We start from the raw sequence: 1114624 nt of genomic DNA on the forward strand, positions 1-1114624 counted from the left end.
TTTTGAACTGTGATGTTGGACAAAACTATTGAGAGTCCCTTGGACTGCAAAGAGATCCAACCAGTCCATCCTAAAGGAAATCAGTTCTGCATATTCATTGGAAGGACTGATGCTAAAGCTAAAACTCCAACACTTTGGCGACCTGATGGGAATAACTGACTCATTTGAAAAGACCCTGATCCTGGAAAAGATTGAAGGTGGGAGGAGAAGGGGATGACAGGGGTTGAGATGGTTGGATTCCATCACTGACTCAATGGACATGAGTTTGAGTAGGCTCCGGGAGTTGGTGATGGACAGGGAAGCCTGTTGTGCTGCAGTCCATGGGGTCGCAAAGAGTCGGACATGACTGAGCGACTGAACTAAACTGAACTGTACTGATATGCAGAGTACATTATGCTAAATGCCTGGCTGGATGAAGCACAAGCTGGAATCAAGGTTGCTGAGAAAAATATCAGCCACCTCAGATATGCAGATGATACCTCTCTAATGGCAGAAAGTGAAGAGGAACTAAAGAGCCTCTTGTTGAGAGTCAAAGAAGAAAGTGAAAAAGCGGGTTTGAAACTCAACTTTAAAAAAACTAAATTCATGGCATCTGGTCTTCTCACTTCATGGAAAATAAAAGGGGAAAAGGGGAAGCAGTGACAGATTTTATTTTCTTGGGCTCCAAAATCACTGTAGATGGTGATTGCAGCTATGAAATTAAAAGAAACTTGCTCCTTGGAAGGAAAACTATGAAAAACCTAGACAGCATATTAAAAAGCAGAGACATCACTTTGCCAACAAAGGTCCATACAGTCAAAGCTATGGTTTTTCCAGTAGTCACATAGATGAGAGAGTTGGACCATAAAGAAGGCTGAGCCATGAGGAATTGATGCTTTCGAATTGTGCTGGAAAAAGACTCTTGAGAGTCACTTGGATGGCAAGGAGATCAAGCCAGTCAATCCTAAAGGAAGTCAACCCTAAATATTTATTGGAAGGATTGTTGTTGAGGCTGAAGCTCCAATACTTTAACCACCTGGTGCAAACAGTCAACTCACTGGAAAAGACCCTGTGCTGGAAAAGATTAAAGGCAAAAGGAGAAGGGGGTGGCATAGGATGAGACAGTTAGATAGCATCACCAACTCGATGGACGTGAATTTGAGTGAACTCTGGGAGATAGTGTAGGACAGAGGAGCTTGGTGTGCTGCAGTCTGTGGGGTCACAAAGAGTTGGACATGACTTAGTGACTGAAAAACAACATTTCATTTTGGGAAGGTACTGATGTAAGTTGTATTTATTGCATTTTAAATGTCAAATTCTAGTTGTTCATTGCTTACATATATGAAAGCTGTTTTAGGTTTGTTAGCCTTGTATTCTTGAGGCTTTTCTATAATTACTTGTTAGCTCTAGTTCTCGTTGAGTCTTTGGGATTTTCTACATAGGCAATCATATCATCTATAAACAATGGAAATTTTATTTCTTCTTTCTCAATCTGTATACATTTTCACTTCCTTTTATTGCTTTAGTTCATATTTATTGCTTGTAATTTCTAGCTAATGATACTGAATAGCAGTAGTGATAGGCAGAAGGTGAAGAGGAGCTAAGAAGCCTCTGGATCAAAGTGAAAGGGGAGAGTGAAAAAGTTGGCTTAAAGCTCAACATTCAGAAAACGAAGATCATGGCATCTGGTCCCATCACTTCATGGGAGATAGATGGGGAAACAGTGTTAAACTTTATCTTGGGGGGCTCCAAAATCACTGCAGATGGTGACTGCAGCCATGAAATTAAAAGACACTTACTCCTTGGAAGGAAAGTTATGACCAACCTAGATAGCATATTCAAAAGCAGAGACATTACTTTGCCAACAAAGGTCCGTCTAGTCAAGGGTATGGTTTTTCCAGTGGTCATGTTTGGATGTGAGAGTTGGACTGTGAAGAAAGCTGAGCACTGAAGAATTGATGCTTTTGAACTGTGGTGTTGGAGAAGACTCTTGAGTGTCCCTTGGACTGCAAGGAGATCCAACCAGTCCATTCTGAAGGTGATCAGCCCTGGGATTTCTTTGGAGGGAATGATGCTAAAGCTGAAACTCCAGTACTTTGGCCACCTCATGCGACGAGTTGACTCATTGGAAAAGACTGATGCTGGGAGGGATCAGGGGCAGGAGGAGAAGGGGACGACAGAGGATGAGATGGCTGGATGGCATCACTGACTCGATGGACGTGAGTCTGGGTGAACTCTGGGAACTGGTGATGGACAGGGAGGCCTGGCGTGCTGCGATTCATGGGGTCGCAAAGAGTCGGACACGACTGAGCGACTGAACTGAACTGAACTGAAGGTTTATGTTGTTACTCTAGTTTTCTAGAGTGAAAACTTAGATGATTGATTTTTAGATTTTTATCATTGGATAATGTGCATACAATGCTTTAAATATCTAAGCATGAATTTTGCTGTATTCCACAAATTATGGTGCTATATTTTCAGTTTTTTTCATTCATATTAAACTTTTTCTTTTTTATATAAACAACCCAATGACTTACCAATTCACCATGTTTTCACCTGATCAAATTGTCACAGTTAATAAATCTAACAATGTCACTCAAAAGAAGGGAAAGATACAATAACTAAAGAAAAGTTGTCACAGTGTTCCTGTCCAATTAAGTAGAAAGAAATGAAGTGTCTCATCTAAATAAAATCAACTCAGTATCAATTCAGTTCAGTTGCTCATTCCTATCTGACTCTTTGCCACCCCCATGGACTGCAGCACACCAGGCCTCCCTGTCCATCACCAGCTCTTGGAGCTTACTCAAATTTATGTCCATCGAGTTGGTGATGCCATCCAACCATCTGTGGTCCCTTCTCCTCCTGTCCTCAATCTTTCCCAGCATCAGGGTCTTTCCCAAAGAATCAGTTTTTTGCATCAGGTGGCCAAAGTTTTGGAGTTTCAGCATCAGTCCTTCCAGTGAATATTCAGGACTCAATGGGAAATTACTCTCATCTTCATGTATACCTGTGGTGGATTCATGTTGATGTATGGCAAAACCAATACAATATTGTAAAGTAATTAACCTCCAATTAAAATAAATAAATTTATATTAAAAAAATCAGTTTCTGAACACCATTAAATTTAATGAAAATCATCCCTAAAATCCTTGAATTTTAAGGTCATAAAAGCAATAATTCGTGAATGTTAGACAAATGCAACATGAACTAGATTTTTCATAATTAACAGGGATTTGCATGAGGAGCAGTTTTTCTTTTGAGATTTCTTTTCTGATCCATATGTTATTTAAAATTGTATTGCTTCGTATCCAAATACTTCGGAATTTTCCAGCTATCTTTCTGGTATATATTTTGCTTTGGGAGCATACTATGTATGATTTGTGTTATTTTAAATTTGTTGAGATAGGTTTTATGGACCAGAATGTTGTCTATCTTGATGAGTATTCACGTGAGTTTGAGGAGAATATGTGTTCTGGTGTTGTTTGATGAAATATTCTATAAATATTAATTAAAGATAGTTGATTGATAGTTCTATTCAGTTCAGCTATTTTTAACTGATTTTTCTCCCTGCAAGATCTGTCAATTGCTGTTAGAGGTAGGTTGAAGTCTCCAACTATAATAGTGTCTTTGTCTATTTCTTTTTGCACTCACATCAGTTTCTGCCTTATGTATTTTGATACTCTGCTGTTAGGGCATGCACATTAAATATTGTTGTGTCTTCGTTGAGAATTAACCTCTTTATCATTAAGTAATGTCACCTTCTTCATCCCTGATAGTTTTCCTTGTTCTCAAGTCTTCTTGCCTGAAATTAATGTAGCTTTTTTGACTTTCGCTTTTGATTAACATGGCATATCTTTCTCTATCACTTTACATTTTCCCCTTGGCTTCTTTCAAGATTTTCACTTTGCCTTTGTTTTTTTTTTTTCTTTTTCAGTTTGAATATGATATGCCTCTGTGTGTGTGTGTGTGTGTGTGTGTGTGTGTGTGTGTGTGTGTGTGTGTGTGTTATATTTGGTGTTTATCCTATATGGTATTCTCTGAGCTTCCTGGATCTGTGGTTTGATGCCTGTCATTAATCTTGGAAAATTCTCAGTTATTGCTTCAAACATTTCTTCTGTTCCTTTCTGTCTTTCTTCTCCTTAGATTTACATCACCTATATATTTCACCTATTGTTATTGTCCCACAGTTCTTGGTATTCTGTTAAATCTATTTCATTCTTTTTCATCTTTACATTTCAGTCTTGGGAGTTTATATTAGCCTCTCTTAAAGTTTACCAATTCTTTTCTCAGATATGTCTTATCTATTGCTGAGACAATTAAAAGCATTTAAAAATTTCTTGTAATAGAAACACTGTAATGTGTTTTTTATTTTTGGCATTACTTTTTGATTCTTAGAATTTCTGTTTACCTTCTAATATTAACCATCTGTTCTTACATAATATACACTTTTCCCATAAGAGTCTTTAGCACGTTAATCTTAGTTATTTAAAATTCCTGGTCTGATGATTCAAAAATCTCCGTCATACCTGATTCTAATTTTGATGCTTGCTTTATTCTCTTTGGACTGTTTGTTTCCCCTTGTCTTTTATTTTTATTTCATGCTTTCTGAGAGAACAAGTTATTTATTTATTTTAAAATAATTTTAAAATTTGTTTATTTTTGGCTGTGCTGGGTCTTTGTTGCTGTGCAGACTTTTCTCTAGGCACAAAGAGTGGGGGCTCCTCTCTAGTCGCAGGGCGCAGGCTTCTCATTGCAGTGGTTTCCCCTGTTGTGGAGCGTGGGCTTAGGGCAAGCAGGCATGCAGTCACACATGGTGTATGTGACTCAGTACTTGTGGCTCCCCAGCTCTGCAGCGCAGGCTCAGTAGGTGTGGCACGTGGGCTTAGCTGCTCTGTGACATATTGTATCTCCCTGGATCAGGGATCAAATCCATGTCTCCGGCATTGGCAGGTGGATTCTTCACCACCGAGCCACCACAGAAACCCCCTTTTGTTGCCTTTTACCATGACTTAATTTTTTGCTGAAAGCCGGTCATACCCATACAGGTGGGTAACAGGCACGGAGGTAAATAAACTTCTAGTGTGGGAGTTCATTTTATCAAGTTGTACTGTGTTTAATATTTGCTGTAATTGTGGGAGTTACGCCTTCAGTGTCTCTAGTCCTTGCTTTTGTCTCCACCATTGTCTTTGTGTTTTAAATGGGGTTTGAAGCTTGCAGTGTTTCTTCTGTAATCCTCTATTGTTATACAGGAACTCTATCGTGGTGATGATGTGCAGGGGAAAGAGAAGCATAATCCTATGATTAGGTCACAGTGCCTTAGGGGCCTGTGTCCCAGGGCTGTGACCTTCACAAGTGCCTCTCCATACCCTCTCCACTCTTACGCAAGACAAAGAGTGTATGTACAGTGGCTGAAGCTGGGTGTTTTCCTTCCTCCAGGTAACCATGGTTGTTTGTTGTTCAGTCACTCAGTCGTGTCTGACTCTTTTCAATGCCATGGACTGCAGCACACCAGGCTTCCCCATCCTTCACTATCTCCCAGAGTTTGCTCAGACTCATGTCCATGGAGTCGACAATGCCATCCAACCATCTTATCCTTTTCAACGCCTTCTCCTCCTGCCCTCAATTTTTCCCAGGAACAAGGTCTTTTCCAGTGAGTTGGCTCTTGATTTTAGATGGTTACAAGGCAGCTGAGGCTCTATTAAGGTAGTTTCCCTTGAGGGCAGGTGAAAAAAAAAATTCTAGGCATATTTCAAAATAATTACTTCCCCTCCCACCTGCTAGAAGCAGAGGGAATTTTTTCTATGATCTTCAGAATGAAAACCTGGTGGGGCTCCTGGATTGAAAACACAAATGTGTGGGAGCTCCATAAGACTGGGCTCCCAGGAGTTTTAACTCTCAAACTAGGCCCCACTAAGCTTTACTTTGCCAACAAAGGTCGGTTTAGTCAAGGCCATGGTTTTTCCAGTAGTCATGTATGGATGTGAGAGTTGGACTATAAAGAAAGCTGAGCAATGAAGAATTGATGCTTTTGAACTGTGGTGTTGGAGAAGACTCTTGAGAGTCCCTTGGACTGCAAGGAGATCCAACCAGTCCATTCTGAAGGAGATTAGCCCTGGGATTTCTTTGGAAGGAATGATGCTAAAGCTGAAACTCCAGTACTTTGGCCACCTCATGTGAAGAGTTGATTGATTGGAAAAGACCCTGATGCTGGGAGGGATTGGAGGCAGGAAGAGAAGGGGACGACAGAGGATGAGATGGCTGGATGGCATCACTGACTCGATGGACGTGAGTCTGAGTGAACTCCGGGAGTTGGTGATGGACAGGGAGGACTGGTGTGCTACAATTCATGGGGCCGCAAACAGTCGGACACAACTGAGTGACTGAACTGAACTGAACTGAAGCTTCAAGCAGTGTATCCATCACAGAATTGTTTTTCCCCTACTTTTCCTTGGCTCCCACAGTTCCCACTTCCAGTAAGCTGTGATTCTTTTATTCCCTTGTCTCTCCAGATTTGAAGGGGGATCATTTTGCTTGTGATCATAATTTTTTGATCTAAGAAGAGTTGTTGACTTCAGTTTTGTTAGCTTTTTTCTTGTTGTGAGATGAGTGCAACCTCCAAGCTCTTAGTGTGTTGGAGTGGAAAACAGAAGTCTCTGAGTTGGTTTTTAACGTTATGCTTAAATGACTAAAAAGTATATAGTATACAATGTTTAAATGTATATAGTCCATGAAAATCGAAAGAAAAAAATTTAAATAGATAAAAATAGTTCTGGTTCATTCATTTAGTCAAGAAGTATTTACTGAGTGTCTTCTAGGTTCCAGACAATTCTAGGTACTGGTGTGAGTGCTCAGCTGCCCGTGGGATTTTTCAGGCAAGAATATCGGAGTGGGTTGCCATTTCTTCCTCCAGGGGATCTTTCTGATCCAGGGATCAAACCCATGTCTCCTGCGTTGTAGGCAGCGTCTTTACTGCTGAGCCACCAGGGAAGCCCAGGTACTGGTGAGACAATGATAAATTAAAAATCACTTTTATCCTCAAGGAACTAACATTTAAATGGGAGAGGTGCATGATGAACCAAAGTATATTTATTTAAATTATGATTCCAGGTGTTGCTAAGTGCCCTAAAGCAGGATAAGAGGAAACAGAGAGAGAGAGAGGGTGGGTGGGTGCTAAGTCACTTCAGTTGTGTCTGACTCTGTGCAACCCTATGGACCATAGCCTGCCAGGTTCCTCTGTCCATGGGATTCTCCAGACAAGGATACTGGAGTGTGTTGCCATGCCCTCCTCCAGGGGATCTTCTAGATCCAGGATTGAACACGCATCTCTTATGTCTCCTACATTTGCAGGCAGGTGGGCTTTCCTTGTGGCTGAGCTGGTAAAGAATCTTCCTGCAATGCTGGAGACCTGAGTTTGATCCCTGGGTTGCGAAGAGCCCCTGGAGAAGGGAAAGGCTACCCACTCCAGTATTCTGGCCTGGAGAACTCCATGGACTGTATAGTCCATGGGGTTGCAAAGAGTCAGACATGACTGAGCGACTTTCACTTTCACTTTCCTTTACCGCTAGGGCCACCTGGGGAGCCTGTCAGGGCTGGCGGTCAGGAGTCGGTGATGAGGAGCAAAGATGATAGTATCTTGATTTCTTCCTCTTGCGTTGTTTCAAAGACAGTCATAAACTGGTGTAGTGATTGAGTCCGGCAGTTTGGTGGCTCTGTGGCCTGCTTTCTGATATGTAACTACAAGGGGAACGGTGTTGTAAGCATAATCGCCAGAGAGGGGATAGCCTAGAGTCAAAGGAAAAATGTGTATTATAGCTCCCGCAGAGTTAGGAGACAGAAGAGCAAACTTAGTCACAGACAAGCGGAGTTAAGAGAAGTTAATCTGCCTCACTGTCGGTAGATTCAGTTTGGGGGCTTCCCAGGTGGCGCTAGTGGTAAAGATCCTGTCTGCCAATGCAAGAGACGTAGGAGATGTGAGTTTGATCCCTGGGTCGGGAAGATCCCCTGGAGGAGGAAATGGCAACCCACTCCAGTATTCTTGCCTGGAGAGTCCCATGGACAGAGGAGCCTGGAGGGCTACAGTCCATAGTGTAGCAAAGAGTGGGACGCGACTGAAGGGACTTAGCACTCAAAGTGAAAAAGACTCGGGAACTTCAGACCTGCTCTCTATTCTCTTCATCCTCCTCATTCTTAGGAAAGGAAAAGAGAAACCCTCATTCCTTTTTTTTCTTTTTTTTTCTCTTCACTGCAATCTTTGGAAACCTGGGCCAATTGGAAAAATACAAAAGAAGAAAAAAAATTTAACTCAGGGAACTCAAACTGGGGCTTTGTAACAACCTAGAGGGTGGAATGGCACCCCGCTCCAGTACTCTTGCCTGAAAAATTCCATGGATGGAGGAGCCTGGTGGGCTGCAGTCCATGGAGTTGCTAAGTTGGGCACTACTGAGCGACTTCACTTTCACTTTTCACTTTCATGCGTTGGAGAAGGAAATGGCAACCCACTCCAGTATTCTTGCCTGGAGAATCCCAGGGACGGGGGAGCCTGGTGGGCTGCTGTCTATGGGGTCGCACAGAGTTGGACACAACTGAAGTGACTTAGCAGAGGGTTGAAAAAGGTGGGAGGTGGGAGGGAGGTTCAAGAGGGAGGGGACACACGTACACCTGTGGCTGATTCATACTGATGTATAGCAGAAACCAAACCAAAATTGTAAAGCAACCATCTTTCAATTAAAAATAAATAAATTTAAAAACAAGAAGAAAAATTTTAAATACTTCTAATCTCTTCCTCCGGAAGGTCTATCTTGGTTTTTTTATATGTGTTTTAATATTTTATTTGCTACTTTATTATATATTAAAAATATTTTCTCCAAAATAAATTCTATTGTAAAACAGAATTTTAATAAATACATAATTTTGGTTATGGAATGCATCGGAATTACTTCTCCCATTCTTTATTGTTAGACTTTTAAATTATTTTCCATTTTTCACTGTTTTAGAAACACCTACTGTATATGTTTATTCTGTTAGCCAAGCACACACTTTCTTATTTCTTTACCATACTTTCCTAGATTCAGGTAAAGGGTTTGCATGTTCTAAAGGATTTTAATATGCGCTTATGAATCATTCTCCAAATTACCCTCCCTCCAGCAGTTTATGAATACCCTTTCCACAGCACTCTTATTAAACATTATCTATCTACTTACCATGGAGCATTCTCTTTGCATTTAATCTTTGCCAGGTTTCCAGGCAAACAGTGGTATCTCATTGTTTTAATTGGCTATTCTTTGATGATAAGTGAGGCTGAACATTTCCTTGGCTGCATTGAGTGACTCTTCCCAAGTCATTACTGTGGCCACAGTTCACCTGTGCTGGCATGAAGGCTATACTAGTCAGGGTGTGGGGCATTTATATTGCAAGTGACAAACAACCCATCTCGCATAATTGAAAAGTCCAGGGGAAGAAAAGTCATATTCAGGTGTAATTGGATTCAAGGCCCAAAGGATGTTTTCTGGGCTTCGTGTCTCACTGTCATCCTTAATTCCGCTTCGTCCTGGGTTGTGTGTTTGATCTCAAGCTCCTATTGATACCTTCGTAGTGGCAGCCACTCCAGAGCTCACTCCTCTCAGCGTCAGATGCAGCTGACAAATACACCCTGCCCTGCCCAGAAATCACACCAGAAGCCCATTGGTTCTGTGATCTGAGCCAGGCCTCAGGAGTGTAGGGCTCTTGTTGGCCTGGCTTTGAGTCACACAGTCTGTCCCTGGGACTAGGGCTAGGGTCAGCCTCTTTTGAAATGAACTGAGGAGAAGGAAAGCAGGGAGCTTCAGCTGAACATTGAGATAACATTATCACACTGGTGCAAAAATGGGAAATTTCCACTGCTGCTGCTAAATCACTTCCAGTTGTGTCCGACTGTGTGCGACCCCATAGATGGCAGCCCACCAGGCTCCCCCATCCCTGGGATTCTCCAGGCAAGAACACTGGAGTGGGTTGCCATTTCCTTCTCCAATGCATGAAAGTGAAAAGTGAAAGGGAAGTCGCTCAGTCATGTCCGACTCTTAGCAACTCCATGGACTGCAGCCTACCAGGCGGCTCCATCCATGGGATTTTCCAGGCAAAAGTACTGGAGTAGGGTGCCATTGCCTTCTCTGAAACTTCCACCACTAAAGAAATAAATAAATAACTCTTCTTTCTCTCACCTTCTCTGGTTCACTGAATTCATCAAGGACTCTTTTTCTAATACCCATGGTCCTTGGCTGGGCAGAGCAGAGAGTGGCTAGCCAGCCTCATTTCCATGTAACACCATGTGGTACATATTTATTGATTATATACATTAGACAAAGAAAGAGCAATGGTGCTCGAGAGGAAAGGGAAGCCATCAAGAGGTTTTAGATGTGGTCTCACCCTTGAGTGAGTTTTCACTGAAAGAGACAGAAACAAACAACCATAATTGAAAGTAAAACTGAAGCCAGGGCTAAATGCAGGTGAAATGACCTGAGGAGAGCAGGTAAACTGGGGTGGAGGAGTGCACGCTAGGGAGGCTCTGCAGACCCGGCACTTGAGCTGAGCCCTCGAGACTGGGCTGATTTTCCACAGGTAGAGAGAATGATGGGGACGCCCCAGAGCCCGCAGCATACACTATATGATTTCCACCCCTTTCTTGCAGAGCTCTGTGCAAATGACGACTTGTAAATTACAGGGAATTAATTGCATCATTTATATTCCCTACAGATCCAAGGCAGATCTGGTCTCAGCCTCTTTAAAGCAAACAGGAGCGGCCATATCTCTCCCTTACGGCAGATGCTGCTTCCTTCAATTATTTAAGCTCATTTGGGCCCAATGATGAGGTCCAGCTGCCCAGACAGGTACTCAGACCCATGCCTCAGGTCACCAGGGGCAATGGGAAGGCAGGTCAGGCAGCACCAGGCTGGCCCCAGCTGTGTTCAGTCTGATTCTTATTGGGAAAGACTTGTTAGTAAACAACCTTCCTAAAAGTTAACATTTTTAATTTTATTGGCAGGAGAAGGCCCCGTGGAAGAAAAATGAACCTTGAGAAATTATTCACTGACACAAGGTGCAGTCATGCTCACAGCCAAGCTAAGTTGCTTGAGCAAGGGCTGCTCTATCCGTTCCCTCTCCCAAATTCCCATCAATAACCCGCTAACAATAACAAATTGCTACATGACACCCTCACTGTGCTGTTGGGACTAAGCACCTGATGAGGTGTTTGCAATAAATTCTGCTCTTCTCCTTTCCTTTACTGTTCATAATTCAGAGTCCACAAATATTTATGGAGTGTCCACCTTGTGCCAGGTATACAATGAACGAGACTGGGAGGGGCCCTCTCTATGTGACACTCATATTCTGTGGAGGGACACAGACACAAACAAAGGAAAACAAATTTACCATTTCAGACAATGGGAAGTGCTGTGAAGGAAACAAAGTGGGCTCGTGGGATAGAAGGTGATGGGGGCAGGAGATTATATTCTATTGAGCAGTCAAGCATGGCCTCTCTGGGGAGGTGACTTTTGAGTCATAACTTGAATGATGAACAGGAAACAGCTATATGAAAAAATCAGGGAAAGAACATTCCAGAAAGAAGTGACAAGCCAAGATTGTGGAGGATGAAAGGAGGCTTGTGGGGTTAGGTTGTCATGAGCTGGGGGAAGGATGGAAGCACCTAAAAACATGTGTCTCCCTCTCTGCTCTGTCCTTCTCTCTACGCCCCTCCTTCTCCCTGATCCCCACCCCGTCAGCTCAGTTTCTGTCAGCTCCTCGGTCTATACCTTCCAAACTCACAGACTTCTGGGAGTCCAGGATATTGTGTTTTTTTTGAAAGTTTGGCTCTTGGCAAAGAGCCAGTTCTATTTCCATCTTGTGTGGAAAATATAGAATTACCGTGAATTATATTGAAAAATTAGATTCATTCACTGCTGTGATAATTTATCTCCCAATCTGTCTCAGAGAGTTAGCAGCTGGTGAGAAAATAAAATGTAATTTAGGCAAAAAAAAAAAAAAAATCACTTTTAATCTATGTCTGGCAGGGAGAGAGCCTATTAAGTGAGTTTACTCTTTGCCAATCAGGTGGTTTTCTTTAGCGCACCCCCAAATGAAATGTTGTGATGGAGATTAATGGGCAGCTTGCACTCCTTGGATGGGCCCTGCTAAACTGTGGGTGAGAAGTCAGACCCCACTTAAAATTCAAAGCTTCCTAACCCCGGGCTCCTCCCAGGGCACCTCTCCCTCAGAGGCCCTTGGACATATTCCTGCTAAAAGAAGGATAGGCTTTACAGCCCTGGGGTTTTCCATGACAGTTTCTGCCTTGAGAAAGGAGGAGAAACAGCCCCCAATTTTAAGCCTTATCGATTTAAGGTGTTTGAAATATTCCTCCCCGACTGGTTATGATGGCCATTTTTCTTCTCCAGAGAGCCTGATTATGTGCCCTGGAATTGTCCTGACATCATTGCATGAGTCAGAACTGAGCTAATCGCACTCTGCCCAGAGTCAAGTCCAGAGCTCCCTGCCTCTGTGAGTCAGCCCCTCACATCAGCAGACCCGGGCGAGGCTTTAGGCTACACCTGTTTCAATGCTGACCAATGCCCTCCCTCCGGCCTTCCGCAGTGTCCTAGCAGGCTTCTCCCCCTTCTTGCAAAGGGACCTGGCCTCCCTGAGCAGAGGAGGACAGAGTTAGTGCAGCCTGTCTGCTTCCTGGGGGATGAACTCTGGGATGGCAAGTCTAGAGGTATGGGGTCACAGACACTTGCTGCTTTCCATTCTCCCTAGCTTGGAATCCTGCACCTTTGGGGAAACTGAGGCACAGGGGAGTGAGAATGTTCTGGATTGCAATCAGGAAACTAGGGATGAAGTGGGAGTTCTGTCAGTTGCTTATCATATGAGCCTGGGAGCAAATGTCTTCCTTTTCTCGGCTGGAGCTGCCTCATCTATAAAGTGAGGAGTCTAGGTAAGATGGTTATGTTTCCTCCAGCTCAGAGTTTATTAATCTACGAACTTGGGATTCAGCTTTCATCCACGCACGCCCAGCTCTGCTCTGTGCATGCTGGCCAGAGCAGAGACCTTGCATCTGTACTCAGGCCTCCCTGGAGTCCTTGTTCAGAAAATGGTGTGTCAGGTTTCTCCAGGTAGGAAGGGTACTGAGTAGGGGGGTGCATCAACTTCTCACTGATGGCTCACACAACAGGCACATCCAAAGGGATGCCCTGCCGTGCAAGGAGAGTTGATTTCCTCAAAGTGACCCGGAGACTCTCTGCAGCAGCTGATGGAACCCTCCTTGCTGGGAACAGTGGTAGGGAGCCCGGGTGTGAAGGCCCCTCCAAGAAGTCACCTGGTCCACTAGATGCCGGTCCAGGCAGAACTGTGCCTTATCCAGTTCCCCAAAGATCTCACTGACTTCTTGAACATGACCTCTGAGGTCAGGCAAAGAGGGAGAGGATTTGATTTAGATTCAGTTTGAACTTGCAGGAAAGCCAGAGCTCTCGTTGGAGATTCCACCTACCCCCACCTCCCTCCTTCCACCCCTGGTCAGGTTAAAATCGCCAGTGGAATATAAATATAGGAAGAGCATGCACTGGCCCTGTAAAGCAGGCAGCAAGATGGGGATGTAAGGGGATATTTGAGAGAGAGAAGGCAGACTGGCCCAGATGGAAGAAGAGCTGCCTCTTCCTGCAAAGCAATGGCTTACAATCCATTTATGCATTTAAAAAGTGACAAGCATCACTCTAGGTATTGGGAACATGGAGGAGAGAACCTGAAAGGCACACTCCTTGTTCTCACAGGAGGCTGAAACCTAATAAACATAGATAGAAACCAGGTATTTCAGAATAAGAACCGCTGTGAGATGCCATGGAGGGTGTCCATGTGTGGGTGGGGGCAGCAAGTTATCTCCACAGGGGTCAGGAAAGCCTTTCAGGGGAGGCAAGCTCAGAGCTAAGACCTGAATGATAAGAAGGAGCCAGCTGTGGGAGGGCTCACAAGGAGATTCCCACCAGGTTCTGGAATGGAAGCAGCCTGGCATGCTGGAAGAACAGGAATGAGGGCAGAGTGGCTGGGGTGTGCACAGAGAGTGCTGGAATAGTGTGAAAGGAGGCCAGGAAGGCAAAAAGGGCAAATCATGAAGGCCCTGCAGGCTATGGGAAGGAGTCTGGATTTTACGTGATGAGTGGTGGGGACATATTGAAGGGTTCATGCAAAATAACATGGACTGGTTTATGTTATCATTGTTCAGTCACTAAGTCATGTCCGATTCTTTGTGATCCCATAGACTGAAGCATGCTGGTCTTCCCTGTCCTTCACTATCTCCCAGAGTTTGCTCAAACTTCATGTCCATTGAATCAGTGATGCTATCTAAACATCCCATCCTCTGTCACCCTCTTCTCCTCCTGCTCTCAGTCTTTCCCAGCATCACAGTTTTTTTTTCCAATTAGATGGCCCTTCACCAATTTGGCTCTTTTATCAGGTGACCAAAGTATTGGCGATTCAGCAACAGTCCTTCCAATAAATATTTAGGGTTGATTTCCTTTAGGATTGGCTGGTTTTGATCTCTCAGTCCAAGGGACTCTCAAGAGTCTTATCCAGCACCATAGTTCAAAAGCATCAGTTCTTCAGTGCTCAGCCTTCTTTATGGACCAAGCTGGTTTACACTTTTTATGAAATACCCAGTCTCTGAAGAATGGACTTCAAGGCCCTCCTAAGCTAAGAAAGAGATCCTAGCAGAGCTCCATTCTTATCAGCTCCTTCCCCTCATCTCAAACGGAAGGCCTGGTGGTGAGCATAGACTATGGGCATTTCAGGGGCATGTATGAATTCAACCAGGGCTTGGAGAAGCATGCCAGGGACACGTGTTTCATCAGTGACATCAGATTGGGCCAGGGAAACTAGAGCCAGTGTCCCACTGCTTCAGGGCCCCCCACCAGAAACAGCCGGGTTACCTCTTTGTGTTTAGGCCCAACGTCCTGAAGCTCCTGACTCCCTCTCTCCATCCTCCCCTCAAAGTGCTTGATCTCTGATCATAAGGCATATTTATAATAAACCTGATCATGCTTCTCCCTTTTGTTGAACCTGACAGATAAGAATAGAGGCCCATCCTGACCATCTCAGCCAGAACTAATTTCAGCTTTCAATACTGAGTGAACCAACCTTGGCCCTGGGAGGATGAAGGGACAGAAAATCACAAGACACTGGAAAAAAAGTTAAAGTTCAAAAGAAGAGGTCCATCTTCGACATTGGAGAATATGTCTTCCTAAATAGGAAAATTATGGGAAGGAGCAGGAGATAATTTTAGACAACTTTTAATATTCCTCTCGATGAGATTCAAAATGTCATTGCATCTATGAATCTAAATCAGAAAGGCAGCCCTGAAAATATGAAGGGAGGACAAATTAGGACAAACTAGACTGGAAGAGTACAAGGGTGAGGACGAGAAGACTTGGCTAAATATTGGCTCCACACTTGCTGGTACTGCGGTCCTGGGCAAATTCTAGAGCTCATCAATTTCTTATAAAAGGGGAATTTAAAAGAGTGCTTCATCCAAGAAGGTTGCACGGCTTAAACAAGATACCAGTGTATGATCAATACTTAGCACGATGCCAGGCACTCAAGAAGTACCCAACATACATTGTTCTTCTTGAGAAAGTGCGTGAAAATGGAATGTGACTGCCTAATTTAAAGATTGCGATGAAAGCAACGAACAGCAGGTCAGATTCTTCAGGAAATGCGAGAGACAGTGGAAATCAAGTTGGGGAAAGTCTCCTTGATTTCAAAAGAGAAGAAATAAGAAGTGAAAATAACAAGGCTTTAAAAAATAGAGAGGCGTATATTACCGGGGCAATACATTCAAGGCAGGAAGTGAAGTAGGTGAAATTAGAGCAAATGTGATTGGATTAATTATTTTTTAAAACATAGGAAGTCATTTTCTAGTTTTTCTGCAAATCAGAAGGACGGACTGAGCTACGGAAAAGGAAAACAGACCACCAACAATTAGAAACAGCTTCATGAGAATTTCGAATCACAGGGATAAGGAAAATGATTTGACAGATGCAAGAGAAAACAAAAGTGCATTCCAAAGGAAGAACATCAGGTTAACTTTGGATCTTTCCATGAAACCAACACCAGATGAGAAGGAGCAGTAGGACAGGGAAAGCATGATGGCAAATTCTGATTATCATTCTCGACTATTTATCATTGCTTTCAGGGCAGCAGAAAGGTTTTCCTTTACACAAAAGGGCTCAGAAGTACACTTCCCATGGGGCCATGAGGGTGATGGAAAAAAATCCCTTGAAGATACGGCCTACTGCTTAAGAAATGAGTGAAGTTCAGATTTAGAGAACTGAAGATGAAGATGAGATGAGATGAAGATGAAAACTTTAAGATGAAGCTAAAGCCAAATGATTATTTTTAATGAAGTTTTACAATGTGCAAAAATAAAAAAACACCTTGAAGTAAGTTAATACAAACCCAGATCCAATACCCTGCATTTCTTTTAAAAAATATTTTTATTGAAGTATGAGTGACATGTAATATTAAATTAGTTTCAAGTGTACAAAATAATGGTTTGATATTTGTATACATTAGGAAATAATCACAATGAGTCTAGTTAACATCTGTCACCAGACATAATCACAAAATTTTTTTTCTTGTGATGAGAATTTTTAAGACCTGTTTTCTTGGCAGCTTTCAAATATACAGTACAGTATTATTAATTTGAGTCCTTAAGTTGTACGTAACCTTCCCATGACTAATTTATTTTATAACTGAAACTCTGTACCTTTTGATCCCCTTCACCTGCTTCTCCTACTCCCAATCAACCCCACCTCCACAACTACCAATCATTTCTCCATATCTATGAGCTTGTGTGTGTATTTTTTTCCCTTAGATTCCACATATAAGTGAGGTCCTGAGTCTTTCTCTGTCTGACTTCTCTCACATAGTATAATGCCTTTGAGGTCTATTCATGTTGTCACAAATGACAATATTTCATTCTTATTTATGGCTAAATTTAATATATATACATATATATATATTACACACATTTTCTTTATCCATTCATCTGCTAATGGACATTTAGGTTGCTTCCAAGTCTTGGCTATTGTAAATAATGCTGCATGGGGGTGCATATATCTTTCCAAGTTAACATTTTTATTTTCTTTGGATAAATACTCAGAAGCAGGATTGCTGGATCATATGGCCGTTCCGATTTTAGATTTTTAAAAACCTTATTCGTTAAACTTTATTTATTCTTTTCTCTTTAATTATTTCTTATCTATTTCTGGCTGCATTGGGTCTTCATCGCTCCCCCCAGGCTTGCTCTAGTTGCAGCAAGCGGTGGTTAATCTCTGGTTGCAGTGTATAGGTTCCTTGTTGTGGTGGCCTCCTTGGTTGCAGAGCAAGGACTCTAGGCATGTGGGTCTCAGTAGTTGTGGCTTGTGGGCTCTGGAACTTGGGCTCAGTAATTGTGGTGCATGGACTTTGTTGCTCTGTGGCAAATGCAATTGTCCCTAAGCAAGCTTCGAACCCATGTCCTCTCTGAATTGACAGGTGGATTCTTAGCCACTGGACCACCAGGGAAGTCTCTAATTTTAATTTTTTGAGGAACTTCCATACTGTTTTCATAGTGGTTCCACCAATTTACATCCCCACCAACAGAGCATAGATGTTCCCCTTTCTTCACATCCTGGCCAACACTTGTTATTTTTTGTCTTATTGATAATAGTCATTCTAATATGCTCTATTTTTTCTAGAACTGGACATGGAACAACAGACTGGTTCCAAATAGGAAAAGGAGTACGTCAAGGCTGTATATTGTCACCCTGCTTGTTTAACTTCTATGTAGAGTACATCATGAGAAACGCTGGGCTAGAAGAAGCACAAGCTGGAATCAAGATAGCTGGGAGGAATATCAATAACCTCAGATATGCAGATGACACCACCCTTATGGCAGAAAGTGAAGAGGAGCTAAAAAGCCTCTTGATGAAAGTAAAAGAGGAGAGTGAAAAAGTTGACTTAAAGCTCAACATTCAGAAAACGAAGATCATGGCATCTGGTCCCATCACTTCATGGGAGATAGATGGGGAAACAGTGGAAACAGTGTCAGACTTTAATTTGGGGGGCTCCAAAATCACTGCAGATAGTGACTGCAGCCATGAAATTAAAAGATGCTTACTCCTTGGAAAGAAAGTTATGACCAACCTAGATAACATATTGAAAAGCAGAGACATTACTTTGCCAACAAAGGTCCATCTAGTCAAGGCTATGGTTTTTCCAGTGGTCATGTATGGATGAGAGAGTTGGACTGTGAAGAAAGCTGAGTGCCAAAGAATTGATGCTTTTGAACTGTGGTGTTGGAGAAGACTCTTGAGAGTCCCTTGGACTGCAAGGAGATCCAACCAGTCCATCCTAATGGAGATCAGCCCTGGGTGTTCTTTGGAAGGAATGATGCTAAAGCTGAAACTCTCAGTACTTTGGCCACCTCATGCGAAGAGTTGACTCATTGGAAAAGACTCTGATGCTGGGAGGGTTCGGGGGCAGGAGGAGAAGGGGACGACAGAGGATGAGATGGCTGGATGGCATCACTGACTCGATGGACATGAGTCTGAGTGAACTCCGGGAGATGGTGATGGACAGGGAGGCCTGGCGTACTGCAATTCATGGGGTCACAAAGAGTCAGACACGACTAAGCGAATGAACTGAACTGAACTGATTTTTCCTTTAATTGAGAAATGGGGATGATGGTAGTGAATTTAAAATGTATTAGATTTCTCCTCTTTCACAAAGAAGTATTGATAATAGTTTCTTTTTCTGACTTGAAGGAGAGTCATTTTTTACATTTAAAAACAATATTTTAGAAAAAATAACAGGATATTAAAGTTCAATTTCATCAGACAAGAAGAATAGACAAAATTCATTTCTAGGCAGCAACAACAACAAAAGAAGAACAAAGAAGATAACAAGTAAGCATAAAAACAAAAACTTAACAGAAATAAAGCTGCCTAGTGTTCATTGTTAAAACAGATGTGAATGAGCTAAGCTTCCTTGTTAACATTAAAAGACTCTAATTAAATTATGACTTGAAATCCATCAAGTTTATATCACAGGAAAGTTAAAACTCTACTCTACAACATGAAAGAAAGTGAATTACATGGTCAAAATACACCATGTTCCTTGATAAGAAGTTTCAACATTTCTAATTGACTCTTAAATACAATACAATTCTAATAAATATTCAAATAAATTTTTTAAAAGTTAGCAAGATGATTTTTAAGTTATTCTGAGAGAATAAACATAGAATCAAAACAAAAATTGAAGCAGTGGAATAAAAAAGGCTCTTAATTTTAGACATTAAAATATATTTTAAAGGTACATTAATAGAAGGAGTCTGGTATGGATATAAAATACCACTGCAAATCCTAGATATCACCAGAAACAGTTCAGTTCAGTTCAGTTCAGTCACTCAGTCGTGTCCGACTCTTTGCGACCCCATGAATCACAGCACGCCAGGCCTCCCTGTCCATCACCATCTCCCGGAGTTCACTCAGACTCACGTCCATAAAGTCGGTGATGCCATCCAGCCATCTCATCCTCTGTCGTCCCCTTCTCCTCCTGCCCCCAATCCCTTCCAGCATCAGAGTCTTTTCCAATGAGTCAACTCTTCGCATGAGGTGGCCAAAGTACTGGAGTTTCAGCTTTAGCATCATTCTTTTCAAAGAACACCCAGGGCTGATCTCCATTAGGATGGACTGGCTGGATCTCCTTGCAGTCCAAGAGACTCTCAAGAGTCTTCTCCAACACCACAGTTCAAAAGCATCAATTCTTCAGCACTCAGCCTTCTTCACAGTCCAACTCTCTCATCCATACGTGACTATTGGAAAAACCATAGCCTTGACTAGATGGACCTTAGTCGGCAAAGTAATGTCTCTACTTTTGAATACGCTACCTAAGTTGGTCATAACTTTTCTTCCAAGGAGTAAGCATCTTTTAATTTCATGGCTACAGTCACCATCTGCAGTGATTTTGGAGCCCCCCAAAATAAAGTATGACACTGTTTCCACTGTTTCCCCGTCTATTTGCCATGAAGTGATGGGACCAGATGCCATGATTTTCGTTTTCTGAATGTTGAGCTTTAAGTCAACTTTTTCACTCTCCTCTTTTACTTTCATCAAGAGGCTTTTTAGCTCCTCTTCACTTTCTGCCATAAGGGTGGTGTCATCTGCATATCTGAGGTTATTGATATTTCTCCCAGCAATTTTGATTCCAGCTTGTGTTTCTTCCAGCCCAGCGTTTCTCATGATGTACTCTGCATATAAGTTAAATAAGAAGGTTGACAATATACAGCCTTGATGTACTCCTTTTCCTATTTGGAACCAGTCTGTTGTTCCATGTCCAATTCTAACTGCTGCTTCCTGACCTGCATACAGATTTCTCAAGAGGCAGGTTAGGTGGTCTGGTATTCCCATCTCTTTCAGAATTTTCCACAGTTTCTTGTGATCCACACAGTCAAAGGCTTTGGCATAGTCAATAAAGCAGAAATAGATGTTTTTCTGGAACTCTCTTGCTTTTTCCATGATCCAGCGGATGTTGGCAATCACCAGAATAGACCCACATAAATAAGGCAACATTTCATGCTACTGGGTAAAAAATAGATTGCTCAATATTTGTGGTGAGTTAACTTGCTAATTATTGGAAATTAATAAAATTATATCACTATATCATAGCATATACCTAAATGAAGACCAACTTAATTAAAATGTTAAACATAAAAGATAAAATAATAAAACAACTGAAATAAAATAAAGATAAAATAAGGCCAAGTATTTGCTTGATTTCTGGGCAGAGAGGGATTTCTAGATCAAAATGCAAAAGGATAGAAAAACACAACAGCATAAAATGTAGGGCTTGACTACATAAATGTTAAAATAATAATAACTCCTTTTTTTTCAGAAAGTCCATAAATCAAATTTAAAGGAGGATGAGCAAAACTAGAAACTGATGTCTCTCTGTCTCTGTCTCTGTCTCTGTCTCTCTCTCTCTCACACACACAAGGTTAATGTCCTGATTATATAGAGATTAATATCGATTAGGAAAAAAAAAAAAAAGACCTAACTGGGAAAACTGGGCAAAATGCACAAATTGATGAATTACAACGAAGAAACCCAAGTAACCAATCAACATATAAAAAATGTTCAATACATAAGTTTAAAAAAAGATATTAAAATTCAATAAACATGACTGTCAAATTGAAATAAATTAACATATGCACAATCACTGGGTGCTGGAAAGGGCACAGGAAGCAAACACTGTTACACACCTATGGGTGGAGATGTTGCCAATATACATAAAAATCCTGAAAAGTGTTCATAATCGTTATAGTGTACAAATCCCATTCCCAGGAATTTATGCTAAGGAAACATGTACTAAGCGCATGCAGGAAGTGCATCATCCTTACCTGTAAGGATGAATTTTATAGCATTTTAAAAGTAGGTCAAAACCGATGATAATAAATCTAAGTTTGTGCATTATTTCATCTTATCTTCAGACAGCCATGTGAGGTCTATCCTGTTATTATCTCTGCTTTAATGGATAAAGAAATAGAAGATCAAAACAACTCAAATGCCCAGCAAAAAAGGATGTGGCTACACATGTCGTAGAACAGAAGTAGTATGAATGTAGCAGAGCCATGGAAAAGTACGTCTCTCAGAGAATATTGTTGACTTGAAAAAAATTCACCATCTAAAAGTTGAAAGTTCCTAAAAGCGGGAATTTTTAGGGCTTCAAGCATCTCAAGTGACCCAGAGAGAACTGTTCCAAGAAAGTAAGGGGAGGAGCCAGGTTACATGTAAGTGTTGCAACAAAGACAAGTAGTATAAATGTCAAAAGCTTTTTTTGCAAATTAAAGAAAACCAGATACCCCAAGTTAAGGAATTTAATGCTTTTCTAAATATGAGAAGATGCAACAGTCTGGGCTCACTGAAATCATTCCTTTGATAGGCACCTTGGCTGTATGGGGCCGGTTTCCTGTGTTTTCACTTCCTGAGTTTCCTTTCCTCAGGACTCACCATAAGGAGTGGCTGCGGTCTGATGGCTGCTAGACGGCAGGTATTCTTCTCTTTCCTGAGTTCCCTTAGGGCTCACCAGCTCACATTGGAGGGCAGTAATCACTGATGACTGTGACATCCTTGTTTACTGATATGGCAGGAAATATTTGCTCACAGTAATTTATAAGCATGAGCGTGAGCAGGGTACCAAATATGTGGCCACACGACTTCATGAAAAAACATATAGAACATATGTTTCTCCTAGGAAAACAAGGATAGATGATGAAAGAAAGAAGCAGAGTAGGGGGATGGGGAGGGTGGAAGTGTGGAAGAGAGAAAGAAGTCTGTAAACAGTGGTTTTGCTATCTAGGTTAGAGAATGATAATTTTCTTCTTCTTATCCTTTGCCTTCAAATTTTCTTCAATAAACACACAATTTAAGAATAAAATAGAATGTTATTTAAGGGAGGGGGACAATAATCAATGTCATTTCAAAGGTCTTCTTTTGAATAGGGAAGAAGGATTTTTTTTCAGATTTACAGCTGAGCCCTAATAGTCTATCCAAGTTGCTGGGGTCACTAAAGTTCACAAAGCTACCTGACCCTGGAAGAATAGGACTGATTTATTTACCTTGGAATAATTCCACTTTTTGGTCCAGGGAGATTCTGGCTTAAAAGACACTACTTAGATCACTAAGTCCTCCCTCTGGCTAAGGGTTTTGTTCTGAGGGTGAAGTTTCTGTTCATCTTCCAGCTAAATATATATGTACTGATGTTCATGCTTGCATACTGATATGTCTGCAAGCTTTCAGCTACATACTGGCCCGGATGAAGTGACAAATTATCCTGCATTGTCATCTGAATTTCTGCAAACTAAGCTTTTCACTGACTGGAAAAAAAAATCCTCAGAGTTCCTGATCAAGTCACTGCAGCAAGATGATGTGGGCTACAGAGCAAGGGCTGAAGTGTAGAAGGACTGTTAGGGTGTCTGTCAAGTCTGGCTGGTTTTAGGACTGCAGCCACCACGATGACCACAGATAGATGGGTCACAGCTTTGCCCAAGGCCAAGGCTTACGGGCAGGAGGGTTCCTTCCAGAAGGGCAGAGCTTCAGGAAACATAGGATGTGGGTTTTCGGGTTAGGAAAATAAGAGACAGCCTCAGATGACAAAATATAGAAAATCCTAAAGTATCCACCCAAAAAACTATTAGAACTAGTAAATGAATTCAGTAAAGTTGCAGGATACAAGATTAACATACAGAAATCTGTGGCTTTTCTACATACTAATAATGAACTATCAGAAAGAACAAGCAAAAAAAAAAAAAAAAAAGAACAAAAACTGATCCCATTTAAAATTACATCAAAAGGAATAAAATTAACCAAGGAGATGAAAGACCTATACTCTGAAAACTATGAAGCACTTATGAAGGAAATCAAACATGATACAAATAAGTGGACTGTGCTCTTAGACTGGAAGAACTAAGTGACTCTATCACTTACTAGCTGTGTGACCCCAGGCAATTATTTAACCTCTCTGTGCCTCAGTCCATTCAGCTATGAAAGAGGTGATAATAAAAGTACTGACTTCATATGATTGGAATGGCAATCTTAAAAGTTAATATACATAAACTGCTTAGAAGAGGATCAAGCACATAGGAAGCCTTATAGATATATTAGCTGTTATTACTATTACTGCTGCTTATTGTTCTTATTGCCATCATCTTTGATGGGTTGCCCAGTGTGGACTCTGTGAGACTGCAGGTAAATGAGTAGTCAGACTGGAGATCACAAAGAGAAACTGGAGCCAGATCGGGAATGGCAGGCCCAGCTAAGATTTCAACCCTTCTCTCCTTGGGTGAATTTTCACAAGCAGAAGACCTGCAGCTCAGTTAAGGGATGGCTTACACATGCCTGTGCCCTGGACCTGTGGAATGGAAGCTCTCTCAGAGCCTCAGCCTCAGGTTTAGCCCCTGCTTTGGCCATCTCTAGCAGGCTCGGCCTGCCCTCCAGAGATGAGGAATCAGCCTCACATGCCCTCATCTTGGTCACTAAGGCTGAAGGAAAAGGCACAGATGGCTTCAGGACTGGAATGGGAGTGGCCACTCAGCAGGACGAATTCCAGACTGTGGACCTGAATCCTAAGGCGGCATTGAGAAGTAGTTGCCTGGATGCCAGGGCCCCAGCCAGGTGGAACTCAACATGGGCTCAGTTGGTGCGGAAATGTTGCCGGCCAAAATCGTGGCTTTTTCTGCCCACTGAAGCTGAATGAAAAACATGGAGACAGAGTTTGGAGGTAATAGAAAGGTGACTTTAATTCTCAGCAGGTGGAAAGGGGAACACAGTAGTCTCCTGCCTCAAGAACTGTGCCCCCTACTCCATAAAGAGTCTAGGGGCTGATATAAGATGAGGGCTCACAACCAGGAGTCAGGGATGAGGGACAAATGTGTTCGGATCTTGATTTGTTCCTCTTGCATTGTTTCAAAGACAGTCATAGGCTGGCATCAGGAACCCAGCAAGTCCCTGAGTCTGGAAGTTTGGTGTCTCTGTGGCCTCTTTCTGACATGTAACTACAAGGGGAAGGGTGCTGTAAGGGTAAAACACCAGACACAGGATGGATTTAGTATAGAGGAAGAGGAAGACAGGTGCAAAGTGTAGCTCCTGCAGAGTTAGGGGGCAGAAAAGCAAACTTAGTTTCAGACATGCAAAGTTAGGAGCAGTTAAAGTTAAAAAGAAAAAAAGAAAACTAGAAATAGTCAGGCCTGCTCACTGTTCTCTTTATCTTCTTTGTTCTCAGGAAAGGGAAAGAAAAAAACTCATTTCTCTTCTTTTCCTTTTCACCGAAACAGAAGTGGAGTACTTAGCTGCTGCTGAACGAGCAGGACCCCAGCAGAAGCAGAAAACAACTGCTTTCTCACACTTGTCCTTTCCCACCTCTGGGGTGATCGCCTAGTCTGGACTGGCCACTCTTTTATAATAGAGTTCTCTTTGGCAATTAAACTCCCAAGTTCTGTACAATCATTAAAATGCAAAGCTTCTTCCCTTTCCCCAGGCTGGGCTTCAGCACAGGAGGGGCAAAAGCAAGAGCTTGTCTTTTCTTCTCTTTTCCTCTCTCTGCACATTTCTTCCACCTCATCCACCCCACCAAGTTGTCTTTGGGTCCTCTGGGGATAAAGCAGGAAGGGAGAGAGAAGGTTGGGGCAGGCAAGGTCTTGCTGGACTTACTGTGATTGTTTTGAGGTTGATTGATGACATTCAGTATAACACAGAAACCCTTCTTGGGGATATTCCTTTCGAAGATGGCTCCAGATCAGTTCTTTCCCTGGGTCCTCTTGGCTCATGGGAACCCTGGCCATCCCTTCACTCTGCCTGGTTGGTAGGTATGTAGTGAGGCTCAGTGCAGCCTGGCCTTTCCCTTTCTCCTTCACCTCATCAGCCAAGCCTTGATCTCTTGCTTTACGTTTCTCAGATGAGTGTCAGACAGCAGATCATTGTCTTCCTCTATTTCCAAGGGGCACATACTAAGCTTTCTAAGCGATCCCCTCAAAGCCCCTTACTCTACTTGGCTTAAGGTAAGGGGGATGTTCTCCTCCCCTTGGGCTGTGATGGACACACAGTGACTGCCCTCTCCAATAAACTGCTCCAGCTCTCACCCTACAACACTTCAAATTGAATTCTTTATATCTTTGACCTGGATGATAAACTAACATTCTCAAAACTGGTTTCGGCCATGCCTTCCTGTTTATACGTCCCGTATGGGTGCTCAAGCATCTGCCTCCTTTCCAAACCGAGAGCTCCTGAGGACAGGGATTGTGTCTTTTAACAACTGTGAACAACTCAGCTCCTCAAGCTGCATTTACCATTTAATTGGTCTTGTAGGCAGAATAACTAAAAAGGAGAGTGAAAAAGCTGGCTTGAAACTCCACATTAAAAAACTAAGATCATGGCCTCTGGTCCCATCACTTCATGGCAAATAGAAGGGGAAAAAGTGAAAGTAGTGACAGATTTTATTTTCTTGGGCTCCAAAATCACTGCAGATGGTGACTGCAGCCATGAAATTAAAAGATGCTTGCTCCTTGGAAGGAAAGCTATGACAAACCTAGACAGTGTATTAAAAAGCAGAGACATCACTCGGCAGACAAAGGTCTGTGTAGTCAAAGCTATAGTTTTTCCAGTAGTCTTGTACGGATGTAAGATGGATCATAATAGAAGACCTGGGAGCCAAAGAATTTATGCTTTCAACTTGTGATGCTAGAGAAGACTCTTGAGAGTCCCTTGGACTGCAAGGAGATCAAATCAGTCAACCCTGAAGGAAATCAACCCTGAATATGCCACTGGAAGGACTGATACGGAAGCTCCAATACTTCGGCCACCTGATGTGAAGAGCCAACTCGTTGGAAAAGACCCTGATTTGGGGAAAGACTGAGGGCAGGAGAAGAGGGCAACAGAGGATGAGATGGTTGGATGGCATCACCGACACAATGGACATGAATTTGAGCAAACTCTGTGAAATAGTGAAGGACAGATGAGCCTGGTGTGCTGCAGCCCATGAGGTGGCAAAGAGCTGAACATGACTTCGTGAATGAACAACAAGGCAGAATAATGTCCCCTCCCCCACCCCCCACCAGATATGCACGTCCTAATACTTGGAAACCATGAATATGTTAGGTTTCAAGGCAAGGAGCAATGAAAGTTGCAGGTACAATTAAGGTTGCTAATTTCTTATCAGCTCACTTTGAGAAGGGGAGATTGTCTGGATTTTGTAATCCACATGTAATTACAAGAGTCCTTAAAAGTGGAAGAGGAGACCAGAATCAGAAAGAGATTTGAAGATGCAGCTGACTTTAAAGATGGAAAGAGACCACAGATCAAGGAATAAGGGTGGTCTCTAGAAGCTGGAAAAGGCAAGACAATTCTCCTCTAGAACTTCCAGAAAGAAACACAGCCCTGCTGACACCTTGATTTTAGCCCAGTGGGTCCCACTTAGGACTTCTCTTCTGAACTTCTGTAAAATAATAAATTTCCATTGTTTTAAGCCACAAGGTTTGTGGTGGTTGTCATAGCACCAGCAAGAGATTAAGACAAACAACACTCGCATACTGGTTGAATCATGAGATTATACTGAACCGGAAGGTTGCTTTACAAGTGTGGAAGGAAAGACAAGAGTCCAGAGGGCTATTGCTCGCAGGCTGTGGAGAGTCTGTTGAACTGTCCTGAACCCTGCCTCTGCCCACCTCTGTAGTGATGAGTACTCAGGCCTGCCCCTTTTCGTGGCGCCCCAGGGACAGTGCCAGGTTAACAAAGCTAATTCCTTGTTTGCAAACATCTCCTTTCACATCTGCACGCAGACTATTCTCTTCTGAAATTTTGTTGTTGTTTCTCAGAATTATAAATTAATCAATGCACTTACTCGATATTTTTCTTGCAATCCGGATGAGTGTTAGAACATGAAAATAGAACTCCCTCCCCAAATAGAACTCCCTCCCCCACCAACTCCCAACCCCTCACTTCTGATCTTCTCCTGTTATATCTGTGGATCTTTTCAGAATGTGCATAATAGTCCATGCAAACATTCAAAAAGAACAAAATATATTCATGTGTATCAGTAGGAGAAGAGGACCAAGATATATATTTGTACAGAAACAAAGTAAGCTATATCACAATATCTATAGTACAATTAATTTTGCGTTAAAATATTTGTGTACGTACACAAATATGTAACTGTATAGCAGCTTATGTGTAGAAATTCTGAAAAAATCTACAGAAATAACAATAGTTCATCTCTGAAGATCAGAAATGAGGGGTTGAAAGTTGGTGGGGGAGGGAGTGTAGTCCATAGGGCTTCCAGATGGCCCTAGTGGTAAAATATCCACCAGAGGTGTGGGTTCAATCCCTGGGTTGGGAAGATCTCTTGGAGTAGAAAATGGCAACCTGCTTCAGTATTCTTGCCTGGAAGATTCCATGGACAGAGGAGCCTGGCGGGCTACAGTCTATGGAGTTGCAAAGAGTTGGACACGACTGAATGTGCACACACACACACACACACACACACACACACACAGTAGTCCATAATTTTACCAGCAGTTCAGTTCAGTCGCTCAGTCATGTCCGACTGTTTGCGACCCCATGGACTGAATTTCTATAATAATACACCATAATGTTTACCACAATTTCTATAACCTCTTCCATCATGGCAGTTAGATATCTGAGTGTATAACAGATTCTTTAATAGTTAATCATTTCTCCCAAGGCCACACACTGACAGGCATTTCATTATTTTCATAGGCCTGTGAAACTCATTTTTGGAATGTCTACCTGACATCATCATTAAACATATGTAAGTACACCCACATTCCATATCATAAATATTTTTATTGTAAAAAAAATTATTGTAATAATTTTGCTTTATAAATTATTTGGCTCTGACTAATTTAATTTGTGATTGACTGTAATTTCTCAGCAGTCATCATGCAAAGTCAGGAATTCTCACAAAGTGGGACAATTTAACAGGCAAAAAGTATGTAAATGTAATGACTTATTAGAAAAGCATTTTATTTTACATTGAAGTATAGCAGATCAATCTGGCGATAGTTTCAAGTGCACAGCAGAGTGACTCAGCAATACATATACATGTATCCATCCTCTCCCAAACTCTTCTTCCACCTGGGCCGCCATATAACATTGAGCAGAGTTCCCTGTACTATAGAGTAGGTTCTTGTTGGTTACCCATTTTAAACATAGTAGAGTGTACATGTTGATCCCAAACTCCTTAACTATCTCTTCTCCAGCAATGAAAATTTGTTCTCTGAGTTTATGTGCCTGTTACTTTTATGTAAATAAGTACATTTGTATCATTTATTTTTAGATTCCACATATTAAGGTTGTCATATGATATTTTCATTTCTCTGTCTGACTTACTTCATTCAGCATGTCAATCTCTAGGTCCATCCATGTTGCTTCAAATGGCATTATTTCATTTTTTTGATGGCTGCGTGATATTCCATTGTATATTCCATTGTATATATGTACCAGTTCAGTTCAGTTCAGTCGTTCAGTTGTGTCTGACTCTTTGTGACCCCATGAATCGCAGCACGCCAGGCCTTCCTGTCCATCACCAACTCCTGGAGATCACCCAAACCCATGTCCATTGTGTCAGTGATGCCATCCAGCCATCTCATCCTCGGTCATCCCCTTTTCCTCCTGCCTTCAATCTTTCCCAGCATCAGGGTCTTTTCCAATGAGTCAGCTCTTCGCATGAGGTGACCAAAGTATTGGAATTTCAGCTTCAGCATCAGTCCTTCCGATTAACACCCAGGACTGATCTCCTTTAGGATGGACTGATTGGATCTCCTTGTAGTCCAAGGGACTCTCAAGCGTCTTCTCCAAAACCACAGTTCAAAAGCATCAGTTCTTCAGCACTCAGCTCTCTTTATAGTCCCTCTCTCACATCCATACATGACCACTGGAAAAACCGTAGCCTTGACTAGACGGACCTTTGTTGGCTAAGTGATGTCTCTACTTTTTAATATGCTGTCTAGGTTGGTCATAACTTTCCTTCCAAGGAGTAAGAGTCTTTCAATTTCATGGCTGCAATCACCATCTGCAGTGATTTTGGAGCCCAGAAAAATAAAGTCAGCCACTGTTTCCACTGTTTACCCATCTATTTCCCATGAAGTGGCGGGACCAGGCACCATGATCTTCATTTTCTGAAAGTTGAGCTTTAAGCCAACTTTTTCACTCTCCTCTTTCACTTTTATCAAGAGGCCCTTTAGTTCTTCTTCACTTTCTGCCATAAGGGTGCTGTCATCTGCATATCTGAGGTTATTGATATCTCTCCTGGCAATCTTGATTCCAGCTTGTGCTTCCTCCAGCCCAGCATTTCTTATGATGTACTCTGCATATAAGTTAAATAAGCAGGGTGACAATATACAGCCTTGATGTACTCCTTTTCTTATTTGGAACCAGTCCATTGTTCCATGTCCAATTTTAACTGTTGTTGCCTGACCTGCATACAGGTTTCTAGAGAGGCAGGTCAGGTGGTCTGGTATTCCCATCTCTTTCAGAATTTTCCACAGTTTATTGTGATCCACACAATCAAAGGCTTTGACATAGTCAATAAAGTAGAAATAGATGTTTTTCTGGAACTCTCTTGCTTTTTCCATCATCCAGTGGATGTTGGCAATTTGAGCTCTGGTTCCTCTGCCTTTTCTAAAACCAGCTTGAACATCTGGAAGTTCACAGTTCACGTATTGCTGAAGACTGGCTTGGAGAATTTTGAGCATTACTTTACTAGGGTGTGAGATGGGTGCAATTGTGCAGTAGTTTGAGCATTCTTTGGCATTGCCTTTCTTTGGGATTGGAATGAAAACTGATGTTATCCAGTCCTGTAGCCACTGTTGAATTTTTAATCTTCTTTATTGATTCTTCTGTTGAGGGACATTAATTTACTTCCACGTCTTGGCTACTGTAAATGGTGCTGAAATGGAGACTGGGGTGCATGTATCCTTTCAGACCATGTTTTTCTCTGGGTGAATGTCCAGGAATGAGATTGTGGGGTCATATGGTAGTTCTATATTAGTTTTTAAAGGAACTTCATATCTGTTCTCCATAGTAGCAATATCAATTTAGTAATGACATTTTTATGAAAATGAAATTTGACAATTAATGAATGTGAACTAATTCTGCACCTCACAAATATTTAAGCAAGCACCTATTAATTTTTATTTTGTTTCTTTATTTTTGCATATTGAGGCCCATGATTGTCTTTTTTGGATCACATAAATTTTGTAGGGCTTTGAGGAGTTTGCAGTTCCTACTAGAGACGATGACTCGAGCGTGTAAGGGGTATAATAGCCAGTACCCAGTACTCCCTGCTGGATGCCTAGACTCACTCTCGAGGTGATTGGTGGGAGAGTTGGAGTCTGCCTGGCCACCAGGTTTAACACAGTCCCCAAGATGGGTATTTCCCAAGGTAGTCTGATTCAGGATACTGGGGCATGGAGTTTGAATGGGTCATAAAGAGGGACCCAGGATCACAGCTAAGAAGACAAGAGTCATAGTCCAGGGCTGGCCTTTTATAAAGGCAACAAAACTGGTCAAAAATTGTTGTTTAGTCACAAACTCATGTCTGACTCTTTTGTAACCTCATAAACTGTAGCCTGCCGGTGACCCTATGGACTGTAGCCCACCAGGCTCCTCTGCCCATGGGATTATTCAAGCAAAAACACTGGAGTGGTTTGCAATTTCCTTCTTCAGGTAATCTTCCCGAGCCAGAGATTGAACCTACATCTCCTGCATTGTAGGCAATTCTTCACCACTAAGCCACCAAGGAAGCAATCTTTGATCAGGAACTCAGTTCAATTCAGTTCAGTTGCTCAGTCGTGTCTGACTCTTTGTGACCCCACAGACTGCAGCATACCAGGCTTCCCTGTCATTCACCATCTCCTGGAGCTTTCTCAAACTCATCTCCATTGAATTGGTGATGCCATCCAACCATCTTGTCCTCTGTTTTCCCCTTCTCTTGCCTTAATCTTTCCCAGCATCAGGATCTTTTCCAATGAGTTGACTCTTTGCATCAGGTGGCCAAAGTATCAGAGCTTCAGCTTCAGCATCAATTCTTCCAGTGAATATTCAGGGCTGATTTCCTTTAGGATTGACTAGTTTGATCTCCTTGCAGTCCAAGGGACTCTCAAGAGTCTTTCCCAGTACCACAGTTAAAAAGCATCAGTTCTTCAGAGGTTTATGGTCCGAGTCTCACATCCATATGTGATTACTGGAAAAGCCATAGCTTTGACTAGATGGACCTTTGTTGACAGCAAAATGTCTCTGATTCTTAATATGCTGTCTAGGTTGGTCATAGCTTTTCTTCCAAGCAGCAAGTGTCTTTCAATTTCATGGCTGCAGTCACCTCTGCAGTGATTTTGGAGCTCAAGAAAATAAAATCTCCCACTGTTTCCATTGTTTCCGTATCTATTTGCCATGAAGTGATGGGACCAGATGCCATGATCTTAGTTTTCTGAATGTTGAGTTTAAAGCCAAATTTAAGTCCCTTGGACTGCAAGATCAAACCAGTGAATCCTAAAGGAAATCAGTCCTGAATATTCACTGGAGGACTGATGCTGAAGCTGAAACTCCAATACGTTGGCTACCAGGTATGAAGAACTGACTCATTGGAAAAGACCCTGATGCTGGGGAAGATTGAAGGTGGGAGAAGGGGATGACAGAAGATGAGATGGTTGGATGGCATCACCGACTCAATGGACATGAGTATGAGCAAGCTCCGTGAGTTGGTGAGGGACAAGAAAGCCTGGAGTGCTACAGTCCCTGGGGTGGCAGAGTCGGATAAAACTGAGCAATGGAACTGAACTGAAGCCAGTTTTTTCGCTCTTCCTCTTTCACCTTCATCAAGAGGCTCTTTAGTTCCTCTTTGCTTTCTGCCATAAGGGTGATGTCATCTGCATATCTGAGGTCATTGATACTTCTCGCTGCAATCTTGATTTCAGCGTTTGCTTCATCCAGCCCGGCATTTTGAATGATGTGCTCTGCATATAAGTTAAATAAGCAGGGTGACAATATACAGCCTTGATGTACTCCATTCCCAATTTGGAACCAGTCTGTCGTTTCATGTCTGGTTCTAATTGTTGCTTGTTAACCTATGTACAGATTTCTCAGGAGACAGATAAGGTAGTCTGGTATCCCCATCTCTTGAAGAATTTTCCACTGTTTGTTGTGATCCACTCAGTCAAAGACTTTGGCATAGTCAATCAAGCAGAAGTAGATGTTTTTTTGGTTCTCTTGCTTTTTCAATAATCCAGCAGATGTTGGCAATTTGATCTCTGGTTCCTCTGCCTTCTCTAAATCCACCTTGAACATCTAGAAATGGTCAGTTCATGTACTATTGAAGCCTGGCTTGGAGAAATTTGAGCATTACTTTTCTAGTGTATGAGATGAGGGCAATTGTGCAGTAGTTTGAACATTCTTTGGCATTGCCTTTCTTTGAGATTGGAATGAAAACTGACATTTTCCAGTCCTGTGGCCACTACTGAGTTTTCCAAATTTGCTGGCATATTGAGTGCAGCACTTTCACAGCATCATCTTTTAGGATTTGAAATAGCTCAGCTGGAGTTCCATCACCTCCACTAGATTTGTTTGTAGTGATGCTTTCTAAGGCCCACTTGACTTTGATTCCAGGATGTCTAGCTCTAGGAGAATGATCATACCATCATGGTTATCCAGGTCATTAAGTTTTTTTTTTTTTTTTTTTTTTTGTATAGTATATTTCTGCGTATTCTTTCCACCTCTTCTTAATATTGTCTGCTTCTGTTAGGTCCATACCATTTCTGTTCTTTATTGTGCCCATCTTTCCGTGAAATATTCCTTTGTTATCTCTAATTTTCTTGAAGACATCTCTAGTCTTTCCTATTCTATTGTTTTCCTCTATTTCTTTGCATTGATCACTTAGGAAGGCTTTCTTATCTCTTCTTGTTATTCTTTGGAACTCTGCATTCAGATGGATATAGCTTTTCTTTTCTCCTTTGCCTTTTGCTTTTCTTCTTTTCTGAGCTATTTGTAACGCCTCCTCAGACAACCATTTTGCCTTTTTGCATTCCTTTTTCTTAGGGATGGATTAGATCACTGCCTCCTGTACAGTGTCATGAACCTCCATTCATAGTTATTCAGGCTCTATCAGATCTAATTCCTTGAATCTATTTGTTACTTCCACTGTATAATCATAAAGGATTTGATTTAGGTCATACTTGAATTGTCTAGTGGTTTTCCCTCCTCTTAAATTTGACTCTGAATTTTGCAATATGAAGTTCATGACTTGAGCCACAGTCAGCTCCTGGTCTTGTTTTTGCTGCCTGTATAGAGCATCTCCATCTTCAGCTGCAAAGAATATAATTAATCTGATTTTTGTATTGACCATCTGGTGATGTCTATGTGTAAAGTCGTCTCTTGTGTTGTTGGAAGAGGGTGTTTACTATGAACAGTGCATTCTCTAAGCAAAACTCTGTTAGCCTTTGCCCTGCTGCATTTTGTATTCCAAGGCCAAACTTGCCTGTTACTCCAGGTATCTCTTGACTTCCTACGTTTTCATTCCAGTCACCTATGATGAAAAGGACGTTTTTTTAAAATGTTAGTTGTAGCAGGTCTTGTAGGTTATTATAAAACTGTTCAACTTCAACTTCTTTGGCAATAGTGGTTGGGGCATAGACTTGGATTGCTGTGATATTGAGTGATTTGCCTTGGAAATGAACAGAGGTCATTCTGTTATTTTTGAGACTGCACCTAAGTACTGCATTTTGGACTCTTTTATTGACTATGATGGCTACTCCATTTTTTCTAAGGGATTCTTGCCCACAGTAGTAGATATAATGGTCATCTGAATTAAATTCGCCCATTCCCATCCATTTTAGTTCACTGCTTCCTAAAATGTTGATGTTCACTCTTGCCATCTCCCATTTGACCACTTTCAGTTTGCTTTGATACATGAACCTAACATTCCAATTTCCTATGCGATATTGTTCTTTACAGAAGCACTGGACTTTCCTTCCATCACCAGTCACATCCATGACTGCACATCGTTTTTGCTTTGGCTCAGCCTCTTCATTCTTTTTGGAACTACTTCTCCACTCTTCTCCAGTCGCACCTTGGGCACCTACCAACCTGGGGAGTTCATCTTTCAGTGTCCTATCTTAGTGCCTTTTCAAACTGTTCATGGGGTTTCCAAGGCAAGAATACTGAAGTGCTTTGCCATTCTCTCCTCCAGTGAACCATGTTTCGTCAGAACTCTCCACCATGACCCATCCATCTTGGGTGGCCCTACATGGCATGGCTCATAGTTTCATTTGAATTAGACAAGGCTGTGGTCCATGTGATCAGTTTGACTAGTTTTCTGCAATTGTGGTTTTCATTCTGTCTGCCCTCTGATTAATAAGGATAAGAGGCTTGTGGAAGCTTCCTGATGGGAGGGACTGTCTGTGGGGGAATCTGGGTCTTGCTCTGACAGGCAGGGACATGCTCAGTAAATCTTTAATCCAATTTTCTGTTGATGGGTGGGGCTATGTTTCCTCCCTGGTAGGGGTAATGGTGGTAATGACGGCCTCCTTCAAAAGGACTTATGCCAGCATGCCACGGTTCCCAGGACTATTGTATTTAATACCCTTAACCCTGTGGCAGGGCACTGTTGACCCAAGCCTCCGCCAGAGACTCCTGGACACCCACAGGCAAGTCTGGCTCAGTCTTTTGTGGGGTCATGCCGCTTTCTCCTGGTTTCTGGTGGGCACAGGGTTTTGCTTGTGCCCTCCAAGAGTCTGTTTCCCCAGTCCTGTGGACGCTCTGTAATCGAATCCCACTGGTCTTCAAAGTCAAATTCCCTGGAGGTTCTCAGTCCCTTTGCCAGATTCTGAGGTTGGGGAATCTGTTATGGGCCCTAGAACTTTTGCAACAGTGTGAGAGCTTCTTTTGTAGAATTAATTGTTCTTCAGTTTGTGGGTCATCTGCTCAGTGGCTTTATGGTGGGGCAGATGGCGACCTCTTCCAAGAGGACTTATGCCACACACCTTGGCTCCCAGGTCCACTGCAGCCAGAGCCTCTGTCCCTGTGGTGGGCCACTGCTGACTTGTGCCTCTGCAGAAGACACGCAAACACTCAAAGGCAGGTCTGGCTCAGTTTCTTGTGGGGTCCCTGGGTCCTGGTGCATACGAGGTTTTGTTTGAGCCCTTCAAACATCTCTGGCTGGTATGGGGTTTGATTCTAAATGTGACTTTGCCCCTCTCACTGTCTTATTGGGGCTTCTCCTTTGTTCGTGGATGTGGGGTATCTTTTTTTGGTGGGATCCAACATTCTCCTCTCGATGGTTGTTCAGTGGTTAGTTGCAATTTTGGAGTTCTTTCAGGAGAATATGAGCACACGTCCTTCTACTCCACCATCTTAAGGAAAACATATCAAGAATTGGGTGTCCCCAATCTCCTCATTCACATATTCCAACACTGTCTCTCAGAGGTTTGATTTTATTGTGGGGAGAGTTCTCTTATATCTCTTCCAAAGAATGGGCAAACCTTCAGTCTGGGAGTCACTGCCTCTATGCTCCACCTACTGTAAAGCCAGAACAGGCAATGGCTGCTTAAACAGAGCTGATGAATGGGCAAATGAGGGGTCTCCATCAGGAGGTAAATTTTCCCATCTGCATTGCTGCATGTGAAAATATGATACTGATCAGAGCAGTAAGTGCTCAGGAGGGAAGGACAACATGATGACAGAGACAGTTTGGCATCTCATTTGATTCCCTCACAAAAAAATTAACATTTTTGAAAAGATTGACTTTCTCCATGGAAATTCCTCTCCAATGTAAGCACTTGCTCGATGATGGGCTATTACAAATGCTTATGATCATGAGGATGAGATTTCTATAGCATCAGATGCTGTTATTACTTTGAATGAAATCACCGTGAAGACAATTTCAGGTCCTACAAGCAGCTCTTATCTTTAAGAAATCCCTGTGGATCAGAATACAATTTCCATAGCTTGGTTACCCAGGCAGCCAGGAAGCAGGGGCAAAGCCATTTGACACGGAGGGAGACCAAGGGCATGGGATGCCATGTGACCAAGAAAAGCATCAATAGGGCAAGGCAAAGGCTTGTAGCCTTTGTCTCTTGGGCTATCTCGCCAGGAATAGGGAAGAGCTCACAGTTTCAGGCCCATGCAGTTTTTCCAAAGTTTGGACTTCATAGACTTTATGGGACTCCCTGGTGGTCTCCTGCCATGGTCCATGTGTGCCCCAGATATTCTTTTTTGGCAGCAATCAAAGTTCATCATCTTCCTCCTATCCATGTAGGTCACTGTGGAAATGACTTCTGTCACCAACAACAGCAAACATGTTCATACTGGGAAGGATGCTGAGGACACCAACATTGCAACAGTTACCAGGATGGCTGCCAATTCAAGATCATAGTGGATGCTGCCCAGCATCAGTGGTATCTACACTGGTGTTTTCTCCTTATGGAAGAGGATGACTGTGGACTCCAATACCAATTACATATATTTTTTCTAAGTAAAAAAACTCCTTTAGCTAGACATATTTTCACTTAGCAGGAAAACTGTATCTCCCAACTCCTTGCAGCTACATGTAACTGTGAAAGTAAGTTCTGGCCAATAAAGTTTAACCTGAAATACTCTGGGAGACTTCAGAGACTTCCTTTATAATGACAAAGGTATGAAGGTACTTCCCTTCCCCTTCCTTCTTATTTGGCCCAGAATGTAGCTGATGTAATGGTTGGAGCTCTAGCAGCCTAGATCATGAGAAGGCCTTAGAATAGAAGCCACAGGTTGAGGATGATGGAGACTTGCTCCCTAAGGGGCCCATGGAGCCACGGTATCAGCTTGTTTATACCACTTCTACTTTGAGTCTTTGTTTTTGCGTTTTTAATAGAAGCCAAGCTAATTTCCTTCATATTTATTAAATAAGTTCTTAGAAAATGCAAATAGCTATTGTCTGCTATAATGTGAAACATCATCTTCATGTTTTTAAAGAAAGATATGATTGACATGTAACACTGCGCTAGTTTCGGATGTACAGCATAATGATTTGACGTACGTATATATTGTGAAACAGTAAGTTTTGGTTAAAATTCATCACCACATCTAGTTACAATTTCTCGTGATGGGAACTTTTAAGATCTATTCTCTTAGCAAGTATACAACAGCAGCGTTGTATTAGAGTCGCCAGGCTGTACATTACATCTCCAGGACTTATTTATCTTATAACTGAAAATTTATGCCTTTCGAGCCCATTTCCCCCATTCTCAACCCCTGCCTCTGGCAAGCACAAATCTGCTCTCTCTATCTATGAGTTTGGCTTTGGTTTTTATTTTTTATGTTCTAAACATAAATGAGAGCATACAGTATTTGTTTTTCTTGTCTGACTTATGGCACTGGGTCTTTACGTTATAAGCAGTCAAACCTATGGTGACGCGTACCAGTTGCTCTGGGAACCCTGGTTCCAAAGCTTCTGGAAACTACACAGCAACAGGCCTCTGAGGTTTTCTCCCTGTCCATGGAGATCCCTTTGTCCTGTGCTCAGACGGAAGCTCATGCAAGCTGAGTGATGTCGCCTAACGGATGAAGCACTCTGCTCGGCTCTCCCTTTCCTGTTCTTTCCCCCTGAACTCTCCCCACATCGTGCACCTTGACCCAGTCTTTCCTGTGGGGACTCACTTCCCTATCAGCTCCTCTGCCTCCCATCAGAAGAGGCCCCCAGTGAACCAGCCCCAAGCTCAATACTAGGATGAATACCATTCGTGATCGAGTCATGATTTCTAACCTCCTCTTTTCCCTGTAAAATGCATATGATCTATACCCCATTTCTGGTCTTCCTTTGAGATGGCCCCTTAAAAAGACTGAGACGTAGATAGACTTCTTGTAGTTAGGTGAGTCTCCTCCAGCTGGACTCTCATGGGGCACTGAGGAGCAGGACCATGTGTGGTAATTTTCTCTGTGCTCACCAGACAAACTTGTCCATGGGTCACACTTGTGCTCCTCGGTGGTAACTATGAAAGTGAAGTGTTAGCCACTCAGTCATGTCTGACTTTTTGTGAGCCTCTGGACTGTAGCCCGCCAAGCTCCTCTGTCTGTGGAATTCTCCAGGCAAGAATAATGGAGTGAGTAACCATTCCCTTCTTTAGGGCATCTTCCTGATCGAGGGATCAAACCCAGGTGTCCTGCATTGCAGGCAGATTCTTTTGTGTCTGAGAGGAAAGTTACCAGGGAAGCCCCAGGAACTATGAGGACTTAGAGACTTAAATATTTGTTCCACAGGTAATTTCTCCCTGCTACCTTCACTGAAATGAAAGGAGTATAGTCCCCTACCCTGTTGATGTTAAAGTTGGTCATGTGACTTGCTTTGACCAACGGAATGTGGGCAAAAGTGACACTGTGTGCGGTTTGTGTCTTAGGATGAGAGGTCTTAACAGGTATCCCACACTCTGCTCACCTCTGTGGGAATATCCAACTTATACCAAGAACACTCTGGGTACAATGAGACACATGGAGGAGGGCTTCTCCAGTCAACAAGCAGAGCCTCTCCTGGCTAACCTATAGAACTGTGGGCTTGAAAATAAGGAAGTCCCATTTTAAGCTACTAGATTTGGGGGCTGATTTTAATGTATTTCAATTAAAACCAATACCCCCAAAACACCACTTGTGCCTTACAGCATCTCTTAAGTCCTTGGTGGAAAAATCAAATCTACTGGACATGAACTCAGGCCTATGAATAGGGACAGTGGGGACCCAGCCTCTCCTCTGGGAGGCTCTGACTCTTGAAGCCTCTTTTTCCTGAAAGATAAAAGGAGTGGGCTCGGCACCTGCCTGGATGTGCCTCCTTCATCTGACCTGTGGGCCAGCTCCTTCCAAGACCTGCAGCTTCTGTGTTCTCTCACCAGCAAAAATTCTTTTCAAACTACTCTCTAAAAGGGAGCCAGAGCTGTCATTCTAGCTGTTCTTCAGAACATCTTAACTGACCATGTCAGCCTCATGCATACAAGCCTTCAGTGCTCTCTGTAAGTATTTAGCGCAAGTTCCCCTCTCTTAGCTGAATCCACAAGGCCTTTCTTGATCTGGCTTCTGCTGCGCCTGCCAGCTTCCGCTCCCCACGCCTCTGCCCCTGACTCTAGAGAGCACCTGGAGTTCCCTAAGTCATCCTGCTGCCACTCACTAATGCTCCTGCTATATATCCCTTGTGTGCTCTTCCCTGCTCCCTGGGATGTGATGGTCAAGGTGACAGTGATATGATTGACAAGAAGAATTTAACAGTTGCAGAAAGAGGAAATTAATTTCTTTAACATAAAGTAAAGGATACAACTAACCACACAGAGAGGAGATACGGCAGCAGGCCCAGTCCAAAGGGGCATTATTTAGAATCTAGTTTAACCCTGGTGGCTCAGATGGTAAAGAGTCTACCTGCACTTTGGGAGACCTGGGTTCGATCCCTGGGTCGGGAAGATCCCCTGGAGAAGGAAATGGCAATCCATTCCAGCACTCTTGCCTGGAAAATCCCATGGATGTAAGAGCCTGGTAGGCTACAGTCCATGGGGTCGCAAAGAGTCAGACACGACTGAGCGACTTCACTTTCACTTTTCACTTTAACTGCAGTCGCAGAGAGACCCAAATTCCTGATGCATCCTTTAAAACCCAACTCAAGCCTCACCTCCTCCAGCCTTCCTTGGTCTTCTTTGCCACCTGCTGTTCAAAACCTGGGCCCTCAAGGGACTTACTGCACTCTGGCATCACTGGACTGTCCAGGTCTAAGAACCCAGTTTGGGAGGCAGGGGGAGGCCAGGTAGCCTGTCATGTAATTTTCCTTCCCCAGATAGCACCTGGTACATTGCAGGTGCCCAATGCCTGTTTAATGGGCACCAGGCATTTGGGGTTGGGAATGGGAAAGGCAGCAACACACCTGGTTGATATGTGCTCCTTGGGTGACAGGGGTTTGCCAAGGACTTGAAAGTGTGTCCTCGAAGCTTCCTTCCTGCCTCTGAGCTCGATTTGTAATGCAGCCAACACAATTCTCTATGGCACAGAGCTGGCCACATCACTCCCCTTTTAAAAACCTTCCAAGAGCCCCCATTGCACTGAGGTTGAAGTCTAAATCCTTCCAAGTGGCCTCCAAAGGAGGATTGCCATATTTAACAACTAAAAATACAGAACTCCCAGTAAAATGTGAATTTCCGATAAACAACAAATACTTTCCTAGTGTAAGTGTGTCCTGGGAAATATTTGAGACATACTAAAATCAAACTACCGCACAATGGCACTCATCTCACACGCTAGTAAAGTAATGCTCAAAATTCTCCAAGCCAGTCTTCAGCAATACGTGAACTGTGAACTTCCAGATGTTCAAGCTGGTTTTAGAAAAGGCACAGGAACCAGAGATCAAATTGCCAACATCTGCTGGATCATGGAAAAAGCAAGAGAGTTCCAGAAAAACATCTATTTCTGCTTTATTGACTATGCCAAAGCCTTTGACTGTGTGGATCACAGTAAACTGTGGAAAATTCTGAGAGATGGGGATACCAGACTACCTGACCTGCCTCTTGAGAAACCTGTATTCAGGTCAGGAAGCAACAGTTAGAAGTGGACATGGAACAACAGACTGGTTCCAAATAGGAAAAGGAGTACATCAAGGCTGTATATTGTCACCCTGCTTATTTAACTTATATGCAGAGTACATCATGAGAAACGCCAGGCTGGAAGAAGCACAGGCTGGAATCAAGATTGCTGGGAGAAATATCAATAACCTCAGATATGCAGATGACACCACCCTTATGGCAGAAAGTGAAGAGGAACTAAAAAGCCTCTTGATGAAAGTGAAAGTGGAGAGAGAAAAAGTTGACTTAAAGCTAAACATTCAGAAAACGAAGATCATGGCATCTGGTCCCATCACTTCATGGGAAATAGATGGGGAAACAGTGGAAACAGTGGCAGACTTTATTTTTGGGGGCTCCAAAATCACTGCAGATGGTGACTGTAGCCATAAAATTAAAAGATGCTTTCTCCTTGGAAGGAAAGTTATGACCAACCTAGATAGCATATTGAAAAGCAGAGACATTACTTTGCCAACAAAGGTCCGTCTAGTCAAGGCTATGGTTTTTCCAGTAGTCATGTATGGATGTGAAAGTTGGACTGTGAAGAAAGCTGAGCACTGAAGAATTGATGCTTTTGAACTGTGGTGTTGGAGAAGACTCTTGAGAGTCCCTTGGACTGCAAGGAGATGCAACCAGTCCATTCTGAAGGAGATCAGCCCTGGGATTTCTTTGGAAGGAAGGATGCTAAAGCTGAAACTCCAGTACTTTGGCCACTTCATGCGAAGAGTTGACTCATTGGATAAGACTCTGATGCTGGGAGGGACTGGGGGCAGGAGAAGAAGGGGACAGCAGAGGATGCGATGGCTGGATGGCATCACAGACTCGATGGATGTGAGTCTGAGTGAACTCCAGGAGTTGGTGATGGACAGGGAGGCCTGGCATGCTGCGATTCATGGGGTCGCAGAGTCGGACACGACTAAGCAACTGAACTGAAACTGAACTGAAAATCAAAATTTATTTATCTGAAATTCAAACTGGGTGTCCTGAATTGTTTCTGGCTGCTCTGTTTACAAAGGCTTCTACCCCAGCCTCACCTTCCTCTGCAGCCTCCACTCTCACTAAGCCTCTGCCCCAGGTCTAATGAACCCCTTCCGTCCCTCCCTTTCTTCTTCAGTACTTGCTCCTGCAAAGAGTAAATGAATTAACACACAAAAGGTGCTTCGAAAACAGTCTCTGCCCTAAGGGACTGACACGGTCCTTGGCAGGAGATGTTGGAGTTTCAGTGTTATTCCCCGTCCACTGGGGCACAATGGCCCCACAGCCCCCTCACCACCCCAGTTTGCCAGGCTAATTCTCACCCATCCTAGAGCAAACTGGTGATCTTAGACCTTCAGTCTCCTTCTTCGACAAGTCTTTTCCAATAATCTCTCAGATGAGATGCTTGGGGTATGTGTCCCCACGCACCCTGCACTTATTGTATTATATCTCCTATTACCCTTTGTCACGATCTCTTAGGATCGTGATCTCAGTTTCCCTACCAGGCTGTAACGTCTAGAGGGAAAGTGGTCACATCTGTCTTGTTCACTTCTTTTCCCTCCAGGGCCAGCACAGTGCCTGGAATTGGAGGTGGTTTTCAGTGTTTCCTGAATGAATAAACAGCACTCTGAGGCCCCTATATTACTCAGAAGCTAGTTTCCTCGATACTTCTACCTGTTTGTGGTCAAGATCAAGAGAGGTCTTAATGCTGCCCAGTTGGGGTTCCCATTCCACTGGGGGCCCTCACTCCGAGTCCCAGCAGAGAGGATGCAGAAGAGCAGAGTCCCCATTTCAGTTCTTCATTGCTGTCTGCAAACCATGTTTACAAATTATTTCTCTGCCCTAAATCCAGTGTCCTCATCTGAGTTGTGGGGCCAGTAAAATCTGCCTGGACAAGACTGGGGGCAGAATTAACTCCGGCGATGTCACAAGGTGCTCCAGAGTAGAGAAGCACTCAGCAAATGCTAGTTTTCTTCTCTTCCCTCTTAAAAGGTTCCCAAGGATTCTTTCTTTTAGACAGAATAAAAAGTTTGATAGCACGGGACAGATACCTGGTCAGTTGGCATAAAGCAATGTACTTTGGTTTCAGATCAGAACCAGGAAACCCCACACTTTAAAGATAAGAAGGAGGAAATATGTGGAAGTGAGAGAGAGGCCACGTCCATGGACTTGAGAGAGAGAAAAAAGGGGCTGGAAGCAGTGGATCAATCATCAAGGTGAAAACTTAAAAGACGATTGATTTTCCTCCTTGATGTCCACGTTTGAAGGGCCTTGTTGGATTCCTCCTGGGAAATCAACTTTGAGGCTCATTTCTGCTGCAGAAAAGTCATTTCCCCTGCGCTCCTGTTTCCAGTGGTTCCCCGGGCTCCTGGCAGGGAGCAAACCAATGTCCTTGGAGATGAGCAGCCTGACCTTGGGGTCGGTCCTTGCTCTTTCCCCAGAGCCGAGATGGTGTCCGAAGAGCGGAGCCTGGAGTGGCTGTACCTGGGCTCAACCTGCTGCACTGCCTATGTGGCCTTCGGTGAGCTTCGTTCACCTGTGTGACTATCGTCAGCCACTGTCCAGGAGGTACCAATGTGGGTTCTTGAAGGTCAGGGGTAAGTGGACAGGATGGGTGAGCCTGATGATGTGTCCGTGGGACCTGGAGTCAGAGTGCGAGAGCCAGCGTTTCCCAGGGCAGAGTTCAAGGAGTAAGCAGGGAAAGAGGGGTGGAGGCAGGTACAGAGTGAGAAAGGCAGGGGACCAGGTGAAGAGTTCTATGCTTGCTGGAGCCGGGGAGGACACGTGGAAGAGGGTCTGGCATGCCCAAGATCCAAGTTTATCTGTACCTGGCTGAAGCGGGAAAATCTGGTTTAAAAGCCCAGGGTCAAGGTTGACTGCTGTGACTCTAATCCTGCAAAGATGGCATAAGGATTACATGGGGTAATGGATGAAAAGCCCTGTCACAGAGGGCTTGATAAATGGGCTGAGTCAGAAGAATATGAATCAGGCAAAGGACAGAAGAATCAAATTGCAATGACTCTCTTTTGCCTCAGTGATCTGAGCCCTTGACTGGACTCCTGGCCATTTCAGGTCTCCCACAACGTGTGGCCAAAATTGATCTTCCCTAGGCAGCAACCCAACCAAAAGCCTTCTCCATCAGCAGCCCCTTCAGCAGATGCTCTTCCTCTGGTTTCCTAAGGCAGATAAGACCCGCAGACCAAATCTGGCCCATTGTCTATTTTTGTCAATAAAGTTTTATTGAGGCAGAGCCATGCTCATCCACTTTCATGTGGTCTGTAGCTGCTTTCACGACACAACTGCAGAGCTGAGTCATGGCAACAAAGACTGTATGACCCACAAGGCCAAAAATATTTTCTATCTGGCCTTCCACAAGAAAATGTTTGCCAGTCCCTGGATTAGGTGCATAAATGTTTATGGGTGAAGCCAGACTTGAGTCTTTCTTTACAACTCAAGTAACACCATCTTTTCCCAGAAGCTTGCAGGAAACTGCAGCCTAGACTTTGTTGTTCAAATGAGAGGAATAAGGAAAGAAGGAGAATTTCAGGGCTGGAAAGAGGGACATGTAGAAGAGATAGAAGGATAGATGCTGGTCTGACAGAGACTTTCTAGCCTGCTCCCCAAGTGAGGAGCATCTGGGAAAAGAGGCAAATAGCACATATAAGTTAAGAGCAGACTGACTCAAGTTTAATTCAGTTCTGTTTCCTCTTTGCTTTGTGACCCTGGGCAAGTTACTTAACCTCTCTGAGCCTCCATTTTACTTCTCATAGAATAAAAGAGTAAAGGGCAAGATTAATAATTCCCACAGGGAAAAAAAATCTAGAGAGGTCACACTTGTAAAGTATTGGTCATGCAGTCGGGTATATGGGGAGGATTTATAAAATGTCATTATTCTCATTATTATAAATAAGACTTAGGATAGAGAGAGGGACCTATGTCCCCTTTGTTCCCAAGCTCCCAGAAAGAAATAGCTTTTAAGTATCTGGAACATAATGAAAATTGTCCTGAGTATAGTAAACCTGCTGCAGAAGTTGCAAAGCAGAGATTATCATTCCATAGATTCTGCAATAGTTTAATTATTAATGACTGTCCATCCTATGCCAAAATAAAAGTTGCTGTCCATTTTATTGGTGTTACTTCCTCCCCCCATTAAAAAATTGACATATGATATTACTCAGCCAAGTTCTCTCATCTTTCTGATGAGCACCAACCTAGCTCCTTCAGCATCTCCTCCAGCTCCAGGTGGAAGGCAAGGCTTGGTCCTGAACACCCCATCTGTACCAGAGTCTGGTTGCTGCTGAAAGCTCTTCCCAGGCCTCTTTCCTCTCTCCCCTGACCCCCACAGGCCTTGTTCTCTGGGTGCAGGCTGGCTCCAGGGCCTCTGAATATGAGTGGAGGATGCTGGGCCTCTGGAAAGATCAGTCTGGGGTCAGTCTCTCTCTTTTACTCCCCAGTGGTATGTTGGCTAACCAGCTCTCTGAGGAAAAGAACTCTGAGTAGTAATATTTGCTGATTTTGGTTGTATAAATACTTCCACCTTGGCCATTTCAAGCTGCCAATGGCTTGCAAAATTCCTGAGCCAGTATGAGCTGGCTCCAGCACACCAGTGCCTCCTCCATGCTGTGCCTACCCTACCCATCCTGGTTTCCAGATATCCTGTTGGAGGGCACCCCTTAGCTCAACCTCTGCCAGACTCCCACCTAGCCCTGGGGTCCCCAGTGAGTTCTCCCAGGCTCTGCCCCTTCTAGCACCTCTGCCCCTGAATCTACAGGTTCATACCCTTCCTTACGCCAGAGCTAGCATTCTCTCTGTGACCCACTGGGTGTGGCACCAGCTCATAAGCCAGTCTCTTCCTTAAAGGCTCAGCTGCCCCTCCCCATCTTCAAATTGTGACCTTCATTCGAGCTTTACCATTTATTCTTAGACTTGGCTGCAGCCTCCTCAGTGGTTTCCTAGGCTTCAGACCTTCTCTCTCCACTCCATTCTCCATACAGCCATCTGAACAATTTTTCTAAAACGTAAATAAAATTGTATTACTCCGATCCCATCACTTCATGGCAAATAGATGGGGAAACAGTTGAAACAGTGGCTGACTTTATTTTTCTGGCCTCCAAAATCACTGCAGATGGTAATTGCAGCCATGAAATTAAAAGATGCTTACTCCTTGGAAGGAAAGTTATGACCAACCTAGACAGCATATTAAAAAGCAGAGACATTGCTTTGTCAACAAAGGTCTGTCTAGTCAAGGCTATGGTTTTTCCAGTGGTCGTGTATGGATGTGAGAGTTGGACTATAAAGGAAGCTGAGTGCAGAAGAATTGATGCTTTTGAACTGTGGTGTTGGAGAAGACTCTTGAGAGTCCCTTGGACTTCAAGGAGAGCTGACCAGTCCATCCTAAAGGAGATCAGTCCTGGGTTTTCATTGGAAGGACTGATGTTGAAGCTGAAACTCCAATACTTGGGCCACCTCATGTGAAGAACTGACTCATTTGAAAAGACCCTGATGCTGGGAAAGATTGAGGGCAGGAGGAGAAGGGGACAACAGAAGATGAGATGGTTGGATGGCATCACCAACTCAATGGACATGGGTTTGGGTGGACTCTGGGAGTTGGTGATGGACAAGGAGGCCTGGCGTGCTACAGTTCACGGGGTTGCAAAGAGTCGGACATGACTGAGCGACTGAACTGAACTGAACTGAACTCTTCTGCTTAAAAAGAACAAGAGCAAAACAAAACAATTTCCCTATTACCTACAGGGTAAAGCAAGGAATGCCTTTTGTTGTGAATGTGGGTTTTTTGCTTTGTTTTGCTTGGGGGTCATTTTCGGATCTCAGGTACAAAGGGTCAGGCTATCACACTCCTTGTTCTGAAAGATGGTCGTGTCATGATCTGTACAAGACCCCCTTGGATTTCATTTATGTGTGTGCAGTCTCCTTTCTCACTATTCCTCTTATTATGACAACTGCACAAGTGTACTTCGTTAAAATGTATATTCTTTCATTTGTATGTATCCTTGGGAAGTAAGGACTGTTTTAATCGCCATTAAACAGATCGAAGCTCAGGACCTGCCCTGTTTCTTCTCTCCTTACTCGGCATTGTATTAACTCTTGCCCACTCTGTTGGGCCTGCGTCTGGTTCCATTGCTTCCATTGCTTTGCAGAACAGCTGGATTACCTCCAGCTCCCTCTCCACACGTCATACCACCATGAGTACTTCTGGCATATCCTTGTGGACTGGTGTGAGAATTTTTCTGCAGAATTGTGGAGTCGTGGGGCATCTGCCCCCTCAGTTGATGAAGTCCTGCCATGTTGCTCTCCAGTGTGGCTGCACTGTCCATATTCCAGCTTCCCATTCAACCCCACCCCACCTATCCAACCTACCTCCTGCCTTGCCCCCCATCCTAAGTTTCTGCCACCTGATACACTCTTACTAATTCACTGAAGGTGAATGTTTGGACACAAGCTCCCTAATTTTACAGATTGGGACACTCGGATCCAGAGAGGAGACATTAATGACTCGTGTTCACATACCATAGAATGGCTTAACTAGGAGAGCCCGAGTCTCTTGATTCAAGACAATTTCACTTAACTCCAAGGTCAAAATTTTCACCCATTTTGTAGAGGGGGAAAAGGGAATCCCAGAATTATGAAGTCACAAACTTCAGGTTACATGGAAAGTTAGAAGAAGAGGAAAAAATCATGGTTCTTTTGTTTGTGAAATCCCATCTACCTACAAAATAAGCAAGCACTGGACACTCGTGTCAAAGTAGCCCAGGGGGCTGTGCTGGACTTCCTCCCAGTCATGCAAAGCAGCAATAGCCAGGGATCAGATGACCCTCCCCACTGTGCTCACTTGTCATCTGGCACCAGCCTCTGAGGCCTGGATGATCGAATGGGTCTTTTATCAGCCTCCTCTTCCTGAGGCTTCCACCAGGGACAGTGCAATTAGAGTGAAGTTTGTTTCCATGTAATTGTCAATTATTCCAATGGATCAAAGTTGGTTTGGGAAACCCGAGGCTAAATTTAAAAGTCAGTTTAAGCTTATGAGATAGTTTGGGGACAATAATAATGTAAACAAGCAGGCTCTTTAATACATTTTAAATGAATTCATTTCATTGTTCACGGTTTTTTTTCTTCTTCTTCTTTTTATCTCTGGTCCCCCCTCCACCTTCATGGCTTCATTCCTAAACTGAGCAAAGGTTTAGAAGGGAAAGGATGAAGCTGGGAACAAAGTGATGCTATGTCTGGGGTCCCCAGGGTTCTCTTTCACTTAGACCAGTCCACAGGTTGTCTCTAGAGAGTGGTTCCCACATTGAGCTAGGAAGGGGCCCTCCCATCTTGCAGGGTCACTAGATGCCCATGGTCTGCAAGTCCAGACTGTATCACTCCCCAGATTCTGCAGCAAAACCCAGGAAAATGGTCTCCTTTAGTGCCTATTCTTCATGCAAGCACAGCTCCATCCCGCCTCCACACCTCTGCCTCCCCTTGACTCCCCAAATCCACCCACAAGTTGCAGGCAGTTTAACAGGCAGATCTAATCTCACCAAAATTTTAAAGCCATCCAGTCAACACACCCTAACTCTGCTTTTCTTTGCCAGTCCTTCTCCTCCTCCCAAGCTGCATCACAGCAGAGACCTGTTAGAGGGATCCAAGGCTCTCCCACATTTGGCTCTGGCACCTTCTACTGGAACTCATAATGGAGAAATGCAAAGTCTTCAGGGTTTCTGATATATTGCATAGTATGGCTAAGAGCATGGGCTCTGGAGGTTGGAAACCTGGATTTTATGCTGTGTGAACCCGAGCAAGTTACTTAACCTCTCTGTGCCTAGGTTCCTAACATAGCAAAACAGAAGTACTAATAAGTATCTACCTATTATAGGACCTACTCCATAGGCTTGTTGGTGAGTTAAAATGTGTCAATAACCTTGCTAATATGCTAAGAACAATGCCTGGCTTACAGTAAGTACAGTGTAAGTGTTTGCTATCATGAGACTGATGGATGATGGCGATGATGGTGATGTGGGCAGCTTCAGGGAGGGAAGTGAGATGGGGATTGGTTGAACTGATTACTTCTGGATCATCTTCCCTTCACTGTCCTTGGAGCTGTGATTCTATGTCTATGCAAAGGAGGCTCCAGGAAACTAGCATTAAGCTGACTGGAATGAAATCATTCCCTGGATTGAGATCAGTGATAGGAAGAAATTCTGGACATCCAGGAGGGTGGGGCTCACCAGTAGATGGTTACTGATACAGGCTGCTGCTGAGATGGCTCACATTTATCTTTTTAGGAAAGAGAATGAGCATCCTGTCACACGAGGCATTTGTAGTTTCTAGTTACTCAAAGCATGGTCCCGGGAGGAACAGCATGAGCTTCAGCCCTGATGTTTATCAGATATGCAGAATCCCAGGTCTGTCCCAAATGTACTATATCAGAATCTGTATTTTAATAAGACCCCCCAGGTGATTTCTGTGTACATTACAGTTTGAGAAGCACTCTTGTTATCTAAAGCTTCCCTGGCAGCTCAGCTGGTAAAGAATCCGTTTGCAATGCAGGAGATCTGGGTTCGAACCCTGGGTTGGGAAGATCCCCTGAAGAAGGGAAACGGCAACCCACTCCAGTATTCTTGACTGGAGAATCCCATGGACAGAGGAAATTGGGAGGCTACAGTCCATGGGGTAACAAAGAGTTGGACACAACTGAGAGATTTTCACTTCACCTCACTTGTTATCTAAATGCTGGTTGGGGAGGGGGGGGGCGGTTCCACAACCTTCCCCTGAGGCCTCACTGGACTGTATGTGCCATGCAGGCAGGGACTGTGCCGGGTTTATTCTCTACTGTATCCTTGGCTCTTGGCATCCTGCCTCCCACATAGTGAGCACTCGTAAATAATCAGCAGAGAGATGCATGAATGAGTAACTGAGTGTGTGAATGAGTGAATGGATGACTACTGATCTCCGAACTCTGTCTTGTTTGGGGACCTCAGTGAATAGGGCTAGGATATCCCAGCAGGAGACAAACAGGTGATCCAGACAGGCGCCTCTGCAGCACCTAAGTCACTGCCCAGATCAAGTGAGCTTGGCTTGAGGGACTTGAGACTTGCCGTTTTGTGCAACTGGGCAGAGCTGGGGCCTACAGGGCCTGGCCTCACGTCTACCACTCTGCTCTCAGAGTGCTCTCAGTGGGTCCCTGCCCTCACTCTCGAGTGTCCTGACAGAGGCAGAAACCAGGTCAGTCTGACACGACCTGTTCTAAATGTGCCTATGCAGCCAGAGAGTGCACCTGAGTCCACATCTGGGCATTCAGCGACCAGCCCCTTCAGACCCTGCGTGCTTTCCTGGGTGCAGACAATGGCTTCAGAGACTTATTCTCTCCAAGGCTTTGAAAATATAAATGACTCTTGCCTGTTTCAGACTTGCAGTCCCAACCAGACTTGCACAGTCCCTCAAGGGTCAACAAATTGTGGTTGGGCAATTGCCTTTGCAAGTGTTTTTAAATACCCTAGCACGTCATTCGTCTGGGCCAAGAGGCAAGAGACAAGCATAGTAACTCAGTGTTTGATTGTAGTGACCTCTTCCTCTTCTTTTGGAAGTCTTTTATCCCTACTAATATTTGCTCTAACCTTTACAAGTCTAAAGACTATGCTAAAGATCTGTCCAAAGGACTGGGGGCCGTGTGTGATAGCCCTAAGGCCTTTGAAGATCTGTGGGCAGCTCACAGAGAACCCCGCTGTGGAGGGCCTTCTTTATCTCATTTCCAGCCAGCCCCTTCTTCTGCCATCACTTAACTATAGGAGAATCTTTAAGAACAGAGGCAGACGGGAATGCATTCAGTGTTTGATGTGGAACAGACCAGGCCTTGGATCCCAGCTAGAGAGGGGGATGGGAGAGCTCTGGGAACAACGGGATTGCAGCTCACTGGGCACGAGGGCATCGAGGTGCCCACACACCTGTGAAGTGTGAGTCTCATCCCCTCCTCTTACCTGTCCCCCACCGTGCCGTGTTCCTCTCCCCTGCACTGCCTCGAAGCAAAACATCCCTATTCCCTATTTGCCTGATGAGCTGGTTAAGTGTGGCAGGCGTCGTGGTTGCCCACTCCCAACCTCCATTCCCTCCCCAGACTTTCCCCTTCCCAGAGGAGCCCTATTTTGTTGACTATTAACTTTTCTCCTCTTGCCCTGAGCCTTGGGAGGAGTGGATACAGCCTTTAGGTGCCTCCTGAGTCTAAACCATTCTTGGTTATTCCTATTTGCACCACGGTAAACTGAACCTCAAGCCTGCAGGGGAGTTTCTGAGAGGGATTAACTTGCTCCTGAAAACAGACCCTTGGTAAAGAAGGTATTGTCTTTTTCTCATTGTGTTGATGTGGTGCTGGAAATGGTCACAGCTATGGGAAGAACCAGACTTAAGACAAAGCTAAGATGTTTTAGGTGTCAGGGAAAATATAAAAGGAGGCTGAATCCTTGATGACATCTATGGACCACTGAGTTAATCAACCCGGGAGCTGCCTTACCTCTGGACTGGTTGTAACATGAGCTAATAAATCTTCCCGTTGTCTGGAGATGTTGAGTTGCATTTGCTGCAGCCAAAAAGGAAAAAGCAAAATGCATGAATAGATGTAGACATCTCAGGAGGGGCTGTGGTGCTCCTGTCTCCTTTATGGTGATTGATCTAAAGAGAAATCCGGGCCTCAGTGTCAAGTGCTATGCCTCCTGTAAACACACACACACACCCATGAGCTTCATGCCACTCACACAGACACCTGTCAACATCAGCCAAGAAATGAAGGTAATTATGTGAATATTCCTACAAGAAGAACCTAGTTATGCTTAAAGTCCAAGAACAAGGGCCCAGTTTTGCTCAGATCAGGGAAATGAAGCACCACCAGGTGGGACTGGGTGAGAACAAGCCAATTAAATTGTGGCATTTGTTAGTATCTTGTCCTTGAGCTTAGGGACTAATTGGCGCAAGTTTTCTACAAGAGGGCTTTGGCAACCATAATTCTGCTGCTAAAACTGAAACTCGTAATTTTGATGCTAAATGGTCCTTCTGTTCAGAGCTCATTTTGTAATTCAAGAGATACAAAATATCTGACATATAAAGTTCTTATGAGGAAGATGGTGCCAAGCCTGCTGAATTGAGCCCTGCCCATGCCAGCCTGCTGGGGTCTCAGGAGTCACCTTTGCATCTATCCATCGTTTTCAGGAAAGCAGAAGCTAGAGTCTTGCATCTTTCTCCAGAGAGAGAGATTTGCACACAAGAAATTAGTTGTCCCAGAGTGGGGTAAGGTGGGGGCAGGGAGGGGGGCTCTCAGGGGCCCCTGAAAGGGAATGAATGAAAGAGACAGGGTCAAGCAGAGAGAGACTGAGCTGAGATGTAGTACTTTTGACAGCTCTTAGCAGATCCCACAGGGAGCTCTGGAACTGGGGTGGCCCTTCAGAGTTGCCCTGAATTAAAATAAGGGGACTGGGCCTTTGAACTTACTCATAGACTAGGGATGTGGACTGTCCCTTGGGAAGGCATACAACTTGGCAGGGCAGCAGCCTCTGAAGGAAGGAGGGCAACTCCCAGGGAGGTAACCTGGGGCTGTCAGCAGCAACATTCTGGACCACCTGGGGAGTAAATGCCTTAGTCCTGCAGGAGAGCTCTGTGTGGCACACCACAGCGTTCACTGCACATCTGATGTGGATACTGGAAGGTGCTGAGCAGAAATGCTGTCTTACTCCTATTCCCAGCAGCTCCCAGATTGCACATTGTTGGCACGTTGTAAATATTGCTGGCTAAATGATGATGGACATGCAGGACCAACTGGGGGCAACAGTGAAAACATCATGCTTTATCCTTTTTTAAACTACTTCCCCATTCAGAGAGATCACTGTTACCTCCAAAGCTGTCAGACCTGGTTTAAATGGCACAGATGGCTTCAAATCAGGGAAGCCACCGTGCTGGCTGGGATTGTTTGTCAACTTTTGGGGGCTGGGGGCAGGAGGCAGTTAAAGCATTACTGCATAGCATACAACAAAATAAAATTCAGGTGGTTCAAGCATTAGATATAAAGGAATTAAAATCATAAAAACATTAGAGGAGCATTCTAGAAGAATGCTTATATAAACTTGGGGTTGGTTAGGCCTTAGATAGGTATTACTAAGTGTCACTAAGCATTCAAGTATTTCTAAGCAAAAACAGTAAAGAAAAAGATTGATGCATTTGATTACTTAAAAAGAAAATTTTCACTGCACCTAAAAAACCACCATAAGCAAAACTGAAAGGCAAGGGACACACTGGGGGAAATAGAATAAACATATATTATAAACAAAAGGTTAATGTATATGAAGAGCTTTCAGAAGTCAAAAGAAAAGGATAACCACCCCCCTAAAAATGGGCAATTGACATAAGTAGGCAATTCACTAAAGAAAAATTACAAGTAGACAATAAACATATGAGAAAACGTTCAGCCTCACTGGAAACAAAAGATATGCAAATTAAATCAACAATGAGTGTGGGGAATTGGGCATTTTTAAACCCTGCTAGAGGGCGTGCAAATTGGTGCAACCTTTTTAGAGGGCAATTTGGCAATATTTATCAAAAGTCTTAAAAACATTGCATGCAGATCTTTGACTCAGCAGTTTTATTTCTAGGAATTTAAATGATCGAAGCAAATATATGTGCAACTATTTATATGTGGACCAGTATATTCCATAAAGAATTATTTATGTTGGTGAAACCTGGAAATAATCTGCATATCCATAAGCAGTTGGTTAAATTATGGAATATCCATACTGTGGGAGGCTATGGAACCATTAAAATGAAGTTACAGATTATTTGCTGACATGTTTGTAATATATTAGTAAGTGGAAAAAACAGGCTATAGAATAATATAGATAACACCATAACTGTGTGTGTGTTTGTGTGTGCGTGTACCTAGAAACATTCATTTTCTAAATATTTACTTTTCACTTGGCAGTAGATTACCAGTCTTATTTCCCTTGTGTTTCTCTGTGAGCTGTCCAAATTTTCTCTATTAGTAAAGAACTACTTTTGCATTTAGGAAATAAAATGTCAAGAACAAAATAACTGAATTTGGTTAAATTAGTAAAAATAATGTAATTGATAGTTTTATGAGTATCAGCAATGGACCCCTGATGCCAAGGTGGATTAGACCTGGACCTGTCTCACTTTTGAAGCTGAGGATTGACAGCCAGAGGGAAGCTCACCTGAATTCCACGAAAGATGCCCAGTGTGAAGTTATTGATGGTATAAGACCATAGGTGGCTTGATTGCAAGGATGATTCCTGAGCATCTCTGTGACCAGAACAGGCGATGAGCTGAGAGAAGGCATGAATGACTGGCACAATTAGTAAGCCTGCCTTCTACTCCTCCTCTCTCGTGAAGACGTTTACTGCATAAGAAAGCTTGTTCCTTGCTCCTGTGGGAAACAGTGTTCTTTTCACCAAGATATCCTGATTTTGAGCAGAGGTTGAGACCAGATGGAGGCCACTTTCCACTCCAGTTCTGTTCCCCATGTCTGTCCCCCCCCTCCCCACTCTTGTCTAATTCTGCATCTTTCACTGTAGAGACAGTTGGCTGTTCTACACAAAGAGGTTTTGTATTAACCTTGGACCCCAGGTACAGATGCATGAAACTCCTGAGGGCCCCCAGTACACATTGGATGACTCAGCTTTACTACTGGAATAGATGGTGAAACCGTAGCTAAGCTTGGGTGCGTGGGCAGGTGGATGGATGAACAAATGGATGGTTGGATATCAGGTCACACTTAGCTAAAGGCAGGGAGTAGGAAAGGTAGAAACTGGAAAGTAGGGTAAGGCTGGAAGTGACTGGGAATACTGACAAATGCAAACTGAGCTGCCCTCCATTCATTCTTACCTTCCCTGAGGTCCACTGTTAGCCCTCCCTCTTTCTTCAGGAATGAGTGACCCTCCACCCCGACCACAGTGCCTGGAGCTCTCATTGCCGTCTTTTGTACCCACAGAGAAGCTGCCATTGTGTGTCCTGTATATGTGCTTATCTGCCTCCCCTTCTAGACAAGGAATCCTCTGAGGACAGTGATTTTTGATTCAGTCAGTTATCTTTCGGGGGCAGGTTAGAGAAAGCCCAATCCAAACTGGATTGAGCACAAGAGAATTTATTTCTTTTATAACTGTTATGAACAAGAGGATAGGACTGGTTTCAGGTGTAGTTTGGTTCAGGGGTTCAGGCAATTTCACCAAGGAAGACCTGGTTTCTCTCTCCATTTCTGTGCTTCTTTCTCTCAGGTTGGCTCTGTTCTCAGACAGATATTTCCCTTGTGCAGCAAAAGAGCTGCACCAGCTCCAGCAATCACATCCTCTCTGCTCTAAGCTCAGACAAGGAAACATTCTAGAATCAGCTCTCCCTCCCCTCACCGCCTGAGCCTTATTTCATCCTCAGCTTCTGATAGGACCTTGTGCTTATTCCTGAGCCAATCACTGTGGCCAGATGAAGGCAGAGCTTTCTGACTGGCTTACGTTTAGACTGGGAAAGAGGTCTTTGCCCAGAGAGAGGCTGGGTATCTTAGAAGAAGGGTGAGGATGCTGATTTGCACAAGGGACAGATGCCCATGGCAGACCATGTCTTCTTCACCACCTGGCACATAGTTGTCATCAGTACTTGCTACTTCCAGGACTCCACCCCGACAGAGCACACAGTGTGAGCTTGTCATGGAAGCCCTCCAAGACTTCAGCAGCCCAGCAGGGGCTCTGTGTCCCTGAGTTTCATCTACCAGCCCCTCCCCCAGATTTCCTGTGCCTCCTTCATGTGTTCCTGGCAGCTGTCAGCAGGTCAGCCCACTCCTCCTCATTCCAGAGCTCTGGGCCACATATCTGAAATTGATGCAAACCTAGAAAACTGCGATTTGGGTTTTCTCCTCTTCTTCCCAGCATGGATTTTGCTCAGCCAGCCAGAACTGGTGGTCACTGACACTACTGCCCAGATCTGTGCAGTAATAACGATCCCACTAACAACAATAACAGTCGCTATGAAACCAACTTCCACTTTAAAGGTCTACAATGCACCAAACCCTTTAACTGAATCACCACATGTCTGCACAGTAGCTTTGCGGTATAGTGTAATTGAGCCCACTACAGTCTTTGCCCGCCTCTATATCCAAATGGGATCACTTTACTAACAACCACTCAGATTCCACAGACTTGTTGCCCGCAAATTCTGGGGCATAATCTTCCACCCCCTACAAATGTATCTGTGGGTTCCCATCTAATATGGGCTCACAGGCTCTGCCAAGATTTCCATGGTCTCTACTCTGTTGCACCCAGGTCCTTGCCACTGAGCCATGAGGCGCTGTGTTTCCTGCCACTGCGTGGTGGCACATTTGGGGACGACGCCTCGCTCCTCCTCTCTGCTCTGCCATGTACTGTTAGTGGGGCCCTAGAGCAGGTCTGTTTGTGCCTGATATGCAATACAGCAGGCTTCCCAGGTGGCGCTAGTGGTAAAGAACCCGCCTGCCAATGCAGGAGACAGAAGAGAAGTTGGTTTGACCCCAGGGTCAGGAAGATCCCCTGGGGGTGGGCATGGCAACCCACTGCAGTATTCTTGCCTGGAGAATCCCATGGACAGAGGAGCCTGGCAGGCTACAATTCATAGGGCTGCAGAGAGTCAGACACAACTGAAGCGACTTGGCATGTGTGCGTAGATACAATACAGAGACTGAATTGTATACCCCATCACACACACCTTAACCACTGCATGCTGGTTTGAAACCAGTGGGAACTAGGCTGGGAAAAAGGCACAAGCGACAGAAACCACGCTGAGCTCAAGAAGCACACCTCCCTGCCCTCTCTCTTTTTCTCTTTCTCCTTCTTCCCTCTACTCCATAAACTCAACCCAAAGACTGTTTCACAGGGACAAGTCCTGTATGTCTGATTCTCCTTTCTCTGGACTTTCTCCTAACTGGCTGAGAGTGGGCCTGCAATAAATACCTGTTAAATGATTGGTTAGTTAAACGGATAAAATACTGAATCAGTTCTTATGCCAAACAGTTTCTGGCGAGCCCCCTCCGCATGTATCTGGATTTCATAGACTCAAGTCTGCATCCCTATTAGTTAGACTGGTATGATTCTCCTTCATTTTACAGATTTAAGAAAATGAGGCCCAGAGAAGTTAAGTCACTTGTTCAAAGTCACACAGCTAACAAGGGGCGGAGCTGGGATTTAAATCCAGAACTAACTGATGCTCAAATCCTTTCCTTTTCCCACTCCACTATCTCCACAGAAAGACACTGGGCCTGTGGTTAACGAGGTGGCGGATTCTGCCTTGTGCTGGAACTACCTCCGTGGTGCCTGCTGCGGGGTAGGGCCTCCCAGACGATGCTGACACTGCCTGCTTCTCTATTGTACCCTTAGATATAACCAATCCAGGCTAACGGTCCCCAAGGATGGTCACCCACAGTGTCTGGCTTGCCTGCCTGTTCTGGAGAGGGCAGCTCTATCATCTGAGCCTGATTTTTCCTGCTCACCTACCACTCACACAGCTACATCTGAGAGGTCACTGCTGTTCTGCAAGTCCTCCTGACCTCACCAACTGCCACATCCTTTCCCAGCTCTCTCTGATTTGGGGGCACAGCAGTCTTGAACAACGTCTCCAGGGCTTCTGGAGAAGATGGGTCAGCCTTTTGGATTCAGTTCCACCGGTGGAGCAGGACCTTTTGGGATCAGTTTCCTGGCCCACCAGCAAGAGAGTCATGCCCGCCACATGAGCTGAGACGGGTCCTGTAAGTCTCACAGCACAGTCTCCCTATTCTGGATATGTGCCCTGCCCTACTGACAGCTTCTGACCCAGCCCCTGGTTTTCCCCTTCAGTTCTAAACTCCTGAATTATAGCAGCTTGTTTTGACTGGGGCCTTGCCTCCCATCTGCTAAGATTCCTCCATGCCTCTCTCCAGACTGGCCTTGATACTTCTGCCTGCAGGCTCCTACAGTATATTCTCAGCCTGAGATAATCAGGGCCACCTATGGTTGCCTTTTTCCTGCTTCTGAGAGCAACACTTTAGGTATCGATCTTGGCCAAGATCAGACAAAGTTCACTGGTTGAACTTTGGAATTTAGACTGCTGGACCCTCTCTCAAGCCTGAGTAGCCTTGGCCCTAAATCACTGCCTGGCAGAGGCCCCATCTGGACGTCTACGTGGACAGAGCTGAAAGCTGTGCAATTGATTTCCAGTGGGATAGTTTGGAGGTATCCTGTTACAATGGCATAAGTGGGGCCTCCGTAAATTTACAGACCCAGTTCTGAAGACTGGAGCCAGAAAATGCACAGTAGCAATGCCAGGATAGCATCTGGACTCCACCCTGCAAGAATCACTAAACAAGGATTGGAGATTACTTTCACAAGATTGTATGTATATGTGTGTGCCTGGGTGCATTTTAATAGAGGCATTTCTATGACTTTTATTAATTATAGCAAACATTTACTCAAACTTATTATGTACCAGACACTGTTCTAATCACTGATGCATTTGCATATATTAACTGTTTTAATCCTTATCACTATAGGTGATAATCCTACCAGACAGGCACTATTGTTAATTTCATTTTATTCATGAAGAAACTAAAGCATTGAGAGATTGAGTAGTATAACTCAAGATCTCACAGCCAGCAAGACGTGGAACTGGTGTTTAAAGCCAGATCTTTGTGAATCTCAAAACTTCACATTTGATTATTAAAGTCTCAAAGATACTTATGACCCAACAAAGACTATAAAATTTCACCAAAGAAGAAGCCCCCCCCCCAAAAAAAAAGGAAAATAGCTTTATTGGATCAAAGTACAGGTAAAGGAGCACTAGAAAAAATGGCATCTACTGGGGCTCAACAGCACTTGCTCTCAGGACTCGGCATATGTTTTTCGTTTCCTCGTCATGAGAAACGTGTGGAGCAGCCTCAAAATCTCCGTTTTACAGCTGAGTAAAGTGTGGCTCAGTGAGGCTCCATCATTTGTCTGTAGACACTGACATACTAGCACATAGGGGCTTGAGATGCAAACCCAGGCCTGTTTGAATCTCCAACTGGTCTTGTGTGAGGGATGACTTCCTATCACATTGGTACCATGGTCAGCGGCAGTGGTGTGGGAAGGAACGCTGCGCTTCTCTTCCATCTCATCCTACCTGTTTCCTCTCCTCTGCCACCTCATCCACCACACCTGTCCCTCTTCACTTGCTGAGGATTAAGTTAGGAAAACAACAGCGAGACGAGCGGTGCTTTGCCACTCCATCCCTGGAGACGCCAACGTACACGGGTCTGACGCTGTTGATGATGTTCTATCGATTTCCCCTCTAATTGCTGCAGCTAGATCTATATTCATTTTCTGTCTCAAACTTCCCTTTTGTTGGTTCAATCAGCTAAGTGAAGGGCCCATTTCTCACTGCTCCTGTCCTGAAAAGCCAAAGAATTTTCAGAGGAAGATCTCTCTTCATAAGTCAATGAGGTCAGCAGATCAGAGACAAAGAGGGTCAGAATTGGATGACCTCTTTTGAAGACCTGGCAAAGAACACGACTGGAAACAGAAGGCCTAGGAGACAGATCCACCTGGCAAGAAGTAGAAATGTTCCACCTTGAGTTCACAAATCAGGTATCTGTCATTCATTCACCTTTATTGAAGATCCCATTGTGGAATCTAGGAATATTCAGGACATGGGCCCTGGTTTGGTGGAGTTAAATGTGAGTTCAATCGATATTAACCAAATAGCCTCCTAGAGAAAAAATTTTTACTGTGAAAAATGTCAACTGTAAGGACCAAGAAATGAATCTCAGGGCAGAAATCAGAATTGGATCAAGCAAGACTCAGCTTTCCTTTGTTAACTCAGCAAGCTTTTCTCATCCACCCAACTCAAGATGTACAATGAAGAGAGCAAAGCACTGAGGGGACCTCCAATCAGGACAAGAGGTGGGGCCTTTCTCTCAGAAGTTCACTACAAATGGAAAAGCCAGTTACTATAGCAATTGCATCTGCTTGCATAGGACCTTACATGGGGGAATGGGATGTATGAAAAATCAACTCTCATCCTTGGTGATCTGCCTATGATTTTGGCTTTTGAGTAAACCTGGCACTCACCCTTGGTGTTCACTCTCAAATATCCTTTCCTTCTTCAAGAGGCATTTGAGGCTGCTTAGTCTCCATTCTTGGAATCTGACTACACCCTATCTTTCCATCTCAGCCCAGTTACTGATTTTCACCAGACAATTCTTCCCCCAACCCTCTAGTCATCATCCCAGGTGAGTTCTATAAGGCATTCTGAGGCACCAGTCAGGATAGATTAGATTATGCTGCAATAACAAATAACCCCCTAATATCAGTGACTTTAGGATTTCCCTGGTAGCTCATCTGATGAAGAATCCACCTGCAATGCAGGAGACCCTGGTTCGATTCCTGGGTCAGGAAGATCCCCTGAAGAATGGGGCTAACCACTCCAGTATTCGTGAGCTTCCCTAGTGGCTCGGATGGTAAAGAATCCACCTGCAAAGCAGGTGAACTGGGTTTGATCCCTGGTTTGCAAAGATCCCTCAGAGGAGGGCATAGAAACCCACTCTAGTGGTCTTGTCTGGAGAATCCCCTTGGACAGAGGTGCCTGGTGGCCTACGGTCTATGGGGTCACAGAAGTGTTGGACATGACTCAGCAGCTAAGTGCACACACACACACACACACACACACACACACACCCCTCAGTTCAGTTCAGTTGCTCAGTCGTGTCTGACTCTTTGTGACCCCAGGGACTGCAGTGCACCAGGCTTCCCTGTCCATCACCAACACCCAGAGTTTAGTCAAACTCATGTCCATCATGTCAGTAATGCCATCCAACCATCTCATCCTCTATCATCCCCTTCTCCTCCTGCCTTCAGTCTTTCCCAGAATCAGAGTCTTCTCCAATGAGTCGGTTCTTCACATCAGGTAGCCAAAGTATTGGGGTTTCAGCTTCAGCTTCAGTCCTTCCAATGAATATCCAAGACTGATTTCTCTTAGGATTGACTAGTTGGATCTCCTTGCAGTCCAAGGGACTCTCAAGAGTCTTCTCCAACACCACAGTTCAAAAGCATCAATTCTTCAGTGCTCAGCTTTCTCTATAGTCCAACTCTCACATCTGTACATGACTACTGGAAAAAACATAGCTTTGACTAGATGGACCTTTGTTGGCAAAGTAATGTCTCTGCTTTTGAATATGCTGTCTAGGTTGGGCACAGCTTTTCTTCCAAGGATCAACTGTCTTTTAATTTCATGGCTGTAGTCACCATCTGCAGTGATTTTGGATCTCCCCCAAATAAAGTCCGTCAGTGTTACCATTGTTTCCCCATCTATTTGCAATGAAGTGGTGGGACTGGATGCCATGATCTTAGTTTTCTGAATGTTGAGTTTTAAGCCAACTTTTTCACTTTCCTTTCACTTTTATCAAGAGACTCTTTAGTTCCTCTTCACTTTCTGCATAAGGATGGTATCAGCTGTATGCCTGAGATTATTGTTATTTCTCCTGGCAATCTTGATTTCAGCTTGTGCTTCATCCAGCCCAGCATTTCTATGATATACTCTGCATATAAGTTAAATAAGCAGGGTGACAAGATATAGCCTTGACGTATTCCTTTCTTGATTTGGAACCAGTCAGTTGTTCCATGTCCAGTTCTAACTGTTGATTCTTGACCTGAACACAGATTTCTCAACACAGATTTCTCAGGAGGTAGGTCAGGTGGTCTGGTATTCCCATCTCTTTCAGAATTTTCCAGTTTCTCGTGATCCACAGTCAAAGGCTTTGGTGCAATCAATCAAGCAGAAATAGATGTTTTTCTGGAACTCTCTCACTTTTTTGATGATCCAGCAGATGTTGGCAATTTGATCTCTGGTTCCTCTGCCCTTTCTAAAACCAGCTTGAACATCTGGAAGTTCATGGTTCATGTACTGTTGAAGCCTGGCTTGGAGAATTTTGAGCATTACTTTGCTAGCGTGTGAGATGAGTGAAATTGTGCAGTACTTTGAACATTCTTTGGCATTGCCTTTCCTTGGGATTGGAATGAAAACTGACCTTTTCCAGTCCTGTGGCCACTGCTGAGTTTTCCAAACTTGCTGACATACTGAGTGTAGCACTTTCACAGCATCCTCTTTTAGGATTTGAAATAGCTCAACTGGAATTCCATCACCTCCACTAGCTTTGTTCATAGTGATGTTTCCTAAGGCCCACTTGACTTTGCATTCCAGGATGTCTGGCTGTAGGTGAGTGATCACACCATTGTGGTTACCTGGGTCATGAAGATCTTTTTTGTATAGTTCTTCTATGTATTCTTGCCACCTCTTCATGTCAGACTCTTCTGCAGCCCCATAGACTGTAGCCCACCAGGCTCCTCTCTCCATGGGATTTTCCCAGGCAAGAATACTGGAGCATATTGCCATTTCTTTCTCCAGGGGATCTTCCTAACCCAGGGATTGAACCTGTATCTCCTGCATTGGCAGGTGGATTCTTTACCAGTGAGTCACTTAATACAAGAAAGATTTGTTTCTTATTTGTGCAAAGTCTGAAGCAGGTTCAGTGGCTCTTCTAGGCAGTTCCCTTCTAAGCAGTGATTTAGGGATTTGGTGAGCTTCCATCTTGTGACCCTAGTCTCTTAACACTTGTTTGCTGTGGTAGGGGAGAGCGGTGGAGAGCCATTTAGGACCTTTCTAATGTATTGATCCCCCAAATGCTATACATTATTTCTGCTCACAGTCTTGGCCAGAATTCACATTGTACCACCTAAATTGGGCTTCTCTGGTAGCTCAGATAGCAAAGAATCTGCCTCTAGTAAGGGAGATCTTGATGAAAGTGAAAGAGGAGAATGAAAAAATTGGCTTAAAGCTCAACATTCAGAAAACAAAGATCATGGCATCCAGTCCCATCACTTCATGGGAGATAGATGGGGAAACAGTGGAAACAGTGTCAGACTTTAATTTTGGGGGCTCTAAAATCACTGCAGATGTTGATTGCAGCCATGAAATTAAAAGATGCTTACTCCTTGGAAGACAAGTTATGACCAGCCTAGATAGCATATTCAAAAGCAGAGACATTACTTTGCCGACTAAGATCTGTCTAGTCAAGGCTAAGGTTTTTCCAGTGGTCATGTATGGATGTGAGAGTTGGACTGTGAAGAAGGCTGAGCGCCGAAGAATTGATGCTTTTAAACTGTGGTGTTGGAGAAGACTCTTGAGAGTCCCTTGGACTGCAAGGAGATCCAACCAGTCCATTCTGAAGGAGATCAGCCCTGGGATTTCTTTGGAGGAAATGATGCTGAAGCTGAAACTCCAATACTTTGGCCACCTCATGCGAAGAGTTGACTCATTGGAAAAGACCCTGATGCTGGGAGGGATTGGAGGCAGGAGGATAAGGGGACGACAGAGGATGAGATGGCTGGATGGCATCACTGACTTGATGGACGTGAGTCTGAGTGAACTCCAGGAGTTGGTGATGGACAGGGAGGCCTGGCGTGCTGCGATTCATGGGGTCGCAAAGAGTCGGACATGACTGAGCGACTGAACTGAACTAAACTGAAGGGAGATCCAGGTTTGATCTCTGGATTGAGACGATCCCCTGGAGAAGGAAATGAAAACCCACTCAAGTAATGTTGCCTAGAATCCCATGGAAAGAGGAGCTTGGGGGGCTATGGTCCACAGGGTTGCTAAGAGTTGGACACAACTGAGTGGCTAACATTTTCACTTCACTTTTCACCACCCAGCTTAAAAAATACCCAGCAAGAAAAAAAGAACCAGATATTTATAAGTTCTAGTAATGTCTGTCACAATGCTTTAGCCTCTGAACAGGGGAGTTATTTATAAACATTCTTACCTGGGGCCCCAAAGTTTCAACTCGTCATAGCCCATCTTCTTATAGCTCATCTTTATTCCTTTAATGCAAACTTAATTCACAATCTACCCCTCTGTCTTCACTAGACATATTTCTCAGCCAGTAACTTGAAAACTATGATTCAGGCCCATGAAAGTGAAAGTTGCTCAGTCAAGTCTGACTCTTTGCAACCCATGGACTGTAGCCTGCCAGGCTCCTCTATTCAAGGAATTCTCCAGGCAAGAATACTGGAGTGGGTAACCATTCCCTTCTCCAGGAGATCTTCCCAACCCAGGGATTAAGCCCAGGTCTCCCGCATTACAGGCAGATTCTTTACCTTCTGAGCCATGGGAAGCCCAAGAATACTGGAGTGAGTAGCCTATCCTTTCCTTCTCCAGAGGATCTTCCAAGTCCATGACTATTTCCAAAAGGAAAACTCACATCTTTTCCTGAATATTAGACTACCTCCATGGAAACATCCATGTCCTCCATGCATGTCTACTCTTGTTGGGGCACCAATATTGAGACATACATTAAGGTAGAATGGTTCAACCGCAATGGAAAGAGCTTAGTTTATAAAGCGAGGCACATAAAAATTCAACAGTTGACTCTGCCATTTTTTTTTTATTCTGGCGACCTTAATTAAATGACATAACCTCTAATTTGCACATCTGTGAAATGGGAATTGTAATAGTAACAACTCAGAGTAGTTATGGTGCCAAATGCACTAATGTAGTAAAGGCTCAATCAACAGTAACACTGTTAGTACTACTACTGGTTTCTAGAAGTCAATATCTTGATTGATTTGATAATCAAGAGTTTGATAGTGTGTTTCAGACTCAGTGCTAGAGATGCTAGGAGAGGAAGGAGGGGAAGCAGAAGCATTTTGAGACCTTGATTTTCTCCAGGCTCCAAATAAGTTGCTGGGCAATTAAGCTGCCAAGAAAATCAGAATAGTGAGAATATTTGAGGCATGCACCTCAAGAGTAATGGGGCCTGGAGGTAAGGGTGGATAAACCTCTGAATATGAGGAAGGGGTTAGGGGTATGCAGATGTAACCTACTTATTCTGCAACCTTGAACTTGGGCTGACTTCTACATTGCTTGAATTAAATACCACCGTGCTTTTAAAATGCAAAACACAGTCCTAGGTCTATAGTTAATGCTCAATAAATAATAATAATTATGATGGTGATGATTACGATGATTATTCTACCCCAATAAGTTGGCACATTGATGTGGGGGACCATAACAAGCAATTATCTCAAAAGAGACTTATTCTATGAATTGTTTAACTTCACCTGCAGCTTATTAGGGACCCTATTCAGAAGCAAAATCTCCTTTAAATAAATAATTCAAAACTAAAAAAACATTTTTCCAGATCTTAAGGAGCTTATAGTCTAGAAAGGGAATTGGATACGGTGCAAGTGTGTGGTAAAGTGTGTGGAGCAACTTATCCTATACTGTGCACACCACTTAGCATTATCTCCAGACTTCACAGTAGCCAAACAAGGTAGATCTTAGTCTCCCCATCTTACAGATGAAGAGTGTTGGGCCTCCATTTCTTTAGCCTTAAAATGGGTGCAATAAGAAACTTCACTGACTTGCTATGAAGACTAAACCCAGCTACTAAGCAAGGCATGGGATAATTCCAGGCACATCGATGTTATGGAAGATGATAGAGAAGTCTCCAGAAAACAACCCAAATGTGTCTATTTATTTGCTGCCAGTACTAGGAAGGTATGTGGGAGGGGTGGGTGGTGACCCAGTAGTTTGACAGTTGGAATATGGGATAGAAGAGGTGTGACCAGTGAATTCGTGGGCATTGGAGGAGTATGGGTAAGTAAGTGAGGGAGAGGGTGAGTGACAGGGTGGGAAGGAGGTGATATGAAACACGCCAGCTTATCCCCAGGGAGACGAATCTCAGATTCTGTAAGGCTGTGAGTTGAAGCTGCTGCAGGGCTAGGGCCTAACAGGATATGGGACAGCTTTCCCTGTACCATACTGCCACCACTTCCAACCATGATCAGGATAATACAAAGTTTACGTCCACTTCCTAGCCTGAGATATAAGGACAGTCTGCAACCTAGTCTTCTGATGTTTCCTCGAAGTCGTCTTTGTAACCAGCCAGATCCATAAGTCACTGTGGCAGAGATAAGCCTTAGGTGGGACAACTCCAAGTCTCCTCACAGCCTACTGCTTCCTCCCCTTGTATCGTTTAGTCCTGTAAGACTAGGATCCTGTCTATTATTCCCATGAGCAGCACTCTGGAACAGAACACACTGAGTGTGATCCAGTACGAACAGCTTCTCTGCACAGATTCTGCACAGGCACACATCTCCTTCCTCTCTGCTCCTGAATATTTGACTCAAGCTGACATGGGCCCACAGAAAGGCCTTTGTAAGGATAACAGGAACGCATATCTCTCAGGGTTAGCTGGAGACAACCACCTGCAGGATGAACTTTTAGGAAGCCCCTTCAGTCCAAAATACTTCCTTTTGTCTATTAAAGGTCTACAAATTCCACCATCAAAGATATTTTAATTTGAATTAAGAATCCTTTAAAGTGCAAATGTTTCTAATAAATAAGGATAATACATTATCAGAGCTGAGGCAAACTTTAAAGGGGGAAGTTTCTGGGTGAGGTTGCCTGTGGCAAAGCCAATAGTCAGAACACAGAGGGGTGGAGAGAGCAAAGTTTGAATTCTTCAGTCCAGGACCACGGAGAGCTCCATCCCACTTTGTAGTACTTTCAGGGAGCATTCCAGATCAGCTCCGTTTCCTGCAGGACCATTGCCTTCAGGCCATCAGCCTCTCTGGAGAAGAGTTCCCTAACAGAGAAATTACACATCAAGGTCTTCATTCCTGATCAAATGCAAAGGTGTTTCTTCTCCATAGAGTTAATGGTTGGCTTGGAGTTCGTGCTCAAGAGATCAGATTGGTCCATGAGGACATAGAGCCCTTCCCTGGACTTATCTTGATGATGATGATGTTGATGGTAGTGATGGAGATGGTAATAATTATGATAGCTAACATTTATTGCATATTTACAATGTACCAGGTACAGTTTTATGGATTAATTCACCAAATGCCCAGAATAAATGTAAGAGGTGGGGACTGTTATTATCCTTATCTTACAGATGAGGAAGCTGAAACCTCAGAGGTTCAGGGCTTTGCTGTGCCACATAACACAGCTCCAAGGATGCCTGTCATTCTCACTTGGTCTATGCACATGGTGCCCCCTGGAGGTATACAGGGCACAAACTGTACAGTCACCCTGTGCTGTGCTTAATCGCTCACTTCCGTCTGATTTCATGTGTGACCACATGGACTATAGCCCACCAGGCTCCTCTGCCCGTGGGAATTCCCCAGGCAAGAATACTGAAGTGGGTTGCCATGCCCTCCTCCAAGGGATCTTCCCAACCCAGGGATCAAGACCAGGTCCCCCACATTGCAGGCAGATTCTTTACTGCCTGAACCACCAGCGAAGCCCGTATAGTCAGCCTGCAGAGACGTTAAGTAACTTACCCAAGGTTGCAACCCTTATAACCAAGGAAATGTAGTTCTAGAGCCCCTGTTCTTTACCCCTGTACTTGGTGGGACTCTCTTTATCAGAGATTTCTCCTCAGTCAGTGTGTGGTGGTACGATGGATCAAGTGGTATTTTAAAATTTAATTTTAATCTTTATTTGTTACTAAAAGATGAGATATACTCTAGTAGCAAATTCAAACACTGCCAAAGTTTTCTCCTAACCTCCCCCATCTTTATATTCATCCTTGTGGGTGTCTCTGCCCCACATGCTTCCATGAGTGCCCTACTGACAAGAAATAGGAGGGGAGGTGACAATACTAGGCTGACTTGTTTATTATTTGGGGGGGTTGCTGTTGTTATAGGAAGAGAAGACAATAAAGCTTGAATTTCATTACAGTTTTTTGGCATTCAGAATTGTTATCCTCCCCCTGGATCTCTCCTGTCTGGAAGAATGAGATGGGGACTCCATTGTATACACAACTTCACAGTATATTTAAAAGAGTTTTAAGCATGGGGCTTTCAGAGCCATTAAATATCACTATGACCTGGTAAACCCCTGCCAGGAGGACAAAGCAATCATCAGCATATTGTATCAAGAACATAATGTTTTTTAGTCTCATTTTATGGGCTTTGAAGATTGTGTGGCCCTTCTGAGAACTTCCATAACCATAATCACAACTGTAGCAGCAACTGCAAGGACATCTCTATCTAAGGCTCATTCAGCCTACAACAATCTTCCTAATCTTATAAAAATATGTGTTTTTTTTCTTTATTAAGATTAGATGATATTCTATGTGTCCACAAGCAACTTTTCTGCTGGACATAGTTACATATCATGTGCAAATCTCCCCATGTCACTACAAAAAATTCTACCGCTTCCTTCTAGGAGGGGTGTAGTGGCCCACTGTGCAGTTGCTCTATAATTTTCTGTCAGATTCCTGTTGATGGATATTTAGATTACTTCCAGTTTCTATTGTTTTTTTTTTTATTGTTGCAAGCAATGCCATTACAAGTGTTCTTGCATATATCTTTTCACTTCACACTAATATTTTTGTATAAAGAGAAATTGCTGTGTCAAAGGATATGCAATTGGTCGATTTAAATGATATTGCCAGATGGCATGAGAAACAAAGGAGATGTATTTTAATATGAGGGTGGAGGCATAATGACTTGAGAAGTGGTCATGAAGAGCAAGGAGAATGCTGACCTTTTGTACCTTGGCAGAATGAGCAGCCTGGGCTTGAGAAACTCTCAGGGACAGCAGTGTCCTCTGGGGAGTGGTGGTGGGGGTGGAAGAATCTCATTCTCACTTAAGGCAGGAGTGAAAGGAGTGTTCTGAGAATAGTCTGAGCGTATAGGCAAATCTGTTTGGGAATCTGGTTGGGAAGGACTGGAAAATATGAGGCTGGATCAGGATTGAGGGAGCAGAGAGCAGCCTGGGAAACAGAGGGCAGCAGAAAACAGAGACAGGAGGTGAGACAGAGTCTTTCATCTGAAAGGTGAACAGTCATACATGACAAGGCTGCAAAGATGGGGAATTGCCTGGCTACACAGTTCAAGTGGATCTCAGGCAATAGTCATTGAATGGTACCCAAGGTTTAATGATATTTTCAAAAGTTGGTTGCAGAACAGGCTTTGTCTGAGGTCTGATTCCTTAGAAACAGAGTCTGAGGAATTGGATCCACGTGGATTGTTGAGGGAGGGCTCTTGAGGAAAACCTGTAAAGGAAGGAGGGAAGCAGAATAAGAAAGGGGAGAGTCAAGCAAGGCTGTGGCCTCAGGTAGAGCCTAGTGTTGTCTCACCCAAGGGATGCTCCAGGGTGTAAGTCATGCTGTAGAGTGGCCCCTTAGTGAGACAAAGGGACAGGTGATCGTTCCTTCATATCAGCCAGGCATTGGATGCTCTTGGGGCAGGGAATGCAACTTCCTTGGCTTCTCAGGCTTGGGGCGGTGTTCCTAGTAGCCAGCTCTCCACAGAAGGTCACGGCCATAAGTCATTAATTAGCCACAAGGCTTGGAGCAGCTCAGGGAGAAGTAAAGGGATCCGGGAGATCTGAACTGGCTACAAGTCAGGAAGGAGCTCTCCATGGTCCTGGTCTTTCGTAGTCAAAACTGACTTTTCTCTCAAGAGATGCTTGGAGTAACCTAACGAGGATGCCTCTAGAGGCATGCAAGTTAGACAGACAGGAGGCAATGGGGATGGGGGCGGGGTGGGTTGGGGGAGAAGAATTCTCTCATTCCCATAAACATTGCTCTACAGCAGAACCTCAAGAATGATGATAGGTAGAAAGACTCAGATTTCTTCAGGTGAACAGCTTGCCAAGGCCTGGCTTGGGCGAATATTAGAGAAACATTTGTTTTGTGGAGGAGTGGAGTGTCTGTTCTAAGCACCAAAAGGCTTCTGCTGATATAGAGAATCTAGACGGACCATCACTGGGACAGGTCACTGCTTCAGGGCTGTTGAGGAAGAGCCAGGAGCCCTACAGAGCTTGGAGAGTGTGCAGTGAGCTGCACACAATACCGGGTTAGGCATCCCCTTTCCTGCCCTACCCATGTTTTACCTCACACCTACTGTTGGCCTGTTCCATTGAGGTTAAATCCGTAGGCCCTGGACTTTGGCAGTCTGGGCATGCATTCAGACTCTGCCCCTTTCTCATTGATCAACCTTAGGTGAATGACTTACCTCTCTAAGCCTCATTACTCTCATCTGAAACGTGGATACAACAGTAATCATATCATTGAGTAGTTGTGCAAAGATGACAAGTAGGAAGCATCACTTGCTCCTTGGAACAAAAGCTATGACCAACCTAGACAGCATATTAAAAAACAGAGACATTACTTTGCTGACAAAGGTCTGTCTAGTCAAAGCTATGGTTTTTTTAGTAGTCATGTATGGATGTGAGATTTGGACCACATCCATAAAGAAAGTCGAGCTCTGAAGAATTGATGCTTTTGAACTGTGGTGTTGGAGGAGACTCTTGAGAGTCCCTTGGATTGCAAGGAGATCAAGCCAGTCAATCCTAAAGGAAATCAGTCCTGAATATTCTGATGCTGATGCTGAGGACTGATGCTGAAATGGAAGCTTCAATACTTTGGCCACATGACGCGAATAACTGACTCACTGGAAAAGACCCTGATGCTGGGCAAGTCTGAAGACAGAAGGATAAGGGGACGACAGAGGATGAGATGGTTGGATGGGATCACTGACTCGATGAACATGGGTTTGAGCAAGCTCCAGGTGTTGGTGATGGACAGGGAAGCTGGCGTGCTGCAGTCCATGGGGTCGCAGAGTCGGACATGACTGAGTGACTGAACTGAACTGATGAAGCATCAAGCATATAGTGGATGCTCGATAAATGCCAGTGGCATTTACAGTTGTATTTTTATATCAGTATTACTATCATGCCTAGAAGTGTCTGTGCTGGTTCTCTCTTTGCCTATGGGCTTAAAAACAAACACCCCATAAAAAGGTTTCTCTCACTATTCCTCTGGGAACCTTCCCAAACTCTGCTTCCTGATTCTGCTGGTCCAACTTGCCTGTTCCTTATGTATGATTGATCACAAGAGATTTGCATTTTTATGATCCACCCGGAGTTGGAAGGAGACAAGACCAGATGGGACCAGGACTGAGCAGGTGGCTGTACTCTGGGGCTGGCCTCCCAGAGAGGTTGCCATCCATCCTGTATGTAGTGTTCATAGGGGCATGGAGAGGTCAGACTGGCCTCCCACAGGCTTCTGTATTGCTTCGGAATATACTCAGCTTCAATTAACAGGAAAATTGGCTAAAAGTGGTTTAAACAAAGATGGAATTGTTTTTCTCATACCACAAGGAGCCTAGAGGCAAGAGGCTTCTGGAAATGGCTCAGCAACTGAATGATGCCAGAGTTGGCATCTCTGAGATGCACTTGGCCTTTGACATGCTCTTGGACTTTATCTTTGCATTTTGCTTCTTGGTCACAAGATGGTTGCTAACAGCTCTGGACATGGCACACATGCTCAAGGCAGGAAAAAGTAGGAATAGGGAAAATGGAGAGCCTGCTCCAACCCTGCCTTTCTCCCCTTTTAATCAAGGTAGTAGAGCCTTCCCAGAACCATTCAGAAGACTTCCATGTAGGTCCAATTGGCCGATGTATATGAAAAATGCACTCAGAGTGCCTGATGAACTATGGAATAGGGTTCATGACATTGTACAGGAGACAGGGATCAAGACCATCCCCATGGAAAAGAAATGCAAAAAAGCAAAATGGCTGTCTGGGGAAGCCTTACAAATAGCTGTGAAAAGAAGAGAAGTGAAAAGCAAAGGAGAAAAGGAAAGATATAAGCATCTGAATGCAGATTCCAGAGAATAGCAAGAAGAGATAAGAAAGCCTTCTTCAGCAATCAATGCAAAGAAATAGAGGAAAACAACAGAATGGGAAAGACTAGAGATCTCTTATGAAAATTAGAGATACCAAGGGGACATTTCATGCAAAGATGGGCTCGATAAAGGACAGAAATGGTATGGACCTAACAGAAGTAGAAGATATTAAGAAGAGGTGGCAAGAATACTCAGAAGAACTGTACAAAAAAGATCTTCACGACCCAGATAATCACGATGGTGTGATCACTCATCTAGAGCCAGACATCCTGGAATGTGAAGTCAAGTGGGCCTTTGAAAGCATCACTACGAACAAAGCTAGTGGAGGTGATGGAATTCCAGTTGAGCTATTTCAAATCCTGAAAGATGATGCTGTGAAAGTGCTGCACTCAATATGCCAGCAAATTTGGAAAACTCAGCAGTGGCCACAGGAATGGAAAAGGTCAGTTTTCATCCCAATCCCAAAGAAAGGCAATGCCAAAGAAGGCTCAAACTACCGCACAATTGCACTCATCTCACACGCTAGCAAAGTAATGCTCAAAATTCTCCAAGCCAGGCTTCAGCAATAGGTCAACTGTGAACTTCCAGATGTTCAAGCTGGTTTTAGAAAAGGCAGAGGAATCAGAGATGAAATTGCCAGCATCCACAGGATCATGGAAAAAGCAAGAGAGTTCCAGAAAAACATCTATTTCTGCTTTATTGACTATGCCAAAGCCTTTGACTGTGCAGATCACAATAAACTGTGGACAATTCTGAAAGAGATGGAAATACCAGACCATCTGACCTGCCTCTTGAGAAATCTGTATGCAGGTCAGGAAGCAACAGTTAGAACTGGACATGGAACAACAGACTGGTTCCAAATAGGAAAAGGAGTATGTCAAGGCTGTATATTGTCACCCTGCTTATTTAACTTCTATGCAGAGTACCTCATGAGAAACACTGGGCTGGAAGAAGCACAAGCTGGAATCAAGATTGCCGGGAGAAATATCAATGACCTCAGATATGCAGATGACACTACCCTTATGGCAGAAAGTGAAGAGGAACTAAAAAGCCTCTTGATGAAAGTGAAAGAGAAGAGTGAAAAAGTTGGCTTAAAGCTCAACATTCAGAAAATGAAGATCATGGCATCTGGTCCCATCACTTCATGGGAAATAGAAGGGGAAACAGTGGAAACAGTGTCAGACTTTATTTTGGGGGGCTCCAAAATCACTGCAGATGGTGACTGCTGCCATGAAATTAAAAGACGCTTACTTCTTGGAAAAAAAGTTATGACCAGCCTAGATAGCATATTCAAAAACAGAAACATTACTTTGCTGACTAAGGTCCGTCTAGCCAAGGCTATGGTTTTTCCTGTGGTCATGTATGGATGTGAGAGTTGGACTGTGAAGAAGGCTGAGTGCCAAAGAATTGATGCTTTTGAACTGTGGTGTTGGAGAAGACTCTTGAGAGTCCCTTGGACTGCAAGGAGATCCAACCAGTCCATTCTGAAGGAGATCAGCCCTGGGATTTCTTTGGAAGGAATGACGCTAAAGCTGAAACTCCAATACTTTGGCCACCTCATGGGAAGAGTTGACTCATTGGAAAAGACTCTGATGCTGGGAGGGATTGGGGGCAGGAGGAGAAGGGGATGACCGAGGATGAGATGGCTGGATGGCATCACTGACTCGATGGACACGAGTCTGAGTGAACTCTGGGAGTTGGTGATGGACAGGGAGGCCTGGAGTGCTGCTATTCATGGGGTCGCAAAGAGTCGGACACGACTGAGTGACTGAACTGAGCTGAACTAGCACACACCACCCACCTATGGTCATCAAATGTACCCACCCCCACACTAAGCAATTCTCCAACACCAGCCTTGTGTCTAATAATTTAACTCAGTTCTGCCTCACTCCACATGAAGATAGCACCAGATCCCACAGGTTCAGTGCCCAGTCCCACAAGGCTGTCCTCCTCCACGTCAGATGCTGATCACAAGCCCTAGGTTGTCATCTGTACTTCTAACCAACTATAAATCAGGCTTCCCTGATTTAGGGGTGCCTTAGGTTTGATAAGTCACTAAAATGATTCACAGAACTCAGGGAAATGCTTATTCCTATTTACTGATTTATCTAATAAAGAATATGATAAAGGATACAGATGAACAGATATGCTGGGTGAAATCTGGAAGTATCCTGAATGCAGGAGCTTTTGTCTACTTGGATTTGAGGCACCTCACTCTTCCAGCACATGAATGTGTTCTCCAAACCCCATACTTTTTAGGAAGACTCCGTCTCATAGACATGATCAATCATTTGCTTAATCTCCAGGTGCTCTGCCCATGCTAGAAGGTGAGAGTCTTTCTGGTGACCAGCCCTCATCCTGAAGCTATCCAGGGGTCCACCAAGATTCACCTCATGAAAACAAAAGACACTTTTATCACCCAGGAAATTCCAAGGAATTTAGAAACTCTATCACAGGAAATGGGGGCATATATATATATATATATATATATATATATATATATGTAATTTCATAGCCCCCAAATGTCAGAAGTTTAGCTCTATTGTCAGAAAATCAAGGGCTATTGTTGTTAAGTTCAGGTTAAAGATTAATCACGGCTCATCTCCAAAGGCTGGGCACATTGTTGAAATGAACAAAATCAGGGATCAGTGGGCAAGGAGGAAGGAGGGAATGGATGTTGAGTAGGCAATAAACAGTCTGCCCACCTTCAAATCCAAGAAAGTTAACCATCGGGAGTGTGGATACACTCTTCTCTGGATGTATGGATGGCCAATGAGGGGCTGTACCCCAAACCCAGCATGCAAGACACATGCCATCACAGCTCTGCCTCACCTCCCTGGACTCTTAGTTCATTTTGTGCACCCAGCTTCCAGCTTTCACTCCTTCCACGGATCCTGTGTCCCTTTGTTGGAGGGTGGCCATGGGCTACAGGAGCTCACTTTGCCTGTGCTCACAGAGAGCCAGGGGCCTCCTTTGCCTCTGATAGGAACAACTCTGAAGTGTGACTTGGATGGTCTTCAAAGCTCCCTAATGGAATTAAGGCCAAGTTACCCTATGTGGGATTTAGCTTGAGAGCACACCTTGCCTGGCTTCTTCCATCATTTGTCCCACTCCCCTACTCCCCCACTGAAAACCGCTCAAAATGAATCACTTTCGTAGTAATATTTGGTATCTTCTTCTGGAGGATGCAACCTCCCATCCTGTAGTGTGATTCAAGTAGTCTGTTCAGAGGAGCATATAAGAAAAGGTGAAGCCTGGGTGGCACAAATGTCTGAGCAGTACCTTGAGGCCCCACCAAGTAGGCTGGGATTTAGGACAAGGCTCTGGCACAGAGGTAGCTGTGGAGGAAAGAAGTAAATGGAGGCAAAAGCTCGAGGAGAGGAATAGGGACAGTACTGGAGGCACCAATGTTCTCTTGGGCCACTGTGGGAGTGGGATGGTTCCCATGGGGTCTGCAGCTCTCCAGAAAGAAAACCAATTCCAGGCCATACCTCCTGTTGGCTGAGGTGCCCAGAGCCTCTGCAGCCTGGGTCAGGGCATGCAGGGCTGTGCAGTGCTAAGTCTGTGATAGCAGATACCTGCCCCAGAGCTCTTGCCGAGCAGTGTGCACAGGCAGACTGGCATGTGTACACGCCACTTCGGCTTCCCTCACTTCAGAGGGCATCCCAGCCAGGAGGATTTCAGTGGTCTCTTGGGCAAGTGTTTCTCACAATGCAATCCTGAGCCCCTCTTCAGCCAGAGTCCCTGGGCTCTCAGCACCGAGTTTCCATATGAGATCATGTTTGGACAGCATGTCCTGCTCATTAAGAATAAAGGTTGAAAATCTCCAGACAAGGCCATTTTCTCTAATAGTCTCAAATTACCCCTGCACCTGTGTTCCCAACATTTGCCAATCTGATAAATGAAAGTCAAGGTAATAATACTTCAAGACATGGCTCAAAGAGTCGTAAGTTCAGAGAGGAGACTGTTATGCAGAAGTGAGTAATCTTAGGTAACTGGGGTGGGATAGCTGAGCAGTGAAGAGTGTGGGCTCTGGTTCAAGTCCCCAGTTCACTACTCACTACTTGTTCTACTAAGGGACAAGGAAACAGCCTCTCTGAATCTCTGTTTCCTCATCTATGAAGTGGGAATCAACAAAACTCACAAAAATAACGCCCATACCTAATAAATGTTTAATGAAATCTGTAAAGATTTGATGATGTACAGATGATGAGATTTGTACAGAGATGATGTCTGTAAAGCACTGGGCAGAGCGCCTTATACATAGTAAGCACAGGTGAGATACAACATATTTACCAGCTGATAAGTCCTGGGTGTTCATCGGATGGACTGATGTTGAAGCTGAAACTCTAATACTTTGGCCACCTGATGTGAAGAGCTGACTCATATGAAAAGGCCCTGATGTTGGAAAAGATTGAGGGCAGGAGGAGAAGGGGACAACAGAGGATGAGATGGCTGGATGGCATCCCCGACTCAATGGACATGAGTGTGGGTAAACTCAGGGAGTTGGTGATGGACAGGGAGACCTGGCGTGCTGTGGTTCATGGGGTCGCAAAGAGTCAGACACGACTGAGCGACTGAACTGAACTGAAGACACTCATGCCCTGGAGGAGGGCATGGTAACCCACTCCAGTATGCTTGTCTGGAGAGTCCCATGGACAGAGGGGCCTGGTGGGCTATGGTCCACAGGGTTGCAAAGAGCTGGACACAACTGAAGCGACTTAGCTAGCACACATGCACACATGGTGTTCCTGCCGACCAGTCAGCATGTTGCATTGGCCAATCACAGCAGATGCACTGACCCATCAGAACAGAGCCCCGTCTAACAAGAATGGAAGACTGCCCAAACAGACCTACAAAGCAACACCCTTGGGTTCTCCCGATAACTCTCACAGTGGTTTAATAAGCAGTGACTGGCTAGCATGAACTCCTAAACAAGTTTGCTTTGCCCCTTTCTCTGAAAACTCTAAAATGTTCCAGTTAATTTCTTTACCATAGTCAGTAAGAACAGACACCTGCTTTGCTGAGTGAGGGTAATTTTCTGCCTCCCTCTTTCCCTAATATAGGCTCCCAATAAAGACGGAGACGAGGGATCTGAACATGGAGTCCCATCTCAGGCCTGCCCTTGGCTGAACCAGGGCAGAGAGAGGAAGATGGGCCACAGCCACATTTCCCCTCGGACTCTTCTCAGTTTCTCTGCTGGATCACTGACATCTGGACTCAACATCTCACCAAGAACAGTGTGTTCTATCTTGTGCCCTTGTTCATGATTCAAAGTTCAGGGAGACAAGAGTCTGAAGAAGTAAGTTTTATTCACAGGTTTACTTTTGACTGCACCAAAGCCCTGAGGGGAAAGATCCACTAAGAAGGAGATAATACTAACAGAAAAAAAAATTGAGAATGTGTTAGAAAAGGGTGATGAATGCTAGGCAAGGAAGAGAGGGGGGTGGGGAGGTGTCATATACAGAGGAGATATATGACTCACTCTTTCAGGTTCACCCTCTAAGTCATGACAAAACCTCAATTTGCCAGCTCACCAGAAGCCTTATTACATACACTGTGCACTGTTCAACTTCATTCATCCCAGCAGAGGTGATCAGAGGAAGGCGGGGGAGGTGTCTACCGCTAAGATTTCCTAGAGGTGTCCAGTTCAGTTCAGTTCAGTTCAGTCACTCAGTCGTGTCCGACTCTTTGTGACCCCATGAATTGCAGCACACCAGGCCTCCCTGTCCATCACCAACTCCCGGAGTCCACCCAAACTCATGTCCATCGAGTCGGTGACGCCATCCAGCCATCTCATCCTCGGTCATCCCCTTCTCCTCCCGCCTCCAATCCCTCCCAGCATTGGAGTCTTTTCCAATGAGTCAACTCTTCGCATGAGGTGGCCAAAGTATTGGAGTTTCAGCTATAGCATCACTCCTGCCAATGAACACCCAGGACTGACCTCCTTTAGGATGGGCTGGTCGGCTCTCCTTGAAGTCCAAGGGACTCTCAAGAGTCTTCTCCAACACCACAGTTCAAAAGCATCAATTCTTCGGAACTCAGCTTTTTTCACAGTCCAACTCTCACATCCATACACGACCACTGGAAAAACCACAGCCTTGACTAGACGGACCTTTGTTGACAAAGTAATGTCTCTGCTTTTCAATATGCTGTCTAGGATGGTCATAACTTTCCTTCCAAGGAGCAAGCGTCTTTTAATTTCATGCCTGCAATCACCATCTGCAGTGATTCTGGAGCCCAGAAAAATAAAGGCAGCCACTGTTCCACTGTTTCCCCATCTATTTCCCATGAAGTGTTGGGACTAGATGCCATGTTCTTCATTTTCTGAATGTTGAGCTTTAAGCCAGGTTTTTCACTCTCCTCTTTCACTTTCCTCAGGAGGCTTTTTAGTTCCTCTTCACTTTCTGCCATAAGGGTAGTGTCATCTACATATCTGAGGTTATCGATATTTCTCCCAGCAATCTTGATTCCAGCTTGTGTTTCTTCCAGCCCAGCATTTCTCATGATGTACTCTACATATAAGTTAAATAAGCAAAGTGACAATATACAGCCTTGATGTACCCCTTTTCCTATTTGGAACCAGTCTGCTGTTCCATGTCCAGTTCTAACTGTTGCTTCCTGACCTGCATATAGGTTTCTCAAGAGGCAGGTCAGGTGATCTGGTATTCCCATCTCTTTCAGAATTGTCCACAGTTTATTGTGATCCACACAGTCAAAGGCTTTGGCATAATCAATAAAACAGAAATAGATGTTTTTCTGGAACTCTCTTGCTTTTTAGATGGTCCAGCAGATGTTGGCAATTTGATCTCTGGTTCCTCTGCCTTTTCTAAAACCAGCTTGAACATCTGGAAGTTCACAGTTCACGTATTGCTGAAGCCTGGCTTGGAGAATTTTGAGCATTACTTTACTAGTGTGTGAGATGAGTGCAATTGTGCAGTAGTTTGAGCCTTCTTTGGGATTGGGATGAAAACTGACCTTTTCCATTCCTGTGGCCACTGCTGAGTTTTCCAAATTTGCTGGCATATTGAGTGCAGCACTTTCACAGCATCCTCTTTTAGGATTTGAAATAGCTCCACTGGAATTCCATCACCTCCACTAGCTTTGTTAGTGGTGATGCTTTCAAAGGCCCACTTGACTTCACATTCCAGGATGTCTGACTGTAGGTGAATGATCATACCATCATGATTATCTGGGTCATGAAGCTCTTTTTTGTACAGTTCTTCCATGTATTCATGCCATCTCTTCTTAATATCTTCTGCTTCTGTTCGGTACAAACCATTTCTGTCATTTATCAAGCCCATCTTTGCGTGAAATGTTCCCTTGGTATCTCTAATTTTCTTGAAGAGTCCTCTATTCTTTCCCATTCTGTCATTTTCCTCTATTTCTTTGCATTGATCACTGAGGAAGGCTTTCTCATCTCTCCTTGCTATTCTTTGGAACTCTGCATTCAAATGCTTATATCTTTCCTTTTCTCCTTTGCTTTTCGCTTCTCTTCTTTTCACAGCTATTTGTAAGGCCTCCCCAGACAGCCATTTTGCTTTTTTGCATTTCTTTTCCATGGGGATGGTCTTGATCCCTGTCTCCTGTACAATGTCATGAGCCTCTGTCCATAGTTCATCACGCACTCTGTCTATCAGATCTAGTCCCTTGAATCTATTTCTCACTTCCACTGTATAATCATAAGGGATTTGATTTAGGTCGTACCAGAATGGTCTAGTGGTTTTTCCCTACTTTCTTCAATTTAAGTCTGAATTTGGCAATAAGGAGTTCATGATTTCAGCCACAGTCAGCTCCCAGTCTTGTTTTTGCTGACTGTAGAGAGCTTCTCCATCTTTGGCTGCAAAGAGGCGTCCAGATGCTGCTAATTTCAACTGTGGCTTTTTTCCCCGATCCCTTTCCTTCCCATTTGCAACCCATTTACCCCTAATAGGTTTCTAATAAATGCCCTTTTAAGTTAGCCCACAAACCTTAGTTGAAAGGATTTTAAATAGCAGGTTCCTTTTGTGCATACAAATTGTGATATGATCAATGGATATTCTGTGTACATTTCATGCCACAGAGATGGCACAAAGAAATAACAACAAAGTCACTGTTTTGCCACAATCACACCATATACCCTTTTACCTCCATGCTTGAATGAGTTTGCAGACACTGCCCTCTTGAAGCAAATGTTCTCTCTCCTTGATATAGCCATCTCCAGGGGTGGACATTAAGCCCATATGATGACCCCTTCTTGGGAAGTGCCTTGGATTCAATGTTTGGTTCTGAACTATGAGAACTCAGGTTTCAGGTTCAGATAAATAAACCAAGAATCAAGCTGTGACTCAAGATGGGCCAATCAGATTCTTCTAAGAATCGGGAATTTTGGACTAAGACGCCAAGAGGCTAGGAGCTGATGGAGGAGAGTTATGTTTGGATACACTCTTCTAGAAAGGTAGATCATAGATTCTTGCTGCCATGGTCTCCCAAACTTCTGGGTTCTTGACATTCTTGAAATTTACTTGCTCCTCTCTCCCTTGGATTCTTTGAAAAAAAATCAGGACTCGTTCAATAACCCACTTTTATTTTAACTAACTAGTTCATTTTTGTTACTTGCAACCAAAATAACCTCATTCAACACTTTCCTGATTTTCTGTCCTTCTCTTCAAGTCGGCTGTGTCCCTTTTTCCATGAAGATGTATCTGACTCGCTCTCCTCTGGCAGGAAAAAAATGTGTCCCCTTTCTCTTGAGTGTTCTCATCATACTTAAAGGTCACTCTCACTGCAGCATTTTGTATACTATTATGTAATCTGTTGTGTATTTAGACTATGGATTCCTCAAGGAAAGTAGCAGCCTTATTTATATTCATGTTCTTAATGCTGATCTTAGTACTTGCCAACATAATACATGTTAATCAAATTCTTCCTGAGCTATATTACAGAGAGTCTCCATGAAGGGTTAAACCTTACTGGTTTGAGTGTGTGTGTGTGTGTGTGTGTAGGAGAATGCTGTAGACGTTGTCAGTAGCAAATGAGCTCTCTTCGGCTTGGAGCCTCACCACAATGAACTCCACAAGCTGTCAGAATCCCTTTGTCCTGTTGGAACGTCTGTTTGTTGCCTGTTGCTTAGAATGAAAGGCCATTAGATAGGGGGCTAGAGATTCCCTTGGTTGTACAGAGACTTCTTGTTTCCAGAGAGCCTGACCTAGCAGAATTTCTGGCAATCCTATTGAACCCTGTCTGTCTGAAGCTAGCCCTCAAGGAGCAGGGAAGGGTGCCTGGGGAAGAGGGCCAATGGGCAGCATCAGAGAGCCTGGCCACACTCTTCTCATTCACAAAGGTTTGAATCTGACAGGCTTCAGAGACAATACTGGCTCTGACTCTGAGTGGATATTTCAACACAGTTGCAGCACAGATGAACATGAAATTCCTGGCAAAGTCAGGATTTCTAGAATGGCCAATCCAGTGAATGTAACTCTGACCCAAGCTGCACAAAGCAAATGCAATTATGGAAAAGCAGGGCAGGAGTAGACAGATGAACCTTATGCTGATCAAAGTTCAAGCACTCAGGACACATGCTACCTGAAAAGTAAGGTCACAAAGCTAGAGCTTAGATTTCAATTGAGCAGCAGCATCTGTAAGAAACATGCAATCTGCCTCAGGGAGCTGTAGTTATGCCATTTGGGCACTGGATTAGAAAGGTAGAAACTGCCTGGGAGGAATAGTTCTCTGAACCAAGGATCCAGACAAAGAATGGCTGTTAATTATGATAAAATATTGGGTTTCCAAGGAGGTGCCAGTGGTAAAGAGTTTGCCTGCCAATGCAGGAGACTCAAGAGACGTTTGATCCCTAGGTTGGGAAGATCCTCTGGAGTAGGAAATGGCATCCCACTCTAGTAGTCTTGCCTAGAAAGGTCCATGGGCAGAGGAGCCTTGTGGGCTTACAGTTCATGAGGCCACAAAGGGTCAGACATGACTGAGCACACACACACACACACACACACACACACACACACTGATGATATAATAACTATAATGACAGCTAACATGCCAGACACCTCCCTAAGTGCTCTAGCTGTGCCATCTCATTCACTTCTCATAATATACTTATGAGATCAATGCCACTATTATCCTAGTTTACAAAAATGAAAACAGTCCTGGATATCATATAACCTATCTAAGCTCACTCAGCTAACTGAGTGCTAGACTCCAGGGTCGACTGATACGGGAGCCCTCACAGAGAAGCTCTTCAGCCACCCTGAACCCTTCCCCATCTCCAGGCCTTTGCATATGTTGTTGCTTCTGCCTAGTTCAGTTCAGTTCAGTTGCTCAGTCGTGTCCGACTCTTTGTGACCCTATGAACCGCAGCACACCAGGCCTCCCTGTCCATCACCAACTCCCGGAGTTCACTCAGACTCACCTCCATCGAGTCGGTGATGCCATCCAGCCATCTCATCCTCTGTTGTTCCCTTTTCCTCCTGCTCCCAATCCCTCCCAGCATCAGGGTCTTTTCCACCAAGTCAGCTCTTCACATGAGGTAGCCAAAGTATTGGAGTTTCAGCTTCAACATCACTCCTACCAATGAACACCCAGGACTGACCTCCTTTAGGATGGACTGGTCAACTCTCCTTGAAGCCCGAGGGACTCTCAAGAGTCTTCTCCAACACCACAGTTCAAACGCATCAATTCTTCTGTGCTCAGCTTTTTTCTCAGTCCAACTCTCACATCCATACATGACCACTGGAAAAACCATAGCCTTGACTAGATGGACCTTTGTTGGCAAAGTAATGTCTCTGCTTTTCAATATGCTGTCTAGGTTGGTCATAACTTTCCTTCGAAGGAGTAAGCGCCTTTTAATTTCATGGCTGCAATCACCACCTGCAGTGATTTTGGAGCCCAGAAAAATAAAGGCAGCCACTGTTTCCACTGTTTTCCCATCTATTTGCCATGAAGTGATGAGACCAGATGCCATGATCTTAGTTTTCTGAATGTTGAGCTTTAAGCCAACTTTTCCACTCTCCTCTTTCACTTTCATCAAGAGGCTCTTTAGTTTTCCTTCACTTTCTGCCATAAAGGTGGTGTCATCTGCGTATCTGAGGTTATCGATATTTCTCCCGGCAATCTTGATTCCAGCTTGTGCTTCCTCCAGCCCAGCAGTGGCCACAGGACTGGAAAAGGTCAGTTTTCATTCCAATCCCAAAGAAAGGCAATGCCAAAGAAGGCTCAAACTACGGCACAATTGCACTCATCTCACACACTAGTAGTGTAATGCTTAAAATTCTCCAAGCCAGATTTCAGCGATACGTAAACTGTGAATTTCCAGATGTTCAGGCTGATTTTAAAAAAGGCAGAGGAACCAGAGATCAAATTGCCAACACCTGCTGAATCATGGAAAAAGCAAGAGAGTTCCAGAAAAACATCTATTTCTGCTTTATTGACTATGCCAAAGCCTTTGACTGTGTGGATCACAGTAAACTGTGGAAAATTCTGAAAGAGATGGGAATACCAGACCACCTGACCTGCCTCTTCAGAAACCTGTATGCAGATCAGGAAGCAACAGTTAAAACTGGACATGGAACAACAGACTGGTTCCAAATAGGAAAAGGAGTACGTCGAGGCTGTATATTGTCACCCTGCTTATTTAACTTATATGCAGAGTACATCATGAGAAACGCTGGGCTGGAGGAAGCTTCTGCGTAGGACACTGTCAGTAACAAAACAGTAGTGTCACAAGATGGAGAAGGTAGTGGCACCCCACTCCAGTACTCTTGCCTGGAAAATCCCATGGATGGAGGAGCCTGGAAGGCTGCAGTCTATGGGGTCGCTGAGAGTCGGACATGACTGAGCAACTTCATTCACTTTTCACTTTCATGCATTGGAGAAGGAAATGGCACCCCACTCCAGTACTCTTGCCTGGAAAATCCCATGGATGGAGGAGCCTAGAAGGCTGCAGTCCATGGGATCGCACAGAGTCGGACATGACTGAAGCGACTTAGCAGCAGCAGCAGCAGCAGCAGTGTCACAAGATGGACGTTTCTTCCATGCACCAGATCTCAGATATCAGCTTGGGTTGTGAACTAGGCCAGCCAGAAGAAACTTAAAAACTGAAAAACAGCCAAGTAGTGGTCAAATAAATAATAAACTCTTTACCCTCATGGAAGGTATAGGATTAGAAGAAAAGGGAATGGGGGAAGAGGACATTTGGGAGAGAGAAAAGGGAAGCATAGTGATTTAAACTAGCCAAGGTTATCCAAGAAACAGAATTTGTCAGTATGTGGCCTGGGGCAGGTGAAAGTTGACCTTCAATTTTCCTTTTGTGGCAGTGACTAAACTGCTACTCATCAAAACCGTTTCCTTGCTCTCTAGGCCACATGGATAGAGAGTCTCTCCCAGCTTCCCTTGGAGCTAGATGTGATCTAAGTTGTGGACAATGGAATGAGCATGAGTATGTTCACATGTCTAAGCCTGACTCATACACTCCTCCCATTCTTGATGTTCTCTTTCCCTGCCTGGCAGCAGAGGGTCTAACAGAGGACCCCTAGACCCTAAAAGGTGGTACAACCACAAGATGTACAGATCTGGGTCACAGAATTCCTTCATGGAAGGCCACTGTCTAAACACTTGATTGGACTTTTCATGGGTGAAAAATAAGCTTTATTTTTTTTTAAGCCGCTGAAATTTGGGGGTGATACTTACTGACACATCTCTGCTGGGACAAGAACATAGGTAAGCAGGCTCACCATTATTGCAAAGGGCAATCAGTTAGTTAAAGTGCTAGTTGCAGAGTCAGATGGTAAACCCCATGACAGAACATCTCTCAGCCTTTCATAAATCCTACATTTTACAGCAGTCATTTTTTCAATAATCCTTTACTATATGCCCAATTCATGTTATAATCCTAGGGTTCAGAGAAGGACAACACAAAGAGGAATAATCTCTCTCTGCCCACAAGGAGTTTCTAAGGGACACGTAACATGCCCACAGACTGACATTCCATGGTGGTCTGGAGACCTGTAGCAAATGCTTGGTACATACACCATTCATGGATCCTCTCCAATCTCAGCCATGATGGCCCAGGAGTTATGTAAATCAGGACAGGAATGTTGGAATCGTAGAACCTTGGAAGACTTGGTTGTCTCCATACCCTGGGCCAAACTGTACCCTGTGAAAGAGGTTGTCATAAATAAGGTACAAGCTAGAAAATTGTACCCACCTCCCAGCTCCTTCCCATGGACCCTATCACGCCTCCAGCCTAACACTAACTTCTGGACACCCATGACAAGGGGTTGGAGGGTAGGTTCATTTATCCATCCATTAAGCAAAAATTCACTGAGAATGACTAAGTGTGCTGGGTTCTGGGGCTATCTCAATGAACCAAACAGATTAGAAGCCTTGCTGTTGAAGAAGTAATGTGGAGAGTGGTGATGAGAACAGGGGCGGAGAGGTCAGAGAAGTTCTCTCTGGGGAGATGACATTTGCACAGACTTGAGTGAAGCCAATCATGGACATCCAGAGAAAGAAAGCTCTTTCTCTGGTTCCTCTGGTTCCAGGAGAGAGAGAAGAACAAGTAAGTGCGAAAGTTCTGAGCGTCCTTGTGGACTCTTGCTTGCTGGGTGCACTCGAGGAACAACAAAGAGGGCAGAATGGAGAGAATAGTCAGTGATTCTGGGTGTCTTTCACAGATGGGTTTATTTGTGTCATATTTTAGGTTCTACACATAAGTGATATCATACGATGCTTATGTTTCCGGCTTCCTGCACTTAGTATGACAATCTCTAGGTGCATTCATGTTACTGGAATCTATAATACAACGCAAATGGATCTGTCTATGAAACAGAAACAGAATCGTGGACATAGAACAGAATGCGGTTGCCAAGGAGAAAGAGGTTGGGGGATGGATGGAGTGTGAGGTTGGGATTAGCGGATGAAAACTGGTATATATAGAATGGACAAACAACAAGGTCCGACTGCAAAGCACAGGCAACTATATTCAATATCCTATGATGAGCCATAATGGAAAAGAATATTTTAAAAATGTATCTATCTATATATGTGTAACTGGATCACATTGCTGTGCAGCAAAATTTAGCACAACATTGTAAATCAACTTTAAGAGAAAAAGAATAGTCAATGCTGACAAAAGTCACAGGAGCTGAAGTCTGAAAGACAGTGGAAACATTTGGTCCTTACAGGCCATTGCAAGGCCTTTGGCCTTTTCTCCAGGTGAAATAGAAGTTAAGGGAGAGTTTGTAGCTGAGAAGTAATGTGGTCTGATGTACATTTTTAAAGGATCAAAAATCTACTGAGCTGCTATGTTGAGAATACGTGTAGGAGTGTGATGATAGAAACTGGAGGACTGATGAAAAGGCTACTATGACAAAATAAATAAATAAAACCCATAAACTCAATGGCTTATAAACAACAAACATTTATTTATTATCTAGAGGCTGGGAAGCCCAAGGTCAAGGCACTGAGAGATTCAGTGACTGGTGAGGGCCCACTTACTTGTTTATAGACAACTATCTTCTCACTGTGTCCTAACAAGATGGAAGAAGCCTCTTATGAGGGCACTAATCCCATTCATGAAGACTCCACCCTTATGACCTAATCACCTCCCAGAGGCCCCTTGTCCTACTACCATCACTTTGGGCGTTTGGTTTTGTTAACACAAGTTTGCAAGTTCATATGGCCAATGCACAGCAGGGCCAAACAAACTGAAGCCTTGTAGTTTGGAGCAGAGAAAGGTTCATTGCAAGACCATGCAAGGAGACAGGTGGTTCCAGCCCTACTAAAAAGCCTCTGAAACTCCCTAAAGGGTTTCAGTAAAGCTCTTTTAAAAGCCAAGTGAAGAGGGGGCAGGTCCCAGGGTCTGTGGTCAGCTTGCACACAATTGTCTGATTGGCTAATGGTGAGGGAGCAGGGTGGTGTCACAGGGATGAACATTATCTGTCCTTAGGCTCCAGGAGGCCTGGGGCTATGTGCTCATGGTCATCAAGTAGTTAACATCTTGCATTTGTTGGCGCGGGGAGGTTTCCTAACATCTGCAAAGCAACTCAGGAAATGTGCGTCAAATACTACTGTCTAGATACTTTCCAGCTGCTCAAGTGGTAAAGATTCTGCGGGCAATTCAGGAGACTCAGGAGAAGTGGGTTCAGTACCTGGATTGGGAAGATCCCCTGGAGGAGGAAATGGTAACCCACCCCAGTATTCTCTCCTGGAAAATCCCACGGACAGAGGAGCCTGACAGGTTATAGTCCATGGGGTCACCAAGTGTCGGACACGATTGAGCATGCACGGAAGGCACCTCAAAGAGGAGCCAAAGCAGAGGATATGGGGAAAGGCCTTCTCCGCTGACTCCACCAAGGGCCCCACGCGGTCTTCCTGCTGTTACAGTTTCACGCATTGCAGGAACATATATCCAGTCTATAGAAAAGGCTATTGAAAGAGTCCAGGTAAGAGATGATAAAGTCTTTTGCCAGGGTAAAAGCATCACTGGTGGTAGAAGTTTTGAAAGAATGGACTGACAAACTGAATACGGAAGGTAGAGAGAGAGAAGTGGGGATAGTTTTAAGATTTGGGGCTTGTACAACTGGAAGAATATAGTTGCCATTTTCTTAGACAGGAAAGACCTCAAGAGAAGCTGGTATGGGGTTAGCTATCAAGAGTTCAGGTTTTGGTTACTTTAGGTTGGAGATGTCTATTAGATATTCAAGCGGAGATGGTCAATTCAAAGTCACAGGACAAGATAAGACAGCCTAGTTCAGAGAAGAGAGAAAGTCTGAGATTGAGTTAAACTATATTTCCACATTGAAAGGCAAGAGAGCTGAGAACGAGCCAGCAAAGAAGAATGAGAAGACTTCCTGCCCAAGAGGGCAAGAGAAGAATCAGAACCGGAGAGCAGAAAGTATTTCAGGAAGGAGGGAACGATCAGCTGAGCCAATGACTGCTGAGAAGCCAAGAAGGGTGAGGTCTGACACCCCACCTAGGATCAGGCAGCATGAAGCCGCTGGTGCCCACGACAAGAGCTGTTTGGTGGAGCCATAGGAACACCGAACTCAAGTGGGTTCAAGGAGAACAGAAGGAAAGGCCATGGGTACAGCCAGAACCGGCAATGCTTCTGAAAAGCTACGCTGACCTAGGAGGGTGGAGGAATGGGGCAGTATCCAGGCCCATGCACTTGTAATCAAGAGGGTTTTTTTTTTTTAAGTCAATATTTGGATGCTTATGAGAACGATCCAAAAGAAAAAGGAAATTGATATGAGGAAAACAGAGGAGATATTTTCACATTGACAGACTTTCTTCAGAGGCAAGAAGGGGATGAGACTCAGTACATGGGTGGTGGGAGGGTGGCCAGAAACAGAAGCATGTGCAGGTCAGCAGGAGGACAGGTAGCTCTCATGGGCAGACACAGGTATCAATCTAGCTGTCAGCTGAGGTGCTGGAAACCTGTGAGTTATTCTCCGAGTGTTTCCATTTTCTGAAGGAACTAGGAAGCGAGATTACTAGGAAGCGAAGCCAAGGTTGCAGAGGAGGGAGGCAGCGTGAAACAGAAACAGTTTTCTAGAAGTGGGGGAAGGGACTGAGCCCGGAGCATGCAGGATAATTACCAGGTTGCACAAAAGGCTTGTCTGGGGTTGGGGGGCAGACCCTGAGAGAGGGAGCAGTCAGGATGGTGTGGGGCTTTTCTCCAGACTCATCCAGCTATAAGGGTAGAGCCATGAAACTGGGCAGAAGATTGGGTTTCACCTGAGCTGGTTAGGGTGGACGCTTGTCACAGGGCTGCCACCTTGTCTGAGAAAGAGCTCACTGATGCCACTTTTGCCTTGCGTTGTTTGAAAGGTCTCCAGAATGCCTCTGTGCTCTTGGAATTTTATGAACTTTAATTGTAGCAGTAGAGCTTGTTAATGTTTGCCTCTCTGCCAGATGGCATCCTAAGCACTCAACACGGATGATCTTATTAAACTTTGCAACAACCTTATGAAGCAGGTGCTCTTATTATTCCCATTTTGCTGATGAAAATACTGAGACACACAGAGAGATTTAAAACCCTTGTCCAAGGTGAGGTAGGTAATAAATGGCAGGGTGGGAAGTGGCATCTTGGCAGTTACTATGAACCCCAGAGTTTCTACCACTCCTCTATGCCACCCCAAAACGTAAACACCACAGGGCTTTGTTGTAGATCCTGGTGTCTCACGCTACATCGCAGATTTCCTACGTCTGGGTACCAGATGGGGAAACATACTCCAATATATTGCCTAATTTATAAAGGGCTCTAACTTAGCTCAAGTTCTGGAGGCATGCTTGTTTCACATAGGCGTTCTAACCCAATTACGGGAGTTGGAAATGGAAAGAATGATGGCTGGTAATTCACAGCCAGCCTGCCTTAATTGTCAGCAAATGGGGGTGGGAGAAAGTTTGCCTCAGTTCCTAAACTTCCTCATAATTAACAATATTGTGACTCAGCAGCACATCCACACACGCCCACAAAAGTCTGCATTTTGGCACTCCAAGGGTGGATGCCACATCCACCAGGCTTCCTGGTGACTAACCAGGGAAATGACATCTTGATCTACCCAGAGATTTTCAGAAAGTGCCTTAGCTAAGTGTTCTAAATGTCAGTATATTCTTGCCCTAAACCCTGTTCTCTTTGATCATCTTAATCCCCTCATTCCCATGCCCCTCGAGCCCCCAATCATTTTGCCATTTCAGCAGCTGTTTCAGCCTTTCTCGGCTGCCAGAACCAAGCCACAGCTGCTCCATCAAGGTAATCCACCGTTTACCGGTGCGTGTGCGTTCCCCACGTGACAAATAGCTTTATGGTAAAAAGCATCCGGTTTTCTTTTGTAGCAGTGGTCGGAATTGTTAGTTTTGCTTTCAGCAAACTCTTAAGAGGACAAACTGACCTACAAGGCTCTTCCAGGAGAAGTGAGGTCTGTTGGTAAAAGAAAGACCTAAGGGGGGTGCTTCGGGGCCCAGGAGAGTGCACAGAACCGTGGCGCAGAGTCAGCAGGGGATTTAGGTGAGACTGGGAGAGAGTGGACCATTGTCAGGGAGGACCATTCATTTCCCTGAGGGCCTGAGGGCTCTCCTGATGAAATGGTGGCTAATGGACGTCTTGATTTGTAAATAGCTCAGCCCTTCTCCGTACAGTGGCAAGTGCTGTCTCCCCCTTCCTTTCAGACCTGTAGGGTGGGTAGTGCTGCTCTTAATCGGCCATGAAGCCAGGGCAGGGAGCTGGTAGCTTCCACCCGTATGTTCTAAGCCCTCCATCTCCCATCCACCACCATGGCCTGGGCTGCAAACTTGGGCACCTGAGTGCAGCCCTCCTCCTTCCAGTCCCAGGCTGCTTGGGTTGGGAAGGGGCAGCCCCTGAGGAAAGCCACAGCATCTCTCCCCCAACACTGACTTCACAGGCACTGTGAAGCTGCAAGGAGCAAAAAGAAGAATTTGCATCTGTAGGTGCCCTCAGAAAAAGCCCCACAGGGAGGGTCAGGCGTGAACTGCTGTGGCCCTTGAGGAGCTCCTGGTGAACACACCTTAGAGCCTCATAGAGCCCCCAGCTTCATCCTTCCAGGCCCCCAGCACAGGGCCTGACACCAACAGTCTCAGAAACCCTCAGTGTCAAGTTCAAAGCCTGGCACGTGGCTGTGGTTCTATAGTCTGCCCTCATGGTGACCCAGAGCGGCTCTCCTGCTGCAGGTTTTTTTTTTTTTTTACAAGTTTAGTGAAGTAACACATTTCATTACAGAGCGATTAGAAAAACTAGGGTTAAAAGGGAAAAAACATCCTATATTCCCACTCCCATCAGAGAGACACATTAACATTTTTACCTTTTCACCAAGATTTCCATGTGTTTATCTTCACACAAATATATTTTACAAAGATGGGTTTGTGCTACGTGTAGTATTTTGTGACCTTCTTTTCCACTTGACGATACTTCGTGTTCAGCTTTCAATGTCAGCACACCCAGCTCTACACCATTTTTAATGACTACATCGCAATCCTTTGGGTCAATATTCTAAAATTCATTTAACCAAGCCCCTGTTGTTGGCTGTTTATGCTGCTTTCAAATCTATTCCTGTTATAAACAAAGCTACAGTGAATATTTTTGTGCACACCATCCACACCCTTGAGGAATTCACAGTACAAGAAACTGGGACAGAGATACCATCACTTTCATGTATGGCAGGGGGAAAAATGATGCCAGTTGTTTTTAATGAAAATACTGATAATAAGAGCCACTTACATTAAGCATATGCTTTATGCCCGGCACTGTGCTAAGGGCTTTACACACTAGTTCTGTGAGATATCCTCACACCAGTATTCTTGCCGGGGAAGCCCCATGGACAGAGGAGCCTGGCGGGCTACAGTCTGTAGGGTTCAGAGAGGCTGACATGACTTAGTGACTAATAACAATTATTTTGCTGAGAAGGGAATGGAAGCTCAAAAAGAGCACATGTGATTTGCTCAAGGTCACACTGTAGGTATGTGGCAGACAGAATTCAAACAGCCACCTTAAGACTCCCCCAAACAAGGTCTAGGCTAAACATTAGATTTTCTCTTGAAAGTTACACCAGCTTCATGTTCCAGGATTACAACCTCAGACCTTATCAGGTTCAACTTGAAATAATGGAACAGTAGTAATAGACCGCTGATGGCAGATTCTACTTTCCTCCCTAATATGCACACTGTGTGATGGGGATTCGAAACTGTTCCCTTTGAGAGTAGAATGGGTTTCCCTGACCCTGGAATCAGCACTGGCCATCGTAGTTTGCTTTAACCATTACGATGGGGCAGAAGGCATGTTGCACCGGTTCCACCCTTAGGTCTTGAGAGGTCCCTCATCTGGGAACCTTGCTTATGTGAACAAGCTCAGGTTAGCCCCCTGGAGGAGGCAAGATATTGGATAGTGGCCCCATCCCCAGCCCACAGAACCTAACTGCCTGGCAAGTGACCAAAAATACAGGAGCCCATCATAAGCACCCACCCAGTTGTGAGCTCACGACGCCTAGCATTTTCAGCCCACGGGTTGCGGGCTGGTTGTTACACAGCAAAGACTAATGGGTGCCTGAATGGGTTCTGTGAAGGCGAAGCAGTCTGGGATGGGGGTGGGGGCGCTCCAGTGGGCGCTATGAGCCACGTGGCTGGGAAGACTTCACAGAAGAGGTGACAGCTCCTGTGTCGTGGGGTGTGCAATAAAGAGCAAGAGACTCCTGAAGCAGAGCATGAAGGTGGGCCTGCGTGTGCAATTAGACACACCTCCCCGCCGGGGCTGCAGGATGCCGGAGCCATCTCTCTGGAGTCTGAATTAAGTAGAAGCCACCCTCTGGCCGAAAAGCCAGTGAGCCGTCATTTATACACTGATGAGAAAAAGAAAGCACCCGGCAGGTTCCCTGACTGCCTCTGGTGGGTCTACCTGAGGGCTGGAGCGGGAAGACATTGGATGTTGGTCTCTCAAATGGTAGAGCAGGAATCCCCGTCTGGGGCTGTGGGAAAATGTTGCTGTTTCTCCAGCTTCTCCTCTCCCTGACTGGGATGGCTCTGAAGCATCCTGTGCCCTGGGAAGTCTAGAAGGAACAATCTTGCAGGGAGTGCAAACTGCTTTCCAGCAACTCTCACACATGGGACCCAGCAGGGCTAAATAATTCGCCAAGATGGACAAGCCAAGTCATTCATTCACTCACTCACTCCACAAATATCCCCCATGGTTCTAAGATGCCCTGGAGAAGTTCAGAGCCTGGTGTGAAGGGCAGACACAAGCAGAAGCCTGGGGTCCGCAAAACCCTACCTTTTCTAACCACCTCTTTCTTCTTTGCTTTCCCTTGTTGCTCAATAAAAACATCTCTTTGTTTCCCTTTTATTAAGGTACTGGTGATAATAGAATAAGATAGTACAAGATAATTAATATATTTTAAAATAGAGACAAGGGGGTGCTTGAGGTTGAATCACTTCCTCGTATTTCTTCTCCCAAAGCTTACTTAAGATTTAATCAGGGTTGTGTTACTCCAGCCTCCCTTCAACCAAGACTTCTCATGACAAGTGATTATGCCCAGTCATGTCTGACTCTTTGCGGCCCCATGGACTATAGTTCGCTAGGCTCCTCTGTCCATGGAACTTTCCAGGCAAGAATACTGGAGTGGGTCCTCCAGGGGATCTTCCCGACTCAGGGGTCAAAACTGTGTCTCTTGGATCTTCTCGCATGAAGTGCAAAGTGCTTTCCAGTGACCCTCCCACAGGGATCAGCAGGGCTGCCCTTAGCAGGGTCCTGATAAGAGCATTGAGCCAAATAACCTGCGAAGGTGGGCAACCCTTAGCAGGTGGATTCTTTACCACTAGCACCACCTAGGACTTAAGTTTCCCTGGTTGCTCAGATGGAAAAGAATCTGCCTCCAATGTGGGAGACTCAGGTTCAATCCCTGGGTCAAGAAGATCCCCTAGAGGAGGAAGTGGGAACCCACTCTGATATACTTGCCTGGAGAATTCCATGGACAGAGAAGCCTGGTGAGCTAGAGTCCATGGGGTTGCAAAGAGACAGATTCAGCTGATCATTTAACTCTCATTAGTTTTAAATGCATCTCTCTCTTTTTATTTTTATTTCTTTGGCTGCATCAAGTGGCATATTAGCTCTTAGTTCCCTGGCCAGGGATCGAACACACACACCCTGCAGTGGAAGCATGGAGTCCTAACCACTGGACCACCACGGAATTCTCTTAAACACCTCTCTTGCAAATACTGTTTCCTGTTTTAACTAAACCTAGTGAGAAAGCAAGAGGTCCTAAAGGTGGACCCTGCCTGTCCTGGGTTGGTAATGGAAGCAGCAAACTCTTTTCCAGGATTGAAAAGAGCCTGGGGGACTGGGATAGTGGGAAGAGAAAGACAGATGAAAAGATGAAGTGAGGATGTTTCTGGATGCTGACACCCACGCATTTCTGGGGTTTGGTGTTACCTAGGAAGAGCAGATAGACACAATCATTGTTGCCGAGGCTGCTGTGTTCTTGTAGGAAGCCAAGGTGTTAGGCTGAAGTCCTGAGGTCATTGTTACTTGTATTATGCCAGCATAATAACAGTTTTTCACACCTAAAAGTACTTTTTAACACTTGTTTGTTAATGCCTTATTGTACTGGCCTTGTGGAAGGTGTGGAGGAGCTGATGAGGATCCTATCTCCAGGAACACAAGGGCTGTTGGGACAGATAGAGCTGCAGAGAAATTGTTGCATTCCAAGGCAACGACACTGTGGGAACAGGCCCAGGATGTGCAGAGAGCAGAGGTGAGGGCCCTGGGTGGGAGGCTTCATATACGGGTTAGATGAGTAGGAGTTTTCTGGGGATGATGAGGCATTTCAGGAGGAATAAGGAATGAGTACACCACAATGTTGCAGGATGAGAAAGCAGAGAATACTCCAGCGTCCCTGAGTATAGGACGAACAGGGTTCAGTGAGAAGCAAGCTGAAGCGAAGCAGTTGGGAGCCAGACCATGCAGGGATTTATGGGCCTGCTGGGGGAGCCTGGACTCCATCCAGTGGAAAAGGGGGAGTCCTTGAAAGGCTCTGGCCAAGTGTGATGTGATCAGAACTGTCTTTTGGAAAGGGTTCTTTGGTAGCTATGGGGGGCTGGTTTACAGATGGGGAAGACCAGAGCAGTTACACCACCTAAGAGATGCTGCAGGGACCTTGGCAAGATAATGGCAGGTATGACGGGAGAGCATTAGTGCAGTGGTTACGTGCAAAGGCTCCGGAGTCAACCTCCAGGATTCAAAGCCTGCCTAGGTTCCTTACCAGCTGTGTGATCCTGGACAAGTTACTTAACATCTCTGCACCTGACTTTCCTCATCCGTAAACTAAGGATAATAAAAGCAATTACCTCATTGTAGTTGTTCTATGAATGAATTGAGTTCATCCATGTAAAGCACTTGAACCACCGCTGGTACATTGCAAATGCTCTGTAATTACTGATTATTCTCATTTAATCCATTAGACCTGTGACGATTGCGAGTGGACAGTGAGCTAGAAGTTGAGTCTCAACTCGCTTCTACAGAGCTGGCTAGCAAGCTGCCATTCCCAGGGGCAAGAAATTTGAGAATCCTCCAAAAAGTCTACTCCCCTCTAGGAAAATGGAAGTGGTACCCAGTGCACAGAATTAAGCTTCTCTCTGAGGACTCCTGCAGATTCTGTCTTAGTTTCCTGTAAGCAGACTAGCTTCCTGCCCGAGACTAACAGCAATAATGGGCATCAGCAGAGACTGTCATACTCGCTTCTTTTTTGCAAGCCTCACAATAAGCTTGCAGTACTGGCAAGACAGGCATGCTATTGTCTCCATTTTTACAGATGAAGAAACGGAAGTTCGGCGTCATTGCCAAGGAGAGATGGATAAAAGAGGAAAGACTCTCAAAGACAGTAGCTCTTCCCGTGACCCCAAGGTGCTCCCATCCATTTTCTTTCTCATGCCCTTCCCAAAGTCCATGTCCAAATGCAGATCTTCCTGTCCCCCAGGGGAGGGGGGCTCTCTGAGTACCTCAGAAAGGGTGGAGCAGGAGACTGCTCCCAGATTAGCTTGAGTTTCTGTAGAAAGAATTCAGCCCCTCGAAGCCCTTGCCACAAGCCTGCAGTTTTCTGGCAACAGTGAGAGAAGGGAGTGAGAGGTGTCATACTTGGCTGAGCTTTAGAGAGTGGCCCAGAAGAGTGGAGAGGGGGGGTGAGAAATATTATTCTTCCCTAAGCTCTGTGTTCCAGGTGCCAGACGTTCATCATCTCATTGACTGCTCACATCCGCCATGAGGTCATCAATATCATTTTCATCCCCTGTCTGAGGAGACTGAGAGCCAGAGAAGTTGGGTACCCAAATTCTCAATCATTTGGTTAAGACAATCCTGTGTTCAGGCGACGAAGTAAGGAGGTGGGACCCTGTGCGAAGGCCCTTCCTCACTCTAGGTGTTTTTTTTTAACCACTTGGGGAAGGTGCTATACTTTTAATCACTGCTTCTGTGAGGACAACTGGGTGAATTAAGTACTGTTAGAGAGGCTCCATGGAGTAGCAAGAGTCGGGAGGGGGGCTTGTGTTTTTCACCAGGCACAATGGGTATCTGTCTCTAGCCTGGAGGAATATTTAAATGAAGCATATCAAATGCCAAGAAATGTGACAAGTATATACATTATTTCATTTAACACTTCAAGCACCCTTTATGAATCAGATTCTATCATCATCCCACTTTCTTTTTATTCTTTAATTGAAGTATAAGTTAATTTACAATGTTGTGTTAGTTTCAAGCGTACAGCAAAGGGATTCAGATATATGATTTATCAGATTCTTTTCCAATATAGGTGATTAGAAAATACTGAATATGGTTCCCTGTGCTATACAGTAGGCCCTTGTTGTTTACTAATCTTATGTCTGCTGCTGCTGCTAAGTCGCTTCCGTCGTGTCCGACTCTGTGCGACCCCATAGACGGCTGCCCACCAGGCTCCCCCGTCCCTGGGATTCTCCAGGTAAGAACACTGGAGTGGGTTGCCATTGCCTTCTCCAATGCATGAAAGTGAGAAGTGAAAGTGAAGTCGCTCAGTCGTGTCCGACTCTTAGCGACCTCACAGACTGCAGCCCACCAGGCTCCTCCGCGGTGGGATTTTCCAGGCGAGAGCACTGGAGTGGGGTGCCATCGCCTTCTCGATCTTGTGTATAGCAGTGTGCATATGTTCATCCCTGACTCCTCATTTATCTCTTCATCCCCGCTCCCTCCGCTCTCACTTTTGGTAACCCGAAGTGTGTTTCTATGTCTGTGAGTCTACTTCTGTTTTGTAAATAAGTTCATTCGTATCACTTTTTAAAAGGTTACACAAATAAGTGATATCATGTGACGTTTGTCTTTCTCTGTCTGACTTACTGCACTTAGTTTGATTATCTGTAGGCCCATTCATGTTGCTGCAGATGTCATTATTTCATCCCGTTTTATGGCTGAGTAATATATATACATCTTCTTTATCCATTCATCTGTCAATGGGCATTTAGGTGGCTTCCATGTCTTGACTATGAAACAGTGCTGTTATGAACATTGGGGTACATGTATCTTTTTAATTAGAGTTCTCTCTGGATATATGCCCAGAAGTGGGATTGCTAGATCATATGGTAACGCTATTTATAGTTTTTTTTAAGGACCTCCATACTGTTCTCCATAGGGGTTGCAATTTACATTCCCATCAACAGTGTAAAAGAGTTCCCTTTCTCCAAATCCTGCTTAGCATTTGTTGTTTTTAGACTTTTTAATGATGGCCATTCTGATTGGTGAGAAGTGATACTTCTCACTCATATAGTTTTGATCTGCCTTTCTCTAATAATTAACAGTACCGCCATCCCACTTTCTGGCTGAGAAACCTGTCTCAGAGAGATGGGGAAAGTGTTCGTTCTAGGGTCATACAGCAATTAATGGCAGAACCCAGTCCATTTTCTTAGCTGTTCTTAGCAGTTCATGCTGCCTTCTGAAAGGAGAAGAGAACAGCTTTGCTAGTTACAGGAGAGGTTAGGTATAGTACATAGACCATCCACGGCATGTGGGTCCACTTTGGGGGCCAGAGGGCAATCCCCAAAGTTAATATTCAATATGAGCCCAGAACAGGAGCTCTTAGCCTTGGAATCCATCCCTGAATGGGCCCACAAGTTAGGAAACTTGGTAAGCATCCTTATAACCAGGTTGCACAGATATTGCTTAATAGATGGACAATGATACCACACAGGTTAACCGCACAGGCCAAGTGGTGTGATAGACCCAAGATTCTATCCCTTGTCAGTTCTTTGACCTTGATTTCAGACTGCTCAACTGTAGATCAGGGCCATACCAATATCTGTTGTTTTGATTACTGTTGGTTTGTAACCAACTATCCCAAGTGTATCAGTTTAAAACAATCACTTTTGAATTTGTGGGAAAGCAAGATTGAGCAGATCTGTCTGGAGGCTCTCCTTTGATCACAGCCAGATGTCATCTGGGGCCACTGAATTCTCAACAGAGCTGGACATCCATGATGCTTGCCCTGTGGCTGGTAGTCAGTGCTGGCTGTTGGCTACAGACACAGAGGGACTGCTCCTTGGAGTGCTTACAATGGCTTCTCCAGCTGGGCAGTCTCGTGGCTGGACTTCTTCATTGCAATTCAGAGCTTCAAATCAGAGTGTCAGCTAAAAAGAAAAAGCTACACCCCTTTCTAGGGTAGAGGCTCAGAAATCATTGTCACTTCCACTGCATTCTATTGATTACAAATGAGTCACAGCACCGCCAGGTTCAAGGGCAGAGAACTAAACTCTGCCTCCAAGTAGGGGAGTGGGAACAGTCTAGAATATACTCTAGGAACCAGGCAGGAAGAGGTGAGAACATGCCCAGGACTGAATAAGGTTGAGGTAGGGCAGAGCAGCACATTCTGCGCTATCAGTGCATGAGAAGAGTAGAAGTCTTAGGAGAGAAAAGGAGCCCACCAGGCCTGGCAGGGGAACCACATGCAGTTCACGGTTGTGGAGGATGGTCCATGAAGGCTGGATCCTGCGAACCTGTGTCTGGGAGGCCCAGAGGAGAAGGAAGTTGACCTGCAAAGCTGTTCACTTAGGGCACAAGAGATGGACTGGAGGTGTTTCCCTCTTGGTTTCCTACAGTGTTTCTTAACCCAGGAATTCCCAACAGGAGATGAAGGTGGACGTATCTGAATTTCCTAAGATCTGAGAAAACGCTTCATTATTTTACTAAACTATTGTTCTTACAATAAAATCCAGCTTCACGACATAGCCTACTGGATGTGTACAATTCGACCTCTGCCGTCTCTGCACCCTTCCTGAGCTTCTCTCCTCTACTCGCTAGACTTCAGTTCCACTGAACTACGTTCAGGTGCTTGAGCACCACAGCTTGTCTTGCCTCAGGACCTTTGCACCCGCTGCTTCCTCTGCTTAGAAAGGTCCTCTCCCCCTCCCTTTACATTGCTGGACCTTTTCATTATCTAGCTCTCAGCTGCAGCATCGCCTCTTCAAAGAGGGCTTTCCCAATCACCCGATCCGAACTGAGTGCCCCTTCTTATTTTCTCCTGCTGTTTTACTTCGTATTACTTGTTGCAATTTTGCATATTCATTTATTTGTTGGAACATTTTCTTGCTTATTGTCTACTTTCCTACTATACCATGAGAAATTTAAGGGCAGGTGCCATGACTTATTTTTACTCTATATACCCATCACCTAGACAAGTGCCTGGTACTCAAGTGGCTATTTGGTAAACATTGAGTGTGCTCCGTCACTGAGTCCTGTCTGAGCCTTTGGGGCCCTATGGACTACAGCCTGCCAGTCTCATCTGTCCATGGAATTTTCCAGGCAAGAATACTGGAGTGGGTTGCAATTTCTTACTCCAAGGGATCTTCCCAACCCAAGATTTGAACCCTTATCTCCTGCATCTCCTGAATTGGTAGGTGGGTTCTTTACAACTGAGCCACCTGGAAGCCCCTCAAGATGTTAGCTGTGGGGAAGCCTGTAACCTCAGTGTCATTGAGCTAAAGGACATGAACTTTATCCACCCTAAGGCCATAAAGCTAGAATAAATTATAACTTACTGGAATGTTGAGAGAGGTGGTAGCCATGATCCCTCAGAACCTATGGGATGGGGCTGAAAGGGTTTTATTCCTGAGGGTCAAGACCTCTTGAAAGTGGCTGCATAGGAAGTGATCTTCCTTCCCTAGTGTGTTTGAGAAGGTTTTCTGGTTTTTGAGGAAGTGCACACGTGTGTGTATGTGCGCACACACACGCATATGTGTGTGTATGTATGTGTGTGTACTGCCAATAACCTCTTTTATTCTTGCCTCAACCATTTCCACCACCCCGAATTGAGTGCTTTCTGGTGTCACAAAATGAAAACTGTATCACCCAGTGTGCTGTTGCTACCAGAAACAAAGTCTGATTTATGGTCTGACACTTGAGATGGGCTCTGCTGGGGGCCTGCCATCATCTGCTCACTCAGTTTAGGCTGCTCTCCTTGGTCCTGAAACGAACTGTCTTTGTAATGTGTCCTTGCAGAAAGCTGCATCTCAGAAGCCCCCAAAGAACACAAATTCACATGTACATGCACAGACGCTGCCCTAGAGACACATATACATCATAAACTCATCCACACATACTCTCATGAATAGAGAGGTGGCAAAATATGTATGCATTAAACTCCTGCAATATTTATGCCAAGAACTAGGATGGTTTAGGTCCTTTTTTGGAAAGAAAAGGCAATCATATCTCCTGGGGTAGGCTGTTTGAAAATCCACAATTATTTTCTTTCTTGTGTCCTTGCCTATTGAAATGTGAGTTTGCACTTTTCCCATCTAGAAGTAGAGCCTCTTTCCTCATCCCAGGAATCTGGGCTGGTCTTATGAATTGCTTTAGCCCACAGAATGGGATGAAAATGAAAAAGTACCAGTTCCAAGCCTACATCTCAGGAAGACTTGAACAATCCCATTCTTTCTCTTAAAAACTTGCCCAAAGCAAAATAAAGTAAAATTAAAAATTAAAAAAAAAAACTTGCCCAGCATCAGGAAAGCTCAGGTTTTCTTGATGAAGAATAAAAGACCATAGAGGGCAGAGATGAGCCATGCTAGCTGAGCCCCTTCTAGACAAGTCAGTTCCCACCAGACAGCAGATACATCAGGGAATCCTGCAGCAAGTGGCCTGACCCAGCCCAGGTCAGAAGAGTTGTCTAGCCAATTAATGGGCTTGTGAATAATAACAAATGATTGCTGTTTAAAGTCACTAAGTTTAAGGTACCTTTTTTTACCTTAAAATAGCTAACAGATGTACTTTCTTATGAAGGACTAAATTTGAACTTCTACTGAAAGCAATATGTCCTTAGAAGTCAGATGTCCATGCAGGACCGTGAAGAAACTCTCAGTTCAGTTCAGTTGCTCAGTCATATCCGACTCTTTGTGACCCCATGGACTGCAGCACTCCAGGCTTCTCTGTCCATCACCAACTCCCGAAGCTTGCTCAAACTCATGTCCATCAAGTCAGTGGTGCCATCCAACCATCTCATCCTCTGTCGTCCCCCTTCTCCTCCTGCCTTCAATTCTACTGCTAATTATAAAGCACACAGAGGGATACAACCAAAAGTGAAAGTCACTCAGTCACGTCCGACACTTTGTGACCCCATGGACTATACAGTCCGTGCAATTCTTCATGCCAGAATACTGGAGTAGGTAGCCTTTCCCTTCTTCAGGGGATCTTCCCAGCCTAGGGATCAAACCCAGATCTCTTATATTGCAGGTGGATTCTTTACCAGCTTAGCCACAGGGAAGCCCAAGAATACTGGAGTGGGTAGCCTGTCTCTTCTCTAGTGGATCTTCCTGACCCCAGAATTGAATCAGGGTCTCCTGCATTGCAGGTGGATTCTTTACCAACTGAGCTATGAGGGAAGCCCATGACCGAAAGAGCACTGCTTTGGGAGCAAATCTTCCTCCTGACTCTGTCACCAACTGACTGTGTGGCTGTGGGCAAGTCACTTGACATCTCTGGACCTTAGTTCCTTAATCTGTATATTGAGAAAGCAAGCTTAGCTAATTTTAGGCCCTTCAGGCTCTGACATGTACTATACTCTCATGATTTTCAGCCTCCGCTACTTTCATCTATAAAGCAAGAAATTTGTCACGGTTCTTTCTGTCTCACAGGATAATCCAAAAGGATGAAGCGCTAGTTCCTCAGTGGCACCTCTGCTTCCAGATACTTTTAAGAACCTGAGAGCCTACGCAGCAGGAACAGACACCATGAGATGCTGGCTTTGTGATAATTCATTGAGTTTTATCAGCATATGTGAACATACAGATTTTCAGCTAATATTAGAAGTTGAGATGGAACTGATGAAAGTGACTCCCAGGCAATCCCCATCACATCTCTTAAACAAAGTCCAAGCATGCTATTGGAACATGCACCCTGGTCCTCTCTTCTTTTCTCTTGGGTTCTTCTGGAAAAAGTTGCTTGGAGTTGTTTGCCTCCTCTGACCACACAGAAATCAGTATAAGTGTTGAATGGAGTGAAACTATTCCTGTGCATAGTTCTGAAAGAATTTTAATAATCTGAATGAAATTTGTTCCAGAAAAGGAATGTAGGCTCTACCAGGTTAGAAACCAAAATCTGGAGTATGGCTTAAGATAGTGTCGGTAACCCAGGAGACAGCATTGTGGGTGGACTGTGGAATTAATACCAGGCATTTCCACGAAAGGACACCAAAATTGAGCCCATCAAAGGACTATAAATTTAAAGTCAATGGGAAAATCAGAGTCAAGGACCATGCACCCATGGTCAGCACCAATGCTAGCACATGACAGAATAGAGCCAGCAGGAACCATTTTTCTGAAGATGTTTAAAAACAGTGTGAATGGTGTGTTCAGGATTTTGAGGGTTGCAAATCACAGAAAATCCCCTTCTAGCATGAGTTAATCTGAAAGGGAATTTAGTGGATCACGAAACTGGAAATTCATGGAGTAGGATTAAGGCATGGCTTTATGCAGCGGCAATGTCACCAGGACCCAGTTTGCTCTGAGTCTCAGTTCAGCCTTGCGCTCCTTGATGTTGTCATTGACAGATTTCTCCTTCCAGGCATGAGAAGCTACAATTGCATCAGATCTTTCATCTGCTGCAATGTAAACCTGGAAGGAAGAGAGAGCTCCTCTTTCAACAGTGTATACGAACTCCAGGGTCTGATTCCTTTTGGTCCAATTAGGCCATTTGATCATACTTGATCAGTCCCAGTACCTAAAATTATACAATACACTGATTGGTTTAAACTGATTAGAGCTTACCCTGAGAGCTGGTAAACTCAGCTCCTCCCAAACTCTTAGAACTTAGTGGAGAAAAAGTAACTCCCTGAAGGAAACCCAAGATTCTTTTTGTTTAATCAGAAGATGAGTCAATAGATACTGCCCGCTAAATTGCTTCAGTCATGTCCAGCTCTTTGCGACTGTAGCACACCAGGATCCTCTGTCCACGGGAATCTCCAGGCAAGAATACTGGCGTACCATTTCCTCCTCCGGGGGCTCGTCCTGACCCAAGGATCAAACCCACACCCCTTATGTCTTCTGCATGGGCAGGTGGGTTCTTTACCACTAGTGCCACATGGGAAGCCCCTGTAGATATTAAGAGGCGGAGCCCAGAGGTGTTCACTACAGGCAGCTGTGGGTAGAAACATGGAACAAGAATCAGAATCCTTCCAGCCTACAAGTTGAAGATTTTCTGAAAACAAAGAGTAAAAGTTGTTGCAAGCAGACAAGGGTCTAGATGATTAATTTTGTGAAATTGGCCAAATTACGAGTAGAGAGGAAGAAAACAGGCTTTTTGGAGAACTCCCTGTGGATTGCAAGGGCCCTGGAGTATAGGAGTTCAGGTCTTCTGAACGTGGGATTCAGGAAAGGGATCTTCTTGACAGCTGGATACTTCTGGCTGATACATCTGAAACTGTGAAACCAGCCAAATGGAACTAAGGTTTCTAGGGACTATAGGTGGAAAAGGACACAGCAACCCATTCCAGTATTCTTGCCTGGACAATCCTGTGGGCAGAGGAGCCTGGTGAGCTGCCATCTGTGGGATCTCACAGAGTCAGACACGACTGAAGCAACTTACCATGCATGCATTGGAGAAGGAAATGGCAACCTACTCCAATATTCTTGCCTGGAGAATCCCAGGGGTGGAGGAGCCTGGTGGGCTGCCATCTATGGGGCTGCACAGAGTCGGACACGACTGAAGCGACTTAGCAGCAGCAGCAGCAGCAGCAGCAGCAGGGACTATAGAACTCAGAAAGATGAGTTGCTCTGAAGGGAAACAGGTTGGGTTTTTTTTTTTTTAATCTAGATATATTTTAAGGCATATCAAACAGAGCTCTGGTTCTTTTGTGCATTGTATATACCTCAGATGCAGACTGCAGATGCAAAGGAGGTCACTCTTAATGCTTGAATTACCATAACGCCAAGCTCCCACCTGCTGGATTACAACATTTATAAAACATGACCATAGTCTTCTTTACAACTCTGTCACACTCTGTCTCCTGGGCCCAAAGCAGTTCTGCTTGTTCCTTGAGTCCATGATATCTCTCAACAAAACAACTCAATCAGCTTTTGGCTTTAGCCCTTTAACCAGTGAGGCTTAAACTTAGCATCTGGAGCTAGGGAAGAGAAGATATCATGGCATCTCTTCTCTCAGTTTGTTTTTCATCTCTATTCTGCACCTGGAGTCCAATGCACTGCCATTCTCCCCATAGCTTCTCCATAGATACACATAAATAAAAGTGGGGGTAATTCATTCACCCAACTAATATTCATTGAATATATAATAAACTAAGTGCTCAAGTCTACAGTTTGTTGGAGATAACAGAGAATAAAAAAAATCAACACGAAAGTGTGCGTGTTCAACTAGTGATAAATGCTATTAAAAACTATCTGTAATATATGTGTATATGTATAACTGAGTCACACACATGCAGAAAGAATTCTACTCTTTGAAATTTGGTAATGTTTATCTTTTTGCCAGTTTTTCTAAATGTCTTATGGATGTCTAATAACAATGTATGAGATACAAACTTTTAAATATTCTTATGTATGGAGAAGGCAATGGCATCCCACTCCAGTACTCTTGCTTGAAAAATCCCATGGACAGAGGAGCCTGGTGGGCTGCAGTCCATGGGGTCGCCAAGAGTCGGACACGACGGAGTGACTTCACTTTCACTTTTCACTTTCATGCGTTGGAGAAGGAAATGGCAATCCACTCCGGTGTTCTTGTCTGGAGAATCCCAGGGACGGGGGAGCCTGCTGGGCTGCTGTCTATGGGGTCGTACAGAGTCAGACATGACTGAAGTGACTTAGCAGTAGCAGCAGCAGGATATGATTAATGTAAATTAATTATAAATCTATTATATTAAATTATGAGTGACATCATTCAAGATGCTCCTATTATTTTTTCTACACTTGATAAAATATTCTCAGAGAAATGCTAATATGTCTCACTAAGATTATACATTTTTCCCCTTATATTCCTTCTGATTTTTGCTTTATGTATCTTTGTAAGTTAAGGTATCTAATGGTTTATGATGTCTATCTTCTTTGTGGATCTTACCTTTCATCATTAAAAATATTCATCTTTGTTTCATTTAAGATAAATAAATTAATTTAAACAACTGTCAGGATGAAAATTAATTGATGTTATTTATCCCTGGTGGCTCAGACGGTAAAATGTCTGCCTGCAGTGCAGGAGACCCAGGTTCGATCCCTGGGTTGGGAAGATCCCTGGAGAAGGAAATGGCAACCCACTCCAGTATCCTTGCCTGGAGAATCCCATGGATGGAGGCGCCTGGTAGGCTACAGTCCATGGGGGTCGCAAAGAGTGGGACACGACTGAGCTACTTCACTTTCACGTTCATCACAGCAACAGGCTAAAGAATAATAATCATATGATCATATCAATAGATGCAGAAAAGGACTTCCCTTGTGGTCCAGTGGCTAAGCATCCACCTGCCAGTGTAGGGGACACAGTTCAATCCCTGCTCTGGGATGACTCCAGTGCCTCAGGACAACAAAGCCCACGCGCTGCAACTACTGAGCCCACGGACCCCAGGGCCCACGCTCCGCAACAAGGAAAGCCGCTGCAGTGAGAAGCCTGCAAAACCCATCTGGGGAAAGTCTGTGTGCTGCAACGAAGACCCAGCCCAGCCCAAAATGAACAAGCTATTTAAAAAGATTAAAAGTTTTGAAAAAGTAGATGCAGTTAAAACATTTGACAAAATCCCAAATCCATTCACAACACATACTCTTAAAAAGCTATAAACACAGGGAAACTCCCTCCACTGGATAAAGAAGGTTTACAAAACCTATAGTTAACATCATACTTACTGGTGAGAAACTGGATCCTCTTCTGCTAACATCAGGAACAAAGAAAGAATTCCCCCTCTTGCTCCTCATTTTCAACATCATACTGGAAGTCCTATCTAAGAATGTATACACACTGGGAAGGAAGGTTTAAAAACCGTGTTTGTTCACAGATGATATGATTTTTTTATGTAGATAAAATCAGATGTTCAAGCTGGTTTTAGAAAAGGCAAAGGAACCAGAGATCAAATTACCAACATCCGCTGGATCATCAAAAAAGCAATAGAGTTCCAGAAAAACATCTATTTCTGCTCTATTGACTATGCCAAAGACTTTGACTGTGTGGATCACAACAAACTGTGGAAAATTCTGAAAGAGATGGGAATACCAGACCACCTGGCCTGCCTCTTGAGAAACCTGTATGAAGATCAAGAAGCAACAGTTAGAACTGGACATGGAACAACAGACTGGTTCCAAATAGGAAAAGGAGCACGTCAAGGCTGTATATTGTCACCCTGCTTATTTAACTTCTATGCAGAGTACATCATGAGAAACGCTGGGCTGGAGGAAGCACAAGCTGGAATCAAGATTGCTGGGAGAAATATCAATAACCTCAGATATGCAGATGACACCACCCTTATGGCAGAAAGTCAAGAGGAACTCAAAAGCCTCTTGATGAAGGTGAAAGAGGAGAGTGAAAAAGCTGACTTAAAGCTCAACATTCAGAAAACTAAGATCATGGCATCCAGTTCCATCACTTCATGGAAAATAGATGGGGAAACAGTGTCAGACTTCATTTTTTGGGCTCCAAAATCACTGCAGATGGTGATTGCAGCCATGAAATTAAAAGACACTTACTCCTTGGAAGGAAAATCATGACCAATCTAGACAGCATATTAAAAAGCAGAGACATTACTTTGCCAACAAAGGTCCATCTAGTCAAGGCTGTGGTTTTTCCAGTGATCATGTATGGATGTGAGAGTTGGACTGTGAAGAAAGCTGAGTGCTGAAGACTTGATGCTTTTGAACTGTGGTGTTGGAGAAGACTCCTGAGAGTCCCTTGGACTGCAAGGAGATCCAACCAGTCCATCCTAAAGGAGATCATAGGTGTTCATTGGAAGGACTGATGTTGAAGCTGAAACTCTAATACTTTGGCCACCTGATGTGAAGAGTTGACTCATTGGAAAAGACCCTGATGCTGGGAGGGATTGGAGGCAGGAGGAGAAGGGGACGACAGAGGATGAGATGGCTGGATGGCATCACCGACTTGATGGACATGGGTTTGGCTAAACTCCAGGAGTTGGGGATGGATAGGGAGGCCTGGCGTGCTGTGATTCATGGGGTCGCAAAGAGTCAGAGACGACTGAACAAGTGAACTGACTGACTGACTGACTGAAAATCAGAGAACTAACAACAAAAATGCCTGTAACCTATCAGTAATTATAGCAAAGTTTCAGGTTACAAGGTTAACATACAAAAGTTAATTGCTTTTATAAAGACAAGCAATGAAAATTGTAATATGAAATTTAAAACTGGTATCATTTACATTATCACCAGTGAAAATGTTAGTGGCTGTCATGTCCGTATCTTTGCAAGCCCATGGACTGTAGCCTGTCAGACTCCTCTGTTCATGGAATTCTCCAGACAGGAATACTGGAGTTGGTAACCGTTCCCTTCTCCGGGGATCTACCTGACCCAGGGATCAAACTAGTGTCTCCTGCACTGCAGGCAGATTCTTTACCATCTGAGCCGGCTGGGAAGGCCCCCAAAGTGAAATACTTTAATGTAAATCTAACAAAATATGTATCAGATCTACAAGAGGAAAATGATAAAACTATAGTAAAGAAATAAAAGGAGATCTAAGTAAGTGGAGAGATATTCACATACAGGAAAAGGAAAACTCAATATTGTCAAAATGTCAGTTCTTCTCAACTTGATGTATAGATTCAGTGCCATGCCAATCAAAATCACATCAAATTATTTTATGTATGTAGAGAAAGGGATTCTAAATCTGCTGTGGAGAGGCAAAAGACCTAGAATAGATAAGACAAAAAAAGCGTAGGAGAAAATCTTAGGAATAGGGGGCAGGCAAAGAAGTCTGAACACTTGACACCAAAAGCATGATTTCTAAAAGGAAAAACCTGATGAATTGAATCTCATCAAAATTTAAACCTTTTGTTCTGTGAGAGGTCAGATGAAAAATATGAAAATACAAGACTGAAAAAAAATATTTGCAAAACACACACCAAGCAAAAGACTAGTATTTGGAGGAATTAAGTAGAGCAATTCCATAAGGTTGTTTTGAACTTCTGGGCTCACCCTCAAGCTGCACATGTACGATTTCAATCTTAATCAACATATCAAAGAAGTTGAGAATTAAACTAACAGATAGCTCAACATCCAAAACCAAGCCTATTCTCTAGGTAGCATGCATGTGGGAAAGGTTAAAATTGCACCAAGAATCTTTTGAAAGTTGAACCCTCATTGCAACCACAATCCACAGAAGGGCTGACCTTGAATCCTGTTGCTAACCTGGTTGGTTGCCTGTTAAAACAACAATATCAACATCTGCATAGGATTTAAACAAGACTCAAAGTCTCATAACATAATATTCAAAATGTCCAGAATACAATTCAGAAATCATTCACCATACAATGAAGCAGGAAAAGCTCAACTTCTATCCCTCAGTCAACAGATGCCAAAATCAAGATGGCACAGATGTTCAGATTATGACAAGACTAAAAGTAGCTCTTATTAAAATGCCCCAACAAGCAGTGTAAACACTCCTGAAACAAATGGCAAAATGAAAATTCTCAGCAAAAAAAAACTGAGCTGAAAAACACAGTAACCGAAACAAAAAGCTTCAATGGAAGGGCTCAACAGCAAAATGGAGACAACAGAGGGAAAAAGAAATTTGAGGATAGATCAATAAAGAAATGATTTAATCCAAACAACAGAAGGAAAGGAGTTTAAAAATAACGGATAGTGCCTTGGAAACCTGTAGGACAATAACAAAATGTCTAACATCTGATACATGCAACAACATCCTCATCAGAACAGTAAAAATTCAAAAGATTGACAACAGAGTATCACCAAGGATGAGGAGAAACCAGAACTCTCTTATGTTACTCATAGGGGTACCCCATAGCACATCTACTTTGGGATACATTCTGGTGGTTTTTATAAAGTTAAGCCTACAGCTACCCTGTGACTCACTAATTACAGTACTAAGTGTTTACCCAAGAGAAATAAAAGCAAATGTCCAATCACAAAAATTGTTCATGGCAGTTTTAGTCCTAAAGCCAAAACCAAAAGCAACTAAATGTATATCAGTATGAGAATCAGTTCAGTTCAGTTCAGTTGCTCAGTTGTGTCTGACTCTTCGCGACCCCATGAATTGCAGCATGCCAGGCCTCCCTGTCCATCACCATCTCCCGGAGTTCACTCAGACTCACGTCCATCGAGTCAGTGATGCCATCCAGCCATCTCATCCTCGGTCGTTCCCTTCTCCTCCTGCCCCCAATCCCTCCCAGCATCAGAGTCTTTTCCAATGAGTCAACTCTTCGCATGAGGTGGCCAAAGTACTGGAGCTTCAGCTTCAGCATCATTCCTTCCAAAGAAATGCCAGGGTTGATCTCCTTCAGAATGGACTGGTTGGATCTCCTTGCAGTCCAAGGGACTCTCAAGAGTCTTTTCCAACACCATAGTTCAAACGCATCAATTCTTTGGCGCTCAGCCTTCTTCACAGTCCAACTCTCACATCCATACATGACTGCTGGAAAAACCATAGCCTTGACTAGGCAGACCTTAGTCAGCAAAGTAATGTCTCTGCTTTTGAATATGCTATCTAGGTTGGTCATAACTTTTCTTCCAAGGAGTAAGTGTCTTTTAATTTCATGGCTGCAGTCACCATCTGCAGTGATTTTGGAGCCCCCCAAAATAAAGTCTGACACTGTTTCTACCGTTTCCCCATCTATTTCCCGTGAAGTGATGGGACCAGATGCCATGATCTTTGTTTTCTGAATGTTGAGCTTTAAGCCAACTTTTTCACTCTCCTCTTTCACTCTCATCAAGAGTCTTTTTAGCTCCTCTTCACTTTCTGCCATAAGGGTGGTGTCATCTGCATATCTGAGGTTATTGATGTTTCTCCTGGCTATCTTGATTCCAGCTTGTGTTTCTTCCAGTCCAGCGTTTCTCATGATGTACTCTGCATAGAAGTTAAACAAGCAGGGTGACAATATACAGCCTTGACGTACTCCTTTTCCTATTTGGAACCAGTCTGTTGTTCCATGTCCAGTTCTAACTGTTGCTTCCTGACCTGCATACAGATTTCTCAAGAGGCAGGTTAGGTGGTCTGGTATTTCCATCTCTTTCAGAATTTTCCACAGTTGATTGTGATCCACACAGTCAAAGGCTTTGGCATAGTCAATAAAGCAGAAATAGATGTTTTTCTGGAACTCTATTGCTTTTTCTGTGATCCAGCAGATGTTGGCAAGTTGATCTCTGGTTTCTCCACCTTTTCTAAAACCAGCCTGAACATCAGGGAGTTCACGGTTCACGTATTGCTGAAGTCTGGCTTGGAGAATTTTGAACATTACTTTACTAGCATGTGAGATGAGTGCAATTGTGCAGTAGTTTGAGCATTCTTTGGCATTGCCTTTCTTTGGAATTGGAATGAAAACTGACTTTTTCCAGTCCTGTGGCCACTGCTGAGTTTTCCAAACTTGCTGGCATATTGAGTGCAGCACTTTCACAGCATCATCTTTCAGGATTTGAAACAGCTCAACTGGAATTCCATCACCTCCACTAGTATGAGAATGGGCTTCTAAAATTATGATATATTCAGACAATGGAATATTGATCAGCAATTTAAAAAAAAGGTGTGTCATTGATTCATACCACACGGTTAAATATCACAGGTATTATATTGAGCAAAAGAAGCCAGACACAAAAATTTTCATATTATATTGTTACACATAACCAATGGTGAAAAAAGTTTGCCTTTGGGTTGTGGATGTGAATTGACTTGGAGAAGACGTGAAAGAATTTTTTGATGGAGATGCGGATAGCAAAGATGCATCAAAGATGTACCTGTTTGTCAAAACTACACAGTTTACTATAGGACCCCTTGCAATTCCACTTCTGGGCATACATCCAGAGAAAAACATGATCGGAAAGGATACAGGCATCCTGATGTTCACTGCAGTACTGTTTACATAGCCAAGACATGCAAGCAACCTAGATGTCCATCGACAGAGGAATGGACAAAGATATGGTTCATATATACCATAGAATGTTCCTAAACCTTTCAAAAGGAATGAAATAATGCCATTTGCAGGAACATGGACAGACCTAGAGATTGCCATACAGAGTGAAGTAAGTCAGAGAAGGAGAAATATTACAGGACATCCCTTTTACGTGGAATCTAAAAAAGAAATGATACAAATGAGCTTATTTACCAAACAGAAACAGGCTCACACACTTAGAGAATGAACTTTTGGTTGCCATGGGAAGGATGGGGGAAGAGATTGTCCAGGGATAGTACAGGGATGGACATGTACACACTGATGTAGTTAAAACGGATAACCAACAAGGACCTAGTGCACAGCACATGGAACTCTGCTCAGTGTTATGTGGCAGCCTGGATGCGAGGGGAATGTAGGGGAGAATGGATACTTGTATATGCTTTGGCTGAGTCCCTTTGCTGTTTATATCACAACATTGTTAATCAGCTCGACTCCAATGCAAAATGAAAAGTTAAAAAAACTATACAGCTTACATTTATTTTAACATATATATGAATGTTATTTTTAAAATAAACTATTTTTAAAAATATAAATAAAATATAAAATAAGAAGGAACCAGCCATGTGTAGAGAGGGAGAGAAAGTCAAAGACAAACATTACAGCATCCATAAATCTTGATTCGAACAAAATACTTGTTCTGTTTGAGAGGATAAAAGGTCGACAGGACCAGAAAAGCTGATAAGCATGGAATGAGAAAGCGATTGAGCTAGATGTGGTCCAGATCATGCAGGCCCAGCTAAGCCAGAATGAGCGTACATTTTATTTAAAGTGTCAGTTCAGTTCAGTCACTCAGTTGTGTCCGAAACTTTACGACCCCAAGAACCGCAGCACTCCAGGCCTCCCTGTCCATCACCAACTCCCAGAGTCCACCCAAACCCATGTCCATCGAGTCAGTGATGCCATCCAACCATCTCATTCTCTGTTGTCCCCTTCTCCTCCTGCCCTCAATCTTTCCCAGCATCAGGGTCTTTTCAAATGAGTCAGCTCTTCGCATCAGGTGGCCCAAGTATTGGAGTTTCAGCTTCAACATCAGTCCTTCCAATGAACACCCAGGACTGACCTCCTTCAGGATGGACTGGTTGGATCTCCTTGCAGTCCAAGGGACTCTCAAGAGTTTTCTCCAGCTCCGCAGTTCAAAAGCATCAATTCTTCAGCACTCAGCTTTCTTTATAGTCCAACTTTCACATCTGTACATGACCACTGGAAAAACCATAGCCTTGACTAGACTGACTTTTGTTGGCAAAGTGATGTCTCTGCTTTTTAATATGCTGTCTAGGTTGGTCATGATTTTCCTTCCAAGGAGTAAGCGTCTTTTAATTTCATGGCTGCAATCACCATTTACAGTGAGTTTGAAGCCCCAAAAAATAAAATCTGACGCAGTTTCCACTGTTTCCCCATCTATTTGCCATTAAGTGATGAGACCAGATGCCGTGATCTTAGTTTTTTGAATGTTGAGCTTTAAGCCAACTTTTTCACTCTCCTCTTTCACTTTCATCAAGAGGCTTTTTAGTTCCTCTTCACTTTCTGCCATAAATGTGGTGTCATCTGCATATCTGAAGTTATTGATATTTCTCCCAGCAATCTTGATTCCAGCTTGTGCTTCTTCCAGCCCAGTGTTTCTCATGATGTACTCTGCATAGATGTTAAATAAGCAGGGTGACGATACATACTTGGAGCATACAGGGAGCCTTGACATACTCCTTTTCCTATTTGGAACCAGTCTATTGTTCCATGTCCAGTTCTAACTGTTGCTTCCTGACCTGCATACAGGTTTCTCAAGAGGCAGGTCAGGTGGTCTGGTATTCCCATCTCTTTCAGAATTTTCCACAGTTTATTGTGATCCACACAGTCAAAGGCTTTGGCATAGTCAATAAAGCATAAATAGATGTTTTTCTGGAACTCTGTTGCCTTTTCGATGATCCAGCATATGTTTGCAATTTGATCTCTGGTTCCTCTTGCCTTTTCTAAAACCAGCTTGAACATCTGGAAGTTTGCAGTTCACATATTGCTGAAGCCTGGCTTGGAGAATTTTAAGCATTACTTTACTAACATTTGAGATGAGTGCAATTGTGTGGTAGTTTGAGCCTTCTTTGGGATTGCCTTTCTTTGGGATTGGAATGAAAACTGACCTTTTCCAGTCCTGTGACCACTGCTGAGTTGTCCAAATTTGCTGGCATATTAAAAGTGTAATGGAAAGCTATTGGGGTTTTAAGCAGGGAAACATTTTGATCCAGTTTTTACTCTTGCCATCATGTGGGGAATAAATTGGAGCAGCCAAGAGCCAAACCAGGGAAACTAGAAGAGGCCAGTGCAGTCGTCTTGGCAAGAGATGAAAGGGGGACTTGGAGTTAGCAAAAGTAGAGAGAGGAAAGTATCTTGTTTCAAGCTATAGGAGATGGAAATAATTGAACTTGAGATGGGTTGAATATGGAGGAAGGGATTAAGGGGTGGGGAGAAACAAGTATGGCATCCAGGTTTCTGACTTGAGAAATTGAGTAGAAGGTGGTGCCATTCACAAAGGCGGGAAAGATTAGGAGAAGTTCCTGTGTGGGGAGAGAGAGGAGCCTGAGGACATCTGGACACGTTAAATCTGAGAATCAAATGGAGAGGTCAATGACATGCTGTGTAATAATCAGAAGAGAGTTTCATCTGGGGATATGGATTCAGGCGTCATCAACCTGTGATGCCACTCAAGGTTCTGGAAGTGGATGAGGGCAAAGAGAGAGCAAAAGTCCCCAGGAGTCCTGGAGGAACATAGAGAAGCCCACAGAGGAGTCCAGCGCAGAGCTACTGGACACAGGAGAGGGCACTGTGGGGAGCCAAGTAGCCAGAGGACCGGCAGCAACAGGAGACAGGGGTGCCAGGAGTGCTTGGAGGAGAGGCCTACCTGTGTCCAAAGAGTTGCGTCAACTCTGTTGAAAGAAGCTGAGAGATCATGTAAGAGTAAAGTGAGGCAGTAAAGGGCTTCCCTGATAGCTCAGCTGGTAAAGAATCCGTCCCCATCGCAGGAGACTCTGGTTCAACTCCTGGCTCAGGAAGATCCGTTGGAGAAGGGATAGGCTACCCACTCCAGTATTCTTGGGCTCCCCTTGTGGCTCAGCTGGTAAAGAATCCACCTGCAATGCAGGAGACCTGGGTTGGAAAGTGCCCCTGGAGAAGGGAAAGGCTACGCACTTCAGTATTCTGGCCTAGAGAATTCCATGGATGGTATAGTCCATAGGGTCACAAAGAGTCGGACATGACTGAGCGACTTTCACTTTCACTTTTGACAAATCATTTACAGATTGAGTGTGCATGCTTGCTAAGTCATTTCAGTTATGTCTGACTCTTTGTGACCCCATGGACTGTAGCCTGCCAGGCTTTTCTACCCATGGGGTTCTCCAGGCAAAAATACTGGAGTGGCTTCCCATGGCTTCCTCCAGAGGGTCTTCCTGATCCAGAGATCCAGCCTGTGTCTCTTACATCTGCTTTGGCAGGTGGACTCTTTACCACTAGTGCCACCTGGAAGCTTGAGCTGTGGAAGCTAAGTCCAGACTACACTGAGTAAAATCAAACCTGGAAGCTGAGCAAGGATGGTGTAGATTTGGCCCTCCCATTCTAGAATATTTGCTCTGAAGGGACTCAAGAGAATTGGTCTGTAGAAGAAGGTTTTTGAGAGGGAAAGCATGATGAAAGAGGGATTGCTGGCCAGTGATGAGGGTCCTCCTACGGACAGGCTAATTTCCATGTGCATTCAGTATGAGATTTCTTAGCGTAGGTCTTGGTGAAGAAAGGAGTTAAATTAAAAAATGACACAAAGAGAAGCTGATCTGCTTGGATATGTGGTGTATTTAACCTGCTTGGATGCAAGCATGGAGGAGAAAAATGACTGAGTCTATCCACAGCTGGAGTTTTTCAGAAGAACTGATAAATGAAGAGATCAGCAAGGGGGTTGAGGCTCTTTACAAGGCAGTGGTTATAGCTATGTACCCCAGAATCTCAGTGATAAAAGAAGGGAATTGATGACAAAGGGGAGCTGATGAGGGTGGGAAAGTATATGTGCTGGGGGAGATGAGAATCAATTTTGTATTATATTTCAAAATACAATGTGGGTGTACTTGAAAAAGTGAATGTATGGATAAGTTGTAGTCAGAGGGCGAGGTGCTGGAGTTACAATTTTGGAGCTAGCAGTACCATTTAGGGTGATATTTTAGAGTCCAGAGGAAAGCCTTGGGCATCATTTTTGAGTGGAAGAAAAGTGTCCTTGGAGATGTGGAGGTACAAAAACCTAAAAGATGGTGGTATTACAGCAAAGGAAAAAAAAGATAAACACATTCAGTCATTTTGACAATGTTTGAAATTAAAGTCCTTGGTTTTTAGTTCTGTAAGTCTATTATATTGCTTTAAGTAGAATGGTTTTAAATGTGTGTAATGAACAAGATCAAATGACTTCCATTTGTTTTTGGGCTGCTAATGAGAATAAATTGTATCTAAGATACGGAAAAAAGGAGGGATGTATTAGTTTTCTTGGGCTGCCATAACAAAGTACCATAGATTGGGTTACTTGGCAGAAATTTATTTTCTCAGCATTCTGGAGGCCAGAAGTCCAAAACTTTAATGGCTTGGTTTCATTTTGTCTAAGCTCTCTCTTTTTGGTGTTTAGATGGCTGTCCTCTCACTGTGTGCTCAGGGAATGGTCCCTCACTCTTCTGTGCACCCTAATCTCTTCTTTTTATCCTTGGATACCAGTCATATTGGATTAGGGCCCACCCACATGTACTCATTTTACCTTAATTACCTCATTAAAGGCACTAACTTGACAAAGATTCTCTCTTTGCCCAAACTCTAGTCAGGATCCTCTGAACTCTCTTCTTAAATAGGTCCTGACTTTTGGCTTTTCATGCATTACTCAGTTTTAGTAAGAATCCTGCTAAGTCATTTTAACCAAAATCTCCTCAATATCTAATCAGATTCCTCATCCTTCCGCATGCCCCAGCTGATGTCTGATCACCTTGACCTGCCTTAAGCAAGAATCTCATTACGTCCCTGATGCTTCACCTTAGTAATATTCTATCCATCAACCTCCTGCCTGGCTCCTTGGCTACAAAAACCCCCACTTTTCCTTGTCATATCTGGAGTGGAGTCCAGTCTCTCCTCTATCACAAAACTCCAGCTGGGGAGCCCCTGTACCTATTACAATAGTCTGCTGAACAGTCTGCCTTCGTGTTCTTCAACAAGTGTCATGAATAAGTTCTAAACAGTCTTGAAGTACAGCCATGTTCTTTTTGTTTGCTGGTTTTGTTTTTGATCTGCTTACAGTCATATTCTGAGGTCCTAGAGGTTAGCACTTCAACAAGTGAGCTGGAGGGGCACAGCTCATCCGGTGGCAATGGGGAATTGTTTGTGGACTTGAGGGTACTCAGCAACTCGGACCTAAAGGAAGCCAGAGACCAGGGCCTTAAGCAGTCAGTGAATGGAGGCCTGACCAGGCTGGAGGCGACAGCAGTGGAGGGGCATATGTGAGGGGAGCTGCGTCTCAGAAGGACAGCGGCTTCTGAAAAGAGTGAGATTATCGGGAAGCGGCCATGAGGAGTAAGGAGAACAATCGGGCCTCCATCCCTGGTCCGGAGGCATTTGAAAATACAAACCTGAAGATGCAATTTCCTCCTGAGAGGCCGTCTGAGTCGTGATAGTGTCAGGGGCCAGCCATGTTTCCACAAAGGCAGGAGGTAGATGGGATATTGGGAGAAGAAGCTGAGGATTCTGGGGAGTTTGCCCACCAGAGCAGGAGTCTACACGAGCAGTGTCTGGGCCCCATCCCTATGGCATCTCTGCATGTGTGTATGCCCGCGTGCAAGTTCCATCTCTATCAAAGCCACTATTCAGGCTTCCCCATCACCAAAGCAATATTTCTCATTGTCTACTATCCTTGTGAGACCTTTCCACAACTTTAAATTGGTGGTTGGAAGAACCACAGTTACTCAGTGGGAAGACTGGGCCACTTATGAAATGGCAGGTGACTTTTCGATTGAAATTTCAAATCCATGTGTCAATTTGTTCCTGGTGAGAAATACCCCCAAGAGCACACATAACCCACTTTCTCTCCATTATTCCAAAGACAGCCTGAAGCTGAAGAATCATATCCTGGGATTTGGCGTCTCTGTTGGTCTTTCTCATCAAAAAGATCCAATTAAAGTGCCAAAGGCTGAAATGCCTTTTTATTTCATTCACGTGAGGTCAGGTGATTGCTCCCTTCAGATTTGTACTTTAATGTTCAAAATAAAAAGTCAGCTTGTACCGTGGCTTAAACTAATTCCACAAGATACATTTGGCCAAATAAGCACGTGCAGATGCAGACATTTGAGTTTTGAGCTGGAACATCTAAAGGACAGGCTGTGCCTGCACATTTAGTACATTTTCCTCCGTGGAATGAGCCAGGCACTTTAGTAAGATGATGCACTGCTGAAGACTGTCGAAAAACAAGAATGAACCTGAACCAGGGCAGGCTCCCTCAGCTTAAATAGACAGGAATCCCAGAACGAGGACCTAAAGGAGGTGGGTTGAATTAGAATGATCTTAATCACCAGGAGGAAAGAAATCAAGACTTAAAGAAAGAAAGAAATAGAATATAGGAGAATATCTGGGCAGCTCATTTTAAATAATGATAAAATCGTTATGGAGATAATTCTATTTTCATTTATTTAACTATAATTTTCAAAAACCTATTTTGTCTCATGTCTAACACTAGTTCCTGGGAACTTAAGAAAGGCAGGACTCCTCTCCCTAAGGATCTCCCAGTTAAGGGGGAAGACAGACAGTCAAAGATGGCATCAATGCCCATTAGAATACGGTCTAGACTAGATTCTGATTCCCAACCTGCAGAATTAGGAGCCTGGGGCAGAGGGCATTCAGAAAGACAAAGTTTTATTGCACTAGGCATTTTCTACAAAAAGTCGTTTCACATATGTATGTGCTATTTTAAAGGAGAGTGGATAAAATTGTGACCAACAGAAAGAAAGCTCATTTAAAAGATTTTCTGAACTCATGTAGCTTCCTGTCATTATGTATTTTCCCAATCAACAGATATTAAAAGTGTAGCTGCATTTGGGAATCCAGGAAGTATTTTGAAGTTCAAAAAGAACTTAAAATAAGGAAGAGCTGGTGACCACAGGTGTAGTCACCAGCATCGCATCATTGTTTCCCAGTGCGATCCCAGCTCACTGCAAGTGGACTCTGGTCCAGAGCTAACCCTTCACCTGGATTCTAGATTCCACACCCCCTTCCTTCTTGGGGACCTCACCCCACCACTTACCTCTCCTCTTTGATATTTTTACTCTTTCCCTGTCTACCAGATCTTTCCCTTTAGTCCATATAATGCTCAGGTCTCTTTCATCTTGACAGGAATATTCTCCATCATGTCATCTCCACAGACATTTATTTGGCTTCTGTATAACCTTGCCTGGCATGTCAGGAAAAGACCCACTGAGAATGTGGAAGCTGACCTCAGAACAATGAGTGGGCTCTGAGCAGCAGATGCAGGAACAAGGCATAGGATGGGGTTCCCAGACTCATTTTTCCTCCTAAACTATCTCTCAAAGACATTTGCTTTTCTCCATCTTCAACACCAGCTGCTCCAAGCTGCCATCAACTCCTGCCCGGATATTGTAATGTCCTCATAACTGGTCTAACTGTGCTCATTCTTGCCTCCTATCTATCTGGTCTCCCCACTGCAGACTGAATAGCTTTTTCAGACTGTGACTCCTCCAGCTTCTTGCTACCACCACCTCCACAGCTCCAGGGTTCCAGCCTCTAACTCTCCTGCCTCATGGAGCATCCCTCATTTTCTGATACCTTCCTCTCTCACCTACATTGGCCTCACAGTACCCTGTATTACTCGCTCATCGTGAGAAATTTTCACATGATTCCGTGGCCTAAATTCACTGGTAAGGAATTTGATTTCATTTTAAGAGCAATGGGAAATCACTGAAGGATTTTTAGGCGTGAAAGTGACCGCATATGATCTGAAACATTCCTAAAACGGCACCCTGGCTACTAGAGAATAGTAAATAGATGAGGGCAATGGGTGAAGCCGAGACCATTGTGGGAAGGAGGTTTCTGAGATTCAGGTAAGAAACAATGGTGACTTGGACCCAGGTTATGGCACTATAGATGGAAAGAAATAGACACGTAGAGATACAGTGGGGGCTGGAACCAATAGGATTTGGTTATGGATTCAGTGACAGAGAGTGAGAGAAATGAAGGAATTGAGAATGACTCCTAAGATTCTGACTTGAGCAATTTGAGTGGGTGCTGCTTTCATTTACTGAAAGCCTGTGGAAGGCTCAGGTATGGAGGCATATTGTCCTATCTTTACTGACCACCTGCCCTTCCAGCTATTTATGGGATGTGAGTTGCTAAAGTAATTGGGGTGTGGAGTGCTTGATCAGCAGCAAACTGAAAGATGCCAAAGTATAGAGAAGATTGGGGGGCATGGCCTATAGAAAGCATTGTAAAAATCACCCCTTGGAGATGAATCTGAAGTGTTAAGCCTTGCTGGACCATAACATGAGCATTTACCCTCTCTGTAGACCAGCCCCTCTTCCTTTCCTTCCTTCCCTACCCAGCATAGATGCTATTTCTTATCATACTCTTGCCAATACCCTTGCCCCAGTGTTCCCCCAGTGGAACTTCTGGCAAAGCATCAACTTTGGATGAATCCAATTATCACTCATCTCTGGTTGCTAAGCACTGCTGGAAATCCATACCGATCGGTGTTACTATAAATCATTGATGCCGCTCTGAATTTATGGTCTTCGACTTCACATGGACCCTCAACGCTGCCTGGCAATCCTTCTCTGTTTCCCTTGCCAGCTCTCCTTCTCCACAGTGGCCATTGCAGATTTTAACCCTCTCTTAGACGCCACATTCCCTTCTCTCTGAGCAGCTTAATTCACGACTGCCTCCCAGAGAACATACAAGCTGTCAAAAAGGAGAACTACCTCGGCCTTCTAGCAACCTCACTTAAGTTTAAAACTATTCTCTCTTACCTCTCTCTGGTTACAAATCTCTTCTTCTGTGTAAAAGTAATGCTTCCACTTGGATCTCATTCCCTTTTATTTTCAGAAATCTTTCTTTATCCCCTCTATTCCCCATATTATTTGCCCATTCTTTTACCAGCTCCTTCCCAACTGCACTGAAATTTGTCAGGTCACCCTCCCCCCATCTTTAAAAATTCTTTAAAGAACCTTGTCTTCTTCCCCTAACTAGTGACTGCCAGATCTCTCTGCCTTTTTTTTTTTAAGTTTTTTTTTTTAATGTGGACCATTTTTAAACTCTTTATTGAATTTGTTACAATATTTCTTCTGTTTTATGTTTTGGTTTTTGGGCCACGAGGCATGTGAGATCTTAAGTCCCCAACCAAACCCACACCTGCTGCATTGGAAGGCAGCATCTTAGCTACTGGACCACCAGGAAAGTCCCCTTCTCCTTTTTTCTTATTAAAACTTTCTGAAAATACTGTCAGCACTGTATGTGTCACCAGTTCTCACCGAGCACTCTCTCATAAACTGCCATAGTCTTGCTTTCATGGTGAGCCTGCCCTCATCATTGTTCCCTGCTTGAAATGACCTCCATTCAAAATCCTGGTTGTCATCTTTCAATCACTATGCACCTTGGATCCTTGGCAACCTGACGCTGTCAGCCACTCCTTCCTCCTGGAAACCCTCTCCTCCGCTCGGCACACTCTCCTGGTCTTCATATGAATACTTAGGATATCACTTAGTCTTCCTCTTCTTGACCTTGGATGACAGAGTTCTGTGCTGGGCTTTCTTCTCTTTTCCCTGTGTACTTGAATCTTGGATGCATTCTGTGCATCCAAGGGTATTTGCAAGATGATCCCAATTTTCTACCCCTCCCTGTATCTATGTTGTTTTTGATGTAACTTTGCCACTCCTCCTTTCAAGAGGTAGAATTTGTTTTTTTTAACCTCTTGAATCTGGACTGGCCTTGACTTACTTTGGCCCATACAAGATGGCAAAGCAAAACTGTACCAGATTCTAGCCTGGGATAGCCACCTGGATGATGAGAGTCTATGGCTTAGTCACCTTGGCCAATTACCAATCAAGTAGCTGGTAAGTGAGGCTGTCTGAGACCAGCCTCAGCCAACCCACCAGCTGACCGTGGACACGTGGACAAGCCCATCTGAGGTCAGTCAGGTCTGGCCAAGATGATATAACTTACAAACTCATGGAAGTCACTACACTCAGGGATAATTTGCAATATGCAAAAGTTAACTGATAGAGTTCCACTTCCTCCTCATGTCGCAATGGTCATCTCTGTGTTGGTCATTTGTAGATGCTATCGCTAGCATAGATACACCATCTGAAGGCCAGACTCACAACTATACTTGCCTAGAATCCCATGGACAGGGGAGTCTGGTGGGCTAGAGTGCAGGGGGTCACAAGGAGTCAGACACGACTGAGCAGGCACACTATGCGACTAGACCACAGCATTTATCCTGCTTCTTGTGTGGTCCAGGTGCCACACACATCTCTCTCTTTATTCTCTCAACCACCCTATTTGGTGGATTTTTCCATTACCCCATCTTACAAGTGAGAAAACCTAGACAAGGGAAGTTAGTGATGTGCCCATGGTCACAGAGCAGGGATTGGTAGATGAAGGATTTGCATCCACAACTCCGGTGCCTTTCCTCCCTGCTTGCTGTTCCAAGTACGTCTACACTCTCACGTCTTTAACTTCACTGATGTTGACTCTTCTTCCTTACACATTCCCTCCCTGGGCTCTTCTTGGCTGACTCCTACGTATCCTTTAGAAGCCTGATTGGATAGTACCTCCTTAGGAAGTTTCTCTGACTTTCCCTCCTTCCCGCAGAATGGACTAGATGGCCCTCCTCTCTGCCGCCGCAGTATCCCCTGCAAACTCTACCTACTCCACCGCACTGTATTGAAACTGTGTCCCTCCACAGACTGTAAACTCCTGCAGACAGGAACTCTGGCCCCAGGAATGGGGCCATTGGGTGCAAGGTTCAGCTCACCCAGCCAGGCACCAAAGCCGATATACACCAAAAGATATCACCATGGCACTACACAATGTGAGGCAAGTAGAACCGGAATGCCTAAAACTGATTGAAATGCCAGCTATTCATCCAGAGATGGAAATTTCAGTCCATTTGGCAATTTCCAAGGCAATGGGTCCTAAAAATGAAACTTTCACAGTCAGGGAATTTGCAAAGTCACTCACCCCAACCTCTAATATGTGGGCTTGAAGAGAAACTGCAAGAGATTACAGGGTTCATGCTCTTTCTTCTTTATTTCATTGCTGGACACTTTTTCAGGAAAACAGACTCTAAAAGGTGCTGGAAATGAGAGATTTAAGGAATGGAATCCATCTCTCTGGCCATATCTCAGGCAATGCAAAATTCAAATGGCCCCAGAAGGGCACTTCACTTTTGACAGTGAAAGCAAACCCTCTCTGGATGGGCAGGGCTTCCCCAGAGCCCCATTTCAGAGGCTGCCATCATCCTGCTGGGGAAGGGGAGGCATCATACGGTGCAGGGCCATCAACTCCACTTCAGCCAACTTTGATGTGATGAGACAGTGGTGAAAAATGCTGCCTTCAGGAAAGGAGAGTCTTTCGAGAACAAAATCCTGGGTTCTATTATGTGTCCCAAGCAATTTAAAAAAACCATTTGGAAGTGTGCAGGGTGCGAACGGTGGTAAGGTGCTATACCAGGTCTAGAACAGTTTGCAAACTTAGAAACACTTAGGAATCTTCTGCCACCTACCTTTTGACTGCCTCCTCCTAAAAATCTTTGATTCTAAACTTAAGTGCAGAGCTTCCCCTGGTGGCTCGGTGGTAAAGAATCTGCCTACCAGTGCAGGAGACATAGGTTTGATCCCTGGTCGGGGAAGAGTCCACGTGCTGCAGAGCAACCTGAGCCTGTGCTCTTGAGCCTGGGGGACATCCCTGGTGGCCCAGATGATAAAGAATCCATCTGCAATACAGGAGACCCAGATTTGATCCCTGGGTTGGGAAGATCCCCTGGAGAAGAGAATGACTACCCACTCCAGTATTCTTGCCTGGAGAATTCTATGGACAGAGGAACCTGGGGGACTACAATCCATGGGGTCCCAAATAGTCGGACACAACTGAGCGACTAACACTTTCCCTTTCTAGAGCCCAGGAGCCACAACTTTTGAAGCCCACACAGCCTAGAAACTGTGCCCTGCAACAAGAGAAGGCCCGACAATGAGAGGCCCACACACCACAGCTCCAGAGTAGCCCCCACTCCCCACAAGAGATAAGTGCACACAGCAACAAAGACCCGGCACGGCCAAGATAAATACAAAAGCGAAATTATTCAAAAATGAACTGGAATGAAGTGCACATCAGTAAGGGACTGTGGAGCCAGTGTAATCATGTGGGCTGTGGGTTAGTTTGTCCTTGAGTTAGCGGTGTGGGCATTTTAATAATGGCTTGGTATTATTTTGGAATGTAGATACCGTTGTACGTAGGCACACACTTTCTCACCGCAACCCCATGGTTTCCTCTCCTCTTGGATACTCAGAGAGACTACATTTTACAGTCTCCCTCTGAGTTAGGAGTGGTGTCCTTTGTTGGCTCATAGAAAGAGCAAGAGAGTTTCAGAAAAACTGCTTCATTGACTATGCTAAAGCCTTTGTGTGGATTACAACAAACTGTGGAAAATTCTTCAAGAGATGGGAATTCCAGACCACCTGACCTGCCTCCTGAGAAACCTGTTTTCAAGTCAAGAAGCAACAGTTAGAGCTGGACATGGAACAACGGACTGGTTCCAAATCGGGAAAGGAGTACGTCAAGGCTGTATATTGCCTCCTTGCTTATTTAACTTCTATGCAGAGTACACCATGAGAAACGCTGGGCTGGAAGAAGCACAAGCTGGAATCAAGATTGCCGGGAGAAATATCAATAACCTCAGATATGCAGATGACACCACCCTTGTGGCAGAAAGGGAAGAGGAACTAAAAAGCCTCTTGATGAAAGTGAAAGAGGAGAGTGAAAAAGCTGACTTATAAGCTCAACATTCAAAAAACTAAGATCATGGCATCCAGTTCCATCACTTCATGGCAAATAGATGGGAAAACAATGGAAGCAGTGACAGACTTGATTTTTTGGGGCTCCAAAATCACTGCAGATGGTGACTGCAGCCATGAAATGAAAAGATACTTGCTCCTTGGAAGAAAACTATGATCAACCTAGACAGTATATTAAAAAGTAGAGACATTACTTTACCAACAAAGGTCTGTCTAGTCAAAGCTATGGTTTTTCCAGTAGTCATGTATGGATGTGAGAATTGGACTGTGAAGAAAGCTGAGTGCCAAAGAATTGATGCTTTTGAACTGCAGTATTGGAGAAGACTCTTGAGAGTCCCTTGGACTACAAGGAGATCCAACCAGTCAATCCTAAAGGAAATCAGTCCTGAATATTCATTGGAAGGACTAATGCTGAAACTGAAACTCTAATACTTTGGGCACCTGATGCGAAGAACTGACTCATTGGAAAAGACCCAATGCTGGGAAAGATTGTAGGCAGGAGGAGAAGGGGACGACAGAGGATGAGATGGTTGGATGGCATCCATGACTCTATGGACATGAGTTTGAGCAAGCTCTGGGAGTTGGTGATGGACAGGGAAGTCTGGCGTGCTAAAATCCATGGGGTCACAAGGAGTCAGACGTGACTGAGCGACTGAATTGAACTGAACTGATGAGACCACATCGGAGATGGCAATGGCACCCCACTCCAATACTCTTGCTTGGAAAATCCCATGGACGGAGGAGCCTGGTGGGCTGCAGTCCATAGGGTCGCTGAGGGTCGGACATGACTGAGTGACTTCACTTTCACGCATTGGAAAAGGAAATGGCAACCCACTCCAGTGTTCTTGCCTGGAGAATCCCAGGGACGGGGGACCCTGGTGGGCTGCCGTCTCTGGGGTCGCACAGAGTCGGACACGACTGAAGTGACTTAGCAGCAGCAGCATCAGATGAGACCACATACTAGCCCTTGAAATAGGAGAGGAGATGATGTGCACTACTTCCAGGCCTGGCTCTTTAAAATTCTTGTCCATCAGTTTTGCAAAATGAAGCATCCCTAGAGATGGGTGGTGGTGATGGGCACACAAAAATGTGAGTGTATGAATGCCACTGAATTGTATACTTTAAATGATTAAAGTAGTAGACTTCCTAAATTTAATTTTTATTGGACTATAGTTGACTTACAATGTTGTATTAGTTTCAGGTGTACAGCAAAGTGATCCAAGTGTACACGTACAAACATACATATGTATTCTTTTTCAGATTCTTTTCCTATATAAATTATTGCAGAATACCAAACACTCTACCCATACTTCCTGCCTATTCCTGGGAGTAGAGGCAGAGACGCCCAATTTCAAGTTTTTCAGAGCTGAAGAGATGAGTGATGACATTTTGAAGAGGCCTGAGTTCACCTGGCATGATTCACAGCAGCATCATGACCACAGCTGACCAGATCCAAGGCCAAATGGTGAATTGGTTCCTCCTAGCTGCCAGATGCTCCCTTTTCCTTCCCCCAGTGACTAAAAACCACGACAGTAGAACCTTCCCCACAGCAGCGGCTTTTCCACCACGTTCTCCGAAGGGTCTGACTAGATCCTGATACTTGAGCAAGGTGGAGAAGACCACCCAGGTCTATCTTTCACAAACCCTGTACTGAGGAGGGGCTGGCCAGGCAGCTGTCAGATGCAAAGATCCTCGCTACGTGTATAGCCCTACTTAATTGCTCATCTGGCTGAGGCCCATTCCTCTCCAGATGTTGCATCAGAGCACGGCCGGAATTGCTGCTTTCAGCCTCCTCTCATCACTCTAATTAAGCCAACGTAATAAGGCAACATGTGAGACATGATGATCAAGTTTTAATTAGACTTTGATAAACCCAATGTGAATTTGATCTCATCAGGTGCAACATTTCTGACAGCAGTGAGACCCGCGAATCATGAGGTGGCTTGGGTATAAATAGCAGTGATAGTCTCTGTCTCATCTGCATGGAGGAAGGTCGGGGCTTGGGTGTATATGTGACCCTCAGAACCCCTTTACTCTTGAGGAAGACTTTACGGTTTGCGAAGTCCTTTCAGCCCCCTGTTACAAGACTGTGAGCTGAGACTCATTTGGCAACAAGACACTTGGGCCCAGATGGGGAGAAGGAGGCAGAAGCTCACGTTCAGTCAATTTCTAAGACATGCCAGAGACAGCGCTAGGAGCAGCATATACGGAATAGAAGTCAATGTCGCACCCAAAGCCGCAGGACTTCAGAAGTGTCAGAGCAGAACTCCCACCCAGGTCTGTTCATTTCCTTTATAGAACTCTCTTCACCACTTTATGCAAATAAGCTTCCAAAGCCATCCTGAAAGGCAAGTGAGTGAGAACTGTAAGTGTCCTCAGAGATAGATCCAAACCCCTTCATGGTACAGGTATGGAAACTGGGGCTCAGGAAGCAAAAGGTGTGCCCCTTTGTTAGACAATAATTCGGTGGCAGAACCAGACGAGAACTTAAATCTGACATGGCCCCTCTGTCTAATTCACTAAATTCAGTTTGATTCAACAAATATTTGTTGAGCATATATTATGCTGTGCCAAGCACTGTTTTAGGGGTGTATCAATGAATTCAAAGAGATGAATAGCCATGCTCTAGTGGATTTCCATTCTAAGAAGTGGGGGAAAGATAGTGAATAATGGATAAGCAAAGTATACAGTATGTTAATGTGAATAAGTGCTATGGATAAAAACAAACAAAACGATAATGTAGGCTTAGGGGGCTGGAGAACTGCATGGATGGCTGAGCTGAAGTTTAAAACAGAATGGTTAAAGGAGGTCTCACTGAGACTGAGAAAGCTTCCTAAAGGCAAAGGTTTCCACTTCTTCATTCATTGAGAAATTACTGACCACTTACAGTGTCCACTCTTTTGATAGAAGTGGGAAGCCAGCCATCTCTCTCAAGGATCCCAAGAGCACCACCGTGGTCTGAGCGATTTTCCCCTAACAAATGGCATTCCCCAAGCTCATAAGCAGTTAAGTGGCTGCAATGCTACTGACCACTTCCACATGGCACTTCCATCTAGACGCAGCATGAAAAGTGTGATACTCAGACAGTGGTTGAGCATTGAATTGATAAGGTGTCCCCTGGTCGTGCTGGGGTATAGGCCGTTTATCTGCAGGAGTCTTTCTCCCCTCCCAGTAACTCACCACACGCAGCACCCCTACAAGTCTCTCACTCTGGAAAATACCCCACCTAACTTTTACCCACCTTCATCATTTCCCTGGACTAGAGCTAAGCCTATGACCAAAGCCCTGTGTGAAACTCCCAGGCGTCAGTTAGTCACCCGTGTAAGCCAAATGAAACCGTGGACTCCTGTGTCTGTCCCAGTCTTCTAATTAGAGTCTACTGACCCCAGACCATTCATTTTCTCCCTCCCTCTAATTTGTTGAAGTAGCAATCTAGAATGAGAGGTCTCTGCTGAGGGCCTTCATATTGCATTATATGGGAGCAGTGATACTGTGTGTTTGGATAGAATTTTTCAGTTGACAAGGGCACTCACATCCATCATGTCGTTTGAGTTCCATAAAAGTGCTGGATCATTATCCACACACATACCCCCGCCTTTCTTCAGGTTAGGAAGACTGTGCTCTTAGGAGTGAAATATCTGTCCAACGTCGCACAGCATTTGAAACACAACCAAATGCCCTGGGCTCTTTCTAAAACTCCAGGCTGGCTGGCCCTATGGGTAACATCTAGTGGCAGGCCAGAGAGATGAAGTAAGGTGACCCTTTCTGATTCACCCTCAAGTGAATCAGAAAGATAATAGAGATATAAGCCAGAGATCCAGGAGCAGTATAGTATTTCCCAAACTTCAGCACCTGCAAAGATCACCTGAGGAGCTTGTAAAAAGGCAGATTCTGGTCTGTAGGTCTGGGGCAGAGCCTGAAATTCTGCACTTCTGTAAAACTCCTAGGTGATGCCAATACACCTGGTCCTTGGGGTGCACTCTGAATAGCAAGAGGACAGTGCAAATCGACACACCAAGCTGACTGAATGGAAGGCTCCCAGGTCACAGTTCGGCCCTTTAGCAGCTGTGTGACTTCATGCCAATCCACACAGAGCTCAAATTCAGGGTGGTGGTTACTTTTTTCTTTTCAAACTTAACAACAGAGAAATGCCATTGTGGACGCTCACATTTATGCCTAACACGGGGGTGGGTATCACCTGAAATCTGGTCTGAGCTGCACTCACTATGCAAGTGCCCCCTGCCCAAGGCTACATCCAGCTAGAGGAAGGGACATCATTTCTCTCATTTATACCAGGGCATCACATGGGCCCACAGAGGTCTTGAACTTCCCACCATCCTGGACAGCTGCTCTTGGGCTAATCCATCTGCCTTTACAGGACTCCGAAGAATTGATGCTTTTGAACTGTAGTGTTGGAGAAGACTCTTGAGGGTCCCCTGGACTGCAAGGAGATCCAACCAGTCCATCCTAAAGGAAATCAGTCCTGAATATTCATTGGAAGGACTGATGCTGAAGCTGAAACTCCAATACTTTGGCCACCTGATGCAAAGAGCTGACTCATTGGAAAAGACCCTGATGCTGGGAAAGATTGAAGGTGGGAGGAGAAGGGGATGACAGAGGATGAGATAGTTGGATGGCATCACCGACTTGATGGACATGAGTTTGAGTAAGCTCTGGATGTTGGTGATGGACAGGGAAGCCTGGCGTGCTGCAGTCCACAGGGGTCACAAAGAGTTGGACACAACTGAGCGGCTGAACTGAACTGAACTGAATGCATGCAATGGGGAAATTCAGGCAGGAGGTGAAGTTTGAGCTGAGACCTGAAGGAGGTGCAGGAGTGAGCCTTGTGGTTAATGGAGAAGTGCAATGTGGGTATAGGAGTGGCCTCTGTAGCAGGTTTTGGAGCAGTGGTATGCTTGGTGTGGTCAAGGAAGACTCAAGAAGACCTGTGCCGCCAGAGTGGAGTGCGCCGAGGAGAGTATCTAGGTCACGCGGAGGCCTCTGGGTTTTATTCCAAAGGTGATGGGATAACGCTGGCACGCTCTGTGCCGTAGCCACTGCTGCTGCTGCTGCAGCTGCGCCTCTGCGTAGTCTCCGTTTAAGTGTTTTAAGGGAGTTGGGGCAGGAATAATTCATTCAACAAACTCAACATACGTATCTTGAGTGCCTACCATGTGCCAGGCACTATTCTATGCTTCAGTCTAGGTTCTGGGAATATTGTTGTTGTTCAGTCACCAAGTCATGTCCAATTCTTTGCAACCCCATGGACTACAGCACACCAAGCTCCTTTGTCCTCCACTATCTCCCGGAGTTTGCTCAAATCCATGTCCACTGAGTCGGCGATGCTATCTAACCATCTCATCTTCTGCCACCCTCTTCTCCTTTTGCCTTCAGTATTTCCCAGCATCAGAGAAAGGAGATCAAAATGGTCAATCCTAAAGGAAATCAACCCTGAATATTTATTGGAAGGACTGGTGTTGAAGCTGAAGCTCCAATATTTGGCCACCTTATACAAAGAGCTGACTCACTGGAAAAAAAAAAAAAAGAAAAACCTGATGCTGGGAATATTAGCAGTGAGCGGAAAAGGCCAACTCCCCAGCCTTGTGAGGCTTGCATTTCTGTCAACTGGAAGATGAATCTCAGCTGTCTCACTGAGATCCGCTGAGGATGAGACAGTGATGGTACTCCTACCTCTCTTTGGATGTGCAAGTTGGGCTGGAGGTTGAATAAGCCAGAAATGTCTGAGGGACCCACTGTTACCTGCACACAGATGCTATGTGTTGGTGCTGCTGCTGCTGCTGCTAAGTCGCTTCCGTCATGTCTGACTCTGTGAGATCCCATAGATGGCAGCCCACCAGGCTCCCCCGTCCCTGGGATTCTCCAGGCAAGATAACTCTTGTGGAAACTGAGAGCAAGAGGTTGATGCCATGTTGGGGTCAATGTGAAGCAGAGAGAAAGCAGAGCCACAGGTAGGAAAAGCCCACGGGGCTGAGTTTCCTGAGGGAGCAGGAACTGACCTTGAGAGTAAACATAACCCTTGAGAATGCACATAAATTCTGGGGAAGAAAGGAAATGAGATGAGAGGCTTGACCTTGCTCATATTTTATAGGCATGGACATAAGCATTCTGTCCAAATTGTACTTGCCCTTCAAAATCCGGCTTAAACAGCAGCTCTTTTATAGGACCATCCCTAATACCTTCATCGCTTCTGCCTTTTAACAGATGTCTTGCCTCTCACCTAGCTGGGTACTTCTGGAACCTGTCACAGAACCTGGCTCTTAGCAGGCCCTCAATAAATACTTGCTGGGTGAGTAAATAGATGGGAGGATGGGTGCCGGGATGGATGGATATACAGATGGATGATATGATACCCTAGCTTGTTGGAAGGTATTTCATGTGGTAGTAAGGGATCCCGAAGGAAAGATCTGAGATTGATTAATTAACCTCTTTTTTCCTTCTATACTGCCTAGACTGTGTGGCCTTGTACATAACAAGAGACCAACAAATATGTTCAGAATGAAAGAAGATAAGCTTTGGCCAGAAATACGAGTCCAAGGGTTCAGTTTTTCCCATGAAACTTTAATGCTGAAAAGGATTTCTGCATGTGAAATTCACCTTTCTCTGCTCACCTTTACATAATTTAAGCAGCACGTGGCTCCTTGGGGACTTCTTTGGACATTAAGTTCTCTCTCAACAGTCCAAGGACTGAACAGCTGCACTTAAGCAATTACCATCGATTCGTCATTATGAGGGGAGGATGGGAGGAAGGGCGTGGAGCCGAGAGACAGAGGTGCAGAAGAGCCCAGGGACAGAGCAACCCAAGCACCACGGAGTACAGGGGCTGCCTCTGTGGAGGCAGGCTGCTTGGAGACGTCAGTGTCCCTGGAAGAACAGGAATGCCACGCAAGGCCATTAACACATCCCACAGGCACAGAAGGCTTTAAACGGCTTCCTGGCACGTTTGTTTCTCTCCCCCTGAACAGGATCTGGCTCACGCTCCTCAACGTCAGCTTGACAAGCACATCTCAACACGGCAGGTCAGAATAAGGAAGAGGTCAGAGAGGTAGTCTTTGCTTTACAGTGAAAACCCAGGAGACGGGAAGAAAAGCCTTGAGGGGCTCTTTGAAGATGGGAGTCTCCTGGGAGCTGTCAGAGAAGTGGGAAATGGCTCAGGCAGGGTTCTGCTGGCTCCCCCACCCTCAGCTCCAGAAACATCTGTGCTGATGACTTGATAAGGAGCGATGTCTTGATAAGAAGAAATGTCTTGTTGAGAGATGTCTTGATAAGGCTAAGTCCAGGGTGGAGATAACCAGGACTGCATAGGAGCAGCTGGCAGGGACCCCTGGGAGGAAAGATAATAAATGACTCCTGCAGGGACTCAGAATTCAGAAAGGGGAAGCTCTGAGAAAAAGAAGAGGAGTAGTTTTCCTCCCCCTGACTCCTCATTTAAAAGGAAAATTCCCTCCAATGGAGGTGGGTGGGTTAAGAAACTCCACGGCCCCTCCTGCTTCACTGTGAATTAGTCGTGTTCAACTCTCGAACCCGACATTCAAAAAATGAAGATCATGGTATCCTGTCCCATCACTTCATGGCAAATAGATGGGGAAACAATGGAAACAGTGACAGACTTGATTTTCTTGGGCTCCAAAATCACTGCAGATGGTGACTGCCATGAAATTAAAAAGACACATGCTTCTTGGAAGAAAAGCTATGACCAACCTAGACAGCTTATTAAAAAGCAGAGACATTACTTTGCTAACAAAGGTCCGCCTAGTCAAAGCTATGGTTTTTCCAGTAGTCATGTATGGATGTGAGAGTTGGACTCTAAAGAAAGTGCCAAAGAATTGATGCTTTTGAACCGTGGGGTTAGAGAAGACTTTTGAGAGTCACTTGGATTGCAAGGGGATCTAACCAGTCAATCCTAAAGGAAATCAATCCTGAATATTCACTGGAAGGACTGATGCTAAAGCTGAAACTCTAATACTTTGGCCACCTGATGTGAAGAACTGACTCATTAGAAAAGACCCTGATGCTGGGAAAGACTGAAGGCAGGAGGAGAAGGGGATGACAGAGGATGAGATGGTTGGATGGCATCACTGGCTCGATGGACATGAGTTTGAGCAAGCTCCAGGAGTTAGTGATGGACAGGGAGGCCTGGTGTGCTGCAGTCCATGGGGTTGCAAAGAGCTGGACATGACTGAGCGACTGAACTGAACTGAACTGAACCCTCTTGAGGACAGAGATACTTGAAAATGGAGAAGTGAGGAGCAAACTAGCATCATCATCCAGCCCACTCTGAGGCAGGCAGCTTCTCGGACCCTGTCTTGTCAAACCACGAAAACAATTCTCTAAGACAAGTTCTCGGATTCCCATCTGTGGTGGGTTAAATTGCGGTCCCCCACCAGGTATGTCTTAGGAACTGTCACTGTGATCTTATTTGGGGGAAAAGGGGGTTTTTGCAGGTTTAATTGAGTTAAGGGTCTTGAGATGAGGTCTTCTTGAATTATCAGACGGGCCCTAAATTGAATGCCAAGTGTCCTTATAAGAGACAGGAGAGAAGCTGACTCAGTGGAGAAGGCCATGTGGTGATGAAGGCAGAGACTGGAGTGATGTTGCCACAGTCAAGAAATTCTGGAAGCCACTAGAAACTGAAAGAGGGGATGGAGGATCCACCCCTAGAAACTCCAGAGGAGGAATAGCCCTGCTGACACCTAGATTTCACTCTCTGGCCTCGTCAAACTATGAGAGAATAAGTTACTGCTGTTTTAAACCACTAACTTTGCAGTAACTTTTTAATTGGAGTTTATTCACAGTGTTGTGTTATTTTCACATCAAAGTGAATCAGTTGTGTGTGTGCATATATCCACTCTTTGTCACCATAGAGCATTTGAGCAGAGTTCCCTGTGTGACACAGTAGGTTCTCATTAGTTACCCTGTATTATACATAGCAGTGTATACATGTCAATTCTAATCTCCCAGCTCATCCCACCTCCCCTTCTGCCCTTGGTACCCATAAGTTTGTTCTCTACGTCTGTGTCTCTGTTTCTCCTTTGCAGACAGGTTCATCTATACCATTTTTCTACATTTCACATATATGCATTAATATACAATATTTGCTTTTCTCTCTATTACACTATTTTATACGTGAGAAAAAGGCTCAGAGAGGGTGAACAACTTCTCTAAGGACATCTGGCTCGGATGAGACAGATCTGGGTTATAGATCCTGAGAAGCAAAAGGTTAGGATTTTCCAAAGAGCACCTGCCAAGACGCATCCAGAAAGGCCCACCAAATAGAATCCCATAGTCAAAAGGCTGGGGCCCTGCTTTGAAGGTCCTCTCTGCCAGCATATGTGGTGAAGCTCAGTGAAACCCACTTAACCTTCACTTCCTCAGCAAGACCTGTGCTCACTCTCAGCCCAGCTGTTCCTTCTCATTGTACCTTCCCTACTTCCCTCCTTCACACTTAAAATCTCAAGCCCCAGTAACTGTGTGTTTGGAGTTTTTTTTTTTTAACTTTTATTTTATATTGGAGTATAGTTGACATACAATATTGTATTAGTTGCTCACTACTTTTTCACATAGGTTATTACAGAATATTGAGTAGAGTTCCCTGCGCTATCCAGTAGGTTTTTGTTGATTATCTATTTTCAATATAGTAATGTGTATGTTGTTAATCCCAAACTCCTGATTTATCCCTCCTCCCCGCCCCGCACCTTTCCTTTTCTCAAACCCCAAAACATAAATTTGTTTTCTGTGTCTGTGACTCTGTTTTGTAAACAAGTTCCTCTTGTATCATTTTTCTGGATTCCATATATGAGTGATGTCATATGTTTGTCTTTCACTGACTTGCTTCACTTACCATGATAATCTCTAGGTCCACCCTTGTTCCTGCAAATGGCATTTCATTCTTTTTCATGGCTGAGTAATATTCCTTTGCATATATGTACACCACATCTTCTGTAACCATCCAAAGGACATTTACATTGCTTCCATGTCTTGACTGTTATAAACTGCTGCAATGAATATTTGAGTTTGTTTTTTTGTTTAATGTCTTTTCCTTCAACTAGACCATAGCTCCATGACAGGTAGGATGTGTCTGATTTCTTCCCCGTGGCATTCCGAGCTCTGGGCCCAGCACTTGGTACATGGCAAGTATCCTTTAATATCTGCTAAATGGATGATTAAGAAAAAACAGTTTAACTTTATTCAATCCAAGCTTTTCCAAATTTATTTAGCGGATTTTTAAATATGTTTTAAAATTTTTATTGCAGTATATTTGGATTACAGTGCTGTGTTAGCTTCAGTTCAGTTCAGTTCAGCTCAGTCGCTCAGTCGTGTCTGATTCTTTGCAACCACATGAATCGCAGCACGCCAGGCCTCCCTGTCCATCACCAACTCGCGGAGTTCACTCAAACTCATGTCCATTGAGTCGATGATGCCATCCAGCCATCTCATCCTCTGTCGTCCCCTTCTCCTCCTGCCCCAAATCCCTCCCAGCATCAGAGTCTTTTCCAATGAGTCAACTCTTCACATCAGGTGGCCAAAGTACTGGAGTTTCAGCTTTAGCATCAGTCCTTCCAGTGAACACCCAGGACTGATCTCCTCTAGAATGGGCTGGTTGGATCTCCTTGCAGTCCAAGGGACTCTCAAGAGTCTTCTCCAACACCACAGTTCAAAAGCATTAATTCTTCGGTGCTCAGCCTTCTTCACAGTCCAACTCTCACATCCATACATGACCACTGGAAAAACCATAGCCTTGACTAGACGGACTTTTGTTGGCAAAGTAATGTCTCTGCCTTTGAATATGCTATCTAGGTTGGTCATAACTTTCCTTCCAAAAAGTAAGCATCTTTTAATTTCATGGCTGCAGTCACCATCTGCAGTGATTTTGGAGCTCAATAAAATAAAGTATGACACCATTTCCACTGTTTCTCCATCTATTTCCCATGAAGTGATGGGACCAGATGCCATGATCTTCATTTTCTGAATGTTGAGCTTTAAGCCAACTTTTTCACTCTCCTCTTTCACTTTCATCAAGAGGCTTTTTAGTTCCTCTTCCCTTTCTGCCATAAGAGTAGTGTCATCTGCATATCTGAGGTTATTGATATTTCTCCCGGCAATCTTGATTCCAGCTTGTGTTTCTTCCAGCCCAGTGTTTCTCATGATGTACTCTGCATATAAGTTAAATAAGCAGGGTAACAATATACAGCCTTGACATACTCCTTTTCCTATTTGGAACCAGTCTGTTGTTCCATGTCCAGTTCTAACTGTTGCTTCCTGACCTGCATATAGGTTTCTCAAGAGGCAGGTTAGGTGGTCTGGTATTCCCATCTCTTTCAGAATTGTCCACAGTTTATTGTGATCCACACAGTCAAAGGCTTTGGCATAGTCAATAAAGCAGAAATAGATGTTTTTCTGGAACTCTCTTGCTTTTTCCATGATCCAGTGGATGTTGGCAATTTGATCTCTGGTTCCTCTGCCTTTTCTAAAACCAGCTTGAACATCTGGAAGTTCACAGTTCACGTGTTGCTGAAGCCTGGCTTGGAGAATTTTGAGCATTACTTTACTAGCATGTGAGATGAGTGCAATTGTGTGATAGTTTGATCCTTCTTTGGCATTGCCTTTCTTTGGGATTGGAATGAAAACTGACCTTTTCCAGTCCTGTGGCCACTGCTGGGTTTCCAAATTTGCTGGTATATTGAGTGCAGCACTTTCACAGCATCATCTTTCAGGATTTGAAATAGTTCTACTGGAATTCCATCACCTCCACTAGCTTTGTTTGTAGTGTTGCTTCCTAAGGCCCACTTGACTTCACATTCCAGGATGTCTGGCTCTAGGTGAGTGATCACACCATTGTGATTATCTTGGTCATGAAGATCTTTTTTGTACTGTTATTCTGTGTATTCTTGTCATCTCATCTTAATATCTTCTGCTTCTGTTAGGTCCAGACCATTTCTGTCGTTTATCGAGCCCATCTTTGCATGAAATGTTCCCTTGGTATCTCTAATTTTCTTGAAGAGATCTCTAGTCTTTCCCATTCTGTTCTTTTCCTCTATTTCTTTGCATTGATCACTGAGGAAGGCTTTCTTATCTCTCCTTGCTATTCTTTGGAACTCTGCATTCAAATGGGTATATCTTTCCTTTACTCCTTTGCTTTTCACTTCTCTTCTTTTCTCAGCTATTTGTAAGGCTTCCCCAGACAGCCATTTTGCTTTTTTGCATTACTTTTTCTTGGAGATGGTCTTGATCCCTGTCTCCTGTACAATGTCACGAACCTCTGTCCATAGTTCATCAGGCATTCTATCTATCAGATCTAGTCCCTTAAATCTATTTCTCACTTCCTGTCTATAATCATAAGGGATTTGATTTAGGTCATACCTGAATGGTATAGTGGTTTTCCCTACTTTCTTCAATTTCAGTCTGAATTTGGCAATAAGGAGTTCATGATCTGAGCCACAGTCAGCTCCTGGTCTTATTTTTGCTGACTGTATAGAGCTTCTCCATCTTTGGCTGCAAAGAATATAATCAGTCTGATTTCAGTGTTGACCATCTGGTGATGTCTATGTGTAGAGTCTTCTCTTGTGTTGTTGGAAGAGGGTGTTTGCCATGACCAGTGCGTTCTCTTGGCAAAACTCTATTAGCCTTTGCCCTGCTTCAGTCCGTATTCCAAGGCCAAATTTGCCGGTTACCCCAGATGTTTCTTGACTTCCTACTTTTGCATTCCAGTCTCCTATAATGAAAAGGACATCTCTTTTGGGTGTTAGTTCTAAAAGATCTTGGAGGTCTTCATAGAACCATTCAACTTCAGCTTCTTCAGCATTAGTTGTAGGGGCATAGACTTGGATTACTGTGATATTGAATGGTTTGCCTTGGAAATGAACACAGATCATTCTGTGGTTTTTGAGACTGCATCCAAGTACTACATTTTGGACTCTTTGTTAACCATGATGTGTTAGCTTCAGATGTACAGCAAGTGAGTCACTTATACATAAATCCACTGTTTTTTAAAGATTCTTTTCCTGTAGAGGCCATTACAGAGTATTGATAGAGTTCCCTGTGCTATAGAGCAGATTCTTATTAGTAATCTATTTCATATATAGTAGTATGTGTATGTTAATGCCCATCTCCTAATTTTATCCTTCCCCCTCCCTTATCCCTGGTCAACCTTGTTTAATTGGTAAACCTTCCCCTATAGCATCTGAGAACATTAGATCTGGGGAAAGTTGGGGGTCTCTGCCAACAAACTGGACTGATGACACTGGGTTCCCTGAGGCTGGCTTGAGTCAGACCTTCCCCCTCTTCCTTGGCCCAAAGAGTTTTCTCTCTCTTAGGGAGAGGGAGATAGTCATGAGGCAAAGTAAACCCAGTGAATATGTCTGTGAGACCTGGAGAGAGAGGAGGAACAGAGGAACTGATTTAAAGTTAACCTGGAGAAATAAATGTGTGATACTGGCGAGAATGATTCTGAAATTTTAAAAACAGAACCAAAGAAAATGACAAACCTTATAAGATATTTAAAATAATAAAAAAGTTAATATTTAAAAGTGTTTGAGAGTGAGATACACCAGTCAAATAAAGGAAGATAAAATCCAGATAAAAATCCAAAATCACACAGGAATTTTGTACATAATGAATATGGCATTTCAAATCAGTTAGGCAAAAAAGGATTATTCAACAAGGGGTGTTGAAAATACTAGCTTGCCATCTGGAAAAAAAAGTAAAATTGGATCTTGTCTTCACTTTTCACATCCAAACAAATTCCAGATGGAACAAGGATTTCTACAGAAAAAATAAACTCATAAAAAATACTAGAAAGGAATGCGGAAGACATTTTATGACTATGGAGTGGAGACAGCCTTTCTCAGCAAGACACCAGCTCTGAAGAGAAAAAGTAAAGAATGGGTTCATTTGAATAGAAAAATCAAATTTTCAGAACTTCAAAAAATATTGTAAATAACCTCAAAAGTCTTCAAACAGACTGGGAAAAAATATCTGTAACTTATATGACAAAGGCCTGGCTGACTTAATATATCAAAAGTTCCTGTAGATCAATAAGAAAACAACAACCCAATGGGGGAGGCGGGAAAAACGTGTGCAAGACGCAAACCCAAACCCAAAGCAGACAACACAGAAAAAGAGACCCACAGGCCACTGATAATCTTCTTTAAAGGTGTCTATGGCATCTTTCATGATGAAAGAAATGCACATTTTAAACTGTTTTTCACTTTTCAATGGGCAAAATTCAGAAATTTGATGAGACCGCGGTAGCAGGGGGTGGGGAAAGAGACACTCTCATTCTTGTTGGGAGAAACTAAATTGGTTCAGGCTTCTGCTGGGGAATTTGGTGACATCTATCAAAATGAAAATCATGGATCAGAGGTTCAGTCAATGCAGATTGCTAGTTCAGCAATGGTTAAGCTAATCCCTGGCCAGTCCCTCAGGTCCCCAAGCCCACCTCTCCTCAGCCACCTGCCAAGACCTCACATCCCCCTGAATGACCATGAGCACTGGGAGACCTCCTTCCACCCTAGACCTGGAGCTCTGCACTTCCTGCCTTTACTGTCCGTGGTTTACCAGATGGACGAGGATGAAGTAGCTTTAGAGAACTCTGCCAAAGGGTTTCTTCTCAAATCCCATTATGGGAGGGAACATGCTTAGAAGCCAAGAGCACTGAGGGAGCTACAATGTGGCCATCCTCCTTCAGAAAGCAGCCCCTGGCAAATGAGAGTGGGATGGAATGCAAGGAAGTGTGCATTTCACTTGAACAAGACTGTGACTCTGCTTTTAAAAGGAATTGCACGGGCAGACTGTTAACCCAAATGATCCTGAGGATTCACAAATTCTGAGGTCCATTACTTGATGGGTCCTCGTTATCCATCTGGGAACAGGGCGAACATGGAACTAATCTCTCCACCGTGTGTAAGCTGTACCAAACATCCACCATATTTTCTTTGAATATTTCCACTAGTCTTTACATAGGGAATCTTATAGCATTCCCCAAAGAAATATGCATTTTAAGCCAGCATCCTATCCTAGGAATTTATCTTTTAGATATGCTCACATATGTGCTAAAGACATGCATGAGGATAAGACTGATGGTACTAGCAAAAGACAGAAATATTTTAAATATCCGAAGATAAAGAACTAGGTGGATTATAGGTCATCATGCCATGGACAATCAGGCAGTAATGAAAACGACTGAGGCAGCTGATACAGATGCCTCCAAAATATATCAGTTTTTTAGAGCAAGGTACTGAATGTTCCAACATTGATGCAAAAAATCTATATATGCATGGAATATATCTAGAAGAAAAATTGCCAGGACCAAAAGTACACAGTAAAAAGGATCATTCTGATCCCCTGCAGGCCAACCCTACCTAGAGAATGGAAGGTCTAGTTGTCATCCAAAATCTGCTTGACCAACCAGGTCTGCAGCAAGGATGGATGCAAGGAGCTGCATGGGGCAGGTGCAGTGATCCTAACTCACAGCCTTGAGGCAGAAACCCATTCCCAGGATACGTGTCTCCACTGCCGATTGCCCTGATATATGGAGTGCAGTCTGCGTGGAATACCCAGCACAGCTCTTGGAGTCCTAAGTAACACCTCCTGCATGAAAGCTTCCCCCTTGGAATATTTGCAGCTGCATTGGAATGCCAGACACTGCTTCCGGGAGTGCTGGACTCTGCGCTCAAGTGAGCTAGGTACCAACTTCCAGATTCATCAGCCCCAGCAGACGTCTGCCGTGCCCAGTGCTGCGTCCAGGGGTCCTGAGTTCTCTGCCTGGACTGCTGATGGCCCTCTGTCTGGATCACAGAGCACTGCTTGCCTGAAGTTCAGGATGCTTCAGCAAGTCCTAAGCACTTGCTGCTGAGAAGCTGAGCAGGGGTCCCGAGGGCTGAGTACTACATGCATGGGCCTCAGGGTCAAGTGTGCTGAAGGTTTTGAGCACTGTCTCTTAGAGATGTGATCACTGTGTCTGGAAACTGGGAGGGATGCCCACCACCACCCCTACCACCTCATCACGAGCCACTACTGCTTCAGACCAGATTATGTTTCTTCCTGCCATCTGACTTCCTGTTAAGCATCTTCCCCAGGGTACCTCTACCCTGCAACTGCAGTAACATATTTATTGAACACCTACTATGTGCAGGGCACGGTGGTAACTTGGTACTGACTGTGTGCTAAGTACGGTGGAAACCTTACAGGATTAGCAGCAATGGCAAAGGACAGGATCTGCTTTCTTGACCAGATCTCACCTAAATGTGTGCAAGGTGGTCTGGCAGCTTTCTGAGCTGCTCAGAGTGAGTTTAACAACCAGGATATAGATCTTGGTTGGCCAAGCTCCCAGAAAGCTGAGGTTAGAAAGATGGATTGACTTCATTTCAGGAGAAGCCAGCAGATCTGAGATTGGTTGTGAATGCTGATAGATTGGAGCCGAAGACATGGGAAGTTGGTTCCAGTGTGGGTCAAAGAAACCCGTGAGTGTCCTACAGGCCACAGAGTAGGGAGTCTAGGCTTAGTCATAATATCCAAGACCTTGTCTTTCCCCCCACCTTGGCCCCTGCACTGCCCACCACTTCCTCCAACAATTTAGGTCACAGCTGTAATTAAACTGTTCCAAATCATCACGGCAGATTTTGCCAGGTGCACCCTAGGAGATGGCATCAGCAGCTGATTTGCCCCGGGGTTGCCAACCTAGGCACATGGTCAATGCTTAGTACACAGTAAATTTAGTAGTCATTCTCTGCCAGGGATCATTTTTTCACCCACTCCTTCCCCATGCTAATCTGTATACCAATGCTGACCCAGGCTTTCTGGAGAAAGATGGCTCCAGGTAGACTCAGGCCTGAATGGGATACATCACAAATTATAATGCCAAGTGGAAAGTTCTGTAGCCACAGCTGTTGTGTGTGGTACTCCCACCCCATGGAGTTCAGGGGTAACTCAGTGGGTGAGTACCAAAGCCAGAGCACCTGGCTGGAAATCTCACTCACAAATAAGTTGCTTTAATTCTCCATGACTTAGTTTTTTTCCACTGGCAAAAGAGGATAAAACTCGTATTATTTCATAGGGTTGTTGGGAAGATTAAATGAATTAATCTATCTAAGAGCACTTAAAATGGTGCCTGGCACACTCTAAGTGCTCAATAAATATTAGCCAACATCACTACTAACAACGATCTACTGAATATCAAACACTGTCCTTCGCATGTGGTACTTGATTCTCATCCAGTGCTCAGAGGCATGGCCACCCTCCTCTGTAGATACGAAAACTGAGGAAAAAGAAGCAAAGCAACCTGGCCAGGATCTGATGTCTCTAAAGTGGTGGGGCTGAAACCCAGGCAGCGGGGTCAGAGCCATTTCTGGCTCTAAACCCCACACTCCACTGCCAGCAAAGCAGTCTCCTCAGGAGGGTTTGCTAGAAGCAACACTGCAAACCAAGTTCCTTTAGAGACAGGCAACACTGCGGAGCTCCACTTCAAATATGCTTGGAGCCATTCTTGGCGGCACAGAAGGGGGTCCCTGTAAGATCAGTCCTTCGTACAGGTAAACTGGCTCCAGCGAATGCAGGGAAATCAGGATTCACGTGCTAGCCCATAGCCAGTGCTGAGTTAAACCCTTCTTCCTCATTTATGTGCCAAATGGCCCTATGAGTGAAAATTTACCCCATTTTATAGATGAGGTGCAGGCACATCAAACAATTTGCCCAAGATCACAAAGCTAGGAAGGACCAGGTGACAGAATCAGGATAAGCCCCAGAAAGTCTGGTTCCAGAGGCTATGTCTTTTTTAAAAGTCTTCATTGAATTTGGTAAAACATTGCTTCTGTTTTATGTTTCAGTTTTTTGATTGCAAGACATGTGGGATCTTTGCTCCCTGACCAGGGATCAAACCCACAGCCCCTGCACTGGAAGATGAAGTCTTAACCACTGGACCACCAGGGATGTCCCCTGAGACTGTGTCGTAAACACTACTCTCAACTGTATCTGAAGTTGGCAGCCATGAATACATCCACAAACAACTCAAGATTAACCCCCAAGACCTTCCTCACTTCAGTAAAGCGAGAAGGTGCCCCGACTCTGGGAGATCCAGGAAAATTCGGCAGTCCAGTAGGAACGTATATTTGGAACCGATCAGAAAGTGCAAGACTCCGGTCACTCCTGTGTGTTGCAGGAAGGAGGCTGCAGAGCTCGGAAAGAGGAACACAGGGCTGGGAGCCAGGGGAACTGGCCCTGGTTCCAGACACATGAGCCACAGGACATCATTTCCCTTCTGGTGACATCAGTCTTCTTGTCTGTATATTAAGGTGATTAGTGGATATGAGCTCAAAAGCTCTCCTTTGTTCTGACACTCTTTGTTGTATCAAGAGAATTATGTTCCATCTCGGAACAGAGACTTGTCATGGATTGATCTGTATGAGGCTGACACCTCCCAGAGGGTGGGAACTACCCCTCTGCTTGTTTGGGAGGGGACTGGTTGGGTACAGCAAACATCAGTAACATCCATTGGCAGAGGCTGAGAAGGTGACGCCTGCACTTCTGATGTGATGGTCCCTTAAAGGGCCCCAAAGGTAGAATGAATCCTGGGCAGCCTCTCAGGCCAAAGCATGAGCCGAGAGGAAAAGTTGAAGGACAGAACCCAGCTCTGTAGAGGAAAAGCAATGGAGAGAGTTAACTTGGGAAAGAGGGAGCTCCCTGTAACTGGAAGCGTCTTTGCAGAAATGTACGTTGAACTAGAGGTGCCTTGGAAAGGAAGCTCCTTCTTTCTCCAAGGGGTTCAGGATGTACCACATCTTAGTCCATTCATTCACTGACCATTTATTTTATGAGTACCTGCTGTGAGTCAGACACTGAACTAGGAACAACTGAGGCAAAGATGAATAAGACACTGTCCTCCCCTTGACAGGTGCATTGTGACATCAGGGGTACTCAGAAGAACTCTTATTCGCCGAGTTTTAACTTCTTAGGGAGTCAGGTACCACTCAAACAAACCTTTGGTTATGCACACTGGCACAATATTTTATATCCAAATCTGAAGTCCACAGGGGAGTGAGAGATGGTGTCCAAGGGTCCATGCTTCCAACCTCTTAGCTCCCAGGCCCACTCAGCTGAGCAGGGATTGGCCAGCTGCTGGCCAGGCTGGGAAGATGGCAGACACATTCGGGGGCAAGAATACAGAGGTAGCAGGTATGCAGAGCAACTGTGGACTGAACTGGTGACCAGGGAAGCCTGCCAGGGCAATAGAATCCAAGAGCTAGGAGGGCCTGAGCAGCCCTGCTCCAGCAGATCAGGGTCCAAGAGGAATGAATGCTCCTGGCAGGATGAGCAGGAAAAGATGTTTCTGAAGTACAGGGTAAGGACTAAGGGAGAGGGAGAAGCAGAGTCGAGGCTTTCTTGGGATTCCAGAAGTAAAACCAGGCTCATTATGGCAGAGGGGAAAGATGAGGACGCAAGCAGAGAGCAGAGCACCCTCAGTCACCCACCAGTGCTTTGAAGGATTAGATGAAGGGGGTAGAAAAATCTATAGGCTCTGGTCAGAGAAGAGCCAGGCAGCAACTCCAGTCTCCCACAGGGATTTCTCTGTCTTTGCTCTGCCAAGAGCAGTCAAAACTATTTCTAACTCACTGCTGTTTTCAGGACAAAATCTCCTGCTGTTGGGGAACCATGGGAGGTCAGGGCTGGCCACGGCTCCAGAGGGGTGCAACTTGAATGGGCGATGCTGCCTGGAGCCCTCAGAAATGCCACCAGCATCCAAGCTCCAGGGTCAGTCCAGACCATGGCGGGGAAAAGAGGGCTGGGACCCCGCAGAACAAAGGGGCTGAGACCCTCCCTGAGGAGACCGTGGAGGCGGCAGAAAACTAGATGAGAAGTTGAGATTAGAGGGTCTGCCTCCAATGTGAAGCTGACCACTGATTCATCTTCCATAAAGAAGGGGTTCAAAGCACTTCTCCCTGGGTGACGTTGTTCCAGCACCGGTCTTTCATCATGAAAGCCAGGGGTGGCTGTTCTCACTGGCAGAAAGGCCCATAGGATGGAGACAAGCTGTCTCCATCCACCTCTCCATCAGCTTCAAAAAGACAGAGCCCAGAGTGTCCCTCCTGCTAAATGCCAGATGCTTCTGACCACTTTGCACACACCTCTCCCATGATCCTTGGCTATCATCATCTTTTTGAGCCAGGGGAAGGGTTTCAGTCATCATCTGAGACCACAAGTGAATCGCGGTAGAGCTGGGATTCAGGCCCAGTCAGTCTTGGAGCTGCACCTCTGGGCACCCCTGCCCCCTATTACTAGTCCTGGCCTGGCCCTTCCATCGATGCCCTAGGGGCATGTTGTTTCACAGTCTTTCATACTCTGGCATTTGGATAAATACAGCAACCACACTCTTTATGAGGATTTGGACTCCACCTCTGGATGGTCAGGTCTCTGGCTTTCTCCCTCAAATGGCAGCGGTAGCTCCAGGCAGCTGGCACCCCCGCATTTCCACTCCTGCTCTGGCTTCTTCCCCCTGGCAACTGGCACCTCCATGCTGTGGACCCTTAATGCAAATGCTCCTCTTTCAATTTTTTCCAAACTTCACAGCAGCGCTACTGCTCTGCCTAATCCTCACTTGAGTATCAGCCCACCCCCAGCCCTGCCTGCTGAGACACAACAGGCAGGCTGGCTGGCCCTGATCCCATTTCACTGTGTGTCCCCTTCATTGTGATCCCTCCATAAATATCTTCTGATGATGTCAGAGGCATAAGCCAGAGCTTCACCCACATTTAGTTCAGCTTTCTCTGCCATAGAAAATCATCTTTCTCCAAAACTCTTATCTGGCAGCTGAGATTCTGTATCTCTGAATGGTCTAGACCAAGATGTCCAGAAATCTGTCACTGAGTTAACTGAGGCCTTCTCTGCTGCATCTCAGCTCAGGATAGATCTGGACACTCAGCAGATTGGCCATTGTGGTCAACAGGAGAAGCTGGACCAGCTGCTCCATCTGGTGCATCTCTGAACAAGCCCAGGCATTCAGCCCGTACGCTGATACCATCATGAGTGGTGACTTCATTGCTTATCTTCTCTGTCCAACTAGACTGTAGTGTCTTAAGGTTGGTCTCAGACTATGTCTTCAAAATAACAAATTGAATCAATGATTGGAGGAATAGGAGAGGAAAATTCTGTCTTACTGGACATCAACTTTGAGAAAGGCACTAAAGGACTTCCATGGACTGAATAGGGTCCCCTTTCAAATTCACATGTTGAAGCCCTAAACCCCAATATGATGGTATTTGTGGATGAAACCTTGGAGAGGTAATTAGGGTTAGATGAGGTCATGAGGCCCCACCGCCATTAATATAATGGCATTAGTGCCCTTATATTAATACAAAGAAGCACCAGGGAGCGCTCTCTCTCTTTCTCTCTCTCTCCCTGTGTATACACACAAAGAAAAACATCTTGTGAGCACACAACAAGCTGGTAGCTGCTTACCACTCAAGATGAGAAACTTACCTTGCTGGCACTTTGACCTTGGACTTACCAAAATTCCAATACCATGAGCAATAAATGTCTGTTTTGCACTCACCCAGTCTGGGGTACCTTGTTATGGCAGACTGAGCAGACTACAACAGGGGCATTCTGCTTTCTGACTCTCTAATAACCCTGTGAGATAGGAAGGTAGGTACACCAAGCCATTTCCCACTTTATCCTTAGCTTATAGAACCCATATTTGGCCTCTGTATTTGGCAAGTCTAATGTGCTCAGGGAAGTGGTTTCCTTCTCCATTCCAGCATCTCAGCTTTCACCAGTCAGAGTCTAAGACTGAACAACTGGGCAAGACCTCACTCAACCCCAGTGACAGAGCCTGAGCTCTATAGATAAACTCCCTAGGTTTAAATCTCACCTCTGACAATTATCTGCTGAATAGCTTTGGGCAAGATTTTTAAACCTCTCTGTATCTTAGAAATAGTACCTATTTCTTGGGATTATTTTCCTAAGTAAGCTAACCCATGGGGTCGCAAAGAGGGACATGACTGAGCGACTAATGCTTTTACTTTCGAGTTAACCCATGCAAGTATTTAGAAGGTGCCCGAGCGCTCCATCAATGTAACTATTGTTATGATGCTTATTATTGTTGTGGTTGCCATGAGCTACAACAGGGAAGTCTCCTGGGAGTTTCTATGCAAGACTATGCTCCTTGATGAAAAGGGAGGTGACAGGGAAAGCAGCTGCCTTTTTTCTGCTTTGAATTTGATTGTGATAAGATTTGATACCTGGACCTGCCATGTTGGGATTTTTTTTTTTTTTTAGATTTTTAAAATATGGACTTAAAAAAAATCTTTATTTTTAAAGTCTATATTGTTGCTCAGTCACTAAGCCATGTCTGACTCTTTGCCATACCATGGACAGCAGCACGCCAGGCTTCCCTGTTTTTCACTGTCTCCTGGAGTTTGCTCAAACTCATGTCCGTTGAGTCGGTGATGCCATCCAATTATCTCATCCTCTGTCACCCCTTCTCCTGCCCTCAATCTTTCCCAGCATCAGGTTTTTTTTTTTTTTTTCAAAGAGTCAGCTCTTCGCAATAGGTGCCCAGAGTATTGGTACTTCAGTTTCAGCATCAATCCTTCCAATGAATATTCAGAGTTGGTTTCTTTTAGGATTGACTGATTTGATTTAAAGTCTCTATTTGTTACGGTAGTGCTTCTGTTGTTTATGTTCTGGATTTTTTGGCCTCTAGGCAAGCGGGATCTTAGCCCCTCAACCAGGAATTGAACCTGAGTCCCCTGCATTGGAAGGCAAAGCCTTAACTACTGGACCACCTGGGAAGTTCCGTTGGAATTTTGAAACAGTGACCTAAGGACAAAAACACAAATGTGCTGGTACAGCTGCGGGATAGAAACTTAGAACAGCCTAGTTCCAAACTTCTCTTTACGTGATTTAGTAAAGTACTGGTCACTTGGTCGTGTCCGACTATTTGCGACCCCGTGGACTGTAGCCCACCAGGCTCCTCCATCCATGGGATTCTCTAGGCAAGAATACTGGAGTGGGTTTCCATCTCCTTCTCCATCCAATCTTTCCGACCCAGGGATTGAAGCCAGGCCTCCCGCATTGCAGGCAGACTCTTTACCATCTGAGCCACTAGGATCAGGAAACTAGGCATTTGAGATAAGGACTAGCCATTCTATGCTATAATTAACTCATTGTGCCAGCAAGAAAACTGAGGCCAGGGGAGGGGTGTGTGTGTGTGTATGCTCAGCCGCTTTAGCTGTGAACGACTCTTTTGAGACCCCATGGACTGGGGCCTGCCAGGCTCTTCTGTGCATTGCATTCTCCAGGCAAGAATACTGGAGCGGGTTGCCATGGGAATTTCCCGACTCAGGGATCAAACCCCAGTCTCTTGAGCTTCCTGCATTAGCAGGAGGATTCTTTACCACTAGTGCCGCCTGGGAAGCCCCAGAGGGGGAGTGAGGAGTGGTTAAATCATCTGCTCGGTATCACATTTTGCTAGAGGGCAGATCTAGGATTCAAACCCAAAGCCCAGGCTCTTCCCTGGGAACCAAGAGGCCCGGAGTCTAGGGGAGAAGAGTTCAAGCCTTGGAGAGGAGGTGAGGGAGAGTGCTCCGCCTGACTCCATGCTTCCTCTGGAAGAGGTGTGTTAGAGCAGGTGCCTGCCTGCCTCCAGCGCCTTGGCTGTCAATAAAACCCCCAGCCTGGCTGTGGCAAGCTGCAGATTCATGCAAATTCAGGGCCTATATTTAGCAGTAATTTAGCTGTCATCAGTCAGAGGGAGAAGAAAAAGCCCTCCCCGATGTAATGGTTATTCATATCGACTACCTACTCCTCCGGTGCCTTATAAATCCAAAGGAATCTGACTCAAAGCAGTGGTGGTACACAGGGGGCTGGTTGGCTTGGATAATTCGACCCCAGACCCCTCCCCTGGGCAGAGATGATGGGGCAGTAGCTTGCGCACAAAAGGGAGGAAGGTTCATTTTTTCATGGAGGGCGATGATAAGGGAGAGAGATGGAAAAAGATGAGTCAGTTGGAGAAATCTAATAAAAAAACCGAAACAAGAAGGATGCCAATGAGTCAGAGGATGCCGGAGCTGGGAGGGCCCTGGGAAATCAAGCAGTCCAACCCTGAGGAAACTGAGGCCAGGGAGAGAGTAATCATTTTAACAGCTCTTATAATTACCGTTAATTGAAAGCTTGTGCTCCATGCCAGACGCTGCTCTGAGCACTCCACAGTGGGTAGGCATTTGTTTCTCCCCTTATCCCACGCGATCAGAGTTATTGGCCCCACCATGCAGACCAGGGACCAGAGAAACAGAGAGATTCAGTCACTACCCCAGGCCCCAAAATGACAGAGCCGGAGTTTGAGCCTATGTCTGATGCCACAGTCACTGCTTGTAATCGTATTGTGGGATTTGTTGTTAGTTTCATGGTTGATAAATGTCAGAGCTGGACCAGACCTCGGCTTGATCAACTACCCATTTTTTCTCTCCTGTATCTTCCAAGTAGAAAAGAGCAATGACAAGAGGATGGAAGAATGAAAAAGGGAGCATGAGAGATGAAAGGCGGAGTGGGTTTGTGCTTGAGGTGGTTAGAATTTGGGAGGGAAAATGTACTACTGTTTTCTCCCTCTAGTGATAGATGCTTTGGACTTATCTGAGGGTATTATGAGGTCTCTGGAAGACAGTCAGGAGAGACTGCTTTGGGAAGGGTTGTGGGAGGGATGTCTGGGGAGGCAAGATGATAGGGGCTTGGGGCATCCTGAGGGCACCCAGAGGAGGAGGGATGGGACGCAGAAAGAGGAGATAATGGGGTAACTTTGCCTGCCCACACAGAAGCTCCGGACTCTTGCCTAAGCTACTACACCAGGAACCACATGACAGGAGGAAACTTCAAGAAAAGAAGCAACCTTAGAAAGGAGTGAAATTCAGCCTGCACACTTGATTTAATAGTGGCATGGCCAGAAAGGAGCCGGGTTCTTTCTCCCAGTCCACAGAAACTGACCACATTTCAAATGGAACTCACAGTGGACATCCCTACAGGTGCTGGAATCCCTCTCAAGCAGCCACTCCAGGACAAAGAACCGGGACTCTGGGACCAAGTCCGTATTAGCTGTGACCTTGAGCAAATCAGTTCATCTCCCTGAGCTTCACTTTCTTCATTTATACAGTGGGAACCATAAGAGTCGCTACCTCCTTGGGGCTGATGTGAGCATGAAACGAGTGAACCTATGGAAGGTGCTCAGCATAGCCCCTGGCACAGAGACAGTGTGTGTAAGGGTAGCTATTACTATTGCTTTCGCTATTGTTCATTTGGAGATGCTTCTGTCTGCCAAAGCAGCAGGCTTGTAGGACTGAGCGTCTTCCCTCTGTAAACTGAGGATGATTTAAGTTATCCCTTAGCTATGCCACAGAATGTACACACTCATCACTCAAATAAAATGCAGAAATGTCATATATCCATCCCTATCTTTTCTCCACTATTTCCCCACATTTTAGCCCCTACCCCCAAGACATGCTCTCACACCACTTTCTCACAACTATCTGGAGAGTGATAGAGAAATAAATCCCCTGCTCTAATCCTCAAATTGCCCAGGTATCTTAAGGCCAGCTAATCTGGGAATATTCTGGCCTCAGAGTGACTCTGCCCAGGTTCCTCTTCTGCCTGCAGTACCCCCCCACACACCCCCCCCCCCCAGATCAGGGGCTACAACTACATCCTGTTTTCCCCCCTCTGCCTCGTGCCACTCTGGTCCCCTGGGTCAGAGACCATCCTATCCCTCCTTTCCATCCTGGAAGCTTCATACAGCAAGTGTGGCTTCACAGTCAGCATTTTATATCCCAGGCAGCCAGGAAGAGGAATTGCTACAAATAACTGTGCTAATGGAGGTAATGGAAGGAGGGAGACTGATGTCTCTAGTTCACAAGAGGGCTGGTGGTTCAGGCTGGCTGAGCCAAGTGGGCTGAGCTCTTCAGCCAGCTGCTAGTTTCTAAAAGAAAAAAGCAGTGGACCAGGCTGCCTGTCGTGACAGCATCTCAGGAAAGAGTCCCACAGTCCTCGGGTCTGGGGTAGATGCAGAGGACATTCTGTCCGTTTTTCCTGCTTCCAAAAGGCCTGCCCCCATTTTCCCTTTCAAAGCCCTTCACAGGAGAGAAATGCACAGAGAGCAAATGGTATCATCCATCAATGCCTGTCAGTGAGTGGACCCTGGACCAGCAACATCAGCATTCCTCGGGAACTTGTTAGAAATCAAACTCCCAGGCTCCACCTCATATCTACTAAACACTGAATCAGAAATTCTGGAGGTGGGTCCCTGCAATCTGGGTTATAATAAGCCCTCTGGGGAATTCTGCAGCATGTTCAAGTTCGAGAACCACTGGTCCAGTCAACAATTCTCAAACTTCACTGAATATTAGAATCACCTGGGGAGCTTTTAAAAATCCCAATGGCCAGGCCACATTCCAGCCCAATTAAATCAGAATGTCTCCAGGGGAGGAACAGGCATTAGGTTTTTAAGTTCATCCAGGTGATTCTGATAGAAGTTGAGGTTTCTGAACCACTGATCTAAATATTTAATAAACAAATCCACAAACATCCTCTTTCCAGCATGAATGTGCTTAGCAAAAGCCACGAAGATATTTTGTCTCTGTGCAGCAGAAGGGAAATCAGGCTCATTGTATCTATTAATATTAGATGCCAACATGTTACTGTGTCTGTTTTACCAAGGATTCAATGAGGGCATATCTTTGTTAAGCAGCTTGTTCAAAGTCAGAAGCAAATTTTTCACCCACCGCAAGGCAGACTCTAAGAGCAGGTCATAACCTGGGGCCTCAGGCCAGACCCTGTGTCTGGGCTAGATGACGGCAACGCATGCCCTGTAAAATGTGCACGTCAGGGATCTTCCTGGTGGTCCAGCTGTTAAGAACCCATTTTGAAATGAGGGGGCATGTGTTCAATCACTAGTCAGGGAACTAAGATCCCATATGCTGCAGAGCAACTAAGCCTGCATGTCACAGCTAGAGAGCCCGTGTCCCACAGCTAGAGAGCCCACACAACGCAATGAAGAGCCTACGGGCCACGACCAATATCCAGTGCAGAAAATAAGGATATGCTTCCTTTTTAAGTGTACACATCACTCTTGTTTCCACAAAAGAAGTTCTTTAAACTCAGGTCTTGTGAATGACATCAACGGCTGGCAGAGCTCAAGTACATTTGACCAATAAGAATACAGCAAGGGCGAGCTCACCCTCAGTGAGATACACAAAGCCGCCTGCACACACTAGCATCACAGGACAGGAATTAAACTAGAGCTGTAGAGAGGGCGGCACGCTATACAGAACAGAAAGAGTTCATTAGCTCTGGCTATTACCAAAGGCTATAAATTAGACAATTTTACACACGAACAGGAGATATTATGTTAAGGGTAAAAAATCTAAGTCAGATTATGCAATGATACCGAAGCAGTGGTTTAGTTCCCACTGATTTCACATACCTTCTGGTGTTGGCTCCCCGTATGGTTAAGTTTTAGAGCCAGAATTTGACTTCTCCTCTGCCTGACCCCAAAGCTTAGTCATTTAATACTACTTTTGATGATTCATTCTTAGGTAACTATTCAGTAGGAGCAAAGAACTTCTGCATAAGGATATTCATCAAAATACTACCTGTTATTGCAAAGAAAGTTGACAAGCACAGCAACAGTTACGAAAGTGCTCCCTTTGCTCCTAGGACACGGTGCTGAGAACTTTACATGTATGTTTCCATTTTAATTATATGCTGTGGAAATTAGCATAATAACATATAATCCCACAGTCATTTGTTGGGGAAATTATCAAATGCGTCTAGTTTCCTCCCTTTCAAACAAGGTAAGATTATCATTCTGATCCTTTTTGTTGGTAGGTTCAGTTCAGTTCAGTCGCTCAGTACTGTCTGATTCTTGGTGACCCCATGAATCGCAGCACGTCAGGCCTCCCTGTCCATCACCAACTCCCGGAGTTCACTCAGACTCACATCCATCGAGTCAGTGATGCCATCCAGCCATCTCATCCTCGGTCGTCCCCTTCTCTTCCTGCCCTCAATCCCTCCCAGCATCAGAGTCTTTTCCAGTGTTGGTAGGTGGTGCCGTATAATTCTGTGGAGAGAGTTATAAACAACAGACACGTGGTTACCCCGCCATTCTGAGTCCTGCAGTAACTGCAATGAGCAGAACCACACCACCACCAACCCCTCCCATCACCAATTAACCTGAAGAAGAAATACACTTTTTTTAAAAGATTTTTTATGTGGACCACTTTTAAAGTCTTTATTTGAACGTTGCTTCTGTTTTACGTTTTGCCACGAGGCATGTAAGGTCTTAGCTCACCGACCAGGGATGGAACATGCACCTCCTGCATTGGAAGCACAGAGTCTTAACCACTAGACCATCAGGCAAGCCCCAAACCTTTGTTTTTTAAACCACTGAGACCTGGGGTTGTTTGTTAACACAACATTCAGCTTATGCTGACTGATACTAATACACACACATCATCTCATTTTAACCCTGACAATGTCCTTCGAAGATTAATGTTGATTTCACATTACAGATGTAAAAATTGAGGCTCAGGGAGGTTAAATTGCTTATTTTCCCAAGATCCCAGAGCACGGTTTTGAATGAAGCAGGCTAACCCAAAGACCATTACTCATTACACTAAGGAAATGGTATATCTACTCCAAAGGACTATTATGAAGTCAAGAGCAACAATTTCACAGATAATGTGAAAACAGGGGGTGAGAATATAGATGATGAAATAATGAAGGAAAGAAGCAGATCACCAAACAGTGGGACCACTGTATGTGCAATTATTTCTACACACATCTGAGATGAACCAAACCAGGAAAGAAATGTGCAGAAGTGGAAATGGTCGTTGTGTTAGAACAGTGGGATTAGGCGTGGCTTGTCAAAACTTTCCCCTGTGTTATTTCATCACTTTTTCATTAATAAAGCAAATCAATCTTCTTTCTCAAATGCCTACATCTGCACCATGTCAAACATGCGGGTAGAAGGTAAAAACGTGCCATCCATCAGCGATATGCATCTCTTGCCCAATATCAGACATCTGGAAAGTCTGAATGAGCCAAATGACTGAATTTTACATGCTTCACTGAAGACTTTGAGGAACGGGGAGTTCAGATTTCTCTGAATAGCTTGTGAGCTTTGTGGAGAAGCTGACTTGGGTAGAAAGTCTATGGGAAAGAATGAGAGAAATGCCCTACTGAGGAAAGGTATGAGAGGGAGTGAAAACAGGCTCCCAAGCAAGTCAGATGAAAGGTGTTGCCCTGGTCCATCACCTCTGCATCTGCCTCAGGTCCCTGTGAGAACCATCACTCCTGGGGAGCAGAGAGTTTACTGGTGATGGATGTTGGGCTTATGGGGCAGGTATACTGTCTAGCCAGGTCCTATGGACCCCTACCTCTGAACATGGGAAGCTCTGAGGACTGTTCCAATCCACCTGAAAGAAACAATACCTATGTCAATATTCCTCAAAATACAGAGCAGATGCAGTCTCCAAACAGGCAGTCCCATTAGCCCATGACTCTGGATTCTTTCTACAAAAATTGTCATGCTGGTATTATGCAACCGTGCTTACCCAACCCCCACAGATGCCAGCATAGGCAAGCACCTAAGCCAAGGGGTAGATGAGCTAGCCTCTGACTTGGTCTAGCCAGAAAGCTCTACTCAAAGGAAAATGTCATCTTGCAAGTCAAACTCAACTCTGTAGTGGGGGGAGTAAAACAAGGCAGAGATTAGACAGTGGGTAGCAACGGTGGAAGCAGGAGGACACGCAGGGAGAGCTGAGATGAGAGTGTGTCCTGTCACCATTATGGTGAAGCACTGGACACACTCTTTTTCTGAGGACACATGGGTAAGACTAAAATGATTCGTGGTTAAGCAGGACTGAGGGCTTCCCAGGTGGTGCTAGTGGTAAAGAACCCACCTGCCAACACAGGAGATGTAAGAGACAGGGGTTTGATCCCTGGGTTGGGAAGATCCCCTAGAGGAGGTCAGAGCAACCCACTCCAGTATTTTTGTCTGGAAAATCCTATGGACAAAGGATCCTGGTGGACTGCAGTCCATAAGGTCACAATGAGTTGGACATGACTGAAGTGACTTAGCATACAGCACGCACATAAGCAGTGTTGGATCCTAGAGGATCTTCCAACCCCCAAGTTATTGTCCAGTCTAGAAGCTGTGAGGCCATATGGCTGGTCCTAGGGTACCTTGTCTGGAGGTGTTTCCTAGGATCGTTCCTATAACCTAGGGTCTGCTGGAAGGACAAGAAGCTTTGCCCAGGGAGCTGCTCTAGGACAGGGATGCCAAAGCTGCAGAGGAGGGCAAGTCGCTTAGTCGTGTCTGCCTCATTGCAACCCCATGGACTATATAGTCCTTGGAATACTCCAGGCCAGAACACTGGAGTGGGTAGCCTTTTTCTTCTCCAGGGGATCTTCCCAACCCAGGGACTGAACCCAGGTCTCCCACGTTGCAGGCGGATTCTTTACCAGCTGAGCCACAAGGGAAGCCCAGGAATACTGAAGTGGGTAACCTATCCCTTCTCCAGCGGATCTTCCCAACCCAGGAATCGAACCAGGGTCTCCTGCGTTGCAGGCGGATTCTTTACCAACTGAGCCACCAGGGAAGCCTGCAGAGGAGGGAAGTGAGTGCCAAGTTCTACAGATACGCTTCCCGGTCTAATCAGCTGGGCCAGGAGCCGACAAATATTCTTTATGAAGGGCCACATAGCAAATATTTGCAGCTGTGAGGGCCAGTCTGTCACAATGATTCAGCTTAAAATCAGTCATATGCAATGTGTGAACGCATGGATATGACCGTGAGCTGACAAAACGCCACTCGTAACAATAGGCACAGGCTGGATGGGGCCCATGGGCTATAGTCTGCTGACCTCTGGGTTGGGACATCAGGTCCCTTAACCAGATGGTGACTTGCCCATAGGCAGCTCAAGGATAGTGTGCCCGCAGCTCACTGAATGCCTTTCCTGCATGCAAGCAGCTGAAGACGGTGGTGGAGGGGTCAGCTGGGGAGAGTCGGGGCATTAGGCTCTAGCTAATGTCGCTTTCTTCATCTGCTTTGCAGTCTCTAAGTCTTTTGCAGCTCTGGGGATCCCAGGGACAGCCTGGTAATGAGGGGATTCAGGGATGACAAGGGGCCTGGGTCCAGAGCCTTGCCTCTCATAACAGCTCCTCTGCCTTTGGGGGAAAAAACCAGCTTCCAAAGGTGAGGGGAGATGGTGACAATTCAAGAAAAAAAAAAACAAAAACACCACTATCTGTGAGAATAAGAAACCTACTTCTGACTCTACCCATCCTGAAATAAATCCTTTTCCCCAAGGAAAGGTAGATTTCTAACAATGCCCAACCACTTTGATACTGAGCATCTCTCCCAGACACACCACAGGGTCTGGTCAAAGCCTTTGGCCTCAGCTTTGGACACATAGCTGATTGTCTGCAAGTGGGTGTTCAGTCAGCATCTCTTGATTTCCACTCCCCATGGGTCCTCGCTCTGTTCTTCCCCCAGTTTTCCACGGCATTAAAACATCACCTTCAATTACTCAATGGCTCAGACCTAAATCTGAGGAAACCTTGTCCTCCCTTACCTCGTATATCCAATCCAGGGGCAAGACTGATCAGTTCCACCTCCAAAGTGTATCTCAGGTCTTTTCTCCTGCCTCCCTCCCCAATCCCACTTCCAGAGCTCAAGTCTGACCATTGTCCCTTGCAATAGCTTCCAAAGTATTCTCTTCAGTTCTCCTCCCCCTTACAGCCCACTCTCCATTCATCAGCTAGAGTGATATTTTTTTAAAAGAGGAAGATGGGCTCATGATTTATCCCTCAGCCCTCTGCTCAAATCTTCCCTTAACTTCCTGTAGCTCTTCGCATAAAGCCCAGAGTGCTGATGCAACACACAGGCCTGGAATAACCTGACTCCAGCTCACTTCTCCAGCCCAAGCCTGCAACACTCTCCTTGCTCACAAGGCTCCTTTCCATGCTTTGCCCCTTTCTTTTCTTTGAATACAGTGGGCCTCCCCAACTCCTAGAGGCTACACTTGCTGTTCCCTCCACCTGGAATGTTCTTGCCTGGATTCTTTGTTCTTTGCATGACTGATTTATTCTTACCCCTCAGGTCTCAGTTCAAGTGCATCTGCTCACAGAGGCCACCATATCTACAAGCCAGCCCCAGTTACAGCCTACCGCCCTGTTTCCTTCTGGGCCCTTATATTAGTCTGAAATCATCTTTTTGGATGTTTGTTTACTTGCTCGTTGTTGCCTTTCTCACTAGGATCTAATTTCTAGGGAAACAGGAATTTTGTTGGTGTGTTCTGCCGTTGCTTTGTACCTGGCACAGAGTCTGTGTTCAATAGTTACTGATTGATTGAATAAGTAACAACATATGAGGGGAGAAGCCAGTGGCCCTCCTCTTCATTGCCTTCTCCCCACTCACTCAAGACTCTGGGTCTTAATTAATTGGCTCACATTTCCAGCTCACAGGATAATAGAAAGTATTCTTTCGTGTGTCTGTGTGTATGTGGTGAAGTGAAAGTTGCTCAGTCATGTCTGACTCTTTGCAACTGCAAGGACTATACAGTCCATGGAATTTTCCAGGCCAGAATACTGGAATGGGTAGCCTTTCCCTTCTCCAGGGGATCTTCCCAAGCCAGGGATCAAACCCAGGTCTCCCGCACTGCAGGCAGATTCTTTACCAGCTGAGCCAGAAGGGAAGCCCTATGAGCCACAAGGGAAGTGTATGTCGTAAGAACAGATAGGAGGAGGTCTACCTGCTTAACGCACCTTTATTGTACAGGATAGTATTGTTAACTGTAAGTTAACAATATTGTACAGCAGCTGTCTAGAACCTACTCATCTTGTATAACCAAGACTCGATACCCTTTGAACAGCAATTCCCCTTCCCTCTCAGCCCTTGCAGCCACCATTCCACTTGTTGCATCTTGAGTTTGACTGTTGTCGATATCTCACATAAGTAGAATCACACAGTCTTTATTCCTCTGTGACTGTTGTATTTACTTAGCATAATGTTCTCAAAGTTCACCCATACTGTCCCATTTATGAAGGGACTTTTTGGAGTGTGCTGGGACCCATGTAGACTTTACTTCACAGCCAAGAGCAGCAGGAGTTAGAAAAGTAAGGATTCCAGCAATCCCACTCCTGGGAAAATTCCTAGAGAAAATTCTAATTTGAAAAGATACATCCATCTCAGTATTTATAGAAACATTCCTTACAATAGCCAAGCATGGAAGCAACCTAAGTGTCCATCGACAGATGAATGGATAAAGACGATGTGGTTATATAGACAGTGGAATATTACTCAGCCATGAAAAGGATGAAATAATGCCATTTGCAGCTTCATGGATGGACCTAGAGATTATCATTCTAAGTGAAGTAAGTCAGAGAAAGACAAATATAGTATTACTTATATGTGGAATCTTTAAAAAAAAGATACAAATGAACTTATTTAGAAAAATAGAAACACTCACGGACATAGAAAACAAACTTATGGTTACCAAAGGGAAAAGTTCGAGAGGGATAAATCAGGAGTTTGGGATTAACATATGCACACAACTGTATATAAAACAGGCAAACAACAGGGGTTACTGTACAGCATAGGGGACTGTATTCAATATCTTGTAATTAACTATAATGGAAAAGAAAACAAAAAGTGAGGATGTGTGAGAGGCACAAGAGTTCAGAGCAGCAGCTGTCCCCACACCCTTATATATCCTTTACTCCAGGGAAATTCCTTGACCTTGAGTCTTGCTGATCTTGATCTGAGATGGGATCAGTAACTGCCACCTTGCAGAGGTATTGTCGGGATCAAATGAGAGAACATTCTTGAAGCTGACTTGGTACAGAGAAACTCTACCGTCTTAGAGCAGGGACAGAGTTTGCAGATGCTGTCTTGGTGGGCATGTTGACCGATGTCACTTCAAAGGACAAAGACTGTCTAGAAGGGTGCAAGCTCCGTGGAGCAGAAACTTGGTCTTATCCTTGCTGTCTGCCCAGTGCCTAGAACGGTGACTGGCCCAGCGTAGGCACTCAAAACCCACGTGAAGTAGCCAGTGAAACCCAAGTGTTGTTACTTGTGATTAGCCAAAAATGAGAGAGATAAAACAAAGCAGTCTGGGTTAATACTGCTGAAATCCTTTGCCCTCAGTTATAACAAAAGAAAAAAAGGAAAAGGGGTAACTGAGTATAGTCAGGACTGTAATGAAATAGCTTGAACTTGTTTGGAGCTAATACAGGATTTAGCACTTAGGAACCTTGTTCTTCCGGACTGTTATTTCGCCCCTCTCTCATCTCTCTCCCGTTTGGACTCAATATATTTCCCAGCAGCAAGCCTTCCATATTACTTTTCTACCATGCTTCACTTCCCTCAGACAGACTCTGGGATTAACTTAGGCAATCCATTCTGTTCAGATGAGGGAACTCTTCATTTGGGCTGATGAATGTGGAAACACAAGTAAATTATTCACTCGGAATCAGTCACTCCTTGTCACCGTGGTGAGAATGCAACACCCTCTCCCCCTCCCGCCCCGGTGCCTGGCGCCTAGTAGTGGGGCCACCCCAAAACTGTTCAGTCCTGAGAACTGCCACTCTGCTTCTCAGCCAGTTCCCAAAGTGAAGTGATTCATGTTTCATGGGAGCCATCTCCAGGTCTGGACATAGCCCCAGGTACAAACCAGGGACCACACTGACTTGGGAGGCGAGTCTGCATTTTCTCAGTGAGGTTCACATATGAAGTCACAAACTTCTGCCCATGATGTTTCTTCTGCAAGAAAAACTTCCCCAACCCTTCTTTCCGCCCCCCCCAACCCCGCCTTTGACTTATCTGTTCCTCAAGATTTTGCATGGTTACCTGATTTCACAGGATCAGGGATCCTTCCCCTGACTCTCATGCTGGCCCCTTCTACAGCCCTTAACTCACTACCTTCCACTCTACACTGAGCTCCCCCATCGCGGGGACTTGTCTTATTCCTCTTTGATCTCCTGGGTCTAAAACAAGACTGATCACACAAGCATCAGTGAATTGTGTGGGGGGGAGGGGGCCACGGGGTTGAAAAAAGGAAGCAACCTTCTGGTGATCACACATCTGAGAAGTGATAGAGCCAGGTATATGAGTTAACTTGGAAGTATAACAAACTCCCTATCTCCAGGATAAAACAACATCCATTTACTTTACAATCACGTTGCATGTCAGCAGCTGCAAGACAGCTGTGTGTCTGCTCTGTGGATCCACTTATTCTGGGACCCAAGTGAAAGAAGCCTCCTCTATGTGGGCCACACTCATTCTCAGTGCAGAAGTGATGAGCAAGAGGTTAACATGAACCACACACTTAGAGCTTTTGCTCAGGCATATTATATGTCAAGTTTGCTTACATTACATTGGCCAAAACAATGGCAAAGCCCGGAGTAGGTGGATGGGGGAGATATCCAGCTCTTCTTCAGGGAATCTTTAAGTGGAATGAAATGGTCTACCACACCAGGACTATATGACTCCTAAGTGACCTGTCTTTGCTTTGCACCTGCCTTCTAGCTTAGAAGACCCCTCCCTAGGCTTAACCCTTAGAAAATAAGGAAAAGTGAGGGATCCAGATATAGAGAGGGAAAAGTATAAAAGAATCCTCATGACATCTTTCTGAAAAACCTATTTTTGTTCTCCATCTTGATGAAAAATTGGCAATATTTACACCATCATGGCCCAAGTAGAATCAAAACTTCATAACTGAGTTCACTTTTGCAATCCTCTCATGTTTCATGGAATCATACATTATCTTACTCCTCTGAGAATCATGTCCTTAAAACACAGTGCTTCTAGAAATAATGGGAAACACAAGCAACATAAGCTCATCTATTCCCAAGTCTACATTTATGAGCCTCAAATCTAAAGCAATATCAGAAAAAGCTGTACTGAGTGAGCACCTACAATTCAAGCCAAGATTATGAAACTATTTCCCAACTGAGAGAAGACACGTCTCAGGAATATGGGCCTGATTTTCCCTCTTCTCTCAATGTCCTGCTTGTTCATATCCCCTGTGGTATCTGGGTGCCTTTCTGATTTCCCAAGGAGCTGGGGAAAAGAAGAAAGTGACAGAAGGACTAATGCTTGTTTGCAAACTAGAGTCTGATTAGTGATCAGTTCAGTTCAGTCACTCAGTCGTGTCTGACTCTTTGTGACCCTATGGACTGCAGCACACCATTCTTTGCCCATCACCAACTCTCAGAGCTTATTCAAACTCATGTCCATAAAGTCGGTGATGTCATTCAACCATCTCATCCTCAGTAATCCCCTTCTTCTCCTGTCTTCAGTCTTGCCCAGCATCAGGGTCTTTTCTAGAACTAACACCCCCAAAAGTTGTCCTTTTCATTATAGGGGACTGGAATGCAAAGGTAGGAAGTCGAGAAACACCTGGAGCAACAAGCAAATTTGGCCTTGGAGTACAGAATGAAGCAGGGCAAAGGCTAACAGAGTTTTGCCAAGAAAATGCACTGGTCATAGCAAACACCCTCTTCCAACAACACAAGAGAAGACTCTACACATGGACATCACCAGATGGTCAATACCAAAATCAGATTGATTATATTCTTTGCAGCCAGAGATGAAGAAGCTCTATACAGTCAGCAAAAACAAGACTGGGAGCTGACTGTGGCTCAGATCATGAACTCCTTATTGCCAAATTCAGACTGAAACTGAAGAAAGTAGGGAAAACCACTAGACCATTCAGGTAAGACCAAAATCAAATCACTTACGATTATGCAGTAGAAGTGACAAATAGATTCAAGGGACTAAATCTGATAGACAGAGTGCTGGATGAACTATGGATGGAGGTTCGTGACATTGTATAGGAGGCAGGGATCAAGACCATCCCCAAGAAAAAGAATTGCAAACAAGCAAAATGGCTGTCTGGGGAGGCCTTACAAATAGTTGAGAAAAGAAGAGAAGTGAAAAGCAAAGGAGAAAAGGAAAGATATACCCATTTGAATGCAGAGTTCCAAAGAATAGCAAGGAGAGATAAGAAAGCCTTCCTCAGTGATCAATGAAAAGAAATAGAGGAAAACAATAGAATGGGAAAGACTACAGATCTTTTCAAGAAAATTAGAGATACCAAGGGAACATTTCATGCAAAGATGGGCTCAATAAAGGACAGAAATGGTACGGACCTAACAGAAGGAGAAAATATTAAGAAGAGGTGGCAAGAAGAACTATACAAAAAATGATCTTCATGACCCAGATAATCACGATGATATGATCACTCACCTAGAGCCAGACATCCTAGATGCGAAGCCAAGTGGGCTTTAGGAAGCATCCCTATGAACAAAGGTAGGTGATGCAATTCCAGTTGAGTTATTTCAAATCCTAAAAGATGATGCTGTGAAAATGCTGCACTCAATATGCCAGCAAATTTGGAAAACTCAGCAGTAGCCACAAGACTGGAAAAGGTCAGTTTTCATTGCAATTCCAAAGAAAGGCAATGTCAAAGAATGTTCAAACTACCGCACAATTGCACTCATCTCACATGCTAGTAAAGTAATGCTCAAAATTCTCCAAGCCAGGCTTTAGCAATACTTGAACCATGAACTTCCAGATGTTCAAGCTGGTTTTAGAAAAGACAGGAACCAGAGATCAAACTGCCAACATATGCTGTATCATCGAAAAAGCAAGAGAGTTCTAGAAAAACATCTACTTCTGCTTTACTGACTATGCCAAAGCCTTTGACTGTGTGGATCATAACAAACTGTAGAAAATTCTGAAAGAGATGGGAATACCAGACCACCTGACCTGCCTCTTGAGAAACCTGTATGCAGGTCAGGAAGCAACAGTTAGAACTGGACATGGAACAATAGACTGGTTCCAAATAAGGAAAGGAGTCCATCAAGTCTGTATATTGTCACTCTGCTTATTTAACTTATATGCAGAGTACATCATGAGAAACACTGGGCTGGATGAAGCACAAGCTGGAATCAAGATTGCCAGGAGAAATATCAACAACTTCAGATATGCAGATGATACCACCCTTATTGCAGAAAGTGAAGAAGAACTAAAGAGACTCTTGATGAAAGTGAAAGAGAAGAGTGAAAACGTTGGCTTAAAGCTCAACATTCAGAAAACTAAAATCATGGCAGCTGGTCCCATCACTTCTTGGGAAATAGATGGGCAAATAGTGAAAACAGTGACAGACTTTATTTTGGGGGCTCCAAAATCACTGCAGATGGTGATTGCAGCCATGAAATTAAAAGATGCTTACTTCGTGGAATAAAAGCTATGACCAACCTAGACAGCATATTAAAAGCAGAGACATTACTTTGCCAACAAAGGTCCATCTAGTCAAGGCTATGGCTTTTCCAGTAGTCATGTATAGATGTGAGTGTCGGACTACAAAGAAAGCTGAGCACCAAAGAATTGATGGTTTTTAACTGTAGTGTTGGAGAAGACTCTTGAGAGTCACTTGGACTGCAAGAAGATCCAAACAGTCCATCCTAAAGGAAATCAGTCCTGAATATTCTTTGTAAGGACTGATGTTGAAGCAGGAACTCCAATACTTTGGCCATCTGATGTGAAGAACTGACTCATTTGAAAAGACCCTGATGCTGGGAAAGATTGAAGGCGGGATGAGAAGGGGATGACAGAGGATGAGATGGTTGGATGACATCACCAACTCGAATGAGTTTGAGTAAATTCTTGGAGTTGGTGATGGACAGGGAGGCCTGGCGTGCTGCAGTCCATGGGGTTGCAAATAGTCAGACACAACAGAGCGACTGAACTGAACTGAACTGAACTGAATGGACCTAACATTCCAGGTTCCTATGCAATATTGCTCTTTACAGCATCGGACTTTGCTTCCATTACCAGTCATATCCACAACTGGGTGTTGTTTTTTCTTTGGCTCCATCTCTTCATTCTTTCTGGAGTTGTTTCTCCACTGATCTCCAGTAGCATATTGGGCACCTACCGACCTGGGGAATTCATCTTTCAGTGACCTATCTTTTTGGCCTTTTCATACTGTTCAAGGCAAGAATACTGAAGTGGTTTGCCATTCCCCTCTGCAGTGGACCATGTTTTGTCAGAACTCTCCACCATGACCCGTCTGTCTTACGTGGCCCTACATCACATGGCTCATTGTTTCAGTGAGTTAGACAAGGCTGTCATCCATGTGATCAGATTCGTTAGTTTTCTGTGATTGTGGTTTTCATTCTGTCTGCCCTCTGATGGAGAAGGATAAGAGGCTTATGGAAGCTTCTTGATAGGAGATACTGACTGAGGAGGAAACTGGGTCTTGTTCTGATGGTCAAGACTGTGCTCAGTAAATCTTTAACCCAATTTTCTGTTGATGGGCAAGGCTGTGTTCACTTCCTGTTGTTTGACCTGAGGCCAAACTATGGTGGAGGTAATGAAGATAATGTCGACCTTCTTCAAAAGGCCCATGCATGCCCCAAGCCTGCAGTAGGCCATGGCCAACCCATGCCTCTGCCAGAGACTCCTGACCACTCCCTGGCAAGTCTGGGTCAATCTCTTGTGGGGTCACTGCTCTTTTCTCCTGGGTCTTGGTGCACACAAGGTTTTATTTGTGCCCTCCAGAGGCCTGTTTTCCCAGTCCCATGTAAGTTCTGGTGGCTCTATGGTGGGGTTAATGGCAACCTTCTCCAAGAGAGCTTATGCCATACCCCTAGTATGATAGGCAACAATAAAAAAACTGGCGATGTAACTCAAATTTCCAGATGCCTGGAGCCTAGAAAGATTGGAAGATGAAGCAAGGTTAGCCTGCTTTTTCACTTGGCAATGGTTCGAGAGCACTGAGTAATTGTGCAGCTGAGCGATGGCTGCCCTTGTTAACTGGGACATAAGCTGTGTTCTCCAGATGGACAGAGCAACCCCCCAGCATCTGAGTGTGTACCTGCTACACATTCCAGCCTGCTTCACTCATATGCATATGGCATCCATGGGTTCCTGTAGTTTTCAACTCGCCAGGCTCCTCTGTCCATGGGACTCTCCATGCAAGAATACTGGAGTAATTAGCCTCCAATTAAAATAAATTAATTAAAAAAAAAAGAATACTGGAGTGAGTTGCCATGCCCTCTTCTGGGGAATCTTCCCAACCCAGGGTTCAAACAGGCATCTCTTATGTCTCCTGCATTGGCAATTGGGTTCTTTACCACTAGAGCCACCTGGGAAGCTCCTGTTTATTATTAATAAGTGTCTACTGTGAATGAACTTCCCTGGTGGCTCAGACGGTAAAGCGTCTGCCTACAATGCGGGAGACCCGGGTTCAATCCTTGGATTGGGACAATCTCCTGGAGAAGGAAATGGCAACCCACTCCAGTGTTCTTGCCTGGAAAATCCCATGGACTGAGGAGCCTGTTTACAGTCTACAGACTACAGTCTGTGGGGTCGCAAAGAGTCAGACACAGCTGAGCGACTTCACTTTCACTCTCACTTACTGTGAATGAAGGACTGTTATAAAAACTGTTCTCCTTGTTCGTTGACTTTCCTCATGAACAATGCAAAAGAGTGACCCTTCTTTTCCAAATTTCCAGTTCAGTGCTGAGAGGGTCACATAAAGATTTTGGGACCAGAGTGACTGGTATCCCTAAAGTCCAGTGAACAGTTTTGTTCAGGCCATTGATATAATTGACCTGGACTCAAATTCTAGCTAAAAGTCATACAATTCTCTGCGCCTGTTTCCTCACTTATAAAATGGGTATATTAATTTGATCTTGATAGGTTGCTATGAGGATGGAATAGATTAGATCATGTATGTAAAAAAGCAGGCCAGACATTATAAAATATTCAGTAAGTTTTAACTTCCTTTCAAAGTCCTATCTACTTTACGGTCTCACAGAACATGAATACTGGGTGCATGTAATAATTATACAGAGAGACGATTAGCTAACTGATATGAGTGGCAGTAGTCTCTCAAAGAGATAATGGACAACTAGTTAGGTCCCTCTGTTTTAGGGAAGGGATGTACTATTGCCATGGCCACCAAGCCCTGTGATGTGGCTTCCTGTGGACAGTCTAGTCCTGCTTGGGCTGTGAATGTTTTCTTAGTTATTGTTTGTGTTTTTACTTCTCACCATTGTACTTTGTTTTATGCAGTTGGCTGGGCAGATGCTGTCCCATTTTACAGATACAGAAAGGTAAGGCTCAGGTGTGTTCTAGTTCTAGGACTCTCGGTTCAAAAAGCCAAAAACCACGAGTGGACTGGAAAGTCCTGGCCCCAGAGTTCAGCTCATCCTTGCAGGGACAGAAACTGGCCAGTTGGAGACCAAGCTGCTCTTTCTCTCGACAGTCTCATAGGCCCTCTCGTGTCTTTCTCTCTCTGAGCATTCAGCTTGCAGTCAGCCCAGAATGACCACCACCTTCACCCTACCCCTTGTCCTTTGAACTTCCCAGCTCCCATAGGCCAAGGTTGAGCCTCTCTCCTGGAGTGTGAGGTTCTTTCCTGCCTATGAGGATAAAATGCCAGGGAGAAGACCCTACAGTATATACTGCACCTGTTCTATGGGTTTTCTGCCTCGGGCCTTTTTTCATAGCAGAATTGAAGAGTGGCAATATGCAAAGGAATAGTAATTTAGAATTTCCCGGAATTATAAAGAAACATATTAACATGTGGGTAAACCCAAGTAAATATTGGCTGTACAAATCGTTATAATAAAGTCTAATTTGGGGTGTTAGAAAACACTGAACAACAGTAGCTTTTAGTTAGGAGATTAATTATAGTTAAAACGAAATGTTGTTAAAATCTTTGAATCATTTTGGTGGAAAGCATATATTTAATTTAGTCCATTAAAGATGCACAATATAATTTCTAACATAACACTAAAAGTAAAAAAATAATATGTGTAAACTCCATATTTCATTGTTCAGTCACTAAGTCGTGTCTGACTCTTTGTGATTCCATGGACTACAGCATGCCAGGCTTCCCCATCCTTCACTATTCGAATAACTTTCAATCCAAAAGAAGGCAAAAGAGCAAAACTGAGTGGGAGAAGACAAAAGGACAAGACCAATGTGAAGTACAAAATGGCAAAATGAGTCCAACTCTACCTGTAATCCAAACATAAAATGACTGAATCTTCCAGTTAAAATTAAAAAGTTACCAGAATTTTTAAAATGTTACCAGAGTAATAAAAGCTTACCAGAAAAAATAATGTCTTATATACTGTAATTAAGACAAAAAGTATATAGAGGTAAACAAAGATCAAAGTGTAAAGATGGGAAAAGGTACACCATTTAAATACTAAATAAAAGAATCCTCATGCTCTATTAGTATTATCTAATTAAATAGACTTTAAAGTAAAAAGTATTACTAGAGATCATAGGAGTCGCTGCTGCTGCTGCTGCTGCTGCTGCTGCTAAGTCACTTCAGTCGTGTCCGACTCTGTGCGACCCCAGAGACGGCAGCCCACCAGGCTCCCCTGTCCCTGGGATTCTCCAGGCAAGAACACTGGAGTGGGTTGCCATTTCCTTCTCCAGTGCATGAAAGTGAAAAGTGAAAGTGAAGTCGCTCAGTCGTGTCCGACTCTTGGCGACCCCATGGACTGCAGCCTGCCAGGCTCCTCTGTCTGTGGGATTTTCCAGGCAAGAGTACTGGAGTGGGGTGCCATTGCCTTCTCTGATAGGAGTCACTACATATTGGTAAAAATTCAATTCACTAGGGAGATTTAACTATTTTAAACTTGCATGTAATATAATGATATTACTTCAAAATAAATGAAACAAGAACCAGTGGAACCACAAGGAGAGCTGATAAATGTCTTCATAATGGAATATTTTAAAATATTCATGTATTGTAGTAACAAATGTTCAAAGCAAGAAAAAATTCAGTAAGGAAATAGAAGATGTAAATGTGAAATCTAAAAGTTTGGTATAATTGAAATCTCTATCAACTGTTGGAGAATAATAATCTTCCCTTATAAACAAAGAACACTAAAAAAAAAACTGAATGAATTTCAAACAATTTGTATTGCATAGACTATGTTTAGTGACCAAAATGCAATTAAGTTAGATAACAATAACAAATGCATAACTAGAAAAATCCATTTGAATACCAAAAATCACATGTCTAAATAACCCATATATCAAAAGTAGAACATAATGGGAATTAGAAAATACTCAGAACTGAATAATATTGAAAATATAACATATAAAAACTTGTGGAATGCAGCAAAAATGGTACTTATAGGAAAATCTATAGTAAAATGCTTATATTCATAAAGGTTGAAAATTATGAACTATGCTTTCTCCAACTTTGTTAATTAGAATAAACTGAAAGACAGTTAAAAGGAGGAGATAATGAGAAGAACAAAGTTACTTAAAATTAGAAATATGTGCACTAGAGATAATCAGGAGAGTCCAAAGAAAATGCTTAAAAAAGACTAAAATAACTAAAATGATCTGCTAGGGTTCTTCAGCTCACCTCAGTGGCTCCGTTGTGTCCGACTCTTTGTAACCCCACGAATCACAGCACACCAAGCCTCCCTGTCCATCACCAACTCCCAGAGTTCACTCAAACTCATGTCCATCAAGTTGGTGATGCCATCCAGCCATCTCATCCTCTGCAGAGGAATATTCAGTTCAGTTCAGTTCAGTTCAGACCAGTCGCTCAGTCATGTCTCCCATGAACCACAGCGTACCAGGCCTCCCTGTCCATCACCAACTCCTGGACTTTACCCAAACTCATGTCCATTGCGTCGGTGATGGCATCCAGCCATCTCATCCTCTGCAGAGGAATATTCAGTTCAGTTCAGTTGCTCAGTCGTATCCAACTCTATGTGACCCCATGAATCGCAGCACGCCAAGCCTCCCTGTCCATCACCAAATCCTGGAGTTTATCCAAACTCATGTCCATCTACTCAGTGATGCCATCCAACAATCTCACAGTCTGTTGTCCCCTTCTCTTCCTGCCCCCAATTCCTCCCAGCATCAGGGTCTTTTCCAATGAGTCAACTCTTCACATGAGGTGGCCAAAGTATTGGAGTTTCAGCTTTAGCATCATTCCTTCCAAAGAAATCCCAGGGCTGATCTCCTTTAGAATGGACTGGTTGGATCTCGTTGCAGTCCAACAAAAGCATCAGTTCTTCGGCGCTCAGCTTTCATCACAGTCCAACTCTCACGAACACTGGAAAAACCATAGCCGTGACTAGATGGACTTTTGTTGGCAAAGTAAATCTCTGTTTTTCAATATGCTGTCTAGGTTGGTCATAACTTTCCTTCCAAGGAGTAAGTGTCTTTTAATTTCATGGCTGCAGTCACCACCTGCAATGATTTTGGAGCCCCCAAAATAAAGTCTGACACTGTTTCCACTGTTTCCCCATCTATTTCCCATGAAGTGATGGGACCAGATGCCATGATCTTCGTTTTCTGAATGTTGAGCTTTAAGCCAACTTTTTCACTCTCCACTTTCACTTTCATCAGGAGGCTCTTTAGTTCCTCTTCACTTTCTGCCATCAAGGTGGTGTCATCTGCATATCTCAGGTTATTGATATTTCTCCTGGAAATCTCAATTCCAGCTTGTGCTTCATCCAGCCCAGTATTTCTCATAATGTACTCTGCATAGAAGTTAAATAAGCAGGGTGACAATATACAGCCTTGATGTACTCCTTTTCCTATTTGGAACCAGTCTGTTGTTCCATGTCCAGTTCTAACTGTTGCTTCCTGAGCTGCATATAGGTTTCTCAAGAGGCAGGTCAGGTGGTCTGGTATTCCCATCTCTTTCAGAATTTTCCACAGTTTATTGTGATCCACACAGTCAAAGGCTTTGGTATAGTCAATAAAGCAGAAATAGATGTTTTTTTGGAACTCTCTTGCTTTTTCGATGATCCAGTGGATGTTGGCAATTTGATCTCTGGTTCCTCTGCCTTTCCTAAAACCAGCTTGAATATTTGGAAGTTCACAGTTCACGTACTGCTAAAGCCTGACTTGCAGAATTTTGAGCATTACTTTACTAGCGTGTGAGATGAATGCAATTGTGCAGTAGTTTGAGCCTTCTTTGGGATTGCCTTTCTTTGGGATTGGAATGAAAACTGACCTTTTCCAGTCCTGTGGCCACTGCTGAGTTGTCCAAATTTGCTGGCATATTGAGTGCAGCACTTTCACAGAATCATCTTTTAGGAGTTATTTCAACTGGGGTTATTTCAATCATTTTAGTTGAAATAGCTCAACTGGAATTTCATCACCTCCACTAGCTTTGTTCATAGTGATGCTTCCTAAGGCCCAGTTGACTTCACATTCCAGGGTGTCTGGGTCTAGGTGAGTGATCACACCATCATGATCATCTTGGTCGTAATGATCTTTTTTGCACAGTTCTGTGTATTCTTGCCACCTCTTCTTAATATCTTAGGCTTCTATTAGGTCCATATCATTTCTGTCCTTTATTGAACACATCTTTGCATGAAATGTTCCCTTGGTATCTCTAATTTTCTTGAAGAAATCTGTAGTATTTTCCATTCTATTGTTTTCCTCTATTTGTTTGCACTGATCACTGAGGAAGGCTTTCGTATCTCTCCTTGCTATTCTTTGGAACTCTGCATTCAAATGGGTATATCTTTCCTTTTCTCCTTTGCTTTTCACTTCTCTTCTTTTCTCAGCTATTTGTAAGGCCTCCTCAGACAGCCATTTTGTTTGTTTGCATTTCTTTTCCTTGGGGATGGTCTTGATGCCTGCCTCCTATACAATGTCATGAATCTCCATCCATAGTTCATCAGGGATTCTGTCAGATCTAGTCCCTTAAATATATTTCTCACTCCCACTATATAGTTGTAAGGGACTTGATTTAGGTCATACCTGCATGGTCTAGTGGTTTTCCCTACTTTCTTCAATTTCAGTCTGGATTTGGCAATAAGAAGTTCATGATCTGAGCTAGTCAGCTCCCGGTCTTGTTTTTGCTGACTGTATAGAGCTTCTGCATCTTTGGCTGCAAAGAATATAATCAATCTGATTTTGGTGTTGGCCATCTGGTGATGTCCATGTGTAGAGTCTTCTCTTGTGTTGTTGGAAGAGGGTGTTTGCTATGACCAGTGTGTTCTCTCAGCAAAACTCTATTAGCCTTTGCCCTGCTTTGTTCTGTTCTCCAAGGCCAAATTGGCCTGTTATTCCAGGTGTTTCTTGACTTCGTACTTTTGCGTTCCAGTCCACTATAATGAAAGGACATCTTTTTTTTTGGATGTTAGTTCTAAAGGGTCTTCATAGAACCATTCAACTTCAGTTTCTTCAGCATTACTGGTCGGGGCATAGACTTGGATTACTGTGATATTGAATGGTTTGCCTTGGAAACGAACAGAGATCATTCTGCTGTTTTTGAGTTGATATACAGGTACTGCATTTTGGACTCTTTTGTTGACCATGATGGCTACTCCATTTCTTCTAAGGGATTCTTGCCCACAGTAGTAAATACAATGGTCATCTGAGTTAAATTCACTCATTCCAGTCCATTTTAGGTCGCTGATTCCTAGAATGTTGACGTTCACTCTTGCTGTCTCCTGTTTGACCACTTCCAGTTTGCCTTGATTCGTGGACCTGACATTCCAGGTTCCTATGCAATATTGCTCTTTACAGTATCAGATCTTGCTTCTATCACCAGTCACATCCACAGCTGGGTGTTGTTTTTGCTTTGGCTCTGTCTCTTCATTCTTTCTGGAGTTATTTCTCCACTGATCTCCAGTAGCATATTGGGCACCAACCAACCTGGGGAGTTCACCTTTCAGTGTCCTATCTTTTTGCCTTTTCATACTGTTCATGGGGTTCTCAAGGTAAGAATACTGAAGTGGTTTGCCATTCTCTTCTCCAGTGGACCACATTGTGTCAGAACTTTTCACCATGACCCGTCCATCTTGGGTGCCCCTACATGGCATGGCTTAATTTCACTGAGCTAGACAAGGCTGTGGTCCATGTGATTAGATTGGTTAGTTTTCTACGATTGTTGTTTCAGTCTGTCTGCCCTCTGATGCCCTCTCTCCGCACTTACCATCTTACTGGGGCTTCTCTTACCCTGGATGTGGGGTATCTCCTCTCGGCCACTCGCCACTCCATGGCACAGCCGCCACTCAAATTCTACAAGCCAGGCTTCACCAATACATGAACCATGTACTTCCAGATGTTCAAGCTGGCTTTAGAAAAGGCAGAGGAACCAGAGATCAAACTGCCAACATCCGCTGGATCGTCAAAAAAAAACAAGAGAGTTCCAGAAAAACATCTACTTCTGCTCTATTGACTATGTCAAATCCTTTGACTGTGTGGATCACAATCAACTGTGGAAAATTCTGAAAGAGATGGGAATATGAGACCACCTGACTTGCCTCTTGAGAAATTTGTATGCAGGTCAGGAAGCAACAGTTAGAACTGGACATGGGACCACAGACTGGTTCAAAATAGGGAAAAGAGTATGTCAAAGATGTATATTGTCATTCTGCTTATCTAATTTATATGCAGAGTACATTATGTGAAACGCTGGGCTGGATGAAGCACAAGCTGGAATCAAGATTGCTGGGAGAAATATCAATAACGTCAGATATGCAGATGACACCACCCTTATGGCAGAAAGTGAAGAAGTAAAGAGCCTCTTGATGAAAGTGAAAGAAGAGAGTGAAAAAGTTGGCTTAAAACTCTACATTCAGAAAACTAAGATCATGGCATCTGGTCCCATCACTTCGTGGCAAATAGTTGAGGTAACAGTGTCAGACTTTATTTTTGGGGGGCTTCAAAATCACTGCAGATGGTGACTGCAGCCATGAAATTAAAAGACACTTACTCCTTGGAAGGAAAGCTATGACCAACCTAGACAGCATATTAAAAAGCAGAGACACTACTCTGTCAACAAAGGTCCATCTAGTCAAAACTATGGTTTTTCCAGTAGTCATGTATGGATGTGATGCTTGGACTATAAAGAAAGCTGAGCGCCGAAGAACTGATGCTTTTGAACTGTGATGTTGGAAAAGACTCTTGAGAGTCCTTTGAACTGCAAAGAGATCCAACAAGTCCATCCTAAAGGAAATAAGTCCTGAGTGTTCATTGGAAGGACTGATGTTGAAGCTGAAACTCCAATACTTTGGCCACCTGATGCGAAGAGCTGGCTCATTTGAAAAGACCCCGATGCTGGGAAAGATTGAAGGCAGGAGGAGAAGGGGACAACAGAGGATGAGGTGATTGGATGACATCACCGACTCAATGGACATGAGTTTGGGTAAACTCCGGGAGTTGGTGATGGACAGGGAAGCCTGGCATGCTGCAGTCCATGGGGTCGCAAAGAGTCGGACACGACTGAGTCACTGAACTGAACTGAGCACATGCAAAATTCATTCACCCCATCTCCAAAAGTTTTATCCCACTCCACAATCTAAATCTAAACTCTCATCTGAATATCATCTAAATCAGTGTGGGTGAAACTTAAGATTTAATTCATCCTGGTACACAGTTCCTCTCCAGCTGTGGACCTACCTGTTACTGCTGCCGTTTGGTCCTTCAGTCGTGTCCAAGCATCTGGTTCCAAACTATAATGGGGGCACAAACGTCAGCTAGATATTTTCATTCCAAAATGGTAAAATTGAAAGGAAAAACATAGGGTCATGGGTCCCAGTCAAGTCTGAACACCAGTAGGGAAAATTCCTTTAAATTTCATGACTTGAGACTAGTCAACAGTCCTGTTTGGCCTGGTGCTTTGCCCTTCAGACACAGCCTCAGTCCTGGGTGGCAGCTCTGTTCAGCCTTGAGCCTTAGATGAGAACAGTGGCAACCTCACCAGTCTCAGCATGTGTGGCTCTTCCCTTGAAATAAATCTTGCATTTCATCCCATCACTTGTCCCTTTCAGACCAGGCTGGCAGTGTTTCCCTTGATGTAAAATTCTCAGAACTTGTGTTGGTCTCACATGAAATCCATGAATGATCAAATCATTAGACTAATGGACTTCACATTTCCATCCTGAATAACTGCATTCCTGGATTCTGATGAGATGAAAGATTGGATCCATGAGTCACATGTCTAGTCTCTTTTGCCAATGGTTGTCTAGCCACACCCTTATCTTCATTTCCAGAGCATGCTATCTGGATAGGCTAAGATTCTTCCCAACTGTCAAGTGCTGGTTTATTGTTGCCTGTAAGTTATTTATTCAATGTATTTCTCTCCTCGAATAGCAAGGAGACATCCTGCTGCACCTTCTGCACTTGGCTTAGAAATCACCTCAGCTAACTATCCAGGTTTATTACCTAGAAGTGCTTTGTTCCATCCAACAAGGCATAGTTTAGCCAAATCCTTTACCTTTCCTCTAATTTTCAATAATATGACCCTCATTTCTGTTTGAGATTTCACCCAAAGCATCCTAAATGTTCATATTTCTAGCAAAATTCTATTTATGATGCTATATGTACTCTTTAAGACAATAGATTGTTTCTCTTCAGCTTTCCTCTTTTCTTTCTGAGCTCTCAGGAAAATCTATCTATCTATCTCTACAGTCTCCTTAAGTCAATCAGCCCACGAGGTCTTGGGCTATGTACTACTTGAATCAGATGTAATAAGTTGAAGAAGTAAATTGCAAATGCCAGGGCATCCACTAAAAAATAAATAAAAAACATAGACGTATAATTAATAAGTCAAAGTGGAACAGTTTTCTAAAAACTCAGTATAAAAGAACGTAGGAAAAGGCAAGAAAGAAATAAACAGATGGGACAAATAAAAAACAAATTGCAAGATGGTAAATTGAAACCCCACTATACCAATAATTAAATTAAGTGTGAATAGTCTATTCACTCCAATTATAAGACAGGAAGTGTCAGACTGGATTTAGAAAGCAAATTCTAGAGTGACATCAGCAAGATGGAGGAGTAGGAGGTCCCAGCCCTTGTCTTTCCACAGAAATGCCAATTTAATTAGCCATCCACAGGTGAAAATACCTTTATGAGAGCTCTGGAATCCAGATGAGAGATTATAGCACCCCTGTGAAACACAGAATGAGAAAAGATGATTGAAAGGGGTAAAAACAATTTCAGTTCACCCACATCACCTCTCCCCCAACATCATACAGAGAAGCACCAAGAAAGATCCCCTTGACTCAAGAGTCCTCCCATGGGGAAAATAGATAGCAAGTCACATGTGGAGCCCTGTGCCCGTCCTACCTACCTATAGACCCCATTTATGGGCCCACCTTCCCTATGGGCTCTGTCACCTGGCCCACCCAGAATCTCTGGCTATTCTGACTGCTGAACAGCTTTCCCTGCTGACACCATTGTGTAAAGACTGAAGGAGACTGCTGCCTCTTCAAATGTGCAAAATCCAACTGAAGACACAGGAATCATGAAAATCATGGAACCATGACACCACCAAAGGGGAAAAGTAAAGCATCAGTAATTGACCCTAAAGAAATGGATATCTATCACTGACCGATAATGAATTCAAAGTAATTATCTTGAAGCTCAATGAACTACAGGAAACACCGACAACTAAGTAAAACTAGGAGAGCAATACATGCACAAAATGAGAAGTTCAAAAAGGAGATCGAAATCACTAAAGAAATGAAACAGAAATTTTGATTTCTGAATAATATAATGACTAAACTGAAGTTCAGTCAAGAGTTTCAACAATATACTTAAACAAGTAGAAGGAAGAATCAGTGAACTTCAAGACAAGTCATTTGAAATTATCCAGTGAGAAGAAAAGCCTATAAGGACACCATCAAGAAAACCATTATATGCATTGTGGAAGTCCCAGAAGGAAAAGAGAAAAAGAGAGGGTCAGTGGCAGATTCATGTCAATGTATGACAAAACCAATACAATATTGTAAAGTAAAAAAAGAAAAAGAAAAAAAAAAGATGAAACTTTCAAAAAAAAAAAAAAGAAAGAAAGAAAGAAAGCTTATTTAGAGAAACAGTGGCTAAAAGCTCCCCCAAATCTGGGGAGGGAAATGGACATCCAGACCCATGAAACCTAACGACTCCAAATAGGTTGAACCTAAAGAAGTCTACACCAAGATGTATTATAATTGAAATGTCAACAGTCAAAATTAAAGGGAGAACTTTGAATGCAGCAAGAGAAAAGCAACTTATCATGTACAGAGGGCTCCCCTCCATAAGACAATTGGCATATTTCTCAGAAGAAACCTTCCAGATCAGAAAAAAATAGGATGATGTATTGTGTTAAAAGAAAAATTTGCAAAATCAGAAGGCTCAAATCAGCAAAACTGTCTTTTTTTTTTTTCTCACAGGGTGGAAAAGGTATTGTGTTAATACACATTCTTCTCAAGAGCATATGGAATATTCTACAGGATCGATTACATGCTATGTCACAAAAGAAGGCTTAACAAATTTAGGAAGATTGAGAGCATTCTAAACATCTTTCATAACCACGATGGTATAAAACTAGAAATCAGTAACAAAAAAAAAAAAAGAAAAGAAAAAACTCACAGATACATGAAAAGTAAACAACAAACTATTGAGCAACCATTGTGCTAATGAGAAGTCAGAAAGAAAATTAGAAAAATATGTTGAGACAAAAAAAAATGAAAACACAACATACCAAAACTTGTAGGTTACAAAAAAGGAATGCTAAGAATATTTATAGTAATAAAAACCTATATTCACAAAGAAGAAAGATCTCAAATAAGCAGTCTAACTTTATACTGCAAGGAACTATAAAAATAAAAACAAAGTAAGTCCAAAATAACACAAGAAGGAAATAATTAAGATTAGTGCAGAAATAAATGAAATATTAAATAGAAAAACAATAGAAAAATTGACAAAACTGAGAGCTGTGTTTTGAAAAGATAAAATCAACAAACCTAAGAAAGAAAGAGCACTCAAATAGATGAAATCAGAAATGAAAGCAAAACTTAAACTGACACTACAGAAATACAAAGGTTTAAGGAGGTAAAAACCTGTACTTCAAAATCAAACCTCATAGAATCAGAGATTGGATTTGTGGTACTGAAGGCAGGGGATGGGACAAGGGAGAATTAGATTAAGGCAGTTTAAAGGTACAAACTTCCAGCTATAAGATAATAAGTACTAGATATGTAATGTCAATATGATAAATATAATTAACACTGCTGTATGCTATATATGAAAATTGTAAAGAGAGTATATCCTAAGAGTTCTCATCATAAGGAAAATTTTTCTTTTATTTCTTTAATTTTGTATCTATATGAGATGATGGTTGCTCACTAAACTTATTGTGATAATCATTACATGATGTATAAAAGTCACATGACTACGCTATACACCTTAAATGTATACAGTGCTGTATGTGAATTATGTCTCAATAAAACTGGAAGAAACTAAAACTAATGAAAGAGACTAAAACAGACCCAAATAAATGGAAAGAAGTTCTACCGTGTTCATGAATGAATATTGTTAAAGTATTTGTACTGTCTGAAGTGATCAACATATTCATTGAAATCTCTATCAAAATCTCATTGGCATTTTTTACAGGAATAGAAAAAACAATCCTAAAACTCATATAGAACCACAAAAGACCCTGAATAGCCAAAGCAATTTTGAGGGAGAACAGAGTTGGGACCACTGCATTTCCTGATGTCAAAATATTACAAACTTACAGTAATCAAAACACTATGGTACTGGCGGTAAAACAGACGTGGAGATGAACAAACACAGCAGCAAGCCCAGAAACAAACCCATGCATGTACAACTGATCTTTGACAAGGGTATCACGAATACGCAATGGGGAAAGAATAGTCTTTACAATAAATAGTGTTGGGAAAACTGGATGTCCACAAGCAAAAGAATGAAATGTGATCCTTATCTTACACCAAACACAAAAATTAATTCAAAATGGATTAAATACTTAATTGTAAACCTGAAACCATAAGATTTATAAAGAAAACAGGAAAAAGCTTCTTGATATTGGTCTTGTCAATGATTTCTTGGTAATTATGCTAACAGTATATGCAACAAAAGCAAAAATAGATAAATGGGACTATATCAAATTAAAATGCTTCTGTACAGCAATGGAAACAATCAAAAAAAAAATGAAAAGGCAAGCTGTGAAATGGGAGAAAATATTTGCAAACTATATATCTGATAAAGAGTTAAATTTCAAAATATATAAGGAATGTATACAACTAAATAGAAAAACTAAATAGAACTGGACATGGAACAACAGACTGGTTCCAAATAGGAAAAGGAGTATGTCAAGGCTGTATACTGTCACCCTGCTTATTTAACTTCTATGCAGAGTACATCATGAGAAATACTGGGCTGAAAGAAGCACAAGCTGGAATCAAGATTGCTGGGAGAAATATCAATAACCTCAGATATGAAGATGACACCACCCTTATGGCAGAAAGTGAAGAGGAGCTAAAAAGCCTCTTGATGAAAGTGAAAGAGGAGAGTGAAAAAGTTGGCTTAAAGCTCAACATTCAGAAAACGAAGATCATGGCATCTGGTCCCATCACTTCATGGGAAATAGATGGGAAACAGTGGAAACAGTGTCAGACTTTATTTTTGGGGGGCTCCAAAATCACTGCAGATGGTGACTGCTGCCATGAAATTAAAAGATGCTTACTCCTTGGAAGAAAAGTTATGACCAACCTAGATAGTATATTCAAAAGCAGAGACATTACTTTGACGACTAAGGTCCGTCTAGTCAAGGCTATGGTTTTTCCAGTGGTCATGTATGGATGTGAGAGTTGGACTGTGAAGAAAGCTGAGCACTGAAGAATTGATGCTTTTGAACTCTGGTGTTGGAGAAGACTCTTGAGGGTCCCTTGGACTGCAAGGAGATCCAACCAGTGCATTCTGAAGGAGATCAACCCTGGGATTTCTTTGGAAGGAATGATGCTAAAGCTGAAGCTCCAGTACTTTGGCCACCTCACGTGAAGAGTTGACTCATTGGAAAAGACTCTGATGCTGGGAGGGATTGGGGGCAGGAGGAGAAGGGGACGGCCGAGGATGAGATGGCTGGATGGCATCACGGACTCGATGGACATGAGTCTGAGTGAACTCTGGGAGTTGGTGATGGACAGGGAGGCCTGGCGTGCTGCGATTCATGGGGTTGCAAAGAGTTGGACACTACTGAGCGACTGAACTGAACTGAAATAGAAAAAAAAAACAAATAACCTAATTTTAAAATCAGCAAAGGAACTAAAGAGATGTTTCTTGAAAGGAGACAGATACATGTGAAAATGTGCTAAAAATCACTAATCATCAAGGAAATACAAATGAAAACTACACTGAGATATCATCTTATACCATGTATGGTTAGGATGGCTATTATATTTTTAAAAGATAAGTATTAAATGCAGTTGAATTGTAAAGTAAAATTAAAAAGAGAGAGAGAGAAAATGGTAAAAAAGACAAAAAAACAAAACCAGATTTAAAATACCTGTATATTAAAACAGTTGGACATAAATAAAAAACAATAATAATAAAAATAAATGCAGTTGATAATATACAAATTGGTGCAACCACCATGGCAAACAGTATGGACACTTTTCAAAAAAGTAAAAATAGAAATACCATATGATCTAGCAAGCCCACATATGGGTATTTTTCCAAAAGGATATATATAAAATGGAATATTACTTAGTCATTAAATAGAGGAAATAATGTCATTTACAGCAACATGGATGGACATGGAGATTACCAGACTAAGTGAAGTAGGTCAGGTAAAGACAAATATCATATAATATTGCTTATATGTACAGTCTTAAAAAAATACAGATGAACTTATTTACAAAACCCACTGTCTTAGTGAATGAACTTATGGTTACCATGAAGAAAAGGTGGAGGAGAGGGAAAGATTGAGATTCGTGGACTGACATGTACACACTGCTATATTTAAAGTTGACAACCAGCAAAGACCTGCTGTATATCACAGGGAACTCTGCTCAATATACTGTAGTGACCTAAATGGGAAAACAGTTTGAAAAAGAATAGATTCATAGCTATGTATAACTGAATCACTTTGCTACACGCCTGAAAGTACCACAGCATTGTAAATCACTACCAGTTCAGTTCAGTCGCTCAGTAGTGTCTGACTCTTTGTGACCCCATGAATCGCAGCACACCAGCCCTCCTTGTCCATCACCAACTCCTGGAGTTCACCCAAACTCATGTCCATCGAGTCAGTGATGCCATCCAGCCATCTCATCCTCGGTCGTCCCCTTCTCCTGCCCCCAATCCCTCCCAGCATCAGAGTCTTTTCCAATGAGTCAGCACTATGCATGAGGTGGCCAAAGTATTGGAGCTTCAGCTTTAGCATCATTCCTTCCAAAGAAATCCCAGGGTTGATCTCCTTTAGAATGGACTGGTTGGATCTCCTTGCAGTCCAGGGGACTCTCAGGAGTCTTCTCCAACACCAGAGTTCAAAAGCATCAATTCTTCAGTGCTCAGCTTTCTTCACAGTCCAACTCTCACAGCCATACGTGACCACTGGAAAAACCATAGCCTTGACTAGACAGACCTTTGTTGGCAAAGTAATGTCTCTGCTTTTGAACATGCTGTAACTTTTCTTCCAAGGAGTAAGCGTCTTTTAATTTCATGGCTGCAATCACCATCTGCAGTGGTTTTGGAGCCCAAAAAATAAAGTCTGCCACTGTTTCCACTGTTTCCCCATTTATTTGCCATGAAGTGATGGGACCAGATGCCATGATCTTAGTTTTCTGAATGTTGAGCTTTAAGCCAGCTTTTTCACTCTCCTCTTTCATTTCACTATACTCCAATATAACATTAAAAAATAAAATAAAAATTAAAAAGTTTTTAATAAACCAAAAAAAAAAAAAAAAGAAATTGGAATCAAGGTCTGAAAGAGCTATCTCTTCACTCCCATGTTCATTGCAGCATTATTCACAATAGTCAAGATGTAAAAGCAATCTAAATGTTTGTTGACAGACGAATGGAAAGAATAATGATGTATACCTATAATGGAATATCACTCAGCCTTTAGAAAAGAAGAAAATCATGCCATTTGCAACATGGATGAAGGACATTATGCCAAGTGAAATAAGTCAGATATAGAAGTATAAATACTACATGATGCCACTTGTATGAGAACTCTAAAATAGTCAAACTCAGAAGCAGAACATAGAATGGTGGATGTCAGGGCTGCAAAGAAGGGAAACGGGGCAGGGGTATACTAGTCAGAGGGTGTGGTTTCAGTTATGCAAGAAAAATAAGTCCTAGAAATCTACCATACAGCATAGAGCCTAGAGTTAACAATAATGTATAAACACTCAGAATTTTGAGTGTAAGCTAAATGTTCTTATCACTAAAAGAAAATAAGAGCAATAACAATGAGAAAACTTCTGGAGGTGATGGATATGTTTACAGCATAGATTGTAAGGATTGTTTTATAAATATACTTACTTCCAAACTCATCAAGTTACATTTATTAAACATGTACGGCATTTTGAATATCAATTGTCCTTTGACAAAGTGGTGTTTAGAAGTGGAAAATTATTAAAAATAAAGAGCACAGTCATATGCTGTCTATAAGAAAAATTATTTATTTATTTTTGAAAGGTAGTACCATTTTAGCGTTGTAGGAAGTTTTAGATTATTTCTTAAAAACAAAAGCAAAGAAATTCAAAATTCCCAAAGTATCAAGGCAGGAGATAAGAATGCTATCATCCAAAAATGCTGGATGAGCTTTCAGCCAGAGGAAGGAAGATGTCAAGTCAGTAGCCCACACAATAGATACGGAGGAACCGCAGGGTTGAGATTGGTGTAGAAACTGGGAGTTAAGCTCTCCGCCTGCCTAAGGCAACAGATCCTTCAGCCTTGAGAGGCCATTCGAGAGTAAATAGGTCCAAAAGAGAAGGGGCCTGGGGAGGGAAGATGTTGACTAATGGAACGTCAAGTTGCCTCTGGCCTTCAGTGTGGCGAGTGGTGGACCCGCCTCCCTCTGTGCGCTTCAGAAACCCTGCTGTCAGCAGAGCTGGAGACCATGCACGTATGCCACTCACACAACTTAAATATAAACATAGGTTAAAAATAAAATGACAGAAAAAGGTACACCATGTAAATACTATCAGACCAAGTAGGCATGGCACAAAAAATATCACCAAAAATAAAAAGGATCATTTCATAAAGGTAAAGGGAGCATTAAATAAGGAGCCATAGCATCTCCAGTGTGCCTGCGCACAATACCCGTTTCAGAATAGGCGAGAAAAGAGCTGAGAGGACAGAGAAGAGAGGCAGACAGATGCACGATACAAATCGGCAATGGAGCGGGCACCAGTTACTTTCTTAGTAACTGACAGAACAAATAGAAAAGCAGAAAGGATATGGAATACTTGACGAATGCTATCACAAAGCTGGAACTAACGTTTATTAAAGAGAGAACTCTCTTTCCAACAACAGCGGACCACACGTTCTTTGAAGTATACATGGATCTTTCACCAAGTCTAAGCCATGTGTTAGACCATAAAGTAAATTTTAACATATTTAAAATAATTGAAATCATATAAAGGCTATCCTCTGAATATAAGGGAATTAAACATGTTAGTAAAATATACCTGGAAAATTAATAGATATTTGAAAATTGAAGCAACATTTCTAAATAATCCATATCAAAGAGGAGATCATAAGAGGAATCAGAAAATATTTTGAGTTGGATGAAAACAAAAACAAAACATATCAAAATCTGTGAAATGAAACTAAAAGAGCTCTTCAAGAAAAAATGTATAATTTATATGCTTACATTAGAAAAGAAGAAAATTCTAAAATCAGTTACCTAAGCTTTCATTTTAAGAAGATACAAAAAGAATAATATATTAAGAACAAAGCAAGTAGAAGGAAAGAAACAATTAAGATGAGAACAGAAAATGGTAAAATAGGAAACAGATGGAAAATTGATAAAATAGTACAATGAATGGCAAACCACTTCAGTATTCTTGCCTTGAAAACCCCATGAACAGTATGGAAAGGCAAAATATATATATAATTGTTGATAAAACCATAGTGAGATTGATCAAGAAATACAGAAGATTCTCAAAATCAGGAATAAAAGAGGGACCCTCACTATATATCATGTAGGGAATATTGTTAACAACTTTACACTAACAAACCCTTTATGAACTTAAACACAAAATCCCTAACAAACATTAGCAAATTTAATCCTGCAGTATATAAAAAGATTATTGCAGTTGTGTTAGTCAGTCAGTCATGCCTGATCCTTTGTGACCCCATGGACTGTAGCCCACTAGGCTCCTCTGTCCAAGGAATTCTCCAGGCAAGAATATTCGAGTGGGTAGCCATTCCCTTCTCCAGCAAAAAAAAAAAAAATAATACATCTTGACTAATTGGGGTTCATTCCAGGAAGGCATTACTGGTTAACATTAAAAAATCAATCAATGTAATTGAGAATATTAACAGAATAAAAGAAAAACTTTATTATCACCTCAACAGAAAAAAAGCGTTTGAAATCTTCAAGACCCATTCAATCTCTCAGCAAACTAGGACTAAAAAGGAATTTTCTCAACCTGAAAAGGGACATCTGCAAAAAACTCTACAGGACAAAAACTCCCTACATCAAACTTAGTAGTGAAAGACTAAATGCTTTAGCTTCTAAATTGGGAAAAACACAAAGATGTCTACTATCACCATTTCTATTCAACATTGTACTGGCAGTCCTAGGCAGTACAAAATGACAGGAAGATTTTAAAAGGCTCTAGGTAGAAAATTCTAAGCAATGTACCCAAAAAAGTCACCAGTACTATTAAGCAAGTTTAGCAAGGTCAACATGCAAATTATATTGTACTTCTTTCCAGTAGTCATGTATGGATGTGAGAATTGGACTGTGAAGAAGGCTGAGTGCTGAAGAATTGATGCTTTTGAACTGTGGTGTTGGAGAAGACTCTTGAGAGTCCCTTGGACTGCAAGGAGATCCAACCAGTCCATTCTGAAGGAGATCAGGCCTGGGTGTTCTTTGGAAGGACTGATGCTAAAGCTGAAACTCCAGTACTTTGGCCACCTCATGCGAAGAGTTGACTCCTTGGAAAAGACTCTGATGCTGGGAGGGATTGAGGGCAGGAGGAGAAGGGGACGACAGAGGATGAGATGGCTGGATGGCATCACAGACTCGATGGACGTGAGTCTGAGTGAACTCCGGGAGTTGGTGATGGACAGGGAGGCCTGGCGTGCTGCGATACATGAGGTTGAAAAGAGTCGGACATGACTGAGCGACTGAACTGAACTGAACTGATACTCAATTCAGTTCAGTCACTCAGTTGTGTCCCACTCTGGGACCCCATGGACTGCAGCACACCAGGCTTCCCTGTCCATCACCAACTCCTAGAGCTTGCTCAAACTCATGTCTATCAGGTCGGTGATGCCATCCAATCATCTAATCTTCTGTTGTCCCCTTCTCCTCTGGCTTTCAATCTTTCCCAGCATCGGGGTCTTTTCCAGTGAGTCAGTTCTTCGCATCAGGAGGCCAAAGTATTGGAGCTTCAGCTTCAGCATCTGTCCTTCCAATGAATATTCAAGATCAATTTCCTTTAGAACTGACTGATTTGATCTCCTTGCAGTCCAAGGGACTCTCAAGAGTCTTCTCCAACACCACAGTTCAAAACCATCAATTCTTCAGCCCTTAACTTTCTTTACAGTCCAACTCTCACATCCATACATGACTACTGGAAAAAACCATAGCTTTGACTAGACAGACCCTTGTCGGCAAAGTAATGTCTCTGCTTTTTAATATGCTGTCTGGGTTGGTCATAGCTTTTCTTCCAAGGAGCAAGAGTCTTTTAATTTCATGGCTGCAGTCACCATCTGCAGTGATTCTGGAGCCCCCCAAAATCAAGTCTGTCACTGTTTCCATTGTTTCTCCATCTATTTGCTGTGAAGTGATGGGACCGGATGCCACGATCTTAGTTTTTGAATGTTGAGTTTTAATCCAAACTTTTCACTCTCCTCTTTCACTTTCACTGCAAGCATTCAACTGGAATTTGGAATAGGTAAATCACGCCATTTACAGTCATATCACAAAACATGAAGTACTTAGGGATAAATTTAATAAAACGTATTCAGACCTATACACTGAAAACTTCAAAACCAAGACAGAAAGTGGAGAAGACTAAATAATGAAAATATATCATGTTCACAAAATCAGTTTTTAAAATTGTTATGACATTTGTCAGTTTTCCCCAAACTGGTCTCTAGTTTCAGTGCAATCCCAATAAAAAACTCTAGTATGCTTTTATACAGAAAGTGAAAAGGGGATTCTAAAATGTATATGAAAATGCAAAGGAATTGGAATATCAAAGACTATATTTTTAAGACATACTATCTGATTTCAAGATTTTCTATAAAGTTGAATATAAAGGTACAGTAAGCAAGACAGAGAGATGTATTGATCAGTGGAATAGGATGGCAATAAACCTACATATATGGTCAACTAACGGTGCTATATTAATTTTTCATTGCTGCTACAACAATAGCACCACTAACTTAGTGACTCAAAACAATGTAAATTTATTATTTTACCATTGTATAAATTAGCAGTCCAGCACAGGTCTCACTGGGCAAAAGTCACAGTGTCAGCAAGGCTATGTTCCTTCTAGAGGGTCTAGAGGAGAATGTTTCCTTGCCTTTTCCAGCTACTAAAGGCTGTCCTCAATCCTTCGCTTGTGGTGTCTTCCTCCGTCTTCAAACTCAGCAGTGGTTGTTCAAGTACTTCTCACATTGCGTGACTAACTTTTATTCTGCTTCCTTCTTCCGTTTTTAAGGACCTCTGTGATTACACTGAGTCAACCCAAGCAATCTGGGATAATCTTCCTATATTGTTGTTCAGTAGCTAAGTCGTGTCTGACTCTTCATGACCCTGTGGACTGCAACACACCAGGCCTCCCTGTCCTTCACTATCTCCTAGAGTTTGCCCAAGCTTATGTCCATTGAGTCAGTGATGCTATCCAACCATTTCATCCTCTGCTGCCCTCTGCCTCCCTATTTTAAGGTCACTCTATTAGCAAATATAATGGCATCTATAACCTTAATTTCTCTTTGCTTTGTCACCTAACATATTCATGTGTTAGGATAAGATATGAACTTCTTTTATGGGGAGGGGCATTATTATTTCATAGATGCTAAGGTAATTATATGGTGCAAAGATAGTCTTTTCAACATATGATGCTGGTACAATTAGATATCCATAAAGAAAAAAGAACCTTGACCATTACCTTATTTCACCCACAAATATTATCTTGAAAAAGATCATATGTCTAAAAATTAAAATCATAACTATAAAAAATTTAGAGGAAAGTCTTTATGATCTAAAGGGTGGCAAAGATTTCCTAGGACACAAAAGATTCAAAATATTAAAAAAACAAGTGGGTCTGTATCAATATTAAAAATCTCTGATCTTCCAAAGATGCTATTGAAAAATTAAAATCAAGTATCAGACTAGAAGAAAATATTCACATTTTTGTATCTGACAGAAGGTTTGTGTACAGAGTATATAAATAATTCTTACAACTCAATAACATAAAGACAAAAAATTCAGTTTAAAAAATAGGCAAATGGTTTGAATAGACACTTCTCCAAATAAGATATATGAATGAGAAATAGATGCATAAAAATATGTTGATCATTAGTCATTAGGAAAATAAAATGCATATCATAACCTCTAGACATCAATTTTAGAATGGCTAAAACTAACAAGACTGATAATGCTAAGTGTTGACAAGGAAAACCAGCAACGGAACCCTTGTAGATTCCTGGTAGGAATGTAAAATGGTACAACCATTGTGGAAAACAGTTTGGAAGATTCTTACAATGTTAAACCTACCTACATTTTTCATAAACTTAGCAATTCCACTTCCATGTATTTATCTAAGAGACATGAACACATTTGTCTGCACAAACGCTGATACTTAAAAGTTCATAGTGGCTTTATTCATGTGCATGTGTGTGCCTGCTAAGTCACTTCAGTCGTGTGTAACTCTTTGTGACCCTACAGACCATAGGCTGCCAGGCTCCTCTGTCCATGGGACTGGAGTGGATTGCCATTTCCTCCTCCAGGGGATCTTCCTGACCCGGGGATCAAACCTGCATCTCTTATGCCTCCTGCATTGGCGAGTTCTTTACTATTAGCACCACCTGGGAAGGCCCCCAATAGCCCTAGTTAGGAACATCCCAAAGACCCAACTTCAGGAAGATTGTAATATATTCATACATCAGTATGAATGAATAACTATTAAAGGCATCAACATAAATGAATAACATCGACTGGGGGGAAAAAGGGGACAGGGACTTCCCTAGTGGTCCAGTGGCTAAGACTCCACACTCCCAATGCAGGGGACCCGGGTTCAATCCCTGGTCAGGGAACTAAATCCCACATGCCTCAACTAAAGATCCCACATGCCTCAACTAAGATTAAAGATTTCATGTGCCACAAGTAAGACTTGCTGCAGTCAAATAAAAAAGAAAATTTAAGGCACAGATTAAAGTCCACGTATAAAGTGCACAAACTCTATATCATCTACATGCTTATTAAAGTAGGAGAACTATAAGGAAGAGCAAGAGAATGGTAAACACAAAATGCAATAGGCTGGTTACCTCTGGGAGGGTTAGGGAGGAACATGGGTTTACTGTGAGGCACGAAGCAACAGTCAGTGATGCTGGCAATATTTTATCTCTTATGCTGAATGGTGGTAGCATAGATTTTTCTTCCTCCTCTTTAGACACATTATGACCATTCTTTAGGGTTTCCCTGATAGCTCAGTTGGTAAAGAATCTACTTCTATGAATGAGACCCCAGTTTGATTCTTGGGTCTGGAAGATCCGCTGGAGAAGGGATAGGCTACCCACTCCAGTAATTGTGGGCTTCCCTTGTGGCTCAGCTGGTAAAGAATCTGCCTGAACTACTCTTTTGTACAAATATATTTATGAATATAAAAATTTTAAATCACATAGCCTTTCCTTGGCAGAACTGGGACTTGAACCTAAACCTCTGACTCTACGGACACTGAGCAGAGTAGATTTTATCATCCTGCTTCTAAGTTGAAGTTGAATTTTGGGGGAGGCAAGCAGTGCAGTAATGGCTGGGGAAACTGATTCCCCCTTGTTATGCCCAACATCCATGGATATTGTTAATATCATCTGCCTCTTCTCTCCATCAAATATCTCCTGTGACATTAGAAAATAGATCAGATCCTACACAGGTTAAATCCCTGATGCGTGGGGATTTTTCTCCTTCCTAGTGAAAGTATTGGATAGTGAAGCTGCTGGGTACCAGCACTTCAAAATGTTCATTTTATCCTAAGGCAGCTGGGATCTCAGGTGCAAGCTCTCCAAGAGTTGAGGAGCTGACCACTGGGATCCCTCCCTTCAGTAGCCACAGTCAGAAAATCACCTCTGATAAAAGAGAGGGCTCATGATTGTCTCTGGAAAAGACTGTTTCCTTGGGCCACCTACCCTCCTAGTTGGCATGAGAGACCCATTATCTGTTACTCCTCTAGGACCGTATCAGAATGCATACCCTTTACCTTGGACAGCCTGTTTGGCTCTCTTCCATTAGCACATCTGCTTGATGAAATCAAATCTCTTTAGAGACTCTTCCTCCCTCCACTCATTATTAGCCCAACATTTATTAAGCACCTACCAATTGTAGGAGCTGCGGCAGTGGATAAGGTGCAAGGACGAAGAGACAGACAAGGGATTTTCTCATGAAAAGCTTATAAGGAGAGAAAAAAAATTATCAACATGTGATTCCAACACACTAAGCTTCATGCTAATTGAGTTTCATACAGAGGAAAAAGTAGCAAACTCCTGGGCTCACTGGAGAACATGACATTTTAGGTGGACATGACATTTAAATCCCATTTAAAGGGGTTGGGATTTGCCAGCGAGAAAGGGTAGGCACAGAGGCCCTTTGAGAGTGTGGAAGGTTGTGGGGTGTGCTGAAGAAACGAGATTCCCACAGTTGGAGCTTGACTGTACATGGGAAGGTAGTGTACATAGCGGACTTTAAGGAGAGCAGGAGGGAAAAAGAGTTTAGAGTTTAAGTTTCCTGTGAGCTGCCAGAGAATTTTAGGGGGTCATAAATTTATGTGGAAGGAATGATTAAATTCTTATGCACACCAGACATTGCGTGTTGAATATACGGAGTAAATACGTATCCTATCGATACTACTTTTAAATGTAAATGAATATCGCCATAATATTTAAAATTCGTATGCACTTAATAGTCATAGTATGTTTGGGCATTAGGCATCTTCCCATTTGACAGTGACTAGAAGTACAACCTCTGTCATGGGTTGGGGTGCTGGGAGGTGTCTAGAGACATTTTCAGTGTGAAAGATCCTCCTCACTGAAATCTGTATCCTCTGAGGCAACGAGGAGAAATGAGACAGTTTTAAGTCGGCTAGGGACAGAGTCAAGTCTCTGTTTTGGAAAGGTCACGTTGACCACCAAGGAGGCAGGATGGATTACAGAGCGGAAGCCCCACTGGAAACAGGGCCATCCATTTGAGGACTCTCTCAGTGATGCAGTGAGAGACACAGGTGGCCTGAGCCAGGCGGACGGTGTTGAAGATGGCAGAGAGAGGCATATGCAACAGGGTTTAAAATGTCAGATGAGTTGGAGGAGGGGTGAACAGGTGGAGAGCACCACTGAGGATTTGTAGGATAATAAAAACACTCTGCATGACACCATAGTGATGGATGTATGTTATTCAATACCCGTCCAAACCTGTTAATGTACACCCAGAAAACTGGACCCTAATGTAAACTATGAACTTCTGGTGATTATAATTTGTCGATACAGGTTCATCAATTGTAACAAATGTACCACTCTAGTGGGAGACAATAATGACGAGTGGGCAGAGGAGAGATGGGAAATCTTTGTATTTTCCCCTCAATTTTGCTGTGAACTGAAAACTGCTCTTGAAAATTATCTTCAAAATTTGCAAATGTTTAAAAGTCAGAATTGATGGAGGGACTTTTCTAGTGGGTCCAGTGATCAAGACTTCGCCTTCCAATGAAGGGGATACAGGCTGGATCCCTGGTTGGGAAGGTAAAATCCCACATGACTCGTGGCCAAAGAGCCAAAATATTAAGAAATAGAGGCAATATTGTAATGAATTCAATACAGATTTTTTTTTAATCCATATCAAAAAAAAGCTACATTAAAAAAGAGAGTCGAGGGAACTTGGTGACTGGATGGATGTCAGAGGTGAAGGAGGAGCCCTGGATGGCTCCAGGTTTGAAGCTCTCATAGCTGCTGAGGCCGTATCTCCAGGCTACCTGCGATGTCTCTGGTGATCTTATGATTAACCTCATTGTTGAGACAGCCTGGGCTCTGCATTTGCAAATCACTGAACTCTGCTTTGAAAAAAAAAAAAAAAAAAAAAGCATGAAAACTTGACCAAACGTCGGAGGCAAAAGGAGCGAAGTGGAAAAAAAAAAGTGTAGCTACTAATGAATTCCTCAGGGAGAGAAGAGACTGAATGACACGTTACTAAATACAGGTGTGGTCATTATCTGGGTCATTGACCCAACCAAAAGAAAACATTCCGGGCCTAGAGAACAAGACTTGTCTGTTAACCACTTCTGTTTGCTCGTGGGAGTGAAAGGCTTGTTTGCAGGGCTGCAGGGGAACAAGAAGGGAAGTATTGACTCTGAGACTTAGATTAAACCACATTCATGAGTTTTCCCAGCTGGCAGGGAGAGGATTCAAATACTAGCATCTAACACGCATGAAACACTTCAGTTCAGTTCAGTTCAGTCACTCAGTCATGTCTGACACTTTGTGACCCCATGAATCGCAGCACGCCAAGCCTCCCTGTCCATCACCAACTCCCAGAGTCCACTCAAACTCACGTCCATCGAGTCAGTGATGCCATCCAGCCATCTCATCCTCTGTCGTCCCCTTCTCCTCCTGCCTCCAGTCCCTCCCAGCATCAGAGTCTTTTCAAATAAGTCAACTTTTCACAAAGTACTGGAGTTTCAGCTTCAGCATCAGTCCTTCCAAAGAACACCCAGGGCTGATCTCCTTTAGAATGGACTGGTTGGGTCTCCTTGCAGTCCTGTCAAAAACTGTTCTCTATTCACAACACATATGAATTCTTTGTGTAAATAACCCCTTAGCTCCTTGAGGTAGGTAATATTTTATCTCCATTATACAGATGAGAAAACTGAGGCCCACAGAAGTTAGATAACCTATCCAAGAGAGCACACATGGTCAGTGGGGGAAGCTATGAATTAGACCCTGCAACTTGACACCAAAACTTGCTCTGTTGGCCACTACTCAAGACTCCAGGTCTATCCAACTCCAGACACTGATTGAGATATTGTGCTTAACTACTCATACTGTCCCGACATGGGAGGGCGCACAGGTGTCAGGAAGATAGTGATGCTAGTCCAAGCTCCAGGCAGTCAGAGGCCAGGAGGGGTGGGATGGCACAGGGGAGGTGCTTTTGCTCGGTGAGGTAGGCCTGGTGGACCCCTGGACTCAGGGGGCCTGGGGTCGGGAGGGTACAGAAGCAGGAGCGATGGGCCCAGCCTGGTCTGGACAAAGGCAGGTGAGGGATGGAGAGGTTGCAAATTTCCACAGGGGCTGGAGCAAAGGCGCCGTTTTGGGAGGGTTTCAGAGGCTGGAGATGCCTAAGCTTGTTGAGATTCCATGAGGACACTTCACAAGAATCAGGCTTTCTGGGTCTTGTGAAATTGATTTTATTTTTATGTCTGAAGTTTGTGCCAGGATGTTATTTCTCAGTTGAATTCCTTTGACTACTTCTGTCTCCAAATTACACTCTCATCTTCCTCCGGTAGCTGTGGATTCATTCCCATGTGCAGACAGGGACGGCAAGCCGACAAGCCTTGCTTCCTGCAGGCCCAACGTGCTGTCCGCCTGTTGGCCGTGACCCAGAAAAGGAGTGCTCCTGAGTCTAGTAACCTGTGTTTAAGTCAGACCTCCTCTCTTAACCGTCAGTCACTGGGTTTGCTTCCTCTTACTTTCTTTTTTTAACTTCCTATTTGCCTCATTAACTCTTCACTCCATGCTCCCACTTTTTCACTGTAGAAACTCAGTGGCTACAAAGGTTTAAAAGTACCCAGAGCACACGACTTTGCTTTCCGCCTTTGGCCTCATCTAACGGGCTCCATCTAAACGTCAGTGCCCTTGGGCGAGGCTACGTCCTACTTAAGACTCCACTTTCCCTGGAGGCTCTTTCTTAAAGAAGCAGCCTCAGGAACAAGCAGAGGGCAAAAGAGGCAGAGACGAACATTACTGAGCCCCAGTTCTGTACCTGCTGCAAATACTGGGCATTCTCCTATTTAATATTCACAGTTACTAGGTGCTGGATTCCATGCTAAATGCTATACAAAAACCACAGCAGTTTTTAAACCAACAAATCTAGGTCTGCCGCCCTCTTGCAGAAAAACAATTGAGGGTTTCCCATTGCTCTTAGTGTGTGTGTGTGTTCAGTCATGTCTGACTCTTTGAGACCCCCACGAACTGTATGTAGCCTGCAAGATTCCTTAGTCCATGGAATTTTCCAGGCAAGAATACTGGAGCAGGTTGCTGTTTCTTTCTCCAGGGGATTTTCCCAACCTAGGGATGGAATCCATGTCCCGTCTGTTTCCTGCACTGGCAGGTGGATTCTTTACCACTGTGCCACCTGGGAAAGTCTCCATTGCTCTTAGGATAGAGTTCAAAATGGGGTTCTTCCCCAAGTTTACAAGGCATCTGCAATCTGGTCCTGAGAACATCTGTAGCCTCATCACATTGTTCCCTCCTGCCTTGTCTGCTGTCTTAATTCTGCTACTCATCCTTCAGTTCTCAGTTCAAAAGGCACAGTATGCGGGAAAGAGGGCGAGTGCAGTGGTTTAGGTCATGGTCCCTGTGCCAAACTGTCTGGGTTCAAATCCCAGCTCTGGGCCTGATTGGCCTGGTTTGATCAGGTGTCCATCAATAAGCCAGTCCCTGGCGCAGGTGATGGAACACCCAGCGCTGCCCCCTGGGACCCAGGAGTAAGATCAGCTTTACAGAGAGCATGGTGGTCTGAGAGTAGGGGAGAGAGGATTCACCAAAGTAAATCAGGAAATGTTGCCCCAAGTCAGAAAAGCAGATGCAAGAATAACAAACATCCATTTCACTGTCATGCGCTGTTTTCCAGACTTTGATCACTGTGCTCCTGCGTGACACTTGCCATTTCCATGCATCACGTGCACTATGACTTAACTTGCATTATCACCACTCCCTTTTTGTACTCACACCCTTATTTTTGAATAAATGTATTTATATCACTGCCGCAAATGGAAAATCAATATTACTTGCCATAAATAGGAGGTAATCTCAAACTGTTTTGACAGTGAAAAACAAAACAATGTTATTAAATTCCAGAAAGAGACTGCGGCCTGCTAAAATGCTTTGAGATTGCGGTCTTGTTCTCTTTGTTAAAAAGAGAGATTATCAAGTGTTAGAGAGGTGTAAAGACAGACTAACACCAAACTGAGCCTTTCTCCCTGATGTAATCAAAAAGCCTAAGAAAGAATTGAAAAGGAAATTACTTTCTCACCCTCTGATTCAATGTGATGGCTTGCCATATCCATAGAGCATTGAAAAGTCATTCTCCATGCCAGTTGCAACCTTCTGGTAAACCCCTACAACTCCTGGCCTGACACTTTGAGGACTACTGTTTTGGAGCATTTGAACCTGGTCAAAATTGTCGAGTGGATGGCCAAAGAGAGAGACTGAGGACTAGCTGGCTAGTGAGGGAGATGGGAGGAAAAGCAGGCAGCGCATTTTATCAACAGAAAATTACCTCTTTGTCTGATGAAATATAAAAGGAATTAGCTCGTGTCATTTTGTTTCTCTCCTTGCTTCCTGCAGCGCTGCCCTTCCTGTGTCGGACACTGTCCTTCTGGGCTGGTGCTTACACCATCCTTTCAGTGAATGATCCCTCTTTCTGCCAGCCTCCATCCTTGACACCTCTTTTCCACTCATCCCCTTCACCATGTCAGTTTCCCCAGCATATTCAGTGATTTCCATCTCTTGAAGGTTTTCTCAAATCTGTCCATTTCTGTTCCTCCCACTCCAATCACCATAGTTCACACCATCATTATCTCCATGCTGGATTGCTATAGCTGCCTCTTGGCTATCATTCTGTTTCTCCTTTTGCCCTAATTCCCCAACCCACTTTCTTTAAAAAAAAAAAAAATTATTTGTTTATTTGGTTGCGCCAGATCTTAGTTGCAGTCCATGTGATTTTTTTTTTTTTTTAAGGTGCAGCATGTGGAATTTTTAGTTGCAGCATGTGAGATCTCATTCTCTGACCAGGGATCAAACCCGGGCCCCTGCATTGGGAGTGCAAAGTCTTAGCCCTGGACCAGCAGGGAAGTGTTCCCCAATACACTTTCTATGTATTATCTAGAGGGATCTTTTTAGAAAGTGAATTGGAACACTCCCCTGTGTTAAGACTTGAATGCCTTATTGAGGTTTGACCAAAAGATATTGCAAAGCTTACCTGACTGTCATCTGGACCTGAGTCCACCTCACTGCTCATCTCATTCTCCTTACCTCCTCCATCCCTGATTTGGAGATTTCTTCTTTTTCTTAGGGTCCTAAAGAAGTGGCTCCCTGTCCCTTGAGGCCTCGTCCCCATTCTCTGCCCTGATCTCTCCTCTGGCTGGTTCTTTCAAATCCTTCAGGAATGCCTTCTCTGGCCCCCAGCACAAACTGTATCCCCTCATCATAGAATTCCATTCTTTGCCCCTATAGCACTTTTCACCTTTTTAACCATGAATACATATTTGCACGTGTGTTTGCTTAATGTCATTTTCCTCCATCAGACTAAAAGCTCCCAAGAGGAGGGAGCAGGTCTGTCCTTCTTATTCACTGATACATCCCCCACAATTAGCCCAGAGCCTGGCACTCATTCATGTTTGTTAAAAAGCATAAATAAATACTTCTCATAAAGCAAATAAAGCAAATAATGTCCTTAATGTGTAAAATTGGCTAAGAGGGAAATGCATTGCATTAGAAGAAGAGATTCTGTAGGTTATGCATTAAGTGTACTGAATACATTCGGTAAGAGGTTTGGTAGTGGAGAAGGTATAATTATGTGGCTAAAATGTTTAGGATTGATTGTGTTTTGTGTTTAGCTGGTGGAAAATTTTAAAATCTGTTAAGACAGGGAATTCAAGAAAACATGAAGAGTTCGCCAAGGCCATGGACAAAGCAAGCAGGATAATTCAGAGGATGCTGTGTTTGCCTCCTTGAGGCCACGGGAGTGAAGTGAGCCATGGACATGGCTGGATTCCAAATAAGCAGAAAGGAGGACCTTAAAGCAAAGTTCTGTAGTGTGGCCTCTTGCCCTGCTCCTTTTGCTATTTACATCAGAATGTGAAAAATCCTTCAAATGGTTCAACAAGAAGTCAAGTTTTTAGCTCCACTCCAAAGAGGAATTTGCATGGAAATAAGAGGGGTTGAGAGTGAGAATAAAACATAACATAATATGGGGATGACTGAGGTTCTTGGTGTTGTTGCTTAGTTGCTAGTCCTGTCTGACTCTTGGTGACGCCATAGACTGCAGCACACTAGGCTTCCTTTCCCAGAGTTTGCTCAGACTCGTGTCCCTTGAGTCGGTGAGGCCATCCAACCATCTCTTCCTGTTGCCTGCTTCTCCTATCGTCAATCTTTCCCAGCATCAGAATATTTTCCAATGCTCTTCACATCAGATGACACTGAGGCATGATGAATAAAAGAATATATTGAGCATGTATGCTTGAGATTGTCTTGAGGACGTCAGTTCGGCTCAGTTGCTCAGTCGTGTCCGGCTTTTTGTGACCCCATGGACTGCACATGCCAAGCTTCCCTATCCTTCACCAACTCCTGGAGTTTACTCAAACTCATGTCCATACAGTCAGTGATGCCATCCAACCATCTCATCCTCTGTCGTCCCCTTCTCCTCCTGCCTTCAATCTTTCCCAGCATCGGGTTCTCTTCAAATGAGTTAATTCTTTGCATCAGGTGGCCAAAGTATTGGAGCTTTAGCTTCAGCATCAGTCCGTCCAGCGAATATTCAGGACTGATTTCCTTTAGGATGAACTGGTTGGATCTCCTTGCAGTCCAAGAGACTCTCAAGAGTCTTCTCCAACACCACACTTCAAAAGCATCAATTCTTCGGCACTCAGCTTTCTTTATAGTCCAACTCTCACATCCATACATGACTACTGGAAAAACCATAGCTTTGACTAGATGGACCTTTGTTGGCACAGTAATGTCTCTGCTTTTTAACATACTGTCTAGGTTGGTCATAACTTTTCTTCCAAGGATCAAGAGTCTTCTAATTTCATGGCTGCAGTCACCATCTGCAGTGATTTTGGAGCCCCCAAAATAAAGTCTCTCACTGTTTCCATATCTGTTTGCCATGAAGTGATGGGACCAGATGCCATGATCTTAGTTTTCTGAATGTTGAGTTTTAAGCCAGGTTTTTCACTCTCCTTTTTCACCTTTGTCAAGAGGTTCTTTAGTTCTTCTTTGCTTTCTGCTATAAGGGTGGTGTCATCTGCATATCTGACTTTATTGATATTTCTCCCAACAATCTTGATTCCAGCTTGTGCTTCATCCAGTCCAGCATTTCACATGATGTACTCTGCATATAAGGTAAATAAGCAGGGTGACGATATACAACCTTGATGTACTCCTTTCCCAATTTGGAACCAGACTGTTGTCCCATGTCCAGTTCTAACTCTTGCTTCTTGACCTGCACACAGATTTCTCAGGAGGTAGGTGAGATGGTCTGGTATTCCCATCTCTTGAAGAATTTTCCACTGTTTGTTGTGATCCACACAGTCAAAGGCTTTGGCATAGTCAATAAAGCAGAAGAGGATGTTTTTCTGGAACTCTCTTGGCTTTTTAATGATCCAGTGGATTTTGGCAGTTTGATCTCTGGGTCCTCTGCCTTTTCTAAATCCAGCTCACGGTTCATGTACTATTGAAGCCTGGCTTGAAGAATTTTGAGCATTACCTTGCTAGATTGTGAGATGAGTGAAATTGTGCAGTAGTTTGAACATTCTTTGGCATTGCCTTTTTTTGGGATTGGAATGAAATTGACCTTTTCCAGTCCTGTGGCCACTGCTGAGTTTTCCAAATTTGCTGACATATTGAGTGCAGCACTTTCACAGCATCCTCTTTTAGGATTTTAAATAGCTCCACTGGAATTCCATCACCTCCACTAGCTTTGTTCATAGTGACACTTCCTAAGGCCCACTTGATTTCACATTCCAGGATATCTGGCTCTAGGGTCTGGCTGTCTAGCCAGGATGGCCTTCCTGGCCTGTCTAGGTGGGATGTCTGGCTCTTGAGGAGGTATTTTCTTGCATATTTCCCCTGCAAGCATGAGGCAGCCAGTGTTTGTCTATTAAGAATTTGTGAAGTCACATTTTCTCCTCTGTCCCACTCATCATTACTGCTACCTAGAAGAGAATCCCTCAGGAAGCAGGGCAAGGAAATGTCAATAGTCTCCACCAGATTTTAAGTCAGGTATCTTTTTCCCATTGATCTGATCAATCCTAAAGGAAATCAATGCTGAATATTCATTGGAAGGACTGGTGCTGAAACTGAAGCTCCAACACTTTGGCCACCTGATTCCAAGAGCCAACTGATTGGAAAAGACCCTGATGCTGGGAAAAATTGAAGGCCAAAGGAGAAGAGGGCAACAGAGGATGAGATGGTTAGATAGCATCCCCAACTCAGTGGGCATGAGCAACCTCTGGGAGACAGTGGAGGCTTGGCATGCTGCGGTCTATGGGGTCACAAAGGTCAGACACAACCTAACAACTGAACAACAACAAAATCATTTTCCCTATTATGCTAATAAGAGCAACAGGGCCGGCAGACATGAAATGAAGACAAGATGATTTCCTACGGGATCCCTATATTCACACTACGTGTGCACAGTCAGTGTAGGGATCCCCAGAACTCAGATGTAAGGTAACTCTTTATGAGTGTATCTGTTTAAAGTGTTAACTAGAGAGTAAGCTTGGCTGTCAGCAAAAGGTGCTAACTAGGTAAAGCAGAGGTGTGCCAGCACCAATACATACCAGCCTTCGAGAGTCAATTTTTAAATTTTCTGGAAATTTGTAAACCAGTTGATAAGCATTGACATTGTTTAAAATCCAATCTCTAAACTAAAATTAAATACATTTTTTATGAAAAGCAAAGATAAAAATACTCAGAACTCATACTTCCCCATTATTTTGCATTTTACTATCATCTATTCTCCTGGAGGTTACTTATTTCTATTATACCTGTATGGTGGAAATACCATATAAAGATGTGTGACAACCATCTCTTCCTAACTCAGTTTTCAGGGACATCACACTGGTGGTTTGACATTTGCCAAGGTGGGAGTATTTACACCAAGGGAATCAGAAAGTGCTACATGTCAGGACTCGATGTATTGTTAAATGTTAACAATGCAGATTAAATTTAAAAGCCTGTCCTATCTGTAAATGTTGCATTGCTAGTGGCACAAAAATTGAGAAAATATTCTTCTATTACTTGAAAACAATTATCTGGTTCAACAAAGCAGATACATCATTGACAAACGAATGGCATTCCAGCATGCCTTTCTGGTTTCACTTTCATCTCACTTGTTAATATAAAAGAAAATAGCAGTCAACATTCATGTCAGAACTACACCATTCACCAATGCTTTAGGCTGGCTGTATATACAAGTGTTCAGCAAAAACCAGTGAAAGCATCCTATGAGGATCAGTTGGCTATATGGGAGTCATGATAATTAATGTTGTATGTTAAACTGTCTGCAAATCACGTGAAACATCCTTTATATCAGTAGAATATTAAAAATATATACATACATATGCATTGGATATGCATATTTTTTTGAGAGCTGGTTGTTAAACATTGAGCAGCCCACCACTTAATACCTTCTAGGCCAAAGCAAGGGACTGAGAAAAGAGCAAAAGAGGGCACTGGGTTCTAATCAGTGACTTTGATCGTATTGGGAGGAAGGCCAATGGAAGGCAGCTGAACTTCACAAAGTCCTGAGAGGATCCAGAAAAGGGGAATTTCACTGTTTATCCAATCTTGCGCAAGTGAGAGGACACGGGCATTAGAAAGCAAGCATTAGAGAACTGTTTTCTGAGTGAAGAGCAAAGGGCTCATCAGATCTCACCGTTGTCTAATCATGGTTTCTCGACCTCAGCACTGTTTTGAACCAGATGGTCTTAGTTGGGGGAGGGGGGCCTTTTTGTGCATGGCGAGATGTTTAGCAGCATCCCTGACCTCTCCCCACTAGATGCCAGTAGCACCTCCCTAGTTGTGGCAAAGAAAAATGTCTGGAGACATTGCCCCTGGTAGGTAAATTTGCTCCTGGATGAAAGCCACTGGCTGAGATGAAATATCACTTCAATTTCATTCAACTCAATGAAGGGTTATTATCACCCACTATGTGCAAGGCACAGTTCTAGGCCCTGGGTTGCCTGAGTGAATAAAACCTCTGTGAGAGTTGCCAGTCGTCATGCCTCTGATGCTCCACTGAGATTATTTCTCCACCAGACCGTGAGCACCTTGACAGCACCATTGTGTGTTATTTGTCTCTGGGTCTCCAGTCTTTCTCAGCACAAGACCTGACATTGAGCTCCTCAGTAAATGTGGACCCGGAGCCACGTGAACACCTGGGCTGTCTTCCTCTACAGCCCACTCCTGTTCCACCACTGCGCTTTGACTGTGCTGAGCTATTTCCTGTCCCCAGGGGTCCCATGCTCTCCTTCTCCTTGGGATCTTCCTTACCTTTGTTCCCTAGGGGGGCTGATGTTCTATCAGGGCATCACAAGTTACCATACACGTGGCAACTTAAGATGACATCCGTTTATCATCTCCTGATTTCCGTAGGTCAGAAGTCCAGGCACACGCTCGCTGCTCAAGTTCTCATGGATCTGAAATCCAGTGTCAGTGGGCTGCATTCTCAACAGCGGTCTGGGGTCTTCTTCCAAGCTCATTCAGATGGTTATCAGAGCTCACTTCCTTGCTGACTATGCACCCAGGGTGTCACGCTCAGGTCCAAGAGGCCACTCTCCTGTCCTTGTCACAAGGGCAGCTCCATCTTCAAAGTCAGCAATGGAGAACTTCTCACACAGCAATCCCCCTCCTGCTTCAAATCTCTCGAACTTTGATCTTTTTCTCCGGGAAGGAACTTGTTCCTTTGAAGGGCTCTTGTGATGAGGTCAAGCTCCACGAGGATAATCTCATGTTCTCAGTCAACTGTGCCAGGTGACATAACCTAATCACGGAAGCAATATCCCATCCTCTCCACAGGTTCCTCCCACTTCACGATACAGGGGATTATACAAGGATGGGGCTCTTTGGAGATCATTTTAAATTCTGCCCACCATAGTCAGACTTCCCCCACTCCCCTTCCACTTCACCACACAAGCCCTCTTACCTTTTAGATCGATTACGTTAGACGTCACTATCTAATAACAATAGTAGTTTCTTTTACGGATCATTTCTAAAGTCTGTGCACTACCCTTTTATGAGGCTTCCCAGCTGGCACAGTGGTACTCCAGTATTCTTGCCTGGAAAATCCTATGGACAGCAGAGACTGGTAGGCTCCATGGGGTAGCAAAGAGCAGCACACACCTGAGCACTGAGCACCATCCTGTACATATAGTTCCGTACTGACTTTTCACAGCAGCCATATGAAGGATATATTGCTTTTATTCTCTGCACTTAGAGTTCCCTCTGCCTGACACGCGGTCAGATAAACTTCATTCTTTACTTCTTCCTGGCCTCCATTCAAGCATCACCTCCTCAGAGATGCCTTCCCTGATGACTCTACCTAAAAATAGTTCATGGTAGGGTACCAACTAATAAATAGAGAAGTAATGATGGACTTAGAAAATCACCATTTGGCAACCATCATATTAGTAATTGATGAAGGCAAGAATCATCAGTAGAGCTAAAATCAGTGAGTAAAATTCTGATGAAGAACAGTATAGCTAATACAAGCTCAAAGTATCCCCCCACAAAATACTTATTAATGACAGAGGAAAAACTGGAGCCCTTGTGAAGGAGAAAGCTTGTAAACACCATTTTAACTAATGATCAGAGTTAGTATCACCAGTAAAGGGATAAAGCTACTTCATGTGCCTCCTAGGATGATGCGCTAAGAAGGCCATGTTATTTCTATGATTTTCCTGTCTTACATGAAAGGCCCAAATTTCAGGATCACTAGCCTGGACTCCTCAAAAATGTCAAGACAAAGAAAAAGCTGAGCAGCTATTCCTGATTAAGGGAGATTAAAGAGAAATGACAACCAAATGGAATATGTCATCTTGGATCAGATTCTGGACCAGAAAAAAGAGCTTTTTTAAAATATATAGTATAAGGGACATGATTGGTACAACTGCTAAAAATGTAATAAGGTCTGCAGAATAGATAATAGCATTAAGTTAATTTCCTGATTTTGGTAGTTGTGAATGTGTGAAGAAAATGTGCTTGCTCTTACAAAATATACATTGAAGTATTTAGGGGAAAGGGGGCTTCGTATCCACAATTTATTGTCAAATGGTTCTGAAAATAAATAATAAAATAAAATTGTAAAGTGTTCACAGTTAGTAACACTGGAGGAGAAGTATACTGAAGTTCCTTGTCAACTATTCTTGCAACTTCTGCATATTTGAAATAATTTTAAAATAAAATTTGCCAAAAGCAAAGAAAACAGAAGAAGAATAGATTACTTACCCACTTTCCATCCCTTCCTCTGTTTTACTTTTCTGCACGACCCCTTAGTAAGGTCCATTCCTTCCTTCACTGGACTGCAAACTCCATCAGAGCAGGGACTTGGTTCCATTCACTACCAATCCTCGTATCTTTCAACAGGACTTGGCACATGGTAGGTATTCTATAAACACGTGTTGAATAAAGTACGTCCATTTTGGAGAACAGTCTTAGGAAAAGACTGTAAGTTTTGAATCCAGGCTTTAAATTCAGGCCAAATGATTCTCGAACTGCTTCTAATGCTCTGCTTTCTGGCTTCATTGTTTCAGGAACCCCCTGGCCTTTGTGTACTCCCCTCCTCTTGAGTGGGGGCTCAACCTTGTAATACACTTCTAATGAATAGAATATGGCAAAAATATGGGATGCCACTTCCATGATTGGGCTTCCCTGGTAGCTCAGCTGGTAAAGAATCCCTCTGCAATGCAGGAGATCCTGGTTCAATTCCTGGGTCAGGAAGATCTGCTGGAGAAGGGATAGGCTATCCTCTCCAGTATTCTTGGGTTTCCCTGGTGGCTCAGACAGTAAAGAATCTGTCTGCGATGTGGGAGACGTGGGCTGAATCCTTGGATTGGGAAGATCCCCTGAAGAACAAAATAGCTACCCACTCTAGCCTGGAGAATTCCATGGACAGAGGAGCCTGACAGGCTATAGCCCATGGGGTCGCAGAGAGCTGGACATGACTGAGTGACTTTCACTCACTACTTCCATGATTAGGTTACTTACAGGATGACTGCCACTTCCATCTTGCTGGTGGACCCTTGCTGGCACTCTTTCTTGCCTTCTTGCTTGCTTCCTGCCTTTGTGAAATGCTGTATGCAAAGGTCCACGTGGAAAGAAACCAAGGGAGGCCCCTGCAAGGAACTGAACGTTGCCAACAAACACATGCCTACTCACCTTGGGAATGGATCCTTCCCAGTTAAGCCTTCTGATGAGACTGCAGCCATGGCAGACACTTGGGTTGCAGCCTGTAGAAGATGCTGAAGCGAGGACTCAGCTAAGCCATGCCCAAGTTCCTGACCCACAGAAACTGTGAGATCATAAGTGTTTTTGCTTGTTTGTTTTTTAATTCGTATTGGAATATAGTTGATTTACAATATTGTATTAACTTCTGGTGTACAACAAAGTGAAACCGTTCTACCTGTAGATAGCCGCTCATTTTTAGATTCTTTTCCTATATAAGTTACTACAGAATATTGGGGAGAGTTCCCTGTGCTATACAGTAGTCCTTATTAGTTATCTATTTTATATACAGTAGTGTGTACAGTACTCTTGCCTGGAAAATCCCATGGACAGAGGAGCCTGGTGGGCTGCAGTCCACAGGGTCACTAGGAGTCGGACACGACTGAGTGACTTCACTTTCACTTTTCACTTTCATGCATTGGAGAAGGAAATGGCAACCCACTCCAGTGTTCTTGCCTGGAGAATCCCAGGGACAGGGGAGCCTGGTGGGCTGCCGTCTATGGGGTGGCACAGAATCGGACACGACTGAAGCGACTTAACAGCAGCAGCAGCAGCAGCAGTGTGTTTATGAGGAGGGCATGGCAACCCACTCCAGCAATCCTGGCCTTCCCTGGTGGCTCAAATGGTAAAGAATCTGCCTGCGATGTGCGAGACTTGGTTGAATCCCTGGGTTGGGAAGATCCCCTGAAGAAGAAAATAGCTACCCACTCCAGTATTCTAGCCTGGAGAATCCCCATGGACAGAGGAGCCTGGTGGGCTACAGTCCATGGTGTTGCAAAGAGTCGGACACGACTGAGAAACTAAGCCCAGCACAACGCAGCATGTACATGTCAGTCCCAACTTCCTAATTTATCCCTCTCATCTCTCACCCACTGAGAGCCATAAGCTTGTTTTCTACATCTGTACTTCCGTTTTATAGGTTAGTTCATTTGTGCTTTTTTTTTTTAAGATTCCACAAATAAGCAATATCATATGATATTTGTCTTTCTCTGTCTGACTTACTTCGCTCAGTATGACAATCTCTAGGTTGTTTTAAGTCACGTGTTGGAATGATTTGTTACAGGAACATTACCATAGGAAGGGAATACTATAACCCTCTGTATTAGTTAGTTTATATATGTATGTATTTATATAATATATACTATAATTTATATAATATATTTATATAATATAATGTATATAATTAGTTTACCATTTTATCTAGGCTTCATAGCATGGTGGAGCTCAGTGTGTGATTGTCAAAAATTTACCTCATTAGAAATAAATTGTAGTTGAGTTTATACATCAACCTAGGACTTTGGTCATATCTAAGAGCCCTGATAATGTTCTTGAATTTTCAAGTTCAGAAACAAGAGTCTGAACTGTGGGCTGTTCATTCACCATATCTCTGCCCCCCATGAGGTCCCATCTGGGTGGCCAGCTGGTCCCCTAGACGGCAATTTCATCTCAACTCCTTTAACATCGTAATTCTTGAAACTAGTGTTCGTAACACTAAACCACATGAGAGGACAAAGTGACCTGCCCATCCACCTGTTCTAATTAATACACTTTTAAGCTTCTCAGGAAAAACCATTTCTCCTCCTTCCTTTACACCAAACAAAGATTTAGCTATAAAATTTCAGCTTAGAGTAATCACATCCTGAATCAATGGCTTATTTTTTGAGTAAAAAAAAAAAGATCCCTCTAACATGTTCATTTTAATTTCAAAAATGCTATTTTAAATGGTAGGGAGCCTTTTAATTCTCCACTCTGGGTTATAAAAAAGTAATAGATAGGCAGAAATGTGTTATTAAAGCTATTTTTCTTGGCGTTCTGGTAATTTAATAAACTGCTGAAGCTAAGCCTTGAGACTTTATGAAGCAGAAAGAAGACGACTTGGCTGTTGATTAATAGTTTCTGATCGTCCCCCAACCACCCCCCGTGCTTCCTGGGGGTGATTCCTGAAGGACAATGGGGAAGTTCCGAAGAATGAAGATTTGGAGAAACATTGTAAAAATGTCTTGTCCTGGGAAGCTTAATTTCCATGACGACCCACACACTCACTCTTCTTGAGGTTCTGGAAAATTGATTGACGTGAGTTTCAGAAAATAACTCTTGATGTGGTCACTTCCATATTTGACTTTAGAGCACCTCACCAACCTTGAAAAGCTTCTACACCAAGGTCATTGTGGAATGTCTTATTCTGCTAGGGCTTCCATAACAACAACAACAAAAAACAAACACATAAACTATGTGACTTAAACAGCAGGAATTTATTTCTCTTAGTTCTAGAGTCAAGAACATCCAAGGTCAAGGTGCCAGCCAGATAGGTTTCATTTTGAGGCCTTTTCTCCCATCTTGTAGGGGTGTGAGAGGTGGATCCTAAAGAAGGCCGAGCACTAAAGAACTGATGCTTTCAAACTGTGATGCTGGAGAAAATTTTGAGAGTCCTTTGGACAGCAAGGAGATCAAACCAGTCAACCTTAAAGGAAAGCAACCCGGAATACTCAACGGAAGGACTGATACTGAAGCTGAAGCTCCAGTATTTGGGGCAATTGATACGAAGAACTGACTCAGTGGAAAAGACCCTGATACTGGGAAAGACTGAGGGCAGGAGGAGAAAGGGAAGACAGAGGATGAGATGGTTGGATGGCATCACCAATGCAAGGTACATGAACTTGGACAAACTTCGGGAGATGGTGAGGGACAGGGAGGCCTGGCGTGCTGCAGTCCATGGAGTTGCAAAGAGCTGGACATGACTAGGTGGCTGAACAACAGCAGGTGACTTAAACAACGGAAATGTGTTTCTTTTAGTTCTAGAGTCAAGAATGTCCAAGGTCAAGGTGCCAGCCAGATAGGTTTCATTCTGAGGCCTCTTCTCCTGGCTTGTAGGGGGCCACCATCTGGCCATATGCTCACATGACCTCACCTTTGGGTGCTTGTGGAGGAGAAGAGCAAGCTCTCTGATGTCGCTTCTTTTAAGGGCATTGATCCCATCATGAGGGCCCCATTCTCTTGATCTCACCTAACCCTAATTACCTCCCAAAGGCTTCATCTCCGGATACCTTCATATTGAGGACTAGGGATTCAACACACGGATGTGGTGGTTACATGGACATTCAGGCCATAGGAGGGCTTGAAAAAGTGTTAGTGGCTCAGTCATGTCAGACTGTTTGCCATCCCATGGACTGTAGCCTGCCAGGCTCCTCTGTCCCTGGAATTCTCCAAGAAAGAATCACTGGAGTGTAGCCATGTACCAGTTATTAGGACTTCATCGCCTAATAATCCTAAACCTTGCAAACCACATTTCCACTTTGTCTGCTGGATCTGTTAGGCTCTGTGAAGCAGGGGCCCTCGAGAGAGACCCCAGGCTAGAAGAGAAAGAAGGGACTTGTTCATTCCTGTTTGGCTCCTATTCTGATCAGCATCACTCTAACAATGACAACTTTGCTCAGTAGTAGCATTTGCAGTCAGCTTACTATTTTTCCAATACTTGCGGAACCAGTCTCACTGAGTCATCTTAGAACATTAACACCAGTAATCTGATGCCTCCTCCTTAAAGATATGGGTTCCTATTCCCAGGGAGCCTTTTCTGAGTCCAGAGACACTAGCACCACCCAGACATTTTCTGCTCCCCAGATTCACATGTCTGAGCTTCAGCTCCTCACGTCTTCTCCTCTGCTGCTGCTGCTGCTAAGTCGCTTCAGTTGTGTCCGACCCTGTGTGACCCCATAGATGGCAGCCCACCAACCTCTGCCATCCTTGGGATTCTCCAGGCAAGAACACTGGAGTGGGTGGCCATTTCCTTCTCCAATGCATGAAAGTGAAAAGTGAAAGTGAAGTAGCTCAGTCGAGTCTGACTCTTAGTGACCCCATGGACTGCAGCCCACCAGGCTCCTCCGTCCATGGGATTTTCCAGGCAAGAGTACTGGAGTGGGGTGCCATCGCCTTCTCCGCTCCTCCTCTAGGCCTCTACATATGAAGACGTCTGCCTTCTCTTTGGATGGCAGCTGTTTTGCAGTTGCTACTTCTGTGTCACCCTTGGAATTTTTTTTTCTTTTCAGGTTTTCAATGTAGAGTTAAACATTATTAATTTATATTAATATTTTTTCTGTTAAAATAACTAACATGGTTCTGTCTTCCAGTGACTGAGAATGGGGACTTGACAGAAAGATGCAATCCCCCAAAATATAGATAGGCCACTCTCACTTTCTCTAGGCCTGTTTCTCTCCCCGTAAAGAGAAGCAAAGGGTAAATGTTTCATGGGTGAGACTGATCCCACTAAGCTAATATTTCCCTTTTCTTTCAGTGGCAGCTGGGAAGTATGATTGTGACAAGCAAAACCTTCCTTGTTCAAAAGTTTTTCTTTATAGTTAGCTCTGTGAGGGCAGAGAATAAGATTATCCAATTATGTAGCTCAGGACTTAACCCAATGTCTGGTGCAAGGGGCGGGGGGCATTCAATAAATGTCTACTAAGTGATGAATAAATTGAAAGATGGATGGATAAATGGATTGGTAGATGGAAAGATGATGTTATCTTGAGAATATCTAGTAGTAGAAAGAAGTCTTTTTGAAGGAATGGAGTTATTTCATTTTTGAGCATGTCACATAGGATTAGCTTTGGTTATGTGTGAAAGAAGTGCTTCCCAGGTGGCTCAGTGGGTAAAGAATCTGCCTGCAATGCAGAAGACGCAGGTTCAATCTCTGGATCAGGAAGATCCCCTGGAGGAGGGCATGGGAACCCACTCCAGTATTCTTGCCTGGAGAATCCATGGACAGAGGAGCCTGGTGGGCTAGAGTCCACAGGGTTGCAAAGAGTTGGACACAAGTGAAGAGACAGAGCACGTATGCACGCATGTGACAGAAACTCAAAATAGCAGTGCCTTTTCAAAAGTGTTTGTTTTCTTTTCACGTAAGCAAAGTCCAGGGACAGGCACTTGCGTGCTGGCCTGGCACCACCACAGTCTTTGGAGACTCACTCTTCTCTCTTGTTGCTCCATCAACTTCATAATATATCTCCGATTTCCAGAAATCATGCATAACAGTTCGGCCTACATTTCATCTCATCCACCAGAACTAAGTCATATTTTCTGGGTGGTCATGTGCCAATCTGAAAAGGGGAGTTCTATTACAAAGGAGAGAAGAGGGAAATATATATTTGATGCCAATTGGAAATTCCTGTCTTAGGGAGGGATGGATAACACAGACCTGAGGATGCCCTCCCGAAGGAAGGAGACAAGAGAACTTGAAGTCCAGGAGGAGCTGCTCCGGATGAACTCCCTTCCCTTTCTGTAGAGCTGCTTACCCCGAGTCTTCAGGCCCTGCCTCCCCCTTCTCCCTAAGTGGTTTCATCCTGGAAAATGACCTAGAGGTCTTAGCTGCCTGAAAACTTAACAGTAATTAACCATGTGATATCTGTGCCAACAAAGTTCATTCACTCTGGGCCATGTTACTAGAAATAGGGAAGTGATAGGAAAAGCAGGTAGGAATATTGATTTTGAGTCACTTACCATGTGACCTTAAACAAGATCCTTAATCACACTGAACCTTAATTTCTACAGTTGTAACAGCTCTATTTACCACAGGTTACTGTGAGTGTACATTTGATAATAAATGTGATGTATCCAGCATTGCGCCTGTTCTGGAACATAAGCATAAGCGCTAAATGATTAGCTGTTGTTGTTGTTCAGTTCCTAAGTCATGTATAACTCTTTGCAACCCCATAGACTGCAGCACATCAGGCTTCCCTGTCCTTCACTATCTCCCAGAGTTTGCTCAAGCTCATGTCCATTGAGTCGGTGATGCCATCCAACCGTTTCATCCTCTGTCTTCCCCGTCTCCTCTTGCCCTCAATCTTCCCCAATATCAGGGTCTTTTCCAATGAGTCAGCTCTTCTAATCAGGTGGCCAAAGTATTGGAGCATCAGCTTCAGCATCAGTCCTTCCAGTGAATATTCAGGGTTTATTTCCTTTAGGATGGACTGGTTTGATTTCCTTGCTGTCCAAGGGACTCTCAAGAGTCGTCTCCACCACCACAGTTCGAAAGCATTAGTTCTTTGGTGCTCAGCCTTCTTTATGGCCAACTCGCGCATCCGTACACGACTACTGGAAAAACCATAGCTTTGACTGTGTGGATTTTTGTCTGCAGAGTGATGTCTCTGCTTTTGAATACGCTGTCTAGGTTTGTCATAGCTTTACTTCCAAGGAGCAAGTGCCTTTTGTTTTTATTTTATTAAATATTTCAGGAACCCACAATTTTGCTACTCCTCACTTAAACCACACATGGACTATCATTAATTTTAAATTTTGCAAATAAAGAATGTTCTGAGGAAAGAGTCTAAGGGGGTTGTGACTTGGAAATGTATCAGATGAGCATTAGTTGAGAGTCCAGGGATGTAAAATGTCACATGTCACTTATCTGATGTTCTGAACTGAGGTGGCTATCTTGCTCTCCTATATCCTGTTAATAAACCTTTCATTGTAACTATGAGTTAATGTCTAAGTGCAAAATGCATGGGAGAGGTGCTATGTCTGTCTTCCTCACTGATGATCATCTTAACCTTAAGATACATCTTAAGATGTATCCTTAAGAATAAGGTTCAGTGATTGTATGCTGAATAGAGGGGAGAGTTGCTTGGAAGGAACGTGGAGGACATGGGGATCTTCAATCCCTTCCCAGACTTCAGGATCCCAACTCTGGAGTCCCAGCTCCCATCAGTCTGCATCCGTTTCTGGATTTCTCTGAGAGGTGAGCAGAGTCAGGGAGTACAACGTGTTGGAAAGACTTTGGGCTTTGGCTCCAGCCCTCCCTTAAGTTTCCTCCTAAAGAATTTCTTAGGGAAAAAAAAAATCCATAGAGGCTTCTGAGAATCTGATTCCTAGACATGCCAGGATGGGGACTGGAGCCGTGGGCTCTAGTGTCACAATGCAGCTCAACACAACTTCACAAATGTGTTTGATAACCATTGTGTGCCAGGCACCACACCAGATGTTGTTCTGCATGCATTTTTTTTCTTTTTTAAAAACGAATACTTATTTTTATTAAAGTTAAACACACACATTTTTTTTTGAGAAAATTACTCAACCATTTATTTTATTTATTTATTTATTTTTTTACATGCGTTCCCAAACATGAACCCCCCTCCCACCTCCCTCCCCATAACATCTCTCTGGGTCATCACTGTGCACCAGCCCCAGGCATGCTGTATCCTGCATCGGACAGTGTGGAGATTCCTTAAAAAATTGCAAATAGAACTACCTTATGACCCAGCAATCCCACTGCTGGGCATACACACTGAGGAAACCAGAATTGAAAGAGACACATGTACCCCAATGTTCATCGCAGCACTGTTTATAATAGCCAGGACATGGAAACAACCTAGATGTCCATCAGCAGATGAATGGATAAGAAAGCTGTGGTACATATACACAATGGAGTATTACTCAGCCGTTAAAAAGAATTCATTTGAATCAGTTCTGATGAGATGGATGAAACTGGAGCCGATTATACAGAGTGAAGTAAGCCAGAAAGAAAAACACCAATACAGTATACTAACACATATATATGGAATTTAGAAAGATGGCAACAATGACCCTGTATGCAAGACAGCAAAAAAGACACAGATGGGTATAATGGACTTTTGGACTCAGAGGGAGAGGGAGAGGGTGGGATGATTTGGTAGAATGGCATTGTAACAGGTATACTATCATGTAAGAAACACACACATTTTAAAAGCCAAACAATGCTATTCACAACAGCCGAAACATGGAAGCAACCTAAATGCGCAGCGGCAGATGAGTGGGCAAAGATGGGGCACATGCGCACAGAGGCGTATCCATCACAAGAAAGATCGAAATAATGCCGTTTGCATCTACCTGGATGCAGCTAGAGATTATCACACTAAGTGAAGCAAGTCAGAAAGAGAAAGACAAATACTAGATGATATCATTTACGTGTGGAGCCTGAAGTATGGCACAAATGAACTTATCTAGGAAGCAGAAACAGGCTCACAGACAGAAATCAGACTTGTGGTTGCCGGGAGAGGGGGTAGGTGGGGGAAGAGAGTATTGCAAGCTTGGGATTAGCAGACGAAAGCTATTATGCATAGGATGGATAAACAACAAGGCCCTACTGAATAACACAGAAAACTATATTCAATATCCTCTGATAAACCATAATGGGAAAGAACATTAAAAACAATGTCTAAATGTGTATAACTGAGTCACTTTGCTGTACTACAGAGATGGGCACAACATTGCAAACCAACTATGTGTTAGTTGCTCAATCGTGTCCATCTCTTTGTGACCCCATAGATTATAGCCTACTACGCTCCTCTGTCCATAGAATTCTGCAGGCAAGAATACTGGGGTAGGTAGCCATCCTCTTCTCCAGGGGATCCTCCTGACCCAGGGATCAAAATGGGGTCTTCCACATTGCAGGCAGATTCTTTACTGTCTGAGCCACCAGGGAATCGCCCCAACTATACTTCAACACAAAAAAATAAATAAATAAAAAGCCAAATAATGTTCAAAGAATCATAAACAAGGCCGTGATCCCCACACCACCATCCCTTACAAACCCATCCATAGGTAACTGCTGCTCATAGGTAACTCAATGCTCCTGGAGCTTTCTTTATTCTGGAGTTTACTTCCAGATTTCCAGAGAATTATGGAAATTTCACTATCTCTCAAATCATCCATTTTGGATATTACCTACTGATTTCATATGATGACAAAAAGATTTCAGCTCTTTTCACACTCCTTTCTTCACCTCCATCCTCCTGCTATAGTTATCACACTAATTTTGGTTAAATCCATATATGGGTTTTTTTTTATTATGATGATCACGTAAATATTGTTCACTGCTGAGTTAATAACAATTGTTTCATTTCTTATTTGAATTTATAGCTAAATCTTCCCTCCCCTACAAACCGCTATAAAACAATTCTCAATACAATTTTCCACACAGTCGACTCTGTCAGAGTGATCAGTCATTTTCTTCTTCTCCAGCCCCTCACAGCACCCACCCCTACCACCACCACCCACACACCTCTTATCTGAGGCCTCCAATTTCCTGCCCTAATCCGGGCTGGCAATGGTGTGGCTTTCCAGGTTTTGCTTCATGGTTCTTGAGCGAAGATCTTCTTTCATCATCCAAGGAATTTCCTCAGCCTCCCTCCCACTGAGGGTACCTGTTTTCTCTATTCCACGTCTTCTGCCCTGGTTTACCCACTTGTCTTATGGGGCACATGGCTTCCTGACAAAGGTTCAAGGAGGGAAATTTTTGAGGCTCTGCATATCTGAAGACACCGTCATTCTACCTCCACGGATGAGAGTCTAGTTTTCCATTAGAAGTCGTTTCCACGTGAGAGTGGACGTGTGGACACGGGGGAAGAAGCAGAGGGTGGGGTGCACTGAGAGAGCAGCGTTGGCGTGTATACACCGTATGTGCACAACGGCGAATGGGAAGCTGCTGTGTAACACAGGGCACTCAGCCTGGCGCTCTGTGATGACCCAGAGGGCTGGGACTTGGTGGGGTGAGTAGGAGGGAGGCCTAAGGGGAGGGGATATATGTATACATATAGCCGATTCACTTGTTGTACAGCAGAAACTGATACATTGTGAAGCAATTCTACTCCAATATTTTTTAAAGTGTAAAATTCAGTGACAAAAAAAAAGAAAAAGAAAATCAAAGTGGTGACAGCTTTGTTCCAGGCTCTTCTAGGTTCCAATGTTACTGCTGAGAAATATGAGGCCATTCTCATTTATGAAGATTTGTATGTGAGTAGGATTTTCTGAAAACCTTAGGATTTTGTCTTTATCCTTGATATGCTGAAATTTCACAATGATGTGGCTTGATGTAGATCTTTTTCATTCATTTTGCTGAGCACAAGTCTGGGCCATTCAATCTGGGGAATTTCTTTTGTATTCCTATTGGTACTTTCCTCCCCTCTCTTTACATTGGTCTGCCAAGAACTCCTGTTAACCAGGTACTTGGTCTCCTGGACTGGGCTTCTCATTTTCTTACCTTTTATCTCCTATAATCCGTCACTGCATGTTTTAAAAATTCTCCTTTCTGGAAGATCTCTTTGATGCTAGCTTCCAACCCTTTCTACTGAAAAAATTAAATCAGCTATCACTGTTTTAATTTCAGAAGCGCTTTCTCGTTCCGATTTTTAAAAATAATCATACGGCATGTTGTCTTATTTTTAAAATATACTGTCTTCTCTTCTCTCCCTGAGAGTGCTATGCTTTTTCCTCTTAGTTCTTCTTACATTTTTTGGTGAGGGGTGGCTCGTGGGGTCTCAGTCCCCTGACCAGGGACCGAACCTGGACCATGGCAGTGACATCCCAGAATTCTAACCACTAGGCAACCAGGGAACTCCCTTACCTTTGTCTTTCTTGGTGGAGATTATTCGTTCCTATTAAGCATGAAGACCTTAAAAGTTGATTGGAAGCTCTTTGTGAAAGAGCATAATCACGGGGTAATTTTCATTGGTACCTCCAAGTGCCTATGGGGCATTTCAGTTTCTTCAGAGAACTCTCCAAATCCCTGCCTCTTGGGTAAAGTCCAGCTGCTGGCTTTGACTGTGGCTGTGTATTTCACCTAATGCCCATTTTCTATCTGCACCCTCATCTCCACAATCCTTATGCAGGCTCCGTATGTTTCTCCAGAAAAAGTGCATCCTGTCGCCTATGAAACTGTCTGTGGCCCCTGGCTTTTTGGGGCCAGGATAGGAGATACCTCTTATTATATATCAGCCCCTTGCTTTCATCTCTATTCAGGCTCAGCAGGGGGAAATGGTTTGCTTCTTGTTGATTGGCAGGCATTTCAACTTGATCTTTCTCTCCTCTGCTAAGGCATTCACCATTACTCTATCCTACTTCTGCCTTAGAACATAGCAGATAAAATCACTGGCTTCTCATGGTTTCATTGAGAATGGGGTTGGTATAAATGTTCTTAGTCTCCTTGTTATTACTGTTATTTAGTCGCTGAGTGGTGCCTGGAAAAGAAATTGACTTCCAGGGACCCAGGAAGAAAGGTCAGCTGTGTCACACAGTGAAGGCAAGAGAAATGCTCTTGCGAATCCTGGACTTAAGCCCATCCTGAGAGACTGGGGACTTGCATATCCCTAGCCTCTCACTGCAATCGGGACTGGGCTCCTAACGTCCCCCAGACCTGGCCCTCACTGACCTCAGCCAAGGTGAGGCCAAGCTCTCGGGTGAGTATTAGGACTGGTAATAGGGCAATTTAGAACTGACAGTGTTGGTCCATCTGCATGTACATGGATCAATTTTTGAACCCAAGAGGTGAAGGTCCTTAGATTAACCTTCTGTTTAATTTCATCTTATGATGGTTTGCCAAGAAATAGTTCATTTCATAGACCATCCCTGATCAGTGATGGCTGCCTGGACCACCACAGGGAGAACGGTCCTGTGGCTTTGTCCAGGCTCAGAGGAACAGCCTAATGGTACCTGCCAAGGGTATCGAATAGGAGAGTTAAAATACATGCGTGTCACTGACTCAGGACCCCTCCTCTTCTCAGATTTGTGCCTTCCATCCATGTGGTCCATATGCTTTCAGCATCCCTATCCAAGTTGCTGACAACAGCTGACTGAGAATGATCCAGGGACATTGCCATGAGGGGCAGTTCTGAGACTGACCTCTAGTTCAGCATTGATCTACAATCATCAGATATCATCTTGTCTATCACGATATTCAGGATTACTTTTAGAACTGATTTTCAGGACATATTTTTCCATCTCATGTCCAAGAGAGCCTTTTCTGTAAGTGGTCAACTGGACAGGGCACAGCAGGATTCCCTTCTTCTTCATCCATTCCTGAGATGCTTAAATTGGGCTCTTGAGAAGTGAGTGGATCACACACAAAAGAATAGGTAAGCCCTCAGGTGTACGATCCCTGGGGTCCCTCATATACCAAGAAGCACTTGGAGGATTGTAGCCCATGTCCTCAGTAAACTTTGAGTCTCCCGGGGTGGGAGGCAGGGGAAGGAGCAGTGATGATTACACAGAGCATTACAGAAAATAAATAGGCACACTCTATGTCAAGCAGCTCATACTTTTATCGGAAAATACAAACTTTCTAAAATTAAGTGTCTTACTTCTATTTTACCAATAACAACAAAAACAAAAATCACTCATGTTAGCTAAATACAGATGCATAAGTGGATGAGCAAGTGCATATGAATCCAAGGAGGGAGTGTGTGGTCTGCACTTTGCCTGAGGGCGGACTGTGTGCGTGTATGAGTGTTGGTCCATAGATGCGTCTGGCCTTGCTGTTTTCTGTCTGTGACCTGGTCGGAACCTTGGCTTTCCAAACTTCATACCAAGCTGCTGCAGAATCCAGAATTCCAGAGCCCTTAGCCCTGCTCCAGGGGCTAAGTTGGGAGGAGGGATCTAAGAAGGAGATCTAAAAATTTATGCCATTCCCACTGGAGGAAAAGTAGGGGCTGTTCATCAGGGGCCCACCGGACGTTGAGCCGAACCTGGAGGAGAAAGAAAAGGACGTCGTGATGGGACTTCCCTGGTGGTCCAGTGGTTAAGACACCACCCTCCCAGTGAAGGGGCCCGGGTTCAACCCCCGGCCAAGGAACCAGATCACACGGGGCACAACTAAGTTCGCATGCCGCAACTAAAGAGCCTACGTGTGGTAATGAAGATTCGGCCTGCGTGTCGCAACTAAGACCCAGTGCAGCCAAATACATTTTTTAAAAATTAAAAGAGAAAAACGGCATTGTGACGGAATTCCTGATGTTGGTAGTGATATTAGGGAAAGTAATATGTTAATGTGGGGGCTGTCAAAGACTGGGAAGATCATGAGAGGCTTAGAAACTGAAAGCTTTAGCAGTACTACAGAAAGCTTTGGCTCTGAGAAAACAAAATATTGAAATGATATTATTGGAAGACAACAAAGAGTTTCTTCTGCCACTCCCTTAGGTCAGGAAGGCCCTGGCAGCCCGTAGGGACTCCGTCCAGCCTATGCTTTCTCCATATCCGGGACCACAGCCTAGGAAGCCTCTCTGGATCGGAGCACCTTACCTGTGTGCCTAAGAGCCCCTATACTTGCCTTAGAGGATCTTGTGTGCCCCTCAAGAAATTTCACATCAGAGAACTCAGACCCACGTCCCAGGGTGAGATTTCAGAATCCGCCCACCCCAGGGCTCCCGATCCCCTTCTCAGCACCACGTTCAATCAGGCCCTGCATTTCAACCCCAATCTGGCAAGGAAGCCCGGAGGCACCCCTGACTGCCCGCAGCTTTGCTAGACCCCCAGGGAAGGAAGAGCTGAGAAGACCTGAGCCTCAACCTCCAAGAACAGAAATACACACTTTTCTGCCTTTTCTCCCTGGCTAGTCACACTTCGAAAGAGAGTTCGAAAGCCATCTTCTGTGTGAAGACTTCGTTGACCTCTCCAGATGGAATCATTTACTCACACTTCTGGTATTCTATTGCAATTTCTTTGCCCATCTGCTAGGATACTTTGAATGAATGGAACAGAGCTCAAGACAAATCACAGCAGAGCAAATGGCTAGATTTAGTCTAATCCAGGGATTCTCGGTCGCTTTTCAGCTGGGCAGACGCATATTACAGAAGATGCTCACGTTCGTGGCGCCCTCCCATGAATTGATGAAACAGGAAAGGAGCAGGGGGCAGAGGAGGGGAGAAGCAATGGGACGAACCAGCGCATTAATTTGTAATGCCTCAGCTGGTGTTGGTATCTGTCGCTCACAGCGAGCAGCCGTGGACAACTGAGGATTTGGGTGGTCCGCATCTCTTCTCACTAAAATAAATTTTCTGAGAACAGGGACACTGTCTGGACTGTTTATCATTCTACACTCAGCACCCAGTCCAGGACCTGGCATGAGGTAGGGTGCTGGATAAGCAATTAATGTCAGTGGTAACCTTGTTTCTTTTTCTCTTTTTCAAAAATCATACTGGAAAAGAAATTATTGGAAGCGATGCTACTATAAGGATACTCTGAATTCCACTCTGGTTTGTAAAATAAAGGCCATAACACATACTTCAGTACTTAATAATTACCAGCAATAAATTAGTTATAACACACCTCATATCTGTTGTCACACCCCATGCATCTGAGCCCTTCCGGCTGAAACGTTCTGACGGGGTCAGCTGCCAAGGGCATGCTCTGGACAGGACATACCCTAGAGAGCCAGGAAGAGGGCTAATCCATGTGGACTATAGTTATCCCGGAGTGCTTCCTGGAGGAAGAGGAGGAGCTTGAACTGCTTCTCGAGCACCGAGCACCGTTGAAAGGTCTTGGTTTGCCTGGGACAGTTTTTCCACTGGCATTCCCAGTGCAATTATTATTTGCCTTCTTTTGACTCTTAAGCTTATTACTGCTTGAAAGATACATTGTATGGTGATCCCGGACTTAGCAGAGGTCAGAGAGGGCTCCCCTCCTCCTTCCCTGAGAACACCGAGGCCACCTGCTCCTTCCTCTCCCACCACATATAGTTTGGTCTCTTGGTTCTTGTCTTTGCTCCTGAACCAGAGGAAACACTGACTCTCCTTGTCTCCCAAACTAAACTCTCTCCACCTAGGCCCTTGTACCCCTCCCTGCCCAGGACAGAGTCTTCCAGACCTTATTCCATCCAGCATGACAAGTAACCGCCAACACCACCCCTGAGCCCAGGGCTCCCTACCCCCACACTGTGGTGCCCAGGTTTTCTTGCCATACTGCCATCCCTCCATCTCTTCCTCTGGCTCCCTCCGCTCCACACTCTCCCGTTCTCCTCCCATCTCTTAGATCCTTTGCTTACGCCTCTCCATCCCCACAACCCCTCTACATGTTGGGAGGCCCAGGGCTCGATCCTTGGGCCTCTCTTCTTCTCTCTGTACATGTGCTCCCAGGCAATCTTGTCCCACCTTATGCTTCTAAACATCGTCTGTATGCTAATGATCCCCAAATTTATATTATCAGCCACCACTTCTCCCCTGAGCTTCGGACGCAGACACCCACCTGCCCATCGACAGCTCCACTCCTGTATCTAACGGGCATCTCAAATTTCACATAAGCAGAGCTTCCCTGGTGGTTCCGGGGAGCCACTGGCTGTGAGCTACTGAAGCCCGTGCACCTAGGGCCTGTGCTGTGCAACGAGAGAAGCTCCCCCAGTGAGAAACCTTGTGTCACAGCTAGACAGGAGCCCTGCTCGCCACAGCCAGAGAAGAAGCCCACGCAGCAGTGAAAACCCAGCACAGCCAAAAATACATACATACATCCATAAAATTATTGTTAAAAATTCCGCATATGCAAAAACCAAATTCCTGATCATCCGGACTTTGGTACTGCCCCTTATCCAGACACTCAAGTCAAAACCCTACAAATCAATGCTACTTGCTCACTATCATGTGTAAAAGAAATAGTGAGAAGTTGCTAAATAACAAAGGGAGCCCAGCCTGGAGCTCTGTGATGACCTAGAGGGGTGAGACGAGGGGAGGAGAGGGAGGAGAGGGAAGAGAGGGAGGGAAGGGATGTAGATACATATATGTATGTAGACATATGTGTATATATATATATTTGACTGATTCATGTTGTTGTACAGCAGAAACCAACACAAAATTGCAAAGCAATTTTCCACCAATTAAAAATAAATAAAATAGCTCAGTTAAACAAACAAAACTAGGAATCACACTTGACTCCTCTCTTTTCCTTATTCCATATCCAACCGTCAAGTCCCATCAATTCTACAAAGAAGATAAACATTTCAGATTTTTCTCGCCTCCTTTGCAGGGTTACTGCCTCGTCTATGCCTCCAGCACCTCTTGCTTGGGCAAATATAAAGGCGCCCAGCCTGGTCCCCTCCATCAGCTCTTACTCCACAGCCCTCTCTTTGTACACTGGCCCACGTCATCTTCTTACACAGAGAACTAGAACATTCGCGGCCGCCCACGTCTCTCTCCTGCCTGGCCCCACAGACCCTCTCTAGCCTGGGCCTGCCACTACCCTGATTTCCAGTCCGCCCCCTCCCCCACCAATAGTGCTCCGGCTGCTTTTCCCACCTCATGGCCACTGCGCTTTCTGTCCTTTCTGCCTAGAGTGCTCATCAACTGCACATACACACGGCTCCTTCTCTCGCTGCATTCAGATCTCCCCGCTTTCCCTGCACCTGACATGCATGATGCTTGTTTATTTCTGCAGTGTCTATCGATCCTCCTGGAATGACAGAAGGAAACACGCTTGTCTTGCTCACTCCCCTGACCCATGCCTAGAGCCAGTCAGGCACATGCAGGAGGCCACAGATAGTTTTTTGAATAAATGAACCATCCCTTTGAGGGATGCAGGCCTGCACTCCTCGCTTCACCTTTCTGACCCCACTTTCTTTCCAGCCAGCCTCTCAGGCCACCCCTCCAGCCTGCTGACCACTGCGCCTCCGTTTTCTCTCCTTTGCCCACAGTGTCCCCAGCTGGCCCCCAGCTCCCGCCCGCTTCTAAGGCCGCTCCTTCCTCAGTCTCCTCCCCTTCCTGTCTCTCTGAAGACAGCTCAAGACCAGGGCTCCACCCACCCTCTTTCTGCTCCCCACCAGTGCCTCCCAAGAGCTGGCCAGCGAGAATGGGAGCACACCGCCCCTCCACGTGGCCGGTTCTGGGCGAGTCTCTCTTCCCCCGAGCCCAGAGTTACAGCGTGGAAGGGGCATCTGCTGGCCAGCAGGTGGGCTGTCCGCCCTCTGCACTCTCATCTGCTCTCACCTCTCTTACAGACCCTGCAGTCACCTCTCTTCCCCCATCTCTCTCCCCTCTGGCCCATCAGTTCATTCCAGCATTCACAGCTCTGCATCGGACCCCCAGGCCCACCAGTCAGAGCTTTTAATAATCCAAGTCTGGCCTTCCCTTTCCTATTTTCCATCTCATTCAAGGGGTAAATCTCATACCTCAGCCAGGTGCCTTTATTCCCCAGGTCTCAAGTCTGCCATGCAACCTCCCACCCAAGGGCCTGATTCCCCAGGTTGCTGCCCCCTCCCCATCCTGTCCGTCTAGTCAAGGCTATGGTTTTTCCAGTGGTCATGTATGGATGTGAGAGTTGGACTGTGAAGAAAGCTGAGTGCCAAAGAATTGATGCTTTTGAACTGTGGTGTTGGAGAAGACTCTTGAGAGTCCCTTGGACTGCAAGGAGATCCAACCAGTCCATTCTGAAGGAGATCAACCCTGCAATTTCTTTGGAGGGAATGATGCTGAGGCTGAAACTCCAGTGCTTTGGCCACCTCATGCGAAGAGTTGACTCAGTGGAAAAGACCCTGATGCTGGAAGGGATTGGGGACAGGAGAAGGGGATGACAGAGGAGGAGATGACTGGATGGCATCACCGACCTGATGGGCATGAGTCTGAGTGAACTCCGGGAGATGGTGATGGACAGGGAGGCCTGGGGTGCTGCGATTCATGGGGTCGCAAAGATTCGGACACAACTGAGCGACCGAACTGACCCCATCCTGTAGCCCTCACTGCCCACCCAGCAGGGACCTTCCCTCTGTCCCTGGACCACTTTGATGGCACTTTGTCACAGCGCTAACATCACTGTGCCCCCTCCTCGTCCACTCTCATCTATGAAGGGACGAGCCGTGTCCTACTCATTGGCGGGGCCCCACAGGCTAAGTTCATCGTCACTACGAGCGTCAACCGACACAGCGCTTCCCCGGGTGTGTTGGTGGAACACACTGTGCTATGAGGAAAGGGGAGGAGAAAAAGGGTGGGGAGGAAGGAAGGGACGGAAGAAGGGAGGGAGGAAGGAAGGAAGGGACGGAGGAAGGGAGGGAGGCCGGAGGGGAGGCGAGGGCGGGAGGGGAAGAACAAGGAGAAAGAAGAAAGAAGAGGCCACGGCCATGGGCTTTATGTTCAGTTGGCACTACTGACCATCACCTTGTTGAATGTTCTCCATGCACCCTGGTAAGTTAAGTGATCTGTGAATTCCAACAGTTGAGAAACCTTTTTATCTTTGTTTCTACCTTTCTCATCCCAAACAGATCTGACTATGGACACCTCTTTCCAGGATTCACCCTCTACAACAAGAGTTCAGGGGGAACACCGACTGAAAGCCATCAGAGTCCAGGAAACACCCGTTGACACGACAGGGAGGGGCCGTGAGGGGGAGGAAGGGAATCCTTGTTAGGCTGGGGAGTCTGGCCCTGACTCTGTAAAGGGAGGCTCTCACAGTGGGGCACACATTCCCTGGGCACTGGGACACACGTTCCCCGGGGGGTGCCCAGGACTGGAGTCTCAGGACTGACCCGGCCCCTGCTGCCTCATGGAAGTGAAGGTTTGGTGAGCGGAAATGAGCAGCTGTGTTGTGTTAAAACAACAAACACAAATTTCTCACTGACTGGCGTGTAAAGTTTGTATGGAATTGTCAGCAAAAAAGGTTGAGTTTGCGTTGGCTCTTGGCTGCTAAGCCCCTCTCCTCTGCTGTTTGGGGTAGTTTTGGGGGGAAGTGTGAGCAGTCCGATAAGCTGTGGGAGAAGCTTCAGCAGGGCCACTTGTGAACTTACGGGGCTGTTGGAGAGATGAGCCTGGCAAGGAGCTCGGGATGCGGTAAGTGGGAGAAAGAGCTGCAAGGAGATTACCTGGCTGCAGGCTGCTGGACACCAGGCAAATGGGGAAAGGCATATGCGTCCAGTTCCAGCGCCTGCTGCCTGCTGCCTGCTGCAGGCAGTGTGTCCCTCTGCTGCTGACACACAGCTTCCTTTCTGCACCAGACTGAGGACTCCGGCCCCGAACTGGGCCCTGAAGGGGGCCCACCAGGCTCACCTCCACACCTGCTCCATCCAGCACACACACAGCCTCTGAACATAGGCCCGGGGTCTCCCCTCCTCCCCGCCAGGGAACATACGTAACAAGGAAGCACCAGTGGGGCCCATAGCACCCACCTCCCCTCTCCAGCAGCTTTCGGGAAGGCAGGTGGGCTTCCGGCATGGGCCGAAGACTCACCCGTATGCCGGGGGGAAGAGGTACTGCGGCCCGTCTCCTGCCATGGGGGAAGGGTCTCGGGGATTGCTGGCCAGCTTCTGAGGTGTCCTCTGAGGGTACGGATAGTTGGGCTGGACGAAGGGGATGTAGCTCATCAGGGGGGTGTAGGAAGAGCGGAAAATCTGTTGTCCCATCTGCTGGGGGTTGTATGGCGTCACCTGCAGGGCAGAGAGGAGAGAGGCGCAGAGTCCAGCAGAGCCTGCTGCCTCTAAACACCACAGTCCCCCAGCCCTGACCCAAACCCTAGGTCCTACCCTTCAGCCCCTGTGGCCCCTCACAGAAGGCAATGTGTTAGACTGGGGAAAGCACAGGGCTCAGCTTATTTATGGGAGACCAGCAAGGTATTTAATTTATCTGAGCCTCAGTTTCCTGATCCATAAAATGGGCAAACACTATGTCCAGTAGTATGGGGACTGAGCCAGTTGGTATAAGTAGAGAGACTGGCACATAACAAATGAATATTATTTCCATTATTGTTTCTCTTCCCTGTCCCCTAACTTTCCCTCAGTCAATAACATCTCATAAGCCCCTTGTTCATTGTCATTTACAATCTCAGTCAAGGCTGTGGAGATATGCACATCCCTGGCTTCTAGCTCAGGATCTCAACAGAACCCCAAGTCTGAGACAGCCCTGCCCAGTGGAAATTCTCGTGATGGATGATGGAAATCATCTGGGTCTCCACTGGATACCACCCACTATGGTACCCACCAGACATAAATGTGGCTACTGAGCACTTGAAATGTGCTAGAGGGACTGAATTTTAAATTTTACTTAATTTTAGTTGGCTTCAATGTAAATAACCACACATGGCTGCTGGTTACATTACTGGACAGTGTGAGTGCAAGAGAAAGGCCAAAAAGGGAAAATGGGATTCAGCTCAAACCCTAGAGAAAAGTAGGAATCCACTGGGTTTCTGAGACCACCTGGATCAGACTCACCAAGAAGCAGGGCTCCCACTCTCTTCTTGGCAAGGCAGGGGCCCCATCTGTCTTATTTACTGATTTATCCTCAGCCCTAAGACTGTGCCTGTCACATAGCAGCTGCTCAAAAAACATGTGTCAAGCGAATAAGTAAAAAAAAAGTAAAGAAAGAAAGAGGCGGTGGATGGAGGAAAGAAAAGACCAATGTCCACCTGAATACCTAAAATGATAGGGAGCTCTTTACACTGTGAGCACTGTATTTTACCACTGACAGCTCCAAACGTCTTATGTGGAGCTGATATCCATCTTCCTGTGTGTTTTGGTCAAACCTAGGGAAATTCTTGGATTTCCACTTTCACAGCAAGAGTGGGGTCCAAGCTGCTCAGCTGTTCAGCATACTGACTGCCCGCTCTCACCCTACACACCCTTATCTAATTTAAAAAGATGATAAAGCCTAGGGGTCATTAAGTGATAATAATGGTGTGCCAGGCCCTCCATGTGGATTCTCTCATTTAAACTCCGAACAGCCCCCGTGAGGTAGGACCATTAGGATTCCCATTTTAGGTACGAGGAAACCGAAGCTCAGGGAAGTTAAGGACCTTGCCTAGCAAGTGTTTCAAGTGTCCGAGTTTTGTCAGAGTCCCCGCGTCCCTTGACTCCACCACTGTGCTCGTTCCTTCTGGGAGTCTGGGTCCATCCCTCCTGGCCTTCCCCATCCTTCCCCCAGTGGACAGACAGGATCCGGTGATGCTGGATGTGGCTGCCAAACCCCCAAGAGGATGAGCTGAAGGTCATAAAGTGCCAAGAGCTCACAGAGAGAATCCAGGAAGGGACCTCCCAGGACAGACACCCAAGAGTCAGCATGGCAGGAAAGAAAACAAACAAACTGGTTTTTCCAGTGTAGGGGGTGGGAGTCCCAGAGCTGGACTTGAGAGGAAACGGATGTGAAAAACAAGACATAGGTCTTAGAGCTGATACAAGCTTCACTCAAAACTGTGCCCTAGCTACATATCACTGAGAAAAACCATAAACCAGAGCTGTATAGAAGGCTCTGGAACCATCTCCAAGACATCTTTTGTCATCTCTTTGCTGACAAAAGCAATGATAGAGCAGTGTGCCCAGAATGCCACATTTGTACAAAAATGCCTGTATAGACAGATATCACTGGGAGGACACCTAAGAAACCAGCCACAGTGATCGCCTCTAAGGTGTTTAAAATCTGATACCAGGTTTTTAATGTTACTGGTTCGAATATATGCACATACATAACTTCGTCTAAAAGCATTTGCTGAGGAGCTAGGTGGACAGAATCACTGCTCGTGGGGTGGAAGGGACAAGACTGGGATTCTGTGAGCCTGACTGCCTCCCCTCGTGACTTCATCTCAGGATGCAAAGCTGCTACTGCTGAAAGAGCAGCCCTGGCCCACGTGATAAAGTGACCCATACTTATAGTCCCTTCTCTATCTTCTAGAACATTCTAACATCCTTCAGGGCAGAGGTGCAGCTTGAAGAGAAAGGGTAGAGAGGGAGAGGCCGAGGAGTCCGTGGCTTTGAGGGGGGGCTCTGTTCACCTGGGTGTGTGCGCTGCAGGGGGCAGTGTGCAAGGCCAGACTGGGAATGTAGGCTGTTCTCAGCTCTTCTCCTCACAGCCCACCCCTCATGCAAGACACTCAGACCCTCTGGAAGTGCTGTTTCATGTTGCCTATGTGTGCTCAGGCCCACACACATCCAGTCCAGTGGCACGTATGGAAACACATCTTTATTTGTGTCTGAGTGTGTGTTTGTATTTTCATCTCTGATGCTTGATTTTTTTTAAAGATCTTTTCGATGTGGGCCATTTTTAAAGTCTTTATTTTGTTACAATATTGTGTCTGTTTGTGTTTTGTTTCTCTTTGGCCACAAGGCATGTGAAATCTTAGCTCCCAGATGGGGAATCAAACCCACATCCCCTGCATTGGAAGGTGAAGAATTAACCACGGGACTGCCAGGGAAGTCCCTCTGCTGCTTTACTTTGATATTATATTTTTATGAATCTGTGTACAAGAGGCAGTAAGCCATAGTTACTGGGAACATGGGCCCTGAAGCCAGCCGGCTCAAGGTCAAACCCCAACCTGCCACTGTGTTACTGTCAAGCAGATGTCGACCCCCAACCTACCCATGGGAGTAGGGGGTGCAGATTTAGCTAACAAAAATAGGTAACACCCACATAAATTTGAATTTAAGATAACAGTAAAAATTTTTTTAGTTTAAGTATGGTCCATGCAGTATTTGGGACATAGCTCTACTAAAATTTTATTCACCATTTACCTAGATTTAAGTTTAACTAAACCACTAGACCATTCAGATATGACCTAAATCAAATCCCTTAGGATTATACAGTGGAAGTGAAAAATAGATTTAAGGGACTAGATTTGATAGAATGCCTGATGAACTATGAACAGAGGTTCGTGACATTGTACAGGAGACAGGGATCAAGAACAGCCCCAAGAAAAAGAAATGCAGAAAAGGTAAAAGGCTGTCTGAGGAGGCCTTACAGATAGCTATGAAAAAGAAGAGAAGTGAAACGCAAAGGAGAAAAGGAAAGATATAAGCATCTGAATGCAGAGTTCCAAAGAATAGCAAGAAGAGATAAGAAAGCCTTCCTCAGCAATCAATGCAAAGAAATAGAGGAAAACAACAGAATGGGAAAGACTAGAGGTCTCTTCAAGAAAATTAGAGATACCAAGGGAATATTTCATGCAAAGATGGGCTCGATAAAGGACAGAAATGGTATGGACCTAACAGAAGCAGAAGATATTAAGAAGAGGTGGCAAGAATACATGGAAGAACTATACAAAAAAAGATCTTCATGACCCAGATAATTATGATGGTGTGATCACTCACCTAGAGCCAGACATCCTGGAATGTGAAATCAAGTGGGCCTTAGAAAGCATCACTATGAACAAAGCTAGTGGAGGTGATGGAATTCCAGTGGAGGTATTTCAAATCCTGAAAGATGATGCTGTGAAAGTGCTGCACTCAATATGCCAGCCAATTTGGAAAACTCAGCAGTGGCCATAGGGCTGGAAGAGGTCAGTTTTCATTCCAATCCCAAAGAAAAGCAATTTCAAAGAATGCTCAAACTACCACACAACTGCACTCATCTCACACACTAGTAAAGTAATGCTCAAAATTTTCCAAGCCAGGCTTCAGCAACACATGAACCGTGAACTTCCAGATGTTCAAGCTGGTTTTAGAAAAGGTGGAGGAACCAGAGATCAAATTGCCAACATCCGCTGGATCATGGAAAAAGGAAGAGAGTTCCAGAAAAACATCTATTTCTGCTTTATTGACTATGCCAAAGCCTTTGACTGTGTGGATCACACTAAACTGTGGAAAATTCTTCAAGAGATGGGAATATTAGACCACCTGACCTGCCTCTTGAGAAACCTATATGCAGGTTAGGAAGTAACACTTAGAACTGGACATAGAACAACAGACTGGTTCCAAATAGGAAAAAGAGTACGTCAAGGCTGTATATTGTCACCCTGCTTATTTAACTTCTATGCAGAGTACATCATGAGAAATGCTGGGCTGGAAGAAGCACAAGCTGGAATCAAGATTGCTGGGAGAAATATCAATAACGTCAGATATGCAGATGATACTACGCTTATGGCAGAAAATGAAGAGAAACTAAAAAGCCTCTTGATGAAAGTGAAAGTGGAGAGTGAAAAAGTTGGCTTAAAACTCAACATTCAGAAAACTAAGATCATGGCATCTGGTCCCATCACTTCATGGGAAATAAATGGGGAAACAGTGAAAACAATGTCAGACTTTATTTTTGGGGGGCTCCAAACTCACTCGATGACCTGCTACCTGGAGCAGGTAGATGGTGATTGCAGCCATGAAATTAAAAGATGCTTACTCCTTGGAAGGAAAGTTATGACCAACCTAGATAGCATATTCAAAAGCAGAGACATTACTTTGTGCCAACAAATGTCCGTCTAGTCAAGGCTATGGTTTTTCCAGTAGTCATGTATGGATGTGAGAGTTGGACTGTGAAGAAAGTTGAGCGCTGAAGAATTGATGCTTTTGAACTGTGTTGTTGGAGAAGACTCTTGAGAGTCCCTTGGACTGCAAGGAGATCCAACCAGTCCATCCTAAAGGAGATCAGCCCTGGGTGTTCTTTGGAGGGAATGATGCTGAAGCTGAAACTCCAGTACTTTGGCCACCTCATGCGAAGAGTTGATTCACTGGAAAGACCCTGATGCTGGGAGGGATTGCGGGCAGGAGGGGAAGGGGACACCAAAGGATGAGATGGCTGGATGGCATCACCGACTCGATGGATGTGAGTTTGAGTGAACTCCAGGAGTTGGTGATGGACAGGGAGGCCTGGTGTGCTGCAATTCATGGGGTCTCAGAGAGTCAGACATGACTGAGTGACTGAACTGGACTGAGGTGTCTTGTATTTTAGCTGAGGAGACCATGGGAGGGCTGTGACTCCCAGCCCAAGCGATGCAGGGCCAGGCCGTGTGATCAGCTCGGGCCGGGGGAAGGTGGGCGAACACAACCCCGTCCCAGCTCTGAGCCCTCCCACACTCCCCCCATCCAGCATGGCAGGCACAAAAGCGATCTTCCGCCTGGGCCCAGAAGGGGGACACTTTAAAAAGGCTTGAACCCAACCCCAGTGCAGCTCAGTCAACCTGTAGACCTTTGGGTAAAAATTAAACATCGTATTGCTTAAAGCCTCTGAGACATTGAGGCTGTTTGTTGCCACAGCGAAAGCTAACTCAGGCAGATTATTTCATCTCTCTGTGTCTCCGTTTCCTCATCTTGACTCTACCTCGTAGTGTGGTTCTGAGGAGTAAACGAATGCAGGTAAGGCCCTTAGAGAAGGGCCTGGCGCACAGTAACGGCTCTGTAAGCACCAGCCAGCATTGTCTCCTGGGGACACTGCTTTGTGGCCGCATGCATTTTGGTGCTTGTGTCTGTACCTTGGGGTCAAATGTGGGCCAGAAAGCATGGCTGGTGACCAGCTGGACAAAGACAAGGGGGCAGACATCCTTCTGACCTGAAGGCCTCCATGGGCTGGGACAGAGGTGAGGGGGTCATCGACTCACCTGTCTGGAGTAACACCCCACCTGGGGGCCCAGGGTCTGCTGGTAGGGCATTCTGGCTGCCCGCTGAGGATACAGGCCCTGGGGAGAGAAAGGAGGGACTCGGTGCCATGGGGTGATAGGCTTCCTGCCAGAGAATGGCAGCCACTCAACTCAGCTTCCAGCTCCCTTGCCTGGATCTCCAGACACAGCAGAGTCCAGCCCACCACCCGTGACCCCCAGTTGCTTAGTCCAGCTGGAATCAGGTTGAATGGGCATGCCTCACACCACATACAAAGCCCCTGGTTAGCAGGATTCACAGCCTTTTGATTGAATATGTAAGACATGAGCTTTAGGGACCTGCTGTCTTTTGAAATCCAGATCTGCTCCTTAGGCTGTGTGACCTTGAGCAAATCATTTCACCTCTCTGAGCCTCTGTTCCCTTGTGTCTGAAATTATGTGTGTTTAAGCCTGCAAAGCCTGTGAAGGTAGCCAGATTATCTCTGTTGGTGTCTATGCCCTTTTCTAAGTGCCCTTCGCCAAAGCCCATTCCTGGCCCAAGGCAGGAGGTGCTGAGGCTGTCTGTGTCGTGTGTGCTAGGTTCCCTCATGTTTATTTAAACACACTGGCCTGTGTGCTTCCATCTGTGTCTGCGGCCATGTGTTTCTGTGTACAAACATGCGACTGTGAACCCAGGTGTGTTAGTCTGGGTCTCTGTTGCTGGGTGTCTGTCTGCCCACAAGTATACCTGTGTCTGTACCTGATGATAAAGACTGTCGTGAAGATACATGAGCTAATCTGTCTAAAGGGCCCAGAATAGTACCCAGCATGTAGTAAGGATTCTGCCAGTGCTAGGTACTTTTACCATCTCTCACTGTCTGCCTCCTATCCCCACTGCTCCTACCACTTGAAGAAGCTGCCTGGCAGCTCAGCCCAACGGTAAGTAGAAATTTTATTCACAACTCTGTCCAGAGTGGCCTTTGGTGTCCCTGTGCATACACACACACACACACACACACACACACACACACACACACACACAGCAGAACTGCTGCTGTGGGTGGGGTCGGCTCATGACTCGTCCAGGCCCAGGCTGCCCCTACCTGCCAATTCAGAGTTAATCCATAAGATGCGGCTCAAAACCCAAGGCACCCCTCAGACCAGAATATGTCTTTCCAGAAGATTCCACACCAGAGATGCTGCCTCCATCATGCACTCAGCTGAGCCAGTCATCAAAGCGCTGATGGCTGAGCTGCCCTTGATGACTTCCTCAGGGCCCCTGGACTGCTCGTAAAAGGCTCCAAATCCCTGATGTGGGGTTCTGGGGAAGGCCTCCCAGCTCTCCTAGGCGCAAATCCTCTCGGGGCCTTCCTTGTTCTCGGCTCCCATGCACCTGCACTTGACCGTGGCCGGGCCTCCCGCACATCCACCAACCCCTCCATCGCTTGAATCCAGTGCACGAGCTTGCCTTTTCTTCAAGCTCTAAGGCCCAGGGCAGCCCCACTTACCCCCACAACCAGCCTGTGAGCCCGGGCATGGTCTGAACTGGGGCAGGGAAGTCAGCTAATGGGGCTGCCCTGCCCGTGCCCAGGCCTCAGTGGGCTCCAAGGCCACGTTCTAGGTGCCCCTCTTCTGTTTCACCACCTCCCCATCAGCGCTCAGCCCTGCTTTCCACAGCCAACTCCCCTGGGCCACCGTCCTCCCCACGCCTGCCTGGGCGAGGCGACCCTTAGGATATGTGAGCCACTCCTCCCTGCTCCATCATGGGGTGGGTTTTCAGGAGACAATGCCGTATTCATCAGTACGAGCCGCCCTCAGCGACTTGAAGGGGATTTCTAGTTGTTCAAATTGCAATTCTATGAAATCACAAGCAAAGGGAAATACACATCCATTCCTCTTTGCCTGAGGCTGTGACCTCTTTGCATGTGTCCGCCCTCCTTAATTGGGAGCAGAATTCCTTTGTGCCAAGCAGCTGGGATTCTCTTTGGAGCTCCTGGGTGCTGGGGAGTTAGTCTTCCACGGCTCTTCGTCCGTCCACTGCAAAGCTCTGAGTAAACTGGATTTGGGACGTCATCTTTATTCCTAATGTCAAGCAGGAAAGAGAGACTGGGATGGACTGTTCCCTGTTTCTCCTGTGTGCCTTCTCAAGGTCTGCAGACCTCCCTGACCCCGTGTCCCAGGAAGACCAGGGCTGAACAACAATAAGAGCCAACATCTGTATCATACTTGAGATTTTACAAAGCCCTTTCCCATTCATGGACTCAATTAACCTTACAGTTGACTCAAGTATTTGCTGCCGCTGTAATTATTATGAGGCCATTTCATAGGTGAGGAGACCAGGGCTCAGAACATTTGGCTAACTTGCTCAAGGCCACACAGCTCAAAAGTAACACAATTCCCTTAAATCCAATTCTGATGATTCTAAAACCTGCCTTCTTTTTGTCATATCAGACCCCTTGATCAGCTGTCTTGAAGCTGGTTGGTATCATGAAATCATGAGAAGCTGGGAAAAGGTAAGTCACGCTGTCTGTTGTTACCCCTTGGGAGGGTCGGCGTGTACAAGTGACTTCGGCTGGGCTCAGTCAGTGTCTAAACTGCTGCACAGAAGCAAGGGGCCTACCAGCCAGGGCCTTTCTGCCCAGAGGCCCAGGAAGCTCAGAGTCAGCCCTGTGATGCAGACACCAGCATCTCTGAAGACAAAGGAGCTTCTTGCTAGAAGAATACTTCCGAATCTCACCCATGCCAAAAGTCAAGTCAGAAGAAGTTAACATAGCAGAGAGACTGTCGCCTCTTTACAAAACAAACCACTGCAAATTAGCTTTACATGGTGAGCCCGCTGAGTGAGTGCATTTGAGAGTGAATCAATTTACACTAAATAAAATTATGCAGTTTTTTCTCTCTCAGAGGTGAGGGGCACACCGTGCTGGCCTTGGATTTGTCCCTGACTCATACTGGACTCCGAGCTTCCTAGTCACCTTGGAATCCCCAGCCTGCAGTCAGTGTGAAGCAAGGAGTTTTGTTTTTTTTCTTAAATTGTTTAAATGAGAAAATAAATACATACAAATGAGTACATCGGGGATAAATGACTCAATAACAAATGTGCAAGGGTGGAGGAACTTCAGTGAAGGAGCTGGTGAACCAATGAGGATGTGAACAGGGTATTTCTCCAGGAGAGCATATGGTAGATTCAGGATGGATGCACCTGGGGTTTTCCCATGGATCACGCTTCCTTACACCGTCTCACCTTAAAGGTGGGGCTTGAGAAAGAGGGTGGCCCCTGGCTCTCTTTAGCAAACCCAAAGAAGACTTGAAACCAAAACTCTGGAGAGAAAGGACCATGCTAAACCCCTTTACTTCAGTTCCTGTTTTAAGAATCAGGGGCTAAGTCCAGTGGGCCAGCTCAGAGGGGCTTCACATGGAGTAGAGAAGACCCACCTCTCATGCAGGATGCTAAGCCTGCTGCTGTCGAGGAGGAGGAAATACCACTGGGAGCCCAGGGGCAGTGGAAGGGGGAGGGGCACAGGGGCAGGATGAGAAGATCTTCAGGTTGGATCTCCTCTCTTTGCCCTCCCTGGGCTCGGCCAGGCTGGGCTGGGGCAGCAGGCTCCCAGGGGCCTGCCCCTTCTGTACACCTGCACGCCATTCTGGCAAGCAGCCAGGGAGGGGAGAGAAGACCAAGAAATCTTAGGTGCTGAGCACCTGTCCTGGAGCAACGGAACACTACCTGGAGGGACTATTTAAGCTCTTGGTTCGGACTATGGTTTAAATCAGAATGGACATTTATTTGATTTTTTTTCATCTCTCTACCCAGTGGGTGGCAGCTCTTACAGGAGATTAAGTTACATACACGAACGAAAGGAACTACATTTTCCCGGAGTAAATAAGTTGTGTGAGTAAAACTGCCAGCCTTGCAAGCGTTTCCCCCACCCCTTTGTGTCTGACGTCTCTTAGCTCTGAGTCCAAGACCAAGACTGTGTGCCAAGCCACCTCAGCCGGTAGAAGCTAAGATTGCTAGGTTGTAGTTGAAATAAAACGGCCACATAATTTGTCATCTGCAGCGGGACACTTGAGAGTGAAAGGGGGTACAATGAATAATTATGCTGGGACAAAAGACCAAAACAGGGACTGTCCCAAGTAATCCAGGGCACGTGTCATCCGACTACAAAGCAAGCCCCAGGAGGTGGTGGGAAACGAGGACTGTGCCATCGGTCAGGTTTCCTTGGGAGCCCAAGTACTTCACAGCCCAGGATTAGCCAAGCGGCTCTGAAAGACACAGCACAGAGTGAACCGGAATCGAGACAAAGGAAAATGAGAAACAGGCACACGTGCGTGTGTGTGTGTGTGTGTGTGTGTGTGTGTGTGTGTGTGTGATGCATGTGCACGCGTACCTGGCAGTCGGTCTGATGGGGCCCCTATGAAGAAAGTAACTAATGAGTCCACGGCTCTTTGTGAATGAGGCTCCTTGTGAGCCACAGCGCCTCCCTGGACGGCCACCACCGGATAACTGGGCCCGGACCTGCTCACTCACCTGGTACTGGGGGAAGGTGGAGGGGTTTGTGAACACGGGCGGAGGTGCGTAGTTCAGGTTGAGCCAGAGGGGCTGGTTCAGCGTTGCTGAGGTCAAAGCAGTGGCAAAGCGTGGGGTGAACACGTTCCCTGTGTACTTGAGGTTGTTCTTGTCGGCCCCGGTCACAGGTGGGTTAACTGTAAGTCACAGGAGAGGTAGGGCGTTTCATGATTGAGGAAGGGAGAGGCCAGCCTGCCCTGGCTCCATGACTGCCCCCAGGGTTAGTGTTCTCACAGGTCAGGTATTTTAAAGGCTCCCAGAGCGTTCTTCAAAGCTCAAGGAAAACACTGTTAGTTCACACCTTGCCAATGTGGAAGGGGTGAGAGGCCCAGCATGGTCTGCCATGGAGCATCTCCTTCATGACTCACAAGTAAGGAGGCAGTTTAGCAAGAGATACAATCAACCAGCTTGTCTCACCTACGTGCAAAACTATATTCGTTCAAGTGCTTCGGAAAAATCCAGTTTGATACAAACAATTGCTACGCTGTGGGAAGCCATTCTTATCAAATTATTAAAGCACCCCACTGGGGACATGTACTTGGCAACAGCGAGGACCTTGTGTAGGTGTTGCATCTATGCCAGAGTCATTTTTTAAAAATATTTAAAAATATTATATAATCCCCTTTGGTAAGACCCCAAATTAGTCTGAATGAATGATATTTGATGGAGTTGTTTCAGGATATGAATCCTGGATTCTTTCCTTCTATAATATGTCCTGTGGGCTTAAGAGTTAGAGATGGGGTATCAGTGTCCCCTTTTTAGCACCTTTTGTTGGGGGGAGAATGTTTTACTAAAACAGTTTTAGATGTACAAGGGAGAGAAAGCTGAGACATGAATAATCGAAATGTAGAAATAATCTTAAAGCATGGGATTTTCTTTGGCTCAGGCAACTTGAGGGGACATAAGACATGCTGAGTCAGGGCTATATTCAAATTAACCACCAATAAGGCCCATGTGACCCCTGAAAGTCAGCTAGATTTCTTGAGCTCTTCCCTGTAGGGATGACACAGGAAGAAAGCCATTTCCCCATTCTACAGGACTAGGGAAAGACAGTGACCTGCCCATGGATGACAGCCGTTTGAGGACAGAGCTACTCCAGGGGCCTATGAGGGTTTCTGAAATCCCTTCCTGCATAGACTCTCTTCCTGCATAGAGAGATCTGGGCAGGGTCAGCTTACGTTTCAGCTCCAGCCTGTCCACCTCCACTTTGCCACGAAGTTTCAGCTGCCCGCTTGGGTTCTTGGTGGCCCCAAGGAACTCATAGAGCAGGTTCTTCTCGGCCTGCCAGGCAGGCTTCTTGGCCGGCAAAGCCATGGACATGGAACCCGTGGGGTCACTGCCACCCTCCTCACCACAGGTGTCCTTCTGGCTCGGGGACCACTGGCTGAGAAAGAGGCTCTCTCGGCCCCTGGTCAGCTCCTTGGCACCTGGGTTCCGTTCTAGAGCAGAAGAGAAGCTGAGTCAGTGACTCTGGAAGACCACGTGCTGGATGGGGGGAGCATGGTCTTGTGGACAAAGTCATGGATCCTCCGCAGCACACCTGAGACTCCCACCACTCTGGGCTCTCTCTCAACCAAGTTCAGTCCAAGTCCAGTCCCTGAAGCCTTCCCTGACCAGCGCCCATGACGGTCTCACACCCTTGCATGCATGAATGCATTCATCCATTCTTGTCTTCTTCCATCTGTCCACCCATCCATCTATCCTTTTATCCACCCATCCATCTTTCCTTCCTTCCATCCACTCATCCATCCTCCCTTCCCTGATCCCATTCTCTCCTCCTTAAAAAACTTCCTCCCTTTTAGTTCCCTCTCTTTTCTTACCTTCTTTTCTTTCTTTTCTTCCTTCCTCTTTTCCTCCCTGCCACTTCTTCCTTTCTCCCTCTTTTTTCCTCCCTTCCTTCCCGCTAACCATTTGTAGGTTGGATCACAAAGGTTCCAGATAGTTCCTGTCTTCAGGGAGCACACTTTGCTTAGTGGCGGTGGGCGGGGGCGGGGGGGGGGGGGATGGGGGGTTGGTTGGCGCACACACATTCCCACACAACACGCAGCTGGTCCCTCGTCACAGACTCTCCTCTTGCTAAGTCGTCCTGGCGATTCAGCACACTCATCAGCGCCAGGCTCTGACCTGAGTCCTGGGGACACTTGGATGAGTCAGAGCCAGACTTGGCCCGGCAGGAGCTCACAACACGGAGGAAGAGAGAGACAGACCCAGAAATAGCTCCGGGACAAGGCAGATGGGGACCGTGAGGTGACGGAGGGACACAGCGGGGGAAGAGGGCGGCTGAGACAGCTTCTGTCTGAGGACCGGAGGGATTCCAGGAGGAGGAGGCCTGCAGCGGGGCCCTACACCCAGAGCCATGGGTGACCGCAGGCAAAGGCACAGAGGCATGAGTGAGCCACTGGCTGCTGTCGGTGCCAGGCTCAGCTCTCTCTCTCCAAACAGACCAAGTCTCCCTTGTGCAAGGACACTGCCTGGACCACCAAGGATCCCCCTACAACAGTGGTTTTTCACCCAATTTTCCTTTTGAGCAATGGAACTCTTTCTTCCAACGAAACTGTTTCTTCCAACAAAGTATGGCAGGGGGATGCACCATACTGCAAGTGTAAATACATAGTTCGTGCATGCTCAGTTATGTCCGACTCTTTGTGACCCTATGGACTATAGCCTGCCAGGCTCCTCTGTCCATAGGATTTTCCCAGCAAGAATACTGGAGTGGGTTACCATGCCCTCCTTCAGGGGATCTTCCCGATCCAGGGACTGAACCCAAATCATCTGGGTCTCCTGTATTGCAGGCCAATTCTTTACCACTGAGCCACCAGAGAAGCATATAATATATATACATATATACATATATTTAAGGCACTGCTTGGCTGAAGCAGAGAAGAGGGCCTTGCTCTCAGCACCTTCACGTTTCTCCCAGCTTGGAGGTCCTGGTCTCCATGGAGCTTGGCTGTGAAATGGCACTGGACACACGGCGGGGACAGTGGATCATGCTGGTAGCAATAGGATCAGAGGGCTTGGGCCCAGAATCACCTGTTGGGAGTGGACACGATCCCACCAACTCTTAGTCCCACTAGCCCATGGCCTTGGGGCTGAGTCTGGACAGGATGGGGCCTGCCCAGTTACTGCCATCCCAGCAAAGGAGAAAGCTGCTCTAGCCTGAGCCAGAAGAAAATGACAGTTTTTAGCAAAACATGTCCCTGGTAATTTCCTAGAGCTTGTCTGGTTGCAGAGTGTGGCCCCCAGCCAGTGCTGAGATAACAGTACCCACTAATTATAGCCCTCTCCCCAGAGGCCCACACACCTGCCATCACACCCCACCCCAGCCACCTGAAACACACTTGCCACTCACTCATCTCCAGAGCTCCCTCTTCCAAAGGCTGTATACACAGACACACACACACACACACACACATCCCTTCCTGCCATTCCCTTAGCGTGCTCACACACATACACAGCTACACACACAGAAGGGTTACACTCAGATGTGCCCAGACTGCATTTCCATCTGCAAAGTTCCTCTCAGCACACCTTCGCTCACACACCTGTACACACACATGCAAATGGTGGGAAGGTGTGTGGGACAGAACTGTCTCCAAACCAGCAGCCCTGTCTGACAGAGGAGAGAAGGAGATGGGAGGCACGTCTCCTCCCCCGGGTATGCCCCATCATCTCACATACACAGCTTATCGTCCCCAGAGTCCCTGGACCCCTGGAGGCCTGCCCAGGACCCAGAGTCCAGCGTGCCATCCACAGTTTGGAGTCCTTGGCTTCTTAAAATGCTCCTACAGAATGTTCTCTGGGGTGACTGTGTCCCTGTTTTCTTAGGAAGATGGATCTGGGCCCTCCCAATACAGGCATCTCTCCTTTACCCATCTCTCACAACCGGGGGGGGAGTTTTTCTTCCAGCTTCCTCCCAATGATTGCTGATGGCAAGCAAGTGTCACTGCCACCAGTCTTCCTTTTTGGAACCATCCAGTCTGAGTAGCTGGATCAGAACAGACACAAAATGCAGAATCCTGGAATTTGGGGAGGCAATCCGGGGAGGGTGCGGACTCCTCGATTTAGGAGTGGGAATGCACTTTGCCAAAGCCCTGGAGTCCCTGGGAACAAACCCCAGGGCCAGCAGTCTGCCTGCACCCGGAGAGTTTACACATTCACCCCCTATCCCCGGGAGAGGGGACCAGGCATCATGGTCAGGACAGGAGCCTCCATCAGAAGCCAGTTAAATGCCCTCCTATTTAGCTCACAGTCCCCTGGCTGCACTTTCACCCTGGATCCAGCAAGGGTAAATGCTTCGTTCAATGTCCTCGGGGTGTCTTTGGATTTAAAAACCCAGTCAGTTACAAAACAGGCCTCTCCCTCTTCCCAAAGTGTATTGGATTCAGGGCCACCATGTCTGGTTACATGAGACGTGCCCTGTATATGAGCATCCGGCAGAGGAGGGCTGTGGGGGCTGAAAACAGCCTGCACCCTGGGACCATGCTCATCAGCAAGGCTACCTCGCCCTACTTTGCACAGCGATGCTTCGTGTGCCTGATGCAGCCCACGTGCTAAGTTTCTCCTCCTAGCAAGCGTGCTTCCTAGCCCTGCTCCCAGCCCCACTCACCCATCAGTTGGTACCCCTCCATGATGGGGTCAGCCTCGGGCTTGGAGCAGATCTTGGCGAACACTGGAAGCTGCTTCTTCTGAGCAGGGAGCTCGGGGAGTTTGCTGGGAGTCACAGGCGGAGGCGGGGGAGGCAGCAGAAGGAACGGGCCCAGCCCCGCGGGCTCTCTGGGTCCAGGGCCACTGAACGTGCTGCTCTGCAGGAAGTCCTTGATGACCCTGGTCTCCTCCAGCACCATCTTGCTGTCGGGGGCCTTGGACGTTTCTGTGGACTTCAGTGGGAATTGAGCCAGGAGCTTGCTGATCTCCGAGCTGGAGGCCCCCAGGCTGCGGCTCCTGTCCTCTGTCCCCTTGGCACTCTTGACCTTGGCAGCACACAGGATGCCCGTGACCGTAGACGTGGCAGAATCACAGTCTGGCCGGCTGCCAACGACTGACATGGCCACCTTCGGCTCCAGGAGCTTGTCACCAGCCATGACGGAGGCTCCTGGGTGCTCACTGCTGCTGGCCACCAGTGAAGGCATGAGAAGGCAGGGGGCTGGCTGTCTGGGCCCCTCAGCATTGCTTCTGGGTGCCTCCAGCTCCCCCGAGCTCTTGGTGACCAGGATGAGGTGCTCTTTGGTGAGGCTCAAGAACTCCTGCTCCACCAACAAGGAGATCTCGTCTTTGCCACTGGTGAGCTCCAGAGCCCTGCAAACAAGTTAGAAAGAGAGATGGCTTCAGGGCCGCTCCCTGAGAGTGGCTCTGCAGTGGGGCACAGACTCCAGGAAAAGGGGCTAGAGAAAACATGTTTGCCAAGGTGAGAAGCCTATTGCTCTCCACGAGAGAAACTGGGCCATATGTGGACCCACAGGGTTTTTATACCATACCAACAGGCAATGGGCTGGATGAAGCACAAAGTGGAATCAAGATTGCTAGGAGAAATATCAAGAACCTCAGATATGCAGATGACACCACCCTTATGGCAGAAAGTGAAGAGGAACTAAAAAGCCTCTTGATGAAAGTGAAAGAGGAGAGTGAAAAGTTGGCTTAAAGCTCAACATTCAGAAAACGAAGATCATGGCATCTGGTCCCATCACTTCATGGGAAATAGATGGGGAAAGAGTGGAAACAGTATCAGACTTTATTTTTTTGGGCTCCAAAATCACTGCAGATGGTGACTGCAGCCATGAAATTAAAAGACGCTTACTCCTTGGAAGAAAAGTTATGACCAGCTTAGACAGTATATTAAAAAGCAGAGACATTACTTTGTCAACCAAGTTACGTCTAAGTCAAGGCTATGGTTTTTCCAGTGGTCATGTATGGATGTGAGAGTTGGACTGTGAAGAAAGCTGAGCACCAAAGAATTGATGCTTTTGAACTGTGTTGTTGGAGAAGACTCTTGAGAGTCCCTTGGACTGCAAGGAGATCCAACCAGTCCATTCTAAAGGAGATCAGCCCTGGGATTTCTTTGGAAGGAATGATGCTAAAGCTGAAACTCCAGTACTTTGGCCACCTCATGCGAAGAGTTGACTCACTGGAAAAGACCCTGATGCTGGGAGGGATTGGGGGCAGGTAGAAAAGGGGACGACCGAGGATGAGATGGCTGGATGGCATCACCGACTCGATGGATGTGAGTTTGAGTGAACTCCAGGAGTTGGTGATGGACAGGGAGGCCTGGCGTGCTGCAATTAATGGGGTCGCAAAGAGTTGGATACGACTAAGCGACTGAACTAAACTGAACTGAACTATAGTCCTAAGAGCTTGGTTCTGGGAATCGGGACCCCTGGGTCCTCTCCCAGTGCTCCATCTTGCTGAGTGGGCTGCGTCTTGATTTCTGTCCATCGCTCCCTGTTTGGTGGTGCTCAGGACCCAAAGCACTAAAAGACCAGCAGCAAAGGGGACAGGACTGAGTCAACAGCTCTGGACGTGGCATCCAGGGTCCCGGGGCCCCAGGCACTGCAGGATGGTCTGAGTCAGAGCAGGTACAGCAAGGTGGCAGCTGGAGCTCACAGTCTGGCTCAGTCACTTCCCAGCTATGTGATCCTGGGTCCCTTGCTCAGCATCATGGTACCGCTATCTTCCTTCCTGGTGAAGCAGAGTATCACAGAGACACTTCAGACCGTGTCTCGCACAGTAAAGGCAATTAAAGGGACAGCCAGTCTATATACACCCCTGTCAGCCGGGCTGGGCCTCTGGATCCTGAAATCTGCACAGTGGCTCCATAGATACTGTGTCCACCTTGGCTGGCATGGCCTTCTGACCAGATCACAGATTGGGCTGCCTGGGAGCACCAGCAATTGCTTGATCCCTGCACTGATTCACAGTAATCTTCCTGTATCTAAACACTGGCCTCTACCTGCACCTGAGACCTGGGACCTCCAACTGCACCCTTGGTGGCCAGTACCATTCTAATGTGGCCTAATGGTCCCATGGACTCTAAGCTCCTAGATGCTGGCTGTCTCCAGGCGTGGGAGAGGGTAGCAATCCTGCCGGACTGGTTTGGGCCCACACTGCCCCACCAGCATCCTTGGTAAGGGGGGCCCTTCCTCGCTGGTACTCCCAGGAGGACTGTGGCAGCCCACCCTGCTCCCCCTCCTGGGTGGGTTCCCAGGAAGGGTGGATAAGTTGGCCTACACAGAGCATTCTAGAGACTGCTCAGAGTTCTACCACTGGTGAAAATGGTGAAAAAAGAGGCAGAGGGGAAAATTAAAGCATCCTGTGAATAGATCTTTGGGCAGGCTCAGAGTATATTCCTGCCCTGACAGCCCATTCTGTGGATGCAGTGAGCCCTCAAAACAATGACTAGCAAATGCTCCCAGCAAGGATGTTCCTTTAATGCTCTGTATATGAACACATGTACACAGACACACACACAGACACACACACACACGTACAAAATGACTCACAGTCATCACACATAAAACCAGGGGATGGTCTCTGTATCTGACAACCAGTCAGAAAGAGCACAGGCTACAGCCCCAGGCGCTCCTACTGTGCCGGCATTAATCCCATAGCTGATGGTTACTGGTGAGTCCCAAGGGGTCCTGGTAAAGGTCACGGCTGGCCAGGACACTTGGGAGGCCTAGGGAAGAGTTTAAAACGTGGGAGGTTGTCACTATTCTAATGTCAGTGACAGCCACCACCTCCTAAACACCAGCCCTGCATGTGGTCTCCCCAGGCCTGGAGGCTGGGAGCTGTGCCAGGAAAAAGCAGGCTCCAGTCAACAGACTGAGATCAGAATCGGGCACTACTGCTCACTTCCTGCCACATCCCGGAACCCTGGGGACTCCCCTGTGACAAAGTACGACACCTATGGCACTACAAGCACCCAGCCCCTGGGTGGGATGAGCACTTGATGCAGTGACCCCTGTGCAGGCTTGGAACAGACACACACCCAGGAGCACTGGGCACGCGGCGGCTGGCAGCAGGAGCGGGCTGGTGCTGGATGCTGGCCATTGGCGCCATGGAAGGGGCAAGGCCATTCACTCGGTTCTTCCCCTCCTCCCAGCTCTCTCTCCTTACTCCCATCTTTCCTCCTCCCCACATCTAGACTCAGTCTATCAACTGGACGCCTCTGCTGCTGTGTCCCTGGGAACATGCTTGCAACGCAGGAGACCCGCGCTCAATCCCTGGGTCAGGAAGATCCCCTAGAGAAAGGAATGGCTACCTACTCCAGTATTCTTGCCTGGAGAATATTCCATGGACAGAGGAGCCTCATGGGCTACAGTCTATGGAGTCACAAAGAGTCCAACACAGCTGAGCGACTAACACTTTCATTTCACTTCACTTTCCTGCTGTGTCCCTGGGAACACTTGGAATAAAGAGGCTACCAATCCATGGTCCCAAGATATTGATTCCCCATATTCTTCATTATCACCCTCAAAGGGAACAGGGGAATCTCTAGTCACAGAAACCAGACATTAGAAGGACCAGTTTTTGCCTCTCTGTTCAAGCTGGCTTTAGAAAAGGCAGACGAACCAGAGATCAAATTGCCAACATCTGCTGGATCCCGGAAAAAGGAAGAGAGTTCCAGAAAAACATCTATTTCTGCTTTATTGACTATGCCAAAGCCTTTGACTGTGTGGATAGCAATAAACTGTGGAAAATTCTGAAAGAGATGGGAATACCAGACCACCTAACCTGCCTCTTGAGAAATCTGTATGCAGGTCAGGAAGCAACAGTTAGAACTGGACATGGAACAACAGACTGGTTCCAAATAGGAAAAGGAGTACATCAAGGCTGTATATTGTCACCCTGCTTATTTAACTTATATGCAGAGTACATCATGAGAAACGCTGGGCTGGAAGAAACACAAGCTGGAATCAAGATTGCTGGGAGAAATATCAAGAACCTCAGATATGCAGATGACACCACCCTTATGGCAGAAAGTGAAGAGGAGCTAAAAAGCCTCTTGATGAAAGTGAAAGAGGAGAGTGAAAAAGTTGACTTAAAGCTCAACATTCAGAAAACGAAGATCATGGCATCTGGTCCCATCACTTCATGGGAAATAGATGGGGAAACAGTGGAAACAGTGTCAGACTTATCCAAAATCACTGCAGATGGAGATTGCAGCCATGAAATTAAAAGACACTTACTCCTTGGAAGGAAAGTTATGACCAACCTAGATAGTATATTCAAAAGCAGAGAGATTACTTTGCCGACTAAGGTCCCTCTAGTCAAGGCTATGGTTTTTCCTGTGGTCATGTATGGATGTGAGAGTTGGACTGTGAAGAAGGCTGAGCACCGAAGAATGGATGCTTTTGAACTGTGGTGTTGGAGAAGACTCTTGAGAGTCCCTTGGACTGCAAGGAGATCCAACCAGTCCATTCTGAAGGAGATCAGCCCTGGGGTTTCTTTGGAAGGAATGATGCTAAAGCTGAAACTCTAGTACTTTGGCCACCTCATGAGAAGAGTTGACCCATTGGAAAAGACTCTAATGCTGGGAGGCACTGGGGGCAGGAGGAGAAGGGGACGACAGAGGATGAGATGGCTGGATGGCATCACGGACTCGATGGACGTGAGTCTGAGTGAACTCTGGGAGATGGTGATGAACAGGGAGGCCTGGCGTGCCAGGGGTCGCAAAGAGTCGGACACGACTGAGCGACTGACCTGAATTGAACTGTCCCCCTCCAAAACTTGCAAAGCAAGCTGTATACAGATAGATCTTCTGAATTAGAAAGACATCACAATTATGTTAATTTTTAAAAGTCAGAATAATGGTATTGTGGTTATACTTAAACAATAAAAGCGTTATCTCTTAGAGATACATGCTAAAGTCTTTACAGATAACATTACATCTGGGGTTAGCTTTAAACTTAATCTAGCAGGGGGAGGGAAAAGATAGGGGTTGGGGAGTAGATAAAGCAAGACTGGCCTTATGTTGACCGGGTCTAAGGCTTAGTGAGAGGTACATGGGTCCACCAAGTACTATTAGCTCTATTTTTGTCTGTTTGGCTTCTCATTTTTTTTTTCTGAAAAAAAAAAGTTCTACAATAGACAGACACACAAGTCTCGCCACGGTATCCTTCAAAGCACCAGCTCCAAGGAGAAGTCAAAGCAGCTTTTAAAAGACCCACGAGGCCTGAGGTCTCTGTACCAAATCCACCCTGCAGGTGGTCCCTCCTCAGCACCTGAGAGGACACTCCTACCCCTCCCACACCCCAGAGCCAGGTTGATGGAGAGGACCCAGAAGGAGCTGAGTGTAAACTCCTTCTCATATTCCTTGGCCATTCTTTTCTGGAACATCATGGGGATCAATGGGCCTCCTATGAAGCTTGCATTCCCAGAACAGTCTGTGCCAAGAACAGAGGGGCTCACCTGGGCTGCAGGTCCCTCTGAAAGACTGGCCCAGGGCACCCAACCCTCCCTGGGACAGTCTCTACAAACTCCTATTTCCTTTGCATCTGCCGTGAATCTGGAAGGCCAGTCTGGAAGCCAGGCATCCACATATATGCTTCTGTTTAATCTTCTCCATGCCTCTGGGCAATTGACAAAATCATTCTCTCTTTACAGATGAGAAAAGTGAACTGCTAAGAGGCTAAGGACTCTGTCACCAAGGAAGTGAAGAGGCTGTTGTGGGGATGCTCCTGGGTCCAGCTGACTTTCTGACCTCTTCCTGCCCCACCCCAGCTTCCTTTTCAGGGAAAGTTCTCCAGCGAGGTCTCCCTGCTCCAAGGCTGGGCTTCGTTCCCCAGTCTGAATGTAATCAAGGATATTGCCGGGATCATCCCATCACTCCAACCTGTGGAGGATCATCATGGTGAGTCCTGAGCCTGTCATCCGTGGCCTTAGCTGTCCCTGACAGCTCTGTGTCAGCTCTATGTCTGATGAGTCTGCCTTCTGGGTCCCCCGCCAATTTATGGATAGAAGGTGAGAGAGTCCAGAGTCCAGAGCCTTAGGGACATTGCTGGAAACTCTCCCCACCCCCCCACCCCAAGCCTGACAGTAATCCTGGATCAACACTTTGGGGGAATAAATCAATCCAGTCACTATCATTCCATCTCCATTTCTCCTAGACAGCCTCTATCAAACACCTGCTGCAATCAAGATTCAGCACACAGGTACAAGTCCCTAAGCAAGGGTCTCCCCTTCCTGCCCTTTCCACCCCCAAGAAAACATGATTCATTTGTTCCTTAGAAAACTGCATGCTGGCCGAGGAAAGACATCCTCAGAACTTAGATCAAACCATTCCCCCACTTAAATCCTTATGTGGGTTCTTACTGGACACAATAAAAATCCAGACCCCTTTCTGACCCCCAGGGCACCCCACTAAGTGGCCCAGTTATGCCTTCCTGCTTTGAGATTCCTCTTCTTCCAGCCCCTGTGGTCTCAGGAATATTCCTCTGCATATCGAGTTCACTCTAACCCGGGGTCTTTGCACCTCCTGGATGCTAGTCCGTCCCTGGACTAACTCTTACGAAGCACTCTCTGCTCCGTCAACCTGTTTATTTCCTTCCTAGTGTTCGTCACCCTCGCAAAGTATATTTTTTTAATGTCTTTATTTCCGACAATAACACATCTTCCCTGAGGGCAGGAATTGTATCTTGTCCACCACGGAAGCCTCAAGACCTTGAGCTGTGCTGGGCACCACCTCCAAGCTAAATAGGTATTAACTGAATAAATAAATGAACTTGCTCATGAATTTGTCTTTATCCTCGTCCATTTCTTGGAACTCTGGAAATCAAAAGCTGTGTTGCCAAAGACCACCCAGCTCCTTTTACTGGTTGCAGACTCCCTGGTTTTGATTCCATTTTTCTGGCCTTCCGTCTCATGTCCTTACTGCGGGCCTGGCACCCCTGTGAGCTGAAGGGATGACGATGACCAGCCTGTTTGACCTCATCCTAAGAACTCCCAACCCCGGTAAGGCAGTCCCACCACAGACCCCACAAAGATCCTGCCCACCTCTTAGAGCCCACGGTGGGGCTCCCAGAAAGAATTTTCCCTCTCCCACGACGGTGCTAGGTGCCACACCAAGCCTGCCTGCCTGCATCTATCTTTCTTCCTCTCTCCTTAAGAAGTTTTGCCGAGGCTGGCATCTCTCAGGTGCTATTTGCTTTCTCCTTTGAGTGGGTAAAAACCATAAAATCTGCCACAGACTCTATCACAGTGAATCATTCAGGGCGGTTAACCCAGCTCCCGGGCGCTGACAGAGGAAGCCAGTCAGAATTGGTGCCTGGCCTCAACGATGGCCACCACCTCCGCTCCGCCCGCCTCCAGAAATGATAGGTGTCTGATGGTGACTCTGTATGCGGGCGCGGCACGACATTTCAGCATTTGCAGTGTACAGAGTCGTATAAAAATAAAGGCTATTGACTGGCTGGCACCCCTTCCCAGAATAATGACTAAGCAAGCATGCTGTTAGCTCCCCGACAGCAGTTCTGTGTACATGATAACACAGAGCAAAGATGAAAACTGCTATTCATCTGAGCCAAACAACAGAAAAATGCAAGCAGAAAATTGTTAGTGCTGGAAGAGGACACCAAAACAAATATTTTCTTCCCACCATGGCATTTCAGATCGATGACAAAACATGGTACCCAGGCCTGGTGCCCGGGGAACATGGCTGACTGAAGATGGAAGCGAGCGAAGGGCTCAGGCTCCATCCAGAGACTGGCCAGCCTCGTGGTGGCAGGTGAGGCCGACTCCTCTGTGTGTCTGCGTGGGCAGAGCAGCAGAGTGGCTAAGAGCTCGCTGCCTGCAAGGAGGCAGGAGCTGAGTTCAAATTTCACGGCTGCATGGAGGCCAGACCTCCATCAAGCTGTCGAATATGTCTAAGCCTCTGGTTCCAGTTCACAAAATCAGAAGAGTGAGTATTTATGGAGGATGAACTAACCAGCAAGGCACAGCGCTAAACACATTCCATGAAAAACTCTTATCTGAATCCTCACAACAACTGCAATGGGGTAGTGTGAAGACCGGCTATAGCTTTGACCCTATGGTAGCGCCTGCTTGGTTGGTTCAACAAAGAAGCAGAGATGTGGCAAGCGCTTGGGCATTAGGGCTTAACCTCTGGTTTCTCGGGGGTTTTGGCGACCTCCCCATGAACAAGCCCAGGAGGATAACACATCCCGTGGAGGAAAACCCCAAGATCCTCAGCTGACTAGCCAGGCCTGGATGACCACAGACATGTGGGTAAGGATGAGCCACGTCCTGCCACGCATGCCCAGCTCCACCCAGAAGAACCAACTGGCAGAACCCAGCCTACTAGATTGCTCAGCTGGGGACAGCTGAGTAGGAAGCTGTGGTTTAGAGCCACTAAAATTTGAGGTAGTTTGTTACACAGTCAGCCCTCCATAGTCACAGGTTCCACATCTGTGGCTTCAACCAACTATGGATGAAAAATACTTGAAAAAAAATTTCAGAAAATTCCAGAAAGCAAAACTTGAATTTGCTGCACACTAGCAACTACTTACATAGCTTTTATGTTGTACTTTACAATTACTTACATAGCATTTACATTGTACTATGTATTGTAAGTAATCAAGAGATGATCTCAAGTACACAGGAAGGTGCATGTAGATTATGTGCAAATACAAGGCCATTTTATACGAGGGGGAGGGAGAACGACTGTTTATCAAAAGCCCACGGAGATACAATTATCCCAGTTTCTAAATGAAGAGGTCAAGGGCCCCACTCCCCGTCTGGCCCCCACCCTCACTTGACCAAGGCTCTTGGACACTCTGGGTCTTCTCGTCTGCCTGGGGAGCAAGGACCCATCTTCTTTTCCCCTGGAGCCTACATCACAGCATCAAAGGCAGCCTCTGTCCAGTGTGGACAAAGGCTCTGTCAAAAGCGACCTGTGTCCTCATCTCTCCTCTCCCCAGACCTAGGATTCACCAATCTGCCCTGAGTCCCCCCTCCCACACACACACCGCACCATGCACACACACACACACCAACCTATGCGTGTCTACACAGCATTACATATGTGCACACGCACGTTTCCCAAACCATACGTGCAAACACACATGCCACCACCCCCTCCACACACATCTATGCACACACCCACACACCACAGTCATACTCACATACATACTAACCCATACGTACACACACACAAAGCATAACCATGTACACGCACCCACCCAGGCACACAGATATGCTACAACCACACCCAGCTGTGTGCACACAGACAACCATGCACACCACAGCCGTGCACACACACACATGCTACAACCATGCACACACACACACCACAGACGGACACATACCTACACAGGTAAACATAGCACAGACATGTACACATACTTCACAACTGTGCACACACACCCATGTACACACATAGACACACCCACGTACACGTGCACACAACACGGCCATAGCTCATAGAAACCCAGGAGGAAGAAAGGGGGAAGGAGGGCGGGCTCCCCCCTTACAAGCCGAGAGGACTGGGCCGATATTTCCAGTTTGCGGGGTGAAGAGGGGAGTGGAGAGAAGCTACAGACTCCATTGCCACCCCAGGGCCCATGCTCCTGCATCCCAAAGGTACCTGGAAACCCAGAGCTGCATCTCCGGGGCCCTCCCTAGTGAGGGGGCAGAGTGGGCCGCAGGCTTGCAGAAACTCTGACTCCCGCCCCTCCTCCACTCTCCGGGCTGCCCGAGGATTAAGTGAGATGATGAATGTGAAAGCACTGGGTAAACTGTGACGGGCGCTATGCAAATGTTAGCGGCTCAGACCTCTAGACCCACAGTGCGGGGAGCGGCCTGCTGACCCTTCACAGCCCAGGGTCCAGGCTGGCTGTGGGTAGGAGGTCACAGAAATCTTGGTCATCTGTCCTGAGGGGATGGTGACACCACCTGGGGTTAAGGGAGGTGGCACTGTGGAATCCCTCAGCTGCCCGAGCCTGGACTCCATGTTTATCTCATTTCTCAACAAAGGTCTTCACACAGGGTGGAGTGCCTTTTCTACAGTATCCCTGGCATCTGCTTAGAAGGCAAAAAGAGTCAATCTCCTTCCTTCAAGCTTTTCTTTGGAATACCTCTTTCTCAAAGCTGTGTCCCTTTGAAGCCTGAGGTTCCCTCATTTTTGACCCTCAAAGTATCAGAGAACTTTCTACAGCTATGCACAGGAGTCCCCTGGGGTGCTTGTTTCAAATGCAGATTCCTGGGCACCCTTGTGGAAATGGCAGTTCAGTTGGTCCAGAATGGGACCCAGGCATCTGCCTTCTGAGCCAGGATGCCCTCCCTCCACCCTCTGCCTCCAGGCCTCGGTTTGGATGCAGATGGATCATAGGAAAAACAAGAGAATTCCAGAAAAACATCTAGTTCTGCTTCATTGACTATGCTAAAGCCTTTGACTGTGTGGATCACAACAAACTAGAAATTTCTTCAAGAGATGGGAATACCAGACAGCCTTACCTGCCTCCTGTGAAACCTGTATGCAAGTCAAGAAGCAACAGCTAGAACCAGACATGGAACGACAGACTGGTTCAAATTAGGAAAGGAGTACCTCAAGGCTGTATACTGCCACTCTGCTTATTTAACTTACATGCAGAGTACATCATGAGAAATGCCAAACTGGATCAAGCACAAGCTGGAATCAAGATTCCTGGAAGAAATATCAATAACCTCAGATGTGCAGATGACACCAGCCTTATGGCAGAAAGTGAAGAGGAACTAAAGAGCCACTGGATAAACGTGAGAGGAGAGTGAAAAAGCTGGCTTAAAACTCAACATTAAAAAAACTAAGATCATGGCATCCAGTCCCATCAGTTCAGTTCAGTTCATTTCAGTTCAGTTCAGTTGCTCTGTCGTGTCCAACTCTTTGTGGCCCCATGAACCGCAGCACGCCAGGCCTCCCTGTCCATCACCAACTCCCGGAGCTTGCTCAAACTCATGTCCACTGAGTTGGTGATGCCATCCAACCATCTCATCCTGTGTTGTCCCCTTCTCCTCCTGCCCTCAATCTTTCCCAGCATCAGGGTCTTTTCCAAGGAGTCAGCTCTTCGCATCAACTGGCCAAAGTATTGGAGTTTCAGCTTCAACATCAGCCCTTCCAATGAACACCCGGGACTGATCTCCTTTAGGATGAATTGGTTGGATCTCCTTGCAGTCCAAGGGACTCTCAAGAGTCTTCTCCAACACCACAGGTCAAAAGCATCAATTCTTTGGCACTCAGCTTTCTTTATAGTCCAACTCTCACATCCATACATGACCACTGGAAAAACCATAGCTTTGACTAAATGGACCTTTGTTGACAAAGTAATGTGTCTGCTTTTGAATATGCTATCTAGATTGGTCATAACTTTCCTTCCAAGGAGTAAGCGTCTTTTAATTTCATGGCTGCAATCTCCATTTGCAGTGATTTTGGAGCCCAGAAAAATAAAGTCAGCCACTGTTTCCCTATCTATTTCCCATAAAGTGATGGGACCGGATGCCATGATCTTCGTTTTCTGAATGTTGAGCTTTAAGCCAACTTTTTCACTCTCCTCTTTCACTTTCATCAAGAGTCCCATCACTGTATGGCAAATAGATGGAGAAAAATGGAAACAGTGACAGACTTTATTTTCTTGGGCTCCAAAATCACTGCAAATGGTGACTGCAGCCGCAGAATTGAAAGATGCTTGCTCCTTGGAAGAAAAGCTATGACCAACCTAGACAGCATATTAAATAGCAGAGACATTACTTTGCCAACAAAGGTCCATCTAATCAAAGTTATGGTTTTCCAGGAGTTATGTATGAATGGGAGAGTTGGACTATAAAGAAAGCTGAGAGCCGAAGAGTTGATGTTTTTGAACTGTGGTGTTGGAGAAGACTCTTGCAAGTCCCTTGGACTGCAAGGAGATCCAACCAGTCCATCCTAAAGGAGATCAGTCCTGAATATTCATTGGAAGGACCCATGCTGAAGCTGAAACGCCAATACTTTGGCCACCTGATGGGAAGAACTGACTCCTTGGAAAACACCCTGATGCTGGGAAAGATTGAGGGCAGGAGGAGAAGGGGATGACAGAGGATGAGATGGTTGGATGGCATCACTGACTCAATGGACATGAGTTTGAGCAAGCTCTGGGAGTTGGTGATGGACAGGGAGGCCTGGCGTGCTGCAGTCCATGGGGCTGCAAAGAGTCGGACTTGACTGAGCAACTGAACAACAATGCAATAGGATGCACAGATAAGGATTTCCCTCCAGACACTGCAGCTCCCCCATCTGCATCCTCCCCCTCTCCCTCAGGGCAGGTGTGACAGTCTTAGAAAGCAGATTGGCTGGTATAAGTGAGACCTCCCACTCTGCCCTCAACCTGACCCGCCATGCCCTGGAGGTGAAAGAAGGAAGTAGAGAGGAAGAGATTAGCGGGCAGAAGTTGGGCCTTGGACTGGAAGGGTGAGGGTGTGTGGCGGGGTGGGGAATGACCGATTCAGTGAGCTGGGGAATGAGACAAGAAATACTGGGGAATAAATACAGCAATAAAGGAGCTTCGGCTGAGAGCTACAGAGTGATTCTTATTGTTCAAATTATCTTTAAAACTTTTCATTTGAATCTGTTTAATAAGAGGAGGCTTACCCTAAGGAAGAGGTATTTTTTTAATGTGACTTGGGAGCTGAATTGGAAAGAACGTTGCAACAAAGATATTAAAAAGGGGATTAAACCAAACCACTGGTGGCCCATCTCTGCAGGCTCCCAGAACCTGCGACACAGCTCCTGAAACCATAAAATTAAATTAAAAAGGGGGACACGGGACGTGGGATGTTAATCATGATTCGTCTTGGCCTTCATCGTTCATGGCTCCCGGTACTAAGCAGACATGCAAGGGCTATTCTGAAGGGCCCCTGGTGCCAGGAATCAGCTCTGGCCTTGAAGCTTCACCAGGTTCCTATCCCTGTTCTGGTCCCTGCGGGCTGGATGACTCTGGGCAAGTTGCCTAACTTCTCTGAGCCCTGGCTTCCTCACCTGTAAAACGGGAATAATATTAACCATCGACGGAGAAGGGTTGCTAAGACAATGAGATAAACAGAAAATGGAAACAACAGAGCTTGGCACATATCAGTTGCTCACGAAAACGTCAGTTCCCTTCTTAGGCTTAAGGCAGAAGGAAGAAAAGAGCTCGCAATGTCTTGGCTTCCTGACATCCTGTCCCCACATCACTCAAAGTTTCCTCTGATGACTGTGACCTCTCACTTGGACCCTGGCCACCTCTGGGCTTCATTCTCCTTGCAGTGGCATTTTTATGGCTCATCCGTCATTCACTTACTCATTCATTCATACACACTGCATTGCCACCGAGTGCCAGGAACTCGGCTGGGCGCTGGGGAGACAATGATGAGTAAGACACAGCCCTTGCCCTTAAGGAGCCATGGTCAAGTGGGGGATGGGAGACTGTTGCCACCGGCAGAGTACAGTACTTGCCAGAGGACCACCTCATCAGAAACCCTGCTCCAGAATGAGGCTGAAGCATCTCACTGTGGCCTTGTGTCCTCCCCTCTGGCCAACAGTCAGCCGAAGAGCTGGTTCTAAACTGACTCTTCCGTCCCATCACCCTCATCTAAAGACCTCTGCCATTTGGTCCTCTGAGCTAAGGAAGCACTTGTCCGTCCTGCTTTCTCCTGTGAGATGATATGAGTTACAGAAACCAGCTGTTATATTCCCATTTATGGCTCCACCTGCCTAGAGTCTCAGACCAACATGCTGGCCTCCACTGAGCACTTTCCCTGGGCTTAGGTTTTCAGGTATATAAGTCTCCTCCTCCCACACTATTGTTGATTACTTAACCCCTGTCACTTTATCCTTGATACTCATGATAACAGAGTGACAACGAAGATGGTGAATTTGGAATCACTATTTTCTGCCAGGTGCTGTGCAAACTTTGCATACATTCTTTCATTAACCTCCACAACAGTCCTTTAGGTGGTCACTATGACTTTTTCCACCTTTCAGATGAGGAAAATGGGGCATAGAAATCGTGAGCAACTTGGCAACAGCTGGGACGTATACTGGGATTCTAAATCCACCTGTCTCCTTATTTTATTGTTATCTGAGCCACCTTTAAACTCTTAGGAAAGAGAGGGGATATAATTGCTTATTTAAATTTTTTTAAAAAGGAACATAGAAGAGGGAGAAAGGAAAAATGTTAAATGGGGTCAGCAGTGAGAATTTTAGAGGATGATATGCTAATTCCAGGTCTTTAAGGATGGGTAAGATTTCAGTAGACACAGGGAAGAAAGGCATTCCTGGTAGAGGAATAATTTGAGTGATGGCAGGGGAGTTGTATGCCTGCTCATGGCACATCCTGGTTTACAGGGAGTTTGGAGAAGAGCACTCAGGGCTACACCTAGAGAAGTAGGCAGGGCCAACTAGAGAGACACTTCAAGACCAGGTCAGGCAGTTCAGAAGATGAGGAGGAATACATGGGGATGCCTGAGTAGTGCTGTTGATGTGTTTCAGGAAGATGAAGTTGGCAAAGGGTGAAGGACATCCAAGAGGGAAAGGAACCAGGAGCAGTAAGACAAGATGGTCTGAAAATGGGGGAAGAGAAGCCTGCAGGGAGGCAAGGAATCAAAAACCATCACGAAGGCGACCAACAGGTGCGTAAGGAGGTTGGAGGAGGGAAGGGCTGAGGCCCTTGAACCTCTGTCGGCAGCACCGGATGTGCACTAATTCACCTGACAACCAGGCTGGAGGATGCATCGGTGTCAGTGGGATGGGGATCACAGCAGTGGCTGAGACAAAGCCCTGGGAAGCTTAAGGGAGGGGACACTCAACTATCCATGAGAAAAGGATTCCAACTTTGGGAGTGGGTTTTCTCTCACCTTCCAAAATGTCAAGGGATGTGAGGATGTGTTTCATTCAGGCCAAATGGTGTATGGCAGCTTCCTCAGATTTTCAAAGAGGACTTTGACCTCTTCAAGGGAAGAGGATGGTACCCAGGAGCAGAACTGGCTCTAGGGCAACAGTCTGAGTTCTCACGTGCAAGTCTTGTCCTCATCACTCCCATCACTAGTTTTCAAGCTTTTTTTTTAAAAGAAAATTAATAAATAAAAGTCGGGATATATTCCAAACAACTGTTACAGAAGAGTAAGATTCATCCCATTTTTTCCTGAGCTGGGTCTTGAGAAGAAAGTGTCCAGAAAGAGTCCTGTAAGTGCAGGGAAAGATGGGGAGTTCCCTCGGGGTGATGGGAAATTGTGTGGGAATGGGAGTGGAAAGGTGGCTGTCTTACTGTTTAAATAACAGTAGCAACAAGCCACGGGGCCTCCCGATGGTTCAGCGGTAAAGAATCTGTCTGCAATGCAGGAGACACAGGAAACGTGCGTTCGATCTCTGAGTTGAGAAGATTCCCCAGGAGGAGGAAATGGCAAGCCTCTCCAGTATTCTTGCTGGGAAAATCCCACGAACAGAGGAGCCTGGCAGGCTACAGTCCATAGGGAGGCAAAGAGTAGGACATGACTGAGCTGCTGAGCATGCATGCAGCGACAAAGGACTGGTTTATTGAGAGAGCAGCTCAAAGGAGGCAGTGCCTTGGGTTCCAAGTCCCAGCGGCTCTCCCACATGGAGGTCTGGCCGATGGGTGCAAACAGTGAAGATTTACTAAAGCAAGTACAAAACAGCCCTATTTCTTCTTGCAACAGATACCTCTGAAGTCTGCCAACCAGGAAATCATGTTTTTTAGATGCTTAAATGGATTTCCTTTCTTTCTGTAGACTTATCCTCCTATTTGGGTCTGGCTCAGGATCACCTTCCAGCTCATCTCCCCCAGCCTCCTCCAGGAAGCCTTCCCTGAACCCCAAGCCCAGGTCACCCATGGAATTGGCACTTCACCAGGACCTTTATCCTATTATGTTGTGATCTGCCTTTCTCAAGACACTGAAGATCCCTGTGGGAGTTCGTAGATTCTCCCCATCTTTTTCGCCATTGTATTCCTTTCCCACTTTTGTCAGGCAAGCAGTAAATGAAGTGAAAGTCACTCAGTCGTGTCCGACTCTTTGCGACCCCAGGGACTATATAGTCCATGGAATTCTCCAGGCCAGAATACTGGAGTATTCCAGCAGCCTTTCCTTTCTCCAGGGGATCTTCCCAACCCAGGAATCAAACCCAGGTCTCCTGCATTGCAGGTGGATTCTTTACCAGTTGAGCCACCAGGAAAGCAGTAGACACACAACAAGTATCTGTTGAATGTCCTTGCTGCCACGGGGACCTGTATCCATCCCACCCCCTGGACTGGCAGCTCTCAGAGAGATAGCCTTCTGTCCTAGTCATCTGTGTATCCCAGGGACCCAGCACAGGACCTGGCACCCAGAAGGCGACTACGAGTGTTTGTTGACTGACTCCATAAATGAAGGCATGAGCAAACGCCATTTCACAGGCCAGCCAATGGAGTCAACAGCAAACCCCAGACCCCCATCCCGAGACTGTGCAGTGTTAGTAACAGGGAAACTGAATGAATACGGAATCCTAGAATATGAGTCAGTAAGTGACTTGCCACAATTCTTTCGGCCCAAATTTAAAACTAATTAAAAGATGACTGAATGAGATTCTGGAGTTAAACTGACATTAGATAGAGCTACAGATTTCTCCCTCACAGCTCATTTCTCTCCATTTCTTCCTCAATAAATTGTCCAACCAGTGCTCAAGCCAAAAACCTCAATTCAGCCTTGATGTCTCTGTCTATGTGCAGGCTCCTTTGGCTCCCCTTTAAATATGTGCCAAATCCCCCTCTGTCCACAGAAACTGCCCTCACTCTGGACCAGTCGCCATCACCACTGTGCTCCCTGGGCTACTGAACGTCTTTCTAGAGGCCTCCCTGCTTGCTCTCTCACCTGCCCCATTTCCACACAGCAGCTAGTGGCATCCTTAAAAACCAGTCCATGCAATCATGTTACACCCACTTCCTAAAATCCTCCAAAGGTGTCCCATAACTCATATCATGAAGAATCAAATCTGAAGTCCCCACTAGGTCCTCCAGGCCCCTGAGACCTTGCCTGCCTGTCTCTGATATCACCTCGTGCCACATTGTGTCACTTACCACACGCCAGCCTTGTTGTCCCTCTCCAAGCGCACTCACACCTCCGAGTCTGTGGTTTCTCTCCTTTCTATCTGGACATCCTTCCTTAGATTTTCACCTGGCTGGCTCCTTCTTGGCATCCAGCTCTTGGCTCAAAGGACTACCTCTGCTCAGAGAGTTCTTCCCTGACCACTCCATCTAAAGAAAGTCCCCTTAGTACTTTAGTCAGTTTTGTTTCCATAAGCTCATTCCTCCCTAGCTGAAATTATTCGTTTAACTTTAATGTGCTTACAGTTGGTTTCTCCCAACTAGAACACCAGTCCTTTTTCCATCCTAAAGTTATATTCTTGTATTTACTTGCTTTGTGTTTCTCTCCCCTACTTGAATGCAAGCTCTAGGAAAGGAGGGCCTTGTCTGGTTTACAGTTCTATTTCACTAGCTCTCAGCACAGTGCCAGGCACACAGTAGATGGCTTAATGAGTATGTGTTGAATGAATAATTGGATGAGTGAACTCGAAGTGTGTTCATAGGCTGAAGTCAGCTTGGAGAGAAAAGTGAATGTGGTGTTAATTGCCGTGAACAGGAATATAGGATATAGAAGAGAACCCAGTCTGCTCAGACTGGATCATACCTGGATTGTCGTACTTGGTTCTGGTTGCTGCGCTGCCCTAAGAACCAGCAGCGTGGGCAGGAAACTGACCAAACATGACAGGAAGCTCAGGAAAACAAAGACACTCAGCTTACAAAGACAAGAAATCCTAGGGAAGATGTTGTTACCATCTTTCAAGAACTAAAAGGGCTACTGAGAGGACGGGGGGATAGGTTCGGTTTGGAGCCCTAAGGGCAGAATCTAGGTCAATGGGTTTGATAGAGACAGATTTCAGCACTAAAAGAAAATGATTTTTTGATAGTCAGGGTTCATATCGAGGGAAGGAGCTACCTTAGGAAGTAGTGAGCTTCTCATCTAAGAGAGTGGATAACCATCTAGCAAGGATGTCAAGGAAAGGATTCAAGCAACAGAAAACGGCCTCCAAGTTCTCTTTCAAACTTGAGATGTCTGGGTTTCCATGATAAATGGGGACCAAAAAAAAAAAATTCTGGCTAATAAGAGTTCTAGAACTTACTTGTCTAGCTGCCTTGATAGCAATTAACATTACCAAAACCCAAACTGGGTTTACAAATGAAACACTAGACAGATTAGCTGAGAGGGTGAGAAGTTATCTTGTGGGCCTGAAGCCATCTGACAAATATGCTGGACAGCTCCCTGGCTATGAACTCTGTTAGCTATGATTGCTCACCCAGAACATGAGACTGCCAAGTATTTTGACTTTCCAAAAAGATGTCTCAGTTCCTGGAGCCAACACCAGTGCATAGTGGGTAAGATGGTCCTAGGTTTGTTTTCTGAAACTCCACCACTTCCTAACTGTAGGACCTCAGGCCTACAGAAGAAGAAATGAAGCCCTCCAAACCAGTTATTTCATCTGTAAAAAGGATTTGATTGAAAAATAGGGGAGGAAGAATTGAAACAAGAATGGACCAAAGTTAATAATTAATGAAGCTGATTGACAGACATTCACTATACCATTCTCTTTTACATGTTTGAACATTTGCATAACAAAAAGTTCAAAAGAAGGGGAGTTTAAAAATAGTCCCCAGTTCATGTAATAATTGTAGGGCTTAAAGAAATCACCATCATCATTATAAGGAATTTTTACAAATCCTAGTTATTACTGGGAATGTTTAAATATCCCATTTAATCATCCCAACAACCCCATGAAATGCATAGTAATCATCTCCATTTGGCAGATGAGGAAACTGAAGCTCACATAAATTAAACAAATCCCGCAGCTGGCACAGGGCTGAAATGAGATCTGAAACCAGAGCTATCGGACTCCACCATCGCAGCTGCCTTTATTTCAAGAATAGCTCATTGTGTTCTACTTGGTTGATATCTGCACAATTATGATATCGTTTATTCATCTAAGGCAATGGTTTCCCAGCTCTTTTCTTATGGCAGAATCTTTTATTTCAGCGCAGCCTTTACTTTACTTTTTTTTTTAATGATTTTTTTTTTAAATTGGAGGCTAACTACTTTACAATATTATAGTGGTTTTGGCGTACACTGACATGAATCAGCCATGGGTGTACATGTGTTCCCCATCCTGCAGCCCCATCCCATCCCTCTGGGTCATCCCAGTGCAGCCCTGAGCACCCTGTCTCATACATCGAACCTGGACTGGCAACTTTACTTCTGAACTCCAGTGAGCAAAAGCCATAAAAGCTGAACAGTTCTGGCTGAGGTGGGGATTGGGACCCAGAAATCAGGCCACTCAACTTGAAGGTGGCCTCCGAAGTACTCAAGCATTTATCAGCATCATGTGAAAACCCCAGATGGAAGGCAACAAAAACAACCCACACCTCCAAGCCCTGAGAACTGCATTTAGGGACAGCCTCACTGGGATAATGCAGCTGATTGTTTCCTGTCCCCGTCACATTTGGTCCTCATTGTCAACTCGATGTGGACAGGGCAGGGCATATCACCCTCCATTTGCGGATGAGAAAATCAAGGCCAAACGGACCGGCCAAAGGTTTGCCAGGTTCACTTTCCAGCCAAGCGCAGACTGGAAGTAGAGTCTGTTTCCACTAACTCCGTGAGTCCTGGCAGAGAGGGTGCCAGCTACTGGAAACTGCCACTGACCCTTGGTTCACAAAGGGGACAATCAGCTCTTTGAGAGCTGAGCAGAGCCCCACAGGCCCCCTGCCCAGTCCTTGTCCCAGAGCAGATGGCAATGGGTCTCAGTGCCACCCGGAGGGCCAGATAGCAGGAATCTGGCTGTAGACAGGCCATTCCCATCCCAGCCATGTCCTGTTGAGCAGGGGCAGAGAGGCAGCAGTAGCCAAAGTGCCTTCTTCCCTTATGTGTAGTAACTGAATGAGCCCCAAAAGGACCAGACTTCAGGGAGTGTGAACTGGGAAGCAGTTACACTTTGCCTTTCCTAGCTCTTGCGTAGAAATCCCTGAAACCAGAAACAGTTGATAATTGCCTGAAGGGTTCCCCCACTTCAGAGCATCTCTGAGCTGAGCTGGAGCATGTGTTGAAACAGGCAACACTTAATTATCACCTAGTCTTTAATGACCACTTAATTATTAACACTTAATCCATCTGTAAAATGGGGACACGAATACCTGCCTCATTGGGACTCTGGGAGGATTAAGTAATGTTTGCAGCCCACTTTGAAGATGCAAAGCAGTGAACACGTGCTCAAAGGTGACATTAATAACTCGGTGGATTTATTCGCTTTTCCTAACAAGGTCCTTTCTTCCTCTCTGCTCCTCCCTCTCCTTTCTAATATATCCATCCCCAACAATATCTGCCCAACTTTGCCCTGGTGGAGAAACATTTAGCTCTGTGTTTCCCAGATACAGGATTTCCCATCCAGGAAACGGGCTATTTACAGCCATCTTCCCGCACTTTAATTTTCTATTATGTCCTCTGAATATGTCAATGCCTTCCCAGTAAATATTTTGATGTGCGCTCCTGCAGCGGCTTCTGTGGAGGCTGAATGGGACAGCTGCTCCCTGTATTAGGGAATTCCAGATGTGGTTTAAAACCACCAAATTCATCTGTGCCAATGCCTAGCTTTACAGGGCAGGAGGGGAGAAGCATATTCTAGTTGCCTCTGGGGAAAGCCACAGACATCTAACCTTCTCCCTGGCTAGGGTGGGTTTTCAAGGTCTTCGGATCTACCTTGGTATTGTCTATGCCTCTGCACAAGAAATGTCCTCGAAGTGGGCTGGTACAGCAGCAGAAATATAGTTCTGTTCTGGCCCCTCACCCAGGTAACTTCAGGACCCCAATCATTTTGTTCCTGTAAAGACTGTCAAAGGGTCGTGGTGGGTGGGGGAAAACACACAGCCTTTAGGGTTTAGCCAGGCAGAGCAACAGGTCAAAACACTCCCCCCGGACCCCAAAAGTCAGACCTCATTTCCTCCCTCCTCCCTTGCGTGAAGTAAGGGCACACTCACTCTTCTTGGAAGCTGAGCCCGTCTCTCGGAGTGCCAGCCACGGGGGCAGAGAGCTGCTCCTTGGAGGTCCTGGGCTGCAGGGCCTCTGGCAGGCCCTGAACTCTCTTCCAGATTTCATGGCAAGTCTTGTCTAAGCTGTCCTGGGGTGTGTCCTGGTGGATCCAGATGTATCTGGGGAACGGGCCTAGGGCGGAGGGGCGCTTGGCCACCAGGGCCGAGGACGAAGCCAGCCCATTGCCACTGGCCATCCTCTTCCTCTCTTTCCAGAAGCCCCTTTGTCCACCCAGGGCTCGAAGACAGGGTGACCATCCACCACACCTCATTCACCAGGAAGGGCAGTGAGGATGGGGAGGAAGGAGGTCAGTTCTGTCTGACCGCTGGTCCAGAAAGGTGACTGCGTTCAGAGGCCCTTGGTTTGTGTTTGAAAGGTGAATGGACAGCTTTCTTGCGGGCAGGGGGAGCTTATTTTGATCTGTTTTTAGTTGCTCTTTCCTGACTTTTGCCCCCCTCCCCCTCTCCCGTAGAAGAAAATATTTAAAAGTCAACAAAAACCAGTAGCTTAGTAACCGTGGAATCCCCCTGAGCTCAGGAACCAGGCGCCTGGGCGGGCAGAATGACATCTGGGAACAGCTGGAGGGGGAGGGCTGGCTCTCCCCACAGTCCCTGGCCCTCACCCGTTGCCACGAGGCCCTAGGCTCAGTCCATCAGTGCCCGCTAAGCCTGGGGGTGCGGGGGTGAGGGCCTGGCATCGTGCGAGGCCCCGGGGGCTGGGAGCCCGCCATCGGCTGAGCGCCGCTTTGCTCGCCCCACCGGCCCCTCTGGTGCCCTGCCGCTCAGCTGCCCGCCCGCAGGAACAGTCCCCGAGTGCCCAGCGCCCGCCCGCTGTCCCCAGCAGACACCAGCTACGACCCCCCTCCCCGCCTCGCCGGGCTTTGGGATTGTCGGGGAAGGGTCCCTAAGCCTTAAACGGGCGCTTTCTCCGCGGGGCAGCTGGGCCAAGTTGCCTGCTTGTGGCTCCCTGCCTGCGGACGCTTCCCGTCCAGCGCTGGAATTCCTTGGTGGGTTTCAAACGCAACGGCTAGGTGCGCGGGACGCCCAGGGTTCGGTCGGTGCCCCAGGCCCTCCGGGGGTGGGGGCGGGGCCCGGAGGACCCCAGGGCGCTTGCCCCGGTTAGAAGTCCAGGACATCGCGCCCCCCCGCCTGGCCCGCCGCTCCTCCGCACCCACCTGGGCGCTGCCCCTGAGTCGCTGATTTCACCCCTCGTTGCCATTGATCGGGGGCTTACCATGTGCCTGACGCTGGGCTTTTTCTGTGTCCTGTTCACTCCAAACAACCTCATGAAGTTAGTACCATTATGTCCTCTCCTTCTATATTTGAGGAAACCGAGTCTCTAAGGAGTGTATCCAAGGCCCACCCAGAAGCGAGGAACTGGGGTTCAAACCCAGGCACCCCAGGCTACTGAGAAAGACTAGTTCCCCTAGCGGTGGGCTCAGTGGTCCTCGGGGTGGGCGGAGGTGCAGAGAGGAGCTAAGCCCTTTGCGGCTCGGTGGGCTCCTCCCCTCCCTGGAGGAGTTCCCTTAAGCAACCTACAGGGCTCTCTGGCCCCAGGAGTCTATAATTGTCCCTCCGGGTGTTTCCCCAGTAAAGGATGATCAAGAGCCCTCAAAAGAAGAAAGAGGCATGGGCTTGAATTGAGATGGCAGCCAAAAGCATATAGGGTTGAGTCCTGACACTGCTCCTTCCTAGCTGTGTGACCCTAACAACTTCCTCCAGGTCTTCCCTCCTTCATTCATTCCCCAGATATTCCTGGAGCCCTCCCCTCTGCTGGTGAGTTGCTGGACACTGGGGAAGGATGAAGATGCGAGTTCCTTGCTTTCACGAAGCCTGTATTCTAGTGGAGGGGAGAGATCACCAACTAGCAGAGCAAGTAAATAAGTAATAATTGTGGATGAAATAGGGGCTCCGATGGAAACTAGCCAACCAAGTGAGGCGCTGGGGAGAAGAGGGGTGGCAGCCTCAGGTGCCAGTCCAGGCAGGCCTCTTTGAATAGGTAAGGTAACATTGGAGATGAAACAGAAGGATGGAGAAAGGGTCCTTTTTTTTTGTAAAATGGTGTTAAAAAATAATTAGGGAGATCACATTTCTGCTACACTGTAGGTACTTCATAAATATGTGTTGGATGAAGTTATGGGATACTATATGAAGTGCCTGGCATACAGTAGGTGCCCAATACACAGTCTTGCTGTTTACAGAGGGCCTGAGTTCCTGGAAATGTTGACTCTAAATTTTGAAATCCAAGCTTGATTCCCCTTTGATTTTCATTATAAAATTGAAGATGTGTTCCTTTGGGGGAAATTCCGAGGACCTAGACTGAATAAAATTATAGTTAAGAATGTAGAAAACCTTTTAGGACAGTGTATTTAAAGGAAAAGTGATCATTTCTGATGAAATATTAATAGTTCTGAAAATGTCATTCAGTGTTTGTGCTGCTTGGCATTTGGTTGGCTAACACCTATGCTTAGAGCAGAACACTGTCAACTCTGCACTGCCCAGGCTGCAGGATTCTGGAAAGTTAGCCAGTTTACTCATTCCCTCTATTCTCTCTCCTTTTCAGCAGGAGACCAGGCAGCAGGGGCCAAGGATTGCAAAAAAAAAAAAAAAGCCAAAAAAAAGAGAAACAATACAACAGTGATAGGGAACAAAGACAGGGGCTTGTTTCTTGAAACACACAGCTGAGGTGCCTAGTTCAGTTCAGTTCAGTCACTCAGTCATGTCCGACTCTTTGTGACCCCATGAATCACAGCACGCCAGGCCTCCCTGTCCATCACCAACTCCCGGAGTTCACTCAGACTCACGTCCATCGAGTCAGTGATGCCATCCAGCCATCTCATCCTCTGTCGTCCCCTTCTCCTCCTGCCCCCAATCCCTCCCAGCATCAGAGTCTTTTCAAATGAGTCAACTCGTAGCATGAGGTGGACAAAGTACTAGAGTTTCAGCTTTAGCATCATTCCTTCCAAAGAACACCCAGGGCTGATCTCCTTCAGAATGGACTGGTTGGATCTCCTTGCAGTCCAAGGGTCTCTCAAGAGTCTTCTCCAACACCACAGTTCAAAAGCATCCATTCTTCGGCGCTCAGCTTTCTTCACAGTCCAACTCTCACATCCATACATGGCCACTGGAAAAACCATAGCCTTGACTAGACGGACCTTTGTTGGCAGAGGAGTCTGCAAAAAACTTAAGTAGCAAACAGGATGGCAGTTTCTCAAAAAACTAAAAACGGAACTACCATATGACTGAACAATTCCATTCCTGGGTATACATCCAAAAAATACCCAAAACACTAATTCAGAAGGATACACGTACCCTCAGTGTTCATAGCAGCATTATTTATAACTGCCAAGGTATGAAGTCACCTAAGTGTCCATCAATGGATGGATGGATAAAGAAGATTTGAGACACACACACAGCATACACATATCTACAATGGAATACTCAGCCATAAAAAAAAGAACGAAATTTTGCCACTTGCAGCAGGCATTATGCGAAGTGAAATAAGTCAGCAAGAGAAAGAAAAAGACTGCATGATAGCTCTTACATTTGGAATCTGAAAAATACAAATACAACAAACTAGTGAATATAAGAAAAAAGAAGCAGACTCACAGATACAGAGAACTAGTTGTCACTGGTGAGGAGAGGCAAGCCGGGAGGGGCCATAAAGGAGCAGGTGATTAAGAGAAGCAAACTGGTAGGTATAAAATAAGCTACCAGGATGTATTATACAAATAGGGAACTGAGCAAACATTTTATAGTAACTATAAATGGAGTATTTAAAGAGATGGGAATATCAGACCATCTTACCTGTCTCCTGAGAAACCTGTATGTGGCTCAAGAAGCAATAGTCAGAACCCTGTACAGAATAGGATTGAGAAAGGAGTACGACAAGGCTGTTTGTTATGGCCCTCTTTATTTAACTTATATGCTGAGCACATCATGAGACATAAGAAATGCCAGGCTGGATGAGTTACAAGCTGGAATCAAGATTGGTGGGAGAAACCTCAACAACCTCAGATATGTGGATGATACCACTCTAATGCAGAAAGTGAAGAGGAACTAAAGAATCTCTTGATGAAGGTGAAGGAGGAGAGTGAAAAAGCCAGCTTAAAACTAAATATTAAAAAAACTAAGAGCATGGCATCCGGCCCCATCACTTCAAGGCAAACCTAAGGGGAAAATGTGGAAGCAGTGACAGATTTCCTCTTCTTGGGCTCTAAAGTCACTGTAGATGGTGACTGCAGCCATGAGATAAGAACAACTGCTTCTTGGCAGGAAAGCTATGACAAACCTAGAAAGTGTGTTGAGACGCAAAGACATCACTTTGCCAACGTAGGTCCGTATAGTCAATGTTATGGTTTTCCCAGTGGTCACGTAAGGTTGTGAGAGCTGGACCGTAAAGAAGGCAGAGTGCCAAAGAATTGATGCCCTTGAACTGCGGTGCTGGAGAAGACTCTTGAGAGTCCCCTGGACAGCAAGGAGATCAAACCAGTCAATCTTAAAGGAAATCAACCCTGAATACTCACTGGAAGAATTGATGTTGAAGCTGAAGCTCCAATATTTTGGTCACCTGATGCAGAGAGCTGACTCACTGGGAAAGACCCTGATGCTGGGAAAGATTGAGGGCAGAAGGAGAAGAGGGCATCAGAGGATAAGATGGTTGGGTGGCATCACTGATGCAATGGACATGTACTTGGGCAAACTTTGGGAGATGGTGAGGGACAGGGAGGCCTGGCATGCTGCTGCCCATGGGGTTGTGAAGAGTCAGGCTAAGTGACTTAACAACAATAAATAACAACAACAACAACAATGAATAGAGCAGAGGCTTTAAAAATTATGAATCACTATATGGTACCCATGTAACTTTTACAATATTGTACATCAGTTGTACTTCAATTAAAAAAAACTTCAGTGGAATACTTAGAGCCAGTGAAAAGAAAGCTATGTCCAGTCTGCTAGTCACTAGCCACTTGTGGCTATTTCAATTTTGTTGCTGTTGCTCAGTCACTAAGTCATGTCTGGCTCTTTGTGACCCCACAGGCTGCAGTGCACTAGGCTTCCCTGTCCTCCACTTTCTTTTTTTAGAGTTTGCTCAAACTCATGTCCATTGAGTCAGTGATGCCATCCAACCATCTCATCCTCTGTCGTCCCCTTCTCCTCCTGCCCTCAATCTTTCCCAACATCAGGGTCTTTTCCAGTGAGTCAGTTCTTTGCATCAGGTGGCTAAAGTATTGGAGTTTCAGCTTCAGCATCAGTCCTTCCAATGAACACCCGGGACTGATCTCCTTTAGGATGGACTGGTTGGATCTCCTTGCAGTCCAAGGGACTCTCAAGAGTCTTCTCCAACACCACAGTTCAAAGCCTCCATTCTCCTGTGCTCAGCTTCCTTTGTAGTCTACTTGGATTCACATTACGAGTTCACGCTTTCTGGAAATGTATCTGATGGTAGGGACTCTGTGCCTTGGTGTATTCACTTGCTAGGGCTGCCACAACAAAGTATCACGCACGGCGTGGCTTAGAAAACAGAAATGAATTTCCCCATAGTTCTGGAGGCTAGAAGTCCAGGATCAAGGTGTGGACAGAGTTGGTCCCTCCCGATGCTCTCTCGTCACCTCACATACAGTTGTCCTCTTCCCATGTTTTCATGTGGTCTTCCTTCTATGTCTATGTCCTAATCTCCTCCTCTTATAGGAACACCAGCCACGTGGGGTTAGAACTCACCCTAAAGACTTGATTTTACCTTATCCACTCTTCAAACTTCCTATCTCCAAATAATGCCCCACATTCTGAGGGTCTAGGGATTAAGACTTCAACGCTTGAATTTGGAGGGACACCATTCAGCTCATAACACTTGATCTCTTCATCTGTAAAATAGGATGACAATAAAGAACACCTATTTTGTAGAACCACTGTACACGTTCTATTACTAAGTAATTCCTTAACACACACGGAAGTCCCTAAAACAATGCCTGGCACATAAGAGACACATAGCAGCGCTGCCTATCACTTTCCTTGTAGATTACATTGAAGTGCATGACACTGGAGTTTCTCAGTAACAGCTTCTGTGCTACGTGTAAAGAGGGAGAGCTTTAGAAGTGCTGGGGAGATTGCTTTGTGATGGAGGAATGGACTCGAATCATCAACTAAGCTTTTCTTGATTGTGCAAGGTACAAGGCTGGGCTAGGAGATGAATACAACCTCTAAGTCTACACATTGTCACAGGCTGATGAAGGGAGCAAAGCCTTCCTGAAGTGCCTGCTACACAGCAGGTGTGGGGGAAACTTGATAAATATCTATGTGCCCAGCACGTGAAATGGTGTCCAAGACCACTGACTGCTTCACTTCAAGCTCTAAAATAGGCAGGCACTAGGCTTCACTGGGCTTACCAGGTGGCACTAGTGGTATAGGAGATGTAAGAGATGTGAGTTCAACCCCTGGGTTGGAAAGATCCCTTGGAGGAGGGCATGGCAACCCACTCATGTATTTTTGCCTGGAGAATGCCATGGACAGAGGAGACCGGCAGACTGCAGTCCATAGAGCTGCTGATTTGGACACGACTGAAGTGACTTAGCATGCACATACACAGGCTTCACTATTGTATCTTCAGTACCTTGAACAGTGGGTTTAATTTGTGAGTAAAAGGGTACCCATTACTACCCCTATTAGCCCAAGCAGGTTGTTTCACCTCTTGATGCCTCAGTTTGCTCATCTGTGAAATAGGGATAATAAGATACTGACCTCCTAGAGTTGCTTTGTGGCAACTGAGATATTACAAGAGCTGTGCTTATAATGGTGAGTCTGGCACATGCTATGTACCCGAGGAATGTTAGCTATCATAATTTACAATTCTGGGATGTTGGTTTTTCTATTTGAAACCAGGAAATCCTCAGGAGGAGGCAATTCTCCTTACCTATTTTCAAGCCAAATCCTGCCCTCGCCTGCTTCCATCACAGACACAAACATGGCCAGGATGGAGAACTTGGAAAGGTGGGCCCAGCCTATGTTCTCTCTCGATTCATAGCTTCCTCATGGAGGCCCTATTCCTCTGCTAGCATATTTTCAACACACCCACCTCTCACCATAAATAGAACGTTTTGGCTGTATAAGAAAATTGGAAGATTTTTTTTTTTTTTTTGTCATTTTGCTTTTGCAAATTTTTGGCCATGAGTAATTTATTTAATTTACGGTTGGCTATGATTTCTCACCAATCTTGGTGCCTACTTGGGAGATCTTGTGCAGTGAGAAAACTCCAACCTACAGACTGTTATCAGATGTAATGAAATTTTTATGACTACTAAATTCAACAGTTAATGAAGTTGACATAATGGTGCATTTTACATTTAATTTAATATTTACTGATTTCAGTGTTGTGGTTTTCTTCTTTGTATCATGGAGCTAATAACACTTCCAGGCCTAAAACTTTTTGCAGGACCCTGAAAACTGCAGAGGCGTGATGCCTACAGCAGATTATGCCTAAAGGGTCAAACTGCCCAGAGGGGGACCCCAAGCTTAGAGAGACTGCAGGCAGGCTTCTTAAGCGACAAACCTTCAGAACAGGATTGAGTGGAGGGTGCAGCTGTTTGTTGGGTGAATGGCCCTCCCCTGGATGTTTTTTCCCAACTGAACCTGACTTCAGAGGATCCAACCCTGGGAAACTCCCTGGTGGACCAGTGCTTTGGATCCTGGGCTTTCACTATCAGAGCTCAGGTTCAATCTATGGTCGGGAAACTAATATCCCCACAAGTTGCATGGCCAAAAAAGAAAAACAAACAAAACACAGAGTAGCTAGCCCTTTCCACGACTTTGTAAAGGACACTGGAGGGTTCTAGAAGCAAAGCTGTGACTCAGGGGCTCCTCTCTCCTGGCAGTACCATCAGCAACCCCTGCCTACCACTTCCCCGGGTGTTTCATTCCTTATTATTGCCTCCAACTCTTGCCCATTTGTGAGGAGATTGGTAACAGCTTGGACGGTGGCAGCAGACACAATTTGAATTTGAATTCTTGCTCTGCTACTTACTGAAGGGTGGCTTTGCACACGCTCAGCTTTTCTGGCATTTCATCATCCACAAATGGATGGAAACACTTTGAAGGGGGAGAAATTCAAAGAGGGACATCCATGAATGTTCTCAGCACAGTGCCTGGCACATGGTTGCAACCTCCATAAAATATACTTTGCTAAGTTGTGTTTGACTCTTTGTGACCCCATCGGTTGCAGCATGCCAGACTCCTCTGTCTTCCACTATCTCCCAGAGTTTGCTCAAATCATGTCCATTGAATCTGATGCTATCTAACCATCTCATCCTCTGTCATCCCCTTCTCCTACTGCCTTCAATCTTTCCCAGCATCAGGGTCTTTTCCAGTGAGTTGGCTCTTCACGTCAGGTGGCCAAAGGATTGGGGTTTCAGCTTCAGCAACAGTCCTTCCAATGAATAGGACTGATTGCTTGATTTCCTTTAGGACTGACTGCTTTGATCTCCTTGCAGTCCAAAGGACTCTCAAGAGTCTTTTCAGCACCACAATTCAAAGCATCAATTCTTCAACGCTCAACCTTCTTTTTGGACCAACTCACCTCATTAAGAGTTTTTTTTTTATTTCCTCTTCATTTTCTGCCATTGGAGTGATATCATCTATTATTGTTGTTATTAGCTATTAATGTAAAAATGGCAGCCAATGAGATCTCCATTTAAAGTGAGGGGAGGAAGGCCATAGTTGGTGGAGCAAAAGAATATATCTTGTCAGCAGCGGCCCATAAAATGATAACAGACAGGATCAGCATACAATTGGCCTCTCACTTCTGCTTTGGCCTTCCTGCTAGACTCCTGTCCTGACAGGATCCCTAAGAATCCCTGGCGAGGCTCTGTATGGGCTCCTTCTCAACGAGAAGCTTGGGGTTCTGCCCTGCCACCCCTAACTTCCAGGCCTGGACACTGACCGGTATGCATTCATTTAAGAGTCATACTAGTTTACTGCTGAGATGATTTGAGGCAGTGTTCAGATTAAAAAGTAAAAATCACAGCATCAAAGAATAAAACGAGGACTGACTCCATCGAAAGAAAGCAGAAAAGAGTTGCCGCTTTCAGGTCCCTGAACTGGCCAGAATGCATGGAGCTAACAAGGTAATAAAACTGGTGTCCCCATTTGTCAGCTAAAGCAAAAATGGAAACACGTCGGAAGGCAGAGTTTTTATTTTCTGACAGCAGAAAATACACATCTTCATCTGCAGAGACAAAGTGTTTCCTGGAAATAACCCCAAGCATGAATTTATCATGAGTCCTTGTATAAAGGACACTGAGTGACATAGTGGGCGATATATTCAATTCTGTTTTCATAAAGACAGAAATGCCATTAAGTTGGTCAGTTTCTCACATCAGGGTTCTCTGAAGACAGAGAGCATAACATTAAATCATAAGTCAGAGAAGGCATTGCTTTAAGGAATTCACATAATGGAGTCTAGAGAGATACCTTTGGGTCCATTCCATAAACATTACTGAGCACCTACTCATCCATCCATCCATCCATCCATCCATCCAAGATCTACTGAATGCCCACCATGTACCAAGCACTCTGAAGGGCATTGGTAAAGACTGCTTGTAAGAGCTGACGCCTGGAGTGAGTTTTGAAGGACAAATAGGAGAATGCCAGACATAGAAGGCAGAGGGAGCAGGGTGCATAAAGGCCTAGAGGGAAGGGAGAGAGAAAGTGTCGCTCATTGCAGGACTGCAAGGGCCTCAGAATGGCTGGAGCGAGTGCGGTGGGCGCAAAGCAGGGTGACAGGAGGCACAGGATGAGGGCAGGCAGGGGCAGGTAGGGAAGGTCTGGCAGAGAGCTTGGGTTTCCCTCTGCAGGCCCTGGAGAAACATCCAGGGAAGGCAGGAAAGTTGTGAAATCAGGTTAGTGTTTTTAAAAGATAACCAATGGAAAAGAGGAAGGTATGTTGAGTGGGACAAGAGAGGAGGTGGAGGCACCTGTTAGGAGGCTGCTCTAAGAAAATCTGGAAGAGAGAAGGTGGGGGCCTGGCTAGGACCTGGGAGACTTTAAGGAGGCAGAATTTAGAGGGCTTGGGAGCTGTCTGGACATGGGGCCTGAGTGAGAGGGGAGTCCAGCGTGATCCCCCCGGGTGTCTGGCTCAGGAACTGGGTGGATGTCGAAGCCGGGAGCGAGCAGAGGGGCAGAGTGTGGGGTGGGGTTAGAAGTGGGTGAGTTCAGTTGTGAGCAGGCTGAGGCAGAGCCTCCTGCAGAGAAGACCAGACACTCCACGGGCACTAAGACTCAGGAGACCTCCAGGAGAAGATTTCTGCCAAAGGGAACTCCTCGTCCACTGCTGCTGCTGCTGCTAAGTCGCTTCAGTTGTGCCCGACTCTGTGCGACCCCATAGACGGCAGCCCACCAGGCTCCCCTGTCCCCGGGATCCTCCAGGCAAGAACACTGGAATGGGTTGCCATTTCCTTCTCCAATGCATGAAAGTGAAAAGTGAAAGTGAAGTCGTTCAGTCGTGCCCGACTCTTAGCGACCCCATGGACTGCAGCCCACCAGGCTCCTCCGCCCATGGGATTTTCCAGGCAAGAGTACTAGAGTGGGGTGCCATTGCCTTCACTAGGGTGTGGCAAATGAGAAAGTCATCAAGCCATCAAGTACAGAGAGACTGGGGGGTTGCAGGACAGAGGTCTCCTCCCACCCTCTCCCCAACACCCTGGATGGCTGTGAGCATGCAGATTCTTCACATGACACATCTTCCTCCCCACAACTGCCCACACTGCTTTCTTTCTGGAAGGTGCCACTTCTCACCCTCTCCCCAGGCTGAGCTAGAAGCCCTTCTCTTTTCTGTAACATCCTGCAGTTCTCCCAGAGTCATTATGCTTTCTGTTTAACTCTTTTCTTAATAAACTATCCATCCCTTGAGGGCAAGGACCACTGGTGATGTCTTATCCTCCTTTATTTTTGTTTACTCCACACCTAGCACTGGGGCCCGGCATGCAGATTAACGTCTGTGGCTGGCACAAATGAAGGGAAGAGTGAGGAGTAAGCAAATGATTGCAGATGAAACTACAGCAAAAACATGGTGGAGTGTATGAGGTTGTTGCTAGCTGCTGTAATACACTGCAAGATTTCGTTGGCTTTTTGCTGTTCAAGGTCAGTTCCCACCTAACAGTCCAATTCAGATGTCCCGAAATGGTGGATGACTTTCCTCTACATGGTTTGGGGATCCAGATTTCTCCCATCTCATGGTTCTGCCATCCCCTAGATACCTCCAGATGCCCCGTGTCCAGCCAGCAAATGGAATAAGGGTTGGAGGATTTTATGGGATAAGCCTTGACGTCACACACACACACACACACACACACACACACACACACACACACACAACTTCTGCTTAAATTCCTTGGACTGGAACCTTGTCTTATGACTGCACTCAGCTGCAAAGGGGACTAGAAAATGTAGTCCTGGCTGGGCAGCCACTTTTCAGTGATAATTCAGCACTACTGACATTTTTGGCCAGATGATCCTTTGGGGTGGAGGGAAGCATTCCTGGGTGGTGGATATTTAGCATCATCTCTACCCCCTAGAGGCCATCATGTCTACCCTGTAGCATCCTCCAGTGGTAACAACCAAAAATGTCTGCAGATGCTGTCCAGTGACCCCTGAGGGCCAAATCACCCTGGTGAGTGGAGAACCAGGGTGATTGCTCTATATCATGGAACGGGAGGCATTCCGTTTGGATGTTCTGCTAGCTGGCCATGCAGCAAGGGTCTTCTAAGTAAGCAGAGGGTGTGCGTGTGTTGGTGGGGGTGGGTGCTAGTTAGGAGAAGCTACCTGAAGGAGGTGACACTTGAGCTGAGTGACTGGGAATCGTCTACTCTGCACAGTGAGACAAGGAACGGTATTGCAGTCAGGAAGCAGCTTGAGTGAAAGTCTGGGGGCTATGCTAAGGTAGCTGATGGGAGGGACTTCAAGGAGAGATGAGAGCCTAGCATAGCTCCTCTCCTGTGGATTATGGCCTCTGACAAGCAGAGGGAACTTGGACTTCTTTTGCCACTAACTCTAGTTCTGTCCCTTTCTTTGTTTCACTGTGGATTTTCTGCGAGAAATGCCAAGATTCGGTGGCCCCAGCATTTGCTAGAACTGGAGGGATGGCCCAGACTATGAGCCCTTTTCACATTTCCTTCCTAGTTGCAAGGGGTCCACAGCCTCCCCCAAGTTTGTTCTGGGCTCTTTCTTCCTGAACCCTGTCGCCTCTCCTTGGGAAGCTGTCATCTCTACGGTGACAGCTTTACTCTTGGGAAATACTAGCTTCTGTGTGAGTGTGCTACTCACTGAAAAATTCCCACCCTCCACTCAGACCTCAAACATTTCCTCTGAGCTGGTCTTGGCTCTGCAGCCCATCTCTGCCATCCTGCCTCCCCCTCAGCCTCCGTTTCTGCCTTCATTACTACGACATCCATTTGCCTGCTCGTTTTCTGTCTTTTGGCTTTAGAAGGGTCTTTTATCCTCTTCCTGGGTCAGAATGAAACTTGCAAGGCATCAAGGGTGCAGCCCCTATACTTGAGTCAGGCTGAGCTCTCCAGAGCACCGGGCCTTGTTTTCTTTCTGAAACAAACTCTGATCTTATCCAGGAACGAGACTTATCTTGACGAGTCAGCACACACGTTGGGCTTTTTTTGTGCTCCCTGATGCTGTGGAGAGACCCTGACCCATCGCTGCCTCTGGCTCCTGGAGAGACTGGAAGGGGTGGGCAGGGAGCCAGCCCTAGGGGCTGGGCTGAGTCACATTCTCTTAGGCTAGAAGGAGTTAGCTCTTGGACCCCACCTCTTATCATCTCTTGGACCCCTGCCTCTCCCTTGGACTGCAAATGTTCCCAGGGTCCCCATCTTTGGTCTTCAGAGGCATCCACCTTTGCAGACTCCTTCGTGATAAAGCAGTCCATGCAACCTAATGGACCTCTCTTTAAATATATTTTCTGACGACTGTTTTGCATTCCTTTTCTCTCTTTCCTCCACCTGAAGAGTCCTCCCCTCCTGTGATGTGCTGAACTGTGTCCCTTCCTACGTCGAAACTGTAACCCCCAGGACCTCAGAATGTGACTCTATTTGGAGACAGGGCTTTAAAGAGGTAATTAAGTTAAAACTAAATCTATAAGGTGGGGCCTAACACAGTATGACTGCTGTCCTTGTAAGAAGAAGAAATTTGGACACAAACATGTACAGAGGGCTTCCCAGGTGGCTTCCTTGAGGCTTCCCAGGTGGTGCTAGTGGTAAAGAATCTGCCTGCCAATGCAGGAGACATAAGAAATGTGGGTTCGATCCCTAGGTCAGGAAGATCCCCTGGAAGAGGGCATGGCAACCCACTTCAGTATTCTTGCCTGGAAACTCCCATGGAGGAGCCTTGCGGGCACCAGTTCACGGAGTCACACAGAGTCAGACATGACTGAAGCAACTTAGCACGCACACATGTACAGTGGGAAGACAATATAAAGATGTAGGGGAAAGACAGCCGTCTACGAGTTGAGGAGAGAGGACTCAGAAGCCAACCTTGTCAACACCTTGATCTCTGACTTCTAGCCTCCAGAACTTTGAGACAATACATTTCTGTTGTTTCGGCCACATTGTACGCAGTCCTTTATGATGGCAGCAGCCCTAGCAAACGAATTCACCTTGTGCTTCCCCTGCCTAAGACAGAACTCCAGTCTCCTCACCATCCCCTACGACAGGCTGCAGGGTCTGGTTCTGGCTTCATCCTCCCCTCACCTCTGTGAATAACAGGTGTCCCTGCTCTTCACCTTGACCCAGACCCAGCCTTCTTCCCTGGTTCCCTTCCCTGTTCAGGGCCTTGCCCTTCCATTTCCCAACTCTTTGCATGGCTATTTTGCCTAATTTCCAAACCCACCTTGAAGGTCATCACCTCAGAGAGGCCTTCCCAGACCATCTATCTATTAAGGTATACCCTGCGTATTCTTTTTCACAGCAACTATGACCTTTTAAAAAATAGCATCTTTAATTAGTAACTTTGCATATAATTGTTTATTTATCACCTGTCTTCATCAAGCCTGGGACAGTTCACTCCTGTGTATACAGCACACAGTCTGGCATGGAATGACACTCAATTAATATCTGTTGAGGAAATCAGTCTTTACCTTGTTCAAGTCTCTATCCAGGCTTCGGGGTTCAGCCCAAATCCCACTTCCCTCCTTAAATTAGCCTTATGATCCCTTAAGTCCAAGAAAAGCTTATTGTCTTGATGTGCCTTTGTTACTATCTGTAACCTGGAACGTGACTTTTCCATCCTGGCAATCAACACGGCCCCCACTGTATGGGCTGGTGGGGGGTTTCCATCTCTGCCCCACATCTTCCCAGGCAGGACCACACACTGTGCATCTCTGCATTGCCCACAGTACAGGCTGGCACAGGGCCCAGAGCTCAGGAGGCCTCAGGAAATGTGTGTGGACGCAGATAGATCAGAGAGAGGGAGGAATGGCAGAGGAAGTCGGGAGCGGGGCGGGTGTCAGGGATTAAAAGGGTGCTCCTGCCCCCAGCGAGGAGGATGGCAAATGTCCCGTTGCCAAGGAGGCTTCTGGGGTAAACATCAGCTGTGGGTTGCAGCAGAGTTCTGGGGCTGAAAAGGGGGTGGGGGAAGCCTACTGGCCTGGAGCCCCAGAATTGTAGAACAGCCCAGACTCTTTCCTGACCAGCTGCGGGATGCCGGGTGGATTCTGCCAGCCCCTATTTTTTTTTTGGAAGTGGACTCCTCCCGCAGGGGAGGAGAAGGCCCAAGTTTAGGAACCAGGGCTCCCCTCCTTCCCCACCGCACCCCAGGGAAGAGCCCACCAGCAGAACCCCCACTTAGGGCCCAGCCAGTTCCTCCCTTCTCTCCAGCACTGGCGCAGGCTGGAAGGCCAAAGCTTGGCCGGTTGAGTTGAGCCCTCTCTTTGGGGGGCTGGGCCTGGACAATGGGAAGCGACAAGCCCCCCCGCCCCGCCGCTCCCAGGACATAAAGCAGGCCTTTCACTGTGGAGTTCGGTCGGTTCTTGGCACCCAGCGAGGCGGCGTCGGGAGGGGCGAGAAAGCCAGCGCGTTTAGGGGGTGGGGAAGGGGCCCGGCGATTCTGAGGACGCTCACCGGACCTGGGCCCTTGGGGCTGGCTCCCCAGCTGCGGGATGAGCTCATACTGGAAGCCGGAACGACGCAGGGTGGAGGAGGGAGCCGAGCATCGAGGGAGCTGGGAGGTCGTGGCTCTGGGGAGCAAGTTTTGCGTGGGGGACAAGGGCCAGCACCCACTCCTCCGGCCCTGCCGGCCGCTTTCCCTACTCGGCTCGTCAGCCCCGAAGCCCTTTCCACGTTCTTTCCCGGGGAATTCCCACCGACCGCGGGCCACGGACGCCCGGGCTCGCAGATGCTAGAGCTCAGGCTAGCCACCCCTTAGAGCTAGCGCAGCCTCTCCCGGGGGCCTCGGGCAAAGCAGGTGGGTGCCCAGCAGCTAGTGCCTTTTCACCTGGCCCGCCGGCGGGGGCCTCGTCCCCAGGCTCGGCCCTCCCTGGTCCCCCGCCCCCACCCCCCCACTCCCAAGCCACCAGCGTCTGTTCCCTTTCGCTGAGAGTTTGGCGTAGACAGCAAAGGAGCCATCGTGACTGACGGAGCAGCCTCGGAGAGACGAGAAGGAGACGGCGACGGAGTGGGGGTGGGGGATGGGGGATGGGGTGGGGACCGGCGCTGAGCCCTTGGGGCCTGGAGGCCGCGGCGGCGGAGAGGACGTGGGGAGGGGCTCACGCCATTGGGAGAAACTCGTCTGATCTGGGGCCAAGGCTGGGAGGGGGAGGGTAAGAACGAGAAGAAGCCGGGTCCTGTTATTTAATTCGAGGATAAATTGTACAAGTAACTCTTGCACCGTCTTTCTACCAAGCTCACCTGCAAACCCCCACCCCCACCCCACCCCCACCCCAGCAGACAAACTCAGTCTTCCCTCCAGCCCGAGATTTTTGCCTTAGGGTAAGGGAAGGACCGTAGGGAGCCGAACCCGCGGGTTCGCCCACCCCCGCCCCCGCCCTATCCTCCCCCCAATTCTTAATCCTGGGTCTATGTACACACACCCTGCTCCTGGGATGGGGTAGCAGGCTGCTGCCAATGGGGCTGCTAAGCATCGCCCCCCGCCCCAGATTTCAAGTTCAAAGCCGCCACCCAAGATCAGCTCGTGAGAGCTGTGACTTGGGGAACTGCATCCTTCTTTGGTTACCTTTTCCCAGACAGTATTCTAATTTCCAAACGTGAAAGAGGCGTGTGTGTGTGTGTGTGTGTGTGTGTGTGTGCGCGCGCGCGCGCTCGCGCCACTGTGTGAGTGCCTGTGTGTCAGTATCACCGTGTGTGTGCGCGCGCGTGTGTATGGCGGGGGTGTGTATTAATGGGTGATCTTATAAATGGAGACGAAAGAACTGAACTTAAAAGAAACTGGTCAATTGTAAAACAAACAGGAATAAACAACCCTTTAGATGTAATTTGTGGTTTGTCTGGAGGTGGAGGTGGCGCTGAAGAGGAACACCCACCCCCCAATATTTTCTTATTTGCTGCGCCTCCACCCCCAGCATTTGGAGCGGCGGAGAAGCGGCTCCGGAGTGATTAATCCGGGGATAATTCACCCCCACCCCCCGCCCCCCGGCGCGAACCCCGCGAAGCGGGATTGGAGCGAGTCATTTCCGAGAGCGCAGCGCGCCTCTCCCCGGCCGGGCGGACACTTGGTTCATTCCAGCCGCAGAAGCTCAGGGCTCCCTCGTACCGGGATTTTTTCCGAGCAGAAAAAAAAAGCTCCAGAGCTCTCCTGACCTCCTTTCTCCTCGGCGGCGAGCGGAGCCTCTCCCTCGGCGCTGCCGGCCGCGCCATGCCGCGCTCGCGGGGACGAGAGCTGGGGCGCTGCGGCTGCCCCGCGGGGAGGGCTCGCGCCGAAGCCGAGATTTCGGCGCTCGTGCCGGGCGCCGGGAGCCGCTGGGGCCGCCAGCCGCCGCCGCCGCCGCTGCTGACGCCGCCGCCTCTGCTGCTGCTGCTGGGCTGGGGGCTGCTCAGCGCCTCGGCCGCCGCGGGTAAGTCCGGCCACCCGAGCACCCCACCCGAGCCCTGAGCCCACCCATCCCCGACCCGGTCCCTGTCCCTTCCTCCGCCCTCTCCTTAACCTCCCGCCCCCCTCAACGCCCAACCTCCTGCTCAGCCTCACCTCGGTCGCCCCCCGTTCACCCCCATCCTCAGCGGTCCTCCGCGCTACCCTCACCCTCCCTGCTATCCCCAAGCCCAGCCGCAACTTGACCGGATCCGGCCGGTGTGGGGGGCCTTGGGAGACAGACATCCCCGCCCGGCGTTGCGGGGCACCCGGACCGTGGCTTCAGTTTCTTCAGCCTCCCGGCCCCCAAGGCGCCAGGCTTTTCCCCGATAAACTTTCCTGGAGCCCTCCCCGCCTCCGAATCCTGGTTGGCACACCCGTCCTGGGGGGCTGGAGAGGAACGGCGCGCCCCCTCCCCATTCGCGCGTCTGCAGGGTCTGCCCTTCCCTGCCCCCGCCCATCTTCTCGCCACGGAAGCCCGCGCCCCCGCCGAAGCCGCCCGGAGACTGCGGCCGCCTCCCCCCTTCCCCAAGTGTCCCCCTTCCTCGGCGCTCTGCGCTGGGAGCGGGGGGTCAGGTGGGCGGGGGTCCCGAGCTCGCCGAGCCGGAGGACTCCGGTGGGGGCTAGAGGATGCTGAGAGACGGGCCAGCGGGGGCGGGGGCTGTGCCCGGGGGCGGGGGAGGGAGTGTCGCCGCCAGGCTCCGCGCCGCCACCTTCCCCGCGGTTCCCACTCCGCGCCAAAGTGCCCTTTCCCGCGCCCTGCTGCAGCCCAGTGCCGGGGCTGCGGCAGCGGCGGCGCGGGCGGCGGGACCTGCTCCTGGCGACCGAGTCGGGGAGGGGGACCGACCTGGCGGGCGCGGCGAGTCCCGGAACTTCGCCAATATCTCTGGCTGAGGGTTGAGGACCGGGAAGGCAAGCGGACCTTCGAGAGAACCCAGTCCCCAGTGAGGATCACTAGCCTCAACTAATGCCATCCCACTTTTCCCCCCTGCTCCCCTCTGAGCCTCAGCTCTAGCCACAGCCTAGAAAGTTCTGCGTCCCCGGGTGGGGACGGGTCCAACCGGCGATGCCTGGGGCCGCATTTTCATTTAGCCAGGAGGCTGACACCCACGGTGTGTGTGTGTGGCGTGGGGGGGGGGGGGGACCCGTAACACCTGCTGCCCAGGCTTTGACTGAGGGCCTCTACGGCCTGGAGCCGTGTTGGTTTTCTATTTATTTATTTTTTAAACCACCGATTGAACCTTTGAAAGCTTGGCTTCGGCCATCCGAACCTCCAGATTCTTCTCCCTTTTTGGAAAGTGCGACCCTTCCCCGGGGAGCTCTCTGGTCCACGCTGGGCTCCAGCATCTGGTGAGCCGGTCTCCGCAGACCGTGTCGCCAGCTCCTTAGCACGGAATGATAGGGTTGCTGGTGAGGAAGGGCGCCCGGAGCCAGCCCTAGCTCTCCCATCCCTACTTGACCGGACTTTGTCAGTTTCTCCGAAGAGCCATAGCCGCCGACACCCAGAGAGGGGCGCCCGCGGCGCGCGCGCCTAGGAGCTCAGCCCTCGTGCACATCCACACCCACTGGGTGGCTGCGCGGTTCACAACGACGCCGCTGGTCACCCAGACTTGCCACATGAGCGGTGGGGCTATGGCTGGGCTGCTACCTGGCTGTCAGGCCTCTCAGAAGTGTGACCAGGTGCAGCCCCGGCTCTGGCTTGGCAGACCTGAGATGACCCTTCATACGATCCAGCTGTTTTTCCAGCTAGATTTGTCCCTGCCCTTTGGGCATGCCATGCCCCCAGGGAAAGAAAAAGGCCAACTCACCGGAGCTTGCACTCTTGGGCTGTGCTGGAGAACTGTTGGCATGCAGCTCTTGGGTCGCCAGAGAAGTTGGGGGTGGGGGTGTTGAGTGGCTTGGGGGAGGGGATGCTTGCTCTCTGGCCTGCCTTCTCTGGCTTCCCCTGCTTCCAAATGCATTTCTTTTTAAACGCTTCCCGCATTTAGATGTGCTGCTAGCCTTGCGAGCAGCAGAGATTTGGAAACGGACTCGGTGACAGATGATGGCAGGATTTGGCACATTAGAGGGAAGCACATTTATTTTGTGTTCTCTTCACACTGTTGACTTTAAAAGACGCTCAGGACTGGGCTCTCTCCCTTCCTTGGCCCAGTGATGACTGAATAAAATGAGTATGGGATTTGAAAGGGGGAACCTCCTTATCTGCCTTTAACTGCCCTGACCCTTTCAGCCGTGCCCCCAAACTTAGCCCACCCCCAGACTCCCTAGAGACCCTCCAACCCTTGTCCTCTCTCTCCCTATAATAGATCAGTCGCTCTCCTGCCTTTTGTTTCCCCTGAACAATTTAACTGAAAACAGGCCAACCTGGCTTCTTGGTCCTGTTGACCTTTCAGCTCCCGTCCCATCTTTCTGATTTATAAGGCAACTCTCTTAGAATCGGTCTTGAGCTCACTTTCTGTGCCACTGTTCACTCCCTGCTGTCTGGCTTCTGTCCCCAGGACTGGATTTCTCCAGGAAAGATCACCGCCGACCACCCTAATTGCCAAACCCATCAACTTTTCCTTTCTCTTCCTTTACCTCTCTGTGACTGTGAACTCTGGATTACTCCTTTGAAAATTTCCCTTCCTTGGGCTTCTGGGACACCGTGCTTGGCTGGTTTTCCTCCTACCTCTTGGCTGTTCCTTCCCAGTTTCTAATAGTAGCACTTATGCCCCTCCTGAAAATCTGGCTTCCTGCGGTGTTCCATTTCTTATGCTTTTCCTCATTTCCTCTCACTCCTCCCTGGGTGAGCTCATCCAGGCCCATTTCTTCCTCTGCCACACTCTGAAGCTTCCAGACAGATTTGCCCTGCCAAGATGCTTCTCCCGATATATGTCTGTTGGCTTCCGAGCCCACGGAAGCTCTGGATCTAGACAGCCTGCATATCCGGCTGACTCTTGGACATCTTCACCTGGATGTTTCTCTTCCAAAGGAAACTCATTAGCTCTGCACCCAAACTCCAGTATCCCCCATGGAGGCTGCTGGTACCTGTAGCCTCCCAGTTACCCAGCCAGGAACCTTAGGATCATCCTCAAATCCATCCTTATCCATCACTTTCTGTCAGTTTCATTTCTCTCAATTGTTCTCAAACCCAGCTACTTTTCTCTGGATTAAGCAGCTCTGAGCACTGAAAAGGCTGTTATGCTTCCCATTTCCTTAATAAGTAATTTAAAATAAAGGCAATGTTAAACCGTAAATATGAGACATGCCTACAAAGTTCTGATTTTTCCCGTGCTAACCACTTCATTGCTTTGAAAGAAATCAAACATCGTTATTAAAAAAAAAAGAAGAATTTTCCCTGCTTTGCCTCTTAAAAACTGGAGCGCTGGCCATCCCCATGGAATCATATTCAAAGTAGTTATTCATCTGCCTCTTGTGGGGAACTGTGAGCTCCCTGAGGGCAGGGCCAGTGCTTTATTTCTCCTGGCATCCCCAGCACCCAGCTCAGGACCTGGCATAGAACTGATGCTTGATAGATGGTTGTTAAATTTGCTGATGATTTTTTAAAATATTTCTTTTGTGGACAGTTTTCTAGGGTCTGATAAGGCTAAATCAAGAGTTTTAGGGATCAGAGAAGCCAGCTGGTTTGCAGAGGTGATGAGATGACAAAGACCTGTTCTGCAGTTGCTTTCCCTCCAGAACCAATGTCAGAGATTGATAAGATGGCTCGTTAGGTTCTAGAAGCAACACAAGGACATGCCCTGAGCATGCACCCTGCCCACCCCACCCAGGAAAGGCAGTGATGTATAGGTTTGAAATTTCATTTGTGATTAAGCTGTGGGTTTATGGTTTTAAAAAATAAGCTGACCATAGCAGAGAGAGTTGACCGTATCTTGGGCTGGTGACAGTGTTGTTTTGTTCAAGGTGAGCATTGTTTAAGGAGATGTGGAATGGCATTAGAGAACTGGATTGCCAGAGCTTGGATACTGCAAGGTTTGGGTGTGTCTAGAAGAGTCCAGCAGGTGGCTTCAGAGACATCATCTCGCCTCAGGCATCTCACCTGCCTCTGTTTTATCATCGTTGTCATACCATCAGGATTAAGGGACGCTGAGGGCTCAGCAGAGCCACCTGTTCCTTGCTAGAGAAGTAGCTGATCTTCAGACCTCCCCAAGGTTCAGGCTGCCCACCTGCAAAAGGGCCAAGTTATCACTGCATTGTGGAAGGGATTAGGAAAACCAGAGATGAAACAGACTCAGCATATACATATCCATTGTGCCCATGGCGTGGAAGATGGGCCTGGAACAAGAACACCGAGGACAAAAGACTCTGCTAGGAAGTCTGTATTCTCCTCCGCTCACCCTGCTCAGAAAACTTTCTGGGTACCCAGGGGAGTGACGCCAACAGCCAGGGTCCGCTGAGTCCTGATGGCAACCCAAGCACTTGCGTGTATTAACTCGACCCTCACAGCAACCCAGTGAGGCTGGCAATATCATTCTCCCTCTATTATCCATGAAGAAATAGGTTCAGAGAGGACACATAACTTACACACATAACCAGTCAACCAGGGATTGAACACAGGTCTGCCTGATCCAGAATCCTTCACTGGCAACCACGCTGTTATCTGGGGTCTAAAGAGAAATGCTACAACCCGGGAAGCCTTCCACACAGGTGGCCTGTCTCTGTCCTGCCTTTCCGTCTGGGCTTGTGCATCAGTGATGCTCTGCTGCTTTGGCACTTGAGGCCCGGATCCCAAACTTCCAGCCTCTCAAGCAGCTGTGGTCCGTCCATCTCTCACAGCTCCTTGGGGATGACTGCAGAGTCATCCTTGATTTGCTTCTAGTCCCAGAGTTCAGTTCCTTTCAATTGAACTCTGCTGTGAGCTCTCACAGCTCCCCAGGTTGTAAAACCCTTTGTATCGTAAAACTCATCAGGACATATTGGAATTTCCTGTTTAATGAGACAAGGTCCGCCTTTATTCCCTAAGGCTCTGTGAACACACAGCACAGAGCAGACACTCAGTCAACACTTGTTGAAAGGATCAGAGGCAGGCTCTCTAGAGCCCAAGTTTCTCTCGTTCTCTCTGACTGCACTCTTGGACTTTTCCAAGGCAAGGGGCTTGGAGGAGTGGGAAGCATTGAAGGTGTATCCCTGTGTGGGAGACAGCGCTAGGTCCTTCTGCATATTACTAATAATAACTCTCTTTTACTGAGTGCTGGCTAAGTGCTGTACAGACATTACTATTCAATTCTCACAACAATTTAGGTGCTATAACATCATGTTTGAAGAGGCTGAGACTCAGAAATTAAGCAATTTGGCCAAGGTTATAGAGCAGATAGGAGAGGAAGCAAGACTGAACCTCAGAGCCACCTTGACTCTAGGACTCACCCTTTTAATTCATGGAAAGATCTGTCATAGTGCGGGACCTGTGGTTAGCACTCAGTGTTTTATATGTTAGATGCTGCCACTACTGCTGCTGCTGCTACTACTGTCTTTTGGCTTTCTGCACCAGCCTCTTAGAATTGTGAGAAACAGGTCTGATTCTGTACCACTCTAAGATGCCATTAGATGCATCAGCAAGAGTCTTTCTTCTTGTTCCTCCCACTGAAGCACGCTCATTAGAACCTGGCCTTCTCGTCCGTCCATCAGCCCAGGTCATCATATCTCTTCCTGTGCCGCATTGTGCTTAGTCGCTCAGTGGTGTCTGACTCTTTGCCACCCCTAGAGGGCTGAATGGAGAAGGCAGTGGCACCCCACTCCAGTACTTTTGCCTGGAAAATCCCATGGACTGAGAAGCCTGGTAGGCTGCAGTCCATGGGGTTGTAAAAGTCGGACACGACTGAGCGACTTCACTTTCACTTTTCACTTTCATGTGTTGGAGAAGGAAATGGCAACCCACTCCAGTGTTCTTGCCTGGAGAATCCCAGGGACAGGGGAGCCTGGTGGGCTGCCGTCTATGGGGTCGCACAGAGTCGAACACCAGGGAAGCGACTTAGCAGCAGCAGCAGAGGGCTGAAAAGGGAAGGCTCTCTAGCGCCTCCTAGAGGTTGGAGAGCATCACTGACATTGCCTTCCTTTGGTTTCCCTCTTCGTGGTGTGCATGCTGTCTCGCTTCAGTCCTATCCGACTCTTTGTGACCCTATGGACTATAGCCCATCAGGCTCCTGTGTCCATGGGGATTCTCCAGGCAACGGTACTGAAGTGGGTCGCCAGGCTCTCCTCCAGGGCATCTTCCCACCCAGGAATGAACCCATGTCTCTTAATATCTCCAGCATTGGCAGGTGGTTTCTTTACAACTGTGGAAAATTCTGAAAGAGATGGGAATACCAGACCACCTGACCTGCCTCTTGAGAAATCTGTATGCAGGTCAGGAAGCAACAGTTAGAACTGGACATGGAACAACAGACTGGTTCCAAATAGGAAAAGGAGCACGTCAAGGCTGTATATTGTCACCCTGCTTATTTAACTTATATGCAGAGTACATCATGAGAAACGTTGGACTGGAAGAAGCACAGGCTGGAATCAAGATTGCCGGGAGAAATATCAATAACCTCAGATATGCAGATGACACCACCCTTATGGCAGAAAGTGAAGAGGAACTAAAAAGCCTCTTGATGAAAGTGAAAGAGGAGAGTGAGAAAGTTGGCTTAAATCTCAACATTCAGAAAACGAAGATCATGGCATCTGGTCCCATCACTTCATGGGAAATAGATGGGGAAACAGTAGAAACAGTGTCAGACTTTATTTTCTTGGGCTCCAAAATCACTGCAGATGGTGACTGCAGCCATGAAATTAAAAGACGCTTACTCCTTGGAAGAAAAGTTATGACCAACCTAGATAGTATATTCAAAAGCAGAGACATTACTTTGCCGACTAAGGTCCGCCTGGTCAAGGCTACGGTTTTTGCAGTGGTCATGTATGGATGTGAGAGTTGGACTGTGAAGAAAGCTGAGCGCTGAAGAATTGATGCTTTTGAACTGTGGTGTTGGAGAAGACTCTTGAGGGTCCCTTGGCCTGCAAGGAGATCCAACCAGTCCATTCTGAAGGAGATCAGCCCTGGGATTTCTTTGGAAGGAATGATGCTAAAGCTGAAGCTCCAGTACTTTGGCCACCTCATGCGAAGAGTTGACTCATTGGAAAAGATTCTGATGCTGGGAGAGATTGGGGGCAGGAGGAGAAGGGGACGACCGAGGATGAGATGGCTGGATGGCATCACGGACTCAATGGACGTGAGTCTGAGTGAACTCTGGGAGATGGTGATCGACAGGGAGGCCTGGCGTGCTGTGATTCATGGGGTTGCAAAGAGTCGGACACGACTGAGCGACTGAACTGAACTGAACTGAGTGCCCCCTGGGATATGGCTTCCCAATCTCTCTGCTCTACCTGCTACAGATTTTCCGTGACAACAGGGGAACATCTGGGTGAACCTGCAAATGCAGGGTTATCTCAGAGTTTTCCGCCTTACAGAGACACTGTCTCAAGATTCAGTGACTTTAAACAGAATTTGGCTTCCCCTTGGGCCCACAGAAAGCAAACGGTAGGCTCTACAGTGTGGGGAATTCTCAACTAGAAAACGATGGTGTGTTTCTTAAGGCTCTTCCCTAGTTCTTGTAAGTTAAAGGAAACATGAAGCTCATACTTATTTCCTTTCTGGGCTCGGGAGCTCAACTCCCCTTTCATACCCCATCTTTAAAGATGAGATAGTGTTTTTTTTTTGCCTGTACAAATTCAAGACATAATAAGAATTACATATTCTTTTTAGAGCATGCTTTTGATTCCCTATCGATAGAGTAGGCATTTTGGAAATTTGAAAAAAATAAGGATAAGATTCTATATATTTTTCCCCTCCTCTATCCCAATATACACTTAACTTTTAGATCTCCGGGGTCCTTTGGCTTTTCTCATGTAGTTTCATGTGACATGAAGAATGGTCATACCCTGTGTGCATTAAGAAATGAGAACTTTGGCCAAGCGGGAGATGGGAGGGGAGTAGATGGAATGGAATATCATGGAGGTGGGACTGAAGAAACAGGAGGATTTGAGATGGAGTGAGGTGAAGTAGGAAGGAGTGAGTTGTGGTAGGATCAAGAGTAAACTGGGATGTGTTGGGATGGAATAGAGCGAAAGAATTGGGATGGACTGGGATGGGTGGTGGAGTGAAAGGGAATAAGACTGAGTAAAATATGATGGTTTGAAGTGGGATTGAGTGGGTGAGATACAGAGTGTTCAGGAAATTGACTGGGGTAGGATAGAGTGAAGTGGGAAAGACTGACTCAGAGGGGACTAGGATGGGATGGGATAAGATGGGATGGTGGGGTTGGGTTGGGGTGTAGTGGGACAGTCAGAATGTGGTAGGGTGGCGTGACTGTGTTGTGGTGGGATGGAGTGGGATGGGGGAGTTAGGATGTGTTGGAGTGGCTTGGGTTGGGTGAATTGGAAGGAAGGACTGCGAAATGTGACGGGAGTATATAGCCAGTTGGGTGGGTGTTGTGAGGAAATGGGAAATTAAGGAGGGGACCAGAAACAACCTAACCTGCCTCCTGTTATTGTAGCATCTTCATCTTCCTTCCCAGAACCCCTCAGTGCCTCATGTGCCTGAACCCTGAAATTCGAGCAGATAGAAAGTCCCCATTAGCCCTTGGTTCCACCAAGGTGTAGATCCTAAAAGGGTGCTGACCCCACTGTCTACTGTTAGGGGGTCAATCTTAAGGGAGAAAGTGGGGGTCCTGCGTAGCCACCACCATGAACTCTATCAGAGAAATGTGCTAGCACATGGCAGGAGCCCAGTGCAGCTCATGTCAAACCCAGCATCAGAGAAAGGTACTGTGCTCACCACAGAGCTGGCGGGGTGGCTATACCCACAGAAAGCAAAATTCTGGGTGCCGTAGGGGGTCACCTCTCTGATGTCCTCTTTCGGGAGGCCCCCTCTCCGGAAACTGCCTTTCACTTTCTCCCTATTTGTTTCTTCTTCTTTTTTTTTTTAATAGTTTTTTATTTTTTTAATTTTAAAATCTTTAATTCTTACATGTTTCTTATTGTTGGAAAATTTTTAAACTGAATTGATCTCTTAGGGGATGTCAGTTTTATCCTTGAAAATCATCATTATAAGGAACTCTTATGATGCTAAAAATAATGTATGTATAGTTAAATTACTGACAGCACCAGAAACTTATTTGAGAATCTTCTGTGTGGTCTGGAGCAGAAAATAAGGGTTCATATTACGGCACAAATAGCCTTGCTCCCTGCCCATGTCTCATTTATACTCGATTAAGTGCAATTATAATCTAGAAACCTCAAAAAATTATGTGTCCATCTTCTTGGCTTACAAATAGGAAATAGAATAAGGTCCATTATTAAGTAGCTACATCTATTTATTGATTGAAAGAAAGCAAGTGTGACAGTTGTAACTTGAAAGAGAGAAAGCAGAGACTTTGAAAGTTAGACCATTTAAGATACAAGTGAATTATCAGAGGATGTGCAGGCATTTTGTGTGGAGTGATTGATGGTCCTTTCTGAGATGAGCTAGTGTGGTAGAGTCAACTCAGGGCCCAGGAGGTTTGTATGTGAGTTGCTGCCTGACTCTCCATTCCAGCTGGAGTCTTACCACCTCCTGGCCCTCAGTGTTCCTCCACTGCCGTGTCGGGGGTGGGAGCCCAGGGTGGAGAGAGGCTCAGAGACTGGCTGAGGGTGGTGATGGTGTGTGGGCTCTGGCACGTTGTGGCCTGCATGCTCAGTCGTGTCCGACTCCTTGTGACCCCATGGGCTGTAGCCCGCCAGGCTCTTCTGTCCAGGAAATTCTCCAGGCAAGGATACTGGAGTGGGTTGCCATTTCCTACTCCAGGGGATCTTCCTGACCCAGAGATTGAACCTGCGTCCTCTGCATCTCCTGCATTGGCAGGCGGATTTACTTATTTATTTTTTTAACCATTGAGCCACCTGGGAATCATTACTCAGCAACAAAAAGGAGGTGAAAGTTTAATGATTTATTTTCAATCCCTGACCAACAAGGACCTACTGTCTAGCCCAGGGAACTATGCTCAGTATTCTATAATAACCTAAATGGGAAAAGAACTTGGAAAAGATGGAAAAGAATAGATGCGTGTCTGTGGATAACTGAGTCCTTTTGCTGTACACCTGTAACTAACACAACCTTGTTGATCAACTCTACTCCAAAATTTAAAAAGAAAATAGAATGTTCCCAGCATGAAAACTGCCACCTCAAGGGTGGCCTCCCTCCTCCCGGGGACCTGTGTGGCCCTGTCCTCCTGGCCTGGTCGTTTGTGAAGTGCTGACCTATGGGAGGTTCACAGCTGGAAGGAAGATGTTCTGGTATATGAGTATTTTATACGCTTCTTGAAATTTGGCCTAAGAGTCAGGAAACTAGTTTTTCAGCTTTGGGTATTCCTCTACATATCACTTCTCCTTCTTAGGCCTGATTTCCTTGTCTGTAAAAGGGAGATATTAATACCCACCATGTCTATGTAATGCTGGACTTGGAAGTTGTTTAATCAACAAAACAAGAAAGGTCCAGAGGTTTTTGAACAGGTCACTAGTGTACCCCTCGCCCAGTGGGAGACCCTGCTGAGGGGCCAGGTTGGCTCGGCATCCCAGGGATGTGCGTCTCCCTGTCTCTGCAGGTGGCCTGCCTGGCTGTGCGGCAGCGGGTGGGGGCAGGGGGTGAAGAAGGGCAGATTCGCTCAGCTTCCCGGCCCTGATCCTGAGAAACTGGAAGAGAAGACGCAGGACTTCCCGTCCACTGCTCCTCAGACAATCTACTGCGGTCTCCTCCCGACCTACCCACCCGCCTTGGGGCAGCTTTCCTGAGCTCAGTCTGGGAGAGGTGACTGCTCGGGCTTCATTTTCACTAACACATCCATCCAAGGGACAAGATTTACCCTGAGGCCTTCTAATTCTAGCAAGAAAAATTCCCTGTGTTTGACAACCACTGGGGCTCACGTCTCCTATGACACTTTGTTCCTAGAAACGTGGAAAAAGGAAGAGTGCTTGCAAGGATAGTTTTCCTGCTCATGTGGAAGGAACAGCTGGGGGGTTTTCTGCTTCCTGCTTTTTTCCTGTTTTTTGAGCATAACATGGAATTGACCTACCCTCAGATCATGACACTTTATGATCATCGGTCTGTGAGAGGCTCCTGACTGGTTTTATTTTTAAACAATTTTTCCTTCCTTTATCCCTGATCCCAAGGCTATTGTTGCCTTCCTCCGTCAGTACCAACTCTTAATACATTTTGTGAAAGTGAAAGTCGCTCAGTCATGTCTGACTCTTTGCGACCCCATGGACTTCTCCAGGAATTCTCCAGGCCACAATAGTGGAGTGGGTAGCCTTTCCCTTCTCCAGGGGATCTTCCCAACCCAGGGATTGAACGCAGATCTCCCGCATTGCAGGCGGATTCTTTACCAGCTGAGCCGCAAGAAAAGCCCAATATGTTTTATATATATCTTGAAATATGCATGGATCCTTATAAAATATGTAGGATTGTTTTGTGTGCCTATGTAAATTTATACAAATATAGTGAACTGTAAATTTCATCCGGTTTCTTGATTTATTTACTTAGTACTATAATTTTACAGATCTAGCCCTGCTCCTTGTATGTGTCTAGTCCTGACTGCGTTATGAATTGTGCATCCATCACGTTTCCTGTATCAGCTCCCCTGGGAACAGACCCTTGGCTTGCCTGTAGCTGCTCCTGGCTACACTTGCAGTTCTGAAGAGCATCCTCGTACATGCTCTCCTGGAACCCTGCATGAGAATAACTCTGGGCAATACAAAGGGGAGAATTGGGATCCCTGAGTTAGCACGTTAATTTTCTATGTTCTATCATAATGTTTTACAGAATGGCTGAGCTAGGGCTCACTTCCACCAAGAGTGCACAAGAGTTTCTATCTTCCCATATCATCACCAATACTTAATACTGTCCACCTTTCTAATTTTTGCCATTCTGATGAGTTTAAAGTGCCATCTCACTGTTTGATTTTGCATTTCCCTTATGACAAATGTGAATATCTCTTATGTGCTTGTTGTTTGAGCTTCTCTTTTTGTGAATTGCCTAGTCATATCCTTTGCCTATTCTTTTAATTAGACTTCCTGTCTTAATTTAAAGAAAAACCTGGGTTTGATTTGTAGAAGTTTCTTTTATATTCCAGATATTGCCCTTTGTCAGTTGTATAGATTCCAAATAACTTCTCCCAATCTTCCATCTGTCTGTTTTGTTTATGATGTTTTTCTTTGGACAGAGATGCTTTGTTTTGAGGTAGTCAGATCCATCAGTGTTTTGTGGAAGGCAGAAGTTGGGACATATGGGGGCCCTGATGAGCCAAGTGTCTGGGTGGGCTTGCAGGCCCACCTGATCCATCCTCCTAGCGGGCTGGTGCTCTGTATGGAGGGCTTGAGGAATCCTTGAGTCTTCCTGTACACACTGGGCTCTCAAATCCTATAAGAGGTCTTTCTCTTGGCTCAAGGCCCTGTGTTTTGGAAGGTGCCAGTTAAAGTACACTTTAATTACTTGATGTGTACCACACTTAGACACTGTGAAGCTTCACTCAGTCCTTCAGGGGGTGTTTTTGAAGCATGTGTGCCGGGCCTCAGCTTTTGAATGCGCTGGGGGCTATGGACAAGTTTCAAAGATAAGGGAACATAAGAGAGATAACTACCCAATGTTCATAGCAGCAATGCTCATGATATCCAAAAGGTAGAGTACCCGTATCTATTAATGGATGAAAGGGTAAACAAAATGTGGCATCTACATACAGTGGAATATTATTCAGCCTTAAGAGAAGAGACTCTATATTCTACAACTTGGATGAGCCTTGAAGATATTATGTTAAGTGAAATTGTGCTTAGTCCCTCAATTGTATCCGACTCTTTGCAACTGCATGGACTGTAGCCCGCCAGGCTCCTCTGTCCATAGAGATGCTCCAGGCAAGAATACTGGAGTGGGTTGCCATGCACTCCTCCAAGGAATCTTCCCGACCCAGGGATGGAACCCAGGTCTCCCGCATTGCAGGTGGATTCTCTACCAGCTGAGCCACCAAGGAATTATCCAGCCACAAAAGAATAAAACCTGTATGAGTCCAGTTAATATGACGTATCCAGAGAAGTCACATCCATAGAGACAGAAGGTAGAATGGTGGTCACTGGAACTAAGGGTTGAGGGATTGAGGGGGATGGGGGCGGTTATTGTTTAATGAACAGAGCTTCAGTTTTGCAAGATGAGAAGAATTCTGGAGATGGATGGTGGTGATGGTCACACACAATGGGAATGCCCTTGACACTCCTGAACTGTACACTTAAAAATGGCTAATATGGTCACTTTTATATTATATGTATTTTGCCCCACACACAAAAGAGAAACAACCACCCAGACTCAAGGGGTAAGGGAAGCTCCTAGAATAAGCGATGTTTAGGCTGAGACTTGCAGGACAGAGAGCAGAGAGCAAACGAAGAGAAGGGGAAAGGATTCCAGCATGGAAACGCACCAGCACGAGCTCTTGGTTGGGTGGCAGTGAGGCATGTTCACGGTCTGGAAGAAGCTCAGTGTGACATGGAGGTCGGCTAACCGAATGAGGAGTCTGGAGCAGGAGCGTGGCACTGTCAGCTAGGTGGGCTGACGCAGGTGATGACAAGGGCGGCTATGGTACCAGGGCACTGCTGGGGAAGGCAGGTCTTGGTGCCCCACAGGGAGAGGTCAGCAAGGAGGAGATGAGGGCATCCTCTGCCTTCCTCATTTTTTCTACCCTGTTCCCCACCTTCCCAGAGAGGGTAAAACATTTGCTAGAACTGTCCAAAGTCCACGAAGCCCGTGTAATAAATTGTGGATTGTGAATCACAGTTCTGTTGATCCTGCCCCAGTGAGAACATCCCACAGCTTTCTTCAAGAAAGAAAATAAGAATAGTTCGTCCACCTGCTTGGGGATGGCATCGCAGGCCATTTCAACGTTCCCATGTCCTGGAGACACCTGCTGCATTCCGCCTTGTCCAAGTCGTGTGTGCCCCGTGCATTTTCGCCATCCTGCCTCCTCTGTTCCCTCCTGACTCCTCTTCCAAACTCCAGTTTTCTCCTGCCCATTTCCTTTCCTGCTCCCTCTTTTTTTCCCAGCCCTGTTACTTTCCTGACACCAAGACTCCTCTCTCTCATTGTAGAGTCATCCTCCTCCACACTCCCAGCCTCACAATCAGTTTGAGCCTCCTCCTGACCTTTGACCTTGTTGCCTCTACCCCCTCAAAGGGTAGACCTTTGACCTCTACCCTCTCCCCACCCAGGACCTGCCATCTCCATGGCCTTTCCTTTAGCCAGACTTTGGCCCAGCATCTCTGTCAACAAGGAGGATTTTCAAGGCCTTTAGCCGCTCCCATCTGCTTAGGACCTGCAGACTGGGTCACTGGAACATTCACTGGGCCCTTAGTGTAGTGGCCCTGGCCCAGGGGTCAGGGATACAAATAGCATTTACAACCAAGTGCCTTTCCCAAGGACAAGGACATGTTCCCAAAGGCCTAGGGAACTCAAAGAGAATATAGGAGGGGCACAGGCGGCAGGACAGGCTTCACCCAGGAGAATAAGCAGGCTCTCCAACAGTAAGCAGACGTCCCACTTTCACTTTCTTTCCATATGAGGGTAGGGGGTCCTAGGCAGAGGGAGTAGCCTGCACTAAGGCTTGAGGCAGAAAGCTGTGACTGGGAGATGTCGAGTTTGCATCATCATCCTGTCCATCAGCACCACCTTCCTGGAAGCTGGAAGTGGTCCTTTAAGGAGCACTCGGGAGATGCTGAGCGCAGCACACTCCCCTCCCTAAACCTCCTGGCCCTTCAAAGAAAGCACTCATTTTGCAGTTGAGAAAACAGATTTAAAGAGATCAAGTTACTTGCCCAAGATCATATAGCTAGGAAGGAAGAAAGCCTGCACATGAAGTCTGTCTGCTGCTGCTGCTGCTGCTAAGTCGCTTCAGTCGTGTCCGATTCTGTGCGACCCCAGAGACGGCAGCCCACCAGGCTCCCCCGTCCCTGGGATTCTCCAGGCAAGAACACTGGAGTGGGTTGCCATTTCCTTCTCCAATGCATGAAAGTGAAAAGTGAAAGTGAAGTCACTCAGTTGTGTCTGACTCCTAGCAACCCCTACGAACCTCTAAAACATGTAGCTCCCCAGCCTGAAGGTGGAACCCAGAGAAGATGGGCCTTCAACCATCCACTCCTCTGCAATGATCCTGACCTTGCCCTCTCCCAAGAATCAACAGAGGAAGGGCTTCCTGCTCCCCATCCCGACTCCTTTCCTCTCAGCTGAGTCCTGATGGAGCAGGGACCCCAGATGTGACCAGATTAGTGCTGCTGTGCTTCAGCAGACCCCCTGGGGGACTGGGAAAGCGTCCTAGCCCCACAGGCCTGCATTCCACTTCTGAACTGCTTAGTGCACATGACAGAAGGCCCGCTGGTCAGGATGGGCCTGGCAGCTCTGAGCTCCTGAGTCACCGTGTCCTTCTGCCAGTCCCTGACCTGTTAGGTGAGAAAGCAGGACACTCAGGGGAGTCTTATCCTTGGCTTCCTTCTGTACTAACTCCTATTATTCCTGATTTGAAGAGCGGACACAAAACACCTAAATGCCCTTGTCCTGGGGCCTGTTGGTGGAAGGCAGCTTCAATTTAGGGCAGAGGCAGGGCAGGTAGGCTAAGGCAGGCAGCCAGGTGCGGTCAGGATCAGGGTCAGAGCACACTGGAGAGGAAGCTCCCAAGGGTGGGGCCAAGGTGTCCAGGTTTGTTTCTGGCTGGAGGAGACCCAGCTGCCAAGGGGAGGGGCCTTAACCCAGTGGAGGGGCATTTAGGAAGTCTGTGGGTCCCTGTGAGCTGTCAGGGACTCTGCAGGGAAACCAAGGCAGAGCGCCAGTTATGCAAACGGGGATGCGAAGACAGGAAGTTCTCAGGTGGGGAAGCATCATTCATTTAGCCAGGCGTTTCTTGAGTTTCAGGAAGTGGGGTAGGGACTATTAAATGAGTGCCCTGGGAGAAAAAGACTTCATAATCAGATAAGTTTGGGAAATGTGAGGTCCCTGATTTCCAATGTGTGCTCCAAGGCTCTGCCAGGAAGCTTCCTAGAATTGCAGCTTCACTGTCCTGCCTGCAAAGGTCTGTGATGGCCCAGCTCTCAGCATGCAGCTTTCCTGCCTTGTGTCCACATAAAGCTGTGCCCCACTGACAAGGGTTGGGTTCCTTTATTCACCGCTGGTGTAGATTCCTTCCTGTTTGCTGTTGCTGCTCCAGACACAGCGCATTTCCCAGGTAAAGCACTGCCGAGAGGCTGGGCAGGGAGGTGGTGGGAATTTTTGATGCAGAGCAATGGAAGAGCTGCTCTGGGTCAGCTTGTGTTTCAGGAAGATCCTGGTGTTGCTGGAATCTTTGAGTTGGAAGGCATTGTTTAAAAATTCAGTATTTTGAGAACTGTTAGCCATTAACACCTTAGTAAAAAAAGAAAGAAAAAAAAGAACTGATCAGTCTGGAGAGATTAGGGTCATACGGGGTAGTAAAGGGTAAATTTGTGTGTATCTGGACCCACCCAATGTCCCCAGGCCTCAGATTTTGAACCTAGAAGTTTTTTTTTTGTTTTTTTTTTTAACTGAATTAGCTTGTTCTTGACTCACATTTCCTTTTTTTTTTAAGGCTGTAGCTAGTAGGTTTTATTTTTGGCTGCGCTGGGTCTGTTGCTGCGCATGGGCGTTCTCTGGTTGCGGTTAGCAGGGGCTGCTGTCTAGTGGTGGCTAGACATTGTGGTGGCTCCTCTTGTTGCAGAGCACGGGCTGTAGGGCACGCAGGTTCAGGGCTTGTGGCATACGGGGTATGCAGCTGCCCTGTGGCGTGTGGAATCCTCCCGTCCCCAAACCCATGTCCCGTGCACCGGCAGACAGTCTTAACCATCAGAGAAGTCCGGAACCTAGAAGGTAATCTGACCCAGCCTCGTTCCTCTCTTTGCTCTTGATCTGGTTCTTGTTGGCCTCTCCCACTCAGCTTAGTCCTGGCATATCCTGCCTCCGGCTCCATGTCACTCTGAACCACAGGCTCTATCTCGGGACTGTTCTCATCTCTGGGGCAGCTTCACCCACTTGTCCTCCCAAACACCCTTGTTTCCTACCTCACAGAACGTGGACACGAAAGGAAACAGCTGTGTGAACCTTGCTGCCAAATTCGGGGTGGAAAGCCCTGAGGGTGCCGTGCCCTGGTGCCTGGGAACGTTCCTGCTGTGATGGGCCAATTGGAGACTCCGCTCCCCATTTCTCCAACCCCTCCCTCTTCTGTTTCCTTTCTATCAGCCCAGAAACACACTTTGTTTTCATCTTAAAAACACAGCAAACAACACCCCTTCTTAACTCTGCACCCGCTTCTGGCTGTCACCCTGTCTCTCTCCTTCCCTGCTCTTGCTTCCTGGGAGAGTGTCTGCCAACGTATTTCTCAGCCCCTGTCATCTGCCTTCCACCCTCCCCACTCCGGGCAAATGCTCCAGCCTCGGGTGCCACATGACTTCCTATTTTCCAAAGCCAAGCCTCTCTTTTGGCTTCTAGACCTTTCTCAGACTGGCCACCGCCTGCCTCTCACCCTTCCATCTGCCTTCTCCCTTCCTCAGCATCTGACGCTGCTTATCACTCCCTCCCGCGTAAAATTTGCTCTTGTATTGGAGCGACTGAAGTGAACTGAACTGAACTGGTGCTCCCAGGCCTTAGCTAAGCTCTCTTTATTCTACATTCATTTCTCCCTGTGGCTTTATGCTACTCTCCAAATGCTGGTAATCCCCTCATTCCATGTTTAGAGGAAGACCTTGCTTTTGAACTCCAAGGCCACACTCTGGTCCGTGGCCTCACAATCAGCAGGATATCTACAGAATTCTTCCTTTCTGTTGTTACCCATGTCACACCCCTTACCCCCCAGCAGTCTCACCATCCCATAATTTTTTGTGTCCCATCTCCATGCATCTTCCTGGGCCAGAAATCTAGGAACCATCCTTGAATTCCACCCCCACCCACACCCTTTCAGTCATCAGATCTAGTGGATTCTGCCTCCCAAATAACTCTCCAGCCTTCCCACATTCTCACTAGTATGGCTGAAGTTTAGGCTTTATTTACGCTTTGCTCCTGGACACTTGGGACCTAGCATTCTGGCCTCGGCAGTGGCAACTGTGTGGCCTCTCACAGCCATTCTCATCTTCCTGCAACTGATGTTACAAGGTTTGGTCAGAGAAATACAGGAGAGTGGCTTTCCCTCAGGATGGAAGGGGAAGGCAAGACAAAGGTCAGTGAGAAGTTGGCATTCCCTTGAAGCAGTGGCAGAGACTCTGAGGCTCTTGGAGAAGAGGGAGGCTGGGGAGGAGTTGAAGCTGACGTGCCATGGATACCTGATCCTGTCACCCACTCCTTCTGGGGCTCGGATTCATGGGCTGGAAGAAAGAGAATGCCAGCTGAGAGGACGGGAAAGTTGCAATTCATTTAGGACAGACCGGGCCTATGCCTGACACCCCCCAGGGCACAGGCTTTGGGTCTGTTGTGTTGAAGAGCGTGGCTCCAGCCTGAGCCCAGTGGTGCTGTCCACGTGCCGCTGTGGGGGTGAGTCTTGGGAGCTGAGCACTTGGGACCATCTGCAGAATCGGGCCTGGGTCTACAGAGTGCACTCTGTGCCCCCTTTCCCAGCCGGCTCTCAGCGTGAGAACAGCAGACATGCTCTACCCACGATTTTAGGAGGGGTGGGGGGCACCTGGTGGACACACTTTGCTTTCAGTCCAGTGCCCCTGCCCACGGGTAAATCACGGTCCAACAAGGGATGAGGAAGGAGCCGGCAGGTGGCAGAAGGAGGCAGGGAGGTCTCCCCTTCTCTGCGGGCTGAAGCTGAGTGGTGGAAGGCAGGGGAGGCTCCTAAATGTCTCCCTCCCCCAGCACAGCCCAACCATGTTATGACTGGGGACACTCCCATTCTCTGAGATCCTCCCAAGAAACTTGTATTTCAAGGTACAGTTTCCGCCTGTCTGCATTTGTCGAAAGGAGCACGGATTCGTTTTCCCATTTTTATTCCTGAAAGACATATGTAACTGGTGGCTGTTTTAGGTCTGTTTCCTTGTTCAGTCGCCAAGTCATGTCTGACTCTTTTTGACCCTCAGGCTTCCCTGTCCCTCACAATCTCTGAGAGTTTGCCCAAGTTCATGTCCAGTGGATGGGTGATGCCATCCAACCATCTCATCTCAGGTCTATTGGCCTTGATCAACTCTCTCCCCACATCTCACCTGCCTGGGAACAGTTATGGGGAGACTGTGCCAAGTGGTGGGAGAAAATTCACTCAAGATCCCAGTTCCCTTCAGATCTGCCCATGGACAAAGGCAGGCAAAGTCGCTGCCCGTCTCTTGAGAGCCTCTCTTCCTTTCTGTGTCCCCAGGGCCCCATCCCCTTCCCACCTCCTCTGGCCTCAATCTTCCTTGTTTCTTATTCTCCGAGTGCAGGCCGTTCGTTAAATATTCACTTTCCTGATGTGGGCTGTTCTGATCTTCCCCCCTGGGAAAAGGCATCCTTTTGGGAACTCACTGTTATTCCTTTATCCAAGGTTGAGGTGCTTCCATTCATTCCCAAATGCACCTCATTGCATTTTCCCTTTCAAAGCAGCAGACAGCCCTGCCAAGGAGCTAATGTTTCTCATGCAGCAAGCAGAGGGGCTGGGAAAACCAACATCCCTTAATTGCCAAGCCTGTGGGGCCCCATGAGGGCCTCAGCTCCATCTCACCAATCAGGATGGACAAAGGGCGCTGTGACCTCACTGAGTGGGAGTAGTTCCAGCCTCGGGCAGACACTTGGCATTTATTTGCCTGTGCATTTTGACTGTGGATGAGTGCAGTTTCCGTTAGGCCCTTTGAAGTATTGAAAATAGCTCACAAACTCTCATTAGTGCCTTTGAAGACTCGCAGGGGTCTGAGAACCCGGGGCAGGGCCCTGATCTTGTCCAATTCCCCCTCTGCATGCTCCTTGCCACACCTTTCTTTCCTTCTCAAGTTTGGAACCAATCGAGTGAAAAACACAAGAGGAGTCAAACAGAGAGAGCAAAATGTCAGCACATTACTGATGGAGCTGGTTGGAGGATGTGACTTCAGATAGCTGACCAGATTGGCTTTTTAAAATGTCATTCTTGAGTGGGAGAAACTTACCTACCCATTCAGGAGCACAAGGGAACAACCTGGAGCCTCCCTCATTGGGCCAGGCCTGTTGGACTAAATTTAGGGAGCTGCAGGGTGGGTAAGCCTGAGCTGCACTTGCCAAGTTCTCCCTTCAAACTCACTGTTTAGACCAGTCATTCCCCTCCTGCACGGGGAGAGGGTGAGGGGTCAGGGAGACCAGAGGAATGCACCTGCGTCTGCAGGTCTTTGTCCTCTGGGGCCTGGAGTGTGAATGCTCTCCCTTCTATGGAGATGGGGGTGGGGCCGGCCCATGTTCTCCCACCTGGCCGAGGTGGATCTGGGTCAAAGTGGGTCAGCATCACCTGCAGTTGAGGGGAGCAGGCATGACCTGCACCCTCTCTCAACCAGGGAGGGATGGTCAGAGCCCCACCCACCTCGGGTGCAGCTGTAGATGCCAGCCAACCCTGGAAATCTTTCAAAGCCCTTCTCCAGACCCAGAGGAGATGTTGACTAAGACATTGATCGTCTGGCCTGCTTATCTCTGTGACATATTAAATAAGAAATAAATGGTTCATTTTTCTTTTCCCTTCATTGTTCCCTGGAAGAGTAGATGGAGAATGGGCTTCATCCAAGAGAATTGTTAGAAAATAGGGCTGCTGTTTAAAATGCCGGTGCTCTGGAGTCAGACTTGATTCTCCTTGGTTAACTCCTTGATAGAAACTGATGTCAGATTAGGGCCGGGCACCATACATTTGCTTTGCAGATGAAGGACCACAATTGACTGGAATAGCAAGGTAGGGCAAGAAGAGCAGGTGGGGGATGATGGGACCGTTTCCTAGCCTAACAGTAGCAATGCCGAGACTTTTTCCTTTTTGCATGTCCCCTCCTTCCACCTTCCTTCCCTGCCTTCTTTCTTTTTTCCCTTTCCTTCCAGGTATCCAGCCATCTGTGCATCTGTTCGGCCGTGTTGTGCTGAACTCCTGCCCTGTGCTGAATGGACTCTGTGTAGGAGTCTGGTACCTAGACGTGATGGCATGATATTTTCTCCCCAGTCCCACCCACTAAGCTTTCATTCTCTGTAATGTATCACCACTGGGGTGGATACATGACTAAACATAACTTAAATGCAGCGTGACGCGCACCACGATAGAGCTTAGCATGGGACGGGGATGGGAGTTACGGGAGCACAGAGGAAGGGCAGAAATTCAGCCAGGGCCACCAGGAATGACTTCCTGGATAGATTTTAAAGGTAGAACCAATAGTGCCCGGTGGAGATCAGGGAAGACAGAGAAGTGTAACCCGTGGCTTCTTGAGCTGGTAGCTCTGCTGGTGATGGCCGGGAGGACACTTCTTGGGGTGAACGTGCGTAGCCTGGGTAGGACCCTCGTGTGATTCTGACTCTGTGTTGGGCACATCACTGTACCCAGTCACTGGGCCACAAGACCCCACTGAGCTAAGTCATATAGTTATTCCCATTTTGTAGAAATAGAGACTGAGGTTTGGAGGAATGAAATTGCTTGCCCAAAAATCACATAGCAGGTAGACTATGGGGCTGGGACTGTTGCTACCACATGTTACCACCCACACAGAGTCTCTTGACACTGTTTCTACAGCTGTTTCCACCATGGCACACAACTTAGGATCCCTGGAGAGAGTCCAGATGTGCACTAATCACAAACTGTTTTTATAATAATAATGATGATGATATTATCTTTATGCCTTCAGTTTCTACTTTGAGCCACTGTGCCAGAGCTTCCCAGGTGGCGCTAGTGGTAAAGCACCTGCCTGCCAATGCAGGAGACATAAGACTTGGGTTCGATCCCTGGGTTGGGAAAATCCCCTGGAGAAGGAAATGGCAACTCACTCCAGTATTCTTGCCTGGAGAATTCCATGGACAGAGAAGCCTGGCGGGCTACAGTCCATGGGATTACCAAGGGTCGGACACAACTGAAGCGACTGAGCACGCAGTGTGCCAACCACTTTATATTCACCATTGAATAGAAGTCTAACAACTGGCTTGTAAGATAGATGGCATTATTACCCCCATTTTGCAGGTGGGCAAACTGAAGTTCAGAACTAGATGAAAATGTGAAACTACAGGACCCCCGAGCTCATGGTGCTAAGCAGCTCATTATTCACTTCCTCTTCTATGATTTCACACAAGAATGGAGGGAAGGGGCTGTTCTTATCTTGTTCACCCCCGGCACATGTTTCTGCTACTTTCTAAGCCTCAGTTTTCTCATCTGTCACTCCTGCCTGCCTTGAACAGAGATGGTGGCAGGTTCACCAGGGCCTTGTAAAGGCCAATATCACTGAACTCGTAAGACACTTGTAGCTGAAATGTAGGGCTCTCATCTCAGGGAGGCCTGGCGTGCTGCAGTCCATGGGGTCGCAAAGAGTCAGACACGACTGAGTGAACTGAGCATCTCCCCAGGGCTGGGTGTCTGTCTGGGCAGAGACTGAGGGATTGGAGATGAGCCACTGTGGGCCTCGGCTCCAGGGATGAGTTGTCTGATTGATCTGTCTGATCTGATCATTCAGATGCATCGTTTCTTGGATGTGGACACCCGATGGGGGAGGATTAGAGCATCTTTGGAGGCAGACGGGGGAGGTGGGACAGGATGACCCCTGGCTCTTCCCTAAAGGCCAGGGCAGCACCAGAAGGGGCAGAGAGGCTTCTTGGGGATGCTTCAGGGCTCACGCCAGTGGACCTGGCTCCGCTCAGTGTCACTGAGGTGACAGATGCTGTTCCTGCCTTGAGGAGCTCACATCGCCATGGGGAGGTGTGAATGGAACACATGCTTCCCTTTCTCCTTTCCTTCCCTCACCACTCTCAACCTTCAAAATACATTCCAGATCCACCCCCTTTTACCACCTCCATCACCGCCTGGAGTTCGAGCCGGCATCTCCTTTGCCCAGGCTCCTGCAGACACCCCTCTGCGGGTTCCCTCCTCCCACTCTTGCCAGCCCAGCAGCTGGAGGGAGCCCTATGAGCAGCCATCAGATCATTCATTCCTCTGCACGGAACCCTCCAGTGGTGCCCATCACACTCACAAATAAGTCAAAGTTCTTTCCACGTTCTTGCTCCTGGCTTCCTCGCTGACCTCATCTCCCCTGAGAACTGCCTGGCTTGCTTTATTCCGGCCAGCAGCTCCCCTGCTGTTTGTTAGACAAACAGGCTGTGGGTCAGTGGTCTTGGGCTCAACATTCCCAGAATAGCCACAGGGCTCAGTTCATCACCTTCATCAGCTCCTGCTCAGATGTCGCCTCCTTGGAAAGGCCTCCCCGGATCCTTTACCCACAGTTACACCCTCCTTTGCTCATGCTGGCTTAGGATTCTGCATAGTCCTTTCAATTGCCTGATGTATTGTGTATGCATTTCCCCCATTCACTGTATGCCTCCTCAAGTAAGTTCCAGGAGATCAAGGAACTTGTTGGTTTTGCCCAACTCTAGAGGAGTGTTTTGGGCTTCCCTGGTGGCTCAGTGGTAAAGAATCCACCTGCCAGTGCAGGAGATACGTGTTCAGTCCCTGAGTCTGGAAGATCCCCTGGAGAAGGAAATGGCAATCCACTCCAGTATTCCTGCCTGGGAAATCCCATGGACAGAGGAACCTGGTGGGCTACAGTCCATGGGGTCTGAAAAGAGCTGGGGATGACTTGGCGACTAAACAACAAAGAATAGTGTCTGAACATTGTCAGGACTCAGTGACTCTTTGGGCATGGAGTGAACGGATATATAGAGAGAACCAAGGCTGATGGAAACCCAAAAGATGGAGCCAACAGCTCCATGTGTGGGTGGGTGAGTAGGGGGTCACTGGGTCGGGGGTAAGGGTCATTGGGTAAGGTGACATGGGAAGTGGGACACACAGGAGGAGCAGGCAGTTTTCAGGGGAAGAAAGCGGGAATGTAGTCCCAGGAAGAGCACCTAGACCGCCAGGGTCCCACTTTTGACGGCAGCGGAGGAGAAATTCTGTGCGGAGGGAGAGTGCCCTGTGCTGTGACTGGGGCCACTCATCCAGCTGGGAGCTGGGAGCTGGGAGCTGGGAGCTGGGAGAGAAGCAGGTGGTGGCGGAGGGGGAGAGCGGGCCACTCCCTGTGAAGTGATGATGAGCCTGGACTCTGGAGCCAGCCCAGCTGGGTTCACATCCCAGCCCTGATAGCAGACCTTGTAAGTCACCGTTTGGGGTGCTGTAAAACCATCACACGGGACCTCAGAGCACCGTGCGGGGGTGTTTCCAGAACACAAGTTGGTGCTCCAGAGAGACTCGGGCTTCAGTCCTGGTCCTCCCAGGCCCCAGCCTGCATAAGACACTGGATAATCTCTTTTGGCCTCAGTTCCCATCCCTAAAACGAGAACAATAATCCCTAATTCACAATATCTTTGTAACTATGCGGTGAGATGATGTATGTGAAGCACTTACCTAGGTCTGGCTTGGTACTCGGTCATGGTTGTCAAGGCAACGAGCCTGCTGAATCCAGTGGCATCAGGAGTGTTGGGAGGGAACTTGCTCTTTAAGCTCTTGGCGGGCCGCAGGGGTTCTCCAAACATCTGCTGGCCTGCCAGGACCCATGCCTCTGCTCAGAGACTCTTCCTCCAGCCGGCTTCTTCCTTTAGGTCCTTAGAGGGCCATGCCCCCTCCTGCCTCTGGGCCTTTGCACATATCGACTCCCCTGTCTGGACTATTCCTGCCTCTTTCACCTCATTAACTGAGACTCATCCTGGCTCAAGGTTCACTTCCTCCTTCTGGACCCTCCGTCTAGATCATTTTCAAAGAAGTGTGTTCCGTGACCTTGAATAGTTTATCTCATGAGTGTGTGCTTAGCTGCTCAGGCCTGTCTTACTCTCTGTGACCCCATGGACGGTAGCCCACCAGGCTCTTCTGTCCATGGGATTTTCCAGGCAGTAAATACTGGAGTGGGCTGCCATTTCCTCCAGGGGATCTTCCTGACCCAGGGATTGAACCCACATCTCCTGCATTGGGATCTCCTGCATTGGCAGGCAGAGCCACTGGGAAGTGGCAGGCTCAGCCACTTTACCGCTGAGCCACCTGGGAAACCTTCGCTTATCTCAGGGAATGACTGTGCATCAATCATAGTCATTAACGTATTATTATAGCTCTCCTTATAGACTGTAAGCTTCAGCAGGGTAGGGACTGTGTCTGCTTTGTCTCTGGACTGTAGACAGTCCCTGGTGAATAGCAAGGTCTCCGTTCATAGGAAGAATGACTCAGTGAAGTAGAGGAGACACACACCACTGTAGTGACCTTGTCTCAGTCTTACCCTGTCTCTCCCCAAACAAGACTGGGAAGACTGAGAGAGGCGCTTTAACTGTGACCCTCACAGCCTTAGGAGGGATGCCGGTTCTTTTAAAATTTACAACAGCAACAGCAACAATAAATAACACATACTCGGTGCTCTAGTTGCTATGCTAAGTACTATGTAGACATTACTTCATTTAATTGAAACGTCATTATTATTGAGTGAGAAAAGCAAGAAGCCGAGAAATGTGTATAATCCAATCCAATTTAAAAAAGATAAACAATGTCAACCCCCCACTCTATATGTAAATGTGTATGTATGGGAGTGTGTAATTTTATGTTTACATATGGTTTATGAGCAAGAATAAAGATATGGAAAGATATAAACTAGATTGTTAATATGGGTTACCTAGGGGTGTGTGTTGGCTAGTGGGAAGTTTGGGTGGGTGCGGTGGTGAAGTGGGGGGAATAAAGGCAAGTGAAAAGGGGGAAAGTAGAAAGTAAAATTGCACTTTAAAACTCGGCATGCATAATAAGACTGTACTTTACGTATTCATGCGAGATGGTATATGAATGTGTATGTAAAAAGAAATTTAAAAGTTGTTCCAGAAAAAAGTACTAGATGCTGGCAAGGGTGCAGTGTGATGGGCACTTTTGTAAACTGCCGGTGGGAGTGTAAATTGTTACAAACTCTCTGGAAAGCAACTCGGCAATACATTATCAACAGCCTTAAAAATATTCATGTGTTTGGACTCGAGTACTCACTTCAAAGAATTTACCCTGAAGAAACAACCAGTTGCAGTCAACCATTTATGTATAAGATGCATAGCATTCTTGATAACAGAGGGAAAAACGGGAATAAACTAAATAGCCAACAATAAGAGAAAGGTGAAACAAAACATTATATCAGAAACTCAATTGCAGTCTCACGACAGTTCTGTAGACAGGATGACTCTTAGCATCTCCATTTTACAGACGGAGGAAACAGAACCTTAAAACGGGAAGCAGGGACTTCCCTGGTGGTCCGGTGGCTAAGGCTCCGCACAGTCAGTGCAGGGGCCTGAGTTCAGTCCATGGTCAGGAAACTGTTACTAGATCCCACGTGCCACAACTAAAAGTCTGCATGCCACAACTAAAGATCCCGCATGCTGCAACTAAGACTGAAGATCCCATGTACTGCAACTAAGACCCAAATAAAGAAATAAAATAAACAGATATTTTTTAAAAAAGAAGAGGAAGCAAGTTGGCCATAGTCACCTGACAAGTAAGTGGTGCAGCAGGTTTCCAACCCCTATGCACTCGCGAAAACGTGAGAGTTCCTGCCTTATGGGTATACTTGCCAATAGGGTGCATATCTGCTGTTCAAGTTCTCCTTCTGGAGAAAGTTGTACAGCACATGCTCCAAACCCTTGATACTTTGAGTTGGGACCTGTTGGACCATAGCGAGTGGAGGAGCCCCTGAAGGATCATCACAATGATTTCACTTTCTTTTTAACAAAATAGTATACAGAAGCCTTAAGCCAGCACCAGATGGCACAGAGTTAGCACTCACAATAAACTATAGATTGTAAGTCACATCATCATTTTTCCTTGGTTAGAGAAGCAGTTAGAAAACTAGGTCTTTTTCTTCTTTGTGATTCCAATATCTTCTCTCTGGGTTAGCTGGGAAATTGCCCTCTTAGTGGCAGCATATGGGAGCATTAAGAGCCAAAGCTTTGGAGACAGATCTGAGTGTGAATTCTGGTATTGCCTCTCAGCAGCTGTGTGATTTCAGACAAATTATTACCCTCTCTCTGAGCCTCGGTTTCTCCTCTGAGCCTCTTTGCCTGAGTCGCAGATTTGCAATGACGGTGAAACTAGATGTCAGGTAATAAGTGCTTAACATAGTTCTTGTGTTGCAGAAGGTATTTATTAAGTGTTAGGGTGCTTGCCTTTCCAGTTGGAAGGTATATTCTTTAGTTGAAACCTTGCTGAGTGGCACTATTTTGTGAGCGGTTTTAGGCCAGGTTGGACCAGGCCGTACCAAGCTGTAAACAGGGCTGGGGTGCAGACATCATGGCTGGGACTTCACCCCGGGTTAGAATTTAAAGTGCCATGTGGGGTGGCCGGGAAAGCAGTGTGGGCCTAGGTTGGGCACGGAAGATTGCAGGCAGGTTTTGAGGCTGATGTTTTGCTTTTGTTGGTACCTAGAGGCCATAGCTGATAAAAGACCAGTAAGAGAGTCTGGGCATGAAAGATAAAAAGGAGAGATGTGAGGTTTGGATAAAGACTTGCTGTTAAGAGTGCTCAGATACATCCCAGGTGAAAGGAGCTTAGCAGGCCTTGAGGAAAGTAGCACAGTTTCAGTCACTTTTTTTCTTGTAAAGTCATTTGACCTTGGTTGCCCTAGTGTCTTTACTTCCAGAGGTATAACCAGGTCCAGGCTGTGGAGTGGGATGAGGAGATGCAATTGATGAATGGATGAGAGGATGGATGAATAGGATAGTAGTGACGGTTGGTGGATGGGTGGGTGAGATGGAAAGCTAGATGGGCTGGGTAGGCATTTGGGATGGATGAACAGAGGGGTGGGCTACTATATGGAGGTGGTGGTGAATGCACAGATGGCTAGAATAGAAAGACAGGGATTGGTTGCCAGACGGTAAAGTGGAAGGAGAGATGGGGCAGATAGGGTTGGTGAATGGATTAGATGAATAAATGGAAAGATGGTTGAATAAATGAAAGATGGTTGAATAAATGGAAGGACTGACTTGGTAGATTATACAGATGAAGTGTGATGGTTGAATGAAAAGACAGGGATTGGGTGATGAGGAGACTAGTGGAGTGGGTAGAGTTAAGAGTGTTTGGATTGGAGAAGGAAATGGCAGCCCACTCCAGTATTCCTGCCTGGAGAATCCCATGGGCAGAGGAGCCTGGTTAGCTACAGTCCATGGGGTCGCAAGAGTTGGACACTACTTAGTGACTAAACCAAGAGTGTTTAGATAGATGAATGGATACAAGAATGCACCCAGGGATGTGTGGATAGAAGGATGATTAGATAATGGATGGATCAGGGCTTTGGTAATTTATTGTTCAAGCAAACCCATGTGGAGACTGTGTGGTCAGAAGTGGAGACACAGGCTGAATGGGGAGAATCAAATATCTTGGCTTCTTAGAGGGAATGCCTGGGGATAGGAACCTGGTCTCCTCTGCATCATTCTCCTTGTCAATTCCCATGATGTCCTTTGTGAAAACTCTATATCAGGTCTAGACACCGATACAGACTCCTTCACATGCCTCTGTGTCTCTTCTAATGCGCACACGGAGTCTTTACTGCCTCTGACATGCAAATACGAGATATGTCCACACTGGCGTTGACACTCCTTTGTAATTTGTAATGGAGATGGTCTGTCTGTTCTCTGCTGGAAACGGAATGAGATTCAGTGACTAACGGTCCACAGCACACCCGGCTGGGGTGGACCAGCAGAAAGGAAAATCAAGTGGCCCAGGGACCCTTGCCTTGTTCAATGAATGTGGGATTTTTACTCTTTATTAAATGAGTAAAATATTTTGAGGGGCACCAGTTCAGTGCAACAGAGTTTTTATTGTTCTTTATCAAAGCAACCTGGAGGGCTGAAGAAAAAACCCAGAAGATGCCTCCTGGGATCTCAGGTGGGGGACTGAATAGTCCCCAGGATACAGTTACTTAGATGATCTGCATTTCCTCTTCTCTCAACCAGGCTGCTTACTTGCTCTGTTTGCTGTAATTTAATTAGTTATAACTACTCTCCATTACTATGAAAGTGGTATATCCTCAGGGCAGAAATTCAAACAACATAGAAGGGCATCTGGCGAAAAAGGTCTTCTGCTCACTGCAGGTCCCCAGTCCCGCTTATTCTAGAGATTTTCAAATTCATAAGTAGAAATACGATGTGAATTCTTTACATCTCACACAAATGGGATTATTCCATTCCAGTGTATCAAGTATGCTATCCTACACTATGCTTTTCCTCTTGACAGTATGTCTTTATACAGCTTTCTAGGTTGGCATGTATTGATTCATCTCATTCTTATTATGATTGCGTAGATTTTCACAAATTACCAGAAATGATTCCATCAGTCCCATATTATTTAGGCGTTTTCTAGCTTTTGGCTCCCCCAAATAACACCACGGTAAAGTAGTTGTGTGTGTGTGTGTGTGTGTGTGTGTGTGCAGGTGCAGGAGAGAAAGTGATTTCAAAATGGATGAACGAGTCTATATAGAATGGATTTGGTGCCTCAACAGATATATACATTTATGCTCATAAAAGTGCCAGATGACGTTAAATGCTACCAATAGAACTGGAGAGTTTTTGGTTTCTCTACATATTAGAGTGCACCAGAATCACCAAGAGGGCTTGCAAAAGTACGGATTTCTGGGCCCAAAAGTTTTCTGATTCAGTAGATCTGAAATGGAGTATGTCTGGTATAAGATAGAGAATTTGCATTTCTACCAAGTTCACAGGTGAGGCTGGTATGCTGGTCCAACAACTACTGCTCTATACCTTTTCAACAACTTTTTAAAAATTGCCATTCTGATGTATATCAGGTATCTCATTAACGCATTACTTTAATCATAAATAAAACTGATCATTTTTCAGGTTTCCTAGTTACTTTATCTCTTCTCATTCAGATTGTCTGTTCATGAACTTTCCTCATCTTGCTTGTTTTTTAAGGCATTGTTTGTATTTTTCTTTTTGATTTATAAGAACTTTTTGCATATAAAGGACATTGGCTCTTTATTTGTGGTCGTATGCCAAACCTTTTTCTCCGTTCGGAGTTTGTCTTTAGGCTCTGTGATTCCTTCCTTCATCCGTCCCTTCTTCCCCATCCCTTCCTTCCTTCCTTTCTTTGCTTGTACATCCAGAGGTTCTATGTTTTAATGCAGTCAGATTTGTCCATTTGTTTTGCCTTCTAATTTTGTGTTATACTTAGAGAAAGATCTTTATCACTTGAAATTATATAGATGTTAACAATGAATCTGTGTTAATGCTTGTTCTTTTTTTACTTCTAATCTAATATAGGGCAGCAAGTGTTACTATGGCAGTGTCGTAATCACTTAATTGAAAATGAAAATGTGAAGTCTTCACATTTCTGAATTAACCTGAAGGGATCTTTTCAGCCTCTATATCCCTCGGGTCTGTAAGAGGGAAAAGAAACTCTCATTTGATGATTTCCTCCTCTTCAGGCTATTGCTGTGATGAGTTGAGATTTAAAAAAAAAAAAAAGAGTTTGAAGTTGGAGGGCAAAGTGTGTAGGCTGTTTTCAGAAAAACAGATGCTTGCAAAGTGAGAGGGCACAGGCAGAACTGTAGAGGCCACAGGCATGAGGCACCAGAGCCAGCAAATCTCCCTCCCGAACTGAGAGTCTGACGCCAGAGCCACCCAGGCTTCCCTGCACACTCGTGCCCCTGGACATGCCTTGTTCCACTGATCTGCTTCCCATTGGAAAAGAGGACTGGGAATGAGGAATACTGAAGCAGCCTTTTTATACAACCTGTAATAAAGTATGCATCGATAAACGTGGGCTGACTGAATTAATGGAGCCATTATGATTTTGAAAGGCTTGCCTTTTCTATTATTCCACTTCATGCACAGTGTTTTGGAGGTCCTGGATGCTGAGACAGCATCCTTAAACCAGCCATTGTACCAGCTTCAGAGGAACTGCCAGTTTAGTAGCTCGATATGGTCACGAGTGGTACATGTATAAGGGAGAGAGGAGCTAAAGGAAGATGCTAGGTTGTACAAGAGCAAGGACCACGTCATATCTATCATTCTGTTCTGGCACCTAGCACACAGAACCTGACATGTAGGGGCTCAACCAATGTCTGATGATTGAATGAGTGAATTTGAGGGAGAAGAGGAGGGAGCAAGTACTGGGGCTCAGGGAGGTAAAAGAGGAAGAGATATTTGAGTCTTAACAGAAAGAAGTATTACAGAAAAAAGTGGGCAATAAGCAAGGTGAGTCTCTGTGGGTGTCACCCACTGCTCATTGGGGCTCAGGATGAATTCCGTAATGTCACTTGGCAGGGGTAAAGGTGTAGACTGTATTGGGGAAAGAGAACAAAGTCAGGGTCAGCAAGAGGGGCCGTGTCTAATGTTGGTGCTGTGTCTGACATCAGTGGGGGTCTGTATTCCAGAAGTGGGGCACCCCTGTCTGTTGCTCTTCTTTCTTACAGGCCAAGCACATGAGCTGCCTTTTCAGTGAAGGGACAAGCTGCTTGGGAGTGGGCTGTCTATAAGATTTGTCTGGGAAGGTCAACTGTCCCATACCTGGGGAATTTGCAGCCCATGGGAAGTTGGAGTGTCCCTTGTCCCTTGGGAAGCCGAGCTTGAGTGCTTCTGGTTCCTGCTAGCTCATGGTCCCAGAGGACCTTGAATGAGCACCCAGAGCTATTGTCAGAAAATCCTGATGCATGCATGTGTGCTGAGTCTCTTCAGTCATGTCCTACTTTTTGTGGACAGGCTCCTCTGTCCACGGGATTCTCCAGGCAAGAATACTGAAGTGGGTTGCAGTGCCCTCCTCCAGGGGATCTTCCTGACCCAGGGATTGAACCCACGTCTCTTACGTCTCCTGCATTGGCAGGCGGGTTCTGTACCACTAGCTGCACCTGGGAAGCCACGAAAATCCTGATGCTTGTGTCATATTGGGGAAGGGTACTGTAGACTGAGAGCTGAGCTTGTGCGAAGACTGAGAGGTGCACCCTGGCCCATCTAAAACTCAGAAGGATGTTTTAGGCCTGGAAGGGAATGAGCAGCTTGGTGACGGTGGGCTCCCTGGGCACACCTTTCCCCACTCTGGGCTCACTCCCAAGGAGGCCTGGGCTGGGCAGCTATGAGTAGGAGCAGGGTGAGTCTGCCATTCCAACCTGCTCTTCACTTTCTGCCATTCCTGGAGGTGGGCAGCTGGGTGCTGGGGTGGAGTCGAGGGAGAAGGTTCAGGATGCTGAGGCTCTGCCTAATCTGTACCTAGTTTCGAAGAAGACAGGATAGAGACAACCCCAGGCCAGGCTGGCCTGTGTATATACCTTGCAAGATATATGCACCCATTCGTTTATTTGAAAGTTGAAGACATGCTCTCCACCACTTCCCTGCCCACCCTGTCCCCACCACTGCCCCACTGGAGCAGGCAGAGCTGTGACTCCAGGTCAAGTACAGCTGTGGGCTTCCTCCCCCGGTGGCTCAGTGGTAAAGAAAATGCCTGCAGTGCAGGAGACACAGGAGACAGGGGTTCGATCCCTGGGTCGGGAAGATCCCCTGGAAGAAGGCAAGGCAACCCACTCCAGTATTCTTGCCTGGAGAACCCATGGATAGAGGAGCCGGAAGGGCCACAGTACATGGGTCACAAAGAGTCAGACACGACTGAAGTAGCTGAACACACGTGCAAGTACCACTTGGCTCTCATCTGGTACTGCCACTAGCCGGCTGTGCCACCTGGGGCAAGTTACTGACTTTCTGCATCTCAGTTTCCTCATCTATAAAGTGGGTTATAACAGCCCCTCTGTCACAAGATGGTCGGGAAGGTGAAATGAGAACATGTACTTGGAAAGACTTAGCACATCCAAGTGCTTAAAATGTTTGCTAACATGAAGCATCCATTGGTGAAGTCAGAGGTAGGGAGATGCTGGGGAAGGGGTGCAAAACTCTGGGCAGAAAAGGACAGGTGCCATCTCACAGGTATACATTGATGGAACACCTACTATGTGCTGTATCTAGTGGGTAGGTACATAAAGGAGAATCAAACCACACCGGTTCTTGAGTCTTAGGTAGGATGCTTTGTCCTTTAAACCAGGAGTCTAGTGCTGTGGATTCACAGAGGTGCGGCCCAGGGAGGGTCTCCTGGGGCGCTGGCCTTTGAAAACATTACTCACAGAGAGTTGAAACGTGGCCTCTGTAGTCTGGAGTCACAGAGAAGGCTTCTTGAGAGAGGATCCCATGGATGGGTGGGGGTAGGAGGTAGTTAGACGGCAGAGAGGGCTTTAGGGTAGAGGTGGAGCAGGGTGAGTCCTTAAAACCCTCTTTGTCTCTCCTTGGTGCAAACAGCTCCCTGGTTGCTCTGCGGACTTCTCTGATCAGATGAGGTCACCCCTCCCCCCACGCACACACAGTTCAAATCATCCCGATTTAATCTGGTAGACAAGATCTACCCGATCTCATCTCCCACCACTCTGGCTGGCTTCTCTCCACCAGGAATGCTGGCCTTCTTGCTGTTACCTTGAAAAACAACAAGCTTGTTCCTGTCTCCAGGCATTTCTGCCTGTTCTTCTCCCTGCCTGGAATGCACTCCCCCTCGATGTGCCATGGCTGACTCTTACTCCCCGATTCGGTCTCTGCTCCGGTGTGATGCCCTTGGAGGTGGAGCACCCCAGATGAAGCTCTGCCCCACCACCTTCTTCCTCACTCTGATCACGCTCCCTCCATCATTTGCTTATCGTTTACTTGTCTCCATCTGTCCCAGCACTAGAAAACGAGCTGTGTGAGGATGTCATAGGCAATTTGCACCGCCAGTGCCTACAGCAGACTTGCCACACAGTGCTTAGTAAATACTTAGCCACTGCATGAATGAAAGGCACAAGGGTGAGTGGAAGGGAAAGAGTGAGTGGTAATCAATGCTTATTGAGTCCCTTGTGCCTGGTGTTGTACATCCATAATCTCATTTAACCTTCCCAGCAGGCCTGTGAGGGAGCTATTATTATCCTTCCTTACAGATGAGGGAGCTGAGGCTCAGAGAGGGTGAGCAAAGTGCCCAGGGTCCCACAGCCAGCAAGTGGCAGAGTGAGGTAGTGAATTCAGGTCTTTTTGACTTCCTAGGCTGAGCTTGTCCTCACCCCTGCGCTGCGGGATGCTTGGTGTGTGTATGCTGGGAGCAGGGAGTAGGTCTGAGTGGCCCTGGAAAGTGTGTGTCTGTAGTGGTCGGCGTGGGGCAGTGCAAATTAGATCGTAGCTCTCACTGTTGCTCTGTGACTAAGTTGCATCCGACTCTTTGGGACCTCTCGAACTATAACACTCCAGGCTTCCCTGTCCTTCTCTGTCTCCTGGAGTCCACCCAAACTCATGTCCTTTGAGTTGGTGTTGCCATCCAACATCTCCTCCTCTGTCACCCCTCTTCTCCTCCTGCCCTCAGTCTTTCCCGGCATCAGGGTCTTTGCCAATGAGTCCGCTCTTTGTAGGTCTCATGGGCTCCTCTAAGTTCCCCCATACTTACATGCATCCTTCTGTGGATTCTCAGCTCTGTGTGTAAGCAGAGTTTCACCAGACACACACAATAGTCTGCCACTTACAAACATCATACCAGGTGGAAGAGACACTCAGAACCTTGCACTGATTCTTTCAGGAGACCGCGAGGGCCTTGGTGGAGGGAGGGAGCCCACTGAGCCCTCCATCGGGATGGTGGAGGGACAGCCTGGGAGTGTGGGGCACGCACCCTGGTACCAAAGAGCTCTGCATGTGGTAGAGCCATGTGAGCAAGTGTGTGTATGGGTGAGGGAATGTGTGTGTGTATGTCGTGGACATGGACATTTGTGTCTGGAGATGCCAGTTGTGCCAGTGAATTCTGTGTGCAGAGGGTCTCGCACAGCTTGGGTCCCAGCTCCCAGCTCTCAGTTCTAGCAGTGGATCAAGCGTTGACCTTGAAGTTGCCCTCCCAGACACACCTGAGGGCTTTTGTCCCACCTCCAGCTAGCTATTCAGTGACCCAGGATGGGAGTCTGTGTGCGGCAACCATGCCTGGCAATGGCTGGGGCCCAACCAGGCCAGCTGCTGCGCAGAGCCCACTGGGCTGCCTGGGTACTTCGGAACAGTGGGGGCCTGGTGCACCGAGCTCAGCAGAACCGGGTCTATGCACCTCTGCTTGAGCTTCAGCCCTCCTGGAACATACGACCTCTCTTTCAGTGGTGGGGGTGGTTGTTCAGTTGCTAAGTTGTATCTGATTCTTTGTGACCCCATGGACTGCAGGATGCCAGGCTTCCATGTCCTTCACTATCTCCCAGAATTTGCTCAAACTCATGTCCATTGAGTCGGTGATGCTATCCAACCATCTCATCCTCTGTCACCACCTTCTCCTCCTGCCTTCAATCTTTCCCAGAGTCAGGGCCTTTTCTGGTGAGTCGGCTCTTCACATCAGGTGGCCAGAGAATTGGAGCTTCAGTTCAGCATCAGTCCTTCCAATGAATATTCAGGACTGACTTCCTTTAGGACTGACTGATGTGATCTCCTTGCAATCCAAGGGACTCTTAAGAGTCTTCTCCAACACTTCAGTTAAAAGCATCAATTCTATGCCACTCAGCCTTCTTTATGGTCCAATTCTCACATCTATACGTGACTACTGGAAACACCAGAGCTTTGGCTTTTCGGCGGAGCCCCTGCCTAACCTGCTGGCTTGGAGCCCACACTGTGGGTGCTTTCTGGGGGAGGAGGGGGCAGGGGATACCCTCAGACCCCTGCAAAGCAGCCCTGCCTGTGGGTCCAGGCTTCAGAGGACATGATGCCCTAGTTTCCATGAGTTTCAAAAGCTTTGCAGGCCTCAGATTCTTCACTCTCAGAAGCTTCCAGAGCTTCTGGCAGGAGTCTGCTGCCTGGACTTTATTTCTGCCTCTGAGTTATCAGTGCTGAATCTCGAGCAGAGAAGCCCTTGAGCCGGTCTAGACTGAGCTCCAAGTCCAAAGAGAACTCGGGAGAAAGGTTGTCCATGCCCTGGTGTGGAGCAAACGTGGAGCCAGGCAGCAGCTGAGGAGGTGGTGGGACATGCTGTTTCTCCAGAGACACAAACCAAGAACGCAGCCAAGGGCAAGCTGAGGTCATGGCTGGCGAGTGCAGGCAGAGGAGAGCCTGGGAACCAGAAGGTGGAGGAGGCTGATGATGGAGCAGTAGCAATGCCCAGCCGGGCAACTCCTCTTTAGAAACTGGAGACTTCCTGTTCCAGCAGCCCCTTCCTTCTGGGTCCACACCTTGAATGAGTGTCCCCCGGGACCCTCCACCTTTAGTCCTCTGTTGCCCCAGCTCCCCACAGTCGGCCCAGGGCGAGCTGCCCCTTCCTTTCTTGGGCTGTAAATCCTGCGGCCACTGCATCCTAAGACCTGCCCAGCTTTGCTATCCTTTCGACTGCCAGGTCAGCCCCTGACTTCATCCTGAGAGTGGCCATTCCAAGACACAAATTCCCAGGTGTGTCACATGGATGACCCGACCGGAACCCCGCTGAGAACATCCAGATGCCAAGAATGGGCTTCTCCCAAGTCCTGCATCCCTTCCTGCCTGTCACCTGCCTCGGCGGCCACTCCTCCCCTCCCCCTGCTCCCTGGGGGAGCAGACGGGGGTCACTCCAGGGGTCCCCAGTTCCCAGGCCTCTGATCCTGCCCTGCCTCTCTCCCTGTCACCCATGGAGTCGGTTCTTGTCTCCCCTCCATTGCTCCCATGTTATTTTTCTTCTCCACTGACTTTACTCTTTAAACTGTGTTCCGAATAAAAAAGGCGCTCTCTGTGGGCCAGGAACTCCTCTGGCTCCTGCCCTCTCCTTCTTCCATTTAAGTCTGAGCTGCTCCCAATAGCCACACTCAGTCTCCACTTCTTCCCAGTTAACTCGCGCGGGGCCTGAGTGATCAGTGGCACTGACAGCCTTCGTCACGAGGCTGGGGACGCGCGGCTCTTCTAGGCTCCCAGGCCACGTCCCTCTTTTTATTGGTGCCTCTCCTGCCCTTGAGCTGGTCTCGGTCCGCGTGTCTGCCTCTGTCCCTGCCGCCCCTTTTTCTCTCTTTCCCTCTCCTCTTCTGTCTCCCTCTTTCTTGAGCTCTCTCACCGGGACTGCCTCTGTGTGTGTGTGTGTGTGTTTCTATCTGCCCGTCTCTCTTCTGCCCGTTTTCCCTTTGAGTCTCTGGTTTTCTCTTTGTCTTTCTGTCTTTCTACCTTCCCTTGGGGTATCGGGCCATACATGGTGTAATGCTGAGGGGCCCAGTGGGTCCCGAGATGCCCCCTTGAGAGCCTCTCCTGGGGTCTGGACGGGAGCAACGTAGGTCTGGCTGTTCCGGGACCTGGCACGGTGTCCCCCGCTCCCGCCGGAGGCAGTGCCCTCCAGGCATCAGTGGGGCCGGGAGAAAGTCCATGTCCATGTGGCTCTGTGGAGGTGTGCAAACGGCAGGGGCCTGGAGCGCCTCCACTTAGTGTAATTACATTCTCCCTGCTGACAGTTCCCACCATGGTCTCAATTGCATGTGACATTCTTATTAAACAACTTCACCCGTAACTAGTAATAATAACACAGTCCTTACTTCCTGACCTAAATTGCTCGATGCTATTTTGGTGAGCAGTAGCGGTGCTGCAGGGCTTCTGCAGCACGGCCTGCCAGATCGCCACCATCACATATACACACACACACACACACACACACGCGTGCATGGCTGGGGGCTGATGGGAAGGATGTGTGCACCGCCTGTGCACAGCCTATATGCATGAGCCTGGGAGCGGCCGGGAGGGCTGCCCCCACTCGTCAAAGCAGGGCACCCTGGATGCCCGATGGCCCAGCATCCCCGGCAGGAGTGACTCTACCTAGCCTCGTCACAGAGCGGAGATTCAGCTTCCAAAGGACTGCCTGGTTCTCTGTCCATTTCTCTACCTTGTTCCAGCTTCTGTGCCTTCACTGCTTCCTTCCCCTGCCTCCGGAGTCTCCTTCTCTCCTTTTCCCTCCAGGTGGAATTGGTGGAACTGTATTCATCTCTTAAGGCTCAGTGTTGATGTTACCTCTTCCAAGACGCCATCTCTGATTCCAGCATAGCGCCATTCATCACCCGCTGAGTTGTTCTGCTTCGTTCTGGTCTGGCACTATGTTCTAATTTTGTTAGCTGGAGATGGGATTGTCTTTTGAGCAGCTGTTGTTTAGTTGCTAAGCGGTGTCTGACTCGTTTGTGATCCTGTGCACTGTACCCACCAGGCTTCTCTGTTCATGGGAGCTCCCAGGCAAGAATAGTGGAGTAGGTTGCCGTTTCCTTCCCCAGGGGATCTTCCCGACCCAGGGATCGAACCCGCATCTCCTGTATTGGCAGGTGGATTCTTTACCACTGAGCCACCAGGGAAGCCCATTTATCTAAAGGCAGGGACTCACTCATAGCCATTTCTGATGATGGACCCATCCGCTCCCATAACAAGGCCCCCCGAGTGTTTACTGAATGGAAGTAGACTTAGGTTTATGGGGAGGGGGCTGGGGCTGGGGACTGAGAGCTGGGGGTGGTAGGCTTTTCCACAAAGATGGAACACTTGCTGGGCTCCTAGTCTTTGTTTTTATTTTCCATCTTGACAAAAAAATGTGAGGTGTTCACTCTCGCAGAACAAATAGAACTGTGACTTCGGTTTCACAATTTACGGGGCTGATTTTGTCTGCTTTTGACAGTTCTGTCGTGTTCCTGACAGTTACGATTTGGTTTCTCTCTGGGACCTCAGGATGATAAGTTGGGATGCCAAGCCTGCATTGATCCATGGGGGGAACATACAGCCCCGTTGGATTTCTCCCTCTGGTGTGCTTATGAATTTGGAGTCCTGAGCAAGCCAGGGGAGGAAGGATGGGGAGGCCACGTGGCCACGTGAGCATGTGTGGATGACTGTGCTGGGAGAGGGGTGTCACCTGGATCGTCTGACCCGGGTGGCATCAGAGGACAGAAGCAGTGCCCACCGAGACGTCCCCACACTTCCTCCCTACAGCTGCCTAGTCTTCTAGAGGACTCCCCTGCCCTTCTGTGTCCTCTCCACCCTCCCCAGTCCACCCATGAGTCTGCAGCACGTCTTCCAAGCTTGATGTGAGCTTTCGAACCGAGGGATCATGGCTGATTTCTCTCTGGATCCTTAACATGCAACCTGTGACCTCAAGAAGCGTCAGTGCGTGTGTGCTGAGCGCGTGATGATCGGGTGAATGAATGAACGGTTCTGTCTTCTGTAGCCTGTTGTTTTCTCCCCTGACCTCAGCATGGACTGTTGAGTCTATCTTCGATTTGAATCCTAGGTCCCCCACTCACTAGCTGAGTGATTTTCGAAGGTTCTTTTGAAAAACTAGTTTCCATCTATAATATCAGGAACAGAATCCAAGCCTGCCTGCATTGTTGTTGAGGTGAAATGCACGAGGGGTCATGTAGTATGGAGTGGTTAAACGCATGGACTCTGGACTCAAACTGCCTGGGTTCACATTCTTACTCGACTGCTTCCTAGCTGTGTGACTTTGGGCCACTTTGTCTCTGTATATCAGTCTACGTACATGGAGTGAGAGTGGTGCCTACTTCTCAGGGCTGTTGGGAGGATATGAGACAAAGTATTTAAAGCAGGAACCGGCGTATAGCGGGTGCCCAGGTCATGTGTGACAGAGCGTCTTGGCTGAATCATAGCTGAGATTCAGACATAAAAGTATTTAGGAGCCAGGCTACACTTTCTAATAGGGTGTTCTGTCCCCTGCTCAGATGTCTCCTTACATCTCATGAAGTTTTGGGGGTTAGTCGCCACATCCTGGTTTGCACGGGGTTTAGTAATTTCATGAGGAAGAAATTGAATCCTGAGCACAGATGGGGTTTATATATATGTAGACCCCAGTCCAGTGGGTGGGGGGACCTTCATGAGTATTAAAGTGCTGGGTGAGATAAAGTGGCACCAGAGAGAAAATTTACCTTGAAAGAGTAAGGGGCCAGACAGGGCTCCGTAGCTTGAGAGTTAAGAGAAAGCAGGGGTTTTGAATCAGGGACTATCAAATACATATCCAGACTTTGTCAATGTCTCCTGGGAGGCAAAATCTCCCACAGCTGAGAACCATTGTTCTACTAGACCTGGAGAGGATGACAGCTCTCTCCCAGTTGGAAAGAGAAGTGAGAAGGGAAGTCAGGAGGTGGGGAAACACAGGAAGGTTCCTTCCAGCTGTCTAGGAGTGTTCACGCTCTCGCACATGCCAGAGCAGGGTGGGCCAGTGTCAACACGAGGCTCTCAGCAGACTCTCGGCAGCAGTAGTGAAGTTTCAGTGGCCCGGAGGCAGTCAAGGGAGGGCACAGCAGCTGCGTGAGAGCCACTGGCTCTGCTTCCACGTGAGTTAGCACCCTTGGAGAGTCCTTGGAGCCCTGATTCTCAGCCTGGGCTGAACCGCTGCTGGGGTCCCACTTCCAGAGTTCTGATTTACATGGTCTGGGTTGGGGGTGGGGGTGGGTCTGGGCATTGACTGGAAGTCCACAAAGCTTCTCTAGTACCATGAAGTTGAGAACCAGCCACCGTAATCTAGGCTTTGCATCAATATCACCTGGCAGCTTGTTAGAAATGCAGATTCTCAGGCCACACACAGCCCTTGTGGTTGCCCAAGTGGTTTGCACATAGTTGAAAGTCTGAGAAGGAGTGATGTAGGATATGAAAAGTGGGAGAAATGACAACTTTTCAGTCTGGCCGGTAGAGTCTGTTGATTCAGCACCCTTTAGGAAAAGCAGTTACATCAAACTGGCAAGAGCTAGTGAACATAGTCTCCGTTCTCTCATAAACCGGAAGGGACCAGGGCAGAGGCCCTCTAGTGGATGGGTCTTCCCGATCCCTCATGCACTGCCCGCTGCTCTGGTTGTCCCCACAAGCCTAACCAAAAACCTTCTGGTCATCCTAGGCTGTTCTTGTCTTCCTTCTTCTCCTCTTCTCTCTTTACCAAGAAGACTGGCAGATGCAGGGTAGATGCCCCAGGCTCCAGATGCCCCATCTCTGTGGCCCGCATCTCCATAGTCATTCATCCATTCATCCACCAAGTATCCGTTGTGCACCAGTGGACCACACGCTCTTCTAGACTCTGAAGATCCAGTGATAAACAAGAAAGAAAAAAAAAATTCCTGCCCACAGGTACCTTGCATGCCTGGTTATTTGCAGGCAATAAACAGATAAGTTAAGTAAATGTATACCATCGTGTTGGGTAGGGATAAGCTCTCTGAAGAAAAATAAAGTATTAAATTGAATCAGTGGATCACTTTGAGTAGTGTGGCCATTTTAATAATATTGAGTCTTCTAATTCATGAAAATAGGATGTCTTTCTGTTCATTGTGTTTAATTTCTTTCGGCAATGTTTTCTAGTTTTCAGTGTGTAAGTTTTTTTTTTTTCCTCTTTGGAGTATATTCCTAAGTATTTTATTCTTTTTGGTCCTATTGTAAATGAGATTGTTTTCTTAATTTCTTCTTTTTGGATTGTAATTGTTAATGTATAGAAACAATTTTTGTATGTTGATTCTGTATCCTGCAACCCTGCTGAGTTTATTTGCTGTAACAGGTGTGTGTGTGTGTGTGTGTGTGTGTGTGTGTGTCTCTGTGTGTGTGTGTGTGGGTGTGTCTGTGTCTGTGTGTGTCTGTGTCTGTGTGTCTGTGTGTGTATCTGTGTGTGTGTGTCTGTGTGTGTGTGTCTGTGTGTGTCTGTGTGTGTATGTGTTTGTAGTCTCTGGGCTTTGGTACGTAAAAGGCTATGTCACCTGTGAACAGAGACAATTTTGCTTCTTCCCTTTCAGTTTGGATGTCTTTTATTTACTTCCTTGTCTAATTTCGCTGGCTAGGAATTTCAGTACCATGTTGAACAGAAGTGGTGAGAGAGGGCATTCTTGCCTTGTTCCTGATCTTGGAGGGACAGCTCTCATTTTTTCCTCCATTGAATATAATCTTACTGTCAAGTTTTGCACATGCTTTTTATTATGTTGATGTAATTTCCTTATATTCCTAGGTATCTGTGTGTTTTTCTTATGAAATTTTGAATTTTGGCAATGATTTTTCTGCAGTAACTTAGATTATCAGTTTTTTTTAAACCTTTGTTCTGTTGATGTGGAGTATTACGTGGTCATTTTTTGTATGTTTGTACAGTGATCATTTTTTGTATGAGCCATCTTTGTGCTCTAGGAATAAATCCCACTTGGTCATGGAATACGATCATTTTAATGTCTTGCTCACTCAGCTTGCTAGTATTTTTTTTGAGCACTTTTTGCATCAATACTTAGCAAGAAGATTGGTCTTGTTGTCCTGTAGTATGTTTATCTGATTTTGACATCAAATCAAAATCATAGTGGGTCCTCATAAAATGAGTTTGTAGGAGTTCCTTCTTCAGTTTTTTGTAAGAATTGGAGTAGGATTAATGTTACTTCTTATTTAAATGTTTGGTAGAATTCTCCAGGGAAGCTGCTGGGTTGTGGGTTTCTCTTTGATGAGACATCTGCTGATTACTGATTCAACCTCCTTACTAGTTATAGGTCTGTTTAGACTTTTTAATTTATGATTCAATCTTGGTAGCTGTATGTTTCTAGAAATTATTCCTCTTTCCTAAGCTATCCAATTTGCTGACATAATTATTAATAGAAGTCTCTTTAATCCTTTTTATTTCAGTTGTGATGTCTCCTCTTTCATTTTGGATTTTTATATGAGTCTTCTCCCTATTTTCTTAGTCTGGCTAAGGTTCTGACAACTTTGCTGACCTTTTCAATAGGCCAGTTCTTAGTTTTGTCAATTTCTTCTACTGTTTTTCTATTCTCTATTTTTTTTTAAATTACCATTTAATCTTCATTATTTCCTCCTTCTGCTAACCTTGGGTTTAACATGTTATTCTTTTTCCATTGCCTTCTGGTATAAAGTTATGCTGTTGATTTGAAATCTTCTTTTTCACTGTAGGCATTTACTCCTGAAAACTTCCCTCTTAGCACTGCTTTTGCCGCCTCCCACAGTTTTGGTGTGTTGTGTTTTCATTCTCATTTATTTCAGGATGCTTTATAATTTCCCTTGTGACGCTTGTTTGACCTGTTGGTTGTTCAGTAGTGTATTATTTAATTTCCACACATTTGTTAATTTTTCAGTTTCCATTTGCCATTGATTTCTAATTTCATTTCACTGTGGTCAGAAAAGATACTCAGTATGATTTCAGTTTTCCTTAATTGGTTAAGACTTGCTTTGTGCCCAACATGTGATCTATCCTGGAAAGTGATCTGTGTGTGCTTGTGAAGAATATTTATCCTGCTTTTGTTGGGTAGGGTGTTCTATATATGTTTCCCAGGCTTAATTCACCTATAGTGTTGTAATTAAGTATTTTCTTTATTGGACATTGTTCTGGTTGGTCTATCCATTGTTGAAAGTGAGTATTGAAATCTCCTACATTACTGTGTTATTGTCTGTTTCTCTCTTCAGTTCTTTCAGTGTTTGCTTCATATATTTGAGTGCTCTGCTGGTAGGTACAGAGTATGTATATATTTAATTATTCTATCTTCCTGGTGAATTGACCCTTTTGTTATTACATAATGTCATTTTTGTGTATGTGTGTCTTGTGATAGTCTTTGACTTGAGGTTTATTCTGTCTGTGTAAATACGGTCATCCTTGATCTTCTTGGTTACCATTTGCATAGAATATATTTTTCCATACTTTTAGCATATGTATGTCCTTATATCTGAAGTGAGTCTCCTAGACAGCATATAGTTGGATATTGTTGTTTTTCCTATTCAGCCACTTTCGGTCTTTCAGCTAGGAAATGTAATCCATTTACATCTGAAGTAATTGCTGGTAAGAGAATGGCTCGCTGTCACCGTTTTTTACATTGCTTCCTATGTGTGCTGCCAGTTACTTTGCCCTTTTCTCACCGTCGTCGTTGTTTTTCATTGATTTGTTTGCAGTGACATATTTTCATTCCTTCCTCATTTCATTTTGTTAATCTTCTGTAGTTACAGTAGGGATAACAAAATATAGTTAACACAATCTATTTTAAATTGATAAACCTCAATCACACACAAAACTCTGCTCCCTTACATCTCTCCTCCCAACTTCGTCATCAGTGTCTCAAATTATATTTATTTATATTTTGCATCCATTAACTCATTTTTATAGTCCTAGTTATTTTTATGTTTATCTTTTAAATTCTATATGAGAATTAAAACTGATTTTTTAAACTGCCATTATGGTAATGCAAGATTCTTTATTTTCTTTAAATTACAGTATTCTTTATTTTGTATATATTTATCTTTACTAGGGAGCTTTATGGAGAAGGCAATGGCAACCTACTCCAGTACTCTTGCCTGGAAAATCCCATGGATGGAGGAGCCTGGTGGGCTGCAGTCCATGGGGTCGCTAAGAGTCAGACACGACTGAGCGACTTCACTTTCACCTTTCACTTTCATGCATTGGAGAAGGAAATGGCAACCACTCCAGTGTTCTTGCCTGGAGAATCCCAGGGACGGTGGAGCCTGGTGGGCTGCTGTCTATGGGGTCGCACAGAATCGGACACGACTGAAGTGACTTAGCAGCAGCAGCAGCAGCAGCAGCAGCAGCAACAGCAGCAGTAGCAGGGAGGTTTCTAATTTTGTACTTCTGTGTAGCATTGCTTTGTACTGTCCTTTTGCGTGTGTGTGTGTGTGTGTGTGGAGTGCCTTTTCGTTCCAATTTTAAGGGCTCCCTTTAGCAATTCTTATAAAGCTGTGATGATGATCTCTTTCAGCCTTTGTTTTCTCTGGGAAGATTCTTATTTCTCTTTCATTTTTGAAGGACAGTTCTGCCAGAAATGTCTTGGTTGGCAAGTTTTTTTCTTTTAGCACTTTTAATTATATCTTTCCATTCCCTTCTGGCCTGCAACATTTCGGCTGAGAAATCTGCTGATAATCTAATGAACTCCATTGTGCATAACAAGTTGATTTTTGTGTTATTGCTTTCAAGATTGTTTCCTTCTTTGACTTTTGACAGTTTGATCATCATCTTAGTGTGGGCTTTTTGGGGCTCATTCTAGCTGGAATCTTTTGAGCTTCTTGAATTTGGATGTCCATCTCCTTCCTCAGATTTGGGAACTTTTGGTCATTATTTCTTAAGATAAGCTGTCTGCCCCCTTTCTCTTTTCTCCTTCTGGGACTCCTATGATGTATATATTGGTCCAGTTGATAATGTCCCCTAAGTCCCCTAGGTTTTCTTCATTTTATTCTTTTTTCTTTTTTGTTCCTCTGACTTGATCATTTCAAATGACTTATCTTTAAGTTCACTGGTTATTTCTTCTGCTTGATCAAGTCTGATGCTGGACTCCTCTAGTGAATTTTTTTAATTGATTTATTGTATCCTTTAGCTTTTTACAACAAAAATTTTATTTAATACTTTCTGTCTCTTTGCCAGTGTTATGATGTTATTCATTCATTGTTTTCCTGAGTTCATTTAGTTGTCTGTGTTCTCTTGTAGTGCACTGAATTTCTTTACCATGATTAGTTCGAATTCTCTGTTAGTAGAAAATGGATCTCCATTTCTTTAAGTTCAGTTTTTGGAGATTTATTTTGACCCTTGATTGAACCGTATTTCCCTATTTCTCCATGTACCTGTTAATTTTTTGCTATGATTTGTTCATTTGAAAAAATAGCTACTCCTTCTCATCTTTATGGGCTGGTTTCATATAGGGGAAGACCATCAGTTAGTCTGGCTATAGCCTCTGGAGGCAACTCAAACCTTTTCCAAGGACATGTCTCCTCTGGGTTTGTGCATATCCTTTCTTAGAGAAGTTTGCCGTTTCCTTTTCCAAGAGCTTATAGTTTCTTGCGCCCTCTGGTGTCTGTCTGTGTCACTGCAGGTTCCCTGGTACTTCAGCGAGCACTGAGCTCTCTTTTGCTCTCAGGCGTCTAAAGTGTACTGACTCCCTGCTTGCGCTTCAGATTCAACAAGATAGAAACCAGTTTCTTGGGCAGGTCTCTGCAAGTCTGGAACCCTGGACTTATGCTCCCTTCTCTTTCCTCCCAAGAGAGAAGCTGCTAGTTGGGCTATTCTTCTTAGTCTTGCTGAGGTTTGCTGGGTTGGAGCTATTGTGGTTGGTGTGAAATGGCTTTCCTCACCTGTGGTGACTGTTCTTGAGTTTGAACTTGCCCGGGTTACTGTGACTTCTTAGTAGGTTCCTGGAGTTCTCATAAAGACTTTTGGGGCTATATATTGTTAACTTGGCATCTCTGTGGGGAAATGAAGTCCAGAGCTTCTTATTTTGCCATCTGGCTAATGTCATTCCTCAAGCCTTTTCTTAAGGGCACCTCGTCCAGGCAACCTTCCCCACTGTCCCTCAGCAGAGGCTACTGGACTATAAAGCTTTTGGCGACACCAGAGACTTTCCCTGCAAAGGGGAAAAGTCTTTGCTGAGCCGCAGTAAACAGTCTCCCATCCAACAGTTGACCACGAGGCATGTGATGTTGAATATGTGTATTTCTGCTTTGTCTGATCAAGTGCGCTCTGCTTAGTCTTCATGCTGCAGGTGAACGTGTGCTCTTAGCCATTTCAGGCACAGATGTGTTTTGAGAGGATGCTGTATTTGTGGGGTCTGTCTGGAGTCAGAGGTCCTGGGCATCAGCTCTGCCTCCCCTGGTACATGTGACACTTCTGGATTCTCTCTAGTCACGCATGATCAGACCCACACTTCCCTCTTGGGAGGCACAAGGAGATGCATACCTCTAGATCCCAAGAATCCACATGGGAAGTGTCACCAAGAGGGCATAGCAAACAAGGACAAAGCAGGTTCCCAACCTATGCGAAGAGACTGGAGCGAAGCGGTGGCCCTGCCAGAGCAGAGCTTAGCTCACAGCAGTGAGGATGAAGCTGACTCCTACCCCGCCCTCCACATCCCTCTTTCTCCTTTCTGTAAATTCTCTGTCTTTCCCTGTTAAACGTCTGCTTGTCAGCTGCTGCTCAGCCAAGAGTGTTGTCAAGGAAGGATCAGACTGCCTTGTAGAAGGCCCTAGTAAATATCCACTGAATTGGGCTTGAATTCCATTCTTTCCATAGCCTCCAGCCAGAGTGTTTCCTCCCACATATCCCCAGCACTGGGGCCAAGTAGATTTGCGAGACCCCTACTAGACTTTCCATTTATTCAACATATACTTTGATTTTCTCAAGGCCATTAAGTAGATGGCCCTGGGAATTCCTAACACTATTTTAGTGTGCCTATAGGAGAAGGGAGCCACACTGGCAGCATTTCTGGAGGCCCTACTGTGTTTCCAGGATTCTCGTCCATAAAACTCTGCAGAGAAGTCCTCTGGGAAGCCTTTGAGAGACCTTGGGTGCTGAGTGTTTGTGGGTGGGGCGCTCTCTGGAGCACGGATGCTCCTGGGACAGCAGGCAGGTGTATAGGCCAGGGCTGTGGGTGACCAGGTTGGAGGAGGCCCAGAGTGAGTGAAGACCTCTAAGGTCAGCACTGGGCATCTGGGAGAACAGCTATAGGGATGTCTTCCAAGCAGAAGTCTGAGATCACCAAGCCCAGCCTCATCATGCGGTTCATCGTTGCTTGCATATGTATGGGTGAGGAGCAACAATGTAGCTGTGACTTCCTTTTATAGAGAGGCTAAGAGGAAGTACATTTCTCTGTTACTCCCTAACACAGTTTTCAGATTATCTGTCTCCCACTAAGATATATTTACCCCTCAGTTTATTCAAGTTCAGAGAGACAAAAAGAGAGAGAGGATATAAAAGAATTAAAATGAAGTCTCTTCTAGGACAGGTGTATCATCTCTGTTTTCTCTGGTTATGGAGATGGGGGACAGGGCTGTAGTGGAGTCATGTCCAGCCAAGACGGAAAGTTCCTTAACTCTGGTTAGCTCTTTTAGACCGCCTTGCTACATCTGGCATATGGCCTGTCCACATCTTTCCTTCTTTCTCCTTCTATCCCTGTCTCTCTTCCTCATTCTCTCTCTTCTCTCTTTATTTCCCTCCCTCCCACTTTTTCATCCCAGTACAGTGGCATATACTTTCAGATATTAACCCTCAGGAGTCAGACAAGCCTGTGTTTGACAGTCAATCTCCTTTGCCATCTATTACTGTATATGTGAACTTTGGTGAGTTACCTGGTCTAAACCTCATTTGTTAAACAGGATTAAAAACATAATACCTACCTCTCTGGTCTATGTTGAGGTTTGTAAGAAGTAATGTGAGTAAGGAGCTCAGTATTGTGTGGGCTACACAGTCAGTGCTTGATCAGTGATGACTGAAATTCCTTCAGCCTTGTGGTTACTAACATTTACTTCCTTGGCAGCTCTGGGCTGGGTCTTCAAGGATGTACTGGTGAAAAAGGTAGACTATGTTCTCAGCCCTCAAGCAGCTCAGTCAGGTGGGGAGGTGGCCTGGAAGCAGCGGGCAGTGGCCCCTGGGGGAGTCCTTGGGGGCAACGGCGTTCCCTCCCCAGTTCTGATTCCACCTTGGGCTGGATCTTCAGGCTCCTTCATCCCAGACTGCTTTAAGACAGAGCCACACCAGCTGGTCTGACTTCCTGAGCCTTTAGGCGAATGGGGTTTGTATGAGCTGTGCATTTGTGAGTGTCCTGGAAGGTCCTCGATTCATTCACTAAACATTTATTGCCCTACTTTGTGCCAGGCATTGTTCCAGGTACTTAGGACCATCAGTGAATAAAACAGCGACTTTGCTCTTGTGATGTGATGAATGTTCTAGCAGGAAGAAGTAGACAATAAACACAGCATATAAGTAAACTCGTAGGATGCTGTGGAGTGAAGCACGCTACTGGAGGAAGGCAGTACGAACAGATGAGGGAGCTTGGAGGTGCCGGCGGTGGAGGTGGGGAAGTGGGATGTGATCTTCTAAAGAGTAGTCAGGGTAGACTCGTTGAGAAGGGAATGTCGAGCAAAGACTTAAAGGAAGAGAAGAGGTTTGCCTTATGTGGGGTAAAGAACTCTGCAAGAAGGAACAGTAAATGCCAAGGTCATGACGCGAGGGCATGCCCGCTTGTGGGAGGAACAGGAGGGAGGCAGACATGGCTGGGGAGGGATGAACCAGACAGGGAAGCTCTATGAGAACAGACACGTTGTCTACCCTGTGTCTGGCAGGTGGTACAAGTACAGTGAGTATTGGTTGAATGAATTTTTACTGGCACCTAGGCTGATCTGAGCTGGGCCAGGCCACAACTAACCCATCACTCATTTTTTTTTTTTTTTTTAACAAAGAGAGCTGACTTAAACTCTCTGATAGGAATAATTTTCAGATCACCAACAGAGCTCATATAAAATTCAAATGTGCAGTTGGGGGCATCAAAGCACAATGGCCTTTCCTTAGTGTGTATAAAGAACAGCACATCTGCTGAAGAGTGGGGAGAACAGAATGAAATTACAGATCACCTTTGAGTGCCTAATTTAAAGAAAATTCTGGAATGAACTTTCCCTGTCGCTGCTGTGAAAATCTCCGTGAAGGAGCGTTTTGGATCCCTGACAGATGTCTGGCCTGAAGCTGCTGGAGGAATGAGGGGGGTGGGCCATCTACGGAGGAGGAAGAAGAGCCTGCACTCAACTGCCGGTGACCACACGGCACATCTTCCCATACGCTGGCTTTTGTCTGGGCTGAGTTTCTTTCTTGCCCTGTAGCTCAAGCCTTCCCGCCCTTCATCTCCAGAGAGCTACTTATCCTACTCCTTATTGGTTGCTGAGGATTCAGTGTTAGGAACATCTCAGAAATACACTCCTAAGGGACCACCCCACCTCACCCCAGGCAACCTGTAGCAGACCATCTCTAGTGTGGCATCTAGCTCTGTCTGGCTTAAGGCTGGAGGATGTTGTGTCAGGCACTTGGGACTTGAGTGGCGCTCCAGGGCTCTCTGCCCTCACCTCTGTGCCATCAGCCCCTTACCCCAGCTCTTCCTCTCTCCCTCTGGTTCTCCACTTTGCCAACTCCCTTCTTCCCTTCTCACCTTGAGCCGAAATCCCACGAGAGGTTGGACAGGCACCTCAGTGGTCGAGTCAGGAGAAACAACAGTTGACAGTTTCTGAGAGCAGTAATGGTTCAGGACCATGGATAGGGCTCTTTTGCGCCACTAGGCACCAATCATTCACTTGGGTCAGCTGACTCAGGATAATCTACATGAAAGTGACCTTGAGGCCCCTTTTATAAGGAGGGGTGGGGGACCTTAGTGACTAAGGGGCTTGACCATATTCTTTGCTATGAAGTGACAGAGCAAAACCAAGAACCTCGGCTTTCAGATTCTTTCCATTGCACCATGTTAGGTTCCCCCGCCAACACCACTTTTAATTAATTTTCAAATATGTGTTACTTGAGACCAAAGGATTTGAAGTTGCCTCTCCCTTGGAGATGAGGCCAGTTCTACCATGAGTATGAGTAGTAGAAAAAGAATAGCAGCCGTGAGCTTTTGATGGATAAAGAAACGAGTGAAAAGCAAAACAAAACAAAGAAGCACAAATGACAACTGGACATGTTAATCTGTTTACTCAATGAATATTAACTGAGTGTCTGTGAAATGCCAAATGCCGTGCTGGGGATTTAATAGTAAATCAGATGTGGTCCTTGCCATCATGAGGCACTCAGGCTGGTGGGAGAGACAGAGATGTAACCTTGGTTTTACAGTTTCTCAAAACAAGCTTAGTTTTGACCATCACTCCCATTTTTCAAGCTATTATTTTTTCCTACTGGGAAGCCCAGTGTATGAAGAATTCCGCATGTGACCTCCCTTCTGATGCTACACTGAGACTCAGCATAGTGGTGCCTCCAAAAGGCAGGCAATAGGGCAAAAACCTAGGAGTTTGAGCTGAGATGATTGACACTTAGGAAAGGAGCACCCCAAGGCAACGTTCTCTGTCTATCAGAGTGCTCTAGAAAGAGATATGGCTTATTACATTGGCCAAAATAGATATCCAGTCACCCCCTGACCCCCAATCCATCGACCCATCCATGGAGTAGTGGTTAAGAAGATAGGGTTTGTCACCAAATGGCCTGGAGCTGAATCTTGTTTCTACCATTTATCAGCTGTCTGACCTTGGGCAGCTTATAATACTTAACCTTCCTGAGCCTCAGTTTCCTTGCCTGTGAAAAAGGAATTATAATAGTACTTATCTAATACAGTTGTAAGGATAGAATGAGTTATTAGATGCAGGTGCATAAAACAGCCCTTTGCATGGAAAAATGTGTAGTGATATTATAAGCTCCATGAGGGCCAGGATAGTGTCTGGGACACAGTGAGTGCTCAATACCATCTGTTTGTTTGTTTCATTTTGGCTTTTCTTTATTTTTAATTTCTTTCTTTATTTTTGGCTGTGCTGGGTCTTTGTCGCTGCCTGTGAGCTTCCTGTGGTTGCAGCGAGAGGGGCCTGCTCTTCATTGCAGTGCGCAGGCTGTTCACTGCAGTGGCCTTTCTTGTTGCAGGGCCCTGGTTCCAGGTGTTTGGACTTCAGTAGTTGCGTCTCTTGGGGTCTAGAGCGTGAGCTTAATAGCTGTGGCGTATGGGCTTAGTTGCTCTGCAGTGTGGGGGATCTTCCTGAACCAGGGGTGTGAATGTCCCCTGCATTAGTAGGTGGATTCTCCACCACTGGCCCACCAGGGAAGTCCCTCAGTCCTGTTTTCTAAGTAAGTAAATGAATGAATTTGCTAAGACCTGTACTTCTGTGTGTTAGCCCCTGTGCTCAGGCACCGTCTCTTGATCCAAAGCCACAGCTCAAGGGTGTTCTCAGCTGAGAGAACTCAGTGGTAGCTCCCTGTGTTTGCTCTGAGACACCCAGAAGGAGTAGTACTAGCCCAGAATAGGTGTCTGTCCCCAGCTCCACCGGGTCGTTTCTCTTGGTGATGATCTGGGAACGTAGCACATGCTGAGAATGAAAAGCTCTGCGTCAGCAGTGCAGAGGTACGTCTGCCGGTCCAGGATTCTCTGTCAACATACTAAACAACCCCTGGCTGGTATTGCCTGAAAATGATGACAAACGAGCTACATCTGTATCGCCAGGCAGGGAAAATCATATTTGGTCCACTGTGGTGGCTTCTGTGTTCAGCATGTCCTGGAGAATCAGAGAGCCTGGAGTTAGAATTAGGAAGCTGAGCGGCATGGGATTATTCCCACAGAGCGGTTGGATGTGGTCCAGAGCCAGGCTTGCTGCCTGACCCCGTCTGCTGTGCCTTGCTCCGGGCCTTCGCTGCATGCCTCCCCAGCTTGAGAGGAAGAAGGAGACCCTGCTTTGTTTCCATGTCCCTGCGGCACAGCAACCGCACTAAGCTCTTTTCAATAAATCCCAGGCTTTGCCGCGAGAGCTGGGGGCAGAGTGGAAACAGGACCGGTGCTTTGGAAGTGTGTCCCCAGATGCTGTGTGAATCTTTGTGGCCTGACAGAGGGAGGGGCCTGAACTTTGCTTTCACACAGATCTGGGTGTGAACCCCGGCCCTTCCACGGCTACCTGTTTGACTGTGAGCATGTTCTTAAGCCTTGAGGAAATTCGGTTCTTCTCCTATAAAGTGGTGAGGGTCGGGGCACGACAGCCATCTTCAGAGTCGTTGCTGATGTTAGGGAGATCATCTTAGGGGAAGCACGCGGATAATGTTAGTGCCCTTCTTTGCACACATGCGTGCTCAGTCACTCAGTTGTGTCCAACTCTTTGCTTAGACCTGTGCAAAAGCACCCCACAAAAGTGTTTCAGGGTGTGTTTATGTGTGCGCTCTGCTATTCCCCTGGGATTCAACAGTCAAGTGAAGACATGGTTAGTAAAATGGATCTGTCTTTCTATACTCCCCTGTGAACTCCTTGAGGGCATGGATCATATTATACACGATCTATCCCTCCCATTTCCCCACCGCCACCCCTGGAGACTCCCATGCACTCACCCCCACACACATGTACAGCCTGGCCTCCCCAGACTTGCTGAATGAAAGCTTGAATTTGGTGTGGACCTCTGGGGTTCTGGATAGAATCCAGGGCATTTCTAACTTGGATGGAGAAAGTTGTATCTTTATTTTCATTAGTTTCCCACTGAAACCCAGCATTTCTATTGATCATGAATGTAGGCAACAAAGGACAGCAGTATTAGCAGTACCTGTGAATTTGTCACTGATAAGATCACAAGTATTTTCATAAGAACATTACAGCAGTTGCAGCTATCTAGAAAGAACATTTATGCTTTGAACTGCAGTGTTTCTCAGGCCCACTGCTGGATCTTGTTAATAATACGCTAATGAAGGGACACTTATCATGACAAATTTTTGAAATATTTTGAAAACTGTATTTCAATATAATTTCTTTCATAATTCTATGGATTTTGTTGTATGCATTTATAAAGATCATTTGAGACAGCTTCACCAGGCTGCCAGAGGGGGACACGGTGTGGGAAAGGTGAAGAAACTCTCGTCTATGAAGTCCATGGACGGGCTTCTTTGGCCTGAAAATCCCTTAAAAGAAAGAAGAAAAGTGGGAGGCTAGGTTCTTATATATATGTGACTTTCCTTCCTAGCGGACTTTTGGCAATGGCTGGAGACAGTTTGGGGCTTCCCTGGCGGCTCAAGCGGTAAAGAATCAGCATGCAGTGCAAGAGACCTGGGTTTGATCCCTGGGTCAGGAAGATCCCCTGGAGAAGGAAATGGCAACCCACTCCAGTATTCTTGCCTGGAGAATTCCCTGGACAGAGGAGCCTGGTGGGCTATGCAGTCCATGGGGTCACCCAGTTTTGGTTGTCACAACTGGGAGATGCGGCTTTGCATCCAGAGGGTAGAGGCCTAGGATGCTCCTAAACATCCTGCATCCATAGCAAAGCCCTCCCAACAAAGAACTGTCCTTCCCCAAATGTCAACAGTACTGAGGTTGAGAAACCTTGGACTGGATGAGCACACATTAATGGAGATAGCTCAGGTTGTTAAGACTTCTAGGGAAAGAAATCAATGCACAACTTCATTAGAAAGATCTGGGATAATTCTCTGTTCCAACATCGAATGTGCATCCGCGGTATATACCAGGCGTCGGGCACTAAGATTACAGGGAGGAGTACGACCCTGGAAAAGCTCCAGATCTGCTGTTCAGTAGGACGTGTGACCCAGGAGAGTTGAGTGCGAGGTGCAGCTATTAAGCAGATCTCTACGGGGCACCTGTTGTTCAGGCACCGTGCTGGGTGCTACGGATCTGTGTGAATGTGACCGATCACAGCCTCTTCTCTATGGAATCCACACGTCTCAGGGAACACAGGCACAAAACGGTGCCGTGACGTGTGCTGGGAGTGATGACAGGGATGCAGGGGACAGGCAGCGGGACGTGTGCTGGGGCGTGTGTTGGGTGTGGGGATCACACTTTAGTGCAGTGGTAAGTAAGGTCTCCTGGGGGTGCTGAAGTTTCATCTGAGGCCTGAAAGAGGAATAGGAGTTGGCCAGACCAGAGAAAGTGGGAAGGATGCTTCAATCAGAGAGAGCAGCAAGTTTGAAGACAGAGGGAAAAAGAATGCAGAGCATCAGAGGAACCAAGCAGAGAGAGCTTGGCATGCCGCTTAAGGGGAAGAATGGCAAGAGGAGAAGCTGGGGGCGAGCAGCGCTGGCTCAGGGAGCATCTTGTGCGCCATATTCAGGATTGGGGGCTTTTCCCAGAGGAGCCATTGGAGGATTTTAAGCAAAAGTGGCATACCAAGTTTTTGTTGTTGTTTCGTTTTGTTTTTTTGAAAGGGATAGTTTGGGAGGGAAGAGGCATGGAATTTGGTGGATGGCTGTTGCTGTGTGTGTGTGTGTATGAGTGTGTGTGTGTGTGTGTGAGAGAGGAACCTTACTAACTGCCCAGGAATCCAGGGGAGGCTCTTCAGAGGAGGTGCTGTATGAGCTGAATTTGGAACAGTGAGTAAGGTTTGCTAGGTTGAGGAGGTAGGGGAAAGGCATTCCAGGCAATGGGCCAAGCATCACACAGGCCTCAGAGATCCTGGGGTGTTTGTAGATGATGAGCTATTTAGTGTGACAAGCATAAAATGTGCAGGGAAGAGGGACTAAGGTGAGGCCCAGTGCCAGCATCTCTATGACCCTGGCCTCTTGTTTGCAACTAAAGGATGATTGAAGAGGCCAGAGATACTGTTTGGCCCCTGCTCCTCCCATCTGTCCAGACAAGGTGGTCCTGCAGAAGGCAGGCACAGAGATGGTCCAGGGTCCCATCGTAGATGTGAGGTGTACAGTGCACTCCCCATGTGCAGGTGAGACGTCTTCAGTGGACATGATTTAGCGGCATCGGCAATGCTCCTCTGTTTTTCCTCTGTGGGCAGTCTCATTAATTGCATGGCTTCCACAAATCCATATCTCCAGCCCAGATTGCACTCCTAGATTCCAGTGTACTGCCCTAATTGCCTTCTGGCCATCTCTGGATGTCCCACTGGCTCCTGCAACTAAATTTGTCCAAAACTGACCTTATCAGCCAATAAATATTTGCAGAATTCAATTGAATTTCCCTGCCAAACTTCTCAAAAGAGTTATCTCCTCTAAATTATCATTATTTGTAGACAACATGATTGTGTACCTAAAACACCCAAGGGAATCAACTGAGAAATCTTTAGAATTAATAAGAGTTCAAAAACCCAGTTGTATACCAGATGAATATGTAAAAATCAATAGGTTTTCTGTTTATCAGTAATAACCAGCTAGAAAAAAATAACAGGGAAAAATGTCATTTACTAAAGCAAGAAAAAGTGCATAGAATGTCTAGGAATAACCTTATGATGTGACTAAGACCTATACAGAGAAAACTAGAAACCTTTACTGAAAGATTAGCTGATATTTTTTGATCACTTATAGTGTGTCAGGTATTGTACTGAGTATTTACCAAGTTAGCAGATATTATCGCATTAATCTATGCAGCCATCCTAGAAGCGGGTATTTATTTTAAAGATGTCAAAATGAGGGTTTAAAGAGTCTACGTAAACTGCCACTTAAGTATTAAGTGACAGTTAAGTATTAATACAAAGTATTAAGTGACAGAACTGAAATTTGAACCCCAGGCTTTTTGTTTCCAAAACCTAAGCTTTTAACCTTTTCACGAAGCCACCTTCAGAATACACCATGCATCACAAATGGTAGGTTGGTAGGTGTTGTCTGGGTGTTACAAAAGATTAATCCGTTTTACTCATCCATTAATTCAGAAAAAAACATGAAGGACTACTAGGGACAAGTATTGAGCCAAGTCCTAGAGATAAAAGTGTGAATGAGACCTTGAGGAGTCTATGGCTGGAGAAGCCACATTTACATACCATTATATCACCATTAGAGAAGGCAGTGATATTCACTAATTCAGGGATCCCCAGCACCCAGGTCACAGACTGGTACAGGGCTGTGGCCTCTTAGGAACTGGGCTGCACAGCAGGAGGTGAGCAACAGGCGAGGGAAGGACACTTTCTCTGTATTTACAGCAGCTCCCTTCTCTCGCATCACCACCTGAGCTCCACCTCTTGTCAGGTCAGTGGCGGCATAATAAATGAAGTGCACCTGAGATGGCTCGAAATCATCCCCCACCCTGGTCTGTGGAAAAATTATCTTCTGTGAAACCAGCCCCTGGTGCCAAAAAGGTCGGACGCTGTTGTTCTAATTCATTCACTAAGGATAAGCAACCAAAGGAAGAATGCTTGCCATTATCTTGAGAGGTCCAAGAGGGCCTCCTGGAGGAGGTAATGAGTCTTAAAGTGCTTGGAGTCAGCTGGATGGGGGAACTAGACAGAGAGCATTCCAAGCACAGAGAGCTGGGTGGACAATTAATTTGCACGAATTGGTAATTCCACACCAGCTCTTCTTTGAGCATCAGCTGTGTGCCAGGTACAGGTCTGGGAGCCCGAGAGAGACAGTAGGAACAAAGTCGCTCCACTCCCTAATAAAGGTGGTGTTTTGTTGGGGTGAGAGGTTACTGAAAATAAACAGGAAATTAGATGCCAGACGATGCTCAGTGCTATGGGAAAAAATAAAGCAGGAACCCGGAGCACTCATTTGAGAGGAGGAGGGGTGGGTTCTGGGAGGTAACACTTGACTCAGGAAGTGAGCAAGTAGGTCACACAGCTCTTGGGGAAAAGCTTCCTGGGTCAAAGGTCGAGCAGATGCAGGGTCCCAGGGTGGCATGACATGGGCTTAGGCAGCATGGCTGATCACCAGCATAAAGGGGTGAGACACAGGAGGGAAGGTCAAGGGGTAATGAGGTGGCCCTTCAGGTAGGGCTTTTGAGTTGTGGCAAGGAATTTGGCTTTTATGCTGTGTAGAATGAGAAGCCAGAGAGAAATCTTTCTAAACGTCAATAAAGAGAAACACATTACCAAGGAAAAGACAGATAAATGTGACTGCTCATAGAAACCAAACATTTTATTCTATGTGAAAAATCTAAACAAAGCAGAAAAGCATGCCACAGGTGCTTTAATTCCTCAAGGGAGGAACTAAATTTACTGGGGAAAGTTGAAAAGATGTTGAATCTGAATGATAAGGAGATAGATGCTAAGTAGGACGAGAGAGCATCTATCAAGTAGGCAAAAACTTTTCGATAATACACAGTGTTGGTAAACATACATTAAGATAGGCATGCCTAGACATGGCTGTTAAAAGCATCATTGGTAGGGGCTTTCTTGGCAGCCCAGCGGGTGTCTCTGTGCCTCCAGTGCAGGGGACGAAGGTTGGCTCCTTGGCCTGGGAACTAATCCCACATGCTGTCTGTGTGTGTGTTTGAGTGGTCAGTCGTGTTTGACTCTTTGCGGCCCCATGGACTGTAGCCTGCCATGCTCCTCTATCCGTGAAATTTCCCAGGCAAGAATATGGGAGTGGGTTGCCATTTCCTTCTCCAGGGTATCTTTCAGACCCAGGGATTGAAGCTGCATCTCTTGGGTCTCCTGCGTTGACAGGCAGATTCTTTACCACTAGCACCACCTAGGAAGCCCCCACATGCTGTCTAGTGTGGCCAAAAATAAATAAAATAAAAATGAAAGGGTTAAATTTAACAGAGCTTGTTATTTGTGATAATATGAATAAATACTTTAATTAAAAAAACAAAACATAATTGGTGGACGCTTTCTCGAAAGTATTTGTGTGATCCAGAGCTAAAGCAGCAGAAATATTCCTACCCTTTGACCCGGGAATCTGCACTTTTGGCAGTCTCTGCATCTATCTAGGGAAGTTGTCCAAAAACAAATGCATGTTCTCCAGGATTGTTCTTGAAGCCCAAGCAGGTCTTGGCTATGTCTGGTAGCTTCATTGACTAGAAGGAGGTAGGGGTGGGAGAAGGCAACCCACGCTTCCTGAGAAAGAGAAGCATGGTTCCCTTGGATGAAAGTCGATAGCAGTGGTCCTGTCTCTAGAGCAGGTCCCTGGAAGTGAAGAACAGGTAGTCCTTTCCTTGGGTGAAATTCAGCACCTTCTAGACGTGAAGGAACATTGGGCCCTTTTGCCATGCCCTCCCACTCTACTAGCCTATCAATCTGGAGTGGCCACTGTGGGTTATAACTTTGTCAACTCACTAACCAACATTTAACTCCAGGGAAACTTCCAAATGAGTCCGGCTTCCAGCCCTGTCTAACGAGCTCCAACAGCACCTGCCACAGAAGTCAGCCAGTCTCCTATGGATGGTGACCACCGCCCCCCCGCCCCCGAAACCTAAGCTGAACGCAGTCACCGCCTAAGTGAGCATTCGTTCTGGGACTCTGGCCATGGAAAAGCATTTTCCACTGCACTGACCAGCATGCTGTCACCAGATTTCACTAAGAGGCCAGGTCTTATTTATAACGGAAAAAAATTATCCAGAAACAATTTCAGTGTTTGAGAATAGGAGAATGGTTGAGTAAATTCTAGTATAACCATATACTGGAATGTGGCACATCCATTTAAAATGCTGTTGGTGAACAGATTCAATATCTTGGGGGAAAAGCTCATGTTATAATGCTTACTGAATTGTTGCAAAAGAAAACCAAGAAATGACCTGAACGCCCATCAGCAGGGGAGTGGTTGAATACATTGAGATACATCCAGGCCGTGGAATATTACACATTTATATAAAAAATCAGTTAGATATGAATCTACTGACCTGGAAGGTGTCCCCAATGTATTGTTAAATGAGAAAGCAGGTTGTGGAGAATTGAACACAACTACGATTTCATTTTTAAAACAAAATAATAAAAATTCTCTCGGAATGTGTCCATTTGTTTGCATGAGGGATGAGAAGGTTTTACAGGAGAGAGTTACCTGCCTGTTAACTTTGGTAGCTTTGGGGTGGGTAGAAAGGAGAGAGACTGGGGGCCTTTTTGTCTTCATACATCTTGTTGCATTTATGCATAGCCATGCATATTAGAAGTGACACTGCCTATTGTAACTAAAGACTGAAGAATAATTTACTGAAAAAAAGAGCCCACAAAATTAAAAATACAGTACTATCTCAATGATGTGAAATATGTATGGAAAAATCTAGCAAAAAAAGAAAATATTAACAACAGTTGCCTCTGAGAGGAAGGTGAAATGGTGATGTTTCCTCGTTTTAAATTCCTGTCTATATTTCCCAAGTTTTCTATAATGAGCAAAAGGTATGGAGCTTCCCTGGTGGCTCAGACAGTAAAGAACTGCCTGCAGTGCAGGAGACCTGGGTTCGATCCCTGGGTGGGGAAGATGTTCTGGAGAAACACTCCAATGTTCTTGCCTGGAGAATTCTATGGACAGAGGGGTCTGGTGGGCTATGGTCTCTGGGGTTGCAAAGAGTCAGAGATGACTGAGCAACTGACAGCTACACACATTATTTTACATTATTGTTTAAAACGTAATGGCCTCTACCTTTTCACCAGCCTGTCTTGCCTTTACTTATGACAGTCTGGCCTCTGTCCCTGTGCCACCTGCCACCTGTCTTTGCTGAAGTTCATGTATCCATTCAGCAAATTCTTATTGAATTCTAGGCACTGTGGGTGCAGCAGAAACCAGGACAGAGCGCCCACTCTCAGCATCCTTACTTCCGGAGGGACCATTTAGACATCAAACCGAGTGAGCTCCTCCCAGACCCTCACCTCAGTTTCTCTGTGATGCTCAGTGCGCTGAGTCACCTCCTATTTAGGCCTGCCCTCTGGTTCTCCTCCACTGTTCTGCCTTCCTCCCCGCCTCCTACTCTATCACCTCTCACGTCCCCATGCATGGAAAGTGTTCCCACGGGCTCTGTTCTGAACCTCCTCCCCCAACCCCCAATTTCTTTCTCTGCAACAGGACGTACTGTTCATACGCAAATTCTGAACTAGAAACTGTAGACCCACACAGGTCTGAGTGGGATGCTGGCGATAGTTGTGAAGGATGGTTTCAGTGGATGTCTGGGACATGAGTGAGGGTGGTCCTCAACGTGTAACCCCTGTGGGGTCTATACTCGAGGATCGTTCTGTGCACCTTTGTGTCACAGTACTGCCACGTGAAAGCATTTGCTTATGTTTGGTCTGTGATCCAGGTCCCAAGACCCATCACAGGGTCTAACCTAGAGGAATGAATGAATAAGTGATGTGGTGCAATGACATGAAGGTTTTAGAGGGGTGAGCTGAGTAGATCTGGTGCTTGTGGGGTGAAATTCAGGAAGGTGAATCAAGGGAAAGCTGTGGAGCTAGGAGCTTTATTTCATTATTATTGGAGCTGAATACTTTTCTGGTTTCTGGGCCGCTTATGTCTTCCTTGCGAACTGACTTATTCAAGACCCTATCCAGCTTTTCAACTATGGTGCTTGCTGTTTTCCTGCTGGTTAGTAATAATTCTTTCTGTATTACATATATTACTTTTCTATCTTTTTCTGTGGCTTTTGCTTTTGTTTCTATTTTTGACCTACACATGCTTTTTGTATAAACTGTCAATCTTGTAGTATCTTCCACAGCTTTACATTCCAAAAAATCAGGCAGATAATTATTTGTGCATGTTTTCTTCTAATTATTTTTTGACTTTTTTTTTTTTAAACTTAGTTTGCTATATGGTGTGAATTGAGATAAAACTTAATTCTTTTCTCAGTTAATTAGTTGACCTTGTAAAATGATTTTCTTTTCTCATTGATTTTTAATGCTGTCTTATACATGTTTTAATTTTTATGTCTGTTTAAGGCTGTTCCTATAATGCTGTTTCATGTTCTCCCTGTCCACTCTTGGGCCACCTTCACCCTGTTTTCATAAGCACCATTTGGTGATTCTGTTTAGTATCTTGTAGGATGAGAATACTACTTTTTAATACCTTTTCAAAAAGTATCCATTGTCTGTGACTGTCAATTTCTTCCAGTTAAACTTAGGTATCCGTTTTACTAAATTTAAAGCAGGTCATTGGGCTTTTGATCAGAATTGCATTAAGCTTATAAATTAACTTTTCAATAACTTTTCAAAAGGTTAATATTCCAAATTAACCTTTCGGAAGTTAGTCTTCCACTCAAGATTACATATGTCTCTCCGATTATTCAAATTTTTTTATCCTTCTCTAAAAGTTATTTTTGTGCAGTGACTGCCTATTTAAGTTTATTTCCATTCATTATATGCGTTTTGTAGTGATCATAAATAAGACCTTGTTTCTTTATTCTTTTATCTGTCACTGACATACGGAAATGTCATTGATTTCGTTTACTTGTGTTCGGCTACCTTATTGAAATATTTTATTAGTTCTGATAGCTTTCTAACTGAGTCTCCTGGGTTTTTCTGGGTATATTAGCACCTCACCTGCAAGCCATAGTTTTGCTTGCTCTTTTTTCATTTCTTTTTCTTGCCTCATATGGATTAGTTCTTCTAACAAGAAATGAAATCTCAGAGGTGATAGTAGCATTTGTATCTCATTCCTGATCTTAATCAGATGTTTCAATGTAAGTAGGAGGTAGGTTATTATTTTTAAATGGATGCTCTGTCATGCTAAGGAAGCAGTCTTTCTCCTACTTCCAAATGCTTACTTGAATCAGGGTTACATGTCTAATTTTATTAAATGTTCATTTAGCATTTATTCAGAAGACTTTAGCTTTTTTCCCCTTTTAAAATGGGATACTTTGTGTTATCCCTCTTTTGTATTAAAAGAGATTTTTCAATATTAAAGTCATTTTAGAGATTAACTGCCCTTTGTTAGTTAATCCCTGAAGTGGGCTTTAAAAAAATTAGTGTTGAGTCAATTTATCAGCATTAAATTGGGTTGGCCAAAAAGTTTGTTTGTGTTTTTCATATTATAGAAAAACCCGAATGAACTTTCTCATCAACTCGGTATTTGAGACAGTGGACCTGAAGTGGACTGCTGACATTTAAATCCCATCTCTGGGTAATGGCGTGACTTGGGCTCCCTTCCTTCGTTTCTCTTTGCTTTAGTTCTTCATCTGTAAAATAGAGATGGTAAGCACAGTACCTACCTTCTAGGGCTGTTGTGAGGGTCAAACAAGTTAACATATGCAAAGTTCTTAGAGGAGTGTCTAACCAAACACTCACTAAATACAAGCACCATATTAAACTATTGAGAACTTACCGTGTGTCTGGTACTGAGCTTGGGGTATGGATTCAAATATGGGAAAACTCAAGTATGGTCTGTCTTATGAAACTTTCAGCCTGGCAAGAAGACAGATACTTAAGACTGTGTCACCTGGAAGCATGGACATTTGCTTCTATGATAAGTGCTGCCAAGGAGAGGTGATGGTTTCAGGAAAGCATATAATAAGGGTTTGAACTAGTCAAGGAAAGACCCTTGACTGGGAGCTGAAACAAAATATGCCAGGAAGGAGGGGAAGAGTATTCTAGGAAGAGAGAACAGCATATGCAAAGGTCCTGTGGCTGAGCAGCAAGAGTGTGGTCAGCACAAAGGACTGAGAAGGGTGGGGTGTTTGTTTTCCGCCAGATGTATTGAGAATATAATTGACACATGTCACCGTGCAAATGTAAGGCATATAGCATGATGATTCGATTGAGGTATGTTGTGAAATGATTACCACATAAGTTCAGCTACTGTCCGTTTTCTCATACAGAAACAATAAGAAGAGAAGGAGAAAAGAAGAAAGGGAAAATAAAAAGCTGTTCTCTTTGTGATGAGAACCCTTAGGATCTACTCTCTTAACAACTTACCTGTATATCATACAGCAGAGTTAGCAATAGTCACCCTGTTGTACATTACATCCCCTGTAGTTATTTATTTTATAAGCAGAAGTTTGTACCTTTTGACGACCTTCCTACAATTCCCCTTTCCCACCCCCTGCCTCTGATAACCACAAGTCTAATATGTTTTTCTATGAATTTGGTTTTGGGGTGGTTTGTTTGTTTAGATTCCACATATAAGTAATAGCATACAGTATTTTTTTTTTCTCTCTGACTTGTTTCATTTAGCATAATGCCTTCAAGGTCCATTCATGTTGTTGCAAATGTTAGCATTTCCTTATTTTAATGGCTGAGTAATATTCCTCTTGAAAGTGAAAGAGGAGAGTGAAAAAGTTGGCTTAAAGCTCAACATTCAGAAAACTAAGATCATGGCATCTGGTCCCATCACTTCATGGCAAATAGATGGGGAAACAGTGGAAACAGTGTCAGACTTTATTTGGGGGGGGGGGGCTCCAAAATCACTGCATATGGTGATTGAAGCCATGAAATTCAAAGATGTTTACTCTTTGGAAGGAAAGTTATGACCAACCTAGATAGCATATTGAAAAGCAGAAACATTACTTTGCCAACAAAGGTCTGTCTAGTTAAGGCGATGGTTTTTCCAGTGGTCATGTATGGATATGAGAGTTGGACTGTGAAGAAAGCTGAGCACCGAAGAATTGATGCTTTTGAACTGTGGTGTTGGAGAAGATTCTTGAGAGTCCCTTGGACTCCAAGAAGATCCAACCAGTCCATCCTAAAGAAGATCAGTCCTGGATGTTCACTGGAAGGACTGATGCTGAAGCTGAAACTCCAGTACTTTGGCCACCTCATGTGAAGAGTTGACTCATTGGAAAAGCCCTGATGCTGGGAGGGATTGGGGGCAGGAGGAGAAGGGGACTACCGAGAATGAGATGGCTGGATGGCATCACCAACTTGATGCACATGAGTTTGGGTGAACTCCGGGAGTCGGTCATGGACAGGGAGGCCTGGCGTGCTGCAGTTCATGGGGTCGCAAAGAGTCGGACACGACTGAGTGACTGAACTGAACTGAACTGAATATTCCTCTGCAGAGGATGAGATGGTTGGATGGCATCACCGACTCTATGCACATGAGTTTGGGTGGACTCTGGGAGTTGGTAATGGACAGGGAGGCCTGGCATGCTGCAGTTCGTGGGGGACAACAACTGAGCGACTGGACTGAACTGAACTGAACTGAATATTCCTCTGTGTATATCTCGCAAGTAATTTATCCATTCATCCATCGATGGACATTTAGATTGTTTCCATGTCTTTTTTATTGTAAGTAATGCTTCTACGAACATGGAGGGGCAGATGTCTTCTCGAGTTAGTGCTTTTGTTACATTTGGGTGTATTCCTGGAAGTGGAATTGCTGCATCGTGTGGTAGTTCTAATCTTAATTTTTTGAGGGTCCTTCGTACTGTTTTCTGTAGTGGCTGTACCAATTTACATACCCACCAACAGTGCACACACGTTTCCTTGTCTCTATGTCCTTGCCAGTATGTCATCTCTTATCTTTTTGAGGATGGTCATTCTAACAGGTATGAAGTGATACCTCCTTGTGGTTTCAATTTGCATTTCCTTAATGACTGACTGGTGATGTTGAACATCTTTTCAAGTACCTATTGGCCTTCTCTTTGCATATCTTCTTTGGAGAAATATCTATTCAAGCTCGTTAGAGGTATGGGGTTTGGCTGGAAAGCTAGTGGACACAAAGCTAAGAGGTCATTAAGGGTCAAACCATACAGAGACCCTCATAGGTCTACAAGTAATTTTTCCTTACTGAAGACCAGTGATGAGCTATGGGAGATTTGATGTTGGTGAGGGGAAGGGGAGGTGACCTGATTTTATTTCTCTTTTGAAAAGACATCCCCGGCTGCAGTGTAAATGTGGTACATGTGGTTGACCAGTTGCTGCTGCTGCTGCTGCTGCTGCTGCTGCTAAGTCACTTCAGTCATGTCCGACTCTATGCAACCCCATAGATGGCAGACCACCAGGCTCTCCTGTCCCTGGGATTCTCCAGGCAAGAACACTGGAGTGGGTTGCCATTTCCTTTTCCAATGCATGAAAGTGAAAAGTGAAAGTGAAGTCTCTCAGTCGTTTCCGACTCTTAGCAACCCCATGGACTGCAGCCAGCAGGCTCCCCTGCCCATGGGATTTTCCAGGCAAGAGTACTGGAGTGGGTTGCCATTGCTTTCTCTGGTTGACCAGTTAGGAGGTGGTTATTATGGTGGTCTAGGGGAGAGATGCTGTGGGGTCAAGGGAAGTGGAGATAGAGACAGGGTGATAAGTTGTCCATGGGGCTGTAAAGAAGAGGAAAGCATCAGGAAAGGGTGGGTGGAGGACATTGGGAGCCTGCATCTTTCAAAGGAGAGGTCAGGTCTGGAGCTCAGAGGGAGGTCTGACATGGAGTGTTTGAGTCATCAGTGCACAAATGAGAAAATCCTCTAGAATAGACAGAAAGGAGGAGAGACCCCAACACGGACCCTGGAAAGGAGCCGGAGAAAGCTCAGTGGGAGGAAAGATGGAAAGTGAGTGATGTGGGCGGAAGCTGGAGACCATGCTGTTCAAAGCATCATTGCATCCCCAGGGCTCCAGGTAGGTGAGTTCCCCACCCAGGTGCTGTTCCTCCAAATCCACATGAGCCAGGCCCCAGGCTGTGCTCATGCTCAGTGTAGTCTGAGATGCTTTGCTCTGAGAGGGGCATTTCCAGATGGGAGGGGTGAGCAACCGCGTTAGAGGCCGCTGAGAGAGAGGTCTGTTGAAATGAGGACTAAACAGTATCCACTGGACCCATCGGTGACCTTAGTGGATCTGCTCGGGTGGATCAATAGGATCAGAAGATAGGAAGGAAATGGAGACGGAAAGAATAGACAGATGGTGTTTTCTGAAAATTAGGCTGTGAAGGAGAAGAGAGAGACAAGGCTGGAGGGAAAAGAGGAGTGGAATGCGGAGTTGCTTTCTGAGTCATAGATTCTTGAGCACATTTAAAACAGGGAAGTTCCGATGGAGAGGAAACAGCTGAACACGTGTAATATAGTTGAGAGAGAAACATGCATAAGATTCGTGAAGATTAGGGAGGAATAGGAGGCAATGGGCACAGGGGAGAAATGTCTTTAGATGGAAGGAGGGCTGGTTTATCTGCAGGAGGCAGAAAGACCAAGTGGGGTGGGCTGGACGGGTGGGTGGAATTGGGAAGACAACGGGGTCCCCGCTCATGGCTTTTATTTTATGTGGAGATGGGAAGAGAGGGTGGGAGCGGAGCGCAGGGACTGGAGGGTCAAGGGGCCATGGAAAATGGAGAGCAATTGAAAACAGCATTCTGGCATTTAGTGTTGTGAAGAGGAAGTTCTGCTGGTCTGCTGGCTTTTAGTTCAGGCTCTCTGAGGCTTGTTTCCTACCTCACAGAATCGTTCTGGGGCTTGAGTCCAACAATGCTCATTTTATCAGCTGGACAGGGCACAGCACAAGCTAGCTTGCACTCAGGGTCAGTCACCGCACTCCCCTCCCTCTGCGGCGAGAGGGAGCATCTGGAAAAGGGGCTTCACAATCATTTAACACATTGCGCCCATCCCTCTGGCAGAGTCTCAGAGTACTGTTGGCCATACTGAATGGCTCCCTTTCTCTCTCCCAGGTCAGAACTGCACCTTCCAACTGCAGGGTCCCAATGGCACCGTTGAGAGCCCGGGATTCCCATATGGCTACCCCAATTACGCCAACTGCACGTGGACCATCACCGCAGAGGACCAGCACCGGATCCAGCTTGTGTTCCAGTCCTTTGCCCTGGAGGAGGACTTTGACGTCCTGTCGGTGTTTGATGGGCCACCCCAGCCAGAGAACCTGCGAACCAGGTACCACCCCCTCCTGCCCGTGGCCAACAGCTGGGCCTGAGCCAAGCTGACTGGGAGGAAGAATAAGGCAGGGTGAACGGTAGTCAACAAAGACCTCTGTTTTTATGAGGCCTGCCCTCAATTGCTCTTTCTTTGTAAAGCTCTTTATGAAGCTCTTTCTCCCGCTTAGAGGTTCCCAATAGGCGGGATGGATGAGTAGGGCATTTGGGAAGACTAGATAGAAAACATAGCGAGCAAGTCAAGTCTTTCTGTTGAAACTGACTTTGCATGCATACGCAAGACATACATCCATTGGGGCCAGCAGATATGAGTTGAGGGCCAGTAGCGACTGTGTCTTGCATCCTGTGTTTGAAAACCATCAATACTTTGTTGGAAACGGCCTTGCATTTGCATAGCTTTGCCTCTGAGTATAGAATTGAGAACTTAAGAAGTTCCCAGTTTTTCAGACCCCATCACAGATGATGGAAGAGAAAACCTTGGAGAGGATGAGACTGCTTTCTGGTACTGCTGACCTGGTTCCCGAGGGGAGAGTTCACATCAAGGAGGAAGACAGGGAGGGAGGGTACCACCTCTGCAGAAAGAGCAGACTTTGGTGGGACAAGGTCAAGGCCCCAGAGTTACAGCTTTCCAGGTTTTGTTGACCTGATGGCCTGCTGTGCTCCCTCGCAAGACTCCTCCTGGTTCTTCCCAAAGGACCTTGGGCTCCCAGGGAGAAAGAGAATCAATGGCATGTCAGCTAAGCCCTGGGGAGGTCAGAATGCTAATTGGAAGTGCACTGATGAGAGGTTCCCTGCCAAGTCCTTAACCTCAGGCATTGTTTAAGATGCTCTTGGAGAGGAGTCACAGACAGCACCCCCAGGAGAGTGCCGGCCCTCTTGCTCACTGCCGGCCCTCTCAGGGCAGTGCAGAGGCGAGGCCACCACGCCTGCCACAGGGGTGGGCCTCTGGGGCTCCCCTGACTCAGTGTCCTTCCTGACGAGACCAGGCTTGTCCATCCGCCCTTGACATTCCACAGGGATTAGCACACAGTAGGTGTTCACTGAACTTGGGTGAAGAGACTGGACTCCTCTCCGCCCATTCATTCCACAGATGTTTCATGAGCATCGACTATGTTCCAGACACTGGCCCGAGTGCTGGGGACACAGCCGTGGGCAAAACAAAGCCACTGTCTTTGTGGAGGTTACATGCTGGTTACAGGGGTGGGGGGCAAAGGGTAGGTAGGCCTGGACTTGAATATGTGAGTTTAGAGTTCAAGGACATCGGGGGGGGGGGGGGGGGGTGGCTAGAGATATAGAATTAGGAGACTGGGACTGGGCAGAGCCGAAAACCAGAAGCCTGGACTATCGGATGTTGAGCTCAGGTGATCCCATTGGTGGGACACCCACATAGACTCTCGGGGAAGGTTTGAAAGATGGTCAGATTGGGAACTTTCCTGGCGGTTCAGTGGCTAAGACTCTGCCCTCCCAATGCAGGAGATCTGGGTTTGATCCCTGGTTGGGGACCAAGATCCCACATGCTACAACGGGAGATCCTGCCTGCTGCAATTAAGACCCAGTGCAGCCAAACAAATAAATAAAAACAAATAATTATTAAAAAAAAAAAGAAGAAGAATAAAATCAGATCAGGCCAGTGGAGTGGCTGGTTGGGGTGCAGATGGCTGGAGGCAGATTCTGCATCCTGAAGTTCTCCCATCTTTCTTTACTCTTAAAGCAGGATGCACACGTGGGTGATCAAAGCTCTGTTTTCTGACATTTGGGTTCTCTGGCTCTGCGAGCGAAGTGTAGAAGACCCCCAGAGGTGGGGATGACTCTGGCAGGGAAGGGTGGGGGTTTCCAGGACCTAGGGAGGCAGTCCTGGCAAGGAGGGAGGGCGCTCCCTGGATGTGTTCACTCTGACCAAGCAGCGTGATTGAGGAGGAGGCTCCTGGGGTTGGTACCTTCACGAGGTCCTCCCTGCCCTGGCTCCTCATCCCTGTGGTCCTTCTGTGCTCGCTTTGGTTCATTTTCACTGCCTGTAGTTTTCGTAGACAGCTTCTCTACCTCCGCATTCTATGGGATCACACCCCCTTTCTTGCTTCTGGTTTGTGCAGTTGCATTTTCTTCTTTTTTTACTCAGTCCTGCCAGAATTTTGCCCATTTCATTGGTCTTTTTAAAGTTCCAACTCTAGGGCTGTCAATTTTATTCCTTTCCTGTTGCCTAACTTATTGATTTCTGCTTCTATCTTTCCTCATCTTTCTCTCCCACTTACCTTAGGCTGGTGTTGCTCTTTTGCTTTTTTCATGCATTGAATTAGTTCCATTACTTCTTGTCTGATATGAAAAACGTTAAGAGACATTTTTCCCTAAGCACAGCTTTGACCATATCCCATAAATTTTGATGGATAGTTGTTATTTTAGAAATAGTCTCTAATTGCAGTTTTGTTTCTTCCTTGACTCTCAAGTTCTTTTTTTCCATCAAAATTTCCAAGTAATATTTTTATACTTAAGTTATTATCAAATTGTACTGCTTTATGTTCAGATTATGATTTCTATTTTAGAGAATTTTTGACTTTTTTCTCTCAGTATAAGATCATTTTTGGTAAACATTCTGAGTATTTGAAAGAAACATATATTCTATGGTGGAAGGCTGAAGAAATTCATGTTATTAATATTGCTTAATTTTTCTGATTTCTTATTTGTTGCCTAAGTGCAAGTGATTGTCTTCACATTTTCACTATTTTTTAAAATCAATTTCTCCTTTTATTTCTAAGTTTTTACTTTATATATTTTGATGTATACTCTTTAGCATGTCAGTATTTTTAAGTAGCAGATATTCAGTCAATTATAATTCTCCCAATATAAAAGTTATATTTATGCCCCCCTTTTTGCCTTAAATTCTACTGTGATACAAGTATTGTTACTTGTTTTATTTTAGGTTTGCGTTTATCAACCATCTGCCAATTCCTCTATTTTAATATTTCTATATCATTGTTTCATGTATCTCTTAGATTTTTATTTTTAAAATCTTTCATAAGAATTTTTAATCTGTAACAGAAAAGTTTCATTCACTCACACTCTTTGTTGGTAACTGTTCATTTGTTCTTGTATAATAGCTACTACTTTCTGTTTTTAAGCTTCCTTTCTATTTTTTCCATTTCTCCATCCTTAAGCACAAGTTTTCCTTGCCTCGTCTCTGATTTTTATTCCACTGACGGTTAAAGGTGCTTCTTGAGAACACCTTTTAAGCTGTATTTCCCTGTCACCGTCTTGTCTAGTGGGCTCGTGAGCCTTTTCTTAGTCAGGTCTCATCAGCACTACATCTTGTAGAAATTCCTTAGAGCCTGTAGCATGTAGGTGTCTGTCTCTTTTTCCTCGTTTCCACGTGGATGTATATAGTCTTTCTTTTCCTATACCTTGGACTATCTCCTTGATAATTTAGGAGGTCAGATTGAAGAAGAGTTTAACATATTGTCTTGGCTCTCCATCTTGAGCTGGAAATCTCTAAGATTTTTATTCTTTTTGATTTGCTGTTGTGAATAGAATTATTTTATTTTTGGATGATTCATTGTTAATATATAGAAGTACAATTGATGTTTGTATATTGATCTTGTATCCCATGACCTTGCTGATAGTTCTTTTTTTTTTTTTTTTAATAATTGTGGATAAAAACAGCTTTAGTTCTTCCTTTTCAATCTGGATGCTATTTATTTATTTATGCTTAATTGCATTGGATAGAATGTTGAACATATCCAGTATTCAATACAATATTGCATAGATGTGGTGAGGGTGGACATCCCTACTTTGTTCTTGGTATTAAAATAGTCTACCTTTCACGTTGTAAGTGTGATATTGGCTGTAGATATTTGGTAGATGCCCTTCAAATGAAGGTCTTTACGTGGAGGATTTTGGCATGGTCTGGCTTCAGTGTGGAAAATGCATTGGTTTGGGGGCCAGACTGGTGACATCCAGGTCGGGCAAGAGACAATGGTGACCTGAGCTAGAATAATGAATAGAAAAGAAGGCACGGGTTTGTATGATGCTACGGGAAAGTGTGGTCCTCCGCGTTAAGGGTGGGTTTGTAGGGATTGTATGGTGGGAGTATGAAAAAGGAAGGGGTAGAGGATATGTGTGCAGTGTCTGGTTCGGACGCAGAAAGCAAGCCAGATCAGCCTAACGCGAAATCCAGGCTCCAGGAAAATGTGTTCTGTGGCGTCCTGGGAGAGGTGAGGGTTTTGTGCGCGTTGTCTGTCTTCATTCGTCCAGCAGAGCAGTTAGACCACCTCTCTCACTGCATTTTCCTGGGAGACAGAGCCCAGATTTATGCCAGCTGGCCTCTGCATTTATTTGTGCCATGCCTTGTGCCAGGTCTGGCTTCTCTGAGCCTCACCCACACAATGGTGGTGACACTGACCCGCCTCCCAGGGCGCTGTGCCTGAGTCGCCTGTGGTAGGGCCCTTAGTGCCCACACGCATTATTCGCATCCTTCTCTTAGGAACTCAGACTGCACTAGAGCACTTTGGTGCCTGTGGCCCACCATTAGACTGTTTACACTGGGGGGCTGCAGACGTGGAGGATGGGCACTGAAGGAGAGACTGGGCTCAAGGGAAGTCACTCGTTGTGGGCGGCATTGCTGATCCCACGGTGGCCCGGCAGTGGGCCTGGGGGACTGGCAAGAAGCCTGCCGCACGGTTCTCTCTGCACTGCTTGGGGTTTTCTGTCTCAGATTTGACAGGCACAAGTTTCATAATTCTGCCCTTTGTGCATTTTAATGCATTTCTCTTTTCTTCCCTTACTTTCTCTCAATCCTTTTCACTCTGTTTATGGATGCATTCCAGCAAAAGACTGGAGTCACCCTCCCACCCCAATTCTGAATCTCTTTATACACATCTTTCTCGAGCTGCTAGCTCATGGTTTGTGTCGTGAGCAGCAAACTTCCTTCCTGCTTAGAGTCAAGTTCTTGGAGGCTGGGAATCAAGCCTCCCACCACGTTTGGCTGTGGCCGAGCCACGCACGTGCAAGAAGTGAATTCCAGCTCCTTGCTAGCTGCTTGGCATAGACAGGTCACTTTGACTGTTATCCTCAGTATTCTTATCCATGAAGTGAGTGTATCATTTTCTACTTTGTAGGTTGGTTGATAAGGATTTCATTAAATAATGTGTGTGAACTGTTTCAAATTGTGACGAGATATAAACAAAAGAAATACTTGTATGTTGGTAGAAAAAAATTAGAAAATACAACTAAGCAAACACACGCACACATGAACCCAATAAATGTACAAGACACGAGGTAGAATAGTGATTCTCACCTGAAGGCGATTTGGACCCCAAGGGAGCATTTGGCAATGTCTGGACACATCTTGGGTTGTCACAGCTGGAGAGGGGCCATCTAGTGGGTCAAGGCCAGGGATGCTGTTAAGTGCTACCATGCACAAGACAGCCACAAATGCCAGTGGTGTTGAGGCTGAGAAATCCCAAGGTAGGCGTTTAAGGAGGAGTTTAGACTTTTAGCATCAGATGTACGTGGGTGCGAATCCTCTTTCTGTGCCAGTGATGTTGGGCAAGTAAGTCAACCCATCTGAGCCTCAGTTTCCTCCTCTGCAAAATGGGGACCTCTAAAGTGATGCTCTGTACTGACAGCTGCACCTAGCATCGCTAATGAAGAGGTGCCGGTAGGCACACTGCACACAGCTTGTTCTATATGCAGATGTCTTTCTTCTCCCAACCACTCCCCTTCTCCACCAGGAGTTCACAGCCATCTTCTTGAAAGCATCTCACATTTCATCTAGAGCTATTCACAAGCAGCATCCCAGGGTGCCAGAAGGCAGCGTCTGGCTGCTTGAAATTAAATTGACAATAGAAGCTGATCAGATTCTTCTCATAATGGATCAGGGTGGGAAATGGGAGTAGGAACTGGTCCTGAAGTCTGAGGAGCCTGTAGGAGTTTAGAAATTAGCCAGGAAAGAACCAAAAGCCGCCTAGACGATGCAGTGTCAGCCCTGCCTTGGATGAATTACTGAAACTGTCCCCACGTCTCTGCTTTTGCACGATTAGATGGCCTTTCTGTGCTGGCAGACATCCTGTTGCATTGCATTTTAATGTGGGATGAAGTTTTCTAATGGAACATGAGCAAACATAATCTATGGAGCTGCTGCTAATAAACTACATCACTGTGAATTGGAGGGTTTATAGGGCACTGGTGATGAGTGCACCAGTTAAGCACAGCTAAGCATCCCTTAATTTAGACATTTAGGCTCAGGTTATGGGAAACACTGCAACTGGTTCCCTCCGTTGCTGGCAATACACATTCTGTCATCCGCCTAAGGTGCAATGCAGTTTTAGTCATTTGGGGCTTGTTGCAGATTTCAGTCAACTGGCATTAGACACCTGTTTGGAAGTTGTAAAAAATCCAGAAATTTGCCAGATTTACTGTCTCCTTATGACTGTGTATTGCAGCAGAGGCCCCCTAAAGGACCTGCCTACTGGATTCTTAAAAGTGTGCCTACACACCAGTACAGTTGTCCTTGGAGGATTGTATCCCTAGAATGCCTTGAGAATGTGTTCTTGTGGTCAGGAGGTGGCTGGGAGGACCCATGGGGATGAGGGAGCATTCCTGTTTAAGATTAAAGCAGAGGAAGGATACTGGAAAAGAGAAAGAGGAAGCGATGACACCACGCACCTCTTGTGGGCCAGCTACCATGCTAGACACGTTCATTCACTTGTCATTTCTTCAACATTTATTGAATGCCTACCAGGAATACCAGGTGTCAGAGATACAACAGTTAACAAGACAGCTTCTGCTTTCAAGCAACTTACAGTCTCTGAGGAAACAGATAAATAAGCAGGCGAAGGTAGTCCGGGAGGCCATGGCTGGGGAACCTGATGTATGTAGTCATGGGGAGATACTTGTACAGATACTGATCTGTGGGCCTGGGATGCCGGCCCTGCTTCTACCCCTTTGCTGAGTCAACGCTCACTCATTTTTCCTATCTCAACTCATTTCTCACTTTCTCACCTGGCAAATCCTCTGTGACACCCCTCCTTCTCAATCCAGTCCAAGCCTCCTGTGATATCCCTCAGATTGCTGTGTGTCTGTCCTTCACGGCTTCACATGTGCGTGCTCTGTGATTCTTAGATTTCTGCCCATTTCCCTCGCAAGATTGCAGGCTCCTTGACTAGAGCTGCTGCTGCTGAGTCGCTTCAGTCGTGTCCGACTCTGTGCGACCCCATAGACGGCAGCCCACCAGGCTCCCCCGTCCCTGGGATTCTCCAGGCAAGAACACTGGAGTGGGTTGCCCTTTCCTTCTCCAATGCAGGAAAGTGAAAGGTGAAAGTGAAGTCGCTCAGTCGTGTCCGACTCTTAGCGACCCCATGGACTGCAGCCTACCAGGCTCCTCCGCCCATGGGATTTTCCAGGCAAGAGTACTGGAGTGGGGTGCCATTGCCTTCTCCACTTGAATAGAGAGACTTGTCTTATTCTCCCCTGCATCTCCAGGGCCTGACCCATAGGAGGCGCTCAACAAATATTTATGGGGTGAATGAGTGAATGGCCTTTGGAGAAAGGTATCCCCTAATAGGGCATCGAAGAAGGAATGGGGAGACTGTTTGAAGTCAAGAGAATAATATGTGCTCAAGTCAAGGCGAAATCAAGAGAAAGGCAAGGTGCAGAGAATTCACTAGGGGTGGAGTGTTGTGGGAGGTTGGGGTGTGGCCAGGCCGGATCACCAGGGGCCCTGTGTGCATGCTGGGGAGCTCACAGGATGGAGCTCAACAATACCCCCAGGAGAGGAGGAGTATTCATTCTCTTTGCCGAGGTGAAGTAAGTGTATGTGGCTAAGGTCTCCTAGATACTGAGTGGCTAGTGGAGGAAGGGGCCGCAAGTCTCCTGGTAGAAGCCAGGCTTCCTTTTCCATGTCCAAATGCCTTCCGACTGCTTGGGACTCATTTGCATTCACTCCACTTCCCTTTAAAAAATTCATTCTGTTTTCCTTTTTTAAGCAGTTTCTTTAAAATAGTAAAAGTAACAGGAACTCAGTACTTGAAAAAAAAAAAAAAAGTCGAGCTGTACAGCAGTGTATAGAATGAAAAAACACAAGTGCCTCCTTTCCCAGGCCCTGTCCCAACCCTGCTCCCTGGAGGTCACTGCTGTTAGCAGTTTGGTGTGTGTCCAATTTCTTTTTAAATAAAGATTCATTAAACTGCCCATGAGGCTTATTGGGACATCCATCAGCCCCTTAAAAATTGTTCTGATGAATTAAGTGTAAACTAATTAGAAACATGGATTCAATTACCCTCGAAACACACAAGGGTTTAATAATTAATAGGAAGAGGGCTTGAGGCCAAAGGCATTATGGATTTTATCAAACCCCTAACATCTGAAAAGTAAATATGTCTGATTCATCCTAAATGCGGGCAGATTTGCCATCCAGAGGCAAACCTGTTGGTAGGAGCTTCACATTTAATCGAAGAAGTTATCTCTGATTAACATGGAGTCAGCTGAAGTGTGCAGAGGCCAAGGCCTCCAAATGCTACTGGACGGGGCTGCCTGGAACAGGGCAGCCGCCTGTCTTTCTGGGTCACCTCAGTCGGTTTGATACATGGCCTTTCCCCAGGCCAGCTTTGGGGGAGGACCTGCTAAGGCCCCCAGTGATACCACTGACTCCTCTTATGGGCCCAGACAGCTGGGGAACAATTCTGGCCCAAGAAACACCGTAGAACATTGGAGAAAGCATTCTGTTTATCTCCCTGGACGATGAGCTCTGATGACTTAGAGGGACACAGAGGAGGATCAGAGTGGTTGGAACATTTACTTGTTGTGTGCCAAGTGCTTGAAGTCCCACAGCTCATCCAGTCTTCACAATTTTCCCACAGGTAAGAATTATTACTTCTGTTTTTATCCATTTTTCCATTTTTTCTTATCCATTTTTTTTTTCCATTTTAAGGAAGCCGAGTCTCAAAGAGGCTATGTGCCTTGGGGAGGATGTATTCAAAAGCTCATATTATCTATAGAGATACTATGCATAAAATAGATAACTAACGAGAACCTACTGTATAGCTCAGGGGACTCACTGCTCTGTGGTGACCTAGATGGGAAGGGTATCCAAAGGAGAGGGGACTTGTGTATACGTATAGCTGGTTCACTTTGCTGTATAGTAGAAACTAACACAACCTTGTAAAGCAATTACACTTCAGTTAAAAAAAAAATCTTTTTAAAGCGCATATTCACACAGGCCTGTACAACCTCACCGAGGCTGAAGGGGGCTGCAGAAAGGAGCGAGCAGGGTCTGCAACTGTGGTGGCCCGTGGGCAGCCGTGTGCTCCGTCACCTAATGCCAGAGGGTGGGTTTGGGCAGACGTGGTGGGGGAGGGGTTGGCAGCGGGAGATATACAAAGCCAGGTGGGCAGCAGTGTCGGGGTCCTGAGCAATCTCTCCCTACACAGTAGGGCCCTGTGGTTCAAGGTCAAAGTGAATTTTTGTGGCAAAGCCTTGCCTTGCTCATTCGCCAAGTCTGCTGTTTAATAGCAGCCAGAATATGAGGCCCCATGCAGCCCGAGTTTTGGACCAAAAGACTGTGTTGCCTGCCTCCCTCGCCATGATCAGTCCTGCCCACAGCGTCACCAAGCGTTGTCGAAGATGTGAGTTTACCCAGAATGGAGTCAGTTTCTCTTTGACCCTCCTTTGCCTGTTTCTTGCAAGTGGTGGCCAATAGGGGTATTGCTGAGATAGGAGTGTATCCTCTTCTGTATCCTCAGCTCATTCCCTGAAACTTTGGGACAGCAGAAATCAAGGAACAAGGCTCCCTGGTAACCCTGGGATGTTGTCTTCAGGGGGAGGCAGGTCTGGTAATTTTTGCATTTACTCCATTGGTCAGCAGAAATGGTACCCAAGTAAGCATCTCCCAAGCACTGAGCGCCTCATTCACGTAAAGTAAACATAAAAGAAAACCAATTCTTGGTCTCTTAAGTGAACAGAGAGCCACTGTTAGTGAGAACTGGGGCAAGGAGACAGGGGGTCTGGCCTGGCACAGCCACTGGTGTGCTTGTGAACTTCATCAAGTCCCGTCCTTTCTCAGGACCAGCTGCACTTTCCTGACTTATAAATTGAAGACTTAAGTCCAAGAGAACTCTGAAGCTTCTCCCAGTGCTGAAATTGTATGATTGAGTGATACTAGAGATGTATGTGGAAGGGCTACAAAATACTCCTGATCTTCTTGGATTATTTCTGCCATATTCAGGTACTGCTCTTGGCTTTTTCAACAATTTCACCATTTGTCTTTGGCATAAGGGTTTATTTTCCAGTGGCCTGTTAAGCAGGGTGGCAGAGAAGGCTAACTGTCTGCTATCATTCTTGCTTCTCTTCCACAGGGCAGTGCTGTCTGTGGGAAACAGCTGCCAGACTGTGTCAATATTTCTCAGCCTCTTTGCATCAAGGTGGAGCTGTGCACCTTAGTGGCCAGTAGAAAGTGGATGAAGTAATGGTACCCCCTCACCCCTGGCATGGCCCAGAGAAGCTCCCTTGTAATCTGCTCTGTCTCTTTCCCTGGAAACAGATGTAGGAAGCCTGGATACCTGGTGGGTCCTATGAAGTAGGACCCACCCCCTCCCTTGACTGCTGATTGACTGGATTTTACAAAAGTGAGACATAAACTTGTGTACACACTTGGACCTCCCAGAGTCCAGGGTTTATCTGTCACTGTAGCCAGTGCTTCCTTAGCCATTGCAAATTCTGTCTTGGCATTCTGGAATTTATTTTAGAACCTAGAGGTAGGTGAGGATTCTAGATAGCAGTGTCCACTAGCTTTCCAGAATTGACACTTGCTTTCAGGGAAATGAAGCTCCTGGTGGCCTGGCCTTTGTGCCTAAAAGTTAGGTCACTGAGGGATAAAATACAGTATTTTTTAAGCAACTTTATTTGTGCTCTTGATTTTTGGTGGACTCTTCTTGGCACCAAATGTGGTTCTGGTTGTCGTCCTCTCTCTCCTATTGCCTGTAGCCCCAGCTGAGCATGCACGTGTGGGATGGTGGTTAGGAAAGGGGCTTTGGAGCCGTCCTGCCTGGGTTCGAGTCCCAGTTCTGCCTCTTAATGGTGGTGAGATGCTGAGGAAGTCACTTCTGTCTGAGTCTTAGTTTTTATATCAACAAAGTTGGGATTAGAATAGTACCTACCCTTAGGGAAGTTGTGAAGATTCAACCACCCTATAGGCAAAAAGTGTGCAGAAGATGCTGGACACATAGTAAGCACTGGGTAAATGTTAGTCCTCTCCAAAGCCCATCCCTTCCAGCTCCCTCCACTGCCACCACAGTGATCCAGGCTACCATCATCTTTTGCCTTGATTGTCACAACAGCCTGCTTCCCAGTCTCCCTCCTCCTTGAAGTTGTTGTTCAGTTTCTCAGTCATGTCTAACTCTTTACAACTCCATGGACTGCAGTACACCAGGCTTCCCTGTCCTTCACCATCTCCTGGAGTTTGCTCAAACTCATGTCCATTGAGTCAGTGATGTCATCCAACCATCTCATTTTCTGTCGCCTCCTTCTCCTCCCACCTTCAGTGTTGCCCAGCATCAGGGTCTTTTCCAATAAGTTAGTTCTTTGCATCAGGTGGCCAAAGTATTGGAGCTTCAGCTCTGGCATCAGGCCTTCCAATGACTATTCACGGTTGATTTCCTTTAGGACTGACTAGTTTGATTTCCTTGCTGTCCAAGGGACTCTCAAGAGTCTTCTCCAACACCATAGTTCAGAAGCATCAGTTCTTAGGTGCTCAGCTTTCTTTATGGTCCAAGTCTCACATCCACACATGACTGCTGGAAAAAACATAGCTTTGACAAGACGGACCTCTGTTGATAAAGTAATGTCTCTGCTTTTAAAAATACTATCCAGGTTGGTCATAGCTTTTCTTCCAAGGAGCAAGTGTCTTTTAATTTCATGGCTGCAGTCACCATCTGCAGGGATTTTGGAGCCCAAGAAAGTAAAGGCTGTCACTGTTTCCTTTGTTTCCTCATCTATTTGCCATGAAGTGATGGGACCGGATGCCATGATCTTAGTTTTTTGAATAGAGTTTTAGGCCAGCTTTTTCACTCTCCTCTTTCACATTCATCAAGAGGCTCTTTAGTTCCTCTTTGCTTTCTGCTGCAAGGGTGGTATCATCTGCATATCTCAGGTTATTGATATTTCTCCCTGCAGTCTTGATTCCAGCTTGCTTCATCCAGTCCAGCATTTCACATTTTGCACTCTGTATATAAGTTAGACAAGTAGGGTGGCAGTATACAGCCTTGACATACCCCTTTCCCAATTTGGAACCAGTCCGTTGTTCCATGTCTGGTTCTAACTGTTGCTTCTTGACCTGCATACAGGTTTCTCAGGAGTCTCTGTCTAAATAATAAGGGAATCTGAGTGAAGGGTGTGTTCGTCACTCAGTCGTGTCCAACTCTGTACGACCCCATGGACTGTTGCCCACCAGGCTCCTCTGTCCATGGGATTCTCCAACAAGAATACTGGAGTGGGTTGCCGTTCCCTTCTCCAGGGGATCTTCCCTACCCGGGGATCACTTCCCTGGGTACTCAGATGGTAATCTGCCTGCAATGCAAGAGACTCGGGTTCGATCCCTGGGTCAGGAAGAGCCCCTGGAGAAGGGAACGGCAACCCACTCCAGTATTCTTGCTTGGAGAATCCCATGGACAGAGAGGCCTGCTGTGCTACAGTCTATGGGGTCACAAAGAGTCAGACACAACTGAGCAATTAATGCTTTAGCTTTACTAGTGTTTAAGCTAACATTTTTGTTCTGTTCTAGGATGGCATCCAGGGAAACCACATCATGTTTAGTCTTTGCATCTCCTTAGGCTTTCTTGGCCATGACAGGTTTGCCCCCTTTCCTTGTTTTTGATGATCGACAGCTTTGAGGAATACTGATCAGGTGCTGTGTAGAACGTCCTTCGGTTGGGATTTGATGTTCTCATGATTAGACTGGAGGAATGTGTTGTTGGCAGGAGGGCTCCCTTTTCTTCACATCATCTCAAGAATACATACCGTCAACATGGCTCACCTACGTTGATGTTGGCCTTGACCACCTGGCTGAGTTCAGGTTGTCAGTCTTCTCCACTGTGGAGTGCTGTCCTCTTTGGAAGGAAGTCCCTGTGTGCAGCTCACGCTGACAGAGTTGAGAGCCAGCTTCATCTTGAGGGCAGAGTAGCTGCATACATTATTTGGAATTCTTCTGCAGGAGAAATCTATTTTCCTACACTTCTTAATTTATTTATATCAGGTGGATGCATGGATATTTACTTTTTACATTGGGTTATGATCCAATACTAGTTTATTTTGTTTGCTCAAACTGGAAAGTTTTTGGCCACGGGGCCACTCTTTCAGTTGATGCCTCTTGTTTTCTTTGGCATTTCCCCATCATTGTGAGCATTTCCCATTGATGTTGTTGTTGCTGTTATTGTTTCACTGAAGCTCTTTGAAGAAATGAGCTTTGCATCCTTGGTGTTAGAAACCAAGATCTGGTGCTAGATGTGCTCATTACTATTGAGGTATCATTGCTTCTAGGCCCTCTCAGCTGACAGAGCAAGGAAATATGTGTATGCATCCTAAGTCATGTTATGCACATATCTATAAATATTTTTCTATATATCATCGCTAAATAGAGTTCATACTGAAGTCTCCAACTCTAGTCTAGTACCACATGGATCATTCTAGTCTCCTCCATTTACTTATCTGGAACCTTCCACTCCAGCAGTGAGACACTTGGTTCCCACCACCCACCATCCATTGACCGAATAGTTAAATTCTAGCATGTAGAGTGATATCAGAGTTGTTAACTTGTATTCCATGGGAAGCAATGTTTCAGCTAGAGTACAGTAGTCACATGCAGCTGCTTTTGCCTTTAGCCTTAGGGATTCCACTCATCTGGAAAGTTACTTAGATGAGCGCATGAAGGAAATGCACATCAGAGAAAGCACGTGAAGTGCAAGTGGTGAGATTTTAACAGGGTGGCCAAGGGAGCTGCCGCACTGAGAAGGTGACTTTTGGTGAAAACCTGAGATGAGCTTGGTGTCCCCACCTATCGTTAGGTGGCTCCATGGTACCTGCTGTGTTGCACTGTGTTTCTTAACATGTGTCTCCTTTCTGAGGGCCTAGCAGATTCTATTATGGAAATTCGAGGTAGAGGAAACATATTCATTGGTAGCTTCAAGTGACGTGATAGACACATAGGCACATGTTTATGGCACCTGTTCCCCAGAGCTGCACTGACCCAGGCTCCCAGGATAACACAATGAAGGCAGTGAAGTCAATTGTAGACTGTTTCTGGCTGGTGAAGTCATAGGCCCTCATGTTGTCCTTGAGCATCTTGGAGACTGGCAGGGCAGTGTCTTAAATCCTGCCCATCAGTTTATATCAGCATTCTCCTCTGCACCTTGGGAGGTCTTCCCTGTCCCCTCCTGATTTAGTCTTCCCTATCACCATGGCAACTTTCATCCCTTAACAAGCAGTGGCAGTCTTATTAAACAGTCTAATCAAGGAAGAAAGTGTATACCTTTGACTCCACCTTTCCAATTTGATTATTTTGTCTCAAAGCGCTCTTGATGAGTGGTCTGGGGGCTTTGTGATCCCCTGGTCAGTTGATAGAGGCACATTCAACTTCCCTCTTTTCCAAAGCCCTGAAGCAACACATCACAGCTAAGTGTATCTTAGGCTTACATAACCCCTACCCAGCAAAGGGGAAAGGTGACAGATCCTGGCTCCAGGAGTCTAGCTCTATTTCAGTCATAACAAGAATTCATCACTGTCCACAGATAATTGCAGAAAGCAAGAAGGCTGTCAAGGCCCTTGGTAGGTGGAGGAATAAATGCCAGAGGAGTTATTGCAAACTAAGGCAAGGTTTGGAATCATCCACTTTGAGTGATGAGTATTGCTCCTCCTAGTTCTGGTTGTTTAAGCTTCCCAGATGCATTGTGTTAATCTGCTTCTCTCAACAATCCCCAAAGTGTCTTTTTTTTGGCCTCATTTTACAGAGGAGAAAGCTGAGGTTCCAGGTGGCAAATAAGTACTGTGTTAACAAGAGGTGGCCCCAGAGGTAGCCAAGTTCCCAGCTTTTTATCCCTGCTCTTTTTCAGCGTCCTTCAGCTGCCTAGGTGACTAGTGCAGTGGGGGGTGGGAGAAAGGCAGCCTGAACACAGAGTCATCCGTCCTCAAGGGCCTCGATGGATGAGAGAGAAATGACCAGAGATGTGATTGATTCCTCTCCCATAGCTCCCACCCCCCACTGATATTAGAATTTACCTGAACTTGGGCCAAAAAAACAGGAGGGTGGAATGACTGTCTTTTCTCTGCTGTGGTCTTCCTCCAACATAAACTAGGTGAAGACCTCGACATGGTGAATTATTTGTAGAACCTCAAAGGAGCGGGTTCCTTCTATTTTGGAGTATGCAGAAGTGTAAAGATTTTCTTTAATTAGATAGTGCCGGATAGATTTAATTAAAGCTTCAAACCTGCAATTTTCTTTGTTTGATTGATCAGTTGGTGCTGATTGCCTCGAGTAATTATGAAGGGGGAAGTAGAAGTTTCAGTCTGGTGGCGATAAGCAGCAGACTCAGTCGACCCCTGGATACTCGGTTGTCAAAGTGGATTGTGAAAAGGTTTAAATTGCACAAATGTTTGCTAGCTGGTTGGCTGAAAAATAAGGTCCGTAAATTACACTTTCGTCTAAATCGTGCTCCTGGCTGATGTGGTTCTGTAGAAAAGTTCCCTTTCCCCTCCTTTCTAAAAATGTAATCACATCCCCCAGATCAGACGATATTCTGTTTTGTGAAATAATTGAAGCACACAATTGGGAGTGGCTTATAATGGCCTTATGAGATTGCAGGAACCCATGGAGGGTCAGGAGAGAACGACAGCCTCTCGGTATGAAGTTAGGGAACTCAGAAGGAGTTTTGAAGTCAGACAGTCCCTGGGTTTGAATCTAGCCTGTGATTGTGGCTAAGCACCATTTTTTCCCCTCATCTGTAAAACAGGACAGTTGTTGATGACAGATGAGCTGATGAATGCGTATCTAGTGCCCGGCTGCAGTGGGTTTGCACCAAATGTCAGTTCTTCTCTCTTCCTGTGCTCTGTCACCTCTTTGAGGTACCACCACGGAAGCTCCGCAAACTCGAGACCAGAACCATCTTGCTCCCCACTGCAAAATAGCCCCTGGTGCACTGCATGTATATGGGTGGTCTCAACAAATGCTTATTCAGTGGACAAATGAATGAATGAATACCCTATGCATTTAGGTCCCCCCTCCCCTGCCTCCTCCCCCCCCCCCCCCCCCCCCCCCCCGCCAAGTGGGTGACACTGGGACAGAATAGCAGAGAGGCTCCATTCTTGAAACTTTGAAGGGACTTGGTCACCCATTGGACACAGTATAAAGCGTGAGGTTGGGGCTGCCATTGGAATCATCGGTGGGAGAAACTGTCCTCCTTTCTTCTTTTATTTTTAATTTATTTTTTATTGGCGGATAATTGCTTTACAGAATTTTGCTGTTTTCTGTCAAACCTCAACATGAGTCAGCCATAGGTACACATATATCCCCTCCTTTCTGACACTTCCTCCCACCTCCCTCCCCATCCTACCCCTCTACGTTGATACAGCACCCCTGTTTGAGTGATTCCTCCTTCCTTTTGAACTAGCCAAGCCAGTTGGGAGACTGAGTTTGCTTCTCCATTACAGCCTGGAAGGGGATGCTAAGGATTATCTGTGGTCATCTGTTACAGCATTTAAAAATATTGGCGTTAAAAAAGCAAGGCAGGCTATAGCATTGCCTGTACATTATAAATACCACTGTTTAAGAAGATATACACAGGTAAAAGCAATTGGAGGAAAACAAACCAGCATGCTAATAATATAGGTATTAGTATGACTTGCTTATCGATTGTTTTTAATCTTTAAATTTTTTAGTAATATAGTGATGTCATTTTTATAATAAGAATGCATTTTCATTTAATACAAAGTTCAGCATAGAAGAAAAGGAAACACTTAATTCTATTACTATGCACGTGTACCCACAGAGGGATATTGACAAACCAAAGTGGGTTCAAAGGGGAATGACCAGGATGAAGAGGGATGTTGTTCATGCTGCAGGATGGAAGTTGAAGGACTCAGTTGGAGGAAGGAGACCCTTAGGGGAAATGATGGCCGTTGTCAAAGGCCTGGGGAAAGGACTCAAAAGCTGACATTAGATGATGGCACTCAGGTTGTGACAAGGAAGGGACTCCCAGCCCCAAGAGGCACTGAACCTCTGGCTTCTGGAAGAATCCATGCAGAACTTGGTGCTTCTAGTGCTGCCCCTCTCAGAGCCACAGTTGCCGCCGCTCCGGTACTGAAGGGGCTCTTGCTCTGCATGTAGGTCTGTGATGCTCCACGTGGCGATGTGCCTTCCCCAGCCCTGGCCCTTGGATGGCGGGGAGTGGTTATTGCATCTGATGTTCTAGAAAAGAGCCGCAGGGGAGATATACATGCAACTTAAAAAGCATCTTTTGAATAGCCAGTCCTTTGATTTATTTGTATTCACTTTAGTTTGAAATTTTAAACCACATGAAAAAGGAAGTGATCATTTTATGTGGATTACCAGGGGCCCCAGGGTGTCAGAAGATTGACATACTGTGGCATAGATGGGTGCTTCACAAACTTTAATGTGCATGCAAGTCACCTGGGTTTTTGAGAAAAGTGCCAGTTCGGATTCTGCAGGTCTGGGGGCAGGGCAGGGCAAGACTCTGCCTCTCCCAGTGAAGATCCAGGTGATAAACCAGTGCTGCTGGCTCGTGGTCTGTTCAGGAGGGTCTCTGAACCCTTTCCAGCAGCTCCAGGGGCCCTGGCTTCCTAGAACAGCAGCATGTTGGTTGCTTATGTACGAGTCCTTGGTCCATCCTTTATAGAGTCTGTTAAATGGAGAGGAACCAAATAAGAATGAAGACCCAGGCGCGAATGAATCTGGGCAGGACATAAGAAATGTGTTCTAGTAGCAATAGAACTAGGCATTCATTGCTTAGATTTACATCTTCGGCACATGTTTATGTCTGTGCCCATGGTTGCTGATCATTTGCAAATAATGCTCTGTTGTCTTAATCCTGCTTTTATGGCTAATGATGTGTGTTTCATTCTGATCCAGTGTAGAATTTGAGTAAACATATATTTCTCAATATCTTCCCCTCTAATCGCTACCCGGGGCTGTGAGTCATTGGAAGAAATTGTGTGTGAGGGAACGAGATGCTTTCTGGAGACCATCCCCTCATGCCAGCCTCCATTGGCTGCCCACCAGGACCCCGTGGGGGCGAGCCTGCTCGTCGTCCAGAGTGCCTTTGCTGCTGGCAGACACAGTCAGTGTGGCTTCCTCCATGAATCCAGCCGGGCTCGATAGGCCTGCCAATAGCATCGATCTCTGGTCCCTCAGAGCAGAGTCATTGCACTCTATTTCCAGGAATTTGTGATGTTTCTAATTTGGTTATTTAGTATCATTGTCTGCTGTCCTCATGCCTGCTCAGCTGCAGACAGTGCTGGTGCCCACACCCCAACCCATCCTGCCCAGTCTGACTGTGGAGAGGCCTCCGTCCTTCCTGGCGGGTGCCTTAATGCTGAGTATCCTGGACACTCTGGTACCTGCTGGGCTGTGGTGCCTCAAGTCCCCTGGCTGGTCCCCTACATGCTGGGCCTCAATCTGCCCTGAGCCCTGGCTCCATAAGCCAGGGGCTCGACTCCACTTGACAGTTGCTAACCCACTTCTCCCAGAGGCTGGACTCTGGTCCTGACTTCTGATTCCATGTAAGACAGGATCCCCAGGGCCCTGCCTTCACCCAGGCCTCCAGCCACCCTTCCTGCCCCCTCCCCCCAGTCTGGTTGCTGATCCTCAAGCTTTGATTCCATCCCCCCACCTCCATCTTCTGCCCCTTCCCAATGCCAATTTAGGGGGTATTTTTTTATGCCAACAAGCAGGGAATGCAGAGAGAGAAGCAATTCCAAGGTAAAGAGTGGGGTGAAGGAGGAAACAGGTGAGGAAGAGGGTAAGAAATCAAAAGAAGACATAGCAAAAATCAACAGAGCCAAAAGCTGGCTTTTTGAGAAGATAAATAAAGTTGACAAACCATTAGCCAGACTCATCAAGAAACAAAAGGAGAAGAATCAAATCAACAAAATTAGAAATGAAAGTAGAGAGATCACAACAGACAACACAGAAATACAAAGGATCATAAGAGACTACTGCCAGCAACTATATGCCAATGAAATGGACAACTTGGAAGAAATGGACAAATTCTTAGAAAAGTACAGCTTTCCAAAACTGAACCAGGAAGAAATAGAAAATCTTAACAGGCTCATCACAAGCAAGGAAATTGAAACTGTAATCAGAAATCTTCCAGCAAACAAAAGCTCAAGACCAGACGGCTTCACAGCTGAATTCTACAAGAAATTTATAGAAGAGCTAACACCTATCCTACTCAAACTCTTCCAGAAAATTGCAGAGGAAGGTAAACTTCCAAACTCAGTCTATGAGGCCACCATCACCCTAATACCAAAACCAGACAAAGATGCCACAAAAAGAGAAAACCACAGGCCAATATTACTGATGAACATAGATGCAAAAATCCTCAACAAAATTCTAGCAGACAGAATCCAACAACATATTGAAAAGATCATACATCATGACCAAGTGGGCTTTATCCAAGGGATGCAAGAATTCTTCAATATCTACAAATCAATCAACATAATATACCACATTAACAAATTGAAAGATAAAAACCATATGATTATCTCAATAGATGCAGAGAAAGCCTTTGACAAAATTCAACATCCATTTATGATAAAAACCCTCCAGAAAGCAGGAATAGAAGGAACATACCACAACATAATAAAAGATATATATGACAAACCCACAGCAAACATTATCCTCAATGGTGAAAAAATGAAAGCATTTCCCCTGAAGTCAGGAACAAGACAAGGGTGTCCAATCTCATCACTACTATTTACATAGTTTTGGAAGTTCTGGCCACAGCAATCAGCAGAAAAAGAAATAAAAGGAATCCAGATTGGAAAAGAAGAAGTAAAACTCTCACTGTTTGCAGATGACATGATCCTCTACATAGAAAACCCTAAACACTACACCAGAAAATTACTAGAGCTAATCAATGAATATAGTAAAGTTGCAGGATATAAAATTAACACACAGAAATACTTTGCATTCCTATACACCACAGTGAGAAAACAGAAAGAGAAATTAAGGAAACATGCCCATTCACCATTGCAACAAAAAGAATAAAATACTTAGGAATAAATCCACCTAAAGAACAAAAGACCTATATGTAGAAAACTATAAAACACTGATGAAAGAAATCAAAGAGGACACAAATAGATGGAGAAATATACCATGTTCATGGATTGGAAAAATCAATATAGTGAAACTGACTATACTACCCAAAGCAATCTATAGATTCAATGCAATCCCTATCAAGCTACCAACGGTATTTTTCACAGAACTAGAACAAATACTTTCACAATTTGTATGGACATACAAAAAACCTCAAATAGCCAAAGCCATCTTGAGAAAGAAGAATGGAACTGGAGGAATCAACCTGCCTGACTTCAGTCTCTACTACAAAGCCACAGTCATCAAGACAGTATGGTACTGGCACAAAGACAGAAATATAGATCAATGGAACAAAATAGAAAGCCCAGAGATAAATCCACGCACCTATGGACACCTTATCTTTGACAAAGAAGGCAAGAATATACAATGGAGAAAAGACAATCTCTTTAACAAGTGGTGCTGGGAAAACTGGTCAACCACTTGTAAAAGAATGAAACTAGAACACTTTCTAACAGAATACACAAAAATAAACTCAAAATGGATTAAAGATCTAAACATAAGACCAGAAACTATAAAACTCCTAGAGGAGAACACAGGCAAATCACTCTCTGACATAAATCACAGCAGGATCCTCTATGACCCGCCTCCCAGAGTATTGGAAAGAAAAGCAAAAATAAACAAATGGGACCTAATTAAAATTAAAAGCTTTTGCACAACAAAGGAAAATATAAGCAAGGTGAAAAGACAGCCTTCAGAATGGGAGAAAATAATAGCAAATGAAGCAACTGACAAAGAATTGATCTCAAAAATATATAAGCAACTCCTGCAGCTCAATTCCAGAAAAATAAACGACCCAATCAAAAAATGGGCCAAAGAACTAAATAGACATTTCTCCAAAGAAGACATACAGATGGCTAACAAACACATGAAAAGATGCTCAACATCACTCATTATCTGAGAAATGCAAATCAAAACCGCAATGAAGTACCATTTCACGCCAGTCAGAATGGCTGCGATCCAAAAGTCTACAAGCAATAAATGCTGGAGAGGGTGCGGAGAAAAGGGAACCCTCTTACACTGTTGGTAGGAATGCAAACTAGTACAGCCACTATGGAGAACAGTGTGGAGATTCCTTAAAAAACTGGAACTAGAACTGCTATATGACCCACCAATCACACCGCTGGGCATACACACCAAGGAAACCAGAATTGAAAGAGACACGTGTACCCCAATGTTCATCGCAGCACTATTTATGATAGCCAGGACATGGAAGCAACTTAGATGTCCATCAACAGACGAATGGATAGGAAAGCTGTGGTACATATACACAATGGAGTATTACTCAGCCATTAAAAAGAATGCATTTGAATCAGCTCTAATGAGGTGGATGAAACTGGAGCCTATTATACAGAGTGAAGTAAGTCAGAAAGAAAAGCACCAATACAGTATATTAATGCATATATATGGAATTTAGAAAGATCCTAACGATAGCTCTATATGTGAAACAGCAAAAGAGACACAGATATATAGAAAGTCTTTTGGACTCTGTGGGAGAGGGCGAGGGAGGGATGATTTGGGAGAATGGCACTGAAACATGTATATTATCATATGTGAAATGAATCGCCAGTCCAGGTTTGATACATGATACAGGATGCTCAGGGCTGGTGCACTGGGATGACCCAGAGGGATGGGATGGGGAGGGAGGTGGGAGGGGGGTTCAGGATGGGAAACACATGTACACCCGTGGTGGATTCATGTCAATGTATGGCAAAACCACTAAAATATTGTAAAGTAATTTGCCTCCAATTAAAATAAATAAATTTATATTTAAAAAAAGCAGGCATTGGGACAGTGCTTTCTGATAGTAAAAAATAGCAATAAAATTATATAATTTTGTATCAACTGCACACACATATCACAGACATAATGTACCTGGCATTCTTCCAAGCTTGACATGCAGCATGTCATTTGGTGCTCTCAACAGTCCCTCCAGGGAGGAATTATTATTACTATCCTGTATTATGGATGGAGACTGGAATGAGCAGTATTGGAACAGGTCGTGTAGCTCGTAAGTGGCAGAGCCAGGATTTGGATCCAGGTGATCAACTTCAGAGCTCAGAGTCTTCACTGGTATGCAATCACTTCAGTCCTGTTCAGTTGCTCACTCATGTCTGACTCTTTGCGACCGCATCTACTGCAGCACACCAGGCTTCCCTGTCCTTTACCAACTCCCTGAGTTTACTCAAACTCATGTTCATTGAGTTGGTGATGCCATCCAACCATCTCATCCTCTGTCGTCCCCTTCTCCTCCTGCCTTCAATCTTGCCCAGCATCAGGGGCTTTTCAAATGAGTCAGCTCTTCACATTAGGTGGCCAAAGTATTGGAGTTTCAGCTTCAGCATCAATCCTTCCAATGAATATTCAGGAATGGTTTCCTTTAGGATGGACTGGCTGGATGTCCTTGCATCCAAGGGACTCTCGAGTCTTCTCCAACACCACAGTTCAGAAGCATCAATTCTTTGGCTCTTAGCTTTCCTTATAGTGCAACTCTCACATCCACATATGACTACTGGAAAAACCATAGCTTTGAGAAGATGGACCTTTGTTGGCAAAATAATGTTTCTGCTTTTGAATATGCTGTCTAGTTTGGTCATATCTTTTTCTTCCAAGGAGCAAGCATCTTTTAATTTCATGGCTACAGTCACCATCTACAGTCATTTTGGAGCCCCCCAAAATAAAGTCAGCCACTGTTTCCACTGATTCCCCATCTATTTGCCATGAAGTGATGGGACTGGATGCCATGATCTTAGTTCTCTGAATGTTGAGATTTAAGCCAACTTTTTCCACTCTCCTCTTTCACTTTTATCAAGAGGCTTTTTAGCTCCTCTTCACTTTCTGCCATAAGGGTGGTATCATCTGCATATCTGAGGTTATTGATATTTCTCCCGGCAATCTTGATTCCAGCTTGTGCTTCAACCAGCCCAGCGTTTCTCATGATGTACTCTGCATATAAGTTAAATAAGCAGGGTGACAATATACAGCCTTGACATACTCCTTTCCCTATTTGGAACCAGTCTGTTGTTTCATGTCCAGTTCTAACTGTTGCTTCCTGACCTGCATACAGATTTCTCAAAAGGCAGGTCAGGTGGTCTGGTATTCCCATCTCTTTAAGAATTTCCCACAGTTTGTTGTGATCCACACAGTCAAAGGCTTTGGCATAATCAATAAAACAGAAGTAGATGTTTTTCTGGAACTCTCTTGCTTTTTTGATGATCCAGTTGCTGCTGCTGCTGCTAAGTCGCTTCAGTTGTGTCTGACTCTTAGCGACCCCCTGGACTGCAGCCCACCAGGCTGCTCTGTCCATGGGATTTTCCAGGCAAGAGTACCGGAGTGGGGTGTCACTGCCTTCTCCACGATGATGCAGTAGATGTTGGCAATTTGATCTCTGGTTCCTCTGCCTTTTCTAAATCCAGCTTGAACATCTAGAAGTTCATGGTTCACATACTGTTGAAGCTTGACTTGGAGAATTTTGAGCATTACTTTACTAGCATGTGAGATGAGTGCAATTGTTTGGTAGTTTGAGCATTCTTTGGCATTGCCTTTCTTTGGAATGAAAATTGACCTTTTCCAGCCCTGTGGCTACTGCCTAGTTTTCCAAATTTGCTGGCATATTGAGTGCAGCACTTTCACAGCATCATCTTTTTGGATTTGAAATAGCTCAACTAGAATTCCATCACCTCCACTAGCTTTGTTGGTAGTGATGCTTCCTAAGGCCCACTTGACTTCACATTCCAGGATGTTTGGCTCAAGGTGAGTGATCATACCACTGTCATTATCTGGGTTGTGAAGATCTTTTTTGTATAGTTCTTCTATGTATTCTTGCCACCTCTTCTTAATATCTTCTGCTTCTGTTAGTTCCATACCATTTCTGTCCTTTATTGTGCCCACCTTTGCGTGAAATGTTCTCTTGGTATCTCTAATTTTCTTGAAGAGATTTCTAGTCTTTCTGTTTCTATTGTTTACCTCTATTTCTTTTCATTGATCACTGAGGAAGGCTTTCTTATCTCTCCTTGCTATTCCTTGGAACTCTACATTCAAATAGGTATATCTTTCCTTTTCTCCTTTGCCTTTTGCTTCTCTTCTTTTCACAGCTATTTCTAAGCCTTCCTCAGACAACCAATTTGTCTTTTTGCATTTCTTTTTCTTGGGGATGGTTTTGATCACTGCCTCCTGCACAGTGTCATGAACCTCAGTCCATAGTTCTTCAGGCACTCTGTCTATCAGATCTAAATCCCTTGAATCTATTTGTCACTCCACTGTATAATCGTAAGGGATTTGATTTAGGTCATACCTGAATGGTTTAGTGGTTTTCTCTACTTTCTTCAATTTCAGTCTGAATTTGGCAATAAGGAGTCCGTGATCTGAGCCACAGTCAGCTCCTGGTCTTGTTTTTGCTGACTGTATAGAGCTTCTCCATCTTTGGCTGCAAAGAATATAATCAGTCTGATTTTGGTGTTGACCATCTGGTGATGTCCATGTGTAGAGTCTTCTCTTGTGTTGTTGGAAGAGGGTGTTTGCTATGACCAGTGCATTTTCTTGGCAAAACTCTGTTAGCCTTTGCCCTGCTTCATTCTGAACTCCAAGGCCAAATTTGCCTGTTGCTCCAGGTGTTTCTTGACTTCCTACCTTTGCATTCCAGTCCCCTATAATGAAAAGGACATCTTTTGGGGGTGTTAATTCTAGAAGGTCTTATAGGTCTTCATAGAACCATTCAGCTTCAGCTTCTTCAGCGTTAGTTGTTGGGGCATAGACTTGGATTACTGAGATATTGAATGGTTTGCCTTGGAAACAAATAGAGATCATTCTGTCATTTTTGAGATTGCTTCCAAGTACTGCATTTCAGACTCTGTTGTTGACTATGATGGCTACTCCATTTCTTCTAAGGGATCCTTGCCCACAGTAGTAGATATAATGGTCATCTGAGTTAAATTTAACCTTTCCAGTCCATTTTAGTTTGCTGATTCCTAGAATGTTGACATTCACTCTTGCCATCTCCTGTTTGACCACTTCCAATTTGCCTTGATTCATGGACCTAATATTCCAGGTTCTTATGCAATATTGCTCTTTATAGCATTGGACCTTGCTTCCATCACCAGTCATATCCACAACTGGGCGTTGTTTTTGCTTTGGTTCCATCTCTCATGTAGCAGTGCCTGCATAGGACCTTTTGAAGGAGGTTGCCATTATCTTCATTATCTCCTCCCCAGGTAAATAACAGGAGGGCACACAGCCCCACCCATCAACAGAAAATTGGATTAAAGACTTACTGAGCATGGTGCCGCCCATCAGGACAAGACCCAATTTTCCCCTCAGTCAGTCTGTCCCATCAGGAAGCTTCCACAAGCCTCTTATCCTTCTCTGTCAGAGGACAGACAGACTGTAAACCACAATCACAGAAGACTAATCAATCTGATCCCATGGACCACAGCCTTGTCTAACTCAGTGACCCTCTGAGGCATGCCCTGTGGGGCCACCCAAGATGGACGGGTCATGGTGGAGAGTTCTGACAGAATGTCCACTGGAGAAGGGAATGACAAACCACTTCAATATTCTTACCTTGAGAACCCCATGAACAGTATGAAAAGGCACAAAGATTGGACACTGAAAGATGAACTTCCCAGGTCGGTAGGTGCCCAATATGTGACTGGAGATCAGTGGAGAAATAACTCCAGAGAGAATGAAGCGATGGAGCCAAAGCTGCTATGCCATGCTGTGCAATACTGTCCCAACTTCCTCGTTCGGCAGGATGGGGATCATGGACCCCTCTGAACTCTCGATGGTAGTTATGAACTCTACTCTCCTGCTAGATGTGCCCACACGATCATTTAACCATGTGCATTTAATTTCATGTATGGACACAAACCCCTTGGGCCCCATCTTTGAGCCCTGGGTTCACAACTCTTGCTATAAGAAGCTGTGCACATGAATGGGAGTAGTAACAGAAATGGATACTTTGTGAGCATTTACTATGTTTTGGACACAGTGCTAAGGATTTCTGGGAATGCTCTCCTTTACTCTCCATAGTAATTCCAGAAGGAACTATCACCCCTATTGTGCAGGAAAGAAACTGAGATTTAGAGAGATCAAGTCACCACCCTAAGCTCTAGCAGCTGGTAAGCCCCAGAGATGGACTTAAACCCAGGTCTGTTGACTGGGGCCCATGTGCCCTGCAGGCACCTTGTAGGGCACTGGGCCATGCCCTTGTACCCCAGCTGACCTAGACCTGCAGGAGAGACATGGAGGTTCGGAGGGATGATCTCTAACAGATGATCCTTGAATATTTTGACCCCAGCCCAGGCCTGATGGGCCCTGTGGGTTCTGCACATATCCTGCAGAATTCGCTGCATCCTTGAGAGCAGGAATATGGCAGGAGGAAAAGACAGCAAGGATTGGGAGACCCCAAGACAGAACTGGGCATGGGAGAGAGGAGGAAGGTTTGTTCTAGGAAATCAAGAGGGCACTGTCAGAAGACAGAACATCAGGAAGGAGGGGGGCCGTGGGCAAGGGAAGGGTTTTGTGTGCTCACAGGGCAGGGCTGGGGCATTGGTTTCTGCTTCCAGCTTTCTTCTCCAGTGACTGAGTTTTGGAGTCAGAGAAGGGTCTTAAAAGCCAGCAGAAGCGAGGGTGGGGCTGGGGACCATGAGGGAGGACAGGCCAGTGGGGCGAGGTTCAAAGGCAGAAGTTTGGAGGTTGCCCTTGGCTGCCGCCCTGACCTCGGGACAGGTCCTGATTCTCTGTTCTCGTGCTCATGGTCATGCTCCCACCACCCCCTCCCTCTACTTTCTTGTCCATCTTCCCAGTGTTCTGCATCCCCTGTCTTCCACGTGGCTAGCTCAGGCCAGCTCAGATGTGGATCCTGAAACACGGCCCCAGCAGGACTTCCTGGTGTGGCCATTTTAAAGCATCCGCAGTAAAGTGACATTGACAGAAAGTACAGGCCACTCTTTTGTAACCAGGCATGTGTGCCATAGACACCCTTGGTAGATGCCAATGACAGTCATTACTTGGTAATAAAAATAAAAAAAGTTTTAGGGTGTATTTTTAGGCTGAGTCTAAATGTCAATGCCTGAAAATGCCACTGCAGAGTCTCGGAGGGCCTGGTGGATGTTTTCTGGGTCAGGTCCTGAGCCGTGGCCAGCTCCTAGGTCCTGGTGAGGTCAGAGGGCGTGCTAGAAGGTGCTCTGGTTGATTTCAGATTCATCAAGGTCAGGAGTTGAAGGTCCTAAGAGGTGCGTATTTCCTGGTGGACTCCCCACTGGAATTGCATGTGTGCATGCTCAACCACCAGTCATGTCTGACTCACTGCGACCCTATGGACTGTAGCTTACCAGGCCCCTCTGTCCATGGAATTTCCCAGGCAAGAATACTGGAGTGGGTTGCCATTTTCTCCTCCAGGGCATCTCCCCGACCCAGGGATTGAACTTGTGTCTCTTGCATCTCCTGCATTGGCAGGCGGGTTCTTTATCCCTAGCGCCACCTGGGAAGCCCCTCCACTGGAGGGGAGGCCAGCAGATTTTCCAGAAATGGGTCTTGTCTCATCCTGGCCCCTGATCCCTGCTGTAGAGATCCCACAGCCAGACATGGAGAGGCTGGGAGAAGTCCCCTCACCCAACCGAGCCAACCATCTCCTACTGGCAAAATAAGGATAATACTTGGGCTGTGCATATGGGCATCAATCATAGTAACAGGCTGCAAGGCCGCAAAGAGGCCTGTGGGAAGCAGAGCCAGAGTGTCTGTCACTGTGTGTGTGTGGTGGGGATGCTCTGGGGTCGTGGTGAGCGGTGGCGCCTCGTGATCAGTTTCACTCACCGGAGTTACACCAGTGGCTACTCTTGACTGAGCACGTGCTGGGTGCCAGGCACGGCTGTAAACACTCCGCTTGTATTAACTCTGTGTCTTACAACATATCTGTGAAGTAGGCATCCCCACTTTACAGATGAGGGAGCTGGGCCCAAGGACATTAAGTGACTTGGAAGGCGTGGTGCTGGACACTGAGTTCGGGCATCCCCTGAGCCCCATGCTTTCCAGTGAGTTGGTGCAGAAGCCATGACTAGAGGCCATTGGTAACCAGGCGAGGCCAGGGCCTTGTCTTCCGCTGTGAGAGCCTTGATGGGTATCTGAAAAACCCAAGGATGGGCAGAGATAGAGGCCTTGCTGCCAGGATGAGAAGGTGCACGTTGAAAGGACCTGTCTGGAGCCTTTCTCCATGGGGTCACCACTGTCATTTGGGACTGGGTAATTCTTCATTGTGTGTGGGGGGGGGAGTGCTGTCCTCCACATGTTAGGATATTTAGCCATCCCAATCCTGCCAGTAGCACCCTTTTCCCCATTAGATAAGACAATATATAGGGGCTTCCTTGGTAGCTCAGCTAGTAAGTAGGAGTAGGAGACCCTATTTCGATTCCTGGATTGGGAAGATCATCTGGAGAAGGGATAGGCTACCCACTCCAGTATTCATGGGCTTCCCTGGTGGCTCAGATGGTAAAGAATCTGCCTGCAATGTGGGAGACCTGGGTTTGATCCCTGGGTTGGGAAGATCCCCTGCAGGAGGGCATGGCAACCCACTCCAATGTTCTTGCCTGGAGAATCACTATGGACAGAGGAACCTGGTGGGCTACAGTCCATGGGGTCACAAAGAGTCAGACACGACTGAGTGACTAAGCCAGAGGAGCAAAGGAAGCCCTGTCAGTAGCACCCTTTTCCCCATTCAGTTCAGTTCAGTCGCTCAGTCGTGTCCAACTTTTTGCGACCCCATGAGCCATAGCATGCCACGCCTCCCTGTCCATCACCAACTGCCAGAGTCCACCAAACCCATGTCCACTGAGTTGGTAATGCCATCCAACCATCTCATCCTCTGTCGTCCCCTTCTTCTTCTGCCTTCAATCATTCCCAGAATCAGGGTCTTTTCAAATGAGTCAGCCTTCGCACCAGGTGGTCAAAGTATTGGAGTTTCAGCTTCAACATCAGTCCTTCCAATGAACACCCAGGACTGATCTCCTTTAGGATGGACTGGTTGGATCTCCTTGCAGTCCAAGGGACTCTCAAGAGTCTTCTCCAACACCACAGTTCAAAAGCATCAATTCTTTGGCATTCAGCTTTCTTTATAGTCCAACTCTCACATCCATACATGACTACTGGAAAAACCATACCCTTGACTAGACGGACCTTTGTTGACAAAGTAGTCTCTGCTTTTTAATATGCTGTCTAGGTTGGTCATAACTTTCCTTCCAAGGAGTAAGCATCTTTTAATTTCATGGGTGCAGTCACCATCTGCAGTGATTTTGGAGCCCCCCAAAATAAAGTCAGCCACTATTTCCACTGTTTCCCCATCTATTTCCCACGAAGTGATGGGACCAGATGCCGTGATCTTTGTTTTCTGAATGTTGAGCTTTAAGCCAACCTTTTCACTCTCTTTCACTTTCATCAAGAGGTTTTTTAGTTCCTCTTCACTTTCTGCCATAAGGGTGGTATCATCTGCATATCTCAGGTTATTGATATTTCTCTTGGCAATCTTGATTCCAGCTTGTGCTTCTTCCAGCCCAGTGTTTCTCATAATGCACTCTGCATGTAAGTTAAATAAGCAGGGTGACAATATAGAGCCTTGACGTACTCCTTTTCCTATTTGGAACCAGTCTGTTGTTCCATGTCCAGTTCTACTGTTGCTTCCTGCATATAGGTTTCTCAAGAGGCAGGTCAGGTGGTCTGTTATTCCCATCTCCTTCAGAATTTTCCACAGTTTATTATTTTCCCCATTAGACAAGACTACATATATATATATATATATATATATATTTATATATATATATATATATCTCCAAAATATATCCAACTTGACATTGCCAAATTCCTTTGAGGAGGGCAAAATTAGCCCTGACTGAGGCCCACCAGTCTAGGGGTCAGAGAGAATAAGTCCTCTTTCTGTCTCAAGGTCTCTTCTATACCTGTGGGTTATGGTCTCTCAAGAAGGAAATGGCACCCTACTCCAGCATCTTGCCTGGAAAATCCCATGGACGGAGGAGCCTGGTGGGCTGCAGTCCATGGGGTTGCAGAGAGTCAGACACGACTGAGTGACTTCACTTTCACTGTCTATGGCCTTTCATGCAACTGACTGCCTGCAACTGTGGCCAGAAGCCGGCTTCTCTGGTACGTGGGATGCAGGTGGGGAGTGCCTCTGTGGATCTCAGCTTTGAGGCAGAAGTGCATTAAGGGCATGAAGGTGAAGCCTGGCTGCGATGGGCACTAGGCAGTGACTGCCTCCCTCTATTAGCCAGATGCATGGCGCTTCTGTTACTCCATTTCTGTAAAGAATCGATTGAAACGATAAAAAATATGGCATCTGGTGAGCCTAAAATTAGACTCTTACAAAATACAAAGTGGAAGAGAGAGGAAAAAAAATAAAAACAGGGAGCCCCCTGACTTGCACAAACCCTACTTTTGTTGCCTGGGAGCTAAGCAGCGTGGCATCCCATGAGAAGGAATTCCGAGCCGCCCAGGGGCTGGCTCTGTACACCGGGAGCAGGGGGCAGGCTCCGCCCTTCAGAGTTCCCTCCAGGCCTCCCCGCCTCCCCTTCTCCAGGGCCTTTCCACCCTCTGCCTCCTCATCCTTCTCCTTCTCTTCCTTTGATACATACGCTTTCATTATATAAATATATTCTAATTATAGAAAACTTGGGAAATACAGATTATTATAAAGGAGAACTTTTAAAAAGTCAGCTGTAATGTTGCCACCCCCAAAAGAACCACTAATACCACCCCCATATGCTTTGGCATTGAGTTTACCTAAATTAGATCATCCTGTATATCCTATTTTATAACAGCTTGCTTTTTTCCCCATTTAATTTGTCCTAGACCAATGGGAAGAATCCAGCCTTTCTGGGGTCCCCCTGCTGTTCATCCCATCAACCAGGAACTCCCTGGCGCTCAGTGTTGTGGGGGCAGACATAAGTGAGGACCGGAGCCCCCCAGCCCCACCCTAACTCCCCAGAGCCCTCCCAGGCTGGGGAGGGATACAGGACCACTGATGGCCTGAATGTTGCCACAGGTGGCATCTTATCTTTGAAGACTTCCTGGAGGGACCCAAGCTTGAATGACTGATGGATTGATTCTTTGAAGAATCACTCAGATTTGGCTGGAAGGATGGGACAGGGGAGGGCCTGCCAAGGAGCAGGCGTGGTGTGAGCAATGACTGGGCTGGGGGCAGCCCAGGTAGGTTTGCAGGGATCTTGAGAAGTAAGTAAGATACAGAGCTTCCATAAAACAAGCCCCCTGTCCTGCTGACCACAATGAAGATGAACAGTTCCTGGATAATTCCCACCATCTGCTTTCTGCATCCTTGGAGCTGCAGCCACAGCCTGAGCATCTCCATTTCAGTCTTGCACTGGCTACCTGTGTCCTCCCTGTGGTCTAGACTGCCTGGGTTACCTCATCCTGCATCCAGGATCACGTATCTTAGCTGGCCTGTCAAAACCTCGTCTGGCCTCCTGACACCTTCTACCCTTCTCATCTTGGTGCACAGCCAGTGCCCACTTCATGGTGGGTGATCTGGGTGGTCACATGGACTCCTGAGCTTGGAAAGAACCCACACTTGGTTGATGTTGTCACTGTCTTGAAATTCCTAAGAATTTTTGAATCAGGGCCTGCATTTTCATTTTGCTTGGGGCCCCATGCATTATGTGGCTGGTCCTTCACTCAGCAGAAGGCCTCACTTCTTATTTTATGAAGGTTGTCTTAGAGGCCCCATTGCCTCGGAGACCCAGCAGGTTCCCATCTGTCCCTCTTCCTCTGAGGCCACCCTTCTCCCAAGTGGTCAGGCCCACTTGGACTGCTTCCACTGACTGTCTTTTTCTGTGCTCTCATTCACCCTCTTCTTGCTCCTTTATTTTCTACACAGAGGCTAGGTTGTTGCCATTCTTCAAAGGCAAATTAAAAAATCCATTTCTTGCATAGCTACCGCCCTTTCCTTCCCCGATGCCCTCTTTCTCTTCTTCCTCCACTTCTAAACAGTCCCCTAGGAAATCTCTGTTCTCTTTGTCCTTGTCAGTGTCATCTCCTGAAGTCTTATTTCTGAGCCCCGCACCCTCCCCCCATCTGCACATCCTCTTTGCAGACATTCAAGCCCCTGACGCAGGGGTCTTTTCTTAGCCCACGCTCCCTGCCCTCCGAGGCATCACGTCTGTTGAGCCTTCCTGCTGGTCCTCATCCTCAGCTCCTGGCACCCCTCTCCGCCCTTCCTCGCTCCATCCCTTCCATCTCACAGATGTGGCGAAACCCAAGATGTCTATTCCAGCTATGCCTGTGGCTTCACCCAGGGGTGAAGATGAAAAGATGCTTGATGGTCCAGCATGGTGGGGGGCTGGAAGGCTGGATGTGTGAACTGACGCAGAAGAGGTGGGACCAGCCGGGTGAGAGTCCCAAGAGTGGTGGTTCATGAGGAGTTGCACCGCAGGACTGTGGGGTAGGGGGATTGGGAAAGCAAAAGCCACCCCATCCCCGCCAAAGACCAGGGGTGAGCTGCCGTAACCATGGTAGTGGCTTCCACTGCCTGTCTTCTCTCATCCATTCATCCACTCCCCAGTCATGGAGCACCTATCAGGGCCAGGCACCAGGGGCGCCATGTAATGTGTTAATTACACTGGCCATGTGGTCACCCTGCAGGGGCGAGCAAGGCACTGGGAAAACAGTGGGGGCACAAAGCACACAGATTCCCATCTTGCCCGGATTTAGCCTGTGGCTGGAGAGATTATTAAGCAAACGAAGAGACAAATAACAAAGCGATCACAGCTTTCAGTAAGCTTTCTGATGGACAGAAGTAGGGTGCTAGCAGAGAGTACGGGGCAGGGGAGGGGCAATGTGGTTGTGATTTTCCCAGAAGGGATCTGAAGGGTAGGGTGGGCAGAGCAGAGGGGAGAGGGTCCCAGGCAGAGACACATGTGGCAAAAGGCCCAGAAGGAAGGCCCCTCTTGCCCCAGCCTTTGGGGCATAGCCATCGTGGTTGCTGAAATCACCTTGGCTCCTAGTGATATTGATAGCTTCATCCTTTGACATGTGTAGCAGCGACCTGACCGGGTGTCCACACTGTTTCTGAGCACTTAAGCCACGCAGTACTCTGGTGGTCACTCATTTCTTTGTGTCATGCCTGACCTCCATGGGAGGAGCCAGGAGCCCAGTCTCGGGATGTGCAGGGACCTCAAATATGGGACCAGGTGGAACCTGGGGTGGAGAGTTGGGTATCATTGCCTGGGATGTTCACTGACCAATGTCCAAGAGGCAGACGGTTCTAAAGCTGGTTCAGTCTGGGGTCCCCCCACCCTAAGATTCAAAACAAGTTGGGATCTAAGGGCATAGCATCCTGTTGGTAAGATGTTTCCCATCTGGCAAAGGGTGGAATAAGAATCCCGTTCAGGGCTGGGGTGTGGGGAGCAGAGTCCCATCTTTCAGGGGAAGAGGGCTGATCAGAGCTTAGTGAGGCCGGATGAGCAGGACTGAAAGTCAGGTTTGTGCCTAGGGAACCAGGGCAGGGTGGTCCATGGGCGTGTGAGGCAGGCCCCCAGACAGCAAACCTAGGCAGCAGTTACGGCTCTAAACCCGGCCTCTCCCTGTCCCATCGGCCTTGGTGAGTACAGCGTCCCTCTGCTCCTCTGGGCCCTTCGCATATTTCCATCTTGATCCACAGCCTTGCAGACTGTGGCCTGACAGCTAATTCTTTCTCTTTCCTGAGAGTACATCTTGGTTTATTTTTCTCCATAAATTGTGTTCTATGGCTGTAGGAATGTAGAGGATTTGTTTTTATATCATTATCATCGTCATATCGACCACTTACTCGCTGCCAGCATCGTGCTAAGCACCTTCCCTATATTAACTCACTGAGTCATCACAAAGCTCTTCCGAGGAGAGCTCCATCATTCTTTCTGTTCTGCGGGTGAGGAAATGAGGATCAGAGAGGGGAAGCGACCTGCGTCGGGTCACACAGGGAGTAAATGACAGAGCCGGGGTCTGATTCAAGTGTGCAAGTGCTGGGCTTGGACCAGCTCCTGCGGGATGGAGGGTCCTGGGAAGGGGGCCTTTCTGCCCTCAGCACAAAGGCCATCCATCCTTTGCAAAGGGGCCTCTCGGAATTCTCACCTCCTACTTTTTTGCTGTGCCCACCTCTGCCCCTGATCAAGTGGCTCTGCCTGGCTTCCCCCCACCCCCGCACCCCCACACTGGGTCCTCCTCTGCTTTCAGGCCAGGAGAAGCCGGGCCTGCCAGACAGTCGAGATTAAAGGAGGAAGTCCGAAGCTGCTCCAGCCAGTCACTGCCAGTCTAGAGCACTGCTCCCCTCCTCTCCCCAGCCCCCAGCTTGTCTGCCAGTGCTCAGATGTGTGATGCTATAAAAAGCCAAGTAGTAATATGCAAATCACCCTGATTATTTATGGCCAGGTTAGTAAATAAGCCAGAGAGACAAGGTGGGTTGTTGTTTTTACGATCTCTGCAGTCCTCGTAGGAAAATCTATGGTAAGCAGAGTGCGGGTGATCAGAGCCAGAGCCCATGGTTTAATAAACACAGCCTAATTAGCAGGCACCAGGGACAAACAAGAGAAGGGGCTGTGGAAGGGAGTCACAGGAAGCCAGCAGCCAGACAGGAGGTGGTGGAGGGGGCGGAGGGCAGGAGTGGGCAGCTGGATCCTGTCTCAGCCCACCTCTCTCAGGCCCAGCCTCTGAGCCACCTGCTGGGAGGGTGGGGACCTGGCCACAAATCTCCATAATGGGCTGTATCTGTTGCTGTGGGTCCTGCCAGAGTGCCAGGAGCTGCTGCTACTAAAGCTGCAGGAAAAAAAAAAAGTCAGAATGAAGCTGGCGAGGGAAGCTCAGGGATGCGGGGTTCAGGAGAGGGAGAAGCGATGTTTTCTGCTAGTCGTCAGCCTGGTGCTGAGGATGGCCTGGCTTGCTGGGCGGTTAACCTGGTCCTTTCCAGTGCTGTTGCGTATCTGCAGTGGCAGCCCTTGGGAAGGTGTAAGCAGTATGGAATCAAGGGGAGAGATGGGCAGGGGGCCAGCGGCACCCCACAGACCAGAGCAGAGCAGGAAGGCAGGCAGCCAGGGGCACAATCGGAAGTCCTGTTGGGCATTTGACCCCCACCCTCCACACAGAGCCAGCGCTTAAGTGTCCGGTGGTAGTGGAGGAGATACAGCAGGCCCAGTGGATCCTGACCACAGCTCACTGATTAGAGCCCGGGTCCCTAGGAGCAACCAGCAACCAGCAAAGGAAGGGGGTTGGTCAATCCCCGGCTTCCTCTCCCGGCAAGTGTGACTACTTGACATTGCCTGTTCCATACCTGCAGCGGGATCCCCCAGTGGGATTCACGGTGGCACCTTGTGTGACTAGGACCCCTTTGGGGGTGCATTTCCTTTCCAACTCATGTCCCTTCTCCTTCACTGTGCTTCCTGGGATCAACTCACTTGCACTTGAACCCTTAAGGCAGGTCTTGCTTTTGTGGAAATCCAACTTGGGTGATTATAGCTACCAGGTGCTAAAAACTTTGATAGAAATGATTATAGTAATAGCTATCGAGCACTTTTGAACTCTGGTGTTGGAGAAGACTCTTGAGAGTCCCTTGGACTGCAAGGAGATCCAACCAGTCCATCCTAAAGGAAATCAGTCCTGAATATTCATTGGAAGGACTGATGCTGAAGCTGAAACTCCAATACGAAGAACTGACTCATTTGAAAAGACCCTGATGCTGGGAAGGATTGAAGGCAGGAGGAGAAGGGGACAAGAGGATGAGAAGGTTGGATGGCATCACCGACTCAATGGACGTGAGTTTGAGTGAACTCCGGGAGTTGGTGATGGACAGGGAGGCCTGGCGTGCAGGGGTCCATGGGGTCGCAAAGAGTCGGACATGACTGAGCGACTGAACTGAACTGATTGAACACTTACAATGTGCCAAGCACCATTCTAAACATTTTACCTGTATTAACTCATTGAGTCATCTCAGCAGTCTATGAGTGTGATTTCATTGAGTCATCTCAACACTCTATAGGGGTGATACCATTATTAATCCTTATTTGACGAAGGGGAAAAAGAGACATAGAGATGTTAAGGAACCCAACGATGGTCACACAGCTAGGAAGTAGCAGAGCCAAGAGCATTGCTTACTTTAGAGACTAGTGTCTTAATCACGCATGTGTGCCAAGTCACTTCAGTTGTGTCCGACTCTTTAAGACCCTAGGGACTACAGCCTGCTAGCCTCCTCTGTCCATGGGCTTGTCCAGGCAAGAATACTGGAGTGGGTCGCCATGCCCTCCTCCAGGGGATCCTGACCCAGGGATCGAACCCTCATCTCCTGCAGCTCCTGCATTGCAGGTGGATTCTTTACCACTGAACCGCTGGGGAAGCCCCAGTTTAATCATCACACTAAATTGCAGGCCTTTCGGATATTCCCCGAGTACCTCTTTATTTCAGGCCTTGTGTTTGTATGTTGGGATCTAGAGGTGAATTAGGCAAGGGCTCTAACCTTGGGGAGGTCAAAATAGAAACATACGAGAAATAGACAAGTCAATGCAGTTTTGAGAGGTGTGTCCAGAGCAGGGAGAGTTTAGAGGCAGAGCACCTAGAGGAATCAGGAAGGCGCGACTAAGGAGGTGCCACTTGAGTCTGATCTTAAAGGAGAAGTTGGAACTGGAAGATGGCAGGGGGTGAATGTGTGGGAAGAGACCGGGCAGAGGAAACAGTGGGTTTAAAGGGGCCAGTGTCCACCATGGTTGTATTCTGTATGGCTGGAGTGCAGGAGTGAGTTGGTTTGTTTGCTTGTTTGTTTATTGTGATTATTGTTCAAGGTGGGTACTGGTGACTGATGGGAGAAGAGGCAGAAATTAGATTATGGAGGGTCCTTTTGCTATGCCAAGGGGAGAGAAAGCTCCCCGGGGCTCTGACTGTGTTTGTCATGCTTCATTTCTTTTGTGGGTGTTGAACACAAGGCTGCTCATTATATTATATTCTTCTCTGGCCTTTCTTATATTACTGAAAGATTCCTACTTTAAAAAAGTGATTTAGAAGGGAGGTGATATATGTATAATTATGGCTGATTTGCATTGTTGTATGGCAGAAACCTGGAGAAGGCGATGGCACCCCACTCCAGCACTCTTGCCTGGAAAATCCCACGGATGGAGGAGCCTGGTGGGCTGCAGTCCATGGGGTCGTGAAGAGTCAGACACGACTGAAGCAACTTAGCAGCACCAGCAGCAGCATGGCAGAAACCAATACAACAATGTAAAAAATAAATTTAAAAAAATAAAAGAACTAAAAAGAATTTTTACTCTAACATGTTACTCTTCTTATCACTTTATAATTTGATACTTCATTGTTCTTTATATGTAAAATGGAGGTACTAATATTCCCTCTTGGAAATATTCTTGTAATACAATTTTTAAAAATAAAGGGGTACATGAAGACAGTTTAGAAACAAAATGTTTCTACTATAAATTGGAAGATTAGAAGGTTTTCATTGTAGAACTTGAAGCAATCACCCAGGAACTGGATTAGCAATTTATAAAGCTTCATTTTTAACAGACATTGTTAGTAAATTTCCCCTTTTAACTGGGGGTCTTGAGGTTGGAATTTAGTTTTCCTGCTTAGAGAGCTACAGTTCAGACACAGGTCTTAGTTCTCACACGTTACGCATACGACTGCAGCAAAGAGACGTGTCACACAGCATCAAAGTGTGGAACCAGATTTGAGCACTGAAAGTCACACCCAGTTTGGGAGAAAAATTTCTGAAAAATCCCTTATTTGGAGCAACACAGGAGCTAATTCCCATGAAGACTCGGGAATCTGCATCTAAATAACTATTTTGGATGTTCAGTGGTCTAGGGCATAAAAAAATATTTTGCATACAGTTCTAAAATCTCAGATTCCATTAGATACAACTCTAATGGTAGAAAATGAAGCGGAACTAAAACACCTCTCAATGAGGGTGAAAGAGGAGCGCGAAAAAGCTGGCTTAAAACTCAACATTCAGAAAACTAAGATCATGGCATCTAGTCCCATCACTTCAGGAAAAATAGATTGGGACAAGTGGAAACAGTGGCAGACTTATTTTCCTGGGCTCCAAAATCACTGCAGACGGTGACTGCAGCCATGAAATTAAAAGATGCTTGTTCCTTGGAAGAAAAGCTGTGACAAACCTAGACAGCATATTAAAAAGCAGAGACATCAGTTTACCAACAAAGGTCTGACTAGTCTTTGGACTATGGTTTTTTCCAGTAGTCATGTACGGATGTGAGAGTCAGACCATAAAGAAGTCTGAGTGCCAAGGAATTGATGCTTTTGAATTGTGGTGCTGGAAAAGACTCTGAGAGTCCCTTGGAAAACAAGGAGACCAAACCAGTCAATCCTAAAGGAAATCAAGCCTGAATATCATTGTAAGACTTGATGCTAAAGCTGAAGCTCCAATACTTTGGCCACCTGATGCAAAGAGCTAACTCATTGGAAAAGACCCTGATGCTGGGAAAGATTGTGGCTGGCAAGGTACATTATATTTGATGCTGTGACTTTAAAACAACCTGAAACTTCCATCTTTCAGTAGGATCACTGTTGGGAGAGAATTCTCTAAGAGTCTTTTGGATTTCTTCACATCTTGTAAGCAAGGCATGGATGATCATTTAAAGGATAATCTTTTAAAAGATTTTGTATAGCAGAAAATGTTGGAAGTTAGAGATAATGTCTCTCTCTTACATATATCTTATATTAACTTAAAATATCCCTTTTGTTATTTATTAATTTTCAGGATTATATATGTTCAGTCAAGCTTGTTAATTCCATTGTCCTTATAGATTTTTTTTTTTTGTCTGCTTGACCTATCAACTACTGAGAGAGGTATATTAGAACTATCCATTCTGATGGAAAAAAAAATAAATAAAAAGGATTTAAAAACATGAAAGCAATTAGGAAATAAACAACCCACCTGGATAGACCAGAATCTTTACTCTCGTCCCACAGACACTCTAGCCCTGCAAAAGTATCCCAAAGTCTCATAAGCTTTCCTGGCACCAGGACACACAATCAGAGTCAACCTTGAACTCTAGGAATGTTTGGCAACTACTTTTACAGTTTGGGTCTGGACCCAAGGACAAAAATTTACCCCTCTTCAAGTCCTCTAAATTAAGCCTGAAGGGACCTTTTGGATTTGGGTCTCCATCATACCAGTCATAAATTGACCAGGGTACCATCTATGTTCCCATCCAGGACATTAAAAACGATGGTACTAAGGACTTCCCTGGTGGCCCAGTGGTTAAGATTCCGCCTTGCGATGCAGGTTACTCAGGTTCAACCCCCGTGTTGGGGAACTAAAACCCTACATGCTGCAGGGCAGCTAAGGCCTGTGCCACAGCTACTGAGCCCATGGGCTCTGGAGTCCAGATGCCACAACTAGAGAGGCCGGGCACTGCAAGGAGAGGCCCCGCGTGACACGGCGAAGACTGTGCCACGACTAAGGCCCAACACAGTCAAATAATAGGTAGCTTTTGAAAATGATGGTGCTAAATGCAGTGTAGTATCATCAACTGGGTCTTGGAACAGAAGAAGTGGAAACACTGGCAAAATTTGGAGTGAAATGCCATTGTTCAGCTCTTCATTTTGGCCAGTTCCGTGGATATGGACAACGTCAGCGCTAGAAGATACCAGATGAAAGGTGTGCAAGAACCCTCTGTACTATCTCTGCAACTTTTCTATAAACCTCAAATTATTCCAAAACAATGTCTTTATTTAAAAGTCATGATGGACGTTACAGGACCGAGGCTTGGGCTCTAAGGTAAAGCCCTATTCCCAATTGACATCTGTGCACGGTCGTTGAGCCGGTATTGTGGTTCTGTCTAGCCCACCTTTCCTCTTCTCGTGCGTTTATACCTCATTGAAACCTGGGTATTCCATACCTGTCACATTTTCCTGATTTTCCCAACTGGTAACTCTTTTGAGACGGGAATGACGGTAATGAGGGTGTTCTTGGAGAGAGAAAACCACTGGATCAAAAAGTTCATCAGAGGTTGCCTTGAAGTGGCATGCTTTCTTGCCACATTTTTAGAAGTTAATCTATGAAAGATTTGTTTTTCATTGACCTTTTCAGAAATCTCTAGAGCAGAGCAGACCTGTTTTCCCCAAGGAAGAAAGACAGGAAGAGGATTTCAAGGATGGCAGAGCCCAGCAATGAAAGGGACCCATTGTGAGCCTCCGTGTACCTTCCTTGGTGATTTCTTGTTTCTGCTTTGCTCGGAGGGACCCAGGAAGTTAGAGTAATGAGGAGTTAGTCACCCATGGAGGTGTCGCATTCTGACCTAGAGATAGTGGGGGCCTTTCCATCTTTCCTAGGCGGGCGACATGGCGACTCGTCTTCCCTTACATTGTTCTAATTGTCCCTGCTGATTAATGAGGTCACTTAAGGTATCAATTATTATCCTGCCAAGAGAATGACTATTAGACTGAAACAAAGGCCCATGAACTTGCTTATTCTATTAAAAAATAAAGCAATGAGAGATGATTAATGGTGTGTGTCCTGAGAGGAGCCACAGGAAGGGATGGGCAGGAGAGGAAGGTAGAAATGAGCATCTTCTGATTAGGGGGTAAAAAAAAAAAAAGGTTCGTGTTTAAAAATAGCTTTCTTCCTTTCAGTCCCTCTTCTTGAGACAGCCGTCTAGGCTCAGTGCCTCCACTTCCTTGCTAGTGATGGCTTCCCCACTGTAACCCAGTTCCAGTCTGACCGCTCCACCATACTGCTCTGGGAAAAGCCGCCACGGCACTATTTGCCATATCCCTGGACCCTCTGACCCTCCCTCACCAGACCCATCAAAAGTGTTTGCTGCTCCTTGTCCTGAGACACTTGCTTTTTCTAGCTTCTCTGACACCAGCAACTCCTCACCTGTTTGTTCCATTTCGTGTTTACTGAGCATCTGCTGTGTGCCAGGCACCGTGATGGGCCCTGAACACATGAAGTTAACCCAGATGGACAAAGTCCTACTCTAACTTACATTCAAGCAGAGGAAGATAGGCAATCAGCAAATAAATGCATATCAAGAAGCTGTTGAGGCGTATGAGAAAATACGTTGAGTGACGGATGAAGGGTGATGACAAGGTGGGGTCAAATGGGAGGTGAGGCCAACGGGAGCCTCTCTGGACATGGTACCTCCATCACTTTCACACATCAGTCCCTTACATCCTGCCGCTGTCTCCAGGTTCCCACCTCTTCCCGTGCATCATCTCACTCTCCATAGACTTGGGCAGGGTCTTGGGGACTAAGGGATTTCTCTGGATCAGTCTCCACTTTGCCAAGTGTGGCACCAAAGATGACCAAAAAGATGGCATCCAGGGGGGTAAAACCTAGTTCCAAATTCAAGCTGCCGGTTGACCTAGTCTAATGCTCTAGATAAGGAGACAGAATTCAGGGTTAAGGAGGCAGTTCTGAGTCCAGGGCTGGAGCGTCATATGAATGGCACCCCTAGGAGCCGTGCCCCAGGGTGGCCCTGGAGAGCAGATAGAGTTAGAGAATCGTACAGACACTGGCAGAGCCCCAAACCCCCTGCAAAAAATCCCGGGTGACCAAGCTCACTGCCCCTGCGGCTCCTTCCTCTCGGGTCTCCCCAGGTGAGGACGCAGGGAGGGACGTTTTACTACCAACCACGATCTCGCTCTGGCGTGGATGTGATAATTCAGGTTGATCCGCCACCATGCACTGCCCCATCACCGGTCACCTGTGGCCTGGTCCTCAGTGCTGTGCTTCACGTTGGACAGCTGTGGGCTCTGCTTGCCTTGTTTCCGCAGTCCAGCCTGGCCTGGGGACCCAGCCTGAGCAGAGGCCGTGTTACTCCTTTGCTCTGAAGGGAGTCTGTGCACTGCCTGTCAAAGGCCATGGTTCTGGAGGCTTCTGTGCACCTGGTTACCTGGACCATGGGAAAACAGCAGATGTGGCCCTGTGGCCTGGGCCTGGCCCTGCCTTCCACTGTGTCCAAGGGGCCTCAGTGCCCAGGTCAGTCGCAGGGATGGAGAGGGTCTGAGCTCCTCGGCTTCTTACCTGTCACCTGCTGGAGGCGGGTGTGCAGCAGCTGGTGATGATCACAGTGGTCCTTCCTGGAACAGTGCAGCACCCTGGAAGTTCTGTCTCTAATATGGAGTCCCGACCCTGCAGACCAGATGCCAGGCGCAGAGCCGGCTCTGGGGGCCAACAGGAAGAGCATGTTGGTGCAGGAGCAGGTCACGCAGGCCACCCCGTTCTCAGTGCAGTCTCCCCGCCCTCTTGCAGATACTTTCAGCATCTCAACGCACCCAGAGCTCACAAAGACCTTGCCTGCTTTCTTCCCAAGGTAGCCTCAGCATCCACCAGAGGCTAGGCAGGCACAAGCCCCCAGGATGGAGAATCTCCAGGGAGAGACACTTGGGCTGGTCACTTGTATTTGAATAGCCATTGTTTTTGTCTCCTTGGTGTGCAAGGAGCAGGAAATGCATAGCGCTTCTGGATAATGCCTGTTCTCAGACGGCGCTATCTCAGGCCCTAGGTAGATCCTAGTTGCTCCATGGAGCCCCTTGAGGGCGTTCAGACTTGGAGGGCAGCCTTGATGGAAGTCCCTGGCCCGATTTGGGGGAGGTAGCTACAGAGGCAGCAGTCTTCTGGAACACGATGGCCCCTCTTGCTCAAAGCCCCCTTCCCCATGTCCATCCCACCACGCCCTCCTGACCCGCCTCCTGAAGTTGGATGTTTCAACCTCTGCCATGGAGGATCAGGCTGGGCCAGGGTTTTCTAGCATCCCATAGAAGCAAATAAAATCTGTGCCTGAGCAGCCTCCAGAAAAACCCCCTCTCTCGGGGAGACTGGTAATTAAGCAGTCATGGCAAAGAAGTGAAGGAGGAGCAGCTGGTTGTCTCTGTTTGTTCTGGCACTGGTTGGAGAACAGTTTCATAAATTACGCATGAAGTTGGGTGTTATCTTTTCCTCCGCTCATGCCATCCTCTTTGCTTCCACTGACCTTCCTGTCCTCTCACTACCATTCATATCCTTTGCATGACTGGCTAATAATTTATCTTTTCCATCGGCTCAGGCTGGTGGTGTCAAAATCCCCTGGCGCGTCTCTATCGCTGCGCTTACTATGTTGCATTACCATTGTGTCTTCGGCAATAATAAACTTAGTTATTAACTCCTGTTGAGTACATGGCGCTGTTCTCTAATGCTGGGTATAGTCCAGGGAATCCGATGAATACAAATCCCTGCCATCATGGAATTCACATGCTGTTGTGGAGAGATGGATTTAATAAACAAGGATTCATCAAATATGTGTCAGATGGTGATTTGTGTTACGGAGAGAAAATGCAGGACAGAGATCAGAAACCAGGAAGTGGTGGTGGGGAGGGTTGCAATTTTAAATGGCATTTGCATTGCAAACCTCAGTGTAAAAGTGAACAGAAAGCTGAAAAAGATGAGGGAACCAGCCTTGCACATGTTGGGGGAAGAGATGGGATAGCTGGAGAAAGTTACAGGAGCAACATGTGCAAAGGCCCTGAGGCAGAAACTTTGCCAAGTGTGTTGGAGAAACAGTAAGGACCCATTAGGCCGGAGTGACGGAGCAGAGGGAGACGAGTTGGAGATAAAGCGAGAAGTAATGGGGTGGGAGTGGGTAGTGGTAGCAGAGGACTGCCCAGGGCTTTTAGGTTGTTGTGAAACTAGGACACTTCTAGAATTCTAAGCAGAGAAGGGACATGGTTGGATTTAATCGTGCTGGCTGCTCTGTTGAGAATGACCTGTAGGAGGACAAGGGGGAAATGAGGAGACCAGTTAGGAGGTTCTTGCAATAATGGGGCAAGAGGCATATGTGTCTATCCATACACATGGACTGTAATGAAGGTGATGAGAGTGGCTGAGTTTCCAGATAAAGTAATGTGAATGCTTGAGGGCCAAGTCCAGTCTTATAAATATCTATCCTCAGAACCAAGCATAGTACATGATATGTAACAGGGCACACACTGGATGTTTGTTAAATGAATGATTGAGGAGAAATACTTTTTCAGTGTTAATGGTGGGAATAAGTCAAATTCTGGTCTCTCTTTTGAACTTATAGAATCATAATCTCAAGTAATATCCACCTAGATTTCCTAAGCTAATGTGGTAAAGAAGGCCATTCATGGGTGTGCTAGACTGAGAAGTGTGGGGCACCGACTTTGCTTTTTTCTTCCTACAGGACTTCTCAGAGCCTTCAATACCGTAATGCTCAGAATCCCAACACTTCTTAGTTTGAGGAGCCATTAAATGCTTCAGTAAGTTTTCCATTGTGCGCCATGGCTAGAAGAAATACCTAATGGCTCCATCTGTTAAGAAGCAAGGTCTGACTAGCTGAATAAGTACTTACACCCTAACAACTCTGTAGCTCTTTGAAAAACAATCAATATAAATTGAAAGAAATTATACTTTTATTTCATCCTTTAAAAACTGCAAGTAATTAATGGAATGTGCACTTGTTGGGCTCTACAGAACTTCTCAGTTGGACACTCTTAGGACTTCTCTGGTGGTCCAGTGGTTAAGACTCTGTGCTCCACTGCAGGGGACCCAGGTTCAATCCCCGGTCAGGGAACTAGATCCCACGTGCTACAACTAAGACCTGGTGCAGCCAAATAAATTAAGAAAAAAAAAGGTTGGATACTAGCTCACCTTATTCCATACTGCTTGTCACATGGCACCTACTTTCTATCACAGCAACCATCAAACACCCATCTGCAAAGAAATGATATCATTTCATGGAATGTCGCTTCATGTTGAAACTGTAACTACTTTCAGCTAATCCTTTGTGTTTCCAACAGATAACTGACTATCGCAGTGTCCCTGGGAAATTTTAAATATCCCTCCTCAGTGTGCTCTTGCCTGGAGAATCCCATGGACGGAGGGCCTGGTGGGCCGCAGTCCATGGGGTCGCTAAGAGTCGGACACGACTGAGCGACTTCACTTTCACTTTTCACTTCCATGCATTGGAGAAGGAAATGGCAACCCACTCCAGTGTTCTTGCCTGGAGAATCCCAGGATGGGGGAGCCTGTTGGGCTGCCATCTATGGGGTCGCACAGAGTCAGACATGACTGAAGCGACTTAGCAGTAGCAGCAGTGCTTGTAAATTCCCTGCAGCACCCCAGGGTACCTTGGCACTCTATGGTGCTGCTTTGAGTGTAGCATTTCCCAAAATTATTTGCACATGTCTCAGGAAAACCTCGGAGAAGGCGATGGCACCCCACTCCAGTACTCTTGCCTGGAGAATCCCATGGATGGAGAAGCCTGGTGGGCTGCAATCCATGGGGTCGCGAAGAGTCAGAAATGACTGAGCGACTTCACTTTCACTTTTCACTTTCATGCATTGGAGAAGGAAATGGCAACCCACTCCAGTACTCTTGCCTGGAGAATCCCAGGGATGGGGGAGCCTGGTGGGCTGCTGTCTGTGGGGTCACACAGAGTTGGACATGACTGAAGTGACTTAGCCGCAGGCAAAGCTATTAATATAACACCAGATAGTATTCCATGGATTGCTCTGGGGAACTGTTGGGAGAGAGCTGGAAGAGAATACCCGGAATTCCCTGCTGCAGAACCAGAAGCTACAATCCTATGGGAAATGCTCCTGGGTGTTGACCGAGTATTTGTATTGAGAGGATTTGCATTTCCAATATAGCGTGCTGCTAGCCTAATTTTAGACCTCAGCAGGAGGTCCTATTAAGACTCCGGACCTTGCTTCTACAGCTTGCATGCCTTCTAGAAAGTATATATGAAGATGTAGAAGCCTAGCATTGTTCCCACCCAGCCATGTACTTAAGACAGATATTCTGGCCTCCAAAAATAAATGGACTTGGGCAGCTGAAAACAGGTTTGTACAGCCCGTGGATGTTCTCTGGAGAGATGGAAACACTTAAGAGAAGAGCCTTTGGACTTAAGCTAGGCTTTTTCAACAGCTATCTGACTACTGCTGGGTCACTCCCAGAAATGGAAGTTTATTACAAAGATCCCCAGATCTTGGCAGCACAAGAACCATCTCTACAGAACTTTGGTTACCGTGGGTGTCAGGACTTCTGAGACCGGGGGGGTCAGTGCTCTTACATCCAGTGTAGCAGCAACATGATCTCTATGACCTGCTGCTCTGGGCATTTCATATCCCAGAAGGCTTCCTGGAATCCCAACCTACAGGATACTCTGAGAAAAAAATGTGTGTTCGTATATACATATATACATATACCGGAGAAGGCAATGGCACCCCACTCCAATACTCTTGCCTGGAAAATCCCATGGACGGAGGAGCCTGGTGGGCTGCAGTCCATGGGGTTGCTAAGAGTCGGGCACGACTGAGCGGCTTCACTTTCACTTTTCACTTTCATGCATTGGAGAAGGAGATGGCAACCCACTCCAGTATCCTTGCCTGGAGAATCCTAGGGACAGAGGAGCCTAGTGGGCTGCCGTCTATGGGGTCGCACAGAGTCGGACACGACTGAAGTGACTTAGCAGCAGCATATACACATGGTGGTAAAGAACCTGCTAGCCAGTGCAGGAGACATAAGAGGCACAGCTTTGATCCCTGGGTTGGGAAGATTCCCTGGAGGAGGGCACAGCAGCCCACTTCAGTATTCTTGCCTGGAGAATCCCATGGACAGAGGAGCTTGGAGGGCTACAGACCATAGGGTCCCCAAAGAGTTGGAAATGACTGAAGCGACTTAGCACACACATATAACATATACTTAAAAGCAGAGAAGGCCCAATTTTCCCAAGTTTCCTAGTTTTAGGAGCTCTTGATGAAATGCAAATAGAAGGTATCAGTGAGAACATGTTTCAGTAGGGGTGTCTGTGTGTGTCTGTGTATTAAGTGTGATTATGACTAATGTCCATCAATTACCTGAAAATTACTGGATGATGCCTGTAATGATAGTTCTGTTTTTAGCTTAATGGTTTATGTTATCTAACTAGTGGCTGCTGTCTGTAGGGCTGCTGGCAAATCAAAACACTGTTTGCCAAGCCTGTCAGTGTGACAAATGTTGCTTACATTTACTCTTTTATTCCCAAGGTCAATTGCCATGTCTCTTTTTTAATATCATTGTTTGACGTGCTAAGTGCCTTAAATGAGAGCCACTTAATAAAGGCCCAATTTGCTCCTTTACTGTCTATTCCCCAATAATTCTGTATTAGTTGGGCTCTTTAAGACTGCAAGGAAGAGACGTGCATGGATCACCCGCACAATTACTGAGCCCGTGTGGAACAACGAGAGAGTCCACGCGTGGCATCAGAAAGATCCCACGGGAAGGAAATGCGATCCTGCATGCTGCAACTAAGACCCGAGGCAGCTAAATTAATTGTAAAAAGAATTCAAATTAATTCTTTTTTCTTTTTTTAATATAAATTTATTTATTTTAATTGGAGATTAATTACAATATTGTATTAAAAAAAGAATGAAAGGGTTTATGATTGAATGTATTGGGCAACTGTTATATAATCTGTTCCTGCCTTGGAAGTTTGCTATTAGCTTATTAAAAGCCCCCATAAACCTTTTTTTTTTTTCCTATTTTCTGAAAAATTCTTGCTTCACTTTGTTTAACCCTGCATTTCCCATTTCTATTTAACCGCTGAGCACCTGGAATATCCTTTGGAAAATAATCTAGTATCTGTACTTTGCAGGAGAATTGAGCTGCGTTCGTTCAGCACTCCCTGTGTTGCGCGGCCCCAAGACTACTCCTTTTAGCTTAGGTCCAGTGCTTGACTAGGATGGCTCAGAGGACTCAGCATATAGTCACACTCCTGACTATGATTTATTGCAGTGAAAGGATACAGCGCAAAACAGCAAAGGAAAACTGTTCATGGGATGAAGGTTGGGGGCAGAAAACAGGCACAATCTTCCAAGAGTCCTCTCCCAGTGGGAACACACAGACTGAAGCTCAGCTGGAGACTCGGTGCCCAGAGGTTTTTATTGGGGGCAGATTGCATGGGCACCCTCTGCCTGGCATGTGTCGAAGTTCCAGATTCGGAGGGAAAACAGGTGTTCGGGAGAAACCACTGTGTTTGTACAGATAGTTTAGGACACTCTTAACAGTTCTGGGAAAGACGGGGACCCTCCTGAAGTCCGTCTTCCCAGACCCCAGCCAAGGGCCAGCCTTGTAGATTGGCCTTTCACAGGATAATAGTCAAGCCTTTTCTGTCTACTCTCTGATGGTTGTTCATTCATTTACATATTTGTCTTAATCGCCTCAGGTTGCTAGAACAAAAACACCTTAGACTGGGTGGCCTATGAACAACAGAGATTCATTTCCCATGCTTGGGTGCTGCCAGCACAACGAAGATCTGGTGTTGCAGATCCTCCAATGAGGAACCCTCTGCTGGGTTGCACCACCTTCTCATCGTATCCTCACGTGGTAGATGGAGAGCAGAGAGAGGAGGCAAGTTTTCTTGTGACTCCCGTAAGAACACTAATTCCATTCAAGAGGAGTCCACCCTCCCAACCTCCTTGATTCCTTAATTAGGAATCAAAGGCCCCACAAACTAATACCATCGTGTTCCCTGCAGGTATTTAGGTTTCAACATATGAATTTGGGAGGGGCATAGTTCAGCTCATTTGTGCTAGCAATGCGGAGAAATTAGGAAGGGATTTCCTATCAAGAAGGAAAGACAGATACATCTCAAGCAATTCAATAAGGAAATCAATTCATTATGATTGGAATGCATATTATAAAGAAGTACTCTGTTCTTGGAGAACATTTATCAGAGGTTCCAAAACTCTTTCCTAGAGAAACTAGCATTCAAACAGAGACCCCCAGAAGTTAGTGGGAGGTGGATAGGTCAGGTGGTGGCTGCCTGAGTGGCTCAGGGGGACAGCAGTGCTCACAGCCCTAGGGGCAGTACATGCAAAGGCCCTGGGGCACATTCAAGGGAAGTGTAAAGGCCAGTGTCGATGCAGACCAAGTACTACAGAGGCAAAGCCTTGAGCTCCATCACCCAAGGGATGGTCTGTCTCTGTCACTCCCAGTCATCATGCCCTGGGAGGTGACCAGATCTCTGGTTTCACTTGAGGTTTAGAGGTCCAGCCACAGCAATATGCATCAGGGGCAACTCCTTGTATTGTCCCCTATCCTTAGAAGGCCACCGTGTGCTTGGAAAACATTTGCACAAATCCTACTCTCCCATCTCTCCCATCCTCCTGTTTCTCTTGTCATTCAGTTGCTAAGTCATTTCCCAATTCTTTGTGACTCCATGGACTGCAGCACACCAGGCTTCCCTGTCCTTCACTATCTCCCAGAGTTTGCTCAGACTCATGTCCATTGAGCTGATGATGCCATCCTACCATCTCATCCTCTGTTGCCCCCTTCTCTTCTTGTCTTCAGTGTTTCCCAGCATCAGGGTCTTTTTCAGTGAGTCGGGTCTTTTGCAGTGAGTCAGCTCTTTGCATCAGGTGGCCAAAATATTAGAGCTTCAGCTTTAGCAACAGACCTTCTAATGAGTATTCAGGGTTGATTTCCTTTAGGAGTGACCTGTTTCTCTAGACATTGGGGATCAGGATTTACACATATGCCAGTAATGGAGTAACTTCTCTGTAATAATGGATTCCAAGGCTTTAGCCTGGAGTTTGTAAAGATAAGAATTCCATTCTGATCTTCCCCATGGGTCCTCTGACCAGTGGAAGCAAAGCCATGTCCTGGTGAGCTTGGCCTACGGCTCTGGCCTGCCTCTGACGTTCAGTGTCTGAGACCCATTGGCACTCAGTAAGTAACTGAGAAATTAAAAATTGGATTGACCTTGAGAGGCAGCCCATTCCTTCCGCAAGCATGTGTGATTGCCCACGTTCTTCTGTTTGTGGACCCAAGTCGCCCCCACCCCCGAGCCTCTGTCCTGGTCATTCTGGTTCTGGCTCATCATTTCATGAGGACGTGATGTGTCAGGCATGGCCTTTCCAGGATTTGAAGACTGTTCTCATTCTGACCAGTTCTCTTTCACTTTTCATGCCCACTTCCTTCAACTGTTGCTCACCTGACAGGGTTCCCTTCATGGTCTTATTCCAACCTTTGCATTTCAGAGCCCAGAGGCTCTAGCCTAAGTAGTGGGTAGTCAGTTAACTAAGAGCCTTCTCAAACACAGGTACCACCTTCTGGAGTTAGAAGACTATTTTATTTATTTTTACAGAAAGGAATATGCAAATGCTTCCCTTGGGTGAAAGAAGTATCATATCATTGCGTTAAAAAAAAAAAAATCGACCTAGAGTCCCCACTCAGGAAGGTGAAAAGTTCTGTTTAAGCCCATGTTGGGGTTATCACAAAGTCATGCACAGATCCTAATGTTCCACAAGGGCCCCCCAGTCTTCAGGCCATACTGGCCACTGCTGATCTGCTCAAAGCTTCAGAGCTTCTTGCAGGTGGACAGCACCCTTCAGCTGAATCCATGCTGACCTGCGTAGGGGAGTACCAGCCCTTTGGTGGGCAGTCCAGCCTTGCTTGGTACCCCACGGAGCCATTCCCTTCTCAGGGTCTACCCCTTCCTCAGCCTCCGCAGAGTGCAGAGGGTGTGGGTCCAAGCGGGGCACAGTCTCACCTCGCTTCCTCTCCACCCTCCCCGTACCTTCCTTTGTCCCCTCTTACTGACAGCCCCTGTAAAAGCCTCTCTGCTTCCTGAAGATATTCAGAACCGGCTGGTTTTCCCTTGTGTCTCACTCCAGTTTGTGGGTATGTAGGGAGGTCACCAAAGTCAGTAAGTGTTTCTTAACTAAGTCCTATTCTCTCCCCGTCCTGTTGCCCATCCTGACAGCGGCAGGATGAACTGTGACACCGTGCGGCTGCCCCTGGAAGTGACAGATAACCCTCCATTCACTCACTCAAAAATAAATATGCAGGGGCTTGGACACGGATGGGCAAAGCAAACATAGCCACTGTCTTCTTGGAGATCTGAACAGAATAATCAAACATAAAAAATAAGAGACGTCTCCCTTGATAAACATCTGCTTAGAAACTGCTTTTTAATAACAGCACTGTGCTGGGTGCGGTGCGTGTGTTCACTTGCGTCTGACTCTTTGCGACCCCATGGACTGTAGCCCACCAGGCCCCTCTCTCCATGGAATTTTCCAGGCAGGAATACCGGATGGGTTGCCGTTTCCTAATCCAGGGTATCTTCCTGACCCACAGATCAAACCCACGTCTCTTGCATCTCCTGCAACGGCAGGTGGATTCTTTACTAACTACACCACCTGGGAAACCTTGGAACTGTGATGAATGCTAGCAAAGAAAATAAAAAAGGTAACAGTCAGGATGGACCATGTATGGCCATGTGTATTAATCACACAAATAATACAAATACTTTTTATATTTTTGATGCTTTGACCATTTGGGGCTTTGCTGACCCAAGAGAGGTGGCCCCTCCTCAGTTCAGTTCAGTTGCACAGTCGTGTCCAACTCGTTGCGACCCCATGAATCGCAGCACGCCAGGCCCCCCTGTCCATCACCAACTCCCGGAGTTCACTCAGACTCACGTCCATCGAGTCAGTGATGCCATCCAGCCATCTCATCCTCTGTCGTCCCCTTCTCCTCCTGCCCCCAATCCCTCCCAGCATCAGAGTCTTTTCCAATGAGTCAACTCTTCGCATGAGGTGGCCAAAGTACTGGAGCTTCAGCTTTAGCATCATTCCTTCCAAAGAACACCCAGGACTGATCTCCTTCAGAATGGACTGGTTGGATCTCCTTGCAGTCCAAGGGACTCTCAAGAGTCTTCTCCAACACCACAGTTCAAAAGCATCAATTCTTCGGCGCTCAGCCTTCTTCACAGTCCAACTCTCACATCCATACATGACTACTGGAAAAACCATAGCCTTGACTAGACGGACCTTAGTCGGCAAAGTAATGTCTCTGCTTTTGAATATACTATCTAGGTTGGTCATAACTTTTCTTCCAAGGAGTAAGCATCTTTTAATTTCATGACTGCAGTCACCATCTGCAGTGATTTTGGAGCCAAAAAAATAAAGTCTGACACTGTTTCCACTGTTTCCCCGTCTATTTGCCATGAAGTGATGGGACCAGATGCCATGATCTTCGTTTTCTGAATGTTGAGCTTTAAGCCAACTTTTTCTCTCTCCTCTTTCACTTTCATCAAGAGGCTTTTTAGTTCCTCTTCACTTTCTGCCATAAGGGTGGTGTCATCTGCATATCTGAGGTTATTGATATTTCTCTCGGCAATCTTGATTCCAGCTTGTGTTTCTTCCAGCCCAGCGTTTCTCATGATGTACTCTGCATAGAAGTTAAATAAGCAGGGTGACAATATAGAGCCTTGAGGTACTCCTTTTCCTATTTGGAACCAGTCTGATGTAGAGAACTATTCTTCTGGGAGTGAGCCTTTTATATGCAAATCAACCAATCCATAGCTCACCCAGGTGCTCTACGAGGCTCTCACCCTTTCAGTAGCCGTCCCCTGTGCTAATCACCCCAGAGTCAGGCAACTAAGGGTGGCCACCCACCTGCTCGCCAACCCTCCTCACCCATTCCTTCCCGCATGAAAACCTCAGTCAGCCCTTGCTCACGATTGGCTCCTGTCCCTTCTACATCCCCACCTACCCTGGCACTTCCTGGCTTGGCCCTGTGTTGCAAAAGGCATGCTTCCTCCCCCAACTTTGGGAACTGTAACAAACTAATTTTCCAGTGACAATTGCCTCCTCATGTGTTGCCTGCACCTTATCTGAAGAGTAATAAAACTCTACATTTTGAAACATTGAGGGTAACAAACAACCCTGAAATCTCAAAGGCTTAACTCACTAAAAGTTTCTTTCTTGCGCTTCTATTGAGTTGGCCAAAAAGTTCATTCCTTCCACAAGCTCTTATGGCAAAATTGGAACGAACTTTTTGGCCAACCCAATGCACACAAACAATATTGGCAGGGGCTCCCTGCTTGGGGAGTCACTCAGAGACCCTGGCTGACTGGGACCCAAGTTCACTGCAGCAGGGGAAAAAGGAAGGGGAACTTGGCCAAAGGAACCCAGGTTCCTCGAGACTCCTTCCATGAAACAGCACACTCCGCTGCTACCCACGCATCTTTGGCGACGCCAGTGCCGGGGCCAATCATGAGCTCAGCAGCGGTGGGGAGGGCCATTGCACTAGTGTCTGGAAGGAAAGCTGGAGATATATATGAAGACCAGCAGTGACCTGCATGGGGACCTTCAAGAATGCAAAATAGATAGACTAGTCTGGGAGATAAAGATTGTACCTTTCTGAAAATAATGTTGACATTTGAGATGAGACTCAAATAATGAGAAGGGGTTAATTAGACAAATAGGTGGAGAGGATGTGAGAAAGTGTTCTAAAAAGGAAATAATGTGTGAAAAGGCCTAAAGATGATGGGTTGGCCAATATGATGGGATGGAAGCCGGCAGTGTATCAGGCAGAGAAGTGTGGAAAAGGAGCTTACCACTGGCACGGGAGTGCGGACTCATGGGATCATACATGGGCTTTTCAAGTCGGCTTTATTGCTGTTTTCAAGTTCTCAGCAGGAAATGTACCCCTTATTGCCTGCCCTCTGTGTACGGCTGCCCCTTCCCTTGACCAAAGTAGACTGGAGCCAGGCAGGATATAGGGCAGAGTGGGCAGGGGCTGAGTGGGACAGGCCTTGTGGACCTCCTTATGGAAGTCTTAGTTGTAAGGACAGTTGGAAGCCACTGATGGATTCTGAATTGTGACAGTGAGAAATTTGCGGTCATGGCATCACCAGTCTCCAAGACTCTGGGTTCCTCTGAGCAGGGAGAAAAAAGCCCAGAGAAGGTTCATGAAGAAGTGGGAAAGACAAGAAGCCTTGGTAAAGTGAAAGAAGAGTATTAGTTAACGTCTATGGCCATGCCACCTGTTTGCAAAAGCTGTTCTCTGCACATTCGATAGTCAACAAGATGATAGTGGTAGCCTGTTGCTGGAGAAGGCAATGGCACCCCACTCCAGTACTCTTGCCTGGAGAATTCCAGGGACGGGGAGGCTGGTGGGCTGCCATCTATGGGGTCGCACAGAGTCGGACACAATTGAAGTGAGTTAGCAGCAGCAGCAGCAGCAGGAGCCTGTTGCCCTTCTTGCCATCGTTGTACCCCGTTTCTCTAATAAGTCTGGATTGCACTATTGAACAATACCTCACTCTTTTCAATATAGTATTTAGACTTGTCAGATAAAGATGAGCAAGTCTGAAAGCTTTAAATGCTTATTCCGACATGCAATGTGATAACTTCTCCTGACTTACAGGGCCGTCAGCTCGTCTGAAATTGATTCAATGGTAAGAAGCAGGTGAGGGAGAAGCAGGCAGTGGGGCAGAAGCATGATGATTCAGGTCTCCAGGTGGGGAGACTAGAGTTCCCACCCCCTCCAGCTTTAGTGCCACTGAGGAACTCTCCATCTTAGAATTTATCTCCCAAGCCTGGGAAAGAGCAGAACAGTGGTAAATATCTGATTAGAGAAAATGCCTAGAAAGCTGCAATTCCATATATTGTAAGTGATAAAACTGTAATTGTTTGTTGACAGTGTACATTAGCTCTCCACAGCTTGTGTCAATATAATACTAAGAAACTAGGGTCTAGGAATCTTTAACGGCAGCTCAAAAACATGGAACGAGCTATGGGAATAAAATCAACATGTTCTGCTCGGTGGGGAGGATGCCGTTTCCAGAGACGACTTCAGGGGAGAAGCCGTGGTGAGGTGTGAGACTTCTCCGTGAAGCTGAGTGTCGTCGAGGGTCTGGGAAGAGCGCCTGAGGCATAATTCTGGTGCACGTGATGGGAGGCAAGTTGCAGGTGCTCTGAACTGGGCCCACTTGGAGGCAGAGATAAAGAGGGCCAGCTGAGATGAGGCCTGAGGGTCAGATCCAGACAGAGGTCTGACCTCTAGCGGGATGTTCTGCTGTTTTGATAGAAGGGTCCTTTGGGAGCAGCAGTCTGACAACATCATATACGAACACCTGGGGGTGGAGAAGGTGCGTGGGCAAGTCCGTGGGAAGTCAGTGAACAAGAGAGTGGCGGCCTGGGGGCCGGGGGCTGTGCTTCTGGTGGTCAGCCCATTTCCAGCGAGGACCCAGCCAGGGGTGCAGGTGTGTGTGTTTGCTGGTGGTCGGGGGCAGGCAGGGACAATGTAGGGGTTGGAATGAACAGGAGGTAGCTGAAGGGAGGATCCCACCGAGGACCAAGTAGCAGGCCAAGGTTCAAACTAAATAGACTGGCCAATAAAAATATAATGTGAGCTACATATCCAATTTTTAAAAACTTTTAATTTTGAGGTAATTATAGATTCACAGGAAGTTGCAAAGGTGATACAGAGATGTTCCATGGACCCTTCACTCAGGTTCTCCCAACAGGTACATCTAAAGTGTGGGTGGTACAGTCTCAGAACTGGGAAACAGATGTTGGTGCAATGTGTGTGCGCACTTGTGTGTCATTTTATCCTGCTTGTCACCACCAGTGCAATCAAGATGCAGGATTGTTGCCACAAAGGTCTCCCTCATTCTGTTCCTTTATAGCCACCCCGCTCCCCATCCCCAACCCCTGGCAACCACTCATCCATTTTCCATATCTTTAATGTTGTCATTTCCAAAATGTTATGTTGATATAAATGGAATCATCTGCTACATCATCTTTTGAGATAAGCGTTTCTTTTTTCACTAAGCATAATGCCCCAGAGATCCATCCCAGACATATGTATCAATAGTCCATTTGTTTTTATCAGTGAGTAGTATACCATGGTTTCATAGCATCACTGATTCAGTGGACGTGAACTTGGGCAAACTCCAGGAGATAGTGAGGGACAGGGAAGCCTGGCGTGCTGCAGTCCCTGGGGTCACATGGACATGACTGAGCGAGGATGTACTACAGTTGGCTTAATTATTCACCTATTATAGGACATTTTGGGGCTTCCCTGGTGGCTCAGATGGTAAAGTCTACCTGCAGTACAGGAGACCTGGGTTCAATCCCTGGGTTGGGAAGATTCCCTGGAGAAGGAAATGGCAACCCACTCCAGTATTCTTGCCTGGAAAATCCCATGGATGGAAGAGCCTGGCAGACTACAGTCCCTGGGGTTGCAGAGTTGGACACACCTGAATGACTTCACTTTCACTTTATGGGACATATTTGGTTGTTTTCTGTTGAGGGCTATTACAAAAACAAACAAGCAAAGCTGCTCTGAAGAATCATTTGCAGGTTTTCATGTGGATACCAGTTTTCATTTCTCTGGGATAAATGCCCATGGTTGTGATTGCTGAGTTGTATGACTAGTAATATGTGTAGTATTTTTAAAACAGAAATTGTCTGTTTTCCAGAATATTAGCACTGTTTTACATTCTGCCAGCAACGTATGAAAGATCCAGCTGCTCTGCCTCGTTGTTAACCTTTGGTGTTGTTGCTGTCCTTATTTTTACCTGTTCTAATGGTGTATAGTAATATCTCATCGTGGGCTTAATTTCCCTTTCCCTAATGGCTAATGATGTTGAACATTTTTCATGTGCTTATTTCCCATCCATGTATCCTCTCTTAGTGAAATGTCTTTTCATGTCTTTTGCCAAGTTTCCAATTGGATTGTTAGATCCTTGCCTGGTTCTCAGTCTTAGGAGAAAAACGTTCAGTCTTTCACCATTAAGTGTGATGTTAGCTATAGGGTTTTTGGAGATGCTCTTTATCAAGTCAGAAAGTTTCCTTCCATCCTTAGTTTTATGAAAGTTTCTTTTTTAAAAAATTTTATATTGGAGTGACTATGCCAAAGCCTTTGACTGTGTGGATCACCACAAACTGTGGAAAATTCTGAAATAGAAGGGAATACCAGACCACCTGACCTAACTCTTGAGAAACCTGTATGCAGGTCAGGAAGCAACAGGTAGAACTGGACATGGAACAACAGACTGGTTCCAAATAGGAAAAGGAGTACATCAAGGCTGTATACTGTCACCCTGCTTATTTAACTTATATGCAGAGTACATCATGAGAAATGCTGGGCTGGAAGAAGCACAAGCTGGAATCAAGATTGCCAGGAGAAGTATCAATAATCTCAGATATGCAGATGACACCACCCTTACGGCAGAAAGTAAAGAACTAAAGAGCCTCTTGATGAAAGTGAAAGAGGAAAGTAAAAAAGTTGGCTTAAAGCTCAACATTCAGAAATCGAAGATCATGGCATCTGGTCCCATCACTTCATGGCAAATAGATAGGTAAACAGTGACAGACTTTATATTTTGGGGGGCTCCAAAATGACTGCAGATGGTGACTGCAGCCATGAAATTAAAAGACACTTGGTCCTTGGAAGATAAGTTATGACCAACCTAGACAGCATATTTAAAAGCAGAGACATTACTTTGCCAACAAAGGTCTAGTCAAGACTGTGATTTTTCTAGTAGTCATTTATGGATGTGGGAGTTGGACTGTACAGAAAGCTGAGTGTCAAAGAATTGATGGTTTTAAACTGTGGTGTTGGAGAAGACTCTTGAGAGTCACTTGGACTGCAAGGAGATCCAACCAGTCCATCCTAAAGGAAATCAGTCCTGGATATTCATTGGAAGGACTGACGTTGAAGCTGAAACTCCAATACTTACCACCTGATGCAAAGAACTGACTCATTAGAAAAGACCCTGATGCTGGGAATGATTAAAGGTGGGAGGAGAAGGGGACAACAGAGGATGAGATGGTTGGATGGCATCACCAACTCAATGGACCAGTTTGAGTAAACTCCGGGAGTTGGTGATGGACAGGGAGGCCTGGCGTGCTGCGATTCATGGGGTCGCAAGGGGTTGGGCGTGACTGAGCGACTGAACTGAACTGGATAATTGATTCGCAGTGTTGTGTTAGTTTCAGGTGTACAGGGAGTGAGTTAGTTATACATGCTTACGTATCTGGGGGCTTCCCTTACGGCTCAGTGGTAAAGAGTCTGTAATGCAGGAGACCTGGGTTCAGTCATTGGGTTGAGAAGATTCTCTGGAGAAGGAAGTGGCAACTCACTCCAGTATTCTTGTCTATGAAATCCCATGGACAGAGGTGCCTAGTAGACTGCAGTCCATGTGATCTCAAAAGTCCGACACCACTTAGGGACTAAACCACCACCACCGTTCATGTGTCTATTCTTTTTCATATTCTTTTCCCATACAGGTTAGTACAGAGCATGGAGTGGGGTTCTGTGTGCTATACACTAGGTCCTTGATTATCTATTTTACATATAGTAGTGTGTATGTGTTAACCTCAACCTCTGAATTTATACCTTCTCCCCTTGGCAACCACATGACTGCACTCTGTGAGTCTATAAAAAAAAATTTTTTTTAAACTATGGATGAGTTTTGAATTTTGCCAAGTGCTGTCTCTTCATTGTTGATATGATCATGTGATTTTTCTACTTTTGGCCTGTTAATATAGTGAATTGTTTTGGTTTTCAGAAATTGAACCAGCCTTGTGTCCTCGGAATTAAACCCCACTTGGTTACGGTGTATAATTATTTCCTGTGTTGCTGAATTCTCTTTGCTAATATTTTGTTAAGTCATTTTGTGTTTATATTCTGTGGGGTATTAGTCCTGAGCCTTTTTCATTTGTACTACCTTTGGTTTTGGTATCGGGGGATAATATTTGCCTCATAAGATGAGTTTGGAAGTGCTCCTCCTTTCTCTTTTCTGGAAGACATTGTATAAAATTGGTGTAAGTTCTTTCTGCATTTGGTAGAATTCTCTGTTGGAACCTTCTGGGTCTGGGTATTTCCTTTGGGGGAATTTTTAAATGACTAATTCAATTTCCTTCATAGCCATAGGGCTATTGAAATGATTTATTTCATGTTGAAAAGTTGTGGTAGTTTGTGCTTTTCAAGGAACTGGTCCATTTCATCCAATTTGTCAATTGTATGTGTGTAATTTGTGGTGTTTTCTTATTATCATTTTGATAACTATAGGCTCTGTTTTCCTCAACGTTTGCTAACGTGATAGATGAAAAATGAGGCTTTGGGACTGAGTTTCCTATTTTTTATATTATTTAGGTGGAGCATCTTTCTGTTTCTGTGTATATCCTTTGCTCTTTCCTCGCTTTCCTGTTTCTTTTTCATATTGATTTGTTAGTATTCTTTATAGATTATGAATACTAAATGAATTCCTGTCATATATATTATATGTAGTCTTTCAAATTTGCACTTATGTTTTTTTTTACAGATTTTTTTTTTTTTTGCTTCACATGCATGCTTTGAATTTTCATGTAATTAAATCAATCAGTATTTTCCTTTAAAACATATGAGGTTTCATGCTATATCCAGCAGTATTCAATCAATTTCAAGAGATAGAACCCAAATCAAACTAACTTGAACAAAAAAAAAAGAAAAAAGAAAGGAAAAGAAAAAAAGGGGAAAGAAAAGGAAGAAATAAAGAATGCTGGCTCATGTAGAAGTGGGTCACTCTGCATGGCTGCGGGAAGTGTCTCCACGAGGCATCATAGGACTCTGTCCCTCTCCTCACTGTTCAGCTTCGTCTCCATCTGTATGAGACATCATTTTCTCTACAGCAGATAGTGTCTGTGTAATGACACACAGTACTGATGACAGTCTTGAGCTAACAATCTAATGATTTAGAACGCCCAGATAAAAGACACTTGAAGGCTGTATATCACATGCCATGGAAGGACTCAGAATGACTCTGCTTGGATTAGTGTCCTCCTCCTTCTTCCCTATGCCTTGAACCACTCCATAAAGATGAAGGATTTGCCGTGATTGGTCATTTGCCCAGTTCTGTGGCTAGTGAGTGGGTAGGGTACCTGTCGGAACCCAGTGCAGTGACAGCTCTCTCAAAGAATGACGGGCGGGTGGAAGCCAAAGCAGCTCTCTGACCATACTCAGAAAGACCTTCCTCAGTAAGTAGATTAAACAGTTTGTTTTCTTCTAATGTGTATGGCTTCATTATTTGACATATGAATTTTTTGCCCTTGTGAGAAAATGGGGGAGATAGAGACAGAAAGACAGGGGCAGGGATAGGGAGAGAATATGGGATGATGGAGAGACTCTTTGCTGGGTGTTTGTATACCTGCAAAGAAGATGACCTTGAAACGTATTTGGCCTCCCATTTTAGTTTGGTGACTTTGCCTTCTCTTTTCCTTCAATTGATTGTGTTAACCAGAATCCTATAAGATTAGGATGGTGGGAAAGACAAGGGCTTCACCCTGCACAGGGCTTTTCACGGTGGGTGTTACAAACATCTGACTTTATTTGGTTGAACCCAATACCCATGCCCTTCAGGGGACATCTGGGTGTCCAGATAGTATAGCGATGGGAGGGATGGAGGTGAACCAGGGGGCACCACAAGCATCCCTTACTGCTTGAAAATGGAGGTAAAGCTGTACCTTGAATTCCTCCATGAGTGTGTGCAGATGAGCCTCAGACAGGGACCAAAAGACAGAGGTGGACAGGAGCCTGGCCACCCCACTGCCACCTTTGTGCACAATCTCATCGCCTGTGGGGGCCAACCTGTGTGGGTGTCTGGAAGCAGACTTCTTTCCTAAAATGTGTCCCCAAGTGTTCAGTGAAGGCTCCATTGTTTTATCTTTTTAACGTTAGAAGACTGTTTCAAAGATGACTCTCTTGTGCTGAAAGCATGTTATTTCAGATTCAACAATTCCTTTTGTTTCACCCCCGTTTCTTTTTCTTCACTTAACTAGTGGGGGGGAAAATTACGCATTTTAATTTTAAAAGCATGTACAATATGATCCCATTTGTATGAAATTATTTCATTGAATATGATCTGAACTAAGGATCCTTCCATCTCTTTGTGTGTCAACTGTCAAGAATGATTATTTCTAGATTGCATTGGGCTTTTATTTTTTGCTTTCATCTTTTAAAAATAATAAGCACTTATCATTTCTATAAAAGCAGTAGACCTATTCCTTTTAAAGGATAAAGTCTATGGTAAGAAGGATCCACATTCTGCTACTTAGAGTTGGATATATTTTCCTCTGTATGTGAATAAATAAGTACTGTCTGTTGGCGATCATTCATTGTAAATTTGTGGCAGAGTCTACCCAGAGCCTCAGAGGACCCCAGCCAGAAAGGGAAGAGTCAGCGTCCCTGAAGCAAACTTGGGTCTGGTGCCCACATGTAGTAATGCCACTGACACCAGGCTGTGGTTTATTGTAAGACACCAAGCAAGGAGCCCAGGCTGCTAGTGCTTAAAAAGCCCCAAACCCCCAAAGGCTTTCAGCAAAAGGCTTTTAAAGACAGGGTGATGGAGATGGGTTGTGAGTAAGTGATCAGTGAACATTCTTCTGATTGGTTGGTGGTGAGGTCACGGGGAGTCAGCATCATCAAGCTTCTGTTTGCAATCAGTCTGGGGATCTATGTGCTGGGTAGGCTGCATACAGTTAACTTCTTCCACCTGGCGGGTGTTTCAGTATCTGCAAAAGAGCTCAAAGTACATGGCTCAGAATATTATTTTGGAGAAGGAAATGGCAACCCACTCCAGTATTCTTTCCTGGAGAATCCCAGGGACAGAGGGGCCTGGTGGGCTGCCGTCTCTGGGGTCGCACAGAGTCAGACACGACTGACGCGACTTAGCAGCAGCAGCAGAATATTATTTATAGCCCTTGAGGAGGAACTGAAGGTCCTTGACTTTGTCTAATGGCTAAACTTTTGTTATTTTGTCTTGCTTGACTGTTTTCCTTTCTTTCTGCATTTTCTCGCTTCTCTAACTGAATTTACCCTTTGGAACTTTGGGAAAGCCTAGGAGGCTGCAGTTTATCTACAGATAAGATGCAGGTGGAGGGCATGTGTGGAGGGAGTCTGTTCTAGGAAGGCCACATAGGATCCTGTTTGGGTACATCAGGAGAAGAAACTGGAGGAGGAGAAAGAGAGGAGGCACAAATGAGGCAGACCTGCAGATTAGGGGTGGCCCATGGCTTGGGAGAGTAGGCCTCTATATTTCTGTGACTGGTCTCCAGCACTCTTGCTGGGAATTACTTTATCTTGGAACACCTTGCGTGTGCCTGGTGTTCAGCTTTCATATCCTTCCCTGTGCCTAGATCGGCATCATGCATCCAGCATGTACTCAATAAATGCGTCAGGGATGTGCGGTTCCCGGGGGTTCATCCTCCCTCCAGCTCACCTCTTTGTCTTTCAGGCTCACAGGCTTTCAGCTGCCAGCCACCATCGTCAGTGCGGCCACCACGCTCTCTCTGCGCCTCATCAGTGACTATGCGGTCAGCGCACAGGGATTCCGTGCCAGCTATGAGGGTAGGTGTCTCCGCCTGGCCTACGGGAGCCTGGGGAGTGAGGTTCGAATAGCCACAGGCAGGGTTGCATGGTTCTCACCTGCCGAGAAGGGCTTCTTCAGATTCAAAGCTTGTGCCTGTCCTAAGGAGGCTGCTTACTAACCAGTAACTCAGTTACTTAAATTGCTCCTGCCGTGTTTCTAGGAAGCTGAGACTTGAAATCAGACCTGAGCTGCAATAGTTTATCTTGAGGGTCTGGTAACATCTGCTCTCTCCCCTTAACTGGGTTTTGTTGTGTTTCTATTTTTTTTAATTCTGTTTTCTCCTGGGCTTCACTGTATTACCAAATACCTCAACTTGGTTTTAGAAATAAGGGAGATATAAACCCTAAGTAGAAGACATGAAAGAAGTAGCTTGAATTTTTTTTTTTTTTTTTTTTGGCTCACTAGCTTTATATCATTCAGGGGAGAACAATCAATTTTTCTTTAATAGCAGAGATTAGGGTTTCTTGGTTTGAGTTATGCAAATAATTTCCATTTCTCTCAGCCTGTTTAACTATGGTGTTAGCATTCAAATTAACACTAATATCCTCAGATTATACACTATTATTATTATTAACTTTATTATATTAGTTCAGAAGGTGGTACATCGAGATCGCTGTCATTTCCCTGTGAAATTTACATCTCATTAATAGGTAATTATGCTGCTCTTGGCTAAGACCCACACTGCTATTTTGTGTTGGGATCATTAATAGGCATATTTTAAGACTGTTAATGATAATTAATAACAGTCATGACATAACACCCTAGTAAAGCATGCCAGTTATGCGAAGGCTTTCTTCCTCTTGCCTCTAAGAACTTAATAAGTGATGCTTTCTTGAATGGAATTATAGGAATATAGAAATAGATATCACCTTTGTCTTGGGTAGGAATACACATCAGAAAGAGGGCAAATCCTACCTCCCTTGGCAAAATTCATGCCTGATGGTATTGGGTGGAGGGGACATGGTTTGGTGCTTTAACTTAAGTGATTTAGAGCTGCTGAGAAGGAACCTGAGGAGGGATATCAGTTATTTTTAACTAATGATACTAAAAAGGCTCCAGAGAAAGTTTCACATGCCTTTAACTGAGGGCTTCTGACATAACTCCAGATTGCTTTAACTGAGAGCTCCTGAAAAGACCTACCTGTCTTTAAAGTGAAGTGTCCTGGGATATCCCAATTTCTTTGAAACAAACACTCAGTTCCTCCCCAAAGCAAGACTGTGATCTTTGTCATCCTGGTTGTGTCCTCAGCTGGATCCTTTGGCTGTTAACCCAAACTAAGTCTCTGTGAGTCTCAGTTATAACCTCTTGATGAAGAGGGACGTCTTCAGAAGCTTCGTCCACAGTCTTTCAGCTATGGGGAGGCTGGCGGAGCCTGGGGATGGTGCAGGGAATGAGTCATGGACACTAGAGCTGGTTGCTGCAGGGATCCCAGGAGGGGCTGACGCACGGGGTGACCTGTGCGAGGCGTCCTCCTTCAGCAGTGTTTGTGGATCCATGAGGACTTCATGAGGTTTTAGGGAAAAAGGGCCCTATTGATCCCTGACCATACTACCTGCTCTGGGAAACAATGCCAAGTGCTTCTCCACCAGCCAGAGCCCTTTAAAAATCAGAGGTTCTCGCCAGGAATTCATGGGAAGGTCTACAGGGGCATCAAAGGTGTGAAAACTCCTTATAATTAGAAGCCACATTCTGAAAATATAAGGGTATGTGCATTTTTTTTTCTCTTAAAAGTGTCCAGAAGAGGGATCAGTAAACTATGGCCCACCTGGCTAAATCCAGCTTCTGGCTTGTCTTTGTAAACAAAGTTTTATTAGAACTCAGCCAAGCCCTTTTGCTGTTGTTGTGTATGACTGTCTGTATGTACTACAACTCCAAACTTGAGTTATTGCCACAAAGACCACATGGCTTGTGAAATTGAAAATATTTACTATCTGGCCCTTTACAGAAAATGTTTGATGACCCCTAGTGTATGGGGTCACACAGAGTCGGACACGACTGAAGTGACTTAGCAGCAGCAGCAGCAGCAGTCTAGAACTGTGCTATCCTGTACAGTAGCCTTTAACCACATGCCACTTTCATATTTACATTGACAAAATTAAATAAAATTTAAAATTCCTTTTACCAGTTGCACCAGCGTCCTCTCAAGTGTTGGGTAGCCATGTGTGGCTTGTGGCTCCCATATTGGGCAATACAAGAACATTTGTATCACTGCAGAGAATGCTTCTAGATTCCTAGACAGGGCGAGCCGGACTTCCATCAGATTCACAAAGTGTCTGTGATTCAATGAGATTACACTTTAAGATAAAGTGGAGGCCAGCAGGTCCCTCCTCCCACCTGCCTGGCCTGGTGGGTAGCAGCCCAGACACATAAAGGATAAATGGTACAGAAGGAAGGGCCTGCCCTATCTCAGCTGCATAATGGTACTGTGTTCTGCTGTGCTAGGTCACTTCAGCCGTGTCCAGCTCTTTGCGGTCCCATGAACTGTATGTACCCTGCCAGGCTCCTCTATCCATGGGGATTCTCCAGGCAAGGATGCTGGAGTGGGTTGCCATGCCCTCCTCCAGGGGATCTTCTGAACCCCAGGATTGAACCCTTATCTCCTGTGGCGCCTGCATTGCAGACAGATTCTTAACCACTGAGCCAGCAGGGAAGCCCTTGCATAATGATACCAGATCGCTAAGTCACCGGCATTGAGAAGACAAAGCTTCCAGGTGAGGCCCGGGCAGACCCTGGACGATGCAAACAGGTTGCTGTGGTTGAGCGACTCTGCAGTCACCTGGGCAGGGTTTCCGCCATCTCCACGGTCTGTGTGGCTCTGTCTTTGTGCCCGGCAGAGTGACTCGCATGCAGGCGTCTGTGCTAACAGGAGAGGCAAGAGCAGGGAAGCCGAGGCTGTGGCTTGATCTCACTGATCTGGCTCGGGACTGGACCACGGGGCAATTTGTGCATCTGAGAAGGTGTGAATTGCGCTGACTTTTGAGATATCCAAAGTGGAGGGGTCAGGAGGGCAGGTGGCAGAGACCAGCAGTGACAGCCACAGCTGCGGATGAACCACGTGATATGTTACATCCACAGTGGTCAGAGGTCCACTCTATCACTGGACTTCTCAGCAAGACATAAGACAACCCCCTTTTTAGAGATTTGCTGATTAATACTAGCTACTTGGCTCTGGAAGTGAGTAACTGGGTGATGCTGGGCAGATTTTTAAACTCTCTGAGCCTCGTTGGAGGGAGGGGGTGATCCAGTGATCCAAAAGACATTGAAGATTTAGCTCTCTGGGGAAGAAGTGAGCCCTCCCCACCACACAGAGCCCACCTTAGTCATTTGTGCTAGACAACATGCAGACAGACAGACTGGCTCTAGAGACCCCCTCGCCTCCCCAACATCAGCCCAGGCTGCCCCAGCCCTGGCAGCCTCCTCACTTGCATTCTTTTGGACATCGCTGGCCCTTTCTAAATGCCATCAGGGCCCCACTCTCGGTAGCTACCCTGGCTGACATCCCTGAAAGTCTGCTATCAGAAGCAGTCTCATCCTCCTCCACCCTCCTTGGGAGAGTGAAAAGTACAGATAAGGAACTGAACTGTTGCTATGGATTTGGGAGAAAGGTGAAGTCAGGTGAAGGGTGTCAGCTCAGAGCTGCTGCCTCTTCAAAGAAAAGATCAAAAAGGCCAATCGTCAAAGCCCGAGATGACAGGAGATGCTTGATTCGTAATCCCCGGGGGCAAGAGTGTGGGCTGTGGCCGCGGACAGGAGGGGAGGGGATCAACTTGTGTTAAGCGCTGACTGTATGCCAGGCACCTTACATACATTATCTCATTTAATCCCCGAGACAGCCCCGTGGACAGACCTATCTCCATCTTACAGATGTTGGAGCTGGGACTCGGGAGTTTTGTGTTCTGCTTAAGGCTACTTGATGACCAGGAGTTTTAAAGTAACTTCTCTGGCTCTAAAGACTATGCTCATCTCCTACACTGTACTCCCCACAAAACTCCTGAAGGAAAGCAGAGATGGGTGACTCTCTCTCACGGGCAGGTGGATTGGAACTAAGTCAGAAGCAGGGTGGACACAGGAAGCCTGCCTTGGATTCAGCTTCCTGCTGTCTGGCTTGGATCATCTCAGAGAGGCAATAAGAGATATGTCCAGACTCAGCTAAAGTTTCAGATAAAATACAGGATGCTCAATTAATCTGTATTTTATATTATTCAAATTTTTAAAATTTTGAAAAACATTTTTTAGCATAAGTATATCCCAAGTATTTCATGGGACAGTCTTTTTTTAAATTGGAGGATAATTGCTTTACAATATTGTGTTAATTTCTGCCATACACCAACGTGAATCAGCCATACGTATACATATTAATATGTCCCCTCCCTCTTGAACATCCCTGCCACCTCCCATCCCATTCCACCCCTCTAAGCTGTCAGAGAGCACCAGGTCATGGAACACAGTTATATTTTAAAAAGCTGCCTATTCTTTTTCTAAAATTCAAATTTAATAGAGTGTCCTGTATTTAAAAAAAATTTTTTTTTGGCTGCATGGGGCCTTAGTTGTGGGCTGTGGTATCTTGTTGTGGCACTCGGGCTCAGTAACCCTGAGACATGTGGGATTCTAGTTTCCTGACTGGGGATTGACCCCATGTCCCTTGCACTGCAAAAGTGAAGTCATTCAGTCATGTCCGACTCTTTGTGACCCCATGGACTGTAGCCTACCAGGCGCCTCCCTCCATGGGATTACTCCAGGCGAGAGTACTGGAGTGGGTTGCCATTTCCTTCTGCAGGGGAAGATCCCAACGAAGGGATCGAACCCGGGTCTCCCGCATTGCGGGCAGACGCTCTAACCTCTGCGCCACAAGGGAACCCGGGTCTCCTGCATTGCGGGCAGACACGCTAACCTCTGCGCCACAAGGGAACCCCGATCTCCCGCATTGCAGGCAGACGCTCTAACCCCTGGGCCGCCAGGGAAGTCCCAGTGTCCGGTATTTTTATCTGCTGTCTGGCAGCCTCATTCCCAGAGCTGACCCCCAGGAGTTCTAACCCCACTCATCTCCTCCCCCCACTCCTCTTCCTGCCCAGACCTGCCCACGTCCCCGTCTGCCCAGCACGGCCGCCCCCTTGCTGCAGAGGATGTAGCTTCCCTTCCTGCCTTCTTGTGAGTGAGCATTTGACAGCTCTCTGCACCTCCACGCGTGTGTGCACAGATGCGGATCCGTGTGCACTCGGGGTTACACTGTGTGTGTAGTTCTGTAGTCTGGTTAATGAGGCTGACCCTTTTCTGCGTTAATAAAATAGCCCTGCTTTGTTCTTTCTAATGAATATCAGTGAAGGAGCCATTGTGGTTTGCCTATACCCCAGATATTTAACCAGTCATCTTCTGGGGACATTTAAGTGAAGAACATCCTTGTACATACAACTTAAACCCTCATCTAATTACCTTAGGATAAATTCTTCAAAGTGCAATTGCCGGGTCAAAGAGTGTGTCGATCTTCCGTTTTAATACCTAATCCCATGGTATCTGTAGGAAGATCTTACCAGGATGTAAGAGGGCCCATCCCTGCGCTTTACCTACGTTGCACGTTGGGGAGTTTTAAGTTAGCTCCATTGATTAAAATAGGTGTGATGAGGTCACATTTGTGGTTATAATCTGCGTTTCTCTGATGATAGGGAAGGTTGAGCACCTGTCATCGCTTTCCGGCCTTTGTAGATCATTTTGTGAATTGCCTGTCCCTGTCTCTGCCTACTTTTCTTTTCGGGTGTTAGTATTTTTTTCTTATCCTTTTTGTAAGTGGTTTTGCATATTAAGGCTATGAGTTTTATGAGTTTCCTTTTGATGTGCAGCAGTTTTAATTTTTATGTCACCAGTTTTTAAATGTTTAATTTTTCTTTGATAGTCTACCTTTGGTGTTCTGCTTAGAAAGGCCCTTTCCATGCCAGCAGCAGCTGAATCGTCATTTAGACATTCCTCCAATTCTTTCAGCAGTTTATTTTTCCATTTTACTTCTAAGTCCCTCTGGAATTCAGCTGTGTTTGTCTTGGCTTCAGGGAGTCTGTCTCTGATTCTCCAATGTTCTCTGTGTCCTTCTGTCTGCCTTTCAATGTGTGGAAGCCTCTTGCTTCCCTGGTGTGCCTCCCTCCTGCCCAGCCCCCGGGGTGTCTCTCCCTGACACTTATAGTCTTACTGCCCTTTAGACGTTGCTTCTCCCAGCTGAGCCCGTGGGATTCACACCTTTCCCACATATGACTCTCAGAGATGTAGGGGATTGCTTCTGTCTCTCACAGGCTGATCAACAGACAGACAAGAGTTATAAGCAGATCAAAATGTCAATTAGAGTCTCTGCAGGTTTTGATGCTTAATCCTGATGGCGCCTTTGGCATTTTAGCAGCATCATTCATAAGCAGTCACTCTGACACTTTGGTGCAAGACGGCCCATCTCTGACCACTGGTTCCCAGTCTGTTAGATCAATTTAATCATCTGCATCTGAAAAGAGGTATTTCTGTTTTGTTAAATCTATCATCTTGGGTTCTCCCTCTCAAAAATACAAGAGGCTTCCTTAAAAATCAAAATCACTTATTATCCTCACATGGAATCTAGGGGGAAGAGGAACACTTATTTTTGCAAATTCCCTGGTTGCCGTAAGGGAGAGGCTGAATAATACAGTGATTAAGACTTCAGGTTCTGAGTTCCAGCGTTATCTGGAATCAAACCCCATCTCGGCCACTCACTCGTTGTGTGACCTTGGGCAAGTTATTTCATTTCTTTGAGCTCATTGCCTCTGTAAAATCAGCATAAAGATATTACTTCATAAAGTTGTGAAGATTAAAAAGAAAATACACAAATCACATAATGTGCTCAGCACAGGGACTGGCAGATTGTCAGTGTCTGATAAATATCAGCTACTGAGTGAAGCCACCCTCCCCCTAACCTCACTGGACTGAGATTGTTTTGGGAGATGCTCACTCTATAGGTCACAGTCCCAGCCCCACCCCAGTGCCCTGACCCTGTGTTTGCATAAAATCCTCAACCCAGTTGTTCATGGTGTGCCTGGGCTGAGGAACAGACCTTGGCTTCTGTGGGGAGGAGCAGAGGCGCCTCCATATCCGTGAGCTCCAGCGCTGCTGGAGAAACCGCCCACCTCACAGGGGTGAGGTTGCGGGCCCTGTCCCCTGGAGGACTGGAGCTCACAGGGCCAATGCCAGCAACCTAGTCTTTCCATGGCCTCTTCTCTTGGTGTCAGAGATGTTGGCTTTAGGGCTCATGATGCTAATGACTCATCCACCAGACCTGAGACTTTGGGGAGCATGGACCTGAAAGTTGTGACTGTCTCCAGACACACACACACACAAAAAAAAAAAACCACTTTCCCATATATTTTTCATATAATTCAGATGCCCTGAAGCCCGTCTGTGAACCATTGGTTCACCTGAAAAATAGCCCAGAGAGGCTGGCATAACACATGAAGTGGATGGTAGAGATTCTTTCATTCTGCTGATGCATACTGAGCTGATGCATATCGAGCTGACGCATATTGAGTGCTGCTGTGTGCGATGCCCAGTGTTTCAGCTAAGCACCATCCTCACTGTCACGATTCACCCCTGCCACCCCTACCCACCCGCACAAAAGGAAGCGAACAGGGAGGAGCTCAATTTAGTGCCGCTTCTTGGTGAGTTTTGCTCCCAGGGCAAGCCTGTTATGTCACCTCTGCCTGCCTTGCAGGCAGATTCTTTGCCATATGAGTCACCAAGGAAGGCCCATAAGGACCACAGCATCATGGAACAGGGTCAAACAGACACATCCGCAAGGGACAGACGGATAGAAATGGAGCTCCCTGTTGTGGCTCTACCAGGAGAGGCAGGTTGGGACAGAGTGTGCTTTCCTGGCTTTTGGAGGGGGAGTGGAGTGGAGGTGATCATGTCACTTTGCACACCAGGAAATTGAGGTCCAGAAAAAAGGACCCTTCCTGGTTTTATACACTCCTGTAATTAGACCTGCTGATTCCCCTCTCCTGGCCTTTCCAACAATTTCCTCATTTTGAAAGAGTTCCCCAATTTGGGGGCATTCTGCAGGCATCTCAAAATTGGGCTAATGGAAGCTATTTGACCATATACATACATACACTGAATATGCAATTTGTACCATTTGGGCCATCGGTTGAGGGGAGGTGGTGAATATCCATTTCCTCTGCCCGGGAGGGGATGGTGTGTGTGCTTCCTGAGTGAATTTGCTCCATTTCCAAGGGCTCTGCCTTGGAAGTTGGAGAACATTCCTTTTAATCAATACAGTGGAGTAGCAAATTAATACACAGAGATGTGACATTTGAGACAAATTGGGCAGCACTTCTCCGTAAGTGGGGAGTCAGGATGAATTTCATATCACGTCCTCAATAATCCCACAAACAGTTCATCATGCACGGTGATATTTTACCCCTTTGGGGAAGGATATTAACATGGCTTGAAGATGACATCATACCAGATTCTAGTGCCCTGACCCTTCTTATGTCAAGGTGTCAGAAGACAGGTTGATGAAGGAGAAGATGGTTTTCAGGTGGCCGGATGACTCGCGGGTAACAGGTGCACCCACTTTACTTCTCTGGCCCTGTCCACTCATTCATTCTTTCAACAAATATTTACTGTACACTTGCTCTATGCCAGGTTTTAAGGTAGACTTTGAGGAATATGGGTGAATAATAAGTGGCTCTCATCTTCAAGGAGCTCTGAGACCTACAGTGAGTAAGAGCAGAGGAAGGGAATCCAGGAAGAGGTAGCTTCAACCCTGGCCAGCTCTGACACCTGTGCATCTCCCAACCTCCCTGAGCTGGTTTCTGGCAAAAGAAAAATTGCAGCATCCACTTCAGTGATTTGTAATGAGGGCCAAAGGAGCTGTAAGTCAACAGGAGAAGAACAAATATTGTATATTAATGTATAAATGTGGAATCTAGAAAAATGGTAGAGATGAACTTGTTTGCAAGGCAGAAATAGAGACAGATGCAGAGATCAAGCATATGGACACTGAGGGAAGAAAGAAAGGGTGGAATGAGTTGGGAGGCTGGGATCGATGTGTGTGTGTGTGTGGATATATACATGTATGTGTATGTTATGTGTATAGACACTAATATGCATGTGTCTGTGCTCCGTCACGCAGCAATGTTTGACTCTTTGTGACCCATGGACTGTACTCCAGTAGGCTCCTCTGTCTAGGAAATTTTCCCGGGGAGGAATACTGGAGTGGGTTGCCACTGTCTTCCCCAGAGGATCTTCCGGACCCAGGGATTGAACCTGCATCTCCTGCATTGGCAGGTGGATTCTCTACCACTGAGTCACCTGAGAAGCTCATACACTAATATATGTGTATAAATAACTAATGAGAACCTGATGTATAGTACAGGGAACTCTACTTAACGCTCTGTAGTGACCTAAATGGTAAGGAAATACAAAAAAGCGGGGCTGTATATACACACATAGCTGATTCACTTTGCTGTGCAACAGAAACTAACACATTATAAAGCAACCATACCCCGGGAAAAGGAAAGCTTAATGGCTGGAAAGTGTCCAGTACCGTCTCCAGTCAAGAAACATGCATTCCTTGACAAAGTGGAGAACACTGCTCTCACGCCTGGTTGGCTGTTTGGGTCTCAAGTCTGCGTCCTGCTGTGTCCCTGTTGTGTGACCTTGGACGAGGTCTAAGCCCCTCAGCTCTCTCCTATGGGACATGGGATCATTCTCTCTTCCTTTCAAGGAGGGAGTGAACATTTGTGGTAAGGTACAGAAAGTACCTGGCATGACATTTGGCACACAGTAGGTGCTGCATCAAAGGACTCTCTTATAATAGGGCCTGATGTGTTTTGTAGGGATGAAAAAAAAATTATTTCCTGTGACAAAATCTTTTGTCAAGCTTTGTGGATCTCCAAGAGCAAGGAATGTCTCCTATTTTTTTTTACTTCTTCTGTCACTGCAAAGCCTTAGTCTGGGGCTTGGCACACAGTAGGGATGCTGCAATACTAGCCACTGCTTGCCTGTCCTAACCTGAGTTTCTGAGAGTCCGTGTCAGGCTTTTGTGCAAACTAGCACAACTGGCCACCCGGAGGGGTCATCTGAGTGTACAGCTTAGTGGGTGGACTAGAGGCTGAGTTTCAGTTCCCATCACCCCTCTGCCTGGGCACCCTTTGGCAGTACTCAACCTGAGTAGTTGCACATGGCGCCCTTACTCCAAGGCTCTCCTCTTAGGAGTCTACAGTTACCTGCTGTCCAACAGCAGATTCAAAGAGTCATTAGAGGCAGGGTTCAAGGATCTCAGGGAGCTTTCACTTAAAATGCTCTAATTACTTCCCAGATGAAGTGCAAAGTCCTTACCTGGCCCTTAAAACCTGGCATCAGCTGCACCTCCATCCCCTTCCTCCTCCAGCCACACTAGCTTTGTTGGTCTTCGGATACACCATGCTCCGTCTCCCCACCCATCCTCCAGACATGCTGAGTCCCTCTACTGAGCCTTCCCCACCCACCCAGCCACTCTTCTCTGCCTCTTTGTTGCCTTCTAGTCTGTTTAAACCAAATCCAGAGACTGCCCCTGGTGCACAATACTCCCTTACTTTCCTTCTTAGCTCCCATGCATCTCCTCCAATCACCAGTGTCCTTGTGTATTTCCTGTCCCGTGTATGCCTTCTCCCCTCTGGTGTACGTTCCTTGACAGTAGAGAGAACTGAGACAAAAGCTCAGGGTCTAGAGGAAATATCCACTCTCGGCTCAGCCAGTTAGGAGCTAGTGTGGGGCTTTGAGCAGGTCACTTAACCTCCTCTGACCTCCACTGTCATAGGGATAATAATAATAGTAATCCCTACTCTGTTGGATCATTGCCGGGAACAAATGAGACAACACATGTCAAGGGTTCCTAACGGTGCCTGGTGTGGGATAAACACTGAGAAGGCAGACGTGTGACCACTGTTCACAGCTGCACCTAGCCCAGGATCTGACGTCTGGTAGATGCTCAGTAAATAATGATGGAATAAATGAGTGGATAGGGGTCATTTCACCCAATGTAACAGAAGATTTGCTTAAGGTACCCTGGACTGTCAGGAAGATCCCCTGAGGTAGGAAATGGCAACCCACTCCAGTATTCTTGCTTGGAAAATTCCATGGACAGAGGAGCCTGGCAGGCTACAGTCCACGGGGTCGGAAAGAGGTGAGCATGACTGAACATGCACACCGTCCATCCATCCACCTGGGACTGTGTCCCATTGAATTCAAGATGTCTTCAGTAAACGATTCAGTGTTGTTGTATGTACCACTCAGAAAGAAAAAAAAATGCTCCCGACTGAAGTATGACATGCCATTGATTTTAAGATACATCCTAATTTAAAAGATATTAAAACATGGAAAATTGTGCTCCCTGGAATTGATGAAGGATGATAATGGCTTAATTGCTTTTGACCACCCTTCACCCCATTTAGGGTGGACTCATCACTCTGACCTCTGCTCTGACCCACAGTTCTCCAACCATCAGGCTCCTCCTTTTCAGCATTCAGGTGATGGCTCTCACTGGACATGTGATCACCTCTTAATTCATTCTCTCAGCTCCAAGTCTCATTACTTCTCAATTTTCTGCATTGAACTCTATTTAACACCTATTAGCACAGGTCTTGAGCTGATAAATGACCTTCTTGGGGGAGGCAGTGGGATGCCCCAGTCTTGATCCTGTTTTTTGTATCTGTGCTGAAGACAGGGGAACCCACATAACCCAAACATGGGTGCCTCAGGACCACCGCCAGCCCCCTGCCAGCCCCTCCCATAGTGGCTCCCAAGGCACCAGGAATACCACTGGATGGGGACCAGAACCTGACTGCTCCCTCTTAGATGGGAGATGAGAGTGTCAGCCTTCAGCTGCTCCTCTGGCCGTGACTGTAGCTGGATATACTCACCTGTCTCCTTCCTGTGGACTTGGGTCAGGTGGCCCTATCAGAGCTTCTTCCACTGACCTCTGTCCTGGAGGCCAGGGGACACATGTCCTTCTACTGTCTCTTGCTTGTGGAAACCTGTCTCCCACTCGTGAGTCAGTCATCAGCAGGGAGAGAACACTTCCAAATAGAAGTATCAGGACTGAATATTCCCATCCCATGGCTTTCTATTAATTGATAATTTGGGTGTGATTAGCCACTGATTTGACTTATTCTTTCCAGCCTTACCCTTCATTAGTGTGGATAATTGAGGTTTAGACCCATTGCTATTTCATTGAGCAGCAAGAAAGAAAAGCACTTAGGGCTCTGATCTGGAGATTTGGTGGTGGACAGATGACCTCTCTCCTTCCCCTTTCCGCTCTGTGGAATGATGAGTGTTGTTTCCTTGTACATGCTCTGGATTTCTGAGCCCAGACTCAACCGTGGAGATGAAGAAAACAAAGGGACCAGCTCTTGAGCGCCCTCGACATGACAGGTCCAAATAGGCAGTGGGAGCTTCAGAGACATTGCTACACCACTGGCAAGCAAGACCTTAGGGATTCCCACTGTATACAGAGCGAAGAAGGTCCAGAGAGGTTAGTTACCTTGCCTGAGGTTATACACCACCTGAAGGTCATGCTGTATTGAAGGCGGGAGGAGAAGGGGGCAACAGAGGATGAGATGGTTGGATGGCATCAGCGACACAATGGACATGAGTTTGAGTAGGCTCTGGGAGTTGGTCCTGGACAGGGAAGCCTGGCGTGCTGCAGTTCATGGGGTCGCAAAGAGTCGGACGCAACTGAGCGACTGAACTGAACTGGACTGAAAGGTCACGCACAGTTTGAAAATCGGTTTGTTTCCAAAGCCCACCTCTTTCTACTTGATGCTGCCTCCCCAGATAAGCCCCATATACAGCAGGGGTCCCCAGCCCCCTGTTAGGAACCAGGCTGCACAGCAGGAGGTGAGCAGCTTCATCTCTATTTTCATTCTCTCTTCATCTCGCTGATCCCCATCACCTGCGTTACCATCTGAGCTCTGCCTCCTGCCGAATTGGCAGCAGAATTAGATTCTCACAGGAGCTTGAGCCCTAACCCCAAAGTCAAGGTGGAATATCTTGAGACCCTGGTGGCTCAGATGGTAAAGAATCCGCCTGCAATGCAGGAGACCTGGGTTCAATCCCAGGTAGGGAAGATCCCCTGGAGAATAGAATGGCTATCCACTCCTGTATTCTTGCCTGGAGAATCCCCATGGATAGAGGAGCCTGACAGGCTACAGTCCATGGTGTCACAGAGTCGGACACAACTGAGCCGCTAAGCACAGCACACATGTAATTGCTTGAGTCATCTCAAAGCCATCCCCTCCTCCCTGGTCCATGAAACAGTCCCTGGAGCCAAACAGGTTGGGGACCGCTGCCAGACAGTTCTCTGAGTCTATCCCACCCATGTCTCTGGACCCCAGAGAAAGGAGGGGCCATAGAGAGGCGGGGGGCAGGGGCAGCTAGCCCCTGATGCTGAAGCACCTCCGGGGCCAACTCTCCTCTGCCGGGCCTTGCTGAGGACCCTGCTGCTACCAAGGGACCCTGTCCTGTGGGGGATGGCTTCACTTCCATGCTCTTCGCCTCCCTTCCAGCTCTTTACGTCCCGCCCCTCCCACAAGACCTGCATCCAGCCCCAGCTTGGGAGTGATGCAGATCAGACTTGATCATGTGATAAATTACCAGGAGCTGGCCTTGTGATGTGAAGGGGTGCAGAGGGATGGCAAGCCAAGCACTCTCCAGCCTCAGGGCCTCCGTACACTCTGTTTCCTTTGCCTGTACTGCCCCAGTCCAGTGACCTCATGGCTCTGCCTGTCCTCGTGTTCAATTCTCTGGTCAAACATCCCATATCAAAGAGGCCTTTCCTGATGACACTGTATAACACAGCTGCCCCCACTCCACCACTCCTTGTCACCCGCGCCTCGACATATAATACGGTTATCTGCCCTATGTGCTTACTGTCTGTCTCTGCTACCAGAATGTGAGTTCCCTGGGGCCAGGGTCTGTGTCTCTTCTGCATTGCCATTGCTGGTCTTTGATGAACCTCAGTGCCTAGAGCAGGTTCTGATGCATATTAGGTGCTTAATAAATATTTGGCGAATGAATGAAATCGAAGGCCAGAAGAAAGAAAGAATGTGAGTATTTGATTTCCTGCAAGAAATCCTAATGGGTGGAAAGGTATTAATAAAGGACAAGAAGCTAGGGCAGCAGCTGGATGTGGGTCAGGGTTCAGTTCATGCAGGAGCTGGGAGGTGCCGGCAGGAGTTTGGGCTTAATTCACAGAGACAGCCAGCCCTTCACCAAAGTGTTTTCTATTTCTGGCTGTTCTGGGTCTTCAATGTTGCATGAAGGCTTTCAGGGGCTGCTCTTTGTTGCGGGACATGGGCTTCTCACTGCGGGGGCCTCTCTTGTGGAACATGGGCTCTAGAGGGTGTGGGCTCAGTAGTTGTCCTGAGGCATGTGGAATCTTCCTGGACTAGGGATCAAACCCATGTCCCCTGAGTTGGCAGGCAAATTCTTAACCACTGGACCACCAGGGAAGTCCCCACCAAAGAGTTTTAGGCAGGGAGGTGATGTCGTGAGATACCTGCTTTAGAGATGGTGAGGAGGGTGAGGGGATGACTGGAGGCGAGGAAGCCGGTCACAGGCGGGGGCCTTTGTCCTGCACAGAACATGCCTGGACCTTTGTCAGCCCTGGAGAGGCTACCAGGACAGAGAGGGAGCCAGCAGGGCTCACATCACACTGCCCACATTCCCTGTGGGTGGGCATCTAAGCTGGCTGGAGCAGAAGGAATGACCCACAGATGGAGCAGTTTGTCTTCCCCAGTAGCTTACACAAAAATGTTTATATTCTTGTCTGTTCTGCAGACATTCTTGATGTGCCTGTAGCTCATTGAACAAGCTCACCTTAAGAGTCCCAGTGAAGAGATGAATGTTCAAGGGTGGGGGTTTCTAGTGATGAGTGATGTGGATGAAGCCCTTAAGATCATACTTGGAAATTTGGCAGATGATTCCAAGCAAGTGCACTGGACAATGAGGACTGTAAGGATGACAATGAAAGCTAACATTGCTTCAGCTCCTACCAGGTGCCAGATACTCTCATAAGTGCCTTACATTTTAGCATTTAATCCTTACAACAATCCTATGAGGTATGCACCATTATTATCCCCATTTTGCTGAGGCACAGAAAATTTAAGTAACTTGCTTGAGGTCACACAGCTACTTAAGAGGTAGAACGTGGGCTTGACCCCAGGCATTTGGCCATCAGCCTGCAAAAAAGAATAAGATAGTTTCACACAGTTGAGATTATTGAATCAAAGTAAAATATTCCACTACTGTAGAGAGCAGTGCCAAGATTTGTACTTTAGTGTGTGTGTGTGTTTATTCACGTCCAACTTTTTGCAACCCCAAGGGCTGTAGCCCGCCAGGCTCCTCCGTCCATGGGAGTTTCCAGGCAAGAACACTGGAGTGGGTTGCCACTTCCTTCTCCAGGGGATCTTCCCGACCCAGGGATCGAACCCAGATCTCCTGCAGCTCCTACATTTGCAGATGGGTTCTTTACCACTAAGCCACCTGGAAAGCCCTTGTACTTTAGAGAACCTAACAAAAAGAAAATGACGCGCTAATTTGACTATATTCAAATGTTAAAAGTTCTGTACAATAAAAAGTGTATCTATATGAATAGGGACTTCCCTAGTGGTCCAAGTGGTTAAGAATCTACCTGCCAATGAAGGAGACCCAGGTTCGATGCCTGATCTCGAAAGATGCCGTGTGCTGCCAGGCAACTAAGCCTGTGTGCCGCCAAGACTGGGCCCAAGCTCTGCAACATGAGCAGTCGCCATGGTGAGAAACCCAGACCCACAACTAGACTGAAGCCCACACTCCAAAGCAGAGAAAGCCTGCATGTGGCAACGAAGACCCAGTGCAGCCAAAAAAAAAAAAAAATCTAACAATGGAAAGAGACACAGTTGACTGTTGAATATTATGCCAGCTAGGGCAAGAAAGGGTTAATCTTGATATTATGTAACCAGCCTGTCCAGAGTGGTAAGAAAGATATGTGGAGTTCATCTCAGAGGAAATCAAGCCAGCAACTCAATACACAGAAAGCGATTTTGTCTCTCTAGTAATGAAAGTCATGTCAAACTTGTTAAAACAATGAAGCAACACCTAGAAGAAAGTGAAAGTGAAAGTCTCTCAGTCGTGTCCCACTCTTTGCAACCCCATGGACTATACAGTCCATGAAATTCTCCAGGCCAGAATACTGGAATGGGTAGCCTTTCCCTTCTCCAAGGGATCTTCCTAACCCAGGGATCAAACCCAGGTCTCCCACATTGCAGGCAGAGTCTTTACCAGCTGAGCCGCAAGGGAAACCTGTATCCCTAGTCAATTAGCTCAAAAAGCCTTGCAAGGACATGATACAGTGCTGGGGTGTTTGCAGAGAAGCGGGCATGCTCACACGTTGCTGGTGGCAATGGAAACGAGTCCTCTGGGGATCCAACTTGACAACATGTGTCAACAGTCATAAAGTACTCATGTCGTTTGACCCAGTAATTCTCCTCCTGGGATTATATCCTACAGAAATAATTCAGCAGCAGAAGAAAGTTATATGCATGAAAGTGTTGATTTCAGCATTATTTATAATGATGAAAAATTGGAAACTGTAAAAACGTCCAACAATAGGGGAACGACCCGGAAAATGATGGTATATCTACCTAATGGATTTATGCAGCCATTTACAATTACAATAGCATTATTTAGTAATCTAGAAAGATGTTTATGATATTATTTTTCCGTGGAAAAAGCAGAACGCAAAAATGTTTCCCCACATTTATTACAACTGTGGAAAGTAGGTCTTGTGTGGACAGAAACTAGATGGAAGTTAAAAAGGAAAGAATTGATATGGGAGGGCAGTGAGATTGTGGGTGAGTTTTTTTAAAAGTCACCTCTTTGTGGCTGCTCTAGTGTGATTGTGTGATAAAGAACAAATGGGAGAAAACCCAAAATCAAAGAGTAAACCAAAATTCACAGCAGTGAAGTCCTGGTTTATGTGAAAACGACATACAGGTTTTAGCTGGCTGTGAATGAGGTGAGCCAAATATCACATGGCTGGATGGAGAGAGATACAGACTCCCCGCATAATAAAGCGGTGATCAGGATGAGGATGGGACGGTAAGTCCCATAATACCCAGCACACAGTAGGTGTTTCGGAGGAATGAATGAGAGGAGTAGTGATGATCCCACAAAGAATGATTAAAGAGAAGGCCTGGTTGTGACTTGGGAACTAGCCACAGGAAAAGCATTTTTTTTTTTTTTTCTGGATTGCTCCAAAGAGCCAAGCAATGCCCAATGCATAGATGTTAGAGGTAAGTGAATTTCAGCCAAGAATCAAGAAGAAATTTTACATTGCCTTAATTATCATAATCTTGATTAGGCTGCGTTGTGAGAGAATGAGTTCCTCATCTCTGGAGGTAATCAAACAAGGGTTTGATTTATCAAGATCTGCCAGAGGTGCTATTAGCATACTTCTCAACGTAGAGTTTGCATTGGATTTCATCTTAATATCCCATCAGTGGTAAGATACACTATTATTTTATGTACCACTGAGAAAGAAAACATACCCTTACGCCTATGCATTCACACACACAAGGGGGGCAGAGTGAGTCAAATGCAAATGGATGTTTTTAAAAAACAGGAAACTTCAGAGGCAGGTCCTGCTGGTGACCTACACACTAGCTAGCTTCAGCACCTAGTCCCAGATGCACGCACACATGTTCGTTTCCTAATGGAGATTTTTTGGTGTGAGCAGCTTGGCTGAATTGCCTAGTGTGTTTCCCTGAATGCATTCTAAAACTCTTGACAAATCTAAGAGTCGCTAATTCAGTGGCTCTGTGGTTCTGTAACTCACTACTTTAAATCAGCAATTCACCATCTATTAATTCAATTGACTTTGATTGCAAAGCAATTTCTAATTTCTGGTATTGGCCTGGCCCCTGCCAATCAAGTCCCATTGACTCTGAGGTGGCAGTGATACAGGCACGTGCCCGGCACCCCCATCCCACAGCCCTCTCCTGACCCACATTCCAGCACCCGTGGAAGTGTGGCAGCCTTGTGTGATCTCAGAGGCTGCGAAGGGCTTGGGAAGGCAAGGCAGGGCGGCCTTGCCTGGAGCATCAGCTTTGTGCAGGCGCAGGCAAGCCTAGACCCCATGCCTTTCACTTTGCCAGTTTCCCACCCTCTTCTGGAGACAGAGGAAAGCAGAAAACTGCCAGGACAGGAGAATGAGCTTGCATTTTGCAACCAAAGAGTTCTTGGGTCAACCTGCCATGCACCACGTGTCATCTAGGGAATGCTTGATAATATCTCAGAGCCTCAGTTTTCTCATCTGTAGAATGGAGTTAACATATGAGCGCAGTGAGAGAACGCCTGTGCTCATCCGTAGCTAAGCTCAAATGCGGTAACTCTTCACTAACTCTTACTTCTCCCCACCTCCCTGTCCATCAACAACTCCCTGAGTTTACCCAAACTCATGTCCATTGAGTCAGTGATGCCATCCAACCACCTTATCCTCTGTCATTCCCTTCTCCTACTGCCTTCAATCTTTCCCAGCATCAGGGTCTTTTCAAATGAGTCAGTTCTTCACATCAGGTGGCCAAAGTATTGGAGTTTCAGCTTCAACATCAGTCCTTCCAATGAATATTCAGAACTGATTTCCTTTGGGATGGACTGGTTTGATCTCCTTGTAGTCCAAGGAAGTCTCATGAGTCCTCTCCAACACCACAGTTCAAAAGCATCAGTTCTTCTGTGCTCAGCTTTCTTTATAGTCCAACTCTCACATCCATACATGACTACAGGAAAAACCATAGCCTTGACTAGATGGACCTTTGTTGGCAAAGTAATGTCTCTGCTTATTAATATGCTGTCTAGGTTGGTCATAACTTTTCTTCCAAGGAGTAAGGATCTTTTAATTTCATGGCTGCAGTCACCATCTGCAGTCATTTTGGAGCCCCTCAAAATGTAAAGTCTATCACTGTTTCCCCATCTATCTGCCATGAAGTGATGGGACCAGATGCCATGATCTTCGTTTTCTGAATGTTGAGCTTTAAGCCAACTTTTTCACTCTCCTCTTTCACTTTCATCAAGAGGCTCTTTAGTTCTTCACTTTCTGCCATAAGGGTGGTGTCATCTGCATATCTGAGGTTATTGATATTTCTCCCGGCAATCTTGATTCCAGCTCTTGCTTCATCCAGCTCTTGCTTCATCCAGCCCAGCATTACTCATGATGTACTCTGCATATAAGTTAAATAAGCAGGGTGACAATATACAGCCTTGAAGTACTCTTTTTCCTATTTGGAACCAGTCCATTGTTCCATGTCCAGTTCTAACTGTTGCTTCCTGACCTGCATATAGGTTCTCAAGAGGCAGGTCAGTTAGTGAAGTCAGGGAGAAGAAGGGGCCAGATCAGGCATGGGTTCTGCATGATGGGAAAGACTCAGCTTTTACTCTGAGTGTGATGGGGCTCCCTGGCAGGTTCTGAGCTGAGGATGGCCTGATCTGACCTACAAATGAGGGCAAGGGTGTGGGCAAGGAGACTGGTAGGAGTTGGCTGCAGTGATGCAGATGACAGATGAGGGGCCCTAGACAACTGTAGTAGCAGTGAAGGGCGTGACAAGGGGGCCAGTTCCAGGTAGATTTTGCAGGTGGAGCCCGCAGAGTTGGTTGGTGGATTGGATGTGGGTGTTAGGGAGAAATCAAGGTAGCTCTGGGGTTTTGGCCAGATCAGCTGGCAAGTGTGGAGCTGCCCTTAACTGCCCTTAACCCTAACCCTAACCCCTAACCCTAACCCTTTTTTTCCCTGAGGCAGGGAACCCGTGGGTGGACAGGCTTGGGGTGCAGAGATGGGGAGCTCTGTTGGAACTATTAGGTAGGAGATGCTTGTGTGGCATCAGGAAGACCTGGTGTTTAGGCAGGTGAATGGAGAGAGCCTGTCTGTGGGTATAAGTTGGAGCTTCTACCCACATAAAGCTATGAGGTAGATGAGATGACTTTGAGAAGGGATAGAGAGAGAAAAGAGAGACTTGTTTTTCTCCCCAAACTGCATTTGTCCAGGATACTTAGAGAGGGCCCATCACCCCTTTTCCCCAGGCGTGCCTGTGGGACCCAGTTATGTCTGTTTCCTGGTTCTCTCAGTGGCTGTTGCTTCAGTTCCTCCCAGAGATCTGGGAGAGGGCAGGGCAGCTTGCAGAGGGCTGTGGACCAAGGGTGGTGTTGGCCTTGGCAGAGGACAGCTGGTCTCCACCCTGAGGGCTTACCAGCTCCCTCCATCTCTTCTGGAGGCGGTACCCAGGATCCAGCAGGTGCTCAGGAAATGCTGGCTGAGCAGAGGGATACAGGATCTTGGGAGAGTGGGAGAGCTGGTGGGTTCTACCTCCAGGTCCAGAGAGGATGCCCGTGGTGCTGAGAAGAAGCCCCTCAGAGCAGCAAGGCAGGTTGTGTGGGTGCTGGGGGGCTGGGGCAGTGCAGACAGAGGATCGCCTGCAGCGCAGGGAGCCAAAGCTCATCTCTGCCTGGCGGGCACCTGCTGCCCGGGGAACTTTGGATTGAAAAATCCATCACGGGTGTGACAGTGAGTAATAATACTTGAAAGGAAATCCGCGACACCGGCTTTCAAAGCCACAGTCCCCGGAATGCCAATCTGAGTCTGGCTTTTAGAGCTGTGCCTTTGGAGATGTCCCCAAATGCTCAGCCGGCTTGCTGGTGTGAGCCTGCTGAGAACAATTAATGAAACTGGGGCTGGGGCTGGGAGTTGGACTTTTTCTCAAGGCTAAACATTGGTTTGCAGAAGTGAGGCCTTGGAGATTCCTCACAGGTCTGGCCCCAGGAAAGTGATGGCTGGTCCTGGTTACAGAGAAATGCACATGAGCTCGGGAGAGGCAGATGCGTCACCCTTATTCCAGAAGCCTGACAGCTGTGATGAAAGAGCCGTTTGGGATTCGGCGATGATTTGCTGGCTTCATTGATGGGACTGTGCATTTTTGACAGAGAATCACTTATTTATTCAACAAATACACACTGAGGACCTACTCTGTGCCAAGCACCATCTGAAATTTTGGTCTTAAAGCAAATTTTGGTCTTTGAGCAAAAGAAGTGCCCTTATGGAGCTTACATTATAGAATATGGAACAAATAATGGGCAAAATAAATGAGTAAAATATATAGAATTATATAGATGTTGATGAGTGCAAAGCAAACTAAAAAGGGAAAGAGGGCAAGACAGGTTCAGGGTGGGAAGGTTCTAGTCTTAGACTGGATAGCCCAGGAAGCCTCTGGAGAAGGTGATCACTGCGGGAAAATCTGAAAGAGGGGAAGGAGGAAGCAAGGCGGATGTCTGGGCAGAGTGTTCCAGGCAGCAGGAATATCAAGTGCAAAGGCCCTGGGGTGGGCCTGAGATGTTCAGGGAACAGCAGGGAGTCAGGGGTGGCTGGAAGGGGTGAGCGGACATGAGATGAATAGGAGGCAGAATCAGAGAGGCCATGGATGACACAGACCCTGATAGAGTGTTTTACAACTAGAAGAAAACTTATGAGCCATTCCACCTAAATTCCCAGTTTTTCAGATGAGGAAACTGACCCCAACCAGGCAAAGTGGTTTGTCCATAGTTTCACTTTAAGGAGCTGATCTGGTTCTCACACTCAGGTTCCCTGACATCCAGATTATTCCTTTTCATTCAACTCACTTCATCATTTAGAAAACATTTATAGACATTTCATTCATGAGCGGAAATGAACAACATGCAGAACTGATGGAGAGACCCGGAAAACAAGGGTAGGGAAAGGACGGACTCTCACGAGAAGGTGCTCATTGACTGTTTATCTGTCCCATCCTGATGAAGGCATTGAAAAACATCACCCCAGAGCAGATGGAAATGGGGACTTCTGATGTCCCATTTCCCAGACTGATTCCTGGACTCTTGACAGTTTTGACTCAAGTTTACCTCCACCCACCTTTATATCTAGAAGTTATTAGATGGAGTTATTAACTAGGGCTCAGCCTCCAGTGGGACAACAAGTAAAGTCTGTAGTAATTTGATCAGGAATCGCCGGCATAGTGCAAGGCAGTAGGAATTCACCAGTAACCCAAAGCAGCCTTTGCCTGAACCTCATATTGCACAGGGATGGACCAGTCATTACACAGTGACCGGGGCTGAGTAGTATCCATTTAAACCACCAGAGCCTGCCACATGGCTCTCATCGACTTGTTTACCCTCTACCTTGGGAAGGCCTGATATTGTCCGTCTTCTTACCCTTTGGGTCTCTGCTTCCTGTAGGAGACCTTCTCTAACATACCCACCTTAAATCTGGCTCACAGTGGGTACACAGTCAGAGTTCTCCAGAGAACCTGAACCAATAGGAGACAGATGTATATTTCTTATGAGAAACTGGCCCATGTGATTTTGGAGACTGAGAACCCCAGAACCTGCCATCTGTAAGCTGGAGACCCAGGAAAGACTGTGGCGTGATGCAATCTGAGTCCGAAGGCCTGAGAAACAGGGGAGCTGATGATGTCAGTGCCAGTCTGAGATGTCATGTTCCAGCTCAAACAGTGAGGCAAGAAAAAGCTTGCCTTCCTTCTTCCTCTATATTTTTGGCGTAGTCAGGCCTCCCACACTGGGGAGGGCAATCAGCTTTACTGAGCCCTCTAACACAAATGCTAATCTCCTCCAGAAGTGCCCTCAGGGACACACCCAGAAATAATGTTTAATCTGGGCACCTCTGTGGCCAAATTGACACATAAAGTTAATCATCATAACGTGGTAGTCAGCATCATGAAAGAGTGTGAGGTCGCCTGGGGGAGGCAGTCACAGTGGGGAGGGCAGGAGGCAAAGCTGGGAGCCTGGGAGGTAGCCTGGGTGTGCAGAGGAGAGGTTTACATGGAAGGACCATCGCTGAGGTCCTGGGAGAGCTGAGAGGCAGGTGCATGAATTCCAGAGGTCAGGGCCTTCCAGGAGAAGGGGGAGCAGTAGTGGTTAGTACAGCCAGGAATCCAGGAAGATGGAGATTACCCAGTGTCTGCTGGACTTGACTCTGGGGACACTCCTCCAGGCTGAGTGGAGTTAGCTGTGCAGGACTCCCTCACCCCCAAAGCAGAGAGCTGAGACGAGAAGAGGCGGTGAGGAAGGAGAGACAAGAGGGTCTTGGCACCTCTTTAGAGACGTTTGAATGATAAGGCGAGATGTCAGGCCAAGCAAGGTTCTGGGTTTGTTTGTCTCTGTTTTTACTATAGGAGAGACATGAGTTGGCTTGAAAACTGAGACTTGCTGGAAAGGAGAGAGAGGGATGACAAAATCCTGGGTGGTTAGTTGAGAAAGATTTTGGTTTTTTGGTACCTAATAAACCTATTGTTCTACTTAGCTCTCCTGTTCAACAGATCTGCCACCAGGCCTGGTGGCAGACCGCCGAAGACTGCCTTCAGATGGATGAAAGTCAGCTGACTAAACCCTAGGTCAATTTCCTAGTCCTGAGGCATGATATTTCTCCGTCTTTCCTCACAGCAACGTCTGCCCATCCTCTGTGTTCCAGATGCTAAGAGGCATCTGCTCAGCTGAGTCTGGGAGCTGGAGGCAGGAAGCCTGGGTTAAAGCCCCAGCCTGGCTCCTTGCTAGAGTGACTCGTCTGAATGAGACAGTTAACCTTGCGGGACCTGCATTTCCTCCTCTATAAAGATGGGGTTAGGGCTAATACCTACCATGACTTTTTTTTTTTTTTTTAATGCCATGACTTTTTCATACAGTATTGGGGAAGGTTAAATGGAGAACCTGTCGGACGATACCTGGTAAAACATCAAGCTGTGGGTTTTATTTCTCTCCTGTGCCCTCTTGAAGTCTGAGCCACTGACTAAGTTAAGTGCAGAGAACTGCCTGCACACTTCAGGGCCCTGATTTGGTTTTGTATGTTTTATAAAGCATGAGCATTTGTTAGTTTAAGCGAGATCTCTAAGCTTTTTCAAAGAGTCAGACAATTTATACTCAAACTACAGCTTGACAGCCAGATTTGGAGATGCTCGTCTTTTCTGCAAGAGCACATGTCTTGCTTCTACAGATTATAGAACGATTATATGTTCATGGGAGAAGATGGGAGAATGCACAAAAAAGCACAAAGAAAATTACAGGCAACTATGTGATCTGACGCTTGGGAGAGGACCGTAATTAATATGTTGGTGTTTATTCTTCCAGGCATTGTGTGTATATGTGAGTACAAAATTAGAATTTATATATATATATATATATATATATATATATATGTATAATTATTTAACTAATCCCCTGTGTTTAAAAGTTAATTTGTTTCCACTTTTCCCCCATGATAGATAATGCCGCAGTGAAAAATGTTTATACATAAATCATTGGGTGCATCTGATTATCTTCTCAGAATAAATCCATAAGGGCATGGCCATCTCAAAGACTTTCGGTAGACGGTTTCAAATTGCTTTCCAGAAAGATTTATATTCTTGCCAGCGGTGTATACCCATTTCCTCACACCCTCCCTGACACTCGAGTATTAACATGTTTAAACAGTGATTTGCCAGTCTGACAGGTAGAAGATGGTTCACCAACAGGAGGTCAGAAGAGGCCAGTCCTGAGGGGTCGCCCGTAATCCAGCGGCTGCAGGAATCACAGAGGAGCCCCTGCTTTTTCAGGAGCTTGTAGTTTTGTGGCCACTGCCTGGACCTCTGGGCCCGCCACTCATTCACTGAGGACCAAGCCAGTGTATCTCTGCATTTGGCCCAGAGTGGGACATTCTAGAGAGGCTGAGGTCAGGCCTGACAGGGTCACAGGGCTCAGGGGTGTCTGAGTCCTGGAGTGGGGAGAGAAAGGCAGAGCGAGAGAGAGCATGCCAGGAGGGAGAGGGGTGATGCCCTGCGTATCTTCTTGAATGTACTTCTGGACTCGCATGCTATGATGGTCGTGCGGCTCCACCCACACTCCAGCAGGCTCTATTGTTCACAGAGCCTGCCCCTTTCCAGACTAGAAGCAGACATTCTGGAGGCCGCGAGCTTGCAGGGCGTTCAGAGTGCCTCTGCTGGAGAGAGTCTGGCCGGCTCGTTCCCTGGAGGATGCTCACCCTCCTCCTCCTGAGTGCTTTCTTGTTATTCCTTGGGGGCTTCCACTCTCCCACAGCTGAGGCAGTGCCCTGCTGCACTTACTAATGGTCATGTATCCACCCTGGATGTGGCTGGAGGCCCAAGGGAGAAGCAGAGGCAGAGAATGGAAACTTCTTGAATTGGTACCCTCGAATGAACTGGGGAGCATTCATTTATCCATCACTCAATCTGAGAGTAGGAGAAAATGAAGATTTTTCTTTGAAGGATTTTCAAAGGCCAGGTCCTTTGGTGCCCCTAGGAGCTCACAACCAAGACAGACAGACAGACAAGTCCATAGCCAGCAATAAGAAACATGGGCATGAATGGTGAGCCCAGAGCCCAAAACCTCCTGAGGTTCTGGAGGCTCAGCTACTCTCCTCTTTTTCACCTGCTATTTGCACTTTAGGAAATAGCATTCCTCTGGAAGCCAGTGTGGGATGGCGAACCAGAGTCAGGTAATGAGGACTGGAGTGGGATGGGTCAGGTATGAGCAATTGGCCTGTTGGCAACCCTTGGTTGAAGCTACTGGAATTTAAGAGATGTCTGGAGGCCACAGAATTCCCCAGGTATGGTGTGGAAGGCTTCCGTCCTAGAAGGCAGGGTATTAGCCTCTGAGTGAGGGACCAAGGGCATCAGGTGCAGGTGACCTGGGACAACTGCCCCTATGTGTCTGATTTGCCTGGGAATCAGGATGGGCTTAGTGATGAACCAAGATGAGTGGGAGCCTAAAAGACAGAGGGCCTCATATGGGCTGATAGAAGAGTCTGGCAGAGAGGGCAGATGGGTCTCACCTTGAATGGCAGTATCAATCAGTTGGTGGTGGCTGCCAGGGACCATGTGTTGGGGCCACATCTGGATTCACTGAGAAGAGTGTGGAGATCAACTAGTGATGTCTGAATGGGGATGGATGGGAGGAATAGTGGCGTGTATGCTATTTTTGTCACCCCTGATCTCAGGCATTCACGGAAGCTATTTCTGGATGGCAAAGAGAACAGTGTCATGATTTTCATTAGTTCCTGGGGAGGAGCTTGCATTGGCTCCACAGACATACCAATCAGAGGTGGCAGAGGAGCAGGAGCCGTCCATGGAAGAAAGACTGTCCGAGTTTAGCAGAGCATCAGGGTCCCGGGCTTGGTGATCAGATTCAGATAAGGTTCCAGTCTTAAAGGAGCTGAAACAACAGGGAAACTGAGGCAGGAGCCCAGTCATATGCGCCAGGCCAATCTGGTGAGGGCAGGGAAGGCTCCAGTCAGTAGGCTTCCCTTGGCTTATGATGGTAGGCCTGTGGACTCTATCTTCTAATGGTCTCCCTGCCCTATTCAGGGCCAAATCAGGACTTGGGTGAGACTGAGCCCACTGGGGCTGCATGGATTTCATCTGATCACAGACATGTCATGGATCAGCCATGTTTGGGGGAATTAGACATGGTTCTGGCAAGTAAGGTTTGAAGAGCATTTAAAAGTCTGCTTTTCAACAGAGCCATTCTGGACACAGTGGAGGAAGAAGAGGGTGGGATGATAGCGAGAGAATAGCCTTGAAACATGTACATTACCATATGTAAAATAGGTACACAGTGGGAGTTCAGTGTATGGCTATGACGCAGGGAACCCAAAGGCTCTCTGACAACCTAGAGGGGTGGGATGGGAGAGAGGTGGGAGGGGGGTTCAAGAGGGAGTGGGCTTGTATACTCAATGCTGATTCATATTGATATGTGGCAAAAACCATCACAATATTGTAACATAATTATCCTCTAATTTAAAAAAAAATAGCAGAATATTTTTTTAAAAAGAAGAAAACAATGTCTCCTTTTCTTCCCCAAGGAAACCCTTTCCTGTATCCCAAGCTCCACCTACATTTCCACCATCAGAGGTGGTCCCATAGAATGTCCACACCAGAAATGAGCACGTGACCTATCTCTGTCCAAGAAGCAGATCTCTCCCTCTCCCTCTGCCCCTTGGCCATTGAGAGAGGTCACCCCTAGCCAGAAAGTGCTTCTGTCTGAGCATGTCTGATCATGTTGTATTTCTCCGGGAAGATTTCTCCATCTCAGATCTGATTAGCTTCCCTGTTGAGAGATCGTTTTCCCTAAATGGGGATTCGGCTCATGGGTTGCCCATGTCAGTGGGAAGAGCCACGGAGGGAAAGTGGAAGGAGATCATGTTCCCTCAGCAGCCTCACCGTGTGCTCTGTTTTCATGGTAATTGGTGAATGACCAATAGCAGCAGGACCTGGGCAGCCCTGCCTCGCCCGGAAAGGATGGAAGCAGATGTGTCTGCTGTAGAAGAGGGAGGGGAGTGAGGATTAATGAATCAGACAGGGAACCCACCTCGGAATGATGCCACGCTCCCAGGTCTAGGAGAGAGTTGGAAATAATGGAATCGAATGGAATTAAGATGGTGCTTGCCTAGGTCACAGGACTACCTGGAGTCTACCTTAGACCACCCCTTCCTCAAAAATCCTCTAGGAAAGCTTTCTCTCTCCTTGATCCTAAGATGTACTTCCTCCCCATCTACATTCCACCCAATAATTTAATCCTTCTGAAATAGAAACAAAACTTGAAACAATCAACACATGCAGTTCATGTTGTATTTTTCTTTTTTTAAAAAAGCTATAATTCAATTGACAGCGCATGTCATTACTGATGGCAGGCTTGAATCAAGGAACTACGGTATATATACAAAGAATGAAGCTGGCAAACGAACCCTTGGTTCCAAAGGCTCTTGTGAACTGACTGGATTCCAGTGAAGCTGTCTTTAGCTTATTTCCATGATTCTTTTGGTGGTCCATGAGAGAAAGCCAAGTTGGAGAAACTTGAACGCAGAAGGAAATCTATTGGGTTGGGTTCCAAAGAAGTCTGAGGATGAATGATTTCAGGAAGAGCTGGATCCAGTTACTGGGACCCTGTTGATCTTTCAGCTCTGCTTTATGTCTTTTGTGTGGCAACAGCATGGCTTCTGGGAGCTTTGGTCTTAAAAGATACTGGAGAAAGACAGAAATCCCATTTCTCCCAACCTCCGTATAGAATCTATACAGAAAAACAGTTGCTGGCCATGCCTGGGTCATTACCACCTTCAAGAGAAATCACAATAGAATGGAGATGAGATGCAATACTGGTGAGCCACATGCGGCCAGAAGTCAGGCAGGGTATTGTGATTTGACTGACAGTCTGCAGAGAGCCACCTGGGATGGAAGCAGATCTCTTCCTCAAAGGGAAGAGACAGATGCTGGACGAGAGAGAGAAAAGGTATAGCTGTCCACTCTTGGGTCAGCCTGAGGGTCTAGAACCAGAATTCTCCCACCCAAGTTTCATCTGAGACTTGACTCTTAGCACCTCTGGTCAAGGAAAGTCCTGTCTGGCATAGCCCATCAGAGTGACAGAGGATGCCGAGAGGAGGAAGCAGAGGGTGGCATTACTTTGGTGCCCTCCCAGGTCACAGCTCCTGCTGGGCATGTCCCCACAGAGGGGACATAAGTGTCTATCAGTTCAGTCGCTCAGTCATGTCTGACTCTTTGTGACCCCATGGACTGTAACACCTCAGGCTTCCCTGTCCATTGCCAGCTCCTGGAGCTTGCTCAAACTCATGTCCATCAAGTCGATGATGCCATCCAACCATCTCATCCTCTGTCGTCCTCTTCTCCTCCTGCCTTCAATCTTTCCCAGCATCAGGGTCTTTTCCAATGAGTCAGTTCTCATCAGGTGGCCCAGATATTGCTGATTCAGCTTCAGCATCAGTCCTTCCAATGAATATTCAGGACTGATTTCCTTTAGGATTGACTGGTTTGATCTCCTTGTAGTCCAAGGGACTCTTAAGAGTCTTCTCCAACACCGCAGTTCAAAAGCATTAATTCTTCAGTGTACAGCTTTCTTTATAGTTCAACTCTCACATCCATACATGACTACTGGAAAAACCATAGCTTTGACTAGATGGACGTTTTTAATGTCTCTGCTGTTTAATATGCTGTCTAGGTTGGTCATCACTTTTCTTCCAAGGAGCACACGTCTTAATTTCATGGCTGCAGTCACCATCTGCAATGATTTTGGAGCCCAAGAAAAGTGTCTATAGGGAGTGTCTATTGAGAAGCCAAGAAGCTGGAGAGGCTTATGGCAGCTGAAGCTGAGTCTATAGGAAGGAAGAGGCAGAGGGGAGACTGCATCTTCCATGAAGATAATGCATGGGGATGCTTAGTCCAGTGCCTGGCACCCAACGCCCAATCAATAAATGGCAGCTATTATTATTACCCATTAGAGACCATCCCTCAGCGCCTGCAGCCTGGGCCTGATGGATGCAGGCTGGGTCTGTGTAATGGGGATTATTTGTTAGTCACCTTATAAAAAGCAATGACAGAAAAGCACAAAACTATGTTACCACAGAGGGATCTTACCTCATGGGAATCAACAGCTGCTGTTTGTTCCACTAGGAAGCAAGAGCACTCTCAGAGGTTAAATCCAAGTCCTCTGTTAAGACCTCCAGGGGAAGGAGGGGATATAATTCCCACAGATCTCATTGCTGCTTTTAGGATAATTCTCCTCCAGCCCCTAGGTACCTGGGAGCATGTGTGTATGCATGTGTGTGTGTGTGTGTGTGTGTGTGTGTATGTGTGTGTATTGGAGGCTGCAGACTGGAGAGAATGGAAGTTGGAGAATCAAGAGGGCATTGGTGTGCAGAGGCAGAAGTGTCCCCTTGGAGACCGCTTAGGACTTGACTCCAACTTTTCTACCTTTACAGACTCAAGGCAAAGACCAGACCTGATGTGCATGGGAATCCATTCCTTTTGATTTAGGAAGGCCAAACCACCCTGCCCACTCCTCTTCCTTTTCCTCCCCTCCCTAGCCACCCCTGCCTTCAGCTACCTCACTTGGCCCCCTTCAGACTGATGACTTGGGACCTATTTGACGAAATCGTGGCCCATTACCCATTGCCATCTAGCGACATACACTGTTTTAGAACTATTTAAAACAATTTTGTAAATCATTATATTTTCAGTTAACAGAGCTGGCAAGAACACATGATGTGGCAGTACCCACATAGCAATTCCAAGTGGCTCCAAAGTCCCCACGCGTCAGATTAGGTCCTTTGCTAATTATTTGCTTAATAACAGCTCTGCCAAACAACAGTTGAAGACCGAAAGACAGCCACTGCTCCCCATAGAACATAGGGACATTTTAAATTTATGTGGAGAATAGAAGGAAGCATAAAATCACCTCTTATTAGCATACAAGGGAGACTGTGGGGCTGCTGTGAATAGAACATTTATTAATATTAAGTGCTTACATTGCCTGATACTTCATGATCATTATCTTACTGGCCTCTCCAAACTACAGACCAGTATTGTCTACGCGCTAGACACTATTAGTGTCCCCATTTTGCTGATGAAGAAACTGAGGCACCAAGAGATGAATAGATTGGCAGAGTGTTGAAACCAGATAGTCTGACTTCAGAGCTGGTGCCCGCCACTGCCCTAAAGTGGGAACAGGTGTGGAGACACCTCATCAGCCTGTAACAAGGAACCATGATTTTATTCCTTTTAAATGATTCATGCCTCTTATGAACAGCCAAGAGATACAGCAGCTTTATTAACACGTATCAACTGTGCATTTTATTTTGTAATTGCACAAAATTCCGACAATCCGAAAGTACAGCATTGTTAACGTTTTGAGGGCATCATCCTAAACATCCAGCCACCTGGGGGTGAAAACCAGCTAATGAGACTGCTGGAAAGAAAGAATTTTACAGAAAAATAAAATTGCTGCCTACTCTCCATTTTATTTTTACTTTTTGAAAAATTTACTGGAATTTAACAGATGAGAAAAAATTAAAACTGAAAGGAATTGTTAAATTTCAGGTAAATAGACATTAGTTTCTAAAATATACTGCTAAAGAGCAGAGACTAAAGGACACACTGAGATGTGCAGTCATTGTTACTGTTATTTTTTATTATTATTCTTTTTTAATTAATTTTTACTGGAGTGTTATTGCTTTACAATGTTGTGTTCATTTCTACCATGCAGCGAAGTGAATTGTTTATATGTATAGACATATCCCCTCTTTTTTGGCTCTCCTTCCCATTTAGGGAAGGAGCAGTGAGTTGAGTTCTCTGAGCTATTCAGTTGTTCTCATTAGTCATCTATGTCAGACCTAGTGTCAGTGGTGTATACATGTCAATCCCAATCTTGTCCCACCTCCCCCTCTTTCCCCAGTTGGTGTCCATACATTTGTCCCCTTGTCTGTGTCTCTATTCCTGTTGTGCAAATAAGGTCATCTTTATCATTTTTCTAGATTCCACTTTTATGTGTTAATATACAATATTAGTTTTTCTCTTTCTGACTTCACTCTGTACGACAGACTCGAGGTCCATCCACATCTCTCATCCACAAATGACCCAATTTCATTCCTTTTTATGCGTCATGTCATTTTATATACGGACCGCATCTTCTTTATCCATTCAGCCGTCGATGGACACTCAGGTCGCTTCCATGTCCTGGCTGTTGTAAGTAGTGCTGCAAGTGAACACTGGGAAGCATATATCTTTTCAGAGTAGAGTTTTCTTCAGACATACGCCCAGGAACAGGTCATATGGCAACACTATTTTTAGTTTTCTTAAGGAAACTCCGTCCTGTTTTCCATAGTGGCTGCGCCAATTTATGTGCCCACCAGCAGTGTGGGAGGGCTCCCTCCTCTCCGCACCCTCTCCAGCGTTTATTGTTTGTCTTATTATTCTTTTGCAATATTTGTTAACCTCCTGCCTTGAAAGATGAGGAGGTTAGTACCTTTGTTCTTGTTCTTGTTCCCTCAGGCTTTTGGGTAAGTTTTCTGTAAAAAATCACTTTACCTAGCAAGGTCTGTGACATTTTTATTCTTTTCTGAACAGTCTCTCTCAGAAGTGCGTCATCTTAAACAAAACCCTCATTAAAAGTCTGTATTTATAAATGGGTTTAACACTCACCACCGACCTTCTGACCTCCTATTATAGATCCCGGAGCTCTGTGCTCTGATTGGTGGCTTGGTTTGCTGAAGTCCCCTAACACATTCCTTTTTCAAGAAGGGCTCCAGGGTGCTGTAGTCTCTGAATTCCTACACACTCAAGAATGTCTGCCTGTTGCCTAAATGCTTAGATGATAACGTCACCGTGTATACAATTCTTAAGCCATCATTCTCCTTCGAATTCAATTATAAATTGCTGTAGGGCTAACCAGACTTCCTTTTCTATTGTTTGGCTTGCTTTTTAGCTTGGATGTCCATTTGATTCAGAGCTTCCCATGTAGCACTAATGGTTAAAAAAAAAAAAAAAAAAAAAAAGCTGCCTGCCAATGCAGGAGGCTTAAGAAATGCGGTTTTGATCCCTGAGTCAGGAAGATCCCCTGGAGGAGGGCATGGCAAGTTACTCCAGTATTCGTGCCTGAAGAATCCCATGGACAGAGGAGCCTGGCAGGCAACAGTCCATGGGGTCACATGGAGTCAGACACAACTGAGCAACTTAGTGCAACATGACACAGTCCTTATGATTCACACTTTTTCCCTTGAAATTGACCATATCAGATGATTGCTATCTATAGGAGTCTTGGACACATCATGTACCCTTTGATCTTCCGATTCAGCTCTTTCGATTTCAGGATGTTTTCACTGATTGTATCTTTGGATATTTCCCCTATGGATATGTTGGATCACTTATTTCATATCTGTGATCTGTATAATCATGTTAACATGGTGGATTTTTTTTCCGTTTACTTATTTAAATACAGCTGATTTCCAAGGTGTTATTTCTGCTGTACAATAAAGTGTTGCAGTTATGTATACACAGATACAGTCTTTTAAATACTCTTTTCCATTATGGCTTATCTCAGGATATTGATTACAGTTCCCTATACTATACAGTAAGAACTTGTTGTTTATCCACTCTGTATGTAATAGCTTGCATCTGCTAACCCCAGTCTCCCAGGACATTCCTACCCCGCCTCCCCTCTTAGCAACCACAAGCGTTTTCTCTATGTCTGTGAGCTTCCTTCATTTCACGACGGTTCATTTGTGTGACATTTTAGATTTCATATATAAGTATGCTGTGCTGTGCTTAGTTGCTCAGTCATGTCCGACTGTTAGTGACCCCATGGGCTTTAGTTCACCAGGCTCCTCTGTCCGTGGGGATTCTCCAGGCAAGAGTACTGGAGGGGGTTGCCATTCCCTCCTCCAGGGAATCTTCCCAACCCAGGGATCAAACCCAGTTCCCCTGCATTGCAGGCAGATCCTTTACCATCTGAGCCACCAGGGAAGCCCAAGAGTACTCGGGTGGGTAGCCTATCCCTCCTCCAGGGGAATCTTCCTGACCCAGGAACTGAACCGGGGTCTGCTGTGTTGTAGGCGGATTCTTTCCCAGCTGAGCTGCCAGGGAAGCCATATAAAAGTGTATCTGGTGGTATTTGTCTTTCTCTTTCAGACTTACTCACTTAGTATGATAACCTCTAGTTCCATTCATGTTTCTGAAAATGGCGTTATTTTGTGGATTTCTTTTTATGGCTGAGTAGTGCTACACTGAACATATATACTACATATTCTTAATCCATTCACTTGTTGACGGGCATTTAGACTGTTTCCACACCTTGGCTATTGTGAGTAGTGCCGCTGTGAACATTGGAGTGCGTACGTCTTTTCAAATTAGCATTTTCTCCAGATTTATGCCCGGGAGTAGGATTACAGGATTATATAGCAACTTTTATTTTTTGAGGAAATCTCCGTATTGTTTTCCATAGTGGCTGTTCCAGTTTATATTCCTACCAACAGTATAGGAGGGGTCTCTTTCCTCCTCCAGCATTTGTGATTTGTAGACTTTTTAATGATGACCATTCTGACTGGTGTAAGGTGGTACCTCATTGTAGTTTTGACTTGCATTTATCTAATAATTAGACATGATGAGCAACTTCTCATGTGCTTATTGGCCATCTGTATGCCTTTTTTGGAGAAACGTCTATTTAGGTCTTCTGCACATTTTTTGATTGAATTGTTTGTTTTTGTTGTTGAGTTGTATGAGCTGTTTGTATATTTTGGAAATAGTCCCTTGTTGACCACATCATTTGCAAATATTTTTCCCCATTCTGTAATTTGTCTTTTGGTTTTGTTTATGGTTTCCTTTGCTGTCATTTATTTATTTACTTTTCTCAGACTTGTCTGCCAAGTTTGTGGTTTGGGTTTCCAGACATGCTTGATTCACTCTTCTTCCTTCCCTCCTTCCCTTCAGGTTCTTTCTCCTTCTCCTCCCCCCCCCCACTTCCTCTTCTGTTGTTTTCATTGCAATCTTTCACTGTCTTTACCCCATTTTGAAAGTGAAGGAGGAGAGTGAGAAAGTTGGCTTAAAGCTCAACATTCAGAAAACTAAAATCATGGCATCTGGTCCCATCACTTCCTGGGAAATAGATGGGGAAACAGTGGAAACAGTGTCAGACTTTATTTTGGGGGGCTCCAAAATCACTGCAGATGGTGACTGCAGCCATGAAATTAAAAGACGCTTACTCCTTGGAAGGACAGTTATGACCAACCTAGACAGCATATTCAAAAGCAGAGACATTACTTTGCCAACAAAGGTCCGTCTCGTCAAGGCTATGGTTTTTCCTGTGGTCCTGTATGGATGTGAGAGTTGGACTGTGAAGAAAGCTGAGCGCCGAAAAACTGATGCTTTTGAACTGTGGTGTTGGAGAAGACTCTTGAGAGTCCCTTGGACTGCAAGGCGATCCAACCCGTCCATCCTAAAGGAGATCAGTCCTGGGTGTTCTTTGGAAGGACTGATGTTGAAACTAAAACTCCAGTACTTTGGCCACTTCATGCGAAGAGTTGACTCACTGGAAAAGCTCTGATTTGGGGATTGGGGGCAGGAGGAGAAGGGGACGACAGAGGATGAGATGGCTGGATGGCATCACGGACTCGATGGACATGGGTTTGGGTGGACTCCGAGAGTTGGTGATGGACAGGGAGGCCTGGCGTGCTGCAATTCATGGGGTCGCAAAGAGTCAGACACGACTGAGCGACTGAGCTGAACTGAGCTGAACTGACCTGACTGACAAGCTCACTTCCCTGTCTTTTGGTCATCTTATAATTTCCCTTTCAGATTCTTAAAACTCTTCTTCGAATCTATTTTTTTTTTAATCTGTAATTTCTCTGAGACTACACAACCCTGGTTTTCTGAGCCCATATTGTTTCTTTTGGCAATTCCTACTGAAGTATATGTTTTCCATAACCTTTCCCTCCATTAATTCTTTCCTTCCTTATTTTGTTCATTTTTTAAAAAATTTCTACTTGTACTCCTCAGGCTGGTCCGCTACTAATTATCTCTGTTTTTTGAATAGGATCAGATATTTGCTGAAGAATAGTGTGCTGAACTCTGGGGCTGGGGAAAAAAGGAGGGATTGTGAACTGCTGCATTGCAGGTCAGGCTTTGTGGCTCAGATATCCTCTCAGTATTTCTGCTGACTTTGAGCCAAAGCTTCTCTGTGTGATGGTCTAGAGATGGATGCCTTGTTCATTTGCTGACTTACTCTGTAGCTTCTCTAAGACAGGGGTGGGGCTCTTGGTTGTTAAGAAAGGCAGCAGGGTCTAGTCCTCAGTTTCCTCACCTCCTTTCCTGCCTCATATGATGATGGGGTCTCTGCAGGACACTCCCTGGCCGGTTCATATTCCAACACCTTGTCATTCTCATCAAAAGTTCACTGAAGCTTTTAGGGGGCTGAGATGTGTGATTTTAGGGAAATCTGCATTTGGCTGAAGGTCTGAGGATGCTGTCAACATTCCCGCCTCATTTAGATCCAAATTCTGCAGTATTTGGCCAATATGCTAATGGCTTGTGCTGAGACCATTTCTTTGCTGAAGATGCAGGTTTTATTCTCCTCTAGTTTTGTTCTTTCTGTTGTCAGTGGATTTCAAGAGAAATAAAAAGTGTAAGTGCCTTTGCTTGACATCTTTAAAAAGAAATCTTCTGTGGTATCATTGAATGGTTGCATAGAATTCCACTCTGCCAATTAGCAACATTTAATTTACTAAAAGTCTTGGTTGGAGACCATTTATAATGCGTTTTCATCTTGTTTCTTTGATATAAACAAAGTCACAATGAATATCCTTGGATAGCTGTCTACTTGCCTCATCCCATTGTAAAGAACTGTGAGGACACCTCAGAGAGGCTAGCAGGTTCACCCAAGATCAAATATCTAGTTCCTAGTGGGACCTGCGAATGTAAGCCCAGCTGAGAGAACCCATTTGAAGCTGTCCACCCACCACAAGTCCGCATCTCTGTTCATCCAGCAAAGACCCTTCCCACTGCCTGCCCTCTCACATTTCACTGTCTCCTCCTCTGGCTCCACATTCTTGTAGACTTAACGCCTGTTCTCAGAGGGATTAACTGTAAGAGGATTTCTGTGCAGCTTTTCTCCTGGATTCACACAAAAGGACTTAGATAAGTCTTGGCTTATGGGGCCTTAATGGGCCTTTAGGGGAGACTGGAGAATCTGGGGCCAACTCTAACCAGAGGGAGGAGTCAGGGAGGCTGGGACTCACCTGGGAAGGGCCTTCCAAAGCCTCTTCTTCAATCTCCTCTTTAAAGACCAGATTCCAGGAGTCTAGGCTAGTTTGTGTGATCCTCGTATTTGGACTTTCTTAAACTGAGGATGGGTTTCCCTGGTGGCTCAGACAGAAAAGAATCTGCCCCCAAGGCTGGAGACCCAGGTTTGATCCCTGGGTCAGGAAGATCCCTTGGAGAAGGAATGGCTACCCACTCCACTATGCTTGCCCAGAGAATTCCGTGGACAGAAGAGCCTGGAGGGCTACAGTCCACAGGGTCACAGAGAGTCAGACATGACTGAACAACTAACACTTTCACTTTCAAACTGAGGATAAACTCTTAGGTGGGCATTCACACACGGATGACAAGTAATTGAGTACCTAACAGGCACCCAGGGTCAGCCTCACAGGCATACCACCTGTCCATTGCAGCAGGCACTGCCCTTAGAAAGGTCCTAGCCTGGTTGAATACTCTGCTATTGCCTGCTTGAAATTATTAATCATGTTTGAACAAGGGACCCTATATTTTCACTTTGCACTGGACACTGATCTGTAGTTGGTCATTCATGTGCCAGATACTATACCAAGCTCTTGCACCTGGGTAGGCTGTTGTAGAAAGCAGCGGGGACCTGAATCTGAGAGCTGCTGGGCCAGGAGTCCTCACATCCTGCAGGCGCAGTCCAGGTGAGCTGGTTTTGAGAGCAGTAGGGAGGCTAACATTCAGAAGACTAAGATCATGGCATCTGGTCCCATCACTTCCTGGGAAATAGATGGGGAAACAGTGTCAGACTTTATTTTTTTGGGCTCCAAAATCACTGCAGATGGTGATTGCAGCCATGAAATTAAAAGACACTCACTCCTTGGAAGGAAAGTTATGACCAACCTAGACAGCATATTCAAAAGCAGAAACATTACTTTGCTAGCAAAGGTCCATTTAGTCAAGGCTATGGTTTTTCCAGTGCTCATGTATGGATGTGAAAGTTGGACTGTGAAGAAAGCTGAGTGCCGAAAAATAGATGCTTTTGAACTGTGGTGTTGAAGAAAACTCTTGAGAGTCCCTTGGACTGCAAGGAGATCCAACCAGTCCATCCTAAAGGAGATCAGTCCTGGGTGTTCTTTGGAAGGACTGATGCTGAAGCTGAAACTCCAATACTTTGGCCACTTCATGCGAAGAGTTGACTCATTGGAAAAGACTCTGATGCTGGGAGGGATTGGGGGCAGGAGGAGTAGGGGACGACAGAGGATGAGATGGCTGGATGGCATCACCGACTTGATGGACGTGAGTTTGGGTGAACTCCAGGAGTTGGTAATGGACAGGGAGGCCTGGCACGCTGCAATTCATGGGGTCGCAAAGAGTTGGACACGACTGAGCGACTGAACTGAACTGAACTGAAGGGAGGCTAATACAGCTATGCGGATGGAGGAACACCTGGGCAAGGGGAGCATCCTCTGGCCCAGTAGCCACCACTGGTCATATTGCAAAGAGCACCACTGGGGTGGGGGGTGTCTCAGGGCTGCACCAGCGGGGCAGACGAGATGCTTATTCTGCCTGCCAGGACTGCAGCCTGCTGAAGGAGGCTACTAGGAGAGAAGTTTTTCATTGGGTTTTCCCTCACTTTTCTCCCATCACCAGTAGCATCACCAAAGCAAAGGAGCCAGTTTTAATAATTGTGCAGATAGATTCCAGCATTCCTACCTAACAGGCTAGAAGACAGCCTCCCTCTCGCTCCCTGTCCAAGTCTCTCCCCTTCTCTCTTTTCTTTCCTCTGTTTTATTAGCTGCACAGAAAAAAAAAAGATCTTTATTACTCAAATGAGCTCTCAGCACGTCTGCTAATACACTCCTAATGGGTTTTAAGACTTAAAAGCAACAGCAAGGATCACCATTTGCCTGCTCAGCAAGAATTTGCCTGGTGGGAGGGTGGGAGGAGGGAAGGGAGGAAGGCAGGGAACAGGAGATACCTCTGTTGGCCAGACCCACCATGCAAATGAGCTGGGATGCAGTCCCAACATATTAAATGGATCAGAGCAGTTTCTCGTTCACATGTGCAAATTAGATTAATCAGACTAGACTCAGAAAGAGGAGAATAAGAATGCCGTTACTAAGGACACAGGGGCACCCGCAGGGAGGCACAGGAGCTGGACTTGGACTGGAAATCATCTTTGGGCAATGGGTCATGACCCAGCCATTCAGCCGGGTCCAAATCCATCAACTGATCCCTGCTTTGCCTTTCCACTGAGCCTGGCCTGTTCAGGCAGTTTCCAAGCCACCAATGAGCAGGAAATCCAACTCTGATTTCTTCACCGTCTCCTTGATACTTAGGGCTGAGTGCTGCACACAGGCCAGGCTTCAGAGAGATGCAGGGTGATCTGGGATGATCCAGAGCACAAGACCCAGAGTCTGATAAGCTGGTGCTCTCCCAGGCCCACTGCATGACCTTGGGAGAGTGACTCGATTGCTCTGAACTTCAGTTTCTGCAGGGGTTAAGGATAACGTCTTCCAAAGGTGGTTCTGTGGATTAAATGAGATAATACATGCAAAGCATAGTGTCAGATGCAGTAAATATTAGCTATGATTTCCTTCCTTCCTTTTTCTTTCCTGATTCATGGAATCGATTTCTAAGTTGATTCATAAAAATGACTGCATGATTTCTCTAATTTGATCATCCAGAGGAGGTGCACAAATCGATCCTGCTCAGAGAGGGTGCCTTTCAGAGACTGCCTGCCTGGAGCCGCCCCGAGGGTGGCACCCCTTTTACGAGCACCCTTTGCAAGCTTCTCTGTCCCCTTTCTCGTGGAGGCGTGTGTGCTTGGCTCAGCCCTCTTGTCCACCCAGCTCTCAGTAACGGCAGGACCCTGAGGCCCCACTGCCAAGACGTTCTGTTTACTCCCCGTGTTTTGTGCCCTGACAGCTGATACGTACAGAACCCTCACGCCTGTTCCAGGATCTGTGGGCAAAGAGATTGTTGTGGAAAAGCTACCAACTAGGAGAGAGGGACTCAAAGCTTGACAGAACGTAGCTTCTCGTTATCGGTAGACATATTTTCGTCCTCTGTGCCTCGTTTCGTTTCAGAGAACAGTATGTGTCTGGTTCGGGGTGGGAGGGGAGGGAGGCCATCTAGCCAGAGGATATGGTCCTTACATGCTGCCCTGACTTCACTGATCCTGAGCATCTGTCTGTGCTGACTGGCCACTTGTAATACATTTCCTGTGAATTTTCTGTGCATTTCCTTTGCCTGCTTTCTTGGGTCATTTGAATTTCTTTTCCCTTTTCAGTCATTTGCAGGAGCCCTTAATAATATTCCTGCATTCATTCTTTTTTGTTATGTACATCGTGCATATTTTTTTCCAGCTGGCTGCTCATCCTGACTTGGTCAGTTGTGTTTTTCACCACACACTTCACTCCAAGGATCTCAGTAAGGCATGCAGTAGCCCCAGGGTGGATCCAGATGCACCTTTGAACAGCTGGGGTCATATGTGGGAATAAGAACTGTCAGGTGTACGTCAACAGGAAAATCTAAATTAACTGCTGTTCCAAATGACCAAATAGGAACTTTGGAATTTTTATTTTTCACTAATTTCTTTTTGGAGTATAGTTGCTTTCCAATGATACATGGAATTTCTAAAGCACTGATTTTCCTGTTTGGAAAAACATCGGTTTCTTTCCCAGGTGTCAGGGGAGTAGAGACATAGTGAGCTCTCTCCATCCTGTTGTGATTGAGAACCAGGTGGAAACAAAATCACTAGAAAATAATCGAGGCAGGGGGTGCTGGCGAGAGAGCTACCACATTTTCCCACTTCCTGAAAGCCAAGCTTCACATCTGGTTTTTGGGGACACGAAGATTCTACATGGGTCTGCGATCTTGATCAAGAGGCTGACTGCAGAAGCAAAATCCCACAGCAGGAGGTGGTCAGTGGTTTCTGGTCCTAGGTTGCTGGGTTAGTAAGGAGTGACATCCAAAAGGACCAGGGATGATGTCCTGGAGCCCAGCCCTGAGGCCCCCAGCTCTGCCTGAATCAGCTACTTGGCAGCCTCTGATGGTGGCCGCATAGCAGTCCTGAAGATGTGAGCTTAAGGAGTGTGACTCCAGCCTTGGTAACGTCAAGGCCACCCCCAGCCCTGCTGAGTGTATACGGCTCGGAGTGCCGGTGCCGGTTCTGTGAATTTTGAAGAAGTCTACCTGAATCCATGATGAGCTTGCCATACCAGAGAATTTTTCGTCTCTTTCTTTTCATCATCAGGAAATACATTTATCAGTTCAGGACTGATGGGAGCTGTGGGAGGCAAATCTTAAGTGCTTGAACCAGCTGTTTGGGGTATCGGGTCCATAAGGTGAGATTCCTGGTGGCATCAGTGTGTGAGACATGAATGTGGTTTGAGGAAGTTACAGGATAAAGGGAGTGTGAACCAGCCACTGACTAAATTCATTTCTTTTACTGACTATGGAATATCTACCAAGTGTTGGCTATTCGGGGCTTCCCTGGTGGCTCAGATGGTAAAGCATCTGCCTGCAATGTGGGAGACCCGGGTTTGACCCCTGGGTCAGGAAGATCCCGTGGAGAAGGGAAATGCCAACCCATCCCAGTACCCTTGCCTGGAAAATTCCACGGATGGAGGAGCCTGGTGGGTTGGTTTCTGGGTTGGGTTCTGGAGATATAGTGAAAGACAAAAAGAGGTGCAGTCCTTCTCTGGGTGGATCTTACAGCAGAAATTACACAAGGAACTCACAAACACATGTCCATGACAACTGTGGAAAGGACACACAGGCAGAGCCCAGGGGCTTAGAGCAGGAGGCCAGTGGAACTGGCCTGATGGGAGGTGGGGATGGCTGAGCCCACAGCTGGAGGGACATGGGGTTCAGCCAGGGCAGGCAGGCATTCCCAGCTCCATGATGACACCCTCCCATCACACATCCCCCCTTCCTCCTCCTCACCTCCTCACTCTCTTAACCCAAAGCAGACCTGCTGTATCTAGTTGGCCACACATCATGCTTATTCTGCCTCCCAACAGTCCCTCCAATCGAACTCCCTTTTCATCTGCTCCCCCCACGGTATAGTCATCTTTATACCTCTCCTCCAGTTTCTTCTAAGGATGCCTTCCTTGACGTACTGCCCTCCAGCATCTCCTTTCATTCATTCACACATCCTAGAAGCAGGGATTTGCCTCCCTTTATTGTCAAAAGCCTTCTTTGCAGAAGACATTTGTTATTCAGTTGCCTGTTGAGAGGTGGTTATGAACCAGACACTGAGGAGACCATGGGACTTACTAGGGAGAAGGGGCTGGGTTTCCTGGCTGTCAGTGGTGGATGGAGGAGGCCACTGAGGACAAAGAGTGATATTAAACACTGCTGAGTGGCTCCGGGAGCATGGAGCTCGGGAGAAGGCAACTTCGGGAAATGTTCAGAGCAGTGTTTCCTTCTTTGGCAGGAATACAAACTAGATCCCGTGCAACTGGGAGTCAAGGGGAGGGAGTCCTCTTTCAGAGGTCTTATCTGAAAGAGGAGCAAGCCAGGTGGCAGCTGGATGAAGCAGAAGCAGTGAGGGAAGGAAGTGGTGGGGGGGGGGGGGCGGGGGGCGGGTGCTAAGGATGCATGATCTGCTAGGGAAGGGCTCAGAAGAAGCAGAAGGGACAGAGGTGGCCAAGATGGGCTGCAGGCCCCAAGGCCAGTGTTTCACCCTCGATAGTGAGGCTTTTTCTGAGACAGAAGACGAGCAGAAGTCAGCCACATACGGGACAGAAGGAGGGAGAGACAACCCTGCCCAATTCTGCAAGCCAAGCTCTTAAATGATCCGTGTAAATATGTGGATATAATATCTCGCTGTATATTTTTCAAACAGCGCAGAAGTCTCCCTCTTTACCAACTCTCCCCCATTTGCCTCTCGATGATTTTCTCAGTTTGATCTGCAATCTTCTACATCTTTTCTAAACACTTATGCCATTGCACATATACCTAGATGAAGATCTATACACCCACATAGGTGCAGATACATAGACACAGATGTAGTTGTACTTTTTGGTGTAAGTGGGGTATTTCAAAATGTACTCTGCTGAAACTTTGCTATTTTTTTCAGAGGTCATATGTCTTTAGACCTCTTTCTATATTCATATTCATTCTTCGTGGTGGCTCTAAGGATTTCTGTGCCATGAGTTATCTATTTTATTGATGGACATTGAGGTTGCTGCAGTGGCGTCTGTGAGAAGCAATGCTGCAGGGTGGGCTGTTGCCCACGTGGATTTGTGTGCATTTGTAAGAATGTCTATTGGATGCACAGCTAGAAGTGGAATTGCCTGGTCAAAGAGTAGGCAGCCTATCACTTTTACATCTCTAATTGTCTTCCCCAGAGCCATTCTAATTTATATTCCCACCAGTGACCTCAGTTGATTTCTCTACCCTTTCCCCACGCTAGATTTTATCAGGCTTTTTCATTTCTGCCCATCTGATTGTCAAATAGTGCTATCTCATTGTACTTTTGATTTGCATTTTCCTGGTTATTAATCAGGTGCCTCTTTTCATATGCTTGTCCTCCATTTGTACTTTTTCCCCAGTAAATTACCTGCTTGTATCTCCTGCCCATTTTTTTTTCATGTTGGGACATTTGCTTTTTTCTTATCTTGTGGAGCTCTTGATATATTCTGGGCAAAACTATTTTGTCCTTTATATACATTGTGACTTGTTTCTGCTACTTTTCTATAACTTGTATTTTAACGTTTTTTAGTCCCATTTTATTTTATTTTTTAGATTTCTACTTTTATTTATTTTTTTGACAGCTATGCAGCTTATGGGGTTTTAGTTCCCCAACAAGGGCTTGAACCTGGGCCCTCAACAGGGAGAGCATGGAGAACTAACCACTGGACCACCAGGGAATTCCCAAAGCCCATTTTAGAGATGAAGAAATTGAGTCAGAGAGAGACATTTTAAGTGACTTACCCAGACCTGTTCAGATTCCCAGCATTTGTTCCACCAGATCCAGAACCCTTCTGCAGATGGCAAGGCTGTGTCCTCCTGGCCCCCGTTTGGGGAGATTTGTAAAGTTGAACACACAGTGCTATCGAGTTGCAGAACTGGGTGAGGCAGGGAGACCCATGCTGGTGGCCCCTGCTCAGGTCCGCTCCACCTCCTCCATCTCCCTTCTAAATTCCAATGGAAGAATTTCAAAGATTTACCAACCCACAGCTCCTGTTGGCTTGGGACCTGCTGGAGCCCAACAGGCTCGAGGTTAGTGTATCAGTGCCACCTGAAATAGGGCCGCCAGAGTTTACAAATAACAATAACAATTCATCTGAAATATGAATTTCAGATACACAGTGTGTTTTTTTAAAATTATATGTCCCATCCCATGTGATATCCTTGTATTTGTAATGCCCCATGCAATATTTACTTATACCATAAGTCCTTTCACTTTTGATCTGAAATTGCACTTACCTGGGACATGTGTTTTCTGTGGCAAACCTCACCTGGAAGAGGTGGGTAATGTCAGGCACCTGAGGAGGCTCAGGATCTCTTCTCTAAGCCCCAGGCTCAAGCAATGAGTGGCATCTTCCCATTGTATTTCATTACAGGATACTGAATATAGTTCCCTGTGCTCCACAGTAGGACCTTGTTGTCTATCCATTCTATATGCAATGGTTTACTAGTGCCAAATGCTAATCCATCCCTCCCCTACCCAACTACCCCTTGGCAAATACCACTCTTTGTTTTCTATGTCTGTGAGTCTGTTTGTTTCATAGGAGAGTTCATCTGTGTTATATATTAGATTCCACATTTAAGTGATATCATATGGTATTTGTCTTTCCCTTTCTGACTTACTTCGCTTAGTATGATAATCACTAGGTCCATCCTTGTAGCTGCAGATGGCATTATTTCATTCTTTTATAGGTGAGTAACAATTCTTTATTAATATTCATCTCCCTTGAACTGCAATGAGATTCAACCAGTCCATCCTAAAGGAAATCAGTCCTGAATATTCACTGGAAGGACTGACACTGAAGCTGAATCTCCAGTACTTTGGCCACCTGATAGGAAGAACTGACTCATTAGAAAAGACCCTGATGCTGGGAAAGATTGAAGGCAGGAGGAGAAGGGAATGATAGAGGATGAGATGGTTGGATGGCATCACCAACTCGATGGACATGAGTTTGAGCAAGCTCTGGGAGTTGGTGTTGGACAGGGAATCCTGGTATGCTTCAGTCCATGGGGTGGCAAAGAATCGGACATGAGTGAGTGACTGAACTGAACTGACTAAATATTCTCCATATCACATCTTCTTTATCCACACATCTGTGGATGGACATTTAGGTTGCATCCATATCTTGGCTATTATAAACAATGCTGCTATGAACATAAGGGTGCATGTATCTTTTCAATGATAGTTTTCTCTGGACATATGCCTGTGACTGGTGTTGCTGGATGATATTGCAACTGTATTTTTAGTTTTTGGGGGGAATCTCAATTTTTTTTTTGCATAGTGGCTGCACCTATTTACCTTCCTACCAACAATGTAGAAGGGTTCCCTTTCTCCACATTCTCTCCAGCATTTGTTATTTGTAAATTTTTTAATGATGGCCATTCTGATCAGTGTGAGGTGGTTTGTAGTTTTGATTTGCATTTCTGTAATAATTAGCTACGTGGAGCCTATTTCATGTGCCTATTGGCCATCTGTATGTTTTCTTTGGAGAAATGTCTGTTTAGGTCTTCTGCCCATTTTTGGATTGCATTTTTTATTACTAAGTTGTGTGAGCTATTTGTATATTTTGGAAATTAATCCCGTGTGGGTAGCATCACTTGCAAATATTTTCTCCCATTCTATAGGTTGTCTTTTCATTTTGGTTATGGTGTCCTTTGCTGTGCAAAAGCTTATAAGTTTGATTAGGTCCCGTTGGTTTATTTTTTTTTTTTTTTTTTTGGTTGTTAATTATTTTTATTATTTTTTTTTTTTTCTTCTTTTTTTTTTTTTTTTAATTTTAAAATCTTTAATTCTTACATGTGTTGTTACTATTGCCTTGGGACCCTGAACTAAGAAAACATTGGTACAATTATGTCAGAGAATATTTTGCAAAAGGTGACACTTTAAATGCCTTCGACTTTTAGATTTAGAAATTTAAGGTACAAGGAAATCAAATGACGTGGCAGAGCTGAGATTTTGATCAGATGTTTCTGAGACAAGAGCCCAGGACTTTTCCCATGTGCACTGACTTGGGGGAGTGCAAGTCCCCTTTTTATGGCCTCTCGCCATGCAGGACAAGAGAAGGTCCAGGAGCCGCAAAGGATGTGAGGAGACAGAGTAGTTATAATGCAGAGGGGACTGATGGAGAGAGAGTAATGTGTGTTTTCTTCAAGACTCTTATCACCTTAAATGGAGTGAATCTGCATTAATTCAAATCAAGGAAGTATTTAATTGACTCTGACTCCATTTCCAGGAGTGAGTTCACAGCCCATGTATGCATCTCTGGGCCTCTGAATTTTATATATTTTCCACTCTTTTAAATATACTTTTTATAAATTTTTTTGAAACCACCTTTGTGCTCAGACGTTCAGTCATGTCTGAATCTTTGTAAGCCCACAGCCTGTAGCCCACCAGGCCCCTCTGTCCATGTGACTTCTCAGGCAAGAATACTGGAGTGGGTTTCTGTTTCCTCCTCCTGGGGATCTTTCCAACCCAGGGATGGAACCTGAATCTCTTATGTCTCCTGCATTGGCAGGTGGATTCCTTATCACTAGCACCATCTGAGAAGCCCCAGATTACCTTTACTGAGGTATAATTAACACACAGTGAAATGCACTGATCTTCAGTGTACAGTGGGACAAGCTTGGACAAGTTTGTTCATCTGCCTCACTGACCGCTACGGTCAGGACACAAATGCCTCCGTCACCAGGAGAAGGTCCTCTGTGTCCCTTCTTCAGTCATTCTCCTCCCTCTCCCAACCCAGTTTTCTGATCTGCTGCCACTTCAGATCAGATTTGTCTTAATGGAGTCTCATGTAATATAATGAGACAGTATAGTCATACAACAGATGTACTCCTGGTTTCTTTCAGTGTAGCGATTTTGAAATTAATCCCTGTTGCTACCTGTACAGTAGTACACTCATTTTTACTGCCAAATAATATTCAGTTGTGTTATCATACTACAATTTGTTTATCCATTCACCTGTTCATGGAAATTTGGTTTATTCCAAGTTTTGAGCCTTCATAAATAACTATGGATGAACATTGTATAGAAGTCTTTGCATGTTTTCATTTCTCTTGGGGAGATACCTAGGAATGAAATTGCCAGGTCACATGGGAGGAGTATGTTTAGCTTTATTCAAAAATTGCTCAGGGTCTTCCCTGGCAGTCTAACGGTTATGACTCTGCACTCCCAATGTAGGGGGTAGAGTTTCTACCCCTGGTTGGGGAACAAAGATACTGCATGCCCAGCAGTGCGACCAAAAAGAAAAAAATTGCTCAATGATTTCCCAAAGCAGTTTTACTATTTTACATTCCCATCAGCCACCTGTGGACACAGCATTGCTAAAACTTGGTATTCTCTGTCTGCGACTTTTAACCATTCTAATAAGTGTGTGTCTCACCGAGGCTTTGATTTGCACTTCCCCAGTGGCCATTGCTGGCAAACATCCTCTCATGTGCTTATTGGCCATTTGAATATTGTCTGTTCAAGTCTTCTGTCTTCTGCTCATGTTTTAATTGACTTGTTGAGTTGTTTGTCTTATGAATGAGTTATAAAACTTTTACACATATTCATAATACATATAAAATATATATATGTGTATATATAAGTATCTAATAAATACACATAATATGTAATAAATATATATATATATATAATTTTTCCAGCACCATTGGTTGAGAAGACTGTTTTAAATCATGTTTTTATTAAGATGCAGCATAATTAATTCCCTATGTGCATTTCCAGTTGCTTCAGTTATGTCCGACTCTGCACAGCCCTATGGACTGTAGCCCCCGAGGCTCCTCTGTCCATGGGATTCTCAAGGCAAGAATACTGGAGTGGGTTGTCATGCTCTCCTCCAGGGAATCTTCCCGATCCAGGGATGGAACCTGTGTCTCCTCCGTTGCAGATAGATTCTTTACCCACTGAGCTACCTGGGAGGCCCAGATTAAATCCTTACTAGCCCTTTAATTTTTCACCTTTTTTTTTTTAATCAACAAACCTCTGTTGAGTTTCTGTTACATATCTTACATTGTTCTAAGTGCTGAACATCAGTGGTGAGCAAGGTGGGAAAAGACCCTGATCTCATGGAAATCTTAGTCTAGAGGAAGGAGTCAGATAATCAACAATTTAACCAACAATAATAATAGTGAGCCAAGTACTAGAAAGAAAAAGCAAACAGGGTCCAGGAACAGAAAGGAGCAGGACATGCTGGAGTGAGGGGGTGGAAGGAGCAGGGCCTGGGCTCTCCGCAGATGGGCACTTAAGAGAAAAGCCTCAGGACTTCCCTGGTGGTCCAGTGGCCAAGATGCATGCTCCCGTTGCAGGGACCTGGGTTTGTTGCCTGGTCGGGAAAAATAGATCCCACATGCCGCCAACTAAGAGTTTGCACGACACAACTAAGACGAAGCACAGCCAAATAAATAAGTATTTAAAAAGAGTGAGAGAGAAAAAAGCCTCATTCCAAACACCACTCCCCCGCTAGTGCCTGCTCAGCCACTTCTCACAAAGCGGCATCTTAAAGCAGTGACTTTGCTGCCCAGTCTGCTGGGAATGACCTTAACAGCTTGCACTCCTTCATGCATTGCTGTAACCAAAGGCCAAGTCTGAAGCACACTAAGCGAGCTGGTCACTGTGCTCGGTGCTGGGGAGACAGAGATGAATGGATAAACGGGAGAAGGCTAGAGAAGGGGCCCAAGTCACGGCTTCAGCAAGAGCCAACTGAACAAGAGTCTTAAACGTGTGGACGCTGGGTCTGTCCCCTGGAGGCAGGGGAGCTCCATGAAATGGCTGAGGCCATGACTGCTCTTGCTGCTGTGTGGCTATCAGATTTGGGGTTTGGGGAGGTGGAGGGAATGGGGAACGAGTAGGGCTGAGCCTGGGAGGTGTTGCCATAGGCCAGGTAGGCTAGGCTGCAGGTATGAACTAAAGCAGGGGAGGTGGGGAGGAGGGGAGAAAGACTCCAGGTTTCTCACATGAATGGAGGGGGCTGATGGTAGCAGAGATTGGTTAGGTAATACAGGAGGAAGATTGGGTTTGGAATGGGTGGCTGGGGTGAGGAGGAACTCATTTAGAGGCGCTCATTTCGGGGCTGCTGTAAGACACATCTGGTAGAAATGTCCAGAGCATTGCTGCACTTGAAGGTCTAACGCTCAAGATGGAGGTCTGGGCTGGAGGTCGTCTTTCGAGCCATCCACATGGAGATCATGGTTGATGCCAGAGGCGGATGAGATCATTCCAGGAGGAATCTATATAGTTACTTACTCTGTGTCAGCCTCAGCATCCAGCACATTACTAAATGTATAGAGGTTAACACATCTGGTTCTGACACTCAACTCCTTTTGTTCATACCTCAGCCTTTCCAAACACCACCAACTCCCTTCCCCTCTCTACACCTCTGCTTCTTGTCTACAAAAGAGTAGTAATAATAAATATACACCGTGGGAGTATTTCAGTTCAGTTCAACCACTCAGTCATGTCTGATTCTTTGCGACCCCATGGACTGCAGCACACCAGGCTTCCCTGAAACTTGCTCAACTCATGTTTATCGAGTCTGTAATGCCATCCAACCATCTCATCCTCTGTTTTCCCCTTGTCCTCCTGCCTTCAATCTTTCCCAGCATCAGGGTCTTTTCAAATGAGTCACTTCTTCACATCAGGGGCCCAAGTATTGGTGTTTCATTTTCAGAGTCAGTGCTTCCACTGAATATTCAGGACTGATCTCCTTCAGGATGGACCGGTTGGATCTCCTTGCAGTCCAAGGGACTCTCAAGAGTCTTCTCCAACACCACAGTTCAAAAGCACCAATTCTTCTGCACTCAGCTTTCTTTGTAGTCCAACTCTCACATCCATACATGACCACTGGAAAAACCATAGCCTTGACTAGATGGACCTTTGTTGGCAAAGTGATATCTCTGCTTTCTAATATGCTGTCTAGCTTGGTCATAGCTTTTCTTCCAAGGAGCAAGTGTCTTTTAATTACCCTGCTACAGTCACCATTTGCAGTTATTTTGAAGCTGAAAAAAATAAAGTCTGACACTGTTTCCACTGTTTCCCCATCTATTTGCCATGAAGTAATGGGACCAGATGCCATGATCTTCGTTTTCTGAATGTTGAGTTTTAAGCCAACTTTTTCACTCTCCTCTTTCACTTTCATCAAGAGGCTCTTTAGTTCTTCTTCACTTTCTGCCATAAGGGTGGTGTCATCTGCATATCTGAGGTTATTGATATTTTTCCCGGCAATCTTGATTCCAGCTTGTGCTTCTTCCAGCCCAGCACTTCTCATGATGTACTCTGCATAGAAGTTAAATAAGCAGGGTGACAATATACAGCCTTTACATACTCCTTTTCCTATTTGGAACCAGTCTGTTGTTCCATGTCCAGTTCTAATTGTTGCTTCCTGACCTGCATACAGGTTTCTCAAAAGGCAGATCAGGTGGTCTGGTGTTCCCATCTCTTTAAGAATTTCCCACAGTTTGTTGTGACCCACACCGTCAAAGGCTTTGGCATAGTCAATAAAGCAGAAGTAGATGTTTTTCTGGAATTCTCTTGCTTTATTGATGATCCAACGGATGTTGGCAATTTGATCTCTGGTTCCTCTGCCTATTCTAAACCCAGCTTGATCATCTGGAAGCTGATCATGGTTCACATATTGCTGAAGCCTGGCTTGGAGAATTTTGAGCATTACTTTGCTAGCGTGTGAGATGAGTGCAATTGTGCAATAGTTTGAACATTCTTTGGCATTGTCTTTCTTTGGGATTGGAATGAAAACTGACCTTTTCCAGTCCTGTGGCCACTGCTGAGTTTTCCAAATTTGCTGGCATATTGAGTGCAGCACTTTCACAGCATCATCTTTCAGGATTTGAAATACCTCCACTGGAATTCCATCACCTCCACTAGCTTTGTTCATAGTGATGCTTTCTAAGGCCCATTTGACTTCACATTCCAGGATGTCTGGCTCTAGGTGAGTGATCACACCATCATGATTATCTGGGTAATGAAGATCTTTTTTGCCACCTCTTCTTAATATCTTCTGCTTCTGTTAGGTCCATACCATTTCTGTCCTTTATCGAGCCCATCTTTGCATGAAATGTTCCCTTGGTATCTCTAATTTCCTTGAAGAGATCTCTGGTCTTTCCCATTCTGTCGTTTTCCTCTATTTCTTTGCATTGATCACTGAGGAAGGCTTTCTTATCTCTCCTTGCTATTCTTTGAAACTCTGCATGAAATGTTCCCTTGGTATCTCTAATGCTAAGTTGCTTCAGTCGAGTCCAACTCTTTGTGACCCCATGGACTACAGCCCGACAGGCTCCTCTGTCCATGGGATACTCCAGGCAAGAATACTGGAGTGGGTTGCCTTTTCCTTCTCCATAATGCCCTTTAATTCTCACAAGACACCTATTAAATAGGACTTATCATTCCCTCGTTACAGATAGGGGGATCCAGGGTCTGACAAGTTCATGCCCAAGGTCATAGAATCAGGAAGTGAAACCAGGATATGAAATCAGGTCTGCATGGCTCTAGAGTCTACCATGCAAATGTAACTCCCATGATGGACCAAGGCCTGGGCGTTCCTTGACTTTTTGAATAACTCAGCCCCTCTGGGCAGAGGGGCGCTTCCTAGTTGGCTCAGTGGTAAAGAATCTGCCTGCCAATGCAGGAGACACCAGTGGTGTGGGTTCAATCCCTGGGTCAGGAGGATCCCCAGAGAAGGGATTGGCTAACCACTCCAGTATTCTTGCCTGTAGAATCCCATGGACAGAGGAACCTGGTGGGCTACAGTCCACAGGGTCACAAAGAGTCGGATACGACGGAACAGGAGTGCGACAATCTGGGCAGAGGATTTCTGACACTTGGCTGAGCCCTCAGCCCCACTGTGCCACCAGCTTCTTCCCACCCCCAGCCTGGAGCCAGCCCACCCAGCAGACCAGTCTGCAGGCCTTCTGCACACATGAGTAGGACTGTCTTTTCTGCCTCCTTCAGTTGCCCTTACTCTTTAGAATCCAGATCCCCCCGCCCTATCTCCAGGAAGCCTGCCCTGGCCACTGCAGTTCCCAGGAGCACCCCTTCTGTAGGCAGCCTTGCTCTGGCAGCCCAGCCCACTCCCCAGGGGCTTGTGTGCACGTGGCCAACCTTTGACACTTCGGGGAATGATGCTCCTCTTGTACCTGGTGCGGTGTCCGAGTCAGGTGCTGCGTGTCCCCACCCTCAGTCTCAGGATGGAGAGACGGAGGAGCCTCTGTGCCAGTGCTGCAGAAAGTCTGTTCTCCATGCCCAGTGGCCAGCCTTCTGCTCCGGGTGCCCATTTGGAGAAGAGAGCTTGTCAGGGGCCCTGACTGAGAGAGTGTGGCAGCCTGGGGCTGCAGCCAGAGAGCAGACTTGGGAGGACTTGGAGCTATTAGCAAATAAAGCACAAATAGAGGCCAGGGGTTCTGACAAGAGCCGGGGTTATGGAGCCGGCTGAGTCACTGCCCAGTGGGGAACAGGAGGACAGCCAGCACTTACAGGCTCTGTCACAGGATGCCTGACCTCTCTGAGCCTCAGTTTCCTCAACTGTAAAATGGGTATGACTCTGGTACAGCCCTCCCAGGGTTGCTGTGAGAACTCTGTGCAGTGCCATGGGAGGTCCTGGTAGGTTTCCCTTCCCTCGCCCCTGCCTCTCCAGGGAAGGGAGACATCCTGCGGAGGGCAAGCCTTCAGCAGTATTTTGAAGACAAGGAAGCTTGTGAGTTGGGAGAGCAGAGTGAAGATAGTATTGCTCACGGTGTGGGCCTTGCAGCCCTGGGCATTAGCAGGGTAAAGGGTGCTGTGATTGGAGGGGTTAATAGCCATCCACACATAAAGAGGGAAGGAACCAGCTACTGCCAGCTTATAAATCCTCACTGATGCCAGCTGTAGACTTGGCCTGGGGCTGGACTTGGGTGGCGCCAGGGTGAATGAGGTGCCACCTCTGCCCTCAAGGAGCTTCCTGGTGATAAGACGAAGTAATGGGGCATCTCCAACCAAGGTGTTAGGTAATGAGCAGGGGTTGGGCCAGGGCCACAGAGCTCAGGAGAAAGCAGACTGGTTCTGTCCGGTGCTCCCATCAATGTGTTGCTTGCTGTGGCCTGGCCACCTGCAGGAGGACTGAGACCCCTGTGCTCTCCTAAGGGTCAGGGGTTCGATGCCGAGAAGAGAGCATGCGTGGGTTTGTGCCAGCAGGACTGAGCTGGGTGGCGACCTGAGAACCTTGACTTCCACCTGGGGAAACATAAGATCCCAAGATCTTTGGGGAGCAGAGTCTTTCACAAACATTATCCCCCCTGCCCTGAATGTACAGAGGATCCCTTAACATATCCCTTTTTTATCCAAAGCCCAGAGAGGTCAAGTAATTTGCCTAGAGCTATGCAGAAAGCAAGTGGCACCTCCAAGCTTCCCACTGGGGCCCTTCCGGCTCCGCCAACCTAATCTTTCCCACATGCCCCCTCTGCCAGCCTCGTGTCTTCCCAACAGATGGGCCACTCCCACGCCGCTGCCAAGCCTGAAGAAGAGGCTGCGTCGTCCTGCCTTCCACCAGAGGATGACGGGCAGCCGCAGGGGCTGGCCCATCCCAGTCCTTCCTGTCCTCCCCAGCTGCCAAACCACTCATTAGTGGGCCTGGCATCACAGACTCCAATGCGTGCTCACGATGGTTCTTGCAGCTTACCTCCAATCACACCTCCCCGAGAAAGCCTGGCCACTGCAGGCTATATTTAGCAGCAGCTACTTGGCAGGGAGGGGTGGGCCGGCTAGAGAGGAGGGAAGGCAAAGTCTGAAGCCTTGAGTCCCCACACTGAGAGGGAGTGCCAGGCCAGCCTCCCCTCCATCACCCGCAGGTGCAGTCTCGATGCTGTGGCTCTGGGACTGCTGCACATACTTGGGTCGAATATGATGGATGATGAGCTCTGTGTAAAACAGCAGTTGAAATCTTCAACAGCAGACTTCTGTCTTCATCCAAACTGCCTTGTTTGCACTGACAGCTTTTGTTATAAGCAAGCTTCACGCATTTGTATGTGTATGGTACTTTCATATTAATGTCATCTGTTTCATATATTGAAATTTCGTGCAAGGTTTTCTTTGAGTGGGGTTTGTTCCCTGAAAAGAAAAAAGCTGGGGAATCAGAAGCTTCAGCCTTGGTACTCAGGGTGTGGTGCATGGACCTCACCTGGGAGCTTGTTAAAATGCAGAATCTCGGGCACCATCCCAGACCAAGCAGATCAGAACCTGTGCTTTAGAAAACCCATAGGCGAGTTCTCTGCTATTAGAAGCACTGCCTTAGCATACCCCACAAACTGGGGGAGCCTGCGAAAGGCAGACTCATGAGACTGCCTTTGTGAAAGGCCTGGCTCCATGAGATTGTAATTCAGAAGTAGGACAAGGCCCAAGCAATCTAGGTGTTTCAGAGCATCCCAGCCATGGTCCAGGCCCTCTGTCTGCTCCCAGAGATAGTACTGTTCACACTCCGCTAAGTGCATCAGGAAGGCAGGCTGGTGGGTGTGCAAGTACAGAGAAACAAGCTTTCCTTTGAAACTCCTTTCTTTCCTCCCTTGAGGTCCTTGACCCCTGGGGAATGGGTGACAGCCTCTTCAAGCTCAGCCTGGGGAAAAACTCACCCGCGACCCGCAGCTTCGCATGTTCTCCCCTTTGGCCTTGACCGTGGAGACGTTCTTCAGCGGCAGAGAAAGAAGGACTGACAGTGGACACTCTGGGGACCAGGCCTGTCGCCAAGAGGAGTAGCTGTGGTCTTGGACCAGATCCACAGGCTCTTCTGAATCACATCCTCCATAACCCACTCACCAAGGTGCTTCACTGCTCTTCCTGTTCTGTTCCCATCTTCCCACAGGGAAAAGTGCTCCTAAGGAGAGAGATGGTGTCCCAGCGGAGGTGGGAGGGAAGGGAGAGACAGGTGATCAGACAAACCGGATTATCCACATCCTGGAGGGTGAAGCCCTGAACGATGGTGAGGGGCAGGGAAGCCTGGTGGGCTACCGTTCATGGGGTCGTGAAGAGCTGGACACAACTTGGCAACTGAACAGCAACAGAAGTGCACAAAAACTCTAATGAATATTTAAAAGCCCTGGATGTTTGTAGAAGACTCCTAATGAGCCCTCACGCCCTCTCTCCTGCTTTAATGCATCTTTCCTCTGGCCCCCAGCCCTACCACTCCCTGCTCTGAGTCCTCTGGGGCTCCCTGGAACTCTCACAATCAATTCAGATGCCTCTGCAGGACTTGCCTAGGACCTGGCTGCTTCCCCAGCCTGAGTCTGCCTGTCCCCCAGGTGTCTTAGGCTCCACTAGAAAACTTTCTGTCTCCCGCTCTGAGTTCACCATGCCCCTCCGTGTGTCTCTGCCTGTGCACTTGCCATTCCGTCTTCCAGTGATATCCTTTCCCCCACCCACCGGCAGGTCTCCTAATACAACTCACCCCAGGACCCACCTCATTGCCCTGTCATTCATTCAGTTATTCAGCAGGAAATCAGTGAGTTCCTACCATGTGCCGTGCACCAAGCTAGAGTCTGGGGTGTAAATGGCAACAACTGAAGCATCCACAAACCAGTAGGCTTTGGGATAACCTCTCCTCACCCACTCCCTGCATGTCACTGATGAGGAAGCAGTGGCAGACTGGTCCGAGGACCTGCTCGGGATAAACAACTACAGGCGGGAAGTCTGGGGTTGGAATGCAGAGTCTGACTTGGAGCCCAGGTATAGGCACCTGCCACTGGGCAGCCCTGTTGCCGGGCCTCTTCTTAATGGCATGAAGCTCCTCATCCCCTGTTCTCCTGCGGCCCCTTCCCCTGCCTCGGTCCTCTTCCCTACTCCCAGCACAGAGGAGCAAACCGCTGGGCATCCAGTAGCCCAGATAGGAAACCTGGAAGCTGTCTCTTGACCTCTGCCCTCCCCATCCCCCGGCCCTGCCCGTCACCTCCTAAAATCTCTCTCCAGTCCCTGCTGCCTCCTTGTCTAAGGTTGCCTCGTCTCTCACCTGGACTATTGCTTCTTTCAGTCTTGAGCCCTACACATCATTCGTTACCGAGAGCAACCAGTTCACAGCCAGTCTCACTCCAGGTCACTGCAGCGGGGCTCCCATCAGCCTCGCGTGCCGCCCTCACTGCCTGTGCTCCCGCCACCTGCCCCTGGGCATCTGCACGCGTCGCCCCGTCTGCCTGGCGGCTCTGCTCATCCCTCACCGCCCCCTCCACCCTAGCTGCGTCTCATCTAATTGCGCCCATTCTTCAGCTCCCAGCTCAAGATTCATCACCCAGAGAACTTCTTCGGATCGCCTGTTCAGCTCCAATACCTCTGCTTCCCACTGGAACCGTCTCACTTTGTGATTATGCACTTATGAGTGTTATTACTTTATTAACACCTGTCTCCTTCATGAGACCTAAAGCTCCTGGAAGACAGCGTCCTTGCTAGTTCTGCTCTTCACTTCGTACCTAGCACCTGCCAGTGCCCAGTGTTTAGCAGACATGCCAGAAATATTCAGAAATATTCCATGAGTGAATGACAGGGTTGCTGTGAGATCAGACTGGAGAAAGCATGTAAAGGCACATGGCACTCTCCCTCGCGTAAAACAGGCGCTCAATTGTTAGCTGATAGTAACTGCTGTTGTTAGAACTCATCTTGAGCAAGCCTTACCTGATGCCCAAAGCCGGGGGTGAGGGGGACGGCGTGTGGCGTGGAAATTGCAGATCCCTGGGGTGTCGGCTGTGAACAGCTGGAGAGGGATTACTAGCCAAGAGTTGTGGGTGGTAGCTGCAAACAGCTGGGAAGGTGACTGTGAACAGCTGGCGTAGTGACTGCAACTGTCTAAGGGTGCTGGCTGTGAACAGCTGGGGTGGTAATTGCACACCCCTGAGGATACGGTCTGCAAATAAGCGGGTAGCGACTGCAAACAGCTGGAGTGTTGAATTGCAAACACCTGGGAGCAAGGGCTGCAAACAAACGGATGGGAGGCTGCAGATAACTGGGGAACGGAACGGCAGGTGGACAGGCGCGCCTGCAAGTGTGTGTCGGGGGTGGGCTGCTCTCCCGCACCAGCCACAGACTCCTTCTGCCAGGAGCCAGCCCACACACACACGCGTGCGCGCACACACGCACATCCTCCTCCCTCCATGCAGAGTGGGTTGAGACCCCACAGGCGTCCCTTTTGAGGACACAGACAAGTCCGGTGCACATCTGATCACCTGAGTGGCTTCTTTCTTCCCACCCTTCTTGTGTCCCAGGCAAGCCGTCCACTCTCAGTCACTCGGCAGGTGCCGGTCCCTACCCTGGAGGTGCCCAGCCCATCCTTCAGATCCGAGTTCCAGCGTCACTTTATCAGAAGGACGAGATTGGGCTCTCCTCCTGTGTCTTCCCCTCTTCTTCCTCCACAGTGAGAATCGTAATTACCCTTCCTTCATCTGCATAGACTTGTGAGCTGCTCTAATTCATGCCCATCTCCCTTGCTGGGCCGTAAGCCTTTCAAGAGAACATGACTGTGTTCACCACCCAGCCCTGGAACCTGGCACACAGTAGGTGCTCTTAACTCTGAGATGGGTACAGGGATGGATGGAGGGACTGAAGTGGTGGCTGAGAAGGAACAGAGAATTCCATGAAGTTGGGGGCAAAAAATATATAGCTACATATGGAGTGCCTGGGGTATACCTGGCCCTGGCAGAAGTTGTCCCCTTCTCGTTGGTGGGGAAGATGCTTGCATCTTTCTTCCAGGAAGCAGAAGCCCTTGATCCCCACCCTGACTCAGCCACTGCTTCACTGAAGACCTGGCCTGGTAGGAAATCTGCTGGGAAAGAACAAAATAGTCCACGACTCTCTGCACTGACCACCCTTCACCCTTCTTCAGACACAACAAGGAAGGAACCCAGGACCCCGTGCCTCAGTTTCCCATCATTAAGAGAGGGATTTGGACTCCTGGGTGATCCCTGAGGATGATGCCAGCTGTGATAGTCTGAATTGGGGACTGATTTCTCTGAGAGCTCCCTGCACGTTCATCCTAGAACCAGCCGGGCCTTCCCCAGAAAGAGTCTGGCCATCAATGCCCATGACCTCAGCCTGGAAAGGGTCTGCCGTGAAAGCTCTCCTGGCTTCAGGCCACAGGTTCTAGGCATTGAGTTGCTTGCAAGAATCCCACAGATCTACGAATCAGGTACAGAGCCCAGATTCAGGCACATAAGACCCTAAATAATTATACTTTGTTGTTGTTCTGTCGCTCAGTCATGTTTGACTCTTTGCGACCCCATGGACTGCAGCTCACCAGGCTTCCCTGTCCTTCACCACCTCCTGGAGTTTACTCAAACTCAAGTCCATCGAGTAGGTGATGCCATCCAATCATCTCATCCTCTGTTGTCCCCTTCTCCTTTTGCCTTCAATCTTTCCCAGCATCAGGGTCTTTTCTAATGAGTTTGCTCTTTGCATCAGGTGGCCAAAGTATTGGAGTTTCAGCTTCACCATCAGTCCTTCCAATGAATATTCAGGACTGATTTCCTTTAAGACTGACTGGTTGGATCTCCATGCTGTCCCAGGGACTCTCAAGAGTCTTCTCCAACACTACAGTTCAAAAGCATCAATTCTTTGGCTCTCAGCCTTATTTATGGTCCAACTTTCACATCCATACGTGACTACTGGAAAAATAATTATAGTACTCAACTGGTAAAACACTAGCCAGATGCTCTCATTGGAAGCTCAGAGAGGCTATGGAACTTGCTCAAGGTCACACAGCTGTAAGTAACAGGGCTGGGCTTTGGACTGAGGCAGGTGAGCTCCAGAGCCCTTCCTCCTGATCCCTGCATCATAGTCTGAGACACCCAGACACACACACTGCCAGATACAAGTGACAAGTGAAGTCGCTCAGTCATGTCCACTGTTTGTGACCCCGTGGACTGTAGCCCACCAGGCTCCTCCGTCCATGGGATTCTCTAGGCAAGACTTCTGGAGTGGGTTGCCATTTCCTTCTCCAGGGAATCTTCCTGACCCAGGGATCGAACCCAGGTCTCCTGACACTTTAACCTCTGAGCCACCAGGGGAAAGCACACACACACACACATGAAACACACCGGGTTTTTCAGGGAAACCAACAGAATGGCTCCCGCCTGCTTTCTGTCTCCTCTCCTGAAGCATACTGGGGCTCTGCTGGCTGGCAGCTCTGCACAAAGCCAGAAAGGGACCCTCGTTACCAGGAGGCTCCTATCTCAGATGGATTGGCTTCCCCAGTGTCTCCGCCAGCCAGGTTGGAAGTGAGGCTCGGAAAGCACCGAGGCTGCAGTTCCCTTGGATACAGGTACCCACGGTGGGGGAGGGGAAGGGGCAGAGCTATTTCTCAGCCAGTCCCTGGCCTGGCTTGACTGCTGCTTTGGGTAATAGCCAAAATGCCTCCTTTATCTCTGTCCCATTAATTCAAAGATGCCTAGGAAACCTGTTAGGAAGAAAACACAATAGGTCTTCTGGCTCTCTGCACCGCCCACCACCTCTTCCTCTACCCTGCATCAGACCCAGCAAGGCAGGAAGCCAGGGGGCTGGGAGATGCATGCTTCTTTCCAGGCAAAGCGTCTGACCTGCAGGGCCTGGCAGGGGGTGCAGGGGGAACCTGAGCAGGACTGAGAAGGGGCAGAGCAAACCAGAGGAAGGGATGGGAGCATGGCAGACAGGTGCACAGAGTGATGGGAATGTGAGGATGAGGGCTAGGTGCTTCTAGAGCAGGGCACATACCTGTCATAAGGGTGCAGCCGGTGAAGACTGAAGGGAGGGTGGGGAGACTGCTGTGGATCCTGCCTCCTCTACTGATTGGCTGTTTGGCTTTGGATGACTTACTTAACTCTGTGCATTCGTTCCCTCTCTTGTGACATAGAGGTGGCCATAGTCCTCACCCCTAAGGGTTGTGGAGAGGATTTAATGCGATCATCTTGCAAAGAGCTTAAATGGCATGTCCTCAGCAAGCAATGGATGTTAGCTCCTATTATGGTAATATGAGTGATGATGGGGATGCAGCTGGGAAAAGAGAGATAGAAGCAGGGATAGATGCAGGATGCAGGGAAAGAGGGATAGAAGGTACTGTGCCCAGGCACGGCTGGCTCTGAGCATCCCTGTATCACTCCAGCCACCCCGAGTTCCTGCACTTTCTTAAATGACCTGCTGCCCTCTAGGCCTTTGCATGTGCTGGTCCCTCCACCTAAGCACTCTTCCCCGGTTCTTCTCCACATTCGTTTCTACAGTGAGTGCTAACGGAGTATATTGGGGCTGCATGGAAGAACCACTCAAGTCAGATCTTGTCCCATCAAACCTGAGTGCTCTCAAAGACCAAATTGGCACATCTCTTAGCATCTTGAAAACACACTGAGATGCTGAGCGTGACGTGGTCAAGAGCAGAGGCTGTGGACTCCAAGTTGTCCTTCCTTTAGAAGCCGAGTGACCTTGGGAAAGTCACGTAACCTTTCTCTTCCTCAAGTTCCTTATCCACAGACCATTAATAAGAAGAGTTGTTGGCAAGATGAACAAACCAGTCTACTAAAATTACTTAGAATGGGGCTGGCCCAGAATGAGCTCTGAGTAAGCTCACAGTTAGTCATCTTGGACACGTTGCACTCAACACCCCCAGCCCACATGGGGAACCGAGCCCATGTAGGGAATCGTGTCTTCCCCATGTGGGCCCCTTTCCCTTTTTTGTTGACTGTTTTAGTAGGTTGTGGAAGCTGCTACGGTTTTCCTAATTCAATGTTGGTATCCTTTTATGTCCAAACCAAAAGCAAACAAGAAAATGTATAAGGTTCAAAAAAGAGATGAAAGCCACGTTGGTTAAAGCAGGCAGGATCTTAAATTTGAGCCCTGGACGCTAGTGTTAAAGCACCTGCCTGCCAATGCAGGAGACACAAGAGATGCAGGTTCGATCCTCAGGATCAGGAAGATCCCCTGGAGCAGGAAATGGCAACCCTTCCAGTATTCTTGCCTGGAGAATCCTATGGACAGAGGAGCTTGGTAGGCGACAGTCCATAGGGTCGCACAGAGTCAAACACAACTGAATCAACTTAGCACAGCACGTGGGACAAAGCTTGCTGGGCCCCATCTGGGTGGCTGGGCTTGCTGCTTCTGATGAGGTCCAGTCCCCAGCCCCCCAGGGCCCAGGACAGCCCCATTCAGGCATCTCAGGCTGGCTAAGAAGGCCCAAGGCTACCAGGCTGTGGACTGGCCAGGCTGTCCTCAGCTGGATGCCTTGTGAACAAATGCTGGTTTCTGTGTGTCTTGGAAGGAGGGGTGAGCCATGCCATCGCTTTCCCTGCCTCCTGCCGCCGCTCCCAACCCCCACGCCATGTGACTTCAGTCTTTATTCCTGGACTTCCTGATTCAGCTGGTTTCTGGCTGAGGCTGTCTCCTCCAAACTTGAGCTTGCTTGTCTGGGTCCCAGTAGCTCTCACCAGCCCCTTCCTCTGGTCTGGATCTTTTCTCCATTCCTTCAGCTGCTATCGTAGCCTCCTCTGGCATAAATCTGGCAACCTCTCCACCCCACATTGCCCCCAAATCTGGCATGAATGCCTCCCCAGCTCAGATCTGGAAGCAGCACCAGCTCCCATGAAGGGCCAGACCTGCCTGAAAGCCACACCCATCAAGGTTAGAACTCAGAATCAAGCCAATGTGGCTGTCAAGGTCCCAGAGACCTAGGGTCTGCGCTCAGTGCTCAGCCCCCACTCCTGACTTGCTCCCTTTGCTCTCTGTGTCCCAGCCGCACTGACCTTCCGTAAGCTTCTTGAAGGCCCCCTTCCCTCCTCAGGGCCTTGGCAGTGCTGCTGCCTCCTCCTGGAATGCTGTGTCTCTGCCACCCCTCCTCTTTCATCTCCTCTTATCCTGCTGCAAGCTCAAAGGTCACACCCTCAGAGACACCCTCAAAACCCCCAAGACTAGATACAGTTTCCCTGATGCCCATTCCCATGGTTCCCAGAACCTGTTCTCCATCAGCTTTACCATTGCTTACAATTATTAACTGGGGCCTCCGTGGCCGCTCAGGTGGTGAAGAATCTGCCTGCAGTGCAGGAGACCCAGGTTTGATCCCTGGGTTGGGAAGACCCCCTGGAGAAGGGAAAGGCTGCCCACTGCAGTATTCTTGCCAGGAGAACTCCCTAGACAGAGGAGCCAGGCAGGCCATTAATCAATTAGCATTTTTATTTGATTGCCATGTCTATCCACTGGACTTCATGGGAATCCCCCTGAGGGAAAGGCCTGATCTGCTTACTCATCCCAGAGCCCAGCCAGTGCTCATCATCAACACACTTTCCTTGCACCCCTGCTAGGAACTACTAGGCGTGGAGCTGGTTGTGGTGGATTCAATGGTGAGTGAGATATGGGATTAATGGCACGTGATTGGGGTGCCGGGGAGCAGAGCAGAGGAAACAGCAGAGAAGGCCATGGGGAGGAGGGAGTATCTGAGCTGAGACTTCCAGGCCCACAATAATAGGTTCTGTTTCTTGAACTCTTCTTCCATAGGGTCAGCAAGTTGGAGGATTGGGCTGGGGAAGGGATTTTTAGGCACAAGAGCCAGCAGAGGGTTAGAACCTTGAGTCTGGGAAGTGTGTGAGTAGGATGCGCCGCTCAGTGGTCCTGTTGCTGCCAGGGGAGCAGGAGGAGGGGCTGAGAGGTGGATGGGGCCCCAGCAGAGTGGATTACGGTGGGTCATGGTGGGGGTTGGGAATGCCATAGGAAGGCAGCAGTGTGCCACGGAAGACTAAGCAGGCAGTCCCGGCGATCACCCTGAAGGGGGTGACCCCGGGGTTGTCTCTGAGCAGCCCGGTCGCGCCTCCTGCTTCCCTAGTCACCACCCCCTGCCCCACACTAGCCCGGCCTGTCTGCTGCTCGGCAATGCCCCACCCAGCCCTCTTAACAGACATGTGGTTCTTTTTCTGAGGGGAGTGGTCATGAGGCCCACCTGTGGGGGCCCTGATTTCTATTTTTTGGAATTTAAACTTTTTATTTTTTTTTCAGGTATAGCCGATTAACATTGTTAAGGTAGTTACGGTTGAACTGCGAAGTGAATATACATGTATCCATTCTGCCCCAAACTGCCCTCCCATCCTGGCTGGCACATAATGTTGAGCAGAGTTCTGTGTGCTATACTATAGGTCCTCGTTCGTTATCCATTTTGAATATAGCAGTGTGTATATGCCCTCCCCAACGTCTCTATTCTTTCCACTCCGGCAACCATAAGTTCCTTTTCTAAGTCTTTGAGTCTCCCTCTGTTTTGTAAGTAAGTTCATCTGTATCATTTCTTTTTAGATTCCACACATGAGGGATGTCATACCATGTCTCTCCTTCTCTGACTCACTTCACCCAGTGTGACACTCTCTAGGTCCATCCATGTTGCAGCAAATGGCAAGATTTCATTCCTTTTAGTGGCTGAGTAATATTCCACCATGCATGTGTCCCACACCTTCTTTACCCATTCTTTTGTCAGCTGATGTTTAGGCTGCTTCCATGTCTTGGCTACTGTAAACAGTGCTGCAGGGAACACTGGGGTGCATGCATGCTTTTGGACCATGCTTTTCTCCGGGTATATGCCCAGGAGTGAAATTGCAGAGTCACATGGTAGCTCTATTTTTAGTCTTTTAAGGAGCCCCCTACTGTTCTCCATAGTGGCTGCACCAATTTACATTCCCACCAACAGTGTAGGAGGGTTCCCTTCTCTCCATACCCTCTCCAGCACTCATGATACTATACATAGAAGATCCTAAAGATGCCACCAGAAAACTACTAGAACTCATCGGTGAACTTGGTAAAGTTGCAGGTCACAAAATTAACATACCAAAATCTGTTGCATTCCTATACCGTAACAACAAACAATCAGAAAGAGAAATTCAAGAAGCAATTCCATTTACCATCACATCAAAAAGAATAAAATGAAGATAGGAATAAACCTACCTCAGGAGACAAATGACCTGTACTATGAAAACTACAAGATACTGATGAAAAAAATAGAAGAAAACATAAACAGATGGAAAGATATACCATGTTCCTGGATTGGGAGAATCAATATTGTCAAAATGACTATACTACTCAAGGCAATCTACAGATTCAATGCAATTCCTATCAAATTACCAATAGCATTTTTTACATAACTAGAACAAAAAAATTTTCAAAATTTGTATGAAGATACAAAAGACCCTGAACAGCCAAAACCACCTTGAAAAAGAAAAGTGAAGCTGAAGGAATCAGACTTGCTGACTTCAGACTATACTACAAAGCTACAATCATTGGAACAGTAAGCTACTGGGGCAAAAATAGAAATATAGATCAATAGAACGGGATAGAAAACCAGAAATAAGCCCATTCACCTATCATCAAATAATCTGTGACAAAGGAGGCAAGACTACACAATGTTGGGAAGATAGTCTCTTCAACAAATGGTGCTGGGAAAACTGGATAGCCACATATTTTTAAAAAATGAAATTAGATCATTCTGATTCCTAATTGCAAAATTCAAACTTAAATTGAAGAAAGTAGGGAAAACCACTAGGCCACTCGGGTATGACCTAAATCAAATCCCTTACAATTATACAGTAGATGTAGCAAATAGATCCAAGGGATTAGATCTTGTAGACAGAGTGCCTGAAGAACTATGGACAGAGGTTCCTGACATTGTACAAGACCCAGTGATCAAAACTATCCCCAAGAAAAAGAAATGCAAAAAGGCATAATGGTTGTCTGAGAAGACCTTACAAATTGCTGAGAAAAGAAGAGAAACAAAAGGCAAAGGAGAAAAGGAAAGATATATCCATCTGAATGCAGAATTTCAGAGAATAGCAAGGAGAGATAAGAAAGCCTTCCTCAGTGAATAATACAAAGAAATAGAGGAAAATAATAGAATGGGAAACACTAGGGATCTCTTCAAGAAAATTAGAGATACTAAGGGAGCATTTCATGCAAAGATGGCCACAATAAAGGACAGAAATGGTATGGAACTAACAGAAGCAGAAGATATTAAGAAGAGGTGGCAAGAATACACAGAAGGACTATACAAAAAAGATCTTAATGACCCAAATCACCACAATGGTATGACTATTTACCTAGGGCCAGATATCCTGGAGTGTGAAGTCAAGTGGGCCTTAGGAAGCATCACTACAAACAAAGCTAGTGGAGGTGATGGAATTCCAGCTGTGCTATTTCAAATCCTAAAAGATGATGCTGTGAAAGTGCTGTACTCAGTGTGCCAGCAAATTTGGAAAACTCAGCAGTGCCCGCAGGACTGGAAAAGGTCAGTTTCATTCCAGTCCCACAATGCCAAAGGATGTTCAAACTACTTCACAATTGCACTCATTCACATAGCAAGGTCATGCGCAAAACCCTCCAAGTTAGGCTTCAGCTGTACGTGAACCAAGAATTTCCAGATGTACAAGCTGGATTTAGAAAAGGCAGAGGAATCAGAGATCAAACACATCCACTGGATCATAGAAAAAGCCAGAGAATTCCAGAAAAACATCTACTTCTGCTTCATTGACTATACTAAAGCCTTTGACTCTGTGGATCACAACAATTTGTGGAAAATTCTTAAAGAGACAGGAATACCAGACCACCTTACCTGCCTCCTGCAAAACCTGTGTGCAGGCCAAGAAGCAACAGTTAGAATTGGACATGGAACAATGGACTGGTTCAAAATTGGGAAAGGAGTATTTCAAGGCTGTATATTGTGACCCTGTTTATTTAACTTATATGCTGAGCACATCATGCAAAATGCCAGGCTGGATAAAGCACAAGCTGGAATCAAGATTTCTGGGAGAATTATCAATAACCTTAAATATGCAGATGACACCACTCTTATGGCAGAAAGCAAAGAGAAACTACAGAGCTTCTTGATGCAGATGAAAGAGGAGACTGAAAAACCTGGCTTAAAGCTCAACATTCAAAAACCGAAGATCCTGGCACTCTGTCCTATCACGTCATGGCAAACTGATGGGGAGACAATGGAAACAATGATAAACTTTATGGGCTCCAAAATCACTGTGGACAGTGACTGCTGCCATGAAATGAAAAGACGTTTGCTCCTTGGAAAAAGAGCTGTGACCAACCTAGATAGTGTATTAAAATGCAGAGACATTACTACAAAGATCCGTCTAAGCTCTGGTTTTTCCAGTAGTCATGTTTGGATAAGAGAGTTGAACCATAAAGAAGCCTGAGCGCTGAAGAATTGATGCTTTTGAACTGTAGTGTTGGAGAAGACTGTTGAGATTTCCTTGGACTGCAAGGAAATCAAACCAGTTAATCCTGAAGGAAATCAACCCTGAATATTCGTTGGAAGGACTGATGCTGAAGCTGAAGCTTCAATACTTTGCCCACTTTATGTGAAGAGCTGACTCATTAGAAAAGACTCTGATGCTGGGAAAGATTGAAGGCAGGAGGAGAAGGGGGCAACAGAGGATGAGATGGTTGAATGGCATCACTGGCTTGATGGACATGAGCCAGGAGTTGCATAAGGAAACCTGGCATGCTGCAGTCCATGGGGTCCCAAAAAGATGAACATGACTGAGTGACTGAACAACAGCAAGATCATTCTTTAACTCCATACACAAAAAAATAAGGTCCAAATGGATTAAAAACTAAATGTGAGGCTGGACATATACAACTCCTAGAGGAAAAACATGGGCAGAACACTCTCTGACATAAATCACAACAACATCTTTTTTGATCCATCTCCCAGAATAATGGAAATAAAAAGCAAAATGAACAAACGTGACCTATTTAAACTCAAAAACTTCTTCATAGCAAAGGAAACAATGAACAAAATTTAAAGACAACCCACAGATTGGAGAAAATGTTTGCAAATGATGTGACTGATAAGGGATTAGTCTCCAAAATTCACAAACAGCTTATGATGCTTAACAACATCAAAATAAACAGCCCACTCCAGAAATGGGCCGGAGACCTGAATAGACATTTCTCCAAAGAGGACATACATATGGCCAACAGGCACATGAAAAGATGTCCAACATCTCTAGTTATTAAAGAAATGCAAATCAAAACTACAATGAGATATCACCTCACACCAGTCAGATGGCCATCATCAAAAAATCCACTAACACCAGATAGATACTTCTAAGGGCAGGTCATTACTGCCTCTTTCCCTCAGCACCCTGGACAGAGCCTGGCCCAGAGGAAGTCAAGTTATTTCCTTCCTTCCTCTTTTCTTTCCTTTTCTCTGACTTCCTAACTTCTTTCCTCCTAACTCACAACCTGACCATCCTTCTTCCCTTTTTACCTCTTTCCTTGATTAATGGCTTGGACTATGAACTTATTTCTCTCCTGTTTCCCCTCCCCGTCTCCTCTCATCCCATCTCCTGCCGCCTTTTTGTTGAAAAAGTTCTGAACCCAGACACACTTGAGGAAGGTAAAGAAGAAGAGTATAAAGAACCAACATCAATTGTATCTGCCAAGAACCACACTAGAAACTTTACATGGATTACTCCATTTAATTGTCAAATCAACTCAAGGAGGCAGATATTCATGTCTCCATCTTATCAGTGAGAGTCAGAGCAGTTCAGAACTGCCCAGTGTCTCTTTATGGCAGAGCCAGAGGCTTCATCCAAAGAAAATGTCTACAGTGGTGGAACTTTGGGCTTCATAACGGGACAGTGGAGAGAACTTTTGGAGCAGGGAGACCTTCCCAGATCACTCACAAGATCACGCCCAAGCTATGATGCCTCTCTTGCTGTTTTGGGTCAGGGAAGGCCTGGTCTGAGCCCGGCATAGACCATCAGCTCCCCTGGGTTAGAGGGTACCCCAGACAGGATGAACATTTGACTTAGGCAGAGCTGTGAAGGTGGTGTTGGAGCCAGAGTAGCAGTGAGGTCAGGGCCAGGACCCCAGAGATGTAGCATGGGCCTAAGGCTACACCTTTATGCCAGGGATGCCCTGACGGCTCCTGAGATCCCCTTGTATCAGGCCCTCCATTTGGATCCATGTCACCCTGTCCTCAGTCATCTCCTACCCTAGCTCCTATTTATGTCTCCACACCTCAGTCACAGCCCTTGATCATGTGCGTGCATCTGTGCTAAGTCACTTCAGTCATGTCCAGTTCTTTGCAACCCTATGGACTGTAGTGTGTCAAGCCTCTCTGTCCATGGGGTTCTTCAGGCAAGAATACTGGAGTGGGTTGCTATGCCCTCCTCCAGGGGATCTTCCCGACCCAGGGATGGAACCCACATCTCTCAAGTCTCCTGCATTGGCAGGTGGATTCTTTACTGCTGGTGCCCCCTGGGAAGCCCCCCTTGATCAGGACGGGTATGCTTTTGTTCTGTGCTTCGCCGTGGCCAGCAGAAACCCTGGGCCATCCGCAGCCTGAGCTTCCTCTGAAAGTTAAATTAGTACCTTCTACTCAGGTGAGCAAGCGACCCTGCTCCCTTAGCTTGGCATCAAAGGGCCCAGAATGATCAACAAGTTGTTTTTGGAAGAGTAGAGAAATGGAACATGTGAGGATATAACTTTTAATTTAAAATACTGTGCCCTCTGCATTTGGATGTTAGGCGGGATCTTGAGTGACATTTGCAGAGCTGCTGGGGTGAGCATGTGAGGTCAAGCGTACTCATTAGCCGTGCTTAGAGGCAGCGGCAAGGCCAATGGAGAGTAAATGGGCTCCACCAGCTGCGTTTCTCCCTATGAGGAGAGAAGCAAAGCTCAGACTCATTTCAGCATCCACTAGGCAGGTCCATGGCTAGGCATGGAGAGAAGGTCCCCGGGGGCCATGTGGAGCATCAGAAGGAGACCCACATGGCTTCACAATGTCCTTGTCCCACTGGGAGAGGAGGCCCCCAGCTGGCTCCTTTAAAGATGGCACCTGTGTGGCATTGTTTCTGCTTAGAGTAAATCAGATTTTGGCTGCCAGGAATTTTATCAGGGAGGAACCTAGATGACCAGACATTGTGGCGAATTCTGTAACCCATGGCCCTTAGATACTTATGCAGCTGTGTGTGTGTGTGTGTGTGTGTGTGTGTATGTGTGTGTGTGTACTCTTGGGAGAGGGAGGATCCATAGATCAGTTGGATTTCTTCAAATTCTCAAAGGGGTTCATTCATTTTTTTTTCATAACTTTTATTTCTCTTTTAATTGAAGCATAATTTTTACAATAGAATGAACAGGTCTTATGTGTTCAATTCAGTGAGTTTTTGACAATTCTATACATCCTTTTTAACTACCACCCCAGACAGTAATTTGGAAGGGGTCATATTAAATCTGTAGATTGATTTGGGTAGTATGGCTATTTTAACAATATTAATTCTTCCAGTCCAGGAGCATGGGCTTTCTATTCCTTGTAATCACCTTCAGTTTCCTTTATCAGCATATAAGTCTTTCATCATCTTGGTTTGGTTTCTTTCTAAGTGTTTTACTTTTTTGATGCAATTTCAGAAGGAACTTTTTCCCCCTCTTTCTGATATTTCATTGTTAGTGCAAAGAAATGCAACAGATTTCTGTATGTTAATCTTACATCCAACTACCTTGATGATTTCTTCATCAGCTCTTGTAGTTTTGGTGTGGGGTTTCCAAGGTTTCTCTCTATACAGTATCATGTCATCTGCATATGGGCTTACCAGGTGGCACTAGTGGTAAAGAACCTGCCCATCAGTGCACGAGACATAAGACATGTGGGTCAGGAAGATCCCTTGGAGGAGAGCATGGCAACCCACTCCAGTATTCTTGCCTGGAGAACCCCATGGATAGAAGAGCCTTGCGGTCTATAGTCCATAGTGTCACAAAGAGTCAGACACGACTAAAGTGACTTAGCATGCATGCATGCAGGAAGCAACAGTTAGAACTGGACATGGAACAATAGACTGGTTCCAAATAGGAAAAAGAGTACGTCAAGGCTGTATATTGTCACCCTGCTTATTTAACTTACATGCAGAGTACATCATGAGAAACACTGGGCTGGAGGAAGCACAGGCTGGAATCAAGATTGCCAGGAGAAATATCAATACCCTCAGACATGCAGATGACACCACCCTTATGGCAGAAAGTGAAGAAGAACTAAACGCCTCTTGATGAAAGTGAAAGAGGAGAGTGAAAAAGTTGGCTTAAAGCTCAACATTCAGAAAACGAAGATCATGGCATCTGGTCCCATTACTTCATGGCAAATAGATGGGGAAACAGTAGAAACAGTGGCTGACTTTATTTTTCTGGGCTCCAATATCACCGCAGATGGTGATTGCAGCCATGAAATGAAAAGACACTTACTCCTTGGAAGGAAAGTTATGACCAACCTAGACAGCATATTCAAAACCAGAGACATTACTTTGCCAACAAAGATCTGTCTAGTCAAGGCTATGGTTTTTCCAGTAGTCATGTATGGATGTGAGAGTTGGACTATAAAGAAAGCTGAGCACTGAAGAATTGATGCTTTTGAACTGTGGTGTTGGAGAAGCCTCTTGAGAGTCCCTTGACCTGCAAGGAGATCCAACCAGTCCATCCTAAGAGAGATCAGTCCTGGGTGTTCATTGGAAGGAATGATGCTGAAGCTGAAACTCCAATACTTTGGCCACCTGATGCGAAGAGCTGATTCATCAGAAAATACCCTGATGCTGGGAAAGATTGAGGGCAGGAGGAGAAGGGGATGACAGAAGATGAGATGGTTGGGTGGCATCACCGACTCGATGGACATGGGTTTGGGTGGCCTCCAGGAGTTGGTGATGGACAGGAAGGCCTGGTGTGCTGCCGTTCATGGGGTCACAAAGAGTTGGACGCGACTGAGCGACTGAACTGAACTGAGCTGATGCACACACATCTGCACATAATGACAGATTAGCCTCCTCCCTTCCAGCTTGGAAAGTATTCACTTCTTTTTCTTATCTAATTGACTTCCAATACTATACTGACAGGAAGTGGTTAGGAGAGGGTATCCTTGTCTTGTTCAAGATTTTATCAGGAAGGCTTTCAGCTTTTCACTGTTGAGTATTATGTTGACATGAGTTTGGCATAAATAGCTTTTATTATGTTGAGATCTGTTCCCTCTATACCCACTTTGGTAAGATTTTTTACTGTGAATGGATGTTGAATTTCATCTAATGCTTTTTCTGCAGCTATTGAGATGATCGTGTGGTTTTGTCTTTTGTTGATATCTTGTGTTTTCTTTTGTTGTCTTTCATTTACTTTGAAAAAATAATTTGAACCTGGCATTGTTGTAGGCATTTAGAATATGGCAGTGAATAGTGTGTTGCTGTTCTAATCCAGGAGTATAAAACATAAATTTATATAAAAGATGAATAAATCTGAGAGTATAGAACAAATACTTGGCAAGCACATCAGTACTGTATTTGACGGGTCTTTGTGTCATGAAGAATAGAGTTAGGTAAGGAAAATGGAGAGGGATTGATAATAGTGCTATTGGGTGTGTGACCCCAAACCATCAGAAGCCCTTGATGGAGACAAAGGCGATTCTAGCCCATGTGAAGTGCGTCCCTGGACCTACTGCCCCTTGCAGAACAGGTGCAGGTGTGAGCCAGTTGTCTTTGTAAGCCATGTCCTCTGGTGATGGGGGTGGACCTCTTAGAGCTTCCTTCCTGCACCTAGACTTGTGCCAGGCTCCTGAAGGGTGGGGTGAAGCTTGCCCAGCGAGAGGCAGGCTGAGTGGAGCTCCGTACAGTGGAAAGCATCCCCAGCTCAGAGCTCCCTGAGCTGAGTCAGTCCAGCCCCCTCCTCCCTGGAGAGGTGAGCTGGGTGGGCACATCAATCAGCTGATGTGGTATCTGGCTCACAATGGCTGCTTTATCCATAGAATGCATCCTCCTCTGGGGCACTCACAGACAGAAAGTGTGCAAACACCCAAGCACGCCAGTGTGCAAGGGGCCGGGAGACTGGTCCTAAGAAGGTCACTCCTTAGAGAAGCTCCTCTGCTCTCTGGGGTTTGGTGGCTTCACTGTGCAAGGTAGAAGTTAGATTCTAAGGTGGGCCTGTGTGCCCTTCTGGCTGTCATGTTCATGCTCATACATTTGCCAGCATTTTCCCGAGAACTCCTTTATGCTGGGCCCTGTGCCAAGACGAACAGCCCTCAGCCCTGACCTTGAGATGCTCACAGTCCGATAGATGAAACATACAAGCAAAGCTGCTCTGCCACTGACCAGCCTTGTGACCTTGGGCAAGTTACTTAAACTGCCTTGGGGCTCAGTTTCATCATCTGTAAAATGGGGAGAGTCAGAGTACCTTCCGAGGCTTTTGCAAGGGTTAGATGAGTTACAATATACAAAGCACTTAAAATAGCAGGCAAAACCACCTTCTCGGGGACGCAGCGTGACCTGGTGATGTCTGTGTCTCTTGCGCCCCGCCTAGTGCTTGGCCCCAGAGAAGTGTTTCCAAAAGAGAGGCAGAATGAACACACGTGGGAGGAATCTCTCCTGCGGGCCGGTTATCAGTTCTGGGAGCCACGTGAGATTTGGATGAGCCCACGTGACCCTCAGACGGCTCCTGTGGGCTGCTGTAAAGCTCTCTCCAGCTCCTGTCCCCGTGAGCCTCCGCACTGTGTATTTGAGCCTTTGATATATGGGGAGATGTTTGCCAAGGGAGAGAAATGTTATTGGACATTTTTTGTGGTTGTAAAGATTACTTCTTGATGAAAACCCACACACAAAGAAAGACTTACAAGCCTCCCTTAAGGTAGGCAAATGAATGATGTGTGTTTACAGTATCCCAGCCTGTGCTCAGGGCTGTCAGCTCTGCAGGGGGTGGGGCAGAGGAAGGGGACCAGAGGCCAGGGGCAGGTAGGGGGCGGTTCCTGCTAAAACTGCAGCAGCCCCTTCTAAGCCATCCCTTCTCTCTTTGCTCCTCTCGGCTGGTCTAGGCTTTTCTCCTATAAAAGACCCAGCCTTTTCCTTGAGGTCTGCCCCCTCCCTGAGCTAGAGAGGAACTTTCTCTGTGTGCCTCTGACTGGAGCATCTGCCCTGGGCTCCGGCATCCTGGGAGCCCAGGTTCTTCCAAAGCAGAAGTCCTGTCTCCCCAGCCAGGTCCCGAGGCCCTGAGGGCAGGGGGCATGGCCGTTCCTCTAGGGCCTCCCTCCAGCTCCCGGGAGCGCAGTTAACTGCATGCGACAGGCGGCTGAGGGCAGAGGGGCCTGTCCTCAGGCAGCCAAGCCTTTCCTCACTTCCTCACTGCCTTTCTCACAGCTGCCTCCCCTACTGACCTGGGAGCCCGGGGCGGGAAGTTGTCTCATTCCACCTGACCCCGCTCAGGGCCTGGGGCAGTTGTTGTTCCGTCTCTAAGCCCGACTCTTTGTGACCCCCTGGACTGCCACACGCCAGGCTTCCCTGTCCTTCACTATCTCCCAGAGCTTGCTCAAACGCATGTCCATCGAGTCGGTGATGCCATCCAACCATCTCATCCTCTGTTGCCCCCTTCTCCCGCCTTCAGTCTCTCCCAGCATCAGGGTCTTTTCCAGTGAGCCGGCTCTTCACATCAGGTGGCCAAAGTATTGGAGCTTCAGCTACGGCATCAGTCCTTCCAGTGAATATTCAGGGTTGATTTCCCTTCGGATTGACTGGTTTGATCTCAGTTGGTGTTGGTGGCGTGCAAGAAGGCCTGAATGAATGTGTGAATAATGAATCTCTTCTTCAGCCTCCTTGCTGACCCCTCGAAGCACTTCAGACCCCATCTCCTTTGCCCGGCAGCCCCCTTGGCCAGCCTCCCAGGGGGAAGGGATGCCCCCCTGCTGGCTGGCTTCTCTGCTCCCTCCTTTGGGTCCATTTCCTGCCTGGCTGGAGAGACCTTCCTGCAGCAGACACGTTGGTGCCATTGGCAGTGACGCCTGGGGCCACGCCGGAGGGCCAGGCAGCAGGCCCAGAGCATCCGGAGGCAGTCAGCGTGGCCAGAGTGGGGCCTGGCACGGCTGGAGTCTGGTTGAGGAGAGTTAGAAGCAGACAAGGCCTGGGTCAGGATGGGTGCCTGGGAGCTAAGATGTGGAATCAGATGCCAAGATTGACTTAGAGCTGTGCAACCTTGGATGGATGGTTTACCCTCTCTGTTCTGTGAGAGGTCTAATGGGGGGCAGTGAATGCTGGGCCACATTCCCCCATGTTTTCTCAAGCTGGGTCACTTCTCACTGCACAGTTTACCATTCGAAAGTCCCCAGGGAGTCCATCTCTGCATCCATGCTCCATCCATCCCCGTTCTTCCCACCCCCCTCCCTGCCTCCACTCCCCCACCACCACCCCATCCCTGACTGGGGAAGCCACAAGCATTGCTAAACCATGAAAGTGACCCTCAGGAACTTTAAAATGTTTTTTACCTCCTAAGCAGCATGTGCTTCTATACAGATCAGCTTCCCTAGGGAGTGTCAGTGATATAAATAGTATAAATATTTGTCTCCTGGGCTGATAGAAGTATCAAGTTCTGATTTATTTGGCAAATTGTGCTGTCTGCCTCCAATCCATCCAAATCCTCTGGAAAAGAGTCCTCGGCATCTCTGTGAACAGTAGACTCTCTTCTTTGGAGAATCTCCAGGAGCAGGTCTTAGCACCAGCCCTTGAGGGCTCCCCAGGGCCCAGAGGAGCTGGGCAGGAAAGTGAGGAGGGTTGGAGTTGAGATCCTGGAGACAGGCTTCCTCGCTCAGCCCCCAGAGTAAAGCCTAGCTATCCTGCTGAGGGCACGTGCACATCCCACTTGGCCTGCCCAATGCTTCTGGAAAAGGCAAAGGAGCAATCAGTCTCCCCGCTTTCACACATTTCACACCAGCATCTCCCGGAGCTGCTGGAAGCTGGTGGCCCTGCTCCCACCCATGCACATGATAGAAAGGACGTCAGAAGTGTGGCATCACTCAAAAGCTGAAACGATCGGGTCAGGAGGAAAGCCCAAGACAGGCACACTGCTTCCAGGGGTCTACAGACCCCCCTGTCCTGGAGCAGCCCCACTGAGGCAGGCTGGCTGGCCACCGCATCCACGGGGCTGGAGGAGCATCGGTTGTGAGTGTCCACGAGGCCGCTGACACCAGCTCACCCACGATCTCAGGGCCTGCGGGGACTCGGGAGGTCATGGCTGATGTGGCCCCAGCAGGGCCTCCAGGGAGGACGAATACTGTGCTCATGCCCTGCATGTTAATGTTGAGTCATGCTGTACAGAAAGGCGTCCTTGGGCCGCACCAGAAGCCTTGAAGGAGATCCTCTCAACGGCCAGTGGTGTCCCCAGTGTGCCCGCAGACACCGGGGGAGGGGCTGCCAGAGTGACAGTGGTGATCCTGACGATGAGAACTGCACTGGTTTCCAGAGTGTCTGTGCTATGCCAGGGCCTGTGCCGAGCTCCTTACATGCATTTTCCAGTGAATCCTCCCAGCAGCCCGATTATTACCATCCCGATTTACTGACGAGGAAACAGGCTTAGAGAAGTAAGCCATGGATGACGCACATGGGAGGCAGCACGGGTTGTGAAAAACATAACACACGTTTTGCAGTTCAACAGATACAGATTAGAATCCAGAGTTTGCCACTCACCAGTTAAGGGATCTGGGAAGTCATTTCCTGGCTCTGGATTTCAGGGAGGCGGGAGAAAGTGGCTGGGCACGAACCAGTCCACCTCCCCGGGGGTTCAGCCCTGCACCCACACGTGTGAGTACCATCCCTGCAGGTTTACAGGAAGCTGCCTCCCTCCTAGGAAGGCCGGGGCTGGCAGGCATGGCTGCTCTATGCAGTGGGCATCTGCTCTCCCCTGCCAGGCAGGGCAAGGAGTGGGAGTGTGTGCCACAGGAGCCTCTATAGAAATACCCTCTCCCAAGTGCCAGGCCTGAGCTCAATGTCAGATGCCATCCGACATCACCTTGTAGTTCTGCAAAGCTGGGCTCTCTTGATGGGAACAGAGGTCGGGTTGGGGGAGATCTGGAATTATGGTCACATCAATGATTGCAGACACAGGGATTCCCCAGGGAGGCTGGCTGCATGGCAGTTTTACATGGGGAGGTGGGAGGGAGGAAGCCTGGGGTGCCATGTCTGCAACAGGGCTTGCCTTTGCCTGCAGAGTCTGGTAGCAAGAGCTGGAATCATGCCACCTCTCATCGCCATCAGAAACATACACACTCATTCATTCACTCCTTGCCTCATTCATTTATCTAAGGAGTCAGCATAGTGGTTACCAGCAAGGGATTCTGAGTCCAACAGACTTGATTTTGAACTTCTGTCTCTTGATGAACTTCTAGCGCGATATTGGGAAAGTCGCTTAAGTTCTCCAAACCTCAGCTTTCTTATTTGTGAAATAGAAATGATAGAGGGTTACCATGAGGATCAGATGACATAGTGTCGTAAATCTTTAGCACAGCACCAAGCACCAGAAGATAATTCCAAAATATCTAGTGATAGATCTAATAGAAATACAATGTAAACCTCAGAAAGGGCCATATAAGTAATTTTAAATTTCTAACAGTAAAAAGAAACAGGTGAATTAAATCTAATCATGTATTTTATTTAAGCTAACACAATCAAACTATTACTCTTTAAGTAATCATTGTAAAAAATATTAATGGTATATTTCCCATGGATGTATTTTCATATTCCTTTCATACCAAGTCTTCAAGATTGGGCATGTATTTTATATTTATAACACATCTCAACTTGGATCAGTCACCTCTAAATGGGAACATTCCCCAAGGTTTGGTCCTTGTTCTGTTCTTTCTTTTCCAGTTCTTTCTCATATGATCTCACTGATCCCCACAGTTTCATTTATCACCTCTAAGTGTAGGATGATGGGAGAGCCTTACGGAGCCTTCTCCAGGGAATAGACAGGATGTGCACAGAACGCTCCAAGAGGGGCATGCAACCAACAAGAGCGAGGGTTAGCAGAGGCCTAAGAATGTAGCCTCCAGAAGGTAAAGTCCCAACAGAAAATGAATGCAATAGTTATCACCACAATAATCAGTGATAAGAAGTAGAGATTATCACAAGTATTATGTTGCCGCAGCAGCCTAAAAGAACACACACTTATTATCTCACAGTTAATAATACTAACACAATTATATGGGTCAGGAGGCTGGGCATGGGTTAACGGAATCCTCTGCTCAGGGTCTTACAGGATGCAGTCAAGTCTTAGCTGGGCTGCATTCTCATCTGGAGGCTTGACTGAGGAAGAATCCCCTTCCAAGGTTGGAATCCCCTCATTCAGGTTGCTGGAAGACTTTGTGTCCTTGTAGCTCTATTACTGAGGAGTCCCAGCTTTCTGTCAGATTGCTGGGTACCGCACTGTGTTCCAGAGGAAGCCCTCGGTCCTAGTTCCTAGAGGTCACTTTAATTCCTTGTCACATGGGCTTCTCCAGCAAGGCATTTTAGTTCATGAAACTGCAAGGGGAGTCTCTATATCCAGTCTTCTAATATGACATAATCATGAGAGTGACATCCTGTCGCCTTTTCCATGTTCTATTGTTAGAAACAAACCATAGGCTTCACCTACACTTCAGGGCATGGTATTACACAAAGGTAGGAACGTCAGAAGGTGGGGAATTTGAGGGGAATTTGGGGTCCATCTGCCACCTGGGATTTGTGAAACACTGTAGAGATGAGTAAGAAGAGTTCAGGTGGTTTAAGGCATTCCTCTTCCCATTTAAGTTTGAAGTCAAAGAAATAAATATTGCAAAGATCACTTGCCAAAACAGGAGTCAGAGAGCCAGCTTTATTAACTTCTTATTTGACAAGCTCCCCAAAGTGGGGGACTTGGGTAGGGCTAGACTGGGGAATAAGACAGAACTGCCCATCTTCCTCTCAAAGAAAAGATTGGCAGTCACAAGGGGCAAGGTTGACCAGATTTATCCACCCAGTCACACATGGAAAGGGTGGATGAGGACAGAATGGTGCTTTCTTCTAGAAGGCAGATTAAATCAGAGCAAAACACGAGAGTCAGCCCTTTTGCTCTTGAAAATATGGCCTGATAAATATTGGGCTGTAAGTAATCAGTTGTGCTCCTCTTTTCTTGAAGAGGAAGAATTGAGAGAGCAGGGAAAGAAGCCAGATATGTCCCCCCCTCTTTAGAAAAGAGGTAAGGACCTGCCCTCAATAAACGTAACAGGAATTGACAGTTCTGCTGAAGCAGGAAGTGCCATGCCCACTGCTACATAATAATGGAAAATAACCTCTCACATGTGCAGTGGAGTTTGTAGTCTCCTGAGCACTCATGGCCGCTGATGCACTGGATCTTGATAACAACAGTCAAGGCAGGAGCTAGCGTGCCCATTTTGGAAATGAGAAAGCTGAAGGGCTGAGCAGTCACGTGACTCTGCTGATTGGTGCATGACTGGCCCCTGAAGCCAGGTTTTCCACTTCTCCGTCTAGTCCCCCACGCTGGCCACAGGATGGAGAGCAGTGCAGAGCAGCTCAGCCTTCCTCTCACTTGTATCTGTGGCTATTCCTTAAGCCCACCTAAGAGAAAGTTGAGCAGGCTGTTAATGTCATAGCTGGAGAGCATCTAGGCGCTGAGCCAGCATGAGTGGACTCAGGATATGTCCCATAACATTTACCTTGCGTGTGACAATTGGTCAGGAGGTGGAACGATAGCAGGTGGGCACCGGTCCCAGGCTTTAGCATCCAGCGAGGCTCCCACGGAGTGGTCTCATGGTTTCTGACTTCCTTGCAGAACACTGTCCAAGGAACACTTGGTGTCCCCTGAGTTTCTGTCATCCTAGAGAATGGAGTCCTTCAAATCAGCCCTCTTCCCTCTGTCTCAAGAGTGTTCTGCTCCAAGGCTCTTTTTCACAGCTCAGAGGTCTGGAAATATAATAGGAACGAAGCAGAGTACGACCTAGGGTTTTCGGAGACACCCACTGAATAAGGCATTTGATCAGGTTACTCTAAGCCAGTTGGCCCCAGTCTCCCTGGGCAGGCCCTTTGGGGTGTTTCTTCCCAACATGGAAGCCTTGACTTCAGGGCTAGCACCTGTGTGTGTGTGTGTGTGTATGTGTGTGTGTGTGTGTGTGTGTGTGTGTGGTGGGAGCAGGGGAGGGGTGGTCATAAGAGGTTCATGCATTTTCCTTGTGATACCTCTGGAATACCTATTGAGTGGCTTTTATGTACCTTTGGCTAGGATCTGACCTGAGAAGTGGTGAGGGGAGGAAGTGGCATCACACAGAAAGAGAAAGAAGTCTGTAGAGATACCTGTGTGATGTAAGGGGAAAAGGGGTGTGCACACTTGAACCTGAGGTCCTCTGTGAGTGCGGATGTGCTCAGTCATTAAGCAAGAATATATATAGCTGGGTATGTTCAAGGGTTTCTCAGGTGGCTCCGTGTAAAGAATCCGCCTGCTAATGCAGGAGATGCAGATTCCATCCCCGGGATGGGAGGATTTACTGGGAAAGGAAATGGCAACCCACTCCAGTATTCTTGCCTGAAAAATCCTGTGGACAGAGGAACCTGATGGGCTACAGTCCGTAGAGTCACAAGGGGCTGGACATGACTGAATGACTGAATGACTACATGCCCACACACCGCCCAGATACGCTCCCACTAGGGTGGGTGATACGCTCCCACTAGGGTGGGCGAGCAACCCTCTGTTGGTAGATCCTTGAAATTCGGGTAGGGTATATTCTGAGAACTTGACATTCCCAAGTCCTCCAATAGCTTGGGACATTTCCTCCGGTAAATTAGTAGAGTTTGTACTTCTGAAAAAAGTATTTTGATGTCCTCTTCATATCTTTAATGATTCCATAACTAAAGACCAGAGCCATTTATAAAATATTAAAATTAATTCTCCACTAAAATAAACTTCCCTTTCCATTGCCTCATATCATTCCTCGAGCATTCATGTGGAGCTTCAGCAAAGCTTCTGAGCAGAAATGGCATCATGATGGATGACAGTGCCACACCCCTATTAACTTCTGCAGCAAAGGAAAAAAACTCTGTAGAACACTGAAGACTCTCCTGTGCTCAGAGGTCAGCCGACTGCTGCAGAACTGCCTCTACCACCCAGCGCTTTTATGGAAATGTTGATGGGGCTCCCACCTGTATTCCAAGAGCATTTTCTTGGAGAATTGTGGGTTCCCTGGGCAAATTCTTAACAACACTCAACTGCCTTTTGAGCTGTCACCAAAGTATTCATTCCTACTCAATGAGCAATTTTTGCCCTGGCTGAAGCGCTTGCTGAAATGATTTCATAAATCATCTTTTCCTTGTTTTCAAACACTCACGAATCAAAGCTACCATCAAATTCAACATCCATTCCTTAATTCACCCACGGCTTCTATTTTCTAGCTAAAACCCATTACTTCCTTAGACTCCTCACTTACTTTTTACTTCCATTACCACCCCGGGCAGTTGGCTCTATTTTGGGAAATGCTTTTTCACAATAAAATAAAGATTTTCATCACTTCAAAGGAATCACTGCATAAACCCAAGAAGAGAACCTCAGAGAGCCAGAGATGTCCAGTGGTCACCTAGATTTGCTCACTAGCTGAGTGTCTCCCTTCCATGCAATTCACATCTAAGCCTCGGCATCATTAGGAATGATGGCCCAAATCAAAGTTCACTTTATGGAGACTGAGTCTTCGAGGATTTGCAGCCATAAGGACAGTCAGCTCCCATGACTGTGGTTGAGATGTGCGGGTGGGACCAAGGTTGGCCTGGAGTTGAGATCTAGAAGGTTTCATGGCTAGTGGACTGGCTGGAGCCTGGGGTCAAGATGAGAGATCCAAGGTGTAACTTCATGAACCAGGGAATCCCTGGGAGTTCAGGATCCCTCACAGGTTTCCTACCCTATAAAATCCAGATCTTGAATAATTTTTTCCTAGGAGTCATCCCTGACCTCTACACAGCAGGAAAGTGGCCTCCCATAAGTTCATTCCACTCCCATCATGCCTCTGCCATTGGGCTTGTAGCTCAGTGCTAGGCTTACCTACTGACTTCTCTCTGCATCTGCCATGAGACTGTGAACTCCTGAAGGTCAAGACTGTCTTCTCGTCCTCCTCAGCCTGACCTTCATCCTGCTGTTCCGTGGCTCGTGGAGAGGACGTGCCATTTTTTAGCCCCCTACATTTAGGACCACCGTCGGGGGTATAAGGCCTCTGCAGTCATGTAGGGCACCAGGGCCCCATGCCTGGTTTCATGCCCTCTTGCAAGTCTTAACCACGTTTTGAAAAAAGGGCTCTGTATTTTGCACTGGGCTTTGCAAATTATACAGCTGTTTCTGCATGCGTAATGCACTGATGACCAGGAAGTGATTTTGGAGGCTTAGTCTAGGCCTAGACATTAGATGAGAATCCCTCAGGTCGAGGGACCACAGTTATCCAGAACTTTCTGGCAGCACCCAGCACTGGCCTGGGCGCAGGGGCATCGGTACCGTGGTCTTTACCCCCTGGCTTTGGCTGGGGCAAGTTGAAAATGAGGAGAGCGTTCCCTGCACCCAAGGAGACTCTATAATGGGAACCCTGGACCTGCTCCTAAGGATTGTTCATGGCACCAAGCAAGGAAGGCATTTCTTTTTGTGTGGGGAGAGGGGGAGGGGGATGAATGTATTTATTGATTGGGTTGCACCATGTCTTGTCGGGGCACGCAGCATCTTCGCTCTCCACTGTGGCATAGGAGATCGTCAGTTGTGGCATGTGGGATCCAGGGATCGAACTTGGGCCCCTGCATTAGGAGCTTGGAGTCTTAGCCACCGGGCCACCAGGGAGGTCCTGGAAGGCATTTGTCCTCTGGCATCATTTCAAAGCCAGACGGTGGAAAGCCAGGGATGACAGGCTCTGATGAGGCCTCAAAAATAAGTTGGGACACCTCACCAAAAGTCGGAGCTCCTTATCAGGCTTTATCCCAAGAGGGCTCATGGGGGAAGTGGAGAGCGGGGCGCCTCAGCTCCAGGGTCAAGGAAAGAGGATAAGTGGGGAGAAGCATTCTGCCTCCATCCTGGGCCACTTTGATTCAAGTTCATGAGATTGACCAAGGAGATGCTCCCTGAATAGGGGTGAGCAAGGGGGCAGAGACAGCAGGTGTCCAGACCAAGCTGCCCTTCCCTTCTGCCTCTTGGAGGTTAAAGAATAATAGTGTCCTGAACTCTTTCCATGTGACATTTGTCACAGTGCTGAATGCTTATGTGGAAAGTACCAGTTCTGATTCGGCCCTCCGCAATCCTTTGAGGGAGGTGTTGGGAGTGTCATTGTTTTCTAAATGAGAAGACGGATCCCAGAGAGATCTGATGACCTGCACACAGTCACTCAGCTAGTTGGGGGCAGCACAAGGATGTAAACCAGACTTATCTGGTGCTGCAATTCAATGGCCCTCCCCCAGGGGCCAGGAAGCCCCTGCTGTGTCTCAGTGGCCTTGGGTCCAGAGGAGGACCTTTCATAGGAGGGGAATGGGTTGTGCATCAGTCTTCCTGGGCAGGACCCAGGGAGGGAGGAGATTTGGTTCCCCAGTCTCAGAAACAGAAAAGCAGAAGTCTTGGTGGGATTGGGAGCAATGAGACCCACAGTTACCTCAGAGGGCCTCGGGAGCCTGGAACGTGAGCACCTGGAGGATTCTAGAAACTTTGCCATTGCCTCACTCCAGTTGCTTAATTGTCCATCCCACAGACATTTCCAGAGAGCCCCACACATGCTGGGCAAGTTTTACTCAGCACCAGAAGTGCAGAGATTAAAAGATAATTGTAAATATTTGGAAGGTGCTGACCACACCCCAGGGCCTATTGTAAATACATTTTATGTACATCCTCACAGTAACTCTCTGAGTAAGTGCTGTTATTCATCATCCTTATTTTATAAATGAACACATTGGGGCACAGAGAGGGTGAGTGTCAGAAGGAGTAAGTGGCAGAGCTGGGATTTGAACTCACAGGGATCTTACCCCAGAGCCTTTTCTCAGTCCCCACATGGCAGCACTTCGATCTCAAAGAGCATTTGATCTGCTTAGAGCCCCAGTTGTACATTAGCAGTACCTAGGGAATTTGGGGGCTTCCCCAGGGCTTCAGTGGGAGAGAATCCACCTGCAATGCAGGAGGTGCAGCAAGAGCCACCATTCAACCCCTGGGTCAGGAAGCTCCCCTGGAGAAGCAAATGGCAACCCACTCCAGTATTCTTGCTTGGGGAATCCCACGGACAGAGGAGCCTGATGGGCTACAGTCCATGGGATCGCAAAGAGTCAGAAACAACTTAGGGACAAAATAGAAGCAGCAGCAGCAGGGAGTTTTAAAAAACCTTATGCACTCTAAGACTCTCCTACACTGTGGATGAGGACACAAAAATGGTTTAATCACTATGGGAAGAAGTTGGGAAATTTCCTTTTTATTTTCTTATTGGAGTACAATTGCTTTACAATGTTGTTACTTCTGCTGTACATATATGCAATGGAATATTACTCAGCCATAAAAAAGAATGAAAGTGCATCATTCATAGTGATGTGGATAGGCCTAGAGTCTGTCATACAGAGTGAAGTCAGAAAGAAAAAAACAAATATCGTTTATTAACATATATATGTAACCTAGAAAAGGGGTACTGAGAAGCTATTTGCAGGGCAATTTCTTAAAAGGTTAAGCATACATCTACCCTTGGACTCAGCCGTTTGACTCCCAGATGATACCCCCTCAAAAAAATAAAGCTTATATTTACACATAGACTTGTAGTCAAATGTTTAGCAGCCTTACTTGTAAGAACTGAAAACTGGAAATAATACAAATGTCCATCAACATGCCTGTTGGATACAATGACTAAACAACCTTGGGTATATCCATCCCATGGGACACTACTCAGCAGTAAGTAGTGAACTACGGAGAGACACAGGCTTCCCTAATGGCTTAAGCGGTCAAGAATCTGCCTGCAGTGTTGAAGATGGAGGAGACGCGGGTTCAACCTGGGTCGGGACGGTCTCCTGGAGTAGGAAATGGCAGCCCGCTCCAGTATTCTTGCTGTGATAATCCCGTGCACAGAGGAGCCTGGTGGGCTACAGTCCATGGGGTCGCAAAGAGTCAGACATGACTGAGCATGCATGCATCCGATAGAAAATCCAAGACAGAGAGACACAGCTTGTATGTATTGCAGATGAATTGTCCTGAGTGAAAGAAGCTGAGAAAAAAGAATGCAGTTTAGAAAGTGAAAAATCTGAGAGAGGGATGATGGTGAGGGTTGCATACAAATGTGAGTGTGCTTGGTGCCACTGAACTGCACCATTAAATACAGTTCAAAGAGTACGTTTTATGTTATGTGACTTTTGTCACAGTTAAAAAAGATTTTTTTTAAAGCAGTGTTTACCGTATGATTCCCTTTATATGGGATCATTAAATTCATTACATTAAATTCTAGAAATTATAAATCAATTTAGAGCGAGGGAAAGCAGATTAATGGTTGCCTGAAGGGAGGGGTGGATAGAGAATGGTGGGGAGTTAGGGAGTTCCAGGGAAACTGTCACAGATTGTTGATATCTTCCTTATCCCAGCTGTGATGATTTAGCAGGTTACAGGTCTTAACCTGTAAGACAGGTTAAGATTGAGCTAAGTGTGTGCTTTAAATATATGCCATTTATCGTGTGTCCATCATACCTCAGCAAAGCTGTAAAAAAGAGCACAAAAACACACATGCTCAGACCTGATCTCAGAGCAAGTCAATCAGGCTCTGGCAGTAGAACCCAGACATGGGTGTTTTTAAAGTTCCCCAAAGACTCCAGTGGGCTGCCAAGCTACAGACACACCCATGCAATGGGTGCGGTCAGGGAAAATGTCTTAGCCAGGTGACAGCTGATCATGAATGAGGCAATGGCCCTTAGAAGCCTGAACAGGAGTTTTCAAGGGTAGGGTGGGTGGAGGAGGCCTAGTCCAGACAGAACGTACAGCCCCAGGGTCAAAGGCACAGAGGATGGAGAGAACAGCCTTTGAGCATGAACACCCATCCAGGTGGCTCATTGCCTACAACTTGGGTGTGTAAGGCAAAGAATGCAGGGAAGGCCTCAGAGGCCGGGCACGGGCCCTGCAGAGGAGTTTGGCCTTTATCTTGAAGGTCTCCTTGATGGACGAGGGGAGAAGTGCATCCCAGACTTTGCTCTCTGTCTCCTGGGAAAGCTCGGGTGCAGCATGGATTATTGGGTGAGGGGTTCAATAAAGGACTTCAAGGAAGAGAGCGATATGGTCAGGGGTGCATTTGAGAGATCACTCTGGGAGCCATGGTGAGGAAGGCTGGAGGGTGGGAGCCCTCACCGTGTGATGGCAGGGTCTGGGCACGTGGTACCTGCCCTTTCTTCCTTCCATCACTTATTCATTCATTCAGCAGACACCGATCACCAACTATGTGCCAGGCACTGTTCTAAGGACAGGAATGAACAAACCGGAAACCTCTGCCCCAAAGGAGCTCACATTCTAGAGAATATAAATGCTGAATTTAAATGACTACAGGATGTATTAGTTGGGAAGAGGTCAGATGAGGGGTGGGGCTTGCGATTTTGAACAGGATGGTCAGGAAAGATCTCACTGAGAAGTTGACCTTTGAAGAAACAGCTGATGGAGATGAGGGAGTGAACCATCTCATCTTTGGGAGGAAGATGGTTCCAGGCTGAGGGAACTGCAAGTGCAAAGGCCCTGAGGCTGGGGAGTGGGGGGAGGGGTAGAGGAGGGAGAGTTTGGGACATTTGCAAGGACTCTGGCATTTACTCTGAGAGGGGAAGCTGTTGGAGTATTCAAGCAGAGGAGTGGCGATAAATGTATTCCTGCAGGGTTGTTTGGAAATCAGCTGAATCCAGCCTCAAGTCCCCTATGAGAACCAAGCTGACCTAACATTCCTTGCTTGCAGGTAGCTGGTTCCCACTGAACAGTTGCATTTACAGAGACCTGCTTTTACCAATTGAAATCTTTATGTCCCCGCCGATTCCCCTGAACGAGAAAACCAGCCCCTCAAATAGCAACGCTGCCCACTTACAGCACCCACTCTTTCCCCGGGACTGCTTCCAGGTGATTCCGTTTACTCTCATTAAAAGTGGATGAAGCCGGCAAAGAGGGGAGGAAAGATGCAAAGAAGATGGGAATGGTGAACATGAGGCTCCTAGGCACTGTGGTCAGAGCTCCTAACAAAGGAGCCTGCACATTCCCTCTCTAGCCCAGCCCGCCTGCATTTGCTGAAAGTTTTCCATCTCAGCCTGAACAGCTACTTACCATTTACCGAGCACTTACTAGGTACCAGGATCGGCGATAAGTGCATTATATGAACTCTCGTTTAATTCTCTCAACACCTCTGAGTCTTAATAACTCCTCTTTCACATATGAGGCACCTGAGGATGAGAGAGGGGCAGTGGATTTCTCAAAGTCACACAGCTCAACTGGAGCCTCAACTCCAGAACCCTGCCTGGGGTTGACATTGCCCCAGGGACGTTGCCACCCTTTCCCAACTGCCACTGAAACATTGGCAGCCACTGTTTTCCAAACAGGAGAGGGCACGCCAGGCCCGGAGACCCCATTCTCAGTGAGCACAGCTGTCCATGGCATAACAGGACATGGGTGGCAAGCTGTGGGGAAGGAGTGAGTTTGGGGTCCAGGCTAAGCTTGAACTGGGGAAAGGGACCACAGTGCTGATCATGATGAATGAAGGTGCCCAACGGCATCACTGCAGAGCCCCAAAGCCTCTGTGTTCCATCTGCAGGGTCTGATACAGGGGGTGAAATCAGGCAGAGGGGTGCCTCAAGCCAGGGAGTTCTGAGTACTGTCCTTTGAAAGTAGGGCTTCAGCTGGCCAGAGAGGGGTTGGCAGACAGTGATGCTCTCTGTCACGTTGGTAGACTGGATTTATTTCAAGGTCCAGTGCTCGCTGAGAATGGGAGAGAAGGACAGGAGATGGAGGTAGAAACCCTGACCCAGGGCTGTCTGGGCTAGCACAGAGATCAGAGAAAGGATGGGCGATACGGCCCCCTCCAGACCCTATTCTCAGTGGGTATGCACCCTGGAGTGCTGCCTCGCAATACCTAACCAATCCCGGTGGATTCTTTACTATCTGAGCCATCAGGAAAGCCCTTTACTAATTTCAGAGTCATCTTCAAATCAGATTTATTCCCAGTGAGAGGGTGATTTCTAAACACCTATGCAGAGATTCTGCAAAACACCAGAAAAGGACTGCAAAACTCTCATCCTCCAGAGAGTGTTAGCTGGGAGAGGAAGTGTCTGATTCTTGAGCTCACAACGGTGGGCAGAGGTGTTTCCATTTCCATGGGAAGTGATTGTGGCCCCCAGTCACCCCCAGCACTGGGGGCAGGTTTATGCTCCAGTCCCCCTTTCCTCTTCCTCTAATTATTTGCTTATACATCCGTCTCCCCCATGAGGCCATGAGCCCCTGGAAGGCAGGGTCTGAGTCTGAACCGTGGTCCTGTCTCCGATGCCTGGCACGGGCCTCTCCGTAGAGTTATGAAATGAATTAATGAATAATTAGGAAGAAGCGGCTGCCGGAGAGTACCAGGGTTCCGAGCCAGTGGCCTGATAATGTCTCTGTGAGTGCAACAGGCTCCCGCGGATTCTGTGTGTTGAATAATTGAGCAAGGGAGGCCAGAGGCAGAGCTGATGTGAGGTTTCTCAGACCTAACAAATAAAAGACAGTTTCAGTACAGAGGGGATGGGGGTGAGGTCAAGACTCTCCCTGCGGGGTTCTTCAGGAGGAAAGGGGAGGGGGAGGGGTTTCAGATGGAGGAAGAGGGCAGGGTAGCCTGGCGCTGGGAGCACCAGGGACCACGGAAGGGGGCAGGGGCAGGGCAGGTGGACCCTGAGGCCCCGAGGGCTGCCGTCTTTCGGCGACCAGTGATTGGAGGGGGGCCGGAAGTCCTATTAGAAGATAAGCCTTCATTCATTCATTCGACGTGCGTGCTCGGCGCTAGGACCCAGCAGTGAGAAGACAGTGGTCTCCCTTATGGAGGTGGATTTCCAGTGTGGATGCAGGTCAACAGATAAATAATCGAATTTCAGATTGGGATAAGCGGCACACAGAAACAGGGTCAGGGAAAGAGCGTGGCGAGTTGAATTATTGTGAACAGGCCAGTCTGAAAGGGCTTCTGCGAGGAGCTGGCCCTTGGGCAGACACCTGAAGGATGCCAACGCGTCTGCTTTTGTGGCTCTGAGTTGTACACATTTGAGGAAATGCCAGAAGACTTGAACGGCCCAGGTCAGGGGCTCGGTGGGAAGAGAGGAGGCAGGGGACCCATTGGATGGCTGTGTCCTGACCCCGCTTTCCCGGGACATGGGACTTGCCGTACTAAACCTGGGCCCAGGCAAACTGGGACCAAACTGGTCACCTCGAGGTGGGCAGAACAGAGAGGAGGACGGGACCGGAATACGTGGGGCCACCTCTGAAGCTGTACTGAGCGGTTTGGCTTTATTCTATATTTGATGGGAACGGAAGAGAGCAACTCCCTTTTGACGTGCCAAGTGTCTCCGAGCGCCTCCTCTGCGGCTGGAGCTGCGCTGGCCGCGAGCAGGAGTGGCAGGCACGCAGTCTGCCTTCGTGGATTTTGAGCTCCTGTGGTCTCTTACGCCGGGAATGAAGCCACTGTCACCGCGCGTTTTCTCTTCGGCATTTCCAGCCAGGCTTGAGGTAAACAAAGGAAAAGGCTCGGCTGTAGCCAGCAGAGCAGGCATCCTCCTTTCCCATCCGGATCACCGGGACACCGTTTCCAGACATTTCGTCAAGACGGGGAAGGAATGCTTGCTATCTGATCTCACGCTGCAGCCCAGATCACCTGAGAAATCGCACCCTGTTTCCCTTTGAACACCTGAGTTGGAAGGTCACAGGGCAGCCAGGAGACAGAGACAGGGGGACACCCAGGGCAGCCTGGTGAGGGCCGTGGTGGCAGTGTGGGCAGGGCGCTGTCACACCAGCAACGGGGAAGGTCTCTGAAGCCTTCACTGTGCGTCCTTCCCACTGCCACGCCACGCACCGCCACACACATGGCTGCTTAGAACGCGGCCAGCGCCTTACAGCTCCCTGGGTCAGAAGGTCGGGCACGGCTCCACTGGGTTCCCTACTCAGGGTCTCACAAAGGTGTCAGCTGAGTCTGGCGTCTTCTCAGAGGCTCGGGGTCCTCTCTCAAGCCCGCGTGACTGAGGGAAGCGTTCACTTCCCTGCAGCCCAGAGCCACAGCTGCTTGCGTCTTCAAGATCAACAGAAGAATCTCTGCGGCCTTCAGTCTCAGACCACCAAACCCTCAGGCTCCCCTGATCTGGTCAGGCCCACCCAGAAGAATTTCTTGTTTGCCTAACTCAAAGACAACTGAGTTGGACTTTAATTACATCTGCCAAATATATATATTCCTCTACTTTTGCCAGATACCTAATCACAGATGTGACCCCCCACCATAGTCAGGGTCCTACCCACACCAAGGGGAGGGCATTATGAGGGTGGGGCTCTTAGAATTCTGCTTCCCACACTAGCCGCCTGAGATTACACACATCAGCTCACTTAATTCTCCAAGCAATCCTACGAGATGGATACTGCTATTGTCCCCAGTTTACAAGTAAACAAACTGAGGCCAAGAGAGGGTAAGAAGTCTGAGGTCCACAACTAGGAGGAGCCGGTGCTTTAGCAAAGCACAGTCTCCCGGAGCCAGGGGCCTGTGGCAGTCAGGGAAGGAGGGGAAGGGAACCCGCCAAACTTCCCGTTGCTGTTTCATAAAGCATTGCCATGGAAACCCTGCATGAAGCATCACTTAAAGAGCTATTTGATTTTTTTTTCAGGGTGGCATCTGCAAGCACATAGGCAGCAGCACCAACACACACACACACACACACACACACACACACACACACCCCGTGGTTGAGTTCATGGGTCAAGCTCCAGGTACATGGGAGGAGTTCCGGAAGGTCAGTTGATAAGGGAAGATGTTCACTGGCACAGTCGGGGCACAGTGCCTCTGCTGCAGGAAACTCAGATCCAGGGGTCTATTTGGGTTCTGTTAGCTTTCACTGACTACGGGCCCAGAGGGAACTGGCTCCCAGTTGCTCCCTTCTCTGCTTCTACCAGACCTCATTCCTGGCTCTATCCAGGCCACGCCCTTCCTGGGCCTTCTCATAGCAGCTGTCTTGCTGCCATAGATCAACCAGAGGGAAAGTGAGGCCAGTGTAGCATTCATAGAATTCAAGCCCAAAGGACTCAGGAAGGTTCTAAACGTGCTGCTCACTAAGCCCCTGGGATGAGTTCAGCTCCCATCGAGATGCAGAAAGCCCTGGAAACTAACTTGTCTCTTCCCAAATCTTGAAACAAGGGCTGTCCCCATAGATCTAGGAGACTGGAGGTCCAGAGTAGTAACTATGTTGACAGTGATATTCATAATGACTGCCATCTAGTGTGACTTCTCACCGGGCCCTATGCAAAGTGGGTCTTTGTATCCATTGTGTCTAATTGTTCATTTGTCAATTCATTCAACAAATACTTATTGTGTGATGACTGTTCCAGGCTCTGGGTCTACATTTGTGAAGTGATTAGACATGGAGCTTATATTCTAGTCTGGGGAGACAGACAGTAAACGAAAGGGGAGAAATGACTCATTGTGGTAAGTGCCTCACAAAGAATTAAAATGGAACAGTTTTGGAAATTCCCTGGTCATCCAGTGGTTAGGACTTGGCACTTCCACTGCGGGGGGCAGGGGTTTGATCCCTGGTTGGGGAACTAAATGTCTGCACGCTGTGCAGTGCAGCCTTAAATGAAATGAGATGAAAGGTTAAAAAATAAGTAAATAAATTAGAACAGTTGGAGGGAGGACCTGGGGGCTTCTTTCATTTGTGTGGTGAGTGGGGGCCTCTCTGAGGAGGTGGAAGTTAAGCAGACGTCAGAATACAAGGCTGTGCCAGGGAAAAGATACAGCTGATGCCAAGGCCCTAGGGCAGGAGGAGCTGGCTTGGTGAGCCTGAGAAACAGAAGGAAAGGCCAGCGTGTCTGGAGGACAGCAAGTAAGGCAGAGAGGGCAGGAGTGGACGTTGACCAAGGAGACTGTAGGTTGGGTGAGGAGCATGGCTTTTACGTACCTCTTCACTAAGGCAGGCACATGCTCTAACTTGTGTTTTAAGAGATCCTTCTGGCTGCTCCATGAAGAATGGCTGGGCAGGGACAAGAGTGGAGTCAGGGGTCAGATTAGCAGACGTCTGTGGGGACCGGGGGAAGGATGCTGGTGGCCTGGGCTGTGGAGGCAGCCCCACAGCTGGAGGGAAGGGCATGCATTCAGGTGTCATTAGCAGGGATGGCTGATAATTGGGATATGGAGGTAGAGAAGAGGATTCTGGAATATTCCTAGGAATTTGGACTGAGCAGCAGGGTAGATTCCATCCTTGTAAGAATTCTAAGGTGGCCTGTTAGCTGCATTTCATAAGTTACAAAAGCAGGCCCACGGTCACCTGACATCAGCCACAATGTGGATGGCCCATGAAGACTTTATGCTAAGTGATAACAAGTAGTCATGTCATAGAAGGAGAGAGTGGCGGTTGCCAGGGGTGGGTAGTGCAGAGGATAAGGCGAGTGTTTAACGGTTATGGAGTCTTCATTTCACACGATGAAGAATGTGGTGGATGGATGCTGCTGAGGATAGTCCAACAACGTGGACATGCTGAACACTGCTGAACTGTGCCTTAGTAGGGGTAAAGACAGTGAATTTTATGCTATGCATGTTTTTTCACAATTTGTAACAAAAAAAAAAAAAAAAAGGAAAGCAGGCCAGGGATCACACTGTTAAAAAGAGGTCAAACCAGGTTTTGAACTGGGCCCAGCAAACTCCACATCTGGTGCATTGAACTGCCTCCAGGAACACAGGGCCCCAGCCCGTGTGCAAGCTCACCCGCCTCCCCAGCACCCAGGTGATAGTGGCCACACCTTGTGTGGGCACCAGGGGAGGACCGGAGCCCTGTGTGGGGATGGCTTGGTGCCTCTTGTGGACATTTGAGTGGAGAGGGCAACAGCAGAAAGCAGACTTCATTTTGTCTAATAGTGCGCTTGTGTTTGCGTGTCTTTTTTTTTTTTCCAACGCAGCCCTTTAGGAATGATGCTACTCCAGGTGGCCGTGAGGGTGATGATGACAGAGACAAAGCGATGAAACGTCAGTTCCCGCACATGAACGCATGTGTGCCATGCCCACCCCATGACCTAATGCGTGCTCTAGCGTTACCCCCATTCCACAGATGGGAAGACTGGGGACAAACGACATTCAGAGACTCACCCAAAGCCGCCTACCAGACGGCAGGAGTGAACTGTAAAGTATGGCCTGTCTGTCTCCAGATGCTGTTCTAGTAATAGCCCAGGTTAAATGAGGAGACTAATTACGAAGGTTATATCCATGCTGCTTCTCAGAGTGCTATTTTTTGGGGCCAACTTGAAGAGACACAGAGTAATTATTTCCTGTAACGAGCATCTTCTGCCCAGACTCCAGGATCCTCCACACTCACCCTCCCACGTGGAAGCCAACAACCGCCTTTGCTTGGCAACAAGTCACAACAGGGATGGGCGCACTCCCGCCCTGCCCTGCTCAGGCAGTACCTCACGGGAGAAACAAGATAAAACAAAATCATGCTGAGCTCCTAATTCACATTCCATCTCCGGCAGCTCCTTGATGATAAATAGTTCTAGAATTGGAAATGAGGCAGGAGGGAGGCGCATGGTGATCTGAGCAGAGCGGCTCAGCAGACCGCTTCCACTTGGGATCACCCTCTCTTCTTCTTGGAGCAGCCAGGGAGTTGGTGTCCCTGGAGGGTGAGCAGGCATCTTTGCCTCCTCCTCTAATAAAATCACTTTTTTAAACTATGTTAACATAGATATAGCAAAGCACTCCATTTTCAAGGGTGCATAGCAGGAGCATCAAGTGTATTCCCATTGTTCTCCAAGCATCACTGCGTTCCATATCCAGAATTTATTCCTCTCCCCAACTGAAACTATATCCATAAAATCCTAATCCCCATTGCTCACTCCTTCAACCTCTGGCAACTCCCCTTCTGCCTTCTTTCTCTGTGAATTTGACTTCTCTAGGGACCTCATGTCAACAGAATGTGCACCATTCATCTTTTTGTTACCAGCTTATTTCACTTAGCATGATGTCCTCAAGGTTCATCCATGTTAGAGCATGTTATAGAGTTCCCTACCTTTTTAAGGCTGAATAGTATTCCATTGTATGGATATACCACCTTTGGTTTATCCATTCATCCACTGAAGAACACTCAAATTATATCCACCTTCTGGCTGCTGGGAGAATCCTTCCGTGAACTTGCCTCCTGCTTCCCCACCCCAGGCTTGATTATAACTGTATATGTTGAGGGTACTGAGGTGACCAGGTTACATCAGTGTCCCTCCCCAGGAACTGCTACCCTGAACAGTGCCCCCACACCCCTCTCAGCTCTCCTCACCAGAGCTCACCCCAGGTGCTACAGGTTTCCATAGTGACCCTGTGTCAGTCATCTGTGAAAGGCAGTCAGCTGGAGTGACTTGAGTCTCGGCTTGTCCCTTACCAGGTTGGTGACCTCAGGCAAGTTCTTCATGTCTGTGATCTCAGTTTCTTCACCTGTAGAGCTGCAAGCATAGTAGTACCTGCCTCACAGCTACGAGAAGGTGGTACTAGCCCCTTATGCTGTGCCAGGCCTCGTGTTAGTGCTTTGCATGGATTATTGCCCCCATAACTACGCTATGCAGCAGTTAGCCCCTTAATTAAAGTTAGTATAACTTTATCTGCAGAGTTGTCTCCTTTCTAGATGAAGAAACTGAGTCTCAGAGAGGTGATGCCCTTGCCACTAAGGGATGATGCTGGGATTTCTGAGCACTGGGCTTGCTGCTGCTGCTGCTGCTGCTAAGTCGCTTCAGTCGTGTCTGACTCTGTGCGACCCCACAGATGGCAGCCCACCAGGCTCCCCTGTCCTTGGGATTTTCCAGGCAAGAACACTGGAGTGGGTTGCCATTTCCTTCTCCGATGCATGAAAGTGAAAAGGGAAAGTGAGTCACTCAGTTATGTCTGACTCTTAGCAACCCTATGGACTGCAGCCTACCAGGCTCCTCCGTCCATGGGATTTTCCAGGCAAGAGCACTGGGCTTGCACTCTTGTCTAATACCTTACCCTGCCCCTTCTACATGGAAGGCCTCTAGCACAGGGTCTAGTCCACAGGAAGTGGCCAGCAAACGAGGTCCAGTCTGACAAATCATGGACACAGCCATGACTGGCTCCTGGTTTGATGGAATCAACTCATCTCCTCTAGGCAGCAGAGTTGGCTTTATCGGGCAAGACTGTTGTTTGGTTTGAACATTTTGAACTTGAACTCAGGCTGACAGGTCTGCCATGCTGAGCAAAAGCCCTGGAGATCTATCCCTGATCTCAGGGACCTGTGAGTCCTGTGATCCTGGGAAGGGGAGGACCCATGTGTTTCATCATTTCTCAAAAGGTTCCTGATTCCAGAGTGGTGGAGATCCCCTTGGGTTCTCAGCCCATGGATCCCAGAGGTGATGTTATGCGGAAAGCTCAGAGAGGGGGAAAGCTCCTGGGTCAGCCAGGCTGCAGTTGTCATGGAAACACGGGCAGTCAGCACAGGTCATGGATACAGGACAGACAGAACTAGTCAGGACTCAGGTCATGTGGGAGAAGCTAGTCCTGACTATAAGGATGACCAGGTCAGGGCTCTGAGGGTGGTAGATGAGACCATGGTACTTAAGAGACACTCAGATTTCCATGGCCAGCAAATAGACAAGCTCATTTCTTACCCCGATTATCAGTCCTGGGTAGGTGTTCAGTTTGGTGGGGTAGCTTCTTTCATGTGGTAATTAAAGGATGAAGCCTCCTTCTGTTTGGAGAAGGCTCCCCAGTGTGGTCTGGTCACCCACATCCAACCGATGTGGAAGAGCCTAGAGGAGGCAGTGGAGGTTTTTATGAGCCAAGCCTGGGAGTGGTATATATCACGTTTGCCCACATTCCACCAGAGAGAACCCCACTGCAAGGAAGTCTGGAAAGTATCATACTTCCAGAGAAGGGACAATGAATTTTTGTGGACAGCTAGCTTTTTTTTTTTTTGGTCACAGGCAGCCAATTTGATAAGCGTTCTCTGATACCTGTTGCCTTAGGAAGTCTTTAAGGAACAGAAGCCCACTGGAGCAAGCTCAGTCAAAAGGGGTGCATGATAAGGGCACAGAAAACCGGCGACGTGGAGGTTGCCAACAATCCACTCATTTATTCATCCATTCATCCGTAGAGTCATTCATTCAAAGCAGGGTTTCTGAGTGTCTGCCCTGTCTTGGTCACTGTGCGGTGCATGCTAGGATACAGAATTGGAAAATGTCAGATAAGGTCCCAGTTCTTACAGAACTTCCGTGAGGAAGTGGGGAGGAAAAATAACAACAGAAACAATTAAGATAAAATGCTTACACTTTGCGGTCAGTGCTCTGAAGGTCACACAGAGGGTGATGAGACAGAGGATAATTGAGTTTAGGGGTCCGGGCAGGTCTCTCCAAGGAGGTGGCATTTGAACTGAGATATGACTGATGAGCATGGATAAGCCATGCAAAGAGCAGAGACCAGAGCACCTATGGGCCAGGGAAAGCTGTGCAAAGGTCCTGGGGCAGGAAAGAGCTCTATGTACTTAAGAATCATCCACTACCGCCTCGATCATGCTTATTCGAACCTCTGGCTCTACGCTCCGCTGCGACTCCTCTGCTGAATGCTTCTGCAACTGGGCCACCAAATTCCAGGGCTCTGTTCATTCTCCTTTTGCCTCGAGCTGTCAGTGGCACTTCATGCTTTGCTAGCCGAGATGATTCTCGAGATCCTCTAGGCACCACGGTCCCCTTGGCCCGCCCATTCCTATTTGTACAAATTTCTTGTCCTCTCTGCCTTTGCTGCCGTGGCTCCACGCCCTTCCCCGCCCAACCCCCGCCCCAACCAGCTTCTTGTGCTGAGTGTCTTCACAGAGGTCAGTGCCAAGCTTGCAGGACTATCTGCCTACACAAAGGAGAAGGGGACATTTGAGAAGAAGACTTCTCAAGACTTTTAAGACTTCTAACTGAGTCTTTAAAGGTGGACTAGGATGTTGCCAGATAGAAAGGATGGGAGACACTGCAGAGGGCGGGGATGGCAAATGCAGAGGCCAGGAGCATGAAGAGCCCCAAAGGCGCAGTCAGGGAAGGAGAGGTGACCATTCCAAAGGGATGGGGTGAGCATGGCTGACGGCGGGGAAGGGATGGAATGCGTGGGAGCAAGGCCTAGACAGATGGCTGAGTCCTGATGAGGGGCTGAATGTTTTGCTGAGAAGTTTGCTCCACCAGCCTCAAGGAGCCACAGAAAGCTTAAGGATGGTGCCTGGGAGCAGGTGATGGTGAAAGCAGTGTAGGGGGCTGGAGAGAGCTTGAGGGCGGCAGGGGACCTGCCGTGGAGGTTGGGTGGGTTGGCAGAGAACGCCTGGAATGAGAACCGTTCTTGGATGTCAGGTATGTCAAGCATAGCACAATGCCTGACTCAGAGCAGACCGTCACATGCCGTTGCCTCACCTCTTTGTAGGGCTGCAGCCTGGGGTGGGCTCTGGTAGTTTCTTAAATAGAAGTCCAGCATCTTCAGAGTGTAAGCATAATGAGGGCAGGAGGGTGCTCATCAGCAGGACCCCTAGCATGCCACCTGCATGTGAAGACGTTGGTGGAATGAATGAATGAAGAGCTCTTACTGTGAGCCAGTGGGCCTCCTGGGAGATGGCAGTGTGGAATCACAGTGGCCCTAGCCTTTAGACAGATTCTTGTCCCTTTGCTCTGCTGGGCAGATAACTAGCCCTGCTTCCAGAACTCTCCTCCAGCCCTCTCTGATTGGCTTAAGGAAAAGGGGGTGGGAAGGTCAGAAATCCTTCCTTCCCAGGGCAAGTAGGAGTGACTGTGGGTCAAGTTCAGACAAAGGATAAAGGGAGAAGGAGTGACTGGAGTCCTCTGGTGTCTAGAAAATTCCTGGAGCCTCTGGGTGAAGCTGTGACCCCGGGCACTAGGAGGCTGGATCCAGAATTAGGAGCTTGTCCACCCTTGGGGAGCAGTCACAGCAGGCTCCCTGGGGACTCTGGCCTTCGTCCTCCCTGGATGGTACACAAGGACCCACCATCTGGCTCCATGGTCGTGCCCTGCGCCCCAGGCCAGGTCTGCAGGACGCGCAGCTCTGCTGATTTCACCTGGGAAGGGTAGGGGCTGGGAAGTCCTCCCCTGAGGCCGTCAGTAGCCCATCTCTGCTGTCAGTGTCTAGTCTTGCCAGCTAGTTGTGCCAAGCACTGGCTTCCTAACTCTGTCTTCCTTGGTCCCCATCCTCAACAGGCTCTTCCATATAGATACATGTAGACATATGCACATATACACGCATGTGCACACATATACATAGGCACGTGTAACACCAACACAATAGCTCGGCTGTAGTCACACATGCCTCGATTGATACACACACACACAACAGGCAGTGTGCTGGAGGAAACCTGAGGAGTTCAGGGTTGCGGGAACGCAAGGTGTGAGGGAAGACAGTGGGACTAAGGATGGAGGCAGGGGCCCGGTCAGCTTGTGGAGGACTTGAGTGACATCCCAGGGATTTGAACCCCACCTGTAAGACACAGGAGTCACCACAGGGCCTTCAGAGAGAAGTGCCATGGTCCCAGGAGAATGGAGTGGACTGGGGCAAGTCTACAGACACAACAGTGAGGAGGGGTCTGTCTCCAAGTCCCTGAGTAGGAGGTGAGATGGGAGGAGGGTGGCCTGGGCATTAGCAGCAGGGCTGGAGAGGGGGTCAGACAGGAGAGATGAAAGGATGCGGACTCAAGAGACCAAGTGGGACTGGATGGACCCCAGGCCAGTGCCGGGCTCCAGGCACCAGGGCACAGGAGGCTGGGGTGAGACCGGGGGTTCAGGTGGGCTGCAGAAGGGTGGAGACGTGAGTCAGCCTTCCACGGGGAGCCCCCAGAGGCACGGAGACTTGGATCCGTGGTGTGGAGGAGAGTCCGGGCTGGGACTCCGACGGAGACAGATTTAGGAATCAGTCACACGAGGGACAAGAGCCCGAAACTCACACGGGGCCTGGTGCTCCTGGACCTGTGCCAGCCTCACTACCTGGAACACCCTCCCTTCCCTGCCAAGACCACCCCGAAGGCCTCTTCCAGGAAATGGCTCTGAGTTACTCCTTCCCATCATCCCTGAGGCTGGGTGCCGTGGGCGGGCAGGGCGGCACAGCGTCCGGACGAGAGGGGCAGGGTCCTGGGCTGGCATCAGTCCACTCCTGGGCCTCTGTGTCATCTGTATCTCTCTCATTGCTTTGGGGTTGAGCAGGACCATTCACGAATTTTCTTTCTCGTCTTTAAAGATTTTTTTTTTTTAATGTGGACCATTTTAAAAGTTTTTATTGAATTTTTTACAATATTGTTTCTGTTTTGAGTTTGGGGTTTTTTTGGCCACGAGGCATGTGGGATCTTAGCTCCCCCACTAGGAATCAAACCCATGCCCCCTGCATCGGAAGGTGAAACCCCAACTAGTGGACCACCAGGGAAGTCCCCTGAAGTCTTCTTATTGGGATTAAAGGAGGCCTTTTGGACCGGAAGCAGCAGGCCCCTGCTTGGCTTCCCGTGTTCCAGCTCCTGGGGCCCTTCTGCTCTCTCCAGCTTTTTCTCTTTCTTATCGCCCTGGCGTCTTCCCCCAGAGAGCTCTAGGTATTTATATGTTGTGTTATTCACTCAGTCGTGTCCGACTCCTTGCGACCCCGTGGACTGCAGCATTCCAGTCACCTCTGTCCATGGGGCTTCACAGGCAAGAATACTGGAGTGGTAGCCATTCCCTTCTCTAGGGGATCTTCCCGACCCAGGAATCAAGCCCGGGTCTTCTGTGTGGCAGGCAGATTCTTTACCGTCTGAACCACTGCAGAAGTCCACATATATATAATGACTTTCCGAAATGTATCCAACATGTGCTATGTGCAGACACTGAGGTAAGCCCTCTGCTGGTTGATCTTACTTCAGCCTCTCAACAGCTCTCTGAACTGGGTGCTGTTATGACCTCCATTCTAATGGTGAGGAAACTGAGGTGCAAGAGGCGAAGTGACTTGCTTGTGAGACAATAGAGCTGGGCTTGAACCCAGGCCATCTGTCTCCAGAGTCCCCTCTGCTAACCAGCGCACCTTGCTATCTCCTGTCACAACCTCTAACCCCCTGCTAGGAGGGGCACAGGCGAGTCCAAACCCACGCCTGCAGGATGCCAGAGCCCTTCTCTGAGCCACGCCGCTCAGTGCCTCCCAGACCCTGACAGGCCGCCTCCCAGACCATGGCCTCAGCTGACAGCTGCCTGAAGCGCCGAAAGGGTGAGATCGCACCCACCCCGCCCCCACGTTCCATGCTGTGCCCAGGATGATGAGACCTTAAACAGGGGCCAGGCCGGCCCCTGCGTGGGAGGGAGGGTGACCCAGGCTTCTGAGAGGAGCTCTGGGTGTAGAAGGGGACATGGGAGAGAGAGGGTCTTTAGCCCAGAAGAGGCTAATCAGAAGGGGATCATTTTTTTGCTATAGAAATGGAGGTTGTTCACTGGTGTGTGTGGGAGAAGGCGTTGTGTCTGTTGTCATACATGTGAACACAAGAGCTCAGACAAGCGCATTCTGGAGGTCTGGTTTTAGACATGCATGTTTGTGTATGAGAATATACTCTTGTGTGTACACGTGTGGACGTGTGTGTGTGGAAAGGCGAGTATGAATGGACGGATTTGTGCCCTTGGGTTGTGAAGTCTGTTTCCATGTGAGAGAGTGTGGTGCCCCCCAAGTAAGGAGCTGCCCCCGGGAAGACCCTGTCCGCCCTCCTGCCTCCTGACCCTGGAGGACCTGGACTGAGGGTCCCTACCTGCACTGGGGCCTCCATGAAGCCTTTGGAGAAGTCGTTGGGCTTCAGAGATGAATAAGAACAAACAGACAAACAAGAAGAGACAAACAGACAAACAAGTCTTCCTTTCCCGCCCTATTCCTGGTTCTCAAGCTGCAAAATGTTCCCTAGGCACCTTACTTGGCCCCATTGATGAACCTGCAGGAAATGGAGCCTCGAAGCCAGTTTCTCAGTCTCAACAGCCCTTCCTCGGCCTCTTCGCTGGAATGCAGTAGCTAAGAAAGAAGGTGCACAAGTCAGTCCACTGGGCGGACACCCCAGCCCCCCCAGTTCTAGTCGTGTGAATGGAGCACCTTACCTCCTCAGAGCCTCATTTTGTCATCTGTAAAATGGGGGTGGTACCCACTTCACAGTGTTGTAATGAGGACTGAATGAGACAGGGTTCAACATAGAGTTAGTCCATACAAGTGGTCAGTAAGTGATGGTGCTGCTGATGAAGAAGATTTACAGTGATCCCACTGGGACTCAGAGGCAGCTTTTACTCAGGGCCCTTTGTAGTCACAGACTCCCCCATCCTTTGCAGAAGGTACAAGAAATGTGTGAGAGTGGCTGGAAGCCTCACATCCCAGCTCCTCCTCAGGCCCCTCTGTCTAGTTCTTCTTAGAGAGTGGGAAGCTGAGGGGTCTGGAGCCTTTGGAATATTGTGCTTCTTCCCATGGGGTGCAAGGTATGCGGGGGCTTCCTGGCCCTGGACAGGGCTCCAGGATTCTACAGGGCTGGAGTTGGCAGGGAGGATATCGCCATGGGCGTCCCAAATGATGCACAGCACTTCCCTGCTGGCTGGTAGGATATAGGGGGCTAAGGCCCAGACTTGGAGGGAGCTGTAGAGTCTGGGGGCAGTTAAGGAGAAAGCAAAGCCACTTATGGAGCCAGGGGCAGCCCCAGCCTGAGACAGGGTAACCTTTCGTATGGGCCACCTCAACCAGGGTTAGAAGTGCCAGCCTCACCACAGGACCCCCAGATGAACTAGGTCACTGCGTTCTCTTCTAGACCCTTTGCTAGGATTGGTTCAGCATTCATGACTTCCCATCTGTAGCTGGGCACGGATGAGGACCAAACTTGGCTAGCCCTGGCCACAAACCTCCGGAAATCTGGTCTCAGCAGGTCAGGGGGCATTCTTCCCCAGCCAAGCAGGCCATGCCCTGCTATAAAAGTTATCAGATGAAAAGAAGAACCTATGCCTTTGCACTTCTGTAACATAGGCTGCGGACGTCCCAGGTGGCTCAGGGGTAAAGAATCCACCTGCCAGTACCGGAGACATGGTTCGATCCCTGGGTCGGGAGGATCCCTTGGAGAAGGAAATGGCAACCCACTCCAGTATGCTTGCTTGGAGAATCCCATGGAGGGAGGAGCCTGACGGGCTACAGTCCATGGCATTGCAAGAGTCTGACACCACTTAGTCACTGAGCACGCACCCACGATCATAAGCTGCTCTCAACTGGAAGCGATGGTGGCTGCTTAGGTAAGAATTGATTCCAATCTCCAAAGCTAGGGACCATCCTAAACCACAGAAAACATAAGTCTGGAGGTGTCAATGGGAGATTGTGTTTGTAAAAACTGTGCGTGGTAACTGGGAAAGGGCTGCGTAAATGTCACATATCATTGCTGTTGTTCTGTGATGATAATGATGAATAAGGAAAACAAAGCAACTCAGGTTTATCTTACCTCAGTTCAGTTCAGTTCAGTTCAGTCGCTCAGTCGTGTCCGACTCTTTGCGACCCCATGAATCGCAGCACGCCAGGCCTCCCTGTCTACCACCAACTCCCGGAGTTCACTCAAACTCACGTCCATCGAGTCGGTGATGCCATCCAGCTATCTCATCCTCTGTCGTCCCCTTCTCCTCCTGCCCCAGATCCCTCCCAGCATCAGAGTCTTTTCCAATGAGTCAACTCTTTGCATGAGGTGGCCAGATTACTGGAGTTTCAGCTTTAGCATCATTCCTTCCAAAGAAATCTCAGGGCTGATCTCCTTCAGAATGGACTGGTTGGATCTCCTTGCAGTCCAAGGGACTCTCAAGAGGCTTCTCCAATACCACAGTTCAAATGCATCATTCTTTGGTGCTCAGCTTTCTTTATAGTCCAACTCTCACATCCATACATGACCACTGGAAAAACCATAGCCTTGACTAGATGGACCTTTGTTGGCAAAGTAATGTCTCTGCTTTTGAATATGCTATCTAGGTTGGTCATAACTTTCCTTCCAAGGAGTAAGTGTCTTTTCATTTCATGGCTGCAGTCAACATCTGCAGTGATTTTGGAGCCCAGAAAAATAAAGTCTGACACTGTTTCCCCATCTATTTCCCATGAAGTGATGGGACCAGATGCCATGATCTTCATTTTCTGAATGTTGAGCTTTAAGCCAACTTTTTCACTCTCCTCTTTCATTTTCATCAAGAGGCTTTTTAGTTCCTCTTCACTTTCTGCCATAAGGGTGGTGTCATCTGCATATCTGGGGTTATTGATATTTCTCCCGGCAATCTTGATTCCAGCTTGTGCTTCTTCCAGCCCAGAGTTTCTCATGATGTACTCTGCATATAAGTTACATAAGCAGGGTGACAATATACAGCCTTTACATACTCCTTTTCCTAAATGGAACCAGTCTGTTGTTCCATATCCAGTTCTGCTGTGGCCTCCTGACCTGAATATAGGTTTCTCAAGAGGCAGGTCAGGTGGTCTGGTATGCCCATCTCTTTCAAAATTTTCCACAGTTTCTTGTGATCCACACAGTCAAAGGCTTTGGCATAGTCAATAAAGCAGAAATAGGTGTTTTTCTGGAACTCTCTTGCTTTTTCCATGATCCAGTGGATGCTGGCAATTTGATCTCTGGTTCCTCTGCCTTTTCTAAAACCAGCTTGAACATCTGGAAGTTCACTGTTCACGTATTGCTGAAGCCTGGCTTGGAGAATTTTGAGCATTACTTTACTAACATGTGAGATGAGTGTAATTGTGTGGTAGTTTGACCATTCTTTGGCATTGCCTTTCTTTGGGACTGGAATGAAAACTGACCTTTTCCAGTCCTGTGGCCACTGCTGAGTTTTCCAAATATGCTGGCATATTGAGTGCAGCACTTTCACAGCATCATCTTTCAGGATTTGAAATAGTTCAACTGGAATTCCATCACCTCCACTAGCTTTGTTCATAGTGATGCTTTCTAAGGCCCACTTGACTTCACATTCCAGGATGTCTGGCTCTAGGAGAGTGATCACACCATCATGATTGTCTTGGTCATGAACATCTTTTTTGTACAGTTCTTCTGTGTATTCTTGCCACCTCTTCTTAACATCTTCTGCTTCTGTTAGGTCCATACCATTTCTGTCCTTTATCGAGCCCATCTTTGCATGAAATGTTCCCTTGGTATCTCTAATTTTCTTGAAGAGATATCTAGTCTTTCCCATTCTGTTGTTTTCCTCTACTTCTTTGCACTGATTGCTGAGGAAGGCTTTCTTATCTCTTCTTTCTGTTCTTTGGAACTCTGCATTCAGATGCTTATATCTTTCCTTTTCTCCTTTGCTTTTTGCTTCTCTTCTTTTCACAGCTATTTGTAAGGCCTCCCCAGACAGCCATTTTGCTTTTTTGCATTTCTTTTCCATGGGAATGGTCTTGATCCCTGTCTCCTGTACAATGTCACGAACCTCCGTTCATGGTTCATCAGGCACTCTATTTATCAGATCTAGTCCCTTAAATCTATTTCTCACTTCCACTGTATAATCATAAGGGATTTGATTTAGGTTATACTTGAATGGTCTAGTGGTTTTCCCTACTTTCTTCACTTTAAGTCTGAATTTGGCAATAAGAAGTTCATGATCTGGGCCACAGTCAGCTTCCAGTCTTGTTTTTGCTGACTGTATAGAGCTTCTCCATCTTTGGCTGCAAAGAATATAATCAATCTGATTTTGGTGTTGACCATCTGGTGATGTCCATGTATAGAGTCTTCTCTTATGTTGTTGGAAGAGGGTGTTTGCTAGTACCTAGAACCTAGCAATTCTCAAAGTGTATTCCACAGAACAATTCAGAAGCTAATAGGTATTTCTGAGAGAAAAAGAAAAGGAAGAGAGGAGAGATTCTGTCATCAAATTTGTGGAGATTCTGGTTAAAGCAAGGTTAAACAGGTTTCTCTCCTGCAGCACCTCTGAGATAAATGCATAAGCATTGGTTTCTTCCAGAGGAGAGAACTTCTGTAGCATTTTTCAAAGTTGAATGCTCTTCTCATGGAATTTATTTCTCAGCCTGTGTTTTATGGAATATACTTTGGGAAACATTTCTAGGCATCATTCTGCAATTAACCAAATTTCACCCCTAATTGCATAGTTGGCTATTATAAGCCTAACACAGTAGTATTTTGCCATGTTTCCCCATAGGGTACCACTGATTCTGCGTGCATTGCTCTGTCTAGACAAGGCGGAGCATCCCGGTGCTGGAGTGTGATGGGGCAGGACGGGCTGAAGAGGGAACAAACAGAGGCTGCATCACAGGGGACCTTGTGCCAGCCTAAAGCTGTTTATCAGAGAGGCTAAGGCATACCATAGCCTCCTGATACAGGAGAGGGACAGTGGGTACAGAATAAGACTCAGAACTTCTGTTAGAGAGTGATTAGGGGAAGGAGCAAAGCCGCACAGCTCACTCCTCCCTTGTAATCCTGCTGTACCTAAACCTCCACAGGCCCCACCTGGGGGGTCTCTGAGCTTGCCCCCTGAAACCCCTCTTCTGGCTCAGTATCAAGTTCCTTAAAGCCAGGCTCTCTCTCCTGTCCTCGTCCCCTTTTCTCCAGAGAAACCCCTAGTACCTTAAGAAGCTGAAGCCACTGATGGAGAGAAGACTCCCCTCTGGGGCAGAGTTGATAAAACTGGCACATTACAACCCAGGATGCCCAGTTGAATTTGAATTTCAAATAGATTTTAGTATAATTATATCCCACATGTTGCATGGGATATACTTATACTTAAAAAACAAAACAGATTTGTGTGTTTCTCTGAAATTCAAATTTAACTTGGAGTCCTGGATTTTAACTGGCAGCTCTACTCTGGGGCCTAGGATGTAACCTTTTTGGTATTGCTTCTAAAGAATCTCAGGTGAAACAGGAGGCCATGGGGCCCCATGGTTATGAAGCGTCATGGAGAATTCCCACTGACAGCCCCTCTGCACCCTCTGCTGGTGGGATGAGGGATGTCTGTGAAGCTCCAGGTAGTGATGGTGGGAGGGTAGGGCCGCTGAGGGGTCTGACTGGGTGCAGGTCAGGCGTGTTCTAGGCCTGGCAAGGAGAAGAAGTGTGCAGGTGTCCAGAGCACTGCCTCCATGCTGGGAACGCAGTGAAACAAACACGGGTCTTGAAGATCAAGGTTGCAGCCTGATTAAGACGCAGGTGCTGAGGTCAAGGACTTCCCAGGTGGTGCTAGTGGTGGAGAACCTGCCTGCCAGTGCCAGTAGACGTAAGAGACACGGGTTTGATCCCTGGGCTGGGAAGGTCCCCCGGAGGAGGGCATGGCAACTCAGGCCAGTATGCTGGCCTGGAGAATCCCGTGGATAGAGGAGCATGACCGGCTACAGTCCATAGGATCACAAAGAGTGAGACACAACTGAAGTGACTTAGTACACACACACACACACTGAGGTCAAAGGGCTCAAGTGTCAACCCCCTGCCCTGATGCCAACCAGCCACGTGACACTGAGTCAGAATAGCCCCTTTGTTCCTCATTCCCCTGTCCCCCCAGAGGGAACAGTCAGAGCCCCTTGCAACAGGTAAGATGAAACAGAAGAGCCAGGTAAAGTACTGAGCAGAGTGCCCAGCTCATATCAGACACCCAAAAGGTGACTGTTATTATTGCAACTAGCTGCATGACCCTTCAGCTCTCTAAACTCAGCTCTTTAGGGTAAAACCAGGTTCATAATACCAACCTAAAGAGTAGCCCTGAGCACTAACATAAATTCTATTTTAATGGGAAAGAGTGGTGACTGAACACACACACACAAGCCTTATCCCGTAGCCAGCACAATGCCCGCTTTGCCCAGTGCCACACTGATGGGAAATGGAAATGGGATTTTGGTCTCAGTCCTCAGGTACGAACTGCCTATTTTGTCTTCTCTCTGCCCTCTTCCTGCCAGTCACCTCTGTCAAGGTCTCTTACCTACAGCCTGCTCTCCTCACAGCCCCTTCCCATCCTGGACTCCCAGCAAAACTGATCTTTCCTTAGTTTTCCTTCTCAGTTGTGGGAGATGAGAGGAGGTTCCTGAGACTGTAACTGAATAGACACGAGTTCCCGGGTACCAGACTGTGGCCCATGGGCTGGGGGCCTGTTGTATAAGTAAAGCTTGGTTGGATCAGGTACTGTCTACAGCTGCTTTTGTAGCTCAGTGAAAAAAGCTGAATCATTGGGTCAGAGACCATTAGGCAAGGCCAAAAGTATTTACTCCCTGGTTCCTTACAGAAAAAGTGTGCCAACCCTTTTCCTTTGCTTTGTTGCTCCTTATATATAATGCACATTTTATATGCTCATAGTATACATTACATATATATATACACATATATTCAACACATTCCATTAGGGTACTCCCTTCCTGCCAGGCATTAAATCAAACACTAGATAAATAAAGAATGCGTCATTCCGGCCCCTCGGGGAAGTCCAGAGATGAAAATAGACACCTAAACAAACAATTACAGGCAGGCTTAGCTCCCGTTTGGAAGCCAGGGTGTTGTAAATTAATGAATGATTGAATTGTAATGTCGTATGACAAGTGCAGGAATTGAAGTGCAAGTAAAACCCCGACTTAATTCTGCAAGTGGGTCCAAAAAATCCAATCATGTAAAATGTGGGCCTGTGAGATTGCAAAATTAACCAAATGACCAGAACAAGCCTATGTAGTTAGTGGGCTGGGAGTTCCAGGATTCTGGGAGCGGGTTGCCAATGACATTAAACCTGAATTTACATTCTATCAGGATGTCTTTTCCTGGAGTTTCCCAGTTTAGACAAGACCCTAAGGGTATCAAGGAGGGCTTCACAGAGGAAGTGGAGGGGGGCAAGATTAGGGGAGCAGAAGATAAGGTAGAAAAGGTCAGCAGGGGTCAGATTATAGAAGGAGGGGGCTGCCTGAGCCTAAGATTTGATTTATTCTGACAGCAATAGGAGGGCTCTCGTGGTTTTCTTTTCTCTTTCCTTTTATTAATTTTGATGGTTTCAAATATTATTTATTCGTACATTTATCATGCAGAAGACTGAGGACCTGCGTTTGCCTGTGTCTCTCAGTGGTAGGGAACCCACCTTGGGCACATGTGCTCCGAAAGGGAGAACAGGGCAGGGCCGTGGTGAACTTGCCCTTCTAGAAAGCTTACTGCAGCATCAGTGCAGACAATGCATTGGAGGGGGCAGGGCTAGCGGCAGGGCCATCAGAGTTGGGTGCAGAAGCCCAGGGGAGAGATGATGAGGATCCTCAAATGAGAAGGAGAGAGAGGGCAAGTGTGACTTATGGAGGACAGCGATGTCCCGGGGAGAAGCCAGGCTTGCTGCTCCCAGAAGTCAAAGCCCAGTAACAAGAAAGGCTCTGGAAATTGAACAGTTCACAGCTCAGAGAGATAACCCAACCGAGCTAATGGAATAACTGACATGAATAAGTTACCGCGAGTGGTTCTCACTTTCAGCTGGGCTCTCCAGTCACCCAGAGGAGCTTGGGCTCTTCCTCTGAAATTCCAATTCGATAGGTGTGGGGACAGGCCTAGGCGTTGGTATTTTTATAAAACTACCCATGCGCTCCTGATGCCAAAGGTTACAAAATTGCAAACATGAGCCAAGAGAAAGGCTCACAGGGGAGAGTTTATGCCAGATGCTGGGCAGGAAGAGACTTGGCAGGACAGGGCCCTGTGGACGTGTGAGTGGCATACCCTGTCTGAGGTCCTGGCACCCCTGCGTTTGTTTGATTGACAGGTAGCAGGAAACGTACAGGACCAGGCTCCCTGGTGGTTCAGACGGTAAAGGATCCGCCTGCAGTGCAGGAGACCCAGTTTCGATCCCTGGACCGGAGGCTCCCGTGGAGAAGGGAACGGCCACCCACTCCACTATTCGTGCTTGGAGAATTCCATGGACAGGGGAGCCTGCATCCTTGGGGTCGCAAAAGAGTCGGACATGAATGAGTGACTAACACTGAACTAGGGTTTGACTTGCCTGGTTTTCACCCCAAGTCATTCCCATGAGGAGAATGTGTGTGAGTCTCCTATGAGGACGTTTCAAGGTACACCAGTTACCATGAGCTCGATGTGGAATGATCAGTGCAAGCACGGCCTAGCACAGGTCAATGTCATGGGCTCAGCAGCCAGGCGTTGCTGTGGACCCCCGGCTCCACCCCCAGCGAGCTACAGGGTCTCGGGAAATGTGCTCCTGCGTCTCTAGGCATCATACTCATCTCAACAAGGCATAATAGCCCTTCCCTCAGTGGTTTATTGGGAGGATTCAATAAGATCATTAAGTCACTCAATAAACTTTCATCAAGGTGTCATTATACATCAGGCGCTGTTCAAGGAACTAGGATACAAAAGGGAATAAAACAGATTCAAAAGATGCCTGTATTCATGGAGCTTATATTGTAGCCGAGTGAGACCAACGATAAACAGTGCATCAACTACCTACTGTATCAGATGTAGATGGGAGGAGAGGAAGTGGAGACAAGTAAGATAATTCTTTGGGATGGAACGATATACGGAGCCCTTGACAATGAGGATGCCACATAGTAAGTGTGCAGTTGTGTTTACTAGGCCAAACAGCTGAAAGCAAGGGGGGTTGCAAATGTTAACTAAGATATAATGTGAGATGAAGAAGTGCCTAGCCTAGCATAGGCACTCAAAAGGTAATGGATCTTATTCTTTCCTGCCCTGTCCATGCCCACTGCCCCTCTCTGTCACACACACACACACACACACACAACACCATCTCCCCTGTCCATGCTGAGGGCTGGGGAAGAAGCAATCCTTCCTGCATCCTTTCTCCCAGCCACCCTGTCAGTTTGTATCAACCGTATGGCCATGAAGATCAAACAAGCTACCTGATGGAAGATAAGGAATCAAACATATGGAGGGTGCTTGTCCAGAGAGCATAAACGACTCTTCATTATAATATGGCAACTAAAGTCTCAAATTAAAAATAAAAGAAGGCATGATGTAGCTTTTGCTGCACTCCAACCACAAAGGAGATTCATTGTCATACAATCACTGAGAATATCATGTTGATTGGCAAGAGGCTGGCTTTGTAGAAGGGACAAAATTCCCCACAGCTAATCTACAATGGAATTGTTCAATGTCAGGCACAGCTTTAATAATACTGTTCTCGGCTGCCTTGGATGTAAATATCCCACTCTTCATTTTGTAAGCAATCAAAGGGAAGTTTTATAGACAGGAGAGCATGAACAGTTATAATATCTGTGCCAAAAAAAACCACACGGGCAAAATCCAAAAATCAAAGAACACTGTGCCTTAGAAAGTCTGGCTTTGTGGCTTATCTCCAATCTCTGTCTGTCCAGCAAGTTGTGCATCAGACACATTACAAAAGACCACACTTTAAATGCTGCCCTTGACATTATTAAAAAGTACAAGATCGGCAAATCAGACTGGAGAAAAAAAGACAGACAATTAAATCTGGACAGTCAGGTAATCACCCTTCATTTTGTCTCAGGGTCTAGAATAATGAAGGGAGGAAGGGAACTCTTGGTCATTAAGCACCTACTGTGTACTGGATGCTGTCTCTGTCAGAAGCAGTATTGTATTCCACAATGAAGGGTGTTGAATGATGGAGCCAGAAAGACCTAGATTCACAACCTAGCTCTGCCCGTTTCTAGCTCTGTGTCCTTCGGGGAAGTTGCTTAAACTCTCTGTGCCTCAGTTTGTTTTTGTTTTATTTTTTCATCTATAAAATAAGGATAATAAATATCGCACATGATTGTTTTGAGGATTAAGTAAAATAAATTTATAGCCTTGGGCCCAAAACATACCAGGGACTCAGTGGTGGGTATTATAAATCTAGCTTTATTTCATCTGTTCATCAGCCCTGTCAGGAGGCCCCAGTTCAATTCCTGGGTCGAGAAGATTCGCTGGAGAAGGGACAGGCTACCCACTTCAGTATTCTTGGGCTTCCCTTGTTGCTCAGCTGGTACAGAATCCACCTGCAATGCAGGAGACCTGGGTTCAATCCCTGGATCGGGAAGAGCCCCTGGAGAAGGGAAAGGCTACCCACTCCAGTATTCTGGCTGGAGAATTCCATGGACTGTGTAGTCCATGGGGTCACAAAGAGTCAGACATAACTGAGCGACTTTCACACTCACTTCAAAGAGATGCTGAAGACCTAACCCCAGGACCTGTGGATATGACCCTCTTTGGAGATAGGGCCTTTGCAGATGATGGAGTTGAGAGAAGGCCATTGGAGTGTGTCCTAATCCAGTATGGTTGGTGTCCTTTTAACAAGGTGAAATTTGGACACAGGGAAACAAAGGGAAAATGCCCAGTGAAGGTGAAGGGTTGGATGGAAGCTTGGACAAGTCAAGGAACAGTAAAGTTTTCTAGATAATGACCAGAAGCTAAGAGGATTCCCTTACAAGTTTCAGAGGGATCATGACCCTGCTGACACCTTGATTTTGGACTTCTAGCCTCTGTAGCTGTGAGACAGTAAGTATCTGTTGTTTTAAACCACCCAGTTTGTGGCACTTTTTTGTAGCATCCCTGGGAAGCTAATACAATCCACCCCTTCACTCTAGAGGAAGAAAAAGAAAGTATCCTCAATTTCAGATGAATAACTGAATGAGGAAGCCCAGAGAGGTATAGTTTATGGCTCAAGATCACTCAGCTAGAGGTGGATGAGCCGCGATTTAAATCCAGGCCTCTCTGGGACCAACATCTGCCCTCTCTCCATGCCCTGTGTGGCCTCTCGGGAGCAAAGCTCAAGTTAAAAAAGGAGGTGGGGTTGGCAATGAGCTCCCCACTCATCACACCCAAGTCCCAGTGGAGGTGCCAGGTCAGAGTGCTCTGATCATGAACAGCTCATTAAGTAGAGAGCGGTGAGCACTTGAGAGTGACTTTTCAAAAAGAATCGAATTTTACTCATAGTGTGTTTCAGTCATTAATTTCAAAGGAAGAAAGCCCAAAGCAGAAGTCGGCTCATTAGAAATTTGACACTAGTAATTTAATTAAATGGGGTTTTTGCGTCTCGTTGCGGAAAATGAACGTTAGTTCTACACCAGTTCTTAGCCCATTTCCCCAGGTTGGCTCCCTCCCCTAATCTTAGCTTGCTTTCTTCTCCAAATGTTTACTTGACCCACCCACTTGCACCCCCAGCACCCACAGACACTCACATCACAGTCTCTCCCTCCGCTGTAGCCAGCAGCTTGGGATTGTGGGAAATGCCAAGGAAGCCGGCAGCAAGGGATTATGGGAAATGTCAAGGAAGCCGGCAGCAAGGGATTATGGGAAATGCCAGGGAAGTCGGCAGCAAGGGATTATGGGAAATGCCAAGGAAGCCGGCAGCAAAGGATTATAGGAAATGCCAAGGAAGCCAGCAGCATGGGATCATGGGAAATGCTAAGGTATCCAGCAGCCCAAAGACTACATTCTTAGCTAGGCTAATAGGGTGATGAGGTCAGTCATTTTGTCTGGGTCATCTCACTTGTCAAAGGTAGAAAATAGGCAGGGAAGAGCTCTTTAGCCCTTAAGATAGTTCTCTCACAAAAACATAAGCCATTTAAGGGCAGAGACCCTGTTGTCCAGTTCACTGGTCTATTACCAGCATAGAGTGCAGCAGGCCCACACATTTTCATTGCATGAAGGAATTAATGCATCAAAGAGGAATTTTTCCAAACAACTAATTAATGGACACTCAAATATATCCCTACAAGTACCAGACACTGTGTTAGGCTCACAGGGACTGCATGGCCCTACCTCACAGTGGAAGGACAACATCTGCCATTTTTGAGCACCTACTCTGTGCTGGGCACCGTGCCAGCCATGCATCGGCTATGGTCAGTAACCTGGTCAACCCCTAGACATTACTGTTCTTTTTCAGTTGAGGAAAGTAAGGCTCAGTGAGGTCACGTGACTCAGGGCCAGGGAATAAGACAGTGACAGCACCTGGCTTCAGACCAGATTAAGCTAGTACCAAAGTCTACCCTTTCCTTCCACAAGGAGGGAGGAGAGGAGAAGGCAGAGGGAAAGCCTCCTTTCTGAGGGCTCTGAGATCAGTGTGGATGGTTGAGATGGTCCTGAAAAATAGCAATATGGGCTGGAAGAGGGTACATCAAGGACCAGGGAAGCTTTCTAGAATCCAGGCTGGTTATCTCCATTTCCTTATTTCTCGTCATTGCCACCCCTCCCCTCTTACTCCAGGTTCCCTGAACTCTTAGGTTGTCTCTGGCCTCAGGGTCTTTCCACATGGTATTTCCTCTGCCTGGAACACTCTTTGACCTAGCTAATTCTTACTAATCTCGCAAGGTTCAGCATAGACATCTCTTCCAGGAAGCTGGTTCTGACTAACCCCTGACTGGGTTTGGTGCCCTGCCTGGTTCCTATCTCGTTATAAGGGACTTAGTATACCTTTAAACATACGCATGTCCCACTGGACTGGGAACTCAGATTCTCTTGTGTGGTACTCTCTGTATCCAGGCTCTAAGCTCTTTATATACCTCCACTTATTTAATTGTCACAACAACTCCAGAGGAAGGTACTGTTGTGAATTGCCGAGGAAACTGAGGCCCAGAGAGGTGAAGAGACTTGCTCAGGGTCCCACAGGTAGTAAGCCACCAGGGTGGGATGTGAACCCAAGCACTGCGGCTGTTAGGCCTCTACTTTCCACTGTCTTACTCTATGGCCTCTCAAGGCTGGTGTCCATAAACCATCGTCACATGAAGTAATGGAGAAGTACTTTTAAGGCAAGTTTTCCCAGGTGGTGCAGTGCTAAAGAATCCTCCTGCCAATGCAGGAGATGCAGGAGACGTGGGGTTGATCCTTGGGTCGGGAACATTCCCTGGAGGAGGAAATGGCAACCCACTCCAGTATTCTTGCCTGGAGAATCCCATGGATGGGGGAGCCTGGAGGGCTACACTCCATGGGGTTGCAGCGTTGGACATGGCTTAGCAACTGAGCAAGCATGCATGCACTTGGATGGCGGTCTGGACGCAGCTGTGACCACTTGTCTTCACCTTGTGGGGAGGTGTGGAATGGTGAGAGGTGGGACCTTCTGGGCACAGGCAGTTCCACCTTGAGGAAGAAAGGCACAGAGTAGGGGGAGCTGAGTCAGGGTGAAGGTGTGACTCAGGCACACAGGTGATGCATGCTCCCTTTCTCCCTCCTGACTGGCAGTCACGATGCTCTAGCACCCTCAGCAAGACTATTTCCTCTGCGTAATGAATGAACGTTGGCAGCTGGCCGTTACTGCTCTGGCTCAGGTGTGGTATTCTCCGGCTCCCCATTTTCCCCTTGAAACGGGTCAGTCTGATCAGAACTCAGGTTCTTGTCTCCCTACCTCACTGCCTCTTTCCAGCACTAATTACCCCTTCAACTCCCCTAAACCCACTAGGCCAAACTCCTCTTCTGGCTGCCAGGGCAGATACGGATGAAGAAAGGACACTGGGTTGAATGAGCGCCTACTCCATGCCACTTTCTGTGTCCCTTCCACGGTGTTTAGTGGGAAGGACTGTGGAATCTGAGATCAGAGCAATCAAACCCAAGAGATTAAAGTGATTTCCCTGGGGCATCTCAAGTGATGGGATATACGTGTTACTGAACCAGGTTCGTTTTGCCCAACGCGCAGCAAGCCACAGGGCTGAGATGCCAAGGTTTGCAGCAAAGAGAGGATTTATTCACAAAGTATCCGAGCGAGGAGATGGGAGAACAAGTCTCGGATCTGCCTTCCCAAAGGGAAGTTTGGTTCACTTCAGTTCAGTCGCTCAGTCGTGTCCGACTCTTTGTGACCCCATGGACTGCAGTACGCCAGGCCTCCCTGTCCATCACCAACTCCCAGAGTTTACTCAAACTCATGTCCATTGAGTCGGTGATGCCATCCAACCGTCTCATCCTCTGTCATCCCCTTCTCCTCCTGCCTTCAATCTTTTCCAGCATCAGGGTCTTTTCAAATGAGTCAGCTCTTCACATCAGGTGGCCAAAGGACTGGAGTTTCAGCTTCAGCATCAGTCCTTCCAATGAATATTCAGGACTGATTTCCTTTGGGATGGACTGGTTGGATCTCCTTGCAGTCCAAGGGACTCTCAAGAGTCTTCTCCAACACCACAGTTCAGAAGCATCAATTCTTCGGCACTCAGCTTTCTTTATAGTCCAACTCACATCCATACATGACCACTGGAAAAACCAAAGCCTTGACTAGACGGACCTTTGTTGGCAAAGTAATGTCTCTGCTTTTTAATATGCTGTCTAGGTTGGTCATAACTTTTCTTCCAAGGAGTAAGCATCTTTTAATTCAAAGACAAGGGCCTCAGGATATTTGTGGGATAGAGACTAGAGAAGCAAGGTGGTCTGAGGCTTGGGGAGCATGGGGAAAGGTGCTTGGGTAAAGGTGCAGTGATCACCCTTCTGCACACATGTAACTAAGCTACAGGCCTCTGCACATTTTGAGGGCACTTAGCACCTTCTGAGGGTGTAGTTTTTTAGCCCTCTGATATCAAATGGTCACAGAGTGTTCACTCACACATGCCCAGTGAGAAAGTGGGTGGTGTTATTTAGTCTTGATTAGCTCAACCAGACACAAATTCCTGGAAAACAGTTCAGGCAGGCGTTTGTGGTTTGGGGTCTGTGCTCCTTGGAGGAGGACATGCAAACCTTTTGTAGCAACAGATAAAATGACCCTGAGTGGCGAAGGCAGGATACAGCTGTGACTGATTGAACTGATCCACAGCTTCAAACATACTTCACACCCAGGGCTGCTCATGAGAAACGGCAGGAAACCTGGATGTCTGGGAATAAATTGCACTTGACCCCTGTGAGTACTCAGGGCCCAGGCAGCCGGGAGGGCACAGTCCTGTCCTAGGGAAGAGAGGAGGCTTGGGGAGGGGGGGTCGCCCAGGGAGGTGGCGCTCGGAGGCAGGGGGTCAGGGCTGGAGCCCCGTTCACGGGCTGCATCTCTCTTTCTGCTCACAGTGCTCCCCAGCCACACATGTGGGAACCCCGGGCGGCTGCCCAACGGCGTCCAGCAGGGCTCTACCTTCAACCTCGGTGACAAGGTCCGCTACAGCTGCAACCCCGGCTTCTTCCTGGAGGGCCACGCTGTGCTCACCTGCCACGCTGGCTCCGAGAACAGTGCCACGTGGGACTTCCCGCTGCCCTCCTGCCGAGGTAGGTGGCCAGGGCGGGTCTCAGGGGTGGATGGCCCCTGGGAGGCCTGGTGGACCTTCCAGTGGGAGCCAGTCTCTGTCTGCTCCAGCGGGGTGTGGGGTCCCCACCATGGGGAGTATGTGTCTTGGAGCCACCCAGGGCCCTCAGGGGCTCCACGTATTCTGGGGGCTTTTAGGCTTCATCAGACCTCCTAGCCCTCAGATGTGTACTCTCTCAGCCTCCTTCCTCCACATCAGCAAATTTATTTTTAGCTGGTCTGCCCTCCGCTCATGCCCTGCTGTCTTAGAAGAGACATCGTTTCTCTTCCTGTTACCGACGTGTCTCCCGTGAATGGCTCTCTCCCAGCTGCTTTCCCTCTGACCTCACCCTGGCAGTTCTTCCCTCTTTTCTTTAAATTCAGCCCCTCTCTCTGTTTTATGGTGTTCCCCTCTCAGCCTTCAAATATGCTCAGAACCTCTTTACCCCAACACTGCCCTGCAGGAAGCCCCACCTCCCTTCAGCGCTACGTCGACCTCAGCCTCCCAGCTGGGATGACCAGCTTGTCCGGGTTACCCCAGCACATTCCCAATTCTTAGCTCCCAGAGTCCTGCATCATGGACACCCCCCTCAGTTCCAGACAAACGGAGACAGTTGATCGCTCTTTTCCCAACCTATTTCTCCCTCTCCCCACAATAATCAAGCTTATTTCTAAGATAATTTCTCATGCCTCTTATCTGATGACAAAAATAGCGCATGATCATTTTAAGTGATCTTAGCAAATACAGAAAAGACCAAAGAAACAAAATTTGCCTGTTTTCACCATGATTTTCAAATATTCCCTTCCCATATTCTTCCTGTTTTTTTTTTTTTTCAAATGGAAGAATAGCTGATTTACAATGTTGTGTTAGGTTTAGGTGTAAAGCAAAGTGATCCAGGCTTCCCTGACAGCTCAGTTGGTAAAGAATCAGCCTGCAGTGCAGGAGACCCCGGTTCGATTCCTGGGTCAGCAAGATCCACTGGAGAAGGGGTAGGCTATCCACTCCAGTATTCTGGCCCGGAGAATTCCATGGACTGTGTGGTCCATGGGGTCACAGTCAGACACGACTGAGCGACTTTCATTTTCAAAGTGATTCAGAGGTACATATATCTATATAGATTCCTTTTCAGATTATTTTCCATTATAGGTTGTTACACGCTGTTGAACATATTAATAGTTCCCTGTGCTATAGAGTAAGACCTGGTTATTTGTCTATTTTATAAGTGATAGTGTATGCCCAGTAATCCTAAACTCTGAATTTATCCTCCCCCACCCCTGGCTTCCCCTTTGGTAACCCTAAACCTGTTTGCTTCACCTGTGAGTCTGTTTTTGTTTTGAAAATAAGTTCATTCATATCACTCTTCTTAGATTCTTCCTATGTGTGTGTGTGTGCATGCTCAGTCATGGCCAACTCTTGGCTGGTCTTCCCGGGGATGGAGTGGGCTGGGGTGATGGTTCTCCCCAGTGCTCACATCACAGCAGTAATTCATGGGTGTGTGGAGCCTTTAGGGGTCACTACTCTCCCTCAGCTCACTCCTGACTCCTGTTCAGCCTCTCAGATGATGATAATTCTTCCCCCCTTCCTTTTCCACTGGCTTTTCCCCCCATCTTCCCCTTAAATGCCAGAGTCTAGCATGGCCTCTTCACTGGGCACTTCTGGCATCTCTTGGAGTTTCTCACCCACTTTGCTCTGTGTGCTTAGTCGCTCAGTCGTGTCTGACTCTTGGTGACCCCATGGACTATAGCCCACCAGGCCCCTCTGTCAGTGGGATTTCCTAGGCAGGAATACTGGAGTGGGCTGCCATTTCCTTCTTCAAGGGATCTTCCCAACCCAGGGATCAAACCTGCATCTCCCGCCTCCTGCATTGCAGGTGGATTCTTTACCCACTGAGCCATTGGGAAAGCCCACTAGGGCTGTTGCTTGAAGTGACACTTTGATCTCCAACCCTCCCTCTGTCCTAAGCGTCTGGCCCACAATTATATCAAACTCTCCTGAAGCCCTCCCTTCAAATGAGGCATGTCCAAACTTAACACTTTCTATTTTCCTGAACCTGCTCTTTTTGTTGCCCTCCCCAACTCGGTGATGAGTGTCACCATTCAAAGTGGCCAAATCAGACGTGTCAGGGCATCTGACACTCCTCACCCTCTTTGCTCCCAGCATCCTTAGTCTCCATGTCCTGACAAATCCTTCTCTGCACTGACCTTCCCCTCCACACCTCTGCCGCTTTTCAGGGGACCCCGCTGCTGATGGTCCAGGCTCTCTCAGCTCTCACCGTCTCACTGCAGAGGATCTCCAGCCCTCCAGCCCTCTCACCGCACACATCCCAATTCATTCTCCACTGCAGGACTGAACTTCCTAAGACACAGATCTGACAGCATCACTTCATGCTTAGATTCCTGCCAGTGGCTCTTTATCACTGACAGGGTCAAGTTCACATTCCTTAGCATGGAGCACAAGACCCTTCTGGAAGGAGTCCCAGACCGATCTTTCTAAGTCATTTCTAGGTAGCTTGCAATTAGCCACATCAGAAATGCTCCCTTCCAGAACACACAGTCTAGGGAAGTCAGCCAAGCACGTGAAATCTTACTTTCAGGAGGGCTTCGAGCCTTAGAGATTCCTGAGGGCCCAAGGGGGCTGAGATAAGGCTCTGTTCAAAACTGGGGTGGGGGCTGAAGCACTGTCCCATTCTCAGAGCCCTCAGAGCCCCCCATTCCCTACACTTGGGGTCCATTATTCTTATTCACTACATGGTGCATGAAGAGCTAAGAAGCATTCCCAATAATGTCCATGATTTTCTGAAAGTGATTTTCCAAACTGCCCTTCCTTAGGAGGCCAAACCAAAAGGAACAGAGAAGGGTGTTCCTCGTGTGCACAGACTTGGGGAGGATTAAAGCCTTTTGGCCTTTCTTCTTTTCTCATAGAACTCTTGGGGGATGGCATCTGTGAGTGAATTAACTTCATCCACTGGGCAGTGGTCCGTAAATACTTGCTGAGTGAATGGATGGCTGGATGGGTCTAATTCACCATCAGAATTATGTAGGCCTACGAGCCCAAAGGAGAAATTACTGGCCTGGGTTAGCCCACCGGCCCAGCAGCGTGGAGTGACACGACCTCTTTGGGTCCAAGGCTTCACAGAGCGTGTTGAAGGGGGGTGTACCTCTGCCTCAAACAGTATATGCCACCCGCCTGGCTGAAAGGAAGACTTGGAGACACAGCCCAGACCAAGAGGGAACAGGGACCAACCGGGGCCTGGGGGCAGAGCAGGTGTGAGTCTGGCCTCTCAGGAGGCCCATCCCGAGGCTATTAGTCCATCAAGGCTTGGCCCAGCTGGCAAAGGGAAGGAGGCAATATTTCCCATCAGTTTGTGTTATTTTGGGGCATCTTTTCAAAGGCAGATGTCCTTGGGAGCCCTAAACTTGTTGAACCTTTCTGATTCACAAGGAAGGCCATGTGGATTTCAGTAATGGGCCTCTGACTTGTGAGGTGCATTGCCCTGGATCAAAAAAGGCTGCATGGGGGAAAGAAAGGGGTTCATATGCTCTGGGGGCTGAGAGGCAGATGGTGGAAAGAAAGCAGCCTGAACAAGAAAGACTTGGTCTCTGAGGTCCAAGTCCGGGCTGCCCCTAAACCCAGGGAGATGGGCATTTGGTCTGCAGCAAGTTGGGTGGCTAGTGCCCAGCTGTATTCCAAATGTTCTGGATCCAGGGAGAGGAACCTGCAAAATATGAGACAGAAGCAGAACGTCAGGCATGGAGAGAGCATGGATTCAAACCTACATTCAACTCTAGCCATGCCAGCTCAGAGCTGTGGCTCACTGGCCTGCCACCAAGCCCGAATCTTAAAGCCAGGACATGAGTACTAGCCTTAAAGGGTGATTGTGTACACATTTATTCACTCAGCATTTAACAACTTTTTTAAAAGATTTTTTTTTTTGGCATGGACCTTTTTTAAGTCTTTATTGAGTTTGCTATAATGTTGCTTCTGTTTTATGTTTTGATTTTTTAGCCATGAGGCATGTGGAACCTTAGCTTCTCAATCAGACATTGAACCCACACTCTCTGTGTTGGAAGACAAAGTCTTAACCACTGGACCTCCAAGGAAGTCCCAGGAGTTAATTTAACAACTTCTGACTGAGTACCTACTCTGCTAGCTAGCCACTGACTCAATCTTTATTTATTAAATTCTTGTAAAGTGCCAGATATTGTGTAGATGCAGAGAACTGCAGTGATGAAGTCAGACCAAGTTCCGTGAGTTCATAGAGTTTACCCTTTAGCATCTGGGAGGCAGAAACAGACGAAAGTCAAAGAAACAATTTTCAGATTACCATTGGAACTATGAGGGAGATGAAATAGCTAGTGACAAGGGAGGGAGCTGTCAGGAGAGGACTCGTCAGGAGGTGACATTTGAACTGCGTCCTGCGTGACAGGGCTTCCCAGATGGTGCTAGTGGTAAAGAACCTGCCTGCCAGTGCAGGAGATATCAAGAGACGCGGGTTCAATCCCTAGGTCGGAAAGATCCCCTGGAGGAGGGTATGCCAACCCACTGAGGTATTCTTGCCTGGAGAATCCATGGACAGAGGAGCCTGGCAGGCTGTAGTCTATATGGTTGCATAGAGTCGGACTTGGCTGAAGTGACTTAGCATGCCTGAATGACAAGAAGGAGCCTATTGTGTGGAGACCTGGGGAAAGGAACCTCAGATGCAAAGACCCTCAGGTGGGAAAGAACTTGGCATGTTAGAAGAAGAGAAAACCAGTCCATGGGGCAATGTAGAGTCAGGGGAGGAGATGAGGGGAGTAGATGGGGCTGTGGACAAGTTTGGGACAAGAAGTTTGGGTTTGATTCAAAGTTCAGGAGGTAGCCAGGGAAGAGCTTTATGCAGAGGAGTGGCACAATTGAACTGACTTTTTAAAAAAAAGTTTGGATGATATAAAGGAGAGGGATTGTAGTTGGCAAGAGGCAAAACTGGGAAGCCAGTTAGGAGGCAGCCGTTGCAGGTGTGCAGGCTGGAGCTGATGCATCTCAGTCAAGGGCGGCCATGGCAGAGATGGCGGGAAGGGGGCAGGTTGGGTTTAGAGCACAGCCAGCAGGCTTGTGATGAAATGAATGCAGGTGTTGGTGGAACAAAGGGTCAAGGTTGACTCCTAGGCTCTTTCTGGAGTGCTGGCAGGGTGGGGGTGCCAGTAACCAAAATGGGGGTGACTGGGGCAGGGAGCAGGAGGTGTGTGCCCTAAGGACAGTCAAGAGAGCTCATTTTGTCTAGGTCAAGTTTGGAAAGCCTATGATATCTACAAGTAGAGGGTAGCAGTTCTATGGCGAGAGGCAGTTCAGAGCTAGAAAGATCAGGAGAGGGGTAAGAGAGCCAGCACGGTGATGGAGATAGCTTAGAGGGCCTGGGCCCCTTGTGCTGAGCCAATTATCTGACGTACAGCAGGCACCCAATGCCATGGCCGGCAGCGTGAACACCGAGTGTTTCTGACCATGGGGCCTTGGCAGGGACTGTGGCTCCCAGGGAGCTTTCCTAACTACAGTGTCCCTCCACTGCCATTGGGACCGCTGGTCCTACTTCTGTCGTCTTTGCCATCCCTGGTGGCTCAGACAGTAAAGAATCTGCCTGCAATGCAGGAGACTTGGGCTCTATCCCTGGGTAGGGAAGATCCCATGGAGAAGGGAATGGCTACCCACTCCAATACTGTTGCCTGGAGAAGTCCATGGACAGAGGAGCCTGGAGGGCTGCAGTCCATGGGGTCGCAAAAAGTCAGACACGACTGAGCGACGGACACGCTCACTTCACTTTATCGCCATCACTACTGTTACTGTAGCGAAACCACTCAGCACGTGGGCTCTGCAGTCTAGTCCCCTGGATTCCAATCCTGTCTAAGTGACTTTGGGCTAGCTACTCAACTTTCTGTGCCCCAGCCTTCTCACCTGTGGATGATAAGAAGAGCCGTACTTAACTCCTAAGGCGAAGGGAGGCTCAAGTTGATAAACACTCCACATGGAGCACAGGGCCTTGTTCACAGTAATGACTCAGTGACAGTTAGCTGTCATGATTCAGATAGCCATGGCTACCACTGGCCAGCATTTATCAAGCACGGACTGGGTGCCAGACCCCGTGTTATCTAATCCTCACGAAAAAAACCTCAGGATATTAAGATATTACAGTGAGGCAATGGAGGTTGGAGAGGTTGCTGGTGGTCACACAGCTAGAAGGTGATTCCACCCAAGTCTGTGTGCCCACCGACCATGATCTTGGCCACCCCTGTCTACTGCAGATGAGGACAGGGGCTTATGACCCATGGCAGGAGACTCATGGGGGCATTGCTCCTTCCAGAGCTGCTGCAGCTTGGTCAGAGCCCAAGACCCTGGTGCCTGCTGAAGTACATCCCCTACACAGGTCAGCCAGGCCAGGGGCTGCCCTGTCTCCGTGGTTTCCCTTTGACCTTCCTCTTGAACTTGTCCCAGAAGCTCCTTAGGAGAAACCTCAGGGAAGCACCTGAGGTGGTTCTGCTGGGCATTGCTGCTTGAGGGTGGGGGCCTGGGTCTGAGGGACCAGGGTTTCCCATGAAGAAACCTGACCCAAGAACTCACCCAGCTCTACCTGAGCATGGGTGGGGGGCCCTCCCTGTGGAGACAGCACACAGCCCCTGCCTCAGGCCCCTCAGGAGGAGAGAAGGAGAGCCGGAGGAGACCTCTCCCACCTGCAAAACCCGCCTCCGGGGTCTGGGGCTTCCAGGATCCTGTGTCAGGACTGGCATCGCAGGGGCCGAGACCCAAGTGGCAGAGAAAGAGGTGGATAATGGCATGGAGTCTGAGCATCCTGGATTCGAATCTTGGACCCAACATTTAGTAGCCATGTGACTGTGGGCCAGTTTTAAAAACTCTCTGAGCCTCAGTTTTCTCCTCTGACTGTGTGGATCACAATAAACTATGGAAAATTCGGAAAGTGATGGGAATACCAGACCACCTGACCTTGCCTCTTGAGAAACCTATATGCAGGTCAGGAAGCAACAGTTAGAACTGGACATGGAACAACAGACTGGTTCCAAATAGGAAAAGGAGTGCATCAAGGCTGTATATTGTCACCCTGCTTATTTAACTCACATGCAGAGTACATCATGAGACACGCTGGGCTGGAAGAAGCACAAGCTGGAATCATGATTGCCGGGAGAAATATCAATAACCCCAGATATGCAGATGACACCACCCTTATGGCAGATAGTGAAGAGGAACTAAAAAGCCTCTTGATGAAAGTGAAAGAGGAGAGTGAAAAAGTTGGCTTAAAGCTCAACATTCAGAAAACGAAGATTATGGCATCTGGTCCCATCACTACATGGCAAATAGATGGGAAAACAGTAGAAACAGTGTCAGACTTTATTTTGGGGGGCTCCAAAATCACTGCAGATGGTGATTGCAGCCATGAAATTAAAAGACGCTTACTCCTGGGAAGGAAAGTTATGACCGACCTAGACAACATATTGAAAAGCAGAGACATTACTTTGCCAACAAATATCTGTCTAGTCAAGGCTATGGTTTTTCCAGTGGTCATGTATGGATGTGAGAGTTGGACTGTGAAGAAAGCTGAGCACCGAAGAATTAATGCTTTTGAACTGTGGTGTTGGAGAAGACTCTTGAGAGTCTCTTGGACTGCAAGGAGATCCAACCAGTCCATTCTAAAGGAGATCAGTCCTGGGATTTCTCTGGAAGGAATGATGCTGAAGCTGAAACTCCAGTAATTTGGACACCTCATGCAAAGAGTTGACTCATTGGAAAAGACTCTGACACTGGGAGGGATTGGAGGCAGGAGGAGAAGGGGATGACAGAGGATGAGATGGCTGGATGGCATGACCGACTAGATGAACGTGAGTTTGAGTGAACTCCGGGAGTTGGTGATGGACAGGGAGGCCTGGCGTGCTGCGATTCATGGGGTCGCAAAGAGTCAGACACAACTGAGCGACTGAATTGAACTGAAAGTGTGGATGACATAACACCTGTCTCTTTGAGCTGTTAAAGAATCAAATGAGAAAATGCAGATGCAGGGGAAGCATCTGCCGTGACATCTGGCCTGTAAAGAAAGTGCAGCAAAGAAGCGGCACCTCACTGAGCGCCGTGTCCCGTCTACGTCATCCTCTCGGAACGGCACCTCGGGGACAGTGTCTATGGAAGGAGTCTGGGGGTGGCAGAAACAGCGATGCTTTTGGGCAATTGGCAGTTTCTTCATTTTAGAAAGAGGTGTCCTTGTGGGATGAATTGAGAGGGAAGCATCGACATAGGTCCACTACCGTATATACAATGGCTGGCTAGAGGGCAGCTGCTGCACAGTACAGGGAGCTCAAGTCGGTGCTCCCCGCTGATCTAGAGGGGGCGGGCCGGGGCGGGCCGGCCAAAAGGGCAGCTGGTTCACACTGTTGTACAGCAGAAACTGACTCAACTTGTAAAGCAGTTATACTCCCGCTGAATAAAAAGAAGGGGTGTCCTTGATAAAGCCAAGGATAAAGGGGCACCTGATGTGAAGAGCTGACCCATTGGAAAAGGCCCTGATGCTGGCAAAGATTGAAGGCAAAAAGGAGAAGTGGGTGACAGAGGATGAGATGGTTGGATGGCATCACTGACTCAACGGACATGAATTTGAGCAAACTCCAGGAGATAGGGGAGGACACGGGAGCCTGGCGTGCTGCAGTCCATGGGGTCACAAAGAGTCAGACATAACTGAGCCACTGGACAACAACAACAAAAAGGGCAGAATTCTGAGCCCCCAGAAGAGGGAACTGGTGAGGGACACTGAGCTTCACAGTAGAAGGAAAGAGGGGGGCGCTGCTGGTGGCTTTTGGGCTCTCATGCCCTGGCTCTCTCAGCCTTGCACTTGAGTTGTCAGATGGCAGCTTCTCTCCAAGAGGGGCCAATTGAGATTTTCCTTTTCTCAGAAGCTGAGTACCCCTGAGCAGGGAAGACATGGACAGAACCCCAGTGCGGAAGACCTCAGAGCTTCTAGGCATGCAAGAGAGTGCACTGGAGTTGGCTTCAGATGGTGGAGGGTGGGGAGGGGCGCGATGCAAGTTCCTCCATCCCTACCTGAAATTTGTGAGTCACCAGAGAGTTAGCAGACGTCAAAGGGGGCTGAGGGAGAGTTCTGTGAAATTATAGTTAATTGAGGAAATTTCGGTAGAATTTAAAGACGATCATAAATAAACTCATAAACTTGGAAAGGCAACTATCAGCATAACACACCTGCACCCTAGAATAGACATGACTTAATGGCGATGGAGAATGCCCATCGCCAGAGAAGGAGGAGGTGTAAATTAATATTTTAGGAGTGTGGTGTCAGCTGAAGGTTATATTTTACGACTTGAGGTTGTAACCATGAAATATGATGCCTTGTTTAAAGTGTGAGAGAATCTCCAAACAACTTTTACAGCATCTTCAATCAAAACTGGGTGATGCAGGAGCAAGAGTGTCAGAGGAGCCTAAGAGGCGGGGAAGACTCCAACAGCAGAGATGCCATCGTCAGAGCAGGCTTGAGCCTCTACCCTCTAGAGGGTCTCAAACTCCCGAGTCCTCAGCTCGGCACAGTCTAGAAGTCGTTGACTAAAACTGGGACATTTGGGAATGAATTTGAGGCAGTAGAAGTATGGTGGATGAACCTAGAGCCTGTTACACAGAGTAGAAAGAGGAAAATATCATATATTCATGCATGTATATGGAATCTAGAAAATTAGTATGGATGAACCTGTTTACAGAGAAGAAATGAAGACGCAGATGTAGACGTATTAATTTGTCTGCCTTAACTCTTCTCCTTTGTTTTTGGATTTTCTCACTTTTCTCATTAAATTTACTCTTTGGAATTGGAGGAAAACCTAGGAGGCTAAGGAAACAAGAGGGAGGGGATCCCAAGGGTGGGGCGGGGGAGGGTAGAGAGGAGGTTCTGTCCCTGAAAAGGGACCCCTGCAGGCTCTGTCCCTGAAAAGGGACCCCTGCAGGCTCTGTCCCTGAAAAGGGACCCCTGCAGGGTCCTGCTCAGTTTCAGGAGGTGTGTTGTAGTGAAGTGAACTGAAGTGAAAGTCGCTCAGTCGTGTCTGACTCTTTGTGACCTCATGGACTGTGTAGTCCATGGACTTCTCCAGGCCAGAATACTGGAGTGGGTAGCCTTTCCCTTCTCCAGGGGATCTTAACCCAGGGATGGAACCCGGGTCTCCCATATTGCAGGCGGATTCCTTACCAGCTTCCCCAGTAGAGGAGACCATAGTCCGGGTGCCAGAGAGACGCAGCTGGAATCCCAGCTTGGTCACCTACTGTATCATCTTCTGAAAGTTACTGAATCTTTCTGAGCTTCAGTTTCCTGTTTCATTTATTTGTTCAACAGGTATTTACTGGGTGCCTCCTATATACTCGGAAGTGTGGTAGATGCTGGGGACAGAACAGACATGGACCCTGCACTCACAGATCTTACTGTCTAGACATTAAATAAATTACTCAGTTGATCAATTAATTATGGTAAAGTATGTGGTACTCTGAAAATATATGATGGGGAGAGAGGGGGTATTCTGTTTCTGGAAACATCCTTGAGGAAATGACTCTTAGATTGGGACCTAAAGACTAAGGAGGGGCCAACCAGGCCCAAGGAGGTAGGGAAGAAGGTTCCAGAAAGAGAAGACAGCATTTTCACAGCTTCTTGGGCAGGGAGATGCTTGGTGCAGAAGGGCTGGGAGGAGGCCAGTGTGGTTATGGGAAGTAGGTGAGGGAGCGGCTGGTATGAGGGGAGGCCCTGTGAGGTGCTTGTCAGCCCCCGGAGATTCTGCTTTCTCCTGAAGGACAGTGGAGTTGTCGAAGGTTCCTGTGGAGGGGCGCGGTGTCACCAGGTCTATTCTTACTGGGATCACTAGAGAGTTGGACTGCGAAGAAAGCTGAGCACCAAAGAATTGAGGCTTGTGAACTATGGTGTTGGAGAAGACTCTTGAGAGTCCCTTGGACAACAAGGAGATCCAACCAGCCCATCCTAAAAGAAGTCAGTCCTGAATATTGGAAGGACTGATGCTGAATCTGAAACTCCAATACTTTGGCCCCCTGATGTGAAGAATTGACTCACTGGAAAAGCCCTGATGCTGGGAAAGATTGAAGGCAGGAGGAGAAGGGGACGACAGAGGATGAGATGGTTGGATGGCATCACAAGTAAACTCCAGGAGTTAGTGATGGACAGGGAGACCTGGTGTGCTGCAGTCCATGGGGTCGCAAAGAGTTGGGCACAACTGAGCTACTGAACTGAACTGGCCTCTGTGTGAGGAATGGGTGGGCAAGGGCAGGAGGGATGCTTGGAGACAGGAGGGAGGCTCGAGACCACACACCCCTGGGGCCAGCTCAAGGTCCCTGCACTCCTGCCCTGCTCCCTCACCTTTCCACCTGCAGGTTTCCCCTCTAACATCCACCCCGTTGCTCCTTCTCTGCCTCCTTTCAGGAGCCCCTGCTTCTGTCTGCTGCCCATTAAATATTGCTTCCCTTCCCAGCCTTCTCCACTCCTATGGAGCCTGGCCCACTCCCAGCCTCTTGGGCTCCAGGCTCTGGGTCCTCTCCACGGTGCCGCCAGCCCGTGTGCATGGCCACTTCTCAGCCTCCTCTGCACTCACCCTCGGCGTGGGGCTGGGGAAGCGCCCTTCCCCCACCGTCCCCATCACTGCCATCATCAGCGCTGTTGGCCCGCTACAGACCTCTGGGTCCGCTTTCCCTCCTCCCCTTTGCGGTCCACTCCGGGGTGGAGGCCACATCCTCTTGTTTCTCCCCCAGACTCGCTCTTGAATCTCTTCTGCTCCTTCTCCTCTTTCACATGGCCCAGAGTTCAGGCTCTGATGATGGGAATGGCCTCTTCACCGTTCTCCTCACTACTTCTCCCCGCCTGCCATCCTTGCCACCCCCCAAACCACAGCATCCATCCATCATGCAGGGACCAGAGTCACTTTCTAAAGCAGACCCAGCTTTCACTCCCTGCTGACAGTCCTGCAAGTCTTCCCAGCACCAGCAGGGCAGAATCTCTCCCTTTAGCAAGCCCTCCGAGGCCTTTCCGAGTGGACCTCCACCTCCCTTTCCACGTCCACCCCACCGTTCATCTCATGCATCCTACACCTTCACCTGGAGGGAAAGTAGCCCACTTTCTAAGCGCACCAAGCCCATTAGGGTCCCCCTCGCCCTCAAATGCCGTTTCCTCTGTGGGGAAGCCCTTTCTTTTCTCTCCCTCCACACTTGCCTATTCCTTTCTCAAGGTCCAGGCTAAGTATCTCTTCTTTGACCGTGACTTTCCTAACCTTCAGTGGAGTCAAGATGAAGCTACTGTGGCTAAGAGTGTAGACACTTCCACCTGGGATAGACAGGGCCAGTGTGGGACTCTTGCAGCCCGCAGGCCCTGCGCTTGCTGGGAGCGACACTGACAAATCTCCCGCTTGCTGGCTGGCTCCTGGGGCTTATCTCCTTGGTACTGGTCACGGTGAAGTTAAGGAGACAAACTGCCTTGGATGTCAGACTTCACAGGCTTCTGCCAGAGAGATTCCCAGGAAATGCTGTGCACCTGGATATGACAAACAGCTCCAGGAAAACTCAATTTAAAACTGAGTAAAGCAAATGTGTCTACCTTTCCTCCCACCCTGCTTTACGGGGGCAGGTCACCTGGGTTGGAGGCAGCAGGAAAAAAAAGGGGAGGAAATGAGGAGAACAGAACTGCAGGCCTTCACATGGCATCCGAGGCCCTTCACCAGGCAGCCCGTCCTTCCCACCCACCCAGCTCTGCCGTCTCTGTGTGGCCCTTTGAGTTCCGACAATCCTGACTATGCCTCTAAATGCCCCACGTGCCCCTGCAGCTGCCTTGCTCCTGCCTTTGCTCTGCCTAGGACACCCTTTGGCCTGATCCTACCAGACAGTCAGCCCTCAATCCCACCAGCTCAGCATTCAAAACGCAGCCAGACATTGACTCCATCTCCCCAGTACCGCCTGGCCCAAGCCAACAACATCTCTTTCCTGAATCACTGTAGTAGCCTCTACAAGCCCCTTGCTTCTGCCCTCTTCCTCTTTGGTCTGTTGTCTACACAGCAGCTCAAGGGATCCTGTTAACACACCAGTCAGATGAGGTCTTCTGCTCAGAACGTGCCGCTGACTTCTCATCTCGTTCCGATAGAACCCCAAGACCTAGCAGTGGCCTCGAAGGTCGTCCATGGAGCCCCATCCCCGCCCTCTCCTTACTCCCAGTGTGCCATCCCCTTGGGTCTCCTGATGCTCTTCAGCAGTGCCAGGCCTCTGCACACCAGGGCCTTGGCATCTGCTGTTCTATCTCGAATGCTATTCCTCTAGATAACCACCGCGCTTCCCCTCTGCCTCCCCCTGGTCTTGGTAAATGTCAGCTTCTCAGCGAGGCCTGCTCTGACCCCGTTTAGTGCGAGGTCCTCCCATCCCCTCCAGCACTGGTCACCACTTCACTTATCATTCTTGGTTGCTTAGTCGCTCGGTCGTGTCCGACCCTTCTGCCATCCCATGGACTGTAGCCCACCAGGCTCCTCTGGGCTTTCCCAGGCAAGAATACTGAAGTGGGTTGCAATTTCCTTCTCCAGGGAAATCTTCTGACCCAGGGAGCAAACCCGTGGTTGAACCCTCATCTCTTGCATTGGCAGGTGGATTCTTTATTGCTGGGAAAGAAGTTTACTTAGGGAAGAAGTTTACTTATTTGAGTATTGTCTGTTTTCTTCCGACTGGAATGTCAGCTTCACAAGAGTAGGAATTTTATTTGCAGATGAATCCTTTGTACCTAGAACAGTGCCTGACACATAAGAGATACTCAGTAAATGTTTGTTGAATGAATGAATGGATATCTCAACACAAATGTTGCCTCTTGCGTGAAGCCTTCTCAAGTCCCCTCAGCTGTCGCTGTGCCTTGACCCCTTGGTTATAACAGTTCTGGGAGCCACTGCGTGTTTGCCTGGCTACCCCCACTCAGAGAAACTCTCCGGGCAGGGATGAGATCATGCTTTTTGTGATATAGTGCTGGGCCTGGCCCAGTGTCTGGCACACAGCAGCTGCTCACCTAGTGAGTGTGGGAGGGAAACTTTCCTGAGTACCTGCTGAGTGAAATGCCTTCATTTCTGTGCTCATACATACCAAGGAGCTGAACACTGAAGAATGGGCTCATTCTGAGGACTTCCCTGGTGGTCCACACTTCCACTGCAGGGGGAACAGGTCTGATCCCTGGTCAGTGGACTAGAACCCCACATGCTGCATGGCACGGCCAAAAAAATAAAAAAAGAAAGAGGAAATGGGCTCATTGTCTTGAATAGACCTTACACCTGTAGAATGACATTAGTAAGGATAGTTCAGGACCTCTGAATAAACCCACTTTTATCCCCATCCCACACTGCTTCTGTGTATCCAGCTGTCAGCTCCATCTCTCCACTGGGATGCCCCCTGCACACACTCTGCCCCGTGGTGTCCCAAACTGCCTGCCTTCCACATCACAAGGTGCCCCCCTCCTCCTGGGTCCCCTGACACAGGAAGTGGCAGCTTTTGTCCCTCCAGATGCTCCTGCCTGAAGCTTGGGGTTCATTCATGCCTCCCGACTGCTAGTCCTGTAGATTCTACTTCTTCACTAGCTGTCAACCAGGTCCAACTCCCACCCTCCTCAGGCCCTTTAGCTCGGATCGCGTCTGGCCTTACCTTGACTGTGGTGACTCTGTGCTACTGAGAGCATCCTGCCCACTGCCCCAGCTCAGACCTCATCTATGCCACAGTGGTCTAAGATGCAGATATAATCCTGTTTCCTCACTGTCTTTGATCCTCAAGATGAAGTGGAAGGAAAGGGAGGATTTGCCTTTAGTTGGGCATCAGGCACATGCCTGTCCCTGGCTAGTGCTCGGTACTGTCATATTCATTATCCCATTCAGTCGTCATAAGAAACCGTTCTGCAGAGAAGCAGAATGAAGCTTAGAGGAATAAATCACCCGAGGTCCCACGCGCTGGCGAATTGTGGAACCCAAATTCAAATCTAGACCTTCCTGACCCGAAAATCCAGTTTCTTTCCAATACAGCCCGCTGCTTCCAATCTCCTGGAGCCCAGCGTCCTCTGTCGTCTGGCTCCTCCATCTCCAGCACCACCGCCCATCATTCCTCTCTGCTCGCTCTGTTCTAGACAGACCATCTCGAACGGCTTATCTTAGGTCTGCCTTGCGGTTTTGTGCTTCCATAGTTATGACCTCTGGTTCTCTTTTCTTTTCGACGCCCTTCCATTTCTTCTCTATGTAGTGAACTCCAGTTCATTCTTCAAAACCCTGCCCTGACAGTACTGCCTCTGTTAAACTTGCCCAAACTGACTCACCCAAGCAAAGTAACGTGTTACTTCATCTCTGTCCTCAAAGTGTGAACTGTACTCCTGCGAGATAAGGGGGTGTTGGTTAAGAGCACTGGCCCTGAAATTAGACTGTTGGGCTTAAAAATCCCAGCTCCTTTAATTACCCATTTCCTTCCCCAGGGGATCTTCCCGACCCAGGGATCAAACCAGGGTCTCCCACATTGTAGGCAGAGACTTTACCGTCTGAGCCACCAGGGAAGTCCACTATAAGCTGTACCTTTGGCAAATAACTGAAACTCTCTGTGCCTCGGTTTCTTTACCTGTAAAATGGGAATGATATTTCACAGAGTCATGAAATCTGTGGAGAGTTAGCATAGCACCTGGCACCGTGTACGTGCTTAATAAATAGTAACTTTGGTTTCTGTCACTCTGCTGCCTCTGATACACATTTGAACCCTGATATTACATTTTTCCTTCCTTTATAGTTTAGTCCACATCTGTGACACAGCTCTTGCTAAGTGGATTACTATCCCTTACTCGCACACAAGGTGCTTCCCTGGTGGCTCAGTGGTGAAGAATCCGCCTGCAATACAGGAGATGCAGGTTTGATCCCTGGGTGGGGAAGATCCCTTGGAGAAGGAAATGGCAACCCACTCCAGTATTGTTGCCTGGGAAATCGCATGGGCAGAGGAACCTAGTGGGCTACAGTTCATGGGGTCAGTAGAGTTGGACACAACTTAGCAACTAAACCACCCTCACTACTTGCATACAAGCTCCAGGAGGGCAGGCTTAGAAAATCTGGATAACTTCCACTAAGCCACTCAGCTGTAAGCTGCAGGGGAGGGGTGCACACTGACGTGTGCAAAAATCGGAAAGCCAGTGTTCTTAACTATTATATATCAGAGCATGGTCTTGGGATCATTGTTTCTGCATATCAAGTCTCAGCTAGGATTTAGGCTGGAGCAGTGATTCCATCCGGATGTGCTGTGGGGATGAGGAAGACATGGTCCCTGCCTTTGGGATTTCCAGCAAGTTCAGAACCTAGAGTGGCAGACAGACATGTGACAGGTCGTTCACACAGTGCCAAGTACGATGTCTGAAGTCACACACTTTGCTGCAGGAGCGCAGAGAAGGGAGCAGTTATTAAAAGCATGGGGGAATGAGGCTTTACTGAGAAGCGGTGCTAGAGTTGGATCTCAAAGCATCGGAAGACTTCCTCTGGACAAGGGGCATTCTAGACAGATGGTGCGGTGTGAGCAAAGCCCAGGAGGTGTAACCACGCCCAGCACTCAAATGGCGCTGACCTGGGCCAAAGGAGGAGGAGGGAAGATTGCAGAGGTCTGGCCAGGCTGTGAATGCCCTTTGAGTTTTGCCCTCAGGGAACTGTGATGAGCTTTCGTTTTGTTCCATTACATCCAAGAACTTCCCTGGTAGCTCAGGCAGTAAAGAGTCTGCCTGAGATGCAGGAGACCCAAGTTCGATCCCTGGGTTGGAAAGATTCCCCTGGAGAAGGAAATGGCAACCCACTCCAGTATTCCTGCCTGGTTAATCCCATGGACTGAGCAGCCTGGCAGTCTACAGCCCATGGGGTCCCAAAGAGTCGGACGTGACTGAGCGACTAACACTTTCACTTCCACATCCGAAGTTTCCTAGGATCTGGTAGGAAACAAGGTCCTGGTCACCACAGTCATGACCACGGGAATAAGTGTGAGAACTGATTTCTTTTTTCTTGGTCATTGTGCAACAGTGTGGTGTAGTAGCTAGAAACATGCTCAACAGGCAGAGCTCACCCAGCTCGTTGACCTAGCTCATTGGCTGTGTGACCTCAGGCAGGTTGCTTTACCTCCCTGTGCCTTAGTTTCTTCATCTGTTCAATGAGAAGAGGAAGAACTAAAATTCTCGGAGCAGGGCCTCGGGCATGATCAGGGCTCTGGAAGTTTGTAGCACATCCTCTCTGCAGGTCACGTCCCAGGGTCCTCTCTGCCTCTCATGCATGAAGTACACGATTAAGTACCAGGACCTGGACTCACATGAGCCTCTTGTCTCTGCCCACAGCGGACGATGCATGCGGCGGGACCCTGCGGGGCCAGAGCGGCATCATCTCCAGCCCACACTTCCCCTCGGAGTACCACAACAACGCCGACTGCACCTGGACCATCCTGGCCGAGCTGGGGGACACCATCGCCCTGGTCTTTATTGACTTCCAGCTGGAGGATGGTTACGACTTCCTGGAAGTCACGGGGACTGAAGGCTCCTCCCTTTGGTAAGCACGCCTTCCCTCCCCTCCCCCTCCCCGTCCCTGCAGCTGTGGCTTCCCGGGATGCGGTCCCCTCGGCGCCTAGACCTGCAGCCAGAGGTCCCTTTGCCACCTGTTCTGCCCCCTGCTGGAGAGTTTCCTTTCCTCATAATGAGAAGTCACTGCGTATTTTCAGAGCTGGGCTCAATTTTCACGGTGATTTTGGTACCTGATTTGAAGCATGGCCTCGCTGAAGAATATCAGGATGGGATTTGGTCAAGGAACTTGCATTAAGACTAACAGTGGTATCAGGACATGGATAGGGTCTCAGTGAAATGATTTGAAATATTCCCATTGCTGGAAGCATCCAACAAAGGACCTAGAACATTGAGTGGCAGTTGCTTTTCCCATGCCCAGGGTTCTGAGACAGGAGAGGCATTATCACGTCTTGGTTCCTGCGGGAAGGGCTAACCTACTTCCTATTGTTTGGCTTCACCACAAAGCAGGGCTTTTGTGAGCTGTGCTCTGCTGCCATGGAGACTCTGGTGTCGGCAGGTTTGGGAGGAGACGGATGATGAAGGCTTACCGGCCTTGGTTGTTTGTGGTCTTCCAGGCTTGGACCCATGGAGTGGGCCCTAGCTGGGGCTGGCTTAGGGAGTGACGTGCTTTCTGTTTGGGTGACAAGCCTCGAGAATGGTGGTGTGACATTCGTAATGTGCTCTTGTGTTCTGGTGGTTCTGTTATCAGGACGAGGGCAGGAGGGGGACCTGGGTCAGAACATCGGGAGCCAATAGAAGGATGCGCTCAGGCTTGCTTCTTTGCAGTCTTGATTGCTGTGTGTTGCCGGGAAAGGTGGGGCTCGCTGCCTGGGACTGAGGAGGAGGAGGTGTCACTGAGGGGCCTGAGTGAAGCAGAAAGTAGCAGCTGCAAGCGTCAGGGATGGATAGTCCCTTGGGAAGACAGACATAGTGGTCAGCGGGCTAGAGACATGGGCAGGGAAGGGGAGGAAGGATGGGAGAGGAGGAAAAAGAGCAGCTGATGTTGAACATTTCTTTTATACCAGGTTTTGTTGTAGAAAGGCCAGTGGAGTAAGACATGGCCCTTTGACAGTGAGGAAAACAGACAAATCCACCACAGGCCCCAAACATGACTATTTGAGAGGGATAAAGTGGGAACAGGCTCCTGCCAAATATGGACTTGGAGCTTCGGGGACCAGGAAACTCAAATTTCACGTAGTGGTAGAAGGCATGCTGAGCCGGGGGTCAGAAGACCTTGGTGTCATAAGCGTGTTGCAAAAACTTGGCCAAGTCAGGTCATTTACTGCCCTGGATGGGGTGTTGAGACAGGCAGACGTGAGCCAATGGCTGATTGCTGTGTGGAGGTTGGTCCAGGGGCAGTGACTGGACATTTGGTGCTTGGTGTTGGGGTGAAAGTCTAGATGGCCGTCCACCAAACCACACTCCCAGTGACCTGCCCAGTCTGAAGACCTTCTGTCTCCCTGCCCTCTTTTTGTAAAATACCTATTTTTCTGATCGTTTATGTCGTACATATGCTTCTTATAGAAAACTTGGACAATATTAAAAGGTATAGGGAAATGAATAACAAGTATTAACGTTGTTTGTGCTTGGTTGCGTTGGGTCTTAGTTGCAGAATTCGAGATCATTCCTTATGGCTCACAGGCTCTCTAGTTGTGGCACTCAGGGTCCAGAGCACTCAGGCTTCAGTAGTTGCAGCTTGTGGGCTTTGATGCCCAGCAACATCTGGGACCTTCGTCCTGCAATCAGGGATCAAACCCACGTCCCTTGCATTGCAAGGCAGATTCATGTTTTAAAAAACCTTTTTATTTTGTATTGGGGTATAGCCAATAAACAGTGTTGTGACAGTTTCAGGTGAACAGCAAAGAGGCTCAGCCATACATATGCATGTATCTATTCTCCCCCAGACTCCCTCCTCTTCTAGGCTGCAAGGCAGATTCTTAACCACTGGACCACCAGCGAAGTCCCACAAGTATTAACTTTTTGATGTATTCCCCTTTGGCCTTTTTGCTTTGCCTAGATCAAGCTAGCTGGCCATTTATATATATGTTTAATATTAAAAAATTAAGATCTGAAACATGTCAGTAACTATATATTTCTAACTGAACATTATATCATGAAAATTTTTCCTGTATCATTACACATGTCTCCTAAATGTAATAGGTGTGAGAATAGAATTTATTTAGTAAATAAACAGTATTTATTGAGCTTTTATGTGGCAGGCTGATTCTAAGCTCTTACAGCTGTAATTTCATTTAGACTTATATGAAGTAGGTAGCATAATCTTCCTCCTTTTACAGATGAGGAAAATGAGGCCCTGTGTGGTTGGGTCACTGGCTTGAAGTCACACAGGTAGTAAGGAGCAGAACTGGGATTCAACCCCAGGTTAGCTGGACTTGAAAGCCCATCTTCTTAGTCACGTCAGCACACTACGTCATGCAATGTTTGTGAAGGACTGTGGCGGCTGTGGTGCATTCCCTTGTGAGACTGCCACAATTCACTCCATCAGGTCTCTTGATGGATTGTATCCAAGTTTCCACTTCTGCAAACAGATACCGAGACGGATAGCCTTGCTGGTTCTCTCTCTTCCAGCCCCAAGGCCTCTGCGATGCACTTGTTTATCCGTAGGCCAAATAGTCTCCCACAGCCTCCACCCTCACCCCGAGGTGTGAATCTACGCGGTTGTCCAAACTTCTGGAGGGAAACAAACGTGAAAGAGTATTCCTTTTCCTATTAAGTCACTCAGTGGGGAAGGAATTAAGCAGAGGAAATCGTTAAGGGAGTCATTCAGAACTCTGCTGTAAGATTAAATTATAATCATTTACAGGGTCTGTGTCACCCTTGCCAAGCAGGATGCATTTGTTGTTCTAATTTATACCTGCATAGCAGTTACGGATGAACAAAGCTGCAGGCTCAGGAAGCCTGTGCAAAGAACCCGCTCCCTCCCCAGCCCCTCTCCTTTATGGATCCCTGGACTCATGTGACAATGGGACGCTCCTGGTTTATGAGTGTATTGCTTTTATCAGCGGATAAAAGCAATAGGACTTTAGGATGTTCTCTTGAGTCATCCCATGGACAGAGGATCCTGGTGGGCTGCAGTCCATGGGGTCTCAAAGAGTCGGACACGACTGAGTGGCTTCACTTTCACTTTTCACTTTCATGTATTGGAGAAGGAAATGGCAACCCACTCCAGTGTTCTCGCCTGGAGAATCCCAGGGACGGGGGAGCCTGGTGGGCTGCCATCTATGGGGTCGCACAGAGTCGGACACGACTGAAGCGACTTAGCAGCAGCAGCAGCTTGAGTTCTTCACCAAGCAGAGAAAGACAACATCTGGAAAGATGAATTTGAACAGCTAGACATCCCTTCATCTATTGAGAAAACAGATACACCTTTTGGGGGGGGGGGCGGGAAAACAATCTCCTTTATCTGGAGAAGGGAATGACAACCACGCCAGTGTTCTTGCCTGGAAAATCCAATGGACAGAGGTGCCTGATGGGCCCCTGTCCATGGGTTCGCAGCATCAAACCCGACTTAGCGACTAAACCACACCTCTTCTATCAGGTGGCAGATGTGTGATGATTCAGAAGAGGATGGTGACATGGACTGTCCCTGACTCAGTTCCCACACTCTCCTCCCCCTCCAAGGAGGATGTAAGCAGGAGAGTTTAAATTAGGGTTTGGACTTCATGGACTTCAAGTTCCAAATGATTGGGCAAACATAGGCTTGATAATTTTTTATTTTGCCAAATAAGGATATTAGAGAACAAAATAAAAAACCCTGCCAACTTTTCAGGACATGATTGCATAAAACAAAGGACAATTCAAAGCCAAAAACGTGGCAGGATATAATCAATGGCACTGACATACTGAAAGACGGGGGTAGGAGGGGTACATAACAATGGTGTCTGCCCGTAACCGTAAAGTCCTCTGATGTATATACATTAATCGGTGGATTACCACGTCATGTTGTGCTTGTCCATCCCTGGCTTCTGAGAATCCGACCATACATGTTTTGAATGGGAAAATGTTGTTACTGTAGTGAGCACTGAACCCTGCAACCCTGCCATGCTGAGGGGGTCCCAAGTGTCTTAGACTTGCTCTCCCTAAAGTTAATTGTCTTTTTGTGCGTGTGATTGACCAGGAGCCAAATTGGGCTTGAATTGACTTGAGAGTTACAATCCACATAGCAGATTTGGTATTACTCCCCTACCACACACACACACACACACACACACACACACACTCTCACACAGCCAAAGGACACACTCTCCTCCAAGTCATTGCCATATACACATCACCAAGTCAACCCCCCTGACACATACATACTTCTAGTTCACTGAACTCAATTTAGGGACCAATTTTTGCTCACTGATCCTTCTCAGGGGTGGATAGTGGTCTTTGTTCTGCTCTGACCCCATCTGTTGGCAGTGATCTTCAGGGAGCCCTATTCCTTCCTCTCTAATTCTATGAAAATACGCTCACCACGGCTCCAGTTCCTCATGAGGCCCCTGGATTTTTCGAAGGGCTGGGACTAAGGGATGCAGAAGAGTCTCTTAAAGCCCGGGCTTCTGGGTCCCTGGAGGGAATTAGGATCATGTTATCATAACGAGGAGAAGTAATTGCCAGGCCATTACAGAAGCGGCCTCTCCATCATGGAGAAAATCAGTGAGTTAAAATCCACCCAGAATCTCTCCCCTTTGCCTCATGCTGAACTCTGTCCCCTGGCATCTCAGCAGGAGCTTCCCCTGGGCTGTATGAGAGGAGAGAAAGCCAGACACCCCTCCGAGAACAGGGGCGAGGTCTGCGTAGTGTCTCCAACCTTAGGTGTTGAGCCTGCCCCTTGGCATCTAACTGAAGAGACGGCAGACTTGGGACTCAGACAGACATGAGCTCAAAACCCAGATCCACCTCTTCATCGCTGTGGAATCCTGGGATATTTACTAACCTTTCTGAACCTCAGTTTCCACATCTGAAGAATGGGGCTCATTATACCAACCTACAAGGCATGTTGGAAGGGATAAACATGTAAACCGCTGCCTGACTTAGTCCTGGGATGGGGACTAGAAGCAAGGTGCTCACTCTCTGAGGGGAAAAGGGTATGATGAGGCCACTCTGAGCTTCACCCGATTCTTGGTGACCCCACCATGGCCACGGCCCACCCTGCAAGCCCAGTGGCATCTCACCAGGCAGAGTGACACTTGCCTGATCCAGCTCTGGGGAATTAGCTGGGCACCAGGTGAGGGGAACTGGCAGAGAGCCCCTGAGTCAGACAGGAGGACACCCTTGCAGAGTCAGCAGGTGGGGGTGATTTGGTTGCAACTGTCTTCTCAGAGCTGCACGTTGTGAGCGCACTGTGAAAAGCAGCAACTTTTCTCTGCCTACACCCAGGCCCTGGGCTGGCCAGTTCAACTCATTCAGCGCTGATGGCCGCTCTGAGCCACCCTGCGGCAGGGGCGGTGCCCCAGCAGCCCTAAGGAGTCTGCAGGGTTGGGAAGAAGGGGCAGCGTGTGGAGAAGACATTCTGTAGAGAGGGGGGAGGCGCAGCCCCTCTCACCGTCTCGGATTGATGAGGATGCAGAATCTGTTGGGCCTTCCTCCCTCCTTGGCTCCTCTCCCGCTGCCTCTTCCACCCCTGTGGCCGTTTCTTCCTGTGACAGGGAGGGCAGGCAAGGCCTGGCCTGCACTCAAGGTGGAAGCCACCCTTTCTCTGGGGTCAGCTGAAGTGCCAGCCACAGGGGTGTGTCACGGGGGTGTGTATGGTAGAGGGAGTTCAAAGCTCCTTTCTGCGTCCGCGATTTCTGTGTAGACTCAAGACCACTCTCCCATCTTCTGTGGCTCCGCCTGTACCGGGAGTCGCAGCCCCTTGGCCTCTCTTCTTTGCTTTCTTCAGTCTACTTGGATTTCATGCTTCATTTCACTGCGGTCATTTGGGATCTGCTGCCCATTCCCTCTGTGCCCTCAAGTCTAGCCCCCCACAGGCCTCTGTGTGACAGCCTTGCCTCCACTGAACATGCAAAATAAGAAACGGAAGGAGAACACGCTGCAGGGTTTTAGAGGAGGATGCTGTCCTGGGGCAGGAGACTGGGGCTGCCAGGCAGGGCCTGCATTCGAGCCGGGCCTTGAAGGTGGGTACCGTTTTGATATGAGAGAGGGAGATGAGAGGCGGGAGGGCGTCATTCTAGGGCTGCTGCCTGGGTCTCCTGGCCAATGTAGGAGCACCCTTCCTGACCCCTGAGACACAGGCCCAGGAATTCTGGTCCCAGGGATTCTCTAAGGAGGATTTTCTCCAGCATGCACCCACCCTGGAGACTCTGCTATCCACCTCTGAGCCTCAGTAGCCTCTTCCACCTGGGAAAAAAGAGGAGAAAGCTGACTCCAACGCCTAGTGTTCCCAGGTCCTGCCCCCAGGGCCGCCCAGTAGACTTCAGCTGTTTTGGGTTTTTTTGGTGGGGGGAGTTGTTTGTTTTTCATTTATTGCTATACTCCAAGGCATGTGGGATCTTAATTCCCCAACCATACATCAGACCCGTGTCCCCTGTAATGGACGTGTGGAGTCTTAACCACTGCACCACCAGGAAAGTCCCTTCACCTGTTTTTGAAAAGAGAATTTCTCTGGAAAGCAGGTTCAACCTACTCTCTGGATTCAACTTTGAGGATTTTTCTTTACTTTGTTTCCCTTCATTGGTTTGCTTTTATTTTTATAGGTGGGGATACAAAAACTCCCATCTACTATACAGACATTCAGTTTGAAATTTTGCTAGTAACAATTTCTCCTTTTGAAACACTGAGTTTTAATTATTAAGCATTTTGCCCATGGAATTTGAGCCAACTAGAACCATTTGATCTCAGCGACTTTTAACTAGATATTTCATTCAAGAGTCATTAGATTCAGATATAATTAGAATGAAAACAGCATGCCAATGGGGATTTGTTAATAACTATTCACTTATTTATTTATTCACATATATTTTGTCAAACTATTGGTTTAGATCATTTTCATTCTTTGTTACTTTTTCCCTATTTTTTTTTTTCCCAGTAATCATTTATTGAGAGCCTTCTATGAACTAGGCTCTGCTAGGTGCTAGGGAGACAGAAACACAGTCCCATCCCCAGGGAGATATTTATTTACTCCACAGATGTTTATGTAATAGGCATGCATTGTACAGGACCCTGGAGCTCACAATCAGGGCAGAGAGGCATATAATTAAGCATATAATTAAGTGCTTTACAATAGCATGTGTTAGGTACTTTTCTTAGAGGTATACAGAAGTTCCCCTGGGGCTAAAAAAGAAATGTAATAGCTATAATTCTTTTTTTTTTTTTCAAGATGTAGAAACTCATCTCCAGCTGATTCAAGCTAGAAAGGGAATATGTTGTCTTCTATAACTGAGAAGTCCAACTGGCTTCAGGCACTGCTGGATCAAGGCGTGTAGATAAGGTCACCTGTATTTGCTTCTCCCCCTCACCCAACTTTGTCTTCCTGGGTCTTGGCTTCACTCTCAGGCCAACTTTCCCCGTGAGGTAGCAGAGCTGACCACCATCAGCTTCCCCCATCCTACTGATTTAGCAGTCCTAGCAGAAAGACAGTGTATCTTTCCTAATGGTTCCCACAAAAGCCCTCAGATGGTCCTTGATTGGACCAGAATTGAATCATGTGCTCTGCCTTCAACATCGATATATAGCTAGATGATATTCTTACTGGCCAGGCCCAGGTCACATAGCTATCTGTTCTACCCAAACCTCTGACTGGGAGTGGAAAAGAAGTGGTTCACCAAAGGAATACCAGGTCACTAGGAAGACAGAAGCCAAAAGCGTCCTCTTAAAAGGACTGAGTCTTCCCTCACAATAGAGGTGCTCCTGGGAGGACCCAGATGAATGAGCCCCAGATGGTGTGACTTTGGAGTTGAACTGAGAGGTGAGCAAACATTTATCACTGACGTGGAGCCAGAAAGAGCCCTGCTGTGTTTGCAGCATTGCAAGTGGGGTGCAGGGTGCAAGAGAGCAAGGGCAGGATGCAAGGTCTGAGACGAGCACCGGAAGAGCAAGGGTCGTGAAGAACCTTGTCCCCACGTTCATATATGGGGAGAGGAGTCCGTAGACTAAAGAAAGCTATTGAAGTATTTTAGGCAGAGAAGGAATATGATCACCCTGAATCTTAATTGGGTTCATAGAAGGTTCAGAAGCCAGCTGTAAAACTCGGTGACCACTCAGCCGAGAGATCATCCAGCCTTGAAGTATGGTAGTTGTAAAGGGATGGAGCAGAGATGGCGACCTCAGAAAACACCTCAGATACAGAATCGGCTGCTTTGGGGGCTTCACTGGAAAGGAGGAATGAAGGCAGGGGAGGAGTCGGGGGTGAATCCTGTCTCTGGCTTGATGGCTGTGGTAGGGTCATTCAGCAGAGGAACACGGGGGAAGGAGCCGGGCCAGGGGGTGCTGGCCTCCCCAGCATGAAATGGGCACAGAGAGGGAAGTTAAGGCCACAGCAAGGAAGAAGATACAGGGACAGGGTTATTGATATACACTGTTTGCGATGAGACTAGTGGAGATGGTCATGGGACAGGAATGACTATGGCTGAAAAGTTTGGTGTTTAAGTATGTATTCTGGCAGGGCCTTGAGAAGTCATCCTCAGGGATCAGCACCAGCAGCAGCATTATCAGCAGTGTCTCCTTTCAGCACCTCGGTCAGCCTTACCACCTCCATCTTCCCTACCAACGTCTTTCTGTCATCATTCATACATTCAAACTACTTAAGCCCTTCCATTGTCTGACACTGAGCCTGGCATTGGGGAATACAGTGGTGGAGAAAACAAATGAAGTCTCTGTTTTTGTGGGACTTCTGGTCTACTCCGGGGAGACTGCTATGAAAAAAAGAATCACAGAATATATGTAAAATACAGCTGTGATGAGTACCACGAAGGAAATGAACAGGATGGGGAATAATAGCTCTGGAGACCTTAAGTAAAAGGGGTTGGGCCGGCCTCTCTGAGGGGACAGGATCTAAGATTAAGGCTTGACTGTTGAGAAGGAGCCACCGTGGGAGGCACTCAGGATCAGCATTTCAGGCAGAGGGAATTACACGTGTAGAGACCCATGTCACAATGCCCTATTTTCCTTTGAACTTCATACAGGCAAGTGGTGTAAGGTCTATGCCTGTTCTCTGGGGTTTCAGTCTGTTTGAATATCAGGAGCAAGGCAGGGTCAGGGTCTTAGGCTGGCAGAGATGTTCATGAAACAGCTGAGATGGTGCATGACTGAGGCCGTTAAGCCCAGTGGCACCCAGAACTGGCAAGGGGATGGGCCTGTTCCAGCCTAGACTCAGAACCTCCTGCCTCCCTGTGGGTCTGTGACAACCTCACTTCCCTCTCCTTTCCTGCCACATCACAATGCTTTAAACCAGCCCGAGAAGCTGTTCTCTTCTGATGGAGCCCATGAAATTACATCTGTTCTTTCCATCAGGAGCCAGGCCATAAATAACCAGCCCTTTAAAATCTCATCTCCCGTATCTCTCGGAGTTGGAAGTGGCATTACGGGCTCTGCAGCTGAGCAGTGGGAAAGGATTAGAGCCCTGGCATGCTGCTGGAAGCCCGGGCCCGGAGATCTGGAGCGCGAGGCTGGGGCTTCTGCACGCGCCACATGACTTTCTTGTTTGCGTCGCTGAGAACTTGTTCTCAGAAAGAGAACACGAGCTGCAGCTGGACGGGGCAGGAAGCAAGCCGGGGTCGTCCGCTCTCGGCATAGCGTCTCCTCTAGAGCTGGTGACTTGGCCAAGTTCTGTGTGTGGGAAGCCGAGGTCGGGCAGCTGGCCTGCGCCCCATGGGTCCGACTGCGTGCAACAGGTTGGTAATAAGCACGGCGTCTGCGTGGCAGCCCGTGCCAGGACCATGAAGGGCACCAGACAGTGAGATGCTCTTGTCGACCTCTCTGGAGGAGCTGCCAGATGCCCAATGGAGCCGCGAAGACAGATGGAAGGTGCTGTTCTGGGCCCCTCCAGAGGCCCCTCGCTCTGGCACCATCCGCCTTCCAGAACAATGTTCGAGGCCCCAGTCCTGGTCTCCTCCTTCCCACCTGGCCACGGATGTTTGTTCTACGTGCTCTTGGCATCGCCTAGCCCATGTTTCACTCTGGTTTTTGCCTGTCCCTTGCTTTCACAACTTCTCCTGGCTCCCTAAGACTGACCTAGTTCTGTCCCTGAGCTTATACTTCTTGTAATCCCAGTTCCTCCGCACCCAGTCGCTGATGTGTGATACCCACAACTCACCAGAGAAGCAAGATGCAAGCAGGAAGCTAGCATTTGATAATCTGATGAAGTGGCAAATGACATTGTTAGACTCAGTGGATTTTGTCATTTGGGAAGGGAGAAGGCAGGCTTGGTTTGGACACAATGGAGAGACTTCGTGGGATATTAGAACTCCAGCGTCTCTGGGAAATCTCATCGAAGTTCTTGGAAGAGCAGTCTGTCCCGGCTGCCTCTCAGGGTTCTGGCCCCAGTAACTTCCACCTACTTCACTGTGGCTTCTACCCCCAGCCTCCCCCTGAAACTATTCCCATTAAGATCATCATCAGAGAACCAGCAGCCCCCAACCCCAAACACTACCACTTCCAATGCCAAAGCCAAAAGGTCATCTTCAGGTGTCGCCCTACTGGATAATTCTGCATTCCTTTACATTGTTGCTTACTGCTCCTTCCAGAACTTTCCTTTTCTTTTTCTTTCTGAGGCTGCTCGCTATGATTTTTCTTAACCTCTCTGACCATTCCTTCTCTGTCTTCTTCAATGATCACAAGATTCTGTTCTCACCTAACGGCGCTGCCCATTCCTCCATGTTCTTCCTGGGTTAGCTTATCTGCTCCCGCGGCTTCAGATAAGCCACCTGTCTGTTTACAGTTCTCAAATGTGGCTCCCTAGCCCGTCCTCCCCACTGGGTATCAGCCTTTGGAGCCAAGTACTTATTGGACAACTCTCCCTTCATGTCTCACCAATGCCTCCGACTCAACGGATCCCAACTTCATTCATAACTGATGATTAAAGTGGGCAGGGTTTGTTTCCTTTCTTGGTTTATGGCACTACCCTCTACCTAGTCAACCACAGCTCTGGGAATCGTCCTGTCTAATCCCTCTCTCTCACCAGTCACATTCAGTTAATTGGTAAGTTCCCCCCAATGAACCCCCCGTGGCATATCTTTACAGTCTTGACTACCACTCCCCCAGTTCAGCCCATCATCTTTTCTTCTTGGTGGGTTATAATAGCCTCCTTGCTGATCACTCAGCTTCTTGGCACTCTCCAATTCATCCTCCCCACTGCTACCAGAATGGTTTAATTAAAATGCAGATCTGACATTGCTAAGCCCCAGGCAAAAGCTTTCAATCATCTTCCATTGTCTACAGAATAAAATTCCACCCCTTGATAGGCCCTTCTTGATCCAGCCCTTACCTGCCACCCCAGCCTCATCCCTTGCCACTTCCTTCTTTGAACTCCATTAACCCTCACACTCAGTAGTATCACACCACAAAGGTTTATTTCCTGCTTATGCTGCACGTCTGTTCTGGGAGTCTCTCTAATCCACACAGTCATACCCAGGAGTATCCAGGATCTAGAATCTTGTAGTTCCACTATCTGGAATATGTGGCTTTGTCCAGTGGCATAGCAGGCAAAGAGAGTGGCGGATCTAACATGGGCTTTTCATGGCCGCAGCCCAGATACGACGCGTATCACTCTCACTGACACTTCATTGGCCATAAATAGTCATGTGGAGTAAGTCAGACAGAGAAGGAGAAACACAGCATGACATCCCTTATATGAGGAATCTAAAAAGAAAAGATACGAACGAACTTATTTATTATACCAAACAGAAACAGACTCACAGACTTGGTTGCCAGAGGGCGAGGAGGGGGGATAGGGATAGCTGAGGAGTTTGGGATGGGCGTGTACACACTGATATATTTTAAATGAGTAACCACCAAGGTCCCACTGTATAGAACAGAAAACTCTGCTCTAGATCTTGTTTGGCAGCCTGCATGGGAGGGGAGTTTGGGGAAGAATGGACACATGTATATCTACGGCTGAGTCCTTTGCTGTCCACCTGAGACTGTCACAACATTTTTAATCAGTTATACTCCGACACAAAATAAAAAGGTAAAAAAAAAGAAATATTCACATGGTTCAACCTAACCATAAGGGAGCCTGGGAATGTGATAGCAGATGAAATGACTGGTGAGCGAGTCTCTCTGCCACCCTTCAAATTTTAGGAGACAAATGCTGCAGCTCTTGTCAAAGAACGGCCTCTCCTTTATGCTGCAGATCTGTTCTTCTCCAAAGATCTCCCCGCTGGAATCGTCTCCTTTTTTTTTTTTTTTTTTTTTTTTGCACTCGTCATTTTTTTTCGTCCCTATCAAACATTGTTTAATGTTTAAGAACATAGAGACGTGTTCTGTACCTACCATCTGAAGTCAAAAACAGCACGCCCCGAACTCCCCCATCCCTCAGCTCCATCCTGCTGCCACACCTGCTGAGACAGATCCCTTTCTCAGTATCTGCCCCAGCTGCCACTGAAGCTGGCCTTGGGAAGTGACCAGTGTCACTGCTCCGTCTTCATGTGACGTGGCTTCTCGGCAACACCCAACACGGGCCATCTGCCCTGAAACTAATTCCTTCTCTTGGCTGCCTTCAACCCCGTAGCCAGCTGCCTATGGCCATCCCTTCTCTGTCACCTCTGCTGTCTTCTCCGTGGTTCAACCTCTGTCCACCCTTTACACGCAGACTGTGCAGGGGGTCCTGGGACCCTCTTCTTCTCCATTCACCCTCTTTCCCAGGTAATCTCGATGAATCACAGGTTGACTTTCAATATGACCTACACACCAATGACTCTCAGTGTAAATGTTCAGCCCTGAAGGACCTTTTTGGGATCCATATGTATGAATAGGAATCTCAAACTCTTAATGGAATCTCAAAATGAACACTTCAAAGCAGACTTTTTTAAATTGTGGTAAAATAACATTAAATTGGCCATTTTAATCATGTTTAAGTGTACAATTCAGTGTCCTGAAGTAGATTCACATTGTTATGCAATCAGCACCACTGTCCACCTACAGAACTTTCTTACCTTCCCAAATCCAAACTCAGAACCCATTAAACATAACTCCCCATCCCCTCCCATTCTCTGGTAACCACCTTCTACTTTCTATCTCTATGGATTCAGCTACTCTAGGCACTTCATACAAGAGGAATCATACAATATTTGTTCTTTTTGTGTTCAGTTCAGGTTGTGTCCGACTCTTTGCAACCCCATGAACCGCAGCACGCCAGGCCTCTCTGTCCATCACCAGCTCCAGGAGTTTACCCAAACTCATGTCCATCGAGTCGGTGATGCCATCCAGCCATCTCATCCTCTGTCATCTCCTTCTCCTCCTGCCCTCAATCTTTCCCAGCATCACAGTCTTTTCAAATGAGTCAGCTCTTCGCATCAGATGGCCAAAGTATTGGAGTTCCAGCCTCAACATCAGTCCTTCCAATGAACACCCAGGACTGATCTCCTTTAGGATGGACTGGTTGGATCTCCTTGCAGTCCAAGGGACTCTCAAGAGTCTTCTCCAACACCACAGTTCAAAAGCATCAAATCTTCGGCGCTCAGCTTTCTTTAGAGTCCAACTCAAACATCCATACATTTTGTGTTAGCATAATGTTTTCAAGGCTCATCCTTATTATAGCATGTATTAGAATTCCATTCCCTTTTAAGGCTGAATAATATTCCATGGTCTGTATGTAGCACATTTTGTTTATTTACTTACTCATCTGTCTATGGACATAGGACATTTCCTCCCCACTCCCAATCTGTCCTCTCCCAGCCTTCTCCACCTCTGTTTAATCTCCAGAGGAAGCTGCTCTTCTTCTTCTGTGCCACCAGCATCTGTCTGCTCAAGGGCTTTGTTTCCCAGCTTCTACCCCTTCTGTAATCCATTCTTCATACAGCAACTGGAGGAGCTGATGTTTACATATCACATTATCTCCCCCCTATTTAAGGCTTGCCACAGCTTTCCATCACACTTAGAACCAAATCCTACAACGTCTACACTGTTGGGCTCCTGCCCACCTCTTTGACTTCCATCCAGTCACCCACGCCCACTCACTCTGCCCCAGATACACTCACCTTCCTCCTGTCCCTTGGATGGGCCAAGCAGATTCCCTTCTAGGGTCTCCGCACTAGCTATTTCCAGGGTTTGAGACCCTCTTTCTTCATAGTTAAAAGAACAAAGAAACACACACACACAAAGACCTCTGCAGTTTTGAAATGCAGAGTTCAATTTAAATTTCCCCTCCTTAAAATAAGACTTTCTCTCCGCATGCAACCTAAAGGAACCCCTCGCTCTATCGTGACATCTTGTTTTATTTTAGGTATTTCTGAAGCCCAGGTGTTTTCTGGCTTCTGTATTTGTTTCTTTTCTATCCTCTCCCTTCCCAACCACTGCATACAGAACCTGGAAAGCTACAAAGGCAGGACTTGGCATTTAGTAGGTGTCCAGGAGTGGTTTGTTGGGAAGAGAAGCCTACTCGTGCCTCACCAGTAACAATGTCCTGTGGCTAATTGCAAAGGTTAACATGGAGCCTCTCCACCAAGTATTTTAAGTAATAACCTTCCTGGGGGACATTTGCAAATTAGCCCTGACTCTTGCTGATTACTCATCCTAAACTCAGTCTGATTAATAATTAATCAGCAAACTGCTTGGCCAGAGCAGGCTGATCAGTGCTAGAAAGGATCTTAAATTATGCAAGTCACTTGGCCAGTCTTAAAAAAATGAAAAAGCTCAGCAGTCGGCAGACTTGGAGAGGTTTGATTGCAACGTGAGGTTAGGTTTCTCAGTTGTTGTTTTTCCTTTTCGTCTTTTTTTTTTTTTTTTTTTTCCCTTTTGACTAAGAAATCAATTAGGCTCAAACTTGCCACCTCAGAGAGACATTATGTAGCACAGAAATAGAAATGCGTTAAATATCACTCTCTTTTTTGTTCCTTCTCCCTTCGAAAGAGTTTTGGTCTGGGAGACAGAGGTTAAAATTAGCCAGTTTGTTAAGCAAATGCCTGTCTGGCGCCTGATGTCAGTTTCTGTAGCCACGTCAGTTTCAGCCTCCCCTTCCTTCCTCTGAGCAGCAGCACACTGGGCCTGGCAGGAAGAAGGCGAGAGGTCTGATGAGTGCTGCTCACTCCACCTGCCCCAGGGTTGGGGCAGAATCAATTTGCCAGCAACCTATCCCACCAGGAGTCCTTCTAGTGCTCTTTGCCTCCTGCCTACCAACCCCAGGGAGACAGGGGAAAAGGCAATCAGGGTGATGAGCCGGCTCCCCACTGTAGGTGTGAGCTCTGCGACCTCCGGGACCCTCTTCTCTGTCCTCAGTCTGCAGCCTCCGTCCTCCAAATCTGGTCCTCCATGTGGCTTCATCTTTCTCCTCCAGATCCCTCTTCTGGTCACTGGTGACATGGCCGAGGGGGAGAGTCAGAGAAAGCAGGGTGATCCGTCGATGTTGATCTCTGGGCCAGAGGGAAGCCAGGGATATAGGATGAAGAGCAGTTAGTGCAACCCCGATGCCCGTTGGAACCAACACCCAGATCCGTTAAGTCAGAATGCCCAGAGGTGGGAGCCAGACGTCTGTAAAGCTCCCAGGGGGTCCCCGTGTGCCCTAAAGTGGAGGACCACAAACTGGTGGAGGGTGGGTGGCTTTGGGGAAAGAGATGATGAAGGCCATCAGACAGTGAAGTGGGAAGCGGGCTTTTCAGAAGTTGACTGTCTTCCCCAGAAACTGAGGAACATCGGTCTTGTGATGGGCATGGTGAGGGGGGAAGAGGTGGCCAGAATGGCAGCTTCCAGGAGCCCCTAAACCCCCTCTCTCACTTCTACCCCCAATTAAAAAAAATACCCTCTAGGGACTTCCCTCGTGGTCCAGTCGCTAAGACTCTGTGCTCCTTGCAAGGAGCCTGGGTTCAATCCTGGTCAGGGAACTAGATCCAACATGCAGCACAGAGTTTGCACTGTTGTAACTAAAGATCCCATGTGCTACAACTAGGACCTGGCGCAGCCTAATAAATATTTTTAACAACTGAAAAGAACACCCTCTAGAATGCAGCCTTTGTTTCCCAAATTGTGATGCACCAACCAATTCCCTGAATCAAAAGACTTGCCTTGAAGGCAGTAGGGAATGCAGATTCAATCCTACCCTAGAGGACTAGCTCCAAAATTTTTGACGATTGGGCCCAAATTCAGTGTTTGTAACTATTCTCTCAGGTGTTCTGAAATAGATGCAAGTTTGAGAGCCACACTGGGCCTGAACAAAATTTCTGCCAGGGCAATAATAGGGAAGGGGTGGATTTTTGCCCATTAAGAAATGCTCAATCTTCTTATGAATGGCTCCATTATTAGATTTCTTGGCACAGAAATTCCCAGATTATATTTGACTTACATGTTTAGTTTTAGTTCAGGCACAAGGCCGGACAAGCACATCTGTTCCCTAAAACAAAGCTCGCTGACTCCTAACGGACTTTATGAATTTATTTAACAAGTGCTTTTTGCCTGCCTGCTCTGTGCCAGGTTCTTATCTTGCTCTGTGATATGCCCTGTAGTTACAATGATGAACTAGAAAGTCTCAACCCTGGGACTTTGAAGGCTAGCCTCTCTCCTTGTCTCCTGGTGGAGGCCCACGCAAAGGCTGTCTCCTTTCTGAAACTGTGAGTTGTGACAGCATCTCTGCCTCCCCTCCTCCAGCTCCCTGCACTGCCCCTCCACCGCCTGGGTCCTGCTGAGCTGGCACTTGCCGTGGTTCTCTAGCATTCTTCTCCCAACATGAACGCTCGAAGAGCCTCCACTGAATCCGGCATCCCCGAATCCTCAGGGCTCAGCCAAAGTCCTGGTAACAGGCAGGCATCAACGTTTGCTGACAGTTTGTTGAATACATGGAGCCTGACACCTTAGAGTCTCAGCACCCTCCTCACCGCCCCATCTCACCACCACCAGAAAGGAAGGCAGGTAGCACTTCATCCCACCTCGCCTGGCCTCAGAGCCCTTTGGCAAGGGGACAGATATCAAGATAAATTAGCAGCCAAATATGTCTTGGTTGCCTCTGTGAGCCAGCTGCTTCCTGGGCTGAATGACATCACCTTTAGTTGTTTTAACTTACCATTATTTATTTATAATTTTTTGGCTGTGCCGGGTCTCCCCTGTTGCGGGAGTGTTTCTCCCGTTGTGCCGAGCGGGGGCTACTCTCTAGCTGTGGTGCGCGATCATCTCGTTGCAGTGGCTTCTCTTGTTTTGGAGAACAGGCTCTAGGGTACCTGGGCTTTCATAGTTGTGGCTCCCAGGCTCTAGAGCACAGGCTCTGGAAGCTGGGGCGCAACAGCTTAGTTGCTTCAGGGCATGTGGGATCTTCCCGGATCAGGGATGGAACCTGTGTCTCCTGCATTGCAGGCAAATTGAATGTCATTGCACTTACTACCTCACTGAATCTTCATCAGCATCTATGAGTGCAGAATCATGTCTTGTAAAAGACACTGAACCTCAGAGGCTCAGCATCCTCCCCGCTGCACCCTTTCCTCTGCATCTGGGTTCTGCCCGATCCATTCCCCCCAGGCCACCACTCCTGGGAGTGTTCCTTGCCTTTGGAGCAGGCTCTGGTGCGCTCTGTCTGGCCTCTTGGAGTCTCTGATTATCTTCTCCTTCCTGCGTGAATACGCCTTCAGGGCTGCATAATCTTTATGTGCTAGGGGGTGTCAGGCACTGTGCCAAGGGTCTCACATGCATTATCTCATTCATTCCCTACAAAACGCTTGTAAAGAATATACCATCATCCCTATTTTTTAGGTGGAAAAACTTAAGACTCCACGAGGTAAAGACACCTGTGAAAAGTCATACAGCTAGCAAGCATCTGAGCCAGGAATTGGACACTGTCCCCGCCAGACTCTGAGTTCTGGTCTACCCCTTCTCTTCTGCTCCTTGAGCTCTGATTCATTTTCTGCCCTGACTGCATTGTTCAAGTGGCTTTTTGGCTCGCTCTTCTTGAGTCTCAGGTCCTCTCTGTCCTCTCTCTGAGGGTCTGTAGAGACTCAGTCCTGTGTCCCAGCCAGCAGAGGACGGCCCCTGCCCACTGTGCACCACTGATCCTCCAGGACTGCATTTCCCACGCCATTCTCATGTCCCAGGACAGTCCCCGTTGCAGCAAGTCCCCGGCTCTTGAACTAAGCATTCAATTTTGCCTAGAATTATACTGGAGTCTGGCATCCTAGAAGAAGTCAGTCCTGAATATTCATTGGAAGGACTGATGCTGAAGCTGAAACTCCAATGTTTTGGCCACCTGATGCAAAGAACTGACTCATTTGAAAAGACCCTGATGCTGGGAAAGGTTGAAGGCAGGAGGAGAAGGGGATGACAGAGGATGAGATGGTTGGATGGCATCACCGACTCAATGGACATGGGTTTGAGTAAACTCTGGGAGTTGGTGATGGACAGGAAGGCCTGGCCTGCTGCAACCCGTGGGGTCGCAAAGAGTTGGACACAACTGAGCGACTGAACTGAACTGAACTGGCTCTATTCCTTTCTTTTTTTTTTTTTTTTTGCTTTAGTTGCTAAGTCGTGTCCAGCTCTTTCAACCCAGTGGACTGTAGCCTGCCAGGCTCCTCTGTCCATGGGATTTTTCCAGGCAAGAATACTGGAGTGGGTTGCCATTTCCTTCTCCAGGGGATTTTCCCCACCCAGGGGCTCTTCCCCACCCAAGGGCTCGAACCAAAGTCTCCTGCACTGCAGGCAGATTCTTTACCAACTGAACTACCAGGGAATTCCAGGGCTCTGTTCCTGCAACAGGCTATTGAGGCTCACAGGCTGCTTCCCGTGTAGAGAGCTGGGGTAATGTGACTTCTGCCCCCACGTTTCTCCCTTCCCTCAGTTTTCCCTCCTGCGGTCTTTTCTGCCAGCTCCGTTATGTTGTGAGACCTCCTTGAAGGAGGTTTGTGCCAGGCGAACCTGGAGAATGTTTGTCCAAAGGGCATCCGGGTTGCTAACTCCCAAGCTGGTGCTGAGTACCCCCAGCCCCGTGCTGGGTCCCCAGTAGGCTTGATTCTCCTACTTGAATGCTGCTGGCTGTTCCCCAAGAAGTCTCAGCTCCAGGTGTCCATGACCCAAGTCAGGAAGGAGGTAGCAAGGGCTCCGAGCCCAGGTCTGCAGACCTTGCTGAGAGAGGGACCATGCAGCAGGGTCTCCCCTTCATCATCCCAGGAAAGATCGCCAGGATTCCCTGCTCACCCCTGAACCTCAAGAAAGGCAGAGTTGAACAAGAGAAAGAGCATGGATTTAGAAGTCCATGTTGGATTCAGATACCAGCTCTGCTGCGAACTTGCTGGGTGACCTCAATTAACTTACTCACCATCTCGGGGCCTTGCAGAGAGTTGCAAGAAACACATGGCAAGGAAGACTTTGAAGGGGACCAGCTTCCCAGTTGTTAGATCCTGCTTGTGTCCTTCCTCTGACCTTGCATGGCTGAGCACCTGGAAGTGCCCCCTCCCTTCTCCCCCCGCCACCCTCCCACTCCCGGAGCCTCCCAGCAGGTGCTCCACACGGACAGCTGCACACCTCCCTTCAGGAGCCTTGGGTCTCAGCCTCCGCAGCTGATCAGTCAGGCGGCAGCTGCAGACTGGCCTCCAGCGGGAGACCACAGTAGGAGGTTGTCATGACCCTCTGGGCCAGGCAGCTCTGAGGTCCCAAGGCCGTTTGGCAGTAACCTCAAGGGCACGCGGAGACAGACAGGGGTGAACAACAGGGCTTTGACCCTTGCTCTGAGCAGGGCGCTCAGCTTTCTGAACTTCAGCGGCCCCAGTTTTATCAGGCGGATGGTGAGTCTCCCCTCACCCTCTCCCTCCCCGACCCCAGCCTTGCGCACAGACTTCCTAACTCTTCACATGTGAACACAGTACCACAGACTCCCTTCGAGCAGGAGCTGCCCGTGGCGGTGATTTTTCTGGCATTGGGAGGGTTTGAAGAAAAGACGAGCATTCTTGGTAGAGCATCAGCTACATGCCAGGCGTCTCCACTCATTGCTTCCTATGCATCTTCAAGTCACTGTGAGAAATGGAGAGTGAGCAAGGTCACCAGGCCAGGGTCACAGAGCTGGCGAGCCGCAGGCTGAGCCAGCGCCCTTTCCTTCAAACCTCTTGGTCTTTGTGCCCCCCACCCCGTGCCCTGGGAATTCCAGCTGGAAGGAGACTGAAGGGGGCCCCCGAAGCTCCAACCCTGGCTCCTACTCCTTCCTCTGGTGTGGCTCTTCTCCTTTGAGCTGTGCTTGGCAGAAGCTTCAGGCTGGCTTTCCAGAAGCTTCAGGCTGGCTTTCCAGCTTGCCCAGACCTCGACTGCCACGTGCAGCCAGCCCAGCAGATGCTCCGGGAGCACAGGACAGACTGCCCCCAGACTTCTCCTGCAAGAGAGTCCTGTCATCACAGACAAACAGCCCGTGTCACTCAGCCACATTCTCCCCGCCGCTGGTCTGTGGCCTGAGCTGTCCAGATAACCCTTTTCATTGGATGCTGGCTTGACGGATGCCACGAAGGCCCCTGGGCAATGACAGCCCAGCCATTGCCCCGGCCAAGAGGAGACGCAGACAGACCTGCTTCCTGACTTCCACGTGCTGCCCGTTCAGCCCTCACAGTTATCCGTATCTGTCAAGCTCTATCAAGTGACGTTTTCCGCATGAAGGCAAATGTCCCTTCAGCTGCGCTCGGAGCTGGAGGCGGCACCCCAGAAGCTGACATGGCCCCCATCCTTCCACCAGTGGGTTCCTTCACGGTTGTCCGTCTTCTCCCAACCCTTGCCCCACGATGGCCTCTTAAGCTCCCCTACATCCCCCTCAATCCCTCTGCTTGTAGTTACCCTCCCCCAACCCCTCCCCCAGCTCCACCTCCCCCGGTGCCTTGGCAAGTAATTGCTTTCACAGGGAAGCTGACAAATCTCTGGCGACTTCCAGTCCGGCTGGGAAAGATTCATTATTCCGTATCTGGAAATAGCCAGGCCCATCAGCTCAGGGCTGAGATAACACCAGTGTAAAAGTTCTCTATTCAGGGGAATTAATTAGGATTCCTTATTAAAGATCCAATTAGGCAAAAGGGCATTTTTATCTGTGATAGTCAGCTGCTCCTATTTTTCTAAAGCCATAACTCCAAGTTTTTTTTAAAGAAAACCAGGGGCTGTGTTTTCCTCTAGAACAATTCACTCAGTGTCAGTTATGTCTTCATCAGGATGTGAAAATAGATTTTCTCGTTCAATTTGCAATGCTTTATCTCTTCAGAGTCTGGTAATGACTCCACTGTATCCCTTTAGTAAGAACTACAGCCCCAGATGGACATTTGGGGAGTGGGACGTTTGGTTAGGAGGCTGCAAGAGAAACAGTGTTTTTCAGCATCCTGATTCATGGGCTGGCAGGAAATGCCAGCTCTGCCATATTCTGTCCCTGTGACCTTGGGCCAGATGCTTAACCTCTCTGATCTTCAATGTCCTCCTCTCTAAATCTACCTCCCAGGGCCAGGGAGAGAATTAGGAGTCAACTGGTGCAATATAATAAAGTGACTAAGCTTTTGACTGCGACGGCCTGACATCAACATAGACCAGCCAGAGTCCTTTGACCAGTTCACCTCTGAGCCCTGGCTTTCTCTTCTGCAAAACAGGAGAGAATTCCCTCCTCCAAGGCACTGGGAAATGAGAGCAGGTGAAAGCACCTTACTCAGGGAGGCCACTTAATATGTGTTTGTCAAACCGGAATCAACCCACTTTGTATTTCTCTCTCGAAGCCCCATGAGGATCCCTGGAGAGAGCTGATCCTGCTTCCAACCCCTCACCCCGAGAAAAGGAAGTTCCATTTTGTCCTGAGTGGGGCATGGATGTTAAGTTCCCTGAGTGCTTCTAAAGTACACCGGGGCTGATACTCTGTGGCTCTCAAAGAAAGCAGTCCAGAGAGGGGAGGGGTCACCTCTCGACCTCAGAGGTCATCCTGCTCCCCACCCCCGCCCAGCTTGGGCCCCCATGCCCAAAGTCCACCCAACCATAGGATGTAGACACGCTCGGTGTAAGCCCCAAGACATTTTATTTGCATTGTTCAGGAGAACAGACGCAGCCTGTGGATCCCAGGGAAGAGCAGGCCAGGAGGAGCACCAGAATCTGAGGCTCCCAGGAGGCTCGGGAGAAGCATGCTCTTGCTCCCCTGCTTCATTCCGTGGGTAACGACCCTGAGCCCCAGCATCACTCAGCAGGCACGTGCCAGAGCCAGGATGCAGGCAGGCTCTCCAGGCCTGAGGCAGCCCTGTTTCACCACCTCGGTATTTCCAGGCCCCCTGCCCCTGGACCAGCGTGTGCCAGCCTTCACGTGAGACAGTCACAGCAGCATCATCCTCTGTAAGACGTGTGTCCACGCAAACGCCGCTTCACACCACGCTCCTCTGCCGACTGCCTGTCCTGACTCCCCCTTTGCTGGGTGGCACTCAGTGCCTCGGGTTACCCCATAGAGGAGGCCCTTTATCTGCTGGGTCCTCGTCTCACCTTTCCTTAATATTCTTTTGATCTCAACACTCCGTTTTATTTTTTTAACTTTTAATTTTGTGTTGGAGTATAGCCGATTAACAATGTTGTGATAGTTTCAGATAGACAGTAAAGGAGACCAGCCATACATATTCATACATGTATCCATTTCTCTCCCAAACCGCTCTCCCATCCAGGCTGCCACATAATATCGAACAGAGTTCCCTGTGCTATCCAGTAGGACCCTGTTGGTTATCCATTTTAAATACAGCAGTGGGTACATGTGATCCCCAACTCTCTAGCTATCCCTTCCTCCCATCCTTCCCCCGCTGGTAACCAGAAGTTCATTCTCTAAGTCTGTCCGTACCCCACTTTAATGTCTCTGCACCCTCTGACCCTACTTCCTTCCCCATGACCCCTCTGACCTTACCTCCCCAATCTAGACCTGCAGCCGCGCTGGCTTCCTTGCTGTTGCCTGGACACCAGGCGTGCCCCTCCCACCTCAGGACCTTTGCTCACACTGTCCTTCCCACCTGAATGCTCTTCCTCCCAGATGTCACCCCACTCCTCCATGCCTCTCAGGTGGCACCTTAAGGTCACATTCTCGGGGAGGACTTCCCGACCCCCTATTTAAAAATACGAGCGCTTCTTTCTACTCTTTAAAACATCTGTATTTTTCTCAGCTGGATTCCCACACCTAAAAGAGGCCTGGAATTTGGGGGTTTCAGTCCTTGGATCCATCTCTGGAAACACACCCAGAGAGGCGGCAGACCTTACCCCAGGTCCCTGAGGGGGTTAGTGTTACAGAAGTGGCTGCGCCGGTCTCTTAAAGCAACTGTGCAGGGAGTTGTGTTCTCAGGGTTATTTGTGTCTGTCTACGTACTTCGCCTGGGTCCTCAGGGTCTAACTGCAGTAGGATATGCCCTTGAACCTCGCTGAGGCCTCCTGGAGGCAGCCCTGGTGAGGACACCCATCCTGGAAACAAGTGGTTCCGCTGCAGAAGTCTGTTTCTAGAAGAGAACACAGTCTGGGCTGAGAACCAAGAAATCCTCGCCCCCTTGGCACTCCCCTCCTCGCTCCCCCAGCCCCCCTGCCGATTCCCCCATCAGATAATTCCTGATAATGAAGTTAGGATGATTCATTGGTTTTCTGATGAGCATGAATTCATCATCAAAATCTACATATTTCAATCCCCTGATATGTACTCTCAGATTCCTAACCTGATTAATATGTAAAGTGCTTTATCCTGTGACTTAACAAGAGAAAATCCAGCTTGGTTTTGAGGGACCTGCGTGGCTCCCAGCCTCGGGGGTTCTGGAGAGTGCAGGAGATGCTGCAAGTCGCTCGTGGCAGATGAGTCAAGGTGCCAGGAGGCACCTCCGCTGAGAGGGTGCTGGTTGCTCAGGGTCAGGCCCCGGGATGCATGGCACTTCAGCCTCCAACCTGCGGCCTCGTCAACCCTAAAGCCCTGGCTGCAAAGCTGTCCATTATTCATGACCCTACGACTCCCAGTGGCTGGGGAGAGTCTGCCTGCATGTCTGGGACCCTGTGGGAGACACAGCAGCCCCCTTCTGAGCCTTTCTGTAGAGCCTGTGTGTCCAGCCACCTCCCAGCCAGGGCCATCGAAGCCTGGTCCTTGCACCAAGTCCCCACGCCTCTGCAGAGGAGAGACTCAGACTCCCCCAGCAGCCTCGAGCCTCCCTTCCACAGCTCCGGCCTCTGGAGCCCACCCTGCTGCAGCTCCTCTCTTGTCATTTCTGAGATGCCTTCCACTTAAGATCCTGCCCCCAGCCTGCTTGGCCCTGCTCACCATGCAATCTGTCCCTCCCCCTTCAGATTCTGCTGGGGGCCCAGACTGTACCAATTTTGCTATGCTTCCTTGGACTCAGTCAGTGCCTCACATCCCCAGGGAGTGCTGGCCTGCCTCTCTCCACCCCCTTCATCCCTAACCCACAAACCCACAGGCGCACCCACACCCCATAGGGTCTCCTGCCAGGTACTGTGGCCTCGGACTTCAGGCCTAGAGGGCTCTAGAGTCAGAGGTGCATTCACACCTTAGCTCCAGGACTTGGGAAAGGGAGTTCACCTCTCTCAGCCTCTGATTCTTTAGTTTTAAAATAGGGCTGTCGGCGATAATCGTTGACACTGCTTAAGGCACTAAGAAGCAGGTCTGGCATGCAGCTAGCACTCAGCTGGGCAGGAGCTGTTACTGCTGTTCATTCTCATAGCCACTGACTGAGGTGGACAGGCATGCCCACTTTCGTGATGGAGAAATGGAAAGCTCAAAGATGCTGTGGTTGGGATGCAGTTGAGGGGAACAAGCCAGCACCTCTTCTCCACAGAAGTACCTTGAGCCTTGGGGAGAAAAGGATTTGAGACCCTGCAGAAAATGGGAGTTCCCAAGAGGAGACATGCCTTGCAGCCGATGGCGACCCGGTCAATGACCAGGACCACCCAGCAAGATGGTGGTCCCTGCAGAGGAGGGCTGCTTCTTGGCACATCTGTGTCTGATGCTGGGATTCTGATGCCCCTGGTATGAGAGTCTTGACCTAATTTGGTTTTTCCCAAAAGCAGACCTGAGACAGATGTTCAAGGGCAGGTGGTTTTCTGAGATGCAGGTAACACCAATTGAGGAGGTGGACATAATACAGGAAGGGACAGTAGCCGGTAAAGGGCATATGATCACATCAGTTGTCACAGTGAGGACCTGGGGCATAACCCCGCAGGAATACTCTAGGAAACCCAGATGTGTAGAACGCAGGTCTTAGAATTATCCCACCCAAAGAAAAGGGAGCCGGGGTATTTATACACCAGTTCCCAAAAGTTACTGAATGAGGGCCGCTCCTGGGGAATGAATAGTGCTTGGTCCTTCCAGCCTACTGTGCACATGGGCAGAGTGACCTTCCATGGGGAAAATGCCCTTGGGCATAGGAGTACTGTTCAGCCGGCTGGCACTCAACTGGCCCACTCTGAAAGACCCGGGATAATTGGCCAGAGGGCAGCACCTGCTATTGGTTTAAAGGTATCCCAGGGTAATGTGGGGGTGAACTGAAAGAGCTGTAACACTTGAGGCTTAGGTAGCTTTGTGGTGGGGCCCAGCTCACTGGGCATGACCTTGGGGAAGGAGCATCTTCCATTAAGCCATGAGAAACCACTGAGACTGGGCAAACACAGAGGAGTCTGCAGAGGAGGCAGGGGCTCTGGTGAGCAGGTCCAGGGGACAGCAGGACCCCATTGTGCAGGTGGTCCCACTTCCATGACATCTGTCAGACAACAGTGATGGAGACCTCTCAGGACAGGAGGAGGGGTAGACCCAATATCAGGGTCCGCCCTTTCTGCAGGCTGCAGCCAGCATGCAAGAAGACCCTTTTGGGGACCAGTACCAACCACCTGAGGGTCCTGGGAAAGGTTAGGCTGCCTGCTAGCTTGGCAGTTAGCCGTTGAGATTTGGAAAACTGGGGCCATGAAACCTGTTTTGTAGTTACAGAATTGTAAGTTCTGTGAATTTAGGTTACATCCACACACAGACATGTTGACACAAACCAATTATTCACTGGGATGCAAGATCTCCTGTCAACATTCAAGTATTTTTGGAAAGTTTTTCTTTTCCTGGTTGTGCATTGAGTGAAGTTGTGCTCATTCCACAAGTTGGAGGCACTGGGGGTGAAGTCACGGAGAGCTCATGCATAGTTGAGCAGGGACACCCACATGGGGGCTTTATTTAGACGTGCCCCAGTGTTCACTGCATCATTTCTGGAACTAGCATGAGGAGTTTCAGAACTCAGCCTAGAGAGCAGGAAAAGGGCTCAGAGTTCAAACACATCCATGACCCATGTGTTTACTCTTCTCTAGTCTGTGGGCGAAAGCTTCTTCCCACTTCACTGCTCCATCCGTCCTCCCCTCCGACCCTCTGGCTGGGAGGCTGGTGGGCAGAGCCAGGACCTGAAATCAGTTAAACAGAGTTCTTCTGGGCAACCTTGGGCAGGACTAATCTCCCAGTGTTCCCTTCTGGAAAGTGGGTGTAAAACAGCCAAAAATGATGCTCAAGAGACAAGTAGAACGTGGTAGATGCTCAGTGAGTGCTACTTTTCACCCACTTCCTTCCTTACAAGTAACTTGAGTTCTCTTTTTGCTTTCCTGTTCTTCCTACCTTGGCCAACCACCTTGTACCAGACAGAGACATGCTCCAGGTGTTTCTATTGATGTGGGGAGTGGCTATCTCGATAGTGTGAGGGTCCATTCATATCATGATACAGACTCACTAACTTATTGCACACTGACTAGGGTACAAGGAACACTCCATTAATTATTTTTAAGGGGATGACATAAGCCCTCTGCCTATCGTGTTTGCTCTGATTCCTGTCTGCATTTGGTCATTCACCAAGTGTTCTCAAGCCCATGCGTGGGGCCCAGGAATTCCAAATTCCCACTTTCTGGTCAGATCTCCTGACCAGCCTCAGTGGATAAAACTGAAAACACACTTGTTTTACTGAACTGGTTTCCAGAAAAAGGAAAATGACTTCAAAAATTACAGAGCATTCATTTTTGTTTGTTTTCACTATAAACATAATACAAAGTCATTAAAGAAAATTTAGAAAAATTTGATAAATTAACTTACATGTAAACATTTTGATGTATTTCCTTCTGTTTTTTCTAGGCTTGGCTTTGTTTTGTTTTTCACTTAAAGAGTCATGTTCTGGGAGTTTACATATCCATCCTTTTTTGTTATTTACCAAAGCAATTCATGCTCATTCTGGAAAATGCAAAACATACCCAAGGGTGCAAAATAAAATATTCACATCTTGTTTGTCAACCCCCTACCTGAAGTCTCCTCTCTTACCCAGAGGCAAACACTGTTAATGAGTTCCGTAGCTTTGTAGACCTGTCTTTATGCATTTACACACACACACACATATGCACACAACACACACACACATGCACACAACACACACACACGCTCTGCACAGGGAGTTAAACACGTCATCCTACAGTTTGTTTCTATCCTCTTAAGGGCACTTATTAGATATTTTTCCATGTCAGTACCTATATCTGCCTCACTATTTTTTAAACAATTGCCTAATAATTATCATTTTTCATCATTTCAAACAGTGCTGTGGTTATCACCTTCATGTATATATCTTGGTTCACATTTTGGAGCATTTATAGCATAACTTCCTTAAAGTAGAATTTCTGGGTCATATTGTATGTCTTTTTAATTTAGATTCTGCCTAAGTATACTCCCCCAAAAGCTGTGCCAATTTGACATTTCCATCAACCATGTATGAGACTGGATATTTCCCTCAGTTCAGTTCAGTTCAGTCTCTCAGTCATGTCTGACTCTTTGCGACCCCATGAATCGCAGCACACCAGGCCTCCCTGTCCATCACCATCTCCCAGAGTTCACTCAGACTCAGGTCCATTGAGTCCGTGATGCCATCCAGCCATCTCATCCTCGGTCGTCCCCTTCTCCTCCTGCCCCCCATCTCTCCCAGCATCAGAGTCTTTTCCAATGAGTCAACTCTTCGCATGAGGTGTCCGAAGTACTGGAGCTTCAGCTTTAGCATCATTCCTTCCAAAGAAATCCCAGGGTTGATCTCCTCCAGAATGGACTGGTTGGATCTCCTTGCAGTCCAAGGGACTCTCAAGAGTCTTCTCCAACACCACAGTTGAAACGCATCAATTCTTCAGCACTCAGCCTTCTTCACAGTCCAACTCTCACATCCATACATGGCCACAGGAGAAACCATAGCCTTGACTAGGCGGACCTTAGTCAGCAAAGTAATGTCTCTGCTCTTGAATATACTATCTAGGTTGGTCATAAGTTTTCTTCCAAGGAGTAACCGTCTTTTAGTTTCATGGCTGCAGTCACCATCTGCAGTGATTTTGGAGCCCCAAAAAATGAAGTCTGACACTGTTTCCACTGTTTCCCCATCTATTTCCCATGAAGTGATGGGACCAGATGCCATGATCTTTGTTTTCTGAATGTTGAGCTTGAAGCCAACTTTTTCACTCTCCTCTTTCACTACAGCTTCTCAAATTAAAACTGTTATTTTTATACATCTTGATGGGTAAAAAATAACACTTCATTCTTCTTTTGATTTCTGTTGCTTTATTTATTAGTAGTTGATAATCTTTTCATTTTTATTTCTTTTCTGAATTATCTATTTTCTTTACCTGTTTTTCTATTGGCTTGTATGTGTTTTTCTGTTGATTCTTAGGAGCTCTTTGTATATTTTGGATATTAATACTATGTCTTAGTCTGTCCAGGCTACTGTTACAAAAATACCACAGGCTGGTGACCTGTAAACAACAGGAATTTATTTCTTACAGTTCTAGAGGCTGAGAAGTCCAAGGTTAAGGTGCCTGCAGACTTTGTGTCTGGTGAAAGCTTGCCTCCTGGTTCATGGCTGGCCATGTCCTTGCTGTGTCCTTACATCATGGAAGAGGCAAGGGAGCTCTCCAAGGCCTCTTTGATAACATTATTGATCCCATTTGTGAAGGATCCACCCTCAGGACCTTATGAACCCTCAAAGACCCATCTCCAAACACCATCTCCCAATATTATTGGAGGTTAGGTTTCAATACATGAATCTGGGGAGACACAAACATATAGTCATACCAGTCTGTTCAACGTGTTATAAAACTTTTCTATCATTGCGTAGCTTGTCTTTCAGCTTTGTTTTGTTTTTCTTCAGAGTAGACATTTTACATTTCTATGATCAAATCAGTCCTTTTTCTTTGCGACTCCTGGGTTTTGTGTCTGGGCTGGGAATACTTCCCCACTTGGAGATTACAAATAGAGCCTTCTGTATTTCTTCTAGAACTCTCAGAGTTTTATATTTTGCAGGTAGCCCCTTAATCTGCCTGAATTATATATTTTGTGCCAGATGTGAGATATAGATATAACTTGAGTTTCAGAAGAATAATGAATTGTTCCCAAGCCTGTCCTTTCTGTTGTTAAACAGCCCTTTTATCATAGACTAAGTTCATATCTATTCATGGTTCTGTGTCTGGATTTTTTCTTCTATTTAATCTATCTATTTTTCTATTTACATGCCCAAATCACGTAGTTTCAATTGCCATAGTTATATAGTAATTTTGGTTTTCTAGTAGGAAAAATCCTTCCTTACTGTTAGTTTAAAAACATTTTATTGGCAATTCGTGTGCATTTACTTTTCCACATAAATTTTAGAATGTTTTCAGTTTTCTCCTAAGAAATTCCATGGTCGTTTTGGTTAGAATTTCACTGAACTTTTAGGTGAATTTGAAAAGAACTGACATTTTTGCAACAGTGAATAATCCTGTACAGGACCATGGTATGACTTTCATTTTTCAGATCTTTGTTTACATTCATTAATAAAATTTTATAGTTTTCATCATTTAGGCCTACTAAATTTCTTGTTAGGTTTATTCCAGGTAGTTTTATAGCTTTTACTGTTATAGTGTCATTTTTCCATTGCATTTTCTAATAGTTTATTGCTTGTAAATAAAAACCCCATTGATTTTTATACATTTCTTTCGTAATCGACCATCTTATTGAACTCTCACATTAGCCCTAATAGTTTTAAAGTTGATTATTTCAGATTTTCTAGGTTAGACAATCATATTAGCTGCAAGTAATGTGATTTTGCTTCTTCCTTTCCAATATGTTTGCTTTTTGTTCCCCGGGCTTCTTATATGCCCGGTGCCTCCAGAACTGTATTAAAGAAAAATGATAGAGTTGGCAGTCCCATGATTTCTGCATTGAGGAGGCTTAAAGGCAAGCATCAGTTCAGTTCAGTTCAGTTCAGTCGCTCAGTCATGTCCGACTCTTTGCGACCCCATGAATCGCAGCACGCCAGGCCTCCCTGTCCATCACCATCTCCCGGAGTTCACTCAGACTCGTGTCCATCGAGTCAGTGATGCCATCCAGCCATCTCATCCTCTGTCGTCCCCTTCTCCTCCTGCCCTCAATCCCTCCTAGCATCAGAGTCTTTTCCAATGAGTCAACTCTTCGCATGAGGTGGCCAAAGTACTGGAGCTTCAGCTTTAGCATCATTCCTTCCAAAGAAATCCCAGGGTTGATCTCCTTTAGAATGGACTGGTTGGATCTCCTTGCAGTCCAAGGGACTCTCAAGAGTCTTCTCCAACACCACAGTTCAAAAGCATCAATTCTTCAGCGCTCAGCCTTCTTCATAGTCCAACTCTCACATCCATACATGACCACAGGAAAAACCATAGCCTTGACTAGACGGACTTTAGTCGGCAAAGTAATGTCTCTGCTTTTGAATATACTATCTAGGTTGGTCATAACTTTTCTTCCAAGGAGTAAGCATCTTTTAATTTCATGGCTGCAGTCACCATCTGCAGTGATTTTGGAGCCCAAAACAATAAAGTCTGACACTGTTTCCACTGTTTCCCCATCTATTTCCCATGAAATGATGGGACCGGATGCCATGATCTTCATTTTCTGAATGTTGAGCTTGAAGCCAACTTTTTCACTCTCCTCTTTTACTTTCATCAAGAGGCTTTCTAGTTCCTCTTCAATTTCTGCCATAAGGGTGGTGTCATCTGCATATCTGAGGTTATTGATATTTCTCTTGGCATTCTTGATTCCAGCTTGTGTTTCTTCCAGTCCAGCGTTTCTCATGATGTACTCTGCATAGCTAGTAAAGTAATGCTCAAAATTCTCCAAGCCAGACTTCAGCAATACGTGAACCATGAACTTCCTGATGTTCAAGCTGGTTTTATAAAAGGCAGAGGAACCAGAGATCAAATTGCCAACATCCACTGGATCATAGAAAAAGCAAGAGAGTTCCAGAAAAACATCTATTTCTGCTTTATTGACTATGCCAAAGCCTTTGACTGTGGATCACAAGAAACTGTGGAAAATTCTGAAAGAGATGGGAATACCAGACCACCTGACCTGCCTCTTGAGAAATCTGTATGCAGGCCAGGAAGCAACAGTTAGAACTGGACGTGGAACAACAGACTGGTTCCAAATAGGAAAAGGAGTACGTCAAGGCTGTATATTTATTTAACCTGCTTATTTAACTTATATGCAGAAAAGGCAAGCATGGTTTTTTCTAAATTCTGAATTACAGATCAACACAAATAGCAAAATTTCTAAAGATGATTATATTTCCACTCTGCATAAGATTCATTGTGCAGAGTGGGACAATCGTGCATTGTCCATATCAAATAATGTTATTAATTTTTAAAATTTAGAGTGATTCAGAAGGGGCCAATGGAGATTGGAGGGGGAGGTGCCGATAACGGAGCCTCACATGGCTCTCTGGCACCATCATTAGATGACAGTGTGTGTAATTTTGCATCCTGGATATCTTCCTATTGTAACATTGGTATTTTCCTTATTAATATAAACCCTAATATAGAAAGTGAAGTGAAGTCACTCGGTTGTGTCTGACTCTTTGCAACCCCATGGACTATAGCCTACCAGGCTCCTCCATCCATGGAATTTTCCAGGCAGGAGTACTGGAGTGGGTTGCCATTTCCTTCTCCAGGGGATCTTCCTGACCCAGGAATCAAACCTGGGCCTCCCACATTGTTTGTAGACGCTTTAACGTCTGAGCCACCAGCAACCATAATATAAGCCCCCCAATATTCCGTTAAATGAATATATCAAATCTTACTTACCCATTCTTCCTTCCATGGATATTTAGATCATCTCCAGTTGTTCATGTTATAAATACTGCTGTGAAGAACATTGTAGGGTGTAAAGCTTTTTTTTCCCCCCTCTGAATTTATGATGATTTCTTTAGGAGCAATTCCCAGAATGAATATTTTTTTTAAAAAACTCTTGATTCTTATTGCCAAATTGCCTTCTAAAAGCATTCGATCATTTTGCACTGCCACCGGCAGTACGTGAATGTCTGAAGAAATGGGACTTTTAAAATTAAAGATTATGAAATGTGTCATGGAGGAAATAGAAGGGGCTGTGGAGTCAGAGAGCTGGGTTTGAATCCTAGTTCCTCCATTGACAAACTGGGTCAGAGTTTTTTTTCATATCCTTGCTACCTTTTTTGTTTTGATTAATGTTTTTTATTGAAGTATAGTTGATGTACAATATTATCAATATTTAAATTACAGGTGTACAATATAAGAAAAGCCCTGTGAGCCTCAGTTTTCCTCCCTGTAAAATAGGCAGCTAATCCTTTCTGCAGCCGCGCCAGAGGCTGCATGAGAAGAAATCAGTGATGGTGCTTGCACAAAGTAGCTATAAACATGAGAGCGTGCTTTTCCTTTTCTTTGGACCATTTTGAGAGGTTTTTCTTTTCCTTACCAGCTTTGGAGACATCCCCTGCCAGACGGGCTACAATTAGAGTGACCTCTGCCCCTTCCCATCTGCCAAGAGGGCAATCTTTTCCTGCTGCAGGCCTCTGGCCCCCACCGGAAATCCCAAGCCTCTTTTGTAAGAGGACTTCCTGTGGACGGCCCACCATGCCCCACTCAGAATGGGCCCCTCGTGATCCTGCAGATGAGAAAGTGCAACAAGGCCAGCATTCCCAGTGGGAACAGTGGCCAGGGGCTTCCAGGGAGGACATTGCTTCTCCTCGAGTTACTAACCGGATCATCTCTTTCATGGGCAATGAACCCGCTCAGCAGCAGGGCAGCTGTCATCCGCTGACATCTCTTGGTGGCCAAGTCCTGCCAGTTCTACCTCCCAAATGTCTTTCCAGTTTGTCCCTTTCAGTGCAATACCAAGATCCCCACCTCGCTCAGGTTCTCTCACACCTGAAACACTGCTCCCACCAGTCGCCAGTATCTCCCCCTCCCCCCATCACCCTTTCTTCTGGCCAGTGTGGTCCTGTCTGGCCACACCATCTCCCTGCTGCAAACCTTCAGGGGTAACTGTTCCCCACAGAGTATAGTTCCAACTCTGAGCATAGCATCCAAGGCCCTTCCAGCTGCCTCGCACTCCTGAGATGTGCATTCCATTCATGCATTTGCTTATTTAAGAGCCATTATTATGTATCAGGGACTAGGCCAGGCATTGGAATTATGATTTGTTTCAAGATATCTAGTCCAGAACAAGAATTGTGTGGGCTAACACTTTTTATACTCTTTCCAGGCACTTGGTGCTGTGCTAAGAAGCACTTGATATGAATCATCTCTCTTAACCCTTTCCATCTGTAAGACAGGTATTATTTTAATTCCCCTCTTACAGACGAGGAAACTGAGGCTCAGAAAGCTAAATAAGCTGCCCTAGGTGACTCCGCTAAGAAGTAATAGAGCCAAGTTCTCCGTCGTCACTGGAGTCTTGCCCTCAAGCACTCATTAATCCCAGTTTCTTTCATATGTATTATGCCTGAGACTTCCTATTAGACTAAACTGGTAGAATCTTCCCTACATTCAACACCCCAGGTCCCCTGTCCTCATGTCATGCCCCACGCCTCAAGTAGTTATGATCTCCCGAATGGAATCTCTGCCTTTCTCTCTGGGCCTTCCGTAGCCAGCCCTTACTGGGTGAATGGCAAGCACTCGATAACTGCACTGAATTAAATTGGATCGAATTGAACCAAATTGAATTCAGAAGCAGATATTCTCCAGCAGTGGCTGGGATTTAAGTTCATTGTTGTCCTAATCATCTTGTGGTAGATAACACTGCCTCCTCTGTAAGCCAGGCTAAGCACTTAGGTGTTCGAGGATAATATATCTTAAGGGGTCTCTGTTCAGGCAGGGTAAGTTTTTCCACACAGACCATGGGAAATGGATCTGAGCTGTGTCCTCTGATGCAGTTTCCTGATAAGGCTCAGGAGTCAGACACCCGGGGCTGAGGGATCATCCGCACCACTTGTACTGATGCACAACCTTGGGCAAGTTCCGTAACCTCTCTGAGCCTTGGTTCCTCGTGTGTCTCTGTCCCTTCAGCATATGGTGAGGATTACCACGAGAAACTGCGCGTCGAGCGTTCACTATATCCGCAGTGCTGCACAGGAAGAGCTCACAGGTTTTGATAATAATTATAATAGCTGTTCTTCTCTCCCCATCTCTCCTGTGTGTGCTGCGCTGAATAGTGAGGTGGACTGAGGGCAGTGACCGCAAAGAAAGGGCAGTGCAGGTAATCAGAAGCCTGGTCTTCAGGGAGGACAGGTGAGCCTAGGAGCTCTGGGAGGAGGCGGGAGTTCCCAGGTTCCTGGAAATGCAGCTGAAGGATGTGGAAAAAAGGGAGAGAGGATGAGCCTAAAGAGGCAGGTGGAAGCCAGATTATTTGTATGGTATTCTGGGGCCGAAAAGGAGATACTGAAAGGTCCATAGCAGGCAAGTGACATGATCAGCATTGCATTTTTGAAAGATCACTCTGGTTGCTGCTGGAGAGCAGGACGCAGGGAAGAAGGATGCAGGCGTGGATGGAGGGAAGGATGCGGGCGTGGATGCAGGCCCAGACTCGAGCTGCCCATTGGAGGTGCCGTAGCCCAGGAGAGAAATAGTGAGGTCTGAATGAACATGGATGGTAACAGCAGAAACTGAGTGGAGGGGTGGATTGTAGAGTCTGCAGGATGGTACACAGCATCACTTGCTTAGTGATCCAGTGAACCTGAGGGACAGAGGAGGAGGAGGAGAGGTGGCCCCCACTCTTGCTTTGCATGGCTGGTGGATGACAGGAGGTGGCAAAGCGAGTGATGGCACGTGTCCTCAGTGGAGCGTCTTACCCGGGGGTCAGACAGACAGCCCTCTGAATGTGCACCCCTGGGCAACTTTGGAGAGTTCCCCTAGGTTCTAATCCTTCCAACTTCTTGGCATATGGATACTGCTCTGAACTAAAAAATACATTTCCAGAGAGCACTCTCACTGAATGTGACTCATAGATTAGGGCTATGACCCAGACATCTACATTTTAAATACCCACCCTTGGCCGTCTCGATGCAACAAGTCAGAGAGTGCCTTTGAGAAATACTGGCTTCGAAAGAGACAATTGTGAGGGGACTCAACACCTATCAACCACCCACCACTTGCCATACTATTGACATTTTATTAAGTCCCCACCAGTCTCCAGTGATCATCATTATTTTTGGTCCAGGAAATAATTTGAGACTGAGATGATGTTCACCATCAGAGATGTTCAGCAATTTGCCCGAAGAACAGCGGCTTACTAGAGTCAGAGGTGGAGCCCCAGGTCTCTCTGACTCCAAAGCCTAAAACACTTATGATTCAGCACCTGACTACGGCGGGGAAAATGGCACCTGGTTTCAGATAATTCAGTGTCCATCATATGGAAGAAAGTTTAGATCATCGACAGAAACTGAAACAGTGGGTAGTTGCAAGAGTCAAACCTTGACTCTCTGTAAGACCTAGTAGTTAGCTGAGAATAGCTTCCTGCAGGAGGACTCTTGGAGTTAAGTGGATACTGGACAAACACTAGCTGGAGCTGTCCTAGTGGGGCTTGATGGAGTCCACTGCCATGCAACTCTGAATCCCTCTCAACTCTGTAATGTCTAACCTACGGTGCTTTGATGAGATGACTCTGAGTTTGGTCCTCATGTTCTGCCTAGAATTACGTTATTGCGTTTGTGGCCATGAAGGGAAAGAGTGGGAGGGAGTCAGGAAAGAAGTCAGCTAGGAGATCAAGATATGTGGATGGAAAGAGCCAGGACCTTGATTCTTTTATCCCTCATCTAGCCACTTAGTTATGTGACAACTGAGAAGATATACTGTGTCCCAGCGAGATGGATGCCTCTGACTTCATTATGGTTGATGGAAGGATATACCTAGCATGGACTTGTTCATTGAACTCAGGGCATGAATGAGGAATCCTCCTGGAATCACACTTCAGGTGACCAGGCAAGTTTTCACACGTGCCACGCTCACTAAATCCAGCCGAGGGCTGAGTCTACAAAGACATAGCAGTCGAGAGAAAGGGAGATGTGTTTCATTTCTCTTTGGTCTGAACACTCTCAAATAGGAAGAGTCATGACCTTGGCAGCTTTATACAGAGTATGAAATGCCAAGTGTTGTCCACTGAACAGCCTGCCTTTTGAAGTTGTCTCATTAGACCATCCATCTTCACCCAACTTAGCTTCAGTGCTCCAGACTCAGTTACCTCTGGCCACCCCATTCCCCATCTCCCACCAAAGTTCTGTCATAGCCCTGGGGATACCAGTGCCCACATTTGACTTCCAGCCCTCCATTCCCCAGCTGTTTAATCTTAGGCAAGTCATGTAACCTCTTTGAGCCTCATGCCCTGTTGGTGGTTTTATAAATTGGCACAACCTTTTGGGAAGATAGTTTGACAGCATATAGTGATTAAAATGTCAAAAGTGTGTGCCACTTTTAGGAATTTATCTTGAGGAAATAGCAAGAGGTCTTTGTTAAATGGGATACACAAGGATGTTCCTTGCAGTTACATTTATTACAGTGGGGGAAAGGAAACTGTATATGTCCAGAATTACTGGTTCCATAAACTGTGTACATGTGGCTGATAAACCATGGAACAATTAACTTCAAAGGATGTTCACGGAAATGGGAAAATGCTTTAATATGATATGAAGTGAAAAAATCAACCTACAAAACTAAATATATATATATGAACTAAAATTTTTACATACATATATACATGCTGTGGCTGCTGCTGCCAAGTCTCTTCAGTCGTGTCCGACTCTGTGTGACCCCATAGACGGCAGCCCACCAGGATCCCCCATCCCTGGGAGTCTCCAGGCAAGAACACTGAAGTGGGTTGCCATTTCCTTCTCCAATGCATGAAAGTGAAAAGTGAAAGTGAAGTTGCTCGGTCGTATCCGACTCTAGCAAACCCATGGACTGCAGCCTACCAGGCTCCTCAACCCATGGGATTTTCCAGGCAAGAGTACTGGAGTGGGGTGCCATTGCCGTCTCCACATATATACATAGTAGTCATTAAAAGAAGACAGGAAAAAATATTAACACTATGAGCTTAGGATGGGATGCTAATATATTTTTTAGGTTCTTTTGTATTCTCTTTAAGATTTATAACAAGCACATATTACTTCCTGGGTGCAGAAAAATCAATAAAAGTTAAAATGCCTTTTGATAGCTCCTACCACCTGCAGGATGAGGAGCAAACTTTTTACCAGAGGATTTTCATAATCTGACCGCATCCTTAATGCAGTAGCTTCATCTTCTGCCACCTCTCCCCACTGTCACCGGCTCCCCACACCATTCCCCTGTGCCTTGCTTGAGCCACTCCAGCTACTTGCCATTCTATAAATACATCGTAACCATGCATCCTGTCACGCCTTTATCCTTCCTGCGTTCTCCATCTGTAATGACCTTCTCCACATCTTTCAAGAATCAATTCAAGTATCTCCACCTCTTCCTTGACAGTTAATTATTTCCTGCTCTCTACTCCTGCAGAAATGTGTGAGTGCATTTTTTAAATACTTATACAGTGTCTGTCACTCCCACTTTCCCTTTATTCAAGATTTTTTGGGAACCCCAAGGAGGGAAGGCCAATTCTTTCTTGAAGAGTGAGGAAGGCATTCAGAGGAGAAGACATTTGATTTAGCTTCTTGAAGAATGAATAGGGGTTTGTCAACTAGACAAAGAACAGTGGACATCTCACGCAGTTCTAGAGCAAGCTCCCTGCTGGCAAGTTCTTATGCCTGTTTCCAGCATAACCCTTATCTCACTGCATAGTGCACTGCCTCGGGGCATGTGTGTCTCCCCAGCCAGACAGTAGGTCCCTGAGCATAGAAACTGTGCCTCGTTTCCCTTGCAATGTCCCGCAGAGTGCCTGACACATACTGGGCATCACAAAAATATTTTTGTCCCAGAGTGAAGGTCTGAAAGTACAAATCCCATAATTACCTTTCTCCTTATCTGAGTGCAAATGAGCAAAGATCATATTCTTGTCTCTTATCACTGGTTTCAAGTGTGGGCCCAGAGATGCTGAAAATACATACTCTATAAATTGTCTGCTGAATTGAACCAAATTGAAGAAGTTGCTCAGTTGGTAGGCATTAAGAGGATCTTCTGCAACATTTGGACTTCATTTGAGTATGAAAACCCCACCAATATGAGCTTTGATTCTCTTTTAGACAACATGCCACAGTTTCAGAATGATGCCTTTGAAATAAATCCTGTTTGAGTAATGTTTCTCTTGGACTCATAAAATCTTTATGGCCATCTTTTCTCATCTGATAGACTGAAAAGGAAGAAGAAGCCAGAACCACTGAGCAAGAAGTGGGGAATGCAGTATTTTCTGATATGTGGGTCACATACTTATTGTAAATACTTTTTAAATGCAATACAATACTGACTGCACATTAGCTAAAAAATCCTGGCTCTGTCCAAAGTGCTGAACCTGTGAGTACTCTCTGATTAAAGAGTAGGTGGTATGGAAATTCTGTGTCCATTCAGACAGAAGGTTTGGATGTATTAAAATATAAATGAACAGCTTTCTGTCCCCCATTGCAAAAATAAAAAAGACAGAAAAAGAAAAAATAAGTTGATAAAGGTGAGTTCTCAACCCAGTTGTGCAAAGGAGCACTGACTTGGGAGCCATGCATGAAGTCAACACACATTTTTTAAGCGCCTACTATATACTAGGCAGGCTTCCCTGGTGCCTCAGTTGGTAAAGAATCTGCCTACAATGCAGGAGACCCAGGTTCGATCCATGGGTGGGGAAGATCCCCAGGAAAAGGAAATGGCAACCCACTCTGGTAGCTTGCCCTGGAAAATCCCATGAACAGAGGAGGCTGGTGGGCTGCTCTTCACAGGGCTGCAGAGAGCCAGACACAACTTAGCAACTAAATCACCACATCACCACTACATACTAGGCGTTGCTGTTTAGTTGCTAAGTCTTTTGTGAGCCCATGAACTGTAGCCCTCCAGGGTCCCCTGTCCACAGGATTTCCCAGACAGGAATACTGAAGTGGGTTGCCATTTCCTTCTCCAGGGAACCTTCCCCACCCAGGATCAAACCCTTGTCTCCTGCACTGCAGGCAGATTCTTTACCACTGAGCCACCTGGGAAGCCCGCCAGGCGTTGTACTAGAACATTAAGTGAGATAAATCATAATCTTTGGTCACCTCAAGATCACAATTGGTGCTTGCTCAGCCACTACCCAACTGTTGACCTTGGGAAATTTACTTAACCTTTTAAGCCTTAGATCTCTCATTTAAAGTTTTGGGAAAATAGGATCTCAAAAGATTACTGCGCAAATTAACTAAGGTAATGCTTGTAAAGCACTTTGCCAAGAATTTAACATACTTTTGCCTGGAAAATCCCATGGACGGAGGAGCCTGGTAGGCTGCAGTCCATGGGGTCACTAGAGTCAGGCACGACTGAACGACTTCACTTTCACTTTTCACTTTCATGCATTGGAGAAGGAAATGGCAACCCTCTCCAGTGTTCTTGCCTGGAGACTCCCAGGGACGGGGGAGCCTGGTGGGCTGCCGTCTATGGGGTCGCACAGTCAGACACGACTGAAGCGACTTAGCAGTAGCAGCTTAGCAGCAAGCTCTCAATGAATGTTACATGTTAGTGTTATGTATACTAAACTCTGCTAAGTTCTTTCTATCCATTATTTCATTTATGCTCTCATTTACTCTGTACCAGTCGTGTGGAACAGGTTTTAACATCCACTTTACACAGGTGAGGAAAATGAGGCTCAGAAGAATGGAATCTGGTAACTTGCCCAAGTTGGTTAGTAGTGTGAACAGAATTCAGGGCCAGCTCTTTTCACTTGAGAGCCAACATTCATAACTGTGATGATGCTGCTTGAAAACAGGTGGATTATCCATCTTAACAACCAAGTGTGAGTGTGCTTAGTCCGTCAGTCGTGTCTGACTCTTTGCGACTCCTTGGACTGGGGCCCGCCAGGCTCCTCTGTCCATGGGATTTTTCAGGCAAGAATAGTGGAGTGGGTTGCCGTTTCCTCCTCCAGAGTTGACAATCAAGGGAAAAAGACAAATTCAGCCCCCAGCTGGGCCTGAAGCTTTAGAAAGGCAAATTCTGAGAGTGGGGTGGCCATGTGGAGCAGGTGCCTGTGTGACTCAGGTCAGGAGCACTTGTGGGTGAGTGGAGAGGGGAAGGATGAATCCCAGCCCTCAGGAGAATGGGGCCAAACCCTAGAAGTGCCAGAACTATGAGGGAGTAGGGGTGGGAAGCAGAGACTAGAGCAGACCAGTCGGGCAGACGGCCCACAAGTTGGTTGTACAAATATGAAGGCTGAAGGGCCCCGAGGGCTGAGTCCCACAGAGCCCGTGACATCTTGGGTTGAGGGTGGTGGGGTGGTATGCGGGAGGGCAGCAGGCTATTTCCAGAATCCACCTGACTTGAGAATGGGAGCTCAGGATGGATTTCTTCTAGAGACTCACTGGCACCGGGACGGGGCAGGTTGAAACTGACTCTGTGGCTGGGCAAATGCTGGTGTCACAGGGGCGCTGTTCCACGTACTCAGAACCGCCAGCTGGGATAAATCTCAGGTTTGCTTGTCCATGTCCTTTGGAGTGGGGGTGAGTGATGGCATGGGGCTTCTGAATTAGTGACCACCCATTGTCTACCTTGGTAATAACTGTGCTTTTTATGTTTGTTTTTTGTTGTTTTTTAGTCCAAGTGCTTATGATTCAGTCCTATAGACTCCACATATATATTCTCTTTGCTTTTCTCCCTCTGGGAAGACTACATAGGGCTGCAAAGCACAACAACATCCCCCTTGGCCCACAAAACTGCCCAATAAACAATGGGAGCTATTTGGACTCTCTTGATTGAAATGGAAAGATGTCTTTGGGGCTTGCTTTTCCCATTTGTGACAATGCTGGACTGTCCTGGGGGCCTCCCTAAGGTGCCCTTCCAGCCCTGACCTTGCGTGAATGTCTTTTAAACACAGAGAGTCTGGCCCGTCATCGGGCGGGAACACGAATCAATGCCCCTCTCCATAGGACTGTGCTCCTGGGGCCTCCGTGTGTACTTCCTTCTGCCCCTGCTGCTGCTGTCAGATCGGTGAGGGGACCAGATGGCTGTGCTGTGTCATGACAACGGCTTCTTTGCAGGGACTTCTCGTATCCTTCTCTGTCAAGCTGCAGAGGTCAGGGTCAGCTGTGCCCCACACCCCAGCACTCCCGGGAGCCCCATGTTGGTTTCTGATAAGGATCAGCAGGAGTCTCTGGGATGGGGCCCAATCTGGCCCCCACCCCTCTGTGTTGTCCCCACTAGGGAAGAAGTGTGGCTGCTCCATCTAATGTACCCACAGGACCTGGCCCCATGTCCCGCTGAAGCTGAAGGGAAGGCATGAGCGTCAGAGAAGCAGGGCAGGAGTCTCGGCTTGTTGCCAGTGCCTCCCCTTCGTGCAGTAACAGCCTCATGGGGGCGGCTCCTGGCTTAGGAATCCAGAGGGCTTATTGAATAAACACATGGGACAGACAGTGCTGGAGAGCAGTCCTCTCGGGTCTCACGGCCTCCTCCCCTTCTCTCTGATTGTGAATCGGCACACAGTCGCTGATGGCCGCTCCACTCCCTGAGTCTGCCTGACCTTCTAGCTTTAGGAACCAACTGACTGGCTCCCAGTTTCTATATCTCTTGTCTTGAATTAGCACTAAAAATTTTTTCAGAAATTCATCTGTGTACACACACATAAATGAATTATATATAATTCAAATCTATGTAACTTCCAGAATTACAGGTAGAAATTCTTTGGAATTAAGTTGTGTTTGTATTCCCAGTCACTCAGTCCTGTCCAGCTCTTTTCAACCCTTTGAACTATAACCCAGCAGACTCCTCTGTCCATGGGATTTTTCAGGCAAGAATACTGAGGTGGGTTGTCATTTCCCCCTCCAGGGGATCTTCCCAACCCAGGGATTAATCCCCCATCTCCTGCATCTCCTGCATGGCAGATGAATTCTTTTCCCCAATGCCACGAAAAGAAAAAGGGAATCTGGTTGGCTCAGCTCCTCAGTCGATGTTAGCTCTTTGTCCAGTCAACTGCTACCAAGGAAAGAAGTGCTCAACTGGAGCAATGTAACTGCAAGAAGGAGACCACCCCTCCCAAGGCGGGCAGGGGAAGGGGCAGGCGGGCAGGGGAGGGGGCGCAGGCTGAGCATGCAGCCCAAGGCCCGTCTTCTCCGTGGGGCTCACCTTTCCATCTTCTCTTCCATCTCCTTCAAGGAGTAATGGAGGAAACTACTTTTTTCACGTCCCTCCTTGAGCAAAGTAAAATGAGACCAACTGAGGGCTTGGCACTCTGTGAAGAGAACTTGAGAGCAATCTCAGGGTGTCTTCACCACTACAGTGTTGTCTGTCTGGCTCTCACAGTCAACAAAAGGAAGCTCTGTAAATACCAGAGATTACTGTGATTATTGTGAATCCTCTAAGCAGCTAAATTTCCCCAATTCACACAGTTGTAATGCCTTGGGATTGAGAGATATAATTAAGAACAGATGAGCCTCAAGAAGGTTGATGACTATGATCTGGGGTTGCATGAAACAGCAAAAGGAATGTTGATGGGAGTTCTAGGACTTCATCTCCCCCAAGTGGTGGCGGAACACTGCCTGGAGGGGGGTCAGTGGCAGGAAGGACCTTGGTTACTGGCATCCCTGGGTCGAGGAGTCCTCGCCTCCAGTCTCCTAGAACCAACACACAACCTCTACACCTACTCAAGCAGTTAGAGCTAACCAGCACTGACTCGGCCTTGGTCCGTGATGCTGTGGCCGCTGAAGAGCTTCCTGCTGCTGTGGTATGGAAGGGCACCGCGTGGTCACTTCTGACCCTTTTCCTCTCAGGCAGCCTCTGCCACTCTTCAGCCTTGGCACAGGAGGGCTTTGGCTGCAGCACTGAGTCGTTCCTCCCACCCCACCTCCAGCCCTTTCCGTTTTTACTCGTTTCTCTGCCTTCAGGACTTACTGAAAGGTTCAGAAATACCAACAAGGCAATACTATGTTTTATTTGATCTATCCGCTGCAGCGACCTGAATCTATATCATCTATCGTGCTGAGAGTGTTTTGACCTTCTAAAAGGAAACAAGTGCTCTCCAAACCAGAGCCAAGCAAGCAGCTTGGACCCTTCCACAAGCAAACGTCTAGGACCCGGGGAGTTCCAGAGCATGCAGTCACCATCGAGATGTGACTAGACGTGCTGAGGTTGAGGTCCCTGCAGCAGGAAAGGGCTATGTGTTTTAGTCGCTTAGTTGTGTCCAACTCTGGGATCCCGTGGACTGTAGCCCCCCAGGTTCCTCTGTCCATGGGATTCTCCAGGCAAGAGCACTAGAGTGGGTTGCCATTCCCTTCTCCAGAGGATCTTCCTGACCCAGGAACTGAACCCAGGTCTCCTGCACTGCAGGCAATTCTTTACCATCTGAGCCACAAGGGAAGCCCTAGGAAATGGGAGGAGCAGTGATCTAGCAGCCACGAGGAGGCAGAAAGGTGAAGGTGCTGGAGCCAGCTTGCCTGAGTTCTGCTCCTAGACGGCTGTGTAACCTTGGAGAAGTTGCTTAACCTCTCTGTGTCTCCGTCGTCTCTCCTGCAGACCAGGGACTCTAATAATAGAATCTGCCTCGAGGGGTTGCTGTATGAGATGAGTCAGTACAGGGGAGATACTCAGAACAGTGGCTGGCACACAGGAAGTGCTCAGAGGGGACTCTCCTGTTCCTGGAAGTTGCGTAGGTGCCTTATATGAGTCTGTTCATTTTTTTCTCGCAATAATTGTGGGAAACAGATTTCTGTATCCCCATTATGCAGAAGAAGAAATTGAATCTATGATGTTCAGTAAATTGCCCAAGGCCGAGTAGCTAGTAAGTGGCCGGGACAGATTTCTCAAGTGTAGAGCTCTCACTCCAAATCCTGTGTTCTCTCTGATTCACCATCATGGCCAGTCCCCTTCGTGGTCAGCCTGGCTTCCGTAATCTTACCCGTTGCACCCTTGTCCTCCGAATCTCTCGGCATCTATTCCAGTTCCGGTGATGGTAGACTCACAGCTCCACTTCTCAGCTCTGGCAGCTCTGAGTTGGCATTTCTCTGTTTCTGAAAGCTGCCACAAGAGCAGCCCCCTGAGAGCTAGAGACCGACTGAGTGGTGGGAGCTGGCCTGGCCCCCCAGCACCTAGACTTTGCCGTCCTCTTATTAGAGCTCCGTGACCGCAATGCAGCAAGACAAAACAAGGCCACTTCATAATCACGTCTGAACTCAGACTCAAATGAGGATATCACCAAAAGACAATGACCCCACCTCCCCCTCCCTTTGCATCTTGGCTAACATGAGTGACAGCTGCTTCTTTTGTAAAAAATATTTTATTTATTTATTTGGCTGCGTCTGGTGTTCTTAGCGTCATGTGGGATCTTTTGTTGCAGTGTGAGGTCTCTCTAGTTGTGGTCCATGGGCTCGGTAGTTCTGGTGTAAGGGCCCAGTTCCCCTGTAGTATGCAGGAATTTAGTTCCCTGACAGGGATGGATACTGCATTTCCTGCCTTACAAGGCCGGTTCTTAGCCACTGGACCACCAGGGAGCTCTCAACAGCTGCTTATTTACCAGTTACAACTTTAGTCTTGCTTCATTCCTCCCACCTTCTAGATGAAATTAAGTACCCATTCATAGACGTATATTCACTTCCTGACAGCAACCAGTCCACTGCTTGCAACCCTCCCCCACATCGCCTAACAGAAAGCCTAACTCCTACAGTGAGTTCTTTACAACCCCAGGCTCCTCTGTCGGTGGGATTCTCCAGGCAAGAATACTGGAGTGGGTTGCCATGCCCTCCTCCAGGGAATCTTCCCGATGCAGGGATCGAACCCGGGTCTCTTGCATTGCAAGCAGATTCTTTACCATCTGAGCCACCAGAAAAGCCCTCCACTTACTGAGATGCCTGACCGTTCCCCGGGCTGTGCATTCTCTCTCATGGCCAGGAGCCAATAATCCCAACTTCGCTCAACTGCGGGTGGACTCCTGGTGCTCTCAGCTGTGCTTTGTGGCCGGGGGCAGTGGAGGGGTGAGGACTCGACGCTGCCTTCTGACAATGCCTGCAGAGCGCTGAGACCACAGTGTGCTGTGCTGCGCTTAGTCGCTCGGGCGTGTCCGACTCTTTGTGACCCCATGGACTGTAGCCCACCAGGCTCCTCTGTCCATGGGGATTCTCCAGGCAAGAATACCGCAGTGGGTTGCCATGCCCTCCTCCATATTAGCATTATATTTATGGCCACAAATATATGTGGCCCCTATAGTATATGCGCTAGACCACAGTCTATATGCTAGTTGTTAGCATTATATTTATGACCATAAATGCCCTCCTTTGGACAGAACTGGTGTGCACCCGTACATCTCATCGACCAGCCCTGTCTTCGCGGAAATCTGCAGACAGCCCCTTAGGTTTGTTCCGGGCACTGCAGCACACCCCCTTTGCAACTTCTCACAGACCCCAATCCTGTGAAAACTTTTATCACCTGTAACATCTGGGTGGAGGACCTCCTCTCAGGGTATTCAGACAGCCTAGGAGGGATGACGAGGGGCCAGGTTGGCAGTGGAGTCACCATCCATCATCAGCAGCCCCTTTCTGCTTCCTGGCCAGGCAGACGCCATGCAAATGGAGGCTCCCTCACCCACTCACCAGAGCTGTGTGGGCCAGAGGAGCCGGGCTGGATCCTTCAGTACAAATGTACTCACAGCTGCATCCGCCAGGGGCAGCCCCAGGGACCACAGAGTTCTTTCATGCCCACTGCCGCTAATTGTGGATAATGCATTAAAAATACAGAGCCACATCTGTTCATTTCAACACGAGTATCGAGGAATTTACGTGGTTCATAATGACAGGGTGTGAGGGGAGGAACATGCTCATTCTGCCTGTGGGCCAGAGGCGCAGCTGTGAGCAGAGAGCTGGAGGTGTGATTTCTGGTGCCCAACAAATTCTCTGGGTGAGAGCCAAGCCCTTCGGAGGAGGTGCCGAGGGAAAGATCCTGGTGTTTCTCTGGAAATGCCAAATTATGTAAGCAGTCAAGCAGAGGGTGTTGTCTCAGGAGGCCTCCTGGCCCAAGTCTGCTGTGTGTCCAGCTCCAAAAAGAGGAGGTGACTGACAGCAGGCCCGGGAAGGAGGAACCTTTCAGGATTCCATTGCTCGTTTTCCAGCACTGAGCACCTCGCCTAGAGCCTCAGTTCCTCATCTGCAAAATGGGGATGTTTAAAGTTTCTGCCTGTTGAGTTTATTATTAAGTAAGAGTGTTACATGGAAGGGTTTTCCAGGTGGCTCAGTGGGTAAAGAATTTGCCTACAGTGCAGGAGACACAGGAGACCTGGGTTCAATCCCAGGGTCAGAAAGATCCCCTGGAGAAGGGAACCCACCCCAGTAGCCTTGCCTGGAGAATCCCATGGACAGAGGAACCTGGCGGGCTACAGTCCATGGGGTCACAATGAGTTGGACACAACTGAAGCGACTGAGCACGCACTCACACATTACATGCAAATGACCTCAAACACTACCAGGCATGGTACATACAGGTACATAAATCACAGTTTTATATTATTATTTTACTGCATGTGACGCACTGTGAGATTTTTAAGGGCACTAGGCTGAATAATGGAGAAGGCAATGGCACCCCACTCCAGTACTCTTGCCTGGAAAATCCCATGGATGGAGGAGCCTGGTGGGCTGCAGTCCATGAGGTCGCTGAGGGTCGGACACGACTGAGCGACTTCACTTTCACTTTTCACTTTCCTGCATTGGAGAAGGAAATGGCAACCCACTCCAGTGTTCTTGCCTGGAGAATCCCAGGGACAGGGGAACCTGGTGGGCTGCCGTCTATGGGGTCGCACAGAGTCGGACATGACTGAAGCGACTCAGTAGCAGGCTGAATAAGGCAAGGCCCCCGCTCTCCTGCACAAGTTGAGACAAACACTAGATGTGATATGAACGAGATGAGGATGTGATATGGGAGCACCGAGTAGGGTGAAAGGGTCCAAGAGGGCTTCCTGGAGGAAGGGACACTTGAGCTGAGTCTTGTCTGACAAGCGGAAATTTACCAAACCTCGAAGGTAGGAAGGAGGAGTTCAGCCTGGAGCAGCATGTGCGAAGGTCCTGAGGAGAGTGTGAGAGTGTTTCTGGAGGAGGTGTTGTAGCGCAGGACCTTGGGGTGGGGGCACTAAGTATCTATTTCCTTTGTAAAGAATTACCCCAAAGCTTACCGCCTGAAGCCGTGTTTCTTATCTCCCCTTGTCTGTGTGGTAGGAGCCTGGGTGTGGTTCAGCCAGACTCTCACAGCAGTGCCATCAAGGAGCCTTCCCAGGTGCTGATCATCTCAAAGCTCTGCTGGGGAAAAGGTTTGCTCCAAGCTTATTATCGGGGTGGTTTGAAGGACTTTGATGTCCTCAGTGCTGTTGACCAGAGAGTGCCTCAGTTCCTTTCCATAGAGCAGCTTTCAACACAGCTTTTGCCTTCATCAGAGGGAGTCCAAGACAGAGAAAGACAGAAATCATGGTCATTTATAACCTAATCTCAGAATCAGCTGCTCAACACTTTTGCTGTATTCTACTTAATGAGAAGCACTGAGCTCCTCCTTTGGACAGAACTGGTGTGTACCTGTACCTCTCATTGACCAGCCCCGTCTTCTCTGAAATCTACATAGACATAAGGGGAGAGGGTTATACAAGGGTGTGAAAGCCAGGAGACAAAAATCGTTTAGTCACTTCTAAAGAACTGGACATGGAACAACAGACTAGTTCCAAATAGGAAAAGGAGTACGTCAAGGCTGTATATTGTCACCCTGCTTATTTAACTTATATGCAGAGTACATGAGAAACGCTGGGCTGGAAGAAGCACAAGCTGGAATCAAGATTGCCAGGAGAAATATCAATAACCTCAGATACGCAGATGATACCACCCTTATGGCAGAAAGTGAAGAGGAATTAGAAAGCCTCTTGATGAAAGTGAAAGAGGAGAGTGAAAAAGTTGGCTTAAAGCTGAACCTTCAGAAAATGAAGATCATGGCATCTGGTCCCATCACTTCATGGGAAATGCATGGGGGAACGGTGGAAACACTGTCAGATTTTATCTTTTTGGGCTCCAAAATCACTGCAGATAGTGATTGCAGCCATGAAATTAAAAGACACTTACTCCTTGGAAGGAAAGTTATGATCAACCTAGATAGCATATTCAAAAGCAGAGACATTACTTTGCCAACAAAGGTCCATCTAGTTAAGTCTATTGATTTTCCAGTAGCCATGTATGGATGTGAGAGTTGGACTGTGAAGAAAGCTGAGCGCCGAAGAATTGATGCTTTTGAACTGTGGTATTGGAGAAGACTCTTGAGAGTCCCTTGGACTGCAAAGAGATCCAACCAGTCCATTCTGAAGGAGATCAGCCCTGGGATTTCTTTGGAAGGAATGATGCTGAAGCTGAAACTCCAGTAATTTGGCCACCTCCTGTGAAGAGTTGACTCATTGGAAAAGACTCTGATGCTGGGAGGGATTGCGGGCAGGAGGAGAAGGGGACGACAGAGGATGAGATGGCTAGATGGCGTCACAGACGCAATGAACATGAATTTGAGTGAACTCCAGGAGTTGGTGATGGACAGGGAGGCCTGGTGTGCTGCAGTTCATGGGGTCACAAAGAGTTGGACACGACTGAGCGACTGAACTGAACTGAAAGCTGCCTACCGCAAGCTGCCCCCATCCTGCAATGATTTCATGGCCTTTCCACATGCAACATACTGTTAATCCTTCTCAAGGCCCCCCAAAAGCCTCATCCCATGAAAGCATTGGCTCAATGTCCAGAATCGCACCATCTAAATCAAGTTCAGGTATGGATGGACGTGGTGTAGTTCCTTAAGTACAGGTCCTAGAATATTGTTACTCTAGAGCTATAGCTTTGCAAAACCAGATGGACAAGTTCTCTGTCCCCACACACGGGACACGCAGTGGTGGAACAAGCACAGGGCCATGGGTTTCGACATTCTTACTCACAAGAGGGGAAAGTGAGGCAGAGAAAAGCCCCTGGCTCATAACAATTCTGAAATCCACCAATGAACATATTGGAAGTTTCTTGATTAGTTTCAAAATCTGAGAGTATTCAGCTCTACCTTTGGTTTCTCCCTCTGAGTCGTCCTTCTGTTTTCTTCATGAAAGGAAATGTATGTTTGAAGCTTACTTTTCTTCAGCTGGCTTCCTGCTGAGAATTTGGGGAGCCCAATGACCTCTTTTTATTTTGCGCCCTCTCTGTCCTTTCTGTTCCAATCTGACAGTGATACTTCTGATAACAGTGTTCTCCAAAATTTCGTGGGTCTTCTGTAAATTTCATTGAGATTCACTCTATTACAACAAAAACCACAACTGCAAATTTCTTTGAACTGAAATCCTCTACCTTGGGTGTCCATTTGATGGCCAAGGGACAACGCTAATACGCTCCCCAGAGGCCCTACTGTTTGATCTTGAGAATCTGTAAAGCCCACCCTGATCTCTTTAAAGGGCCTTGGTGAGGCTGAATAATACTACAATCCTTTGATCTTCTGAGATCTTAGCCACAGGTTGCACAGTCACACCCTTGGCTTTATCTCCAGACCACCTTTTCTTGACAGTGCTCAAAGCCATCTCTTAATTTTAGCATCCTTTGCTGTCTTGGGAGGCTGAGAGCTTTCCAAACTATCAAATCTGGCTCCTTCCCCACCACCTTCCCTCGTTTTATCTCTCTTCTCACATTGCTGTTGTTCAGTTGCTCAGTTGCTCAGTCATGTTTGAGTCCTTGCAGCCCCATGGACCGCAGCACGCCAGGCTTCTCTGTCCTTCACCGTCTCCTGGAGTTAGCTCAAACGCACGTCCGTTGATTTGGTGACTCCATCCAACCATCTCATCTTCTATCACCCCTTCTCCTCTTGCCCTCAATCTTTCCCAGCATCAGGGTCTTTTTCAATGAGTCGGCTCTTCACATCGGGTGGCCGAAGTATTAGATCTTCAGCATCAGTCCTTCCAATGAGTGTTCAGGGTTGATTCCCTTTAGGATTGACTGATTTGATCTCCTTTCTTGTCCAAGCATCTTCTCCAGAACCACAGTTTGAAAATTAGTTCTTTAGTGCTCAGCTTTCTTTATGGTCCAACTCTCACATCCCTACACAACTACTGGAAAAGCCATAACTTTGACTAGACAGACCTTTGTTGGCAAAGTGATGTCTCTGCTTTTTGATATGCTGTCTAGGTTGGTCATAGCTTTTCTTCCAAGGAACAAAGATTTTTTAATTTCATGACTGCGGTAACTATCCACAGTGATTTTGGAGCCCAAGAAAATAAAATCTGCCACTGTTTCCATAAGCAGCAAGAAGAAACCAGCTAGTACCTTCACCCCTTTGCTTAGCTATCTCTTTAGCCAGATCACAAAGTTGATGAGGCCCATGCCCTTCCATATCCCTGCACATGACATTGTTGCCAAGGTTTCCTTCACTGCATAACAAGGGTCCCCTTTCTCCAGCTTCCAGTAAGATGTTCCTCACTTCCTTTGACCCTTTCCCAGCAGCATCCTCAAAGTTCTGGTTTCTCTAATAAGCTCCTCAGAATACTCCCAGCCTCTGCCCACCATCTGGTTCCAAAGCCATCTTACATTCTGAGATATTTTTCATGACACTGCTTCTCTCTTGATACTAAAATCTGTGTTCATTATCTATTTCAGTTTGTAATAATTTACTCCAAACCTTAGTGCCATAAAACAACATGCATTATCTCAGTTTCTATGGGTCAGGACCCTGGTACAGCTTAGCTGGGCCAATCATAAAGTTGCAATAAAGGTATCCATGGCAGCTGGGGAGTGATCCACTTCCAAGCTTACTCAGTTACTGGCAGGATTCAGGTCCTTGTAGGTTGTTTGACTGAGGGCCTCAGTTCCTTGCTGGGCGCTGGCCAGAAGCCTCCCTGAATTCCTTGCCATGTGGACCTCTCTACACGGTGGCTTTCAACATGTCAGTTGCTTCAAGTAAGCGAGAAAGAGAGAGAGAGGAGAGACCAGGAGAGTCTTTTATAGTCTAGTCCCTTCTGAAGAAGTGACATCCTATCACTTTTTCCCTGTTCTGTTCATTAGAAGGGACTCACTCAGTCCAGCCCACACTCAAAGGGAGGAATCACACAAGGGTGTGAATGCGAGGAGGCAGGGCTCACCGGGAACCACTTCAGGAGCTGAATGTGGGCGAAAGTGCACTACCAAGGCGGCAGTGGCTGGATTATGCCACGTCAGCCTCCCTTCGGGACGCCCAGCCGCCGAAACCCCGCCGCCGTCCAGCCACTGTTCAGCCAGTGGGGCAGTGCAGGAACTGGAGAGGGCAGCAGAGGAGCGGGGCTGGTACAAAGCAACCCTTATAAGCAGATGGCCGCCTGAGAGCGCTTACTGCATCGCTGCCGATCCACCCGAGGCCAAGGCCAGTTTGCAGGATCACATGACCCCCTTCTGGCCTTTAGCCAAGCTCTTTCTCTTGCCTGAGCTGCTCTTTTGTGTTTTGTTCTCTCCTTCTTTAAACCATTCATTAGAGACCAGGGCAGGCAACCCCATCCACTGGGCACTTGTCACATACCAGGCTTCATTTACAGTGATGTCCCAGACATTTCATTTATTCTCCAGGTATCGTTTGTGGGTTTGTGACTAGAGGTGCAGGTGTTGTTTGTGGGTTTGTGATTGTTTTGGGGTTGTGACTAGAGGTGCAGGTATGGTCTGTGGGTTTGTGATTGTGGGTTTGTGACTAGAGGTGCAGGTGTTGTTTGTGGGTTTCTGATTGTTTTTGGGTTGTGACTAGAGGTACAGGTGTGGTCTGTGGGTTTGTGATTGTGGGTTTGCGACTAGAGATGCAGGTGTTGTTTGTGGGTTTCTGATTGTTTGTGGGTTTGTGACTAGAGGTGCAGGTGTTGTTTGTGGGTTTGTGACTAGAGATGCAGGACAGGACAGAAGGGTGCCAGTGCTTTGTGACTTCACTCTGTGACCTCACCCTGGCCACAGACTTGATCCTCAGTCCCATAGGCCCAGAAACTGGACCTTTGGGTCCCCTAGCAGCTGATGCTTTAGTGAAGACTGAAGTTAATGCTAAGATCCCAATACTTCTGTGTGGCCCAGGTGCTAATCTATCATTGTTTGCAACTGGGATCAACTTCTCTGTTGTGGTTTGAGGGAAGCCCAATCTATATGTATGTATGTGTGTATGTGTGTGCACGCACGTGTATGCATGCTAAGTCACTTTAGTCATGTCTGACTCTTTGCGACCCTATGGACTGTAGCCTGCCAGGCTCCTGTGCCCATGGAATTCTCTAGAAAAGCATACTGGAATGGATTGCCATGTCCTCCTCCAGGGGATCTTCCCAACCCAGGGATCAAATTCCTGTCTCCTCCAGCTTCTGCATGGCAGGTGGATTCTTTACTGCTGCACCACCAGATAAGCCCATACATTTGTGTACACATCGACACCCATACATATTCTTTTGCCAAGTTCAGAATCAGTTGGCAGATGAAGAAGACAGACTGATGAGGATTAGCCTCTCACCTTTGTTACTGATGAACCCATTGGAGAGGAGACCTGAGTAAACTTTGCAGCCAGGGTTGAAGGGGTGGGACAGGGAGGTGGGGGAGAAGAGAAGAGAGCAAGTCAGCCCTTCCTCTAAGACTCACTTGGCAGATCAGTAATGCCTCCTCATCAGCATAAATGCCAAGGCTGCATGAGAGAAAAGAACTCCATGATCCTGGGACCAGCAGCATCCTATTACCAGGGAACTTACAGAAATGCACATGTTAGGCCCCACTCCCAGAAAAATGGACTCAAACTTTAGGGGTGGGACCCAGCATTCTGTGTCTGAATGAGGTCTGGAGTGATTCTGATGAAGGCTCAAAGCTGAGAACCACTGGTCTAGTCGGAGCTGCACCACCTGAAAATCTGAGCCCTAGGAAGCAGTGTTCCCCTAGAATGTTTTGCCATCCTCGTCTGCCCTTCCTCCCATCTCTGAGAAAATGAATCATAGGAGAGAAGTTTCATAGCTTCCACATTTGGTTTTTAGCTGAGAACTCTCCCAGGAGGAGCAGGTGGAGGCTCCTGAAGGGAACGGCTACCCACTCCAGTGTTCTGGCCTGGAGAATTCCACGGACTGTAGAGTCCATGGGGTTGCAAAGAGCTGGACATGACTGAGTGACTTTCACTTCATGAAAGGGAGGGGTGCCATGCATTTGGCATGTGCTGGCCTTGCCTCCTTCTCTTGCAGACCTTGGAGGGACCAGCATCCCCTCAGTGGGACTTGGTAAGCTCCAGAATGACTTAGCCAGAAGTGGAATGGAAGCAGGAAAGCCTCCTTGACTCCTCTTTGCACTGAGGTTTCACCATAGACTCCTTGCCAAGGCCTGTCCCTCTCCAACCGCATCTGCCCACTCACTCACCCCTCTAGTCATTCTAGCCTAGTCCAATATGCCAAGCCCATTCCTGCCTTAGGATCTTTGCACTTGCTGTCCTTCTACTTGAATAGCTCTTCCCTAAGACCCTGGCAAGCCTGGCTCCTTCTTGTCCTTTATTTTTTAAATTTTTAATTAGAAGATAATTGCTTTGCATTGTTTTATTGGTTCCTGCTGGGCAGCAACACGAATCGGCCGTAAGTGTGTGTGTGTGTGTGTAGATATATATATATCTCCTCTCTCAAACACAGATGTCATCTTCTCTGAACACCCATTTAAAGTGGCCGCAACCCCACTTGTCATGATTTATCTCATTACCCTAGGTTATTTTCTTCAGAGCATTTGACACTCTCAAAAAAAATGGCCTGGTGTGTTTATTTGTTGACTTGTTTACATATTTATGAGAGATCAGGGATGCTGCTGCCTCTAGCACTAAGACAGCTCCTGGTATGTCGCTGGCAGAAGATTTATGTGAATATTTGCTGAATAAATGAACGAAAATGCTCTGGGAGAGAAGGTTCAGAGTGGAGTGATTCAGGCATCTAGACAGCCATGGGCCCAAAGATTTGGTCTCCTTCTTCCTGAGGGCAGAGGGCAGGGGCACACGAGTCCAGCCTTGAGGGTCTGAGGGGAATGCGAGCACCACACCAGGCTTTCCGCCTGCTTTTCCTCTCCCCCATAATCTTAGGCCCAGGCTCCCCCTACTTCTCCCCCTCTACCCTCCCTCGCTACACTGTCATTCCATTCCAGTCATTAGAAGCCAGCAGATTCACACCCTCCTGCCGGCTTTTTCATAAAGGAATGTTAATAGAGTTAGTTTTCAGCAGGAGTACCGCAAGCCGTTGTCAAAACTCTGACTTGGCCACCCTCATTCGCATAATTAATCACACAGGAAAGCAGAACAGGGTGGCATGAGGGCTGGGGCCCAGCTCTGCGGGGGCCTTCTTCCCAGAGAAGACGTGGTGGGCCTCACAGCCACTGCCCACCAAGAGTCCACAAACCAGGCTGGAAACGAGACAGCCTAACTGGAACCATGGCAGAGTGGTACAGGTCAGGGTCTAATTAGCCCTGGGGGGGCCCCTCCTCCCCGTTCAAGAGTTTGGGAACAAAGGAAAAGAAATTAAACAAATAAGGTGGAGGCTGGAAGGAGAAAGAAGGTTAAAGATGGCTCCTTTTAGAATGCAAGGAGGCTGTCATTTAATGAGTACTGTGTTAGTTATCTGCTGCTGTATAGCCAGTTACCGCAAACTTGTTGCCTTAAAACATCCCGCATTCATTATGCCATCATTTCTGTGGGTCAGAATCTCCTAATAGCTTAGCTGGGTCCACTGCTTGACATCTCACAAGGCCAAGCAAGTTCTCGAGGTGTCAGCCAGGGCTGAGTTCTCCTCTGGAGGCTCACCTGGGGAAGGATACACTTACTCTGTTCATGAGGTTGCTGCATTAGTTTCTTGACTCTTGATTTTTTTGCTGGCTGCTGGTCTGTGGCACCTTCGGTTCCTAGAGATTCCCCACAGCCTGTTGCCGCACGGGCTTTCCCAGCTTGGCCACTTACTCCATCAAGCCAGCAAAGAAGATCTTTAGAGCAAATCAACCCGCAGGATAGAATTTTACATACCATGGCATAATCTCAGAAGTCACATCCCATGTCCTCTGCCCTGGCTCTGTTGGTTAAAGGCAAGTCGCAGGTTCTGCCCACATTTCATGGGAAGGGGTCACACCAGGGTATGAACCCCAGGAGAGGGGAATCATGGAATAGCCACCACTCTAGAGGATCTGCCACAGAACCTATTGTGTGCTCAGGACCATGCCAAATGCTTTTACATGCATTACATCATTTAATCGCTAAAACCACCTGCAAGGCAGGCATCATCCCCTTTGCGCAGATGAGAAATCTGAGACAGAAGAGGGAGAACTTACTGGCCCAAGTTCCTGCCAGTGATCAAAACCACTTGTGTCAGGACACTAAAGCTAGAGGCTAGAGAGTCAGCATCTTTACAATGAGGAGCAAGGGCCCAAGGGAAGGAGGGGAAGAGGCGAGCAAGAAGGTTCTTGCTATGAGGCTTAAGACCAGGAGAAACAATGGCTGTGGCTTTCAAGTTGAGAAAGAAGAAAACTGACAGTCTCAACTTTGCCAGTGAAGCAGAAAATGAGGGTGTCTCCTGAGAGACTGGAGGTTGGGCTGGAGGGGGAGCAGAGCCAAGTTGGAACAGCAGCTTAGGGAATGGGAAGGGGGGATGGGAAAATTTGCCAGCCCGAGTACAAGTTTGCTGAGGAGGAGAAAGCTGCTTCCTCTGGGCAGACTTCAGCACTTGCCTTGGTAGTGGTCCTCAGTCCCGCCGCCCTTAGCTCTTCGTGCAGTCTCTTGCAGGCCTGGGGTTTATGCCTGTGTCCAGCCCTCCCGTGAAGGCAGGAACTCAACAGTAGACTGCATTGGGCCACCTGGTCCCCAGCACAGGGTCTGGCCCAGGGGAGCCCTTCATAAATAATTCAGCCTGATTCCAGACCCTGAATTTCTAAGTCACTCCACCATGTTACTTCTTACCCTCTAAAGGGTGAGAAATGACCCAGTTTGAAAAGACTATTCCAAAATATGTATTTTTACTTTTGTTCCATGAGTAAAAGTTTAAACAACAGCAGGTTACAAAGATACAAATCCCTCATGGAATAGGGGTTAGAGGTGGAATTAGGGAAGTCTGTTGCGTGCATGACCTGGCGACAAAAGCAGCAGTTTTGCGGTCTCTCTGCTATCAGAAGTCAAGGACCATTTCTAAACAACCCATATCAACTTAGATTGGCAGGAAACGTTGCCCACAGTGTATTGCCGCCTGGAAAATACAGTTACACACAGTGCAATCCCATTTGTATTCAAGGACCAGTCTTGACTCATTTTAACTGGCAGAAAACCTAACTCATACCATCTTAGATAAAAACTAAAACATGTGGGCTTATCTTCACTCAAAGAGAAGCCAAAGGGACTAACATTTTGGCCTAAGAATGAGGCAAATGACTGCCTACAGCCCCCAGGACAGCATCCTCCCCTAGGACTCCTTATACAAGTCCTGAGATCCACTCTGATTGGACCAACTTGGATCACGTGCCCACCAGTGAGCCAATCACTGTGTCCAGTCCTGATCAGGATGGAGGTGGTGTGCTGTGAGCAGGAGGAGAAGAAAAGGGTTCTGAGTGATCATAAAGGCAACAAGTGTCCACCCTGTGGGTTATGCTTGCGTCCACAGAAGATTCACCTGGTAGATGCCCACGAAAATGTCGAGAAAAGGGTTTTCTTCAGCTCATAGTACTCAGGCAGAGTCAGATAAGCTATTTTTGTAAAATCAACCTCAAGCTTCAACCTAGTGAATAGAATGGGGACCACCCCTGAGGTCTCATCCTGGCCCGCAAATAGTATCTAAGACTTGCTGGAGGACCAGATCTGGAATCCCTGAAGACACTGACTCCCCTAAGGCCCACCTAAACTCCAGTTTCCCACCCTTTGGCCTCATTCTTAGGCCAAAATGTTAGTCCCTTTGGCTTCTCTTTGAGTGAAGATAAGCCCACATGTTTTAGTTTTTATCTAAGATGGCCTGAATTGGAAACCTGGCCTGGACATCAGGCCCTTTGCCCTCCTGGTGAGGAGGGCAGTAGGTCTGGAGATTGGGCACTGCACTCTGTGAGCAAGGTCCTCCACCCCGGAGAACCGCTTGGGACCCAGATGCTCCTACCCCTACGACTCCTAGCTTCTGTACACCTGGAGACCCCCACACCCCACCCCACCTGCACAAGGTAAGCACAGCAAACACTGGCCACACACCTCTTCAGACACTGTAGCTGCTTCTCCCACAGCCAGCCCCTCCCAGGGTCAGTTCCCAAACCCCAATCTCGACTGCACCTTGCCACTCATTCATTTCCCAAAGTGGCAGCCGTGGCCACTCTAACACCGAACACAAGACCAGAGACAGGCATACCACGGAATGGCCCTTTATTTCTAGTTGGATCCGTCGGTTGTGTCTGACTCAGCTTGCTCGAGCCCTCTGCACTGGTTCGTAGCCGACTCTTGCAAGCGCGTCTTCCGGGGCTTGAATTGATTACGGTAGACGCTGAGTTGCTCTCGGTACTTAGCTCTCAGGAGAGCTGCCCTTTGTTCGTAGGGCTGCTTGTCTACATCTGTCTTTGCAGACCACATCTTCCCCGAGGCCTTGGCCACCTGTACCACTGACCAGCTTGGGTTCTCACTCTTGAGCTGGGCGTAATGGTCTTGGCAGAAGAGTAGGAAGGACGATGGAGGCCGTCTGGGTGCGTGGGGGTCCCGCTTTCTCCTTTTCTTCCTCCTGCCTAGGTAATTCATCATCTCTTCTTGGTATCGGGCTTTGTCGAGCTTGGCCAGGGCTTCATATTTGGCCTTTTCATGCTTTGAGATGGATCTCCATTTTTCTGAACACTTTCTAGAAAACTCTTTAAAGCCAAGGTAGGTATTGGGCTGCTGTTCCTTGAACTTGTTTCTGTAATTCAGCAAAAAGTGGATGTAAGAAGAGACATTTGCCTTAGGCTTTAGGTGATCTCTTTTTCCCATGTTCATAAATTCATTTTCTTTTCTGGACGCAGTAATTTGAACAGCAGAGACCTTTGTCCCCCACACTCCAGAAGTACTTAGTAGCTGCTCTGCTGGCGGTGAAATTTTCTGTCTGTCTGAGCTGTGGGCAGGGGTCAGCCTTTTCAGTGGTGGTGGCATTGTTGGGTCAGAGGGGACTGTGACGTCACTCACAGGCCAGCCACTCCAGGCCAGTGCTGGTGGCATTTGCATACAGGTGCTCTTATTGGTTGGCTACTTGGAGGTCACATTTGCTTCCCGTGGAAGATGATGGGTTATCCAGGGAAGGCTCTAGAGCAACCGTGTCCCCTGCAGTCTTTCTCCCTGGCTTCCTGGGGGCAGCGTGCTGGGCTCAGGTGGGGAGCTCTCCATCCTTTGGATGCAGTAACGAACCACAGGGTCTGCCTTCCTCGCCATACAGTTGTCAAGATGCCTCCTCAACCTTTCCAAAGACAGCCTGGAAATAATGAACATGAGGAGATGGATGGCTCCAGAGCTGTCATGATAAAACGTGAAGTTTTTCCGTTTGCCTTGAACAGGGGCAGCTCCTACCATACAAAGAGTTTAGTAGTAACTCTAAAAATAATCAGGTATGACAGCTGTGCCTCAGTTCCTGTCAGGACAAAGTTACCTAAAATAAAACCCAAGCACTTGGCCTCTAAGTCTGAACTCTTCCTTTCTCTGAAATGAATTGGGTGGGGATGGGGTTGGGGATTGGGGAAGAAGGGAGGAGAGCCTTAAGGTTTTACGATTATTACACCAGAGCCCATGAAAATGAGATAGAAAATCCGTGGCCTAACAGGAGGCTCCCTGTTCTCATCCCAGGGGTCCCCGTTTCTTGGGGTTAGAGTGCAAAGCTCTAGCAGCTACACTCAACCTAGTCAGCTTCTGGCGTTTTGGAAAAAAGCTGCAAATATTCCAGTAGTCTTCCAACTGGAGGGAAGAGAAAAGAAGAGTGCCGTTTCTTGACCTTTGGACACTGGGGTACTTCCTTGAATGGTCATGGAGTTGCTATGATTCAGGGGTTGTTGATAGAACCGAGTTTACAGGGCTAGAACACTGAGCCTCATTAACATAAACATTAACATATTTAAGGTGGAACAGCCACTAACAGGCTGGAGTCTGCATCTGAACCGATTAGCCCGGCTCAAGCCTGTGCTGCATCGCACCTGCCCAGATACTGCAGCCTTGGTGGCCGGGGGTCTGGGTGCCTGGCCTCAGCAGCTGAGCCTGACAAACTTGCCTCAGACTGGACCACCACATTTTTTTAAATTATTTTTATTTATTTATTTGACTGTGTCGGTCTTAGTTGCAGCACGTGGGCTCTTTCTAGTTGTGGTGTATGAGCTCAGTTGCCCCACAATATGTGGGATCTTAGTCCCCCGGCCAGGGATTGAACCTGAGTCCCCTGCATTAGAAGGCAGATTCTTAACCACTGGACCATTAGGGAGGTCCCTAGAGCACATTTTGGATGTTTGCCAAGACTTTTCCCAGGACTCCATGACTGACTGCAAGTTCCATCTTATGTAAAATTGACTAGAGTCTTCAAGCCTAATTCCTAGCCCCAAATTGCAACATGGTATAGTTGGGCTACTTCAGCCAGTCCCTTCCCAAGCCTGTGATGTCTCATCTGTGGGATCAGCAATGTGGAGTCAATGTGTTCTACTGGCCAGGCAGCACCATCCCAGTGACTTGCTGTAATTTTGTGGCTGGAGTGGGAGGGCTGTAGGATGCTAGATGCCAGCCCCAGCAATCCAGGCCAGCAGTGGGGGCAGAGAGGTCTGGCCTGTGGGAACAGGTTACTCTGGGGACACTTCTTAGTCTAGGGAGCTTTTTTTCCACTCTGGTTCTTTCTCCCAAGGCTAGAGGTTGGCTCATCTGTTTGCTGGACTTTAGTGGATGGGTTGTGAAGAAGAACTTGTCTAATGTGCATACATGTTCATCAGGTTCAGCTCAGATGCACCAAAGACCCCAGCAGCTTATCTCTGTCTCCGTTCACAACCTTCCACCCGTCACCATCAGGCTAAGATCTAGAAACATCAGCCCCATGATAACCGTCTGCCAGAGCCCAGCAGATCTAGGAAGAGAAGGGAGTGTGGCCTTTGGTGGTGGGGCCACACTCCTGACTTGGCTGGGTGAAGCGGGGAACTCCTTTGTCTGGTGGAGGCGCAGGAAGAGTAAATGCACCTGACTTTCTCAACTGATGCCGTGTGCACGGGTATCTGAGGTTTGTTCCTTTCCATCTTTCCTGCCTGCTGCATGTCCTGGGAAGCTGACCCACATGGACCATATCAGTGGCTCCTGTGCCCTCCGGCTTCCATTTCAGTTTGGCCAATGGGACCCCGACAGGCGATCACGGAGGGAGGGATCTGGCTCCCTCCCTGCAAGGTTGCCTGGAGCTGGCACCTCATCCCTGGGCTGCAAGTCTTGACTCCTCTTAAGCATCCTCTCTAAATGACTCTCTCCTTCCAGCTTCCCTGTCCTGCCCCCTCCAGCTGAGGGGGTAAGAGCTCCACCTTTACTAGCCTCTGAGGCCTCTGCTCTCCCCTGTGGCTTTCCAACACCTTGCCCTTCCCTTGGTAAATAGCCGCTTTGTTAAACACTCCTCAAATTATCCTGATTTGAGTGGCCATCTGTTGCCTGCTGGGCCCCTGACCTGTATGCCATGCTTCTAACCTTCCACATGGACAGCAAACAGCCGTGGAGGTGGAGAAATAAAGCAAGCGTGGGCATCCCTCCAAAGCAGAAGGGTGTGGAGCTCTGGAGGCCTGTGTGCTGGGTGGTACCACAGTGGAGAAGGGCCTGCAGGGGCTGCTGTGCCAGCCAGGAGCAGGCAGGACAAGGCCATGTGGCTTAGGAAGAAGTGTCTAATGTCCTTTGTATTATGAGATGACCTCCAGACAGGGGCGCTGCTCTGGAGGCCACGTGCAGGCTTTATGGGCCACACATTTTCTGTTGCAAGTTAGTTTTCAACTCTGCCATCATAGCTCAAAAGGAGCCAGAGACCACACCCAAATGAATGAGTGGCTGTGCCCAGATAAAACATCACAAACACAGGTGGTGTGGGCTGAGGGTCATAAGCCTGACCACTCCAGTCTAGAGATGTGAGTTCAGTATTTGCAGACTTTTGGATTGCAGTCTACAATAGGAAATGTATTCTATAAGTAAGTAAGCATTAGTTGCTCAGTCGTACGCAACTCTTTGCGACCCCATGAACTGCAGCCCACCAGGCTCCTCTGTCCATGAGATTTTCCAGGCGTGAATACTGGAGTGGGTTGCCATTTCCTTCTCCAGGGGATCTTCCCAACCCAGGGATCGAACCCGGGCCTTCTGCACTACAGGCAGGTTCTTTACTGACTGAGCTACAAGGGAAGCCCGATGTATTCTATACCATGACCCATTCATGCACACGCATACAATGCCGCTAGTGGGTGCTTCTGTTCTAAGCGCATCACCTACATCATCTCATTTCATCCTTGTGACCACCCTGCGTGGGAGGTGGGGGTAGGGGTGCTATGTTTGCCCCCATTATAAAGTCTCTGAGCACATAAAGTTTTCAGGAAAAAAAAAAGTTTTATGAAAATAAACTAGTTACGTGTGTGATGTACTCTTTTCTTTTCCATTCTATACTCTTGTAATCTCCTGTACTTTCTTTTCTTTTCTAAAATGCACCCCTGGGACTTCCCTGGCCGTCAGGTAGCTAAGACATTATGCCTTCCGATGCAGGGCAGACAGGTTTGATCCCTGGTTGGGAAATTCTTGCATGCTACGTGGCCTGGCCAAAAATAAATAAATAAAAATAAAATGCACCCCACAGTCTGATCTTGTGAATGGGTCACAATCCAGGGATAGATTTGAAAAACACTTGTGTAGGCAGGCTGGGGTGGAGCCCCCACCTGAGGCTGTGAGAGCCTCTTCACTCAGCAGTGATAACATGAAGTGGAAAGAGCATGGCCTCTGGAGCCAGACAGACACCGAGCTCCAACACGAGCTTTGCCATGTAGCAGCTGGGGGACTTTTGGCAAGTCTGGCTTGTTAGAGTCTTGGCTGTATGTGGAGTGAAATGATCAAGGTGAGGATTAACTGAGAGGATGGGTGTAGCGTGTCTGACACGGCCCCTCCCCTGCAGTGTGGGCAAGACTTGGGACTCACTTCTAATCAGTAGTGTATGGACAGGGACAGGTGACATCTTTATAGTGGAGGAAGGGGGCAGATGCTCCAGTGACCAAGGATCCACCTGAAGGCTCTTGGTAATAGACCAACTGATTATTACACCCGCCTTCTACAATGTGATAAAAGCATCTCACCCAGTGGTATTCTTCCCCCAAATCCATAATCCTGGTGAATCAGGAGGAAAATATCAAAACCCAAATTAAAGGTCAGTCTGCAAAATACTTGATCAGTACAAAGTGTCAAAGTCTTGAGAAAACAAGGAAAGCTTGAGAAACTGACAGACTAGAGGAGATCCTGAGACAGGATGACTCCGTGCCCAAGAAATACTGGACTGGATCCTGGAGCAAAAGGAGGCCTTGGTGGGAAACCTGGGGGAGATGAGGATGAAGTCTTCCACTGAACCAATAGCGCTGCACGAATGTGGTTTCGCTACATGGCCCATGGTTTCATGTAAGATGCGAGTTTGGGGAGAAGCTGGGGGAGGGGTACACAGGACATTTCTGTACCGTCTTTGCTGTTTGGCTTCATCTCCCCAGCTGATAGGATTGTGTGCCCAGGGTTGAGGCACCCTGTTCTTCTTTTTTCTTTTTTAATTTATTTTTTACTTTATTTTACTTTACAATACTGTATTGGTTTTGCCATACATTGACATGACTCCACCACGGGTGTACATGCGTTCCCAAACATGAACCCCCCTCCCACCTCCCTACCCATAACATCTCTCTGGGTCATCACCGTGCACCAGCTCCAAGCATGCTGTATCCTACGTCGGACATAGACTGGCGATTCGATTCTTACATGATAGTATACATGTTACAATGCCATTCTCCCAAATCATCCCACCCTCTCCCTCTCCCTCTGAGTCCATAAGTCTGTTATACACATCTGTGTCTTTTTTGCTGTCTTGCATACAGGGTCATCATTGCCATCTTTCTAAATTCCATATATATGTGTTAGTATACTGTATTGGTGTTTTTCTTTCTGGCTTACTTCACTCTGTATAATCGGCTCCAGTTTCATCCGTCTCATCAGAACTGATTCAAATGTATTCTTTTTAACAGCTGAGTAATACTCCATTGTGTATATGTACCACAGCTTTCTTATCCATTCATCTGCTGATGGACATCTAGGTTGTTTCCATGTCCTGGCTATTATAAACAGTGCTGAGATGAACATTGGGGTGCATGTGTCTCTTTCAATTCTGGTTTCCTCGGTGGAGGCACCCTGTTCTTAATCCTTCTCTGGGAATCCTAGGAGCACCTTTTACCCTCACTTGCAGCAGTTGTATGCTCCTGGCAGATCTCATCACAGCGTTTCTCAAATTTGGGGGCAAGCATCAGCTTTGGGGAACTTTAAAAATCCCAGGTCACAACAGCAACCCAAAAAAGTATTTGGCAGAGGCACATGGTAACTGCCGTGATGCGCTCTCCTGCCTCCCCTGCCGCGGTTCCTCCTGGGGGGTGAGGATCCATGCTGCTCTTGCCCTCTGAGCAAGGCACCTGTGACACGTGGAAAACTGGCTCCACAAAGAGGTCCATGTCCTAAGCCCCAAAGCCAGTGAATACATTACCTTACATGGCAAAGGGAACTTTGCAGATAGGATTATGTTAAGGGTATGGGGATGGGAAGATTATCCTGGATTATCTGTGCGGGCCCGATGTAATCACATGGGTCCTTGTAAGAGGAAAGCAGGCGCTTCAGAGTTAGAGACCGAGATGCGATGACAGACGTAGAGGGTCAGAGAGACTTGAAGAGGCGGCACCAGTGGCTTTGAAGGTATGGAAAGAGACCGCAGGAGGAGAAACGAAGGTGACTTTCTAGAAGCTGGCAAAGGCAAGCCAACAGATTTCACCTCAAAAGCCTCCGGAGAGAGTGCAGCCCCACAGACACCTTGACCTTGGCATAGCGATGCCCACTTTGACTTCCAGAATCGTCAGAAAATAAATCTGTGTTGCTTCAAGCCACTGAATCTGCAGTGATTTGTGAAAGCTGCACTAGAAAATGAACACGGTTATCTTTCACATCCAGCTAGAGGTCCGTAACTATCCCAGTGCTATTCTAACCCCCGCTTGTGTTAATAAAGATGAGAAATTTATGCCACTGCTGATTGGATTAGTTGAGGGAGCAGGGAGCGTGATCTACTCAATTTTACACACTTCTTCCCTCACTGGCTGACTCATTAAGTCACTAATTCCCTCATTGGCTTTCCAGTTAATTCACGCTTACAGTCTTTCAATTCATTCACTCACCACTTATGTGCACACCCGTGCACGCACACAACACACACACACACACACGCACACACACACACCCTCAATCAGTGGCTGTGAGTTGCTGGAGCAGTGTGACTGCTGCTTTCATGGAGGTTAATGAGCAATGTTTGAGGGACGGATATGTTTCAGAAAGGAAGGTGGTGGTAGAGAGAAGCATCTGCCACTTCCTGGAAGCCAGATGGCGAAGGAGGCAGGGTCATAGGTAGATCTAGGCTCTTTGGTGCTGACCTCATGCCAAGCAATGTTACTCAATCATATGTGACTGTGATAGTTCAATAAAAATGATGATAATGCTTTAGGTAGATCACCTCCAAAAGCCCAGAGAGAAAATTATGCCCATGCATACTTCATAATGTTGGTTTCTTAGGTTGATACATGGATCATAGTTATGTAAGATGCTGATATTAGGGGGAGCTGGGGGAGGGGTGTCCAGGAAATTTCTCTACTGTCTTTGCAACAATTCATATTTCACAGCAGTGAGTGGAAGAGTCAGTTCTCACACTCAGGTTTGTTTGAAGTCTGTGTGTTTAGCCTCTGCTGGTGGTCTAGGAACTTCCTTGAGGCCAGGGAGAAGGTGGAGCTGGGAAGGAATAAGGCCAAGTATTATAGGAGGGGAGCAGGTGAAAAGAGAAGGTGTCAACATCTCAGCACTTACGGAGCTCAGGGAGACTTTTCCCGTCAGGTGGATCCTTATTGCAGACACATCTGGTGAGGTTATCTCCAGGTCATAGGATGCCCTGAGTCCAGCAGGTGGACTGACCTAGATGGCTGAAACCTACCAGCATCTGCAGGTATACATAGAACCTGGGTCCATTTCCCTGGGCCGAGGCTGGCCAAAGCCAAGTACAGGGTCAGCATCCAGCCCAGTGGACTATGTGGACAGGAAATGGGACAGGTGATCAGGTGTAAGAATAGGGTCAGCGTGGTGGGGGCAGGCGTCCCTGCTCACCTTTGGCAGGATGCAGCAAAGGGGGAGACGATGAGATCTAGAACAAGACCAACTTTGGGGAGTTAATCCCCCAGCCAGCTGTGGGTACCTCTCACTGGCCTTGACAGAGGCCCTTCCTGACACCCGGAGTAAGAAGCGTGGCTCCTGTTTCCATCCAAGCCCCTGCCTCTTCCAGCCACAGTGCCTAGCTCCCTTCTTTCAAGCACACTCCTTCTTTGGGAGAGTGGTCCCCAAAATCAATTCTGGGGATTCCAGCAGGAGCCCATGCCCCAGACCCCAGGAGTGGACACATTCCCCAGCTAGACTACTCAGAGGCTCCCAGTGAGCTTGTTCTAACTGGACCCAAGGGAAGAGATCATCTCTCTGGAGGTGAAGTCAGGAGTGTAAATCAGGGAGCTGGTAATTGTGGCCGTAGTGCCAGCCTCCAGTCTGCTGTCTACAAGAGTGGAAGAAGCCAGCAGACAGAGTACAGCAGAGATGGGCCCAGAAAGAGGGGCCCACGGCATGTGAGTCATTGGATCTGCCATCCCTGGAGCCAGCTACGGTGTGACGACAGCCCCCAGTAATTTCTTCTCTGCCCCAGTCTGATTTGGTCTGGACTTCGGCCGCTTGAAACCATGAATATAAGGCATCAGCTTAGGTGTGATGGGGGTGAGTGATATAACCCAGGAACCCTTCCCTCCCCCATTTCCAAGGCTTCCTTCCTGTCTCCTTCCTCTCCCCTGTCTCCTTGTGTCTGCTCTGCTGCCGGGGTCCAACCCCGGTGGATCCAGGGAATTCGAAGGGTGGACAGCGTTGGCGTGAGAAAAACTTATTTATTGATTGATATAAGAAATATAAGATTAGATTAGGAAGAAATAATGTAGTAGGAGAATTAAGTGGAGGAAGAGGGCTGAATAACTTGGATTACGCGGAAGACCAATAAAATTCCAGATAAGGAATTTGCACCATCTACGTTGGGCCACCGGCGCTCGCTTGAATATCTAAGGGTGCCTCACCTTAGGCTTCCTTTCGCACGGGTCTTAACAGCCAGGGCAAGTAAGTAGACTTGGCAAGCCTCTGCGCCCCAGATGGGAATTCAGCCTGAAATTAGAGTGAAGAGGAGAGGAAAGAGAGAGAGACATGGGGGAAACCAGTCCAGCAACTAGCTCCATCCTCTATTGTTCAGAATGCCTTTTATACTTCTGATAAAACATGGGGATCAATGGGTAACACAAAGTTGTGCAGCCTTAGCAGTCCAGTCTCTTATCAAAACCAGGCTTTTCTCTCTGCATACCTAATTGTATACACAAGTCTTAGGTAATTTACATCATCTTCCAGCCAAAAGGGCCAATTAGCATTTTACAACCTTTTTCTGATAAGGGTTTGTTAACTAGAAAACTTATTTGTTTTGATCTTCCCAAAGTCTGGTGCCACTCTCAGAAAGCACTAAATGAAGTTACATTCTTACACAGCAAAGATACAGCAACTTATAACAAATAGAGGGAGTACAGTGATTTACAGCAAAAGAGAAGCAATTAACTCAAAAGTCTAGTGTTGCTAACATCAAAACTACTATGTATCTTTTTCTACATCCTGCTTACATTGAGTAACATCCTTCCAGGTGCCTAAAAGATAAAGAATATGGAGGTCTGGCAGCAATCCTTGAGCCAACAGTGAAAACCCGTCACCAATATGATTTTTAACTCTTTAGAAAAGGCTCTGTATCTTTAAGATGCTTTTAAGCTTTGTGCCTGTTGCGGTTGGGGGCTGTAAGCAATTCACAGGCTGTAAGAAGTCTGGGGAACCTGTTAGGCAAGCTAGAGAGCTATCAGAGGGGGTTTTAACTGAAACATCCCTTTCAAATGCAGAAGACTAAAGCCCTGAGTTGACTTTTTCCAGAGAATATCAGAAGAGTGGAAAAGCAGAGTATAGAGGCCGGCAGATTCTTATTTTGGGGGGTGTGGATGCTCAGGAAAATTCCAGGGAGAAAACCTGAGGTCTGATTAGTCTTGCCATCAGAGCTCTTGCCGCACGACCTTGTCACGGGTGGAATTCCTCACGCTGGCTCCCGGCACTCTACATCATGGCTGGTTTGCTGTTCAGAGAGTATGTGGACAGCATTGGCACCTCTTGGCTCGTCCATCAGAGTGAATGTTTCTTGAGCATCTAGTACACACCGCATCCTGTACTGAGAGCTTGTAAGCCCATTATCTCACGTAGACCACCTAGAGTTCTATGAGCAGGGTGCTGTTATCCATATTAAATACATGGGGAGACTGAGACGCAAAGCAGGTCAGTTACTAGCCCAGAGTTAGACAGCTGGGAAGTGTAGAGCTGAGACTTGAACCCAGGTAAGTGCCTTCCAGGGCCCACATGCTTAACTCTGCCCCAAACTGTGCTGGATTCAGTAAATGTTAGTTCCCTTGCTGCACAGAGCTATGACCTGGCCACGAATGATGGTTGCTGTGTCTTGGAGGCTCAGCAGGAGTTTATGAGCATCACCTTGAATCACCACAGTCGCACTGTAAGATGCACCCTGGGGAAAGAGAGGCTCAGAGAGGGAAAGCAACATCCTCTAGGTCACAGAGCCCATGCATGTGGTGGCAAAATGAGAATCCAGCTCATCTGACTCTAGGATAGCTTCCTTGCTGACCTTAGCATTGCAATCCCCAGGACAGTTTAGCCCACCCATTCTCCAGCCACCTGGAACACTCACTCCCTCAGCTATGGCTTCAGAGCTGCTGAACCATCAGGCGGGGCTGGCTAGCTGCCTCGTGGAGGAGGAGAAGGAGCGTTGAGGATGCTCAGACTCAGAATGGCAGTCGAGTGGCATGCAAAGGCTGGCGTGGGAGTCTCCTCGATCAGCCATCTGCAAACATTGCCTCTGGATGAGAAGCATTATCCAAATGTAATCCCCAGAGGCCTCTAGAAGGCAGGCATTGCCTCCCTCCCTGGAATGAGGGCAGGTCCCGTCTCCCGAGTCCTGTCTGCAGTGACAGGCAGAAGCTGGGCAAGGCTGAGGAGGCAGAGCTGATGGAGGCCAGGCTGGGGCTGCCGGAGGTGGCGGGGGGAGGTGACCGCCAAGTGTCCTGGTGGCACTGGGGGCCACAGAGTGGCCCTACACCATGCTGTCACCAGAGTAAATGCGGGCATCCTTATTCCCCAGGGAGATGAGGCCAGGCTGTGCTGGGGTCTGCTTAATCCCTGCGTTCTCTGGAGTGTCGGGTTCAAGGCACTGACCCCATCTTCTCTCTTCTCAAATCTAAGCAAGGGAGTAAAATAGTTCCCATTTGCAAGACACCTACTGTGTGTCAGTAGTCCTGGACACCTTATATGCAAGAGCACAGGTATCCCATTGCACAGATGGAGAAACTGAGGCTCAGAGAACTGCCAGCACATGCCTACATTTAACAGCTACTTAACCGTTGAGCCCAGATTCAAATACAGGGAGAGACGGAGACTGGAACCAGGAAGGAGAGAGGGTCTAGGTAGCATGAGAGCACGCTTTGGTCACCAAGCTCCTGAAGCCAGTGCCCTGTTCCTGGGCCAAGCCTGGTGGGAGCTGACTTTAGCATCTTCGGGTATGGGAGCCATCAGGTCTCCAGGCTGGATCTCAGATCTATCTGCAGCAACAGAGACTTGAGCTGGGGGCAGGGAGTGGTCACCTTGGGGGCTGGGGCCCAGACTTCTCTTAGATTGTGTCCCAGTCAGACCAGAGCACATGCGGATGGAGGCGTGCAGACGTGCGAGGCTTAGGACATCTTATAAGAGTGATGCAATGAGGTGGGAGAGGCAGCAACAGAGGTCGGAGAGATGATGCTGGAACACGCTTTTCCACAGTCTCTACCAGGAGAGCCAAGCCTGTGGGGCCTTCTGTAACCAACATGCGTGTAGAGTCCCATCAGCTGATCGGTCCAGTGTGGGTCACATGGCCAACCCCAATCCATCCAGCTATGGCCCGGGGCCACGAGGCTGCCCCTTCCAGGAGCTGTGGGTCGAGGGAGGGAGACTGATCGTCAAAGCTTCTACTCAGAAAAGAGTAGAGCTGCCCGATTTAGAACTGGAGACAGAAAAAGAGAGTTGAGCATCCCCTGAGAAGCTGTGGGGGATCCACCACAAACCCTCATGCCCAGATCTTGGTACCCAGCACAAGTTCCCATCTCCATACCCAACCCCATTCTGTTCACGTTAGCCTCAAGGGCACAGCCTCTCCCCAGAGGCAGGAGAACCCTCACCAGGAAGCCATGCGCAATGGTCAGCTGAGCTAGGGGTAGAAGGAACTGACACCCCAAGCCAGTCCCCGGACGTTCTCAGTGTGCTCCTCGCTCATCTCACAGCCCATCGCGATGGCACTCTCATCCCAGCAGCAAACACAGCCAGGGGTCCTGTCCCCCAGCCCTCGGCGGCTCAGCCACACGCCTTCCAGGGAGCGGCTCAGCCACACGCCTTCCAGGGAGCGGAGCGTCTGGAGGAAGTGCATTTCCCTGCTGTAGTTTGTGTGGGTCACTGGAGCTCACAGTCAGCTGAGCAGAGAAGAACCCTGGTAATTTGTCGAGTTTATTGAGTTGCTTCTGGGGAAGAGAGTACATTTGCCCATGTCGATTACCAAACTCCACTGTTGCTGCACTGGGGCCGTGTCCCCACGAGAAAAGCTTCCCCAAAAGGTACCAGCGGCTGCCAGGAGCCTGCGGAGCACAGCGAGGTCTGAGGGACTGAACAAGGAGCAGCACGTCTCCATGGGAGACCAAGATGAAACCTGCCTGCCCCCGAGACACTCCCCAGTGTCTCCAGGCTTCCCTGCCCATCTGCCTTTTCCTCTGCTTTCCCCACCTGTGCCCGCTTCCTCCAGCAGGACCTCATTCATTCTTTCAGTCACTGAGTCAAGCGTTCCTTTTTCCAGTGAGTAGCATTTCCTGAGCCCTTCCCGTGTGTCAGGCGCTCACGAAGTACTGAGAGAAGAACTAAGTGAGAAGGAAATAGCTCCTGTCTTCAGGGAGCTCGCAGCTTTGTGGGGAAGCAGATTCTTGTGTGATGTGTGATGAGACAAGCGCTCTGATGGAGAAAGTGCAAGGATTCTTTGCAAGAGAAAATGAGATACCCAGGAGAAGCCCACCAGGCTTCCTAGAGCCAGTGGCTATAAGATGGCCCTGGGTGGGTCAAAAGGAAGTAGCTAGAAAAACGATGGGGGTGCATCAAAGTAGACAGGGAGAGTTTGGCCAGGAAGTGAGCTCTTGATCTTTAGAAACACGAAGAACAGACCTTGACTGCCCCTGTGTCCAGAATGCTGGAGCTGGGATTTGTGCCTTGCCAGGCAGCAGGCCTGGGAGGCCTCTGAAGTTCTCCGAGTTCTGAGGCTAGCTGTTTCCAGGGAATTCCCTGCTGTCCAGTGTTTAGGGCACCACGCTTCCACTTCAGGAGGCCCAGGATCCATCCCTGGTCAGGGACGATCCCATCTGCCTCTCCATGTGGCCAAAAACAAACACAATAGACTAGCTGACCCCATTCTCTTGATCACAAAGGGGACAGCATTCGAAAAGATGCCCCCGGACTTCCCTGGTGGTCCAGTGGCTAAGATTCCACACCCCCAACGCAGGGGGCCTGGTCAGGGAGCTAGGGCATCTAAGAGTCTGCATGCCACAGCTAAGACCCGGTGCAGCCAAGCACATAAATAAAACAAACGAATATTTTTTAAAAAAGAAAAGATACCACACTGTGGAAAGCAAGAGACTGCCATCTGCATGATCTCTCATTCATTCAGTCATTCACAAAACTTGTGCCATAAGTGCTTGTACCCTCTCCCCGCAAGCAGCTCCCGGGGTTGCTGGCACTCTCAGGCTTGACCGACCTTCCTCCTCGAGGCCCCCACGGCACTCCCAGCACCCGCTGCCTGAGGGCCGACTCCCACCCCCACCTCCAACGCCTGCGCACCCGACGCTCCCACCAGCTGAGCCTGGGATTTTCTGAGAATCGGATAGGTTCGTTGCCAGCTCTCTTGGTGCCAGTCATACTTGTTATTGTAATTATGTGACTTAAATTAAACATCACATAAACTGATGAAATAGGAGTGTGAAAGGAAGTAGAGTTGCGCCTCTAGAAACTAAATTGAATGCTTTGGCATAGTTCCATGAAGGAGATGCTCTGAAAAGAACTGCTTCCTAAATATTAGGTGTGAATGAGGGAGAGAACAGCATGCGGCTGAACCGATTCCATCAGGGTGGGGGCCAGGCCTGTCTTGCCTTGCTGCTGCATTCCCGGGGCTTAGCACAACGCCTGGCACATCGCAGGTGCCCCATAAATATGTGTAGACTGGATGAGCAGTGGCAAAATTGAAACCGGTGAGCGATGCCTTGTGGGTGGAGTTTATATAAGATAGAGGAGAAACCTATGGTCAAACGAAAGACCTTGCTCTGGCGTTACATGGACTGGCCGAAAAAAAAAAAATGTACCTTCAAGTATCTTTATACTGTAATGAAAGGTTTAAGCTATGAAAGTATGCTTTTATTATCCCCCACTTCCCAGGTGGCACTAGTGGTAAAGAACCCAACTGCCATGCCGGAGACACAGGAGACGTGGGTTTGATCCCTGGGTCTGGAAGATCCCCTGGAGGAGGGCGTGGCAACCCACTCCAGTGTTCTTGCCTGGAGAATCCCATGGACAGAGGAGCCTGATGGGCTACAGTCCACGGGGTCGCAAAGAAGTGGACACGACTGAAGCGACTTAGTATGCGCTTAGAAATGATTTGTTATAAACCAAATGCATCATTTGCAAGGCTTCTACAGTCAGTGTCCATAAACTCTGTAAAGGGCAAGATAAATATTTTGGGCACTGCGGGTTCTAGTTGCTGTCCTGCCTTTGTAACATGAAAGCAGATGATATGTAAATGAACGCGCACGCTTGTGACCCAGTGAAACTTCACTGACAAAAGAGACAGCTCAGCGTGGCTTATCCGCCCGGTTCTCGGGGACGGGTTTGCTCCGTGTGCTGAGCACTCTGCCGCGCTGCTAAACACATGGAGCAGACAGTTCTGCTCTGGTGCTTGCGGAGCTCGCCTCTGAGTGAGCGACGTGGTCATCGAGTCAGAAGATGATTACTATTTGCTGTGCTCAGAGCAACAGCGGGGCATGTCCCAGGCGCAGAGGGAAACGCGCAGGGCACTGCTGCTCCCATGGGGGCAGCGAGAAGGGGGTGGAGAGCACAGGAGGGATTTGGTTAGGTTTAGGAGATCAGTGATATTTAGGGGCAGCAGGGAACAGCATTCTAGGCAGAGGGAACAGCGAATGCAAAGACATAGAGACTGGAAAGTGTCTGGAGCTCAAAGCAGGTGTCACAAAAGGGAGAAGGAAGACATAAAAAAGCTTAGGCTTTATCCTGGAGCCAGACAGTAAAGAATCTGCCCACAGTGCAGAAGAGCCGGGTTTGATCCCTAGGTTGGGAAGACTCCCTGGAGAAGGACATGGCAGCCCACTTCAGTATTCTTGCCTGGAGAAATCTATGGGCAGAGGAGCCTGGCAGGTCCACAGGATTGCAAAGAGTCGGACATGACTGAGCGACTGACCCTTGTCCTGGAGCCAGTGGACCGTGGGTTCCCCGTGAGGCAGTGACTTGAGCAGATGCCGTCACAGAGTGTGGAAGATGGATGGGGGCAGAGGACCCATCAGAAGGCTGTCTCTGTAGCGAGGGTGAGGAACGATACGGTCACAACGGGGAAAAGACGTGGCCACAGTTGGCCACGGGAGTGAAGGAGTGGAAGGAGTTGGGATGGTGCCAGGGTGTGGTGGCTGGGAGTGCGGTGCGGACCACCGGGAGAGGAAACCCTGAGGAGCAGGAGTGATGGGGAGGGGAAGCTTTGGGTTGTTCAGAGCACAGTAAACAACCCCCAGACATATAGTTAGGGAGCCAGGAGTTGAGTCTTCATAGGGTAGCTCAGGCGTCTCAGAACTGCCTGGGCAACTGCGGTGGGACAGGCGCTGCTGGGATCCAGAACCTGGGGAAGCCAAGCGGCCTCTGTCCAAAGATAAGTCTAGAGGCTGGGGGACTCCAGCAGCCAAAGGGACTTGTACTCATCCCAGGCATTCACCCAGTTCCTGGAAAATAAGTAACATCGTGGATTTGTCTTGGGAAAAGGTTTTTTTCTCAATACAGCAAGAGTCCTAGGCTTTTGGCTAAAGAAAAACTGCTGTGGAAATCATTTGTGATGAGACTGGATGTCAGGGCTGAGTCAATAAAGGCTTGCTTCAAAGGTGAGAGGGAGCTCGGGCGGGGGAGTGGGAAGCAGCCTCCAAGGAGGGCCTTGGTGCCCTTTGCCACTGCCAGGATGTTCCCACAAGGGTTCCCTGGTTGCATCATGGTGCTTTCGCCGTCCCCCAGGGAGGGGAGCAGACAGCGGGTGGGAAGGGTAGAGGGCTTGGGAGCGCGGTGGCGAGCACATCCCATATGTCACATTCTCCCCGCTCAGCCTGAGCAGTAGAAGGGTGGTTTATGCGTGGCCTGGAAGGATTCTTCAAGCCTGAATCAGATCCAGGCTGTGCACGTAGCTTGGGTAAGAGAGAAAGCCCATAGAAGGTGCGCTGGGGGCACAGAGGCCAGAGACTATTGACCGAGGAAGAGAGGCTGCACAGACAAGGAGACGGTGAAGCCAAACCTTGCAGATAGCCGGCTTGCAGGAACTTCTGTATCTAGGGCACCGTGGTGCAAGTGGTACCTCCGGCAAGCATGGTGCCTTGTACTCAGTATGTGCTTGGTGAGTAAATGAATGAATGGATGTTCCCCTGAAGCTGTCCGTGTTCAGGGATGCTGAGATTTAAACCAAGACCTCCTCATCTTCCTCCCTCTCAGTTTAAAATTAGGCAGCAATTCCTTGCAGATTACTGTTGTCATCTTATGGGGAGTGTCTCTCAGCACCCCACATGCAGACTGTATGAGAAGCTTCTTAAGAAGAAATGCTTTCCACGCAGTTTGCTCTGAGCTCTATTACCAGAAGCACAACCTAGAGCTTTCTGCTGAGGAACTCAAAGCCCCTTTTTCCATAATCAACTACATACATTAGAGGGAGTGATTTTTTTTTTATTCTCTCCAAGCAAGATTCCATTAATGAAGCCCCATTTAATGGAAGTCAATTTACCAAAAAGAAAAAAAAATTGAGCATAATTGCTTAAATACATTTTATGTTGTACTATGGTAGCAATTTACTGGGTGAACTTGGAATTCCCCAAGCCCCCCATGGTGAAGTTAATGTGGACAGAAAGATTTGAAAGGGGGGGATCTCTCTTTGTGTGTTCTCTCCTTTAATTATGATTCTAACAGGGAGCAAAATTAAAGAGGATCCTGGAGGGGAGGAGGGAGGGAAAGTAAAGGAACAGAATGGAATTCAGCTTCAACAGTTCCACTGCCTTCCTTGAGTACAGAGGCTCTATCTGAGATGAGTTTGAATCCCACTTCTGCTACTTACTAGCTGTGTGAACTTGTGCCAGTTTCTTAACAGCTCTGTGCAGCCAGGCGGTGCAGCGGGAAAGGGCACAGACAGCAGCAGGTACAAAGGCTTGCGTAGACGCATGCACACTCAGTTGCGTCCAACTCTTTGCAACTCTTTGCAACTCCTCTGTCCCGAATTTTCCAGGCAAGAATACTGGAGTGGGTTACCATTTCCTTCTCCAGAGGATCTTCCTGACCCAGGGATCAAGCCCACATCTCCTGCTTTGGCGGGTGGATTCTCTACCACTGTGCCGCCTGTACAAAGGCAGAGAGGCACCAAAAAAGCAGTGCACATAAGGTCTGCTGCTTGAGTGCACAGTGATGTGTGTGTGTGTGTCTATGTGTGTGTGTGTGTGTGTCTACATCCGTCTGTGTGACGTACTCAGGGAAGGAAGGCAGGCCAAGAAGACTTCACTGGGAAGGTGACATTTGATACAAGACTTTGAGGAAGTGAGAGGGTGAACCAGATGGCAGTCTGGGAGAAGAGCCAGACAGCAGGCAGAGAAACGATCCCATGCAAAGGCCCCGAGGCAGGAGTGGGTGTGGCCAGTTTTGAGCAGCCTGGAGGCCCTTGTGGCTAGAGCATAAACAATAAGGAAAAGAGGAGACACACTGGCTTTTATGAGGAATAAGGAACAAGGAAAGGAGAGGTGAAGACACGCTGGCTTTTTTAAGACTTGGAGACTCTGGTGAAGCCTTTGGCTGTAAGAATAGAGCCATTGAAGGTTTGATTTTAATTAACTCTGAAAGTGAAAGTGTGAGTCAGTCATGTACAACTCTTTGTGACCCCATGGACTGTAGCCCACAAGGCTCCTCTGTCCATGGAATTCTCCAGGCAAGAATACTGGAGTGGGTAGCCGTTTCTTTCTCCAGGGGATCTTCCTGACCCAGGGAAAGAACCCACGTCTTTTATACCTCCTACATTGGCAGGCAGGTTCTTTACCATCTGAGCTACCAGGGAAGCCCTAATTAACTCTATTAGTGCATAATTTAATGCATGCATAGGGAAGCCTGGCGTGCTGCAATCCATGGGGTTGCAACGTGTTGGACACAAGTTGGCTATCGAAGAACAACAAAAAATGTATAATTTTTATTAAAAACTGTTGTCCAGTCACTCAGTTATGTCTGACTCTTTACAACCCCATGGACTGCAGCACACCAAGCTACCCCGTCCAGCACCATCTCCTGGAGCTTGCTCAGACTCATGTCCATTGAGTCAATGATACCATCCAACCATCTCATCCTCTGTCATTCCCTTCCCCTCCTGCCTTCAATCTTTCCCAGCATCAGGGTCTTTTCTAATGAGTCAGCTCTTCATATCAGGTGGTCAAATACTGGAGTTTCCGCTTCAGCATCAGTCCTTCCAATGAACACCTAGGACTGATCTCCTTTAGGATTGATTGGTTTGATCTTCTTGCAGTCCAAGGGACTCTCAAGAGTCTTCTCCAACACCACAGTTCAAAAACATCAATTCTTTGATGTGCAGCCCTCTTTATGGTCCAAATCTCACATCCATACATGACTCCTGGAAAAACCATAGCTTTGACTCTATGAACCTTTCTTGGTGTGGTAACATCTCTATTTTTCAATATACTGTCTAGATTAGTCATAACTTTTCTTCCAAGGAGCAAGCGTCTTTTAATTTCATGGCTGTAGTCACCATCTGTAGTAATTTTGGAGCCCAAGAAAATAAAGTCTGACATTGTTTCCGTTGTTTCCCCATCTGTTTGCCATGAAGTGATGGGACGGATGCCAAGATCTTCATTTTTTGAATGTTGAGTTTTAAGTTAGCTTTGTCACTCTCCACTTTCACCTTCTTCAAGAGGCTCTTTAGCTCCTCTTTGCTTTCTACTGTGAGGATGGTGTCATCTGCATATCTAAAGTTATTGATATTTCTCCCAGCAATCTTGATTCCAGCTTGTGCTTCATCCTCCAGCCTGGCATTTCTCATGATGTACTCTGCATAGAAGTTAAATGAACAGGGTGACAATATACAGCCTTGACGTACTCCTTTCCCAATTTGGAACCAATCCATTGTTCCATGTCCGGTTCTAACGTCTACTTCTTGACCTGCAGACAGGTTTTGCAGGAAGCAATTTAAAAATGACCCATCTTAAATGTACTGTTCTGGGGGCTTTGACAAATCTGTGCATGCCGTATATCCACCATCTTATAATATAAGGTAAGACCATGTCTTATCATACAAGATAGAACCATATCTTATTATATAAGACAAGACCATCTTATATATAAGACCATTTCCAGCACCCTAGAATGTTCCCTGTATTCCTTCCCAGGCAATCCTCTCCCCCCCAACTCGGGCACCCACTGAGGTGCTTTCTCTCACTGTTGATTCGTCTTTTCCTGAGTTTCATATAAACAGACTCATACCTATATACTCTTCTCTTATTCAGCATAATGTTTTTGAGCATCTTTCATGTTTTTAGGTGTTAGTAGTTCTTTTTTATTAGAGTTTTGAGTAAGGCATGACACCATCGCAATGGCAAAGTTTAATGTGATAATTCCAACATTTAAGTCCCTAATTCTCTGGTAGATACCAAGAAAACTCTCAAGTAAGCATATATGTCCTAGGAGGCAGGAGCAGAACAAAGTAAAGATGCACAGGGCCCCGAGTTGAAGCCTTGAGAATGAACAGCTGTAAGATTCCTGGGAGCAGGTGAAGGTGTGGGAGAAATGGGAGGGAGTGATGTCCCTTCAGGCTCCTCTTGTCTGTACAGTTGGGGGTTAAAGCTGATCCCAGGGCTGGAGAAGAGTTGCTGACTTCCTGTATTCCAGTTACAACCCAGATCATTACTCTCATCCTGCTCTTGGAACCCCGGCACTCTCCCCTCATTCCATTTTGCAATAAACAGCCTTTGGTTCTGAATTATTCAGGTAAATTCTCCCTATTTCTACTTCCTTATGTAAATAGCCTCCAAGCTTTGTCATTGAGATAGAATTGAATTTGGCCTGGGGAAGGAAAAACCCACAATACTGTTTGTGGCTCCTTAGTAAACTTAAATGACTCTGCCTGTAATAAACTATTTTAAATGGGATCTGGTAAAATACAGTAATTGGTTTCTGTTATAGCTCTTACTATAGCAGTGTGGGTGATATTCCTGGAGTTTGGTGTGTGTCAGCATTTTCATTACAGTAAAAACTCAGTTTTTCAGGGTGAGAGGCTCCTTGGTTAGTTCCTTTGTTTAATACGCATTTATGGAGACCCACTGCTGGATCTCTCTCCCTTTCATGCCTCCAGATCATCTCCCCTCCCTTTTCTACCCTGTTCCATGCTTAGGAAGACTTACTTGTCAGACTACACCAGTAATCTTCCTTGCTCTCTGGCTTCCAATTATGCTAGATGAACAGAAGCATCAGCAGTAGATGGGAGGAGGGGAGGCAGGAGAGTGAATTCCGGGTATTTATTCCTTGCTCCATCCTGGGGGGAATCTGTGCAAACGGGCTGTAGTCCCAGCTGGCCAAAGATCTGGGTCCTTTCTAAGCTTCAGGGCTCACCATTTCTTTCCAGGTCTCTGAGGGGTTAGCCATACCCTTGTTACCAGCCTCAGAATACTGCCCCATCCTTGATAGTGAAGAGAACATTCATTCACCCAGAATTATTCTCAGATGACCGAGCCACCTGTTTTCTGCTGGAATCCTGACACCTGCTTGTGTCAGGCATTGTGTTAGGTGCTCAGTACAAAGATGAAGAACAAGGTGATGCAGAATAAAACAGCAGCTGCCACTTACCAAGAGCTTTCTATTTGCTGGAGATGGTGCTAAAGTCTTTTTTGTGTATTATCTCATCCAGTCCTTGCAACCCTTTCAGGGAGGGATTATTAGCCTCATTTTACAGATAAAGTCGCAGAGAATGTAAGTAATTTTCAGAAGATAACACAGCCGATCCCTCCAGAGCCCCAGCTTCCCCCCCGTTCCACCCACCCACCCACCTGTCTGCACTGCCCTCTTGGAGGCATCATCCTAGGGAGACACACACCTGGATGAAGGAATTACAATCTGAATAACTTGCTGTGGCATCATGGAGGAGGGGAAAGGGAATTATGTTTATTGAGTTAATACGTGCCAAACACTGGGCTAGGTCCTGTGCCTGGAAGTCCCCTCACTTATTCCCGTGGACTCTCCAGGCTGGTGTTATCGTTCCATCTTCAGAAAGATGGAGTAACTGGTCACACTGATTGGACGTGGTGAAACCTGGATCTGGACCTAAATCTGTGTGGTATCAGAGCCCAGGAGAGTAGGAAAGACCTTCCTGGCTGGGGACGTGGTATTTGCAGGTGTCCCAGAGTCATCTCGGGTGACACGGCTGGTGCAGGGGAGAGGGTTACTCGTGGGTATATTCCAGGCAGAAAAAGCAAAGGCATGGGAATTCCCTGCTGATCCAGTGATTAAGAATCCACCTTCCAGTGCAGGGGACGTGGGTTCCTCCTTGGTCATGGAACTAAAATCCCACATGCCTCGGGGCAACTCTAAACCCACACGCCTCGGGGCAACTCTAAACCCACACATGCCACAAGGAAAGTTCCCATATGACTCAATGAAGGTCCCACATGCTGCAGCTTAGACTCAACACAGCCAAATAAATAATAATAATGAAAGGGCAAAGACATGGGAAAGGACAAAGCTTGGAATGCTTAGGTGTGATCAGGGTGTTCAGGCAGGGTAGGAGGGATGGTACCGAAGGGGATGCATCAGGAGGTTTGGTCCCTGATTCAGACACAGGGAGGAGGAGCAGGGAGATACTGGTTCTTGGCTGCTGGAGGCTGTGGGGTCCAGGAGAGAAGGCGGTGCTCCCAGGGTGCAGGGCGGGGCGGGGGGAATGAGCAGAGAGAGGAGGGGCACTGGGGGCTTAGCCTGAGTGTGGCGAGGGGAGAGGACCCTCCCGTGGTGAGCCTCTCCTTTTCAAGAAGGAGACAGGATAGGAAGTTTGGAAGGCTAGTTTTGTGTGGACAGTGGGGAACCACAGAAGGTTCTTGAGCTCTGAGCGACTCTAGAAGGAAAGATCTGACTGACGTGAAAGCTGGCCCAGGGTGCAGCTGGGCTGTGACCAGCAGCAGGGGGGCATATGCTGGTGTCGACCCACTGAGCCGGACTGGCTAGAACTCGGAGGGGGCTACGTTAAGGGAGGAGAGGCAGCGTGGAAGCAGGCGGGGTAGTGAGGGGCAGGGGGGAGGCCTCTTGTGGAGGAAGCAGGCGGGGTATTGAGGGGCAGGGGGGAGGCCTCTTGTGGAGGCAGCAGGGATGGGGCAGGAGGCAGAGGAGACCCAGGGCCTAGTGAGTGACCCCGAAATGGGCTCTCACACCTGGGAAGGGCGCGCTGCACACAGTGGCTGCCTGAGCCCTTTTGCCTGACTTCTCGGAGGCCCCGAGAGGCTTGCTTAGGGAGGCTGAACCTCTGCCCCTGAGTGCAGGGGGATGGTGGAGCCAGGGGCTGAACCTCTGCTGGAGAGCTGGGGCTGGTCCTCTGTCTGGGGCTGGAACTTGGTGGGGCATCTGGAGCTCTGCTGGAGGTGGGTGTGTGGGCATCTCCTGGGGGGACAGTGGGCTCTGCTTGGAGGGCTGGGTCTCTCTCCGGGGTGGCCAGACCTCACTGGGAGAAATAGTCCTCTGCTCCTGGCCTGAAGCACGGCCCCCTGCTCTCAGCAGCTCCCTGGTGGCTCAGGTGGTAAAGAATCTGCCTGCAACGCAGCAGACAGGATTTGATCCCTGGCTTGGGAAAATACCCTGGAGAAGGGAATGGTTACCTGCTCCAGTATTCTTGCCTGGGAAATCCCAAGGACAGAGAGGCCTGGTGGGCTACAGTCCATGGGGTCCCAAAGAGTCAGACATGACTAAACAACAAAGCACATGTGCCCAGCCTCTCAGCAGTGGAAAGAAGCCCTGGAGGAGCCAGCTGAAGCCACCCATATCCCAGGCTCCTTGCTGCAGGGTGGCTGGGGCAGCGTGGCCCTCCCTTCTGCCAGGGCAGAGGCCCCAGCACATGTGGGCAGTGGAGAGACTCCCGGGTGCCCAGTCTCAGCCAGCTGTGGTCCCTCACCTCCCCCTCCCCCACTTCCTGTCCCCGCAGGTTCACTGGAGCCAGCCTCCCAGCCCCCGTCATCAGCAGCAAGAACTGGCTACGGCTGCACTTCACATCGGATGGCAACCACCGCCAGCGCGGCTTCAGTGCCCAGTACCAAGGTAGGTAGGGCCGGGCGGCAGGGATGTCCCCAGACTGGGTGTACTTGCCTCTGTGGTCCTGCTCTTACTTGCAGACCCAGAGGTCTGCATTTCAGCATCTCTGCATCTGCTCTGGTGCTCTGTTGCCCAAGGGAGGACACTTCTCGAATTGTGTAGAACTGTGTGTCCTGAGCCGCCCTTCTTCAGACCAGTGGAATCTTGATAGTTTATACCAGGGGCCTCCTGAGAGCCAGGCACTGTGCTTGGCACTTGGTCAGCATCGTCTCACTTAATCTTTGGCATTACCCTGTGAAGCAAATACTGTCACCATCTCCATTTGATGGACAAGGGAGCCGAGGCTCAGAGAAATTAAAACAGTTTCCCAAGGCTATCTGAACTCCTGCTGCTCGAATCCAGAGCCCACCCTCCTACTGGCAGAGTTTAGCCTACCCCAGGGTAAAGTAGGAGAGCTGCCCATATCTTACCTCTCATTCATTTCGTGTAGAACACAAATTTTTGACAAACGACAGGTGAAACTTTAGGGAGCTCTCCTGCTTAGATGCTCAAATCTGGGAAGAGCTTTCTGGGGGCAAGAGATCAGACCCAAAATGGCAGGTGGAAACTGCAGGTAAGCAGATTTCTGCTCCATCTGTGATGAATTTCCTAACTCCAAGAGGAGAGTTGCCCATGAAAAGGAGTGCATTAATCCTAAGGCAGGGAGTCCTCCACACCTGCAGGAGATCGCCAAGTCCGGTGGATGGTAGGTGTAGATGACAACCTTCTTTTTCAACCTTGAGTTTGTCCAAAATACACAGAATTAATCCATGGAGATAAACCGTAAGGACTGGTTTCAAACTTTAACCCATTGCTATCACCAGTTATGGGCTTCCCAGACTCAAGTTCGATCCCTGGGTCAGGAAGATCCCCTGGAGGAGGGCATGGCAACCCACTCCAGTATTCTTGCCTGGATAATCTCATGGACAGAGAAACCTGGAAGGCTACAGTCCATAGGGTCGCAAAGAGTGGGATACAACTGAAACATCTTAGCATGCGTGCACACACTGGTGGCTCAGTGGTAAAGAATCTGCCTGCCAATATAGGAGACGCAGGTTCTATCCCTGGGTAGGGAAGAGCCCCTGAAGGGGGAAATGGCAACCCACTCCAGTATTCTTGCCTGGGAAATCCCATGGACAAAGGACCCTGGTGGGCTACAGTCCAAGGGGTCCCAAGAGAGTCAGACACAACGGAGTGACTAAACAACAAGCTGGTACTGATAGATTCAGTGTGAATTTGTCTTGCCCACCTATTAAGTAGAGGCCCTGTAAGAGGCCCTGAGGAATAAAGAGTGGGCTATATTGGGAGTGAGAGAGTACGTGTTTCAATCAGTGTGCACAGGACACAGGCCTGACGAAGAGGGTGCTGTGATCAAGGCCACACCACCGTTAGGAGGGAGCCCCAACTCCTGGGGAGGAGCCGGGCAGCCTGTCTTTCCCATGCCCCACCTCGGAGGCGCTGAGGCTTCGGCCTGAACACTGAGCACCCTGCCCACCCCGGACGTGGCACTGGCAGGGCACGGGCCCCCAGGGCCAGGCTTTCAGGCTGGGAACTGGGATAAAAGCAGCATTGGGAGCAGAAACATGACCTCTAGAATCTGAATCTTCTATGCACAGCCTCATCCTTAGCCTTGGGTAGCAGGACTCCCTTGCAATTATTTTTAAAAAACAAACAGGAAGCCAACTTTGACAAGCTTCACAACCCCTGGCTCCAAGAACTTTCTTCGAGACATTTTTGTTTGTTTGTTTTCTGCTGCACCTGAGGTTGGGCTTTTGTGGGAGTGAAGCACCGCTTCGGCTCTTCCTGTCATGTTTTCCAAAACAGAGAAGCAGAAATGAACGTCGTTGTCTCATCTGATTAAAGAGGTTCCAGGTGTTTCTTATATAAGTCAAGTTTCTGAGGACCCATGTGCCCTGGTCATAGCTTAGGGTTTGCTGCCAGACAACAGGCAACGAGAACACCGACCAGGCAGTCTCGAGAAGGTCGGGAGCATGCATCCATTGCGCACCTGCCATGCACCAGGCCTGCACCAGGCCCTGCACCAGGCCTGCACCAGGCCCTGCACCAGGCCCTGCACCAGGCCTTGCACCAGGCCCTGCACCAGGCCTGCACCAGGCCCTGCACCAGGCCCTGCACCAGGCCCTGCACCAGGCCCTGCGCCAGGCCTGCACCAGGCCTGCACCAGGCCTGCACCAGGCCCTGCACCAGGCCTGCACCAGGCCCTGCACACACACAGATCACACAGACTATCAGCTGCCGTTGTTCAGTCGCTCAGTCATGTCCGACTCTTTGTGACCCCATGGACTGCAGCACGCCAGGCTTCCCTGCCCTTCACCAACCCCCAGAGCCTACTCAAACTCATGGCCATTGAGTCAATGATGCCATCCAACCATCTCATCCTCTGTCGTCCCCTTCTCCTCCTGCCTCCAGTCTTTCCCAGCATCAGGGTCTTTCCCAATGAGTCAGTTCTTCACATCAGGTGGCCAGAGTATCAGTCCTTCCAATGAATATTCAGGGTTGACTTCCTTTAGGATTGACTGGTTTGATCTCCTTGCTGTTCAAGGGACTCTCAAGAGTCTTCTCCAGCACCACAGTTCAGAAGCATCAGTTCTTGGGAACATGTCCTTCACTGATGGTCCAACTCTCTCATCCGTACATGACTATTGAAAAAACCATAGCTTTGACTATGCAGACCTTTGTCGGCAAAGTGATGTCTCTGCTTTTTCAGCATATCAGTGATGAAGCTCAAATTCATTCACAGGCCTATGTGAGTTTTTCTGCAAAATCACAAGGCCTTCTCCTATGGGGCTATGGTTGCCTCACTTTTCTTATTTGACTGGTAGCTTTTAAACTTTGTTTTGTTAATCTCATCCTACCATAAAAAAAATACATCTTTTCTATTACAACCTGGACACACATATATATCTGTAGACCTAAAAGGAAAATGTCACCAGGTGCTATTTACCCTTAGTAAGTATGATGCACCCTGAAAATTTCTTTTCCAATTTTTAGTATTAGTTGTAACTTTTAAATCGATTTCACAAGTCTGTAGCAAGGAACAACCCACAGTCTGAAAAATGGTGTTAGTTACGAACTTCTCAAAAGTAGGCTCTTTCTTATCCTCTCTCTGTCCTCCCTTATCCTCCCACAGCATAGCCCAGAACAGGATTTGCACGTTGGTGTGCACCAGTGTACCAGTGTTTCAAGAACTTGGCATTTAATAAATATTAGTTTATTCAGTTCTAACAGCAGCTGTGTGAAGCAGGTACTACTATTAGCCTCATCTTACAGATGAGGACTGAGAGCTGCAGAGAAGGTTCGTGGTGGCTCTGGGTCTCAGCCATGGAAAGTTGGCGCCTAGGTTTGAACGCCAGCCAAGCTCATCTGGATCTGGCATGCTAATACACTGCGGTGTGTGCCACTTGTGTTAATACAAGATTCTCCCCTGGGAAATTTCTCTAGTGTTTTCCGGACTGTGCGTACATAGTGCAAGGGTCTACAGCAATCATTTGGAGACTTAATTGACAACGTTGTAAAGCAGGGTTTCTCCGCCTCTGCACTGTTGACGTTGTAGCCTGCATAGTTCCCTCCGGTAGGGGGCTGCCTCAGGCACTGCAGGCAGTTTAGCAGCATCCCTGGCCTCTACCCACAAGATGCTAGATGCCAGCAGCACCCACACATGTGTGTACACACACACACACACACACACACACACACACACACACACAGAGTTAAGACAGCCATAAATTCTCCAGACTTTGCCAAATGTCACCCGAGCACAAAATCACCCCCAGTTGAGAACCACTGCTCTAAAGGAACGAAAACTTTGGAACCGCTAAAGAACATTCTAAGTTTTGCTACTTGTAAATTCAGTCCCAAAGAATAGCAGAGGTAGGTTTCAGTCAGGGGTCTAGGAGGAGATGGGAGCATACTTCCTGCGTGGCTGTAACTGAAGGTTTAGTGAATGGTCCAGCTACAAAGAGGGGGGTGAGATTAAAGGAACCCAGAGCAATGATGAGGTCCCCAGGGAATAAACAGCGGAGCGGCCTTTACCACACTAGGGGAAGGGTCAGGGGAGGGGGAGCAGGAGCTGGAGACATTGAAGAGGGGCTGCCTGGCAGAACTGAGGAGGCTGACCACTGCCAACCTCCAGGGCAGGAGGGGGTGCTGGGGATCTGTAACCAGTGCAGGAGGGCACCCCAGGAGTCACTAACCAGATCCTGCCCTTCTCTCCATCACATTTGCTGTGCTTCCCACCTGCCAACCCAACAGGAAACCAGGAACAAGGGAACAGAGGGCCTGCCCTGGTCTGCTCTGTACCCTAGGCAGCTGGCCAGTTGGACTGGGAGGCTTCCTTGTTCTCTGGCTGTCCACAAAGGTCCAGCTCTGGGGCACAGGACAGGGCGGAGAAGAATGAGTCTAGGGAGTCATCTGCACGGGACCAGCTTCACCCGTGCTCGGCTTTATGGCCTTGGAATCTCAAGGGATGGAGGGCACTTCAGAGCCAGTAATTCCCAACTCCTGTTATCAGTGGAGGTTTTGTCCCAGAGAAACAGACAAGAAAATTAAAATAAATAAATGTTACTGAAGAATTGATGCTTTTGAACTGTGGTGTTGGAGAAGACTCTTGAGAGTCCCTTGGACTGCAAGGAGATCCAACCAGTCCATTCTAGAGGAGATCAGCCCTGGGTGTTCATTGGAAGGACTGATGCTAAAGCTGAAACTCCAATACTTTGGCCACCTCATGCGAAGAGTTGACTCATTGGAAAAGACTCCAATGCTGGGAGGGATTGGGGGCAGGAGGAGAAGGGGACAACAGAGGATGAGATGGCTGGATGGCATCACCGACTCGATGGACATGAGTTTGAGTGAACTCTGGGAGTTGGTGATAGACAAGGAGGCCTGGCGTGCTGCGATTCATGGGGTTGCAAAAGAGTCGGACACAACTGAGCGACTGAACTGAACTGAACCTACAACATAACACATTCCCTTCTTGTCAATCCTATCAGAATTTAGGGCTGTTCATGGCCGCACACAATTCTAACCAAAACCACGTGGTAGCAGAGGATCTGAGTTCTAGGCTGGTGCTGCCTGGAGCTGACTGTCGGAAGGTGGGCAGTCACATTTCATTTTTGAGAAATGTGTCCCTTGTGACATTACCGCATGATAGCACAGAAAGACCCACATGACCAGACCAGTCTCTGCTCTCAAAGAGAGCAGGTTAAAGAGAGGGGCAGACACGAGTCTGTCACTTCTGTGCCGTATGAGAAGAGCTATAATCGAGGCCTGATGAAAGGTTCTGGGAGTGAATAAAGGAGCAATTCATGTTGTTGGAGACACTTAAGGAAAGCCAGACTTCAGTATGAGTCTCAAAAAGAGGCCAGACAGACAATGGGAAAAAGCCTTCCAGGTAGAGCTCAAGCAAGACAACAGGAAGTGCTAAGTCTACGGAACCACAAATACCTCTGTGTGTCTATAGCGCAGGTCCACAAACTACAGCCTGCAGGCCAGGCTCAGCTCTCTGCTTGTTTTCATGTGGTCTTCAAGGTAAAAGTGGGTTTTACGCTTCTTTTTATTTTAATTTTTTTTTAAATCTGGCCATACCACGTGGCACACAGGATCTTAGTTCCCTGACCCGGCGATCAAACCCACACTCCCTGTATTGGAAGCATGGAGCATGTATTGGAAGCATATATTGGAACCACTGGACCACCAGGGGAATTCTCACATTTTTAAATAGTTGAAGAAAAAAATAAATAGTTGAAGAACATTTCATAACACATGAAAATTATATGAAATTCAAATTTTAGTGTCCATAAATGAAAGGTTATTGGAACTCAGCTACGCTCATTAATAGACAAATTTTCTATGACTGCTTGAGTGCTGCTGGAGTTGGATAGTTTGCAACTGAGATGAGGCATTTTACAGGAAACATTTGCTGACCTAGAGTGAAGTCTGCAGTCACGAGTGGTGATGGGCAGCTAGAGTTATGAGGCTGGAAAGTGAGGTAGGCAGTCACATCAGGTCATAAAAAGCTGCCATGAAGCTGGGCTCCATCCCAGAGTGGTGCTTGTGCTCACGCTCAGCGCTCAGTTATGTACAACTCTGTGCGACCCCATGGACTGTAGTCCGCCAGGCTCCTCCATCCATGGGATTCTCCAGGCAAGAATACTGGAATGGGTTGCCGTTTCCTTCTCCAGGGGATCTTCCAAGCCCAGGGATCAAACCCACTTCTCTTGCATCTCCTGCATTGGCAGGCAGATTCTTTACCTCTATGAGGGGAAGCCCCCCATAGTGGTGAGAGGTTAATCAGAAGTTTTAACAAGAGTGGAGACATGATCACATTTTCATTTTTGAAAAATCTTTGCTCTAGAATGAAAATAATGGGAGACAGATACGCATTTTTGGAGGATGAGAAGCTGACAAGGACTTACCTGGTGGTCCAATGGTGAAGACTCTGCACTCCCAACGCAGGGGAAACACGTTCAAACCCTGAAAGGGTAACTAAGATCCTGCATGCCTCATGGCATGGCCGAAAAAAATTTTTTTTAATGATGACAGTGAAGATCCAGAGTTTAGGCAGAAGCAGTAGGAGACGGAGAAGGGGAGATAGACCAGAAGAGCTCCTTCTGTGATCAGCCACCCTGGACTCAGTATGTGTCAGGCTTGGGAGTGAGAGGGGATGGGGGAAAGAAGATGAATGAGTCAGAGATGAATCTTAGGTTTTTAGCTTGAGTAAGTGAGTGAAATAAATGACAGTATTAACCAAGATGGTCCCTGGCAGAGGCAGATGGGGACGGAGCTTGCTTGGGATGCATTGATTCTGAGGTAGTGTGGGATGCCAGGGTTTGGGAGACTATCTGATGAACAGTTGTCTCTTCTGTCAACCTGTAGCTCAGAGAAGAAGGGTCTTGGCTAGAGAAAAAGATGTAAAAACTTTCAGGCAAAGTAGAGGCTGAGGTCACCAATCCCATCTTAAGGCATGAGTCCTCCCATGCATGTAACAGGAGAGAAGTGGGTCAAAAGAATGGGCTTTCCAAGTGGGTTCCTTGGAGACCATGGGGTTCTCCCAGCAGCTGTTTTGCAAATGGCTGAGCAGGTGGAATTTCCACCCCAACTTCACCTAGAGCAGTCCCTCTTTGATCTGTTTGTAGCAGGCATGTACCTAAGCAGGTTAGAATAAGTTCCTCTACCTAAAGTATTTGGCAAGCCCAAGAGTTGAGGTTCTATAAAATTCCTTCCTGTTCTGGAAAAGCACTGAGATTGTGTCTTCAAACCCTCTGTCTCCAGGTGAGGAATATTTCCAGTCCTTCTCATTGTTTCCTTGGGTGTTTTGGTTTTGGTTTTCTTTTTTTAAGCCTACAAGGAATGACAGTGAGAAGAGCCTCTCTTAAATGCCCACAGTGGCCACTGATCACAAGCGGTGAGGGGCTACCCTGGAGGGAAGGCGACCCCTTCACTGTTGCTTTCCTCATCTGAAGAGGGAATAGTCATTTTAACCCCACAAGGTGACTAGAAGTTAAAGGAGCTCCTGGTAAAATGCCTGACACTTGGCAGGCGCTCTTGAAATGGGAACTTGAAGCTTCCTACCCAATTCATCACCTTGACCCCTGTTCTATGGGAAACCCTCAAGCAGTGAGAGCGAGCTGGTGGCTCTGGCTGCTTTCACGTGTCCCCCTTGCTGTTGCTCTGACCCAATATCTCCCTGCAGCCAGATCCTAGCCTGGCCCCACAGTCCCTCCCACTGCTTCTCTCAAGTCCACCCTAGTGACTGCGAGATTGGAAGGTTTTCTGCTCTCTAGAAGTCCCGTGCTGAGTCTCAATTGTCTGCCCAAGAAACATTTCCATTAGAGAACAACTGGCATTTACTGAGATGCTGGAGGCTTTTTATGGTAAACAAGCTGAAGCTTCTGATTTTCACATACACACATTGAGTTTTTGCTTGTGACTGATCCACAGTCCCGGGCCAGTGCCTCCGGCACCCCGTGGTCCATGATCCGACGTATTTGCTCTATTCTTGTTGGTCCTCTGAACTGCTGCCAGACCCTTAGTGGCCTCATTTCCAAGTTTAGGCCTCTGGGGTCCTCAGCATGAATCTCAGGATCCCGGGGGCTGAGTACTCACAAAGCCAAGCTCCTGAGTTCAATCAATAGTGAGCCTAAACTGAAAAGTGAGTGTGAACACACATGCGACACCCCCTCACCTTACCAGGCTTCAAGTGTCACCCCTTCCTTTTTCCAGAAATGAATTCAAAGCAGAAATTCTGTTAACAGTGGGTCATTCATCCGCTCAGTCATCAGACTCTTTGGAAACCTTCTATGTGCCTGGCTCTGTGTCTGCCCCAGGATGCAGACATAGGAGCCCGTGCGCCAAACTGCTAGAACCAGATCTGATGGGGCCATGTAATAAGGGTTTCAGCAGAGGTCCAAGTGAAGCCTGGAGAGGGCACTGCCTTCTCCCTGAGACATAGAGACAGAGAGAAGATAACCTCTGAGCGAGATGGAGCCAGGACGAGAAGAGGAGAAAGGATGTTCCAGGGAGAAACAACAGCATCACAAAGGCAACTGAAAGCAATAACCCGTGGCCATAGTGATTCCCTGAAACATCCGTCTTCTGGTCATCTCCTCCAGCTGACTTCTGGGAAGTTACTCATGAAGATGGCTGCACAGCCCATTATTAATAGCCAAGCATTTATCTATTCTTTTTCAAGTTCTTTTCCCATTTATCTTATTCCAGGGTATTGAGCAGAGTTCCTTGTGCTACAAAATAGGGTTAGGGTTAGACACACGTGTGTGTAACAGTCACTTTGCTGTATACCTGAAACTAACATAACATTGTTAATTATACTCCAATATAAAATTAAAAATTTTTTTAAATAGCAAAGCACTCCCCTAGGAATTAGAACATGTCCCCTCTTACACTGTTATCCATAAACCATGGGCCACCCCTGATGCCGTCCCCCTTCTACTATGCCAGAGGTCTTCTCTACTTTAGGAGTTCCAGCAGCATGGTGAGTTTTGCGTGTTAACCAAGAAACTGAACCAGCAGCTCCCAACAGAGCACTACTTACAGTCTAAGTTGGGTTGATGATTCCTTTCCCACCATATTTTAAAAATCACCCAGCTTTGGAGGGAATCTGCAAAAATTTCTCAACTATCCATTATCCTTCAGCACCTGCATTCTTAGCAGTGGTCATTGCCAGAGTTCTGAGGGATCTTTTAATGATTTTGGTACGCTTTTTGCTCTTCATTTAGCTGGAGCAGTGAATCCAAGCCTGGAATGCACTGAAGCAAAGCACCCAGGTGATGCCTTTGTCAACAGCAGCTCTCGCAGCATTCAGAGCATCTGGGACTATTTTCATCCTCTTCCACGTCACTTGTTCCAGCAATCTTCGGCAGAGTTACTCCATCTGAAGTTTTGCCAGATGCTCACTTAGTTTTTCTTTTTCCTTGTCACTAATAGTAACATTCTAAATGCTCAGTGACTCTTTAAATATGTTTCTCAATTTGAATATTGCTACCCTTTCCTTGCAAGAATGTGGCATCACCTTTGGTCACAATAACCTCTCCACCTTTTCCTAGGTCATGAAGCAAAACATCTTAAAGACTGAGGGTTTGGCTTACTTTCCCAAACCCTGTACCGTCAGTAGCAGCAGCTTTGTTGGGTTCATTCTATGACACCAAACCTTGGAGCTTCGGTTCAGTTCAATTCAGTCACTCAGTCATGTCCAACTCTTTGTGACCCCATGGACTGCAGCACGCCAGGCTACCCTGCTGCAACTGCTGCTGCTAAGTCGCTTTAGTCGTGTCTGATTCTGTGAGACCCCACCAGGCTTCTCTATCCCTGGGATTCTCCAGGCAAGAACACTGGAGTGGGTTACCATTTCCTCTTCCAGTGCATGAAAGTGAAAAGTGAAAGTGAAGCCGCTCAATCGTGTCCAACTCTTAGCGACCCCCCTATCCATCACTAACTTCTGGAGCTTGCTCAAACTCATGTCCATTGAGTCAATGATACCATCCAGCCATCTCATCCTCTGTTTTCCCCCTGCCTTCAATCTTTCCCAGCATCAGGGTCTTTTCAAATGAGTCACTTCTTCGCATCGGGTGGCCAAAGTATTGGAGCTTCTGCTTCAGCATCAGTCCTTCCAATGAATATTTAGGATGAATTCCTTAAGATTGACTGGTTTAATCTCCTTGTTATCCAAAGGACTCACAAGAGTCTTCTTCAACACCACATTTCAAAAGCATCAGTTCTTCAGTGCTCAGCTTTCTTTATGGTCCAACTCTCACATCCATATATGGCTACTGGAAAAACCATAGCTTTGACTAGATGAATCTTTCTTTGTTGGCAAAGTAATGTCTCTGCTTTTTAAATGCTATCTATGTTGGTCGTAGCTTTTCTTCCAAGAAGCAAGTGGCTTTTAATTTCACAGCTGCAGTCACCATCTGCAGTGATTTTGGAGCTCAAGAAAATGAAGTCTGTCACTGTTTCCACTGTTTCCTCATCTGTTTGCCATGAAGTGATGAGACCGGATGCCATGATCTTCATTACTTAAAAATGGAAATCTGGTTCTCCCCTGGTGGTCCAGAGCTAAGACTCTACACTCTCAGTGCAGAGGGCCTGGGTTCGATCCCTGGTCAGGGAACTAGATCCCACATGCACCAAATAAGAGTTCGCTTGCATCTTCACCAAATTTTGTATCTTTGGCATTAATTGTGGTGAGATGAGCCAGTGTGCCAGACCCTGGCTTGGTCTAGCAAAGGACAGTGAGTACTGAAAGCATTTCTGCAGGGTACTGATGGCCAGCCCAGCATGGAGCTTGGGCTGTTATAACCCCAAAGTCAACTTTCATCCTATTTCAAATGAGTGTACGGAGAGCATTTTCAGTAATTACAACCAAAGACTCACTGGGCATTGGCAGTTTCCAAAGTGAACATGATGGACTGGACACTGGAAGCCACCAGTATCCTGGAATCCCCGTTTCTTAGCTTTTGATGTATTAGTCAAGGAAGGAGGTAGGTAATCTTAGTTCTTGCGCCTTCAATTCCTAATTCAGCATTCAGTGTTTTCCTGTCCTCTATTGTAAGCACACCCTTTGAACCTCTGTGGTTACAGCAGAAATTCTGTTGCTGGTCTCTGTCTCCATTCGTAGAAATTGTGGCAAATGGAGCAGTCTCTCCAGGGTTTATCACAGGTTTGGGCTGCTTCTTTAGCTCAACACTTACAGTGTCCACACGCAGCATCACACCTTTCCTGATTTCCACCGGATTAGCACCTTTGCTAATCTCAAAGCCTTCCATGGCAATCAAGCGTGCCAATGCACTCTCATTGGTATTGCCATCCCAGCTTCTTCATTTGTGTGTTGGCAGCATCCCGATCACATCTGATATAATAGTTTTATATCCTTTAAGTCAGTTGACCTGGCAACAGATACCTCATCTTTTGTTACTTCGAGGTGTCCCCAGCCCTGTTCTGTGATCATTCTTCTTCCCACTGTTCCTCATAGTAAGGATTTCCCCATCTGCTAGAAGGTCTACACCTTGAGGCATTAGGCCTTAGGCATCTTCACCAAATTTTGTATCTCTGGCATGAATCTCCGTGAGATGAAGAGCCAGTGTGCCAGACCCTGGCTTGGTCTAGCAAAGGACAGTGAGTACTGAAAGCATTTTTGCAGGGTGCTGGTGGCCAGGCAGCGAGGCAGGCCCTCCGTGAGGAGGGAGAGGTGGAACACAGCACGCACACCCAAGTTTCCAAAGTGGTGATCAAATTTCCATTAAAAAAAAAAAATTATGGCCTGTCAGCAGGCCACATTTTTTTAAATGTTTATTTATTTATTTATTTGGCTCTGCTGGGTCTTCGTTGCAGCACACAGGCGCTTTAAGCTGAAGCATGGGAACTCTTAGTTGTTGCATGTGGGATCTGGTTCCCTGACTAGGAATCAAAGCCAGGTCCCCTGCATTGACAGCGCAAAGTCTTAGCCAGTGGACCACCAGGGGAGTCTCAGATTCCCATCTTTAAGTAACCTTTTTGAAGATGGGCTAGAGACAGTGACTCAGTGAACAAAAACCAAGCAGAAAAGGGTGTGTTTAGGGCAGGAGTGGCGTAGAAGATAGAAGGCTACACATTGGAGAGATTTTCTGAGGTTGAATGGGCTGGATTTAGTGTGGATGAAGGGACGGGCCAGCCAGCAGGACAGCCAGGTGCTGGGGAAAGGCGAGTGGTCAGGTGAGTACAGGGGCTCCCTGTTGTTCAGGGAAGTCTGAATGCGCTGGAATGAGGAGCCGTATATTCCATGTACTTCTGGGTTCCTAGAGCCATGGTGGCAGATTAGGCCACCCTCCCCTGTCTCCTTCCCCAGCAGGTCCTTGTCTCCCCTAGTTCAGCCGATAACTGATGCCGCAGACTAGAGAGGCATTTGTATTGCCAGATTCTTCTAGCTAAATGTGTACCATGTGTCCCGCTAACCTTTACAACAGCGGGAAAAATGTCTAGTAATTAACCAGAATATAAAGGATGAATGGAGCAGCCTGGCAGTCTCCTGCAGTCATTATCATTCAGAGGAGACGAATGTACCTACCAAGATTTCCATCAACCAGTTAAAGCCAGCACTTTTCTCTTGGGAGTCCTGACTCTGTTCACAAACAGTACAAACACAGGTAGAAGTGTGAATTATATTTGTATGTGAATGTTTGCAGCCACGCATACTCAGGAGCACAGAGGTGTTCTCGTGGGTACACTGGTTGTAGACGGATATACATGGATGTGTGGCATGCACGTGTGCACTGGGGCTGTGCGTTCAAGTGTTGCTGGGACCAAGGAGCCGGCCCCAGGCTCACTTTCTCTCCCTTTCACCAATGATGACAGAATCCTCTTGAGACCAGTGCTTCAACGTAATGTCATAGGTGCTACGCTAGTGGGCGCTATAATGAATGAATGTTCGAACAAGACCAAATGCACCCCAGAAATTCTCCAGGTCCTTGCTGTTTTGCCTTTGGGTTCTGATTCGGTCTGTCAGCAGTGGAGACCTAGAGAGAAGGGCGCCCTTGTTCTCTTATCCTTCACACTAGGTCTGCCCTCGTCTGTCCAGCTAGCTCATTCAGTCAGCCACCACACACTTGGTCAGGCTGAGACAGATTAGCTGTCTATAATCCAGGGTGTACCTGCTTCCCTTGGCTTGTCCCAAAACTGTGACCCCACCATATGGAGGCGGTTTCTGGAGGCTAAGATCCCTGGTGACGTGGTCGAGTGGTATCCCCCAGCCAGGTCACTTTCCTGACCCATTCTTCAGTTCTGGCGATGGCTTGGGCCACCTGTAGGCGCCACCTCCCCAGAGGCTGGGCCAGGGCCAGCTGGGCCTGGACATACTTTCTCTGAGAGGTTGTATTGTTGGTGTGAGGAGCCTCTGCCTACAGAGCTGCGGCCCCTGCATTTCCCAAGCTTACGTGGGAGGCCCACCGACTGCGGGAGTGACCCAGACTCTCAGACCTGGCTCAGACGGGCAGAGGGCCCCAAAGTTTGTATAAGGAGCTCCCTCCAGCTTTTCAGATTCCTTCTTCACAGGTTCTTGCCATCGCTTTAACAAACTCCAACCTGTGGCGAGTAGCAAGACACGAGAGGAAGAGTGGAGTTAGTTCCTGGTGCAAGGTGTGATGGCGTCATCCAGTGACTATAAGCACTGATGTGTCAGTTAGACAGTCTTTCTTGGAGAGGACCAGTGGAGAGAATGGACATAGGTTGCTCTCTGGGGCCTGGAGGTGGGGAAGGGGCAGGATCCTCTTTCTCAAAGCAACCTGGGGAAGAGAGGAAGAGGGCTCCCCCGTTGACACCCCTCATGTCCACCGGCATCTCAAGGTCCCCCTTCAGCAGCTACAAGGAAAACTCAAGCAGTGTTTGCCCTGGGAAAGGCATCCCGGGGCTCTGGCTTCCTTCTGCTCCCCCTCCTCCAGTGGACACTAGAACCTGAAACTAGGGGCATGGGAGGACTGGCTTGCCTCCTCCTCCTTCACCAGATGCCCTGAGCCATCTCTGCAGACCTGCCCTCAGACGGGCTGCCCTTTGTCTTAAAGACCCCTCTGCCCACCCCTGCTCAGTACTGGGACCACTTCTTTTCTCCTGTGTGCGTGCATGCTAAGTCACTTCGTGTCCGACTCTTTGTGACCTCATGGACTGTAGCCCACCAGGCTCCTCTGTCCATGGGATTCTCCAGGCAAGAATACTGGAGTGGGTTGCCATGCCCTCCTCCAGGGTATTCCCTACCCAGGGATCAAACCTGCACCTCCTACATCTCCTGTGTTGGCAGGCAGGTTCTTTACCACTAGCGCCACCTGGGGAGCCCCTCCTATTTTCTTAGGGATGCTGAATCAGAGGACATTTTTCCCTTGCTGCACCGTTATTAGCTAGGCTTGAATAATGCATGTTTCCCTACTAATACGCTCTGTTTGATAATGGACCTACGTTAGTGTTCATTGGAAATTTTCCTGCTGGATACACATGGAGAGTAATGCACATTTATAAAAAGAATTTGAATGCATGTTGAGAAGTGGTGACTCCGTGGTAGTAACTGAATTTTATCAGGCATTCAGCTTAGACAGCAGCTAGCTGGGATACCAACCTCTGGGGAGCTTTTTAATATATGCAGAGCAGGGATGAGCAGGGGGGTGGGGGCTGCAGGGAGATGGACCGCTTTGCACACCACACTGCGGGCTTCAGTTCCTGTATTGCCATGTTATCTCAGGTGCAGAGTGAATCCCTGAGTCTCCAAGGGCTGAGCTGGGGAGGGGGCAGATGCTGAAAGAGGTTGACCATGCCCTTGGGATAACTTTGGGAACATGTCACACGAGAAGATGCTGAGGTCCCACCAAGAGCAAAGCTGCCTCCTGGCTATGTGACCCACAGTAAGGCACTTAAACCGCTGTGCACCCCAATTTTATTATTGACCCAGTATATATAATAACTACCGGTTAGGGTTGTTAAACATGTAAGGACCAAATGAAATGATTATTGAGGGCCCAGTATGGACAAGGCACTGTTCTAGGCATTGAGGACAAATGAACAAAACAGACAGAAATCTCTGCCTTCGTGGAGCTTACGTTGCAACGTAGAGTGACAAAAACCACTAAGAAAATGATATGTATGGCCGAAAGTTAGGGATAAAGTCCCTATCTTTAGGGAAGGGGATAGGGAGAGATGGGTTTGGAGGTATAGTTTTAAGTGAGTGGTCAAAGAAGGCCTCGAGGAGAAAGTAGTGTTTGCTTCAGAGGCTTCAAGGAGAAAAGGGAGCAAGTTATGAAGATATCTGGGGAAGAGCCTTCCAGGGAACTGGCAGGCTGGAGCGAGCAGCTGTTGTATTAATGGAACATCAGAGGGGCGCTTGCAGCCGGAGAAGAGTGATGGAGGTGGAAGATGGGGTCAGAGAGGTCTCAGATAGGGCCGATTAGTCCAGGCAGGCCCTTTAAAAGACTTTGGCTTTTACTGTAGAAGAGTTGGGTTGTCCCTGAAGAGTTTTGAGCAGAGATGTAATTTGGTCTGACTTCTGTTTTAACAAGATCCCCCTGGATCTCATGTTGAGACTAGATTAGACGGGGGCAAGCGTGGATGATGGAAGACCATGGCAACGAGAGGAAAAGTCTCAGAGATCTGAACCGGGGAGATAGATATGCAGACTGCATTGGGGATGTATTTGGAAGTTTGCTGATAGATCATGTATGGGTGCAAGAGAAAGAGAGAGGTCAGTGATAGTGATTTAAGTTCTAAGGTCCTCAGTCCAGGGCCTGGTATGTAGGAAGTGACAGTCACAGTTGTTACCACTGCTGGTACCAGTCAGAGCAGAGCTGAGCTGTCTGGTGGGGGTTGTCTGGGATTCAGCAGAAAACCAAGCCATATAATCAGAGACAGGATGAAGCCCTGGGTAACCAGTAGAATGCCTTGGGTCCACAGGGATACTGAGACCCAAAGGAGATTGATGGATTCAGAGGAATGACCTTTGAAATTGTGGAGTTCTGGCTCTGGGGCTATTTGTGTGCTATTTGGCCAAGTCCTGATGAGCTATGGACTGGACTCAGTATTTGATCAAAACCAATTCAATCCATCAGGCCACCACCTGTGCCAGAAACCATCCAGTGACCTCCCAGGCTCAGCTGCTCCTGCCCACAAGGTTGGCTGCTATGGGCTGGGCTTGGCCAGGCAGACTGGCTCTGCTCCTCATGTTCTCATGCGCCTGGGCCAGCCACGCTTCCTCCCAGTGGTGGCTGAGATTCAAGCCGGCATGCCTAATCTGTCAGGCACCCGACAAGTCTTTGCACATGTCAAGGCCTCCATAATGACCAAACCCAAAGTCACGGGATGGTGAAACACACTCCACCTCTTTAGCAGGAAGGACTACCGTCACATTGCAGTGGGTGTGGATACAGCGAGGGTGACAACTTGGGGACCTAATCCAATGTAACACCTGGCCAGGGCTGGTTCAGAAATTGGTCAGACTGGATCAGGTGAACAGAGCTACAGAGGGCAGGCTGCAGGGCTTCCCATGTCGCTCACTACCAGTTTGCAGGTAGATCACCCTGGCTGCCTCCAGGGTGCTATAAAGTGCCAGCCTCTATAGCACCTCTTCCTCCATGTTTGAGACCCTGCTGCACTTGAACCCTACCCTTGGCATATCTCTGCACATAGAGGCTTCTGACTGTGACCCATCATGGAATGTCCCAAGCTAAGAGAGGGACCATTCTAGAGGGACCTATCCCCAGTCCCAGACGAAAACTTAACCTGATTTTTCTTTCGTTCACCTCTTTTCTAGTCAAGAAGCAAATTGAGTTGAAGTCTCGAGGCGTGAAGCTGATGCCCAGCAAAGACAACAGCCAGAAGACATCTGTGTGTAAGTGTCCGCCTTGCTGAGCCTCTTGCTTGAGGTCAGACCCGCCGGCGCTGCGACCGCGGGGAAGCCAGATGCTGCTGCAACCGGTGTCCTTTGAGCCCCGCTGCCCGCGGCCCGGGTCTGCGCATGCGCACACTGACCTCATGGCCAGTGAGCAGCCCCGGGGCCTGCCCTTTGTCTTCTCGAGTTCCTCCTTCACATCCCCTCCCGCCTCTTCTTTCTCCCTCACTTCCCATTCTAACTACAGTCCAGGGAGTCATTACTGCTACATTTCTTTCTTTATTTTTCCTTTTGAATCACTTCCACCTGCTAAAACAATCCTTTTTCTGGCTCCTCGTCTAGGAGTCAGTGAATGCCAGCTGGGATACTGGAGGCTTCAGGGCCCTGATTCCAGCTCCCAAGGCAAGATTGGAAAGGGGAGAGAGGGGAATTCCTAGAACCTTCCACCATGGTCTATGGACCTGGCTGGCAAAGCGTGGACTAGAGGGTGGGGGTTTGGCGTCTTGAGCCGATGGGGCGGTGCTGGGGGGGGCTCTCTGCTTAAACACCGGGTGGATTCTGTCCTTGAGCACATGTTCCTGCCGTTGGTGTTTGAAAGATCAAAAGGGTGATGTCCAATGCTGGGGAATGGTCTGGAATGTCGTCACCCCAGAAGAACCTGATCAGAGCCTGTGCTAAGGGGGCTTTTGATCTAGAGCATAGGAAGGTTTTCTGGAAGATTCTGGGCCACTCCAGGAGGCTGGACTTGAAAGCAGAGCAGATTTTTCCAAGAAACACTCCTTTCTCATTCTGGAAGTAGAGATGAGGAGCCTCCCTTGCGCCTCGGAGCCTGGCCTTCTGGTCTACCTCCTCCCTCCCTTTGCCTATTTGTTTCATGCCTTTCTCTCTCTCCCTCACTTTCCACCTCCACTGTCCTCCTTCCTTCCACCTTCCTCTCCCTTCACCCAGTCTGCTTTCCCCTCTCTTTCTCTCTACTCTGCCTCCTGCTGAACCCCTCCATTTCTCTTTCACCTCCACATGCTCACTTTTCCCATGATGCTAGAAGTACTTGCTGGAGAGAGGCAAAGAGCGGGCGTGGGTGGTTCCAGAGCACCGTGCTTTGGCGGCAGGGAGCAGGGGAAGAGGCAGTTTGGTCCCAATGTCCTGACGACACCGAGCCTGACTGTGACTTTTCTCTAGTCTTTCCAGTCCTCCAATTGGAGATGGGCACCGCTCCTCACCCCTGGATATGAGTATGTCTGGTCAGCCTGCCACAAGGGGACTGGGTGGCAGAGGGCAGCTGGGAGGCCCTGCTTCTGCATTTGACTAGGGGCCTGAGGGGTGGAGCAGAGGGTCAGGTCAAGAGTTGGCAGAGAAGACGCGAGACACAGGCTGGGCCTGCATAAGCTCTTTCTGCAGCCACAGAGGACCAGAGGAACCAAGGCAGGCCTTGAGTCCACAGGCAAACTTTAAGGAAATTGATTTGGGGAGCAAGTTTTTATCCCGATTGTATCCTTGGGTAACTGTGTTACCCCAGGTACTAAACTAGTGCCTTGGTTTCCACATCTGTAAAATGGGGCGGCAAAACTTTACCCTCTTTCCCCCTAAGGATGGTGTTAGATCTGAGATGGGCGTTCCTGACCCAGGACTTTAAGAGGTCTATGAACTCGCAAGGAAATCACATATGATGTTGTGGGTGCATTTGGGGATGGCAGGAAAGGGTCTGTGGTTTTCATTAGTTCTCAGAGGAGCCCAAAACTCCCTCCAAAAGATGAAGAAATCCTATTTTAATAAAATAATGCAAAAGCTCTTTTAAAAAATTACCATTCTCAACAAAGTACTGCTTTCCTTTCTGAGATTCTCACAGAGGGGGATGGGTGTGTGGCTTGAGCTGCCATGATCAGGTCCCCGAGTGTGTGCAGAGCCCTGGCCCTTTGTGTTCTGCCCAGATTCCCTGTGGACGGATGTTCTGAACTTCAGGGGAGGCGTAGGCCACACCTACATCTCCTAGCTCCTACTTACTGCCTTCATCGGAGAGTCTGTGGGCACCCTGAACCCCGGCCGCCGGTTCTCACCACCACGCATCTGCGCCTTCCTTCCCTTTTGGTGGGAGGCATTGTCTTTCTGAGTGTGTTGTGGCTTCTTCCTCGTCATAGAGACTGGGGCACAGACCACCTTCCCATCTTCTCTCTCTGTAGCCAACAACAAATTCATGCTACAAGCACTAGGGGCTGGTTTTCAGCAGGCGGGGGAGGCTGAAACTTAGGAAAGAGGGGGCAAGTTTTTGCCTCTGTAATTTGGACAGTAAACTGGTGGCTGGGATTTGGGTTTGCTTGTTTCTGGGGAGCCTTGAAGGCTCACGTAGGGATGCTGTCACCTGCTCAGTCCTCCCAGAAAGAGAGAGAGCACTGGTTGGGGGGGAGGGTGCAGTGGGAAGGAGGGGCCTGATCACAGCTGGGCTCACAACTTCCCACATGGCACCTGAGCCTTATTTCGGGCTGGCTGATTAAAGGGGTTGCAGTGGGGTTTCCTTCACATGTCAGGGGTTGTGGTGTGGTGGGTGGGTTTCACCGTGACCTCGGCTCTACCATCCAGCCACATCCTCATCTGTCAGCCTCAGCTCTGCTCGCTGAGTGGTGTCAGTACTGAACGAGAGGGCGAGAGGAGGCAAGAACCTGTAGTGCGTTTGGAATGTGCTGGAAGGTAGAGTGTGGTTCCTAGGCAGCAGGGACTTTGGGAGGAGAGTGACTGGTGTGCAGGGTGGAGGAGACAGGGCCTAAAGAATGTGGGCACTTAGCTCAGAAGCCCTCAGGAGGGATGGATCAGTGGTGAGGCCAGCTTGCCAGCAGATGAACCAGCAAGTACCGCTCAGGGCTCCCCTCTCTCTCCTGCCCCCTGGGGATCCAAGATCCTTTCTCTTGCCTTTCTCCTAATTGCAAAACAGGAGACTCCAGGAGGCAGGGGCTTGCTCAGCTTTTGGAGATGACACTTCCATGGTATCAGCCCAGGCTGAAGGGTCCTGGTCCGAGGGGATGGTGATGCAGCTCAGCTGAGGATGTAAAAGCTTTGGAAGTAGAGGTTTGGTGGGGAACGGGATGGGAGCAGGGGACAAGCGTCCAGGGGGAGTGACTGGCTTTAACCTGGCAGTGTGGAACGCTGGATAAAAGGAGGCTGCCCAGGAGGCCTTGTGCTCATCGCCCCACAACCAGGAGGGCATCCGGTCTCTGGCTTGAGCACGCAGTCTGTCCAGTCGCCGAGGTTACCTTGGCCAGCCACGCCCTGGGCTACCTGGAGATTCAAACAGGTTTCTAACTGTAAAAATGAGCTTCAAAACCAGGCCTGAAATGAAACTAAATGAGTCAAAAGTGGAACTCCCCCTGCCCACTTCCATCACTCATGAGCATCCTCACAGGTTCCCAGGCCAGGATGGCCCCTGGCCCCTCTCCCCATGCCCTACTCTGCCGTGAGCCCTGGTAACTCTTTCTTTGCCACAGACGTTCCCATCACTTCACATCTGTCCCCACTATCAGGTTCTTGCTGTCCTTTACCTGAACAAACACAAAACTTCCTAATTCATTTTTCAGTAACTGCCCTCCTCCTGAGCAATCCAGAGCAATCCAGTTCTTACAATGCCCTTCTCCACTCAGGTCTCTTCCTATCTTCTTTAGGATCAGACTCAAGTTCCTTCAAAGTCTGACCTCTGTAACCTCACTTTCACTCTTCCAGGCCATTCACTACCCTCCCTCCTTTTCTGGCACAACTTGCAATTCTGTTTCCATGTCTCCACCTTGCTCCCCAGGCCCATCTGTTTGCCTGAAATGCCATTTCTTTGTTAGCATGTATCTAAATTCTACTATCTCAGAAGATCCATGTTAAATGCCACCTCCTCCAGGCAGCCTTCCATGCTTCTCTCAGGAATATGAGATAGGTCCTCTCTCTGAACTTCCTTGTAGCTGCATCTTTCATTACCTCCCCACTGTGGTTCCGTAGTTTCTTTCCATAGTTCATATCTTCACTGGATTTGGAACTCCTTGAAGACAATGAAGTGATCATATCTGATATCTGACATTGACATCTCCCACCATATCCAAGTAGGGTCTTGTATACAGTAGGAGCTCACTGAATGCGTGTTGTGTACCATGTGTAGGAGTGAGTGGGTGAGTGAGTGATGGAGCACATTGCTCACATGATGGGATATTGAGTGGGTGGGAGGATAATGGACCAACTCAGAGAGCATTGCTCCAGACTCCCCATCAGCCTAGATGTGGTTGTATTGATCGTGGGTTTGGTGAGGGTTTGATTGGAACTCCAGTTCCTGGTCATCGAAGGCCAGGACTCCAGAGGTGCGAGGGAGTTCTCATCTCACAGCATCTCAAGAACAGTGACTGCAGGGGCCCGAGAGTTTCCGCCTTCTCCACTGGAGACAGGAGAAAACTGAGTTTTGTATGCATCCGCCGCCTTTGACCAAGCTTCTCCTTTAGCCTAGAGGATGCACATGTGGCTTTTTAAAAACAGGACTCTGGTGTTGGCAACGTGAAGGCATCGCAGCACCTGCCAGAACCGCTGCAGGTGCCACCTCAGTGCTCTGGGCCGGGAATGCTCTGGTTACCACTTACTCTGTGTTGAGAACTGTCTGGTGGGAAGAGGTTTCTCAGCAGGTTTCTCTCCGGTGTTTTAGCTCAAGTCTCTGCTTCGAACTTCAGACTGCAGCTTTCTCTTACATTCTTTACCGTTTCTGACCACGCATCCACCTTTTATTTAACTTTCTTTGAGTCATTTCTCCATTGGGGGCAAGGTTGGGGGACTCATCTCATCTAGAGTCGCCATCAGCAGATTGGAAGGATGGGGGAGGTCACCGGGGGCTGTGGATTGTCCACCTCTGGTCGCTGGTCTAGGGCAAAGGGATGGGGTGGTTGTTGGGTTGGGGTGCCTCTGAGCCCACATGCTCTTGATGAATTTCACTTGGACTTGGCTCCCAAAGGAATTTGTCAAAAGCAGCTCCCCATCTGTACACTCAGGAAACCCGAGCCCCGTAGATCCCAGCAGCCCCGCAGGCCTGAGCAGAGCCAGGCCTCCTGCTGTCTCTGCGTCCACCTCCCATCCTGAGACACGGCCCCAGCGGGTGCCTTCCCGTAATTACCCATCTCTGTATGTGCTGTTTTTTTGCCTTGTAGTAACTCAGGTTGGTGTGTCCCAAGGGCATAATATGTGTCCAGACCCTGGCATACCTGAAAGGGGCAAAAGACTAGGCTCGGATTTCAGGTAAGATCTGTTTGGAAACGTTCTAATTGTAGAAAGGGGGGAGGGCGGGTGGCCTGGCTCAGGGGTCAGACAGGAGCTGGCCTTCCTGGAGATGGACTAGCGGGGACCATGTGGATATGGGCTCACTTCCTGGAGAAGAGCTTTGACCTTTAACATTCTCTCTTGTCCAATCCTGGGAATAGTGCCGCACCTTCAGGGAGAGGGGAGGGCTGTAGACTGCCAATGTCACCCGGCAGACCTATACCCAGGGTACGAAGGGCCACCATGATCAGTAATGATGAGGCAGCAGGCAGCTCACACCGCCTATCATCTCAGAGAACCTAGGGCACTGAGATGGTACCTTTTGTAAAGTTTCTAACTAACAAGACCTCTTCTCATAATCGTCCAGTTTCGTGAAGATTTCTGGGTGTCATCCACCCACGCCTAGCTGTCCTAATTGATGCTTATCTCAGAGGACTGCTGTTTTGCTCACAAAGTCACCTTTAACTCAATCCTAAAAGCAAATGGCCCCCCCTCCAAAAAAGAGATGAAGAGCAGGTGTTCCTTCCAATGAAGGTTTTAAGTGATAAATGGTGGAGCAGAGATCAAGGGCCAGGAGAGAAATAAAGTTTGGCGTGGTGCTCTTCATGGAACTAGGAAGGATTCAGGGGTGGGCCTGGGAGGCCTAGGGGTGGGGCTCACGGACATGCCTTGTCTCCCAGGTTAGGATCCAGTGTCCAGTTCACCTGCAACGAGGGCTATGACCTGCAAGGGTCCAAGCGGATCACCTGTATGAAAGTCAGTGACATGTTTGCAGCCTGGAGCGACCACAGGCCAGTGTGCCGAGGTAAGCAGGTCCCTGGAAAGGGAGGCTGGCCAACAAACTGGGTGGGGCGTGAGGGATGGAGCCCAGCTCCCGATACCAGGGTCCTGGCTCTCATCTGGACTGGCTTACCTCCCTCTCGCTGCTGTCCAGGCCCTAGGTTTGACACCCATTGGCCAATGAAATCAACACATTTATTTAGCACTTCCTTTGTACCATAGGCCTATAGAGGAGCAGGGTATACAGAGATGGGGGAGAGAGGCATGGTTCCTACCTTGCCTGGACCTGACAGTCTAGTTGGCAGTCATACATGAACAGGCTCCTGGCCCACTGTACCAGGACATTATAGCTACACCTAGATGCAAAGGGAAGTCAGCGTGTATCATGTCACCTGGAATCCCTCCAGTACAGCACATAGCCATCCTGAACCTCTCTTTCAGTGCCTTTGTTTCTTTTCATATACTCAGCAATAAGCAGACCTTTCACCTCTGAAAGAATCCTCTGATCTCTGCAGGAGTAACACGCACCAGGGCCTCACGCTACTCTCTGTGGGATTCTTCTAGCCCCACACCTGAACATCTTGTTCTCAAGGGTCTTGCCGTCCCAGGAATCACAAGCACCAAATCTGGGCTGGCTGAGTCCCCCTCCCCAACATGATCTTAAAATAACAGACCTGGGTGTATTTCTTCTTTGGGGCAGGACAGCAGCTGCTGCTAGGGTAGAGAAGCCCCTGGCCTCTTTCCCTAGGGCTCCACTAGACAGCTTTTCTTTTCCCACACTGCATGTATCTCTCTTCTTCCGTTGTTTGCACACATGACCAGGACTCAGGGGTTCTGGATGCAAGTGTAAGGAATCATTCTAGAGTTTGTGAGCACGGACAACAGTTACTCCTTTGCGTACCCCCTTGGAAGAGAAAGTGTGCTGCCTGCTCAAACTGCGTTCCTAATCCTTCCAGTTTAAGGAGATCCTTTGCCTCTCTCCAGGCACATGCATGAAAATGAAATTCATGCAGGGTAAGATGGGGTCTGGGATGAGAACTTAGATCACTGCCACCCCTGAGCAATGGGCAAGTTGGAGCTGAGACCCACTGTTTTTACTGTGTTGATAACAAGCTCTGGAAGCGGGTCATGGAAATCTCTCAAATAAACCTTAGATGTACTCATGGCCACTCAGCTTTGGGGTGCCTGTGATCCACCGTTAATAGTGTGCCTTGCACCCTGACTGATTGTAGTTATTTCAAAAATTCCACTTAGCTGATTTTTTTCTAAAAACTCAAACAAAAGAAGAGTTCTTGGGTATTGCTGTCAGCTTTGCCACCAGCTGGCCACAGGCAATTCAGCAAAGCCCCTATTTTCCCTGGGCTTATTTTTTTTTTTTACTTATAAATGTAGCTCATGGCTCCTACTGGGGTAACCCATCTTGTACTAAGGTGAAGATCAAATGGAGTTGTGGATATGGAAACACTTTATGAATTGGGAAGTGCTGGACAAGAAAACAAACATCCTTGTGCTCGAGCAATGTCTCTGCAGATCAAGGACATCTGTTCTGTTCACTGCCTAGAATAGGACTGGGCACATAGTAGGTGCTCAGCAGCATGTGTTGAATGGATGACTGAATAAATATGAATAGCACAACACTCCGTTTCCAGGGAACCGAGACACCCGCCGAGTAGACAGGCACAGAATCATCAAGTCTGAGGATCAAGGGACGCTTTGCCAGTCGGTCATTTCCAAATTCCTTTTGAGGAGCCAGAACAGCAATGCCTTCAGGCAGTGGTGGGATCTGATCTCTCCCCAGAACCTTTTCATTGGAGGCAGGATGTTCTCTCAGTAATGCTGGGTGTTTACACCCAGAAGCCCAGGGTGGGGGAGGGCTGGTGTTTCAGAAGAAAGTTCACAGTCGAGTAACAGGCTCATCTTTTTCTCCAGATGTGTTGTGTGCCCCAGTCAAGCCCCTCCAGTGATTTTGACCCACTGGATTCTGCATTCTCTGCCACATTATTGACTAAGCATCAGGCCGAGCTTTTTCACATCCATTCCCATCCCATCCTCTATCCCTGGGAAGTGGGGAAAAATCCCGGAAAACAGAGCCACACAGAACTGAGTGTAAATCCAGTCATCTCCATCGTTTAACTGGGTGTCCTTGGGCCCATCTCTTCACCTCTCTGAATCTCTTTGCTTTGGCTAAAAGGCAGTGACCAATGGAAGCACATACACTACGATATGTAAAATAGATAGCCAGTGGAAATTTGCTGTACGACTTGGGGAACTCAATCCAGGGCTCTGTAACAACCTGAAAGGGTGGGAAAGGGTGGGAGGGAAGTTCAAGAGGAAGGGGACATATGTATACCTATGGCTAATTCATGTTGATGTGTGGCAGAAACCAAACCAATGTTGTAAAGCAATTATCCTTCAATTAAAAATAAAATTTAAAAAATAAATAAAAGGCAGTGATTATAGAGCACTGCTTTACAGCGTTACTGTGGCAGTGAACATGGAAGGCCTAATTTAGAAATGAACCCAGTGGATCTGTGAGTCTGTGCGCATGGCTGTTTAGTTTTTGTTAGGGGATGTAGCTTGCCCACGCCTTGGAGTGCACCCACAGCCTCTCGTGGCTCCAGCTTTCTTATGGGTCCCAGATCTCTCACCGTCCTGTCCAGTCACACACCTTGGGAGGCAACCAGACTTTGAAAGTGAAAGTGAAGGCGAGAGCCACTCAGTCATGTCCAACTCTTTGTGACCCCATGGACTATTCAGTCCATGGAATTCTCCAGACCAGAATACTGGAGTGGGTCACTGTTCCCTTCTCCAGGGGATTTTCCCAACCCAGGGATCTAATCCAGCTCTCCCGCATTGCAGGGGCATTCTTTACCATCTGAGCCACCAGGAAAGCCCACCTTGGCTTTAATCTTAGAGCCCTACTCTGCCACCTGTCAGCCTGCTGACTCTGGGCAGGTTTCTTCATGTTTTGAAGCCACAGGGCCCTCATTTGTGAACTGGGGAAACAAAACCTCCTTTGCCTAGTGCTTGCCAGATTTAAACAAGCCATTTTACAGAAAGTGACCAGCACCAGCTGTAGTGGAGAGGGGCTTCCGAAGCATGTTCACCTTCCTGTCACTCTCTCCTTCTTTCTTTCTTTCCCAAGGTCATTGTGAGGGAGGAAGAAAGCAGCAGAGGTTCCTGAGTTTGGACTTGGATAATCTGTCCTGGTCCTCCCTGAAAACCAAAGGCTGAGATAGATCTTAAATCCAGAAGTCCTTTAATTCTGGCAGTTTTGAACATTTTTCTTTCAAAATCTCTTATATTTTACTACTCAGAATTACTTTCGCTCAGTTGGTGAAGAATCTGCCTGCAATGCAGGAGACCCCAGTTCAATTCCTGGGTCAGGAAGATCCACTGGAAAAGGGATAGGCTACCCACTCCAGTATTCTTGGATTTCCCTTGTAGGATCGCAAAGAGTCAGACACGACTGAGCAACTTTGACTTTCACTATTCTACAAGTGTTTTTTGTTTTTTTTTAATGGAGAGTTTAAGTTAAACCCACTTTAAAAATAGAAAGGGACAAGACTCAGAATTCCATGATAGTTCCACTAATAAGCAGGTTACCAAAAGACCACAGTCTGAAAAGGATTCACCACCACACATAGTGATGTTATTTTTTGTCTAATGCATTTAAAATATGATTTGATTTTAAACATTCATCTTCCACACAATTAATTCTACTAAAACATGGGGCTCGGCAAATGATAGGTTCTCAGCAAATGTTTGCGGACAACCTGAATGAATCAGTGATTGAAATGAATGAACAATGTGGAACTGTGCCCTCATTTTGGAATTTGAAATTAAGAATTCACAGGCCTTATTTTTTTCTTGCCCTCTGACCAGAAGAAATAAGCTTCTCAGTTGATGACTAGAAAATTTTGATCATCCAGAGGAGATTGAGGACAACATGAAATGATGTTATAACATTATACTAATTCAGTTCAGGCCCAGAGACAGGTATTATAATATAGGGCTTGTCAAACTTATTTTACATATGAAACCCAGTATTTTATTTATTTCTTTAACTTTTTACTTTATGTTGGAGTATAGCCAATTAGCAATGTTGTGATAGTTTCAGGTGGACAGTGAAGGGACTCAGCCATACATACACATGTATCCATTTTCCCCCAAACTCCCCTCCCCTCCAGGCTGCCATGTAAGACTGAGCAGAGTTCCCTGTGCTCTACAGTAGGTCCTTGTTGGTTATCCATTGTAAATATAGCAGTATGCACACGTTGAATTAAATGCATGAAAATTACAGGTGATCGTCTTTCTCCTTGGATCAGCTTCCTGGGCTTCCCCTTTAAACGTTAATGTTGTTCAGAATTCTTTCTTCATCCCCCTCCCCTCCTCTCTCTTCCCCCCTTCCCTCTCCCCTCCCGCATGTCACTCCTCCTCTGTCATTATTCTCTGCTGGGTGATATACTGACTGCACCAGAATACATGTCCCATTATTCCCTGCGTCCCTGACCCATACATATATGCTAATGTTTAAAAATTCCATTTATTAAGCTATTTATACTTGTATGAAGCAGTACAATAAGCATTTTTCATAATTTCTTTACAAGGAAAGAGGTAATATCAATATTTTATGTTTAGTTCAAGCTTGGAATGGTCTGCCAGCTTGCCCAAGGACACAAAGCTCATCTTTTGAACTGGAATTCCACTGCTGACCAAAAGCCCATACTTCTACTTGAAAAATTCACCTGAACACCAATTCAGAGTCAACACACTAGATAGAATCGCATAGAACAACTGCCCCTACACACACTTTCTGGTAACCTTTATTTTGATCTCAGAGACTTTCCTATAGCTCAAATGGAGCTGCCTGCCATGCAGGAGACCAGGGTTGGATCCCTGGATCAGGAAGATCTTCTAGATAAGGAAATGGCAATCCTCTCCAGTTTCCTTGCCTGTAGAATCCTATGGACATAGAAGCCTGGCGGGCACAGTCCGTGGGGTCACAAGGAGTCAGACACAGCTGAGCAGCTAAAACACATTTTGGTCTCCTTATGAACTCACAAAAAATTTGCAAAAAACTATGCAAAATATTGTATATTCTTTGCACAGATTTAAACAACCACTTTTAGGGAGTTATTGTATAACGTGAATCAGTCAGAGTACTGGAGAAGAGCCAGAGGCATCATGGGAGCCAATGAAAGTAAGGTTCACACAGACAGAGGAGTCAGTAGGGTCAGACACTTTAGAAAGGTCAAATACAACAAAAACCTGAAGGCAGCCCCCGGGGTCAAGTGGCTCCACTAAGTGGTGGGTGCTTGGAGTTGCCCAGTAAGGAACAGTCAAGGAAGCAGGACAAAGGCAAGGGAGAGGGCAGACTTGGACCAAAGCTTCCGATACGATGGCAACTCATGAATCTGCGTGCGGGGGTACCACCGTTCTCCTGCAGCCCCGCGGCACCCAGGATCAGGGATACAGACGGACAACAGAATTCATCACAGGCAGATAGGAGAGTGTGGTGGGAGCTGCTGGAGAGGGTCTTGCGGCCCAGACTAAGTAGTGAGAGGAAGGGTCAGGAGGGGATGGAGAGGTGGGGAGAACTGAGGGAGCCAGGAGTCTGGAGAGACAAAGGGTTCAGGATACCAGGGGGTGCGTTGAGACCAAAGTTACTCTGCTGGATGAGGAAGCAGCCGGAGGAGGAACCAGGTGATGGGGTTTAAGATCTCACAGGTGGACTCTCCCGGGTCCCAGAACAGCAGGCTCCGGATATGGTAGGAACATGGTTTGTCTTCGGCAGGAGCACCTGATCTCAGGAGGAGGGGCTGACCTCTGAAAAGTGAAGGAACCATTCTTCCGTTGGAACCAAAAGGAAGAAGAAAACATAAGCAGACGGGATTGCAGACTTGAGGGATGAGAGGCAGGGCACACCTGCCAAATGTCCTCTGTTTCACCCACAAAAACTGAAGCAAGGTCATCACTTGAGTGGAAGGGAGGTGAGGGAAGGGCAAGAGGTCAAAGGGACGTGCAAGATGCATGAAAGGGCTTTGAACAGAGTAGGGGAGTGAGCTAAATGGCAGAGTTGCTGGACAATATCCACAACTCTCTGAGGTGAGTGATCATGAATTTATAGTGGCATCCTCCTACTCAGGTGATTTTTCGCCAGCAAAGCTTGACCGCACTGGGGAAGGGCTGGAGGAAGTAGGTGGAGAGCTTCATCCACAATTGATGTCTTCCGGGCAACCATTTAAAGGACTGAGGTGGATTTGCGAGAAAATGATCCTAACAGTGGACCATGAGATCCAAGTTGGGAAGAGAAGACAGGGAGCTGATGGTGGAAAGTTGGTGTCAGTGGAGTGAGATACAGATGAAGGTCAAAGAAAACGTCCTCCAGGGCGTTAGCAGTTGTTTGTGGAAGGGAACACCAGAGGGAGGAGGAAACCCTCCATTGCCAAGCGCTGCAGGGGAAGTGGTGGACCCGCGAGGGGAAGACGGGCTCCAGTCTAGGCAGAGTTAGAGCAGGCGGCCCCTGAAGACGTTACAGCTACTACGCAGAGTTTGTTTGCCCTAGGACTGGTGGTCAGGAGGTGGTTCTAGAGAGAATGCTGTGGAAAGGATGAGGGGGAAGGTCGATAGTAGGGGAAAGTAGTGAAGCCGGCATGGAGCAGGCTGGGAATAAGGTTTGGGGAGAAGATAAAAGACCAGAGGCACTTGCATCTAGAGCGGTTTTCTTTTTGGTACCAAGTTGTTTTGATGCCAGCAATGGCTGTGGGTCTAAATTATTCTTCCTAAAGTCCCCTGGAACACTGCCCCCTGCTCCATGGTATAGTGATGTTCAGAGAAACAATGGAACTGGCTACAGAGCTTGGGCTTGGAAGGTCCCAAAAAACCTCCTGAAAGTTATCCAGCAGGGCATTTATTTGGTGGGAAAAGGCAAATACAGAAACATAAGCTGGTGTCTATTCATTTATTCAGTCACTGTCTGAGCATCTACCATTTCTCCAGCCCGTGTAGGCTGCAGCAATGAACTATCCACCTGTTGGTGGGATCCCAGGGGCTGGCTGCTCAGAGGGAAGTCTGTCTGTCCGCAGACCTCCCGACCTTACCCAGACAGCAGAGCAGAAAAGAAGCTGATTCTTCATCCCAAATCTATTTTTAGGTGCTCCATGCTAACTAGCTGCCAAGTATAATATTTTAATTAAACCCCTCTAAGCCCTTAAAGTGGTAAATGGCTTTTTGACCTCTTCTCCCTAATTACCTTCACCACGTTTCAACAAACTGCAAATACCATCTAATTTTTGGAAACAAGTGCAAGATAAATTAAGTTTGAAGCTGAGGGCTTTTGGCAGCAAAACCTGAATCTCCGGAAGAGGTGTAATGTGGTACCAGTAGAGGCTTGTAAGGGTCCCCTGCAGGGCTAGCATTCTGACACCTCAGGCCCGCTTTGCAATGGTGGGCTAGCATTAGAGTTTTGATTTTGATTATCTTGTTCTAATTTGTTTAGTGATGATGTCAGTCTCAAATGTGGTCATGGGCGGGGGGGGAAATCCTATAAAGAAACCTCACAAAAGGTAGAATAAAAGATCCTCGGTCTTGGGAAATCTTGGAGATTGTGAGATGGAATGAACATGGCATCTGAGTCCACCATCCCAGCTTCCCTTTGTTAAATATTGACAATGTCCCAGGTCCTGGGTGAGCCTTCATATCCAAGATCTCATAGAATTTCACCCTCATCATGCTTCAGTGGGTCAATATCACTAGTCCCATTTTACAGATGAAGAAGTAGAATCAGAGAGGTTTTCTAACTTACCAGGGCTTCTCTGGTGACTCAGACGGTAAAGAATCTGCCTGCAATGCAGGAAACCTGGGTTTGATCCCTGGATCAGGAAGATCCCCTGGAGAAGGGGATGGCTCCCTACTACAGTGCTCTTGCTTGGAGAATTCCATGGGCAGAGGAACCTGGTAGGCTACGGTCCACGGGGTCGCAAAGAGTCAGCCATGACAGAGTGACTAACGCTTAAACTTTCACTTCAGACTTAACCAACAAAACCCGAAATGCCAAGCCCCAGATGCATAGCCTGCTATCTCCTCACCATGCCAATCTGACTTCAGGTGGAGTTGTATCAAGTCCAGCCAGTGAATGTCAGTGTTTCTCAGGACAGAATTACAAAGCAATCAGAGGCACAGGGAGGAGTAGGGGAGAGGATTCCCCTAGAAATTGGTTCAAACTTGGTTCAAACAATATCTGAGCTCAGGATGAAGAGGAATACCCTTCAGGTTCAGGACTGGGATGAATAACCGGAAGGACAGAAGGAACTTCCCCAGTGGAGTGTGTGAGCTCATAGAACAGGAGGGGCAGTTCTGCCCCAGGGTCTCTTGCACGTAACCCCCTAACAACACTCATTCTGCTCAGTTGTAACTGTTTTCACATCTGTTCTCTCCGCTTGCTAGCGGCTCTTTAGAGAAGAGGGATTGTGCCTTAGACATTTTTCTCTTCCCGCACTCAGCCTGGCCTGTAATAGGCATTCAATGTATGTGGGAATGAATGAGTGCAGGAATGAGTGTGTGAAATGAGAAGAGATTAATTATGTCCAGGAACTGGGGAGCTTCCTTCCCAGGCCCTCCTAGGAAGGGTTTCCTGGGAAAGGTTTATCAGGGCCCTGTCCGCACACAGAGAGCAGTTCTAGGATATGCTGTCCCATCAGAGGAAACCAGATTTGATGCCACTTTCATTTTATATACTTAGGCTTGTTGAGTTTGCTCACTATTTCTTTACTGTTAGGCACTTTACCTACAATTAGGATAAATTGCCATGTGGGCAGCAACAGAACAGGCTCATAGAACTTTTTATTAAAATAGCTGAGTGCTAACATTGCAGAATGAAGTGGCTGGAACTAAAGAACGCGTTTTTAAAGAAGGCAAACACCTAGATACAATGTAGTACCTTAACTGGTATCAATCACTACTTAATCTAATTAGTTTAGAAGCTATTTTAAAGAGCTTAATTAAATTAAGCTGTGATTGATAACACTTTATATCTACTTGAGGAGAGCACTTCTTCTAATTCACCTTGAATCTTTATGCTTCCAGTCAAAAGCCTATTTCAGGCACATGCTAAGGGAAGGGTTGGGAAAGTACTTCACTGTCCCTGAAATCATTCCAGGTGCCTGGCACCAGGCTAAGCCAGGGGCCTTGCAGAGTTCTTGGGCACAGACATTCTGATACCTAGTGGGGGTGGCCTTGACAAGGACACCCTGAGATTCTCCTTCAGCAGACCTGAGAGCACATGGGAAAATGCGGAAAGGTCAGCAGAGCAGAAGGAAAAAGCTTAGCAGGTGAAAAGGTGTCTGGGATCTGCTTAGCTTGAGGTCAAGGTGAGGAGTACTAGTCCACATCCTCTTGGTAGAGATGTGGTGCTGGGTCACAGTGGAGCCCGGACAAAGGGACTTGCTGAGCTGGACCATGTAAGTCCATCATTGCCTAGAGAGCAGCAGGCCAGGGCATGTGGGGTCTACCCCTGCCCCCAGTGCTCTAGGAACTGTGACTACTTTTGAGCCCACTAGGAACTATGGAGGAAGGAAATAGGAAGTAGAAGGTTTTATCTGGGATACGATGTACAGACTTGAAGCTCTTCTGGGCCGGGGCTGGGAGGTGGGGATGGGAACTGGTCCTCGTCTAAACTACAATGCTTGTCTTCCGCCTCCTCTCTGCAGCCCGCATGTGTGATGCCCACCTTCGAGGCCCCTCGGGCATCATCACCTCCCCCAATTTCCCCATTCAGTATGACAACAACGCACACTGTGTGTGGATCATCACGGCACTCAACCCCGCCAAGGTAAGGCTCGCAGAGAGGGCGGGTCGTGTTCTGTGGGCAGGACTGGGTTGGAGACCGTTGTTCTACTGGGGATTTCAAACCCAGAACTTGGTCCTCATAGATTTTTTGAAGACAATTATTAAAAAATTGTTTTTATTAAATATCAAGTTGATACAAAAGCATACTTGTAAAATATGATATAAAGAACGTCAATACAAGACACAACTGTGTAGCCATCTCCCAGCTCAAGGGAAAACAGAAAGCCCCACAGATATCCTAGTGATCTGTCCCCCAGTAACCTCATTCCATTCCCTAAGCCTCAGGCCTCCATTTACCTCAACTGTGTACTTTATTATTCCTTTGCTTTTCTTTATAGTTAGCACATAAGTATGTATCCCTCAAAATGCAATGTTTAGCTTCCCAGTACTTGAACTTCATGTAAACGTAATCATGTTGTATTGATATATAGTCTTAATTAGCTTTATTCAAAATTATGTCCTTAAAGCTTTTCTGTGTTGCCATGTATCATTTTGTACTGCTCTATACATTTTTCCCATCTTTCTCATTTAGTACTTTTTCCTGTGAAGTACCCTTTGTTTGCTAATAAATTTGATAAGTATCTTGCCAAGATCCACAAAATAACCTGTTAGAATTTTAAATTATACAAAAAGTACAGATAAATTGAAGAACTGGTACCTTTATGATTCCAAGTCTTCCAGTCTATTAATATGGTATATCTTTACTTAGTTAGGGCTTCTTTAATAGCTTTCAATAAATTTGTAAAATTTTTTCATTATAAATCTTGTACATTTCATAATACATTTATTTCTAGATATTTTTGTTGTTGCTTTTATAAATCATATCTTTTAAAATTTAGTTTTCTACCTGTTTCTTGCATAGTGGTTAGATATGCAATTAATTTTTATATGTTCAGCTATCCCATAGTAATTTATCTGTGAATTTTTAGCATAGTCTACATAAAACAATCATAATCTGCAAAGAATGATGGTTTTGTTTCTTCTTTTTCAATCTTATACCTTTTCATCAACCTTTTTTTTTGCCCCAATGTTCTACCTAGAATCTCCAGTATAATGTCAAATCATTGTGACGATGGTAGGCACTTTTGCCTTTGTTCAATGTCAAACAGGTTGTTTTACTTCTTCACCATTAAGTATGATGTTTGCTAAAGTTTTGTTTTAATTTACAGTTCCTTTCTAACCCTAGTTTACTAAAAGCTTGTATTGTGAATGGATGTTGACTTTTATTGAGCATCTTTCTACATCTATTAATATAGTCATAGGCTTTTTTTCCTTTATTCTCCTGTGTGGTGAATTCCACTTTGATTTTTCTGATGTTAAGCCAACCCTGTATTCCTGGGATAAACCCAATCTGGTCATTTAGTATTATCATTTTTAAAATATACCTATATTTGAATTGCTAGCATTTTACATAGTGATTTTGCTTCTGTTTTGTTATATATTACAGATTTAACAAAATAAAATATATTCTATGTACATTACACACACACACACACACACACACACACACACACACACTTGCCAGATTTCTGTATCAAGATATTGCTAAAGTGAAAGTGAAGTTGCTCAATCATGTCCGACTCTTTGCGATCCCATGGACTGTAGTCTACCAGGCTTCTCTGTCCATGGGATTTTCTAGGCAAGAGTACTGGAGTGGGTTGCCATTTCCTTCTCCAGGGGATCTTCCTGACCCAGGGATCAAACCCAGGTCTCCTGCATTGCAGGCAGATGCTTTACCCTCTGAGCTACCAGGGAAGCCCAAGATATTGCTAGCCTCATAAAATGACTCAGACTTTTTCATCTCTTTCTATCCTACTACTTGTTTTTAGTGTTTTACAGTTTGATCATCGGATGTCTTGTGGATATTTTGGTATTTATCCTACTTGATTTCATTAAACTTCTTGAATCTATGGATGACATCTTTCATCAGTTTGGAAAAATTTTTAGCTATTGCCATTTCAACTGTTGTCTCTCTTTATTCTCTTTTCTGCTTCTGGAAGTCTGACAAGGCATGTTAATGTGGCTCATTCTATCTTCTTTCCTTAACGTCTATCATTTTCTCTCATTCTGCTCAAGAATTCTCGATCAGTTATGTCTAACCTCTGTTGAATTCATTCTCTGAAGATTCATTTTAATTTCAAATCTTAGTATTTTGCATTTACGAAAGCCTGTTTAGTGTTTTTGATTGCTTTTGAGTTTATTTTATAGTCTCTGGCTCCTTACATATATTTAAGTCATTTAAATATATTAAGGGCATTTATTTATATTCTGTGTCTCTTAATCTCAGTATATGAAATCTTTGCAAGGTTCACTCTGTTGCCAGCTGTTTCTCACCTCTTGCCCTCAGAATCATGTTTCTTTCTTTGTTGTATAATTTTTGACTATGTGGATAGAATCATAAACTGTGGGGGAATTCTTTGAGATTTGGGTAGAAACTGGTGTATTTGTTACTGTTCTGTGCTTGGGGCCATTAACAGTCAGAAACCTCTTCAGATTAAATTCTCAGTATGAAGGTTTCAAACCACCCGAGTAATCTGAAGGCTGCAAATCCATATGAAGACAGATTTATCATGAGAGAGTCTCAGAGGAAGTTTTCTATTTGCTTTCATTCAGTGTCAAAATCTGAAATAAACAATCAGCCTTCAGATCTACTCAGAGGTTAGCAGAGCTGTATGAGAAGGAAGTAGGCCTGTTTCTAGCTCAACCTCACACTAAGGGTGCAACTTTAACCAGTTCAACCTTGTTTGGGGATGTCATCGGAAGTTCCCAACCTTGGGGGGCCCTGACCTTTGTCTCCTGCTCCCCCCTCTCCACAAGACCCTGAAAATCAAAGCTCTACTTCACCAGTTTTAAAAAATGTGCTTCATGCTCCAAATCAACTTTTGCATCTCTACATTCACTGGGGTTTAGACTCCGAGAGTTCTTGCCATCCTAGTGTTCTTGGGCTTCCATAACAAAATATAACAGATGGGGTGGCTCTAACAAGAGGCATTCATTCTTTCACAGTTCTAGAGGCTAGAGGTCCATGATCAAGATGCCAGCAAACTTGGTTTCTGATGAGATCTACTCCCAGCTCATAGATGACCCCGCAGATGACCTCCTTCTCAGCATGTCTTCCTGTGTTCTCTGTGTACATGCAGAGAGAAATGTTCTGGTATCTTCTCCTCTGTTTTGAGGACACCAATCCCACTGGATTAGGGCCCCATCCTTTGACTTCATTTAACCTTAGTCACCTTCCTAAAGGTCCCATTTCTAAATATCGTCATATTGAGGGTTTGGGCTTCAACATATGAGTTTTAGGGCAATATAATTCAGTTTATAACACTAATTAACTTGTAAAAAGCTTTCTTTTTCTTTTTAAATTTTACTCAACATTTTAAAGCTGTTTGCTCAAAAGTGCTTAGGACCACAATACTTGGAACACTGGAGACAGATTTCCTCTGCAAGTCATTTTGCAAATGAAGAATCGCATTTTATCAAACCATTTGATGATGAACCTAGTCAGTGGAGAAGGATGCTTCGGCCACATAGGGGTGGAAATGGAGGCTAACCCAGAAGAAGGACCTTGAAGTTGTGAAGTTGCTGACTAGAGGCCTATATCATGGGCATTGTTAAAGAACTACAGATGCTTACCTATGTTTGCTTTCGAATCTGAAGATGGGGTAGAGGGTGAAGCATAGGAAAGTCCTGAACATTTTTTGAGAAACAGTCTGATTTGCCTTCAGAAGACCTAACCTTGGCTGGTATGTGGAGGTCAATGGCCCCATGTTAGTCACCACCCCACAGGCCATGCAGGAGGTCACTCCAGCCTGGGTTTCTGAAGCCAGTCCCCCTGAAAGGCACTGCCTCAGAGTTAGGTTATACAGAAGGACATTGTTCATGGGATCTTCATGCATTCTTAGTGGGCTTCAGATAGTGCTAGGGAAGCCCAGGAAGACTGAAGGGGGTTCCTCACTGGCACAACCCAGGAGGAGAGCCAGGAAGCATACAGTGCAGAAAGGAGAGTATAAGTATAGAAACTCAAAGTCTGAGGCTGAAGGGTAGGAGCTGCCTTCCTGCAAATAGCAGAGAAAATGCATAGTGTATTCCTACTGCTGTTCAGCAGCCAACAGGAGAGATTCAGTGCATTCAAGGACTGCCTGTCTGGTCACCTTGGGGACCTCTCCTTCCGCAAAAATCACAGCCTTTCCACATTCACAGTATGTTTCATGAGCTTAGCATTTATTCATTCATTGATCGTCGGTATGATCTCTGCCCTTGAGGAACGTGCACTCAGGAGAGGAGGATGGGTAGAAACGTGAAGCTAGAGTTCAGACAAGTGCTAATGGAGTTGTGTCCAGAGTGTGACGGGAAGTCTAGAAAAGAGACACTAATGGAAGACCGGGGAACTTGGCACAAAGGCGGTGACGTTTGAACGGGGTCTTGAAGGATGAGGATATCAGAGTAGACACCTGTGCCGAGGCACTGAGGTTTGGGTGCCGAGGCACTGAGGCTTGGGACAGTGTCTTAGAACTGAAAATAACTCAACATGCCTGTATCAAGGTGAGGCTGGAAAGTCCGCAAGATCCAGATCAGGGTGAGCCCACAGGCTTGACAGAGAGGCTTAGGTTTTATTCTGAAACAGAATTCTAAGAGTAGAAGTGTTAGGCTATTTGTGATAACAGTAATAGCTATCTCTTATTCTATGCCTGTTATATGCCAAGAACTGAGCGAGGCCTTCTGTGTAAATGACTTTATTTCATTCTCTTCATAGCACAAATAATTAAGTTTTAAAATACCCATTTGGTGGATGAAAAACCTGAATCATGGGCAAGTCAAAGGTTAGGAAACTTGGTCACAGCACATAATCAGTATTAAGTGGCAGCACTGGGCTTTAAAGCCAGTCTTTCTGGGTCCATTGCCCATGAACTTAAGTAGCTGTGCTGTGCCAATTGGATGGAACATGGTCTCAGAGTTGATGGGAGGGGTTGGGACCCGGAGCAGTGGGATAAGCCTTGGGAAGGATGAGGGGCACTCTTTCTTCTGTACCAGAGCAATAGTAGGAAGAATTTTTGAAAGATTACTGTGGCAGCAGTGGAGATATTAGAGAGGGATATTGAAGGGAGTGAGACCAGTTAGGAGGCTGAAGCATTTGCCCAAGTAAGGAAAACGGAGTCATCAGCCAAGGCTTAGGAAACATGGAGGGGAAGACAGATTTAAGAGAAATCTGGGGAATGAGGGCTTCCCCTGAGGCTCAGCTGGTAAAGAATCCACCTGCAATGAGGGTGACCTGGGTTCAATCCCTGGGTTGGAAAGATTCCCCTGGAGAAGGGAAAGGCTACCCACTCCAGTATTCTGGCCTAGAGAATTCCATGGACTGTACAGTCCATGGGGTCACAAAGAGTCAGACATGACGGAGTGACTTACACACTCATTAGGGAATGAGATGGGACTTGGTGGCTGATTGGATGTGTGAAGGAGAGAGAAGGAGAGGTCTCATACACCATTGTCCCCCAACTGACCACCATAGTGTCTGGCATACAGTAGACACTCAGTAAACATTTGTTCAATGACCAAATACATGACAACTCCATGTTTTCTCACTTGGACTAATGGGAGGCTTTCAAAGGAAATGCAAGAGGAGGAACAAGCTTGGCAGCAGTCAAGAGGGAAACATGTGCATCTGAAGTGCCTGTGTTTCATCCAGTGACTTTGGAATCACTGGTTGTAAAGTGAATTAATCAGGGTTCAGGAGAGAGATGTGGGTATCATTGCATCGACACACAGTAGGGAACAAGCGTAAGGAATGAACACGCTTCTTGGAAAGAGCAAAGAGATTGGAAAGATTCAGAATGGGTCTGGGAACACAATCCTTTCAGATGACTGGGATCTAGTGAAAGGAGCAGAGGAAGAGCCATTGATAGGAGAGTTGAGTTGCAAAAGCAAGAGGTTTCCAATCAGGATGTGTCTGACAGTGGTGATGCTGAAAGACATCTTGTTGGAAAGGGACTGGAAAGAGACTGTTGGCTTTAGCCTTGGAAGAAGATCTTTCAGTGGCGCTTTGTGGGGCAGCATATTAAAAAGTAGAGACATTACTTTGCCAACAAAGGTCCATGTAGTCAAAGCTATGGTTTTTCCAGTGGTCATGTATGGATGTGAGAGTTGGACTGTGAAGAAAGCTGAGCACTGAAGAATTGATGCTTTTGAACTGTGGTGTTGGAGAAGACTCGTGAGAGTCCCTTGGACTGCAAGGAGATCCAACCAGTCCATCCTAAAGGAGATCAGTCCTGGGTGTTCATTGGAAGGACTGATGCTGAAGCTGAGACTCCAATACTTTGGCCGCCTGAGCAAAAGTGGATGGGGAGTGCGTGGATGGGGAGCAGGTTGCTATAGAGGTCAGGCATGTGGACAGCCCTTTGGACAACTTTGTGGTAAAGGGAGGGAAGTAGCAAGGGCACGTGAGGGAGGTTGGGAGCACAGAAAGCTCTGGGCTACTTACGATGTTTATTGTTTAGGAGATTGAAATTTTGAGTGTGGTTGGAGACTGAGGGCAAAGCAAGCGCAGAGGAAGAGAGTGACGATGTGGGATTATAGGATGGGGAGTGAAGGATCTGGAGTGAGTGACAGGCAAATTAGACTGAGAGTGCAGCAGCTCCTTTCACAAGGAGCAGGTGAGGAAAAATACCATTGTGAAAAGGGGCTGAGAGTTTTACCTGTAGAATATGTGTATGTAGGAAAGGGCGTATGTCTCTTCTAAAAAAAATTTTTTATTGTGGCAAAAGTCACACGATATAAAACATACTATTTTAATCACATTTGTTTTATTATTTAATCATATTGTACAGTTCAATGGCAGTAAATACATTCACATGGTTGTGCATCTCTTACCATCATCCATCTCCCAAATTTGTCACTTTCCCAAACTGAAACTCTGGCCCCATTAAACTCTACATGCCAACTCTCGCTCCTCACCCTCCACACCCGACCCCTGACATCTATCTACCCGAGTACTTTCTGATTCTATGAATTTGGCTATTGTAGGCACCCCACATACATGGGATCAAGCAATATTTGTGTGCACCTACTGTATATTGGGATGCATTTTTAAGGTTAACTTAGTGTGACACACGTCCCTTTGGTCTCCTGATAATCAGGGAATGATCACACATCCCTGGCACCTGTGTGTATGAGTGGACATTTCATCTCCTTTGAGCTTGAGAGGGAGCTGGGAACGTTCCAGTGACCGGGGCCTCCAAGGGTAAACAGAAGCTCCAAACAAGGTCCAGCAATGACCTGCCATGGCAATGGCCAAGAACCATGTCATGATGCCAGCCTCGACTGAGCGCAATGGGCTGAGCAGCTCTACCCTGTGGGAGCAAGAACTGACAGTCTCATTGCAGAGGCCGGTGAAGGGTATATCTCTCCTCGGTGACCTAAGAATAAAACAATGAACACCACCCCCGTCATCCTCCCGGAAGTTGGGCAGATTCAGGGGAAAGAGGAGCGGCAGCTCAGAGCAAGTGAGGCTGGCGCACTCTGCTGGGCGCACAGCTCCACCGTCTCGCTTGGACTGGGATGGTCTGGAGAAACGGGAGTCCTGCCTCTGCTGGTTGCGCTAACTTAGTATTTGCAGTCATTCTGCCCACAATAATATTTCCCAAATTTGGTTGATCATCAGAAATACCTGGAGAGAGTTTGAAGACATAAATTCCAAAATCCTTTCCTCAAAGATCTGATTAGTAGAGGTGAGATGAGAACCTGGAACTCGCACTTTTAAAGAGCATCCCTGTGGTTCTGACCAGCTCAGCTTGTATGATAAAAAGCAACCCCTTTCTGTCCCAGCAAAGCACACAGGGCCCTGCTCCCCACCTCTCCCCAGGCAATCCTGGCTTCAGCCACACTGCGCTCCTGGATCATAGACACAGCTGGCCCTTTAAAACCTCTGTCCAGCACATCCTATCCCAGAGTATCTGCGCTTCTCCTCCATGCAAATTCCTATCCGCCCTTGAGACACGGCTCAGATTTCCGCTCTGCAGAGAAGCCTTCCAGACCCCACCAGGTCTTGGTGCTGCCTCCGTCCCTCCAGCGCTTCATCAGCCTCTTCTGTTTGGTGCATGTGACGTTACACTGGGTTTAGAATCTCTTTCTCCCATAGCTCAGGAGAGGCCCCCCAAAGCAGGGGCGGTATCTGTTTCTCTCTCCTGCAGTTAGCACAGCACGCGGTACAGAGGAGGAGATCCGCAGGTGTCTGCATACATTACCAAGTGCTGGAGGAGATCTGTCCCTGGGTCAGGTAGCTCCTCAGGCACGGCCCCACCCACGCTGGGCCCCAGAGCCTCCTCCTGTTAGGACCTTCCAGCTTAGCCTCCAAAAGAACATGGCTGATGAAATTTTCATGGTCGGAACTGAAACCCAGGCCTGAGTCGGTGCCCCCTGCCTACGTACATCTGCCTTCCTTTCACAGCGTCTCGGTATGAAATCAGGCCACGTGAGGCAATTTGCAAACGATCCTCACTGCATTTGACCAGGACATTAACTCACCTGTGCTAGAAAAGAAGTAAAAGGCAGGCAGGAGAGAACGAGCGAGGTGGGAGGAGAGGGAAAGGAAAGCGCATTGCATGAGCTTCAGAGCCGAAGAGAACGGTGTTTCAACTACTTACTCGTGGGGGAGTAGCCGTGTCACTGTTCCGTGTGTAGACCCGGAGAGCGGAGGAAGAGCTCTCCAGGCAGCTGTCACTCTCTTGTGCAAATGTCAGGAGCCCCTGTGCTGGCCCAGGTGTTCACTCACTTATTCGTTCCGCAAACATTTACTCCTGTGTGTTCTGTGCTGGGCCACATGCAAGACGCCAGCTGGTGATCAGAGAGGTTTTCCCTAAGAGCCCCCGCGACTCATTCCTCGTGAGGGGGCGGCTCTAGAGGAACCCATTCAGGTCCCTGCAGGTCCTCACCCACATCCCGTTCCTTTCCACCGTTGTCCTCACTTCCCAGCATATCTTGGCATCCCCCTTCCCCTAGAGCTGGCTGCGGGTCCCCACGCGCCTCCCTCTGTGAAGACAAAGCCCGCTCCCTCCTCTCGATGGGACTTTGTGCCCCTCATGCCTGCCACATCCCCCGCTGCCCTGACTTCAGCACCCACCACCCTGCACTGTGTTCCCCATGTACCCGTGTGTCTCTTCTAGACTGTGAGGTCTTGGGGTGGTATTCATATTTGTCTTGGCTCTGTTGTTTCTTCAAAGCCTAGCACTTGGCAAGGGCATATTAACAGCTGAATAAATCCATCAACCAACGAGTGAATGAACGCATGAAAGGGCTTACGACTCTCAGAGCCACCAAAATTCAATTTGAGGTACTGACCAAAGTCCCACAACCTCTGAATCTTCTCAGTCTTTGCCCTTGAGCTTTCTTACCCAAACTCCTCAAAAGCATTTCTCAAAGATGCTGAAGACCTCTCTGCATGAGAGGTCTCTCTTGAGGGTTCAGGCCAGCCCTTCCACCGACCTCCCCTCCTCCCCCACCAAGAACCAGTTCTCCAGCCCTTCCCTGGGCCCTCAGCAAGACCCCTGCAGAAGTCACCATGCGGTCCAGGCCTGGGGAAGGGGAATTACCTTCCGTTCTTGGAGCTAATAGTCGGGCTGCCCCACGGCATTAGGACCCCAAGGCAGAGGGTTGGGGAAGCCAAGGTCACCCCTCAGGAGCCGGTGCTCTGAGGAGGAATAGGGAAGCAGGCCCGGAGCAGAGGATTGCAGAGGGGCTCTGACAAGGTGGGAAGGGCCAAGAGCGGGTCATGAAAAGTGTGGGGTTTCCATGCAAGAAACTGAGCTTTATCCTGAGGGTCAAGAGCTGATTAATTTTTCTGTGGTAACAAAAGCCTTTCTTCAGAACCCACAATCATTAGGTTGTAATTAGCTGTGAGTAGCAGAAAGCTCAGCAGAAGCTTACACAAAACACAGATTATTTTCCCCATGTCCCAGGGGTCCAGAAGTGAAGACTCCAGGGCTGGTTTAGCAGTTTTCTCAGTGTCTTGAGCACCTCCTAGTTTCCCCTCTGCCTTTCTTTGCTCTTATCCTCATGATCACAAGAAGGCTGCTCCACCTCTGTCCTCACATCTGTATTCCAGGAAAGCAAGGAGAAAGGTGGGAAAATGCTCTGAGAACTCCTCAGCTCATGTCCTATGCCCCGAATCCTGTCACTTCCCTGTCCTTAGCTCTGCACTTAGCCAGGTCCATTGCTACATTTCAACAGCCAGCATTCTATTAAGAATGGTAAGCAGTGGGAGGGACAGTGAGTGAACCATTATCTGTGTCTGTCACAGAATCCCAACCATGAACTAGATCCAAAGGAACTGCTCTGGTTGGAGCAAGATCCAGGCCATTCTGCTCTTTTCCCCCCCTTTGTTTGTGCCCCCTTTAGTATCTTTATGGATCCCTGGGGTTCCTGAGAACCCAGCTGGAAAACCACTGCTCTAGGTCAGAGGTCAGCAAACTTTCTGCAAAGAGTTAAATCATAAATATTTCAGACTTTGAGGACTATGTGAGGTTTTTGTTGCACATCCTTCTTTGTAGTGCTTATTTTTTAACCCTTCAAACATGTAAGAATACATCTTAGCTCAAGGTGCCAAACAAAAACAAGCCTCAGGCCTGATTTGGCCCAAGAGCCATGGTTACCCAACCCTCACCCTAAAAGGGTCATTGGGCACAGAGTCTGGGGTTCAGAGTGAAGGGCGGGCAGCAGACTGGAGGCGGTTATAGAAATGCAGTCACGGGACAAAACAGTCTCAGTCTAGGTCTCTTGGCGCTTCCCAAAACATGCCTAAGAGCGAGCAGATCCTCTGCAGCCACACGGAAACCTCGGGCACAGGCTAAGACTGGGATTCCTGTCTTTAGCTGGTCCTGGATGATGCTCAGGAAGCAAGGAACGTCCTCCGGGCCCAGGGTGGGCACCCTCCATGGTCCCACTCCCATCCGCCACAGGTCTTGGGAAAGACAGCAAGGTCCTGAGGGGTGCAGTCTCCAGGACTCGACTCCCTCCACCACCCTGCAGTGAACATAGCTGGCTGTGTTCCCCGAAGCCCTCCTGCCGCTGCTGGACCCTGGACCGGCCTCCTGGCAGGGCTCTCTGCCCCCAGCCCCTCCCTCCATGCTGAGTGACAGCCTCCCCCCATCTTCACCCTCAAGTCCAGGCTACCTGCTCTGGCCTGCGAGGCAAAAGCCAACTGCAGACTCAGCCAGGCTGCTGTCTCCTCCCCTCACCCCCCTAGCCGCCCTTGCTGGTCCTCGTTCCCCGAGCATCTCCAGGATGGAGCCCACACTCTTCTCTGCCTGCAGGGCCCAGCGTGCCCACCTCCTCTGTGTGGCCGTCTTTCATCCTCTGCCATCCTCCAGCACTCTCCATCTGTACCATGCCCTTGGCATTTAGATTCTGCTCCACATCGTCAGACAAGTGAGGTAACCTACAGGCTGCAGCTAGCTCGGTGCTCGGCACATGGCGGGCGCTCAGTGCTCAGTAATTACATCCTAGCGAAGGGTTCTTCTATTCATTTATCTAATGGGTGCAAATTGGGTGTCTGAGCCGTGCACACACGTGCCTCTTTAATCACGCCTGTTTCATGCGCTGTCACTCTGCTGCCTTAGAAAGACGCTTTGCCAGCTTCACTCATCTGCATGTTAGTTAATGAATCATTACAGGATCGTATCTTTAAACAAAGGCCAGAGAGAAAGGGAAACAAATGAAAGCGCCGGCACATTGCGCACCGGGGGCCCATCCCAAGGCTTCAACGTTGAGTGTTTTGTGCTGACTGCTCGGTGTAATCAGCTTCCACGTTGGGGTCAGATGCTCTAAAATGCAGCTCACGTCAATGGTGCTCTATTCGCTGATGTGAAACATTTTATGGCGCTGGGTTCTGGCCTGCAAGGCGATGTTTTCCCATCCTGGACGTAGTAATCACATACTCCCTTTTTTGGCACTGGCTTGGTGACCTGGGGCTTCCCGGAAGGAGTGATGGTGGCAAGAATGTACAGGCAGGACCCTGACTTCTCCCTGCGGAGGCCAGGCCTCTGGGTCTGCAGAAGGCACAGCTGGCGTTAGAGTATTTTATGAGCAAGTGTTGTCTGAGCTGCTGGGATCCAGAGAAGGAGCTTAGGGAAGGTTGAGAGGATAAGTCACGGCCCCCATCGTATGGGCCTGAGGCCTCCCTGGGAGGCTATGAGACGGTAGAGTGGGGTGGTAAGGGCCTGGCCTCTGCCTGATGAGTCCCAGGTCTACCACTTAGCTGTGTGATCTTAGGTGAGCTACCTAACGTCTTTACGCCTGGCCTTTCCCATTTGTAAAATGGAGGTCTTCACAGTGCCCATGGCTGTCCTGAGTCTTTAGTAGGCTGATGTTTGTAAAATACTCAGAACAGTCGAGCACATTATAGGTGTCAGCTCTTGCGCTAACGAAGTATCTCAAAAGAAGATGATCAAAACCTGTGATTAAGTGTCTCAAAGAATCTCCTAGACCAGGGGTCTGCAAACTACCACCTTTGAGCCAAATCCAGTGTATTGCTTATTTTCGTAAACTAAATTTTGTTGGGACACAGCCATGCTCATCGGCATGCGCATCAGTGTACGTGGACCGTGGCTGTGTATGCTGCCTGAACAGGCGCAGCTATGGCTGTGTCCACGCTACAGCAGCAAAGATGGGTCGCTGCAACAGACTGCATATAAGATGCTCAGGTACAAATACTTATTACCTGGCCCTGGACAGGAACAGTCTGCCGACCTTTGTTCCAGGTGGTGTCTCCTGTGAGAGACCCAAGAGCCTGGAGATCCATCCATGCTGGAGGCTGAGGGAAGGTTTGAAAAGTATTTTCCCATTCAGCGTGGTCTGAGCACCAGGCATGTGCCTGGCACGCTAACAGGTTCTGGCAGATCAAAGGCCATGAGAACTGGCCCCTGCCCTCCAGGAAGTTCATGAAGTAGTTTACCTGGGAGACCAGGTAAACAGCTCAGTCACAGTACAGCAGGTAAGTCCTGACATAAAGAGGAGAGGAAGGGCAATCAGGGAGCCCTTGGACGAGAGCTCAAGGATGTGGAGACATTGCTAGGAGAGCTGGGGGCGAGGGAGGGGACTGTGCAAGCCAGGGTCATGAATGGGCTGGTATGAGAGAATGCTACATAGGCAGTATGATGGGATGGCAGCAGGGAGCAGGAGCCAAGGGTCCTTCCTTATGTACCAGGCTAGGAAATGGCAACATCATTCTGTGGGGCAGGATTAGGGACAGTAAGAGATAGGAAGCTGGTTCCATCCTGAGCAGACGATCCAATGATGATTGGTCATCAGAGAATATGGGAAATGAGCTTGCCTACTTGGAGGGAAAGCTGCAGGGACTAAGGCTTCCCCCTGGGTTTCCCAGGTGGCTCAGTGGTAAAGAATCCGCCTGCCAATGCGGGAGACACGGGTTTGCACCCTGGGTAGGGAAGATCCCATAGAGAAGGAAATGGCAACTCACTCCAGTATTCTTGCCTGGAGAATCCCATGGATAGCGGAGCCTGGTGGGCTACCATCCATGGGATCACAGAAGAGTCAGACACAACTTAGGAACTAAACAACAATAACAAAGGCTACCCCACTCACTGTAGATTGCTCCCTGGAATACATGTCCATATAGCCAACGAGGATTTTTATCAGGAAGGTCTAGTATTTTTGTTAAAACTATCTGAGAGTCCCAAGCAGGATCCCCTCCTCATGATACTTACCACCAGTGATTGGGGTGCTCACTACCTCTGAACACAGTCCTTTTCGTTGTGGGACAGTTCTGACAGTCACAGGGTTGGTTTTCAGTGCCTCTCGTCTCCACCTTCTGCCCTTGGACGGGGCCAGGCGGGCTTGGTGCTGCTGCTCCTGCCTCTGCCCTAGAGTCTCTCTCCTCCAGGTCAGGACCTCTAGTCCCTCCATCCCCTGTTTTGTAACAGCCCCCAACCACTGCAGGCCCACATCCTCCTTCACCCACACTTCTGTACAGCCCAGACATTTTCCACCAGCCCTCAATGCTGTTTCTCCTAAAACAAAAAGCTCACCCCACACCTTCACTTATATCTCTTACTGGAGGACAGAGCCCAAGTCTGTGATATGACAGGCAGCGCTTCCTCATCCGGCTCCTCCTGCGTGTCTCATGTCCCCACCCTCTGCTTCCCTCTCAGCCACACAACTCCAGATCCACCCGGAGTTTCTGGACAAGTCACACACCCCACACCTCTGCGCCTGCTCCTCTCTCTGCTTGGATCACTTTCCCTTCCTTCTCCATTTATTGGACTCCTCCAGTCCACCTCCCAAACTCAGCCTGGGCTTCATGTCCTCCAGGAAGCCTCCTGTGGCCTCTTCCCAGCCAGCATTACCCCTCCTCCCTGTCCTGTCTACAGCTCCTCACCACAGGTCCCAGGCCCGGTGCCGAGGGCCCTGCACAGGCAGTACCGGGCTCACACACAAGCACAGCAGAGGTTTCCTTCCTGGGACCCTGAGAACACCCTGGGGTGAGGCTCTGCTGCGCTGTTTGATTTGGGCAGCAGAAGCCTGCACAGCCATAGGAAAATCTATCCACGGGAATTCTTTACTCCTCGAGTAGCAGAAGAGAAAACAAAGAAGCACTTTCAGCCTCCCTGCAGGGAGACTGAAGATCTTCCTCAGATTGAAACCAGACTGAAACAGACAGAAAGAAGACCAGCTGAGACGCTTAGGCAACACGACTCTGAGCGTCCTGTCTTCGTGAATGGCACCACCACCCACCACCCCAACTGCCCCAGCCAGGAATTTGCGGGTCATCCCAAACCACCCCTCCTTCAGTGCCCACATCCATCAGTCATAAAACCCTAAACACTCCAGGACCTGACTCTCTCTTCCATCCGCATCACCCTGCTGCATCACTCACCTCACTGCCCCTGAAGCCTGGAACCATCCTCACCACCTGGGCTTCACTGCTGCTGTGTCAGTTTCCACACAAGCCGCCAGACCAATGTTCTCCTCCAACACCTGAGTGTCCCCGTCACCCACTGTGGACCACTCTCCTGCCACTGCTCCCTCAAGATGAACGCAGCTCTCTGGGGCAGGGGAGGCTATGAGCACCTGGCCGCAGGCAGCCTTCTCAAGTTCTAGACGTTCCTGAGTCGCCTCCTTGCACTGAAGGCCCAATCACATTGTCCCCCAGAGAGAGGCAGCCGGCCACTATGTTCAGTTTCCAGACCTGCACTGATAGACACTGAGCGCTTGTTCTGGAATGTTCCATCTCAGCCACAGCTCAGGCCTTCTGCACCTGACCCCTGCCTCTCCCAGCATCCCCTTTTGACCTGACAGTCTTCCAGAGCTGTCAGAACTCTCAGGACCTACCCCATCCTCATCACAAACAGCCTCCTCTCCTCTCCTCACCGCAGGCTGGGTGAGCTGCAGGCTTCAAGTAGCATCTGTCACCTGGGGTTGTGATTATCGGTTTGTTTTTCTCTCTCCCTCCTCACCGAAAGCAGGGATCATGTCATGCTGACCACTGAAACCCTGCCTCCTAGGCTGGCACGTGGTGGGTCTTTAGTACATACATGTGGCAGGCAGGACTAAACCAAGTAAGAGAGAAGAATCTTGTTGAAATGTCTTTCCTGGAGCATTCATTTATTCAACAAATAGACAAAGTGCATGGGGAAAAGCGGGCACAGGAGAGGCTGAGAGAAACTTCTGCAGGTCCCCGGGGACCACATAGCTGAGATTCCACATGTGGCCTGAAAATTTGCCACCAATTCCACAGGGGTTTCTGTGCATTAAAGCGTGAAGGCAGAGTCTAATCATCTCGCAGTTGGCCAGATGTGCCTGGGGTTGCCACAACAGCCCCCAGAATTGGCCAGATGTGCTGTGATCCACTTTGGAAAACATCAGGGAACCCCAGAGGCTGTGTGGCCCAGAAGAGAAAAAGTTCCCACTCTAAAAGGTGGCCCGCAAGTGCTCGCTGTGGATGGAGGGTTTCGTGGGGTGGTGTCATGGTGCTCTGAGCGTCAGGACATGGAGCTTCTTGCTGTCTTCAAGGCCGAGGAAGGCTCTCCCGGTGGCCCCTGCCTGCTGCCTAATGCCTGCTCCCTCCGCAGGTGATCAAGCTGGCCTTCGAGGAGTTTGACCTGGAGAGGGGTTACGACACCCTGACGGTCGGGGACGGCGGGCAGGACGGGGACCAGAAAACGGTGCTCTACATGTGAGTGACGCGGAGCATGTGGTGGGCAAGCCAGGAGCACGTGTGCCTTGGCTGAGGGCAGGGGGATGGGCCCGCTGCGTCTTCCTGCCACACTCCCTGCCACCTTGCTATGACCAGGACAGGTGTCCTGCGGCGCTGCTGGCTTCAGCAGCAGTCCACCCATCTCTCTCTACTCCTACCAGGGAAAACAGAGCACTTCCCAGGAGGAAAGATCAGGGAAAGTGTGCACCCTGGCTCCTGGGGAGCCAGGGTGATAGGGATTCGGCGTGTATGCCTGGCTTGCACTTGGCTGTGTGTGTCTATGCAGACCCTGCTTCTGCCACCAGGAGTTTTTCCTCAAGGCCATGTACATCTGTGGTGGCCCGACTGCAGACAGAGGTAGTGGAAGTGTTTTGCTAATTTCCCCGCATGCTCAGAACTGTCTGGGAGATGGATGGTTTCCGGGAATTGGGACCACGTGGACATAGTGACCGCATATTCTGAGCCCAGAAAGGTTAGAATGGCATGGTCTAGTCAAGGCGGGGGATAGTGTCAGGCTGTCCTGGGTTTCATCACACCAGGACTCAGCTGTTGGGGGCCATTTGACTCCTCTGTCCACCATGATTAGCCTGGCTTAAAAGCAGGAGTATGCTCCTATTCAGTGTGTATGACCCAGAGTCAGAGAGATAGACAGACCTGACCTCGTCCACCTCCCCTGCCAAGAAGGAGGGGAGATTTCACATACATTTGGTGCCTACTGTGTGCCCAGACACATCAGTTATCTCATTTAATTCCCACAGGAGCCCTGTGAGGAAGGTGCTCTTATCCCATTTAACAGGTGGAGAAACTGAGGCCCAAAGGGTGCAAAGGTGGTTGGCAGCAGAACTAGCACTTGAGTTCGTGTCTTTCGATTTTGGTCAAGGATAGCATCCCATGCTATTGCCATACACCCTCCTAGCCAACGCCCTCTGGTCATAATGCTGAGCAAAAAATGACCATTCTGTAATATCTGGCTTGTCCAGAAGCTGTTCTGTCCTGAGTGCTTCTCATACCTTCCCCACATCTACCAGGAAAGATCCTATTAGGGCAGTTGAATGAGGTCCCCTGGCATGTTAGGTGACATGTTAGGTGATTTAGAATCTCTTGAGAGAAAGGAATGGGATGCCAGCCTGAAGGGCAACCTCCCCACGGCCTGCTTTCCACTATAGTAATCAGGTTTCTCCAAAGAAACAGCCAACAGGATTCAGGCTTCTCCGAAGAAACAACCAATAGGATGTACATATGAAGAAAAGGATTTATTATATGATAATGGGAACTGACAAGTCCCAAGACCTGCAGGCTGAGTCAGCAAGCTGGAAACCCAGGAGAGCTGATGATGGAGTTCTAGAGCAAAGGCCAGCAGGCTCAAGACCCAGGAAAAGCTGAGGTTCAGTTCAAGTGCAGGGCGGGAACAGTGTCCTAGCTGAAAGGCAGGCAGGCAGGAAGCATTCTCTTTCACTTGGGAGAGAGTCCACCTTTTTGTTCTCTTCAGATCTTCAACTGATTGGATGAGGCCCACCTTCACTGGGGAGGGCAATCTGCTTTACTCAGTTCCACTTTAAATCCTAATCTCATCCAGAAACACCCTCATAGAAATACCCAGAATTGTGTTTGGCCCGATATCTGGGTTCTCTGTGGCCCCATCAGGTTGTCATATAGTTTACCCACCACACTCAACGCCTCCCCTCTTCTCAGTGTGTCCCCACCATTCACCTGCCCTGGTGTGCTGACCTGTGTGATACATCAGCTCAGTGTACCCAAGAGGCCAGGATCCCACTCTGTCTCCTTCATGCCCCAGTGTGCTTTGTCATAGAGAAAACCTTAGAACAGCAGAGCTGAAAAGACTGGGGATCATACAATTCAACCCCTCTTTTATATGGAGTGAAAAAGCGCAGAGAGGCTCAGCCACTTGCCCAGGGTCCCACAGCAAACGAATGGCAGGTCCATGGCTTGCACCCAGGTCTCTGGGCCAGTCTAGCTTGAATGAGATCCCAACAAGTTCTGCAGCAGCCCAGAGACTCTCCCACCACCCTCAGATCTCTTTAGACCAGTGTCAAGTTCAAAACCTCAGGAACGATGTGTGGCGGGGCCATCATAGTGTTGTGAAATCCTCTAATTAAAATAAATTTTAAAAACTTCAGGGAAACAACGCAAAATGATTGCTCGTTGTCATCATAGGGTCACGCAGAAGAAAAGCAGAAGCCTATCTTCTCCCTTACTCACCACTCTCCTGGGGTCATTCCTTACTCACTGAAGAATCTCAGGGTCCCCATCATTGCAGAATGTCAGGGTCCCCAGGCCAGGGATGTCACATGGGCCAGGCTAGTGTATCCCAGGCAGTCTACCCCTGCTTTATCCCCACAGCATTCATGTTGTACCGATCATCTCTCTGCAATCAGCTCAGCGCCCCCTCAAGCTTTGAGACCCTATGGTGGAGCAGAGATTAGAGCTCATTAATCTAACCACCCCTCCCCAGCCTCCCACACCCCATCTGTGCTGGAGATTTGTCTGGTCTCAGCAGAAAAAGGAAGTCAGGTTTCTTCTGAGTACCCCAGCCTATGCGGTGGACTCTGACCCTGCCACTCTCCTGCAGGCTGACCTTGGGAAAGCTACTGCCCATCTTGTACCTCCATCTTCTCATCTGTACAATGGGGGTAACACAACCCCTACCTCGCTGGGCTGTGGGGACACTAAATGAGATAATGGAAGGGAAATGGTCTGGCTTGGGTAGGTACCTGGTGAATGCGAGTTGAATCAGAATCCTCGCCATGTCTAAACTTGTTTTTTCGAAAGGAGTGTTGCCCAAGGTGGGGGCTGCACTTAAAGCCTCGCTTTCTGATGCTGGAGTGGAAAGAGATGCTTCATTGAAAGGAGTGGCTGGGTTCCGACTGGGGAAATGGGTTTCTGTCTGTGTCTTCCCTGTGGTCCCGTTCACATGAAAGATGGGAGGTTGCAGGAATGTACACACCCCCTTGATTGTACCTGGCTCCAGCCATCCCTCCCTATGCAAGTGAGGACGCAGATATCTCCCCTGAGCCCAGGGGTCTGGGGAGGGGAGTCACGGTGCAGAAGCAGCTCGGCCTGTGCAGAGGGGAGCAGTCCTGAGTCTCCCAGCACGTGAGCCAGCAACACTGGGACCCAGGATTCACCCTAGTGACCCTGGCTCCTCGATGTTCCTTTAGATGCCGCCAATCACACAGTCTTTCCGTTGGGGTTCCACGGTGGGCTCACACCTCTAAGTCTCCCTCTCCTGACAGCCTGACAGGTACGTCGGTCCCAGATCTCATCGTCAGCACCAACCATCAAATGTGGCTCCTCTTCCAGACAGATGGCAGTGGCAGCTCCCTGGGCTTCAAGGCTTCTTATGAAGGTAACTGACTGCCGGGGGGGAGCCAATGAGTCAGACACTTGGGGTCTCTTGGAGTCAGCAGACCCTGGGTTCGAATCCTGGCTCTGCCTTGTACTAGGTTCCTCTCCTTAGACATGTTATTCAACTTCTCTGAGCCCCAGCCTCCTCCTTGGTCCAGTGGGCCTTCTTGGCTGTTTTGAGGATTATCTGGGGCCAGTCACTTAAAGTGCTGGCTCACAGCACCAGGCACAACATCAGTTCCGCCCCTGATTCACACCTGGCCTGCGTAGACCTTTGCAAGTCCTCATAAACTTTCTGAGCCTTACTTTACTTTTTGAAATCTTCGGACTGGAGACAGTAGCTTCCCAAGCTACGCTATTTGGCTGTCATGGTGATGAGTGACTGTATGCACAGGGCTAGGGCCAGACACACACCATTGGTGACCTGAGGAGGTGCAGACGAAGGTGACCTTCATCGCTTGGTGGGAATAGGCACTAAGGGAACAGCAATCTGGGCTCCAAGAGATACTGTCGCCATCATTCATCTTTATATACAGTCAAACCTGATGGCAGATGACTGCCAACACAGATCCCCACAGAAAGATCCCCATCACAACACCCCCAAGTCTTTGAGAAGGCCTTGTTAGGTATCAGACCCTAGACTAGCACTCAGGGACCAGATGCAGCAGATCGAGACCTTCACCGTAAAGGACCTGACCTGCATGGTCAGAGGGAAAAACAAATGAGCTCCTTTACAGCGTTGTGTTAGTTTCTGCTATACAATGAAGTGGATCAGCCATACGCATACATATATCCCCTTCCCTCTTGGACCTCCCTCCCACCCCAGCCCCGTCCTACCCCCTAGGTCATCACAGAGCACTGAGCTGAGCTTCCTGTACAAATAAGCTATTATTAAAGCAAGATCATCATGGCCAACAGAGCCAGTGGGAGCACAGAGAAGGGGTGGTCATCCTTTCTGGGGTGTCAGGAAAGGCTTTATCAAGAAAGTGAGTTGTGAGTCTACAATGACGAGGTGGCTACCAGACAGGAGGCGGCTGCTGGGGAGGGGGGCACCCTTCCCCACCTCATTGAGAGACGGTGTCCTTCTCCAGCGGACCCTGTGAATGCTGCGTGTGTGCGTGCATGCTGAGTTGCTTCAGTCGTGTTCAATTCTTGGCCACCCCACGGACCATAGCCCACCAGGCTCCTTTGTCCTTGGGATTCTCCAGGCAAGAATACTGGAGTGGGTTGCCATGCCCTCCTCTAGGGGATCTTCCCAACCCAGGGATCAAACCCACATCCCCTGCATTGCAGGCAGATTCTTTACCTGCTGAGCCACCTGAGAAGCCCACACAGGACCCTGTAGGGGGAGCAACTCCAAAGGGCTCCCACTCCACCCAGGGTACCTCGCACCTCCTGTGGACCAAGGGCTCTTCTTGAGGACTGGACTCTGTGACCACACTTGGGACACAGGGAGCGTATTCATCCCCTAAGGGCTGCCCTAACAAACCACCGCCAGCTGGGTGGTTTCAACAACAAAAATTTATTCCATCACAGTTCTAGAGGCTGGAAGTCTGAACTCAAGGTGTCAGGAGGGCCATGCTCCCCGTGAGATTCTAGGTAGACCCCTTCCTTGCTTCTTCCTGGCTTCTGGTGGTGGCCAGCGATGCTTAGCTTGTAGCTGCCGCATTCTAATCTCTGCCCCTCATGTCACACATCCCCAAGAGTCTCTCTGCTCTTCCCATGGGACATCAGACATACTGGATTGAGGACTCACCATCTTAACCTGATTACTTCTGCAAAGACCGTATTTCCAAGGAAGGTCACATACACAGGGACCAGGGGGTAAGGATTCAACACATCTTTTCTGGAGAACACGATTCAACCCATAACAGGAGGCTAGTCCTTATTTCCTGCAGGAACACTGTCACACCTTGTTGCCCACTGGGGTCAGGATGATAGAGGAACTGTCCTCAGCATAGGAAGCACACCTCTGAGTGAGATAGACCAGCAGACAGAGAACACCTACTGGGTGACCTGTGCTAAGTTCAAATCCTGATTCTGTCCCTTTCTAGCCTCTCCAGGGCTCTGTTTCTTCATCTGTGAAATGGAGATAATAACAGGCCATTGGGGACAGTGTTGCAAATTATAAGGTGGTTAGCGAGTAACTAGTGAGTGAGTACTGGAGAAGGCGACGGCACCCCACTCCAGTACTCTTGCGTGGAAAACCCCATGGACGGAGTAGCCTGGTGGGCTGCAGTCCATGGGGTTGCTGAGTCAGACACGACTGGGCAACCTCATTTTCACTTTTCACTTTCACACATTGGAGAAGGAAATGGCAACCCATTCTAGTGTTCTTGCCTGGAGAATCCCAGGGACGGGGGAGCCTGGTGGGCTGCCGTCTATGGCGTCACACAGAGTTGGACACGACTGAAGCGACTTAGCAGTAGCAGCAGCAGCAGCGAGTGAGTACAGAAGTAGTTAAATGAACGTGCTCTTCTGGCACAGAAAGTTATATATATGCAGGAAAGCGTCCCAGACGAGAAATCAAGAGACCTTGATTCAGGCCCAAGCTCTGCCACTCACTTCTTTGGACATGGGAGTGGATTTAGACTCAAAGTTTCTAGGTTTCCCCATTTTGGAAGTTGCATAGATGTTTAGCAGTTACCAAAAGTGAGGAGGAATGATTCTGCGCCATCCACCTTCCCAGATCTTTCCATCTTACTCCCAAATCTTTCCATATCTTATTCATGGCTTGAATAAGACCAAAGTCACAGGAGCTTGAGATGGGCGATGGTCGCTACCGTCAGCAAACAGCACGCAGAAAGAGCTCGACAGGGTGGAGCAGTTGGCTAAAGTACCAGGATAAGATGAAATGGGGAGAAATATCAAGTCCTGTTTGACTGTTCAAAAATTGGCTACTAGAATTTATCCCAGGGAGTGACTGATTCTTGATTCTATTCTGATCAGGCATCAGAGAAATGGGCAGAGATGTGGAGACCCCAGCTTGAGATGAATAAGGAGAGGACTTCAAGTCAAACCCCGTGAGAGAGGTTAACAGCCCCCTGAATGCTTATTCAGGGAAAAGTGAACTCAGGGGAGAGTTGAGAGCTGTGTCCAAATATCTGAAGGGTTGTTATGTGGGAAAGGGGAATTGGGTTCATTTGGTGTGATTTCCTTTTAAAAGAAAGGGGCCCATCGTTTGTGGAGAGCCTGTGATGTACCAGAAGCTGAACATTCACTGTGTCATTGAATGTTTGTTGCACAAACAGTGTCAGGCAAAGACTTGAGATCCCTTGGGGGCCACTCACATGTGGGGATGGGGATGCCCAGCAGGGAGGCCTCTGACCCCGCCTCCGTCTCCTCCTCTAAGCCCTCTTTTAAGAGGGAATTTGTGGCTAAGCACGAGTTTGAAAAGTACCACTTCATCTCATTCCATAATTGCAACTGTATGATGATGGCTGCTCTTTTATAGAAGAGGAATCGGAGACTCAGAGGGTAAGTGACCTGCCCAGGGTCATACAGAAGTGTGGGACCTGGCAGAGTTGAGATTCGACCCCAGTCTCTCTGGCTTCAAAGCCCATGATTTTCCTCTTATACCAGGAGCCCTCCAAAGTTGCAAAAGTTCAATTCCTTACAAAATCTTTATGGAAACCAAAGTTCTGCCCTAATCAAGTGGGCCACAGATCGTGAGTCTCAGTTCCTTGTTACTAGAGATTGGATGAAGTCATTTGTCCATTTCACTCAGTATTGATGGATACATGACCTGTATGAAGCTGGGTGCTGAGGTTACAATAGGGGCACGTAGACTTAACCTAAAAACATAATGCTATGTGACTGCTGATCACAAACTAAGTGTGGGCCGAAGGACTTCTCCTCAGAACCATGACAAAGTAGGAAGAGAGAAGAGAGTCTGGGCATCTAGAGGCCTCACTACCTCACAGGAGCTACCCAGGTTCTGGGTACAGAGGGAGTAGGTTCTGTGGAGATAGAACGGACTCTGGACTTGGACCCGAGCTGGTGAATCCCAGCACAGCCCCAGATGTGCAACCTTAAAGTTGACCGTATCACACTGTTGTGCAGTGTTATGAAATGAGATTACAAAAGGCTCCTGGCACATTGCCTGGAGCACAGAGGGACCATGCCCCGGAGGCTGAGAAAGGCCCTGATGAGCACTGTCCTCCACTCTGGGGTACACCCGCCTCTGCAGGGACACAAGTCTTCCTGCCTGTCCCCCAGGGGTTCCGTGCTTCCTCAGATAGTCCTGGTCCTGGGTCCCTGCCTCCCGCTCACTCCCTTGGCTGGCTGGGAAAGGAAGTCGTTCATGGTGGCCACGGTGAAGCTTATGGAGGCAGAAGTGCAGAAGTCAGATCCTTGTCTCCAAGGGCCTCAATCAAGGTTTCAGAAAGAGTTGGCACTTTGTCCAGCAGGAAGAAGAGCCCAGGAAGGATTACATGTTGGGATGGGCCTGCTTTTCCCTTCTTGTCCTTCCACCTTTGAGCTTGTGTTTGAGGGTCTCACACCTTCACGATGAGTCAATGCCTTCTTTGTGGAAGAGGTGGGTGGCCATGTTCCCTGGAACCCTGGTATGACTGGTCCCTCCATCTGCTCTGGGCTTCCCTCCCTGCAGCTTCCTGGGTCCTCTCCTTCTCCCTGGCTGCTCCCTCTCAGCTCCTGCATGGTTCCCTCAGGGCAGGCACTTCTCAGGCCCTCAGCTTTCATCCTCTTTGTAGAACCTTCCACCATTGATCACATTTACTTGCATGGCTTCAGCCTAGCCTGAACCCTGGGGACTTTCAGATCTGCTCCCCAGTAGACATCAGTCTACCTGTGACGCATCTTCCACAGCTTCCCCCTCGGACATCTCAAGCCCAACACATCTGGCTTAGGCCTGTTCTGGCTGCCATAACCAAACCCCGCAGACTGGGGAGCCTAAATAACAGCACTCTATTTTGTCACGATTCTGAAGGCTGGAAGTTCAAGGTCAGGGCACCAGCTGATGCAGGCTCTGGTCCAGGCTGGCTGCAGATGGCTGCAGATGTCTTTCTGGCTTGCAGGTGGCTGCTCACTGTGTCCTCAGAAGGCCTATCCTGGATGTGTGCCTATGGAGGGGGAAGAAGAGTGCAAGCTCTCTGCTGTCTCTTCTCATAAGGACACTAATCCTGTCAGATCAGGGCCCCACCCTATGGCCTTGTTTAACCTATACTACGTCCTTAGAGGCCACATCTCCAAATACAGCCTCATTGGGGGTTAGAACTTCAACATATGAATTTGGGGAGACACGAGCTTTCAGTCCATTAACACCATCCAAAGCCAAGCTCTCCATCTCCACCCCACGCCTACACCCCCTTCACCCCATCTCCATACCCAGCGCCATCATCCACGCCATCATGCAGCCTCATTTCCGCTTCCTCCTTCTCCCATCTCTGACTCGGTCCCCAGATTCTGTCAGTTCTTCTGTAGCATCCTGGCTCCTCTGTCACTGATGTGACTGAGGCCTTCGTCACCTCTCCCTCCGCCCCAGCCATCTGCCTCAGGCAGCTCAGTGATCTTCCTAGAATCCAAATCTGGCATGGTTCCTGCTACACACACACAAAAAGAAAAAACCCCTTTTAAAAAAAATTTTTATTTACTTATTTGACTCCATCGGGTCTTAGGTGCTGCACACGGGATCTTTGTTGCATTATGCAGAATTTTTCCTTGCACTTTGAGGATTCTGCAGTTGTGGAACACAGGCTTAGGTGCTCCACGGCATGTACGATCTTAGTTCCCTGACCGAGGGTCAAACCCGTATCCCCTGCATTGCAAGACAGATTCTTAAACACTGGACCGGCTGGGAAGTCCCAAATGACAACTTCTCACTGCTTTCAGGATAAAGAACACTCATTCACATGGCATCCAAGGCCCTCTGTGATGATAATTCCAAGCCAAATGCTGGCTCCTATAAAAGCCCATTCTAGGCAGATGACAGTTTATTCATGTATCCGGTCCTACAGGGCCTAGCCCAGGGCCTGGCACAGTCAGGCACCCTTCCCCTACACCCTCTCAATTCCCTTTGGCCTGCTTTACCACCTCCCAGCACTCAGGTGCTAAGAGCCCGCATTCTCCACTGTCCCCATAGGCTCTGGGGTCAGACAAACCCAGTTTACAATCGAGTTCGGCCACTGGCTGTGTGTGTGACCTTCAGCCAATCCCTCAGCCTCCCTGAGCCTGAGCTTTCTCATCTGTGAAGAAGGACTGATAAGCATTCATCTCACAGGAGTCTTGAGAGAACTCCATACAGTGATGCCCCCAGCATAGGGCCTGTGTGGGGTGTGTGTGTGTGTGTGTGTGTGTGTGTGTGCACGCGTGCGCGTGTGCTTGTGCGCATGCTCAGTAGCCCACTCAGGTCTGATTCTTTGTGATCCCTTTGGACTGTAACCTGCCAGGCTCCTCTGCCCATGGAATTTTCCAGGCGAGAACACTGGAGTGGGTTGCCATTTCTCCAGGGGATCTTCCTGACTCAGGGATCGAACCCTCGTCTTTTGCACCTCCTGCAACGGCAGGCAGATTCTTTACCACTGTGCCACCAGCATAGGGCCTAGCATTTAGGAAACACTCAGCTTAAAAGCCTGCTCCCCTCCCCTGCCTCCCCAGTCCTGAAACTCTCCCTCCAACCTACACTCATGGCCCAAAGCTTCAGCATTACCTCCACCCCCATCTTAGCCTCCTTTTGTCCCAACTCTTAGGAAATTCCATATAGGACAAGACACCTTGGCTCAGGGATGGGAGGTTGGCAGGGATACAAATGTTCCCACAGGTGGCATGGGGCATTTGAGGGCAGAAATCTCCCCTAGGTATACCTGACCCCATCAGCATCAATACCCCTTGTGCCCCAGTTGAGGCAGAGAGAAGCTTCCTTGGGGCAGGCAGGTGGTACCACAGTATCACCATCCCCACCCATTAAAAGTTCAAGCCGCTGGGTGGAAAAAGTTGAGGGATTTATTTCCCAGAAATTCTTCTCATTCTGTTTGTCACAATCCCAGGTCGGGGTGAGGGAGGAGCTTCCAACTCCGTCAATATCCACATCCTTGGATCTTAGAAACTCAGGCCCCCTCCATGAGGGCAGCCAGCTGTAGGAAGCGCATTCACAGTTGCAAATGCTCTGCTTCCCAGCAGAACAAGAAATATTTAAGGAACAGGCAATTAGCACTTACCAGAAACATTATAAAATTACATACAACTTGCTAACAAGTTTTAGCATCAATCTGGGAGTCTCCTTGCCTCCTGACTTGGAGCCTAGAACCTGGTGGCCTCATGGGGAATCTAGGAGAGTGGCCCAGAGGAGGAAGGAGCTGGGACCTTGACCCTAGAGATAAGGAGGATCAGGGCGGTAGCGATCATGTAGGAAGGATGCCAAATAGTCCAGGGGACTCACGTTGGAAACAAGATCACCTGTGCATTCAGCATCATCTAGGCCCCTATTATGTTACAGACACTGTTCAGACTGCAGGGGGATACAAGGGTAAAAAGACAAGCTGTGCCTTCACCCAAGTCACAGTCTGTCTTCACTAGAGTCAGAGGAAATGGGGCGTAGCAAGGAGGGGCCACTAACAATACTCGAAGGCATCAGGGAAGGCTCCCTGGAAGAGATGATGTCTGAAACTAAAACTTGCTTGTAGGATGGAAAGGAGTTGATCTGACATCCCCAAGGGAGAAGAGGCTAACCTAGCAGACACATGCCTAGGGCTGAAGCTAAAACCTCCGCAGAATGAAGTCTGAGAGCAAGCAGGTCGAGGTGGTCAAGTCTAGCCCTCTGCAGGCGGTGCCTTCATCCCCTTCTCCAGAACTGAATGCTGGCGGGGGCATCGGGGAGCCCCTGCAAGAGATGGCGTTGGAGCTGAGCTTGAAAGGAGGCCGAGGGCGACAGCCCAGCATCTTGACTCCGCTCCTTTCTGGACCCTGCCTTTCCTTTTCAGAGTGTCAAGCACGTGGCCGTTTTCAGCCCCAGGTCTGTAACTTTCAGGACCCCTCCCTCTTCTTGCTTTACCCCCACAAGTTCAAAGGCCCAGACTTTCCAGGTTCAACAAGGAATGACATCAGGCATGGTCCCAAGATGCTCACTGAGTTTCCATGGCACCCTTAACACTTCCTCAGGCACCAGGACCCAGAGGTTTGCTAGGGGTGGTAAACAGCAGAGGGTACTGCCCCATTAAAACTTGGCAGGAAGTAATCTGCCAGCAGGGGCCTCCCTGGTGGCTCCCCTGTAAAGAATCCGCCTGCCAATGCAGGAGACGTGGGTTCTATCCCTGGGTCAGGAAGATCCCCTGGAGGAGGAAATGGCCACCCACTCCAGTATTCTTCCCTGGCAAATCCCATAAACAGAGGAGCCTGGTGGGCTACAGTCCATGGGATCACAAAGAGTCAGAAATGACTTAGCAACTAAACTACAACAGTTTGCCAATGAAATATATTCTTTGAATATATGGGGTTTTGCAGATGGCAAGCTCCAGTTTGGGGCTGATGCAAACAGTATGGGGCAACCTGGATATTCTTTATGTTTATCTTCGCCCGTATTCACCATATTCACCCGTTTCCCAGCGTCCTTCAGCCTGTGAACACACCTGTAACAGTGTGATGGAGGAGGGAGCTGGGAAGGACGAATGTCATGCACCCCATCCACCCACACCTCCATCCCATTTGTGACAACTGTGTGCAGAGAACGGTGCCCAGATTCCCAGAGACACACAGACAGGCGCGCTCTGCCTCTTGCCTGACTGTGACCTTCCCATCATCAGGAGAAGTGTGGAGCGGGACGTGGTTCCCAGGAAATCCATGGGATCCAGGCATGACCAGAGGTCGTCTAAAGCACCCAAGGTGTCCTGGTCACCTGTCAGGAGACTATGCTGGTTGAACAACGGGTCTGGAGCCCTCAGGATGCATAAGGCGCTGTGCTTGGTTCTGAAGATACAAAGAACAGAAGGGGTGGGATTTCTGGTTGTAAGGAGCCGATCTGGGCTCTTCATGGTCTCCTCAGTCCATCTCTCCAGGCTCATCTCTCTTCATCCTCACTTCCTGCCACACTGAACTTCTGTTCTTCAAAATAAAGAAATAAATTGTCCAAGGGGGGCTGGGAGTGACAGAGAGACAGCAAGAGGGCAAGCTAAGTCTGCCTGAATGACTCAAGGGCACATCCCCAAGTGGGAACCACTTGAGCTGACACTGAAAGAAGATTCTTTGTCTGACAGACAAGCAGGGGGTGTTCATTAAGGACGAGCAGACAGCAGGTACCAACTTAGGGCCTTGTGTGAGCCGGCTGGAATCTGCCAGCAACAGGCCAGTAATGACCTTGAGGAAACCCCTCCTGGCTACTGGTTACGTGCCACGTGCTAGACATTTTGACAGTTGTCTGATATACCTATACTCATTTAATCCTCAAGACAATGCTGCAAGGTGGCTGTTATTATTACCATTTCCATATTACAGGTGACAAACCTAGGGCTCAGGGAGAATAGGCAAGGTCCCCAAGGCCTACTCCTTAGTGTCAGAGCCAGGATACAGACCCAGGACTTTCTGACTTCAGAGCCCTGCTTGTCATCCTGGTGTTATTTTGCCTCCCTGCAGGTGGCTCCTTTTTATGGTGTTTAAATCTCAAGGTCGAAGATGGACAAAGATGGAGCCAGGGTGGGAGGGGTTAGCAAAGGTCCTGCCATGCCAAGAAGTTAGGGTTTTCATCTGTGGGTTATGGGAAGCCATGGGAGAATCAATGAGCAGGGCACACTAATGATCAGATGTTTGTCACTAGCGATCTTGCACTGCTTTGCAGAGTACGGAGTCCAGGGGAGGGGCAGGGAACAGTTTTTGCTTGATGACATGCCCAGGTGAGAAATTAGGAGAAGTGGGCTGAGGCAACGAGGGATGGGATGGAGAACAGACGGTGCAAAGAGGAACCACCAGGAAGTGGTCAGCAAGGGCTGATTCCCCTGTCTGCCTGGGGAACTTCCATAAAGTCTTTCCGCTTCTCCCAGCCCCAGGCTGAGTCGGAGCTGCCTCACTACACCTGCTTGGGTGGGGTGATAAGGTGCATCCCACGTGTACACTGTGACTATCTCTAGCCCCACCTGACTGTGAGTGGGCAGGGGCAGGGGGCCGTGGGTCGGGCAGTTCTGCATCGTTAGCACTGAGCCTGGCATTTGGCACGGTTCCCGTGCAACACATATCAGCTGTGCTCACACACTGAGCAGCGTGCTCTGTTCTCCAGGCACTGTACTAAGAGATCAACAATGCATAAACCATGCCTGCCTCTGCAGGGCTTACGTTCCAGAGGGTGGGGAGAGGAGCACCGAGGAGGCCACCTGGCGGCCAGCGGGGCACCAAGGGGCTGTGGCGTGAATCTGCCTGTTCCTGATGCCCCACAGACAGTAGGCTCCAGGAAGGCGAAGGGCTTTGCTCTTTTCTTTCCCTGCTACATGTGCAGTGTCTGGAAAAGTAACTACTGAAGAGATACTTACAAATCCGTGCACAAAGGAAAGACCAGAGTGCAAAGACAGCAAAGGAAAAGGGAGGCATCTCGGGAGCCTGGTTAGGGAGAGAGCTCGGAGGAGGTGACGTCTTAGGCTGAAGTCTGTCACGTGAGCCGTGGGCCCTGGGACCTCAGGGAGGAGAGGACGCTGTAGCCCAGGCCGAGGGGGCAGTGAATCAATGAAGGAATGAATGGCGTCCCACCCCATTGGAAAGACCATGAATCCTAGCTCACACTCACCGCCCCTCTCCCTCCGTGTGGCGCTCCCTTCTTGGAGCTTATCAAATAGTGAATTTATAGAGACACAAGACGCAGCTCCTTTTCTACAGATGTTGTCATAAAAGAGGATTCCAATTTGGTATTAGAAATGGGAAAACCTGGGGAGAAGATGGTACGGTTGATCACAGACGATAGGGATAAAACAGCAGAGAAGAGGGAAAGCGGATACGCAGGTGGAGATGGAATTCTGAGGATCTTTGAAGCTCACATCTGGTGTTCGCCCGCTCACTTCTGATCGGCAGAAGGAGGGAGGGAGATGATAAACACTTTCAAAATAGAATTCTGTTAAGCCAGATAATGAATCTGCATGCATGATCTTCTCCAAGTCAGAATTTGACTTAGGGATTCAGTTCTGGGCTCTGACCTCAGATTTGGTCGGCATCAGCCAGGAGGGTCAGGTTCACGTGCCTTTTCCGGCAGAAGGGCAATGGGGACTTGGTTCCCGTGTGTTTCCAGCAGGGGTTGACCCTGGGTTTGGAGGGAAGGTCTAGATCAAGACATGGGGTGTCTGAGGGCCAGCCCCCAGGCCCTCAGTCTTCCAAAAGGCACTCTCGAGCCACCCTCTCTGTTCTTCCTCTCTCCCCACCCAATCCTGATTCTGTAGCCTGCACTTCCCTCTCTTCAATGTCTTGGACCTCTTCACCAAATGCACCCTTAAACCTGGCATCCGCCGAGGTCACTGTTCCCGGGAGCCCTCTCCAGAGCGGGCAGCTCCTGTCCGCAGACCCCTGAGAGGCAGGCTCGTGTGCTTGCTCTCCCGTGCCTTCCACCCACATGCACACCCTTCTGCCTTGAATCGGTGGTCTCCACCTCTGCTGTTCACTCCCTCCTCGTCCAGGTCGCCAGCCTCTTCCTCTCCGTCCTGAGTCTCGCTGTCACTGGCTTTTCTGTTTCTCAGCCCTCTCACCTCCTGTGGGTGAGGACCTTGCTCTCCGCACCTCGCCTTCTGCTCCTCCACCCGCTCCTCCACTCCCTCCTCCCTCTACTCCGTTTGCATCTTCCTCTTGGCTTCTCCATTCCCCATCCCCTCCCCCGCCTACTCTGTTCACGACCTTCCACCATCAGCCTCGGGCCCTAGCATCACCCATCAGCTGTCCTTTGATCAATAGCCTCACCTCCCTGCCCACTGCCCTTCCTTCTCTCCACGTGCACGTGAACCAGAATACGAGGGCTCTGGGACAAGCCACACAGCCCTGCTCACAGGTGTCCCTGAAAACGAGCTGAGCCCCTCCGTGGACCCGGGGTCCATGGCCATGCATCGTCTTCTCCAGGGGACTGTGGCAGACGTTCTGCTCAACACTGCCTCCTGTTCCCCACGAGTGGTCCCCTGCCTTCAGCAAACGTCATGACCCATCCTCCTCCTCCGCTTGTAATGTAGAGCCTGTGTCATCCCAAGAGCTCCTTCAGCCTCCTGCTCTCCTTCCTGAAAGGTCGCTGTGGTCACCTCTGCCCTCCCTGCATCACGAGGGAAGGGGCGCTTCCTGATCTCTAAGGCATGCACTGGTCCCGGGCCTCCTGCCTTCTCCAGAACCTCACGCTGTCACTGTCCATTTCAGCTGACCATTCAGTGTCTCTCATTCAGTCATATTCTCCATCTCTGTCTCTCCCTGTCTCCCCTTCCCCATCATGTAATTACAGTCTAGTTCATTCAACCTTAAAAACCCTGCTCCACTGCCCCCTCAAGTCATTCAACCTTAAAAACCCTGCTCCACTGCCCCCTCAAGTCCACAGTCCTCGTAAGTTGCCACCTGACTTCTCTCTATTTGTTCACTTTGAAGAAGCGCTTTCTTCACGAGTCATCTCCTCTTTGGGGATCATCTTCCCCTTCTCCCACCCTGTGCTGGCCCCGTTGTTACACTCGGCCTCCTGCCAGTAATCAGTGAGCTCCTTCCACTCCCCTGCGGCCACTCCTTTCTAAACTTCCACACAGCCCCCAGAGATCAGGAGCCTCCCTCTAGAAAGGAAGCTCCAGGCAGCAGGACCTGTGTCTGCCATGTGCTCTGCACACCCTGCCCAGCCCCAGTGCCCAGTGCAGAGGATCACCCTAAGTAGATGCTCCAATGCTTGTTGAGTGAGTGAGTGATCTCCCTGCCTCCAGAATCACTACCCCCAGATCATTCTCCAGGCAGCAGTCAGGGTGACCGTTTAAAATCTACATTATGAGATGCCTAGTGAAATGAAACCCTTTCTCGAGTCCCCACCCTCTGCCATTGCCTACACTCTGAAGTCCAGTCTCATCAGTAGGCCGCACAGGCCCTTTTGTGGGTTGACCCAGCCTGCCTCTTCCCGTCTCACGTCTCATCACCTTGTGGAAAGTACTCGTGCTTATTGAAAGGCAATGTGGCGTGGTGGTGAAGAGCCCTGGAACCGTACAAACTGGGTTTGGACCTTAGATCCACCATTTCCAGGCTATATGACCTTGGGTAATTGCATGACCTCTCTGTGCCGCGGTTTCCTCACCTTTAAGATGGGAATGGTAGTACCTAGCTTACAGCAGCGCTGTAAGGATGAAAGGAGTCAACCGTGTGTGAAGTGCTCCGAGCGGCCACCAGCACATCGTCAGAACTGTTGATCCGTTGTGATCACAGGGATGAGTTGCTGTCCCTGCCAGGGTTGCAGTCCTGCCAACAGCCTGACCTCTGTGCCTCTGCTCGGTATCCTGCAGCACAGGAAGGGTCCTTCCTCTCCTCTCCCTCCCACTAATGCCTTTCTCTTTTTCCCAACTTTACTGAGATATAATTAACACACAACATTGTGTCAATTTGAGGTGAACAACGTGTTGATTAAATATGTGCATATATTGTGAAATGATTACCACAGGAAGGTTAGTTAATACACCCATCACGCATCACCTTACAACGTGTGTGTGTGTGTTGAAGACTTTTAAGATCCACTCTCTTAGTAACTTACAAGAATGCAACAACAGTGTCATTAACCAGAATCACCATGCTGTGAGGCACCTCCCCTGACTTGTTCATCTTATATTTGGAATTTTGTGTCTTTGAAACACCTGTACCCATTTCCCCACTTCCACACTTCCACCCCTCCACCCACAACATCATTCTGCTGTTTCTGTGAGTTCTTTTTTTTTTTTTAGATTCCACTTATAAGTGAGATCATCTGGCATTTGTCTTTCTCTGACTTATTCCACTTAGCATAACTCCACAAGGTTCATCCACATCACAAATGGCAGAATTTCCTTCTTTGTGGCTGAAAACATCCCAATGTGCATGTATGCCGAAGTTTCTTTATCCGTTCATCCATCAGTGGTCACGTAGCTTGTTTCTAGGTCTTGGCTGTTGCGAATATTACTACAATGAATCCCACTTGTTCTTTTTACCTGTTGACTCCCGCACAGACTTCAGGCCTCAGCTTAGACGTCACCTCCTCCAAGAAGTCTCCCCTGATGCCTGGGCTGAGACTGGGCTGAGAAGAGAGAGGCGTGGGGGCACCAAAGAACTCAGCAATAAATAATGTTGGATTGGCCAAAAATTCATGTTAGGTTTTTCCATAACCTCTTATGGAGAAGTGTGAATAAAATTTTGGCCAGCTCAATATTTTACTGTTCTAGTCTTTAAAAACCAAGATGAATGCAAAATATCCAAAATTTTAAAAAAAAAATTCAATAACGACTCTGATGCCCAGGACTAGGATGAGGCAAGCAAGGTGAGTGATCAAGTGCTGAGTCAGATCTGGTCTTTTTATTAAGTTCTAGTATCTCTCTTCCTGTTGGGTTTGATTTATAGGCATCAATCTTGATTTTCTAAAAATCAAGACGCTGCACTAAGATCATGTTTGCCTAGATGGCTGAGTGCCTGCTGCTCCCTGAAATTCTGCACCCATCACCCGCACCCCATCTCCAGCCCCACCTTCCCAGCGTGAGCTGTGTGCACCTGTGTCATGAATACTAGCTTCCTGGTCCAGACGGTTTAGTCTTTGGGACCAGAGCCCACGTCCAGGTCCCAAGTGTCTGGCACAGAGACTGGCACATAGTAGGTGCTCACTCTATGCTTCTGATCACACTGACAGCAGCCAGAATGGAATGGTTGTGGACGGGGCCAGGCCTTCAGAGTGGAGAGAGCAGAGTGACTTCCCTCCTCCCCCCAGGATGCTTGTTCTCTCAAGCTGATCACACCCCTAGACTAGCTGGTGTGGTCTGGGGCGCAGGCAGGCAGAGCCACATTCACCTCTTCTGCAGCACACCGGGGCCTCCCCAGGATGCCTCACACCTGGGTCCCCTCCCAGACAGGGAGTTCCAGCTCTGTCTTCACACGTGGGTGACTTCCTCCGGCTCTCAGAGGGCCCGCAGTGAAAGTCTTCACCAAGGCCCCGTGTCCCTGAGACAGCATGCCTGGGGACAGCGCAGGGAGGAGGGGGGCCTCGCCGCTCACTCCTCCAGGCTGGCTTGTCTCGGGGCCCCTGCTTCCATTTCTTCAGGTCTCCTGGGGCTCCACGACCTGGAGCAGAGAGGCCACCTTCCCGGGGGCACCTCCATGGCCGCGCTCCCCCAAGCCTGGCAGGAGAGCTGGCTTCAGGGGAGGGCTGGCTTGTGCTTTCAAGCGTGTGCAGAGGGAGCCATCAGGGGCATGCCTGAGATGAGAGGAGGGCGAGCTGACCCTCACTGGAGTCCTCAGGCCTCATGCCTGGTCACGCAGACCCTCTTTTCCCTGAAACCAAGGACAGCAAGAGCTGTCTGACTTAGACCTATCTCTCACACACACACACGCACACACACACACACGCACACACACACACACGCACACACACACACACAATGACTTTCTCTGTCATACACACTGTCTCTCTTTCTCATATACACACTTTGATTCTAACACACACACGCTGTCTCACACATACACACATACTCTGACTCTCTCTTGCACACACATACACACACACTCACGCAATCCCAGCGAAACAGCGCCTTGTTCTGCCTGCTCTCAGCAGTGGGCTGGAGGCCCTGGCTTGGGGGAGGGGGACCATGACGGTGGCAGTATTCACGGCCACCGTCCAGATAAGGCAGCAGTGCCTGGGGCTTGCCTGATCTGCACGCAGGACCCAACAGCTGTGGTGAGAGAGTTTTTTGCAGAATCACCCCCGTCAGGCCATGCACAGCAACTCTGGGGACTGTGACTCCGACAGCCCATAGCAGTGCCCACAGAAAAGGCAGGGTCGCCTTGGCCTGACAGTCCTGGGAAGGTGTCCAAACACTCCCACTACCCCAGGCCCCTGAATCACAGGACTCCTGCGGTCCTCGCCTCACCATCTGTCACTTCTTTCATGACTCGGGGTCCTTCCTGCGGGGTGCCCTCCTCCCTGGGAACCGAGCTCCTCCTCCCTACCGTCTCCCCTCCTCCGCTCCAGCTCTTCATCTCTCACAGCACCAAGCTCAGAGAAGTGGGGGGCGACTCTGGAGGAAACTCCAGGGCCGTGGCCAGGACAGAGGACTTCGCCGGGGTGTCTCAGTCCTGACTGACTCTCCCGCCAGGCCGTCCACCCATCACGCCCCTGAGCCCAGACCTCCAGAGCTGTCTGGGGGCACGCACTGCCTGTGTGACTCACCACTGTTGGATCCCATGAACTTTAGAAGCACACTTGATGAGTCCTGTGTTTTTCCATTTTACCTGCTCCTGTCTCAAACAGAATTAAAAATATATCTTCGTGAAACTGCTTCCAGGTCAGAAGGCAGTGGATATTGATTCTCACATCATCTCTGGGTGCACAAAGGCAGCCTCCCTCCCATTCCTGTTCTTACCTTCACTGCTCAGGAAGGGACTGAGCCTGAAACCTACCAGGGAACAGGCGTAATCTGAATGCAGAGTCCAGTCAGGAAAGAAGGCTCCAAACCCTGTGAACCCGTGAATCCCTAGGACAGTGTCTCACAGGGAACGTACAACCACCTTCCCAGAATGAAAACAGCCAAGCACCTGGAGGGCTCCTCACGGGTGCGGAGTCCCGGAGCCAGAGGGCCCGTTCCTCCCAGGATGCTGTTTTAAACAGGACCTTGCAGGGCTTCTCATCAGACGCCCACGGGCTCTGCCCGAGCCGTGCCCTCGTGGCGGGGGTGCAGCGTGGCGCCCCGGCCTCGGGCGGTGTGGGGTCACCACGTGTGTCTGTCCTCTCCTCTCCTCTCTTGCAGAGATCGAGCAGGGCAGCTGCGGAGATCCCGGCGTACCTGCCTACGGCCGGCGGGAAGGCTCCCGGTTCCGCCACGGGGACACCCTCCAGTTTGAGTGCCAGCCTGCCTTTGAGCTGGTGGGGCAGAAGGCCATCACGTGCCAAAAGAATAACCAGTGGTCGGCTAAGAAGCCAGGCTGCGTGTGTAAGTGAGCAGGGAGGGGGGTCGCTGCTACTCAGAAGCCGGGGACCCATGTCCTAGCTTATCTGGGGGCCCTGTCCTTGGGAACCTTGTAGGGCTGTAACCACAGTTTCACTCTGGTTGGTTTCTTCTCTTTCTTGAAACGTCTCTGGCTGAGTCCTCGTTTCTGGCAGTGACGTAGATGGTGTGGCACTGAGCGTGACTGCTCTTGACATCTGGGGCTTCTTCGACACCGCCTTCCTCTCCCTGGTGACCCTTGCAAGCACTGTCAAACCCAGACGTTTCCTCCTCACTGTTCTAGTTGTCGGTGACGCCACACCGTCGAGTCAGGGTGGAAGGTGCTGGTAAAGTTCGTAAGACTCTAGACGCTCTGCCAGCCTGGGGGTACTGTGGGATACCATGGCCGTGCCGGGACATGCGGGTTTCATCCAATTGCTTCCTCTTGCATCAGATGTAGGGAGGGGTTGGGATCCAGCTGTCTTTGAATTGTTGATCTTTGGGAGAAGGGGTTGGAGTTGAGTGCTCTGTTCTCTGGGAACAACAAGGATTCTTTTCTTCCCTCCTCTGGGATGGTCTGACTTTGCTTTCCTGCGCAAATAATACTTTAAGTCCTGGCTCCCAGGGAAATCGGCTAGCGTGAGGGGGCAGTGTGTAAAGGAGCAGGCTTGGTCTTTGTTCAGACATCAAAGGTTCTCCCTCTCTGGGCTGTCGTCTCTTTTTCTCCCAACGCTCACCCCCGCCACCCTCCGTCTCTTACAATCTGCTTTCCCCAGGGAAGGGCTGACAGCCTGACTTCTCTTCTCCCTTCTCAGTGGGCTTCTCAGGTGCTGCCTCACAGAGAAGCTTGGCCCCTGGTGGCGGGGAGAGGAGTAACCTGGGAGACTATAAGGAATATCTGTGATGATGGAGAGTTTGGCTCGGGAATGGCTGAGCCGGGTCATACCACAGTGACTACTTCTCAAACAACGAAAAAAATCACTTTGTGTAGTTGGCAAAGCATTTTTTATGACTTGTGAGTTTTATGTAAAGATTCTTGCAGAGGTTTTTAAAGATCAAATTGCTCTTAGATGCACATTAAGCAAATCAAATTATTAAAAAATATATTGTGTGGAATCAGTCATGGATCTCTGGCCTGATGTGGTTAGAATATAGTGGCTGACAACATGCACCCTGGAAGCTGGGGGTGAGGCAGGGGGCAGGGGAGGTTAGCAGGGACCAGGGCTGGGCAGGTTCAGAGATGAGCCTAGGGCTGAATGGGCGGGTCGAATGGAGCCCTGCAGAGCCGGTCAGGGTCAAGTCCTCAGAAGGCAAAAGGTCTGGGCTGCAGGAGTCCCAGGGAGCATGGGGGCTCCATCTCTGAAATCCATCTGGGAGAAACAAAGCAGAGAGAACTGGAAAGGGTCAGACTTTAGGGCAGAGAGCTGGCAGGAGTGAAGTGTGCCTCAGAGCCAACCAGTAACTCAGAACCAGGATAAAGCTCCCTACTCCACAAACTGAGAAATGCAGACCTCCGGGAGAAATGCTGCCTCCAGGAGGCAAGGGGGTCTGTCACTCAAGCCCTCCAGGAATTTATTTGCCCTTTTGGCTCTTAGAAGTAGTTTCAGGAAATCTCTCTGAAAACTTCAGTCAGTGCTGCTCAGCAGGCTCTCTGCTTCCAGGAGGAAAGCTGACAGGATGTTGAGCACTGCTTACAATCAGCTGAGAAGAAGCAGAGGGCAGAGGAGTCCTGGCGGGTACGGGCCAGTGCTCTCTGTGGTTTAAAACAAGGAAGAGGAGCCTGAGGCTTATTGATGAGAACTGTGAAGCAGGCACTCTGGGGAAGCGGGGAGCGGGGAGGATGGCCCTTCTTCTTCCAGATGATTCTGGGAGATTGGGGGTAATATCCCCAAGGTACTGCCACCACTCAGGTTTTTCTGATCGTCTCGATGTAGCAGACACGGCTGGAGTCTCAGGGATGCTGGCTCTGGTGGAGGAGGCCAGAGAGGACGTGCTGGCCCCAGGCTTTTGCACCATGAGCAAGGTCACAAGTGAGTGCCATCTGTCAGCTTCCTCTCTACTGAGACCCCAGCCCCTAATCTGATGCATCCCTGGGTCTCAGGCTTTGCCTTCAGGGAACTCCCGGTCTAACTCATGGTGAAAGACGGTACTAAGACGATCTGGGTGCGCTGAGAGAATTAGGGATTCGGCATCTGGAGACCTGTGTCAGTCTTGGCTCAGTTTCCTGGCTCTGGCCAGGGCAGCTTCTCTCTGAAGTTTGCTTTGCTGATCTATCTTACAGCGTTGTACTCCCCAATTCTAAGCCTTTGTGATCATATTTACAGAAAAAGACAACTATGACACGGACGGTCCTCACATTTTCCATCATGAACACTTGCAAACCACTTTCTAAAGTGGGTCATTTATACAGAGCTCATTTTTCGAGGGATAAAGTTAAAATGTGGCATTCTCTTCCTGACCCCAGATCAAATATATAATATAGTGTGTGATCCTCTAATAGATGTGTGATCCTATAATAGTGTCTGATCCGTAGAAAAAAGGACAATATCTGTAAGCATTGATAACAATATAGAATAGTCCAGTCAGTCTCTGCTTTATCATATGGTCATAAATGTATGCAGAAAAGCACCTCTAGCAAATGTCAGCTTCAGTGCCCCAATTTTCCATGTTAGTCACGGTAAATAGTAACACAATATTTAGCAAACAATGTCGTTCTTTCCTTCTGAGGGTTTTGGAGAGGACTTGAAGTTGGGGGTGTTTTGAAGGCTCAGATTTCTTTGAGCACTTGTCCAGAGAAGTGCACAGCTTTGCATTGTCCTTCTCTTGCAACATTTTCTTCAAAACCGTTCCTGACTCGGGAATGGCCCTGCCGAGACGACACAAGTACACTCTTGCCTTCAAGTCCCAAAACATTCTCTGCAGCGAGCAGGGACTTTGGAATCATGTTGGCTTGCGAGCTGCCTTCGCAGTCGTAGATGGTCAGTAGATGGTCTTTTTTTTTCATCTCGGTTCCTCACCGTGAGAAGCATTCTGGAAGAAAAGATGGAACCGGAGTCTTTTCTCTTCCGCGCTCCTCCTCCTTGGCTGATTCACGTCTCCAGGGATCACTGCTCCAAAGCAGGCGGCAGCAGTAGCGCTTCCCATCCATTCAACAGTATTCTCACTGCATGTCTACACTGTGCCGGGCTCCACCTGCAGGACTCAACCCAGGGTCCTGGTGAGAAAGCGCCCCCCGGGTTTCAAGCACCCTTAACCTTCCCAGACTCTCGGCCTGTTTCACTGGCTTCCTTACAAAAGCACCATGTGGGAGCCTCTCCCATATAACCCTGTCCCCTTCTTTCTCCACAACAAGAGATACAATAGAAGGAAGATACAAATAACTGATGGTGGGTTGCACAACACGTGATGCTTTGTTGACAGGCTAGCAGAACTCTTCACACCTCATAAGGAAGCCAGGAAACCAATTATCAGTCCGTTAGCAGCCACTTGCAGAAGAAGCTTCAAAACAGCCTTCGCCAGGAAAATGCCGAGACCTTGCAGATGCCAGCTTCCCTTGGCCATTTTGTAAGCCACCACGAGAAGGCGTGAATCCTAATTGCTCGGTTCCTAATGTATATGGCATAGGTGTGAAATGAGGATACACAGGGATGCATTCAGTGTGAGTTACAAATCAGCAAGCAGTCCTTGAGAGACCAGGGAAGGGAGACGTGGGTCCTCAGGGGCTCAAGGAAAGTGTCACAGAGGATACGGGGCTGGAGAGTTGGGAAGTAAACGAGGGTGCTCCATACAGGGATGCTGCAGGATATGGCCCTCTCCTAGCACCCTCCCATCCTCTCTCCGCTGAGTTACTCCCCTCAACCACTCCCTCTGCATGCTCTGGACATGGACACACACACACACACACACACACACACACACACACTCAGATTTCTGGTCAGAAGAATGGACTAAGTCCTCAGATCATTGGGATTCTCAGCCTCAGCGCTACTGACATCTGGGGCCAGATAATTCTTTTATGGGGGGTGCTCTTGTGCATTTTAGGATGTTTTAGCTGCACCCCTCCTGTCTTCTACCCACTAGAAGCCAGAAGCACACACACCCCTTCCACTACTAATTGTGACAACCAAATACGTCTGCAGACATTGCCTGTATCCTCTGGGGGGGAAAAGTCACCCAGGATGGAGAACCACCAGTATAGGGTAAGCTAGTCTTGTCAGATTCTAAATATGATGAAATCTGTGTATTTGCATTTTAAATTAGGTCATGATCAGAAACTATTGAATCGTGACAGTGAGGAAGCATGGGGCAAAGGAAGATGCCAGTATTTCTTACATGTTTTGTCATTGGGAAGATAGGACTCTTCCCTACAGCATCATGGAATATTTGCTGTCTTATTTTACAGATGAAAACAAAGCTCAACGAGGCTCAGAGGTTATAGAACCGTTAGATAAAGGGTTGGAACTTGAGCTGTCAACTGACAGCATTGGCGTCTGTTCCAAATGCATACTCTCTCTATTGCCCCAGATTTCCAGAATTCAGGAGGTCAGTAAGGACAGGGAAAGCTTAGGACGACAACATTAGTCCAGCCTGAGAAACAAACAGTGGTCTGAGCCACTCCCGTGAAGTAACAGAAACTGACAAGAGTGAAACAAATTCACGAGGGCTAGATCCGTGACCCGTGTTGGGACTACACCAGTATTTGCACTTGTTCAGTCACCAAGTCGTGTCCGACTCCTCGCGACCCCGTGGGCTGCAGCTCGCCAGGCTTCCCTGTCCCTCACCGTGTCCCAGAGTTTGCCCGAGTTTATGTCCATTGAGTCAATGACCCCATCCAATCATCTCATCCTCTGTTGCCCTCTTCTCCTCCTGCCCTCAATCTTTCCCAGCATCAGGGCCTTTTCCAGTGACTCAGCTGTTCATATCAGGTGGCCAAAGTATTAGAGCTTCAGTATCAATCCTTCCGAAGAGTATCCAGGTTGCAATATACCTTTGTTGAAGTCACTTTTTTCATCTTTACTTTTTTCTCATTCTTTCTACCTACCCATCCACTTATCTACCCATTTTGATGTATTGAGCACCTACTGTGTACCAAATCAGCTGCATGAGTAGGTGTGGCCAATCCTGGTAAAATTCTAAACTGGGGCACCTCTGGGAATCATCCTGCTCAGGCTGAAGGGGAGAGATCTTAGTGCCATGTCCATACAAGGTACTGTAACTCTTTCAAGGAGTATCTTGAGTCCAAGGACCTCTACTCAGCCCAGGCTTTTGGTATACTCTAGTATTTTAAAAGTTTAAATAAATAAGATATTAATTTCACTTCCTTCAACCAAAGGCAATTTGGCCATTCCTTTTTGATTTTTACCCAGGCACACACATATTTCATATGGTTTTAATCAAAGTGAACATACCATCTTGCATTCTGTCTTTTGAAGTTCATGGTTTTAATCAAAGTGAACATACCATCTTGCATTCTGTCTTTTGATGTTCATAGTATATTGCGTATCTTGTCATGTTACGACATGTCTTTCGTACTTTACCAGTCTTAAAATCTATGGAACGTTCTGTCTAGTGAGTGGACCATGACTTAGCCAATTATCCTCTGGGGGAAATGCAATATAGCTCAATTATTTTTTATAAGCTTTTAACATCCTCAAGCGTGCGTGCTCACGTGTGCTCAGGCATGTCTGCCTCTGTGATCCCAGGGACTATAACCCACCAGGCTCCTCTGCCATGGAATTTTCCAGGCAAGAACACAGGAGTGGGTTGGCACTCGTTCTCCAGGGAATCTTCCGGATCCAGAGATAGAACCTGCGTCCTTTGCATCTCCTGCATTAGCAGGCAGATTCTTTCCCAGCTGAGCCACCTGGAACCCCATCCTCAAGCATATGACCTTTTTATATCTTTTCTTGAATTCTGTCCTTGAGTAAATTTCCAGAAATGAGGTTGTTGGGCCAAAGTAGGAACATTTAAAAATACTCATATCATTCCCCCAAAATGTTCTGCCAGGTCATAATGTCAGTAACGAAAGCTTGAAGGTTAAGACTAAGATTCGTATAACACATGTCCTTCCCATCCAGAAACACGGCATAGATTTCTCTGTGTGTTCATCTGCTTCCATTTTTCTAAATATTAACAACTTTATAGTTTTCTTCATATAGGTCACATGTATCTCTTGCAATCTTTACCAGCATCACCAAATCTCAAGTATTTGTGTGGCCTTTTCAACTTGTCAACTTACACCCTTGTCAGCTTCCATGAAGCGCCAAATGTTATGATAAGTGCTGCGAATCTAGAGATGAACTGGGCACAGCCCTTGACCTCAAAGAGCTCGCTTTCACATGAAGACAGACATAATTATGTAAATTAAAGTGGGCTCTTGTGGTTCAAAGTTTACTTTTCCATCTAGAAAGCATTGGTGAGTCAGATGCGTTTAGAAACCGCCCCATGAAGGTTCGTTCTTTTATTTGACACATATTCATTGAGGTCCAGTGATGTGGCAGGCATCACAGGAGGTGTGTGACAGGGGAGCAACAACCCGTCTGTTCCTAGAGCATAGACTTTCATCAGTGGTGTTAGAGCAGTTGGGCCTCAAAGATGGGAGGACGGAGTGGGGGCCCTGCTGGGAAGAAAGCTACTCTAATGGCAGTACTGGGTTCTGAGAGAAGCCAGGGGGTCTGGGGCTCTGCAAAAGGAGGAGGTTCGTTGGATACATAGACACACATATGCACAAGTGTGCACACACACATGCGCAGTCTCTACGTACTCGGTGTGTAGTGGTTCCAAAAGGAGTTGGCTGCTCCCAAAGTGAGCGAAAGAAAGAAGGGAGGTAGGGTCCATGGAGGAGGATCTAGAGAGAGACTGCTGGGTATGCGTGGCTGGAAGCATGTCCCTGTTGGAGCACGAGGTGTCAGGATTTCATTACAGGACTCTGGTCCTGGCCTTTCTCCAGCTGGCCTGGGTGCAGCCCTGCCCCGTAGGGACTTGGAGCATTTGCTGTTTGCAGCCCTTGGGTAGCAACTGTCTGTCCTGACACGTGGCTATGAGAGTGTCGTGTTGGTGTTTTCCTTTTCAATTTGAAGGCTCTTTCCATTTGATATACATATTTTCCCCAATCTCCAGCCTTCTTTCTTCTTTCTTTCTGTTTTGCTAGTTTGCATTGTACAGTTGTTTTACATATTTATGCAGACACATCTCTCGATATTTGTGATTTCTTTTCAAAGCTGACAAAGTTATCATTCTGCCACCGATCTGAAAGAACAGTCTGTTCTATTTTTGGTTATTTGTCAGTAATTTGATTTTTTTAATATAATTTGTTAATCCATCTGGAGTTTATTTAGATGAATGTATGATATCATCCAAACTATTACACAGTTTTCCAACACAATTTATTAAGTAATTCATTTCCCTTTTAATTTGAGGCAAATGAATTGTTCTATCACATTCTGAATCCTCGGATGTAGTTAAGTCTGTTTCTTGACTCACCGCTTTGTTCTGCTGCTCATTTCTATCTTAGCACCGGTATTGAATAATTTTAATTGTTGTTTTATAATATGTTCTAATATCTAGCAGAGCTGGAAACTACTCCTTCCTCCGTTAATTATTTTCTCTTTCAGAATATTCATTGTTATTCTCATCTGTTTGCTGTTCAAGATTAATTTTAGAATCATTTTGTCATAGTAAAAAAAAATCCTATTGGGATTTTGTATGTGTGCTCCTATTAAACTATAAATTAACTTCAGGAAAATAGGCATTTTTATAGTACGCAGGCTTCCCATCCCGAAACACGATGTGTCACTCTTTTGTTCATCTACTTTCATTTTTCCAAATATAACAGCTTTGTGGTTTTCTTCATATAGGTCACATACTTCGCTTGCTAGCTGTATTTTTAAACAGGCAGCTGCTTTTTCACTCCCCTCCCACCTCAACCGCAATGCCCTGTTGACATGTGAGGCATGCCCAGTTTCGCTCTTCGTGGCTGAATCCTCGCATTCCCCGTAAATATTTAACCCCAGGTTTTCCAGGACAAGTGCAGTTTCAAGCATCCTTTCCTTCATCCCAGAAAATATGATCACGATAACTAGAGTCCTTGGAAACTGCCTCTTTCAAATGTTCAGAGATAACTGGAATCAGCTGGGGTTTGAAAGTGTCAGCGTCAGTATGACAGATGATATTCCTGGTAATTGCTTGTGATCGGGGTGGGGTCACGATAAGGGTGGTGTGAGCTCCCTCTGCTGATATGATATAACGTTCTTCTTACTTCTCTGGGCTTCCATAAAGGTCCCCTGAACCCGCATGTGCCCCTGGAAGAGAAACAGAGAACCTGGAGATTGCTTTGGTCCAACTTTGTCAATTTCAGGTCAATTCCTAGAAGTTGAAACCAGATGGTTTCAGGCCCCCTTTCTCTGTTACCCGATCCCCCAGCACATGGACACTGAAGACGTGTGCTAGCTTGTAGTGGAGCTGGGGGTGCCTGCTCTGTAGACGGTCTGCAGTAACTCAAAGGGTTCGTTTTCCAGAGCAGAAAGTCCTGGCAGTGACAGGAGGTGGGAACAGTCTGTATCTGCTCCTGCAATGGGGAATGGGCACTAAAGCCAGGGCTGTGAAGCCTGATGGGGCCACAGGGGCAGCCTGGGGAGAGAAACCTGGAGTTGAGGGAGACTGGGGCTGGGAGGACTGACCGTGGATGAACAGATGGCTCATAAAGAGGCCTGCCAGTATTTCCAATCGGAATATCTAAGGAAGTAGCTTTAACACTTGTCTCACCAGGCTAGAGTGGGTCCTGTATTGCTTGTTAACCATTGTCCTTAAATAGGCAGATACTTGATGGGGGAAGGTGGCCTCTGGTCCTCACCAGGGGAAGAGCGTCTACCCAGGCAGGCCATCCCAGCCCGGGCAAGAGGCTGCCTTTTCATTAAGAGCTTCTCTCACAGCAGGGACTGGAGAGGAAACCACGAATCAGGAAAGCAGCCCAGTCCCTGGGCTGGGGCACACATGGTAGGGCAGGGATGGCAGGTGGGGAGGCTCTGGAAGCTCTGTGCGCCTGTGGGTGTGCCAGGCTCCTCACAAGCCCACCAAATGCTGACTCTGGGGAGCCATACTCATATGTTTGAGGGGATGGGACTTCCTGTGACTGTCAGCCTTGGCTGGGCTTGGCTCAGGATCTGGCTGTAAGAACTGAGCCTGTAGAACCAAGGTATTCAGTGTACTGGAGAGTTGGGGTGGAGGGTCTCATCAGGCAAAGATTGGATGGGCAGGGATGGCTCACAAAGGAGGCACCCAGCACATCCAAGGAAGTAAAATCTACACTTTTCCCACCAGGCTAGTGTGGGTCACAAACATCACTTGTTACCTTTATTTTTAAATTGATACTTTATGGGGGAAGAAGGTATCTCTGGTGGCCCTGCCCAATATAAAACGAATCCCAACCCAGCTAATTATTAGAATCACTCATAGGCTTTTAAAAATAGAGAATCTTGGTCTCATCTCCAGAAATTCTGATTCAGCAGGTCTGGGATGGGAGCCAGGAATTATTGTTCTAAAATTTTCCTAGATGATCTTTATCAGAATAGTAAACCCCGCTAATAAGGAATACCCTCTGTGTGCTGATTGCTTGCAGGAGTGTTTGGGGTCATTCCTGAGGGACTTGGTCCCCTGATAGGATGGCAGCCTCTTGGGGCATGGGTTTAGAATGTATGTAGTCATATGTTGTGGTCATACATTGTTGCTATGAGGCTGGCATAATGTGGGTGGTTATGATGGTGTTGGCCTTCTGGGGTTCAAGGAATGTTGATCTCCATGTTGATATCCTGGTGGGGAATGGGATGCAAAGTTCAGTATTGTGACATCACAACTCAGTGTTTCAATCACCTGCCTTTCATTTCTCTGAATGCAGCAAATGTGGAGGGGAGGTCCTGCTCCACACCTGACTCAGTGCTGCTCGACCCTAGGGCAGGGATGGGAATAATTCTCATGTGATCCTTGTCCTCCAGCACCTCATGATCTAGTGAGTGTGATAAGCACATTCTTTTATGTAAATCAATCTTTGAACCACTGCAATTTAGAGATGTGGCCACAAAGTGCTGCCAGGATGTAAGGAAGAAAAATTCATTCCAACTGGAAGATTCTCAGAAGATTTCTTCTGAGCATCATGGGCAAAATTTCAGCCCAGTCAAACCCAGGAATCTATCCAGAACCAAACTGCAAAAACAGCTTAGAACAAGGCCCAGACCAAAGGCCATATTCCTACACCTGAGAGTCCTGGGCCACGGTATCTGGGCATCACAGTCACCTGGGTGTACTGGGGGCTGGGAAAACTGACTAAACTTTAGGGGTCTTATCCTGCATTGTGACCTCTCCTTGAGGGTTGGGGCTGGGGAAGTGGGTATACCTGCTTTTCTCACTTTGGCTTTCAGTTTGGGGATCAGAGCAAACAGGTTCTTTTCCCTTTATAAAATTTCTGAATTTCTGTGTACACCAAGTGCATTCCCCACGCAGCAGCACAGACTGTGTCTTTTCCACGGTGCTCCGTGATGTCTGCTCAGAGAGCTATGGGAGAGACCCAGAGCCTCTCTAATCAGGGTCTGTTTCCACAGCTGCTGACTCAGGGGCTGGGGCCCGAAGCTCTCCCAATACCCTCCCCTATCTGTGAGCCTCTAGACGGACTTGCCGTCTCGCTTGGAAGCACATCCCCATCAAGCTCTCGGTGTTGCGGGTGTTCTCGGGGGAGACACTGCTCGCCTTTTGTAGGGACTGGACTTCAAGCAGAGCCTTGGGCTACCCTTCTTGGGGGAACAATGACCCTTCCTTCCTTCCTGGCAACAAAGGCAACCTTGGGGGTCTCCGGAGATGGGCTCGGTGACAGGACTACTCCCCTCAGCTACCTCATTAACTCTCATCTTACTCAGGGAAACAGGTCAAGCACGCGCCCCCACCTGCTCCGACCATGGTCTTGAAGGTAGCTCTCTCAGGCTAACTATATACCCGCCTGTATCACTGTGGATTCCCCTGGAAGAAGATCCGAGTGTACTTCCTTATGATCCAGGGACATCCACTAAGTGTGATTTTCTGGTTTGCAATGGCTGCTGGTCTGCAGTTAGGACTGGGCTTAGAGTGGCCAGGACCATGGATAGCTCTAGTCTCCCTGAGGGAAGATGCTCTGGAGAAGCTGGTGGGGCTCTCCAAGAGGGTCCCAGGAGCACCTTCTGAGCTGTTGGGAATGTAGATTATACCCTTTCTTGCATTCTCCTGAACTCATAGGAAGGCTTGGGTTCTGGGGCTAATCATGCCCACAGACTTCTCGCCAGCTCATACCTATGTCTGGCTGATGACATTAATGAAGAATAGGTGAAGAACTACTGAGGATCAAAGTGCAAACCTTTTGGTCTGGAGCCTTCCTGGTTGAGGAGTGGGCTATGCTGGGGAGAGGTGGGGAGACCCTGCTGTCACCCCCGCAGGCTGGTTGAGACTCAGAGGTACGCTGAGCAGAGGCCTTTGTGGAGATGTGGTCTCCAACAGGAGCACTGGGACATGCCCCTTGTTCCCAATTCAGCGAAAATTGATGTGTAGTATAATACCCGGGTGCCCAGGCTCAGGACTGCCCTCCTTGCCTTTCAGAAGCTTCATCGTAATGCATCTTCCCAACCAAGGTGTGATTTCAGAGTGGTTAGTTGAATTTTGCTACATGTGAAAGTAGAAAGTGAGGTACAGAAACTTCCCCCCCTCCACAACACCAGACAAATCCAAATTTGGGGGCCCAGGGGCTTGATCTGTCTACATATACTTTCCTAAGAGTTTATGGTCTTTTTTCTGGGTAAAAGCTGAGCCCGGGGAGTGCAGAGTGAGCTCCTTCCCAGGAGTACAGGGCAGGCGCCGTCCTCACACCTGGGATCACCAGGGACCAGAGCTGTCCTGCCTGCTGGTGATAGGAGATCCTCAGTCATCAGCTCAGGATGAGCCTCCAGCTCAGAGCCTGGCCTTGGCAGGGACCTCTGAGCGGGTCTAAAGGGGGTCTAAGCCCAGAGTAAGCTCTAGGAGTGGTTTGCGTGGGCATTCTCCCATAGGTGTGGCAAAAGTCAATCACGACACAGGATAGTTTCAGGCAGCAGGGAATTCCCACAGGTTGGCCTGGTGCTGATAAGCAGTCACTTTATACCAAGAACCTAGCCAGTCTCTAAGGGGTTACAGTCAAGGTCCAATCGCAGGACACAAGAATTTAGCTATTGTCAGAGCCCTCCCGGTGAGTTTTTGTTTAAGATTTTCTTCCAGAAGGGACTGGATTGTGAATGAGGAACTACTTGCCCAGGATAAAAGATGTTTTTGTGGAAGGAAAGTAAAAGGCCACGTGTGGGGATGACCATCCATCCATATTTGCCTGGGACCATCCCAGTTTACATCTTCCGTCCTAAGGCAATTATTGAGTGGTCCCATCTTTCGTTCTCAAAAGTGTCCCAGTTGGGGCATTATGTTCTGTGATCTCCCCAACAACGACCCGACAGACGCCATGCCAAGAAAGGCATGGAGCCTCAGCTGAGCGCCCTGGATGCCGAAGGTGGTCTCTGAGCCAAAGGTCCAAGAGGTGCAGAGATGGACTCTTTCCTCCTTCTCCCGTCATCTGTGCCCCCTCCCCTCTCTCACCCTTCCCAGGTGCCCTGGCCCTCTTTCAGACCTCTGGGTACTCTAAACTCTTTCCCACCTCAGTGCCTTCAACCTGAGGTTCACCGTGCTGGAATGCTCCTCAGGAAGCTGGATCCTTCTCATCACCACCGTCACCTCCTCAGAGAGGCTTTCTCTGACTACCCCATCCAGAAGAGCCATCCTTCACTTTCCCATTTCTCCATCCCTTGTCCTAAGTTTATGAGTCAACTTTTGCTATGGCATCAACCGTGCAAAAATCTCAACGAATTACAACAACAAATATTTATTTCTCACTTGCATCCCACGCGAATTTATTTCTCACCTGCATCCCATGCGGGCTGTAGGTCAGGTGCAGCTCCGCAGGGCTCAGGGGAACCCTACATAGCCTCTCACTCTGGAGGTGTCTGCTTGAACATCCCTATGTCATGCCCTCTCACCTTCCATGGGGCGAAGTCACCAGGCCAAAGTCGATGGAGTAGGCAAGAGGGCTCTGCCTATAAGGCAGCAAGGAAGGGCAGGGAATATACTCGAGCACAGTAAGCAATGCTTTTTTACTTGTTGATTGCCTGTGCCCTCACAACACTGTAAATTTCCTAAAACAATATATGTCTTATTCACTATTGTATCTACAGTACCAATCAGATAGCGAATACTTGGTAAGTACTGGTTTCCTGTTTTATTGTAGTTATTACTAACCATGTTAGTATCAGTTTTATTATAAAGACAAAGCCAAAACGGTAGGGATAAGAGAGGCTTTGGTTTGGAGGACACCTGGCCAGCCAGAGCCTCCTAACGTGGGGTTTCTACACCTCTCAGGCCAGTGGGGTAATGGTCAAGGTTGGCTTGGGTGCTGCCTCAGTGCTTTCTGGCTGCTATAGTAAAATGCCACAGACTGGGTAGCTTATAAACCACAAAAACGTATTGCTCACAGTTCTGGAAGCTGGAATTCTGAGACCAGGGTGCCCGGGTCCTCCCCCTGGCCCTCCTGCTGGTCTCAGTCTTCTCCTTATATCCTTCCATGATGGACAGGGACCAGGGATCTCTCTGGAGCCTCTTTTATAAAGCATTGACCCCATCCATTCATGAGAGCACCATCCTCACTATTGAAGTAGATCCCAAAGGCCTCGCTGGCTACTACCATCACCCATGGGCATTAGGATTTCAGTGTACGAATCTGGGCAGGGGGGACTCAAACATTCAGACCTCAGTGGGCTCTGAGCAGAATGATCCTGGCATACAGACTCTATGGCTGCAGCTAGCAAGCATAAATGGGGAGAGGGAGCCCACACCACTCTATGGAAAAGATGCTTAACAGAGTTTTCCAGATGGACAGGAGGAGAGAACACTCTAGAAAGAAAAAAATAGCCAGAGCAAGACCTAGCATTAGACTTGCACATTTGCAGGACTGCAGTGGTCCAATATGACTGGAATGTCATGGGCAGTGGGAGATAGGAAAATAAAGATAAAAGAGGTTGGCAAGGGCCTTTGGTCTTTGGGGTCTTTTTGTGCCCTTTAGAGAAGTTCAGGCTTTATCCTTAGTGCAACAGGGAGTCTTTCAAGAGTTCCAAGCAAAGATGAAACATCATGAGAATTTGTGATTTACAAAAATCCATTCTGGAGCCAACATGTAGGATGGATTCAAAAAGAATGAGATTTAAAGACAGAAAACCAGTTGGCTGTTGCAGTAGGAAGACCTTCCCTTAATAGGGTGTGACGAGGATGTGGCGAGTTCAAGAGACAGTGAAGGGAGAGAATCAGCAGAAGCTACTTACAGACTGGATTTGGAAGCAAGGGAAAGGAGTTGATATGTTTCCCTTAGGCAACTGGGCATTGTCATTCATGGTGATAGGGAATGAAGGAGGCTTAGGAAAACAGATAAAGAGATCAGTCCTGCACATGCATCCTAGGTGCTGGTGGGATCTGCAGTGGAGAAGCATGTCAGACAGTTACACACCAAGTCTGAACACGCAGGTGGGTCTGGGCTGCCAGTGTCGTTTAGGAGGCAAGAGCATGAGGAAGGTGCCATGGGGTGAGATGGTGCCAAGGGAAAACCCATAACTGGGCAGGCCTGAGTCACTCCCTGATGCCAGGGAATGTTCCAAATGCAAGATTCTAGGGAAACCAGGCTGGGGAAAGAAGACTAGGAGCTCAGTTTGGGCCATATTTAGTTTAATTTGCTCTGATAAAATCCAGACCCCTCTTCCTGGGTCTAAAAGACCCGTCATCCTCTCCAGCTCGTCTGGTGCTCCTAGCTCCGTGGTTCACCCAGCTCCTGCTCTGTTGGCCTCCCTTCTCTCCCGCACAGTCACCAAGTCTGTGCCCACCTCAGGGCCTTTGGACTTGCAATCGCCTCCACCTGGAGCAATCTTCCCTTAGGCCAGCTGACTCTGTATTGTCAGGCCATATCTCAGAGGATGCTTCCTCAGATGGGCCATCCCTGACCCCGCCTTGAAAGCAAGCTATCCCCCCTCCATCCACTTTTCCCCCCATTCCATCGTGTGTTCTTTCTTACCATTTAGAATGCAAACTTCATGAGGCTGAGGACTTGCCGATCTGTCTGGTTTGTAACCCACCCCCCCACCCCCACCATGTCTAAATTAGTCTTTGTCACACAGCAGATGCCCAGTGAATATGCCAGCTTGGTAAGGACATTCCAAGGTCATTCAAAGGGACTGTCGGAGCTGGAGTGGAAAGCCTGGGGTGGGTGTGATCGGAGACAGAGGGGAAGCATTTCAGGAACAAGAGAGGGCTCAGCTCTGTCAAAGGCCCTACTCACATAGTGCAGGGGGCCAGTGCTCATGCCAGCCTAGGAGGTGGGGATAGGAGAAAACAAAGAAATGCAAAAACTTCACGCAATTCATGGCTTTACATCAAATATGAACCGAAGGGGACATGGTCCATGCTCAGTAAATACGCGGGCAGCGTCATCCCTCTATGTCTGATGCTCCTTTTGGAATGTGTGCATATGAGTTTCTAAGGAGCTGACCAGGTGGCTCTAGGGGTAAAGTATCCACTTGCCAGTGCAGGTTCAGTCTCCGGGTCAGGAGGACCCCCTGGAGGAGGGCGTGGCAACTCACTCCAGTGTTCTTGCCTGGAGAATCCCATGGACAGAGGAGCCTGCTGGGCCACGGTTCATAGGGTCACAAAGAGTGAGACACGACTTAACTCGACACGCATACTCATGCATGCTCGTGTGAGTTTCTAGAAAGCATTCTCAGGATTCTTCTCAAGGAGAAAACCAAGCACTAACTTCATCTTGTTTGCAATAAGGATGAGCCCAGATGGGTAGCCAGTTTCAGCCTCATGTGTGAGACCTTGAAGACCTCACCCAGCTTCCTAGGGCCAAAGGAAGTTAATAACTTTCACCAGCTCCAGTGCCAGAGATGTTAAAATGACTCCGATGAAAACTACCGTACCTTGAGCTTCTGAGCAGAAGGAAGTGAAAGGAATTCACTAGTGGGTTTGTGAAGCCCCTGCCTCCCACTCAGCTCTAGCGTTCATCAGCAGGGATGCCTCAGTTTACTGGTCCAGAGATGCACAGTGAAGCAAGAACAATCTAATTGGGCCTCTACTGCTTGGGTGAGCTCTGCTGGAGAAAGTCGCCCAACCAGGCAAATTGGCACTGCTACACATTCACGGTCACTAGTCTCAATGAAGCCTGCACAGTGCCCAGCATCCATCTATGTTCCTCAAGTCAGTCTGTTCTATTCTTCCCCGTGGAAGCTCTGCCAAGTCTTCTCCACCCTCCTCCATCCTGGGATCAGCCCACCTCCTCACCTTACCCTGGAGAATGATCATCTTGTCTCCTGCCTGGCAGGCAGCATGCTCAAAATCCAAATTTCAAAAGACACCAAGCCTGCAGCTCATCACCATCCCATCCCCATCCTTCCTCTCATCTTCCCACGTCTTATACAGAGATGCTTGGTCCTCTCTACCATCAAAAACCAATGTGCCTGTAGCTTATACTTCCCATTTAGGCTTTAGATCAGGGATCTAGATCAGGGATTTAAGCGCCTTTAAACTAACAGTAAGACACAGTACGGAATACATTCACACGCACACACACACACACACACACACACACAGGACATAATTGAAACAGATTCACAAACAGTATTTACCTTTAACCGTGTAATGCACTCAGGTATTTTCCATTCTCTTCCTTTTGTTTTTTCCTTTTTTCTTTTATTTTAGCACCATGACCCACCATATCGCTTTCACAATGAGTCACTGTTTCAAAAATTTTGCTATTGATTCCCCCTCACCTCCTGCTTTCTCAGGAATCTATGCCTCTTGTAATCCATCCTCTTCTTTAAAAATATATATATATATATATATATATATTTCAGTTATTATTTATTTAACTGACCCAAGTCATAGTTGCAGTGTGTGAACCCTTTGGTTACAGCATGTGGGATCTAGTTCCCCAGCCAGGGATTGAACCTCAGTCCCCTGCGTTGGGAATGGGGAGCCTTAGCCACCCATCCTCTTTATTCCGTGTGGAAGAAGCCTCTCCCCTTCTGCCACATCCTTCCCATCAACATGTGAATTTCTTCAGGTCCCTCTTCTCTTACAGGTAAAGTTCTTTAACACCTCCAGACCCTTTGACGGGATGTCTTCCCTTGCTGTAGCCACTCTTCACTTCCCAGTCCCTTCTTACCGCATACATTCTGACCTCTGTGTCCACCACACCTGGGAACTGCTCTCACCCAGGTCGCTAATGAGCCTCCTGTTGCTAAAACTCAATGGGTTTTACACAGAGGCTCCACTCTATTCAGAACGGCTAGCCTTTCCCTCCTTCTGGAAACCACTCTTGTGTTTTCCCTCCTAGCTTCAACTGCTCTGTCCCCATCTGGCCTGCCCATAACTTTTCTCTGCTTTTGTCTTTATTAAGTTTATTCTCCCTTCTCTGCTTAATCTTGTTTGCTTATTCTCTTTGTCATGTTTTTAGTTTAAATGCTCATGTCACATATTTCTTTTTTATTTAATAATGAATAAGGCTATTAATTTTCCCTTAAATACAGCTTTGGCCTAGTATCGTTATCATTATTATAAGTAATCCGTATGGACAGACTTTGCGATGTTCCATGCTATCTGTTTTTTCTTTGCCAACTTGATAACCTTGTCCCTTAATTTCCTTAGCTTATAATTCTATTCTGAGCATTTATCTTTTCGTTGAATGTGTGAGTAGTTCTTCGTATGTTAGGACATCCCCGGTGACTCAGATAGTAAAGTGTCCGCCTCCAATGCGGGAGACTCAGGTTCGATCGGCGGGTCAAGAGGATCCCCTGGAGAAGGAAATGGCAACCCACTCCAGTGCTCTTGCCTGGAAAATTCCATGAATGGAGGAGCCTGGTAGGCTACAGTCCATGGAGTCACAAGGTGTTGGACACGACTGAGCGACTTCACTCACTCATATGTTAAACATAGTAAATATTTGATTATACTCACTTGCCAATATTTCCTTTTTTTATTTGTTTTATTTTATTAATTTATTTAAATTGGAGGCTAATTACTTTACAGTATTGTAGTGGTTTTTGCCATACATTGACATGAATTCGCCACATGTGTACATGTATTCCCCATCCTGAACCCCCCTCCCACCTCCCTCTCCATCCCATCCCTCAGGGTCATCCCAGTGCTCCGGCCCTGAGCGCTCTTCTCATGCATCAAACCTGGACTGGCAATCTGTTTCACATATGGCGATATACATGTTTCAGTGCTATTCTCTCAAATCATCCCACCCTTGCCTTCTCTCACAGAGTCCAGAAGTCTGTTCTTTACATCTGTGTCTATTTTGCTGTCTTGCATATAGGGTCATCGTCACCATCTTTCTAAATTCCATACATATGCATTAATATACTATATTGGTGTTTTTCTTTCTGGCTTACTTCACTCTGTATAATAGGTTCCAGTTTCATCCACCTCATTAGAACTAATTCAAATATATTCTTTTTAATGGCTGAGTAATATTCCATTGTGTATATGTCCCACAGCTTTCTTATCCATTCGACTGCTGATGGACGTCTAGGTTGCTTCCATGTCCTGGCTATTATAAACAGTGCTGTGATGAACATCGGGGTACACATGTCTCTTTCAATTCTGCTTTCCTCGGTGTGTATGCCCAGTAGTGGGATTGCTGGGTAATATGGCAGCTCGATTTCCAGTTTTTTAAGGAATCTCCACACTGTTCTCCATAGTAGCTGTACTAATTTGCATTCCCACCAACACTGTAAGAGGGTTCCCTTTTCTCCACACCCTCTCCAGCATTTATTGCTTGTAGACTTTTGGATAGCAGCCATTCTGACTGGCGTGAGATGGTACCTAATTGTGGTTTTGATTTCCATTTCTCTGATAATGAGTGACGTTGAGCATATTTTCGTGTGTTTGTTAGCCATCTGTGTGTCTTCTTTGGAGAAATGTCTGTTTAGTTCTTTGGCCCATTTTTTGATTGGGTCGTTTATTTTTCTGGAATTGAGCTGCAGGAGCTACTTGTATGTTTTTGAGGTTAATTCTTTGTCAGTTGCTTCGTTTGCTATAATTTTCTCCCATTCCGAAGGCTGTCTTTTCACCTTGTTTATAGTTTCCTTCATTGTGCAAAAGCTTGTAAGTTTAATTATATCCCATTTGTTTATTTTTGCTTTTATTTCCATTACTCTGGGAGGTGGGTCATAGAGGATCCTGCTGTGATTTATGTCGGAGAGTGTTTTGCCCGTTTTCCTCTAGGAGTTTTATAGTTTCTGGTCTTACATTTAGATCTTTAATCCATTTTGAGTTTATTTTTGTGTATGGTATTAGAAAAAAGTGTTCTAGTTTCATTCTTTTACAAGTGGTTGACCAGTTTTCCCAGCACCACTTGTTAAAGAGATTGTCATTTGGTCCTCACTGTTAAACTTCTGTGAGTCCGTGGACTGGCCCTCCAAACTGGTTTATCCATGGAATTCTCCAGGGAAGAATACTGGAGTGAGGTGCCATCTCCTTCTCTGAGGGGATCTTCCCAACCCAGGGATTGAACTCATGTCTCCTGTGTCTCCTGCCTTGGCAGGCAGATTCTTTACCACTGTATCACCTGGAAAGCCTGGTGATTTTTGAAATCCAAAAAGGTTTCATTTCTGTAAGTTAAAATACTATTTCCTAACTTTAGTATAATGTTAAGCAACTCCTGCCCCATGTCTGAGATTATGCAAATATTCCTTATATTTTCTTCTGGTATTTCTGTTGTATACTGAGTGAAATGTGGGTTTATTTTTTCAACAACTGGTTAGCCATTTGTCCAAGACTCCCTTATTGATCAAGCAACATTTACCCTGCTAATTTAAAAAGTCTCCTTTATCATATACTACATTTTTGGATGTCTGTGTCCATTTCTGAACTTTTTTTCTTTTTTTCTTGGTTCTTACTGATTTCTCTTTTGATAACAATACAGATGTTGTTATTGCAGCTTTATAGTATGTTTCAATATCTGAGTTGACAAACCTCCCTGCCACTGGAAAAAATAGGTAATATGGTTGAAAGCTTGGGCTCTAGAACCAGCTTTCCTGGGTTTACAGCCTAGCTACATCACTTACATGTCTTGTGACAGTGGGCAGGTTACTTGACCACCAGACTTGGCTTCTATGTCTCTAAAATGGGATAATATTAATGGGATAAAAAGTTAATGGGATAAAATGGGATAATAATAATATTCATCTCAGAGGGCCATTGTGAGGCTGGGTGGGTCAAGACATATGACGTCTTGGAATGCCAGCTACCACCTCATATGCTGTTTTTTCCTTGCCTCTCTCGAGGAGTGACTAGATCCTTTTACCTATTTATTCCAACAGGTCGATCACTCCAGAAAAAAAATTAATGTGGATCTTGCCTGGAATTGCTTTAAATTTTGCCTGGAATAATGTCGCATTTGTACAATGATTTGAAGACAATTTTTATCTTAACACGGCTTCCCTGGTGGCTCAGATGGTAGAGTCTGCCTGCAGTGCAGGAGACCTGGATTCGATCCCTGGGTTGGGAAGATCCTCTGGAGAAGGGAATGGCAACCCACTCCAGTATTCTTGCTTGGAGAATCCCATTGGCAGAGGAGCCTGGCAGGCTACAGCCCATGGACTCACAAAGAGTCGGGCACTACTGAGCGACTAACACTTTATCTTAACAATATGAACGCGTCACCCAGAAAAAAAGTTTGTCTCATTTGTTAGTTTTCTTGTCTGCCTATCAATAAAGGCTTGTTGATTATAGCTCATGTTTGTTTAGCGTTTTAGGGCTGAATTTGGTTTGATAGCACTTTACATATAGGATTATGTTTCCACTGTGGATGTATCGATGTGTGAGTAGGTGAGTGTGAACATGTATATCACATACTAGCTTATGGGAATATTTGTATCAAGATTAATTAAATAGCGTGGCTACTACAGCTTGGTTAACATTTAAAAGTTCTGGGCCTAAGACTACCTACTCCCTAAATATTTTTCGGTCTCCTCAATTTAAGATTTCCTTGGAAATTCTGCGTTTTGTGAATATTTCCATTTTATTAGTATGTTGTACATACTATTCTTTTATAATTGGCATATCTCCTTAATTTTATTATGCAGTCTCTATGTATATATATCTTCTCTCTTTATTTCTTGAGGACCCCAGTGAGAAGTTTTTCTTTTACTGGTCTCTTCGGTTAACTTTTCTCTGCTTTTATCTTTATTAAGTTTATTGTCCCTTCTGTCCTTAATCTTGTTTGGTTATTCTCTTTGTCATGTTTTTAGTTTGAGCTCTCGTTTCACTTGTTTCTTTTTTATTTAGTAATGAATAAGGCTATTAATTTTCCCTTAAATGCAGCTTTGGCCTAGTACCATTATCATTATTATAAGTAATCTGTATTGATTGATAGCCTTTGTTTCCTTTTTGAACTCAAGAACTTACTTAGGAAAGGATTTCATACATTTTCAGCTGACTAGGAGTTTTTCTTTAGTCTTTTATTATTGATTTCTAGTTTATTTGCACTGTGAGTAGAAATGGGTCCTGGCAGTTTTTGCTTTGTAGAGGCATTTACAGAGAGTTCTTTGTAGCCCCATATAGAGGCCATTTCTGTAGTATTCCTTGGGCACTTGTGAGGAAGGTTCTGTTCCTTGTTTGTAGGTCACAAAGTTTCATATAACATACCCACTCATAGAATTCTAGAGATCTTTTTTATCTTTATTTACTTTTGCCATCAGGTTAGTATTTTTTATCCAACTCTTATGTTTTCTAAAATGGTTTATTTTGTCTGTTTCAGTGCTTTGGGCCAAATGTATCATAGCTGTCACATCTTCATTTTGGAATGTGCACATCACCCATTTTTTAAATGTTACCTTTGGATTTTGGCTTTTGTCTTGCCTCACTGGGTCTCTAGTAATTGAATTTTCATTTTAAAAGCACTGAAACTAGCAGTGTCGACACAGAAAGAAAAGAGAGTAAAAGAGCATTTTTCAACAAAAATTCTATTTCTTACTCAAGGTCCTATTAAATAATAATCCAATATTAAGCATAGACATGATGCATCTACTTGGTAATGAGTTTCCCACCTTCATTATTTTTCGAAAGTCCAAACCTTTTAAAGGCTTATTCAAGGTCCAGATCCTTGAGCACAACCTGGTAACTGCTTCCAAAGGGAGAAGGCACTTCACGTCCCTCCTTTACCTGGGTGATTGACAGTGATGAGATCCAATCACCCAACACTTTTTTAATCCTCATTTGGGACACTGAGAAGAAAATTCTCCAAGAGAAACCTTCTGATGTAGCCTGTAAACCTAATTTTCCAGAGTGAGGGAGATTAGACGTTTGTTGAATTCTGCGCACTCCTTTTGCCTGCCTTTATTGCAACAAGTCTGAATTATCCCTTGGGATAGAAGGCTGAGCTTTACAGGACCAAGTTTCTGTTCTATTTGTCACCTCTGTTTGTCAGTTTACCGCCTCTGTCTCTCTAGGTGTGAAAGGAAATGTTTGGATAGCTGTTCAGGGGTCTCTTGGCCTGAAAAAAACGGGGGGGATCATTAAGAGCCTGTTATGATATGATAACACCCAAGGGTCTAATACTAGTATTAAAACTAATTTTTTATAGTTTGCATTTTCCTTCACCAGTAGTTCTCAAACCCCGGCTGCACCTTAGGATTACCCAGGGAGCTTTGAGCACCTGTGTTGCACTGGGCGCCCATCACCAAATAAACAGGATCCCTTGGGGCCTGAGCTCTGGTGGACTGAAACACTCTTCTAATCTGAAATCTGAGCTATCTTGGCCCTTTTCCTTATTTTTGACTGTTCTGAGTCTCTTTAAAGTGTATCTTTCCCCAAAATGAGGGTTATATTTTTCTAAGATAGATTAACCTGTATACATTTATTATCATAAATGATGTTTTGCCTCTTCCCCCCCTTTTTAGCATCTTATTTTACATTTCTCCTCTTTATGATTCCTTGTTGTTTCCTTTGAATTCCATTTTTTTGCTAAATTGACTGCTTTGCTTTTTCCCCTTTGGCAATTTTGAAGATAAGCTACTTTATAGTCTATTACTAATTACACTTAACATCTTTAAAGACACGCTCTAACCTATATTTCTCTAATTAACCACAGAAACCATATAACAGAACTTCTTGCAAAATGAGAAAATTAGCATATCTCCTTGCTTCAAACTTTATACTTTACATCAGAATAATCTGCATTACTTTACCCTGGGGTTTGGGCAGGAAAAATATCTTTTATGTTCTTTTCCAACAAATATTTGTTACACTTGCATTCTGTTTTCTATGTTTTTAGTAATTATTTAGATTATTTACTATATGCTTTATTTGCTTATTGCCATTTTTTTTCATTTTTTATTAACCATAACGTTCCCATACTTGAGTTCTGCATTTTGATTCATCTCTTGATTGCATAGAAAACATCTTCAAGTGTTTTTTTTTTTAATAGTATATGGATAATATATTTTTTCGAGGTCTTTGATACTGGAAGCAGTTTCTGTTGTCTTTGCTGTTTAACAATTTGGCTTGGTTATACCCTTTTCTATTCTAAATTATTCAGGAACAGATCTGCACTGCGTCTAACAGAAATGTGTTGAGGATCACGGCATAGTGTTTTTCCCTTGTTTCCAGAGCTGACACAGGTGTCCGCTTTACAGACTTTGGTCAGTTCTTTTGGTTGGGACTTGGAACAGGATCGGGATATGAGGCATATATACTCACGTCACCATCTTTTCAGAGGGTTTAGTTGCTCAGTCATGTCTGACTCTTTTGCGACTCCATGGACTTGTAGCCCACCAGGCTCCTCCATCAATGGAACTTCCCAGGCAAGAATACTGAAGTGGGTTGCCATTTTCTTCTCCAGGGGATTTTCCCAATGCAGGGATCAAACCTGCATCTCCTGCTTAGCAGGTGGATTCTTTACCACTGAGCCACCCTGGAAATCCATTTTTAGATGATATCAACCTTTAAATACTCATTGATTCATTCAGCAAATATTGATTGAGCACAGATAATGTACCAGGCATTGTGGCAGCCCTGGGGATTCAGAGGAATCAAACAGACAAGATTTCTGCACTCATGGAGTACATATGTGTGTGTTGGGGAGAGGGAAGGACAAAACATCAAGAAACTAGTGAACAAGATCATTTTGAAGAGTGATAGGATAAGCTACCATATAGAGCTGCTAAAAGTGGTGCTCCTGGAGATTTACCACTTGGCAACTCTGGATAAAGGGTATAAGGAAAGTATGTGGTGGCGTGATGGAGTGGGGATGGGGACTCAGCAGGCATTAATTAAATTCTCTGCGGCAAATGCATGTGTGCTCATGCTTTCAGTGCCTCTGAAACTGTAGAGCTTTTTTTTGCTTTTGGTCTACCTTGATGTTGTTCTTCTAGTAGGCAAGCCGTGTGGTTTTTACCCTCTCTCTGTCTTCAGGTAGTGGGCTCCGTTGGTTTCATATTCCTCAGTATGTGTATTATGCTCCCAGCTGGACTGCCACAAAGCTATGGGTGGGATAGCTGTGTTGGGGGACGTCTGTGTCCAGCCTAGAGCTTCTAGTTCAGGGCTGATATAATGCTTGGGGTCAACAGATCTTTAGCAGATTCTAAGAATACCCTCAAGGACTCCTCTGTGAGACTTGTGAGCAATACTGTTCTCATACTGGGAGGCGGTGTTGCTGGGGGGCTAAGGGCTTGGCCCCTGGAGTCAGGGGGATTTGAACTAGCAAGGATCTGCATGGATTGGAACTTGCTGCCACCATCTACTCGCTGTGTGAGCCTGGCAAGTTACCTAATCTCTGTGAGCTGCCGTGTCTTTTATCTTTAAGTGAGGTTATGGCCTTCTCTCCCCTTGGCTCAAACTTTCCATACCTATAAATACAGAGATTACAGGGATGAGACTGAATGTGTCCTAGGGACCAGTTTCACTTTGCTAAATTTGATGGGAGGGCTTTGAGTAGCAGGTTGGAAAAGTAACACCCAGTGCAGAAAAGGGAAAGGTAGGTAGCCAGGGAAAGGAAGGAGAAACTCAACAGAAGGAATCGCCAGTTCCTTTGTTTTGTGTTCTTTTTCATTTTGCAAACATGATTTTAATATTATTTTTCACTTTTGCTTCATTATAATTAATAAGTCAAATATCATACTTTAATTTCAATATTATTAATATCCAACATCACTGTAAAAATCATAAAGGCATTTAAATTTTTGTCCATATTAGTTTTTACCTTCTTTACACTTTATATATTTAAAAATGTTTCAATGACCGTATATCATTTTTGTAATCAGAAATATCAAATATTGCTTTCACATTGAAAAATATCACCCCCAAACCTTTCATCCTAATACAGTTTTTATTTGGGGGCTCATGTCCAGTCTTTACCCATATATATGTAAATATTTATTAGCTATAATCCAAAGTGTGCATATAATTTTACAATGTACTGTTTGACTTTAAAATGCTTAACATTGTTCCTTCTACAGGATCATATTTATCACTTTAATGATTGCATTCAAACCGCACCACATTATAGGCTATAATTTACCTCACAGTATTGGGCTGACATGTAGGTTGCTCACATTTTTTCCTCTATGATAAAATTATGTCACTGTAAACATCTTTGTCCATGTGGCTCCTTTTCTTTTGAATTAAGTCCTGGAGATTATGGAGTCAGACTATTTGAATAGTTTTGTGGCTGTTGATAAGAGCTCATTCTCTCCCTTCCAGAAGAACTATATCAACCTTACTGTGCAGCTGGCAAGAAATACTTATGAGTTTCCATGAAGCCTCAGCAATATGAGTTGTTCATTTTTCCCCCTAGGGAAATGGACTGCGTTTTCACATTAATTCTGTTTTCTCTCATATGAATCCTCTGAGCATATTCTTTGCTCATCTTGGTGATGTTCTTGCATAAGTTACAAAAGCTCTAATTCGGTATTGAGAGTTGCTCTTTGGCATATTTGTTGCAACATTTTTTTCATGCTATTATTTTCCTTTTTAATATTGGTTTAGTGTTTATGTTTCCATTTATGACACTTTCTTTTGCCTCAGGCTTACTCTTAGAGTCTGTTAGTTACGGGCATGACAAGGGTTTAAAATCAAGATTTTTTAGAAGAGTCGATCCTTGGAAAGTAGGTGGGGCTTCAGGATAAGGCGCTGTTCCCTCTCTCTGCCAGTTTCCTCCAAAGCTCTGGTCTCTGAAAGATGGCACCTACTGGGCACCTCCTTAGCATAGTTTTGTAGCTTCCCAGTTGCCAGAATCCCCAGGGCACAATCATTTCCCCACCGAGAATGTTTAAAGGACAGAAATGGAGTGGCACTATCTCTACCCTGGCTACCACTCAGGGGATCACCACCAGCTAAGAGGAACCAGGCACTGGGACTCCACTTCAGCTTAAATGGTGGTTTTTCCCCAACACGAGGGACTGAGAGCAGGCAGACACACTCCTGGGATGGGCTCACCGCAAGGGCAGGAAGGCCAGGAGGAGAGCAACTCCGCCGTGACCACAGTGTGCCAGAGGGACCCTTCCCAGCACCGCACGCAGCATGGAACCCAGCACGTCTGCTGCCTAGAGCTCAGAGCCCAGCCAGTCCAGCCCAACCCTCCAGTCACCTTTTCTCTCTATTGCTTTTAGACTAAGGACATCCCCCCTGCCTGCCCTCAGTGGCCCGGGCACAGCGCCAGGGATGCTCACTGACCTCCACGGCTCTTCTCTTGCAGTTTCCTGCTTCTTCAACTTCACCAGCCCCTCTGGGGTCGTCCTGTCGCCCAACTACCCGGAGGACTACGGCAACCACCTCCACTGTGTCTGGCTCATCCTCGCCCGGCCCGAGAGCCGCATCCACTTGGCCTTCAATGACATCGACGTAGAGCCTCAGTTTGACTTCCTGGTCATCAAGGATGGGGCCACAGCTGAGGCCCCTGTCCTGGGCACCTTCTCAGGAAACCAGCTCCCCTCCTCCATTACCAGCAGTGGCCACGTGGCCCGTCTCGAGTTCCAGACTGACCACTCCACAGGGAAGAGAGGCTTCAACATCACCTTCACCAGTGAGTCTGCCCTGTGGCCCCCACTGACCATCCCTCTGAGGATGTCCAGTGCAGGGCATAGGCCAGTGGTGATGTGGGTGGACCAGTTCCAAGGACTGCAAAGCCAGGCATGGGGCTCCAGAATGACAGGAAAAACAGAAAGCACTCTTTTGTGGCTTCACTCACTTTTGAGCCTTTATTTCTAATAGATGTGCCATGTAACGTGAAAGGAGCCTGGGGCTCCATTTCTCCTCCCCACCCTCCCCCTCCTAGAAGGCCCAGCTAGAATCAGGAAGGGCCCCGCCGTCCTCCCCTGGTTACTGACGCCTCTCTGCTGTCCTCCTCCAAGTCCTTGACGCCTTCTCGCTGCCAACTTCACATATTCCCCATGAGGCCACTCACACTTTGCTTTGCCAATTCCTATCCCCACCGTCAAATCAGAAACAAGGGCCTGGAACAGTGTTTCTGTTTGGCTCTGAGACTCATTCGAGCCCACTTTGGGGGCATTTCCTCCCGGACCCAGTCCCAAAGTTGTCACCTCTGGTTTTAACCCTGGGCCCCTTCTCTAGAAGCAGATTGAAGCAGTGATTCTTGTCGTTTCTGTGTCTCAGAGGGTTAGGGGTGAAGGCAGAAGTTTGGACGCTGGAAACAGCAAGCTGCCAGAGGTAGCAAGAGGCAATGAGCAGGGTAGAATCAGCTCCAGACCCGATGAACTTGGCCAATGGAAAATTGTCAGATGGGGGCTGAAGCTGGGTCCCCCTGAGCAATTAACCAGATCCTTTCCCAGAGGTTGCTTATGAAATGCAAGTCCCCAAGTCAAGCCCTGCCCCGGGTGCACAGCACACCCAGAGCTGGTCCCTTTGGCACTTCCTAATAGAACTTATCTCCACCCAGCCCTACTTGGCATAGAGGTCTTGCTTCCTTGTCCCACCTGTCCCCAGAGTCTAGCTGAGCTGAAGACCATAGGTGCCAGGTGGGGGTCTTTGGAGACCCCAGATTCCAAGGGACCACTGAAGCTAGAGTGCGTCTCTGGTGTTTCCCTCAACACCTTCTTCGGGACACTGGACTGGATTAGAGACCATCCATCTTCTCAGGGGCACCTCTCCCAGGGCACTCTTCTTCCCATCACCTGTGAGCAGGAGGAAACACAGCCCAGTCCTATCTTCCCCAGTCTTCACAGTCTAGCGCTGCAGCACTGGCTTCAGACAATCTGTCATCCCCACTTTCCCATGAGATCATGAGCTCTGGAAAGATAGGGATATGTATTACTTATCTGTCTCTCCCTTCTGCCCAGCATGGGGTCTGGTAGGTCATGAGGATCAGTAAATGCTTATTGAGTGGAAAGATTCATGAACGGCTAAATGATCTTTCCTCCCCTTGGTGGGAGTGGGAAGATGAGTAAGAGCTGTCCCAGGGAAGCCTACTTATCCAGGATGGGGAGGACCAAGGACCCTACAGGCTCAAAGCAGTATGGGTACACTGATGGAGGACCTGGGCGGCGGGGGGAGGGGAAGAATCTCATAGTCTCCAAGGAAAACCAAATCCTAGTAGGTCCCCACTTTCCAGGAGAGAAGCAAATCCTGAGTTCTTGGGAGAAAGAGGCAGAAAATAGCAAACCTAACCTGAGGATCAAACTCTTACCCTGCACTCCTCTCTAATATTCCTCCACCATGTAAAAGTGATACATATCCAATATGCAACAGTCAGAAACAGGCCAGTTCAAGGAAGAAGTGCTGACCACCACCTCAGATCCCCCTCACCCAGAGATGAACACTGTTACAAACATCAGATAACTTTTTGTGCATTTACACAGACAGAGCTGGATTGTTGTTTTTCAGCCGCTGAGCCGTGTCTGACTCTTTATGACCCCATGGACTTCCCTCTCTTTCACTGTTTCCCAGAGTTTGCTCAAACTCATGTCCATTGAGTCGGTGATGCCACCCAACCGTCTCACCCTGTTGTCCCCTTCTCCTCCTATCCTCAGGCTTTTGCAGCATGAGGGCATTTTTCCAGTGAGTCAGCTCTTCACATCAGGTGGCCAAAGTATTGGAGTTTCAGCTTCAACATCAGTCCTTTCAATGAATATTAAGGGTTGGTTTTGTTTAGGATGGACTGGTTTGATTTTCTTACTGTCCGAGGGACGAAATCTGGGCCCCATTCCAGCCCTGCTGAGTCAGAATGTCTAAGGAAGGAGGCCCTAGAATCTACATTTTTCACAGGCTTCTGAGATGATTCTGTTGCAGCTAATGCAACCATGGTCGTGAGCAAGTGTTCATGAACTAGTGGTCTCCCCCGCAGCGTGTGCGTCTCCTTGGCCACGTCCCAACAACGATCATCTGGGCAGAGTTGGAATGTGCCCAGTGTCAGGAAGCTCCCCACCCCCAGACAGCACTCTCCACAGCTGGAGAGCTCTCAGGCTTCCCTTCACGCTAACATGAAATCCTTGTCCCTGTAACAAGGCTCAGAGATCCCGCTTCCACCCCCAGAGCTCCTTAGAGTAAACTGACCCTTGTTCCACGTGGAGTGTTTTGAACGCTAATGACAGTAACTGCTGTTTACTGAGTACCTACTCTGTGAGCAATCCTGCAGGCATCACACCCAGCCCCACGGCATCAGCTTCCTAGGTTAAGATCCATCCCCTTTCACCTGCCAGGAAGCTGAGATTGAAATAGGACGCAGGCAAAACTGGGCAGTACTTAAATCTTTGACGTAGAGCATTTGCTCCGAGACATTGGAGATAGCTCCATATCCCTGTGCAGTGTGAACACATGTGTATGTGTGTGACTGATAGGGTTCTGAGTAGACAAATGCCTGGACTATGGGCCCCATGCACCACTTTTCTCCCCAGCCCTTTTTTCTAAATGTCAGGGCAAGCTCATGGTCATAGTTCCTGATAAGCAAAGTTTGGGAGACAAGTCTAGGCTTACTTAAATTGCACTTCAGAGGGAAGGGGAACTGCATCGGGGCTCAGCAGGGATCTCATGGTCATCTCCATGTCAGATGCTCCTGCAGCCCAGCCTCTGTAGGAAGGATTGCCAGGTCTGCCTCCAGCTAGATGATCTGACAGCTTCCGTGGCTGCTCCTGTTTCTGACTGTGCAGGTGTTTCAGTCACTAGGGAATCTCAGAGGGCTCCACACTGAGTTCTTTAAAACGGCCCATGCCCAGGCAGCTGTGGAGCCTGGTCTTCACTGGAGAGGCCCTGTCCTTAAAACAGCCAGGATGCAAATAGGGTGTAGCCTCAGACTTGACTGTGAGAACTGGGCACCCCTGATGGAGGAAGGTGGGGAACAGGAAGAAAGAAGGGAACCCAGATTTAAAGAGGACTCACCACCTGTCACATGCTGCACCCAGCATTTTCCACTTGCGAATGCAAACCAACTTTCACGTTCCTGCTATCTCAGAATGACCCGACCAGTGCAGGATGATCTCTATTTTATAGGTCAGGAAACAGAGGCTCAGAAAGATGATATCAGTTGCCCAGAACCATGTAACTAATAAGAGGCAGAACTTGATTAACCCCACAAGCATTCTCTTTCCTCTCCACCCGCCAACTGTATGATCAACCACGTGGGTGGAGTGAGAGGCAGCCTGAGGCAAGAAAGTGAAGGGAATGGCTTCAGACAGCGTTGACCCCAGGGCACGTGCTTTATGGTACTCGATGTCTATTACTGTCACAGGATTTAGAGTCCAGCTCACCTGCAACGTAAGTGACCCCCTAACTATCTGAAGTTAGGGACACATAGAATGGGTTCAACATTGAGGACACAGATCAACTCCTTTACCATGTTGAGCCTCAGTTTCTTCATCAGTAAAGTGGGGTAATAATACCTATTTCACGGAATCGATATTTGATATTGATGAACTGACAGGACAAACAGCCCGCTGCCTGACCTATAAGTGTGCTTTAGAATGAAGTTGGACTAGGTGCTCAGGAAGGAAGGATATCAAGTTCAACAAGACCTGATTTACGCCCAGTGTGGTCTAGGCAGACAGCTCTCCCCCCAGCATGCCAGTCTCTTGGGGAAGCAGGGCAAGTCTAGGGTTGACCTCCATAATGAAGCTTCTTTTGGTTGGGAGTCCATCTGCACACCAGCTCTGTCTAATCACATCCTTGACCTTCCTCCGCACAGCCTTCCGACACAATGAGTGCCCCGATCCTGGCGTCCCAGTGAATGGCAAGCGGTTCGGTGACAGCCTCCAGCTGGGCAGCTCCATCTCTTTCCTCTGCGACGAAGGCTTCCTCGGGACGCAGGGCTCGGAGACCATCACCTGTGTCCTGAAGGAGGGCAGTGTGGTCTGGAACAGCGCGGTGCTACGGTGCGAAGGTGCGTGCCTGTGGGCGGGAGGGGGGGAGGGGGCGGAGCTGGAGCTGGAGACGCTGAGGTGGGGGGGTCCTCCTCTCCCGGGACTGGGGACCAACCTCTCACCCTCACCCTGGATTGGCCGAGTCTTTCTAGAACAACACTGCACCGAACATTGAGTTATAACCAGAGATTAAACTGGAGAAACGCTGGATCTAGACTGTCAGGCATCAAAAAACACCTCTTCTTTCAACTGGGAATGCTCTCAATACCACAGTGGTTAGGAGCCCTGCTCGCAGCTCCCGCCCAGGGAGCGCCACCAGCCTGAAGCAGCCTGGCAGTGCTGTGAGTCTGCGTGTCTTTCAGAATGCCTGCCACTCTTTCCGTCTCCACACGCTAGTTTCCCTCAATTCCCTAGGACGTCTCCCAGGCTTGGCCTTGGTGCCCCTGTTAAACACCGCCTTGATATCTTTGTAGTCAATCTCCAAGAGGCTAGGGGCAGGCCAGCCAGGAAAAAAAAGAAAAGAAAACACAGCTCGAAGCAGGCACAGGATTGTGGTGGTGTCTCCTCAGTCCTGCCTTGCCACACAGACAGGTTTTGACTCAATTTCCGAGACCAGCCATCTGGTCTACCCAGCTTCAGTCATGGAACACATGAATAAAGCTTCTTGACTTGTGCACCAAGCACAATACCTGGCACAGAACAGGCCCTTGATAAATACTTGTGAACAACGGATGAAAAGTGTGTCTCCCACAGAGTCCTTGAAGGCGGTGATGGTGGCCAAGGAGGAGGCAAGGGCTGTGGCCCCTTCCTTCTGGGAGCCAGAAAGCTTCCTCCTCTCATCTCACATGATGGACAGAGGGTGAGACCTAAGGGACCTCTCCATACCCAGTCCCCAGACCCAACTCTGAGCACCCCAGCCAGCAAGAGGGAAGGTCGGCAGCCCAAAGAATGGGGCGTGCCTTAAAGGGAGCATAGCCCCAGAGCTGACAGGCGGGGGGCAGGGAGATGCCCAAGAGCACAGAGCCTACGGCAGAGGGTCTGGCATCAAGGTGGGGCCTTCAGGTCAGAAGGACCTGCGCTGGAACCATGGCAAGCTGCCTTTTCCCTCTGAATCTCTGTTGTTTATTTTCAGCTGGAAGAAAAAGTGGGGAGATAATAAGATGCGCATGTAAAGTGTAGTTCCCAGCATAGGCTGAGCTCCTAGTGTAAGTGTTGGCCATGCTCCTGCTGGCTGGTAAGCTCCCTGAGGTTAGGGAACCTTCCTCGGCCTTGTATCCCCACAGCTGGCTTATTATGGTCTGACATCCGCTAGGTGCTCAGTCAACACTGGCTGATGAATCACTGACTGAATGAATGACCTTTTAACTAGGCTAGAGCCTCCCTAATGGCCTCCAGAGCCCTGACTCTCATCAGACTGCCTTGTATCTTCTCCCTGAAACTTACCCACTGAGTCACCCCGGGGGGTAAGTGACTTGACTTCTCCGTGCCTCAATTGCTCCATCTGTAAAGTGCAGTTAAGAAGGGGAGCCCCCTCCCAGGGTGGTCATGAGCAGAAAGGCAGTGCTCCGTCAGTGTTGGCAGCGAGCATGATTTTCACCTGATATTAACCATTTCTTCACCAGGCCCAGCAGAATAGCAGTCCACTTTGGGGAGCATGTGGTGGGTTCCTCCTTCCACGTGCCTGTCCTGCTCATGACGCAGACAGGTGCCGTCCTGCCCTCACAGCCCCCCATCCCCGTCCACAACGCCCCCTCTGCCATTTTACCCAGTGAGTGAGCTCTTTTGGAAACAGCGTAAGCTTTGGTGTCAGAGAAGCATGAAACTCCTGTCTTCGCCCCCGCCCAGCTGTGGACCTGATGGGTTGGGTAACTCCCTCCCTGGCAGCAGGGGGATAAACACAAGTGTCTGATGATGGTCTTTGGGAACAAGACAGAGTCCAGGGTCTGGGGGCTTATTGGTCTGGGGTCTTGCCTTCCCTTTAGGCTAGGCCCCTCATTCTCCATTGTGCTCCTCAACCTCCTCTCTTGAATTTTCCTCCGGTCCGTCTCACCCAGGACATCTTCCCTGCTGTCTCCTGTTCACCTGGTCTCTCTTCTCTCCGGGTTCCCTTGTTCCTCTTAAACCAGCAGCAGAGAACTCTATCAGACACTGGGCCTCACCATGGCTACATTTTCTTTACCGGTTCCCTGGGGCTTGGTCCTCTTCCCCCACCAAGACTGTGGGAGTTCTGGGGCAGAAGCCCAGACTGCAGTACCCCTGAGCCTGTGGGGCCTCAGTCCCAGCGGGGCTGACACCCCTGAGAGGCAGCCTTCTCTCCACCGCTCACTCGCCTGAATCAGCTGCTCCTAGACCACAGTTCTGCCGGAGCAGTGAGCTACTCCAGACCCCGGGTGAATGCCCAAGAGAACTCGGCCTTCATTCGTGGACCTTGAAGCGGATTACTGTTTCACAGGCAGAGTCTTAATTTTGAAATTACAGTTGTCTTGTTCATTCTGTCCCTGGGGAGGGAAACGCTTAGGGTTGGGGACAGTGGGCAACCAGAAATAAGGGGCAGTCTGGTGGAAAGAGGCTGACTTGGCACCAGGGAGAGTCTGCTCCGTCTTCCTAGAATTATGGGCATTTGATGCCACCATGGTTTTCGGGGACCTGGGGAGCAGCAGATCAGAGGGCCAGGGTGAGAGCCGGACACCACCTAGGTTGGCCAAGTCTGGACTTGAAACCGTGGAGCACACCGGGTACGAAGCCCCTGGAATCTGGCCCTCCTTGGCACTTTTCCTTCCTGTGCTGAGTCTTGGAAGAACCCTGCTTTGTAACCAGCATCTTTGTCTTTCCGTTTTTTCTAGTTTTGTTTTTGATTAAGTATCCCCACCTTGTGGACAATTAAACGTGGAAGCTAATGGTCTTTTTAAAAGTCTTTTAATATATGCTGAGAGCCTCTTAGCTTTTGAGAGGCTGTAATAGGACAAGGGAGAAAATGGCGTCTTCTCCTAAATTTAGAAAGAAGGATGATAATCTGGCTGATATAAAGCAGAAGTCAGTCGGCAAACTTTTTCTTAAAGGGCCAGCTAGGAAGTGTTTTCAGCTTTGAGGGCCCTAAGGTCTCAGCTCAACTCTGCCATCATTATGGGAAAGCAGCTTTGACAAAACAGAAATGAAGGGGTCGGCTTTGGTCCCTGGGCTGTAATTTGCTGACCCTTGATCTACAGAACAGAGGACATAAGGGATCCGTGTGTTTAAAATCAGAAATTTCCTAGGAAAGACTTCCAAGTAGTGAAGCAGCCACAAAGGAACATCTGGTTCTCACCCGCACACTCATCTCTTCCTCTCTCTTTTAAGCAGGGACCGATTCTTACAGCACTATAATAGGTGTTTAAAGATGTCACCTCATATTGGCCATGTACTAGTCTAGGAAGTAGGTGTTGTAATTGTCCCATTGAAGCACAAAGAAGCTAAGTCACTTGCCCAGGGTCCTTCCAGCTTGTAAGTGAGAGAACCAGAATCCAAATCCAGGTTCTTGGCTACCCCGTTACTGTATCTTTCTTGAGTTATATGACTAGAGAGAATGTGATTTCAAACTTGTTTGTCAAAGACTTAAAAGCATCTACAAACAGGATGAAAAGCAGCTTTTCTACTTTCCATATCCCAGTAGAAAATTAAAACAAAAGGAAACATATTGCCTATCGCAAAGACAAAGAAAGCAAGACACACGGAAGCATCGTAAGCTGAGAGCGTAAAAGATGGCAGCGGCAGGACAAAACCTATCAGTTACGATAATAAAGGCAATTAAACTCCCTATTAGAAGACGAAGACTCTCAAACTGGGTTTTCAAAAATATGCTGTTTAAAAGACATGCACGGGGGAAAAGGAGATAAATTATCTGCAGTAAGTATGTATATTCGTGTTTAAACTCATACTTGATGGTTGTAAAAAATTTAAATGCTACACGAGTGCAATAAAGTTAAAGTGGAAATATTCATTTCCTAGGGGCCCACATCCCCAAGCAAAATGGCCTATTAGTTTTGTGTAGGCACGTCTACGTTTTTTTTTCCTGTCTGTATGTAAAATACATGTGTTCATTTTATACTTTAAAAAAATTTCTTATAAAAAAAAGAAAAATCCATTCTCCCCACTCCCACAAGAGGGAACTAAGTGATGGTGGTAAGTCATCTGGGCCTCTAAGGAAGGAGGGTAGTTATTGAGTTTCTAACAGTGTTTCATTAAATCTTCTCGCTACTCTTGTTGAGAAAGATTATCATTCTCTATGCATGAGGAATCTGCACAGCAGCAAGGTGAGCTGACTTGACTGAGATCACCCAGCTAGTAATAATCGAGCAGTTATTATGCGCTAAATACTAGGCCAGGTGCTGTACAAACACTGTTCTGTTACGTCCTCCTGACAACCATGGGGGAGGCACTGTTAGGATCCTTACTTCACAACTGAGTAAACTGAAGCACAGAGTGGGCGCGGAATTTGCCCAAGGCCACACAGCTCAGTGAACGGGAGGATGAGAATCCCAGTCCAGATATTTTGATACCAGAGCGATGGCTTTGAACCACCAAATGCAGTCTGTTTGACTCCAGAGTTCGCTCTCCTTTTGTTTGACCACAGAATGGTGGAGGATGAGTGGTGAGGGATTCAGGGGCCATGGGGAGGCAAGGTTGGAGGGAATCGAGGAAAAGGCTTCCACGGCTTCTAGAGAGTCACACGGAGAGCCCTGTGAGGGCAGTGCTCAGGGTTGGCATTCTCGAGTCCACCCTCAGTGGTTAGAAACGCAGGCTCTGGAGCCAGACTCAGTTCAGTTCAGTTCAGTTCAGTCGCTCAGTCATGTCTGACTCTTTGCGACCCCATGAATTGCAGCACGCCAGGCCTCCCTGTCCATCACCAACTCCTGGAGTTCACCCAAACTCATGTGCATCGAGTCGGTGATGCCATCCAGCCATCTCATCCTCTGTCATCCCCCTCTTCTCCTGCCCCCAATCCCTCCCAGCATAAGGGTCTTTTCCAATGAGTCAGCTCTTCTCATGAGGTGGCCAAAGTATTGGAGTTTCAGCCTCAGCATCAGTCCTTCCAATGTACACCCAGGACTGGTCTCCTTTAGAATGGACTGGTCGGATCTCCTTGCGAGTCCCTTGGACTCGGAAGGAGACCCAACCAGACTTCCCAAGTTTAAATCCTGGCTCTGCCACTATTCTGCTGTGTGTTTCTAGACTAGTTACCTAAGCCCTCTGTTCCCATTTCCTCAACTTGGAAACGAGGCTGAGACCAGCACCCACCCTAAACTCTGCTGTGAGGGTGAACACCCAGGAAGAGCAGAGCGCACATCGCTTGGCGGCTGGCGCCCTGTGAGGGCTCAGTGAGCCCGAGTTTCTGGGGTCCCTCTGCTCCATCCCCATCCCAGGTGCTCTTCTCCCCGGAGCATCTGAGGTCAGGAGAGGTGGGGCCTCCCTCCCAGGGGACCCCAGCCCCTCATCGGAAGCCCAGCGTGTTAGCCATCTCGTGCTGCCATAGCAACATACCACAAGCCAGGTGATGTAAACAACAGAAATGTGTTTTCTCACGGTTCTGGCTGCTGGAAGTCCAAGGTCAAGGTGCCAGCAGGGCTGGCCGCTCTCTCCTGACTCCTCTCTCCTTAGCTGGCAGATGGCCGCCGTCTTGCTCTGTCCTCACGCGCCCTTTTTCTCTGTGTGCGTGCATTCCTTCCCTTCTTCTTCTAAGGACAGCAGTCCTTTTGGATCAGGGCCCAACCTTGTGAGCTCATTTCACCGTCATTGTGTCCTTCAAGTCCCATCTCCAAAACCAGTCACACGGGAGTTAAGATTTCAACCTATGACTTTGCAGGGTCCTAATGCAGTATTTTATTCCTTCCATCAAGAATGTATTGAGCACCTACTCTGTACTGGGCACTGGGATAAGGCACTGGGTCCCTCTTATTGCTGAATCCTTCTCCCTGTTCAAGGCAGAACCCTTTCCTCGTTTCTTTTTTTTTTTTTTTTTTGTCTTTTCCTTGTGTGCATGTGTGTGTGCCTGTGTGCATATCCTTCTTTTCAGCCTAACATTTTGTTAAAAGGAAGAAGGGCTATCTTCTTTCTTTTTAAGTTTTATTTTATTTGTTTATTTGGCTGCATTGAATCTTAGTTACAGCACGCAGGATCTTGGTTGCATCATACAGGATCTTTTCAATGAGGCACACAGACTCTCTGCTTGTGGTGCTCAGGCTTGGTGGCTGCAGTGCCTGGGTTTCACTGCTATGTAACATGTGGGATCTTAGTTCCCCAGCCAGGGATCAAACCCGTGTCCCCTCATTGCACAGAGGATTCCTTACCATTGGGAAATCAGGGAAGTCATCAGCCTAACATTTTTAATGGAAAATTTCGAACACAGAGAGTAATATAGTGAACCCCATGTGCCCATAACCCAGCTGCAGCAATTATAAACTCATGGCCTATTTCATTTCATTCATACCCCAGAGTTACCAGCATCTCCCACCATTACCCTCCTCTGGGATTATTGTGAAGCAAATTCCAGGCATAATATGTAATCAACAACACTTTAGTGTGTATCTCTAATAGATGAAAAGAACACTAAAACAGAACTTCAGTACTATTATCTTTAACATTATGGAGCTAGTTATTTAATACAATCAAGTTTCCTTGATTCTGTAGCTAAACTTTCTTTCACAGCATTTTAAGTCAGAACCCTGGTGAGGTTTATGAGTTACCATTGGCTGATGCGCCTCGAGTCCTCTGTAGGGGGCAGCCCCACTCCCTTCTGGTATTTTTGTTGAGGAAGGCAGGTTGTTTACCCTGAGGAGTCTCCTGCAGTCTGAATTCTGGTGATTATGTCCCTAGGAGACTGTTTAACATGATCCTCTCTCTCTCTTACATTTCCTTTAGTTGGCAGTAAGATCTAGAAGCCTAATCAGATTCAGGTTCTGGTTTTTGGCCAAAATGTTTTATAAGCAGGGCTCTGCGCCTCCATCAGAGGCATGGAATGTCTAGTTGTTACTCTTTGGGTGATATTATTAATAGGAGACATCAACGATCATAGCCTAGAGATTACAAAATAGTAGCATTTTATCTCTTCTGTTATATGCAGAAACACTTACAGAAAACTTGCCCCCAACAACTATTTGGTTACCCTGAGGTATAGTTGATAAAAAGACAGGAGAAATACTTAATTATTTTCCTTTATTTACCACTTTTAATCTTAATGGGTTGACTCTAGCATCTTCCTAAGTTGAAAAAATGTTAATATCTTTGCAATCCGAAGGATTTAAACGTACTGTGTACATTTAAACCCACTACAGTTGTTACTCTGCTCAACACTCAAATCGTCCCGTTGGCCAGAGGGAGCGTTTTGAAATTGGCCCAAACTCATCTTGTACATTTTCTGTCCCTGACCTACAATCAGCTATTTCTCCAAGGAGTCCTGGTTCCTTTTAGTGAGAAATGATATTTAGAATCTGGGCACTGGCAGTGCTTATTACCATTGAGTAGGTCCTTGTTTCTAAGCCTTTTCAACAAACAGAGCTAAGAAATATTTTTTAAACGCTAAAATGCATCATGGGTTCATTTCATTTCAAATGTAAGTGCGTTTTTCTTTTTCATTGAACTTCCTTGATATCATAGCTGTGTCTACGTTCATTCTTGCTGGTAATCCAAGTTCCCAACACCAATATAGCTTCCCATCCCCTAATATACACCCGAGTCTCAGAATTGTGATACCAATGCCGCAGACAGCTGTATGATTATTGAAAATTGTTTTCGTGCTTTTCCTTCCAATTCTTCTTGTCTCTACATCCTACTAGGGATAGACTATCAAATTACTGTGTTTTAAAAATCTCTTTAGTTTCTGTATGTATAATTATGCTACCAACTGATGCAGTATTCTGTTCATTCACTGTACACTGCTGTTAAGTTTTGAGAAATTGTTTATCAAATTTAAATCGTTTTATTGTGGTATAGTTGCTTGCCAATGTTGCGTTCGGTCCTGCTGTACAAAGAAGTGAATCAGTTGTATGTATACATATCTATATCCCCGCCTTCTTGAGTCCTCCTCCTACCAACCCCCATCCCACCCACCTAGGTCACCGCAGAGCCCCAAGCTGAGCTCTCTGCGCTATACTGCTGGTTCCCACTAGTTTATGCCTGATAGTGCATATATGTCCGTTTCTGGCTCACAAATCACCCCCTCCCCTTCCTACCCCCCGTCCACAATCTGCTCTCTACATCTGCATCTTTATTCTGTCCTGCAAACAAGTTCATCGGTACCATTTGTCCAGATTCCACATATGTCGTCTTTTACTGATGTAAAATATTGACATAGTTCCAAAGCGAAACCTCTGAAAGGAGGCATATTCTAAGAAAGTCCAGCTTCAATCCCTTTCCTTTCTACCCCAACCCCCTCCCTCCATCCATAGGTCGGTCATCTTTTGTCTTTGGGTTTTGCACTTTCATTGACCATTAAGGTGAGTAAATGTGTGTGTGTCTCCTACCCTTGTCTTAGGCCAATGGAATCATACTGCACCCTTGCTTTTACCACTGTATCTTGCTTTTATTCACTTAATAAAATATCCTGGGGACTACTCCATGATGTTACATATAATATTCCTCATTCTTGTCTCATAACTGCATAAATAGTCCATTTTTGTTGATTACTCCAATTCATTCAGTCAGCTCCCTATCACTGAACATTTGGGCTTGTTTCCATTCTTTGGCTGTTATAAATAGTGCTGCCTTACATAGCCTGGTGCATATATATGTCCTTTCATATTTTTGCCAGTGTATCTTTAGGATGGTTGGCTCAGACAGTAAAGAGTCTGCCTGTAATGTAGGAGACCCAGGTTTGATCCCTGAGTCGGGAAGATCCCCTAGAGAAGGAAATGGCAATCCACTCCAGTATTCTTGCCTGGAAAATCCCGTAGATGGAGGAGCCTGGCAGGCTACAGTCTGTGGAGTTGCAAAGATTCAGACTTGACTGAGAAACCAACACACACACACACATCTCTGAGACAGAGTTCTAGAAGTCGAGTTGCTAGGTGAGAGAATAAAAGGCTGAATTCTGCTAGATGCTACCAAATTTCCCTGCCTAGGGATTGTGCTCTTTTGCGTGTCTAGCTGCAGAGTACTAGAATTCCTGCTTTTCCTCAACTTCATGTGTTGTCAGACCTTGCCTTTTCCCTACTTGAGGGATGAGAAATAATTTCTCAGTGTAGTTTTGATTTGTATCTTCTTGGTAAGAGCGAGGTTTAAATCTTCTGAAATGTTAAAGAGACACTGTACTTAGGAATGCTCCCCTCCCTCCCCCTGCCTAGCAACTGCCACCTTGGGATATGAAGATGAACTAGAGAGAATGAAGGACTGAATGAATGGAGAGATTGTTTGCCAAGCACCTAAAGCAGAGAAGAGAGGTCTTAGCCAAAGTCATAAAACAGTATAGCAGAGAAAGAGAACAAAATAGTGACCATCAAAGAAAAGGCTTGAGCTTCCCTCTCTGGCGAGTGGAGGTTGGGCTCTGTTGATGTGTACCACTGAATCAAGAGTGGCCCTGGCAGGCAACAGTGGCTCTGTGATGTCTGGCTTCCCGCAAAGCAAGTGAGGACGTCACAGTCCAGCCACCAAAGAGGCTGGGCCTGTGATGAATGGAAGCCAAGAGGGAGTCCCCGCTCTCTCCTGAGACTCATTACCTGCCTGGGGACCCAGGCATATAGCAGGAGGCAGGCCCCTCCCCTCCTCCAAGGGGTCTCACAAGTCCATTGGGAAAGCAGAGGACAACACTAGTCATTCCAGCGACATGAATGGATGGGTTTTGAAAACGGGTTACCCAGGAAATAATAATACCTACGGGCAATTTGCTCTTTCAGCGTTTGATAGAGGTGCGGTGTAATTTCTTGTTTTCTCCAAGCCTCAACTGCCTGGTAATGGGATAATAATCCCTGCCTATAAAATCAGGATAATAATGGTTTTATCTACCTTTTAGTGTTGCAGTTGTCAGGAGGATAATCCACATTAAGCCCAACACATAGTAAACTCAATTCCAGGGAGCTCATACCAGTTGGCTGTGGCTGTTGTGCTGTTGTGTGCTGCAGGGGAATTTGGAGACAGAAAATTTGAAGTTAACTGGTGGCTCAGTTGGTAAAGAATCTGCCTGCCATGTGGGAGACCTGGGTTCGATTCCTGGGTTGGGAAGATCCCCTGGGGAAGGAAACAGCTACCCGCTTCAGTATTTCGGCCTGGAGAATTCCATGGACAAAGGAGCCTGGCAGACTATAGTCCATGAGGTTGCGAAGAGTCGGACATGACTCCTGAGCAACTTTCACTTTCCTGCTCTAACTCTATTAGCTCTTGACCTACTCTCTTGGCCTCAGTTTTTCCTCTGTAAAATGGGGGTGATTTCATGAATGGTGTGCACATTTAAATAAGATAATACATGTAAAAGCAGTTAGTATCCTAAATCAGCAGTATGAGTTGTCTACTATTAACCTCATAATTCTTCTTCTTCTTTATCTTCTTTGTTAAGTGAACTTTCTAATGTAATTTACTATGAAGAATGCCTGATGGTTATTTTAAATTTCTCCGAAGGGTTCTAGAACTGAGAGAGGAAAGGTGTGGTACATTTGGCTATTAGTTTATGAGTCTGACTACTTGGGGAAATCTGCAAAAACTTGCAAAGATAGGAGTGTTGTGTAGCTCTTTATCCCCTTACCTTTCCAGTCTTGTTCAGCACATTTTGGCAGCTGGTAGCACCATGGTAAGGGGAGCCTAAGGAAGCAGAGTTTCTTTTAAAACGAGGAGGCGGTTTAGGGTAAAGTCTCTGGATTTATGCTGTCTTCCTAGGTCTGAATCCAAGCTCTGCTACTTGCTAATCCTAGTTAGTTAGCAAAGCCTAGTTACTCAATCTCCTTAAGGCTCCGCTTTCTTAGCTGTAAGATAGAGAAAAGTGTTTGTGTTTGTGAAGAGTGGACATAGCCTGAAGCTCAGCGTGTAACACTCAGTCCGTGGCCGCGATGGTGGCAGTGGGAGCAGCTTTGGGGCTGGTCGTGACCAACACCCTCATCATCGGTCCCAGGGAGGGAGGTGTCTTATCAGGGTGGTTGATGTTAGACTGTGCTACCAGATAAACCCAGAATCTCAGTGGCTTAAAGACAGGCTACGCAGGCTACATGTGTAATGGGGTCATGGGGCTCTACTCCTCAAGGTCACTTCCGTCTAGACCTTCACTTTCACAGTCACCAGCTGCACATCCCACGCTGGCTCTTCATGTTCCCACATGGACATGACACACGTCATTTCTGCCCTCGATTGATTGGTCAAGGCGGTCACGTGACCTTGCCTAACCCAAAGGGTGGACCATGAAGTCCAACCATGTGGCCTGAAGGTGGAGCTCTGGACTAGCTCTAATCACCATCTCAGGGCCAAGGGTCTGATTGCGGGAAAAGGCAGGAGTGATGGGAAAGGTGGGAGAGAGTGGGAAGACAGATGGAGAGAGACTGGGGGCTGAGATGACAGGTTTGCAAGCTCAGAGCCAGCTGTGACGTGTGCCTGGACCCTGTGGGCCTGTGGTTTACCTGCATGGTTTACATGCTCCTGGATGGAGCATGCTTCCATCCACTCATTTATTCATTCAAGCAGTGGTTACTCAGTGTTACACCCATCTTCCAAGCAGGAGGCTAGGGGCTGGGGACTCCGAGTTGTTCAAGACAAATAACATGGCCCCCGCCCTTGGGGAACTCACAGTGGAGTGGACTGTGCGAGGCTCTGAGCTGAGCTTGGGGCTCCGACCGCGGTCCAGGGCCAGCGCTGTGTGTGCAGGGCGGGAGCCAGGCTCATGCCTGTCAGAGGCCTGATAATTGAGTGAAGAACAAAGAAAGAACCAGTATGACCCAATATTAGCTGTACTTCAACCCTTCTGGAATGGCAGAGGACTTTGTTTAAAGGATTCTTTTCATTCCTCCCCTCCAGCCCTTCATAAAATTCCAAGTGATGTAACTGGACATTTCCATAAAAGTCCCAAAAGACAGAACTCACAGTTTAGATGGTTTATGTAATTCTCCATTAATAAAAAAAAAAAATACTTGCTGGCAGACACATTTTATAGAGAGACTTTTCTTTATTCACTGTTCCCCCAAGAAAACTGCCTGTCTCCCTTCTTCCCAGCTCCCTGCGGCGGTCATCTGACTTCACCCAGTGGCACCATCCTGTCTCCTGGCTGGCCTGGCTTCTACAAGGATGCCCTGAGCTGTGCCTGGGTGATCGAAGCCCAGCCAGGCTACCCCATCAAAATCACCTTCGACAGGTGCCTGTAACCACAGCCTGGGCGGTGGGGGTGAGGGGTGATAGCTCTGCTGTGGGGTGGCCGGGATGCTGGGATGGGTGGGGGACCAGCACTGATGCTGCAAGGTCAACAAGGTCAGAGGGCACTGGAGCAGATGTTCTGGGCAGGGACAGGCTGCACTGGCTTTGCTCTTGGCCTTGGTTCAGAAGTGGGGTTTGTGCTGTTTACGGGACTGTTAGCATCTGAGGACCATCACCCTGACATTTTCAGTGTGGAAAGGTGATCTTCCTCACCTCAGACCCAAATCCTGCTCATGTGGCCCACTTCTACTCCCAGCCTGGTTGTGTCCCTCTGGTGGGGAAAGCAGCCCCCAAGTATGAATGTAAACTTCTTCTAGACAAAGCTTCCATGGCCCAGAAGAGCAGTTGCAAACTTTACTGTGAAGGGCCACACAGGAAATATTTTAGATTTTATGGGACACTTGCAGATATCTGTTGCATAGTCTTTGCTCTATTTAAAAAAAAAAGCCTTTATAAATGCAAAAACCATTCTTGGCCCTTAGGCCATACAAAAACAGACTCTAGACCAGATTTGGCCCTGGGGCTGTAGCTGGCTGACCCCTGGCCTGGAACATTCTGACTCCCTTGAGCCAAGGCACTGTGCCTCTAGCTCTGAAGATGGGTCACTGCCCAGGCTGCAGAGAAGATTGGGAGAGCTGCGTCCAACCACAGGAGAAGAAGGAGGAAGGTTCAACACAGTAGGGAGGGTTCTCCCGCATCTCCAGTGAAAGTGTTCAGATTATATTAAGAGACCCCAACCTGCCAAAACCCAGTTGTTCTGATGCCCTGGGTCAAGCGGGGCCTCTTGTCATTTGCAAATTAATGAGCCTTGGGTTTCTGAAGAAGTCTTCGTCTCCGTCTTCGGCAGATTTAAAACCGAGGTCAACTACGACACCCTGGAAGTGCGAGATGGAAGGACGTACTCGGCGCCCTTGATTGGGGTTTACCACGGCACCCAGGTCCCCCAGTTCCTCATCAGCACCAGCAACCACCTCTACCTCCTCTTCTCCACCGACAAGAGCCACTCAGACATCGGCTTCCAGCTCCGCTATGAGAGTGAGTCTCAGGGCGGCAGTGATGGGGCCAGCTGGGTGCCGGGGAGGACTCAGGGCTGAGCTCCGGCAGGAGGACCCGCTCTGCCATGTCCCCAGGGCAGTTCTCAGTTAGGCTGCACTCCTCAGGAGGTCCTCCTTGCTCTCAGCATCTCTCAGAGCTCAATGTCAGAAAGAATGAAAGGTCCCCTTCTGTGTGCAGATGACTGGGCGCCAGCCTGCTGGGCACCCCGGGAACAGAGTGCTTGACAGATGGTGATGTTGAAGTGAGATGTCATCTCACTCTCCGTCACCCTCTCCCATCGCCTGCGTTCATCGCTGGTGCCTCAATTGAAAGAGATTTTTTCTTTTTTTCTTTTTTTTTGGTCAAGATAAAGCTGATATATCCGCATTAATATCAGACAAAGTCAATTTTATTTTATTTTTTAAAACTTTTTTCTTTTGCATGGGGATGTAGCCGATTAACAATGTTGCGATAGTCTCAGGTGAACAGCAAAGGGACTCAGCCATACATATACACATATCCATTCTGAAAGAGACTGTTGATTGAGTTCTTTGCAGACCACTGCAGAAAGCTATGGCTGAGAGCACCAGGAGGAGGGTTGTTTTCTTACCCGTGATCCTATCTGTAACCCTTAGCATGGTGTCCGAGCCATGTGTGTCTCTCCGCTGATGTTTACTGAATGGATGATGAGCAAACAAATCATTGCAGCCAACTGGTTGTCCCTGACAGATGGGTCTTCAGATACCCTCACCCAGTACCGACAGCCACATTTGTGGAGGGGGCAGATGACAGCTCCAGCCTTCTCTCAGCTAGGACTCTCTCTCCCTCCCTTGAGTCACTGGGGTCCCCCTGTGGTTGCAGGGAACTGTCTGTTCCAGCCGTGGGCTCTCTTTTCCAGCTATCACACTGCAGTCAGACCACTGTCTGGATCCAGGGATCCCCGTCAACGGGCAACGTCATGGGAATGACTTCTACGTGGGTGCCCTGGTGACCTTCAGCTGCGACTCGGGCTACACACTGAGCGACGGCGAGCCCCTGGAGTGTGAACCCAACTTCCAGTGGAGTCGGGCCCTGCCCAGCTGTGAAGGTGAGCCTCACCAGGAGGGGGCGCTAAAGTAGAGGAGACTTTTCTGCCGTGAAAACCCAGGCACAGACTCCCAAGACCCTCTGTCAGTGAGGAGTGGGAGGTTCGAACAAGAGGGGGGCTAGGATCCTAGGGGGATTCTGGGGGAAGCTCCCGGGGCCACCTCAGTCTTTCAGGGTCCTCTCTCCCTCCTCTCCAGCTCTCTGTGGTGGCTTCATTCAAGGCTCCAGTGGGACCATCTTGTCACCAGGGTTCCCGGACTTCTACCCCAACAACTTGAACTGCACCTGGATTATTGAAACATCACATGGCAAGGGTGAGTGTTTAGGCCCATGGCAGGCACTGGGATGTGACGCGGCCAGGGCCCTACGGTCCCCACATCCGACGGCCTCCACGAGGCTCCCCCTCTGCAGTGACCTCTGGGCTTAGTCTGGATTTTTCTCACCAACCAGAAAACTCTCAGAACGTTCCTATCTCTTCGAATCACAGAACTCATCCTCTAGCAAATATTTTTCAAACCTAAAAATCTCCATTCTGCAAGAGATCTTAGAGAATACCGGCTCTCAAAACCTACTTAATGAGGGAATCTTCTCTATATTACAAGATGGCGGCACACCTTCTGCGCAAACACCCCCGGTGGTAGAGAGGTGGTCAGCCCACTCAGCAGAGGGCTACCTGTTCTCGTTTTCTCATCGACCTGACCCCTCCTGCTAACCTGAGACTGAGTTCTTTATACCGAGTGCTGACGGAACGTAGGCTGCTTCTGCTCCCTGCCCCTCACACCCAATCTTCAGATACTGTCTGGAGCCATCTTCCTCTCACAGAACTCACAGTGTTCCTCAGATGAGTGTCTTTATGTATGCCTTTCACCAGTCAGGCCTCTTGCTCCACCTTCCCTGACATAAATGACCCTTGGGAGCCCAAGTTCAAAGTAAGATGCTGGCTATAAATAAACATCAATTAATATACTCTTTTATTCAGCAAATATTTTTTGTTTTGGTTTTGCTGGGGGGAGGCAGGCTTTAAACAACAGAAATTTATTCTTTGCACAGTTCAGAAGTCCAGAAATCCAAAATCAAGGAGCTGGTTCCTCCTGGAGCCTCTAAGTGAGAAACTGTCCCCTGCTTATCTTCTAGTATCTGGTGACTGCCAGCAGTCCATAGTGTTCCTTGGCTGGGAGACACATTATTCCAGTCTCTATTCAGCAAATATTGATTGAATGCCCCCTGTGTGGTAGATGCTGGGACTGGGCATATACACTAATCAGGCAGATATGACTGCTACCCTCAGAAGCTTCCTCTGAAGTTCATGAGCCAAGGTTCTCTGCAGTTTGGCAACTACTCCAACGTTAGACCCTACCCTAGAGGTTTAGATTTTCGACTTTGGAGGTGGAAACCAGGCAGGACACTTCACTGCTAACTGTGATACGTGCCCTTAAATAAGAACCTCTGATCTAGAAGAATTAAATGTAGAAAAGTCAAGAAAAAACTTAAAAGGAAGAGGAACTGTTCCAGATATTAAAATGTTATTATGGGCTCAAATACTTTTAATGATGCAGTATAAATATAGGAACGGACACACAAATCAGTGGGGGAGAATAAAGATCCAGAAATAGATTCCCCTGTGTTTGTGCATGTGTGTGTGAGAGAGCAAGTGTGTGCATGTGTGAATGTGTGTGTGCGAGAGAGAGACAGTTTTTAGTGTATGATTAATGTGTCATTTCCAATCCATTAAAGAGAGGATGGATTTTTTAATAAATGGTTTTGAAACCGCGGGCTTAACCATTTGGAAACAAGAAAAAACCAAATCATACTTCACACATTTAACCACAAATTCTAGTAACAGAAGGATATGAAAGTCTAACCTCAGGTGGGACGTACTTGAAGAACAGGAGCAAGAGTAGACTCCTTAAAGGCACAGACTGTTATGTTTGATTAAATAACACTTTAAATGGATTTAGGGTTTTTTTAAAAAAAGATAAGTGTATAAATATTTAAAACATTCATATAAAATATTTAAATAGTTAATAAACAAAAATATTTGTAATCTATATAATCATCTAAGGACCACTGCTACTGCTGCTGCTAAGTCGCTGCAGTCATGTCCGACTCTGTGCGACCCCATAGACGGCAGCCCACAGGCTCCCCTGTCCCTGGGATTCTCCAGGCAAGAACACTGGAGTGGGTTGCCATTTCCTTCTCCAATGCATGAGAGTGAAAAGTGAAAGTGAAGTCGCTCAGTTGGGTCCGACTCTTAGCGACCCCATGGACTGCAGCCTACCAGGCTTCTCCGTCCATGGGATTTTCCAGGCAAGAGTACTGGCGTGGGGTGCCATTGCCTGCTCTGCTAGCCTGATATAAAAAGAGCTCTTAAAATTTTTAAGAAAAAAATGCACCTGATCTACAGGTCTGGGTTGTTGTTATTGTTCAGTTGCTCAGTCGTGTCCAACTCTTCGTGACGCCATGGACTGCAGCATGCCAGGCTTCCCTGTCCTTCGCCATCTCCCAGAGTTTACTCAAGCTCATGTCCGTTGAGTTGGTGATGCCATCCAACCATCTCATCCTCTGTCGTCCCTTTCTTCTCCTGCCCTCAATCTTTCCCAACATCAGAGTCTTTTCAAATGAGTCAGCTCTTCGCATCAGGTGGCCAAAGTATTAGAGCTTCAGCTTAAGCATCAGTCCTTCCAATGAATAATCATGGTTGATTTCCTTTAGGATTGATTAGTTTCATCTCTTTGCTGTTCAAGGGACTCTCAAGAGTCTTCTCCAACACCGCAGTTCAAAAGTATCAATTCTTTGGCTCTCAGCCTTCTTTATGGCCCAACTCTCACTTCCATACATGACTACTGGAAAAACCATAAGTTTAACTATATGGACCTTTGTTGGCAAAGTGATGTCTCTGCTTTTTAATATGCTGTCCAGGTTTGTCATAGCCTTTCTTCCAAGGAGCACGCATCTTGTAATTTCATGGCTGCAGTTACCATACACAGCAATTTTGGAGCCCAAGAAAATAAAGTCTGTCACTGTTTCCATTGTTTCCCCATCTATTTGCCATGAAGTGATGGGACTGGATGCCTTCGTTTTTGGAATGTTGAGTTTTAAGCCAGCTTTTTCACTCTCCTCTTTCACCTTCATCAAGAGGCTCTTTAGTCCCTCTTTGCTTTCTGCCATAAGGGTAGTGTCACCTGCCTATCTGAGGTTATTGATATAGCAAAGGTATCAACTAGCACTTCATAACAGAAGAAATACAAATGAAAAGACCTCAACCCCACTAACAATTTTAAAAGTGCATCTTCACCCAGTAACAAAATGCCATGTCTCTTTTCAAGTCAGCAGAGAATATCATAACAGTGTGGGGACCATGTGGAGACAGACATGCTATTCTTTGATGCCGATGTTGTGTGAAACTATTCAAACTTCCCAGAGGATGATTAAGCAGTGAATCAAAAGCCTTAAGAATGTATGTGCTCTGAACCCAGCAGTTCTACTTCTTGGAATTTATCTCAAGAAAATAAATAAACTTTATATCAAGATTTAGCTACAAAGATGTCCCTGCTGCTGCTGCTGCTAAGTCGCTGCAGTCGTGTCTGACTCTGTGCGACCCCATAGACAGCAACCCACCAGGCTCCCGCGTCCCTGGGATTCTCCAGGCAAGAACACTGGAGTGGGTTGCCATTTCCTTCTTCAATGCATGAAAGTGAAAAGTGAAAGTGAAGTCGCTCAGTCCTGTCAGACTCTTCGTGACCCTATGGACCACAGCCTACCAGGCTCCTCCATCCATGGGATTTTCCAGGCAAGATTACTGGAGTGGGTTGCCATTGCCTTCTCCAAGATATCCCCTAAAATACTTTATTCATTTAAAAAAAAGAAAAAGGAAAACTAGTAACTACTCAGATGTTCATCAGTAAGGACACATTAAGTCAGTGTATGGTATAGCCAAATAATGAAAACTTATCATGCAGCTAAAGGAATGGTGTGAAAGAATATTTAAAAATTTTTACAAGTGGCTGTAATACATTATTGACTAAATAAAGAAGTTTGCCAAAATAATATATTTAGTTTTAAAAAATTACCAAAGATATGTACCGAGAAAAAATAGCCTGAAAAGCTATACCCCCAAAGGTTAATACTAGTTGACTCTTATTTTCATCTTTTGACCTTTTACTAATTTTGAACAATAAGTATATATCCCATGTAAACTATACTATTGGTATTTAAAAAGAAAATTTTTTAAAAATAGTCACTAAGTATAAAAGTGGTCCACATCAAAAAAAAAAAAAAATCTTTAAAAAAGGGGGAGGACTTCCTAGGTGGTCTAATGGTTAAGATTTTGCCTTCCAATGCAGGGGGCATGAGTTCAATCCCTGGTAAGGGAGCTAAGATTCCACATGCCTGGTGGCCAAAAAGACCAAAGCATAGAACAGAAGCAACATTATAGCAAATTAAGTGAATGCTAGAAAAATGGTCCAAGTCAAAAAGAAAAATCTTTAAAAGAAAAGTCACATATAATCCCACCGGATCTATTTAACCAATTTGCTGCCTTACCTCAGTTGGTAAAGAATCCACCTGCAATGCAGGAGATCCCAGTTTGATTCCTGGGTCGAGAAGATCCCCCTGGAGAAGGGAAAGGCTACCCACTCCAGTATTCTGGCCTGGAAAATTCCATGGACTGTATAGTGCTTGGGGTCGCAAAGAATCTGACATGACTGAGCAACTTTCACTTTGCTGACAGTAAAGTCTGCCTGCAGTGTGGGAGACTTGGGTTCAATCCCTGGGTCAGGAAGATTCCCTGGAGAAGAAAATGGCAAACCACTCCAGTATTCTTGCCTAGAAAATCCCATGGATGGAGGAGCCTAGCAGGCTACAGTCCATGGGGTCGCAAACAGTCAGACACAACTGAGCAACTTCATTTTTCAGTAGGCCTAATGTAGCCAGGATTAAGATGGCCTGGGGTTTCTTGGCCAAGACAGGACCCCCCAGCAGTCAGGGCGAGATGGGGCTGGCCCGTTCTCTCCAGGGTGTTGTTCCCAAGGAGAAGAGGGATGGTGAAGGCAGTGTCCTTGTTCATCCTGCAGAGCTGTCTCCACCACGCCTGGGTCAGAGCTGACCACTGTCAGAGCCAGAAGCTACTCTGGGGCATCAAGAGAGAGAGAATGGCAGTCCCCCCGTGATCCCTAGAGGAGCGACCCCCTGTAGTCCTGATTCTCTCTGCGTCTGATGTCTCTAGTTATAGGGGTATATGTTCCTCTCTGCCTTTCTTTTTTGAAACAATTATTTTTATTGGAATATAATTGCTTTACACTGTGTGTTAGTTTCTGCTGTACAATGAAGTGAATCAATTATATGTGCACATACATTCCTCCCCTCTTAGATCTCCCTAGCACTCCCCGACCCACCCTCTAGTCCATCACAGAGCGCTGAGCTGAGCTCCCTGCGCTGTGCAGCGGCTTCCCACTAGCTCTCTGTTTTGCACGTGGTGGTGTATATGTGTCGATCCTAAGCTCCCAGTCTGTCCCACCCTCCCCGTCCCTCTCTGTGGCCGCACGCCCATCCTCCACGTCTGCATCTCTAGTCCTGCCCTGGAAATAGGTCCATCAGTACTGGTTTTCTAGATACCACACATATGCATTAATTCACAATAATTGTTTTTCTTTTTCTGACTTACTTCACTCTGTGTGACAGACTCTAGGTCCATCCATGCCTCTGTGTGTGTTTTTGCTTAGAAGTCAACACAGTTCAACAAATTTTTAACGAATGCGCTCACTGTGGGTCCTAGACAGACACAGTGGAGCAAGCCCTGTGGCATTGCCCGCCTTGTGGTTTAGAGGCAGAGATCCAGCCTGAGAGACCTCTCAATAGATCATGCCCAAAGCTGGCACAGAGCAGGCAAAGGTAGGAAAGCGTCAAGGCTCGCCCAGGGGTTAGGCAGGAGTCCTGGAGTGGAGACTTAGGCCTGTCTCCAAGGGTGAACAGGAATTAGCTGGGATCATCAGGAGGTCGCTAGCATATAACCAGGTCACTTCTTCCTTAGAACCATGGAAAGCATCACCAAGCCCTTAGCATTGAGCCCCAAATGGTGAAATAGCTAGTGTGCCCCTTATGGCCCTGGTTGTACCTTTCTCAGCCTCCTTGTAAGCCCTCTAAAAAGTTAAGATCTAGCTACATGGAACTTCCTTCAGTACCTAGGCTTTCATTGCCCTCTAGAGCAGGGGTCCCCAAGCTCCAGGATCTAATGCCTGATGCTCTGAGGTGAAGCTGATAAAATAATAATAGAAATAAAATGTACAATAAATGTAATGCACTGGAAACAGCCTCAAACTATCCCTACACTGGTCTGTGGGAAAATTGTCTACCACAAAACCAGTTCCTGGTGCCAAAAAGGTTGGGGGATGCCATTCTAGAGCTTGGCATAATGGGGCACTTTTCTTCTGTAACACTTCCTCTCCCCGCACCATCTCCAGCATTCCCCTCGTATGGCCAGCTCCTGCATCCTTCTCAGGAGCCTTCCAGACCCCCTGCCCTCAGCCCTGGGTCTGGGGGGGTGCTCCCTCCCACGGGCCACCACGTGATCCTTCCCTTTCCAACGTCAGTCTTCACTCCGCCTGTAGGGAACTCGCATCTCCATCATCCATCTCCCGGACTGACACAGCTCTTCCAGAGACACGTCTGCCTTGTTTTCCCCACTGCTGGCTTGATGCTGGCGCAGAAGAAACTCAAGAAATAGCTCTATGAATTGAAGCAAACTGAACTCAGACCCTTCCCAGAGGGCAGGCACCCCTCAGGCTCTGCTTGTAACAGTATCTCCAGTTAACAGAACTGTGAGGCTGCTGACACTTGATTGCTCCCCACCAGTAAAAGTACAACTGGGGAACTCAAAACTCTGTGAAAGTCAGGATTGTTCAACTTGCCACATGCCCAGCCCAAGGGAAGAGCCAGTTCCGGAGTCCAGATAACATGTCCTCGCTAAGACCCCGGGACTGACAGCTTTTAGCCCACGAGACTATCTGGAAGTCAGATGAACTGAGCACAGAGGATGCCTCCTGTGTGCTGGGCACTGTGCTGCGGGCTTTGCACGTGCTGCCCCGAGGGCTCCTCTCTCCAGGGACTGAATGTCACCTAAAGGTACTGAGCGACTGAACTGAACTGCAGGTACAGAGCGATGTTGGCCCAGACCCTTCTTTTTTCAAATCTTCATTGTTGTTCAGTCACTAAATCATGTCTGGCTCTTCATGACTCCTTGGACTGCAGCATACCAGGCTTTGCTGTCCTTCACCATCTCCCAGAGTTGCTCAAGCCAATGTCCATTGAGTTGGTGATGCCATCCAACCATCTCATCCTCTGTCGCCCCTTCTCCTCCTGCCCTGAATCTTTCCCAGCAACAGGGTCTTTTCCAGTGAGTCGGCTGTTTGCATCAGGTGGCCAAGGTATTGGAGCTTCAGCTTCAGCATCAGTCCTTCCAATGAATATTCAGGGTTGATTTCCTTTAGGATCAAGTGATTTGATGTCCTTGCTCTCCAAGGGACTCTCAAGAGTCTTCTCCAGTGCCACAGTTTGAAAGCATCAATTCTTTGGTATTCAGCTTTCTTTATGGTCCAACTCTCACATCTATACACGATTAGTGGGAAAACCATAGCTTTGTCTGCACCCTTTGTCGGCAAAGTGATGTCTCTGCTTTTTTATTATTATTGATAAATTAATTAGGATGACAAATCTTATAAATGAGGTCTAAAAGTGAAGTCGCTCAGTCGTGTCCGACTCTTTGCGACCCCGTGGACTGTAGCCTACCAGGCTCCTCCGTCCATGGGATTCTCCGAGCAAGAATACTGGAGTGGGTTGCCATTTCCTTCTCCAAAGGAAAAGTACAGAATATACTAAAAAGTACTGAGACTTCCTGTGTATGTATATATACACATATCTTCAAATTGGAAAATTATAATTATCTCACACTTTCAAATTAGACTGCTTTTTAAAACATCAGACTACATTAATCGGCACATATTTTTGCAGCCCAGACCTTTCCACCAGTAGACGAGCTTTGGGTCTGGGGCCGCCTTCCTCCAGACCCGCTCCTCTCCCAGCACTCTGTTCTCTCGGCTCCAGTGAGAGGCCGTCCTTCACACGATTCTGCACGCTTCACTCCAGTGGAGTCCTCGTTTGAGTCTGCGTCTGTCACACCAAATCTGGAGTCAGACTCCAACACTGCCTCTCTATTTCTGTGACAATGTCTTCATTTTCACACAATGGCCGAAGGAGCCCCGAGCGGTCAACACAGCTGGGAAAGCCAGAGGTTTCATCTCCGCTGTTTACTCATCCTTAGGATGCCTGCCAAGTGTTTCCTCCTTTGGGGGTGTTGTATTTGCACGCTCGAAAAACAGAAAGCACAGTGCTTAATTCAGCTCTGTTTCCTCCTGTTACTGTGTCTGACCCGGCCTCCACACAGCCCTCTGTTCCAGCAAGCCTCTTGCCAAGCTCTGCAGAAGGAAAATGGTCTTCTCGTATGCACATGTGTTTACGTGTCAGGAGTATGGGATTCCTGCAGGCACACGTGCCTGTGGGACTCCACGCGTGCTTACACCCCTCATGTCACAGATTGTGACTGCTGTGACACCTTCCCAACCCCGGGGGCACAGTCACCCGCTCTCCCTCTGTGCCCCCCCCTCTGGATCTCACTACTGGTGTGTCTGTCTCCTCCACCAGGCTGGGAGATCTTTCTCAGTACCTAGCACAGATCTGGCACTTACCAGGCACTCGAGATCTCTCTCTTTCTTTAAGATTGATTTATTTATTGGTCGTAATGGGTCTTCATTGCCGCATGCAGACTTTCTCTAGTTGTGGCAAGCGGGGGCTACTCTTCATTACAGTCTGTGGGCTTCTCATTGCAGCGGCTTCTCTTGCTGTGGAGCCCGGCTCTAGGTGAGCACACTTCAGTAGTTGTAGGACGTGGGCTCAGTAGTTGCAGCCCTCGGGATCTGGAGCATTGGTTCAGTAGTTGTGGCACACGGGCTCAGGTGCTGTGCGGCGTGTGGGATCTTCCTGGACCAGGAATCAGATTATCCTCCCTTGCCTTACAAGGCAGATTCTTGACCCCTGGACCACCAGGGAAGCCCAGGCTCTATTTCTCTGAGTAAATAGATACATGGATGCATGTCAGCTGCTGTTCTGTTCCCCCAACCCCCGCCCGTAGAAGCCCCAGTCCTCTGTATCGCCAGTTTCTATCAACGGAGAGGCAAAGTAGCAAAAACAGCTAAAATGCTTTAGCATGAAGACCTTGCATCTAACCACCGTTTATCCTGAACATGTCAGTGATTATCTAGAGACGTAGTCCTCACACTTGTATGTACCTCCACATCTCTCACTCCAGTACTCTTGCCTGGAAAATCCCATGGATGGAGGAGCCTGGTGGGCTGCAGTCCATGGGGTCGCTAAGAGTCGGACCCGACTGAGCGACTTCACTTTCCGTTTTCACTTTCATGCATTGGAGAAGGAAATGGCAACCCACTCCAGTGTTCTTGCCTGGAGAATCCCAGGGACAGGGGAGCCTGGCGGGCTGCCATCTATGGGGTCACACAGAGTCAGACATGACTGAAGCGATTTAGCAGCAGCAGCAGCCACATCTCTTGGAGGATCTTGTTAGCATGCGAATGCTGATTCAGGACGTCTGAGGTGGAGACCGAGATTCTGCATTCCTGACAAGCTCCCAGGCGATGCCCAGGCTGCCGAGGTCCATGGACTTTGAACAGCACGTGGGCTCAGCATTCCTTGCCTCCCCACGTTCCTGCCCTGGCACATCCATGGGGTGTATTCCCGTAGGCACACTCGCTCGTGGGCGGACATGCATTGTACATCTGTCCACCCAAACTCAGCTGCCGTCTGGACAAGTTGAAGCGTTGCTCTAGGTGCTAAGACCTTGCTGCTCTATTACCTTGCTCACCTCCTGGCCCCCCCCACCACCTGCCCCGCCACCCACCCACCTTCGACTCTCTTTTCATCGCAGGAGAAGCTGCATCCTGGGGTGGTTTATTGCACAGCCTCTGCCACCAGATTGCCTCAGTTCAGAACCCAGCTTTCCCACTTACAGGTTGGGTGACCTTGGACAAATGATTTCATTGCTTTGTGCCTCGGTTTCCTCGGGTATAACATGGAGATGAGAAGAATCGTACCCAGGTTGCAGGGTTAGTAGCAGGATGAAATGTTGTTGTATCTTCCCTTCCCATTGATAGGGGCCAACTACAGAGCAACTCAGAACAGTGACACACACATACTGAGGGCTGAAATTTACTCTCATTAGTGGGTGCTCTCAGCCCCTCCCCCTCAGTGGATGGCCCCTCCCCCTTCTCCCTTTCAGATGGCTGCCTGGCCCCTCTCGACCGCTCCTCTTCCTCTCGTCTTCTGTGTGATGCCACCTCCCCCCAGGCTTCCAATCTACCCTTCTCTGATGACTGCCCTGCCCACCTCCCTTCCTCTTAATGTTTGGGGGTTCAGCTAGCACCTGTTTGCCAGTGACCCCCAGATCTACTGCTGTAGTCTGACCTTAACCCTGAACTCCAATCTGTACATCCAGTTCCCTCCTGCTAGCTGGTGCTTCTTGAATGCTGACCGTGCAGAGTGTTCAAAACCAAAGTCATTACCCTGCCACCACTTGCTCCTCTTCCTATGTGTCCAGCCCCAGCTCACGAAAGACATCACTGTCCTTCAGGTCAGGACCCTCCCTGTCACCCCTTGGCTCCTCCTTTGCCTCTGTTGCCTCTGATCCGTGTCCACCTCGCCTCCCGTGTCCCACGTCCCTTCCTGCTCTTGTCCGCTTGGTCGACCCCATCCACCCCCCTCAGTGCATGGCTGACATCTTTCTCTCTGCCTCTCCTCACTCCACTTCCTCCTTCAAGCCACCAACATCTTGCTAATCTGAAATCTGGTACACTCTGGATAGGATAGGCCCTCAACACCTCTCAAAAAATATTCAGTCTGGCCCCAGAGAGCCTATATGTCCAGCTCTTCTTCTGGATATTCCCAGCTGAGTACATCCAACAGCACGGCCCAGCTCACCAAGCTCTGGACTCCACAGCAGCTCTGCCCCTGCCTGGGGCACCCTCTCCCCTCTTAGCCGGTTATTTCCCCTGCCTCCTTTTAAGACCCCAAACAAATACTCTTTAGTGAGGCCATCCTGCCTTTCCTTCTTTCCCTTCTGTCCCCCAATGCAGTCTGACCTATACTGATGACAGCGTTGGTCACTCTGCACAGTGGTTCTATCCCATTGCACCCACCCAGCCCTGAATCCTAGCCCAGGAAACACCCAACAATATACGAAAACCTGTTGACTGAATGAATGCCCTAACCATAAATCTCCCTTTCAAACTGGGACAAGCCTGAAGCAGAGTCCTCCTCCCTGAGTGAGCCTGTAGGCAAGAGGGTGTCCGGCTCACCTGGGCCCTTCGGTCAGTTTGGCCTCTGCGTGTTGCTGCTTAGACTTCTGCACACCGATAGATGTTTACAAACGGGGAATGCTCGGCAGACCCCCGCGTGCAGCTGGGCCCCCTCTCACCGTTGCCCCCTGACCCTCTGGCTCCCGGCAGGTGTGTTCTTCACTTTCCATACCTTCCACCTGGAGAGCGGCCACGACTACCTCCTCATCACGGAGAACGGCAGCTTCACCCAGCCCCTGCGCCAGCTGACGGGCTCACGGCTGCCGGCCCCCATCAGCGCCGGTCTCTATGGCAACTTCACCGCCCAGGTCCGCTTCATTTCCGATTTCTCTATGTCCTACGAAGGCTTCAACATCACCTTCTCAGGTACAGCACTTGAGGGTCCCTCAGGCCAAGAGGGCACTCTGTGCCTCCACCCCACCCCCACTGTCAGCCAACAGGTGGCATGGGTCTGCTCCCCAGCCTCTAGGAGGGGAACCTCAGTGCTGTGGCAGAAGGTAGTCTGTTTAGATACAAGGATGAACATTGCTTATAGTGGGTTGGAAGGAATTAGCAGATCTGTGGGGGGATCTCCTTCTGTGAAGGTGTTCAGGGTTCTCTCTGAATGTGACCGGCCCAACTGATGGAACTAGTGAAGTGAAAGTGAAAGTGAAGTCGCTCAGTCGTGTCCAACTCTTTGCGACCTGTGGACTGTAGCCCACCAAGCTCCTCCGTCCATGGGATTCTCCAGGCAAGAATACTGGAGTGGGCTGCCATTTACCAAAGTCCCTTCCAGCCCTAGCAAGTCCAGATCCTTCTTTAATTCCACTTCCACTACTTCACAACTACAGCAATTTCCAAAAACAAAGAAAAAGAAGGGAGATGGAAATTAACACGTTGGAGTGTTTTGGTCTCATTCGGAGACTGCTTCACCAACGCTAATTTAGTAGTGATGGATAATTTTCACTGTGTTTAGGAATCCTGAAATGAAAGCTTTTCAGTTTGCATTCAGGGAGGAAAGAGGACCCTTTGCTCCTCTGCAGCTCGTTTCACTTGCTCCCAGAGCACCCTCCTTCCCATCCAGGAGCAGAGGTAGCTGGTAGATTTTCCTGGGATGTGCAAGAAATATCTGACCTCTAGGAAATGGGATGTGGCCCAGCTCAGCCCCGCAACGTCCCTCCAGCAGATGCCTTCTGCCATGTGCTGGCTGATGGGACATATCCAGCCAGCCCGCCTTGTGCCTGTGTGCATGCTAAGTCACTTCAGTCGTGTCCAACTCTTTGCAACCCTAAGGACTGCAGTCTGCAAGGCTCCTCTGTCCACAGGATTCTCCAAGCAAGAATGCTGGAGTGGGTTGCCATTTCCTCCTCCAGGGGATCTTCCCCATCCAGGGATAGAACCCACATCTCCTGTGGCCCCTGCATTGGCAGAAGGGTTCGTTACCTCTGAGGCACCCCCATCTGCCTTATCCCATCTGTTTTTCCCAACCACGCGGAGCCCTGGGGTACAGTGTCCCAGAAGGGCATTGCCCATGAGGACAAGGGGAGAAGTACTTCTGTGTCATCGCTAGAGACGTAAAGTCACTAGAGGCCGGTCCCTGGTCCAGCAATGCCACTCCGTCACACTTGCCATCTGCCTCAAGTGTCAGTGCTCCTGAGGCACAGCTTTAACCAAATTCAGCTCTTAGGTTCTTTTTCCAAATGTAAATTGCCCTAGGCTGGGTCTTCCATTCTGACCCCTCTAGAACCAGGCTGAATTGAATTGAATTGGCTCAGTATCCAGGGAGAAAGGGGCAGGAGGGTCTGCAGGCCTGAAGCTGGGCTTCATGTGGAGATGAAGGTTAGAGGAGGGACAGGTCAGCCTCATAAATCCCCCTGGGAAGCCAGCCTCCAGAAACATGGTGCCCTCTCCCACTCCTCCGGGCTGGGAAGCGCTCAGACCGCCCGGAGCACAACCTGCCTGTTCTCACCTGCCTCTGTCCTCTCAAGTTCTCTCTCCTCTCCTTGCCTTTCGTGGATCCCTGCATATCCTGTGCCTCTGTCCTCCTCTCTCGCCCTCTTCTCCCTGGCGTCTTTGTCTGTGTGCCCCTCCTCTGTCTCTGACCCCGGCTCTCTTGCCTCCCTTCCAGAGTATGACCTGGAACCCTGCGAGGAGCCTGAGGTCCCAGCCTACAGCATTCGGAAGGGCTTGCAGTTTGGCGTAGGCGACACCTTGACCTTCTCCTGCTTCCCCGGGTACCGCCTGGAGGGCACGGCCCGCATCACGTGCCTGGGGGGCAGACGGCGCCTGTGGAGTTCGCCTCTGCCAAGGTGTGTTGGTAGGTGGTCACGTGCTTTCATTTTGCTTCACTAAGGGGGTTGGCCGAACTTTAGTCAATTGCTGTGAGGTAGTGGAACACACATGGGCCAAGAGGCCAATGGGACTGGGCTTGAGAAGTATCTTAGCACACGGTGACCTGCAGTGGGACCTCGGGTGGGTGGCCTACCGTCCTTCCGCTCCAGCCTCGTTATCTGTACAGGAGGGCTGGCAGCCAACACCTGCTTCATGGGCTGTTTGGTAGCTTCAGCTGACCTTTGCAAAGTGGGTCCACAGGAGGCACTCGGATGAAATCAACTTCCGTACCGTCAACTCCCACCCTTAACGCACGTCCCCACGGCCTCTGGATGCCTCTTGCAGGGAAATCTGGGTGGGGCGTGGGTGGACCTGTGGGAAGGAGGTATGGCCTTTGCCCATGAAGAGTCCCCATATGGTGGAAGAGAGGGCTGATTTTACTAGTTCAGTGAGTGTGCTAGCTTTTGAGACTTTCCAGAAAGGCTCCATCCATTCAACTGGGGAGGGCAGAGGGCAGAGGGCAGAGGGAAGCAAGAGTTAAGTTCATTTCTAGAGCACCCATTGCAGGTCAGACATGCTTCTAGATGCTGGGAATATAAAACTGAACATCACGGAGGAAGCCTTTCCACCCCTGCTCTCACATTCTGGTGGAGGGAGATGGGCTACCAGCACGTGGATGTGTAGTGGCAGGCAGTGTTGAGGGTTAGAGAGAAAGAGTAAGTCAGCTTAGAAAGTGTGGGAAGTGTTTATAAAAAGTGATCAGGAAAGGCTTCTCTGATGGGTTAACAATATATAGTAGGGATCTGAAGGCATCCAAGGGGATCCCAAGGCATTCATGGGAGGCGAGGGGGCCAAGTGCCAAGGCCCTGAGCCACGAGGTGCTCACTGCTTCAGGAACGGCTTGCAGGCCAGTCTGGAGTGAGCGGTGGGAAAAACAGTACATAATGAGGTGGAAGAGGTAGCTGAGGGAGCTGAGACCAGGAGCCCTATGACCCCAGGCCCTGCCAGCCTCCTTGCCAAGGAGCCGGAGAAGACTCTTCAGAGCCCCAGGCCCAGAGGGTGCAGAGAAGTGGGGTGATACTCCAGGGAGCTGGGGCAGTTGCTGGCTGCCCCACGTGTATAAGGTTCATGCGCTGCTTGCTCGATACTCACACCATGAGGTAGATGGACACAGGCTGGCTCAGTGGAGTACTTACCATGCTCACTGTTAGCCGCTAGGAACGCATGTTCAACATTAAAGAAAACCCAAAATACCAAACAGATCGAGACAGCACTGCACTGACTGAAGCAGTGGTTGGCATCTTGAGGGTCCATGAGGTCAGCCTTGCCTGGGACAATGCCACAGAGCCCTGGGGGCTCTGGAGGGGACCGTCATAAACAGGATGGCAAGATGGGCTGGGCTCGGGCCAGCCGATCACATGGGCCCAAAGTCAGTTCTCTGCTCTGCCATTTACCAGCCACTGGATCTTGGGCAGGCCACCCAATCCCATCGGCCCCAGCTTCTCTGTATTTATAAAGCAGAGATAGCAATACCCAGCTCACAGATTTTACTCCAGATTAGAAGGCGTGGTTTACATCAAGCAGGAGGGTGCCATATGATTATCATCCTTTGGCCAATAACATTTTAATCCTTATTTATCGATGACCAACAACCAACACCCTTGCATGATCTCAGAGGGGAAGCATTAAGACAAATAGATAAAGAATCCCATTTTTGATCAATTAAGTGATCTCAAATTTAATTCTTTCTCCTGTAATCATCCCCCCCCAGAGCAGCAGTCTGCAACCTTTTTGGCACCAGGGACCGGTTTTGCGGAAGACAGTTTCTCCACTGACCGACGTGCAGGAGATGGTTTCGGGATGATTTTAATGCATTACATTCGTTGTTCACTTTATTATTATTACATCAGCTCCACCTCAGCCCATCAGGCCTTAGATCCTGGAGGCTGGGGACCCCTGCCGTAGAGCATCTGGCCACCCTAACCTGTGCATACGTGCAGACACACATGTAGCTCCCACTGTGTAGGTTCAGTTTCAACCTGGCTGCTAGCAGCTCTTTTCTTCTCTGGAAAAATGTCTTCAGCTCAGTGGTTCTGAGGGGAGTTTTTCCTGAATGGGATTATCCAGGACCACAGATGTGCTCACGCCCTTAGCTCTCACCTCATCGATCTCGTTCCATAAACTCATTCTGTAACTTATTATTCCAATTACTGTTTGTTCATGGCACCTCACAATATTTTCATTATTCCATTTGTCTTCTGTTTTGTATGTATTAATACTGCATAGCAATTATAATCACCTCTAATTACCGCCAGGCCCACAACAGAGCCTCAGGCTGGAGGTATCATGGGAATGCCCACTCGGGAGATGCTCCCGGTTGCCATATGCACTGGAGGTGTAAATTGGATGACTTACCAGGAACATGCCCCCCTGAGAAGGAGATAAACAGCTCTGGGCTCTAATTCATGGTGTGGCGGGCAACACAGCAGCCCCTGACCTCAGGGTCCCCTAAACTGGAGGTAGAAGGGACAGCCCTGACCCCAGAGGACCCCATTCTGCAGAATGACCCTGTCCTTGGGAGCCCCGTGTGATGGAGCAGCCCTAACTCTCCACCTCGGGGCGTGCCCCAGACTGAGGGACATGACATGCCCCTGCCCTTAATGAGACCTCTTCTGATGGGATGGCAGAAGTCGAAGATGCCTGAATCAGCCACAGTGCTTGCCAGCACAGATGACTGTGTTTCTCTGGAATGTTTATTTATTTTCATTTATACTTGTGTTTGACTTTTCAATGCATCTGCTCACCTCCCCTAATACTTCAGAAGCCCTCCCAGGAGCCAGCGCCATGTCCCTCTACCTCCTGGACACTCCCTGGTGCCCTGGAAAAAGGCCTTGGCGGAGGGGTCCATCTGAAGCTGTTGGCCCCCTTTCCCTCCTTATCGAGGAGTTGGGCATGTGGGACAGAGGAGAGAGCCATGCTGGGGCAGAAATGGCCTCTAGCTCTTGTGCAGCAAGCCAGGGGCAGGAATGAAGTGGCAAACTATACCAAGGCCCACGTGTAATGAAAACCAACTCTCAGGAACTAGGTGGTGAGCAAGAGGCATCAGGAACAGTGAGGGTGCTGTGAATGTCAGGCAACAAACACCTGCTTCCCAGGAAGCTTCAGGGGCTTCCTGACAGTCCCAGAGCCCGGGCAGTTGGGGCTCCAGATGAAAGTAGATAAGCTATGCAGATTCATTGGGTTAGATGGGAAGAGAAAGGAATAATACTTGTTGAGGGCCTACCAGGTGCTATGTTGTTTGCTAAGTCCTGTCCAACTCTTTGCCACCCCATGGACTGCAGCACACCAGGCTTCCCTGTCCTTCACTGTCTTCTGGAGTTTGCTCAGACACATGTCCATTGAGTTGATGATGCTACCTAATCATTTCATCCTCTTTCACCCCCTTCTCCTGCTGCCCTCAATCTTTCCTAGCATCAGGGTCTTTTCCAAAGACTTAACTCTTCGCCTCAGGTGGCCAAAGTATGGGTGCTTCAGCTTCAGCCTCAGTCCTTCCAATGAATTTTCAGGGTTGATTTCCTTTAGGACTCACTGGTTTGATCTCGCAGTCCAAGGGACTCTCAGACATCTCCAGCAACCCAATTCGAAAGCATCAATTCTTTGGTGTTCAGGCTTCTTTATGGTCCAGCTCTCACATCCGTACATGACTGTTGGAAAAACCATAGCTTCGACTCTGAGGACCTTTGTTGGCAAAGTAACATCTCTGCTTTTCAATACATGGTCTAGGTTTGTCATAGCTTTCCTTCCAAGGAGCGCTTGCATCTTCTAATTTCATGGCTGTAGTTACATTTGCAGCCAGGTGCAAACCACTTCCGATATACTCACCTGCTGCTGCTGCCAAGTCACTTCAGTTGTGTCCCACTCTTTGTGACCCTATGAATCATAGCCCACCAGGGTCCTCTGACCATGAGATTCTCCAGGCAAGAATACTGGAGTGGATTGCCATGCCCTCCTTCAGGGGATCTTCCCAACCCAGGGATCGAACCCTCATCTCTTATGTCTTCTGCACTGACAGGCAGGTTCTTTACCACTAGCACCACCTGGGAAGCCCACATATTCACCCTTTTCATCATAAAATTTCATAGCCGAGTCCTCTCCAGCTTTATGTGGATGCTGTTATTGTCCAGCTGGAGGCAGATGAAGAGACAGTGGTTCAGAGAGTTGATATAACTGGTCTGTCTGTGTCTAAAGTCTGTGCTCATCCCAGTGCACCACATGCCATTCCCTAGACAGAAGGGAATACCGTGTGACCCCAGAGATGATGGAGAGCTGCTTCAGAGGGCTGCCCACATGATGGGACTGAGGAATAATACATGTCTAAACATGCACATCCTTCAGCACACCCTGCCCAAATACCCACCTTCATCGGAGGGCACCCAAAATATATCCACACTTTAGAAATAATATCCACCTGAAGTATCAGTGGTCCCCAGGGTTCCTGTCTACCACCCCCACTTTAGTTTTATGCCCCAGCCTAAGACATTCATTACGCAGGTTTGAATGCTTTGCAAACAGGCTGAGCTGAAAGTCCTGCAAAGTGAGATTTCTCCTCCAAGAGAGATGATGGCTGTCTTTTTCATTGTGAGCTGCTGTAAGAAAATACCAGCATGTGGGTGGCCTCAACGATGCACATTTCTTACTCCCAGATCCGGAAGCTAGCAAATTCCAGATGAGGGTGCCACCAGGTTCAGTGTGAGGTGGAGGCCCTCCGCTTGGCTGCCAGATAGCGGCCTTCTTGCTGTATTGTGGGCTCTGCTCAGTTCCTCTGCTGTTCCTCTTGCCCTGACCCCACCCTGAGGGCTCTCACCTCATCATACCTGGGGATCTGGGCTTCAGCATAGGAATTTGTCAGGGAGACACAAACACACAGTCCACAGGAATGATTAAGGTAAAGTCTTAGGAAACTGAAGCTGGTCCTGAAATGAAAAGAACCCAGGGAGTAGGGCTGGATGAAAAAGTAGGGACTGGTGGGTGGAACATGATCATAAGGAGCAGCCCTGGGGACAAGAGAACACACAAAGGCGCAATTAAGCCCGCAAGAGGCTCCACTCTGAGTTTTCTTGCATCACATGCTTCCTCCACACTGCTGTGGCCCAGGATACTCCAGGCTTAGACAAGCAGAGTTGAACGTGTGGTCAGCAGCCCCTTGGTTGACCTCAGGGCCCTTCTAGCCAATGACTGTGCCTAGAACAGGGACACTGAGGAGTAGTTTGGAGGAAGCAGACTTGCTACCATCAACTTCAGAGATTCAAGCCTTGCTCCAGACTCCCTATATGTCCAGACAAATAATGGGCCTGCCATCTGGATGTGTATTTATATCCTTCCAGAATCTAATTATTTTTAGAGCTGTCCATCCTCTGAGGTCAGCGTCCTCCATGTTTATTCATTCATTTATTTGGCAAATATTTATTTTACAGACAATCTGGGCCAAGCCTTGTAAATTCATGGATTCATTAAGCATGACCCTGACCTTCAAGTAACTCACTGTTTGGGTAGGGGGTACAGGCAAGTAACAAGCTATCAGGGTGCAGTCTGGTAGATGCTCTGCCACAGGGAAGCCTAGGAAGTGGCTTCCTAATTATTGAAGCCCCTAGGGAGCTGATTGCAGAGTCTTTCAGCACACGGCCTGCCCCGAGATACCTCCCCTTTCCTCACTGCTGCCTGTCCTGCCCAGGCGCCAAGTGAACGGGTGGGTGCTGAGGGTGCAGAAATATGACCAAGTCCGGAAGCATCCACAGTGAAGTGGAGGAGAGAGAAATGTTAACAAACAAGTCAAGTACTAAAAATAAAGGTATGGGAACAATGGGGAAAGAATGACTAATTCTGGAGGAAGAGACAGATTTTGAGAGGAAGGTGTGAATTCATTAGCTGTTGCACGAAACAGGGTTTCCATGGGTCTGTGCCAAACCTTTCTCCAGAGCCTCGGAGGCCCTAAATTCTAGGATCAAGAGGGTTGAGTTGTCAGCCCCCTCCTCTTCTTGAATTGAGAGACAATCTAAACTGCTAAGTACCAGAGTCTTTATATTTAAAACAGGAATGATAATCAGTTTGTGATTAATGGCTGAAACGTTTTTGTAAAGCTTGGGAGATGCTAGTGATTATTATTCAAATGCGTCCCCTCTTGGTTGCTATCCTCTGATACGGAAAGGCTGCATCCCTCCTCACTTGGTGGCCCCCAGCTTCCCCTGATGCCCTCCTTGGTCATTTCTGTTGCTATGATACTATATGCGCAGATGGGAGAGTAGCTGCTTCATGACACTTTAAAAGTAAAGGGTGACTGGTGGGTTCGTTTCTGTTCCTGAAGAAGAAAGACAGACAAACTGAAGGAGAGAAGTAAAGGGACCAAGCAGAACTACAGGTAGTCTGGTGTTAATTTAAAAAAAAAAAAAAAACACTTTGATTAGCAGTCCTATAGACAGGCAGACAAATGGGCAGGTGGGCAGGCGCGTCGGCAGGTAGAGAGGCAAGCGACTTGTTGTCTTTTGAGGTTCCCCAGTGCTGTGCGTTGCGTCCCGGATGTAGCTGGCCAGCATTAATCTGTTATTATTGTGATTTCGTTTCCAGCTGAGTGTGGGAATTCGGTCACGGGCACTCAGGGCACTCTGCTGTCCCCCAACTTTCCTGTGAACTACAGTAACAACCACGAATGTATCTACTCCATCCAGACCCAGCCAGGGAAGGGGATTCAGCTCAAAGCCAAGGCATTTGAACTCTCTGAAGGAGATGTCCTCAAGGTAACACTGAGAGATGTCATAGTGTACACACATTACGGGCTGCAAAAGTGTGGTCACCATGCCCAGTTATCTCTGTGCAAAGGACTTAGCTTCTCTTCTTCCCCTTTGAGTCCCAAGATATTGTCCTCACTCATCCGGGAGAAGTGAGAACCTAAGAGAGAAGGGTAGAATGCATGTATTCTAAAGAACGTGGATTTAGAGTTTGCTTAGGAGCCAACTGCTCTCAAATATGTATGTGATGGAGTAGGGGTGGCAGGTCAGTGGATCAGGTTTTCCATTATGAACTCTGACCGTCAACGTGGATAAGAAGAAATCATAAATACGTGTGGATACCGTATGTTTATATGTACATTTCTTGATGTGTGTGCATCTGTGTCTGTGTGTGTATTTGGTCTGAGGGATCTGCATCTATGCATATTTGTGTTTTGTGTGGGCGCATCTGTGTATGTTTTGAGTTTATGTTTCAGTAAATGGTTTGGCTGTTTCAGCAGCTTCAGTGCACCATGGTGGCGGTCTACAGGTGGCAGTGGGGTTAAAGAAGGTGAGTTCAGGATCTCCATAAGAGAAAGAGGTGAAAGGACTTGGACTAAAGAAAGGCTTATAGAGGGGGCCTTGTTAAGACGCTGAACATACATATGACTTGCGTTTCTTTGTGTGCGTGCGGTTAACTGTGTACTTCCAGTAATACATGATGTGTGTATGTGTGTAACCAAAGCCTTGACTCTGGAGAATTTATCAAAGAGCTGCCTTATTTAAAGGGACTATAAGGTTCATTTTCATCCTAGGCTAAGAACTTTTGTTTTTTTGCATATTCTAGAATAGTTTTATTCCCTGTAACTAGAGAAGTCTAGACTTTAACAACAGCCAAAGGTCACAGCTCTAGAAAATCCAGAGAGAAACCATTAAGCAATCCCCACCCCTTAGGACTCTCTCTAGATATAATGAGTATACTGTGCTTTGTATATAGAGATGATACTCTTGACCCTACCATCTGGGGCATGTGTGTGTCTGTGTGTTCGGAAGGTTTTTTTCAATCTTATCTAATTATTCTTAAATCCAAGAGGCCATACTGTGAGATGACCAGCTGGGACCAGATATGCCTGAAATAGAACAGAATATGGTAGTGGCCCAGGAGGGAATGGGGCCCTATCATTGGTCCCTTCAGCTCTGCTCTTCAACCTCTGAGCTCCCCAGACCACAGAAAAGCAGAGTGTCTCTCCCCATAAGTGAGCAATACCCAGGCCCTGTACTTTCCAAGGGCGGTGTCTTCAGGCACCCCCTGACCTCAGTGCCCTCCGTTCATTTCTTCATCACCTACAGCAGAGCCTCAGAGAACACACCCAGGGACAGCAAGGCCAGGGTGACTTCCTCGCTCTAGCACTCCAGATGGAATTGATGAAAGCTGGACAATACAGAGAACATCTTAAAGAAAAGCTGTTGTTCACAGAGCAGGAAAAGAAGGCCTTTTTGAGGCATAATGTAATTTTCAGGTTTTGAAGGGAATGTGAGCAGCAGTTTTGTGCATGTGGCCTGCGGGGATCAGCAGAGGGGTCCCTTCCTTGGTGGCTGGAGGTCATGTGGAGCCTGACCAGGGCCAGAGCATCCTCTCCAGGGGGGTCTGGACTCAGAGGCGCACTTAAGACATGGTCAGCAGGCGTGCGTACCCCACTGCACTGTCTGGATTCTGCCTAAGGGTCAAGTGGTGCAGCTTAGGAGACCACAGGGAGACACTTGAATGCACTCAGGTCGAAAGGGAGGGACCTGGGGCATTATCCCCAGGCCAGAGGTCAGGGAGGGCTCAGGCAGGCGTCAGGACCTCAGATGGTTCTTCGGGGCTATGGAGAGAAGGGCTGATTTTCTGTGCTTCTTGGAGAGATCTTCCCAAGACTTCAGATTTGGTCTCTGCTCCCACCTATCCAGGGACCCTGCCACCAGCCTTCTAATACTGAGTTTGACCTTGTTGCTGAAGAGCCTCTTCCCCCATTTCTAGGCCTCCGTAGGGTCCTCCTCAGGAGACTGGGCTGTGGCGCTGGACTAGTCACATGATCTTGTATCCACCAGAGCTTCCACAGAGAAGGGGGTCTGGCGAAGGGAGAGGGCAGGGCCCCGGGAGGTCATGTGGTTTCCCATTCTAACTCTTCGCCTCAGAACCCTTGCCCTCCCAAAGGAGAGCCTGGGATACGAGTGGTTTGGGAACCAAAGGAAACACACAGTGACAGTCTCCACCTGCAGCCGCCGTCAGCTGCATCGGCAGGGCCGTTTACCCTTGTCACTCTGATCTCCCTTGACCCAAAGGAAGCAGCACCTCAAGTCACCCCCAGAAGCATCCTGCCCTTGCCCTGTGTAATCTGCCAGAACATCGGTATATTTCCAGTCCCGAGGACACACCTGACCCTCCCAAGAAGCCCCAGCATGTACCTGGACTCCTTCCTGCCCAAGGAGACCCATCATCTCCCGAACACATGCGTCTGATCAACCCTCTAAACCTGTCATACACGCTCGTATTTCTAACCTGCGGAATGACTGTTTTCTGGCTCTTGTGACCCTCCCCTCTCCTGGTCTTTTCCTTACCTTTAATAACTGAATGTCTCTTAGGCCTCACCCTGCACATACTCCGGCTTGTCTCCCAGAACTTCCTGATTTATCCTATATAGGTTCCCACCAAAATCTTGACCTCTGATATCTGCAAGACAGGAAGGGCCTCTCAGTGCCATAGTGTGGAAAGACAACTCCTGGTTCAAGATGGCACAGGAAGCCCATGTATATAACTACATGTAGGTTTCCATGAAAATGACTAAAGGGACATGAAACAGGGGAAATTAGGTAAGGGTGCCTTTCACATACAACTTAAAGAAATGTTTGCCAAACGGAATACCCGCCAAAGGGGGTCCAGATTGAGAAAGGGCCTGATCAAATTGTACTTCACATAAGTGAAGTTTTTCCTGTGGATGCAGTGCTAGAAACCTCAAGGACAAAGGCATCGAAGGCCACACAGAGCAGCAGGACCTGGAGCCAAGGATACACCAGGGGACTGTTGGCAGGAGCCAGGTGTCAATCCCACTAGTGCTTCTGGGAACTGCGCTTGGCCAGAGAGACCTCCAGAGCCAAGCTCCCTCACAACACAACATGCTGAAGTTTATTTGGCTGTCCTTGGCAAGCAGGATAAAGCAGAGCACTGCCTTGGCTGGCACCTAACAAGAGTGGGCAGGCTTATTAGAGAAGAGGCTGCCACAGTCACACACACACATGCACGCGCACTCCTTCACACACACGTGCTTTAGCACCAGGAGAGGCTTCTACTCTGTTACCGCCTCTTCTGGCTCAGTCCTTCTTCTCCCCCTTAGAGATGACTGAGTCTTCCCACTGCCCTTTCTTCTTCTCCCCCTGTTGTGATTTGCCAACAGGAAAATGAACCGGATATGTACAAATATTCAGTAGATCAGAAGACGGGACCTGTCTGAGGAGTCAGACTTAATCGCCCCCTCTTTAAGCAACAAAGGAAAAAAAAAAATACTTTAAAAGCTCCTAATTTGTATTCTTAGCAGGATTTGAGAAGATATTATATTTATGACACAAAAAAAAGCAATAATGAAAACAGGGCAATCTGAGATGAAGAAAGATTGAACAGAGATGAAAAACATGATCACCCAATTAAAAATGGAATGGAGGCAATGAACAGAAGATGGCAAACCACAGAAAAATGAAATCACTTTATTATAAGATAAATTTGAGAACTCTCATCTCATAATGAAATGAAAAAGAGAATTCCTTTATATTAATAAAATGTACAATCAATCCACAGTAAAACTTTATGTGCCAAATAACATAGCATGAATAAATTAAATCAAAATTGTTAGAAATGTAAAAAATTTTAATAAAGTCACCATCATTGTAGAAGATTTAATATACATTTGTTACTCTCTGGCATATCATCTAGATTAAAAATAAATAAGGATTTAGGTACTTGAATAATAGAATGAATCCAAAGAAAGTAGAAGAAAGATATGTTTAAAGATAAAAGGAAAAATGACTGAAAAAGAAAACTAAAAAAAAAAAAAACAACAGAATAGAATAGACAGAATTCTAGATAGAGTATGCCGGACTGATCAAGGAACAAAGAAGCCACAAATATATAATTTTAATAATGAAAAAGAAACATAGATAAGATACAGATTATGAAAACAATTAGAAAATGTTTCAGTTCAGTTCAGTTCAGTTCAGTCGCTCAGTCGTGTCCGACTCTTTGCGACCCCATGAATCGCAGCACGCCAGGCCTCCCTGTCCATCACCAACTCCCGGAGTTCACTCAGATTCATATCCATCGAGTCCGTGATGCCATCCAGCCATCTCATCCTCTGCCGTCCCCTTCTCCTCCTGCCCCCAATCCCTCCCAGCATCAGGGTCTTTTCCAATGAGTCAGCTCTTCTCATGAGGTGGCCAAAGTACTGGAGTTTCAGCTTTAGCATCATTCCTTCCAAAGAACACCCGTGGCTGATCTTTAGAATGGACTGGTTGGATCTCCTTGCAGTCCAAGGGACTCTCAAGAGTCTTCTCCAGCACCACAGTTCAAAAGCATCAATTCTTCGGCGCTCAGCTTTCTTGACAGTCCAGCTCTCACATCCATACATGACCACTGGAAAAACCATAGCCTTGACTAGACGGACCTTTGTTGGCAAAGTAATGTCTCTGTTTTTGAATATGCTTAGGAAAAGCATAAGCCAAAAACTAAGAAAACTTAAATGGGATGGAAGATTTTTATAGATAAAAAGTACTGATATCAGGAAAAAATGCAAATTGGAATAAACCAATAGCCATTTAAAGCATGGGAATTCTCCCATATTCTGTCTCAAAGTGTGCAGGCCTAGACTGTCTTACAGATAAACTCAGAACACTCCATGGAACGGTTAGCCCCTACAATAATCAAACTGTCTCAAAAAGAGGAAAATTAGCACTCATATCTCCACCCATTTAAGTGGGACAAGTAAAAATGCTTATATCAAACTGAATAAGGACAGTATAAAGTATTAGGCCAGTTTCACTTATGATCATAGACCAGGAGTCCTAACAGAGTGTCATGTTGGATCTAGCTGCACATTAAAACAAAAATAACCAAATGAGGTGGATTCCAGGAATATAAGAGTGTGTCAATATTAGAAGAGTTCCTAATGTTATTTACTGGGTAACCCATGTGAAATTACCTTTTTTCATAGGTCAAGGGCTGTCAAATATCAGCAATTTTATTCTAGTAACAGATTTGCATGCTAAGTTGCTTCAGTCGTGTCCAGCTCTTTGCAACCCTGTGGACTATACCCCACAAGGCTCCTCTGTCCATGGGATTCTCCAGGCAAGAACACTGGAGTGAGTTGCCAGCCCTCCTCCAGAGAATCTTCCCAGCACCGGAGAGCAAATGTGTGTCTCTTATGCCTCCCACATTGGCAGGCGGGTTCTTTACTGCTAACACCACCTGGGAAGCCCATAAACAGATTAGGAGAGAAAAATATAAGATCCTGCCAACATATCCCAAAACATGTGATGAAAGTCAGTACTTGTTCATGATTTGTAAAAATATCTCATAAAGCTATGGACAGAACTTTCTCAATCAGATAAAAAAAAATTTCTACCAACACCTGTAGCAAACATTATACTTAACGACAAAACTTCCTAAGGATTACCGGTAAAGTCAGGAACAAGACCAGCTGTTCTGCTACCATCAGTAGTATTCAGATCCAAGCCACTACAATTAGACAAAGAAAAGAACAAATGAACCATAACAATTAGAACGGAATATCCTAATTGTCTCTTATTTGGGAAATACAAAACAACCGACCAATAAATTATCAGAACCAATAAGACAATTTAGCAAAGCCACTGATGTTTCTACAACCAATTCAAACACGTAATAACAGAGGAGGAAGAGTTCTCATAATAGAAACAAAAACTGTTCAGACAACTAGGAATAAGCCTAACAAACGCGTATAACATTAACTGAGAAAACTCTAAAACTTTATTCTGAAGGACAAAACTAAAATAAATGCAGCGAGGTTTCATATTCAGGGCTGGCTAAAGTCTATGAACAGGCAATTCACAGAAGAGGAGTGTAGAATTGATAAACATGCAAAAAGATGTTCCACTTTGGTGATAATCAGCGACATAAAAATTAAAACAAGAAACCATTTCGCACTCATCATATTGGAAAATTTTAGAGTTCCTGAAAATAGCAAGTGTTGGCCAAGATATAAAGTAATGAAAGCTGCCCTACGTTGCTGGTAGAGAGATTAAATTGGTGTACTCTTCGGAGAGCAGACTGACAGTATCTAACAAAGTTGAAGATGTACCTTCCCTGTGTGACCTGCTTCTCCATTCTAGTTCTACATGTATGCCATAGAGAAACTTGAATAGGTGTGTAAGCAGATATGCATGCGGCAATGTTTGTAGGAATGTTACATTGTATCTGTGTGCTAAACACGATCCACTTAACATATTTTGAAGGCAGCCATCTTGCTGACCTGTCTTATTAGATGTAGTTGTTTCATGCATATTAAAAATCAAGTTTATTTGTCAATTACACCTCAATAAAGCTGAAAAAAGTGGAAGCATCTAATAGAGAAAAAAGAAGGTTAGATATACTGGCTGTGTACAGATTCTCTCAGATTTGTCAGGGATAAATCCATCACCTATATCTAATGATGAACTGGACCATCAAAGCCATTTTTTTATGGACAAGCAATATTCTGTTAGGAAATAAATGCATACAAAGACCCAAATGCCAGAATCAATAAAAAATATTAAATGCCCAGGAATAAGTACAGACTTTACTGAGAGATATAAAAGACAACTTTATTAAGTGGAATCAGATGTCCTATATATGGATAGGAAGACTTAATACCATGCAGATATATGTTTTCTCTGTTATCAATCCGTATATTTAATGTTAATCAGTGAGAATTATAGAAATTATTTTGGGTCTTTTGAGGGGAGTATGGAGAGTTGTTGTTTTTCTTAATTGGAGAAAATTCTTGAGTTTATCTAAAAGAATAAATACGAGAGAAGAATTTCTTAAGTTAAAAGAAGACAAATGAGAGGGGACTTGCCCTACTAAATATTTAAATATATTACAAAGCTATCATAATTAAAACAGTATAGCTCATGTACATGCGTGTTAAGTCGCTTGAGTCATGTCTGACTGGGCTGTAGCCTGGCAGGCTCCTCTGTCCATGGGATTCTCCAGGCAAGAATACTAGAGTGGCTTGCCAGACCCTCATGCAGGGGATTTTCCTGACCCAGGGATTGAACCTGTATCTCTTATGTCTCCTGAATTAGCAGGTAGGTTCTTTACCACTAGCACCACCTCAGAAGTCCAGCTCACATGCAGGAATAGACAAAGAAATAACTGTGGTAGCATAGAAAGTTGACCCCCAAAATTTGTTGAACTATATATGTGATAAAGGTGGCTTTAAAGTTGATAATGGGCAAAATATTTACAGAGTTAACTAGTTTAAAATGGCTAATCAACAAGGAAGAAAATGTATCTTATCTTTTGTGCATGCTAAGTCGCTTTAGTTGTGTCCAACTCTTTGTGACCCTGTGGACTGTAGCCCACCAGGCTCCTCTGTCCATGGGATTCTCTAGGCAAGAATAATGGAATGGGTTGCCAAGCCATTCTCCAGGGGATCTTCCTGATCCAGAGATCACACCGTGTCTCTTAGGTCTCCTGCATTGGCAGACAGGTTCTTTACTACTGGTGGCCCCTGGGGAGCCCATCTTATCTTTTACCATATGCCAAAATTCCAGGTGGATTTAAAGGCAAAATTACTAAAAGAAGCTATTGTATTATTTATTTGAAATGGCAGCCCACTCTAGTATTATTCCCTGGGGAATCCCATGAACAGAGGAGCCTGGCTGGCTACAGTCCATGGGGTCACAAAGAGTTGGACACAACTGAGTGACATCGGAAGGTCTGATGTTGAAGCTGAAACTCCAGTCCTTTGGCCACCTGATATGAAGAGCTGACTCATTTGAAAAGACCCTGATGCTGGGAAAGATTGAGGGCAGGAGGAGAAGGGGACAACAGAGGATGAGATGGTTGGATGGCATCACTGGCTCGATGGACATGGGTTCGGGTGGACTCCAGGAGTTGGTGATGGACAGGGAGGCCTGGCGTGCTGCAGTTCACGGGATCGCAAAGAGTTGGACACGACTGAGTGACTGAACTGAACTGAACTGAGTGACTAACACTTTGACTTCTTTCATACATTTATTAGGTGCTTCTTATGTACCAGGGAATTTTCCACATATTCTGGACAATGATATGCCAACAATTATATTTTTAAATATAATTCATAATTACATTTTAAAATTTTTAAATAAATATTATCATAATAGTTCTAAAATTTGCACTCTATTTGAATCAGGATCCAAATAAAATCTACCCACTAGATTAGTTGCCTCAAGTATTTTTTGTGTGTTTAGGTTTCTACCTCCATCTCTTCTTTTTTTGTTGTTGTTCAGCCACTAAGTTATGTCCAACTCTTTTGTGCCCCGTGGACTGTAGCCTGCCAGGCTCCTCTGTCCATGGGATTTCCCAGGCAAGAATACTGGAGTGGGCTGCCATTTCCTCCTCCAGGGGATCTTCCTGACCCAGGAAGCTCAAACCCACATCTCCTGCATTGGCAAGCAGATTCTTTACCACTGAGCCACCTGGGAATAATTTACTTGTTATTTATTTGTGACTTGTTTGTTTATTTGTAATTTATTCATTTCATATGTTCCTCTGTCCTCCATATTTCCTGTAACTTGGAAATTCGATACAGTAGCTTGATCTTAGTCAGGTTTAATTTTTCTTTTGACAAAATGACCCCATAGTTATTGGTGTCTTCCATTAAGAAACATATGGTGACTAGCTGTCTCTCTGATTGTGATGCTGGCAAATGTTGATGACTAATTCCTTGATCAGTCAATTAGAAAATATATGTGTTAATGGGTAAAAATATTTTTATAGCAATCTGGATGTAACAGTGAGCAAAAACTCTTTGAATTGGTGTCATCTCTATATCTGTTGGCACTCTGGAATTCTCCCAGTCTATCCATGACATAAAGCAATTGCATACAGGATCTGGAAACAGACTTTTGAGGCTCCCAGGGGCCTGAACAAATCTCTATAATATACAGCACTGTTAGCTTGAAGGATGACTTCTTTTAGAAAGCTTTGCTTCATAAATAGTAGGATGGAAATATTGTTCCAATTTGCTGGCAGCTGGCACCACATCCTGTGCCATGCACAAATATTCATCACCCACCCATAGATCCCATCTTTGATATTTACCAAAGCACCAGGGGGTCCTTCACTCAATCACAACTTCTGTTGTTATTTGCACAATTGTCTGGAAAGGAGCGGCAACCTCAGAACCTGGGGAGCCAGTTCATTATTCTGATGACTGCTGTCTTTGCCAGTGCTCAGAAGTTCAGGGGACAGATGGGAGTCAGGGAAACCAGATGCCTGCATGATTCCATCCCTGGCTAGCCCAGCAGGCCCTGGCTGGAGCCCTCATTTTAGGAGGGAAGGGGCAGAGGCTAAGTTTGGGGAATGGGAAGATATGTGACATCTGACACCCTGGACATCTTAACTCCATCCTGCCAGATCCCAGGGCCCTGGTCCTGCAGAGTGTGAGACCGAGGCCGCTGCCACAGTCGGGTGGGGGTAGTGTGCGTGTGTGCTCAGCTGTGTCTGACTTTGATGCCCCATGGACTGTAGCCCACCAGGCTCTTCGGTCCACGGGATTTTTCAGGTAAGAATAATACTGGAGTGGGTTGTCATTTCCTACTCCAGGAGATCTTCCCAACCCAGGGATCGAACTCCCATCTCTTGCATCTCCTGCTTTGGCAGGCAGATTCTTTACCACTGAGCTACCAGGGTGGGATTAGGGAGAAGGACGGCTATCCCATCTCCTGGGCGTCTCAGATCATGGAAGGACAAGATAGCATATCTTGCGGTGCAGAAATGCCAAATGCTTGCAGCCTCAGTTCAGTTCAGCTCAGTCGCTCAGTCGTGTCCGACTCTTGGCAACCCCATGAATCGCAGCACGCCAGGCCTCCCTCTCCATCATCAACTCCCAGAGTTCACTCAGACTCATGTCCATCAAGTCAGCGATGCCATCCAGCCATCCCATCCTCTGTCGTCCCCTTCTCCTTCCCTCAATCTCTCCCAGCATCAGGGTCTTTTCCAATGAGTCAACTCTTCACATGAGGTGGCCAAAGTACTGGAGTTTCAGCTTTAGCATCAGTCCTTCCAATGAACACCCAGGACTGATCTCCTTTAGGATGGACTGGTTGGATCTCCTTGCAGTCCAAGGGATTCTCAAGAGTCTTTTCCAACACCAAAGTTCAAAAGCATCAATTCTTCAGCACTCAGCTTTCTTGACAGTCCAACTCTCACATCCATACATGACCACTGGAAAAACCATAGCCTTGACTAGACGGACCTTTGTTGGCAAAGTAATGTCTCCGCTTGCAGCCTATGTGTCTGCAGAAACAGTTGGCTTGGGCAGTCAGGCTGCCCCAACCTGGCCTCCCCCAGCTGCTGAAGAGTAAGCTGGTGCCATATGGGGGTTGGGGGAACTAGACCAGAACTCCCCTGGAAAGGTTAGAACAGCAACCAGTTCCTAGAGATCGGATTCACACCAAGATAGGCCGAGCACAAAACTGGTACCAAGTGAAGGTGAGACAGATTGATAACCCACATGGTGGCCAACTCCACTCTGCCATCTTCCTTGCATCCAGGGGCTCAGTGCCCCTCTAACAGTTGTTATCTGTGCTGAACTCTGGGAACGTGGGCTGTGGGTTAGGGAGCTCTTGTTCCAGATAAGGTCATGCTGATAACATGGGGTTGGGGTCTCTCCTGTGTCCAGGTCTACGATGGCAATAACAACTCTGCCCGTCTGCTCGGGGTGTTCAGCCGCACCGAGATGCTGGGGGTGACATTGAATAGCACGTCCAGCAGTTTGTGGCTTGATTTCATCACTGATGCTGAGAACACCAGCAAGGGCTTTGAGCTGCACTTTTCCAGTAAGTCTTTCTCACTTCTGAGTGGACCATGAAATCGGGCTCTCCCTGGTTCCACACACTGGGAGGCTGGGCTCCGGGATGTCACCCGTCAATTAGTGGGTTTGATTTTTTCTAACTGGTGCACACTTAGCTGATTGTTTCCCCTAAGACCCTGTGCCCGTGATGTGGATAGATTGCCACTTGGCATACAGCTCCATGGTTACACCCGTGATTAGCTGAACTCAGAGTTACAGCACACCTTTTGCTCACTCATCACCTATAACTCACTAAAAATAATAAGCACTGAGTCTTTTAATTAAATCAGCCAAAGATAGCCTCTCCTAATCATGACATTTATAAAATAATGTTCGGCTACAGTCAGATGTAAAAAATGCAAACACTAATGTATAATTATGTTCTTTTTTTACCACTCCCTGAAGAGTCAAGTGTTGATTCCCTTTTTTCCTGACTGTAACTCCGTCCCTTATTCCTGAGATTGCAAAAAGAAAAAACACCCGAGGTTTGTCCATAGCTACAGAATACTTGGGGTGGTATCTCCATTCTTTGGCTTCACAGCTATTTTATTCATTTATTTGAGCTTCTACTTGCCCAGTTGCTACAAAGAAATGTGCTTTTTATAGGCTACTTTAAAATCCAGTGAGTATCCATCAACTGATGAGTGGGTAAGTAAAATGTGATATATCCATCCATACCATGGGGTATTATTTGGCCATAGAAAAGGATCCGGTTTTGATCCATACTACAACATGGTTGAACCTTGAAAACAGGATTTTAAGTGAAAGAAGCCCGTCACAGGACATGTAGACATATGTACTGCATGATCCATTTATGTGAAGTGTCCAGAATAGGCCAATCCACAGAGATAGGAGGAAAATTGTTAGTTGCCTGGGGATGAAGAAGTTGGGGAAAATTCATTTTCCGTTTGGGGTGATGCAAGTGTCTAAAACTAGATTGTGCTGAGAGTCGCGTAACTCTGAATAGACGAAAAGACACTGCATTGTACACTGTAGATGGGCAAGTGTTTGGTATGTAAGTTATATCTCTATAAAAGTGCTAAAAAAAACCCACAATGAGTCTACCCAAAATGCCTCTTGCCTGGACATGGGGTCTGTGCCTGTCACTGCAGGCACATCGATGGAAGAGGATTAAACAGAGTTGCCTTCCAATTCCATCTCTGTCACCTGAGATTGGGTGACTTTGAGGCAATTTGTGTGACCTTCCACAGTCAATATTCTCAGCTGTGGAATGCATAGTCACTCGTCCCTAAAGGAATCCTGTGAATAAAACACAAGAGCTGATCCAGGTGACCACTGTGCCTGAGGAGCTCTGTGTAAGCTCACAGAGGTGTCCTTCTCCAGGCTCATTCAATAGAGTATATACTTCAGCAGGATGAAGCTGAGCTGTGAAACATACGCAAAGTGACTTTTCCATATTTCCTATCAGAATGTCTCAGGGAGCAAAATGGGAAAAGCAGCTCCTGCTAGCAAAATGCTATGGCTCAAACAAACAAACCAGAAAATCCAGACCCTACACCTGAAAACTATTAAAAGCTGTCCTGGAAGAAATAAGTCATTTATATACAGTGGCAGGCAAGGGGGGACACTCTGTAAACAGAGACCCTGACCTGAGCACAGTCATGTGGCCCCGAAGTAGTGCTCCGTCAGACACGTGCTGGTGGCTTTCTTAAGGACCTGCACACTCTGAGATGGGGGGGATGGGCTGCAGGATGTGGTTTGTGCCAGGCATATCATGCTCACTCTATTCTCTTTTCCCCAGGTTTTGAACTCATCAAATGTGAGGACCCAGGAACCCCCCAGTTTGGCTACAAGGTTCATGATGGAGGCCATTTCGCTGGGAGCTCCGTGTCCTTCAGCTGTGACCCCGGGTACAGCCTGCGGGGCAGTGAGGAGCTGCTGTGTCTGAGCGGGGAGCGCAGGGCCTGGGACCAGCCGCTGCCCATTTGTGTCGGTAGGAGGCCTCTTGCTCTGCAGGTGACCCCTCGTGCGTACTCAGCCACTTCCTTCGTGTCCGACTCTTTGCCACCCCATGGACTGCAGCCTGCCAGGCTCCTCTGTCCATGGGGATTCTCCAGGCAAGAACACTGGAGTGGGTTGCCATACCCTCCTCCAGGGGATCTTCCCAACCCAGGGATCGAACTCACATCTTTTATGTCTCCTGCTTTGGCTGGCGGTTGTTTGTTTGTTTGTTTGTTTTTTGCCACTTTGGTTGTCCCCTAATGCAGAGTTCCAAGCTCTGGGCTCACTAAGGGTCCCCCATTGGTCCCCACGCTCCAGGGCCTTGGGGCTGTCTGAACCCTCCTATTCATGGGAGCCATCACTGGCCCTGCATCTCTGCCACCCACGCCCTCACTCTCAACCTCATCACACCTGCATGACAATCACCAGGCGGTGTTTCGCCTCCATCACACATTTAGTGAGTGGCACCAGGGCCAAGTCATGCTCTCAGAGTCGTAATCCTGGTAACAACAGAGAAGTGGGAGAGTCAATTAAGAGGAAGAAAGAACTTTTTGCCTGGTTCCAAGGGTTCCTGCCACACCATGACTGAATAAATCTCCAGTTCACTCTGGGCCTCAGTTTCCCCATAGACAAAATGGGGTTCATGCTCCCTTTTCTGGGGACATGCTGAAAGAGAAAGTAGGATGATGAATTAATATCTGTCTTGTCCTCAAGTTTCAGATCATGAGCTAGATGTATGTCACGCTTGAGAATGTGATGATGAACTGGTGCCTTCTTAACCCTGTGGTGCTTCCAGAATGTCAACACAGGCTGTTGGGAGGCTCCATCCACATGTCACAGGACAAGAGAAACCTGGTCCAAGGCAGAAGTGGAGAACAGTTCACGCTCGTCCTTTTGTCTGTCTGGCCCACCCGCCTCACTGCGTGTATGACCCTCCCTGCTGAGCAGGAGTCCTACCATGCCGCTTGGTCCTGCATCCTCAGGCCTCTCCCTCATCCCTTCCCCTGTCCCATGGCCCACAACCTCAGCATGGCTGTGCAGCTCTGGCTGATCTTATAAAAGCAAATCCTCCACCGGGAGGACGTGTAAGCCCCTACCGAGCGCCAAGGGGCAGAATTGGTGCAGATGTATGTCTGGGTGTGTGCAGAAGCAGAGAAATGAAAAAAGAAAGAATAAAGCATTCTTTCTGCCTTTGGAGAGCCCACACCCCGGCAAGGAGAAGAGACCCAAAACAGATCATTATACAAGATAAGCATTGTAACAAGAGTAGGTGCCAGAGGGTGGAGGGAATACAAGAAAGTTGTGCTTAGGAGGTGATATTTTAATTGAGACTTGAAAGGATGGGTAAGCATCACCCACCAGAGGGGAAGGGAGAAGAGTTGCACATTCCAGCCTGAGCCAGTGTGAAGCTGAAGGTGTGAACCAGCATGGGGGGGAGGTGGTAAGGGTGATACTCTCCCCACCACCACCCAGACAACTGTATGTTAACAGGATCTTGACACTGTTACACAACAGAGGGTCTAAAGGCAAGGATTTTAAACCTGACTATGGACAGAACAGGACAGTGGCCTCTGGAGTCTTCCTCTCTCTTTGTGCTCAAGTGCAGGCACACCCTGTCCCTTTCTCCCTACATCCCTGTTTCTATCTCCTTCTTTCATTCATGTGCCAGGCTCTCTGCCAAGCCCTGGGAATACAAGGAAAAGCAGGTCCCAGGCCAGAAAGGAAGACACAGGCATAAACAGACAACTGTCTGAGGCCATAGGCAAGCCAGAGCAAACAAAATGTGAAGGAGGTGATGATTCACACTGCAAAACAATTATTTGCTTTGCAGAAAGTCTCCCCCATAAAGTCCTTCTGAATATCTAATCTGCCAGTCAGATGGAACTTAGAGGATCTGCTCAAGCAGTGCTGGAAAAAATATTTATACTTTGAACCTCCAGCCGCCTGCTGCACTGAGACTCCCTCAGGCACCATGTAGGGGAGGGAGGCTGTGTATTTGGAATTGTGTGTGTATATTTTTGCATATGTCCTATTGTGTAGACTTGATCGTGGCCTGTCAGAAATGACTGCTACAGCTGCAACATGCAGATGGTTTCTTGGTCCATGGTGGATGCTACAGCCCAAACGAAGCAGCTGGGGCTCTAGGATGGAGATCAGAGAGAAGATCAGAAAGACCAGAGTCTTGGGGTCTTGTTGGTAAATCTGCTTCATGCTGGCCCCAAGGCTCAGCCCCTGCCCCCTTCCAGTCCCCAGATAAAGTGACCCCTGAGGAAAGAGGCAGTTGTGTCCGTGAGGAAATGCTCCTGGTGCCGCTGCCTCCAAACATGTGGCTCTGGGATGCAGGAGGGGCTGCTCCATCAGGAATATGGAAGGAAGCTCCAGCCCAGAACATGGATAATGTCCTGCCCACCCTTTGAGCTACTTGTGAAGCTGGACAGGCTTCCTTTGAGCTCATCCTCCCAACCCACACCCTACTCCCTGTTTCAGGCTTGTCAGCCCTGCATCTCTCAGTTGGGTTGGCACAACCCATCCCAACATCATCGTGAGGGTAGTGATGCTGAAAGAAAGGGTCCAGTCTCCTGAGCAGGCTCACTGCAGAAGGACCCCTCCCCTGCCCTGCCTTAGCGGGCTCATGTCAAGCCATGGGGCCCAGGAGATGCTTCATGGGTCCTTTGTAGCAACAGATGAAGGTCAGTCTCCCATTTGTGGCCCTGACCCTATCTTTTCATACCTCTTCTAAGGTCTTGCTTAATCAGATCTTTCCTAAGAAGCTTTGCGGCAAGTCTCCTCTTCATTTTGACTCAGGCTCCCTTGATTCAGACCCTTCATAGTCATTTGCCTGGAAAGCAATAAGCTTCTGTCATTCACTTGATCTTCTATCTTCCCATGTATTCATTCAACAAACATTTGTTAAAGTATCTGTAAGATGCCAAGGGCTTCCCAGGTGGCACTAGTGGGAAAGAACCCACCTGGCAATGCAGGAGACACTGATTCAGTTCCTGGGTTGGGAAGATCCCCTGGAGAAGGAAATGGCAATCCACTCCAGTATTCTTGAGAAAATTCCATGGACAGAGAAGCCTGGCAGGCTACAGTCCATGGGGTCACAGAAGAAGTCAGACATGACTGAGCACCTGAGCACATAATGTGCCAGACACCATGCTGGGCACTTGATGTACAGAGAAAAGTAATACAAGATCCCTACTGCCAGAGAGTGTATAGTGCTGTAAAGGAGACTGTTGTTCAGTTGCCAAGTTGTGTCTATGACCCCATAGACTGCAGCACAGCAGGCTTCCCTGTCTTTCACTGTCTCCTGAAGTATGCTCAGACTCGTGTCTATTGAGTTGGTGATGCATCCAAACTTCTCATCCTCTCTCACCCCCTTCTCCTCCCGCCCTCAATCTTCCCAGCATCAGGGTCTTTTCCAGTGAATGGGCTCTTCTCATCAGGTGGCCAAAGTGATGTCTTTGTTTTTTAATATGCTATCTAGGTGTGCCATAGCTTTCCAAGGAGTAGGCATCTTTTCATTTCGTGGCTGCAGTCACCATCTGCAGTGATTTCGGGGCCCAAGGAAATAATATCTGTCACTGTTTCCACTTTTTCTCTATCTATTGCTATGAACTGATGCCATGATCTTAGTTTTCTGAATGTTGAGTTTTAAGCCAGCTTCTGCACTGTCCTCTTACACCTCCATCAAGAGGCTCTTTAGTTCCTCTTTGCTTTCTGCCGTTAGAGTGGTATCATCTACATATCTGAGGTTGTTGTTATTTCTCCTGGCAGTCCTGATTCCAGCTTGTGACTCATCCAGCCTGGCATTTCATATTCTGTACTCATAGAAGTTAAATAAGCAGGGTGACAATATATAGGCTATGAAAAGATCCTCCTCAGGTTATAATGGAGACACCAAAGAGGACAATGTCAGCTCCGTGTGGAGTGGGGAGAGTCTCATGCGGAAGATGCTGTCAAGCTGCGAGTCCAAGGAGAGGCCTGAAGAGGCTCAGTGTGCCTGGGCTTGTGGAGTTCGTCATACTTGACTGGACCAAGAAGTGCCAGGAGAGGGCCAGGAAAGGCCAAAGGGAGCCCTCTGGGGGCTTCATGGGCTCCCCTAAGCAGTATGGACTTCACCCTGGGAAGGAGGGTTTAACCTAAGCAGGGATGTGGCCACTCTGTATTTTACAAGGATCCTTCTGGTGGCACTGCTGGGGGCTGGGGACTCTGTCCCCCCAGAGATGGTAAGGGACGGAGCCACCACTCTTAACAATGGGGGCGGGGGGTCAGGTGTGAAAAGGATCACAGAGGTTCAGGCCCAGGGGCTCAGAGGCGGGTTAGACGATGGGGAGGAAGGAGGCCGGGAGGGTCCCCCGCTTCTGACCCAGGGGCTCGGAGGCGGGTTAGACAATGGGGAGGAAAGAGGCCGGGGGGTCCCCCGCTTGTGACCCAGCGGGCTGCTCTGATGGCAAGTGCGGACCTCTTCACTGGGTCCCCACCTCCAGGTCTACCCCTCTGTGCTCCGGCACACTGCTCCCAGCGTGTTCTCTCTAATAGGCAAGTGTGTAAAAGTGATGACTCTACTCACGTGCATAAGCCCTGCGGTTCTTCTCCTAACACAGGAAGTGGGCAACAGCCGAGTGTGCAGTGCCCTTCCATGCAGGATGCTCGCCCAGCTCCTCAGCCCCGTCTCCCCACCACGCCCCAACCCACATGCTGTCCCTCAAGCCGCCGTGCTGTCTCACAGCCCCAGGAGGTTTGCGGTGCTCCTCCCTGTCAGCAGTGTCCTCTTCCGGGGCCTCTCCATTCCACTCTTCCCACCCGCCCCACCTCTCCCGACCCTGCCCTCGAGGAAGCTGGTCACCTCCACCTCTGTGCTACCGCTTGCCGTGAACATGGCCCGTCGGGGCCCTGGGCATACACTGCGGCCATCTCCTCCTCTAGACCACAAGTTCTCTGGGAGGAAGAATGCAACGTCTTGTCAATGACCAGTTCTTGTCAATGACCAGATTTGAGTTCCTGCACATCCTCCAGGAAGCTTCAAGGAGTTTGCTCATAGAGTGGGCCATCAGCCGAACCCCCAGGGGCCTTTTTAAAATAACTTTAATGAGATAGACTTCACATACCATAAAGTTGGCCCATTTCATTGCCTTTTAGTATATTCATGGGGTTGTACAGCCATCACCACAATCTGATTCCTGAATACCTTGTCTCCCCAGAAGAAACCCTAACCCATTAGCAATCCCTCCCCGCTGCCTGCTCTTCTTCAGGCCTTGGCCACCACAAACGTACTCTCTGTCTCTGTCAATTTTTCGGTTCCAGACATTTTATATAAATAGAAACACACAGTATGTGGCCTTTTGTGCCTGCCTTCTTGAACTTAGCTAATATTTTCAACATTCTGTTCATCCATGTTGTCCTGTGTGGCAGTACCTCTTTATTTGTTAGGAACACATAATATTCTGTTTTATGGATATACCTTATTTGTTAATCCGTTCATCAGTCGATGGACATTTGGGTTCCCCCCCCCTTTTTTTTTTTGGATTTTATGAATGATGATACTATGGTCATTTGTGTACAAATTCTCATTTGAACTTACATTTTCATTTCTCGTGGGTGTGTATGCAACAGCAGAACTGCTGGGGTCATTAGGTAGCTTTGGGGCTTTCCTGGTGGCTCAGATTGTAAAGAATCTGCCTGTACTGCAGGAGACCCAGGTTCAATCCCTGGGTCGGGAAGATACCCTGTGGAAGGAAATGGCAACCCACTCCAATATTCTTGCTGGAGAATTCCATGGGCAGAAGAGCCACGCCTGAGCAACTAACACTTTCCCTTTCCCTTGGGTAGCTATGTCTAACATTTTGAGCAGGTATCTAGGAAACTGTTTTCCAAAGCAGCTGTAACGTTTTGTGTTCCCACCAGCTGGAAACTGGAAGCTGAGAGTTCCAGTGTCTCCACATCCTCACCTACACATTAGTTAGTCTGTCTTTTTGATTACAGCCATCCTAGAGACTGTGAGGTGGGGCCTCATTGTGGTTTTGATTGGCGTTTCCCCAATGACTGTGATGTTACACATCTCATGTGCTCAGAGGCCATTTGTTTACTTTCTGTGCAGAAATGTCTGTTCAAACGCTTTGCCCACTTTTTAACCAAGCTGTTTGTCTCTTCATTGTTGACTTATAGGGTCTTTTGTAGATCCCAGATACAAGTCTCATCCAAGAGCCTTCCTCTATGCTGTGCTCAGCCACCTGGGATGAACGAGAGGGACCCTGCACACAGGCAGGAGGAGCCAGCGGGTGCCCCTGTGAGCGCAGGTCGCCCCCTGAAACTCACTCTTCTGGGATTTCTTTCAGCCGAGTGTGGAGGGACAGTGAGAGGAGAAGTGTTGGGGCAGGTGCTGTCCCCTGGGTATCCAGCTCCCTACGAGCACAACCTCAACTGCGTCTGGACCATCGAGGCTGATGCTGGCTGCACCATTGGGTAAGTGTCAGGGCTGGCAAAATGACCACTGCCAGCAGTTCAAGGGACTCGTCACCAGCATCCTTACCAGTCCGCTAGCCAGTGGCTGGCCCTGCCCACCTCACCTGAAGGCCCCTGTAATAAACAGTCATCGCTATGACCCCAGGCTCAGGCCAGAGCCTGTGGAAAACCAGAAAAGGCCAGCCTGAGCATCACAGGGCTGCAATCCAAGTTCACACGAGGTGCTGGCCGAGGTGACACGGTGACCACACAGTAGCTGAGGGCACAGGCTTGAATCCCAGCGCTGCCCTTTACCGTTTGCAGGACTTTGGGTAAGTCTCTCCTCCTTTCCTTCTGGGGTATATGGGCTATAATACTGGCTTCTCAGGACAGGAAACCCCAATTAGCCATTGTAGGCCATGTGCTCAGCACAGTGCTTGAAACCCAGTAAATATTTAACCATGGTTCTATGATGGTAGTGAGAGTCTGCCTACTACTCCAGTCTCACCCCACATCGCTTCCCTTTCTCAATCTGAGTTTTCACATCTGTAAAATGGCAACAAAAATGCTTGTGCTCTAGGACTGTGGAGGAAATAGTTACAAAAGTCCAGCATGCTGTCCGGCACTTTGTACATATTTCCTCAAAATATAGCATCCTTTCCGCATCCGTGCCGAATAGGAATTGCGTATTGGAGTCCCAAAGAGGAGATGCGCGTGTACATGGTGAGAGGTGGCAGAGGAGTGGGCAGGGGATTGAACAGCAGGACGGGAGGCCAGAGTCTGGACATGGCCCCGTCCTGGAAGTGGTGACACTGCAGTAAGTCGTGTCGGGTGGAGAGGAGGTGGTCCCGTAGCCAAGGAGGAAGGCTGGCAGGACAGAGGGGCCTACTAGGCAGAAGAGGTGACCAGACGGTGGGCGGACTCAAGGGGCTGGGCACGGGTCCACATGGCCAGAGACATGGGTGGCGGGGTGGGCTGCGGAGGGGAATGAAGCTGGCGGAGCGGGCTGCACGTGGCCCGGTGTGGAGGTCCATGGGTGCTGTGGTCCGTGGTCCCATTCTGGCAGCCTGTGGAAGAGGGGACAGATGGGGGCTGGGAGCCCAGTGAGGAGGAGGCTGGCTCTCTCCAGAGCGTCACTGGAGCAAGGAGGCCTGAACCCCGCCAGTGGCGATGGGGGAGAGGAAGGGACGAGTTCAGGGGACCTTCATCAAGGAGTTGCACCAGCCAGTCTCACTCTCCTCAAGAAATATGGGAATTGAGGCTTCTGTTTCCTCACTTTTGTTATGTAGCATACAATACCTAAAATAGAAAAGTCGAAAGAACAGTTTGCTGAGCACCTCTGTCCCTGTCCCTGGATTCAGCTGCTGTGAATATGCCACCAGATTTGCTCTTTTTTCTTTCCTTTCTGTCCTCATTTTTGCTTTTGCTGAATCACACGAAGGTAATTGTAGACATCCTGATGCTTCTTAAGTACTGGGGCGTGCATCTCCTCCATGATACTGTAACCTGAGCATCCCCAGGACATGCATTGTTAGTTCCCAGGTATTAAGGTTTAGGAGGAGCCTGGAAGGAGAGCAGAGAGATCACGGAGTTTGGCAAGGAGAGCGTCAGAAATCAGTGACGGGCTTTCTGGGCAGACGTGAGAACTGTTGTCACTCAGAGGAATGGCAGGCGTGAGCTGGGCTGGGGGGAAGACCAGAGGATCTTCTCCTAGCTCTCCAAAAGAGAGAATCCAGATAAACAGGAAATAATCTCCCCAGAGACAGCAGGAGCTCTAGAGGGGGCCTGCTGGGGTGGTGTGTGAGGATGCCGAGGTGGGGAATGGCCGGGAAAGGATGACTGTGACCTCAGTCCCCATTGGAAAGGCTCCCTGGTGCTTCACAGCCTCAAAGGAGAAGAGAAGAGAAGGGCTTCCTTCCCAGCTGCACTGAGAGCGGGTGAAAGATGGGGACGGAGCAACGGTCCCCTTTACCCTTCCTCCTGCCGTTCCTCCGCCCAGCCTGCCGTCCCAGCCAGGCGTCTGCAGCATCCACCACGCCTGTCCCCTCGTCCTGCTCTCAGTCCCTCGCCGCCTCTCTCCTTCACTGACCCCCACACCCCGCCACCCCTCCCTGGAACCACCAGCAGCCAAGTTAAGGGAATTCATAGGCAGACCACCTTTAGACGGACACAAACAGCCCCTTTGGTGTTTGTGCCCGTACTCAGAGGAAGACTTCCTTATTATTACTATCTTTTAGGGGAGCTGTGCTGGGTGTTCATGTGGCACGTGGGCGTCTCTTGTTTTTGGTGCATGGGCTTTGGAGTGCGCAGGCTCAGCAGCTGTGGCACGCTAGCTTAGCTGCGGTATCTGGAATCTTGGTTCGACCAGGAATTGAATGCCGTCCCCTGCACTGGAAGGTGAATTCTTAACCACTGGACCACCAGGGAAGTCCCAGGGCTTCATCATTATTTTTTAAGTGAAAATATCTTTATAGAACGTTTATATATAAAAAAGAGAGATACTTATTACGATTTTTTATGTGGGCCACTTTGTAAAGTCTTTATTGAGTTTGTTACATTATTTCTGTTTTATGTTTTGGTTTTCTGGCCATGAGTCTTGTGGGATCTTAGCTCAACAACCAGGGATTGAACCTGAACCCCCTGCATTGGAAGGCAAAGTCTTAAGCACTGGACAGCTAGGGAAGTCCGCAAATACTCGTTTTAAAAAATTATAAAGTTTACAGAGTAGAAATCAAAAGTCCCCATCATCTTACTCCGTTCTCCGTACACCCTTCATAAGAGAGCCATTGAGACCCACTTGTTTGACTTCCCCTTTTAGGCATTTTGTATGCCGGTGTATACAGAGAGCAAAGGCAATAATCGTGCTTGCTAAAACAAGATCACCTCTCCGAGTGGCTCAGTAGCTTGCTTTTTGTTTTACCATTTACCCACATATCATCATCGTATTATGTCAATATATATAGATCGACCCCATCCTGGTTGATGGTTATAGGGAATTCTATTGTCTGTACAACCATAATTTATTTAACTACTTTGCTATTGATAAAGTGGATATTTTCACTTTTTCACTCCAGTAAACACCCTTACACATGAATCTTTGAACAGTTGTCCAATTAGTTCCTTAGGATAGATTCTCAGAAGGCAAATGTTTATGCATGACCTCAAATTTCCCTCCAGCTATTACAGTAATGTATACATCTACCAGAAGCCTGCTTCCCCGCTCTGCGTCTCCTGATGCTGTCGATCCTGACAGTGTTTACCTGTTAAATGGAGAAAATGGTACTTAATTGTTTTTGCTGCTTCAAGTTCTTTGTATGTTTTTCTTTGAGGAAGTTTTTTTTTCCTTATAGACTATTCATCTGGGTTTGTGTCTAGTCTATAATTTTAGTTTAGGTTTCTTTTTAACCTGAGTATTTAAGAATGTTTCAAAGTTATTAAGTTACACATTTTGTACGATTTTGTAAATCAATTCCACTTTTACTACATTGTGCCCTTGTTACTTTTTGAATTTTTTTCTTATTTGTGTTCTGTGTATATTTGAAGAAAGGGAAAAGAAAGAAACCCTTTAAAAGAAAGGATTTTATACATTTCTCTTACATCCTATGTATTATGCTTTCTTTCAAACAAAATATACAATGCTTTTTTTATTGTTTTATTTGTAACTCTTCCTATCGTTAGCTGATTTGATTTAATTGGCTCTGTTTCTCCTCTAGCGATTTGATAGATCTCTATCCCATTTTCATTCTGCCAGTGATCTTGTGTTTCCGTTAATTCTGCTTTCAACAGTATTTATTCTGTTATCCCTGCCTCTTTCTTTTGGAAATCTTGTTTTTGTTTCCATCTTTATTTCAAGAAAACTGCGCTTTCTGTTTTCAGATTGCTCTTGACAGCCCACTTTTGTTTTTATCAGTGTATTGTCATCTTGCATCTCTCGGAGAACATTATTTATGTTTTGTTTTACAATGGCTCCTGTTTTTCCTACATCAGCTGCGTTCTGCAGTTGGGCCATCTGGGCTGATCATTCAGCTGCGTTCCTTGGAAGAGCTGATTATCTTCATGTCCCGGTTGTCCCCCCAGTTGTCTTGCATTTGGTATCGAGTTGCAGCGGAAAGCCAGACTCGGCCACCAAACTACCTACCACTCTTTACTCGCGCTGTAGCTTGTGAAGTTCTTCAAGTAGGCACCCTGTGCCTCAGTTCTCTTATCTGTAACTTGGCAATTAAAATAGCACCTACCATCTAAGGCTCCTCTGGGAATGAAGTGAGCTAATGTGTCTGAACACTTAGAATAGGGCCTGGGGCAAAACTCCCAAATGTGAAGAAAATCCCCCTCCATGGGCTGGTGGGGGGGTTGTTCTTTGGACCCAGGTGGCATCCCAGAGCACAATAGGAGGCAGGTCACCCCTGAGAGTCGCAGATGGCATGCTATTGGTGGGGGTGGGTGTCACACAGGTTTTCCCTTGGGTATGCCAGCCCATGAGACTGTCCCTGGGGCTCAGACAGAGGCCGGAAGGTGCCTCTCCTCACCCTGCCCCTGCCTCGACCAAGCGCTGGAGGTGACCGGAGGAATCTATCATCACCTTACCCCAGCAAGCTGGGCGAAGAGAGTCCCTTTCTGGGAGTGCCCAGGAGGAACTACACCCTGTAGGTGGCTGCAGGGATTCATGGTCAGGCTGACCCAAGCAGGAAAGTGGGCCCTTCCTGGATGTGCACAGGAGTGGGCTGGTGGTCATACCGGACCCTGAGCACAGGATGGGGGAGGCATTTGACAGAATGTTTCTCCCTGAGAGCCAAGAACAGGAGAGTCTGGCTGACGAACTCTGTCCAGGCCTGGCAGCTGACAGCAGGAGAGCAGACCTGTGAGCTGCGGCCTTCATGTCACCCCTAAGTATGCCATCAGCGCCTAGAGGGCAGAAAGCTCAGTCCACAGTGGGTGGGGCCTCTTCTCAGATTGCAATGTTGGGTTCCAGCTTTCCTTTTTATAATCAGTGGACCAGCTCAGATGACAACTGGAGAGGGAGGCAAAGCCTTTTTGCTCCTGATCCTCCCCTCTGCTTAATGTGTCTCCAGTCTCTACAGCACACCAGGTTCTGGATCAGCTATGATGGTCCCTGTTTTATAGATGGGATCACTGAGGCCCAGGAGTGACAAATGTCTCACAGTAACCCAGTGATACAGGTTTCAAGCCCATCCCGTCTGGCCCTGGTCTACCATTCTGACCCTGGATTGGTTCCATTTAGCACATCAGGACATTATGAACCTTCTCTGTGCCACAGACTGTGTGGTGCTGCGCAGTGGGAAACACAAAGACCAGACAACAGCCAGTCCTTGTCTGCTGGGGGTTCACATTCTAGTGGGAAATCAGGCAAATAAACTGGTACCTCGAAGACAAGCCAGGTGCTGTAATTGACTGCAAGTCAAGTTCAGTAATGGAGAAAAGAAAGACAAGCAGAGCTTGCTTGGACGCAGAGAGGCAAACATTCCAATGGAGGGGAAGGGGAGTGACATTAGGGGATGTCCACAAAGGAGGAAAGGGCACTCGACTGATGTGGATGGATGTGGGGAGATAAAGATGTGTGGGTAAAGAGGGCTCTCAGCAGGACCCTGAATGCCAAGACGAGAACTCTGAATGGCTTTCTCAGTATAATGAGGAGCCACTGGAAAATTCTGAAGACAGTAACAACACTCAGTTCATTTAGAAGCTGGGAACATTTACTCAGTGCTGGGCATCCTGCCAGGTGCTGAGGGTATAAATATAAATAAGAAACAGTCTTTTCCCTTGAAGATCTCGATCTTACAGATAGAAAATTTCTCTATTAAGAATGGAAATAGAAAAACTGACTAAAGCTGGCTTCAGCAGATGGGGGTTCACTTTTCTCCTGGAAAAAGCATCTGATGGTCCCATCCAGACCTAGTGCAGCTGCTTAGGATGCCACTGCTTTTCTTCTTGCCCTTGCATCCCTAGGCGATCATTCTCATACTGACCTAGTCAGCCGCTGCAGCTCCAGGCATTGTGTCTGCGGCTGTTGTTCAGGCGTTCAGTCGTATCCGGTATCCGACTCTTGGCGACCCCATGGACTACAGCATGCCAGGCCTCCCTGTCCTTCACTATGTCCCAGAGTTTGCTCAGGTTCATGTCCATTGACGATGCTATTGTGTCTGCATTCCAGTCTAAAAGAAGAGGGAAGAGGAAAGGGAGCGGACTTTCTTCTGTGCGGGCGTGCGCGCGCATGCGTGCTCAGTCGTGTCTGACTCTGCGACCCCTTGGACTGTATGTAGCCCACGAGGCTCCTCTGTCCATGGCATTCTCCAGGCAAGAATACTGGAGTGGGTTGCCCTACCCCAGGGGATTTTCCCCACCCAGGAGTCAAACCCTCCTGCGCGGCTTCCCCTGCATCGGCAGGCAGATTCTTTACTTCTGCGCCACCTACAGGTGCCGTCCTACATTTCGTTAGTCTGAACTTGCCGTGCCTGGCTGAAATCTGTTTCATTTTGCTTTTACAGTTTTAATAGTAAAGACAGATGAGAGGTTTGGAAATGGAATACATGTAAGCCTGCCTATAGTGCCTACTTAGATTCTTATATAATGAAATAAATGCTAATGTAGAAGTATGTACAAGCGCAATAGAAAGCCTTTACAAGGTCAGTCCATAATTCCAGGTGGCAGCTTGGGGCACCACCTGTGTTACAGAGAGGAGGTGCTATTCTAGCCACACATTACAGAGCAGTAGTAGTTCACCATGCAGCGTGGAAGTAAAGCGCTTCCAGGCGTGTAAAAGAGAGGAAGGGGTGGGTGTGCACAGCTGCTTCTGAAAGAGCTCATCGTCTGGTGGTCATGATAGTCTCTCCACTTTGGAGGTTCAGTGGCAGCAGTGCAGAGGATGCATTAGCTGGAGAACCAAGCAGGAATCGAGTGTAACTATCCGAGGTGTCCTGGTTATACTCAGAAGAACTGAGTATAAGTTGAGGCTGAGAGCTCTGTGTGGCTGGCTCTAAGAAGGGAAGGCACGCAAGGATAAGACACAGTCCTTTGCTGGTATGCTTTCCATAAGGAGATCTGGGGCACTTGGAGGATGGAGGAACCCCTTGTTCCTGGAAGCTCTGATTTCCGCTCTTAATGCCCATTTAGTCATAAAGTTCTTATTTGGCTAATAGTCCTAGATTGTTGATTTTTAACTATGGATGTGCTTCTTGATGATTAATGCCAGGGCAACCTGGAAACTCTGTTCTTGGCTGTTGGTTATGAATCAGTGGGATTACTGAGAGAGGGGGCCATGGTTTTGATTACCCATTACTGCTGCCCAGTGGAGCTTGTCTTCCTGGGAGGATGCTGGATTAGATGAAACATCTGGCTGTGCCTGAAGCCCAGATGCCCCCGCTGCAGTTTCGTATCAATTAGAGAGCAGCAATCCCCCACTGTGGTCAGCGTGGCTTCCCTTTACCCAACAAGCGGGCAGCTGGCCCCAAGGAGGCAGAGACATGAGAAGTCAAGCTTCTGTTCACAGCTTTTGCCAGGAATCGTGGCTGCAGGTTTAGCAGCTTCCAGAAGGTTTATTTTCATGTGGTGACAGTAAGTCAAACCTTAAACAGAGAAGGTCCATGTACTCACACTGCAAGAACTGACCTCCTGAAGGAACTGAACAGATAAGCACAAACACAATGGGGTATTGCTTTGTCAGATTTACAGTTTCAGCAAACCACGGAATAATCAAAAGGAGCTCAAAAGTGTTTGAAGGAGAGGATGTAGGTAACCTGGTAGGTATAAATATAGCTTTCAGAATCGTGATCCTCTCTGGCAATTTAGCTTCTCATAGGTTACCTCTGGAAAAAGAAATACAAACTACTTCAAATTATCCAAAGATGATAATCCAGCTGAGCTTCACTGAATAGTTGAATTGGCCAGAATACATCAATTTAACTGCCAGTTTACAAGCCCAGAAATGAATTCCAGCATCTCTTAGGAAGAGAATAAACAGTTCAACCAAAGAAATGCAAATCTTGTTGGTGTGCCACGTTGGACCAGTGTACATCTCTCCCTTTCAAAAACTAAATAAGCAAAAATTAAATTAAATTAAAAACTTGTGATGCCACTTAAAACATATCATTCTTCTAAAAAGAGAACGATTTTCCACTGAAAAGATTTTACCGTAGGAGGCAGAAGAAATTTTAAATGGGTATATAGATAATGCTGTATTTGGCGGGGGGAGGGGGGGGGGGGAGGAGGGGGGGAGTGCTGTGCTGAGTCTTTGTTGCTGTGTGCATTTTCCTGTAATTGCCACACGCAGGGGCTTCCTTCTAGTTTTGGTCCACGGACTTCTCATTGCCGTGGCTTCCCTTATTGCAGAGCGGGGGCTCTAGGCACGTGGGCTCAGTAGTCGTGGGTCCCAGGCTCTAAAGCACAGGCTCAATCCTTGTAGTGCATGTGCTTAGTTGCTCCACGCCATGTGGGATCTTCCCTGATCAGGGATTGAACCCACATCTTCTGAACTGGCAGGTGGATTATTTACCACTGAGCCACCGGGAAAGTCCGAGATAATATTCTTGTTTAAGCATCAGAAATAGGGAGGAGAAGTAGCAGAAAATGAATGGCAAAATGGAGGAGGAAAGCTCCTGAGCTGGAAAGACAGTGACAAAGACAAGTGAAGAATGAAAAGAAACGAAATATGCAATAAAAATTAAAATTTGTAATCACAGTATTTGTCTTATAAGAAATAGAGGCGTTGAAATAGGCGACAAGCTAGAGAATCTCTCTGAAACTGCAGAGAAAATGGATGAAGGTGGGGAAGTAATGAAAGAAAAGTTGCTGAATGTGGAAGACAGAGCACAGTCCAGGCAGCACAGATGAAGAGTAATCAACAAATGGAACTGTTAACAGAACGTTGCATTGAAATACATGATAGCAAACTCCTCTTATCCTTGGTGAACCGAAAAGACTCACTGAGTTCCAGGCAAAATGAGTAAGATACAACTCGATGAAAAATTAAACACTTCTATTTTTCAAAAAAAAATAGCTACAAGCATTTGACAAAACACAGCCACACAGGTATGCACGCAATCAGCCCTCATCCGATAAAGCAGCCATTCACAACAAACAGTCAAAACTCTTCCAGCCCTCTCAAAGTTTCTTCTCTGTAACATCAAAGGCCAAAGCCTTTGAGGAATCCCTGATTCAGCCAGGATATAGTATGACCAAGAGCGGCAGAAAATTGTTGAAAAAACTTGTGAAGACAAGGCAGCAGGCCGCCAAAGTTAACAGTTGCTAAATCCTGGAGCCTATAAACGTTACGTCACTGAGAAAAAGGGTCTGCGCAAGATGTAGTTGAATCAAGGGTCTTGAGATGAGGAAATTACCGTGGGTTATCTGCATGGGCCCTCGATGCAATCATATATATCCTTATAAGAAGGGAGCAGAGGAGATTTTATATGCACAGGGGAGAAGGTGATGTGAAGACAGACAGACACAGAGATTGGAATGATGCAGCCTCAGGCCAAGGAATGCTGACAGCCACCAGAAATTGAAAGAAGCGAAGAGCAGATTCTCCCCCAGAGACTGGAGGGAGTGCAACCCTGCTGACACCTTGATCTCAGCATGTGTGCTAAGTCGCTTGATCGTGACCCCATGGACTGCAGCCCGCCAGGCTCCTCTGTCCATGGGGATTCTCCAGGCAAGAATACTGGAGTGGGTTGCCGTGCTTTACTCCAGGGGTCTTCCCAACGCAGGAATCGAACCTGCGTCTCATATCTCCTGCATGGGCAAGTGGTTCTTTACCACTGTCGCTACCTGAGAAGCCTTTATTTCTGCATAGTGGTACTGCTTTCAGATCTCTGGCCTCCAGAACTGTGAAAGAACAGATTCTCATGAAGTCACCACATTTATGGTACTTTCTTACAGCAGCCACAGGAGAAACTAAAGCAGATGTAATTTTTGGCCTGCACAGATGTGTAGGGAAAAACTATACTCAGAATTGAAGACCATGAAAGACGATATTTAATTTGAGTCTCTAGTCCCTTCTTGTATTATTAGTGGTTTGACAGTGGAGGAAATCAGAGAGGAAAGTAAAGTCTTTTTAGCCTTTTTTGTCTTACATAAAGGAGAATGAAATGTTGTATTATTTTTCTTCAATTTGATAATTAGAGAAAATGCCAGTTTAGGGATAGTTTTGAAAATGTTTAAAGATGCCTAAAGTAGAATTAAAAACAAAATGTATATTTTGCAAATCACTGAAGGAAGTGTGAAAACCAAGACATGTTACCAAGAAAAAAGGAAATAGCAAGAAAACATAATAAACAAAAAGCATAAAATAGAATGATGAAAATAAACCTGTATTAGTCAGCAGTAATCGTTAGCTGATGTAACAAATAACCCCCAAATCTCAGTGTTGGACTGAGCTCCACCAGTCTTCTGTCCATGGAATTCTCCAGGCAAAAATACTGGAGTGGCTTACCATGCCCTTCTCCAGGGGATCTTCCAGACCCGAGGATTGAACCAGATCTCCCACACTGCAGGCAGATTCTTTACCATCTGAGTCACCACGGAAGCCCAATAATTAGTTGATGTAACAAACAACCCCCAGATCTCAGTGTTTTAACACAATTAAGGTTCATTTTTCACTCATTTCACAATCCCATGCAGGGAGCAGGGCCGTGGGTATGTGTGGGCGGGGATGCCTCCTCCACAGAGTAATTCAAGGGTCTAGGCTCCTTCCACATGAGAGCCTCACCATCCTCCAGTGCACCCTCAAATCTGGCCGACAGAAAAAGCATTAGAGAGTGGAACAAATTTGTTTAAGAGTCAGTTCCTCCTCCATTTCCCATTAACCAGAAGACATTTCCCAGCTCACCTAATTATAAGAGAGGTGTGCCCAGCAGAAAGAAGAAGCATGAGCCGACGGACACATAACACCATCACTGCTTGAAGAGCAAGCGTATCAGTTCTGATAATGAGTCTAAATTCCCTTCCGTCTGACCACTGCATGGTGTAAGGTAGGAGAGATGGGAAGAGAAGAGGTGGTCCCTGGAGAGGCCAAGGCTGCAGGAGCTCAGGAATGGGAGGAGAGAGTGGGGAGCGATCGAAGGAGCAGCCTAGAAGCAAGGTTGGGGGGAGAGCAGGGTGTGAGATTGAAATGCTGAGCTAAGAGTCTGCAAAAGGAGTGGGCAAACTGATGTGTGGGTGTCCCAGAGGCAGGCCCCGAGGGGAAGGTACCCAGGAAAAGGAAGCCTCTACAGTTACGTGGGGAGCGTTTGCTGACCAGCCTGTGGGCAGGGAGGGAGCTGCAAGGAGCCATGAGCTGGTCCCACGAGTTAAACTTCCATGTTGTAAGAAAAAGATTCTCAAGTTACATAAAGGAAAAAGATGCCGCTGAACAGAATAAACATAAAATACGTAAAATCTGAGGCAAAGGAATAGCCTGAAAACACGCATAAATAAAGAAGTTGCTGTATAACACGGGGACCCCAGACAGGTGCTGCCTACATATAGGGCTTTCCTAGTAGCTCAGTGGTAAAGTATCTGTCTGCTAATGCAGGAGACGCATGCGCACACACACACACACACACACACACACACACACACAGAATAAAATATGATAAAATGCTTAGTCCACAATTATGCCAACAGTCATGGATCTTTATGCACCAAATAACCTAATAAGATGGAGAAAGAAATGGCAATCCACTCCAGTATTCTTGCCTGGAAAACCCCACAGACAGAGGAGCCTGGTGGGCTACAGGCCATGGGGTCGCAAAGAGTCGGACACTTCTGAGCGACTAATACTTTCGCTTAACCTAACAAGAAAACATAAAGCAAAATCTGTCAGAAAAACTGGAAGAAATTGACAATCATAGAAGACTTTAATGCATCTCTCTTAGTGGTGTCCAATAAATAAATAGAACTAAACTGGAATTTGTTTGAGGTGATTTTACCATTTTTTGATTTTATGCTTATATCAGACAGTGCTAGGTACTTTATGATAATGTTACTGCCATTTTACAGAGGAGTAAACTGAGGCTCTGCCAGGTCACTCAATTAACTCTCAAGTACTAGTATTAACTCTCTGAACCCAAGTCTTTGACTCCATAGCCACTTTGTTAGAGCCTCTTGAGAAAGCAGAGCTTCGTTTCATGGAAAACATTTCTTCCAAAAAGGACAAAGACGCTCCAGCCCTCAAAGAATCCCTGACGCCTCCAGGGCAGGTTCTGGTTAACGATGGGCAGTCGCGGAGCCTTCATTTACAGGGTGATGATGACGAGAGAACAAGTCCAAGGTTACTTGGCAAGGAAGAGTGAAACACGAGGCAGTAGCTTAAGTGCTGCGTTTGCGCACAGCCCTGACCTCCAAGAACACCAGTCACTGCAGCTTCTTCAGTGGCCTAAACCCTGTTCTTTCACTTCGGAAAATAACAAAAGAAGAACCTTTGTGTCTGCTGAAGACCAGCTGGCAGCAGGAAAGGAGGGCCTCTGATTCCGCTCTAGACACCAATGCATGCTTTGGGCTTTGGTCCGTCTTCTCAGCCTTTGCTCTTTGGATGGCACAATGCTTTAATTATTATTGTCTGCTATTATCATCATGGTTTAATTGTTGGTTTGCAGTCCCGTAGCTCAGAGGGGGGCATTTTGTAAAACAAGTATTATTTTCTTATTGTAATTTCCAATGTCACTGAGGATAATTTAAGCTGCATTCTCATTTGGGGACAGGAGTGATTTCTGACCCCCTTCCCCCTGCAGCAGCTGTTCTTTCTCATGCTGTTTTCCCCTGATAACCCGCTGTTATGACTGTTCTTGGTACAGCATCCACTGTGTTCACGCAGTGGTGATGACTTGAGAGCACCCGAAACCCTTTTTGTATTCTGGGGCTAGTTGGAAGGCAAGTGAAATCAACATAAAGATGCTGTGATTATTTTTTTTTTAGTCTTTTCTCGTTTATGCATCTTTCTAATATATGATGGATACAAATGATGGAGGTGGGAAGTACCCAAGAAACGCCCACTGTTTCAAGTTTCCTTCAGAAACTGAGAGCTGAAGTTCAGACTCGAGTTTGCCTGCAGACAGCATCTGAGGAGTGTAGCCTCCTACAATGACACTTCGATGCTCTCCTAGCTTTTGAGATGAAAGTTCTGGCAGGGCTTGAAGCTGAGTGTCATGAACCTTACCCACGAAGCCCAGGGGGAGTCTCAGTGGTAGACTGGTGGGCAGAGGTGAGGGAGTGGTGGTCAGGTGGGGACCCCCTCACCTGGGGACCTGCTGTCAGGACACTGTGGTGGAAAGTGGGACTCCATAGGAAAAAAACCCAGAACGGGATTGGTCCTGCAGTCTTGGCAGCCTGGAGTTAGAAAGAGTGTCAGCCAATCGGAAATGAAGATCTAGCCCCCGAGAGAAAGCAAGCAGTTTCCAGGCAGCCCCCAGGGGAATGGGAAAGAGACCCACGGGGTTGGTGAGCTGAGCTGGTGTACTTGGTGGCTTTCAGGATGGCCCAGGCTGCATGCCAAAGGCCCTCCTTTGTGGGAACGGGGCTCCCAGGTCCCTACCCCCAGCCCTACCCCAGCACCATGGAAACTCCTCTCTCCAGGACCCCAGGGGCCATGCCCGCCTTGCCTTCTTTCACAGCTCAGACAGCATTGTCCTGCCCCAACACTGTCGCCTCTCCTGACTCCCCGGGATGCACCTTTTTCTGGTTTACCTTCTACCTCCTCCACTCCTCATTCTGGGTCACCTTCATGGGTTTCTCTACCTCTGTTCATCCTTAACACCCTGCATCTCCAGGACCCTCTTCGCTGGGTGCTGCTCACACTGCCTACTCACTGGGTGGGTTTGTCCTAACCCACAGCCTCAGGTCTCACCCACCTGCACGCATGCTCTTGTCTTCCTGGAGAACTTGCAGTGTCCTGGGCATGCCCATCTCCCCATCCCATCCAAGTCCTTGAGCAGCCTCTCTTCTCTGCCTGACCATTCCCTTTCCTGTCACAGTCCTTGACAACCCCTTCTCTGGACACATCTTGTTCATCTCGCAAGACTCAGCCTAGCTGTTCCCTCCTCCAGGGGACTTGCCTCACCCCTCGGCCTGAGGTAGGGGCCTTCTCTTTGCCTATCTGTACCATAGTGCTCATCACACCACACTCAGGGGCAGAAACAAGCCATGTTCTTGCCTGTATCACCAGTGCCCGGCATGTATATGCACCCAGTACCTGCGATCCGTTGACTGGAAGTGTGTGTATTGGTCAGAAGGCTTGTAGAGCTGCGCTTGGAGAGTGTGAGACCATGGCTGCAGCATCTGTGTGTCTCCTGGTTCTAAACAAAGTCAGCTCTGGCCCAGGGTCCAGGCAGTTGGTCCTGTCTCTTTGGTGGTGACGGGATGCCAAAGACATAGCTGTGAGATTCCAGGGGCTGGATGTGGGTAGAAAAGGGCAATGTCCGAGCCTGTAATGAAAGAAGTATCTTCCTTAGCATATCGGACTGAAGCTGCCCCTCGTCAAGGGATACACACAGCAAGGACCGTGGGTGAGTCTGGCTGAGCTGTGGGTGTCTCTGAATGCTGATGAGCCATTCATTCATGCATTCATCAGTTCAACCAAACCAGAAGCTTAGTGTAGATGAGGCCTGGTCCTGGGTACTAAGGATACAGACGTGAAGGAGACACTAACACAACAGGTAAGGAACTCAGCAAGACAGGTGAGTAAGACAGACTGGCTCTGATACACAGGAGCACACGGAAGGACCATCCCACCAGACTGGGGCCTCGGGGAGGATATGGAGAAGCCAGTGGAAAAGCTCCCTGGCTGGAGGTGGGGTTTCTACTAAGACATGTTAGTCAGATGGTGTATTAGTTCACTCGGGCTGCTGTAACAGACTAAACAAGAACAGAAATTTATTTTCAAACACTTCTAGAGCCTAGAAGTCCAAAACCAAGGCGTGCATTGGGCCACACTGCCTCTGACAGGTCTAGAAAAGGGTCTGTGTCACTTCCCAGCTCCTGGTAGTTAGCTGCCAGCGATGCTTGGCCTTCCTCGGCATGTGGACACATCCCTCCAATCTCCGCCTCCATCTTCACATGGTGTCATCCCTGCGTCTCCTCGAAGCCTCTGTTTCTAAATCTCCCTCTCCTTTCTCTTAGAAAGGCACTGGACTCAGGTCCCATCCTACTCCAGATCATAAGTTGATGACATTTACAAAGACCCTATTTCCAAATAAGGTTACATCAACAGGGACGGGGGATTGGGATTTGAACAGGTCTTTTGGTGGGAGACCATGCAAGCCACTACAGGTGGTGTGAGGGAACATGCAGGTGTTGGAAACAGCTGGGCAGCAGGAAGTCCCCAGAGCCAGAGAAGGAAAAGAAATGCGTGAAGACTGAGAGGAAGGGGAGGAGGCAGTTACCCCGTAGGAAGCCTGCCTGTACTCTGTAGGCAAAGGCGAATGGCTGGTCAGATACACGGTCCAGAAAAACCAGCTGGCCCTGGTCGAAAAGGTGGACTGAAAGGGCAGCGAAGCATCTGGGTGCAGGAAGGCCAATTACTAGCTTGTGTGTGCCTGCCTCTATGACACCGTTCTCTCTCGCTCTCCCAGTCATCTTCCTGTCTCACTCCCCCTGTGCTTTGCTTTTCTTTCTCCAAAACGGCTTCAAAGACATCTCCTCCTTGAAGTTTCCCTTGCCTCTCTCAATTAGGAAAAGACAACAAAAGGCCTTTGGTGCCAGACAGATGTCGTTTGAATACCACCTCTGACCCTATGAGTTGTTTGATGCACCCCTGGCCCCCAGCAAGTCATCCCAGTTAACCCCTGGGGACTCTAGTTCCCGCCTCAGCAAGACAGCAAAAAACGGGCTCCAGCGCGCAGGCTTGCCATGAGCACGTCAGACAATATGCACGAAGTACTTGGCACGTAGATTTCCAGCACAGGATCAGCTCTCTTCTTCCTCCGGTTATTTCGATGGCACTTTATTTATCCCACGCACTTAGCACCTCCTGCACGTATTATTATGTTGTGTGTGTCTCTTTCAATAAACAGCGGCAGCCTCCAGGGCAAAGACACAGCCTTCCACGGTTTGGCAGCTCTCAGCCCAGAGCGTGATGTGCATGCCCCTCCCTCTTCCGTGCCGGTGTTGTGTCTGAGGCCCAAAGAAACAAGTGCACAAACGGGCAAGGCGTCAAGATGAAGAAGGATCACCTTCCCACAGCTTGGTGGGCATGGGATCCCCAGATGATTTTCAGTACGGAAGAAGCCAGGAGACTAGATGGTCACCTGCAGGGGGACTGCTTAGGCAAACCCAAATGTCTGCTTGGGTCCAGAAGTACCCTTATCAACAACAACCTCTAATTAGCATTTTATTAGACTTGGGTTTCTATGGGATGAAAAATGTCTTCAATAAGAGTCTTAATACATGCGGTTGGCTTGGCCAAGCCCCTGACTAGCTTCAAGGATGTATCATGAAAGAGGTCACCAGCACCTGGAGTAGCCCCTGAGCTAATTTCCCTGCATCCGATGTTGTGCTTACCAGGCTGTTCTTACTCGGCCACAGGAGTGATCTTCAAATGTGAATGGGACCTTGGAAGGCCTCAACTTAACATCCTTCCATGACATTCCTTCATCCATTGAATAAAATCTAACACTTTCTCCAACCCACAGGCCCCAGCAGACCTGGCCTCTGCCTGCCTCTCCTGGGCCAGGGACAGCCTTGATGGCCTTTCTGCTGCTCTGATGCTCCGAGCTGCTTCCCTTTCGGAGCCTTTGCCCGTGCTGCCCTTTATCCACTGAAAGCATCCTCCCACCTCTTGCCCTGGGCAGCTCATCACGTGACTGCCTCCCTTTGAGCCTTTCCTCTTCCTTAAATGTCACTTCCTTGGAGAGGTCTTCCCCGCCAGCCTGTCTAACCCGATGACTCTAACTCGGTGCTCCGCTGCTTCCTCCATTTCGTGTGCCATCAGCCGTTCTGATGGGGCTGTGTGGGTGTGCGGGAGGACTGCCCATTTCCAGAGAAAACTAGAAGAGGGCACCCTGTCTGTCCTCTTTGCCTTTATCTTCCAGCACCCAGCATCCAGGAAGTGTTTACATAAACAAAGGCAGCAAGAGGTCTGGAACTTCAGTTTCTCTCCTCTCCGTTGCCAAGCAGCGTGGCTTCTGCTTGCAAAGGACCTCAGGCCCCTCCTCCGCCTTGGGTCTCCTCCTCTAGCCTCTGTTGACCTCATCAATGCCAAGCCTTTGACTTTGTCTGATTATCAGACCAGTTAAGCTGAATGCAATGAACTGGCACTTTTAATTCCAGGTCTTGCATATCAGCCCCTTAACCTTATGTCTGGTTCACATGTAAACTATTGATCACCGACGGGGCCAGGCCTGACTTTCGGCACAGCCTCTTCCTTCTGAAGGTGCAGGTGGTGTTGTCGGGGGGAAAGAGAGCAAGTGCCAAGCTCTGACCTGGTCTGTAATTATAGAATGTGGTTCTGGCTTGCTCTCTGGCCAGCCCTTGACCTTAAGTGAGTTATTTAATTTCTCAGAACCTCAGTATTCTCATTTTTAAAGAGGATGTGATGCTACCTACAAAGTAAAGATACCCGTGAGGACTAGATGGGATCAGCTGAAACTGCCTTGGACACAGCGGTTGTTGTATAAATACATTTTCTTTCATTTCTGCTTAGTCTCCGTAGTCTCTCTTTTCACACGTCCCATCAGTCTGGCCCCCGTGAGGCTTCATTTATTGATTCTTCAATTCACTCACTCATTCATTCCATTATTCACCCTCAGGGACCTCAGTCGGTCTCTACCCAGAGAAGGATGAAACCCAAACTCTGCCAGCTAATCCTGGGGTCCCTCTCAGTCCAGCTCTGTCCCCATGACATCCTCACCCCGCCGGAAGTCCAGTGTGGGAGTCCCCGTTCTTCCCAGGCACCTTAACCTCCCCTCTGGGTCTTGTTTGTGTGACTGCATCCAAAGAAGACACCCTCCCTTTCACGCCACCCAGACTGCTAGCCTCATCTCCTCCTCCATCCCCTGACACGCCTGGTCCGTGAGAACCTCCCTCCCCTGAGAACGTGTCGCAGCACCACACGGCCAGCACACGGTCTGCCCCGGTGGGTGGTGTCGATTTCCCAGGGCATCACGGACCACTGAGGAAGCAGAGAAGCCGGGGGCAGCTCAGCACAGCAGCGAGGACACTTGTCTGCTCTGCCTGCTGGGGGGCTCCTTCTCCCTTTCAGCCAAGTGTGGGGCCCCAGTCTGCCGACCTGCTGCCCGTGAAACACCGTGAAGAGAAGCCCCTCTGTCTTCACTCCGTCAGAAGCCCTTGGAGGGGAGGCCTGCCAGGGGGCCTAGAACATGGCCATTGAAGAAATCCCCACAGCTCTGGTACTGAGGAAGCTCCACTTGTGCCTATGAAAGGGTTTATCTCGGAAATCCAGGAACTAGCTTGAATCCTGCGGGAACTTACACCAGAAACACACACACATATCCAACAACAAATACGTAACTGGTAATTAGATTCTACTCACAATGGAGCTGAAAACTGAAAAAATGAATTTAAGAGGAAGAGTACAAAGGGGAAAACCGTGAAGCCTGACCAGAATACATAAACTAAGCCCTAAATAAGTGAGGGCGTCTACAGTGTTCTCGGCTGGGAAAATAAGTAAGGATAGCAATTTGCCCAAATCCATCAACAAATGTGTGCAGTTTCAATGATAGTATTCATGGGATTGGGAGAAACTTGAAAGGGTAAATTTGGGAAATTAGCTAAGAAATTTGAGCGGGGGAGGAAATATGAAGGGGAGCTTGCCTTGTAAGAATTATCAAAATTGAGACTGAAAACTGAGGTCAGCCAAGGAGCTGTGCTCCAGGCACCTCAAGTTGAATTCTGTTTCGGCCGAGAAGGGAGCCCAGGAAGGGAGAAGAGTCTAGACTCAGACCCCATGGTCCAGGTTTCAAACCCACTGAGAGAGCTAGCCCGGATACCCAGTCACGGGTGTTCTTCATTCAGGTACTCATGAGCATCCTTGAAAGGGTCAGACCTAGCCCAGGTAGTAGGGCTACCATGGTGAACAGGACCCACACACGAAAGTCATGTTCTTGTTGGGAAGAGGGGTGGTGAACAAATCAACAAACTAAGGTTAGTTCAGCTCAGTTCAGTCACTCAGTTGTGTCCGACTCTTTGCGACCCCATGAATTGCAGCACGCCAGGCCTCCCTGTCCATCACCAACTTCCTGAGTTTACCCAAACTCATGTCTATCGAGTTGGTGATGCCATCCAGTCATCTCATCCTGTTGTCCCCTTCTCCTCCTGCCCCCAATCCCTCCCAGCATCAGGGTCTTTTCCAATGAGTCAACTCTTCACATGAGGTGGCCAAAGTACTGGAGTTTCAGCTTTAGCATCAGTCCTTCCAATGAACACCCAGAACTGATCTCCCTTAGGATGGACTGGTTGGATCTCCTTGCAGTCCAAGGGACTCTCAAGAGTCTTCTCCAACACCACAGTTCAAAAGCATCAATTCTTCAGTGCTCACTTTCTCCACAGTCCAACTCTTATGTCCATACATAACCACTGGAAAAACCATAGCCTTGACTAGACAGACCTTTGTTTGTAACAAATACTAAGAAGGAAGTAAGCTGAGCATTTAGATAGAATATGGAAGAGGTTACTTTGGGTAGGTAGCCCATTTGGGAAAATCATGAACCTATAACCCTTGAAAAGTTGAACTACACAACTTCTGAGAAAATTAATTAAAGTTTTGCTTTTTAATCATTGGGAGAAGAAGAGGGTTTGCCCAAGCCTATCATGACATTTAGTATCCTTAAGGGAAAATATTAACATACTTGATTACATAGAATAACTCCTATACCATAAAGGACACCACAAGCAAAATTTAAAGGAAAAGGGGACACCAGATGCTAGGAAAAAATGTTAGCAACAAATATACAAAAAGGACTATAAGGATAATAAATATTTAAAAATTATAATGTGTGAACAGAATTTATGAAGACAAATAACTCAATTAAGATGGATAAGAGGTGTGAATATGTACAAATGACCAATAACTATATGCAAAGAGATGCAACCTTACTAAATTATCTAAATTTAAAACTCTAGTGCAATTCCATTTCAGTTTAGCAGATGGGCAAGTATTTTAATATAGAATATATTTACATTGTAATATCTGATGTTTGTAAGGGGAAGTTTAGAGAGAAGAGTCGTATGAACACTGTTCAGTGGGAATGTAAGTTGACACAATTACTTAAGAGAATAATTTATCAGGTTTTTTATTAATAATTTTAAATATATACCCATTCACCCCCAAATTATTCCTACAATCCAACTGAAATCTTAACATAAATGAAAAACACTGCATAAAGATGGGTATGTTCCTTGCAGTATTGTATGAAATAGTGAAATATAGCCATATACCTTTCTATAGGAAAAAAATAAAGCAGATGTAGCTCTCTATTATATAGTATGACGTGAAGAAAGTTAACTGTGTAAAATATCGTCCCCATGGTGGGGGGATGTAGCCACCTTGAAAAAAATCTGGAAGAATGTGCTGCAAACCTAAAATCACATGGAAAGTTCTAGAGAACAGATTGGTTGATGTGAGACTTTTTAAAAATTCAGGGCATCTGTATATTGTTAGCCTTTTTCTGCCTCAAGCATGTCATATTTTTATCATTTTAAAAGACAGTTTTAAACAGATACAGTGATAAGTGGGGAGAATCTCTGGTGACTCGGTGGTAAAGAATCCATAAGCAAATGCAGGAGACCCAGGTTCAATCCCTGGGTTGGGAAGATCCTCTGGAAAAGGAAATAGCAACCCACTCCAGTGTTCTTGCCTGGGAAATCCCATGGACAGAGGAGCCTGGCAGGCTGCAGTCCCTGGATCACAAGAGTCTGACGCAACTTCGCAGCCAAACCGTCAACAGTGATGAATGGATTGGATCCTGGAACAGAAGGACATCAGCGGCAGCGCTGAAGTCCAGATCGAGCCTGGAGTTGCGATCACAGTAACGTACCTGTGTTGGTTTCTTAGTTGTGACAATGTACACAGGGAAATGTAAGATGTTAACAGTGGCAGAGCTGGTGAGGGGTCTGTAAGAATTCTCTATGTTATCTTTGCAACTTTTTTGTAAGTCTAAAATTATTTCAAATTTAAAAAAAAATGATTAGGAGAGAGAAACAGAGAGACAGGCTGGTATCCAAGTTTTACTCTGGGATACAAAGATGTAGGCTCACCCTTGCCCCCACTGCATCTGGACCAGCTTCCCAAAGATGCTAACGTTACCTATGACCTTTGCTCCCCACCACACACTTTTTTTTAAGACTTAGATTTTTAGAGCAGGTTTAGGCTTCCAGGCGGCTTGAGTGGTAAAGAATCTCCCTGCCAATGCAAGAGCCACAGGGGATGAGAGTTCAGCCTCTGGGTCGGGAAGATCCCATGGAGAAGGAAGTGGCACCCACTCCAGTGTTCTTGCTCAGAGAATCCCACGGACAGAAGAGCTTAGTAGGCTGCAGTCCACGGGGCCGCAAAGGGTCAGACACGACTGAGCGACTGAGCATGCAGAGGTGCACAGAAAAACTGAGAGGAAGACACAGAGATTCCCCACTGACCCTCTGCCACACACATGCACAGCTTCTCCCGTTATCAGTATCCCCCATCAGAGCGGCGCATTTGTTACAACTGATGAGCCTACACTGGCACATTATTATCACCCAAAGTCCATCGCTGACATTAGGGGTCACTCTTCATACCCATTATTCTAAAGGTTTGAACACATGTGTAATGACATGTACCCACTATTATAGTATCATAAGAGTATTTCCACTGCTCTAAACATCCTCTGTGCTCACAAGTTCTTCCCCTCTCCCTGACCTAGCCTCCGGCAGTCCCTGATCTTTTTGCTATTTCCATAGTTTTGCCTTTTTCAGAGTATTCTATACTTGGAATCATACAATATGTAGCCTTTTCAGAATGGCTTCTTTCACTTAGTAATATGCATTTAAGGTTCCTCTATGTCTGTTCATGGATTCATAGCTCATATCTTTTTAGGGCTGAAAAATATGCTGTTGTCTGGATCTCCATAGTTTATTTACCCATTCACCTACTGAAGGACATCCTGGTTGCTTCCAGGTTTTGGCAGTTATGAATAAAGCTGCTCCAACAACAGTGTGCATGGTTTTGTGTAGAAATCAATTCTCAGCTCCTTCGGGGAAATACTGAGGGGCACAATACAATCCAGAGATCATACGGTAAGAGTATGCTTAGTTTTGTAAGAAACTGCCGAACTATCTTCCCAAGAAGCTGTACCATTTTGTCTTGCCACCAGCAATGATGAGAGTCCCCGTTGCCCCACAGCCTCATCAGCGTCTGTCAGTGTTCTGGATTCTAGACTTTCTAATAGGTGTGTAGTGGTATCTTACTGCTTCTGTTTTCATTTGCATTTTTCAATGACCTGTGACGTAGAACATCTTTTCATGTGCTTATTTGCCATTTTTATTCATATATCTTTTTTGGTGAGGTATCTGGTAAGGTGTAGCCCATTTTTAATCATATTATTTGTTTTCTTACTGTTAAGTTTTATACATTTGACTCTCCATATCTACATATTCAAGATCCACAGATTCAACCAACCTCAAATGGAAAATATAGTAAAAAAAATAAATAAATAAAATAAAATCCAGAAAGTTCCAAAATGCAAACTTGAATTTGCCCTGCACAGGCAACTATTTACATGGCATTTACATTGTATTAAGTATTGCAAGTAATCTAAAAGTTTTCAAAGCACACAGGAGGATGTTCTATGCAAATACTAGGCCATTCTGTATGAAGAACTTGAGCATCCTCGGATTTTGGCATCTTGTTATCTTTTGCAGAACAGCAATGTTTAATTTTAATGGTCTGCCTTATCACCTGCTTTCTTCATGGATCTTGTCTTTGGTGTTGTATCTAATATTATATCATTATAATCGAGGTCATCTGAGTTTTCTCCTATGTGATCTTCTCCGAGTTTTACAGTTTTACGTTTACATTTAGGTCTGGGATCTATTTGAGTTCATTTTTGTGGAGGGTATAAAGTCTGTGTGTAGATTTATTTCTACACGTGGATGTCCAATAGTTCCAGCACCATTTGTTGAAACGGCGCTCTCTGCTCCATTGTATTGCCTTCGCTCCTCTGTTAAGGATCAGTTGACTATATTAATATGGGTCTATTTCTGGACTTTTGATCTATTTGTCTGTTATGTCACTGACATCACACTGTCTTGCTTAATGTAGCTCGCTAACAAGTCTTGACATCTGGGAGTGTCAGTTCCCCAGACCTGTTCTTCAATACTGTGTTGGCTCTCCCAGGCCTTTTGCCTCCCCATATAAACTTTAGAGTCAGTTTGTCAATATCCACAAATAACCTGCCGGGATTTTGACTGAGTATTTGTTTTCTCCCTGACTTTGCCTTCTCAGCATCCCTTTCCAGACTAGACTCAGGAGTGAGGTCTGGGGACTGCTGTGTAGAGTTGAGGAGATGGAAACAGGAGGCTCCATAATAAGAAACCAGATGCACAAAATCTAGCCTCCCTCACTCTTGTCCCCGTTTCTAGTGACCCCCAGTGGGCAGAGCAGTCTAGATGGAAGCTGAGAGCATAGCTGCCGGACACCGCTTCCTATTCCTTCCTGCAAGTCTTTCTTCGGTGTATGACTTGCCCTGACAGGAAACCACTGGAAAGAAGGGGCTGAGCCCTGTGTGACCACCTGCCTCTTCTCTCTATGCAGGCTCCACTTCCTGGTGTTCGACACAGAGGAGGTCCACGATGTTCTGCGCATCTGGGATGGGCCGGTGGAGAGTGGGGTCCTGCTAAAGGAGCTCAGTGGGCCGGCCCTGCCCAAGGACCTGCACAGCACCTTCAACTCCGTTGTTCTGCAGTTCAGCACCGACTTCTTCACCAGCAAGCAGGGTTTCGCCATTCAGTTCTCAGGTCTGTGCCCACCTTCCACCACCTGCCTCCATCAGTCCTGCCTCGACTCCCCGTCCCCCTCCCTCAGGTCCCCTCTTTCCACCATCTCTCCACTCGGGTAAAGATGTTTGTTGAGCATCTGCTCCGTGCCTGGTTTATGGGCATTGCTGGTACTAACATCCATGCCAAGCTTACTCTAAAGAGAAGACAGGCAGGCGAATAGACGCTGACATGCCAATCGACGAGTGCGTGGAGAGAGAAGTGTGAACTACAGTGGTCACCTTGGAACATCAAGGAAGTTGTTCCAGGAAAGACGATGCTCAAGCTCTGACCCAAATGATGAGTAAAAGTTACGGAAGAATAGACAGTATTTCAAGGAGAGCGTGGTCAGTTATGACGTGGGTGTAGAGTTGCCGTGGAGTTGGACTTGCAGGATTCCTGGGTCCTTATAAGATGAGTAAGAGAGAAAAGGGCATCTTGGGTGTGAAGGGCATGTGAAGAGGAGCAGAGGCAGGATCGTGGGCTCCAGATGTCGAGGGTTGTCCTTGGCTGAAACCTGGAGTGTGTGGAGGGAGGCAGGGCAGGAACAAGCTGACAGTGGTTGGGGCGCAGTCACGGAAGAACTGACCTGACACACCCCACTCTCTGATTCTTAGTTTAGCGCAGGTCTCAGTAGGGACTGGGAGCCAAATACGAGTAATCTAAATTCAATTACTTATGTACTGCGGTAGCCAAGGATGGAGGAGCGTCACAGAGAGCTACCAAAAATGGGCAGTGCTCAGACATCTGAGTCCCGATAAGAGCTCGCGTCTGTGCTGGTCCTGCCTCGCCTGCGATGCATCATCCCGTATCCTCTGAAGCGCCTCTTCCATCACTCACCTGCCTGCACGGGTGACTCCGCCTCTGCCTACGCTTATGTTTAGTATACAGCAGCTGTCTCATTACCGTCTCCTTACTCCACGGTGGGTGTGAGGGGGTGGTTTCCACGGTGATGGCCAGAGCAAGGCTGTGTGGCACCTGGGCCGTGGCTTTGCCTCCACTTTCTCACCTGGTAGATAGATCAGCTAAGGGTGGTTGGGTATATCTCTAGCACCAGTAAGACTGTAATGGTATTACAGAGCCTACTTCCAGCTCTTTTAGGCATCTGTCTTCCCCATGGAGACCAGCATTTAGCAATGTGGGGTGGGAGGCTGGCACACATGAGGGTCTCCAGGACCATGTTTCTATGTACTCAGTAATTTGCCCACTTAACATTCACGCCGGCTGCCAGCCTCATGAGAAATAGCTCCTTGTGGGATTCACTGGGAGTCTTCTTACTGGGAAGCCAGCACCCACTTATCCAGGGAGAGGAGGGCCCCTGGTGATCACCCAGTAACACCAAACTGACCTAAGATTAGAGTCCCGCTGTGGGGCCACAAGAGTCATTTTAGATAAGCATTTCCCAACATCTGTCCCCATGAGGTCCATGGACAGTTCACTGGTATTGAAGAAAAAGGAAGCCTGCCTGATCAAATATGTCAGGAAGGTGCTTAGGTTGAGGCAGACCTGAAGAGATTATCTGTAATTTGGAGCCTCCGAGAACATCTGTTCTGCTAATGCAGATGAACTCGGAAGGTGTCGGGCAGGCCACAGTTCTCAAACATGTTTAATCGTGTGCGACTTTTTCTAAGGCTATCTCAAAAGACTAGCATTTCATGAAACAAACTTTTGGAGATTGCTGGCATACGCCATAGAAAGCTCTCCCAGCAGCAAGGCAAGTGGAATGCTAAGGAGACAGCTCAGTCCATTCACTGGGGAAAGGAGAATTAGGAATAATTAAGCCAGATATGTATTTTCTCTGTGTTGAAGCTGATGGGTATGGTTTTGCAAAAGGCCCATCACTGTACTGGCAGATTTCCCCCACGGATTTGCGATATCTGACCTCCAGCGTGTCTTCAGGCTTGCCACACGGGCTGGAGTCCCTGGGCGCCGTGAGCCATGCCTGCACCCAGCAGCTCCAGCTACTTTCTCACGCACTGCTCAGCTCATCGACGCTCTCTTCCTCCTTCATGGTTCATCTCAGATGCCACTTCTTCCTAAGCTCCCCACTCAGAATAGATTGCTGTCACTCCTGGACCCCCAGCACTTCTGTTTCTTCAGCACATTGCCAATTCTAGGCACTCGGCCTTGCTGGGGACCTGGCCACCTACTTGCCAGCCCACAGGAAGCTCTTAGGGGGTGGGGGCCGCCTTGTGCCCCTCATCAGACTCCTGCAGCAGGAGCCCACTCACTACTCAATGGACCACTGGGTACATGAAGACATGAACAAATGGATGGCTTTCTCTTAACACAGGGCTTCCCTAGGCAAGTCACCCTGAGTATCACTTAGATCCACAAAGAGAGGAGTGGCAGAACTACCTGGTCTAGGCTCCAGCAAGGCCATGCCAACCTGGCCTGGCGTGCTGGTATACCCGAGGTTTGGGAAAGGTCACCTTCCCTGTTGCTGTCATCACTTAGCAAATACCAGCACTGCTCTAGGGAAGAGGGAACGGCTAACCCCACGTTAACGTTATCGTGTGTGTTTGACAGGGGATTGTACAGAAATGCCAGGGATGATTAGTGCAGGCTTGGCTTTATTGAGTAAACACGACTGTGCAACATCTAACATCCTGTCTGCACCACATGGATCCAGCCTCTCCCTGGGGGCTTTGCTGAGCAGCTCACATTCAGGAGCATTAAAGGGAGAAAGTGAAAATGAAGAAAAGGTGAGAGGGAGCCCTGAAGGAGAGGCACGCATAATCACGGCCATCTATAGAGCCAGCACCACCCTAAACTCTCTGCGACGTTGTCTCTTATAATTTTCACAAAACCCATAAAGCACGGGCATCATTATTAATCCATGTTGTTGCAGATGTGGGCTGTGAGGACCAGAGAGGTTTCTCACACAAGGTCATCTAGAGTTAATAAGTAGAAGAGCCTGGGTCAAATTCCCTGTGTCTGATTCCGAAACCTAGGCCCTTAATCATCGCACTCCATTGCCTCCCCTGTATGGTCAGAACAGTGAGCTATTTTTCTTCCAGAGAATCATTTACATGTATATGTTGTAAAGCTGGAGTTGAAAGCTAAGTCTGTTTTTAATTGGGAAGGGAGAAGATTGGTTCTTGTTTGGCTTTATAAATAAATTCAGTAAGTGTCTGATGGTGATGGTTTGTTCATTTATTTATTCACCCAAGAAATATTTACGGAACACCACTGTGTGCTGGGTACCACTCTAGGCCCTGGAGATACAGCAGGCAGCAAAACAGCCAAGGTCTCTGTTCCCATCGTAATGCACAATGAGCTACAATAAAGAGGAAAACATGTGAATTAGCAAGATGATTACAGGTTGTGCTATGAAGGGAACACAGCATGGTGATATGACAAATTTGATGGAAAGGGGTTAAAGGGTCAGCCCAGAAGAAGGTGATCAAAGAAGCCTGTCTGAGGAGAGGATGTTGGAGCTGAAAACTGAATGACAAGACAGAGCTGGCATAGAAAGATCTATGGCAAGAGCGTTCCAGGCAGAAGGGGCGGCAGGTGCAAAGGCCCTGGGGGCAGGGATGTCGGGGAGAGAGAGCACTGAGCTGGCTGTGCTGGAGGGAGATTTTACAAATGTGGGTGAAACACAGCGATAGCAGATCGTTGAGGGTGTTAATGATTAAAGCTGGATCAAAGCAAAGGACAGGTTTTAATATGTGCTTTCGAAAAAGGAGACTAAGGTACCATAAACCAGGAGTCGGCAAGCTTTTTCTGTATAAGTCCAGGTGGTACATGTTTCAGGCTTTGTGGACCACGTGATCTCTGTCTTAACAACTCAACTCTGGCATCAGAGCATGAAACCAGCCATAAACAACATGCTCACAAGTGAGCACCCCTGTGTTTCAGTGAACCTTTGTTTGCAAGAACAGGCATGCAGCCAGATTTGGCTGTAGGCCTCAGTTTTTTGTGTACTGTCTTAGACACTCCAACTCCAGCACCTGCCCACGCAATCCTAGATCTTATAATTAATGGTATCAGTGTGTACAGTTGCCCTGGGCTTTTGCACCGAGTAACAGAAGAGAGTGGATGCGTATCCCAGGAGATCTGGAGGACGTAGAAAGCATTAACTCTCTCTAAGGCCTCCTGGTGTGCTTAACAATTAATGTGGGGACTACCCTGGTGACCCAGTGGTTGGTTCAGACTTTGCCTGCCAATACAGGGGCTGTGGGTTTGAACCCTGATCCAGGAGCTAAAACCCCACATGCCTCATGGCCGAAAAGCGTAAAACAGAAGCAGCATTGTGACAAATTCAATAAAGGCTTTAAAAACTGGTCCACATTTTTTAAATCTTCTTTCAAAAAAGAACTACTGTGAATTTTACATTTTATTCCATAATAAATTTGTTTGTTTTCGTGTAAAAGTTATTTTTCCCAGAATTTCTGAGAAAAAATGACCCTCTAAGCCAATGACTGTATTGATCCTGCGTGCCCCAGAGTCTCCTGTTCCCAGGGCCTGCCAAGCACAGTCTATGCACTGGGACACAGGCGGGGACCCTGGAGGAGCAGGGGCTGATGCAGCTGCCCCAGAACCCTCTCTCTGGGCTTCGTCTCATACCCTTTGCTTTGGTGTGTTTTCTCACCTGCATTTTGTCCGTTTATTCCTTCGGCCATGCTTTTATTTATTTGTTCCTCCTTTCCATCATTTATTTGATGTTTGCTTTTAAAATAAACGGGCTTCTCTATATTATGCTGTCTGATATTAGGCTACAACTATCTCCCAAATTCCTAGGTCTATTGAATTTTTAAAACATTCCAGCTAGTAATGTTTATTTTGAACTCTACCATGCCACTTGCTGTAAACACCAGATTTCTCTCTGTTTCAGTCTGATGAGTGGTGGGTTGGTTGCCATGCAAGGGAGAATATGACCTTCGTCTGACCTTAGTCACTCCAGCATCTTCTCAACCACGACTCAGCGTGCAGGCAGGCCAACTCCCAAACTCCCTTGCAGACCTTTCTGATTGCATTATTAGAGTTTATTCTTAATTACCTTGTCACTCCCTCATACGGACCATGTTAGCGACATTTTGCAGAATTAGAAAGCTCCCTGTAACAAGGCTTATGTCGTTAAATCAAATTGAACTCAGTCCTACTGCCGTGGCAGGGCAGTCATGCTTAACTCGTAGCATAGTGTCTCATGATAGACGGACGATAGTGATGGTGAAGTTACGGGTAGAACAGGTGATGGGCAGGAGCAGTGGTGGAGGTGGCAGGAACGGGCGTGAGAACAGAGGTGGTGGCATTGCTGCTGCAGCTGCTGATACTGGCAGGAGGCGATGGAAATTCTGGCAGAGACCTTGGGGATGGAAATGTGGCGTCAGTGAGCATGGTGAGCTGGGAGCCTCGCTGTCTGGCAGACACCTAAGCAACTTTCTCCTCTGTTTTCTTCTCCCAGTGTCCACAGCAACATCCTGCAATGACCCTGGGGTCCCCCAGAATGGGAGCCGCAGCGGCGACAGTTGGGAAGCCGGCGACTCCACGGTGTTCCAGTGTGACCCCGGCTACGCGCTGCAGGGAAGCGCGGAGATCAGCTGCGTGAAGATCGAGAACAGATTCTTCTGGCAGCCCAGCCCGCCGACCTGCATCGGTAGGGAGCAACTGCAGTGTGACCCCCGCTTTCTGGTCCCACCACTTGTATCCTCCAGGTCTCCCAGCCCCTTAAGTGGCAGCTGCATTTGGAGTCTGTCCAGGAGAGTCAGAATAGCTGAAAGTTGCAGAAGCCTCCACATTTACTCTGCTTTGCCTGCATATGTACAGACACACACACACACACACACACACACACTCACAGTCATACATTCACACCCTGTGTCTGTGCGTGTGCTGTGTGTGCTAAGTCACTTCAGTCGTATCTAACTCTTTGTGGCCTTATGGACTGCAGCCTGCCAGGCTCCTCTGCCCATGGCATTCTCCAGGCAAGAATGCTGGAATGGGTTGCCGTGCCCTCCTCCAGGGGATCTTCACCACCCAGGGATCAAACTTTATGTCTCTTGCATTTGCAGGTGGGTTCTTTACCACTAGCACCATGTGGGAAGCCTCACTCACACTCTACACGCTACAAATTCTTTCCACTTCAAAATGGTCCCCAAATTTTCTGTTTGTCCCTTTTCTCCTGGCCCAATCCATATAGACTGGGAGGAGGACCATGGGTCACCTTGGGTAACAAGGGTCCCCAGGTTCTGAAATGACCCTTCTATTACCTGAAGCACTGGGAGGGCACTCACAGGCCTGGATGTAAAGGGAAGACCTCTGCTCTTCTTCTTTACAAGGAAATGATTGCTTACCTGGCTTTTGGTTCTCCAGCTCTGTCCTTAACCCTTAGATTTCCCTACTTGACAGGTGAAGAAGTGGAGGGTCTGCAGTGTGTCCAAGGTCACGTAGCTCGTGCAGGTTGGGGCCTGAGTAATCAGTCCTGCTCTTTGGCTCCTGAAGGCTGGGAGGAGGAAGGAACTTGAAAGGAGAGGAGGACAGGAAAGAAAGAGAAATCGATAGAAACAGACATTCCAGGGCCACATGGCTCTTTTCCTCAGGCAAAACACAGAGTGTAGCTCTGTACTGTGTCCCCAATGGATGGTAGGTGAGAACAGGAGTCCTGGGCTCCTTCCTGCATGCAGCCCCATACTGGATGTTTCCTCACCAACCTCGCTTAGCTTTCCCTGCAGCTCTCTGCAGTGAGCACCATCCCCTCATCTTACAGTAGAGGAAACTGAAACTTGAGAACTTTGAATATCTTGTCTCAAATCAGAGCCAGGATACGGCAGTGCCAAGAGTCACCCCCACATCAGCCTGAACGCGACGCCTTTCACGCTGCTGACCCCCACCCCAGAGTGGTTTCCAGGGACTTCCTGAGATGCTCCCCAGCAGTGCCCACACCAGTGATGCCCAGCCCCCTCTTTGCATGCAGCCTCAGTGGGAGGTGCTGTCCAGGCAGCTGAGGACTGGCCTTTGCCGGCCGTGCCCTGCGGCCTGGCGTCGATGGCGAGCACTGGGTGCTGACCCTCGGTGCAGCGAGGACTCACATGGGTGTGTGTGGCAGGAGCTCAGTGCAAGTGCCGTGAACAGGAAGGCGAGGCCTGGGTTTCAGAGCCCGCTCGCTTGTCAACCGCAGCTGCGATCCACCGAGAGAGAGCAGAGGATATTGAAGAAGACAGGTCGGGGGGGCTTCGGGGCTTCGCTGTTTACTAGTTCAGTGGCTGCGGGGAAATTGCTTCAACTCTCTGACCCTCGGTCTCCTCATCTGTAAAGTGAAGGTAAACACACTTCCCTCGTGGCGTTGTGGGTGAGGCAGCACTAACCCTGACCTCAAGAAATAGTCACTTCTCTCCTGTCCTTTCTTCCTCCTTCTTCCTTCCGCTCTCCTTCCTTCCCTTCTTTGTTCCCTTCTTTCATGTTTTTTGGACTCCCTTCCCTTTCCCGAACCAGACTTCCATCCGGTGGAGGGAATTCTAATGAGGCGAGGGGGATGAGGGGGTCAGACGACCTCTGAGGCGCCGTCCAAATTCAGCCTTGTCTCAGGCTGGGATTCCTTCAGTTTGTCTTTTGGAAAAGCGGGTCCTGACACAAGGCTGCCCCGGCTGGAGCAGGGGGAGGCCCCGACCTGAGCCGGCAAGAGCAGTGCATGTGTAGCCGGCAGGGCAGAGAAGTTAATTTGGCTTTCATTACCCATTCTCCTCTGCTTGGCGTGGGGAAATGTTCCTCGCAACTAAATGAGCGTCTGCCTCTTCTGGAAACGACAAGCCCCTCCTCATTTCCAGCTCCCTTGGCCGTCTGCCAGGACGGGTCTGGCTGGCCTTCATGCCCTTTCATGATAGGGAGGAAGCAAAGGAAAGTAACAAGCATTTGTGAGCATCCTCCCCACCATAGGCGCTGGGCTGGATGTGGCTGCTGCTGCTGCTGCTGCTGCTAAGTCACTTAAGTCGTGTCCGACTCTGTGTGACCCCACAGACAGCAGCCCACCAGGCTCCCCCATCCCTAGGATTCTCCAGGCAAGAACACTGGAGTGGGTTGCCATTTCTTTCTCCAATGCATGAAAGTGAAAAGTGAAAGCGAAGTCGCTCAGTCATGTCCGACTCTTCGCGACCCCATGGACCGCAGCCCACCAGGCTCCTCCATCCATGGGATTTTCCAGGCAAAAGTACTGGAGTGGGGTGCCATCGCCTTCTCCGTGGATGTGGCTACATTTTCATGAATGAAATCACTGTGCAGTGAGTTTAGAGCTTGGGTTCTGGATTCCAGCTGCCTGGTTCAAGTCAGCTTCACGAGGACAGGCTGTGTGGCCTTAGACATTTCATACCATCTCCCTATGCCTCAGTTTCCTGCCCTGTAAAGCAGGGAATATAACAGTACCCAGCTCCTGGGGTTGTTTGGAGAATTGAATAAGCTAATGCTATAAAGCGCTTAGAGCAATGCCTGGTTCATAGTAAACACTATGTATGTCAGAGGCCTTTATAGACATTATTCTTGAAATTTTATTGTATAGATAAGAAAACAGGAGCTCAGGGAGGTGGGATAGCTTTGCCCAAAGTCACAACTAGCAGGAGGCCAGGTCAAAATTTGAACCCAGGACTGTATAATGTCAAGGTCAATGGTCTTTTCCACAGCTCTCACCCCTCGATACAGCTGGCCCACTTTTTAGCCACCTGGAGTGACCAGTGCCTGTCTCCCTGACACACCTGGCCATGGTGGTTCACAAGATCAAGCCTGGATCTGAGGGCAGAGCCTGTCTTCTGTCTCTAACTCATAGTGGGAAGTGGACAGGGCCAGAGTGAGGCCGTGCCCAGGGTTGGAAGGGAGACCTGGCTCCTGGGTCCAGCTTGGCATCCCAAGCCCAGCCCTGAGTACCGACTCGACAGGATGGGGTGCCCCTGGCTTGTCGCCAAGGCTTCATTTAGTCTCCAGCAGCTCAGCTGTCCTCCTGGCCAATACCTGGGCCTAGAAGGGGAAGGCGGAGAAGGCAATGGCAACCCACTCCAGTACTCTTGCCTGGCAAATCCCATGGATGGAAGAGCCTGGTAGGCTGCAGTCCATGGGGTCCCTAGGAGTCAGACACGACTGAGCAACTTCACTTTCACTTTTCACTTTCATGCATTGGAGAAGGAAATGGCAACCCACTCCAGTGTTTTTGCCTAGAGAATCCCAGGGATGGGGGAGCCTGGTGGGCTGCCGTCTCTGGGGTCACACAGAGTCGGACATGACTGAAGCGACTTAGCAGCAGCAGCAGCAGCAGAAGGGGAAGGGGGACTTTGTGCCCCTCAACCAGCCACACCCGAGCGGCAGGACCTGACCATCCTGCGGGTGCGGCATCCCAGGAGTCCAGCCACAGCCTTGAGAACAACTGGCCAAGAGCGACAGGGCCCATGCCAGGGTCCTGGGTTGGGAAGCAGATGCCTGACTGCCTGATATTGGGGGGCCATCACGCAGGGAGCTGGGGCAGAGCAGGGCCTCAAACCCAAATAGACTGAGAGCATTTGGGGGGTTGGTGGAAAAATAGGGGGAGCGGTTTTGAAATACGCAGATTCCCCCCATCTGTGCAAACTTACGGGAAGGAACCTCTGGGCTGTGAAGGACGGCGGAGCCTGGTAGCCCTTGCCCGAGCCGAGGGAGCACTGGGAAGATGCCCCAGGAGCTGGGACCACTGCCCCAAGCAGAGTTTTCTGCTCTTCCTGGCAGTACCACTGTGTTTCCTAGGCCGGCCTGGGCAGGGCCACACTCAGTGGACAGGACAGTGTGGTCTTGCTTTGTTAAGTTCAAGGTTTCACCCTGATCAGACAGGCCTCCAGTCTGCCCCATCCACCGAACCATCTTGTCTGAAGAAGGGTCAGTGGAGAAGAAGTGAGTGAGATACAAGACAGACTCAACTCAAGGGACCATCCTCACTCCCAGAAGTTCTTCTCCTGGGTACCCTGCCCCCGCCGGCCTGCAGGCAGGGACAGCGGCCCCCATTCCCACTGCCGCCAGTGGCTCCGAGGTAGCACAGGAGCACGGGGCCACTGATGGGCTTGGGGGCCAGACACATGTGGGTCTGAGTCTCAGAGTGACTCTGGGCAAGTTCTTTAACCTCTCTGAGCCCCAGTTTCCTCTTTTCTGAGTCAGGAAGGGTAATCCATAGCTTACCGAGTTGTTATGAGATAGAAATGAGAGATGGATCTAAAATGCTGTATGTCATGGGTGACCTTTAACAGGTGTCCACTGGAGTGTGTCTGGTACTCAAGTTGGGACTTGAGAAATACTTCCCACAAGAAAAAGCCCACACTACTCATGACCCCTCAGGTTTTCTGTTCAGCCACATTAGGACTTTACTGGCCTCGTCCAAAGACCTACCATTTTTTAAAGAGACCCTGTTGGGGATTGATCCAGCCCTTTAGGCTCACCCCTCGTAAAAGCTACACTGAGGCAGCAAAGCTTAGTTCTGGGACAAGCAAATGGCTGCTCTGAAGTCCAGTCCTGGATGTACCCTCAGTTTCCACCTCCACATCCTGCCCTGGCCCTTCTGCAGGCTCACTGCTTGCCTACTCTACCGCCAACCTTGTGGTACCCTGAGGTTTTCAGACCAAGCCATGTCTGCAGTCTCAGCAGTCTTTTCCTGTTAACATCCCCATTCAACCTCCCAACCTTCACTGTATCAGACCCTCATGCTATGGTCCAATAATCCAGCCCTTTCGGGGAGAACCAGATTCAGGATCTGGGACTTACCCCCCGCAAGGGCTCCGGATGAGCAGCTTGCTATATTCCCGGCCACCTTCCCACCACGCCCCTCCTCCCCCGCCCCCCCCCCCCCCCCCCCCGCCGCCACCTGCTGGAAAGGCCTGTCATCTCAGGGCAGGGGGACCACAGTGGACTAATTGAGGATTTGTAATATTTCCATACAACGGAGGAGCACATGCTCTCTTGGACAAAGGCCGCTGAGAAAATTGAAAGGTATCTGCAGCCTCACGCAGGTGCCAAGAGCACTGGCAGCATAGGCGCCCAGGCACCCTTGGCAGACACACATGGTTGTTTTCTGCTCCTCCTGACACCAAGTGCACTGGGATTAGTGGTAAATAACCCATAAAGCTCAACCGGAAGTGGGATCTGCTGCCTTGAAAGGAGACCGAGTATTTCATATGTCTGAAAGCCCAGTAATGGCTTCATACATGGACGAGGTCCAGTATGCCACGTGCTTGCACAGACATCTCCCGAATCTTTACAACCGCTCCATGAAAGAGGTGTTACCTCTGCAAAAGAGGAGGGACACTGAGGTCTAGAGAGGTTAGATAAACTCCCTGAGGTCACACAGCCAGGAAGTGGCAGAGCCAAGTATTTTGATGTTGTTATTTAACAGCTTAGCGAGGTGAAATCCCTATAAAATAAAATTAACCATTAAAAAAGGACATCTCGGTGGCGTTTAGTGCTCTGACAATGTTGTGCGAGCCCCTCCTTTCTCCAGTTCCGAACGGCTCCATCACTTTAATGTGAGACCTCACCCCCATGGCACACCACCCTCCCCTGAGCCCCTGGAACCAAGTTCTAACAGGCCGATCAGACACAGTCCCTCCTCTTCCAGCGCTGATGGAAAGGTGACCAGGTGCCAGGGACAGCCTCACCCTTGTCTTCCTCTCTCCTCAGCTCCCTGCGGGGGAGACCTGACAGGACCATCAGGAGTCATCCTATCACCAAATTACCCGGAACCCTACCCGCCGGGCAAGGAGTGTGACTGGAAGGTGACCGTCTCGCCAGACTATGTCATCGCCCTGGTATTTAACATGTATGTACCTTTTCCCTGGGTGGGAGATGGAGGGCTCAGCATAGGTCGGGGTGCAGACCTGGGTCCAGGTGAGGGTACATCGGGCCTCTGTGAGCAGGACTCCATTCCCGGGGAGGTGAAGGGGTCCAGAAGAGGAGAGACACCAGCATTCCCTGAACATCTCCTGTGTGCCCGGCACTGTGCGCTGTGGCTTCATACCTAGTATTCTCGTATACGATCCTTGTGCTCAGCCACTCAGTCGTGTCTGACTCTTTGCAACCCTTAGGACTGCAGTCCGCCAGGCTCCTATGTCCATGGGATTTCCCAGGCAAGAATACTGGAGGGGGTTACCATTTCCTCCTCCAGGGGATCTTCCCAACCCAGGGATCGAATCCACGTCTCCTGCATTACAGGCAGATTCTTTACCACTGAGCCAGCTGGGAAGCCCTATTTAATCCTTATGATAATTTATAAAGTAGCTATTATTCTTGATTTCTCTCTCTCTTTTTTTTTTAAACCTCTGAAGATGCCAAGATTCAGAAATGGGTCGTTTTGCCCCTGCTCTTCTGAATTCTCCCCCTCTGCTCTCACCAGCTTCTTCTACCACCCTCTCCAGTTTAGGAACAGCCCAGGAATCTCTTAGCCACTCCCCCGCCAAGCTCCAACACTATCTCCTTGGTTTCTTTTAGAAGCAAACTCTTCACAAGAATTGTCTCTGCTTTGCTCTTCTTTCCTCGCCTCTTGTTCACTCTCAAATCACTGACATCCGGTTTCTGACTCCCTGCTTCCACTGGCAATTCCTCTGCACTCCTGGCTGCCAAACCAAGCTGCACTTTCCACACTTGTCCAACCACACCTCTTTATCACTCCCTGCATCCTTCTCCTGCTTTTGCCCTTGGCTTTGTGGACTTACCCCTCTGGCTCTCCAGCTTCTTCTGCGAGTTTCTGGATTATTTCTCATGCCCCTCGCCCTGTGCCGGGCTCTGTCACAGGCCCCTCTGTCTGCCTGCCACACCTCCTCCCTGGACAAGCTCGTCCACTCCAACACTTCACTCACCTCTTGTAAACTGGAGATTGCAGTCTGCCGTCCACACAGACTCTCTTGTGGGCTGCGGGCTCCATAGCCAACTATTGAACGGTCTCTGCCTGATACCTGCAGGCTTCGTGATTACAACACATACAGAACTAAGCCCCTTGCTTCTCCCCCAGCTGATCGATATTCTGAAAATTGGGGGCGACCACACTGTCTATCTTCACTGCTTCTTCTGTTAGTGGCCAAGGCATAGAGCCTCAGCTGTGTTAACCTTAGCTTTCCCCTCTTCTCTATCCTCGCAGCTACTGTCTTGGCTGATGCCCTTGCTGCTTCCTGTCTAGATTACTGCCAGAGGCTCCTAACTGGTTCCTCTGCTCCATCTTGCCTTCTGTGCCAATCTCATCTTTAGCTCGGTGTCGGATGCTGTCACTGGAAAATGCTGAAATATGCACCTCATTTACCGTTTTAACACACAATGATATACTACTCAGCAGTAGGAGGAAATGAGCTACTGACACGTGCAGCAATGTGGATGAGTCTCAGAAATACCACACTGAGCGACAGAAGACAGACACACATGAGTACATAAAGTATCATTCCACTTAAATGAAGTTTTAGAATCAGCAAAACCAATCTACAGTGATAAAAAGTCAGTTCAGTGGTATCTTCTGGGGGTGGGGAAGATTGATTGAGAAGGCACCCCCCACCCCACCGCTGCCCGGGAACTTTGGGGGATGGTGAAAACCTTGGGTCTTGATAGACACGTGTCAAAACTGAAGGAGTGGTATCCTTAAGAGCTGATCATTTCAGCATGTATAAAGTATACCTCGGTTTAAAAACAAAGAAAGAAACAGATATATCCCTTGTTTTTTAATACTTCAAAGTCTTCCTCTTCTCTGTAAGAGGGAGACATTGTTTAGGGTTTTAATTTGGGGGTGGGGAGGAGTTGTTTGTTTGGGGTTTTTATTTTTGGTCCTGTCTTTTGAGTTTCATTCCAAACCATCTGGCCCCGGCCTGCCTTTCCCCTCAGTTCCTCAACACGGTCCTAACCCTGAGCTCCAGCCAGACTGAGCTACTCACAGTAGCCAAGACTATTTCATACTTCGTGACTTTGCTTCTGCTCATCCCCTCACTGTGACTTCCTTTCTCCTCCTTGTCCAATCACTGAGGATCTTCTAATGCCCCAACACAAACTTCACTCCCATCCTCCCTGATGAGCTTGGCACTGTGTTCCCACTAGCCTGCACAGACTTTAGACTTTGTTGTCTTCACGTCCGTCACTGCCTTCAAATCCAGAACCATCTTGAAGAAGGGATAGTGTCTGACATGCCTGCGTCCTGGGCATCTTGCACAGGGGCCGGCATACTGGGGGTGCTCAGATAAAACCCCATGGTTGCAGAGACACGGGAGCGGATGGAGGGCTTTTGGAAATGAATCCAAACTGACTCACTCCCAAACCCTTCCTCAGTGACCTTTGAAAGAGCAGGTGGAGCAACTGAACTCTGGGGGCGAGAAGGCCATACCACCCAGCCATGGGGGTGACCCTACAACTGACAGCCGTGTGAGAGGGCGCTGTGCAGGAGGGAGACCAGTGTGTGTGTGACTCCACGTCTAGCCCTCCCAGACCCCCGGTCTCTCTGCCCGCTCTATCCCCACCTATGTCCTAGATAGTAAATGGCCTCCTGTCTCTGCCATGTCTTAAAGGGTAGAAGCACCATTTGGTTCTCAGTCCAGCCAAGTGGAGGATCTAAATATCCCAGCCCTGGGCTGTGAACAAGTTGGCATCAGACCGCTGTTCTCCGCAAACCCATTTACTTCTGTGGTTTCCATCTTGGCATCTTGGTTGGCACCAGTCGCCTTTGCTGGGTGTATGCCTAAGAGTGGAGGTGCTGCACTGTAGGGCGGGCACAGGTTCTGGTCTAGCAGATACTGCAGGACGGTCTCCCCAAGCGGTTGAACCAATTCACACCCCCGTCGGCAGGAGGTGAGGGTTCCAGCGGCTCCACATTCTTGCCGGTCCTTGGTATTTCCCCTCATTTTCACTCAAGCCATTTCAGTAGGATAAATGACACTCAAGAACTCTAAGTTTCAATTTGCTAAGCTAAGAAGGTTTGTAAAATGGGTTGTTTTTTTCTAGACCAGGGTCAGGATTGCTTAGAAAGAGACACACCTGGGGGAGCCAGGAATGGGGTGAGCTGGAAACTGGCTGGGGGATGGGGGGAATGAATGAAGCGAGGGTCCTTCATGAGAGCGAGCCCCTTCCTGCCAGTGAATGGCTCCCTGGGTGCCTCTCAGCCCTCAGAAAAGTAGGTGCAGCTTAGGGCAGTGTAAAGAATAATAGAGGCATATAAGAGGCCTGGCTTCTGGGCCTGCTCTGTGGGTTCTGACCCCTCGATGTGTAGAGCTGATAACTGATTTTCCCTTATGTGCACAGTGTAGTGAATATAGACAGCAACGTTGTGTTATAATCATCAAACTTGCTAATAGGCTAGATCTTAATTATTCCAACCACTAAAGAGAAGCGATAATTATATGATATGACAGAGGTGCTAATTATCGCTACAAAGGAAATCATATAACAATATATAAATGTAGTCAATCAGCATGTTGTACCCCTCAAATTTATATGCCATGTCAAATATAGTTCAATTTTTTAAAACACCTTTTTAAAAAAAGAGGGTGTTAGGCTTTTGGCTCCAGCTTTCTGGACCCTGATGCTAGAATCTGGTGGCTCTGTCCAATCCTTGTCCATCTTCTCTCTCATTGGGAGGTTGGGGCGGGGGGGGTGGGGGTGGGGCAGGGTTCATCCTTCCATCCCTGCCAGGAGGTCTCAGGGATTAGGCACCAGGGGGCTGGAGGACTTGCTGTGGGGGGGGGTGGGGGGGGGGCGGCGGCTGTCCTTTGGTTGAGCCCGAGGCTGGGTACCAGCCTTTATGTGACCTCAGCGGGGTGGGGTCGGGATGTGTTTGTTCCCCAGCTTTAACTTGGAGCCTGGCTATGACTTCCTCCATATCTACGACGGACGGGACTCTCTCAGCCCCCTCATAGGAAGCTTCTACGGCTCCCAGCTTCCTGGCCGCATCGAGAGCAGCAGCAACAGTCTCTTCCTTGCCTTCCGCAGCGATGCTTCAGTGAGCAACACCGGCTTTGTCATCGACTACACAGGTAAGGGGCCGGGGGAGGCAGAGACGACGTGGGCAGGGCCAACCACACCTGGCCAGGGATGGGGGAGGCGTAGTGTGGTGAGGAGAAGGTTGGACGGGGTCACGGGGAGCCTGCTGCCACCTGCAGAGCCCCTGCCTTTCTGTGGCCCTGGGGAGGGGCCCTCATACCCAGCTGCCCCAGGCCCAGGAGGAAAGGGGCCTCGCTTTCCTCCTGCACCTGCTTTTGACATCACGACTCCCACTTCCTTTTCTACGAGGGTCAAGTCTGGACCTTCTTCAGTCTCATAACTTCAGCCCAAGCGGTCAGCTGGCATCTTCAAGGCCACGCCCCTGCGTTTGCTGAGGGTTCTGACGTGAGGCTCAGTCTCCCTCTCTACCCCAAAGCCTCCCACCCTCCTGGATAAACGCAGGGCCCACCCGAGTCCTGGGGTCACAGTGCCTGGATCTCTGTCCCAGGGCCGCTCTCTGGCCATCCTCTGGCACCCTGTCATAAACTGGACACTTTCTGACACTTTTTTCATCTAATTTTTATTTTATATTGGAGTACAGTTGATTTACAGCGCTGTGTTAATATCAGGTGCACAGCAAAGTGATTCAGCCACCCATATATGTGGGTCCATTCCCTATCAGACTCTCCTCCCATGTAGGTCACTACAGAATGACACCTTTTGATCACATTTTCTTATCCCTCCAGCTATCCCATCCTTTTGTTCTCATTCCGCTTTTGGATTAATGAAAGCAAGCTGAAGGGTATGGGGGTCAAGCCAAGGTCAGCAGATTTTTTTTTCTTGAATGGCCAGACAGTAAATAGTTCAGGTTTGTGAGCCATGCAGTCTATATCACGGTTCCTCTGTGCTACTGATGCCACTATAGCACAAAAGCAGCCAAAGATGGAACAGAAAGGAATGGGCAATGGCTGTGTTCGCATAAAAATCTGCTCACGGACACAGGCCTCAGTCCCTGCTCGGGCAAGAGCATTGACGTCAGATCAACAGGTACAGGGCTCATGTTTACTCCTTAAGGACTCATTGACCGGAGACGCATGAATGTCTTTTGTTACCCAAGTGTTACTGACTGGAGTGTTTCCATGTTCACCTCTTCTTGTTGTTGTTGTCCTTCTGTTGCTCAGTCGTTTCTGACCCTTTGCGACCCCATGAACTGCAGCCAGCCAGTCTTCCCTGCCCTTCACTGTCTCCCAGAGTTTGCTCAAACTCAAGTCCGCTGAGTTGATGATGCCATCCAGCCATCTCATCCTTTGTCACCCTCAATCCTTCCCAGCATTTACATAGCAAATCACCAGCCACAGGTGTTTGTTTCTGCAAAAATCCCCGGGTCAATAGTGTGTATGGCCTGGAGCAAGTTATTTAACCTCTCCAAAACTCTATTTCTGCATCTACAAATGATGATTCCTACAGCACAGAACCGTCCTTGACGAATCCATGCATGAAAGCCCAGGTCTGGGGCCTGGCACCTTGCAAACATTCTGTAATATTCCAGTCGTAGCAGCAGCAGGAGACACATTCCAGGTTCTCGGGTACTTCACTTTCTTCTACTCTGTTATTCTCTTTTTGACCTTTTCTTTCTCTCTAATGATCCCAGGCCCCATTATCCAGATCCTAGCTCCATCTTTTGCTTGATTTGTGAACTTGGTTAGATATTATCTCTTGGAACCCATTTCTCCAGCTATAAAGTGGTGATCATAATAGTTATGTTACAGAAGGTTAAATTAAAAGATATTTTATACATATAAATGAAATGTAGGAAGATAGTGCCCAGGATGGACTAAGTACTCGGTAGATACTCTAGAGATGATGGATTTTGTTATTGCTACTGTAACCCAAGTTCCACCAGACTCATCAGCCTGTGTGTACAAATGGGGTCACAGTACCAGTTAAAATTTTAAAAAGTTCCTGGCTCACGTCCCCCACTTGTTTAATGTGAGACCTCAGCAACCTTTTAAAGTGTCCCTTCATTAAATATGTGTGGCAACTCCTGGGAATAGTTCACACGAGCTCACAAATAATCCTAATCATAATAGTGGGTAACTTAGTAGTCTGCCAACAGCCAGCAGTGTCCTGAGCAGTCCGCATCCACTGACTCACCGAAATCCTCGGAAGTCTCAGTCGCCTGCTATGTGACAGATACAATTCTCGAAGGTGCTGGGGGCACAGGTTAGAGAAAGTTTTGCCTGTGGTCGTCCTTCCTCGTGGGACTGGCCTGGATTCTCTGCCATCCTGTCTTCCTCTCGATAACCACCATTCAGTAAACCTCCTGCCCTCAGTCGCCACATGCCGATGTCAGAACGAACGCAGTCACAAGTTGTGGAGCGCTAGCCGGAGGCGTGTCTTAGGTTCAGCGGGGACCCCCGTTGCTCCGCCCACCACCGTCCTCCCTGCCATGTCATCATCTCCACCCTTTATTATTCATCCCTTTAGTTACACTTTCATCAGTACCCTCCATCTTCCTGCTCCCTGATCCTCAGCTGCATAAACCTTGCACAACTGCCCCTTCTGTTAAGCTCCCTGTCAAGTGGCTGAGCACAGCTAGACGTCACACAAATGTGGCGCTTGGAGCCACCCCAGCCAGGCCTTCACAACATCAGAGCAGCGTCTAGCTTGTCCCACCTGAGTCTTCTACGTGGCAGCGATTCTAAAATTTTACCCCAAATGTCACCATTTTCAACCTTCTTGTAAGATGACTGCATTTCATCATCCCTGGGCTCAGTGGCTACAGGGTAGAAACTCCCTCAGCTTCCTCCCTGGTCCCCTTGTCATGACAACCTGGCTGTGGTCTCCTCTCCCCCAGGTCTTCTCTACAAATCCGTGTGCTAGAGCCACACTTCTAGGTCCTCGTTCCCAAAGAAGCCCTGTTCAGCTGTTGGCCTAAGACCATATCTGGAAGGGTTGTCAGATACAAAACAAAGCTCCAGGGAATAGGGCCTTCCAAGCTGCCACCTGAGCCTGCCAAGCTGCCAAAGGGGGCCAGTTACTGGGGAAGGGCAAGCAGGGAGACACAGCCGCCCATGCACCGTCTACCACCTTATGAGGATCCGCGGTGCAAGTGCCAAGCAAATGTGTCTACTTGGGGTGGGAGGTACCTGGTGAGACCTGGACCTTCCTTCCTTCCTTCTCAGATTCAGTTCAGTTCAGTTCAGTTCAGTCGCTCAGTCGTGTCCGACTCTTTGCAACCCCATGAATCACAGCATGCCAGGCCTCCCTGTCCATCACCAACTCCCAGAGTTCACTCAGACTCACTTCCATCGAGTCAGTGATGACATCCAGCCATCTCATCCTCTGTCGTCCCCTTTTCCTTCTGCCCCCAAACCCTCCCAGCATCAGAGTCTTTTCCAATGAGTCAACTCTTCACATGAGGTAGCCAAAGTACTGGAGTTTCAGGTTCAGCATCAGTCCTTCAAATGTGGACACCTCTCTACTATGTCCCAGCCCTCTGCACAGGTAGCCCATGTGGTGGAACCCAGGGAGATCCCATGGTCTCCTTCTCCATATCCCTGGGTTCCTGGAATGGGTCTACTCTGCTACCGGATCCCAAGAACTTGATGATATCCCCTCACGTTCAATATCTATATAAGGGAGATTGCCATCACTTATCGCCTATACGGCCTTAAACAAGTTACTTAACTTCTCTGAGAATCACTTCCTTGTCTGTCAGAGAGGGACAGTGGTACTCTATGAAGAGGTTGTTGTAAGGACTGGTCAATCGGCACAGCCCCTGGCAGTGGGCTCAATAGTAGTTGGCACACACTTTGATCTTTGCTCTTCCGTCCCATTGCCTTTCTCCTCCTGTGTGATAGATATTTCATTTGGTCTGCCTTTGTCTGGAAGATAGAACCTTTGTTCATTGAACTAGCCTGGTAGAATGGGACATATATTTAAAATATATGAATATTTGTGATTTGTGGCATGCATGTGTCCTGTATACTTCTCCAGTCCTTGGCAAAGAATTTAGATACTCTACACTCTGAGAATCTGTAGAACACCCTAGGTTGAGTTGGTAGCCCACAGAGGACTTGCACGTTGAGGCAGGTGTGGATTCCTAGGAAAAGAATAGTTGGCCGCATCTATCTAGAAGCCATCTTCTGTCCAAAGGCAGAATCCTCTTTTTTAGAGAGATCCAGGGCTCCACTAATGCTAAGGATCTGGGTCTCCATGGAGCTGTTGTTTCAATGGTTCTGCTTTGGGAGGTGTGAGCATCCACCTCAAGAGAGGTTGCCAGACTCAGCTGGGCTTAGGGCAGTGAAAACCACTCTCTGACCCAAGTCAATCCCTCTTTGATCCAGGGTGAACAGACCAGGAGTCTTTCCTTATTTTCTGCCAACTTCCTAAGGGAAAAGCAAAAACAATTTGGTCCAATCTTAGTGAGGGATGATTTAGTTCCTATGAAGAAACTATTAAGAAGAAAAAGGAGTAATTTATTATAAAAAGGTGAAAAACAAAAACACTTAAACCAGCTTGAGACAGAAAGACTTTATTATAAAAAGAAAACTAACAGCCAAACTGATTTAAGCTAAAGAGCATTCTGTATTTTAACAATATAGATGATAAAAACTCACTCTCACTAGCATCAAAAACGGAATACATTTTTAAAATATAAGAGCCTCAAGGGCAGGAAGCGTGATGTCCCAAGGGGATTACAGTCAAGGTGGGAGAGTCGGAGGTTGAATACGAGGATGGTCCTCCTCCATCTGCAGAACCACTCGGCCTGCTCCCTGCTCCTTTCTGAGTATTTGCTACTTCACTTTTCTTTGTAGGTTAGTTTTCTTTGCTTTTCCATTCTCCTAGGACAGCAGGGCTGCCTCCCTCTTGGCTTTGAATCACTTCCCAGTTTGTATCCCAAAGGAACCATCAGGTTGACAAGTTTAAGTCAGAGGTCCCCTGAGTGGTGTCATAGGATTAAGCTTTTGCATAAAGGGCAAGGGACCATCAGGCATTTTGATTCATTTTCTCACTGAGTATTTTTTGAGCACCACCTATGTGCTAGACACTGCTACAGAGGCTGAGAACAGAGCAAGGAACAAAACAAAGTCCAGGCCCCGTGGAGTTCACATCCTGAGCTCGCAGGCATTTCTACTACAGTGGAATGTTGGAGGTCCACCTATATAAGGCGAAGATGGGTGGGTGGGCTGGGATTGTAGGTGTCTCTGTTCAGTTGCTCCCGGAAGGTGGCTGTGCTGTCTTAGTCATCTCTGGGCAGCCCTTCTAAGAGATGATTGTGAATGCAGTCGTGTCAGCTGTGGGTCTCTATTATCCCATGCTCTGGCGCACTTCTCATCTGAAGGCAGCCTCCTGGGTAGTTTTACCGTCTACTTGAAGGGTGCAGAGGGAATGAGAATCCTGTCTTTTGAACAGTTTTGAAAAACGAGTCCCAGGGAGGTTTTGTGTCTTTTTCCAGACCAGAAAAACCAGTAAGGTGGTTGGGAGGGACCTTTATTCTCATTTTCCAGCAGGTGTGGTGGTTTCCTCTTGGGCCGGGACAGGCTAGGACATCCATGCACGTGTCTAGAAACCATTCATTCACTCAACGAATGTTTATTAAACTCCTGCTTCATGACATGCCCTGAGCTGTATGCGGAGGACACAGCGGTGAGCAAAAGGGTCACAGTCCCAACTTGAGGGGAACATGAAGGTGAGGAAACAGACAATAATTGAGGAGGCGAACAAAAAGCGAGAAGCATAAGAAGTGAGGGAAGAACAAACTACCATAAGAAAGAGAAACGGGGAGAATGGTGAAGGCCTCACCAAGCAGACGAAACTCAAAAAGAGGCCTAAAGGTTGAGAAGAAGCCCGCTGCGTAAGAGCGGGAGTGGAGAGGGTTCCAGACAGAGGGAAGAAGAGCTCAAAGCAAGGGTCAGAGAATCTGAAACAACTCAGGAAATGCCAGGATGAGTCAGCTTTTCCAAAATGTACTAAAAAGTACCTATTTTCTCTTTCAAGCCCTTAAAAGCAACACTGTAAGCCTAGGTTTTCCTACCAGATTTCCGAATCTGCTCCCCCCAACTCAGCTCTGCCCTGGTCTTTCTAAATTCAAGATCTCTTCATTTACGCTTACTTTCAACTTAACACATGTTTTTCTTCAGATTTTTCTAAGTGTAAACATTTTTCAAATAATGAATACAGTATTCCTTATAACTGTTATAACACTGGATAGCAAGACAAATAGAATATTTAAAGGAGAAGACAGAAATTACTGACTGAAATCAGAGCTCAGTGATAATCTATCATATCATCATTAACTAATATTGATGTCTTTAATACGTTGAATATTTCTATACCTTTTCCAAGTCAGAAAGGAGAGGCCTCATGTGTACAATATGTTATCCTTCTAACTTTTTGATCCAGCAATGTCATATTTCTGGAAAATAAAATAATGTATGCTCTCTTTTAGAATCTTATTTGGAATAATCATTAAAATTAGGGTAATTATGTTTTCCAGAGATTCTGTCTGGATTATGTGCCCTTAATGCCATTTTATGACTAATAGAGGACACATTGAGGTATAGTTTTATGGTGGAAAGGATAATGAATTAAAACAATAAAAGTAAGATGCTCTACAAAAATAAATATATAAGAAAAGTAGCATGTTTATTAGAAAAATTCAACTAATACAGAAGCATTTAAGATATGCTCTAAAAACTTAACATCTCCCAATACTACCATTCCCTAAAGTACCAGTATAAATGGCTTGTTATCTCATGCCAGATATTTTATATATATATATATATATATATATATATATATATATATATATATATATAAAAGTAATATAAATTCTATACCAGGGTTCAGCAAACTTTTCTGTAAAGGACCAGAGAGTAAATATTTTAGGTTTACCAGGCCAGGTGGCCTCTGCTACTATCCGTTCTGCTGTTATAATGCTAAAACAGTCATAGACACTATGTAAACAAATGGGCATGGCTGTGTTCCAATAAAACTTTATTTACAAAAACAGGCAGTAGCAAGTCAGTGGACTGCAGCTTACAGATCCCTGTCTATATGAATGGGGGTCACACTGTATATAATCTGTAATATGGATTGGCTTTTCTTTTTTGAGCTTTGTTTTGGGTTTTGCCCAACAATAGATCTTGGGCGCCTTTCCATATCAGTATTCAAAGACTTTTGCTATTCTTTCTACTTGATCTTAGCCAAAAGGCCAAGAAGTGATTGCTATTCTTTCCAAAGGTTGCTTACATTTCAGTGGATGGCTCTAATCCAACTTTGTTAAACCAGTTCCTTACTGTTTGGGTTGTCATTTTCAATATTTTGCTGTTACTGCATTTGGAAACAGGCCTTATCTATTAGGACAAAAAGAATCTGGTTCTTTTAATTTTCTCATTTTGGAGGGCTTGGGGCTTATTTGTTATTATCATCATGATGTTTTAGTCATTTAGTTTTATCATTCACAGCTGAGCTCTGGTTTGGCAGCCTGAAGACCTGAGTTTGGTATTAACTCTACCTCTTAATAGTTGAATGGCTTGGAAAACTCATTTAGCCTCTCTGATCACCACATTCCTCATCTATAACCGGAACAGAAGCATACCTGACCCTCGCTATTGCAGAGGGTATTGTGAGGTACAAGCAAGATAACAGATTGGAAAGTGCTTTGAAAATTACAAAGCAATATTCCTGTGTAAGAGGCTATCATCATTATCATTAGCCTTGTCGTTATTATTAATGTGACAGTGCTTGGAATGATGAGTTCTTCTTGCTCTGACATGTGAGCAGTGAGAGAAGAGAGTCTGTAGTTGGCTCATTGATGTTGATTTTCTAAGCCTGGAGGTGTTCAGCCAATCAACTCATCCATTTATTAAGCTCCTATTATGTGCCAAATAGAGTCAGCCCTAGTGCCAAGTTCTGTGCTAGTTGCCAGGGTTATGAGAAGAATAGATGGTGGATCCCTGTCCTTTAGGAGTTCAGAACCCACTGGAAAGAAATGCACTTACCCGACCTACCAAGATAATCAAGAAGAGAAAAATGAAATTCTGCCAGAAAGAAGGCAACATTCAGGACATTTGCTCAGGAGAGCATGGCGTTGAAAAGTGTAGGAATTTGCCACACACAGAAAGGAGGAAAGGACTCTCTGACATAGAGTAATGTTCTGAGCAGTCATATCCAGCTGGGGATGCCGGTGTGGCAGTTACCCAGAAGTACAGTTGTTTATATGAGGTAGAAGTCGATTTTTCTTATGTGAAAGAAATCTGAAGATTTTCACCCAAAGCTGTTAAAGTGTCTCCATCTAGGCTCCTTGTGTCTTTCTGCTGCATCGTGGCTACGTGGCTCCCATCCTCAAGGTTATCTCAGGATCCAAGGTGGCGACTGGAGGTCCATCCACCACATCTGAGTTCCAAACTGTGCAAAGGAGGAAGGGAAGAAAGAAGGGTCAATGAATATTCTCTTAGCTGAGTCGCCTTCCCTTCAGCAGTCTTTCTAGAAGTCCCACGTGTATCCACTTTGTTGTTCAGTTTCTAAGTCGTGTCCAACTAACTCTTTGCGACCCCATGGACTGCAGCACACCAGGCTTGCCTGTCCTTCACTATCTCCCAGAGCTGCTCAGACTCATGTGTCTTGAGTCAGTGATGCCATCCAACCATCTCATCCTCTGTCACCCCCTTCTCCTGCCCTCAGTCTTTCCCAGCATCAGGGTCTTTCCCAAAAAGTCAGCTGTTCATATCAGGTAGCCAAAGTATTGGAGCTTCAGCTTAACATCAGTCCTTCCAATGAATATTCATGGTTGATTTCCTTTAGGATTGACTGATTTGATCTCCTTTCTGTCCAAGGGACTCTCAAGAGTTTTCTCCACTTAGATATTTATTGAGTGCCTATCATATGCCAGGCACTGGACAACAGCAGTGAACAAAACTGGAAAACTGCCTTCCTGGAACCTACATTCTAGTGGAGGGAGATAGAAAGAAATTAGGTAACTATATGGTGTATGAGATAGTATTGAGAATAAAGCAGAGAAGTGCAGAGACTAAAGCAGGGAAGGGTGATGGGGAGTGCTGGGGAGAGGAATATCACATTTTAAAGAGCTGGCCAGGGGACTTCCTTGGCAGTGGTTAAGACTCTGTGCTTCCACTACAAGGCATGTGGGTTCAAACCTTTATGTCATGTGGCACAGCCAAAAATTGCTTAAACTTTTTTAAATTAAAAAGAAACAATAAGAGTTGGTCAGAGAAGTGTCACTGAGAAGGCAATACTGAGCTAAGTCGTGCAAGAAGTGACAAGGGAGCCAGGAGGATGGGAGAATGCACCTAGAGACCAATGTGATTGGAGCAAAGTTAACAAGGGGATGATAGGAATCAGGGTCACAGAGGGACGATTGGGGCAGGATGTGCAGGACCTTGGATTCTTGCAAGGATTGGGGCTTTTACTCTGAGTGATTCGGGAGGCAGTGATCTGACCTGACTGTGTTTACTACTCTTTGACCAGATCTAGCTGCCTGGGAGCCTGGAACGTATAGATCTTAGCTGGTGCCTTGATATTCTGGATAAACCCTGGGTTCCGTTACTTAAAAGGATCAGGTGGGAGGAATGAATTTTGGGTGCCACAGCTTTTTCTGCCTCATATGAGCTATGTGAACTTAGTTCCAAGTTACTTAAGTTTTCTGAACTTCAAATAATATTTGACCCACTCTGAATTTATAAAAGAAAAGATGAAGTATAAGCCCTGGTGATGTTTCCCTGTATCTCTGCAATTCACAAATGGGTCACCCAGTAGTCAGTTGCATCCTGGCCAGAGACGCTAAGGTTTGGGGAAGGACAGATTTGATGTGGGGGCCAAGGAGATGCAACACAGGGCACATGAGGAAGCCACTGAGGGGCCCTCTGTTAGGCAAGGGGCCACTTTCTGGATCCCACTTGAGTTTAAACTTAGCAGTGTGTCTGGAACTGCTCCACCCTAAGCCCTCGGCAGAGACAATGAGCAGGGCCATCCCATCATCAGGGCACAAATGCAAGGTTCTAGAAACCAGGAGGCTCCATGCAGAGGGTGAAGGCTCAAAGCTGAGCAAAGGGATGACCAGGTCACGATGGAGATATGAACCAGGGCGTGTCAGTTCCCATCAGTCAGAGCAGCGTGTGCCTCCCCTGAGAGCAGTGAGTCAGGGGTGAGAGAGGGCCTCGAAATTGCAGCAGGAACTCCCTCCTTGGAGGGTTAGGGCAAGAAAGTGGAGAGAAGGGAGATTTCACTCTTCAAAAGGACTTCTAGCCCTACTTTCTTTTTTTTAATTTTTAATTTACTTTTTATTTTATACTGGAATATAGTTGATTTATGGGCTTCCCAGGTGGTGCTAATGGTAAAGAACCCACCTGTCAATGCAGGAGACATAAGAGACGTGGGTTTGATCTCTGGGTCAGGAAGATCTCCTGGAGGTGAGTGCAGCAACCCACTCCAGTATTCTTGCCTGGAGAATCCCACGGACAGAGGAGACTGGTGGGCTACAATCCATAGGGATGCAAAGAATCGTACAGGACTGAAGCGACTGAGCATGCACACACTGTTGATTTCACAGTATGTCTTGGTTTCAGATGAACAGCAAGCTGATAGATATGCGTACACATACACCCATTCTTTGCAGCTTCTTTTCCCTACAGGTGATTACAGAATATTGAGTGGAGTTCCCCGCGCTCTACAGTGTGCCTAGTCGCTCAGTCATTTCCGACTCTGCGACCCCATGGACTGCAGCCCGCCAGGCTCCTATGTCCATGCAGATTCTCCAGACAAGAACTGGAGTGGGTTGCCATCCCCTTGTTTTAGTTGTAGCGGTGGTTAATCCCCAACTCCTAATGTTAATCCCCAACTCCTAATGTATCCCTCCCCCATAACTCCTCCCCTTTGGTAACCATAAATGTGTTTTCAAAGTCTGTGGGTCTGTTTTGTAAACAAGTGTATTTGCATCCCTTCTTAGATTTGACATCTAAGTGATATGTGTGGTATTTATCTTTGTCTGAATTACTTTACTTAGTATGATCATCTCTAGGTCTATACATGTTGCTGCAAATGGCTATTTCACTCTCCAGTCCCAGTTTTTAACCAAATTTAGAGAGGTTTCCAGACCTGAACAGACCTGTCAGTCCCCAATCCCCATATCCTCCGTGGCTAATCAGTGTCAGGGTCTCCCCACAGGTGCTGTGCCCTGGAATTAGGCCACTGATGAGCCAGCTCTCTGTGTAAATGTGTTTATTTTTCTTTTTTCCAGAAAACCCACGAGAGTCGTGTTTCGATCCTGGTTCCATCAAGAATGGCACACGAGTGGGGTCCAACCTGAAGCTGGGCTCCTCCATCACCTACTACTGCCATGGGGGCTACGAGGTGGAGGGCTCCTCAACCCTGAGCTGCATCCTGGGGCCTGATGGGAAGCCAGTGTGGAACCATCCCCGGCCAGTGTGCACAGGTGGAGGAACGTGGGGCCGGCGCAGAGGCAGCGAGGATGCACAGGGAGGCGGAAGGGGCTAGGGGAAGGGGCAGGTGGGACATGGTCCTCATAGGAGGGCTCCCTGGGCTCACTGTGAATGAGAGAGGCTGGAGATTCACCAGGTGTACCAGTCCCTGTCAATGTGGCGCCTCTCTCAGATCACACAGTGTCCTTGTTCTGTGCTGTGCTTAGTTGCTCAGTCGTGTCCAAGTCTTTGCAAACCCATGGACTGTAGCCCGCCAGGCTCCTCTATCCATAGGATTTCCCAGGCAAGAATAATGGAGTGGATTGCCATTTCCTTCTCCAGGGGATCTTCCCAAACCAGGAATCAAACCCAACTCTTCTGCATTGCAGGCAGATTCTTTACTGTCTGAGACACCAGGGAAGGGGAGTTTAAAAATGACCCGGAGATTGTTCCCCATCCTAGGGAAAACCCCTGCGAGTTCATATGGTTAGAACTAAGGCCAGTGGGGTGGGCTAATTCCATGGGCATCTGGGTTAGCCATGGGACCCTGATGAGAGGGAGCAGATGGAGTGCCAGAACGATGGGGGCATGGCAGCCACTTAAATTGTAAAAGTAAGGAGGCCCCTTGCCCAGGTGAGAAGGGCTGGCTCTGCAGTCCACCCTTTGTGGGAATGGGCACCATGGCTGGGTCACATGAGCTGTCTGTCCCCAGGTGTCTATTCTGGGGAAGCCTCCACTCCTTAGCCATGGAGACACTGACTGCCCAGGCCCAGACAGTGGGCAGCAAACCATGTCCGGGTCCCACTGGTAGCAGCAGAGGTTCCTAAAGAGCTCCCTAAGGCTGTGCCTCCAGGGACCATTGCCAGCATCACTGGTTAGAGGGCAAGGACTGGCAGGCACACAGGAGGGCCCTTGATAGCATCAGGGTGGGTTTCAGGCCATGTGCCAGGCCAGAGATGGATGTGCCTGGGCAGGACCGGGCAATGTTCCCAGAGCTCCCTCCCCCACATTAGTGGCTGTGGGCCACAGAGCATCCCCACCAGGCCAGAAGCTCAGGCTGGGAGTGAGCAGAACAGAGGGGAACAGCTGGTGAGAGGCCCCTGAGGTCACCTGGCATCTACCTGATTTCTCTTTCAGCCCCCTGTGGGGGACAGTATGTGGGTTCAGATGGAGTGGTCTTGTCCCCCAATTACCCTCAGAACTACACCAGTGGACAGATCTGCCTGTATTTTGTCACCGTGCCCAAGGACTATGGTATGGATTTGTTTTGTGTGTTTGTTTATGTTTTCCAACTGCTTCTAATTCTCAAGCGCTTCCCAATTGCACCCCAATCCCAGTCTCAACTGCCTGGCTCCTATTGGGAAATGAACGGAGCAGTCTGAAGGCTAGTGAGACCCACTAGAACCAACGGATGGGGTGATTAGAGAGGAAGCAGCCAAGACAGAGAGAAGAAGGTACGCCTGGGCCTCCCTAGCACAGCCTGGGTATGCATAGAGGTGCTGCAGACCCAGGCTGCCTGGAAACCCAGGAGAGAGTGGCAGCGGGGCAAGAAGAAAAGGAGTGGGATGGAGCTGGGCTTGAAAGTACAGGGGAGGAAGCTGGGTGCCACGTTATCCTGCTAGTCCATCCACAAGCCAGAAGCTGGTCCGGCAGCAATTGGTAGGATGAGCAAGAAAAAAAAAAATGGAGGAGCGGGTCAGTGCCCTAGAAAGATAGAAGAGCCCCCAAATCCCAAGAGACCCAGGCAGAAAGAAGCCAGGCTTGTCACCTGGTTGGCAGTGGGCTAGTTAGGAGTCCAACAGCCCTGGAGGATTCAGGAAGTTCTTGAGGGGCACAAGCTGGTTGTACCTGGGCAATCAGTGACCAGCTGGACTGTTTTCTCCCTGAATCTGCTTGTCGGAAGAGGAACAACTGTTTCTAAACAGGGTTGGCATTGGTAAGGTAAAGGGCATCTGTATGTCCTGACCATCCTGCAGAGAACTGGCTGCTTACTCCCAAGAGACAGGATGTAGTAAGCACGGGGCAAGGCTGATCATTCACTAAACACTAATTTAACACCTCCTAGAGGCCTCACGCTCTGCTGGGAACCAGAGGTGCAGAGCTGAGAGAGATGTGTTTTCCACCCTCTGTAAACTCCCAGCCTCACCTACTCACAGCTCCCACCATCTGGCACCATCAGCTCCACGCCAGGACCTGTGCATTTGTGTGTACACACCCGCTCCCCAACACACTAGTGTGGCAGGAGCTTGTGACCTGCAAAATCAGAGCTAGGAAAGTACTGGAAGGTTCTCCAATCCCACCTGCCACCTAGTGCCTAGTCCTTGACAGGTGGGCATGCAGAGTATACTTGAATTTCTCCAGAAATAAAGAGCTCTTGCCCTTGTAGGCACCCAGCCCCAGGCTGAGCAGTCTCCCTGAGCTGAAACCTGTACCTGAAGAGCTGGTTCTAGGCGGGGTCATGACCTGTCCTGAGCATCTTCTCTTTGTTAGTGATGCTAAGCCCAGGGATGAAGTGTAGATTTTTCTCTTGGGCCTGAAATATTTGTCCCAAGCCCGAGTCCTTCTTTGATCGCCTATCTAAAGTGGCTTGCCTTGGTCTGTCATTTTTTTCCCCATTTCCTCTAAAATTCAATGCTATCTGAAATTACCTTGTTTATCTATTTGCTTAAGAGTTGTTATTTTCATTTTTGACTGCCTCTTCCCACTAGAATGCACAGTGTGTGAACCTTGCCCATCCTGTTCACCTCCATAGCAGAGAGCATGGAAATGCTTCTGTCATCGCCCCTTGCTCAGTGTCCATTTTCAGGATGCTGAAACAGGCTTTCCCTCTTGCTCCTCTGCCCGTGAGTTGGGAGCTCAGAGTCTCTAACACCACTCACTGCTACACTCATCATTGCAAATGGCTTTTTCCCCCCAGGAAGTCAATCCCATGGCCCAAGTCCCTCCCTGCCCCAACATGCGACACACCAAACACACACGTGCACACACACCCAACTTCCTACATGCTCAAGGCTTGAACCAAAATAGAGAAGGACTCACCCTGGTACTTGCTCTCAGATGCACCTGGCCAACTGGGAGATAAGTGCCCGCAGAATGTACCAGGGTCTGAAATGGAGCTGTGCCCCCCATGACCCCACAGTGTCAGCAACCCCAGCCCCTCTAGCAGTGACTGGCAGAGATTCGATAATTGAGGAAAGAGCCTGTAGTAGCCATCAAATGGCAGGGTCCTTAGGTCTTAACCTGAAAAGAGGCTCCTCAAGGCCACGGTCCACCAGCTTTTCAGCCCCCTCCCATGAGCTAGCTGAGTGGCCTTGTGGAACTCGTTTAACCTCTGAGCTTCAGTTTCTTTGCTTAAAATTGGGTATCTGGAAGAGTCAGGATTCAAGAAGATCGTGTGCATTACAAGCATGGTACCTGGCACACATTAGGAGCTTCAGAAAAGTCACTTTGCTTCTTTGCTTGGATCTGCCAGAGGGAAATGAGGTAGAGAGGTTTGCCTAACCTGTGACAGTTGCTCTTTCCTCAGAGAGGGCTGCTATGCTTTCCTCTTAACTGTGGGGGATCTTGTAGCCAGGGGATGCCCTCAGAGGCTAGATCTTCGAAGGAGAAATTAAGGAAAATACGGGGTCCTGAGATCAACCTGGAATACGGGGATGTTACAGAGAGCTCTTCCGTGTCCTAGAGTAGCTGCTGCTGCAACCTGAGAAAGCAATAGCGTTTAGCCTGGCTGCTGGGTGCAGTCCACCATATCATCTTGACCCCTATGGGAGAGTTATGGTTGCGCCTTTCCCAGCTCCCTGTGTCCCTGTGCCCGATGTCTAATCAGCCAGTGGAAAGGCTTAGCAAGCAGTTAGCCCCCATGAACCAACAAGCTCCACTGAGGCGGCCCTGCCTCTGGTCCGCAGCCCCCAGCCCACCAGGGCTTCCCCCACCCCTGAGCACGGCCGCCCCGTCTTCCCCCCTGAGATCTCCGCACCATGTCTCTCTCTGCTCCACAGTGGTGTTTGGACAGTTTGCCTTCTTCCACACGGCCCTCAACGACGTGGTGGAGGTGCATGACGGCCACAACCAGCACTCTAGGCTTCTCAGCTCCCTCTCGGGCTCCCACACAGGTAACCCAGGGCTGGGCAGTCAGTGAGGGTGGGGCTGGGACATGGAGGGGAATGGGGCATGGCCACAGGGGGAACCACCCCTTTGTGTCTGTCGGCTGCTGATATCCCCACGTAGAAAGGAGCTTCAGTTACTCAGCTATTAAAAAGAATGCATTTGAATCAGTTCTAATGAGGTGGATGAAACTGGAGCCTATTATACAGAGCGAAGTAAGTCAGAAAGAAAAACACCAATACAGTATATTAACGCATATATATGGAATTTAGAAAGATGGTAACATGACCCTATATGCGAGACAGCAAAACAGATACAGATGTAAAGAACAGACTTTTGGACTCTGTGGGAGAAGGCGAAGGTGGGATGGTTTGAGAGAATAGCATTGAAACATGTATATTGCCATATGTGAAATAGATCACCAGTCCAGGTTCGATGCATAAAACAGGGTGCTCAGGGCTGGTGCGCTGGGATGACCCTGAGGGGTGGGATGGGGAGGGAGGTGGGAGGGGGGTTCAGGATGGGGAACACATGTCCACCCATGGCTGATTCATGTCAATGTATGGCAAAAACTGCCACAATGTCGTAATTAGCCTTCAATTAAAATTTAAAAAAAGAAAGGCGCTGCAGAGGGTAACTTCACCCCAGGATGTGTCTACACCCCCACCCCCCGACCACCGCCAAGTGGTGTAGCGTTCCCCTGTGGGTTGGCATTGAGACCCAACATGTTTTTCTAATTATAGACACGTTGCATTTTCATTGTGGAAAACTTATAGAGGCAAAATAATTGCATAAAGGATTAAAATAAAAACCACCCAGAAAGAACCACTGAGAAGATGGAGTGTATCTCCTTCCAGTCTTTATATCTACTTCATCTTTTACATTTTTTACTGAACATAAAAATGTACATACTTTTATTAAAATGTTCACTGTGAACATTCCTCGTTATTTTCCTCTATAATAGGATTTTTAAATGTTGTATAATAGTCTATCATAGTTATTTAAAAGTTATGTAATGAATTCTCTATTATTGAACATTTAGATTGTTTATTTTTCACTCTCATGAATAGTAATTTAATATAGTATACATATATTTTTGTATACATCTGTTACCCTAGAATATCTAGAGTTGGAATTGCTAAGTTTAAGGAAATATGTGATCTTTAAGGCTTTTTATGAAGATTGTTAAATATCGCTCTTGAAAGTTCTTGCCACTTTGTTCACCAACGTATAAGGCATGTTTTATTCTCACAAAAACTAGGTAATTAAGAAAATGAAAATATCATTTTGAAAAGTAAAATTGGTATCTCATTTTTTAATTTCCCCTTTTAAAATCACTAGTTCGGTTAACCTTTTATAAGGCAACTATTGGCCCATATGGTTTTTATTTGTGAATATACTTGTAAGTTATTGTTGATTTTTCTATTAGCATTTTTTTCAGTATTTATTTAGTAAAGTTCCGTATTATTATAAGCTATATATATTACATGCCATATAAACCTCTTGTCGGAGAAGGCAATGGCAACCCACTCCAGTACTCTTGCCTGGAAAATCCCATGGACGGAGGAGCCTGATGGGCTGCAGTCCATGGGGTCGCGAAGAGTTGGACACGACTGAGCGACTTCCCTTTCACTTTTCACTTTCATGCATTGGAGAAGGCAATGGCCACCCACTCCAGTGTTCTTGCCTGGAGAATCCCAGGAACGGGGGAGCCTGGTGGGCTGCCGTCTATGGGGTCGCACAGAGTCAGACACGACTGAAGCGACTTAGCAGCAGCAGCAGCTATAGTATATGATACGGAAAACCTTCCCTTACAGTTTGTCATTTGCCATTTAATTTTCTTCAGGGTATGTTTTAATGTCGGAAAATCTAAATTTACCATGTAAATCTATCAATGATCAAAGATCAATCCATCTTTTATAAGTTTCTCCTTCACCTTTCTGATGACTAAATAAATATTCCTCTATGTTTTCTTTTACTTCTTTTTTAGTTTCATTGTTTCTTTTAATACCTCTGGAATTTATTATTATTATTTGAAATGAGGAATATTTAACCAACATTCTTACAAATTTAATCAGTTTCCCTAATGGAATTTTCAAAGTGCCAGATTTACATATATTTTTATAAAGTTAAAGGTATGTTTCTAAACTTTTTATGTATTTCCACTATGTCTGTTTATTCTTCTATCAGTATCAAAAATCTTTAATTAGTACAAGATTATAATAATGCTTAACACTATAATTTTAAACATATGGTACCATAAGTTCCTATTATCATTCTTGGTTTTGAATTTTTATTGGCTATTCTTACTTAATTTTGCCTCCAAATAACTTTTAGAAATATTGCATCAGAATTTTCATCTGAATTCTAATAAACTTATAGATTAATTGGAGGAGAACTTACATCTTCATAATAGTAACTCTATTTCCCATCAAGAATATGGTATGTCTCTCTATTTATTATCTTCTGAAAGAAAAAAAAAAAAACTCTGGAAAGGTGCTATCATTTTCATTTTGGCAGTATACATTTTTTGTTAACTTTATACCTAGAAATTTCATGGAAATATTTGTTGTTGCTACTATAAATGAGTCTTCCCCTTGCCCCCCTGCTGTTATATTTTCTAACTGGTCTTTGCTGGTATATTAAAAGACTGGTATTTGGAGTATATTCATCTTGTAAAGTTATTGACCCTTCCATAATTATGCTAACACTGACAAACGATTCTCCTGGGTCCTCTGGGTAAGAAGCAATATCATCTGCAAATAAATTTGTCTCATTATTTTATCTCTTCTAAGTGGTTTTTCTTTTCTTTTCTCCCATGATTATTGGTCTAATCAGGTATATTACCTTAACATCAACATTGATATTTTATGTTAGTAAAAATAAATCCATTTTATAATTATTTTAAATGTAACACCATAGCGTACATAACATCCTATGATAGTGTTTAGTCTCCTTTGTATTAGTGGTTATACACAAGAACAAAATAATCTGAAGAAAAATAGGAGAGATATTATAAAACAAAAGCAGAGGATAATTAATTGGAAAATAATAACAAACTCCACAGACTGAATGCTATATTCATTGTTGCCCTTTTTTTTCAACTGGACCAGAGGTTTTATAGTGTTTAGTTTGTTTTGTTTTATTTGCTTCATTTGATTTTTTATTGCTTCTATTAATACGTGTCAATTCTTCTGTAGATTTGTTTTCTAATTAATTGACCCCTGTTTCATAAAGTCTCTCCTTTTTTCTCTTCAGATTATTTTGTTCTTCTTGTTCTAACTCTCTGAATTGAGAGTTTTGTTTGTTATTTTCTCCATGTAATAAAGAAGCATGTTTACAGCATATCACTTTAGTTCAGTTTAGTCGTGTCCGACTCTTTGCAACCCCTTGGACTGCAGCATGCCAGGCTTCCCTGTCCATCACCAACTCCCAGAGCCTACTCAGACTCATGTCCATTGAGTCGGTCATGCCATCAAACCATCTCATCCTCTGTCGTCCCCTTCTCCTCCCATCTTCAATCTTTCCCAGCATCAGGGTCTTTTCAAATGAGTCAGTTCGTTGCATCAGGTGGCCAAAGTATTGGAGTTTCAGCTTCAGCATCAGTCCTTCCAGTGAATATTCAGGACTGATATCTGTTAGGATGGACTGGTTGGATCTCCTTGCAGTCCAAGGGACTCTCAAGAGTCTACTCCAACACCACAGTTCAAAAGCATCAACTCTTTGGTGCTCAGCTTTCTTTATAGTCCAGCTCTCACATCCATATATGACTACTAGAAAAACTATAGCTTTGACTATACGGACCTTGGTTGGCAAAGTAATGTCTCTGCTTTTTAGTATGCTGTCTAGGTTACAGCATATATATTCACATTTAGACATAGTTTAGGCTCTACGCCATAAATTCTGATATGTACTGTTTTCATCATTACTCTCTAATAATCTGTGATCATGATTTATTCTTTCTGCACAAGAGTTATTTAAGGATATCTCTTCTTTTCCCCCATCAACTTGAACATTATTGTTTTTACATTTAAACATTTGTGTTAATTTCTATTTTTATTGCCAGCCTGTACCATTTCTACTCTAGAGGTTGAAAGTGAAGTTGCTTAGTCGTGTCTGACTCTTTGTGACCCCATGGACTGTAGCCTACCAGGCTTCTCTGTCCGTGGGATTTTCCAGGCAAGAATACTTGAATGGGCTGCCATTTCCTTCTCCAGGGGATCTTCCCAACCCAGGGATTGAACCCAGAACTCCCACATTGCAGGCAGACACTTTACCCTCTGAGCCACCAGGGAAGCCCTACTCTAGAGATTAAATGAGGTCATCTCAGTAGCCAAAGGCATTCTTTTTAATTCCCTAAGTATCTGAGAAGAATGTGTGTTCTTTGTCATGTGGAAAGTCCGCAGAGAGGGAAAGGGTGAACGTAGGCTCTACGGTCACACTCTTGTTGTTCAGTCACTCAGTCCTGTCCAACTCTTTGAGACCCCATCAATTGAAGCACACCAGTCTTCCCTGTCCTTCACTATCACACAGAGTTTGTTCAAATTCATGTCTGTTTAGTCGGTGATGCCATCCAACCATCTCATCCTCTGTCATCCCCTTCTCCTCCTGCCCTCAATCTTTCCCAGCATCAGGGTCTTTTCCAGTGAGTCAGCTCTTCGCATCAGGTGGCCAAAGTATTGGAGCTTCATCTTCAGCATCAGTCCTTCCAGTGAATGTTCAGGACTGATTTCCTTTAGGATGGGCTGGTTTGGTCACACTTCCTGGTCTCTGCTCCCTGCTTTCCCACTTGCTTGGTCGGTGCCTGCGGTCATAGTGCTTGGCCACTCTGAGCATCAGTTTCCTCAAGTGTAAAGTGAAGAAAGCAAACATTCTACTCTTAGAGTTACTGTTCGGATTAAATAAGCTTTGTAGTAGCCATTAGGTCAGTCTTACTCAGTTTTATTGTTCAAACCCAATATATTAGTGGTTTTCAATGAAATGAAACAACCCCACACATACACACTCAACCAAGAAGGTAAATCGGGATTTTGGAGGGTAGGGATTTGGAAGGTAAATTGGGATTGCTTTCAGAATCTCTTGATAGATAAAAGTATAACCATAGATAGAGAAGTATAGTATGCTGCTGCTGCTAAATTGCTTCAGCCGTATCCAACTCTGTGTGACCCCATAGATGGCAGCCCACCAGGCTCCACAGTCCCTGGGATTCTCCAGGCAAGAACACTGGAGTGGGTTGCCATTTCCTTCTCCAATGCATGCAAGTGAAAAGTGAAAGTGAAGTCGCTCAGTCGTGTCCGACTCTTTGCAACCCCATGGACTGCAGCCCACCAGGCTCCTCCGTCCATGGGATTTTCCAGGCAAAAGTACTGGAGTGGGGTGCCATCGCCTTCTCCAGAAGTATAGTATAGGTACAGGTAGAAAGATAGGTATACATATGAAGCCTATGGATAAATATGGATATAGAAAGAGAGACGGATAGAGATGTAAATAACCAGTGGAAATAGAAATAGAGTTAGACATAGATGATTGATAGGTGGATGGATGGATGGATAGATAGATAGATACATGATTAATAGAAAGAAGTATAGGACCTGTATACATTAATATCAATATCCTCAGATTGTCTCTTATGTAGAGAAAAACTGATGAGGAGCCATTGGTGATGATGGGAGTGAACTGTGTCCCTGTCCCTGAGGTTGTCAGGGAGGAAAAGAAAAGCTTGAGGATCGCTACTCAACAGTCTTCCTTTTGTTTTTCTACTTGATATGTCAATGAGAAGGGCTTCCCTGGTGGCTCAGAGGTTAAAGCATCTGCCTCCAATGCGGGAGACCTGGGTTCGATCCCTGGGTCGGGAAGATCCCCTGGAGAAGGAAATGGCAACCCACTCCAGTATTCCCAGTATTCTTGCCTGGAGAATCCCCTGGACGGAGGAGCCTGGTAGGCTACAGTCCACGGGGTCGCAAAGAGTCGGACACGACTGAGCGACTTCACCTGCTATGTCAGTGAGAACAATTGTGCTATCTTCTTGTCTTCCGTGTTTGTATATGTTTGCCTCATTTATCTTTCCTCGTTTTCTCTGCGAGTCTTTTTCTTTTAAAAGGAAGTTTCCCTGTTTTATCAGTGAAGCATGCGATAACCTTATTTGGTTCATTCTGGGGTTTTGTTTGGTTTGTTTTGTTTTTGCTTCTTCACCCTTCCATTCGTACCTGACCCACAGCTAATTCCCAAATTTTGTGGATATATTTGTGCCTTATCAATGTTGTTAGTAATTATGTTCCAATTATGGACTTCTTTCCCAGGAACAAGTTTCTCCACTTGCATTTAGTGCTGTTACCTTCCTAACAATAATTAATTGGGTTGAACTACATTTTGCTAGTTGTCTTTATCCCTGATGCCTTTTGGTTTCCCTACTTTTGTTCATTTTTTAAAAGTCAGGCTCCTGACTGCAGTACTTTCTGTCACCTTGCATGTATGAGAATGCCTTTCCTTTGATGTATCATATAAATGACAACTTCATTATAAATCAAATTATGGGTCACCAACTTATTTCAAAACCACAGTGGTTACTTTATTCCCATAGTTAATGTTATGGATGAGTTGATGTCCAGTCTAATTCTTTGTCCTTGTAGGCAATCCATGTTTTTCTCGTTTAAAAACCTTTCATATTTTTCTTTATTTTTAAAATTGAAAAGGCTACTAGGATGTGTTGTGGTGGAAATCGCTTTTCATTACTTAGATCCAGCACTTTGTGAACAGTTTCACTTAAAACCTCAAATCTTTCTTAAGCTTAGAATTTGTCTTCCTTCTTAAATTGTTTGTTCTCCTTCAATTTCTCATCTTCTCTCTCTAGAATTCTTAATATATGCATATCGGATTTTTTTTTTCCCATATCTCTTCCATGTAACTTGCCGTTCCTCTCATTAGTTTAATCTCTCCATCCTTTTTCTGTGGATTCTGGAAGAATTTCCCAACTTTAATCTCCACTTTTCTGTTTGATTTCTGCAGAATCTAGTTCTTTGTCCTGGTGCTTTCATCTCTTTGCGGGCTTTATTGATCTCAGATCTGACCTTTGACACATTTCCTCCTCTACTTTCAGAGATAACAATGCTAGAATTTCATCTTGTGACAAGCGCGATTGAAAATCTTCTGAGATTTTTCACCTGTTCTTTGTTGTAGTTCACATAAAGATACTTGCTTTGACTTCTGTGAGTTCTCTTCCCTTACACCTTTGGAATCTTTTCTTATGTCCAGGGATTTTACTGTGTGTTTATCCCTGGAGATGGAGATTGCTATGTCTAGGACTGAAAGTTGAAACAGGATCTGGGAGAGATTATGAGGTCCTACTCCGCATATACCAGGTGGCTTAGACAGTAAAGAATCCACCTGCCATGCAGGAGACCCGGGTTCAATCCCTGGGTCAGGAAGATCCTCGGGAGAAGGAAGTGGCTACCCACTCCAGTATTCTTGCCTGGAGAATTTCATAGACAGAGGAAACTTGTGGGCTACAGTCCAGAGGGTCACAAAGAGTTGAACATGACTGAACGGCAATACTTTCACTCCACATATATCCAGCTGGGAGTATGGAAAAGTTGAGTTTGTTCTGCTCACATTTATTGAAAGGAGGACTTAGAGATGGTGGTGAAAATCAAGAAAAGCTTTTCTTCAAGTGTTTCCTTTTGCTGTGGCAGCCAGAAGTTAGCTGGGGAAGTAACTCCTAGGCTCAGCCATCTGGGACCTCTGTAAATCTAAATGTGTTGTGAAAAAGGGTCTCTAATCCCCACAACCAAGGATATCACATGGGCTTTCTGGAAGCACTGCTGGCCCCAGATGTGCCTTCCAAAGCCTCCTTGGCTGGTTCCAACGTCAGACCTCGCTGCAGTAGAGATATAGCCTGGCTTTCTGTTTACAGCCCTGCTTCCCTTCTGAGGGTGGGTCAGCAGACATTTCCAGGGGTCCCTAAGGTTGTGGAGGGGCAGCATGCAGAGTGGCCTTGCCATTGCCCATCACCCCACTTTCTCCAAGAGCTTCAACAGGAAGCGGATGGTGAGCAGGACTCCACCTCACAGATGCAGGTCCATCTGGACCACATCAAGCAGAAGACACACCTTTTTTTCTGATAGAGAGGCTGCTGGGCTTCCTTAGCTTCCTGTGCCTGTGCAGACTTTCCCCAGTTTCTGTGTTATCAGTTGGGTGACAATACACCCTGCTTTGCCTGGTATAGTCCCAGCTTTCACTTGGTTGTCTCAGAATAATAATTATTAATAACATGCCCTTTGACTCTCAGAAGTGCCCTAGTGTGAGCAATAAATTATATGATCTCTCTGGTTATCACTCATTTCACAGGGCATCTGGGAAAAGCCTGGGATGCTCTCTGATGATCACATCACCCTCCTTCCCAGAACTTGGGGCCTTTTTGCTTGTTTGTTTTTATCAGATTGACATCAGTTTTCTAAGTAAACCACCAGTCACTTTGGTAATGGCCATTCTCCCCATCCCTGTGGGTCAACATGTCTTTAGAAGCTTTCTCCTTTCTAAACAGGTCATTTGATCTTTCTGAACTTTTCTTTCTTGATCTATAGACTGTGGGTACTGAGTGCTAACCTTGCATTGCTATAGGTCAACATAAGACCATAGATGTGAAAGCTTTCTGTAAACTTTAAAGTACAGTATAAATGTGAGGTTTTATTTCAGGAAGACCTGGGAGGTGGAAGGGGTTGCTATGTGGGATGTGGGTAGCACTTCTGTCCTGGCCTGGATATTACCTACCAGGCCCGACTGACTGCTGGACTCACCATCTTCCTCTTCTCCTCACCCCTTATCTTGGCAGGAGAATCGCTGCCCTTGGCCACCTCCAATCAAGTCCTTGTTAAGTTCAGTGCCAAAGGCCAAGTACCAGCCAGAGGCTTCCACTTTGTTTACCAAGGTATGCAGGATGTGACGTGGGAGGTGTGAAGGCAATCTCCATCTTCGGGGATCAAGGAGAACAGGGACCTTTGACCCCCCCAGTCTGAGCCTCATTCTTACTGTGTTTGTGGGGCAATTCCCTGAAATACTGTTGAATTTTATACATCCAATATGGACAATTCTTGAACCCAACTCCATGTTGGATAAAGGGAGAAATCAGAGAAGGGAAGCTAATTTGTGCCCTCCCCCACTCCCCATTGTGTGGCACAGTCCTCATGGCATTGAGAAGATCAGCCCAGGCCTCTTACCTAGACCTTCTCCCATGGAGTATGGCTTTGCCTGCAAGGCCTATAAAGGTCCAGGAAAAACATGGGCTTCAGAGTGAGCTGGACATGGATTTGAACCCCAGCCCTGGCACTGTCTAACTGGGCATCAGCTACTCCCCCTCTCAGAGCCCCAGTTTGCTCATCTATAAAATCAGGGTTACCATGTCACATCACAGAGTAGCTGGCACAAAGTGGGTAATCAGTGTTCCCCTCCTTATGGCCCTGAAAGGCCAAGTCTCAGAGCACCCTAGCCTTCCCCTGCAGGCCTCAGCCTCTCTTTGCTGAGGAGAGTGTCCACTCTCCTGGGGCTCAGGTTCCAAGTGAGGTCCTGTATATTCCACTGCCCAGAACGACCTGCATTGCCCTGTGTGGGGGTAATCCTGCCCCGCAGACACCCTTCCTGGGCCTGGGGCGGTCCGAAGTCCTATCGCCCCCTTTAGGTGGGGAAGGGAAATTCAGGTCTGTGAGAGCAGGGCCCTGGGCAGGGTCTTAGGGGACATCGGACCCTACCGGGCAAGGGGCTTCATTGGGAAGGCGAAGAGCACAACTGGGCCTAAAGGCTGGGCCTGAGACTCTTACTGCTTTCCATAGTTTCCAGAAGCTGTGCTACCTGGTGTGTCCAGCTGTATTTCAGGAAGATGGGCCTCATCCTAGAAAGCCCCCTACCCCCGCCCTAAGGGAAAGCACCCAGAGCCTCTCAGAGTCCCACCCCGTTCCAGCCCCACGCTGTGTCCACCCCCAGACCCATTTCTAGAAGGGTGAGGCCTGCCCCTCAGCACCCCTGTTCCCTGCAGCGGTGCCCCGAACCAGCGCCACGCAGTGCAGCTCAGTACCAGAACCCCGCTACGGCCGGAGGCTGGGCAGTGACTTCTCGGTGGGGGCCATCGTCCGCTTCGAATGCAACTCCGGCTATGCCCTGCAGGGCTCCCCAGAAATTGAGTGCCTCCCCGTTCCTGGGGCCTTGGCCCAGTGGAATGTCTCAGCACCAACGTGTGTGGGTGAGTCCTGGACAACCAGGGCTTGGGGGAGAAGATGGCCAGCGAATACCCAGTGAGACACACGAGCTCTGCCTGCCAGGGTAACTTGAGAGAGCGGGTGGCCCCTTCCAGGTCAACCCGTGTCCCGTGAGTGGGTATGAAGGGGCAGTGGAAGCCGCTGGTCGGGGTTGGGGGGATGGGGGTGGCGGGCCAGAGTCCAGGTCCCTGAGGAAGGGTCGTAGGCGGACCACCCAGGGAGGGGGGCGGGACTGTGCACGTGGGCGGAGCCAGCAGGGGCGGAGTCACAGCGAGGCCGGAAGCCCTGGGCGGGGTCTGCTCCCTGCGGACCCACCCAGATGTAAGCTGCCTCTCTCCCAGTGCCTTGTGGCGGAAACCTCACGGAGCGCAGGGGCACCATCCTTTCCCCCGGCTTCCCCGAGCCCTACCTCAACAGCCTCAACTGTGTGTGGAAGATCTTGGTCCCAGAAGGCGCTGGCATCCAGGTAGGAGCCAGGGGGAGACTTCGCAGCCTGTCTCCAGCCCCTCAGGGCAGGGACGCAGTGGAGGCCCACAGTCAGAAAAACACAACAGCTCCCAGCTCAGGAAAGATGAGGTGTGGGGGCTGGCTGGGCCGTCGGGGAAGCCGACGAGAGGAGGAGGTGGGCCTGGAGGTGGAGTGTGAAGCCTGGGAGGAGTCACAGGAGGTGTTTTTCAGGTGACTTGAAGGGTACTGTTCTTACGATTTTGGGGGGAGTTGGGAGAGGAGGCATTGCAGGTGAGGGGAAGGCGCAAACCGACAGGCACCCTCTCACACACATCGGGGGTGTTGCGCCCGCAGCCCGAGGCAGCAGCGGAATCGGGGTCAGACTGGTGGGTGCGGATGGAGCAGGTGGAGGACCCCCTGGACAGCTGCTGCTCCTGGGAGGAGGGGGACAGACCCCAAGGCCGACGGAGAGAAACCACAGGGACTCCCGGTGGACAGGTCCACCCAGGGGTGGGTTACTGGCACGCAGCTGCAGGATGTCTGGAGACAGGACAGTGAGGAAACTCAAGGAGTGTTGGAGAGGTGAGGAGAAGACCAGTCGCCCCGAAGTAGCCCTATGCCCTGGACTGTCCTTTCCCGCTTCTCTGCCTGACAGAGCACTCCACTGTCACGTAACCATCCCACCTCTCTCTCCCTCAATGAACTCCTTGGGAACAGGGATTGCGTCTAACTTTTATCAAAGTTCCCAGCACAGTGTGATCCAGACGAGGTGCTCAGTAACTGAAAGGAGGAGGGGGAAGGGAGTGGGGAAGAGAGGATTGCCTAACCAGCAGTTCACTCCCCCTGCCTTCCCAGATTCAAGTCATCAGTTTTGTCACAGAGCAGAACTGGGACTCCCTGGAAGTGTTTGACGGTGCAGACAACACTGTAACCATGCTGGGGAGTTTCTCAGGTGAGATGGGGGCTTCCAGGAACCTGGACTCGCAGGGCAGCGGTAGAATTATTATTATCATTATTGAAATGGGATTCATATGCCATAAAATTGACCATTTTTAAGTGTACAATTTAGTGGTTTTTAGTATATTCACAAGGTTCTACAACCATCACCACTATCCAATTCCAGAACATTTTCATCAGCCCCAAAAGAAACCAGGTACCTATCTGTACACACTCCCCATCGGCCTGCTCACCACCACCCCCTGGCAACCACTAACATACCTTCTGTCTCTATGGATTTGCTTGTTTCAGACATTTCATCTAAGTGGAGTCCTACAATATATGGCCTTCTGGGTCTGGCTTCTTTCATTCAGTGTAATGTTTTCAAGGGTCAACCCTTCACTGTGTGGATAGACCACATTTCATTCATCCATTCACCAGTTGAAGGACATTTGGTTGTTTCCACTCATTGGCTAATTATGAATAATGTTGCTGTGGACATTCACATACAAGTTTCCACGGGAACATGTTTTCGCGTCTCTTAGGTATATGTATACCTAGGAGTGGAAATCCTGGGTCGTATGGAGATTCTGTATATAATTTTTTTGAAGGACTGCCGGCAGAGTGGCCACACCATTTTCCATTCCAGCAGTGCTTCTAAGTGTAGTGTATGATTTTGCCCAAAGGCCAGGGCAGTTTATCTGGGCCTCGTAGGCCCCAGAACTCCCTGTTGCCAAGATCTAGGAATGAGTCACATGCCCCAGGTAGACTGTCTACAGTGCCTGGACAGCCCAGAGAATTGTTCATGTCAGAATCGCTTTGAAGACACCTGGCAGGGACCACCTTATAGGCCCCGAAGGAGGCCACCTGCTGCTGGCGCATGGCGTGCTCACCGCTCTTTTGCCAGAAGTTGTTCAGAGTCTCTCCTCCTGTAGGTATTAGAAACCCAGCACTCTGAGGGGAGCTAACTTGTCATTCAGTGGGTTTGATAGCTGGGGACACATGGGGACCTTGGGATGAGAACCTCAACAGGTTGCACCAGGGGTGGTGCCCAGGGGTGGGAGAGGCTAAGCCTGATTGGTCCCTGTTTCCTTGCCCAGGAACAACCGTGCCTGCCCTACTGAATAGCACCTCCAACCAGCTCTACCTGCATTTCTACTCAGACATCAGTGTGTCTGCAGCCGGCTTCCACTTGGAGTACAAAAGTGAGAATCCAGAGTCTCAGAGTGTGCAGGGTTCAGGGTGGGAACTGACAGGGCCTGAGTTCCCCACGAGAAACCGGGGGTTGTTCTGGGGCTGTGTATTCTCTACCCTGCTGAAGCCTCACACAGACCTAAATGAGGATGCTCAAGCTCAGAGAAGGTCAGAAACAGCCAGGGAGCAGTGAAGCCAGGGTTCTCACCCAATGCAGAAACCTGTGTGCTCCCTCTGAGTCCCCACAGGAATGGGAAGGGGCCCGGGATATTATTTAGAGAATAATGGAGGTGTAAGGTGCTCCAGTCTAAAAACTGGCCTCTCTAAGCTCTGGTCAGTGATGCAGCTGTCCTTGAATGTCCTCTTCTCGTTGCAGACTTTACTCCCCTCCCATCAGATTTCTCCCTCCATCCTCAAAACCTTACATCCTGGCTTCCAGCATCCCTAAGTGATCACAACTAAAAACCCTTGCAGAAAAGGGTTACAGGGAGAGAGAGAGGTGCAAACTACTGGGCATGAGATAGGCTCAAGGGTATATTGTACAACGCGGGGAATAGAGCCAATATTTTATAATAATTGGAAGTGAAAAGTAACCTTTAAAATTGTATTAATTTTTTTAATTTTTAAAAATGAAAAAGGATTCCAGATGTGCCTTGTGGGGCAACAAAGACAGAGGTTGCTCGGGTGGCTGCTTTCATCCTGAGACTGTCTGCCCGTCCCCTCTGCACGGGTACAGGAATGGGTTGGCAGCAGGGTCTGTCACCCATTCATTCAACAAATACTTATTGAATATTTACAGTGTGCCAGGTGCAATGCTGGTTTTGCTAGGATTGTGTAAGATCAAGAGAGAGGAGTCCTTTCTGAGTCCATGGGAGAGAGGCAGACATGTGGACAGAGAAGGGCATGAGAGCTGCAGGTCTCTCAGGGGTGTCCCCAGGAGGGGCAGCAATTCTCCCCGGAGCTGGAGGGGAGGTGACTGTCCTGAAGAAACACGGGACCCCTGCCAGGTGGCATGCCCTGTGGTAGGCGCCCACAGAACGAACGTGAACAAGCACAAAGCGCAGAGTCTAGGGGGAGAGGGACATGGAGACAGTCATTGTAGTGCAACCTGATAGGCTAAGAGAGTACAGAAGAGGGGCGCCGGCCCTGGCCAGGTGAGACTCTACAGAAGGAGCGCCTGAGTCAGGTATGGGATGAGAAGTGAGAAATGGGGGAAGGGGTATTTGACTGGACCCTCTGAACAAGATGGACAGATGGAAGCCCCACTTGCTGCTTCACCCAACTGGTGTCAGCATCACCCAGCTGGTATCAGAACAAATGCGTCTCATCCAGGTAGTGGAGAGGGGATTGGCTAGATCCTAGGATGCTCATCACCTGAAGGAACTGAAATGGTCAGCTGGTCAGAAAGTGCAGGGCAGCTTGAAGCCAAGACCCTGCAGGGTGGAGGACAGGACAGGGACCTCTGAGACCTTCCTCCCACAGACCTCTCAGACCTCAGTCACCTGGTGGGCTGAAGTATCCTAGGCTCTTGAATAATTTACATTTTTCCTTTCACCCTCTCTCCTCTGTTCTCTCCAGTTTTGTTTCTTTATCCAATATTTAAAATTGAATCCTTTAATGTTCCCTTTTCTTTCTTGTTCCAAAGAGAGACTTCTTTCCTAAATCTCCTTTTTACTCTACTGCCTCATTCCCAGGAAAAATTCACCTCTTTGAAAAATTTTTTTTTCTTTTTCTGCTGTTGCTGTTCAAGACAACTGGTGGTTTTCTCAGTAGCTGGTGTTTATCGTGCACTGTCCTCTCACAGTGGAAGAAGCTAGGGGATATCAGAGGTCTCCGTTAGTATTTGGAGACTGAAATTCCTAGGAGCCAGGACCCTGTAGTTACATTTCCATTTTGTAGATCATTTACAAAAAGAGTACAGAAAGGAAGAGTTAACTGCTATTGTAGAGGCAAAGGGTTTTGCAGGATACAAAAGTCCTGTCTATTGCTATGACTCATATTTGATGTGTATTTAATTGAAATGGAAATGACCAGTCTGCTTTCAAAAGTAATAAATTTCTTATGATTTTTTTAAAAAAGTCTTCCTTTGTAGTAAACTTGGCTTAAATAAAATTCACCACTGCCATGTAAAGAAATTAGAATGGACTTTCAATTAAAGAAATTAGAATGGACCTTTCTCCGTGTCCTTCCATCTTTCTCTCTCTGTCTCGACCTTTCTCTCCATCCCATCTTTCTCCTACCACACTTTTTGCTCTTGCTTCCTCTCTTTTTCCCTCTGCCCCTCCTCCTCCTTCTGTCCACCACTTCCATTCCAGTAAGTAGGTCTTAGGTTACTATCTTGTGATCACCTCAGTAAATACTGACTTGCCTTTTACTTGGAGGGTAGGAAAGAGTGGAGAAAAAAAGAGACAAGATGACAGCTGAGATGAAGCACTTCCAGTTCACTTTGATGATTGTTTTAATACTGTCCTTGAAATCTTTTGTCCCAGATGCTGAGATCTGTGGATTCAGGCCCAAGCGGCTTTCATTTCTAAGCATCACCTCCACTTCTTAAAAGCCCACGGAGTTGCATGGGAAGAGACGAAGGAACTTCCTGGGGTGACAGCAGGGTTGTATCATTTTGAGCCTGGAGGCACAGTCAGAGTTCCCAGATGATACCCACCTGCTCCAGGAGGCTTTGATCTGTTGGGTGTCTGTGCCATATGCACATTCTGATTTTTCCCATGTGCTGGGAGGTGAAAGTCTTGGGAAACACGGGCCTAGAGGTTGGGAGGAGAGAAAGCAGAGAGGACACAGCTTGGAGGCAGCTTCTCCTTGCTGCCAGCACTGCCTGCAGCCTGCTAGTGCATCAGCCTGACGCACTTGTCCGTTCTCCTGTCGTCTGTCTCTGTCTGGTCTAGCGGTGGGCCTGAGCAGTTGTCCAGAACCTGCTGTGCCCAGCAATGGGGTGAAGACTGGTGAGCGCTACCTGGTGAACGATGTGGTCTCCTTCCAGTGTGAGCCGGGATATGCCCTCCAGGTACCTTCCGTTGACTCCCCCCCAGGACTGATCCCCTCCCTGAGCTGGGATCAGCCAGCCTTCTCCCAGTAGAGCTGCAGTCGCCGCAGAACAGAGAGAAGCTCCCCAGATCCCTCAGAGACTGTTGTCCCCTCCTGGAGCTGTTCATGCACGAGACAGAGTGCTGACTTTGGCCGTTTGGCACAAGCCAGCCTCAGATGTGTCCCTGCAAAGTTTCGGTTTGATTAGACTCTAGGAAAACTTAATTCCTCTTTGAAGGCGATGAAAGAATCTAGTAATTAAAGGAGTCTCCTGAGGAACCTTTACTAATGAGACTTCTTTAGTAATGGCTGTTAATAAGTGTCCTTCCCCAGCTCTCTCCCTCTACCTCTCTCCCCAACCCCCGGTGGATCATGTATCTTGCTCCTTAGCCCAAAGCCTAAGAACAAGCCCCTCCTCCAGCCTGTGCATGCAGCTGTGCCTGTGCGGGCAGCTGGCCCACCCTGTTCCTAATTCCTCTAGGGCCACGCCCACATCTCCTGCATGCCCGGGACCGTGCGGCGCTGGAACTACCCTCCGCCTCTCTGTATTGGTAAGAGAACACCTACTTCTCCAGTTCACTCAAATCCATTTCTGCCAGGGGTTTGAGTTCAGGGACATCCCACTGGGATTAAGTTCAAATCCAAAGGAAGTTTGGTATTGCAGGTCTGCTCGAAGGTGGGATCTTTAGACTGAGGGTTTTTGTAAGCTTTAACTCTCAGGCTTTTCACGACTTTTGGAAACCTTTGTCCACCAAATGAAATATGGCAGTGGCTTGCCCATTCCAAAACCTGGTGATGACCATTCTGATTCCATATAATCCCAAACCCCATATGGAACCTCTGGGCATTTTGGGGGCTTCCCTCTGTGACTTTTCATGGGACAGACAGATGGAAAACACTGATGGAGAAAGGCTGAGCGTGCCCCGTGGAAGGAGGACTTGGTTTGGTTTGGTTTCTGTGCTGAGTAGTGATGAAGAGATCACTGGGTACAAGGAAAGACAGAGTCTCCATGCTCAGAAGCGTCTAGTCAGGTCGGGGCAAGGGGAATGTCTGTTTATCAAGGGTCTGCCAAGTGCCAGACCCTGAGTTATATGTCTCGTTACTGTAGCTCTTCAGGGCAGGGGTCATCACCCTCAGTTTTGCAAAGAGGAAAACTAAGGTTTTTAGGATTCAAAAGAAAGTGGCAGAGCGAGGAATGAGAAACCAGGATGCCCTGATGCCCGCCAACTGGCAAGTGCAAGGCTAAACTTGGAGTGGGAAGCAAGGTGAGCCAAGGGCATGTCCTTGGAGCACATGGCCCTGCCCTTCTGTGCTCTCCCCAGGGTGCAGGGCCTGTTCGTCTGCAGAGCAGTCAGCAGTGGGACTGGTCCACCCTTTTCCCCATCCTGTATGATGAAGGCCTTGCCCAGGGAACCACTCAGAGCCCCACGGCCACCCTGGGCTGAGGGTTTACTGTGCATGCCAGGCCCTGTCCCAAGTGAAGTGAAGCCCTGTCTGTTGTAACCTTATAACCACCCTGCGACATAAGTGCTGGGGAGGGGCAGGGAACCAGGTCTGGAAGTTTGGGGTGGGGGAACTTAGAGCTGGCCCCAATCACCCAGGAAGTGGGAGCACTGGGACTGGGACCAGGGCTGGGGTGGGGAGACCAGTGCTGGAGCCCCTGCTTTGCGTGCAGCACTGTTCCCTTCAGATCTGTGTGCTCCAGCCACCCTCTCCCAAGAAGGGGTTCACATAGGCCCGGCACATACTCCTCCGCTCGGCTCCTTCTTCTGGCATTCCATGATGGGCTACCCCTTTCTGCACACACAACCTTTCCTAATAAATTGAAAAGTGAAGTTGCTCAGTCGTGTCCGACTCTTTGCGACCCCATGGACTGTAGACTATGAGGCTTCTCCATCCATGGAATTTTCCAGAGCAGGTTTCCATTTCCTTCTCCAGGGGATCTTCCCGATGCAGGGTTTGAACCCTGGTCTCCTAAACTGCAGGAAAACACTTTACCGTCTAAGCCAAAAAAAAAAGAATCCACATGAACTGGCCAGGCTGCAGCTGTGCCCCAGCCCTGTAACTTCAGGCGACTCTGGCTCTGAAGTCATTTTGATTGGAGATTCAGATGCCCCAGCCCCTTGTGGTTGGCTCACAGTCACTTTGGCTCAGGGCGCGTGTCAGTGTTCTGAGGGTGGGCTCGTGGTGGGGCCCCTCTGCTGACCGCCCAGCCCCGTGGAATAAGAGCCTGGGCTGATGCCGGCACAGAGCAGGGACTTAACATGTCGCTGTCTGTCCCCTTCCTTCCTCCTGTTTTCCAGTCCCAGAAGAGCTGATAGGACAATGAAAAGAGGGAGATTTGGGGAATCCTGTAGGAGACAGTCACACTTCTCTTGGGGCACCCCATTTTTGCTGCATGACCTCACTAAGGAAACTGACCTTTGAAGGGCATGCTCAAGGTCAAGCATCCATAACTTGGGTTTTTAGACAGCAGGGCAGACATAGGGTATACTTCTTCCCTTCCTGGATGTAATACTCCGTTTTCTCTTGTGTGCAGTTTTTTAGGGAGATGAATTAAAGGTTCCTTTGGGTTCTCAAAGGGAAATTAACTTAGCAAAGTCCAAATGCCGCGTGGCCTTGTTCTTGCCTCGTTGCTGTGCTAACCCCCAGTCTGGTCTCACGGTCACAGCGCAGTGTGGGGGAACAGTGGACGACATGGAGGGGGTGATCTTGAGCCCCGGCTTCCCAGGCAACTACCCCAGCAACATGGACTGCTCCTGGAAAATAGCGCTGCCCGTGGGCTTTGGTAAGTCTTCACGCCCAGGCCTCTGGGCTTAAAGCAACTGTCTGCCGCCATCACTCAGCATAACCTTGGCCGAGTCAGTTCAGCTCTCTGCCTCTCTGCTTCCTCAGCTGTTGAGCTCCTGTGCAGTCCAGAGGATCCATTAGGAATGGTAGAGATGAACGTGCTTTGGGAACATAAAGTAGGGAAAAAACTTCAGGGATTACCATTATTATTTTTATCATTAGAGCAGTGAGCTAAAATCCAGGAATGTGGAATGAGAAATTGCTCAGGGATGGTTGAAAAAAGAAAAAGACAATCTATTTTACTGAGACTGGACTTCAACCTGGGCTTTTAACTCCAATATCCAATTTCTCATCCTAATTAAATTGAGCCAAGGTCAATGTGAAATTGAGTTTGCATTCTTTATACTCACATTCTGGCTGGCCTTAGAGGTTGGGAAATGTCATGTGTGTGTGTGTGTGTGTGTGTGTGTGAATGTTGACATGGAGGTTGGTGGGTATAGAGGACACTGATCTGCGTACAAAATTTAATTACTGAAGGTTCATGTGTTGTGCACTGGGAATATAATTTAACCCCTAATATTTCTGTTGAAGAGACAAAGAATTTGTGTTGATGTGGAAATTATAGGCTGTACACATAGGTCATCAAAGTCATTGCTCTGCGCCTAGGAATGAAATGTCCCAAGGGGATCACTCCTGCATAGGCCTGTGATCCCCCAGTCTGTGACCCCAGAAGTCAAGACCACCTCTTTTGTCCTTTATTATTCATCCTAAAGTGGGTCTTCTGATGGAGAAGAGGCTTTCAAGAGAAAGCGACCTACTTGGATGTCTCTAAATCTTCCCTCAGTAGTTTGAGTTATATTAAGTACCATCTTCTGAAGGAAACTGGAGATGTATGATCAGGCTGCAAAGTGATGATGACTTTGGCAGCCTTGGGAACTCCAGATTTTGAGATATTGAGGGAAAAGGAGCTGGGAGACCCTCTAACTCTGCATCAGACATGAACCAGAAGAACCTCAGATGATAGAAGGATGGAGGCAGGACCACAACCAAAGGAAAACAGAAGTTTAAGTGGGAGGCACATCACTTTCTCTGTAAGGCCTGATGTTCAGCCACCAGAGACCTCTATCTTTAAGTCCTCCAGGCAGTCAGCCTCCTGCAGGGACCAGTCGCAGAAGACCAGATCCCTTGCTTTCCAGTTACTGCTGGATTCCAAACAGTCCCTAATGACCCCTGGTCTCAGTGTTTAAAAACCACCGCATTTACAAACGTCTGCCACGAGATGGCGGCAGTCAGGCAGTGCAATTCAGAAATTTGGCATCCAGCTGAACCACAAGGGAAGCCCGTCCTTAAAGAGCCCCTTCAATGGACCAGCAACCCCTGTGGGGATGACGCTTGGGAGGTAGACTGTAGCTTCCGCGGATATGTACAAAGGTGCTCCGTGTCAAGTTATCTGTAATCTGGAAAATATCTACGTGTTAATAGAAGAATGAATAGTGTGGTCGGGTAATTCATTAAATGGAATTTATTAATATGTAGTTAAAAATCAATGAACTGTATCTTTGCATTGACAAGGGAAGACCTTGAAAAACACATGCTGAATTTAAGCTTGCAAAACTATATATATAATATAATAATAAATGCAGATGTTTAAAACAAATCAGATATACATTTAGGAATCTAAACACATGAACTGGAAGGATATCTTCTGCATTCAAGAGACCGACTGCCTCTGTAGGGAGAAGAGCAGTGGGAGAGGGCAGGAGATACGAAGGGTCTCTTCAACAGTATCTGTCAAGTCTTTATTTAAATAATCAGATGCAAAAAAATTCACTCCTATGCGCTTATTCTAAGCAAATTTGAAGGTATAGATGAGCAAATTATAAAAATCCCATTGTATCTGTAGCCCCACCATGCCGAAATCATCACTCACAGCTTAGACCTCACCATCATGAAGACAAGGGCCCTGTAAAGACCTTGTTCCCCCCAGTGTAACACTCCCCTAGCACAGCCCTGGGGCATGGAAATGCTCGATAAACATTGCTGGTGAGTCAGTGAATAGTCTTCTATTCACTGTTAGAATTGTATGCGACACACTACTTTGCAGTCAGATTTTTACAGTTAACCTTGCGCACGTTTTCCTATGCTCAGAAATATATTTCTTCAATATCGTTTTTAATAGTAATCTAATTTTGAGAAATCTTATCAATCAATTGATATCAATAGTCCCCCACTTATTCTTCAAAGAATATATTTATATGTAAGTTAAGATCCTAATGAAATCCATTTAACCTGTTGCATTGTTAGATCTTGATTAATAAGACCCCAAAGTATAAACTTCACTTGGCATCTTAATAGAACCAATGGGATGATGTAGTCTTCTAATTTCTGAATTATTGTAAGTGTTCTAGAGAATACTAGTATTGAAGGTCATGTCTTTTGATCAGGTGTAGTTGTGTTTAAGTGGTAGTATTTTTCAGTTAAAACATTATTTTATCAAAGCTGCCCTTATACTGATACTAGACATGTGAATCCCAAATTAAGTCAGGTGTTGACCCTGAACTTCATTTTCCATGAAATAAAAGAGAGTGGGGGTGGAGCTCTGATATGACTGATGCCTTTCATTTTGAGTGATAATACACTTTTAAGTTCAGTCCTGCCTGAAGATGAGAGACTGGGCTGACCAGCGATTTTCCATGTGTGTTCTGGACCCCTAACAGGGTGGGTAGTCGGTGGTGGGGACACGTGGGCTCTGGCAGGTGATGCTCTCAGGAGTCAGCACGTCGGATGCAGGACTCTATTGCTTGGGCACTGTCTGCCTTTGTCTTGCTCCCAGGAGCTCACATCCAGTTCCTGAACTTCTCCACTGAGCCCAACCACGACTTCATAGAAATCCGGAATGGCCCCTACGAGACCAGCCGCATGATGGGCAGATTCAGCGGGAGTGAGCTTCCCAGCACCCTGCTCTCCACGTCACATGAGACCACCGTCTATTTCCACAGCGACCACTCCCAGAACCGGCCGGGATTCAAGCTGGAGTATCAGGGTGAGGACAGGAAGGGTCCATCCATCCCCGCCTCTTAACCCACCATCACCTATCTTCCCAGCCTTTCACGTAGGGGAGGAGAGGACCCAGCAGAGGCCAAGTAGTGGAAGGCAGGCCTGACCACTGTGACATGTCTCTCTGGCCCCACAGAGGCTATCAAACCCCCTGGACAAGAGCTTCCCAGGGCAGCAGCCCAAAGCGCCATCTCGGCTCCAGACCCAACAGTCAGCAGCTTCCTCAGAGCAAGTGACCCATCAGTTCCCCCTCCAACCACCCCCTACCCCCTGCCCCGGGGCCTCCAAAGCCTCACTTCCTCCTCCGGGGCCTCCCCTGTGTGTTAGTTACACCCCCCAAAGCTCGTCCTGTGATACGATGGAGGTTTCCAGTAACGATTCTGGTAACAGTCCTGAAGCGCCCGCTGAGCCGTCGCAATGAGACAGGAGTAGGACCCTTTCCTCCCGCTGAGGGCTTCCCTGTGTGAGGCTGGACCACACTCCCCACGGCTCCCCCGTCCTCAGCTGGAGTCCTGTGGTTGGCCCACTCCTCCTGAATCGAGCCCCATCCGCCCCAGCTCAGACTTCTCCTGTGGCTGTGTAGCTGTGCCCACCTGGGCAGCTGTACCCAGGGCCCTGGGGCAGCCCGACATCTCCTTCCTGGGACGCCTCAGGAGAAGGAGCTGGGCTCTTCACGCCAAGGGAGGAGCAGGAGAAGCCCCAGCCTCTTTCCCAGTAAATGCCACTTCACTGGCGGTAATGCAACTGCGCCCCCCGCCCCGGCGGGCTGTGGATGGGCTCGTGGCAGCGGTCAGCCTTACCTGGGCAAGCCTGTGCCTAAGAAGGGTACACAGCCTCGGTGGGCAGTGAGGCCTGTCCAGTGGTCACCATACGTCCCAAGGCCACAGTCTATCCCAGGAGAGACTCAGGCCCACATGCGAGGTCAGGGTGCCTCTCAGGCTTCACGTGTATTGGTCTCCAAGGTCTGCTCTCTCAGTATACCGCAGACTGGGGCTTGAGGAGCAGAGTTACTCTCACAGTCTTGGCTCCTGGAAGCCCTGAGATCGGGGGTGGGCAGGGCTGGCTCCTTCCAAGGGCTGCGAGGAGGAGTATGTTCCCTGCTCTCCCCCGGCTTCTGGCGGTTTGCTGACCGTCGGCATTTCTCAGCTTGTGGAACCATCACCCCCATCTCTGGCTGCATCCTCACGTGGCGTTCTGCCTGGCTGTCTCAGGTCATTAGGGTGGGCCCTAATCCAGTATCACCGGTGTTCTTGTGAAAACAGGAAATGTAGAGACGGTAAAGACTGCCTGCAAAGCAGAAGGCCTGGGCTCGATCCCTGGGTTTGGGAAGATGCCCTGGAGTAGGGAATGGCTACCCACTCCAGTATTCTTGCCTGGAGAATTCATGGACAGAGGAGGCTGGCAGAGTAGTCCATGGGGTCTCAAAGAGTCAGACACGGCTAAGACTACCTAACTAAAGACCTCATTTTAATTTAGGTAAAGGTAGGTGAAGATCCTGTCTCCAAATATGATCACGTCTGAGGAGTGGGGGAGGGGCAGGGGGTTAGAACTTCTACATGAATTTGAGGTGAACACAGTTGGGCCCAAGGGCTCTCCCTGAGCTCCTCCTCTGGGATGAATGCAGGGCCTGATGACGCCACCGTTGTGGTGGGGACCATGCTCTGGGGCCTCCCCGTGCACTGGCTTCAGCCCTGTGACGGGCACAGCCCTGCCCAGGAGCTCAGGTGGTGAGAGCACACATGCTCCCTGCATTCCCGTGTGTTAAACCCACTTTGTCCTTGTCAGAGCTGCCCCTCTGAGTCCTGCAGACTCCTCAGATGCCCTGCTTCCTTGCAGAAGTAGTAGTTAGGAGCCTTGATCTCAGCCCCTCCCAGACTCACCAAGCCTTCTCCTCTGAGGAGCTTCACCTGAGGCTCATGGGCTCCTTCCTGAGGCTTCCAGACATGGGCCAGCACTCTGCGTTAACGTCACTCACACTGAGGCTCCACGTGTTCAGAGGCCAGGTTCTCTAAGGAACCTGAGGCAGGGGCGAAGGGTGGAAAGAGGAAGGAGGGGTCCCGAGCTCACCTTCAGAGGACCAGCAGCTTGACCTGAGTTGCCCCAAGTGTATGAGAGCCCCAGCAATGCCCACTCTGTGGTGGGCCAGCTCCCCCGACTCACTCACATTTCTCCGCAGGACTTGCCCGGATGTTCCCCTTGGGTCACAGGCCCAGCTGCTTCCTCAGCACCTGCCCGCTGCCACAGTCCTGACAGGGCTTGTGGGGCCACCCTTGGTGTCAGGGTGGCCGCCCCCACTCAGACGTGGCCTCTGAAACTTGTACTGTGGCTTCTCCTTCAAGATGGCCCATCCTCCGGACGAGGTGGTCTCCAGTTCCGGTGGCCCATCTGCTCCCACTGAGGCCCCGCCATGTGTCAGGCCCAAATAATTCTCCCTGCCCCCTAGACCCATGTTCTTGGCCCCGTGGAGTTTCACCTGACCACTCGCCCTAGGTTTTTCTTTGATGAAAAGACCTATATCTCCACTCAGGCCGTTTGTGTCCAGCAGTCCCAGCTCTTTGTGGTCCCCAGACTTTTCTTTGGAAGAAATACAACTCCTTACTTTTCCTCAAAATCCCTCCTGTTAGACACTCTGGACTTCCTAACCTGGAGTTTTCTTTCTCCTTCTTCAGGTAAATATCCTCGTAGCGTTTTTAGTAGCAGCACAAGCTACTCCTGCCAGGCCTCCTAGCCTGATAGGCTTAATGTTTCCGTTAAAATTTCTCAGGAGATTGTGTTTCTAAGAATGTAGCAAAATGGCCTTGTTCCAGAATGTTAGGCCTCATCGTCCTCGCTGATTTTTTAAATATGTCTCTTTGTTTGAAACTATCTGCTCCCATTGTAGCCTCCACTTCTCTCCCCGCAGAACCCTTTTCTGGGGAAGTTAATAACTCCACTCCTCAGGGGTCCTGTCTTCCCTCAAGGCCCAACCTCTCCCTCTGAAGCTTCCTCTGGTGGAAGAGATTCTGAGACTCCTCTCCCTGTGAAAGCGGTCCCGGAGCCCTCACTTCAGTGTCCTTTTGTGAAAAGCCAGCTCCTTCCCCTGGAAACGATTCCTGTGAGAGAGACCCAGCCACTCTCCTCCAGGCTGCTCGTGACCTCTCACCAGCCCTCAGTCTTCAGGCCCGCCCACATCGTTGGGTCCCTCTCTTCCCACTGAGACTTCTCCTTAAAGGCCCCACTCATCCTTCAGTCACCTCCCTACAGGCTCCTCACTTCTGCTAAGACTTGCTAAATCACCCAAACCCGATTCTGCTGACAGAGCTGTGCCCCTTTGGCTGCCCAGCCCACCCAGTCTCTCCGGAACTGCTCGATTTTTCAACGCACCCAACTATCTTGATGATTTCTTTAAAAAAAAAAAAAAAAAACTTCTGCTTATTTTAAAATTTTTATTTGTTCATTTTTGGTTGCAATGAGTCTTTGTTGCTCTGCGTGGGCCTTCTCTAGTTGCCTCGAGCGGGGGCTGCTCTGCATTTCAGTGTGCGGGCTTCTCATTGCCATGGCTTCTCCTGTTGCAGAGCGCGGGCTTGAGGGCACGAGGGTTCAGTAGCTGTGGCATGCAGGCTCGGTGGTTGCGGTGCACAGGCTTGGTTGCCTCCCCGGGGTGTGCGTTCTTCCTGGGCCAGGGATCAAACCCAAGTCACCTGCATTGGCAGATGGATTCTTAACCACTGGGCCCCCAGGGGAGTCCTACCTTCATGATTTCCCAGTGAAACCTGCCCAGTTCTGCCCACAGGGACCTCCCTGCATGGCACTGAGAGGAAACATCACGCGAAGGGGCTGCTTTGTGATCATCGTTCTTTACATTGTTATTGCACGTGATGAGGCACCGACTTGCATCGAGCATTCATTGATCTCAACCACTCCCCCCGAGAATTCCCACTGTAGGAACGCTCCCTCTGCTGATTCCCTGCTGAGTGGGTCCAGTTACTGTCCTGTGGATCCGATTATTAATAATTGAGGGCTCTGGCTCTCTGACGTGTGCTCAGCAAACCTCTCAGTGACTTCTCCCTGTTGGCTCAGCTGCTCCCATTAAGGCTTCTCCTTTCAAGGCAGGCACACCCTTTCTCAGGGAAGCAACTTTCTTGTTCTTTGGAGGGACTCCCTTGTACGAATATCACACATTCCTATTATTTTATTGTTGCTTTTTTTTATGTGGACCATTTTTAAAGTCTCTTGTTGAATATGTCATAACATTGCTTCTGTCCTACGTTTTTTTGTTTGTTTGTTTTTGGCCACGAGGCATGTAGGATCCCAACTGCCTGACCAGGGATTGAATCCACACGCCCTGCATTGGAAGGCAAACTCCTAACCACTGGACCACCCAGGGAGTCCCCACACATTCCTTTTAACCCAGCGATTCTCTCGGAAAAGTTCCTCTCCTTGCCACAGGCTGGGCTTACTGCCGTGTTTCTTCCTTCTTGAGAGGTTCTAACTGCTCAGAGTCAGAAGGACCCCACTCAGGTGCTCATCTGACTGCTTCCTGTGTTTGTGATCTTGGTGGTTATCGGGATTGAGTGAAATAAGCAACAGAAAAGAGCCAAAGTCAATACTGAGCCCCAACGAGGTGCTCAAGGAATAATGGTTCCATCTAACCCTGTCTTCCATGGGCCGCCCTTTCCCATGAAAGCAGCAATAACAGACAGCATGCGTATTGCATTCTTACCACGTGCCAGGACTGTGTGAAGAGCTGTGTACGTGCATCATCCTATCAGATTCTCACAATAACTGTTTGCTAAGTAAACAAAGGCATACAGAACTGAAGTCACTTGGCCAGAGCCAACAGCTAGAAAATGACAAAGGCCTGTCTGAGTCCCTGCCTCAGTTCTCCAGCACTCTGCTAACCCCCTGTGTGTATATGTGCTCCGTGGTATCTGACTCTTTGCAACCCCGTGGATGGTATCCTTCCAGGCTCCTCTGTCCATGGGATATTCCAGGCAAGAATACTGGAGTTGGTTGCCATTTCCTGTTCCAGGGCATCTTCCCAACTCAGGGATAAGAACTCACGTCTCGTCTGTCTCCTGCACTGGCAGGCAGATTCTATATCACTAGCGCCACCTGCCAGTTCCCTGGCACACCTGGATGGGGAGAAAATGCCCAGAGAGAATAAAAAAAAAAACCTTCTCTCTTACTCTTTCCCAGCGTATGAACTCCAAGAATGTCCAGACCCAGAGCCCTTTGCCAACGGCATTGTTCGGGGAGCTGGCTACAATGTTGGACAGTCAGTGACCTTCGAATGCCTCCCAGGGTATCAGCTGATGGGCCACCCTGTCCTCACATGTCAACATGGCACCAACCGGAACTGGGACCACCCCCTGCCCAGGTGTGAAGGTATGTTCCTCAGTCAGTCCTGGTGATTCTTTCTCGGGACAGGGTTCACGCACGTGCCTGCTCCGTGGGATCACCCATGCTAGGAGATCCTAGCAAACGTTGTCCATCATGTTTTCATATGGATGGGACTGAGCTCTGGGCCAACACTAGGGAGGACCTGGAGGAGACACAGGTCAAAGCCAAAGGAATACATTCTCAGCCCTTGGGAACAGCCAACCTCATGGGCTAGATATCCCAGTCAGAAGCGAAGACACTGATATGCTGAGGGGTAGAGAGTCAATCATGGTGCTTTCCTAAAGGGAGAAAAGAAGAAAGCATCTTTCTAGAAAAGTTTTCTTCCTCTCTTCATACCCCCCAACTTATTCCCCTTCTCCTACGTGAACCTAGAGAGATCTGAGTTGAGGATATCAGAGAGCTACAGGGGATACTTTCCTGGGCCTTCATTAACCAGAATCAGGGTGGAGGACCAGGAGCTCATGCTGCCCCTATCCCTGTCTACACACCTCCATCCCATTTTCCCTTCCTTTTCCTTGAGGAGAAGCTGAGATTTGTCTGGAAAGGGCAAGGTTTAGCAGGAGGACAGTATGATTCAGGAGAAAGTGCCCCGGCTCTGGAATCAGATCACCCTAGGCTTTACATCTGAACTGCTTCACCTTTCTGAACTCCAGTTTCTTCCTTAGTATGATGGGGCTTCTCTTCATAAGAGCTGAGAGGATTCCAGGATGGCACATGTCAAGTGCCCAGCACAGTAACTGGTTCAAAATCCATGAGTTGGAAAAGTATTAACTCTCCTTGCTTGCACAACTGAGCTATTCTGGTGTTAAAATATAAGATCATAACCGCTAAAACTATTAAATTCCCAGTTAGATTTTCAAATTTTCAAAATCATCCCCATGCATAATCAGTCTACCATTCTGGAATTGTTGGCTGGCCACCCTCTCTATGACAAGCTTCATTGTGGACTTTTGTTTCCTTTTTGCTCCTTTTTATGGCGTCACAGGAGAGGGAAGAGCAGTTTCCCCCATCAGACATCTTTAGCCATGAACCTTTCTTCCTCCTAAGATAGTGCTTCCCTTAGCTTAGACGAGGACATCATTTTCTCTTGCATTTCCAATTATCTTTCTGCCTGTGCCAGCTTTTTGGTCATCTTTTTCTTTGTCCCTTAAGTGTTTTTGTTCTTTGAAGTTATTTCCCACCCTCTCTCCTCTTCTTTCCCTCACATCTCCAAATGCTATCTGTGTCTGCAACCCTTATCTCTTTGCCGATTCTTCACCTGTACATTCAACTCCTTACTAAATATCTTCACTTATCCAGAAGCACCGAAATCCTAATGTATTTAAAATGGAAGCCATCCTCTTTCTGCCATTATGTTGAAATCCTCACTAGAGTGAAAGGCCCCTCAATCCCCTGGTTATTCGTTACTCAGTTTGGGCAGCCTGCCTCTCACTTATCCTGTCTAGTCACTGAGTCTTGCTAATTCTACATCCTAATTGCCCTTCAAATACATCCACTTGTCTGTATGCGCTGCCTCCACCCTAATCCAGGTCACTTAGATGAGGCCTATCCCTGGGCTCCCAGCCTTCAGTCTTGTGTTCCTCAGTCCACTTTTCACAGCGTGGGGAGGGTGGTGAGCCTTTGAAGCTATTCATGTACAGTGGCGAACTTTCAAAGATGCGAAAGTGCATCTAATTCCAGCAATGAGCCAGAACCTGTGCCATCGGCAGCTGGCATGAGTGACACTGGGCTTGCCCTCCACCTCCTGTGGCTGACGATTCTTCAGCTCCACCATCTCCCACCTCCTCCCTTCCCTCCTCCCAGCAGTAATTCTTCTTGCCTGTTCACTCAGCACCAGCCCCTGTGTGCCAGCTGTTGTACTGTACTATTTTGCTTTTCAAGGTACTAGACTGTAAGATTAAACATGTTCTCTTTATTTTTTGTATTTGTTTGTTTTTAACATTTTAGTTAGTGTATTACGTGTGAAAAGTATTATAAGCCTATTACAGAACAGTGCTATATAGACGATTGTGTTAGTTGAGTACCCCGGCTAACTTAGTTGGACTTATGAACAAATTGGACTCACAAATGCCCACTCTGAATGGAACTCATCCATATGTAGGGGACTTACTGTACTCCAGACACGGCCCTGCTGAGAAGCTAGCAAGCTGTTCCCACCTCCCTTGGGGTAACTGTCCAGCCCCCTGGAACTAGCGCATGCTGTGCCTCGGGACCTGGACCCCGCTGACCTCCCCGTGTTCTCCACTCTCAACGCTTCGCTCCAGCTCAGCTGAAATGCCTTCCATTTTTGCCCCTCTTGCCCCTGGTTCTGAGCGCATGCTGGTCCCTCCTCATAGAACGTTGCTCTCCTCTCCTGTCTTACCTGTGTAGCCCTTGTCATCCCTAAGGTCTGAGTCTAAAAGTGAATTCTGCCAGGACTCCCTCCCCCTCCCCAGGATCAGATAAGGGGCTCCCCCCAAAATGTTCCCTCGACACTCCATGTTGACAGCACGCTCCACCCTAGGCGGGAGACACCGGTACACTCAACCGTGTCCCAGGAGATTGTGAAGCCACACCGGTACACTCCACCATGTCCCGGGAGATTGTGATGCCACAGATCAGAATCACATGCTGTGGTATCCTTGCTGTCCTTTATCTCCCCTGGCTGCATCTGGCAGCGGGTGGTGGTTTGGTCCATGGAGGAGGGATGGCGTGCCCATGCGTACCACTTTCAGGATGTGCTCACATTCGCTGGAGCCCAGAGCCCTGGCCTCTGCTTGGAGGTGTTGGATCACTTTCTTCTCAGGTCAGTTTGCCCCTATCCACAAGTCTGATTGATGACCCATACCAGCCAATACACTCATTGTTCTGGACCGGGAGGATTTTGCCCAGAACCTCTCGTTTTCCTCCACAGTGACCAAGTCCAAATACCATGGAGAATTCCAGGACTCTTTATGTGCTTGTGTGCGTGCTTAGTTGCTCAGTCCTGTCCGACTCTTTGCAACCCCATGGACTTCAGCCCGCCAGGCTCCTCTGTCCATGGGGATTCTCCGGGCAAGAATACTGGAGTGGGTTGCCATGCCCTCCTCCAGGGGATCTTCCCGACCCAGGCATCAAGCCCAGGTCTCCCACATTGCAGGCGGATTCTTTACCATCTGAGACACCAGGGAAGCCCAGCCTAAAGCCTAGATCAGACTGAGTCTAAGAGTGGGTGTTGCTCTGGGGAGACAGGAAGATGGGGAGAGGCACATGTCTGTGTAGCAGAGGCCCTCTCTGTGAGCATCTCATGCCCTCACTGGCTGAGCATCTTACCTGCATGAGTTCATCTGATGGTCAACCACTATCCTGTGAGGAGGGAGTCTTAGTCCTGTTTTTCAGATGAAGATAGAGAGACTGCCCTACTAATCTGAAGCTATCTAGTCAAGTTAATGGTTGAGCCATGATTTGAATCCAACCTTAAGCTCACTACAATTGCTTTTTTAATAGCTATTTATTTTGACTGTTCTGGGTCTTTGTTGCTGTGCACAGGCTTTCTCTAGTTGCGGTGAGCAGGGACGAGTCTCTAGTCATGGTGCTCACACTTCTAATTGTGGTGGCTTCTCTTGTTGTGGAGCACAGGCTCTAGTCCACAGACTTCAGTAGATACGGCACACGGGCTTAGCTGCCCCGTGGCATGTGGGATCTTAATTCCCCCGCCAGGGATCGAACTCGTGTTCCTTGCATTGGAAGGCAGATTTTTAACCACTGTATCACCAGGAAAGTCCCAAGAATCCACAACTCTTAAGTCGAGGTCAAAAGTACCAATCCAAGAATCTCAGAATAATAAGATAAAGAGATAGCATCATAATTTTCTACCCCTTCCCAGTAAGTGTAGTGAAGCCTTGACTCTAGCGTTCCTACAGAATGAGAGGCAGCAGCTCTGGTGTGTTCTTCCTCCTGGACAGGTCTCTTTCATGAGAAAGAGAAAAGAGGGTTCGGGGCTGAGACAGGCCCACAGAGACACCTGTGCTGAAGATCGGGGGCCTCTCGGGATGTGACGTGTTGGGAACAGCAGGAAAAGCCAGGCCCGGCCATCCTTGGCCCCGCCTCCTCTCCCCATCCCACCCAGCCTCCTGGAACAGGAGGATTCGTGCTGTGGGAAGCCACCTGAATTCCCACGAGGGAGGTGATCTGAGCACTCCTGTGTCTGTGTCCTCTCCCTGGCAGTCCCCTGCGGCGGGAACATCACCTCCTTCAATGGCACTGTGTACTCTCCGGGCTTCCCCAGTCCCTACTCCAGCTCCCAGGACTGCATCTGGCTGATCACCGTCCCCATCGGTCACGGCATCCGCCTCAACCTCAGCCTGCTGCAGGCAGAGCCCTCTGGAGACTTCATCACCGTCTGGTAGGGCCAGCTGCCAGGTCGGCAGGGAAAGGGGCTCGAGCTGGGCTCTCAGCTGGGTCACCCATCTGTTAGTCCAGAAAACCAAGGGCTGGATAGTTTTAAATGGCTGTCAGCCTCCTGGGTCTCAAACATAGTGGCATAAGAACTCAGCTTCCATTAGCCTTTTTGACTCCTTGATGGGAAAGGACTAGCAGGGCAGTGAGGTTCCCCACCTGGAGTTCTGCTGGGGGTCAGTCAAAATACCAATGGGTGTGGGACTCTGGATCAATGAGTAGACTTTTCTCAGTATTTCCAGAGTCCAAACCAAAATTCTCCATTTACCGGATAAGCTACCCAGCCTAAGGCAAGAGCTGTGCAGTGGGATTTAATGAAGTCCTGCTGGCAACTCATGCTGAGCTGGTGCTGACCTCAGAACTGTCTGCAGTGATGGAAACGTTCCATATCTGTGCAGTCCAATATGAGAGCCCCTCTCTACATGTGGCCCTTGAGCACTTGATTGTGACTAGAGTGGCTGAGGAGCTGATTTTTTAAATTGATTAAATTCTAAATAATTTAAATGTAAATAGTCACGTGTAGCCTAGTGGTTACCAAGTTGGACAGCTCAGCTCTGAGTTTTACAGTTAGAGTTTCTTGTGTTAATTTTAAAATGTGAACGTGAATTACTAGTCGGTTAGTACAGTTTCCTCGACAGTTTTTTCCAAACCCCCAAATCTCTGAACAAAGATATCTTTTAAAAATTCCTTTGTTTGGAGTTTCTGGGAATCAGCAGGAGATAGTAGCATTCTGTTCTCAAAATTCCCAGAGATGGGTGACTGTCACCTGACTGCCCTGAATGGATTTCTCACTGAGTTTCCAGACAATGGCTGAGATCAGATGGAAGGGACTAGGTGAAATTCCAGGGAAGAAATCCTTGGGCCCAGGAAGGCAACACGGGTGTGTCTCTTTGCTCACTGAAGGCCACTGATGCACCAGCTAGAACAGGCAGGCATGGTGACGCATGACATGCAGGGTCTTCTTTCCTCTTGCAGGGATGGGCCGCAGAAGACAGCCCCACAGCTTGGAGCCTTCAGCCGGAGCTTTGCCAAGAAGACAATGCACAGCTCCTCCAACCAGGCCCTGCTGAAGTTCCACCACGAGTCAGCCATGGGCGGGATCTTCGCCGTAGCTTTCTCTGGTCAGTATGAAAGCCTGGTCCAGGAAGGACAAGAGGGCCAGACTTTTCAGTCCAGGCTGGGCTTGCCTCCTGGCCCCTGCATTTGCCAGTTTGGGGTTTGGGGATGAGTGGCATAGCTTCTCCATCTCAGTATCCTCAGAAGAAAGAAAGTGTTATTCTCTCAGTCGTGTCTGACTCTTTGCTACTTCATAGACTGTAGCCTGCCAGGCTCCTCTGTCCATGGGATTCTCCAGGCTAGAATACTGGAGTGGGTAGCCATTCCCTTCTCCCGGGGAATCTTCCCAACCCACGGACTGAATCTGGGTCTCCTGCATTGCAGGCAGATTCTTTACCATCTGAGCCACCAGGAAAGCCTTCGGTGTCCCCAGGGTTATGAGAATTCAGCTGTAGCGATGTGAGAGCCCCCAGCACAGGGCTCCATAAATGTGAGTTTTCCTTCACTGCCACACTAGTAGGGTGGAGAAGCCCACAAGGCTGATCCTTGGTGCCAAGTTCAAGTTCAGAGGCCGCAGGGTGAGTCTTCTTATTCATTTTTCACATATCAGCTCCCTGGTTGTTTTATCCATTTACCTGTGCCCCTCCTCATCCCTCAGCACATTCTAGAGAATGGTCTCACTCCAAAAGTATCTAGAGTGTCTGTTGACCCCACAGGAAGTACTGTGCACAAAAGAACTTGGGGAAAATTCAAGTACAGGAGCATGAACAGTGAAAGGTGTGTCTGTCCTTATCAACAGCCTATTTTCTCGTAAAAGTCCAAGATTATGGTCCCAGGTATTTCCTCATTTTTATTACAGTGGACACAGCTTAGGAAAACTTATAGAAAGTTCTCCATGGGCTTGTGCCCAGCCAAGAAATAAGCCCCCATGTTTACGATTTGCAGAACGTTACATCTATATGAACTGGAAATCAGGAAGGCTTGACTTTATTCCTGGCTCCACCTCAGGCCAAGTGTCTGACCTGTGTAGGTCTCTCCCTAGCTCAGTTTCTTCACCTGCAGAACAAAGGGCTTGGAGTTCATGACCTCTAGGGATCCTGTGAGTTAGTAAGGCAGCTATTATTACCCCCACTTTATAAACAAGGAAATGAGGGCCAAGGAAGGCAGGAGGGCTTGCCCAGAACCACATGGCTAGAACTGGGAGGAGAACCCAGCCCTTGCAGCTCTGCACTGGCTGTTGGGGTGAGACCACGTGGTGCTAACACCTCACACGTGTATTTATCGAAATTTGAATGCATTCCGCCCCAAGTCCTTGGGAGAGGTAGTGAAAGTGAGGCAGAAAGAGACTGCAACAACACTGTTGAGAGCACGGGCAGCTCCAGGCACCATTCCCAGGAGTGTTGGCCTGGGTGAGCATGACATGGTGGTGAGACCCTGCCCTCTCGGTCTGCCTTCATGCCCACACCCCTCTGGTTGGGCACACCTCTCACCCGATGAACAGGACCCAGAGTTTTGGGTTTTGTCTTAGTCTTCATTGCTGACTCAGTAGTTGTATGAACAGGCTTCATTGCTCCTCAGCATGTGGGATCTTCCCAGACCACAGATTGAACCCATGTCCCCCACATTGACAGGTGAATTCTTAACCACTAGACCACCAGGGAAGCCCCAGGACCCCAGTTTTGAAGGCTCTGTTATTCTGACTCTATGGGACTTGCCCACAGACTGATAGAGTGTGGACTCCAGCATCATAGACTTGGGTTCAGACCTCTGCCATATATTGGCTGCGTGACCATGAGGCTGTCATTTGACTTTTCTGAGCCTCAACTTCATTACCCACAAGATGGGAATCATACCAGTGCCTAAATGAGTTAAATGAACTCATGCAGGGGAATGCTTAGCTCTAGGCAGAGAGTATTAAAGATACTCAACAATGTGTAATGTTTGGGAATAAACTTTTCTTCACTCAATATAATCCTGGAGATTAATCCAAGTTATTACACATAATAATTGTTGTTCAGTCACTCAGATGTGTCCAGTTCTACGACCCCATGGACTGTAGCATGCCAGGCTGCCCTATCCTTCATTATCTCTTGGAGTTTACACAGATTCATGTCCATTGAGTCAGTGATGCTATCTAACCATCTCGTGAGATGGTTATGTGTAACAGGACTTTGTTCCTTTGTATTGTTAGATTTCATTCACTGTTGGCAATTTGATCTCTGGTGCGAATAGTTGACTCATTGGAAAAGACCCTGATGCTAGGAAAAATTGAAGGCAGAAGGAGAAAAGGGTGACAAAGGATGAGATGGTTGGATGGCATCACCAATTCAATGGACATGGACTTGGGCAAGCTCTAGGAGATGGTGAAGGACAGAGAAACCTGGCATGCTGCAGTCCATGGGGTTGCAACACAACTTGGCAACTGAACAGCACCATCATTCTATGATTCTTGCACCATATATAATTTTGGACAACATTTTTGAAATTTGAAAAATTATATGAAAAGAGGACAGATTCGTTGTTGCCATGGCTAAGGAGGGGTTAGGGATGGGAAGGAAGTAGATGTCTTTACTGTGAAAGAGTGGCATGAGGGACCCTTACAGTGATGGAAATGTTCTGCATCTTGATGGTATCAAGGTCAATACCCCAGCTGTGATATTATGCCATAGTTTTGCAAGATGTTTTCTATTAGGAATCACTGGGTAAAAATACATGAGATCTCTTTGTATTATTTCTTACAATTGCATGTGAATCTACAATGATCTCAAAAAATTCAATTAAGAAATAAAATTTGTGTAAAAAGCAAAGTTACTCAACAAGTGGCAGTTTTAATAATCATCATCATTGTCATGATCATCATTCTTACTGTATTTGGAGAGTAACAGGATCTGTATGAAGTCACCTCCTCCTAAAGCCAGGTTTCTTATCCCTGCTCCTGTCTCTTATCCCCACCTGGTCCAGGCACAGGTGAAGGAGGCCCAGCACTGCCCTGGGCTGTCCTTGTTCCCGAGTTCTCCTGAGTAAGTCTGCCCAGGACATCTCTTGCTCCTCTGTGTGTCCTGGCCACTGTGCCCCCGATGCCCTCAGATGAGACATGAGACCCTTCAGTGCCAGCTCAGACCAAGGCCTCACGGGCCAGAGGAGCAGGCAAGGGCCTGGGTGAGAGGATCAATGCAGGCCAGCAGGTTCAGGTGGGAGATACTCTTTGCAAGGGGCCAAGTGAACAAGAAGGCACCTTCCACCCACTCCTTGGGTTTTTGAAAAATTGTAGAATATTAGCAATATGTAAAAAGTGTGTAACATACATGTGTGTATTTAAAGAAGAAAAATAAGATGAACAGCCACAGCTGAGCCTGCAAAAAAGATCACCAGTGCTCTTGAAGCCCCATGCACCACCTCCAATACGCCCCCTGCCCAACCCCCCAGAGTTAATCAGGGTTATGAATTTTGCTAAATTTTCTGCTGATCTTTCATTGCTTTTCATTATGATTTTACTCCATAGGTGTATGTCTCCAAAAATATATATTGTTTCATTTAGCATGGTTTTTCTGTTATGTAAGTAGAATTGTTCTGTAAGTGTTCTTCTGTGACCTGCTTTTTTTCATTCGAAATTAAGCTTTAGAAATTCATGCTGATGCATGTGACTAGATTAGGTTCACTTTTCAATGCTGTCTAGTATCCCATTGTGTGAAAATAGTGGTTTATCTAGTCTACTCTTAATAGGCGTTTAAATTACTTTATTTCAAACAATATGAGCATTGTTGCACATTCCTTCTTATGAACAAGAGTTTCTCTAGGGTACATGCCTGTGTGGAATTGAGAGGTTGTAAGCATTCACATGCTCAGTTTTACTAGCTAAGGCCAAATCGACCTCACAAAGTAGTTTTAACACCTCCCACTCTTCCTTGTGGAGACAGAGCTTCTGTAGCACTACATTCTTGCAAACACTGGGTTTTACTGGACTTTAAATTTTTGCCAGCCTGGTGAATAGCATTTCACTTTTCTGTTGATGATAAGGGTAAGCATTCTTTCTTATCATCATTGACTATGCGTGCTTCCTGCTCTCCGAAATGTCTGTTCCTCATACAGCTTTCTTTCCCCAAGAAGAGAGGGAATAAACAAGTTTAGACAAAACCTTTGTGATTTGTAAAACATGCTATGAAAGAAACAGATAAGATAGCAAACAAAAGCATAGAGAATCTACTTCATGTAGAATAATTGAGGGAAACATGTCTTAAGAGGTGGTATTTGAGACAAGAACTAAAGAAAAGGAAGGAGCCAGACTTGCAAAGAGTAGAAATTGGGAATGGAGCAGGGGAAAGAATGTTTGCCTTTTTATAGGCAAACATTAGCCCTAAATAAATTTCTATTCATAGAAGAACCAAAAAGAAGAAAAGTACCTTAAGGAGACTTATGACAATATGCTACAGCATTTTCAAAAATGACAAAATAGGATTTGAATTGCAGAGAAAAATGCCCTTAGAAACATGCAGGTTGGGAAATAGAAGCAAATTTTAGAAAGCCTCTACTTCTAGCGTAATAGTCTAGGTAATGTGGACTCCAAATAAGAGTTATCTGGCCGAGAGATTAATAGAAGGGGAAAGCATACCCACCTGTTAGGATACAATGAGAAGAACGCATCACTTCCTTGTAAAGATGCACAACCTGAATCTAATCATGAGGAATCAGACCTGCCTAAACTGAGGATAATGTAATAACAGTGTTACATACTAGAAGTTAGCTGGTGTATAATTTTCGAAAGTGTAAAAGTCAAGCAAGGTCAAGGCAAGACTTTAGAACTGCTTTGGTCTAAAGGAGACTAAGAAACATAACAATGAAATGCAATGCATGTTTCTGAACTGGATGCATTAGCTATTAAGGACTTTATTGAGACAAGTGGTAGAAATTGAATGGAATGTAAGGATTAGATGGCAGTAACTTATCAGTGTTAATTTCCTCCTTTGGTACTTGTATTGTGACTGTGTGGGAGAATGTGCTTATTTATAGGAAATACACACTGAACTAGGCAATGGCAACCCACTCCAGTACTCTTGCCTGGAAAATCCCATGAACGGAGGAGCCTGGTAGGCTGTAGTCCATGGGGTCACGAAGAGTCGGACACTTACTGAGCAACTTCACTTTCACTTTTCACTTTCATGCATTGGAGAAGGAAATGGCAACCCACTCCAGTGTTCTTGGCTGAAGAATCCCAGGGATGGGGGAGTCTGGTGGGCTGCCATCTGTGGGGTCACACAGAGTCAGACACGACTGAAGCGACTCAGCAGCAGCAGCAGCAGCACACACTGAACTGTTCTGTGGTTATGGGATGTCATGTTGGCCACTTAACTTTCAGTTGGTTCATGGAGAAAGTTTTGTAACTATAATTCCAACTTTTCCTACACCTTTGTGATTGTTACAAATTAAAAGTTTTATTCATGAGGGGAGCCAGCTATAAAAAAACAAAGGTTTTAAAGAAATTCAATTACACACTTTACACTGGCATACGAACCAGCAAAGAGCAGAACTGACGCTATAGAAAAACAATTCAGAGATGTGGAGGCCAAACCAGAAAAGCGCCATATGAAGAGAGAAAAAGACAAGGACTTGAAAATGAGAAAGGAGAAGATGGTAAATAAAGAGACCCAGTGGCCAAAGAACCAACATACTGACAAGAAGCATTTCTGAGGAGAAGAACCTGATGGATGGGATAGAAATAATAAAATAAAACTCTTCTGAGATTAAGGAAAAATATGTGCATATAGGATAAAGAATTCACTGTGTATCAGGAGAAATCAAAACCAGCCTGGCAAGTTTTCCAATTTATAAGGGTGAAGGGTAGAAGAAAGCTACTGGAACCCAGGCTGAGAAAACTACAAGAAGCCAAAATCAACAATTCTCAGATTACGTGAAAATTCCAGAAATTTTCGATTCCAGAAAATGAAGGAGAGATATTTTTAGAGTTGTTCAAGAAAAAAAAATTGTTGGGAGCTTCATATATGCAGCGAGAGATAGTCATCTGCAGATATCCAAGAACTTAAAATGAGATATACAAGAGCTTAAAATGAGTGTCAACCAAAGTCTCAGTTTGAATTGTTAACTCGAGATGTAGCTACCCAATAAAGGATGAACAAATAACTCAATATAGAGATAACTATAAATAACTCTATAGATAAACTGTATAAAATAAAAGATAAAATGGGATGAATTGACTAATCACAGATTTAGGTCTAATAATAATTGAAAATATAGATTCAAAACAATCCAAATACAATTCCCAGAAGTTTAAAAGTAATCATTTCATATTAACAAATGCCAGATATTTTTAGAAGAGGGAGAAGAAATAGTAAATGTCTTCATCTTCCATGGTAGAGGAATCAATAGATAGTTTTCAGTTATTGATTTTATAATTAGAAAAAGAAGGATTCCAAGTATGTATTTTTTAGCCATCAATAAATTAAAACTCAACTACAGTACTTCCAAATTGCTAAAAGAAAAAAAAAATGAAGCAAAGCATAATTCACAGATAAAAAGAAGAAAACAAAGGGAGCTGTGTAGAAACAAAGCTATAGAAAACACAGAATAAGCACAAGTTTAAAAAAGTTCAATTATTATGACAAATAAAAATTTATTAAAGCCCAACTCCCTATTAAAAACACAAAGACTCTTATATTAGGCTAAATACAATATAAGTAGACTTTATAATAGAGTTTTCCGTATCAGGAATACAACTAAGACAGTGTGACAGCTTTAAAATCAAAGCTGGTGGTGATATATTTTATAACCACAATAATAACAGTCAAAGAAAAGAATTCAAAGCAAAAGCATTCAATAGAAAAAGTGGATTCTTTCATATTAAAGAATAATCTGTAATGATCCTTTAAAAATGATAATCCTATTGTGGAGGTTGCTGAGAGCAGCCCACTTAGTGGTGGGAAGTCTGAGAATACATTCCAAAAGATTAACACAACGTGATTAGCCACAGTCAAGGCATTTTCAGGTATCTACACGGCTCATAATGCTCTCCTTAACTTCCCCTCTCACGCGGGCATCTGTCGGCTGTATTTGTACGACATGACTCCCCTCCACATGCAGCCCCAACCCCAGGAACGGGAACTGAAACTAAAGGTGGGCACCTGCCCTGATTCCAGCAGAGAGAAATCAGATGCTCTCTCTCGGGAACTCGAGGTTGAACCTGAGAGATTCTGTTTCTACCTGGACTTGTCTGCTGAAGAGGGAGGGTATAAAGCCAAGTGCAGTGGGTTGCCTGTCTTCTACCGTCCATGGAGACTGAGAAATAGAAAACTCCTACGTACAGAAGGAGACCCACTGCGACAGACACAAAGGAAAGTTTCCTGGACTCCTGGTGGGCCTACAGTTGCTTGTCCTCTACCTTTATGAAGCCTGCGTACAAAGCCACCCTTGGGTTCACTTATCTCTTGAGAGGCTTCTTCTACCCTGAGCTGATTTGTGTTACTTACACCCAGGGTTCCTAATTAACAATTATCTAGGACCCACCAATCCTAGTTCTGAGAACTGTGCAAGAATTTGTGTATAAAGGTATTCCTTGAAGTGCTATTTGTAACAGGTAAATTAGAAACAATCCAAATGTGAAGTAATAGGAGATTGGGTGTACAGATTATGATACATACATGCAAATAGAGGAAAGTACAGCCATTAAAAGTCATTCATGTGGAATACAATCACTGATTAAGGGAAATGTTTATTTTCTATTGTTGGATTAAAAAGGCATATGATTTTTTGGGGGGGAGGGCTCAGATGATGGTGGGCTTGCCTGGTGGCTCAGGTGCTAAAGAATTTGCCTGCAACGCAGGAGACCTGTGTTTCGATTCCTGGGTCGGGAAGATCCCCTGGAGAAGGAAGTGACAACCCACTCCAGTATTCTTGCCTGGAGAATCCCATGGACAGAAGAGCCTGGCGGACTACAGTTCATGGGGTTGCAAAGAATCAGACACAACTGAGCAGCTGACACTTTCCTAACATTTTCAGATGGTGGTATAGCCAAAGGATGCAATGATTATGGATCCCTAACAGATCACAGCCACCCCATCTTCGTGAGTTTCTTGAGAAAGAGATATATACAAGGAACAATGGCAAGGGAAGGCATTTTAATATCAGCTGGGCTTGGACCCCAAATCCAAGTGCAGAGCCCAGAGTCATCAGGTAAAATGAACTGAACCACGTGAACTACGTTTCTCTCTAAGCTAATTAGGCTTTAAAAGCTTCAGTGTGCATGCTCAGTTGCTCAGTCGTGTCCAACTCCTTGTGACCCCATGGACTGTAGTCCAGCAGGCTCCTCTGTCCACGGAAAATTTTCCAGGCAAGAATACTGGAGTGGGTTGCCACTTCCTACTCCACAGGGTCTTCCCAACCCAGGAATCGAACCCAAGTCTCTTGGGTCTCCTGCATTGGCAGGCTGATTCTTTACCACTGAGCCACCTGGGAAACCCCAAAAAGTATCAGAGGTAAGGCCAATTCAGCCCAAGGAAGAATGTATCAAGAGAATCAATGGGAAAGAATTCAGCGTGCAGTGAATGACCCACTATGTCTACTGCTGGAGCTGAGGGCTCTGCTTACCTATTGGCATGTTAACATGTACTGGAGACTAAGCCGTGTCAGTGCCTCACCCCCCAGGGGAACAAGGGGATGCAGACAAAAGGAAACAGGAGTTTTGAATGTCCCTCTGCCCTCGAGTTCTGTAGTCATAACATGGCTGATCCAGTGTGTGTTTGTGGGGAGAGGAGAGTTGACTGTAAGAGATCCAAAGTCATACACTAAAATGCTAGCAATGGTTATACCCAGGTAGTGGGACTTGGAGAATTATTGTTTTATTGTTTTTAAGTATTCCACCAGCTTTATGCATTGAGCAGAAATTTTTAATTTAAAAACATTAATTTTTAAAATGTAATGAGAAATTGATCGTCTATCAAACCGTAACCACAAACTATAAAATACCCAGGCTGTGCTTAGGCAGAGATTTCTTTCAAAGATTTTTTTTTTTTTTTTCTGGGAAAGCAAAGTGTGTCTTAGAAAGTTTTAGAAGGTATGTTTTAAAGGTAAGCATGAGGCTGAGAATGGAAGGTATCAATTTTTTAAAAATTCTACAAAGGAAAACACTGAGAACTGACTAAATAAAAATTGAATGCTTGTACACACCAGAAGAGTGCCATAAACAAATCAGGAGCAAATGATAAATTGGGAAATATATTTAATAGGCAAAGATCAACCTGAATATACATAGAGTTTTTCAAATTTGTAGGAAAAATAGAAACAAAGGACATGAACAGAGAGTTAAAAATAAAAATGCAAATAGTCTATTAATATTGCCTAACTAGTTGTCAAATGCCAACTAAAAGAAAAGAAGTGGTTGTTGTCTGTCAAGTTGACGAGGATTAAAATTTATAGCTTTTGTAGGGGGTGGGTGCTGCACAGGGTCTTCATTGCTGTGCTCCGGCTTTCTCTAGTTTCCATGAGCAGGGGTTACTGTTCGTTGAGGGGTGCGGGCTTCACATTGTGGTGGCTTGTCTCGTTGGAGAGCCCTGGGCTCTGGGACACCCAGGCGTCAGTATGCAGCCTTCAGCCTCAGTCATTAGCTGGTTTGCACTTACCTAGTTGTTCCGAAGCATGTGGAATCTTCCCAGACCAGGAATCGAACCCGTGTCCGCTGCACTGGGACCACCAAAACTTGGTGACTGTTTCCTCTGCTGGCTCTAAGTTCTGTGAGGCAAGGACTGTCCACTTACTTTTGCACTGGCAGAATGTCAGAAGGCCCTGTGAGCATCTGGAACTCGTGTTTCAGGTGCCTCGGGCTCTGAGTGACGCCATCCTAGAGTGATGTTCACCGTGAAGGGCACCCCGCCACCTAGCACTGTCCCCAGCACTTTCTGGCCGTATCTTTCATATTTAGCCCATATTTCTGCTTAGGGTTTCAATCTCAAGCTGAAAAGTTTGCAACGTGCCTTTAATGTTTATGGTGCAGTATCAATCCCAGGGATAGAAGAGCTTGATGGGCTACAGTCCATGGGGTCGCAAAGAGTCGGACACAACCGAGTGACTGAGCATGCAAGTGGTGCCAGCAGTAAATTTCAAAAAAAAACGAGAGTACTATTTTTCAAAACATAGCAGGAGTTGAAGTGATTCGGAGAGAATAACAGCAATAGTGGTGGCAACAGCAGCTAACCAACACACTCAGCACTCAACTCTGTGCCAGATAATGAAAGGCAGCCTCGTTACAAGCCCACGCTGAACTTGGCCTCAGTGATACCCTCCGTGCATAGGCCAGTCTCTGCCCAGAGGGAGATGGTTGTCGGCTTAGAAAATCCACTGAAGCCGCAGCACTTGGCCCAAGGTCAAAAGGAAAATAAGCAGTCGTGCTGGCCCTCACCTAGACCACACACAGCATTTAGGTGGTGACTAGTGGAAAGAACATGGGGTATGAGAGCAGCCAGACCTGGGTTCAAACCCTGCCTGTGCCACTTACTTCCTGTGTGACCCTAGAGAAGTAACTGAACCTTTCTGAATCTCAGCTTCCTCATGAGTAGAGTGAGAACAGCTCACAGGGGAATCTGCTATTGTGAAAATTCAAGGTGGCAGAGCATGAACGTGCCTGAGATACAGTTGTTGTTCCGTCACTAAGTCGTGTCCAGCTCTTTGGGACCCCATGGACTGCAGCATGCCAGGCTTCCCTGTCCTTCACTATCTCCCGGAGTTTGCTCAGGTTCATATCCATGGAGTTGGTAACACTAGCTAACCATCTCATCCTCTGCCGCCCCCTTCTCCTCTTGCCCTCAGTTTTTCCCAGCATCAGGGTCTTCTTCAATGAGTCAGCTCTTCACATCAGGTGGCCAAAGTATTGGAGCTTCAGCATCAGTCCTTCTAGTGAATATTCAGGGTTGATTTCCTTTAGGATTGACTGGTTTAATCTCCTTGCAGTCCAAGGGACTCTCAAGAGTCTCCTCCAGCATCACAATTCAAAAGCATCAATTCTTCAGCACTCAGCCTTCTTTATGGTCCAACTCTCACATCCGTACATGACTGCCGGAAAGACTGCAGCTTTGACTATACAGATCTACAACATAGTGACATAGAGTAGGTGTTCAGCAATGCTTCTCTCCCCTCCCTTCAGCACTGGGCCCTGCCACCAACTTCTTGTATCCTCTCTCCTTTATCATTAGTCCTGATATTTTAGTTCCTGGTTTTTGCATCAAAAGCAAACAAACCAACAAAAAGATGGCAGCAGGTAAGCAAGACAGTACTCGGCTAACTTTCTCCTGTGTGCAGATAAATACTCGTTAACATCTGCTGTGTGGACAGATGAGGAGTGGAAACACGAGGCACTGAACTAATGAATGACCGTGTGTGCCAAGAACGATGCTCTTACATCAACTTGTCTGCCTTTGTCTTTTCAGCTTATCCACTCACCAAATGCCCTCCTCCCACCATCCTCCCCAATGCCGAAGTTGTCACAGAGAATGAAGAATTCAACATAGGTAACATCTCCCGCGCCAGCAAGGTCTGGGCTGTGGAGGAGGGACGGGGGTGGAGGGGGGCAGCTCTGGCCGGTGGGGCTCATCTCTCTCTTCTGTCCATGAAGAGAAACAATGGACTCAATGCAAAAGGGTCGACAGTCTGTCAACTGAGGTTCACTCAAAATACAATCACTCTTTCTTTTAGCCATACATAGCCAGAGGAGCTAGAAAAGAGATTTTCTTCCATGATTCAAGTCAGGATGTTTTTTGAAATAAGTCCATACAGGACACTATAAAAAGTTCCTGGAACGTGGACCATTCTTAGGCTCAGCAAGGCTGAGCTGCGAGAGGGGAGCCGTGGTCATCTGTGTCATTCGATTGGAGATGAGCTAGTTGTTCACTCAACAGAACAAACCCTGCCGCTGATCATCTTGCCTGGAAGTGGGTTCAAATGGGTACTAAGGGGTGCCAGTCAGCCCTGCCCAGTCTTCTCCAGGAAATCCCCATATTGATCTTTCCTTGACAGGTGACATTGTACGCTATCGGTGCCTCCCTGGCTTTACCTTAGTGGGGAATGAGATCCTGACCTGCAAACTTGGAACGTACCTGCAGTTTGAAGGGCCGCCCCCGATATGTGAAGGTAATCGCAGTGAACCGTGCCTTGGAGTTTCTCCCAAACAGAGCCCCTGTTTGCCTTTCTCTGTATTCCCAGCCCCTGCCCGTGAAGTAAGAGGTCACTTGGCAAATGCTGGAAGGAGTGAGTGAGTGTTCCAGGTAGGTTCTCTGCCCTGCTTCTAGATCCAGGGCTTTGAATTGGCCACAGAGGCCTCGTTTATTTCTGCCCTTTTTGCTTAAAAAAAAAAAAAAAATTTGGCCTTGCTGGAAGGTAGGTGGGATCTTAGTTCCCTGACAAGGGATTGAACCCACACCCCACAGAATCTTAATCACTGGACTGCCAGGGAAATTCCTTCCTTTTTTCTAACTGACACTCCCTGGAAATGGAAGGAGGTCATGGGACCTCTGGTGGGAGTCGAGGCTCACACACCAACCTTGCCTTACTGGAGTACAGGTGTGTCTAAAACCCTGTGTGCTGAGCTAGGCAACCAAGAGATCACGGTTGTCTTTATTCCAGTGGAGTGACTTGACTGAAGGTGGATGCGCTTCACCAAGTTACCCCAACTAACACCCCAAAACAATACCTTCCACTCATGAGGCATCTGACCTGGGGCAAGACACCTAACTGTCCTGGGCCTAACTGGTAAAATAAGGATAAGGATATTACTAATGCCACGGCCTTGTTATGAGGATGCATGAGTCAGCAGTGTAAAGTGCTTTGGAACTATGCCTGGCACGCAGTAACTGCTCGGTGTGGGCCGTTACTAGAGTCTCTAGTTCTGCTACTGCTTCCAGTGCTGTTGCCACCAACAGATAGTTAGTAGCCTATGGAGAAGCAGGTCGGCTTCTCCCCCATCTCTAAGAAAACGAGAGTAGGGAGAATCTGTAATATGGATTGTTAGCCAGGAAGAGAGGGACCACAAGCCCCAGAATTAGGCTGCTGATACACTGCGAAATTCAGGATCTATTTCGGTTGAGCTGACCCACCCACATACCAAATGACCAGCCCCCGATTACAGTGAACTTTAGTCTTCATCGTTGATTAGCTCCAGCCGTAGTTTCTCATCATCCCTGGCTCTGTTTCTATGTCTACGTGGCTCCAGTCTTCCTGCTTTACTCCCCATTCTCAGCCTCATGCTTTCCTCTGGGACTTGGTGTCATGCTGGCTTCCCAAAGTATGACCCTTCGTGGTCTCTTTTTTGTAATAACAGCTTTATCAGGGTGTAATTCATATGCCTTGCAGCTCATCCGCTTTAAGTGTATGCATCAATGGTTTTTAGCACCTTCAGGGTTTTGCCACCATTGTCACAATCCATTTTAGAACATTTTAATCACCTCCCCACCCCCCGCAAAAAGAACTCTTGCAGTCAGTTAACAGTCAGTTCCCATTTCTTTCCAGCCCCCTCAGATCTAGGCAATCACCAAACCAGTTTCTATCTCTATGAATTTGCCTATTCTGGGTTAATATAAATGGATTCCTACAATGTGTGGTCATTTGTGACTGACTTCTTTCATGTAGTATAATCTTCTAGAAGTTCATTCATATTGCAGCATGTATCCGCACTTCATTCCTTTTTTTCGCCCAGTAATAGTCCACTGTGGGCTTCTTCTGTGATTCAGTGGTAAAGAATCTGCCTGCAATGCAGGAGCCACAGGTTCAGTCCTTGGGTTGGGAAGATCCCCTGGAGGAGGGCATGACAACCCACTGCAGTATTCTCGTCTGGAAAATCCCACGGACAGAGGAGCCTGGTGGGCTACAATCTATAGGGTCGCAAAGAGTCGGACACGACTGAAGTGACTTAGCGCGCACACATTCCATTGTACACGTACCACATTTTGTTTATACACTCATTGATGATGGGTATTTGAGTTGTTTCCACTTGTAGCTATTATGAATAATGCTGCTACGAGCATTCATGTACAAGTTATTGTGTGAAACATACATTTTCATTTCTCCTAGGTATACATCTAGGAGTGGAATTGCTGAGTCATATGGTAACTGGTAACTCTATGTTTAAGCTTCTAAGGAACTGCCAGAGTATCCTCCACCGTGGCTGAACCATTTTCCATTCTCACCAGCAGTGTATGAGAATTTCAATCTTTCCGTGTCCTCTCTGTTGTTATTATCTGTCTTTTTAATTACAGCCATCCTAGTGAGTGTAGTGGATATCTCATTATTGTTTTGATTTGTATATTCTGATGGCTAAGATGTTCAGCATTTTTTCATGTGCTTATTGTTCATTTGCACAGAGAAAAGTCTGTTCGGATCCTTTGCCCATCTTTGATTGTTTTTTATCTGTTTAATTATTGAGTTGTAGGAGTTTTTATATATATTCTAGATACAAGTCCTTTATCAGATGTGTGATTTTTTGAAAACATTTCCCATTTTGTGGGTTGTCTTTTTGCTTTCTTGGTGGTGTTCTTAGAAGCACAGAGGTTTTTAATTTTGATGATGTCCAGTGTATATATTTTTTCTTTTGGTGCCTGTCCTTTTTGTGTCATATCTGAGAAGCTATTGCCTAATCCAAGGTCAAGAAGATTGACGTCTATGTTTTCCTCTAAGAGTTTATAGTTTTAGCTCTAACATTTAGGACTTTATCTGTTTTGAGTTCATTTTTATATATAGTGTGAGGCAGGAGTCCAACTTGATGATTTTGTGTATAGATATCTAATTGTCCTGACGTCACTTGCTGGAAAGACTATTCTTTCCCCATTGAATTGTCTTGGCACCCTGTCAAATTCAATTGACTATGAATTGGGGTTTTAAGACAATTTTTATTGGAGTATAGTTGATCCACCATGCCATGCTGGCCCCAGGGACACAGAAAAGTAAATGGAAAGTTTTCTTTCCTGATCCTCAATTCTACTCTCTTGAATCTGTCATTATGCAAGTACCCCACCATCTTGATTCCTGTAGCTTGGCCACACGTTTTGAAATCCAAAAGTGTGGGCTCTCCAACTTTGTTCTTCGTTTTCAAGATTATTTTGCATATTCTGAGTCTGCTGAATTTCCTGAATTTTAGGATCAACTTGTCAATATCTACAAAGAAACGAACTGAGATTTTTATAGAGAGTGAGTTGAATCAATGGGCCAGTCTGGGTCTCACTGCCATCTTTACTATGTTATCTCCCAGTCCCTTAATAGAGATGATTTTCCATTCATAACCACTTCATTGTGCAACTTTCTTTTACCTTTCGGCTTATTCTTCTCTTTTCTGCCTCAGATAATGCCTTTCCAATGAAGTCCTACTCTCCTCTGACAAGGATCAGACATTTTTCTGTTATCTTGAAGGCTTGCTATGGCAACATAAAAAATTTGGTGAAATTCAAGCCTAAAACATCACAGTGTAATTATAGAATATCAAGGATAAAGACAAAGCATTATATTTAAATATATATTTATCTTTTCATGGATAAAAGCTAAATCAGACTCATAGCACTATTGAATCAAAAATAATACCTACCAAAAGATAAAATGCAGCAGGAAATATAATTGTAAACTGAAATGATAAACCCAGCTAAATTATCAGTTAAGAGTGAGAATGAATTAATGAAATCTTCAGATACACAAGGACTAAGTAAAGTTACTGCCCTACTAAAAGCAGAATTAAAGGATACACTTCAGTGCATTACTCAATGACAAGCAATCCCCACATCTCAGTGGCTTAACACAACAAAAGTTTATATCTTCTTCAAAAAATTTTCTGTGGTCCCAATAACTTTATAGAGCTGCTAACTCCATGATCCAGGCTGCCTGAATCTTGTGCTGCTGTCTGAAAACTAGGCCCGCTCTTCCAACCTCCGTTGCAGCAAAGGAAGACAGAAATGGACATTCCCATAAGGGCCTTTCACCACCTCAGCCCCAAAGTGCCACACATGGTTCTACTCACATCTCATTGGCCAGAAATAGGCACGTGGAGGGAAAGTGAAGTTTTTTATATGCTCAGGAAATAAAAGACAACGTGATATTGGTAAACCCCAGAAATCTCTACCACATTTAGCAACTATCTGTTTAATTATTGAGTGGTAGGATTTATCTATATATTCTAAATACAAGTCCTTAATCACATGTGTGATTTTCAGAATTATTTCCTATTTTGTGGATTGTTTTTTCACTTTCTTAATGGGGTTCTTGAAGCACAGAAGGTTTTAATTTTGATGATGTCCAATTTATACATTTTTTTCTTTTGGTGTTCAGCAAGAAAATGAATACAGGTAGAATGACTCAGGTATAAAAATTAACAGTAAGCTAAGAAATCAGTGTTCCTGCATGGACTGCTTGCTGCAGTTCATGGGGTCACAAAGAGTCAGACACGACTGAGCGACTGAACAACAATAACAAGAAATCAGTAAAATATAGAAGTAAATATGTTTACGTAGACTGTAGAAAATAAAAACTCAGAAGACAACTGGACAAATAAATTACACTGGAGAACCTATTTAGAAGAAAGAAAAAATGAGTTAAAGACCCTTTCTTGCTAAGGAAAATCATAAATATTGATTAACCATGTACATTATTAAAAGTATATACATTTAAATACAATGTTTAAATGTATACATCGTTTTCTTAAATTATGTATGCCCACAATATGTGTAAATTCTAAATCCATAATCAAAAATAATGAGAGTAAAGAAAATTTGATTAATACAATGCGTGCATCTCAGTAATTCAGTCTTGTCCAACTCTTTGCAACCCTGTGGGCTACAGCCATCCAGGCTCCTCTGTCCATGGGATTGTCCCAGGCAAATACCAGAGTGGGCTGCCATTTCCTCCTCCAGGGAACCTTCCTGAGCCAGGTATCGAACCTGCGACTCCTGTCGCTCCTGCATTGGTAGGCAGATTCTTTACCACCGAGCCACCTGGGAAGCCCTATGGTTAATCCAATAGGAAACATTAAAGGAGAAATTTTTTTTAAATCATGGTTAACAAAAATTGCAAAATGAAATAGCAAAACTAAGTGCAAATATATGTGCAACCATGATAAATACAAATGAATCAAACTGCTAATTAGGGATCAGAGATTTTTAGATTGGTAAAAATTTCAAAGTCTAGTTATAGGCTTTCCATGAACTTAGAATTGAATATCTTCATTTGCCTCTCTAGAGTATCACTCATCCCTGATCTGAAACAAAATATTAAAAAAAAATAGATAGCAAGTACTAACCTCTAAAATCTGGTGTAGCAAAACTAATCTTAGACAAAATGGAATTTAAGGCAGAAAGCATCAAAGGGAATAAAGGAATATTTCATGCTGATAACATAATTTATCAAGACTATGTAAGAGTCATAAATGTCTAGGTACCTAACAGTAGTATTGAAATATATAAAGGAAAAATTCATGGAATTACAGGGAGAAAGGGACAAATTCACAGTTACGGTGGTAGACTTCAACATCTCTGTCAATGACCAAGAATAAGTGATTAACATATTATTTGCATAATACAGTTATATAAATGAATTTTTGTTGCAAAACACCATGCCAAAGTTTAGAGGCTTTAAAGTAATTATTTATTTGCCACAAAAGTTGCACTTTAAATACCAGATAGATATGAAATATGAAAGAAGAGAAAAAGATATGTCATAAAAATTGTAAACATAAGAAACATAAAGAAATTTCAAATAATACTGCAAGCAAGAAATATTACCAAAAATAGAGATATTTCAAAATGACAAATAGGCTAATTTCATTAAGAGAGATATATAAGTATATATGCAGATGATAAAGCAAATTAAAAACACATGAAGGAAAAGCCAAGAGGAATGAACGTAAAAAATAAAGACAAACTACAGAATAAGAGAAGATATTCAGAGTATGCATATTTTTAAAAAGGCCTTGAACGTAGACTATGTAAGGAACTTTTGCAACTGAGTAATAAGACAATCCAATGAAAATATATACAAGAGACTTGAACAGACACTTTGTAAAATAAAATAATGAACGGCCAATAAATATATGAAAAGATGCTCAACATCATTAATCACAAGGAAAATGCAAATTAAACCATAATGAACTATTACTATGCACCCAATAGAATAGCTTAAATTTAAGACTAACAATACAAAGCGTTAGAAAAAATGTGGAGCAATTAGAATTTTCATATATTGCTGGTTGAGATATAAAATCTTATGGTCACTTAAGAAAACAGATAGAAGTTTCTTCTGAAGATAAACGCATCTACCCTATCACCTGGCAATTCTACTCCTAGTTATTTACTGAAGAGAAATGAAAACCCATATCCATAATAAGACTTTTATATTAATTTTGTAATAATCCAAAACTGGAAACAACCCCAGTGTTCCTCAGTAGAATCCATAAGCAAATTGTCGTATGATTGCTAGAGAGCAATAAAAACAGAGGAAATGGTGATACATAGATCAGCATCAGTCGACTCCTACAAAAATTAACATTTAGCAAAAGGAACCAGACAAAAAAACGATACATATATGATTCTATTCGCATGAAGCTCTGGTACAAGCAAAACTCCCCTATGTTTATAGAAATAGCACCATTGATTCCCTGGAGCATTGGGCAGATCATACTGTTTGCAAAAGGACTCGAGAGAACTTTCCGGGGCAATGGGAATAATCTGTATTCTGATTGTGGTAGTGGTTACACAGGTGTATACATTTGCCTAAATGCAAATTGTGTACCTAAAATCTGTGCATTTTCAGTTCAGTTCAGTCGCTCAGTCGTGTCCGACTCTTTGCGACCCTATGAATCGCAGCACGCCAGGCCTCCCTATCCATCACCATCTCCCGGAGTTCACTCAGACTCACGTCCATCGAGTCCATGATGACATCCAGCCATCTCATCCTGGGTCGTCCCCTTCTCCTCCTGCCCCCAATCCCTCCCAGCATCAGAGTCTTTTCCAGTGAGTCAACTCTTTGCATGAGGTGGCCAAAGTACTAGAGCTTCAGCTTCAGCATCATTCCTTCCAAAGAAATCCCAGGGCTGATCTCCTTCAAAATGGACTGGTTGGATCTCCTTGCAGTCCAAGGGACTGCACCACACCACAGTTCAACACCAACACCACCAACACCACAGTTCAAAAGCATCAATTCTTCAGTGCTCAGCCTTCTTCACAGTCCAACTCTCACATCCATACATGACCACAGGAAAAACCATAGCCTTGACTAGACGGACCTTAGTCGGCAAAGTAATGTCTCTGCTTTTGAATATACTATCTAGGTTGATCATAACTTTTCTTCCAAGGAGTAAGCGTCTTTTAATTTCATGGCTGCAGTCACCATCTGCAGTGATTTTGGAGCCCCCAAAAATAAAGTCTGACACTGTTTCCACTGTTTCCCCATCTATTTCCCATGAAGTGATGGGACCAGATGCCATGATCTTCGTTTTCTGAATGTTGAGCTTTAAGCCAACTTTTTCACTCTCCTCTTTCACTTTCATCAAGAGGCTTTTTAGCTCCTCTTCACTTTCTGCCATAAAGGTGGTGTCATCTGCATGTCTGAGGTTATTGATATTTCTCCTGGCAATCCTGATTCCAGCTTGTGTTTCTTCCAGTCCAGCGTTTCTCATGATGTAGTCTGCATAGAAGTTAAATAAGCAGGGTGACAATATACAGCCTTGACGTACTCCTTTTCCTATTTGGAACCAGTCTGTTGTTCCATGTCCAGTTCTAACTGTTGCTTCCTGACCTGCATACAGATTTCTCAAGAGGAAGGTTAGGTGGTCTCGTATTCCCATCTCTTTCAGAATTTTCCACAGTTGATCCACACAGTCAAAGGCTTTGGCATAGTCAATAAAGCAGAGATACATGTTTTTCTGGAACTCTCATGCTTTTTCCATGATCCAGCGGATGTTGGCAATTTGATCTCTGGTTCCTCTGCCTTTTCTAAACTTGAACATCAGGGAGTTCACGGTTCACATATTGCTGAAGCCTGGCTTGGAGAATTTTGAACATTACTTTACTAGCATGTGAGATGAGTGCAATTGTGCGGTAGTTTGAGCATTCTTTGGCGTTGCCTTTCTTTGGGATTGGAATGAAAACTGACCTTTTCCAGTCCTGTGGTCACTGCTGAGTTTTCCAAATTTGCTGGCATATTGAGTGCAGCACTTTGACAGCATCATCTTTCAGGATTTGAAACAGCTCAACTGGAATTCCATCACCTCCACTAGCTTTGTTCGTAGTGATGCTTTGTGCATTTTATTGTACATAAATTATTTCTCTAAGAATCTGAATTTAAAAAGAAGTTCATGGGACTTCCCTGGTGGGCCAGTGTCTAAGACTCCACACTCCCAGTGAAGGGGCCCAGGTTCCATCCCTGGTCAGGGAACTAGATCCCACATGCTAGGCTGTTTGCTTCTGTTCCTGGTATAATCACAGTCATCATCGCTACAGTTTATGGAGGCTATATGTTTCATGCTTTACATATATTATTTAGTTTAATACTATAATTTATAGTATATTATAATATCTTAATATATAATGAAATAACAGTATCATATAATGTATAATATATAATCTTAATATATAATTATATAACATAACATATATATGTATCTATATGACATTTGGTGTAATACAACAGCACTGTAAGGTACAAGTTCTCTTTCTGGGTTGGAAATGGAGAAGCATTTGCACAGAAAGGCAGTAATTTGTTCAAGATCACATAGGTAGTAAGTGACAGAGGTGGAGTCTAAATCCAGATGCTCAGTTCAGCTCAGTGGCTCAGTCGTGTCCGACTCTTTGCGACCCCATGGACTGCAGGACGCCAGGCCTCCCTGTCCATCACCAACTCCCAGAGTTTACTCAAACTCATGTCCATTGAGTCATTGATGCCATCCAACCATCTCATCCTCTGTCATCCCCTTCTCCTCCCACCTTCAGTCTTTCCCAGCATCAGAGTCTTTTCAAATGAGTCAGCTCTTTGCATCAGGTGGCCAAAGTATTGAAGCGTGAGCTTCACATCAGTCCTTCCAATGAATATTCAGGACTGATTTCCTTCAGGATGGACTGATTGGGTCTCCTTGCTGTCTAAGGGACTCTCAAGAGTCTTCTCCAACACCACAGTTCAAAAGCATCAATTATTCAGTGCTCAGCTTTCTTTATAGTCCAACTCTCACATCCATGCATGACTACTGGAACAACCATAGCCGTGACTAGACTTAAAATCCCATGTGCTCACCTCTGCCCTATACTCTGTACAAATCAAATCCAGTTAACTCTTGGGTTTGAGGTTGCCTTATTGTTGTCTGTATGTATGTATCATCCCCACATGTGAGTTAACAAGTGATTCCAGCCAACTGGCCAAGCCTGAGTCTCAGCAGTGTAGCAGCACTGACACGGAATCAGAGACCAACTCACACCACGGAGCAGTTTAATGAGGGCTGTCGGAATTTTGCTTGATGTGCTCAAATGCCGGCTGGCTTTCCAGTGGTTGTCCTCTACACCAGGGACGAGCCATTGTGTTGGCATTCGTTCCACCTCCATCCCACATACCTGGTATTTCTCTTTCTTTCTCCAAGTGCACTGCCCAACGAATGAGCTTCTGACGGATTCCACAGGTGTGATCTTGAGTCAGAGCTACCCTGGCAGCTATCCCCAATTCCAGGTCTGCTCTTGGCTGGTGAGAGTGGAGCCCGAATATAACATCTCCATCACAGTGGAGTACTTTCTCAGTGAGAAGCAGTATGATGAGTTTGAGATCTTTGATGGTAAGTAAATTAAATCGTTTCCCGCTGCACACAGTACCGACTGGCTTAAACCCTAGGAATCTATGACACAGCCTCCCAGTTAGGACTTTCCAGATGTTCCATGCAAGGTCTTTCTCTACCACAGAAACTCCAGTACCATAGAAGTTGATGAGTTATATGATCCAAACAGTGGGGCTGCTGGTATTGCAGCCTGGACCTGCTATAACACCCTCCCTTAAATCTAGCCACCACGCAAAGCTGGCACCTTGAATGCTAGCCAGTAAATGGGTCGTAGTGAAGAGTATGCAGCCTCCAAAACCAAAAGAAGTCTACCAAACACTGTGCTTCTTTCTTGGTGGTAGGAGGGTAAAGGTGCAATCACCTGCTCTTTAATTTGGAGGAAATGTCTCAGCATGCCCTGGGCCATAGGACCCTAAAAAGTTCACCTGATTCTTTATAGGATTTCTCTCTCACCCTCTGGAGTACCTGTCTTGCAAAGGCATCTATACTGGTGGTTCCTTCTGGCACATCAGATCCAGTTAATACAATGTCATCCACATAGTAAATCAATAAGCTGTATGCTGCAGGAAGTCCAGATGGTCCACTTATCTTCCTACTACGTTACGACAGAGCAGGAGAATTAACATAGCTCTGGGGCAAGACATGGATGTATACTGTTGTCTGTTTCATGTACATGCAAATTGCTTACGATTCTCCTTCCTGGTGGGTACAGAGAAGAATTCCTTGCTAGATCAGTACCTGCATTCCATATAACCAAGGCGACGATAATCTACTCTAATGAGGCTACTATGTCTGGCATAGCTACTGCAGTTGAGGCTTCCATGGGGTTAAGTTGCGGAAACAAGACTCCATTTCTTACCAATCCTAGCCATATATACCCACATTGTAACAAAGGAGCCTTGAGAGTCCTTTGGGTTCCGGGTAGCAGCATCGAATTCACATGCTCTGTATACAGAAGTCTTCTAAATATCCAGACATTCCCTTTTCTCCAGTATTCAATTATCTGAATTACTAGTGGTAGGTCTTTTGGGATAAAGACTTGGGGAATCAGCACTATATACATTGGTGGTGTTTTGCAAGGACCTGTTTCATCACGACGCAGCCTCTCCTTCAGCCAAAGTGTTCTGGCTCAAGTCTCCAAATTATTCCAGTGATTGGAAGTTCCTATGCCCTTTTGGTTATATATTCATGATCTGTTTTGTTCAGATGTTCATTTGTTTTTGGCTGTCCATCTATCTTGCCCTGAGGAACATCACGTTCTGTGAGCCATCTCCATAGAGCCTATAGATCAGGCCCTCCTGGTTGCCATCCCAACTTTGCTGCCCATTTTAGTAATTACCCCAGCCTTTCTCCTGACTGTTCAGTGCTTCCACCTGGCTTCTGCATTTAGACTCCTCTCCTTCGCAGCAATACTGGGAAGCCCAGCTCTGTGACAGCATCTCCTCCCATCAGTTTCTGCCTACAGAGGATAGCTATTACTCAGGTTGTTGATGATGCTGGTCCTCACCCGCTCCACAGTGCATTTCTTATTGCTTTAGGAAACGATGTGTCCCCCAGATCCTTCTGAAGGTCACAGTCAGCTGGTGGGTGTTCTGGTCTAAATCAGCAGACCTATCCCAGCATGCCATTTCTCTGAGCCCTTTGACCCTTTCCTTCAGAGCTGTCACAGCAGTTCTGATGACTTTCCTATGTGTAATACGGTCCATTACTTTTCCCACGCTCCCAAGCGCTGTCTCAGCAGCATATGAGAACTATCACTCAGGGCTCTTTGCAGGATAATAAATCCTGTGTTTGGTATTATCCAGCTTTGTACTCTGCAGCCCTTGAATTGGCCCTCTTGGAATGCACTTCCAGGCATTTAAGGTGGAAAAAAAAAAGAAGAGGGAGGCACTTCTGGAAGAGCCCTGGGAAGCAATATTGGGGAGCTGTGTTATTTATGACACTGAGACCTGATGTTTCCTCTAGCTTTATTGCTATATATTCATTCATATTTTTTTTCCTATCTGGCAGGCCCTGAGCTGTTTTTTAATAGGCACAAGTAAGATGGTAAGGTAGAAAAAGTTCCCAAGTTAAAAACCAGCTCTTCCATTAACCAGCCTCTTGACCTTGGGCAGGTCCCAGGATGGCAAATAGATGTCATCTCACCTGCCAACCACTCTGCATTGGCAGGGACTTCTTCGATCCCTGCTTTAGGGTTCAGGAGGAAGATATCCTCCTGCAAGGCCTGTGGATGCAAGAGAGGAGTGCACAGACCAATGATGGTGCTGAGTTACGGTCTCGAATCTTCACAACTTCTCTTGAGGAGGGGGAAATGGAAGGCGGTTATGTTTAAGGCATCAAGGTTAGTATCTCTGGTAACCACAATAGTCTGTGATCCCATGTCCGCCATCTTCCCGCAGGGCCCTCGGGTCAGAGTCCTCTGCTGAAAGCCCTCAGTGGGAATTACTCGGCTCCCCTGGTTGTCACCAGCTCGAGCAACTCCGTCTACCTGCGCTGGTCGTCTGACCATGCCTACAACCGGAAGGGCTTTAAGATTCGGTATTCAGGTGAGTGAAACATAAGGACTCATGGGAAGGGCCGCAGCCCCTGAGCCCCTTAAGTTTCTCACCCAGAACAATAAGCCGTGGGCCACATTCTCGACTGCGGTGCGGCTTCTCCACGAGCCTGGAGACCCGCAGCCTTTCTCCTCCGCTGAGTCTCTCTCACCTGTAGCTGCAGAGCATCCTTGACATCCCACCTCCTCCCTCCCTACCTCCCCAGTTTTAACCTCTTCCTTCTTGCTGCTCCCACTGCCAACCTGTGGCTTTTAGATAAGTTTATCGTATATGAGCTGATAATGCCTGTAGGTGGTCCTGTCCCTAACACTGTTGAAATGTTAGTAAAAGTCCCTTAAAACTGAAAAATCCTAAAGATGTGGGTCTCCAACTGGCAGATATTAGACAAGCAGCAAACAGTGGGCCGTATTCCTAGTCCAGGAGCCTCCCTTGTGCTCTGTGAGCCCCGTCTCATAGGCAGAGTCAGATTGAGGGCCGCGCCAGCTAACTATCTGCCAGGACACAAAACTATCCTTAGAGAGGTAATAAGGCAGAGAAAATCAAGGCTAACTGAGCTCCCGTCTGGGGTCTACTGTCTATCACTGGGAAGAAAACATGAAAAACTGCCTGCTGCCCATGTTGCAGGGTAGTGGATCCATTGAACTGCTGGCCGCTTCCGTGAGCTTGGGGGCAGAAATAAATGACCTAAGACCATAGCCATTTCCACCAGGGGCTGGTCCTCTCACAGCACTCTTTCCCTGGCTGATTTGGCCTGAAAGAAAGTGAAAGTCGCTCAGTCGTGTCCAGCTCTTTGCAACCCCATGAACGGTAGCCCATCAGGCTCCTCTGTCCATGGGATTCTCCAGGCAGGAATACTGGAGTAGCTTGCCATGTCCTCTTCCTCCAAGGGATCTTCCCCACCCAGGGATCACACTGGGTCTCCCACATTGCAGGTAGATTCTTTACCATCTGAGCCACCATGGAAACTGCATTTGGCCTGTGTTCCAAACAAATGTTGGGCAAATTTTCAAAGAATATTGATTAGGAGGGATGTCAAAACATAGCCTGAGTTGCCTCTTATCTCAGTCCATCTCTTTGCACAGGCTGCCCACTTGGAAGACCAGCGCAAACTTAGCTGGTCTAGCTTTATTGCTATATAAAGCTAGAAATCTTAAGAAACTCTTGAGTAGGGATGGCTCCAGGTGAGGGCCAGCCAGGAAAGCTGAAGGGAGCCTGGGAGGAGGAGGAGCTTTACTTTCTCAGAGTCCATTTCCTCTGCAAAGTAGACCCCAATTGCATTCCCCCAGCATACACACAAGAGGGAGGGTGGCCCTTCACACCCTTCAGCTAGCTGGGCTGCATCACCCACTAGTTGAATGATGTTTAAACAAGTCACTCAGCCTCTTCTGGTCTCAGTTCTTCTTGGTGGAAAAGAAACCTTAAGGTAATGTCAGGGAGATTCAGGCTGATTTCCTAGCAGCTACTAACACAAAAGAGAAATAAAGCAATTTAGTAGCATTTCACTGTGCCGATTGCTACCCCCTGAACTAGAAGTCATTAAGGAGTTGCCCTTGGCTTGATGTTTTTAAAGATTAATCACATGTTTGTGGGTAATGAGTCACTTATAATACATATGCTGCTGCAGAAAGTGAATTAATTACATGGTGAAACAATGAGTCCTTAATGGAAACAGGAGAATCTTGTAATTTGCCCATGCCTCTATCACTGTTTATTTTATAACTGAGATTCTTGTTCGTGACTGAAGTAGACTTGTGGGTACCACATAAACAGGACACAGTTGGCAAAGCAGAAGCAAAGGAGGGTGTCTGCCTTGGAAGGGGAGGTTTGAGAACATCAGTTTCACCAGCAGAGGGATGTAATCACGTAGGAGGCCAGCGGATACAGGAAGGGTCCTGGCACCTCCGTCCTGACTTAGCCTGCACCAGGGATGCTGAAAGCAGATGGACGGGCTTGCCCTTTGCACTTCTTTGGTCAGGCCTCTTTCCTGGCCACACCTGAGGCTCCCTGGCAGAGGTTTGTGTTGCAGGGTCTTTGAGGCTGGGCTCTTTGTCTCTTCTCTTCACTGTCATATTCCCAGCACTTAGAATAGCACCTGACATATAAGAGACACTTGATGTCTGTCTGTTGGATAAATGAATGAAATAAATTCAGATTGTATGTCAGGGGAAATGAGGACTGTGGGTTTCACGTCCTGGATTGCCACAAGTCCCTCTCCCCCTCCAGCCCCCTACACAACAGAAAGCAGGACTCGGACCATTTACTGAGCACAGAGTGCCCTGCACCAGGCTAGGGGCTTTACAGACAAGATCCCGTTTAAATGATCCCAAAACCTATGAGGAAGGCATTGCCAGTCCCAACGTTCAGGTGAGGAAAGTGGGGCTAAAAGAGCCTGGGAGGTTTGTCTCACGTCACAGACCTGTAGAAAGTTGGGAAGTGGAATTCAAGCCCAGCCCTGACTCCAGAGGCCTCAGCCCTGCAGTCACATCTTTCTGAAACCAACCACATCAGATTGTTTTCTGTGTCTCTTTGGGAGCTAGCAGGATTTGAGAGCCTGAACTTAGCTGCACAACCTGTGCTGCCTCCAGACCCAAAGGCGACCCAGTGCTTCACAGAACTTTCTTTTTTTCTTCCTTCTCTTGTCATCCCTCTCCTTTCCCCTCTTTCTTTTCCTTCTCTTCCCTTCTCTTTTCCTTTCTTTGGCTGTCCTAGACTGATTGCTTTTCTGTATCGACTTCCTAACTAGCAGTCCACCTGGCAGTGGTGAAGATGGGAAGGAGGGGGAGAAGCAAAGGGGAGGGGGTGGAGGGTGGGGGGCTGCATGAAGAAGGACCACCTCTGTCTTCCCACTGCACGTGGTCCCTGACCCTCATCTTGCCATGCAGCTTCCTACTGCAGCCTACCCAGGGCTCCCCTCCATGGCTTCCTTCTGGGCCAGACCACCACCCAGCCCGGAGGCTCCATCCACTTCGGCTGCAATGCCGGCTACCGCTTGGTGGGACACAGCATGGCCATTTGTACCCGGCACCCCCAGGGCTACCACCTGTGGAGTGAGGCCATTCCTCTCTGTCAAGGTAAGAAGCTGGTGGGAGAGAGGTGACAGGGTGCTTGGGTCCTACCCACAACTTGGGCTTGTCCCAGGACCAGTCACTTCCAAATGTGGAATTACTGATGGATGATTAACTCATTCTTTCAGCAAATGTGTTGAGGATCCGTAATGTCTGAAGCCCGAGAGATAATACATATGTGTAAAACAAAGCCTCGGTGTTTTCAGAGCAGAGAAGGAGATGGATTGTTGTTGTGCAGTTGATAAGTCATGTCCTCTTTGTGACGCCATGGACTACAGCATGCCAGGCTTCCCTGTTCTTCACTCTTTCCTGGGGTTTTCTCAGATTCATGCCAGTGAGTCAGTGATGCTGTCTAACCATCTCATCCTCTGTCGCCCCCTTCTCCTCCCACCTTCAATCTTTCCAAGCTTAGGGTCTTTTCCAGTGAGTCGGCTCTTGCCATCAGGTGGCCAGAGTATTGGAGCTTCAACTTCGGCATCCGTCCTTCCAATGAATATTCAGGACTGATTTCTTTAAGGAGACAGATATGTAGCACAGAAATGCAAGAAGGAAGGAAGTGCTGTATCAGGAGTGCAAACAGGGTTGGGGGAGTAAGAGGGGACCTACCTGCTCCTCGACAGCTAGGGAATTCCCACAAGAGGGGTCACTTGGGCTCATAGAACAAGAGAAGTCAAGAGCCAGGCACTGGCAAGGAAAGCTTTCTAGGCAACAGCAAGAGCATTTGCAAAACCACAGACAACGAGAGAGATCACAAAATATGCCACACAGCTGAGGGTGTCTGAAGGAGCATGCCAGGTAGCAGAAGACGAGCAGCCAGGGGAACCAGAATGGACAGTGAGCATCACCTGCGCAATCGTCAGTGACCAAGCGCCTGATACATACCAGGCAGTTCACATGCATCGCTTTTGGTCATTTGTGGTATTTCTTTTTTCTTAAAGCAATATACATTCAGACTAGAAATCTGAAGAAGAAAAAAAAAACTATAGATAATGCAAAAGAAAAGTATAAAAGACCTATAACCCCATCAATTGAAATCACCACTTTTAACATTTCCCGACCTGGGGAAAAATGGTATTATTGGTGTACAAAGCTCTTCATATTTTGTTATCATTTATTACATGATTAAATACACTTTGTTATCAATATTTGCAATGATCTGTAGCCCTGTAGAAAAACTCACTTGTTCAAGTATCATCCTATTGTTGGTCATTTGAACTTCGTACTTTTTGCTGCTATAAACAGTGCTGCTGTTTAAATCCTTATAATTCCATCCTTGGGGACATCCATATTTATCTCTTTAAAGTAAATTCCCAGAAATGAGATTATTGAATCATACCTATCTAAAGTCTACAGCTTTTGACACTCCTTGCTACCCAGAAAGTTTTTCTTCTCTTATAATTCCACTGCGGCATGTTGTCTCTCCTCCCACATTCTCAGCATTGTGTACTGCATTATAAAAAAGAAAACAAAATTTACCAGTCACCTTCACGGTCCCATCACTTCATGGCAAATAGATGGGGAAAAGGTGGAAGTAGTGACATATTTTCTTTTCCTGGGCTCCCAAATCACTGCAGACAGTGATTGCAATCATGAAATTAAAAAGATGCTTGCTCCTTGGAAGGAAAGCTATGACAAACATAGATAGCATAGTTTGTCTCTGATTTTTTCCAAAAAGCAGAGACATCACTTTACGAACAACGGTCTGCAGAGCCAAGCTATGGTTTTCCAAAGTACTCATGTGCGGGCATGAAAGTAGGACCATAAAGAAGGCTGAGCGCCGAAGAACTGGTGCCTCCGAATTGTGGTGTTGAAGACTCTTGAGAGTCCCTTGGACTGCAAGGAAATCAAACCAGTCAGTCCTAAAGAAAATCAACCCTGAATATTCATTGGAAGGAGTGATGCTGAAGCTGAAGCTCCAGTACTTTGGCCACCTGATACGAAGAGCCAACTCATTAGGAAAGACACTGATACTGGGAAAGATTGAAGGCGAAAGGAGAAGGGGGCAGCAGAGGATGAGATGATGAGATAGCATCACCGACTCAATGGACATGAATCTGAGCAAACTCCAGGAGATAATGAAGGACAAGGAAGCCTGGCGTGCTGCAGTCCATGGGGTTACAAAGAGTAGGACAGGATTTAGTGCCTGAACAACAACAACTTGTTGATGCTAGGAGAATGTTGCTCTTTATTGAGCAGTGGGGGAGGTTTCATTGATGCATAAGGCATATCACTATGCACACTGATGGGGAGGGAGAGAGGAAGCCAGAGGGCTGAGAATATTTTTACATTTTTCTGGTCATAAAATATGAATTTTATTTCACAACCTGAAAGTTGAGAATTATGTTTTATACGGCAGACTTAAGCTCAGAAGACAGCCTTTCAGATAGCTCTGAGGGACTGTTCTGAAGAGGCAAGGGAGGAGCCAGGAAATATATGAGTTTTTGCAATAAAAACCAGGTAGTCAGAACATCAAAAGATTACTGTTAATTAAAGAAAACCAAGCACCCCAGGTTAATAAGTTTAGCGTTCTTTTATGTATGCTCATGCTCAGTTGCGTCTGACTCTTTGTGACCCGTGGACTGTAGCCTGCCAGACTCCTCTGTCCATGGAATTTTCCAAGCAAGAATACCAGAATGGGTTGCCATTTCCTATTCCAGGGTATCTTCCTGACCCAGGGATTGCACCTGCCTCTTGTGTCTCCTGCGTTGGCAGGTGGAGGAAGCCCTTCTATATAAGGGAAGATGCAGAAGTCAGGGCTCATTGAAATCATTCCTTTGATAATGCACCTTAGCTATCTAGGGCCAGCGTCCTCTTCTTTCCCATCCTGAATCCCCTCAGGGTGAACCGCTGGCGTGGCTGCAGGGGCAGAGAGGTCAGCCTATTTGTCTCCCATCAGGAGTGTCCTCAGAGCCCACCCCTGGGGGTGACTGTAGTGGTGGAGGAGTGGATGACTTGATGGCCGCAACATCCTGTGTTTCCAGATATGCCAGGCAGCCATATCTTTGTCTTCACTTGCCACTCCTTTATAATGCTTATTTTGTTGATGGTGTTTTTAACTTAAAAGGGCCCTTCCTTGCTTACTTTCAGCTTGTTCTCTTTTCAAAGCACTCTTCTCATGTTATTATATGTCACCTTGACTTTCTCAGTAGCTGTCTAGGGCCAGCATCCTGTTCTTTCCCATCAGGGATCCCCTCATGGTGCACTGCTGGGGAGGCCTCAGTGGCTGAGGCGGCAGCCCATTGGTCTCCATCCTGAGCTCCCTCTAGAGCATCTGATCCTGCTAATCAGGGGTTTACAGACTAGAAGTCTTCTGTTACCTGAGTTAGCTCTTTTTCCTAAAGGAGACTTTTCTATTTTTAATCTTATCTTTGTTTATCTCTTTCACGCTGCTGGTTTTCTTCATACGTATAGTGATCTTTGCTCATATTTTAAAGGCAAGGTTGATTTTTCCAGACAAAGATGTGAGTTACCTTTGTTATTATTATATACAGCCATCCTTGCCCACTAGGTCTCTCCCAGGAATAAGAAGTTGAATTTGAAACCACTAGGTAGTACTTTGGCCACATTGGAAAAGACTCTGATGCTGGGAGGGACTGGGGGCAGGAGGAGAAGAGGACGACCGAGGATGAGATGGCTGGATGGCATCACGGACTCGATGGACGTGAGTCTGAGTGAACTCTGGGAGTTGGTGATGGACAGGGAGGCCTGGTGTACTGCGATTCATGGGGTCGCAAAGAGTCGGACACGACTGAGCGACTGAACTGAACTGAACTGAGGTGGCATTTCATAGGGGCTCCAAGGAGCTCTGATTCTTCATGTCTCTGCAGAAAGAATTTGGCGAGAGGCAAAGTGATAGATAAGAAGTGACTTATTAGAATAGCACGCTTGTGAGGCTTACAAGCAGGCAGGTGAGAGGATGCCATGCCCCAAGAACTTAGTGGGCTACAGTTTTATAATGAAAGGGAAAGTGGGGAGGGGGAGAAGATCACCTTCTTCCTCATTCTTGAGTAGATGTCACGTTTCCATCATCAGCTCTTCCTCCATGGTGAGCAGGGGAGTTTTTTCGTCCTTACATGGTCAAGCTGGGACTGTCATGGCACAATGGAAAGGAGCAAAAAGGCACTCATCTATACTAAAAATGGTAAATCATCTCAGGCTGTAGTATACTGCCACCTTTTCCTTATATTTTTGTTTTAGTGTGCCCAGAGGAGCATGGCCTTGGAATCATTAACTCACTGAGCTCACTGGGCAGGATGTGGGTCTCATGCCTCCAGTTTTATTGTTTGGGGGCATGCTCTACGTTTCTGTTGCATGGTTTTCTCGCTAAGCAAGCCCACTTGGTTTTGTGGATAAGCAAACCTGCTTTCTCGAATGATCACTAACTTACAGGAGCCTCCCATGTGTTTTTCTTTACTTACAGTCCTCTAGTGGGATTAACTATTTAATCACCTACTTAGTCCCTTTTGCTGGTGTTGTTCCGTCGCTAAGTCATGTCTGACTCTTTGCAACCCCATGGACTGCAGCACGCCAGGCTTCCCTGTCCTTCACCATCTCCCGGAGTTTACTCAGTCTCGGGTCCATTCAGTTGGTGATGCCATCTAACCATCTTATCCTCTGTTGCCCCCTTTTCCTTCTGTCCTCAATCATTCTCAGCCTCAGGGTCTTCACAGTAAGTTGGCTCTTCACATCAGGTGGCCAAAGTATAGGAGTTTCAGCTTAAGCATCAGTCCTTCCAATGAATATTCAGGGTTGATTTCCTTTAGGATTGACTGGTTTAATCTCCTTGCAGTCCTAGGGACTCTCAAGAGTCTTCTCCAGTGCCACAATTTGAAAGTATCGAATCTTCGGTACGGAGCCTTTTTTATGGTCCAACTCTCAATCCATACACAATACTGGAAAAACCATAGCTTTGACTCTATAGACCTTTGTCAGCAAAGTAAGGTTTCTACTTTTCAATACTCTGTGTCTGTCATAGCTTTTCTCCCAAGGAGCAATCGTCTTTTAATTTCATGGCTACAATCACTGTCTGCAGAAAATAAAGAAACAAAATCTATCACTGCTTCCACTTTCCCCCCATCTATTTGCCATTGAGTTGATGGGACCAGATGCCATGATCTTAGTATTTTGAACGTTGAGTTTTAAGCCTGTTTTTTCACTCTTCTCTTTCACCCTCATCAAGAGGCTTCTAGTTCCTCTTTGTTTTCTGTCATTAAAGTAGTGTCATCTGCATATCTGAGGTTGTTTATATTTCTCCCAGGAATCTTGATCCTAGCTTGTGAGTCATCCAGCCTAGCGTTTCACATGATATACTCTGCACATAAGTTAATTAAGTAGGGTAACAATATACCTTGTCATAGGCTATATGAGCCTTGTCATATTCCTTTCCCAATTTTGAAACAGTCCATTGTTCCATGTCTGGTTCTAACTGTTGCTTCTTGACCCGCATGTAGGTTTCTCAGGAGCAGGTGAGGTGGTCTGGTATTCCTGTCTCTTTAAGAATTTTCCACAGTTTGTTGTGATCCACACAGTCAAAGGCTTTAGCATAGTCAATGTCTCTTTACTCTGTCCCTATCAAACTGAGTATATGGCAGAGATACGCAGGCAGAGGGTCAGCCTTGAGGGTGGGAGCCTTAATACCTAAGAATTAAAAGGGCTTACTCTGGGATACCTGCTCCTACTTGAGCATCCCCAATTCTCTCAAAGGGATTCTTTTCTTTTTATTTTCTTCCTTCCTTCCTTTTTTTTTTTCTTAAGTCAGTTTAAAACCATCTCTATTTAGTTTGGGAAATGGCTGCCTGGCTGCCTCTCCACTGTATTTGTGTGAAGGGATGGAGAATTGGTCTCACGTCATAGCTCCCTCCTGTATATATGTTGTGCTGCAGTTTCTCAACTCCGTTTAATCCACTGACACGTTTCTATCTGGATTTCATCTTCCAAAGTTTCTTTTTCCATCTCCTCTGCTGATGATCTTCCCATTTTCTTCTTTGTTATGAGGCTTTTCCCTTTTATTACTCTTTACTATCATTCTACTAGGGCCTCAAGGGAGAGGAAAAATAAAACTATGTTCTCAGAACACCATCTTGAAGCAGACAGGCTCACGACATTTTTCTCCTCTGCCAGCTCTTTCCTGTGGGCTTCCTGAGGCCCCCAAGAATGGAATGGTGTTTGGCAAAGAGTACACAGTGGGGACCAAGGCTGTATACAGCTGCAGTGAAGGCTACCATCTTCAGGCAGGTGCTGAAGCCACAGCAGAGTGTCTGGAGACAGGCCTGTGGAGCAATCGCAACGTCCCCCCACAGTGTGTCCGTGAGTGCTTGGGTAGGGGAGGCGGGTATGTGGAGGGACTGGGTAAGCAGCTGAAAAGATTCCTGCAAGGATTGAGCGAAATAGGAAAAACATGCCCATAGAGGCTGGGACTCAGATCTGAGACAAATGGATATCTCCATCTACCAATTTGGGTTCCCGTTTGAAATTGCTTCAAAACATCGACAGACCACTGTTCCCTGAGATGTATCCATAAACCATCACAGAACCTCAGGATGACTGGTCCACTTCCTCTTAGATCGAAAAAGTATTAGAAAATCGACGTGAATGTCCTTTGATCACAAGACTCTAAAACAACAGAACAAGTGAGTGACAGTCACTCAGTTGTGTCTGTCTCTTTGTGACCCCATGGACTGTAGCCTGCCAGACTCCTCTGTCCATGGACTTCTCCAGGCAAGAATATTGGAGTAGGTTGCCATTTCCTTCTCCAAAACAACAGAGGTATTTGAAGGCCAGTGGGCAGCCTAATGGGCTATCCAGTCTGGTTTGGCTCTTTGGCCTGTGCAGTGCTTTATAAAAATATTTTGTAACCTTATGGCTAATTCATGTTGATGTATGGTGAAAACCATCACAATATTGCAATTACCCTGTGATTAAAAATAAAATTAATAGTTTGAATTTCTTTCTAACATTTTTAAATCAGAAGACTTTTACATAAAAATCCTATCTCTAGCTTCCTTTGGAAAAGGTAGATCTGACCACCTGGAATTTGCAGTCTCACATCCACAATCAAAACCAACAGAGTGCCAGCTCCCCCCTATTTTTTTTTAATTTGGCAGATCTGCCACCCCAGTTGCTTGCCACGTTCCCCACCCAGCTCACTTCATTCTAGACCACACGTGCCTGGGGCCTGAAGGTTCTGAGAGTCATCATGACTGCATTATGGTCCCACAGTCCCCAACGCTGGGCTCTTGCCTGTGTCGTCCACAATTAATGAATGAATCTTGCTTTGCGCTTCATACCTCCCCAGCTGTGACCTGTCCTGACATCAGCAGCGTCAGTGTGGAACACGGTCGATGGAGGCTCATCTTCGAGACGCAGTACCAGTTCCAGGCCCAGCTGATGCTCATCTGTGACCCTGGCTACTACTACACCGGCCAAAGGGTCATCCACTGCCAGGCCAATGGCAAATGGAGCCTCGACAACTCTATGCCCACCTGCCAAAGTAAGCCCAGGAGGAAAGGGTGGGCAAGTCTGGCACAGTGCCTCCAACTCGAACTGTCTCATAACATGGGCTGAATTCGGGAGGGGGAAGAGTAGGGTATAGCCAGGGATTACAGTGAACCTCTTTTTGAACACTCACCTAGAACCAGGAGCTGGGGAGAGGCCTACTCCTTTAAGGAAGCACTTCTCAGCCTCTTGTCGTTTTATTAAAAAGCTGCCTCTGTCCAGGTGAACATGCACTAATTCATTTATTCAACCTTCATGCCGGGTAGTATATGGTACCTGGTATAGAGGTATGAGGATAAAAGCTTGTGGTTCCTGCCCACCAGGAGTTTAGAGTCTACTGGAGAGGCAGATAAATAAAGAAGCAAAGATACCAAAGTGTGATGAGACCTATAATGGAAGTGTGTGTGGGAGGAATGAATAGAGTGCAAGGGACAGGCCACCTAAGGGTGCCTATTTCTCCTTCTCCACTGTGCATTGCTTTTCTTTGGTTCTTTGAGATAGTTTCAGAGGTCACGGTCTCTGGGAAGCGACTCTAAGATGGAGATTTGTTAGGCAGTGCTCTTGGGATCACCTTCTGAGGAAGGGAGGGGGAGGGTAGGAGAAGGGGGAAGAGGAAAGGAATGGGAAGGGGAGAGGAGGGGAGGAAATAGGACTGGGAAGATGGAGAAGGTGGCCTCTGATGATGATGGTGATGCCTCAGCTGACCCAGCTAAGAGCTCTCAATCTGGGCAGCCCTTCAGAATTGCCACAAGTTAAGGCAGGGGGGCTTTATACCTCCACACTCGCCGAACTCTGGGTTCCAGCTGCCCGAGGAAGAGAGCATGACCTTGGATGTGAGGACTCTTTAACCAAGGCCATCTGAAGAGGGCTCACACCAAAGGGATGTTTGCCAGCAGCTACAATCTGGAGAAAGAAGCCCTTCAGTCCTCAAGGGGGCTCTGAGTGGGTCAGCACAGCGCCCACCCATAGGGATATACTGATGCTGTTTACTCAGTCAGAAGGGTGTGTTAGAGGAAGTAAATGTTTGTGAAGGGACGGAAGGACATCACTTGTCAGTGCTCAAGGGCATCTTTGAGACTGGGTATGAGGAGTGGTATCTTCCCAACACCCATGATGCAAGACACTGTGGCCTTTGTCCCTCCAAGTGCAGACTCGGCGGTGTATTTGTGACCAAGTAGAGGTCACAGGCATGGGACAGCTTCATTACAAGCAGGGGCTTATGTCTCAGTGCAGCCAGTGGTGTCTGCAGCGCTCTGTGGAGCAGGACTGTGAGGCTGCTGCTCGGCTCAGCAGAGAGGACAGGGGAGTGCCCGCCGTCCGCCCTGGACACCGAGGCGCGCACCGCAGATCTGGACATTTTAAAAGCTCCTCGGGGGGGTGCTTCTGGTGACAGCCCTGTTGAGAATCATGGGTGCAGTGTAATAGCACGACAGTCACCACGGTGACCCGTATTCTGGTCATGAGTCCCATTAGAGTAGGTTGAACCCATCTTCCTTTTGTCACTATTCTTGCTAATGAGAAGCAGCACATGTCCCGTCTTTCGGGACTGGCTTCCTGACGTTCTGTGGTCTTTGCAGTCATCTCCTGTGGAGAGCTCCCCATCCCGCCCAATGGGCACCGCATCGGAACCCTGTCTGTCTATGGCGCAACGGCCATCTTCTCCTGCAACTCCGGGTACACGCTGGTGGGCTCTAGGGTGCGCGAGTGCATGGCCAACGGACTCTGGAGTGGCTCCGAAGTCCGCTGCCTGGGTAAGTGACCACCCCGGGGCCTCTCTCGTCCATTTTTCCCTTTCCAGGACAAGTTAGATCTTTCCAAAGCTGGATCCCAGTCTTTGAACAGTACTATTTTACCTCTGATTATAAAATGCTTAATCTAAACTCTAGCTATTGGGTATTTCTGTTCAGTTCAGTCACTCAGTCATGTCCGACTCTTTGTGACCCCATGAACCACAGCATGCCAGGCCTCCCTGTCCATCACCACCTCCCAGAGTCTACCCAAACTCATGTCCATTGAGCCAGTGATGCCATCCAACCGTCTCATCCTGTATCATCCCCTTCTCCTCCTCCCCTCAGTGTTTCCCAGCATCAGGGTCTTTTCAAATGAGTCAGATGCTATTTACCATAAGCAAAATGCTGAACTAGCTTCCCTTGGAGCATCCAAAAGAATGAGAAAACTTCAGGTCTGATGAGACAAACCTTTGTGGGGCTTTCATTCTGATCAAAAAAGATGCTCCCTTCTTCTTGGCTCTTGTGGGTGAAGATGGGTGAAGTTCCAGTCTTTACCTCCAGGGAAACTTACAGAGACACATCCCTGCAACACATCTAAAATAGCATTTATATTATATATTGGCAAATTTTTGGAGAAGGAAATGGCAACCCACTCCAGTATTTTTGCTGGGAGAATCCCACGGACAGAGGAGTCTGGCGGACTACAGTCCATGGGGTCGCAAAGGGTCAGATGTGACTGAGCGACTACACACACAGCAAATTTTACAGATATAAATATTTTATAAAAACACTATATTATATGTGCTGCATTATATATTATAATATATAAGTATTTTTTGCCATTAGCTTGTTTCATGACAAAAATATGTCAATGTAGGACAAAAGCATAAAGACTTACCTGGTTTACAAAAGTCAAAGTTGCCATTTCTCCCATGGGCAATCCATTCCCTGCCTAAACCTTAGATTCTAAAGTTGTCTCTTCTCTTACTCCTTTCTTGGATCCTGCAAAGCCAAAGGAGGGTCCCAGCTACACAGACCCAGCAACATAGATTGGACGGTCTGTTCTGAAGTGAACAGCTCTGTGTGAAGTGAATGCCCTGCCTCTGTCTCAGGCCTCTGTTAGAGACACAGTCGTGAGTTATGTCTACACAGAACCGAGCAAATGCTAGTGGAAACACTAGGAACATACTCCACCCAAATCCCATTTACTGAAAATAACTCACCTAGGTTTATATTGTCTGTGTTCCTTGCCACTCAAGGAGAAAGAAGGATGAATTTACCTGTCCTCCCTTGGTCATTTTCAGCACAACCAAGCTTTGAGGGCCTTAGTGTAGGCCACAGTGCCCACTGTATAACAGATGCTCTAGAAACGCTGATGAGAAAAAGAGGGGTGATCCCAGAGGCAGGGCCATAAGAGCAATCATTTCTCACCCATGAACAGACCCAGCAACTAAAGTTCAAGATGGCTAGCTGTTTGGAATGCAACCTTGGGATTTGTTTTTAACGTCCAGCTCTTTTCTGGGCTTTAAAAAAAATTTTAATTGAAGTATAACTGCTTTACAATACTGTGTTGGTCTCTGCTGTCCAGCAGCGTGAATCAGCTGTATGCATACTTGGGATGTGGGATTCCCAAATCAGCTCAGTTGGTAAAGAATCTGCCTGCAATGCAGGAGACCCCAGTTCGATTCCTGGGGCAGGAAGATCCGCTGGAGAAGGGATGGGCTACCCACTCCAGTATTCTTAGGCTTCTCTTGTGGCTCAGCTGGTAAAGAATCCGCCTGCAGTGTGGAAGACCTGGGTTCGATTCCTGGGTTGGAAAGATCCCCTGGAGAAGAGAAAGGGAAAATACTCTAGTATTCTGGCCTGGAGAATGTCATGGACTGTATAGTCCACGGGGTCTCAAAGAGTCGGACACGAATAAGCAACTTTCACTTTCAATCTTCAACACTTTCTATCATGTCTAGGATTCCTGAAGTCACTCCTGGATGCCACTGTAGGGGGAGGAGGGAACAACAATAGGTGGTCCTTTTCCCCATCATGCCTGTCTCCCCCTCCCCCTACCAAGCCTCACCTCATTTTCTGTATGCTCCCGTGCAATTTACTCTCTCTTCTCACATCTCACCAAAGCCGGACACTGCGGGACCCCTGAGCCCATCGTCAATGGGCACGTCAACGGGGAGAACTTCAGCTACCGGGGCAGCGTGGTGTACCAGTGCAATGCTGGCTTCCGCCTGATCGGCATGTCCGTGCGCATCTGCCAGCAGGATCATCACTGGTCGGGCAAGACCCCTTTCTGTGTGCGTAAGTATGGTACCCACTCTCCCTAGTCACCAGCTCAAGTGCAAAATGGACTTCCCCTTGCATTGTCTCTATTAGGTTAACGGGACAATTTCCTGTATTTTGTTCATGTTTTTCAAAGACAGTCATTAACGTCTATGTTTTCAGTTTTCTGCATTGTTTTTACTTCCACCTCTATTATTTTCTTCCTTGCAATTAACTTTTTGGTTCACTTTTTTGCTTGTGAATTAGAAATCTCATTCATTTATTTTCAGTCTTTTATTTTTATTGACTATTATAGATATAAGTATTCAAGGCTATAAAATTTCTTCTGATCACTGCTCTGATTATATCACACAGATTATAAAAATTAGTGTTTTATTATGTATCAGAAATTCTGTCCTTTTGATATTAATTTCCCCTTTCACTTAGAAGTTTCTTTAAATGAAAGTGTGTGGTTTTTATTTCCAGATAGAAGGGAGTTTTGATTTTTACTTTGGTATTCATTTCTAATTTATTGCACTGTATACAGTATTTCTGCTTCATGGACTTTACTGATGCTTCCTTTATGACCTAATATTTGATCAGTTGTTGTGACTGTTCCATGTGCATTTGAGAGAAAAGGGCATTAGTGTGTAAAGTTTTATATATAATCATAAGATATGCCTTATTGATTTTGTTGTTTATGTCTTAATGTTTGCTTACTTATTTTTTGTCTACCTGACCTGTTTTGTTCTGAGAGGTGTGTTTTAAAGTTTCATATTATTCAGTCAGTTCAGTCGCTCAGTTGTGTCTGACTCTTTGTGACCCCATGGACTGCAGCACGCCAGGTTTCGCTGTCCATCACCAACTCCCAGAGCCTGCTCAAACTCATGCCCATCGCGTCAGGAATGCCATCCACCTCTCTCATCGTCTGTCATCCCCTTCTCCTCCCGCCTTCAATCTTTCCCAACATCAGGTTCTTTTCCAATGAGTGGCCAAAGTATTGGAGTTTCGGCTTCAGCATCAGTCCTTCAGATGAATATTCAGGACTGATCTCCTTTAGGATGGACTGGTTGGATCTTCTTGCAGTCCAAGGGACTCTCAAGAGTCTTCTCCAACACCACAGTTCAAAAGCATCAATTCTTCAGCACTCAGCTTTCTTTATGGTTCAGCTCTCATATCCATACATGACTACTGGAAAAACTGTAGCTCTGAAGATGGACCTTTGTTGGCAAAGTAATGTCTCTCCTTTTTAATATGCTGTCTAGGTTAGTCATAGCTTTTCTTCCTAGGAGCAAGCATCTTTTAGTTTCATGGCTGCAGTCACCATCTGCAGTGATTTTGGAGCCCCCCCCCCCAAAAAAAGTCTGTCACTGTTTCCATTGTTTCCCCATCTGTTTGCCATGGAATGATGGGACTTGGTGCCATGATCTTAGTTTTCTGAATATTGAGTTTTAAGCCAGCTTTTTCACTCCCATCTTTCACTTTCATCAAGAGACTCTTTAGTTCTTCACTTTCTGCCGTAAGGGTGGTTGTCATCTGCATCTCTGAGGTTACTGATATTTCTCCCAGAAGTCTTGATCCTAGCTTGTGCTTCATCTAGCCCAGCATTTCACAAGATGTACTCTGTATACAAGTTTAATAAGCAGGGTGACAATATCACATACTCCATGGTGTATTCCTTTTCTGATTTGGAACCAGTCTGTTGTTCCATGTCTGGTTATAGCTGTTGCTTCTTGACCTGCATACAGATTTCTCAGAAGGCAGTAAGGTGGTCTGGTATTCCCATTTCTTTCAGAATTTTCCAGTTTGTTGTGATCCACACAGTAGCTTTGGCATAGTTAATAAAGCAGAAGTGTATGTTTTTCTGGAACTCTCTTGCTTTTTCGATGATCCAACAGATGTTGGCAATTTGATCTCTGGTTCCTCTGCCTTTTCTAAATCCAGCTTAAACATCTGGAAGTTCACAGTTCACGTACTGTTGAAGCCACAGTTCACATACTGTTGAAGCCTGGCTTCATATTAGTGTCCTTCTATTTACTTTTCCTTGTATTTCCCATAGTTTGTGTTACATAAGGATAATTGCCATGTTACTTGGCACATAGATATTCATAACTGTTATATCTACATTGAAAATTGTGGTTTCAGCCTTTTAAAATGTCTTCATTATCACTTTAATATTTTCTAGCTTGAACTGTACTGTACCTAATACCATTAGGCTTACACGCTCTACTTTCATCCTTCTCCCATTTGCCTGGTATGCCTTTAACCATCACTTTATTTTAGCCTTTCTGAATCATTCAAATTAGATGGGCCTCTCGTATATATCATAGAGTTGGACCTTGCCTTCTGAGTCCATTTGAAAATCCTTTTCTCTTAATAGGTTAGTCAAATTCATTCACATATATTATTATTTATATGTTTAGTTTTAATTTTGTTTAATTATTATGTATAAAATATAATACACACAATATTTTTTCTCTGTATGACGTGTTTTCTTTGCTTGGCTCTGTTTTTCATTTCTTTTGGTATTGGTATTCAGAAAAGGTTGTAAACCTTTATGTTCTTTCCTATAGTTGGTGCACTGACATACCAGGGTCATTTTTCAATATGTTCACCTGTAAGATGGGCTTTCTCTTTCTAGCAGTGACTCTGGATCAGTATTCCCCTGCTTCTCTCATCTCCTTTCCACACAGCCTTGCTCTCTGCTAAGCCTTGCAACAGAAGCATGAGAAATAGTTCTGCCGAGGTTTAGTGCTTGTTTTTCTACTTACGTGTAATTTAAAGTTTATAGCATTTTCTGTCTTCTAGTTATGCTGCGGGCCTGGGCTCTCTACGGTTTTATTTCTTCTTATTAGCCTGCATTTTTGGATTTAGATGGCCACTGTTATTCTAATTAGCCTGCAAGTAATTTGGAAAATTTTTCACTTTCTAAAGTTCCATAAAGTGAGCCTTTATGTAAAGTACAGTGTTTTGGTCTTAATTTTTGTAAGGCAGGCTTTTGTTTTTCATTCTTCTTCACTTGGCTTTCCCTATATGAGATGGAATAGTGAAATAGTGGGACTTAATAAACAATGCATGAAAATTAGTCTTAATAGCTTCTTAAGTACTAGGTTTACAGAAAGCAAGACCTATCACATTTAGTCAGTCTTGTAGATGTCTCTAAACAAAATATATTTGGTTTTATCCAGGAAATGAAAATTCAGATGCCTTCAAGAAATTGGCACATTACACATGTGAAAAGGTTTGAGTTACAAGTAACAGAGAATGCTGGATTCTGAATTCATGGAAGATGTCTGCCGAACCTAAGATACTTAATTTTATGCCTGGTCCATACAGAAAGGCAGCAGAGTCAAGCAGGTGGACACTTGCACCCCAGACCTAGCTTGCCTGGGTTCAGTTCCAGGTCTACCACAACATAGCCTGTTGCTGTGTGGTGTTAGATGAGGTAGCTTACCTCACTAGGTCTGTTTCCTAACTTATGAAAAGCAGGTACCTCAGAGACTACTGCGAGTATTAAATGAGAGAATGCAGTGAACTGGTCAGATGCTGCTGTTGCTGTTGTGAAGAGGCCCGTGATGGTGGTGTGGTGGGCGACGTACCGCCGCCCTGCTACATCGCTGAATCCAGGATCTTTTGTACCAAGCTCCATTCTCTCCTGAAGCACAGAGATTTAAGAAGTACCTGGGGTAGGAAGGCAAGAATAACAGGACATTTACAAGCAATTGCTCGGTGGCGGGTACCATGTTAGATGCCATCACCTATGAATTCAAGCTTTACAATGTCAGCTAGACTCGGAACTTTCCAGCTGCCTGTCTCCACTTCCTCAGTCAGCGACCTTGTCTATTGCCCACACAGCTGTTTCATAATCTCACCTACTTCCCGAAGACCCATAGCCTACCTACTCAGAGACACATCTGCTATATTTTCAGCAGATAGTTAAAACACATAGTGAGGATGGCCTGAAAGCAGAGAAGCCAGGTTCAGAACTCAGCTGGGTCACTTAGAAACTGTGCCCCTTGGACAAGTCCCCAGACCCCTCTGAACCTCTTTTTTCCTGAAAAGATAATGATGGTGCCTACCTCACGGGGTTGTAAGGATTAAGCGCAATAAAGCATATAGACCCCAATAATTCTTAGCTAATGATATAATCTCACTTTCTACTGTGCAGAGAGAACAGAAGCCATCAGACAATAACGCCTTCCGCTTCCTGCTTCCCCTCCCACATGTCCATCTGTCCTTCTCTACCTTCACCCTTGACCCTTACCTCCTATCGAGAAGTCTCTCCAAGCCCAAGGCTAATCACTCCATGAGTCTCTGGATCACCTTCCCTTCTGCCTTCTTCGTGAGCTTAGTCTGTTTTCAGTTCTCTCCTCTGAACTGCGCACCTTCCTTTTCTGTTAATTTACCTCAGCCTATAAGATCAAATCCAGCAAACCTTTCCTTAGCACCTACTTTGTGCAAGGTGCTTGTATGGTGTTGTGCATAAAGATGAGTTAAATGTACCACGATCTTGGCCCTCAGGAAATTTGGGTCTGCTGGCACATGTGTTCAAGGTCTAGTTAAGAGCCCCAGGCCAGCAGGACCCCTCCTCTCTTTCCCATCGGTGTATTCCCCTTCTCCCCTTGTGTCTGAGTCCATCAGAGCTCTCCAGAGAAACAGAGCTCCCTGGGACATCTGATAAGTCATGAACTGTCCCCATAGGCCTGTGATACTCCCACCTCCTGTGAATTTTGCTGACCACCCCTCTATGTCCTGTGCTGGCATTTCGGTCAATCTGCAATTCAAAAGCTGTTACTACTCCCAAAGGTTTAGCCCTCAGCCCTCTCCTCTAACTTTATACAAAGTTATTAAACACCTTTATACAAAGGTATTTTAGCCTTTGGGGAGGTGGATCGTGACCCTTTGTAAGTCTGGTGGGAACAATGCATCTTCTCCCAAGCTGATCAGAAACACCCCATATTTTGCACATAATTTCAGGGCATTCACAGGCCCTCTGAAGCTTCCCTCCACTCTCTCACCACTTCACTGACTTGGAAAATCCTGCTCAGCCTTGAGACCCAGCTGAGGGTATGCCACATTCTCTGGGGACCCTCCTTAACCACTCCCTCCCGGGTGGAGGGTAGGTGCCCATCCCAGAAGCCTGCTTCAGCACCAGCCACAGTGATGTGACAGTCTGCACCCCTGTCTGCTCTCCTGATAGGCTGAGAAATGAGCTCCTGAGCTCCTCGCGTTTCATCAGTATGCATAGCAGTGTGCCTTGCACTTAGAAGGCATCCAGTAAATATTTAATGAAGAGCAAAAGTATGGGTCTGTTTTCAAAGCAACCCTGTTCAATGCATATTGAAATTCTTACTTTACAGATATAGGAACTGAGGCTCAGAGTGAGGTGTCCAAAATAAGGAAAGGACACAGCTGAGTTGTAAATCTGGTCTGCTAGCCTCCTCATCCATTCTCACCCCACCACGCCAGGCTGTCCAGAACCCCTGTAGCCCATTAACAGCCTGTCTTCTGCTCTGCCCAGCTCTCTCTGCTAGAGTCAAGGATACTTCTGTTGAGATCTATAAAAGAGAACTGGCCCAGAGAGACAGCAGATGTGTCCACAGCAAAATCTGGATCCTACTTATTCTTGTTCCCTGACCTCCATCCATACCATTTGGGTTTGGGATGTTGTTGTTTAGTCTCAAAGCTGTGTCCAACTCTTTGCGACCCCAGGAACTATAGCCTGCCACGCTCCTCCATCCCTGGGGTTTTTCAGGCAAGAATACTGGAGTGGGTTGCCATTTCCTCCTCCAGGGGATCTTCCTGACCCAGGGATCAAACATACATCTTCTGCATCTCCTGCATTAGCACTAAGCATTCTTTACCACTAAGCCACCTGGGAAGCCCTGGGTTTGGGGTGAGGTCCTCATAAATCCAAGTGTTAGGATAAGAAAGCATTCCTCATGGTTCCTCAGCCTCTCACAAGGGAGAGGCCTCAAAAGCATCAAGTCAGATTTCCACCCAAAGAGACTAGGTACCGAGCAGATAGTAAATAGAACCAAGGACTCAGGAACAGAGCAAAAGCCAGGCCTCTATCCGTTCATGACACTCATTTGTTAGTTCACGCTGCCATTTTTTTTTTCACTTTGGAATTACTTATCAAGGTCTTCCTGCATGTCCCTGGTGGCTCAGCAGTAAAGAATCCACCTGCCAATGTGGGAGACACAGGTTCAATCCCTGAGTCTGGAAGATCTCCTGGAGAATGAAATGGCAACCCGCTCCAATATTCTTGCCTGGGAAATCCCATGGACTTCTTGCAATATTCTTACGTGGGAAATCCCATGTAGTTGGAGCCTGGCCAACTACAGTCCATGGGTTCACGAAAGAGCTGGACACAACTTAGCAACTGAACAACTTCCTATATGTCAGGCACCGGTCCAGACACAGAAGATACAGCAAGGAGGGGGACAGAGTCCCTGCCCCAGAGAGCTTCTATTCAGGTGGAGAAAGACTAGCAATGAATAAAGAAGTGCGCTCAGAGTGGGCGATTGCTGTATGGAAAAGCAAGCAGGGCAGGAAGGTTTGGCGGTGCTGGATGGCCGTTTATCTGGTTGTAATGGCAGGCCTCACTGCTATGGTGGCATTTGAGGGGAGACCTGAGGATATGAGGGCAGAGGCCAAGGACTGTTTCAGCCAAGAGGAAGCTAGTCCAAAGGCTCTGGGGCAGGACATTGTTTAGTACATTAAAGAAAAGTCGAAGAGACCAGTACCGCTGGTGGAGTGAACTCCACTCCTGAGAAGAGGAGGTGAGCCTGAGCTCTGTAAGCACCAAGCGTTCTCCCCCTTCCCTGCCTAGGGCTGAACCAGTTACACAATGAAACAGAGTCATGTGTGGACACCAGAATACCACCCTCATTCCTGATAAAGTCTCAGTTGGAGCCGTAGCTTAAAGTGAGAGCCAAACGGAACTTGCTAAATAAACCCCAGGAGGGGTGGATTCTCACAGTCAGAGCAGCACTGCCCTGGGTTGGGCGTGACTCCGTTGTAGGGGGAGGGAAGGCAGGGGAGAACCTGCCTCTGCTGGAGGCTTGCGGGGAGCCTCGCTGCCTGCAGGCTGCCCTTCTCAAGAGGAGGAAGGCAGGGCTGAGCCTTCGTCCTTCCCAAACTGCAGAGGGGTCACTTCCGGTTACCCCAGGCAGGATAGAGAAGAGAGCACAGGAAAAGGCCAGGAAGCCCACGAGCTGAACTCCCTTTACACGGAAGGAGTAGGGGAGGGACTGTGCCCTCCGAAGAACTCCGATGCCCGCTGGTCTGTCGGGGTGACCAGTCCCTCCGCACAGGCGTGGTTTGTACTGACTCTGGCTCCATCAAGACTTAGGCTAGTCTGACTCTTCGGAAGGGTAGTCGCCAGGGTATCTGGCAAAGAATGGAGATGAGTAGCTGAAGGGATCGGGGAGAGGAACTGAGGCAGGACCAGCTGCCTGGGCGAAGGAGAAGGATGATACGCCCTAATGCCCTATGGTCCTCAAACAACTTCTCTCAAGCGGTCCACACTGTGGACACACCTTCAAGGAAAAGGGACTGTCCCCATGCTAACGTCATGAAAACTGAGTTGTGTAGCAAAAGAAACTAAAGTCAGACCTAGCTCTGTGCTTCGCTGCTGGGCATGAGAGAGGTCAGGTGAGGACAGGGCAGACTGGGGTTGGGGAACAACAGGAGGGCTGACCTCTAGTCTGTTTCGATTGCAGCAATTACCTGTGGACACCCAGGCAACCCAATCAACGGCCTCACCCAGGGCAACCAGTTCAACCTCAACGACGTGGTCAAGTTTGTTTGCAACCCTGGCTATGTGGCTGAGGGGGCTGCTCGATCCCAGTGCCTGGCCAGTGGGCAGTGGAGCGACGTGCTGCCCACCTGTCGAAGTGAGCCACCCTTCCTCCCTCCGAACCCCCCACCCCCAGTCCCGCTGCCACCTGTGTCTGTGACCCACGAGCGGAAGTCAGGGAACTCTTTCCTGGTGCTGCGTTGACTCAAATAGGGAAGACTTGGGGCAGAGAAGGGTCACAGATGGAGCATTTCTCTCCCCCAAGATAGAGCCATGTTAAAATTCTTCACTGGTTATAGAAAGAAAGCGAAGGAAGTTTCATCTTTCAAAACAGAAATGGAAAGCAGTCTTTTGTTTACATTTCATAGAACCGATAATTCATCATTATCATATAGAGCCCCATTCTTAATGAAAGAAAAAAAGGAAGGGTTGAAATGAGACATAAAAAGCAGAATCTAGGGGTTGGGATGAAGAGGAGGAGAAGAGAAGAAACTAAAGACTCAAGAGGCAGACCCAACATGGAGGATATTCCAGTCCCACCCAGACTTTAGGAAATAGCTCCTGAAGCTTTTACAGGCTTCTCGCAGCAATGAAGGGCTTCCCAGGGGGCTCAGTGGTAAAGAATCTGCCTGCCAATGCAGGAGATGAGGGAAATGAGCGTTCTATCTTTGGGTCTGGAAGATTCCCTGGAGGAGGAAATGGCAACCCACTCCAGCATTCTTGTCTGGAGAATTCCATGGACAGAGGAGCCCAGTGGGCTGTAGTCCAGATTGGACACAACTTAGCAACAAAGCACACGTGCACACACCCAGCGACGAGGGGCCTTGGGGCCGTCTGCCTCTGCCCACGAGGGGCCTGGTAAGCTCGCTGAGATTTGAGTGGAGGGTCATTCTGGCTGAACAGGAGCAACCCCTGCCCTGGTGTGGAGGCTGATCAAGTCTTCACAGCTGTAAGGGGTGAGGGCTTAGACTCCCTAGGTTGATGGCTCCTCCTCCAGTGTTGAGGGTGCATGGCGATTGGCTGTGCAATGTGTCACAATTTATTTGTAGTTGATATTAAAGGACCAAATTTTTCAAATGATGCTTTAGAATCAATCAAGATACATTCACAGCTAACCTTAAAATAACATTCTCCTCAACACTTCAAGGTGCCATTGTGAATGAGAGGAGAATCCAGGGAGTGCAGGGGAAATTGCCATGACCTTGTGTTGTGCCCCGCTTCCATCACCTCTCCAGGGAGGAAGGCGTTGAGACTGATGCTTTGGGCTATGGTTATCCCATGATCCCCTCTCCTCAAAAACTGTGCTCTCTCTCCCAGACATGTTCTGTCCTGTAACTTCAGCTCCCCAAACCCCAGCCCCTTCCCAGGGGGCTGTGCTCAAGAGCCGGTCTTGGAAAACAGAAGACTGGGGTAAAATCTTAGAAATCGTGGCCCCTGGTCCTGCTCCCCACCCCAACCCCAGCTCATTCTCCTGATGGAATGTTCTGCCTAAAACACAAATCTGATCAAGTCACTCCCTGTTTGAAACACCTCCCAAGACTTCTCACTGCCCTTAGGATAATAATAGTCTCCTTGGCTGGTTTACGGGCCCATGGAACCTGGCCCAGCTTCTGATCCAGTTCAGTTCAGTTCAGTTCAGTCACCCAGTCGTGTCCGCCTCTGATCCAGCCTCATTCTTCTCCACTTGCGTGGCCCCCAGCCTCACCTCTGCCTTGGGTCCCAGCCACACTGAGCCTCTTTTGTTTCCTCACAGGTGCTCTGTGCCTGTAAGCCCCTCAGGGCACCAGACACAGCTTCCTCAAATGCATTCTTCTCTGTCCCCTCCCACCATTTCTTTGTCCAGGTGACTTCTACCCAGTCATCAAGAGCCAGCCTAAAGGTTGCTCCTTCTGGGGAGACTCTCCTGCCCTGCCCCATGCACTGGGCTAGAGGCTCTGCTTTGTGCTTCCAGAGCATTCTTTGCTGCCCCATCAGAGCACTTACCAAACAGTATCATTGCTGGTTTGTCCCTTTCTCTCTAGACCAGCAGTTCTTAACTGGGTGTGGTTTTCCTGCTCCCCTATTCCAATGAGGGACAGATGTCAAAAGACGTCTTTGGTTGTCACAACTGGAGAGTTCCTATTAGCATCTAGTGGGCAGAGGCCAGAGACACTGTTAAACATCCTACAATGCGCAGGACTGCCCCCACCATAAATAATTATCAGCCCCAAATATCCACAGTGCCAAGGCAGAGAAACCCCACTCCAGACTGTAAATTCTGTCATGTCCTTACTGCCCAGCACGAGGCTTGACACTCAGTATATCACAGTAAATAGCATGAATGAATGAACGCAGCTTACCTGTTTTGTGACTCCAACCTCTCTTAGCCTCAGAGAGGGTCATCAGAAGTTAAAAATAGCTCACACTTTAAAAGCTTATCAAAGGTTTCAAGTACTGACCCTGCCTGCCTCATACAACTCATAGGAGGTTCAGGTTAACAATAGATAGGAAAGTGTTTCAAAAGTCCAAGTTCACATCATGGGTTATGAACAGTATTGTCATGACTCTCAAACCTCACTCTGATTTTGATAAGCTGCTTTGGAACCATTTCAGCATTTAAAAGTCAAATTGATCCCCGAGAATTGATCTCCCCCTGAAATACTCATAAAAGTGATTAAAATAGTTTCTAGAGAAGCCCATCCCCTTTCCACAGCTGCACTGTGGGAGACACACTGTGCTGGGGATGGGTTCACAGAAGGGGTGCATTCCTGCCCTCAAGGGATTCATATCGATAGAAGTTTGACACACCATCAAGCAATAGAGGTTTATGCCAGGACCACCAAGGAGGGAGAGGTTAACCAGTCTGGGAGGAGGTGGGGAGGCTTCTGCAGGGGAGTGATGTCTAGCTGGACACAGAAGGATGAATCCCTTACCCAGGTGGCCAAGTTGAGGGGAATACAGCAGCCTCAGGACCAGCTCAGCTTCCCAGGCAGGGTCTGCTTTGTGTAGCCTCTCTTGGTCTGGAAATTTTGCTCTACTGGGAATACATTCCTGTTTGGACTTCTGAATTCCCATTTAAAAGCATAAAAAAAAAAAATCCTCACGTCTAGGTCTCTGCATCTAATCATCCTATTCCATTGCAGTCATCAACTGTACGGATCCTGGGCACCAAGAAAACAGCATTCGTCAGATCCACGCCAGCGGCCCACACAGGTTCAGCTACGGCACGACTGTGTCTTACCAGTGCACCCACGGATTCTACCTCCTGGGCACCCCGGTGCTCAGCTGCCAGGGAGATGGCACATGGGATCGCCCCCGCCCGCAGTGTCTCTGTAAGTAGACGTCATTTACTCACAGTGATCACCCGAGCACACTGACAGGATGGTCCATGTCAAAGGACGGTCCTCCTGTGTGTGTGTGTGTGTGTGGTCACGGAGATGGTCACTCAAACTGCTCTCTGGATGTCAGAGCCCATCTTGGGCTCCTTTTGGTTAGTGTGTGTGTGTGTGTGTGTGTGTGTGCGCGCGTGCTCAGTCGTGTACAACTCTTCCCTTCCCTGGTGAATCAGACAGTGAAGAATCTGCCTGCAATGCAGGAGAGCTGGGTTTGATCCCTGAGTCTGGCAGATCCCCTGGAGAAGAGAATGGCAACCCACTCCAGTATTCTTGCCTGGAGAATCCCATGGACAGAGAAGCCTGGTGGGCCACAGTCCACGGGGCTGGACATGACTGGGCATCTAACACGTTCGGTTCGATGGCCCACCGGTTCTCACTCTGTCTCCTGGCCACAGGCTTACTGCCTTTCCTCTCTAATGCCGTCACTGACCCCTTCAGTCTCCAAGGCTCCCTTCCTTCAGGGGTCCTGGCTGCCTGGTGGAAACCTGTCTCCCGTTTTACTCCCCCCTTGATCTTCCAGAAAGACATCACGTGACCCCCTTTTTTAAAGGACTGAAGCAGAAATGCAACAGATCCTGGCGGCAGACAGGCCTGGATTTGAACTCTGGCTCTGCCCCTAAACAAGCCGCGTGATCCGAGAGCCTCCGTTTCTTTGTCTATATCAGTGATGCTAATGCCTTAGAGAATTAAGTGAGAACACCCATTAAAAGTGCCTAGTTAGTCGCTGCTCAATAAACAAGAACTGCTTTGGGAAAAAATACAGGGCCGACGTGTGGGGGGAGAAAAGGATGAGGGAGGCACTAAGAGTCCTGACATCGGGTTGCTAGCCTCACATCCTGAAGAAAAAAAACAGTTCCTTAGGCCCCTGCTCCCGCATCTTGTTGCTAACCGTGAGCCCTGTGGGTTGCTCTGTCTCCTGTCTTCCTAATAGGAGAGGTGAAGATGCAGTCCAGAGGGGCTGATGGGCGTTGAGTTGGGCCATTCTGCAGTCCACCTTATCTGTGGTGGCTCATGCATACTTTGGCCCCTCAGTCGGAATGACTGCATCTCCTTATGCCCCTGTGCCTCTAGGTATGACAGGAGGCTGGTTCACCTACTCACCTGCCCATACTTCCCTTGTCTGAGGACCCCACCCTGGCCATGCAGCCCCATTTATGACTGACGAATCATCTGGGCTTGGAAATGGACCACCACCTGTGTACAGCAGTGGCAGCTGAGATTCTTGTGTTTAGAGGATACAAATAAAAATAGCCTTTGGAAAAAAGCTTTCACTCTTTCACCATTGAGCATAATGTTAGCTGTGGGATTTTTGCAGCTTTCCTTTATCAGATTGAGGAAATTCCCTTCTACTCCTAATTTGTTGGACATTTTTCCCATGAAAGGGTGTTGGAATTTTTAAAATGATTTTTCTACATCTATTGAGATGATCATGTGGTGCTTTTTCCCCCCTCATTCTATTAGTATGGTGTATTACACTGATTGATTTTCATGTGTTGAACAACGCTTGTGTTCTTAGAACAAATCACATTTGGTCACGGTAAAATTCATTTTAATGTGCTACTGGATTTGGTTTGCTAGTATTTTTGTTGAGGATTTTTGCAACTGAATTCATAAGGAATATTGGTCTGTAGGTTTCTTTCCTGATGATATCTTTGGCTTTGATATCAGGGCAATGCTGACCTCATGGAATGAGTTGGCAATTGTCCCTTTTCTTCTATTTTTGGGAATAGTTTCAGAAAGACTGGTATTATTTCTTCTTAAAAATTTTCATAGACTTCATCAGTAAAATCATCTGGCCCTGGATTTTCTTTGTTAAAAGTTTTTTTTATTATTGACTGATTCTATTTATTTGATATAATTCTTTTCAGATATTCCATTTCTTCTTGAGTTGGTTTCTGTAGTTTGTGTGTTTCTAGAAATTTTTCCGTTTTGTTTAGTGTATCTGATTTACTGGTATATAACCGTTCACGTTCATCATATTCTCCTATAATGCTTTTTGCTTTTGTAAATTCAGGTGGCAGTAACATCTCCACTTTCATTCCTGGTTTTAGAATTTGATTCTTCTCCCATCCCTGCATCTCTCTCTCTCTCTCCCTCTCTCTGTCCCTCTCTTTCTCTCTCTCTCTCTTACACACACACACATCAGACTAGACACATTTGTCAATTTTCTTGACCTTGTCAAAGGACCAACTTTTGATTTTGTTTATTTTCTCTATTGTTTCTCTATTTTGTTTATCCTTGCTTTAGCCTTTTTACTTTCTTTTCTTCTATTTGCTTTGGGTATATTTTGCTCTCTTTTTCTAGTTTATTAGAGGGGAAGTTTAGGTTGTTGACTTGAGACTTTTCTTCCTTTTAATGTAGGCATTTACAATTATAAATTTCCCTCCAAGCACTGTTTCACTGTATCTCTTAAGTTGTGGTATGCTATTTTTTCATTTTTTTTCACCTCAAAGTATTTTCTAATCACTCCCCTGATTTATTCTTTGACTTACTGATTATTTAGGAGAGTGTTGTTTAATTTCCATATATCCATGAATTTTTCACATTTCCTTCTTTTGTTGATTTCTTGTTTCATTTGCATTTTGCTTACAGAACGCACTTGATATGATTTCAGTCTTTTAAAGTTTATGGAGATTTATTTTATGGATTAAAATATGGTCTACCCTAAATAGGTGAGGCTTCCCTCATAGCTCAGCTGGTAAAGAATCCGCCTGTAATGCAGGAGACCTGAGTTCGATCCCTGGGTTGGGAAGATATCCTGGAGAAGGGAAAGGCTACCCATTCCAGTATTCTGGCCTGGAGAATACAGTCCATGGGATCTCAAAGAGTCAGACATGACTGAGTGACTTTCACTTTCACTTTATTCTAGATAACGTTTCATGTGCACTTGAGAAGAGTGTTTATTCTTCTCTTGTTGGGCCGAGTGCCCTACAGATGATTGTTAGGTCTAGTTGGTTTCTAGTATTGTTCATTATGTTTCCTTGTTGATCTATCCATATCCTGGTTGTTCTAACCATGATTTAAAGTGAGGCGTTGGGAACTCCTGCTGTTATTGCTGATTTGTCTGTTTCTCCCTTTAGTTCTGTTAGTTTCTGCTGCATATATTTTGGGGCTATGTTATTAGATGCATATATGTTTATAATTGTGTATCTTCTTGATAGAATGTCTTTTTATACTATGGAATGTTCTTCTTGTGCCTAGTCACAGTTTTTGTCTTCAAGGCAAAATAGGTTAGATATTAGGATAACTCCAGCTATGTTTTGGTTATTATATCCATGATATATCTTTTTGCCACTTTTTTATTCTCAGTCTGTTTGTGTCATTGGTCTGAAGTGTGTCATTTGTAGACAGAATATACTTGAATTGTGTTTTTTATCCACTTTGCTAATATCTACCTTTCACATGTTTAATCGATATTTAATGTGATGATTGATAAGGTAGGTTTTATATATTCCATTTTGCTATTTGTTTTCTATGTATCTTATGTCTTTTTTGTTGGACCTCTCTTCTTCTCTTGCTGGCTTCTTTTGCATTAAATAGATGTTTTTTAGTGTGCCATTTTAAATGTTTGTTGTTTCTTTCACTGTGTATGTTTTTTAAATTATTTTCTCAATAGTTACTCTGGAAATTACAATTAACATCTTAACTTATAGCAGCATAGTTTGGATTAATACCAACTGAATTTCAATTGTATACAAGAACATTGTCCTTATATAACTCCATTACCTTGATATCCTTTCTGTTGTTATTGTTATACAAATTACATCTTTATACATTGTATGCTTATCAACAAAGGTTTCTAATTATTGCTTTATGCAGTTTCTCAAGCAGGAAGAAAACAGAGTTACAGATAAAAAGTATGCTTATGCTATATCATGTATCTACTTATGTGGTTACCTTTTCCAGTGTTCTTTATTTCTTCACACGGCTTCAAGTTCTTTCATTTCAAGCCTAAAAGACTTCCTTTAGAATTTCTTTATCATTTAAAATTTCTTTCTAGGTTTGCTGCTGACACAGTCTCTCAGTTTATGTTTTTCTGGAAATATTTTAAATTCCCTTTCATGTTTGAATGATAGCTTTGCTGGATATAGATTTCATGGTTGAAAGTCTTTGCTTTCATCACTGTAAATAGGTCAGATTATTGGTGTATGGGGGGTGGGGTGCTGAAACTCCAATACTTTGGCCATCTGATGGGAAGAACTGACTCATTTGAAAAGACCCTGATGCTGAGAAAGATTGAAGGTGGGAGGAAAAGGGGACAAGAGGGGAGCAGGTGGTTGGATGGCATCACCGACTCAATGGACATGAGTTTGGGTAAACTCTAGGAGTTGGTGATGGACAGGAAGGCCTGGCGTGCTGCAGTCCAAAGAGTCAGACACGACTGAGCGACTGAACTGAACTGAACTGATGAGTTTTAAATCTACCATCTTATTTTATGTTTTCTGTTTGTTCTACCTATTAGTTTATTTTTACTTCTTTATTTTTAAAACCCACAATGTGTTGTTGTTGTTCTCTGCAGTTATTGTTCACTTAGATTTACTCACATATTTGTCACTTTCTTTGCTCGTCATTCCCCTTCTCATAGCCTCACCTTCTATATGAGATTATTTTCCTGCAGTTTGAAGACCATCTTTTAGAATTTTATTTAGTGAAGATCTGCTGTTAGCAAACATTCTCAGTTTTTGTGATACATTTATTTGTCTCTCATTTTGTAAGATATTTTTGATATGTTTAGAAATTCAAGTTGGCAGTTATTTTTTTTAGCCCACTAAAGAAATCTAATTATCTTTTGACCTCTTTTGTTGCTGTTGAAAAACCAGCTGTCAGTCATTCACTCCTTTGTAAAGTCTTTCTCTCTCTTTGGTGTTTTGAATTTTTCCTAGTTATTAAATAATAAGTTTGCTGGATCAAAGGTCTAGGCTGACACATTTTCTTTTGGCACTATTGTTGACTTTCATTTTTAGTGATAAGTCTTCTGAAGTCTAAATGATTTTAGGTAGTCCATTTTTTTCTCCCTCACTGACTTCAAGCGTCTCTCTCTTTTGCTGGCATTCTGAATTTTCCTGCATTATGTTTAAATATTTTGTTTACCCTTCTTAAGATTCATTAGACTTCCTGGATTGTTCTGCTATCTGGGAAAATTCTTAGCTACTGTTTCAGTAGACATTGTCTCCCCCTTCATTCCCCTCCTTTACTATTTCTGAACCCCAGCATCAGATCTTCTTGTGCTTTTCTCTTTGTCTTCGAAATTCTCATTCATATTTTCCATCTCTGATAAATTACTCAAGGTGTGTTTTTACCATACAGTGATTATTTTTTTAGCTAGGTCTAAGCTGAGGTTTAACTGAGTTCCTGTTTCCAATTAGTTATTTTGCGTTTGAGAAACAAATGCATCATTTGTTTTGTCACATTTGCTTACTTATCTCCATAGTGCATTGTTCCTATATTAACTTGTTCCTTTTTCATATTTAACATATTAAATGTACTTACTCTATATTCTATATCTGATACTTCCAATATCATTTTCTTTTCAAGTCTAAGTCTGCTATTGTCCTCGCTCTTGGTGATTTGTTTCTCATTGTTTTATTATGTTTACATTGTGATCTTTTGACTGCTCTTGATCTGTGGGAATCAGGAACCAGGGTCTCAGTCTGACAGAAGCCAAAGTCTAAAAACGAGCTAGGCATTATCTCTCAAAGGAAAAATGGCTAATGCCCAGCAGTTGCTGATATATATATATTTTTTTTACTACGGGAACCGAATGGTCACTTTTTTTTCTTGTTGGGATTTACAAGGTGCTAAACTGGCGCTAATGGTAAAGAACCTGCCTGTCAATGCAGGAGATGCAAGAGATGTGGGTTTAATCCCTGGGCCGGGAAGATCCCCTGGAGGAGGGCATGACAACCCACTCCAGTATTTTTGTCTGGAGAATCCCATGGACAGAGGAGCCTGGCGGTCTACAGTCCATGGGGCCACGAAGAGTCAGAATGACTGAGGCAGCTTAGCATGCATAAATAGCAAGCAAACTCTACTTACACTAATTAGTAAGCCCGCCACATTATATTGTTATTAAGGACATGGAAACCAAGGGACAGACTGTTCTTTTTGGAGCAGGTGCAGGTTTTTCCAAGGCAGGCCCCATTCAAAGACAACCATGTTTATCATTTAGTCTAAATATGAATTTCAGCAAGATTCCCAGTAAAGGGACATACTAGCATCGGAACCTAGTTAGGCTATTCACTTGTTGATGAGCGGAAATCTAGACGTTCTCCCTGTGATTTGGTGCTGTTCAGTCGCTCAGTCATGTCTGACTCTTTGTGACTTCCCTGTCCTTCACCATCTCCTGGAGCTTGCTGATTTTGTAAGACTATTTCAGAAACACGAGCCCTGAGGAACTTCCACTGACTGTAGAGCTCTAGATCCCAGGTGACTCTCAGTAAAACCATTTTCACTGATGTCTCATGGTCATCATAACATTTTTTAGTGGACTAATTGCACTTCTACTCCTGCTGCTGCTGCTAAGTCACTTCCGTCGTGTCCGACTCTGTGCGACCCCATTGACGGCGGCCCACCAGGCTCCCCCGTCCCTGGGATTCTCCAGGCAAGAACACTGGAGTGGGTTGCCATTTCCTTCTCCAGTGCATGAAAGTGAAAAGTGAAAGTGAAGACGCTCAGTCGTATCCAACTCTTAGCGACCCGTGGACTACAGCCTACCAGGCTCCTCCATCCATGGGATTTTCCAGGCAAGAGTACTGGCGTGGGGTGCCATTGCCTTCTCCTAGAAGATCCAATTACCTGTGAATAGGGTTGTGGCAAACTATGGACGACTATACATATCCCCTAGTCAACCTGTTCATTCCAGGTGACAGCAAACTGCTTTAATTCGTGTGGATATGCAGGTACCAAGGGAAATGCATGATCTGGGCCTATACTATATGCTGTTTCCCTGATAAAATGCTTTAGAAAAAGTGGAAGCCCTGGAGGTGGCTGACCAATCATACAAATTTCATTCTTAGGATTTAAGAACCAGTGTGGGGGATCCTTTTCATTTTGCCATGGGACTTAGCATAGTCCACACCCAAGCATGAATTGCTGATTTGTACTATTGCTTTTTGCTTAATTACAATTTTATATTTTCTTAATCCCTTGTTATTCTGTGTAACGCAGGGAAATCTGCTATTATTAGGAGTAACAAATATCTACCTTGCCTATCTTTATATACACATTTAAGCTTAATACATAGTAAGCATCTAAAGAGCCACTGCAGAAACTGGAATGATCCAAAGAGACCCCATTTGGACATGGCATGAATGTTGAAAACATTAATTTTTTATATTGGCAAACTGAGAAATGCAGCAATATCTATTCACCTTGTCTTTGTTCTTCACCTCTTAGGCTTTTATGCAAACATATCTTAAATGAAAGTCATTTCTCTTTATTGTTATATCATATGTCCTTTTCTTTTTTTTTTTTTTTTTCTTATCCACAGCAGCCAAATTGTACTGGCATTAATTTTTCTTTTCTCCAAGCCTTATTACTGTTCACTTCTTCCTCCTTTAAATAAACAAATCGTGGGAAAGGAATAAAACAATAGAGTATACTCTAGTTGCTAATTTTACAGACATTCAACTAGCCTAGATCAAGCCAGTAATGAAAGAAAAAATAATTTTAGGCACTGTATATGGTTTTTCAGAGATTACTCAATATTACCATAATTTGACACTATCCTCAAATTCCCCAAAGAAGCATTTTAAAACCAAACAAGAACATCATAAAAAGCAATCAGTTGCTATTACAAAAATCATTATGGATAGCCAATATAAATGTGTACGTATGTACACCAATAGACATGAACAGAAATGTTCTTATCAGCATTATCCATAAAAGTACGAAACTAGAAATAACCCAAACATCCATCAATAGAAAATAGCTGGTAAAATGTGATATACATCTCCATAGTGCTGTGACAGTCAACCTTGAAGATGACCCCAATGACCCCCACCTCCGGGTATTCATACCTTTATGTAGAGTATTCCTAACTTGTACCAGGGTTAGTCTGTGTGAGGTGGTGTGATTTACAAAGCTAGGTTATAAAATAAATGCCATCTCCACCAGGCTTTCCTGGATCAGCTGCTCTGGGGGTACCCAGTCAGGCCTTCGGATTAATGCAGCCACAGTTGTCTCTCTGGCTACAGCCTCATGGGGGATTCTGAGTCAGGACCACCTGCTAAGCCACTCTCAAATTCCTGACCCATATCATCAAAATAAATGTTTATTGTCGTCTAAGCTTTGGGGCAATTTGTTACACAGCAATAGATAACTAACACAAATGGTACTATATAGCAGAGGTCAGCAAATTTTGGCTCCTGGGATAAATCTAGCCTATGTCCTATTTTTGTATCCCCTTGAGCTTAGGAGGGTTTTAAAATATTTTTTAAAATATTGTACCAAAAAAACAGACAAACAATCAAAAGAATATGCAACAGAGACCTAAAATGATTACTGTCTGGACCCTTAAAGGGTCCAAAGAAAATGTTTGCCAATTCCTGATACATAGCAATGATAATGAACTGTTGCTACAAAAGAGCACAGACAAATATCACAGACATAATGTTAAGTGAAAAGAGCCAGTACAGCAGAATATGCACTAAAAGATTTCATTTAAACAAGATTCAAGAACAGGCAAACTAATTAATGATGTACAAAGTGAAGGGAGTAGTTTAATGTGAGGAGGGAAGAAAAGAGGCAGGGATAGGGACAGGGCGAGAGGGGGCTTCTGAGGCACTGGTGGGGGCTTTTCTTAATCTTGGCAGTAGCTACATGAGTGTATTCACTTTGTGACACTTCATTAAGCTCTATACTTACAGTTATTGTGTTTTTGTATTTCCATTTAAAAAAGAATTTATTCAAAATGTCATTAGAGAGTTAAAATTGGGCAAGTTCTAAAATCCAAACATTTCTAATAAAGTCATAGAATCATTTAAATTATAATCAGGGACTCCATTCCTTCCACAAGGAGAGAATTCACTGGTAGTCTCCAAACAGCACTGCAAAAGGAGTCAATTATAGTGCTCAGGAGTGTGGCCTCTGGAATCAACCTGCCAGGTTTTAAGAACTAATTCTACCGCTGATTAGGTTTAGGACCTTCAGTAAGTTACTTGGCCTTACTAGGCCTCATTTGTGTCATCAGGAAGTGGAGATTTAAAAAAAAAAAATGGTACCTACTTCATAAGGTTGTCTTAAGAAACGGATAGTATAAACCTTGAAACTCACTGAATCAGTTATCTGTTGCTATGTAATAAGCCATCTCAAAGCTTATAATAGCATTTGGTTTTGTTGTCTCACAATTCTAAAGGTCAAGAATTTAGACAAGGCTTAGCAATCTCATTAGTCTGGGTTCTCCAGAGAAAAAGAACCAGTAACCAATAGGATATAGATGTGTAATAAGACCTATATCTATCATAGATATATAAGATTTATATCTATATATCTGTGTCTAAGGAAACCATGAGCCATCTACATATCTATTTCTAAATATATATACGTAATATATATTATAATCATATGAGCCAATTTCTTATAGACATAGACACAGATAGAAATATATAGTTATATGATAAGGAATTAGCTTGTACAAATTTGAAGGCTGTGAAACCCCCTGATCTGCCCTGTGCAAGCTGTGGATCCAGGAGAGCAGAAGGCGTAGTCCCAGTCTGGCTTTGAAGGCTGAGAAGTAGGTAGAGCCAGTGATGTCAATTCCCATCCAAGTCCGAGTCCAAAGGCAGGAGAATATTGACATCCCAGACTGAAGACAGAGGCAGAATTCTCTCTTTCTCCACCGTTTTGTTCTATTCAGGCATTCAAGAGACTGAACGAGGCCCACCCACATTGAGGAGGGCAATCTGCCTTATTCAGTCTACCAATTCAATGTTAGTCTCATTCAGAAACCTCACAGATACACCCAGAATAATGCTGGACCAAGTATCTGGGCATCCTGTGGCCTACGCAAGCTGACACATACAGTGGGCCATCCCTGCAGAGCTGGCTCACCTGTGCCCCCCGTGGTTCAGTTAGGACTGGAGGGTCCAAAATGGCCCCACCAACCTGACTCACTGGAAAAGACCCTGATGCTGGGAAAGACTGAGGGCAGGAGGAGAAGGGAGTGACAGAGGACGAGATGGTTGGACAGCATCACTGACTCAATGGACATGAGCTTGTTTATGCAAAGCCCCGGAGACAGTGAAGGACAGGGAAGGAAGCCTGGCGTGCTGTAGCGCATGGGGGTCCTGGCGTGCTGTAGCGCATGGGGGTCCTGGCGTGCTGTAGCGCATGGGGGTCCTGGCGTGCTGTAGCGCATGGGGGTCCTGGCATGCTGTAGTCCATGGGGTTGCAGAGAGTCGGACACGACTGAGCAGCTGAATGACAACAGCCTGTTAGAGGACTTGCTGCTGGCTCTTCTCCTCCAAGTGGCATCTCTCCAGCAGGCTGACTTGATCTTCTTTACTTGGAGGTTGAATTCCTAGAGAAAAAGAAGTTAAAAGATCTCTTAAGCCAGAACTCAGAATTCCTAAAACCTCATGCCACTACATTCCATTGATGAGAGCAAGTCACAGGCCAGCCCAGATTCAAGGAGGAAGGAAATAAGAGACCCCGCCTCTGGGAGGGAGAGGAGTGGCAGGCCTGGGCCAGGATGCAGAGAGTTGAGGGGGGGCGTGTTCACAGGTGGTCAGCCCTTTGGCCACCACAGTACATATCCTTCCCCTTTACATATCAGACCCCAAGGATAGTCCGCCCAAATCACTACCATCTCTTCTTGAACTACTGCAACAGCCCCCTCTTTCTCACCCTGTCCTAGAATGTTCTCCACACAGTTGCCAGGATGATCTTGTTAAAATGTAAGTCAGATCATATCACTTCAGGAGGGTCCCATCCTGCTTGTAATAAAGCCCCATATCTATGCCATGATCTGGCTCCTAGCAACCTCTCCACCCGTATCACTTCTGTTCTTTCCTTGTTCGTTCTGTTCCAGCAACCCTGGCTTTCCTGCTGTTCCTCAAACACCCCAGGCTCATCCTCTGGGCTTTTCTACTAGATGTCCCTTCCCTCAGAACACTATTCCCCAGATCTCACATGGCTGGTCTTTTCACTCAGACCACTGCTCAAATATCACCTCCTCAGGGAGATCTTCCCTGACCACCCTACTCATAAACAGTTCCCCCATCCCACCTCTGAGCATCCCTTTCCTGATGCAGCTTTATTTTCCTTCATAGCAACCCCTAGTATTTTCTTATTCCTGGTCTCTCTTCCCCACAGGGCTTCCCTGGTAGCTCAGACAGTAAAGAATCTGCCTGCATTGCAGGAGACCCGGGTTTAATCCCTGGCTCGGGAAGATCCCCTGGAAAACAGAATGGCTACCCACTCCAATATTTCTGCCTGGAGAATTCCATGGACAGAGGAGCCTGGTGGGCTGCAGTCTGTGGGGTCGCAAAGAGTCAGACACAACTGAGAAACTAACGCTTTCACTTCCCCACTAGATATCAGCTCCACGAGCGCTTGGACTTTGTTCTCGCAGATGCATAAAGCAGCGCCTAGCAAATAACAGGCACACAATACGTATGTGCTGAGTCAATGAAGGAGCCTGGGATCAGCCCATGGAAGAACAATAGGAAGGCAAACCCGGCAACACTGACAGCATTGTCCTGCCCTGGCCCGTCCACCTCAGTGCTACACTCTAACCTCATAACTAGTTTCCAGTCATAGTTTGCTGTCTCAGAAAAGGGAGCTCGCAACTAAAGAGGACAAGTTAGAGACAACTGTCGAGGGCAGTTGTCAGATGCAGTTGGAAAGGACTATAACTGGCCCTTATTCTGGATCCTGTGGCCAGTCCCAGCAGCCCCAGGATGAGAGATCGCCCGTTTGCGCTTTTTTTAATTATTTTTTTTATTGGAGTGTAGTTGATTTACAATGTTGTGTTACTTTACGTGTACAGCAGAGTGAATCACCACGTATATGTACGTGTATCCATTCTCTTCTAGACTCCATTTCCATATAGGTCATTACAGAGCACCAAAGAGAGTTCCCTGTGCTATTCAGTAGTTAGTTATCTGTTTTATATATAGTAATGTGTGTATGTCACTACCAGTCTCCCCATTTATGCCCTCCCCCGATTTCCCCCTTGGTAACCATACATTTGTTTTCTACATCTGTGATGAAATTTCTGTTTTGTAAATAGGTTCATTGATATCGTTTTTTAGATTCCACATAAAAGCAGTATGATATGCAATTTGTCTTTCTCGGTCTGACTATGTATACTGTATATCCCACCTTTCTGCCAGAGACATCTTAGTATGCACAAGAGGCAAGAAAGAGAAGCAATGGGTATTATTGCATCCCTACCATGCGCTGAGTGGTTTCGTTCCCATTATCTCACTCCACTGTTAAAACAACAGACGTTGCTCTTCAGTTCACAGATGTGGAAAACTGGTCAGTGAGGTGGGAAGTCAGTGTTTGCTGATACCGTGTGGGTGAGCCAGCAGGAGGTTTGCTTCGGTAGACACCCCAGCTTCTTCCTGTCGTCTTGAAAAGCCTAGCATGTGTCCTGTGAGGATGATCCATCCCGGTGCAGAGTTGCTGAGATGTCTGCTCTTCCCCACAGTGGTGTCCTGTGGCCATCCGGGCTCCCCGCCCCATTCCCAGATGTCCGGGGACAGCTATACAGTGGGGGCAGTCGTGCGTTACAGCTGCACCGGCAAGCGGATCCTGGTGGGAAACGCCACCCGCATGTGTGGGCTGGACGGACACTGGACTGGCTCCCTCCCGCACTGCTCAGGTAAGGGGCTGGTGTGGGGGAGGGGTTTCAATGGAACACTTGGCTGGTGGGAGGGGGCAGCTCCGAGGTGAGAGTAAAACGGAGGGGTGGGAAGCAGAGCTTTTGGACCTTCATCCCATCCCTCCCAGGCAGAGAGCACGGCTGAACTGAAATGAATTGAAATGAACTGAACCCATCCCTCCCAGTCAGAGAGCATGGCTCTCAGAAGTCCCAACGGGACTTCATCCCTTGATGGTCCAAGCCCAGCTTCATGCCCTTAGACTCTGGCCAAGCTGAGACAGCCAAGAGATTGCAGAACCAATGAAGATATGGTTTCTGAGGTCACCTATGGCCAGAATCCTCTCCAGACACTTATTACCATGAGGTCGCAGGAACAGTCCAAGCCTTCCTGTTGTTGGCTCAGATCCAAACCCACTCCGGTGCTCTCTCCTTCCCTGTGTGGGACTCCTGGACCCCAGCCTGCTTCCCTTTCTGTATCATCACTTCTTCTGTCTATCCTGTATCCTTCCTGGCCCAGTGAATACAGTTATCCTCTTCAGCTTTAACACACCAGTCCACAGACTTTTCCTGTGAATGAATTTATTTTCTTGTTAATTTCTGTGGGAATATGGAGAGAGGTAATCAGCACAGCAAATGTAGGGAACTGACAGAGCTCCCAAGTCCATATTTCCAGATACTCCCCTGTAATGTCATAAAAGAACAAAAATATTTGAAATTGAATTGTCCTACTAATGACAGAAGCCACCAAGGCAAAACAGTTAACACCCCACAGCTTTCGCTTCTTTGGGGTGAGCTTGCCTGGCCTCAAGAAGGGATCCTACATAGGATGTCACCCGAAGAGGGCAACCGTTCATGTGGCTTGACGCTTCTCAAGAAGCCCACTTTGGCACTGAAATTAACCCCTACCCCTTCTCATCACAGATGCCCTCGAGACATAAGGATCCTGTTGTTTAGTCGCTAAGTAATATCCGATTGTTTATGACCCAATGGACTGCAGCACGCCAGGCTTCTCTGTCCTTCACTATCTCCTGGAGTTTGCTTAAACTCATGTCCATTGAGTCAGTGATGCCATCCAACCATCTCATCCTCTGTCACCCCGTTCTCCTCCTGCCCTCAATCTTTCCCAGCATCAGAGTCTTTTCCAATGAGTCAGCTCTTTGCATTAGGTGGCCAAAGTATAGGAGCTTCAGCTTCAGCATCAGAGCTTCCAGTGAATTTCAGGGTTGACTGGTGACCTCCTTCTAATATAGAAGGCTTCTCCTTGAAGCGGGACCTCACCCATAAGACATGCATCTGCTCCTGCAGTTTGAGATTCCCAGATGAGCCTGTCTTCCAAAATTGAGGGCACTGCCAGCATGTTGTTGTTGTTCAGTCGCTCAGTCGTGTCCGACTCTTTGTGACCCCATGGACTGCAGCACGCCAGGCTTCCCTGTCCTGCACCATCTCCCAGAGCTTGCTCAAACTCATGTCCATTGACCATCCAACCATCTCGTCCTCTGTCATTCCCTTTTCCTCTTGCCCTCAATCTTTCCCAGCATCGGGGTCTTTTCTAATGAGTCAGCTCTTCACATCAGGTGGCCAAAGAATTAAAGCTTCAGCATCAGTCCTTCCAATGAATACTCAGGGTTGATTTCCTTTAGGGTTGACTGGTTTGATCTCCTTGCAGTCCAAGGGGCTCTCAAGAGTCTTCTCCAACACCACAGTTCAAAAGCAGCAATTCTTCTGCTTTCGGCCTTCTTTATGGTCCAACTCTCACATCCATACATGACTACTGGAAAAACCATGGTTTTGACTATATAGACCTTTGTTGGCAAAATAATGTCTCTACTTTTTAATATGCTTTTCTTCCAAGGAGCAAGCATCTTTTAGTTTCATAGCTGCAGTCACCATTGGCAGTGATTTTGGAGCCCAAGAAAGAAAGTCTGTCACTGTTTCCATTGTTTCTCCAGCTATTTGCCATGAAGTGATGGTACCAGAATACCCACCAGATATTAGTTAGGTCTCCTAAGAAAAGAGAAATTCCTGAAGCACTGAGAATTTGTTTCAAAGGATTGTGGGCTGCCCAGGACAATCCCAGACACATCACTCTGTTACAACCCAAGACTTTGGCCTCTCACCCTTATTAATCTCATTAATTGCCCAGTTCATGAACTGACAAGACTGTGTACGAGCCACTGGGACTCCCTTAGCCAGTTAGCCAGGCCCCAGACTTCTGTGTGTTTGGACCTCTGTTGGAAGTGTCTTGGGAGGCTGGCATGGAAAGTCAAGGATCATGTATACTGAGGCCTCCTGAGTTATCCACAGAGCAAATTCCAGGAGGAAGAAATGCTCCAAAAAGGAAAGACATGCATTTTGCATCCAGATACCATCCAAACATGCATTTGCCCCAGTCTCTTTGGTGTTTTACATAAAGCTCCTCCCTCTAGACACTTTTACAGGACACAAAGCTAATGGTGTTCTTAGGGTCTATATTATCTATTTAGGGATCTTTGTTCTCCATGGGAAAATGAAGTACGAGGTAGGGGAAGAAGAAACCAGAAAGCCTTCAGTATCTCCTACTTACTAGCATATGCAACTAACCACAGTTAAGTCTCCTGACCCAAAGCCCAGAATCCAAAGTCCTTTCTCCTAATTTATAATTATCCTTCTCTGAAGTTATGTTTGCAAAGGCTGGGAAATGACCTTATAGAAATATAAAAATAATTCTTGTCAAAGCTACATCACTGAGCTTTAAAACCTCTGAAAAACCTTGTCAGATTTCATAATTCTTTGACTTCCTAAGTCTTCATCCTGCATTTGGAAGAAGAGACTTTTCCTCAGCCACAACACAGGTCAAGGGGAGACTGGAAACAGGCTGACACTTGGGAACATGAAAAAGTAAGAAGCAAGAAAGGAACCTTCAGAAACGCGAACCCCACTCATTGGGGAATGTGTTTCATGAAGCTACTTGATCTCTGATCCTGAACATTCTGAAGAACAGTTTGCAGTCTCCATTTTCCCATGTCTTCCTCAAGGATGACAGACTTAGGAGACCAGAATCACAGGCAGACCTTTCCTGGAGACTTCTGAGGACAGGATTTGAAGTTATGCCATAAATACTGCGGCTGAGGAATGAATGCATCTTAAATACCTTAGATAAGAAAGTGAGAGATGACAAGACTAGGTGATGAGGAAGTAACGCTAGGTGTGCCCTAGTGAGCAGACTGCAGTTCTTCCACTCCTGAGACTTACAGATATCTTTTGCAGCAGCATCTCCTGTCAGTCCTAAACACACACACACACACACACACACACACACACATTCAGGAGTTCCAAGGTCAAATTTTCGAGCCTCACTCAGTGCAGTCAGTGCACCCGGATGATGCAAAGCAGAAGTCGTACGTCTCTGGGCCATCGAGGACTTGCCGAGATTTCTGGCATCTGAGACACACTGCGGGAAGTTAACTGCCCATCTCTGCAGCATCATCATCTTGCTGGCGTACCTCTTCAGTAAAGAGTCAACAGTCGCCGCCTGCCCCCATAGTGCAGTATTCTATGCCAGACTTCCTTATATTGTTGAAACAGAGGCTGAACACTTCAGTGGAGGCTGTTCTGTCAGATAATGCTCAGGACCAGAGAATCCACCCTTGGGCCTGTTGTACAATAGTGCTGCCTCCAGCTGAGGCCAGCCAGCCAGTGGGGGAGTCAGAGCAATTCACCGTCAGGATTGCCTTCAAGCGGACCCGGTACTGCCTGTTGTGTGAACTACATCTGGAAAATGTCAAAAGAGAAGGAAACCTGGCCAAATATGAGGGGCTCTCTTTTCTCATATTTTTGAAAGGCTGAGTGAATCCCCCTTCCTTGGTAGGCAGTAGAATGGGGAACATGGGGTTATGCAGTATTCTTATATTCTGAAACTAGACTAGGAGAGGAAATAATCCCAAAGCTGAGAGGCAGATACAGCAGCAGTAGATGACGAGGTGCATGGCTTAAGCGCTTATTTATACCGACTAACCAAACGCGTTTTGCTGTTGTTCTTTAGCCACTAAGTCATGTCTGACTCATTGCAGCCCTGTGGACTGTAACCCACCAGGCTCCTCCGGATTTCCCAGGCAAGAGTACTGGAATGGGTTGTCATTCTTTTCTCTAGGGGATCTTCCTGACCCAGAAGTTGAACCCACGTCTCCTGCATTGACAAGCAGATTCTTTACCGCTGAGCCACCAGGGAAGCCCCAAAATGTGGTTATTGAGATAGATGTTTCTACTGATGCCTACATACGTGGATTCATGAGGAGATACATTCCACATCACGTGGAAACTATCTTCTCATGCAGTTACCATTTAGCCCTCAATTTTCTTTCTCCTTCCTCAAGCTCACCATGACCAACTCTGATCTAGTGGTGTCTCGCATGAATTTCTGCATCCTGAGATGAGCTGGCTCCCACAGATAGTAGATAGCTTTATCTCCTGTTCATTACCTTCCTTCACCTCTTGGGTCCTTAAAACCCTCTTGGGTGGGTTTGTACAAGATCACAAATCAGGAAAATGCAGAAATGTGGCAGGAGTCAGAGGGCAAAGAAAGAATGAAATGAGAGATCGAAAATATTTAATCCAGAGCTTACCTGTACTGCATAATCTGTGAATAAGAAAGCCTCAGGTAAAGGCCCAGGATCAAAATTCAAGCTTGACTATTGAGCAGCGACTCTGCTAGAAGTTTGAACTTCAGTCTCTCACCAGTGGGAAGCCAGAGGAGGTGTTTCAGCACGAGAGAACAAAAATAGAATAGTTGTGGTTGCTCATTGTTAAGATTTAAAGAGAAAGTGAGGATGGATTAGAGGGAGAGTTTAAGAGAAGGGAATGTTCGTTACAAGGCTCTTGCAGTTAAGTTCAGGCAAGAGATGTTGAGCATCTGAGCTAAGACAGTGGAACAGGGAACGGAGAGGGTACCGGCTCAGCGGATGGTGGAAAAGAGGTGAAAGGGAGAAGGTCAGCTTGGACCACACTGGCATCAGCCAAGAATGGAGGCAGGACCTCTTGCACAAAGGCTTCCGTCTGCCTTCTTTCCTCCCTTGTGGTTCGGGCCCCAGGGCCTCACGCGTAACCTCAGATCTATGTGTCATTTGGCCACTGAGTACTCAGACAGGAGCCTGTTCAGGTGACTCAGGCACACACACGGTCTCACTGCCCTCTTTCTTAGGGCCCCCTGCTTCCCCATAACAGAGCTCCAACGTCTTTCTCCCACTCTGCCACTCTTTCCTTCTCTGCTAAAAACAATGGGGTTTTTTTGGTTCTGGTCCATAGGAACCAGCATAGGAGTCTGTGGTGACCCTGGCATCCCAGCCCACGGCATCCGTCTGGGGGACAGCTTTGCCCCGGGCAGCCTAATGCGTTTCAGCTGTGAAGCTGGCCACGTGCTCCGGGGATCATCAGAACGAACTTGTCAACCCAACGGCTCGTGGAGCGGTGTGCAGCCTGAGTGTGGAGGTAATGTATGTGACCATTCTGCTTCTCCCCTTTGCCTGCCCCAAGGTCTTCCCCTGTTTTCCTACTCCCTAGCGCCTGCCCTCACCCGCACAGATAAAATCAAAGGCCCCATTTAAACCCTTGGCCAGGTGGTGAGTGGACATCAACAGAGAGTTCACGTTCATCTCATTAGTAATCCAAAGGCAAACATAATCCCCACCCTAACCTCAGAAGGGAAGAGACCAGGATAAATTAAGTTTTGCAGATTTGCTCACTTGTTTCCAGATAGCTTCATTCAACAACCATGTGCCAAATGATATAGTATATGCTAGAGACACAGTGGTGGCCAAGCCAGACACACTTTCCCCTCTGGAGCTTACAGTTTAAGATTAAACAAACATCCAAAGTGCCAAAAAAAACACAAAATCCAATTTTACAAAACACTTTAAAAGTAATATAAGCCCTTAATGATGGTTCCTGGGATGGCCTCAGTAGGGGAAGAGGAAAGACACAATATACAGTCATCATCTAGCTAGGGAGAAGTGGGAATGGAATAGAGAAACAGGGAAATATATAATTACCAGGCAGCAGCACCAAGGGCTCATTAAGGTAAGAGCCATTAACTTTAAGTGACAGTCAGCATTAGTCTGGGTTTTTGTTCAAGCACATTTTGCTGCATAATTTTGGACACAGGGTAGGTGAAGCATTATGTGTAGTTAGGGTTTTACTAGGTAATTAATAACTAAGCATCGGTGACTAAGGCATAAAGAAAGTGGCAAGGGAGAGGAGGGTATATACAAAGCAGTGATTTGTGACGGATGTTAGCGTCTAGGCTGGGGATGGAGGGAATAGGATCATCAGTGGAGTAAGAGGCTATGAAAAGGTGACAAGATCATTGGATTATAGGTCCCAATCACCAGGAAACAAATTCAGAGGGAGTGAGCTAAAGAAATACACGGCAGTGGTTAGAGAATGGGCTGCATGGACTTGAGATTGCGGCATGGTCCTGGAGAGCAAGGGGAGATGCTCTGGCCCATGTTCGGGGACACCTGCCCAGGAAATGACACAGATGGGGTCAGTGCCCTCTCCCACTTGTCGCTCCAAAGTCCTGCCTTTCTGGGGGTGCAAAGTTAGTTTTTATAGGATTTTGTAGGCATAGTAAGAGGCATAGTAACCTTGTGGTAAGGGGTGTATTGGCAAGGAAAGAATTTACTATATTCTTACATATCCGCTGTGACCAGGTTCCCTTTCTTGCCGCCCAGACCCCAGGATGGAATCAGTCACCATGTCAGGAGGGTTCAGGGAACAGAAAGTAGGTGGCTAAGAGTTTCAACCTGGAAGCAAGTATTTGTTGAATAAGGTTGTGTGTGTATGTAACATGTATACAACTCTTTGTGACGTCCCTTGACAAGCTCCCAGTTACCTTTCAAGGTTCTACTCAAATTCTTATCTCCAGCCTCAGTAAGCCACTCCCTTCTTAGTGCTTTTTTCCCTTTAAGTGTAGCACTTGCCACATCATATTTTAATTCATCTGTTTATAGGTAGGTTCTTAAGATAGACTGGGCTCCTCAAAGACAGGGGTCATAGCTCGGTCATCACTGCATTTCCAGTACCTACGCAGCACAATACTTGTTGAGTCAATGGGTACTAGGGCTTATCTGCTCTGCAAAATGATTCTTATCATTTTGGGACTATGGGACCATGTAAATGTCATACATACTTACAAAATAAAATTAAGTGAAAAATTAGAAACAAGTAATCTCTATCAAATATCAAAATGGAAACAAATGAACTTAACTATGTGTCAAGCTGGTGATTTAATAACCCGGAGAATTATTTCAGTTGACTTGAAAAAATGAAATTTGAATATGGTATATATATCCTAAGGACAAAGAACTGCAGTGAAATCTTAAACTGGTTCTAAAACTGTATGGTTTTAGCAATCATATTGCTGGTAATCAAATTGGAGTGACAATTCTGAAACTGTTACATGTATAATACCATCCTCTATATGGATAAAGCAAGTTAAAATTATTTATTGTCATTAAGAACCAAGATTTTAAAATAAAAGATGAAAAAGTTAAGGAAAAACTCTTCATTCTAAACTTGGCTTCGTGATATCAGTATAAACTCATAATGTATTTTCAATCTGAAAAGTTATTTTCCTAATCTAAGTCTAGAATCAATGACCAGCTCCATGGCAGTGAGTACCCTTAATGCCCAGACTGTAGGTTTTAAATCCATTGTCCATTAAAAGGAACCAGAGCTCTTTAGGGAAATGACTGATTCCAGGACTGGGGCAGGAAACACACAAAATTAACATGGAAACTCTTGTCACTCCAGCAAGGAATCTACGAAACACAACTGGGTCATGTCAGAGGAACTCAGGAGCCAACTTGAAAGTGTTTCCATTCGTCAGAGATGGAATAATTTGAATGTCAACAAAAATAAAAGTGACAACAGAAGGCAACATAACAAAGAAACTTAAATCTATGAATTCAAATGATTGTCCTTTGGAGCTTGCTAGGGAACCAACTAATTATTCTCATATATGATTTATTTTTTTTAAATCAAGCATTAGTCCAACCTTCCTATGTGAACTCTATTTCAGGGTAAGCAAATATTTGATGATGGGCAAGTTCTTTACTAAAGAACCCGAGCTAAAGCAGAAAGAATTGTGGAATTGATCAACAGGGATCTGCTGTCGAGCACAGGAAACTCTGCTCAATATTAAGTGGCAACCTAAGTGGGGAAAAACTTGAAAAAGAATAGATACATGTGTCTGAATAACTGAATTACTGCGCTTTATACCTGAAACTATCACAACATTGATAATCAACTACACTCCGATATAAAATAAAAAGTTAAACAAATAATTTAAAATTTTTTAATTTAGAAAGAAATGTAGAGTTAAAATGATACCATTTCTATCCCCTGATGAATCTGGTCAACAATGTTTACTTTCTACTGAAACCATTAAATGGCAACTAATAGGAGCTTAATAATGCCAGATGAGGCAGGCAGACGTGACCCACTGAGCAGCCTCAACATCATTAACCAGGAGGCAGCCAGACATTCTGTGCCTCTAATGTGATGTGATAAGAAAAACACAAAACCACTTGCGAAGTACCTTTGTCAAGTAGAACTTGACTGCGGTAATGACAGAGGAGCATATTGGACAATGCCTCATGCACCAAGTTAGCAAAATCCAGAAAGTGGGAAGTTCTACCAGTTAAATGCCCTGATTTCTGTGACAGATAAATTATAGGAAAGGGTAATCCAGTAACCTCTGGATTCAGAGAGTCTTAGAGACATGCCAATCAAATGTCATATGTGGACCTTTATGATTCAAACAAATCAACTATTTAAAAAAAAGAGATACAGACAGAGTCTTGAGGAAGCCTAAGCACTGCTTGGCTATTTGGTGATACAAAGGAATCGTTTAAAACTTTAGGTGTGATAACAAAACAGACATGGTCTTTAACTTTTAGAAATCTTTAAAAATCCCTCCAGGTCTCTCCTCCTCTTCTGAGGGTGAGATGATCAGACATGGGAGCATCCCAACAGGGATGCTTTCAATCCACAGGCTTCTGATGTAACCTGTGGCCTCCACTCTGGGCAGGACTTAGCCTAACCCCAGGGGATGCCTGCCGTTGTTCTGATGAGTAATGTGTTCTTTCGGCTTCCTAGTGATCTCTTGCGGGAACCCTGGGACTCCAAGCAATGCCCGAGTCCTGTTCAGTGACGGCCTGGTTTTCTCCAGCTCTATCGTCTATGAGTGTCGGGAAGGCTACTATGCCACAGGCCTACTTAGCCGGCACTGCTCGGTCAATGGCACCTGGACGGGCAGTGATCCGGAGTGCACAGGTGAGAGCCTCTGGGCTGCATGGCAGTGGGGCTGCTCCACGCCAGAGGAGAGGGCCGTCTGCCAGAGACTGGGAAGACTGGCTGGCGCTAAGGGACGTGACCCGGAATGAGGATCATACAGATCGCCTCCATTTACTGAGCACGTTCTGTGGGACTGCCCCTGATCTTTTGATGCTCACTGAAATCCCCTGTGAAACTAGGAAAGTGAAACTCACTCCATCGTGTCTGACTCTTTGTGCCCCCACGGACTACACAGTCCATGGGATTCTCCAGGCCAGAATACTGGAGTGAGTAGCCTTTCCTTTCTCCAGGGAATCTTCCCAACCCAGGAATCGAACCCAGGTCTCCTGAGTTGCAAGCGGATTCTCTACCAGCTGAGCCACTATTAGCTCTGCTTTCCCATAGGAGACAAGTGAGGCTCAAGAGAGCTTCAGAATATGTCATTGCTGTTCTCCAGGCTCTGGCCAGTTCCTGGGCTTTCTTTTACTCTTTCAGGGCAAACCCCCAGTGCTGAGCCTGATTCTCTTTCTACCTTAAAGCTGCTGCCATCTGTCATCCTTGTTAGCTCCATTTCTCCCTTCAGTCCATTCCCGCCCCAGCCTGGCTTCTCTTTCTTGCTTCTCCTAAAAGCAACTCCAGACCCTTTTCCTTGAAAAGCAAATCGCTGTGGGGCCCAGATGGAAGGAAGTGATTATAAAAGGGAATCTTATACAACATTCTCCCTTTCAGAGTCCTAGCTGCGCTTCCAGGCTCCATCTGAAATCCCCTGTCAGCTTCACTGTTGTTCCGAGGTCAGAGCTCACCAATCCCCACCCTCACTTGATACCGTAACACAGAAATGACCACTGTGTCAGTCACAAGGCCCTGCTCCTAGTCCACCAGGCCCACGGAGGCCTCCTGGGCAGAAGAGCAGTCAGTAAGATGCCCTTCCCAGCAGACAAACTGTCTTATCAACACATCTTAGGTCCATCGTGTGGTCCATCAACACATCTTAGGCTCTTCAACCTGGAAACGTCCCTCCCTCTGGTCCCCAGCCTCATTTATGCAGGGAGCCCTCTGAATACTTCCTCTTAGAGGAGTGGGCTTTACATGAGCAAGATGGGTTTCCCAGCCCCAGTTGCTGGGGTGTGTGAGGATGGTGCCGCAAGGACGGGGGTGTAGGACAGCCTTTTCAGGGAGACTTCGCTGCGAGGAGTTAGAATGAACGGCACCCCAACTGGGAACCTGGGAGGAGACGCGACATCCCTTCTCTGACAGTTTTCCTTCCCAAACATGTGGGGAGTGATCAGGATGGTGTTGGGATGCTAAGGAGGAAGGAGTCTGTGCTGGGAGTGAACGAGGCTCTGTCTCCACGTCCTAGTCATAAACTGCGGCGACCCTGGGGTTCCAGCCAACGGCCTCCGGCTGGGCAGTGACTTCAGGTACAACAGAACTGTCACCTACCAGTGCGTCCCTGGCTACATGATGGAGTCGCACAGGGTGTCTGTGCTGAGCTGCACCAAGGACCGGACGTGGAACGGCACCAAGCCAGTCTGCAAAGGTGTGTCTGGGGGCTACAGATGTGTGGACGCAGGGCTGGAGCAGGTACAAAAGCTTTGAACACCTGGAAGGGAGGGGATGATGATGCAGAGCCCTAATGTCTTATCTGGGGGTGTGCGAGGTGGGAGTGGTCCCTGAACATCTGCAAGGAGGCAGTGGGAAGGTCCTGGGCCTTGAACCTGGAGGACAGGGTGGTGCAGGGAAGAGCGCGTGGTTGGAAGGTGCAACGAGACCAAGCTCCCAAGGGAAGAGGGGTGGCTCCTGATTGCTCTCACTTAGCCCGGGCTCCCGGAAGGCCAGTTGCCTCGGTGCCGATGGCAGCCCTGGTTCCCCAGGGCAGCCCCAGCACTCCGCCTACCTTGGTCTCCCCCAGCTATCATGTGCAAGCCGCCTCAGCTCATCCCCAACGGGAAAGTGGTGGGATCCGACTTCATGTGGGGCTCAAGCGTGACGTACACCTGCTTGGAGGGGTACCAGCTCTCCCTGCCCGCGGTGCTCACCTGCCAGGGGAACGGGTCCTGGACTGGAGAGCTGCCTCAGTGTTTCCGTAAGTCACTCACAGGGGGCCTCCGGGGCACCCATTTGCTTGCTCCTCTGCTTCCCCGCTCAGAACTCTGCTGCTGGAAGGCCTAGAATGAAGCTCCCCTCTCCAAATCAGGGAGCTTTGCCAAAGATCACTATTAAGAAAGGAAGGGATCTTAAAGGAAGAATGTGAGAGTATCTTCATTGAGCCCTGGCTCCGGTCACTGGGTGGCGTCACAGTGGAGGGAAATTAAACCAGATACGGGAGATGCTTCCTAACTGGAAGAGCTGTTAACTGGATGGGATAGAACCCAAAGATGGAGTCAGAGGTGGGCAGGTGGGGCAGTGCTAGAGACATGCCTGACTTTAAGGATGAGACCCTGCCCTGGGACGCTTGTGGTTTTCCAGCGAGAGGATCATTTCTTATCTACCTGCCCTGATTATGTCTTGAAGAGTCCCAAGTCCTTTCCAGGGCTCATTTCTTACCTCATCCCCCAGAGAAGGAGATTCCAGGTCACTTATTCATGTCTTACCCCATAATCGGGCTCTGGAAGGTTTTCTCCGTGCCCATGCTTTGGACAAATGGTAGGACCTATTTTTTCTTTCTGCTTGACATTTACCTAATGCTGCAGAAAACTGTCGACATAACTCACGACACTGTTTGGGGGCCTCTGAAACTTTACTTCAATTTGGGAAATTTCAGCAGAGATGAAGGCCAGTAAAAGTTGACCCAGGACAGGCAGCATGAGTTTTCTGGTTAAGCCTTTTGGCCTTGACATCCCTTCCAGGAAACATGAGGAGGATGGCAAGTCTCCGGGTTCAGTCTGGACACCTTGCATTTTCTTGGGAAATAGCTGAATTGCTTTTAAACAATGAATCATGGTTATCATTTCTAAAAATGTCCTATATCTGAAAATACAAAGAAGAATGAAAGAATCATCTGAACCCTCACTTCCCAAAGATAACCAGTTAGGCTTGTCATTACACTTCCACACAATCACTAAGCATTTTTGCATGTATAGCAGTATATACGCAATTTTCTATAAATGGTATTGAATCATGCTGTTCACAACTTGTGTTCATTGATAGGCCATCAGCTCCTTGCTCTGTCAATATGTACTAATCTATACATCATCCTTTTTAATGGTTTTAAAAAATTCCTCTATTATAAATGCCACGCCATTTTAATCTTCACCTACCAGTGATAAATTTGGATCTCTCTGGTTTAACCATGTTACAAACAGTTCTGCAATAAACAGCTTCAAAAGGAGCATTTCTTTACCCTTGTGGTAAAGTCCTGGGAGTGAGGATGCTGGGCCATGTAGCACACTATTCTTCTTGATACATGCTGCCAAAGTGTCTTCTAGAAAAACTGTTCCTATTTACACTCCCACCTGCAGTTGATGAGAATATTTCTTGACTCACACCCTCATAAACAGTTGATTTGGCCATTATTATTTACCAACCTGAGAAGTTTTAAAAGATGTCTAAGATTTTAAGATATCTAAGATTTTAATTTGGAGAAGGCAATGGCACCCCACTCCAGTACTCTTGCCTGGAAAATCCCGTGGATGGAGGAGCCTGGTAGGCTGCAGTCCATGGGGTCGCTAAGCGTCGGACACGACTGAGCGACTTCACTTTTACTTTTCACTTTCATGCATTGGAGAAGAAAATGGCAACCCACTCCAGTGTTCTTGCCTGGAGAATCCCAGGGACAGGGGAGCCTGGTAGGCTGCCATCTATGGGATCACACAGAGTCTGACATGACTGAAGCGACTTAGCAGCAGCAGCAAGATTTTAATTGGCATCACACTGCTTCTTAGCAGAACTGGGCTGCCCTTTCTTTGTCATCCAAGAGTTGCTGCTTCCTGAATGTGGGGACTTTTGATCAGCTCAGCCTTTCATGGACTTCTGATTGGTCCATCCAGGCTCTCCAGATTCCAGGACCAGGCTTCCATTTGATTTTTGCATCTGATTTCCAACCTCTTAACTCTGTGTACACACACACACAAACACACACACACACATACACACACACAAGCATAGCACAAAGAATGTTCCTCAGGCTTGAAGTGATGTCTTAGGGAACTCTGACTTCCATAGTCAGTTTTTTAAGATCCTCTCTGCTGATCCAAATGAAATGGACACTCTTAGACCCTGCTTACTGTAGGGTAAGTGCACAGTCTTTGGAAGGACATTGGGCGATACAGGTCAAAAACTGCAAACGCGCTCAAACCTTTAAAGATAATAAGTTCACGCCTCAAGAATTCTCCTAAGGAAATAATACAAGTTAAACAAAAGCCACATGAAACTTTATAATAATAGAATGTGCCTAAGAAGAGGGTTGTGATCAGCTGTAATCATTTTGTACAGCATCTCACTGCAGATTTGTGTAGCCCGTAAGCGATAATAATGACATAAACACGGGACATGTTGACAGAATAGCAAGAGAACAAAGCAAAGTCAACAGCACCTGGACACGGGTTTGCAGGCACACACGTGTTTCCACACAGCTGGACAAACGCTAGAAGGGAAGGAGCACAAAAATGCAAAACCTGTGGGTAGTCGAGTGAGTTTATTTTCACTCGATGGTCAGAACTTCCTGTAATGTTACTCCTTTAGGTGGATATGATGACTAAGAAGCATTTGAATCTGGAGAGGAGAGGAAGCCACAGAGCGGCACTGAGGCAGGTGCAGCGCTGACGCAGGGCTTCTCCACAGCCAGAGTTCAAGGGGAGCCAGGAGGAGAGCAGTGCAAAGACCAGTGACTGGGTGGCGGTGAAGGGGGGCGAGCAGACTGAGCTCTAGACAGCGACTTGGACCTGCCTCTCTCCCTCTTCTCCCCAGCTGTGTTCTGCGGAGATCCTGGCATCCCAGCCCGAGGCAGGAGAGAGGACCGAGGATTCTCCTACAGGTCGTCTGTCTCCTTCTCCTGCCAGCCCCCTCTGGTGCTGGTGGGCTCTCCGCGGAGGTTCTGCCAGTCAGATGGGACATGGAGTGGTACTCAGCCCAGCTGCATAGGTGAGAGGTGACCGGGAGCAGGGTGTCCCTGCTGGGTGGACATCCTTCTTTAGGGCCCAAGATGACGAATTTTCTTCCCTATCTCATCTGCAAAACGGAGCAAGTGCTCCTCTGAGCTCCTTAAAACAAGATGTGAAGTAGCCAGGGTTCATATGCTGCCGGGAATCATAGCCAGCTAGGGGGTGACTCGAGGGGAGAGTCCAAAAGGCCAGGCCATCGGGACATGCCTCCATCCCCTTTCTCACGCCTGCTTCTCAGGGTGTGCAGGGACCACCAAAGTTTCTGTGACCGTGGTCTGTTTCTTTGTTTTTGCAATCCAGACCCCACACTGACCACATGTGTGGACCCCGGCATGCCGCAGTTCGGGATACAGAACAGCTCCCAAGGCTACCAGGTAACGAGGTCCACCAAGCTCAGGTCTCTGTGCCTCCTGTCCCTTCCGGTCACTGTCAGTCTCAGAGGACCCAGGGGGCTTCCTCAGGACAGCACTGGGGGTGGACGAGACATGGGGACCTGAAGAGAGAAGCAGCCTGTCTCTTTAAGCCATGCAGCATGGCAGCCCCTCTCCCCGCCCCGCCCACCCACAGAAATGGGCAGGTGTTTCCACCAATCAGAGAAGCTGGTGTGGAAGAGCAGGATTCACGTGTAGCTCCATAGACACTGCTCAGTAGCCCCGTGTGATGGGGACAGGGTGTTTACAGGAATACAGAAATGAGTGAGACAGGTAAACCTCCTGTCCCCAGGGAAGCCATACCCTATGGGGCCCACACCCGGTGGTCAGAGCAAGCAGGTGCCACATGGGAGGCTGGCCCATCCCAGCCAGATACAGGCTCCAGAGACACATCTCAGAGGGAGCTTCAAAAGGAAAGGATTTGGACCTGGATGGGCCCTTCTGAGCAGAAGGAAGCAGGAAAGGAGGGAGTATGTTCAAGGCAGGACAATGAACCGGAGCCCCCGATGTGCCCAGGGGAATATCAGGGACCACACCGGAAATGGCAGGTCAGGATCTAGCCAAGCAATGACATTTATTCATTCACAAAGACCACGTTTGACAAATATTTACTGCTGTAAACTATTCTAGGCACTAGGAATACAGTGAGAACAAAACAAGCCAAGTGCCTCTAAGGGCTGGTGATGATAAATAAGCAAGATCATTTCTGCAACCAGCAAGCACTACACGCGGCTCAGTACACAGGGGTGTGGCAGGGAAGTGGGGGTGCTGTTTTAGGAAGTATAGTGAGGGGAGAGGTTTCCTGAGCTTGGACTGTGGTGCCCTTGTGAGAAGGGCGGGCGTACCTGGCAGAGTCGGCCCCAGGGCAGGTTGCGGGACTAGAAAGCAGGCCCACCAGCAGGTCCAGAGGATAACGAGAGAGGAGAAGGATGTGAAGCCCAAGTGCTAGCCTGGGTTTGAAAACCTCCTTCACTTCATTTGGCACTGCCCTATGAAGTTAAATATTCACACATCCTGTGACCCAGAGGCCCCAGTCATAGGAACCAACCCCGGAGACACTCTCATACATGTTACCAGGAAATGAGGAAAACCATGGCGTGGCCACAGCGTGGTTCGTCCCTCAGCAGTGAGAAGGAAGGAACCATATCGCCACACAACTCAGATGAATCTCAGAAACAGTGCTGAATGTCAAAGGATACTATTTCAAGGAATATTGAAACCAAGAAAAACTTACTCTCTTTAGATATATATGTTCACGTGTGTGATAGTGGGCTTCCCATATGGCGCTAGTGGTAAAGAACCCACCTGCCAATGCAGGAGAGGCAAGAGACACGGGTTCGATCCCTGGGTTGGAAAGCTCCCCTGGAGGAAGACATGGCAACCCACTTCAGTCTTCTTGCCGGGAGAATCCCATGGAGAGAGGAGCCTGGTGGGCTGCGGTCCATGGGGTCGCAAAGTGTTGGACACGACTGGAGAGACTTAGCATGCACGCACGCACGTATGTGACAGAATCACTCTCTAACGGTGCAAGGAAATGAAAAACACAAAATTGAAGAGACTGGTTATCACTGAGGGAGCCGAGCAACACGACAGAGAAGGAACACCTAGATAGTTACAACCTTACTGATGCTGTTCCAGCCCATAAGTTGAGTACCAGGCTCCACTTAAAGTGCCCATTTTATTGTGATGATTCAGGTCTATATATTTGCCATATATTCTTCTTACACACCAAGTATCACCTGATAAATTTTAAAAAGAGAGGGGTGTGAACTGGGTCAGGTCGGGCCTTGAGACCATGATAAGCATTTTGGATTTTATTCTCCATGTCATGGGAAACCATTTAAAAGGGACTTAATGTGACCCATCATTTGAACTATCATTCAGGACCCTGAGGTATTAGGGGTTAGGAATGGAAGAACTTAGAAAGGACAGTACTTCAGCATCTCGAGAGAACGATGAGAGAGGGACTGAGCTGAGCGGGGGCAGCAACAGTGGACGCAGAGTGGACATAGTGGACCTACAGAGATTCAAAGGGATCAGGTGGAGATTCAAAGGGATCAGGTGGAGATTCAAAGGGATCAGGTGGAGATTCAAAGGGATCAGGTGGAGATTCAAAGGGATCAGGTGGAGATTCAAAGGGATCAGGTGGAGATTCAAAGGGATCAGGTGGAGATTCAAAGGGATCAGGTGGAGATTCAAAGGGATCAGGTGGTAGAGCCAAGAAGACTTACTGATGGATTGGATGGAGGGGTCGAAGGAAAGGGAGGAAGCAACAATGACCTGAGGGTTTTTATTTGCCCAGCTGGGTGTAGAGAGGTGCCATTTGTTGAATAAAGTGATGAAATACAAAAGTGGGCATGGAGACAGGCCATGGAAGTTAAGTTTCACCTTGAGTTTGATTTGCTCCCAGGCATCATAGAGACATGTGAGGGTTTTGAGCTGGAAAGCAGTGTGATCTGAGATGCACTTTAGGAAGCTGAGCTGGCAGCGTTCTGCCCCGTGGATTGGAAATGGAGAGATGGAGCTGGTGGTTGCAGGGACTATCAAGTCAGACAGTGAGGGGCTAGTGGAGGGTGAGGGTGGAGCAGGGGGAGAGATGACAGGGAGGGTGGCAATTCTGCTCATGAGATATTTACAAAGCACAGCTCTAGATTCTACAGGGGACATGTCCTGAAAAGAATTTATACATTCATGGAGGGAAGAGACATGCACAGTAATATTCTACTTCCCACAGTTCTTCACATGTTAGAAAATGCTTCCAAACCCACCCCCACGTTTGTGCGTCCCAACATTCCACTGTAGTTGTGGCGGGGCCGTTCATCCCAAGTCTGCACCAGAGGGGCTGAGATGTAGAGAGTTTCGTGCAGCCAGTGGATGCCAGAGCTCACAGCCAGGGTCTTCTGATTCTGAGTCAGGTACTCGGTCCATTGTACCGGACTGAGTTATATCCCGCAAGAGCGTTGACCTGGCCCAGGGAGTTGGTGGAAGCCTTGAGGAAGAGGCATAATGTAAGCTGCCTCAAGGGATAAGTAAGATGGAATCAGGCAGGGAAGCAGAAGGGTGGGTAGCAGTAGGGTGGTGGGGAAGTAAGCAGTCGAGGGATGGGTGTGAAGCATCACTGGATGGAAGGTGATCCTGGGAACCTCCATCCCGGCCACAGGTTGGAAGCACCGTGCTCTTCCGTTGTCAGAAAGGTTACCTGCTCCAGGGCTCCACCTCCAGGACGTGTCTCCCCAACCTGACCTGGAGTGGAACGCCACCCGACTGTGTCCGTGAGTGCTCCCAGATTACTCCTCTCAGCAGCTCATAACCGCCCCGACCTGGGCCTCCAGGATGTGCTTGAATGCTCTGAGTGACAGGGAGCTCACAACTTCTTCTTGGGACTGTAGTGATCTCATTGTAGTCCTTACCCCTTGGGGCACCCACCCCCAGAAGATATTTCTGCACAAAAGCCTTTCTGGTATTCAAAGGCAATTCCTATGCCTTAGCAAAGAAAAAGAAAGAACTTTCCCATGGCTGCAGATACCAACAGTGACAAGGCCCACCCTCAGGATAGAAAATTTCAGGCTTTTGACTATAGTTACTCCCTCTCCCTCAGGAAAAGTGCCTGGGTTCCCTCAGGGTCAACTTAGTCATTATCCACAGGACCTCCGTCTTGACCACTTGCATAGACATCAAGGCTGGGGTGGGGTATGGGCGGGGATGCTGGCCATGAAAGCCCATAAGGGAAAGGATGGGGCTGTTCCATTGAGAAACAGGGACATGGGGGAGAGGCCTCCTGGAGACCCCAATCTCCCCCTACCCAGCAGTGTCTTCCCTCTCATCCAGCCCACCACTGCAAGCAGCCGGAGACACCAAGCCATGCCAACGTTGGGGCGCTGGACCTGCCCTCCATGGGCTATACGCTCATCTATTCCTGCCAGGAAGGCTTCTCCCTCAAGGGCGGCTCCGAGCACCGAACCTGCAAAGCAGATGGCAGCTGGACAGGCAAACCACCCATCTGCCTGGGTGCGTGTGCCCCCTTGGTGAACCTCTCCAGGGTGGGAGGCCAAAGGACACAGCTGAGCTTGAGTGAGAGGGCCAAAGAAAAGAAAGAAGTGTTATTTCCAGAGGCTGGAAAATCTGCTTCTGATTTTCTGAGGTGTTGAGTCTAGGAGATGAAACCAGAGCAATCTAAAGAGCTCATAGTGAAGCCATCCCAAGTTTTATCTTTCTACCTGAGCTTGAACACTCCCCCCAGGTGTTAGGTATAGCTTCCCTTGTAGCTCAGTCAGTAATGAATCTGCCTGCAGTGCAGGAGATCTGGGTTTGATCCCTGGGTCTGGAAGATCCCCTAGAGAAGGAAATGGCAACCCACTCCAGTATCCTTGCCTGGAAAATCTCTTGGACAGAAGAGCCTGGTGGGCCGCGGTCCATGGGGTTGCAAAGAGTCGGGCACAACTGGGCGACGAACACTTACTTACTTAAGGGTTATACTTAATCATCAGACAGAGAAAAACTCTGTGTTCCACTAAACTGGAATAATGCATTATGCATATATGCATATCATAACCTTGATAAAACAGCACCCACTCACCTATCCCTCAGGGTCACCAAGAAGTCCCAGACCTCCCTCCTCCTGTTCTTCATTCATGTGGAATCTCGTTCCCCGACCAGGGATCAAACCCAGGCCTCCTACATTGGAAGCATGGACTGTTACCAATGGACTACCAGCGAAATCCCTAACTCTTCGTATCATTCTGAGAGGGGTCCCTAGCATCATCAAAGTAGTCCACCACCTGGTCTGAGAGGATAAGTCCAAGATTTCAAAGACCCCATTGACCTAATATCGGTGAGGTGGCCTTTATTTTTTCTAATAGAGCAGAGACTAGAGGCTGAACCTGTCTCCTTCCCTTCTCTTTCCCCAGCAGAGGTCCGGCCCAGTGGGAGACCCATCAACACTGCCCGGGAGCCTCCACTCACCCAAGCTTCTGGTATGTCTAGAGCTTTGGCTCAAGAAACTGGTGTAGCTTCCTTCATCTAGTTACCCAGGAACATGCACATGAGTTTCTGAGTACTCAGTGGAAAGGCATGGAAGCAGTCTACAGAGCCCAACAGAGTTCCGCATCTACCTCCCAACCCCAGGTGGACCTCAGGAGGAAGTAAGCTTGCGGGAAACAGAAAACGCATCCAGAAGAAAGACCAAAGCCTTCTAGAAACATGTCCAGAGCTTCAAGCTCTGGAGCCACAGACTGCCCCAACCCCTCCTGGCACAGGTCCAGGCAGTGTGTGGCCATACAGACACAGGTCCTGCTGAGGGAGCTTGCTGGAAAGGGTTTTATGTTTTTAAGACAGGTATTGTGTCTTTCCAAGTGTGATGTCCAGAACAGGCTCAGAACTACAGGTGGGGCCTAATGCAAAATTATTCTAGACTTATCATATCCTTTTTTGAACCATTTTCTTTTATTTACCATATTAGTGTGTGTGTTATACAAAAAAAGATTAGATTTGGCATCAAGCTCAATTCAAGTTCCGTTTTGGTCACTGACCAGCTGTGTCCTTGGACAAATAACCTTCACCTCTTGAGCTTCAGTTGACCTTTCATTAAAATAGGATTCATGATACTCTCCTTAGAAAATTACTATAAGGATAAATAGCAGTTTTAGTAGCTGTCATTCATTTTATGCGTTTATGTTTTAACAATCATTTAACGCCTGATGAGGTAAGTGGGATGGCCCCCATTTACAGAGCTACAGGTGTGGCCTGCACAGGTGAGGAAGTGGAGGCTCTTGCACATGGTCAGACAACCGATAAGGGAGAGGCCAGGGTGAGAGTCCATATCTGCCTGACTGCCTTTGTCCATGTTCCTATCTACAGCTTAATGCTAACGCTGGTTTTCTCTCCTCTCTTTTTCCCTTTCTCCATCTTTTCAACCCCTTCCCTCTTGTTTGTTCTCCTTCTCTCTTCTAGTTCATTCACTCCCTTTCTCTCTCTCCCTTCCTCTCTTTCTCTCTCTCAAACACACACTTTGATTTTTTCCTTTTTCTCCATCCACTTCCTCTCTCCCTCTCTTTCCCTCCACCCATCCACTCTGAGACACACAGCATCACAAGGAGATCAGAGCACTCCAGCCCTGCCCCACCCCGGCATGTTAGACGCTGGGGAAGACAGTCTAAGGGCGTGAACTGGGGTCAGTCATCAGGGGGCCTCAGTTCTGCCAGCACATGTGAAAGTCCCTCTCACATCTGTTTCTTAACTCCTGTAGTTCCTGGGGATGTTTTTGCCAAGAATTCCCTATGGAAAGGGGCCTATGAGTACCAGGGGAAGAAGCAGCCAGCCATGCTCAGGGTGACTGGTTTCCAGGCCATCAACAGCAAGGTCAACGCCACCATGATTGACCACAGCGGCGTGGAGCTGCACTTGTCTGGTAAGGTGCAGGCCACCTGTGGGAAACCTGCCAGATGGTGAGGGTGATGGGCACACGCTCAAACGTCACTTCCTCGCGCTGTCCTGCAAGGCTCAGATTGGTCTGGTAGTCAGGGAAGAGGAAATGTCCATTCGTCTTTGTTTACATGGTAAAAGCACCACCGACTACAGGGAAATGGTTAGATGGGAAACATTAGTAAATTGAAAGTAGGAAAAAAAAAAAAAAAAACTCTTACAAGTAAAGAAAGATAGACAGATATCCCTAAAAACCGAACCTAAAATAGAGGCAGATAACTCCCAGAAGCCAAAGTACAGTTAATAAACAAATGGAAAAATACTTTTAGCAATAATCAAAAGAAGTGGAAAATGTCACTTTCCGCTTATTCCACTTTGTTTAAGCCATAAATGTTGGTGCTAGTCCAGTGAAGGTAGTACTGGCCAAAGTATGAAAGAGTGTAGTTGAACAAAATAATTTGGCAGTTTGTATCAAGAGCCATGAAAATGAGTGGACCCATCAATTACAGTGCTAAGAATTTTTATCAGAAGAAATAGTTATAGAGGGAATCAAACATTTGTGAAAAAAGAATGGGCTAATTGTATAACATAACACCTGGGAATAGAAAATTGTCTCAAAAGAAATGGATATATTAATTATAGTATGTCTGCTGGATAAAATATTATGCCAATTTGGGAGAAAGTACACCCACTATACTGCATTTAAAATTTGACTTCAGTTTTTAAAGGGAAAAAAATATATTCGTAAGAAAGAAAATTGAAAGTAATTACACCTATGTGGTTAACAGTGGTTATTTCTCAGAAATGAGACCAGGAATGAATTTTCTTTCTTCATGCATCTCTGCATTTGCCAAAATTTCCCCAATTTTCAAATTTTATACAATCAGAAAAACTAAATGTCTTGGAAAGCAAAAGTTTATTGAATAGATGGGCAGATCAATGGAAGCATGAGTACATGTGGATACACAACCCAGCATGCGTCACACTCATTCATGCGTGCACACGCAAACACAACTAGTGTTCACATTCACTCAGTTGCTCTAAAACGGAGTCCTAAACACATCCGCACGCTCTGGTACACGTGCCCTCATGTATTCCCTGCACCCACTGAATTATAAGCACACCATGTGTTAACTGACCCTTACCATATACAAAACCCCATTTCCTTTACTCTCAAGCACACATGTCTCAACAGGAACACAACCACAGACCAGTAATCCAGTTGTTTATTAGCACACATACGCACATTCTTGCATATCCTCACATTTCAGCCTACACAAACTTACAGGCCGCACTGCACTTACCTAACTCCAGTTATACATGGATGTTTATAGCAATACCTACACATGAAATCCTGCTCGGGGATGTCCCTGGTGGCTCCGTGGTAAAGAATCCACCTGCCAACACTGGAACACAGCTTTGATCCCTGCTCCACGAGGATCTCAAACGCCGCAGAGCAGTGAAGCCCGTGTGCCACAACTCTTAAGCCTGTGCTCTAGAGCCTGGGAACCACAGCTCCTGAAGCCTGTGCACCAAGAATGCTCTGCTGCAAGAGAAGCCGCTGCAGTGAGAGGCCCATGCACGGCAACTAGAGAGTGGCCCCCACTCACAGCAGCTGGAGGAAAGCCCCAAAGGCAGCAGAAACCCCACACAGCCAAAAACAAATAAATAAATTTTAAAAAAATCCTGCTCAGACACTCACACCCACATACCCACAAACTTGCGTTTTGAAAATTTACCAGATCTTTCTGAACTTTCTCTTCCCAGGAATTTATAAGAAAGAAGATTTCCATCTCTTCCTTCAAGTTTACCAGATTACAGGGCCTGTGGAGATCTTTGTGAATAAGTTCAAAGATGATCACTGGGCTTTAGATGGGCATGTAAGTTCAACAGAACCTCACTCAGGCCTTGACCTCCCTGCCTCCTTGCCCTGTAACTGATTCCCATGTCCCTGGCCAGAAGGAGGGGGACGAAGTGGGTGGAAACTCTTAGGATCGACGTAGCGACTTGGGAGGAGGGCTTCTATGGGGCCAGGACTGGGACCAAAGGTGTCCCCATCTGCTAGTGAAGTGAAAAGACAAAAAGGGCCAGGAGGCTGAGTCTAGAGGTTGGTGTATCTGAGTGAGATAGATTCTTAAGTGTGAGCAGAAAACAGAATTATAACCCACAAGGACCCACTGTCCAGCACAGGGAACTCTGCTCCATGCTCTGTGGCAGCCTGGATGGGAAGGAAGCTTGGGGGAGAATGGATACATGTATATGTATGGCTGAGTCCCTTTGCTGTCCACCTGAAACTATCACAACATTGTTAATCAGCTATGCCCCAGTACAAAGTCAGAAGTTTAAAAAAAAAAAAAAAAAACTGGCTAAAGATGAAAAAGGAAAAGAACAGAAGAAATGGGAGGTTGGCAGCCCAAGAGTAAAGTCAGGCGGGTTGAAGGTCACGAGGTGGTGGTGGGAGCTGGGAGAAGGTGGTGAGTCCCAGGCACACACTGAGCATCTTCGCACACTTAAGGATCTAAACACCCTTGAGGGTGGTTCAGCATAGCTTGAGTTACCAGGACCTGGGGAAAGGAGGCGGCTCCTCAAATCCCCTTGTGGGAAAGACTTGTTCCTCGCACGGGCCTTCTTCAGGTGGAATCCAGGTCTGCGGGGATACTTCTCTGCCCAGACCTTTCAGTTTCACAGGGAGGGGTGTAGAGCAGTCACCCGTCACTCTGTCAGCTTCCCTGTCTTGGGTTACTGAGCTAGAAGGGGAGGGGCGGGAAGGAGGGGGAGGTCCTGAGGCCAGAGAAACAGAGAGCTGAGTCAGGGGGCACCCTCACGGCCAAGACCAGCTGGTAGAGGGCTGAGGGTTGAGTGACTTGCTGTGGACCTGCCACATGGGGTTAGTTCCCGGGGATTCTCGAGAGTATTCTGTGGATGCCCTTGGGTATCCTTGTCCTGGCTGGCTTTAATAGTAGAAGTCCAGCTGCCGTGCCAAGACAAGAGACTCCCCCATACTGAGAGGAGGGCAGCCAGAGGCGAGAGAACAAGGGTCAAACTTGGGAGCTGGAGTGCAGGCCAGGGAATAGGTGTTAGGGGTGCTCTGGAGGGCCGGGAACCGCCAGAGCCGCTGCCTGGGATGACAGCCAACCATTGGACCCACTTCTGTGTCACCCAGGCTGTATCTGGGGGGATGGGAGGGGACGTCAGCCTGGAGCGCAGTGGACAGAGGGCTGCACCTGGGGCTGGAGCGGGAGTCAGAAGGGACACCAGTAAGACAGACATCCTCAGAGTTTGCATGTCTGTGTCCGGGACACAAGCCTCACAGAAGCCAAGTGCAGAGGGAGCCAGAAGCAGTTATGTCCCCAGCTATCCGCCTCCAAAATTAATAGCTTATTGGAATAGGGATGAATACCCCAAAGTATGTTCAGTCTGCGAAGTAAGTTTTCATCATGGTTTGGTTTGTTCCACAGTGTTCTAAAACTCTTTTTTTTTTTTTTTTTTTTTTGCACAATAAAACAGTTAACACGTATCTAGAGCCTATTAAGTGCTCTAAGCATTTTATCTGTATTCAGTTTAGTTCAGTTCATTTCAGTCGCTCAGTCGTGTCCGACTCTCTGCGACCCCATGAATCGCAGCACGCTAGGCCTCCCTGTCCATGACCAACTCCCGGAGTTCACTCAGACTCATGTCCATTGAGTCAGTGATGCCATCCAGCCATCTCATCCTCTGTCGTCCCCTTCTCTTCCTGCCCCCAATCCCTCCCAGCATCAGAGTCTTTTCCAATGAGTCAACTCTTCGCATGAGGTGGCCAAAGTACTGGAGTTTCAGCTTTAGCATCATTCCCTCCAAAGAAATCCCAGGGCTGATCTCCTTCAGAATGGACTGGTTGGATCTCCTTGCAGTCCAAGGGACTCTCAAGAGTCTTCTCCAACACCACAGTTCAAAAGCATCAATTCTTCGGCGCTCAGCTTTCTTCACAGTCCAACTCTCACATCCATACATGACCACAGGAAAAACCATAGCCTTGACTAGACGGATCTTTGTTGGCAAAGTAATGTCTCTGCTTTTGATTATGCTATCTAGGTTGGTCATAAGTTTTCTTCCAAGGAGTAAGCATCTTTTAATTTCATGGCTACAGTCACCATCTGCAGTGATTTTGGAGCCCCTCAAAATAAAGTCTGACACTGTTTCCACTGTGTCCCCATCTATTTCCCATGAAGTCATGGGACGAGATGCCATGATCTTCATTTTCTGAATGTTGAGCTTTAAGCCAGCTTTTTCACTCTCCTCTTTCACTTTCGTCAAGAGGCTTTTTAGCTCCTCTTCACTGTCTGCCATAAGGGTGGTGTCATCTGCATATCTGAGGTTATTGATATTTTCCTGGCAATCTTGATTCCAGCTTGTGCTTCTTCCAGCCCAGCGTTTCTCATGATGTACTCTGCATAGAAGTTAAATAAGCAGGATGACAATATACAGCCTTGACATACTCCTTTTCCTATTTGGAACCGGTCTGTTGTCCCATGTCCAGTTCTAACTGTTGCTTCCTGACCTGCATATAGGTTTCTCAGGAGGCAGGTCAGGTGGTCTGGTATTCCCATCTCTTTCAGAATTTTCCACAGTTGATTGTGATCCACACAGTCAAAGGCTTTGGCATAGTCAATAAAGCAGAAATAGATGTTTTTCTGGAACTGTCTTGCTTTTTCGATGATCCAGCAGATGTTGGCAATTCGATCTCTGGTTGCTCTGCCTTTTCTAAAACCAGCTTGAACATCTGAAAGTTCACGGTTCACGTATTGCTGAAGCCTGGCTTGGAGAATTTTGAGCATTACTTCACTAGCATGTGAGATGAGTGCAATTGTGCGGTAGTTTGAACATTCTTTGGCATTGCCTTTCTTTGGGATTGGAATGAAAACTGACCTTTTCCAGTCCTGTGGCCACTGCTGAGTTTCCCAAATTTGCTGGCACATTGAGTGCAGCACTTTCCCAGCTTTATCTATACTGACTCATATCAATCTCGCAGCAACCCTATGACATAGGGACTGTTATTGTTCCCTTTTTAAAATGAGAAACTGAGGCACCAACAGATTCAGCAACTGGACCAGGAGAAGTAAAAATATCTCCCTCCTACAAGCAGTCGGAGCCCTGCCCCCTCCCCAGCGCCTCGACCTCGCCTGGGTGTGGGCAGAGAGCCGATGTCCGCGGGGGTGACGAGCGGCGGGTGTCGCCAGCCAGCGTGTTTGGCAGCGGGCACCTGTGGGCATAGCTCCTGGCTGGCAAGACCTCTGGCTCCTTCTGGCACACCTCCAGGGTTTGTGTAGGTGGAATGTGAGGAGCCACATGAATGTGCGTATGTGTGTTAATAAACCAGATTACCCTCTCTGTGCCCACCCTCACAGGTCTCCTCAGAGTCCTCTGGAGGCACCTTCGTGTACCAAGGCTCTGTCAAGGGCCAAGGCTTCGGGCAGTTCGGCTTTCAAAGACTTGGTAACTAGCACATGTCCCTGGAGTGTGAGCTCGAGCGTGTGATGGGGAAATGTATGTGTTGGCGTGGACGGCAGGGGATGGGTGAAGTTTAACAGTCTGGGGTGGAGGGGGGGGCAGTTCTTAGCCTCTCTAGGGCCAGGGATATCTTTGAGATTTTGATAAAAGCTGTGACATACCTCTTCGGAAACAAGCACAGTACATGATACAGGCAACCACGGCCAAACCGTTTCCTGCTCAGCCCTGGAGTTGAGAGCCCCCAGCTTCAGGGACACTGGGCCTCAGATGTGCCCCTCCTCAACACTACCTGGCCAGCCCTGAAGCATTGCTGAGCCCACCCCGAGCGTTATGACCACGTGGGGCTCACAGGGGCATCTTAGCCCTAGAAGGGTGGTTTCCCTGTCCCCATTTTACAGATGAGAATATTGAGCGTCAAGGAGGCATCCTTCCCTACTTCCTGCCCAGCATCTTTACCCTGCACCACACGTCATCAGTGTCAAGCATCCTCACCCCTGAGATTGGCCTGGACCCAGATCCTCGAATGGGGAGAGGAGTCCTGGCTTCTGGGAAGCAGTGCAGGAGGAGACAGGAGGCAGCCCCCAGTGCTTGAGGGTCAGCTCTGTACCCCCTCAGGATGCTGACACTCCAGTCTCCCGGGACCCCCATCTGCCGAGGCAGTGCTGTGTTTTCAGCTCTGATCTTCAGAGAGCTCCTCCTGGTCTTCAGCGGAAACCTGCTTCCCTGTGGCTCCCACTCCACCCCACTCCTCCCCTGGAGCTGTTCTCAGCTCTGCCCTCTTAGCTGCAGGAGTGAAAGCTTTCGCCCTTCTATACAGCAGCCTTGTGAAGACTTGAGGGTAGTCCCCTCATATGCTGGAGTGACCCAGGAGACCGAGTTCTCATTCTGACTGCACCACCGATGAAGCTGGAGAGACCCTGCCCCTCTCTGAGGGAGCCTCAGCCCCCTCATTCAGTGGGGCACTCTCACAGTGGTCTTCCTAGGCCTCCCAGTCAGAGAGGGGGAGCGGGGAGGAGGGGGAGGCCCTGAGCACCCCCTCCCCCGTCTCCCACTCTCCAGAGCAGGCCCACCTTCATCTGCCTTATAGTTTGGCTTCCTCGGAAGGTTTCACGTGATAAAAGGCTTCTAGGGCCAAAAGAAGCTTGAAAACTTCCAAGGGGCTGTGCTCTTTTAAGGCTCTGGGGCACAGTTTCAGATTCTCCAGCAGACTGGCTTCCGCAGGCCTGACCAGCACGTGCGGACTGACCACCCTTCTCCGGGGGATGGCCCAGTTTGGGGGGGAGGCAGCCGGTGGGCCCTGGGCAGCACCCCGAGCCGCACCCTGCTTCCCAGCAGTGGCCACTGTGTCTGTGACCTGAGGTTTCTGCTCTGGGACTTTGCAGACCTCAGGCTGCTGGAGTCAGACCCGGAGTCCATCGGCCGCCACTTCGCTTCCAACAGCAGCTCAGTGGCAGCCGCCATCCTGGTGCCTTTCATCGCCCTCATCATTGCCGGCTTCGTGCTTTATCTCTACAAGCACAGGTACGGGGCAGGGACAAGAGGGCCCCACAGCGGGTGCCCCGCCCCGCCCCGGACCCTGACCCCCACCCCACCCCAGAGCCTCCCTCTCCCGCTTAGAGCCCTGAGTCTCTCTTGACAGCTTGTTCATGCTCTACCTCACTCCCAGGAGAAGACCCAAAGTTCCGTTCAATGGCTACGCTGGCCACGAGAACACGAACGTTCGGGCCACGTTTGAGAACCCAATGTACGACCGCAACATCCAGCCCACAGACATCATGGCCACCGAGGCGGAGTTCACAGTCAGCACGGTGTGTACAGCGGTATAGCCCCCAGGCCTGGCTGCCATCGCCGCCGCCACCGAGAGCCCCGCCTCCGGCAGCCGGTGAGCCCTGCACCCCTGTAGACTTGTCCAGCGCGAGGGGGATGGAGTGCCCGCTACTGCCCTGTGCCAGCCACTGAGGCTGGCACCTCCCTACGCCTGGGACAGGGCCCTTGTCACCCCCTTTACAGATGGGAAAACTGAGGCACAGAGAAAGGAATTAACTTGGCCAAGATCACATAGCTAGCAAGAAGTAGGATGGCAGGATCAGAATTCAGTCCCAGGCAGGGGGCTCCAAGACTGTGCTCTTAGCCACTGGGCTCAGCAAAATACCCAAGTAGGTGTATTAGTCAGAACTCTCCAGAGAGAGACATATATATACACAATATATGCATATGTATGTCCATATATATATATAAAGTCTCAAGATGTGTGTGTATATATATATATATATATACATATTGTGTTTATATTGTATACATAGATACAGATAAAGAAGGAGAAATTTATTTTCAGGAATTGACTTACAGGATTGTGGGGCCAGTAAGTCTCAAGTCCACATGGCAGGTCGGCAGGCTGGGAATTGCATCGGGGGTTGAAGTTGTGATCTTGAGAAAGGCAGTCTAGAGGCAGAATTCCATCTTCTCAAAGCAGACCACAGTCTTTTCTCTTAAGGCCTTCAACTAATCGGTGAGGTCCACCTAGATTATGGAGGGTAATCTGTTTTATTCCAAGTCTACTGATTTAAATGTTAATCATATCTAAAAAAAATTCCTTCAGTGCAACAGCTAGACTGGTGTTTGACCAAGCAGCTGGACCCCAGAGCCTAGGCAGGTTGGCATAGATAATTAACCATCACCTAGAACATCATAGACAGATCAACACCATACTTGGCATTAAGCAAGACAGATGGGCCCCCGTTACATAGACAGAGGGGAAGACACACACGGAGGCTCCTAACGGTCCACTGGACACTGTTTCACACACACACACACGGACGCCTAACCAGGAGGAGCTGATGAATCTGGAAGGCGTCCTCTTTCCCTGCTGTGTCCCTTCTCACTGATATCCCTTCCTCTGGGGGCTGAGAACCTGCAGGAAGGGCCCCCACGAGGTGTGCTGTGTCGTCTTCCGCAGACATTGCTTTCTGGGCGAGGCAGGGCCCTCTCTCAGGTGCCTCCGCAACCTTAGCACACCCAGCTCTGGAGAGAAGCGTCCCAGGGCTCCAGAGAGGTGGGGTTCCAACAGGCACGGGAGTCATCAACCAGAGCCTCGCCCGGGGACAGCTCTCCCTTCCAGGCCCCCGTCAGTGTCCGCATTTGTGATGGGCCATCCCTGGAGGGGGCAGGCGCTGTGGGCACAGGTGAAACGTGTAGGCTGACAGGAATGGCAGGACTGGAAATGCCAGGGGAGCTAGACTAGTGAGAGGGATTGTGAAGTGTCCACCCAGCCCTGACTGCCTCCTCCCTGACGTGTGTCGCTTCCTTTCGTCCTCACACCAGCTCCCTGAGGATTTTCACCACTTCAGCCAGAGTCCCAGCCCACACACACAGTCAGGGCTGCTGCCCTCAAACCTCCCTGCCTTAATCTCTCTGCCAGCTGCCCTTGACCCTCCCCGCCCCTCTCTGGGTCCACTTTTTTCCTCTAGATCATTTCTGTTGCTTAAGCCTAAGCTTAAAAGTGTAGGTCTTAATATAACTTATACATAAAGAAATAAAAATTATTTTCAGAATATATAAGTGAAGTGAAAGTCATTCAGTCATGTCTAACTCTTTGCAAACTTATGGACTATACAGTCCATGGAATTCTCCAGGCCAGAATACTGGAGTGGGTAGCTGTCCCTTCTCCAGGGGACCTTTCCAACCCAGGGATTGAACCCAGGTCTCCCACATTGCAGGTGGATTCTTTACCAGCTGAGCTTCCAGGGAAGCCCAAGCATACTGGAGTGAGTAGTCTATCCCTTCTCCAGTAGATCCTCCCAACCCAGGAATTGAACCGGGGTCTCCTGCATTGCAGGCGAATTCTTTACCAGCTGAGCTACTCAGGGAATCCTCAGACTATATAAAGGCAACTATTAATACAAATAATTAATTTATTGAGTTTTTCTGCACCAAAACACATATGTAAAGAAGGAAGATAAATTCTTCCAGTGAGATCATTTTAAAACATCCAAATTAGTCCTGAGTTTTCACCTTTCTGCTCCATCTTTACTTTTTCCTGCCTTTTCCCCCACTCATACAAATGTAAAGAAGAAAAAAGCAAAATCCCCTCTGATGACAAAATCAGGCCTTACAGATGTCAACTAAAAGAAAATGCACAACGTGAGAGTTGTGGGTTAGTTTTATTGGGGGCAAAATGAGGGCTGCAGCCTGGGAGAAAGTACCTCAGATAGCTCTGAGAGCCTGCTCCAAAGAGGTGGTGGGGGAAGGACAGTATACATGTGATCTTGGTGAAGCGGGGATACAAGCCATCAAGCACACATCTTTCCAGAATGTTTCTACTAGTCTCAGGAAGCTTCTGCTAGTCGCAAGGAGCAAATGTCACCATGAAGGACTTCAGTGCTTCTCTAGATATGAGGAGATACAAGGATTGGGCTCATAACATCAGCTTCTGAAAATAGCTATCTGAAGACCTGTCCTGCCAGCTTTCCTCGAGCACAGAGGGCCTCATGTCCGCTCTCCATCCTGAACTCTTTTCTGGGAGTGCTGAAAATCAGCAGCTGCAGCAGCGTGTGATTTCATCCTTGTAGAGGGAGACGGCAAGTCCCCATGGCGAGTGCCAGTGTGTAGTTGACTCAGGTGATCCGTAGTGACTCTGAACCTTGAGTTGCAGAATTATTAAACAGAAAAGAAAAGAAACAAGAATATCCCAGCAACTATATAAAAAAAAGTGTTTACAATGAAAAACAAAAAGAAAGGTTATATTCACTGGTAGGGTTGTTGCAATTTGGGCAGGACAGTTTATGCTGATTTTTCCAACATTATAATTAATATCATCCCCTTCTGCTCTTGAAAGTGTCCTAACTTAGGTGGTAAATTATATACTTTCCCTCTTCACTGGGGACTAAAAAGACTATTGGCTTACCTCATTGAGGTTGCAAACTACATGGAAGCCCAGATTCCAAATATCTGTAACATATATTTCACCAAGCACATGAGAAATGATAGTCGGCTTCATTTCTGACCCCTTGACAAAATCCGTGAGACAGAAATACAAGTGTCCCAAGAAAAAACGTTGATGCCTTAGAATAAAAGAGAGAGAGAAAGGAACAAGGATGTCCGGTGACCTGTACACACCCTTGCCCTCGCCTTCTGCTTCACAGCTGGCGCTCTGCTGGGTCCCAGATGCCCACGTGCATGAGGTTTCGCCTCTGGGTCCTCTGGGGTTGGTGGCTGCAAGCCTAGGCAGCCCTCACGCTGCCGCTCGCTGGCGTCCAGGGCCTCAGGCCACAGCTTCCCCCAAGGCCTCTTCACTCCCTCCTGGCCTACCTAGAGCTGGAGCAGAGAAGGTGCTGCTTGGCTCAGGGAGGCGATTTGCCAAAAACCACTCTGAACAGGCACAGGTACACCTACCCATCACCTGAGTGACAAAGTGATGCCCAACAAGAACGGCTGCGATTAAATAAACCCCACACAGGGAAGTCATCGAGGTCCATAGGTTCAGCAAGTAAGAACAAGAGGGCGGGGCCATGCTATCACTTTCAGGGACCCCTTCTTCTGCTTAAAAAAACATATTAAAAATGATACTTTACTATTATAAAGATGAATATAATCCAGGCTGAATTTATTAATGAGTGAGTGAAGTTGCTCAGTCATGTCCAACTCTTTGCAATCCCATGGACTGTAGCCTACCAGGCTCCTCCATCCATGGAATTTTCCAGGCAAGAGTACTGGAGTGGGTTGCCATTCCCTTCTCCACGGGATCTTCCCAACTCAGGAATCGAACCCAGGTCTCCCGCATTGCAGGCAGACACTTTACCATCTGAACCACCAGGGAAGCCCATAAATTTATTATTACATGGCCATTATTATTATATTTACTTTTTTCCTTCTGATTTTGAAAGAAGTTAAAAACATCTTTCTGGGCCCCTAAAAGAGTAGCAGCTCCATAGGCACAGGGCATCCTGTGGCTGACAGGTAAGTCGGCCCTGCCTGGGGAAAACGTGACATTAGGAAGATACACATTTTTCTGTGTACATTTCCTACCTGTATCCCCACCCTCAGTTCAGGAAGATTAAAAATCTTCAAAGGTAAAGATCAAGGCAACTAATTGTTTTCCTTCTTTCCCCTTTATTCCTTCTCTGCTTTGCCTCTCTCCTCCCACCTTTTTTCTGCTCCCATCCCCCACCCATTGCCCCTCTTGTTTTGCAAACTCTGGTGCCACGTGTTTGCACCCAGTTCTCCAGGGGACAGGAAGTAAGCTCCCCTGGCACAGTGCCCAGTGCCCATCTTCGTCTGTCTCTCTGCCCGTGTCTGCTACCACTGGGACTTGGGCCCTCGCCCTGCCGCCATCTGCCCCTGCCACCCTGGAGAGGACGCCCACTCTGCCCTGACTGGGGGCCCTAAAAGAAGAGGGGCTGCCGCCGGAGGAAGGAAGTTGTGGATTGAAAAGAGCAAAGGATGTTGTGGGTGTGCACGTGTGTGTAGGTCCTGATCGCACACAAACAGACACCTCTCCTTTATGTGAGTCCTATGGAAGAGACCGCAGAAGCTTCAAAAAGTGAAATGCGTGTGAAAGATGCCCCTGCTCCCCTCACAAACGCAGAGAAGAGGAAAGACGATGAAGTGGAGATGTTAGCATCCTCTGGCGGTCAGAGACCAACTGCAGAAAGGCAGCAAGGATTACCCCCAGGGCAGAAAACGATCTGAAGAAATCGTTTGGAAATCAGTTTCTTTTATTTTTTTTCCTAACATAATTTTATTGAGTTCTAAACCCAGAGAATTCAAAAGTCCTCCTAGGTCAAAGGCAACAGTGAAAAAGTAGGGCCTGTCACGGGGAGGTAAGAGCAGGAAGCCGGCCAGAAGCCCAAGGTCAAGTCTGGCTGGTAACTGACAAAGAGAAGAGAAACAAGCGTAGCCCAGACAGGGACAGCAAAGTCTGCAGGCATCAGATTGGTGCTGGAAGGGACAGGAGAGCAAACCTAGCCCAGGGTTCAAAAATAATGGCTTCCAGGGACTGAGTTTTTCCTCTGCACCTGACACTTTACGCAGATCATTTCTAGACTGTACAGCAACCAGGGAGGGTAAGAAATAGTATTCTGGATGGATGAGAAGGCAGAAAGTGAAGAAATGTAAGCCACATGGTTAGTAAGTGTGGGTCTGGTTCCAAAGTCCACTACACCAGCTGCCAGAAACCCAGGTCTCCAAGGGGGTAAGAGTGGGTGAATCTCCAAGCGGAACTGTGGCCAGGGCTGGTGGGCCAGACAGGGGCCCCATGTGTCCTGTCTGGATTCCATCCTCTCCATCTTGGCAGCATCAGGGCAAGGATGGTACCCCAGGCTTCCTGGAGCTGCTGCTGGCCCCTCGGCTCCCTGCAGCCCCTCATCATAGCAGACAGAAGCCCTAGAAGCTCCTAAATCAAAAGAATGGAGTGAATGAGGCACATCCTCTCCAGCTCCTTGCAAGCAGGTTTGATTTACTTCGCGTTTCATTGTGCTTGGGTCATTGATGAATTCTATTTAAGTATTGCTGAGAAGCTAATGAGTTTGGAAATCAAACTGTGGCACTTAAGGGTCACTGTCTCTGTCCTCGGGAAGGACCCCATGGGCTCAAGCCCCTGTGCATGTGTGACCTGCTGGCCTCAGAAGTTCAGATCACAGACCAAACCCAGGAATGACAGAAACATACAGGAGGGACGCCTGGCGTGTAAGCATTCTGAGTCGGAACCCTGAGATCTGACTCACATGTAAATGGGCTGAAGATGTGACTAGACTGCCAATGGCAGGAGCCCAGATGCCCGCACCTGCTCTTGGATCACAGCGTCCCTGGGCTTGGCCAGAGAGGTCCAGTTCAGACACACACCCCCATACGCTAATCTCTTTCTTTCTCTGGAAGCAAACGCAGGAAGCTCTTTGGCTGCTCCCTCCCCACTTCTTATACACCTGGGAAACCAACCAGTGGACTCCTCCTCCAGCCCTGCCTCCGCCCCTCCCCTTGTGAAGCCCCAGGAGATGCCCACGGAGCACATGCTGGTGGGGCGCCCAGCACTCTGCTCTGCATTCCCTTTTCCCACCTCTGGCATTTTCTCTCCACCTCCAGAGGCTTGGAAGCAACCAGGGCAGATAGGCCCTTCGCCCGCCATTCACACCATGTACCCACCGCCATCCCATGAGGTTAAAAAAAAAAAGTAAAACAAAAACAAACAAAAAAAATCTTTTGTACAGAGATATATTTTTATTATACAAAGTTTGTACAGTACCAAAAAAGAAAAAAAAAGGTGTAAATTTTTTTTCATTATTGTAGGTAAATGGTAGTGGAAGCCTTTTTTGTAAATGTAATAAAAATGTATAAATATGGTTTTCAGAAAACATCAAGTGCTGTAAATATGTAATCTACACACCTTCTTGGCTTGTCTGCAGTATATACATTTAATTTATCTGTCTCTGTATATGAGGCTTCCCCCTGGGGTCCTGCATTATGGTACTTTCCTGAATTTGAAAGCAATTTTAAATTTTTTGAATTCAAATAAAATATAAATTTTTGCATTGGTTTTCTTATATTTTTTATGGACTTTTTCATGGCTTAGGGGCAAGTGTTTGGGAAGGAGAGGAAAGACATATGTGAAACTAAAAGCCAAGAGGGAAAAATATGGAAATCTCTTTCTTAAATGACTTTGTGTTGCCTCTGGTATATGTTGGGAACACCCAGAAGAAGTGAGAGTGGAGGCACCATATGCAAAAATTAAATCAGAATGGATCAAATACCTAAATGTAAAACCTAAAACTATATGATATTTACAAGAAAACATGGGAAAGCTTTGTGACATTGGACTTGGCAATGATTTATTGGATCTGACACCAAAAGTACAGGCAACAAATAGTAAGGGAGTTCCCTGGTGGCCTAGTGATTAGGATACCAGGTTTTCACTGTTTTGGTCCAGGTTCAATCCCTGGTCTAGGAACTGAGGTCCCACAAGCTGCAGAGTATGGCAAAAGAAAAAAAAAAAAAACCACAGGCAACAAACTAAAATAGATGAATTGGACTTCATAAAAATTTAAAACTTCTGAACATCAAAGGACAAACAGAATATAAAGGCGATTTATGGAGCAGGAGAAAGTATTCACAAATCATATCTCTGACAAGGGATTAATATCCAGAATATATAAAGAGTTACAACTCAACAACAACAACAAATAACCTGATTTGAAAGTGGGCAAATGACTGGACAGGGGCTTCCCTGGTGGCTCAGGTGGTAAAGAATCTGCCTGCAATGCAGGAGACCTGGGTACAATCCCTGGTTCAGGCAGATCTCCTAGAGAATAGAATGGCAACCCACTCCAGTATTCTTGCCTGGAGAATTTCATGAACAGAGGATCCCAGCGGGCTACCGTCCATGGGGTCACAAAGAGTTGGACACAACTGAATGACTAACACACAAATGACCCGACAGACATTTTTCCAAAGAAGATGTAAAATGGCCAATATGCACAGGAAAAGATGTTCAGCATCACTAATCGTTAGGGAAACGCAAATAAGAACCACAGTGAGAGCCACCTCACATCCATTAGCATAACTACTATCAAAAGAAAAAAGAGAAAATAAGTGTTGGTAAGAATCTAGAGAAATTGGGATCCTTGTGCACTGTTGATGAGACGTAAAACGGTGCAGCCCCTATGGAAAACAGTGTGGAACTTCCTCAAAAAATTAAAAATAAAACTACCATATCATCCAGAAATTCCATTTCTATATGTCCAAAGAAAATGAAATCACTGTCTCAAAAAGATACCTTTACTCCCATGAGTTTCAGTATTATTCACAATAGCCAAGGTATGAAAATAAGTGCCCATTGATGGATCGATGGATGAATGGATAAAGAAAATGTGTATGTGTGTGTATATTTAAATATATACATATATATCTCCTCACACCTCAAGGAGATGTGAAGAGATGGTGAGTTGTAGTAACTCTTTATATATGCTGGATATTGATCCCTTATCAGATATATGATTTGCAAATACTTTCTTCTGCTCCATAAACTGCCTTTATATTTATATATATATACATACATACATATAAGCAGTGACAGAAATAATAATGTTTTTAATTATAGTGATGCCCAGGTCAGCTCAGGACAGGATCCTGGGGACAAAGAAGCTGCTCCCCTTCAGGGATGGGGCTTGGTCTGGACTGAGGAGGTCAGGGTCTAAGGACCACAGTCTAAATGGCAGGTGGCTTAGGCAGCAGGAATCTATAGCAGAGAAAGGCCAAATCAGGAGGGTCATCCAGGAGCAAAAGCCACCCAAAGAGACATGAGGAAGGAAAGTAAAGGCTAGTAAAAACTAGCATTCTCCTCTAAATGCATACAGTAAGTCCCCCACATATGGAACCTTCATGTTTTGAACTTCGAAAGATACAAACATGCCCCTGTATGCCAGCAGTTGTACTGTACTGTAAGATTTAAAACGTTTGCTTTATTTCTGTGTTTGTTAGTTTTTTATGTGTTATTTGTGTGAAAAGCATTATAAACATATTACAGTGCCGTACTATATAGGTGATTGTTGGGTAGCTAGGCTAGCTTTGTTGGACGTAACAAACTGAGTTTACAAACACGCTCTTAGAATGCACTGGTATGTAGTGGGTTCACTGTATTACACATCATCATTTTCATGGAAAATACATCCAGACTACCTTCAGTTCCCGACACCCACTGTCCGGGCTCCCTTCATCCCCCAATCACGTCAGCAACCTGACTTACATGACCTTTCCCAGTCTGAAAAATGGCATGTCATCTGGAATGTAATGCCTTGTTTTTCTCTTCCGGCCACAGGGAACCAGCCCTTCCATCAGGGATGTCGGGTAGCTTAGCTGGGGTTCAGGGTCAGGAATTGGACTGTTGTAAAACACAGGTAACTGCTGGATTAGGAACTGGGCAAGCAAAGGAGCAAGTATTACATCCAAGTCTCAAGAACACATTCACCCAGCATAGAAACACTCTAAGATTAATTGCAGACAATTTCGAAACACCCTGTAGGATGAGGAACACTTCCAAACACCATGCGTGGACGGGAGTTCGTAAGCCTGAGTATGTAAAGGGACAATGCCTGTGAGACAAGCTATGCTGTTCCTGTAAGATCACCTAACTCTGAACAAAGAGCATGCCATTGAACTAAGAACCCAAGTCACTCCATCCCTCTCTCCAATAAGATCACCTGTTATTCCTGGTCTAGAAAAACCCTATATGCTAATTTCATCATGAACAGAAAAGGGACACCAAATGTATGTACAATGCTTCTATAAGAACAAAACAAAGTAAGTAGGAAAATATTTTAGTTCATGAAAATACTCCCCTGAAAAACAAAGAAGAATCTTCTTTAAAACACATTCCAGGGACTTCCCTGATGGTCGAATGGTTAAGACTCTGTCCGCCAATATAAGGGATACGAGTTCAGTCGCTGGTCCAGAAAGTTTCCACATGTCAAGGGGCAACTGAGCCGGTGTGCCGCAATTACTCAGCCCACACTCTATGGCCTGTGAGTCCATATGCTGTAACTACTTGAGCACCCTGGAGACTGCTTCCCAACAAAATAAGCCACCTCAATAAGAAGCCCATACACCATAACAAGGACCCAGCAAAACCAAAAATAAATAATAAATAATTTTTTAAATTCCAGAGTTCAGTTCAGTGCAGTCGCTCAGTCATGTCACTCTGCCTCCCCATGGACTGCAGCACACCAGGCTTCCCTGTCCATCACCAACTCCCGGAGCTTGCTCAAACTCATGTCCATTGAGTCAGTGATGCCATCCAGCCATCTTATTCTCTGTCATCCCCTTCTCCTCCTGCTTTCGGTCTTTCCCAGCATAAAGGTCTTTTCCAGTGAGTCAGCTCTTCACATCGGTTGGCCAAAGTACTAGAGTTTCAGCTTCAGCATCAGTCCTTCAAATGAATATCCTGGACTGATTTCCTTTAGGATGGACTGGTTGGATCTCATTGCAGTCCAAGGGACTCTCAAGTGTCTTCTCCAACACCACATCTCAAAAGCATCAGTTCTTCAGTTCTCAGCTTTATCATCCAACTCTTACATCCATACATGACTGCTGAGAAAACCATAGCTTTGACTAGAAGTACCTTTGTTGGCAAAGTAATGTCTCTGGTTTTTAATACACTGTCTAGGTTTGTCATAGCTTTTCTTCCAAGGAGCAAGTATCTTTAAATTTCATGGCTGCAGTCACCATCTGCAGTGATTTTGGAGCCCCCAAAAATAAAGTCTGTCACTATTTCCATTGTTTCCCCATCTATTTGCCATGAAGTGATGGGACCAGATGCCATGATCTTTGTTTTTTGAATGTTGAGTTTTAAGCCAGCTTTTTCACTCTCTTCTTTCACTTTCAACAAGAGGCTCTTTAGTTCCTCTTCACTTTCTGCCATAAGGGTGGTGTCATCTGCACATCTGAGGTTACTGATACTTCTCCCGGTAATCTTGATTCCAGCTTGTGCTTCATCCAGCCCAGCATTTTGTATGATGTACTCTGCAAATAAGTTAAATAAGCAAGGTGACAATACACAGCCTTGACGTACTCCTTTTCCTATTTGGAACCAGTCTGTTGTTCCATGTCCAGTTCTAACTGTTGCTTCTTGACCTGCATATAGATTTCTCAGGAGGCAGGTCAGGTGGTCTGGTATTCCCATCTCTTTAAGAATTTTCCATAGTTTGTTGTGATCCACACAAAGGCTTTGGCATGGTCAATAAAGCAGAAGTCGATGTTTTTCTGGAATTCTCTTGCTTATTCTATGATCCAATAGATGTTGGCAATTTGGTTCCTTTGCCTTTTCTAAATCCAGCATGAAGATCTGAAAGTCCTCAGTTCATGTACTATTGAAGCCTCACTTGGAGAATTTTGAGCATTACTTTGCTAGCATGTGAGATGAGTACAATTGTGCGGTAGTTTGAGCATTCTTTGGCATTGCCTTTCTTTGGGATTGGAACAAAAACTGACCTTTTCCAACCTTGTGACCACTGCTGAGTTTTCCAAATTTGCTGGCATATTGAGTGTAGCATTTTCACTGCATCATCTTTTAGGACTTGAAATAGCTCATTTAGCATTCCACCACCTCCACTAGCTTTGTTCGTAGTGATGCTTCCTAAGGCCCACTTGACTTTTCACTCCAGGATGTCTGGCTCTAGGTGAGTGATCACACCATCGTGATTATCTGGGTCATGAAGATCTTTTTTGTACAGTTCTTCTGTGTATTCTTGCTACCTCTTCTTAATATCTTCTGCTTCTGTTAGGTCCATACTGTTTCTGTCCTTTATTGCGCCCATCTTTGCATGAGATGTTCCCTTGGTATCTCTAATTTTCTTGAGGGGATCGCTAGTCTTTCCCATCCTATTGTTTTCCTCTGTTTCTTTACACTGATAACTGAGGAAGCCTTTATCTTCCTTGCTGTTCTTTCGAACTCTGCATTCAGATGGGCATATCTTTCCTTTTCTCCTTTGCCTTTTGCTTCTCTTCTTTTCTCTGCTTCTCTCCTTTTCTCAGCTATTTGTAAGGCCTCCTCAGACAACCATTTTGCCTTTTCACATTTCTTTTTCCTGGGGATGGTTTCAATCACTGCCTCCAGTACAGTGTCACGAACCTCTGTCAGGCACTCTATCAGATCTAATCCCTTGAATCTATTTGTCACTTCCACTGTATAATTGAAAGGGATTTGATTTAGGTCATAGATGAATGGTCTAGTGGTTTTCCCTACTTTCTTCAATTTAAGTCTGAATTTTGTAGTAAAGAGTTCATGATCTGAGCCACAGTTAGCTCCTGGTCTTGTTTTTGCTGACTGTATAGAGCTTCTCCATCTTTGGCTGCAAAGACTATAATCAATCTGATTTCAGTGTTGACCATCTGGTGATGTTCATGTGTAGAGCCATCTCTTGTGTTGTAGGAAGAAAACTCCAATATTAATTAAATATAATTAAACAGACCATTGCAAATATTACAGTGCAACACAAGTTCAAAAACGTGAAATACAAATGGACATGTAACAGAAAGAAAGAAAATGAGAAAAAGGCCATTGAGAAATTAAGCCCAAGTTGCAAAGTGTCGAGGGATGATAGACACGGAAGGACAGTATAATAAAGGCATACAGAAAGAAACTTAAAGCACTTCAGAAAATAAAAATCAAATAAGTAAAAAGGAGAAGGGATAAATTAGGAGTTTGGGGTTAACACATACACACTGCTATATATAAAACAGATAATCAACAGGGACCTACTTTCTAGCACAGGAAACGCTCCTCGATATTTTTTAATCACCTATATGGGAAAAGAATCTGAAAAGAATAGATATATGCATTTGCATAACTGATTCACTTTGCCGTACACCCAAAACTAACACACACTGTAAATCAACTATACTTCAATATAAAATAAAGATTAAATTTAAAACCTAAAATTAAAAAATAAAAGGATAAGTATAGAAGACAAATAGTTTATGTGTACCGAATCCCTGAAGGAAGAAATATAAATAAATGGAACAGAAATGATATTTATAATTACACTCTAAGAAAATTTTCTAGAACTCAAAGTCTTTAACTTATAGAGAAAGGGAAGAAAAGGGGAATGTTCAATGAACTCATTGACTACAACATAGATAATAGGTGGGAGTCAAATGATGGTATATAAAGAAGGATTTCTCAAACTCGGAAATACTGACATTTTAGGCAGAATGGTTTTTTTGTTGTAGGACTTGGCTGTCCTTTGCAATATACAATGCCTAGCAACATCCCAGCTCTCTACCCACCAGATGCTTATAACTCCCCTCCCCAGGCTGTGAAACAACCAAAAATGTTTCCAGACATTGCCAGGTGTCCTCTGGGAAGCAAAACTGACACACACACACTCTCTCTCTCTCATACACACACACACACACACACACACACACACACACACACACACACACACTCTTCCTCTACTGAGAACCACTGATACAAAGTTGATAAAATAGCAAAGATGGAAGAAGAGAAAAAGAGGACTAAGGACATTGCATAAATACACTGGTATAAAGGAAATCAGCAAAATTAAAATTTAGCAAAATAAAAAATATTTTGCTGAATAGTAATACAGGTATTTTTAAAGTACCCAAAATATCTCATTGTGAAAGAACCAGTAAATGTGACAAATACACAAAGTAAATACAACTTAAAACAATATGACAGATCCGAAAACAAACATAGCCCTTATATTATGAAACGTTTAATAGGTTTAATTTACCTGTAAAAGAAGACCTTCAGGATCAGCTCACAAAGGAAAGCTCAGTGCTGGGCTGTCACGAGAAAGACACCCGCAGCAAGGTGACGCAAAATAGCTAAAAACAAAGGAAGAAGCATAGCTTCGGCGTGCTCCAAGGCATTTACACATTTAGTGGGGGAGGGGGAGCTCCGACACCCACACTCTGGAGCCAGATATGGGCACCCTGAGCTCAGGACACAGCATTACCTGAGGCATGGTTTGGGGCTAACGTAAGGAAACCTAGCTGCTACAGCTGTTAGTCTTTCAAAAGAGAGAATGACCATCTACAATTATAGCGAAAGAATGGGTGGAGGGACAACAAGCTGGTCCAAGCAAGAAGCCAGGGATCACCATCTTGTATCTGCCAACTGAGTTTAGGCCCGAAGGCGTTAAACAAGACAAAGAAGGACACTTCGTAATACCAAAGGACACAATTCCCAGTGAAGACATCACAGATATCAACTACTCACCAAATAAGAAGCAGCCACTGTGGTTTGTTGTTGTTGTTTTTCCCCAACAAAGCAGAAACTAAGACATGCAAAGAGAAATAGAAACACGCCAACAATGGGAGCTCTAATTCTTCACTCTCAGAACACAATAGATCAAGGTAACAAACAAGGAAGGTTGTAAAAGACCTAAACAAAATAACCATAAGGAAGTTTTTGTGAATATGAGGGCACCTGGGACCTTTGACTGGAGTGTTTATACCCAAACAAAGTCTTCTTGAACAACAGAATAGAAAGAAACTACAAAGGACTAAAAATAACTGCACACACGCTCGGCTGGGGCAAATTAAGAAAAACAAGTACAAAACGAACCTACAAAACAGATACAAAAATGTCACAAACCAACCGCCACTTCTGCGTGCTGGGAGCGAAAGCAGAGCACTCCCCGTGAGCCCCACATGCAGCGCCACCAAGGGCGCGGGAGGACCACTGAGCCCCCACCAGCCTGGCCCACCGACCCACGCCTCCCCAAGCACATGCAAGGAGCCAATCCACGCTGCTCAGGGCAAGGAACCTCCTACTTGTTTTCATTCCCTCCTACTGCAACACGAGTCCCAGTAAAGCCTTGCCTGGATTCCTAGTCTGGCCTCTTATCAAGTTCTACTGATTAAAGAGTCCAGGGACCCGAGTTAGTAATAAGCATGTGTCAAACTGTGCAACCGAAGATTAGAAAATATGGTTCTTTCTAAAGCAGGGGTGACACCTTCATGCACATATCCCTCATAATTGAGGAAAAAAAACTATAAGTACCATAAGCAAATGGTCAAAAATAGTGAAAAGAGAGATAAGCAAAGCTGTCAAATATATGAAAAGATGCTCAGTTTCACTTCTCAGAGATGTGGTTTCTCACCTATTAGATCTGCAAACCTCTGAAAGCTGCATAACACAGTATGCTTACAGAGATGTGCAGGAGGCCCTCCAGCACATGGCGGGGCCAGCCCTGAGGGAAGAGCATTCGACTGCGTATAACAAAACTTCATAATAATGTGTCCTCTGACCCAGCAACCCCACTTGTAGGAATTTTTTTTCGGAAGATATACCTCCTCAAAGATAAAACCACACATCCACAAGTTTGCTCACAGCAGCACTGTTTATAAAAGCGAAAGACTAGAAACAATTTCAGGGTTTATCAGCAGGACACGAGTGCGTGAACCAGGGTACATCCATGCAATGACGTATTATACAACAGTGAAAACAATGAGGACGCTGGTCAAGAGCTAACATGAAATGATTCCCAAGATAAAATATTACATGGAAAAGACTGAGGGCAGGAGAGTGTATAGTTTGGTACTCTTTGTTTAGTAAGAAGAGGAGTAGAGGGCGTCCCTACTGGTTCAGTGGAAAGAATCCACCTGCCAACACAAGAGACATGGGTTTAATCTCTGATCCAGGAAGATCTCCCACATACCACGTTGCCTGCGGAGCAACTAAGCCTGTGCACAGCAACTACTGAGCCTGTGCTCTAGAGCCTGGGAGCTGAACTACTGAAGCCCTCACTCCCTAGAGCCTGTGTTTCGAAACAAGACATCACTGTAGTGATAAGCCTGCGCACGGCAATTAGACAGAAGCCCATGCAGCAATGAAGACCCAGCAGAGTCAAAAACAAACAAATAAATAAAATTATAAAATATTAAGAAGGGGACTAAATTTACAAACTGAAAGCAAAATGAAATAAACACACACAATTACGCAGTTGAAATGATCACCAGAGAGGAACTATTTCAAATGATTTTATAAATATAGTAAATTAACTCTACATCCCTAGCAGGATAGAACTAAAGACAAAAAGATCTGCAAAAAAACTGTTTTCAGAAATCACATTGCTGTTAATAGTGTTGGTATTTTATTTTGGTATAGTTTTGTGTATTATGGGGGAAAGTATATAAATATTTTTGTTGGTGTTGCTGGAACCTGGGATTTTTCTCAGGGAAGAAAGGAGATTCGTTTTTAAGATAGATGAGGGTAAGTAAAACCTATCAGTCCTGGATTGGAAATATCATGATGATCTCATGATGTATTTTATCTTTAAAATATATATGTGTGTGTAGGTATTCCTAGTTCTATCTACTGCAAAGGCCTAGAAACAAGGGACAATCCAATTGTAATGAACATGCTAACCTCCAGATTATGGTCTTCAAATATTTTCTAGTAAAGGGAATAAAGTCTTTTTGGAGAAATAGCTGATTTCAAGTCTGGGGCAGAAAATGTACAAAATGAACATGGAAAATCTTACCCTCCCCAAAACAAGAAAGCTACCAAAGACTACTTGTATCATGTCAAGGGAATTCAAGAGTCAACTTCAAAAGCCTCCCCTGGACAAATTTGGGATGATCTGAACATGAATAATAATAACAATGATAATAGAACAATAAAGACAATGAATGGGAACATAGTAAATGTGTTTGAATCCATGAGTTCATAATAACATTTTTTTAAAAACTTATTGGTCACCTATGAAAAATACTAAAGGGCCAACTCATTATTTTAATAACCAGTAAATGCCAGGGGGGAAAATGTAAGCATTTATCCTGCTTTTCTTGTGTAAAATGTGTTTCAGAGTAAACCCATAGTTAAGGAGGGGAAGTTTCTTTTTATTAAAAAAATGAAGGAAAATAGAATTTAAGTATCACCATTTTGATACCCTTTAAAATAAACCCAGGCAATGATCATCAATAATGGCTAATATCACAAAAAAAAGTAAGACAATTAGACATTATCTGCCTTCGCAACTCCACTTGAGAAGTAGTCTTGCCTAGCAAATCACAAAAGTTAAATCTGAATCTGATCCAAAATCCAGATCTAAACACCAGTTTACAGATGATGCAGATGACAGAGAAACATCCAGACTCTGTATACTGTTAGGCATCTCTAGGAAATGGCAACCCACTCCAGTGTTCTAGCCTGGAGAATCCCAGGGACGGGAGAGCCTGGTGGGCTGCTGTCTGTGGGGTCACACAAAGTCAGACACGACTGAAGTGACTTAGCAGCAGCAACAGCAATATATAGAGTCTGAAAAACTCCTCAGAAAAAGTGATCTAATCCTAAACCTAGTTGCAATATACTGACCTTATCTAAATTCTGATTCTAACAAATTATCCTTAAATTTTCTGAGACAACATATGAAACGTGAACGCTAGCCGAATATGTTATGATATTAAAAATAATTTTTAAATTATAGCTGTGATAAGAGTATTGTGGATATGTTTATTGTCAAAGGCATTGTCATCTTTTGGAGCTACATACAGAAATATTTATGAACGAAATGATATGCATGTAGGCTAAGTCGCTTCAGTCGTGTCTGACTCTTTGCAACCCTATGGACTGTGGCCCACCAGCTCCTCTGTCCATGGGATTCTCTAGGCAAGAATATTAGAGTGGGTTGTCGTGCCCTCCTCCAGGGGATCTTCCCGACCCAGGGATCCTACCCACATCTCTTATGGCTCCTGCAGTGGCAAGCGAGGTCTTTACCACTAGCGCCACCTGGGAAGCCCACAGTGTATGCAAAGCAAGATCAGTCATGAGTTTAGCATTACTGAAGCCGAATATTAACTGCATTTTCTGCTTTTGTATATACTTAATTTTCTCCATAGCAAAAAAGCCTTTTTTATAAAAGAAAAAGGGCAAATAATTTATATATACATTTGCTTTTCTTGCCAAAAAAGGCAAAAAGGATTAACCCGTATTACCTTATGGAGAATGGTGGGAGTGGAAAGAGAAGCCTTCGGTACATTGCCCTTTATAGAGTTTCAAAATTTTATACCAAGTAAACTTATAGCTCAAATATTCAAAAGTTTTAGAAATCCTTAAATTGAATACAAACAGCAACAAATGACCTAAGAGTTTCTCAAAATGGTAACACAAGCACATAGAGAAAATAACTATTTTTAAAGTCACTTTTGAACACAGAACTCTGATGTAGTTGATATTTTTATTCTAAGCATAAGAAAGACTGCAAAGAATCTTAAAATGTTACTTTGTTTATTGTTAATAGTAATACTGATATTGGAATGTTGGAATAATTTTCTGTATTTTTATGATAAAGCAAATGATATGCTAATGTTAATTAATGCCAAGATGTTATGTGTAAAACAGATATAAATACGTAATAAAATAGGTTAATAAAAATTGTATAGTAGGACTTACCTGGTAGCACAGTGGATGGGAATCTGCTTGCCAATACAGGGCACACAGTTTCAATCCCTGGTCTGGGAGGATTCCACATGCCACATAGCAGCTACGCCCGAGAGCCGCAACTGCTGAGCCCACGTGCTGCAAGGACGGAAGCCCACACACCCTAGAGCCTGTGCTCTGCAACAAGAGAAGCCACCGCAGTGAGAAGCCCAGCCCACAGTGAGGAGCCCGCACACCACAACAAACAGTAGCCCCTGCTCGCTGCAACCAGAGAAAGCTCGCACACAGCCACAAAGATCCAGTGCAACCAAAAAGTAAATATAAATAAATTTTAAATGTTTTTTTAAAAATTGTATAATAAAAAATTTGAATTGGAAATATTAACATGAATTCATGAAATTGAAAATACATGTATATTTCCTGGGCTTCCCAGGTGTCTCGATGGTAAAGACACCTGCCAATGCCAAAGACATAGAAGGGTTCAGTCCTTGGGTTAGGGAAGATCCCCTGGAGAAGGAAATGGCTAGGAATATGTTTCCTGTCTCTGTCCAAAAGCAACGACACTCAGGTAGCAATGAGCATGCTAAACATCTGCCTCTTGGTTTCTAAATACCATTCTTCACTCAAAGGAACCAGGGCTCCTTTGAGAAATTATTGATTCCACATCTGGGGCAAGTTAAGCACAAGCTAGGTCTGAGACATCTTATCATGACAGAAAGCAAGGAAACACTCAAAGACTGTGGATTAAGTTAAACAATATCATTATTAACACCTTAAATTAACTGTTGGAAACTATTCAAAAGAAAAAGTCAGGAGAAAAATATCAAGTCTACCCTATTTTACAAAGGAATTTCACCAAATCTTCAAAGAATATATAATCATAATAACCTTATATAAATCAGTCGTGTCCAACTCTTTGTAACCTCATGGACAGTCCATGGAATTCTCCAGGCCAGAATACTGGAGTGGGTAGCCTTTCCCTTCTCCAGGGATCTTCTCAACCCAGGGATCAAACCCAGGTCTCCCACATTGCAGGCAGATTCTTTACCAGCGGAGCCACAAGTGAAGCCCTAAATTATTCCAGAGAATAGAAAAGGAAGGAAATGCCCCCAAATTCATACTATGAAAAAATAAATTTCCTAAATTGAAAAACAGATGAAATAAATGAACTTAACAATATATAATATCGGTAAAGAACTATTTCAAATTAACTGTGGCAGTAAGTACCCTGTCTATACACCTCCAGTGGGAAGCAGTCTAAGAACAAAAAGAAGTGTGCAGTGGACTTTAGAAGCCTGGCAAGGAGTCCAGATCGTCTTTGATCTTGATGATTAAAAACCTGTAAATAATTTTAAGTTCTATGACAAATTAACACTGAGTATTATATAAAAAACACAAAAGATTACCATAAAAATCTATTAATTCCCGCACCTGGAGATTACCATGGTAACATTTTTCTGTAGATCCTCCATCATGTTTCATGCCCACACTTTTGTAATATTACTCTTATCAGCTAACAATTTATTGTGGGCATATTTATACGCGTTGTGTATGCGTATTTTTCTTCACATTGTAAATGACTGCTTGGTCTTCTGTTGCCTGCTTTTACTATTATGTGTATCACATTCCCCTTTACTGGATGTTTTGATTATAAAATGTTTTATCATCAAACTGCTGCCAAGAACAACTTCATAGCATGAGTGCTGAGCATTGTTTACGACCTAATTGACCATGAATCCATTATGGTACCTATCTTTCTGCTAACTTTTTTGTTTCTTCCAGCGAAAGTCAATGGCATGAACGCAGGTAATAAAGAAGTTGCATTAATGGATTCTTAGATAACTGAGGTGACGCCAGGCAGAGGCAACAAAAGACAGTAGGAAGAAATGCGAGGCTATGGGTAAGTTGAAATTCTAAACTTACAGCACTTAAGCTGGGTAGAAAAGGATATGAAAACAAGAAGGAGGTGATGGATCAAGGAAAGAAAGTACTAGGGACCAAAGGCCCTTTGGTGTATTTCTCTCAGTTGCAAGGAAGAGAAAACCCTGCTCAAGACTAACTTAACAGGAAAAACTATGGCTCCCATCACAAAGTCTGGTGGCTGAGTTGTAGTCGGCTTAGGCAGCCTGTGGATGTGACTGGTGATAGAAGCAAGGTCTGATGCTGTAAAGAGCAATATTGCATAGGAACCTGGAATGTCAGGTCCATGAATCAAGGCAAACTGAAAGTGGTCAAACAGGAGATGGCAAGAGTGAACGTCGACATTCTAGGATTCAGCAAACTAAAATGGATTGGAATGGGTGAATTTAACTCAGATGACCATTATATCTACTACTGCGGGCAGGAATCCCTCAGAAGAAATGGAGTAGCCATCATGGTCAACAAAAGAGTCCGAAATGCAGTACTTGGATGCAATCTCAAAAACGACAGAATGATCTCTGTTCGTTTCCAAGGCAAACCATTCAATATCATGGTAATCCAAGTCTATGCCCCAACCAGTAATGCTGAAGAAGCTGAAGTTGAATGGTTCTATGAAGACCTACAAGATCTTTTAGAACTAACACCCCCAAAAAGATGTCCTTTTCATTATAAGGGACTGGAATGCAAAAGTAGGAAGTCAAGAAACACCTGGAGTAACAGGCAAATTTGGCCTTGGAATGTGGAATGAAGCAGGGCAAAGACTAATAGAGTTTTGCTAAGAAAATGCACTGGTCATAGCAAACACCCTCTTCCAACAACACAAGAGAAGACTCTACACATGGACATCACCAGATGGTCAACACCGAAATCAGACTGATTATATTCTTTGCAGCTGAAGATGGAGAATCTCTATACAGTCAACAAAAACAAGACCAGGAGCTGACTGAGGTTCAGATCATGAACTCCTTATTACCAAATTCAGACTTAAATTGAAGAAAGTAGGGAAAACCGCTAGACCATTCAGGTATGACCTAAATCAAATCCCCTATGATTATACAGTGGAAGTGAGAAATACATTTAAGGGCCTAGATCTGATAGATAGAGTGCCTGATGAACTATGGAATGAGGTTCATGACATTGTACAGGAGACAGGGATCAAGACCATCCCATGGAAAAGAAATGCAAAAAAGCGAAATGGCTGTCTGGGGAGGCCTTACAAATAGCTGTGAAAAGAAGAGAAGCGAAAAGCAAAGGAGAAAAGGAAAGATATAAGCATCTGAATGCAGAATTCCAAAGAATAGCAAGAAGAGATAAGAAAGCCTTCTTCAGCGATCAATGCAAAGAAATAGAGGAAAACAACAGAATGGGAAAGACTAGAGATCTCTTCAAGAAAATTAAAGATACCAAGTGAACATTTCATGCAAAGATGGGCACAATAAAGGACAGAAACAGTATGGACCTAACAGAAGCAGAAGATATTAAGAAGAGGCGGCAAGAATACACAGAAGAACTGTACAAAAAAGATCTTCACGACCCGGGTAATGACAATGGTGTGATCATTCATCTAGAGCCAGACATCCTGCAATGTGAAGTCAAGTGGGCCTTAGAAACCATCACTATGAACAAAGCTAGTGGAGGTGATGGAATTCCAGTTGAGCTGTTTCAAGTCCTGAAAGATGATTCTGTGAAAGTGCTGCACTCAATATGCCAGCAACTTTGGAAAACTCAGCAGTGGCCACAGGACTGGAAAAGGTCAGTTTTTCATTCCAATCCCAAAGAAAGGCAATGCCAAAGAATGCTCAACCTACCACACAATTGCACTCATCTCACATGCTAGTAAAGTAATGCTCAAAATTCTCCAAGCCAGGCTTTAGCAATACGTGAACCGTGAACTCCCTGATGTTCAAACTGGTTTTAGAAAAGTCAGAGGAACCGGAGATCAAATTGCCAACATCCACTGGATCATGGAAAGAGCAAGAGAGTTCCAGAAAAACATGTATCTCTGCTTTATTGACTATGCCAAAGCCTTTGACTGTGTGGATCACAATAAACTGTGGAAAATTCTGAGAGAGATGGGCATACCAGACCACCTGACCTGCCTCTTGAGAAATCTGTATGCAGGTCAGCAAGGAACAGTTAGAACTGGACATGGAACAACAGACTGGTTCCAAATAGGAAAAGAAGTATGTCAAGGCTGTATATTGTCACCCTGCTTATTTAACTTATGTGTAGAGTACATCATGAGAAATGTTGGACTGGAAAAAACACAAGCTGGAATCAAGATTGCCGGGAAAAATATCAATAACCTCAGATATGCAGATGACACCACCCTTATGGCAGAAAGTGAAGAGGAGCTAAAAAGCCTCTTGACAAAAGTGAAAGAGGAGAGTGAAAAAGTTGGCTTAAAGCTCAATATTCAGAAAACAAAGATCATGGCATCTGGTCCCATCACTTCATGGAAATAGATGGGGAAACAGTGGAAACAGTGTCAGACTTTATTTTGAGGGGCTCCAAAATCACTGCAGATGGTGACTGCAGCCATGAAATTAAAAGACGCTTACTCCTTGGAAGAAAAGTTATGACCAACCTAGATAGTATATTCAAAAGCAGAGACATTACTTTGCTGACTAAGGTCCGTCCAGTCAAGGCTATGGTTTTTCCTGTGGTCATGTATGGATGTGAGAGTTGGACTGTGAAGAAAGCTGAGCGCCGAAGAATTGGTGCTTTTGAACTGTGGTGTTGGAGAAGACTCTGGAGAGTCCCTTGGACTGCAAGGAGATCCAACCAGTCCATTCTGAAGGAGATCAGCCCTGGGATTTCTTTGGAAGGAATGATGCTAAAGCTGAAACTCCAGTACTTTGGCTACCTCATGCGAAGAATTGACTCATTGGGAAAGACTCTGATGCTGGGAGGGATTGGGGGCAGGAGGAGAAGGGGACGACAGAGGATGAGATGGCTGGATGGCATCACTGACGCGATGGACGTGAGTCTGAGTGAACTCCGGGAGTTGGTGATGGACAGGGAGGCCTGGTGTGCTGCGATTCATGGGGTCGCAAAGAGTCAGACACGACTGAGCGACTGAACTGAACTGAACTGAACTAGCCAGCATCTGCAGCTCCATTTCTTTTGGGTTCCTTCAGCTAGGCTGTGTATGTGGCTGCGTCTCTAGGTAGCCTGGACCCAAGGTAGTAAAGTTCAGAAATGAATTTTCTACCCACCCCCAGCAACCTGCTATTTCATCTCGCTGCCACAGATTGGATCATCCATTTCTGATCGTCCATTCATTCCCTGGCATCATGGGAATGTCGTCACTGATTAGCTGATTGTGTTCCTTGATGGAGAACGGGATTACCTTTGGAGAGAGAAGGCTTGAGTCTGGAAGTGGGAGTAGGGAAGCCTGGATGTATGTGGGCTTCGTGGGAGGCACGAGTTACCTAAACAAAAATTGCAGTACTTTCAGGAAGGGGAGGCAACCCACAGTGTCCACCACAGACGTTGAGAAATAAACATGTAACAACAGACTGGGATGAGGGTCATGAGGATCTTTGAGACCTGAAAGATGAGTGGGAATTAGAAATCACATGATGAATACAGGGAAAAGAAATCCAAGAAGTGGAGACTGCAGGCACACAGGTTGGAGAGGGCTTGCCTGTTGCAGGAACAGAAAGGAGGCCAAAGCGGCTAAGGTATGAGAAAGCAGGAGAATCACTGTGGGACAGAGGGTGCGTGCAAATCATGCACCTGTAATGGGAAGTGGGATCACGTGACCTGATTTACACTGTAAGGAAAAAACACGCAACTTCTGGAGCTTGCGTTGAACACTAAGAGCAGAAGACGGAATACCAGTTAGGAGGCAGCTGCCGTTGGCCAGGCCGGGGGGATGCTAGCTATGATGAGGGCAGTAGCAATGGGGTGGAGAGAAATGGGTGAATCCAGATCTCTTTTGGAGATTTATCCACAGGACCGAGGACTGAGGTTACACAGGCCAAGGAGAGAGAAGATTCAAGGGTGACTCTTAAGATGTCTGGCCTGAGCCACTGGACAGATGACAATCCTCTTTCCTGGGACGAAAATGAAAAGAGTGGAAGGCTGGAGAGCAAGCTGGGGAAATTGGCCCAGAGGAGAGGCCAAGCAATGTGTTATGCGCAACTGGAACTCAGGAGAGAGTTTAGTAAACTGATAGTCAGATTGATGACATCCGGGGTGGTGGGTTCAAGGACAAATGTGACTGAGCCGGAGTGGAGGAGGCACCCATGAAGTCAAGGCCCGCATGGCCTTCCTGGGGATGTCTGGGTCACCCAGGGCAATGGCAAGAGTTGGGGTGCAGAGGACGATGTCAGCCAAGGGAAGGAGTCTTCAGTAAATGCAGGAGCATGTCCAGGTGGTGGGGCTGGCACAGGCAGGGAGAGGCTACGGGGTCACACAGACGAATGAGATTACAGGACCTCAGGGTTAAGACCGCAAGCCCATGGGACTTCCCTTGCAGTCCAGTGGTTAAGACTCCAGGCTGCCAAGCCAGAGGGCATGGGTGCGATCCCTGGTGGGGCAACCAAGATCCCACCTGCCACAAGGTGAGGCCGAAAAACAACGTTTTTTTGTTTGTTTGTTTATCTTATTTTAAAAGAGTGCAGGCTCTTGAGCCAAACTACTGGATTTAGACTCTGGGCTTTCCCACTTACCCACTTTTGTGTGTGACCCAAGGCAAGTTGTGAATTTGGCACAATAACAACATGATCTCCTACATCATCCACCATCCTTAACCCAGTGCCTGGCCCTCAGCTACTTGCCGGGAGCCAGCGTGAGGAATCCCACCCGTGACAAGGCCATGCGGCAGAGATCTGATGGGCAAGGCTAGTCAGATCTCAGGTTTTCCCCCTGGTATTTCCTGAGCAGGTACCCCCCCCCGCCCCCCCGCCAAAAAAAACAAAATCTGCCAGCCTTTGTACTCTGCTTTTCCACTCTCCTGACACACTTTGGAAAAAGTCAACTCAGAGCTTTAGTCTTCTGCATTTGAAAGGGTGTTTCAATCCAAAAACCCCTCTGATGGCTTTCTAGCCTGCCTGCAGGACTCGTACAGCTGCGCGTGTGCTTGTTTGAGGCCTCCCAACTGCGGGAGGCACAGGAAGCTTAAAACATCCTAGGAATGTAGGGGCTTCCGAGGAGTCAAAATCATTAGAATAGGACTAATCAAAGGTTTCATTTTTTGAGCCAATACTTGCTGCCAAATTTTCATATCTTTTATTTGTAGATATAGTTGGTATATAGAAAAACAGGTAGTAGCCCTGGTATTAGCAACATTAGCTCTTTGAGTTAAGTACTTTCTTTGTTATAACCCACTGCACCTTTGTTCTACAGGAATGTAACTTTATTTAGTACTTTGAGGGTGATGCAGAGTAAAGAAAAAACACTTCTGGGGAAAAGGAGTTTTCTGGTTGATAGACAATTATCCAGGAAGAGAGCCATAAAAATGTTAACAGGCCTCTTGGCCAGAAGGTAATGTAAACCACCTGAGACCTTTTGTATACGGGAGGGTATGCAAAAAGAAAGCCTGGTCTCAGTGAGGGTCAGGACTGCTGCCCCTGCATAACTCTGCATATTCCATTATTTCTTTATGTACAACTTGGGGTATATAAGCTGATTTTGAAAAATAAAGTTTTTGGAGTCTTGCACCGATGCTGGGCTTCCCCATGTCGTTCTTTTCTCCCCTTTTTCGGCTGAATTCCCATCTGGAGCAGGGAGGCTCACCACGTCTACTTACTTGCCCTGGCTGCTAAGATCCACGCGAAAGGGAGCCTAAGGCGGGGCACCCTTCGATATTTAAGTGGGCGCTGGTGGCCTAACGTAGATGGTGCAAACCTCTTGTCTCAAGGTTTTATTGGTTTTCCCCGTAAACCAAGTTATTCAGCCTCTTTTCCTCCACCTAAATTTCCTACTATACTATTTCTTCCTAATCTAATCTTATATCTCTAAATAAATAAGTTTTCCTCGCCTATCCATCTCCCCTTCGAATCACCCTGGATCCACCGGGGCTGGACCCCGGCAGCTACAAATCTGAGCTTTTATAGGTATTAGCTCTTAATGACTGGTCACGTGCATAAGGGGAAAATGGTTATACACACAAGGGCTTTCCAGGTTGCACTAGTGGTAAAGAATATGCCTGCCAGTGCAGGAGTTGCAAGAGACCTGGGTTCGATCCCTGGGTCAGGAAGATTCCTTGGAGAAAGGCATGGCAACCCACTCCAGTATTCGTGCCTGGTGAATCCCATGGACAGAGGAGCCTGGTGGGCTACAGTCCACGGGGCCGTAAAGAGTCAGACAGGACTGAGCATGGACTCCTCGTTATAAAGAAGGAACAGAAGCGATGATCTGGAGGCAGCAGCAAAGAGGACTGCAGCCCCCCGCCGAGAGGAACTGGGGCTGCGAGCAGGTGACAGCCTGTCTGAAAGGGCTGCGGAGGCAGAGTCCTCCATGAAAGGCAGGCTTCCACAAGGTCGGCGGTGCAGCAAGGGTTAGGTGAAGAGATGGAGGCTCTAGGCCTGTGCGGAGCAGGATTTCTAAAGGGCTAGATGGACAGGATCGGGGGAGGGCAGGAGTCTGAAGAGGCCCACTCAAGGAAGCAGCAGCCGCCCAGGGCATATGAGAGACTGGTCAATAAAATCAGCGATGTGAGGTGGGCTGGGACAGACGGTCCTGACCCCAGCACTTCAGTCTCAGAGATTCAGCTATGGTTATTTCTTATTCCGTGGACAGCAAGAGGAGGTCCAGGAGCGGGTGCGGAGCAGTAGCCCCCTTGGAAGTCCACACAGCAGAGGCTGAAGAGCAAGAGACCCGAGTCAGGTTAGTCGGCACTGTAGGATGGGCAGCATTGCATGGCCTTTGGCTTCAACTTAGTCTACAGGCCAGACAGGATGAGAACTCTGCCTGTGTGTCTTTGGTAGTCAGTGAAATCTACCCTCCACACCCTAGAATCCAGCAGAGACCAAGCGCCAATCAACACTGGAAAGTCCCTACTGGAAGTCCCGAGAGTCTTTATCCTCACTAGGACCAAGAGCACGGGAAAGGCATCCAGCAGTGCAGTCCTCTGAACTCCAGGCACCTGGCTGTTGGCTGCACTAAGGCAGGGTCAGGAAGCCTGCTTGAAACAGATCTCTAGTCTTGATCTTTATTCATCGGATCAGGGACTTCTGGACAAGTTCCCACTTTAAGCCTGTTTCCTTACCTGGAAAATGGGCATAACTTCCCTTGAACTCTTCATATGAGTAGGTTTCAATGGGATGAACTCTGAAAAGATTCTGCAGCCTGAGGTGTGACACATAGACTGAAACTGTGACTTTGACGTCTCTCCTTCAAACGATTCCAGCTTCAGAATCCCTGGTTCCCGGACTCAGCTGTGCTCAGTGACAACACACTGAGGAGGTCAGGCTTGCTTTCAGCCAGGGCATACAGTCCGTCATTCAGTGGCCTTCCTGACTAGAGGAATAAGGGGGCCAGTTAAGGCCCTGGGCTTGTAAAAGAGGTCGATGCGGGCTGGGGGTGGGGTGGGCAGCAGGCAACAGGTATGCCATGCATGCTTCTCACGTGACACCTGGGGACGACTTGGGCCTGTGCGCAGGCCTGGCTGTGTCTGACCAGCCTGACCTTATGGAGAAGGCCCCGCAGTGACAGGGATCAGGGGACCCGGCTTCCGGTCCAAGGGCTGCTGCATTCGCCCGGCGACCGTGAACGAGCCTCGGGGATTTAATCTCCTCACCTATCAGATGAAGCTTTCAGAGTTCTTTTCCAGTTCAAAGGGCCTATAACCATGCCACCTTAGAGGGGTGGGATGGGGTGGAAGGTGGTAAGGAGGTTCAAGAAGGAGGGAACATACCTAGGGCAATTCATGTTGATAGATGGCAGAAACCAACACAATATTGTAAATCAATTATGCTCCAATTAAAAATAATTTTTTTTTTTTTAAGAAAACCACCATGAGGGACTTCCCTGACAGTCCAGTGGTTAGGACATGGTGCTTTCACTGCTAGGGCATGAATTTGACCCCTGGTTACAGAACTGAGATATTGCAAGCCAAGTGGCCAGCCACCAAAAAAAAAAAAACCTACACAGGATGAGATGCCATTCAAACCCCCACAAAAATGACTTAAACTTTTTTTTTAAAACACCACAATGTCAAGTACTGGTGAAGACATGGACAAAGTGGGGGTGTCCACACTGTAATGATAGAAGTATAAATTGGAACAAGCATTTTGGAAAACTAACGGGCAGGATTTACTAAAGCTAAGTTAGTATATTTATGATCCAGCAATTTCACTGTTGAATATACCCCCAGTAGAAATGATTGGCTTATGTCCACAAAAAGACATGTAAGAATGTTTACAGTGTAAGCCATAGTAGCCAAAATCTGGAAATAAATGTCTAACAACAGAATGAAAAAAAAAAAGGGAAATATAATGCAAGCTGTGTGAGCATTTTCAATTTCTCTAGTAGCCATATTATTATAAAAGCAAAAAGAAACAGGTGAAATTAACTTTAATAATATATTTTATTTAACCCAGTATATCCTAAATATTATCAAGAGGTAACCAAAATAAGAATTACTGATAGTTTTAATTTTTTTCATATAAGGACTCCAAATCTGGTGTCTATATTACACATCCCAGTGCATCTCAGTTCAGACTAGCCACGTTTGGAGAACTCAATAGCACGTGTAGCTAGCTTGTGGCCACCACAGCGGACAGTGCAGACAAGAACGCTTGATCTCGGTTACCATGGAGTCTGGATCGCAGGAGGATGGAACATGGGAAGGAAACAGCTTATTGACCCAAGCAGCCCAGCCCTCCATTTCTAACTTGGGAACCATGAAGAAGCTGCCTCCTGTTTCCCCACTTCCCTCCCCCTCCACCTGCTCTAACTCCTGCTCCCCCCTCTTCAGCTCTGCCTGCCCCCTCACTCATGGGCCACCCAACCCCCATTTCTACTCTTACCCTTCCTCTCCCCGATCTTGGCTGCTTCCTCCCCTGCCTGCCCCTTCGCTCCCTGTCCCTCTCTGTCTCTCTGCCCTCCCCAGGTACTCAGCATTCTTCCCCATTTGCTCCCTCTCTGCTCTCAGTCCTGCGTTTGACCTTGAGCTCTCTGAGCCCTGTAACCATCAGATCCAACATGCCTGCTCTTCAGACCTCAACCCCAAGGATGCCCAGACCTCACTTGGTGATTCCTATTGTCTAACTGGAGACGAGGTGCCCTGCCAGTCAGATTCCCGGTCCAGCCCAGACCTTTGGGCAACAGGAGCACCCAGCAGCCTGCAGACGTGGGGCCCACAGAGGGCCAGCCCAGTCCACAGGCATTCCCTTGGGTAGGGTTTCTCTTCAGGTATCACGTTCTCCGTCGTGCTGACCCTGGCCAGGGGTCAAGATAGACAGAGTTCCTGTCCCTGCCTAGATTGGCTGGTCAGCCTTAGGGACCCTGACATTTGTAACTGACCTCGAGGCCCTGCAAACAGCAAGGGAATGAGGAGGAGTGTCTGCAGTCTCTGTCCTGCCTCCAGGAAACCCGGCCTTGTGTCTCTGGCCACTGTTTGAGCAACTGCTCAAAGAAGTTCTGTGAAAACATGTAAATAAGAGCTGGACCTTCTCCTCCAGGGAGATCATGACTCACGTTCTCCCAGATCTCATCTTTGTCCCAAGATGTACAGAACGTCAGTGCATTCCAGCCACTACTAAACCCACACTTGAGATTCTGACTCCTGTAGGAAGAAACGGTTTCCTGTGGATTCTTATCAAAGTCGGGTCCAACTCTGAGCTATCACTCCTCCCCAATCTCTAATTCACAATCAGAATTCACGGATAACAGAGTCTAAAAGGCAAAGCATTGCCTATACCCCATCCAACCAGGACGAGAGTAAACGTTTATAGAGGAATCCCCAACCTTGAGCTACACCTTCTGAATGTGACCAGGAAGGGAGTGGCTGGAGGAAGAAGGGGGAAGAATCCCCGGAAAGACCCTCCAGCTCTCCCTCCCTTCTCAAGTGTGGAGCTCAGCTCTGGTCCTGAGCTCAGAAACACATCAGAGGAGTCAGGTAAGATTCAGCCCTATGGGAACACCTTCCTTTCTTCTTATCCTTCGTCAACCTTGTTATTATTTAGGTCCCCAATACATCAGATTCCCCAGCACAGAGATGCCGGAGGACATAGCAAAGTAGACGTGTGAAGACCAGCAGACCAAGGAGCCATCTGTTACGGACAAAAGGCAACGACTCCTGGGTGGCTACAGCCACTCATGTCCGAAAAGCCACAGTGAACAGTGAAAGGAAGATGCCCGTCCAATACGAGGGATGTGAGCTCTCAGGCCCCAATCCCCCCTGACGAGCTCATTGGCTTTCCCCTCTCCTCCTTTGCTCCATCCTTTTGATGTAGCCAGGAAGATGCCAGAAGAACCCAAGATGAGTTTTTTTTTTTATGTTTCATGGTTCAATTAACATAATTTATTAATTTATTAGGTCACTTCATCCTAAAATAGGATTTGACTAATTTTAAGAGATGTATGTAACAAGAAGAAAATAATAAAGGATCGAGAAGAGAAAACAAAGTCAAATAAAATGAAAGCAGGGCTTGATGCACAAATGGAAAATTTTTTTTAATTTATTTATTTTAATTGGAGGCCAATTACTTTACAATATTGTAGCAAATGGAAAATTGAAAGAGCCTGTTCTGTCTTTAGATTTGGACCTTAATCTCTGAGCCTCCTCGTGGTCAAAATGTATCCCATTTTAATGCTAGTCACACAGATGTCTAAGAAATTAGTTGTTCACGAAAGGTCCCTGAGATAACGTGTGTTTGCCCTTCCCCCGAGGAGACCAGATGGGTTTAGCGTGACCTTCAGCTCAGGTCGCCTCACCTCCTCCCTCTATGTCCAGGCAACTTTAGGAGTGGGGTTGAGTTGGGGACTTTGCATGTGATCCTGAAACAGCCCTTTCTGGGTGCTGTCCATAGAGGGTGCTCCAACCTGGGCCCCTGCCTTCAGAGCTTCTCACCACCCTCTCCAGGGCACCCCCATGACCCAACTCCTGCTGGTCTCCGCCGCCTCTAAACACAAAGAAGTTACTCTGGTCTACGAATTCCCCAAAGCACTAAAGCCAAGCCGTGTCCTGTGTAGGAGGAAGGAGAGGAGCCCTTCTTCCTTTGTCACACTGGGTGTGACACCAGGCACATACTGGTCACCCAGCACCAACGGAGGGCTCCCTGAGCCCCAGACTCTCAAGAGGTCTGTGACCACAGCTCCATCCACCTCTGCCCGCAGCAACTCTCTTGCTGGAGCTCAGATGGACTCCTACTGCTGGCCCAGAACCAGCCTAGAGGCAGACTGATTTTCTTCACCTTCCCTCCCATGGCCCTTACCTTCTGGATGGCCAGATTAAGAAGTATTTTCCTACAATGAAAATGTGCAAAATAAACATGACTTTAGAAAGAAGTTCAAGGTAATGGCAGACAGGATCAGAATCATCTTCACGTGCAAAGAGGACCACTAGCCATGGCTCAATGAGAAAATCGACATCTAGGTGGATCACTATTCCAGTGAATTCACATAAAATGGTGTAACTGGATTCTTCCCTTGACTTAACCAAAGGGCTCCTAGAACAAAGCAGTTCTCAGCTTGACAAGTGGGAGCCTAAGCTCAGCTGAGAACAGGGGCTCTCATGCTCTGCCCTCTCCCCCGCCACCAGCGGCGCAGGCGGGGGTCACTAGGGTTCCTAACTGGGATCCGGGGAGCGAGGCTCCAGGGGGCACTAAGGTCTGCATCCAGACTCAGGGTGGGCTGGGGGAAGCCCCGGAGAGATGAGAAACCCGAGCCCCTGAAAATCACATTTGGAGGTAATTCCAGACTCGCCTGAAACCAGAGGGGGAGGAAATGGTGCTAAAGGTAAGCTGGAGTTAACACTGCTGCTGGGAGTGTGCAGAGAAGCAGCCATGGGCAGAAGATCTCAAGGCCCAACCCGAACCCAATCTCACCGGCAAAGCCTTCCTAACCTCCCACTACAGGCGGCACTAACCACTTGTGACAGATGGCAGCAGAGGCATAAGACGGGCACCTGCTGCTAAGAGGGGGAGGCGAAGGCATGTCCAGAGGGGAGGATGGGCTCAAAACTGAGGTCAGGGGATGTTCCACTTGATTCATTCTGGGCCTGTTCAGAGAAAGACTTCCCAGGCTGCTGGGCAGACACAGCCCAACTGGAAAATGCCCTTAAAAGGGACAGCGTGCCTCTGGATGTGCACACCTCGCTGGCGGTGGACAGAGGCAGCTTACTGTGAGCCCGAGTGTGCATGTGATCGCCCATGCTGACCGGTGGACCAAGAGGCCAGAAAAGGCAGCAGTGGGTGGACATGGGCCTCAGGGGCCCAGGAGTTGACTCAAGGAGGGCTGGTCACCGAGCAACCCAAGAGTTAGTATTTACACAGTGGTCAACACGCAGGTGGAATAGAGTGAATGGAGATGCAGGCCTGGGCCCCAAGGCTGGGCTAGAGACCCAAGGCAGCCTGGACGGGACCATCTGCCACCCATACCCCTTCCAGATGCCACCGCATTCATACTTCAAAACCTTGTGGTCACAAAAGGCATTACCCTTCTCCACAGACTGACTGAAAAGCAAGTCTTCTCTGCAGCCTGAAGTGGAGAGCCATCTGCACTGTGGGCCCCAGAACAGGACCAGGCAGGGAGAACCCAGGGACCCAGGGGTCCCTGCTGCTACATTCTCCAGCACAGGACCCGAGTCGCTTTACACTCCTTCGGGCTGTAAGAAAGCTGTCTGCTGAGCAGGGGGTCTGTGGAACGAATGTCTAAGTGGTGCCTTTCAGTCACCTGAGGAGCCAATGCCCTTCCTGGGGTGGAGGGTACGGAAATCAAGTTAGGAGATGCAGCTCACAGGAGACACTGTCCCAGGGAGGCAGTCACCGCTTCCACTTCCCATGACCAGGGTCTGACCTGCGGTCAAGCAGGCTGATAAACCGCCCATTCCTCAGAGTCAATCTACTTCCCCAAGAGCAGATTTGAGGCTACAAGGCTCAGGGTCTATCAAACCACTGTTGGTTTCTATGAGCAGCCAAGACCTGCTGGAGGTTGCTAGGCACCCTGGAAGAGGCATGGAGTGGGCCCCAAATACGGGAGCCACCCCAATGAGAACTTCTTCCAGAGGCAGAGTCAGGGACAAGGAGAGGTGGTCTCCCTGGGCCACATTCTCTCCCGGCCCACAATGCCCTCCCGTTTCACAGCTACAGTTCAGAGAGACGAGCCACAGGTCACGAACATCAAAACTGTCCTGAGAACATGAGACACCAGTATGCTTCCAAGAACAGGAGGACGAGGGGGAGAGGGCTACCATCTCACTTCTACAGCGCTCAGCCTGGCTTCCACAGGGAAGGTTCCAGAAAATTCAGAACCACATTGATTCAGGTGTCAGCAGCAACTGAGGCAACGTTTGCAAGGTGGCTGGAGCTTGCGAGATGGTAGGGCTGGGGAGGGGTCTAGACCTCCTTTGAGGGGCATCTTCTTCCACACACAGTGCTCTTGAAGTTGTGTCTGTACCCAGCATTTCTCTGACTTGAACAAGAATGTAACCTCCTGCACACACAGGTAACTCTCCAGTCCTAACCTCCCCCCAGCTTCAGACCTGCTGTGTATTGGGTGTACCTTGGGTGTCCCTTAGGTACAAGTTTAAATGTCCCAAATTAACCTTCTGCTCTTCTGCCCTGTCTGCACCTCCTCCTGTGGTCCATCCTGAACAAGGGCAGGCTCCACAGTCACCCACGCATTCTAGCTTTCCACTGCTGCCCTCAACTCTGCCTGTGGAACCTCTCAAATCCAACCCCCTCCTCTTCAACATCACCACGGCTCTAGCTTAGCACCTCACTTCTAACTGGAATATCGCGATAGTGTTCCAACAGTCTGTAGCACATCCAGGCTCCGTCCAGCTATTAGGTTTCAACAATGCACATCTGACCAGGCACCCTCAGCCTGGTGTCCCAGCTCCACGCAGCCACGAGGTCCTCCGTGACCCTGCCCCCCAGCATCCCTCCAACCGGAGCCCCTACCACTTCCCATCTCCCGTTTGAAGCCTCAATAGTACCTAAGAAGCTATGGTTCCATCCCACCTGAAGCCATGCTAGTTCAGGCCAGCAGGCCTTTCCCTGGACGTCCCTGCCCCTCCTCCAGGATCCTCTCTCTTGGCTCAGGGGGCATCTTACCCATCATCTTATTGTTGCAGTTACTGACATCTGCCGGTTCAAAGCCAGGGCTCACCCATGGGCCCTGCTCCTCAGAGGTAAGGTGAGGCAGGAAAGGTAAGCCAGGAAGAGGGGGACAGGTAGTGACTGAGGTGAGCTGGTTCTTGGGAAGCTGAGAAAGGGGCTAAGGAATGATCAGTGTCTCCCTGACTGCCTCACATGTGAACAGAATTCCATTCTCCGAAGGTCCCTCACATCTACTATCAAATTCAATAGCATTTCCCAGGTTCATGAACAGCCAAAGTATACGTGGCAGCAAAGTATCAATAGGTGGGCGTTAGAAGGAACCTCCGTCAAAATCCTTTGCAAACCATAGTCCTTGGCTAACATTTAAAAACCCTCCTAAGGAGAAAGCCTGGAGGTCAAAGTGCTGAGAACTAAAAACCATCCTGTGTGAAGCTTTCTGACGGAGCCTGCTGTTGTGGGAGGCAGCATTTAGAAAGCGCCGCACAGGCCTGGGATGAGGTGGCTCAGAGTGAAAGTGCACCACGAGCCTGGAATCAAGTTTCCAAAGTCCCCTCCACGGTGCTCCACACCCACTGACGCCTGTTACTCTCCTCTGCCTCAGCCTTGCCACAAAGCTTCTTCCATGCCAAGAGGGAGGGAGCCAAGGGGCAAACACACAGGGGTGAGAAAGCACTGTCCAGGAAGCCCAGGTTTCTTATGGTCTAACCTACAACCGAGCCAAGTCTAACGGGAAGCAGGGCTGATCTCCCGAGAAAAAGGGAAGTTCTTAAAAACCCAATTTCCTTACCCCAAACAGTATCTCAGTGGAAGAGACGTCCCTTTGACTATATTACTTTTCCCAATCTCAACTCACCTCCATCTCTCACCCATATCACTGTGAAGATGGAAAGTCCTATCAAGTGCTTCAAGAAGAGCTCAGCCTTGCTCAAAGCACATTGCCAGTTCTGAACATCCCCAGTCCTTCAATTGGTTAGGATTCTCTATGTCCATATTTGTTAAAAATTGAATGTGTAGGGCATTTTAACTGAAAACGTGGTCTACAAAGTGCTTTGGCACCTAAGTTACCTGCCCCGATGGGAAAGGGGACTCGGTGTAGCAGTGAGAGCACCTTAGGCCCCAGAGGCAGATGTGGCCGAATCCTGTCTCTGCCATTTTCAGATGTGTGACCCAAGCAAGTCACTCTTCTCTTCTGGGAAATGAGAAATATTAGTACCTCCTGGGGCTGCCGTGAGTAGATGAGAAGATGTATATAAAGTGCTTAGCTCAGAGCCTGCTGAAAAGCTCAGGGAACACTGGCTACTTTTTTGCTACTAGTAATAATGATCTAGGAATGATGTCACAGTTGTTCCTACCCTTTGATAAGCTCACCCCCTGCTCTAGGTTACTGATTCTCAATTATGTCCCCTCTCACTGGAAGGTCTCAAAATTCTCCCAGGTTGTTATGCCCCAGTGGAAAACTGCCATGGGTGAGAATTTGCCGATGTACACCGATGAGGCATGTGTACCCAGGGATGGTGTGAAGGCACAGGAAGGTCTCGAATCACTGCTCAGGGCCACCAGTTTACCTCTAATCCCCTCAGTTACCAGTCTTGCTCCAAGACTGATAAAGCTCTCACATGACAGCAAATGTAAGGACACCCTGAGGATTATGTAGGGATTTTTTTCTGCAGGAGAAAAACACATTATACTTAAAAGAAAGTGCCTTCAAATCTGGATCCTAAGTGTTTGTAATTCACTTCCAAATTACCTCGATGGTACCATGATAACCTCCCTGGGCACACACCAAGCTTAAAAATTGGGACAGTTTCTTTCTAGCATACATCTTAGGATCTTGGAAGATTTCAATATAGGTTTCTCTCTCTTTTGCTGTGGGGGGCAGTGTTTCCTATGAGGCCTTCCCTCCTGCATGGGTTCTTCGGTGGGCACTGAAGTGGGAGCTGTTGTTGAAATCTTTGCCACACTCTGTACACTTGTAGGGTTTCTCCCCGGTGTGGATTCGCTGGTGAATAATGAGACTGGAGCTCTGGTTGAAGCATTTCCCACACTCTCTGCACTTGTAAGGCTTTTCTCCCGTGTGGATCCTCTGGTGGGTAATGAGGTTGGAACGGTCACGGAAGAACTTTCCACACTCGAGGCATTTGTAGGGCTTCTCTCCCGTGTGCACCCTCTGGTGTGTGATGAGCTTGGAACGCTCCCCAAAACATTTCCCACAGTCCATGCACTCGTACGGCTTCTCCCCAGTGTGGGTCCGCTGGTGGTTGGCCAGCGTGGAGCTCTTACTGAAGCTTTTCCCACACTCAGCACACTCATATGGTTTCTCTCCTGTATGGATTCTTTGGTGACTGATGAGGGCAGAGCTTTTAGAGAAACTTCTTCCACATTCAGAACACTGATACAGTTTTTCCCCTGCATGGGTGCTTTGTGGTCCAGGAGAATTCGCATTCTTACTGGCACTGTGAGGTTGTTCAGGATTTGTCCCCTCGGTGGAGTTCCTCCAGTGAGTACTGAAAGATGGGCTCTGGCCAGAGTTTTCCCCAGGCTCACGACAGTGGTCAGGATTTCCTCCCAAGTGGATTCCCTGATGTTTCAGAAGTTCTGAGCTCTGAGTAAAGCTTTCCCAACATTCTTCACATTTATAGGGCTTTACTTTCGTGTGCATTCTCTGGTGGGCGATAAGATTGGAGAGGTCGCTGAAGCTTTTCCCACATTCAAGGCATTCGTAGGGCTTCTCTCCAGTGTGGATTCTCTGATGGGTGTTGAAGTTGGAGCGGTCACTAAAGCTTTTCCCGCACTCGAGGCATTTGTAGGGCTTCTCACCTGTGTGTATCCGCTGGTGGGTGGTTAACTGTGAATTCCGGCTGAAGGTTTTCACGCACATATCACACTTGTAGGGCTTCTCTGCGAGGTACAGGCCTTGGTGGTCGATGAGCTTTTCCAACTCCTCTTCAGAAGAACACTCTTCCCACTGTTCGTGGGATGGATCTCCCCACTGTCCTTTACTTTCATTTTCATTTTCACTGTCTTCCCCCCAATCGTGAGGGTAGCAATCATCCCCAGCACTGCATTTTGATAATGCTCCGGGAAAATCTTCAAAAAGGTCCTGCTCTGAAATCTGGTCTTCATCCTCACACCTCATCTCAAAACCTGGAGAACGGATAGAAATCCGATCATTAGTTAGTGTCTATTTATACATCTGGATCTTGCACCTTGTGAATTTGGCTAACCTGAATCTGTACTTGTGTCTTACATCTCATGTCTTATAAACGTGACCAACATGAAACTGATCAGGTTTTGGTGCACACCTGCATTTCTGACTTGTTAAGCTTAGGAACAAGAGTCTGAGATGTGGTTAACTCCACCCAGGGAACCACTGAGCCCAGCCCAAGCAGCCAGCTGTCAGTCTCCTTAGCCAACCACCCTATTCCACTGCTGAACGAGGAACACCTCCTGCTCCTGGTATATTCAGTCTGGCCTGCGTCACATGAGATTGAAAGAACTGTATAACTGCCCAGATGGATCCAGGTAAAACTCTAGATCAGCTGCTTTTTTCATCTGGGAAATTACACTAAGCCAGAGACTGGATAATCTCAGGAAAACACAAATCCTTTTCTTATTCATTTCCATTCTCTTTTTCAGTTCAAAGAAAAGATAATGAGCCTGGCTCCCACAGTATCCGTGCACTTGCAGATTCTGTGGACAATCTAATTACCAAAAACTTACCAGTGTCTGAGGTTTTAGGACTTGGGGTTGGAGGTCTGATGACATCTTCACCTGCCATCTCGTCCCAAGCCTCCTGGCTGACAACCTGGGTACTGCTCTGATCAGAAGTAGGGAGACCTGCTGCCTCCCTGCTGGTCCCCATGTCTCTAACTGCGGTCCTAGCCCTCATCAGCGAGTCCAGCTCCTCATAGAAGGGGCAGGTCCCAGGTGGGTGGCTGCTCTTGGCTTTTCGGTAGCTTCGAAGGAGGTTTTTGAATCTGTAGCGACACTGCTCCAGGGTCCTCAAGAAGCCCTGTGCACACAGCCGCTCTGCAATGGCCCGGTACACCTGGCTGTTCTGGTGACAGGTGCGAAGCTTCTCAGAGAATGGGGACTCACTGAGAATGGTCAGGAAGGCCTTGGTCTCCTCGTAGCCCCAGTGCACACCTGCTGTCAGGAGTGAAGAGTTCAGAATTGAGAGACTTGATGAGATTTGCCTGGGTCATCAGGGATCAGGGTCACCTGCTCTGCTGAACACCTAGAGCACGGGCACTCTGGAGACTACCCAGGTGCCCAGGGCACCAGCAAACAGTGCACCCCTGTTTCTCGAAAGGCTATGCCAGGGCTTCCCACCCACCTCCTCCTAAGAGAGTCTATTAATACTTAAGTGTCTTGGGACTTCCCTGGCAGTCCAGTAGTTAAGACTCTACACTTCCAACGCAGGGGGTGCAGGTTCAATCCCTGGTCAGGGAACTAAGATCCCACATGCCGTGGGGCATGGCCAGAAGTAAAAAATAAATAAATAATAAATACTTAAGAGTCTTGGCTAAAGGGGAGGACTTAAGGAGCTGTATTATACCAGGTGACCAGTCCCCTGGCTTCAGCTGACTGTATCAAGGAAAGGCCTATAACCAAGATACAGGAGACTCTCTGTATTTCCACATCCATTTAATACATGTCCTCTACTTGCTTTATAAACTTCCTTTTTAACAAACTGAGAATCCCTTCAGATAATGTTGTAAGACAATCTGACTGAGGATGCCCCTTCCTCTTTGGTGGAAGAAGGAAAAGGAGGTGATCCATTTTCAGTGGCTCTGCAGGTAAAGGATGCAGCCAGGGAAGCGACATGGTGGAGGGAAACCCACCTAGGAGTGGAGGCGGGAGCCCTGAGCTCTGGTCCTTGTGTATCTTTAGAGATGACACTTCATAGCCTGGCCTTCTGGGTTTCCACTTTTGCAGTGACTGGGTGTTTTCTCAACATATGCTGTTCAAGTACACACAGTCATGATTTCTGCTACACCAATGAAATACTTCACTCAATATCCTTCTTAACCTAAATTTACTACTTATGAAATCACAGGCTGATGCGTTCATGCACATAAAATTAAAAAGTTCACTCATGTTAACACATGATCATCCCCATACTACTATTAATACCCTCTGAGAAACACTGAATTAGCTCTTTAAGGTCCCTTAAGGTTTTAAGGGTTTGCTTCTTTTCTGCACAGTGAAGGAAACCATCAACAGAATGAAAAGACAACCTACTGAATGGGAGAAAACATCTGCAGACAATATGACCAATACGGGATTAGTAGTGAAGTCGCTCAGTCGTGTCCGACTCTTTGCAACTCCATGGACTGCAGCCCACCAGGCTCCTCAGTCCATGGAATTCTCCAGGCAAGAGTACTGGAGTGGGTTGCCATTTCCTTCCCCAGGGGATCTTCCCAAGCCAGGGATCGAACCCAGGTCTCCCACACTCCAGGCAGACGCTTTAACCTCTGAGCCACCAGGGAAGACTAATGAAGGATTACTATCCAACATATACAAACACCTCGTACATCAATAAAAGCAAGTAACTCAGGTTAAAAAATGAGTAGAAGACTACTGAGCCCGCATGCTGCAACTACGAAAGCCCACGCACCCAGAGTTTGTGCTCTGAGACAAGAGAAGCCGTTGCAATGAGAAGCCCGAGCACCGCAGCTAGAATAGAGCTATCTGCCACAATTAGAGAAAGCCCAGGCACAGCAAGGAAGCCCCGGCGCAGCCAAAACTGATAAATAAGAAAGCAAGAGAAGAACTGAATAGGCATTTTTCTAAAGAAATGCAGATGACCAACACATGAAAAGACACTCAAATATTGCTCATCATCAGGAAAACACAAATCAAAGCAATAAGAGATATCACCTCATACCTGTCAGAATGGCTGGTATCAAAAAGTCTACAAATAACAAACGTTGGTGAGGATGTGAAAAAAAGAGACTCCTTGTACATTGTTAGTGGGAATAATAAACTGATGCAGCCACTGTGGAAAACAGCATGAAGGGGTCTCAAAGAACGAAAAACAGAGCTACCAAGTGACTCAGCAATCCCACTGCTGGGTGTGTTTACCAAAAAACACAAAACACTAATTTGCAAAGATATGTGCACCCCAATGTTCATAACAACACTGTTTACAATTGTGAAGGCATGGAAATGACCTAAGTATTCATCAACAGATGAACGGATAAAGAAGATGTGGTGTGTATATATATATAGATTTATATATAATAGAATACTACTCAGCCATAAAAAAGAACAAAACTTTGCCATTTGCAGCAACGTGGATGGACTTGGGGGACATTATGATAGGTGAAATAAGTCAGACAGAGCAAGATAAATATTGTATAATATCACTTACATGTAGAATCTAAAAAATACAATAGACTAGTGACCATAACAAAAAAGCCAACTCACAGATATAGAGAACAAACTGGCAGTTACCCAGTGGAGAGGGGAAGGGGCAATATAGGGGTAAGAAGCAGAAGGCACAAACTACTGGCTGTAAGACAGGCTCACACTCTTAGGAGTTGTACAACATGGGTAACAGAGCCAATAGTTTTGCAATAACTGTAAATGGAAAGTAACCTTTAAAAACTGTATCCAAAAAAAAAAGTTTTTAAGTGTTTGCTTCTCTAAGGAAACTCAGACAAGGAGAACTGACCACAGGAGAGAGAATCAGAGCTTGAGGTTGACCTTGCTCCAACAGCATCGATCCAGACTGGCAGTCTGTGTCCTGAACTACAGCAGAGGTTTGGTTGGTAGGAGGGTTGGAATCTGAATCCAACTAAGCCCCAAAGTTCTTACCAATACGACTCTGGAGCAGAGCTGGGCCCCCTGGGATCCCGGGCCCCTGGATGGACTCGTTGGTGGCCAGGTCACCGTTATAGTCGTCTGCCGTTTCCTCCGGCTCCCAGCCCCCTTCCTGCTGCTCATCCACCTCCATGTCACTGTCCCCTAGCTGTGGGAGAGCCACAGTCTCTCCTGGGCCGTCCGAGGCTCTGATGGCTGTCCGAGCTCTGACCAGGGCCTCCAATTCCTCATAGAAGGGGCAGGTCCCCGGCGGGTGGCTGCTCTTGGCTTTCCGGTAATTCCGTAGGAGGTTTTTGACCCTGTAGCGACACTGCTCCAGCGTCCGTAGGAAGCCCCGTGCCCTCAGCCGTTCTGCAATGGCTCGGTACACCTGGCGGTTCTGGTGACAAGTCCGGAGCTTTTCAGAAAAAGGAGACTCACTCAAAATCGCCAGGAAAGTCTTGGTCTCCTCGTAGCTCCAGTGCACACCTGACACTTTCACATCCTCCACGGGCACCGGGCATCGTTCTTCCCAGGTCTTGCAGTCCCTCCAGGCCAATGCCTGAGCTGGTTTTGTTTGCTCAGGATCCAAGCTGTAATCTGCAGGGTTCTTTTTTCCAGAATTTACAAGTCTTGGACCCCAAAACTCTGGTCCCTGCTCTTGCTGGGCAATGATGGTTGGTTTTGAAACCAGAACTCCTATACAAAAGGAAGAAGATCCATGATTAAGTAGAAATGATCTGTCAAGCAAAGCATTTTGTCTAAAAAGTTGTTTACACATCATTTGACTCCAAGAAACTGATGAGAAATTTGCATGCTATTCCCTTAAAAGGACTGAAAGGAAAGGGAGAGGTCACTAGAGGTAACCTCCCCAGAAATATACTGACTTGCCCGCTTTGTTTATTCGCTTTTTGGTTGGTGTGATAAAATACATCATACAAAAGAGGGGCTGTTACTGGTCCACAGATGGGCACATACTCTAAATTAAGACCAATCAAAATAAACTTCATGGCTGGAAGGAAGGCTGTGTGTGCACATGTGTGTCTGGTTTGAGTTTCTCTTAGCTAGAAACTTGAGGTCTCAAATGCCACTGGCACCTACCTTTTGCACCTACACAAAATAGCTTTAACACAAAGCTAAGACAAAGGCTGGCGAGGGAGAGAGAAAGAAAACGCCCATGTCTGCTGGGTGGTGTTGCCAAGCCAATCTGTACTGCGGCTGGAGCACGCCCTCCTCTGGACATCCAATACCGTGGATGTCAAAAAACACTTAGCCAGATTTAAAGGACAAGTGTCCCAAGAGCTCCTGACCCCAACAAATAGGAAGCCTTTAATTAAAATAAATATTTGAAGAAAACTAGATGAAAGAGTTTAGAGTGAAAGAGGCTTAAAGATTATCTAGTTCAGCATTTCCCAAAGGTTGTTCTTTGAAGACTATTTTCCCCAGAAATCACTGTAAAAAAAAAAAAAAGAAAAAGGCATGCTTTTCATCATGTGTAAAAAGGACACACTGCCCAGCAGTAGCCAACAGCTCTGAGTGTCTCACTTTACTGCCCAGAGTCAGACTTGGCACCAACTCTCTACCCGATTCTGCTCTCGTGTCTCACTCCCCTCTCACTGATCTTACACTCTACCGGGAAATGTTCATTATGGCTTGACTTCCCGTGAAGACGTGCCTACAGAGAAAGGGTCTGTGCTGGTCATAGGGGCTGCAAGGATTTTGAGCCCTGTGGTATTTCTTTGGCATTGTGATTTAAACGCATCAATCTCCTGGGCTTAGTTCACTTGACTCTGCTATGAGAGATGGGCCCTGTTTGATGCTGAAAAGACTGGGTTTCTTCTTTTCTTTTTAATTTTTTATCTTAAAAAAATAAAAAGCATGAATCCACCACGGGCGTACATGTGTTCCCCATCCTGAACCTTCCTCCCACCTCCCTCCCCATCCCATCTCTCTGGGTCATCCCAGTCGGGTTTCTTCTGGGCCGGCAGGCTGGGCGCAGCCCCAGGATGAGGGTGAGTACTGAGGATATGAGGATAATGAGCCCTGAGCAGGCAGGCTCTTGGCAGCCAGCCTGCCGGCCCAGAAATCCGCTCCCCACACCCTTTCCCTGCGGCCACCATGCTGGCCACAAAGAGCATGTCTTTTCGCCGGGTCTGAAATTCCAGAGACTTCTCAGAGCTAAGAGCCTTAGGGAGTGAGGAAACGCGCCTTGGGAACTGACTACCCAAACCCAACCATATCTTATCCAGAGAGCACAATTTCCTTACCCAGGGACAAGCCGTTCCCACAGTTGTCTCCTGGGGGGTCCATGCAGAATTCCTTCTCGGCGTGTCTGTCGGGGCCCAGGGCTTCCTGTGGAACATACAACAGAGGACCTCAAATGTCACCGACCTTTGAAAACAGCCTGGGAATCCTGCCAGGCCCCAGGAAGGATAATGGACACAGCAATAGCCTGTGTGAGGCCAGTCAGCAACCTCAGCTCGACCCAAGAGAAGAGGCCCAATACACAGGGCAGGAGGGGCAGAGGACTAGCACCCTGCACCCGACGGCAGGCCACAAAGAAAGGAGAGGAGCTGGGGTCAGGGCACAGGAGAATCATGACGGGAAAGGAGGAGCAAAGGGTAGCTTACCTGAGACTCTGCGGTCACCTCCCAATCTCCGATGCTCCCCGTCTTTGGGAGAGCAGGGACTCGGGGAGTGAGGACAGCTGAGAAGGAGAAAGCATCTCTGAAACCCAAGTTCTGGTTCCCAAAAAAATCACCTCGCTGCCAGGTCTGGCTTTCCTAAAGCCCTGCTTGGATCACACTGAGACTTCCACTGTAGCTACTGTGGATTCCTGCTTTCACTTTCCTTTGAGAGTTTCTGGCTGCTAAGCTGCCCTAGGAGAGATGTCAGCCCTGAACTCCTATGCTCATCAAACTGCCTCAGGCCCAGCCTGAGCCTGCTACAGGACTCAGCGACAGTGAGGCCTGCTAACACCAGTGGGAGTTTCATCTTATCACTTCACAGGGTGTCCATTGGACACGATTCTATCCCTTGCACTGAATTCTGCACATCCCTCCTGAGGCATTCTACCTTACCCCCACCCCTAAGCCCTCTTCTCTGATATTCCCTGACTCTTGGTACTCACCACTCTCCTTCAAAGGCTGTGGCACCATCTTGGTGTCTAGATACTTGGGAAGGTCAGGACACAAGTTCTTCACCCACTGCTTCTGGGACTGTCCCTCGGGCCCGCAGCCCTGAGATTCCTTCGTTGTCTTTAAGGACCTTGTATCTTCTGCACGCAGCTCCAGTTCCTACACAGAGATGGCCAAAATTCCCAATCATAAGTTCAATAACTGGTAGGGTAGGGCATGTTCTTTACAGTTACAACTGTGCTTCAGACGTTAACAGGCTCTTAAAAAAAAAAAAAAACAAACATGGCTTAAAGTATGACAAAGTCATCAGACTGACTTCAGTAAACAATCCAGCATTTATACCACCAAAGTGGGACTGTCTGCTCAACTTTTTCCATAGGTACTTTCAACACTCACATGGTTCAAAAACAGAAAACACACAGAGATATAATTAGTGAAAATACCCCAAACTCCACCTGTCTCCATTCCACCGGTCCGGTATATTCCCCAACTCCTCACCACAGGTAACCACTGTTTTTCTGCAGCCTTTCAGAGTTTCTTTATTTTTTCCCCATTTTGACATTAAAGATAGCAACTATTATTATACAATGCCTTGACCCTTATTTTTTTTTATCCAAGATAATATTCACCTTTATCAAACTTTATTAATCAGTTTGCCAAAAACTCACTCCAAAAAACCTTTTGGCCAATCTGAAAACTCAAATACACTCTCACAGAGAGGAATTTCATCTCTGAGCAAATATATTAGGATGGGTTGTGATCATCAAAAGCCATTCCCAATGAGGAGACCCACCAATGTTCTGTGACATTTTTAGACAGAAAACACCTGCTTGTCAATGTTTTAAGAAAACAGTAACTTTGTGTTCAAGATAAAAATAACTTTGTTATAGTTACAATCTTATAATCCACAGAAGTACTAGGGACTGCTGCTGCTGCTGCGTCACTTCAGTCGTGTCTGGCTCTGTGCGACCCCATACACAGCAGCCCACCAGGCTCCCCTGTCCCTGGGATTCTCCAGGCAAGAACACTGGAGTGGGGTGCCATTTCCTTCTCCAATGCATGAAAGTGAAAAGTGAAAGAGAAGTCGCTCAGTCGTGTCCGACTCTTAGCGACCCCATGGACTGCAGCCCACCAGGCTCCTCCGCCCATGGGATTTTCCAAGCAAAAGTACTGGAGTGGGGTGCCATTACCCAACAATAATTTTAGAAAGCAGCAGACTCAAGTGCCTATGGGGAGGCAAAAAATCAGGAGAATATTGATTGGGGTAAGGGTGAATTAAGAATTCACCAAATATGGGTCACAGATGCAATGGAATCCTACTCGGTCATAAAAAAAAGAACAAAAGAATGCCATCTGCAGCAACATGGATGCACCCAGATATTATCACACTAAGTGAAGCTAAGCCAGAAAGGGAAAAACATATACCACACAGTATCACTTATGTGTGGAATCCAACACATGACACGAATGAACCTATCTGTAAAACAGAAAGATGTACAAAAACAAAATTAGCGCAGCAAGGTTACTTTGAGATGAAGGTTTTGGTTGGCGGGCTCAGGCCATAGTGGCCTGAAGGACTTGTTCTACAAGTACCACCTTCGAAGGATTCAAAATTTGTGTCATAGTAAAATTATAAATTATTTTCATGGGCTTTCAGAGTCTCTTGTAAATTGTTGAAACTGTGAATGTTAAATCCACAATACTTTCACATCCCTTATCTCAGCTCTACCCTTTCTATAAATCTGGACAGGTTACTTACCTGAGTCTGTTGAACTATTTGAAAATGGCCATGTCAGCAGTACCTACCTTATGGGGTACCTTACTGGGCAGCTGGGTTGATTAGATAAGGAATACACACAGGAAGCTTAGAAGAGTGTCTGAGGCCCAGTGAATGCTCAATAAATGTCAGTTAATATTTCATTTGAGCCTCATGACTCAGAGGTATTTCAATTCCTGTGGTTTGCAGGTACGACATCTGCTATATAGTAGAAAAAACAATCAACTTGGAACCTCAGGACCTGGGTTCAGGCTCTGGTTTATACTGACTGAGCCTCGTGAGCCTTGACTTCGGAGGCCTTGTTTAATCCATAAGATAAGGACAATGATGCTATTTCTGTCTACCTACATTCCTGCTGTAAACTAAAGAGATCACATACTTTAAAAAGATTCTAAGTATAAAACACAATACAAATTAATGTACTGTGACTATGGTGCTGGGAGGCAGCTTAGAGCAATGGTTACAGATGCTGAGTATGGAATCAGACTGCCTGAATTCAAATCCTGCCTCTCTAGAGGCCACTGACCTTGATCCAATGACCTTTCTTCATTTTCCTCATGGGTAAAACTAGGATAAACAGTACTGGCATCATTTAACTGCTGAAGGATGAAATAAGCAGATACATGGAAAGCACTTAGAACAGTGTCCAGGATATAGCAGTGTTCAGTACACATCAGATGACTGGTAACATTTTACTGTGGTTTTGGCCATTATCCACCTGGTAGCAGCCCCACTGCCTCCCAGGCCTGCTCCTAGGAGAGCAGGCTCTTTGACTCACCCGCTGCCCCATGGCCTGGGCCTCTCGGTGCCAGTCCTCCACGAGGGCCACCGCCTCCTCACCGCTCTCGGGGTGGCGGGCCTGGACCCAGGCCTGGACCTCCCGGGGCAAGATGGTCAGGAACTGCTCCAGCACCAGCAGCTCCAGGATCTGCTCTTTGAGGCGGATCTCCGGCCTCAGCCAATGACAGCAGAGCGCCCAGAGCTGGCTGAAGGCCTCGTGGGGCCCTGCCGCCTCCCTGTACTGGAACTGCCTGAAGCGCTGGCGGGAAGCCTCGGGGCCGGGGACGGGATCGTGGTCTTTCTTGGGCTGCGAGACTGACGTCCAGGAGTCCTCCTCCAGCTTTACAATCACAAATTCTTCAGGCTCCTGTTGCGGGGAGGCCCGGGCTTCTAAGGCTACGGCCATGGTCTCTCCTGGACGTCTCCCCTCAGCTGGGCTCTCCATGTCCAGCGTCTTCCTGCATCTGCAGTGTGTCCTCGAGGGGCTCTCGGGAGAGGAAAGGCTCCCCCTGCTCTGAAGGCACAAAGACGAGGGACAGTATGAACAAGAGAACTAGGAGCCTCAGCTTCCCCCCTCCCCGCCTCCACAAAACCTTCCACTGCTTTGCATGGGGCGGGGCTACTAAGAGATGCCCTCTCCCAAAGCAGGAAGTTAGCCCACAGTCTGCCCCCGAAACCAGCAGCCAGCAACCTCAGAGGAAGACCACACAGTACAAAATCCTCTGGGACACCCTAAATGTCTTAGCTGGGCATCCAGGCTGGCGTGCTTGGTCCCCACCCAGCCTTCCTCCCGCCACACATGTCCCAAGTCCAGCCTCACCTCCAGCTAGGTTCCAAATGTCACCCCCCCTCCGTAAGGTCTTTCTTCCTGGGCTATAAGCTTTCCTCTCTCGGTGCTCTCTTTGCAAAATCCCTCACTCTACTCTCCCCCTTGGTCATCCCACGCATTTGCCATTTTTCACCACCTCTAAACTGATGACTCCCAAAACTCCAGCCAGGACCTGTCTCCAGACCCCAAAGTCCAACCACCTACAAGGCATTCCCATCTGACTCTCATAAGCACCTCCAACTCAAATTTAGTCAAAAACTAAATTCATCATTTTCCCCTGCAAACCTGTTCCCTTCTGGAACTCTATCGAGCAAAGGCACCACCTTTCAATAAGGTACCCATGCCAGAAACGTGGTTATCATCTTTTTCCAAGATCCCCCACATCCATTCATTACCAAGCTGGGTCTACTTGGCGCTCTCAGCCCTTCCACACAGACAGTGAGTGGCTAGGAAGAGGACTCATGGCCACCTGGCAGCCTCCTGCTTGCCCTTCAGCTACAAACTCAAACTCCCCTCATCTGTTAAGAGTTTCTTGACACATTCTTGTCATGCCCAGCCTCCTTCCCTGCTCTCCAAAACTCAACTCCCCTCATCCTGGGTTCCCAAAGCACTTGGCAAGCACTTCTAACACAGGTGTTACCTGACACTATTGTAGTTACCTGTTCTTACGTCTGACAGTCCCATCTGACTGTACTGCTAGGGCCACTACTGCACCTTACCATTTCTGTATCCACAGTGCCCAACCTAGCATCTGATAAACAGGACCACTGGAAGCTTTGCCTTTTATGAAAATGGTAAATCAAGTACACCAAAACCTAATGGGCGATGGAAGGTACATAATTTATATTGAGCTAAAGGATTAACCTTTCATGAAATTTCTCTTTTAAACTTTTTTTTTAATATGGTCCATTTTTATAGTCTTTTATTGAATTTGTTACTATATTGTTCCTGTTTTAAGTTTTTGTTTTTTGGGTGTTTTTTTTTTTTTTGGTTGTGAGGCATGTGGGATCTCAGCTCCCTGACCAGGGATTGAACTCACAATCCCTGCATTGGAAGATGAAGTCCCAACCACTGGACCGCCAGGGAAGTCACTAAATTTCTTTTTAAACCACAGCCTTAAACATGCACTAGTCCAAACACATTTGCATCACTGTCTCACACGAAGCCTAACTCACTAAGTCGTATGTAGAGTCCCACTACAAACCCTGCACTATATTGAGTCACCAACCGTGACTATGACAGTCTCCACCTTCATCAAAGTTACTATCTACTGAAAGAGAGAGTTGATAAGCAAGCAAAGCATATGCTCCTGCACAGAGCAAACATTAACAAAAACATGCACTTAGTAGTCCCACAAGACCCAGAGTCTGATAATATGTATTTTCCTTCTGCGAAGATTTTAAAGTTGCAAAGGTTAGTTTTGGACAAAATCTGAAAGATTTTTCTTCTACTCTCTTATCTGCTACTCTCTTGGATATGACATGGAGAAGGCAGTGGCGCCCCACTCCAGTACTCTTGCCTGGAAAATCCCATGGACGGAGGAGCCTGGTAGGCTGCAGTCCATGGGGTCGCTAAGAGTCGGACACGGCTGAGCGCCTTCACTTTCACTTTTCACTTTCATGCATTGGAGAAGGAAATGGCAACCCACTCCAGTGTTCTTGCCTGGAGAATCCCAGGGATGGGGGAGCCTGGTGGGAGGCCGTCTATGGGGTCACACAGAGTCGGACATGACTCAAGTGACTTAGCAGCAGCGGCAACTTAGATATGAAGAGCAGTCTAGCCACAGAGGGAGGTCAATACAGTCAGGAAAGCAGCCTTCCTGCAGAGTGAACAGAGGGAAAATGGACACGGGCCCTCCTCAGTCCTGAGACTACCAGAAATAGCGGGGGCTCACAGGGGTCAGCGACCTCAAAAAGCATCCATTTTCTGAGTGCCCTTGGGGTGCCAGGCTTGGTGCAAAGTGTTCTACATTCAAGATCTCACTGAATCTTCCAGGCAAGCAGCTGAAGGGTCATTAACGTTGAGTTGCCTTATACTGATCTGTAAGTTACACACTTACAAACACCAGAAAGAGAATGAAAGGACATAATTTAAAGCACGCAACCAGTTCCATTCACTATGTGTCTATTCCAGAGCACGTGGTGATGATCCTCATGACACTGTTGGTCCCCAGGGTGGTTGAGCTGCCCCAAGCCTCCCTCTCCACTGACAGTGAGTAGAGTGTCTTTCATACAGTGTGGTCCCTAAACACAAGCTAACTCTTTCATCTAACGTTCAACCAAGAAAACCTGGCTGTGATATTAGCTTACTGAGAGACAGCATGTTGGCTACGAAATGGCTCCCTGCCAAAAAGGATTTTCAAGTTGACTGTGATTTTTGGCTAAATATGATTTTCACCTTCTGTGCTGACTTTACTATATAGTTATCCTTGTAACGTATGATTTCACTACATCCCCAATTCACATATAAGGAACTGAGCTTCTGTGAAGATTTGTGTGAGGTTCCACAACCAGCAAGTGGCAGAGTTGAGATCTGAGCCCACGTTCATTTTCTCCAGTCACTTCTCCTAACCATTGCACAGCTTAGCCAGTCATCCAGACCCCTGAGAAGATGGTATGGAGAGTGGAGAGAGCATGAAGACAGGAGTGAGCAGATCGGGGTACCAGCTCCACTCCTGCCTTTTACCAGCTGCGTGATGTGGGCAGGTCACATGGCCTTGGCAGTCACCTAGCCAGACTGCAGTAGCCAGACTCATCAGGTGCCCCAGGCTCCCCACCTAGTAAGAGGGTGCATAGCAAAGGACAGGAAGACTAGAACCAGTGGCTGCAAATGTAAATGGCACGGGGTCAGGCAATGTAAATGAGTACACGGATGGAGCAGGGACTCGGCCAGCTACAGAGCACCAGAACACAACTGGCCCCGTGTTCACAGGCCTTCCAGCTTTTCTCAGAGGAGCCAGAACTCTGGATTCCTAAATGCTGGCAACCAACTCAAAACTGTTTCAAACACTATGAGGATTAACTAGAGCGCGATGGTAGGCTTCATTCAGCATGGGCTGTTACCCTGCCACCTTTCAGCTAAATGATCTCAAAGGTCTCTTCCAATAGCCAGGAAGATTTAGAAAGGGTACAGAGTCCCTCAGCAATGAAGGATGTGTCATCAGAGCCAGGCTCCCTTTATAAACCCAGGGGAGCAGGGAGGCATCCCAGCTCCCCGAGTGTGCACGCAGACATGGGGAGTGGCGTCATCCCAGTGAATGGCGGGCTGCAAGAGAAGATGTGCCCCAGTCTCCTGGGAAAGGTCAAGACTAGTCTGTGACCTCCAAAGAGAAAGAAACTGGGAGTTCCCGAAGTCTATCAAGCTCACTTGGCTGATTGTCCAGGCTACTGCTTAGAGCAGCCCGAGCTTACACGTAAGGACTTAAACCAGGGACAGCAAACAGGTTTCATTTAAAGCACCAACTACAGTCAACTGTGCTAAGGACTCTGCACCCCATGTGAACATGTCCTGTGAGCAATGAGTTGTGACGGCCAGATACAGGAGGTGGAGAAGGAACACATATTCTTTGCATTTGCCGCCTCTGGTTTAAAGTCCCACAGGCACTGAATCAGCTGCCAGCAAAGACAACCCTGACAGAAGACTGAAGCGCACAGCCCCTGGGAATTCACCAGAAGCAGCAGTCTTCAAGCCTGGTACAGCAGTGCTCACCCTGGAGTCTTTATTCACATACTCATCAAGCATTTACTGATTTGCTTGATTTACATTAAGTACTTACTACTCTGGGCTGGGCAATGGGGAAATGGAGGCGATGCAGAAGCTGTTCCTGTCCTGAAGATACTCACAGTATAGTGGAAGCAACAACAGCAACAGAAAACTCACAGATAATTATTATCAAATGCGGTAAATGCAATAAAAGAGGTCTGTGGGAGCTGGCGTGAAGGGGTGACTTAAATGAAGAAAGTAACATTTGATTTGGTTCTAGAAAAAAAAAAAAAGACTGAGTCTCTGAGCAGAGATTGGGGGGAATGTGTATTCTCAGCAGAGAGAACAGCATGTATAATGGTGGAAAATCAAACAGCCTCCCCAAGATATGGTGATAACCATGCCAGCACGAAGACTAGGATGGAAAGGGAGTTCATGAAGGGTCTTGAACGTCAGGCTAAATTATCTGGACTTAATTCCATAGGTGATGGGAGTTAATGAAGGTTTTTAAGTAGAAAGCCTAATCTGACTTGTGGGTTCAACAGATCACAGCAGCTACAACATGTCTGTCCAACCTGTGACGGTGACAAAGTGTAGGTTTCAACAAAATCCCTGACAAGGAAATACTCAAGATACATTCAGGAAATTAAAAGATCTGAAGATCCCTGGATGTGGAAAAACGCAAGGGGAATCAGAGGGCACCTGGGTAAAGAGGATGCTGGTACATTCACTTCCATCAGGCAGAAGGAAAGCGGTGCAGGTTGAGCGCAGAGCACAAGAGCCATCTCCACCCTCTGGGTTCCAGAGGTCATGACCATCAGAGAAAGTGTATGGGGGTATCAAATGTTTAGATGAACAGGTAGAGGCTCGAACACTATCTTTAAGGTCAAGCTTCAAGCTCAGGCCCTTTTCCCTCACTTCTTGCCAGGGCTCCAGAACCCTCTCTTCTTCCCTATGAGGTCTCTAGATCCTTCCACCTTCAGAACCTCTCCCGACTCCTCACCTACAGAGCTTTCTAAGAATCTCCTCACTGCCAGGGCCTTCTACCTCCCTCCTTATCCCCGACCCCTCTATGACCCTCTCCATCTCCGGACGCTTCATCCTCTGACCGCCCCTCACCCCCCCACCCCACATAAAAGCTTCTTTCTCCCGTCTCACCTTTCCCCGACCCCCTGTGATAACCACCACGTCCTAAGTCTCCTCCAGCCCAGAGCCTTGAGTCTCAGCTGCCCCCGCCCAGCCACCCGGACTCACCCACCGAGACACCCACTTCACAACAGGGCGGAAGTGCTCCAGGACTCGCGCAGAGAATGCTGGGACGCGGAGTCCGAACAGCGCCACCCTGAGAATGGCGCATCTGTGACTACAACTCCCAGAAGGAACCGCGCGAGCGCCAGAGTGTGGCCCCGCCCCCTCTTCGCTTGCGGTCTTGCAGGTGTCGTCAGCCAATAGATGCACCACCAGAAGAGATTATTACGCACGGGGGCGGGGCCTGTTGTGATCCCGCTCCTTTCCACAGGCTCTGGAATAACGGCACCGCCCAGGGGCGGGCATTCAAGCCGAAGGGGCGGAGTCTATTGAAGCGCAGAGCAAGAGCCGGAGGGTGGGGGTATATCAAAGCAGAAACAATAAAAAATAAGGAGAAAAATAATAATAATAATAAGGAGAGAGGGTAACTAGAGGTGACCCACCTGGAGGGCGGGAGAGAGTTGGACAATGGTAGGTTCCATTTCCAGTTCTCAGTTAAGCTGTGTATCTTTGGATCAATTGTGAATCTCGCTTTCTTCACCTGTGAAGTGAAGATGGCAGCATCCGTGTCGCTGGGTTTTTGTGAGACTTACTGGGATAATACGCGTAAAAAGACTAACTCAGAACCGGGGTCTTAATAATACACAGAGAATATTAGCTATTATCATGTAAATAGATGGGAGCTTGGCACTTCCTGCGTGCTGGAAGAGTGTTAATTGTTATTAGAGTAATAATCACCAGAATAATTTTAATATAAATCCAGTTGCTTTGCTCCCTTGTGAATACTTTGGAGTAAGAGCAATCTAACATGGGTTTGAGAATGTGGGTTTTGTAGTCAGACATGGATCCAAATCCCAGCCCAGTGACTTGAAAGCTATGTGGCCTTGAACGAATGACTACGTCTCTTTTGGCTTCCGTTTTTTGGTAGGTAAAATGCAGGTGATAGAACCTACATTGCAGGGTATTGTGAAGATAGATGAAATAATGCAGGGAAAGCAAGGTCTCTGAAGTCAAACTTCTTGTGTCTGACATTTCTTACTTTCATATGCAGAATGTAGTTGGTTTCACTAGTTGTGAAACCTGGGGCAAAGTACTTAACCTCTTTATGCCTCAGTTTTCTTACCTATAAAACTGGAATTATAATAATGTCTCTACCTGTCACATCTGGCAAAGGAGATTAATAATAACTACACACGTGCTAAGTGACTTCAGTCGAGCCTGACTCTTTGCGACCCCATGGACTGTAGCCCCCCAGGCTCCTCTCTCCATGGAATTCTCCAGGCAAGAACACTGGAGTGGGTTGCCATGCCCTCCTCCAGGGGATCTTCCTGAACCAGGGACTGAACCCTCATCTCGTACATCTCCTGCATTGGCAGGCGAGTTCTTTACCGCTAATGCTGAAGTAGGAGATAGACAGCCTCCAGGTTGGACATTTACCATTAGCCAGCCTCCTCTTTGGATTTCCAGAGGTAAGAGATAGGTGGGCTCCAGTTGAGAAATTTACAAGCAGCCCCCCATTTGCTCTTGGAAATGGAAGTAACAGCAGAAACAGGGTGAAGAGCCAGTCTCTATCGCTTGTTAACACCTCAAGGGAATAATCATGGCAAAGAGGAAGAGAGGCAGAGACCCTTCTGAGTAAAAGATATGGGAGACACCACACAAGTGCAGAAAGGATCCTTCGAGTCAAAAGTCAGAGGACTTTTCCAGGACTCATTCCAGGCCACAGTGAGCCTTGCTCCTGCCAGAAGCCTTCACTTTGAGATCCATCTTGGCTGATGGGTGCATCAGCTGTAGAAAAAGAAACCAGATAACTGGCCTGAAGGGGGACAAGACCCAGAAGAACTGCCTTATATAAATGACTTACCGGCCTCTTTAAGGCGCTCCTCACTAGGGGGAATGCCCACACGCTTACTCTCTGGGTGTGCATCTCTGCCTTGCTTCTATCTCAGCTAAACAAATCGTTTCTCTATGTGCTTTCCCACTTGTTCTGCTATGTCTCTGATACTAAACTTTGTACCTGCATTTACAGTTTCTGCCTCTGTGATAAATGCACTTTTCACTAGGGGCAAAGATCCAGGCAAGATTAGCTTCTAGCCTCTAGCCCTTGCTAGGCTAGGATTCCTAGTTTTCATCCAGGCTACCCAGGTTCAATTCCTGGGCAGGGAATTAAGATCTCGCTTCATGCCCCTGTTCTCTGCTGCCTCGCCGAGATCAGTGCCACCTGGGAAGCCCTGATAATAATTAGCCATTATTATTTTTACTGATAGTTATGAGACTTAGGGGAAATCGACAGTACCTGGCATATGGTGCGTGCTCAACACATGTTAGCTGTTTTAAAGATTATGGAAAAAATCTATATTTTAATTTTAAGGACCCAGTTCAAAGCTCGTCTCTGTGAAATTTGTTCCAGCTCATTTATAGTAATAATTCATGGGATTTTCCTCAGTGAATCTAACAGCAACCTACAAGCACTCATTGTTGAAACCTCACCACAACCCTGAGAGGTGGGTTTTATTCCAATTTAAAAGGAGGAAATGAGGGCTTAGACAGATGATGGGATCTGCTCAAGATCTCATAGCTAATATGAGCTGGGATTTGAACTTCAGGGCGTTTGACTCCAAAGGTTTCTTCTCGGCCCCACACTGCATAAGAAAAGTTGAGTGAGGAGAGAGACAGTGAAGCCGTGTGAGGGGCTAGGAGAGCTGAAGACATTTGACACTCAGAGTGTGAGGCTCTGAAGCTGGAAAGGCGGCTTTGCAAGGGTCAGGTAAGGACATCCTCCTCAGGATCACCTCCCTGAAGAGGAGGAATGGAGGGGAGGCTGCAAAGAGAGAACACCATTAGGACACAAGAGGGCGCCCCTCACCCTAAACCCAGCCTGGAATTGTTCCTTGATTACCCCTTGCTGCTGCTGCTGCTGCTGCTAAGTCGCTCCAGTCGTGCGACCCCATAGACGGCAGCCCACCAGGCTCCCCCGTCCCTGGGATTCTCCAGGCAAGAACACTGGAGTGGGTTGCCATTTCCTTCTCCAACGCATGAAAGTGAAAAGTGAAAGTGAAGTCACTCAGTCGTGTCCGACTCTTAGCGACCCCATGGACTGCAGCCCACCAGGCTCTTCTGTCCATGGGATTTTCCAGGCAAGAGTACTGGAGTGGGGTGCCATGATTACCCCTTAGCCTTTGTCTAATCAATGCCTGGCATTTTACAGGAGAGGAAAGCTAAGGCCCCAAGAGGACAAGTGCCCTGCCCAGTGTTATATGGAAATAAACAACAGAGCCTGGACTAGGTCCCGGTTCTCTGCTCCAACATCCACCAACATTTTTTTCTGTCCACAATTATCTATCAAGACCCTTTGTGTATGGGGCAATAACAAGGCTCTAAGGATGCAGAGATAAATTAGACCTAGTCCCTGTCCTCAGAGCCTGATCTCTAACTTGCCCAATCGAGTGTTCTGTTAGGAAATTAGCAATGTTTCCTATTAGCAAAACATTTGTGAGCACACACTCCCAACATATGTGTATTTATCTACTTATAAGTGATACACATGTTATAAATATATAATTAAATGAAAAGCTTTTTATTGAACATTTACAATGCATTATTAGATCCTGCTCTCAGTGGTGCTTTATACATATTAAGTCACTTAGCCTCTCAAAACCCTTTGAGGGAGGGTCTAATCCTATACAATATTACTAAAGCCATATGGCTAAAATGCAGGCAGTCTAGCTTCAGAATAAAGTGAAATTCAAAAAAAGAGAGATCCTACCATATAGTACATAGAACTCTGCTCAATGTTATGTTTGGATAGGAGGGGAGTTTGGGGGAGAATGAATGGATGTATGTGTATGTATGACTGAATCCCTTTGCTATCCACTTGAAACTATCACAGCATTGTTAACCAACTATATTTTTATAAAATAAAAAGGTTTTCTTTTTAAAAAGTCACAGTTAAGCTTGCTTCCTCCTGCTGCTCTCTGCTGTCTGACACAATAAGTCTTAAGACTTCTTCTGAAGTCTTCAACCTAGAAAAAGTTCAGTTCAGTCGCTCAGTTGTGTCCAATTCTTTGTGACCCCATGGACTGCAGCGCACCAGGAACTTAGAAGAAGGTCCTCACCAAATCCAACCATGCTGGCACCCTGATCTTGGTTCAACTTCCAGCCTCCAGAACTGTGAGAAATAAACTCCTGTTTATAGCCAAAAAATAAAACAGAAAGTTTTTATGATAATTATGATTATTTCTTCCCTTGTTGTAAAATGGTGATAATATTTTCTTCTTCTTTCTAGAATTCAGGTATGTGAGAATATAAAGTCAGGTTTATAATAGACATTAAATGTGCAATAATAAGGGGATAAATAAATAAAACATGGAACATTTATATGATGAAGACTGTAGAGTAATTAATTAGGTTTGACCTAAGTCTATATATATCTTGACATGTATAGATCAAAAAGAAATAGAAGATTTAACACTTTCTTCCAAAGCTCCAGTGGCTCATCTTGTGCACCCTCCTTTCAAGACCACTCCTCAAGCGGTTCCCAGAACTGTGAGGGCAGTGTGATCAGTGCCTGGAGAAAAGGAAATGCAGGAAATTGTGGGAACCCAGAGGCAGCAGCTTATCTATGTTGGGAGATCAAGATGACTTCCAGCTACGGCTAAACTAAATTTTAAAGGATACTTATAGATTACTTTGGGGCTTCCCTGATGGTTCAGACAGTAAAGAATCTGCCTGCAATTATGGAGACCTGGGGTTCGATCCCAGGGTCAGGAAAATCCCCTGGAGAAGGGAATGACTATCCACCCAGTATTCTTGCCTGGAGAATTCCATGGACAGAGGAGCCTGGGGGGTGTGGTCCACGGGGTTGCAAAGAGTCTGACTGGACTGAGCAACTAACACTTTTACTTTCCTCCCCAGAGGAAAGAAATTGGAGGAAAGGGTGTTCTTGAATGAAGGAACAGCATAACTACAAGCTGTTTAGCATGGCTGGAGCCCCGAGTGTCAAGCGGGTAGGCTCCCCCTCCCAGTGTTGCTATGAGGCTCAAAGGTGATAGAAATGACTCTGCCTTCATGCTCGTGTGGAGGGAACAGGCCATCAGTCTGCTGCCTCTTGGGCAGCATCCTAGCCTTTTGGTTCTCAGCTACCAATTCCTCTATAACCCAGATGGCAAAGGGGACCCGTTTGCCCCCTGAAGACCGAGTTGAACTTGGCCTGGACCCCACTCCACAGCTTATGAGTGCTCAGAGCCCTCCTTCCCATACTCTCCATCAATCCCCAACGTTAGTTTCTCTCTCGGCTATGGTTTCCGTGATTGTAGCCCCTTTGCTCTCTGCCTCATGTGGGTTTCCATCAAAAAGAAAACATCCAGTTAAGCCAAGAATTTCATGGATTTAATAGATTTACTGAGGATTTGGAGATGTCGCGATCATATCACATACAGCACCTGCCATCTCCCAAATCTCCTGATGGAGCCTTCTCAAAGCTTGTGTCCTCAAACCCACGGGTAGATCCTCCCTGCACACACAGCACCCTGGCCTCTCACCAGAGGTCAAGGTCAGTGTCAAGCACCCACACATATCTACAACCTCCTTGCAAGGCTGACTTGCTTTTCCTCTTCCCATCCTCCAACACACATGCTCCCACGCTAGCCCAGCCCGGGCTCCCCACGCTGCTCCCCAGCCAAGCCCAGAGCTCATCCTTTCTTTCATCTGCCTTGGGCCACCGTGCAGCAGTCTCCTCTGTGGAGCAGCCAGGCCAGCCTACGGCCGCAGGGGAGCTAGTAGCAGGAGACAGATGGGCTCCAGGAAGACCAGCAGCAGCCCCAGGGGTTGGGGGCTGCCAGCAGGAGGGAGGCGGCCGGGAGGAGCTCCAGGCAGTAGCGTGGGTATGCAGGGCCTGGCAACTCATAGAATGTGAACTGGCTCCCTGCCATGCTCTCTGCCAACTTGTCAGCCACATCTTTGTCTGGCTCAAAATCCTCCCCCAGGGAGGCAGAAGCACAGCCCCCAGCCCAGCGGAGGGCAGCCCTCCAGGGTAAGCAGCAGGTCCCAATCACCTGGCTCTGGTCTTGCCCCTGCTGTGGGCACAAACACATCACAAAGGAACCTCTTGCCCTCACCCCTCCAACTTCTCAGACCCTGAAGCCAGCCCCTGAACAAGGCCTAGAGATGGAGCTCCTGGTTTCCTGTAGGAAGGGCAAAGAGAGGAGCAGAAGCAGCAGACAGACCTGCCCAAAAAGGAGTTCCAAGTCCAAAGTCTCGGGGCAGTGACTCCAGAGAAAGGGGAAAACAGGATTCTTGGAGCAGCCCCAGCTTCTCACTGGTGAGGTACTGTGTGCATGTGTGTTTGGGCAGGCCACTCAAGCCAGGGCCCCAGGCATCGGCACAGCAGCAAGCCAAAGACACACTCAGAATACACATGTACTGGGCCACCTGGGGACTTTGCTCCTGGAGGCTGTCACCTGGCTCGAGGCCTGTCTCCCAGTCTAGCACTAAGACCTGGAGACTGCCCAAGCCCTGGACAGTGTCTCCAACCCCACTTTGACCAGAAGCAGCACCTTGCGCCTCACCCATCAGCTCCTCAAGCCATGCTGGGTGGGGCCTGCAGCTTCTGCTCCTGTAGGCTAGCCAGTCCTGAGATGCAGCAGGGCCTGGGGCTATGTCCATCCTCCCTTACCCTGGGGGAGCTGCCAGAGAAAATGACTGGGGGTGTCCTGGGACCAGAGGGCCTCAAGCTATCCCCAAGCAGGGAGAGTTGACAACAGGCAAGGAAGACCTTGGTAACCATCCAGGCCCCCAGCTGCAGTCCCCGCCTGTTAGAGTCAAGATCTGACAAGACTGGAAAGATATTAGAAGCCAGCTTCCCAGTCTTTCTGCCTGAGACCTCGTGAAACTCCAAGCTAGTCAAGCTCATGGGCAGGGCAAACAGTACCCCAGAAGAGCCAGAGAGGGGCTGCCGGCTCAAGGTGTGCAGATGTGCTGGACCCTAGAAGCCCCAGGTGGGCTCAGCAACACTCAGATATTCAGCAGGTTTAAGGTAGTCAGTGTAGGCAGCAGAGCCAACCAGCCCTCACCAGAAAGTGTTAGTAGTTCAGTCATGTCCAACTCTTCATGACCCCATGGACCGTAGCTCACCAGGCTCCTCTGTCCACGGGATTCTCCAGGCAAGAACACTGGAGTGGGTTGCCAGGCCACTCCCTTCTCCAGGAGATCTTCCTGACCCAGGGATCGAACCCAGGTATCCTGGGTTGCAGGCAGATTATTTACCCCGAGCCACCAGGGAAGACCTACCCAGGGCTACCAGTAAATTCTTGGCCAAGTTCAGCCTCCTTAAGCCTTGGAATGCCTGGCCCTCCAGACAAATTAGCTGTTTTCCCTTAAGCCTTGGAATGCCTGGCCCTTCAGACAAATTAGCTGGTTTCCCTGAAGTAGCTGGAGCAAATGGGAAAGGTGGCTGCGGATAGAAAATGCAGCCCTTGTTGGATGAGGCCAGGGCCCACAGTCCTGACACGGCCCTGCCTTGTTTGTGCCCAGCATGGCACTTGCTCAGGTTCAGCTTCTGAAGGCTGGGCACAGCAGCCAAGACACCTGGTGACAGGTCAATCAGGCCACTGCTTGTCTGGCTCAGGCTCTTTAGGCCACAGCAGGAAGCCAGGGCCTCCAGTGCTGTGTGCCCCACCAGGGGGGATGCCAAATTCAGCTCCTGCAGCTGCAAGGGGGCAGCTCAGCCGTGTCAGTGCTGATCACAGACAGCGTGTCCAGGTTCTGCAGCCCCAGTCCTCTCCTGCAGCTACTTTCACCTTCATATGGTCCAGAAACAGAGTCCCCAGCTTGAGCCCCTGGAGGGCCCCAGGACTGGCCGTCTTCAGCCAACAGTTGAATGACAGCTCTGACATCACTGGGGGCCAGGCATCACCAGGCATCATTGGGGGCCAAGCACTAAGTCTGGGAGTATGTCAACCAGCTCCCCCACACTCTGAAGGCAACTGGACTTGACCCTCAGCTGCCATAAACTGGGAGGCAACCAGAACCCCATGTTCCCATCCAGGCAGGGGCCCAAGAAAAAGAGGTGTATAGAGCCCTGTGAAGAAGAGCTGTCCCAAGCCACTGAGAGCTCTGAGGAGAAGCTGAGGGGGATGTAGACTCAGGGCCAGGACCCTGAGCCCAGAGAAGTGGGAGAAGGCATTCAGGGCCAGAACAGAAGTGGAACTGGCAAGACAGCTCCTCCATGCTCTGGGGCACAACCTCCAGAGCCCATGGCAGGTTGGTCACCGAGGAGCATGCAGCAAGGAGGGGCAGGCTGGAGTCCCAACGGGGCAGATTAGGAAGAAGCAGGAGATCAGAGGCAACTAGAAGCCTTTAGTCACCAGGCAGTCAGAAGTCATCCAGCCTGCGGTCATAGAAAGGGGCAGGAGGAGACCAGGCAACAGCAAGTGCCACCCAGCCCAGCATGAAGCCTGGTCCACCAAGTAAACAGAATCAGAAACCTCCCCTTTCTGCTCCCCTCCCATTTCCAGAGAGGAACCCAGACCCCATCTCCACCCCCTGCACACATACATACACAATACTCCTAACCCCCCACAGGATACATACCCCGCAGTGTCCCGCAGTGTACCCAGGAGGGCCTGGAAGCAAGGTCACAGGGCCACAGTGCTTCCAAGCTGAAGAACTGCTGCAAGGGTGGAGCCAGACTCAGAGGTGCTTAGAGCTGAGGACCCAAGGGTCAAGGAAAGACACCTCGTGGGAGGTGGGACCTAGGTCTCTCTTCCCTGTTGGGAGGAAACAGGTAGTGTTTGTGAGGACAAGGCATGGGGTCAGAGGTCCAGGGTCTCTCTCTGCTGTTGTCCTGGGCAGCGTACCCCTCACCTGGGCTTTAGTTTCCTTATCTGTAAGCCAAGTTGTTTAGCAACTGATCCTTAGACTCAATCAAATGCAGTCATGTAACTATTTTCAACTAATTTTTCTCTTCGTTCCTTCATGTTATCTAATAAATGTGTTGGGATGGTCAATTTTACAATTTACTGCTCAGATTATAGAATGTTGAGACAAAATAGCGGTTGTCAGAGGGGTGACCATTACCTACCCAGACTGTGGACGTGCAACTAAATACAGTTCAGTTCAGTTCAGTCGCTCAGTCGTGTCCTATTCTTTGCGACCCCATGAACTGCAGCATGCCAGGCCTCCCTGTCAATCACCAACTCCCGGAGTTCACCGAAACTCATGTCCATCGAGTCAGTGATAACATCCAACCATCTCATCTAAACATAGTTACTGATGAGAATTAGACTAAATCCTTTGAAGATGATTGGAATACATCGCCAATTTATTTTTAAATGATTGGTTGTGTTATAGTGGAAGCTTCCTTTTGAAGTGTAAGTATTGGGAAAAAGAGTTATGTCGATGGGCAAGTAAAGAGTTAGATATTCGTGGGCGTTTATTATTCATCTTGCACCTGAATTCCATTCCCGGGCCTGTTTGGTAACCATGTCCACCTGGCCTTTAGCGCTCCTGCTTAGAGTCTGCCACCGTCGGATCCTGGTAGCCCTACTGAGATCAGGGAACCCACTTTAACACAGCATCCAGTGACTATCCTCGGCCTTACAGAGAATAGCCATGACAGTGTTTTTCAAAACTGACAGTGTTTCCCTCACTCACGTATTTCTCATGGCTTCCCTGATTGCCTGCAAAGCAGGAGACCCCAGTTCGATTCCTGGGTCAGGAAGATCTGATGGAGAAGAGATAGGCTACCCATTCCAGTATTTGGGGGCTTCCCTAGTGGCTCAGCTGGTAAAGAATCCACCTGCAATGCAGGAGACCGGGGTTCAATCCCTGGGTTGGGAAGATACCCTGGAGAAGGGAAAGGCTACCCACTCCAGTATTCTGCCCTTGAACACTCTGGAATCATTTGAGAAACACAGTTCAGTGGATGGGGAAAATATTGAATATGAAAATGTCTTCAATATTCCAATCTCCCTTCTCCAAACTCTATTTTATGCCAACAAATTTATGACACCTTATCTTTGTTTAGTGGACACACTTTGGTCCAAGACTCAGCCAACCAACCAAGCAAACAACTGGAACTCTTTGGGCTACTCAAAGTAACCTCTTGAAATAAGGATCTCGGGCCAATGTATCCTCTCTCAGGGTCTATTTCCACATGTGTTCTTCAGACTTTGCCAACACAGATCCACAAAGCTTTACGCTTATTTGCCTCTCCTCTTGGGTTTGACTTTGTAATTGCCTTCCAAGTTCACTGGAATCTGACAGTAGTTGCACATCTCCAGACAGCAGGAAAAGATGGCTTCCTATTTGCATCATATCTGAACGTGTTCGTCAGATCCTTTCCTCTCCTTCCCCTCCTCTGTCCCATATCACAGGTAAACTGTTAAAAGTAAGTTACAGTTTCTGACTTCTGTGTGAGTAAGAGGTTGGAGGGCAGGAGAAAGGGAGAAGCTGGGATGATTTTCCCCCCTCCTTCCCTGCTTTGATATCACCACCAGCAGCTGCAACTCTTCTGTGATTCCAGCTCCAACAGACCTGCTATAGTTCTGGCTTCCCACTGTTTGACTTGGGGTGCTAGGCCCCAGGGAGACACCTCTTCCCCTAGTTCTGCCTCTGCAAGAAACGTGAGATTTTTCAATCACGGTCATGAAAAGTCCTTAGCTTTCAGGTGAACACTTGAGCCTAGTAATTAGTAAATGAGCTTGAAGTCTCTGCCCCTCATGCTGCCCTATAGAATGGCCATCAGCCTCTTAGAGCCTTGCTTTCAATAGGCACTTCATTTTATGCAACTGGAAGTTTTCATTTAGCTGACTGTTTCACCAGCATATGTCTGATCTGTCAGAGTTCCATTGCTTAAAGCTGCATTTTCAGACTTACCTGGTGGTCCACTGGTTGAGAATCTGCCTGCCAAAGCAGAGGACACGGGTTCGATCCCCGGTCTAGGAAAATTTCACACTGCAGTAGGGTAACTAAGCTCATGAGCTGCAACTACTGAAGCCCCCACACTCAAGAACGTGTCCCCTGCAACTAGAGGGTAGCCCCATTCACTGCACTATAGAAAGCCCACGCACAGCAACGAAGACCCAGTGCTGCCCAAAATTAACTAACTGATTGTTTTTTTAAAGCTGGATTTTCACTGCCCTTAATCCCAACAGGCCCAAATAATCAGTCCTTAGATTCTTCCTTTCCTGAGGGTCTGTTGTCTACACCCACTCCTTTTATACCCCTCTACACCAGTCAGGCTTTAATTATATGCAGTAGAAACTGACTTTAATTGATTAAAGCAGAAAAGAAACTTATGGAAAGGATTTGGGGTAGTTCATGGACTCTTTAGAAGGGAGCTTGAAAACCAGACTCAGGGCCACTCCCATTACCAAAAAGGCATTTTCCTCCATCCTTACTTTTTAATGTCCCTACCTTATGATTCCCTGGTGGCTCAGCTGGTAAAGAATCCACCTGCAACGCGGGAGAGCTGGGTTTGATCCCTGGGTTGGGAAGATCCCCTGGAGAAGGGAAAGGCTACCCACTCCAGTATTCTGGCCTGGAGAATTTCATGGACTGTATAGTCCATGGGGTCACAAAAAGTTGGACATGAATGAGTGACTTTCACTTTCACCTTATGGTTTGAAATCAGATTTAGCTGATTGGTAATTCTAGTCCACGAGTCTACAGTACAGATCAAGGGAGGTTGAGATGCAAGCCACTGGTAGTTTTTGTCTTGCTAGTGAGAAGCAGGCCCTACCTCCCTGTGGATGAGTGAACTCTTTCCCCTAAGAAGAAGCATAGAGGGACTTCCTTGGTGGTCCAGTGGTTAAGAATTCACCTTCCAATGCAGGGACATGGGTTCAACCCCTGGTCTGGGACTATTCCACATGACACAGGGCAACTAAGCCCGTGCACCCCGACTACGAGCCTGCGCTCTAGACCCCTTGCTCCCCCATAAGAGAAGCCACTGCAATGAGGAGCCTGTGCACCACAATGAAGAGTAGCCCCCGATCACTGCCACTAGAGAAGGCCCGCGTGCAGCAACAAAGACCCAGGGCCAACATGAATAAAGAAACATAAAGAGGCGTGGGTCGTGCACAGCCAAAAACATAAGTGTCCACTGCACTATGTCAAACATACTGAGTTCATGATACCTGCCGAGAACTGTGTGCTTGGGGAGAATGCTCCTTACCCACGCCTTCTTTCATGTAAAGAAACCCATCAGTGAAGACTCTTGGGTCTTTACCCCTCACACCTCCTGCAGGGAGAAAGTAGGACTTAAATTATTGGTGAGCTTGGGAGAGAACACGAGTGTGGAGCCCTGTGCCTTCCTCGTTCCCTCCCCTTTGAGGGTTCACAGTCACGTCTACTGCATGCACCGAGTTCTGTGAGAGCAGACCTCAGTGGGGATAGGCGCGTGTTCCTTTCACTGTCTGTAAGGAAAGAAAGTGAAGTCGCTCAGTCATGTCTGACTCTTTGCAATTCCATGGACTGTCGCCTGCTGGGCTCCTCCATCCATGGGATTTTCCAAGCAAGAATACCGGAGCAGGCTGCCATTTCCAACCGGATGAATGAAACTAGTGTTAGCTATTACGGCTGCACGTCTAAGACATAGTCTCCAACACCAGCTCTACAGTAGGAAAGATAAGAGTGTATTAGTTGGCATACTTCTCAACTGATTCAAAAGTCAGGAATGGAAAGGAGGCCCCTCAACCACTAACATCTTTTGCTGTTTTGCATCCAAATGTAACACAGTCTCTGCCCCTGGAGGGCTCTTGGTCTAGTGAGTGAGAGAAACGTAACAGATCACTATAAAACACGTGGCCCCTGGGTCCACATCCAACTGTGTCACTCATTAGGACATATGGGCTTCCCAGGTGGCACTAGTGGTAAAGAACTCAGAGAACCCCGTTCAATCCCTGGGTCAGGAAGATCCCCTGGAGGAGGAAATGGCAACCCACCTCAGTATTCTTGCCTGGAGAATTCCATGGACAGAGGAGCCTGGCGGGCTACACTCCACGGTGTCTCAGTAGGACACAACTGAAGCGACTTAACAGGCACACACATGACATTGAGAACTCAAAATTATAGGCTGTATCCTTTTGCGGATTGCCCACCCGCCTTTTCCCTATTTAGAACATGAGAAGGGAACTTCCCTGGTGGTCCAGAGGTTAAGAATCCGCTTTCCAGTTCACAGGAGTGGGTTTGATCCCTTATTGGGGAACTAAAGGTACCACCCGCCGTGGGACAATAAAGCTGTCCCGCCACAACTGGAGAAGCCTGCACACTGCAACGAAGACCCAGCACAGACGAAATAAAGTGAGAAGAGTAACACTTGCAGTCAGGTAAAAAGGAGCTCTTATAACGGGGCTGCTTCAGTTTTCCTCTGTTGCAGTAACCAGATTAACTTCAGCTCAGTTCAGTTCAGTCGCTCAGTCGTGTCCAACTCTTTGTGACCCCATGAACCACAGCACGCCAGGCCTCCCTGTCCATCACTAACTCCCGGAGTTCACTCAAACTCATGTCCATCGAGTCGGTGATGCCATCCAACCATCTCATCCTCTGTCATCCCCTCCTCCTCCTGCCCTCAATCCCTCCCAGCATCAGGATCTTTTCAAATGAGTCAGCTCTTCACATCAGGTGGCCAAAGTATTGGAGTTTCAGCTTCAACATCAGACCTTTCAATGAACACCCAGGACTGATCTCCTTTAGGATGGACTGGTTGGATCTCCTTGCAGTCCAAGGGACCCTCAAGAGTCTTCTCCAACACCACAGTTCAAAAGCATCAATTCTTCGGCACTCAGCTTTCTTTATAGTCCAACTCTAACATCCATACATGACTTTTTACCTTAATTCCCCAGGTGGTGGTTGGATCTGGGATTCCTGGCCCCAGTCTCTTATCCTAGTCATTTGGAAATCTCCAAGACTTACAGACCGACGGAACTGGAGAGGCCCTCTCAGTTTACTCAATCCAATATCTCCCTTTTCAGATGGCAAAACCAAGACCCAGAGAGAAGAGGGGTTTTCCAGGGCCATGCAGAGGGTAGGTGGCAGAGCTGGGAATGTATCCAGGTTCACCGTTGAGTCGAGTGGGGATGGAGTGTTAGTGATGACAAGCAGCCTTCACTCTGCATGGGAAGTGAAGTGAAGCTCTTGGAATCCAGAAGACCCCTCCTGCCACCCTCTGCACCTCTCACACAGTTAGGATGGGGATCTCACTACCCCTTCCCTGGGCTAGGATGTGAGGAGTTTATGGAAGGAGGCTGAAGTCAGACTGGTTCTCATCTTGTGGTCTGGCCAGAGCTGCCCAAGAAGTGCTTTAGGAAGAAAAGAGAACGGACAAACCAGCTTTGCAAGTAAACAAATGAAATGAGTTACGGTGACTTGACATAGAATAGGACAGGCTAGAATAGAAGAGGACAAAATACAATAGATGCCCTTGTTCTCATCAGGGGGCCACGAGGGGCTTTCTCCTCTCTCTCTCCATTCATCCATCACTCCTGCTCCCACGCTCAGCAGACCCTCTCCCCGACACTTTCCCTCCATCCTGTCTCTACCACTTCCTTTTCTGTCCTTCTGGAAGATGGACTTCAGACAAACCCAAGCAATCAGCAAATATAACCTTTAATAAACAAATTTTTGATGATTATGTTACATAAGCACATTCAGGGAACATCACTAGAATTCTAACCAAAGAGAAGAAAGACCTGACCCACAGCTCCACCATCCCCAAATCCAATGCCTTTGACTTGTTTGAGTTCACTTTGGTTCTTGTTCCAACATTAAACAGGTGACTACCATTTTTTACACCTTCCTCAAATAATATAAACCCAGAAGTATTTTATTTCCCAGAATCCCCCCCTTTTTTTTTGACTACTCAGAATCCCTTCAAATAATACCAGCAGCTAACATGTGTTGAGAACGTACTATGGCCCAGACGCTGCGCCCTCTTTTCGTCCAGTGCCCCAGTCTGTGTGCTTTCCCACCCCCACCAACACGCCCCAGAGGAAGATCAGGCCCCTCCAAAGTCCCCAGGGTGGTTCAGTTTCTTCCTCTTTATAGGGTGAGACTGCCCTATTACTTCCCCATTTGGGTTTCCAGGGGACAGTTGGGGCTTGGCTGTGACTTCCTTTGTTCTTCTTCTTGCCTTTGTGGCTTTGGTGTTTCCAGGTGTGATTCCCAGGCAGGCTTGAGCGAAGGATGGCCTTGTTTCCTGTTATTCCAAACATCACAAGGACAGACAGCAGGGTCTAAACAAGGGTCTCAAGATGAGGAGATATCTTCACTGATACACAGAACAAATGGGCATCTGGCCAGGGGCAGCTGGATAGAACTTTCAGAGGAGAGTTCCCTGTGGTCTTGCTGTGGCACCAGCCCTCCTGGGAGAGGGGAGGAAGCCAGGCCAAGACTGGCCTGGGCTACTCCGTTATCTTCGTTATCTTCGTGGAGGTTCTCTTTGTGTTCAAGAACAGAAATCAACTCAGACGGCCCCAGGCACAATTTGGTGGGGGAGGTGGGGATATCTCATGGAACCCTAAACCAGCCGGGTCTGAGGAAGGCTTGAAGTCAGGAAGGGGAGCCATCAGAGACCTTTCAGAAGGTTCTCTCTCACCTCTACTTCAACTTTTCAAAACCTTTCTCCTAAACAGCACTCTACTTCTATGCTCTCGTGGCTGATGAGGCTGCCCCATCCCAAGGGAACTCCAGGCTGAACTAACCCAAAGGCCGGCTTTGGAGAGGGTGGGAGCTCCATCCCTCCCTGCTCTGGTTGACCCCCACCCACTCCCTCCCACGCCCACCCCATCTGCTGCAGGGCCCTTCCCACTCTTGGTGTGGATGCTTTCTGCACCCCTCCACCCCCTCCACCAGGATCCGAGGTGGGAGTTCAGAGGGAGGAGAAGCCAGCATCTTCCTCCCCTGGGGACTTCTGAGCAATCCCGCTGAGTATGTTCCCTGTCTGTGTTGTGAGACTGCAGGATGCTCCTCGGGGATGAACGGGTCTCTCCACCATTCTAGAGAGGGGTGTAAAAATGTCCCTTTGCTCGGGAGGAGCAGCAAAGCACGCCTCTACTTCCTGCCCAAAGAGGGCTCACGGGCTGGGCTGTAAGGAGCCATCTGGTCCCAGCTGCTCAGTGTCCCTTTCCTGCTGGTCTTCAGGTCTTGTTATTCAGATTGTCTCCTTTCTGGGTAGTTTGTACAAAGCCTGTTAGGCGTTCATTCTATCCCCTCATTCACACCACAGCTGTTCTGAGGGGGCACAGGGGACAGAGGCAAAGGACGCAGGGCACCTACCCTTGCGAGGCTCATGAGAGGGAAAAGCCCATGAAAAGAGGAATGACCCAGAGGCCCTCTTATTTCTCCCGCTGACAGGTTAAGGTCCTTTCAATGCACAAGCAACGATAAACTGAACCCTGTCTGCAGGATTGCTGGAAAGCTGGTCTCTTACAGAGTTCCCTTTCCCAAGGATCTTGGAGAAATCTTATGTATTCCACCAATTCATATGGTTGTCACCAGCTCCACGGTCTGCTCCACTGGACCCCCAGCCCTGGAAGACATGCCCTCCCCAGGCTCTTGTTTCTCATTCAAACTTGTCTAATGAGGGCTTCTTCCCAGAGGCCTCTGCTCTCTCGCCTCTCCTCTGTACTCTCTCCCTGCATGATTCCATCCATTCTCACCATTTAAAAATATCATTTATTTCCAGTGAGTTTACAAATCTACATCACCACTGCTGACTTCTGTCTCAAGCTCCAGACTTTCGTCTCCTATTGCCTATTTGTCATCTTCAACTAACTTATATGCAGAGTACATCATGAGAAACGCTGGGCTGGAATCAAGATTGGCGGGAGAAATACCAATAACCTCAGATATGCAGAGGACACCACCCTTATGGCAGAAAGCAAAAAACTAAAGAGTCTCTTGATGAAAGTGAAAGAGAAGAGAGTGAAAAAGTTGGCTTAAAACTCAACATTCAGAAAACTAAGATCATGGCATCTGGCCCCATCACTTCATGGCAAATAGATGGGGAAACAGTGACAGACTTTGTGTTTTGGGGCTCCAAAATCACTACAGACGGTCACTGAAGCCATGAAATTAAAAGATGGTTGCTTCTTGGAAGGAAAGTTATGACCAACTTAGACAGCATATTAAAAAGCAGAGACATTACTTTGTCAACAAAGGTGTGTCTAGTCAAAGCTATGGTTTTTCCAGTGGTCATGTATGGATGCGAGAGTTGGACAATAAAGAAAGCTGAGCGCCGAAGAATTGATGCTTTTGAACTGTGGTGTTGGAGAAGACTCTTGAGAGTCCCTTGGACTGCAAGGAGATCCAACCAGTCCATCCTAAAGGAAATCAGTCCTGAGTATGTATTGGAAGGGCTGATGTTGAAGCTGAAACTCCAGTGTTTTGGCCAGCTGATGTGAACAGCTGACTCATTGGAAAAGACCCTGATGCTGGGAAAGACTGAAGGCGGGAGAAGGGGACGACAGAGGATGAGATGGTTGGGTGGCGTCACCGACTCATTGGACATGAATTTGAGTAAACTCTGGGAGTTGGTGATGGACAGGGAGGCCTGGGGTGCTGCAGTCCATGGGGTCACAAAGAGTCGGACATGACTGAGCAACTGAACTGAACTGAACTAACTGTTTATCTCTGCAAAAGCTCTGCTTCCAAACCAGGTCACATTCTGAGGTCCTGGGAGTTAGGACATCAACACATCTTCTGGGGAACACAGTCCAACCCTCAATAGAAAGTGACTCACCCCAAATCACCCAGAGGTACAGGCAGAATCCCAAGGCCTGAGTTCTGAAAAACAGCCGGAGCAGCCTGTCATCCGAAGAGCCTGGCTTCCACCTCTCCTGAGATGTCAATATGTCAGCAGCCAGCTCTTGCCCGCTTCTGTGTCCAGCCGGCCATGTTTGGCCAGCAGAGCCAGCATAGTTGTGGGTCCCACCCTCACGTCCTGGGACACTGCCCTCAAAGGTGGCCTGGTCAGCCTTGGGTTAGTCGCCCCCCAACCCAGCTGCCCTTTTGTCCACCCCCTGGCAGGGCCAGGTCAGGGTGGTTTAGGGTGAGGGGAGGGGCAAGCATATCCATGGCCTGGAGGGGCCTGACGGGGGAGGCGTGGAAGGTTCTAATCCAGGGTGGCAAGTGTCTGGGTCTCTCCTGACCATTTCCAGAGGCCCACGGTCACCCTCCCATCCTCCTCTGAATACAAGAGAGGGCCTGGAGCCAGCAGGGAGGCTGCGGAGCTGGCCCAGCTCACCACAGCCCACAAGGGCCTCCCCAATCCGAGCCTGCTGGGGCTTTCCCGAGGTTTACTGAAAGGTCCAAGGTTGTCTCCCTCCCCTTCTGGAGGTGGGAGGCTGGGCCTGAGACTTTGCTCCTACCTGTGGGAGGGGTGAGGTGGAGCCGCTGTGACCTCAGAGGGCACCCCTGGCAGGAGGGTCAGCAGATAAAGCCGGCCCACCTCGCAGGCAGGAGCCTGTGGCCTGGAGAGGAGCCCGGGAAGCTGGGGCCGCAGACGTCACTGACAGCCCCTCCTCATCCCACAGCCTGGACAGAGAACCTGCCCCCAGCCCCAGAAAAACCAGGATGAAAAAAGGAAGGACAGGGGAGCAGGAGGTGAGGGGGAGACTCCAGCTCTGCCACCTGCTGGTTCAGAGAAAACCATGGAACTGCTGGTTCCCACCGACCCCCAACCCTGCCTTGCTCCACTGACCCGCACTCCAAGGGAGACCCGCACTTCAGAAGAGAGGACAGACCAGGCAGAGTGAACGTGGCCCCAAGCGAAAGGGGGCAGCAGACCAGGCTGTACCCCGCTGCAATGAAAGGCAGCCGATGGGGAAGAGCCCATAGGGGCCGGGGAACCTAGAGATCCTGGACGGCTTCGGACAGATTGAAGCTGATGTGCCGGTTCCTGGACCCAAAAGAGGTGCCAGCCCTCGTGTCTTCATCTGTTTAGCAAACACAGAGCGTCAGGCTCTGACCTAGGTGCTAGGACCATCGGGGACTGCTGTGGGTGGGCCAGAAGCAACACGCCCGCCCACGACACACGTGCACACACGCGTGCACACACACACAGGTTAGACCACTGCACCCTCAGACGCAGGGAGAAGCTGAAGTTGTTTCAGTGTCCTCCATCAGTGGGGGGAAGGCGGTCTGTGGGAGGGCTTCCCCGTATTTCAGAGGAGCAGGTTTTTTACTTTTAGCAAGGGAAACAGATCTGAGAGGTACAGGCTGTATTTCCTGTTCTCACCATCTACCCCTCCTGCCCTGGAGGCCGTGGGAGAGAGGGACCTGGGCTCTTGCCACCAGGGGGCGCACCGGAGCTTTAGGCTCCTGGTCCTTCAACTCAAACTTCTCGACTCCTAAAAAGAGCTGACTCCCTGCCACGCCCCGCCACGCCCCATATCATGCCAAGGTTTTGTGGAGAACTCAGAAATTCTTGACTGCACTTTTTGAGGCAAAACTGCCCACAGTTGCTCTCAGGCGATGGTCTATGTGACCTCCTGGGTGAGTCTACTCACACTCCAGTTTATCCACTTTCCCTACCCATCTCCCAGGTCGCAGACCTACGGCACCAAGATCAATTTGCAGCTGAGCCAAGAAGACGGTCAGACCATCGAGTGAATTTTCATCGACCCTGAGGCCTTCACAGGTAATTCCCTCCAAGGTTCCTCCTAGACCTGGCTGTGGGAGCGGGGCCAGACCGAGACCACGCCCCCTTTCGTGTCACTCAAGGTGAAAACGCCTGTCAACCATATGCCAACATTTATATCACTCATTCGTATCCCACTGTTTGCAACTCCATGCACTGTAGTCCAGCAGGCTCCTCTGCCCATGGGGATTCTCCAGGCAAGAATCTGGTGTGGGTTGTCCTGCTCTCCTCCAGGGGATCTTCCCAACCCAGGGATCGAACCCAGGTAGATTCTTTACCATCTGAGCCACCCGGGAAGCCAACAGTAACAGTAAGCCATAAAATGCATGTACTTTAAAGGCCCAGGAAAGCTGATCTTCCTCATTGATAATGACGCCGGTTTTGGCAGGAGGGGCATCGAGCATCCAACTCTGCAGAGTGGTACTCCTGTGGGTACAGGCTGGCTGCCCTGCAGCTGGGTCCTGTGGGCTACCCACCCCCAGTCCTGGTGCCCACCCCAGCCTGCTGCCTGCAGAAAACGGGGAGTGGGCGATCCCATCTTCCTCATGGCCCACTACAACCAAGTGTCTGCCCTGCCATTTCCTGGGGACCCCCTGCTCCTATCTGCCCTCCTCTGACTGAGCTGAAAGATCGCTGCTAGCCACGTGGAGTCTTATCAGCTGTATTCTGATGCTGAGGTCAAGTATATGCTTTGGGAAACACCCTTGGGGGCTATGTGAGGAAAGCTGGGGAAATAAAGAGACAGAGCTGGAACCCGGGAGTGGTCAGGGCTGGCATGTGGGCAGAGCGCGCTAGTGGAATCAGCATGCACGAGGCACTGGCTTGCTCGTCCTGGCACTCCCCTGACTTTAGCAAAGTGTTGTCAACTCCCATCACTTCTGAAGCCCTAAGCACTCTGTTTCTTCTGTCCCCAGCTAGACAAGGCCCTAGCCCTCCAGGCCTGGGCCTCCCTTCCCTTTTACAAGTTCCCTGCAGCCTCTTGAAGGAGGGGAGTCAAGAGAGACGTGGAGTGGCGGCCAATGCTCTCTCTAAAGAAGGGAGGCAGCCCACTCCAGCTGGCATCTGCCTGCTTTCTGGGGGCTGTAGGCACCAAACATTTTATGAGTTTTACTGTCTTTTTTTCATTGTCAAGAGCCCCTCATAGCATCACGGATAAGCAAGAGTCACTATTCCCCTATGTATAGGTTGGGCAAATTGGGGCCTAGAGTAAGAGGGGCTTGCCAGAACAATGATGGATAAATAAGGTTTAGAGTTCAGAATTCCCAACTCTGACCCAATCTTAGACATTCTAAGAAAGCTCTATGGCTTGGAAAATGACACCTCTTCCTTCTCTTCTCAAAGGCCGGAGAATCTGCACTGGTCTCAAGGGATGGTTAAGACAAGGAAGAGCGAGGGCAGGAAGTAGGGAAGCTGAGAGGAGACCCTGACCAGCCTCCCTGGCCCGTTAGGAAACCAGGTGGCTAGCTGGTCTTTGGGGCAGGGGGGTGGGGGAGGTGTCGGTAAGGCCATGCTTTGAGAGTATCGCTGGAGCCTGAGCCCTGAGTTCTACTGGTGACAAGACACAAGAACATTTGTGCTTCCTGAACCTGTGTCTTCATCTGTTACGGGCACAGATATCAGTTCCTATCTACCTTCATCACAGGATCAAAGGTGCTGGTGAAGATTTAAAATATGTTACAGTGTCACATAAACACCTGACAACGCGACATTGTTGTGGGGGAAGAGACCCCGGAAATGGCCAGGGTTGCTGGCTTTCGGGATCTCTCATCAGCAGGTATACTGCATTTACTCCAGAGCGTGTGTGCGCGCGCTGCACGCACCGCTGTGCGTTTGGAGCAGCAGGTAATTCGATGATGGAGGGACCACCGCTGGTTCCTGTAACCGTCTTACAAGCTCATCCACCTGGGGTGAGTGTCTCACCCTCTCTGACGGCCTCCGAAGGTGGAGAGGAGCTCTGTAGCTCCTAGCACAAGCAAGCAAACATAAACAATCGCTACCATTTCTTGAGGGCTACTTTGTCTACAGCCTGACACCGATTATCTCGATCAATCCCCAAGGCAACGTGAAGATACGGGTACTACAGCATAGCATGGTCAGTACCAAGGAAACACCGTCAGGGAGGTTAGGAGAGAGTCCAGGATTGCGCAGCCCCACTGTGGGTGGAGTCGGGATTTCTACCGAGATCCTGCTCCCACAACGACTCGGAGCGGCCCTTCTCGGAGCTAGCCTCGGGAAACGGACAGGACGCACTTGGCTAAGCCGGGCGGGAGGCAGGCAGGAACAGAAACCCGATCTCACGCCGCGCAGCCGCCAAACCTGAGCGCCTCCGCGCAGGCGGAAGGCGTCCGGGATATCCGCCCCTACCCGGCCGCTGTGCTCTGAGCAACCGGAAGTGGTCGGACCCAAGGCGGAGGGACCTGGCGGAGCGAAGCCGCTCCATGAGGCGGTGACGCTGTGCGCAGAGAAAGGGTGGGCAAGTTCGACGCGCGAGCGGCGCGTGGCCGCCCGCCGCTTCCCCCCGATCTGTTCTCTGCGCCCACCCCCGCCCGCAGTGCGGGCTGCGCAAGCTGAGGCGCAGGCCACGCTCTCTGACTCGGGCAGCGGGCTGGGCGGCCAGCGGGGATGAGGGGCTCGGGGACCCCAGGGTCGCACGGACCCAGGGCGAAGTGCGGTGTCCGGGGGTCAGGAGGTGGGCCGTGCGGCCCGGAAGGAGGTTATCGGACGCCCCGCCTGGTTGCGGGTTACCGCGGCGTGGAGTGGCGGAGACCTCGGCGGTTTGGGTGTTTCCGCAGCCTGGCCGCCCTGCCGCTGAATCCAGCTTTTTTCACACACCCCTCTGGCTTAGGCAGGTCACGTCTCCTCTGAGTCTGTTTTCTCATTTGCAAAGTAGGGACCGTAACAGAGCCTATGTCATAGAGTTGCGAGGATGCAGTGATTTAATGTGGCTGCCGCGATTAGCCCAGCGGCTGCGCTGTTAGGAAATTTTCATCATCTTCCCGAGTATCCTTCCCCTCCTTTCCCCCTCTTCCAACACTCTCTCCCAGATCGCAGTTTCTTGCCCAATGGGTAAATCTTATCTATTGTTCGAGTCCTAGTTCCAGCATCAGTTTGCAGGTGCAGAGCATAATATTTTTGCACATTTCCCTCCAGCGATTCTATCTGTAGGTAGATTTTTGTTCTTGGCTCTCTTCTAGTAGTCTAGCAGTAAATCTATCTTCTTTTCCAAAGACCTAGACTTCCAGTCTCAGACCCACCAGTTACCATTATTTGACAGCAGGAAATTTACCCAGTCTCTAAGGTTAACCCAAACCGAATTAGTGATTAGTGTCTTGCTGCTGCACTGGGTGTGGTAAGGATGAAATCACATTCACCAGTGCTTAAAGGTACTTTGTAAATTGTTAAATAGTGAAATATACATGTAAAATGGAATTGCTTTTAGTTTAGTTTGTGACCCACTGTTGCTGAGGGAAACTTAGAGTTTTTCCAAGTAAAACTGTAAAACAGTTGAGGTGCTTTTTGCAGTCCCTGCTAGGTTGAACTTGGTTTTCAAATCCAGGTGCCAGATTTTATTTTGTCCCTGTTCTCCGTTTGTTAGCTTTGGCCCAATCTTACCTAATATCTGAACCGCTTCTTTGGCACTTATTATTCTGCCTTGTATTGGATTGATTTTAGAAATCTATGTGTTAAACATGTTTGTTTTCTGCTCGTCTTTCCTGATACTGGACATGTGAAGGTGAATTAGCCCAATTTCCTACCTGCAGTGAACTGTCTAATCAGAGTATGAGGACATACCTGGGCAGAAGCTTGGTGAGCTGATTAGGCACCACTCAGCATGGATAGCCTCAGATGCTCATTGCCTGCCTGAGTCTAAGGAGCACTGATATTTCCACCTGGATAGTATCTTTGCTCAAATCCAGCATCCAGCTGGGAAGAGCAGCCTCTGAAGATAGGATGCAGATGACTTGCCTTAAGTGTTGTCCTGGAGAGCAGAGAGATTGCTTAACTCTACCCTCAAGAAATAATGGTATTAGATGAAGGTCCATTAGGGTTTCTAGTTGCTGTTTTAGAAGGGATTCAGGAGCTGGGGACCAGGGGTCACAATAGCATTCTTTCTTCTCTGACATAATTATTGTTGTTATTATTTTTCTGTTTCCCAGTAGTGGTTAGCAGCAGAAGCACTAAAAAGAAAGGAATTTACATGCTTTGCTTGGAGCTAGCAAAATGTGAGGTGCTTCAACCAAGGTTGAAGGGAAAGGACCCCAGATGGTATGGTGGGAAGTGGAGGGCTGAGAAGAGAGAAATGGTTTGAGTACCTGAGGGTATGCCCTAAAGAAGAGAATTAGGAGCTGTCTTGGACCTAAGCGGTAAAAAAAGAAAAGAAACTAGTGAAATATTTGTAATCAGGAGACAAAAAAACTGACAGAATAGGACGAGTGCAAACATTGATACGGGATGTTTAGCAGACGGGGTCCCAACTCAGCCTAGAGAGAGATCAGGGAATATTTTCAAAAGAAAGTGGCCCTTAGTCTGGGTCCTAAAGGACAATTTAAGTAGGGGAAGAGGAGCTCCTTGAGAGCCCAGGTGATGAGCGCGACGGAGGGGTGAGGCTGGGGACTGCAGGTGGGCTGGTACCACTGGATGAAAAGGAGGGAAAGGACTCTGTGTCGGGTATTCCATACCATCTGATACACACAGTGTGCTTGTGAATGTTGTGGGACTTGGATGCTAGGACAGGCCCCTCTTCAAAAGGAAACCCTATGGACTGAAATTTCATAATGGGGAAGGAGTTATTGTAAGCACCATTAGGTCTCCCCGGCATCCAGGAAAGCCAAAGAGAAGGCAGCGTCACGAAAAACCCCATTCTCCTCCCCACTCTGCTCATCTGCCCCATCCCCTTTGCCCCTCCTGGCCTTCTCGGCTTTTGCTAATTGTCTTTATTCCCTCATGGCTTACATGCGACTCATATGACTGACTGCCCCAGCTCCTGAATCTTGTAAGATCTTTCACAGCCTGGTTAAGAAGGTGAGGGAGGCGCCGAGGCACAGGTTGTTGGCCAGGCTGGGCTACCAGTACCCTTCATCGTCCTGCCTTGGCCAGGGAGGGGCTGGGGCTGGGTGTGGCGCAGTACATGACCTCCGGAGTGTATCCTGCAGCCAGGGCTGTGAAATGGGCAGAGTGGGCACCCCAGCACATATGTAGTTTGTCCACTCGAAGGTTTGAATTAAGATACGTGTTTTTTTTTTCCAACATATTGCTAATTTCCTCATAATAGACTACAGTGTAGTGTCAGCATAACTTTTAAGTGCACTGAGAAAGCAAACAATCTGTGTGACTCCATTTCTTGTGATACTTGCTTTATTGCTGTGATGTGGAATCAAACCCACAATAGCTCCGAGGTATTCCTGTGTCTGAATTACACTTTGACCACTTCTAGTACCTGTCCTGAGGATTGCCAAATTCTGTGTGACTGGGTAGGGCCAGGGAAGTGATTTCAGAAAAGATCTGTAAGTTGATGGTCCGGCTCTAGACAAAACAGCATCCTTACTATCTTTGTGGATTCACCTTCGATTATCTTTTTGTCTAGATCCAGTGAATTTTAGGTTCACTGAGAGCCTTGGTATTTTGTTTTGGAGGGTGACAGTATATGCTCAGAGACAGATTTTCTTTGCCAGTAGTTTATTTAACACAGGTCCACTGTGGGAGTTACAGTAATTTCGTAAGCCAGTAGCACGCTGATGTCTTTTTAGCTAGTAGAGAAATAACGTAACATACTCCAAACCAGTGATGGATTACTCACAGTATTGTTCCAGGCATAGGGAGATGAAAGGAATAAAGTCCAAATTTAGTTCCAGGTGTACCTTTACATGAATTGGCACTGGGTGAGAGGGCTTTGCCAATTAGGAACTGAAGTCCAGCTGCCAGCTCAAAAATAAAAGTCAGTTGTTGCTAGAAAACTCCAGCACTGGTGGATGGGCAGGCTGATCTTTGCGGGTCCGCTAAACATTTTGTCACCACTGCTAAAGGAGTCAGCTTTACCACAGCAGAGCTAGTGTCCCTTCTCTTCAGAGACGGCTGCAGGGTTTAACACCACTGCCCACCAAAGAGTCGCCTTGGTCACTGCAGGAGCGAGAGGCTCAAGATCTTTAGAGAGCACGATCAGCAAAAGACAGCTTTGTTCAGTTGGAAACTCGGATATTCCTCACACAACACTCAGTATTTGTAGTCTAAATGTCCTCTCACCATGCTTCCTTCTTTATCTGTTTTATTGATGAGCACCCAGCAGGGGCCACTTGGCTAACTGAGCGGCTAGTGTTTATGAATGACTACACATACTATCCTGATACACTTCATTCATTCAAGCTGGATTTAGGAAAGGCAGAGGAACCAGAGATCAAATTGACAACATCTGTTGGATCATCGAAAAAGCAAGAGAGTTCCAGAAAAATATCTGCCGCTGCTTTATTGACTACAGTACAAAGCCTTTGACTTGTGATCACAACAAACCATGGAAAATTATTCAAGAGATGGGAATACCAGGCCACCTTAACCTGCCTCCTGAGAAACCTGTATGCAGGTCAAGAAGCAACAGTTAGAACCAGACATGGAACAACAGACTGGTTCCAAATAGAGAAAGGAGTACGTCAAGGCTGTGTATTGTCACCCTGCTTGTTTAATTTCTATGCAGAGTACATCCTGTGAAATGCTGGGCTGGGTGACATACAAGCTGGAATCATAGATTGCCAGGAGAAATATCAATAGCCTCATATATGCAGATGACACCACCCTTATGGAAGAAAGCAAAAAACTAAAGAGCCTCTTGACAAAAGTGAAAGAGGAGAGTGTAAAAGCTGGCTTAAAACTCAACATTTGATAAACGAAGATTATGGCATTTAGTGTCATGACAGAGAGATGGGGAACAATGGAAACAGTGACAGACTTTATTTTCTTAGGCTCCAAAATCGCTGCAGATAGTGACTGTAGCCACGAAATTAAAAGATGTTTGCTGCTTGGAAGAAAAGTTACGACCACTAGACAGTGTATTACAAAACAGAGACCTTACTTTGTCAACAAAGGTCCATCTAGTCAAGGCTATAGTTTTTCCAGTAGTCATGTATGGATGTGAGAGTTGGACTATAAAGAAAGCTGAACACAGAAGAATTGAAGCTTTTAAACTGTGGTGTTGGGAGAAGAGTCTTGAGAGTCCCTTGGGCTGCAAAGAGATCCAACCAGTCAATCCTGAATATTCATTGGAAGGACTGATGCTGAAGTTGAAGCTCCAATACTTTGGCCACCTGATGCGAAGAACTGACTCATTGGAAAAGACCCTGATGCTGGGAAAGATTGAAGGCAGGAAGAGAAGGGAATGACAGAGGATGAGATGGTTTGATAGCATCACCAAATTGACGGACATGAGTTTGAGCAAGATCTGGGAGTTGATGATGGACAGGGAATCCTGGCGTGCTGCAGTCCATGGGGTTGCAAAGAATTGGACATGACTGAGCAACTGAACTGAACTGACACTTGATTCTTATCTCAAAACAACATCTTCATTTAAGTCAGAAATAAGTGAGTTTGAAGTCATAGCAAACCAGTACACAACACGGAGGGTAGTTTCACTGCTCCTGAAAGGGAAGCCCCTGATGTACTTTTGACTAAACTTACAAGGCAAGAAGACATTTCTTCCGTCCTTTCTGTTTGTTTGGTTTTTTGTTTTCATTTAACATCAATCCAGCATCTTGTCATTGTTGCTGAGGATACAAAGGTTAATAAGACACCAATCTAGGGCCCCCTCTATCTAGTAGAAGAAACAGATGTGGGAGGAATGGTGCCTTAGGCTGAGGGGTGTTGTTTGCACATAGCACAGATGTGGGAATCTGGGTTGCTCTGGGAGGTGGGGAGAGGGAAAGAGGAAGCCAATTGACAGGAGTTGAGTTGTAGAGGATCTTACGTTTCCTTGTATTATGTCCCACATCGTGGGCAGGGAAGGGCACAGAACACTGGAGATCTAAGCTTGGGAATTAAATGATTAGCATAGCACTGGGGAACGGTAGGAAAGATGGTTAGAAGTGGCAGGATAGAAAGGGAAGTTTCTCAAGTTCATTTGAAATGAAACAGTTATATAATCCAGACATTCTCATTATTGACTATTTTTTGGCATAGAAAACAGTCCCTTGCAATGTTTGCCTCTTGCTTCTTTGTGTATTGAATGCTCTCTTTTCTCCCATTTTTTCCTTTCAGGGACAATTCAAGCTTTTGAAATACAGAAATCGCCTTGTGAGAGTACCCAAGCTGGCAGTAAACCTTTTCTGTATACGCGTGTTTGTCCGACGCGGATGAGAGGCCTCCGGCTGGCCCCTCCATCTGCTCAGCGAAGGGACGTCCCCGAGCCACGGGCTCCCCTTTTGCACTCATCCCTGGAGGACCGATTCCTCTAGACACCCTCCAGCATCGCTGACTATAAAGCAGAATAAACAGAACACGTGACTTCGTAATAGACTTTTTTTAAACGGGGTTCTGTGGGGGGGCAGTTCAGCCTTTGGTCTTGCTGTGTGCTGTCCAGGTACCTCCCGGGCACTGTGTCGTGCTCGCCTCTGCTGTACGAAGGGCATCGTGACCACGTGTACAAGCCAGAGCTTGGACTCAGAGTGAGCAGTATTACGAATGTCTGTGCATCCAGGAAAAGCATTTTGTTGGAGTCCTGGAATAGCTGTAAACACTCTCTTCTAGATCTGCCATTTAATTATTGGGATGTTTTGTTTATCTCACACTCCTTGTCCCCCAAGACCACCCTTTCGGAACGTGTGTTACTGACTGTGTAGGCTCCTGCCTTACGCCCTCCAGTCTTCCCTCCTGTGGGACTCTTTCCTTTTAGGCACTGCTGCACTTAGAATTGTAACCAGTGGGCCACCCAGGTCTCACTGAGGCAGCTTAGAAGGTGTGATTGTAAATTAAACTGCACCAAACTGCAGTTTGATGAGGAGCGAGGTTATACTAGAGGTTCCAAGGGCAGGATTTGGAGCTGAGGGCTATTTCTGACCCAGGTTCCCAGACGGGTAGGACCTGTTGTGTCCAGCCTGTTGCTGTGGGTTCTTGCATCCCCCTCATGGAGGAGGGGAAGCAGAAGTTGGCTGCTGCCAGGTATTAACATGGTCAGTTCTATGATCTCGAAACTGGGACATCTGGAGAAAAGGTGACCATGATGGACGGCTTTCTTTGCGTGGCTCTGCCTGTCTGCGGTGATGGTGAAACCTGCTGTCAGTCCTCATCACCTGGTAAACGTGTTAGCTGGTGTGTGCTGATCCAGGAAGCCCATTGCAGACCTTGTGGGCTGGTGCAAACAGGCTCTAAAAATGACCAGGCACACGCCAGAGAAGCTGGGTGATCTGACTCCAAAAGGACTGAAGTCAGGGAGGTCAGGGAGCACCCCGGGTTGGAATAAGTACCGAGGACCAGTCCTTGGCAGCCTCCAAGGAGCACCATCTTACCTGGCTCTTGTGAGCACTGATTGCAGTACCTTAAATTAAGGCCTCCCCTAAAACCTGTACTTGCAGGCCAGGGGCCTTGGCCACCTGCTCTCAGAAATCATAGAGTAACAGGCATTTCCTTCTGGTATTGATATTACTCTTCCTACTTTCCAACTTCTGAACACTCTCTCATTACCACTGACTTGGGGTGCTTATTCCTAAAATAACAGAGGCATATAGGGACCAAAAGGGAGGTGCTTCCATTGCAGGTGAAGTTAGATCAGAGAAGGTCTAGCAGCAATTTAAACTCCAGGAGTATGAAGAATAAACTCTAGTGCCCAGCCAGTTGTGAAGGGCTCAGATAAATACTGGAGCAGCGTTGGCCCAAGCAGGGGACAAAGGCTGCCTCCTGAGTTTAGACCCCAGGGAGGTCTTCACTTTTTCCTAAACTCAGATTTGCCATGAAAATTCCGAAGAGAGCAGACGTTTGGATTTGCCCTCTGGCCATCTACCTGACTGTTAGCGTGTGCGTGTGGGTGCGTATGTGTGTAACATGTTCGTGAGTGAAGGTTTTGTCGGACCGAGTGCTTAGTTGTCCATATTTGTGGGTTTTATTTTTTGGGGGGGTCTTGTTTTGATTTCTTAGTCTCTTGTGTTTTCTAGAGCTGCTCATGTCACTCCCCGCCCCCCGCCTTCCTCTTTGTCTTTGCAGTATCTGAAAGTTATTTTTTCCCCATCAAAAATATGCTGGCTAGAACAAGAATTATTTCTGCTAGGCAGCGTCTTACCCTAAAACTCTCCAGATCTTCTGCCTAACAGCTTTAAATCAGAGATCGAAGAGTCAGTTTCTCCAAACCACCTGTTTTCCACACTAGCCAGCGACATCTTTTCAATTCCTAATGACTCCACGGACCCCCGTGACACAGACAGGACCCAGTTGCAGTTATGGTATCACCATTTCCAGAGAAACAGGAAGACAGGTGCACCAGGGTCAACCTACAGACGCGTGAGGCGGCTGCTGCAGGTGGGGCGTCCTCTGTGCCCAGGCGGGCTGCTCCAGGGACCCCCAGAAACTGGCCCCATGCCTCGCCAGTGCTCTTCTGTTACCCTCCCATCTGTGTGTGTGTGTGTGTGTGTGTGTGTGTGCCCTGTGACACTGGCAGTGACAACTTTCCACCCAGAGAGACGCTTGTGGTCCACGATGCCCCAAGAATGAATTTCCAGTGGAGGAGCAGAGGCTGTGACAAGAGTGATTTAGTGTTGCACTTTCAGAGCGATTGTCTACTGCAGTAATAAATGGAAAATACCAGCAAGAACCTGGTTGTGGACTCTAATACAATGGAAAATGGGGGCACTAGTAGTGTTCTGCTTCCTGCTTCTGCACTTTAGCACGTGAGTCTTTAAGTGCGTTCCAGAACAAAGTATGTGGAGGAGTCTAGACACTGCCAGCATCATTTACATGAATGTAATGTCAGAAAACTGTTCTCTAATTGATATTGATCACTGCCAAAACAATTTACATTTTTAATACCCAAATAACTTAAATTCTGAATTTGGAATGAGGAATGTCAGAATTCAAAGATTTAGATTTGGAAGTAAGAAATCACCCCAGGTCTTAGCCTGGAATGTTTTATTTAGCCTGATGGTGGACATGTGGGGCATTCCACTGACCATTGCCCACGTGAAATACCAGGGGAGAATGAAACTTACTTTAGAGCCTTACAGAAGATTTGAAACAATGTAGGTTTGAGACTGAATTTCAATAGACAGAAATTCCCTTTCTGTCCATCAGTCACGGTCCAAGTGGAGACACAAACCAGGCAAGTTATCATAACACTACGATCGAATTGTTGACTCAGCCACTAACAAGGCCTAAAGGATACAAAACCAAGGAGGTGCCTCGGGGTGGATGCCACTCACCTGGTGCTGGTGTCTGAGGGTGGACGGAAGCTGGTCTGAGCTTGTTCAGCTTCGGGAACACACTGCTACCGCTGAGATGAGGCCAGAGCTCGTCTCTTCTCCTCCAGCGCTCAAGTGCACCCGGCTGGAGAAATCCAATGATCTGCCAGCTGCCTAAGTAGAAATCTCTGCTCAGGGAACTAAGATCCCACAAACTGCAAGGTGCTGCCAGAAGAATAAGGAGGAGAAGAAAAGTAAAGACTCACTTCTAATGAGGGAACGTATGGAAAATAAAAAATAGTAACTGTTGTGGAGAAACCTGACAGAGACCCTCTTCGCCAAGTGAACCAGGTTCATGGTGCCACTGGCTCACGTTGACGCCATGTGTGCTGATACGTGTCGAGGACGCTTCAGCTCTGATGTCTTTCCCCCCAAATTCATAACCTGGCTACTCATGAGAAAACATCAGACAAATCCACACTGAGAGTCTGCAAAATACCAAAATACTTGACCAGTGCTATTCCCAAGGGTCAGCATCATGAAAGAAAAGGAAAGATCCAGAAACTGTCAGATTGAGACAGAGGAGGGAGATACGATGACTGATGAATGTGGAATCCTGGACAAGAAAAAAGAGGACACCAATGGAAAACGTGGGGAAATCTGAAAAAAGCCTGAAGTTTTATAAAGCGTAATGTATCAGGGAGGGCTTCCCAGGTGGTATTAGTGGTAGAGCCCACCTGCCAATGCAAGAGAGGTAAGAGATGGGGGTTTGATCCCTGGGTCAGGAAGATCCCCTGGAAGAGGGCATGGCAGTGCACTCCAGTATTCTTGTCTGGAGAATCCCACGGACAGGAGAGCCTGGTGGGCTACAGTCCATAGGGTTGCAAAGAGTTAGACACAGCTGAAGTGACTTAGCACACTCACAGTGTATCAGGGAATTCCCTGGGGGTCCAGTGGTTAGAACTCTGTGCTTCACTGCAGGAGGCACAGGTTCGAAGCCTGGTAGGGGAACTGAGGTTCCACGTGCCACATGCATGCCCCCCCTAAAAAAAAACAGTACTAATGCTCACTTCTTAGTTCTGATCAGTGTACCCTGTTATATTAGATGCTAATATTCGGGGAAGCCGGAAGAAGGGTATACGGGAACTTTATGTACTATTTCTGCAACTCTTGCATAAATCTAAATTTGTTTCGAAATAAGAAGCCCAAGAAGTTTCTCGAGGGGCGATGCTTGATTTGAACGCCCAGACCTTGCTCTTTGGTGGTGCCTGGGTTCCTGCTCCCAGAGCAGGTTCCAGAAGCTCCATCAGTGCCAGCACCAGGGGGAACGCCCGCAGGCCTGTTACTCAGGGAAACTCTGCCTGTTTTCCACCCACCAGCCTCCACCTTCCCCAAAGCCTGTCCTAAGTCAGCACCCAGCCTGCAATTGCTGTAGGTTTCCAGCCCAACGGTAAATCAACATGAGCCCCACTTGACACAAGGGAAACATTTCCATGAGCCCAGATTTTAAGAAATGCTTATCAAGCGGAACAGGACCACCCCCAACCCTAACCACAGTGGGAGGGGAGAAGCAGGAAGACCCAAAAGAGCAGAGGGTAAAGAAAGGGGCCCTAGAGAGCAGGTGTGGCTCCTGAAGGGCCAGCAGAAAGACAAGGTGGGAGCCCCAGGAGTGGAAGGCAGAGCCCTTCCCGTCAAGGAGCCTCACAGATCCCCCCCACCAGCCCTGCATGGGCGCTGGGCGAGCCACACAAGGCAGGGGACTGGAGGCCAAAAGGAAGGGGGCACCCCACCAGCTGATGGGCCAATGGTAAGACTCTCTTCTCCCAAGTTAAGGCTTGGTAAGGTGGTCACAGGTAAGCCATACCAAGGGAAAAGGCAGGAAAAGGGCTCCGTACCAAGACCGAACCTCTAGAACAACCATCGGTAAGATGCAAGCCCCAAATGAGCACGGGCCCGCCAACATCACGGGCAACAGAAAGGATCGTTTAATTGGTGAAAGTGAAATTTGCTCAGTGGTGTCCGACTCTTTGTGACCGCATAGACTATACAGTCCATGGAATTCTCCAGGCCAGAACACTGGAGTGGGTAGCCTTTCCCTTCTCCACAGGATCTGCCAAACCCAGGGATCTGAGCATAAACGGAATAAGGGCCAATTGGTGCAAGATTGTATTGTCAGAGGAAGATCGAACTGTCTCCTCCGCATGGAAAGGGTGGGCCCAGCAGCATGGGAGCAGACAAGAGCCCAGAAATCATGGATGCCCGGCCCTACGCCAGGCAGGAGATAGGAGGCGTGCTGACAGCCGGAGACAGAGAACCCTTATTCAGTTCTCTGGAAGAAGAGAGACTCTAGCTAACTACACACAGGGTTAACACAGATGGTGGGTCTGGCGGGGAGGAGGGTGGCCACAGAAGTCCTCTAGTCTGGAGAGAGGAATGTTCATAGGTGAATGGCTCCAAATGGCTCACTGACTATGGAAAAGTGGCCTTGTGCCATGGAGCCAGGACCTCTGGGTAGATAGAGACAGGCTTTCCGTTTCAGAAGAGCTTCCTGATAATTTGAGCTGTCTATAGATGGAGTGACTGGTGCAGGCAGTGTGGGTGAACGAGCAGAGGCCAGAAGGTCATGTGTTTGGGGGATTTACCATGAAGATATAGCCCACTCCAGGGTAGACCAGATGGCCTTTAAGGCCACAGTCATTCCTGGGATCTGACACTTTTGGAACTGAGGGGGCGACTTCTCTGCCAACTCCCACAGCCACCCTGCTTCTGGAGATGCAGTGGCATCAGGCTCTCAGCCTGTTGCTGGCTGGTGACTTACACCCCAGCCCCAGTGACAACCAGCAGCCTGCCAGTTTGGCCACAAAAGTGCTAAATGTCCAGACTCTGAGCCCCTGGCCTCCTGGGAAACTCTTACCCATATTTATAAAATGACGGCTCAGTGGTGAGCTTTCCAGGCTGCAGCTGCTAGGAAGGGGTAGGATGAGTGGTTTGAAACCCACCATAAGCTGGGCAGGAAATTCCTCAAGACGCAGGTCAACAAGAAGCACCTGTCATGCCTCCGCCCTCTCTCCCAAGACCCCGAGGCCCAGGGCTCCAGCGAAGCACCTCCTCCGGGGCCCTTCCTTCTGCAGTCCCCTCTCCAGCTCAGGCAAGCTGACGCCTGCCCCCTCGAATGCCCGGCTGTGCCCAGCCCACAGCACCATCATATGGTGCCTCTGCCACACGGTCTCATTCTCCCTTGAACGTGCTTTGTACCCCTTTCTAAGGAAGGGTTGTGTTTTTTTTAAGTGCACAATAGATGAACTGCTCCATCTATACAGAGGGATGTAACTAAGTAACATAAAAAGAAATGAACTATCGAGCTATGAAAAGACATGAAGGAAACTTACAATGCATATTACTAAATGAAAGAAGCCAGTCTGAAAAGGCTACGTACCATGTGTTTCCATGACATGTGGGAAAAGATAAAATTATGGAGACAGCAAAAACAAAAAAAAAATTAGTGGTTGCAGGAGAGAGGGGAGGATAACGGAGGCACACAGGATTTCTAGGGCAGTGAAACTTCCGTATGATACTGTAAGGGTGGGTGAGAGTGGGTAAGTTTATGATACAACTGTCCAAATCCATAGGGTGTGCCACACCGAGTGAAGCCTAGTGTAAAGCATGGGCTTTAGTGTGATAATAATGCACCAACACTGGCTTGTCGATTGTGACAAGTACACGACACTAACTAAGGTGTGAAAAACACGGGAAGTTGGGGAGGGTGTAGAGGGGATCTGGCAACTCTAACTTTTGCTCAAATTTTCCTGCAAACCTAAAACTGCTCCGTTACAGGAAGTACAAAAAGGGGTGAGGTGATCTAGAAAAATCCATTATCTCACTCAGAAAAACATTTTAACTACCAAGGTATGTGAAACCTTTACTATATACATACATACATGTTAGAGATTTCTAACAAACGGGATTATTCTGTTGTTGTTCAGTAGCTCAGACATATCCAACTCTTTGTGACTCCATGGACTGCAGCACACCCGGCTTCCCTGTCCTTCACCATTTCCTGGAGCTTGCTCAAACTCATGTCCATTGAGTTGGTGATGCCATCCAATCATCTTGTCGTCTGTCCTCCCCTTCTCCTCCTGCCCTCAATCTTTCCCAGCATCAGGGTCTTTTCGAGTGAGTCAGCTCTTTGCATCAGGTAGCCAAAGTATTGGAGTTTCAGCTTCAATATCACTGTTTCCAATGAATATTCAGGGTTGATTTCCTTTAGGATTGACTGATTTGATTTCCTTGCAGTCCAAGGGACTCTCAAGAGTCTTCTCCAGTGCCACAATTGGAAAGCATCAATTCTTCGCCCTTCAGCTTTCTTTATGGTCCAACTGTCACATCCATACATGACAACTGGAAAAATCATAGCTTTGACTATATGCACCTCGGAGTCAAAGTAATGTCTCTGCTTTTCAATATGCTCTCCAGGTTTGTCATAGCTTTTCTTCCAGGAGCAAGCATTTTTCAGTTTCATGGCCGCAGTCATCATCTGGAGTGCATCTTTTTCTTGTTTTCACATTTTAAAATAATTATAGGCTTACAGGGCATTGCAGAAATAGTAGAGAGAGGTCCCCAGTGCCCTTCACCCAGCTTCCCCCAGTGGTAACATTTTGCACAAAGATATCACAAGAACAAAACTAGGAAACTGACAATGTCACAATTGTGCTTTTTTGTCTTGTAATTGGCTCTGTTTGTTCAGCAATGAACTGTGAACATCTTCCAATGGTTACATTTCTGCAGCTGTGGACTTTTTGATGGCTACATAATAATTTGCTGTGTAAACTGCTGTAATGCACAAGATAGTCCCTGTAGTTGGATTTTAGTTTATTTCCAACATTTTTGCTGTCCCCAAAGGCATTAACTTTATTTTCTGCACGAATTTTAATCACAGTTACATGTAAGTCTATTTACTCGATGTGCTTCCCTGAAGTGGCTTCGTAGAACACACTTCCCTGGAACCTCCTTGGTAGTCCAGGGGTTAAGACTCCATGCTTCAATAGCAGGAAGCAAGGTGGGTTTGATTCCTGGTCAGGGAATTAAGATCCTGAGTGCCTCACTGGTGTGGCCAATAAATAAATGAAATGCTATTTTAAAAACAAAAAAAAAAAACTTCCCTCCCCTGTGTCACTTCCACACTCTCCTGCTGGTGTTGCCTGGAATCACTTTTCAAATAAGCCGCTTACCCTGAATCCTTGCTCTAGGATAGCTTCTAAGAAAACCCAAACCAAAGGATAAGAGGAGATTCCCTGACACACAAAACCAGAATGTCCAGAGGTAGAGCAGGCTTCAGGGTTGCTGTGATTCGCTGCTCCCCCAACATCATCAAGGACCCAACCCTCTTCTCTCCAATCTGCCTGCCTCAAGACAGCTTGGCAACGCCCCTCATTGTGGCAAAGTGGCTGGAACACTTGCTGGGTTGTCAATGCACTCCACTTCTTCCTGAAAAGGATGGAGAGCACACATCCAGGAGCTCTGGCTAAAGAACAAGGAATTTTCCTTCCCAGTAGTCCCAGCAAATCTCCCTTGAGTCTCTTTGGCTTGATTTGGACAAAGTGGCCAAACCAAACCAGACATTTGGCCACGGGACATGGGTTACTTGGCCGATTGCTGTGGCAAGAGGTTGAATTTATCCCAGCTGGACTAAAATGACCCCTCTCCCCCAGTTTCTTCACAGTACAGGGCAGGGATGTCAGGGACACTGGGAATCACAGCATGGCCTACACACCTTCGAAAGGCTTTTGACATGTACCAGCAAACTGCCCCCCAGAAAAGCCTATCTTTTATACATTCTCCTACTCTGGGTCTTACTATCATTTTTTAAAATCTTGGCAATTTGATAAGTAAGAAATTATATTATTCTATTTTTGACACTGTATTTGTTGAGTATTCATCTATTTTTTCTTTTGTACATTGCCTACTTATGCCAGTTTTTCTTTTTTTTTTTTCAGTTTTTCTACTAAAATAAACATTTTAATTGATTTCTGAAGAGCTCTTTAGAGATTAAATATACTATTCTCTTGTCATAGGTGTTGCAAATATTTCCCCCAGAATGTCATCTGTTTTGAATTTTATCGTATATTTAATTTTCTTTACCTGGTTAAGTTTATCAATTTTTTCTTTTTGCTGTTAGCTTTTGCTTAGTTCTTCTATTTTAAAGTTTTGAATCTTTAACCAAGCATATTTTCTTCCAGTAAAACTGCTGCTTTTTGTTTTGTTTTTTCTTTTGCATTTAAATCTCAGTAAATCTGGAATAAATTTGGTTTAGATATTAGATAGGCATTTAAGCATATTTTCAGTCTATGATGTTAGCCAGGTTTTCTTCAAAGTCTTAATTGAATTTATTAGCATCTTACTTCTGTTGTATTTTGTTTTGTTGGCATCAAGGCCCGTGGGAACTTAGTCTTCTGACCAGAGATGGAACCTGCACTCCCAGAATTGGAAGGCCAAGTCTCAACCACTGGACCACCAAAAAGTCCCAGTAGCCAGGTTTTTTAAGGCACCATTTGTTAAACATTCTCCCCAAGAACGTGAAATGCTTCCCTTAGCACATATTTTGTTGTTGTCCAGTTGTTCAGTCGTGTCCAACTCGTGACCCCATGGACTGCAGCTCGCCAGGCTTCCCTGTCCTTCACCATCCCCCGGAGCTTGTGCAAACTCATGTCCATTGAGTTGGTGACACCGTCCAACCATCTCATCCTCTGTAGTCCCCTTCTCCTCCTGCCCTCAATCTTTCCCAGTAACAGGGTCTTTTCCAATAAGTCTGCTCTCAGCATCAAATGGCCAAGGAATTGGAGTTTCAGCTTCAGCATCAGTCCTTCCAATGAATATCAGGACTCATTTCCTTTAGGATGGACTGGTTTGATCTCCTTGCAGTCCAAGTGACACTCAAGAGTCTTCTCCAACACCACAATTCAAAACACACATTTCATGGGCCCATTTATGGATTTTCTATTAAGTTTCTTGGATATGAATGATTCTTTTTTTTTCTTTTACCTTTAGAGATAATTTATTATTTTATTTACCTGTGATGCTGCATTTACAATATGCAAAAACACAAATAAAACTACCCAAGGTGTTTTGTCACTGAATGGCTTTTTCTGTGCCTATAACACATGGTTTTAATAACCATAGTTTAAAAATACATTTTAGTAACTGTAAGAAAGTCTGCTATCACAATTATTCTCTTTCAAAAGTTTCTTGACTATTTTTGTACATGTATTAGAATTTATTTTTAATTAATTAAAAATAATTAAGGGGATTAAAATCTGAAAATTTTAATAACATACCTTATTTTCAAGGCCATGGTGAATATTCTTCTCTAATCAATTCTGTTAAGTCTCTGCAAAGTTTCATTGTTTAGTTATATTTTTGTTTACTTTTAAATCTAGGTTCTATTCATATTTGTCAAAGTCATTAACATAATTCATACTTTATATCTTGCTGTTATTGTGAATTTTTTTCATTATGTTTTAAACTGATAATACAGGGATGGGAAGAAGTATTGTTTTTGTAAATTTCTCTTTTATAACCACCTTTTATTGAAAACCAGCTTATTAGTTCTAAAGTTTCTTGAGTTTGTAGGGTGTGTGTGTGGGTATGCGTGTGTGTGTGTATGCGTGTGTGTGTGTGTGTGTGTCTGTAGAGGGTGGTTGATTCTTTGGACTTTCCCAGCTAGATGTCTCATTTTCATCTCCAGCTTCCTATTTCCCACAGTTCCTCAAGACAGAGAACCCCTCTCTCAGCCTGCATGGACTGGACTCAGAAACCGTGGCACCCTTCCTTGGACATGCTTCTCATAGCTGCCCTTCCCCTTGGCACCCATACATTCTTGGGTGGTTATGCCTTTAATACATAATCTCATTCTGTCTGTCCAAGCTCTGATAGCCAGACAACTGAGGTCCCATTTTACAGATAAGGAAGTGGAGGCTCCAGGAAAGGAGGCAATTTACCAGACTGAGCATCTACTAATAATTGCAGAGCCTAGGAAGAGGTAGTGGGGGAGGCACCAGGCACTCAGAAGTCCTCAGCAGACCTGCTCTCCAGAGTGTCCCAGCTCCCTGGATGTCTCACGGTCCTGCCTTGGTCTCTTGCCCCATTTTCTTCCGCAGGAGAGTCAGGGACCCAAACACTAAGCTGCAGCCCCCACTCCCCCGTCTCGGGGGCATGTTAAAGCCTCAGGGACCAAGTCCTCAAAACGATGACCCCAAAGTTCCCCACCCTCTTCTACCTCTTTTTTTGTCTATGACTCTTGAGCATCTAGAAAAACACCTTCAACAAGGAAGTTTAATCCCTGGGAGAGCGAGTGCAGGGCAAGCGGCGAGGGAGGGTACCGCCTTTGGGGGTCAGGCCAGCTTTGCTGCTTGCAAGCTGTGACCTCAGCCTCGGGTCCTCCTCTGGAAAGGTAGCGATTCCCTCCGCCTGAGGTTCCCTTAGCATCAAGTACACTAAAGTCCCCCAGGAGCCAGTGCAGTGCCTGGGACGTGGTGGGGACCGACGATGCCAAGGGAAGAACTTCGCTGGTCTGAAGGTCGAATGTGAGCGGCGTGGCGGCGCCCTCTGGCGGTCGCTCTCTGCTTTGCTGCATTTCTTCCCACGCCTGCTGCTGCTGCTGCTGCAGCTAAGTCGCTTCAGTCGTGTCCGACTCTGTGCGACCCCATAGACGGAAGCCCACGCCTGGTCCAAGAACAAAGGGAGCGCTGGTTGAGGACGAAAGAGAAGACAGCGACCCTTTATCTAGCGGCTCCCGACTCTGGGGGCAGCTGAGAGGAGACAGGTAGGGCGTGGTATACCTAGGGTGGGGGTATCCAGGCTCTCCTCTCCTCTTCCCACCTTCCCACTAGACACAGATACCACTGTCATTCCCAATTCAGCAGGCTTAAACCAAGCTATGGTTTTTCCAGTAGTCATGTATGGATGTGAGAGTTGGACTATAAAGAAAGCTGAGCGCCGAAGAATGGATGCTTCTGAACTGTGGTGTTGGAGAAGACTCTTGAGAGTCTCTTGGACTGCAAGGAGATCCAACCAGTCTATCCTAAAGGAAATCAGTCCTGAATATTCACTGGAAGGACTGACGCTGAAGCTGAAGCTCCGGTACTTTGGCCACCTGATGTAAAGAACTGACTCACTGGAAAATACCCCGATGCTGGGAAAGATGGAGGCAGGAGGAGAAGGGGATGACAGAGAATGAGATGGTTGGGTGGCATCACCAATTCAATGGACATGAGTTTGAGTAAACTCCGGGAGTTGGTGATGGACTGGGAGGCCTGGCATGCTGCAGTCCTTGGGGTCCCAAAGAGTTGGACACGACTGATGAACTGAACTGAACTGAACATAAACTGAGCTCATCCCCAACACACTTTGCTCTGGACATCTGGCTCCTTCATCCGTGACTACTCTTGGGCGGAGGAGACATGAGTTGACTGCAGGATAATTTCTTTCACTTTTCAATGATTCTTCAAGTAGCAACCCCCTCAAAATGATCTTAACATACATATTAAAATCTAGTGTGTGACACAGCAGCATAGAAGGAATGGGAGACACGAGGCATGAGAATATCACTTCTGTTCACTATAGAAAAACCAATTCCACCAAGAAACACTCAGGCTGCTAAAATGAGTGGGTGAAAGGAGAAAGGGACAGGCTGTTACATGATCCCAAAATATCTCCCCACGAAATATGTATTAAATACAAAAGGAAAGAAAGAAACTTTACATTGAAAATATCAGACACGTATTGCTTTCATCAAGTGGATCAAGCCATTACCACCAGCTGTGTGACCGGGGGACGTCACGTGTCACCCACCAGATTGCAAGAGAGAGGGCATAGTGCACGTGACACACTCTAACCACAAGGAGACACTGGGCAGACCCAAATGGAGGTCCATTCCGTGAAATGACCGGCCTCTGCGCTTCAAAAAATACTTAGTCCTGAAAGCCAAAGGAAGACTGAGGGGCTGACTGGCATGGAAAGCAACTGCAGAGGCAAGACAGCTGGCTGTGATGTGTGATACTGAACTGGAACCTTCTCCCTAAACGATGCTCCTGGGACATTTGGTGAATAGTCTCCAGCTGGAGGAGGTACAGAAGCTCTTTGTTCTGATCCTGCAGCTTTTCTGTAACTTTGAAGCTGTTTTATGTTAAAATGTTGAAACAAGCTAGAGGATGGGACTGCCAGCCGTTGAAGAGTAGAATCTTCTGCTTCCTGCCCTGAGAGCATCAGACAGTCCTCCCCGAGGCCTCCCCCGCACTCCTGTCAGAAACAAGTGGATAACTGGAGGAAATGCTCCAACGGCCTTGGGGAGCAGGCAGCGGGAGGAGGGAGGAAATGAGGTGAGCTCTGCGGTGGCTCAGGTGGTAAAGAGTTTGCCTGCAATGCCGGAGACCTGGGTTAGTTCCCTGGCTGGGAGAAGGAAATAGCAATCCACTCCAGTATTCTTACCTGGAGAATTCCATGGACAAAGGAGCCTGGCAGGCTACAGTCCATGGGGTTGCAAACAACTGGACATGATTGAGCAAATAACACTTTCTTTTCTTATTCTCTCTTTCTGCCAGGAAGGTAAAATCCAAACTGGCACAAAGAAGGGAAACCCAGGTAGAGCCCAGTAATCTCCCTGAGTCAGAGTCAGAGATAGAAACTTGCAGAGGTCAAGACAACCAGAACTGACAGGACAGAGCAAGCAGGCAGGGGGAAAGCAGATGAAGAGCTTTGCATGGGGTTCCCTGAGTCTTTGGCTAAATACAAAGTGTACACGCATGGAGGCAAATGCTGTGAGGCAGATGGAAACACTGCCAGGGAAGGAACGATCACTGCAGAGCTGAATGGTTCCCCAAACTCAGAAGCATGAGGAATTGTATTTTATTCCCATCAGCCAAAGTGAAGAGATTTCATTGAATGCATAGGGTGTTGGGTAGAGTCCAGACATGCCACACCTTACAAGTGGGTTAAATTGGTCATAGAGGAAAGGCTAGACCAACCTTGAAAGAGCTTCAAAACAAGTCTTAAAAGATCAAAGTGATCTGCAAGTAAACTACTAATAACTGCTTCCCATAAAAATTCCAACACTCTTTATTAGGTGTTCTTTAAAGCCCCTTTCCATCTTGAAAGTCCATGGTTTTCTATGCTGATCTTTTTTTAGTTTTAGCTTTATTGAAGTATAATTGACATATATAAAGTGTACACTGTGTTGATTTGATATATGTATACATCGTGAGAACATTCCCCATCTTGTTAATTAACATATCCATCACCTCACATAATTATCTTTTTTCTTTCCGTTCTTTTTTGGTTAAAGGTCTACTCTCCTAGCAAATTTCTTGTAGCTGCGTAAGGATGCGGTAATTCTTCATTGCCGCCACTGGGTGGCACTTCCAGTTTTTAAATCCCCTGCCTGGCGGCAGATTTGAAATCCTCTTCTCTGTAGCTCCGGGAGTTGGTAATGGACAGGGAGGCCTGGCGTGCTACAGTCCATGGGGTTGCAAAGAGTCGGACACGACTAAGCGACTTTTTCGCTTTCAAATCCATGTTCGAGTTTGTTTTGTATAGAAGAGAGTGCTACTGCTGCTGCTAAGTCGCTTCAGTCGTGTCCGACTCTGTGCGACCCCATAGACGGCAGCCCACCAGGCTCCCCCGTCCCTGGGATTCTCCAGGCAAGAACACTAGAGTGGGTTGCCATTTCCTTCTCCAGTGCATGAAAGTGAAAAGTGAAAGTGAAGTCGTTCAGTCGTGTCTGACTCTTCACCATCCCGTGGACTGCAGCCCACCAGACTCCTCCACCCATGGGATTTTCCAGGCAAGAGTACAGAAGTGGGGTGCCATTGTCTTCTCCATAGAAGAGAGTATTGGTAACTAAAAGCTTGTAAGATCTGGTTGTCTCCTGAAACCCTGGGATGTGGGAGGAGAAGTCCGAAGCAGACTCATCTGGAACATTAGTGAGGGGGGGTCCCCACACTGTCCCTCCTCCTAGGCTCCTGACTCACCTGCCTTCTCCCCTCCGAGGGGCGGGTCCAGTGAGGAGACCCATAGGGCTGGAGACGCCCTGAGCAAGTTCCACGCAGCACAGACCCTCATCTTTAAAGTCAGGGTCACAAGATCCGCCTTCTTGGTATACTCCAAACGTGGGACACCCCAGAACATCTAATTTCTAAAATAGAGATCCCCAGGCTCCATCTCCAGGGATCCTGATTCTGGTTAGGGTGAAGGTATTTCCCAGGCTACTGGAAAGACTAAATAAGACTCCGCAGGATTTGGGGGAAATCCAGTGAGGCTGTATATGGAAAGTTCCTAGTGCCACGTGCAGCACAGAATAAGTGCTGGCTGATCGGGAGCTTTAGTTGTTTTTACAACCAGTGGTTAGCAGCCCAGGTGCCCATGACTGTGTCTGTATATAGTAGATACCAGTGTGTGCGTTTTCCAAATTTGCTGACATATTGAGTGCAGCGCTTTCACAGCATCACCTTTCAGGATTTGAAACAGCTCAACTGGAATTCCATCACCTCCACTAGCTTTGTTTGTAGTGATGCTTTCTAAGGCCCACTTAACTTCACATTCCAGGATGTCTGGCCCTAGGTGAGTGATCACACCATCATGATTATCTTAGTTGTAAAGATCTTTTTTGTACAGTGCTTCTGTGTATTCTTGCCACCTCTTCTTAATATCTTCTGCTTCTGTTAAGTCCATACCATTTCTGTCCTTTATCGAGCCCATCTTTGCATGACATGTTCACTTGGTATCTCTAATTGTCTTGAAGAGATCTCTAGTCTTTACCCTTCTGTTGTTTTCCTCTATTTCTTTGCACTGATCACTGAAGAAGGCTTTCTTATCTCGTCTTGCTATTCTTTGGAACTCTGCATTCAGATGCTTATATCTTTCCTTTTCTCCTTTGCTTTTCACTTCTCTTCTTTTCACAGCTATTTGTAAGGCCTCCCCAGACAGCCATTTTGCTTTCTTGCATTTCTTTTCCATGGGGTGGTCTTGATCCCTGTCTCCTGTACAATGTCATGAACCTCATTCCATAGTTCATCAGGCACTCTATCTATCAGATCTAGGCCCTTAAATCTATTTCTCACTTCCACTGTATAATCATAGGGGATTTGATTTAGGTCATACCTGAATGGTCTAGTAGTTTTCCCTACTTTCTTCAATTTTAGTCTGAATTTGGCAATAAGGAGTTCATGATCTGAGCCACAGTCAGCTCCTGGTCTTGTTTTTGATGACTGTATAGAGCTTCTCCATCTTTGGCTGCAAAGAATATAATCAATCTGATTTCGGTGTTGACCATCTGGTGATGTCCATGTGTAGAGTCTTCTCTTGTGTTGTTGAAAGAGGGTGTTTGGTATGACCAGTGCGTTCTCTTGGCAAAACTCTATTAGCCTTTGCCCTGCTTCATTCTGTATTCCAAAGCCAAATTTGCCTGTTACTCCAGGTGCTTCTTGACTTCCTACTTTTGGATTCCAGTCCCCTATAATGAAAAGGACATCTTTTTTGGGTGTTAGTTCTAAAAGATCTTGTAGGTCTTCATAGAATCATTCAACTTCAGCTTCTTCAGCATTACTGGTTGGGGCATAGACTTGGATTACCGTGATATTGAATGGTTTGCCCTAGAAACGAACAGAGATCATTCTGTCACTTTTGAGACTGCGTCCAAGTATTGCATTTTGGACTCTTTTGTTGACCATGATGGCTACTCCATTTCTTCTAAGGGATTCTTGCCCGCAGTAGTAGATATAATGGTCATCTGAGTTAAATTCACCCATTCCAGTCCATTTTAGTTCTCTGATTCCTAGACTGTCGACTTTCACTCTTGCCATCTCCTGTTTGACCACTTCCAATTTGCCTTGATTCATGGACCTGACATTCCAGGTTCCTATGCAATATTGCTCTTTACAGCATCAGACCTTGCTTCTATCACCAGTCCCATCCACAACTGGGTATTGTTTTTGCTTTGGCTCCATCCCTTCATTCTTTCTGGAGTTATTTCTACACTGATCTCCAGTAGCATATTGGGCACCTACCGACCTGAGGAGTTCCTCTTCCAGTATCCTATCATTTTGCCTTTTCATACTGTTCATGGGGTTCTCAAGGCAAGAATACTGAAGTGGTTTGCCATTCCCTTCTCCAGTGGACCACATTCTGTCAGACCTCTCCACCATGACCCGCCCATCTTGGGTGGCCCCACAGGGCACGGCTTACTTTCATTGAGTTAGACAAGGCTGTGGTCCGTGTGATTAGATTGACTAGTTTTCTGTGATTGTAGTTTCAGTGTGTCTGCCCTCTGATGCCCTCTTGCAATACTTACCGTCTTACTTGGGTTTCTCTTACCTTGGACATGGGGTATCTCTTCACAGCTTTGGAAAACTCAGCAGTGGCCACAGGACTGGAAAAGGTCAGTTTTCATCCCAATCCCAAAGAAAGGCAATGCCAAAGAATGCTCAAACTACCGCACAATTGTACTCATCTCACACACTAGTAAAGTAATGCTCAAAATTCTCCAAGCCAGGCTTCAGCAATACGTGAACCGTGAACTCCCTGATGTTCAAGCTGGTTTTAGAAAAGGCAGAGGAACCAGAGATCAAATTGCCAACAGAGTTCCAGAAAAACATTTATTTCTGCTTTATTGACTATGCCAAAGCCTTTGACTGTGTGGATCACAATACACTGTGGAAAATTCTGAAAGAGATGGGAATACCAGACCACCTGACCTGCCTCTTGAGAAGTCTGTATGCAGGTCAGGAAGCAACAGTTAGAACTGGACATGGAACAACAGACTGGTTCCAAATAGGAAAAGGAGTACGTTAAGGCTGTATATTGTCACCCTGCTTATTTAACTTCTATGCAGAGTACATCATGAGAAACACTGGGCTGGAAGAAGCACAAGCTGGAATCAAGATTGCCAGGAAGAATATAAAAAAACTCAGGTATGCAGATGACACCACCCTTATGGCAGAAAGTGAAGAGGAACTCAAAAGCCTCTTGATGAAAGTGAAAGAGGAGAGTTAAAAAGTTGGCTTAAAGCTTAACATTCAGAAAACGAAGATCATGGCATCTGGTCCCATGACTTCATGGGAAATGAATGGGGAAACAGTGGAAATAGTGTCAGACTTTATATTTTTGGGCTCCAAAATCACTGCAGATGGTGACTGCAGCCATAAAATTAAAAGACGCCTACTCCTTGGAAGGAAAGATATGACTAACCTAGATAGCATATTGAAAAGCAGAGACATTACTTTGCCAACAAAGGTCCGTCTAGTCAAGGCTATGGTTTTTCCAGTGGTCATGTATGGATGTGAGAGTTGGACTGTGAAGAAAGCTGAGCGCCAAAGAATTAATGCTTTTGAACTGTGGTGTTGGAGAAGACTCTTGAGAGTCCCTTGGACTGCAAGGAGATCCAACCAGTCCATTCTAAAGGAGATCAGTCCTGGGTGTTCATTGGAAGGACTGATGCTAAAGCTGAAACTCCAGTACTTTGGCCACCTCATGCGAAGAGTTGACTCATTGGAAAAGACTCTGATGCTGGGAGGGATTGGGGGCAGGAGGAGAAGGGGACGACAGAGGGTGAGATGGCTGGATGGCATCACTGACTCGATTGACATGAGTCTGAGTGAACTCCGGGAGTTGGTGATGGACAGGGAGGCCTGGTGTGCTGGGATTCATGGGGTCGCAAAGAGTCAGACACAACTGAGCAACTGAACTGAACTGAAGTGAACTGAGTGCGTGCGTGTGTGCTTATTTGCTCAGTTGTGTCTGACTCTTTGTGACCCAATAGACTGTAGCCTGCCAGGCTCCTCTGTCCATGGGATTTCCCAGGCAAGAATACTGGAGTGAGTTACCCTTCCCTTCCCCAGGGGATATTCCCAACCCAGGGATCGAAGCTGGGTCTCCTGCATTGCAGGAAGCTTCTTTACCATCTGAGCCACCAAGGAATCCCAGATGCCCAGTAAATACTGTCAAATGAATGAAAAAAAACCTTCCAGGCAGACCATGGGGGTGGAGGCTCCAGAGCCCACCTGCAGGGATGAAGGAAACAGTATGGCCACCTGCCCCACCAGGACCCCTCTTCTGCCCACTGAGCCTCCAGTGACCCTGGATTGCACATGCATTCTGGAGATTCGAGGGGGTACAGGATGAGGGGAGGGGTTGGGGTGGTGGGAGGGGTTGGTGAGGAAGTCCGTCCTGAGAAGACAGCAGCCTGGGGGAGTCTACCCAGAGCCCTAAAGCCAGGCCAGGACAAGGCTCTGCTCCCTGCCCCCAGGGCTTCTTGGGAGAGTCTCTGCTCCCCGTGTCACATGTATCACATCTGTGACAAGATCCTCTACGAGCTTCCCCGATGGCTAGTGGGAAAGAATTTGCCTGCAATGCGGGAGATGGGAGATGCAGGTTTGATCCCTGGAGAAGGAAATGGCAGCCTGCTCCAGTATTCTTGCTTGGAGAATCCCATGGACAAAGGAGCCTGGTGGGCCACAGTCCATGGGCTCGCAAAGAGTCGGACACGACTGAGCGACTAAGCATGTCGCGTGCCCTTCTATAACTACAGGGCTCCAGTCGCCTGGGCAATGAGGAAACCGCGGGCACGGCCCAGCAGCGGGCACCCTGGGCGGTCACTTGGGATGCAGCGGCAGAAACTCAGGATGGCAGGTGGGCCAGCCGTGCTCCCAGCTGCTCACCAGCTGGTTGGAGCCATTTCTGCATCTGAATCTCCCTCCCCTGGGCAGAGCAGTTCTGTTTGTCCTCCTAAACCTCAGAGCTTCCAAGAACTAAATCTGAAACCCCTGAGGCACGAACTGTCCCAGCGATGTGCCAACAGGAAGCCTCTGCTGCCATCCAGAGAAGGGGAAAGTAGGAGGCCCACCCTCCCACACGGTTCCCACCAACCAGCTGGGTGACTCAGGGAACCATTGCCATGTGGTTCCCCATGGCCTCCAGCAGGGGGCAGCCTGTCTGAGAAATTGGGGGGCATGCTCTCCCAACCCCGTGAGGCTTCCTTAGGTGTGCTTCCGGGTGTCAAAAAAGAAGGCTACTGAAAGACAGGGAAGCCTGCCATGCTGCAGTCCATGGCGTCGCAAAGAGTCGGACACGACTGAACCACAAGCATTGTTCCAGTCTTTGCTGTGATGTAACAAAACACCTGGAACTCAGTGGTGTTCATAAAGTGAAAGTCGCTCAGTCATGTCCAGCTCTTTGTGACCCCATGCACTATACAGTCCCTGGAATTCTCCAGGACAGAATACTGAAGTGAGTAGTCTTTACCCTTCTCCAGGGGATCTTCCCAACCCAGGGATTGAACCCAGGTCTCCCACATTGCAGGTGGATTCTTTACCAGTTGAGCCACAAGGGAAGCTGAAGAATACTGGAGTGGGTAGCCTATCCCTTCTCCAGCGGATCTTCCCAACGCACGAATCTTTTACCAGCTGAGCTACCAGGGAAGCCCTGTTGTTTTTACCGCAATTCCCAAAGACACAGTGATGGAAAACGGCCACCACCAGCATACTGCATTCACGGACCCTCTGGGTCAGGAGCTGAGCACGGGGCGGTGGCCCTTCTCTGTTCCAGGTAACCTGGGACCTCCCCAGGGGCGACCCTGGTGACTGGGGCTGGAAGACCTGGGTCCCAGAGCCCACTCCCTAGATGACTTCTTTGCTCACGTGTGTGGCACGTGGGATGGACTGGCTTCTCTGGGCCTGCGGATGATATCCCCACCAGGGGCGTCTCTGGCCTGGCAACCTCAGAGTAAGCAGGCGTCCTGCCCGGTGACTCAGGGTGGCAAGAACGAGTGTTCCCAGAAGGCAAGGAGGAAACAGAGAGGCCTTTCTTCATGTAGCCTCAGAAGCAATGTTGCATCACTTCCACCATATTCCCCCTCTCTCTTTTTGGCTGTGCTGGGTCTTCACTGCTGCTCTTGGGCTTTCTCTAGTTACAGCTCCCAGGCTCCAGAGCATGGGCTCAGGGGTGGTGGCACACAGGCTGAGTTGTCCTGAGGCGTGTGGAATCGTCCCAGACCAGGGAAGGAATCTGTCCTCTGCACTGGTCCATCAGGGAAGCCCTTCCACCGAATTCCTTTGGTCTTCCAGTCACATGGGCCCATCCAAGTTCAAGGGGTGGGGACACAGACCCTCTCAGTGGGAGGGATGTCAAATCATTTGTGGCCATGTTTCCAAACCACCACAGACACAGATGCAAAAAATTACAAAACCTGAGTACCCATCATGAGGGTATTGCTTGATGAAATTTTCCAACATGAACCACTGGTATTGTTACCAGCCAGATCAGGAAATAAAACACTGTCTGAAGGCCCTCCTGGGTTCCCTCCCAGTCATTCCCCCCACCCTCGTCCCCGATTTCTGACACTGCTTGACTTGAACTGAATTGTATACTTCGAAATGGTTGATTGTGTGTTTTGTGAATTTTACCTTGCATGCATGCTAAGTAGCTTCAGTCGTGTCCGACCCTTTGCGACCCTCTGGACTGCAGCCCACCAGGGCCCTCTGTCCCTGGGATTCTCCAGGTAAGAATACTGCAGTGGGAGGCCACGTCCTCCTCCAGGGGATCTTCCCCACCCAGGAATAGAACTCGTGTCTCTTACATCTCCTGCATTGGCAGACAGGTTCTTTACTGCTAGTGCCACCTAAGAAGCTCAAATTTTACCTTAACTTTTTTCATAAAGGGCACACAGTCCAGATGTACCAGCCAACATTATATTGGAAGGATCTCACCTCAGATGTTGCTTATGCAAGTCTTCTTGTTATGCATAACTTGATCATCACTGAAACATGATTACTAATTAAGCTAATGATGTCAGGAATTTAAAAAAAAGCATCGGTGAATATAGCGGCTCATTGACTAAACTGAATAATGTTCAAATCAGGCTCTCATTGGTGAAATGAAAAGTACTGTTTTTTTAAGATATGTGGGTTGCTTTAAAATAGTTTAACCCCCCACCCACCTCCATACTGCAAAGGACATGAGAAACCGCCAAAATTTCTAACCTGCCCCTAAGGCTTGATTTTTATTAGCCAGCTTTCAGCCACTGATGTAGGAGGGCTTCTGGTTGTTTGATGATGGTCATAAGTAAGGCAAGGAATCTGGTTTCTAGAGTATGTGCCGGCCTCTGGTGAAGGCTTTGGTTGGATTTTCTAAAAGGTGGTCAAGAGCTGGGACTTGAGACTTCATCAAATTTCTATGTTTGCTTGCTGGGGATGTTGGTTTAATAAATATCTTTTTTTTTTTTTTTTTGTACTTGCCTTGATGCTTAGGGGCTTCCCTTATAGCTCAGTTGGTAAAGAATCGCCTGCAATGCAGGAGACCCCGGTTTGATTCCTGTGCCGTGAAGAGCCACTGGAGAAGGGATAGGCTACCCACTCCAGTATTCTTGGCCTTCCCTTGTGGCTCAGCTGGTAAAGAATCCACCTGCAATGTGGGAGACTTGGGTATGATCCCTGGGTGGGGAAGATCCCCTGGAGAAGGGAAAGGCTATCCATCCCAGTATTCTGGCCTAGAGAATTCCATAGCCTAGTTCATGGGGTTGCAAAGAGTTGGACACGACTGAGCAACTTTCACTTTGAAGTTTGAGGAATACTACTTCCCTGACCAGGGATCGAACCCTCGCCCTTGGCAGTGAAAGCACAGAATCCTACCCACTGGACTGCCAGGGAATTCCCATAATAAATAATTTTATGTTTAGCAGAATTTGGTCTGGGGCTGGCTTTCCTTATAATATGATAACAAGAATGTGGGGGAGTAAACACCTCCTCTAAACTTCTTTGACCAATACACTAACCAACCAAGTAAAGTCTGAGTTGTACCAGGTTAAACCGGCTTAGGTAAGTTTGCTCATACCCTTGCCCAAGCTTTCATCAGTTTGTTTTTCTTTTTAACCAGTGCTCTGTAGGAGTGCCCAGTGAGGTTCTGGATACTTTGTTGCATTTGTTGATATCTTCTTCCAGTTCACATGTTAAACCTTCCATTACTTTTCCTTGCAATGTTGCTGTTCAGTCACTAAGTCTGTCCAGCTCTTTGCAACACCATGGACTGCAGCCTGCCAGGCTCCTCTGTCCTCCACTATCTCCTGAAATTTGCTCAGATTCGTGTCCTTTGAGTTAGTGATGCTATCTAACCATTTCATCCTCTGCTGCCCTTTTCTTTTGCTCTCAGTCTTTCCCAGCATCTGGGTCTTTTCCAAAGAGTTGACTTTTCTGACTTTTGTGATCCCATGGACTGTAGCCCACCAGGCTCCTCTGTCCATGGGATTTCCCAGGCAAGAATACTAGAGTGGGTTGTCATTTCCTTCTCCAGGGGATCTTCCTGATCCAGAGATCCAAGTGGAGTCTCCCACCTTGTGGTTGGATTCTTTAGCACTGAGCCACTAGGGAAGCCTGTAACGGTACAAAGTAACATGCCTAACTCAAGGGCCCATTACATGTGCAAGATAGAGTGATTATCATCCATACTCATATGGTAACAGAGTATGGAGAGTTTGGTCTGGATGCTGTCATCTTCCTTGCAATTAAATTTCAGGAAACTATCACTTAGGAGTTTTGGTGTAGTAACAAAGAAAAATGATAACCACAATTATCTGAAAAGATGAAACAAACACTCCCCTTTTCCATTTATACATCCAACTACATTCCCAGCTATGGTTTGTCCAGTAGTGAAAGCTATGGTCAAAGCTGTGGTTTTTCCAGTAGTCATGTATGGATGTGAGAATTGAACCGTAAAGAAAGCTGCGTGCCAAAGAATATCAATTGCACTGTGGTGTTGGAGAAGACTCTTGAGAGTCCCCTGGACTGCAAGGAAATCAAACCAGTCAATCCTAAAGGAAATTAGTCCTGAATATTCACTGGAAGGACTGATGCTGAAGATGAAGCTCCAATACATTGGCCACCCGATGTGAAGAACCCAGTCACTGGAAAAGTCCCTGATGCTGGGAAAGATTGAAGGCAAAAGGAGAAGGGGACGACAGAGGACAAGATGGTTTGATGGCATCACCAACTCAATCGACATGAGTTTGAGCAAATTCCGGGAGATGGTGAAGGACAGGGAAGCCTGGCGTGCTGCAGTCCATGGGGTCGCAAAGAGTCGGACACGACTGAGCGACTGAACTGAACTGACATTCCCAGTGGTCTTTGGAAGCCTGGATTTTCTTCACAGATTTCAAAGAAAGCACAAATCACAGCAATCTAATGCAGAAACAGATGTGATATCCAAGCCTACTGTTAAGGCAGAGATGAAAGGTGTGTGTGTGTGTGTGTGTGTGTGTGTGTGTGTGTGAGAAAGACATGCAGAAATGTAAAACAATATTGGACTTCTCGCTCATACTATTTATGTTAATAGGTAACGGCTTATTACTGTCATTTTATTTTTGTCATTTTAAAAAGAACAGATTTGTTGAGATATAATTCACATGCATAGACTTCACCCTTTTGCAGTGTACAACTCAATGGTTTGTATTATACTCATGGAGTTGTGCAGTCATCATCACTGTCTAATTTTAGAATGTTTTCAGTGCAACGAGGGACGGCATGAAGAGACTTAGGAAGAGCACACGACACTAACAGTTACTTCATTTGCGAAGGACAAAACCTTTTCCTCTAAAATGAATCAAAGGCCTGAGGTTTTGTCTTGTTAAAGAGGTTGACAATGCCAAGATACACAGGACTGCATGCCTCCAGAGAGGGAAGCAGAGCCAGGTTTCTGCTCACTTGGAAGCGTTTTCCCCTTTCTGGACTTGGATTCATTCTGACTTCCTAGTAGCTTGCAGGCCCGTGCTTCCCGGAGGGCTGAGAGACTGGTGCCAACCCATCTAGGCTGAAGGGCATACCTGTTCTTGTCTGAATGCCACAGAACCATGAGAGCCTCAAGCCTGCAGGGGTTTTCAGAGGGAGGACTGGCAAATTGTATTTTCCTAAGATGGTCACAGTAGAGGCTTCTTCCCTGGGGTCCAGTGGCTAAGACTCCCTGCTCCCAATGTGTGGGACCTGGGTTCGATCCCCGGTCAGCGGATCCCATGTACTGCAACTAAACATCCCGAGGGCCACAGAAAAGATCGAAGACCCTGAGTGTCATGACTAAGACTCGGTGCAGCCAAATAAATAATTATTTTTTTTTTATGAAAAGAGAACAAAATGAGCGATTTAAAAAAAAATCAATAGATTTTTAAAATGAAGACAGATGATCACAATGACACATATCCCATCTCACACACTGTTTCTAGATGATTTTATCACACCTCCATTGAGAGGTGGAGATTCTTTATTTTTGGCTGTGCTGGGTCTTCGTTGCTGTGCTTTTCTTTAGTGGCGAGTAGGGGCTGTGCTCTAGCTGCAGTGCACGGACTTTCCTTTGCGGCTTTTCTTATTGCGAAGCAGGGGCTCATGGGCTCGTGGGCTTCAGCAGCTGTGGCACGTGGACTCAGTATTTGCGGCTCCCAGGCTCTAGAGCCCGGCTCAGCAGTTACGGCACACGGGTTTCGTTGGTCTGCAGCACGTGGGATCTTCCCGGACCAGGGGTCGAACCTGTATGCTCTGCATTTGCAGGCTGATTCTTACCCACTGGACCACCATCCAGGGAAGCCCGAGGGGTGGAGATGTATGTCCTCTCTCCTTCATGACTGTTCTGACCAATAGAGTCGAGCTGTGTGATTTCTGATCCTATTCAAAAGAGGTGATGAAGCTTCTACCTCCCTCTGTCTCTTTGCAAGCCCGCCCTGGGAACCCAGTGACCATGCTGGGAGGAAGCACAGGCCACACGCAGGTGTTCTAGCCAAGCATCAGCCAGCGTCAGTCCATACCTGGGAGGGAATAAATCTTCAGATGGATTCTCCCCTCCAGCCTCCGAGCTATCCCACCTTGCACCAGGTGGGTCAGAGGAGGGACTTCCCCATGAAGGTCTGTCCAAAGTGAAGATTTGTGAGCAAAGTAAATGTGTTGTTTGGGCCTTAGGTTTGGGGATGGTTTGTTACATAGCAATAGGGAACTGAAAAGGAATCCTGGAGGTAAAACACGTTTGACTTCCCCTGTGAAATGCAAAGGGGCTTCCCTGGTGGCTCAGACGGTAAAGAATCTGCCTGCAGTGCAAGAGACCCAGGTTCAATCCCTGGGTCAGGAAGATCCCCTGGAGAAGGGAACGGCAACCCACTCCAGTATTTTTGCCTGGAGAATTCCATGGACTGAAGAAAGGTAAAATCTCCTGTAGCCATCCCCCAGGAATGTCAGTGAAAGAAACACATTCCCATGGGATGACACAGGGAAAATAGTTTCAACTGCTCTACAGCTAACATCGCTCCCCTGTGGTACTGTTCCATTGCAAGCAATCGTATTTGTTTTGTTATAGCAGTTCTGTGCAGTCATTGTAGAAAATTTAGAGAACTGAGAATTAAAATAGTTGACGGAAATGGTTGGACTTCCAGTGTTTACAACGGTTAATAATGCGATCCTGGGCTTCTCTGGTGGCTCAGTGGTAAAGAATCCGCCTGCCAATGCAGGAGACAGGGGTCTGACCCCTGGTCTGGGCTGATCCCGCATGCCGTGGAGCAACTGAGCCCGTGCACCACAGCTACTGAGCCTGTGCTCTAGAGCCTGGAAGCTGAAACTACTGAGTCCACAAGCCCTGGCATGCTATAGCCTGTGCTCCACAGCAAGAGACGCCACCGCAGCGAGAAGCCCGCCCGTGCACCACAGCCAGCGAGTGGCCGCCACTCGCCACAACTGGAGGAAAGCCCACGAGTCAACGAAGAGCGAGCACAGCAGATCAATGAATATAACTATTTTTTAAAATGATAATTTGGTCCCTTTCTCTCTTTTTTTTTTCCTGTGCATAGAAATGTGTTTTACAAAATATAGGTCATATTTGCACAGTAGTATTGATGTGTGTGTGTTAGTAGCTTAGTCGTGTCTGGCTCTTTGTGACCCCATGGACTATAACCTACCAGGCTCCTCTGCCCATGAGGGTTCTCCAGGCAAGGATACTGGAGTGGGTTGCTATGCCCTCCTCCTCCAGGGGATCTTTGTGAACCAGGGATCACATCTGTGTCTCTTATGTCTCCTGCATTGGCAGAAAGGGTCTTTACCACTAGTGCCACCTGGGAAGCCCCAATAGGGATGTTTAAAAGATTTTATTTGATCACTTTATTTAAAAACTTAATTTTTCCCTAATTAAAAAAAAATGTATGTATGGGGCTTCCCAGTAGGGATGTTGAAAAGGTTCTGTTTGATCACTTTATTTAAAAATTTAATATTTTCCCTAATTATATGTATATATATATATATATATATATATATATATATATATATATATATATATCAAGAAGATCCCTGGAGGAGAGCATGGCAACTCACTTCAGTATTCTCACCTGGAGAATCCCCACAGCTAGAGGAGCCTGCTGGGCTACAGTCCATGGGGCGGCAAGGGGTCCTACAGGACTGGATGAATAAGCACACAGGCCTCTCCAGATGCTCAGAATCCCTGCCAGGACTCCCTTGGGCCCTACACACCCCAGTGCCAAAGGCTGGTCCTGGATCTCAGGTGCCCACAGCCAGCAGTGGGGACAGGCCCTGGGCAGCAGCCCCCAGGCAGTCAGAACAAAGTCAAGGCAGAGTCCTCAGGGGCAGAGCAGTGTTTACAAGATTTTTCTCAAGGCTTGGCTGACGTAACAGCCATCCACATCAGCCTTCCTTAGGGAGTGACTTTTTTTTTTTAACCGTGGTGTTCAAATGCTGACTTATTTCTTTATTTTCAAGCTTCTTTTTTACCTTCTTGCGTTTCACAGAAAAAGTCAGAGTCTCCGAAGTGGCTCTGGTGTCTCACCACAAGAGAGCCAGGAGTTCGTCTCTGCCCGCTTGCTTTTTTTTTTTTTTTTTTCTGTTTGCTTATTTGTTTTTAGTATTTTTAGTGTGTTTTGGAAACATGTCTTTAGAGTGAGTATTTAAAAGTCAGCTCGCCCTTCCCCGCGCTCCCTGAGGGCGCCTCCCTCTCCCAGACCTCGAGACCAGTGGCGGCGAGGGTGCCACCCGCAGTCCTGGGGGCGCGCGGCTCCCCCCACCCTCAGTCTGTCACCGGCCGCGAGCGCCGGCAGGCAGTCGGGGCACTTCTAGGGGACGAGAAAGGAACCGCCAGAACGGTGGTGAAACTTTCGCCCGCTGCCGTTCCTGGAGGACCCCAAGGTCCCCGGGCCCCCGGGAGCGGGCGGAAAGCTCAGGGTTGATCCGAGGGTCCGCGCCCCATCCCGGGAAGCACTCGGCCGGTCGACATCCCCGGGACAGGCGGGCACCTGTGGCCTCCGGGGCGGGCGGTCCCCGAGCCACAGCTCCTCCTTAAAGCCGCGGCTCCGCCCCGCCTGCCCACGGTTCCACCCAACCGCCGGGTCCCCGCCGTCTCGGCAAAGTGTCGCAGAGTCGCCAGCCGCTGCCCGCCCAGTCCCTGAGTCTCCGGATCCACCGAGGCCATGGCCAGCGAGGAGCTGGCGAGCAAGCTGCAGCGGCGACTGCAGTGGGAGGAAGGGGACCGCGGGCTCCAGCCGGCGCCCGGAGCCGCCCCAGCCGCCGAGCCGCAGCCGCAGCCGCCCGCGTGGGCGCCCACCGCCAGAGCCGACGCCGAGCTGAGCGCGCAGCTGAACCGACGGCTGGACATCAACGAGGGCGCGGCGCGGCCCCGCCGCTGCAGGGTCTTCCACCCCTACTCGGAGTTCCCGGAGTTCAGCCGCCGCCTCATCAAGGACCTGGAGAGCATGTTCAAACTGTGAGCGCTCGTGCCGTGCGCCCCCGGGGACCCGGGGACCCGGAGCCCCGGAGGGAGGGGCGGGGGAGGTGGGGCGGTCTCTCGGAGTCCCGGGCCCCGTTTGGGGTAGGATGGAGGGGGCCAGTGCAGCGGTTTCTTTATCATTTAACCCTAACGCCCCCAAGATCCCGCACGCCCCGAGCGATCCCGGCTCGGTGGTGCTGGGTGATCCAGCCGGGCTGGGACACCGAGGGCAGGAGCTGCGGTTCTCCCTGACCTAGCTCGCAAGTTCCGCTCGGGCAACCGAGCCCGAATCCTGGGCTCAGGGGTCCAGACGGCGGGTCCCGCCCCCTCCGCCGCCTGGCTCGGAGATTTTGCCCAGCACGCAACTTCTAGGAAACCGAGACGCGCTGCGCCTCACCTGCCAACTTTATCTCCCGAGGGAGAAATTAGCCTTCTTTGTCCTTTATCTTTTAAAAACAAAGGAGGAAACTTATCCTTGGCTGCTGCGCGGGGTTTGCTGTACCCGCGGAGACAGAGAACTGGGGGTTTGTTAAACTTCGCAGAAAATCAGTAAGTTCCGGGAGCGAGCGCGTTTGGGGAGCCTCCTGGGGGCGTCGCCTTGGCCGTGTTCCCCCTTCTTGCCTCTTGGGCAGGAGGCGCCCGTAGGAACCGGACACGGCAGCTGGCAACTGGTCCGACGTGGGTTCATTCCGGTCGTGCCCCTCGGGGGAGCCCCAACCCCGGGCGATGGAGGCAGCGTTGCCTGGTGGCCTGTACTAGTAGTCGGCCTTGTAGCCTGGCAGCTCCCTGGGCCTCAGTTTCTTCATTTGGAGAGTGGGGAGAAAAAAATCATCCTGCCTTTTAAGGCCAGAAAGTATTTTGCACACCATAAGCTCCCAACTGAGCTATTAATATTTGTTGGAGAATTTCGCCAAGACCGGGAAATGCCTGGGGGGACCGGAGGCCGCCGGCCAGGTCTTGCTTGGGGCGTTTTAAAAAGCGCTTGGAATGTGTTTGTCCTACCCGCGGAGGTTCTATTTAAAGGCGCTGTGGCCGGCGCTGTGTGGCGGGAGCCTGAGCCCCTTCCTGAGGCCGGACTGCGTCCAGCTCCAGCCTCGGCACCGAGGTCGGCAGATTGGTACCCGGAGCCACCGCGTCTCCTCGGCTTCCTCGACACCCTAATTTCCCGGTCCCTCGCTTCCAGGCTGTTCTCTGGAGTTAACACCTACTACTAAGTTGCTTCAGTCGTGTCCGACTCTGTGCGACCCCATAGACGGCAGCCCACCAGGCTCCCCTGTCCCTGGGATTCTCCAGGCAAGAACACTGGAGTGGGTTGCCCTTTCCTTCGCCAGTGCATGAAAGTGAAAAGTGAAAGAGAAGTCGCTCAGTCGTGTCCGACTCTTAGCGACCCCATGGACTGCAGCGCACCAGGCTCCTCGGTCCATGGGATTTTCCAGGCAAGAGTACAGGGGTGGGGTGCCATTGCCTTCTCCTGGAGTTAACACCTAGTGGGTGTAATTTGGGCTGTTATGGAGCCCTGGGGCTTCCCAGGTGGCGCTACTGGTAAAGAAGACATAGAAAAAAGAAAGCAAAGAGAAGTGGCTCTGTCCGACTCTTTGCGACCCCATAGACTGTAGCCTACCAGGCTCCTCCATCCATGGGATTTTCCAGGCAAAACTTCTGGAGTGGGTTGCGGTTTCCTTCTCCAGGAAAGAAGACATAAGAGATGCAGTCTGATCCTGGTGGGGAAGATCTCTGGAGGAGGGCATGGCAACCCACTCCAGTATTCTTGCCAGGAGAATCCCATGGACAGAGAGGAGCCTGGCGGGCTTCGGACCCTAGGATCGCACAGAGTCAGAGATGACTGAAGCGACTTAGCCCAGCAAGGAAAGCTGAGTCGAGGCGGAAGACTGACTGGGGCAGAGACTGAAACGTGTGCGGTTTGTCAGCACCCCTTTGACTTATTTGGGGTTATGCCTTTCCTGGCGTACTCTTCCCCGACTGACGGCTCCCAGGGCCCAGCGGTTCCTCCCAGTCCAGGCGGCTTTAGAGAGGGCTTCGCAGGGACTGTCATCTTCCTCTTGCTTTGGGGTCACTCAGATTTCTTTCATTTATTTATTTTTATTTTTATTATGTTTTTTCTGTAGAACAGTCTTGGAAAGGCTGTTTGTTTGTTGGCTGCCTAACAGTAATAAAGAGAGTCCACACAATCAGATGGCTGGATGGCATCGCCAACTCAATGGACATGAGTTTGAGCAAACTCTGGGAGTTGGTGATGGCCAGGGAGGCCTGGCTCGCTGCAATCCATGGGGTCGCAAAGAATTGCACTGAACTGAACACAATCAGAGGGGCTTGGGAGATCAAGCAAGGTGGCACCGATGAGGAAACAGATGCTGAAAGAAGGTCAAGCTAAAGGACAGGCAGTGTGCGCGCTAGGGTCCTGAAGAACTGGCAGCCTAGTCAAGTGTGGGACTTCTTTCTCCAGAGCTACCGTGTCAGTCACAAGTCTAGCTGGGGTTTTCTGCCACTTGCAACCAAAACTGGCAGAAACAAAAAGGGCATTAATGGGCTCAAGAAGTTAAGAAAAAAGGGCTGGTGTCAGGTATGGCTGTATCTGGGAGCTCAAATGATGCCCTCAGAGGTTCATGTCTTTTTCTGAGCCAGCTTCCTCTCTGTGTGGTCCCCATTCTCAGGTGGCTTATCCCTGGGGGTGGTGGTGTGGCCGCAGCCGCTCTAGTAAGTCCAGTGGGAAGGGTAACCATAGCAAAGGCCTTATTGTGTGTGTGTCTTTTGTAGCTTTGCTATTTTTTCTGGTTGGCTCTGAATCTATTACTGTGGCCAGAGGAATTCATTGCTCTGATTGGCCGGGCCTGAGCCACATGGCCCACCCCTGTGGTGACTGGCAGAGGGCTTGGCAGTGGGACTTTTACTGAGGAAGCCGGTGTGTGCACTGTGGTAAAATCACCACCTTCCTGCGAGGGCCGGGTAGCTGCTGTGACTGCCAGGGGCAGAGACCATTGGGAGAATCATGCTTTCCCTGACGGTGGTTTGGAAAAACCCTTCCCTCCCCGCCAAATCTAATGCTATACTGTAAGCGCTTCAGTCGTGTCCGACTCTGCAACCCCATGGACTGTAGCCCTCCAGGCTCCTCTGTCTGTGGAATTCTCCAGGCAAGAATACTGGAGTGGGTTGCCATGCCCTTCTCCAGGGGAACTTCCCCACCCAGGGATTGAACCCAGGTCTCCAGCATTGGCAGGTGGGTTCTTTACCACTAGCATCATCTGGGAAAGCCCCCTTAAATCTAGTATCAGGACCCAATTATCCATTTTGAGTTTGGAGAAGGTACAGACAGAGCCCCCCTCCCCCTCATTCCAGGGTCATTCGCTGTGATCGTGGGCAAGTTGCGTAACCACATCTCGCTCTTCATCTGTAAAATGGGGGCAGCTGTTCCTTTCAAGTTGTTTTTAACTGAATTTTTAAAGTTTATTTTTGGCTGTGCTGGGTCTTCGTCGGTGCACGGCTTTTCTCTAGTTGTGGGGCCTGGACTTTCCACCGTCGTGGCTTCTCTTGTTGTGCAGCACGGGCTCTAGGGCATCGGGGCTTTAGTAGTTTCGGCTCCCGGCTCCAGAGCACAGGCTTAGCAGTTCTGGCTCACCGGCTTAGTTGCCACATGTGGGATCTTCCCAGATCAGGGATAGAGCCCACGTCTCCTGCATTGGTAGGGAGATTCTTTCCCGCTGAGCCCCCCGGAAAGCCCTCTTTCAAGGGTTTGGTGAGAACTGAGTGAGAGGAGTGGGTGACGAGTGCCAAGTCAGCCTGAGACGTGAAACAGGGGCGTTCTGTTGAGAGCCGTTCCCCAGCTTTGGCTCCAAGCCCCATGTCTGTGTCCGAAACCCTCCCCGCCCTGCCACCCGCATGGGCACAAACAGGGACTCCTTGGCCCTGGCCCCCGTGAGCGTCCACCTGAGCGTGATGGGGTCTCCCCCTGCCCAGTTTTCTCCCCTGGGAGGCAGCTGAACTCTTGCTCCCCCGACCCCACCAGGGTCAGGAGCTCCCAGCCAGGGAGAGCTTGTCACCTGGACCCCTCTGACTCAGCTCTGCCCTTCAGTCCTCATCCCCCTCCTACCCGCAAGGCTGCTGTGGGGCCTGGCATCTGGGGATTTGCCACCTGCTGGCCTGGCACTGCCACCTTCCTGTAGGTGCCCTTTGCAGTTGATGAGGTCCTTGATCCCAGCTTTGCTCACAGCTCAGCCCAGCTTTCCTGCTGGCCCTCTTTCATGTTTCCCTCTTCCTGCTGTCCTACGTGACTTAAAAAAGAAAAACAAAAAAAACTGCATGACTTAAAAAAAAACACTACATCTAGGTAAGTCCTCTTAAAAACCTCACTGTTGCTCACAGCCCCCTTCACATCCAGTCACTCCTGCACTGAACCTTTTCTGCAGCTGCTCTCTGAGGGCTGGGCAACGAAAGCACTTTGTGGGGGTCTTCCAGGTACCTATGCCTCCTAGGCATGCCCACCCCTTTCCGATCCTCTCCCTGCCCTGTGAGTGCGTTGCTATGGCGTCACCTTATCCAGCCAGCAGCTGGTGATTGCCACGTGTCTGCTCCACCTGAAGCGTACCTCGTTGTTGTTGTTTTTCAGCCACTAAGTCATGTCTGACTCTTTGTGACCCCAGGGACTGAAGCACGCTAGGCCTCCCTGTCCTCCACAATCTCCTGGAGCTTACTCAAACTCGTGTCCATTGAGTCAGTGATGCCATCCAACCATCTCATGCTCTGTCGTCCCCTTCTCCTCCCACTTTCAATCTTGCCCAGCATCAGGGTATTCTCCAACGAGCCGGCTCTTTGCACCAGGTGGCCAAAGTACTGGAGCTTCAGCTTCAGCATCAGACCTTCCAACGAATATTCAGGATTGCTTTCCTTTAGGATTGACTGGTTTGATCTCCTTGCAGTCCAAGGGACTCTCAAGAGTCTTCTCTAGCACCACAATTCGAAAGCATCAGTTCTTTGGCGCGCAACCTTCTTTGTGGTCCAACTCTCACATCCATACATGACTACTGGAAAAATACCTCTTCCTCCCTTTTTCTACTTCCTTTGCTTTTTATGCTTAAACTGAAAAAAAATCGTGTGAAAAATCTCAAAGAACACATAACACATTAACTTGTTTTCCTTGCTTTCCATGTTTTATCCATTGCAGAAGCAGTGTTGTGAGCCTGTTAAGAACATGAACTTGGAACCAGGCTCCCTGGGTTCAAACCAACTCTACCACTTGCTACTTCAAAGGTCACTTTAGGCAGGTTGTTGGAAGGCTCTGTGCCTCAGTCTCCCTTTCTGTCAGGTGGGGATAGAATGGCACCTGGCTTGTGAGATTATTGTGGGAATTAAATGAATTCATGTATGTGAAGCAGTTAGTGCAATGCTTGGCCCATGGTGAGGCCAGTAGGTTTGCGGCACTAATTTTCACGGCTGTAATTTGGGTGGATATGCAGATTCTGTGTTGTGCGTTTTGTTAAACAGTTTGCAAACACTTTGCAACGGCTGCTTTATCCTTTGAAGCCGATTTCTCCTGCAGCTTGAGCTGTGGAGTGCGGACATGGACGTGGATGTGCCTGGCCGCTTGCTGGCTTACTGGCCCCTCTGGGACTGCACCCAGGGGCGTTGTTGAAGGGATTCACTCACTGCACTGCGGGGTGAGTGGATGTGAGTCCTAAGGCTGCTGTAACAAGGACCACAAGCTGGTGCCTTAAAACAAGAGAGATGTGTTTTCTCACCATTCTGGCAGCTGGAAACTGAAGTCATGGCGTCAGCTGGGCCACGCTCCCTCTACAGGCTCTAGGGAAAAACGCTTTCATGCCTCTTCCAGCTTCTGGTGATTGCCAACAATCCTTGGCATCCCGGGCTTATAGACACATCACTCCAGTCTCTGCCTTGAGAGCCGCATGGCCTTCTCCCCGTGTGTTGTCTTCACGTGGCCTTCTTGTGTAGACGCCTGTCATTGGATTTAGGGCTCACCCGAATCCAGTGATTTCACCATCTTTTTTTTTTGGTTGTGCTGGTCTTCGTTGCTTTGGCCAGGCTTTCTCTCGTTGTGGCGAGCGGTTCGCAGCCTCCTGATTGCCATGGCTTCTCCTGGTGCAGAGCTCAGGCTCTAGGAACATGGGCTTCAGTAGTGCAGCACTCGGGCTGAGTAGTTGTGACTCCCAGGAGTTGTGGCCAGGCTCAGGGACGTGGGGGATCTTTGTCCCCCAACCAGGGACCAAACCCTTGCCCCTTGCAGTTGAAGTGCAGAGTCCTAACCATTGGACCGCCAGGGAATTCCACAGTATGGCTTCATCCTAACTCAATTTATCACGTCTGCAAAGATCCTACTAGCATAGAGGTCACGTCCTGCAGGTCTGGGTGGCTGTGAATTTTGAGGGGACCCCCTTCAGCTCATTACTGAGGGCGGGCAGAGGTGTCCAGTTGGTGTGCACCATGACTGTCTCGTCCTGGCCTCCTGGGAGAGTGCAGCGGTGGGGAGGCCCTTCCAAGGAACCCTCAGGTTTAGGAACATCAGAGTCTTAACCACGTTCTGCCATTTAGGTGATTTAGGAATGTCTGAGAGGTAACCCAAGCCAGAATGATTCCTACCCCAACAGAAGGGGGATCAGATGGAGTTGCCGTCTAACTGCAAAAAAACAAACAAAACCAGCAGAAAACCCCTACTTGTGCCAGGAGTGCACTTACTTTCAGCAAGAATTTCGTTTCTAATCAGTCTCTAGATCCAGATTGTGTTGTCGCCTTTGAGTTCACCCAGAACCTGACTTGACCGGATCAGAGTATGCCCATTCTTTTTGTCTGGGCCTCTACTCACATAGACATTGCAAAACGTGCTTTGATCTCTTTAATACTATTTAAAAGTATTTTGCCTAGGGATTTCTTACATTTTCAAGGTTTTAAAAACTCCTGGATTCTTGCCAGCCTGTGAACACAGTGGATCCTTGGAGTGGGGGTCATTTGTCTTTATATTGTTGGGACCTGGTGTGTTGTAGAAGAGAGAGAATTTTCTAATGAGTGCAGGAAGCCAGAGGCATCACCAGCCCGGCCAGAAAAAGTTCCCTTTCCATCTCCAAGCGTGTTACTGGATAGCCTGGGCCCAGAGAATAGTGGCCTGATTTTAAAACGAAGAGGAAGAGGGCCCCGAAGAAACTGACTCTACAGAGTGTGTCCAGGGCTGTAATAGGAGCTGGTGGAGCGGTCAAGGTTAGACAGGAAATTTTAATTACCCTGCGCTTATCCAGAGGCCCCGTTCAAAGGGAGGTAATGAGGGGAACCACTTAAAGGCAGGACCCAAATACAGCATCTTAAAATGCAGCTGTGATGTTTTTGCAGCATACTAAAAGCTTGTGTTTCAATTCCCCACAGAGAGGGTGGGGAGAGGAGCGTTTGGCTATGGGAAAGTTGTCTTTTTATTCGGAATCCGAAACGATGATGTCATGGACGCCCTGCCAGCACCCGACTCCCTGTCACCACTGAACTCCGAAAAGGCGGGGCTGTCCTGGAATTCTTCATTTCTCATCTCCCCCATCCCCAGTTGCTTTTTCTCCTCTCTAGATTTTTCTCTGAGGGAAGGAGGAAGAGATGTGGAGATGGAGGGCTGGAATTTGCCGAAAGGGGTGAAGGGAGCCGAGTTAAGGTTTGCTAGGGAAGAGGGAGGGGAGGCAGCCCACCCACTCTTATCTGTATCTTTCCAGTGAATTGCCTTCTACCCAGAGAAAGGTGGGTGGAAATAACCGGACATTAAGTGCTTCTTTTTCCTCCCGTAGAGAAAGGCAAGGGCTTCTGACTCTCCTGATTGTGTCTTTGGTGCAGAGTGATCCACCTTAGAGTCGAAATTCCCTCACCTGCACTGGATTATGCCTGTTTGAGTGTTTTGGTTGAAGGCGGGGCAGGAGAACTCAGGGCTTGTGTGAATTCCTGGCGAGTGGTCAGCCAGAACCCAGCCAGGTCGGCTTCTGTTTGAGGCCTTGGTCTCTGGAAGAAAGATGCTGTAACTGGGAACTATTTCTTACAGGGGTTTAAGCACTGGTTTTCTTTGCCCTGGTTGTGTGATGTGGGAGGAGCTGGAAGGAGGTGGCGTGATTTCTGGTGGTTTCATCTTTGCAGAGAGCTTCCTTCTTTTTATTTCTTGCTCCTCATCTCCTCTCAGGGACGTCTCCTCCACCCTCCTCATTACAGAGCATCCTGTTTTGTGAGAATTCGAGTGACTTATTAAAATTCTACATGAGGCAAAAATAAAAAGTCTTTTTCCCTTTCTCCCTTGCAAAATTAAGTGCCTGGTGTCAAAGCTTCAGGGCTTCCCTGACGGCTCAGCAGTAAAAGAATCTGCCTGCAATAAAGGAATCTGCCTGCCAATGCAGGAGACTCGGGTTCGAGCTCTAGATCAGGAAGACGCCCTGGAGGAGGAAATGGCAACCCACTCCAGTAGTCTTGTCTGGGAAATCCCATGGAGAGAGAGGACCTGGTGGGCTACAGTCCATAGGGTCACAAAGAGTCAGATACAACTGAGTGACTGAGCATGCTCAAAGCTTTAAGGTCCAGGGGCCTCTAACTGTATTTACACCCTTAGCCCTATAACACCTCCCTGCCCTAGTCTAACTAGTGAATAGAAATACCTTCCTCCACTGGATTTGGGGAGTTTGGTGGACATGGGCTACGTCATGTGTGGTTTTACGGTACAGCTGACCCAGGGAATCTCTCAGGATGTGTTGCATGAATCAAACCTTTGGAGCTAGTGCATCCCAGGCCTGTCTTCTTGGGCAGAGATACTCAGTGGAGGAGCCCAGCCCTCACGCTGGATTTTTGCACAGCTCGCTATTAGCTGCCTGCTTCACGGATAGCTGTGTATCATATGCACTGTGGCAGGCTCACCCGTGCCTAGAGGCATGCTCACTCACGCTCTCTCACACACAGCTTTGGCCTCATCATAGAGTCCTCCTGGAACAAACCTCTGCCTTCCCCCCTGCTTCTGTGTCCCCTGAGTGTTGATGACTGAGGGGCACCCCAGTGCTAAGTCAGATGCTCCTTGGAAGGCCTGTGTACAGGGGGACCTGAGTTACTGGAATGTGGACTGTGCCATTCTGCAGTCCCGACGTGTACTCAGTGGCCCCAAGACGCAGACCTGTGGCTCCCTGGTAAATCCTTCCTAGGTTCCCAGGCTGCCTGGACCTTCTGTGACCCTCCCTCAGTGCTCCCACCCCTGGGCTCCCGTGACCAGCACTGTCTGTGCGTTTGCTGATGCCTGCTCCTGTGGAGTGGTAATAATGGTGATAATGATGAATCTCTTTCTCACCTCCTGTCATGACCTATTCATTCATTCAGCTTTCTCATTCATTCAGCAAAGCACATGCCAGGTACTGGGGTTGTACAGATTGATCTGGAGGGGTTTCTGCCCTTGAGACACTCAACAAACTTTGAACAGTGGGATGGATTGACCACAATACTGCTTGACAGGGAAGGATTCAAATCCCAGGAAAGCCATCCACCACTCATGTACAAGACACCCCGTGTAGCCTAGCAGACCCTGGGGGATGTTGCATTCAGGAGGGTGGTCGTGGTCTTTCTGGACACAGCCAGGGAGGAGCAGCCAGCCAGGACTGGGAAGGGATTCGGGCCCGTGATGGATCTGAAGGCCTCTTGGAGCCAGAGGATGGGGGCTGAGAGCTTGAAGTCTGGTGGGGACCTGCTCGACCTTAGGGGGCAGAAGGTGGGCAATGAAGCAGCAGTGAAAGATACAGTGTAGAGAAGAAAGAACTTTCTCATGGTTGGAGTTGTGGAGCAATGGAAGGAATGATCTCAAAGGTGGTAAGCCCCTTGGTCGTGAGTTCCAATGGAAGGTGGGTGGTCTGTCTTTATGGAGTGAGAGGTTTGCAGTAGGGAAGGGTTGGAAAGTTCCTGGGAGGCTAGGTGGGGGGGGGGGGGGGGCTAGATGACCTTCAAGGTTCCTTCTGGGCCAGGGTTGGGCCAGCTTGGTCTGTAAAGAGCCAGGTGGTAAATATATTTGACCTTGTGGGGTCCCTAGAGCCACTCAGCCACTGTGATAGACAGTAGCAGCAGAGAGTGCATCCAGGAACCTAAACTCAGCAGCATGGCCTCATCCAGAGAAAACTTGGTGAGCGGGGTTTGCCTGCAGGCCGTGGTGTGCCAGCCCCTGTTGAAGGCAGTTGTTGTGGAAACTTCTGAATCCTGAGCCCTGTGAGTCTTTGGTGGTCTTGTTCATCCCCTCTTTCATTTCTTGGCCTTTCTCCCTGCCTGTGGCCTGGGGTTTCACTGGCTGGGGCAGACCTCAAGCCCCCAGGGGAAAAGGAGCCAGAAGTGGACGCGAACGGGAGAGTGAGCCTGGAACCTGGGACCCAGAGTCACTTCTGGAAGATTGTTGCTGGACCAGAAGCAACAGGTCTGTCTGCTTCTCTTGCCAACTCGGAGGACCGGGCAGCTGGGAGCCCTCAGAAGGGCTGCCTTGGTGTTCCTTCCTCTGAGAGGTGGCCCAAGGTGTGTTTGAGCTGGGCTGTGGTCGGGGAGGACTTAGGGACTTCCCTAGTGGTCCAGTGATTAGGACTCTGTGCATCCACTGCAGGCGGCACAGGTTCGATCCCTGGTCAGGGAACCAAGATCCCACAAGCTGAATGGTACAGCTAAAAAAAGAGAGAGAGAGAGAGCTTAAAAACTCCAGATGAAAAGGAAAGTGCAAGCTAACTTGGTTGCACAAAGTTGCACCATGGGGCCTTGGGTGTCTGCCTCCTTGAGCCCCATGGTTAGAGGAGGCATTCTTCATCTCAAGTTTTTAGACCAGCACCCCTCATCCCCTGCCATGCTCCTTTGTTATCTTTATCATCTCTGATTTCTTCCTCTTTTAGGAGGTCTCCAGGTGGAGAGGCGGGAGTGCTTGGGGCCAGCACCCTCTTTGGTGGGTGTCTCCTTACACTAATGGCTCTTGCGCCCTTTGAAAGTGTGGCTGTCTGATGTTGTCTTGCTGGTGGCCCTTCTTTGTGGGGAGGCCTTTGTGCAAGTCGTGGGTGGGTCGCTGTGTGTGTCCGGGGGTGTCCAGACCTGGTCTTGCTTTCTTTCAGTCTCAGCCTGATGGCTCTGTATGTTGCTAAACGAAAGTCAGTTCTTTGATTTTTGGAAGCGAGGGCTGGGTGGTCTGTCCCCGCACAAGGCTGCCTCTAGTTGACAATACATCCTCGCACTCTGCCAGCTTGGGTCAGGTTTGCAGGAAGTTCAGGACTTAGAAACTCTCATGTGTCCAAGGCTGGCCCTGCCGCCCCTTCCTGGTCAGAATGGCAAGGGACCCCAGGGCTGTGACTGAGCCCATCCCTGGGGTATCAGCTCCCGGGGATCCCCTGGCCCCACCTGGCACTGCTCCCTGAACTCTGTGCCTGGGACGGTGGACCCCGGCCATCTGTCCTCTACCAACAAGGTCTGGCTGAGGACAAGCCCAACTCTGCGCCCTCGGGGACCTGGTGAGCTCTGCCCCGGCCTTGGCAAGGTGCTGGCCCTGATCCTGTGCAGCTCTGTCCATCTTGGCCTTGGTGACAGGGTCTCTGTTCCCTCCCTAAACGACTCGTGCTCCCCGCACCCTTTCCTGCAAGAGCCAACTGTAGGAAATCTACACTCTGATTGATTCCTGCCCATCAGAGCCACTGCTAGCAGAGCACCTGCTGTTCTGTGCAGCACTGTTATTAGCGTTTATACATCGTCAGCACGAGGAGGTGGGTGCTTTCAGCATCCCTCAGTTTACAGATGGGGAAGCCAGGGCGCAGAGAAACTAGATGACTTGCCCAACATGGCACTTTGTGTAAGTGGCGGAGCTGGGGTTTGAACCCAGGTGGCCCGTGTTCTTGTCCCCTGTGCCACCAAGTCTCAACCATCCTTTTTTAAAAAAAAAAAAATTGTTTTTGGCTGTTCTGGGTCTTCCTTCCTTCCCAGGTAGCCTTAGTGGTAAAGAATCTGCCTGCCAGTACAGGCAACACAGAGATGCGGGTTCATTCCCTGGATCGGGAAGGTCCCCTGGAGAAGGGTCTTCCTTGCTCCGCTCGGGCTTTCTCTAGCGCTGGTGAGCTGGGGCTGCTCTTTGTTTCTGTGTGCAAGCTGCTCATTGCGGTGGCTTCTCTTGCTGCGGAGCACAGGCTCCAGGCGTGAGGGCTTCAGTGGTTGCGCGGCACAGGCTTAGTTGCTCTGCAGGATGTGCGACCTTCCTGGACCAGGAACAGAAGCCTTGTCCCCTGCTTTGGCAGGTGGATTCTTTACCACTTTGGCAGGTTGAATTGGGCCTTCTCTGGTGGCTCAGCTGGTAAAAAAAATCCACCTGCAATGTGGGAGACCTGGGTTCTATCCCTGGGTTGATAAGATCCCCTGGAGAAAGGAGAGGCTACCCACTCCAGTATTCTGGCCTGGAGAATTCCATGGACTGTTACGGTCCACCGGGTGGCAAAGAGTTGGACACGACTGAGCGACTTCCACGTCACTTCACTTCTACACCACTGGACCACCAGGGAAGCCCTCAGCCATCCTCGGCACCCTCCCCTGCACAGCCAGGCGGGGCCCTGCATGGCAGGCCTCCTGACCTCGAGGTCTCGAGAGACCACCCACTCCCAGCCCGGGGCTGCTACCTCCTATGTGGCCTCCCCTGATCCATCCTACATGCCAGAGCCCAGATCTCATTATCTTGCTTCCCTCTTGAGAAGCCCTATGGGTTGGGGACAGCCTACAACATTTGGTGGCTCCCTATTGCCCGTGGAACACAGTCCAGACTTCTCACGATGACCCTTAAGGCCAGTCACGGCTGGCCACTGCATTCTTCTCTCTTGCTGGTTGCCCCAGCCGGGCCCCCCCTCCCGCTGGGCTGTTGGTCCCCAACCTTTCCCCACCCCCCATCCACCAACCCCCATCTCCAGTCTGTTTCTGTTGATTCTTAGGAGGCTTCCCTCTCCCTCCATAGTGTTTATCCTGGTAAAGCAGGCTCAGCTCTTTTTTTTTTTTTAATATTTATTTTCAGCTCTTTGTTCCGGGGCATAGGCTCCTCTCTAGTTGAGGCTCACAGACTCAGTAGCTGCACAGCAGGTGGGATCTTAGTTCCTGTACCAGGAACCACCAGGGAAGTCCCCAGCCCTTCATGGCTGAGCATGGCTGACTTCTTTCTCCAGTCCCCAGGGCTGGACCCCAGGCCAGGCGGGTGGAGGAGGGGAGCCTTGACCTCTGTAGAGAGATCTGAGCTCTGTTCTGGAGCTGTCCCTAGGTCCTAAATACGGCCTCAGGGGAGCTTCCCAGCCTCCAGGGATGTCAGGAGTGGGAGCCTTCCCTGTGGTGGTGCAGGGCCCTCTGGCAGTGCCACCAACCGCAGGCCACATGGGCTCAGATGGGCCCGTAAGTGAGACGTGGAACAAGGAAAGTGACCACCTTCTCAGGTTGTCCCCGAGATCGCGTGACCACTCGGTGTGCAGTGGCAGCCTTAATTAGGTCACTCTTAGGTTGCAGCCCCAGGTTCTTTCCACTGAGGGAGCTGCAGGTCTGGGCCCCCAGCTGGGCTGCTGGATTTAGGGTGGTGCCAGCCCAGAGGGAGGGCTTGGAGGGGGAGCCACTGCCTGGGAAGTGGTGGGTGGAGGCGGAGGCTCTGAGGACCCAGAGGTTGCCAGCCTGGGTGTCTTCCTTTCTGTTCGGAGGGACCGCTGAGTCGCCCACAGTCCACTTCCTCTAGGCCCGTGGTCCCTGGCCTCTCCCTCCCTCAGGGCCTCCCCCTCCCTCAGGGCCTCCCCCTGGCCAATGTCCCTCCCTGACTCAAGGGCTTGAGAGTCAAGGGGGTTTGCATCACTGCCAGGGCTGCCCCAGGCCTGACCAGGTCCGGATGTAGAAACCCCTAGGTTTGGGGTCACCCATCTCCCAAGATCTACAGGACTCCTGGGAATTCCCAGGACAACTAGGTTTCCAGGGGCCCCCTTGGGCCCAGTTTCCCAGCCCACCATGGCTTTTACGGGAGCTGTTGGGAGCCAAGGGCATCCCTGGTGGCTCAGCTGATAAAGAATCCACCTGCAATGTGGGAGACCTGGGTTCCATCCCTGGGTTGGGAAGATCCCCTGGAGAAGGGAAAGGCTCTACCCACTCCAGTATTCTGGCCTGAAGAATTCCATGGACTATATAATCCAAGGGGCCGCTCAGACACAACTGAGCGACTTTCAATTTTTTTCACTTTTTTGGGAACCAAGGGGAGGCGCCCCATTGTTACAGGAAAGAACCTACCCTGCTCATTTCCACACCCCGCTGATCAGGAGTGTCCTTGTGGCCTCCACGCCCTCCATCAAGGAGTGCCCACGACAGGTGTCCCCTGGGACACCTTTTCTTCTCACCCTCCTTTCTGGATGAATAGCCTGGTGGTTCTCAATTCCCAGACCCACTTACTCTGTTCCTGTTCCCACACTGAGTCCCCAGCCACCTGTACTTATCCAAACCTAGCAAAGGTGTTCCAATTTCAAAAGGACAAAAGGGAGACCCCAGAATTACGGTCTTTTTCTTAATGAGACATTTCTCTTAATGAGCTAAAACTTAAAAAATAAAAAGGAGAGGGGAGCTCTTGCTGATGAGCTGAGAGCTTATCTGCCTTCCTGTGATCTTCGTGAGAATGGAGTCACTCTGGGGCAAAACCCAGACAAAACCCAAACCAAGGGCACATAGCCCAGAACATCACTGGGACCTTGAACCAGGGATGTCTGACACCAGAAACACTCCCATCTCCTGCCATCCTCCGCCTTCCTCAGGAGGAGCCCACCCGGGCTCCCGTGGGCCCAACTGTGCCCTGTTTCATTTGCCAGGTCAGAAGCTTTCCAGGGCTCATCCCTCCCTACGCTGTCACTGGTGGCCAGAGGGTTCTTGGCACCTGGACCCTGCATGTGGCTGAAGCACTTTGCAGTCCTGACCTGTTAACTGGTGTCACTGGCACGTTCCTCTCCGGGCTGAGGCAGGGGTGGTCACGGGGGGCCTGGCTTGGGGTGCTGGCATCAGTGAGAGAATTTGCGTGTAGCTAGAGCCTCCCAGTTTGAAGCCTTTTGCAGCCTGAGAGCATGGACTGGGGGAAGCCCAGCTCACCCTCGGTTCCCTCTCCTTCTGAATCCATGTTGAGGGTCCCTGGTGGGGGCAGTGCTCTCCCACTGCAGGCATTTGGGACAAAGCAGGTTTCCCTGCTTCTCTCAACACCCTAGGTAGCAGCAGCGTGACTCTGTATCCTCTCTGCTGTCTGGCAGGGCCCTGAGCTCACAGTGGGTGCTCTGTAGGGGTGGGGGTGGCGCCTCAGCTCTGCTCTGCTCTGCCACCCTCCTTTTCATTATAAGCTTCCAGACACTGTGTATGGACCTACGGGGGGCTAGTCTCCTGCAGCCTGTTGAGGTGCGGCTGCTGTGGTTGTTAGTCACTTAGTCGTGTCTGACACTTTGCGACCCCACGGACAGCAGCGTGCTGGGCTCCTCTGTCCTCCACTATCTCCCGGAGTTTGCTCAAACTCATGTCCATCGAGCACTATCTAACCAGCTCCTCCAGTGGCAGAGGATGAGATGGTAAATGTGCTGGCCTCTTTCCAGAAGAAGCAGGGTATCAGCCAGAGGTGCATTCCCGCAGCACCGGCTGTGCACAGGACAGGGGAGGCTGGTGCTCACCTGACCCAGAGCCACTGCCACCCCACCTTCGCCCTCCCCACATCTCTCCATGATGGGTACTGTGTGCTCCCCCAGCCGCCTTAGTCTGCTCACTCCATGACCGGCCCCCCTCCCCACCCCCACCCCCTCTCCCCACCCCCACCCCCCCATCCATCCTGCACATCGAGCTGAGAGCTCTTTTCTGAAGTACCTATCTGATGTCGCATCTCTGCTTCATACTCTTTGGGGGTTGCCCCCATTCCCCCTTAGGAAGACACAGCTTTCCCAGATTGCCTGTGGGGCCAGACCCCCTGCCCACTTCTGAGACATCCTATCCCCTGTGGACCTTGCTGGGAACTGGGGCTCCCTCCCAGGGCTCTGCAGCCTTGCTGCTGTCAGACCCAGCTCTGCCTAAGCTCCAGCCGTATCACAGCTCAGCCGTCTGTACCTCTGCCTCCCCGCTGGGACCGGTCTCTGTTCTCTTTCATCTCTGGAGAGGCCCTGGGTAGACCCGAGCCAGGTGGTGACTGAGTGAATGGAGGCGGCCGGGGGCAGCCTGATTGGAAATCAGACTCTGGGCTCAGGCTTTTCTGCTTAATTCCTCAGAGTCCCCCTTCCTCAGAGCCTGCAGACTCCTAGTTTGCCTGCAGTGGTAACACACTTGGAGACGGGCTTTCTCAGTCTGCAGTGAATCAGGAGGGAGAGGAGGAAGGAGGGAGGAGGAAAGGGCAGATAATTTGAGAGCTGGGGGTACTACTGCACGAAAGACAGGAAACCAGGCCCTCAGAGAAGGGGCAGGCAGGGAGGCCTGGAGGAGGAACCCAGCCCTGTGACCTGGGGGAACCGACTCCTTGGAAAAGACCCTGATGCTGGGAAAGACTGAAGGCAGGAGGAGAAGGGGACAACAGAGGCCGAGATGGTTGGATCGCATCACCAACTCGATGGACATGAGTTTAAGTAAATTCCGGGAGTTGGTGATGGACAAAGAGGCCTGGTGTGCTACAGTCCATGGGATCACAAAGAGTCAGACACTACTGAGTGAATGAAATGAACTGACCTAGGGGAGGGGGCTGAGCTCATCTGGGTAGACACTGTTGGGACACCCACAGGCCCTGGGAAAGGCCATATGCTTCGGGCATGGTCTGGTACAGTGCCCTTCTCCTACCTGAAAGAGCCTGCCAGCAGGGGGAACCTTGTGAAAATGCAGGTTCTGATTTAGCAGGTCTGGGGAGGGACAGGAAATTCTGCGTCTTAGACAATCCTGGGCCACTGGTCCGGGGACCACACTTTGAGTGGCCAGAGCCTGCCTGTCTGAAGAGGCAGCGCGTGATTCCCGTACCAGGACTTTCTGGGGGAAAGCCGGGTGTTCCGAGCTCCTGGTGCCCTGAGGCCTAGGCACCCCTCCCCCAACATTAAGTGTAAGGCATTTTCTGGGGTGCTGCCATTTCCTGAGAACCCTCTACCCTCTGGGGATCCCCAGGGTGGTTTCTGATAGCCGAGCCCCAGGCAGACAAAAGGCTGGCCCGCTTCTTTCTTCCTTGATAGCAGGATTATTCTGGGGAGGTGAAACCCAAGAAAACCCAGGGGCTCTGCACAGTGGAGCCCAGAGAGCAAGCCATTCATGGACCAGCACTGGGTGGACGCTGGAAACTGGCCCTGCCCCCTTGCCTCTCTCCCTTACTGGCAGGGCCTTTGGCAGGGTGAGACTTAAGGCTCATTTGGGCCCCTTTGGCCAGGCTGGGGGCTTTCCCAGGTCATAGGCCCAGTTTGGGGACCTCAGACCATCCTGCTTCATTCCACCCCGTTCCACCAGCCAGTGATGGCCCCAGTCAGAGTCAGGAAGCCTTCAAGTGAGGCCTTGGAGGGCAGATCTGATGCTGTCATCAGGACAGGCTGGGTGACAAGAGTTATTCTATAAGGGCTTCCTGGAAATTCAGCCCAAGGGGCCGCAGCAGGCTGTGGACTGCAGTTTCTTCCAGAATGCTAATGGTGTTGGATGCTGTTTGAGGCCAGTGGGTGTCGGTACCTCTTTAGCAGCAGCCCTGGAAGTTGTCTGCTTCCTCTTCATGGCTGCGGACAGGTCCTACTTTTAAATATAGCTCCCTCCCACCGCACGCTTACCAGGCACAGGGGCCAGAGCTGGTGGGTTATCTTTTTTGGCCCCTGACAGCTCTGCAAGGCACAGACAGCTCAGTGATAGTCTGCAGTGGGCTTGCTAGCCCGTCTCTCCCACATGAATGGCAAGGCTGGGACTGCACCCAGGCCTGTATCTGCAGGGCCATGTACACCTCTGATGGGACTGGAATCTCCCCCCTCAGAGATCCTGGAGAATAGCAAGAGGAAGGGAATGTGGACCTTTCAAAGCAAAAGCAAGAGAAAAAGCTCACCAATCCAGAAGAGGGCTAGAAAGAAGCCCCAGGAGACAAACAAGGTTGGGGTGGGGCAGGGGGTGCCTTGGGACCATGAGTGGCTTTTCTTTTTAGTATCCTAGACTGCCTTTAAGAGGGAAAATGTGGGTTAAAATTTAAATTACAGGGGGAAAAAAACTGGTGAATGGAGCCAAGATGTTGGTAGAGGAGAAGCCAAGGACTTAAGGGGATGCCAATAGGACTCAGCAGCGCGGCTCCTGTTATCTCTGCCAACGGCATCAGATACAAATTGTAAAACATCTAACTCTCGCAGTTAACTAGTGGTCTGTTTGTTGGAATATCATGTATGCACTCTATCACCACCTGTCAAGGGGGGTGACTAATAACCGCCTCACAGCCCTGCTGAATTAAATAAGGTGACTTAGCACAGTGCCTGGCACTTAGGAAGTGCTCAATAAAGAGTAAACGCAGGCGTCTATTATTAATTCTTCATAGGAAAGTTGAAAGGGTTCCTGTATGAGACAATGTGTGTGAGCTGCAAAGCAGACCAGTGGTAGTTACTAGGTGCTTTGAACCCCATTGTCTGCGCCGACGGCAGACGGTCATCGGATGCTTTGAGAGGAGCAGATAAAACAGTGAGATGATGAGGGGCCGCCTGGGAGGGTTTTTCTGCCTGCCTTGTAAATGCAGGCCCTGGAGGAGGTGGCTGTGGACCAACCCTGAGAGACGGTCACTTTAAAGGGAGAAGGGCGTGCTTCAGGATTACGAATCCCAGTTCCAAGGGGAGGGCGGGGACACCACTAATGTGGTCTCTTTCTAGTCTGGCCGGGACTTAACGATGGTGCTTGGCTGGTGCTTCAGGCAGGAACAAAGGGACGCAGTCTCTGCTGGGTCCCTGGGAGTGGAGGCGCTGGCTGGCTCGTGACCCCTGTCTTCCCTGCCCCTCTTCCCTCAGAGACGTCCCCTCTCTGTCCACACACGGGCGTTATTCCTGGGCCAAACTGGCCCTCTGGCCGGATGGCGGGCCCTTTCCTCCTCCTGGGATTTGCCCCCCCATCCCCCCACCCCCGAGGTGGTGGGCTTCTACACCCACTATGGTCAACCCCCAATTTCCTGCCTATTTAAAGAAATGTGAATTCCTTTCACCTGTTGCCCAGCCTTCACCAAGGCTGTTTCTCATACATTTGGCCTTTGTTCTTAGGCCTGGAAAGTATTTCAGGCTTGAGGGCTTAAGAGAAGTTTTCCAACCCTTCATGGCCCTTCTGAGTCAGAACCCCGGAGAAATGCAGGGGTAAGGTCTCCGAGCCCCTCACTGCCCACAGCCCCAGCCTGACGGCACTTTGGGCTGGGGAGCCCGTGCTGGCTGCAGGCTCAGGTGATAGGGGGTGGCCCTGGTCCTCCCTGCCCCTGCCGGGCGAGGACAAACTCCTGCCTTGTTCCCTGACCTTTTCTTGTCTCGTCCCAGTTCACCTCCAGTTCCTGAGGCCCTTCTCCTCACCCCTGAGCATTTCAGCTGTTCTCGTCTTCCCTTCATTTCCCTCCCTTTCTTCTCCGGGTTTGGACCCTGACCCTCAGCCTCTGCCCAGGAAGATCTGTATCTTGGATGTACCCCATCTTCGGCTTCCGTTTCCTCTGCAGACTTCGTTGGGACCCGCATCGTGTGCTGAGCAGAGGGCAGGGAACACCCGTCCACACTCTGGGCCTGGAGGGCAGAGCACAGGGGCCGTTCACCTGGCCGCCTTTCTGAGGTAGCGTTGCCCTGAGAAGCTGTTTCTCCAAGTGTTTTCCTTGGAATGATTCCTTAGAGGAGCCTCCCCCCAGTAGAAAGTCCCTGAACGCAGAGGACCGTGTGGCCCGAGCGCTGTTGCCCTCGGACACATGACCGTATGGAAGGCTTTGGAGAGCTCCGCGATAGAGAAGCCTGTTCACTTGGAGCAGGACTCCCTGTGACAGAGACCGTCCCTCCGGCCTGTTTGTAAGAGCTCTTCTCGCCTCAGGCCCTGTGTTAGCTGTTTTTGCCAGGAAGGTCTTCCTTGGTATTTGTTCAGTCGCTAGGTCGCCTCCTACTCTTTGCGACCCCGTGGACTGCAGCTCGCAACGCTCAGAGCCGGCCTTCTCTGGGTCAGGAAGATCCCCTGGAGAAGGGCTTGGCAACCCACTCCAGCGTTCTGGGCTGGAGAATCCCACAGACAGAGGAGCCTGGCGGGCTGCAGTCCGTAGAGTCTCAGAGTCTTTCACAAGTGAAGGGAATTAGCATGCTAACTATGATAAACAGTAACTCCCCACTCCCCACTCTTTCCGCCACCGTTCTCCTTTCTGTCTGTGAATCTGACTATTCTCGGAATGTCAGACAGCTGGAATCATGCAGAATTTGTCCTTTCGCATCTGACTTACTTTCACTTAGCATAACGTCTTCAAGGTTCGTTCACGCTGTGATGGGGGCCACTCTTCACTGTGGTGCGCAGGCTTAGTTGCTCTGCGGTGTGTGGGATCTTTTCCCAGATCGGGGGTTGAATGCATGTCTCCTGCCTGGGCAGGCGGATTTGCCACTGATCCAGCTGGGAAGCCCTGCCCCAGCAAGTTTGACAGTCAGCACTCTTCCTAGGTGGCCTACCTATACCTACCTAACAGGCCAGCCACTGAATTGCATGGGCATCTACCCCTGTTTATCTTTCCCTCCAGAAGCCTGGTAGAGGGCCTTGCTGATTCTGATAGTCAGTCCTGGTGTTCTGGTGGACCCGCTTGACCATCTTGTTTCAAAAGCAAGCGACCCAGCAGTTCTGCTCTGGGATATTGACCCAAGGGAAATGAAGGCATATGTCCATACAAAACTTAGACAGAAGTGTTCATAGCAGCATGATTCATCATAGCCAGAAGTGGAAACAACTTACATGTCTCTCAGCCGAAGAATGGATAAACAAAATATGGTATATTTATACAATAGAATATTATTCAGCGATAAATAACAAGAATAAAATAGTGATTGATGTGTGCTACAACATGGTGGACTTTGAAAACATCACCCTAACTGAAGGAAGCCAGACCCAAAAAGTCACATATAGAATGATTCCGTTTGTATGAAATGCCGAGAACAGGCAAACACATAGAGACAGAAAGCAAGCTGGTGGTTGCAGGAGACTGAGAAGAGGGGATGGGGAATGGCTGCAGGGCATGGAGCTCTTTTCGGGGTGATGAAAATGTTGAGGAGTTATTAATAGGCAGTGATGGATAGTTCTACAACATTGTGAATATGCTAAAAATCACTGAGGTGTGCAATTTAAACTGCGCCATCGTAGCTCAGTTGGTAAAGAATCCACCTGCAATGCAGGAGACCCCAGTTCGACTCCTGGGTTTGGAAGATCTGGTGGAGAAGGGATAGGCTACCCACTCCAGTATTCTTGGGCTTCCCTGATGACTCAACTGATAAAGAATCCGCCTGCAATGCGGAAGACCTGGGTTCAGTCCCTAGGTTTGGAAGATTCCCTGGAGAAGGGAAAGGCTACCCACTCCAGAATTCTGGCCTGGAGAAATCCATGGACTGTATAGTCGACGGGATCACAAAGAGTCGGACGCAACTGAGCGACTTTCCCTTCCACTTCAATTTAAAAGAGTGAATTTTGTGGTATATAAATTATATCTCAACAAAGGTGCTATTTTCAATGTTCAAGTTCCTTTAAAAAATTATTTATTTATTTATTTTTGACTACTCTGGGTCTTCATTGCTGTGCGCGGGCTTTCTCTAGTTGTGGCAAGCAGGGGCCGCAGGCACTCGGGCTTCAGGAGTTGTGGCACACGGGCTTAGCTTCTGCTCCAAGGCATGTGGGATCTTCCTGAACCAGGGACTGAAACTGTGTCTCCTCTACTGACAGGCAGATTCTTAACCACTGGACCACCAGGGAAGAATCATAAAGCTATTATTATTATTATTATTTTAAGCTAAAAACCAAGAAAATATGGCCAATCCCTGAATCACTTTTAGGGAATCCCTGGCAATCACTGCTTCCTCTTTTAAGTGCTCACAAATCATGTTGATGATACTAGATCCTGAGCCAGTCCATCTGTGATTTATAAGCTCTGCCTGCTTCCTGGAAATGCTGGCACACCTGGAAACCACCCTGGAACACCTGTCTTGTCCTTCAGGGTTCTCAGAGCCCACCAAGAACTTCCAGGAGACTCATCTGTGAACTTTAGCACAGAACTTTTGCAACGTGATCCTTCCAGCCAAGAAGGTGGTGGGAGTCCAGGGGGAGCACAGAGCTGCCTGGAGGAGGTGGCATCTGTTGAAGAACAGAGGGCAGACCGTGCTGTTGGAGATCAGAGGAAGTGGGGCAAGCTCCTTGGCTCCAGGGGACAGAAAAGACACCACCAAGGAGGGTGGGGTGGGAGTATGTTGTGGGTGGGAGGAACGGCATGAGCTGGCCACTGTGGCTGGAACACAGCACCCTGGGGAGTACTAGGCTTCATCTCCAGCAAGACCACGTGGGCCTCAAAATACCACCAGCCCACATGGTTAGATTTCTGGATGCCCACAGGCTACGGGTGTGGTGTGCTCCCCAACAATGGTGGTTTCTTTTGTGGAATTGAGGGTGGGCAGGACAGATAGTCAAGAAGTCTGTTTTTCTGTTTGTTGGTATTTAATTTTTTTTAACTGTGGTAAAATATACATAATGTTTGCCATCTTAACCATTTAAGTGTTGAGATCACGATATGCTCACATTCTTGTGTAACCATCACTACCTTCCATTTCCAGGACCTTTTCTTCATCCCAAATTGAAACTCTAAACCATGAAGCAGTAACTCCCACCCCACCCCTCTTCCCCTGGTCTCTAATAGCTACTCTAGGAATTCTGGAAATCTCATATAAGTGGAATTCTGCAGGTTTGTCTTTTTGTGTCTGGTTTATTTCAATCTTAGCATAATGTTCTCAAGTTTCATCTGTGTTGTAGCATGTATCCAGTTCATTTGCTCAGTCATGTCTGACTCTTTTTGACCCCATGAACTGCAGCACACCAGGCTTCCCTGTCCATCACCAACTCCTGGAGCTTGCTCAAACTCATGTCCATTGAGTTGGTGATGCCATCCAACCGTCTCATCCTCTGTCGTCCCCTTCTCCTCCTGCCTTCCTTCTTTCCCAGCATCAGAATCTTTTCCAATGAGTCAGCTCTTCGCATCAGGTGGCCAGAGTATTGGAGCTTCAGCTTCAACATCAGTCCTTCCAATGAATATTCAGGACTGATTTCCTTTAGGATGACTGGTTTGATCTCCTTGCAGTCCAAGGGACTCTCAAGAGTCTTCTCCAATACCACAGTTCAAAAGCATCGATTCTTCTGCGCTCAGCTTTCTTTATAGTCCAACTCTCACATCCGTACATGACCACTGGAAAAACCGTGGCTCTGACTGTATGGACCTTTGTCAGCAAAGTATAGAATTTCATTTTTAAAATAATTTTATTTATTTTTTACCTTGCTGGGTCTTTGTTGCTACAAGGGCTTTCTCTGGTTGCAGCGCGTGGGCTTCTCATCGCGGCGGCTTTCCTTGTTGCAGAGCACGTGCTCTTCGGTGCCCAGGCTTTAGTTGCTGCCCACGGGCTCAGTAGTTGTGGCTCCTGGGCTTAACTACTCTGCATCGTCTGGGATCTTCCTGGACCAGGGATCAAACCCATGTTCCCTGCACTGGCATGTGGATTCTTATCCACCTCACCACCAAGGAAGACCAGAATTTCATTTTTAAAATGGAGAATAATATGCTACTGCGTGAACATATAATGTCCCATTGTATGGATATACCTCATTTTGCTTATCTGTTCATCCGTCAGGGGAGTCTGGGGTTGTTCCCCCCTTTGGGCTGTTCTGAATGGATTTGATTTTAACGCATGATGTTCGTACTGTAGTAACAAGGGATCTCTGGGCAGTGGAGAATAGGATGGATTTGCTAGGAGAAGAGCCAGGGAGTCTGTGAGAAGCTCCATAATAGCTCAAGTGTGTAGAGAAGGATGCTGGGGGTGGAGCTGGGTGGAGTGGCTGGGGGAGAAGAACAGAGGCTGAGGAAGGGTCCCACAGGGCTGACCCAGGCACCTGGGAGTACAGGGCAGGGCCGGGATCCCTGCCGTGGGGAGGCTTGGGGGCTGGGGGCACCGTCAGCAGAGGTGCTGGCCCTGTGTCGAAACTTGGCCAAGAGTATTGTGCCAAGTCCCGGTTCATCTGTAACATCCGGGCGTGACCATTCAGACCTGGGGACTGGATATCTGGGAGCCGGATGGCTAAGCGTGAAACCAGAGTGCCAGGTCGGGAAAGCAGCTTCCAGAGACAGGAGACCTGCGGACGAGAGGAGAGGTAGATGGAAATGGGGTGATGGGGACCCAGGGAGCGGTGACCGAAGGAAGCTTCCAGAACCGTCAGTGTAATAGAGTGGGTGCATAGGGTGCCTTGTGGCAGCCCTTCCATTGTCCAGCGTTAGGAGTTCGTGGATGTTTGTTGACTAAAATGGGGAAAAATATAGGTAAACAGGCATGTTTTTCATCCTCAGGAAACTTATGGCCTAATTAAGGCATTAACAAATATGAAAACATTCCTGGAGTCCAAGATCCGCTTTGAGTTGGGCCCTGCAGAGTCCAGAGGTGTTGAAGGAGAGGCCGGGGACCCTTCCAACGCAGTGACCCTGGTGGCCACTGCAAGGCAGGAGTAGTTTGAGTCATTTTTAAGTAACTAAAGCCAAAAGCATTTCGCATTTGGTAGGTTAATAAGTGTCTTTTGGTCCTGGCCATGGCTATCCCTCACCAGCGCCCTGCGTTTGACCCCACAGGTATGATGCTGGAAGGGATGGCTTCATTGACCTGATGGAGCTGAAGCTGATGATGGAGAAGCTGGGGGCCCCCCAGACCCACCTGGGCCTGAAGAGCATGATCAAGGAGGTGGACGAGGACTTTGATGGCAAACTCAGCTTCCGTGAGGTACCTGCGTCCTGGCCATGAGCCCCTGGAGGGTGAGGGTCCCTGAGAGGACCCACTGATTTACCGTCCCCTGGACTACACAATGTCTTGGGCCCCTCTAGAGAGCTGCTTGGATATTTAACCTGCAGTTCTGCTTTTTAACATATCGTTAAGGAGCTAGTGAACCACAGTGCTGGCATGAGAAAGTGCTCAGCAAGCAGTTTGAAAATCACTTTGGGGAGGATAGCCTCCTTTGGGTAAAATGGTAAGTATTGAGCAATCTGGAGGGATGTTCACTAAAACATTCATAGTGAATGTTTGTGGGTGCAAAGTTTCGGTGGGTTTTAGTTTCACACTTTAAAAATATATTTAAACTGTTAATTTTTATGCTGTTGTTTAGTCGCTAAGTCCTGTCCGACTCTTTGCAAACCCATGGACATAGCCCGCCAGGCTCCTCTGTCCATGGGATTTCCCAGGCAAGAATGCTGGAGTGAGTTGCCATTTCCTTCTCCAGGGGATCTTCCTGACCCAGGGATCGTACCCTTATCTCCTGCTTGCAGATGGATTCTTTACCACTGAACTACCTGGAAAGCCCATTAATTTTTAAAATAAGCATTTTAAAGTAGTTTTTTAAAAAAACAATTAAAGGGTCTTGCTTTCTGCCCCTGAACCTTCTCCTCCAAAGAAGTCCAGGATAGGTTTTTGGTCTTTGGACCCCTGGAATTGTGAGCAAAACTGTGTACATATAGATATATTCCTGGAAGAATACACGTAGATCCACCTGATTTCCCAATGGGTGAAAACCTCAGCCATTTTTACTTTGGGGAATAAATCTCAAGGCCACTGGGTTTCTTCCATGGCAAGAATGCAGCTCCACAAGGAAGGGAATTGCATGTCTTGTGTGTTTGAGTTTTATTGAAAGGTTTTTAGATGTATCCATGACCTGGTATTAGAATAACTTTGGCAAGACCATCCAGGCTGAAGGTTTGGACATTAGCCCAGCTGCTGTGGTCTCGTTTTCAGTCGTGTCTCTTTTGGGACCCTTGGAAGATGAAAGAAGAGAGGACAGTCCTTGTCTTCTGGTGTTTAACCCTAATTATTCCAGAAACAGTGGAGTGCTGGCATCCTGGTTTCTGAGGGTGAGAACTTTGGCCAAACACTGGTCTTCTGTCCAGGCTAGATAGGGCCTTTGGCTGCGCTTCCTGGTTGCGGGGGCTGGGGGCCAGGGGCGGTTCTCTCTGAAGCTGAATTTGCAGCCATGAGTCCCTTCCCCAGCTGACCATGCCTCTCACTGCTCACAGATCAACTTCAGAATCCCCCATCTCTTCCTTTCCTCAACTGGCTGATGTGGAGATAGATCATGGAAAACCTGTGTTGGGCGTAACCCTCAGGATAATCTGCTGCCAGACTTCTCATTTCAGAGCTAAGGAGCTAGAAGACCAAAAAGGTCAGCACTTGCCTGAAATCAGATCCTGGCTCAGGGCTGGGCCTGGGAGACAGCCTGCCACCATCATTTACCACGTTCAACTTTGCAGCTGCCTCTCTGGTTTCCTTGCCTCTCATTTGTATTACTACAAATTATTAATAATAATAATATCAATCCTTTGTATTAGTCATGCATCATGCTGGGCATTAGCTCTTTCTTTCCAATGTCTCAAGTGGTAAAGAACCAGCCTGAAATGCAGAAGACGTGGGTTCGATCCCTGGGTTGGGAAGATACCCTGGAGGAGGAAATGGCAACCCACTCCAGGATTCTTGCCTGGGGAATCCCATGGACAGGAGCCTGGCAGGCTACAGTTCATGGGGTCACAAAGAGCTGGACATGACTGAGCATACATAACGACAGCAATAATCTGGGTGCCCCTGGGATGTAGAAAGTAAAGGATTTCGCCTTGGTGAAGCTTTGGAGGCACTGCTGGGGAAAGAACTTCTGTGGCAAAGTTTTAACCTCAGGGGAATGGAAATCGAGGGTGCTTAGACATCTATGCAAGTCACCAACTGAAAATCCCTCCCCTCTGTTTGACCCAGGATCCTCCTGCATGCGCCCCTCTCTGTTTCCAAGATGCTCAGTTAGCTTTTGGTTAGCTGTTGGTTTGGCCATTTCGATCTGAGGCTTGGACATTTCCAAAGGGTTTTGTTGTGGATACTCAACCCACCTACAGGTCTTCAGGGGTGTTCATGTTCAGTCCTTTGTCAATTCAGAGCCCCACTGTGGCCCCATCTCTAGGAGTTGTGCCCAGAGGTACAGAATTGGAAGTGTGGATGCGTTTGCCACACAGTACTCCACAGCCCAAACTCCTGCTCTTAGGATTTCACTCTGCCGGTATCCACCCATGTTGTAAGCCACCAGTGGGCTGATGCTGAGTTTGTGTAATGAAAAGAGGTGTACATTCCAGCCTCCATCTTCCACACAGAGCTGCGTAACTGGGACACATTATTTCTCAGCCTCAGTTTTTATGTCCTTAAAATAGGGCTGTTAACAGCTTTTGCTCGGGACTGTTTTGAGGACAAAGTTCTCTTTCTATGCCTCTATCAGTTAGAATGCTTGACTGTTAGTGATGGCAAGAGAATGCTAACTAATTTAAACAAGGAAAGAATAGGTGACTGTTGGTTCACATACCTAGGAGATGAAGTGAAAGTGTTTTAGACACAAGTAATCAGTAATTTTCTCTTGCTGTACCTTGACTGTGTTTTTTTCTACATCCTTTCTTTCCAAATAGGGTGTTGTCCCTGGTGCTTGCCATGATGGTTGCTGGCCGCTCCAGGCTACCTTGCCCCAGGGAATGGAGGGCTACTTCATCCCAGAATCCATAGCAGTCTCAGAAGAAGGCTTCTGATTGGCCCTCATAGGGGTACATGCCCACCTCCTGGACCAAGCATTGCATCCAGGATACTGTGATTGGTTAGATTCAGGTCATGTGCCACAGGGCATCATAAAACAGCTCCACCACCATCATCATAAGTGGCAGGAGCTGCCAGATAGACAAAATGTCTCATTTCTATAGTGCCTTCCTGACCTGATGCTTAGTGGGTGCTTGGTGAGTTCATATTCCCATTCTTTCTTTTTTTTTGGGGGGGGGGGTTAACTTGACTGAAGTGAGTTACATCTAAAGAAAAGCCCTTTGATACAGAAAATATGTTTCTATTAAGCACCAATTTGCTACCTTCCCCCAACGTTCAAGGGAATTGATCTTTCTTTTAAACCATTTCTTTTCCAATTATGAAAATGATATGGGCACATTCGGGGTATTTAACAAAATGGCACACAAGGAGCCTTTAAAAATGATGATTTAGCACAGTGTTTGATGACCAGAGGACAAATGTTGACAGTGTGAGAAGCAGGAACAAAAGCATATTTCCAAACTGTGTGTAAAAGATAATTGTTTGCATTTATAGTTTATGTACATGTACAGACATGTAGGAGAAGTCACAGGATGCACTGGAGTTAGCAGTTCTATCTCCGTAGCTCTAGGGATCTAGAATCAGATTCTAGGCCTCCCCACCTCAGTCTCCTTTGGAGGCAGACAGAGAGACCTTAATATCTTCCTCCCTTTTTCTTGTAGTCCTTACTAATTCCATTACATCTGTCTCAAAGCAGAATTGCTCCAAGACCAGACATGTGGTGGTTTTGTACAAAGGCTGGATAAGGGGTTTACTAGATTACCTGTCAGTCCTGGGAACTGGGTGACTTCCCAGGGGTTCAGTGGTAAAGAATCCACCTGCCAGTGCAGGAGACCCAGGAAGGAAGATTCCCCTGGAGGAGGAAATGGCAACCCACTCTGGTATTCTTGCCGGGAAAACCCTATGGACTGAGGAGGCTGGCAGGTTACAGTCCATAGGGTCTCAAAGAGTCAGGCACGAGTGAGCACGCACACACATGCACGCATAAGCACACACTGGAAACGTAGGTCTTTTCTCCTCCCACCCTACCCTCCCTAAGAGGGTCTCTGGCAGCCCTGACTGTCCTGGGTTGCGCCCCTGTCTGTTAATGGTTGATTGGACCGTGGGTGGACCCGTGGCCAGATTAGGTCAATTGGATTCTGTATCTGGGAATTTGGGGCTGGAATTTGGCACACTGGCTCTGCAGGTGGCTGTTCCTGCAAGGATAATTCAGTGCGGAGTGGCCATTTTCTGCCATGTGGTCCAGACGTAAGAGCTTGAAAGAGAATGTGGCTTCCAGTCTTGAACACATTGGCTCTCCCCATTCCAATCTTCATCCAGACCACTGTATTTTGCCCTTGGCTTTTGAGATATCCTATTTGTATAACGAATACCTCCTTTTTGCTTAAGCCAACAAGTGTGTCTCTGTCACTCGCCACCTAAAAGCTCTAACTAATGTGGGCAAGTGTTTGTATCACCAGTCAGAGCCACGAAATTAAAAATTCCCTTGAATTCATCACAAGCATTTGCTAGCTCATGTCTGAAACTGCTTTTTAGCTCTGTGAGTTCTCTCTGTTTCTTTGTTTTCTGCTTCTCCTTCCCTCCCCCCTCTTTGCTCAGAGTCACAGCTAGGACACTTTCCAATTCTCTACAACATACCAGTCTTTGTGGACTATAAATAGGAAGACAAACAAGGCTGGGCAGTTGGAGAAATTGTCATTCAGGGGTTGGTGATTGTGATACATTAAATGGGAAAGTCTGGCATGCGCTATGGAAAGCTGGAGATTTTCGAGTTGAGCTGGATCTTTTTTCTTTAACTGGCTGGGGCAGGGAGACCCCTAAGTTGTGACAGAGCTGCTGGTGGTTACCTGTGAGCCGGCAAAGTTGAGAGTGAGCACTTGTGGCCGGGATGCACTCAGGGGAAAGGACTGTTGAGGAATACTTTAAGCCCTTTTGTTGCTGGTGGTGTTTAGTCACTCAATCGTGTCTGACTCTTTGAGATCCCATGGACTCTAGCCCACCAAGCTCCTCTGTCCATGGAACTTTTCAAGCAAGAATATTGGAGTGGGTTGCCATTTCTTCCTCCAGAGGATCTTCCCAAACCCTCCTGTAAACACCTACATTGTCATCTCTGCTGCAGAGAAAGAAAAATGAATTTTAGAGAAGAGACTCCCCTGCCCCAGGTCACTAGGGTTGGTGCTAGGCTGGGGGCGGTGCTCCGTCTTTCCTAAGCTCTGGAGGGGCAACCTGTTTTGTGTCCTCCTTATAAAGACTTGGGAAGGAGGGTGGCTTCTGCTAAGTGCTTTAAGGATACATAGGGGACCGAGGCACGGTTGGATGTTTTACTCTTTCCCTCTATCTGAGGCTCATGTGTGCAGGGATCTTCAGTCTCTTCTATGAGAGCCCGCTCACCACCATCCCCCAGTCCCCTTGTCCCCCATCCTTTTCTTGGGGGAACCTCTCCTCCTTCAGCAGGCTTGATTTCCAAGTCTTCTTTGGAGCCGGTGTTCTGGCTCTGAGAGTCTGCTGCAAACTGAGTCTTTGCCGGCCTCTAGTGAGAGAGTTTGAAGCTGCAGGTGGGTGACCGTGGCATTTCTGTCGAGCCAAGCTGACCACAGTGGCGGCCTCCTCCGTGAAGCTGAAAGTCCTGCAACATCTTGCTTCACCGGTTGCTTTGTTTTTGGCAAAGTCCACAGTGGAGTTAGGACCCTCGAAGCGAGAATGACAAGGAAGGACTTGTTGGCAAGGCGTTTTGGGGGTGGTGATGGTGGAATCTCAGATTTTCACTTAATGAGGCACGCTTCCCTCTAGGCGTTAAGAGACATTCAAGTTGGAATTTGGAAAAAGTTCATTGAGCTTGTCTTACTCTCACTCTGCTTTAGAAAATGTTCTTTCCTCTTGGGGAAGACAATCTTTAGAGGAAAATTGAAATTTCCCTTTAGGCATACATATTGTGTGTGTGTGTGTGTTTGTGTGTGTATGTGCTCAGATGCTAAGTCATGTCTGACTCTGCAACCCCATGGACTGTAGCCCACCAGGCTCCTCTGTCCATGGATTCCTCCAGGCAAGAATACTGGAGTGGGTTGCCATTTCCTCCTCCAGGGCATCTTTCCCAACCCAGGGATCGAGCCCACGTCTCCTGCCTTGGGAGGGGGATTCTTTACCACTGAGCCACCTGAGAAGATCTAATTCTTCTTAGATGGATAAATTATGGAAGTGGTATAGAAGCTGTTTGACAAATTCACAAAAAAAATTTAAAGAAGAGAAGTAAAAAAGCCATAAAACTGCTTTGGGGGTGATGGAAGGACATGCAAGGGGTGAGATAGAGCAAGGACTGCTCTTTCGGGTTGACCTATTTGTTTATTTTAAAATGTATCCTCCAGAGTCTTGTATGTATTGTATTCTCTTAGTATAGACTGACTTTAAAGACAAATTCATTCAGGTCACATTTTGAATCTTCAGGAAGACGATGGATTATTCAATAAGTGGTGTGGGGATTACTAACTAACCATGTGGAAGAAAATAAGGTTAATGATCACCTTTACATGACAGATCAGAATAAATTTCAGAGATTAAATATTTACATGTGTATTTTTTTTTTAAGAGTCCTAAAAGCTGTAGACAGAAACACAGGTTTTTGATTGTTTCTGTAACCTTGGTGGCAAGGAAGGATTTTCTAAGCATACCACTGGTGAGAGAAAAGCAAAAATTGATAGCTTTTGAAAAACATTTCCACCGTAAACAAAATTGAAAGGCAAGTGACAGAGGTAAAGTAGAAAACACCGAGAGAGGTAAATAGTTTAACGCCAAAATGGGACACAAATGGGAAGTAGGAATGGCTTCTTAAAATGTCAGAAATATTACGTTATTCAGTTTTAAAAGTAGTACATAACAATCTACTGGACTTTTTCTTTCATGGCTGTTAAGCAGGATGTTGCCAATTTTTTGCTTTTATGCATAGTGCTTCTTCTTAAACCATTTTATGTAATGTTTTTATGTGACATAGCATTTGTGTGCATGTTTTAAGGGATGGATTCCAAGCAGGGGAATTAATGATTAGAAGGGTGAAAGCATTTTATCTTTGGTAAATATTTCCAAAACGCCCTCCAAAAATTTTGATTCAGGTTACACTCTTAGCAACATGAGGGTGCCCTTTCCTCTACATCCCTGTGGGAAGATAGGTCTTTAAAAAAAAAAAAATCGTGTATTTGTTTGTTTATTGGCTGCGTGCGTCTTCATTGCTGCATGTGGGTTTTCTCTAATTGCGGCCAGCGGGGGCCCCTCTTTGTTGCTGTGTGCAGGCCTCTCATTGTCGTGGCTTCCTTTGTTGCGAAACACGGGCTCTGGGGTGAGCAGGCTTCAGCAGTTGTAACCTCCAGGCTCTTAGAGCACAGGTTCAGTACTTGTGGTGCCCGGGCTTAGTTGCTCCTTGGCACGTGGCGTCTTCCCAGACCAGGATCGAGCCGGTGTCCCTTGCATCGCAAGGCGGAGGCTCAACCCCTGGACCGCCAGGGAAGCCCCTTGTTTTCTTGACTGTGTCTCGAGGCATATGGGATCTCAGTTTCCCCTACCAGGGATCAAAGCCACATCCCCTGCAGTGGAAGCATGGAGTCTTAACCGCTGGACTTCCAGGGAGTTTCCCCATGTTTCCAGTGTTGACGTAAATAGCTTGTCATGTGGCCACCCTTTGCATACACCCTTTGTGATAGGCATGGCGGTAATGACTGTAGCTTGGGTCAGAGGGAACTGTAAATCTCCTGGTGACGTTGACTTTGACCCTTGCCAACCTTCCCCTGCAGTTCCTGCTTATATTCCACAAGGCCGCTGCAGGAGAACTGCAGGAGGACAGCGGGCTGATGGCACTGGCGAAGCTTTCTGAGATCGATGTTGCCCTGGAGGGTGTCAGAGGTGCCAAGGACTTCTTTGAAGCCAAGGTAGGTGCCTCCTTCCTGCGCGGCACAGCCCCCCTGTCCCTGCACCCTGCCGAGCCGAGCTCCCAGCCGGCGACCAGCTCATCAGGACAAGGGAGACGGCACTCTATTGAGCACGTGAGATGGTAGGGAAAGGAGAGTGTGTGTCTGTGTGCCATCTGAAAATTAAAAACAAAATGGCCTGATGGCAAATGCTTTGGATCCTGGTTTCAGATTTATTTTTATTTTTGACTGTGCTGGGTCTCCATCGCTTCTCGGGCTTTTCTCTAGTTGTGGGGTGCAGGTTCTCACTGCAGTGGCTTCTCTCGTGAGGAGCACGGGCTCTAGGGCACTCGCATTTCAGGAGCTGCAGCATGGGGGCTCAGGAGTTGTGGCTCCCAGGTTTTCTAAAGCACAGGCTCAATAATTGTGGTGCATGAGCTTAATTGCTCGGCAGCAATGTGGGATCTTCCCAGACCAGGGATTGAACCCATGTCTCTTGCATCGACAGGGGGATTCTTTACCACTGAGCCATCAGGGAGGCTCCTGATATCAGATTCAAACAGGCTTGCTGGTGCAATGGTCCCAGATGACTCTGGAGTCAGACTTTCCTAGAGAATTCCTCTCTACCCCAAACCACATGAGTTACTTGAACAGCTGCCTCCGTGTTTGCATCTTAGACACCTGTGTGTAAACAAGTGACCCGAGAAGGCTGCCTTGTTGGCTTGCCCTGGATCAGAATCGTTATGTGCAACGTTGACGACGCCAGGGAGCCGGGAAGGATTCTGCAGCATGTGGTCTTGGAGCCCTTCTGGGTGCTTCTGTTCATTCATGAGTTCATATGGTCATTGAACGTTTCGGGAGATTTTATCTCAGTCTGGGTGCTGTCATTTTCCTCTCCACAGAGCACACTGGCAGAAAGAGAGATCAGGAAAACACTCCAAACGTCCTTCTGCAGTTGCGGGTGGGGGTGGGGGGTGGGATGGGGTAGGGGGTGGGGCTGGGGAGACGGGTGGAGGGGTGCAGTGGATAAGACCACGTGGGTTCACATTCTGCCTCCTCCACTTACCTGTCACTTGTCAGTGCCTCAGTTTCCTCATCTGTACCCTGGAGCTGATAATGAGATCACCATGAGGATGAAATGCTTTCTTTCGTCTGAAGCATTTAGCAAGTGCCTGGCTCACTGAGCGCACTCTGTACATGATATGAGCTATTGGAACTCCCTGCAGCTCCAGCCAGGGGCCAACCCCTTGTGCTGGTTGTTTAGTCTTCCTGATCCAGGGACTGAACGCACATCTACTGCACTGGCACGCAGATTCTTTACCACTGAGCCACCGTGGAAGCCCCACCGCTCCTGGCTTTTCCCAGGAGTTTCTTTGCCCAGAAACAGAGTGTCCTGGGTGACACAGCCCAGCCTGTTCAGGCCTCAAAGCAGCGTGCTCTCTCTGCAGCTCTGTGATGCTGCGTGGAGATAGGAGTCCAGCATCTTTCTGCCAGGCAGACCCTTATCAATCGCACCACCAGGGACGTCCCTGCCTTGAGGATTTTATCCTTCAGAGACACTCGTGCCAATGCACATAGATGTATAGACAAAGCTTTTCATACAGTGAGGTTGGTAATAGAGGAGAACTGAGCGTAACGGAAATGTCTGTGACCCGGGCATTGAGTCCACTGTGGTTCACCCGCACGTTTACACAGGCTACAGCTCTTGAAGAATGAGATGCAGCTGCATTTATGTTTGGTGTTGTTCAGTTGCTCAGTCGTGTCCGACTCTTTGCGACCCCATGGACTGCAGCACACCAGGCTTCCCTGCCCTTCACCATCTCCCGGAGTTGGCTCAAACTCATATCCATTGAGTCGGTGATGCCATCCAACCATCTTGTCCTCTGTCATCCCCTTATATGTGGACAGATGTCCAAAATGAATTAGGCAAAACAGTATGCTTGAAAGCCAATTTTGTGAAATAGTAAATACAACCTGGATAATTTTATACCAAAGTATCAATAATAGTGATGTCAGAGGGACCGACTTTTTAAAATAATTTTGTGAGGGTTTATGATGTGTGTGCATTATTTTTGCAACAGGAGAAAAGATGAAAAGAATAACAATAAATTTTTTTGAACTTGTTCTGTTTATTCGTCTGCCTCCTCACCCGCAGACTCAAAGGCAGCGTAGGTGTGTTACCTGTGTAATTACAGTGCCTGGCTAATAATGGCCCTCAAGAAGTGTTGGCATGAATGACAAATGGAGGAAACCATCGCCCGAATTTGGGAGAAGGCCATAAAGGAGCTGACATTCGCGACAGATGTTAAGAGATGAATGGGGATTCACCTTGTAATCAGGGAGGAGAAGGCGTTCCTGCCGTGGGAACTGTGAGAGCAAAGGCTCTGAGGCATGGGGTAGGGAGGGGCAGGGAGGGCTTGGAGGCTGGCCCCTGTCTGTACTGGATGCAGCTGGACAGGAAGCTCTGGGTTCCCCTGAGGGTCAGGCTTTCCCCAGCCTGTGGATCACCAGAATTATCTGCTGACCAGCTTCCCAGGCCTCATCCAACTCTCCCTGGGCTCTGCGGGAGGATTCAGTGCATGGCCAATCTTGGAGAGCAGGGCCTTGCTCTGATCAGCCTTGGGTACAACGGGGACAGACTTGCCTGGGGAGAGACTGGACTCAGGGAGGCTCCATAGACACCTGGAGAAGAACCGTAGGTCCAACGAGGAGTGTGACAGTGGGCTGGGGAGGAGGTGGCGATGAATCCCAACCCCCCTAGAGCTCTCAGTGTTGGGACTTCCCTGGTGGGCCTGTGGCTGAGACTCTGTGCTGCCAGTGCAGGGGGCATGGGTTCGATCCCTGGTCAGGGAACGAAGATCCCACACGCTGAACACTGCAGCAAAAAAAAAACAAAAAAAACAAAAACAGAACTCTGTGTTCATGACCATGTGATTGGAGGTAGAAAGTAAAAGCAACAAGATTGTAGGAGCTGTGGGGCCAGGGGTTGGTGATACTAAGAAAAATCAAAACAGGACCCCTGTCCCTGAATGTGAATGATTTCGGGAGGAAAAGCGATAAGCTGGGTTTTACTGTTAAGTCCGAGGTGACTTCAGGCAAGGGAAAGACCTGCCCCTTTATCTGAAGGGCACACTGTTGTTTGCTGCTAGGTTCTGCTCAGCCCTATTGGACGGAACTTGGCCACACCCCGTTAAATGGGAGGCTACAGAATGCCTTTTTTTTCTTTCCTGGGCATCCATGTGCCCAGCTGCAATTCTGATACTAAGGAAGACAGGCATACTAGATACTGTAGTCATGGAATAATCTCTTCCATGCTTGTCCATTCCTGAACTGACTCCTGGCGAGGGCTGGAATATTGTTTCTCTGATTGGCTTCTCTCCTTGAGCCCAGGGGTGAAGCCAGTCTCCCCTAGGCCCTTGGGCCATGTGATAGGGAAACATCTCATAGAAAGAAGTCGGGGAGGATGGATGTTTCCTGGACAACCAGCCACACAGACCACAGGCACTGTCTTCACGGGATACAGACTGAAACCTGGAAACTAAAGGGAACTGACCAAGGGCAGAACGTCATGGTGACTAGAGTGGGAAAGGAAATAATCAGAGATACAAGGAAACTCTGGAGAAATGCTATACGGAGGACAAGAGCAATTTCAAGAAGAGATTGAATCAGATGAGGTTGGGGCAGAGGTGTTGGGTCCAGCAAGTGGGTCAGTGGAGACTCATTCTGAGAGATGAGGTTCACTATGGAGGGAGGGCAGATTGTAACAGGGTAAGGGTTGGGTGGGAGCTGGGGGGAAAGAGCCCTGATAGCTGGCTTTTTTGTCTAGAAAGTTGGCAGAGGAGGCCTAGACAAAGTGGGGATGGTAGCTTAAGATCAGGAAAGAAACTTTTTTTTTTTATCCTAGAGAAGATAGATGTTGGCATGTTTCTAGGTCACAAGGAAGTGATCCAGGGAGAAGAAAACATAAAGAGTGGAGTGATTGATGGACAAGTACTCAGAGATGATAGAATCAAGAGGAGAGGTGGACTTTTATAGTGGAGGACAAGGACCCCAAGTAAAGTAATTGCACAGGTCCCCAGCTTTCCTCTGACCTGGCCAGGAATGGGTAGGTGGGGTGATTACCAAACATGTGAGTGTTGATGGTGACCCTCTGCTGACCGCTTCTGATTCAGGTTGTATCTAATCCTCATACAAGCTTTCTGCAGGTAGGTATTATTATCCCACTTTGCAGATGAGGAGACTGATGCTTAGACAGTGGTTTGTTGATCGATGTTTAACAACTGGCTCTCTGGACAAAGAGTGTGTGTGTGTATAATGTGTGTGTATATAATATACACACACACACACACACATTTATATGGGCTTCCCTGATAGCTCAGTTGGTAAAGAATCTGCTTGCAATTCAGGAGACCTCAGTTCGATTCTTGGGTTGGGAAGATCTGCTGGAGAAGGGATAGGCTACCCACTCCAGTATTCTTGGGCTTCCCTTGTGGCTTAGCTGGTAAAGAATCTGCCTGCAATGTGGGAGACCTGGGTTCTATCCCTGGGTTGGGAAGATTCCCTGGAGAAGGGAACTTATATATTTAAGTTCTTATATATAAGAAGGCATATATATATATATATATATATATATGTATGCCTAAGTTTATTATAGATTTTGCTGATAAAAAGGATACATAGCATGTAATGTACAAATAATAAATATACACTATTTTTATTGCAGATTTCATATAGTCTATTTTTTTTTAAATGGTGATGGTTTAGCTGCTAAGTCGTGTCCGACTCTTGCAACCCCATGGACTGGGAACCTTCAAGGCTTCTCTGTCCATGGGATTCTCCAGGCAAGAATACTGGAGTGGGTTGCCATTTCCTTCTCTAGGGGATTTTCCCAACCCAGGAATCGAACACAGGTTTCCTGCATTGCAGGCAGATTCTTTACTTACTGAGCTACAAGGGAAGGCTGAAGAGCAAAGTATTTTAAAAATACTTATTTTTATTTATTGTGTTGTACCAGGTCTTCACTGTGGCATGCAAACTCTTAGTTACAGAATGTGGAATCTAGTTCCCTGACCAGGGATTGAACTTTGAGCATTGGGAGCTCGGAGACTTAGTCACTAGGCTATCAGGGATGTCCCCCTTATAGGCTATCGATTCATAAAGAATAACTCCTTGATTTTTGCTGGACTCTTGTGTCTGTAGGCAGTCTACGATTGCAACTGACAAAGGAATGTAGTTCCAACATGCACGTTGGTTAGTATTTTGTATAATTTACAAGAAAAAAGTGAAAAGATGTGTCAGAACTTCATTCATTCCTCAATGACATGAGCAACATCCCAGAAGGTAAAAAGCATCTACCTACAGTGCGGGGGACCTGGGTGTGATCCCTGGGTTGGGAAGATCCCCTGGAGAAGGAAATGGCAGCCCACTCTAGTATTGTTGCCTGGAAAATCCCATGGACAGAGGAGCCTGGCAGGCTGCACAGTCCATGGGGTCGCAAAGAGTTGGACACGACTGAGCGACTTCACTTTCACTTTTAAATATTGGAAGAACAGCCTTTCCATGTCGGAGCTATTTATAATGTGAAGGCTACAGACACTACACATGTTTACCTTTAATCTGCATTTTTGACATTTTGCCATCACTTTCTTAAGAAAAGATTGTCTAGACAGTCACTGAAAGAATAATCAAACCCGTGTTTGTAGCATTATTCTTCCAAGGTGTGAATCCCCCTCCTGGGATTGCTTTTGAAGCTACCCACAGGATGCCTTTGAACATGGAGCTGGGACAATTCATGGTGCCAGGTCATCATACACGGTTTCCCCCTTAGAGATGTGACAGACGCAGACAACCTTGAGGACACAGATAGTAGTCAATGAAGCACAATCACCAGAAATTGATGACTTGTAAGTGTGTGTTACCTTTGCTTGTAACATAATTTCATTGTGAAAGTATATAAATCTAATTTTTAACAGTTGCTTGGACTTCCCTCACAGCTCAGTCAGTAAAGAATCTGCCTGCAATGCAGGAGACCTGGGTTCGATTCCTGGGTTGGGAAGATCCCCTGGAGAAGGAAATGGCAATCCACTCCAGTACTCTTGCCTGGAAAATCCCATGGACAGAGGAGCCTGGTGGGCTACAGTCCATGGGGTCGCAAGAGTCAGACACAGCTTAGCAACTAAACCACCACCAACCATATTTAGCAACCAGCTCATAAAATTCCTGCAAATCAGACAACTGGCTTGCAAGCAGGTAGCAGCTAGTGCGCCTCTGGTCCCCGAGATGTTCAATGATGCGCCCAGGGTCTGCTTCCTGCCCACCCTGAAGCACAGGGAAAAGGGGAGGGATGAAGAGGGTGGGCGAGGAGTCCAGAGTGGACAGACCGCATTCCTCTGTGTTGTTGTCTAAACGAGGGAGGAGATGGCCTGCAGGGTGGCAGTGTCCCTGAGGATGCAGCCATCCGCTTGACCACTGTGGGCAAAGAGCTGGGAGGAGGGCAGAGCTCCAGTGAAGGACCAGCCCAAACTGGAAATCCTCACCCTAAGTGGGTCCTGGTGAGGCTTCTAAGAAAGACACATTCTCAGCCTGCAAGCAGGAGCAGACAACGTCCCTGGTCCAAGGGTGGGACTTGGGAGTGGGGGGGCAGAGGTGGAGCATGTCCGGCAGAAGAGCAGGTCCTGGCAGTCGGAAGCTATGTGACAGCTGCTGTTGTGAAGATTGTTCAGGCATCTGTTCTGGGTTAGAAAGTGAAGAAAGGCGAGGCCAGCCCATTAGGAAATAGGAGCTTGAACCCAGGTTGTAGGATGCTACAACCACTAGGGATACTTGGGGGACAGGCTGGGTAGACGACGGTAAACTCCAACTTGGACATCTTGCCAAGATCAAGATAGAGCAGTCTCTGAGGACTCTGACATAGGGAGCCAGGGGTGAGAGCTGCTGGGTCAGAGCAGGGCCCCAAGGGCCTGAGAAATACCTGGGTGGGGGGGTAGTTTGGAAAACATAATTTCCTTGACCCTATCCCTAGGGATTCGGATTCAGAAAGAGTGAAAACATAATACGTACTGCCTACTGATAATTTCATTGGTATCTTGTCTTCAAAAATGGACCCTTGTGAAGTACAGGGAGGATTTGAAAAGGATATTATAATTTTTCATTGAAATATGAGACTCAGCATTGGGCTACCGTGGATGTGGTTTTCCCCGGTGGCACAGCAGTAAAGAATCTGCCTGCCAATGAAGGAGATGGGGATTCGATCCCTGGGTCGGGAAGATCCCCTGGAGGAAGAAATGGCAACTCACTCCAGTATTCTTGCCTGGGAAATTCCATGGATAGAAGAGCCTGGTGGGGCAACAGTCCACGGGGTTGCAAAGAGTTGGACATGACTTAGCAACTAAACAACAGCAGCCATGGATGTAATGAGATGAAAACAGAATGGGCTAAATAAAAAGCATTGTAGGGAATGGTGAATCTGAGCTGCAGCACTGCAGAGAAGTGAATGAGTGGACCAGGGATAGACTGATGTGACAATGAGACAAGGAAGCTAGTGACAGAGAAATCAAGGCGATGATGCCCGCAGGTAGAAATAACGAGAGATGATGATACATCAGCTTAAAACCATTACAAGCTCCATAAAGAAACTCATGTATACAGAAAACAGATTTGGTAACCAGAAGGGAAGGAAGGTGGGGGACAGATGGGAGAAATGGATGAAGAGAGTCAACTATGGGGTGATGGATGGTAATGAGACTCATGGTGGTGATCACTTTGTAGGGTATTCAGATGTTGAACTGTAATGCTGTATACCTGAAACTTACACAAAAGGCTATATCACATTCATTCTCTAAAGCCATTATGACTCTGATTACAAAATCAGATGAAAATAACACCAAACAATTTATATATCCATCTAATAAGTATCGCTGTAAGAATCCTAAAACATTAAGAAATGGAATGCAATTAAAATATTTGAAATTTATGTTAAGATGGCAGGGATAATTTTTAAAATATACTCATATCATAGGTAGGTTAAATTAGAAAAATGTGACCATTGCAAGTAGATGTCTCAAAAACATTTGGTGAAGTTTAATACATATTCATAATCACACATTTGAAAATAAGAAAATATGCTTCTTCAACATAAGAAAAGATTTACTTTCTTTATAAATATTAAGGCATTCTATAAGGCAGTAATATTAACTAATGTAGTACGGACACAGGAATAAACAAACCAGTTAGCGGGATGGGGTAGAAAATAATAAAAGCAGGTCTCCTTCATGTGGGAATTGAGTATATGGAAAAGATAATTTTCAAATCAGTGGGAAAATAATGGGCTATTCAGTAACAGGTGTTGAGACAATTGGGTATCCACTTAGGAAAATGAAGTAAAGCCCTCCATTAGGCTCCCTCACAAAATAAATTGCAGGGGACTTAAAGAGCCAAATGGGAAAATGAAAACATACAAGTATGAGAAGAAATTACAGGAAAATGGGTTTAGAACCTGGGTGGTAGAGAAGAACTTCTTAAACATGATATAAAGTACAAACTTGGAAAGGAAATAAGTGAACTTTTTGATGACATCAAAACTTAAATGTTTGTATGACCCAAGATACTTTGAAGTAAAAAAAAGACTGGAGGAAATTAGCTGAAAAATATATACCTAAATTATGTAAAGAATTAGTGCAAATTAAAGGAAAAATAAACACTAGCTGAATAGAAAAAATAGGCAAAGAATATAAATGGATAGTTTATCAAGAAAAGAAAGAAAGTAAGTGAAGTCACTCAGTCGTGTCTGACTCTTTGCGACCCCATGGACTATAGCCTATGAGGCTCCTCCATCCATGGAATTTTCCAGGCAACAGTACTGGAGTGGGTTGCCATTTCCTTCTCCAGTTATCAAAGAAGAAATAAAAGAAGGTGCCAATTTTTCTTCCACATCAGATTAGCAAACAGGAAAAAGGTTAATGATAAGTGTTGGTAAGGTTATGGGAAAATGAGCCTTGCATTTCATGATTGTGGGGTACAAATTGGAGCAGCTCTTTGGAGGGCGATCTAGCTGTTTTTATTAAAAATAGCGTACACCTAAAGATAGGGTTTCCCTGGTGGCTCAAGGGTAAAGAATCTGCCTACCAATGCAGGAGATAGGTGTTTGATCCCTGGGTCAGGAAGATCTTCTGGAGAAGGAAATGGCAACCCATTCCAGTGTTCTTGGCTGGAAATCCCATGGACAAAGGAACCTGGTGGGCTACATACAGTCCATGGAGTTACAAAGAGTCGGACACAACTTAGTGACCAAACAACACCACCTAAAAATATCCCTTTGCCTCAGGCAGATTGATGCAGTCCCAGTCAAAATGCCCACAGGGAGCTCATTTTCTTCGTGACTTTCCCTAGAACTAAAGAATACCATGGTGAAATTAAAGGTGGAAAGTAAGTAGAAGTGGGCATGGATATGAACAGTATCCCGGGACTTCCTTGGTGGTCCATTGGCTAAGACTCCATGCTCCCAAGGCAGGAGGCCCAGGTTTGAACCCAGGTCAGGAAATTAGATCCCACATGCTGCAACTAAAGACCCAGTACAGCCAAACAAATAAATATTAATTTTAAAAAAAGTATCCTGAAAAAGAAGCTAAAAAAAAGAAACAAGAAGCTCAGGTGGAATAGGCAACCCCAGCAGACTGGAAGGAGCATCTGTAACACAGAAGCAAGTAAAATGGTGATATCCTCGCTGTTAGAAAGCAAACATCGGAAGACCAAGGGCAGGGAGCGTGGCCGGGGTCCCAGGGCATGTGGCTGGAGACCACCGAGTTCTGTTTGGTGGGCTGCTCCTTCTCCAGACGTCTCTTTTGTCTCTCACTCTGTTGATCCGCCCTCACTGTTTCTCTGCAGGTCCAAGCCTTGTCCTGTGCCAGTAAGTTTGAAGCGGAGCTAAAAGCAGAGCAAGATGAGCGGAAGCGGGAGGAAGAGAAGAGGAAGGTCCGCCAAGCAGCCTTCCGGGAACTCAAGGCCGCTTTCAGTGTTTAGTGGGGCTGACCCTGACCTCTGACCACAGCTGTGCCTCACAGATGCTCCGGGGAGAGCTGGCCAGACACCCTCACCCCTGCTGACCCTTTGCCCCAGCCAGCCTCCACACCCATCACCCAGTGCACACTCCTTGGCCTTGTGGGGTGGCAGGGGCAGCTCTCCCCATTTGGGAACCCCTCCCAGAAGGTCCCACTGCCCTCCTCGAGTCTCTCTCCTGCACCCTTCCCTGTAGCCAGAACGTGCCTCGACTTGGCGACCTCTGCTTGTTCCTGTCTCTTTTCCCCTCCACATCAAAGAGTGGTCTGCTGTGTTAATTCGTGCAGATACTTCTCTCCTTGGTGGTCCTCAGAGGAGAGAGCCGCAGGAGGCCAGCATCCATTTCCTTGGGTCATCCTTTTCTGTGTCTCTCCTTTCTTTCTCATCCAGCCTCCTTGTTCTCATTCTTCGCCTGATCCTGCCAGATGCTCCTGCATCTTCTGTCCTTTGGTGATGGTGAGGTTTAAGGCAGGCCAGGCTGGACCACAGCCTGGTCCCTCTCCACAGTGGGCCACAGCATGCTGCTGAGGTGACAGAAAAGAGTGAAGAGATGGGAGATTCTGGTCTTCCCCATCACCTTTCTCTTATCCTTAGCATTCCACTTAGGTCCCTCCCTTTTCCTTCCCCTTTGCACTTCTCAGCCGTTTCCCCCTTCTCCTAAATACTGTGCTACTTAACCGTAAGAATGAGAGAATGATTACAAACAATAGTAATGAGTAGAACAATTCTTATTAACTCTGACTCGTTGCGAATTATATTACAGTAGACCCTTGCCATCACTGAGTAACAAATCCAGAGTCTTTCAGAATCTGAAACGCTATGACCATTTTCACCATCTAGCCAGTTTCCAACATCTGCTCTAAGGTGTTCAAAGTGAAGCTGTTCTTCAGCACAAATTTGTACGTGTTATGAGTTCTTGGGATTGCTCCCAGATACCAGGGGTTTGTTGTACATGATAAAATAATTTCTAACGTCATATTTATTTCTTCCCTTTTTTAACTGCTGTCTTTTACAATGAAGAGAACATCTGCATTTTTACCTTACAGCTATTCTTTTTAAATAAACGGTGCAAGTGGGCTTAGCCATCACATCAGCGTGCTTCTTGTCTTCTTTGAATTGGAGGAGAGAGGAGGATGTTTTCTGTGTGGGCCGCTTCCAGCCCAGGCTCCTGTTTGACACCGAGTCCCTGAAGTAGAGTTAGAAGTGGTCCCTGTGGGACTTTGCTGGTGGTTCAGAAGGAAAGAATCCGCCTGCCAAATGCAGGAGACATGGGTTCGATCCCTGATCCAGGAGGGAGCTAAGCTCCCTGGAGCATCTAAGCTCATGCGCCACAACAGTTGAGCGTGTGCTCTAGAGCCCAGGAGCCACAGCCTGAGAGTCTGTACACTTCAACAAGAGAAACCACTGCAGCGAGGATCCCGTGCACCCCAGCGAGAGAGGAGCTCCCCGCTCAGTGCCACGAGAGGAAAGCCTGTGCAGCAACGAAGATCCAGCACAACCAAAAATCAATAAATTAAAAATCAATAAATAAAATTATTTTTAAAAGTGAAGGCTAGAAGTTTGGTTTTCCCTCCAGGGCATTCTGAATAGGAAGATTGTCTGTCCGCTGCTCTTCCCTTTCCTATCACTGAGGATTCTTTCAGCTGCAGATGAACTCTGTAGCTTAATTTCTCTTGCTTCCTGCTACTGCTAAGTCACTTCAGTCGTGTCCGACTCTGTGCGACCCCATAGACGGCAGCCCACCAGGCTCCCCCATCCCTGGGATTCTCCAGGCAAGAATACGGAGTGGGTTGCCATTTCCTTGCTTTCTAGACCCCCTGAAACTCTGATGAGGGCCAGTGACCCCTTGTTCCCATGTATAATTCCACAGTATATAGTGGACCTTAATATGGTAAGGACCCCTGGCCTTAAAGAACACTCCCCAGGGAGGACAATTTCTGTTTCTACACAAATCCAAGACCTACACTTCTATGGCATCATTTTTCCCTGGAAGGTCACCCTACCACCTCCCTGCTGGAGGAAGTGGACATGGAAAAGAAAATGGAAAAAGGAACTGAGAGGAATGGGAAGACTCTTGCCATATAATCCAGCAATCATGCTTCTTGGTATTTATCCAATTGAGCTGAGATCTTTTGTCCATGCAAAAGCCTGCGCATGAATGTTTATAGCAGCTTTATTCGTAGTTCAAAACTTAGAAGCAACCAAAGTGTGCTTCAATAGGTGAATCTTTACACTGGTCGAGCCATACAATGGAGTATTAATTAAGCGGTGAAAAATATTATTCAGTGTGAAAAAAGAAATGAGTTATCAAATTACAAAGTGACATGGAGGAAACATAAGTGCATAGAGCTGAGTAAAGGAAGCCAATATGCAAAGATTACATTGTACGTGGTTCCAGTTATGTGAAATTCTAGAAAAGGCAAACTTATGAAGACAGTGAAAAGATTAGGGTTATCGGGTTGGGGTGGGCAAGGAGGGATGAGTAGGGGATTTCTAGAGCAGTGAAACTTACTCTGCATGTTGCTACTGTCTTAGTTGCTAAATCATGTCCTACTCTTTTGCAACCCCATGAAATGTGGATGGTCAGGCTCCTCTGTCCCTGGGATTTTTCAGGCAAGAATGCTGCTGCTGTGCTGTGCTTAGTTGCTCAGTCATGTCCGACTCTGCGATCCCATGGACTGCAGCCCGCCAGGTTTCTCTGTCCATGGGGATTCTCCAGGCAAGAATGCTGGAGTGGGTTGCTATTTCCTTCTCCAGGGAACCTTCATGACCCAGGGATTGAACCTGTGTCTCTTGCTTTGGCAGGCGGGTTCTTTACTACCGAACCACCAGGAGAGCCCACATGATGCTACAATGGTCATTATACATTTGTCAAAACCCATGTAGAATATACAACAAAGAGTGGGACCTAAGGTTACTACGGACTTTATTTAATAATAGTGTGTCAATGGGAGCCCATCAGTTGTAACAAATGTACCACACTAATGCAAGATGTTAATAAGAGGCAGAAAGGGAGTGGGAAGGAAGAGACGGGTATGTGAAACTCAACTTTCTGCCAATGTTATCTGCAAACCTAAAACTGCTCCAAAAAATAAAGTCTATTAGTAAAGCAAAGGGAAAAGAAGGAAGGAAGAAATGGAGATGACAGTGTAAATACTTCAAATGCCCTTTTCCTTCCTTGGACTTCTAGGCCCATGTGAGAGCTAAGACCTCTTGTTTGCAAATGATAGAAAATGAAACACAAAAGAACTTAGGAGGGAAACAAGGACAACTGTCGGGTTATGGGGCTACAAAGACCAGGGATAGGTCTCCTCTGCCTCCTCTTCATCCTCAAGTCCTGTAAACAGTGTTCCCTTCACGCCTGCCGTCCACAGCTCCCCTCCTCAGCAACATCGTCATGGCCTTCACTGATTTATTCCTGGGACTCGACAGTGGCCTCATAACTGGTTTCCCTGTCCTCATTTTGCCCTGAGTTAGAATCAACTTTCTAAACTGTAAAGTGTTTCTAGGCAGCTTTCCTTCCGTTTTTGGCTCCCTGCCTTCAGGATCTGGCCTCTACTCACCAGTCTTGTCTCTTAGCTTGCCCCTCCTCCCCTCCAAATGGTACTCTCCTGGAACACGCAAGACCTAGCGATCCCTAGGAAGGGCCACTCATCCAGACCTTTCCAGTTCCCTCTGCCTGGTACGCCCTCCCTTCCCCAGCGAGTTCTCACTGTCACTCAGCTCAGAGATGATCCTCAAGAAGCGTTTCGATGCTTCAAGGTACCCGGTCTCAAGAGTTCCCATTTCACCCTAAGTTTTTCTCCACTGTAATCCTTATGACATCGTGCAGTTTTCTTTTCTTTATTTCTCTCCCTCCTTGTTTTAAAGATTAAAAAAATTTTTTTTGAATATAGTTGCTTTACAATGTTGCTAGTTTCTACTGGACAGCAAAGTGCATCAGCTACACCTGGACGTATAACCCCTCTTTTTTTTTGTTTCCTTCCATTTAGGTGACCACAAAGCACTGAGTAGAGCTCCCTGAGCAATACAGCAGGTTCCCATTAATGTATCTATTTTATACATAGTATCAATAGTGTAGCTATGTCAATCCCAATCTCCCAATCTCCTAACCTCCCAATTCATCCCATCCCCCTCCTCCTTCCTCCTTCTTTGGACTTTTGAACTCTTTGGACTATGAACTCTTTGAAGGGCAGAAACTCTGCCTTACCCTTTGTTGCAAGCCTAACATGTTGCTTGGCATGTGAGAGCATGTTCCTGCCACCCCGCCCACCCACCCCATGCATATTTGTTTCACAAGGATGTACCAGGTTCTTTGGAGCAGATGGATGAGACAGGGCCACTACCACTGACTCAGGGACCTTCTGGATGCCTGACATGGGAGCCTGGCCTGAGGGGACAGCTCTGAAAGTCAGGACAGCAGAGACTGTGCGGACATCTGTCTCACGGAAAGGCGACAAGTCTACTCCCCAAGGTTCTCCTTTGAGCGGTAGGGAACACCAGCAAACAAGTCAGCTCTGCCTCTGCCCTGGAGACTGTGTGATGTCATAAGAGCTGCAATCAGATACTAATTAGGCCGGAACTGTATCCTCGCTGAGTCTCTGTTTCCTCATCTGTAAAATGGGAACGTAATTGTCCACCTGGAAGATTCTAGGTCTGGCATTTACTAAGTGCTCAGGACATACGGGTCCCCTCTCCAGCTTCTACCTTCCCCTGCTACAATTCTGTCTCCTCCTGAGCTCTGGGTCTTTAAGGTCACATGCAAGAGACTCCAGGCTAGTTTGTATGTGCTCAGAAACTTAGTCGTATCCGACTCTTTGCAACCCCGTGGACTGTAGCTCACCAGGCTCCTCTGTCCGTTGGATTTTCCAGGCAAGAATCCTGGAGGGAGATGCCATCTCCTCCTCCAGGGGATCTTCCCAATCCAGGGATCGAATCCACATCCCTTCTGTCTCCTGCCTGGAAGTGCTCAGTCCTGGCTGTTGCCTTGGCCCCAAGCAGTTACTCACTTACCCAGCTTCTCTATTTTCTTAAGTCCCCTTTCCCAAACAGCCTGGAGAGATTTCTGCCTATCTGCCCGCTCCCCTGCCACACCCCTGCAGCTGACACTTGCTGAGCCCCCCTGGCTGGATCGTGTGACTTGACAAGTGTGGCCTTGGCCCTGCTCAGATTTCTCCTTTCTTACCCTGCTTGTATACCAGGCCAGATTCTGGCTACATCCCTGCCCACTAGCCTGACTGATGGGGGGGCTGTAGGGGACCAAACTTATAATTCCGCCCACTTAGGAAGACACTGGGGAGGGGACATTATCCGGAGTCTCTGCTCCTTTCCTCTCCTTTCCAAAACTAATCCTTTTGGCACTCTGCCGCATGGTATTGGTGGGTGTACACATGGCTGTGGTCCTTTTGAAGGGCAATCTGATAGACTGCTAAAATTTAGAATTGTGAGGACTTCCATGGTGGTCCAATGGCTGACTCCACACTTCCATGGCAGGGGGCCTGGGTTCGATCCCTAGTCAGGGAACTAGATCCCACATGCTACAATTAAAGAACTGATGCTGCAGCTAAGATTTGACGCAGTCAAGTAAATTAATTAATTGAGTTGTATGTGTGTCAGTCATTAATTTCTGCTTTAATAAATCATCCTATAACTTAGTGGCTTAAATCAATAATTAACATTTATTATGCTATACCCTTTCTGAGGGTCAGGAATTCAGAAGTGGTTTAGCTGGTTTCTAGCTCAGGGTCTCTTATAAACAGTCAAAATGTCACTTGAGGCTGCAGCCATCTGAAGGCTCGACTGGGGCTGGAAGACCCATCCCTAAGGTGACTCACTCGTGTGATTCACAAGTTGGTGCTGGCTGTTGGCCAGAGGCCTGTTTTCTTGCCAAGTGGACATCTCCGCTGGATGGTCAGAGTGTCCTCACAGCATGGCAGTTGGTCTCTCTCAAAGCAAGTGATATTAGAGGTGTAAGCCACCCACAATGTCTTTTAAGACCTCACTTTGGAAATCATGCTCTGTCATTCCCACAGTATCTTACTGGTTACACAGTCCAGCCCAATTGGTAGGAAGCGCCGAGAGCCATCGTGGAGGCTTACTACTACAGAATCAGTCTGGATTCTTAATTGCAAGTCACAGAATCTAAGCAGACTGATTTAAGCAGAAGGAGAATTTCCTGAAAAGACCGAGGGGCTCACAGAATCACTAGCTGGGTTGGGGGATTAGGCTTAGGAAATAGGCAGGAAGCCAGGTGTCTGGGGACCACAGCCAAAAGAGCTCCATGGAGACAAGCCAGGCCTGGTGCCACTGCCCTGGGTGATAAGATCTTTGGGATGCCCTGCTTCTGCAGGTGCTTAGTCCAGATTCAGAGTCTGAGGGGGAGCCCAGTCATGCCCACGTGTTGGGGGTGGGAAGGGATAGTATCTGGACCACCTGTCTTCTGTAAGGGGAGGTCTCCCACCAAGATTCTTATTTTCCCCAAACATGGAAAAGTATTTCAGATGCAGAACAGTTGTGAATGAAAGGCAGGTGTCTGCTGCAGAGATTGTTGTTCAGTTGCTCAGTCATGTCTGACTCTCTGTGACCCCACAGACTGTGGCACACCAGGCTTCCCTGTCCTTCATCATCTCCCGGAGCTTGCTCAAACTCATGTCCATTGAGTCGGTGATGCCATCCAACCATCTCATCCACTGTCACCCCCTGCTCCTCCTGCCTTCAATCTTTCCCAGCATCAGGGTCTTTTCTAATGAATCTGCTCTTCGCATCACGTAGATCAACTATTGAAACTTCAGCTTCAGCATCAGTCCTTCTGCTGAATATTCAGGATTGGTTTCCTTTAGGATTGATTGACTGGTTTGGTCTGCTTGCAGTCCAAGGGACTCTCAAGAGTCTTCTCCAAAACCACTGTTAAAAAGCATCAGTTCTTCGGGGCTCAGCCTTCTTGATGGTCCAACCCTTGCATATACGCATGATTACTGGAAAAACCATAGCTTTGACTAGATGGACCTTTGTCGGCAGAGTAATGCCTGCTTTTTAATATGCTGTCTAGGTTGGTCATAGCTTTTCTTCCAAGGAGCAAGTGTCTTTTAATTTCACAGCTGCAATCACCATCTGCAGTGATTTTGGAGCCCAAGAAAATAAAGTCTGTTGCTGTTTCCACTGTTTCCCCATCTATTTGCCATGAAGTGATGGGACCGGATGCCATGATCTTCATTTTTTGAATGTTGAGTTTTAAGCCAGCTTTTTCACTCTCCTCTTTCACCTTAATCAAGAGGCTCTTTAGTTTCTCTTTGCTTTCTTCCATAAGGGTGGTGTCATCTGCATATCTGAGGTTATTGATATCTCTCCCGGCAATCTTAATTCCAGTTTGTGCTTCATCCAGCCCTGTATTTTGCTGCAGAGATACTCAGGAGCATTGACCCAGGGATTCTACCCCTGGGAGTTTATCCTATAGGTAAATATAAACATGAATAAGGGTATACTTGAAGGGAAATTTATTATTGCATTATTTGTTATAGCAAATATAATGGAAACAATCAGGGTGTCTGTCAGCAGAGGGTCAGTTAAGTGTATTCTGATGTGTGCTGTGCTTAGTCGCTCAGTCGTGTCCGCCTCTTTGCAACCTCACGGACTGTAGCCTGCCAGGCTCCTCTGTCCATGGGTTTCTCTAGGCAAGAATACTGGAGTGCCATGCCATCCTCCATCCATGTAAATAATCGCTGCTAGGCAGACACTGAAAAGAACGTGGAGGACTCCAGGACACATTCTTGGAGAAAGGCCGGGAGCAGAGCAGTAAACACAGTACCACTCAGGTAGTTTGTTCTGTTTTACATGAGAGATACAATGCCATGTCTCTGCCCACGTCGGCTAAGCTGCATGAGGTCAGTGCCAAGTAGATTTTGGGCAACTGCTTGTATCCTCAGCTCTCAGTGGTACTGAGAGTTAAGAAGCACATCATGCTTGTTTCCTTATGCAACCAGAAAGCCACACAGGAAACTGTCATCAGTGGGTTACTTGAGAGGGGAAAGAACCTAAGGGTCCTGAGTTTCCTAGGGAAAGAATCTAGGTTTGAGAGGGTTTTTAATTTTTTCCGTTATGTGTCCTTGAATTCTTAAAAGTATTAAACTGTAAACACATACTGCTTTACTGTTGCAACTGCTAACAACAGTTACTAAAAAAGAAAAGGGACTCTCTGACTGCAAAGAAAGTGAGAAGAGCAGTTGAACATGCATGTGGGAACTCTTCGGGACAGCAAAAATATGAAATCCTCAATATGCAAGACTCAGGAGGAAGCAAATACCATTTGGGGACACACTGTGGGGTGTTTACATGAAAGGATATGTTTATCGTATTCCAAGATCGCTTTTACGATTTAATTTTCTTGGTACATCTGGAGGTTGGAAATTAAAAAAAAAAAGTTTAAATATGCAAGTACTTTTAGAATAAAAATGTTTTCAAACATAAAAATGGATCCGTTTCCATAGTTATCATCTGAGCAGTCTTTCCTCGCTGTTTGCTGTGCTCTCTTCCCGCACTCTCTTCCTTGTGTTTCCTCTTTGCTTTTCAGCTGTGTACCTAACGCTGTAAGTTAGGGTACCAATCTGAGTGGCACTGCCTTCTGCACTAATGAATCCATCCTCCTTTTTTTTTTAATCTACTTCCAAATGCCTGCACCCTCCCTTCCTCATCACCTACTCTTTTCTAATCCTCTGTACTCTCTGCTCCACAGACACACCTCCAGTCCCCAGGCCCAGATGCCTTGATAATGCTACAGATTTGGCACTACCAGCCAATCTCTTCCTCCCTCTCTTCTGAGACTGGTTCCTGCTTCTAACCTGGTCCTCCCTGTAACGTCTCTCTGTCCACCAGCTACACTTTTTCTTCCTAAGAGCCTGCCTTAACTCCATGCTTTTCCTCTTTACAGTTGCTGGTTATGGGTAATTCCCCAAGTTTTCACAGATCTCCTCTCCATGGGTGACTCTCAGATTTTTAGTTCTGACTGCCTCTTAAATCTCCTTCATTTCAAAGTGTCTCTTTAAAATTTTAGATGATTCCATAATGCCATCCCACTCTGATAGTCTTGCCTGGAGAATCCCATGGACAGAGGAGCCTGGTGGGCTACAGTCTGTGGGGTTGCAAAGCCTGGTGGGCTACAGTCCATGGGGTCTCAAAGAGTCGGACACGACGGAGCAACTAACACTGTTAGTTTGCTAGGGCTGCTGTAACAAGGTACCACCAGCTGGGTGGCTTAGCAGAAATTCATTGTCTCACAGTGCTGGGTGATAGAAATTCAAGATCAAGGTGCTGACTGGTTCTTTCAGAGGGCTGAGGAAGAATGCTTGCTCCACGCCTCTCTCGCAGCCTCTGCTGGTTTGCTGGCAACCTTTGGTGTCTCTTGGGGTGTAGAAGTATCACCTGATTCCTACCTCATGTTCACGTGGAGTGCTCTGTCTATACATTTCTGTGTCCAGATTTCCTCTTTTTAGCTCATTTTCTTTATTATTTGTTTATTTGGCTGCGCGAGGTCTTAGTTACATCACATGGTATCTTTGTTGGGGACCTCTGGCTTCTGTCTAGCTGTAGAACTCAGACTCCAGACTCCGCGGGCTCAGTGGCTGCATCTCTCCGGCTTAGTTGCCTAATGGCACGTGATTGAACCCACATCTCCTGCACAGGAAGGTGGATTCTTAACCACCAGACCACCAGGGATGTCCCCAGATGTCTTCTTTTTTAAAAAACAAGCAAACCTAACGTTACTTATTTATGTTTGGCTGTGCTGGGTTTCCGTGGCTGCGTGGGTGTTCCTCCAGTTGTAGCGAGTGGGAACTACTCTCTAGTTGTGGCGGATGGGTTTCTCTCATTGCGGGACACAGGCTCAAGGCACAGGGGCTTCAGCAGTTGCAGCACGTGGGTTCGGTAGTTCCGGCGCGGGGGCTTAGTTGCTCCGAGGCATGTG

The 1114624-nt window shown here is 47.2% G+C and overlaps 5 protein-coding genes across 5 annotated transcripts; 2 read left to right on the plus strand and 3 right to left on the minus strand.

Annotated features, from left to right (window-relative positions):
• Nucleotides 1–214146: 214146 nt before the first annotated feature.
• Nucleotides 214147–257647, minus strand: C3H1orf94 (chromosome 3 C1orf94 homolog). Its single transcript, XM_052638177.1, has 7 exons — nucleotides 257325–257647; nucleotides 235883–236571; nucleotides 232452–232712; nucleotides 231235–231410; nucleotides 226731–226808; nucleotides 220673–220869; nucleotides 214147–214222 (listed from the first exon to the last, which is right to left on the minus strand). Exons 1-7 carry the CDS (start codon nucleotides 257645–257647, stop codon nucleotides 214147–214149), a joined length of 1800 nt encoding a protein of 599 aa, XP_052494137.1.
• Nucleotides 257648–274235: 16588 nt separating this feature from the next.
• On the plus strand, nucleotides 274236–952611 carry CSMD2 (CUB and Sushi multiple domains 2). Its single transcript, XM_052636874.1, has 70 exons — nucleotides 274236–274434; nucleotides 341204–341420; nucleotides 403847–403959; nucleotides 518617–518811; nucleotides 536191–536398; nucleotides 617738–617850; nucleotides 634676–634753; nucleotides 639907–639994; nucleotides 640696–640820; nucleotides 650506–650627; nucleotides 666724–666827; nucleotides 670103–670215; nucleotides 687113–687295; nucleotides 714120–714446; nucleotides 718557–718751; nucleotides 730888–731026; nucleotides 731933–732120; nucleotides 733019–733207; nucleotides 733404–733520; nucleotides 744774–744989; nucleotides 746731–746919; nucleotides 753555–753724; nucleotides 764629–764785; nucleotides 766562–766753; nucleotides 773100–773226; nucleotides 796934–797136; nucleotides 802565–802756; nucleotides 808774–808912; nucleotides 812902–813089; nucleotides 824300–824494; nucleotides 825618–825734; nucleotides 828479–828592; nucleotides 837412–837507; nucleotides 838609–838812; nucleotides 839170–839294; nucleotides 840131–840227; nucleotides 841312–841416; nucleotides 844306–844424; nucleotides 844926–844995; nucleotides 847116–847232; nucleotides 850068–850277; nucleotides 855470–855658; nucleotides 859859–860036; nucleotides 861065–861210; nucleotides 872572–872652; nucleotides 873158–873271; nucleotides 882735–882923; nucleotides 885323–885469; nucleotides 888361–888549; nucleotides 894664–894849; nucleotides 895838–896032; nucleotides 897615–897788; nucleotides 899895–900068; nucleotides 907757–907930; nucleotides 910956–911144; nucleotides 923863–924036; nucleotides 929317–929499; nucleotides 933169–933345; nucleotides 934706–934885; nucleotides 935258–935431; nucleotides 938254–938427; nucleotides 938748–938821; nucleotides 942039–942150; nucleotides 942707–942886; nucleotides 943789–943851; nucleotides 945123–945284; nucleotides 947066–947178; nucleotides 950683–950770; nucleotides 952168–952306; nucleotides 952452–952611. Exons 1-70 carry the CDS (start codon nucleotides 274236–274238, stop codon nucleotides 952609–952611), a joined length of 10833 nt encoding a protein of 3610 aa, XP_052492834.1.
• On the minus strand, nucleotides 594202–594792 carry HMGB4 (high mobility group box 4). Its single transcript, XM_052636876.1, has one exon. The coding sequence runs from the start codon at nucleotides 594790–594792 to the stop codon at nucleotides 594202–594204; it is 591 nt and encodes a 196-aa protein (XP_052492836.1).
• A 35975-nt stretch (nucleotides 952612–988586) lies between the features above and the next one.
• Nucleotides 988587–1005150, minus strand: ZSCAN20 (zinc finger and SCAN domain containing 20). The gene is made up of 8 exons (XM_052637515.1): nucleotides 1005123–1005150; nucleotides 999336–999851; nucleotides 996774–996939; nucleotides 996274–996350; nucleotides 995911–995995; nucleotides 993659–994342; nucleotides 990557–990985; nucleotides 988587–989980 (listed from the first exon to the last, which is right to left on the minus strand). Exons 2-8 carry the CDS (start codon nucleotides 999780–999782, stop codon nucleotides 988722–988724), a joined length of 3147 nt encoding a protein of 1048 aa, XP_052493475.1. The 5' UTR covers nucleotides 999783–999851; nucleotides 1005123–1005150; the 3' UTR covers nucleotides 988587–988721.
• A 56442-nt stretch (nucleotides 1005151–1061592) lies between these two features.
• On the plus strand, nucleotides 1061593–1105747 carry EFHD1 (EF-hand domain family member D1). Its single transcript, XM_052637494.1, has 4 exons — nucleotides 1061593–1061885; nucleotides 1086697–1086844; nucleotides 1094503–1094637; nucleotides 1104499–1105747. Exons 1-4 carry the CDS (start codon nucleotides 1061593–1061595, stop codon nucleotides 1104631–1104633), a joined length of 711 nt encoding a protein of 236 aa, XP_052493454.1. The 3' UTR covers nucleotides 1104634–1105747.
• Nucleotides 1105748–1114624: the final 8877 nt, after the last annotated feature.

This window comes from Budorcas taxicolor, chromosome 3 (genome assembly GCF_023091745.1).
Source record: "Budorcas taxicolor isolate Tak-1 chromosome 3, Takin1.1, whole genome shotgun sequence".
NCBI classification, from domain to species: domain Eukaryota; kingdom Metazoa; phylum Chordata; class Mammalia; order Artiodactyla; family Bovidae; genus Budorcas; species Budorcas taxicolor.

Bases quoted from the DNA above. Each gene is read 5' to 3' on its own strand.
- C3H1orf94 (XM_052638177.1), bottom strand. From the start codon at position 257,647: ATGAGGTGTGGTGGATGGTCACCCTGTCTTCGAGCCCTGGGTGGACAA. The intron at 226,809-231,234 runs GTGAGTGAGCAG...TTCTCTCCCCAG, and splicing joins CCACCTTCCCCCAGTACCAG to GGCCTGTATCCTCAGCGGGC. The intron at 214,223-220,672 runs GTGAGTCTTCGG...TTTCTCCTCCAG, and splicing joins CTCTTCCCCCCGGCATACGG to GTTCGGCTCAACGTCCGGTG.
- CSMD2 (XM_052636874.1), top strand. From the start codon at position 274,236: ATGCCGCGCTCGCGGGGACGAGAGCTGGGGCGCTGCGGCTGCCCCGCG. The intron at 640,821-650,505 runs GTAAGCAGGTCC...TCCTCTCTGCAG, and splicing joins CCACAGGCCAGTGTGCCGAG to CCCGCATGTGTGATGCCCAC. The intron at 950,771-952,167 runs GTAACTAGCACA...GGGACTTTGCAG, and splicing joins GTTCGGCTTTCAAAGACTTG to ACCTCAGGCTGCTGGAGTCA.
- HMGB4 (XM_052636876.1), bottom strand. From the start codon at position 594,792: ATGAACATGGGAAAAAGAGATCACCTAAAGCCTAAGGCAAATGTCTCT.
- ZSCAN20 (XM_052637515.1), bottom strand. From the start codon at position 999,782: ATGGAGAGCCCAGCTGAGGGGAGACGTCCAGGAGAGACCATGGCCGTA. The intron at 995,996-996,273 runs GTAAGCTACCCT...TATGTTCCACAG, and splicing joins AGGTGACCGCAGAGTCTCAG to GAAGCCCTGGGCCCCGACAG. The intron at 990,986-993,658 runs GTAAGAACTTTG...CACTCCTGACAG, and splicing joins TCTGCTCCAGAGTCGTATTG to CAGGTGTGCACTGGGGCTAC.
- EFHD1 (XM_052637494.1), top strand. From the start codon at position 1,061,593: ATGGCCAGCGAGGAGCTGGCGAGCAAGCTGCAGCGGCGACTGCAGTGG. The intron at 1,061,886-1,086,696 runs GTGAGCGCTCGT...TTGACCCCACAG, and splicing joins CTGGAGAGCATGTTCAAACT to GTATGATGCTGGAAGGGATG. The intron at 1,094,638-1,104,498 runs GTAGGTGCCTCC...GTTTCTCTGCAG, and splicing joins AGGACTTCTTTGAAGCCAAG to GTCCAAGCCTTGTCCTGTGC.